This window comes from Lithobates pipiens, unplaced genomic scaffold (genome assembly GCF_037356315.1).
Source record: "Lithobates pipiens isolate NorthernLeopardFrog02 unplaced genomic scaffold, aLitPip1_a1.2 Scaffold_22, whole genome shotgun sequence".
Taxonomy (NCBI): Eukaryota; Metazoa; Chordata; class Amphibia; order Anura; family Ranidae; genus Lithobates; species Lithobates pipiens.
In genome coordinates, this window is record NW_027507784.1 from 141,121,507 (window position 1) to 142,274,939 (window position 1,153,433).

Sequence of the window (1,153,433 nt, forward strand, 5' to 3'; positions counted from 1 at the left end):
GAGTAAAATAGTATTTTCAAATTCATTTATATATATATATATATATATATATATATATATATATATATATATATATATATATATATATATATATACTTCAAAGTAATTATGTTTTTTTTCTGAAGAAGGTTAATTAGATTTAATATTCAATCAAAGGATCTTAGTTGTTTGAGGCATAGTTATGTTATATAAACATCTGCATGGTGGCATGATTCGTACTTTGAGATTTTATCTCATCTGGAAATGTTATGTTTGAATTCACCAGTAATTTTCATCCCTGAGGATAAAACTCCTCTAAATGTTCCACTCTCTGATTCCTTTGTAGAACCTGCACAGAAATACATTGATGTCTTTTCATAAAGTAGCAAACTTTTAATCATTAAAAAACTTTAAAATATACAATTCAATTTTCCAGTTATTTATGTTACTGTTTTCTTTAATCTAATATCTGCGTACAGTCTGTACTTATCTATTATGCTCAGTCATCTGGAAAGCTTTAAATTTGAACTCAAGGAGTAAGGCAGCTAAATACACAATTGAAATAAAGATATGAGAACTGTTTACCTGCCAATTCTTCGCAGGCAGTTTTGTGATCCAGCCACCCCTGCCAAACTGCACATTCAGGGGCTTTACTTCTACTGTAGCTTTAGTGCTGCTCGGTCAAGAACCCACTCCTGTCATGCTGATTGGACAATAGAAGAACAAGACACAATAATATCTTTCCTCTGCTCACACTGTCACCTCCCCTATTAGTGTAAATCTGATTTTCTTTTATTGTGGACTTTCAGTATGTTTGTTAGCAGGGCACCCACTAGGGACTACTGGGGCCACATGCAATTCAGTGTGGGTTAGTGACACTACAGAGCCTCCACCCATGTCTCCTGCCCCAACAGTGACTCCTGATAATAAGACAATATTGTAAAAAATAAATAAAATCTTCATTTTGCAAAGAATTGTGGGAAAAAAATGACAACTTAAAAAAACTCACCATGCTTCTTACTTAATGCCTTGGAATGTCTACTTTCTAAAAAGGGGTCATTTGGGGGGTATTTGTACTTTGCTGACTTGTTAGTGTCTCAAGAAATGAGATTCACCTGATTTACTGAAGGCCTGATCAGATGTGATCAATTTTCAGAGATGGGCACCATAGTTTGTAGACTCTATAACTTTCAAAGACCAAATAATATACACTAATTTGGGTTATTTTTACCAAAGATATGTAGCAGTATACATTTTGGCCAAAATTTATGAAGAAAAATTACTAATTAGCAAAATTTTATGACAGAAACAAAGAAAAAGGCATTTTTTCACAAAATGTATTTTTTTTTATAGCACAAAAAATATAAAATAGAAACTTTACGGCGGTCTTCCAGTGACACTGCACGTGGAAGCTCCCACCCGCTCTAGCACTCTGCAAGTGCTCCAACATTTTTCACGCAAGTTTTATACTTATATAGTGAATAAATTCCTAAGCTGCTTAAAGGATTGGCTTGGTGCTTCTCTCTCTTCCTTTTGTTTACCTTTTGTTCACAGTGATCGGGTTCCCAGCCCATGCCTGAAGCAGCCTCGCTCCCTTTACTACCTCCATTTAGAGACCTTTTTTATTTTTTATTTTTTTATTTTTTTTAATTCTTTATTTAGTTTTTTCTTATGAAAAGAGTATAAAAAATACATTCTGTCACAAACACAATCTTTTCTTAATATCTTTTACAAACAAACATACTTAACATTTAGTATCCCTCCTCCAACCCCCCCTCCCCTCCCTTCCTTGCAGTAGGTCCAGAATTTTATCCACCCTTGCTAACAATGTATATATCTTTCCCATCTTTATTTTACAATTTCCTCTACATATCTCCATGAGTTTTTAAATTCTATCCATGATGCCCATTTGCCCATATCCCCCTCTCCGGTTACAAATTCTTCCCCCTCTTCCCCAAGACACTCCATGTTCTGTATTTCATTTACCCGGAATATCCAGTCCCGTATTTTAGGGCTATCCGGCTCCCGCCATTTTTTTGGAATTAGGCTTTTAGCGGCACTGAGCAGAATGGGAATTATAGAAGACTTATATTGCCTTACAGGACCGTCTGTCCCGTGGAACAAAACGGTCCAGGGATCCTCTAATATGTGTTCATTTGTTACAACCTTTATTAAATCCAAAACCTCCTTCCAATATTTTTTAATAATCAGGCAATCCCACCAGATGTGAGCCATTGTTCCTATTGTTTTACACCCCTGCCAACACTCTGGGGATTGCATATCCACTTTGTCTGGGGTCGCATACCACCTTCTGAGGCACTTATAATTCGTCTCTATCATCTTATTGTCTACCATCGTGCTATGAGTTAATTTCATTATTTTCTCTATAGTCTGTGTGCTACATCGGATCCCCAGCTCACTTTCCCATTTTTTAATATAGGGCGGGCCCTCCAGTCCTTCCCCCTCTGATAGAATTTTATAAATTTGAGCTATATTATTTTTTGATTTACATCTTAGACACAGCCGCTCAAAAGGCCTATATTCTTCGTCACTTCGAATTGGATGGGACAATTTTGTAATAAAGTGGCTTAACTGGAGGTACCGCCAGGCATCAATCCTCATAAGTTCCGTGTCCATCCTCAGTGCTTGAAACGTGTTTATTTTACCTCTAAAAATAATATCTTTTACTTGTGCATTGCTTTTTATTATCCAATTACCCCCCACCTCCTGTTTCCCAGGTGTAAAGTGACCTTTTTTAGAGACCTTTTTTAGAGACACATTTTTAGGGGTTCATCCCCCAGAACCTTAAATCCACTCACCATTTACAACTTGTTAATCGCACACTCTGTTCCACCTCCCAAGTCAGACCAGGCAACTCTTCCTAGAACAAAATGTGTTTATTTTAGTGAATTTGAAGAATACAAATTGAGGTAGTACAAAAGCTTAACCAAATATACTTACTTACAGTATTGTCTCTTCTTTAAAGGTATATTACATTACATTGTGTCTGGACTGAGCAATTGGTTGTGCTATACCATATGGTGATGTCCATATTTTATATTAGCAAAAGTCACTTCAGTAATAAAGCTCAGAGTTCATGCTTGTATAAACCCATGACTGGGTCGCATTAAATGGTATTGCCACCACAACAACAGATCACATATTATAGATAATCCTCAAGGCATTACTCCCATGTCCAAACTCATCACAAAGTTGGTCCTCCCCTCTATATATCATCTCTCAAAGGGAAGTGTAACACACGGGGAAGTCATGTCACATTAAGACACACTTACCCCTACAGCACCAGCCAACAGTTCAAGAAGAGGATTACCAACTGTATGTAGGCACCTGCCTACATGTTGACTGCTGTACAAAGTGCTTCTGCACAGGGCAATACAGGACGTTCTTATCTATACAAGCCTTTCTCAACAGGGTTCTGTGGAACTCTAGGATTCCCCCAAAGGTTGTTAGGGGTTCCCTGAGCAATGAGCAATTTCTGCCTCTAAGAAAATTAACTACTGACAACGATCTCTTTAGATACAGTACCTGTAAGGGTGAATTCTCCCCAAGTGTAAAGATCATTCTTTCCAAAGACCTTTACACTATTTTACCGTGAACCGTAGTTATAGAATATATTAGCGGGGGTTCCCTGGGATGGGAAAGTTTTCTCAAGGGTTCCTCCAAAATGTTGAGAAAAATTGATCTATACAAAATGAAGCGCATGCACTAATTGTATTAAACATATTTTTTGTGAGTTTTATTGAATGCACATATATATATACAGTGCATTGAAAAAGTATTCATACACCTTGAAATATCCCACATTTTGTCATGTCACAACCAAAAAACGTAAATGTATTTTATTGGGATTTTATGATATAGACCAACACAAAGTGGCACATAACTGGGAAGTGGAAGGAAATTGATAATCGGTTTTCAATTTTTTTTCTACAAATATATATGTGAAAAGTGTGGGGTGCATTTGTACTCAGCCCCCCTGAGTTAATACTTTGTAGAACAACCTTTCTCTGCAATTACAGCTGCAAGTGTTTTTTGGGTACGTCTCTACCAGCTGTGCACATCTAGAGAGTAACATTTTTGGCCATTCTTCCTTTGCAAAATAGCTCAAGCTCCATCAGATTGGATGGAGAGCGTCTCTGAACAGCAATTTTCAAGTCTTGCAACCAATTCTCAATTGGATTTAGGTCTGGACTTTGACTGGGCCATTCTAACACATGAATATGCTTTGATCTAAACAATTCCATTGTAGCTCAGCCTGTATGTTTAGGGTCATTGTCCTGCTAGAAGGTGAACCTCCATCCCAGGCTCAAGTCTTTTGCAGTCTCTAACTGGTTTTCTTCTAAGATTGCCTTGTATTTGGCTCCATCCATCTTCCTATCAACTCTGACCAGCTTCCCTGTCCCTGCTGAAGAAAAGCATCCCCACAACATGATGCTGCCACCACCATGTTTCGCGGTGGGGATGGTGTATTTAGAGTGATGTGCAGTGTTATACTTGTGAACAATGGAAACTTTTGTTTAGTTTCGGTTCGTTGTCATTCATAAAATACATAATTTCGTTCTGTTATATTCGTTATGTTACGTTAACACGTTTTTGGATAATTCGTTATTTCTGTAGAGTGTGGATATTCGTTATACTGAATCACAAATCATACTGAATTCATTCGTTATATGCGCTATAATTTCATTCATATTTGTTGAAATTCGATATTTATGTATGAATATATATTCGTGATAATAATTCATAGTTTGGAAAGTCGTTCGTTTATTGAATCTTTTAACACACACAATGACAATATCTCTTCTCCTCGGCTCAAATACAATACAACACCCTTCTCACTCAGTTCTCGGGAATGCATTTTGCCAGTAATCCAACCTCCGGCACAAAATTAATCAGCTGATTGGACTGTAAGATTTACTTTGAGTTGACCTTTTGTTTCATTAGATCTTTAACAAATTACAGAATCATGTCAAATTAATTTGTTATATCCGCTATTTCTTTCATATTCATTAAAATTAGTTTTTTTTTTATTCGGACATTCGGATGCATCCCAATGGCCGAAAGATGCAAAATTTGGCCGATTGTGAGCGGAGGAGCGAGTGCCACTGATCTCACAGTCATGCCCAGTCCCGCCCTATGATGGACATAACATAGGGACTGGGCGTGACTGTGAGCGGAGCTATCCGAGCCTAGCCGAGTAAACTCGGCTATGTATGTATATGGGCGGCGCTCGCCTCCGCTCACAGTCATGCTCAGTCGCACCATTGGACCTGTGTTATGTCCATCATAGGGCGGGACTACGAGAGGAGCCGAGATACACAGGACCGGCTCTGTGTATCTTGGCGGCGCCATATTCAAACTGCAGTGTCACTGATATGTCACTCCAGTTTAACTGCAGCCTGGGCAAGGATGCAAATAACACTGAGAAGGCGGCAGGTGGACACTTGCAAGGCTGCAAATGACACTGGCAAGGCTACAAATGAAACTGACAAAGCTGCAAGGCTGCAATTGACACTGAGAAGGCTACAGATGGACACTGACAAGGCTACAGATGGGCACTGACAAGGCTGCAGATGACACTGACAAGCATGCAGATGGACGCTGTGCAAGGCTGCAGATGGACACTGATAAGGCTGCATTGATGGACATTTAAATGTAAGTTTTTTTCCTTAAAAAATGTTTTCACTAAAAATTCCCTCCTAAACTTGGGGTGTGTGTTATACGCCGGCGCATGTTATATGCCAATAAATACAGTAGATATATATATATATACACACACATATATATATATATATATATATATATATATATATATATATATATATATAGTGTATTAGTGTTTTATTAATTAGTATATTAATTCAAGTTCAGATTTAATGTGTTGTACAGCACAGCTTTGTTTTTTATAATGGTAGGGTGTATTATTTGCACCCTAATGGAGAAAAAAGTGTGCCCCTTTCTTTGTTCTGCAGTTGCTAGGAATGCCTGGGAACATTCAGAAGCGGTTTGCTCACAGTCAAGATTCTGGTCAGTGAGCCACAACAATCTGTAAAAATAATACATAGAAATAAATGGGACTTGACTGGCAGCCAACATTAGGGAGGTACAGTCCTATGGGGAACATGTATTCTCTCATTCCAGCAAGTACTGTCATTTGCAAACTCAGGCAGGACAAAACCAGCAGTTCCACCCAGAATCAAAAATGTTGTGAACAAGCAGTGCTGAAAAAATATAACCTAGCATTATTTAGTTTATTAGGTGACAGTTACTTTTAAAAGAAAGCCAGGCAATTCTCCAGAATGCACTTATTTTAGGACAACATTCCATGTATACAAAAAGAATACCACACCCACAGCAGCATTTTTTATTGTAATACTACAACACACTATTGTTGTAATATTGTATACTAAAGGGTTTTATTTACTTTGCAATACATGCACGTCCTTTAGGGCTCGTTCAAACACATGCACCATGGTGGATTGCTTTTCAGAGGGCATTTGACAGGAGGTGTCGCCTTTTCACCTCCTGTTTTAGCACTCAAAAAGCCCACCCCGCAAAGCAAGCGCTTGCAGGGCATATGCGGCGTGGCCCCATTCACTCAGATGCTACATGCTGTTTTCATTTTTGCCAAGGCAGTAAAGCAAATCAGCACATCTGTAGAATGTGTACAGCCCTGAGCTGCTGCATTTCTGTGATTAGATGGGTGGTTGTGAGGGGGCAGCCATCTGCTTTTACTGCCCCCCTGGCTACCAATGTAAACAAGCTCTTACTGATTCACTAAAACCTCATCCAAAATCTGACTTGATTTATTTATCCACTTCTAAGCCCTGTGTCATAAAGTTCATCTGAATATACACCACTCTTAAAATGAGATTGCTCTACAAAAAGAAGTATGGAGTAAAGACATACATGAATTAAAATGTGTCTGGTTCAGCATGGACCGGTCAAATTGTCGATCCATGGATGGGCAGGCTGGTTGTACACAAGTGGATTTTTTGATCAACTTGTGTACAACCAGCCTGCTGGAAATTTTTCTCTTGATCAGCACTGCCAGCTATAGCTAGCAGTGCTGATCAGTGTGTTCTGACAGCAGGGAAGTCTCCTCACTGTCATAATACAAAAGCTCTGCGGGAGGGACACATCAAATGTGTAGATGGGGGAATCGAGTCATTTTAACTCATGTATGGCCCTCCTAAGATACATTTTGTCTGCACGATATGCTACTTACACTATAGGATATTACACTATAAGTAATGACAGCAGTTGTGCTCATGATATGCTCACCATATGAATATTCTGAATAAAGCTGTCCCCTTGAAATGGTAACCAATAATGGCTAAACCGCTGGCAACAAAAGAGAGTACACCCCTAAGTGAAAATGTCCAAATTGTGCTCAATTAGCCATTTTCTCTCCACTGTGCCATGTGACTCGTTAGTGTTACAAGGTTCCAGGTTTGAATGGGGTGTAGGTGTTTTAAATGTGGTGTTATTGCTCTCACTCTCTCATACTGGTCCCTGGAAGTTCAACATGGCACCTTATAGCAAAGAACTCTGAGGATCTGAACAAAAAGAATTGCTGCTCTTCATAAAGAGGTTGTCTTTGGAAAATAGACGTATGAGTGCTGCCAGCATTGCAGCAGAGGTTCAAGGGGTGGGGAGGTCAGCCTGTCAGTGCTCAGACCATACGCCGCACACTGCATAAAATTGGTCTGCATGGCTGTCGTCTCAGAAGGAAGCCTCTTCTCTTCTAAAGATGATGCACAAGAAAGCCTGCAAACAGTTTGCTGAAGACATGCAGTCTAAAGACAAGGATTACTGGAACCATGTCCTGTGGTCTGATGAGACCAAGATAAACTTATTTGGTTCAGATGGTGTCAAGCTATGTGGTGGCAACCAGGTGAGGGGTGATTTTACAAAGACAAGTGTGTCTTGCCAACAGTGAAGCATGGTGGTGGAAGTGTCATGGTCTGGGGCTGCATGAGTGCTGCCAGCACTGGGGAGCTACAATTCATTGAGGGAACTGTGAATGCCAACATGTACTGTGACATACTGAAGCAGAGCATGATCCCCTCTCTTTGGAGACTGGGCCGCAGGGCGGTATTCCAACAAGATAACAACCCCAAACACACTTCCAAGATGACCACTGCCTTGCTAAAGAAGCTGAAGGTAAAGGTGATGGACTGGCCAAGCATGTCTCCAGACCTAAACCTTATTGAGCATCTGTGGGGCATCCGGAAGTTGAAGGAGCGCAAGGTCTCTAACATCCACCAGCTCCGTGAGGTCGTCATGGAGGAGTGGAAGAGGACTCCAGAGACAACCTGTGAAGCTCTGGTGAACTTCATGCCAAAAAGGGTTAAGGCAGTGCTGGAAAATAATGGTGGCCACACAAAATATTGGCACCTTGGGCCCAATTTGGACATTTTCACTTAGGGGTGTACTCCCTTTTGTTGCCAGCTGTTTTGACATTAACCACTAGCTGACTGGCTCACGCCAATATACGTCGGCAAAGTGGCATGGGTTCGCAAAACGGTGTACCCATATGTCACTCTGTCATCAGCGGCTAGTGGGCGTGCGCAGGAGTGTGCCCACGAGTCCCATGGACTTGCAATGGCCAGGGCCGTCTTTAAGGCAGGGCAAAAGGGGCGGCTGCCCTGGGCCCTGTCATTGTTGTGGGGTCCAAAGCAGCTGCCTCATACTTGCCAACTATCCCAGTTTAAATTCCCTTGTCCCTTGAGGTTTTAGTACTGTCCTGCGTCCTGATATCGCAGTGTGAAGTTCTGTTACTATTGCTGCCCAGCTCTGCCATATTGTTGTGTACAGATGACTCACCTTCAGACCCTGTGTTTACATATAAACACTGGCATTCATATCTAAATAGTGGCGGACCAGCAGCATTCATATGTAAATAGAGGCAGTATTCATATTTATATCATGCCCCCCTGAGGTCAAATACACCATCACCTATACTGAATGCTGCCCACTGGGGAGATAAAGCCTGAAACTGCGGTCATTAAGCCTACCATCAGCCTGTTCTGCAAAGGTAAGCAAATTAGTGAGATGGAGCATCATGTGGCGTGTGCAGAGGTAGGTAGAGACTGAATTACAGTTTGGGTGCACAGGTGAGCAAGGAGGGTATGTATAGAGGTAAGGAAGGTGGGTGCAAAGATGAGCAGAGGAGGTAGGTGGAGTTAAAGGGGAGGGGGGTTGGAGTGGAGAGCATGGGGGTGGTTTGGGGTGCAGAGGTTAGCATGGGTTTAAAGATGCAAATGTGTACTGACGGAGTGGATAAAGATGTAGGTCACATGTAAGGCAGCTCATTCATTTCAATGGGCTGCTCTATGCACTACAAATGAGGAAGAAAGTCCCAAACCCTTTTTCAAAATCACACAAAAACAATGAATGGCACTGCTGTGTATCTGCTAAAGGGCAGCATGTTTCTGTGGTGTCAGGAAAGTGATTTTGCATGCGTTCCCAACACACACAAATGTGAACACAGGCTAAATATCTCAGTTACATTGGTGGTCACTGTAAATCTTCTTATTACATTGGTGCTTGGTGCTTGGAGTCCCCTCGCCTCCCCAGTCCACGGTGTGCAGGCAGTGAGGAGATGATGTGCTGTAACTTCTAGCAACCAATCAGTAAGCAGAAACCATGTGCTGTAACCTCTAGCAACTAATCAGTGAGCCGTAATGTGTGCTGTAACCTCTAGCAACCAGTCAGTGGTAATGATGCACTGTAACCTCTGGCAACCAATCACTGGCTGATCTGATTCAGTAAACTGATTTTTAGCCTAGCTTTTATTTATTGTATGTCTCAGAGCAGGTGGAGAACCAAACTGCATGGGGGGGCCCCAAGAAATTTTTTGCCCAGGGTCTAATTAATATTAAAGATGGCCCTGGCAGTGGCCTGAGATTTGTGGAAGAACGGTTAGATGCCTATGTAAACAAGGCATTTCCCTGTTCTGCCTAGCAACATGACAGGGATCTACTGATCCCAGTGATCGGGAGCAGTGATCTCTGTCGTGTTCTAGTGAGCCAATCCCCCCTACAGTAAGGACACACTGAGGGAACACACTTAACACCTTGATCGCCCCCCTAGCGTTAACCCCTTCCTCACCAGTCACATTTACACAGCAATCAGTGCATTTTTTTACAGCATTGATCACTGTATAAATGTCAATGGTCCCAAAATAGTGTCACACATGCCTGATCTGTCCGCCGCAATGTTGCAGTCACAATAAAAATCGCACATCTACGCCATTACTAATAAAAAAAAAATGCCATTAATCGATCCTCTATTTTGTAGACATGATAACTTTTGCACAAAACAATCAATATACGCTTATTGTGATTTTTATTTTTTTTTACCAAAAAATATGAAGAAGAACATATAGGACATTTTGGCCTAAACTAAGGAAGAAATTAATTTTTTTATATTTTTTTGGATATTTATTATTGCAAAAAGTAAAAAATATAGCTTTTTTTCAAAATTGTCGCTCTTTTTCTGTTTATAGCGCAAAAAAAAAAAATTGAAGAGGTAATCAAATACCACCAAAGGAAAGCTCTATTTGTGCGGAAAAAAGAATGTCAATTTTGTTTGGGTACAAGGCGTACAACCGTGCAATTGTCGGTTAAAGCGACACAGTGCCGTATCGCAAAAAAGGGCTTGGTCAGGAAGAAGGTAAATCCTTCCGGGGGTGAAGTGGTTAATGGTTGTGTATTGAGTTATTTTGAGGGGACAGCAAATTTACACTGTAATGCCCTCTACACACGGTCGGATTTTCTGATGGAAAATGTGCGATCGGATCATGTTGTGTGTGGGCTCCATCTGACTTTTTCCGTCGGATTTTCCGACGCATAAAGTTTTAGAGCAGGATCTAAAATTTTCCGACAACAAAATCCGATCCAATAAATTCCATTCGTGTGTAGACAATTTCCGAAGGACAAAGTGCCGCGCATGCTCAGAATAAACTAAGAGACGAAAGCTATTGGCTACTAGCCCGTTTATAGTCCCAACGTATGTGTTTGGCATCACCTCGTTCAGAATGATCAGATTTTCCGACAACTTTGTGTGACCGTGTGTATGCAACATAAATTTCGGCCAAAACCCGTCAGAAAAAATCCGATAGATTTTGCAGTCGGAATGTCTGACCATGTATACAAGGCATTATACAAGCTGTACACTCACTACTTTACATTGTGCAAATTTACTTTTTACATTGAGCAGATTTACTTTTTGTATTTACAGATTTATTATCTTTCTGATTGGGGGATTAAGTGCAGCCTTAGTGGAGTATAAGTATTTTATGTCGGATTATCATCAGGTTAGCAGCTTTATCCTTCATATGATGAGAATATCACGAGCGCAGTTTTTAAGTATATATTGAACGAAAATCATACTGCACCAAGTCGCACAGGAATCGTACACAAACACGGACCTCGTTCCTGTGCGATTATGTGTGAACAATCCTTTAAAGTAGACCTAAACCAAATCACTAAAATCTTATATGGTAATATAATATCAAATGTTTTCAATATTTTTAAATCAGCAACTTTTATCAAAGTAATACTTGATGATCCTTCCATGAAAGATAGGCCCATTTGCCAAAAAAAAAAAAAAAACTATTGAGTTTTGAGGGCCGTAGAGACCCCAAATTTTGGGTGTAGGTAGCCAACGACCTACCCCACCACTAGGGCTCATAGGACCCATGGTTCTGGAGATACAGGGCTCCTTGCGCAGCCTGTCAGAAGCTACATACAGCACAGCCAGTTTAAATACAAGCTGGCACAGTGCAGTAGACTGAGAGGATGAGCTCATAGGACCTCTCCTCACTTCTTGTCAGAGGCACTGAGCTCAATGGACAGCTTTGAGACTTGGACCAAAGGTAAAGTACCATTGGACCCAGCTGTCCAATAAAAATGTGTAATAGAAGGGGGCATGTGTATAAAAGACACATGCTCCCTTCCAGCCCAGCCCTCTTAATCTACAGTCAAAAACATGGGTTTATGGGTATAAGGTTTACCCACAATCCCATGTTTTTCTCACACAGTTAAGAGGGAGAATGAGAATCTTATGCTGTTGAAAAAGTACTGTTTTAATCAAGCTAAATCATATATTATTATGCTATATGTTATAAGATAATAATTTATTATTTATCTATTTACTGTGAAATTACTGGTTGGAAGTTATAACTTCAAACTTTAGTAATTTGTCCGTTAAGCCACCTGCTTGAGTACAGTTTTTGAAAATATAGTAAATTACCTTACAAAACAATATATAATAATTAATTTACTTGACTGTGGTATATCTACATTCACAGAAACTCTAAAAGAGATAAAAAGTATTTATTCCCCAAAGACAGATCAGATTGGTATGAATTAGAGTCTGTGTCTTGAATACGGGGATCCAAATCATCGCAGGCCATAAGTTAGTGCATGAGTCTCCCAAACGGCTGGAGAAGCCATATTGATCTTATGTGTAAGATGGAGCAGCGTGGCTGTTTGCGTCTACCAGCGCTACATCAGTGCTGTCCGTCAGCTACTGCTATACTGCTCATTGAAAAGCAATTAACCACAGATCACTTTCCGGAGGGCAGTAAGCATTACCGCAAATGTCAAAGAAACTTGAAACACATCATCAATTTCACACTCAACACCAACCAGGTCACTCACCAGACACTTTCCATGTTAGCCACCTCCCTTCAACTTATATCACAGGTGATCATTTCCCAACCTGCAGATGACAGACCCTACTCCAAAAGGTATCACTTCCAGTTACTCCCCCCACCCGCTGATTGATATCCCTCTGTGACAACCTCACAACCCCTTGCTGACAGACCTCTCTCCCCAGCCTGTCCCCACACACCCTCTCACCTGCTGACCTGTGGATGAGGGAATCACTCCCGCAGTGTTATTGGGTTCTGCCAGTGGGGAGCCTTCCCTGCCCACAGAATACAATGATCAGTGTTGCTAACTATAGCTGGCAGCACTGATTGTTTTGGGAAAAACAGGCTGGTTGTGCTTAAAGTGGTTGTAAACTCTCCCCCACAACTTTGTCCCATGTAAATCAGCATAAGAAACCCTAATGAACACTGCTTGTAGATATCTCCTTACTTGCTTAGTATTGTTGTAATCCTTGTTGTTCTGTAGAATGAAGTCAATGAGCATGCTCAGATCTCCCCTGATTTAACTCTCTATGTCTTATCTATCTATTATCAGGACTTCCTACGGCACAACACTGAACTCTGCTAATCACTCAGAGCTTCCCCCTGCAAACCATGTGACTTCACATACAGTCTAAACTTGGCCATTACTGCAGTCTTATCAGCTGAAGCTGATAAGTCTGACAAAAGCAAACATTAGACATCGGCACAGGTAAATACTATGAAATAAACAAGTAATCTATGAACAGGGAAGCAGGGTTGCCATAGAAATGTTGGATTGAGAAGGGGGCTTGGTTAACAGTACAGGAAGTGCTCAATGTAAGGGCGGAAATACACTCCACTGTGGACTCAGAAAACAATACTTAAGATGGAGCTGCCTAACCCCTGGAAACAAGTTTTTTAAAGTTTCTTTAAACAGTAAGTAATATGCGATTTGGTGTTGGATTACAGTGGCTATAGTCTGATAATGACTTATTATAATGCCCTAAATGAAAAGAAGCATCAGAGTGGGAGAGTTTACTTCCTCTTTAAGTCGATCAATAGATTGACTTGTGTACAACCAACTAGCCCATACATATAACGACTATGGCTGGTCTCTGCTTAATTGGCTTAATTTCAATCCATGTATGGCCCGCTTAACCACTACGCATTCCCTAAATATCCTTCCACAAACCTTTACATTTTTCCTTCCCAGATTCCTTCATCCTGTACATAGTGCCCACTGTCATACCCTCCACACTCCTCTCCTGTACATACTGCTCACTGTCATACCATCCACACTCCTCTCCTGTACATATTTCCCTCTGTCATACGTTCCATACTTCTCTCCTATACATAGTGCCTGCTGTCATACCCTCCACATTCCTCTCCTGTACATTCTACTCACTGTCATACACTTATCTCCTGTACATAGTGCCCGCTTTCTTACCCTCCACACTCCTCTTCTTTACATACTGCTCACCGTCATACCTTTTACACTCCTGTCCTGTACATACTGATCACTGCCATACCCTCCACACTCCTCACCTCTATATACTGCTCACTGTCATAAATTTCTCTTCTCTACATACTACCCACTGTTATACCCTCCACACTCCTCTCCTGTACATACTTCTCACTGTCATACACTTCTCTCCTGTACATAGTGCCCGCTGTCATAACCTCCACATTCCTCTCCTGTGCATTCTACCCACTGTCATACACTTTTCTCCTCTACATAGTGCCCACTTTCTTAACCTCCACACTCCTCTTCTGTACATACTGCTCACTGTCATACCCGTTATACTCCTGTCCTATACATAGTGCTCACTGCCATACCCTCCACACTCCTCACCTCTATATACTGCTCACTGTCATACATTTATCTTCTGTACATGCTACCCACTGTCATACCCTCCACACACTCCTCTCCTGTACATACTTCTCACTGTCATACACTTCTCTCCTGTACATAGTGCCCACTGTCATAACCTCCACATTCCTCTCCTGTGCATACTGCCCACTGTCATACCCTCCACACTTCTCTCCTGTACATATTGCCTGCTGCTATACCCTCCACACTCCTCTCCTCTACATACTGCTCAGTATTATACCCGCCACACTGCTCTGTACATACTGTACACTTTCATAAACTTCTCCACCGTACATAGTGCTGGCTGTCATTCCTTGCACACTGCCCATTCCCATACCATCCACACTCCTCTCCTGTACATACTGCCCTCTGTCATACCCTCCACACTCCTCTCCTGTACATACTGCCCCCATCATCCCCTCCCAGGGCAGCCATCAGAAATTGTGGGGCCCCTTAAACAGCTTTAGGTTTGGGCCCCCCCCAGGCCTCACCGGCAACATTCCCAGGGCCTGCCCACTGGCCGCCCCACCGAATCCGCCCACTAGCCATCCCATCAAGTCCTGCCGTGCACACACCTTTTATTTTAATGCTTACAACGTCATATATGAAAATAAACAGTGTATTATAAGTTATAAGTCAATCATCAGTGCTTTCATATTTATATTTTGCCCAAAAGAGACATCCCAAACCAGCAGCTGTACGCTTGCAGCCCCCTCACACTTGTAGGCTCGAAGCCCCCCTCACACTTGTAAGCTTAAAGCCCCAGTCACACTTGTACTCTCGCAGCCCCTCTTCACATATGTTCACTCTAAACCCCCTCACACTTGTATGTTGTCAGCCCCCCTAACACCTGTTCGTTCTCAGCCCCCCTCTTTCCTGTATGCTTGCAGCCCCCCTAACACCTGTATGTTCTCAGACTCGCTAACACCTGTACCCTCTCAGCCCCCTCACATCTGTACGCACTCAGCCCCCCAACACCTGTACGCACTCAGCCCCCCTAACACCTGTATGCACTCAGCCCCCTAACACCTGTACGCTCTCAGCCGCTCACATCTGTACATTCTAAGCCCCCCACACACATGTACACCACCCCACCCGTTCCTCTTTAGTTGTATATTAGTCCTTACTTGGAAGGCACTGTTCCTGGTCCCAGCTCTTGTGCAAAACACACGCATTACATACTGTAATTTACCAGAGGTGGCAGCAAAGAGCCCGATGTCAGTGACGCAGCAGCAGCTGCTAACTTGCACACATTCTGAAAGCCAGCGCAGCCATGGAGCTTTCATGCCCCCCTCCCTGCCGTCTTTCATCCCCACCAGTCGAGCCCTTCTAGACTCTCGGGCTGTACTCCCCTGATGGTGGCCCTGTCCCCTCCATACTCCTCTCCTGTACATACTGCCCAGTGTCATCCCCTCCACACTCCTCCCTTGTACATACTGCCCACTGGCATACCCTCCACATGCCTCTCCTGTACATAGTGCCCGCTGTCAACCCTCCACACCCCTCTGCTGTGCTTACTGCCCACTGTCATTCCCTGCACACTCATCTCCTGTACATAGTGCCCACTGCCATACCAGCCACGCTCCTCTCCTGTACATAGTGCCCACTGTTATACCCTCCACATTGCTCTCCCTCAGCTGCCCATAATTCCTGATTTTATACTATTCATACTCCTCCCCTATGCCTCTTAAACACAAAAAAAGTTATTTAAAATTATATTATATATCCTCAATGTTACCAGCTCTAGAATGGGCACACGTTTGTTAGTTCAAAGGAAATCTTCTCAGTCCTCATATTTGTTCTGCCCATTATTAGTACTCATTTAATTTTGTGATTACTATTGTGTTGTATAGAGGAACATAGGGGATGTCAGCTACTCAATTATACCACTGGTAAAAAAAAGTGTCCCTGAAAATATTTTTGAAATGTTGGCAGCTATGCACTTGGGCACTGCCCAAGGGCCACCGGGTCAGTAGGGGGCCCCATGAGAGGCTCCTGGGATCCTTTGATATTAAAGTGGTTGTAAACTTCACTAACATTGCTAGTTTTTAGAGGTCCTAAGGTAGGTTATTCCATAATTTACATGTATGCATAGCATATTAGCACATTAGGGTACACTTACTTATCAGACTGAGCCCTCCAATGCTGCGCTGTGATCAATCTGGCGGATCTCGGGCACTTCCAACTTCACCCGGTCTTCCTTCCAGGTTTTGTGCCCTCGGTCACTTGCCTTGGCCGGGCTGTGTTGAAGTCACTCCCATGCATGCTCATGCGCATCCTATCTCTCTCTCATCTCTTCTCTATCTCCCCCTCCCTCCCCCCTCTCTCATCCCCTTTCTCTCTCATCCTCCTCTCTATTTAATTGAATTTATTATACTAAAAAATTGTTTAAATTTTTATTTATTTCATAAAAAGCCCCACCAAAATTCTTAGCACCGGGCCAATGATGTTCTTAATCCGGCCCTGTGGGGAGGACACGTAGACTAAGTAACTTCAACCACAGAATTATTGCTGATGCCAGTTGGTTGGCAGTATACTGATCCTCAGAGAATTTCACCCTCAATAGTCTCTAGAGTTTACAGACAATGGTGTGGAAAATAAGAAATATCCGGTGGAAGGTCTATGGGAAAAGCATGTTATCGATAAGTCATATGGGAAAATAGCTAAACAATTAGAACTGAATTCGGGGGAATCTCCAAGTTCACTGATTTTTAACGTTCCCCTAGACAGAAACATGCAGTGCAGGGGGAGCCCCACTGCGAGGGTAACTTTAGATTTTTTCCCTGAATTTCATCTTTAACCACTTCAGCCCGGACCATTTTGCTGGCCAAAGACCAGACCACTTTTTGCGATTCGGCACTGCGTCGCTTTAACTGACAATTGCGCGGTCATGCGACGTGGCTCCCAAACAAAATTGACGTCCTTTTTTTCCACGCTTTCTTTTGTTGGTATTTGATCACCCCTGCGGTTTTTATTTTTTGCGCTATAAACAAAAACAGAGCGACAATTTTGAAAAAAACACATTATTTTTTACTTTTTGTTATAATAAATATCCCCCAAAAATATATAAAAAAACATTTTTTTCCCTCAGTTTAGGCCGATACGTATTCTTCTACATATTTTTGGTAAAAAAAAAATCACAATAAGCGATTATTGATTGGTTTGCGCAAAAGTTATAGCGTTTAGAAAATAGGGGATAGTTTTATGGCATTTTTATTAATATTTTTTTTTACTAATAATGGCGATGATCAGCGATTTTTATTGTGACTGCGACATTATGGCGGACACATCGGACATTTTTGACACATTTTTTTGACCATTGTCATTTATACAACAATCACTGCTATATAAACACAGTGATTCCTGTGTAAATGACACTGGCAGTGAAGGGGTTAACCAGTGGGTGCCAGTGTAGGGGTTAAGTGTTCCTAGGGGTGTGTTACTAACTGTTGGGGGGCTGGGGGCTGGCTTTTCATTTAGTGAACACTGATCTCTGCTCCAATCACATGGAGCAGAGATCAGCGTCACTAGTTGCTAGGCAGAACGGGGAGATGCTGTTTACAACGGCTTCTCTCTGTTCAGCCTCCCCATGAGACGATCGTGGGTATGCCTGCGGCGATCGAGTCCACGGGACCCGCGACCGGACTGCCCGTGCCATTCTGCCAGCGTACATCGGCGTCCGTTGTTCGGGAACTGGTTAATAACAGTGTTATACACAAGGCCATCTCCGAATGAACAACACATTAAACTTTGAAGAGGATGGGCTGCGGCAAGACTGATATGGGTTTCACTAAGCTAAGAAAAGAACAATGAAGCATCAGCAAAACTGCATGGTTAAAGACTTGAAAACGTCTTTTCTGACAAATATTACATTTGTGCTGTGTTATGCAGATGACAAAGTTAGAATTTGTGAATCAGTTACTTTGTGTTGATGTTAGGGTTGCCACTTTTTCTTCAAGCCAAACCCGAACACTTTAGCAGTGCACAGCAAAATGTTTTTTTTTTTTTAAATACACTATGGCACACAGAGGTGGACGGGCGCCGGTGGTAAAGCTATTTTTGTCGCCGCTTTACCGTTGTCTTAGCGGCGCTATTCGGCTGCTGCAGCGGCATTTTGCCGGGGGGCTTGCACCGCTGCCCCATTGTTTTCAATGGGAAGGTGCACTTTAGGAGTGGTGAATACACCGCTCCTATATCTCTGCAAAGATGCGGCTTGCAGGACTTTTTTGACTGTCTTGCCAGCGCACTGCTCCAGTGTGAAAGCCCTCGGGCTTTCACACTGGAGACACAGGAGAGGCACTGTACAGGCGCTATTTTTAGCGATGTAGCGTCTGTAAAGCGCCTCAGTGTGATAGTAGCTTATAGGATTGTAGCAGACCTGGGACACCTTTGGGTGCCCCAAAGAGAATGATAATGTGGCATGCATAGTGCCCCCTCACCCTCCTATCGGGCCCTGTTCTGAGCCACACTCCTATCTGAATATCGTGTCTGGGTTTCAAGCGGTCTGAAACCTGGACACATGATTTAAAACCCAAACTGTCTGGGTGAATCTCAGTCAGGTGGCAACACTAGTTGATGTCTTGGTGCAGAAAAAAAGCATTTAGATTCTCCCTTTCCATTTGGATGTGTCAACCTATACATATGGATTTAAACATGGAGTACTAAAAAGACTCTGCAGGGACATTTTATAAGCTGCATTGTACAGAACTATTGATGCACATAAGAATATTCTTTGGTTTGTCAGCAGTGTATGAATGATGCACTTTATAGGACATTAAAGAGGAGGGCCGGTATATAAAAAAAAAAATTTAAAAGTCAGCAGCTGCAAACACTGTAGCTGCTGACTTTTAATAAGCACACTTACCTGTCCAGGGTGCCCGCGATGTTGGCCGCCCAAGGCTGACCCGTCCCTCGGTCTCGGGTCCCGGCGCCGCCATTTTGGCTAAGGGAAACAGGCAGTGAAGCCTTGTGGCTTCACTGCCCGTTTCCCACTGCGCATGCGCGAGTCGCGCAGCGCTTTGTGAATGGGGTGCGCTGTGTTCTGGGAGAGATTCTGGGAGCAGATTAGGATGATGTGCCTAGCAACAGGCATTTCTGGCAAGTTAAAAAAAAAACATTTTTTTCATTTTTTTTTCAGATTTTTTTCTAATTTTTAATGTATTTTTTTTTCAGGGTGGCCCTCCACTTTAAAACATAGGATACCCCCTGATTGGGACTTCAAAAGGCCACCAACACTATGTTACATAAAAAAAAATGTATTCAATAGTTGCAAACGGACATAAGGCACAGATACACAGAGGTGACGCTCCACATATGGATACCGCTTTTACAGGGCACATGATGTCAAGGACTATTGGGGATTACTCGCTAATGCAGTAACTTCATTTGAGGGTCTGGCTAGCTCCTGTCTTCACTGCCCTTTAAAACATATAGTGTCTACAGCCAAAATCTAGCCGCTGCCACACACCTGTTATTATAACGATGTGGGAATGTATCAAGCTGACAGTGCACTTGGGTTGGCGTCCATTCCTCTTCATGATAGTTGTCTCTTTATGCTCTTGATATGGAATGACTCCAATTGAGCTAAAACATATTTGATTATATTCCACTCTCTACCCCTCATGAAGGTGTAAAAAACTGGAAATGCGTTGGGTATCAGGATATATCACCCACGGAAGAGTATTAATGTAATTTTGCATCCTATGCTTTAATTGTGTTTTTTTTGTTATGTTTGCTGTATATATTCTGTGACGTTATATAAGTCTTTTTGTAATTGATCATATGTTCGTTTGTAACTATTAAATACATTTTGTTCTACATAACATAGTGTTGGTGGCCTTTTAAAGTCCCAATCAGGGGGTATCCTCTTATGTTCTATCAAATTAGGGATGGGACCACCACATTGCTTTTCTGACATGGTGGAAGCCTCTTCTCTTTCTTCTGGGACATTAAGGTTAATGTATACATGTACGGTCTAACATTTAATGATGCATTAAAATGTAATACTGGATCAGCATTTTAGCGAACAGTGTATAAAGTGTTCTATTTGGAATCTATTCATTTATAAAAAAAATTATTACACTGTTCACTATGCCTCGTTTACACTGAGCGGATCGGTTCGGGTTGGTACAGTTTGGACGGCCTGGAATGGCCGGTCTATTTAGGTGAGCGTTTCCACTGCAAGTCAGACCGCTAGGGGCCATATGGAGTTTAGAAAAAATGCCTTTCGTGATGTCACACTAGTGTGACTAGAAACCTGAAGCTACAAACAAAAACAACAATGGAGGTCATCCAGCAGCTTGTCTTTTCTCTAGTTGCCTTTTGGTTCATTGTAGTTAAAATACATGCCGCACTGTATGAGAGAAGGTTGTGAGCGGCAAAGGGAAAAACAGCAGAAAAGAAAAGAAAACTTATAGCTTGGCTATATAGCCAGGAAAAGTGCACCTTTGAGCAGCAAAGACAAAGACAGCAGCGCTATAGGGTATGCTGACCCACCTACCTGAGACACACTGACATAAAAAAAGAAGGAGTTTGACAGATGTGCAGGGGGTACAGTGGTGGAAGAGATGAGAAGGAAGTTCAGCTGTGTGGGGCAGATGTGCAGGGGGGTACAGTGGTGGAAGAGATGAGAAGGAGGTGCAGATGTGCAGGGGGGTACAGTGGTGGAAGAGATGAGAAGGAGCTGCAGATGTACAGGGGGTACAGTGGTGGAAGAGATGAGAAGGAAGTTCTGCTATGTGGGGCAGATGTGCAGGGGGTACAGTGGTGGAAGAGATGAGAAGGAGGTGCAGATGTGCAGGGGGTACAGTGGTGGAAGAGATGAGAAGGAGGTGCAGATGTGCAGGGGGTACAGTGGTGGAAGATATGAGAAGGGGGTTCAGCTGTGTGGAGCAGATGTGCAGGGGGTACAGTGGTGGAAGAGATGAGAAGAGGGTTCAGCAATGTGGGGCAGATGTGAAAGGATGTGTATTGGTGGGGCAGGAGAGCAGGGGGGTACAGTCTGGTGGGGCAGATGAGAAAGGGGGTTACAGTGGTGGGACTGATGCTACCAAAAAAAACACTTACCAAAGGGGTCGAGAATTGCAGTTGCAGAGTCCAGACCTCCATCCCTGCCTTGGTTTGCCAGCCTATGACTGTAAATGGTGTCCATGGCGTCGTACCACCTCCAAGTACTCCAACTGTTTCCACTACGGCTGTTGGCGTCCTTAATTTTTTTATATTGGCCTTTAAGCTTCTTAAGCTTTGCCCTACACTGACTCGACGTCCGTTCAAATCCCTCGGCTGCCATCCGCTGAGAAATATCTATATACACCTTTTCATTTCTCACTGATCCATCAAGCTCACTCTGAATAACGCTATCACCAATTATAGTCAGGAAAGTAGATAGTTCCTCAGATGACCAGACCCTGCTGTTGTTTGCTGGCATTTCTCCTTTATATGGACTGAACGGCGACGTGGTGTTTGTTTGGCGCTTTCCTTTGACATCAGCATTGACGTTTTTCTGTACACCAATAAGTGGCATGTATCGTGTGACGCCAGTAGCTCTGCCCTAACCGAACCGTTCCATTTTCTATGGCCCCACATCTGAAGCAGGACCCTGAATGGTGCGGTATGGTTCGGTTGTATGGGCGGCTTTCCTAATGGAAACACTGAAATAGCGTACCGTACCGAACCATACCAAACCTAACCGATGCGCTCAGTGGAAACGAGGCAATATTGTGCTGACACCACCACCATTAACACTATACTAGCAAGACCCTGAACATGCTTCCCATCTATAGCCCCTCCACAGTTGGGAAAGTCCCAACGGTCCGCAAAATGGGAGGCCACAGTCTGCCATTCCTGTGGCATTGAAGAGAACTGTGGAGTCAAAACAGAAAAAAATCTAAGTACCTTTGCACATAACATTGCAAGCAGATTAACCACTACAGATCCGCGCTATTGCCAAATGACGGCATCAGCGCGGACCTACATTTCCGGGACTACGTCTATTGACGTCGTCCCGGATACGAGCGGCCTGCGTGCCCCCTGAGGGGCGCGCGCGGCGCGCTCTGTGATCGGCGAGTCCGTGAGACTCGCCTGATCACCGATCCGTGCAAGGGGTCGATCCCGACCCCTTATCACGTGATCAGCTGTCAGCCAATGACAGCTGATCATGTGATAGAACGGAGCCGGTAATCGGCTATTATTCCTCCTCGCGCTGACAGCGCGAGGAGAGAAAAAAAAAGCCGATCACCGGCGGCCGTGATCGGGACATCAGTCCCGATCACGGCCAGCAATACAGCTGACCACCTGCCCCCTGCCAGTGCCCACCTGCCCACCGCCGTGCCATCCTGAATAAAAGTAAGTGCCCCCCATCAGTGCCCCCCATCAGTGCCCATAGTGCCCACAGTGCCACCTACAGTGCCACCCACAATGCCACCCACAGTGCCATCCAGCAGTGCCACCAACAGTGCCACCCACAGTGCCCACAATCTGCCTCAAAGGTGCTGCGACCCAGTGCCGCCCATCAGTGCCCAGCAGTGCCGCCCATCAGTGCCCAGCAGTGCCGCCCATCAGTGCCCAGCAGTGCCACCTATCAGAGCCACCTATCAGTGCCACCTATCAGTGCCCATCAGTCCCATCTATCAGTGGTACCTATCAGTGCCCATCTGTGCCACCCATCCGTGCCACTTATCCGTGCCACCCATCCATGCCATCTTATCTGTGCCCATCTTTGCCCATCAGTGCCGCCTTATCTGTGCCCATCGGTGCCGCCTTATCTGTGCCTATTAGTGCCGCCTTAACTATGCCTATCAGTGCCCACCAGTGCAGCCCATCAGTGCCCACCAATGCAGCCCATCAGTGCCCACCAATGCAGCCATCAGTGCCGCCTAATCAGCGCACTTCAATGAAGGAGAAAAATGACCCGTTTGCAAAATTTTATAACAAACTATTAAAACATGATTTTTTTATTTTTTTTATTTTTGCATCTTTTTTTGTTTGTTTAGCAAAAAATAAAACTCCGAGCTGTAACTAAATACCACCAAAAGAAAGCTCTATTTGTGGGGAAAAAATGATAAAAATTTCATTTGGGTACAGTGTTGTATGCCCGCGCAATTGTCATTCAAAGTGCATCAGCGCTGAAAGCTGAAAATTGGTCTGGGACTGAGGGGGGTTTAAGTGCCCAGTAAGCAAGTGGTTAAACAAAAACATTATTGGCTGAAATCAGTATAACATTTTTTTAAAGGAGTATTTCCAGAAAAAAAGCTAAGGTTCACCCACTTATCATATTTCCCCCCGATGACCCATTGTAAAATTTTTAGGGGGGATTGAGGTGACTTTGGGAGCCAAAAAAAAAGCCTCTGGCACATTTTAAGGGGTGTTTAGGTTAAAGCACTACAATGGAGCTGACAAAATATATTGTTAAGGGACTAGGCTATAGGTGTATATGGGCCCAGGATAGCATGCTGGGGAGGTTAGTGAAGGCAAATATGCATGTAGGCCAAAAAAAGGAGCACGTTAAAATATTACAGCATGCATGAGGATAAAGGGGACATTTGCAGCATATTACAATCATGGTAATTAGGGAACAATGAAATAAATACAATACATTAGCAAACATTAAATACATATAATGTGATGTTAAAGGATACAACTTACTTTAATATAGTTCTTCTGCAGGACCTGAATGATGGCAGAACAGGTCTCTGGAATAATGATCCCCAGAGCCTGGGGGGACATGCCTGTAGAGAACTTGAGGTCCTGTAGACTTCTACCAGTCGCTAAGTACCACAAGGTGGCGACAAGCCTCTGCTCTGGAATGTTGGTTTGCCGCATTCAGGTGTCCTGCTTCATAATATAAGGGGTGAGCAAAGCCAACAGACAGTGAAAAATGGGGTCAGTCACCCGGAGAAAGTTCCTGAAATCATCAGGATTATTCTCCTGGATCTCACGAAGCAGACGCATGTGAAAGAATTGGTCACGCTGGAGTAACCAATTCTTGGTCCATGAATTCTGTCTCGACCTGTTCATGGACTGGGCTTGGGTCAAAGCATGAACCCCAACACCAAGCCCTCACACAGCACGAACTGTACGAGTATGTACCCGCAACATGGTTTCATAATGGTCGGCTGGTCAGAACGAACTTAACAGAACGTACTGAAGAACAGCAAGGCCTGTGAAGGGCGAGCTGAAAATCAGCAACAAGCGGACAAGAACACACTGAAAAACAGATATGAACTGACTACGTGCACTGAAAACCAGATACAAACCCACAAGCACAAACTAAATACCAGTAAAACTATTTGAAAAAACTGGAGTCTGAAAAGCACGAATCGTCTCTAACCAAACTTTTACTAACACGAGAGTAGCAGAAGGAGCCCAAAGGGTGGCGCAGTGGCTAACGAACTTCCTTTTTCTAGTTCCGTCGTACGTTCTGCACATCACCGCATTCTTGATGGTTGGACTTTGGTGTGATCGTGTGTACGCAAGACAGTTTCAGCGGAATTCCGTCGGAAAAACCTCCAGAGTTTATTCTTATGGGAAAACTGGTCGTGTGTACAGGGCATGAGTCACTCTTTCTAGCAGAATCAGAGAGAAGAAAACATCATTCAGAATCAACATTAGATGGATTGTTCTGGCAGCCCAGGGAGAGGTAAACCATATTCTAGCCTGGGCAGAAGAGCATGTACCATGCATATCGGCAATCTTCATTCCAGAATCATCAAGTTGTTCCCAGGGGAATGGTCCCTTCATCCCAACATCTTTCTGGTCATATGCCAAAGATAGGGGGTCCCGGATGTGGATCTGTTTGCGTCCAGGTTCAACAACAAAGTCAACAACTTTGTGTCAAGAACAAGGGATCCGCTTGTGTGCAGAACGGACACCTTAGTGACCCCAGGGATCAGTTCTCACCGATTCATGGATTTCTCCTATTCTGATGCTTCCTCATCTTCTCCACAGGATCAAGCAGGAAAAGAAGTCGTGGTTGTTGTGGCCCCAGCGTTGCCCAGAAGGTCCCGGTATGCAGAGATCGTAAGGATGGTAGTAGGGGGACCCATGAACCCTACCACCATGTCCAGACCTGTTCTCGCAGGTACCAGTATTCCATCCTACCTTACAAACGCTAAATTTAATGGTTTGGCTATTAAAACCCACATTCTGTAGAATCATGGGCTTTCAGGTTCAGTAATATCTACCTTGATTAATGCAAGGAAGGGCATATGTTTCCTGGTGTGAATCCAGGGCTTGGCATCCTAGCAAATATGTTATAGGTAGAATTCTTGACTTTCTGCAAATGAGATTAGAGATGAAGCTAGCCTTGAGTACCAACAAAGGTCAGGTTTAGGCCTTATCGGTATTGTTCCAACGACCACTTGCTTCACATTCTCTGGTCTGTAATTTCATACAGGGGGTATCCCAGCTTAATTAGCCGGTTAGGTCACCCTTGAAACCTTGGGACCTGAATCTAGTTTTGTCGGCTTTACAAAAACAGCCTTTTGAGCCAATACGGCATACTCCCTTGATCCTTTTGACAAGGAAGTTTGTTTTTCTGGTTGCCATATCTTCTGCAAGAAGGATATCAGAGTTGGCTGCTCTTTCTTCCAAAGAGCCATATTTAATTATTCACAAGGATAAGGTGGTATTGCGTCCTCATACTAACTTTCTACCAAAGGCAGTGTCAGGTTTTCATCTAAACCAGGATATTGTTCTACCTTCATTTTTTTCCAGAACCCTGTCCCACGGAAAAAAGTCGCTAAATTTTCTTGATGTGATGTAGTGAGAGCAGTCAAAGTCTACTTGAAACCGACTGCTCAGATTCGGAAAACTGATGTTTTGTTTGTGTTGCCTGAAGGTCCTAGAAAAGGACAGGCAGCATTGAAAGTGGATTCAGCAAGTGATTGTTCAGGCTTAAGGGAAAATTCCACCTTTTCAAATCAAAGCGCACTCCACCAGGGCTGTTAGTGCTTCGTGGGCAGTGCATCACCAAGCCTCCTTGGCTCAAATCTGCAAGGCTGCAACTTGGTCTTCAGTCCATGCATTCACCAAATTCTGTCAGGTGGATGTTAAAAGACAGGAGGTTATCACCTTTGGGTGCAGTGTGCTACAGGCAGCAGTATAGGGTCCTCAGGTCTGACGACACCCTACTTTTGTTTGTGGCTCCCTCCCTTCAGATAGCATTGCTCTGGGATATCCCATATAGTTACTACTATGGCTCTGTGTCCTGTGATGTACGATAAAGAAAATAAGATTTTTATAACATCATACCTGTAAATCCTTTTCTTGGAGTACATCACGGGACACAGAGGTCCCTCCCCTCTTTCTGGTATAAACATGTATTGCTTTGCTACAAAAACGGAGGTACTTCCGGTAAGCTTAGGGGTTATATAGGGAGTAAGGACGAGCCGAAACCCCCCCCCCCCCCCCCGGTTCGGTTTGCACCAGAACCTGCAAACACACCTAAACCTTGTGTGAACTTTAGAACCCTATTAAAGCCTATGGGACTCGAACTTTCAAAATCAAAAGTGCTAATTTTAAAGGCTTATATGCAAGTTATTGTTCTAAAAAGTGTTTGGGGACCTGGGTCCTGCCCCAGGGGACATGTATCAATGCAAAAAAAAGTTTTAAAAATGGCAGTTTTTTCGGGAGCAGTGATTTTAATAATGCTTAAAGTGAAACAATAAAGGGGGGCGTGGCCGGATGTAGACCGAGCAGGACGTGTTGTGCTGGAGCTCCTGCCATCCTGACAAAAATCCTTTCCCATCCTACGCCTGCTCGACTTTGGGGGGGACCGCACGATATCCCCTACATTCCGGACACCCTGCGGAGTGGCAGAGCGGCATTTTGGAGCCGCGATCGGTGCTTCTGGCGGCTCCGTGGATCGCGGCCTAGTCGCCTCGCGGGATCCGGCCGCCATCTTGCGGCCTGTGGAGCCTCTGGACCAGCTGCAGCGGAGTATTCGGAGCGGACGTTCGGCTCCGCGGGTGAGAGGAACGGCGGAGACACGGTCCGGAACCAGACCCTCAGGCCCTACTGCCAGCCACTACTAAAGGGACACTTTCTGCCGCCCTCGGCCGCGCAGCGGTGTATCCGCCGGTGGGAGGACTACAGGCTATCAGGAGGCCCTTTACTATCCCTGCTGGGGCGGTGAGTGCTGTGTTGGGGATACAGTGTTTGCACAGGAGCGGTGGGGAGAGGTGTGGGAGAGTGGGTGACTGCCCTAGTGTCCTCCCCGGTTGCTCTTCCTGCTGGGCACATGAACTGTGACTTTTAAGGGGCTACTCTTCCACTCCTTAGTGCATGGCACATCTCTTTGCATGTGCTATCATCCTATTGCTGGCAGTGAGAAGTTCCTGAGAGCTACCAGAACTGTGTTGCTAGTTGTACCAATCATCCTTGCCTCTATCCCTGTGTTTGCGTATTCTTAAAGGGGCGCACCCTCTCTACTGCACACAAGCTCACCTCAGGCCGGCTGGCCTGTTGCCTCCTCCCCATGCCCTCAAAGGGGAAGTCTGCGGCCAAGAAAGCACAGCTTCAGCCTGTTCAGAATCCCAGTGACCTTTTGAATCAATTCAAGGCTTTAATGGCGGATATGGAGCAGGCGGCTCCACAGGAGGCTAATTCATCTGCTCCCACGGTGCCGCCGGCTAATGATACCACAGTTATCCTTGCGGCAATTGAACAGAGCAGGACTTCTTTGCTGGTACGCATAGATCATCTAGCGGAGGAATGCAACCTTTTTAGAGCTGATTTTGACAAATTCCGGGGCAGGCTTTCAGAAACTGAAACGCGCATTTCGGCGACGGAAGACACTACTCACCGTCATGATGAGGCCATTCAAGCACTGCAGAGAACGGTCCAGAATCTGGTGGCCAAGTCCGATGACGCCGAAAACCGTTTGCGGAGAAACAACGTCCGGGTACTGGGCCTACCGGAGGGAGCTGAGGGAGACCGTCCGGCTGAGTTTGCTGAAGATTTCTTCAAATCCTTGCTACATTTGACGGATGTGCCCCCGACGTATGTGGTGGAGAGGGCCCACAGGGTCCCGACCAGTCGGGGTCCTCCGGGGGCCCCCCTAGACCATTCCTTGTACGCTTTCTCAATTTTCGGGACCGGGACCGGATCCTGCGGGAGGCTCGTAAACATCAGAACCTACCTTTTGAGAACACGACGGTGCACCTGTATCCTGACTTCTCAGCTGATCTGCAGCAACGACGCAAGACATTTACAGATATCAGAAGAAGGTTGCGGGAGCGTGAGATGAAGTATTCAATGCTTTATCCCAGCCGACTGCGGGTGCAACACGGAGGATCAGTGAAATTCTTTGAGTCGCCTGCGGAGGCTGATCAATGGCTACAGTCGCTGTAAATGCCCAATTGAGGTGCTCTTGATTGCCAAGGGTGGGCTGCCTGCACCCACCGGTCTTCCCCCCTTTTCTTCATTTTCTTCATTTTTTTGTTGCCGTCTGTGGTTGCTGCCAAGTTGAGGGGTGGCCTGATTTTCTGAAGATGGAGCCCCCTCCAGCAATGTTTTTTTGGTCATCCTGCCAAGAGCTTGACTTTTTCTTCTTTTTGTTTGGGGGTGGGGGGTGGGTGGGGGCGGTTGATGTCCTCCTTTCCTATATGGTCTCCTGCGGGTTCCCTGCCTTGGGTGGGGCCCTCTGCCAAGATGGACTATACAACCTCCTCTTTCGTTGCTGCTCCCGTCTGGACCAGAGGATTGGTGGGGGTGGTGGAGGAAGGGGTTGTTCCGATATTCCTGCCAACGGATTGTCGGGTGGTCAGCGGAGCAGGAGCTCCAGGCACATGAACACTATGTCCAGGTTTTTTTGTACTGTTTGTCTACACGTGAACCCCTTTTTTGGTTCGCGGTTTTTGGTTTATGGTCTAGGGGTCCTTTTTTGACCCATCGAGGCCATGCCTTCGAGGACTGTTTTTGAACTTGGTTTGGGGATAGGCTGCGTGTACGAGTTTTTTTGTGTTGTTACACGACAGCAGGGTGTTTATGGGGTTCAAAGGGAGGGAGGTTTGTTAGGTGCAGCCCTTCAAGGTACATTGTCTACTGCTATGCTCAATGTTCTGTGTGCTTTTTGTATTCAACTGTATGTGTCACAGGTATCATATGTATTTCATCTACCGTTTCATGATTTGTTTGGGGAATGATGGCGGGTTCCAGGTTTAATATAGTTTCATGGAATGTTAGAGGTCTTAATGATAAATTCCGAAGAGCTGTAATGTTTCAGTATCTTAAGACTATCAGCCCGCATGTGGTGTTCTTGCAGGAGACGCATCTGGATGGGAGCAGGGTACTGGCCTTACGTAGAGCCTGGGTACAGAGGGCACTACACGCTACTTACTCTACCTATTCCAGGGGAGTGTCAATTTTAATTAGTAAGGCGGTGCCGTGCACCATTCACCATGTGATCTCGGACCCGGGTGGCAGGTTTTTGGTGTTGGTAGCTGACATTGGGGGGTCTAGGATGGTGCTAGTGAATGTTTATGTTCCACCCCCATTTCAGATCCAAATTCTGTATGATTTATTGGGTAAACTGGCGCCCTACTTGCATCTCCCTCTCCTTATAGCCGGGGACTTTAATGCCATTCTATCTACGGCTTTGGATTCGTCCAACGCATCTAGGGTGGCCTCGGCGGATCTGTCTGCCTGGGCGGCGGCTGCCTCCTTGACGGAACTATGGCGTTGGAAAAACCCTGTCACCAGGGGTTATTCCCATCTCTCTAAAACTCATAAATCCTCCTCGAGAATAGATTTGGCATTTGCCAATGCATCCATGCTACAGGTGGTAGGGGGGGCAAAATATTTGGCGGGTGGTATTTCGGACCATTCTCCCCTGTCAATTCACATTGGCTCCAACTTAGGTCCTGTGGGGAGGGGGTGGAAATTAAACCCGGGGTGGTTGGAGGTGGAAGAGGTGTCCTCTCAAGTGGCACCACTTTTGGTGCAGTACTGGGAAGACAACGAGGGGTCTGCGGACGCCGATGTTGTGTGGGACGCCTTTAAAGCTTGTATGCGGGGGCACTATATTTCTGCCATTAAACAGGCCCGTAGGTCCCATAATCAGGTTGAGCAAGAACTACAGGACAGGGAGAGGGTGTGTGCCATGGACTACGCGACTAATCAGTCTGATGTCACTTATGGTAGCCTGTTGGAGGCAAGGCGCGCACTAGCACTCCATTATTCGGACCTGACACACACGTCTAGGACGAAAATGGCGGAATCAATTTTTGAACAAGGGGACAAGAATGGTAAACTGTTAACCATGCTGGTGGCGGAGCAAAGGGTTCCGACTAATATCCCTTGTATAAAAAATGCTCAGGGTGACCTGCTGACGACCCCAACAGACGTACTGGACGCATTTGTGGAATACTACAAGACGTTATATGCACCCATACCGACCTATGACGTAGCGGAGTTGGACGGGGTGTTGACATCTTTGCAGATCCCGAGGCTGACAGAGACGGATAGGGATTATCTGGAGGCTGATATTACGACGGAAGAAATTGAATGGGCTATTAGGTCCTTTCCTGCCCGTAAATCCCCTGGGTCGGACGGCTTCTGCATCGAGTGGTATAGACAGAATATGGAAGCATTGGTTCCTAGACTTAAACAATTATATGACTACTGCTTGGAGCACAGGTGTCTTCCGGCATCTCTGCTGGAGGCGCAGGTGATCCTGCTGCCGAAGCCGGGCAAGGACCCTCTTGAGTGCTCTTCGTATAGACCTATTTCATTGCTGAACCAAGATTTAAAAATTCTCACGAAGGTGCTGGCTACAAGACTCTCTAAGGTTATCACGACTTTGGTGGATATTGACCAGACGGGGTTCATACCGCAGAAGTCTACTGACACTAATTTACGCAGATTGTTTACCCACCTACAAATTGCACCCACTGAAAAAGGATCTAGAGTAGTGGTTTCCTTGGATATGGCCAAGGCCTTTGATTCGGTGGACTGGCAATACCTGTTGGGGGTTCTGCAGAGCATGGGCTTTGGGGAGATCTATGTCACCTGGATTACTTTGTTGTATAGTTCGCCACAGGCCGGTATTAAAATAGCTAGTTCAGTCTCGCCTCAGTTTAGCGTCCATAGGGGCACGCGTCAGGGGTGTCCACTATCCCCATTTTTGTTTGCATTGGCTATAGAACCACTGGCTATAGCCTTGAGGCAATCGCCTGGGGTGGGTGCTCTAGAGGTGGGGGGTAGTAGGGAGTGCATTGCGCTCTATGCGGATGACATGCTCCTCTTCTTGAAGGACGCAGGGCCCTCCTTGGAGGCAGTGTTCGGGGTACTCGACAAATTTGCTGAGTTCTCTGGACTCCGGGTTAATTGGGAGAAGTCCAACTTGATGGATATAGATGGGGGGGCGCGAGAGCTGGCAACCACGAGAGTTCCCATTGCCTGGGTGCAGGAATTTAAGTACTTGGGAGTGAAAGTTTCACCGAGAGTGGGCGATTATATGTCTCTGAATCTTTCCCCCTTGTTGACCAGGGCTAAGGTTCAGTTGGAAGCTTGGAAGCATCTGCCATTGTCCCTCATTGGCAGGGTTAATTTGCTTAAAATGAAGGTTCTGCCAGTATTCCTCTATTTTCTGCGTAATTCTCCAATTTGGGTTCCCTGTTCGTTTTTTCGGCGGGTCAACAGTCTTTTTGGCTCCTTTTTATGGGCCGCTGCACACCCCAGAATAAGCCTTAGGGTTTTGCAGGAGCCATGGGGTCAGGGTGGTTTGGCACTGCCAGATCTTTTTAAATATTATCTAGCTGGGCAAATGGTGGTTGCTGGCCGCTGGCTGACGCGGGAGGACGGGGATTCGGCAAATGTACTGGAGGCGGCTCTGTTGGGCTCGTACGAAAGCTTGTCTTATTTGGTGTATAGAGGTCCGAAGGCTTCGTTGGAGCTGACGGCCTCGATGCGAGCAACAATACGGGCCTGGGACAAGGTGCAGGCCTTGCTGAAACAACCAGAGGGGAGTTGGTCTCCTGACACTCCTCTGTGGTTTAATCCTAAATTGCTGCACTTTGGAGAAATCCCAGATCCGGTTATATGGGCCAAAGTTGGTGTTAAACAATTGAAACATGTGGTAGGACGGGGGAAACTTTTAACGTTTGATCAGCTTAAGGTTCAATATGATCTGCCAAATTGGTATTTCTTTCGATACCTGCAGTTGCGGCACGCTTTTCTCTCTCAGTTCGGTACTGGGGCTGTGGAGATGGGAGTATCGCCTCTGGAGAAGACGCTGCGGACAGAGGATCTGAAAAAGCCTCTTTCCGTAGTGTACAGACTGTTGTTCCATGACAGACCAAAACCTATCCAAAAATGTAGAAACATCTGGAGTGCCTTGGTGCCCGACTTTGACGGGGAGGATTGGGATGACATGTGGGGCTACCCGTTTCAGACCCTAGTCTCGGCTAGAGACAGACTTATTCAGTTTAAATTACTCCATAGAATATATTACACCCCGGCTAGACTGGCCAGAATTTATGGTACGGGTGCGGAGGGATGCTGGCGTTGCACAGCTGACCGAGCTGACTTTGACCATGTGTTTTGGCTGTGTCCGCAGATTGTTGAGTTCTGGAAGGGTGTAGCGCAGGTCTTACAGTCTGTACTTTCGGTGCCGATTCCGGTCACGGTCGCGACGTGTTTGCTCGGGCTGGTGGAGGAGTTGGCACCTCGAAGGGCGCAGAGGACTCTGATTTCTCTGGCGTTATTTTATGCACGTAAAGCTATCCTGTTATGCTGGAAGAAACCTGCACCTCCAACGATTTCCTACTGGAAGGGTTTAATTAATAAAGCTTTGCCGTTATACAAAGCCACTTATCTCAGTAGAGGGTGTCCTACTAAGTTTGAGAGGGTGTGGAGATGCTGGCTTGATGCTGCAGATACTGTGAATTAATTGCTAGGCGGGAGGTACACCCCCTGAGGGGCGTGGGAGGGGCGGGGCGGGTGCTGCTATATTTGGGTTGGTCTATATCTTCATTCTGGGTTTTCAAATCATCAGTTATGGTATGAGTCATTTTTGTTGTATGGAAGATACGGTTGTGTTCATAAAATGAGCTAAGAAGTTGAGCGGAGGGCTGCACAAGGAGGAGTTTGTTGGGTGGGGGGGTGGGGGTTTGGGGTTTTGTTTTGGGGTCCCTTTTTGTACGTTTGTATGTTATATGTGTGTTAAAAAATCTTCAATAAACATAAATTTTCAAAAAAAGTGAAACAATAAAAGTGTAATATTCCTTTAAATTTCATACCTGGGTTGTGTGTATAGTATGCCTGTAAAGGGGCGCATGTTTCCCATGCTTAGAACTGTCCCTGCACAAAGTGTAATTTCTGCAGGAAAAAAAGTCATTTAAAAGCACTCGTGGCGATAATGAATTGTCGGCTTCCCGTAATACAGATAACAGTCATTGAAAGTCATTGATTAAAAAAAAAAAAAAAAAGTGTGGGGTTCCCGAAATTCAATTACCAGGCCTTTCAGGTCTGTTATAGATATTAGGGGGAACCCCGCGTCAAATTAAAAAGAAAAAATTACGTGGGGTTCCCCCCACATATCCATACCAGACCCTTTATCCAAGCACGCAACCTGTCAGGCTGCAGGAAAAGAGAGGGGATGAGAGAGCGCCCCCCCTCCTGAACCATACCAGGCCACATGCCCTTAACATTTGGAGGATGCACAAGGGCCTCATCCTCACAACCCAGGCCGGTGGTTGTGGGGGTCTGCAGGTGGGGGGGGCTTATCAAAATCTGGAAGCCCCCTTTATTAAGGGGACCCCCAGATCCCAGCCCCCCCTGTTTGAAATGGTAAGGGGGTACAAGTAGTATGAACAGCAGATCTGTCTCCTCTCTCGTGACAGAACGGAGATCTGTCTGTTTACATTAACAGATCTCCATTCTGTCTTTCTCAGGAGTGATCGTAGGTGCCCGGTGGACATTGCTGCCGGGCATGCATATCGGCTCTGTTTTCATACCGCGGAGCATACATGTGCCCCCTAGTGGTCTTAAGGCAGTCAACGTACAGCTACAGCGGAGCCAACCTGCTAAAGTATAACTGCTGCGGCTGGTCCTCAATTGGTTAAGTAGACACCTTCATACATGGGTGCCAGGTTTTCTGTTCCTTGATTGGCCAGCTGAGGATGACATCATCTCGGGCATGAACATGGGAGTCAGAGTGTGCCAGAAATGTACCCCGAGATTTGCATGTGCATCCATTAGAAGACTGCAATCAAGCAGGTAAGTGTATCTTATTGCAGGAGTGACTTAATGGGGAGAGAATTACTAAAAATGGAGCACTCAGAATTAGTGATGGCCGAACGGTTCGCCCGGCGGTCGTTTCGCGGCGAATTTCCGACTTTCGCCGTCCGCGGGTTCGAACGCCTTTTTCCGTCGTTCGCCCCGGCGGACTTACGTGTTTAATGTATACAAGAACTTTAACCTTTCGTGACACGTTTATCATGTGTTACAGGACAACCAATTGAGACATGACAGCTCATGGACACTTGGACATTCCCCCTAACCTATAAATACACCCGATCCGGTGGCCATTTTACATTCTTTCTTCTGTCACTGTAGGGAAAGGATCCTGTGTGGAGTAGGGACAGAGAAAACGCTAGCTATTTGGTACACAAAAGTTCTTTTCAGGACTGGTATAGGTGTTAGGTCAGCAGCCTGAGTTTCTTTTGTCAGTTTAGATAAAGGGACAGAGCGCTGTATGCTGCTATTTTAGGGACAGCTCAGCCAGATTAGTCTTTCTTCATCATCATCATCATCATCATCATTAGCTGTTACTATCAGGTCCACAAAAGAGCTGTTCCAGCTAATCGTTCCAGCCTACTCTTTTTTGCCAATTTGTATAGGGACAGGCAGGAAGCAGTGTGTCAGGCAGTGAGGATAATTTTAAAGACTTGCTGTTACTATTAGTTCCACAAAGGTTCTTTTCAGGACTGGTATCAGTGGTACGGTAATAGGCTTGTACACGTATAATATTCTTTCTTCCAAATATAGAAAGAATATTATACTTGACTGCTGCCCTTCTGCTGCAGTCTGCTAATCATTCACAACTCACTTGTTCCACAAAGCTCTTTATCAGGACTGGTAACTTGGTCTGTCTAGGGTGCTACGGTACATAGGCTTGGGTGCGGTACAGTCTGCTGTTCTGTAAGGACCGCTATCGGTCCACAATACATAGGGTTGCCGTGCACTACTGCTGACCGCTGCCCTATACTGCAGCAGTCCTTCAGCGGTATAGGGACTGACGCACAGTCTGCTAAACACTAATACACAACCTGCTTGGTCCACAAAAGTTCTTATAAGGACTGGTAACTTGGTATAGGGTGCTACGGTACATAGGCCTGAGTGCAGTACAGTCTGCTGTTCTGTAAGGACCGCTATCGGTCCACAATACATAGGGTTGCCGTGCACTACTGCTGACCGCTGCCCTATACTGCAGCAGTCCTTCATTGGTATAGGGACTGACGTACAGTCTGCTAATCACTAACACACAACCTGCTTGGTCCACAAAAGTTCTTATAAGGACTGGTAACTTGGTATAGGGTGCTACGGTACATAGGCCTGAGTGCGTTACAGTCTGCTGTTCTGTAAGGACCGCTATCGGTCCACAATACATAGGGTTGCCGTGCACTACTGCTGACCGCTGCCCTATACTGCAGCAGTCCTTCAGCGGTATAGGGACTGACGCACAGTCTGCTAAACACTAACACACAACCTGCTTGGTCCACAAAAGTTTTTATAAGGACTGGTAACTTGGTATAGGGTGCTACGGTACATAGGCCTGAGTGCAGTACAGTCTGCTGTTCTGTAAGGACCGCTATCGGTCCACAATACATAGGGTTGCCGTGCACTACTGCTGACCGCTGCCCTATACTGCAGCAGTCCTTCATTGGTATAGGGACTGACGTACAGTCTGCTAATCACTAACACACAACCTGCTTGGTCCACAAAAGTTCTTATAAGGACTGGTAACTTGGTATAGGGTGCTACGGTACATAGGCCTGAGTGCGTTACAGTCTGCTGTTCTGTAAGGACCGCTATCGGTCCACAATACATAGGGTTGCCGTGCACTACTGCTGACCGCTGCCCTATACTGCAGCAGTCCTTCATTGGTATAGGGACTGACGTACAGTCTGCTAATCACTAACACACAACCTGCTTGGTCCACAAAAGTTCTTATAAGGACTGGTAACTTGGTATAGGGTGCTACGGTACATAGGCCTGAGTGCGTTACAGTCTGCTGTTCTGTAAGGACCGCTATCGGTCCACAATACATAGGGTTGCCGTGCACTACTGCTGACCGCTGCCCTATACTGCAGCAGTCCTTCATTGGTATAGGGACTGACGTACAGTCTGCTAATCACTAACACACAACCTGCTTGGTCCACAAAAGTTCTTATAAGGACTGGTAACTTGGTATAGGGTGCTACGGTACATAGGCCTGAGTGCGTTACAGTCTGCTGTTCTGTAAGGACCGCTATCGGTCCACAATACATAGGGTTGCCGTGCACTACTGCTGACCGCTGCCCTATACTGCAGCAGTCCTTCAGCGGTATAGGGACTGACGCACAGTCTGCTAAACACTAACACACAACCTGCTTGGTCCACAAAAGTTTTTATAAGGACTGGTAACTTGGTATAGGGTGCTACGGTACATAGGCCTGAGTGCAGTACAGTCTGCTGTTCTGTAAGGACCGCTATCGGTCCACAATACATAGGGTTGCCGTGCACTACTGCTGACCGCTGCCCTATACTGCAGCAGTCCTTCATTGGTATAGGGACTGACGTACAGTCTGCTAATCACTAACACACAACCTGCTTGGTCCACAAAAGTTCTTATAAGGACTGGTAACTTGGTATAGGGTGCTACGGTACATAGGCCTGAGTGCGTTACAGTCTGCTGTTCTGTAAGGACCGCTATCGGTCCACAATACATAGGGTTGCCGTGCACTACTGCTGACCGCTGCCCTATACTGCAGCAGTCCTTCATTGGTATAGGGACTGACGTACAGTCTGCTAATCACTAACACACAACCTGCTTGGTCCACAAAAGTTCTTATAAGGACTGGTAACTTGGTATAGGGTGCTACGGTACATAGGCCTGAGTGCGTTACAGTCTGCTGTTCTGTAAGGACCGCTATCGGTCCACAATACATAGGGTTGCCGTGCACTACTGCTGACCGCTGCCCTATACTGCAGCAGTCCTTCATTGGTATAGGGACTGACGTACAGTCTGCTAATCACTAACACACAACCTGCTTGGTCCACAAAAGTTCTTATAAGGACTGGTAACTTGGTATAGGGTGCTACGGTACATAGGCCTGAGTGCGTTACAGTCTGCTGTTCTGTAAGGACCGCTATCGGTCCACAATACATAGGGTTGCCGTGCACTACTGCTGACCGCTGCCCTATACTGCAGCAGTCCTTCAGCGGTATAGGGACTGACGCACAGTCTGCTAAACACTAACACACAACCTGCTTGGTCCACAAAAGTTTTTATAAGGACTGGTAACTTGGTATAGGGTGCTACGGTACATAGGCCTGAGTGCAGTACAGTCTGCTGTTCTGTAAGGACCGCTATCGGTCCACAATACATAGGGTTGCCGTGCACTACTGCTGACCGCTGCCCTATACTGCAGCAGTCCTTCATTGGTATAGGGACTGACGTACAGTCTGCTAATCACTAACACACAACCTGCTTGGTCCACAAAAGTTCTTATAAGGACTGGTAACTTGGTATAGGGTGCTACGGTACATAGGCCTGAGTGCGTTACAGTCTGCTGTTCTGTAAGGACCGCTATCGGTCCACAATACATAGGGTTGCCGTGCACTACTGCTGACCGCTGCCCTATACTGCAGCAGTCCTTCATTGGTATAGGGACTGACGTACAGTCTGCTAATCACTAACACACAACCTGCTTGGTCCACAAAAGTTCTTATAAGGACTGGTAACTTGGTATAGGGTGCTACGGTACATAGGCCTGAGTGCGTTACAGTCTGCTGTTCTGTAAGGACCGCTATCGGTCCACAATACATAGGGTTGCCGTGCACTACTGCTGACCGCTGCCCTATACTGCAGCAGTCCTTCATTGGTATAGGGACTGACGTACAGTCTGCTAATCACTAACACACAACCTGCTTGTTCCACAAAAGTTCTTATAAGGACTGGTAACTTGGTATAGGGTGCTACGGTACATAGGCTTGAGTGCGGTACAGTCTGCTGTTCTGTAAGGACCGCTATCGGTCCACAATAGATAGGGTTGACGTGCACCACTGCTGACCGCTGCCCTATACTGCAGCAGTCCTTCAGCGGTATAGGGACTGACGTACAGTCTGCTAAACACTAATACACAACCTGCTTGGTCCACAAAAGTTCTTATAAGGACTGGTAACTTGGTATAGGGTGCTACGGTACATAGGCTTGAGTGCGGTACAGTCTGCTGTTCTGTAAGGACCGCTATAGGTCCACAATAGATAGGGTTGACGTGCACCACTGCTGACCGCTGCCCTATACTGCAGCAGTCCTTCAGCGGTATAGGGACTGACGTACAGTCTGCTAAACACTAATACACAACCTGCTTGGTCCACAAAAGTTCTTATAAGGACTGGTAACTTGGTATAGGGTGCTACGGTACATAGGCTTGAGTGCGGTACAGTCTGCTGTTCTGTAAGGACCGCTATAGGTCCACAATAGATAGGGTTGACGTGCACCACTGCTGACCGCTCACCTATACTGCAGCAGTCCTTCAGCGGTATAGGGACTAAGAGTTTTGTCACAGGGTCATTTAAAAAATGACATGCAGAGGAAGAGGCAGGCCCTTCCGCAGGGGTGGTAGGGGTAGGGCAGGAGCAACAGGCTTGAGCCAAAGTGGGAAGTTGCAGAAGGTGCGTTCAATTACTTTAAAGGATGCACCAGACTTGGTTGAGTGGCTCGCTCAGCCTTACTCTTCTGCACCCTCCTCATCCTCTCGATCTGCACCCTCTTCTTCACTCTCTGCTATGTGCACCCCCAAAGACACTACCACCAACAACACGACCACCACCACCACCACCACATACCTTCCGCTTGAGTCACTGGAATTATTTTCCGATCCATATCAAGAGGACATTTCTGATGCGCAGCCACTCTTGGTATTGGATCAGGAAGAGGAGGTAGCAACAAGCGCTACTCAGCAGTCTGACGCCAGTACCCAGATCAGCCCAAGGAGGAGGTTGGTCCCCGGTGTTGCTGCCTACTCTACTTATAGCGGTGGGGAAGGTGACGTTGATGATGACGTGTCTAGTGATGTCACGTGGGTGCCCACAAGAGAGGAAGAGGAGGGGAGTTCAGAGGGAGATATGGACCAGCAGATAGGGAGGAGAAGCAGCAATGACTTACATTGCACAGCAGGGACAAAGCAGACTGCAAATGTATCAGGAGCGAGTCATCGACCATGTACGGTCACATCTGGCGCTCCCAGGACACCGGCACATGGCTCCGCAGTGTGGGCTTTTTTTAACGTGTCCGCTGCTGACAATAGCGTTGCCATCTGCAATCTTTGCAGTCAACGCGTTAGTCGCGGTAAGCCCAATACTCACCTAGGGACGACCGCCTTAAGAAGGCACATGAGCAGCCATCACCGAGCCCAGTGGGAGCAACGGAACACACAAAGCCACACTGCAGGCTCTCACCGTCCAGCCTCGTCTTCTACTTCTCCTTCTCCTCTCTCCTCACAATTGTCCTCCACTCCACCTTCCATCACGCCAAGCTCACATTTTTCTGCAAAAAGGCAGGCTTCCGTGGGCCTAATGTTTGAGCGTAAAAAAATGATGACGCCGGATAACCCTCTTGCCCAACGGTTGGCGGCTGGCTTGTCAGAACTCATAGCCCGCCAACTACTGCCATATAAACTGGTGGACTCGGAGGCCTTTCGCAAATTTGTGGCCATTGGAACACCACAATGGAAGGTCCCAGGAAGGAAGTATTTCTCAGAGAAGGGCATCCCAGAGCTATATGGCCATGTTCAGCGGCAAGTGAATGTATCTCTGGCACACAGTGTCGGTGCCAAGATACATCTGACCACAGACACGTGGTCTAGCAAACACGGGCAGGGAAGGTATATCAGTTTTACTGCCCACTGGGTGAACCTTCTGACGGCCGTCAAGCATGTAACCCGTGGCACCCGTGTAGATTTGGTTTTACCGCCACGGATTGCATGCAGGCCTGACTCTTCTTCTCCTCCTCCTACTCCATCCTCCTCCCTCTCCTCCTCAGCTGCCTCCTCCTTTTCCGCTGCTAGCGTCTCTTCCACTGCACCGCCCAAGCTCCCCAGAACCTATTCCACATGCCAGGTGAGACGTTGCCATGCCGTGCTGCGTCTGTTGTGCCTGGAAGCAAAGAGCCACACTGGCCCGGCACTCCTTTCAGCTTTGCGTTCACAGGCAGATGAGTGGCTAACACCGCTCAATTTGACAGTTGGTAAAGTGGTGTGTGACAACGGTGCCAATCTGCTTAGCGCATTGAAACAGGGCAAAATCACGCACGTGCCGTGCATGGCACACGTCTTAAACTTGGTCGTGCAGCGATTCCTTGTCAAATACCCTGGGGTCCAGGACATCTTGCGGCAGGCAAGGAAAATCTCGGCCCATTTCAGAAGATCTTACACGGCCATGGCTCGCCTTGCTGACATTCAGCGGCGACACCATCTGCCGGTCAGACGTCTTATTTGCGATTGCCCGACGCGATGGAACTCAACCTTCTATATGCTTGATAGGCTGCTCCAGCAGAAACGTGCAGTTAACGTCTACCTGTATGAACTCTGCGAAAGAAACGGTTCTGGGGAGCTGGGTTTTTTTTCACCGCGCCAGTGGCTGCTCATGCGCGACACATGCAGACTTCTGCGGCCATTTGAGGAGATCACCAAACTGGTCAGTCGCAGCCATGGCGCCATCAGTGACATGGTACCTTATGCCTTCTTTCTGGAGCGTGCATTGCGTCGTGTCATTGATCAGGCTGTGGAGGAGCAGGAGCGGGAAGATGAGGAAGTCGCAATGCTGGATGAATTCCCAGGGGGGGCTACTCTATCTGAGACAAGTCAACAACAGGAGTCTGATGAGGAGTCAGAGGAGGATGGTGCCGGGGCGGATGAGCAGGAGCAAGAAGAGCATGCTTTAAACCTTTCTGGGATCCCTGTTGTGCGAGGATGGGGAGAGGAGAATGAAGAGGACGACATTATCCTGGATGATGAGCAGGAGCCAGGCCACCACACCGCTTCCACTTTAGTGCAAATGGGGGCCTTCATGCTCCAGTGTTTTAATAGGGACCCCCGTATAAAAAGCATGAGGGTCAAGGACCAGTACTGGGTGGCAACGTACTTAGACCCCCGGTACAAACACAAAATGGCGGAAATGTTACCGCCGTCGCAGAGGGCTGTCAGAATGCAGCACTTCCAGGCCTTGCTTCGAGAAATGCTGCATTCTGCTTTTGCGTGCGCTGGCAGAGGAGCAATTCCCACTCCCAGAGAAGGATTTGCGGGTACCAATCCAACAGCGCCTGCAAGAAGAGGCCGGTTTGAAGATGTGTTGGTGACTTCGGATATGAGGTCATTCTTTCAGCCGACCCATCGACAGGTGTCATCCGGATCCAGCATCAGGGAACGCCTAGACCGTCAGGTGTCCGACTACATTGGGTTAACGGCCGATGTGGACGCTCTGAGGAGTGATGAACCCCTAGACTACTGGGTGGGCAGGCTTGACCTCTGGCCAGAGCTTGCCCAATTTGCAATCGAACTGTTGGCTTGCCCCTCATCCAGTGTCCTGTCCGAAAGGACGTTCAGCGCAGCAGGGGGGATTGTGACCGATAAGCGTACTCGCCTAGCTCACCACAGTGTTAACTACCTCACATTTCTAAAAATGAATGAGGCATGGATCTCGGAGGAATTCAACACATGTGATCAGTAGACCATGTATATGTCTATAAACAATTTTTGGAATCAAGCACACAGACCTTCTTAATTCATTTGGCTCACTTCCCTGACCCAAAAAAGCACACCGTACTATATGCCCCTACCCTCCTCTTTGAAGAGGTTGAGCGGTGTCATATTTCTACTGGGGCTGCTTATTATGAGGGGTTCCCACCATCCCTGTGCTGTGCTGACTTCCTCCTGGGTGTTCTTATTATGAGGGGCTCCCACCATCCCTGTGCTGTGCTGACTTCCTCCTGGGGGTTCTTATTATGAGGGGATCACACCATCCCTGTGCTGTGCTGACTTCCTCCTGGGGCTGCTTACGGTGCTGCTGTCAGCGCTGTATGTCACGGAGCTGCTGTCAGCGCTGTATGTCACGGAGCTGCTGTCAGCGCTGTATGTCACGGAGCTGCTGTCAGCGCTGTATGTCACGGAGCTGCTGTCAGCGCTGTATGTCACGGAGCTGCTGTCAGCGCTGTATGTCACGGAGCTGCTGTCAGCGCTGTATGTCACGGAGCTGCTGTCAGCGCTGTATGTCACGGAGCTGCTGTCAGCGCTGTATGTCACGGAGCTGCTGTCAGCGCTGTATGTCACGGAGCTGCTGTCAGCGCTGTATGTCACGGAGCTGCTGTCAGCGCTGTATGTCACGGAGCTGCTGTCAGCGCTGTATGTCACGGTGCTGCTGTCAGCGCTGTATGTCACGGAGCTGCTGTCAGCGCTGTATGTCACGGAGCTGCTGTCAGCGCTGTATGTCACGGAGCTGCTGTCAGCGCTGTATGTCACGGAGCTGCTGTCAGCGCTGTATGTCACGGAGCTGCTGTCAGCGCTGTATGTCACGGTGCTGCTGTCAGCGCTGTATGTCACGGAGCTGCTGTCAGCGCTGTATGTCACGGAGCTGCTGTCAGCGCTGTATGTCACGGAGCTGCTGTCAGCGCTGTATGTCACGGAGCTGCTGTCAGCGCTGTATGTCACGGAGCTGCTGTCAGCGCTGTATGTCACGGTGCTGATGTCAGTGCTCTGTATTACGGTGCTGCTGTCAGTGCTCTGTATCTCCTGCACCCTCTTGTTTGCCTACCCTGGTCCCTGACCTTCCCTCTCCTCCATTGCCTTCATTAGCTCCATAGTCCTGAATTGTCAGAACAATTTCCCAAATAAAAAAAAAATGCTTGTAGTTATCGATCCCAAATTCACCTCATACATGTATTATGCTATTGTCCAGGTGGTGGGACTACGTGCTACCCCCTAATAATTACCCCGTGGCCGCAAATTCGACCTAAAGGTTTGCGAAATTCGCCTCCCATTGAAGTCAATGGAGCCCGCGGCGAACGGTCGTTTTCGCGAACGTTTGTGCCCGTTCGCGTTTCGCGTTCGCGAAACGTCCCGTCGGAAGTTCGTCCATCACTACTCAGAATCTATTGCAACTGTACATGGTAGCCAATCGTTGTATAACTTCTTTTAACAAGCTTTTAACTTCTTGTTTAAATAAGTTTTGACATTACAGTGTTACTAATCCCAGGACCCTGCATTCACTATCTCTGGTCTCCCACAGAACATGGAAATGCAATTACTTTAGTACATATAAACTGCTAAAGACCTTTTCTCATCAGCAGTATATAGCAGTCTTGTGACTCCTATCAGTGTCTGTCTGAGCACTGGTTAAAGCTTGTAGGAGTAGTTTCTTTCTCCTCTGACTGCACTATTAGGCTGCTGCAGGACCCCTGACTGATTGACCCTGTGCTGATTACATGCACCCCTACATGAAAGGATCAGAGCAGACTGGATCAAACACCGTTTTTACACAATGCAGAGGATTAACCCCTTAGATTCCACAGCGCATATAACAAGAAAGCTCTACTGCATATACCAGGGGTGTCCAAACTTTTTTGAAAGAGGGCCAGATTTGATGAAGTGAACGTGCGTGAGGGCTGACCTTTTTGCCTGACATTGTTTGTGTGTGTTCGTGTGTGTTCGTCCGAGCACTAATACACTGCTCAACATGAATTCTCTCGCCTTTGTGGCTGTGTGTGTTGAAGAGATGAGCTTGGGGTGTGATATTTGGCTATATCAGCGTTTAACACGCACCTACATTTTAAGAGGGAAGTTTCAGGAAAAAATTAAAATTTTGAATAAAGAACTGTAAAGCAAAATAAGGGTCAGTGCCCATCTGCAGCCCCACCATTGCCATGCCTTACCATTGCTAGGACTGCAGCACCCCCATTGCCAGGAATGCAGACTCACCATTGCCATCAGTGCAGCCTGATTGATGCCCATCTGCAACCTCAGAGGGGACAGGGAGGGGGACTGCAGCACCCCCATTGCCAGGAATGCAGACTCACCATTGCCATCAGTGCAGCCTGATTGATGCCCATCTGCAACCTCAGAGGGGACAGGGAGGGGGGGTGGGACGAGCACCAACAGATTACATACATCGGAATCTGTTTTCTCTGCAGCCTCTTTAATAGAAAGTCCCACCTCCCTTGATGGGCAAAACAGTTGTCCAATGGCAACGCAAGAGATGGGACTTCCTATTACAGAGGCCGCCGTGCAAACAGGAAATTCCCCTGTATGTACGGCACTCGTCCTACCCCCTCCCTGTCCCCTCCAAGGCAGCCAGCATGTATATCTTTTGTGGCCCCCCGGTGCTCAGGGATTTGTTGGTGGCCACAAAAGGTATACATGTCCAAATCACCAGGCGGGCTGTTTGAAACCAAAACACAGGCCGCGATTGGCCCGCGGGCCAGACTTTGGACACGCCTGGCATATACAGACTGATTTTACTGTTGTAGTTTTAGTAACACTTTAAAACCTGAAAGCTGACTGATTTCTATGCAGAGCTGCACCTTATTTTGCGCTCTCCAGTTTTAGTAAATCTCCCCTGCTAGCATGTCCCTTCTGCAATAATAAACTGCCTGCTCACAGTTTTAAAAATGTTCGGATTAGTTCCACTTTAACACTGACAGGGGTTGCTTACAATGGTGAGCTTCTTTTTATTTATGTAAAACCTTTATCCCAAAAGGAAAGAAATGCTGCTTTACCTGTTTAAAAAAAGGTTCACCTTTACATTTTTAGTCAAGACCATCTAAATCTGCTAGAGCATCTAACACTATCTTCTCCCCAGGTTCTGCTCTCCAAGGGGGATCCTTTGCTCCTCCATCCAGAGTTGAGCTGTCCTAGGACATGAAGTTTGTTACTTGTCTAATCACCAGGTGAAAATAAATGGAAAAAATACTAAAAACAATAAAACTAATACAGTCTCAACATCTAATGAAATACACTATATTGTCAAAAGTATTGCGACGCCTGCCTTTTCATGCACATGAACTTTAATAGCATCCCAGTCTTAGTACCTAGGGTTCAATATTGGGTTGGCCCAACCTTTGCAGCTATAACAGCTTCAACTCTTCTGAGAAGGCTATCCACAAGATTTAAGTTTGTGTCTATGGGAATGTTTGACCGTTCTTCCAGAAGCGCATTTGTGAGGTCAGGACCTGATGAGAGGGCCTGGCTCGCAGTTTCCGCTCTAATTCATCTCAAAGGTGTTCTATTGTGCAGGCCAGTCAAGTTCTTTCACCCAATACTTGCTCATCCATATCTTTATGGACCTTGGTTCGTACACTGGTCCAAATTATTTGGTGGAATGGGGATTAGGGTGTGGGTTTCTTTTTCAGGGGTTGTTCTTGGCCCATTCGTTCCAGTGAAGGGAACTCTTAAGGAAAGACATTTTGGAAAATTTCATGCCCCCAACTTTGTGGGAACATTTTGGGGATGGACCCTTCCTGTTCCAACATGACTGTGCACCAGTGCACAAAGCAAGGTCCATAAAGACATGGATGAGCAAGTTTGGGATGGATGAACTTGACTGGCCTGTACAGATCCTGACCCCAACTCAATAGAACACCTTTGGGATGAATTAGAGCAGAGACTGCGAGCCAGGCTTTCTCGTTCACATAAGTGCCTGACCTCACAAATGCGCATCTGGAAGAACGGTCAAACATTCCCATAGACACACTCCTAAACCTTGTGGACAACCTTCCTAGAGGAGCTGAAGCTGTTAGAGCTGCAAAGGGTATGACAACTCAATATTGAACCCTACGGACTAAGGCTGGATTCAAACCTATGCATCTTTAGTGCTTTTTGCATTTTGCAGATTTGAACTACAGAAGGGGTTCCATAGGAACCCATGTTGAATGAACTTTAATGGCATCCCAGTTTTAGGTCTGATTGACACCTATGCATTTTTAGTGCTTTTTTCATTTTGCAGATATGCACTACAGAATGTGTTCCATCGGGAACCATGTTTAATGGACTGTAGTGCAAATCTGCAAAATGCAAAAAGCACTAAAACTACATAGGTGTGAATCCAGCCTTAGGCCTGATTGAAAGGCCTGATTCATACCTATGCATTTTTAGTGCTTTTTGCATTTTGCAGATTTGTACTACAGTCCATTAAACATGGTTTCCGATGGAACACATTCTGTAGTGCATATCTGCAAAATGCAAAAAGAACTAAAAATGCATAGGTGTCAATCAGACCTAAAACTGGGATGCCATTAAAGTTCATGTGCGTGCAAAGGCAGGCATTCCAATACTTTTGACAATATAGTGTACATTAAATTTTGAGTTTAATATTGCTTTAATGGTCCCCCCAAGGACTCATTTTTGCAGTCACCTAGAGGCTATCTTAATCAGGAATATTGTGGTCAAAATTGTGGCTGTCGCTGAGAATCCAATATCTTTCTAGTGGGTGATCTCTGTCAGAGAGATTCTCAGACCTTGTCATTCTCTTATCCACACTAAGGCTCTCAGTTTCTTCACAGCTCATGTCCTAGGGGATGTAAAAACACGTTTCATTTTAGCACATCGACAGCAAATATCTGACAGACTTGAATATAATACATGCTGATTTATCACTAGACAGATCAGTGGTTGTAAGTGCTGTACAAGACCTGAAACCCATATGTAATGGGAATACTACAGATATCTGTAATGAGTAATGTAAGGAATCCTTGCTATTTATGAAACTCAGTATCCAATACCTCCCCAGAGGAAAATAAAAGTGACAATACAATCACATCACATTTCTTTGGCCTCACATTAGGAATCACTGATTGGAGAAAAGAACTGTTATATGGAACAGACTGATGACTGAATTGTGGGGACGAGCTATTAAACTGTGAGCAGGTAGCTGTGCTTGCATTGCATAGATGCTGAACGCTCAATGAAAATTAATTAAATTGGAGCGATGGCAGGCAAACAAAGCCTGGTATCCTTCCAGCTGGAAAAGGGAGGAGCCTTCCAATGAGTTTTATGACCAGTGCCCGATCTTCCAGTAGAGGTCAGTGAAAGGTTAGACACAGTTTAGTCCAAGAAGGTTCACCCAGCAGCCAGGCAACACAGCACAATATTGTTTCTGGCATGCTATCACGTTGGATAAAAAAAAACGTACTGTTTGCTGGCAGAGTAAATGAGAATTACATGTTTTTGCATGTGCCCCGTTTCATCAAAGGCAAAACACTTCCATAACTGCAAGAACGCACGCCATTTGTTGCCAAAATAGAAAACAAAATATGTCAGATTTCTTGTATCCTCTTTAATAAGAGTATACAAGACATTTTGGTTTACCCACCCATCCTGGCCATAACCTCTACTGTAACATTTCATTCTGGCTAGGAAGTCGCTCTGTCTTCTAATAGTCTAGCAAAAGCATATATATAATTATGCTGAATTTGAAAGGCTGTTTTTCTTCTATAAAATTTCCTGTTTCTTGGTCATTCAGATAATTTTTATTGAAAAAAAAAAAGAAAAGGTTTTTACAATTTACCACAAAAACTAAAACAAACATACATTCCCACTAAACAAAAAGAGAAAGTGCAAAAAAGAAAAGGGAAAAAAAGGCAATTCACTTTTATGCTAAAAAATAAATGTGACTTCCAGATTGTACAATCACTTTTACTTATGCTTAAGACATTCTAACCATAGCAACAAATTTCCAGTTATATTCATATATAAATATGGTGGCAATATAGAGCAAACAGACATACTCAACCCAAAAATTACATCAAAATGGCATATGTAAATGATTATCTCAAACCTGGAACCTGTTCCACTGCTAGCTTTCCACAACCTCATCAGTAGACACAGCACATTGCATATACAGGTTGGAATCTAGCCACCAGGACCACATTTTCAGAAATTTTTGGGGGCATTTTCTATGTTTGTCAACTCTTCCCTTCATCAATTGAAATTATTTGCATCAAACCATTGGACAGTTGTTGGTGGAGAGTTTGATATACACTTCGGCAGTATGAGTTTACGAGCTATATACATAGACCGCAAGCCACATCACATGCATTTCATATGGAAGAGTAGCTTCCGATATAGTCCCTAATAAAGCTATTTTTGGGTCAAAATGGACATGCATAGAGTATTTAATGTATCAAATATAACTCCCAGTATCAATGCAATTTAGGACCATGCCATAACTTATGTATCAGTGTACCCGTGGCAGTAGTACACCTTGGACAGTTTGGTGTGACTGCTTTACCCCAAAGATGTACCTCTAGATGAGTGTAGTGAGACCTGTGAATAATAAATAACTGAGTCAAATACTATGAGGAGGATAAGGAGACTTTGGTCAAATTCTTCAGAGCTTGCTCCCACTCCTCATCACTTATGCCCCGTAACCGCTATCGGATTTTCCATAGAAAAAACGTGGATGTTTTTTCCGACGGAATTCCGCTCAAGCTTGGCTTGCATACACACGGTCACACAAAAATTCTCAGAACTTTCAACCATCAAGAACACTGTGGCGTACAACACTACGACGAGCTGAGAAAATAAAGTTAAAACGCATAGGAATTTTGTAGAGACGATCGGAATTTCCGATTGGAAATTTTTCTGACCAAAAAATAGAGAACCCGCTCTCAATCTTTTGCTGGCGGGAATTCTGCCAGCAAAAGTCCAATGGAGCATACACACGGTCGGAATTTCCGACCAAAAGCTCACATTGGACTTTTGCTGGGGGAATTTTCGATCGCGTATACAGGGCATAAGAGTCTCCAGGTCCCTACACCACTGCCCAAGACTACCATCTGTATCTGTAAATTAGCGCAAACTGTTTTTTGTAGTGACACATATATGTCACCAATAAGTCCCTGTTTGGAATAACTTGTAGATACTGCTTAAGCTAGAATTGGAGAGGGATTATATTTTAATGAAAGAGTCGCTGCCTGACTCTGCAAAGCATGTTGTAGCTGCAGGTACTGAAAATATTATTTGTTAGACAAATGATATTTCTCTGCCAGTTTGTCAAATTGGTATAAAACCCCATTATCAAAAAGCTGGTATAAAAATTCAATGCCAGCTTTTTTCCATAAATTAAAGTTTTCAAGCTTCACTACCTCTGGTAATCGTGGGTTATTCCATATATTGAGTAAATCCTTCATGAGAGGTAAGTTATTGAACAGTAATCCAAACTTTATGAATTAAAGGGAATTTGGGGAGGTGACGTTTACTGTAAAAATGATAAGCTACTATTAATTGCACGAGTGGCACCACTGGAAGCTGTCAAAATACAACTTGCTGTATAGGGTCCTCAAGATCTATAACATTCCAGCCATATAGATGTGGAAGTTGTGACGCTAAATAATGCTTTCTAGCATTAGGGACAGCTAGACCCCCTCCATCCTTAGGTAACTACAGAATTTCCAATCTAATCCGCGGGTGCTTGTATCTCCAAATCTATATAAAAAGGGTGTCTACCTTCTGAAAAAATCTCAGAGGCAGCCATATAGAACAGCTATGTAAAAGATACATCAATTGTGGCATCCAAACCATCTTTACCAGATTGGCCCTACCAACTACCGTTAAAGGTAGCTTTCTCAATATTTTTTCCGGTTTGTTTAAGGCGTTTAAGCAGTGGATTTAGATCCCTCTCTACATACCCATTCACTTGTGGTGTAACTTGGACACCTAAATATTTAAATGCAGTAAACTACAACTATTTGGGATGCAGAACTTGGCAGATTGGTCACCAGATGGTCTGACGATAAGAGGACTGACTTGTCCCAATTTATTGTAAAACCTGAAAAGGAGCCATATGTGGTAATTAAAGACATCACTGTTACTAGGGAAAATGAAACATCTCCCAAGAATAGGAGCATGTCATCAGTGAATAAAGCAATCTTTTCCTCTTCTACAGATCTACGCAATCCGATAATGTTCGGTGACTGACATATAGCAGCGGCCAGGGGTTCAAGAGCCATAGCAAAAAGGAGGGGCGATAATGGGCTTCCCTGCCTTGTTCCTCTCTGTAATGGAAAGGAGGACGATACATGTTCATTCACCTGAACCCGGGCCACTGGAGCAGCAAAATTTAAACCTAAATTGTCAGATGGAACCTGCAAAGGAATAGGCATCTAATATTTGTTACAGTAGATCTTTTTGGAATATAACCAGACTGATCTGGGTGCACAATCTTAGCCCTTGTACACACGGTCGGAGAATCCGTCGGAATGTGTCCTATCGGACCGTGTCGTCGGATAATACGACTGTGTGTGGTATGCATCGGACTGATTCCGTCAGAATATCCGTCGGACCCAATTTTCCAACATGTTGGAAATATTTCCTGACCAACTGGGCCGATCGGACATACTCCGATCATGTGTAGCCTACTCCGACGGATAAGGTGCCACGCATGCTCACATTCAAATTCCGACACCAAAGTGCTCGTTCAGGTAAAACTACTGCTCGTAAGCGATATAGCACATTCGTCACGCTGCAATGTTAAAAATTCTTTCATCAAGCGCATTCTCTTGTTCTTTACAAAATTCTTTTGATGCTCATAGTCACACACACTTCTCCCGAACGTATTTCATTACTCTTTTTTAACCATTTCAGCAATACAATTTTAGTTTGTGTCACATCTACACAATTTTTGATTTGGTTTATTCTTTTTTGGATGCTTTTTTATTTATAATTCCTAAAAATCTCCTTTAAAGACAGTCTGCTCATTTCTCCTTTTTTTGGGGTGTATTCTTCAAGAGGCTGCATCTTCTGGCAGACCAGACTCAACCCAGGCCATCACTCTCTCGTCTTCCTTCGGCACTTCCCACCAGGCATCCTTCCAGGCTGTGGCTGGGCTCCTGTAGTTGGGGCAGGAGGAGAAGGAGGGCATTGGTCGACCTCCTGGCTGCCACTTGCCACAGCCTCCCCCCGACTGAGGTCTTCCTGTGTATGAAAAGGGGACATAGTTTTAGTTTTTTGATCATCAATCACACCATTTTGTGCTCCTGGCTTTTGCTAATTGAATGTTACTAAACAGAACAGACTATCATTCTGAGACCAGCATTTTTCTTTCCCATCCCAATCATTTTTGGTAACTACTGTCTATTGAGATGTAAACCACTTTGAGAAATCACAACTTACTGATCAATAAGAACATCTAGTTAACATCATTAAATGTAACACAAGAAATATGTTCAACAATGCAATACCTGTCTCAAGCTGGGCACCACCACATGTTGCTGCCTGGAAGGCCCAGGTTGGACATCAGAAGCCTCAGCGGGGGGTGAAGGATGCCTTGAAGGAAGCCTGGAGAGTGGTGGCCTGAGTGGTGGTCTGGGTACCCCTTGGTCTAACAGAAAATTCAGCATGTCAAAGTGAACCATCCTGGGGTAATAAACAGCATCTGTATCTCCTGCTCTCAAGGACTCCAGGTGCTTCTTTCTCTCCCTGAGATATGTAAGCTTCATGGCCCCAATTTTCCGATTCAGATAGGCCATGTCTGCCATGGAGACCATGATCCGCAACAAAGAAAGCAGTTTCTCCAGTGCTGCGTTCCTCTTTGTTCTGTCAGTATAAAACGTGTTGTGGAACTGCCACAGGCAGGGCATCTCCATGTACAGTTCTATGAATAGCCCCATAAAGTTTGCATTTGTGAAAGGATCGATATTGTCTGCAAGACATAACACAAGACAAACCCTCAAATACTAATAATGCCATTAAAAACCCTCCTAATCTTGTCCCAACATCGGCCTAGATAGAAGCAGTCTAGTCTAGTGAAGCACCAAGTTAAAAATGTTACCTTCGTTTCCACATTCGTCACGTCCACGCCTCACTTTCTCCCAGATCGTACGGACGATACACGCGTGTTGCATTTTATATACAGTGCGCATGCGTGAAACTCGGTCCGCCCCGACGTTCTTTCCAGACTATTCCCCGCCCCTTCGCTTCTGGTGCAGTGGGGAGAGCACATGGCGGAGAGAAGGCAGGTGCGCACTAATAATAGTTCCACTAACGAGGAGGAGGGTGAGGAAAGCCCGGAGCCTGAAACGTCCAGATCCAGGAAGACAAGATTTAAGGCCTCAAATATGTCTTTTGGAGAGATGTTGGAGATGGTGGACATATTGAACAGGACCGATTATGATGGGAAGTATGGACCTTACCCAAACCCAAATATCAGAAAGGCCAAGATCATGAATAAAGTTGTGAAGAGTCGCCTAGAGGCGATTCAGTTCGCATTGTGCGCTATATAAGTATTTCATTCATTCATTCATTCTTCTGAAGAATTTTGAGGTACACCGATCCAAGGATCAACTGAGAAAACGCTGGTCAGACTAGGGGCGGATCCAGAGTCTAATCTCGGGAGGGGCACTGCTATAAAATATGTTTTTTTGGGGACAATTTATATGGGAAATGGCTGGTATTGGCGCTTCAATCATTACGGCACCATGGTTGTTATGGTGTCAGGATGATTGAAGCGCATTATTTCTATTAATACATTGTAATATAAAATGAAATGGTTCAACTCACCATAATGCAGAATCAGTGGGAGCCCTGAGGGTGTCATTTGCCATGTCGCTTGCCACCAAATGCGGATTGTCACTTGCCCCGTCACTTGTCACCAAATGCGGATTGTCACTTGCCACGTTGCCTGCCACACATTGCGGATTGCCACTTGCAACATAGCCTGCCACACATTGCGGATTGTCACTTGCCACGTCACCTGCCACACATTGTGGATTGTCACTTGCCACGTCGCCTGCCACCAGATGCGGATTGCCACGTAGCCTGCCACACATTGCGGATTGCCACTTGCCACGTCACCTGCCACACATTGCAGATTGTCACTTGCCACGTTGCCTGCCACACATTGTGGATTGCCACTTGCCACGTAGCCTGCCACACATTGCGGATTGTCACTTGCCACGTCACCTGCCACACATTGTGGATTGCCACTTGCCACGTAGTCTGCCACACATTGCGGATTGTCACTTGCCACGTAGCCTGCCACACATTGCGGATTGTCACTTGCCCAGTCGCCTCCCACACATTGCGGATTGCCACTTGCCACGTAGTCTGCCACACATTGCGGATTGCCACTTGCCACGTAGTCTGCCACACATTGCGGATTGCCACGTAGTCTGCCACACATTGCGGATTGCCACTTGCCACGTAGCCTGCTACACATTGCATATTGTCACCTACTGTGTCACTTTTCTGCTAAGGTGGTCTTTTGTTGAGTCCAGAGTGAAGATAGGCAGCAGAGAGATGATGTAATCTCTCTACTGCACACAGCTTCCTGCACAGTGAGGGCGGAACTGGAGGGATGCAGGGCAGTGAGAGATGATGTCATCTCCCTGCTCCCCTGCCTGCTGGCTTCCTGATTGGCTAGCAGCCCTCCTAAGCCACCCAGCTGCCCCCCTCACCCGTCCACTCAGCGTGGGTACCCGCGGAACCGGCCACGCTGGCACCCGCGGAACCGGCCGCGCTGCCACCCGCGGAACCGGCCGCGCTGGTACCCGCGGAACCACCCGCGATTGCACCCGTGGAACCGGCCGTGCTGTCATCAGCTGGCGGTATTCTCGGAGGGGGCAATTGACCCGTTGCCCCCCCCTGGATCCGCCCCTGGGTCAGACCTAAAACTGAGGGAGCACGAGCAGTACCTAAGGATCAAGCGTGTTCTTAAAAAAAGTAAGTAGTTGTCATGTGTTCATATGATTATTCTTGCTTGCATACTGCTCCATGTGCTTTGATTTCATGTTGTGCCTTTTAAAATGGCCACTTTCAAGTTCATGGTTTCGTTTGTTCGTATGAAACATCGTTCTGCAGGAAAGTATTCCAGCTTAACAAAGTGTCCCCAATAATGTTCTCACCTTGTAACTCGGCCCAAAAACACAATTGTACAACACTTCCAAGCAATGTTTCATATTCCTATTTCTGCCCTCTGCGTGCTAATTAATCTTTGTTTACATTCTTATAGGGGAGAGAAGACTCGGCAAGTATGAGGACACCAGGGACCACACCCCTCCCAAAGAAGGGCAACTTCCAAAAGCAGAAACAGAGGAGCAGGAGCAGGAGGAGGAGGAGGAAGGAGAGATCGTGGAGGTTGGACAAATTGTCACCACAACAGGTGAGTGTCAGAGAACACAGCTTCCGGTAAGCTCATCAGTGTATATCACCATATTTGGATTACATGGTGTGTTTGTTTGCTTTGTTTTGTAGGTGATGTGGAAGAAGATTCCCGTTTTACCAGTGAAAGTGCCCAGATCATGATCGGGGAGATAATGGGGTGCAATCGGGATTTGGAAATTATCCAACAAAACATCAATGATGTTAAAAATAAAATGAAGAACATCATTGATGTTTTGGGGAGAGTGTGAAACAACAAAAACTAGATAGGGTTTTATTTTTGATATTTTAAAAACAAAATGTTGTATTTATCGAAATTCCAAATTTGGAAGATGCACAGAGTGTGTAAACATGCGCTATCTCCCATCATGGGGGATCAATGTACATGTTTTGTGGAAAGTGTCTGAGATGAAGGGGTTGCAGCCCCAAAGCATGTACATTGATCCCCCATGATAGGAGATAGCACATGTTGACACACTGTGTGCATCTTCTAAATTTGTTTTTTTCAGGGGTGACACCCCATGTGATGAAGGCAATATCAGCCCAGTTTGTACATTCTCATGTCTGATATTGTCTTCACTTTTCAAAGTTGAACTTTGTAAGTTCCTGTGTTATGTATTTTTTACGGTTTGATACATGCCTGTTTACACAAAAACAACAAGGAAACAAAATTCTGATTAAACTCTGTTTTGGATAAACAAAATCTCTTGGTTTGTTGTAAAAACCTTTTCAAAACGCACATGTGAATGTGCTTGTATTAAAAAGTTTAGGACAGGTAACCCTCTCCACTTGATTGAGAGCTGAATGCCTAAATAATGTGTAATACTTTGGGAAGCCCCTCCTTAGTTACACTATTGGCAGCCCACCAGACAGGTAACAAGTGTCATAATAACAAAATGGAAGCACATTTTGACATTCTGCTATTACATAGCAAGAAAATTAATGTGCTAAAAAATAAAAATAGCATTTGAAAGTATTGAGGCAGGCCCTTACACTACATGCTTTGGTGAATTTGTCCATAAACGTGATCATGAAAAAGGTAGGTAGAGTTTGTATTGGGTTTGGTCAAGTCATCAGAGGATTGCTATCAGCTGAGGTAGCAGTTGGGGAGAGGGGGGTTACTAATGAGCTTGGCACAACTCTAAAAATAAAAAAAGGTCACTTTGCATGAATTGAACCACACACATCACATTTGTAGAGATTTTAGGGGGTGTTTAGGGGAAAGCAATACTATGGAGCTGCCAAAAGACATTGTTAAGTGACTAGACTATAGTTTTATGGGCCAAGAAGAGCATGGCGGGGAAGTTAGTGAGGCAAATATGCATGAGGACAAAGGGGCAGAGTATATGAATTAGAGCATATTGCAATGATGGTAATTAGGGAATGAGGAAAGAAATGCAAGACATTAGCAATCATGAAATACATAGAATGTGATGTTTAAGGATAAAACTTAGCAAAATATAGTCCTTCTGCAGGACCTGAATGATGGCAGAAAAGGTCTCTGGAATAATGATCTCCAGAGCCTGGGGGGAGATGCCTGTAGAGAACTTGAGGTCTTGAAGACTTCTCCCTGTCGCCAAGTAGCGCAACGTGGCGATGAGCCTCTGCTCCGGAGTGATGGCTTGCCACATGCAGGTTTCCTGCCTACTGATATAAGGGGTCAGCAAAGCCAGCAGATGGTGAAAAACGGGGTCCGTCATCCTGAGAAAATTTCTGAAATGATCAGGATTATTCTCGCGGATCTCACAGAGCAAAGGCATGTGGGAGAACTGGTGACGCTGGCGCAACCAATTCTTGGTCCACAAACGTCTCCCCTCCCTGTTCATAGACCGGGCTTGTGTCAAAGTAAGAACCCCAACACGAAGCCCCTGCACAGCACAAACTGTACGACGAGTATGTAGACGAAACATGGTTTGAAAACGGTCGGCTGGTCAGAACGGACACCAGAAAGCACCGATAAACAGCAAGGCCTGAAAGAACGACCTGAATAGCAGAAGCAAGCAGACAATAAAAAATGCCTTTCAAAGCGTACTATACCAAGATATAGTCCACAATGAGAAACAAATACTTAATGACTGCACGCACTGATTATCAGATACGCAAACACAAGCACAAACTGAAGAGCAGTAGCGATCTGAATCACTAATGTGAAAAGCGTGAATCGCTCTCTCCCCAAACTTCTACTAACACGAGATCAGCAGAAGGAGCCAAAAGGGTGCCGGACGTGGTACTGAACTTCCCTTTTCTAGTCCCGCCGTACACGGCTTACGTCACCGCGTTCTTGGCAACTGCAAAATCAGACAACTTGGTCCGACCGTGTGTATGCAACAGTTTCGGACACAATCCGTCGGACAAAATCCGACGGATTTGGTTGGCAGAATGTCCGACGGTGTGTACAGGGGATTAGAGATTACTCTCACCAACCTAGTGGCTAGTACTTTACCTAATAACTTCACATCTGATGTAAGCAATGATATTGGATGATTCTGGGTTATTAGAAGCCTTACCAGGTTTTAATAGTACTAAATAACTGCCTAATTCATAGAAGGAGGGAGATGACCACATTCCAATGCTGCACTAAATACTTCTAATGCTGCGTACACACGACCGGACTTTCCGGCAGACTAAGGCCGCGTACACACGGGCGGACTGTTCGCCCAACTTTGTCCGCTGAACAGTGTTTGGGCGGACAGTCCGCTCGTGTGTGGGCTTTCAGCGGACAGTTTCAGCGGACAGTTTGACGAACAAGGTTTTACGGAATTTCCGAAAAACTGTCCGCTGAAACCTTGTTTCAGCGAACAGTCCGCTCGTGTGTAGGCTTGTTCGTCAAACTAAGTTCCGCGCATGCTCAGAAAGGATTTACACGCCGAAAGTTATAATGCAGTGTATAGGACGTCGTATTTTTCGTCCCGTCGTACGTGCCGTTCACGTCATCGCGCACGGTTTCAGCAAACTGTTCGTCCGTCGTGTGTGGCCATGTCCGTCCATGCTAATTTTGAGCGGACTGTTTGCCGAAACTGTTTGACGGACAAAGTTGGGCGAACAGTCCGCGCGTGTGTACGCGGCCTTAGTCCGACGGGATCAGTCCATCGGACAATCCGATTGTGTGTGGGCTAGTCCAATAGTTTTTTGGAAAAAAATCGGATTAATTTTTGAAATTTGAGCAATAATAAGCCCCTTATATGGGCTTTTTAAAGAATCCCAATAAATCTGTAATGATACGGTTGGCTTATTAGTGACACTGTATGCAGAAATATCTAGCAAAATATCCTCTGTTGAAGGGAAAGGGTCAAACCAATAAGGGTTTACTACCCAATAGGTAAACGTCTGGGCGGAATGCAGGGTTAACTTAAGAACCAGTGGAGAATGATCAGATAACACCCTAGCTGCATATGTCACATCAAATATCATAGGTAGCATTATAGATGTAGCCAGGGGCGTAACTAGAGATCACAGGGCCCCATAGCAAAATGTTGTATGGGCCCCCCCCCCACCAAAAAAAAATGAACTAATGCTATTAAACAACAGACTACCACACCCATGTGGCACAGTACCCAGGCAACAGCTTATATAAATTTTGAACAACAAAGTATGCAGTATACTGTATGCAGCCCCTGAAGGGAACACATTGCTGACCTCCAGGCCTTTTAACCAATTTCTGTTCTGTTATATAAAATGAAATAGTTCAACTCACCATAATGCAAAATCAGTGGGATCCCTGAGCGTGTCACTTGCCATCATCGCCTGCCATCAGATGCAAATTGTAACTTGTCAAACGTTGCGGAATGTCACCTACCACATGTTGCGGATTGTCCACTTGCCACATCCCAGATTGTCACTTGCCAAGTCACCTGCCACACATTATGGATTGTCACTTGCCACATCCTGGATTGTCACTTGCCACACATTATGGATTGTCACTTGCCACGTCCTGGATTGTCACTTGCCACGTCACTTGCCACACATTATGGATTGTCACTTGCCACGTCCTGGATTGTCACTTGCCACGTCCTGGATTGTCACTTGCCACGTCACTTGCCACACATTATGGATTGTCACTTGCCACGTCCTGGATTGTCACTTGCCACGTCACTTGCCACACATTATGGATTGTCACTTGCCACGTCCTGGATTGTCACTTGCCACACATTAAGGATTGTCACTTGTCACATCACCTGCTACACATTGCGGATTGTCCACTTGCCACGTCGCCTGCCACCAGATGCAGATTGTCACTTGTCACACTTTGCAGAATGTCACCTGCCACATGTTGCGGATTGTCCACTTGCCACGTCCCGGATTGTCACTTGCCACGTTACCTGCCACACATTACGGATTGTCACTTGCCATGTCCTAGATTGTCACTTGCCACGTCTCGGGTTGTCACTTGCCACGTCACCTGCCACACATTACGGATTGTCACTTGTCTTGTCACGGATTTTCACTTGCCACGTCACCTGCCACATGTTACGGATTGTCACTTGCCACATCCAGGTTGTCACTTGCCACGTCACCTGCCACACATTACGGATTGTCACTTGCCACGTCCTAGATTGCCACACATTACAGATTGTCACTTACCACATCCTAGATTGTCACTTGCCACACATTATGGATTGTCACTTGCACGTCCCGGGTTGTCACTTGCCACGCCACCTGCCACACATTACGGATTGTCACTTGTCATGTCACGGATTTTCACTTGCCACGTCACCTGCCACATGTTACGGATTGTCACTTGCCACATCCAGGTTGTCCCTTGCCATGTCACCTGCCACACGTTACGGATTGTCACTTGCCACGTCCCTGGTTGTCACTTGCCACGTTGCCTGCCACACATTATGGATTGTCATTTGCCATGTCATGGATTTTCACTTGCCACATCACCTGCCACATGTTACGGATTGTCACTTGCCACATCCAGGTTGTCACTTGCCATGTCACCTGCCACACGTTACGGATTGTCACTTGCCACGTCCCGGGTTGTCACTTGCCACGTCGCCTGCCACACATTATGGATTGTCACTTGCCATGTCACCTGCCACACGTTACGGATTGTCACTTGCCACGTCCCGGGTTGTCACTTGCCACGTCGCCTGCCACACATTATGGATTGTCACTTGCTCTGCCACTTTCCTGCTGTGTCACAGAGTTAGGCAGCAGATTATCAGTCAGGCAGCAGAGAGATAATGTCATCTCTCTGCTTCCTGGCTGCCTGCACAGTGAGGGGGAACTGCACTACAGGGATGAGAGGGCAGCGAGAGATGATGTCATCTCTATGCTCCCCCGCCCGTCAGCTCCCTGATTGGCCAGCCCACTCATGCCCACTCTCATCTGCCTCCCAGTCCCACTATCACCCGCGGAGCCGCTCGCGGACCACCCCTGCGGAGCCGCTGACTACCCGCGGGCCGCCCGCGGACCACCCGCGGAGCCGCGGACCACCCGCGGACCACCCGCGGACTACCCGCTGACCACCCGCGGAGCCGCGGGCCGCCCGCGGACCACCCGCGGACAGCCCGCTCTCACCCGCTATCTCCCGCGGAGCCACGGAGCCTATCCTCACCGGGCCCCACTTGACTGCGGGCCCCATAGCGCCCGCATGTGTTGCTATGGCGGTAGTTCCGCCACTGGATGTAGCTAATGCCAAGTCTATTCTGGACAAGGTCCTGTGGGTATTGGAGAAGCAGGAAAAAACATTACTGTAGGCATGTAATGTAACATTCTCCAGATATCCATCAGGCCAATCTCCCAAATAAAACCAGCAAAAGGTACACGTGAATGTCGAGTTACCTCCAGTAGTACCATATTTATCCAATGAGGAGTCAAGATCGTTATTAAAGTCTCCTTAAAAGCCAAGGGATGTCAGATTTATCAGAGTTCAAATGCAAAAAGTCTTTAAAGGAGTTGTAAAGGCAAAAGGTTTTCTTGATCATACATCACGGGACACAGGAGCTTCATTACATAGTGGGTTATATAGGTACCTCTGGTGAGTGGACACTGGTTAACCCCCAATTAAGGAGAATTCCTCCCCTATATAACCCCTCTCATATGGGAGGCACCTCAGTTTTTTTCGCCAGTGTCTATGGTGGTTGGTCACGTAAAACATGTGCTATGAAGAAAGCTCTGTGCAGGTCCCTGCGGGGGCCTAAGGGCTACAATAACTGGATCCATATCTCGGGCCGATATTTTGACTCCCAAGATGGTATGGTACCCGGGCCTCGTCATCCGAAGAAACAAGGTTTTGCCTGTAAGTCCTCTCCTATTGGAAGACTGGGCTCTGGGAAAACCAGACTTGGTGTACTATTTACTTAGTGGCACAAAAGTTTCTGGCAGAGTCTTTTACAAGGTCCAGGTAAGAGGTTCCTCTGAGAAGGAACCCAAAAAATCCTGAAGGTTGGCACAACTCTGCCCGCCGTGATGGGTGAAGGCTGAAATCTGTCTGTTTTCAGCAATTCCTGCGGCGAGGACAGGTAAGGGAAGTTAATCCTATATAAATTATATATTATGGATTAATTGAGTAGTTGTATGTCTTACCTGGTTTCCACCACTAGAGGGAGTAAGAGCAGCCTGATGCATACTTACATGCCTTTCAGATACACACGCTCAGTGAAGCCTGGTTCTCCCAGATGACTCGCGTCTCCACTGCAATCTCTGCCACAATGAAGGTAACACAGGGGTCTCACGTAGTCTGGGGGTCCTACGCAGCTCCGATGGCAATCCCCTTCCTCCCTGGATGACCGGCGGTCCTCACGCGTGCCGAGCACGCTCCCGTGCTAATGGAGGGGAGGAGTGTGGTTGCGAGCCGTGCACGTCGGTGTGCACAGCGCTGTACTGCGCAGGTGCCAGGTGGTAGTTTTAAAAGCCCAGAGCGCTAGGGGGCTGTAAGTGGAGACACAGGAGCTGTGGGCAGTAAGCATCCTAAGGGATTGGAACCAGGCAAACCTAAGACACCTACTCAGCATCAGGTTGTGCAGTTTAAGCATATATATTTATTGTGAGACTTTGAGCACAACAGTGATTGCACTTTGTACTAGTACCTCTGCTTTGTAGCTTAGGACTATGTCTCCTCGTAAGAGGGTCTCGGGGGGGGGGGGGGGGGGGTAACAAGGGCACTGGTAAATCACCTAATATTTCAGCCCCGGTATATGTCACTGAAGACTCCCTTAGGGCTACATTGGAGGGTTTTGAAGGGAGAATCATGAATTTTATTTCAGCTTCCCTGAAAGATAGCAGGAAAAGGGGTAGATCCCCTCCCTCTGCCAGGCATGTACTGGTCATTGGGACTACAGGGAGTTTCCCGGTGGGCCGATGGCTCAGTGGGCCGGTCAGGTGCAGTCCTGGAGCCGCTCCTCTCTGACAGTGAGTGATTGCAATTTCACTCCTGTTAGGAGGAGCAGCTGCCGTCACTTGCTGGAGAGAGCATTAGGCTTTCTGCTCCCTCCAGCCTGCAGAGGGAGACAGACAGCTGGCAGACGTTCCATCCTCTCTCCCCTTATCACTTGTCACTTATCACATGACTGGAGAGAGGAACGAGAAGCTGCCTTCAAAACTGTGAGAACACGTGGGAGGAGAGGGAGGGCACTCTTATGTAAGGGGAAGTGCTGATGACAACACTCAAAATTAAAGTGGGCCGGCCATGATGAAGTCCAGGGCCAAATTTTTGTCCCAGTCCAGCCCTGCCCTCTGCTGAGATTCCTCTTTCAAATGAAACTTCTGACAATGAGGAGAGATCCCTATCTTGGGACAGGGATCTTGAGCAGTCGGATGAATCAGAGGAAGAGGAGAGAGTCCCCTCCTCCCATGCACTCAGAAAACAGGTGCAATATTATACTGATTTGGTGCGTACCACATTCAGAATGCCCGCTGCTGAGGTCGCTACATCCATTGTTTCTTTCCTGGGGGTCAGGAAAATCCCACAGACTGCCTTTTCCTTTCCAATTCATCCCTTAATGGATAAATTGTTGTATGAGGATTGGGGACATCCCGATAAACTGCCACTTTCCTGCTGTGTCACAGAGTTAGGCAGCAGATTATCAGTCAGGCAGCAGAGAGATAATGTCATCTCTCTGTTTGCTCCTCCTAAAAGGTTTTCTCTGCTTTATCCTCTGGAGGAAAGTTTCACCAAGAAATGGGGGGTCCCATCTGTCGATGCGGCTGTTTCTTGTGTGAATAGAAACCTGACCTGTCCTTTGGATAATGCTCAGGTATTTAAAGATCCAACTGATAAGAAGCTGGAAACATTGTTGAAAGCTTCCTTTTCCATGACTGGCGCTGTAGTGGCGCTGTAGTGCAACCTACAGTCGCAGCTGTGGGGTTGTGTCAGTTCCTCAAGGAACAGGTTAAGCAGATGCTTGGCCTCCTTCCCAGTGAGGAAGTGGAGAATTATGCAGAAATACCTCAAATTCTGTGTTTCATGATTGATGCGATTTTGGATTCTGTCCAACAAGCATCTCGTTTGTCTCTCCTGTTGGTACACATGCGAAGGGCCCTATGGCTAAAAAATTGGGCAGCTGAGCTATCGTGCAAGAAGCATTTGATTGGGTTCCTGTTTAAAGGGGAACGTTTGTTTGGAGAAGAATTAGACAAATTCGTCCAAAGAATTTCAGGGGGTAAATCTACTCTCCTTCCAAGCAAAAGGAGCAAACGTCCATCATTTAGGCATTCTCTCTCTCCCGCAGCATCAGGCTCTAAGCAGTGGCGACGGCCTTCCCAACCTCCCTCTACAGGAAAGGCTCAAGGCCGGGCCCAGGGGCATAAGAAATCTTGGGGGCGAAAGCCTGCCAAGCAGAGCCCAAAAGCTTCCTCGTGAAGGGGCGCCCCCGCTCGGCCGAGTGGGGGGAAGGCTCCTGCAGTTTGCAGAAGCCTGGCGGGAAGAGATCCGGGACAAGTGGGTGATTCCACCTTCTCGCTTTCTAAGGTCAAGGATCCCCAGGGACCCACTAAAGCAAAGACTGCTATTTCTGGCCTTAGATCACTTACTATCCCAGGGGGTGATAGTAGAAGTGGACCCAAAAGAACAGGGTTCAAGGTTTTACTCGAATCTCTTCACCGTTCCAAAGCCAAATGGAGGTGTCAGACCTATCCTGGATCTGAAGGATCTGAACCGGTTTTTACGCATCCGGTCCTTCCGAATGCAGTCAATTCGCACTGTGGTCTCCTCCCTGCAAGGGGGAGAGTTTATGGCATCAATAGACATCAAGGATGCATATCTCCATGTGCCAATTTTTTCCGCACACCAAAAGTATCTAAGGTTCGCGGTAGAGCGGCGCCATTTTCAATTTGTGGCCTTGCCGTTTGGGCTCGCTACGGCCCATCGAGTCTTTGCAAAGATTCTGGACCCTCTTTTGGCAAACCAAAAAAGAACCCAGGGTATAGCCATCATGGCTTATCTAGACGATTTGCTTCTCATAGAGAAAACAGTTGCGCTCCTGAACCTCAGTGTTACCAGAACGCTAGAACACCTGGAACGCCTAGGTTGGATTATAAACCTAGAAAAGTCATCCCTACAGCCTGCTACCGGGTTGGAATACCTGGGTATGGTCATCGACACCGCTCAGGGCAAGGTGTTTTTACCAAGGCCAAAGGCCTTGGCCATTGGGGATCTGGTGCGCCTAATTCTGGGCAGAAGATCTTCCCCCATTCGGTTGTGCATGAGACTGTTAGGGAAGATGGTCGCCTCCTTCGAGGCCGTTCCATTCGCCCAGTTCCACTCAAGGCCTCTGCAAAGATGCATCCTTGCGGCTTTGAACAGGAAGCCCCAGGCCTTGGATCTTCCTATGCGTCTATCCCCAGGGACTCTGTTCTCGTTTGGTGGTTACAAACCGAGAATTTGCTGAAAGGCAAAACTTTTCTTCCCCTTCCATGGAAGATTATTACGACAGATGCCAGCCTGACAGGCTGGGGAGCAGTGTTGAATATATAAATGTCTTGGAGATCCAGGCAGTTTATATGGCTCTCATAAACTGGTCTTTCAGACTACGGGGTCTCCCTTTTCGGGTTCAGTCCGACAATGCCACAGCAGTGGCCTATATCAATCACCAGGGCGGTACCAGGAGTCTGGTTGCGCAAAAAGAGGTGAATCGCATACTTGCCTTTCTGCAGTCTTCATTCCAGGAGTGGAAAATTGGCAGGCGGATTTTCTCAGCAGTTGTGCCCAGGAGAATGGGCTCTGCACCCTGACGTGTTTTGGAACATATGTCTCAGGTGGGGTACTCCAGACGTAGATCTGTTTGCGTCCAGGTTTAACAGAAAACTGGACAAATTTGTGTCAAGGACAAGAGATGCACTCACTCAGGGGTCGGATGCTCTGACAGTTCCCTGGGATCAGTACAATTTGATTTATGCCTTCCCCCCGTGCCTGCTTCTGTTGTGGTTCCTGGGGAGAGTCAAGAGGAAAACAAAGTCGGTCATTTTGGTGGCCCAGGCTTGGCCCAGGTGACCTTGGTATGCAGAGATCATGAAGTTGGCAGTAGGCAGGCCGTGGATCCTCCCTCTCCGTCCAGATCTGCTCTCACAGGGTCCAATTTACCATCCTGCTTTACACAGTCTGAATTTGACGGTTTGGCTGCTGAGACCCACATTCTAAGAGACCGTGGGCTTTCGGGGCCAGTCCTTTCTACTCTGGTCAATGCCAGAAAGCCGGCCTCCAGGCTTATTTACTACAAAATCTGGAAGGCATATGTTTCCTGGTGTGAACTCAGGGAATGGCATCCTAGAAAGTATGTCATTAGCAGGATCTTGGCCTTCCTCCAGTCAGGCCTAGAAATGAATTTGGCCGTAAGCACTATCAAGGTGCAGATTTTGGCCTTGTCAGTGTTTTTCCAGAAGCCACTTGCATCGCATTCCCTGGTGTGGGCCTTTATCCAGGGGGCTATGCGGATAAGGCTGCCAGTCAAGCCTCCGGTATGCCCATGGGATCTGAATTTGGTTCTCTCGGCTTTGCAGGGGAAACCTTTCGAACCTTTGCATCAGGCTTCGTTAATTCTTTTGACTAAAAAATTGGTTTTCTTGGTAGCCATATACATGGCTAGAAGAGTGTCAGAACTAGCAGCTCTCCCCAGCAAGGAGCCGTATCTAATTATTCATTTGAATCAAGATGTAATCCTACCATCCTTTTTTCCGGACCCACAGTCCGCAGAAGAAGAATCTTTGCACACTTTGGATGTGGTAAGGGCAATCAGTATCTATCTTCAGGCAACTGCTCAGATAAGGAAAACTGATTGCTTATTTATTTTGCCAGAAGGCCCTAGGAAGGGCCAGGCGGCATCAAAATCCACTCTCTCAAGGTGGATTAGACAGATTATTTCTCAGGCCTATAGTGTTAAAGGGAAGATCCCTCCTTTTCAAGTGAAAGCGCACTCAACTAGGGCTGTAAGTGCTTCTTGGGCAGTGCATCACCAGGCCTCCCTGGCTCAGATCTGTAAGGCTGCAACTTGGTCATCAGTCCACACATTCACCAGATTCTATCAGGTGGATGTCAGAGGGCAAGAGGATATCGCCTTTGGGCGCAGTGTACTGCAGGCTGCAGTTTAGGTCCTCCGGCCCTTGGCGGTCTATAATTATGATCTGTGTCTCCCTCCCCTCAATCTGAGCATTGCTTTGGGACATCCCACTATGTAATGAAGCTCCTGTGTCCCGTGATTTATGATCAAGAAAATAGAATTTTTTATATACAGCTTACCTGTAAAATCCTTTTCTTGAGAGTACATCACGGGACACAGGGCTCCCGCCCTTCTTGGGTTTTACGTGGTTTCTTATTGCTTTGCTACAAAACTGAGGTGCCTCCCATATGGGAGGGGTTATATAGGGGAGGAATTCTCCTTAATTGGGGGTTAACCGGTGTCCAATCACCAGAGGTGCCTATATAACCCACTATGTAATGAAGCTCCTGTGTCCCGTGATGTACTCTCAAGAAAAGGATTTTACAGGTAAGCTGTATATAAAAATCCTATTTTTTATCCTAATGCATTCTATAAATCAAGATAAAAAAACCTTCTGTGTGTAGCAGCCCCCCCAGCACCCCCCAATTACCTACCTGATCTCCTATCTCCAGCGATGTCCACGATCCCCTCAGCCATCCAGTACACTCCTCCTGATTGGCTGAAACAGAGCAGAGGCGCTATTAGTTGTCAAAGTCATTCAGCCAATCAGAGAAGAGGGTGCAGGGCCAGGCCAGGGCTCCATGCCTGAATGGATAAATGGAGCTCTGCCTTGGCTTGGGTGACAACATTTAACAAGCTGCTGGCTGAGGGGCACTTAAAGGAGGGAGGGACTAGGAGCAGCAAAGAGGGATCCAAGAAGAGGAGGATCCGGGCTGCTCTGTGCAAAACCAACTGGACAGAGGAGGTAAATATAACATATAATTAGGGAATTAATCAGCGCAAAAAATCTATCACATAACAGCAGCTGAACACTGAGGACCAAAATATCAAATCCCTACAGTAAAATAAATAAAAGCAGTGCAAAAAACTAACAACCACCTACACAGAAACATAAGATAAAAACACCATAAGAGCGCCAGCAAGTGTCCATACATGGTGATCTTATCAGTAGGCAGGCAAGGTGAAAAATTCCAAACAAGTGATGTCCTCCACCTCCACGAGAAGAAGAGAAGAAGAGAAGGTGACAGAAGACCGGGCCACCACCAGTAAAAGAGCTGGAAGAAGGAGCGGAGGCCCGGCAAGAAGAACCGAAGAGGGGGACAAGACCCCCGAAGTCGGAGGAAGAGGCGGCGACAGAAGACCGGGCCACCACTAGTAAAAGAGATAAAGGAAGAAAGCGGAGGCCCGGCAAGAAGAACTAAAGAGGGGGACAAGACCCCCGAAGTCGGAAGAAGACCCCCGGGCGGCGGCGACGAAGAAGAAAGCCAGGCTCCTCCGCTAGTAAAAGAGCTAGCAAAAGAGCAGAAGATAGCGGAGGAGAGTTTTATTTACATTTTTTTCACAGGTGAATGGGTACATTGTACCCCATACTCATTCACATAGGGTGGGGGGCCAGTATCTGGGGGCCCCCTTATTAAAGGGGGTTCCCGGTTTCCGATAAGCCCCCCAACCGCATAACCCGACAACCAACGGCCAGGATTGTTGGGAAGAGGCCCTTGTCCTCATCAACCCCTTGTCCCCCATGTTGAGGGCACGTGGCCTGGTACGGCTCAGGAGGGGGGGCTGCATGCTCGGATAAGGGCCTTATATGGACCTTGGGGGGGACCCCCATGCTGTTTTTTCCGCGTAGGGCTTCCCCTTTAAGTCCATGCCAGGTGACGGGGCCAGCGACATGTCAATCTCCTTGTCCGGTGGACTAGCACACACACGGCCGTATTGTCTGCCCGACTCGCAGTCCAGCGGACAATTTTTGAGTCAAAACTACTTTCTAAGTCCGCCGGACTTTTGGGGGAAAATCAGCTGGACTTTTATCCTCTATGTCTGGCCTTATCAGCATATCATGGCCTGAACCAGGAGAAAAAAAGATTGCAGCCCCTATAATGTCACTGATGTTATCCAGCATAAATAAATAACATAACATAACAATAAAGAAATAAATAAATAGCACAAACAGTATTATTAAATATGTTGAATGCAACAGTCTTAGGAACTGGACTGCATATTGTCTGTCTAAGGCCGCGTACACACGGGCGGATTGTCTGCCCAACTAAGTTCGTCAGACAATCCGACAGACAGTCCGTCCAAACTTTTGAATGAATGGACTTGCCCACACACGGCACTTTTTGAGCGGACTAATACGGCGGACTAAGTCCGCCATACAATCCGCTCTACTTTTGAAATGAACGGACTCGCCCACACACGCGGAGGAAAGTCCGCTCATTTCGAGCGCGTCTCCAGGTAGGCGGGGCCCGCGACGGAGACGTCGCTGGCCCCGCCGCCTGGTATGGACTTAAAGGGGAACCCCAACGCCGAAAAAAATCGGCGTGGGGGTGCCCCCCAAGTCCACAACAGACCCTTGTCCGAGCACGCTACCCGGCCGGCCAGGAAAGGGGGGCGAGCGAGCGCCCCCCCTCCTGAGCCGTACCAGACCGCCTGCCCTCAACATGGGGGGTGCCTTGGGGAAGGGGGGGCCGCGCGGCCCCCCCACCCCAAAGCACCTTGTCCCCATGTTGATGAGGACAAGGGCCTCTTCCCGACAACCCTGGCCGTTGGTTGTCGGGGTCTGCGGGCGGGGGGCTTATCGGAATCCGGGAGCCCCCTTTAATAAGGGGGCCCCCGGATACCGGCCCCCCACCCTATGCGAATGAGTATGGGGTACAATGTACCCCTACCCATTCACCTGTGAAAAAAAGTACAAAAAAAAACACAACACAGGGTTAAAATATTTTATTGCACAGCTCCGGGGGTCTTCCGTCTTCGGGGGTCTTCTCGCCGGACTCCTCCGCTATCTTCTTGTAGCTCTTTTGCTAGCGGAGGAGTCCGGCTTTCTTCCTCCCCGCCGCCGGCCTCTTCTCCCGACTTCGGGGGTCTTGTCCCCCTCTTCGGTTCTTCTGTCGCCGCTTTCGCCGCCGCCTTCCGTTCTTCTTCTTCTCCAGGAGATGTTGCCTCGACGATCTCTCTGGCCGGAATGCCAGAGCCGCGCTGCGCGGCCACTTATATAGTGACAATGGGGCGGTGTCACATGGTATATGTCACATGGGTTGGTGTCACATGGTGACCCCGCCCCCTTACGATGTCATAGTCCCCATGTGACATCAACCCATGTGACCAACCCACGAGAAGACCCCCCGAAGACGGAAGACCCCCGGAGCTGTGCAATAAAATATTTTATCTTGTGTGTTGTGTTTTTTTTTGTACTTTTATTTTACAGGTGAATGGGTAGGGGTACATTGTACCCCATACTCATTCACATAGGGTGGGGGGCCGGTATCTGGGGGCCCCCTTGTTAAAGGGGGCTCCCGGATTCCGATAAGCCCCCCCGCCCGCAGACCCCAACAACCAACGGCCAGGGTTGTCGGGAAGAGGCCCTTGTCCTCATCAACATGGGGACAAGGTGCTTTGGGGTGGGGGGGCCGTGCGGCCCCCCCTTCCCCAAGGCACCCCCCATGTTGAGGGCACGCGGCCTGGTACGGCTCAGGAGGGGGGGGGCGCTCGCTCGCCCCCCTTTCCTGGCCGGCCGGGTAGCGTGCTCGGACGAGGGTCTGTTGTGGACTTAGGGGGGACCCCCACGCCGATTTTTTTCGGCGTTGGGGTTCCCCTTTAAGTCCATGCCAGGCGGCGGGGCCAGCGACGTCTCCGTCGCGGGCCCCGCCTACCTGGATACCCGCTCGAAATGAGCGGACTTTTCTCCGGGCGGGAAAAGTCCGCTCATTTCAAAAGTTGGGGGGACTGGCACACACACGGGCGGATTGTCCGACCAAATGCGAGTCCAGCGGACAGTCTTTCCAACATTCCGAAAGACTTAGTCCGCCAGACTGTCCGCTGAAAAAGTCCGCTGAAGCCCACACACGAGCGGACTGTCCGCTGAAATGTGTTTCGGCGGACTAAGTTGGGCAGACAGTCCGCCCGTGTGTACGCGGCCTAATGCTAATTCTTAATACTTAAAATGAAGCGTATCAATGGAATAAAAGATTTCATGGAATAATCTAAACAAGGGAACTAGTCACAAAAATGCTCAAATCGTTTTTCTAATAGCATGAGCAATTGGTTTTCATAGTTTTCCTTCCTGTTAATGAATTGATGGGAGTGCAACTAAATGATCTATAGGCATTAGATGGTCAAAGTGAAGGCATGAACTGAATGCTGGAAGATCAATTGTGTGAAATAACTTTTTACAAACATGACTGTTTATATTGGCCAACTGTGTGGGTTTTGGCCAAACACAGGAAAGGGAGCACTTAGCAGACGCTCATGGCTCTAGCACAGTCTTATTCTGCTGCTGTAACCCATTCACTTCAACATATTTAGATGCTTTTCTGCACAGCCCTGTTGTGTTATGCCGCGTACACATGATCGCATTATCCGGCGGACTCAGTCCAGCCGACAACCTGTCAGACTTTGCAGCGGAGGTCCGCCGGAGCGGACCTGCCCACACACGACCAGACTTTTCCGGTGGGCAATCGTCCCCACCCCCTTTCCTGACCAGCCAGGCTGCTTGCTCGGATAAGGGTCTGCTATGGACTTTGGTGGGACCCCCACGCCATTTTTTCGGCGTAGGGATTCCCCTTTAAAACCATACCAGGTGACGGGGCTAGCGAGGTGTCAATCTCGCTGATGGAGGCGGCGACATTCACTTCCTTCGCTAGTCCCGGCTACCTGGAGCCACATTTAAAATGAACAGACTTTTCTCTGTGTGTGGGCAAGTCCGTTCTTTTCAAAAGTCTGGTGGACTAGCACACAGAGGGGGGATTGTCTGCCATACTGCCGAGTCCAGCGGACAATTTTGAGTCAAAATTTCTAAGTCTGCCGGACTTTTGGAAAGAGAAAGTCTGCCGGAGCCCACACACGGGCGGATTGTCCACCTGGACCAAGTCCGCCGGATAGTCCGATCGTGTGTACGTTGCATAAGTAGCAGTTATTTAGGCAGTATGGATTTTGTGACAGTCTGGCCATTCTCCATATACCTTTTTCAATTCTACAGTATAGTGTGGGCAGTGCATCAAATGTAATGTAATCTGTTTATGGCGCTTCCTTTCTACTTGTAACACACATGAACATGAAGAACAAAAATCTCATGTTTTTAACAGTCTACAAAATAGGATGCCATGTTAGATCCTCTGTACAGAACATTCTTCAAAAGAAATTAATATCAGTAGGAAGTGCCCTATTTGATGATAATGCCTCCTTTAAGCCATGTTTGTTTAACTTGTGGAAACAGCACCACACCTTTCCAAGGATGTTGCTTTCAAACACTTAGTTTATCCTTTTTAAAATGGATTTTATGTTCACTTTTAAGTAGAATTTGTTTTGTGATTGTTGAAACATGTATTAACAAGAATCAAGTTCTTCTAATGGTTTGGCAGACTTAAATTACAAAAGATACCCACCCATGGTTGGATCACCAAACAACACATCTGTCTCGCATTCGTCTGTCTTCCCCCTAGTCCCGAACAGAAATTATTTTCATTTCACTTTACTGTAATACTGGGAGCCTATTTGTCATGGATGACATTTTGGCTGCAAAATTATTTTTTTTCCCTGTAATATGTATAGAGGTCCTCAGACATGGAAAATAGAACACATATACATATTTTTATTGTCATCAACTGACAGAGACCCAAGAATAACCTCTACAAGTTGGAAATTCAGCAAATATACATTCCAAAGCATATATTTCCTGAATCTAACAAATGTTTTCCATATTTAACATTTTATTTCTCAGGTAGTGTTTTAACATATCACAGAATTCTATACAAAATGTCATAGTTTATTATTTCCCAAAGTCTGGGAATAATGCTAAAGTATTTTTAAAACCAAGACTTTTTTTTTATTTGTTTTGAATAGAGTAGGGAAGGATTATAAAAACTGTGGGGTTGTATTATTAAAGCTGGAGAGTGCAAAACCTGGTGGAGGCTCTCCAAAGAAACCAATCATCGTCCAGTTTTTTTTTGTCAATGCTGATTGGCTACCATGCACAGCTGCACCAGATTTTGCACTCTCCAGTGTTAGTAAACTCATTTTGGGGAGCTTTTCCTTTTTGTTCTAGTAAATGAAAGTGACAGGAAATTCAATCACCATTAAAGGAACAGAGAGAATCTTCTAACGGCGACACTTTTTGCAATGTCAGATATCTAAGATACTTCCTTTACTTTGGAGAGATTTCATCTTACTTCCTCGTGTGTCTACAATGGGACACAGATGGAAAATAATCTCCACTATCCCCTACTCTACCCAAGATTAAGAAAGGCTTTGGCATTATACATTACATAACATGCAAACCGACAAAACATACCACAAATGGGCTTAGAATTCACAAAGAATATTGTCTATTTTGGTCTCTAAGTTGAGCTATGTGCTGGCAAAGACCATTTTGCTATGCTTTTGTTGTGGCATTGGTGAAATATTCTTAAAGGGACCCTTTGCTTCTCCTGAGCCACCAGTAACCAAATACCTGTCATTTTCAAGCACGTGGGGAGTATGTGGCCCACTTCTCTTCTTCGATGTGACAGTGCTGGTGCCTCATTATAATTGGAGTGGCAGGAAAAGAGAACATATGCTGCTGCAGATGGGGGAAATTAAGTGAACCTGCATGGACAAAAGAAAGGAGCAGTTTAGAGGCACACTTATCCTCAAATTATTACTGGTGATATTCAATTTCACTTTAGTTGGCTCAAAATTCTGTTCAGTACAATATTATAGAAAGATACCATCTCTAATGATGACAGCTATTGGTAGGTACTCAAATGGCTTTGCCCCAATAACCAGTTGATGTATCAACCATCATTTATTTTACAATAAGGCCCAGCACGTCCTGAACACAGGGTGTGTACAGTACAGTATACAAATGCATCTCTTCTGCAAGTCAGAGTTAAAGTATTCCGCCACCACATCCAATAATACATTTAGTGTACCTCTCATTATTTCACTTTAGCGTCTTCAAATATAATAGTGTTCTAGAAGTGTCTTTGTTTCCAGTTCAATAGATTTCAGTTTGTCACAATTCATTAATGACAAATGGATAAGGGCACAAAATGGGCACTGACACATATTATGTTATTGCTGTTTATTAAACTGCTAGTAATAATTCTTAAGAAACGATTTTGGAAACACTTGTACAATTTTACTTTATAAGTACATCCATATTTTTAGTTAACTCTGGAAAATTCCTTTGTCTCATAATAGCTTCTCTTTTTTGTTATTGAGGAACAAGTGACAGGTTCCCCTTTTAAACTTTGAAACTGAGCTCTGTTCTTTTCTTTATGCCAACAATGGACAGGTAGTAGAGAACAATAGCTGGATTCTGCAGCTTATTGAGTAGATACACAGGACTGCAGCTAGAGTTTCTTAAGCTCTGAAAGAAATTGAGGACAAAGGTGTATATATATAGCAAAGGGCAGGTCAGCTAGCAGCACTTGTACACCTAGAGCAGTCTATTAGGAAGGAAAATGTACCTTGTATGGGGTGATGACAAAAGGAAAGCTGGGCAACATAAAGCTACTCTTGGATGATTTGTTCCTTCATAACAGAAAAGTTAGCAGCTACAGAAACTGTACACAATAACCTAGAGCTCAGTTTACATCTTCGTCTTTACAATATCCTCCACTGATAAAATTGGCATTCAAAGCTAAACAAGCCAGCAATTAAAAAGACCTGCTTTCCAATTACTCATTGGACAGGGATGACTAAAAGGGGCACTGTTCATCTTGCTTAGTGAAGCATAGACTTTGTTCGTATTGACAAACGCAATAGTCCTATCTGCTTTGTGCATGGAAAAGCTAATTGCCAGGCTGCGTCTGGATTCAATAATGAAGTCAGCATTTTTTTTTGAAGGGGAGGACAGAAGTGGGTGCTTATATATTGTTCTTAGTGTAAGATAACAAAATCCAGAAGGGCCAGTGCAGTAATTATATTTACATATGGTTGCAATTAGGAGCCAAATGAAGAATATGTGCAGGTTGCAGATAAATAAACAAAAGTTTAAAGTGGTTGTAAACCCTCCCCCACAACTTTGTCCCATGTAAATCAGCACAAAAAACCCTAATGAACACTGCTTGTAGATATCTCCTTACTTGCTTAGTATTGTTGTAATCCTTGTTGTTCTGTAGAATGAAGTCACTGAGCATGCTCAGATATCCCCTGATTTAAGGCACACTCTCTATGTCTTATCTATCTGTTATCAGGACTTCCTATGGCACAACACTGAACTCTGCTAATCACTCAGAGCTTCCTCCTACACACCATGTGACCATGTGACATGACATACAGTCTAAACGTGGCCAATACTGCAGTCTTATCAGCTGAAGCTGATAAGTCTGACAAAGGCAAAAATTAGACATCGGCACAAGTAAATACTATGAAATAAACAAGTAAGCTATGAACAGGGAAGCAGGGTTGCCATAGAAACGTTGGATTGAGAAGGAGGCTTGGTTAACAGTACAGGAAGTGCTCAATGTAAGGGCAGAAATACACTCCACTGTGGACTCAGAAAACAATACTTAAGATGGTGCTGCCTAACCCCTGGAAACAAGTTTTTTAAAGTTTCTTTAAACAGTAAGTAATATGCGATTTGGGCTGGATTACAGTGGCTATAGTCTGATAATGACTTATTATAATGGACTAAATGAAAAGAAGCATCAGAGTGGGAGAGTTTACTTCCTCTTTAAGTACTCCATTACTCCTAGGGCAGTAATTGTGTACTGAGCCAGATATATGGGTAGTGAAGTTGACTTGTGGAGGGATGTGCTGAACATCTACAGTTCACTTTGAGGACACCACATAGCAGACCCACACTAATAAAGACGCCTTTACAGGAATTTTCAAATGAAGCGGGGTGCTGTACATCGGGTGCATGTTTGTATGACTTCTTAGAGGCTATTCTGATATTGGCCAGTCTGATATACTAACCTTGATATACCAACCTTTCTGGCAAATGCAAGAATTTTCTGATTGACTGGAGGCAGAAGAGAAGGAAGATGCTTCTGTCTGCAGCACATATCACCCTGCTCCTTTAGGTTGTACTTGCTTTCAAATAAAGGTTGTGTAGCACCCTGGAGTTTAGGCAGGGTTGCTCCCCAAAATTTACTTATCAGGAATAGTCATCTTGACTAATTGTTATAGATCAATTGATTTCTCCCTAAGTCTGAACTTGTTGCATTTTTTTCTTCTACCACTAGATGGCTGGGTACTTGGTGGTACTAGATACGAGAAGGGCATGCAGGGTTAAATTACGGGTATGTGGGGTGTCTCAGCCAATAGGCAGGGGTTTTCTTGGATCTCTTGGCCTGCTAGGAGAGCCTATATATTTAGGTGGAGCCAGCTGATCTGTGTTCTGTGCCACCTGGACGGCTGTCTGGGTGGACATGTTTTATATGCACGGGCTGCTAGGCCGGAGATTGGGCCTATCCCAGGCACATCTGGCTACTGGGCTGTCTGAGGGCCTATCCATAAGCAAGAGAGCAGCGCAGGGTGGGGATTGCGGCTTGCAATCCAACCAGAAGTTACAATTCTGCTGTCCAGAGAACCTGACGCAGTCGGAGGTAGAGGGGGAGCTGTCGCCACTAAGGTACCAACCACCTTATTACCAGGGACCACAGTGAGTAACTGAAGCAAGTAACGGAGCAATATTCTCACTAAACGGGAACAGTGAAGAATCAGGAAGCTTCGGTGGGTATCAAGTCAGGGACCCAGCCAGCGGAGGTGACGCTTGCAGAGCAGCCTTGTGTGTCAAGCCAAGGACCGAGCAGGCCACTTCCACTAGATCATCGGGTGTTCGCCGAATAGCAAACAATTTGGGGTGTTCGCAGCAAATTCGAAAGCCACGGAACACCCTTTAAAAGTCTATGGGAAAAATCAAAAGTGCTAATTTTAAAGGCTTATATGCATGGTGTTGTCATAACACCTGCCCCAGGGGATATGTATCAACGGCCGTTTTTTTGGGAGCAGTGATTTTAATAATGCTTAAAGTGAAAGAATGCAAGTGTAATATTCCTTTCAATTTCCTACCTGGGGGTTGTCTATAGTATGCCTGTAACATGGCACATGTTTCCCATGTTTAGAACAGTCTGACAGCAGAATGACATTTCTAAAGGAAAAAAGGTCATTTAAAACTACTCGCGGCTATAATGAATTGTCGGTCTGGCAATACACATAAAAGTTAATTTAAAAAAAATGTGTGAGGGTCCCCCAAAATTCCATACCAGGCCCTTCATATCTGGTATGGATTTTAAGGGGAACCCTGCACCAATTTTTTTTTTAAAATGGCGCAGGGTCCCCCCAATAATCCATACCAGACCCTTATCCGAGCACGCAACCTGACAGGCCGCAGGAAATGAGGGGGGACAAGTGAGCGCCCCCCCCTCCTGAACCGTTCCAGGCCACATGCCCTTAACATTGGTAACCAGGTGGCCCAACCCCCTCTGACGCTATGGGAAAGCCATAGGGATGTCCCCGTGCGTCAGAGGGGGCAAAGTCACCCGGCGATGTCATTGTGTGGCCTGCCATCAGTTATAAAAGAACTGTCACCTGAGAGGCCCATCATTATGATGGGTGCCTCCCATGGAGGCAGATCGTAGGCGGCTTGCGTTTTTTTTTTCTTTTTTGGTCCATCGGAGCGCGAGAGTAAGAAGAAGACGACTTTGTGGGACAGTTTTTAAATTTTTTTTAAATAAAGGACTTGTCCCAAGGCGTGTAGTGTCTTTTTTTTACCATTTTCACAAAGTTTTGGTGAAATGGTAGGGGTACATTTGTACCCCGTTAACATTTCACACAGGGGGAGCCGGGATCTGGGGGTCCCCTTGTTAAAGGGGGCTTCCAGATTCCGATAAGTTCCCTGCCCGCAGACCCCCACAATCACCGGGCAAAGATTGTGGGGTTGAGGACATTCTCCCCACCAACATGAGGACAAGATGCTTTGGGGGGCCGCTACCCCACAGCACCCTCCTAATGTTGAGGACATGTTTCCGGGTATGGTTCAGGAGGGGGGGTGCTCTCTCACCCCCCTCTTTTCCTGCGGCCTGCCAGATTGTGTGCTCGGATAAGGGTCTGGATTTTTGGGAGACTTCACACCATTTTTTTTTTATTTTGGCGCCGGGTTCCCATTAAAATCCATACCAGACTTAAATTTTGGTTCGGGGTTCCCCCATGGGGAAATTTGATGCCGTTTTTATCAATGAACTGTTATGTGTAATGCCGGACCGACAATTCATTATAGCCGCGAGTAGTTTTAAATGACTTTTTTCCTTTAGAAATGTAATTTTGCTGTCAGACTATTGTAAACACGGGAAACATGCACCACTTTGCAGGCATACTATAGACACCCTCCAAGTACAAAATTTAAAGGAATATTACATTTTTATTGTTTCACTTTAACCTCCCTGGCGGTATGATTCATTCTGGTTTTAGGTGCTGAAAGCGGTACAATTATTTTGCATGGAAATTTGGCGTTTTATATTGTAGTCCTGTAATTCTTAGGAATAACTCAAACTTAAATCTGTTCAAACCAGAGTCTAGCAGACATCCCGAGTATGATAAAGTTTATAATATAATAAAGAATAATAAAAATTATTCAATAATGTAATCAAATCCTAAAACACTGAAAAAGGGACACTTTTTGGTTGCTATGGACAATCTCCAAATTCCAGGCAGAAAAAACTGTGTTTATAATATAAAAGTGCATGCAGGGCACTGCACAGACCACTAGGGACAAAGGGTGTGTGTAATTTTTTAATACAGTACTGTAAGATTACAGTACTGTGTGTGTTTTGTGTCTTTTTACTTTTTTGAATTTGGCGCCGATCTCCGCTCCGTGCGCCGTAACGTCGCAGGGAACGGAGCTCGGCGGCATTCGGCACTGTGTGAATCGAGTGGAGGACAGTTCGATCACACAGCGCGGAGGACATTGCTGGATCCAGGGGACAAGGTAAGTAACTTCTCCGTGTCCTCCATGCATCCAGCGATGCGATCCCGAGTCTGGCTCGGGGTTACCGCTTATGATAGTAAAATCCCAACCCGAGCCAGACTCGGGATTACCGCCAGGGAGGTTAAGCATTATTAAAATCACTGCTCCCGAAAAAACTGCCATTTTTAAAACTTTTTTTGCATTGATACATGTCCCCTGTGGCAGGACCCAGGTCCCCAAACACCTTTTAAGACAATACCATGCATATAAGCCTTTAAAATTAGCACTTTTGATTTTTCATGTTTGTGTCCCATAGACTTTAACGATGTTCGGCCAAGGAGCCAGGGGCTGAGGGCCCTACTGTTACCTGTTTCAGCATATTCTTGTTGGACTAGTGTAAATAATGTCAACTCCTCCAGAAGGACATCCAACTCTTTGTCATTATGGGGAATTCAAAGGGAGAGTCTGTAATTCTACCCAACCTCAGGTATTACTGGTAAATACCATCAAGATTTTATTACCCTTACCTTGGATTACAAATATGTGTTGTGTGATGTCAAGGATGCTATGCTGACAGCCACTTCACACTCAAATTTAAGTTGTTGTTAGTGGAGAACATTCCAGAGAGCTGTACTGCCTGGACTGTTGTGGGCTGCATGCTGCCGGAAGATACATGGAGTGCCCACCTGAGCCATGTTGGCTAAAGATTGAAGTTGTTGGGGTGATCCGCCCTGAAGAGCGACTGGTGACCTTCAGTAGGTTGCTGTTCTCAAGCGATGAAGAGAATGTCCTTTGTCCCCGGCTGTCATGTGGACAGACTGGGGACGTCCTTGCCAAGGGACCTGTGTTCGGAAATGCAGCCCCTTGCACTATGGCTTGGCTGCTTGTCCCCTGAAATACAGTTGTGCCTTCTTGTCCCCAGAGTTGTCGAAGAAGAAAGGAAATTACTGGGAGGTATTGTCCACCCCGAGTGAAATAGATGGACTGTGACACATCATGGAGGTGTGTAGTTAGTCATAATAGGCTGTGATAAGGGGTCAAATGCTTACTTTTGTCAAAAATTGGACTTATCCATGCACCAGGACTGTTAATTGGGGAGAACCCTAATGAAGTTCATGTTGATTAGGAAAGGAGGTGTCATTCTCCGTTGAGAATGGGGCCTGCTTTCACTATTGTAAAAATGCATATATTTTATAGGGTGTATTTACACCGCTGTGCTGTCTTCCGCTGAGGACAATTTAAAACCATCCAATCATGTATGTATATATTGCACCTTGTTACAATAGGATAGGATGCATTTGCATCACTGTTCACCATATTTGTGTATTCATGTATATTTCATACCTATTTTTATTTCATGTGTTACACCCCACTAATATATTGTTACATTGGTAAACCTTTCCTGTTTCCCTACCCATCCCAGTTTTTGCCAGAACACTCGCGTTCCGGCTTAAGAGCTTAAAATATTTTTTTCTGCAAACTCCGAGAGATCATTTCATGGGCAGGGGGATGTAGCACCTTAGAGTTTAGGCAGGGTTGCTCCCCAAAATTTACTTGTCAAGAATAGTCATCTTGGCTAATTGTTAGAGAGCCATTGATTTCTCTCTAAGTCTGACCTTGCTGCACTTTTCTCTTCTACCGCTAGGTGGCTGGGTAATTGGTGGTACTAGATACAAAAAGGGCATGCAGGGTTAGATTACGGGTATGTGGGGTGTCTCAGCCAGTAGGCAGGAGTTTTCTTGGATCCCTTGGCCTGCTGTGAGAGCCTATATGTGCGGGTGGAGTCAGGTGATCCGTGTTCTGTGCCACCTGGCCGGCTCTCTGGGTGGATGTTTGTTGTACTGTCCAGGCTGCTAGGCCAGATATTGGGCCTATTCCGGGCACATCTGGCTGGTGGGCTGTCTGAGGGCCTATCCATAAGCAAGAGAGTAGTGCAGGGTTGGGATTGCGGCTTGCAATCCAACTAGAAGTGACGGTTCTGCCGGCCAGAAAACTTGTCCTGGTTGGAGGTAGAGAGGAAGCAGATGCCAGTATGGGCAGTATGACGCTTGCAGAGCAGCCTTGTGTGTCAAGCCAGGGACCAAGCAGGCCAGTGAGGTGAAGCTTGAGAGGTATCTTGAGTGCCAAGCTAGGGACCCAGCAGAGAAGTGGGGGTGACGATTGAGGAAGATACAACCGTAAAGATTGGAGGAACTCAAGGGATTCAGTGTCAGTGAATCATCTAGTCTAGTGAGAGACTGGGAGCTCAGTGGTCTGAAGAACTACAAGAAGTGATTGTAGTGAAAGTGAAATAACTGTTACACTTTGTGTTAGGAACTGTTAAAGACTGTTCCCATAGGAGACAGCATTCCTGCACATGCAGGAGTGGCATCCTGCTGGATGCCTTTCCCTGCATGGCTGTCCTCCTGCTGAAGACTCAGAGCCTGCCAATTAATTAACATTATAAAATTAAATTAAAATTATAATTAATTAACAGTATAAAAATGTAATTGCTCCTTTTAAATCATTGTCATATACACATATCTGGGCATTGAATACTCTATGAAACAGGGGGTGATCAGCAATTAGTCCATGCAGACTTGACAAAACAAAGGCTGGTAATAGAACAGTTTACAGACCAAAGACCTAAGCTTCCCATGATAAGCTATCCATGTTTACACATAAATCTTAGCCAGAACTTCACAGTCATGATCTGCCATTCTACCAACAGTTCTGTCAATGAAATAGGTAATATACTAAGTCAATAAGTCTGGATCAGTAGGAGACAGCACAGTACAGGACACATTAAGACACAATTTTGGAGGCAGATGGCAGACTGTCCTTTGCTTCAGTGGTGTACTCAGGATATTATAAACTTGTCTGAAAATTTTAATACCCCTTCTCTCTATACTACAAATCACTTTCAGCAATGATCATGGAATTAAAAACACAATAATGCCCAGAACAACAATGCAGACAGTACATATGCTTTGTGATGATGTAATGTACACCACAGTTATTAGAGTGCAGCAGTAAGGAATATGTAATGTACAGCACAGCTTACAAAATGCAAAAGTGACAGTAGTGTGAATGAATACGAATATGTCATTGCATAGAACATTTATGGTTGTAGAGGACAACACAATAAAAATGACCTAGCTGGAAAATTGATTGACTGGGTTTGTACATATATGGATACATGTATATACAGTATATATATATATATATATATTCCATTTAATTATCATGTTTCTTGTGGCATTTAAAGTTAATCCTCCAATATAAAAAGGATTTGCATGTAATACAGCAAGTGTATTTAAAAAGACTGCCTATCTGCCTATCTCTGCTTTTCTTCTCATGTATTACTGGCCAGCTGTTGTGTCATTGCAAAGGACAGTGCGTCAATCACAAGGACATCTCAGTTACTCAGTAATTTTGCAAGCACAGTATCTGCCAACAAAAATATAGTGCGAGCTTTGACAAAAGATAGACTCCGATGTTAGCCGTCACTGTAATGTTAGCACTGGTGATTGTTTCAATGTCTAGCTTTTCGGTTACTGGTGGTGATGGTGATCATGCGTAAAGATCAGACTGAAGCAAGAACAGCTTGCTGCAGGCACATACAGTGACTTCTATATACAGTAAGCCTTCCTGCAGTAGGTGCTGCCCACTCCTCTCACCTAGTGTGGGCACAGATTGTTAGGACATATTGTTACTCCGCTAAAAAAAGAAATCACTGTAAATCATTATGAACTGTACTGAAACAATAACATAATTACATTTAGCTTTTCAATGTTGTTAGTCTATGAGAAAATAATTGATTGCAATATGGTAACTATTCATTTTCTGCATCGCATGTACAAAAATATTTATGTGCTTAAACACTCACTTTAACAGCTCAAATAATAATACCAATACAAGATTCATAACATTGTTTATTCAATATTAGGTGAACATTTTACTTTCACAAGCAGGAATATACCTTGTGACAGTTATAGATTAGAATAAAGTATATAGACACTACTCGTCTGCACGCTCCTGATGAAGTAGATTGATTTTCCAGAGAGATACTACAGTCACCCTTCAATGCAGATTCAACAAATTGGGCCATTTCTATAATTATGTATCATTTTCCATGTCGGCGACTGGTGGTGGAAATGATTAACTACAGTGTAATATAATGTACATGGACCTTTTTTTTTTATATGTAATATAGTGTTTTCTTAACTTGATTTAATAAAAGATATTTTCTGTGACAAACTGCCTGACACCCAGCCTGGGTGCTTCCTCCACTCTGGAACCAGGAACTGGATATTATAGCTGAGAATTGCACCCAAGAACTAGACAACACTAACTTAGGTGCAATTTGGAACTGACTTTATTGTAAATGCACACAAAATATATACCACCCAAAATCAGGTAAGAGCTTGATTACATTAACCTAAACAAAGCAAACTGTAAACAGTCATCTCATCAATACAGCCAACAGTACATCTAATGATCAGCCACATAAACATTAACCGTAATCGAAATAAACAGTAAGCTAATTAACAATTGGTCATCTAGACAAGCCTGGGTTACTCAGGTGGCTGCATATACTGGGCACAAGTGACTGCATATACTGGGCACAATTGGCTGCATATGATGGGCACAAGTGGTTGCATTTGACAAGCACAAGTGGCTGCATATGATAGGTAAAATTGGCTGCATATGATGGGGCACAGTGGCTGCATATGATGGGTACAAGTGGCTGCATTTGATGGGCACAGTGGCTGCATATGACAGGCACAAGCAGCTGCATATGATGGCCACATGTTTCTGCATATGACGGGCACAAGTGGCTGCATATGATGGGGCACAGTGGCTGCATATGATGTACACAAGTGGCTGTATATGATGGGCACAGTGGTTGTGTTTGATGGGCACAAGTGGCTGCATATTATGGGCACAGTGGCTGTGTTTGATGGGCACAATGGCTGCATATGATGGGCACAAGCAGCTGCATATGATGGGGCACAGTGGCTGCATATACTCAGCACAGGTGGCTGCTTTTGAGGGGCACAAGTGGCTGCTATGATGGGCACAAATGGTTGCATCTGATGGGCACAAGTGGCTGCATTAGAGTGGCACAATTGGTTGCATATTATGGGCACAAGTGGCTGCATATGATGGGCACAAATGGCTGCATATGATAGGCACAAGTGGCTGCATATGACGGGCACAAGTGGCTGCATATGATGGGGCACAGTGGCTGCATATGATGGGCACAAATGGCTGCATATGACGGGCACAAGTGACTGCATATGATGGGGCACAGTGGCTGCATATGATGGGGCACAAGTGGCTGCATATGATGGGCCCAAGTGGCTGCATTTGATGGGCACAATGGCTGCATATGATGGGCACAAGTGGCTGCATATGATGGACACAGTGGCTGCATATGATGGACACAGTGGCTGCATTTGATGGGCATAATGACTGCATATAATGGGCACAAGGGGCTGCATATGATGGGGCACAGTGGCTACATATGATGGGGCACAGTGGCTGCATATGATGGGCAGAATTGGCTGCATATGATGGGGCACAAGTGGCTGCGTATGATGGGCACACGTGGCTGTGTATGATGGCCACACGTGGCTGCCTATGATGGGCACACATGCCTGCGTATGATGGGCACAGTGGCTGCAATTGACGGGCACAATGGCTGCATTCAGTATTTTTTTAGTTTGTTTGCACCCCCCCAAAAAAAATTGAGCACCAACTCATATGATTTTACAGCAGTCTGAAAAAGTGGAATTCATTTTCTGCAAAGATTTTTTGGGGGAGATTGGTGATAAATATTTCTGCCCCAAGTGAATCTTTTCTAACCCAGTCTGCAGTAGGGCCACCATATTTCCTCTGTACAAGATTAATAATATACCCTTCCATCCACCCCAGAAAGGAAAATGTATTGTCTTAATTCAGAGAATTAATCCAAGCCTCGCTCTCAGCGTTCATCACATTGTTGTCCATCATGAGAGAATGATCTGCTCTCTCCATGGGATCAGAGGCTCAACTGTGCTCTTTTCCTTTGTCTGACTGGGAGAGAAGCAGACAAAATCCCTAGTCTCCTCCGTGGGCCATAATCAGTGGGTAGAAGACTAGTCCCTAGTCCCATCCAAAGGCCCTGCACGGTTGGGCCTGTCACATGTTCCTATATAATATCCGAGTAATAGACCATAGCAAGGTACCGGGAAAGTCTGAATTTTTGTAGGTAGGGTATGGTTCGAATTCCATGCATGGGAGATTTGATGCCCATGGTGAGGCTTAGCCCCAAACTGCAATACACGTTGTCACAAGTCAGAGTGGAGAATATAAGCAATGACAGGCAGTGCAGAACCAAAAGATTCTGAGTATGCCAAACATGTCCACAAGTGAATCTGCTAGAGACACAGCCACACATGAGGAGGAAATGGGATACATGATGGAAATGGCTAAGGAGACATCAAATCTCACAAGATGAAAAGCATAAACAACACACATACAGTACCAATAGGGCAGAGGGGAAAGGGAAGGAGACACCTAGTCAAAGGGTTCCTGGCCAATCAAAGCCTTCAACGCAGTACAGTGGGTAGAGAAGAAGGATAAATAAGTGAAGGATTTGTTGTATATATATAAAAAGTCTCCGGGACTGATTTATATTGCTGATACATTTTTTGTGGAGAAAATCACTTTAAAGAGGAAGTAAACCCTGATGGGTTTACTTCCTCTTTCATTCCCTGCAAAGGTAAAGCTAATGGACTACTATGCATCGCATAGTAGTCCATTGTGTGTCACTTACCTGACACAGGAGCCAGCAAAGTCACCGCTGTCCCCTGTAATCCGGCGCATCCATCTTCTCGGTGGGTCTCGCTGCTCCGCCGCTGTCATTCGGCGAAGCTGCGATGACGTCACTCCCGCGCATGCGCACGGGAGCCGCCACTTGCGGCATCTAGCCGTTGACTTCGGCCCGCTCAGTGCGTCTGTGCGCCGCTGTTTGGTAGCTAGGTTTAGGAGTAGGTTTAGGAGATATTTCTTGGACCTACAGGTAAGCCTTAATCTAGGCTTACCTGTAGGTCAAAGTTGGTTGTAAGGGTTTACAACCACTTTAAATCCTGGATGTAGGAATCTGCTTTGTACAGGAAGTCATACAACCCTGAAGAAGGAAAATGTGACTTGACTTCCGCTTCCATACACTAGAACAGTGTTTCTCAACTCCAGTCCTCAAGGCGCCCCAGCAGGTCATTTTTTCAGGCTTACCATTATTTTGCACATGTGATTTGATCAGTTTCAATGCCTTAGTAATTACCAAAGCCATTTTATCTGAGGGAAATCCTGAAAACATGACCTGTTGAGGTGCCTTGAGGACTGAGAAAAACTGCACTAAAATAAGATTGGCTTGTGTAGGATTAGAGTGGGGATCTTCCTCTACCTCAGCCTCAGTTCAGGACAATCTCATAACTTTCACATCACAAGCTTTGTGCAATAGATATATATGACCATCATTACAAACAACAACAAAAAATGAATATATTGACATTGATAGCTGTTAAAGAAAATAAATATAGCATCCTCATCAATTCCTGGCTGTAGGATGTCCAGCATTATTTATTGGATTTTAGTTCTTTCAATCATGGAAGCTTAGCATCACATGGGGGTATTACGTAGGGTGGTTTGCATGCAAATGCAGCATGCCTAGGAATACAGATAGATATCCCATCAATGCATTTTGATATAGTATTTTCCTAACCTTTCCAATAAGCCAGACCACTGCTGGCATCTGGTCGAAGAGCTCTTGAGAAGAGTGCTGAGGTAGTACTGTGATGTTTTCAGGAAATTATGTATAGCATCCTGCTAGTCCCTCCTACCAGCTATGATATGCCTGCATTGCACATAGAAGCACAGAGACCCAGTGAAGCTGTCACTGGGTCCAAATATGTTATGTAATGAAAGCAGGTTTTATTTAAAATTGTCATTAGCATGTCGATGAAGGAGGTAAAGTAGGAACCAATGAAGGCAAAATACACATGGACACAAGTCCATTTATGCCCATAAGCCCACAGATGCTACACAGGTCACTTTGATCCCCCCTCTGGCATTTCTAGCCATGGCATTCTTGAGTAAGGGCAGTTGAATCATGTAGCATTTACTTCTTGGAATCCATCTGTCCTGTCCAGGCAGGCAGGAGGGTGTGCTTAGCTAAGAAAGAATGTCCTCTCTTCCTCCAGATGAAAAAAATACACATTATGACGACTCCTGGGACATATGACATAATTTTGGCCAAGGCCAGAAACCAGAAAGCAACTGAAGAAATGTAAGAAAACATTTTGAAACAAGTAAATATAATATACTTTTATATCTATTTAATAAATCTAGCAACATGTTCATTAAGAGAATTTAGTTCCACTTTAATAATTATATTGTATTTGTAATTGCAAAATATTATGTTGTGTGCTTCAGATTAAATAACATGACTTCTGAATTACAAATCTCAAGTAGCCTAATTAAGAGTTTGCTGCTGAAATTATTGTCAACTAGTTTAGTAACTTAAGGAAATCCTGTGTCCGGAATTGAAGACTTCCTTTTGTTGTTTATGTAATAGGGACAGCAGGAACACAAACTTTATGTTCCTTTAGTTACTGTCAAACAGTCATCTAGGTCTTCTCTAATGTTTCCTAGGAGGACAGTACTGGGACTAAATGGATGAAATATGGAATGTATTTTCCTTTTAAACCGTTACTGCTAGATTTACAGTAGTAACATTTTGCACTAATGTAACCTTAACTTATTTCTTTGGCTTTGTAAGGACCAGAGTTTGGCCCAAGCTAGGTTTTACTGTGATTTGCACTGACTGCATTGTGAAATTTGCTAGGTTTACTACTCTGATCATGTCAGACTTTACTGTTTTTAGCACACCTGCTCATACTTGCCGTATCTGCTTTCTTTCAGAATTTAGTCATGACTCTGTAAGCAATTACAGATCATTGGTATAAGTCAGTTGTAGCAAGCCTGAGCCTTCTGTTTTTAGATAAGTAGTTCATTGTGGTGAGGAACTGTTAGCTTCAGACACCATATAAAGTAAGTATGCTGTAGCAGTGGATAATTTCATGTTGGGAATTGGGTTATGATTTAGTGTTTATTAGTGTTATGCAGTTAAATGGTAGGATAAGTCCTTAGGTGTATGCTAAAGAGGAACTCATCCCCTTCCCCCCGTGTTTTTTTAATCCCCCTGTACTTTTTTAGCTGGGTTGTCTTCAAAAAATATACTCACTAGTCCAACAAATTGAACATTGGTCTGCTGTGATCCACTGTTCTGTGCCACACACTGGATCCCACAACTCCATCTTCACTTCTAACATCACTGGGAACCGGCGGTCTATTCCTGCTTCAGGCAGCCAGCGTTCTAGTGACGTGCCGCAAAGTCTTCCCTTTTCCAGCCTCTGTACTAAAGCCAATGCCTGATGTAAAGTGCATATCTCAGGAGGCATCAGGAGTGGAGATGTCATTCTTTTCCTAGGCAACAATAGATGGTAAATATACAAAAATAAAGAAAAACTTCTGCATTGAAGATTACAGACAGGGGAGATCTCAGTAAAGGAAAGTCCATTATTGCAGTGAAAGTATTAAAGATTAAAGTGGACCTAAACTCAAAAAATGTAGATATGCTATCTATAGAGAATATGTAGAAATGGTAAATGTGCCTAACCCAAAAAATGTACTCTGTATTGTGAGATCCATTAATGCACTGTGTCCCTGACTGAGGTTTGGCAATATCAAGTACAGTGCAAGGAACTCCGTGCCTCATCAATTCTGAGGATCTGTGCTTTGTATAGAACTCCTACTACTTCCTAAATATTACCTCACCAGTCATCAGGTTGGCAGCTCTGACATAAAGAAGCAAAGCCCTGCCTCTGCCAAGATGGCAGCCTCTACACAGAGATGCACAGAGAAAGACTGATGCATATACCATGCTTCAATAACTCTCAATAACAAACGGAGCAGAGACTGCTCCTATTTACCAAAAGGAGCACAACTCCCTTTGTCATTTAGAAGCACAGTTCTCTGTTCTGCTGTTTCTTACAGACACAGCACAGAGAACAGGAGAGCTGGAGCCGCATGCTCTGATCTCGCTGTCATCAACGCCCCCTGCTCAGGCTCAGAGTGGGAGGGAGAAGAAGGGTTCTTAACCCTGCAGACTCTACGTGTGTAGTGTAATCACTGCACAGGCAGAGAGAAGGCTGTGAGTTATCTGCTGACAGCACACATCCTGTAGGACATGCCACACGTGGTGGAGCTCTGCCGCAATTTTCTATATGCAAAATTTCTGTATTCCCTCTGTTAATTATGGGCAGTTCTGGGCTGGTTTCTATTTCACTCATCTGCTTCGTTAATGTGACATATGCCACTCCTGACATTATAATGGCGCAAAAAGCTTAGCTAAATCCCCTAAATATGTGCACATGAAGGCAAACCAACAGATTTATATCAACTGCGCCCCTACCTGCTCATTAATTTTAGCTTTTTTTCAGCTTTCCTGCTGTTCCAATTGACTCTAGGTGTGAAAAAATGAAACCATGTGTAAGCTTTTTAGTTAAAGATTACATACAAATGGTTAGGGACTCCCTATCCCAATGTCACACAGGGTGCCTGAGATCCAGACATCAAGCACCAGCACTGCCATTTGGAACACGCATGTCCCCCATACCTTGAGGTACCAGGAATTTTTTAATGTCTGGTGGTTGAATAGGGAGACAAGGGAGTGAAGTGAAAGAAACATAACAATAACAAACTTCAGTTGGAACTTTTATTGAAGTGAACCTGTTTTTCTGCACTGCACTACCAATGATTTTATTAATTACACTGTATGTTTTGCTTAAAAAATAAAATAAGAGTAGGAATAACAGACTGTGGGATAACTGTCTAGCATTTTCTATTAGGTTTTATAAATGCACAATGCAATACGCGCCCAGCTTAGTGCCAAAAAGGTATGTGAGCTACTTTGGCATGTTTGTCGCATGTAGGGCAGCTCATTTAAACGAATGGGCTGCTCTATGCTGTCATGCAATTTTGGAGAAAACTATTCAATAAACATATTAAAAACAAAAACAATTTAATATAGGGGGAAAATCCTCATCTTAATTTCTCATGCAAATGCTCCCGGCCAGTAATTCTCCTAGTCCAGCAATTAGGTTCCCTACATAGATTCGCTCATAAAGGTGTTATTTTGAGTTAATTCAAGGCTTTTATTTTAACTGAAGACCTAATGGGGGGGGGGGGGGTTCTGTTAGCCACCAAAATGCGTTGGCTGATTTTTAGTGGAAGCAAATAAATTGATTTTGATTATCATTTGGTTTGACACTCCTTCCACTGGTGCATCGACTTCTGATATAGGACTGATGTAAAACTTTCTGATATGACTCTGATGTGCTGGCTTCTGCTGTCCAGTGAATATATAGGCTACCCCCTCTTTTGTTGTGCACCCACTTTAATGCTTATTGATAAGAAGTCAGTGCAGTACGGCTTATTCAAGGTAGTAGCAATAAAAACCTAACACAGGATCTAACCTTTTCTCACTCTTTCACAAAGTAAAAAAAAAAAAATAAAAGACTGAATTCAGACTTTTACCTAACAAAAATATGCTGGGATTAAGATTTAAAAAAATGTAATCAACGTTAACAATATTAGTATAATATTATTTAGAATAAATAAAGCCTGTTTAGAAGGCTGCCAAAACTTAAACAAAAAATACTAATAATTATATGAGAGAGATATCAACTGCAACTATAAAAGAAATGAAATTTGTCCACATCACAAATTAATTACAGTTAAACTTTAGCCAAATCCCTAGATAAGGATTGATTCAACATTACACCAACAAGAGAATTTCCTTAGCATGTAATGATACATTAAAGTGTAATACTGGATCAGCATCTATGTGGACGTGGGGAAGAATGGCCGAATGTCGGATGGAGGAGTCTTTGCCCAGACAGAGTTTTACCAACGTCTCCAGACTGGTGGCCTGGCATTGCCACCTGATGCGGACAACGTGAACGGACTCCGCTTCGTCTTGCCGATGAAGCGTTCAGTCTGGGCAATCACCTGATGAGGCCATTCCCCCAAAGGGCCCTCACCCCCGAGAGGAGGGTTTTTAACTACTGGCTGGCCAGAGCGAGAAGAGTTGTTGAGAATACCTTCGGGATAATGACCAGCCTGTTTCTGACAGCAATCCATATGGCGGACTAAAAAAAAATCAACCATATCGACCTATCCTGCTGCTTACTGCACATTTTTTTTAAGGAAAAATGCCCAAAATTTTATTGCCTCAGTTGGGCCTGAGGCCGGACTTCCTATGAATCCCCTGACGGGCCTGGATACTGGCCGTACTGGCTTGGCCCCCCAAAGCGCCCATGAAGTTCGGCAGAAATATGTAAATAATTTTTTTAATAAAGAAACATTATCCGATAGAATCTTGATTTTTCTTCATTGCTTGTGTTTGTTTTTGGCTGTCTCCTAGGTTCTCCTAGTGCACTTGTAGTGCCAAGTGGATTTTCCTTTAGTAAATATGCCCCATTGTCACTGTAAACACAAAATTACTTCAAAATCTGGTATTGACCATTGAAAGCCACACATTTTTGATGAGCAAAGTTTTTACTCTGTGTACATTCACACGTGTGCATTTCAAATTTTTGGGTAAAAAAAAAGTTTTTGTATTTTTTTACATTTTTTTTTTGTTCAAAATAGGCATGTTTAATAACATATAACATACACAACTCTGGAACTTACAAAGTTCAACATGGAAAACCAAAAGGCAATATCAGACATTATAGTATGTCCTAAATGTCTGGATATTGCCTTCATCAGATGGGCTGATGTCACCCCTGTAAAAGACAAATTTTGAAAATGTCAAAATGGGTATTGATCCCATACCTAATGTCAACATGTGCTATTTGTCATCATGGGGGATTAATGGATGTGTTTTGGGGGTGCAACCCCTTCCTCTCACCTACTTCATTTGGGAGGAAGGGGTTGCACCCACAAAACGCGTACATTTAAATCCCCTGATGGCAGATAGCACATGTTGACACAATGTGTGCATCTTCAAAATTTGGCTTTTACTAATTACAAAAAAAGTTTGTTTAGAACAATAATTAAAATGTTTGCATTTTGAAGAACTTTTAGATTCTCCCCACACATCAATCATGTTCTTCCTTTGTTGTTCAAGAAAATTTAGTTTGTTTCTTATGATGTCAATTTCACGATTCCATGTCATGATGTCCTGGATTAGGAGTTGTGCACTTGTGAATTTTGGAGCTTGCTCTTACACAACCAGCAAATCACCTAAAAATTTGGGAAAAAACATGTATTATAAATATGCAGGCATATATATATTACCTGAAGCTGGGGTGTCAGACACTTGCCCATTGTGGTGACAAGTTCACCCACTTCCTCCAGATCCTCGGGGTGTGGTGTTGTTTTTGGAAGTTCCCCTTCTTTGTCAGGTGGGGGGTTCCTGGTGTACTCTGTTGAGTGGTGTCCTCCAAGTATTTGGTCCCCTATGAAAATGAAACAAAAGGTATACTTTAGCACACAGATATTTAGCCATGACCAAATGTATTTAACATGTGTCTGCCCAAAACATCGTATTTAATTAGCAAACAATGTTTCCTATGACCGATTACTGTGCCCACTAACCTGAAACTTGCCATTTTAAAATGTCTTGCAGTAAAGAAAATCACATGCAAGAAATAATAAAGAATCGGAAACACACAAAAACTACTTACTTTTTCTACGCACTCTCTTGATCCTTCTGTACTGATCCAGCTCCCTCAGTTTCAGGTCTGACCAGCGTTTCCTTATTTGCTCTTTTGATTGTCATACCCCAAAAAATTTGTGTGCATACTCTTCACAACTTTCGTCATAATTTTGGCCTTTCTCACATTCAGGTTTACGTAGGTCCATTCTTCCTATCATAGTTGTTCGTCCTCAAGCTTTCCTTCTCCTCGTTACTCCAATTAACAGCCACCTGCTCTGTCTCCGCCATGTCGCTCCTACTGCGCGCTGAAGAGAAGGGGCAGGGAATACACTAGAAAAAATGTCAAGTGCGGGTGACGCATGCGCAGTGTATATAAAGTAACACGTGTGTGTCGTACGTACGTTTGGTGTGCTGAGGAAGGAGGACAAACGTTCTAATGAATGTAAAATTTTAAATTTGGTATATCAGTGGCCTATACTGCTTCAAGATTGAGGCCTATATTGGGATAAGATTATGAGAGTTTAGGCAGACATTAGTGTCTTGTGTATTGTCTTACAGAAAATATGAATCATTTTAAGGATACAGAATTTATGGCCAGTTCCATTGACAAGTACAGGGAAATGAGGAATTTGTGGAAGGTGAAACACAGCTTACTGTATATTATAATAAACAAGCTAGGAGGTCAACGCTGGAGAAACTTATGGACTTAGTGAAGACTTGGGTCCTCGATGCAACCATCATGTTCTTGGAAAAGAAAATTGGGATTTTGAGGAACATGTAAAAGAAGGTGTACAATAAGATCCAGAAATCACTCCGATCAGGAGCATCAGCAGCGCAAGTGTATGTCCCCAGGCTGTGGTACTTCAACAAACTGCGGTTTCTGGATGACCAGACTGAAGGCAGGGAATCTCTTTCTACCCTTCCTTGCAGCCTTCCCTCCACTCTTCCCTCAACCCCAGCAGAGGCTGAAGAGGAACAACCTGGGCCTTCCATCCTGGAAGAAGTGGATGTGCCCAGCTGGAGTCAGGTATATTTTTAGACATATTTATTGTCCTATTATTAATGATGTTAACTAGATGTTATAATTGATAACAAATTAATGATTTTAAAAAAGGGATGTATACATATCAATACACAGTAGTGGCCAAAATGTTTGGGACAAGAATGAAAAATGCTGGGGTCAGAATGATAATCTTTTCTATTTATTAACATTCAATTTGTAAGTCATGAGCTGAAAATTGTGTGTGATTGATGAGCCAAAAACTAAAACTATGTCCCTTTTTTATACACAGGATGAGCTCAGTCAGGAGGAGGGTCTGGAAAGTGGCAGCCAGGAGGAGGCCGTGCCCAGTGCAGCCAGGAGGCCGTGCCCAGTGGCAGCCAGGAGGAGGCAGTGCCCAGTGGCAGCCAGGAGGCAGCCATGCCTAGTGGCAGCCAGGAGGAGGACTGGCCCAGTGGCAGTCAGGAGGTGGCTGGGCCCAGTAGGAGCCTCACCCAATCCCAGGTGTCTCCCTCTGCCTTACAACCAAAAGGCCCATGAAGGGGACGATGATGGAGGAGGCAGCATTGGGCCTCAAGCAAGCGATGTCCTCAGGAGCCCCCCCCCAACGCTGAAGAGGCCTATGGCTGCTATCTAGCCACAATATGGCTGAAATTGGAGGAGGGCCAACACCTCCTCTGTGAAGGAATTATTTTTGAGGCCCTTCAGAAGGGGTTGAGGGGCAAGCTGACTGAGAACAGACACATATATGAGAAAGCCCATCCTCTTGCTCCTCCTCCTCCTCCTGCCACAAGTCCACCACCAGAGCCACAGCCTCCAAGGATGGCTGCAGGGAAGGGTGTAGGGAAGGCTGCAGAGAAGTGTGGAGGGAAGGCTGCAGTGAAGAGAACAAAGTGATGACCTGGGTTCAGTCTGGTATGACAGAAGAAGCAGGCTGGTGTAGTACCACAGCCTGGGGACAGATATATCATCTGCTGCTGATCCTAATCTCTGAGAGTCCTGGAACAGATTGTGCTCCAAATTATATGGACTCATCAAGCTACCAATTTTACTTTCCACAGACATGATTTGGGGCCAAAAGGCTTTGCAAATACCAAAAGTTTCTCCAGCGTTGTCTCCCTATTTATTTTGTTACCCGGAATAAATGGAGATTTTATTCTCTGAAAATACTTTCCTATGTGTTTTTCTCAAATAGGACAGTTTGTGAGTAGGCAGGTACATTTCTAAAAGACAAATTAACAAGGGACACCAACCTCCTTGAGGTTAATAAAAACACACTAATAATGTTAGCGTGGTAACTTAACACACCAAAAAAAAAAATTATATATGGAGATCACTAGAAAATAATTTTTCAATAATCCAAAAATAAGGAAATCTTGATGAAATATAGATTATTATTCATGAGATCGGGAGAAATAATGAAGAAATACGTTTGTGAGAACTCTGTGTGAATATGAGCAGCAAAACAACTTAATTCTTCTAGCATTAAAAGAAGAAAAGAATGCGCTGCGTTAAAAGATCATAGAATTTGCTGTGTGAGGAATGTGCTAGCTCCATTATGAATGCTAGTTTTACCACACCCTTCGCTTTTGTCTCGTACTTGATTCAGAACATGCGTTGTTTTTGGTCCGTCGTAACAGCATTCGGATGAGCAGTTTTCCCAATAGGAACTGGTTCCATCGGAAATATTTAGAACATGTTCCATTTCTAGGTCCGTCAGAATTTTTGACATAAAAAGTGTGTCGGACATTCCGCTCATGTGTACACGGCATAAGAGATGGCCTAAATCTCTCATAATTCTGAAGCTGGTGAATAACCGTGGAGTATTCCAACATCCAGCAGGAAGCAGCAAGGAAACTGTTCATCCTTATTAGCCCAGTATTTGGGGAGAATAATTATTTTTGTTATCATGGGATGCTGAAGCCACTGTGGATTACATTCCAGCATGGAAATAAGTGCTATCTGGATTGGGCAGAATGTCAAAAAGGTTTCCTCACAGCCTAAGGCTCCAATATTGGCAAATTTTCTGGTTGAGGTGATAGCCAACAGAAAGTCTGTCTTCGTAGATCAGTCTTTACAAGCCGTAAACTTTGGAGGTCTTGGCTCTTTGAAGTCTTTTCCCATTAAGAAACAGGATGTAAGGGGTGAATCAGCCACAAAACATTGGAGAAGGCCAGGAGTGCAGAGATTTACACTCTGTGAGAGCTGAAGTTCAGTCCAATAAACAAGCTGTAAGAAGTCCATGAATGTAGAGGACCTTAGGAACGAAGAAGAGAAGTCAGAAGCAGTGGTAACTGGATCAAATTGTGTTGCAAACTATGTTAGTGCACAGTATTCCTGGAGTATAGATGTCAGCTCAGAGAAACAGCCAGGGCTGGTCAGTCTTTTTTTTCCTCTCAAGAAACAGACCCTTAAATGGAGGAGAGATAAACTATTAAAATATTGCACCCTGCGAAATAAAAGAGAGGACCAGGGCCTGTTTGGCCATTAGGGAATTTCTGCAAATATTTGTGCTGTTACTAAGAGTAGTGTTTTAAAAATCGGAAATGGTGATGACTGGAGGGAAAGCATATGGCTTTTAAAACTTCCACTGATCTGAGAGCATCCGCTCCCAAGACTTGCTAGCCTAGGCCCTAGCGAATATCTCTGCTACTTGCAATTGTAAGGGAATGCAGACAGATCTAACTCTGGAATGCTGCTTAGAGACAGAATACACTTGACCTAACCTCCATGTATTAACCACCCATTGTCCAAGTGGGAAGTGAAATAAGTAGGCCTCCTTAAAGTTCGGAACCTCCGTCATGTAGATTGCTGAAATGTTGGAGAGATTCCTCTCTGCCAAGGTTACAATCGGCTCTTCTTCTCTCAATAGACTCAGGTTGCAGATTCCGAACTGCCTCTTGAGGTAGTACACCACTGTCATGTTGTCCAGCCTCATGAAGACTGAAGAGTCTACTGTCAAGTCCCAAAAGACACAGGGGGCAAAAGGATGCCTGTAAAGCTGGAATGTTCATTACAATTCCCTAAACAGAGAAATCCTATTTACCTTTGGCCGTTGTTTGGCTGCTAAGATTTGCTACAGTATCCACCACAAAAGACTTATTGTCTGTGAGATATGAATAGATTGGTGCAGGTACAGTGTTGGAGAAAAACTATATTGGAAAGAACGTTATCCCCACTGAGCCCACTTCAATATAGGGACAGTAGTGTCCATAATCCTGATCAACACCAGGCATTGAGATGCTAACCAGTGAAAAGAGGAAAGCCAGGACAATCTGTACCATACCACTAATATGTTCTCTATTGGCTGAAATATTGTATTCTGTATTGTGATGAACTGGGCTGACCTGTGTATGGGTCAAATAACTCATTAAGACCAACTGGAGGTTAAGAGGTCAATTGGAAGCCATGTGAGCTGCATAATATCTTGACCCACATAAAAACACAGAGAGGTAAATATCAGAACATGCTGGGAACATAGAAATAGGTAACTCTCTGAGCAACAATAGTACCTTTCTTAAAACTTCTTAACATTTTAATTAAATAATCCTGTTTTTTTTCCCCAAAGCCCAGAACCTGTGTAAGGTCAACTTGGCCTACGCCACAGTAATTGAGAATGACTGTGTAGTTCCAATATTCTGTCCAATTATTATGTAATTTGACAAGAAATATTTCTTCAACTTCAACTTTCAGCAACGAATTAATAGCAGCACAGAGCAAGGATACAGCTGAATTGTGAATTAGACCTGGCTTTAAATGTGCGTATTAAAAGCTTAGCTGACACTCACTGCGCAGGCATGTTCTACCATTGCCACTATCATGAAGCCTGCCCTAAGCTGTGACATACAGCCAGGGCAGGACTTAGGGTGGTGGGGGCCCCTTTAAATAGAACAAAATGATACATACACAAGCTATGTATTAGCCCTTGTACACACGGTCGGACATTCCGACAACCAAATCCGTTGGATAAATTCCGACGGATTTAGTCCGCAAGAGGTCCGGAAGTGGTGTTGCATACACACAGTCGGACTAAGTTGTCGGAATTTCTGGTTGCGAAGAACGCGGTAACGTAACCCGCGTACGACGGCACTAGAAAAGGGAAGTTCAGCACCACGTCCGGCACCCTTTGGGCTCCTTCTGCTGATCTCGTGTTTATCGCGTGTTAGAAGAAGTTTGGTGAGAGACGATTCACGCTTTTCAGATTTGTGCTTCAGTTCGTTACTGCTCTTCAGTTTGTGCTTGTCTGTGCGTATCTGATTATCAGTGCGTGTCGTCAGTAAGCATTTGTTTCTCATTGTGGACTATATCTTGGTATAGTACGCTTTGATTTGCATTGCTTATTGTCTGCTTGCTTCTGCTTTTCAGGTCGTTCTTTCAGGCATTGCTGTTTATCGGTGCTTTCTGTTGTCCGTTCTGACCAGCCGACCGTTTTAAACCATGTTTTGTGTACATACTCGTCGTAGAGTTTGTGCTGTGCAGGGGCTTGGTGTTGGGCTTTTAGCTTTCACAGAAGCCCTGTCCATGAACAGGGTGAGGAGGAGTTTGTGGACCAAGAATTGGTTGCGCCAGCATGACAAGTTCTCGCACATGCCTTTGCTTCGTGAGATCCGGGAGAATAATCCTGATGATTATGAGGTGGTGATGACTCTGATAAGGGGACCTTATACTTTAGGTTTTAAATACTCATTTCCCACAATGTTATACTGATCTTGGCCAAAAATGTTTGTGTCTAATCTGCTTGCAATGTTAAATATTAAATCATAGTGTAGCGCTAAAAACCAAACAAAAATGACCTAATACATGACGATATGTGATCATAAAATATTTGACCAGTCACAAAACTCATATAATGTGCAAAGAATACACCTTAAGTGTATAATTCATAAGTGTATATAATAAAAAAAGTCCAAAGAAAAAATAAGAGTCTCTATATAAATGTTGATCCAATCCAAACGTGAGATAAAGGTCACCATCCACCTTCCTTAAATGAGACTAACATGCAGACACCATGTGGTATTCCCGTCACCTTTTAAGATAAAGGCTTACCAGATGTAATAGATCCTACACGAATATACATTCGGAGGATCACACAGGCTTGTGTACTCGTATAAGAGATTTCAGACGTAAATTATCCAGGGAAGTAGCGAATCGAACTAGATGTCTCGGCTAGTTGACAAATCCTCAGCAGTAAAATCCAACTCAAATAGTATTGAACCCATATAAAGAGAAAATATGGGCTACAATAGTGTAATTCCGTTTAAGAAAAAATTTTTAATAAAAAAGTAATGAACTTACATGTAACCAAAGAATCAAGCGCTTAATCAATAAAAACAGTGCTACAGCAGGAGTCCCGACGCGTTTCGTCCTCCAAAGACGTCATCTGGGGTAACACTCCACTGTAACACACTTACTTTTATATCCCCCCTTTCAATCTGGGCGAAAATTCCATCTGCCTGTGTCACCGCATATTACTTCCGGTTTAAGATGGCGCCCGGCGTGCGTTCCACGCCTCATTCCAATGTTACAACATAAATCTGCCAGCGTTTTAATGTCATAACTTGTATGGAGTAGACCGATATATAAAATCAGCATTAATCCACCTAAAAAAACGAAATACTGGGGATATTCCCATTGCACAAAAAACCTCATTTCCGGGTCCTGGCTGAAATAATAGCAAACGCCCAATAAGAAAACGAATCCCATAGTGGGCGTATCCCGTTGCACAAACAACCTCATTTCCGGGTCATGGGTGAAATAATAGCAAACACCCTATATGAGAAACTAATCCCATAGTGGGCGTATCGCCGATTAGGGCGTAACGTTTCCAGACAGTGGTGCTGGAACGCAACGCCCACAGGAGGCGCCAACGAAGCCGGCGCACCTGACGTCGGAAGTGACGTAGAAGGAAATACGTCACCTCCGGTCAAAACACATCCGACACCGGAAATGACGTAAAAGGAAGTACGTCACCTCCAGTCAACAACGGAGCGCATATACATGCTCCGGAACGCACGGCTCAAGAGGCTGTGCACTAATGCACCCGCCTATTCAAGGATGCAAAAAGTACTAAAACGATTAAACTTTATACAAATAAAAAATCCACCTAAAAATTTTTTAGTGTAAAAATTTAAATCAAATGTCACCTAACAAATAATCCGGAGGTGCATTTACAAAGGACATGAATATATCACCCCCAAAAAAAATTTATTTATAGAAAATATTTTTATAAAAAATAATAATTATATAAAAGAGTAATTATATAAAAAATCTAAACCAGCAATGGTATACTATATGCCGGAATGTACATCAAACCAATTAGCATTGACACATACGGCAGATGGAATTCTGTCCCAAAAAATTTTTTAAACATATTGCATAAAAAGTCAAAAAATTATAAAAAACCTAAGCTCAAGTGAAACATTGACAGTATACACATTAACCATCATTAATAAAAGCATTAATATCCCACTCTATATTTAGGCCAAATGGAGAGTAGGATCGAATAGTATATATCCAGTAGGTCTCTAATCTGGAAACACCCCGAGTCATGGCACCCCCTCTCCAGGGGGGTGTATATTTGTCAATAGCCAAAAACTGGGTACCAGTAGGGTCACTATTATGACATTCCCTATAGTGTTTCGGGACAGTATGTTTAGAGACCTTACCCCTTATTAAAGCTATATGCTCACCTACTCTAATAGCAAACGTTCTTGTTGTCCTCCCCACATATTGTTTGCCGCACGGGCAAGTGATCAAATAAACCACATACTTGGTGCTACAAGTACAAAATGATTTTATAGTATATGTTGTGTTAGTTACAGTTGATGTAAACTCAGTTGTTTTTTGTCTTCCGGCTGTATTAAATTGGCAAACGCCACATTTTTTACAAGGATAAAAACCTGTTAGGTTATGAAAAAAAGATGGACGACAGGGTGGATTAATGACATTGGGAGCAATGCGGCTCCGTAAAGAGGGCGCACCCCTAAAGAGTACTTTCGCTCGCTCAGGTAACCTAGAGCTAAGAACCGGATCACTTCTTAACACATCCCAATGTCTGTTTATATTGGTCTTGATTTGTTTGTGCTGTACTGAAAAAGATGTAAACATAGACCATCTATAGGTGTCATCCGATTCCTGGCGTGATTTCTCAGCAACCAGGCTTGCCCTATTAGTACCGATAACTTTCTGTATCTCTACATCAAGAACCTTAGCATCGTATCCCTTATCCTCAAATTTTTGTTTAAGGGTTTCTGCCTGTGTCCTGAACGTATCCAGGTCTGTGCAATTCCTCCGCAGCCGTAAAAACTGGCTACGTGGTATCGAACTCAACCATGTTCTGTGATGACAGCTATCGAGGGGAATAAAACTATTCCTGTCCGTCGGTTTAAAATGCGTTTTGAACACAAATTTGTTATCCACTAACTCTATCTCTAAATCAAGAAAATTGATCCTAGAGAAACTCATTTCAAACGATAGTTTAAACTATCGTTTGAAATGAGTTTCTCTAGGATCAATTTTCTTGATAGGAGGGACTACAATGATGATGAAACCAGATCCAGTGCTTCATCAACCTCTTTTCCCTCCAATCATTCCACAATTTATCAGGATTTATCTGGAGACAGACTCCCAAAGAGGAGAAAAAGCGATTCGGAGGGCGCCGCTATGGCAGCACCCAACCAACACCTGAGTACCCCTTTACCATCCCGCACTTATCCTAGTTCCAAACAAGCTCCTGTTCGTCCCCTAACGATGTTCCATCACCCACCACCACCCCCACCACTCATCACCCCCACTCCCATTAACACATCTCTGTCTATTTCCACTTCCAGTAACACTTCTATGTCCACCACTCTCACGTCCTCTTTCACAAAATCAGCCCCTCTTACATCATCCCTACCCATCACTAACACTAACGATATCATCATTTCACCTAGTGGTGCTCCCCTACCGGCGGACCTCCGAATCGCCCCTATTTTTTTAGGGAAAGAATCTCCCCAACCACCCAATATCTAACTCAATCTCCTTCTACTAACCCAGAATCTAGCTCAGGGATTGAACTGTCTATTGTCAATTTATCGTCTTATGTCCTTACTAGTCATGAACTTGATGTTCTGAAACTAGGACTGACCTTCTGTCCTGACTCAAGCTCGGACAAATTTTCTCTGATAAAGGATATACATTTATTCGCACGAAAATTGATATTCAGAACCCTCTTCCATAAGCCCAATCAATCTACTGTACAAATAAATACATTAAAATTCACCAATGAGGCAAATAGTGCTGATCAACAAGCCCTTTCTAATTTGATGGATTTATGGGAAGAGGGCCAAGTACCCCCTGATGATGAGATGATTATCTCTCCCACTGACTTGCCGGCACAGTCAGCTTCTTTTCCTCCTCTAGAAACGTTTAAACCTAAGTCAAAAAATTTTCCACTCCTAAACACAAATCCAAATATTTGGGCTTTTACCCAACAAGTCTGCCAGGCAATCGAACAGATTCATTTTCCATCGACCAAGAAACATAATCTAACGCATAATCAATTGACGGCATTAAAACAACTCAAAACTAATCCAAATATAGTCATAAAACCTGCGGATAAAGGTGGAAACATCGTAATCATGAATACTTCACAATATCTCACTATGTGCAATAAGATTCTTCAAAATTCTGATTGGTATCGACCAATTTCTGTGTCTTTAATTTCTCATTTTGACACACAATATCGTTCGATTATCTTCAATGCATACAAATCAGGTATTATAGATAAAGGCACATGGAACTTTTTAAATACAAAAGATCCAAAAGTTGCTACTTTCTATGCCCTTCCTAAGGTGCACAAATCCCTAACTGACCCTCCGGGACGCCCCATCATTTCCAGCTGTGATAGTTTGACAGAAAATGCGAGTAGTCTTGTAGACAAACATCTTACACCGCATGTCATTTCCCTTTTCTCTTATGTGAAGGATACTATCGATCTTCTAAAGATACTCGAGGGTATCAGCCTACCGGCACAGTCCTGGCTGGTCTCCATCGACGTGGAATGTTTGTATAATGCTATACCACATACCAAAGGTTTACAAATAATACGCTCCTATCTGCAAGAAAGAGGCTCAAATTTCTTTGCGTATAACGAATTTGTTATGAAGCTATTGGATTTTATTTTAAAGCACAATGTGTTCCAATTTAACCAATCCCACTACCTCCAGGTACAGGGGGTTGCGATGGGGACCAAATGCGCCCCATCGTATGCCAACCTGTACCTGGGGGGGTGGGAAAAAGATACCTTTGCGCGTGAGGACCTCGTCCCTTTTCTAAATAACATCACAGCCTGGTACAGGTATATTGATGATATTTTATTTTTTTGGTCAGGATCAGAATCAGACTTGCTGCTTTTCTTCAATTTACTCTCAGTAAATCCATTTAATTTAAAGTTCACGTTAAATTACAGTCAAAATTCTATAGAATTTTTGGACCTAACTATTAAAATCGATGCCACTGGACATTTACATTCTGCCTTATACAGAAAACCCACTGCCGGCAACACGGTCTTGCATGCGACAAGCTTTCATCCAAAACCTCTCCTTAAGAGCATCCCTTATAGCCAATATTTAAGGGCCAAACGCAATTGTAGTACTGACTCGGACTTCAAGATCGCAGCCAATGACTTATATAAAAGACTTAGAGCACGTGGATACAGTCATGTATCTTTGAAAAAATCATATAATAGAGTAAAAAAAAAAAGATAGGACTTCCCTTCTCTTCTCCAATAATCAAAAAAATTTGGATAATAAAGTACGTATCATTACAAAATACTCTAACCAACATCATTCTTTCCGTGCTATAATTCAAAAGTTTTGGCCTCTTCTAAAAGCTGACCCCATTGTCAACCAGTATATAAATGATGTACCATCAATCACCTATATGAGACCTCAATCACTCAAGGACAGCTTAGTTAGAAGTCACCTTCAGGACTCTTCAGGGGAAACCAAACTTAAACAGCCTGGTACTTATTCATGCGGGCAATGTGACATGTGTCCCTATATATACAATTCTCGAAAGATCAGACTACCAAATGGCAGTCTGTTTGTTCCGAAATTCCACGTCACATGCTCCACTCCAGGCGTTGTATATTTAGCCCAATGCCGTTGTGGAGGATTTTACGTTGGTAAAACTAAAAGACTATTCTCTATCCGCATAAAAGACCACATCAAACCTATTCTCAACAAAAAAATAATTACAGCCATAAGCAGGCATATTGGCATTCATCATGCCTTCGACCCCAACTGGATCCAATTCACAGCCCTGGCCCATATACCTCTAAACTCAAGAGGTGGCTCAGTGGATAAGCTTCTTTTACAAACTGAAGCCAAGTGGATCTTTACCCTAAAAGCCACAAAATATCCTGGTTTCAATGAAAATATAAGCTACAGATCTTTTGTATAGCTAACTTTTGTTTGTCTGTTTCATGGACCCTCCTGCCTCAGCTGTGAGCCCCCGTGGAGCCTAGCATAGAGAGAGAGAAGTGATATCCTTTTTCCCTTTTTGTCCATCCTTCCCCCTCCCCCTTCCCCTTTCTGTCCCCTTCCCTTACCCTATTCTTAATTTATTTTGTGTTATTATTATTTTTCCATTATTATATCTATTTTCTTTATTGCCATGTCTATGTCATATTTAAAAATATTTTTGTATATCAACAAATGTCATTTCTAATCACTGTTATTGTTTTACATGCACTACATGCTTCTTGATGTCTCGCTTTGCTTGGCCCAAGATGGGTATCATGGTTTGCACACTTAGGGATCTCTGTTGCTCTCTATGAGTCCCATCCACATTGAGGAGCTTTGCTCTCTCCCTTCTTCCCTACACCGCATTCCTAAGCCTTACTATTCTGTGGTTTGGGACTGGATCCTTTGTTTCTTTCTCCCCTGGCTCCAAGTATGTAAGGGCATATGGACACCCAAGGGCGCCGCTGGGTTATTTCCCCAGGCGGCTCCCGACTTGAGGTGGACAGGGGCATGTAATCCCCTTTTGGGGTAGAAGCCATGACAATCGTCGCTTTATCTGCCCCTTATGCTGGCCTTTGTTTTCCCGCCCCTTTAAGGGCGGAGAGCCAGCGCAGCCCCATCTCCATCAGCATTTATCCAAACAAACCTCGTGTCAGCACTGAGGCATTATGGGGTTGGTAGTTCAAATGCCGATTCGATAGGCTTTGCACATGCTCACCGCTTCCACCTATGGCTGTCCGCATCGAGCCGGTGACGTCAGACGCCGGCTCGATGGATGGGGGATTTAAAAGGCAGCGCTATCATTTCACCTGCAGTGCAGGTTCAGCACAGACATTGCCGCCACGCTGACTCTTTCTGTTTGGTAAATATATTTTCTTAGTTGAACTCTATACTGCTGTAACATCTTCTCCTACCCATATATACCTATACCTATTCATCCTTCCTCTTATTTGCTTGTAGGTTCAGCAAGCTTTGAGTGGCAGCATAGCGCTGCACTCTGTAACTTATAAAACACTACAATGAATCGATTGATTTTCTCATTGTGATCTGTTGCACCTGTATTGCATCAATATTATCACATGGAACTAATTCTTTCATCTTTGATTATAACTGCAGGTAAAAATAATTTTTATTCCTTTTTATTCTCTCTAACAGTATACTACTTATATATCCCAAACAGTTACCATTTACAACCTATATATTAATTAGGCGTAACCCTAATTATAATTACAATCAATTGTTGCACTCTTCTGATAATCAGTATTTCTTGTCTCAATATGGAGGCATTTTCTTTAGCCCCAATTCCCTCCTATAATTGAGGGAATGATATTGTTTACTCTCTCTGCTACAAAGTAACACTTTTCAATGTCTGTACTGGATTTGTAAACTCAGCACTTATCTCTGGATTCTGTTTTTGATCTTTGTAGCGCTTGTCTACCTCCATCTATGCCCTGCATGGGGCTGGGGTGTTTTTAGCACTTGATCCTGTCCCATAACTCCTGCCACCTATTCCACCATCTATTGGCTTGTGTATTGCGATGTTGGGAATGACTATACCTGGGTAAGCATTGTACCTCCTTGGACTAAGCACATTGAGACTAATTTCATATTAAATGTCCTGAATTTTATATGTATCTAATTGTACGGCATAGATGTACATTCTGTACTCTTAAAACCCTTTCTTTGTGTTTATGTTCATGTTAGTTGCATACTCCCCTGAAGAAGCAAAAACGCGAAACATGTCGGGAGGAAATACGATCAGTCTCAGCAACTAACATTTTCAGGATCCCCTATGCTTTATGTCATGTACTGTTTTGTATAATGAGTGTATTTGCTATTTTTGCTATTTTTGTCTTTACAAAATATTTTTAATATATTTCTAAATATTAAAGCTATGAATTCTTTTATAAGAAATCTCTGTCTCTTTATAAAGTGTACCGTATAAAAATCCCCTGCTCCCCTTTTTTCCTACCTTTGGATACAATATTTGCAGAATTATTAGGGGATGAGGTACCTATAATAGTAATGTGTTTCTGGGATAGTGTGGACCAACTTATTTCTACAATAATCTTTGTTTTCATTTACTGCTTGGCTTGGTTTTAGGTGTCTCCTAGGTATTTTTACTTTTTTTGTTGGGCCTATTTCTACAACAGTGCAAACCCAAGTTCTGAGCGAGATGAGGTGACAGTCTCTTCTTCAGATAATCTTATGTTGTGGGTCTGCTACACACACACACCTTGTTTTTGTTGCTAATGTATGTAGTGCATTGCTGACAAAAATATTGCTCATTTTCAGCACCATGGCAGAAATATGTGAGGTCATGAAAATGGCGTGGTTGGGGAAATTTACACATCACTGTGGGTGTTATTTACTAAAGGCATTTTTGTGTAAACAGGCATGTATCAAAGCATAACATACAGAACACAGGAACTTACAAAGTTCAACTTTGAAAAGTGCAGACAATATCAGACATGAGTATGTACAAACTGGGCTGATATTGCCTTCATCACATGGGGTGTCACCCCTGGAAAAGCCAAATTTGGAAGATGCACAAAGTGTGTCAACATGTGCTATCTCCCATCATGGGAGATCAATGTACATGTTTTGGAGGTGCAACCCCTTCATCTGAGCCACTTTCCACAAAACACGTACATTGATCCCCCATGATGGGAGATAGCACATGTTGACACACTGTGTGCATCTTCCAAATTTGGCTTTTAGTAAAATAAAAAAGTTGTTTGTTTGAAACCAAAAAAACCCGAGCTAGTTTGGGGTGTTTCAAACTCACCCCAAAACATCAATGATGTTCTTCATTTTATGTTGAACATCATTGATGTTTTTCTGTATAATTTCTAAACCGCGATTGCATCCCATTATCTCCCCAATCAGGATCTGGGCACTTTCACTGGTAAAATGTGATTCTTCTTCCACATCACCTAAAAAAACAAAAATAAACACACCATGTATTATAAATATGCCGACATACATTGATTAGCTTACCGTAAGCTGTGGTCTCCGACACTCACCTGTTGTGGTGACAATTTGTCCAACTTCAACAATCTCTCCTTCCTCCTCCTGCTCCTCTGCTTCTGGTGTTGGAATGTCGCCTTCTTTGAGAGGTGTGGGGTCCCTGGTGTCCTCAGACTTCCCGAGTCTTCTCTCCCCTATGAGAATGTAAAAAAGGAATACTTAGCACACAGAGGGCAGAAATAGGAATATGAAACATTGCTGGGAAGCATCGTACAATTGTGTTTTTTGGCCTAAGGCCTAAGTTCTAAGGTGAGAACATTATTTTGGACACTTTTTAAAGCTGGAATACTTACCTGCAGTGTGAAGAAATGTAGTGAAGTGTAATTTTGGAAAACCTCGTTTTGGGAGTGGGCTAACGAACTATGTTTATTACGAATGATTGAACCCATGACCATGAAAGTGGCCATTTTAAACTGTACAACATTAAATCAAAGCACATGGAGCAGTATGCAAGCAATAATAATAATATGAACGCACGACAACTACTTACTTTTTTGAAGAACACGCTTGATCCTTCTGTACTGATCATGCTCCCTCAGTTTCAGGTCTGACCATCGTTTTCTCAGTTGATCCTTGGATCGTCGTACCCCAAAATTCTTCAGAAGACTCTTCACAACTTTAGTCATGATCTTGGCCTTTCTGATATTTAGGTTTGGGTAAGTTCCATACTTCCCATCATAGTCGGTCCTCTTCAATATGTCCACCATCTCCAAAATCTCTCCAAAAACTCATATTTGAAGCCTTAAATCTTCTCCTCCAGGATCAGGACGTTTCAGGCTCCGGACTTTCCTCGCCCTCCTCCTCGTTAGTGGAACTCTGATTGCGCACCTGCGTTGTCTCTGCCATGTGCTCTCCCCACTGCGCCGAAAGAGAAGGGGTGGGGAATAGTCTAGAAAGAACGTCAGGGGCGGGTGGAGTTTCACGCATGCGCACTGTATATAAAACACAACATGCGTGTGTCGTACGTACGATCTGTGAACAGAGTGAGGAGCTGACGCACTGATTGTGCAAACGAAGGTACAATTTTTAACTTGGTACATCACTAGTCTATACTGCTTCTATATAGGCCTATGTTGGGACAAGATTAGAAGGGTTTAGCATTGCATTATTATTATTATTATTAGGGTTTGTCTTGTGTTGTGTCTTGCAGACAAGATGGATTGAATTGCTCAGGGAGCTGCCCTGTCTGTGGCAGATGAACAACCCCTTTTATAAAGACCGAAGAAAGAGGAAGGCAGCGCTGGAGAAACTTCTTGCTTTGGTGCGGATCATGGTCCCCACGGCAGACATGACCTATGTGATGGCCAAAATTGGTGCCATGAAGAGTACATATCTCAGGGAGCGAAAGAAGCACCAGGATTTCCTGAGATCAGGAGATCCAGATGCCATTTATTACCCCAGGATGTTGTACTACGAGAGGCTGCATTTTCTGGTAGACCAGAGGGAACCCAGGCCACCACTCGACCGTCTTCCTTCAAGGCTTCCTTCACCCCCAGCTGAGGCTTCCGATGTCCAACCTGGGCCTTCCAGGTAGCAACATGTGGAGGGGCCCAGCTTGAGACAGGTATAGCATTGTTGAACATATTTCTTGTCGTACATTTAATGATGTTAACTAGATGTTATTATTGATCAGTAAGTTGCGATTTAACAAAGTGGTTTACATATCAATAGACAGTAGTGACCAAAAATGATTGGGATAAGAATGAAAAATGCTGGGCTCAGAATGATAGTCTGTTCTATTTGGTAACATTCAATTTGCAACAGTCATGAGCACAAAATTGTGTGATTGATGAGCAAAAAACTAAAACTATGTCCCATTTTCATACACAGGAAGACCTCAGCCAGGGGGAGGCTTTGGCAAGTGGCAGCCAGGAGGTCGACCATCGCCCTCCTTCTCCTCCTCCTCCTGCCACAACTACAGGAGCCGAGCCACAGCCTGGAAGGAAGCCTGGAGGGAAGTGCCCAAGGAAGACCAGAGAGTGATGGCCTGGGTTCAGTCTGGTCTGACAGAAAATGCAGCCTCTTGTAGGACCACAGCCTGGGGACATAGATGGCATCTGCTCTTCCTGATCTCTAGGACTTCTGGACCAGACTTCTCTCCCTGAGATATGTACTCCTCAGGCCACCAATTTTGCACTTTCAAATTAGTTCATGTCTGCCCTGGGGGCCAAAGGCTTCCCCAAATTGACCAGTTTCTCCAGCGCTGCCTCCCTCTTTATTTGTTACTGGCACCTAAATAAAGGTTTTTTTTGGTTGAAGAAATACTTGCGTATGTGTTTTACGACAAAAAGGACAGTTTATTTGTGAGCAGGCAGGTACATTTCTAAAATACAAAATGAAATGAATAACAAGGGGCACCAACACCAAACAACCTCCTGTAGATTAAAAAAGAAAAAGAAAATTAAAAATATAATAATGGTGTTGTGGTAAGTTGACACACAAAACACACCCAACAAAATGCAAAGATGAACAAACTGTCAAAAAAGGAGATGTTGATTAAAAAAACCAACCACAAAATAAAAAAAAAAAGATTGGGTAGATGTGACGATTTAAAATATTGTATTGCTGAAATTAGTAAAAAGAATAAAGAAATACGTTTGGGAGAAGTGTGTGTGACTATGAGCATCAAAACAAGTTCATTCTTGCAGCATTGTAAAGAACAAGAGAATGCGCTGCATGAAAGAATTTTTAACATTGCAGCGTGACGAATGTGCTATATCGATTACGGGTGGTAGTTTTACCTGAGCGAGCGCTTCCGTGTCCGAATTTGATTGTGAGCATGCGTGACACCTTGTCCGTCGGAGTTGGCTACACATGATCGGACTATGTCCGATCGGAGCATGTTGTAGGAAAATTTTATGGCCAAGTTGGAAAACTTGGTCCGTCGGATACTCCGACGGAAACAGTCCGATAGAGCACACACACTGTCGGATTATCCGACAACACGGTCCTATCGGACATTGTCCATCGGAATGTACGACCATGTTTACAAGGGCTTAGAGCTACACAATTCAGGACAAACTGAGAATAAAAATAGAGATCACGATTCTGAACAAACAACTAAAAAAAATTACATAATTTATGTTAATTGCTGAAGTCTATTAAAAATTTTAAATTAATCGGAACTATTAAAAAAAATGGGTTTGAATGAATGATTCAATTCCTCAATCAAATACACTTGTTTCATAGATGAATCAGCATTTTTGGCACTGATGACAGATGGTACTAATATTTGACACTGATGACAGATGACACTAATACGTGACACTGATGACAGATGGCACTAATATGTGGCAGTGATGACACATGACATTGACAGGTGGCACTGATGACAGATGGCACTGATACGTGGCACTGATGACACGTGACACTAATAGGTGGCACTGATGACAAATGCCACTTATATGTGGCACTGATTACAGTGGGCAGTGGGGACAGGTGGCACTGACAGATGGCACTGTGAGTTCTTTATTTTCCCCTTTTGTTTTTAACTTAACGCTGCAGCCGTGTGTTCTCCCTCCTCACACACTGTCACTGTGTGAGGAGGGAGAGCCGGTGATGAGAGATGATCTCATATGTTTACATATGAGATCATCTCCCATTGGACACTGCGATCGAGTGCTAAATGGCCACTGTGATTGGCCATTTAGTACGATCTATAATTGGCTGTGCCCAAGGGACACGGCCAACACATAACTTCCCCGATGCTCACCCACGGTGGCGCGCATTGGGGAGGTAAACAGGAGGATGTCCAGGGATGTCCTCCCGGCAATTCGCTTCCGCGCTGTAGCCGTCTTTCGGCTATAGTGCGGATGTCTAGTTGTTAAAACGTAAAGAAGATATGGTATTTAAAACAGAAACAGGTGGGTCCCGCGGGGTCCCCTATTGGGTGGGGCCCATGGGGTTGAGCCGAGTCAAGCCCTATGGTAAGTCTGGTCCTGCATACAGCTGTCTTTGATGCATTTAGTCAAGCAATTGCTTTAAAAGAGTTGGAGAAGATCAGCAGCACTGAAATAAAAAAGAAAGGATGAAATAAAGGTGAAACTGTATTTTCTAAAAGAAAAAAAATGTGTTTATAATATGTAGTGCTTTAGCAAACTGATTGTCACTCAGTTAGGGTTTACATTTACTTTAATCTCAGGGCAAAAGGAAATCTTGGTTACAAATGAAGTAGCAAGCACAAAATGGCTGCGGAAAAAGCAGTCACACAACCTTCAAGGAATACATTACAATGAAGTGTTCTCATGTGCAGCGCCCGGTCACATGACAGAAGAGGTGGCAATAATTGATCGAGCGTATTTAATTTCCTTTTCTGCTATGACATGAAATCTTCGCTCGTGGAAGGGTCAGTCCTGAATGCTCATTAAAATGATGGATAACTCTACAGGAAAGAAACGGCAGGGTGTATTTTTAGATCCTGACCAGCTACAAATGAAAATAAAAGAGGCCAAACCAATGAAACGAGAGCCCTTCACACCTTTTTGCTCTCCAGAGAACAGACTGTGCTGCTCAACCACTGCAGTAGCATTAGCATCCTTGGAGAGACACACAGAAGGCACCCAAACATCCCTGAAAATGGGAGGTCGATGCATATTTAAGCAACCTGCTAGAGTAAAGGCCATGCAAATGTTTATTCATGTTAATAAGGAATACATTATCTTTTCCTTCACGTCTTATGCATTCCCGTGCAAACAATTACAATGTAATTTTATTCTATAGAATTATGTTCATATAATACATATCATACTATAATACTTTTGTATTATAAACAGTTACCGGTACACAGTATATTCTACATAGTGTCTCTAAAGCAGAACTGCAATGTTTATTTTATGCTGTGTCTATTCAGGCAGAACTTTATGTAAGCCTGTTACAAACCCAGGCAATTCTAAACAGAATAAGCAGATGTTACCTTCATTGAAAACTCCACAATGGAGCGATCATTAGATCCAGCTGAATGTATATCTCATTGTTTCCTGCAAATTATAATAAATATGTTAGAAAACTTAGCCCAGTCTCTCCCCTTATATGTTCTGATTCTTCCTATTGGTCCTAAAGGCATCTGCCATATATGAGGACCAAAAGGGTCAGTTGCTTATATCTCTGGATCTATTGTTTTATTTGCCATGCAGTTTTTGATGAAGGCAACCTCTGCTTATGCATTTTTCCCTATGCTCGGTTTATATTGCCCTGGTCTTTAAATGTTAGTTCACTTGAAAGTGCTATTTCAAATTTGGGTAGTTAATGGCAAGCAGATGTTCCACTAAGTATCTCTGAAGAAATCTGGTAGAGAACCTTCCCAGATAGCATGCTATTGTGCCACAAGTTTGAAAATGACTTGCTAAGCTATTGCTAGACGTGCCAGGCTTCACAGGTTTGTTGCATAATTGCAGCAAGTCCGCATTGCATGACTCCAGATCAAATTTCTTTGCAAACATTCTGCAAGTCTTCTATGTGTTCTGGTTTAGTTATGTTGGGAAATAGTCATCCCACCACAGGGGTCACTGTGGCTGAATTTCCATGCTGTAGATTTGCAGAGCTCTTGCTGTAAACTCTCCACTACAACTTTGCTCTTACTAGAGACTTGCCAGGCAAATTTGCTACAAATTGGAAAAGTGTCAACTAGAATTTGTGCTTCCAGTGCTTTGCAAGTGTACAACACACCAGTGAAAATGTGCAGCAAGTTAAAAGACTTACAATTCAACACTGCCACAAATTTGTGGAAAGTTATCCTTGTTATCTGGGCTATCACCATACCAATTTTCATGCTCACCTTCGGCCACAGCAAGCCAGTGATCTCTGGTGCGGAATTCTCCAAAGGCCCCAATGGTAAATTTGGCAAGTATGTTTGGCTACATCACTGGGGATAAGTAATAGCTGCACTGGGCTTTGGGCAAAGCCAGAAAGAAAAAGGCAGATCAAGACACAAAGACACACAATAAACCATAAAATACATATGAAAAAGTGTGCTATGTAAATGTAGCCTTAATGCATTTCTATGTGCACTCGATATGGCTACGTTAAAAGTAAATTGTGTTTTTTCCATGAAAGGAAAAGCACAGTCACCTTTCTTTTACTCCCCTGCTGCCTAATTTAGATTAGCAAAAATCTAGTAATTTAGGTTATAGAGGAGCATGTGACTCACTTAATGAGACAGTACTGGGCCAATCACAATTTGGGTAAAGTACAGGTGCACTAACACCTGTTATGAGCATACAAATGAAAATAGAGGCCCTTCAAGATTATTTTAGAAAACATATTTTTGGTGCAGTGCTTAACCACTTCAGCCTCGGACCAATAAATACCTTAAGGACCAGAGGTCTTTTTCCAATTTTGCACTGCGCTGCTTTAACTGGTAATTGCGCGGTCATGCAATATTGCACCCAAACGAAATTTGCGTCCTTTTCTTCCCACAAATAGAGCTTTCTTTTGATGGTATTTGATTGACCCTGCGATTTTTATTTTTTGCGATATAAATGGAAAAAGAGCCAAAATTTTGAAAAAAAATGATATTTTCTTCTTTTTGTTATAAGAAAAATCGAATAAACTAAATTTTAGTCATACATTGAGGGCAAAATTTATTCAGCCACATGTCTTTAGTAAAAAAAATGTCAATAAGCGTATATTTTTTGGTTTGCGCAAAAGTTATAGCGTCTACAAACTAGAGTACATTTTCTGGAATTTACACAGCTTTTAATTTATGACTGCCTATCTCATTTCTTGAGGTGCTAAAATGGCAGGGCAGTACAAACCCCCCCCAAATGACCCCATTTTGGAAAGTAGACACCCCAAGGAAACTGCTGATGGGTATGTTGAGCCCATTGAATATTTATTTTTTTTGTCCTAAGGGATTGAATAATGACAAAAAAAAAAAAAAAAAGTACAAAAAGTTGTCACTAAATGATATATTGCTCACACATGCCATGGTTATATGTGGAATTGCACCCCAAAATATATTCCGCTACTTCTCCCGAGTACGGGGATACCACATGTGTGGGACTTTTTGGGAGTCTAGTCGCGCACGGCATCCCGAAAACCAATCACCACCTTCAGGATTTCTAAGGGTGCAAATTTTTGATTTCACCCCTCACTACCTATCACAGTTTCGAAGGCCATAAAAAGCCAAAATAGCACAAAACCCCCCAAAATGACCCCATTTTGGAAAGTAGACACCCCAAGCTATTTACTGAGAGGCATGTTGAGTCCATGGAATATTTTATATTTTGCCACAAGTTGCGGGAATATTACAAACTTTTTTTTTTTTGCACAAAGTTGTCACTAAATGATATATTGCTCACACATGCTATGGGCATATGTGAAATGACACCCCAAAATACATTCTGCTGCTTCTCCTGAGTACAGGGATACCACATGTGTGGGACTTTTTGGGAGCCTAGCCGCGTACGGGACCCCGAAATCCAAGCACCGCCTTCAGGATTTCTAAGGGCATAATTTTTTTATTTTACTCCTCACTACCTATCACTACCTATCACAGTTTTGACGGCCATAAAATGCCAAGATGGCACAAAACCCCCCCAAATGACCCCATTTTGGAAAGTAGACACCCCAAGGAAACTGCTGATGGGTATGTTGAGCCCATTGAATATTTATTTTTTTTGTCCTAAGGGATTGAATAATGACTAAAAAAAAAAAAAATGTACAAAAAGTTGTCACTAAATGATATATTGCTCACACATGCCATGGTTATATGTGGAATTGCACCCCAAAATATATTCCGCTACTTCTCCCGAGTACGGGGATACCACATGTGTGGGACTTTTTGGGAGTATAGTCGCGCACGGCACCCCGAAAACCAATCACCACCTTCAGGATTTCTAAGGGTGCAAATTTTTGATTTCACCCCTCACTACCTATCACAGTTTCGAAGGCCATAAAAAGCCAAAATAGCACAAAACCCCCCAAAATGACCCCATTTTGGAAAGTAGACACCCCAAGCTATTTACTGAGAGGCATGTTGAGTCCATGGAATATTTTATATTTTGCCACAAGTTGCGGGAATATTACAAACTTTTTTTTTTTGGATACCACATGTGTGGGACTTTTTGGGAGTCTAGTCGCGTACGGCACCCCGAAAACCAATCACCACCCTCAGGATTTCTAAGGGTGCAAAGGCCATAAAATGCCAAAATAGCACAAAACCCCCCCAAATTACCCCATTTTGGAAAGTAGACACCCCAAGCTATTTACTGAGAGTCATGTTGTCTGAACGAAAAAAAAGAGATTGATCGGTGGGTATGCCCACCATTAGATACCTCCCTTCATCCACCCACTTCTAATGATGGACATACATGCACCATTTATATATGCCGAAGCATGGGGGCATCCTCCCGCAAAAAAGTTATGCCGCGTACATACGTTCAAACTTTTCCATGGGCAAGCCCCCTGTCGGAATTTTGACCGTATGTACGCGGCATTAGGAGCAAAATCACTCCTCCACCCCTTATGCCCCCATGCTTCGGCATATATGCTCTTTTTTAACTGTGGTGGTGAAATCACCGCCTACAGCACTGGAGTCACGGCTTTATGTATCGTGGGAGCAAACGCTGTTGCTGTCAAGATAAATAAATCCGCGCTGCAGCTGAATGGCGTACCTGCTAAGCAAATTATGGTTAACGTTAAAACAAAGTAACATCCCAGTAAAACCTTACTATACCATACCTGCAAAGCAATTGGCAAAAAAAAATGTAAAAAATAAAACATTTTTAACACAACCTGTGCCTAAAATATATATATGCCGAAGCATGGGGGCATCCTCCCGCAAAAAAGTTATGCTGCGTACATACGTTCAAACTTTTCCACGGGCAAGCCCTCCGTCGGAATTTTGACCGCATGTACGCGGCATTAGGAGCAAAATCACTCCTCCACCCCTTATGCCCCCATGCTTCGGCATATATGCTCTTTTTTAACTGTGGTGGTGAAATCACCGCCTACAGCACTGGAGTCACGGCTTTATGTATCGTGGGAGCAAACGCTGTTGCTGTCAAGATAAATAAATCCGCGCTGCAGCTGAATGGCGTACCTGCTAAGCAAATTATGGTTAACGTTAAAACAAAGTAACATCCCAGTAAAACCTTACCATACCATACCTGCAAAGCAATTGCCAAAAAAAAACAGTAAAAAATAAAACATTTTTTAACACAACCTGTGCCTAAAATATATATATGCCGAAGCATGGGGGCATCCTCCCGCAAAAAAGTTATGCTGCGTACATACGTTCAAACTTTTCCACGGGCAAGCCCTCCGTCGGAATTTTGACCGTATGTACGCGGCATTAGGAGCAAAATCGCTCCTCCACCCCTTATGCCCCCATGCTTCGGCATATATGCTCTTTTTTAACTGTGGTGGTGAAATCACCTCCTACAGCACTGGAGTCGCGGCTTTATGTATCGTGGGAGCAAACGCTGTTGCTGTCAAGATAAATAAATCCACGCTGCAGCTGAATGGCGTACCTGAAAACATGAAAAATGGTTAACAATAACACAGTAAACAGTAAAGTATAAAAAATTTGAGAGAAGAGAGAGAGAGAGAGAGAGAGAGAGAGAGAGAACAATAAAACGACAACTATTTTTGGTTTTTATATTTTATATTTTTTTTGGTTTTTTTATTTTACTTTTTTTTTTTTTTTTTTTTTTTATACACTTTTTTTTGAACTGTAAACTGTAACTGTAACGGTTCGGGTCTCTCAAAATGCGATGGCATCTTGGGAGACCCTGTGTAAGTGTGCCTAGCCTGTGAAATGCTGTACCCTACGCTAATACTTCACTAGTTCATGGTAGCGTTCAAAACACTCACCCTGACAAAGACCAGGATTGCCAGGACAGCGTGGACAATAAGAACGGGTGTCACGCCTATATCCGCGCTTGCTACAGACACGACATCTTTTTTGGGGGGCTCGTTGGGTAGGGGTACTCGGGAGGACATAAGAATAATGCCTCTCATGCAGCCGGCTTACTGCATTTGGTTGGGAATGGTGAGGTACAGAACCGTCTGGAAACAGAAGCTCTGTGACAACCTCTCTTTGGAAGAAAAGAAAGGTTAATGTTCCGCCTGAAGTTTTGTATAGCACAAAAGCATTCAGCAAAGCCAATTGAAATAAGTAAGCAGACACTTTTTTGTACCAGCGTCTGGTCTTACGGGAAGTTAGATACGGCGCTAACATCTGGTCATTGAGGTCCACCCCTCCCATATTTTTGTTATATTCGTGGACACAGAGGGGTTTCTCCACAATACCAGTCGCTGTAGAAATTTGGACCGTCGTGTCTGCATGAAGGGAGGTAAGAACGAAAACATTCTTATTATACCTCCACTTCATAGCGAGCAAATTATTACACCGATAGCAGGCTCTCTCCCCCAGCCTAAGAAGGGAATCTACAAGCCGCTGGGGAAAGCCCCGGCGATTAGGTCGCACGGTGCCACATGCTCCAATCTGATTATCAAATAAATGACTAAACAGTGGCACGCTGGTGTAATAGTTGTCCACATACAAGTGGTACCCCTTGCCGAATAAGGGTGACACCAATTTCCACACTATCTTGCCAGCGCTTCCTATGTAATCAGGGCAGTTCTCCGGCTCTACGTAACTATCTTTACCCTCATAAACCATAAAGCTCCATGCATAGCCTGTGGCCCTGTCACAGCACTTATAGAGCTTGACCCCGTATCTGGTACGCTTGTTGGGAATGTACTGTTTGAATGACAAGCGACCAGTAAACTTAACCAGGGACTCATCAACGCAGACAACTTTTTGGGGAGTAAACAAGTCTGCAAAACGTTGGTTGAAGTGGTTTATGAGGGGCCGAATTTTGTAGAGCCGATCGTATTCAGGGTCTCCACGTGGACGACAAAGTTCATTGTCACTGAAGTGCAAGAACCGCAAGATCTGCTCGTATCGTTTCCTGGACATGGAGTTAGAGAACACGGGCATGTGGTCAGCCGGATGCGTGGACCAATAAGCCCGCATCCGCATAAATTTATGTGTGCCCATGTTGAGGGAAAGGCCCAAAAACGTCTTAAATTCGGAAACCGTAACTGGTTTCCAATCTCTGGCAAGAGACGGCAACTGGGGATTAGCGGCGATGCGTTGACCAGCATATAAATTGGTTTGGTCCACAATAGATCTATAGAGATCTTCCGTGAGATACAGAGAATAAAAATCGAGTGGCGTAAAATCATCTGTATCCACCTGAATACCGGGTTGGGCAGTGAATGGGGGAAGTACGGGTTCTGCAGAAGTGGTGGGCACCCAATTGGGATAGGCAAATTCTGCAGGAAGGGCACTATGGGTACGACGGGCCTGTCTTTGTCTTCTTCTTGGTGGCAGCGGGACACTACTTGTGCTTGCCACCTCGCCAGCTTGAACTGCACTTATGGGACTCGCCACGTCACCACGTGATACTGCAGTGCTGGATGTACGTCCAGGGTGTACTAGGCCGCTGGTGCTTGCCAGTTCACCAAAAGGATGAGCGGCGCTAGTACTGGCTCTATACTCCATACGAGGGACTTGCGGTTCCTGCACCTCAACAACATCAGAAAATCGGGGTCGGGTACGCCTGACAATAGCAGGGACCTCTTCTTCGTCGTCAGAGCTATCTGACATGGAGGCGCTGTCCTCTACAGGTTCGTATTCTGAGCCTGAATCTGACAGATCAGTGTCTTCCTCTTCACTATCTGTCATGCTCAGAAACGTGTAGGCCTCTTCACTAGTGTACCTTCGCTTTGCCATTTTGGGCTCTAAATTTAGGGGTACAGTAGTGAGACTCACAGGTAAAAAAGCACCTAGCCTGTCAGCGACTGTATAAAACGCTACCAAAGAAAACTGTTAGCGATCGCAGGGATCAGGCCTGACTCTGCGAACGCTGCAGTTATGTGTGTTGTGTTTTGTAAGTGACAGTGATCGATCGATACTGCACTTGGGTGGGCTGGGCTGGGCTGGGCTGGGCAGAGGGGCAAAACGCAGGTGCTAGCAGGTATCTGGGCTGATCCTGCTAACAATGCGTTTTTTTAGAACCCTAAATTGCTGGGCACGCTAGTATAGATCTGATCAGATCAGATATTGATCTGTTCGGATACTATACCACTAAGGGAGGTGTATGCTTTGCGCGTGGGTGTTAGCGGTGCTGGCACTAACCTAGCACTGCCTGGGGCGACGCAGACCCTTTCTGACCCTAAAACCAAATTTATATCACCCGCCGGGTGATCAGGGGGTTAAACCTTTATTAGGTAATAAATGGCGGGTGCCCTGATGCTATAAAAAGCGAACTACCTAACCAGCGTCACCCGTAACACTTATACGGTGATCACTGGTGAAAGGGTTAACTAAGGGCAATCAGGGGTTAAAACCTTTATTGGGTATTTATATGGGGGTACCTGAAGCTTTATAAAAAGCTGACGGGGAACCTAAATAACTAAATAACTAACTGGCTAACCAGCGTCACCAGTGACACTTATGCAGCGATCGCTGGTGAAAGGGTTAACTCTAGGGGCAATCAAAGGGTTAAAACCTTTATTAGGTTATATATCGGGGTACCTAACGGTATAAAAACCTGGCGTTGAACCTAAAAAAAAACTAGCTTCCTAGCGGGACCAGTGACACTATTGCAGCGATCAGAAAAACGATCGCTTAGTGACACTGGTAAAAGAGGGTGAAAGGGTTAACTGGGAGGGCAATCAAGGGGTTAAACCTTTATTAGGGGGGGGTAGGGGGCTACCCTGGACCTAAAGGGGCCTAACACTAGCTGCCCTGACACTTTTTACAGTCACAACTGACACTAAATGTAGTGATCAATAAATAAATGAACACTGCATTAGTGACACTGTGACTGGGGGGGGGGGGGCGGGGGGCCAATCGGGGGGGTGATCGGGGGGTGACTGGGGTGAAATGTGTGCCTGTGTGTACCTATGTGTCAGTGGACTGTTGGTGCACTTACTTGGACGTCTTCACTCCTCGCTGTCCGGTTCAAAAAGACCGCCACGAGGAGTGTGACATCACTTCCTCCTCCTGTGTTTACATTTTCACAGGGGAGGAAGTTTGTCACTGGCCAGGAGCGATCGAGAGGGGATGGGCGGAAACCAACGGCCATCCCCTCATCGCCGATCGCTCCGGCACCGAAAGGGACCGCCGTATCTAGCGGGAGGGGGTCCGATCGGACCCCCCACCCGCTAGAAGGCATTCACGTACATTTACGTGATTGTGCCTGCCTGTGCCATTGTGTTGACGTACATTGGCAATACGGCGGTCCTGAAGTGGTTAAAGTGTAAGTTCACCTTTACAGAAAATCTGGACCCTCTCCCCATTGCACCCGATCCTGCAGTACCTGAGGCCGGTGATCTCTCACATTGTATAGCAGCTTTACCAGTCTGGGGATTCCTGTGGCTTTCTCTCCTCATCGTCTGCAGTGACAGAATGGGCTACCCAGGTTCTGATTGGATGGCGCTGCCTCTGTGATGGTGCTGACCAATTAGAATGCTCCTAAATGTATCTCTGGACGAGGAACTGTAGGAGATTAAGCCGAGGGAGGGGATTTTCTAAGCCTCGGACCGGTGAGGCGGCTATATGAGGGATTGTGGAAGGAGATTGCTGATCTCCAGGTCAGTGGGACCAGGGGCGATGAGGAGGGGGCATGGGCGTCCACTGGTAGGGGCAAGTGAAATCAGTAAGGGTCCGCCGTGGCCACCGCAGACTTTTTTCTGAGTCTGCTGAGTGACTGGTAGGCTGGCTGCTGCTCTCTGGTCATCTGTCCGTCCCTCCCCCCCAATCATCTGATATGATGGCTCAGCCGCTCTGCGGAGGAAAATAATATATATTTGGCAGTTGAAAGTGGAACAGCTATTGTTGTAAAGATCATATAATCTGTCCTGTCCTGGATACAGCTATATACACCCACCTTCCCTCCTGTATTGTAGATATACATCATCTGTCCTGTATATAGAGCTGTATATGATGTATATCTGCAGTCAGTGACGATGGAGAAAGGTATCTCTATACAGGAAGGAAGGTGGATGTATATAGCTGTGTATAGGACAGATGATGTTTATCTGCAGTCAGTGATGATGAAGGAAGGTCTCTGTATGCAGCTATATATACACCCACCTTCCTTCCTAGCTCAGATGCCATCAAACATAGCTCCAAACAATAAATATGCAGATATGGTGAACAAACAATCCAGGAGGTTGCTTCAGCATAACCTTGTGCATGCTCAATGAGGCATGTATATGTAAAACATAAAGCTCCACATAGCGCAATACTGTACAATTAGCTATGTTTATTAAAAAAGATCATAGTGCACTTACATTTGAAACGACAATGTTATGCTTAAACATATCTCATTAAGAACAGGTAATTTCCCAATGTTAAGATGGCTCCATGCGATGCGTTTTGTCAGAGGTGACGTCATCAAGGGGCTGATGACGTCACCGCTGATGAAACGAAAGATCTATTTTTTTGCTAGAAATTACTTAGAACCCCCAAATATATATATATATATATATATATATATATATATATATATATTTATTTATTTTTTTATTTTTTTTTTGAATTTTTTTAAACGCAATTGAACAAAAAAAATAAAAAATGCAGTAAAACCTTGGATTACAAGTAACTTGGCCTGTGAGTGTTTTTTTTTTTGCGAGAGGAGAAAAATATGTTTATACATTTTAACTTGATAAACTAGCGAGGTCTTGCAATAGGAGTAGCTGTGTCATGTGAAATCCCATTCTAGTCAATGAGAGCTGTCTTTCTTTAGCACTACTGAAGTCGCTCTGACTTTAGAAAAGTTTCCTGTACTACTTCAAGGCGACTTCTATCTGACTTGTGCCCATAAACTTTAAGGGTTTGTGAAAAAGAAAACACTTATGCTCAAAGGAGATCAAATCTTTTTATATGGACTATAGACTGAAGGACTTAAGAATATATGAATAAATGGTTGTGGAACGAATCATCTGAGTTTCTATTATTTCTTATGGTGAAATCCGCTTTGATATACGTGTGCTTTGGATTATAAGCACGTTTCTAGAATGAATTATGCTTGCAGTCCAAGGTTTTACTGTATATAACCCAATTTTTTTGTAATATAGGAAACATTGTGTTACGCTAGATACCCAACATATCATGTTTTAAAATTGGCTATGCTCATGGAATGGTGGCAAACTATAATACTTAAAAATCTCCATAGACAATGTTTTAAAATTTTCTACACGTAACCAGTTTAGAGATACAGAGGAGATCTAGTACTAGAATTATTGCTCTCACTCTGATGTTCACGGTGAAAACTCGTGTGGTTTTAACACCGTTTACATATGTGGGTATGCCCTACGTATGCGCTCACCACTGTGCGCAAGCACGGGACAGGGGCTCTTAAGACCCCATATCTCTCCTCTACAATGTAAAGCATTAGATCAAAAAATGCTTTTAAAAAAAATGGCCTTGTTTACACTGGGCCGGAACTGGACATGATGTCATGATGGTGCTCTGGTCTTCCTGGACCATAGAGATGAGCGGTGGTCATCTTTCCTCCGCTCATCTCTGTTATCAGACGCCGCAAACCCTGGATTGATTCTCGGGGCTACCGATCATCCAGGTAAGCCCAAGAATCGGTGGGATGCTTCTGAAAGTGATCCAGCAGCGAATCTGCCTTTCGGACCACTTTTATCATTTAAAGAATCACTGACTGAAAAAAAAAATTAGTGTGGGGTTATGGCATATTGCTGCAGCTATAACCCCAGCATTCCATTTCCAACCGAGGACGTCATTTGTCTATGGCCCAGTCGGCAAGTGGTTACATATATTTGTCAATAGCCACAAACTGTATAAAACCACAATGTGTGCCCTAAATGTACAAACCCAGATATTAAAATTAAGTAGCGGAGATGTTATCACTATGCTGTATATAACTACAGGAGGGGGCAGAGACAAGACCAGTCACTCTCCACAAGGGGAGAGCATAGCAGTGAATGGCCTTTATTACAGGAAACTCCTGCATAAAGGCAAAGTGCGGGAGAGATTTCATGCAAATTATTACAGAGAATTGGATGAAATACACAATGTACACAGAAAATCAAGCAAGAATAAACATGTCTTCTGTATTTAGACAATAGATAAATAATAATAATAATATTTAGCAAAGATTCTCTAACCTCTTGGCAACCATGTAATGGATATATGTTACAGCAAAAAAAAGCGGGCTTTAACCTCAAGCCACCGCACATTTGTGTCCACAGTGGCATGTGGTTGTATGCTGAGAGTGCACACTGCCATTCCAGCACACTGACCAAGCTGTCACCAACAGCTCTCAATCAAGGTGATCTAAATGAGGAGCCAGCAGGATGGGTTCCAGATCATGTGACTGATGTGAGAGCAAATCGTAGCAGTCATATGACACAGAAGCCACATCGCCTCCCAGCCATTAGTGTCCACATAAAGGGCTGATAGGAGGCAGTATTAAAGACTAACTCCCCCTTTTGCAACGCTTCAGTGCCTTCAAAAAGTATTTATAGCTCTTGAAATTTTCCACATTTTGTCATGTTACAACCAAAATCATAAAGTGGTATTTTATTGGAATTGTATGTGATAGACCAACACAAAGTGGCACATAATTGTGAAGTAGAAGGAAAATGATAAATGGTTTTAAATTTTTTTTTCAAATAACTATCTGAAAAGTGTGGTGTGCATTTGTATTCAGCCCCCTTTACTCTGATACCCCTTACTAAAATCTAGTGGAACCAATTGCCTTCAGAAGTCACTAAATTAGTAAATAAATAGAGTCCACCTGTGTGTAATTTAATCTCAGAATAAATGCAGCTGTTCTGTGAAGCTCTCAGAGATTTGTTAGAGAACCTTCGTGAACAACCACCATAATGAAGGCCAGGGAACACAACAAACAAATCAGGGATAAAGTTGTGGAGAAGTTTAAAGCAGGGTTAGATTATAAAAAAATATCCTAGGCTTTAAACATCTCACAAAGCACTGTTCAATCCATCACTTGAAAATGGAAAGAGTATGGCACAACTGCAAACCTACCAAGACATGGCCAACCACCTAAACTGGCAAGCTGGGCAAGGAGAGCATTAATCAGAGAAGTAGTCAAGAGGCACATGGTAACTCTGGAGGAGCAGCAGAGACCCACAGCTCAGGTGGGAGAATCTGTCCAAAGGACAACTGTTAGTCGTACACACCACAAATCTGGCTTTTATGGAAAAATGGCAAAAAGAAAAGCCATTGCTGAAAGAAAGACATAAGAAGTCTTGTTTGCAGTTTGCGAGAAGCTATGAGGGGGACACATGTGGAGGAAGGTGCTCTGTTCAGATGAAACCAAAATTGAACTTTTTGGCTTAAAAGCAAAACGCTATGTGTGATAGAAAACTAACACTGCACATCAACCTGAACACACCATCATCAGTGTTGTGGGGATGCTTTTCTTCAGCATCCACATGGAAGCTGGTCAGAGTTGATGGGAAGATGGATGGAGCCAAATACAAGCAACCTTAGAAGAAAACCTGTTAGAGTCTGCAAAAGTCTTGAAACTTGGGCGCAGGTTCACCTTCCAGCAAGAAGATGACCCCAAACATACAGTCAGAGCTACAATGGAGTGATTTAGATCAAAGCACCTAAAAGTGTTAGAAGCCCAGTCAAAAGTTCAGACCTAATCCCAGTCCAATCGAGAATCTGTGGCAGGTCTTGAAAATTGCGCTTTACAGATGCTCTCCATCCAATTTGACAGAGCTGGAGCTATTTTGCAAAGAAGTGTGGCACTAACCCCCGAAGGAGCTGCTGGTTTTATTGGGCTTACCGTTACCTTCTTGACCTCGTGTGCATCTAGGGGTTTCCCAAGGTAGATGGCCCAAAGAATTATAGAAACTGACACTGGATCCACTTTCTTTGGATATTTATTTGAAAAGGTAGACAAAACAGTCTTTCAATGAAGGGTAGAGGGTTTAGGTAAGAAGTTTAGGTACTCTTGGAACTGCAAAAGATAGAAAGTTTCTCAAAGTCTCTGCCACAGACTTGAATGTAACTGAGGGACGTAGGTAAATTTAGAGACCTATCATATGGTACCAGTATCTGGCAGCCAGTCCAGCGATACCGTATGAGTGTAGATCCTTTAGTGTCCTTCAACTGAGTCTCCAGGCTCCTTCTGAGAAGCCAGCCTAATACATGGCCTTCTCCCGAAGAATCCTCCCCTGGGTGCTTCTCCAGTTGCTGGGGCTCTCCACAGATGAGACGGCAACGGACCACCTTTGAATCCTCCTCTCAGTTACTTCGGGCTATCCATCCCCGAGACTCGAAAATTGGGTGGATCCGCACCCCAGGCCATGAGGGCCATGGGGGCTGGTCAGGAGGACCAGGACCAAACAGACAGATCGATCCTCTGGACTGGAACCCAGAAGCACGTGATCTCAGCACCCTAAATACGCCTTCCCAGAATGCACAGCAGGATGACACACCCAGAATGGCACTGAATATGCATAGCTAAACTGCATTCTCACACTTGCCAGCAGTGGCAGTGACACCTGTGGTCAAGGAGAACCCAGTGCAATCCAGCTAGACTGGTACTGAAATCATAATTTGGCATAATCAACCCTAAAACCCAACTGTGATTTTAGGAATATTAAATTGAAAAAAAAAACACATAGCGTGTGCTCTTCAGGAGCCGGTGCTACAGAAGGATGGGCAAAAATTTATTTTTCTAGATGTGCAAAACTGGTAGAGACATACCCAAAAAGACTTGCAGCTGTAATTGCAGTGAAAGATGGTACTACAGAATACTGACTCCGGGGACTGAATACAAATGTACGCCACACTTTTCACATATTTGTTTAAAAGTTTGAAAACCATTTATCATTTTCCTTCCACTTCACAATTATGTGCCACTTTGTGTTGGTCTATCACATAAAAGCCCAATAAAATACATTTACGTTTTTGGTTGTAACATGACAAAATTGGGAAAATTTTAAGGGGTATGAATACTTTTTCAAGGCACTGTATATTTAGGGTGTAACATGTTGCCAAGCAAACGTCCCCACCTCACAGCTGCTCTCACTTTTTACATCAAAGTATCTGTGTGTGGCTCCACCTGCAAAGCCACATTATTTACAGAGATCTGTGAATTAATGAACTACAAGTGCTAGATGTGGTCATCACTGCACTCGTAGTCCATTGACACTTCCTCCAGCTCTCTAACTAAAAGCCTGTACAGAGGTACCCGGAGAGATTAGAGTCTGCTGAAGCTTGACATTGCACCTGCAATCCACTAAATGCTGGTGCAATGCTTTGCAAGCTCCTGTGTAAAAAAAAAAATAAGTGAACATTTTTTTCCTAAAAAAATACAGTATGTCCTTTATTTCATTTTTTTAAAGGTGAACTTTAAAGTGGTTCTTAAGGCAAAAGCTTTTTTTTTCCACCTTAATCCAATCTATACATTAAGGTTAAAAAAAAACTTTCTGTGTGCAGCTAACCACCCCCCCCCCCCCCCAAGTGGTCCCTTTTACTTACCTGCCTGATGTCAAACCAGTGCTGTGCATGGGAGTGTGCGTCGCTGCTCTCTCTCTGCTCACTGTCTCAAAGACAGTAGTGGAAGCCATTGACTCCTGCTGCTGTCGCCAATCACCGCCAGTGAGGAGGGAGCGAGGGCATGGCCGAGCTGCACTGTGTGTCTCAAAAGACACACAGAGTGTAGCTCAGAAGCATGCTTGCTATGGGGGCACTTAATAAGGGGTTGGGTGCCAGGAGCGCCGGAACGGGACCCGAGAAGAGGAGGATAAGGACTGCTCTGTGCAAAACCATTGCACAGGCCAGGTAAAGATAGCATATTTGAAAAAGAATATATATTTTTCCCTTTACAATCACTTTAACCACTTCAGCCCCAGAAGGATTTACCCCCTTCCTAACTGGGCAATTTTTTGCGATACAACACTTTTAACTGACAATTGTGCGGTCATGTGATGTTGTACCCAAATAAAATTTATGTCTTCTCTTTCCCACAAATAGAGCTTTCTTTTGGTGATATTTGATCACCTCTGCGGTTTTTATTTTTCGGGCTATAAAACAAAAAAAGACCGACACTTTTGAAAAAAAAATATATATTTTTTACTTTTTGCTATAATAAATATCCCAATTTTTAAAAAACAAAACAAATGTCTTCATCAGTTTAGGCCAATATGCATTCTTCTACATATTTTTTCAAAGAAAAAAAAAATCGTAATAAGCGTATTTTGATTGGTTTGCACAAAAGTTATAGCGTCTACAAAATAGGGATTAAAATTATTTAATTTTATTTATTTATTTTTTTACTAGTAATGGCAGCGCTAAGCGACTTTTATCGAGACTGTGACAGATCAGACACTTTTCACACTTTTTTTGGGACCATTGGCATTTATACAGCGATCATCAGTGCTATAAAAATGCACCGATTACTGTGTAAATGTCACTGGCAGGGAAGGAAGGGGATAACACTAGGGGCGATCAAGGAGTTAAATGTGTTCCCTATGTGTGTTTTTAACTGTGAGGGGATGGGACTGAGTAGAGGAGGAGCCAAATCATTGTTCCTACTTAGTAGGAGCAGAGGATCTGTCTCTTCTCCCCTGTCAGAATGGGGATTTGTGTATGTTTGAAAATCAGCAGGGAGTCATGTGACCACCAAGCTAGCCGCTCGGCTCCTCCCTCCTCGTCCATACCACTCCACACCACTCTCATCTCATCAGTCCATAAATCCTATGAAAAATCTGTCTTTAAATATTTCTTGGCCCAGTCTTGTCGTTTCAACTTTTGTGTCTTGTCTAGTGGTGGTCGGATTTCATCCTTCCTGCCTGCCTGTCTTACCATGGTCTCTGAGCACTGAGCATCTTGTACTTCTGGGTACTCCAGGTAGGTTTCAGTTCTGAATTATGACAGCACTGAGGATAATGGGGTCCTGGTAGCTTCACGTTTGATTCTTCTCAAATCTTTGGCAGGTAATTTGCTTCTTTTTTTCTCAACAAGTTTCTTGCTACCCTTTTAACTATTTTCAACAAAATGGTTCTGTGATCACGCCCCAATATTATAACAATTTTAAGAGTGCTGCATCCCTTTGAAAGATTTTTTTACCTTTTTGACTTTTCAGAGTGAGTTGAATCTCTTTTTGGCCTATTTAGCCTGAGGAAAAGAAGCTGCATAATTATGCACACCTTGATGTAGGGCAGGGGTAGGCATCCCCCGGCATGCCAAGCCTCTTTTGCTGGCACTCGACTCTCTCCCCATCAGCAGAGTAGCACAGGGAAGTGTCAGTAAGGCACTAATGCATTCCAACTTCAGAGTTCTCCACACTGCACCTGCACTGCTGGGAAGGCATTGTGCCCCTGCACATTGTAAAAGATGGTAAACATTGTTTGGTTATCTTTGCTGTAGCTGCGATCATCAATTTTTGTGATGGGGAAGAGATTGGAAGCAGTTCGCTTGGTTGCCACTACCAATCTCAGAAAGAAGTGATTTCACTGTGATTAAGAAAACCCCAATCGGTTGACAGTTTGTGGAATTACTGTGCTTTTGGGAACTTTGTTGAAATTATTTCTGAACCTTTGCATCACTTACTACTGAACTCCTGCACTCTGTGTCCCTTTAAGCCACAGCCAGTATTCAGTGCAATGAAAATCCCACCCAACCACTTTTTCTGCTGTGTGGATCACTGCACTTTTTCTCTGCTGCGGGGGGGTCCAACTTATGATCCTGCACACAAGCCCACTGATTTCAGAAAATGCCCCTGACCTGAGCTCATCATTGCGCATCCATTCCAGATACTTGTATGTGACATCACATACATCACACACAAGCACGTGGGCTGGATGTGAGAGGTGAATCAGCAGAATGAGTGTGCCAGGACAGGTAGATGTGTCTCATCTCTACTTCAACCCTCTGCATATCACGCATATCATAGATGAGAAGATGGTACAGCAGTGGAGCAGATGAGCAGGAGGGTACAGTGGTGGCGAAAATGAACAGGGGGGTTCAGAAGTGGAACAGAAGAGCAGGAGGGTACAGCGGTGGGGCAGATGTGCAGGGTGGTACAGTGGTGGAAGAGATGAGAAGGGGCTTCAGCGGTAGGACACAAGAACAGGGGGGTTGAGTGTTGGGCCAGATGAGCAGGGGGGTACGGTGATGGGCCAGAAGAGCAGGGGGGTTATGTGTTGGGCCAGATAAGCAGGGGGGGTTCAGTATTGGGGCAGAAAAGCAGGGGGTAGAGCAGTGGGCAGATGTGAAAGGAGGTGTATTGGTGGGGCAGATGAGCAGAGGGTTACAGTGGTGGGGCAGGAGAGCAGGGGGAACAGAGGTGGGGTAGGATAGCAGAGGGGTACAGTATTGGGGCAGAAAAGCAGGGGGTAGAGCAATGGGGCAGATGTGAAAGGAGGTGTATTGGTGGGGCAGATGAGCAGAGGGTTACAGTGGTGGGGCAGAAGAGCAGTGGAGAACAGAGGTGGGACAGATGTGCAGGAGGTATAGTCATGGGGCAGAAGAGAAAGGGGGTTACAGTGGTGGGCCAGATGAGAAGATGGTTCAGTGGTTGAGCAGATGTGCATAGATGTGCATGGAGGTACAGTGGTGGGGCAGATGAGAAAGGGGAAACATTGGTGGGGCAGATGAGAAAGGGGAAACATTGGTGGGGCAGATGAGCAGGGGGTTACAGTGGTGGAACAGAAGAGCAGAGTGGTACAGTGGTGGAGCAGATGTACAGGGGGTTGCAGTGGTGGAACAGATAAGCAGGGGAGTACAGAGAGGGGGCGGATGTGCAGTGTAGTACAGTGGTGGGAAAGATGTGCAGGAGGTTCCAGTGGTGGGGCAGATGAGAAAGGGGGTAAATTGGTGGGGCAGATGAGCAGGGAGGTATCGTTGTGGGCCAGATGTAAAGGGGGTTACAGTGGTGGGACAGATGAGCAGGGGGGTTCAGTGTTGGGGCAGAAAAGCAGGGAGGTTGAGTAGTGGAGCAGATGTGAAAGGAGGTGTATTGGTGGGGCAGATGAGCAGGGGGGTACAGTAGTGGGGCAGATGTGCAGGGTAGTACAGTGGTGGGGCAGATGTGCAGGGGGTTACAGTGGTGGGGCAGAGGAGCAAGGGGGTACAGTGGGGAAAAAGATTTGCAGGGGGGACAGTGATCTGAGGTGTGAAGGTGCATGAATTGGGGCTCATCTTAGGTGTGGACTACTAAAGTAGTTTACAACATTTACTTTATAAAAAATCCTTTTTGTGATTGAGTGTGAAGTTGAAATTTTTTTGTTATAAAAAGAATACAAAACTGGATGAACAGATTTACATATCCTTTCTCAGTTAAGGCCGTTCACATGAATGTATTTCAAATTTTCACTAAGCTGTTTGCCCAGAGCTTAGCTTTAACCCCACACAGCTCTTTATTTTGTGTTCCTACCATGCAGTGGGAAAATGAAGGCTATAAAATAGGCAGCTATTTACGATATAGGGGAACATCAGTTCTCATTGAAAAATATATAAAAGGAGAATTTTTTAAGGCAACCTGGCTGTCTGGTTTGTATCATGTGTCAAGCCCAAGTATAACCAAAAATAAACATCTCTGGATACACTTTACAGATTAAATCATGTTTAATGTTTTGTCTGTAAGAAATCCCATTTTACATACCACATAAAACATTGGAAAAGGTCACAAGGGAACAGTAACATACAATACATATACGAATGGTTTGCATGATTACATGAACACTAGGTGACACGATATTTAAATAGCAATCAATGAATTCAAATGTTAAAAAACTTAAATATATGAAGACCAAATGACTACGATCTCATATAAGATTTAACATGTCTATATAAAGTCAAGTCATTTCCAATATTTCTAAATCTGCAGCTTTCATTATGTAGCACTACCCCGTGAGAGCCACTGATTTAACTGGTTCTTTCCCAAAACAGTGCAGAGGCCACCATTCACACAGGCAACATTTCACACAGTGCTCTATATGACGGTGCTGGTGTCAGTGCACTCTATCACGGTGCTGGTGTCAGCGCACTCTATCACGGTGCTGGTGTCAGCGCACTCTATCACGGTGCTGGTGTCAGCGCACTCTATCACGGTGCTGGTGTCAGCGCACTCTATCACGGTTCGGGTGTCAGTGTTCTATATCACGGCGCTGGTGTCAGCGCACTCTATCACGGCGCTGGTGTCAGCGCACTCTATCACGGTGCTGGTGTCAGCGCACTCTATCACGGTGCTGGTGTCAGCGCTCTATATCACGGTGCTGGTGTCAGCGCTCTATATCACGGTGCTGGTGTCAGCGCTCTATATCACGGTGCTGGTGTCAGCGCTCTATATCACGGTGCTGGTGTCAGCGCTCTATATCACGGTGCTGGTGTCAGCGCTCTATATCATGGTGCTGGTGTCATCTCTAATGCTGACTTGGTGAACAGGAGGACACGCTTCACTACTTATAACAAGGGGAAAACCAGAACTGAGACACAAAAACAGAAAATTCTGCCCTAGGAGCTCATTCCCAATACAAGTGATGGCAACGCTTAGATTAGCTCACAAATGTTTAAATGCAGAGAAGCAAGATAAATGAAGGGGATCTGAGGTGGGCAAACTCAATACAATGTAACAGCCAGACAATATGAACTGCTCTAACAAGTTAAAATGAAAGAAAAACAATAATAGAAACAAATTTGACGTAAACTGTCAAAATCCCTGGGGTAAGGCTGTTGAACCACACATAGTAACTGACATAAATGGAAACCGACTGCCTACTTGATTCTGGCTTGGGAGGGCCAGTATCTGGAACATATGGAGAATAGGGATGAGAGGTGTCAAACAGCCAAATATAGTGTAGTAATTAAATGTAATAAGTGGTAATAATCATATCATATGATCATTATGATCTAATTATCATACGGTAATACACTCCCATTGTGGGGGAGATGACGGATATATCAAAGTGGAAAGAAGTCCTCTGTCATGGTCAGATAGATGGCTCGAACTGCTGGCGGCTGGATGGAGTGCAAGCCACTGGAAAGGCGAAGCAGGAGCACCTATGTGAAGGGGGGAGCTATGTCGAGGATGGAGATGGAGTGGCAGAACCTGCAACCGCTGTGAAGTCAGAGAGAACCAGGGCTACACTGGGAGGAACTGCCATGCAGGGAGGATGAGAGAGCCTTCAATTACCATGAGGGAGTTTGCATCTCTGTGTCAGCCGGGAACACGTTTTGGAAGAAGCATTAGCTTGCTTCATCAGCCATCATCGTCGGCTGATGAAGGCTCTTGCCTCACCTTTCCAGCGGCTTGCATCCAGCCGCCAGCAGTTAGAGCCATTCATCTGCCCATGGCGGAGACTTCTTTCCACTTTGATATGCCTGTTATCTACCCCACAATGTGAGTGCATTACCTTGTTTTTTTAACCTTTAACACTAAATTGAATTAGTACACTATATTAGACTCTTTGATGTCTCTCTTCTCTTTTCCCCAAAACCAGAACTTAGACCCTATAGTAGCAGCTTCAATGAAAGAGCTACCCCTGGCTCCCAAAGCAGAACAGCACACTAAATTGCATTCTGACGGATATTTACTTTTACTTTACTTTCTTTATGCATATCCATATTGTATTGTATATTGGCTGTTCTTGTAATTTTATATTTCTTTTCAATAAAATGTTCTTTCGGAGTTAAAAAAAGGACTAATCAAGAGTGAATGTCTCAAATGGTGGTAAAGAGAGCAATTAAAACCTGACAGGTGTTCTAATCTCTCTCAACCAAATTAAGGAAAAAGTTTTGCCTTTAACTTTGATGAGTTCTAATGGCCAAACAAATCTTGATTAGACCAGCGCATTCAGAACAGTACCAGAAGTTAAAGTCAGAGGTCAAGTATAGAGATAGGTCAATTGATGTAAAAAGTGTAATCAATGGTCAGTATGAAAATGTCAGGCATGTGGATCAGGTATGTAAAATCAACAAGGGTAATCCATACGAAAAGAACATTCACAAAGTAAACACTGCAATTTTACATAACACAGCAACATCCACATACATAGGACACCCAACATTAGAGGTGATTTAGCCTTATGCACCTTTGCACACTGGTATTAATTAGTAAGGCCAAACGGACCCCTGTTTGGTTCACACCAGAACTTTCGAACACCGCAAAAGTATGGACCCAAATATCGAACCCCATTAAAGTCAACGGGACCCGAACGTCAAAAATAAAAAGTACCCATTTTGAAGGCTTATATGCAAGTAATTGGGCATACATTGGTTATAGGGTCCAGTTCCTGGTCCTGCCCTGGGGGACATGTATCAATAAGAAAAAAGTTTGTGAAAAACGTAATTTTTAAATGAGCAGTGATTTTTTTTATTTTTAAAGTGAAAGCATAAAAATGAAAAATTTCTTGCAATATAGTGCCTGGGGAGTCACCTTAGTCTACCTGTAAAGTGACAGATCTGTACCATGTCTAGAATCTGCTGCAGCAATAATTACATTTATAAAGCCCAACAAAAATTTAATTTTCTCTGCAAGCTGCCTTTATTATGCTCAGCAACAGCTGGGGAGCCAGTGTGTATGATGAGGCCACAATGTATTGCACTGGGAGCAAGATTAGAGATTTTTTGGATACATTCTGGTGTCACTTTCACTTTTGAGTCAGGGGTAATGTGTGTAAAAATTGGGATGTGGAAGCGGACAGCCCTGGGCGGCGAGGACTAAAAAAAAAATCTGAGACGCCTCACTTAGGCAGATGCTCCTCTCTTGACCAACAGAGGACTCAAATCTAAGTTTTCCATGACACTATAACCTACTGGAGTCAGGAAAAACATTCAATAAAATCCTCTTTAAGGTTTCCTCAAGAGATTTTAGCCTCTGCACTCTGTGGGGACGGGATGAGTTCTGAGACCTTCCCCTTATAACGGTGGTCAAGGAGCGTTGCCAACCAGTAATCATCTTTCTCCTTTATGCCACGTGTTCTTGGGTCCTTTTGCAGGCTTTGAAGCATGAGGTTGCCCATGCGCCTCAAATTTGTTCAGGCCTTAGAAGTAGACTTCTCAGGGTCACTCAGGATGACAGCATCTGGAACTTCCTCCACCCAGCCAGGTACTACTCCCAAGGGTCCTGGGGTTGGAAAGCCATCACTTACAGATTGACTTGTCTTCCTATTCTTCAAAGCCTATGAAAGTGCCAGAATCCTCCTCCTCATCCTCCTCCCCTCTCTCCTCCTGTGTGTTCTGTGACACAGGAATGATGGTGTCTGGATAAAGTGGGCCTTGAGAGGAAAGAAGGAAGTCCTCCTCTTCCTCTTGCTGCTCTGCCTCCGGTGCCCTGTCCATAATGCCACGTAGAGTCTGCTCCAGCAGGAACACAACAGGGATTGTGTCACTGATGCATGCACTGTCACAGGTCACAATCCTTGTGGCCTCCTCAAATTGTGACAATACAGTGCATGCATCCTTAATGATCAGCCAGTGGTGTGGGAAAAAAAAGCAGAGGCGGCACGAGCCTGTAGTCATGCCATACTTGCAGAGGCTCTCTGCTGCATGTATAGCCACTGCAGCATTGCCAAAGTTGAGTTCCACCTGGTGGGCATGTCACAAATCAGGAAAAATCAAAGGGGTAAAGGTGCGCTATGGACCCTAGATGTATTAAAAATACACAAAACGCAAATTTCAAAACTCAGTGGAGTGTAAGATGATTAAAATTGAGACTATGAAAATTTATACCAACAGAATACCAAAATAAGTAAATGAGTAAATAAATAAATAAATAAATAAGTACCCTAGTGGTAAGAACAGGGGCTGCCACTACCTTTGTGATCGCCCTTGAAAGGGTGAATGGTATAGATGTATATCAGAGGGGGTAGTCACGGCGCACACCTACTACTACAGTGGTGTGAAAAAGTGTTTGCCCCCTTCCTCATTTCCTGTTCCTTTGCATGTTTGTCACACTTAAGTGTTTCGGAACATCAAACCAATTTAAACAATAGTCAAGGACAACACAAGTAAACACAAAATGCAATTTGTAAATGAAGGTGTTTATTATTAAAGGTGAAAAAAAATCCAAACCATCATGGCCCTGTGTGAAAAAGTGATTGCCCCCTAAACCTAATAACTGGTTGGGCCACCCTTAGCAGCAATAACTGCAACCAAGCGTTTGCGATAACGTGCAATGAGGCTTTTACAGCGTCCTGGAGGAATTTTGGCCCACTCATCTTTGCAGAATTGTCCTAATTCAGTTACATTAGAGGGTTTTCGAGCATGAACGGCCTTTTTAAGGTCATACCACAACATCTCAATAGGATTCAGGTCAGGACTTTGGCTAGGCCACTCCAAAGTCTTCATTTTGTTTTTCTTCAGCCATTCGGTGGTGGACTTGCTGGTGTGTTTAGGATCATTGTCTTGCTGCAGAACCCAAGTTCGTTTCAGCTTGAGTACACGAACAGATGGTCGGACATTCTCCTTCAGGATCTCTTGGTAGACAGCAGAATTCATAGTTCCTTTTATCACGGCAAGTCTTCCAGGTCCTGAAGCAGCAAAACAGCCCCAGACCATCACACTACCACCACCATATTTCACTGTTGGTATAATGTTCTTTTTATGAAATGCAGTGTTCCTTCTACGCCAGATATACTTGGACACACACCTTCCAAAGAGTTCCACTTTTGTCTCATCGGTCCACAGAATGTTGTCCCAAAAGTCTTGGGGATTATCAAGATGTGTTGTGGAGAAATTGAGACGAGCTTTGATGTTCTTTTTGCTCAGCAGTGGTTTTCTCCTTGGGACTCTGCCATGCAGGCCATTTTTGCCCAGTCTTTTCCTGATGGTGGAGGCATGAACGCTGACCTTAACTGAGGCAAGTGAGGCCTGCAGTTCCTTGGACGTTGTTGTGGGGTCTTTTGTGACCTCTTGGATGAGTCGTCGCTGCGCTCTTGGGGTAATTTTGGGCGGCCGGCCACTCCTGGGAAGGTTCACCACTGTTCCATGTCTTCGCCATTTGTGGATAATGGCTCTCACTGTGGTTCGCTGGATTCCCAAAGCTTTGGAAATGGCTTTATAACCCTTTCCAGACTGATAGATCTCAATTACTTTCTTTCTCAATTGTTCCTGAATTTCTTTGGGTCTCGGCATGATGTGTAGCTTTTAAGGATCTTCTGGTGGACCTTACTGTGTCAAGCAGCTCCTATTTAAGTGATGCCTTGATTGTGAACAGGTGTGGCAATAATCAGGCCTGGGTGTGGCTATAGAAATTGAACTCAGGTGTGGACAACCACAGTTATAGTATGTTTTAACAAGGGGGGCAATCACTTTTTCACACAGGGCCATGATGGTTTGGATTTTTTTTCACCTTTAATAATAAACACCTTCATTTACAAATTGCATTTTGTGTTTACTTGTGTTGTCCTTGACTATTGTTTAAATTGGTTTGATGTTCCGAAACACTTAAGTGTGACAAACATGCAAAGGAACAGGAAATGAGGAAGGGGGCAAACACTTTTTCACACCACTGTATTTTGTGCAAATTGCAAATATGTGGAACAAATTAATTGAGCAAAAATGTAAAACTAGGAAAAATGTGAAAATAAAATAAAAATAGAAAATAATAGAAACTGATAATAAAACATATACGTAGTGGTAACAAATGAAAAATACCAATACTATATACGTGCTAACCACCAATTCTTTAGCAATATGGGTAAAATTATTCCATACCTGATACAGTATTTTAAATAAAGTGCTCGATACTCTTAAAAGTGTATAGTGCAAAAAAATATTAATATAAGGTGCTTAATAGAAAGTGCATAGTGCTCTGAAATGTATAAAAACCGAAAATAGAAAAACAAAAAATTAAATTATCAAAGTATAATTGTACTTTTCATGCGATTATAAAATCGCTAAGTGGAGACATGCAGCAAAATATATTAAAAGTCCAGCATCAGGATGCCATGAGCAATTATACTTTTCATGCGATTATGGAATCGCTAAGTGGAGACGTGCAGAAAAATATTAAAAGTCTAGCATCAGGGTACCATGAGCAAAAGAGTTACATTAAACCAGTGGATAAAAAGTAATAATAATGGTAATAATAAAAAATGGTAATAATAAAAGTCTTCTTAAATGAAAGTGACAATGTGCTTCAGAATTCCTGGATAACAACCGGTGCGTTTGTAGTGTAAAGGCAGTAATCCGCACTCACCAGCTCCCCATCCCCTTAAGGGGTTAACGTGCCTTCACAGTGTGAGCCCCTGTGTCGCTATGTATGGCTGGTCCGGTTTAAATATCCAGGGAATATCCAGGGAATTCCTCACAAAAAGTAAAGTGGAGCAGACATAGTGTGAACCAGTATAAACAATCCTTTATTATATTATTTAAAAACGCTACTCACATAGTGTAGGATAAGAACCGGCTTTTTCAATACATCAAATGGAGGCTCCAGACGACGTCCGATGACGAAACGCGTAGGGCGTGGCCTCAGGTGTATCCACTCGTGCATAGCGGTGGCAGCGGGGAATACAAACAAATACCCACATTTGATGTATTGAAAAAGCCGGTTCTTATCCTACACTATGTGAGTAGCGTTTTTAAATAATATAATAAAGGATTGTTTATACTGGTTCACACTATGTCTGCTCCACTTTACTTTTTGTGAGGAATTCCCTGGATATTCCCTGGATATTTAAACCGGACCAGCCATACATAGCGACACAGGGGCTCACACTGTGAAGGCACGTTAACCCCTTAAGGGGATGGGGAGCTGGTGAGTGCGGATTACTGCCTTTACACTACAAACGCACCGGTTGTTATCCAGGAATTCTGAAGCACATTGTCACTTTCATTTAAGAAGACTTTTGTTATTACCATTTTTTATTATTACTTTTCATCCACTGGTTTAATGTAACTCTTTTGCTCATGGTACCCTGATGCTGGACTTTTAATATTTTTCTGCACGTCTCCACTTAGCGATTCCATAATCGCATGAAAAGTATAATTGCTCATGGCATCCTGATGCTGGACTTTTAATATATTTTGCTGCATGTCTCCACTTAGAGATTTTATAATCGCATTAAAAAGTACAATTATACTTTGATAATTAAATTTTTTGTTTTTCTATTTTCGGTTTTTATACATTTCAGAGCACTATGCACTTTCTATTAAGCACCTTATATTAATATTTTTGCACTATACACTTTTAAGAGTAGTGATGGACGAACTTCCGACGGGACGTTTCGCGAACGCGAAACGCGAACGGACACAAACGTTCGCGAAAACGACCGTTCGCCGCGGGCTCCATTGACTTCAATGGGAGGCGAATTTCGCAAACCTTTAGGTCGAATTTGCGGCCACGGGGTAATTATTAGGGGGTAGCACGTAGTCCCACCACCTGGACAATAGCATAATACATGTATGAGGTGAATTTGGGATCGATAACTACAAGCATTTTTTTTTTATTTGGGAAATTGTTCTGACAATTCAGGACTATGGAGCTAATGAAGGCAATGGAGGAGAGGGAAGGTCAGGGACCAGGGTAGGCAAACAAGAGGGTGCAGGAGATACAGAGCACTGACAGCAGCACCGTAATACAGAGCACTGACATCAGCACCGTGACATACAGCGCTGACAGCAGCTCCGTGACATACAGCGCTGACAGCAGCTCCGTGACATACAGCGCTGACAGCAGCTCCGTGACATACAGCGCTGACAGCAGCTCCGTGACATACAGCGCTGACAGCAGCTCCGTGATATACAGCGCTGACAGCAGCACCGTGACATACAGCGCTGACAGCAGCTCCGTGACATACAGCGCTGACAGCAGCTCCGTGACATACAGCGCTGACAGCAGCTCCGTGACATACAGCACTGACAGCAGCTCCGTGACATACAGCGCTGACAGCAGCTCCGTGACATACAGCGCTGACAGCAGCACCGTGACATACAGCGCTGACAGCAGCTCCGTGACATACAGCGCTGACAGCAGCTCCGTGACATACAGCGCTGACAGCAGCTCCGTGACATACAGCACTGACAGCAGCTCCGTGACATACAGCGCTGACAGCAGCTCCGTGACATACAGCGCTGACAGCAGCACCGTGACATACAGCGCTGACAGCAGCTCCGTGACATACAGCGCTGACAGCAGCTCCGTGACATACAGCGCTGACAGCAGCTCCGTGACATACAGCGCTGACAGCAGCTCCGTGACATACAGCGCTGACAGCAGCTCCGTGACATACAGCGCTGACAGCAGCTCCGTGACATACAGCGCTGACAGCAGCTCCGTGACATACAGCGCTGACAGCAGCTCCGTGACATACAGCGCTGACAGCAGCACCGTAAGCAGCCCCAGGAGGAAGTCAGCACAGCACAGGGATGGTGTGATCCCCTCATAATAAGAACCCCCAGGAGGAAGTCAGCACAGCACAGGGATGGTGGGAGCCCCTCATAATAAGAACACCCAGGAGGAAGTCAGCACAGCACAGGGATGGTGGGAACCCCTCATAATAAGCAGCCCCAGTAGAAATATGACACCGCTCAACCTCTTCAAAGAGGAGGGTAGGGGCATATAGTACGGTGTGCTTTTTTGGGTCAGGGAAGTGAGCCAAATGAATTAAGAAGGTCTGTGTGCTTGATTCCAAAAATTGTTTATAGACATATACATGGTCTACTGATCACATGTGTTGAATTCCTCCGAGATCCATGCCTCATTCATTTTTAGAAATGTGAGGTAGTTAACACTGTCGTGAGCTAGGCGAGTACGCTTATCGGTCACAATCCCCCCTGCTGCGCTGAACGTCCTTTCGGACAGGACACTGGATGAGGGGCAAGCCAACAGTTCGATTGCAAATTGGGCAAGCTCTGGCCAGAGGTCAAGCCTGCCCACCCAGTAGTCTAGGGGTTCATCACTCCTCAGAGCGTCCACATCGGCCGTTAACCCAATGTAGTCGGACACCTGACGGTCTAGGCGTTCCCTGATGCTGGATCCGGATGACACCTGTCGATGGGTCGGCTGAAAGAATGACCTCATATCCGAAGTCACCAACACATCTTCAAACCGGCCTCTTCTTGCAGGCGCTGTTGGATTGGTACCCGCAAATCCTTCTCTGGGAGTGGGAATTGCTCCTCTGCCAGCGCACGCAAAAGCAGAATGCAGCATTTCTCGAAGCAAGGCCTGGAAGTGCTGCATTCTGACAGCCCTCTGCGACGGCGGTAACATTTCCGCCATTTTGTGTTTGTACCGGGGATCTAAGTACGTTGCCACCCAGTACTGGTCCTTGACCCTCATGCTTTTTATACGGGGGTCCCTATTAAAACACTGGAGCATGAAGGCCCCCATTTGCACTCAAGCGGAAGGTATGTGGTGGTGGTGGTGTTGTTGGTGGTAGTGTCTTTGGGGGTGCACATAGCAGAGAGTGAAGAAGAGGGTGCAGATCGAGAGGATGAGGAGGGTGCAGAAGAATAAGGCTGAGTGAGCCACTCAACCAAGTCTGGTGCGTCCTTTAAAGTAATTGAACGCACCTTCTGCAACTTCCCACTTTGGCTCAAGGCTGTTGCTCCTGCCCTACCCCTACCACCCCTGCGGAAGGGCCTGCCTCTTCCTCTGCCTGTCATTTTTTAAATCACCCTGTGACAAAACTCTTAGTCCCTATACCGCTGAAGGACTGCTGCAGTATAGGGCAGCGGTCAGCAGTAGTGCACGTCAACCCTATGTATTGTGGACCGATAGCGGTCCTTACAGAACAGCAGACTGTACTGCACTCAGGCCTATGTACCGTAGCACCCTATACCAAGTTACCAGTCCTTATAAAAACTTTTGTGGACCAAGCAGGTTGTGTGTTAGTGTTTAGCAGACTGTGCGTCAGTCCCTATACCGCTGAAGGACTGCTGCAGTATAGGGCAGCGGTCAGCAGTAGTGCACGGCAACCCTATGTATTGTGGACCGATAGCGGTCCTTACAGAACAGCAGACTGTAACGCACTCAGGCCTATGTACCGTAGCACCCTATACCAAGTTACCAGTCCTTATAAGAACTTTTGTGGACCAAGCAGGTTGTGTGTTAGTGATTAGCAGACTGTACGTCAGTCCCTATACCGCTGAAGGACTGCTGCAGTATAGGGCAGCGGTCAGCAGTAGTGCACGGCAACCCTATGTATTGTGGACCGATAGCGGTCCTTACAGAACAGCAGACTGTACTGCACTCAGGCCTATGTACCGTAGCACCCTATACCAAGTTACCAGTCCTTATAAGAACTTTTGTGGACCAAGCAGGTTGTGTATTAGTGTTTAGCAGACTGTGCGTCAGTCCCTATACCGCTGAAGGACTGCTGCAGTATAGGGCAGCGGTCAGCAGTAGTGCACGGCAACCCTATGTATTGTGGACCGATAGCAGTCCTTACAGAACAGCAGACTGTACTGCACTCAGGCCTATGTACCGTAGCACCCTATACCAAGTTACCAGTCCTTATAAGAACTTTTGTGGACCAAGCAGGTTGTGTGTTAGTGTTTAGCAGACTGTGCGTCAGTCCCTATACCGCTGAAGGACTGCTGCAGTATAGGGCAGCGGTCAGCAGTAGTGCACGGCAACCCTATGTATTGTGGACCGATAGCGGTCCTTACAGAACAGCAGACTGTAACGCACTCAGGCCTATGTACCGTAGCACCCTATACCAAGTTACCAGTCCTTATAAGAACTTTTGTGGACCAAGCAGGTTGTGTGTTAGTGATTAGCAGACTGTACGTCAGTCCCTATACCAATGAAGGACTGCTGCAGTATAGGGCAGCGGTCAGCAGTAGTGCACGGCAACCCTATGTATTGTGGACCGATAGCGGTCCTTACAGAACAGCAGACTGTACTGCACTCAGGCCTATGTACCGTAGCACCCTATACCAAGTTACCAGTCCTTATAAGAACTTTTGTGGACCAAGCAGGTTGTGTGTTAGTGTTTAGCAGACTGTGCGTCAGTCCCTATACCGCTGAAGGACTGCTGCAGTATAGGGCAGCGGTCAGCAGTAGTGCACGTCAACCCTATGTATTGTGGACCGATAGCGGTCCTTACAGAACAGCAGACTGTAACGCACTCAGGCCTATGTACCGTAGCACCCTATACCAAGTTACCAGTCCTTATAAGAACTTTTGTGGACCAAGCAGGTTGTGTATTAGTGTTTAGCAGACTGTGCGTCAGTCCCTATACCGCTGAAGGACTGCTGCAGTATAGGGCAGCGGTCAGCAGTAGTGCACGGCAACCCTATGTATTGTGGACCGATAGCGGTCCTTACAGAACAGCAGACTGTACCGCACCCAAGCCTATGTACCGTAGCACCCTAGACAGACCAAGTTACCAGTCCTGATAAAGAGCTTTGTGGAACAAGTGAGTTGTGAATGATTAGCAGACTGCAGCAGAAGGGCAGCAGTCAAGTATAATATTCTTTCTATATTTGGAAGAAAGAATATTATACGTGTACAAGCCTATTACCGTACCACTGATACCAGTCCTGAAAAGAACCTTTGTGGAACTAATAGTAACAGCAAGTCTTTAAAATTATCCTCACTGCCTGACACACTGCTTCCTGCCTGTCCCTATACAAATTGGCAAAAAAGAGTAGGCTGGAACGATTAGCTGGAACAGCTCTTTTGTGGACCTGATAGTAACAGCTAATGATGATGATGATGATGATGATGAAGAAAGACTAATCTGGCTGAGCTGTCCCTAAAATAGCAGCATACAGCGCTCTGTCCCTTTATCTAAACTGACAAAAGAAACTCAGGCTGCTGACCTAACACCTATACCAGTCCTGAAAAGAACTTTTGTGTACCAAATAGCTAGCGTTTTCTCTGTCCCTACTCCACACAGGATCCTTTCCCTACAGTGACAGAAGAAAGAATGTAAAATGGCCACCGGATCGGGTGTATTTATAGGTTAGGGGGAATGTCCAAGTGTCCATGAGCTGTCATGTCTCAATTGGTTGTCCTGTAACACATGATAAACGTGTCACGAAAGGTTAAAGTTCTTGTATACATTAAACACGTAAGTCCGCCGGGGCGAACGACGGAAAAAGGCGTTCGAACCCGCGGACGGCGAAAGTCGGAAATTCGCCGCGAAACGACCGCCGGGCGAAACGTTCGTCCATCACTATTTAAGAGTATCGAACACTTTATTTAAAATACTGTATCAGGTATGGAATAATTTTACCCATATTGCTAAAGAATTGGTGGTTAGCACGTATATAGTTTTGGTATTTTTCATTTGTTACCACTACGTATATGTTTTATTATCAGTTTCTATTATTTCCTATTTTTATTTTATTTTCACATTTTTCCTAGTTTTACATTTTTGCTCAATTAATTTGTTCCACATATTTGCAATTTGCACAAAATAGTAGTAGGTGTGCGCCGTGACTACCCCCTCTGATATACATCTATGTCACAAATCAGGCGGTTCATGGGCTGGTGGAATTATCTCTGAAACTCAGCCAACCGAGCACTGGCTGTGTATGACTGCCTGAAATGGCTAGACTCTTCTGGCCAGCTTTAGCACATCTTGCAACCCTATGTACGTATTTAGGAAATGCTGCACCACCAAATTGAGGACATGTGACAGGCATTGTACATGTGTCAGCTTTCCCTGTTTAAAGGCATACAGGAGGCTTGAGCCATTATCGCACACACCACCACTACTGGCTCCAGCTGGTGTGAACCACTGCAAGAATCTCTGCTCTGGTGTGGTTCCTGTCTCCTAAACACACCAGCTGAAGCACTACATGGCACCTTTTAGCCTGATTCATGGAATAGCCCTTTGAATGCTTAGGGGGTACCTGATGTTCATAGGACAATTCTGCAGAGGAGGGCATGGAGGTAGCAGAGGAGGCGGCGGTAGAGCTCACAGGTCTGTGGCATCATCACCACCAGCTGTATGGAGACGTGGGGGCAAAACAAGCTGCAGCATTGAGCCCTGATCTGCATCCTTTCGAGTTGCAAGCAGCGTTATCTAGTGTGCTTTGAACTAAATATATTGTCCCTGCCCATGCTTGCTGGACCACGTGTCAGCAGTAAGGTTGATTTTATGGCTGACTGCCTTGCCCAACGATGCGAGAACATTCCCTTCCACGTGACGGTAGAAAGATGGAACAGTCTTACGCGAAAAGAAGTAGCGACTGGGAACCTGCCATTGTGGTACAGCACATTGTGTGAATTCACGGAAGGGGGCAGAATCCACCAGGCTGAAAGGCAAAAATTGGAGAGCCAACAGGTTTGACAAGCTTGCATTTAGATGCTGGGCAGGTGGGTGGCTGGGACTGATTTTTTTTTCCCGCTGCAGCAGATTGGGGAGAGAAATTTGCCAGCTACAGTCTACAGCTGGTGGTGTGCTGCTGTCAGTGGAGGCTCCTGAGAGGTAATGACTCCGTATAGCAGGGGCAGACTGAAGTGGGTAAGGAGGAGGAAGAACAGATTTGTGCCCCTTTTGTGTGGCTTTTAGGTGCTCTTGCCAGGGGCTAAGTGGTTAAATGCCTTGTTAAGCATGTGGTACCCAAATGGTTGGCGTTTTTGCCATGTTTGATGTGCCTGAGACACAGTTTGCAGATAGCAATGGTGCAATCTGCTGCAGATGTGCTGAGAATGGTCCAGGCAGCTCAGTTTTTAGGAGTGGGTCGGGAGATAACAGCTGCAGAATGTGATGGAATATGGTGTCTGCTCTCTACTCTTTCTTGATGTCGGCCCCCTTGGGGTTGTGCCACCTCACCTTCAGTTTCCTCCTCTGCTCTATCTGACACCCAAGTCGCACCAGTGACCTCATCATCATCTCCATCTCCTCCGTCTTCATCATTACCACTGGGGACAACTTGACAATCTGCGGCTGCGGCTTGGGGAACATGAATGCCAATTTGTCTACCAGTGTTCCTCCCTCTCTCTAGGCTCATGTTCCTGTCATCCTCAACCTCAGAACCAACATCTGAATTCAGTAATGGCTGGGCATCATCAAGGGGCAAGTGCCTGACGCTGTGGTCGAATAACTCAGCTGACTCCTCAATGGCTGATGTTGGGGCTATGGCAGGAATAGATGAGGACAAGGAGGCAGGTTTATCCACTCTGGCAACTGTAAGGGACTGAACACTTGTCTCTGCTTGTGTGACAGAGGATGAGGAGGATGAGGAAGGTTTAGTAAGCCAGTCCACCACCTCCTCTGCATGCTGTGGCTAGATAGCATGGGCAAACTCACTAAACAGAAGAAATTATGCCCTGCCTGAGCACTGACCACCACTTCCACCTTTGGCTGTGGACACATTTGTTGCTGGCCCCTTACAGTGCCAAGGGAAAGGCTGCCTCTCCCTGTTGCCCTCCCAGACATTATTGGGAAGGAGGGGGCGGTGCTTATAAACAAATGTAAAGAAGAAGTAGTTGAAATCTGTATGTAGATGCACTTTAATCAATGTAAAGAGGTGTCTGGTGTACTTTAATTTGAGAACTCGCACTACACAGACACACTCTACAGATACACTAGAATATACTGCAATATAATGCGCCAAACATACAGTGACGCACAGAACTATATGGCGTTAAACTGGCAGTAGGGCAAATAGAAGTAAATGACGTTAAACTGGCAGTAATGCACAAAACGTTATGGCGTTAAACTGGCAGTGAGGCACACAGAACCATAAGCGGTTAAACTGTCAGTAACGCACACAAAACTATATGGCGTTAAACTGGCAGTAACGCAAACAGAAGTAAATGGCGTTAAACCGGCAGTAATGCAATCAAATAGATGGTGTTCAACCGTCAATACACTCACGCTATCTGAACTGTCCCTACTTTAGCTACACACTAATGTAAAGATTACTGACACAGTCCCACTACACTACAGTGAAACTATCTGAGCTGCCCCTTCTCTAGCTGCACACTAGTAGCTCTTTTACAGGCGGTGGCCCGGTCTTCTGTCGCCGCTGTCGTCGTCGCCGCCGCCGCCGCCGCCTTCCGTTCTTGTTCTTCTTCTTGTTCTTCTTCTTCTTCTCCTGGAGATGTTGACTCGACGAGCTCTCCGGCCGGAATGCCAGGGACACGCTCCGCTGCCACTTATATAGTGACAATGGGGCGGTGTCACATGGTATATGTCACATGGGTTGGTCACATGGGTTGATGTCACATGGGGACTATGACATCGTAAGGGGGCGGGGTCACCATGTGACCAACCCATGTGACATATACCATGTGACACCGCCCCATTGTCACTATATAAGTGACCGCACAGCGCGGCTCTGGCATTCCGGCCGGAGAGCTCGTCGAGTCAACATCTCCAGGAGAAGAAGAAGAAGAACAAGAAGAAGAACAAGAACGGAAGGCGGCGGCGGCGGCGACGACGACAGCGGCGACAGAAGACCGGGCCACCGCCTGTAAAAGAGCTACAAGAAGGCGCGGTGGCCCGGCAGAAGAACCGAAGGCGGCGACAGAAGAACGGAAGACGGCGACAGAAGACCGGGCCACCGGACCAGGCGCGGTGGCCCGGCAGAAGAACCGAAGAGGGGGACAAGACCCCCGAAGTCGGTAGAAGAGGCCGGCGGCGGGGAGGAAGAAAGCCGGACTCCTCCGCTAGTAAAAGAGCTACACACACATAGCGGAGGAGTCCGGCGAGAAGACCCCCGAAGACGGAAGACCCCCGGAGCTGTGCAATAAAATATTTTTTCCCTGTGTTGTGTTTTTTTTTGTACTTTATTTCACAGGTGAATGGGTAGGGGTACATTGTACCCCATACTCATTCACATAGGGTGGGGGGCCGGTATCCGGGGGCCCCCTTCTTAAAGGGGGCTCCCGGATTCCGATAAGCCCCCCGCCCGCAGACCCCGACAACCAACGGCCAGGGTTGTCGGGAAGAGGCCCTTGTCCTCATCAACATGGGGACAAGGTGCTTTGGGGTGGGGGGGCCGCGCGGCCCCCCCTTCCCCAAGGCACCCCCCATGTTGAGGGCACGCGGTCTGGTACGGCTCAGGAGGGGGGGCGCGCTCGCTCGCCCCCCTTTCCTGGCCGGCCGGGTAGCGTGCTCGGACAAGGGTCTGGTGTGGACTTTGGGGGAACCCCCACGCCGATTTTTTTCGGCGTTGGGGTTCCCCTTTAAGCCCATTCCAGGCGGCGGAGCCCGCGAAGTATCCTTCGCGGGCCCCGCCTACCTGTACACGCGCTCGAAATGGGCGGACTTTCCGAGCGGGAACAGTCCGCTCATTTCGAAAGTACAGCGGACAGGCCCACACACGGGCGGACTGTTCGCTCAAACACAGTTTCAGCGGACAGTTTTTCGGAATTTCCGAAAGACTTTGTCCGTCCAACTGTCCGCTGAAACTGTCCGCTGAAAGCCCACACACGAGCGGACTGTCCGCCCAAACACTGTTCAGCGGACAAGGTTGGGCGAACAGTCCGCCCGTGTGTACGCGGCCTAACAGTGCTCAGTGCTCTTTACCCTGACTGGCTGAAGCTTTCACTGTTTCAGCCAATCAGGGCTTGCAATGCATTGTGGTAGGTTCAGGGACTGAACAAACGGTCAAACGACACTGAAAGTTCGGCCCAAACCGTTTGCTCATCCCTATTGACTAGTATTCCAATGTTTCTTTTCTCCCTCACTCAACTAATGTGACATCAGTGATGGAATGGAGCAGGTGCATGGGCAAACATAGATGTTGCGCAGGAGCTTGACATCCTCCATATCAAACTTATGACATCATTGGTTGTTAGAAGGCCAGCGACTGGAAGATTGTAAAGGTGTGCAATGAAAACCTGTGGCTTTGTGTAAATAAAAGGTAGGCTTGATCTACCCTCTATATACAATTTTGGGGCATTTTTTTAAACATTTTGCCTAGGCACCTCTGAAGAAACCTGAAGGCAGCTCAAGAAGCCTTTTTTCAACCCTAGTTGAAAAAGGGCTTATCTATGCTCTCCAATGTCTTATTTGCCTTTAGGCTACTAGTGCTACACCAGAGAGACATTTAGGGGATTGGATGGTCCAGGATTTGAAGTATGATGGAAGGGTTGTCTTCTCAATTGGTTGCAGGTTGTATGGAAGGGACAGGCTGACTCTTACAGCCAAGGGTGCAGCTGTTCTCATGATAAGAATAGCTTACGTGAAAAAAAAAGGTTGGTGAGGCGAACGTGATAAACCAGGGGTTAATGGCCATTAAACAGGGGGATAGGATAATAAAAACAAAACAAAAAAAAAAAAAACAGGTGCCACTTTAAAATTAAAATGTTCTAGTAAAAATAATATAAATATGTTTGCAAATGTGATAAAGCTTCCCTACAAAATTTAAAAAACAGGACTGCAATAAGGCAAACATTAAGACATAGTGGGTAGAGCCAACAAGTTTGTGCAACAAAAGTAATGATTTTGACACACTTTGTGGGGTTTGTTATAAGCCACGCCACATAAATCAATATATATACGAGTTCAAATGCTGCTTTAAATTGAAAAGTTAGCAAAACACAAAATTTAATTTTAGTGTTTGACAAGAAAATTACATTTTATAGGTGCACAATCCATGCTTTAGCTACTGTATCTAAACTAATTAAAAAAACTCTTATTTCTTAACAATGCTCAACATTCAATACCTTAGACACGGAGACGTTTTAAAAGCAACGATGTCACTTCCCCCCTTCGTGGAACGCACACTGAGCCGTGGTGAATCCAGAAGAGCCTTATGTTTTATCCCATGCTCGTTTTTATCTGGAATTGTAAGTTATTCATGTGATTGCGCAATTAAAATACATTTTCAAGTACTTCACTACGAGCATCAATTTGTTTTGTTGAGCCTGGTGGATGTCCTAGCCACCCCAAAGAGTAACATTCAAAGACCCTACCAAGGAAGTCTAGAGACCTGTATTCCCAACACCAGGCGCAAGCATGTTTGACCCCCAGACTGCAAAGTTGAGGGTCCATTTTTTCTAGTGAGTGGCAAATCCACTTTGCACTACAAGTGCAAAGTGCACTTGAAATTCCACTTGGAAGTGCAGTCGCTGTAAATCTGAGGGCTAGATCTGAAGTGAGAGGAAGCTCTGCTGATTTTATCATCCAATCATGTGCAAGCTAAAATGCTGTTTTCCATTTTCCTGCATGTCCCCCTCAGATCTACAGCGACTGCACTACCAAGTACAATTTCAAGTGCAGTTTGCACTTGTAGTGCAAAGTGTATTTTCCTTTCGTAAAAAATAACCCCCTTAGTTTGCTCAAGCACTATGCTCCATGAACAGTTGTAATTTTTATTGCAATACAATACTAGTTATTCGTTATTTCGTAAATTACTTTTTTTACTTTGTTGCATCCCATCTCTGCAGATTTCTGCAACCTCCTTGCAGCCACATTTCTAAAAGCATGAATTTAAGCTATGGCTGCATGTTTTTTTATGTGATGTGTGGTAAATCGTTCACTTAACCACTTGCCGACCGCCGCACGACGATATACGTCGGCAGAATGGCACGGGCAGGCATATGGGCGTATATATAAGTCCCTGCCTGCCCGCAGGTGGGGGGCTCGATCGGGCCCCCCCCCCGGTGCCTGCGGCGGTCGGCATTCCTTCGAGAGCGATCCGGGATGAGGGGGCGGCCATTCATTCATGGCCACCCCCTCGCGATCGCTCCCGACGAATAGGAATCCCCCGTGACATCACTTCCTCTCCTGTAATGTAAACACAGGAGAGGAAGTGATGTATTCTCTCCTCCGTGTCGGTATTTTTCGTTCCGACACGGAGGAGAGCGGATCGGTGAGTTGCACCAACACTCTACACACACAGTAGAACATGCCAGGCACACTCACACCCCCCCTTTACCCCCCGATCACCCCCCCAATTACCCCTGCCCCCCAGTCACAGTGACACCAATGTCATTTTTTTTTTTTGCATTGGTGTCATTTGTGACTGTAATAACTGTTAGGGCAGTTAGAGTTAGCCCCCTTTAGTTCTAATGTACCCCCCTAACCCCCCCAATAAAGGTTTAACCCCGTGATGACCCCCCGTCGCCAGTGTCACTAAGGCTGGGTTCACATTGCAGCGGTTTATGAGAACGAATGTGATTCGCACCGCACTGCAGTGCAAATCACATCCGATCTCTGTGCGATTCGAGTTCAGCCATTCGCCGCACCCGCCACACCCGCCGCACCCGCCGCAAATTCGCACGGGACCCTTTTTTTGGCCCGCAGCAGAATCGGATCGCATGGGTGTTCACACCATGCGATCCGAGTTTGCAGATCGCACTGCGATATGCGAACTGATCTGGGGGTGTCAGTAACATTTCACTGACACTCCCAGCAGTTCGCATAGGGCAGTGTGAACTGCCGCCGGGAGGCATGCGATGCGGGAACCCGCCGCGCATTCGTGGCGTTCCCGCATCGCTCCAGTGTGAACCCAGCCTAATAAGCGATCGTTTTTCTGATCGCTGTATTAGTGTCACAGGTGACGCTAGTTAGGCAGGTAGGTATTTAGGTTCGCCGCAGCTTTTTATAGCGCCAGGGACCCCCATATACTACCGCATAAAGCCCCCTGATTGCCCCCTAGTTAACCCTTTCACCAGTGATCACCATATAACTGTTACAGGTGACGCTGGTTGGTTAGTTATTTTTTTATAGTTTCAGGGCACCCGTCATTTATTACCTAGTCTCACTAGTGTACCCCTAAATTTAGGGGTGTCTACTTTCCAAAATGGGGTCATTTGGGGGGGGTTTGTGCCATCTTGGCATTTTATGGCCTTCAAAACTGTAACGCCCTTAGAAAGCCTGAAGGCGGTGCTTGGTTTTCGGGGCCCCGTACGCGGCTAGGCTCCCAAAAAGTCCCACATATGTGGTATCCCCGTACTCAGGAGAAGCAGCAGAATTTATTTTGGGGTGTCATTTCACATATGCCCATGGCATGCGTGAGCAATATATCATTTAGTGACAACTTTGTGAAAAAAAAAAAAAAAAAAAAAAAGTTTGTAATTTTCCCGCAACTTGTGGCAAAATATAAAATATTCCATGGACTCAACATGCCTCTCAGCAAATAGCTTGGGGTGTCTACTTTCTAAAATGGGGTCATTTGTGGGGGTTTTGTGCCATCTTGGCATTTTATGGCCTTCAAAACTGTAATAGGTAGTGAGAAGTGAACTCAAAAATTTACGCCCTTAGAAAGCCTGAAGGCGGTGCTTGGTTTTCGGGGCCCCGTACGCGGCTAGGCTCCCAAAAAGTCCCACATATGTGGTATCCCCGTACTCAGGAGAAGCAGCAGAATTTATTTTGGGGTGTCATTTCACATATGCCCATGGCATGCATGAGCAATATATCATTTAGTGACAACTTTGTGGAAAAAAAAAAAAAAAAAAAAAGTTTGTAATTTTCCCGCAACTTGTGGCAAAATATAAAATATTCCATGAACTCAACATGCCTCTCAGCAAATAGCTTGGGGTGTCTACTTTCTAAAATGGGGTCATTTGTGGGGGTTTTGTGCCATCTTGGCATTTTATGGCCTTCAAAACTGTAATAGGTAGTGAGAAGTGAACTCAAAAATTTACGCCCTTAGAAAGCCTGAAGGCGGTGCTTGGTTTTCGGGGCCCCGTACGCGGCTAGGCTCCCAAAAAGTCCCACATATGTGGTATCCCCGTACTCAGGAGAAGCAGCAGAATTTATTTTGGGGTGTCATTTCACATACGCCCATAGCATGTGTGAGCAATATATCATTTAGTGACAACTTTGTGTAAAAAAAAAAAAAATATTTTTTTTTTTGTCATTATTCAATCGCTTGAGGCAAAAAAATAAAATATTCAATGGGCTCAACATGCCTCTTATCAATTTCCTTAGGGGGTCTACTTTCCAAAATGGGGTCATTTGGGGGGGTTTTGTACTGCCCTGCCATTTTAGCACCTCAAGAAATGAGATAGGCAGTCGTAAACTAAAAGCTGCGTAAATTCCAGAAAACGTACCTTAGTTTGTAGATGTGACAACTTTTGCGCAAACCAATAAATATACAATTATTGACTTTTTTTTTACCAAAGACATGTGGCTGAATACATTTTGGCCTAAATGTATGACTAAAATTGAGTTTATTGGATTTTTCTAATAACAAAAAGTAGAAAATATCATTTTTTTCAAAATTTGCGGTCTTTTTACGTTTATATCGCAAAAAATAAAAATCGCAGAGGCAATCAAATACCATCAAAAGAAAGCTCTATTTGTGGGAAGAAAAGGACGCAAATTTTGTTTGGGTACAACATTGCATGACCGCGCAATTACCAGTTAAAGCAGCGCAGTGCCAAAGTGTAAAAAGACCTCTGGTCATTTACCAGCAAAATGGTCCGGTCTGAAAGTGGTTAAAGTCTCTATGGGAAGTCCATGTGACAGTGTGAAAATGCAGGAGAATAATTGGTAGACAGGGAGCAATGTCACCCTATAACACCCTATAAGGGGAGCAACTTTTTATGCACATCGGGAGTCTCAGGACAATTAGTCAAATGTGCAGGTCTAGGGACATTTGAGAAAGAGTGACTACGATATAACATTAGAGTTCAGTAGGTATTTAATAAATAATTAAATACGAGAGCTACAAGAAATATATACATTTTAGAAGGGCAACTTTTTAACAGGTCACAGGTCAAACATTTATTGGACCTGCTGAACCAGACACATTTTGATCTATGTGTGGCCATTGTAGTTGAACAGAAGTTGATCTACTGATCAACTTCAGTTCAACCCCTGTCAGATTTTAGGCACTCGATCAGCGCCATAGGCAATAGGCTGCAGCACTGATCTATGTATTTTTAGCAAGGCAATCTCCTTGGTGTCAGACTACAATAGCGCTGTGGGGAGGATTCCCCATCCACCCTGCCAATGTGCGGATGGGGGAATCGGGTCAGTTTTTGAATTGAACCTGCTGGTTGAATGAAAAAAAAAAAAAGACCCATGTATTGTCAGTTTAAAGCCCAGCACACACATACCGAATGTCAGCCAGTTCAGCAGGAACCGGCTGACTTTTGGTCCACATATACTAATGCCCGTTCAACTAACGACTGGCTTCTGATGATTGATCTTGCTAGAAAACCAGCATTTGATCATTCCATCTTGGCAGGGAGCAGAAGTACCCCTGTCTGAATATAATAGCGCAGTGGGAGAGAACACCACAACAGACATCATCGTGTTGATGTAGGGATCTGTCAGTTATTTTATTTTTTATTTTTAACATTCAACCCTTGGTTGAACAAAAGAAAACTGAACGTGTATATCCAGCTTAACGTGTAACTAAAGGCAACATTTTTTTTTTAGCTTTGGACAGAGTGGAGAGGGATTAGAAAACTAGCTGGAGATTCATCCTTTATTTGTCCTGTTTACCATTGTCATTGAAAGTGAAAGTAAAAAAATAATAAAAATAAATCACAAATTCTGGATTGCCCCCAGAAAAGTAATAGAGGGGAACTCTTCCAATGGGGACACTAGTTCTGGTGACCTTGGGGTTCCCAAGGAATTCCCTTAATTTGCAGGAATTTTCTCTTACTTCCTGTTTGGCTATGGGACAGGAAGTGAAGGTAAATTTCTGCAATGGGACACAGATGGAAAAAAAATATATATGATGGGTTATAACACCCCCTTGCTCTAACCAAAATATATATATATAAAAAAATGCCTATAGTTCTACTTTAAGTCTTGTAAATGGAGAATGTGAAATGCAGTGCAGAGAGCAGTTCTTGATGAAAGACAGATTCTCTTTGTACACTGTTGTTAGGCTGAACAGACCAGGGGACATTCCGCTGCTTTTGTTACATCCCAGCAGCAGTGTGCACAGCAAACTCATCTTTGTATAGACTACTATTATCTAGGCTGTCTAATCTGCACTTTGTTTGTACCCTTTGTCTTCAGGTATTTGACAAAAAGATTACAGAAGACAGGCCAAGTCCATCTGCATGTAGACAAATTAATTCACTTTAAAGCTGAACTGCAGCCATATAACGCAAAAAAAAAAAAAAAAAAAAAGCTTCAACTGATACAGATTTATACACACTTTTAAAATGGTTCAATCTATATTAAGTGCAACCAGTGTAAATAGCTGACTTGGGGCCAATCATCTGTTCTGCAGTGTACATGTGCTCACAATGAACATGCTAATAGGAGAAAAAGATATGAGTTCCAGTTCATTGCCCAGTAACAGGCTGGGAAAGGAGATGAGACCTAACTGTATTACTTATCTTTAGTAGAATAAAACAAAGTCATCAACTTCTGTCTAGCAGGGCTGTGTAAATCTCAGGAATGGCTGAACAGAAATGCCAATCATTTAGCAGGTTGAAACCCCTTTTAGCTGTATACAAAGCATTTAGAGGTTAGCTCGAAGCCCCATTTTAAGCAATTTGTGTGATAGGTTTGAAAGGGCAGAGTTGGTACCTTATGGGGACTCAATTTTGAATCCATTAGAAGATTTTATTGAATAGATGACTGTGTGTAATTGGCAAATTATGTAAAAACCAAATACGAAAACTGAGATTGTGCCTTGGCAACTAGATGTCACAATGTATTTGAACCTGCTGTCATATTTAAAGTGGTGTATAAAGCATGAAGCTAACGACTATCCAGAAACATCTGCAGACACAGGGCTGGATACATTTAAAGGTCTGTATACTTGAGGGTGATATTTTAGATATAGATAGAGCCTGGTGGGGTAGATTGGCCTTTAGCTTCTTGTGTCTTGAATACTCCAATAGCAAAACCTGTCTGCTATAATTCACAACTCTGATTCCATACACCTTTATGTGCTCCAGTTCCTGTTAAATTCTGCATAATATATCCCTATTTTTTTTATCTCCCTATTTTTTACATGACCATAGCAAGTTTGCAGACAAAGGAACTGAAACTCACAAATCATTCTCAAGAGATCTAAGAGATTGTCAGTTTTCTCCAGCATCTATCAATACCAGTTTTGTGTGGATTGACCCTTTAACCACTTGATATCGTTAGGCCATTTTAAAATGTCCTGGCTAATGCAAGTTTTTGACTGCAGCCATGAACTTGGTATTATGTTTTTTAGCCGGTGGTTGGCAGTTAAGTAAAGGCAATCCAGGTGGCTCTACAGTTGCCCAATCACTTTTACAGTAGTTAGAAAGGCAGGCACCCCCCCACAGTTGCCTCCTGCAATGGTTCCAGGGTTCTCCCATTCATATTGAATTGCTAAAAAATGTCCCATCAGGTAAGCAGGAGGGGATCGTGGAACATCTGTTCCCTGATCTCCATGCGAGTAATGTAAATGGAGGCAGCGATGATTTCATCACTTCCAGTTTTAGAGCTGAAGTAGCTAATCAAGCACAATCACATTAAATTAGCTTCTTACCAAATTATCAGAACTCAATATGGCAGAGGTCAACTTGCAGTTTATAATTTCCCTAATGTACAATCTGGTAGACATAAATGCTTCAATAAAGTAATGCCGCCAATACGTCACTCAATGAACCAACCAATATACACACACATAGTTTTTATGTGGTGGTAGAAACACAGCACATCACATGTTTTTGAAATCATAGTGGGACATTATTTGTAAATGCATGGATTTACATTGATTTTCATTTATTGTGTTAAATGCATTAGTTGCACTGGTCATTTTTTTATTGTAAGAATCACATTGGCACTTTTTTTTACAGTCTAGTGGTTCAAATAAGCCCATATATTGACTGTATACAGGCAAATGTTTTCTGTTATATGTTTTGTTAGTTTAAAGTTTATTTTAATTTTAAATAAAAACTAGTATTTTTATTCAAAATCTGTTTTCTCTGCAGTGATATTAACAGTATAAAGTATGAATATATAACTTTGATAATTTTGAACATACGGGGATGATAGCAATGTGAGAGGATGTATTAACATCTACAGTGCTGTGAAAAAGTATTTGCCCGCTTCCTGATTTTTTTTTATTTTTTTGCATATTGCTCACACTTAAATGATTCAGATCAAACAAATTTTAAAATTACACAAAGATAACCTGAGTAAATCCAAGATGCAATTTTTAAATTATTTCATTTATTAAGGGAAAAAAAGCTGTTCAAACCTGCCTGGCCCCATGTGAAAAAGAATTGCCCCCTCCCATCTTGAATCATAAATGAACTGTGATTAATCACAGTTTTTTGGAAAGTTGAGTTAAATTTCACTTGCCACACCCAGGCCTGATTACTGCCAGACCTGATGAATCAAGAAATCACATAAATAGAAGCTGTCTGACAAAGTGAAGCACGCTAACCGATCACAAAAAGCCACACATCATGCCACAATCTAAAAAAAAAAAATCAAGAACTGATTAGAAACAAAGTAATGTACATGTATCAGTCTAGGAAGGGTTTCAAAACCATTTCTAAAGCCTGGTACACATGGTACGATTGTTGGCCAACCGAATGTCTGATTTTTGTCAAAAGGGCATGTGCCAGGATCTTGTCTTGTATACTAACGTAAACACGAACGTAGTGACGTACTACGAGGAATTTCAGCTTGAATGCCACTCTTTGGGCCCCTTCTGCTAATTTTGTGTTTGGTGAGCTTTACCTGTTTGTACTTTCGACGTGTGTGAGAGATTTGTGTACTGAGCATACGAAAATCAGACGTCAAGCCGTTGTTCGCCGAAAAATTTACTAGCCTGTCATCCAACATTTGATGGTGGAAAATTGGATAACAATTGTCAAAAGGAGTGTACCAACGGTAAGATTTTAGGACAACAGACTGTAAACAGACAATCCCTTGCCATCAATCGTACCATGTGTATGAGGCTAAAGGCTTTGGAACTCCAGTGAACCACGGGGAGAGCCATTATCCACAAATGGAGATAACTCGGAACAGTGGTGAACCTTCCCAGGAGTGGCCGGCCTACAAAAATGATTCCAAGAGCATGACAACTTATCCAGGAGGTCTTAAAAGAGCCCAGATTATCTAAAGAACTGCAGGCCTCACTTGCCTCAGGTAAGATCAGTGTTCATGATTCAACAATAAAAAAGACTGGGCAAAAATGGCATCTATGGGAGAGTTCCAAGGCCAAAGCCACTAAAGGCTCATCTCACATTTACCAAAAAAATCTTGATTATCCCCAAAACTTTTAAGCAAATATTCTGTGGACTGATGAGACAAAAATTTTAACGTTTTGGAAGGTGTGCGTCCTTTTACATTTGCATAAAACGAATACAGCATTTCAGAACAAGAACGTAATACCAACAGTCAGACATGGTGGTGGTCGCGTGATGGTCTGGGGCTGCTTTTCAGCTTCAGGACCTGGACAACTTACCATAATTGATGGAACCATGAATTCTGAGCACTAAAAGAAAATCCTAAAGAAGAATATCTGGCCATCAGTTTTGTGACCTCAAGCTCAAGTGCACTTTGGTTATGCAGCAGGACAATGATCCAAAACACAACAGTAAGTCCACCTCCAAATGGTTCAAAGAAAGCTAAATTTTGGTTTTGGAGCGGCCTAGTCAAAGCCTGGACTTAAAGCCAATACTTAAAGGCCAAAAGTGCTTCACAGCAACCTGAAAGACTCATTGCCAGTTATTGCAAACGCTTGTTTAGAGTTGTTGCCGCCAAGGGTGGCACAACCAGTTATTAGGTTTAGGGGGCAATTATTTTTTCACTTAAAGCATGGCAGGTTTGGACAGCTTTTTTGTCTTAGAAAATGCAGTTTTTAAATGATGGTTTCATTTATTATTTACTGAGGTAATCTTTGTGTAAAATTAGTTTGATGATCTGAGTCATTTAAGTGTGAGAAACATGAAAAAAAAAAAAAAAAAAGAAAGAATTGGAAGGGGGCAAATACTTTTACATCCTTGTGTATATATATATATATATATATATATATATATATACACATATACACACAGTATACATACATATTGTGGCAGTGTGGTACCCTGCCAGGGTCTAAATTAAGATTATAACCCAGGATTCTCAACCAGGCAGATTGAGGGGCTCCAGGGGGTTTGCAGGGGAAACAGACTTTTCAGTTTCCTCATTGTTTTCCTTAACCACTTGCCGACCGCCTAACGCCGATGTACGTCGGCAGAATGGCACGGGCAGGCATAAGCACGTACATGTACGTGATTTGCCTCCCGCGGGTCGGGGGCCCGATCGGGCCCCCGCCCGGTGCCTGCGGCGGTCGGTTTTCGTTCGGGAGCGATCCCGGACGAGGGGACGGCCATTCATTCATGGCCACCCCCTCGCGATCGCTCCCGACGAATAGAAATCCCCGGTGACATCACTTCCTCTCCTGTAATGTAAACACAGGAGAGGAAGTGATGTATTCTCTCCTCCGTGTCGGTATTTTTCGTTCCGACACGGAGGAGAGCGGATCAGTGAGTTGCACCAACACATCCCACACACAGTAGAACATGCCAGGCACACTCACACCCCCCCTTTACCCCCCGATCACCCCCCCAATTACCCCTGCCCCCCAGTCACAGTGACACCAATGTCATTTTTTTTTTTTTTTTTTTTTTTTTTGCATTGGTGTCATTTGTGACTGTAATAACTGTTAGGGCAGTTAGAGTTAGCCCCCTTTAGTTCTAATGTACCCCCCTAACCCCCCCAATAAAGGTTTAACCCCGTGATCACCCCCCGTCGCCAGTGTCACTAAGGCTGGGTTCACATTGCAGCGGTTTATGAGAACGAATGTGATTCGCACCGCACTGCAGTGCAAATCACATCCGATCTCTGTGCGATTCGAGTTCAGCCATTCGCCGCACCCGCCGCACCCGCCACACCCGCCGCACCCGCCGCAAATTCGCACGGGACCCTTTTTTTGGCCCGCAGCAGAATCGGATCGCATGGGTGTTCACACCATGCGATCCGAGTTTGCAGATCGCACTGCGATATGCGAACTGATCTGGGGGTGTCAGTAACATTTCACTGACACTCCCAGCAGTTCGCATAGGGCAGTGTGAACTGCCGCCGGGAGGCATGCGATGCGGGAACCCGCCGCGGATTCGCGGCGTTTCCGCATCGCTCCAGTGTGAACCCAGCCTAATAAGCGATCATTTTTCTGATCGCCGTATTAGTGTCCCAGGTGACGCTAGTTAGGCAGGTAGGTATTTAGGTTCGCCGCAGCTTTTTATAGCGCCAGGGACCCCCATATACTACCGCATAAAGCCCCCTGATTGCCCCCTAGTTAACCCTTTCACCAGTGATCACCATATAACTGTTACAGGTGACGCTGGTTGGTTAGTTATTTTTTTATAGTTTCAGGGCACCCGCCATTTATTACCTAATAAAGGTTTAACCCCCTGATCACCCGGCGGGTGTCATTTGTGACTAATAACTGTTAGGACAGTTAGGGTTAGCCCCCTTTAGTTCTAAGGTACCCCCCTAACCCCCCCAATAAAGGTTTAACCCCGTGATCACCCCCCGTCGCCAGTGTCACTAAGGCTGGGTTCAGATTGCAGCGGTTTGAGAACGGATGTGATTCGCACTGCAGTGCAAATCACATCCGATCTCTGTGCGATTCGAGTTCAGCCATTCGCCGCACCCGCCACACCCGCCGCACCCGCCGCAAATTCGCACGGGACCCTTTTTTTGGCCCGCAGCAGAATCGGATCGCATGGGTGTTCACACCATGCGATCCGAGTTTGCAGATCGCACTGCGATATGCGAACTGATCTGGGGGTGTCAGTAACATTTCACTGACACTCCCAGCAGTTCGCATAGGGCAGTGTGAACTGCCGCCGGGAGGCATGCGATGCGGGAACCCGCCGCGCATTCGTGGCGTTCCCGCATCGCTCCAGTGTGAACCCAGCCTAATAAGCGATCGTTTTTCTGATCGCTGTATTAGTGTCACAGGTGACGCTAGTTAGGCAAGTAGGTATTTAGGTTCGCCGCAGCTTTTTATAGCGCCAGGGACCCCCATATACTACCGCATAAAGCCCCCTGATTGCCCCCTAGTTAACCCTTTCACCAGTGATCACCATATAACTGTTACAGGTGACGCTGGTTGGTTAGTTATTTTTTTATAGTTTCAGGGCACCCGCCATTTATTACCTAGTCTCACTAGTGTACCCCTAAATTTAGGGGTGTCTACTTTCCAAAATGGGGTCATTTGGGGGGGGTTTGTGCCATCTTGGCATTTTATGGCCTTCAAAACTGTAACGCCCTTAGAAAGCCTGAAGGCGGTGCTTGGTTTTCGGGGCCCCGTACGCGGCTAGGCTCCCAAAAAGTCCCACATATGTGGTATCCCCGTACTCAGGAGAAGCAGCAGAATTTATTTTGGGGTGTCATTTCACATATGCCCATGGCATGCGTGAGCAATATATCATTTAGTGACAACTTTGTGAAAAAAAAAAAAAAAAAAAAAAAGTTTGTAATTTTCCCGCAACTTGTGGCAAAATATAAAATATTCCATGGACTCAACATGCCTCTCAGCAAATAGCTTGGGGTGTCTACTTTCTAAAATGGGGTCATTTGTGGGGGTTTTGTGCCATCTTGGCATTTTATGGCCTTCAAAACTGTAATAGGTAGTGAGGAGTGAAGTCAAATATTTACGCCCTTAGAAAGCCTGAAGGCGGTGCTTGGTTTTCGGGGCCCCGTACGCGGCTAGGCTCCCAAAAAGTCCCACATATGTGGTATCCCCGTACTCAGGAGAAGCAGCAGAATTTATTTTGGGGTGTCATTTCACATATGCCCATGGCATGTGTGAGCAATATATCATTTAGTGACAACTTTGTGAAAAAAAAAAAAAAAAAAAAAAAGTTTGTAATTTTCCCGCAACTTGTGGCAAAATATAAAATATTCCATGAACTCAACATGCCTCTCAGCAAATAGCTTGGGGTGTCTACTTTCTAAAATGGGGTCATTTGTGGGGGTTTTGTGCCATCTTGGCATTTTATGGCCTTCAAAACTGTAATAGGTAGTGAGAAGTGAACTCAAAAATTTACGCCCTTAGAAAGCCTGAAGGCGGTGCTTGGTTTTCGGGGCCCCGTACGCGGCTAGGCTCCCAAAAAGTCCCACATATGTGGTATCCCCGTACTCAGGAGAAGCAGCAGAATTTATTTTGGGGTGTCATTTCACATACGCCCATAGCATGTGTGAGCAATATATCATTTAGTGACAACTTTGTGTAAAAAAAAAAAAAAAATTTTTTTTTTGTCATTATTCAATCGCTTGAGGCAAAAAAATAAAATATTCAATGGGCTCAACATGCCTCTTATCAATTTCCTTAGGGGGTCTACTTTCCAAAATGGGGTCATTTGGGGGGGTTTTGTACTGCCCTGCCATTTTAGCACCTCAAGAAATGAGATAGGCAGTCGTAAACTAAAAGCTGCGTAAATTCCAGAAAACGTACCTTAGTTTGTAGATGTGACAACTTTTGCGCAAACCAATAAATATACAATTATTGACTTTTTTTTTACCAAAGACATGTGGCTGAATACATTTTGGCCTAAATGTATGACTAAAATTGAGTTTATTGGATTTTTCTAATAACAAAAAGTAGAAAATATCATTTTTTTTCAAAATTTGCGGTCTTTTTACGTTTATATCGCAAAAAATAAAAATCGCAGAGGCAATCAAATACCATCAAAAGAAAGCTCTATTTGTGGGAAGAAAAGGACGCAAATTTTGTTTGGGTACAACATTGCATGACCGCGCAATTACCAGTTAAAGCAGCGCAGTGCCAAAGTGTAAAAAGACCTCTGGTCATTTACCAGCAAAATGGTCCGGTCTGAAAGTGGTTAAGTCCGTTATGGGACCTGGAGCCTGGAGATTTCAAAGCCCTTGTACACACTGTTGGAGATTCTGACTGAATGTGTCCGATCGGAACGTTTTGTCGGATATTCCGACTGTGTGTGGTCTACATCGCACTGTTTCCATCGGAATATCCGACGGACCAACTTTTCCAACTTGTTGGTAAAAATTACTCCGACGGATTTGGTTGTCGGAATCTCCAACCGTGTGTACAAGGGCTAAGAGTTCCTGATGGGAAATTTTTAGTTCTGGGTCCATATTTTGTGGCCAGCCAGCATACTAACCAGTCAGGTGTGTGCTGGGATTATAGTAGTGACCTGACCATGGTTCTGGCCTCCACCCGGCAAACAGAGGAGGAGTACAGATCGAAGCCAGAGCAGCAAGTGGCTGCCAAGTTCATGGATCAAGGTACTGAGTGGTACTGTGAAACAGTCTGTAGGAGCCAGACGAGGGCCTGAAGTGGAAGGAAAGAATGTCAGTGTTGTATGCATAAGCCAAGAGGCTGAAAGTCTATTTCTTTGCAAGAGTGAAATGCTGAATACCTCTGTGAGGGAAACCTGTTGTTTTGATTTTCTGTAACATTCTTTTAATAAAATGGGCAAGAAAATCCCTTAAAAAGAAGAAAGCGAGTGGTGGCTAGTTCTCACAATATACTGTGCGTGTGTGTGTGTGTGTGTGTGTGTGTGTGTGTGTGTGTGTGTGTATACATACACACACACACATATATACACTATATTACCAAAATTATTGGTACACCTGCCTTTACATGAACTTTAACCCCCCTGACGGTATTCCCGAGTCTGGCTCGGGGTGAACATTTAGTACCATTAGCGGTAACCCCGAGCCAGACTCGAGATCGCAGGATCCAGGATCAGTTTACTTACCTTATGCCTTGGATCCAGCGATGTCTCCCCGCAGTGCGAGCGAGCCGTCCTCCGCTCGATCTATCACATCGCCGGGCTCCGTTCCCTGCGAGCGTTGCGACACACGGGGACGGAGAACGCCGCCAAATTCAAAAAGTAAAACACACACATTACATACAGTACAATGTAATCTTACAGATCACATTGCTGTATACAATTATTTCACATCCCCTTTGTCCCTAGTGGTTTCTCCAGTGCCCTGCATGCAGTTTTATATAATAAAAACTGTTCTTTCTGCCTGGAAACTGGAGATTGTCCATAGCAACCAAAACTGTCCCTTTACATCAAAAGTGATTTTAGACCAGCTAGAAAACAGCGCAGTCGCACTCGCAGAATTGAGCAATAGCGATTTGTGGGGAGATCCGTCATCAAACACTGAAAAGTAATGACAGCGACAATTCTGCAACTGAGCAAATTTCAGTGTTTTTGATTTGATTATTGAATAATTTTTATTATTGTTATATTATTATTTGGTATAATTATTTATAGTTATTTATTATGTTATAATTTATGATTTAATTTGTTAAACTTTATCATACCCGTGATGTCTGCTAGACTCTGGTTTGGACAGATTTAAGTGAGTTATTCCTAAGAATTACAGGACTACAATATAAAACACCAAATAATTGTACCGCTTTCAGCACTCTAAAATCTGAAATAATCATACCGCCAGGGAGGTTAATGGCATCCAAGTCTTAGTCTGTAGGGTTCAATATGGAGTTGGCCCATTATTTGCAGCTATAACTCCATCAACTCTTCTGGGAAGGCTGTCCACAAGGTTTAAAATACAGAATGGTGCCCCAGGGGATCTTTGGGCTATGCCAGGCGATGAACTGGGTCACTAATTCTTGCATGTAGGTTAACACTCCCCCTGCTGGCATGCATATCAATGCCCGGGTCGTGGACATGTGAGGAATCAAACATTAAGGGGCCCTTTGATTTAGATGAGCCACATGTGTGTAGTACCATAATACAGAGTTCCTCCTCAAGCTGCTTCTTCCTGTGTCCTACACCAGTGGTCATCAACCCTGTCCTCAGGGCCCACCAAGAGGCCAGGTTTGCAAGATAACTGAAATAAATAACAGGTGATATTATTTGCTGCTCAGTGATTGCAGTATTCTAGTCTGCATCTCCCCAAGGTAATGCATAAAACCTGGCCTGTTAGTGGGCCCTGAGGACAGGGTTGATAACCACTGTCCTACACAATTGTACTAATATATGTGTTGCATTCAGAGGGACAGGCTGAGCCTCTGCCCAGTCCACCAGTCAGTGTACCCCCTGTTACCTCACTGCCAGTAACAGAATGGAGTCCAGCCTCAAGCATAGCGTAGACCTCACGCATGTTCACACTTCTCTTCCCATACCTACTGATCAGACCATAGATCTCCATAACATTAGGCTGCTCTTAGGGATTAGCGGTGAGTGACAGCTAGGAAGCAAGTAAGAGCACTGACCCCCTCGCTACCAGAGAACCTATCACCTAAGCAGGTACCATGCCAACGACTGGTAGCTGTTCTTCCTTATGATTATTCATAGCAACTAACTCTTCCTCCTTATTTTGCTAAATGAACCCTTGCGGTTGTGATGTTACACATACCCCATATTGCTGTTAGGGACCCAGGTTCTTTAGGAATATGTCAAGACCTTACATGCACCACTTGAATAACTTCAGACCAGGCTCTGAGCAGTTGAATAACCTTTTACTGTAAACTTGGCACAACATGTTTGACAAGCAGTAACATCTTTCTCCTAACTAAACCCTACTGTGGCTGCCCCAGGCTACCTGCACATGTGAAGCATCTATGGGAATAGTCCATACCTGGAAAAGCTTGAATGGAGAAGTCCATGTTTTCAGTGGTGTATGGTGGATCGGCGTTCCAGAGCAGACCCATCAAGTCTCCGCATGTATCCCTAGTTGCATTTGTGCCCCCTAGGATCCAGACCCCTTCCCTTTTATAGAATACATGACTGAGGCTGGACCCCAGAGAAAGCCTGCAAACACATACGGGAAATGCGGCAAAACAGTAACCCTTTCCTCTGACCTGAGCAGCCGGATGCTAACTAAACATACAGTAGACCACCTGCCTACAAGCCCATTCAGTTGAATGAGCTGCTATACCAGTGGGAAATATGGAGAAAAAGTCACCAACCCTTTTTTCAAAACGTGGTCACATAGAACTGCATGGTGCTGTGATTGAAAGTGTTTTTTGCGCACCCAAAGGCGTGGCAGGTTTTTTCATGCATGGGGCGAAATTAAGAATTAATAGAACCTTGGTGTATCTGCTAAAGAGCAGTATGTTTTACCTGTGGGTTGAGCCACGAGTGAGATTAGCATGTGTTTGATACTAGCCTAAGAATTCATATGCTGCAATATAATACATTTTTTTTGTTTTTGGGTTTTTACCACTTAAACCTCAGTGTCAGCAGCAGAACAGTCTTTTCAGCATAGTTTTGCAGGTTGGTGGGAATCTCAGGTCTGACCTTTCTATATATTTAATGCTTTATAACAATATGTTTGCTGTTCCAGTCCATGCTGTATTTACATGTGTTATACAAACCACTTTGTCAGCCAGAAACATTTATGTTTTCTTAAGTATGCACGCAAGACTTCTGAGAGCAAGTCAAGCGTGACGGGGGGATTAAATGCAGGCAGTCTCCAACCATTATTCCTTATCATAACTAAGATCAGAACCTGGGGAAAATCAGATTTCATGTGCACGTTTACTGCTGATCAATATGACACCATCCACTTCACTGCTGTACATGACTACCCTTATCCCACATTTAGTAGATGCTCCGCAATGATAAACAAGCCAATTTTTTTCAAAACAAATCCCTGAGCACCAGAGACTATTTACACTCTGCATCAATATGGCGGGATTCATTATCGATTGTCAGATCTTTGCACTTTAAACTACGTTTGATTGTTGTTGTTGCTTAAGCCCCATTAAACAGTAAAAAAACATGCTATGCTGACGTATGTTGCTAAAGGTAAGCTCAAGAGGGATCTCATGCCATTACCTAGACTTCAGAAAGTATTTACTAGATCTCTAGCCAAACATCAAAAATAGGCATGTCAAATTCAAGTCTAAAGCCTCATACACACGATCGGACTTTACTGTGGATTTTTGTACGAAATGTCGTCGGCCGAGAACTTGTATTGCATACACACGGCAGGACTTTTTCAGCCAACTTTCACCAAATCATGTGGTTTTTCTGCTCTTTACCGCCACCTTTGGTCAACTTCTGTATTGTTGTCTGATCTTTTGCATTGGTTCTGAGCATGCGTGTTTGTACTTTGTACAAAAGTCCTATGGTTTTCTGTACACACGATCAAACTTTGCTCCATCTGAATTTGGTTGCCAGAAAGTTTGTCCGTTCGCACAGCCAACAAAAATCAGATGAAAACGGAAAAAGTTTGTCCGATGGAGCATACACACAGTCGGATGTTGCTCCAAAACAGCTAATTTGCATGTTTGTTGTCAAAAAGTCTGATCATGTGTACAGGCCTTAAGGCTCCATGACACTGGAGCTCATAAACTGCAGTTTATTGGAGTTTGGGCGTTTTTTTTTAAAAAGCCCATAAACTCCACTCTATGTTAGCCTATGTGTCCACATGGATGTTTTTTTAGCTTTAATGAGCAGTGGAGTTTATGTGCTTTTTTCTGAATGCCAGAAATTCGCATTCAAAGTGCCGTTTTTCACCGCCAATAAACGATCATAAACGCTCATAAACACGCGTTAATTAGTGTTCGGCATTCTATTTTTTGAATGCATTGTGGGAGTTTGGAATGCACTGTGGTATTTTTGGAGTGTCCTCTGTGTATTTTTATTGAAAACGCCCATAAACGCTAATAAACGCTAGTACAAAACGCTGTTAAAAACAAGTTTTTCAACCAGCGTTTTCTGCCAGCAATCTAGCGTCCAGAAAAAGCTTTTTTGAGCTTCAGTGTGCATGGAGCCTAAGGAAGGGACAACACTACAGTAATTCATAATACAACTATTATGTTCTGTTAGTAATATAAAATGGTGGAATAAACAAATGAGGTAGTAGCCAGGAGAGAGGGTTAGGAAGCTCCATGGCACAGTTATTTTCTGTGGCTGCCACTTTCTTTTAGCAATTAACTTCTTCTTCTCTAATTTGTGTTTGGCCCCTGCTATAGTTAATATGTTCTAAAACCTTCAAGGGAGACAACTTCTTGCCTGCATACCACCTTTAGGGAAGGCGTCATATAGTTTTTGCTTAAAAAAAAGACAAAATAGCACAATGACGGACTAGCACACCACTGGCACTATAAACAAAACAGTAGGTATACAATGTACAAAACCATGTAGACAGCTCAGGGGCGTAACTATAGGGGTTGCAATTGCCCCATACCCCAGGGGGCTCATGCGGCTCCACCGTACACCTGGATAGGAGGGGAGGCTGAAGCAGCATATATAGCGCAGGGGTGCCAAATCCTTTGAGGAGCGAGGGGAGGGCCACTTTAGTGACTTGGTAACCGTTTGCGGGCCACAATGAGCGGGTAGATGACAGATCCGCATCCACTTTGCATATGTAGAGCAGACACGGACACAGCCCGCACTACTCTATTGGCCCTCCAACCTGATCTGCCCAAACAGAAGGGGAAGCATCCCCTTCTGTTTTTTTATGTGGATTGGAGATAGGAAGGTGAAACGAGACACAAGTTTGTTTACATCTGCCGCTCTATGGAGGTGAGTGGAGGGTCTGATTAGGTCCACCTGAAAAACAGACAGGCGGTCCCGAACTGACCAATCATGTGACAGGGGCCTAGGGCTGCTTTCACATTGATGTGCTGCGGTTTCCCTGCACCTCTATCTTCACTTCTTCCTCAAGATTCCTGCAGGTATCCCTGGCTACTGCTGTCCCCCTGGCGGGTATGGCTGGTGGCTGTCCTCCAGGGCTGGTACCCAACCCACCATCCCTGAGCATCAGCGATACAGGAGCCGGCGCTAGAGGAATCATGCGGCTGCAGTAGAGAGCAGAGCCGAAGCTTCCTGTGTCGCTCCTGTCACAGGCATAGTACATTTGGTATGACTCCATCTGTGACAGGAGCTGGTGCTATACAGGAAGTACAGGCTCTGCTTCCTCCAACATTAGCTCCATTCTTCACACTGATGCTTGGGGGCAGCGTGTTTGGGAACCTGCAATCTGGGCTTGCTGACCCACCATCCTAGAGCAGGAGGTGGTGGGCCACATCAGAGAGCGTAGCAGGACACCCCTTATATAGGAGGAGCTGAGCCGAACACCCCCCGGTTCGGTTCGCACCAGAACTTTTGAACGGACCCCAAATTCGTACGAACGTGCTAATTTTAACGGCTAATATGCAAAATACTGTCCTAAAAAGGGTTTGGGGACCTGGCTCCTGCCCCAGGGGACATGGGTCAATGCAAAAAAAACTTTTAAAAACGGCCGTTTTGGCGGGAGCACTGATTTTAATTACGATTAAAGTGAAAAAAAAAAAAAGTGAAATATCCCTTTAAATATCGTGCCTGGGGGTGTCTGTAGTATGCCTGTGAAGTGCCACGTGTTTCCCGTGTTTAGAACAGTCCCTGCACAAAATGACATTTAATGGAAATATCTTCATTTAAAACTGCTTGCGGTTTTAATGTTATATCTGGTTCCTGCAATATGGTTGAAAATCATTGAGAAAAATGGCATGGGTAGCCCTCCCTGTCCATTACCAGCCCCTTTGAGTCTTGTACGCATATTAAGGGGAACCCCGTACCCATATTAAAAAAAGGAAATACGTGTGGCCCCCAGGCCCTATATACTCAGAACAGCAGTATACAGGCGGTGCAAACAAGACAGGGACTGTGTAGGTTTGTTGTGTTAAGTTGAATCTGTTTGTAATTTTCAACTGGTACATTTTTAAAGTGTCAAAAAAACTATTTTTAAGCTTTTTGGAAAACATAGGAAAGGGTTATCACCCCTGTATAATTTGTTTTGCCGTCCGTCTTTTTCAGAGCACGCAGACAGCACGCACAATCTCCTACCGCTGACTGAAAGCTCTATTTAAAACGAGCAAGATATTTAGCTATATAGGTGGATATAGCGGTGTATACTGCGTTCAGAGCACGCAGACAACACGCACAATCTCCTAACACTGACTGACAGCTCTATTTAAAACGAGCAAGATATTTAGCTATATAGGTGGATATAGCGGTGTATACTGCGTTCAGAGCACGCAGACAGCACGCACAATCTCCTAACACAGACTGAAAGCTCTATTTAAAACGAGCAAGATAGTTAGCTATATAGGTGGATATAGCGGTGTATACTGGGTTCAGAGCACGCAGACAGCACGCACAATCTCCTAACACTGACTGCAAGCTCTATTATAAAAGATAGATATATCGCTAGATATATAGGTGAATATAGCGGTGTATACTGCGGTCAGGGCACGCAGACAACAACCACTATAGAAGAGCAAGAACGAAAAATCGGCCGATAACGATCGGTGTATACTGTGTTGAAGGTACACAGAACACCCATCGCAGTGCATTGTGGGCCGTGAGCGACACACAAATTTTGCACGAACGGCCCATAACGTTCGGAAGTCGCCGAACAGCCGATGTTCGAGTCGAACGTATGTTCGACTCGAACACGAAGCTCATCCCTAGGAGGAACCAATGCCCTCAATTTTTATCCTGCAGCTGCTGAAAGCCTGTTTCTGGATTCGTTTTGTATATTTGTTAATTCCAAATCAAATTAGAAAATTAATTTTGCATGGAAACATTGCAATAGCAGTAAGGTATAAAAGGAAATCGGATGAGGATTTCTACTTAGGCTGCTTTTTAGAATGAAAAAATGAGATAAATAATGAAAATAGAACATGCTCTATTCTGTTTTATTATTTTATTTTCTGTTCCATAAAGCAGCCCAAGTAGGAATCATCATATTTTATACTTACTGTATTTATTGCAATATTTTGGAATTTTTTTTTAATTCAAATTTGGTATATATATATATATATATATAAATAAAATTTACCAGCACCTTCTTTTTCTGGATGAGGCTGTCTCTCCAATTTCCTTTCTCTGTCTCCAAGGTGAAACATCAGAGGTCCCCCAACTGGGCTCCAAAAAAAATAAAAGAAAGTTAAAAAAAAAATAACAATAATAAAAACAACTACCGACACCAGTAGCAACACTACTGAGAGGGAGCCACAGGATGGCAGGAAAGGTCCTGCTGTGGGACCATAATAAAGGGCCCCATGAAAGGAGTAAAGGTCCCTGAGGTCAGTGGGAAGGGCCCCAGGCTCAGAGTAGAGGGCTCTAGTTACACCTCTGAGATAGCTCACAAATAGTAAAAAAGTCCATAAACTCTATGTAATATTCTACAAACAGCAGCGGTTGCTCCTCATGAGACTAATGTGATCTCTGGAAGAATACAAATAAAACAGCAGAGGGCACCAGACTAAGTGCAGACGTTTTATCACAGCTTTATTATAAAAGACAATTGGTGACTCACTGTTTCGTGATATAAGATAGACATGTCTCCATCAGAGTAAACTGCTCGAATGCCCTCCTGCTCTGTGGGAGGTCACCAGCCAGATGGTCTGTTGCTTTGGAATGAACCAGGATGTCCCAGGAACCACGTTGGAAAGCACAGAGACCCAGGACTGGATGTAACGTCACCACCTGTGGATTTGGAAGCAGATGGGCGTGGTTACGCATTTCAGTGCCCTTCTGCCTCCTTTGTCAAGCCATACACTACAATGGAGATGATGTCTCATTTATACTCACTTTGGCCAGACCTAGGATAAGCCAGTATGTATGTATCAAGCAATAACTCTTTGGTAGTGGACCGAAGAAGAAAAATACAGCCAGGCCTAGTATTAACCCTAAACTGGCTAGTATGACCAAGAAGGGATGTAAATAACAGTAAAAATATGTTATAAAATAAACACAAGTATACGATAAGGGTCAATTCACATCAACTGCTGCTTTACAATGCAGTAGCTGGTGCAAGGTGCAGTCTGGCAGGATCACTGCAGTGTCTATGCGCCAATCTCAGGATATTGCACAGTTTCTTTGAGTGATGTTTTAATACGCTCATATGGCCCCCATGCGAGGTGGTGGATTGCCTTGAACTGCATTGAGAAAGACGCAGCATGCAGGAGACCAGGCATTTTGTGCTGGAAAAGTCACCCAATGCAGTCCCACTACGCCTGGGGAGAATGGACCCTTAAGGCTTAAAGTAGAATTATGGGGAAAACAAATTTTTTTTTGGATAGAGTAAATACGGATTATAACCCCAGTCAGATTTTTTTTTTTTTTTGCCCATCTGTGTCCCATTGAGGTGATTTCCCTTCACACCCTGTGCCATAGTCAAACAGGAAATGAGAGGAAATCCTTGCAAATTACAGGAATTAATAATGTAATAATGTCACTGGTCCCCAAAACGTGTCACTTGGGGTCAAATTTGTCTGCCGCAATGTTGTAGTCCCACTAAAAATCAAAGATCGCCGCCATTACTAGTGAAAACATAAAAAAATAAAAAAAGTCCCCTATTTGTAGGCGCTATAACTTTTGCACAAACCAATCAATATACGCTTATTGTTATTTTTTTACCAAAAATATGTAGCAGAATACATATCGGCCCAAACTGATGAATACATTTTTTTATATTTTTTTGAGATACGTATTATAACAGAGTAAAAAATATATTTTTTTTTTTCAAAATTGTCGGTCTTTTCTGGTGATCAAATACCACCACAGGGAAGCTCTATTTGTCGGGAAAAAAGGACATTAATTTTTTTTGGGTACAGCGTCGCACGCCCCCCCCCCCCCCCGCACAATTGTCAGTTAAAGCGATGCAGTGCTGTATCGCAAAAAATGGCCTGCCCATTAAGTGGCTAGACCTTTCGGAGCTGAAGTGGTTAACTAAGGCATCTCCCTGCCCACTTACCACCTTTAGGAGAGAGGCATCTTAGGCTTAGCTAAAGCATTTTCTTGGCTACGGGAAAAACACCTCAGGCTGCTTTCACACTGAGGCAGTTGAGAGGCGCCATAGCGCTAAAAATAGTGTCTGCATAGCGCCTGTAAAAAGCCTCTCCTCTCACTTCAGTGTGAAAGCCCGAGTGATTTTGCGCTGGAGTGGTGCGCTGGCAGGACGCCCAAAAAAGTCCTGCAAGCCACATCTTTGAGGCACTGTAGGAGCGGTGTATACACTGCTCCTACAGCGCCCTGCCTATTGAAATAGATGGGCAGCACCGACATGCTGCCAAACCCCGCTAACCCTTTTTCGACCATTAGCGGGGGTTAAAAGCGGGCCGCAAAAACTAAGGTAAAGAGCCGCTAGAAATAACAGATGCCCCCAACAACCCAAGTGTGAATGTAGCCTTAAGCTTAGATTGTAAACTCTAAGCCTAAAAAGCAAGGCAGAGCTGGGGGCATTTGCCCCCTCCCCAAGCCAGTATTATTAGAATGCTGGGTTGTGGAGATACTCATTGATCTGAGCGGGACCAGCAGTCAGTGATACATGGTGAACCTCAAAGCCCCCGTACACACGGTTGGACATTCCGACGGAAAATGTCTGACCGGACCGTGTTGTTGGATAATCCGACCATGTGTGGGCTCCATCTGACTTTTTCCATCGGAATGTCCGACCAACAAAGTTTGAGAGCTGGATATAACATTTTCTGACAACATAATCCGATCGGACTTTGTCCGATCGTTTGTAGAGAATTCCGATCGGACATGCCACGCATGCTCAGATCAAATTACGAGACCAAAGCTATTGGCTACTAGCCTGAACGTAGTCCCGTCGTAATGAACGAACGTCATCACGTTCCGAACGATCGGGTTTTCTAACAACTTTGTTCGACCATGTGTATGCAACACTAGTTTTGGACAAAATCTGTCGGAAAAAACAAATTTTGTGGTCGGAATGCCCAACCGTGTGTACAAGGGCATATAGCTACCTGCTCCTGTTCAGAACTGCAACTGTAGTGGTAAAGTCTTTTAGAACTAACACTTTTTGCGGTTATAGGATGTAAAGTGAATAAATGTAGAGTGAATGTGTTTGGTGGGCAAATTCTATTGTACAGGTCACAGTGTCTGCAGGTTTGACATGCCTGGTTAAAAGGATCAGTAGGTCTAGCTACAAGCAGCTGACCTGGAGAGCACTGAAACAGTATTTACTCAAAACGAATGGTACATAGATTATTATTATTCACGATTTATATAGCGCCAACAGTTTACGCAGCGCTTTACAATGTATAGGGGGGACAACACAATTACAGTACAATACAAAAGGTACAGGAGGACCCTGTTCGCAGAGCTTACATTCTAAAGGGAGGGGGTGGTGGTACAAAAGGTAATAGCTGCAGAGAATGATTTGATGGGGGTGGCTCGGGGACAGTTAGGTGGGTGTGGGATAGGCTTTCCTGAATAAATGAGTTTTTCAGGGAACTCCTAAAGGTGGATAGGGTAGGGGCTGATCAGACAGACTGGGGCAGGGAGTTCCAGAGGATGGGAGAGGCTCTGGAGAAGTCTTGAAGGCGAGCATGAGAGGAGGTAACAAGGGAACTAGAAAGCAGGAGGTCCTGAGAGGAGCGGAGGGGACGACTTGGGCGATATCTGCAGATGAGGTTTGTGATGTAGATGGGGGCGATGTTGTGGACGGCTTTGTATGTTATGGTTAGCATTTTGAATTTTACACAGTGGGGTAAGCCAGTGAAGGGATTGGCAGAGAGGGGCAGCAGTCATGGAATGATTAGTGAGGTGTATTAGTCTAGCAGCAGCATTCCTAATAGACTGAAGGAGGGATAGCCTGCTTAAGGGTAGGCCATTAAGGAGAGAGTTGCAGTAGTCAAGGCGGGAAATAATCAAGGAGTGAACGAGTTGTTTTGTGGTGTCATTAGTCAGGAAGGGTCGAATTCTGGAGATGTTGCGGAGGTGGAGGCGGCAGGATTTAGCCAGTGATTGGATATGGGGGCTGAAGGAGAGGTCAGAGTCAAGGATTACACCCAGGACCCTGGCATGTGTGGAGGGACCAATGGTTGTGTTGTTGATATTAATGGTGAAGTAAGGGGGGGGGGGGGTGGGATCGTGAAGGAGGAAATATAACAAGCTCAGTTTTAGAAAGATTGAGTTTGAGGAAGTGTTGTGACATCCATACTGATATGTCATTCAGTAAGTTGGAGATCTGTGAGGAGATTGAGGGGGTGAGTTGAGGAGTGGAGAGATAGATCTGGGTGTCGTCAGCATAGAGGTGGTATTGGAAGCCATGGGAACTTATCAACTGGCCCAAGGAAGAGGTATAGAGGGAGAATAGGGGGGGCCCAAGGACAGAACCTTGGGGTACCCCAACAGAAAGAGGAAGGGGAGCGGAGGAGATGGAGTTGTGACACTGAAAGTGCGCTGAGATAGGTAGGAGGAAAACCAGGATAAAGCAGAATCGCAGAGGCCAAGGGAGCGTAATTTGCCAAGGAGGAGCAGGTGGTCAACTGTGTCAAAGGCAGCAGAGAGGTCTAAAAGTATGAGTATGGAGTAGTGGCCGTTGGTTTTAGCAGTTAGTAGGTCATTGATGAGTTTTAGTAGGGCAGTTTCAGTAGAATGTTGTTGGCAGAAGCCAGACTGTAGGGGGGTCGAGAAGGTTGTTGTCTATGAGGTAGCAACTCATTTGGTCATGGACAAGGCGTTCGATGAGCTTGGAGGCAAACGGGAGCAGGGAGATGGGTCTTAAGTTGTTCAAACAGGTGGGGTCTAGTGAGGGGTTTTTTCCGTATGGGGGTAACCAGTGCATGTTTGAGCAGGGAAGGAAAGGTGCCGGAGCAGAGGGAGAGGTTGAAGATTTTGGTTAGGGAGTTAAGGATAGAGTGGGAAGGTGTTAGCAGTAATTGTGAGGGGGACAGGGTCCAGGGAGCAGGTAGTGAGGTGGGCCGTGAAGAGAAGTTTATTACCTTCATCTGTGGTAACTGAGCAAAAAGAGGAGAGTATTGAGCGTGGTGTTGGACCTGTTGTGTTGGGTAGGGGAGGAAGTTGAATGCTGGATATCTCCTTGCGAATTGTGTCAATTTTGCTATTGAAATGGTTGGCAATCTGTTGAGCGGTAAGCAAGTTGGTGGGTGGGGGCAGTGAGCGCCCACAGTACCATGCTATTAACTCAGTTAATCAAGACCAAGGGATGGGGAACTATTCCGTTTGATGGTTTTCCTTAAAATCTACTGCAGAGATGAATTACACTTGCTTGTAGAGTAATATCCTCTCTACTTTGCACATGTTGCCAATAAGAAACCACTTTAAAAGCTCACATTCCTTCTTTGTAAAGTTGTTTTGGGGAGGTGCGAGCTTTTTGACTGCCATTATCTCTGTAATTGCACATTTTAACTTCCCTGCAACAGCAAGTCTCTTGAGACATATGTAATCACTCAGCAGTGACGCCCCTAAGTTGAACACCCTTAATTTTATTAGTGAAATCGATCCACTCATGGCTCAGCTGCCGACATATTTTTAGCAGGCAAAACACCAGAATCCAAGTGTAGCTGCAAAGGATTGAGCGCTTTACAGATCTTTTTTTTTATTATTTAAAATAAGGCTATTCCTAATAAATAAAAGCAGAATGAAACTTTTTATTTATTTACACGATCTTCGCTACATATTAGGAAAAAGATGTGCATGCTTGCAAAGCTGTAAATACCTTTCATTTTCTTTTTTTTCCCAACAGTTGTAGATCTGCTTTGTAGGTCCTGCAGAAGGACTTGGTAATTACTATGACCTCTGCGCTGTTTCACTAACAGTAAACCTCATATACCAGAGGTAATAGAGTTTCCTCCACCTCTTCCTGAATATGGATATACTTTTTCTGTAACGTATATGTATTTGGCTCCTCCCACTCAGTCCCTGCAGCTTTTGTCTGTAGTGCACCTGCATTCTTAAACCATGCCCTATAATTTAACCACAGTCTCTAAGCAATCCCTGTAGTATTTGAGTGCCCCCACACAGAATTTATGTGATGTGGGAAAAAAGAATGAATGCTATGAACAAGTTTTAGATAAGTTTGTTTTCTTTGTAGAATTTATATGACGCTTTCATCTGTGCTATTCTCAAGGCCCTGACTAAGCTGTTTCAACCGCGAAATGCGTAGGCCACTCTTTGTATAAACCTGTTGGGAACCAGCACATCCCTGATTTCAAAATTTGAATCACTAAAGACTGCAATGTATTTTAAACGTTGTTGTTTAGTTTAATAAAAAACTTGTTTACTTTTGTATAAATCTTTTTTTTTTTTTTTTTCATACTCCGAGACACAATTAGAGTCCCATTCTGTTCTATAAAAAAACAAAACATTTTTTAAAATATATTTAAGATTTAGATAAGACTAAAAAGAAAGGAGCAGAAAGTGTGGTGGTAAAAACACCCTAAGTTGTTATAATCTCTCCAACTGCGAGGGCCGAACAAGAAAAATACACAGATTACCCTAATCTATGCAAAACAGCATTAATGGACAAATCTCCCATTGTTGGCTATTGTATTCTGACAGCTGGCACCGGCTGTCAGAACACCCGGACATTGGCTGCAGTCATTGTTTGGATGACTTTTCACACTGAGTGATGCAACAGGGCCACCCACGCTCCAGACTCCAACAATGTAAGAACTCACCACTCTAGATAAACCATCCCAGGGTTACACCTCCAGCTAGGAAAAGACAGGTGCAGGCTCTGCAAATGCATAGAAAGAGCTAAAAAAAAAAAATGGCTGGATGGACACACTCCATTAAGAAGCCTTTATTGAAGTCAGATAAAATCCAAATGGTCACAAATGATCACATAGAACCCAGAGGAACAGGACAAGACAAGGCTTACATGTTTCCCACTACAAATGGGGGCTTAGCTATGCATAGCTATGCATAATCCTAGCTCTGGTACTGGGTTCATAATAAAAAGATAAACTGAACATTTTGTTCTAATTGCTTTGGCAGTTCACCTGGGTATTGCAACGTGCACATATTTAGGGCACCTTCCACTGGCAGTGCCCAGGCGTCGGCAGTAAAGCACCGCTACTTTTAGCAGCGATTTACCATAGTTTTTGCTGCACTTTTCAGCCGCTAGCGGTGAGCTTTTAACCCCCACTAACAGCCAAAAAAGGGTAAAAAGCACCCGCTTTGAATTGATTTCAATGGGCAGGGCAGGGGCGCTGTTGGAGTGGTCATTCACAACTCCTACAGCGCCTCAAAGATGCCGCTTGCAGGACTTTTTTTTTAGCATCATGCCAGCGCACCGCTCCAGTGTGAAAGCACTAGGGCTTTCACACTGGAGTGAGAGGAGAGGCACTTTGCAGGTGTTATAGTGCCTGTAAAGCGCTTCAGTCCTTAGGGAATCCCAGATAGGAAATGTATCCAGTGCAAGACAGATTTTTTTCATGATAAGTGATGCGTGAAATTATTGATTTATCATATCAGGTCAATTCTACTTTCAGTGATGTACAATATATTACAGATGTTCTACAAAGCCCAAGTATAAGCTCACAGAGACAACTACTAAGAGCACCCCTTAAACACAGTAATACCTAAGAGCAGCCTTTGAGATTTAGTTCATGAGGTGTAGATGCATCACTGACAGGCTATGCAACACAAGATTACAGTTGGTCATAACTGATAAAAATGCTTGGCAGAAGCAAAGAGGCCTTTTAAAAGTGTAGTACCACACCTGAATATTGCACATTAACATGTCACAGACTGCGGTCACTATATCTGGTCTCCCACAGTACACAGAACATAGAAATGCAATTATTTTAGTGAATATAACTTTTTCTCATCAGCAGTTAGAGCAGTCTTGTGAGTCCTATCAGTGTCCAGCCAAGCACTGGTTAAGGTTTGTAGGAGGAGTTTTCTGACTGACCTATGAGACTGCAAGACCCCTGACTCTGTCTAGACCAGGGGTCTCAAACTGGTGGCCCTCCAGCTGTTGCAAAACTACAAGTCCCATGAAGCATTGCAAGGACAACAGTTACAAGCATGACTCCCACAGGCAGAGGCATGATGGGACTTGTAGTTTCGCAAACAGCTGGAGGGCCGCCAGTTTGAGACCCATGGTCTAGACAGTGTGATTGGCCCTGTGCTGATCACATGCACTCTCCAAAAAAACCTCTCTAGAAATACACACCAAACTGAGCATGTGCAGGCTGACTCTATAGGTCCTATGTTATCAGGAAATTATCAGGGGACAGTGGAAGGAAGGGGGGATCAGAGAAGACCGGATCAAACAGCCTTTTTACACAATGCAGAGGATTAACCTCCTAGGTTCCACAGCGAGTATAACAAGCATGCTTTATTTACTGCCAGAAATATTATTCTGTACCAGTATAGTCAGGTGACCAGTTCAGACTTCTGTGATTACATACAGTGTACTGAGAGAGTGAATCCATATTTCAGTTACATAGATTGCTATGGTAGGTGGTGTTCTTCTAGGACAAATTTCCACCACATCAACACTTCAGTTTAAAAACAGAACAGCTTTCCCCAGCAAGCAAGAGGAGTTTGTATCATCACCTCTTCAGCTGCCCGTGTCCACTGCCTCCCCTTTGGTCCAGTGCTAGATGATGAAAAAACAGAGAGGATGCAGCAATGGAATGGGGGGAGGTAGGTGGGCATGGGCTCATACAGAGCTAAGACTCTGACAGCATCTCTTTATTGTGCAGTCACACGTGAAGCGTCACTAAACTCACATCATAAAAAAAAAACTATCAATACACCAATATCAATGGTGTATTATATCCTGTTCATACTCAGTCACTAAGAGATTACTTTTCTATATTCTGCAAAAAAAAAAACTGGTTGATTCTGCTGCTCTCTATCTCCACCTTCTGTCCATATCCCAAATGCAGCTAGGGATTTTACAGCTGTAGTGGCAATTCTGCACATGCTCCGTTTTCAGTGAGTTTCTATGCTGAGCATTCCTCCCGATCAAATCTAAGCAGCCCATGCACACAGTGGTAAATGACAGCCCACTCCCTCCCTCCTCCTCCTCCATGCCCACTAACCAGCTAAACACAATGGAGGCGGGATATTACATCTTGATTGATGGAGGCTTCACCTCCCTCTTGTTCTAAGACAAAGGCTGGAGGAGCGAGCACTCCACCCACACCATGTTATTTCCTAAAAATAATAAAGATTTGATTTCAAATATCTATTTGTATGACAATTTAAAACAGTTTATTTATATTAATTATTTTTACTCCATATTCCAAAGGCTGCTTGTTGTTTTTTTATTTTGAACATGTGACCAGCAACAGGGGACTAGAAGCTCCACTTGCATATGTTTCTCTGCAGACAGGCTGGGAAAGAGCTGGGTCATGCGAAATCATCATCAAATCAAAATTTGCATCTTTTTTTTTCCCCACCAATAGAGATTTATTTTGATGGTATTTGATTGCTGCTGCGATTTAAATATTTTGCGATATAAATGGAAAAAGACCGAACATTTTGAAATAAAATTATAATTTCTAATTTTTGTTATACATTTTTTTTAATAAACTCAATTTTAGTCATACATTTAGGCCAAAGTGTATTCAGTCACATGCCTTTGGTTAAAAAATAAAATAAAATGACAATAAGCGTATATTTATTGATTTGCGCAAAAGTTATCAACTAAGGTACATTTTCTGTAATTTACGCAGCTTTTAGTTTACGACTGCCCATCTCATTTCTTGAGGTGCTAAAATGGCAGGGCAGTACACACCCCCCCGCCCCCCAAAATGACCCCATTTTGGAAAGTAGACATCCCAGGGAAATTGCTGAGAGGCACGTTGAGCCCATTGAATATTTTGTTTTTTGTCACAAGTGATTGAAAAATGACAAAAAAATTAGTTGTCACTAAATGATATTTTGCTCACACATGGCATGGTTATGTGTGGAATTACACCCCAAATACATTCTGCTGCTTCTCCTGAGTATGGGGATACCTCACGTGTGAGACTTTTTGGGAGCCTAGCCGCGTACAGGACCCCGAAAACCAATCACCGCCTTCGGGATTTCTAAGGGTGAACATTTTTGATTTACCTCACTACTGATCACAATTTTGAAGGCCAAAAAAAAAACAAGATAGCACAACCCCCCCTCCCCCCCAAATTACCCCATTTTGGAAAGTAGATACCCCAAGCTATTTTATGAGAGGCATGGAATATTTCATATTTTGCCACAAGTTGTGGGAAAATTACATTTTTATTTTTTGTTTACACAACATTGTCACTAAATGATATATAATGTAAACATGGCATGGTTAATATGTGGAATTACACCCCAAAATACATTCTGCTGCTTCTCCTGAGTACGGGGATACCACATGTGTGGAACTTTATGGCAGTCTAACTGCGTACAAGACCCCAGAAACCAATCACCGCCTTTAGGCTTTCTAAGGGTGTACTGTACATTTTTGATTTCACTCCTCACCGCCTATCACAGTTTCGGAGGCCATGAAATGCCCAGTTAGCACAACCACCCCCCCACCCTAAATAACCCCATTTTGGAAAGTAGACAACTCAAGCTATCTGCTGAGAGGCATGTTGAATATTTTGCCGATCTTACTACATTTTTCTTTTCTTTCATCATTTTCCCACTATAAATGAAATCTGCAAAATACTCACCATGCCTCTTAGCAAATACCTTGGGGTGTCTACTTTCCAAAATAGGGTAATTTGGGGGGGGGTTTTGTGCTATCTGGACATTTCAGGGCCTCCGTAACTGTGATAGGTAGCGAGGAGTAAAATCATAATTTTACTCCTTTAGAGGCGGTGCTTGGTTTTTGGGGTTCTGTACGTGGCTAGGCTCCCAAAAAGTCTCATACATGAGGTATTCCTGTACACAGGAGAAGCAGCCGAATGTATTTTGGGGTGTAATTTCACATATAACCTTGCCATGTTTAAACAATATATCATTTAGTGACAACTTTGTGCAAAAAAAGTGTCATTTTCCCAAAACTTGTGACAAAATATAAAATATTCCATGGACTCAACATGTCTATCAGCAAATAGCTTGGGTTGTCTACTTTCTAAAAAAAAGGGTAATTTTGGGCGAGGTGGGGGGGTTTGAACTGCCCTGGCATATTTGCACAACATTTAGAAGCTTATGTCACACCCACTCTTCTAACCACTTGAAGACAAAGCCCTTTCTTACACTTTCGTTTACATGAAAAAAAAATTCTTTGCAAGAAAATTACTTTGAACCCCCAAACATATACTTTTTTAAAGCAAAGGCCATACAGATTAAAATGGTGGCTATTGCAATTTTTTTTTACGCAGTATTTGCGCAGCGATTTTTCAAACGCAATTTTTGGGGAAAAAAAACACACTTTTTTTTAATTTGAATGTACTAAAACACACTATATTGCCCAAATGTTTGATGAAATTAAAAAGATGATCTTATGCCGAGTACATGGATACTAAACACAACATGCTTTAAAACTGCGCACAAACGTGCAGTGGCAACAAACTACATACATGTTTAAAAGCCTTTACATGTTACCATTTTAGATCTACATAGGATATCTACTGCTAAAATTACTGCCCTCGATCTGACCTTTATGGTGATACCTCACATGCATGGTGCAATTGCCTTTTACATATGACACCAGACTGACGCTTGCGTTCGCCTTTGCACGTGAGCTTTTATAACCGCTTTTTTTTTTTTTATTATTTATTTTGCTTTTTTATTATATTTTTAAACTGTTCCTTTCATTTTTATTTTTTTGCTAGGATAGCTTTTATATGAAAGCTGAATTCTGGCTAAAAAGAATGATACCAAGATGATACCTAAACCTGCAGGCATCCTTCTGGTATAACCACTCAAAGTTTTCTGGTCCTTGTTGGGCATACATTGTAATGTGGGTTGAACAAAACAAAAAAAAGAGATCGGTGGGTATGACCACCATTAGAATACCGCCCTTCATCCACCAACTTCTAATGATGGGCATACATGCACCATTTTTTTCAAATTTTTTAACTGTGGTGGTGAAATCACCTCCGACAGCGTTGGAGTCATGGCTTTACGTATCGTGGGAGCAAACGCTGTTGCTGTCAAGATGAATAAACCCATGCTGAAGCTGAATGGCGTATCTGCTAAGCAAATGATGGTAAACAATAAAACAAACATTACAGTATAACATAGCATAGCTGCAAAGCAAATACAATAAAACATAGTAAAAATAAAACGGAGAGAGAACCATAGATATAGAACAATAGGGAGCGGACAGTAGAAAGCGAACATAAGAGAACAATAGAGAGAGAGAGGAAAAAATTACAATTACAACTATTTTTGGATTTTTTTTTTTTTTGGTGTCTTTTTTCACTTTTATAAAAACTGTGAAAAAAAACTGTAAACTGAACGTTGCAGATTAAGGTCTCTAAAAATGTGATGGCCATCACATCTTTCGAGACCCCGAGACCCTGTGTTAGTGTGCCTAGGACTGTGTGGTGCTGTACCCTATGCTAAAACTCCACTAGTGTGTGGTAGTGTTTGAAACATTCACCAATGCAGAGACCAGGTTGGTCACGACAGGAGGGACAATAAAAGTGGTTGTCACACCTAAATCCCCGTTTTCTGCAGACATGACATCTTTTTTGGGGGTTTCTTTGGGAAGGGGTACCAGGGAGGACAAAAGGAAATGCATCTTATGCAGCTGGCTCACTGCATTTGAATTGGGAAGTTGGGCAAGAGCACCGTCTGGAAACAGAAGGGCTCTGACAAACTCTTCCTGGAATCTAAGGAAGGATACAGTCCATCCTGAAGCTTTGTATAGCACAAGAGCATTCAGCAAAGCCAATTGAAATAAATAGACAGACACTTTTTTTTGTACCAGCGTCTGGCCTTACGGGCATTTAGGTACGGCGCCAACTGGTCATTGAGGTCCACCTCTCATGTTAAGATTGTATTCGTGGACACAGAGGGGTTTCTCCACAACACCAGTCGCCATTTGGACTGCCGTGTCTGCGTGAAGCGAGGGCAGAACGAAAACATTCCGTGAATCCCTCCACTTCACTGCTAACAAATTATTACACCTCAAGCAGGCTCTCTCCCCCGGGCTAAGTCAGGATTCTTCAAGCCGCTGGGGGAAGCCCCGGCGATTAGATCGCACAGTGTCATATGCGCCATTTCCATAATCAAAAAGTTGACAAAAAAGTGGCACGCTCGTGTAATAATTGTCCACGTACAAGTGGTATAACTTTCCGAATAAGGGTGACACCAAGTCCCATACAATCTTACCAGCGCTCCCTATGTAGTCTGGGCAGTTCTCTGGCTCTACGTGACTATCTCTTCCCTTGTAAACCATAAAACCATATGTATAGCCTGTGGCCCTGTCACACTTATACATCTTGACCCCGTATCTGGCACACTTGCTGGGAAGATACTGTTTGATAGACAAGCGGTCAGAAAACGTAATCAGGGACTCTATGCAGACAACTTGATCAGGAGTAAACAAGGCTGCAAAACATTCGTTCAAGTGGTTTACGAGGGGCCGAATTTTGTAGAGCTGATCAAATCCAGGGTTACCCAGAGGAAGGACGACAGAGTTCATTGTCATTGAAGTGCATGAACCACAAGATCTGCTCAGATCGTGTCCTGGTCATGGAGGGAGAGAACAACGGCATATGGTGAATTGGGTCAGTGGACCAATTTGACCGCAACTCACTCTTTTTAGTTATGCCCATGAGGAGGGATAGGCCCAGAAAGGTCTTAAATTTAGAAACTGTTATTGGTTTCCAATCTCTGGCAAGGGTCAGCTGGGGATTGGCGACGATTAATTGACCAGCATACAAATTGCTTTGGTCCACAATAGATCTATAGAGATCTTCAGTGAAAAACAGCGAATAAAAATCAAGTCCACTTGAATTCCAGGTTGGCCAGTGAATGTGGAAGTACAGGTGCTGCAGAAGTGGTGGGTTCCCAATTAGGATTTGTGGATGCAGCAGGAAGGGCACTATTGGCTCAACTGGCTGGTGTCTGTCTTCTTGGTGGCAGCGGGACACTACTCGTGCTTGCCACCTCACCAGCTTGAACTGCACTTATGGGACTCGCCACGTCACCAAGTGTTACTGCAGTGCCAGATGTATGACCAGGATGTACTAGGCAGCTGGTGCTTGCTAGTTCACCAGAAGGAATAGCGCCGCTAGTACTGGCTCTCTGCTCCACTTGAGGGACCTGCAGTTCTTACACCTCAACGTCAGCAGAAGATGATCAGGGTCTGGTACACCTGACCTTGACAGGGATCACAACTCCATTGTCAGAGCTTTCCGTCAGGGTGCCGCTGCTGTCTACAGGTTCGTATGTTGAGCCTGAATCTGACAGATGAGCGACTTCCTCTTCACTATCTGTCATGCTCAGAAACGTGTAGGCCTCTTCACTAGTGTACCTTCGATTTGACATTTTGGTCTCTAAATTTACTGGTACACTAGTGAGTCTCACAGGTAAAAAAGCTCCTGACTGTTAGCGACTGATTCAAACGCTACCAAAAAACTGTTAGCGTTTGCAGGGATCAGGCCTGACTGCGAATGCTATAGTTTTGCATTTGTGTTTTGTAAGGGACAGTGATCGATTGATACTGCACTTGGGTGGGCTGGCCGGAGGGGCTAAACACAGGTGCCAACAGGTATCTGGGCTGATCTTGCTAATGCTGTGTTTTTGGGAACCCTAAACTGCTGGGGATGCTAGTATAGATCTGATCAGGTCATATTGATCTGTTCAGACACTATACTACTAAGGGAGGCGTATGGTGTGTGCGTGGGTGTTAGCAGTACTGGCACTAATCTGACGCTGCCTGGGGCGACACAGACCCTATCTGACGGTAAAACCTAACTTTGATCACCCGCCGGGTGATCCGGGGTTAAAACTTTATTGGGTAAAATACGGTGGGTTCCCTGACGCTATAAAAAATAAACTAGCTAAACTGCATCACCCATGACACTTAAACTGTGATCACAGATGACAGGGTGTAATCAAGGAGTTAAATCTTTATGGGGGGGGGGGGGGGTTCCCTAGACCTATCTGGGCCTAAGACTAATTACCCTAACACAGATTTTTTGTCACTATTGACACCAGTACAGCAATCAAAAAAAAATCTGATTGCTGTACTGGGTGACACAGTGACAGGTGGTGAAGGGGTTAACTGGGGGTGGTGAATTGTGTGCCTATGTGACCTGGTGTCAGTGTAGTGTTGTGCAACTCACTTTTAGATGCTCTCTCCTCTCTGTCTTGAACAGAAAAGACCGAAAAGAGGAGAGATGATATCACTTCCCCTGCTGTGTTTACACTTACACATGCAGGGGAAGGATCTCATTTGCCAGGAGCGATCACCAGGTCCAGGCCAGATTTCATTGGCCTGGGCCTGGGGATTGATCAGTTCCTGATTTTGAGCAGCCGGACCAACCTGCCGCAGTAAAACTGCGGCGGCTGGTCCAGAACTGGTTAAACAGTGATGTTTAGTTTCAAGCAGAGCTTATATAAAATAATCCCCAAAATATGAGCAATTATTTCGACAAATGCCCATTCTGTAAAGTCCGTACACTGTGTAACTAAATATATATACAACACCTATATCAAAAAATGGGAATCGCACTCAAATACTGTTGAGATAAAACTGTCCCTTTAAGTTCATAAAAATGGAGAATGCTGTCACCAACAGCATTCTCCATTTTTATGAACTAAAAGGGACAGTTTTATCTCAACAGTATTTGAGTGCGATTCACATTTTTTGATATACCATAGGTGTGTGTGTGTGTGTGTGTGTGTGTGTGTGTGTGTGTGTGTGTGTATATATATATATATATATATATATATATATATAAAATGTATGTATATATTATTTACACAGTGTACGGACTATACAGAATGGACATTTGTCGAAAGATTATTGCTCATATTTTGGGGATTATTTTCTATAAGTGCTGCTTGAACCTATTTTGGGTTTGTTATTTTAATGTGATCTTTTTATAATTTCTGTTAGTGTGTGATTTTATGCAGCAGCTGGTACCATTATTTTGGTTAATTGAGTCTAATTAGTTTGTTTCACTATTCCATAAAGCGCTTATTTTTGTGTGACAAATAGGCCGCTTCTCTTATTTATTTAGTGCATGTTTAGTATCACTTTAAATAGCAGTTGCAGTTACTGTCTAGCACTGAATCCTAAACAGAATCCTATCCAGGGTGAAGCTTGGGTGCTGGCCACTGCTGCCTTTTAATTCGGCAAATGCTACTCAACTGACTGCCCATTGACCCCCTTGCCTTAATACATGAGTGCTCGAACCCGAGACCCTCCAGCTGTGTTGTAACTAGAAATCTCATCATGCCTCTGCTTTTGGGAGTCATGCTTGTAACTGTCAGCCTTGCAATGGATCATGAGTTTTGTAGTTCTGCAACAGCTAGAGGGACACAGGTTGAGCATCCATGCCTTAATACTTACTCGGAACAAGCAAGCAGTAAGGAGTTCTGACTAGGGCTGCAACTAACGATTATTTTCATAATCGATTAGTTGGCCGATTATTGTTTCGATTAATCGGTTAATAACCTTTAAGAAAAAAGTGGGTTATATTGGCATTCATTTTCAACCACAATGATGGGAAAATTTGGAAATAGAAAACTTCTTAGTCAAGGGAATTTTCAGACAATGTATGTGGCTTTCGTTCAGAAATGACATTCATTTTAAAAACAGAGTGTTAAAAACAAGTGAAAATTTCAAACAAAATTCTTTCACTCAGCGAATGTACAAAGATTTTTCGTCTGAATATTCTCACCTGAAAATTGATTGTGGCCAGCATAAGGCTCGGTACACACCTATGCAGTTTTTGCTTTTGATCTGTTTCTGTAGTGCTTTTTGCTGTACGTTTTGATTTTTGCACACGTGATTTTACTGCAATTTGCATTTTTGCATTTTTTTTTGGGCAGATTAAAAAACACAAATTGCTGCAAAAACACATTACACGCTTTTCTGCAGCTTCTTCATTGAAGTATATTGAACCAATAAAGCACCATTTTGCGTTAAAAGTTCCTGACCCTTTCAGATATGAACGTGTCCCATAGGAAACCATGTAAATGAACTGTAGAGCATTTCTGCAAAAAGCACCAATAAACACATAGATATGAACCAGGTCTAAGACGTTTAAGTAACATAATAGGGTTAAAAAAAAAACTAAAATTAGCCCTTTATAGTGGAAAAAAAGCAGATAATCACTATTGGAAGGGGTTCATTTTTTTTTTACTGTAGAACAGTGAAAGTAATATTTACAGTAACGATTTGCTCTTTTTTTACTATAAAGGGCTCATTTTAGTTTTCAACCCCCATTATGTTACTGGCGATTAATCGATTATAAAAATAGTAATCGATTAATTTCATAATCGATTAGTTGTCGATTATTCGATTAGTTGTTTCAGCCCTAGTTCTGACCTTCCTGATCTGTATGGCTGTGAAGTTTGACTCAAAAATATAAAAAGAAGTGGGTTAGCATAACAGCCAGACAACTAACATTTTTAGAAAAGGGTTAGCATTGGCAGCCCCCATTTGTCACTCAGGAAAGGTTTCCTTTAATAGTTTTAGTGCATATTGTGCCCAGAATCGAAAGCAGTGCCGTAGATGCAGTAAGAGCACATTTCTTGGTGCTTCTGAGAAATCAGAATCAGGGCTCACTTTAGGGGTCTATGTGAACAGACTTTGGGCTTGTGTCAATGGAATCAGTTTGAAATCCATCTGAGATGCTTCCAAGATAAAAATTCTTTTTTGCTGCATTTCTATACAATAACATACAATAAAAAGGCAGTACTATTTTTATTTTATTTTATCCTTCCAATATCAGAATTTCCAACACATATGCCACTGTTTAATCTAAAATAGCAAAACATTTTGGTGTATGAGCAGTGTACAACATTTAAACAATTGTTACAGTCACAACTTTAAAGTATCCTATTCTTATTCAATTATTGGAGCATGTTGTGTTTTTTTATTTAGATTGTCTATCTGGGGTGACGGTTTTGATCGGTTGTCATCAAAGGTCATCTCTTCAAAGAGCCAATATACTATAAATCTAACTGCATTGAATTTTAAGGCATATGGACAGCACAGTAAATAAAACCCTGAGATTTTTCAGTAAATTATTACATAAGAGCATGCCACTGCAGTTATAACAAAAACTGACCCGTATACAAATGTAAGAAATCAGATTACAAAGGATCCCAATGGCAAAAGCTTTTCTGTGCTGCCATAGTGATGGGCCTACTTTAAAGCTTATTTTACACTTGTGGTTGGGGGAGGCAGTAAATACACTCCTTCCTGTCCACACATCCCTTTAAAAGGTTCTGAACGTGGGGGTGGGAAGGATCAGTGATCATGTGAACACTCAATGGCTGTCACAGTATCGGAAGCCTGACTGACTGGATACCAATCATCACTAGGGACCTAGAGCTGTCTTTGGCAGCTCCGTCTCTGTAGAGTAAAAAGGTCCAGACGGCTGCACTCCAAAAGACCCGTTTTATTAATAGGTGGTTAGTAGGAAGTGAACTCCTCTGGAGCAGATGCCCATGATTGAGCTCTGTCGTTGTGCTGGGAGTGTGCAGTGGCTGCCCAAGGACGTGCGCGTGGGTGGTAAAGCCCATCGCTTGCCATGTTAGACAGTTGGCAACATGTTAGGCTGCAAAGGCAAAAATTAACCCCTTGTTGTGTTCGGCAAGTGGTGTTAAACTTAATGGGGCTTGCGCTTCAACTGCTCCAAAACTGTGTGCAATGGTGCAAGTTTTTAGGGGCCAAAACAAATTGCGAGGAGGCGACAACACCTCTTCAGAGGAAGACACAAGTGTAAACAAGCCCTAAATGTGTTAAGATGGTTGCAAATAAGCCCGGAGCAGCTGCTGCATCCAAAGTGGTGCGTTACAAGCATGAACTCATATACATCATCACACATAAGCAACAGGTCTGTCAACAACACGCTATCTAGCTGAGAAAATACCTGGTGACTGGATTTATGCTAATGGCAACACCTAAGCATTGATTAATAAAATGTATCTAATCAAGCTGTCAGCAATATGCACATTGTTTGCATTGTTTCACTTAAGTACAACATGGACCAAAAGGCAAATGTTCGCTCTGTTTTGTTACTTTCACTCCTCTATACCCCCTTCGACCTTCAAGAAATTGCATTACAATTTTTTCTTTGTTTGTGGGGAAATACCTTTTGCTTCATAAACCCTACACTTCAGCCTTTCTTGCTTAGGCCACTGCGCAAAGCCTCAAGGGATACCCACATCAAGCATCATTTAGGTTGCTTTGGGGTGCAGTGGATCATAATCAGGGGACCAGCTGCTAGGATCTGTAAGACAACTGGCTCCCTGATGATGTCAAAGAAGATTGCGGCACAGGACCAAGTTGTATTGGATTACTGCAGGACAAAGCTGAATGGGTGAATATGCTATTTGTGTTCAACCCAGCAGGGGGGTTGGGGGGGGGGGGGGGGGTAAGAGTAAAACTAACGCCAGCAAAGAAGGTGAAGTTCTTGTTATGAAAAGCTGTGTTCCGTACGTTGGACTAAAACATTTTTTGAGTTTTGAAACCAAGGACAACCTTTGGAAGCAATGTCCCTACTGCCATAATCCAGGTTTTAGATATAAAACAGATGGGCACAGATCATCTCATACACAATTACTAGGTAATAAATGTTTCAAAAGGCAACATGTGTTAACCACTGCCAGATGTTTCTGACAGTACAAACTTGACCACATTCTTGCATACGTGGCTGTAGTGTTAGCCCAATTTTGGTGGAAGAGTTTGTCTTATTAATCTGCTGCCATTTTCTTGCATTTCCTGCAGCAGGCTGTATTTCGACCTCGCTACCACATCCCAGATGTCAAGTCAATGCTCTGTGCCACTTCATCAGAGGTTAGGCGGGACTTCTCGCTCAGCTTTCAAACGTTTCAGCAGGTGTGCTGACACTGCTGACAGGGGGTTGGCCTTGTATGAAGGGTCTTTGATCAACTCTTGGACACGAGAAACTTCTTCCTCACTGGAAAACAAACATGATAACTTCATCAAAATAAAATTATAAATAACATGTTTAATACCTTCTTCTATACCTAACTTCTCATGATAGATCACCAGGTCTTGTCTCTTTACTCAGAACCTATTATCAATATGCAAGACAGGTGAAGTCTAAGGATTTATGCTCATGGCTGTACATTATGCAGAGCCTAAGTAATGACATTCCCTGTAACCTGCTGCCATCATGTTAGTGAGCATTCAGAACATACATCAGTGCCCATGAAGCTGCTTTACGCAACCCCTTGCCCAAAACTGCATATAGCTGCTTTTTCTAATGCATCTCAAATTGTAGCTGAATGCAACAGCAACAGGTACCAGAAATGCCAGTATGCTCTGCATGCCGTTCAGCTCTTGCACGGCAGTGTGCATAAATCCTTAAAAGTTAGTCCAGCTGCAGATTTACAAACATGGGAATCAGAAAAGTTCAGCCAGTATTTGTTCACCAATAGTAATTGTGCAAAATGCATTAAAAAAAAATAGCTTAAGTAATTCTCAGCTATGAGAAGCACATGTCAGAAGTCTAAAAGAAATACATATAGATGCTTATATTTGAAGGGTGAAATTTAGAGTTTGTTGGAGTCCAGAATAGTAATGAAAGGAGAATTGGGGACAAAGATCTTTTTGCCCTTCTTCCCCTGTGGATCACAGGGTTAAAACTTAAAAAGTGACTTTACCTTAGCTTGAAGAGACTGGGTAGAGATTTTTATTTCACCTAACTTTACTTTTGCAATAAATTGCACCACTGGAGTGGATCTATAGTATTTAATATTTAATTCACTGATTTATATTATATTCAGCGCTGCTTATACTATCGTTTAGATAAGGATTATTGTACACAATAAATTGCACCAGAATCCCTCTACTCCAATCGCTGTATAAAAAAAAAAAAAAAAAAAAAAAAATGGTCGTACAGACCTTAATAATACACTTGGTGTAGGTGACCCACCATAAAGAGCTCTATAGTCCGGCTGTCTCTGATACCATTTATTTTTAACAAAAAACTTTAGTATCACTTAAAAAAAAAGTAACAAACCTGTCATACTTACCTGCAGTGTGCAGTGGATTTGCACAGAGCAGCCCAGAGCCTCCCTCTTAACGGGTCCTTCTTCGGTGCTCCTGGCCCCTCCCCTCCTTTTGAGTGCCCCCACAGCAAGCAGCTTGCTATGGGGGCACCCGAGCCAAGCAATAGCTCCTCGTATCCATTCAAACACAAGAGCCGTGGCCCGGACCAGCCCTCTTTCTCTCCTCAGTGGCTGACTGACTTTGATTGACAGCAGCGGGAGCAAATGCTGCCATGCTGCTGTGTCAGCCAATGAGGTAGGATTCCCAGACAGCCAAGACACTCCTACAATATCGCAGGTTCTTGGTGGGGCTCAGGTAAGTATTAGGGGGTTTGAGGGGGCTGCTTCACACAGAAGGCCTTTTATCTTAATGTACAGAATGCATTAAGATAAAACAAACCTTCTGCCTTTACAATCACTTTAATAAAAAAAAAAAAAAAAAAAAAAAAAAGAGAGACTCTAGGCCTGTCATTGGTGTTGGGTTAAAACCACGACCTGCAGTGTGCGTGAAATGATACAGTCACCTTGTTTGTTCCTTATTGTATGGTTGTACTGTTATGTTTCTAAACTCATGACCTTCTCATGAGAGCTGTAAGTGTGAAAGATACAATAATTGACCTTACTATTGAATATACATTAAACCCTACATATAACAAAACCACAAGGGTGGCGTTTCCTCCCTGCCCTCTACCCGTACAGCATATTTTTGATCAGTCAATGTCAGAATGGTGAGAACAAGTGTTTTCAATTTCCTTTCTCAAATCATTCATATATAAAATTTTAGAACATGTTTGAAAGATATGCACAAGAGAATGCAAAGAGGGTTTAAAATGTATTTTCCCTATTGCAGCCAAACTGGGTTAACACCTACTTTGCATTTCTTACATGACCCCTTCTCACATGTTTAAAAAATTGCAGCTTACTTTTTTAGATACTCCTTTCTAGAAACTCCAGCAAAAGAAAAAGCCTGCATAGTTCTCTATTTATCATGGGAGTGGGGAGCTGTTTGTCACAATTTACTCTGGCTGTACTGTGCTGGCAGAGCTAATCTCATCAGCTGTAAACTAAATTTGAACACTGTCTGTCCTAACAAAGGGTTAAAAATGCAGCTGGGCTTCTCCATTGTATGTTAATAAGAGAAAGCTCATCATGTCCTTAGCCTTTCTATTGGGACAGACTGACACTGAACGTTTTGAGGAATGCTTGCAGTCACCCATGACACCTCCTCTCTATGAAACATCTAAAAAGGTAAGAAATAGACCCCTTTTACACTGACTCGCTACAGTTTCCCCACAGGGTACCTACGGTTTTCATGCGGGATGGCTGTGCTTTCCCCATAGGCTTCCATTAAATTGGGCACTTTCTGAAAGCTCATCAAAAGGACCTCTAGTGCACGTTGAGAAAACATGCGAAAACTGCCTGATCTAGTTGAAGTCTTTGGTAAAGCGCGGGTAACCCACGCAACAACTGTAGGTACACTGTGCTGCACCCAAGCTACGGGGAAACCACAGCAGATCAGTATCAAAGGGGCCTTCATTTAAAAAAAGAAATAGGCATGTGGTGTGAATAGAAACACATAACAAGTTGAAATACACTTTAAGCATAATAACATTCACAGCATTCTGTTACAGCTACACTTTGGCACTTCGATTTTCCAGCCTTGGCAGTGGTGCCAACTCTCTGCACATCGGCTGTTATGACTGAGAAATGGCTACAGCTCCCTATGGACTGGAATCAAAATGTTAGTGAAAAATGAAAGGCCATCAGCCAAGGAAAACGATTCGCAATCCAAAGAAAACTGCAGACAGACAGAGGTGATGTGAATCGCGATAGATTTCATTTAAGAATGTTATCAAATCTTGATGGTGAAATAAACAAACAGGTCCTCATATGTGACAGGAGGAGGGCTGCCAGTCTGTTGTCTATGTAAACAAGCTAAACTGTGGAATGTAGTAGGAGGAAGTGATCAGGAATATCCCCTTTAGTAATTACTAGATTACTTAAAATTACTGTTGTGGTTGGAGATATTCATGGAAGGCACCTTTATACAATTCTGGTCTAATGCTTTCTGCTTTTTTTCTTCTGCAAAATGCAGTAGATGAACACTTAGTCACTCAGTGATTGTATGCCTGATGTACACAGTAGCTCCGATTTACACACAACATATAAAAGTACAGCAACTATACTTAGCAGTAGTGTTCCATCACATCGAATAAACTGACAATTTTCTGCCTAGTGACAATGTCCTGTGATCGGGAGCAGAGATCAGTAACGTGTCACACGTAGCCACGCCCCCCCCCGTTAGAATAACTCCCCAGGACATACTTAACCCCTAAACTGCCCCCTAGTGGTTAACCTCTTCACTGCCAGTGTCATTTACACAGGAATCGGTGGATTTGTATAGCACCGATTGCTGTATAAATGACAATGGTCCCAAAAATGTGTCAAAAATGTCCGATGTGTCAGCCATTTTGTCGCAGTCACAATAAAAAAAAAAAAAATTGCTGATTGCTGCCATTACTAGTAAAAAAAAAAAAATCATAAAAATGCCATAAAACTATCCCCTATTTTGTAAACGCTATAACTTTTACAATCAATAAACGCTTATTGTGATTTGTTTTTTAACCAAAAATATGTAGAAGAATACGTATCAGTCTAACCTGATGGAAAAAAAAAAAAATATATTTTTTGGGGATATTTATTATACCTAGCAAAATGTAAAAAAAAAAAAAAAGTGTTTTTTCAAAATTGACGCTCTTTTTTTTGTTTATAGCGCAAAAAATAAAAACCGCAGAGGTGATAAAATACCACCAAAAGAAAGCTCTATTTGTGGGAAAAAAAGGATGTCAATTTTGCTTGGGAGCCACGTCGCACAACTGCGCAGTTGTCAGTTAAACAACGCAGTGCCGAATCGCAAAAAGTGCTCTGGTCTTTGGGCAGCAAAATGGTCCGGGGCTTAATTGGTTAAGATGGATTATTATTTACTCCCTGTTCAGTGCTGTTGATTCACAAAACTACAGCTTCATATTTCATAACATTTCTAGAGACAACATATACAGATCAGGACTATATAAATATATAGTATGAAAAGTAAATCTAAGGACATATTTCTTTATACTCTTTTTTTCTACTGAAAAATTGGTAGAGATTTGCATAAAAAAAAAAAGAGCACCAGATTTTGGGGTTTAAAGCTGATCCCCATGTTTTAGTGAAGTTTATCCCCTTGGCGCCAGTGTCTCCTGGCCCTTTAAGGGATTTCAGATGCTGGAAGACGGGGCGGAGTTTATGATCATGTGACAACCGTGATTGCCTGTCACAGAGATCACATAATCAGAAAACTCGTGATCACAAGAAGCAATCGGAAGCTTTCCATTAGCCGTCGGTAAATGTACTGGGAGCGCACTCTCGGCACAGCTGTGTTAGCAGTGTGGTGCGCAAATAGGTGGCCGCTTGGCGCAAAGGTATGCCCGCTGAGAAGTTGCATATTTACATGCCGTTGGAGCCAGGATCTTAGCTTGTTTTGAACAAGCTGGTCCAAATGAACTATGAACTTCACTAACAGATGCACCAGCTATGTGTGCTGTAAAAAAGTATATGGCCTCAGCTGCATACTGCATACAGCACTGTGTTCCGGCAGCATGACGTGAACTTCCCATCCCATTCCCAGAATAGAAATCAAGTCAGGCTGAGCTGCATACTGCATACAGCACTGTGTTCCGGCAGCGTGACGTGAACTTCCCATCCCCAGAATAAAAATCAAGTCAGGCTGAGCTCTGCACAGCCATTCACAGGGAGCTTTGTATTCTATTGAGGAAAGCTGAGGTAGAGAGGCAGGCGGATGATGTCACAATTCCCAGCTCAGCTAGAAGTAGCTTTGCATGTATTCAAAAAAGATATAGTAAGGCTCCCTGAGAATGGCTGAGCAGAGCTCAGCTCAACTCTATTTTGTTTCCGTTCTGCTGTCTAAACAAACCACTGTATGCAGCTGAAGCGACATTTTATACAGCGAATACAACTACTACATTTGTTAGCGAAGTAATTAGCTTGTCTGGACCAGCTTGGAAAGTAAAGGATATTTTTTTTGTTGCATAACACCTACCTGTTTGGAAATGAGTCTCACAGATGATCAGGGATCCTTTCAGTACTGATACAGACACTATTTGCATATTTAAGCCATATATGTCAGGAACCAGCTGAGATTCAAACCATATATAGGCCAGGGCTGAATGTACCTAAGTTGACCAACCAGTTTGTTGGATTTTACATGCAATTATTGCTAACGGCTGTTATACCAGCTAGCAATAATTACTGTGTTCTGGAGTTTGCCCTGATCCTTCTCTTCTTAGGTCCCCCACCAGCACGCTCCTGGCCCCTCCCACCTGCTGAGTGTCCAGTCACACACAGAGCTTGGCCCCGTCTCCTGTCTGTCCTTGTTGGCTCTCAGCCAATGAGGAGGGAGAGTCCCCAGAGAGCTGAGGCTCTTGTGCATATTGCTGGATAACGATGGGGCTCAGGTATGTATTTGAGAGGGGGAGGGGGGTAGCTGGGGGGCTGCTGCACGGAAAAGGTGTTTTACCTTCATGCATAGAGTGCATGAAGGTAAAAAAAAAAAACCTTGAGCCTCTAGAACCACTTTAAATGTAACCACAGCTCTCGGCCATATGTGGGGTTTCCTTTTACACACTTTTTCTCTTTTGCACTTGAATAATAAAAAGCCAATTATTCAACATTACAAATCAGACTTTTCACAGAGACTTGGATGTGCAGCAAAAAAGGCAACATTTAACCTTATTTGGTGATTTCTACCCTACAATATGACTGGTTAAAGCACAATACTTTTCCCTGTCTGACTACATCCCCGTTGGTTTGCCACCGGTTATACAGGTTTCCAGGCTGACAACAAATCCTGAAGCACGTCAGAGAGCTGTCTGCCAGATGCCGACAGCTCATCCCGTGCTCTTGTTTACCTTCGAAGGGACATAAGTGATGCAAGTCCTCAGCACATCCAGCCTTTAGATAATGGAACTCAGGGATAGCGTGAACCAGACAATTTGTTTTAACAATAGTACGGCCTGAGTCAAAAAGCAGCATGCCCTCATATAATCTAATGTTATTCACTTGTGCATTTGTCTCTATGACCAGAAACCCATTGTATTATCTTTATAAGGTAATTGATTTAATTAAAAAGCGAAAAATTATACACAGCTTTAAATAAATAACTCTTATGAACCAGTAATAGGAAAGATGTTACATCTTCAGTTCAATTCAAACCTGGATATGTGGAAATGCCACAAAGGTCTAGGGCGGGGATCAGTGGTTTGCCTTATTTCAATATTGAATTAAATGTTTTTTTTTTTTTATTGAAAAGCACATAGACATAATCATTACATGAGTCTGTCACTAGCCCCTGGAACCACCATTGGCAATTTGAACTTTACTATTTCATCTTTATTTTTGCTGAACCTTTGCCCATGACAAACAATGCAACAAGTTCACTTTAATGCACCCCAACCCAGCAACTTATGCTTGCACTCTTTGCTTCTCCATTTAACCATATAGAAGGAGGAAAGCCAGCCTTGTGTAAGTTCCAGATTTCCAGTATGAGCTCAGACAGGCCTGAGCAGCTTCTCATCCCACATGCCAACAATGAGCCAGCAATCATGCAGTGAGTCACATGATCCTCTAGAAACACCAGCATAATGAAGCAGTAGAATAGAAAAGGTAATTTTGCTACTGGGGGGGGGGGTAGGCTTTAAAAGGAGAACGATGCTTTGTAAAGCACAAGTTTGCTTTAAAGCTCAATTTGATTGTTAAACGTAGTTTCTGGATTTTGCTTTTAATGTAGGTAGGAGGGTAGGCCCATGATGATATATAATGGAACATGTTCAGAAAGACAACTGCCATTAGCCAATGTATTACCCTGCATTTTCAAAGATTGGTTGGTTCAGTATGCTGCTTTCTAGGGCTCGACCCATATTTTTTTGGTGTGGATACAATACCGATATTTCTGCTACCTTTCAGTCTGACAGCCGATATTCTGTACATTTAAAATTGTTATTTTTACTTTTTTAATCAGTTATTGTTGTCACAAGGAATGTAAACATCCCTTGTGACAGTAATAGGCAGTGACAGGTACTCTTTATGGAGGGGGTCAAGTGTTGCAGGCACTATTGATAGAAGAATTTCTACATTAGGATAAGAGTTCTCCCTTACTACTTTACCATACTAGTTTGAATATATACCATCTGACATATCTCCATCTGAATAATTAGCTCTATAACATTTTCGTGTAAGGTCCCATTTTTTTGGAAGCGCAGCACCACCATTTTTTCTTTTGGTACCAGGGTGATGCCTGCAGCTGCACGCATCAACCCGGTAAAACCCCTTGAAGCAATATCAGTAATATCAGTCTAGTTTGCGAGTGATACCGATTTTGCGGAAAATGCTGACATTGGCCTGCAATAATCGGCCTTACCGATAATCGGTCGATCCCTAGTGCTTTCGACATTGTACTAGAACTAAAACATGTGAAAAATATCTCCTATTCTGGCTCAAAAAGGCTTGATCTGTAATCACTGACTTATTTATTTGACCATCAAATGCTAAACTACATAGCGGACTCTGAAATAATAGGGGGATACGCGCAAATGCTTACTTTTATTTAGTCTGGACTTTTGCTGGGAAACGCAGGCTGTCTGTTGAAACAACACAGCACACTGCACAAATATCTTAAAGGAGTTATCACACTGCCCTGGTATTCATGGCATGTCTCTCATACACAACTATAAAAGAGAATGAGGTTTTAGTGATTCCTCTGTGTACTTACAGCTGAGAGAAACATCAAGGGCAGAATAATGATTCAATATCTGGTCCCTTTAAATGTTTTTTATTTACCACTGATACAGTACGCAAACAGTTGTGATTTTGCTTAAAACTGAACTCCAGAGAAAAAAATTCAGATTTTTGTCTAAGTGTACACCAAAAGGCAAGTTTTACTTGCCTTATGCTCTGCTCCTATAGGCTTCCTTCTCTCCATGGGATTGGTCCAACAAAGCCAATTCTCTTTGGTGATCTGTCATTTGCTGCATATCTGACATCATCATGTACAATGCAGGTCCACAAGTCCTGCATTGTAAGTGAGCAAGATAGGAGCTCACTCACAACCTGGAGTGTCAGTGGTAAATTAAGAATGAACCCAACATTAACAATTTTTCTTCTTTTTAACCACTTAAGCCCCGGACCAATTGTCAGCCTAAGGACCAGAGGTCTTTTTACAATTTCACACTGCACTGCTTTAACTGGTAATTGCGCGGTCATGCAATGTTGTACCCAAACAAAATTTGCGTCCTTTTCTTCCCACAAATAGAGCTTTCTTTTGATGGTATTTGATTGCCTCTGCGATTTTTTTTTTTATGATAGAAAAGGAAAAAAACTGAAAATTTTGAAAAAAAAAAAGATATTTTCTAATTTTTGTTATAAGAAAAATTGAATAAACTCAATTTTAGTCATACATTTAGGCCAAAATGTATTCAGCCACGTCTTTAGTAAAAAAAAAAAAAAAAGTCAATAAGCGTATATTTATTGGTTTGCGCAAAAGTTATAGCAGCTACAAACTAGAGTACATTTTCTGGAATTTACACAGCTTTTAATTTATGACTGCCTATCTCATTTCTTGAGGTGCTAAAATGGCAGGGCAGTACAAATCCCCCCCCCAAATGACCCCATTTTGGAAAGTAGACACCCCAAGGAAATTGCTGAGGGGCATGTTGAACCCATTGATTATTTTTTTTTGTCCCAAGTGATTGAATAATGACATGAAAAAAAAAAAAGTTTACAAAAAGTTGTCACTAAATGATATATTGCTCACACATGCTATGGGCATAGGTGAAATTACACCCCAAAATAAATTCTGCTGCTTCTCCTGAGTACGAGGATACCACATGTGGGGGACTTTTTGGGAGTCTAGCCGTGTACGGCACCCCATTTTGGAAAGTAGACACCCCAAGCTATTTACTGAGGCATGTTGAGTCCATGAAATATTTTATATTTTGCCACAAGTTGCGGGAATATTACAAACTTTTTTTTTTGCACAAAGTTGTCACTAAATGATATATTGCCCACACATGCTATGGGCATATGTGAAATTACACCCCAAAATAAATTCTGTAGCTTCTCCTGAGTACGGGGATACCACGTGGGGGACTTTTTGGGAGCCTAGCCACGTACGGGACCCCGAAAACCAAGCACCGCCTTCAGGATTTAAATATAAAAAGCTACCAAAAAAAAACTGTTAGCGATCGCAGGGATCAGGCCTGACTCTGAGAACGCTGCAGTTATGTGTTTAGTGTTTTGTAAGTGACAGTGATCGATCGATACTGCACTTGGGTGGGCTGGGCGGAGGGGCAAAACGCAGGTGCTAGCAGGTATCTGGGCTGATCCCGCTAACAATGCGTTTTTTTTGGAACCCTAAACTGCTGGGGACGCTAGTATAGATCTGATCAGATATTGATCTGTTCAGGTACTATACCACTACGGGAGGTGTATGCTTTGCACATGGGTGTTAGCGGTACTGGCTGGGGATCGGGGGGGTGACAGTGTGCCTATGTGTACCTACATGTCAGTGTAGTGTTGGTGCACTTACTATGTCTTCTCTCCTCCCCGCTGGAAGGCAGGCACGTACGGGTACGTGCTTGTGCCCGTACGCGCCATTCTGCCGACGTATAATTACATGCGGCGGTCCTTAAGTGGTTAATAGCAAAAGTTTATTAGGCATTAAAGACAGTGTGCAAAACGTATAAGTGTACAATGGAACAAGACATTGGTCAAAGAGTCTACAGTCAAATAATCAAGTGTTCCACAAAACCCAAGGTCCATTTGATAGATGGAGTGTTATGGGTAGAGTAGTTTGTGGCTCTATGGGCAATTGTGGTAGGAGGCAATAGGTTGGATTAGTGGGGGGCATTTTGGTCTCTTCATGCATCAGAAGAAAAAATACAATAAAAGACAACCCAAGAAAAGAAAGGTGGTATAGTGAGAAGGGATAGTGTAAGAGAGGGTGAGTAACAAACAATAGGAGAGAAGTTTGTGGAAAGGAGTGTCCACATGGTGGGATAAATTCCAGTCAAGGTCAATAGACTGTGGACGGCATTACAGATGTAAGTTTTTGTTTACAAGTTTTGTAAGTGAAGATGTCCCAAATTGCCAAGCAACAAGGCTGTCAAACTCCTCCATGTGTTGTAAGTGAGGAATTTCAACATTCCATTCTTTCATAGAGTGGAGGTTTGACCTTCAGTGCATTAGGATCATGGTTCCGGTGGCCAGGAGAAAGATGTGCTTTAAGCCTTTTTTGATGGCAGAGATAGAGCCCAGAGAGAGGATTGCAAACTCTGCTGCTGTCAGGACTTTAAGACCCAAAACTTGCTCATATTCAGTAAAGATTTGGGAGAAAAATCTTGACATCAAAAAGCATGACCACCAGAAAGGTAACATGCTTCTTTATTTTGCTTGGCAGCACCAACATCGGTCCAAGGCAGAGGGAAATATATTTTTTTATAGTGGAATGGCATTTGTACCAGCATGATGGGATCTTAAGTTTTTCTCCTGGGCTATGGATGACTTAAAGTGGTTGTAAACCCTTACAAACCACTTTGACCTACAGGTAAGCCTAGATTAAGGCTTACCTGTAGGTCCAAGCAATATCTCCTAAACCTATATGGTTTAGGAGATATTTGCCCGAAAACGGGCAACGCTGTCTACGGCGCATGCGCCGTAGACAGCGGCGTGCAGGCGCACTGAGTGCGGCATTCTCAGCGACGGAGCTGCCGCGCGTGTCGGCTCCCGTGCGCATGCGCGGGAGTGACGTAATCGCGGCTTCGCCGAATGACAGCGGCGGAGCTGCGAGACCCCACCAAGATGGATGCGGCGGACTACAGGGGACAGCGGCGACCTCGCTGGCTCCTGTGTCAGGTAAGTGACACATAATGGGCTACTATGCGATGCATAGTAGTCCATTATGCTTTGCCTTTGCAGGGAATGAAAGAGGAAGTAAACTCATCAGGGGTTACTTCCTCTTTAAGAGAACTATTTTTCTGAAGGTCGTCTTTGGTGCATTAACAGTTCATGTCTCACACCATACAGGAAAGAAATGAGGAGTGATAGAGTATCCCAGGTTTAGGAGAACAGGGTATAGTTGGGAAATGCGTTGGGTAAAGGTTTGGGGATGGAAACACAGAACTAGGGTGACCACGCATCCTGTATTACCCGGGACAGTCCCGTATTTTGCAGGTTTGTCCCAGGCACCTTCATTCCAGGACAATACAGTCCCTGACAAAAGTCTTGTCGCTTGTGTACAAATTGACCTGAAGTGCCGCTAAAATATATTTCTAATCAAGATTTTGTTAAAAGAAATGGGTCATTTTAATGCCAACAGCTTTTGTAATAATGTTTCAGTGCAAAACAAAACTGACAAAAAGTATTCTAATATTCACAGCTTGGTAAAGCCCACTGAGTAAATTTTTGCCAAGACATAAGTGTTGTCGCCTTGTTATATGAGCTTCACCTGTGACCAATAATGGATCAATTAGGTCTTGGGTGTGCATAAAAAGAACACCAGTACACTAGACCTTCTCAACTGCAACTAGACCTCTGCAAACATGCCTAAGATTCACCCGGAGACTAAAGTGTTGATTATTAAGAGGCTGAAGACCAGATCCACTGCTGATGTGGCAGACACCTTCAATGTGTCTCAGCATCAAGTTCAGAGGATAAAAAAAAGATTTGAAGAGACTGGAGACGTTTTGGACAAGGTCAGGTCTGGCCGACCCCGCAAGACAACTGCTCAAGAGGACCGTTTGTTGGCTCGAAAATCCAAGGCCAGCCCATTTTCCACTGCAGCAGAGCTCCACGAGACCTGGTCACCTGATGTCCCTGTGTCAACCAGAACAGTTTGTGGATTCTGTTTCGAAATGGCCTCCATGGTTCGAATCAGTGCCCATAAGCCAGCACTAAACAAAAGACAATTGAAAAACTGTGTGGCATTTGCCAAGGGCCACAGCCTGCTAAAAGGATGGACTCTGGAAAAGTGGCAGAAGGTAGATTTTTCAGATGAATCTTCTGTTGAATTACACCACAGTCGCCGCAAATATTGCAGGAGACCTACTGGAACCCGCATGGAGCCGAGATTTACCCAGAAAACAGTGAAGTTTGGTGGAGGCAAAATCATGGTCTGGGGTTACCATCCAGTATGGGGGTGTGCGAGGGATCTGCAGTGGGGAAGGCAACATCAATAGTCTAAAATACCAAGAAATCTTAGCTACCTCTTATATTCCCAACCATAAAAAAAGGCCAAATTTTGCAGCAGGATGGTGCTCCATCGCATACTTCCATCTCCACATCAAAGTTCCTTAAGGCAAAGAAGATCAAGATGCTCCAGGATTGGCCAGCCCAGTCACCAGACATGAACATCATTGAGCATATGTGGTGTAGGATGAAAGATGAAGCATGGAAGACGAAACCAAAGAATATTGATGAACTCTGGGAGGTATACAAGACTGTTTTCTTTGCTATTCCTGATGACTTCATCAATAAATTGTATGAATCCTTGCCAAACCGCATGGATGCTGTCCTTCAAGCTCATGGAAGTCATACAAGATATTACATTTGGATCTCACAGCACCACTACTTAATTTGCTGACATATTTTTGGATTTTCAGTAAAGTTGTTAAATTTCTGTATAGGCGATAAAACTTTTGTCTTGCCAAAATTTTACCTGTCTGCCTTGATTAAATGATAAATCTTTTTTTCAGTGAAACTAATTTATTTCAGTGCATTAAACATCATTTGGAAGGGCTTTAGCTTTTCATATGAGCTATTTCTAACACCAATTGATTAATTAAAAGTCAGGTTAATAGCAGGAGTTTCTACAAAATAGAGAAGCGACAAGACTTGTCAGGGACTGTACAGTGTCCCGGAATTAAACTGACACTGCCACCCACCTCCAGGGCTGACCTGATGCCCCCAAAAAAGGCTGCCACATCGCCGCTTTACTCACCGACAGTACTTGTCCTGACCGGCAATTTCTAGAGGGGCACAATCCCAACCCTGCTTGTGATTGGAGACACCATAAATCCCACCTCTTGCATGTAATCACTGTAGAGCCAGCGTTGGAACAAGGTAAATCGTGTCTTGGCCAGCCAGGACAAGTACTGTCAGTGAGTAAAGTGGTGATGTGACTGCCTTTTTTGAGGGGCGTGATTAGTGCTTCTGGGTAAAGCGCGCACCCGCTGCCCCAGCTGTGCTGTGATTCGTTACAGCACAAGCTGATTTTTAGGAAGGGGGAGTGTCCCTAAATGGCAGTTTGGAAATGTGGTCACCCTATGGTGAACACTCCCCATCATGCTCTCTTCTGTGATACAAGATGGAAGTAAAGGCTTCTGGGAAATGACCTACAGGAAGTGAATGCTGAGAGACGATCTACAGGTATTGAATGCTGAGAGACAATCTACAGGAAGTAAGCAAATCTGAAAATCATTTTAAAAATTCAAATATGCCCGACGAGATTTTAAACCTCCTGTGGATAAGGTAAGTGAGGGGAAAGCACATTGGGATGGCTGGGCCAGAAACGGCATTGGAAAACACTTCTATTTATTATGAATAGTGAAATTCTGCCCGAAAAGGTGAACTTATCCTTTTAATCCGTTTATGACAAGTTGTGAGGTTGATGAACTTCAGGTTTAGGATCTGTGCAATCAGGCATGGGTGTCTGGTCTACAAGTTTCTCTATACAAAATTAGAAATCCTTTACAGCAAGTAAACCAGTTCCTGTGTTTATGTTTAAAAGCATGGATTGCCTCAAGGTTCAGCTATAAGTCATTTTTTGGTCAGTAATTCCAGTGTTTCCAGATGTGTACATCTGTACAGAATTAAAATGAGCTACAAAAGGCAAGACAACATGTAGACACAGCAATTAGATAATTGATGTAAATCTCCCCAATTAGCATAAATTCACGTACAAACTTACATCATTTTTCGTTTCTGGGCAGGTCTCATTTTGCTGTAATCCGTTGGTTCAGGCTTTTTCTTCTTCACTGCGCTGAAAAGACAACAGGAAAGAGATTAAATGGAATCAACCTGCATCTGGTTATTGCCTGCACATGTTCTATCAGTCGAGTTGAGGAATGGATCCCTCTACAGCCTGCAGGTGTTTACAATAAGGAATAAAATATGAAGATCCTCAGACCAACATTCTGTAGAAAGAAGCATATGATGTTAGATTTGGAACTTTGGGAACCGTATTTTTCTTCTGGACAGATTCCAGGAAGCATCATACAAGCATTGTGGTGTTTAGAACATATGTGTTTTCTTAGTGAACAATATATACATTGGATTTAAAGAAAAATATATGGCTTTCCTGTATTACTTTCTCATAGATGTTTATAAAGTAAATATATTTATGTTCCCCCACTAACAAGAGCAGACATTTTTCCATTATACTCTAAAACTTACAAAACCATTAATACAGCCAACTAAACAAATAAATCTATAGTTAAGAGATGGACTCACGCAATAATGCATCTGCTCTATACAGACATGTAAATGAATAGGACATCAGTTCTTAAAGAGATTTTCCAGTAACAATCAAGTTCTCATAATAGTGACGCTTACCATTTCCTAATGCTATCTCATCTAACATTACCTGTGCATAGATTTTTTTAAGCTCTTTATTAATATCTCTCACATATGACAGAACTCTATCAAACACTAGACAGCAGCTGTGAAAGCTCTGTGTAAAAACGAACCTTCTCAAACTGGCTGAAATAATTATTTTTTATTGACTAAAACCTCAGCCAAAAATATATAAACGAATATTTCCTAGCTGTATAAAAAAAAAAGAAGAAAAGAAGATTATTATATATATATATATATATATATATATATATATATATATATATACACACACACACACATTATATATATTATATACAAAAAAAAAATATATATATATATATATATATATATATATATATATATATATATACACACACATACACATATATACACATATATACATACACACACATACACACTTTTTTTTTTTTAACAGCTAGGGAAGGAGGGTGATATATCCAGGGAGACTTCATGGGCTATATAGGTATAGGTATAGTCAATTATTATACATACGGGTTGACTTACTAAAACTGGAGCAAGAAGTGGATTGGCTACCATGCAAAGCTGCTCAATTAAGCTTTTTGCAAAAAACAAAACCCAAGAAACTGACTGGTTTCTATGCAAAGCTGCACCAGATTTTTCTTCGTATTTAGCAAATCAACCCCATAGTCTTCAATGCTGCTGTCTAGGGTGTGCTAGAGAGTTAAAGCCTAGTACACACGATCAGAAAATTGTAAGAAAAATACCACTTTTGAAACGATCGTACAATAATCTGATTGTTTGTATACAGCCTTCACCCGAAATTATCTGAAGTGACAAACATGAACATTTTTCTCATACGATGCCAGATTTTACAGTTTTCATTTATGTAAACGTTCATGTTTTTTCACCTCAATATATCCTATAAATTGCAATAAGTGTATATTGATTGGTTTGTGCAAAAGGCGGCGGTGGTCAGTGATTTTTATCAGCACTGCGACATTGCGGCAGACAGAATGGACACTTTTTTGGACCATTGACATTTATACAGCGATCAGAGCTAAAAATAGCCACTGATTACTGAATAAATGTCACTTCCAGGGAAGGGGTTAACACTAGGGGGCGATCAAGGGGTTAAATGTGTTCCCTCAGTGTGTGTTCTAACTGTGGCAGGATGGGAGTGACTAGAGGAGGAGACATATCGCTGTTCCTAACTAATAGGAACACACGATCTGTCTCTCCTCTAACAACAGAGCCAGGATTTGTGCATTTACAAGCACAGGTCCCGGTTCTGTCTCTCGTGCCCGCGATCGTGTGTGGCCAGTGGTCATCGTGACTGCCGGCCACGTGCATTGGGTTGCCCGCCTCGCAGCTGGTGCCTCCGGCGGTGTGTGCGCACTTGCTAAGGCTCTTAAAGGAGTACATAGTTTTGCGCAGGGCTGCCAACGTATATGTACGTGAGCCGGTTGGGAAGTGGTTAAAAAAAAAAAAAAAAAAAGGCAGCGACAGTAAACAGATTTTTGAATTGCCAGGGTTTCTGGAGTTGACACCAGAATGGCAAAACTGAAAGAAAAGAAAAGTTGTAAAGGTTCTGCCACCAAGGAAGATCCAAATTTGGTTACACACAGATGAAAATATGTCCGGTTCAGCGGGGACCACCCGAATTTCAATCTGTGTATGGCCCTCCCTGTCCAACAGACGTTGATCTGTAGATCGGCTTTTGTTGAAAAGGACTGCTAGAAAACCTTTATCCAATAAGCTGTACAAATAACCAAACACGAGCACACAAGGGGACCACTTGTTGCAGTGGGGGGGGGGGGGGGGGGGTTATTCTCGGAGGAAAGCAAGGAGAGCTCTTATTGCTTCAAACAGCCATCTACACTTGTGTGAAAGAAATGTTCTTTGGCCATGCATCCTATGCTGGTGGTGAGTGGAGCCTGGTGTTGTGTACTAGCCTACCCTGTCGTTCTGTCATTCCCGACAAGGAGTCTGAGCAGTACTGTTGTTGGCGATTCCAAACACGGCCCACAAGGCAGAGCCAAGTAGCCAAAGAAGTTCATAATACAACAAAAAGATTAGCATTAGTTTTCATTTTAAAAGCATCATTTAATGATTTTGTTAAATTTTGAAGCGACGGTCTACTGACATACACTTGAAAATTGTATATATGTATTTATTGCAAATCCAATAAATCAATCAGCGCAAAACAAAACCCTAACCCCTAAAGACAGAATAAATGCAGCTAGCACAAAAGATCATCACATAATCCAAACAGAAGTTTATACAAAAAGGTGCAGCGCATGAATAAAGTAAAAATGAAATGAAAAAGTCCAATGTAATCCAGCAGAGAGAGTGGAGGACTACAGGTCCCAGCAATCCCCAGGGAAGATTCCACGTGTAAGGGCGCACTTCAAGTGACAGATGGCAATAGACCCTCTAACACACTCTCTTCGCTCACCTCAAATGACGTGACAGACCACTGAACTAACAGATGTTTGGTAAAGCAGGTCGCATTAGGGAAAATAATCCTCCAGAGACAGGCAGGAATTCCAAACGATTCCCCCAAGGTAAACATAGGTGAGAACTAAAATAATCTAAGCGCACACTGTGAGCTGGTAGAAAGATTTATGCATTTAGGTTTATAATTGCCCAATGCCTACTGCATCTCTTTTTTTCCCTTATGCCGCGTACACACGAGCGGACTTTTCAACATCCAAAGTCCGACGGGCTGAGTCCGTCAGACTATTCGATCGTGTGTGGGCTGCAACGGACTTTAGCTTCGCAAAAGTCTGACGGACTTTAGAAATGAAGCATGCTTCAAATTTTCCCGACGGAACTCCGCCGGACCCGGTCCCCTTCGAAAAATCCGCTCGTGTGTATGCTACTCCGACGGACTAAAACCGACGCTAGGGCAGCTATTGGCTACTGGCTATGAACTTCCTTATTCGAGTCGGGTCTTACGTCATCACGTTCGAATCCGTCGGAGTTTAGTGTGATCGTGTGTGGCCAAGTCCGTTCGGCCGAAAAGTCTGTCAGAACTCCGTCGGAACTCTGGCAGAACTCCGGCGGAACTCCTTTGGAAGTCTGTCGGACATAAGTCCTCTCGTGTGTACGGGGCTTTACAGAATTTTGGCATTTCGGAGGTGTTATATGACTGGACTAGCTAGAACACAGGCAGGGAAAGGACTAGGGGTGGGCAGGAGGGGCGGCTGCCCTGGGCACTGTGGCATCATGTGAGGTAGGTGGTGGGAGGGGGGGGGTGTGCACTGCGAGGAGATTGAGGGGGGAGGAGATTTGTGCGGGAAGGAGGAATTTGGGGGGCAGCCGGGGCGCATAATTGTTCTACTAGGGAAAATGTGTGTGCGCGCACTAGGAGCGGTGATTTAGGGGAACTTGTGTTGTGAAGGGGATGGGAGAAGAGGATTTGTACTAGGAGGGGTATTTGGGGGCGTTTGTACTAGAAGAGATGATATAGTAGAAGGGGGGGATATTTGTACTAGAAGGAGAATTTTTTTGGGCTAGGAGGGGGGATTTGGAGGGGGGTGGGATATTTGTACTAGAAGGAGAATTTTTTTGGGCTAGGTGGGGGATTTGGAGGGGGGAAGAATGTATACTCAGAGGGGAAATTTAAGGGGTGGAGGTTTTGTGTTAGGAGGGGTGATTTTTTTTTTTGGGGGGGGGGGGATTTGGAGGATGGAAGAGGCAAATTATTTTTACTAGGAGTGGGCATTTCAGCAACGGTGGGGGGTAATCATGCAGATTAGGGCTCAATTATTTTTTTTGGTGGGGGGGGGGTTTGATGACACAATGCTCATGCAGTTTGGCTTGTGCACCCTGGGCTTTAGGTGACCTTGTCCGGGCACTGAACACAGGTAAGTAAAAGAAAAAAAAAAATCTGGGAGGGAGGTGGGTGGTTTATGTGCAGTTATTAGGCATGTGCACACATGGCAGAAGGATGAACGTGCAGCTAAAAATTGCTCACTTGGGGGGACAGGTAAGGGCCTGTTCACACTAGAATATATATGGAATTTATTCCTCTTGGGGATTTCTTAGGGAAAATAAACTACTGTGTGTTCTGCTAAATTGTACAATGTTTATTAAGGAAGTAGATATTGTGCGTTGGTGATCAAACCTACATTAACATAAAGGGAAAAAGAGGACAAAATGTGTACATGCACAATGATCATTGCATCCTGTATCTTTTTTATAATTTAGCAGAACACAGAGTAGTGTTTTTTCCCTAAAAAATCTCCAAGAGGAATAAATTCCATATATATAGTATTTTCTGGGATGTGGGTTAAACCTACTCTAGACCTCCCTTGCAATCTGTTCACAATAGAATGCAGCGCAGAAAAGCGAGTTTCTGTGCGGCTTTCCGCAACACGTTCCAAATTCCAATCGCACTGCACTTGCGATCTGCTATGGGCATCAGTGCAACGACACCTCAAATGCAGGGACCATGCAATGCGCCTGTCGTGTGTTTCAAAAAGTAAAGCATACACTACTTTTGGTGTGATGCGATTTAAGTCCATTCAAAGTGAATGGGGCTGAAACTGCACTGCACAGAACTGCATGGGAACCAATTCATGTGCAGTTCCTAGTGTGAACGGGCCCCATGTGAAGTACATTGCCACCATACCTCAACCTGATATTTAAATATCAAGGGATATAGTCACTAAATGGATTAGGAAGGCTTAAAAAAAAAAAAAAAAAAAAACTCTCACTGTTGTTAAATTAATACTGCTACGCGGTTTAACATGTGGGCTCTGACATGCTATGCATCCGGTTAGAACATTTCATTTGATAGTAGTAATGATCGCCAATAGGGATGAGCCGAACACCCCCCGGTTCGGTTCGCACCAGAACTTTCGAACAGACCCCAAATTCGTATGAACTTTAGAACCCCATTGAAGTCTATGGGACTTGAACGTTCGAAATTAAAAGTGCTAATTTTAACGGCTAATATGCAAGATACTGTCCTAAAAAGGGTTTGGGGACATGGGTCAATGCCTAAAATGTTTTTAAAAATGCCAGTTTTGGTGGGAGCACTGATTTTAATGACGATTAAAGTGAAAAAAAAAAAAGTGAAATATTCCTTTAAATATGGTGCATGGGGGGTGTCTGTAGTATGCCTGTGAAGTGCCACGTGTTTCCCGTGTTTAGAACAGTCCCTGCACAAAATGACATTAAACGGAAATAACATCATTTAAAACTGCTTGCGGTTTTAATGTTATATCTGGTTCCTGCAATATGGTTGAAAATCATTGAGAAAAATGGCATGGGTAGCCCTCCCTGCCCATTACCAGCCCCTTTGGGTCTTGTACGCATATGAAGGGGAACCCCGTACCCATATTAAAAAAAGGAAATGCGTGTGGCCCCCAGGCCCTATATACTCAGAACAGCAGTATACAGGCGGTGCAAACAAGACTGTGTAGACTGTGTAGGTTTGTTGTGTTAAGTTGAATCTGTTTGTAATTTTCAACTGGTACATTTTTAAAGTGTAGCTCCAGTCAAAAAAAACTATTTTTAAGCTTTTTGGAAAACATAGGGAAGGGTTATCACCCCTGTATAATTTGTTTTGTCGTACATCTTTTTTTCATCTCACTTGCTGTTGTCTCCTTCCGTTTGCAAGTAGGAGATGTTTGTAAGTTGGATGTTTGAAAGTAGGGGCCTGCCCTATATGCTCTGCAGAAATGGCGGAACAAGGTGTTGGTTTTGCCACAACATTGTAAGCCCTCAAAGTGACTCTTGGTGGGCGCTGGAGCGCCCTGCTGTGAACGATTATATCAAGAATTGTAATTACATGCCATTGTTGAACAGTGGCAGAAAAATTGACCTTTGGTGGTTGTGGTGCTGGTGCCACAACACTATAAGTCATCACAGTTACTCTGGGTGGGCACAGGAACGGGCCCTCCTGTGAAATATTATATCAAGAATTGTAATTACATGTCCCTGTTAAACAGGGGCAGAAAAATTGGGCCTTAGGCACTGGTGCTGGTGCCACCACACTGCAACCTCTCTCATATACTTATTTTTATTGCAGGTATTAGCCCTGCTGCAAAGCATTGCATCAAAAATTGTAATTAAACGCCCCTGTTAAACAGGGGCAGAAAAATTGGGCTGATGGCATCACCCAGAACCAGAAATGTTCTTCCAACATATCAGCGGAGGAGGAAGAGGATAGACAATCAACATAACAGGACAGTCACTCAGCATCAGCATAGGCAGTCTTGAAGGGATGTGATATTTAAAAAAAAATTATTCGGTTACATCAGCTTCAGGTGTTTGGTAGCTGTGAGTGATCCAAGACTGATTCATCTTGATGAAGGTCAGTCGATCAACTGATTCAGTGGACAGGCACACCCTGTGATCGGTAACAAAGCCACCAGCAGCACTGAAGGTGCGTTCCGAAAGAACGCTGGATGCAGGACAGGCCAGTAGCTCAATTGCATAATGTGCAAGCTCTGGCAAGTGATCTATCCTCAAGACCCAGTAAGCCAGAGGATTTTCGGTGGGAAAGGTGTCCAAGTCTGACCTTGTCCCTAGGTATTCCTGCACCATGTAAATCAGACGCTGGCGATGGTTGCTGGAACCGATCATACCTTGGGGCTGCGGACTAAAAAATTGTCTGAAAGCATCAGTCAGACGGCCACCTTCTCCACCGCTCCTTCTGACCGATGCCTCAGCAACACGTTGTCCATGACCAGGAGTTTGTAACCTCCCAGTCTCTGGGAACGCGTTGCACAGACCTTTCTGCAAGGCCGCCCGGAGACGTCTCATCCTGTGCTCCCTCTGCGATGGCAAGATAAGGTCGGCAACCTTACCCTTGTACCGTGGATCAAGGAGAGTGGCCAGCCAGTAATGGTCCCTCTCCTTGATCCGAAGAATACGAGGATCCTTCCGCAGGCTTTGCAGGATCAGAGAGGCCATGCAGCGTAGGTTAGCTGAGGCATTCGGTCCAGAGTCCTCTGGGTCACTAAGGGCAACATGATCCGCAGCTACATCCTCCCAGCCACGTACAAGTCCACGTGTTTCTTGGGACTGTAAATCATCCTTACAAGACTGCTGATGCTGAGTGCCAGCCTCCTCCTCCATGCTGACACAATCATCCTCCTCCTCCTCTTCCTGTGATGGGTGGCACAGCAGGAACACTGTCTGGATAAAGGGGGCCTTGAGAGGCAAGGAAGTCATCCTCTTCCTGCCTCTGTTCTGCCTCAAGTGCCCTGTCCATTATTCCACGCAGCGTATGCTCCAAGAGGTGGACAAGAGGTACAGTGTCACTGATGCATGCACTGTCACTGCTCACCATCCTTGTGGCCTCCTCAAACGGTGACAGGACAGTGCATGCATCCCTGATCATGCCCCACTGGCGTGGTGAGAAAAAACCGAGCTCCCCTGACCCTGTCCTGGTACCGTAGTCGCACAGGTACTCATTGATGGCCCTCTGCTGCGTGTGCAGCCGCTGCAGCATGGCCACCGTTGAGTTCCACCTGGTGGGCATGTCACATATAAGGCGGTTCTTGGGCAGGTTCAACTCCTTTTGGGCCAGCCGAGCACAGGCATTAAATGATCGGCGGAAATGCACACAGACTTTCCTGGCCTGCTTCAGGACATCCTGTAAGCTGGGGTACCTGCCCAAGAACCGCTGTACCACCAGGTTAAGGACGTGAGCTACACAGGGCACATGGGTCAGTTGTCCCTGTCGGAGGGCGGAGAGGAGGTTGGTGCCATTGTCGCAAACCACCATTCCTGGCTTAAGCTGGCGTGGCGTCAACCACCTCTCGGCCTGCCCCTGCAGAGCTGACAAAACATGTGCCCCAGTGTGGCTCCTGTCCCCCAAACAAACCAGCGCAAGCACGGCATGGCATAATTTTGCCTGCGTACTTGCATAGCCCCTGGAACGCCTACGGAGCACCGCTGGTTCTGAGGACAGAGCACTGGAAGAGGCCATGGAGGAAGAAGAAGAGGAGGGGGTGGAGGAGAGAGGTGTGTCACAACCAATAGTAGCATTTTGGAGGCGTGGTGGCGGAACAACCTCCAACACTACTGCACCTTGTCCTGCATCCTTCCCAGCTGCCAGAAGAGTGACCCAATGGGCCGTGAAAGACAGGTAACGTCCCTGTCCATGCCTGCTGGACCATGAGTCAGCGGTAATATGCACCTTATCGCCCTGTCCAGCGAGGCAAGGACATTGCCTTCCACATGCCGGTAGAGAGCCGGAATCGCCTTCCGTGAGAAAAAGGACCTGCCACTGAGGAACCGCACATTGTACAAACTCACGGAAGGGGGCCGAGTCTACCAACTGAAAAGGCAGCAGTTGAAGTGCTAGCAATTTAGCCAAGCTAGCATTCAACCGCTGGGCATGTGGATGGCTGGGAGTGAACTTCTTTTGCCGGTCCAGCAGCTGGGGCAGGGACATTTGCCTGCTATAATCGGACGTGGGTGTACTGCTAGCAGAGTGCCCGGAAGCACTTGGCTGTGACACACCTAATTCTACACCTTCATTCCTCTCAGAGCAGGTTTCAGAGAGGACTGAAGGTCTAGTGGGGTTGGAGATGCCAGCTGATGAGGAGCAAGGAGAGGTCCGCTTTGTTCTTTGGTGTGGGTCTTTGAGGTACGCTTGCCAACGAGCTGCATGGCAGGTCAACATATTTCTGGTCAAGCATGTGGTGCCCAAGCGGCTGATGTTTTGGCCATGCGAGATACGCTTGAGACATATGTTGCAAATAGCAGCGGTGCGATCTGATGCACTCGTCTCAAAAAAGGCCCACACCAAAGAACTTTTAGAATAACGCGCAGAGGCAGCACCCTGCACAGGCGGAGCTCTGCGGTGTGATTCAGTCGGTGTGCTGCCCCTAAGCTGGCCCCCGGAGGGCATCCTGCCTCATTGGACATGTGCCTCCTCCTCCTCCTCTCTCCTACCAGGCACCCACGTGGAGTCAGTGCCCTCATCATCCCCTCCTTTTTCATCGCTGTAGCAAACCTGGCAATATGCTGCAGCTTGTGGAACATGACTGCCAGATTGCTGTCCTTCTTGAGCATCCCCTCTCTCTGCATTCACGCTACTGCCTTCCTCTAGCTGAGTATCATCATCAGAGCCTACAAAACACTGGGCATCCTCCTGGAGCATGTACCCAACACTGTGCTCAAAGAGTTCAGGAGACTCCTCAGGAGGACGTGGTGGGTCTAGGGAAGGAGTCACTGATGATGACATTGAGATGAGGGAAGACGATGCGTTGGCAGCTGCTTTGCTAGTACCCTGAGACTGGGTGAGAGAGGATGAGGAGGATGAAGAGGGCTTGGTCATCCACTCTACCAAGTCGTTGGCATGTTGCGGTTCAACATGTCCAGCTGCCGAAAAGAAGGACAAGCGTGTCCCATGGTATATATTGTGCTGGAGGCACAAAACACCCACTAACTCCTGCAGATGCCTTTATTATAGAACACCAGAGATAAAGGGGTATATACAGATGTATACTGTGCTGTGCTAGAGGCACACACAACTTCCAATAACTCCTGCAGATGGCAAGTGGGCTCAAATAGAGAAGAGCTATGTAGGTGGATATAGCGGTGTGTACTGGGTACAGAGCACGCAGACAGCACGCACAAGCTCCTAACACTACTGACTGCAAGCTCTATTATAAAAGATAGATCATTAGCTATATAGGTGAGGTGAATATAGCGGTGTATACTGTGGTCAGGGCACGCAGACAACCACTACAGAAGAGCAAGATCGAAAATCGGCCGATAACGATCGGTGTATACTGTGTTGAAGGTACACAGAACACCCACTAACTGCTTCAGACGCCAACACACTACACAAGGCCGCCGCGCTGGCGGCCTTATATAGTGTGGGGCATGTACTACACAGCCTGAGCTATGATGGGCCACAGGCATCCTGCCTGTGGCCAATCATGGCTCTCCTCGCTGCTGGCGCTGTGATTGGCCAAGCATGCGGTGTCACAGTGCATGCTTGGCCAATCATGAGCCAGCAATGCACTGCGATGACGCAGTGCATTGTGGGCCGTGAGCGCCACACGAATTTGGTGCGAACGGCCCATAACGTTTGTAATTCGCCGAACGGGCGAACAGCCGATGTTCAAGTCGAACGTATGTTCGACTCTAACACGAAGCTCATCCCTAATCGCCAACACAAATATACACCATGTAAAGTGCTGATGATTCTGAGAATAAATATATATCATTTAAAAAAAAAGGTTCACGCTCACTTGTTACTCCTTGTTCAATTCAGTGGCAGAAGGGGACATTTTCTTAAGTCAAATATCGTATCTAATCTCAATGTATTTTTCACCACTGAGCCTACAATGTGTTTTCCCCAATAAAGAAAAAAAGAATGAGTATATTTCTTTTTCTTGCTCCTAATTTTGTGACTGGGCTGTCATGCCTAGCTAGGCAACATACAGTATGTAGAAAGAGGGTTTTGGCGAGAAAATCTACTGTATAGGGCCCCTCATCCCAAAATTCAAGAGAAAAGTGTGGATGTGGGGAGAAGGGGATTATTGCGGTGCCTAGTATTAATAGGATATGACATGAGGTACCAAGATTAAAGGCAGTTAAATACAGTACATGACATAAAAAATAAACATAGTTTCTTTATTTGAAAAAAATTATTCATAAAATTATGTATTATCAAAAGTAATACATTACACAACACAGTACAATAGATAAAATAATCGTCTACTGAATGTGATATGATCAAGATTTATTTAGCTGGTCAAGAGAGTTAAAGAATAATTGTTCACTTGTTTTTTATAGCTATTGCTCGTCTTTCTGTGGGCCAAAAGAATGGTTCCCCTGAAGAAGCCATGGTAATGGTTTAACACGTTGGGACTCTCTTGACCAGCGAAATAAATCTCGATCATATCACATTGAGTAGACGATTATGTTATCTATTGTACTGTGTTGTGTAATGTATTACTTTTGATAATACATAATTTTATGAATAATTTTTTTCAAATAAAGAACCTATGTTTATTTTTTATGTCATGTACTGTATTTAACTGCCTTTAATCTTGGTACCTCATTTCATATCCTATTAATACTAGGCCCACCGCAATAATCCCCTTCTCCCCACATCAACATACAGTATGTATTTGGCATGCATATTGCATGGTCACAACCAGTGATCTGCATTTAAAAGAAGGTTATAGTTTTAAAATAAGCAGATAATATTGTATGAAATCACGAGAAAAATCAGTTTTAGTGAGACGAGAGGGGAAAAGGCCAAGCCATATCAGATGAACTATACTCAAAGAATTTTAACTTAATTGCAGATCTTTACCGAATTCTGTTCTAAGATCTTGATTTCGCTGTCACAGCACTTTCCGAAGTGACTGCTAAAGGGAAGCTATAATTAGTCTTCGTGTTTTAATGAGAAAAGCTGCAGCCATGGCATCTTTTTTCACTTACAGGACAGCGTATCTTGAAAACAATATTGCAGAAGATGTCTGTAATTTGACCTCAAGCACTGAGGAAAACACAGCGAGACAATGATATTAGCAAGTTGATGGGAATTGTGGAGGACTTGTGAACAGCTGTCAAGCGGACAACATTTTTGGTAGTTTTAGAATTTCAATGCTGGCAGCAGATTGATATTGAAAAATAAATTTTATTAATGATCAATTACAAAAAACCTTGTATAGACAGGTTAAAAAAAAATACATATTTTTAAAAAAATGAAACAGCGTTTTCCTTGAATGACTGATATATTTAGATTTTCTGTCATATTACATAAGGAAGAAATGACAACATAATCAGCTCCTGGTACAAACACCAAAACTATAGGTTTGGGACCTCCACTGTGTACTGCAACTGCAATTGTGGCCACTATTTTTATCTCCAAGTGTGTCACTTTCACTTTAAGGGTGCTCACTTGGGTGTGGTCTTTGGACCTGCCCTGTAATCTATGGAGAGGATGTGATGCCCTTAGGTGCCCTTCTCCCTTGTCTGGGGATCCATCTTTGGGAGAGCCCTAACGTAGGAGTACAGTACTTGGTGGTTGACTTTGGCGAGGCATAAGAAGAGGGGTCTGCAGGCCTTTCATCTACTATAGCAGGGGTCTCCAAACTTTTGAATCAAAGTGCCAGTTTACTGCCCTTCAAACTTTAGGGGGGCTAGACTGTGGTCAGAGGGAATAGAAAATGGCGTGGCATCGAAAGGCATAAACAATGCAATAGGTTTGGTGGTCAGTGGGAGTAAAACATTTACATCATTGGCGTCAGTTGGGAGGAATGGTGTCCCATCACTGGTGTCAGTGGAGGAATTAGTTCCCCATCTCTAGTGTCAGTTGGAGGAATAGTACCTCATTGTTGGCATCAGTGGGAGGGAATAGTGCCCCGTCTTTAGTATCAGTGGAAGAAGTAGTTTGCCAAGGGCCAGATAAAGGCCCACAATTGGCCCACGGGCTGCAGTTTGGAGACCCCTGCACTACAGCACACAATAAGATGCCCAGTTGCCATCCTTATTTAGAATGCACACAAGCAGTTAAAGTGGCATTAAACCCAAAAGCAAATGTTGGTTATGTTGCAGCCTACCAAATTATGTGTTAAGGCTGCAGTGTTTATTTTTATTTTTTAAGGCTTTCGTTCCCTTATATTCACCTGGTGATCCAGCCAAAACAACAAGTTATCCTGCCGATGTTGTGGTTAGAGGGGTGAGACAAACTTTTACCACAGACGGGTGCTTATATTGATCAGCTCTTATGTAAAACCTTTATTCCTAAAATGAGAATCACAATTTTTTTGCTTAGAATAAAAATCTCTCACGATTCTCGGAGCGTATCATCTTTCACATTATACAAAAAATTGGGCTAACTTTACTGTTTCTTTTTTTTAAATTCATTGAAGTGTATTTTTTCCCCCAAAAATTGCGTTTGAAAGACTGCTGCGCAAATACAGCGTGACATAAAATATTGCAGCAATCGCCATTTTATTCCCTGGGGTCTCTGCTAAAAAAAAAAAAATATATATATATATATATATATATATATATATAATGTTTGGGAGTTCCAAGTAATTTTCTAGCAAAAAATACCGATTTTTTTTACTTTGTAAGAAACAAGTGTCAGAAAAAAGTTTAGCCTTTAAGTGGTTAAACTTCCCTCATCTACAGACTTTAGTACATGTCTTTGATCTAAGAACGAAAAGTTACAATGTTTATAGTTATCTGCAGACAATGTTGTGAAAAACTTGGCAGGCTGCCTGCTTTTTTTTTTTTCTTTTGACAGCTGAGTGAGCAGAGAACTTCCTACACTTGTTACATGAATGAATCAGGAAATTCTGCATAGAGATCGTGAGGGGGGTTGAATTGAGATCTTATTTTTTTTTTTTTTAATGAGTAATTGTGCAGCACCAGTCTATATTTACCTGTTCTGTGCAATTGAATTGCAGAGCAGCCACAAACCTCCTCTTCTCGTAGCCCCTCCATCTCTTTCCAGTGCCCCCATAGGAATTTGCTTCCCATGGGGGCACCTGTGTGTGCTCACTGCTGAGCCCTGCTGCTGCGTCCATTGACACAGACAGCGGGAATCGGCCCTGCTCCCTCATCACTGTCTTTGATTTAACAGCCACAGGAGCAATGAGGGTAGAGAAAAACTGCAGATGCTGGATAGAATGAGAGCTTAGTTAAGTAAAATGGGGGGGGGGGGGGGGGGGGGTGAGCGAGGATGCTAATGCCTAAACATTTATTTTATCTCAATTCAAGGAATGCATTACGATAAAAAATGTTTAGGCTCTAGAACCACTTTAATATCGCTTGAAGGCACAGGCAACTATTAACTGTACTTTTTACAGAAAAGGTTACATTTCTTTGGAGACGTAAATGCTTTCAGTAGTGTTTAGTTAAGTACTTTAAAGCTGAACTCCAGGCGAACAGCAAAAATGCATAATTGAAATGCATGTTGACCGCCTTGCATTATAACTTAGTAATGCTCTTCTGCTACTATTGTTATCTAAAAACTGCCAGGCAGAGCTATGTTGGTGACCTATATTTTACCACTGCAGTTAAGATATACAGCTTGGTCATGACTCCACCATAGCTTGCTAATTGGACAATAAAGGCAAGCATCACACTGAGGGGTCATTACAGGAGTTGAAACTGACCATTGTGCACAAGGCAGAGCCAGACTGGCTCAAAATAGCAACCGTCACAGACTGCAGGGGATGAGGGGAGGATACATTTAAGGGAAAGGAAAGGCTTTCTTTCAACTAACTCCATTCAGTTACACCATAATACATTGACATGAGTAAAATGTATAAAATATGTTTCTATGGAAAAATTATAGGCACTCTAACAGTTCTCCTTCCCTCCTGCAAGCCACAGGGGTAGAGAGCTGGGCAGGACAGGACAGGGGTAGAGAGCTGGGCAGGACAGGACAGGGGTAGAGAGCTGGGCAGGACAGGACAGGGGTAGAGAGCTGGGCAGGACAGGACAGGGGTAGAGAGCTGGACAGGACAGGACAGGGGTAGAGAGCTGGACAGGACAGGACAGGGGTAGAGAGCTGGACAGGACAGGACAGGGGTAGAGAGCTGGACAGGACAGGACAGGGGTAGAGAGCTGGACAGGACAGGACAGGGGTAGAGAGCTGGGCAGGACAGGACAGGGGTAGAGAGCTGGGCAGGACAGGACAGGGGTAGAGAGCTGGGCAGGACAGGACAGGGGTAGAGAGCTGGGCAGGACAGGACAGGGGTAGAGAGCTGGGCAGGACAGGACAGGGGTAGAGAGCTGGGCAGGACAGGACAGGGGTAGAGAGCTGGGCAGGACAGGACAGGGGTAGAGAGCTGGGCAGGACAGGACAGGGGTAGAGAGCTGGGCAGGACAGGACAGGGGTAGAGAGCTGGGCAGGACAGGACAGGGGTAGAGAGCTGGGCAGGACAGGACAGGGGTAGAGAGCTGGACAGGACAGGACAGGGGTAGAGAGCTGGACAGGACAGGACAGGGGTAGAGAGCTGGACAGGACAGGACAGGGGTAGAGAGCTGGACAGGACAGGACAGGGGTAGAGAGCTGGACAGGACAGGACAGGGGTAGAGAGCTGGACAGGACAGGACAGGGGTAGAGAGCTGGACAGGACAGGACAGGGGTAGAGAGCAGGACAGGACAGGACAGGGGTAGAGAGCAGGACAGGACAGGGGTAGAGAGCAGGACAGGACAGGACAGGGGTAGAGAGCTGGACAGGACAGGACAGGACAGGGGTAGAGAGCTGGACAGGACAGGACAGGGGTAGAGAGCTGGACAGGACAGGACAGGGGTAGAGAGCTGGACAGGACAGGACAGGGGTAGAGAGCTGGACAGGACAGGACAGGGGTAGAGAGCTGGACAGGACAGGACAGGGGTAGAGAGCTGGACAGGACAGGACAGGGGTAGAGAGCTAGACAGGACAGGACAGGGGTAGAGAGCTGGGCAGGACAGGTCAGGGGTAGAGAGCTGGGCAGGACAGGTCAGGGATAGAGAGCTGGGCAGGACAGGACAGGGATAGAGAGCTGGGCAGGACAGGACAGGGATAGAGAGCTGGGCAGGACAGGACAGGGATAGAGAGCTGGGCAGGACAGGACAGGGATAGAGAGCTGGGCAGGACAGGGATAGAGAGCTGGGCAGGACAGGACAGGGATAGAGAGCTGGGCAGGACAGGGATAGAGAGCTGGGCAGGACAGGACAGGGATAGAGAGCTGGGCAGGACCGGACAGGGGTAGAGAGCTGGGCAGGACAGGACAGGGGTAGAGAGCTGGGCAGGACAGGAAAGGGGTAGAGAGCTGGGCAGGACAGGACAGGGGTAGAGAGCTGGGCAGGACAGGACAGGGGTAGAGAGCTGGACAGGACAGGGGTAGAGAGCTGGGCAGGACAAGACAGGGTCAGGGACGGTTGGCGCAGCACTGTCATGCTTAGATAGACACAGGCAATGGTTGTAGGAAGTGCCTTTGAGCAGCCACATTCGGCTGCATTGACACACCATTGTCAGTTACGTTTAGGAGGATTGCTAGTTGTCTAGATTAGAATACAGTTTAGTATTTATACGTACTAACCAAGGGAAGATTTTTATTTTAAATGCAGAGTCCCGCCGATTTTTTATTTATTTTTTTAAAAGTCAGCAGCTACAAATACTGCAGCTGCGACGTCGGCACCCAAAGCTGATCTGTCCCTCGGCTCTCGGTGCTGCTGCCACCATCTTCAGTAAGGGAATCAGGAAGTGAAGCCTTTTGGGTTTACTTTCCGGTTCCCTACTGCGCATGCGCATTCCTACTGGTCCCTGCTGTCTCCTGGGACCCGTGTGTCTCCCAGAAGACAGTGGGTGGGGAGTGAAGTGACCTAGATACCCGTGAGTGGCGCAGGTATCTATGCCCAGAAGTGAGAGCAAAATAACTGTATTAGACAGGTATTTGCCCCGCCCCCCCGAAAGGTGCCAAATGTGACAGCGGAGGAGGGGAGGATTCCAAAAAGCGGACGCTCCATTTTTGTGTGGAACTCCACTTTAAAGTGATTTAAATAAAGTGATTCAAATAATTATAAAAAATGAAATAAACATGTTATCCATACCTGCTCTGTGCAAAGATTTTGCACAGAGAAGCCCTGATTCCCCTTCTTCTTAGGTCCCCCATTGGCGCTCCTCTCCCCTGCTGAGTGCCCCCATATCAAGCTGGTTGCTACGGGGGCACTCGTGCGTGCTCACGCCCAAGCCAGCTCTCTTGCAAGTCCATAAGACCTACAGAATGGAGTTTGGCTCAGCCCCTTGTCCCCTCCTCACTGGCTGTGATTGACAGCAGCGACAGCCATTGTTGTCTCTGAGTCAATGAGGAGACAGAGAGCTGGGAGAGCAGTTGCTCTTGTGCACATCACTGGATCAAGAGCAGGCTCAGGTAAGTATTGGGGGGCTGGGGGAGGGGAGCTGCATACGGAAGGTATTTTACCTTGCTGCATAGAACGTATAAAGGTAAAAAACCTTCAGCCTTTAGAATCACTTTAAGGACTTTAAGGAGGTTATATGCAAAAATACATTATATGATTTTACAGAGTACATACAGTAACTCAATTCAATGATATTAATAAATGCTGTATGTATGAAGGCTTTATTTATGCCTTATATAGGGGAAAAATACAGAAACTCAGGAGTTTTATTTCTATTGTACAATTCTTCTAGTACTTTAAAACTGCAGTACCATTTTAAGAATACGACTGTTTTGTGTGCCCAAGCTGAGCAAACTCCACATAATTGAAAGTTTCTGGTACCATGGTCTCCATGGTGATGTTAAAATCATGGCCTTTTGTGTGCATTTAGCTATTTATAGCTATAGCACCCAATCTTCAGCCAGGAAAAAAAAAAAAAAAAAAAACACAAAAAAAACATGCTGTACTTGTGCTAAAGATGTCAACTTGCCAATTAACTTTTTAAATAACAGCAATTCACATTGCTTGATATGAATGGTAAGAAACAGTTAGAGCCCTTTCACACTGGGGCCACCCATTCGTTCGCAGTAAAGCGCCGCTCGTTTTAGTGGTGCTGTACTGCTGTTTAATCGATTCTTTTGGGCCACCTGCGGGGCGCTTTTAACCCCAAAAAACTGCCTTGGTGTGAAAGGGGTCTAAAGCCTCGTACACACTCTTAGATTTTCGGACGACCGAACATCCGTTTTTTGTGGCATGCTAGTCTCATGTCGAAAGTGAGAGAGGTCACTCAAAATATGAAAATTTTTGTAAGACAGAATACGACGACAGAAGTGACATAATGTGTTGAATAGTTTTGTATGTATTCTTTGTTTCTGAGCATGTGTAGTATTGCTGCTCTTATGATTTTTTTTTCGTACCAAAACCATACTAATGAAACGAAAATCGAACGTTGAGTTCACATCTGACAAAAATTTCACGATCGGTTGTCGAAAGCACCGTACCAACAATCCGAAAATCAACAGACAGCTCTTTGTATGAATGGGTGGCACGGATGGGCACTGATGGGTGGCACTGATGGCTGGCACTGGTAGGTGACACTGATGGGCACTGATCAGTGCTGCACATCAGTGCCACCTTTGTTGAGGCACTGATAGGTGGCACTGTAGGCACTGGTAGGCGGCACTGTTGCCTATTGCTAGGTGGCACTGGCAGGGGCACAGGTGGGCACTAAGGATCTGTAGCAGCTAGCCGTGATCAGGACTGATGTCCCGATCACGGCCGACGGTGATCGGCTTTTTTTTCTCCTCACGCTGTCAGCACGAGGAGAAAAAATAGAGGATTAACGGCTCTGTTTACATTACGTGATCAGCTGTTATTGGCTGACAGCTGATGACGTGGTAAGGGGTCGGGATTGACCCCTTACTCCGATCTGTAATCCAGAGAGTCTCGGATTTGAGCACGAGACGAGTCTCTGCAAAGCAGGTCCGCTCTGTAGCCGTCATTCGTCTATAGCGCAGATCTGTAGAGGTTAAAGTAGAACTTCATCCAAAAGGGCAAATTCTGTTAACATTTGCTAATTTATTTTATGTTTAATTTTCGGGGGGAATCAGATATCTGGTTTTGACAGGTACTCGCTTACTTGGCGTGACAATCCGAGCTGACCTTTGCGCCCACCCCCCCCCCCCCCCTCTCTTATTCTCCCACAGTCTTCTGGGACACATCACAGGTCCCAAAAAGCTGAGGGACCAATCAGAAAGCCCAGCACAAGTATCGCATGTGCAGTGGGAAGCTGGCTTTGAAGCTGCAAGCAGTGAGAAAAGAGTGAAAGATGGACTTTTAAAACATTTTGAACACAAACTTTATTTGGCAGATTTTCAACCTAAGGGCTGATGGACATAGTGGCCATCCAGCTACAGAGAAGGCAGCCTGTGCTGGGAGCTAGTTCACTTGTGGCTAGTGATGGTCATGTTGGGGTTTCAGGGAGACCCCAAATGGCAGGGTAGCAACCCTATAGAAGGTCAGTGTTTCTGAAATCATGCAAGTGATGTTACCACATAATATTTCTTATTAGTAGGTTTATTAACAATTCAATTGCAATATACCATTAGCCTAGGTTCACACTACTGGGATGAGATGTACTGCGAATTTGACACATTTTTGTTGTCCTGTGTGAGTTGCGAATTTGCCTTGCGTTTTGAGGTGGACAGGCACGAATTTACCGCAAATCGCAGAGATGTGAACTGTGTGCTGCGAGATTACTGCAAGTTCAATTGAAGCCTATGAAGATAAAATGTGCACTGTACCATAGGAATTTGCATTGCACACGCAGTCAACACGCACAGGACCCTTTTTTTTCTCGTACCAAAGTCGCAATGCATACATGTGAACCAAAGCCATGGAATACTATGCTTTTTACATGACCTGTGAATCTGTGTTACTAAACGCATCAAACCCGCTGTAGATTCGCATCAGTGTCAACCCAGGCTTAATGTGCATCTGATCGTATACTGCAAAGCTCTGGATCACTGTCCAGCCAAAAGAATAGGTTGCATAGGAATGTGTTACTACTGTTATTAGCTTGTTCCCATAATAATATCGTTCAGGATTATTACCTCTTTAACCAGACTGCTGTTCAGCGGGTCCAGTGTGTATACGAGTGTCTGCTGGGTCTCTTATATGTCTCACAGGGAGACCTTCCTCCAATAAACTAGAATATCTTGTCATTTTAATTATAACTACAGCCCAATCCCTGGTCTGCCAGCTCAATTATGTAGTCTTTGTTAATTTCAAGCGTCTGCAGCCTCTGTTTTCAGACAAGGCTATAAAATGTGCTTCTCTTGTTTATCCTGTATATGAGATCCGAGTGCATTTCTGAAATGGCCAAAATATCTTTCCAAATCAAGATTTTGTAACCAATTAAATGTATCATCCGAGTACTGTTTTATCATGCAAGGCAACCCTCTAATGCATTTTGGATGGTGCTACATTCTTTTTTGCTTAAAGCTCATATTTTAAATCATCTGATCTTTACTTCTTTCTACTCCTAAGTAAACCAGTTTTGATTATTTAAAGAAAGAAGATTAGGAAAATGACAAAAGAGATGAAGCTTCTGGCGAGGCTGTAACAGGAAGGCTTTGCCCTGCACATTTTGGATGACTGTCTGTAAGTGGATCTTTTGTTTTATGGTTCATATTTGGGATGGTACACAGTTGGGTGTCTGCCCTGCCTTTTACTGCATATACAAAAGATCCCCTTATTTAATCACACATAGCACTGCCATGACGTATTATAAATCATGTCTCTCCACGGAGCCCCGCTCCACTGGAGATGCATTTCTTTTCTGAATGGGTAGGGACGCTGGGCTTCCAGCAGAGACTAATCTTTTATTAATAATCCTTACAAATGGCTCAAGGATTTCACGTCCTTCCACACATCAATTCTAATCTGTTCAAACAAACGCTTCCATTGAAATGTTTATAGATTATCATTGTCAGATTTGAACCAAGGGAGAAAAATGCTGCCATTGTCATAGAGCAATTAAAATCATAATCCTGGGGCGTTAATATAAGCAAATAACCCAACTGAACGCTGGGGTAGTGTCGGTTTTAGCTCAGTAGCGTTTGAACGGAAATTAACGTTTTCCTGAGTGGTTATTAAAAATGCCAGTATACAAAAATACAGGTGGAAAAGTCAACATTTTTTCTTCTCTCTCTCTATATATATATATATATATATATATATATATATATATACATACATATATACATACATACATACACACACACACACCTGTCTATAGCTGCAGCATATACATCAATCAGCCATAACTTTATGGCCACCCACCTAATATTAAGTAGGTCTCCCTTTTGCCACCAAAACAGCCCTAACACATTGAGTCATGGATGCCACCAGACCTCGGTGAAGGTATGCTGTGGTATCTGGTACCAAGCTGTCAGTAGCAGATCCTTTAACCACTTTCAGACCGGACCATTTTGCTGGTCAAAGACCAGACCACTTTTTGCGATTTGGCACTGCGTCGCTTTAACTGACAATTGCGCGGTCGTGCGACGTGGCTCCTAAACAAAATTTACGTCCTTTTTTTCCCCACAAATAGAGCTTTCTTTTGGTGGTATTTGATCACCCCTGCGGTTTTTATTTTTTGCGCTATAAACAAAAATAGAGCGACAATTTTGAAAAAAACGCATTATTTCTTACTTTTTGTTATAATAAATATCCCCCAAAAATATATAAAAAAACATTTTTTTCCCTCAGTTTAGGCCGATACGTATTCTTCTACATATTTTTGGTAAAAAAAAAAAATCGCAATAAGCGATTATTGATTGGTTTGCGCAAAAGTTATAGCGTTTACAAAATAGGGATAGTTTTATAGCATTTTTATTAATAATTTTTTATTATTTTTTTTTACTAGTAATGGCGGCGATCAGAGATTTTTATTGTGACTGCGACATTGTGGGGGACCCATCAGACATTTTTGACACATTTTTGGGACCATTGTCATTTATACAGTAATCACTGCTATATAAATGCAGTGATTCCTGTGTAAATGACACTGGCAGTGAAAGGGTTAACCAGTGGGTGGCAGTGTAGGGGTTAAGTGTTCCTAGGGGTGTGTTACTAACTGTGGGGGGGTTGGGCTTTCATTTAGTGAACACTGATCTCTTCTCCAATCACATGGAGCAGAGATCAGCGTCACTAGTTGCTAGGCAGAATGGAGAAATGTTGTTTACAACGGCACTTCTCCATTCGGCCGCTCCGTGAGACGATCGCAGGGATGCCCGTGGCGATCGAGTCCGCGGGTCCCGCGACCGGACTCACGGGGGTCCCGACCAGCACGGGAGCGCGCCGCCGGTGGCGCGCTCCCGATGGCAGGGCGGCAAATTTAAAGGGACGTACATGTACGCCCATTTGCCTGCCCGTGCCATTCTGTCGACGTACATCGTCGTGCGCTGGTCGGCAAGTGGTTAAAGGATTTTTAAAGTCTCAAGGTTTTTCACCTTAACCACTTGCTGCCCGCCAATTGTCAAATGACGGCGGCAAAGTGGTTTCAAAATCCTGACAGGACGTCATAGACCGCCCTCAGGATTTGGGGGCGCGCATCGTGGCGATCGTTGTTGCGGGGTGTCAGTCTGATAACCCGCAACTATGATCTCGGTAAAGAGTCTCCAACGGAGACTCTTTACCGTGTGATCAGCCGTGTCCAATCATGGCTGATCACAGTGTAAACAGGAAGAGCCGGTGATCGGCTTTTCCTCACTCGCATCTGTCAGACGCGAGCAGAGGAGAGCGGATCGTCTGCTCCTCTGACATGGGGGGGGTATGTGCTGAACGATTATCAGCCCAGCCCCCCCGAGGATGCCCACACTGGACCACCAGGGACGCCACCAGGGATGCCCAGCACCAAGTATGCCATCCTAGACCACCAGGGATGCCAGTCAGTGCCACAATGGATGCCAATCAGTGCCCACAATGGATGCCAATCAGTGCCCACAATGGGCATCACTGATTGGCATGCATTATTGTTTGGCAGTGATTGGCATCCATCAGCACAAAACCATACAATACAATGTCGCCCATCAGTGCCCATTCGTGCCACCCATCAGTGCCCATTCATGCCACCTATCAGTGCCCATTCGTGCCACCTATCAGTGCCCATCCGTGCCATCTGTGTCCATTCATGCCAACTATCCGTGCCCATTCATGCCAACTATCCGTGCCAATCTGTGCCAGCTATCAGTGCCAATTTGTGCCACCTATCAGTGTCCATCCGTGATGCCCATAAGTGACACCTATCAGTGCCCATCAATGCCACCTCATCAGTGCCACTTCATTGGTGCCAGCTCATCAGTGCCGCCTTATCAATGCCCGTCAGTGCCCATCAGTGAAGGGGAAAACTTACTTATTTACAAAGTTTTGAAACTGAAGCAAAAAACAACTTTTTTTTCAAAATTTTCCGTCTTTTTTTATTTGTTTAGCAAAAAATAAAAACCGTAGAGCTGATCAAATACCACCAAAAGAAAGATATTTGTGGGGAAAAAATTATAAAAATTTAATTTGGGTACAGTGTAGCATGACTGCGCAATTGTCATTCAAAGTGCGACAGCGCTGAAAGCTCAAAAAATGTTTGTTATTAAAAAAAATAATAATAATCTAACCCTTCAACCTTTAAGTTGGGAGGCACGGTCTCCATGGATCAGACTTGTTTTTCCAGCACATCCCACAGATGTTCCATGGATAGACATCTGGAGAATTGGATGGCAAGTGCCACTGCTATCAGGGCAAACCGTTTCTATGAAGGGGTGTACTTAGGTCAGCAACATTGTTTGTTTAGGTAGGATGTACATGCCAAAGTAAAAGCCACATGAATGGCAGAACCCAAGGTTTCCCAGCAGATTGTTGCCCAGAGCATCACACTGCCTCTCTGCTGGTTTGCCTTCCTGCCATACTGCATCCTGTTGCCATTTCTTACCTAAGCAAGCGATGCATACACACTTGGTGATCTACATGATGTAAAAGAAAACATGATTCATCAGACCAGGCCACCTTCTTCTATTGTCCCAGGGTCCAGTTCAGACGCTCACATTTATGCACTTTCTGCTGTTGACACAGGTCAGCACCCTGACAAGTCTGTGACTATGCCGCTCCATACTCTACAAACCAACGCCCATTTGTTCTGCTCTCAACAAAATCAACTTCAGGAACAACATGTTTACTGCTGCCTAACCTATCCCACTGACTTTTAGATGCCATTGTAACAAGATAATCAAAGTTATTCACTTGTTAGTGGTCATAAAGTTATGGCTGATCGGTGCATATATTAATATGTCTATTTATCAGAGTTGTAACACTAGCCCCTGGGGTTACTAGAAATAAATTGGGTCCCCCTTACCTGTCCAGAGGCTGCCAGCCCTGTTTTCAGTTCCAGAAGCACGCCGACAAGTTCAGGATCAGTCTAGGGATTATTATTTTTTTTTACTTTCTTGGTAGAATTTGAGAAAAATGCAGGTTGGATTGAGGGTTCGGGATACCCAAAGGCAGATACAGATCTTGGAGGACAGCTTCCTGAAAAAAATATATATATATAGTACAGGACGCCAAGGTTGGGTCCTGGACGGGTACTATGTGGCGCCTATATTCGGGATGTGGTCCCTTTAAGGGAATCATGGTAGGCCTCAGGGGGTCACCCAAAAATGGGTGACAGATTCCGGGTGTAGTTTTCGGGAGATGACTGATTCGCGGTCCTCTCTATATTTTAAGAGAGGTAGTTGGGACCCGGAATTTGGGAGGCTCTAAAGTGACATTTGGGTGGGAAACAGCCTCCCTCCCTGACCACAGGGGGTTAACGGCCTCCAGGAAGACAGACAGCCTATAAAGACAGGAAGTAGACAGAGAGGTGTGGTGAGGAGGAGATGGAGATGAACACCTGTCTGGGGAGCTGTCTGGCTGTGCTGTTGTATTTTCTATTTGCTGTTTGCTGTTTTGGAGGCTGCAAAAAGATCTCTGCAAGGACTCTTTTTGGTGAAGACCTATCTACAGAACTGTAGGTGCTTTTCTTTTTGTATTATTTTGTGCTGAAGATAAGCGGACTTTAATTTACAGTTTTTACATGCTGAAGAAAAGCTTTATTTTTGATTTAATTATAAATAAATATATTTTGGTTTCACCTGACATCGGTTTATGCACTTAATCCTGCGGAGCTAGTATCCCCAAACTTCACTATATATATATATATATATATATATATATATATATATATAGTGTCTCACAAAAGCGAGTACACCCTTCACATTTTTGTAAATATTTTATTATATCTTTTCATGTGACAACACTGAATAAATTACACTTTGCTACAATATAAAGCAGTGTGTACAACAGTGTACATTTTCTGTCCCCTCAAAATAACTAAAAATGCAACCATTAATGTCTAAACCGCTGGCAACAAAAGTGAGTACACTCCTAAGTGAAATAGTCCAAACTGGGCCCAATTAGCCATTTTCCTGCCCTGGCATATGCTAACATCCCTGTTAGCGAATCTACGATACGTAAAACACTAAACAAGAATGGTTTTCATGGGAGGATACCACAGAGGAAGCCACTGATGGGTGTTACAACAGGACAACTACCCAAAGCATAGAAGTAAATCAACAACAGAATGGCTTAAATGGAAAAAAATACGCCTTCTGGAGTGGCCCAGTCAAAGTCTTGACCTCAACCCTATTGAGATGCTGTGGCATGACCTCAGGAAAGCGGTTCACACCAGACATCCCAAGAATATTGATAAACTGAAACAGTTCTGTAAAGAGGAACGGTCAAGAACGACTCCTGACTGTTGTGCACGTCTGATCTGCAACTACAGGAAAAGTTTGGTTGAAGTTATTGCTGCCAAAAGGAAGTTCAACCAGTTATTAAATCCAAGGGTTCACATACTTTTTACACCTGCACTGTGAATGTTTACATGGTGTGTTCAATAAAAACACAGTAACATTTAATTCTTTGTGTTATTAGTTGAAGCAGACTAACTGTCTATTGTTGTGACTTAGATGAAGATCAGATCACATTTCTTGACCAATTTGTGCAGAAATCCATATCATTCCAAAAGGGTTCACATACTTTTTTTTGCAACTGTATTAGGTCAGTTCACACCACTGTATTGCTCTGGCGGGCCCTGAAACTAAGTGCAGCATGCAGTACTTCCAACATCACAACGCTGATGCAGTTAATAGGTTACAGTGCAATGTGCTGTTTTCAGTGCATGGGCACAGCTCCTGACAGGCAATGCACACCAGCAGCTGCTCATGTGCACAAGCCTTACCAGTTCCTACAACAAACATCAGGATCCAGCTCTTACCACTGAACAACAACTGCTTATAATACAACAAAACACTCTACTAAGATGTGTTGGCCATGGGTATTCACTGAGGTATGATTGTGCCCATTGATTTCCCATCTCCTGTTCCATTTGAACGCTGGAGGACAGAACAATCATCACGCAAGTTAATATGCTTAATTGCAGTGTGGCACAGTGTGAGAAGGCTTCTTTCATCATAAAACTGGCTAAACAAGTCTTTTGACAGAATAGATAGTTATATATAATAAATATATATATAAAATATTATTTTAATTTTCCCTCTGTGTAGTGCCTCAAGTCCCCAGAAAGGTAAGCCGCTTACAATATATAGGTATGACCCACATGGAAAAGGATCAAATCTAACAAAAACAAAAGTTGACATCTGGCAAGATCAAACTTGATATGTCTACACACAACCTTAAATCTTACAAGGATTTGAATTATCTTGCTAAATGTAAGCATTTTAAAAACAGTAACCACACCTTCCACGACATTATGCAGTTAATGGTATGATTAAAATATTATAATTCACAAGTAGAGCATTAAGTTAGAGTTTGATACTCATGTCCCCTAGGAACAGATGTAGTTTAGTAATACTTTTCCATAATTTTGAAGAGGATAGATGAAGAAATCACTAATTTTTGTTTGTTTTGCTTCTCCGACAGCTGAAGGAAAAATAGTACATTAGTAAGGACGCATTTTTAATTAGTGTAAAATTCATTTGAAAGTAATTTCTATAATGACGTCTATGTCTTTTCATCTTTGCGGTTTAGTATTTTGAATATTACACGTACAGATGTGATCAGAATCCCCCATCTATTGACTGTGGAGATCAGCAAATATAAGTTCTTGGGTAATAGAATGAGGAATTAACAAAAAAATTAACAAATATTTAATTAACTGCGAAATCACTCAAACATTTCAGCTACAAAACAAGCATGCAGCAATGATAAGAATGAAGCTATTAGTTAAAATTATTACCCCAATACTTGTGTTATTGTTTAAGAAATCTATATTTTCAGTAGGGACACGCTATATTTCTTGTAGTGAAATAAACACAAACCTTTTCAAATTTACTGTAAGGTAAAAAAGAGAAATCATAAATGGATCAAGCGCATTAAAACATTTACAGTTCATCACTTTAAACATGAAACCAAATTAGAGGCCCCATTAACCACTTAAGGACCGGCTCACGCCAATGTACGTAGGCAGAATGGCACGGCTGGGCACAAGCAGGTACCTGTACATTGCTTTTTAAGTGCCCAGCCGTGGGTTGGGAGCGTGCCGCCGCCCGCGGCGCGCTCCCGATCCTGTGCTCCGTGACCGTGGCCACGGGACCAGCGGACCTGATCGCTGGTGTCCCGCGATCGGGTCACAGAGCTGAAGAACAAGGAGAGGTCTGTGTAAACAAACCTCTCTCCGTGCTTCCCTGTGTGGCAGTCACCGATCGTCTCTTCCCTTTTATAGGGAAGGACGATCAGTGACGCCACATGCCAGGCCACGTCCCCCTACAATAAAAAAAATGTCATACATAACACCTACACTGCCCCCTAGTGGTTAATTCCTTCACTGCCAGTGTCATTTACACAGGAATCAATGCATTTAAATAGCACTGATTGCGGTATAAATGACAATGATTCCAAAAATGTGTAAAAAATGTCTGATGTGTCCGCCATAATGTCGCAGTCACAATAAAAATCGCTGAGCGCCGCCATTACTAGTAAAAAAAAATATTAATAAAAATGCTATAAAACTATCCCCCATTTTGTAAATGCTATAACTTTTGTGCAAACCAATCAATAATCGCTGTTTGTGTGTGTGTGTTTTTTTTACCAAAAATATGTAGAAGAATACGTATCGGCCTAAACTGAGGGAAAATTTTTTTTTTTATATATTTTTGGGGATATTTATTATAGCAAAAAATAAAAAATATTGAATTTTTTTCAAAATTGTCGCTCTATTTTTGTTTATAGCACAAAAAATAAAAACCACAGAGGTGATCAAATACCACCAAAAGAAAGCTCTATTTGTGGGGAAAAAAGGACGCCAATTTCGTTTGGGAGCCACGTTGCACGACCGCACAATTGTCAGTTAAAGCGACGCAGTGCCGAATCGCAAAAAGGGGCTTGGTCCTTTGGCTGCAAATTGGTCCAGGGCTTAAGTGGTTAAGTATGCCTGTGTGTCCTTAATGTGTGTATTTATTTGCATACATCTTGGACAAAGGTGTATATATATATAATATATATATATATATATATATATATATATATATATATACACACACACACACATTATATATATATATATATATATATATATACATATATATATATATATATATATATATACACACACACACACACAGTATCTGCCCGATTCCCCATTAAGATGGAAATAAATAAGTAGATTTCCACTTGCTGTCCTGCCACCTTCTGAACACAGCCGCTCGGCAAGGGGCGCAACTTAGAGAATGCTTTGCATTTTCTGAAGGAATTCAAAGCATTTTCTGATTGGACGAGGCAGAGAGCATGATGTCGCTGCCCTCACCTCTCCAGCTCGTCCAGAGAAAGCTTTACATTCATTCCAAAAATTATATGTTCAGACAGTGCAGATTGGGGACAGATTGTCAGATCTGAATGCCCATCCAGCTGCTGCTGACCCGGATTTGTATGCCCTAGACCCAGTGGCGCTTACAGCAGAGAACTCTAGGATTCAGTCAAACAGAGGAGACAGATGAACTAGAGACTTTACATTCAAGTGGCTTGCAGCATGCTGAATAGGCACTTGACTAGGAGCCCTTGTGGGTGATCCAGCCATGGGAAGATAAAGTCAACTATGGCCAACCTTACCCTTAGAAAAAGTAAATTGTGCACTGATCTATTAGAAGCAGGGTTATTCTACCACCAGAATTTCCCAATAAAGAGTTCTAAATTCTTAATCAAGTTTTAACTTCTATGCATTTCACTAATTCCGTCAGACTTAGTCATAGACCTCTATGACCAAGCACAGTGGGCGGGACAAAACATGTCAGTGGCCTAAAAGAAAGTAGGCTGAAGCTGCTTTTTACGTCTCTATAGCCAGGCTAGTTTCCGGTTTGTGGCAGTTTATTTGTTGTTGTTTGCATGACCAAGAGGGCTGGGATGAGCTTTCTAAAAACCAGCACCTAACAGTAATGAGTCACTGGAAACCCTCCTTATTCAGCCCTTAGAGTGGCACTTCAAGTCTTACGTTCTACATAAGCAAGTTGAAATCTGCACTCTTATAACCCTCTAGTGATAGTGCTAAGGTCTAATGATTGGTTACCCTGGCACCCAGTGCTGCATGGTGGGAGGCAGGAAAGCTAAACCCATTATCTCCCATACCCAAAAGTACTATGCATTTGTTAGAACTCTAGCAATAGAGTCCACCAAGGGGCATCACTAGTGTTGGGCACTCAGGGTGCGTGCCCTGCATCTCCTGCAGAGAGCCCCAGGTTCCCAACACCACAATCCCCTGTCACTTTTGCAGCTGGAATCATTCTCTGCCAGATGCAACTGCCTTTTATATATATCAGAACAAAGGGAAGCTCTAGGCTCTTCCTTGGCTCTGAAGTGTCACCCGAAACACACGAGGAAGAGTCTGGGAGGAAGAAAATCTTCATCTGAGGTCTGGAAATTCAGGGAGGGAGAGGGTAATTGTACTGGGGAAAGACTGAAGATTAAAGCTAAAAGGAGGATTTGGGGGATACTTGTGCTGGGAAGGTAGAATTTGGAAGGGAGTGGATTTGTGCTTGGGTGATAATGGGTGGGATGGGGTGTCCCAAGAGGAGGGAGATTTGAGATAGGGGTGAAGAATTTGTGCTAGGGGGGTGATTTGTGCTTTCTGAGAGAAGAGGTCTGGGGGGAGGATTTAAGCTAAGAGAGGGAAAATAATTAGTGCTGAGAGGGTGGATTTGGGAGACGGGGACCGATTGGTGTTGAAATTTGTGCTGGGGTGGTGGGAGGGTATTGCTAGGGGTTGGAGGAATTAGGGGGGATTTTTGAGGGGAAACTATTTGTGCTGGGAAGGTGGAATCTGGGAGTAGGGGAGCATTTGTGCTAGGAGGGTGAAGTTGGGGGGCGGATTTATGGTAATACAGGGATTTGGTTGGGTGGGGAGGGGATTAGTGCTGAGAGGAAGGATTACAAGGGGGAGAATTTGTGCTGGCAGGGGGGATAAGGAGGGGTGAGAAGATGTGTGCTGGTAGGAGGAAAGGATTTGTGCTAAGAGGAGGAATATGGGGGAACATTATTTGTGCTGGGAGGTATGATTTGGGGGAGGGAGAGGATTAGGATCTTCGGAAAAGGGATTTGGGAGTAATAATTTGATCTGGGAGGGAGAATTTTGATGGAAGAGAGTTAGTGCTGGGGAGAGGATGTATTCTGGGGGAGGAGAAGAGGACTTGTGTTGGGGAGCAGGGGATTTGGGGGACCTGCCACATATCAATTAAAGTGTGGACGTACTCGTCTGACAGAGGGTGATCTTTTTATCGACTTCCGTTGAAGGGATATGTTAGAAAAAAATAGAAAAATATATACTGAGGAGGTTTTACCCAATGATTTAGTATTACTTAAAAATGAACACATTTATGGAATTCTTTGTTTTTACTGTAATTACACTTGTAAATTGAAGACCTATGATAACAATTAAGGGTTCTTTTTTACAGTTGGACAAGCGACTATTATAAGGGTACATTTAATGAAGCATATCCTTTGGATACATTCCTTTTCTACACACATGCTGTCTTAAGATCTATGGGCCCAGTTTCCACTTGGAGTAACATCTACATGGAGTTTGCATGTTTACTTTGCATTTGCTGAATTTCCTCTATGTGTCTCTTCTGTGCATTTAGTTGTGTGGTAATGACATTATACAGACAATACAAACTTGTACAGTATGCACTTGTACTGTGCAGAAGCACCCAAGTCCCGCTGATCATTGAGGCACTAATCCTAATCTGCCTGTACCTGCCCCTGTCCCGCCCTCCTGCCTCCCAACTGATGAGTACCTGTAAACACCCCCTAAATGGTTTGCTAGCTACTCCAATGAATAGATGCCCAGCTTGCCCTATCACCCTGCACTTCTATATGCTGAGCTAAACAGGAGCCTGCTTTCCTTCCTGGTGCTTCCTAGCATGCTTTGGTCCTCTGGTTCTACACTAAGATTTAAGATGAAATTTCCAGAATCAGAGAACATTAACAACGGAGCTTTCTGACACTTACTGTTATCAGTTATTATACAGCATCACATGCTGTACATTCCCATCTCAATGGACACAATAAATACCCTGGATTTGTTTGGTTGTGCTTACACGTTTTAATACTTGCATCTGACAGCACAAACACATGCCCGATACTCCCCCAGCTCATATGAAACCATTCTGCTCGCATAAGCTGAGTGTAGGAGGTTATAAATAAAGAAAATCTCCCTTATTACTGATTTTGCTGCTTTTATTGCAAAATCTGCATACAGCATATGCTGGGTTTAGACAACGTTGTATAGTCTATCCCACAAGGAAGCTGCTGAGCCTGGGGGTGTAAAAGAAGGAGGAGAATAAATGGAAAATAGATCGCACAGTGTGAAAAGTAAAACTCGTTGAAGACTTTGCAGCAAAGCTTTTGTTGATTGCATGTAACAAAGATTATTACCCTCTACCTAACGTGAAGGAAGTGAAAATATTGCAATTATAAGCAGATTTCTGTAATGGTTATTGATATGGTCCACTATTCTTGCAGGACAACTCTGGGCAAAAAAATATAAAAAATATATCAAGATCTTGAAACCCAAAAATACGCTCTAGCTGCAATATTGCCTTCTTGCAAGCACTGTCCCATAGAACTCCTGTTTTCCACTAGAAGACGATCACATCTTTCTGGAGTAAATGATGCCAAGTGAGTGCAGGGAGTTATAGACCTGCCCCCCCCCCCCCCCAAAGAGATGTCACTATAGCACACTGTACTCAGATACAACAATGCAAAGTGCAGCACAAATATCACCACGTCAGCATAACTATCTGCATCACTGGGAATCACCCACCACTGGAGAAGATCCGACGAGGAAGTTTGAGTTGGGCTTTAAAATAGAGCGCCAATTTTGAAAAAAATGCATAAATGAATGAAATACTTGTATAGCGCACAATGCGAACTGAATCGCCTCTAGGCGCTGTAATTATTTTTTACTTTTTGCTATAATAAATATAAAAATAAATAAATAAATATAAAAAAAACTTTTTTCCCTAAGGTTAGGCCGATACGTATTCTTATACATATTTTTGGTAAAAAAAATAAAATTTCAATAAGCGGTTATTGATTGGTCTGTGCAAAATTTATAGAATGTACAAAATAGGGGATAGTTTTATGCCATTTTTATTATTTTTTTTTTTACTATTAATGGCGGCGATCAGCGATTTTTATTGTGACTGCGACATTATGGTGGACACATCGGACATTTCTGACACATTTTTTGGACCATTGTCATTTATACAGCAATCAGTGCTATACAAATGTACCGATTCCTGTGTAAATGACACTGGCAGTGAAGGAGTTAACCAGGGAGTGGCAGTGTAGGGGTTAAGTGTGTCCTAGGGGCGTGTTACTAACTGTGGGGGGCTGGGCTGTGTGTTAGTGAACACTGATCTCTGCTCCAATCACATGGAGCAGAGATCAGTGTCACTTGTTGCTAGGCAGAATGGGGAGATGCTGTTTACATCGGCATCTCCCCGTTCAGCCTCCCCGTGAGACGATCGCGTCCGCAAGACCCACGACCGGACTCATGGGGTCCCGGCTGGCGACGCTCACACGATGGCAGGACGGCAAATACAAATTGACATACCTGTACACCAATTTGCCTGCCTGTGCCATTCTGCCGACGTTTATCGTCGTGCGCCGGTTGGGAAGTGGTTATATTATGCAAATAATTTTATATCCTCCCAAAATAGGTTTTATTCAGCATCTGTAAATATTGCTCAATGAACACCCACCCAGATCTTCATTTTCTTTGGACCTAAAAGCAGGATTTTAAATATACACATACAAAAGAGAACAATTTTGTACTGAAATGTATTGTGCCCGCTTGATATTTTGTTCACTGCCAATGTACAAAAGATGTTTCAATGAACCATTTGCTATATAATTGTTGCAAATTACACCTGAACCATTTGCATTGCACACCAATTTGACAGTGCCCCCCCACAATCAGTAAAATATTTTAACATGTTAACATGGTCATCTGCTTCCAGACATGTTTCTCCAATACCTGCACTTTTTGCTAATAATCTTTTTGCTTTCATCTCATTTCTCAAGTACAAGTTGCATGGTTTTTAGGTGCAGGCAAACGGCACAGGCCTTATGTTGGTAGCCTGTAAAACACTAAAAGAGATTGAAAGTTGCAGCTGGACAGTGTTCCAAATTGTACTAACGTTTCAGGCAAACAAGGGAAGAATGCTTGGAAAATAGGGGTGATGAGGGACATTGGTACTGGTGCTGGGGTGATTAGAGACACTGGGACTGGTGGAGGGGGGATTAGGGACATTGGGACTGTTGAAGGGTTAATTAAAGACACTGGGACTGGTGTAAGGGTGATTAGGGGCACTGACTGCCATCACTGGTCTAAACACTGGAACTGGTGTGGGGGTAAACAGGGACGCTGGCACTGGTGTGGCAGCATTGACATTCAGTGTGATCAGAGCAGTCAGCCATTGCAACCGTCACAGCAATACAATGTTGCCCTACAATTTTTTTTTTTTTTTAGATACTGTCACCCTGGGCAATGCTGTGTCACCAGAGTGAGGGAGGTTGATTTTGATTTTTTAGATTTTTTTTTTTATACTACGATTGCTTATATAGTCATATTGATGACACAAGCAATCATTTTTGGCACTCTTCAGCTGCAGTGAGTATTGCTGTAATTAGCCACAGCAATCAAATGGTAAAGGGCCACACTTTATTTTTGTTTTGGATAGAGTGGAGAGTGATTAAAACACCTGTCACCCACCTGATTTGCCTTTTATTATTATCACTGTGAAAGTGAAAGAAAATCCCAAATTTGGGGTATTCATCAAAACATGAATACATGCAGAATCCTCCATTGAGGACACAAGATCTGGTGATCTTGGTGAAAACCAGGGATTCTCTCAGTTTGGAAACATTTCCTCTCACTGATTTTGCTATGATATGATATAGGAAATTGAGGAAAAACACCCCAAGGGGACATAGAGGGCAACAAACTATTTGCAGTGCTTATAACCTTTTCTTACCCTATACTAGAGCTGCACTATTAATCATCAAGAATCATTATCGCGATCTTGACTAAAGTGTTTTCCGATTCTTTCTATAAAAAAGGATTTGCTCTGCTCTTCTGAAGCCACAGCCATCAAAAGAAATGAAAAAAAAAAAAAAACGGGCAGTCTGCCAAGAATCAAATTTTTTTTTATCAGTTGAACTTAAAGAGGGATTCCACCTAAAAAAAAAAAAAAATATTAAAAGCCAGCAGCTATAAATACTACAGCTGCTGACTTTTAATAAATGGACACTCACCTGTCCCGGGTTCCAGTGATGCCGAGGCCGATCGATCGCTCGGCTCTCGGCTGCTGCCGTCACCATTCTAGGTGAGGGAATCAGGAAGTGAAGCGAATCGGCTTCACTTCCCGCTTCCCTACTGCGCATGCGCGAGTCGCGCAGCGCAATAGAAATTCTCCGTGCTGTCACTGGGACCCGTGTGTGTCCCAACAGACAGCGCGGCAGGACAGGAAATGACATAGACTCCCACGGGAGTCTATGCCCGGAAGTGGGTGTAAATACCTGTCTTTGACAGGTATCTCCACCCCCCTCCCCCCTGTAAGGTGCCAATTGTGACACCGGAGGGGGGGAGGGTTCTGATTAGCGGAGGTTCCACTTTAGGGTGGAACCCCGCTTTAAGTATAAACATTGTAACAATTTGTCAATGGAATAGACTTACTGTGTAATTTAACCACTTAAACACTAAACCTTTTCTGACATTTGTTGATTTCAAGTTAAATATTTTTTTTTTTTGCTAGAAAAATACTTAGAACCCCCAATCATTATATATAATATTTTTAATAGACACCCTAGAGAATAAAATGGTGGTTGTTGCAATATTTTATGTCACACTGTATTTGCGCAGCAATTTTTGGAAAAAAATACTTTAAAGAATTAAAAAATAAATCAAAAAACTAACCAGTAAAGTTATCCCATTTTTTTTTTTTTGCATAATGTGAAAGATTTTATAATTGCGAGAATCGCAATTCTCATTTTGGCTACAATCGTGCAGCTCTACCATATACAAAAAAATTTTCCCTACATTTCTACATCCCTACAGTCATCTACTTTAAGGATGAACCAGCGCTAGGTTCAGAGAACATTAACTCTTTAAGGCTGGGGCTTTCTGGACATTTTGATCTCCTCTCAAAAGAGTTGATCACCAGGTGTCTAAGCCAGGAATCTGTTCTTGCTGAAAATGTAAAACCTCTATTTAGAAAGTTTGCCAGTAATTAAAGTGGAAGTAACCTCCATAATGAAAAAAAAAAATTAAAAAATTACGTGAAACTTGCCTTAAAACTGAGCCCTCCAGTGGCGCTTTCACTGCTGGCAGAGTTTCCATCTTTCACTTGAATGGCTGAGCCGTAATACGTCACTTCCACGTAGGAATCACAGTTTAAAGTACAAGGCATTATCCATGATGTCACCAACGGCTACACAAGTGCGGTAAATATTTCCTAAACTGTGCAGAAGATATTTACAGTACCTACAGGTAAGCCTTAATATAGGCTTACCTATAGGAAAATTGGAAACAAATCCACTGTACTATCAGGTTAAAGCTCGGGAAATGGTAACAGGAAATTTTTTATTAGTCCCTCCTTCCACTGAAATTGACCTACTCTCCATCCAGTAAATCATACCAAGCTTGTAACCAAAATGTACTTGAATTTGAGCCCTGCTTCTCCACCATGAAAAGGAAAGCTTGAAAGTGTAATTGCTTTGTAACTGAAAATGTTTAAAACTTGCTAATGGTACCTGCATAATCATGATTTCATTGTCAAAAAGAAAGTCTTGAGATTTGTATATCAAAGAAAACATTTATGTGAAGAAATTAAAATAAGTGGGTAGGTTTCCTCTCCCCTGGAATAGTTATTCTACTCTGGCTCCCTACTTGTCTGCTTTAAGTGACAACATAATGTATGATGTAAAGTGAATAGTGGCTGCATTATCCAAAAGCCAACACACCGATGCAGGCAGAGCTCCCCGACTTCAATTTCAGCAGGCATTTTGGGAATATTAAAGAAAATCGAGTACCAAACAATTGTTTGAACTGAATGAAAGCAGTTAAAATAACAAGGGAAGCTTTCCACACAGCTATATTCCATCTTCAATATTTTCAACTTCTTATATATGCACGAAGATGTCATTACTTAGCTAGCCAGAAAATACTCAACACGTGTGAGCAGACCATTTACTGGCTCACAGCACGCTTGTTTTGTTTTGCAATCCATAGACTACAATTGGCAAGTAGAAACTTGCCACAGTTTAACTTCAACTATGGATCAGCATGTGGAGTTTAGAGAAATAGTTCTTACCAAAGAACACACCTAAATATTGTTGCTGACCAAGCACACCCCTTCATGGAAATGGTTTTCCCTGATGGCAGTGGCCTCTTAATTAGGGATGGGCTATCTGTTCGAGTCGAACATGAGTTTGGAACAGCGAACAATTTGGGGTGTTCGCGGCAAATTCAAAAAAGCCGCAGAACACCCTTTAAAAGTCTATGGGAGAATTCTAAAGTGCTAATTCTAAAGGTTACTATGCAAGTTATTGTCATAAAAAGTGTTTGGGGACCCGGGTCCTGCCCCAGGGGACATGCATCACCGCAAAAAAAGTTTTAAAATCTAACTTTTTTTTGGGAGCAGTGATTTTAATAATGTTTAAAGTGAAAAAATAAAAGTGAAATATTCCTTTAAATTTCGTACCTGGGGGGTGTCTATAGTATGCCTGTAAAGTAGTGCATGTTTTCCGTGTTTATAACAGTCCGAGAGCAAAATGACATTTCTAAAGGAAAAAAAGTAATTTATAGTACTAGCGCTAGTGCCGGCTATTAATGAATTGTCGGTCTTGACAATTCACATAAAAGTCATTGAAAAAAATAAAATAAAAATTTGTGGGGGTCCCCCAAAATTCCATTACCAGGCCCCTCAGGTCTGAAATGGATATTATGGGGAACTCCGTGCCAAAAAAAAAAAAAAAAAAAAGTGGCGTGGGGTTTCCCCCAAAAATCCATACCCAATTTTAAGGGGAACTCCGTGCCAAAATTTAAAATAATGGTGTGGGGTTCCCCCAAAAATCCACACCAGACTCTTAACCGTGCATGCAACCTGGCAGGCCGGAGGAAAAGGGACGAGAGCGCCCTCCCCCTCCTAAACCATAACAGGCCACATGCCCTCAACATGGGAGGACATCATCCACACAACCCTTGCCAGGTGGTTGTTGGGGTCTGCGGGCAGTGGGCTTATCGGAATCTGGAAGCCCCCTTTAACAAAGGGACCCCCAGATTCTGCCCCCCCCCCCCTTGTTTGAAAAGGTAACGGGTACACTGTACCCCTACCATTTCACACAAAAAGTGTCAAAACTGTAAAAAATAAATAAAGATAATAACACACACAGCGGGAGAAGTTCTTTATTATAAATAAAAAAATTTATTCCAGCAATGTAATCCAATAAATCCATGCTCCTACTCCAGCGATGTAATCCAATTCTCGATCTCCAGTGATGGATGATCTCCAGCGAGGAACAGGCACAGGATCCTGCCTCCACCGGAGGCACCCAGCCAATGACGCTGCACCAGCTTGACACTTCTTAAGTAGCTGAGGGAGGGCCACCTGTCATGTGACCTTGTCCCCCTCTGACAAGGGAAAATGCCAGGGTTTCCCAGTGACGTGTGTGGGTGAGCCCGCCCCCTCTGATGTAACAGGAATCTGGCGTTGCATCAGCATCTGATACCCCTAACTAAAATCTAGTGGAACCAACTGCCACCTAATTAGTAAAGAAAGTCCACCTGTGTGTAATTTAATCTCAGTATAAATACAGCTGTTCTGTGAAGCCCTCAGAGGTTTGTTGGAGAACCTCAGTGAACAAACAGTATCATGAAGGCCAAGGAACAAAGCAGACAAGTCAGGGATAAAGTTGTGGAGAAGTTTAAAGCGGGGGTTAGGTTAGAAAAAAAATCCCAAGCTTTGAACATCTCACAGAGCCTTGTTCAATCCATCATCCAAAAATGTAAAGAGACAACTGCAAACCTACTGAAAACCTACCAAGACATGGCCATCTACCTAAACTGACAGGCTGGGCAAGGAGAGTATTATTTAGAAAAGAGGCCCATAGTAACTCTGGAGGAGCTGCAGAGATCCACAGCTCAGGTGGGAGAATCTGTCATAAAACGTCCCATTTGCAGTTTGCAAAAAGCCATGTGGGGGACACAGAAAACATGTGGAAGAAGGTGCTCTGGTCAGATGAGACCAGAGCCTTTTTTGGCCTAAGAGCAAAAGGCAATGTGTGGCAGAAAACGAACACTGCACATCACCCCGAACACACCATCCCTATCGTGAAACATGGTGGTGGCAGCATCATGTTGTGGGGGTGCTTTTCTTCAGCATAGACAGGGAAGCTGGTCAGAGTTGATGGGATGGTGGATAAAGCCAAATACAGGGCAATCTTAGAAGAAAACCTGTTCATGTCTGCAAAAGACTTGAGACTTCCAGCAGGACAATGACCCTAAACATACAGCCAGAGCTACAATGGAATGGTTTAGATCAAAGCATATTCATGTTAGAATGGCCCAGTCAAAGTCCAGACCTAAATCCAATTGGGAATCTGTGTCAAGACTTGAAAATTGCTGTTTACAGATGCTCTCCATCCAATCTGACAGAGCTTGAGCTTTTTTGTAAAGAAAAATGGGCAAAAATGTCACTCTAGATGTGCAAAGCTGGTATAGGCATCCCCAAAAAGACTTGCACCTGTAACTGCAGTGAAAGGTGGTTCTACAAAAAGTATAGACTCGGGGGGGCTGAATACAAATGTACGCCACACTTATCATATTTGTAAAAGATTTTGTAAACCATTTATCATTTTCCTTCCACTTCTCAATTACCGTATATACTCGAGTATAAGCCGAGATTTTCAGCCTCTTTTTTGAGGCTGAAAGTGCCCCCCTCGGCTTATACTCGAGTCATCGCTGTCTGCCTGCTCGATCAGCGCGTCGAGCAGACAGACAGCGGACATTCTACCATTCAAACGCCGCGCCTCCGCCTTCGCCTGTGATAGGCGGAACACTGAATTTCCCAGCAGCCTGTGTTCCGCCTATCACGGACATAGTCTCATCCTCGTACTACGGACGAGGATGAGACGATGTCCGTGATAGGCGGAACACAGGCTGCTGGGAAATTCAGTGTTCCGCCTATCACAGGCGAAGGCGGAGGCGGAGGCGCGGCGTTTGAATGGTAGAATGTCCGCCGAGGCGCCGACGAAGAGCGGCGATCCTGGCAAGGCACGGGACGGAGGCAAGGCAAGGCACGGCACGGCACGGGACGGGACGGAGGCAAGGCACGACACGGGACGGAGGCAAGGCACGGCACGGGACAGAGGCAAGGAGGCAAGGCACGGGACGGAGGCAAGGAGGCAAGGCACGGGACACAGGCTCGGGACACAGGTAGGCTGGACACACACACACACACACACAGGGATGGATGGATACACACACACACAGGGATGGATGGATGGATGGAGACACACACACACAGGGATGGATGGATGGAGACACACACACACAGGGATGGATGGATGGATGGAGACACACACACACACAGGGATGGATGGATGGATGGACACACACACACACACAGGGATGGATGGATGGACACACACACACACAGGGATGGATGGACGGACACACAGGGATGGACGGACACACAGGGATGGACGGACACACACACAGGGATGGACGGACACACAGGGATGGACGGACACACAGGGATGGACGGACACACAGGGATGGACGGACACACACACAGGGATGGACGGACACACACACAGGGATGGACGGACACACACACAGGGATGGACAGGCATGTCTCACCCTCGGCTTATACACGAGTCAATAAGTTTGCCAGTTTTTTTGGGGGTAAATTGGGGGCCTCGGCTTATATTCGGGTCGGCCTATACTCGAGTATATACGGTATGTGCTACTTTGTGTCAGTCTAGCACAGGGATATGCAATTAGCGGACCTCCAGCTGTTGCAGAACTACAATTCCCATGAGGCATAGCAAGACTCTTAGAGCCACAAGCATGACAGCCAGAGGCAGAGGCATGATAGGACTTGTAGTTTAGCAACAGCTGGAGGTCCGCTAATTGCATATCCCTGGTCTAGCACATAAAATCCCAAATACATTTACATTTTTGTTTGTAACATGACAAAATGTGGAAAATTTCAAGGGGTGTGAATACTTTTTCAAGGCACTGTATTATGTGCATTTAGGAAAGAATCCAATCGACTGAGCTGGCCAGGACCAGCTCTTGAGGTTTTTTTTTACATACATGTGAATCTAGCCTAAAGGATATTTTTCCTTTACTGAGTGATCACACAATGTCCCCTTAGATAGAAACCAACTTCAAGACCCTAACAAGATGATATTTGGTCCCCTTTCACCTTGCTAAGATGTACCTAAATGTCTCTTCAGACTGCTTGCGAGGATACTCTTTAGAGGGCTTTATGCTTCACATATGGTATGGATTATGGGATTTTGTAACAGGGTTCTTGTCCATGTTTTGTCGCGTGACTGATCTACCCTTATTGCAACTGCCTCAAATAGCATTGCTGAACTAATTAACTCCGGGAACCCCCCGCTCTGCTCAGAGTCTAGTGTTTATCCTTTTAGCTGCTAAAATCATGATATTGGGGGGCAAGGAAACAACCCTCTGTCTCACTGCATCGGCTGAAGGATAATCTCCTGGATTATGCGCCATGAAAAAAATTACAAGTATTGTCAATGATAAACAGCATCAATTTAAACAAATATGGGAGCCGTGGACCGTGTTGCAGGGTTTGGATTACTTTTATGTTTGAGACCCATGGCGCTAGAGAGATATATTATTTTAGTACATTATATCCCGTGCTGTCCCGCTGAAGGTTTAACTTCCTCTTATACTGATATACCCAATATAGCTGATTTGGAGCATTGGGGCTGGGGATTAAGGGGATATGTGTTGGTAGCTAAATGATTTCAGCTCTACCGGATTGGCTGGATGGGCTGGACTGGGGGCGCTTCCTTGCAGCTTAACCCAGTCACTTCCCTACATAGGCCAGCATATCCACCATCCGCTTTTGGACGCGTTGTGCTAATGCAGGTTTGTCAATTGCTACTCTTAGTTGTTTTCTCCTCTTCTCTCTGTCCTTATATTTCACTCTTTTTTTTACCCCTCTCTCAGTATAAGACCTGAGATAATATTGTTAGAAGCCTAATTGAGGATCTGTACCACATGACACGATCACCACATTTATACAACTCCTCCCCCCCCCCCCCCGCTCAAACCCTGATTGAGGATGGATGATCTAAATATCCACTCTGTTAACGTGAAGGGCCTAAACACACTAGAGAAATGGCACATGCTTATGAATGATTTACAGCAGGCTAAAGTAGACATTGCCTTCATTCAAGAAACTCACTTTAAAGAGAAGACCGCCTCCCTGTCCTTAGGAACAGATTCTTCCCTCTGACTCCACTAACAAAACTAAATCTAGAGGGGCCTACATCCTTTTATCCGGTAAACTACCCTGGTCACTCCAGGACTCTGTGCTAGATACAGAGGGACGCTTTGCGTTGATTAAAGGGGAGATCGGTGATGTACAGCTAACACTAGCAAATATATATGCCCCAAATGACACCTTTCTAAAACGCACCCTGACCAAACTATCCAGATTCCAAGCAGGACAATTAATCCTCGGAGGAGATTTTAATGTCCCCCTATAGCCGACGGTAGATACCTCATCGGGCTCCTCTTCCATACCAATAAACTCCCGCAAACGTATTGCTCAGATACTGCACAAAGCCCAGTTAATTGACATTCGGCACCTTCAACCCGTATTAAAAGAGAAATGGAGTTGCAATTGAAACTCCTCCTCTCCAAACTACATACGGTCGAGGCAACTCACAAACGCTCATTCAACCCTCTGCTAGAGGCGGAATTAGCTTCTCTCTGCACTCAAGTCAACGACCTTCTTAGCTACCGGGCCAAGGCAGCCTTACAAAGATGCCGCCTCACAACATACGAATCCGGAAACAAATGCAGAAAAATTCTAGCCAAAGCAGTCAGACATTAAAACATAAACCTATATCCCTCACATGAAGATATCAAATGGGCCAAAAGTTAGTCTGCCAAACCAAATATCTAAAACATTTCAAGACTACTACAAATCTCTATATAACATACCGGTTCAGGCCAACTCCTCCACCCATATAGATAATTACATATCGTCTGCACAGATGCCTACTTTATCCTCCGAGAGCATAGCCGATCTGGAGGCACAAATCACTGCAGAGGAATGAAAACTAGCGATTACCTCTACCAAACCAGGATAAAGCCCTAGGACCCGACGGATACACCCTTCAATATTACAAAACCTTACTCCCAGCCCTTAGCTCCTGTATGATTACTTTTTATAATGACCAGGGAAGGACAGCGGCCTTTGCTAGTGACTCCTTAAGGGCACACATTGCAGTTATCTCAAAAGAGGGTAAACACCCAACAATATGTAGCAGCTATAGACCCATTTCCCTCCTAAACAAGGACCTAAAACTTTTTGCCAAAGTACTGGTGACCCGCCTAGCCAGACATCTCCAAAATCTGGTTCACTTGGACCATGTAGGCTTTCCCTAGGCTGAACCTAATTCAAATAGCAAACCAAAACCATACACCATCGATATTTGTTAATAGCAATGTGGAAAGGGCATTTGACCGCGTTCACTGGCAATATAGGTTTGCAGTTCTAACACACATAGGTCTGAGACCATGATTAAATGGATCTCTCAGATCTATTCAACGCCTACTGCTCAAGTAAAAACCAACGGTCTTCTTTCCGACCCTTTTCAGATAACAAATGGAACCAGGCAGGGTTGTCCATTATCGCCCATTTTCCTATGTAGAATTAGACTGAACCCAGACATACAGGGTCTTAAGATAGAAGATACTCAATACAAAGTCTTGGCATATGTGGATGACTTACTATTTTCTCTAACAAGCCCATTTATCTAACTTCCGAACCTCCTCCGAGAATTTGACACTTATGGAATAATATCCAATCTAAAAATTAATTACAGCAAATCAGAGGCTATGGGGATCGCAGTGCAGACTACTCTTATGTCGACTCTGCAATCCAGCTTTAACTTCAAATGGACTTCTCACGTATTGAAATATCTAGGCACCTTTATTCCTGCAGATCTATCCCGCATTTTTGACCTAAATTTTCCACCCCTACGAATTAAAACCCGGTCCTTATTAGACCCATGGCCTCCACTCTTGGTTTGGTAGATGTAACCTAATTAAAATGTGCATACTACCTAAATGTTTAGATCTGTTGCAGACACTCCCTATCTCCATTCTAACATCGTTCTATAAACAGGTACATGCTTAATTTAATAGATTTGGGCAAATAAAAAACCTTGCTTACCCTGCAACCTTCTGTCACTCCCTAAGCTTAATGGGGGATTGGTGGTCCCTGATGTGAGGAAGTACTACCAAGCAGCCCACTTAGGGAGAATTATTGATTGGTGCCACCACCGAGATCTTAAGTTATGGACACAATTAGAACAATGCCAAACAAGCGTTCCGTTGTTGGGCGTGCTTTGGTGCTATGATGACTTACCAAAACACCTGAAAAAACACCCATTAATGGGCACACCATTCCACATAGGATTGCGAGCTTTCTTCGCACACTCACTGTCCACGCCCGACTCACTGCTGTTCCCGATTATTGGTAACCTGCAGTTTCCTCCTGTTCTGGAGCCCCAAATCGGGGCTCTACTCTGCGCGGCTAATCGCACAAGGGACACAGCAGTTTGCAATAAATGGCTCATGGCCCTCCCTGGAGACACCAAGATCTGAAAGAGGACCTTTTAGACTGCCATTTTGGTCTGCCCCTCAACTACGACACCAACTCACGTTAATACCTAATCCGCAACATTTCAATAAAACAGTAACAACATTTGAGGAACACTGTCAGAAGATAGTCTCCCACGGGTTCTATCGTTAATGTACAACCTTCTAAACTCCCTGGCGGAAACCACGACCTTGAATTGTATAAGTACATTGGAAAGGGATTTGGATCGCACCTTCTCAGTAGACCAGGTTCAACGCATCAGGTTTGCCCTAAAATCCTCTATATGTACCAAGGTACAAGAGACCAATTATAAACTATTAATGAGATGGTACTACACCCCCCACGCCTTGCATATCTGCTACTCTGCCGTGTCCGAACTTTGTTGGAGGTGCCGGAGTGACAGAGGCACGTTATTACATGTGTTCTGGTCGTGTCCAGAACCATTGTTGTTTTGGTCCACGATCAGAGTGACAATTCAGTAATTTACGGTATACGTTATTCCAGATGATCCAGCCTTTTTCCTGTTACATGTCTTTACCATACCGGCCAATCTATACAAAAGTCAACTATATGTCACCTGTTAAATGCCTCAAAGGCCTGTATTCCACTTTGTTGGAAAAGACAGTCACCACCTATGGTGGCACACTGGATCCAAAAAGTGGAAGATATTAGTAAAATGGAACACTTGGTACTTACTGCCAAACACCAGCAGAAAAAATACAAGACATGGGCGCTATGGAAACAATTTATAGTTTCTCCAGAAGGAACCACTCCTAGAGAATCCTAACGGGGGCTAGCACCTCACGAACTCAAGACCGTCCCGAATCAATCAGGGCCCTATTATGCCCCATCTCCAGAACCCACATCCCTACACCCTCTTTTTACTCACCCTTCCTCACTATGCCTCCCCCTTGCTACAAATCTTTTCCCCTCCATTTCCCTATACATTCATATGTTAAAAGATGAAAATGGAGAGTAAGAAAGGGTGGGAGATAAAAGACGAAAAGAGGAATAGAAGTGGGGATGGGGTACCTTGAGTTTCCTTTGTCCTACCTACTCCATTAAGTGGAGAATTGTATATATATGTGATAGATTTTTATTATTGAGCACCAACTCAGGAACGGTCATAAGGTTACAAAGTAATAGAAGATCAATACACATCTGTAACCCCACTTCTTGCCCATCTCTCCAGACTTCTATTTTTTTCCTGTGTATCATATACAATTGTGTCATATGCCTGTATTGCTATACCTTTGCCCACATTGGGAGTTAATAAAATCATATTTGGAAAAAAAAAAATTCCTGTTTGTATGTCACGGGACCATAATTCTTCACTCTTATTTAACTGTACCCAAATGTCCTATGTATGTTCAATGCAAGATGTTTGTTGTTGTCAATTTTCTTTTTTCCTCTGTTCTTGCTTCAATTAAAAATTATTGAAAGAATGCATATAATGCAACTGGTATGACTGAGGCCATAAGAATCTAGCTATGGAAAACACAAACACTTGTCTGCAGGGGCCCCAAGGACTGCAGGTTGGGCACAAAGATTTAAAACCTTACCTTTAGGTTAGAATGCCTTGTCTAAATCTCATGTTTAATGAAGCTGCCATATTCAAGTGTCCAGAAAGGCAATTTCATGCAAAGACTTGTAAATGACTTCCCTGATGGCTATTTATAGGCCTGATTTGGCAGTTTGAATTACCTTTGAGTCACTACTGAGAAATTAGAACAAGACTTTTGCAGGCGATCTGAAGGACCTGCACCAAGATCAGGGAAAAGTAGGGTATACACTGTGTGCAGCACAGGTCATATATGTATTAAGGGAATAAGGCTGTCCTATCTATACAAATAATCTATAAAAAAAATATATAAATTAAGTTATGATTATATACAGTAAACTGATCACAACCACATACAGTGGGGAAAATAATTATTTGATTCCCTGCAGATTTTGTAAGTTTGCCCACTTACAAAGAAACAAAGGGTCTATAATTTTTATCATAGGTGTATTTTAAATGATAGAGACAGAAAATCAACCAAAAATTCAGAATACACACACAATACAAATGCTATAAATTGAGTTGCGGTTCAGTTATTAAAATAAGTATTTGATACCCAAGCAAGACATGACTTTAGTACTTGGTGGCAAGCACAGAGGAAAGAAGTTTCTTAAAGTTGGTGTCCAGGTTTCACACATCTCAAGAGAGATTTTGGTCCACTCTTCTTTACAGATCTTCTCTAAATCCGTATGGATTCTTGGCTGGCTCTTGGCAACTCGAAGTTTCAGCTCTCTCCATAAATTTTCTATAGCATTATGGTCTGGTGACTGACTAGGCCACTGCATGACCTCAATATGCTTCTTATTGAACCACTCCTTTGTTGCCTAAGCAGTATGTTTTGGGTCATTTTCATGCTGAAAGACACATCCATGACCCATCGCCAGTGTTCTGGCTGAGGGAAGAAGGCTCTCATCCAAGATTTTACAATCCATGGCCCTGTCCATTGACCCCTCAATACATCAAAGTCAGCATGTACCTTTAGCAAAGAAACAGCCCCAAAGCATCAAGTTTCCACCTCCATGCTTGACTGCAGAGATCATGTTCTTAGGGTTATATTGTGCATTTTGAATTCTCCCATTCCTTCTCTGAATCATTTACACGTTCATTGGCATGACGGTATATGTGCCTTCTTGAGGAGGGAAACAAGATATTTGGGGGGCACACCCTAAAAAAATGCATAAAGATGGTGCTGCCATAAGACCATACAACAGAACAATATTATTACAGCGCACACATGCAAAACTAACATTTACCTCCAGCAAGGCTTTTTAAAAACACCTAGACATTTTCAAAAAACATTATCAAAAAATATGGGGATTTGGTCACACCATATTGCTATACGGTGCTTAAGCCCACTTACTGCAACAAAGTACCCCATGATTAGTGGGTCCTACACTATTCATAGACTAGGAGATCCTGCTTCTCTGAACCATGAGCAATAGACAAAGACTTTTGGGGGGAACTGTATAGCAATAAGGTGTGACCAAATCCCCATATTTTTTGATAATGTTTTTTGAAAACGTCTAGGTGTTTTTAAAAAGCCTTGCTGGAGGTAAATGTTAGTTTTGCATGTGTGCACTGTAATATTTTTGTTCTTGGGGAGGAAGACTTGCCATGTTTGGAGGAAGAAAAATGCAGACTATGACCCTAAGAACATCATTCCTACATTCAAGCACAGAGGTGGAAACTTTACGCTTTGGGGCGGTTTCTCTGCTAAAGGTACAGACTGACTTTGCCACATGGAGGGGTCAATGGACGGGGCCTTATATTGTAAAATCTTGTATGAGAACCTTCTTCCCTTAGCCAGAATAATGAAAACGGGCCGTGGATGGGTCTTTCAGCATGACAACGAACCAAAACATAGCGCCAAGGCAACAAAGCAGTGGCTCAAGAAGAAGCACATTAAGGTCATGGAGTGGCCTAGCCAGTTTCCAGACCTTAATCCTACAGAAAATTTACGGAAGAAGCTTAAACTTCGAGTTGCCAAGCGACAGCCAAGAAACCTTAAGGATTTAGAGAAGATCTGTAAGAAAAAAAAAAAGTGGACCAAAATCCCTCCTGAGATTTGTGCAAACCTGGTCACCAACTACAAGGAACGTCTTAGCTTTGTGCTTGCCAACAAGGGTTCCTCCACCAAGTACCAAGTCATGTTTTGCTTGGGGATCAAGTAATTATTTTACTCACTTTACTGCAACTCAATTTATAACATTTGCATCATATATTTTTTTTCTGGATTTTTGGTTAATATTATGTTTCTATCATTTAAAATACACCTATGATAAAAAATATTGACCCTTCATTTCTTTGTAAATGGGCAAATTTACGAAATCTGCAGTGGATCAAATAATTATTTTTCCCACTGTACCTACCTGTGCAGTATTTTGTAGACTGTGCAAATGTGAACTGTAACCTATTTTGAGAATATTTTATAATCATAGGGACAGATATGTCACAGAATAGTACTATCACAATGTTAGCTTGCACCAGACAGTGAGTTACTAAACAGCATCACTTAAGTAAATATAAATCCTAAACCGCAGGATTAATGACCCAAAAATCTCCTAATTCTCTACTGTGATTGATGTGCGTTTAAACATTAAAAGAAAAATGCCACAAATGAGAGCCTTTACACGTCACTGTAGAATTTAATCCTCCTTTTCTTCAATATCACATCTGTCCACTATCCATCACCGAGATGAGATCATGGAGATGAGTCCAGCTGGAAAATTTTGCATTGAGATTATACTATATGCCGTCATTTAAAATGTAAACTGTAGTACTGTACTTAAATTTATGTGAGTGAATTGGATGATTTAGAATTAACTAGCATACCGCTATGAGAGGATTCACATATTTAAGAAAGGTCACTAAATCTTACCCCATTAAATTTGAATCCTTGTCAAACAAACCTGGTGACTTTTCTTTAACCACTTCAAGTCCAGACTGTTTTACAGACTGCCAGTCTAGGCCATTTTTTTAGTTTTCAGCACTCTCACATATTGAATGACAGTTACTGAGCTATCCAATGCTGAACCCAAATTAACTTTTTTTGAGACAGAGCTTTCTTTTAGTGGTATTTAATTGCCAGTGTTTTTTTTTATTTTTACAGAATTTTTTTTAAATAAACCAGTTTTTCTTAGTTTTTGTTATAAAATTTTACAAATAAATCTTTCCTCATAAATTTAGGCTGAAATTAATTCTGCTACATTTCTTTGGTAAAATATAACCCAAACCAGTGCATATTCTTAAGCCTGTGCGAAAGACAAAGGTTGATTTACTAAAAAAAAAAAAGTGCCAAATCTGGTACAGCTCTGCATAGAAACCAATCAGCTTTCAGGGTTTTTGCCAAAGCTTAGTTGAGCAAGCTAAAGTTAAAAGCGGATTGGCTACTATGCACAGCTGCACCAGATTTTGCACTCTCCAGTTTTAGTAAATACACCCTATAGAGTGTACAAACTATATTATATGTATTATATACAGTGCAGTCAAAGTTTTCAGACCTCTTTACTTTATGTTGCAGCCGAATACTACAGTTGTTTAAATTTGTTTTCTCATTAATGTACATTCAGTATCCATAATGACAAAGTGAAAACAGAATTATAGAAATGTCTGTGAATTTATTAAAAAGAAAAAAAAAACTGAAATATTACATGTAGACCTTTTATTTAGTATGCTATTTAAGCACCTCTGGCATTAATTACAGCCTTGAGTTGTTTTGGGTATGATGCAACAAGCTTTGCAAGCCTGGATTGGGGATTTCCTGCCATTCTTTGCAAATCCTCTTAAGCTCAGTCAGGTTGGATGGGGACCATCGGTGAACAGCCTTTTCCCAGTCTCTCCAGAGATGTTCAACAGGGTTCAAGTCAGGGCCACTCTTAGCCCTTGTACACACGGTCGGAGATTCCGACTACCAAATCCGTCAGAGTAATTCAGACGGATTAATTCCGGAAGAGGTCTGGAAGTGATGTTGTATACACATGGTCGGACTAAGTTGCCGGATAATCCGATTGTACATAACGTGATGACGTTATTTCGTTAGCTTTGGTCTAGGAATTTGATCTGAGCATGCGTGGCACTTTGTGCATCGGAGTAGGCTACACATGATCGGAGTATGTCCGATAGGAGCATTTTGTCGGAAAATTTTACCGGCAAGTTGGAAAACTTGGTCCATCGGATATTCCGACGGAAATAGTCAGATGCAGACCACACACAGTCGGAATATCCAACAAAACGGTCCGATAGGACACATTCCAGAATCTCCGACCGTGTGTACAAGGGCTAAGACATTCAGAGATGACCCTAAGCCACTCCTGTTTTGTCTTGACTGTGCGCTTAGGATTGTTGTCATGTTAAAATATGATGTCCTGAGTGCTGTGGAACAGATTTTCATTGAAGATATATCTGTACTTTGCTCCATTCAGCTTTCCCTCAACCCTGACCAGTCTCCCAGTCCCTGCTGCAGAAAAACACCCCCATAGCATAATGCTGCCAACATCAAGTGAAGATGTCTGAAGTTTATGAATGTATAGTATATCTGAAAATTGATCAGTCCTGATGTACTGACTACTATCCTGTTTTTTTTAAGGCCCTAAAATGACAGCACAGTCCAATACCTCCCCAAATTATCCTTTTTTGGAAAGCAGACAATCCAAGGTATTTAGCAAGAGGCAGGGTGAGTTTTTTGAAGTTATTTTTTTGTCAACATTATTTGGAAATATATGGAATTAAATAAAAAAAATTATACATTTTTTTCACAAAATTGTTATTTTAGACAAGTTATAGCAGCAAGAAAAAGTATGTGAACACATTTTAATTAACTGGTTCTAAGCTGAAATTTTCCATAAAATTTTATATGATTTTTTTCTAAGTTACAACAATAGACAAACAAAATAGGCTTGAGCTGATTACACACAAACAAGGTTAATTTCTCGGGTCTTTATTGAACACACTCATTAACCATTCACTGTGTTGGAGGGGAAAAAAAAAGTGAACTCTTGAAGTTGAAACTAGTCGAAACGTCTTTGTCAGCCATGACTTCATGAAAGTGCTTTCAGTAGCTCTGGATAAGACCTGCACAATGTTCCGGAGGAACATTGTAAAGACCATTCCTCATTACAAAAACTGCTTCAGCCCAGGCACATTTGTAGCATGTCTAGTGTGAATGGCTCTCTTGAGGTCATTCCACAGCATCTCTATGGGATTAAGGTCTTGGTGCTCAACCTAGGGCCCAAGGCTGCATTCAGTCCTTTTATTATGTGATGTGCAGCCATCGGACCTCAGCAGTCTATAGTGGGAACATTGATAAAAGTGATAACAATGATCTCTAACTAGCCTCAAGTTTCCAGTTTCATATCGTCTTCAACAGCATATTTCCAACTAAAAATGTAGCACTTCGATGCTCTCTGACCCTCATTTCCATTATTAGCCATGCAGTTTCTGACAGTCCTCTCAAGCATTACATATATTGAACATTATGTGAGGCCATTTGGTGATGTCAAGGACTGCATCTAAGGAACACTTCAGCTGATAAGTGGACAACCACTGGATTAAGGTCTGGGCTCTGACTTGGCCACACCAAAAGGCGCATTTTTTCAGATGAGAATCAGATTACATTTTATTTAATTCCAAGGTTTCGAAAAGAAAATGTAGTAAGGTGGAAAATAATAATGAATAAAAAAAAAAAAAAAAAGCAGCTGACAATCACACAACAGAACATTTGTGTAAAAACAACAAAAGAGTGCCGGGCTAGTGTCTAAAAAATAAATAAAAAAATAAAAATAAATCCAAAAAAGTGTCCATACACTCCTCATGATTCCTGGAATGAAAGATAACAGCAACCCAAAGTGCACCAGATACTTCTAGATTTAGTTAAAGCGGTTCTGCACTGACATTTTTTTTTAAACTGTTTAAAAATCTTTTCATTTTAAAGTCACACTCACTTGTAGTGCTGATGCCCGTTATCCAGGTCCGATTTTCGGTCTAATCGATACTTTATAAAATCAATCACAGCCGATGTCATCTTGCTTGTGGGCATTTGAAGCGCACAAGCCCCCAGTGCATTTGAAGTACCAGCATTCCTTGCTGGTTCCAATGCATGCTCAGTGGCTACTGCTCTGGGTGGCGTATATGTTGCCATGATAACGGGTGGCGTCTTGGTAAGTTGTCACCCCCGTTGTGATGACCTCCGCATGGACTCCTGGGATGAATCACACGAGATCCCAGGAGACAGTGCAGCGATCACTGGATATGATGCGGATTCCCGCAGAAACACTGCCGCAGGGACTGAAATAAGACATTTTAAACCTGAACAGGTACGGTAAAAAAATAAAAAAATAAAAAACAACGTCCATTGTGTACTCTTTCCTGCATGTAGAATAGACTGAGCCAAACTTATCAAAATGCTTGAAGCTAATTTTTGCAGTTTGCATGGTTAAAATTTTACTTGGTTGTAGAGGTTGAGAAGCAACATGAACCCTTTCTTTCCGTTAAAAATGTTATATATCATTGCAAGTTAATGGGCACGTCTATGGAAGTTGAAAAGGGTAACCTAGCTGAAGATTAACTGAACTTTAAATGAAACTACTTTGAAAAAAGTACAAGTCTACTTTCCAGCTACACTTAAGGCAACAGTTTAATTATTTTCTGAGGCATCCAATCAAACCACAAAAATAGTGAGATGGAATGATATCCAAAGGTCTATAGTTATCATAAAGACACATAGAGGCCAATACTTAATGTTTATTTCAGGCATTACTCAAATTTACCCCCAAACTTCCCTCTACCTTTCTGGTGACCCAAGAGTGGAATACACATACCTAAGATTTTATTAACAAACTGTTAATGGGAGCCTTTGGTTCCCTATATTATGTGGTTCCTAATCCAGAGATAAGCTTTATTGTCTTGGCAAAAAACATTTACAACAAGGGCTTTACTCCGACATCCAATTATGGAACACAAACAACTGTTCTGGTGGCCTAGTGTTGCTACCAGAAGGCAGGTTGGCCATCAGAAGTGAGTAAACCCACAAAACAGAGAAAGGAATGAGGACTACAAAAAACACACGACAATGGGGTTGATTTTCTAAAACCGGACAGTGCAAAATCTGGTGCAGCTCTGTATAGAAACCAATCAGCTTCCAAGTTTTTTTTTGCAAAGGCTTAATTAAACAAGCTGAAGTTAGAAGCTGATTGGCTACTGTGCACAGCTGCACCAGAGTTTGCTCTCCCCAGTTTTAATAATTCAACCCCATTGTGTAGAAAAAGAAGCATGTGTGTTAACTTCATCCCTGTAGGTTTTCCAATGAATGAACTAAAAAGTCATGGCATCTTAACACAAGTGTGTGCCAGGTCCCTTAATTGGTAATTAGAAATATTGGCGTTATGTGAACTAGGAAAAGTGCGCCTCCTAGGGTAAAAGTAGATTTGTACAGAGGTCCAACTGTGGCCAAATCCTCAGAAAGACCTTTCCCAAAAGAGAAAAAAAAAATCACTCAAAAATAAGGGTGAACAAATAGATTTCGACCAAAGGACAGTGTAGTAGCATTCACAAGTGCATCAATATGATCTGAAATCAACTCTAAACCAAATGACTTTTTCTATAATGTCTAGGTGCAACAGTATTATGCATACTGATAATAGAAGGCTTACGGCTATGAACAAGTTAAACTGTCCAAAAACAATAGAGGGAAATACTCAAACAGCCCACGATTTTACAGGACTGCTGAATATCCCAGACAGTCTCACAGCTATTTTGTGGTTCACGTGTTTCAGCCAAAAATTCTGAAATCAGTCATCTTGATACAGACACATCATAAAATGCTTTAGTAGGAAGAGTGAAGGATCCAGGTATCATCAAAAAAAGAAAAGAAACTTTTTCAATAAAACATCTGGAAAGTATTGCTTCACAAAGACTATACTAGTAACTGCAAGAAGAACCATGTCACCACACCCTTATAAAGGCAAACGGCATGCCTTGTTATAATGGGCTTCCAATTACCACCAAATTGTGCCATCATTCTCTATGCAATTTAAAAGGTTGAGTCTCATGTTTGCAAACTTCAATTGCTTGTTTTAGCAGTGTCTCTTGAAATGGACACAGCTACTAAATCTCATAACTGGTTTCTGTGACCCAATCTGCTCTAAAAATGTTGTACCAAAAATTTAAAGTTCAGAAATCGATATATTAATAATGAATAGCAATTATAATTCAAAACAAATAGGGGTTTATTTACTAAAGGCAAATCCACTGTGCACTACAAATGCACTTGCAAGTGCAGTCGCTAGAGATCTGAAGGGAAGATGCTAGGACAGTAAAAAAAATCTGCATTTTTGCTTGCACACGATTGGATGATAGAAATCAAAATCAGCAAATCTTCCCCTCATTTCAGATCTTCCCCTCAGATCTACAGTGACTGCACTTCCAGTCCACTTCCAAGTGCACCTGTAGTGCACAGTGGATTTGCCTATAGTAAATTAACCCCATAGTACAGATGTCCAAATGAAAATTAATTATGAATGGTGCCAGTATTATGTAACAAATCACAAAGTGCAAATATATTCAGCGTGCACAAACACGATGTCAATCAACCATACACTTAAAGCAGTAGTAAACCGCTCCCCCAAAAAAAGGGTTCCCTGCAGGATAATGGAATAATGTGCTAGCTTCCATTGCATACTAGCCCTTTATGAAAGGCCTACCTTAGAATGAAGCCCTCCAGCGGTGCACTGTCACTGCTGACAGGGCTTCCATCTTCACTTGGTCTTCCTTTGGGGGTTTGTGGGCTCCGGCCATTTGTATAGCCAATAGATAATGACGTCACTCCTGCTTATGCGTGTGGGAGTCATGGCTGCATCACAGCTCTCTCAATGGATGGCATACCACTCTTATGCCCCATAAACACTATCAGATTTTCTGATGATTTTTTTCCTTCAGGTTTACCAAAACCATGTAGTGCAAGGGCCTGCCTGAATGCATAGAAATTGAAACTCCTAAGGTTTGACCTCGTATTATATGGTTTTGGTAAATCTGAAGGAAAAACTCAGCAGAAAAACGTATAGTGTGTATGGGGCTTTAGAGGTGTATTCCCAGTAGGAAGATCTGTGTATCCCAGGGGCATTCAGCAGCGAACAAACAGCCAACAAAAACTGTTTACCAGATTGCTATGAACCTTCATAAAGTTTAAAACTTAAGAAAAGTGCAGCGCTGTACTTTATTTTTTTTATTTCACAAGGTTTGTATTGTCACCTTTAGGGCCACCTGCTCACACCTCTGAGCGCTTACTTGTTTTCTTTTATATATTTTCCGCATGAAGAGTGGTCAATAACGCTTGTGGGATTAATCCCAAATGCCCAGGATGGACTCCCCTCCTATTAGAACGCACTCACAAACAGATAAAGATGAAGCACAAAACATTCCACATAGCGTAGTATGTTAAAAGAAACTGCAATAATACAAATTAGTACACCCACATAGTCCAAGGATATCAGTTTCGCTCATCAGCATGAAAAGTCAGATAGCCAGACAAGCTAAAGACCGGAGATTAAATCTGGATTTTAATGCTGATGAGCGATACTGATATCCTTGGAATATGCGAGTATACTAATCTGTATTTTAGAAAAGGGGATTCTTTTAGCATACTACACTATGTGGAATGTTTTGTGCCTCATCTTTATCTCTTTGCGAAAGTACTGGTAGGTCATAAATGATCAATTTTTTTCAATCAACCAGCAGTTTGAAAAAAAACAAAAAACAAAAAAACAAAAACAAAGAGCTGAATGAGTGGATGGGTGAATTCTTCCTGCTGTGCTATTGTATTCTGCTGAAGTGAAGCCATCCCCACTATAGCCGGCAGCACTGATTGTTTTTTTGATCATATGGCTGGCTTTAGAGGAGTTTATCGTGGGCAATTGGGAATTATCCCACAAGTGCTTATGAACACTCATTTAACCACTTCCCACCCGGCCAATGCATATATACGGCCGGGTGGGAGCCGTCTACTCCTGATAGGACGTTCAGGAACGTCCTTCAGGAGTAGCGGGATCGCGCCCGCGCAGCGGCGCGATCCCGATGTGCTCGTGTCACCCGGACACGGCACATCTCAGATCGGCAGGAGGGCTCTGTGATTGGCCCTCCTGATCACATGACGGCCGTGTCCAATCACGGCCGTCATGTGATGTAAACAAACAGCCGGTTGCTAGGCAATCGGCTCTCCTCTCCTCACACGGAAGTCACCGCTGAGGAGAGGAGAGCAGAACGCTGCAGCCGGCTGATGATCAGTGAGTATGGGCTGCTTTTTACAGCTTTTTACTCACTGATCATCAGTGTAGTGTAAACACACAACACACCACACAGTACAAACACAGTCCCCACATATGTCCCCAAAACACACATGTCCCCAAATAATAAAAACAATGTCCCTAATAATAAAAACATGTCCCCCACATATGTCCCACTAAAATCACATGTCCCAATTATTATCTGCACACATATGTACATGATCATTTGCGTACATATGTCCGTGATCACACAAACCAATTATTATACACTTAACGGAATTTTTTTTACCAAAAACATGTAGCAGAATACATTTTGGCTTAAATTTATGACAAAATTTGATTTTATTGGATTTCTTTTCAAATAGAAAAAAGAAAATATTGTTTTTTTTCCAAATTTCCGCTATTTTTGCGCTTATATTGCAAAAAAAAAAAAAAAAACGAAGTCGTGAATAAATACCACCAAAATAAAGCTCTATTTGTGCGAACAAAATGATAACAATTTCATTTGGGTACAGTGTAGCATGACCACGCAATTGTCAGTGAAAGCGCTAGAGCGCTGAAAGCTGAAAATTGGGCTGGGAAGGAAGGGGGTGAAAGTGCCCTGTATTGTAGTGGTTAAACAGGTTCATAGCAATCTGGTAAGCAGTTTTTGTTGGTTGTTTGTTCACTGCTTTATGTCCCTGGGATACATGGATTCTATTATTGGGCTTACCACCTCTAATAGTGTTTAGTTTGTATCAAGTGGACTTTCTTGCACATTGATATTGGTCACAAATTATTGTGTATATGGTCGACTGAAAATTTGACCTTACAGGGACTTGTATAGCGCCGTCAGTTTACGCAATGCTTTACATACCGCATTTATCGGCGTATAACGTGCACTTTTTCCCCTTAAAATCAGGTAAAAATCATGGGTTGCGCATTATATGCCGATTGTGAGCTTCTCTGCAGCTTTTGTCTATTTCTCTGCGGCTGTTGGTCGCAGTCAGTGGCTTTCGGAAAGCCAAATGACGCCGAGAATGGCAGAAAGCCGACGAGAACGGCAGAGTGCGGCCGAAAATAGCTAAAAGCCGCCGAGACGGTCGAGAGCTACCGAGCGCCGCCGAGATACACAGGACATCTTGTCTGTATTTCAGCTGCGCCATTTTTAAACGGCAAGCCTGCAACGACACTGGCAAGGCTGCAAATGACTGACAAGGCTGCAATGCAAGGCTGCAAATGACTGACAAGGCTGCAATGCAAGGCTGCAAATGACTGGCAAGGCTGCATATGACTGGCAAGGCTGCAAATGACTGGCAAGGCTGCAAATGACTGGCAAGGCTGCAAATGACTGGCAAGGCTGCAAATGACTGGCAAGGCTGCAAATGACTGGCAAGGCTGCAAATGACTGGCAAGGCTGCATATGACTGGCAAGGCTGCATATGACTGGCAAGGCTGCAAATGACTGGCAAGGCTGCATATGACTGGCAATGCTGCATATGACTGACAAGGCTGCATATGACTGACAAGGCTGCATATGACTGACAAGGCTGCATATGACTGACAAGGCTGCATATGACTGACAAGGCTGCAATGCAAGGCTGCAAATGACACTGATAAGGCTGCATTGGTGGGCATTTTAATGTAAGTGTTTTTCCTTAAAATTCCCTCCTAAACTTGGCGTGCATGTTACACGCCGGCACGTATTATATGCCGATAAATACGGTATATACTGTACATTTACATTAGTCCCTGCCCTCAAGGAAATTACATTCTAAGGTATCCAACTAACATTCTCAGTAGGGCCAATTTAGAGCCAATTAACCTGCCAGTATATCTTTGGAGTGTGGGAGGAAACCGGAGTGCCCGGAGGAAAGGTACCCAGCAGGTACAGGGAGAACATGCAAACTTTATGCAGGTAGTGCTTGTATTTGGGATTCAAACAGACGACCCTAGTCTTGCTAGGCGGATATCTTCAGGATACACAGATCTTTCTATTGGGACTATCACAGTGATTTTTTATACACACAGAGATAGGTCACAGATTGTTAAGTGTATGGTTGATTGACATTGTTTTGGTGTACATGGAATATATTTGCACACTGTAATGTGTCACAGATTATTGCCACCATTTATAATTAATTTCAATCTGCACGTGTTATATTGTGTTTAGAATTATTATAATTGTGACTCATTAATAAAGAAAGGTTTAGTGCTGCACTTATTTTGTGTTTTTTATATATATTTGGTACCAGAATGTATGTGCTAGTTGCTTTACATTATAGATTTACTACAGATTTAAAGAGGATGTTAAACCCCCCCCCCCCCCCAAAAAAAAACCAATTAAAAAAAGTTGGATCCTGCTCCTTTGAAGCATGTTATATGACAGTGCTTGTCCTGTGTCATTTGGCTGCCTGTAACACCTAAAAAACCTGGCAGATCCCACCAGTTTCCCTCCACTCTGTAAACTGACCACGGTAATCATGGCTGCTGAGCCCTGACACTGTGGTCAGTTTGTGTGCCTCTATCATCTGCAGCCCTGCTGTCTTTCCTCTCTGCTTCTGTGTCCTCTTCCCCCTCGCTGCGTGTCGGCTACTGTGTTAGGCTCCACCCCTGCTGCTGCTGTAATAACAGTGTGTGTGTGTGTGTGTGTGTGTGTGTGTGTGTGTGTGTGTGTGTGTGTGTGTGTGTGTGTGTGTGTGTGTGTGTGTGTGTGTGTGTGTGTGTGTGTGTGTTGTATATAAAAAAAAAAAAAAAAAAAAAAAGCCGTATATACCTAATCTGTGAGCACTGATCAGCAGTCACGTAATTCGTTGGCTCACCCCTCCTCCCCTCCAGACTGACGTCAGGGGGGAATCTCAGCCCCTCCTGCTGCGTCTGTGAGACGAGGAGAAGAGAGATGTGGCGCATCACGTGACCACTGATCAGCGCTCATAGACAAGGTATATACGGCTTTTTTTTTCCTATAAAACACACACAGGAGGACATATCATAAGGCAGAGTGGATTATATAAAGTACATGATGGGGGTAACAAACCCTTTAAACACAGATTCACTTTTTAGATACTGAGCTAAAAATGTTGTAACTAAACGGCAGAAAAACTAAACATAGTAGATGTTACTTCAATCGTATCAAGGTTAGAATTGTCACAGGGTAAATATAACAATTATATCTGTAACCTGACCCTGGATGGTCTTTTATTACATTGCACCTTTTTGGTGAAAATCGTACGCAAAAACGTAGATATCCAAAATTCTCAAAAAATATGAAGGTTTTCATTTTTCCCCTTACAGCTTTCATAATTTGTGAAAGACCCCAAAACCATATATTTTCTGAAAGCATATGACCTCTTGAATATAAAAAAAAAAAAAAAAAAAAAAAAAAACGTGCTTTGGACACCCTGCGGTATTTGTACAAATGTTTATCAAACCAAAATATTCACAAAAAACATTATTAGCACAAAAAAAACACAGCTAATTTTACAAAATTCCTGCTAAATCCCTCCTAAATATAAAATCTTAACCTGCAGGGAGTTAATAAATAATACAAAAAATACATTTTTATATTGCACCTTTTTGCAAAATGGTGAAAGTTGAACATATGCAAAAATGTAAATATCCAAACTTCTCAAAAAATCTGAAGGTTTTCATTTTTCCCTTACAGCTTTCAGAATTTGTGAAAGACCTCCCCCCCCCCCAAACCATATATTTCCTGAAAGCAGGACCTGGTGCTACTGATTTCTCTGGCCACGCGGTATTTGCGCAAATGTTTATCAAAACAATATTCCCGCTAAAAAATACACTAAAACCATTATTAGCAGATAAAAACACATCATTTTATAAAATTCCTGCTAAATATAAAAGCTTATCCTGTGTTGAGTTAATAAATAACAAAATATTATTTTATTTATTTTGCCCATTTGCAAAATGGTGAAAATCGAACGTACCCAAAAATTTCTGAACGCATATGACCTCTGGAATCAAAAAAAAAAGTGCTACTGATTTTTTTTAGGCCCTGGAGTATTTGCGCAAATGTTTATCAAAACAAAATTTTAGCTAAGAAAACAATAAAATCATTAATAGTGGATCCATACATGGCAAAATGTACAAAATTCCTGCTAAATTCTTAGCAAATATAGAAGTTAAAACTGTATTGAATTAAAAAATAACAAATATTTATACGTTTTAAAATGCACCTTTTTGTGAATTGGTGAAAACAAAGGGTACACAAAACTGTAAATAAAAACAATTTACTGTAAAAAGCCGGAGGTTACCATTTTTCACTTACAGCTTTCAGAATTTGAAAAGACCCCTCAAACGAGACATTTTCTGAAAGCATATGACCCGTAGAATAAAAAAAAAAGTGCTTCCGATTTTTTGGGCCCCACAAAAATTGCACAAATGTTCATTATATTGCTATTTTTGGGTACAGACCTGGCACTGAAAGGGGTAAAAGCCTAAAGTGCTCATGAGCTAATACTTTAAATGCCTTCCATTACCTCCTTTTGCAACCAAAAAACATTGTTGGTGCCATTCTCTGGTTTAGTTTACCTCCCTTCGTGTATAGTATACCTTCATGACATCCTTCAACATAAATTACTGTAAAAACCCATTCGTCCCTACTGCTGCGACAGTAATGCCTCCAGGATCTGCCCTGGTCTATAGATTTTTAATTAGACAGCGCCATAGAAGTCAAAGGATTTTCTAGCTTCCAAACTTCTGCAGTGCAGACGGGGACAGCAGTGCCTAATCTAGGACCTTGGCAAATTGAAAGTACTGAAAACGACTTTAAATTACTTGCAATGTCATTTATATTTTAAAGCCTATAGGAGATTTTAAAGAATGTTTTACATGTACGTTATTAGTAACTGTAATATCTCTTGTAAAAGCTATGGCTATGATTAACTAAGAAGCATTTTATTCCTTGGTACTTACTCTTTTGGCTGCTTCCTTGGTGCTCGGGGCTTACGAGGTGTAGTGAGCTCAGAGAGCTCTGGCAGGGCATCCACCAGTGGCTGCATATCTCCAACTACAGGCGTAGCTTTTCTCTTGGCCTGAGCCTTTTTAGCTTGCTGAGCCAGTTTCAATGCCTCAATTTCTAAAATATGAGAATAATACATTGATTAATGTTATTCTTTTTTTCAAATCACAGACGCTAAATAGTTCATACACACATCAATTATTAGCAATATCAACCAATTTCTAGCAGTTTTTAAGTGTAAAAAAAGGTTACTTTCACGCTGGGGGCGGGGAGAGTATCAACTGTAGAGCACCGCTAGTTTTAGCAGCGCTTTACCGTAATTTTAGCGGTGCTTTTCGGCGCTAGCGGGGTGATTTTAACCCCCGCTAGCACTGCTGCCGAAGCGCTTATTGCTGCCTATTCATTTCAATGAGCAGGGGTGGTGGGGGAGCAGTGTACACACCGCTTCTCCACCTTCCCAAAGATACTGCTTGCATGTCTTTTTCTAGCATCCTGCAAGCGCACTGCTCCAGTGTGAAAGTCTGAGTGCTTTCACGCTGGAGTGACAGAAGAAGCGCTTTACAGGCGCTTTGTTTTTAGCGCTAAAACGCCTGTAAAGCTCCTCCATGTGAAAGTGGCCTGAGTTAAAAAAAAGCATGAGCTTGGCAGAGGATTTCACCCATTGAGTTTGAATGAAACCTGTTGATCGGCTGTGACCAATCACACACAGAATTCTGTGTACAGGGAACAGCGATCTCACAGTTTTTTTTTCTAAAAAGCAGGGAGAAAAAGCAGCCAGATCAGAAAGTGAAAGCAGCATACCTTACACAGTGTTAGGCACACAGTTAACCCCTTTCCAGCTAGTGTCATCAGTAGAGTATTAATACTGATCACTGTATCAGTGTCACTAGGGATGTCAGTGTCGGTTAGTGACCCTCCCAACCAGTGTCTGTTAGCGCCAGATTGCCTACCACTCTATCACAGTCCCACTATGTCAGTGATCACCACCATTACAGTATAGCATCTATACCTGCATAAATTCCAGTATATATACCATAGTTTGTAGTTGCAGAAACCAATATACCACTTATTGGGGGGTTTTTTGTTTGTTTTTTTCCACCAAAAGACATAGCAGAATACATTTTGTCCTAAAATTTATGATGAAATTCGATTTTTTTTTTTTTATAGGATATGTTTTATAGCAGTAACTAGAAAATCTTTTTTCCCCCCATTTATATAAAAAAACATAAAAACCTAGTGGTGACAACAAAAAGCTCTATTTGTGTGGAATAAAATAATATATATTTAATTTGCGTAAAGTGTTGCATGACTGCACAATTGCCAGTTAAAGTAGCACAGTGCTTAATAGGGAAAAACGCCCTGGGCATGAATGGCATAAAACCTTTCGGTTGAACAAAAATATTCTCAAGAAAACACACTTTACTCAAACACATTTTATATTATATATACATACATACACACACACACACATACACACACACACACACACACACACACACACACAATACACATTTGGGCTCATAAGTTCACACACCCTGGCAGAATTTATGATTTCTTGGTCATTTTTCAGAGAATATGAATGATAACAAAAAAAAAACGTTTATTTAGTTCATGGTCAGCATTTGGCTGAAGCCATTTATTATCAATCAACTGTGTTTACTCTTTTTAAATCATAATCACAACAGAAACTAGCCAAATGACTGATTAAACACAGTTGATTGATAATAAATGGCTTCAGCCAAACATTAACCATGAGTGAAAGAAATGTTTTTGTTTTATCATTCATATTCTCTGAACCCATAAATTCTGCCAGGGCATACATTATATATATATATATATATATATATATATATATATATATATATATCCGAAACCAAAACATATTTAAAAAAAAAATATTTTTATACAGGAGATGGTCAGAGACTGGGGACATGGTACAGGAGATGGTCAGAGACTGGGGACATGGTACAGGAGATGGTCAGAGACTGGGGACATGGTACAGGAGATGGTCAGAGACTGGGGACATGGTACAGGAGATGGTCAGAGACAGACGACATGGTACAGGAGATGGACAGAGACAGACGACATGGTACAGGAGATGGTCAGAGACAGACGACATGGTACAGGAGATGGTCAGAGACAGACGACATGGTACAGGAGATGGTCAGAGACAGACGACATGGTACAGGAGATGGTCAGAGACAGACGACATGGTACAGGAGATGGTCAGAGACAGACGACATGGTACAGGAGATGGTCAGAGACAGACGACATGGTACAGGAGATGGTCAGAGACAGACGACATGGTACAGGAGATGGTCAGAGACAGACGACATGGTACAGGAGATGGTCAGAGACAGACGACATGGTACAGGAGATGGTCAGAGACAGACGACATGGTACAGGAGATGGTCAGAGACAGACGACATGGTACAGGAGATGGTCAGACAGACGACATGGTACAGGAGATGGTCAGAGACAGACGACATGGTACAGGAGATGGTCAGACAGACGACATGGTACAGGAGATGGTCAGAGACAGAGGACGTGGTACAGAAGATGGTCAGAGACAGAGGACGTGGTACAGAAGATGGTCAAAAACTGCACACATGATACAAGAGATAAATGCAGCCTCGCCAGAGTGTCCCCCATTGCAGCCAGTGTCCCCCATTGCAGCTAGCCTGTGAAGGGAAGAGAGGAGAGCCACCTCCGTCGCCTGTTTGATCCCAGCGCTGGGAACATCACAGCTTTCATTTCAATAGCTGTGTGTTCCCGGCCACGCGTCGTCACATACAGCACCTCCCCCTTGTCCAGGCACTTTGATAGACACATCATCCATCCAATCCTGCGGGTGATCTGTCTATCAAAGTGCCCGGACAAGGGGGAGGGGCTGTATGTGACGGTGTGCGGCCGGGAACACACAGCTATTGAAATGAAAGCTGTTATGTTCCCAGCACTGTGATCAAACAGGCGGCGGAGACGGTTCTCCTGCACTATAGCATGATATAGCTTTTCATGATGGGCGGCACCAGGGGTGGAGCCCCGCCCCCACCCAGGCCACACCCCATTTTCGGCCCCATTATCCGCTTGGGCACACAATTGCCGAAAAGGGCATTTTCGCCGATATGTTTCGGTGGCCTAAATTTCGGTGCATCCCTAATATATATATATATATATATATATATATATATATATATATATATATATATATATATATATATATATATATATATATATATATATATATATATATATATATATATATATATATATATATAATCTCATAGGCATGCAATTATTATTTTTTATTTGTGTTAAATTAGTTATTAAACTTTTGCAAGCTTTTATTTCTCATAATTCAATATTTTTTTCCCCAAGATTCCTAATTTTCTAACCATCTGCCCCCTGGATTCTGCTCCCTCGCAAATGCTATGCTCACCCTCTGACTCTATTCTACACTCTCTAACTCAAATCTTCAACCTCTCCCTCTCTTCCGGCATTTTCCCAAACTCTCTAAAACATGCACTAGTCACCCTCATCCTTAAAAAGGCCTCACTGGATCCCACCAATCTTCACAACCTACGCCCCATCTCCTTACTCCCCTTCTCATCCAAACTCCTTGAACGACAACTTGGTCTACAACCGACCGAGTGACCATTTGAATAACAAACATATTGATCGCCTTCAGTACGGATTTCACCCTCAACACTCCACAGACACTGCTCTCCTTAACCACTTCAGGACCGCCGTATTGCCATTGTACGTCAGCACAATGGCACAGGCAGGCAGAATCACGTACATCTACGTGATTGCCTTCCAGCGGGTGGGGGGTCCCATCGGACCCCCTCCCGCTGGATACGGCGGTCCGATTCGGTCCAGGAGCGCTCCGTGATGAGGGGATGGCCGTTCGTTTTCGGCCACCCCCTCTGGATCGCTCCTGGCCAATGAGAAGCTTCCTCCCCTGTGTATTGTTTACACAGGAAGGAGGAAGTGATGTCATTCTCCTCGGGGCGGTCTTTTTGACCGGACTACGAGGAGAAGAGTAAAAGTAAGTCTGCACGAACACTACACTGACATGTAGGTACACACAGGCACACAAACCCCCCCCGATCCCCCCCCGCCCCCCCGCCCCCCCTAGTCACAGTGTCACTGATTGCATTGATCATTTCTTTACTGATCAATGCATTCAGTGTCAGTTGTGACAGTAAAAACTGTCAGGACAGTTAGTGTTAGGTCCAGGGTAGCCCCCTATCACCCCCCAATAAAGATTTAACCCCCTGATTGCCCCTAGAGTTAACCCTTTCACCCCCTTTTGCCAGTGTCACTAAGCGATCATTTTTCTGATCGCTGCATGTGTCGCTAGTGTCGCTAGGTAGCTAGTTATTTTTTTAGGTTCACCGCCAGGTTTTTATATCGCTAGGTACCCCGATATACTACCCAATAATGTTTTTAACCCCCTGATTGCCGCTAGTTAACCCTTTCACCCCCTTTTGCCAGTGTCACTAAGCGATCGTTTTTCTGATCGCTGCATTAGTGTCGCTACAGTCGCTAGGTAGCTAGTTATTTTTTTAGGTTCACCGCCAGGTTTTTATAGCGCTAGGTACCCCGATATACTACCCAATAATGTTTTTAACCCCCTGATTGCCGCTAGTTAACCCTTTCACCCCCTTTTGCCAGTGTCACTAAGCGATCATTTTTCTGATCGCTGCATGTGTCGCTAGGTAGCTAGTTATTTTTTTAGGTTCACCGCCAGGTTTTTATATCGCTAGGTACCCCGATATACTACCCAATAATGTTTTTAACCCCCTGATTGCCGCTAGTTAACCCTTTCACCCCCTTTTGCCAGTGTCACTAAGCGATCGTTTTTCTGATCGCTGCATTAGTGTCGCTACAGTCGCTAGGTAGCTAGTTATTTTTTTAGGTTCACCGCCAGGTTTTTATAGCGCTAGGTACCCCGATATACTACCCAATAATGGTTTTAACCCCCTGATTTCCGCTAGTTAACCCTTTCACCCCCTTTTGCCAGTGTCACTAAGCGATAATTTTTCTGAACGCTGCATCAGTGTCGCTAGTGTCGCTAGGTAGCTAGTTAACTAGGCTCCCAAAAAGTCCCCCACATGTGGTATCCCCGTACTCGGGAGAAGCAGCAGAATTTATTTTGGGGTGTAATTTGACTTCTGCCCATAGCATGTGTGAGCAATATATCATTTAGTGACAACTTTGTGCAAAAAAAAAAAAGTTTGTAATATTCCCGCAACTTTTGGCAAAATATAAAATATTCCATGGACTCAACATGCCTCTCAGTAAATAGCTTGGGGTGTCTACTTTCCAAAATGGGGTCATTTGGGGGGGTTTTGTGCTATTTTGGCATTTTATGGCCTTCGAAACTGTGATAGGTAGTGAGGAGTTAAATCAAAAATTTGCACCCTTAGAAATCCTGAAGGTGGTGATTGGTTTTCGGGGTGCCGTGCGCGACTAGACTCCCAAAAAGTCCCACACATGTGGTATCCCCGTACTCGGGAGAAGCAGCAGAATGTATTTTGGGGTGTCATTTCACATATAACCATGGCATGTGTGAGCAATATATCATTTAGTGACAACTTTTTGTAAAAAAATTTTTTTATTTTTTTTTTGTCATTATTCAATCCCTTAGGACAAAAAAAATAAATATTCAATGGGCTCAACATACCCATCAGCAATTTCCTTGGGGTGTCTACTTTCCAAAATGGGGTCATTTGGGGGGGATTTGTACTGCCCTGCCATTTTAGCACCTCAAGAAATGAGATCGGCAGTCATAAATTAAAAGCTGTGTAAATTTCAGAAAATGTACTCTAGTTTGTAGACGCTATAACTTTTGCGCAAACCAAAAAATATACGCTTATTGACATTTTTTTTACTAAAGACATGTGGCTGAATAAATTTTGCCCTCAATGTATGACTAAAATTTAGTTTATTCGATTTTTCTTATAACAAAAAGAAGAAAATATCTTTTTTTTTCAAAATTTTCGCTCTTTTTTCATTTATATCGCAAAAAAAAAAAATCGCAGAGGCAATCAAATACCATCAAAAGAAAGCTCTATTTGTGGGAAGAAAAGGACGCAAATTTCGTTTGGGTGCAATATTGCATGACCGCGCAATTACCAGTTAAAGCAGCGCAGTGCGAAATTGCAAAAAGACCTCTGGTCCTTAAGGTGTTTATTGGTCCGGAACTGAAGTGGTTAAACTCACAAATTACCTACTAACTACTGACCTCTCTGCTGCCTCTGAAACACCACCTCCCCCTCAAAAAAATCCACTCTTTTGGTCTAACTCTACTTCCTCCTCCTTTATCCCAAGGTTCTGTTTTTGGATTTGATTGCCTCTACCTCCCATGGCTTTCAATACCATTTCTACACGGATGACACCCAAATCTATCGCTCTACCCCCCCCCCCCCCGCTAACTCCATCAGTCCCCTCACGCATCACCAACTTACTAACAGACATATCAGCCTGGATGTCACATGTCCTCAAAATAAGCCTATCCAAAACCGAGCTCATGATATTTCCTCCCCCAAGTGCCTCTTCCCCTGATTTCCCTGTCAAAATCAATGGCTCAACTATCAACTCCCCACCACCACTATAAACCCCCCCCCCCACCAAGGTCCTAGGTGTATTCCTGGACTCTGAACTATCCTTTCAGCCCCACATCCAATTGCTGTCCAAAGCTTGGGCCTCAACCTCTGCAACATCTCTAAGATATGGGCCTTCCTAACCAATGGCACCACAAAGTTTGTAATCCACTCCATGGTCATCTCCCACCTCAGCTACTGTAACTCCCTCCTTATTGGCTTATCTTTAAAGAGGCTATCACCACAAACGTTAGAGCGAGAGCAATAATTCTAGCCCAAGACCTCCTCTAACTCTAAACAGGTAACCTGTAAAAATGTTTAAAGCGTCGCCTATGGAGATTTTTAAGCACCGAAGTCAAGCACCATTCCAAAAGTGTGCGCAATTTAAAGGCATAACATGTGAGTCATCTATGTACTTGATGTAACAACATCTGTCACATTATACAAAAACATTTTGCTAGCTTTACTGTTTTTTTTCCCCAAAAAAAAACATTTTTGAAAAACTGCTGCTCAAATACCATGCAACAAAGTTTTATTCTGTAGGGTCTCTGCTAAAACATATATATATATATATATATATATATATATATATATATATATATATATATATATATATATATATATATATATATATATATAATGTTTGGGAATTTAGTAATTTTTTAGCAAAAAAATTTATGATCTTTACAAGTAGGAGAGAAGTGCTGGAATTCCCACAGTATGGAAAATGGTTTAACATCTATATAGTTTCACTGGTTATTTTTAAAAGCCAAAATAAAGTAAAAGTAGCGTGATAAAAACACTTATGGGTTTAGCGGATTATTTGTGTATTTGTTTTCTTCATAGTCCATGTCAACTTGGGATGCCCCAGGGAAGTGTCCTTAGCCTACCTATTTTGTGCTTCCTCTTTCTCATCTCAAAAATTTGGATAGAATTATTTCACAACATTCCTTCAACAATAGGGCATCCCTGTGGCTCTTCATAGCTCCACTCAAGCAACATAGCATTAACCTGAGAGGTGCTGCCAAGTAGGAAGAAAAGCCAAAATCCCTTTTGGGTGTTCGTCAGATAGCGTCTCTGTGAAAAGTTGCTCAACTATGATTTAGGGGGCACCACACAATCTTCTACCAGGGGCTAATAAATACAGTCCTGAGTGTTAATATGCCATAGATGCAAAATGCACGTATATGTACCCATAATAGGACTATTTGTGTGTCTTTGCAAACTATTTATCAAAGTTTGTTGGAGATTCCTACCCATGAAGAAAAAAAACAGTTTCACAAATTCCTTACCAGGCCAATTCCTAAATAGGAATGGGGTTCATTATAACCACTCGTTGCACACGTCGTGTACTGAAGAGGAAAGAGGATTGGGATCATTTTAGAAGTAATGAGCCCTTAGGGTGTCTCTCACAAAAAATGCTATTGCAGGGGATGCTTAAAATGTGTATCATTGTGCAGATGTGTGAGGAAATCAGTAAGACAATCACACATAGGAAATGACATTGCTGGGGACATTCTGTACAGCTTACAGGATGTCTTTGGGTTTCCATATTGCATCAACAATCTTTTTTAAAGGATTTTAGAAAATTACAGCAGCTACAGAATAAAGTGAAAATGTAAATTGTAATAACACGAGGGGCCTGTTCACACCAGAAAGTGTGTTTTTGTGCACGTTTCCTGCACTGCACAGGAACGCATTGGCCTTGCTAGATGTGCGCAGGTGCCATTACACCCTATAATGGCCGTACCATGCGGTTTGGTGTGCTGTGATGAGTAAAAGTCATGACATGCATTTGGCAGTCCACTGAAATGAATGGTTGTTCCGGTGTGAGCCAATCCTAAATTAGAAAGGCTTGTGTAACAATTTTACATGCTATATTCTCCTTTAATATTCCAGGAAAATAAATATAGACTAACATTAACAGCCTAGATATAAATAATTTGAGCACTTCTGCTCTAAAGGATATTTTTTTAACACATCATATGTAAACTAAATTGGAAAGGATAGGTTTTGTTACAAGTGAAATTTTATTGCATCGTAATGGTTCAGATCTGTCTGACACGTGTGAGATAAGGTGCAGTCACAGGGGTTTACGTGTGTACAGGACAGTCAGCATGAATATCTAATTCATCTGCCTGATGTACTTATACAAATATTTAACGCTGAATTCTAGGCAGATATAAAGGGCACTAATAAAAAGCAGTTTTGCAATAAGACATCAATATACACTCACCGGCCACTTTATTAGGTACACCCTGCTAGTATTGGGTTGGACCCCCTTTTTCGTTCAGAATTGCCTTCATTATTTGTGGCATAGATTCAACAAGGTGTTGGAAACATTCCTCAGAGATTCTGGTCCATATTGACATGATAGAATCACTCTGTTGCTGCAGATTTGTCAGCAGCACATCCATGATGCAAATCTCCCGTTCCAACACATCCCAAAGGTGCTCTATTGGATTGAGATCTGATGAATGTGGAGGCCATTGGAGTACAGTGACCTCATTGTCATGTTCAAGAAACCAGTTTGAGATAACTTGAGCTTTGTGACATGGTACATTATCCTGTTGGAAGAAGCCATCAGAAGATGGGTACACTGTAGTCATAAAGGGATGGACATGGTCGGCAACAATACTAAGGTAGGCCGTGGCGTTTAAACGATGCTCAATAGGTATGAAGGGGCTCAAAGTGTGCCAATAATGTATCCCCCACACCATTACACCACCACCAGCCTGAACAGTTGATACAAGGCAGGATGGATCCATGTTTTCATTTTGTTTACACCAAATTCTGACCCTACCATCTGACACCCCTTTCACACCAGGGCGTTTTGCAGGCGCTATAGCGTTAGAAATAGCGCCTGCAATCCGCCCTAAAGAAGCTGCACCATTGTGTGTAGTGTGACAGTGGTGCGCTGGCAGGACGTCAGAAAAAAGTCCTGCCAGCAGCTTCTTTGGAAGGTGTGTTTACCGCTCCTCATTGAAATCAATGCCGGCGCTGTAATGCCGCCAGCAAAACGCCGCTATTGCGGCGTATTGCCGACGGTTTTAACCCGTTCGTGGCCGCTAGCGGGGGGTAAAAGCGCCCCGCTAGCGGGCCGAAGTGCGCAGCAAATCCAGCGGTAAGACGCAAAAGGGTGGTGTGCTGTGAAAGGGGTCTGAATGTCGCAGCTGAAATCAAGACTCATCAGACCAGGCAATGTTTCTCCAATCTTCTATTGTCCAATTTTGGTGAAGCCTGTGCAACATATAGCCTCAGCTTCTTAGTTTACAGGAGTGCCACCCAGTGGGGTCTTCTGCTGCTGTAGTCCATCTGCTCCAAGGTTCAACATGTAGTGCGCTCAGAGATGGTATTCTGCATATCTTGGTTGCAACGAGTGGTTATTTGAGTTACTGTTGCCTTTTTATCATCTCGAACCAGTCTGCCCATTCTCCTCTGACAACAACAAGGCCCTTTTGTCCACAAAACTGTTGTTTACTGGATATTTTCTCTTTTTTGGACCATTCTCTGTAAACCCTAGAGATGGTTGTGCGTGAAAATCCCAGTAGATTATCAGTTTTTGAAATACTCAGACCAGCCCGTCTGGCACCAACAACCATGCCACGTAAAAAGTCACTTAAATCTCATTTCTTCCCATTCTGATGCTCGGTTTGAACTTCAATAAGTCGTCTTTACCACATCTAGATGCCTAAATGCATTGGATTTGCTGCTGCCTTGTGATTGGCTGATTAGCAATTTGTGTTACCAAGCAATTGAACGGATGTACCTAATAAAGTCGCTGGTGAGTATATTTCCATTTACTTTTTAAATGCAAGCAGCTTTAACACTTTTATACAGGGGCATTTTTTAATTTGTTGTATACATATTAACCACTTAAGCCCTGGACCAATTTGCAGCTAAAGGACCAGGCCCCTTTTTGCAATTCGGCACTGCGTCGTTTTAACTGACAATTGGGCGGTCGTGCGACGTGGCTCCCAAACAAAATTGGTGTCCTTTTTTTCCCACAAATAGAGCTTTCTTTTGGTGGTATTTGATCACCTCTGCGGTTTTTATTTTTTGCGCTATAAACAAAAATAGAGCATCAATTTTGAAAAAAAAAATTCAATATTTTTTACTTTTTGCTATAATAAAATATATAAAAAAAACATTTTTTTCCTCAGTTTAGGCCGATACGTATTCTTCTACATATTTTTGGTAAAAAAAAAAAAAAAACGCACTTAGAGATTATTGGTTTGCGCAAAAGTTATAGGATTTACAAAATAGGGGATAGTTTTATAGCATTTTTATTATTTTTTTTTTTTTTACTAGTAATGGCAGTGATCAGCGATTTTCATTGTGACTGCAACATTATGGTGGACACATCGGACATTTTTGACACATTTTTGGGACCATTGTCATTTATACCGCAATTGGTGCTATTTAAATGCACTGATTACTGTGTAAATGACACTGGCAGTGAAGGAGTTAACCACTAAGGGGGGGGGAGGTGTTAAGTTTGTGTGTTTTTTTTTTTTTTTTTAACTGTAGGGGGGCGTCGCTTGGTGTCTGACATCACTGATCGTCTTTCCCTATAACAAGGAACAGACGATCAGTGACAGGCTCAGTAGGAGGCACGGGGAGAGGTTTGTTTACACAGACCTCTCCTCGTTCTTCAGCTCTGTGACCCGATCGCGGGACACCAGCGGCGATCGGGTCTGCTGGTGCCACGGTCACGGAGCACAGGACCGGGTCGGGAGTGCGCTGGGCACTTAAAAAGCAACATACAGGTACGTGCTTGTGCCCAGCCGTGCCATTCTGCCGACGTACATCGGCGTGAGGCGGTCCTTAAGTGGTTATTAAATGTTGCCTATGGAGATTTTTAAGGGTAAAAGTTTGTCGCCATTCCACTAGCGGTCGCAGTTTTGAAGCATGACATGTTGGGTATCAATTTACTCGTAAAGTTATCTTTCACAATATAAAAACAATGGGGTAACTTTACTGTTTTATTTTTTAAGTGTCCTTGTAAGACCGCTCCGCAAATACGGTGTGACAGAAAGTATTGCAACGACTGCCATTTTATTCTCTAGGATGTTAGAAAAAAATGTATAAAGTTTGGGGGTTCCAAGTAATTTTTTAGCAAAAAAAAAAAAACAGTTTTTAACTTGTAAACACCACATCTAAAAAAGAGGCCCTGTCTTAAAGTTTTTTTTTTTTTTCAGCACTGTTACTTTGACGGACAATACTCAAGCGATCGGGTCCGCTGGTCCCACGGGCACAGAGCTCGGGACGGGGTCGGGAGCCCGCTCCCGACCCATGGCTGGGCACTTAAAGAGCAACATACAGGTACGTGCTTGTGCCCAGCCGTGCCATTCTGCCGACGTATATGTGCAGGAAGCTGTCCTCGAGTGGTTAAAATCTGAATTGTGCATCTGAAAATTATTTGACCCCGCCCCCCCCCCCAATTATTTCCTGAAAGCAGAGGCCCTGTAGAATAAATTGGCGGCAATTGTAATTTTTTTATGGGGCACAATATTTGAACTGACAGACAACAGCGTATCTTTATAAAACGGTGCTATAGAAGTAAAGATATACCTATCCTCGATTTCTGTGCCCTTCAAGGCATGATAAATATTTTGGCGTAGACACTTTATATACCGGTGCTCCACTTTACTTGGCCTCCTGGTCGTACACAGGTTTTATGCACTGGAGTTGTTGAAGTTGTTAAATGAATATCAAAATGCGTTAGGCACCGACACATGGCACCCAAGTACAGGATAGCCTCTTTGACCTTAGGTTTTGCGTAAGCAATGTTGTCATATCTCCAGCTGTGCAAAACGGAGTTTGATAAAGACATGGTTCAAATGTCTCCTGTGTACTTTCCTTCACCCCATTTCCACAAAGAAACAAGAAAATGCTTTCTCTGTGCACACATTCATAAATAAAAATTGGGAAACATTTGGAGTGGGTCCAGCTTCTTTTTAAAGAAATAGAACACTGGATTCATATCTGGTCCCATGTTTTACCGATCCTTTACATAAAGCACCGTTGAAACCAACATTGAGCTTACGCAGTGGTTAACTGCTCTTAAAAACCAAAAACAAATTTTTTTTATATGGTTTATTTGGAGAATGGTCAGCTTGAAATGAAGTGGAGGAAAGCCAGGCACTAAGAGCAATTGAAGACAGATGTTGAGGTGTAATAGAAACATGGTGCTGACACACAGTAAATCATCCATCCCATCAATGTGTGTTAAAACAGCTGCCATGGCTCGCTTCCATGATTTCATTTTATGTGTATGCTTAACGTGGTCTCTGATGCTGGACCGGGCAACTTTAAAACAAGCAAAATTCTAAAAATTAAAACCTTTCTGCAGCTCAGTAGGATCTTTGGCTCTACAGTGGGGATGGAAAGTATTCAGACCCCCTTAAATGTTTCACTCTGTTATATTGCAGACATTTGCTAAAATCATTTAAGTTAATTTTTTTCCTCATTAATGTACACACAGCACCCCATATTGACAGAAAAACACAAAATTGTTGACATTTTTTCAGATTTATTAAGAAAGAAAAACTGAAATATCACATGGTCCTAAGTATTCAGACCCTATGCTGTGACACTCCTATTTAAAGTGGTTGTAAACCCTTACAAACACACTTTGACCTACAGGTAAGCCTAGATTAAGGCTTACCTGTTGGTCCAAGAAATATGTCCTAAACCTACACGGTTTAGGAGATATTTACCAAAAGACAGGCACCGCTGTCTACGGCGCATGCGCCATAGACAGCGGCGAGCAGGCGCACTGAGCGCGAAACAGTCAACGGCGAATATGCCGCTTGTGGCGGCTCCCGTGCGCATGCGCGGGAGTGACGTCATCGTGGCTTCGCCGAATGACAGCGGCGGAGCAGCGAAGACCCACCGAGAAGATGGATGCGCCGGACTACAGGGGACAGCAGTGACTTCGCTGGCTCCTGTGTCAGGTAAGTGACACATAATGGACTACTATGCGATGCATAGTAGTCCATTTTGCTTTGCCTTTGCAGGGAATGAAAGAGGAAGTAAACTCATTAGGGTTTACTTCCTCTTTAACTCAGGTGCTGTCCATTTCTTCTGATCATCCTTGAGATGGTTCTACACTTTCATTTGAGTCCAGCTGTGTTTGATTATACTGATTGGACTTGATTAGGAAAGCCACACACCTGTCTATATAAGACCTTACAGCTCACAGTGCATGTCAGAGCAAATGAGAATCACAAGGTCAAAAGGAACTGCCTGAAGAGCTCAGAGACAGAATTGTGGCAAGGCACAGATCTGAATAAGGTTACAAAAAAATTTCTGCTGCACTTAAGGTTCCTAAGAGCAGTGTGGCCTCCATAATCCTTAAATGGAAGACGTTTGGGACCACCAGAACCCTTCCTAGAGCTGGCCGCCTGGCCAAACTAAGCTATCGGGGGGAGAAGAGCCTTGGTGAGAGAAGTATAGAAGAACTCAAAGATCACTGTGGCTGAGCTCCAGAGATGCAGAAAGGGAGAAAGTTGTAGAAAGTCAACCACCAATGCAGCCCTCCACCAGTCGGGCTTTATGGCAGAGTGGCCAGACAGAAACCTCTCCTCAGTGCAAGACACATGAAAGCCTGCATGGAGTTTGCTTACAAAACACCTGAAGGACTCCAAGATGCTGAGAAATAAGATTCTTTGGTCTGATGAGACCAAGATGGAACTTTTTGGCCTTAATTCTAAGCGGTATGTGTGGAGAAAACCAGGTACTTCTCATCACCTGTCCAATACAGTCCCAACAGTAAAGCATGGTGGTGGAAGCATCATGCTGTGGGGTGTTTTTCAGCTGCAGGGACAGGACGACTGGTTGCAATTAGGGGTGCAACGGATCGTCACCGATCCGTGATCCGAACGGGTCAACCCGCTCGGATCAGCACATGCCGCGCTCCACGGTCTCGGCCTTAGGAAAGGCTGCGACTTCGGCCTAGCTCCGAAGTGGCGGTCATCTTACTACACCCAGGCTGATTACACTAATCGCTCCGACGGAGCGATCACTTGTAAACAAACCGGCGTCATGTCATAACGCCGATTCCTCTCTCCCCTCTCTGTACTAACCTGTTCAGTGGAGGGGAGAGATCCTGAGATGGAAGCAGCCATCCCTCCATACTCTGCAGTACCCCAATACTCTAGCAATACCCCAATACTCTAGCGATACTCTAGCAATACCCTGTCTGCCAATACTCTGCCATACCCAGCTGTGCCCAGCCATACTCAGCTATGCTCAGCCAATATTCCAATATACTCAGGGAGATTGTGGATATTACAGTGGGGACTATGTGGTGGTGGAATTTTCACAGGTTTTTGCAAATTAAATTATTATTTGCTGATCCGAAAAATTATCCGATTCGTGACTCTGATCTGAGGAACGATCCGATCCGTGAGTTTTTTGATCCGTTGCACCCCTAGTTGCAATCGAGGGAAAGATGAATGTGGCCAAGTACAGGGATATCCCGGACGAAAACCTACTCCAGAGTGCTCAGGACCTCCGACTGGGCTGAAGGTTGACCTTCTAACAAGAAGCACACAGCTAAAATAATGAAGGAGTGGCTTCACAACAACTCCGTGACTGTTCTTGAACAGCCCAGCCAGAGCCCTGACTTAAACCCAATAGAGCATCTCTGGAGAAACCTAAAAATGGCTGTCCACCTATGTTTACCATCTAATCTGACACAGCTGGAGAGGATCTGCAAGGAGGAATTGGCAGAGGATCCCCAAATCCAGGTGTGAAAAACTTGTTGCATCTTTCCCAAAAAGATTCATGGCTGTACTAGATCAAAGGGGTGCTTCCACTAAATACGGAGAAAAGGGTCTGAATACTTAGGACCACGTGATATTTCAGTTTTTCTTTTTTAATAAATCTGCAAAAAAGGTAAATTCTGTATTTTTCTGTCAATATGGGGTGCTGCGTGTACATTGAGGAAAAAAATGAACTTAACTGGCTGCAATATAACTATATTATTGCCAATGCAATAAAATTGCATTTTTGCATACTAAAAATTGGAGCACACCTGCTAGGTGTCCTACTTATATAGCGCTGTCAATTTACGCAGTGCTTTACATATAGATTGTACATTCACATCGGTCCCTACCCTCACAGAGCTTACAATCGAAAGTCCCTAACTCACATTCGTATACTAGGGCCAATTTAGACAGAAGCCAATTAACCTACCAGCATATCTTTGGAGTGTGGGAGGAAACCGGAGCACTGAAGGAAACCCACGCAGGCACAGGGATTACATGCAAACTCCAGAAATGGCCATTAATGGAATAAAACAGCAATTATTCAAAACATTCAAAGAGAATAACAGATTATCAAATTCTGTAGCATCATTTAGCGGAAAGCCATACTGAGCATGCTAAAAAAACTGTTATAAACCTGGGCTATTAAAGGCCCTTTCACACTGCTCTGTAGAGAAATCATGGTAATCCACAATTTTGCTGTGTTTCAGATGCGATTCCTGTGCATTTTTGGGTTGCCTGCATCTGTGGAAAAAATGGACATGTGACTCAAAAATGCACCAAAAACGCAATTGCTGTGCATTTTTACTGCAATTTCGATTCATATCAATGGGAAGCTGTGTTTTTGGTGTGGTTTTCAAAACCGCACCAAAGATGCAGCACGCAGGACTTTTCAAAATGCACCACACCTGTAATGTAGTGGTGTGAAGAGTCCCATAGAATTTTAAAGGTAAACATTTTTCTCGTGTTTTTTTCTGCAAGATAAAATTGCAGGAAGAATTTATCAGTGTGAAAGGGCTCTCAGAAAAATTAGCTTCCTTGTCAAAAAAGGACCAAGGGAATATGTCGTATCAGCTCAAAAGGCTGTTTCTGTAATGCCGACAGAACTAAATTCAAATCCCAATGGTTCAGAGGAGCTCTAACCGGTGGATTAAGCTGCGTTACCCCCTGTATAGAGCTTCAGACCAAAGAATGTGAAGCAAGCGGACATTGAAACAATACTGATAAGGCCGAGACCGGGTCCTTGATAGTACTCAAGGCCAGCTTCATCTCTAACCCCATTTGCAGAAAAGCAAGGATTCTCCCTATGACATACTTTCTAGGATGCCAACCCCTGGATTCACACCAGGAGACATATGCCTTCCAGACTCTATAATAAATGACTCTGGAAGCTAGCTTTCTTGCATTAATCAAGGTAGAAATTACTGAGCCTGAAAGACCACGATTCTTCAGAATCAATAGCCAAACCATTAAATTTAGTATTTGTAAAGTAGGACAGAACACTGGTCCCTGTGATAGCAGGTCTAGAAGGGGTGGTAGGGTCCATGGGGGCCCTACCGCTATCTTTACTATTTCTGCGTACCAAGATCTTCTGGGTCCCGCTGGGGCCACCAGAAGCACCGACTTCTTTTCCTGCTTGATCCTGCAAAGAAGTCATGGTAGCAGTAGAATAGGAAGGAATACATAAATCAGTGAGAACTGATCCCACGGAGTCACCAACGCATCTGTCCCGCATGCAAGTGGATCCCTTGTTCTTGACACAAAGTTGTTGATCTGGTTGTTGAACCTGGACGCAAACAGATCTACATCCAGGATCCCCCATCTTCGGCATATAGCCAGGAACAAGTCAGACTGAAGAAATCATGCCCCCGGGCACAACTGCTGGCAACTTAAGTAGTCCGCCTGCCAGTTCTCTACCCCTGGAATGAAGATTGCAGATATGCACGGCACATGCTTTTCTGCCCAGATTAGGATCTGGTTTACCTCTCCCTGGGCTGCACGACTCCTGGTGCCCCCTTGGGGATTGATATAAGCCACTGCTGTGGCATTGTCGGACTGGATCCTGACAGGACAACCCTGCAACCTGAATTTCCAGGCCTTTAGGGCTAGCCGCCCGAATCTCTAGAATGTTGATGGGTAAGGTCCTCTTGGTTTTGGTCCATTTCCCTTGGACAGTCGTCTCTTCCAGAACTGCTCCCCAATCGGAAAGGCTGGTATCTGTTGTTACCACCTTCTGGATAACTGGTAAAAAGGATTTCTCTTTCTGCACATTCTCAGGTACCAACCACCAACTGAGGCTCTGACGCACCATTGGCGACAAGCGCATCGGAAAAACCCAACGCCTAGACTTTCTTGTTCCAGGCAGACAGGATACTGTTTTGCAGCAGTCTTGAATGAAACTGAGCATAGGGAACGACTTCGAATGGAGCCACCATCTTTCTTAACAACCTCATACAAAGGCGAATAGAAGGACCCTTCTTTGCCCTGACTACCTGAACCAGCTCCTTAATGGAGCTGATCTTAATCTAGGGTAAAAACACCCTCTTCTGGGTTGTATCTATAACCAGACCCAAGTACTCTAGGCTTCTTACTGATTTTAAAGAAGACTTCTCTAAGTTGAGGACCCAACCTAGGTATTCCAGGTAGTTGACTGTAGTGACCAAGCTTTGGTCTAAGCGGGCTACTAGAGCTGCACAATTAATCGTTAAAAAAAACATAATCTCGATTCAACACCCCTGACGATCTCTATTGCAGAGTTTGCCCATTCTTTCATATAACAAGTGGAGAGACTTATCTGCTCACTCAGCTGCCTAAAGAAAACATCCGCCAAGTTTTTAACATGAAACATTGTAACCAACTCTTCCTTCTTAGATCAAAGGGATAAACTTCTGTGTGAAAAAAAAATCCAGGCAGTCTGCCAAGTTTTTCACAACATGTGAATGCAGGAAGTTTAACCACTTAAAGTCTAAATCTTTTTCTGACACTTAAGTTAAGATCAAAATTTTTTGCTAGAAAATTACTCCCCAAACATTATATATATTTTAGCAGAGACCCTAGGGAATAAAATGTCAATTGCTGCAATGTTATGTCACGCTTTATTTGCCCAAACGCAATTTTTGGGGAAAAAATACACTTCAATTAATAAAAAAAAAAAAAAAAAAAAAAAAACGAAGCAGTAAAGTTAGCCCAATTTTTTTTTGTTTTAATATGAAAGATTATGTTACGCCGCGAGAATCGTGAGAGAATCGTGATCTATCTTCTAAGCAAAAAGAAAACGTGATTCGCATTTTAGCCAGAATCGTGCAGTTCTATGGGCTACAGACCAGTCTATTAAGAGCAGGTTGTCTAGGTACGCTATAATCATTATACACTGAGCCCTTAATGTGGCCAGAGGAGGAGCCAGGACCTTTGTAAACACCAAAAGAGCAGTAGCTAGATGAAAAGGTAGAGCTAAAAAATGAAAATGTTTTTCCACTTTGAAACTCAGATCTTTCTGATGAGCGGGGAAAATGGGTACATGCAGGTATGAATCCTTGATGTCTATTGATGCCAGAAGTTCTCCTCCTTGTACAACTACTGATTGGATTGGGGTGGCACAGTGGTGTAGTGGTTAGCACTCTCACCTAGCAGTAAGAAGTCGCTGGTTCGAATCCCAACCACGACACTACCTGCCTGGAGTTTGCATGTTCTCCCTGTGCCTGCGTGGGTTTCCTCTGGGTACTCCGGTTTCCTCCCACAATCCAAAGACATGCAGGTAGGTTAATTGGCTTCTGTCCAAAATTGGCCCTCTTATATGTACGGGGACCTTGGATTGTGGGCTCCTTGAGGGTAGGGACCGATGTGAGTGTGCAATGTACAGTGATAGGGACAATTGTAGACACTCACTCAGGTTGAACTGGATGGACTGGTGTCTTTATTCAACCTTACTAACTATGAAACTATGATTGATTCCATGTGAAAAGATTGAATTTGGCACCGTGAAAAGGTTTGAATAAAACCTCAACCCCTGCTCCTCCATGGGAATCACCATGATTACTTTTTGTGACAAAGGTCGCTTGAAAGAGACTTTTTTTCTCAGGGTCTTTGGGAACATTTGATCTGAGGAAGTGAGGAGACGGGAATTCTCTGAACTCTTGGTTGTAACCTAGAGTTATTGTGGAGACCACCCATCTATCCTGAAAATTCTCCTGCCAGACCCTTGAGAACTGTACCAGTCTTCCCCCAGTCGAACGAGCGAGATTTCCTCCCCCAGGACTTCTTTTGTCCCTGAGGTTGACTCTGATTTTTTTTTACGTCTTGAACCTGACGGTGGAGGCCGTCCTGCTTCAAGTGATCTCTCAAGGATTGACATACCCCAATTGCCGCCACTGCAGGTTGAGCTACTGAACTTGCTAAGGAAAAAATATTTTTTTAACGGGAATTCCAATTTTTTAATCGGTTGGAACCCTAAGCATTTGAGCGTTGTCTACAGGACAAGTCAATCTTTTATTCACAGAGGATATAGCGGCGTCAAACCACGCCAACGTTGTGCTAATGCTCTGACACCCCCCCCCCCCCTTTTAAAAAAAAAAACTGATTTTCTAGTGCAAGCTGAGGGCTCCAATCCGATCGCACATGGAGAGGAGGCTGGGGTGGAGGGGAGAGGAGGCTGGGGTGGAGGAGAGAGGAGGGCCAGCGAATGAAGAGCCACCGCAATGGCGGCGGTGGGATGCGGCATACTGCCGATTGCCCCATGGCCTCTAGCCTGAAGAAAGCTGTGGGGGGACATACCTGAAAAAAAAAAAACCCTTCCCACATACTACCTGAAGCATGGGCTCGGAGGAAGTGTTCGGCTTGTGACACAGAGATGAGACTGACAAGCATGGAATCAGGTTTGTGCTCTTGACAGCACCCAGTGGAGACTTTAGGCATAGCAACATTTTACATAAAGGAGAAAACCCACAAGAATTAGAAAAATTCCTTAGGAATCTCCCTTACCTTATCCAGGTACAGGGTTCTGTGGTAACAGACCCAATCTTCACTGCTCATGGTGGGGCTCCATTAAAAAAACCTTCAGGAACCGGGGGTTCCACACTCCTGGGCCTGTAAAGCACCGCACCAGGAAAATATGGCTGAAAAAAACAAATACTGGATCACAGGGTACAGCTCTCTAAAAAGAGAAGCGTTACAGGCAAAACCTTGTTTCTTCAGCCCGGGTACCATTCAATACGGTCTGTAAAAGGCACTTTGAATGGATCCGGTTGCATGGCCTGCCCCAGCAAAGATTTCTCCAGTGGAGCTCAGCACAGCACATCTTTACTCGTGACCAACACCTAAGACACTGGCAAAAAAACTGGAGGTATAAAAGGAGGGGTTATATAGGGGGCTAAACTGTCTAGGGTGTGCCAGTATTCATCACCTAGTGGTGCCTATATAACCCATTCAGTAAATTCTGTGTCCCGTGACGTACAAAAAAGAAAATGCTTCTGCTGTACTATTGTCAAAATGAATGGCACTGCAAGGCATTGTACTGGACTGTTGCATTACTATTCTTTGTGGTAATGTGAAGGTGTGAAAAATGCATATAATAAAAAAGTTATTTAAAAAAAAAAAAAACTGGAAATCTGGAAACACAAGCACTGGCAGCTGCAAGAAAACCTTGACTTTCCTTGAAAATGTCAAGTTTTGCCTTACCCCTTCTAGCACACTTTAGAGCAGGGGTCTCCAAACCTTCTAAGCAAAGGGCCAGTTTTTCTGGAACCATAAAATGCCCCAACATCAGTGGCCCATCATTTTAAATGGGAAAAATAGTGTCCTATAGATGGTGTCAGTTTGTGGAATAGTGACCCAAGGGCCAGATAAAGGCAAGCAAAGGGCCACATTTGCCCCCTGGACTGCAGTTTGGAGACCACTGCTTTAGACCTATAGGTACTTTAAAATGGTTCTAAAGCCTTAAGACTTTTCACCTTAATGCATTCTATGCATTAAGGTGAAAAACCTTCTGTGCTGGACTCCACTCCACTCCACTCCACTCCACTCCACTCCACTCCACTCCACTCCACTCCACTCCACTCCACTTGAGATGATCCAGTGATGTGCAAAAGTGCAGGGGCTCCTGCTGCTATCAGTCTGCCCAGTGAGGAGCGAGACAGCAGCAGGAGCCCCTGTCAATCAAATTCTGTGACACAGGAGTGGTGGGGCAGGGCCAAGTCCCCCTGTCTGTATCAATGGACGCAGCAGCGGAGCTCAGGAGTGAGCATGCATCGGTTCCCCCATGGAAAGTGTCTTTCCATGTACCAGATACCCGTCAAAGAGGATTGGCCTGGAGCACCAGTGGGGGAACGGTTGTTAGCTTTTTTGTTTCAATCTAATTTTATTGAAGTATTCATACAAATACAAAAAATACTGTCCACATAGCAAAAACAATCAGAAACCTATATTATAAAAATGTACATAACATAAAACTGGTTACACATAGACATATACAGACACCCTACAAAAACCCTTAGGCCGGGTTTACACTATTGCAAATTGGATGCAGGATCTTATATAGTGTAAGGAAAAATAAAATACACTGGGTTACTCGGGGTCCAACAATCAGCTCTTCCTCAACCCAATAAGGTTGTAGTCTTTGGTTTACTACTCCCTTCAACTACCACAAGGGTGTAGGACACATCAGGTTCAAATCTTATGGCCGACCCGTATATATATTTCGCATTTGAGAGGATTCCCTTAGTAACTTCCAAGGGTGCCAGATTTGGCAGCATTGTTCATATTTGTGCAATTTATGTGCAGGAGTGTCTCCATAATCTCTATATGGTCCATCAGTGCAAACCACTCACTTAAAGGTGGAGCCGGTGCCGATCGCCAATGGCGTGGTATAACTGCTCTTGCTGCAGTCAGCCAATGCCTAAGCAGGCCTTTTTAAATGCTTTTAAAGAGCCGGGTAAGATAGATAGCAGAATAATTTGTGGGGACCCTTAGCGGAATAACAACGCCAACATAAATCTGAAACATTTGGATATATCTGTTGAAACAACATTGGACATCTATACCATCGAGAAAGAAGCTTAAAATTTGTCTCATGTGCTTTAGTTACTAATGACATACAGTGAGTGAGGGTAAAACACTTCTCGTCTAATTTGAACATTCAAATCTAGAGTACACGTATTTTTAAATTCCGGGAGGTGTGGATGGAGTTTCAAAATAATCCTATAAACTGCAGAAAGAATATGACCTGGTATAGTATCCTGTCAAACAAGAGACTCAAAGGTATCCGATTCTCTATTAAATACATCCCTTGAAGAAAATGATGATAAAAAAAAGACAATAGTTGCTGATATTCCAGCCAATGTGTAATTGATTGCTGCTGTATAGGAATCAGACTTGACAATAGTGGGAGAGTTCCCTGGCAAAGACAGATATTTGGCAGCTCATCTCCTCACTCCATGACAGGAAACGACTCCGTACCACTGCCAGAGGAAACCATGGGTTACCAAATAAGGGAGTCATTGGTCCCATTTTGGGAGAAGGTCACAATTTGATTTGCATATTATCCCAAACACGCAAGAAATGTGCTGTATGGAAGGATAAGGAAGAAATGGGCCACAGACAGAAGTGTCTAACCAGGGAAGGGCCTGGAGATTTCAAAAGGGGCAATTGGCTGCTCTATATGAACCCATTGTTTAAGATGAGAGTGATGGAATCAATTCACTAGCCTAGGTAAAACCGCTGCAGCGTGGTAACAATATAGGTCTGGTGCCCCAACACCACCATTTGCTGTAGAAAGGAATAGAGCTCTCCTTTGCAATTTAGGATTAGTGCATCCCCAAATAAACTTTGTAAAAGCAGATTGTAGAACAAAAAAAAGAATGGGGGATCACAATGGGTATAGTTTGAAACAGATAAAGGAAACGCTGTACTATGTCCATTTTTAAGATGTTGGTCCTCTCAAACCATGAGTTTAGGGCTCAAACATATTTCTTGAGCTCTTGTCTTGTACACTGCATAAGGGGGTCATATTTTTCCATAAACAGATTGGGGAGATCTGAGGGAATTCTGATACCCAGATATTTAAGTGTTGAGGAGCAAATTTTAAATGGGAAATTGTTCCCAAGAGCCTGAACTTGATGTGACAAAAGAGACACATTAAGAATTTCTGAATTGGATAGATTTACTTTAAAATTACTCATGGCCCCAAAATGCTGAAATTCATCCAGAATGGAGGGCATGGACACATGTGGGTTGGTGACAGAGAAGCAGATCAGCAAATGCTGCCAACTTCACCTCCTGTCCATTTATTGGTATACTTGTGATAGAAGAATTTTGTCTAAGGGCTGTTGCCAAATCTAAGAGGGGAGACAGCGGGCATCCCTGTCAAGTACCATTTTGAATAGAAAAACTTGAAGACAAAGATTGATTAATCCATATTTTGGAACTTGGTTTGGTATAAAGTTCCATAATTTTTCTTAACATACCTGGTCCCAGTCCTATTTGCGCCGAAGTTTTTTCCAAAAAGGGTCAGCCAACAGGATCAAAAGCCTTCTCTGCCTCACAGAGCAGGCAAGCTGGTATTTTTGTTGACTGGGCATAATCAAATGAGCAATAAGGATTTAAAGCGTGTTATCACAGGCTTCCTTCTCCTGAACAAACCCAACTTGGTCTGAATATTCCAGACTTGGAAAAAGGAGTTAAAGACATGAGACAATTTGGCATGCATTTTTACATCTACCTCAATCAAAGATATAGGATGGTAGCTAGAACAAAGCCTTAAATATTTATCGGTTTAGGAAGTAGTGTTATATGTGCCTCAAGTGTCTGAGGTGGGAACCCAGTGGTAGCAGATAAACTATTGAACACCCGGAGAAAGAACAGTGTTATACGTTCTTATAAGTCATCAATGAGTATCCATCAGGGCCGGGACTTTTAACAGACGGTGAATTAGTAATCGCTTCCAATAGTTCCTCCGGTAAGAACAGAGAATCGAAAGAATTCCCACTATCCTGTATTCAACGGCTAAGAGAGTCTATATCAGAAGATGATGGAGGAGCAACAGATTGTACAAAGCCGCAAAAGGCCTGTTGGAGGGAATGTGGGTCTGAAGCGATTTCCCCTGATGGCAACGTAATACTTGGTACAAAGGTTTGGGAGGAACGGAGGTGTAATGACCGAGCAAGTGGTATCCCAGACTTGGTTCCATACCTTTACTTTCCTAGAGCATATCTATGTTGACCACCGCTACGTGAAACCTCTAAAGTCTGCAGTAGTGATGACCTTATCAAAGATAGGTCAACCAATAGCTCTGGAGATGGGGAGTTTTTATGTGAGGTCTCCAATGAGCAAAGCTTGGGTAGAATATCCTGCATTCTTTAAGGCGAGCTCCATGTTCTATAAACAATCCTCGTAGCACTGCCTTCAGGGCTTCCCACTGCACGGGAAGGGAAGTCTCATGCTCATGGTTGGCAATACATTTTTGAATCGCTACCACAATTGCCTGATGACAAAGTAAATCTGACATAAGAGTTTCATCAAAACACCTGGACCAGTAGGAAAGTGGGGTTTGTGGAGGGCATATTTTAAAGAAAAGAGGTGAATGGGCAGACCAAATAAAAGACCCAATATCCATAAAGGGATTTGATTCCCGTAGATATGATACCGGAAAGAAAAAGTATAACCTGCTATAAGACTGATGGACTGATGAATAAAGTATAATTGCAATTTTTAGGATTTAAGGTACGCCAAAGATCAAGCAATCGATGTTCAAACAACTGTTTTCTAAGAACTCTCAAATGGCTGTAGGAAATATTTGATCACTGAGAAGTGCTAACCAGCTGGGGTTCTAACACCACATTGAAATCCCCTCCTACAAGGATAGTCCCTTCTGCAAATTCTGTCAAGGAGATAAGGATAGAGTGTTATTGCCATTATTTGCTCATGATTTGGAATATAGAGAGTGGCAATTGTAAAAACTTTATTCCAGAGATAAAATTTGAGAAAAAGATACCACCCATTGGGATTGGCCACATGTTTCAAAAGGCAAGATTGGCAGATGCTTATGAATAGTGATGGAGACTTCCCTAGTCTTAGAGGAAGACAAGGTGCTATGGAATCATCTGGAATAAAATCTATGAAAGCATGTTGGAATACACATTGCACTAAAATGGGTTTCTTGAAAAAGTATACCTACCCTAGCTTTATGGAGCGCATATAAAATCTGGCCTCTTTTTGATCGATTGTTAATGCCATTAACATTATATGAACAGTTTCAATGAAGATGGTGAAGACAAATCAGTTGCCATTTCCTGGCTGCAAGGAGGGGGGGAAAAACAAAACAAAAAAACACATAAAAGACCAAAGACGAAAAAAGGAGAGAGAATTCTTTGAGCCCGGGACCACCCAGGAACCAAAATCTAGATAAAAAAAAAAAAAAAAAAAAAGAAGTATTAAACTATACAGAGAGAGTAATGCACAAAAAAACAAAAAGGCAATGGAATTAGCCAAAAACAAAAGGGGGGGGGGTGAGGAGGGAGTAGATATGCACACATGAGGGCCCTATTGAGAGACCCTAGGGAAAAGTCAACCTTTAACCACAATCACCTACATATCTAAGAATATATCAAACAACCCGGTACAACAATAGTCCTGGGAGTCTCCCGAAACAAGCGTATTAGACAAAGAGAACAAAACAAACAAAAAAAATAAAAAAATCAATAGAAAAAGTAGCATTTTCTTGAAATGCTAGGGTAAAAATTATTACACCATACAATCATAAATCTGTGAAGCCAGGTGGAAATTTACTGCTGTGTCCCACTTGCACACCCATTATGTTAAGGTAACCGATAGTTAATGGATAATATAAACACTTACATGAAGATGAATACAATAAGTCTAGATTTTACTCTATGCAAAGCATATTTGCATTCCCTTCTCTACTCACATATTCTGAATGATGCAAGCACTGGTATTTGAACATACATAGGCGATATAGGCAGCTATGCAATCTACACTAAAGGCCCGTACACACGGTCGGACTTTTTGACAACAAACATGCAAATTAGCTGTTTTGGAGCAACATCCGACTGTGTGTACGCTCCATCGGACAAACTTTTTCTGTTTTCATCGGACTTTTGTTGGCTCTGCGAACGGACAAACTTTTTGACAACAGAAGTCCGATGGAGCAAAGTCCGACCGTGTGTATGCAAAAGCATCGGACTTTTGTACAAGGTACAAACACGCATGCTCAGAACCATTGCAAACGATCAGACTACAATACAGAAGTTGACCAAAGGTGGCGCTGGAGTCATTGAACGTCCTCTTTTGAAGCGGCGTCAGTACGTTGTGACGTCACCACGTTCGTGTTTGTTGTCAAAAAGTCCGACCGTGTGTATGCAATACAAACTTGTGGACAACACACTTTGTACAAAAGTCCACGGAAAAGTTTGTACAAGTCCGACCATGTGTATGGGGCTTTACAGATAGAACTAAAGTAGTAGTAGTAATTACAACTCAGCATGGAAATTATGGTGAATGCTGCACTAGCTGAGTAATAATTTCCAATTTTTTTACACTTCCCAACATGCTCAAACGTCAACGTACAGTCTCACCCTTCTCCAACCACATGCACTGGTCAATTACAGTTGTATGCAAAAGTTTAGGAACCCCTGACAATTTCCATGATTATCATGCATTTTCTGTTAATCCAATAAACCTCATTTCACTACTGGAATATTACTGTGCCCTTCAGTTATTTGGTAGCTCAAAATGAAATTGCTGATCCAAACACCCAAATATTTATAAATGACAATCATGGGAATTGTTAGGGGTTCTTAAACTTTTGCATACAACTGTAATTAATAAAGCTAAACTCTAAGCAGATTGCAATGCATAAGTGCCTGAATTTAACTTGATATAAGCCTTTCGCAGTCCCTATACAGCAGGGCTGAAGTGTGAGAAAAAGAAGCAGCACAAGCAGCCAATCAGTTCATGTTCAGAGAAGCACCATGCTGATAAGAAGAGAAAGCAAAGTGACCATATACGAGCTCAACACTGTACTGCTTCTTCTTTCACTGTCCAGGCTGGGGTGAGGATAAGGATGACCAGGGTTCAGAAGAATTGGTTTCAATGGTGTTGCCTATCAGTGTGAAGACATCTAATGACAGAAAAAAAGCACTGTGGGGAAAAGCTCTATACTGCAGGTAAATATTGCAGCAAAAGCAAGTATTGTTGTTAACCACTTTCAGACCGGACCATTTTGCTGACTTAAGACCAGACCACTTTTTGCGATTTGGCACTGCGTCGCTTTAACTGACAATTGCGCGGTCGTGCGATGTGGTTCCCAAACAAAATTGACGTCCTTTTTTCCCACAAATAGAGCTTTCTTTTGGTGGTATTTGATCACCCCTGCAGTTTTTATTTTTTGAGCTATAAACAAAAATAGAGCGCCAATTTTGAAAAAAACGCATGATTTTTTACTTTTTGTTATAATAAATATCCCCCAAAAATATATAAAAAAAAAACATTTTTTTTCCCTCAGTTTAGGCTGATACGTATTCTTCTACATATTTTTGGTAAAAAACAAAACAAAAACAAAATCGCAATAAGCGATTGATTGGTTTATGCAAAAGTTATAGCGTTTACAAAATAGGGGATAGTTTTATGGCATTTTTATTAATTTTTTTTTTTTACTAGTAATGGCGGCGATCATTGTCATTTATACAGCAATCAATGCTATACAAATCCACTGGCAGTGAAGGGGTTAACCAGGGGGTGGCAGTGTAGGGGTTAAGTGTTCCTAGGGGCGTGTTACTAACTTTGGGGGGCTGGGCTGCGTGTTAGTGAACACTGATCTCTGCTCCAATCACACAGAGATCAGCGTCACTTGTTGCTAGGCAGAACTGGGAGATGCTGTTTACAACGGCATCTCCCCGTTCAGCCGCCCCGTGAGACGATCATAGGTATCCCCGTGGCGATCAAGTCCGCCGGACCCGCGACCGGACTCACAGGGGTCCCGACCGGCATGGGAGCGCGCCGCCGCCAGCACGCACGCGATGGCAGGGCGGCATACAAAAATGGATGCACCTGTATGCCAATATGCCTGCCCGTGCCATTCTGCCGACGTGCGTCGGGAAGTAGTTACATTTTTCTTTAACGTTACAAAAATATATTTTTTCCTTTTTCTTTTTTAAACATAAAACAAGTATTGCAGTATACCAAAAGATTCAGTTATTTTAATTTTCAATAGGCTGTTTATTTTATCCTATTATTGGCTGGAGTCCTGCTTAAAGCTTATATATACCATATTTATCGGCGTATAACACGCACCCCACGTTTAGGAGGGAAGTTTAAGGAAAAAACTTACATTTTAAATGTCCATCAATGCAGCCTTCCCCAGTGTCCATCTGCAGCCTTGCCCAAAATTGCAGCATGATGGGTTTTTAAATTTAGCGCTGCCGAGATACACAGATGTCATGTGTATTTGGCTCCTCTGAGCTCCTCTCCGCTGTCTCTGAAGGAAAGAGGAGTGCCGCCGACATAGACCAAGCCAAGCAGAGTGTATTGTGTACTCGGCTCGGCTCGCAGTCTCGCCCCATCCCGCCCCTTGGCCTGCCTTCTTTGATGGACACAACACCAAGCCAATGGTGGGACGTATAGGCTAGGAGGCGAGACTGAGCGTGACTGCGAGTGGTGTTGATGTTATAAGTGCCACATCTTTATAAATGCAATTTGTAGTACAGAGTAAGCCATTGCCTTAGAATCACATAAATCTAATTAGGTAAAACTGGGTTTAGGATAAAACTTGGAAGGACAGTGAGCCTTACAGGAATTCTGCAACACAGCCCAGTAGAAAAAGGATGGCAGAGTCATCTTGGCATAATGCATATCACCCAATTCTTGCCTATGTGACCAATATAGTACTAATATTTATGCAGGGAAATTCCTGTGAACTCCATGTATTAGTTAGTCCCCTTTCACACCGAGGCAGTTTTCAGGTGTTTTAACGCTAGAAATAGCACCTGTAAACCGCCTCCCATTCTGCCCGAATGTGAAAGCCTGAGCGCCTCCCATGCGCCCGAACGTGAAAGCCTGAGCACTTTCACACAACAATTGTTAGAAAAAGTTCTGCAAACAGCATCTTTGGGGTGGTTTGGGAGCAACATCACAATCATCTGACAGGCCCAAAACAAGTTGAAACAAATGTTCAATCAAAGTGTTTTGTGGTAATAGGAAGAATAATCTTTAAAGCAATAATTTGGCATTGTCAGAGCAGAAATCAGTCACTGGCATAGCACACATTCTTGCACAGTCCATACTTGCATTACAATGAACAGTTAAGCTCTCCACTGACAGCACAATAACCAGCAAAGTGCACTGTAAAATCCTCATGTACATATGACACTTTCCCACCAATTACCATAGGGGATGAATTATTGTCCTCCTGCGTCAACATCATGAATAATACACACTTATCCACGCCCGAAGCTGAGCTCATGGAACATTTATTAGGGAATTAATAACTCGAGGCGCACAAGATGGAGAGAAAAGAAAAAATGAAAAGAAAAAACTGAATAGGCCGATAAAGCAATAAAAACCGAGTGGCAGATGGCTAAATATTTAAATCTTTTCTATATTTGTTTTATAGCAATTTCAGGACTTGTATTACCTGCAAACAGAATAATCGAAAAGAATCCAGATACAGCTAAGGCTGAAAAGCAATATAATGGTCCTGTCACACATACCTCATAAGAAAGGCTAGCTATGAAATTGGCAGACTGTGCTGGAATGTCCTCTGTGCTGGTTCTTTTCTAGTAGAGTTTAACAAAGAAATACATTTCGTAATACTTAACAACGCATTTCCAAATGGCCGCAGTTTACTTTGTAATCAAATAGTGTAGTTTTACCACTAGTTAGTTACCGTATATACTCGAGTATAAGCCGAGATTTTCAGCCTCTTTTTTGAGGCTGAAAGTGCCCCCCTCGGCTTATACTCGAGTCATCGCTGTCTGCCCGCTCGATCAGCGTGTCGAGCAGACAGACAGCGGCCATTCTGATTCAAAAGCCGCGCCTCCGGCTCCGCCTTCGCCTGTGATAGGCGGAACACTGAATTTCCCAGCAGCCTGTGTTCCGCCTATCACGGGCATCCGCTCATCCTCGTACTACGGACGAGGATGATACGACGTCCGTGATAGGCGGAACACAGGCTGCTGGGAAATTCAGTGTTCCGCCTATCACAGGCGAAGGAGGAGGCGCGGCTTTTGAATTTTACAATGGCCGCCGACGAAGAGGGCACGGGACGGAGGCAAGGCAACGCACGGCACGGGACAGGACGGGACGGGACGGGACGGGACGAAGGCAAGGCACGACACGGGACGGAGGCTCGGGACAAAGGCTCGGGACACAGGTAGGCTGGACACACACACACACACACACACACACACACACACACACACACACACACACACACACACACACACACACACACACACACACACACACGGATGGATGGATGGATGGAGACACACACACACACAGGGATGGATGGATGGATGGATGGATACACACACACACAGGGATGGATGGATGGATGGAGACACACACACAGGGATGGATGGATGGATGGATGGAGACACACACACACAGGGATGGATGGATGGATGGATGGAGACACACACACACAGGGATGGATGGATGGATGGACACACACACACACAGGGATGGATGGACGGACACACAGGGATGGACGGACACACAGGGATGGACGGACACACAGGGATGGACGGACACACACACAGGGATGGACAGGCATGTCTCACCCTCGGCTTATACACGAGTCAATAAGTTTGCCAGTTTTTTTGGGGGTAAATTGGGGGCCTCGGCTTATATTCGGGTCGGCCTATACTCGAGTATATACGGTACTTTGCTACCCACACATCTCTGCATTGATAAACAGACAGAAAATAGCTGCTATGCTTGCTATGGATTGTGGAAATTTTAGATGTCAAGGCCTTTATTTTGTAAACGGCTGGTTCACACCATAAAAACAAACTCCATATTCGCTGTGGATGCATCTCTGCATGCGCATTTTTAACATGTTCCGGTGCATTTTTAGATGCATTCCAGATGCTTTTTTCACTGTACTAGGGTCTGGCGTGTTTTTGATGCGTTCCAGTGCGTTTTACCACATTCCAGTGCAGGAAAAATGCAGGATATTTTACTTTTTTCCCTGGAATTGATGGCACTGGTGTGAACTACGCCATTATAAATTATATAACCTAATTTACTTTTCGTTTAACAGAAAAAATAGGATTTTTATAACAGCTTACCTGTAAAATCCTTTTCTTTGAAGTACATCACGGGAAACAGAGCCATAGTAATTACTATGTGGGTTATAGGCCACCGGCACACCCGAAGACAGGAAGTCCACTATATAACCTATATAACCCCTCCTACTACTGGGAGTACCTCAGTTTTTGTAGCAAAGCAATACACATGTATGCCAGAAAGAGGAGAGGGACCTCTGTGTCCCGTGATGTACTTCAAAGAAAAGTATTATACAGGTAAGCTGTTATAAAAATCCTATTTTCTTAAATCGTACATCACAGGACACAGAGCCATAGTAATTACTATGTGGGATGTCCCAGAGCAATGCCAACTGAAGGGAGCGAGACAACAAAAATTAGGACACCATGAGATCAGAGGACTTATACTGTTGCCTGCAGCACACTGTTCCCAAAAGACGATAGCCTCATGCCTCTTTACATTCGCCCGATAGAATCTGGTAAATGTATGGACTGAAGACCAAGTTGCGGCCTTGCAGATTTCTGCCACGGAGGCTTGGTGATGCACTGCCCACGAAGCACTAAAAGTCCTTGTTGAGTGCGCTTTGATTTGAAAAAGGTGGAATCTTCCTCTTTAAACCATAAGCTTGAACAATTACTTGTCAAATTAATTTAGAAATAGTAGATTTTGATGCTGCCTGTCCTCTTTTAGGACCTTTAGGCAATACAAACAAAACAAATCTGAGCAGTCTCCTTCAAGTACACTGACTGCTCTCACCACATCAAGAGAATGTAGTGACATTTCTTCCTTAGAACCGGGTTCTGGAAAATATTAAGGTAGAAAAATATCCTGGTTCAAATGAAAAAACTTGACACTACCTTCGGTAGAAAGTTAGGATGAGGACGCAATACTACCTTATCCCTGTGAATAATTAAGGGAATATGCTGTATCGGCTCAAAAGTCTGTTTCTGTAATGCTGACAGAACTAAATTCAAGTCCCAAGGGTTCAGGGATGACCTAAAAGGAGGATTAAGCCGGGTCACCCCCTGAAAAAAGCTACGCACCAAAGAATGCGAAGCAAGTGGTCGCTGAAATAATGCCAATAAGGCAGAGACCTGGCCTTTGATAGTACTCAAGGTCAGCTTCATTTCTAACCCCATTTGCAGAAAGTCAAGGATTCTACCTATGACATGTGATATGATATGACTCTATAATATATGATGCTGGAGGCTGGCTTCCTTGCATTAACCAAGGTAGATACCATTGAACCCAACAGCTCACGCTTCTTCAGAATGTGCGTCTCAATAGCCAAACTGTTAAATTTAGCGTTTGTAAGATAGGATGGAATATCAGACCTTGCGAGAGAAGGTCTGGACGTGGTGGAAGGGTCCTTGGGTCTCCTACCGCCATCTTTATGATCTCTGCATACCAAGTACTCCTGGGCCACAAGATCATTGTGACCATCACCGACATCCCATCCTGCAAAGAAGTCGAGGAAGCAGCAGAGCAGGAGGGAATGCATAAATCAGTGAAAACTGATTACATGGGAATACCAAGGCATCTGTTCAGCAAGCTAGTGGATCTTTTTTCGACGTGACTATCTGCACCAGCTTACTTATGGTGTTGATCTTTGCCTGAGGCAAGAACACCTTTATCTTGGCTGTGTCTATGATTAGACCCAAGTACTCCAGCTTTTTAGCGGTTTTAAGGAAGACTTCTCTAGGTTGAGAATCCAACCTAGATTTTGAAGGTATTTGGTTGTAATGCGCATGCTTTGCTCCAAATGGGCCACTGACTGGTCTATTAGCAAGAGATCTTCCAGTACGCCAAGACTGCTAAGCCCTGTGCCCTTAGCCTGGCTAGAGGTGGAGCCAGAACCTTTGTAAATACTCAGGGTTATGTAGCCAGCCTGAAGGGCAAGGCTACAAATTGAAAAATGATGCTGTTCTACCTCGAACCGCAGAAACCTTTGGTGAGCGTGAAATATAAGAACATGCAGCTATGTATCCCTGATGTGGATAGATGCCAGAAGTTCTCCTCCCTGTAGGATAGAAACCACCGACCTGATCGACTCCATGTGAAAAGAGCAGACCTTCAGGAACTGATTTTGATTGATTCTTTAGATCTAGAATGGGTCTGACATTTCCATTTGGTTTTGGTACCGTAAAGAGGTTTGAATAGAACCCCAAACCCTACTCTTCTGTGGGGACTTGCATGATCACCCTCTGAGCCAGTAATCGGTCTAATGCTCGAAACAGAGATTGCCTTTTCCCTGGATCTTTGGGAATGTTTGACCTTAGAAAACAAGGTGGTGGAAACTACCGAAATTCCAGTTTTTACCCTAGAGTTATCGTGGTGATGACCCATCTGTCCTGAATTTCCCCTTGCCAGACTTCTGAGAACTGCAGAAGTCTTCTCCCCACCCTGGCGAGTGGGGATGCCCCTTCATAATGAGGCTTTCGAATTTTATTTGCAGGTTTCTGCCCAGACTTTTGTGCCTGGGCCTGAGCCTGAGGCTTTCCTCTAGACACTGACAGCGGAGGCCATCATGACTGCCTAGAAGCAGATGCTCATGGCGCTGGAGAAAGATCCCACTTAAATGAAGGGCGTTTATTCCTTCTTTTGACTGGCAAAAGAGTACCTTTCCAACTTGAAATCTTTTGGATGTATTTGTCCAAATCATCCACAAATAGCCGATCCCCATGAAAAGGAAAACCAGTCAGGAGCCTCTTGCATGGTGCTTTGGCTGACCAATTTTTCAACCACAGGATCCTAAGCATGTGCACTAGCACCAGCGCAAGGCGAGACGCCTGGTGTATAGAATCTTTAATGGCATCTATAGCAAAACATAATGGCAGTTCAGCCCGGGCTTGTTGTACAGGAAACTCCTTAAGGGCCTGTCTAAACTGGTCCTTTAGGGATTGACAGATGTCTACTGCAGTAACTGCAGGCTGATTAACTGCACCTGCCAAAGAAAAAGAGCATTTTAACAGGAATTCCAACCTTTTATCTGTTGGATCTTTAAAGAGGAAGTAAACTCTGATGGGTTTACTTCCTCTTTGGTTCCCTGCAAAGGTAAAGCATAATGGACTACTATGCATCGCATAGTAGTCTATTATGTGTCACTTACCTGACACAGGAACAAGCAAAGTCACCGCTGTTCCCTGTAGTCTGGAGCATCCATCTTCTCAGTGGGTCTCGCTGCTCCGCCGCTGTCATTCGACGAAGCCGCGATGACGTCACTCCGCACATGACGTCACTCCGCATGGAAGCCGCCACTCGCGCCATATCAGTGTTGACAGCAGCTCGCTCAGTGTGGTGCCTGTGTTTTTACAAATGTCTCCTAAACCGTGTAGGTTTAGGAGATATTTCTTGGATCTACAGGTAAGCCTTAATCTAAGCTTACATGTAGGTCAAAGTGGTTTGTAAGGGTTTACAACCACTTTAAGCATTTGAGCATTGTCTACTGGACAAGTTAGACTTTTATCCACACTGGATATAGCAGCGTTAACTGCTGGTACATTCCATTTTTTGGTGAATTTCTCCTCCATGGGATAGAGTAACGCAAATCTCTTTGGAGGGAAAAAATTCTTATCCGGATGATCCTATTCAGCATAAATAAGCTGTTCTAGTAATGCATGGATGAGAAACGCATGTAAAGTCTGCAGAGGTTTTAAAGAACCCAAAGAAAAAATTGAACTTTTGGCTGACTCAGCTAGGGGCAGCTTGAAAGCAGAACAAACCATTTCCATAAGAGATTGTACCAGCAATTTCTCAGATTGCAAGGCTGAAAAGGGTTCATCCACCGTTGTTTCCTCCACAGAGGAGTCATCGGATTTTCTTTCCTCCTGATCGCCTGAGGGTAACACCTCATCCTCTACCCACTGTTCCCTTGGTAAAGGGTCTGAGGTGGTGGAGGGGGATCTACCACATTTCCTATACCTCTGGATGAAGGATGTGATTAAAGCCACTATTACCCCAACAGGGTGGAGGAAAAGGAATCTTCAGTCATGTATACAGGAGCTGAGATGTGAGAAGCAGCTGCAACACCAACTGGCTCCAATGACTCACCATGGCTAGCCACTTCTGGTATTTACTACTTGCTGAACAATAGTCTAGCAAAGAAATGCCGCTAATAAAAGTTCAGCCTAGCTCTGGGAAAAATGTCTTTCCTTTATTGGGAATGCCTGTATGCAGCCCTTACATGCCCCACCACTCCTGTGTCCTGTGTGATCAGCCAGCATGCTCTCCAGGAGAGTCTGTTCTTTGTGTCCTCATGGCTGCTACGTCCCACACACGGCGCCACGCCCAGGTCCCACCCCCTCCCTCTTTTTTTTAAATGTCAGCTATTTCCCATGCGTGCACGCAGGCGAAATTCGGCTCTGTCACTCGGCAGACCCAGCAAGAGGGGAGGAGAGGCAGGGCCTAATGGTGATCAGAGAAGGGGAAACTTCTGGGCAAAAGGCAGCTGCTGCAACCCCCGTGGGAGGGGGAGGTTGCAGGGGGAGCACCACTATTTTTGAATTCCCAATCCTTTTACTCCCTCCAGGGGGGAGAAGTGCGGTATGGCAAATCTCTTACCTACATGAGGAATCCCCACTGAGACAAGCTGTAGCTGAGCCCACACACAAGCTGTGACACAGCTGAAGTGAGAGACAACTTACTAAGATATGTGCATTTACTCCCTCTAGTGGAGATTGAAGGCATGACAACATTTTTCCCAAGGAAGAAAAATCATAGGTGGACTTTTTACAGTTCCTAGGCTTCTTCCCTTACCTTATCCTTGCCGCAGGATTTCTGCTGATATCAGACAGATCCAATCTTCACCCATCATGGCGGGCCTCGTTTAAAAAACCTCCAAGGACAAGATCCCTTTTTATTGGGGTTCCACTCCCTTGGACCTATATAGCACCCTGCCAGGAAATTTTTTAGGTAAAGTGAGCATGACCAAAGCACTGGTTCCCGGGGTCCAGCCCTCCAAGGAAAGGAGTTACAGGCAAAACCGCTTTCTTCTTATCCTAGGCCTGAGTAGCATCCAACTTGGCCTCAGTGGCACTTTGGATGGATCCGGTCGGTGGAGGCTGTTTAAATCCAATTGGGATTCCTCCAGCGGAGCTTTTCAGAGCACATCTTCACTTGTGACCAACACCTTAGATACTGGCGAAAAAACTGAGGCACTCCTGGTAGGAGGGGGGGTTATATAGGGAGTGAACTTCCTGTCTTGGGTGTGCCAGTGTCCATCACCTAAAGGTGCCTATATACAGTGCCTTGTGAAAGTTTTCGGCCCCCTTGAACTTTCCAACCTTTTGCCACATTTCAGGCTTCAAACAAAGATATAAAATTTTAATTTTTTGTGAAGAATCCCCAACAAGTGGGACACAATTGTGAAGTGGAACGAAATCTATTGGATAATTGAAACTTTTTTAACAAATAAAAAACTGAAAAGTGGTGCGTGCAAAATTATTCGGCCCCTTTACTTTCAGTGCAGCAAACCCACTCCAGAAGTTCAGCGAGGATCTCTGAATGATCCAATGTTGTCCTAAATGACTGATGGTGATAAATAGAATCCACCTGTGTGTAATCAAGTCTCTGTATAAATGCACCTGCTCTGTGATAGTCTCAGAGATCTGTTGAAAGCGCAGAGAGCATCATGAAGACCGAGGAACACACCAGGCAGGTCCGTAATGCTGTTGTGGAGAATTTTAAAGCCGGATTTGGATACAAAAAGATTTCCCAAGCTTTAAACATCCCAAGGAGCACTGTGCAAGCGATCATTTTGAAATGGGAGTATCAGACCACTGCAAATCTACCAAGACCTGGCCGTCCCTCTAAACTTTCAGCTCAGACAAGGAGAAGACTGATCAGAGATGCAGCCAAGAGGCCCATGATCACTCTGGATGAACTGCAGAGAACTACAGCTGAGGTGGGAGAGTCTGTCCATAGGACACCAATTAGTCGTACACTGCACAAATCTGGCCTTTATGGAAGAGTGGCAAGAAGAAAGCCATTTCTCAAAGATATCCATAAAAAGTCTCGTCTAAAGTTTGCCACAAGCCACCTGGGAGACACACCAAACATGTGGAAGAAGGTGCTCTGGTCAGATGAAACCAAAATCAAACTTTTTGCCCACAATGCAAAATGATATGTTTGGCGTAAAAGCAACACAGCTCATCACCCTCAACACACCATCCCCACTGTCAAACATGGTGGTGGCAGCATCATGGTTTGGGCCTGATTTTCTTCAGCAGGGACAGGGAAGATGGTTAAAATTGAGGGGAAGGTGGATGCAGCCAAATACAGGACCATTCTGGATGAAAACCTGTTGGAGTCTGCAAAAGACCTGAAACTGGGACGGAGATTTATCTTCCAACAAGACAATGATTCCAAACATACAGCAAAATCTACAAAGGAATGGTTCACAAATAAACGTATCCAGGTGTTAGAATGGCCAAGTCAAAGTCCAGACCTGAATCCAATCGAGAACCTGTGGAAAAAGCTGAAAACTGCTGTTCACAAACGCTCTCCATCCAACCTCACTGAGCTCGAGCTGTTTTGCAAGGAAGAATGGGCAAGAATTTCAGTCTCTCGATGTGCAAAACTGATAGAGACGTACCCCAAGCGACTTGCAGCTGTAATCGCAGCAAAAGGTGGCTCTACAAAGTATTAACGCAAGGGGGCCGAATAATTTTGCACGCCCCACTTTTCATTTTTTATTAGTTAAAAAAGTTTCAAAAATCCAATAGATTTCGTTCCACTTCACAATTGTGTCCCACTTGTTGGTGATTCTTCACAAAAAATAAAAATGTTATATCTTTATTTTTGAAGCCTGAAATGTGGCAAAAGGTTGAAAAGTTCAAGGGGGCCGAATACTTTCGCAAGGCACTGTACCCATATAGTTAATAACTAACTATGGCTCTGTGTTCTGCGATGTATGATAAAGAAATTTTATTTTTTTATTTTTACATATTAATTGCCAGTGCAGAACAGCATTGCCATATATAGCTGCTGTGGTGGTGATCAGGGACACTGACTGGTGACAGTATGGAAAAGAAAAATGTTATTTTTTTAATTACATTTTTTTTTTTTTATAAAGCAAACTGTGACCAGAGCAATATAATGTTACCATAGTAACATTGTACTACTCTGGGGAAGTGATCAGAATTTGTTTTTTTTTCACCCATTATGTTTGCTTGCTGTGATTGGCCCCATCTGTACCATGCGATCAAATTGACCAATCACAGCTAGCAACACAATTGTACTCTATGGTATGAAAGGAAGCCATCCATTGTTTATAATTGTCATGTAACCTGCTGTGATTGGTTACGCCAGGACACATAGTATTGGCAGCAAGCCGGTACTCTGATTAATCATCGCTTGGACACAGCTGGGGAGAGATCCTGCTGCTGCACAGCCCTGCAATTGTCACTTCCTAAGAGGACATCGTATGATGTCCATTCAGGTTAAGAAAGCCACCACCTGGCCGTCATTTGTCAATAGGCCGGTGTTTTTTGGTTTTTTTTGCCCATGTGCTTGAGGCCTAATACACACAAACACACATACATACATACATACATACATACATTTAGGTCCATAGATATTTCGACACAGGTATGATTTTCATACTTTTGGCTCTGTATGCCACCAGAATAAAATTAAAACTAAACAATCCCAATAAATTTCAAGTGCAGAATTTCAGCTTTAATTCAAGGGGTTGAACATAAATATCAAGTACAAATTTTAGTGACTGCAACCATTTTTATACACAGTCTCCCATTTTCAGGGGCTCAAATGTAATCAGCATTTGGCCAAATCTTGGCTGAGAGTATATCTTTGGAGAAGAGATAAGGATAATCTGTCAAATGAATGCTTTTCCAGAACTGGTCTGGCTTTTTTTTGGCAAAGTCTAATCTGGCTTTTCTATTCTTCAGGCTTATGAAAGGTTTACACCTTGTGGTGAACCCTCCATTTGGTCTTGTGAAGTCTTCTCTTGATTGTGGACTTTGATAATGATACACCCACCTCCTGGAGAGTGTCCTTCACTTGTCTGGATGTTGTGAATAGGTTTTTCCTTACCATAGAGAGGATCCACCAGTATTGTCTTCTGTGGACGTCCAGACCTTTTATGTATTGGCCACTCCTAATGTTGCTGCTATCTTTCTGATAGATTTGTTTCTTTTTTGAAGCCCTAAAATGGCCTGTTTCACTTGCATGGACAGCTCCTTTGGAATCTATTGCTTTGAACCTACATCATGCATTCAAATGCAAATACCACGCTTGGAATAACTCCAGACCTTTTACCTGATTAAAACAGAGGTAAACCCATCAATTTGATAGTTTCAAATAACAGTTAACATTCTGGCATGCCAGAAATGCTAGCTGTCACATTGGTTGTGCTCTCAATCACACTGTCAAAACATCCAATGGCTGGGGTCATGACTGATCACATGTGCAGCATCATGGCAGTTGCAGATTAAACAGAGGACAAGATAGCAGCTTCCATGGTTGAAACTGATAGGAGGGTTTACTTCCACTTTAATTGATGAAGAAAGAAAGAAGGAGTAGCCCACACCTAGCCACCAAATAGCTTTTGATTAATTTGTCCAATTACTTTTGGTCCCTTAAAAAAGGGGGATGGCTACTCTTAAGAGCTGGCTACTCGTAATAGAGCCCTTCCTCCCATTTGGATGTACGTACCCTCAAATTAAATCCGAGAGTTGCACTTTCAGCCCATATCAATTATATAACTATAACTTGAATATGTTTTGGTAAATACCTGATAAAAACTAAAGTTGTGCCTGTGCCCAAATATATATGGACCTAAGTGTATATATAGCTATAGCGAGAAAAAAATGAAATAGGCTCACTCTGCAACCATTGTTCCCGCCTTTGCTTGGCTTTTTCCTTCTTGGGCTGTTGAATTTTCTCCTCTGAAAAAAACAAATTTAAAACATAATTATTGTACACATAGGTTAGATAGATAGTCATTTCAAAGTGACAATCCCCAGCTATCCTACTACATACTTGATATGTCAACACCTGCTGTAACTCTGTTAGTAGTATTGCTCTACAATTTTATACAGACTCTTTATAATCCAAACTCTGGATTCAATAGCCAGGATTCTGACACTAGTTATCTTTTGGCACAGTAATTATTGGTTTTCATCATAGTGAATCCGAGGCTCAGGAGAGGCAATATGCAATTGCTACATTTATATTAGAAGATCTATTGTTTGGGTTGGGATGAGGGTTTCAGGAAAGGTTTGTGTGAGAGGATATAAAGCATTGTTCTTTCTGGCAAAATCTACCAATGCTCAAGGTTACTTGTCCCCCCTTCCACTCCTCGAAATCACAACATTTAGTAATGGCCATAAAATACTTTTGCTGTAGTAATCACCCCTACGGAAAGCTTGGGTATGTTAAAAAACAATGGTTTGCTTTTAGATCAGTAAAAAATGCCTGTATGCCTAAAAATGCTGAGTTTTTATGAGCAGTGTACAGGAAAGCCTAATCAATGAACTGATTAATTTTACGCTCTGCTTAACAATTCAGCTGTTTGAGACCTCCAAGAAAGGTGTGCGAGTTCACCACAGTATTTTTACACACAGCTCAAGTCAGAAATAGCAGTAGGTACATGCTAGCTACTATGAACATGTACAATGGATATACAAAGACTACACACCCCTGTAAAAATGTCAGGTTTCTGTGATGTTAAAAAAAAAAAAAGAGAGAGAGACAAAGATAAATCATTTCAGAACTTTTCCACCGTTAATGTGATCTATAAAATGTACAATTGTACAACTGGAAAACAAACTGAAATCTTTTAGTTGGGGGGGGGGGGGGGTTAAAAATAAAAAGCTAAAATAATGTTGTTGCATAAGTGTGCACACGCTCTTATAACTGGGGATGTAGCTGTGTTCAGAATTAAGTAACTCACATTCAAACTTCTGGCTTCACCAGAATTAGATTAAAGATTTGAAATGGCCCAGCCAGAGCCAAAGGCCTGAATCTGATTGAAAATCTGTGGGGTGATCTGAAGAGGGCTGTGCACAGGAGATGCCCTTGCGATCTGACAGATGTGGAGTGTTTTTGCAAAGAAGAGTGGGCAAATATTGCCAAGTCAAGATGTGCCATGCACATACCCAAAAAGACTGAGAGCTGTAATAAAATCAAAAAGGTGCTTCAACAAAAGTATTAGTTTAGGGGTGTGCACACTTATGCAACTATATTATTTTTATTTTTTTTACTTCCCTCCACCTAAAGTATTTCAGTTTATTGTTCAACTGAATTGTACAGTTTATAGGTTACATTAAAGGTAGAAAAAGTTCTGAAAAGATTTTTGTCTCAATTTTTTTACATTACAGGTACATGTACGGATAAGATAACAGAGGAGCGTTCATGAGCAGTTAAAAAAAAAAATGCCCAACTGCTCCTAAACATCCGTTTACCAGCAGCAGTGTGCATGAGGCCTAAATGTATTAACCAGACACAGAAAAAGGAAGGCATGCAATTTAAATACAGACAAATCATTTTGGTTTTCATAGTGAAATGTAACTATAGTACATGGGTTCTACTGTTTAACCACTTCATTACTGGGCTATAGTCATATGACATCCACAGATGGGGATCTCCCATCCTGGGCAGGCGTCATATGACATCCTCGGTTTCTCGTCGCTCCTGCGGGCCCCCGGGGGTCTGCAGCGCAGCGAATGGGGATGAGATGTGTCCCTTGGACACAGCCCATCCCAGATCTGTGTAAAGAGCAAATAAAAAATGACTCTTTACCATGTAATCAGCTGTCACATGTATTGCCCACGTGCACTGCGCTCATGCACAGACCCCTCTGTGTTGCCAGGCTGTGTAAAAGTCACACACATGTGGTATCGCCCTACTCGGGAGGAGTAGCAGAATGTATTATGGGGTGTAACTGGAAGTATGCATATGCTGCGTGTGAGAAATAACTTATGAAAATTTTGTGAAAAATAATAATTATGGGAAAAAATTACAACTTCAAAAAACTCACCATGCCTCACACTAAATACCTTTTGACTGTCTACTTTTGAAAAAGGGGTCATTTGGGGGGTATTTGTACTTTCCTGACATTTTAGGGCCTCGAGAAATGAGACTAACTTTCACAGAGACCAAATAATATCCACTAATTTGGGTTATTTTTACCAAAGAGATGTAGCAGTATACATTTTGGCCAAAATTTATGAACACAAATGAATTATTTGAAAAATTATAAAAATGTTCTTTGGGTAGAGTGTTGCATGATTGAGTAATTGGCATTCAAAAGTGTGAGAGCGCTGAAAGCTAAAAATTTGGTCTGGGAAGGAAGGGTGTATAAATGTCCTGTATTGAAGTGGTTAAAAATATGACACCAAAAAAAAAAAAAAAAAAAAAAAGTTAAAAAGTAATAAAAGCTGCCAAAAGAAATGCTGCTTCTTCCAAGAAATGCTTCTTAATAATGTATAAAATACAAATTACCTGACAAATGAAGCCTTTAAGAGCCCTGCTGGACCTAGCATCAATTTGAAACTATATAAACAAACTTAAGAGGATGATTCTTCAAGGTCATAGCTCAAGGCTGTTATGTTTGCTGCAAAACAGCCTTGCAATACATTCCTCATCTTTGGGTTTTAGGTATCGCGTGCAAATAAAATATTTTATGTAAACAAGCAGTTTGCTGAGACTAGCATTAGAACACTGTAAACTTCCATGTCACAGCTATACAAGTGCACAAACATATTCTATGCAATAGAACCAAAAAGATTAACAAAGCTGAGAAAATATTTAAAGCTCAGTCTGTTTTAAAAAAAACAGGCAGTCCCTAGGTTACAAAGAAGACAGGTTCTGTTGGTTTGTTCTTAAAAGGTGTTGTAAGATTCAATCTTTGACTTGTACATATAGGTAAGCCTATAATGAGGCTTACTAACAGGTACTGTAAATTTATTCTAAATGTGCACCGTTTAGGAGATTTTCCATATATGCAGCTGATAATGTCCTCTGAAGGAACGTTCCTTCAGAATCATGTGCCATAAACAGCGGCTCCCCCATGCACGCTCAGGAGTGATGTCATCAGTGGAGCAGGAAGGAAGATGGATGAAGATGGTAGCGGCATCCAGTGATGACAGCGCATCACTGGAATGCTTTTTTTTCAGGTAAATTTCACATAATGTGCTGGTATGTGATGCATTCTAGCACATTATGCCTTTACTTTGCAGGTCAGAAAAAAAAAGGTACCCAGCAGTTTACTACTGCTTTAAGTTGGAACAGGTACATTTTGCAAGTGTAACTCTAGCCAAAAAAATATTTTTAAGCTTTGGATAGTATTGGGAAGGGTTAACTGGCCATGCAGGGATGTGGGATTGCTGACATGTCCCCTGGACAGTAGGTGGCAGCATGCGGTGTGCAGCAAGATGGACACTCAGAGGTTTCTGGGACAAGAGTGAAGTCATGCTGCCTCCATTCTTAAGTGCAGGCTGTAAGTCAGATGTTTAACTCTGGGATTGCCTGTACATATGACTATAAAAAAAAAAAAAAAAAGAAAGAAAATGTGCACAGCTGGGGACACCTGTTCCAATGCCAACAGACTGAGGGAACTTTGCAGAACTTTGGAGGTGCTTCATGTTAGTCTGCAAAAGACAAAAGGATATCTCACCAACGGTGCACAGATGGCAATTTTTTTTTATATATATATATATCCTGCTCTATCCAAAAATAAATTAAAATTAGTTTTGGCTTAAAGCAGAACTATACTTCCCTTCTCTCCAGTGCTGTGGTGCTCCCCACCAGCCACTGACATTTTTAGGCTGGTCAGCTTCCCGGTACCTATCTTCGGCCATTTTCATTGGCCAGGGTTAGATAACATCACTCAAGCGCATGCCGGGGTTCATTCATCTCGGCATTGTTGTAATTGTACACCGAGCTGCATGTACCTAAAGGCAGGAACCTTAATGCAGGAGATATTATAGGTTTTTTGCATTAAAAATGCTGTCTGTCAATTGTATTTTTTTTCCCTTAAGTTCCACTTTGAGATGAGGAGAACCATAACAAGGTAGCAGTTCACACAGACTTTTAGAAAAGGATACACATTTTAGTAAAGTTGAGAGTGTCCTAGAAAAATAGAAATATGCAGTTGATTAAAGAGGAGTAACCGAAAACATGCGGTCCTATCAGTTTTGGCCTTGGAGTCAGCATTTTTCTGTAGATAATTAAATCACGAACTGGCCTTGAAAGTCTCAAATACTTGGGACCCACCAATGATTTGTGCATCATTATGACATTGAAGAAAGATAGAGGTAAACATCTGAAATTCTCTGAGATTTGCGCTTATCACTGCTGTGATAAAATGAAGCAGAAGACATTCTTTCTCAATCTTCGTGTCCACTTCATTCTGCTTCCTGATAGCGCTGTGCACCTGGACTGGAGTAGCAAGATTTATTTTATTTTTTTCACTTATTCAGACCTACCTAGCTACAACAAAGTGAGGTGTGAGACTGGCCATTTAAAAGATTTAAAGAAGAAGTATAGCTTAAGCTATTTTGGCTATATTGTACTTCTCCTGGGGATCACAGGAGTGCAGTTCCTGATGTTGGCTGATGTCACTCAGCCGAGCCAGGCTCAGAAAAGATCTTAACTTTATGGTTGGGATCCACCCACATGCCTGGATCAGCAACTGGCTCAACCTCTCAGCAAGCCTCTGAAAGCCTAAATTAGGTGCTGCCACACCCACCACAGCCCAGAGCTTCAGTGAGCACTGGAGAGGCAGAGCAAAGATTCTCCACAAACATACATGTATGCAGAATACTTTTATATTCTACAGAAGTAAATCTACATAAAAAAATTAAACGCAAGTACATGAGCTTATATGAAAACATAGAAGAGCAATGATAGAAAAAGGCCAAGCGGTCCAATGAGCCTGTCTCCCCTCTTTTTTTTTATTTCTTAAAATAAATGGCCAATGATGTCACTGGGTGGACCCTGTCACCTTTGTTTTATTTAAACAATGAGGGGAAGCAAAACTGTCACTTAGCGCCAGCAGCATTAACTGTAGTCTTGTGTTGGAGAGTTTTAATTTCTCTAGCAGGTCGATGCGATGGCCGTCGTTCAATGTGATTGGTGTGGACTTGCATCAGGTGATATTTTTGTTAAACTTTTATTTTTTATTTTTTTAAGGATGTGTCAAAAGTTTTTGTGCTTTTATTTCTAGGGCACGTTCATTTTATTTTGGTAAATTAGTAAAAATACTCATTTAAAATGGGGGGGGGGGGGGGGGTAGGGCGCTGGGATGTTGTGGGGATTTTTTTTACTGAGAGGCTCGTTTATTTACATTGTTATGTCAGCAAGTCAAAACGCAGCAGTATGAAAAAATGCATAAAAAACACAACCAAGTTGCACTACATAATCACATTGAAAGCTGAATCAAATTGCAGCGAAACTAGTGTGATCCATTACAGACCTCTCCATATGAATATGTTTCTATGGCTGTCATGACTAGGGATGAACTCAGGCGTGTTCCCATGCTCCATGTGCAGAGCCCGCCAGGAAGTCGGCACAGCGCTACTCTAATCACAGGCAGCAAGACATTGCCCGATCTCTGCAGCCGCGCATCGGGGGCAGTGTCACTGCCTGTGATTAGCGCAGCGATGCGCCGACTTCCTGGCGGGCTCTGAACGTGGAGCAAGCGAACACGCCTGAGCTCATCCTTAGTCATGACCAGGGTTGTAACTGGCTTCTGATTTTTCTCTGGTTCTTAATTTGCATATTTGTTCCACATCAAAAACCCAGTAAGATTTGAAGTCAGTAGATCACCAAACTAGCATTTTCACAGCGAGGTCAGCAATAACAGATTCTGTATGTTTCTTATGTCAGCTTTATATAAAAAAAATACATCTAGGAGAAAAAATGTAGCTCTTTGTACAGTTATAAACGTGAAGACTTTTAAAGTCAAATCAGGCAGCATGAAAAATGAGCATGCTGAAGAAATAAATACTGCCAGTAGTTAGTCGCATGTCACCTAAGCAGGACATATCACTAGCTCTGAGAAACTGCAGTGCCCACACAAATACGTTGACCTAAGGAAAACCGCAAGCTTCTAGGAACTTTCAGCAATAATCATACATTCCTTGTATGGTCCGTCCTCATAGATGGGCAATGCATGCTTGATGAGATAGGAGAAACTGCGGACAGTTTTCTTTATGAAACAAACACAGTTGATGTAAGCTGCAAAATATGAAGGGTAGACTTGGCAGTGCTTCTGAGCAGAGCTATAGCCTGCTGGCAGTATATGTAGATCAGTTATGGGAGGGAGGAAAACCACAAGATAACTCAGGAGCTGCAAAAAGCATTGTGCTTTATTTTAACTTTAGGCAGCTGAAATTATTGAAATGGCTAGGATTATAATTCCCTACATTGTTTGCATCACGTGATCCCCAATTACTGCCTAGAGGACAACCCTGTATAATGTGGGTTTATCTTCATCTTTCTTAGCAGAGATAAAGAGAAAAATCATTTTTGATGCCTTTATTTATATGTAGTATTCAATACCAATAGGTGTAATATAAACTTAACAAGGGTCCATTTGCACCAAGTGGTTTGCCAAGCACAGTCCTTGAAAGGTTCCTTAAAGCCAGTGGTGGCCTGTCCATTAGGAGCGCGCAGTGGCCGCCCCCTCATCCATGTGTCCGGCCCCCTGATCTATACCTACAGGGTGCCAGACTATGGCTTATAATGGGGGGGGGGGGGGGGTTGGTGAAGGACCTAAGGCTCCATAGAAAGTGTGGCCTGGGGCACACCACCACTGACTGTGGCAGTTCCACGGCGGGTAGGGCAGATGGCTGTACCTCCGATGGTCCTAGAGAACCACTGCCCTCCGCTGGGTGCGCTTTTGTTGGTGCCTCAATATCCTCCACGGATGGTAACTCCAGTTCTGGCTCTCGACAGGGTTTGACCCAGCTGGCACTGGGGGAGTGCTCAAACCCTGTGGTCCAAGGGGGAATACTGGTGGGTGCTATCTTCCTCCTCCTCTACCAGGTCTGGAGCGCAAAGGTGTTGCTCTGCAGATGATGTGTCTATGGTGGTGACCTTAACAGCAATGGTCCATAGTTCATTGCGTTTTCGCAGGGTACCAGGTAGTCAAACAGAGCCTGCCCGACTGAAAGCACCTAAAATAGAAAGGGCCAGCACTCCCCACACCAAGGCCAGGATGAGAGAACTGATGTCAGGTCTCCACACTCAGGACATATAGAGACCAAGGTTTCTGTGATATCCCAGTGTGTCACACCGCCATACCCCTCTAGGCTTGAGATGAAGTCCAGAGAGACATCACGGATATTAGGTGATATAATGTGGGACAGTGTCGCCCAAGCTATATGTGGTTTTAATATTTTCTACTGCTTGCAAATAGCTGGTCTTGCCTAGGGCACAAAATAGTCTAGCAGTAGTCAAGCAGTGGCTGAGAGATGCAAGCAAAAGGGAGAGTTTTCATTTTGGTGGACCAGAGCCAAAGAGACAGAGAAAAATATCCTGGTTGCCTTAAAAGGCAGGACTGCCCCAGGCCAGAAGTCATGGTCTTAAAAACACCTTGTCCATAAACAAAAACAGAAAGGGTGCTTGCAGGAAAAGTCTGCCAGTTCAGATCCTCTCCATGCAGTGGTGATGGCTACACTACCACCTTGTGACTAAGGGTAGAGAAGATTAAATGTCTCTAATGTGTTCAAACAGCAGTATTTAAACTGCAGAGAGAATCCCCAAGACTAGCACCAAGTGAAGTATGCCCCCCACATTTGTTGATCGACCTTACAGAATGTAGTCTTCCCAGCTGTTAGCATTGTAGGAATCAAAGATTCAGGAGGTTCCTTGATCTCACCAACAGGGTCGGTGTAAGAATTTTTGTCTACTTAGACAGGTGCAGTTTGGTGCCCACCCCCAGTGTCCACCGCCGCGCTGGCACTTCTTTCACATTGCACCCATATTTGTGATGGGGTACAGTGTGAAGGAGGTCTCTTCAAATCCCCTTGGGGCAAATCCCCCCCCCCCATTCCCCTCTCAGTAAAAACTCTTTCCCCACTTCTAGCACAGATCCTCTCCCCCTGGTCCTCACTTCCAGCGCACCCCCCCCCCCCCCCCCCACCCTGGGTGGTTAAGTTCACTTCCATCTCATCCTCCCCAGCACAAATCCTCTTAGCCCAAATCCCCTTTCCCAGTACAATCCCCCCCTCAACCTCTCCCCTTCTAATACAAATCCATACTTTCTAATTGTCCTGCTTTTGGCGGGACCTTTCTGTGTGATTCATAATGCGAAATGGCCTGGAGTCCAGGAGCCTAGTGCCCAAAAAAGTTCCGGCACTCAGCTTCACTAAGCTGGCTGGGGGGGAACTAGTGTGGGCATCTTAGGCAATTGCCTGGAATCTTTAGTGAGGAGCCCGGGATCCATAAGTGTCCCCTCTGTTGATGCCAGCATCTCTACGAAGATGGGAGGCAAGTTTGCAAATTAGAATACTTGCAGTGATTTGGGGGGGGGGATAAGAGGATACCATATGTGCTAGGGGAGATGAGTTGGACATAAAATCCAATACCATCACAAGTCCTCTCCCCTTCTTCCAAAGTGCCCCCTTAAAGATGATATACAAGAAAAAATAGGAAATGTAGATATGCGACCTTGATGTCCACACAAGCAAGAAAGCTTTTCTGCTGCAGGGACTCCTAGAAACTGTATTGCCCTAGGTGCTGCGGCAAGGACACCTAGGTACAGAAGAACCAAGAGGGCTTGAATGAGATCTGCAAAAGTGTGTGCTGACACAATGGCCAAAAGTGACAATCGAGATAGAGATAGGAAGCAAAACTGCAAAAATTGTAGCCCCTTAGAAACCATGTCCTGAACCCAATCATCTGATCATCCATAAAAGGCTACCAAGATGATTATTCATAAAAGGCTATTCAAAGTCCCCCCACCTTGAAAAGTGAGGGAGTACCTTTATGCAGAAGGCGGCAAATTTAAAGCAATTGTAAAGTTCTTTTTTATCCTAAAATAAAAAAGCATGTTACCGTATATACTCGAGTATAAGCCGAGATTTTCAGCCTCTTTTTTGAGGCTGAAAGTGCCCCCCTCGGCTTATACTCGAGTCATCGCTGTCTGCCCGCTCGATCAGCGTGTCGAGCAGACAGACAGCGGCCATTCTATTCAAAAGCCGCGCCTCCGGCTCCGCCTTCGCCTGTGATAGGCGGAACACTGAATTTCCCAGCAGCCTGTGTTCCGCCTATCACGGACATCGTATCATCCTCGTACTACGGACGAGGATGATACGACGTCTGTGATAGGCGGAACACAGGCTGCTGGGAAATTCAGTGTTCCGCCTATCACAGGCGAAGGCGGCGGCGCAGCTTTTGAATTTTACAATGGCCGCCGACGAAGAGGGCACGGGACGGAGGCAAGGCAAGGCACGGCACGGCACGGGACGGGACGGGGGCAAGGCAAGGCACGACACGGGACGGATGCAAGGAGGCAAGGCACGGCACGGGACGGAGGCAAGGAGGCAAGGCACGGGACGGAGGCTCGGGACAAAGGTAGGCTGGACACACACACACACACACACACACACACACACACACACACACGGATGGAGACACACACAGGGATGGATGGATGGATGGATGGAGACACACACACACAGGGATGGATGGATGGATGGATGGAGACACACACACACAGGGATGGATGGATGGATGGATGGAGACACACACACACAGGGATGGATGGATGGATGGACACACACACACACAGGGATGGATGGACGGACACACAGGGATGGACGGACACACAGGGATGGACGGACACACAGGGATGGACGGACACACAGGGATGGACGGACACACACACAGGGATGGACAGGCATGTCTCACCCTCGGCTTATACACGAGTCAATAAGTTTGCCAGTTTTTTTGGGGGTAAATTGGGGGCCTCGGCTTATATTCGGGTCGGCCTATACTCGAGTATATACGGTATATATTATATTTACCTGCTTTCTGCAATGGTATTGAAGAGAGCAGCCCAAAACCTCCACCCCCTTCCTGCCCAGGCCAATTTTCAGCTTGGTTACATTTTGAATGACAATTGCGCGGTCATACAACACTGTACCCAAATGAAATTTTGATTTTTTTTTCATTCAAAATAGAGATTTCTTTTGGTGGCATTTTATTTTTTGCTGTGGTGTGGTTTTGATTTTTTGTGTTATAAACAAAAAAAAGCGACAATTTAAAAAAAACAAAAACAAAAAAAAATATTGTTTACAATACTTAAAAAAAACAAAAAAAAAATGTTTCCTCAGTTTAGGCCGATATGTATTCTTCTACATATTTTCGGTAAAAAAAAAACAAAAAAAACAGAAAAAACGCAAGAAGCGTATATTGATTGGTTTGCGCAAGAGTTAAAGCGCCTCCAAAATAGGTTACAAAACTATTTAACCAGCAATATTTGAGTAAAAACTAGTCACATCTAGTAGTGAAGGAAGAGAAAAAAGGGGGCCCCCCTGTGGAGGACTTTTAAGGCACAATATGTTTGAGAAAAATGTGTAAATTTTAAAGTTTCAAAAAAGTTTTTTATTAATTTTGAAAAATATAGAAAACAGATAAAAACCACGGAATGCTTGAACATATCTAAAACGTATTCATCGTCATTCGATACAAAATACAATCTATACTTCTCTAAATTCTCTTCTCTAACTCTAAATTGTGTTCTAAAATAGAATAATGAATACATAACATTTGCATTGGTGTCTAAAGATGTACACATGATTGGAAAAAATGTACTTGCATACATTATGACAGTATGATTAGCATTCCAGAGGTTGTTTCTTTAAAAATATGGGAGTGTACAATGTATTTTCAAATTCTCAACTAATAAATCCTCAGTGGTAATATGTTTGTAAAACAGTTGTACATGTCAGACCCCAAAAAGGGGGACTTGTGGCTCACCATTGTTCTAACCCCCCCCCCAAAAAAATTGAAGAACAGAGGGGCAAAGAGAGCCTGAAGACCCACTGGGACCAGAGAGGAAAAATCCCTGTTGATGGTATTCCCTGTTGCCAAAATATATGGAGAGTAAGGTTGTGGGAGGATATTAGCCACAGCTAAAGATGAAAAAAAAAAAAATTATAAAATATTACTACCCATTTATGGTTGTGGTTGGGATGATGTAAATATATTATTTTATGGGCATGTATAAATAAAAATAAATAAAAATGTATAAAGCATAGCATAATTTACAGGTTGTACTAATTTAATATTTACATTTGTTATATATCCATATCCTCCCATTTATTCATTCTTTTGATGTTTGTATATGGGCATATCTGTAAAATCAAATTTAAATTATAATAAATATAAATATTAAAATAGTACAATGTGTAACATTATGCTATGCTTTACACATACAGTATGACTGAATAGCGTTAATAATGCCCATAAAATAATAATATATTTACCTCATCCCAACCATAAATTGGTAGTAATATTTTCTCTTTTTTTTTTTTTTTTCCTATATACTAGGAATACATGATCTGTCTCCTCTCTCCCCTGACAGGATGTGAATCTGTGTGTTTAAACACACAAATCAACATTCGTGCTCTGTCATGAGCGATCACGGGTGCCGGCGGACATCGCGGCCGCCGTGCACGCCCATCAGCTCCTCTGACGTGGCACTCGCCCCCTATGCCAATGGGAAGCTGAAGAGGTTATATGACGCCCGCCCAGGATGGGAGATCCCATCTGCGGACGTCATACGACTATGAGCTGGTATTGAAGTGGTTAATGGCTGTGTGTTGAGTTATTTTGAGGGGACAGCAAATTTACAGTTATACAAGTTGTACACTCACTACTTTAAAATTATCAAAAAAATGATAGAAAATTAATTTGGGTACAGTCTTGCATGCTTGAGTATTGTCCGTCAAAGTAACAGTGCTGAAAATTGAAAAAAATGATCTGGACAGGAAAGGGGTTTAACCACTTTAAGACAGGGCCTCTTTTTTAGATGTGGTGTTTACAAGTTAAAAACAGTTTTTTTTTTTTGCTAGAAAATTACTTGGAACCCCCAAACATTATACATTTTTTTCTAACATCCTAGAGAATAAAATGGCAGTCGTTGCAATACATTCTGTCACACCGTATTTGCGGAGCGGTCTTACAAGAACACTTTTAAAGAAAATAAAAAAATACACTTTTTTGAATTAAAAAATAAAACAGTAAAGTTACCCCATTGTTTTTATATTGTGAAAGATAACTTTACGCCGAGTAAATTGATACCCAACATGTCATGCTTCAAAACTGCGACCGCTAGTGGAATGGCGACAAACTTTTACCCTTAAAAATTTCCATAGGCAACATTTAATAACCACTTAAAGAGGAAGTAAACCCCTTCAAACCACTTTGACCTACAGGTAAGCCTAGATTAAAGTTTGTCGAAGATAAAGTGTAAGCGCTCAACTTATGTATATGTGTTTCTTGTAGTGATACAAAATCATATGTGCTCCTGTGTGTCAAAATATATATATATATATAGAATAGCCCCAAAACAAAGGGGAATGATACTGTATTGCGACAAAAATGGGAAAAAGAAAAAATTATATATATATATATATATATATATATATATAGTGACCTATGAATATATATGTGAACCAAAATAGTGACTGTGTGGATATTTATCCTATTTATCCTAATACTATATATTTGCTTATGGACTTTATCACTGTGATTAGTTATATTTTTACATATTTATAGCTACTGTTTGTTTTTTCACTGGGATAAATATCCACACAGTCACTATTTTGGTTCACATATATATTCATAGGTCACTATATATATATATATATATATATATATATATATATATATATATATATATATATAATTTTTTCTTTTTCCCATTTTTGTCGCAATACAGTATCATTCCCCTTTGTTTTGGGGCTATTCTATATATATATATTTTGACACACAGGAGCACATATGATTTTGTATCACTACAAGAAACACATATACATAAGTTGAGCGCTTACACTTTATCTTCGACATGTTTTCCAGCTAAAAGGTCCCTAATTTTAGCGTGTCAGCAGCTTATTACTTATATTTTCCTTCTTTCAATTTTTCTTTTTTCCATTTGCGCAATATTGTTGGTGAATAGCTTTTTCTAGATTAAAGCTTACCTGTAGGTCCAAGCAATATCTCCTAAACCTATATGGTTTAGGAGATATTTGCCTGAAAATGGGCACCGCTGTCTACGGCGCATGCGCCGTAGACAGCGGCGCGCAGGCGCACTAAATGCGGCAAATCCAAGAATGGATTTGCCTAATTTGTCGACTCCCGTACGCATGCGCGGGAGTGACGTCATCGCGGCTTCGCCGAATGGCAGCGTCGGAGCTGCGAGACGCGACTCCCGTGCGCATGCGCGGGAGTGACGTCATCGCGGCTTCGCCGCTGTCATTGGTCGGAGCTGCGAGACGCCACCAGCAAGATGGATGCGGCGGACTACAGGGATCAGCGGCGACTTCGCTGGCTCCTGTGTCAGGTAAGTGACACATAATGAGCGACTATGCGATGCATAGTAGTCCATTATGCTTTACCTTTGCAGGGAAAAAAAGAGGAAGTAAACCCATCAGGGTTTACTTCCTCTTTAAGGACCACCTCACGCCGATGTACGTCGGCAGAATGGCACGGCTGGGCACAAGCACGTACCTGTATGTTGCTTTTTAAGTGCCCAGCCGTGGGTCGGGAGCGCGCCAGCGCACTCCCGACCCGGTCCTGTGCTCCGTGACCGTGGCACCAGCAGACCCGATCGCCGAGCTGAAGAACGAGGAGAGGTCTGTGTAAACAAACCTCTCCCGTGCTTCCCTGTGTGGCTGTCACGGATCGTCTCTTCCCTTTTATAGGGAAGGACGATCAGTGACGTCACATGCCAGGCCACACCCCCCTACAATAAAAAAATAAATAAAAAACACATAACGTCATAACACAACACCTACACTGCCAGTGTCATTTACACATAAATCAGTGCATTTAAATAGCACTGATTGCTGTATAAATGACAATGGTTCCAAAAATGTGTCAAAAATGTCTAATGTGTCCGCCATAATGTTGCAGTCACAATAAAAATCGCTGATCGCCGCCATTACTAGTAACATTTTTTTTCAATAAAAATGCTATAAAACTATCCCCCATTTTGTAAACGCTATAACCTTTGCGCAAATCAATCAATCGCCAATTTTTTTTTTACCAAAAATATGTAGAAGAACACGTATCGGTCTAAACTGAGGGGAAAAAAAATATTTTTAGATATTTTTTGGGGATATTTATTATAGCAAAAAGTAAAAAATATTGCACTCTTTTTTTGTTTATAGCACAAAAAATTAAAACCGCAGAGGTGATCAAATACCACCAAATGAAAGCCATTTGTGGGAAAAAAAAAAGGACGCCAATTTTTTTGGGGAGCCACGTCGCATGACCGCGCAATTGTCAGTTGAAGCGAGGCAGTGCCAAATCGCAAAAAGGGGCTTGGTCCTTTGGCTGCAAATTGGTCAGGGGCTTAAGTGGATAATTTCTAAAGGTTGTATGTTTTGAGTTACAGAGGAGGTCTAGGGCTAGATTTATTGCTCTCGCTCTACTGATCACGGCAATAAAGCACATGTGTGGTTTTAACACCGTTTTCATATGCAGGCGCTACTCATGTATGTGTTCGCTTCTGTACGCGAGCTCGGCAGGATGGGGCACGTTTAAAAAAAAATTTTTTTTTATTCATGTTACCTTTTATTTTTATACTGTTTTAAAAGAAAAAAGTGTCACTTTTATTCATATTACAAGGAATGTAAACATCCCTTGTAATAGAAAAAAAAAGCATGACAGGCCCTCTTAAAAATGAGATCTGGAGTCAAAAAACTCAGATCTCATATTTACACTAAAATGCAATAATAAAAAAAAAAATAATAATTTTGTCATTTAAAAAATAAAATGGCCCTTTAAGTGCTATGGGCGGAAGTGATGTTTTGATGTTGCTTCCACCCTGCAGTGTCATGAAGACGGGTGGGGGCCATCTTCCTCTCACTCATCTCTATGTCATACAGAATTAATAGAATAACTAGGCCTACTACAATTGCGTGTGAATTCAACCTCCAATAATTAAAGACGTGTCTGCTCCCTAACCTCCAACAAATATATATAAAAAAAAAACAGGTCTCAAATAGAAAGAGACAAAACAGTGAGGCTCACTGAAGAGCAAGGCACACATAAATGTAATTAACTCCTCTTTATTTTGTCAGTAAATAGTATAAAATGGTACAAAAAACATCTCCATGTCAGTCCAGGGGAAAAATGCAATTGCCTCCGCCACTGTGGAAAACTCCGGTATGTGGCGGAGGGCACCAGATCGCGGCGGGAGCCCTCTCCCCTCCCCACTGATAAAAGTGATCTCGTGGTGAACCTGCCGCAGAGACCACTTTTATGTTGTACCGGACCGCTGTCTGAACACGGGGATATCGGGGGTTATGGCAGCTAGCTGCTGCCATAACAATATAAATCCCCAAAGTAGGGACGTACAGTGCCTTGCGAAAGTATTTGGCCCCCTTGAACTTTTCAACCTTTTGCCACATTTCAGGCTTCAAACATAAAGATATAACATTTTAATTTTTTGTGAAGAATCACCAACAAGTGGGACACAATTGTGAAGTAGAACAAAATCTATTGGATAATTTAAACTTTTTTAGCAAATAAAAAACTGAAAAGCGGTGCGTGCAAAATTATTCGGCCCCTTTACTTTCAGTGCAGCAAACTCACTCCAGAAGTTCAGTGAGGATCTCTGAATGATCCAATGTTGTCCTAAATGACTGATGGTGATAAAAAGAATCCACCTGTGTGTAATCATGTCTCTGTATAAATGCACCTGCTTTGTGATAGTCTCATGGTTCTGTTGAAAGCGCAGAGAGCATCATGAAGACCAAGGAACACACCAGGCAGGTCCGTAATACTGTTGTGGAGAAGTTTAAAGCCGGATTTGGATACAAAAAGATTTCCCAAGCTTTAAACATCCCAAGGAGCACTGTGCAAGCGATCATTTTGAAATGGGAGTATCAGACCGCTGCAAATTTACCAAGACCTGGCCGTCCCTCTAATCTTTCAGCTCAGACAAGGAGAAGACTGATCAGAGATGCAGCCAAGAGGCCCATGATCACTCTGGATGAACTGCAGAGAACTACAGCTGAGGTGGGAGAGTCTGTCCATAGGACAACAATCAGTCGTACACTGCACAAATCTGGCCTTTATGGAAGAGTGGCAAGAAGAAAGCCATTTCTCAAAGATATCCATAAAAACTCTCGTCTAAAGTTTGCCACAAGCCACCTGGGAGACACACCAAACATGTGGAAGAAGGTGCTCTGGTCAGATGAAACCAAAATCGAACTTTTTGCCCACAATACAAAACAATATGTTTGCCGTAAAAGCAACACAGCTCATCACCCTCAACACACCATCCCCACTGTCAAACATGGTGGTGGCAGCATCATGGTTTGGGCCTGCTTTTCTTCCGCAGGGACAGGGAAGATGGTTAAAATTGAGGGGAAGATGGATGCAGCCAAATACAGGACCATTCTGGATGAAAACCTGTTGGAGTCTGCAAAAGACCTGAAACTGGGACGGAGATTTATCTTCCAAGACAATGATCCCAAACATACAGCAAAATCTACAAAGGAATGGTTCACAAATAAACGTATTCAGGTATTAGAATGGCCAAGTCAAAGTCCAGACCTGAATCCAATCGAGAATCTGTGGAAAGAGCTGAAAACTGCTGTTCACAAACGCTCTCCATCCAACCTCACTGAGCTCGAGCTGTTTTGCAAGGAAGAATGGGCAAGAATTTCAGTCTCTCGATGTGCAAAACTGATAGAGACATACCCCAAGCGACTTGCAGCTGTAATCGCAGCAAAAGGTGGCTCTACAAATTATTAACGCAAGGGGGCCGAATAATTTTGCACGCCCCACTTTATTTTTTATTAGTTAAAAAAGTTTCAAAAATCCAATAGATTTCGTTCCACTTCACAATTGTGTCCCACTTGTTGGTGATTCTTCACAAAATATAAAAATTTTATATCTTTATGTTTGCAGCCTGAAATGTGGCAAAAGGTTGAAAAGTTCAATGGGGCCGAATACTTTCGCAAGGCACTGTACATTGGCATTGCCGTGGTTCGGAAGTGGTTAACATGCCGGTCTTCAAGTGCTTGAAGGAAACCTGTACTGAGGAAAAAATATATATATATATATAGGCATCCTTTGAGGACAATTCTGCTTTTCTAATTTTTTAATTCTCTGACCTGAAGCAAATCTGGATATCAGGATTTCGGACTTCACTTACGGCATACTTGAAAACTTAGAAAGTAAAGGATCAGAATGGCAGCCTGGCAACCAGCATTATAAGAGTAAGGATATGTAAATGCATTACAGACATTCCTGGGCTTTCCTAATATTGCTAGAATGCATCACATAAATTAATACAGACATATAATTACCCAGATTTTACCTAATATTTATTTTAGCATCCTGTAATCCACTGCAGCATTCAGACAGGTAGACTGCCCATGCAAGACAAAGCCTTAGGTTACCTTAACTGACTTCCTCCCATGCTGCACATACACTTTTTGCCCGACTCTCTGGGATAACTACCCCCTACTTCTGGGTATTGGGGGGGGGGCATATACCTTCCTCCCCTGTTAAAGTGTTGGTGCTCAGTAATAGGTTGCTCTGGCATTCAGTGCTCTCAGATGACGGTGGGGAAAGCATTCATTCCTGTCTCCAAGTTCCTCTCTTTGCTCCTTGCAGCTGAGCGGAGCAGCAGAATAGCAAACAGGTGTTAGTATGCGGTATTGGAGGCCTCCGTTGTGTGAACTTCTTATTCCATACAGGTGGAGAACACAGGTTTTCTTTAATGTCTATCCAGAACATTATTGTATAACCTCCAGGTGTCACTGTTGATGCCGTTATGTAAATATATGTACACGAACCACTTTTTCCTGCCACAACATCATGGTAGGAAATAACGAAAACTGTACTACCATCATATACAGCAAATGTTGATAAAATATTTGCAATACAGTTTAGGTCTAAGAAATGTAGCTTTTCAGGCAGGGAACAATTACAAGAAAATTGAACGTTTGCAATCACTCATCACTCTATCACTGGTCTCCTCAAACATACAAAAGGAAGAAGCTGAATGAGGCAATCAAGTAGGCGTGCTGTTATTGTCTTCACAAGAGAGCATACTTCATAATCCAAGCCTAACAAAGCTTTTTCTTTAAACAGAATTCAGAAATGGGCACAAGGTTCCACAGAAAAAATAAGACGTAATACTACAAAATTGTACCCTTCAATAACTTCATTTTAAGGTCTGTGAATTGGAGTTAACTCTCCAAATTGCAAATAATAACCTCAGAAGCCAGTATTTTCATTACAAAGCACAGGCAAGAATGACAAAAATTGTATGATAAACTGATCAGTATAGGGCAGGAATGTTAAAAGTGCAACAAAGTCGGTCAGCATGATGGATCAATACAGGTTTAGTTAGAATAACTGTACTTTGAAATTATTTTTAATTGCTTTCTTAAAGTGGCTCCAAAGGATAAAGTTTTTTTTTTTTTAGACCTTAATGCATTCTCTGAATTAACGTAAAAAAAAATAAAAAACTCTGAGTGCACCCCTTAAGCCGCGTACACACGTAGCCGTCTGTCCGACGTATTTAGTCTGGCGGACTTCCCGCCAGACTGTCCGTCGGACTTTCCGAACGGGCTACTTGCCCACACACGGCACTTTTTCAGCGGACTAATACGGCATACTAAGTCCGCCGTACCATCTGCCCTACTTTTGAAATGAACGGACTCGCCCACACACGCGGAGGAAAGTCCGCTCATTTCGAGCGCGTCTCCAGGTAGGCGGGGCCCGCGAAGGAGACGTCGCTGGCCCCGCCGCCTGGTATGGACTTAAAGGGGAACCCCAACGCCGAAAAAAATCAGTGTGGGGGTCCCCCCAGGTCCACATCAGACCCTTGTCCGAGCACGCTACCCGGCCGGCCAGGAAAGGGGGGGACGAGCAAGCGCCCCCCCCTCCTGAGCCGTACCAGGCCGCGTGCCCTCAACATGGGGGGTACCTTGGGGAAGGGGGGGCCGCGCGGCCCCCCCACCCCAAAGCACCTTGTCCCCATGTTGATGAGGACAAGGGCCTCTTCCCGACAACCCTGGCCGTTGGTTGTCGGGGTCTGCGGGCGGGGGGGCTTATCGGAATCTGGGAGCCCCCTTTAATAAGGGGGCCCCCGGATACCGGCCCCCCAACCTATGTGAATGAGTATAGGGTACAATGTACCCCTACCCATTCACCTGTAAAATAAAAGTACATAAAAAACACAACACACGAGATAAAATAGTTTATTGCACAGCTCCGGGGGTCTTCTCGCCGGACTCCTCCGCTATCTTCTTGTAGCTCTTTTGCTAGCGGAGGAGCCCGGCTTTCTTCCTCGCCGCTGGCCTCTTCTCCCGACTTCGGGGGTCTTGTCCCCCTCTTCGGTTCTACTGCCGGGCCACTGCGCCTTCTAGCTCTTTTACAGGCGGTGGCCCGGTCTGTTGTCACCGCCACCGCCTTCCGTTCTCCTGTTCTTCTCTTCTTCTTCAGATGTTGCCTCGCCGAGTCCTCTGCTCACAATGACGGGGACCGGGCACGTGGCGACTTATATAGGGACATGGGGCGGGTCTTCGGTTGATGTCACATGGGTTCATGTCACATGGTGACCCCACCCCCTTACGATGTCACAGTCCCGGAGGATGCTGGGACTGTCGCCATGTGACATCAACCCATGTGACATGAACCCATGTGACATCCACCGAAGACCCCGCCCCTTGTCCCTATACAAGTCGCCGCGTGCCCGGTCCCTGTCATTGTGAGCGGAGGACTCGGCGAGGCAACATCTGAAGAAGAAGAAGAAGAGAAGAACAGAAGAAAAGAACGGAAGGCGGCGGCGGTGACAGAAGACCGGGCCACCGCCTGTAAAAGAGCTAGAAGAAGGCGCGGTGGCCCGGCAGAAGAACCGAAGAGGGGGACAAGACCCCCGAAGTCGGAAGAAGAGGCCGGCGGCGAGGAAGAAAGTCGGGCTCCTCCGCTAGCTAAAGAGCTACAAGAAGATAGCGGAGGAGTCCGGCGAGAAGACCCCCGAAGACGGAAGACCCCTGGAGCTGTGCAATAAACTATTTTATCTTGTGTGTTGTGTTTTTTTTGTACTTTTATTTTACAGGTGAATGGGTAGGGGTACATTGTACCCCATACTCATTCACATAGGGTGGGGGGCCGGTATCCGGGGCCCCCTTATTAAAGGGGGCTCCCGGATTCCGATAAGCCCCCCGCCCGCAGACCCCGACAACCAACGGCCAGGGTTGTCGGGAAGAGGCCCTTGTCCTCATCAACATGGGGACAAGGTGCTTTGGGGTAGGGGGGCCACGCGGCCCCCCCTTCCCCAAGGCACCCCCATGTTGAGGGCACGCGGCCTGGTATGGCTCAGGAGGGGGGGGCGCGCTCGCTCGGCCCTCCTTTTCTGGCCGGCCGGGTAGCGTGCTCGGACAAGGGTCTGTTGTGGACTTTGGGGGGGCCCCCACGCCGATTTTTTTCGGCGTTGGGGTTCCCCTTTAAATCCATACCAGGTGGCTGGGCCGGCGGCGTCTCCTTCGCGGGCCCCGCCTACCTGGAGACCCGTTCGAAATGAGCGGACTTTTCTCCGGACTGGAAAAGTCCGCTCATTTCAAAAGTACGGCGGACTGGCATACACACGGCCGGATTGTCCGCCGAAATGCGAGTCCGGCGGGAAGATTGGAGTGCAAAACTACATTCTAAGTCCGCCGTACTTTCAGGTCAAAAAAGTATGCCGGAGGCTACACACGGGGGGGATTGTCTGGCGGACTTCAGTTTGCCGGACTTTTCCACCCGCTTGTTTGATCGTGTGTACGCGGCATCATACTTACTTGAGGCAGATCCAGCGATGTGCACAAGAGCAGCAGCTCGCTCCCTCCTCATAGGCACAGAGCCTTTGGCTCCCACTGCTGTGAATCTTTGTACAGAGCAGGTAAAGATAACATGTTTGTTATTAAAAACAATAATAAAAAAGGCTTACAAGAGATTTGCATGCATATGCCATCTTCCAAATTCAATTCTTCACTCAGATGAAAAAAAACTTCAAGTCCCTGCTCCTGTTTCCAGTATTGAAAAGCTGAAATTGTTTTACCTATGGGCCATTGACACTAGAATGCCACGGCCGAGGGGATACTCACGTTCAATACCAGTTTCCTGCAATGCATTCCAATCACACTGCCCTTGTAATCAGCAGTGGTTGCCAGTGTAAAGATAATGACACCCCAAACACAGGTTGCAAACAGTGAGTTTCTAAAAGTAATGCATGCACTACTTTTGGTGCAGTGCGGTGCAATTTTAGCCCATTCAATGAATGGGCTGAAAGAACACTGCGCAAAATTGTATGTGAATCGCACAGGAACTAAACAGCATTCCTGTGTGATTCACATGCAGTTCCTAGTGTGAATGGGCCCGAACTGCTTGCAAACACATGTAAAAATTCCTTATAAATGTCCCCCCCAGCACAATCTATTGGTTTATGTCACAGACAGAGCCATACATGAACATTTAGTACTGTTTTGGACTGCAAGCTCTTCATTTGTGCAAGTTATGAGACAACAGTTTCTCCAGAGATTCTAGCATTCTAAATAGAATGATGGGGCAACAAACATGTGACTATGACCACTTCAGGCAGTTGAATTTTTTTGCAGTAGATTATCCAAGGTCTGCCATACACTGTTCAAATCTCGGCCAGTTTAGCAGGACTTGGCTGACATTTGAACAGTTAATGGTTAGGCTGAATGTACCAAGCTGATCAATCAAGTTGGGTACAACCAGCCTGATCGTATCTACTAGCGATAATCGCAAGAGAACCTATAGCAGCTGGCGATGATCACTGTCTTCTCCCAGCAGGGACGGTTTCCCCAACCCTCCCGTTGGGAGCAGACAATGGCCCGGCAATTCCTGCATCAACACTGTCTGTATTGATGGGGGAATCAAGCAAAATTCTTTCCGTGGTTGCAGGAAAGAAAGTCACTCCGTGTATGGCCAGGCCTTAGTCCCATATTTCCCCCCTTTTAGGCTGGGTTAATACTTATGCAAATTGAATATGGAAGTTTCGTCGCATCCAGTTTGCAGGACAGCCGATTGTGACCGCCTCGCAATGGAGCCAGTTCACATACCTCCGATGCGGCCACGTTCCACACTGGAAAAGGGTCTTGTGAGTCTTTGGCATTTCAGATCCAAATTGAGGTAAAATTTGGACCCGATTTGCCCCTGAAATGGAGAACAGGGACGCAACAACCTGCTACACAAACTGGACAACCACGATGATGGGTGGCCTTATTGGTCAATAAGAAGGTGCAGCAGAGAGTGGGCCAGCGCTGAGAAGCACAGACAACTGAATATTGGAGAGGCCTGTGAATGAAGGTTCCTGGAAGGTTTAGATATGATTCTAGTACTACAATGTTCCTGCAATTTACAGTAAATCTAAGGGCCCGTACACACGATCAGACTTTTTGACAACAAACATGCAAATTAGCTGTTTTGGAGCAACATCTGACCGTGTGTACGCTCCATCGGACAAACTTTTTCCGTTTTCATCTGACTTTTGTTGGCTGTGCGAACGGACAAACTTTTTGACAACATAAGTCCGATGGAGCAAAGTCCAATCGTGTGTACGCACCAATGCAAAAGATCAGACAATACTACAGAAGTTGACCAAAGGTGGCGCTGGAGTAATTGAACGTCCTCTTTTGAAGTGTCGTCAGTACGTTGAAACATCACTACGTTTGTGTTTGTTGCCTAAAAAGTCTGATCGTGTGCATGCAATACAAACTTGTGAACTACGCCCTTTGTACAAAAGTCCACGGGAAAGTTTGTACAAAGTCTGATCGTGTGTATGAGGCTTAATTTTGACAAGCGTAAAAAAAAAAAAAAAAATTATTGCCTACAATTATTTTAGTTCATGTAAACTTGAGCAACCACTTGCCAGAAGGCACAAACTTCTGACTATCATGGAATAGAACAAGCAGGGTAAAGCAAAGTGCATTCACAGAATCCCAATGTTTGTCATTCAGCACACGGCACACTCCATAGCAGGAAGAACTTACTGGCCTGTCAATCACACGTTCTTCATATCACAACCGCAGGAAGCCAACCATGAAAATTCTAAAATCACTTTCAAATTTAACGGAATTAGATCCGATATCTGTGTAAGCATTATTTTTTTACTTCAAGGCTTAGGGAGATTCTTGGTGAACAACTATAAAACAAAGAAACCCTCCTACTAATCAAGAGTTTGGGAAAATGTTATTATGGCTCAGTAAAAAATAACAGTCAACCTTTTGGCCCCAGTCAGAACAAAAAGTCAGATGGGATCATTCAAACCTTAAAGCAGAACTTTTTTCACCCATTTTGAATGGAGTAATCTTGGTCAGATTTTTGGGATATGGGGATATGGGGAGATTTCCCTTCACTTCCTGCCCATAGCCAAACAGGAAATGAGAGAAACTCCCTCGAAAGTGGGGGAATCCTTGTGAGCACAAGTAGTGACCTCTACGATAGTGGGTGTGGCCGCTGGAGCAGTGTCAGATGAGGCCACTTTAACAAGCCCCGGGCAGGTTGAGCGGCATCCCACCCTCGTCATGCTGACACTCCTGGATTAGTGATCTTGGATGGTCCCTCCCATGTTCTGAGCACTGGCGGGGAGTCACTAACGTTTAAATGGCTCTGTGAGCTTTTCGAGGTCACAAGAACTAGTGTTCCGGTTGAAAGATTTCCCTTCCATTTCTGTTCTGGGGATAAGTCAAAATTTGGGGATTTTTCACTTTCACTCTTGGTGATGATGGTAAACAGGGAAAACAGAGAGGGTTCCAACAAGAAGAAAACCTAGCTGGTGTTCTAATCACTCTCCACTCTATCCATAAAGTTATACTTTTTTGTAATTGCCAAAAACCTCACCTGAGTTAATATTGAAATTAAAATATGACAGTGCTGACAAACAGCTGCTAGCAAAAGCTACCACCTGGAACAGCCTCACACATGCTCCATAGAAGATTAAAATGTGCACCCCCACCCTCATAAGAAATGGGCAATGCCTCTGACAAAATAAAAGGGAAGGCTACTGAAGCAATTCACCAAAACCATTGGCCAGACTCTTCCTTGAAAGCCATGCTCGTGTGCCCATTTTAGGACATCACCTCTTACTTGACAAATCTCTCCCCTTCATCCAGTGTGGGAAATACAGTGGGAATAGAAAAGAATCACCCCCTTTAAAATGATCACATTATGTTGCTTTACAGCCTGAAATGAAGACGCCCAGTTTTTATTTTATCCAGCTGTATTTACTCAGTGCAACTAATAACATCCAAGCGAACGATAACACCAATATGTAAGAAAAAAAATAAACAAATTCAAAAACAGTATCAATGAGTTTGAAAAAGGATCACCCCTTCCTAAAAATGACTTGTAAACTCAATCAGGTGTAGCTAATCATCTTCTCAATGGCACACAAAGCCATTTGACTTTTAACTGTGATCAGCCATAGTCATTTTGATTAGCGCAGAATGAAAAGAGATTTGCTGGTGCATTTCAGGCCCTGACAAACAACCAACTGTGGGTGAAAAGACATGGTCTAAAGATTCCTTGCATACAGTTATGGACAGGCACAAGTCAAGAGATGGATACAAAAAAAAACGTCAAAGCCTTTATCAATGTCTAAAAGCACAGCAAAATCTAAAGTGCACTATATTACCAATAGTATTGGGACAACTGCCTTTACACGCACATGAACGTGAATGGCATCCCAGTCAGCCAGTAGGCCCACCCTTTGCAGCTATAACAGCTTCAACTCTTCTAGGAATGCTGTCCACAAGGTTTAGGAATGCGTGACCATTCTTTCAGAAGTGCATTTGTGAGGTCCGGCACAGATGTTGGAAGAGAAGGCTTGGCATGCAGTCTCTGCTATAATTCATCCCAAAGGTGTTCTATCGAGTTGAGGCCAGCTCTCTGTGCAGGCCAGTCAAGTTTCTCCACCCCAAATTCACTCATCCATGTCTTTATGGACCTTGTTTATGCACTGGTGTGCAGTCATGTTGGAACAGGAAGGGGCCATCCCCACACTGTTCCCACAAAGTTGGGTGCATAACATTGTCCAAAATGTCTTGGTATGCTGATGCCTTAAGAGTTCCCTTCACTGGTACTAAGCGGTCAAGCCCAACCCCTACCCCTGAAAAACATCCCCACACCATAAACCCCCCCTCAACCAAATTATTTGGACCAGTGCACAAATACCGTCAAAGTCTTGAGCAAAATTTGCTGCCCTCTGACAGAAAGCTGTCAATGGGAAGAAGGTTAAACTTCCAACATGACAATGACCCAAAGAACACCACACAAATGACCACACAGGAGTTGATGGAGAAAAGGGTGGATGTACTTGTATGGCCTAATCAGAGCCCAGACTTAAAGTGGGAGTAAACGCCCATGCATGAATTGTACCTATATGTTAAAAATGAGTGTAGAGTAAATACAAATGTAGTGTAGTGTACAAGAAACTCTACATACTCACTCACAGAGGCGTTTCTTAATGAATAGCAAAGTCTTTGCGTTATATGTGAATCAGTAACCCTTCTCCAAAGGGTGTGTAGCGGAGATATGCATTTTTCATTCAAGGCATTTCAAACGTACTTTCAGGAGTAGAAATTGAAGAATCGTTCGTCCGTTCAATAGTTGGTTTATTTTTCAGAAAGACAAAATTGACATCAGGTAACATATGGCATGGTGATGGCCTCAGAAGGAGGAAAGGGTCATCTGATCTACATTCTCCAAAGTGTAGAGTTCTTTCTTTCCCACCGATCCTCTCTTTCCTATAACCCTAGTCCATTCTTATACTGTTTCAAGATGTTATGTCAGCATATCCTAATAACACCCACATTTGCATATATACCCAATATGGTTCAGTCTATAGATAAGTAGCATAACTCCACCCATTGTCCTGACTAGTAACTCAAAAATATAAATACCTACTCAGCAAATCCCCTCCTCCCTATATGATCTGCTGTTGTGTGACCTTCAGAAACCATCACTTACCACCGAACATATAACTTACATATATTTTCAGAAACTTTTATCTTTTAAGATATTAATCAACTCAAAAACTTCTTAACACTATAGGTAAGCCAATAATAATTATATATATATTTGTTTTCATTTTTTTTTTAATAACGTGCACTGTTTAGATGTTTACTGTAAATGCAGCCTGTGACATCACCTTCAGAGTCCTACGTCGTCCACACACTCACACAGCCAAACCTCCAAACCAAACCAAGTCCCCAAACCTGGAAGACAGACCGGATGAATTTGAAAGCCGAGTCAACAGCGACAGCTGGCCGCTGGGAGGGCTTCGTTCTAAGGTATGTTTCACCGAAGGTAAATTTCATACTAGCACATTATAACATTGCCATGCAGGTTAAAAAAAATAATAATAATAATTGCCGGCGGTTTACTAAAGCTTTAAAGCTCTGAAAATCTGTGGAATGACTTTTAGATTGCAGTCCACAAACAGTCACCATCAAATTTAACTGAACTTGAGCAGCTCTGCAAAGATGAGTAGGCAAATATTGCAAAGTTTAGATGTGCAAAGTAAGTAGAGACATATCGCAACAGACTAAAGGCTGTTATTAAAGCAAAAGGTGGTTCAGCAAAATATTGACACAAGGGGGGCGATCCTTCTTCCAACTCAGTGATTCTGTTTTTTAATTTTTAATATATATTTTTTCTGACATGTTGGTGTCATATCTTTCACTTGGATGTTACAAGACGCAGAGTAAATACAGCTAGATAAAACAAAAATTGTCTATCTTCATTTCAGCCTGCAAAGCAACAAAATGTGATTATTTTAAAAGGGGGGTGCTCCTTTTCTATACTCACTGTGCATTTATAAATTAGCACTGCAGTGAGAAAAGGCAATGTTTCAAGCAAACATTAGCAACCGCTCAAGATTTCAATGTTTTGTAATAGAGAGAAAAGGGGAAATTCTAATTAGCTGCAAAACTGTAGTACTGGATTATCGTCGCCTGTCACTATGCAACTGTTACTAATATGACCCCCTCACACATCCTGCAAGGGTAAAATGATTTGAATGCTGCCTGGAATTTTGTTTTAGGAGTCTTTTTTTTTTTCCATCAAAATAAATTATGTTATCAAGAAAAATAATTTAATAGTATTTCTATTTATAAACAAATTATTTGTACAGATGTATTCATTTGTGCAAGCTAAAAATTATACTTGTTTACTTGTGAACATATGAAAACTTGAGGCATTTAGCCAATAAGGATAAAAGCCAAAAGAAAAGCAAGCATGCAAATGGCTATACCACTAATGCTCCAAATTAAAGTTAATATTCAGGTAGGCTATGTGCTATTTCAACACTTCCTCCTAATATAAGTAGATGAGAACAATGAAAGGTTTTTAGAATTTGCAGAAAGCCAGTTGCTGAGGTCTCTGGCCTAGTTACAGCAAGGAATTACAATACGTTCCCTGAGACCATCTCTCTAGAAAGGATAAAAGCAACCGCATAAAAGTGGCAATTCTATATAAAAAAAAAAAAAAAAGAAAAGTGTAAATAAAAATCCATTCACCAAAAATCAAATGGGAAATAGTACTGAGAAAAATGCAATTATTCTGAAAGTGGACAAACCCTTTTCATTGTGTATTTCTTCAAGGTGTTTTTTAAGATATAATTGCGAAAGTAAACCACTAAATGTAATTTTTTTTTTTTCCCCAGTTTGTGTCAAAACTCACTTTGACCATTTAGTGCAAAGCAATAGCTTCTCTGTACTGCCTACTGTACCTCTTCTGCAACTATTAGTGGTGCTCCTACTCACCATTACAGACTATGAGTTGGCCAACTATGCTCTGCTAAATAGAGTATCTTACCTCAACAGTTGTCAAGAAACATGGTAGAGTGATGTGATGATCAATTCAGCGTTTTCTCACCTCCTCTCTAGAAGGTAACCTACAACTCTCATATCTTGGGGCTTGGCAACTGGCCACGCTAAGCAATGCATTTCATACCTAGGCAACAAATGTACTAGTTAGGTCATTTGCAGGTAATAACATTTTTGTAAAGGGGTGAATAAAAAAGCCAAACTCCAAAAAAAAAAAAAAAAATCCATGTTTTAATAGCAGAGCTCAGTGTGATTTTGCCATCTGTAACCACCCACTTATATCATTAGGAACAAGAAGGCGCCATGTGGTTGACGTGCTGTTACTTCTATCACATATACATTCATCAGGGTGTGTAGCTCCACCACTAATATTTTAATTCTTCAAAGTATATTAATTGGAAAGCTCGAGACCACATGGACAGCAATGGGCAAGTCCATGCACAACTAATATTTTAATTTTTAGTATATACTCGAAAATTAAATGACCAATCACAAGCTGATTTAGGTCGGCCAAGCACAGTTCGACTCTCGGCCAGTTCAGCAGGAACCGGCCGTGATTCGAACCATTAATGGGCAGGCTGAATGTACCAAGTTGATACAACCAGCCTGCCAGATTCTCTTACGACTATTGCTAGCGGCTGCTATAGCCTCTACCAATCACTAGACAGCTTCCCCCGCCGGAAGCAGACAATGGCTTGGCAGGAGGGATTCCCCTGTCAGCACTGTCTGTGTTGATGGGGGAATTGTGCAAATTTCTTTCCTGCAAAAATATAAATAAATTTGCATTGTGTATGGCCAGCCTATCTAATGGCAAGTAGGCTGTTCACTTTGCAAAGTCATTTTTACCTCACTTAGTAAACGTGTGAAAAATGAACTTTGCAAAGAATACCCAATTACTATAAGGAAAATAGAAAAACAATATTTTTGTTTGCACCTGATTGGATGATGAACGTCAGAGCTATACCTCATTCAATAAGCTCTGAGAAAAAGTGCAAATTGCAGCCATTTACCTTTAGTAATTCAACCACACTGACTCTTTTCCGAGCAGGTAGTTAAGGGATCACAAACATGTATTTGGAAATAAACTATCCTCTATTGCCTTCTCTTGATGAGTCCACTTTCCAAGCGTAATAATTATTAAAGCGGGAGTCCACCGGGACTCCGCGTTTTTTTTTTTTTTTTTTAAAGCCAGCAGCTACAAATACTGCAGCTGCTGACTTTTAAAATCGTGACACTTACCTGTCCAGCGCGCCCGCGATGTCGGCACCCGAAGCCGATCTCTAGATCGTCTTTCGTGTGCTGCCGCCGCCATCTTGGATATGGGAATCAGGAAATGGAGCCTTTCGGCTTCATTTCCCGGTTCCCTACTGCGCATGCGCGAATCGCGCTGCGCAATAAGGACGGTCCCCGCTGCCTCTGGGATCTGTGTGTTTCCCAGCAGGCAGCGGGGCACTTGCGGAAAGGGGCGGGCACTTGCGGAAAGGGGCGTAATCTACGCCCCTTTCCGCAGAGAGCTATCCCGGAAGTGGGTGCAGAATACCTGTACTGTACAGGTATCTGCACCCCCCTCCCCCCTGAAAGGTGCCAATTGTGGCGCCGGAGGGGGGGAGGGTTCCGATGAGCGGAGGTCCACTTTAGGGTGGGAGTCTCAATCTCCTTACTGGATTTATATTTTCTAAAGCAACAAAAATGATTTTAACATCCTTGCTGTAGCTGAAGAAGCAAGACCCAAAATAACTACAATGGGGAAATCTTTTCACTGCAGTTTCTAATGCAGCCCATACACACTACAATAAAGTGGTCATCAATTATAGCTTTGACACAAGTACACAAGCGTCCGTGGGGCAGAATCACAGGTTTTATTTAAACACTTAACCACTTCAATACAGGGCACTTTCGCCCCCTTCCTTCCCAGCCCAATTTTCAGCTTTCATCGCTCTAGCGCTTTCAGTTACAATTGCGCGGTCATGCTACACTGTACCCAAATGAAATTTTTTTTTTTTTTTTTTAATACCCAAATGAAATTTTTATCATTTTGTTCGCACAAATAGAGCTTTATTTTGGCGTTATTTATTCACGACTCCGTTTTTTATTTTTTGCGATACAAGCGCAAAAAAGCGGAAATTTGGAAAAAACACAATATTTTCTTTTTTCTATTTTAAAAGAAATCCAATAAAATCTAATTTTGACATAAATTTAAGCCAAAATGTATTCTGCTACATGTTTTTGGTAAAAAAAATTCCGTTAAGTGTATAATTGGTTTGTGTGATCACGGACATATGTACGCAAATGATCATGTACATATGTGTGCAGGTGATCACGTACATATGTGTGCAGGTGATCATTGGGACATGTGATTTTAGTGGGACATATGTGGGGGACATGTTTTTATTATTAGGGACATGTGTTTTTATTATTTGGGGACATGTATGTTTTGGGGACATGTGTGTTTATACTGTGTGGTGTGTTATGTGTTTACACTAGACTAGTGATCAGTGAGTAAAAAGCTGTAAAAAACAGCTCATACTCACTGATCATCAGCCGGCTGCAGCGATCTGCTCTCCTCTCCTCAGCGATGACTTCTGTGTGAGGAGAGGAGGAGCCGATTGCCTAGCAAACGGCTGTTTGTTTACATCACATGGCGGCCGTGATTGGACACGGCTATCATGTGATCAGGAGGGCCAATCACAGAGCCCTCCTGCCGATCTGAGATGCGCTGTGTCCGGGTGACACGAGCACATCGGGATCGCGCCGCTGCGCGGGCACGCGCGCGATCCCACTCCTTCTGAAGGACGTTCCTGAGCGTCCTATCAGAAGTAGATGGCTCCCACCCGGCCGTATATGTGCATTGGCCGGGTGGGAAGTGGTTAAGGACCGCCTCACGCCGATATACGTCGGCAGAATGGCACGGCTGGGCACAAGCACGTACAGGTACGTTGCCCTTTAAGAGCCCAGCTGTGGGTCGCGCGTGGCCGCAGGACCCGATTGTCGCCGGTGTCACGCAATTGGGTCACCGAGCTGAAGAACGGGGGGAGAGGCAAGTGTAAACAAGCCTCTCCCCGAGCTTGTCACTGATAGTCTGTTCCCTGTCATAGGGAACAACGATCAGTGATGTCACACGCCAAGCCACGCCCCCTTACAGTAAGAAACACACATTAGGTCACACTTAACCCCTACAATGCCCCCTAGTGTTAACCCCTTCACTGTCAGTGACATTTTTACAGTAATCGCACTGATCGCTGTATTAATGCCAATGGTCCCAAAAACGTGTCAAAATTGTCTGACATAATGTCACAGTCACAATAAAAATTGCTGATCGCCGCCATCACTAGTAAAAAAAAAAAAAAAAAAAAAAAAAAAAAAAAAAATGTATAAAAATGCCATAAAACTATCCCCTATTTTGAAGACTCTATAACTTTTGCGTAAACCAATCAAACGCTTATTGCGATTTTTATTTTTTTACCAAAAATATGTAGAAGAATACGTATTGGCCTAAACTGGAGGGAAATTTTTTTTTTTATATATATATATTTTTTGGGGATATTTATTAAAGTAAAAAATATCGCATTTTTTTTTTTCGCTCTATTTTTGTTTATAGCGCAAAAAATAAAAACCGCAGAGGTGATCAAATACCACCAAACGAAAGCTCTATTTGTGGGAAAACAGGACGCCAATTTTGTTTGGGAGCCACGACTGCGTAATTGTCAGTTAAAGTGACGCAGTGTCGAATCGCAAAAAGGGGCCTGGTCCTTTAGCTGCAAAATGGTCCAGGGCTTAAGTGGTTAAAGCATGCACACTTTTTCAATTCTAAAAATAAAAAAAATTAAAAAATCGATGGGCTGGCATGCACCTCAATTGCCTAGAATTTGTGCCTGCACTCTTTTTGGCAGCATACATCAGTTGGTGAGGTGTATTGGGTTTGCCTTAAAAATGAATGGTTTGACCTTACACCACTGTGAGTAGCGTACGCTGCCTTGGACTGCATTAATGTGCACACGTCAAACGCACCTAAAAACCTGTATTTGTCACAGTGAGCGGGAAAAAGTATTTGTATTTGTCTGTGATCAATCAAATACTGTGTGTGTGTGCGTGTACCTGTGCCCCACATTGCAGACTCACCGTGCCCCACATTGCAGCCTTGCCAGGGTGGAGGAAGTGAGAGGGGTGGCCGAACTGAAGTTACAGGAGAGCCACGTGTGGTAAAACGCGCTATAACAGCTCACATTGAAACTGTCTCCACTCCACTCACCCGCACACAGCCCCGCCTCCTCCTAACCCCCACACCTGTAATAGACAGAATGCATCTCAGCATTGGACCCACGTTCCGTCTATGCCTTTTACAGTATTTACAGGAGAGGGGTTAGGAGGAGGCGGGGCTGTGTGAGAGTGAGTGGAGCGGAGACAGTTTCAATGTAAGCTGTTATAGTGTGTTTTACCGTTCGGTGATCCCGCAGCTCTCCTCTAATTCCATGCACTCTTCCACTGGGAGAATGACTCCCGGTCAACCCTGCCCACCAGCAGTGCCCCCCCCGCAGGCAGCCCAGCTCCTCGCCAGCCCTCACTTTCCACTGCGAGTAGGCGTTTTGAAAGGCTTTGAGGGCTGTGTGTATATGTATATATACAGGGGTTGACAAATTTGCTTGGAATCTAGGAGCCAGCTTAAAAAGTTAGGCGCCAGGTCCGTGACGGCGATCCGGACCTGTCCCTGGCCTGACATGGAGACGAGTGAGGGGAAGATAGCAGCGCCGTCGCCCCCCCCCCCCCCCCCCCCCGTCTCCAAGTCATTGCCCATAGCTCTTAGAGGGACATTTTATTTATTTTTTTCAAATGACAATTTTTTTTTTTCAATTGCATTTTAGTGTAAATATGAGATCCGAGGTCTCTCTGACCCCAGATCTCATATTTAAGAGGACCTGTCATGCTTTTTCTATTACAAGGGATTTTTACATTCCTTGTAATAAGAATAAAAGTGACACAACATTTTTTTTTAAAAGAACAGTGGAAAAAAAAAAAAGTTAAAATAAGCAGAAAAATTAATAATTTTTAAACGCGCCCTGTCCTGCCCGCATATAAAATCGGTGTTTGAACCACACATAGGAGGTAGCGCCGTGATCGGTAGAGCGAGAGCAATAATTCTAGCCCCAGACCTCCTCTGTAACTCAAAACGTGCAACCTGTAGAATTTTTTTTAAACGTCGCCTATGGAGATTTTAAAGGGTAAAAGTTTGTCGCCATTCCATGAGCGGGTGCAATTTTTGAAGCGTGATATGTTGGGTATCAATTTACTCGGCGTAACACTATCTTTCACAATATAAAAAATAATTGGGCTAACTTTACTGTTGTCTTATTTTTTTATTAACTAAATTATTTTTCCCAACAAAAGTGCCCTTGTAAGTCCGCTGCACAAATACGGTGTGACAGACAGTATTGCAACAACCACCATTTTATTCTCTAGGGTGTTAGAATAAAAAATATATATAATGTTTAGGGGGTTCTAAATAAAGGGAAGAAGAGGCAGGTAATATAAAACCGGCAGAGGAAGCTTCATTAGCATTGCTGGTTTGTCATACCAACGGCGACCACAAGAGGGCGCCAGATTCCATAAGGAATCATAGGACCGCAGAAGGCCTCAAAGCCGCGGCCTAAATTTTCGGCCGCCGGCAGAACGGCCCGACGCGATCACACTGGGGGGGTCCACAGAGACAGGATACCCCAGCTGTGCTGCCCCAGGCGCGAGGTCGCTATTTCTAGTCGCCAATGCGACCTGGCGCCCGGGTTTTGTCGAGCCCTGTATATATATATATATATATATATATATATTTTTTTTTTTTTTTGCTACTATAACATAGTCGGTAATAGTACTATTATAGAGAATGTCCATGTGGCCATACTTTTACTTTGCATATCAGAGCAAGGCAGTGCACTGGTATAGCTGCTAGCAATAATCACTGCATTCTCCCGGTGGGGACAGCATTCCCAGCCGGGAGAAGCCAATGGCTCATAGGGAGGGATTCCTGTCAACTGTATGTGTACCCATGGTTGCAGGGAAGAAATTCACTCCATGTATGGCCTACATACAGCTAAATACACAGTTTGTGCAGTACATATCCGAATCTGAATAGCGACCTTTTATCATAACAGTAAAACTATGGTATAGTGTTATGGTGTGATGTGTTGACGTGTGTCTTAACACTTGCATGTTCTGATGTAATTTCTATCGAAAGAAATGAGCATGCATCAAACAAAAACACAAAAAGGAGAAATCCAGACTATATGTTTTGAATCGCTGCTTTGTTGGAATATTTATCTTTTTTTAATTTCCATTTTTCACTAACTGTGGGATGGTAATCTCCAGGAATTGTTGATACTTCCAAGAATCCATTGTTCCCTCTACCAGCACAATGTTTCCTGCTGCCGCACAAACTAAAAGCATAATAGATCCACCCTCATGCTTAACAGCTGGCAAAACGTGATTTTCTTAAAACAAGTTTTTTTTCACCTTCAACATTAGCACAGAGAGCTCAACATTTGTTTTATCCAACAGGACTTTGTTCCAAAATGCCTATGGCTTATTTAAAGTTTTGTTGTATTGCATGCTCCAAGTTATCTCTTGTGATGAGATCACAAGAAAAGGTTTCCTTCTGGTAACCTACAGATGCTTGTGCAAGAAATAGTACATAGTGGACAGGGGTAAGACACCTGCATCACAAACTATCTTTCAGGCCCTCTGCATTGATATGGGTGTAGGGAGTTTGTCTACAGTGGTCTCCAAACTGTGGCTCTGGGGCCGGATATGGCCCTTTAGTTGTCTTTATCTGCCCCTTGGGGCACTATTACACCAACTGAGACCAATGAAAGAGCACCATTGCCTCTACTGACATCAATGGTGCACTATTCTTCTCATTAATATCAACAATGGGGCAATATTTCTTCCATTAAAGCCAATTATGGAGCACTGATGCCAGGGCATTTTCTATTCCTACTGGCCACAGTTCATCCTCCTAAAGCCTTAAGGACAGTATACTGGCTCTTTGCTTAGAACATTTGGAGACCACTGGTCTAATATATTTCAGAAAACTACAAGTAATTCTGGCAGATTTGATTTGGTCTTCCATGCTTTCCCTTCAGCACTTACCTGAAACTTACATTTCTAAAGCTGGCCGGCCATTCACCAGAAGAATCTTGAGTGAAAATATAACATTTAGTAACATTCATTTGACTCGTTAGTTGGGTCACATCGACGTTCATTTTCGACCGCAGTGTCGAGGAAATTTGAAGGAACAGAATGGAATTTTTTTCCCAAATGAACAGGTTTCCAACTGTGAATGTGGTGTTCATCTGGAAAAGGCGATTCACTCTAAAATTTATCATTAAAAGCAAAAATTGCTTTCTTTTAGGTACTTTCAAAAATTTTTGTAATGTCAATGTCATCAAATGTACTGATTAGAACTTTTGTACAAATGTTCATACGAACACTCTATCTCTTGTAGAAAACATACTCAAATCACGTTACTTTAGGAAAGATATTCAATCTGCATGCAGTTTCCATTCAAGTCCATGAACTAAAAATAAGATCGCACTAAACGCTCATAGGACCCCCCCCCCTTCTATTTCCTTTTGGAAACAACTAACAATAACCTTCCACTCTAGGAGGATACTTATGCCAACTGTGGCTGGCCAAAAAAAAATTATGAAGGGTGGTCCAAGTGGCTATCAGATCGTTCCACTAAGTCCTTATATGACACGGCTTATGGTATTGGTATCCACTAGACTTTCATCTTTAATATCTTTTTTTGTGGTTTCTCTGTATTGGTTAATGTATGAGTTGCACTCACTCTCCTCCTCTTAATATGCTGCTTTAACGCTGTATAGTTCCACCTGGCTGTTGAGCCAACTTCATCTTAATGTTACTCACACTTATGTGAAATGTATGATTACGTCATTTATTATACATCCCTGCGTGGGTAACACATCAAAGATTTATTGTTTTCACTTGTATGTTTGTACTGTTGTCCTTTGAAATTCAATAAAAATATTCATAAAAAAACAAAACAAAAAAAAGAACAAAAAGAAAAAAAATCCTCACAGGAACCTTTGTAAAATTGCATTTTTCGCACTGCATTTATGTCAACAACCTCCACGGAAAGTAATGTGATTTTACTTGTCATGGGATTCCATGCATTCTGGTTAACAGTTATAAAAAAATAAAAACTCTTACAACATATACATTTTGCAAATACTGAGTTTTACAATTTGTACACACATGCAAGATTTACGCAAGCAAGAGGAAATCGCAGTACATCTACAAAATAACCGACAAAAAAAATTTAAAGAAAGTCCTAAAAGTTGCAAATCACAGCAAAATCCCTGTAAGGTGGTATATGACTGCCTCGAACTGGGCTTCAACCAGGTCACCCCAACGCATTTCACTTTGCCCCATGAGTAAGCTCCGGGGGTGCATGAAACAAGTTGGAGTGACCTGGTTGGAGCCCGGGCTGAGGCTGTCATACACCTCCCTACAGAGTTTTGCTGTGATGTGCAACTTTTAGGACTTGGGACGGGCTCAGTCCTTGTCGGCACTCCTTTGTCATGCAAGAAGACATGCAAGAAGCCTTTGAGCAGCACCTGTGATTTTTGTGGTGGTTTACAAAAAAGAAATTCTGACACGAAGTGTCGAAAACCTTGCAAACATTTGCATCTTTAAAAAAATGTGTCCAATTTGCAGGGGCCTCTTTTCTTTTTTTCTTTCAATATTTTTATTCAAGTTTTCAACTTAGAAGTTACAATCTCAGTTATTGACATCTTTAAGACACAGAGAATCAGAATTCTTATAACAATATAACTCCAATTGCATAACAGTAACCATAAGATAACAAAAAAAAAAAAAAAAGGGGGGAGTCGGTCCGCAAATGCATGGCTTAAAAAATAGCCCAAAGAATAATTAAATCCACACATACCAACATCATGTATTTATTTTGCTCTATATGAGAGCGGCATGGCAAGTACTAGTGCCCCGCCCCCCAGCCCTCAATTCCCATTCCGGTACTCTAATCAGTACATCCTAATAACCGTACCGTACTCAATAGCACATATGCGGCCTAAATAAAGAGCTCCCCCAGTAGAGAGGGAAAGATGACATGAGATAGCTATCCTAGACTGAGATATGTGAAAAAGAGTAGAGAGAGGAAAGAGAAGAAGAAGGATAGAAGAGATAGAAGAGAGGATGCACCCCAGCTCCAAGAGGGCCCCCGACCCTGGCGGGCTAGGTAAACCCCCTAGACTGTAACTAAATCCCTGATCCACGGACCCCACACTCTGTTGAACCAAGCCAGTCTATCAGTTAGTATTGCCGATAGGCGTTCATTCACCATAATCCAAGACAGTTTTGTTTTGAGCAAATAAAAGGGTATTGCTGGTGACCTCCACGATTTAGCTATAGAAACCCTTGCCGCCACAAATATGAAAGCTATAAGCGTTCTCATTGGCTTCGATGCCCCTTCCACGGGGCGCCCCAGCAGCGCATGCAACGGTGACTTCCGAAGGTTCACTCCGGTCAAAGAATAAATAAAATTGTGAGTGCGTATCCAGAACCTTCGCACCTTGGGGCATGACCACCATATGTGATACATGGTCCCCTCCGCAGTGCAACCTCTAAAGCACCGCGGGGACGCCCCCGGAGCAAAAGCGGCCACTCGAGTTGGAACCATATACCACCTCAATAACACCTTATAGTTTGCTTCAATCAAAGAAGTATTAATAAGTGCTCTAGATGCATTTTGTACTACCTTATTCCATTCCTCCATTCGCAAGGTGCACTGCATATCTCTTTCCCATCTCTCCATATAAGGCAACTTCTGAGAGGTCGGGAATAAGATATTATATATCATGGAAATATGGCCCTTGTGATTGTCGTGCGTCCTGCATACGGTTTCCATTGGGGTATATGTAGTGAGATCAGAAGTGCGACTTAATGTTGCCAGAAAGTGCGCTATCTGAGTAAAGCGAAAAAACTCTGACCTCGGGAGCTGATGTCTTTCCTGTAAGGATACTCGTGACAAGGCCCCTCTATGGTCACATAGATCAGCTATACGCAGCAAACCTTTATTAGTCCACCAAAAAAAATCTTGAGGCCGTAAGCCCGGGGCGAACAGAGGATTATTAAGCAGAGGGGCTAACGGAGCATGCTTAGATCTGAAGGCGTGGGTGGTTGACAATCTATCCCACAAATTTAGAGAGTAGGACAGGGTCGGGCTCATCACCTTGGGCCTATCTTTTGCTTTCATCCAGATTAAGTGACTAATTTCTCTTCTAGGGAATTGGGAGGATTCCAACGTCATCCAGAGTGGTTTGTCATGGCGTGTATGGAACCGAATTAATTGTGATAACACTGCTGTCTGATGGTATTTAAACAGATCCGGCATGCCCAGGCCACCCCTCGCTTTGGGTGTGTACATTGTTTGTCTGTTCACCCTAGGTCTACCATGTCCCCATACATAATCTAATAATTTAGCTTGAAATTTCTGGAGCTCCCGCCTATCAATAGAAATCGGGAGAGTCCTGAATAGGTAAAGCACCTTTGGAAGAACTGTCATCTTAACGGAGTACAACCTGCCAAACCATGACGGGGGGCTATTCGACCAACGTTTAAGATCTGTAGTTATTCTGTTAAACAGTGGAGGGAAATTATGTTTGTAGAGCGTGGTCAGAGATGGGGTTAACACTATACCCAAATAGGGCAAGGACTTATCTTGCCATTGAAAGGGGAAGGAACTCCGTACTGCTCGGGCTATATGAGGTTGTAGGGACACGTCTAGTGCTTGGGATTTAGAGTGATTCACCCGTAAACCTGTAAATGATGTGAACTGCTGTAATACCGCATGGAGATTGGGCAGGGATGTAACTGGAGAGGAGAGGAGCAATAGTATATCGTCCGCAAACATTGCGCATTTGTGTTCCCGACCCCCACTCGTGACTCCCAATATGTCCGGATGTTCCCGGATCTTGATAGCCAGTGGCTCTAGGGCCAGGATAAATAAAAGGGGAGACAGAGGACACCCCTGGCGGGTCCCTCTGTGAATAGATATGTTTGGTGAGTGATGGCCTTTAATTACTAGTGTTGCCGTAGGGCCTTCATAAATCATTTTAAGTGTAGTCAAGAAGCTGGGTCCAAAACCGTATTTGCTCAAAATAAAGAATAAGTAGTCCCATGACAAAGAATCGAACGCTTTATGCAGGTCAAGGGAGACCAGTAGTGCACCCCTCTGTCCCCCCCCGTCCCATCCCGAGTTCAAAGCGGTGATAATGTCAATGATCCGTCTAGTCTGGTCTGGGGCCTGTCTAGTGGGGACAAACCCCGACTGGTCCGGATGAATGTACTCCGCCAAAAATCCATTCAGCCGAGTAGCCATTATCTTCGTCAGCAGTTTGAGATCTACATTAATCAAAGATATGGGACGATAGTTCGCACAATCACCATGGTCTTTGTTCGGTTTCGGTATAACATGTATATAAGCCCGGTTCTCATGTGGAGGTAGAGGGGATCCCCTGCGCAGGTCATTGTAAAAAGAGCATAGATGTGGGGTCAGAATCTCTCTGAACTTGCGGTAATAGTGGCCCGAGAGGCCATCAGGGCCTGGAGATTTTGAGGGGTTCATGGATTTGATGGCCGCCGCAATTTCTCCCTCAGTAAACTCTGCCTCCAACAGTTCTGCATGTTCTTTAGACAATGTGGGGAGTTGTAAATCCCGCAAGAATGTTCCCGCCTCCTGCCCCTCAAAGTCCTTGGGAGATTCGTACAGCTTAGAATAGAATGAATGAAATTCTTCCACTATGAGCTGCGGGTTTTGGGAAGTTTGGCCGTTACGTAATCTCAGTTTAGGAGGTGCTGGGTTAAAAGGTCTAGGATTAAGTTTTCTAGCTAATAGAGTGTTAGGTTTATCCCCAAGGGAGTAAAACCGGTGCCTATTCCAGCGGACGTACTTTTCCGCTTTGGTCGTGAGGCTCATATTCAGAGCCAATCGCGCCGTGTCTATCTGTGTTCTAAGGTCGATTTGTGGTTTTAGTTTTTGTGCCCGGGTCAAGTCTAGGAGCTCCCTCTCTTGCTGCTGTATCACCTTATCCCGTTCCCTTTTGCTTCTAGCCGACAACTGTATCAAAGTCCCCCTAATCGTGGCCTTATGGGCCGCCCACACCATTGATGGGGAGGTGTCTGAGTAGGGATTGTCTTGGAAGTATTGACGCAGTGTATTTTCTATTTCAACGACAAGGAGTGGATCATTCAAAAGGGACTCATTTAATCTCCATGCCGATGAACGTGGCTTGGCCCATAAACCTGTAAGAGTTGCTTGAACCATAGAATGATCAGACCATGCTACAGGGATAATTTTTGACCCCAATACCTGCGGTAATAGAGGGGACAGAGTAAACATGTGGTCGATACGGGAGTAAGTTTTGTGCACCGAAGAGTAAAAGGTATATTCCCTAGTAGAGGGGTGGATATTCCTCCATAGGTCAATAAGGTCGTAACTGTGCAGTAGGCGTGCTAATTCGCAACTTTGTTTTGGGGCGTGTTTCAGGATGGGTTTCTCCAGATTAGATCTATCCAATATCCGATCTAGTGAGGTATTACTATCACCCCCAAACACCACATGTCCCTCCACATGGGTCATTACCGTCCTCAACATTTCGCGAAAGAAGGGAAGTTGACCCACATTAGGGGCATAATAAGAGAGGAAGGTGACAGCTCTGTCATCAATCTTCCCAACCACCATGATGTATCTACCTTCCCTATCCTTCACAACATTAGTGGGGGTAAAAGGGACTCGTTTTGCAAAACATATGGCCACTCCCCTTTTCTTGTCAGGGCCACTAGATAGGTAAACTGTGGGGTATCTGGCATTCAGATACCTGGGGGCTGAGGTCCGTGAGAAGTGCGTCTCCTGCAACATTAAAATATCCACCCCCAATTTATGATATTGCTGGAACGCCTTCGCTCTTTTAGTTGGGGAATTCAAACCTTGTACATTATGTGTCCCCACCGAGTAGGTCAATTGGGAATCATTCGTCATGGTAAATTGGCAGATTGTACTCACTGTGTATCATCTGAAAGAATCCACCTCGACCGCCGTCGAAAGAATTCATACATATTCCCAGCCGGAGCCGGAGCGCATCCAATGTAAGAGAAGTATGAAAGGAGAGAGAAAAAAAAGAACAGTGTAATTTAAAGGTATAACACTCAAAATAGAACTGCACATTCATTGTCGCCTCTAGGACGACAAGGTATCAAAATTGTAACTTAAGATAACCCGTGCACTGCCTAGCAGTACACCGACTGGGGCTCTAAGTCCCCCTTGTTCGTTGTGAAGTTGTCTCCACCAACAGTGTAAAGACAAGTTCACCAGAAGTGGCGTGCGCCCTCCTCCGGCCCTGTATCTACATTAACTATGGAAAGGGTCCGACCAGGACAACACCAGGGTCAAGGCATCTGAAAATAATAGTAGGCATCAATTAAATGGCAAAACCTCTAAGAGGTATAAACTCAAACTAGCCCTTACGGGCAAACCCCCCCCCCCCCCCCCCCCGGGCTCCAGTGGTAGGCTAAGTAACCACAAAAAAAACAAAAACAAAAAGGAAGGGGGGGGGGGGGGGAGGGGGGCCCGGACCTCTAAGGCCTCAAAGCAGACCAAGTTCCTTCTCGCCAAGAAATCCCTCTTGGGACTATAGAAGAGTATGGGGTTTATCAAGTTCAGTCTAGTCAAGTAACCGATGGAGTCTTCCTGGCTCTGGATCTACCCTGTTGGGACCACAAGGGGGATACCGGTCGACTCGCTTCCATGGAGGCGTTGGGAGCCGCGGGCTCCAAAGGAAGCAGACCCAGATTCTGGAGTAACAGCTCACCAGAGTGGAAATCTGAGAAGTAGTGGGTTTTGTTCTTGTAGGCGAATGTCAATCGGAATGGGAATGACCATCGATACTTTATACGGTGATCAATCAGATGATTCAGGAGCGGTTTCAGTGATCTCCTCTTTTGGATTGTCGACTGGGCTAGGTCCGCAAAAATCTGGATCGGATGCCCCGCTAGAGATATGTCACCCCTTTGTCTCGCCTCCATCATAATTTTCTCTTTAATCCGGTAAAAGTGGGGCTTGACTATCACGTCTCGCGGAAGTCCATCTGGTCCTCTTTTCTTTTTTATAAACGATCGTAGATTTAATGATCTCATAAAAAACATAGTAAACGAATCGAACTTTAAACATATTTTGAATGCCTTGACAAACATTTAAGTAATGTGCTTTCAGGGAGTTCGCTGGTTAAGGAATTTGTATTCATTGAACTATGGGCTTCAAGAAATGTAAAGACATAAAGCAGAAAAAAAAATCAAAACTAATCTCTTTTTTGTGTCATAAATGTATGTCTGGTATTAATAAATCCAGTTTAAAACAATTTCAGTCCGCCATACCTGTAAAAATGTCTAGGAGCATTGTCATCTTGGAATGTAGGATTGTTAAAGTCACACTAAACTATATCCTTGGTTGTAAAAAAATAATCCATACATATCCACTATATAAAACTTTCATTTTTCAGGAAATATTTTCTTACTGTATTTTTCTGCCAGGTTGTAATGTCCTCCATAAACTTCCAAACCTCTCTTATTTCCATTTGTCCGGTACAAGTAGCGCACATTACTAATGGTCATCTACTCTATGTACTCAACACATCTCAAAGTTCACATATCTGTGTTCATCTCGATTGTGAGCAAGAGAGGGTGGCTACCTTTCAATTTACAGTGGGACCATGCAGAACAAATGTAGCCACCCTCTCGCAAAAAAACAGATCACAGCAGCAAAAAAAGATAAAAAGAAAAAGGAATTTGGAGATTTGAAGGCGGCAGACAACAGAAGGTATTTTTTGAGTTAAAAATACATACTTAAAGTGGTTACAAAGACTGGGTGTTGTTTTACCTTAACCACTTGCTTACTGGGCACATATACCCACTTTGTGCCCAGGCCAATTTAATGCTTTCAGCGCTGCCACACTTTAAATGTAAATTACGCAGTTATGCTACACTGTACCGCTATGACATTTTATATATATATTTATTTATTTTTTATTTATTTATTTATTTATTTTCACACAAATGGAGCCCTCTTTTTGTGGTATTTAATCACCATTTTTTCTGCAAAAAAACAAAACAAAAACAATAAAAAAAATTATGGAAAAAAAAAAGTTTTTATAGTTTTGTTATAAAATTTTCAAAACAGGTAATTTTTCTCCTTCATAGATGTGCTCTAATGAGGCTGCACTGATGGGCGTGGATAAGGAGGCACTGATGCTACACTGGAGGGCACTGATTGGCAGCACTGATGGGCACCAATAAGTGCCATTGGTGGGCACTGATTAGAAGTACTGATAGGCACTGCTAGGTGGCACTTGTTAGCAGCACTGGGGGGCACAGTGTGGGACTGATGTCCTTCTTACAGAAGCCAGTAATCTGCTTTATTTATTCTTTTTTCCTCACGCTGTCAGCATCATCATTGGATGACAGCTGATCACTTGGAAAAAGGGCCGTGATCACAGAGCGTGCCAACATCCATGCACTCCTTTTTTCCCTCTTCTCACAGCGGCTGTCAATCAAATGCTGTGACAGTGGCGATCAAAGGGTTAACTGAGTGCTTTTACTAGTGGAAGGCATAGATCGGTGTTCCTGCTTTACAGGAACACAGAATCCAGGCCTTCTGTACCGGCAGAAAGGCAATCTGCCTTGTTTGCATAGGCAGACTGCCGCTCTGCCTGCGTACTGAACGATCAGCAGGTGCAGACGGACATCGGGTCCACGGGACCCGCTGATCAGCTCCCACTGTGTAGAATAACCAGATACCTGGTAGTGCAGGTTCACATGTATATATACACACACACGTGATTCTGTGCAGTGTGGCTGCCCTGCAGCAGTAAATGTACTATAGGGCAGTCAGCAAGTGGCTAAACATGTAAAAATTGCTCAGGCAGCAGAACGGTTAAAGAATAAGTTCACCTTCGGGAACATGCTACATGTACTACCAATAAGCTTTGTTAATTAAAAAAAAAATGGCTCCTAACTTTTTTAGCTGGTTCCTAGATTCAAAGCAAATTTGTCAAGCCCTAACCAAGCTACATTATGTTCACATAAATGATAGAACTTTAAAACAGCTAAAGACAGAAGGATGAAATTTGAGGACAAAAAACTGTTGTCTCTTTACTCAAAATGTTCATATGATTTGTATTACAAACCTGGTGTTTGAAGATTATGAAACGGTTGTCTCTTTCCAGAAAAACGTAAATCCTTTTGTTCCCCGAGTGCTTGAATTATAAATTGAATAGTTGGAACGATATATCTAGAGCATATTATCTACTACACTAAAGCCCCGTATACACCATCAGTTTTTCTGCTGAATTTTTCCTTCAGATTTACCAAAGCCATATAATATGAGGTCAAACCTTAGGAGTTTCAATTTGTATGCAATCAGACAGGCCCTTATACTACATGGTTTTGGTAAATCCCAAGAAAAAAAAAGTGTGTATGGGGCATTAGGGCTCGTTTGCACTTGTTCAAAATACTGGCGCTTATCAAACACGCATATAGTGTTAATAAGCGGCAATAGGTGTGAGTGATAAGCGTTTAATGGGCATGTTCATTTGCGGCACGACTGACAAGCATTTTTGGCTTGTTAAAACCACACCACAAACGCTAATGCCACGTACACACATAGCCGTCTATCTGACGGACTTCCCGCCATACACGGCACTTTTTCAGCGGACTAATACGGCGTACTAAGTCCGCCGTACTATCCGCTCTACTTTTGAAATGAACGGAGTCGCCCACGCACGCGGAGTAAAGTCCGCTCATTTCGAGCGGGTCTCCAGGTAGGCGGGGCCCGCGAAGGAGACGTCGCTGGCCCCGCCGCCTGGTATGGACTTAAAGGGGAACCCCAACGCCGAAAAAAATCGGTGTGGGGGTCCCCCCAGGTCCACATCAGACCCTTGTCCGAGCACGCTACCCGGTCGGCCAGGAAAGGGGGGGACGAGCGAGCGCCCCCCCTCCTGAGCCGTACCAGGCCGCGTGCCCTCAAAATGGGGGGTGCCTTGGGGAAGGGGGGGCCGCGCGGCCCCCCCACCCCAAAGCACCTTGGCCCCATGTTAATGAGGACAAGGGCCTCTTCCCGACAACCCTGGCCGTTGGTTGTCGGGGTCTGCGGGCGAGGGGCTTATCGGAATCCGGGAGCCCCCTTTAATAAGGGGGCCCCCAGATACCGGCCCCCCACCCTATGTGAATGAGTATGGGGTACAATGTACCCCTACCCATTCACCTGAAAAATAAAGTACAAAAAAAACACAACACACAAGATAAAATAGTTTATTGCACAGCTCCGGGGGTCTTCCGTCTTCGGGGATCTTCTCGCCAGACTCCTCCGCTATCTTCTTGTGCCTCTTTTACTAGCGGAGGAGCCCGGCTTTCTTCCTCGCCGCCGCCCTTCTTCCGACTTCGGGGGTCTTGTCCCCCTCTTCGGTTCTTCTGCCGGGCCACCGCGCCTTCTTCTAGCTCTTTTACAGGCGGTGGCCCGGTCTTCTGTCATTTTCGATCAAAAAAAGATGATTTTTTTTTTTTTACTGTACACGTAGGTGTCCATTGAGCTCAGTGCCTCTGATAAGAACTGAGGAGAGGCACTGTAAGCTCATCCTCTCAGTCTACTGTAAACAGTTTGCCAGCTTTTATTTAAACTGGCCGATCTGTATGTAGCTTCTGACAGGCTGCACAAGGAGCCCCGTATCTCTGGAACCATAGGTCGTAGGAGCCCCAAACTTTGACCAGTGGTGGTGTAGGACTTCAGCTACCTACCGCATGTTGCCAAGCTGTGACACCCAAAGCCAATCATTTAAAAAATATATATATATTATGTTCATGGCAGATGAGGCTCCACCTCCCCTGACTGCACGTCCCTGGGGTGTAGATGCGTGTGTGTAGGTGTGCATAGATGTAGGTGTGTGTGTATAGATGTAGGTGTGTGTATATAGATGTAGGTGTGTGTATATAGATGTGTGTGTGTGTGTGTGTGTGTGTATATATATAGATGTAGGTGTGTGTGTGTGTGTGTGTGTGTGTGTGTGTGTATGTATATATATAGATGTAGGGGTGTGTGTGTGTGTGTGTGTGTGTGTGTGTGTGTGTGTGTGTGTGTGTGTGTGTAAAAAAAAAAAAAATTTAGGTGCGCGTGTGTGTGTGTAGCTGTGTAGATGTGTGGTATGTGTAGATGTGTATAGATGTACAGTTGTGCTCACATACCCTGGCAGAATTTATGATTTCTTGGCCATTTTTCAGAGAATATGAATGATAACACAAAAACTTTTCTTGCACTCATGGTTAGTGTATTAGTATTATCAATCGCGTTTACTCTTTTTAAATCATAATTGCAACAGAAATTACTCAAGTGATCCTAAACAAAAGTTTACATACCCTGGTGATTTTGACCTGATAACATGCACACAAGTTGACACAAAGGGGTTTGAATGGCTATTAAAGGTATCCATCCTCCCCTGTGAAGCCATCATTGATGTTATTGAGGGGGCAATACACAGTATTAAGAACTGGGGTATGTAAGCTTTTGATCAGGGTAATTTGGGTAGTTTCTGTTGCCATTAAGATTTAAAAATAATAAACACAGTTAATTGATAATAAATGGCTTCAGCCAAACACTAACATGAGTGAAAAGTTTTAGTTTTATCATTCATATTTTCTGAAAAATTGCCAAGAAATCAAATTCTGCTACGGTATGTAAATGTAAATGTATGAGCACAACTGTATACAGGCGATATATTTATACTGGGTTTTTGTATAGTATTCTAGAGGGGTTTTTTATTTTGTGTTTTTTTGCTTTGTTTAATAGCAAATCTAGAATAATTTGTTAAACCCACATGCTCTCCTGTGTTGTGTTAACTTTTATTTGCGTAACTTGAACATCTTGTGCGTGGTGAATCCTCTCCTTTTATGCTAATCAGCAGCCTCTTTCCAAGCTGATAAAAATATTTCTAGAAGGCATCTTTGAAGGGCAGGTAACTAAGAAAACTTAATGATGACACCATATATCAGATTTGAGCCAAAACCAGCTTCAGTATGAAGAAAACTATGCTGGTAGTTGGCCAAGTCCTTGATGTTCCTGGGAACAGCAAAAATAATGCGGCACATGACAGTATAATTTGTCCACGGGGGGCAAAGGCGCAGCTTTACTGCGATCACAGCTGCAGGCAGAACGTTGTTTGGATGTGCTCTATAAAAGGTATATTTTGATTATGTGAGTGAATTGTGATATTCCCTGGCATTAGGACTCTTTTTTTTAGTTTTTAAGGCCAGCATTTCCTACTTTCTCACATAGACAATGACATGGGGGACCCGCTGCCTCCCGAGATGTTCAGGTCACATTCCAGGAGGCAGTGTTCTGCTAATGTGTGTATGTGTACTGCAAAATTCCTTGCATGCGCAGATTTGGCCCCAATTTCCACCAAGTATTTGTCAACTGGCAAAGATGAACAGCCTGTCTGTGCAAGCGTGGGGGATACCCACACATGGTGTAGATATTGTATTTACAAGGTCCCAGATACCAGAATCTAGTGGCCTGCATGTTACTGGTACAGTATCTGCAGCACATCTGCACATGCACAGGATATTTTAAGGTGGCGGCACAGAAGAGGAGCTGCAGGATGGGAGTGTCACAGGAGTGAAGATCTTTAGGCATGACTCACATTCCCATTCAAAGTTTTTTTATGGAAAGATCAACATATGGTAACAAGTATAATGTATCAATTAACCACTTGACCACTGGGCACTTAAACCCCCTTCCTAACCAGACCAATTTTCAGCTTTCAGTGCTCTCACATTTTGAATGACAATTACTCAGTTATGCAACACTGTACCCATATGAAATATAGCTTTCTTTTGGTGGTATTTGATCACCTCTGGGTTATTTTTTGTGCTATAAATAAAAAAAAAGACAGAAAATTGTGTAAAAAAAAAAAATGCATTATTCTTAATTTCTTTAACGGATCCTATCCCGCACTCCGCTGAGTGCTTCCGTCAGTAATACAGCTTCCTCCAATCTGACCATCAGAAAGATATATTATTATAGCTGCACTGAATACAAGTCTAGCCGAAAATAGCTTGTAAAATCTTAAATGATTTATTGGACAGAATGCAGCCTTTTTATACACTTAACGCAAGGGCACCACCTCGAAGGAGGCAACCATGAGGCTCGGAACTCGCATGCAAAAACACAGCGACGACCACCCACTGTTCATCAACAGTTTCACCGCGGCTGAGAGTCTGCAGTTTGTCTGAAGGGAGAAACACTACCGCTTCCTCGAGTCCAGCAGTAAGCCTAGGTACTCCAGGCACCGAGTCAGCACTAGTACCGACTTTTTTTTAGGTCCAAAGTCACCCAAATTCCTGTAGAGTTTGCCTGGTGATCGCCACATCCTCCCTTAATTCTGAGGCAGAAGCTGCTCTCAGGAGGAGATCATCCAGGTACCACCCACAATTGCGATCCCACGTTGTCGCAACAACGCCAAAATTGGAGCTAATGCCTTGGTAAAAACTCAGAGTGCTGAAGCCAGGCCAAAGGGGAGAGCCACAAACTGGTAGTGGTCTTGCCTTACTGCAAACCGCAGAAACGTCTGATGCCTGAGGCATATGGGTATGTGCAGGCATGCGTCCTGGATATCAAGAGATGCCAGGGAGTCCCCCTGATGGAGTGCAGCAACTACGGAGTGAACCGATTCCATTATGAACCTCTGTACTTTCACAAAGCAATTGAGGGACTTTTAGGTCCAAGATTGGACATAACCCTTCATTTTTGGGGACTACAAACAGATTGGAATAGAATCCCTGAAACCTTTCAGTTTCTGGAACAGGCACTATCACCCCACGGCTGAGCAGGTCCCATACTGCCCCAAACAGGGCCTCCCGGTGGGCCGGGAGTAAGGGTATGCCGGAGGCAAAGAATCTGTTTGGTGGCCAAGAGGGGAACTCTATCTTGTAGCCTGATTAAATCAGTTTGCAGACCCATTGGTTGGACAGCAGAGAGGCCCACCGAGCATCAAACTCCCGCAGGTGACCTCCCAACCGTGTTTTGGGCGGGGTCAAACCTTCATGCGGTAGCACTTTTGCTCGCAGGCTTGCGAGTCCAGGGACATTTCTGCCCCTCAGTAGTCGCCCTGTCGGACTGGGAGCGTTTACCTGAGGTCCCAGGCGGATGAAAAAGCCTCTTGAGTGGAAAAAGGAGGGCCCTTGTCTGCGGTGTGGCTCCTTACCCTTCTTGGCCTGTGGGAGCAATGTGCTCTTTCCACCTGTGGCATTCTTAATGTCATCCAGCGAGGCTCCAAATAGTCGCTCGCCAAGGAAGGGCAAATCCGTCAAGGCTTTTTTTAGATGGCTGGTCTGCAGACCAGCATTTCAGCCAGATCAGGCGCCGCAGCACCACTGCTGATACTGATGCTCTGGAAAGCAAGGGAAGTGTATCCAGGGCCGCGTCACAGACATACTTAAGGCCATGCACTAACTGGTCTGCTAGTTCCACGCAGACTGGTGGAAACTGCTGTTTTTCCAATTCACGGTGCAATCGTTTTGCCCACTCAGTAAGGGTCTGCGACACTAATGGCGTGGCCAGTACCAGTCTCAGCACTGACCCCACTACCGTAAATGTGGACCGGGCCACTGCATCGGCCCTCCTGTTGGTAGAGTCCTTAAATGCAGGAGCCCCTTCTTCCGGGATTGTGGTTACTTTGTTTAACCTGCATACTGGGGGATCCACGACCGGGGGAGCCGACCATTTTTTAATAAGGCTCTCCTCAAAGAGGTAACGCAACGCCATTCTTTTTGGGACCGAAAAAGGTCCATTGCGGGCTGCCCCATTCTTTGTATACGAACTTATCGAAGTAAGATATGGGAACACCATAGGTGTACGGGCTGGCCGACGGGACCCAAAAGGGACCACCACCTCGGCAGAGGATCCTGCCGCATCCTGTATTTTCAGGGTATCACGCACAGCGGTGATAAGTGCCCCAACTAGCGCTTTTTCCTGCGCGGACCTGGACACGGAATCATCCTCACTGTCCGATCGGTCCTGGTCAGCATCTTCCGACACATCAGAGCAGGGGCTGCCAATCACTGCGGGGGCCAAGTCAGAGCTTTCCCCGAAGGTCGCGGAGCGGCCATTTTTTACCACCACACACCGCCTCCACCCTGGCAACAAATGTTTCAAGGACCACCGACAAAGCGTCCAAAGGCACTGCACCGTTTGCAGGTGAGCCAGTTGCAATTGCAAGGAGATTTGGGGAAGAAACGCCAGCTTCTGACGCCATGCTGACCCAACCTTTCCGGCTTCCTTGGGGACTTAGGACAAGGTGCTCAATCCCACCCTCCTAGCTACTGCAGACTGAGGGGCCCCCATTGCAGGACTCACCACCCTGACCAAGTGTTGTGCCACGCTGTTACTGATGGCTGTGTCCATTGTCAGCTCCCCAGTGTCCAGGACAAAAAAAAAAAAAACACGCTGTTCTAAATCACAGGAACCAGCACTGGGGAGAAAAAATTTGCAGAGGCTACAAGAAAATGGCCGCCGTGAGCCCTGTATAGAAAAAAAATCACAGGGAAAATGGCCGCCAAACTCAGAGAAAATTGCCACTGACCATGCTTCTCACAGAGGCTAACAGAAAATGCCCGACAAACAACTGTACACTGAGAATATACACAGACAATGGCGACGGTCTGCGATATGGCGGCAGCACATGCAAAGCCCGCAGACACCAGCAGAGCGACAGATGACAGCACAGGGACACAGACAACCAGTGCAGCCCCCAATCAAGGGTCAGAGCCCTGGAGGACCCCTGAATTTTGTTTGGGTGCAACATCACATGACCGCGCAATTGTCAGTTAAAACGTTGCAGTGTCGAATCGCAAAAAGTGCTCTGGTCAGGAAGGGTCCCTAAAGAAGCGAGTATAGCCTTCATAAATAAGCCTGGTGAAAATATTCCTTGACATACCCAGACCCTGATTGATTTCATGTTCCTGCAAGCTAAAATCGCTATAGCCACAGCATGGAAAAGCCCTGTCATAGATATCGCCCTGATGAAATGGAAACTTACGTGGCTCGTGCTGAACGAAAAGGTAGTGAGCGTCTTACGAGATAAGCAACCAACTTTTGAAAAAGTTTGGTCTCCTTGGCTAAACGATTTGCAGGTCCAAGGAGACTGATGCCAATAAAGACTGGAGAATCCCCGGAGAGACTCACTTCCTCTCTCTTTCTTTCTTTACCATTTCTATTGTTCCTCAGATCCTAACCGATGTAGGAATCATGTTCTATCTTACTTTTCTTGTCTACTTCTGTTATGCCCACATGTTTCACTGAAGCCTTACTAAAGACCTAACCGGTATACCAAGCTCTTCGGTTGACTATTCCATACTTTCCTCCCCTCATGTGTTTTGTACCAGTTCCTGTATGATTCAGAGCAAGCGAGGATTGTTTGCTGCTCTGCACAGTGTTCAGTTAATCTGTCTATTATTAAAAATACCAATAAAAATGATTGAAACAATTACAGAGCTCTTAAAGAGGAGCTAAACCATCCTCGCCTTTATAGCCAAAGAAGCTGCCATCTTAGCCTCTGTTTGATCAGCAGTTGCACATGTGATCAGTTATGACACCAGCCACTTGAAGTGTTGAGTGCACGGCGGATGGCACAAACATATGTGACAGTTATCATTTACGCCATGTACTTCTTTAAGGTGGTTGTAAATCCTTATATACAGTATCTCACAAAAGTGAGTACACCCCTCCCATTTTCGTAAATATTTTATTATATCTTTTCATGTGACAACACTGAAGAAATTACACTTTGCTACAATGTAAAGTAGTGAGTGTACAGCTTGTATGACAGTTTAAATTTGCTGTCCCCTCAAAGTAACAACACACAGATATTAATGTCTAAACCGCTGGCAACAAAAGTGAGTACACCCTTAAGTGAAAATGTCCAAATTGGGCCAAAAAGTGTCAATATTGTGTGTGGCCACCACTATTTTCCAGCACTGCCTTAACCGTCTTGGGCATGGAGTTCACCAGAGTTTCACAGGTTGCCACTGGAGTCCTCTTCTACTCCTCCATGACAACATCACAGAGCTGGTGGATGTTAGAGACCTTGCGTACCTCCACCTTCCATTTGAGGATGCTCCACAGATGCTCAATAGGGTTTAGGTTTGGAGACATGCTTGGCTAGTCCATCACCTTTACCCTCAGCTTCTTTAGCAAGGCAGTGGTCATCTTGGATGTGTGTTTGGGATCCTTGTGTTGGAATACTGCTCTGCGGCCCAGTCTCTGAAGGGAGGGGATCATTCTCTGCTTCAGTATGTCACAGTACATGTTGGCATTCATGGTTCCCTCAATGAACTGTAGCTCCCCAGACCATGACACTCCCATCACCATCCTTGACTGTAGGCAAGAAACACTCGTCTTTGTACTCCTCACCTGGTTGCCGCCACACACGCTTGACACCATCTGAACCGAATGTGTTTATCTTGGTCTCAATAAACCACAGGACATGGTTCCAGTAATCCATGTCCTTAGTCAGCTTGTATTTAGCAAAACTGTTTGCAGGCTTTCTTAAGCATCATCTTTAGAAGAGGCTTCCTTCTGAGATGACTGCCATGCAGACCAATTTGATGGAGCGTGCAGCATATGGTCTGAGCACTGACAGGCTGACCCCCCACCCCTCCAACCTCTGCAGCAATGCTGGCAGCACTCATACGTCTATTTCCCAAAGACAACCTCTAGATATGACGTTGAGCATGCGCACTCAACTTATTTGGTTGACCATGGAAAAGTCTGTTCTGAGTGGGACCTGTCCTGTTAAACCGCTGTATGGTCTTGGCCATCATGCTGCATCTCAGTTTCAGGGTCTTGACAATCTTCTTATAGTCTAGGCCATCTTTATGTAGAGCCACAATTCTTTTTTTTAGATCCTCAGAGAGTTCTTTGCCATGAGGTGCCATATTGAACTTCTGGTGACCAGTATGAGCGAGTGAGAGCGATAACACCAAATTTAACACACCTGCTGCCCATTCACACCTGAGACCTTGTAGCGCTAACGAGTCACATGACACAGGGGAGGGAAAATGGCCAATTGGGCCCAATTTGGACATTTTCACATAGGGGTGTACTCACTTTTGTTGCCAGCGGCTTATACATTAATGGCTGTGTGATGAGGTATTTTAAGGGAAACGCAAATTTTCACTGTTATACAAGCTGTACGCTCACTACTTTACATTGTAGCAAAGTGTCATTTCTTCAGTGTTGTCACATGAAAAGATATAATAAAATATACACAAAAATGTAAGGGTTGTACCCGCTTTTTTGAGATACCGTATACCCAGTTTAGTGACTGGCCTCAGATGATACACAGATATGAAACAAATCCACCTACATAAGCTGTACCTGTCTATTCTAGCCCCCTCTGCTCTACATCTACATTTCAAAGTGCTAAATGATAAAAGCTTGTCTGAAAGTTTATAAAAAGGGGGAGGGGAAACTGACGTTATACTCTACAGAGCTCTATAAAGAGAGCTCTGAGAGCTGATTGGAGGGAAGGGACACACTCATCAACACAGGAACAGTGCTAAGGTCGTCAATCAGCTGGAGATCCCTCCCTTGTTACGGTTTCTCTCTTAACCACTTAAGCCCCGGACCATTTTGCAGCTAAAGGACCAGGACCCTTATTGCAACCAGGACCCTTATTCGGCACTGCGTCATTTTAACTGACAATTGCGCGGCCGTGCAACGTGGCTCCCAAACAAAAATTGGCGTCCTTTTTTTCCCACAACTAGAGTTTTCTTTTGGTGGTATTTGATCACCTCTGTGTTTTTCATTTTTTTGCACTATAAACAAAAATAGAGCGAAAATTTAAAAAAAAATTCAATATTTTTTACTTTTTTCTAAAATAAATATCCCCAAAAAATATATAAAAAACATTTTCTTTCCTCAGTTTAGGCCAATACATATTCTTCTACATATTTTTGGTATAAAAAAAAAATGCAATAAGCGTTTATTGATTGGTTTGCGCAAAAGTTATAGCATCTACAAAATAGGAGATAGTTTTATGGCATTTTTATAAATATTTTTTATTTTTTTTACTAGTAATGGCGGCGATCAGCGCTTTTTATTGTGACTGCGACATTACGGCGGACAATTTTGACACATTTTTGGGACCATCGGCATTAATACAGTGATCAGTGAGATTGAAACTGCATTGATTACTGTAAAAATGTCACTGCCAGTGAAGGGGTTAACACTAGGGGGCAGTATAGGGGCTAAGTGTGACCTAATGTGTGTTTTTTTACTGTAGGGGGCGTGGTTTGGAGTGTGACATCACTGATCGTTGTTCCCTATGACAGGGAACAGACGATCAGTGGCAAGCTCACTAGGAAGCACGGGGAGAGGTTTGTTTACACTTACCTCTCCCCGCTCTTCAGCCCTGTGACCCGATCATGGGACAACGGCGGCGATCGGGTACGTGGGTCCCCTGGCCACGGTCACGGAGCTCAGGACCGGGTCGCGAGTGTGCCACGCGACCCACAGCTGGGCTCCTAAAGGGCAACGTACCTGTACGTGCTTGTGCCCAGCCGTGCCATTCTGCCGACATATCGGCGTGAGGCAGTCCTTAAGTGGTTAAACCTCCTGCACACTAGTAGTTTTTTTTATCTGGGTTGAATGGAAATAAACTGACAGCTCAGGAGTGGCCACTGTACTAACTCTCCGACGTTCGTACAGCAATGTCCCCTGCTGTGCTACTGTGTTCTGATAGGGGGGTGGCCCCCCTGCAAGAACACTTCAGTACGGGCTTTCGGTCATAGACTCAGAGTGCTGATCGGATGCCAATCGTCAAACCTTTTTCTGTCATGCCCCTACTACAGGTCCTTGTCTAACACCTACCAGGCTTTAGTTTCATTAAAACCTGTCAGAAGTGATTCATTCGGATAGCGGAACAAAGCAGCAGACAAAAGTGACAGTGACTTAGTGCTCTTAATTGAGATAAGTACACACTATACAGAGATGTGCTTTGTTTATATTTCATGTCTGAGGTTAACAACCACTTTAAAGTTGAAGTGTGAGAATCAAAGTAAGCAAAGCTAAATAAGGAAGCAAATATTTCCCAAGGAAGAATTAAAATAATTTGAGTGCATATATTTAGTGTCTTGCAGAAGCCAAGCTGTGATTGACGCTTTTTGAGCATGGTCTCACAGAATATAATGACTGAACGCAAGAAGCTTGAAATAGAATGGATCACATGATCACTCAACTGCCACCAAGTCCCAAAAAGGAAAAATACTCCTGTAAATAAAAAAATAAAAAAATGTCCATTCATTGAACTTGTTATAACATTAGCCGCAGTATAGTTTTTCATTATACATGTGATCACAGAGTCTACATACTAAAGTGAAACAAGATGCCTATTCCACGGTTAACTGACTCCAGATTAAGGAATCGTCTGTATCTGGAAGAATGAAATTGCCAAGTAATATATACGTCTATAAATGTATAATGCCTTGATAAACTTGCAAATCCCAATCCTCCAACCCCGATTGGTCCAAAGGATAAATAAAGCATGTAAATGCCAGCCACAATGGTCTGTGCTCCGAATACAGTGATAACGCAGTGGGTTTGTCGTCACCAGCCAGACTGGGCATTAGAAGAAGGAGACAGTGAAATCTGCATTATTTATAACAGGTTTTCTCATCTCCCCATGTACTGTCTCACAATCCACTCAGACGGATGCTACTGATGTCAAACCTCTCCTATTTCATGGGAGACCCAGAACTTTGTACATGAAAGGCTCCGTTCTGTAACTCCAACATTTCCGCAAACAAAGTACTTTTCTTTTTTAAACACTCTCAAAAAGACAGCAGTGTCTACATCATGCACGGCCATTTATTAATGAAACACAATACAGCCATAGTGTGAAGTAATTACTGCAAAGTCCTGTTCTAGATAGAGCCCTACATATATAACAGCAAATAGATTCAAGGTCTGCTTAACTATGCAACTTATGTCTAATTATGAAGTTGCCCGCTCTCCTTCCTCTCTCAGCAATGGAAATTTTAACCACTTTCAGACCGGACCAATTTGCTGGTCAAAGACCAGACCACTTTTTGCGATTCGGCACTGCGTCGCTTTAACTGACAATTGCGCGGTCGTGCTCCCAAACAAAATTAACGTCCTTTTTTTCCCACAAATAGAGCTTTCTTTTGGTGGTATTTGATCACCCCTGCGGTTTTTATTTTTTGCGCTATAAACAAAAATAGAGCGATAATTTTGAAAAAAACGCATTATTTTTTACTTTTTGTAATAATAAATATCCCCCAAAAATATATAAAAAAACATTTTTTTCCCTCAGTTTAGGCCGATACGTATTCTTCTACATATTTTTGGTAAAAAAAATCGCAATAAGCGATTGATTGGTTTGCGCAAAAGTTATAGCGTTTACAAAATAGGGATAGTTTTAAAGCATTTTTATTAATAATTTTTTATTATTTTTTTTTTTTACTAGTAATGGCGGCGATCTGCGATTTTTATTGTGACTGCGACATTGTGGGGGACCCATCGGACTTTTTTTGACACATTTTTGGGACCATTATCATTTATACAGTAATCACTGCTATATAAATGCAGTGATTCCTGTGTAAATGACACTGGCAGTGAAAGGATTAACCAGTGGGTGGCAGTGTAGGGGTTAAGTGTTCCTAGGGGTGTGTTACTAACTGTGGGGGGGTTGGGCTGTCATTTAGTGTACACTGATCTCTGCTCCAATCACATGGAGCAGAGATCAGCGTCACTAGTTGCTAGGCAGAATGGGAAAATGTTGTTTATACAGCATTTCCTCCATTCGGCCGCTCTGTGAGACGATCGCGGGGATGCCCGCGGCGATCAAGTCCGTGGGTCCCGCGACCGGACTCACGGGGGTCCCGACCAGCGCGGGAGCGCGCCGCCGGCGGCGCGCTCCCGATGGCACGGCGGCAACGAATATTGGACGTACATGTACGCCAATATGCCTGCCCGTGCCATTCTGTCGACGTACATCGTCGTGCGCTGGTCGGGAAGTGGTTAAAGACTTTAATTGTGCTTTCCTTACCTAGGCACACAAAGACCGATAGTAGCGAACCATAAATCTTCTCTGCCTTTGTGTGCGCGGCATTTCCATGATGCGTGTAAATGTACTGACTGCCTCTACCTGTATCTGTAAGCCTGGCAGATCCAGTGGGCGCATCTGCGTGTACACCATAACTGTGGCTATGCACATATTTCAGTGGACTTGTGCTTTGCCTATGCAGGGCAAAGTAACAGCTTCAATGTAAAGAACTACATCAACAGTGGATGCCTGACCAAGAAAGAAGATGCCAAATGCGGAAGAAGTGGTACAAAAAGATAGCAGTGTCAGCAACAGGTAATGGACCTGTCAGAGTTGGAGGAGAACAAGCTAAGGGCCCATGTCAATGGGCTTTTAGGCTTGTGTTGACTTGCAAATGACCTCCTTATTATATTTATTACAGGTATTTATATAGTGCTGTCAATTTATGCAGCGCTTTACATATATATTGTACATTTACATCAGTCCTTGCCCTCAAATAACTTACAGTCTTAAGTCCCCAACTCGTGGATGCAAAAGTTATCTGACACCAAAAACTTGCTAACAAAGTCCATGAGTGTTAAAATGGTTCAAACCCCCCTCCCCCCCCCCACTCCCACAAAATGTACAACTTCCTAATAACTTTTATTATCCTCTCTGTGCTCCAAGTTTGAATACAATAAATCTGTCCTCTAAAGGAAATCATTAGTTGATCCAGCCATTCCCTGGAGGCAACAATCTGCAGGCTCCTAGAGCTTACTTCCTAGGTCCCATGATCACTTTTATTAGCATCACTGCCCCATGGCCTGGGTCGAGGGCAGCGCTAGGCTGCAGCGTGCCACTTCAGCTATTACACACCCACACTCCCAGACCTTCAGTCTCTCAATCATCGACTATTTTTAATCCTTATGCTACTAGCATTGGTAAATAAGTAGTAAAGAATATCATATTTGCTTGTTTTAAACTTTTTGTTTTACATTTCTTTAGTTACTTCCTGGTTTCCATGCCTAGGCAAATGATGTCAAACATCCCAGGAGTCTTCAGGAGGGGAGGAGGGGCTCTCTCAGCCAAGGACCCCCTCTCCTGCTTGCATGCCTGAGCAGGTGGATTCCAGGAAGTAAAGGCTACATGAATCATCTGCCCTTACTCAAGATGGCCACGGCCAGAAATGATAGGAGGTTTTTCAAAATGATTTCTCAACAAAATAAAGCATGGATACATTGATGGATGGGGGAGTTTGCTCTGAATATTACAAAGGAAATAAATAGAAATTTTGGTTTGTGGTGCTCAGATGAAGTGTAGTTCCACAAACAAAAAAGGCTAAGGCATACATGGTCGAATTTCGAAAGAATTTTCTTTTGAAAATCCGAAAATTTGTGTGTTTTGTGATCCGATAGCGCCACCATTGATTTAAAAATTCGGCCAACCAAGCCTTCAATTTCACTTCATGTTGCTACAGAAAAGAATTTTCATGGCTGGGAATCTTTTTCTTTTTGGGAAATTTATTTTCTTGCACATGCGCATTTCTTTTTCAATTACATTTATCGCACGATTCTCCCATCATTGATTAGAAAATCGTTAGATTTTCAAAAAATTTCCAACATGTCCGATAACTCAAATTTGATTGCCGCACGAAAATTGTCTGTTGCTGTAGCCCACTAATGGTGCGAACAGAAAGAAGAAAGTGATAATACCAATTTAAAGATAATATTTTATAAATATACAGATTTTATTTTCTCTTAGGTTACTGTGTGTGAGAACTGGACGAGGAAAGGTCAAAAAAATTGAAGTCAAGTGACAGTAAGAAAAGAACATTGCAGTTGTGGCTTTAACATTCAGTAAATAGAGGATATACAGGACACCTTGAATGAAAATGGCTAACTACAGCAGTTGGGCTAGGCCCAGCCGTCAGTACAGTCTGAAGGGCAATGAAAGACTCGTTGCACGTTGTGAAATCCTTATTTCTGCTTCATTTAACATGTTTCCTGCTGTCAGAAAGTCAGGATTCTTACTCGGCACCTTGTTTAAACAAGATTGTGTGTGCTGATTGTTTGGCTTTCTGACAGCGCACCTGAAACACAAGCTCTGCACAATTTTCCATCTCATAGGGGTGGAAACCCTAGAAAAGCACAACAAAGAAGAATCTGCAGTGGCATGAAGAATAAACAGGGAAAAAAGGCAGAAAATATTTCTCAAACGATGGATAAATCCACTAATATATAGATCATAATAATATCTAAGAGTTTGAAAGGTATGACTACTGATGCCCAAGGCAAGCAAAACAACAACAAATAATACATTTTTTTAGTTTTTCCACTTGCATATTTTTTTATATAGATATAGATATAGATATAGAGATATATATATATATATATATATATATATATATATATATATATATATATATATATATATATATATATATATATATATATATATATATATATATATATATATGTGTGTGTGTGTGTGTGTTAATAGCTGCCACGTCTGAGATGAATACAATAGCTGGATCGTCACTCTGTCCTCCAATATTACCGTTTGTCATTACGATGTATAGTAGAGCTCATGTATTCAGGCAGCTGCAGATATGAGCGCTGTGGCTCTCATACATGAAAAGGATAGTGTACGTTCACCACCCCACCCCTCTGCCATTCACAGAACATCACTTAATAAAAGGCATAAACAGAAATAGTGATATTGAAGGACAGAGCTGAAATCTGTTCAGGGGTATTGTTTAATTAGCTAACCTGCAAGAGGGTAACTTGTATTTTCTTCACTGTTCATTTTAAGCAGAACTTGAGGCCTTTTTGCTAGCAAGGGTGCCCTTTATAGTGATAGGACAATAGGATTGTGTGATGGCAGGGCTTGTTTGAATGTTCCAACCACAAAGTAAAGTGTGCTCTCTAAGGGGCGATACATACTTGTAATTGTTACAAATTACTTTGCATGCATACACTTAGGATTTGATTTCAATAACACTTACCTGTCCAGGGATCCAGCGCTGTCCTCACCTGAGCTAGTTCTTCACTAGCCTTTGGGTTCCCTGATGCCGGCATCTTAACTGTGGGCAACCAGCTGCACATGCACGAGTCATGCTTCGCTTTGTGACTGGTCCCACGGCCTTCTGGGACCTGTGACATTCAAGGAAGGGGGAGAGGATAACTTCTGTTCAGATCACCAGTGGATCCGAGTGAAAGTGGGAAAGGGTACCTGTCAAAACCAGGCCCTCCCTCCCCCGAAAACAATTACCTGCCAAAAGCAGCAGAGGAGGTGGTGAAGAGGACTTTAGAGTGAAGCCCCGCTTTAATGAGTTATTTTCTGCTTTTCATAAAAGGCACCTTTTGAAATGTTTAGTAATGGCAAACTACAAACATATACAGTACCTTGAAAAAGTATTCATACCCCTTGAAATTTTCCATTTTGTTGTCATGTATTTTATTGGGATTTTATGTGATAGACCAACACAAAGTGGCACATAATTGTGAAGTGGAAGGAAAATGATAACTGGTTTCAAAATTTTATACACATAAATATCTGAGAAGTGTGGCAATACTTTCTAGAACCACCGTTCACTGCAATTACAGCTGCAAGTTGTTTTGGGGATGTCTCTGCCAGCTTTGCACATCTAAAGTGACTTTTTTTCCCATTCTACTTTGCATAATAGAAAAACCATGATGTAAGGAAAATAAGAAAAAGAAAATATTGAAGTGACTAACACCAAAAAGGACACTATGAAGTCCAAATAATGAAAATAAATAAGTCCTTGAAATCCACATGGGATTCGGATGTGATATTTCACACAGTATAAAGGCCAAGGGGTAATCTCAAAGACATTCACAGCAGTGACATCCAGTTGAATCGAAAGAAGCAAAAGGGTGGGTACTCTTACCAGAGCCACAGGACCTGTGTGGGTACACTAGGTCATATGAGCATATATAGATGGATCATCCACTCTACATGGGCTGCACATCAAATCCCAACCAGTCCATCAGCCAATGGGGGGGCTGTGGGTCTTCAAATCAATGGAGAGGTGGTCAGCACCGTCTAGGAGGTTCCAATCTTCTTCACCACAAATTCCAACAAATGGAAAGGAAGGAAATTCCAGCAAAAAATGTTTTTCCAGTAGTACGTTCGTGAGCTTGGCTCTCTCTACTAAAAAAACATTTTTTTGCTGGAGTTTCCTTCCTTTCCATTTGTTGGGATTTGTGGTGAAGAAGATTGGAACCTCCTAGATTATGCTGACCATCTCTCCATTGATTTCAAGACCCAGAGCCCCCCCATTGGCTGATGGACCGGTTGGGATTTGATGCACAGCCCATGTAGAGTGGATGATCCATCTATATATGCTCTTATGACCTAGTGTACCCACACAGGTCCTGTGGCTCTGGTAAGAGTACCCACCCTTTTGCTTCTTTCGATTCAACTGGATGTCACTGCTGTGAATGTCTTTGAGGTTACCCCTTGGCCTTTATACTGTGTGAAATATCACATATGAAACCCATGTGGATTTCAAGGACTTATTTATTTTCATTATTTGAACTTTATAGTGTCCTTTTTGGTGTTAGTCACTTCAATATTTTCTTTTTCTTATTTTCCTTAGCGCTACATTATGGTTTTCTTTATGTATATGAATTTTGTCACATTCTTGTGTAGCTGCTCTATTCACGTTTTTAGGTTAGCGCAATAATTTTTCCTGTATTTATTTTTTCCATAATAGCTCAAGCTATGTCGGATTGGATGGAGAAAGTCTGCGAACAGCAATTTTCAAGTTATACCACAGATACTCAGTTATATTTAGTTCTTGACTTTGACTGGGGCATTCTAAACACATGAATATGCTTTGATCTAAAACATTCCATTGTAGCTCTGGCTGTATGTTTAGGGTCGTTGTCCTGCTGTAAGGTGAACCTCCCACCTAAGTCTCATATCTTTTGCAGACTAACAGGTTTTCTTCTAAGATTGCCCTGTATTTGGCACCATCCATCTTCCCATCAACTCTGACTAGCTTCCCTGTCCCTGCTGAAAAAAAGCATCCCCACAACATGATGCTGCCACCACCATGTTTCACGGTGTGGGGATGGTGTGTTCAGGGTGATGTGCAGGGTTAGTTTTCCCCCACACATAGCATTTTGCTTTTAGGTGAAAAAGTTAAATTCTGGTCTCATCTGACCAGAGCATTTTCTTCCTCGCGTTTGCCGTGTCCCCCACATGGCTTCATGCAAACTGAAAATGGGGTTTCTTATGGCTTTCTTTCAATAATGACTTTCTTCTTGTCACTCTTCCATAAAGGCCGGATTTGTGTAGTGCTTGACTAATAATTGTTCTGTAGATAGATTTTTACACCTGAGCTGTGGATCTCTGCAGGTCCTTCAGAGTTAACATGGGCCTCTTGGTTGCTTCTCTGATTAATTCTCTCCATGCCCGGCCTGTCCGTTTAGGTGGGCGACCATGTCTTGGTAGCTTTACAAATGCGCCATATTCTTTCCACTTTTCGGATGATGGATTCAACAGTGCTTTGTGAGATGTTCAAAGCTTGGGATATTTTTTTTTTTATAACCTAACCCTGCTTTACACTTCTCCACAACTTTATTCCTGACCTTGTTCACTAAGGTTCTCTAAGAAATCTGAGGGCTTCACAGAACAGCTGTATTTATACGGAGATTAAATTACACACATGTGGACTCTAGTGTAACCAATTGCCTTCAGAAGTCACCTTATTAGTAACTAGATTCTAGTTAGGGGTATCAGAGAAAAGGGGGCTGAATAGAAATACACGTCACACTTTTCAGATATTTATTTGTAAAAAAAAGTTGAAAAACCATTTATCTTTTTCCTTGCACTTCAGAATTATGTGCCACTTTGTGTTGGTCTATCACATAGTTTCCCAATAAAATACATTTTACATTTTTGGTTGTAACATGACAATGTGGAAAATGTCAAGAGGTATGAATACTTTTTCAAGGCACTGTACTTCTAAATACTTGCAGGCTTTTTATTTTTTGATACCCCATTTTTCTTTTCCTTGCCAGTATTCTCACAGTGGCCATTTTTGCTAAGGACAGATGAATCTACCTTTAATGAATTTAAATAGGGGGGAGTAGGTGAAGTTCCTCTTTAAGAAAACAATAACCTTGTCTGCCATCCCTAGCATCAGGGTTGCCAACCTCCTGCAGCATTTTCTAATGACAAAACATGGAAAATTTACTGGCGGAGCACATTTTTTAATAGCAACCCGGAAAAATTAAATAACTCCTATTGAAAACTAACACAGTGAATATTCAAACAGTATAAACATGATATGGAAACACTGACAATACTTATAAAAAATTTATTTGCTTGATATACACTTAAAAAGTCAACACCGCATTCAATTATCAGCCCTTGATATTTACTGGCATTTGTAAAAAATAAATCACAGATTTTTACAAACTGTCAGTAAATTTACTGGCGGTTGGCAAACCTGCCTACCATTCCCATCATCTCCAGTAAAATTAAGGTGTTCAGGTAACTCCTGCAATAAATAAAAACTCATATCTTCATCTGTAAAACAATTTATTGAAAAACGTTTTCTATTGATTTGGTATGCTTATTCAAAACATTTTACCACCATAATACTTCTTCAAAATCATCCAAGATAAAGTGTAATATATGTCTGCGGGAAGGACGCTGAAGTATACAGAAAGCATTTGAATGTTAACACATTCATCACTTCAATAATATAATCCAATTTATACAGGCAGTCTTCTCTTGTTCAGCGGCTCTATGGAAATATTCCGTCACTAGAGTTCATGACAACCAGTATCACAATACAGTAATAATGTCATGACAAAGGCATGGTATTTCTTTTCCTCCTAGATCATAAGCTCTAACAAGCAGGGCACCGGTTCCTCCTGTATTGATTTGTATTGTAACTAATGTCTGTCCTGTTGTAAAGCGCAGCGGAAACTGTTGGCACTACATAAATCTTGTATAATAATAATAATAGTTAATTTTAAACTAAATACATTTACAGCCAATTTCCAGTTATACACAGAATGAGACATGGGCACATTTGTTAGACTGGGAATCTGCAAAATGACACATTCATCTGTGAATTGGGGAAGGGGCAGGGCCGCTGATAGAAATCATGGGGCCCCGTACAGCCTACCTGATGGGGCCCCCTTCAGCTCCACCCTGGCCCTGCCCCTGGTCCCTCCTTCAGCCCCATCCATTGCCCCTCCCCAGACCCCGCCTTGAAACAATTGGCGGGGTATGTATTGCAGAGTATTGGCAGGGTATTGGTATATACCTCTGCATCCTTCAATATCTTTTCTCGTATCATCTTCCAGGACAGCCTCAGATATAGGGTTCCTCCCTCCGGGACAGGAAACACGTCAACCCAATCAAATAAAAGGTGTGGTCCTCCAGGCCCTCCTCAGTTTTTTGTGTTTCCTGCCGGACGGGAAGGAGCACGTCGGAACTAGTAAGGGGAGCTCCTTCTTCTCAAGGGTTTGTCCTGGGGGGAGCACCTGATGGACCTGACCCTTAGCACCCCTCGGTCCGTTCGGAGGGAGGAGAGGGTAGCTATTAGTCCCCGCTGCCATTTAACGCTCGGAGAGAGAACGGGACCCCGATGGGCGGCAATCTCCCCCTCTGTAGCGCTAACCGCTCGTACCTGGTCGGTCGGATGGCAGACGAGAGACGTTCGTTTCACTGGCTGGCGTTCGGGTACTGTAAGCGGTGCGTTCGTAAGGAACGCACGGCGTTGGGGGCGGAGGTTTTTTGCATTCCGGCATCCGGAAGTGGGAGAGACGCACTTCCGCCGAATTCGCGTCATCTGGGGGCGCCGCAGGACCTGTTCCAGTCCTTTGGGCGCGGCGGTGTGGCTACAGGGTTGCCTGGAGTGGTGTGAAGGCTCAGAGAGACTTAGTAAGACACTGGAACCATGGAGGGCACAGTTGTGCAGGTGGACTCCGGTTCAACAGGCTCCAGTACCTCTCAGGTAAGCTTGGGGAGGGCAGACCAGGACTTACACTGGGGGTTGGAGGGGTCACTCTGACCTTAGTACCCTCCCGGGGTGGAGAACCTGCTGGTGAGGGGGGGCACTTTCTAGGCAGACCCTAGAAGCACAGTGGTGTGGTCAGGGGTGGTATTTTAATGGGACCCTGTTTTTCTTTGTTTTTAGGTCAAACAGGACAGAGCCCAGATACCTTTGCCCAGAAGGAAATGTGCCGTGTGTGGGGCTAAGTTAAGCACCGGTTGGGAGAAGCCGCTTTGCCCGGATTGTGTCGGTAGCCTGGTGAAAGAGGACTCGGTGGCAGCTTGCCACAAGGTTTTGACGTCCGTAAAGGATGAGATGGCATCCACCTTCCAGTCATTCAAGAGCATGATGGATAGGATGCAGGGTCCTTCTGTCTCTTTACCCAGGGCCGTGAGTATGCCCTCCTTGTCTGAACCAAGTCAGGAGGAGGAGGTGAATAAGGAGAGGTTACCTAGGTCATTGGCCTCCTCTAGGACAGAATCTACTTCTGAGTCAGAGGGGGAGGATGAATCCATTAGATCAGCCAGATACAAGCTGTCTTTGGACGATGTGGGTGACCTCCTCAAGGCAATATATGACACTTTGGAGATCAGGGAAGAACAGGTCCAGCTTTCAAAACACCACATGATGTATCAGGGGTCGAGTGTGCTGAAAGACAGGGTATTCCCCGTCCATAAATCGCTGATTGAGGCGATTCTGCTGGAGTGGGAACAACTGGAAAAAAGGCAATTTTTTTCAGGTAGCCTTAAAAGGAGGTTCCCTTTTGAGACTTGATGCTCCCTTGGCTAAAGTCTCAAAAAGGACGGATTTGGCCTTTGATGATATGGGTTCACTCAGGGATCCTATGGATAAGAGGGGAGACGTGCTGCTTAAGAGGGCCTGGGATGCCTCTTCCATTGGGCTTAAACCAGCCTTAGCAGCTACCTGTGTGGCCAGAAACTTAGAGTGTTGGCTTACACAGTTACAATCGCATATTTCAGCGGGCACTTCCAGGCAACAGCTGTTGAAGTCCTTTCCGCTACTGTTCAAGGCAGTGGGGTTTTTGGCTGATACCTCTGCAGAATCAGTCAAATTGGCTGCTAGATCTGCAGCATTAGTGAACGCTGTCAGAAGGGCCGTTTGGCTTAAAACCTGGTCAGGAGACGCAGCTTTGAAAATGAAGCTATGTGGATTACCGTTTTCAGGCGACCGTTTGTTCGGGCCCGGCCTGCAAGAGGCGTTAGAGCGCACGCAGGATAGGAAGAAAGCTTTCCCAGAAAAGAAAAAGAAACCTGAAGGAAAGCACCTTTTTCGAGGCTCTAGGCAGCAGAACCTGCAGGAAAGGGAGGTTTGCCCCAAAAAACATTGGATGGGTCACAAGGGAAGGGGCAGAGGAGGAATATTATTCAATCCTCCTCAACCCTCCACTAAAACCCAGTGACTCCTGCGTCCCGGTGGGAGGAAGACTGGGGAAGTTCCTTCCACAATGGGATACTTCAACCGAAAGCCCATTCATTCGAGATGTAATAACGAACGGCTACAGGTTGGAGTTTGGTTCAGTTCCCCTCCCAAATTTTTAGGTAACCGGGTTACCAAGGGACCAAGAGAAGGCAAAGGCTCTGGGTCTTCTCCTGGGGGATCTGGTGGACCAAGAAGTACTGGTGCAGGTGCCTCCGGAGGAGCGAGGCTTGGGGGTTTACTCCCACGTATTCGTGGTAAAGAAACCTTCGGGAAAATTCAGGCTGATACTGAATCTCCGCCCCCTGAACAGGTTCATAAAATACAAGCGGTTCCGTATGGAGTCAATCTTCTCGGTAACCAAGTTTCTGTTTCAGGGTTGTCACATGGCCACCGTGGATCTCAGGGATGCATATTTGCATATCCCGATTCATCTGGAGTCCCAGAGGTTTCTAAGGTTGGCGGTGAGGATGAACACGGGAGTGTTACACCTCCAGTTTCGAGCTCTCCCTTTCGGGCTTTCAGCCTCGCCAAGGATCTTTACAAAGGTCCTGGCAGAGGCACTGGCCCCGTTAAGGCTCAAGGCTATAACAGTGATTCCATATCTGGACGATCTACTGTTCATAGCCCAGTCGGCCCAACAGCTGCAGAAGGATGTGCAGGAGGCCTTGGGTTTCCTGCGCTCACTGGGGTGGCTGATAAACCAGGAAAAATCCCAGTTGACCCCCTCACAGGAAGTCCTGTATTTAGGATACAGGATTTCTTCGGTGGAGATGAGGGTGTTTCTTCCTGCGGAGAAGATCAACAATCTAGAGCAGGCGGTAGCCCAGCTTCAAATCAGGTCGGGAAGCCCAGATCAGGGAGGTTATGAGAGTCCTGGGGTTGATGACATCATGCTTTCCAGCGGTGGCCTGGGCAAGGCATCATCAGCGCCCTTTGCAGAGACTTATGCTCCGTTATTGGGATGGCAGGGAGCAGAGCTTGGATCCGGTTATGCCCCTATCCTCTGCTGTCAGTAGGTCTCTGTGGTGGTGGCGGGCCCAGGTCAACCTGGACAAGGGTCTTCCCTGGTCCCCACAAGCTACGGTGGTAGTCACGACCGATGCCAGTGCGCTGGGTTGGGGTGCCCACCTAGAGGGAATCTTAGCCCAGGGTACCTGGTCGAATCTAGAGGCAGGTCGTTCCTCAAACCAGAAGGGGCTTCTGGCAGTTTGGAATGCTATAGAAACCTTCCAGTCTCAGTTACAGGGCAGGGATCTGCAGGTTCGGTCAGACAATGTGGCAGCAGTAGCCTACCTGAACAAGCAAGGGGGAACCAGAAGCCCCGCGCTGCAGGCAATTGTGGACAGAATCTTCTGCGGGGCAGAGAAGAACTTGTCCTCAATATCAGCCATTCATCTGAAGGGAACTCAGAATTTGCTGGCCGACTTTCTCAGTCGACAGAAGATAGGTCAGGACGAGTGGTCCCTCAACAAGGAAGTGTTCGAGGAGATTGTGTCATGCTGGGAAGGCCAGAAATAGACCTATTTGCAACAGAAAGCAACAGGAAGGTGACAATTTTTTTTCGGTTCACCCACAGGATCGGGCCAGGGGGATAGACGCCCTTGTTAATCCATGGTTGTTCGGCCTGTGTTATGCCTTCCCTCCTGTAAGGATGGTGGCGGAGGTTCTGCAGAAGTTCCGATCGGAAGCTACAGACCTCATTTTAGTGGCTCCTTTTTGGCCAAGGAGACCCTGGTTTGCCAGCATAAAGAGGTTGGCTGTTCATCCTCAGATATTACTGCCAGTCAGGAAGGATTTGCTTTCCCAGGGGCCGATCCTGCATCCTCAGATAGAGAGACTCAAGCTTGCGGCCTGGTATCTGAGGAACAGATCTTAAGATCACAGGGTTTTTCAGAGAGTGGTTAAGACCTTGTTAGAATGCCGTAAACCAGTAACTAGAGCGATTTACGCCAAGATAGGAAAAAGGTTTAATTTCTGGTTACGAGAACAGGGGATTGCAAGTCCCGGGGCCCCGGCAGTCCTAGATTTTCTGCAAGCAGGGGTAGAGCTGGGCCTCTCTATCAGCACCCTAAAGGTACAGGTGGCGGCCTTAAGTGTTTTCCTTCAGTCCTCTCTCCAGCAGAATCCTTTTGTCAGGAACTTCAAGGCTTTAGCTAGATCCAGGCCTGTGAGGATGAAGACCTGTCCTACTTGGGATTTGTCCTTGGTTCTTAGGGCTTTGACCCGAGATCCATTTGAACCCTTAGAGAAAGCATCACTTAAGTGGATGGTACTAAAAACAGTTTTTTGATAGCGATCACGTCAGCTAGAAGGGTCAGTGATCTGCAGGCGCTCTCGGTCAGAGAGCCATTTTTGTTAATTTTAGAGGACAGGGTAGAACTTAAGACTGACCCTAGTTTTCTCCCTAAGGTTGTGTCCACTTTTCATAGGACACAGGATATTATTTTACCAACATTTTTCTCAGCCTCAGGCGAGGACGAGGCGAGATCTTTAAGTTTGTTAGACGTCAGGAGAAGTCTATTAATTTTTTTTTTAGAGGCCACTAGGGTCTTCAGGAAGTCAGACTCACTTTTTGTTCACTTTTCGGGCGCCCGCAAGGGCTGCAAGGCGTCCAAATCGTCTATCGCCAGGTGGATACGAATGGTGATAGTTAAAGCCTATGAATTAGAGGGGAAGCAGGCACCCTTAGTTAAGGCACACTCTACCAGGGCGGTTTCCGCATCATGGGAAGAAAGGGCTGGAGCCTCTCCGGAGGAGATCTGCAAGGCAGCAACGTGGTCCAGCTACTCTACGTTTGCAAGGCATTACCGTCTGGATTTATGGTCTGATAAAGAGCAGACTTTTGGACGAAAGGTCCTCCAGGCAGTGGTCCCGCCCTGACAAGGTGAGCTCCTTGCTTATCATCTTAGAGGCTGTCCTGGAAGACGATACGAGAAAACCTGAGTTAGACTTACCGGTAACTCTTTTTCTAGGAGTCTTCCAGGACAGCCTGGTTTCCCACCCAAAGTTGTTTAAGTTGGACTAAGTGGTGAGGATGTGTACTAACGTGATTGTTAGTGTGTTATGTCTTTCAGAGCCTTCCGGCGGTTCTTGGAATTAAACTGAGGAGGGCCTGGAGGACCACACCTTTTATTTGATTGGGTTGACGTGTTTCTTGTCCTGGAGGGAGGAGCCCTATATCTCAGAGGCTGTCCTGGAAGACTCCTAGAAAAAGAGTTACCGGTAAGTCTAATTCCGGTTTTTGTCACTACTGTGTACCCCCCTCTCCACAACTGCACCTCTGGACCCCTTTAAATTACACAGAACCCTGCACCTCTGGACCCCTTTACATTACACAGCGCCCTGCACCTCTGGACCCTTTTACATTACACAGGACCTTGCGCCTAAGGACCTCTTCACATTACACAGCAGCCTGCACCTCTGGACCCCTTTACATTACACAGCTCTTGTACCTCTGGACCCCTTTACATTACACAGCACCCTGCACCCCTTTACATTACACAGCCCCTCACAGCTCTGGACCTCCTGCATGTTACACAGACCCCCCTCCCTACCATACAGACCCCATCTACAGTGTAGACCCCCCTACAGTACAGACCCTCCTACAGTACAGGCCCCTCCACCCTACAGCACAGACCCCCCTACAGTACAGACTCCCCTACAGTGCAGAATCCTCACCTACAGTACAGAACCCCCTACAGTGCCAAATCTTCCCCTACAGTACAGACTGATCCCCCTACAGTGCAGGACCCCTTCTACAGTGCAAGACCCCCCTACAGTGCAAGACCCCCCCTACAGTGCAAGACCCCCCCTACAGTGCAAGACCCCCCCTACAGTGCAAGACCCCCCCTACAGTGCAAGACCCCCCCTACAGTGCAAGACCCCTTCTACAGTGCAAGACCCCTTCTACAGTGCACAGACCCCCCACAGTAAAGAACCCCCCTACAGTGCACAGACTCCCCTAAGGACTCATAATGTACCTCGATCCCAAGGCAGCGGCATTGCAGGGGGGAGGTGCAAGCAGCACCCGAGTAGAGTGACATCTGCCGGCTCAGTGATCCGGGACGCGGCGCAATAATCCCCTTCTCTCTGTGGTCGCGTGGACTTCCAATAAAAAGAGGAGATTAAAATATCACCATTTTACTTAATAAATGTAATCCGCATCATATGTCACATAGTACCGTATAAAAGAGGTTTTGCAAAAAGGAGTTAAAAATATCAGAGAATGTGCTCTAAATTAACTTGCAGTCACTGGGTTTACTGGTTGACCCACTCAACTTGGGGACTCAAACACTTTTCCTAATGCGACGAACAATTATCTTCCTCAGGGATAAAATACCAATCTTGAGTTAAAGGGGTTGTAAAGGTTCATTTTTTATTTTCTAAATAGGTTCCTTTAAGCTAGTGCATTGTTGGTTCACTTACCTTTTCCTTTGATTTCCCTTCTAAATGTTTTTTTTCTTTGTCTGAATTTCTCACTTCCTGTTTCTCCTCAGTAAACTTCACACCATCATCCGAGCTGTGTTTAGTCAGCCAGAACAGCTTACTGAGGAGGAACAGGAAGTGAGAAATTCAAAGAAAGAAAAAAACATTGTGTTATGCCTAAATAGAGAGATTTGGGACACCTATGTTCTAGCAGGCACTTCTAACTTTGTGTTTCATTAGATCTGGGCCCCACTAGTCAGATTTGGCACAGTATGATTCCACACAATATGGTCTTGTAACTGGGATAGAGGGGTGGGTCCTGGGCATGTTCCCCCATCAATATAGCATCTAGGATCATGCCATGCAAACTGAATGGGGGATATCAGCATTTATTATTGTTTATATGCTTTAACAGCTTGCAAAACAATGAATGGTGGTCTTTGCATACATACATAAGGGTCCTGGTGACTTGAGAATTTCTTTATAAGGATTTGGACATCCCTTTATCATACAAGATTAGAACAACACAATTATGTAAGCTTTTTGAATGTACTAGGATGGTTGAATTGCTATGTGTAAACTGTAATATGTTGGAAAGTAAAATATTATTTATATTCCAGAATTATCCCTCAGGAAGATAACTGTTAAACACTTTTCGAAACTCGTGTCCCTAAGCTGAGTGGGTCAACCAGTAAACCCAATGACTGCAAGTTAATCATCAGCTGTGGGGGATACCATTCTGACCGCATTCTCTGACGTAGAACAAATTTTTGCAAAATATCTTTCCTACTATGCAACATGTGACGTAAATATATGTGGTTAAAAATGTTAAATTGATGAAATAAAACGTTGATGTTTTAATCTGATCTTTTTATTGGAAGTTGCCTTTAGAGTCCTAATAATAGTAATTTTGGCTTTCTAACTTGCAAAATAGTAAGATTGTGGTATTAAACCTAAAAAGAAAAAAAATCTAACAAGCAGCTAGAACTAAGTTTTTATTTTTATACAAAAAAACTTATGCTGGCTATACACCATGCAAAAAATCAGCCGAACCCATTTTTAAAAAAACGAACATTCGGCTGTGAGAGTAAACAATAGTGCCATCATGTAATGACCGATAAATTGTTCAGTGGACATAAATTAATCAACTTGTTAGTTTTTTTTTTTTTTTTTTTTACATATACCTAGTGCAAACAGTTAGAAATGGAAGCACATTAACCTTTCAACTTATTTGTTTGGCAGAAAACGTCAAATCTTGTCTTAAGTTTTTTCAGCTCAAAAAACGTCTCAGCGATTTTCGATTTTGTGGCCATTAACCGGCTGAAAAACGAATGAACTGGCCAAATGACTCAATTTCGGATGATTTTTCAGATAGTGTATGGCCGGCATTACACAAAATATAAACCCAAAAAGTGCAGCTCTAAATACTGCTAGTACTGGTCCTTCCCACAGCTCTGCTCCCAGCAAAGGCGTGTGCACCTCAGCCATGATGTTACTGCTATTTTTACTAGGTAAAATCTGAGTTTGCAGAAGCATTTGGTGCACAAAAAATGGTATTCTTGTCCTTGTGGTCACTGAGAAATATTAAAATTAAATTGTGCAAAAAAAATAAAAAATTAATTGTGCAACAAATAAAATAAAAAATAGAGGCCTTTCCTATTAAAAATTGTTTTTTAAATGTATGGACACCCTAGGGATAATCTGCTCTTATTGCTTATTTTTAGTTGTGTTAAATGTAACACCTGCTTTATCGGTTTGATAAAGTAAAAAACAAAACGACTGTTAATCATGTCAAAATTTGAGGGTTGTTTTGTCTTGTGCATAATTAAGGTTTTATTTAAATGAGCCTAATTAGCCCCCTTAGTGGTTATCTAGGCACTAGAGAATGAGTAGCTTCTATGTTGAGGAGAATGGGATAGGGATGTGCCCAAATAGCCTAGTAAAAAAATAAAAATGGGCATGTCACGCCATCCACACAAAATTTGAGTGTGGTCAACCAACTGATCTTAGGAGAGTGCATTTCTGGCAGATCAACTGGTATTTTCTGTACTTGCATATGTGTTTTTTTTTTTTTTTGCCCTGACATACACTTTAAGAAACAGAATTTAGTGGGTTGCAAATGCAGTCAAAAGATCATGCATCATCAGTGTGTGGGCTGCCACTGCATTTCCTAATTGCGGTACTTTGGTGAGAAAATTACCTTTAACAGCTGTTCAGTTTAGTTTTAATAAATATGAAAGCCATTTAACTCAGAAAATATGTATTCGTATTCTGCCACGTCTACAAAAAAAACTTTATTAAAAAAAAAAAAAACATGCAAACGACACAATAGGTCATACTCTCTCGATCTGTTAGTTTTACCTCCTTACTCATATCATTGTCAGTATGCCTTTACAACCACTTTAAAGTGGAAGTAAACGCTTCTATCGTTTTCAGTCAAGGAAGCTGCCAACTTGGCCTCTATTGATTCTTCAACTGCCATAATGCTGCACATGTGATCAGTTTTGAAACCAGCCATTGGATGATTTTAAAGTTTGTTTGACAGTACAACCAATGTGAAAGTTAGCATTTCCGGCATGCCGGGAATGTGTTTTTTGAAACTGGGTTTATTTCCACTTTAAGGTTCTTTGTACAAGGGCACCTAGCCCTGAGCAACATAAATTCCAGCGTATTTAAACCAATTGAAAAGGCAACGTCCTGCATATAGCCCATAGAAATGAATGGCTGTGCACAACTGTATTTGGGCCCTAAGCCAGCGTTAAACACAAGTATAGAGGTTCATGGCCATCAGAGGATTTACACAGCATTTAGGCTTCACTAGCTACAGAAAAAATAATTGATGGACAAAGTAAACAAAAATGAATACAATATAGATACAAGGATGGTAAATAGAGCAGCAAAAATATTTAGCGACGTGGGAATCTTCTCTACATAAGTGGATATATAAGGCATTTTAAATGTTATTCTGAGCTGCATTGTGCTTATAATAAATCTACAAATGAGTGAACAAAACTACATGGAGTCCTGCTCAGTATTTGCACATTGCTTGCAGTGAAATTAAACAGATGTTCTGCACTCGGCAGAAGAGCACAGCACACACTGATGGCTGATCTTTGTTGAAGCTTTAATTTCTGCAATGTCACTAGAACAGCTCTGCCGATGTAGACAAGAGACAGAGGCTATGCTGTAAACGGCACCAAAGACCTAAAAGATAATGCTCAACCCATAAATAAAAATGGGTTTCACAGAAAGGCATGCAATAAAAATTAGGAAGTTGTTAATTTTATATATGCAGGCAAAGTGATCTGTAAAGAATTCCTTAATGTGTACTAAACAGTGCCCACAGAGGTAATATTTTACATGACATGAATGATACACTTTTGGAAAAATTCCTATTCGGGTTTAGTGTAACAAATATAAAACGCAATAGATCATTTGCATTGGTTTTGGTGATGTGTGTGTTGGTGATGGAGCAGAAATCACTCCATACAAGCAGTTGGGGCCAGTTCATACTAGTGTGATGCCAGACATAGCATGCGATTTGCACCGCATGGCTGTTCAGATCACATGCGATAACTGTATGGGTGAATTTGCATTGCATTCAAACAAAACTCGTGCAGAACCCTTTTCTTGGTCCACACCAGAAACAGATCGCATGGGTGTTCACAACCATGGGATCTGATTCTGTAAATCACGATGCGTCTTGCAAACGGATTGTGGGGTGTCTTGAACATAACATATACTCCACAATCAGTCCGTATGAACAGGTTTGCGATTTAGATGCGGTGCGAATTTGAGCTGCATCTAGTGTGAACCGAGCCCTAAGGGTTTATCGTAGTTCTAAACCCAATCACTAAAACCTCATTGTTGCATAGTTAGTCTGGTTGAAAAAAATGTCTATCTTGTTCAAAAAAATACACTATTCTATACCCACAGCTAATTCAGAGAAAGGCAAAAAAAAAACAAAGCATGATTCAATTTTAACATTTTAAAGTAAATTTCAAATGTGGTTTCTTTTTAAAAAGGGAAGTATGACCAAAGCTCTTTTTAGAATACATGCAATACATACATCTCATGTGGGTCAAAGGAGTGCGCCTACATTTACTCTCCCATGACCAAGAATCAGTTGACAGCAGAGTAAAGCCTGCTGTCAGCTGATGTTACAGAGCCACTCCAGGCTCTGGAAGGATGCAGACAATAATGCTGGGATCCACCTGAATGCCTGATTAGCAGCTGGCTCAACCTCTCAGTACACTGCTAAGAGCCTGAGCCAGCCACTCCCGCCCCCTCTTCAGTCCAGTGCTCCAGTGAGTCACGGCTCTGTGCTCAGAGTGCCCTGAGAATGTCAGTGAATAAGTCAGTGGTCATGTGATTACTTGGTTCTTTGTCGGACGACACCTACACAGCAGCACAATGAGGGAGGCGAGTATGTGTGCTGCCCCCCCCCCCTTCTTTAATCCCCTACCTGGACACAGGCATGCAGCATGTCACATTCAAAGGGCATTACCACCACTGAACACGACACATGAAAGTCTATGGGGACACTCTGCAACTGTGGCACAGCATTTACAGCATAAAATCAGGCTGTGAGGCACTGACATGTCACCACCTCACCTCTTGTCAAACAGCTCGGAAAAGCTATTCTTGTCAGATTAGTGACCGTCATCTAATATGGATGGGTATTTTAAGATGGTTATAGGAGGGAAAAAGAAAAATCAACAGGTCTTAAGCAAAGGTTAGCATATTTATTTTTCACTTTTGCTCACTGGAGAGACCTTCCCTCATCTCTTGTCCCAGTGATGGTGACCACTAAAACAGGAATGAGTGATCTTTCCATGGTGACATGTTTTGCTCTAAGATGACAAAAGTACTTGTTTCCTAGTTCAAAAACTTTGTTCTGCTTTAAGGTTTTCCCATAAGTGGAATCATGTGGTTAATGATAGTGATAAAACATTGTTAAAGTAATCCTCTCAGTCAGAGCATATTGGCCTCTTAAAGGATAGTCAGGGAAAGATGGACACAAGAGAGAAGGCAAATGTATTAACCACTTTCCGACCGGACCATTTTGCTGGCTTAAGACCAGACCACTTTTTGCAATTCGGCACTGTTTTCGCTTTAACTGACAATTGCGCAGTCGTGCGACATGGCTCCCAAACAAAATTGATGTCCTTTTTTCCCCCACAAATAGAGCTTTCTTTTGATCCCCCCTGCGGTTATTTTTTGCGCTATAAACAAAAATAGAGCGACAATTTTGAAAAAAAAAAACGCATTATTTTTAACTTTTTGTTATAATAAATATCCCCCAAAAATATATAAAAAAACATTTTTTTCCCCTCAGTTTAGGCCGATACGTATTATTCTACATATTTTTGGTAAAAAAAATAAATAAAAAAATCGCAATAAGCGATTATTGATTGGTTTGCGCAAAAGTTATAGCGTTTACAAAATAGGGGATAGTTTTATGGCATTTTTAGTATTTTTTTTTTTTTTTACTAGTAATGGCTACGATCAGCGATTTTTATTGTGACTGCGACATTATGGCAGACCCATCGGACATTTTTGGGACCATTGTCATTTATACATCAATCAGTGCTATACAAATGCATTGATTCCTGTGTAAATGACAATGGCAGTGAAGGGGTTAACCAGGGGTGGCAGTGAAAGGGTTAAGTGTTCCTAGGGGCATGTTACCAACTATGGGGGGCTGGGCTTTGTGTTATGGAATACTGATCTCTGCTCCAATCACATGGAGCAGAGATCAGCATCACTTGTTGCTAGGCAGAACGGGGAGATGCTGTTTACAACGGCATCTCCCCGTTCAGCTGCCTTGTGAGCCGATCGCGGGTATCCCTGCGGCGCTCGAGTCCGCGGGACCCGCGACCTGACTCACGGGGGTGCCGACCGGCACACACCCGATGGCAGGATGGCATATAAAAATGGACGTACCTGTACGCCAATATGCCTGCCCGTGCCATTCTGCCGAAGTACATCGGCGTGCGCCGGTCGGGAACTGGTTAAACATGTTCTTTTTCTCAGTGTTCACTATGGAAAAGGAGGGGCATAATAGACAAGACGGTAGTGGTCATAATGCAGCAAGGAGTATACCCTTGTGGCTTACAAGACTTAAAAAACAATGTGAACAAACCACCAAGACAAGATGGCTTACACCCGAGAGTCTTCAAAGAACTTAAATAGGTAATTGCTAGACTGTTATTCCTAATCTATTTTAGGAAATACCAGTGGACCAGCAGAAAACTAAGGTGGTATCAATATTCAAAAAAGGCCCGGTACATACATACAAACTACAGGCTAGTCAGCCCAACATTAATAGTTTGTATACTATCAGAGGTGATGATAAAGGACAATTATCCAAGGATTTGCTAATGAAAATAGTACCAGTAGTAGTAACCAACATGGATTTATGAAAGATTGTTGTTGCCAGACCAACCAGTTAACATTCTATAAGGAAGTGAGCTGAAATCTGATCTAGATAGAGGAAGGCCTGTGTATTTACTGTATCTAGGATTTGACCAAAGCATTTGACACGGTACTCAATAAACAATTTACAAATTGAGATCTGTTGGCATTGGCGATACTGTATTTACCTGGATAAAAAACTGGTTACAGGGGCGTGTCCAAAGGGTGGTAATAAATAGCATAGTTTCTGAATGGTCTGGAGTTGTGAGTGGGGTGCCCCAGGGCTCTGTTCTGGGCCCGATTGTGTTTACTTGTTCATAAATGTCACAGGAGGTTGGTATAAATGGTTCATTCCCAGTATTTGCCGACGACATAAAGCTAAGCAGGGAAATAACTTCACAACAGGATATTGAAACTTTACAAGAAGACCTCGGGTGGGCAATAACATGACAAATGGTTCAATTTAAGGAAATGTAAAAAGTGATATACTTGTGGGCTAAAAATATGAATGCAAGCTACACACTAGGGAGAGAACCCCTGGTATACTGTCAAGTTATAGTCACTGTCCCTCAGGAGAGATGTGCTAGAATTGGAGAGAGTCCAGAGAAGGACAATAAAACTAATAAGGGGGCTGGAGGAGCTCAGGTTTACATGCATTAAGTTTATTTTCCCTGGAGAAGAGACTCTTAGGAAGATATAGGATCGCAACGTATAAAATACTCAATTGTGATTCTAGCATAGGGAGAAAATTGTTCAGTCTCCAATCACTCAAAAGAGTGCAGCCACTCAAGTTGGATGAGAAGCAGTTTACCCTTAAATTGTGTAGGATGGTCTTTAGTGTCAGAACTGTAAGGGTGTAGAATTCCTTTTCACAGTTGGTGGTGCCCACAGGAAGTGTCAACATTTAAAAAAAAAAAAAAAAAAGGTTTAGTTAGGCATCTTAGTGTACATACACAGGGTCATGGGAAGTGGTAGAGACAAAACGCATGCATACATGCACAGGTTGAACTGGTGTCGTTATACAACCTTACAAACTATGTAACTGCTCTCTACACTTTTCCCCTATTGAGCCTAGGTTCACACTAGATGCGGCGTGAATTCACACCGCTTTGAAATCGCATCCTGTCCACGCGGACAGATTGCGGTGTGTATGTCAATTTAATGGCATCCCACAATCGGTTTGTAAAACGCTGTGTGATTTGCAGAATCAGATCGCATAGGTGTACAAGAAAAACAGAAATGGAAGGTGCACACACCTAGTGCATTACCAAAGATAATTTAATAATAAAAATGTTTTATATAAAAGTGGGTACTCACAAAATGCAACTGGCAAAAGGCCATAAAAACAATGAATGGACATGTACAAAACACGGGGTACAGCTTACGTGTTTCGACAAAAAAAAAAGGGGGGGGGGGGTTCTGCACCAGTTTGGTGTAAATGCGGTGCGATTTGAGCCATACAAATCCATGGCTCAAAATCGCCCCCCCGGAGACACCGCATGTAATTCGCACAGGAAAGTGCTACGATTCCTGTGCAAATTACATGCAGTGTCTGAACCACAGCAGTGTGAACCCGGCTAAATGTTGTCTTCTCTTTCTAATACCAGTGCCAGCAAGAATCAAGCAATCAGGAAACGGTTTCACCAGGTGTTCTATTTATCTCAAAAGTTGTCGAACATCATATTCTGCATACTTGCTCTAGGTCAGTGATGCATTAGATAGAGGAGCCAAGTCTGCAGTTGAAAAAGTCTATAATTTGTATCTTCATATATTCACTCTAAAGGTTACCCAGCATCAGCTAGATCTATGTACTATTATTTTTTTTTTTTTAAAGCAGATCTTAAAAGCAGAGGTCCACCCACCACTGCAAAAGTTAAAAGCCAGCAGCTGCATATACTGCAGCTGCTGGCTTTTAATAATAAGACACTTAACTGTCCTGGAGTCCAGTAATGGCCCCACAGCTGATGTTTCCATCAGCTGTCGGGTTGTATGTCGCCTCCATTGCGAGTAAGAGAACCCAGCAGTGTCTTTTCTTGGCTTCACGCCAGGAACCTTACTGCGCATGTGTGAGGCTACACTCCTCTCTCCTACTGGCCCGGCAACAGGGGGAGGAGGAGGGAGTCCCCCAGCAGAGACATCCCACGGCTGAGGCTCCCTGAAGTGGGGAAAGCATACCTGTGAAATACAGGTATGCTGTCCCCCCTCCCCCCTTAATGGTGCCAAATGTGGCACTGGAGGGGGGGAGGAGCACAATGAGCGGAAGTTCCACTTTTGGAAAGAACTCCACTTTAACTCTGGATTATGCGGCCGATAGCAGGGCGGTTTTAACCCCTGCTAGAGCCCGAAAAAGGGTTAAAACCGCCCGCAAAGCGCCACTGCAATTGCACTTTGCCGGCGGTATAGCCGGGCTGCCCCATTGATTTCAATGAGTAGGAGCGATTTGGGAGCGGCGATTATACAGCTCCTTTCACCGCTCCAAAGATGCGGTTAGCAGGACTGTTTTCACCGTCCTGCCAGTGCACCGCTTCAGTGTGAAAGCCCTCCGGCTTGAAAGGGGCCAGTTTTTTTTCAGGCGCTACACAGGCGCTATTTGTTAGCGCTGTAGCGCCTGAAAACCACCCCAGTGTGAAAGGGGCCTTAAGGTGAGCTGTCCATGTTATAAGCCTAGACTTTTTACTAGACAAGAAACTGGGAGTGGGCTGTATAAGGTATTTACTGGCAAAAAAATTTATAAATGTTTTACCAAAGTTAAAACAACAAGGGCAGAAGATTTAATAGATGGAAAGAAGAAAAAATGGCTGAAGTTCCACTTTAGGTTCTTTTGTTTTTGTTTGTTTTTTCAAAGATATTTTGTTTATGCACTTTATTTACTAAACATTGATGTTGAAGGAAATACAAGAATACTGTAGGCAATATAATGTTATTGTTTTTATTAAATAAAATAATTTGCATAGATTTCCAACTATGTGTGATTAACCTACTAACCTAAAATCTGTTCTGATATCGCTGTTTTACTAACCTGATAGCTTATTATTCTAAATAGGAAGCCTTCATTTTGTTTGCAAATATTAAAGATTCTAACTACCAGCAAGACTAGGTCCTTACATTTAAAGAGCACCTGTCATTTCAAATCCATCATGGCAGTGCCCGTCAGCAGGCATCCACTTACCTGCTGCGGCCACGTCCCTCACCTTGTTGTGTCAGCAACAGCAGGTCAGAGAAGGAGCCACTGTGGGACAGAGATGACAGTTTCTCTTTAAAAATTATGATTTAAAATTGAGTCGATTTAAATCAAGCCTTTTTACTAGTGATTTAAATCAAATCCACCCTGATAGCAAGTAAGGGAAACAGGAAGTGAAGCCTGGTAACTTCACAGCCAGTTTCCTACTGCACATGCGCAAGCCTCGCTGTGCCTTATGAATGCTCACATAGTCTTCTGGGACTTGTGATGTGTCCCAGAAAACTGCAGGGGAAGGAAGGGTCCGAAACCAGTTAACTGCCCCCCCCCCCCCACCCCACCACAAAAAAGTGCCAAGTGTAGCAGTGGAGGTGGGGAAGAGGGTGCAAAAAAAAAATATATCAGAATGTTTGGGTGGTGATCTACTTTAATGTTTCTCTATGCCTAAATAATCAAACACTTGGGGTGGGATTTACTAAAACTGGAGCACACAGAATCTGGTGCAGCTTTGCATAGTAACCAATCGGTTTCTAACTTCAGCTTGTTTGAATTAGGTTTATCAAAAAAAACCTGGAAGGCGATAGGTTTCTATGCAGAGCTGCACCAGATTCTGTGGGCTCCAGTTAAAATAAACCGCCCAAACAGTTTACTTGCTATCCTGAGAAATCAGTAAAGAGAAGTTGTAAGATTTAGGTGTGATATATGAAATTCTCTCTTCCTCTGAAGCATAACATTTTCTTTAGATGTTCTTTAACAGAGCTGCACAAATATAATTGTAGTCAGTGTCTTCAAGCGGGAAATGTGATACTCCTAAGAACCAAGGCCTGAGGTGTGCCTTGGCCTAGCTGGTCAGTATGCCTGAAAAGAGGGCATACCCTGAATGTAAGAATAAGAGCTATGAGAATGTATGAAAAGACTGGGGGAACGGGTGGGTGGGAACCCAGAAATCCCAACAACCCCGGCCCTAACAGAGGAGGAGGTTTAAATAGCCCTCTCAGGCTCCTTCTACAAATACAGGCTGGCCGTAGGCCTGAAAAAGTAATATTATAAGAGACAGTATTCAACATTACAATTGTGATTTATATAGCCTTTTGTACATGCCCCAAGGTATAAAAGATTTAACAATATCATCACATGCTATGCCCCCAATAAAGTCAACCTCCCCTTTTCTTTCCCATCTCCTTCAGTTACTGGTGTCCCACGCAAGAGGCATGGTTTTTCTTTGCGGCCCCTCTAAACCTCATCACTCGCCCCACTACCTGTGACTTGGCCTGCTACCTTGAACTCTTTACACAAGCAGACCCTCGTTGACTCCTGGAGCAAGATGCATCCAACAAAGCCAGATTGTACAGATTTCTCTTCTTCACATAGCCAAATATGATCAATGTGGGTATGCAGGTTGAGTGCGCTGATCTAGAATCAGTCGGCTGCTGGTTTTCCAGCATCCTTGTCCAACAAAAGCCAGCTGCCATACACAGGGCCGATTGCTTTTATTGAACCGGCCAATGTTGCCAGGCTTTCGGCCTGTGTGTACAGGGCTTAAATGTGTGGAGTATTTTGCGTTATCGTTTCTATGTATGGCAATGTGCGCCTTTGCATGCCAGACCTGAAAAAGTCATATTATAAGAGACAGTATTCAACATTACAATTGTGATTTATATAGCCTTTTGTACATGCCCCAAGGTATAAAAGATTTAACAATATCATCACATGCTATGCCCCCAATAAAGTCAACCTCCCCTTTTCTTTCCCATCTCCTTCAGTTACTGGTGTCCCACGCAAGAGGCATGGTTTTTCTTTGCGGCCCCTCTAAACCTCATCACTCGCCCCACTACCTGTGACTTGGCCTGCTACCTTGAACTTTTTACACAAGCAGACCCTCGTTGACTCCTGGAGCAAGATGCATCCAACAAAGCCAGATTGTACAGATTTCTCTTCTTCACATAGCCAAATATGATCAATGTGGGTATGCAGGTTGAGTGCGCTGATCTAGAATCAGTCGGCTGCTGGTTTTCCAGCATCCTTGTCCAACAAAAGCCAGCTGCCATACACAGGGCCGATTGCTTTTATTGAACCGGCCAATGTTGCCAGGCTTTCGGCCTGTGTGTACAGGGCTTAAATGTGTGGAGTATTTTGCGTTATCGTTTCTATGTATGGCAATGTGCGCCTTTGCATGCCAGACCTGAAAAGTACCAGTTAATTACCGGTAACTGTCTTTCTGGGAAATCTTCCAGGACGGCACACCTGAGAGATGAGAGGCTCCTCCCTACAGGAAACACAATCAATCGACAGCTGTTTTAAGTCCCCACCCTTCCCCTTGATCCTCAGTTTGTAGAGAAGTAACTCCTGAACCAGGTTCACAAGGGAAATCATTCCTCATAGGTACTCACCTTCTAGTGTTCTAGAATTTTCCCTCCTCCAACGGGCGGGAAGTAGGCCTGCCGTCCTGGAAGATTTCCCAGAAAGACAGTTACCGGTAAGTAACTGGTACTTTTCTCAAGTCATCTTCCAGGACGGCACACCTGAGAGGATAAACAAGTACCTCAGGCCTACCTTAGGGTGGGGCCACTGCAAAACCCTCTTGGCGAACCTTGGCTCTGCAGTGAGCTTTACCTCCACTCCATACGCTCATATGCTTGAAGAAGGCATGTTAGCTGGATCATGCGGCTGATCTGCAGGTCTGCTCCACAGATGTTCCTGCCTTTTCCGCTTCAGATGCAGTATCTAGGTGAAATGGGCTCTTAAAAATGGAATCAGAAAACATGTTAAACTTGTAGGTTAGCAATGTTGCCTATCTCACACATCTAACAACCATGGCCTATTATGCCTGTAGGTGCTACTTAGAACCACTAAAAAGATAAAATAAGAGACCTGTGTAAGACAAGGACACTACATTAATCAATAAGAGGGCCTGTCTTAACACTATCCTGTTGAGGGAAATAAAACTGCTTCCCTTTTATCTTTATGTCAGCAAAAGACCAAAGGGAAGCCTACTTAAGGGAAATAGATTAACAGAAGCTTGAACCCTGGGTTTAAGGCATGCCCAATCTATGTCCTTACTTACGCCTGAGAGCCTTCTTCAGGAGATTAAAGTCCCTAGCAGGAGTAGACTACCCATATTGCTATGTCTAGTTTTGCTAAAAGGGCAAAATGAAGGCCATGCACCGAGCCGAAACCTATTCGATCGGGTATACATCTTTATACTTCATCCTCAGGCCCTAATACTCCTCTGAACAGAACTCTCCAAGTTCTTACTAAACAGGGCGATTCATTATCCCCTTCCTCCAGTGTCCCATAACCCTACAGGGCTTCAACCCTAGGAAATGGTTCTGGCATCCCTGAATGCAAGTGGTCAAGGTTTTCTGACATGTGGCAGCTGCAGCCCGAACTCCTGGCCCCTCCATGGAAAAGAAGGCTGAAATACAAAAGGTGATACATGCATTATTAATATCACTAATAAAATGATCATAGATTGTGGGCACGGCACAATAGATTTAGACAGAAAGGACACAAGCATAGACAACAATGTTGTGTGCCTGAGTGTGACTAGCTAAACCAATATATCAAATATGGGAAGAGACCCAAATCTGAACCTCAACGTAGACAAACAGTCCTCATAGTCTGGTTTTCTGATGTGCTGCCAAGACGTAAAAACATTAAGACTCAAGCAAACCCTAAATGCTGCGTATTTCTTTAGTGCAGCTAGCTAGGTCATAACTGATATATAAATACGGAAAGGACAGGAACCCCCTTTACTGTTGTGCTTTACCTATGTACAGCAAAACAAGGCTATAAAGACAGAAAGACCCAAACTTCTATGTTGTGTATTTCTGACAAACCACCAAATACAGTTATAAGATTAATATGAACACCAACTCCCGTGTTGTGCATTTCTGCTATGCCACAGGGAAAAATATGGAACACAAGACAATCCTTTCTGTCATGCACTTCTGTAGTGTAGTTCAGATAGAACCAACACTGAGAAAGGACACGAGCAACCTGCAGCATTGTGTTTTTCTGAAACAGAAAGCACCAACAAGCTTCAATCTTGAGTATTTCTGCTGTGCAACAACATAAAAGCAGACACTGAGGAAAAAGACAGACAGCCTTTACAGCTGCAATCTTTCTGGTCCGCTGCAAAATAAAACAATAACGCCATGATGAGTATTCCTGCTGTGTAGCAAAACCTCAATCAGAAGGGACAGATAAGTTTAGGGTTCCCACACCCGTGCGACCCAACCTGCGACTTGGGACTGCAAGACGCATGAGAAGTCATATACTATGGCTTCCAATGGGTACCATTTGTGTCTGTGCGACACCAGCAGTCCCTGATTCCTGGATCCACAGACCTCAAGATTACACAGGTCGCAGGGAAAAAAAAAACAAATAGCAATTTTCAGGTCGAACAAGTAAGGGGTCCCCAATGCTGTGACTCCCTGGAAGATTGCAGCCAACAAACCCCTGCTGTGTATCCCTAAGATGCAGAAAGGTAGATCCATGAGAAACACTGCTTAGCCTGATATACAAACGATAAGGCAGTAAATATAGGACATACAGGACACAAACATTCAATCTTTGTGTATGTCTGATGTGTAGTAATATACCAATACTGAGCAGAGAGGCCACCATCCTCAATGTGTCTCTCAGCTGAGCAGCAAAAACAAAATCAGAAAAAGACAAGCAACCTTCACTGCTGTGTCCTTTCTGATATGCAGCCAATAAGGCAGTATATGCAAGACATAAAAGGACAGACAACCTTCAATCTTGTATATGTCTGATGTGCAACAATATAACAATTCTGAATAGAGATAGCACATCCATATTGAAGCGATTTGGCCTTGCGACTCAACATGTCAAATCGCATGGCTAAAATCAGCACAACACCACTTTGTGGTGCTACACGGATTACCAAAGGCAGTATATGTACTACACCTGGCAGGGGTTCAATTTGTATTTCTGCTATGTAGCCCAACAAATTTGAACCATCAATTTTCACTGCTGCCTTTCTGATAAGGCAGTAATACAGGACACAAAAACCTCACAGACCTTAATGCTGTATAAATCTGATGTGCAACAATAAAACACTATGAATAGAGATAGCACATCCATCTTGAAATGATTTGTCATGCGACTCAACATGTCAAATCGCATGTTTAAACTCGGCAGCCATTGCTGTTAATAGCACTGTCTGAATCAACACAGCGCCACGCAAATCAGGACCATCAGACTTCACTGCTGCCTTTCTGATAAGTAACCAACAAGGCAGTAAAACAGGACACAAAGCCCCACAGACAGACCTCAATCTTGTGTATGTCTGATGTGCAACAATATAACCATTATGAGCAGAGATGTCACCAGACACAATGATGTGCATTTCTGCTGTGCAACACAAAACCAGAAAGTACAGACCACCTTCACTGTTGTATTTTTCTGATCTGTAGCCAAACAAAGCAGTACCTTTAGTATATAAAGGACAGCAAACAAGCTTCAGTGCAGTGCATTTCTGATGTACAGCAATATAGTCCTTATTAAGCAGAGATGTCACAAATCTCAATGTGTATTTCTGCTGTGCCACAAAAACATCCCAGCAAGCACAAACCTTCACTACTGAGGTCTACTGGTGTGCAGCCAATGAGGAGTCATGGTCTATCCCTTTATGAAATAACCAACAGGCAATTTATTTCATAGGCATAGCCTGGGCTGTAGATACTAAACCTTCACCACCAGAGAAGGAACAGATCCTAAAATGGTTGGACACCCTACTATTAGTAGTAGTTGTTGTCCTACCTTACCTCCATAGACTGAGCAATCGTTAGCCAGCACATATCCAGGTGGTGCTGATTAGCAACTAAAGTCTCAATGAGCCCAGCCCTAGAGACCAATTTAAGACCTCTCTAGAAGAGGTGGTTACCAGTTTAGCCTGGGAGGTAAATAGCTATCTGCAGGCTTCAAACAATCAATTATGTAGCTCTTGCATAGGTTTGCACAGAAAATCCTCAATTAAAAGGATGTAGGGAGCGATCTATGGTGAATCGCCTTTAGATCTGCCACTGAGTGGATTGTAGCCCAAACCAATAAAAAAAAAAAGTTTCTTCTTACCTCCTACACTATAATATAAACACAGTGTAAAGGTGGAGTGGGAGGTTGGAGCTTATGAAAGTTAACTATAGCAGGCAACCCCCAAAAGGAGGATCTGTGACAAGGGAACCCCTACTGTGCCACACAGTAGCTTGGTCTCTGCCCCTCCTTGAATGTTAGGTCAGCTTTTAAACATTGTGAAGCAACTTCAGATTCCTAGCAGCTGGGCTAATAGGGCCGGTAACCTAGTGCACCTGCTGACCAGGGGAGCTTCTGAATCCACCAACCACTGCCCAATTAATAACCTGTTCAGTGGTATACCTGGCCTGTAAGTAACTTTGTATCTACCAGGTCCCCTCTGTACGCTATATTCATCCCTACTAAATGTACCACAACTGGGCATGTAGGGAGAGGCTGGCAACCTACTGCTGCGATAACCACAGTGTCTCTGCTGTAAGAGGGAGCTGTGGCTGGTGGTTTTAGCAGTGGCGTCTGCGCTATTTGTATCCCGACCCCAAGTTCTGCACTGCACCAGTCAGTATATACACGGGGAAGGGGGAGCAATGGCCTACCTACCTCTTTCTCATCTGAAGTGGTTTAGGCACACTCGTTCCTCTGCACCACCTGTCCACCATACAGCTTCTCTGATGTAAGAGGGGCTGCAGCTGGTGTTTTTAGCAGAAGCTTAAGGGCTATTTGAATCCAGACCCCAGGTGAGATCTCAAATGCCCAGGAACCCTCTGGCTGGAATTGGGGATTTTGCAGCTAAATTCCCACGGCAAAAGGAAAGTAAAGCACTCACCGTTGTCGTCTTCCTCTTTTTGCCACAGCCAGCGGGCTTGCTTTTCCATCCTTATGGTCCACACGCAAGGAGGATAGCCGCCAAAGTGCTTCCCCCCCCAACTGCTGTCCCCATAGGGAGGTGCCAGGTTAGGCTGTGTCCTGCACTGTACCAGTCAGTCTATATACATGGGGGGGGGGGGGGGGGGGGGTGGGCAATGCCTTCCATTCCTCATTCCCATCTTCATATCTGAGGTGGTTAAGGCAGACATCCACCGTAGTAAACTGGTGCCTCCTCGCTCTAGAGAAAGGAGGATGTGGGCGCCTGCTCCTACTGACTCACAGCCTTCCCTCCTGGGTAAGAACGCCGCTGCCATTTTCCCGAAGTTTGAAAATGACGCGGTGCTTGTTGCCACGCCCTCTCCGGCAGCCCACGCGAGCTACCGGGGACCCAGGAGTCGGGGACAAGATCCCCCTGGAAAGAACCGATGGCCAGCACCCCCGTCTGAACAGCCACCTGTACAGGTAAGGAGGGGGAGACAGGATAATGGCCCCTGAAGTTCTGGGTACACCACTGTACCCAGGGTCCTTCAGCTCTCAGGGGGGCTCTTCCAATTTCTGCTGCCCGACCTGAGGAAAAGATAGGGGAACCCCCCAGGAAGGACAAGAATATCCTACCAGACCCAGAGGCTTCCCAGGCTTGTGGTCCGGCTCCCAGGGGGAGACCACCAGCCCCAGGCTTCGGGTCATTTGGAAAAAAACAAACAGTTTCGCTGTGTAGGGAGAAACACAATCAAAAACTGAGGATCAAGGGGAAGGGTGGGGACTTAAAACAGCTGTCGATTGATTGTGTTTCCTGTAGGGAGGAGCCTCTCATCTCTCAGGTGTGCCGTCCTGGAAGATGACTTGAGAAAAAGTAATATTATAAGAGACAGTATTCAACATTACAATTGTGATTTATATAGCATTTTGTACACGCCCCAGAAATTACTGAGACAAAAAAAAAAGGTTTAGTGCTGTGTTCCCACGACTTCCACTGGCACTGTGTTTAAAAAAAAAAAAAAAAAAGGTATTAGAAAAGTGAACGGTGCTTTCTTAGTGACCAATGGGGGTATTAGCATTTTTCTTCAGTTTTTTTTTTTTTTTTCAGACATATACGGTTAATAATCAAAACTTGAGTGTTCATGAAAACGGAATACAGAGGTTACAACTAGAATGCAAAACCATACACATAATTCAGGTTTCCAGTTGTAGCACAATGCGTTGGTCATACTAAATGCTGACTTTCTCACAGGGATTAAATAAGGATTTAAGAGGGGGAACATCGTATGCGTTCATGAATTAGAACATTATAATGCACTGAAGTTGGCACAGGAAATTCAGCAAACAAATCACTGCGTTGCAATGTTCACTAGCTACAGTGGAACAATTTTGTGATCCATTTTCCTGATTAAAGTGTATAGCTAAACTCTAAAAACGAAAATGTTAAGGATTGCAGTTGACCAGTACTTTGATGTTGTAGCTGCATTCATTTTATTTTCTCAGGTTGTTTTGTCCATTTTCATTTGGTAATCCTGTTAATAACCCATTTCATATCTTAGAGTGGCTGCACTCACTCCACTCTCTCAATGGAGAGAGCAAAACTTGTAGCCCAAATCAGGAGAGCAGTCTAAAGTCTGTACACCTTCATCTCTTTATCTCCATTACAGCGAAAAGGCGGATTGTAGTTTACAGAAAATATCTTGGATGGAAAATAAATTTGTTTCTCATTTCCGTTCAATTTTCAGGAAAAGACAAATACTCTGCATTTCTGGCAAACTCAACAGGAGCTGTCTGTACTTGCTGAAAAATGTTCTTAACTTGAAAAATGAAAACAAATGCAGCCACTTCATCCTAATACTGATAAGCTGCAACATATTATATATTGGAGTTTGAATCTACTTTAATTGTTATCTCATAACCAGCCCCTGCCCCTGTTGCTCATTACAGAGAGGCCTAATCTCAACTTTTGCATGAAAAGTCAAGATTTTTGCAAGATTTTCATACATACACTGTCAGTTCCTACATCTTTGGATCCAATTGTTTTATTCTGTTTTTTACTTATGGTACAGTCTGCTCATGATTTTTTTCTTTACAAGTACCATATGCAAAAGTAAGTACATTTTTATGACCAGCAGGGTTCTGGCAATCCTTATTGCAGGATGTAAACCATTACTGTCCTTTAGACACTGACACATTCTTTACAGTTACCTCTATCTGCTTTCATGGGAGGATCTGTTATACCCGCATGGTCAGTGTCATAGCAGAAAAACTGTCTGAAAAAGCAATGAGCCAAATGAACAGAACAATGATTTAACATTAAAATTTTCTATGGATTTTAGAAAGTCATATCTGGTCCTAGATTAAAATAGAATGTACATTTTAGTAGCGTTAAAGTAGAATTCACATAACTAGCCTAAAACCTAGTACACCCTGGCAGTTTTTTATTTTTTTTATTTAATCTGTTCAATAGCGAGCCAGTCACAATCTCCTGCTATGCGAATTGGATGCGGAGAAACCTGAATCCAATTCGCAATCGTGTGAACCCAGCCTCAAGCTGCATTCACACCTGAGCATTTCAAACTCGTGCGTTTTTGCAGAGATTTTGTTCAGGCACCAATGTAAAAGACAGAAAAACGCCTGCAATCTGCCCCAAAGAAGGGCGTTTTTCAGGCATTTTGCTTCAGGTGACAAAATGCTCAGATGTGAACAGGTGCCATTGAAATGAACAGGATTTTGCTTGTTGGGCGTTTTTCAGGTGTTTTTTCGGGCATTTTACAAGCGTTTTATGAGCTTAAAATGCTCAGGTGGGAATGCAGCCCAAGTGTTCCTAAATTCAGGACCCTGTATTCACTATATCTGGTCTCCCGCAGTACACAAAACATGAAAATGCAATTATTTTAGTAAATATAAACGGCTAAATACCTTTTCTCATCAGCAGTATATAGCAGTCTTATGACCTCTATCAGTGTCTGGTTACCACTTGTAGGTGGAGCTTTTACTCTCCTCTGACTGTCCTATGAGGCTGCATGACCCCTGACCCTCTGTCTGAACAGCGCTGATTGCAGGCACTCTCCAAAAAAAAAATAACTCTTTAGCAATACACACCAAATTGAGAATTCCCCTACCCTACAGCTATGCACTATAAGGAGATGGATTGGAGACAGTGAAGAAGGGGAGGATCAAAGAAGACAGGATCAAACAGTCTTTTTACAGGACACAGAGGATTAACTCTTTAGAGCCCTTTCACAGGGAGGCATTTTTCAGGCGCTACAACGCTAAAAATAGCACCTGAACAAAAGCCTCAGCTGCAGACCCAGTGTAAGGCTGGATTCATACCTATGCATTTTTTGTGCTTTTTGCAGATTTGCACTACAGAACGTGTTCCATAGGAAACCATGTTAAATGGACTGTAATGCAAATCTGCAAAATGCGAAGAGCACCAAAAATGCATAGGTGTGAATCCAGCCTAAAAGCCTGAGTGCTTTCACACTGGGGCGCTGCACTGTCAGGGCGTCACAAAAAGTCCTGCCAGCAGCTTCTTTCCAGCTGTGTAGGAGCGGTGAATACACTGCTCCTCAACATTGAAAACAATGGGGCAACACCGTGATACCGCCAGAAAAGCGCCGCTGCGGCGACGTTTTGAGAGCAGATTTAACCCCTTTTCAGCTGCTAGCGCGGGGTTAAAACCGCCCCGCTAGCTGCCGAATAGTGCCGCTAAAACGCCGGTAAAGCAGTGCTAAAAATAGAGCCGCTTTACCGCTGGCGCCCAGGGAGGCTCAGTGTGAAAGGGGTCTTAGGTTCCACAATGAGTATAACAAGCATGCTTTACTGCATATACAGACTGATTTTTACTGCTGTGGGTTTAGTAACACTTTAAGAAGGTTTTAAATAACTAGAATCTCACAATAAAGTGATATTAGAAAATGTACCAGGAGAAAATGGATGATACATTCAAAGGCAAATCGATTAAGGGTGTGTAAAAAATAAAATTCCCCCTTTAATGAATCTTCCAGACCAGTGAAAACGTCTCTCTTGCTAGACATATACACATAGCCTCTGTTACAGCCAAAGATCGAAAGTGAAGTTTTGTGACTTAGCATGCAGCACCTCCAGCAGTAGAAAGCTGGTATCAGCCCATATTACTTCTGCCATAACCTCAAACCATGACTCTATTCCGCACGGGGTGGGGTTTACTTTACACTTTTTGTATGCAGGTTTATATAATGCATAGCAAAGTAAACTAGTAAATTTGCCTCATGCTTTTCAATTAACAGGTTTTTTTTTTGTGTGTAATATTACTCATCTGCTTAATATGATTTTCATTGTACCATGTGCGGAAATATTTATAATTATCGGATGGTGTAATCCTGTCCGGTGCATGTGTAATGTAAACCAGGCTTCAGTCCTTCCTGCCTCAAACACTAAAACCAATGATCAGCTGTTGACAGTAATTGATTGCCATTTTCCTCTAATGAATTACAGAATCTCTGAACAGATGATGCCAGATTAATGCAAGACAAAAAAATAAGGTATGGCCGAGGTAGGAAGAAGTGTGAACGCTGTACTGTAGACTGGGAAGTCTGCCTTCGTATGGTAATATTTAAGGGTTGCCATAGCAACAGATCAGCAAGACCCCTAGAGAGCAGTGACTCATTCTTCTACACTACAACCAGTGCAAAACATACCTTCCGAGTCAACCTTTCCCCTTTTGAAAACCCAAAGATCTTGTTAAATCTCACATCCCACTCATTCTGATACTTTCACATCAGTGGAAGATGGGGGAATTGTAACCAATTGCTTTACTCATTCAATGACATCACTGCCGTTAACAGAGAACTTGGAGGCACAAATGCTGTCCATAGCCTTACAATATACAGAAAAAAAAATCAACTGCATTGTTTCTGTGATGACTGACAACAGAAATTGATCAATGCCTTACTATCAATAATACAGGGAGTGCCTTTCATGACAGTCTTTGGATACAGAGTGGTGCTCTCTGACGGTAATATACTGGAAAAGTTACCCACAGATCCACCAAGGCTGCAGGCCAAGGGTTGCTATAAATATAACAAAACTCTGGAGATTAACTAGCATGATCTACTGTGAAATGCATTATTCCTTACATTATACCAAAAAGGCAAAACATAATAATAATAATACCAACCCTTAAAGTGATATTAAAGGTTAAGTCAGAAGGTTTTTTTTGTTTTGTTTTTTTATCTTAACCACTTCCCGCTCGGCCTATAGCCGAATGACTGCTGGGTGGTGGTTCCGTTATCCTGACTGGGCATCATATGACGTCCTTCAAGATAACAGCCGCCGCACACCCGTGGGGGCGGGCACCACGGCGATCGTGGTGCGGTGTGTCAGTCTGACACACCGCTGCACCAATCTCAGTAAAAAGCCTCCATGTGATCAGCCGTGTCCAATCACGGCTGATCACGATGTCAACCGGAAAAGCCATTGATGGGTTTTTCCTCACTCGCGTCTGACAGACACAAGTAGAGGAGAGCCAATCGGTGGCTCTCCTGAAAAGGGGGATCTGCGCTGATTGTTTACCACCACAGCCCCCCCACTGATGCCCACACTGGACCACCAGGGAAGCCAACATGTGGATGGCAAGGTACATCCCCCCATAGCCATCCACATGTGCCCAATCTGTGACAATCAGTGCCCACAAATGGGCACTGACTGGCACCTCTAACACATGATTTACTTCCAATCAATGCCACCCAGTGTCCATCAGTGCCACCCATCAGTGCCCATCCGTGGCCACCCATCAGTGCCCATTCGTGCCACCTCATCGGTGCCCATCAATGCCACCTCATCAATGCCCATCAGTGCAGCCATATCAGTGCCCATCATTGAAGATGAAAACGTACTTACTTACAAAAACATTAACAGAAACAAAGAAACTTTTTTTTCAAAATTTTCTATCTTTTTTTTATTTGTTGCGCAAAAAATAAAAAAATCGCAGAGGTGATCAAATCCCATCAAAATAAATCTCTATTTGTGGTAACAAAATGATAAAAAAAAAAATTTGGGTACAGTGTAGCATGACCGCGCAATTGTCATTCAAATTGCGACAGCGCTGAAAGCTGATGTATGGTAAGACAGACCTTAAGAGCGCATGCGCTGATAATGCCACAGGCTGCATGCACTCTGAATATCTCCTAAACTCGACAGGTTTAGGAGATATTCACGGTACCTACAGGTAAGCCTTACTATAGGCTTACCTGTAGGTACAATTACAAAAAAGGTCTTTACTTCCTCTTTAAAAAGACCTTACGATATTTTTATTGTGTGGCCAGCTTTACAGACCACGTTAACGAGGGGTTCTGTTAAACAACATCCTCTTTAGAAAGCTCTCTAGTAGCTCAACTACACCTCTGGACAAGAGAAAAAGCACACCCCCATAATAAGGAATAACCACACACACCCACTTAAGGTAGTAATAATATTGCATTATATTCTGTTCACTGCTGCGGAACCAAAACCTAGGGACAAAATCTTACAAGCTATCAATTGCTATTAGTGAATCAAATCACAGAACTTTCACTCCTCTATCAGGTCCCAGTTAAAGCAGAACTTCACCCTAAAGGGAAGTTCTGCTTTGTGGCCTCCTCACTTCCGCTAACACTGTTCGGATTAATTTTTTCTGGGGGGGGGGTGCCAGGAATTAGTTTTGGTAGGTACACACTCCAACTTCATGTTGGATCGCCTGGGGGTCGCCAATCTGTACCCCCCTCCCCCCACAATCTCTTGGGACATGTCACAGGTAACATGGGGTTGCGGGACCATTCACCATTCATACAGAGCAGCAATAGGAAGCCACAAGGAGTCACAGCCAGCTTCCCGCAGTAAACATGCCAGCACCATGACCCAAAGACTGGTGAAGACTGGCCCGGGTGAGGGCGGCGCTGGATATTTGGACAGGTAAGAATCCTTTTAGTAAAAGTCAAAAGTTTTATGAAGTGCAGATACTGAATATGGCTGCTTCTACTGCTAACCCGACTTGAAGGTGTAAGCTCGAGGCCATCATCCTTCAGCTGGTCATACAATGATCAAAATTCAGCTGGTTCAACAGGATCCAGCTACATTTTGATCAGTGTGTGGCAAACCCCAGTATCCAGTAGTTGACCATATTATCAATTTCTGTCTAAGAGAAATGTTGGAAATTTTTTCTCAAGAGGCTGCAGCTATTGTTTAGTGTATTCTGACAGCTGTGGGAGCCGCTATCTGAATACAACGTTTCGGTGAGGTAGATCCATCTATCCACCATATTTGTTCGTATGGTTCGTATGGAGCAATCTGTGGCTGAATGACAAAAAACAAACAATATATGGACATCTTTAGAGAGTCACTAACCTGAACAAACATGCAGAAAGCGATTATTGCCATATGCTTGCCCAGGTCAGCGGCAGTTTTAAAGCACTTTTTAAAATTAAGCTGGCCATATACTTATAGTTTTGCAGGATGAAAAAACAAACAAAAAAACAACAGATTTTTCCAACAACACTTTACAGTGCGAATGGATGAATCTTCTATTGTGGCTCATGTGTTTTGACAGCCGGCCTGTTTGGGCAGCTGCACCAAACAGCAGCTGCATCTCATTAGATTCAGGATTCTGGTTGACAATTTTCTGCCCAGCTCCTTTGATTTTTCAATCAAGGGATGTTGGGCAGGAGATAGGACCAGCAATTGGCCTAAATGGAGCTGGGCTGAGGCCGTTTCCATTCAACTGACAGTCAGGCATATTGGTGTGCGACGTTCAGGATATTTTCTTTGCTGGATTCCAAAAGCCAGGACGACCACTGCTATTGAAGAGAAAATCTCCAGCAGTGTTGTAGAGAAGAGTCTTGATTGCATAAAAAAAAAAAAAAAAAAAAAAAAAACACGGTTAAAAAAAGTGCTAGCACAAAATAGGTTAGTCTTTAGCACTACAGAGCTTAAAAAAAGCCATGCACACCCTTCTGGTACACTACTAAGGCATGCTGTAGTAGGCAGGGGTTCTCCTGGGCTGGACTACCGTTATTTTTTGTTTGCCAATGTCCAATCCTCCTGTCGGTGGCAATATAACCTGAAGGTTCTAGTCTTTTGGTTACAGTATTCCTGTGACCCTCGATGGACAAGTAATAAAACTGCAATATAATGCCATCTTATATTCTGAAACTCCATTTAGCATTGCAAATTCTGTCAAACATGTTGTTTCAAACTATTTTTAACAACCCACATTTATCATTTCTCAATTTCCTTCACAAGTATCAGTAAAAGTGCTGAACCTTTCAACTCAGCATAAACAGACACTTCCCTGGTTTCCTTATCTACAGTTTTTTGTGAGAAAATGGATAGAACATAGTTCTTAGCTTACCAAGCTGACCTTTACCAGTAGGCACAAATATAGTAAAGTAAAAAGCTGAAGATTAATCATTCAACCCTTTCGCTGCCAGAGCTGGCAGCACCACTTTTACAGAAAAGCCCAAAAGTTACAGAAAATAGATAAACTTTGTTTACATGCTTGTATTGCAGTGGCTGTAGTACTTACAGGGAAATTATTACAAACAGACATTTCATCTAGCCAAGAGAAGACCTTGTATAAAATAATTTCCGCTATGAAGGCTATCAATCAGTGGCAGAGCTGCAGGGATCGCAATGGCGGCCCCATGAGGCCTCCCTATCACATTCGTTTTTACACCAGCATTCATTAAATGGCAGAATGCTGTCTGGACATGGCCCGAGTGACACTGCAGTCCAGACCAGCAGACCATCAGCCCACCAGTCTGCAGCTAGATTTCCAGAGCACAAGTCATTGGTTGTTGGGACCGCCGATGTCCTAGCAACCAATTGACCACTTCTGTGTGCCCTGCCCCCTGTAGCAAGCTTCATCACCTAGCTCCCGCCCCTGCCTGCCTAGCTACAGGGACACTGTTTGCTCTCTATAGGTGCACTCGGATGGGTCACAACTGATCTATAAAGATACTCTGATGGAGACACCTGATCTAAGGGGGCAATTTAAAGGGGACACCTGAGTAGCTGGGTGAAAGCAGTGGGCTTGTATATGAATCTGGAAGTTAGAGGGCCCACCCATTTAGGCCATGCCCTCCAAGTTTCCTCTTTTACATATAGGCCCAACGGTTTCACCCGGCAACTCAGAGTGTGGCCTGCCTGTCCCCACCTTGTGTGCATGTGCAGTCAGCAACACGAGACAGAGGACAGATAGCCACCATACAGTCACACAGCATCCTTGTGTAAGTAGCACCTCAACAGACATGCTTTTGTTGTTCCTACTTCCTGAGGCAGAGGGACACCAGAAATCTACTAGCACTCTAATGGATTTGGAGGCACAAATTAAAGGTCACAGGCTGGTAGGGGCACAGATTGCAGTGGTGGGGTAGTTACCGATTTATCTCAAAAGGTTTTATTGGTAATATGCAGCACTGTGTGGTGATAGTTCGTGATCAGAGGAGGAGATATTGCTGGGTTTAGCAGTTCTGCAGTAGAGGAGCAGGGGTCATCAACTCATGGTAAGAAGCCGCTTGGATTTTCTTAGTAGCATGAGGTATTGTTATAGTGAGGGGGTATTTTGTAGGGGATCAGAATCACTATTTCTATACCATTACATGTTTTTTTACGTTTGTTAAAAGTTAAAAAATAAAACACTTTATGTACACACAGTATGACCCCCAAACTGTATAAATTGTAATGATCTCTATCTAGTGGTGTGCAAGTTGTTGCATGCTATGACTGCTAGCAGCTTTGATTGCGTATAAACATTGTGTACTTTGGTGGTTTGGTTTCTGTTGCCGCTGACTATTTTGTGCAATATTACTTTCTCTAATGAGTTCAAACTCATTACATGGCTGAAATTAGGGAGCCTGGGTTTTGTAAATTTTCCTTCCAGCTATAATTCTAATTTTATATTTTTGTATGCTTATTTTTTATTTTTTTGTTTTTTATTATCATTTATTAATTGCACTTTTTTTTGTTTAAAGATAAACTGTAAATGTTATAGCTACTTAAAAGCACAATTAGCTTTTGCCACACTTGCAATATAGGTCAAACAACTAACCTAGGCCTCTGCAAACTGTGTACAGATATTCAAATTAATTGGAGAGGTATATGGAAGTAAAGACTTGAAATAACTCTTTAGCCACTTGGAATATCTTTGTGTGTGGTGGAAGCAGCAAGTGGTGGTGGTGGGGGGCAGGTCAAGCTTTAAGCTATGACTCTACTATCTATTCTAATAAAAGTATAACTAAAGACAAACTTGTTTTCCTTTTTTATGTTTTTGGGTTCCCAAACAGAACAGGAATAGAGGGAAAAGCCTTCAATGGAGACATTAGTTATGATGACTGTTTTGACTATGGGGCAGAAAATGAAGGGACATCTCCCCAATGGGATACGGATGCCAAAAAATAAAAAGCATTAAGGTGAAAAACCAGGACACTTTACAACTCTTAATAAAATGTTACTGCCACCTTAAATGTAATAAATCGTAACCAATAAAAATTGAAGCAACGTAACCTCCAGGCGGCGCAGGAATACAACAAACAACAATAAAATAAATTAGAATTAACACTCCAAATCAATTATACGTGCTCCCCGAATGTGTATGAAAACATAAAAAAAGTGGCCCTAAATCAATTCACACAATGGGGTTGATCTACAAAAACTGGAGAATGCAAAATCGGGTGCAGCTTGTGCATGGTAGCCAATCAGGTTCTAGGTTTTTCTTTGTCAAAGCCTAATTGCACAAGCTAAAGTATGAAGCCGATTGGCTACCATGCACAGCTGCACCAGATTTTGCATTATCCAGTTTTAGTAAATCAACCCCAATGTGTATTTAACCACTTCCCGACCAACGCACGACGATGTACGTCGACAGAATGGCACGGGCAGGCATATTGGCGTACAGGTACGTCCAATATTCAATGCCGCCCTGCCATCAGGAGCGCGCCGGCGGCGGCACGCTCCCGCGCTGGTCGGGACCCCCGTGAGTCCGGTCGCGGGACCCGCGGACTCTATCGCCGCGGGCATCCCCGCGATCGTCTCACGGAGCGGCCGAATGGAGGAAATGCCGTGTAAACAGCATTTTTCCATTCTGCCTAGCAACTAGTGACGCTGATCTCTGCTCCATGTGATTGGAGCAGAGATCAGTGTTCACTAAATGAAAGCCCAACCCCCCCACAGTTAGTAACACACCCCTAGGAACACTTAACCCCTACACTGCCACCCACTGGTTAACCCCTTCACTGCCAGTGTCATTTACACAGGAATCACTGCATTTATATAGCAGTGATTACTGTATAAATGACAATGGTCCCAAAAATGTGTCAAAAATGTCCGATGGATCCCCCACAATGTCGCAGTCACAATAAAAAATCGCTGATCGCCGCCATTACTAGTAAAAAAATAAATAAGAAAAAAGCTATAAAACTATCCCTATTTTGTAAACGCTATAACTTTTGCGCAAACCAATCAATAATCGCTTATTGCGATTTTTTTTACCAAAAATATGTAGAAGAATACGTATAGGCCTAAACTGAGGGAAAAAAATATGTTTAAAATATTTTTGGGGGATATTTATTATAACAAAAAGTAAAAAATAATGCGTTTTTTTCAAAATTGTCGCTCTATTTTTGTTTATAGCGCAAAAAATAAAAACCCCAGGGGTGATCAAATACCACCAAAAGAAAGCTCTATTTGTGGGAAAAAAAGGACGTCAATTTTGTTTGGGAGCCACGTCGCATGACCGCGCAATTGTCGCAAAAAGTGGTCTGGTCTTTGACCAGCAAAATGGTCCGGTCTGAAAGTGGTTAAATGTCCTTCACACAGTAAGCAAATACATAGCCCACTTGCTAGCAAACCTTCCAACTACCAACTCTTAGTGCACCACCGTGATTTCCTCTCCCATAGGATATGCCACTCACCAAATAGATATGAAAAGTAACAATGTAGCGCTACTTTTCCTGTTGATAAGAATTTTGTCACATTCATGTGTAGCAGCGGTTTCTTTGTTGGTTTATAGGTTAGCGCAATAATTTTTCACATTGCACCAAATACATATGCCTCTCACTCTCGTGATTGGCAAAAATTTGCTCATTAGCTCTTAATCCTCCCAACAGATGGTACATTGGGTCTGCAAACTTCTGGACAGCTTCCAACTTCACCAAAACTGTGGTCCCTCAGCAGCACACTGTGTACATACAGTTCCAATCTCGACAAGTTCCAACAGGGCTCGGAATGTGATTGTCACCACCCTCGTGTTGCAGAAGGTCACAACAGCTGGCCCTCAAATACAGCTTCCTTTCCAGGAAAGAGTAGGAAAAAAAAAACGAAACTGTAATAACACCCAATATCACTCCAAATCTTGTAGAGACCATCAGTGCCTTTGATGATCTTACACTACAGATATATAGGGGGTTATTTACTTGGAAGTGCAGTCGCTCTAAATCTAAGGAGTAGATCTGAAATGTGTGGAAGCTCTGCTGATTTTATCATCCAATCATGTGCAAGATAAAATGTGTTTAATTTTCCTTGCATGTCCCCCTCGGATCTACAGCAACTTTACTTACAAGTGCACTTGCAGTGCAAAGTGGATTTCCCTTTAGAAAACAACCCCCATACTAATTAGGCCGCAGAACAGAAGTGCCTAGGCACTATCATGTGCAATGGCTATTTTGCAGAAGATATTCAAGACAAAATAATTTTTTGACATTTCTAGTTAAAGCGGGAGTCCGCCGGGACTCCGCGTTTTTTTTTTTTTTTTTTTTTAAAGCCAGCAGCTACAAATACTGCAGCTGCTGACTTTTAAAATAGTGACACTTACCTGCCCAGCGCGCCCGCGATGTCGGCACCCGAAGCCGATCTCTAAATCGTCTCTCGGGTGCTGCCGCCGCCATCTTGGGTATGGGAATCAGGAAATGGAGCCTTTCGGCTTCATTTCCCGGTTCCCTACTGCGCATGCGCGAGTCGCGCTGCGCAATAAGGACGGTCACCGCTGCCTCTGGGATCTGTGTGTTTCCCAGCAGGCAGCGGGGCACTTGCGGAAAGGGGCGGGCACTTGCGGAAAGGGGCGTAATCTACGCCCCTTTCCGCAGAGAGCTATCCCCGAAGTGGGTGCAGATACCTGTACTGTACAGGTATCTGCACCCCCCTCCCCCCTGAAAGGTGCCAATTGTGGTGCCGGAGGGGGGGGAGGGTTCCAATGAGCGGAAGGTCCACTTTAGGGTGGACCTCCGCTTTAAATCCTCAAAAAAAATATCAAAAAACTTTACCTAATCCACAGCTAAAAGTTACATGTGTATAGGTGCTATCAAATGGACTTGTGCAAGGACCCTATGAAAGTGTACAACCAAGCATTTCAGATAGCAAATACTGTATGGCGCTGTTTTGGTATTTTACTCTGGCAATATTAATAATATATTGCTTTGTATTGCTATAAACACATTGGAAAATGTGGTAAGCTTTTGGCTCAGGCTCTGCGAGCCCAACAGGCCCACACGTTTGTTCCTGAGTTACTAGACAAGCATAATACCACAACTTATGCAATGGAGAATATTGCAGACATTTTCAGCAATATTATGTTTCACTTTATAATCTTCCCCATCCTACATCCACCATGGAGGAGTCCTCCAGGACAATGGCTATCCAGGAATATATACAGCATTTGGGGCTTCCTTGTATCTCAGTTGAGGACCAGACCGACCTTGACAAGCTTCTCACAGCTGAGGAAGTGGCCTTAGCGATAGCACATATGAAACCAAGTAAAAGCGCCGGGCCCAGACGGCTACTCTCTCCAATACTATAGGACCTTTGGGGATCTTTTGACTCCGTATTTCCTCTACGCGTACAATGCAGTGGGGGGGGGGGGACTACCCCGCCGGTGGATACACTTCAGGCCCATACTACTGTGATGCTGAATGAGGGAAAAGCCCCTCTACATTGCCAAAATTATAGATCAATATGTCTTAAATGTGAATCTTAAGATATTCGCCAAAATACTCTCAATGCGCCTGATTGCGCAAATTCCCCAATTCATCCGCTCTGACCAAGTGAGGTCTGCCCCTACGAGAGAGGCTAGAAACAATACGACCAAGGTGTTCAACTTGATATATGCCCCACAGACTCACAAAATCCTTATTACTCCTCTTAACCAACGCCAAAAAGTCGTTTGACAGGATAGATTGGACTTTAGGCTCTATGCTACATTGGACTGGGGCAGAGGATGATGCATTGGGTCCAGGATATTTACTCATGCCCTACCGCCCAAGTGAAGGTGAATGGACACCTTTCACAATAATTTGAGATAACAAATGGGATACGCCAGGTGTGCCCTGTCCCCCTTGATATTCATATTAACCCTTGAACCATTCTTGCTGATTCTTGATACCGTTCAAAACAATCCAGAGATCACTGGTCTTCATCTGGATGCCACTCTCTCGCCACAGATTGTGCCGTTTGCAGACGATCTTCTCCTCTTTTTGTCTAATCATCTGATCTCTATTCCAAAGATGCTCTCAGAGCTGAAGGACTTCTGAAAAGTTGTCCTTTTTCCACGGTAACTATCAGAAATCAGAGGCACTGAATGTGTCTATGTCAACCTCCACATCGACACTGTTACGAGTGGACTTTTCCTTTACGTGGGCTACGGAGCATATTAAATATCTGGGGATCTGCCTACCCAGAAAGGAGGAAGTATTCCTTCTGAACTTTCCTCCCTTTTTGGCAAAGATTAAAAAGGTAAATATAATAACATTGCGCTGATTGATTTGTTTGCTTCATTAAGATTTTTATAGTCCTGGCAGGTCGGTTTGTTCTCATGGTTAGGACGATGCAACATTGTGAAAATTAGCGTTATGCCCTGCCTGTTGTACCACTTTCAAGCCCTTCCCATCCGGGTCCCGAGCTCTTTCCTTAAGCCCCGTACACACGAGCGGACTTTTCAACATCCAAAGTCCGTCAGACCGAGTCCGTCAGACTATCCGATCGTGTGTGGGCTGCAACGGACTTTAGCTTCGCAAAAGTCTGACGGACTTTAGAAATGAAGCATGCTTCAAATTTTCCCGACGGAACTCCGCCGGACCCGGTCCCCTTCGAAAAATCTGCTCGTGTGTATGCTACTCCGACGGACTAAAACCGACGCTAGGGCAGCTATTGGCTACTGGCTATGAACTTCCTTATTCGAGTCGGGTCGTACGTCATCACGTTCGAATCCGTCGGAGTTTAGTGTGATCGTGTGTGGCCAAGTCCGTTCGGCCGAAAAGTCTGTCAGAACTCCGGCGGAACTCCGGCGGAACTCCTTTGGAAGTCTGTCGGACATAAGTCCTCTCGTGTGTACGGAGCTTTAGGGCAGTGAGCAGAGCTTTGGTCACTTACCTATGGGCACTAAAACTGTCATGTCTGGCACAATCTACCCTAAGACTACCGAAGCTCAGAGGTGGCATGGCTTTGCCAGATGCCAACCTCTAACACATGGCGTGTCATCTGACGCGGGTCTTGGACTGGCGTCGCCATTGAGTACTTAAACAATTGGTTAGAGTGGAGCAGTTTTTGTTGGGGATACCACTTGAGTCTGTGCGATGGTGCCAGGCAGACCTGCCTCGACAGGTACTGGATCACCACATGATAGAGGAGACTAGGAAGATCTGTCAGAAAGCGTTGAGACTTTTCGGTAGCGCCATTACTATCACCGCTCACACCCATACTGGGCAATCCGGCTTTTAGGCCTAGACTTCAGGACCCCGAATTTCAAAACCTGAAAATAGTTGATCGTTTACAGGCCCGGCACTTTGTTGTTAATGGACAATGAATGACTAGACAACAAATCATGGACAATCCAGTCACGTCAGGTTGGTCTTTTTGGCAAAAAATACAACCGGCTCACTTCCTTAGGTCCCTACCCTCTCCAGAGTATTTTCAACGAGGTCTCACCACCTTCGAATTGCTATGTCTAGATCAGTCTCCTCTTCCCCATGCGCTCTCTCTTACCAATTACTGATAACACTGCCAGCAGATCACAAGCTTTCATATATTGCTAGCTGGGAAAGAGTGTTGGGGCTTCAGTTGAATGAGAAACAGGTAGATAGACTCTGTTCTCTTGCAAGACCTCAATCTGTGCCAAATACCAGTAGGCGGGGTTCAAAAAGTGTTGACCAGGTGGTATCATAAATCACTTAAGACTACCATGGTGAACCCTATGGCCTGGATGCAGTTTCAGGCTGGTGAAATTTAACCCTCGACTCTTCCCCCCCCCCCCCCCCACCCCCCTTCCATTTTTTTCACCTCACCTTTCTTCCCCTCACCTTGTACCTTTTCTTTCTTGCCAGGACCTTATGAGTCTGTTCTACTACACGGGTTCTACTGTGCAAAACTGTCATACGGGATGCAGAGACTCTTTAGATCCTGACGCTCGCAGTCTGTACTTTAGTCTACTGTTCCAGACTTCATGTTTAATAACGTGTGAAGAAGATCTTTGTATTTTTGGAATCTACTTCATGAGAGTGGTCTCTGTATTACCCTTGTGTTATTTTGCAAAAATAAAGTATTAAAAAAATAAATAAAATATAATAATAATAATATTGCCTTGTATTAAACTCTTGAAAGTTTAAAATTAATTATCAAGCAAAAAAAAACATTTTTCATAGTTGAAAATTGTCTCTGTAAGCCTAGCTGATTTAAAAAAAAAAAAATGTGTCATGGTAATGCAGGTGTTGCTATGAATGTGGGTGATGCACAAAGGCATATACTCCTTTTACCAGTTGCAGCCAATGCTTGCTTGTTCACATTAAGGTACATTTCCTGTAGGTAACCACTAGCACCTCATGTATACTTAACACATTCAAGTTATATTTATTTCCTTTTTTTCAAGGATATTACAAGCAGGAAGCGGCAACTGCAGATACATTTTGATAAGTAGTGAAACATTCTGCAATCATCACTCTACAAATGCGGTCCCCAACCTTTTTGGCACCGGGGACCGGCTGCATGGAAGAAAATTGTGGCAGGGACCGGGGGCTGGGGGTGGGGGAAACAATGGCTGGTGTTAGTGCTTCAATCATCACATCACCATGCTTGATATGGTGTCAGGGTGATTGAAGCACATTATTTCTATTATTACATTGTAGTAATAAATGAAATAGTTCAACTCACCATAATGCAGAATCAGTGGTAGCCCTGAGTGTGTCACGTACTAGTCGCCTGCCACGTTGCCTGTCACCATATGTGGAATGCCACTTGCCACGCTGCCTACCGCCACTGCATCGGTGGCAGCACTGGTCCATTTAGCGCAGAGGCAGTCCTCTGTGCAGTGGTGGTTCAGAATGTGCCTTTGTCTTGCCCCATTCAGAATAGCAGCAGCGGTTCTGGCTGTAGAATGGAGAGGAATATGGAGGTTGTCATTGCTCATTCTGAAAATGCCAGATGCCTGGCTGCCATGCTGGTCAGAACCCCCCATGTAGATCTGAAGCTGTGCCGTTACTGGCTATACGCTGCTCCCAGGCACGGAGGGTCAGATCCTGGGGACAGCCAGGCACTCAGAATTTTCAGGGTGATCACTGACGAGTCGAGCGCCTCTTGTGGTATTGTCAGGCAGACAGCTGAGGGGGTGAACTACAAGTCCCAGCATACCCAACCTGTACTCCCATACACAGCTCACCAGTCACTGATGATGCATCATCTCTGTGGGATCGCCCCTCTGAATGTAGCAGGGTGTCTCCCTGCTCATGCTGCACACGGTCTCACCTGGCAGAGGGAGGATACAGGACTCCTTCAGCTGTCATTCTCTGGCTCCGCCCTCAGCCATTCCCGATTAGCTGTCTGGGGGGGGTGCTGAACAAGGAGAGCCCTATGCTCAGTTTTCTCACAGCGAGAAGGAGAGCGGTGATGTGGGGCAAGCAGCGAGAGAGGATGTAATCTCTCTGCTCCCCGCCACACCTCCGACACCGAGGCTGACAGAACACTGGTTGGGAGGGCGGAAGAGCGGTGATGTGGGGGAGGAGACAGAAGTCATCTCTGCTTGCCCGCTTATTCCATCCACCCAGCTCTCGCATGCTGGCCACCCGACTCTTTCATGCCGCCCGCATAAAGGTGTCTCATGCTGACCGCCCTCACCCGTGGCCTGGCTGCAGAATCCAACTGTATTTATAACATGTAAGTGAAAGATATAACATCAACATGTCAGAACTTTTTATTTAATTTTTATTAAAAACCAGAATCACCGAGTTGGAAAAAGCTTTAGCCCTTTATGTCAGTATTTTGTTGGACCACATTTTGCTTCAATTACAGCCTTTAGCCTGGGTTCACACTTCTGTGAACACAGACATCCCATGTGATTCGCAACTGCACTGCAGTGCCGATCTCATGCGATGTCGGTGCAATGCAAATTCAGCCAAACGGTTGTATGGCTGAACTCGCATTGGATTCACAGGAAAATAGTGTGTTCTCACCCAAGCGATCTGATTCCTGTCCGAATCCACAGTACGCACTGCGATCTGTGAACCAATCTGGTGTGTCATTAACATTGTATTGACTCCCACAGCAGTTTGCAGAGGGCAGTGTGAACTGCCTACAGGAGAGATGTGATGCGGGAACCAGAGCTGTAATCGCGCTGGTTCCAGCATTACTACAGTGTTAACCTAGGCTTAGTGTGCTAGGATGTCTCTACTAACTTTACAGAGCTGAATTTTGCAATATTTTCCCACTCTTCTTTGCAGAACTGGTCAAGTTCACTTAAATTAGAGCTGGTGACCGTATGTGGACTGCAGTCTTCAAGTTATTACACAGATTTGCAATGGGGCACGGATCCTCCCCTTCTCTGGTCCCTGGCCCCTCCCTCCTGTTGAATGCCCCCACAGCAAGCAGCTTGCTATGGGGACACCCAAGCCGAGCTGCAGCTCCACATGTCCATTCAGACACAGAGCTGTGGTTTGGCCACGCCTCTCTCCCCAGATTGGCCGAGTTTCAGCCAAAGAGGAGGGAGGGTCCCAGATGGCCGAGGCCCTCATGGACATCAATGGACAGAAAGGGAGCTCAAGTAAATATTTCGGGGAGGCTGAGGGGAGTTGCTGCAGACAGAAGGCTTTTTATCTTAATGCATTAAGTTAAAAAACCTTCTGCCTTTAACACCACTTTATGTCTGGGTTCTGATCAAGCCATGCAAGGACATTCACCTTTTTCTCCTTCAACCACTGTGTGGTCATTTTTGCTGTGTGCTTTGGGTCATTACTATGTTGGAAATTACCCAACAAAACAACCATACAAAAGATGACACGATGGCTACAGCCCAATAAGAAAAACTAGAATGGGGATTTATAAATATGAATAATCCCCATAGTAATCATAGCATACCATCGCCTCAGGGATTAAAAAGTAATCAACCATGGGGGTGTGTTCCTCTGAATTAGATTAAGCATACAAAAAATGTGAGGGGAAAGTAGGATTCCCAAAAAATTCTTCAAAAAGGGGGGGGGGGGGGGGGGGGGGGGACTGCCGGTATTTAAAGATAAAAAGATATCTGAGATTAGCAATGCCCACTTTGAATGCGAGATATAGTTTTCCTAGGAATACAGTCCACATAAGTTAGGCAGGATCCCCCCTAGAGTAACAGCTGAGGTTGGGCTAGTGGATTCTAATGTGTATAGGCGAGTGTATATGCATATAAATAGCTCCCAATAGGGTTAAATACGGCTCACCATTTCCGCACTCATCTGAAATCCGCCTCATCCGGATCCTTGGTGCAGAGCAGGTATTACAGCTGTCATGGGCTAAATCTGGGCCATATGAGACAGGGGGATACCTACATGCGGCAGTGCCATGTGTCATTGCTGTAATACAGCTAGGATGTATCCAGGACTCTCAAGTGCTAGAAAGTCTCCCAAGAGAAACAGAACGACACAGAGTGAGTTGTCCGATAGGTGGATGGTCCGTGCCCTCACATCAGAATGCGTGAGGGTGTCATGCTGAAGCATTTCACTCGTGAACCGAGTTTCTTCAGAGAATCGCACCTTCTGATGTGAGGGCACGGTCTCAGTGCCTAAATTATGTGGACTGTATTATTAGGAAAACTATATCTTGCATGCAAATTGCGCATTACTAATCTCAAAGGTCCTCTGACTGGAGTCCGAAGCATGGACTTTGTATACCAAAAAGTACCCAGTTTGGACTACTGAGAGGACTGCCCTGTTGTTTTCGTGCTTCCTACCAATTAAGTCTGAACTAGGACCCAATATAGAGAACTAGCTGTGCATGATACTTGAGAGGCCTGTATGTCTGTCTGTTTGTGGTGGCCAACTGTGCTACTGAGACAATTGTCTCTTTTTAGGTGTATGTGGTGGAGGTTTGGTATATTTATACATTTATTAGTTGTTAGTATTATGTGAATTTTTCAATAAAGACTTTATCTTTAAATACAAGCAGTTCCTTTTTGAAGAATTCACCTTCCCTTTTTTATTAGTATGTAACAGATTTGCTTCAAGAATTTGATGGTATTTTGCCCCATCCATTTTTCCTTTTTTCTTTCCTTCTAAGTGCTCCGGTCCCTGCTGCAGAGAAACACCCGCATAACAGGATATTACCACCTCCATACTTTATTGTAGAAGTGGTTCAATTTCAATGAGATTCCTTTTCTTTCACAGAATTAGGATCTTTGCTGATGACAGCTGTAATTTTAAGGCAGATTTCATTGTCTGACACACAATAAAAATACACTAAAAAGTCTTAAACAGTGAAAAATGTACATATTTACCATAAGTTTTATGCCATTCCCAACATATTCATGAGTAAAACAACATGTGAGCGTTTCAGTGTAGCTTACCGCACATTTGTTTTTTGTTTTTTTACTAATTTACCAACATCATAAAAATGGCCAAAAGCTGAACGTGGGAAAATTATACCCTACACTAACCAAATGTTTGCAAAGGCAATAAAGTAAAATAGCTGCCAACCTATTTTACTCATAACAAAACTATTATAAGTGGTTTAGTCAAAGCAGCATAAAAAAACCCATGTAGTTTCAGGAGATAAATATTTCATTTGGGTGAAAATATTTTTTTACGATAATGACTTTCCCGTACATAACAGACAACTATGCCACACCATGCATGTTAAAATATGAACACCCAATCACTAAAATCTTTCAATATTTTAAAAGCTGCAGCTTTATAAAATATAAAAACATGACCATTAAGATCCTAGTTAAAGTGATTGTTATTTTAATTGAAAAAAAAAAAGCTTTACAAACGTGTCATACTTACCTAGCAGCTTCATCTTCTGGCTCCACCCCTCTGCCGAGTGCCCCCATACCAAGCTGCTTGCTATGGGGGGTACTCATCAGTAAGTCGCTCCCAAGCCCTGCCCACCCCTCCCCACTCCCTTGTCACTGGCTCTGACTGATAGCTCAGAAGCCATTGGTTCCCGCTTCTGTAATTGAGCCAATGAGGAGCGAGAGAGCCTCAGCTCTTGTGCGCATCTCTGAATTGATATCAAGCTGAGATATGAATTTGGGGGAGACTGAGGGGAGCTGCATGCAGAAGGTTTTTTACTTTACTGCATAGAATGCAAAAAGGTAAAAAAAATAAAAACTGCTGCCTTTACAACCACTTTTAGGCACTTGTTATAGGGTGAGAACGCCCTGTCCCTTTTGCTCCTGGGTTGTTAACCTGTCATATCCAGTCACACCGTACGCAACATTGAAGTCATGCTACTTCACTTTTAGTACTACTTCAAAAACATCTGACTTCATGCACAGATGTCTATGCAAATCTTACCTGAACTTGCAAAAAGTATTGCAGGAACAATTCATCCCATTGGCAAATAAATGTAAAAGAACGAACAGAAGTCCTGGGTGGCTTAACTCCAACATAAAAATGCATACAAAAGCAAAGTAGAAGGCCTTCAAAAAATACAAGGCTAAGGGATCATCAACAGCATTCAGACTTTACAAAGAATGCAACAAGAAATGTAAGGGTGCATTTAGAGCAGCTAAGATAGAACACAAAAGACAGGTAGTGGAGGAGAGAAAAAAAAATTATTTTAGTATATACACAGTAAAAGAGGGAGGACAGACAGACCATATTGGCCCCATAAAGAAGGAAGGGAATCTGGTTACAAAGATGGTGAGATGGTAAGGATATTGAATTTATTCTCCTCAGTCTTCATGAGTGATTCTGGGGGGCTTCAGTAACCAAAACTGCAGTGTTTATATTCATGACAGATCACAGGAAGCACCATCATGGCTAACAGAGGACAGAATTAGAAAGAAATTTGAAAAACGTAATATTAATAAGTCACCGGAACCAGATGGCTTGTGCCCGAGGGGCCTTAGGGAACTCAGTCCCCAAGTAATTGTAGACGTCAAAACGTCACTTCTGCCCATAGCTCTTAAGAAGGAGAATTTTTTTTATTGCATTTTAGTGTAAATATGAGATTTGAGGTCTTTATGACCCCAGATCTCATATTTAAGAGGTCCTGTCATGCTTTTTTACTATTTCAAGGGATGTTCACATTCCTTGTAACAGGAATAAAAAGCGACCCAATTTTTTTTTTAAAGCACTCTGTCCCAACAAGGTCGCGCACAGAAGCGAACACATACGTGAGTAGGGCCCACATATGAAAATGATATTCAAACCCCACATATGATGAGGTATATCCGCGATTGTTAGAGAAAGAGCAATAATTTTAGCCCTAGACCTCCTCTGCAACTCAAAACCAGTACCCTGTAGAAAATGTTAAAAATCGCCTAAGGGTAAAAGTTTGCGCCTGCTCGTGGAATGGCGACAATTTTTAAGCGTGATATGTTGGGTATTAATTTACTCAGCGTAATAATAGGAAGTACATCATGGGACACAGAGCCATAGTAATTACTATGTGGGTTATAGTCCACCTTTAGGTCTTGGACACGGGCACACCCTAAACAGGAAGTTGCCTCCCTATATAACCCCTCCCATACCAGGAGTATCTTAGTTTTGTAGCAAAGCAATACACATGTATACTAGAATGAGGGACGTGACCTCTGTGTACCATGATGTACTTCAAAAGAAAAGGATTTTATAGGGGTGTGGTTAGCCAGCGGAGCAGATGGAAGCATCGAGGCACAGCTCCTCTCCGCCAAGAGCTTTCGGGGGCCGAAAGACGGCTACAGCGCTGACGTTACCTGCTGGGAGGGCATCCCTGGACGTCCTATTTACTTCTGCAATGCGCGCTCCTGAGGAACTCCGGGGAAGTTCTGTGATGGCTGTGTCCCTTGGACACAGCCAATCACAGATCGCTGTAAACGGCCAATCACAGCAGCCGTTTACAGCGCGATCGGCGTTTCCAACGAGAGATCATCTCATATGTAAACATATGAGATCTCTCAGTGCAGCTCTCCCTCCTCACACAGACAGCGTGTGAGGAGGGAGAGATGAACGGCTGCAGCGGCCGTAAGTTACAAAAAAAAAAAAGTAAAATAAACTGCCATCTGCCCCCACTGCCACCTGTTAGTGCCATCTGTCCCCAGTGGCATCTGTCATCAGTGCCACGTATAAGTGCCACGTGTCATCAGTGCCATATCAGTGTCACGGGTCATCAGTGCCACATATTAGTGTCATCTGTCGTCAGTGTCACATATCAGTGCCATTTGTCATCAGTGCCACCTGTCAATGCCACGTATTAGTGCCATGCTTTGAAACTAGTGAAATAGACATTTGGAGATGTGCATCTTTGATGTCGATTGATGCCAGAAGTTCTCCTCCTTGTAGGATGGAGAGAACTGATTGGATTGACTTCATGCAAAAAGATTGGTTATATTCAGGAATTGAATTTAGATTTTTGAGATCCAGAATGTCAACTGAACAGAATGTAAACTTAACAAAACCCCAACCTCTGCTCTTACATGGGGGTCACCATTAACACTTTTTGCCAAAAGATGGTCCAATGCTTGAGAGAAAGACTTTATTCTCTGAATCCTCAGGAACGTTTGATCTGAGAAAATGAGGAGATGGAAACTCTTGGAACTCCAGTTCGTACCTTGAAGCTATTGAGGAAGTCCCCCATTCGTCTTGACACTTCTGCCAGATCCCTGAGAACTGCAGAAGAATTCTCCCTATTGAGCAGGTGGGGGTACCTCCATATAAGGAGGCTTCAGTATCTTGTAGGCTTCCTCCCCCAGGACCTCTTTTGTCCCTGGGGTTAACCCTGAGGATTACCTTTTGAACCTGACCACGGAAGCCGTCATGACTGCCTGGAGGGTGATGCCCCTGGCACAGAAGAAGGAGCTTTGAAATGAAAATAGATTTACTCCTTCACATGGCAAAAGGAATACTTTTTCACTAGAACTTCTTTGGATATATTATCCCAAATATCCCCAGATAGCTGTTTTACGGCAAAAAGCAAGACTAGCCAGGAGCTTCTTGCAGATTTTTGGATATTAACCAGAAACTGAGACTCCGGCGCACCCAGCATACAGCACCTGGTATTTCCAGGTGGTCTTTCATCCGGGTACTAACCAGGCCCGACCCTACTTAGCCTACAAGATCAGAAGAGATCGCGTGCTATCAGGGTGATGTGGCCATAGGCCTTGGAGTCAAACACATTGGGACTGTAGAGATTGAACCCTTTTGTTTCACGCCTATAGGATACTGTTTTGCAGCAGTCTTTATGAAACTGAGCATAAGAAATGGCCTTGAATGAAGCCATCATCTTTCCCAACAATCTAATGCAAATTCGAATAGGAGAAATTCATCTTGCTTCGACCACCTAAATCAGTTCCTTTATGGCACTGATCTTTGCCTGGGGCATGAATACCCTTTCCTTGGGTGTACCTATGATCAGACCTAAGTATTTTAGCCTTCATGATTTTAAAGAAGATTTCTCCTAGGTTGAGAATCCGACCTAGAAATTGCAGGTAGTCGAATGTGCTGACCATACTTTGGTCTAAGTGGGTTACCGACTAGTCTATCAAGAACAGATCGACTAGGTAAACCATAATCGTTATACCTTTAGACTTTTTGAAGTATCAGCCACAAATGTGGAGAAATGACGGTCTAAATCCTTGAATCAGTTATATTGGTTTTATGAATAAATCAAGCTTCCCGATTACAGCAGATGGAGACAGGACATATGAAGAGTCATTAGAGGACATGGAAAGCTACTGTACATGTGTCCCAAAGGTGCCATGGGCAAAATACATAATCAATTCCTAATTGATTTTTCCTGTTAATGACATCAAGAAAAAAAAATATTAGGTTTTTCAAATGCTAGGATAAAATACAGCAGCAGCAAACAATGCAAAGTGCCAGGACACAGAAGAATGAGGAGCTCTAGGGAAAAGTGATCATTACATAGAGGCCAGTGGAATAATAGGTCTTGGTAAAATTACCCTAGAGCTAGCACAGATAAATTTACTGTTGGGAAGAGGAATACCCTGTAGTCTTTTATTGTAAGACTACAGTGCCCTTCACACTTCAAAATGCATTATGATTTAATCACAATGAATCAGAACAGCCTGTACAATGTGGAAGGGACAATACAGCAAAGAATGAATGACATCCGACTGCAATGATCAATAATGCATTACGCTTATGTGGCTTTTTTATTTATTTTTTTAAACAAAAGATCAATAGAAAGTTATATAGGGTAAACATCTATGCATATTTTAAAAGTGAAAAAAAAATCTCAGATTTACCAATATATTTACTGGAATTTTGTCTTCACTATATGGCATATACCAGCAGAAAGTTGAAATTAGGATTATAGTTAAACGTGTGTTGTAAAATGAACAAATGGGGTGGAAAGTAACTTGTACAGTGGTGTAAAAGTTTTAGGCAGGTGTAAAAAATGTTGTAAATTAAGAATGTTTTCAGAAACAGAAGTGCAAATAGTTTATTTTCATCACTTAACAAAAATGGAAAGTAGATGAACAATCAAATCAATATTTGGTGCGACTACCCTTTGCCTTTAAAACAGAATCAATTTGTCTAGGTACACTTATGCCGTGTACACAGGCCCAGCAAGAAGAACCGAAGAGGGGGACAAGATCCCCGAAGTTGGAAGAAGAGGGCGGCGACGAAGAAGAAAGCCGGGCTCCTCCGCTTGTAAAAGAGCTAGCAAAAGAGCAGAAGATAGCGGAGGAGTCCGGTGAGAAGACCCCTGAAGACGGAAGAAGACCCCCGGAGCTGTACAATAAAACTGTTTTAACCCTTGTGTGTTGTTTTTTTAACATTTTTTTCACAGGTGAATGGGTAGGGGTACATTGTACCCCATACTCATTCACATAGGGTGGGGGCGGGATCCGGGGGCCCCGTTATTAAAGGGGGCTCACGGATTCCGATAAGCCCCCCACCCGCAGACCCCGACAACCAACGGCCAGGGTTGTCGGGAAGAGGCCCTTGTCCTCATCATGGGGACAAGGTGCTTTGTGGTGGGGGGGTCGCGCGCGCCCCCCCCTTTCCCAAAGCACACCCCCCATGTTGAGGGCACACGGCCTGGTACGGCTCAGGAGGGGGGGCGCTCGTCGTCCCCACCCCCTTTCCTGACCGGAATAAGTTGCATGCTCGGATAAGGGTCTGATATGGACCTGGGGGGGGACCCCCCCATGCTGTTTTTTCGGCGTAGGGCTTCCCCTTTAACTCCATACCAGGTGACGGGGTCGCCGACGCTGCCTTCGTTGGTCCTGGCTACCTGGAGCCGCGTTCAAAATTAACCCCCCTAGCGGTAATCCCGAGTCTGGCTCGGGGTAGGAATATACTGATAGGAGCGGTAACCCCGAGCCAGACTCGGGATGGCTTCGCTCGATGCAGGGAGGACACAGGGAGAGTTACTCACCTTGTCCCCTGGATCCAGCGATGTCCTCCGCGCTGTGTGATCGAGCCGTCCTGCGCTCGATTCACAGTGCCAAGCTCCGTTCCCTGCGGCGTTACGGCGCACAGGAGCGGAGAACGGCGGCAAATTCAAAAAAGTAAAAACACACACAGCACTGTAATCTTACAGATTACAGTGCTGTATTAAAAAATACACACCCCCTTTGTCCCTAGTGGTCTGTGCAATGCCCTGCATGCACATTTATATTATAAATACTGTTTTTTACTGCCTGGAATTTGGAGATTGTCCATAGCAACCAAAAAGTGTCAATTTTTCTGTGTTTTTGGATTTGATTACATTATTGAATAATTTTTATTATTCTTTATTATATTATAAACTTTATCATACCCGGGATGTCTGCTAGACTCTGGTTTGAACAGATTTAAGAGCGTTATTCCTAAGAATTACAGGACTACAAAAAAAAAAGCCAGATTTCCGTGCGAAATAATTGTACCGCTTTCAGCACCTAATTCCAGACTGAATCATACCGCCAGGGAGGTTAACAGACTTTTCTCCATGCGGGAAAAGTCAGTTCATTTCAAAAGTACGGCGGACTAGCACACACACACGGTCGTATTGTCAGCCGGACTCACATATTTTGGTGCAAAACTACTCTTAGTCCGCCAGGCTTTTGGGTGAAAAAAAAAAGTCCGCCGGAGCCCACACACGGGGAGGATTTTCCACCGGATTGTTTGATCGTGTGTACGCGGCATTAGGCTTCATGTACACGACTTGACAGCTAGAAAACTGTAACCAAATAACCAAAAACGCCTGTAAACGAAAAGGTGGTTAAACACGAGTTGGCGCATTTAGCATTTGAAATGCCTCTAAACACAGCTTCTGAACGCATTTTTTTGGTTTCCAAAAAAAGCTTCTAAAATGTAACTGCATAGAAACGACTATAAACAAACCTGTGTACATGTACACAGAAGATAACAGAGGAGAGTTTAGGTCCAGGAGTTGAAAAAAAAATACCCAACTGCTCCTAAGGCTTAATGTACACGGGACGTTTTTACAACCTCTCCTGAACTATATAAATTGACAGATAGTAACCCACGTTTAACCACTTAAGGACCGCCGTATTGCCATTGTACGTCATTACAATGGCACAGGCAGGCAGAAGCACGTACATGTACGTGCCTGCCTTCCAGCGGGTGGGGGGTCCGATCGGACCCCCTCCCGCTGGATACGGCGGCACGGTTCGCTCCAGGAGCGATCCGTGATGAGGGGATGGCCGTTGGTTTCTGGCCACCCCCTCTGGATCGCTCCTGGCCAATGAGAAGCTTCCTCCCACTGTGTATTGTTTACACAGGAAGGAGGAAGTGATGACCTCGGGGCGGTCTTTGACCGGACTACGAGGAGAAGACTAAAAGTAAGTGTACACCAACACTACACTGACATGTAGGTACACACAGGCACACAACCACCCCCCCCCCCCCGATCTCTCCCCCCCCCCCCAGTCACAGTGTCACTGATTGCATTGATCATTTCTTTACTGATCACTGCATTCAGTGTCAGTTGTAACAGTAAAAACTGTCAGGGCAGTTAGTGTTAGGTCCAGGGTAGCCCCCTATCACCCCCCAATAAATATTTAACCCCCTGATTGCCCCTAGAGTTAACCCTTTCACCCCCTTTTGCCAGTGTCACTAAGCGATCATTTTCACAATATAACCACAATTCCACATATAACCATGGCATGTGTGAGCAATATATCATTTAGTGACAACTTTTTGTAAATTTTTTCTTCTTTTTTTGTCATTATTCAATCCCGTAGGACAAAAAAAATAAAATATTCAATGGGCTCAACATACCCATCAGCAATTTCCTTGGGGTGTCTACTTTCCAAAATGGGGTCATTTGGGGGGGGTTTGTACTGCCCTGCCATTTTAGCACCTCAAGAAATGAGATAGGCAGTCATAAATTAAAAGCTGTGTAAATTCCAGAAAATATACTCTAGTTTGTAGACGCTATAACTTTTGCGCAAACCAAAAAATATACGCTTATTGACATTTTTTTTTTACTAAAGACATGTGGCTGAATACATTTTGCCCTCAATGTATGACTAAAATTTAGTTTATTCGATTTTTCTCATAACAAAAAGAAGAAAATATCTTTTTTTTTTTTCAAAATTTTTGTTTTTTCCATTTATATCGCAAAAAATAAAAATCGCAGAGACAATCAAATACCATCAAAAGAAAGCTCTATTTGTGGGAAGAAAAGGACGCAAATTTCGTTTGGGTGCAATATTGCATGACCGCGCAATTACCAGTTAAAGCAGCGCAGTGCGAAATTGGAAAAAGACCTCTGGTCCTTAAAGAGGAAGTAAACCCTGATGGGTTTACTTCCTCTTTTTTTCCCTGCAAAGGTAAAGCATAATGGACTACTATGCATCGCATAGTAGCTCATTATGTGTCACTTACCTGACACAGGAGCCAGCGAAGTCGCCGCTGTCACCTGTAGTCCGCCGCATCCATCTTGGTTGTGGCGTCTCTCGCAGCTCCGACGAATGACAGCGGAGAAGCCGCGATGACGTCACTCCCGCGCATGCGCACGGGAGTCGCGTCTCGGAGCTCCGACGCTGCCATTCGCCGGAGCCGCGATGACGTCACTCCCGCGCATGCGCACGGGAGTAGACAAATTTGGCAAATCCATTCTTGGACTTGCCGCATTTAGTGCGCCTGCGCGCCGCTGTCTACGGCGCATGCGCCGTAGACAGCGGTGCCCATTTTCGGGCAAATATCTCCTAAACCATATAGGTTTAGGAGATATTACTTGGACCTACAGGTAAGCCTTAATCTAGGCTTACCTGTAGGTCAAAGTTGTTTGGAAGGGTTTACTTCCATTTTAAGGTGTTTATTGGTCCGGGGCTGTAGTGGTTAAAATGTCCGCTTTGCCACGTTTACATGCCACATATTGCTGCATTTGCGTTTAGAAGCATTTGAAGGAAAAAAAATATATATATTTTTTTAAATAGCCAAAAATGAAAAACGCCTGTAAACGAAACACGGCTTAACGCGAGTTACCGCATTTAGCAGAGTTTGGCATCTGAAACGTCGGAAACTTTGGCGTCTGAACTTTTTTTTTGCCTTCAAAGAAAAGCCTATAAAATGCAACTACCTAAAAACAACATTAAACAAACCTTTGTACATGTACACTAGATCTGCACAATTAATTGTTAAAAAATCGTGATCTCGATTCACCCCCTCTGATGATCTTTCCTGCAGAGGTGGCCGATTCTTTCATATAACAAGCGGAGAAGCTATGTGCTCGCTCAGCTGTCAAAAGAAAACATCCGGGCAGTCTGCCAAGTTTTTTTTTTAACTTGCAACATTTTAACTAAGCTTCCTTCTTAGAACCGGTTCACACAGAGGAGACCTGGGATCCGACTTCAAGTTGCGCCAAGTCGCGCCAAGTCGCGCCAAGTCGCCCGGTTGAGAAAATCAATGGAAGTGAATTGAGCCGTCATAATGTACACTACTGAAGTCACTCCGACTTCAGAAAAGGTTCCTGTAGGACTTCAATCCGACTTGTACCCATTGATGACGGTGAAGGGTATTCGGGTACTCCGATAGATTGTGACAGATACTTGATGATGGGTGGTGACAGGTCCTCTTTACTGAGGGGAGGGAGCAAACCAGTGTTTGCTGGTGTACACTGTACACGATTTGTTGACATTTTGTGGTAAACTGCTGCCAGGCAATGGCTGTTTACCACTGTCGGTGACGAGCAGTGTTCCGGGAACACAGCCACTGAAGTGCAAAGTGGGGCTTCATCATGGCCGATCAGATGGTAAACTATGCCCAATGGCTGTTCACCACCCTCGGTGGCGAGCGATGTCTCCGTGACACGCCGTCACCGAAAGAACAGGGGTGCGCATGCATGATCGCACGCATTCCCTGTTTAAATGGGAGGCAGTCAAGTGATTCCCTCCCAGAACGAGAACCACGCTGCCTGCCCATCATATGACGGCCTGGCGGGCAGCAAGCGGTTAATACCATTGGCTGTATGTTTGGGGTCGTTGATGGATAAATATTTGCCTGCATTTCTCAGCATAGAGGACACCATCGATCTCCAACTTAATTTGCAGAAAACGCAGCTCCAAAACTTGCAAGGAACCTCTACCATGCTTCACGGTTGCCTGCAGACACTTATTATTGTACCGCTCTCCAGCCATTTGGCAAACAAACCTCTTCCTGCTACAGCCAGATATCTTGACTCATCAGTCCAGAGCACCTGCTGCCATTTTTCTGCACCCCAGTTCCTATGTTTTCATGCATAATTATGTAGCTTAATTTTGTTCCTACATCGGAGGCATGGCAATTCTTCCATAAAGTCCACTTCTGGCCAGACAGACAGGTTTACGTGGATCCCACTGGTTCCTTTAAGTTGTGTGCTGATGGCACTGATGGACAACTTCTTATGTCGAAGGGAAATAAGCATGATGCATCTTTTACTGAAATAAGTTTCCTTGGCTGACCATTGCACAGTTCTTAACGTTACCCATTTCCTTTGTGCTTCTTCAAAAGAGCTTAAACAGCACATGTTGAAACCCCAGTCTGCTTTGAAATCTTTGCCTGGAACAAACCTTCCTGATGCAATATAAATACCTTGCATCTGGTTGCTATCCTCAGTCTTGCCATAGTGTATGACCACTGACATGAAACTGTCTTTCACAACCTCACCTTAGTAGCAGAGTTTAGCTGTTCCTTGCCTGGTTTTACACCTCCTACACAGTTGCTTCTGTTTCAGTTGATGACTATTTCAACCTACATATGAAATTGATAATTAGCACCTGCCTGGTATAATTGGATAATCGCACACCTGATTTTGTGCAGGTTCAATAATTGATGCTGGTTTGAAATCAAAGTGTAGTCACACCAAATTTTGATTTGATTGATTTTTTTTGGTTCACTCACTTTGCATTTTGTAAACTGAAAAAATAGTAATATATATTTTTGAAAGCATTCTTAATTTATTCACACCCGCCTAAAACGTTTGTACAGTACTGTAGGTGAGAGAACCAGTTAAGTCGGTCACCAATGTGGTCATGAACATAAACGTACAAATCTTGACAGCTATACAGCATATTTTACCTGCATATGTGACTATAAATTCTTGCCTTGAATTCATTCCTTGAATTGCCCTTTCAAAAAAAAATGATCATTCGCAATGCTAGTTAATAACTCATCATCATGCACGAGGAGAATGATTTTGGCATGGGAGAAAAGGCCAGCCATCATCCACATTCCAATGTCTAACTGCATATCAGAATATCCCAGAAATTACACACATAGCTGTGGAGGTGTCTTAACCGGTGTGGTAAAATTTCATGCGACTCATAAAAATTCCTCACTCCGTCACTTCCGGTGAGGCTCCGTCACTCTAACAGCTGACGGCGGGCCTTTACTGCGTATGCGCCAAGTCCGTGATCTGAACGGCGCATGCGCAAGATCGTAAGTTCAGCGGTGGTTAAAAATTATAGACAGAGAAATGCTGGTGGGCGGGCGGAGCTGAACAGATGCTCAGGACGTCAGCAGCAGCCCCGCCCACCCCACTAACATGCTGGATGTTGTTTATGGTCGAGAAAATTTATGGCTTCAGCTGCTATTAACAGCAATCGCGCATGCGCAGGATTTTTGATTACTGACCAGAAAAATTATGCACTAACTAATGATGGCTTTATTATATCATCGGCAGCACCAATATGTATAGTATTTATTAAATCTGAACAATAAGCAGTGTATTTATTAAATCTGAACAATAAGCAGTGTATTTATTAAAGCTGAACAATTAGCAGTGTATTTATTAAAGCTGAACAATTAGCAGTCTATTTATTAGGCTGCTTTCACACTGGGGCTGTGAGGGCGTCGGCGGTAAAGCACCGCTATTTTTAGGCGGAAAAAAGGGTTAAAACCACCCGCAAAGCGCCGCTGCAGCGGCGCTTTGCCGGCGGTATTGCCGCGCTGTCCCATTGATTTCAATGGGTAGGAGCGGTTTAGGAGCGGTGAATACACCGCTCCTTCACCGCTCCAAAGATGTGGCTAGCAGGACTTTTTTCACTGTCCTGCCAGCGCACCGCTTCAGTGTGAAAGCCCTCCGGCTTTCACACTGGAGTGACAGGGGCCGTTTTTTTTCAGGTGCTACACAGGCGCTATTTTTAGCGCTGTAACGCCTGAAAACCACCCCAGTGTGAAAGGGGCCTTAAAGCTGAAGAATATGGGCACAATATTGGGGACAGTGTGTGCGTTTGGGGACAGTGGCTGCATTTGGGCACAGTGGCTGCGTTTGGGGACAGTGTGTGCGACAGTGTCTGTATTTGGGCACAGTGGCTGCATTTGGAATGATCACAGTCAATTGCGTGGTAAACGGCCAATGGCTGTTTACCAGCATCAGTGGTGAGCAGTGTTCCCGGGAACACGCCGCCACCAACGTGCCCGCGCAGAGCGCGCCCGCGATTGCCGTGGAGATGTGGGGCGGCCACCAACGTACACGCACAGAGAGCGCCCTCGATCACCATGGAGAGGTGGGGCGGCCACCAACGTACACGCGCAGAGCGCGCCCGCGGTTGCCGTGGAGGGGTGGGGCGGAACCATCTGTGATCACGCGGTAAACAGCCTCATGGCTGTAATGGGGCCTAGTCCTCATGTGATGGGGACCAAGGCCTGATGTGATGGGGGGTCCTGTGATGTGATGGGGGGGTCTTCTGATGTGATGGGAGTGTCCTGTGATGTAATGGGGGGCCTAGGCCTGATGTGATGGTAACCAAGGCCTGATGTGATAGGGGGTCCTGTGATGTGATGGGGGGTCTTCTGTTGTGATGGGAGTGTCCTGTGATGTAATGGGGCCTAGTCCTCATGTGATGGGGACCAAGGCCTGATGTGATGGGGGGGGGTCCTGTGATGTGATGGGGGGTCTTCTGATGTGATGGGGGTCCTGTGATGTAATGGGGCCTAGTCCTCATGTGATGGGGACCAAGGCCTGATGTGATGGGGGGGGGGGTCCTGTGATGTGATGGGGGGTCTTCTGATGTGATGGGGGTCCTGTAATGTAATGGGGCCTAGTCCTCATGTGATGGGGACCTAGGCCTGATGTGATAGGGGAAGGTAATGCACTTGCATTGTCCAGTAGGGGTGCAATGGATCATCACCGATCCGTGATGCGAACAGGTCACCCTGTTCAGGTCAGCACACGCCACGATCCGGAGTGCCCCGGCAGCCTTGGCCTTAGGAAAGGCCGTGGCTTCGGCCTAGCTCCGTAGCGGCGGCCATCTTGGTGCACCCATTTACAATGTGATCGCTTCGTCAAATGACGGAGCGATCACTTGTAAACAAACTGGCGTCATAGTGACGCCAGTTCCTCTCTCCCCTCTGTGTACTGATCTGTACAGTGGAGGGGAGAAATTGGAAGGCAGCAGCGCTGCGGGCTGCATCTGTTGTGTCCACAGAACTGCTCTGTGACAAGTGCAGTCACAGCCATCCCTCCATACCCAGCCAATACTCTGCCGTACCCAGCCAATACTCTGCCGTACCCTGTAATATCCAGCCATACTCGGCGGTAGCCAGCCATACCCAGCCATGCTCAGCAAATATTACAGTGGGGGAGATATATATTACAGTGGGGACTATTTTGTGGTGGAATTTTAACAGGTTTTTGATACTTTTTTTATTTGCATTAACATACAATTTTTCAGGACAAGCTTTCGGGGTATGTCCCCTTCTTCAAGGTCCAAGCAGTACTGATTTACAAATTTTCTTCAAGGTCCAAGCAGTACTGATTTACAAATATTTAAAAATTTGTAAATCAGTACTGCTTGGACCTTGAAGAAGGGGACATACCCCGAAAGCTTGTCCTGAAAAATTGTATGTTAGTGCAAATAAAAAAAGTATCACGGACAGTACTCAATCTTCTCTGTCACAATTGCACTAATACGGCTACAATCACATTAAACAGGTTTTTGCAAATTCAATTATTATTGGCTGATCCGAAAACTGATCCAATCCGTGACTCAGATCCGAGGAACGATCCGGTCGGTCCGTGAGTTTTTTGGATCCGTTGCACCCCTATTGTCCAGTGATAGGAGACTTGTAACAGCGAAGCAAGGGCGTACTGTTCCGGGGGCCAGATGGTCAAAAATCATGATTGTTTTTCGATCAATGCAACTAGCTGGTGTATCAAGAACCCATTATATCACAGTGTGGCTGATGCTGCCGTTAGGAAGTTTTTAGTGTTTAGGAGTGTGTGCACTGTGCCACACTCCAAAGATTCCTCACCTACTTGTGGTACTTGTACTAATACCTGGGTTTCTGTGTAGCGCTCTTTCCTCTTGTAGTAGAGTCCTGGGTTCTTGGAGGCATATTGGTGACTTTAAGAGTTAGGGACAGCTGACATCCTTCTGTGTAGAGTGGGTTAAAAGGCAAGTTGGGTGCAGTGCAAAAAGAAGTGATGGGCACTAGACACTTTTTTAATGCACAGAGATTTATTGTCTCTTAACCACTTTGGCGCCTGGCCTATAGCAAAATGACAGCGGCAAAGTGGTTTCAAAATCCTGACAGGGCGCCATATGAGGTCCTCATGATTTTGATCCACTTTGCACCCCCGGGGGCGTGCATCGCGGCGATCGTTGTTGCGGTGTGTCAGTCTGACACCCCGCAACTACGATCTCGATAAAGAGCCTCTGACGGAGACTCTTTACCACATGATCAGCCGTGTCCTATCATGGCTGATCAAAGTGTAAATAAGAAGAGACGTTTATCGGCTTTTCCTCACTTGCGTCTGTCAGACGCGAGTAGAGCCGATTGGCTGCTCCTCTGACAGGGGGGGGGGGGTCTGTGCTGATCGATTATCATTGCAGCCTCCCCAGGGTATGCCTACACTGGACCACCAGGGACACCACCAGGGATGCCCAGCACCAGGTATGCACCCCCTAGACCACCAGGGATGCCAGTCAGTGCCCACAATGGATGCCAGTGCCCACAATGGGCATCACTGATTGGTATGCATTATTGTTTGGCACTGATTGGCATCCATCAGTACTATATAATACAATACAGTGCCGCTTATCAGTCACCATCCATGCCCATCTGTGCCGCCTATCCATGCCCGTCCATGCCGCCTATCCATGCCAATCCTTGCCAGCTATCAGTGCCCATCCGTGTCGCCCATCAGTGCCACCTCATCAGTGCCCATCAGTGTGGCCTTATCGGTACCCGTCACTGCAGCCCCATCAGTGAAGGAGAAAACTTATGTCTTTTTTTTTATTTGTTTAGCAAAAAATAAAAACCGTAGAGGTGATCAAATACCACCAAAAGAAAGCTCTGTTTGTGGGGGAAAAAATGATAAAAATTTAATTTGGATACAGTGTAGCATCTCCGACCTTCTCAGGTGACCAGCACTCAAAGGAGCTCTCAAAGCGTCTCCTCAGATAGGTCCCTGGCTTGGCACTAACTCAAGTTTTCCCACTTCAGCATCTCTGGTTAGTGAGAAGACTGCTTGGGTAATGGCTTTAGTTACTGACAATGGTCTCTGGTACCACGGTGTATGGTCCCTTTGTGGCGACAGCTGTTCCTTTTTACCTCCCGACCGCAGCTTGTTTTCCCAGACAGGAGCACTGTTGCTTCTGGTTGGACTACAAGCTGTAAGTCCCAACCCTACGCTGCTCTCCCACAATGTCCCTCAGGCAGCCTAGCAGCCAGATGTCCCTGGGATAGAAGCTAGCCATGTGACCTAGCAACTCAGGGCAACACATCACACGTCCACATGAGGACTAGGCCCCATTACATCACAGGACAGTCCCATCACATCAGAAGACCCCCATCACATCACAGGACCCCCCCCCCCCCCCCATCACATCAGGCCTTGGTCCCCATCACATGAGGACTAGGCCCCCATTACATCACAGGACACCCCCATCACATCAGAAGACCCCCATCACATCACAGGACCCCCCCATCACATCAGGCCTTGTTCCCCATCACATGAGGACTAGGCCCCATTACATCACAGGACAGTCCCATCACATCAGAAGACCCCCATCACATCACAGGACCCCCCATCACATCAGGCCTTGGTCCCCATCACATGAGGACTAGGCCTCATTACGTCACAGGACACTCCCATCACATCAGAAGACCCCCCATCACATCACAGGACCCCCCATCACATCAGGCCTTGGTTACCATCACATCAGGCCTAGGCCCCCCATTACATCACAGGACACTCCCATCACATCAGAAGACCCCCCATCACATCACAGGACCCCCCCCCCCCATCACATCAGGCCTTGGTCCCCATCACATGAGGACTAGGCCCCATTACAGCCATGAGGCTGTTTACCGCGTGATCACAGATGGTTCCGCCCCACCCCTCCACGGCAACCGCGGGCGCGCTCTGCGCTTGTACGTTGGTGGCCGCCCCACCTCTCCATGGTGATCGCGGGCGCGCTCTGCGCGTGTACGTTGGTGGCCGCCCCACATCTCCACGGCAATCGCGGGCGCGCTCTGCGCGGGCACGTTGGTGGCGGCATGTTCCCGGGAACACTGCTCGCCACTGATGCTGGTAAACAGCCATTGGCCGTTTACCACGCAATTGACTGTGATCATTCCAAATGCAGCCACTGTGCCCAAATACAGACACTGTCGCACACACTGTCCCCAAACGCAGACATTGTGCCCCAAACGCAGCCACTGTGCCCAAATGCAGCCACTGTCCCCAAACGCACACACTGTCCCCAATATTGTGCCCATATTCTTCAGCTTTAAGACCCCTTTCACACTGGGGTGGTTTTTAGGCGTTACAGTGCTAAAAATAGAGCCTGTGTAGCGCCTGAAAAAAAACCGGCCCCTGTCACTCCAGTGTGAAAGCCGGAGGGCTTTCACACTGAAGCGGTGCGCTGGCAGGACAGTGAAAAAAGTCCTGCTAGCCACATCTTTGGAGCGGTGAAGGAGCGGTGTATTCACCGCTCCTAAACCGCTCCTACCCATTGAAATCAATGGGACAGCGCGGCAATACCGCCGGCAAAGCGCCGCTGCAGCGGTGCTTTGCGGGTGGTTTTAACCCTTTTTTCGGCCGCTAGCGGGGGTTAAAAGCACCCCGCTAGCGCCCGCAGACCGCCGCTAAAACGACGGTAAAGCGCCGCTAAAAATAGCGGTGCTTTACCGCCGACGCCCTCACAGCCCCAGTGTGAAAGCAGCCTAATAAATACACTGCTAATTGTTCAGCTTTAATAAATACACTGCTAATTGTTCAGCTTTAATAAATACACTGCTTATTGTTCAGCTTTAATAAATACACTGCTTATTGTTCAGATTTAATAAATACACTGCTTATTGTTCAGATTTAATAAATACACTGCTTATTGTTCAGCTTTAATAAATACACTGCTTATTGTTCAGATTTAATAAATACTATACATATTGGTGCTGCCGATGATATAATAAAGCCATCATTAGTGAGTGCATAATTTTTCTGGTCAGTAATCAAAAATCCCGCGCATGCGCGATTGCTGTTAATAGCAGCTGAAGCCATAAATTTTCTGGACCATAAACAACATCCAGCATGTTAGTGGGGTGGGCGGGGCTGCTGCTGACGTCCTGAGCATCTGTTCAGCTCCGCCCGCCCACCAGCATTTCTCTGTCTATAATTTTTAACCACCGCTGAACTTACGATCTTGCGCATGCGCCGTTCAGATCACGGACTTGGCGCATGCACAGTAAAGGCCCGCCGTCAGCTGTTAGAGTGACGGAGCCTCACCGGAAGTGACGGGGTGAGGAATTTTTATGAGTCGCATGAAATTTTACCACACCGGTTCCCAACCAGCGCACACGTCGGCAGAATGGCACGGGTAGGCATATTGGCGTACAGGTATGTCCAATCTTTAATGCCGCTCTGCCATCCCCGCGATGGTCAGCATTTCCCCGTTCTGCCTAGCAACTAGTGACGCTGATCTCTGCTCCATGTGTTTGGAGCCCTGATCAGTATTCACTAAATTAAAGCCCAACCCCCAACAGTTAGCAACACACCCCTAGGAACACTTAACCCCTACACTGCCACCCACTGGTTAACCCCTTCACTGCCAGTGTCATTTACACAGGAATCACTGCATTTATATAGCAGTGATTCCTGTATAAATGGCAATGGTCCCAAAAATGTGTCAAAAACGTCCGATGTGTCCGCCATAATAAAAATCGCTGACCACCGCCATTACTAGTAAAAAAAAAAAAAAAAAAATATTAATAAAAATGCCATAAAACTATCAACCATTTTGTAAACGCTATAACTTTTGCGCAAACCAATCAATAATCGCTTATTGCAATTTTTTTTACCAAAAATATGTAGCAGAATACGTATTGGCCTAAACTGAGGGAAAAACATTTATATATATATATATATTATTATTTTTTTTTATTTTATTTTTTTGGGGGGATATTTATTATAACAAAAAGTAAAAAATAATGCGTTTTCTTCAAAATTGTCGCTCTATTTTTGTTTATAGCGCAAAAAATGAAAACAGCAGGGGTGATCAATTATCACCAAAAGAAAGCTCTATTTGTGGGGGGAAAAAAAAAAGACGTCAATTTTGTTTGGGAGCCACGTCGCACGACCGCGCAATTGTCAGTTAAAGCGACGCAAAGCCGAATCGCAAAAAGTGGTCTGGTCTTTGACCAGCAAAATGGTCCGGGGCTGAAGTGGTTAATTAAATCCGCAGTTGCACAAACTTTTTTTTTTTTTGAGAAAAAAATAACAAACAGTCGATTGCTGCATTCTTAACCCCTTCATGCCAACCTTATGCAAAAATGTGGCCTCGGCTTAAATAGGATTGTGCTGGGGCGATGCCTGCAGCTGCACGCATCACATGGGACCCATTTTTAAGAGCCAGCAGTTGGCTTTTTTGGGATAACAACCAATGTGGCTAAAAGCTGCTCGGCTGTTATCCCAAGGAGCAGGAGGGGACATCTCCAACACCAAGCACCCCCCCCCCCCCGTCCCACCGGGAGGCCCGAGCAACCAGCCGACGCGTTCGCCGACTGGCCGAGGACCGGAACAAAGCCATAATCAGCTTTGACCAGGTCTCAGATCTAGTAACCTGAAAGCATCACTTCCAGATTACTCGGCTACCAATGGCGTCAATTGAAAAAAATCCCTAGTATTCAAAAACGCAGATTTTGGCATTTCAACCCCAGCTCTCTCCATAAAGAGTACCTGTCACTGCCTATTACTGTCAGAAGGGATGTTAACAGCAATAAAAATCATTATCACATATTTTACTTTATTAAAGGAGAATGTAAAAAATAAGCAAAAAATAAATATAAAGCGCCCCATTCCTCCATAAGCAAACGCATACAGTATCTCACACAAACGATTACACCACTCACATTTTTGTAAATATTTTATTATAGCTTTTCATGTGACAACACTGAACAAATGACCCTTTGCTACAATGTAAAGTAGTGAGTGTAGAGCTTGTATAACAGTGTAAAGTTGCTTCCCCTTCAAAATAACTCAACACACAGCCATTAATGTTAAACCCCAGGCGCCAGGTCGCCAATGCGACCAGAAATTGCAACCTGGCACCTAAGCTGCCACCAGCCCACTCACTATTGATGCCCCAGACATGCCGTCCTCCTCCCTCCTCCACACTCAGCGGCTCTGGCAAGCATCAAGCGCCGCGCTAAGTGTGTGAAACAAAGAGGAGAATCTGTCAGATTACAGCTTGATGTTGGGGGTGGACGGGACCCGGCCGGGGTGGGCAGGACCCAGCAGCTATCAAACAACAGCCAATGGGATCTGGGCGGGCCACTACTTGTATGTGACCCCGCCCCTTTTCTTAAGCAGCCCAATCGTTGGCCGATGTTTGATAGCGTTTGAGTCTCGCTCACCCCGGCCGGGTCCCGCCCACCCCGACATCAAGCTCAAATCTGACAGATCTGCCTCTCTGTCACTTGTCAGTTTCACACCCCGGCTGGGTCACGCCCACCCCTGACATTAAGCTCAATTCTGGCAGCTCCTCTGTTACTTTTCAGTAACAGAGTGCTCAGTGTGCTACCGCCAACCAGTGCCCCCGCCAATCAGTGCCACCTGCTAGTGCCGAGTGTCACCGCCAATCAGTGCCAACGCCAATCAGTGCCACCTGCAAGTGCCAACCAGTGCCACCACCAACCAGTGCCCCCTGCCAGTGCCAACGCAAATCAGTGCCACCTGCCAGTGCCAACGCAAATCAGTGCCACCTGCCAGTGCCAACGCAAATCAGTGCCACCTGCAAGTGCCAACCAGTGCCACCACCAACCAGTGCCCCCTGCCAGTGCCAACGCAAATCAGTGCCACCTGCCAGTGCCAACGCAAATCAGTGCCACCTGCCAGTGCAGAGTGTCACCGCCAATCAGTGCCACCTGCCACCACCAACCAGTGCCACCGTCAATCAATGCCACCTGCAACCAACCAGTGCCACCTGCAGTGCCACCGCAAATCAGTGCCAACCTGCCAGTGCAGAGTGTCACCGCCAATCAGTGCCACCTGCCACCGCCAACCAGTGCCACCGCCAATCAATGCCACCAAACGGTGCCACCTACCAGTCACAACCAGTGCCACCGCCAATCAGTGCCACCGCCAATCAGTCCCACCTACCAGTGCCACCTGCCAGTGCCAATGCAAATCAGTGCCACCGCCAATCAATGCCACCTGCAACCACCAACCAGTGCCACCAACCAGTACCACCTGCCAGTGACAATCAGTGCCACTGCCAATCAGTGCCACCTGCCACCGCCAACCAGTGCCAATCAATGCCACCTGCAACCAGTTCCACCGCCAATCAGTGCCACCTACCAGTGCCACCAAGTGCCACCACCAATAAGTGCCACCACCAATAAGTGCCACCTGCCAGTGCCACTGCCAACCAGTGCCATCTGCCAGTGCCATCCAGTGTCACCGCCAATCAGTGCCACCTGCCAGTGCCATTCAGTGTCACCGCCAATCAGTGCCGAGTGCCACCGCCAACCAGTGCCACCTGCCAGTGACAACCAGTGCCACCGCCAATCAGTGCCACCTACCAGTGCCACAGCCAATCAGTGCCACCGCCAACCAGTGCCACCTGCTAACGACAATCAGTGCCACCTGCCAGTGACAACTAGTGCCACCGCCAACCAGGGCCACCTGCCATCACCAACCAGGGCCACCTGCCAGTTCCAAACCAGTGCCACCTGCCAATCTCCTGTCAGTGCCAATCAGTGCTACGTGCCAGCACCACCTGCCAGTGCCAATTAGTTCCACCGCCAGTCAGTGCCACCTGCCAATGCCAACCAGTGTCACCTGCCAGTGCCAATGTCACCTGCCAGTGCCATCTGGCAGTTCCACGTGCCTGCCAGTGGAAACCAGTACCATCTGTCAGTTCCAAATCAGTGCCACCTGCCTAAGCCAACCAGTTCCATCTGTTGCCAGCCTTACTCTTTCTGGTCAGCCCATAACCCTGATGTAACCGCGTTACATTGGAGTTATTGACTGGGTGCTCCGTTGTGAGTTAGGGATGGGAGGTGAAAATGACGGCCCTTATCCCGGGAGCTGACAATCCATACCACTCTTAAAAACAAAAAAACTGGCTCCTAAATTCAAAGCAAATGTCAACCCCTGATATATATATATATATATATATATACACACACACATATACACACACACACACACACATATATACATATACATACACAGTGCCTTGCGAAAGTATTCGGCCCCCTTGAACTTTTCAACCTTTTGCCACATTTCAGGCTTCAAACATAAAGATATAAAATGTTTATTTTTTGTGAAGAATCACCAACAAGTGGGACACAATTGTGAAGTGGAACGAAATCTATTGGATATTTCAAACTTTTTTAGCAAATAAAAAACTGAAAAGTGGTGTGTGCAAAATTATTCGGCCCCTTTACTTTCAGTGCAGCAAACTCACTCCAGAAGTTCAGCGAGGATCTCTGAATGATCCAATGTTGTCCTAAATTATTATTATTATTATTCTTCAGGATTTATATAGCGCCAACAGTTTGCGCAGCGCTTTACAATATGAGGGCAGACAGTACACTTACAATACAAATCAATACAGGAGGGATCAGAGGGCCCTGCTCGTTAGAGCTTACAATCTAGAAGGGAGGGTCAAGTTGAAACAAAAGGTAATAACTGTGGGGGAGATGAGCTGATGGAGAAAATGAAAATACAATTAGGTGTGGGTGGGGTAGGCTTCTCTGAAGAGAAGTGTTTTCAGGGATCGTCTAAAAGCTAATAAAGTAGGAGATAAGCGGACAGATTGGGGTAAGGCATTCCATAGGATTGGGGAGGCTTTGGAAAAGTCCTGGAGGCGAGTATGGGAGGAGGTGATGAGGGAGCTAGAGAGCAGGAGGTCTTGAGAGGAACGAAGAGGACGAGAAGGTTGGTATTTAGAGACTAAGCTAGTGATGTAGCTGGGGGCAGAGTTGTGGATGGCTTTGTATGTAATTGTTAGTATTTTGAATTTAATTCTTTGGTTGAGCGGAAGCCAGTGGAGGGATTGACAGAGAGGAGTAGCAGACACCGAGCGATTGGTAAGGTGGATGAGTCTGGCAGCGGCATTCATAATGGATAGCGAGGATCTCTGAATGATCCAATGTTGTCCTAAATGACTGATGGTGATAAATAGAATCCACCTGTGTGTAATCAAGTCTCTGTATAAATGCACCTGCTCTGTGATAGTCTCAGGGTTCTGTTGAAAGCGCAAAGAGCATCATGAAGACCAAGGAACACACCAGGCAGATCCATAATACTGTTGTGGAGAAGTTTAAAGCCGGATTTGGATACAAAAAGATTTCCCAAGCTTTAAACATCCCAAAGAGCACTGTGCAAGCGATCATTTTGAAATGGAAGGAGTATCAGATCACTGCAAATCTACCAAGACCTGGCCGTCCCTCTAAACTTTCAGCTCAGACAAGGAGAAGACTGATCAGAGATGCAGCCAAGAGGCCCATGATCACTCTGGATGAACTGCAGAGAACTACAGCTGAGGTGGGAGAGTCTGTCCATAGGACAACAATCAGTCGTACACTGCACAAATCTGGCCTTTATGGAAGAGTGGCAAGAAGAAAGCCATTTCTCAAAGATATCCATAAAAAGTCTCGTCTAAAGTTTGCCACAAGCCACCTGGGAGACACACCAAACATGTGGAAGAAGGTGCTCTGGTCAGATGAAACCAAAATCGAACTTTTTGCCCACAATGCAAAACGATATGTTTGGCGTAAAAGCAACACAGCTCAACACACCATCCCCACTGTCAAACATGGTGGTGGCAGCAGCATCATGGTTTGGGCCTGCTTTTCTTCAGCAGGGACAGGGAAGATGGTTAAAATTGAGGGGAAGATGGATGCAGCCAAATACAGGACCATTCTGGATGAAAACCTGTTGGAGTCTGCAAAAGATCTGAAACTGGGACGGAGATTTATCTTCCAACAAGACAATGATCCCAAACATACAGCAAATCTACAAAGGAATGGTTCACAAATAAGGTGTTAGAATGGCCAAGTCAAAGTCCAGACCTGAATCCAATCGAGAATCTGTGAAAAGAGCTGAAAACTGCTGTTCACAAATGCTCTCCATCCAACCTCACTGAGCTCGAGCTGTTTTGCAAGGAAGAATGGGCAAGAATTTCAGTCTCTCGATGTGCAAAACTGATAGAGACATACCCCAAGCGACTTGCAGCTGTAATCGCAGCAAAAGATGGCTCTACAAAGTATTAGCGCAAGGGGGCCGAATAATTTTGCACGCCTCACTTTTCATTTTTTATTGGTTAAAAAAAGTTTCAAAAATCCAATAGATTTCGTTCCACTTCACAATTGTGTCCCACTTGTTGGTGATTCTTCACAAAAAATAAAAATTTTATATCTTTATGTTTGAAGCCTGAAATGTGGCAAAAGGTTGAAAAGTTCAAGGGGGCCGAATACTTTCGCAAGGCACTGTATATAAAGTGTCATCCAGACCTTATAGATATAAGTTCTATATTGGTTCAGTTTAACTTTTATTTAGGATTTTCGCAGATTTCTTATTCTGTATATAGTCTTTTCATTGGAAATGGCCCCATATGCCAAACACGGGTAAGAAGCTCCTTCTTAGGATGCTCTGTGGTAGTGGCCTGTCTTTTGACAGATTCCAATTGCCACTCCCCTTCTGTTTCCTTGGCGACCACTTTGCTGGCCTCCTGGGGACACTTCTGTGTCGGCGGGATGTTCACACATCACATCACTCCGCAGTGCATGCGTATGATGTCATTTTGCAGCACAAGCTTGACTGGGGGCCTTTCCAGAGTCCTGGTTCACTTCCAGTCGCACACAGATGTCACCTATTTGGGGGGCAGCGCGGCGGAATTGTGCAGGTCTATATATATATTTGGCTCCACTTCCACGGCGTCATGGACACAGAGGAACAACCAGGGATATTCACTCCAGACTTCAATCTACCAATAGTAAGTACCTTGTCCTTGCAATGGAGCATATGCTTTCATCAAGCATACCCATTTAATACAGGGGTTACTTATTTTACATTCGCTGCTCACAGCAGCGATAGTTTTCTTATGGATTTTTTGGATATTTCTTTAGCATCTCCAGTTTTCCAGTCCTCTCAGGCTCTGATGCCGTGTAGCCCCATTAGCAGGCATGTTTTGCCAGCAAGCAATTTTTTGTCTGCAGGGCTATATTGCAGATATACATTTATACATACTTACATACTCTTCTGCTCTTTTTCTAGGACTCCCTCCTTAGGCCCTTAGTATCCGGGGCTTTTTCCTAATACAGGGACCCCTACTCGATCCCCCTCCCCTCCCCCCTTTCATTGGAGGTGAGAGGTGGGGGTGCAGGCCCTGCATTTTTTGCATTTGTACATATCAAGACACGACCATCGTAGATGTCTATTTACAAGCAATCACAATGCGGGCAGGGCTGCTGACGACCCCATGTGGCAATGTTTTTAAAATGTGAACATGGATTTTTCATGCATATACAACTGAACTAGATGCGAGTTGCTATTATACTTGGCTTTCCCATGTCTGTATGTTATTGGATAGATGTTTTAATGTTCTTTTGACTGTTTACTTTTGGATTTCATGGACTAAATATATCCTGTTAAATACCCTGATGAAGGAGATGACAACCAGCTCTGAAACGCGTTGGGTATAGGATATTGTATCTCCAGTGTTGTATACCTTGATTCTCCATTATTCATGACCATGTTCAGTACTTTGTTTATACCAGTTTTGTAATAAATATATTTTCATATTATTTCATAAATCATTGTTTTTAGTAGTGCCTTCAAAGTCCCACCCTCAAGGGTTTCTCTTTTTCCAAAAAACAGAAGGTTTTATTAGCAAAAAACAAACAATAGTCCACAAAATGGTTGTAAAGGCTGAAGATCCTTTATGCATGAAGGTAAAAAACCTTCTGTGTGCTGCTTCCCCCACACTCCCCTAACAACCACTTCTGCTCCTTTCGATCCCAGGTCTCTCCCTCATTGGCTGAGACACAGTAGCATATGCCATTGGCTGCCACTTCTGTCAAGCACAGCCAGTGAGCCAATAAGAAGAGAGCGAGGGGCGGGGCAGAGCCGCAGCTCTAGGTGTCTTATGGACACAAAGCGGGGTTCAGGAGCAAGCACACACACCAGTATTCCCCATAACACCTGGCTTGCTATTGGGGGCACTGGTAAGGGGGAGGAGCAAGAAGCACCAGCGAGAAGAAGACGATCTGGGTTCTTGTTGGATATGACAATTTTAGATTTTTTTTTAAGATCACTTTAATGTATTTATACAAAATCTATTATTGATCCATTTACACCATTTAATGGAGTGTAGACGTTTGAATAGTCATACTAGTAGTAATAGTTATTACTGAATAAGCAGATTCTGGTTTATTGGTTTACTTTATATTGGATGATGGTCACAACTTATGAATTATATTATTAGAGGCCGAAATGCGCCGCAAATCCGACGGTAAAACGCTGCTAAAAAATAGCGGCGTTTTACCCCCAACGCTATGGGCGTGGCAGTGTGAAAGGGGTCTTATACTTGTGTTCTCCGTGCTACACTCTGATCCCCCTTTCTTTATATTCACTGTTGTACATACAGTAAGTGTTGGTATTATAGCCTACACAAGGCTATTCTGACATCCTAGCACTGAAGGAGGCAATAAACCACAACTTCTCCATTTGCAACCTACAGATACATTTGTGAGATGGCAAGGTCCAGGCTTAAAACAAAAAATTGTTTCCCATGTATCTTGACCTCTGAACGATTTACTTCCAGAATCGTGGCAATCCGGCCTACGGAGCCATATAAAAAAAAAAAAAACATATAAATGTATTATGTAATATATATATATATATATATATATATATATATATATATATATATATATATATATATATATATATATATATATATATATATATATATATATATATATATATATATATATACACATATACACACACACACACACATATACATACACGACATAAATAATAAACAAATGGTTTTGGCCCATTAACCTAATGTAATTCAAAACACAATGATTCTGAACAACACAGGTCAACATTTCACAGTTCCAGCTGACCTTCAAACATTGATTGTTTTCTTTAAGGGTATCACATTTTTGAGCTCTTATTTCTCTCACTGTCAACTAGCAGCTTTTAAACAAACCGATCATCTGGGTATCTGGAAAGCTATAGCTTGCAACTTTAAAAAGGACAAGGATCAAATAGCTTGATTTCTGTACTTACAGCACAGGGCTGCCTCAGCATGGGCTTAACCATTTCCCACTAGTGATAATATGTGCAGAAATAAAGTGTGTGTATATATTATATATACACACACACATACACACACACACACACACACTATACAATATTATATTTTTTAAGTAACATTTAAGCACTTAAGGTGCCTCCCCCTCCAAATTTTTTGAGCCCTCACCCCTACATCTGAATGTAAAACGCATGCGTCGGGGGGGGCGCCTATGTTTGAAAATGTCAATTGCAATACACATTATATACCGCCACACATGCTGGAGAGAGAACAATAATTCTAGCATAAGACCTCCTCCATAAGACTAAACTGATGAGCTATAGGGGGCTTTTGAAGTTTCACCTATGGAAAATATGGGGTACTGTAGTTTGTCGTCATTTCACAGACACAAATTTAAGATTTGACATGTTGGGTATCTATTTGCTTGGTGCAACCTCTTTTAGATTTTAAAATGTGGGTCGTTTATTGCGTTTGTCTGCCCTAAAATTCCCTTTCGCGTGTTTTTTACTGACATTTTTACTTTCCTAGACCTTTGCGGTAATATTAAGTGACATAAAACTTCCCCTATTTTATTCTCTAGGGTGTCTGCTTTCAGAAAATATATAATGTTTGGGGGTTTTATGTAATGTTCAGGCCTAAAAAATTTTAAACAGGTGTTCAAAAATTCAAAAATAGCTCTGGCACTTACGGTGCCAGAGCCATTGATCTGGATGTTCCCGGGCTCATTCGACCAAGTTCACCATACATGTACACTCACTACTTTGCTACAATGTAAAGTGTCATTTCTTCAGTGTTGTCACATGAAAAGATTGAATAAAATATTTACAAACATGTGGAGGGGTGTACTCACTTTTGCGAGATACTGTAAAAAAACATCACTACTTTGTATAAGCATTTCCTGGAATCTCAAAATTCTCTACCCTTGACCGATTATCACCCCCCACTGTATTTGAATGTTATTTTAACCACTTGCTGACCAGGCTATAGCCGAATGATGGCCAATTCTGGGAGGGTGTACAATGACACCCTCGCCTGGTGTGCGCACCCGGGAATGTCCATGACCGTCGGGTCCTCCGCACTCGGAGCATCACAGATTGGGGTAAAGGGCCAATGACAGCTGCCCTTTACCGTGTGATCGCTCCATCCAAGGACAGCACGATCACATGTCAACAAATCGGAGCATGTCTGGTTTAGCTCCTCCCACCAAATTGGTAGTGTGCGAGGAGAGTCGGGAGCTGGTGTAGTAGCGCTTGATCTTAAGTGCCCACAGCCCTGATCTGTGCCCATCCATGGCTCATTCATGTGCATATATGCCACATTAGTGCTCATCTGTGTCACTACAGTGCCCATCAGTGCCTCACAAAAGTGTAATAGGTAGTCAAACAGATTTGAAATGTATGCCCTTAGAACAACTGATGATGATCCCTGCATGTTGGGCCTCTGTATGTGGCCAGGCTGTGTAAGTCTCACATGTGGTATTGCCATACTCTGGAGGAGTAGTAGAATGTGTTTTGGGATGTAGTTGCAAGTATGCATATGCTATGTGTGAGAAATAACCTGTTAATAAAAACGAAGGGTCTTCATTTTGCAAAAAATTGTGGGAAAAAATTACAACTTCGAAACAAACTCTACTTATACTCCATTTTTTTTACTTTCTTCTCAATGGCTAGAGACTTCCCTTTGATTCTTGTAAAGAGACCCCAGGAACAAAGGGAACGAAATATGAATCCTTGAAAAGTTGGACCTACTTGTAAAGAGACCCCAGGAACAAAGGGAACGAAATATGAATCCTTGAAAAGTCTGACACGGCAAATTAGATGTTTTTTTTGTTTGGTACAAGTGTGCCTGAAAACTAAATACCGGTTCAGACTGATGTGAATTATATCCGAATTCAAAAAATGCATGGATTTGCATGTCATCTGAAAAAACATTTTTTGCCATGAAAGCCTTCACATCTATGTGGTGCAATTTTGACTCTCTTAATAAAAATATAAATAAAAAAAAAAAAAAGTCTTGTGCGGATTCGGTGCGAATTTCATCTCCAGCTATGCCAAGTTCCCTCAGAAATTGCATTAATTCGCATTAGAATCGCGCCTGTCACAACAGAAATTGCACTGTGAAAGCAAATCAGATTTGCACCACTATGGGGAAATTGCATATTACATACTTCCTTATTAGTATCGTGACTCGCTAACGAATTCCAATGGCCGGTACACACAATGCGAAAATCGGACAAAAAAATACAGCTTTAGAAGCAATCGTACGATAATCGGATCGTTAGTACAGAGCTTTCAAGAGTCAATCCCGGCAGTTCATCCAATATTACAACGGACAAACATGAAAAATTCTTGTACAAAACCAGATCGTACGATTTTCGTTTAAATCAGTACAGTTGTCGTCTGAAAATACAATAGAAATACACTACACCCCATGACATCACTTCCGATTTTTTATTCTGTCGTACGAGAATTTGTCACTTTAGTAACCCTCTCAATTTTACGATATGCGACTAGCATGCAAAAAAAATGGACGATCCGTGGCCTGATTTTCGGATTGTGTGTATGGGCCACAGGCCTCCAAATCTTCATTAAGTAGGCCATATAAAGCTTGGCTTTACCTTAGGTGACTGCGTACCTAAGAAAATGATATTGTTAACTCACCAGGATGTGGCCAAGCCCACTTTCTTCTTTACGATTGGCCATTTCCTTACATACAAGTTTTATATTACCACAACCAAATCTTAGAAGACCTCAGTCTCGTCTCTTCAGAGCTTGCAATCATGCATGCATCTGATCACCTGTGTGCCACACTGCGTAAGCAGATGGGACTCTGTGGCAGAAACAGCATCTTAAGTTAAAGCGATTGTAATCCCCCTTTTTTTTTTTTTTTTATAAATAACATGTCATACTTAACTCTACTGTGCAGTTCGTTTTGAACAGAGTGGCCCGATCTTCCTCTTCTGGAGTCCCCTGGCAGCACCAACAGCTCCTCCCCACATCGTAAAAAACCCTTAGTAGAAGCGCTCTCCCGGGGAGTTACCTTCCGGGTGCGCTCCCGAGTCCATAGACCAGGGGTGTCCAAACTTTTTTCAAAGTGGGCCGGATTTGATAAAGTGAACATGCCTGAGGGCCGACCATTTTGCCTGACATTCTTTGAACCATTAAAATTCGGTCCAAGTGTGTCCATCCGAGCACTAATACACGGCCCAACAATAATTCTCTTGCCTTTGTTGCACTCGTTCCCAACACACAGACGAATGCTCTGCACTTTAGGGGGCACCGTTAATTCTTAATGGTACCCCACACATTGGAAAATGTAGGGTGCTTTTGGTGCAGTGCAATAAAAAAAAAAAAAAAAAAAAAAAGCTTGGGAACTTCTTTCCCTGCATTTTTGTGAGTAGGGAAGTCCATTGAAATTAATGGGCTGCCCTACACACAGTACGCAGCCACACAGATGTTGCATTTACGGGCTTAAAACAGGTGGTGAGGAGGCAACATAATTCCTCTTTACCGCCATTCAAATGCCTCTGCAAAGAGATCTGTGCATGGATTGCTTTTCAGAGGAGCAGGAGTCCTGGCTAATATCACACACAAGCCCTACAAAAGCAGTTTTGATGGTATAAGAATAGGGGGAGGGGGGTCCAGATTAAAAGTAACATACACACAGACACAAGCACACAAATGCAGGCACACATACAGACAAATGCACACAGCACACACATACAGACACATGCATACACATACATACATACATACAGACACATGTGCGCACACACACATACAGACACACATACAGACATACATACAGACACATGCATACACATACAGACACATGCATACACATACACATACTTACAGACACATACAGAAATACATACAGACACATGTGCACACACACATACAGACACATGTGCACACACACACACACACACACACACACAGACACATGTGCACACACACACACACACACACAGACACATGTGCACACACACACAGACACATGTGCACACACACACACACAGACACATGTGCACACACACATACAGACACATGTGCGCACACACATACATACAGACACATGTGCGCACACACATACATACAGACACATGTGCGCACACACATACATACAGACACATGTGCACACACACATACATACAGACACATGTGCACACATACATACAGACACATGTGCGCACACACATACATACAGACACATGTGCACACACACATACATACAGACACATGTGCACACACAGACACATGTGCACACACACACACAGACACATGTGCACACACACACACACAGACACATGTGCACACACACACACACAGACACATGTGCACACACACACACACAGACACATGTGCACACACACACACACAGACACATGTGCACACACACACACACAGACACATGTGCACACACACACACACAGACACATGTGCACACACACACAGACACATGTGCACACACACACAGACACATGTGCACACACACACAGACACATGTGCACACACACACACACACAGACAATGTGCGCACACACACACGTACAGACACATGTGCACACACACACGTACAGACACATGTGCACACACACACGTACAGACACATGTGCACACACACACGTACAGACACATGTGCACACACACACGTACAGACACATGTGCACACACACACGTACAGACACATGTGCACACACACACACACATACAGACACATGTGCACACACACATACAGACACATGTGCACATACACACACACATACATGCACACAAATACAGACACATGCATACACATACATACACACACACACACACATGAATAAAGGCCTTTTTAACACTAATCTAGCTTGTAGTACAGTACCTTTGCAGCTTCCTAATTCAGCCGGGTACTGCACTGTAGGGGGAAGCAGAGAGCACAGCACACTCCTCTGCACTTTACTTTCACTTTTGAAGCTCACGGAGCTTCTCACAGTGCCGGGGATCGGCTGATCTGACAGCCCTGATCCCACAGCACAATCAATTGAGAAAGACCAGGCGGGCCGTTCAAAACCGGACCGCGGGCCGCAATTGGCCCGCGGTCCGGACTTTGGACATGCCTGCCATAGACGCCGAATGCAGGACTCGGCCCTGGCCCCCAGTCATTGGATTTGATTGCCAACAGCGGGAGCCAATGGCTGCGCTGCTATCAATCTATCCAATCAAGAGCCGAGAACCCCAGACAGAGAAGGTGAGTGCTTCTCTGCCGAGAGAACGATTGGGCTCAGGTGATTAAAACGGGGGGGGGGGGGGGGGGGGGGCGGAGCAGGGCAGGGCGGCCGGTCACTGTCAGAATAAGTTTTTTCACCTTAATACATAGGATGCATTAAGGTGAAAAAACATGAGGGTTTACAGCCCCTTTAAGCATTATTGTTATATTTTCTAATATTATCTGTCATTAATTTGAATAAATGTTATCCTTATAAGTATTTATGTAATCTTTCTTTGCACACATCGAGTCCAACCCCAAAAGAACAAACTATCACGTAACCATAACACCGCATCAGTGGGAACCTAGCCAAGATGTGCAAGCACTCAAAACAATGAACAATTTACTGCCACCACAACCATTATCCAATCAATGGTCCAAAGAGTGTCCTAAGTATCAGACAAAAGAGAGCATTAGAAAAATTAAATCTATAGACCATACTCTTGAGGTAGGGGAGAGGGATTTGGGGACAGTGGGGGGGTTGTTTTTCTTTGTGTGTTAATGTATAAAGTAATAGGGATGAAATACTGGATGTATATGTATATAGATAAAAGCTACAAATAGGAAATGGAATATATTAAATTTGTGTAGAAATTAATATATGTTTGAAAAAAAATAAAAATAAAAAAAAAAAAAAAGGGAAGAAAAAAATAAATGGTTTGGGTGAAACAGAATGCAAAAATACATCAATTGTGTTTCATCCTGCGTGTTTATGACAAAACTTTAATTTGACAAGCTTCTAAATAAATGCTGTATTACTTGATTATGCTGGAATCCGTTTTTTTTTTTAATTTTAAAGTGGAAGTAAACTATCGTTTTCAGGCAAGGAATCTGCCATTTTGGCCTCTATTTGATCTTCAACTGCCATGATACTGCACATGTGATCTGTTCTGACACCAGCCATTTGTCAGGGCTGGCTTAGCCCTTCCTTCTCTGGACTGGCTGCTCAGTTGTCGGCTAATTGCCAGCTCTCATCTCTCTCCACAGTTACCCAGCTGTTCCCGATTCTGCTCATCTGACCTGCCTACTTAAAGCTGTCCAGCTCACTTTATCTCTGCCTTCGCCTTGGTCACATCACAAGAAACCATCTCCTGCGTAAAGACTGGCTTGCTGACATCCCTTCTGGCTCCTTATCCTGCTTGCTGTTGCTCTACTTGGATCCCTGACTTCTGGCCTGGCTGATTACCCGATCTGGTTATTGAACTCTGGACTGGCTGACTACTCGATCTGGTTACTGGCCTCTGGCTATGCTTTGACTATGCTTTCTCCATTTACCTTTTAATTTTTTATTATTAACCACTTGGGTACCGCGCTATTGCCGAATGACGGCATTAGCGCGGACCTAGATTTCCAGGACTACGTCTATTGACGTCGTCCTGGTTACGAGCGGCCTGCGCGCCCCCTGAGGGGTGCGCGCGGCGCGCTCTGTGATCGGCGAGTCCGTGAGACTCGCCTGATCACCGATCCGTGTAAGGGGTCGATCCCAACCCCTTATCACGTGATCAGCTGTCAGCCAATGACAGCTGATCATGTGATAGAACGGAGCCGGTAATCGGCTATTATTCCTCCTCGCGCTGACAGCGCGAGGAGAAAAAAAAAAGCCGATCACCGGCGGCCGTGATCGGGACATCAGTCCCGATCACGGCCAGCAATGAAAGGCACCACATGCCACCTGCCAGTGCCCACCTGCCTCCCGCAGTGCCATCCTGAAATATAACAAAGTAAAAGTAAGTGCCCCCCGTCTGTGCCCATAATGCCCACAGTGCCACCCCACAGTGCCACCCACAGTGCCACCCACAGTGCCACCCCACAGTGCCACCCAATCTGCCTCAAAGGTGCTGCACCCCAGTGCCGCCCATCAGTGCCCAGCAGTGCCGCCCATCAGTGCCCAGCAGTGCCGCCCATCAGTGCCCAGCAGTGCCGCCCATCAGAGCCACCTATCAGTGCCCATCAGTCCCATCTATCTGTGGTACCTATCAGTGCCCATCCGTGCCACTTATCCGTGCCACCCATCCGTGCCATCTTATCTGTGCCCATCTTTGCCCATCAGTGCCGCCTTATCTGTGCCCATCGGTGCCGCCTTATCTGTGCCTATTAGTGCCGCCTTAACTATGCCTATCAGTGCCCACAAGTGCAGCCTATCAGTGCCCACCAATGCAGCCTATCAGTGCCCACCAATGCAGCCCATCAGTGCCCACCAATGCAGCCCATCAGTGCCCACCAATGCAGCCCATCAGTGCCCACCAATGCAGCCCATCAGTGCCCACCAATGCAGCCTATCAGTGCCGCCTTATCAGCGCACTTCAATGAAGGAGAAAAATGACCCGTTTGCAAAATTTTATAACAAACTATTAAAACATGATTTTTTTTTTGCATCTTTTTTTGTTTGTTTAGCAAAAAATAAAACTCCGAGCTGTAACTAAATACCACCAAAAGAAAGCTCTATTTGTGGGAAAAAAATGATAGAAATTTAATTGGGTACAGTGTTGTATGCCCGCGCAATTGTCATTCAAAGTGCATCAGCGCTGAAAGCTGAAAATTGGTCTGGGACTGAGGGGGGTTTAAGTGCCCAGTAAGCAAGTGGTTAAACAAGTGTGATTTAATTGTACTTCTGTCTTGGTCTGATTCATGGTTTCTGACACCATTGGACGGTCTGATAGTTTGGTTGAGAGTACAACCAATGTGACAATTACATTTCTGCCATGTGCTGGAAATGTAACTTTTTTTTTTTTTTTTAACAGTTAGATCGATGAGTATACTTCCGCTTTAATTAAGAAAGGCAGGGGCGAGGGGGCTAGGGTGGCACAGGACACTATGAATTAGTCGATCTGTTATGAGAAGTGAGAACATCATCAACCAGTAGTAGTCACCTCAATGAGAGCTTTCCCTTCCTCAGAATAGATGGGATCCGTTTTTTACCATGTTGACACAAAATGCCAAATTAACCACTTGCCGACCGCCGCACGACGATATACGTCGGCAGAATGGCACGGGCAGGCATATGGGCGTATATATAAGTCCCTGCCTGCCCGCGGGTGGGGGGCCCGATCGGGCCCCCCCCCGGTGCCTGCGGCGGTCGGCATTTCTTCGAGAGCGATCCGGGATGAGGGGGCGGCCATTCATTCATGGCCACCCCCTCGCGATCGCTCTCGACGAATGGAAATCCCCCGTGACATCACTTCCTCTCCTGTAATGTAAACACAGGAGAGGAAGTGATGTATTCTCTCCTCCGTGTCGGTATTTTCCGTTCCGACACGGAGGAGAGCGGATCGGTGAGTTGCACCAACACTCTACACACACAGTAGAACATGCCAGGCACACTCACACCCCCCCTTTACCCCCCGATCACCCCCCCAATTACCCCTGCCCCCCAGTCACAGTGACACCAATGTCATTTTTTTTTTTTTTTTTTTGCATTGGTGTCATTTGTGACTGTAATAACTGTTAGGGCAGTTAGAGTTAGCCCCCTTTAGTTCTAATGTACCCCCCTAACCCCCCCAATAAAGGTTTAACCCCGTGATCACCCCCCGTCGCCAGTGTCACTAAGGCTGGGTTCACATTGCAGCGGTTTATGAGAACGAATGTGATTCGCACCGCACTGCAGTGCAAATCACATCCGATCTCTGTGCGATTCGAGTTCAGCCATTCGCCGCACCCGCCACACCCGCCGCACCCGCCGCAAATTCGCACGGGACCCTTTTTTTGGCCCGCAGCAGAATCGGATCGCATGGGTGTTCACACCATGCGATCCGAGTTTGCAGATCGCACTGCGATATGCGAACTGATCTGGGGGTGTCAGTAACATTTCACTGACACTCCCAGCAGTTCGCATAGGGCAGTGTGAACTGCCGCCGGGAGGCATGCGATGCGGGAACCCGCCGCGGATTCGCGGCGTTTCCGCATCGCTCCAGTGTGAACCCAGCCTAATAAGCGATCATTTTTCTGATCGCCGTATTAGTGTCACAGGTGACGCTAGTTAGGCAGGTAGGTATTTAGGTTCGCCGCAGCTTTTTATAGCGCCAGGGACCCCCATATACTACCGCATAAAGCCCCCTGATTGCCCCCTAGTTAACCCTTTCACCAGTGATCACCATATAACTGTTACAGGTGACGCTGGTTGGTTAGTTATTTTTTTATAGTTTCAGGGCACCCGCCATTTATTACCTAGTCTCACTAGTGTACCCCTAAATTTAGGGGTGTCTACTTTCCAAAATGGGGTCATTTGGGGGGGGTTTGTGCCATCTTGGCATTTTATGGCCTTCAAAACTGTAACGCCCTTAGAAAGCCTGAAGGCGGTGCTTGGTTTTCGGGGCCCCGTACGCGGCTAGGCTCCCAAAAAGTCCCACATATGTGGTATCCCCGTACTCAGGAGAAGCAGCAGAATTTATTTTGGGGTGTCATTTCACATATGCCCATGGCATGTGTGAGCAATATATCATTTAGTGACAACTTTGTGAAAAAAAAAAAAAAAAAAAAAAAGTTTGTAATTTTCCCGCAACTTGTGGCAAAATATAAAATATTCCATGAACTCAACATGCCTCTCAGCAAATAGCTTGGGGTGTCTACTTTCTAAAATGGGGTCATTTGTGGGGGTTTTGTGCCATCTTGGCATTTTATGGCCTTCAAAACTGTAATAGGTAGTGAGAAGTGAACTCAAAAATTTACGCCCTTAGAAAGCCTGAAGGCGGTGCTTGGTTTTCGGGGCCCCGTACGCGGCTAGGCTCCCAAAAAGTCCCACATATGTGGTATCCCCGTACTCAGGAGAAGCAGCAGAATTTATTTTGGGGTGTCATTTCACATACGCCCATAGCATGTGTGAGCAATATATCATTTAGTGACAACTTTGTGTAAAAAAAAAAAAAAAAATTTTTTTTTGTCATTATTCAATCGCTTGAGGCAAAAAAATAAAATATTCAATGGGCTCAACATGCCTCTTATCAATTTCCTTAGGGGGTCTACTTTCCAAAATGGGGTCATTTGGGGGGGTTTTGTACTGCCCTGCCATTTTAGCACCTCAAGAAATGAGATAGGCAGTCGTAAACTAAAAGCTGCGTAAATTCCAGAAAACGTACCTTAGTTTGTAGATGTGACAACTTTTGCGCAAACCAATAAATATACAATTATTGACTTTTTTTTTACCAAAGACATGTGGCTGAATACATTTTGGCCTAAATGTATGACTAAAATTGAGTTTATTGGATTTTTCTAATAACAAAAAGTAGAAAATATCATTTTTTTTCAAAATTTGCGGTCTTTTTACGTTTATATCGCAAAAAATAAAAATCGCAGAGGCAATCAAATACCATCAAAAGAAAGCTCTATTTGTGGGAAGAAAAGGACGCAAATTTTGTTTGGGTACAACATTGCATGACCGCGCAATTACCAGTTAAAGCAGCGCAGTGCCAAAGTGTAAAAAGACCTCTGGTCATTTACCAGCAAAATGGTCCGGTCTGAAAGTGGTTAAAAGACCCACCTATCTTAAATATTATCGAGAGCACAGATGACAGTAACATATCACATTAATCCTAAAAACAACATTTAGGGAAGGAATAAAATGATTAAGAAACACGTGTCTAAGTAGCACAATGATGGCTGCATGAATAAACACGGAACTACAAAAGTTTACACGATGACTAACTTGTCCTTTAGAAAACAGATAATCACAGAGCTGCTCTGCAAAAAAAGATCATTTCTTGTTCTCTAACAATTTCAAAATCAGAATAAATCACAATCACTGGGTAGTGATGAGGAAATAGTCAAGTACGTACAAACTTTATAATACTTTGAAAAGGAACAATAAGAAATGCCTATGTACGTAGCAAGGATTTTTAAAAAATTGTGTTGTGTTCTTATAGTACAAATCAGATTCTTATTGCGCAGTAAAGATATTTCACTTTGCATTTCCTTTCTTTATTGAAGTAGTCCGATACTGTAAACCTATGACATGTGATCTTACCAGAGAAAATAAGGCCTTTAAACAGATTCTTTAAACTGGCAGTAATGCCTTTTGAATCTGTAGCAGCCATTAGCTTGAGATCCTTTAGAGTGACAGCAGCAAAAAACTACCTGAATTTCTGAGACTGGCATAAAGGCTAGTCTGAATTGGGTGAAGGTAAAGTTAAAAAAGGACCTACCATCAGAAAAAAGTGTCATAAAAGCTTTATTGAATCCCCATAAACATCTTACTGCCAGGTACGGATGGTTTAACTGCGTTAGAGACCTGATCGGGTCTCTAAGGGTGGGCATACAAAAGGCAGATAGTACTACTATGCGGAAAAAGGCAGCAAGACATCTGCTCATTCTGCCATTACTTCAAACAATGTAGTACACAGGGAAAATGTACTGTATACAGAGCTGTGAAAAAGTATTTGCCCTTTCCCCCCCTTTTTTTTTATTTTTTCTTGCATATCTGTCACACTTGCATGATTCATATCAAACATTTATTATTACACAAAGATAATCTAAAAATTATATAAAAAAAAAAAATTATTAAAATAAAAAAAGGCTGTCCAAACCTGCCTGGGCCTATGTGAAAAAAGCAACTGCCCCTAAACCTAATAACTGGTTGTGCCACTCTTGGAGAACAACTGCAAACGTTTGTGTTAACTGGCAATAAGTCTTGTGTAGCTGTGGAGGAATTTTGGCACACTTCTTCACAGAATTGTTTTAATTCAGCCACTCTGGAGGGTTTTCCAGCATGAATGGCCTTTGCTTAACCACTTTCAGACCGGACCATTTTGCTGGTAAATGACCAGAGGTCTTTTTACACTTTGGCACTGCGCTGCTTTAACTGGTAATTGCGCGGTCATGCAATGTTGTACCCAAACAAAATTTGCGTCCTTTTCTTCCCACAAATAGAGCTTTCTTTTGATGGTATTTGATTGCCTCTGCGATTTTTATTTTTTGCGATATAAACGTAAAAAGACCGCAAATTTTGAAAAAAAATGATATTTTCTACTTTTTGTTATTAGAAAAATCCAATAAACTCAATTTTAGTCATACATTTAGGCCAAAATGTATTCAGCCACATGTCTTTGGTAAAAAAAAAGTCAATAATTGTATATTTATTGGTTTGCGCAAAAGTTGTCACATCTACAAACTAAGGTACGTTTTCTGGAATTTACGCAGCTTTTAGTTTACGACTGTCTATCTCATTTCTTGAGGTGCTAAAATGACAGGGCAGTACAAAACCCCCCCAAATGACCCCATTTTGGAAAGTAGACCCCCTAAGGAAATTGATAAGAGGCATGTTGAGCCCATTGAATATTTTATTTTTTTGCCTCAAGCGATTGAATAATGACAAAAAAAAAATTTTTTTTTTTTTTTACACAAAGTTGTCACTAAATGATATATTGCTCACACATGCTATGGGCGTATGTGAAATGACACCCCAAAATAAATTCTGCTGCTTCTCCTGAGTACGGGGATACCACATATGTGGGACTTTTTGGGAGCCTAGCCGCGTACAGGGCCCCGAAAACCAAGCACCGCCTTCAGGCTTTCTAAGGGCGTAAATTTTTGATTTCACGCCTCACTACCTATTACAGTTTTGAAGGCCATAAAATGCCAAGATGGCACAAAACCCCCACAAATGACCCCATTTTAGAAAGTAGACACCCCAAGCTATTTGCTGAGAGGCATGTTGAGTCCATGGAATATTTTATATTTTGCCACAAGTTGCGGGAAAATTACAAACTTTTTTTTTTTTTTTTTTTTTTTCACAAAGTTGTCACTAAATGATATATTGCTCATGCATGCCATGGGCATATGTGAAATGACACCCCAAAATAAATTCTGCTGCTTCTCCTGAGTACGGGGATACCACATATGTGGGACTTTTTGGGAGCCTAGCCGCGTACGGGGCCCCGAAAACCAAGCACCGCCTTCAGGCTTTCTAAGGGCGTAATTTTTTGAGTTCACTTCTCACTACCTATTACAGTTTTGAAGGCCATAAAATGCCAAGATGGCACAAAACCCCCACAAATGACCCCATTTTAGAAAGTAGACACCCCAAGCTATTTGCTGAGAGGCATGTTGAGTCCATGGAATATTTTATATTTTGCCACAAGTTGCGGGAAAATTACAAACTTTTTTTTTTTTTCACAAAGTTGTCACTAAATGATATATTGCTCACGCATGCCATGGGCATATGTGAAATGACACCCCAAAATAAATTCTGCTGCTTCTCCTGAGTACGGGGATACCACATATGTGGGACTTTTTGGGAGCCTAGCCGCGTACGGGGCCCCAAAAACCAAGCACCGCCTTCAGGCTTTCTAAGGGCGTTACAGTTTTGAAGGCCATAAAATGCCAAGATGGCACAAACCCCCCCCCCCAAATGACCCCATTTTAGAAAGTAGACACCCCTAAATTTAGGGGTACACTAGTGAGACTAGGTAATAAATGGCGGGTGCCCTGAAACTATAAAAAAATAACTAACCAACCAGCGTCACCTGTAACAGTTATATGGTGATCACTGGTGAAAGGGTTAACTAGGGGGCAATCAGGGGGCTTTATGCGGTAGTATATGGGGGTCCCTGGCGCTATAAAAAGCTGCGGCGAACCTAAATACCTACCTGCCTAACTAGCGTCACCTGTGACACTAATACAGCGATCAGAAAAACGATCGCTTATTAGGCTGGGTTCACACTGGAGCGATGCGGGAACGCCACGAATGCGCGGCGGGTTCCCGCATCGCATGCCTCCCGGCGGCAGTTCACACTGCCCTATGCGAACTGCTGGGAGTGTCAGTGAAATGTTAATGACACCCCCAGATCAGTTCGCATATCGCAGTGCGATCTGCAAACTTGGATCGCATGGTGTGAACACCCATGCGATCCGATTCTGCTGCGGACCAAAAAAAGGGTCCCGTGCGAGTTTGCGGCGGGTGCGGCGGGTGCGACACGAATTCAGCCATACTATCTGTATAGCTGAACTCGAATCGCACAGAGATCGGATGTGATTTGCACTGCAGTGCGGTGCGAATCACATCCGTTCTCATAAACCGCTGCAATGTGAACCCAGCCTTAGTGACACTGGCGACGGGGGGTGATCACGGGGTTAAACCTTTATTGGGGGGGTTAGGGGGGTACCTTAGAACTAAAGGGGGCTAACCCTAACTGCCCTAACAGTTATTAGTCACAAATGACACCTGCCGGGTGATCAGGGGGTTAAACCTTTATTAGGTAATAAATGGCGGGTGCCCTGAAACTATAAAAAAATAACTAACCAACCAGCGTCACCTGTAACAGTTATATGGTGATCACTGGTGAAAGGGTTAACTAGGGGGCAATCAGGGGGCTTTATGCGGTAGTATATGGGGGTCCCTAGCGCTATAAAAAGCTGCGGCGAACCTAAATACCTACCTGCCTAACTAGCGTCACCTGTGACACTAATACGGCGATCAGAAAAATGATCGCTTATTAGGCTGGGTTCACACTGGAGCGATGCGGAAACGCCGCGAATCCGCGGCGGGTTCCCGCATCGCATGCCTCCCGGCGGCAGTTCACACTGCCCTATGCGAACTGCTGGGAGTGTCAGTGAAATGTTACTGACACCCCCAGATCAGTTCGCATATCGCAGTGCGATCTGCAAACTCGGATCGCATGGTGTGAACACCCATGCGATCCGATTCTGCTGCGGGCCAAAAAAAGGGTCCCGTGCGAATTTGCGGCGGGTGCGGCGGGTGTGGCGGGTGCGGCGGGTGCGGCGAATGGCTGAACTCGAATCGCACAGAGATCGGATGTGATTTGCACTGCAGTGCGGTGCGAATCACATTCGTTCTCATAAACCGCTGCAATGTGAACCCAGCCTTAGTGACACTGGCGACGGGGGGTGATCACGGGGTTAAACCTTTATTGGGGGGGTTAGGGGGGTACATTAGAACTAAAGGGGGCTAACCCTAACTGCCCTAACAGTTATTACAGTCACAAATGACACCAATGCAAAAAAAAAAAAAAAAAAAAAAAAAAAATGACATTGGTGTCACTGTGACTGGGGGGCAGGGGTAATTGGGGGGGTGATCGGGGGGTAAAGGGGGGGTGTGAGTGTGCCTGGCATGTTCTACTGTGTGTGGGATGTGTTGGTGCAACTCACTGATCCGCTCTCCTCCGTGTCGGAACGAAAAATACCGACACGGAGGAGAGAATACATCACTTCCTCTCCTGTGTTTACATTACAGGAGAGGAAGTGATGTCACCGGGGATTTCCATTCGTCGGGAGCGATCGCGAGGGGGTGGCCATGAATGAATGGCCGTCCCCTCGTCCGGGATCGCTCCCGAACGAAAACCGACCGCCGCAGGCACCGGGCGGGGGCCCGATCGGGCCCCCGACCCGCGGGAGGCAAAGCACGTACATGTACGTGCTTATGCCTGCCCGTGCCATTCTGATGACGTACATCGGCGTGAGGCGGTCGGCAAGTGGTTAAGGTCATGCCACAGCAACTCAAGCGGATTGAAGTCTGGCCTTTGACTCCAAAACCTTTATTTAATGTTTGAGCCATTCAGAGGTGGACTTTCTGGTGTGTTTCAGATTATTGTATTGTTATACCCAAGCACCCATGAACCTGGAGGTCACAAACTAATGGCCGGACATACTCGTTCAGGATTTTATGGTAATGTGCAGAATTCATGGTTCCATCAATTATGGCAAGTCGTCCAGGTCCTGAAGCTGCAAAAGCAGCCCCGGACAAATCACACTTCCACCACCATGTTTGACTGTTGGTATGATGTTAGTGTTAGTTTTATGCCAGATGTAACGGGACACACCTTTCAAAAAGGTAAACAAAAAGTTCAACTTTGTCTCATCTGTCCACAGAATATTTTCCCAATAAGTCTCAGGGATAATATTTTTTGACATATGTGAGAAGAGCCTTTGTGTTATTTTTGGTCAGCAGTGGCTTTCGCCTTTGAAGTCTCCCATGGATGCCATTTTTGCCCAGTCTCTTTCTTATCGTTGAATTCTGAACACTGAACTTAACTAAGGCAAGTGAGGCCTTTAGTTCTTTAGATGTTGTTCTGGGTTCTTTTATGATCTCCTCGATAAGTCGTCATCATGCTCTTGGAGTAACTTAGTTAGGTCAGCCACTCCTGGTAAGGTTCTCAGTTTGGGGAATGGCTCTCACCATGGTTCACTGGAGTCCCAAATACTTAGAAATGGTGTGGTAACCCTTTCCAGACTGATACATGTCAATTACTTTGTTTCTCATCCATTGAAGAAATTCTTAAGATCATGGCATGATGTGTTTGCGTTTGAGATTTTAGTGTGCTTCTCTTTGTCAGACAGCCACTCCATTTAAGGGATTTCTTGATTAATCAGGTCTGGGTGTAGAAATTACTTTTTGAAAGTTGGAATCAGGGTGGTATTACGTCGGGTCTCGTCTTTGGGGAAATATTGTTCTACAAGGTATTTTTCTGCAGCAAGATCTGAAGGTTTCAATTATTTGAGGTTTAAGGGCAATTTTACATGTGGAGCAGGGAACCCGTTGTCCTAGGATTATTGAAGAAGACAGGTTTAGGTCCAGTGCTAGTGACAAGGAGTTTGGTATTAAATCATTTATCAATTGCAACACCAAGAATATGATGTACCTGTTTACTTGTGGGGAGTGCAATATACAGTATGTGGGAAGAACAAGGCGGCTACGAGACCACATATAGGATACTATGAAGAATCATGACGCTAGTGTGGCACATCATTTTAACAAATGCCATTGGGGTAACACCATGTCTATTCTTATCCAAGCCATGGGAAGGGTTGCAACTTCAAAAAGAGGGGGAGACGGGCTCAGATTATTTTTCCAGAGGGTCTTTGGAATGAGTAAGGTGATATTGGGGCACTTTTGCCCTTTACTGTGATATGGTGTATGGAATTCTGGTACGAGTTTGTGAGGTGAGAGGAGGAAGGAAAGTGTTTGGATTTATATTATTTATTTAGTTGCATAGTTTTTAGAGATATGATTTAATGGTTAATTCATTTATACCTCTACAGTGTATTGTGTTAATGGCTGGATAGTCAGTCTACCCCGATGATAAAAAATATATAGTCTTGTTGTTTGGATTTTCATTAAGGCCCCTCTCAGACGGAGCGGAATCCATCAAGCGGATGCGCCTGCTCAGCGGGGAATCTCTCCACTGATCCCAGTTGAGCAGGCAGATGACAGGCTCTGCTATGCAGATCTGACAATGACACAGCCCGCTGTTCTCTATGGGACGGTCAGATGGAAACTGACTGCCTGACTGTTATTCTGATTCAATCTGCTGGATGGATGGAGAATGGATCCCCATCCATCTGTTTTTAGCGGACCGGATCAGATGCCGGCGGGTGTCACCGCTCCATAGAGAACAATGAATGATCTGTTGAAAACAGACAGGCGGACCTGATTGGTCCACTGGTGTGAAAGTTTCCTTAGAGTCCAGCACTCAGACATTGTTTACAAATTTAGGATCTTATAGAGTAATTGGGCTCACACGGCTTAAGTCCCGGTTCACGCCAGTGCACTGTGCAATATCGCATGGGATTCGCACCGCAAATCACATCCAAATGTCTGTGCGATGCAATTTCAGTCAGATAGTATGGTTAAATTTGCATCGCATTTGGACCAAACTCACACAGGACCCTTTTTTTGGTCAAGAATGTGTTTACACCCATGCAATCTGATTCATGTCCGAATTGACAGTTTGCACTGCGATATGCAAACTGATTTGGGGGCATCATTACCTTTCTATTGACACTCCCAGCAGTTTGCATAGTGCAGTGTAAACTGGCTTGCGAGCCAGGTGAGATGCAAACCCACAGTGGATTCGCAGGGAAGCCGCATCGCACTAGTGTGAACCGAGCCCTAGACATTGTTCTGCTGTATCCTGTGGTTCGCCTCCCCACTGACCTTTTGGTTTTTATATTATATAATCATTTATTTTTATTTTTTTTGGTTTTGATTTTTTGTTTCAACCAGCCTTTGTTGCACTAAGTTTGTTTTTGCTATTGGTCATGGGGGTGGGATTAACCGTGAAATGCCAAGGAACGACCTTGGAGATTTTAAATTGCATAGTTTGGACTGTGTATGGTGGCACACATACAATTAGGTTACACACAGGGGAGCTCTTACCTTGCTAGAAGTAGTAGGAGGCTGTTCCTGATTAGGTGATGGTTTGCACCTGTGCCACCTACATATAAAGTAGTCTGCCTGGAACCATGCAAAAGTGCATATGGAAATATTGACTTTCCCAAAGCCGTTTTTAGCTTTACAGCACTCTTAATTGAGCTACCAGTCATGTTTAAATGAACGCGATTTGAAGGAGGTCCATGGCAATGGCATTTGAAAGCATAACGTGATATGCAAGTAAAAAAACCTTGAGGTCTGTGGCAAACCAAAATATGTGAGATATGGGGTAAAACACAACCAACTATCTACATAACACTGAAACAGCGAACTACATTAATGAATTTAAAAAAACAGCATGAGAAAGGTATTGTAATGTTAGTGAAAAGAAAAAGTAAATTGCTGCTGTAAACTTTGAGGTCTGTGACAAAGTATGTGACATACAGGACAATTTGTAACCCATCACCATACCATTGAAATACAGTGCATTTTAGTATCGCGAGTTAGAAAGGAAAAATAAATAAAATTAGGTATTACTGTAAATCATGAAGTCACTGACAGTATGCATACAGTATAGCTATTTCTTATTGAAAGTCCCCCCTAAAAAAACAAAAAAAAAACCCACACACACTGCGCTTGGAGAGAGGTGTCTGGACTGAGGAGTAAAGTAATGCATGTGCCATTTTATTGTCTTTAAATTTCGTTTTTGCCTGAAGTTGGGGTATAAAAAAAATAAAAATTGTATGTCATGCTGCCTGACCTGCTTGGATAAGGACTTTCCATGTTGTATGAAGAAGTGATACGATCATCCAGACACTACAAGAATCAAATATCTAAAACTACTTTTAAGACCCCTTTCACACTGGGGCTCTTTTGAGACGTTTTTCATGCGCTTTAGTGTTAAAAAAAGCACCTGAAAGAAGCTGCAACTGCAATCCCAATGTAAAAGCCCGAGTGCTTTCACACTGAGGCGCTGCGCTGGCAGGGCGTCCAAAAAAGTCTTGCAAGCAGCTTCTTTGCAGCGCTTTTGGAGCGGTGAATACAGCGCTCTTAAAGTGCCCCTTCCCATTGAAATCAATTGGAAGCGCCTGTAAAACGTCTGAAAAACGCTATTGGCAGCAGCGTTTTGTGGGCGCTTTTAACCCTTTATTTGGCCACTAGCAGGGGTTAAAAGCGCCCCAATAATGCTCGAAAAACGCTGGTAAAGCGCTGCTAGTTTAAGCTGCGCTTTACGAGCGTTTTTCGGGCGCTGTTATTGCGAAAGGGCTCTAACACCCCTTTCACACCAGGGCGTTTTGCAGGCGCTATAACGTTAGAAATAGCGCCTGCAATCCGCCCTAAAGAAGCTGCACCATTGTGTGTAGTGTGAAAGCCCAGAGGGCTTTCACACTACAGCGGTGCGCTGGCAGGACGTCAGAAAAAAGTCCTGCCAGCAGCTTCTTTGGAGCGGTGAAGGAGCGGTGAAGGAGCGGTGTGTTTACCGCTCCTCCACCGTTGTTCCCCATTGAAATCAATGGGGCAGCGCTGTAATGCCGCCAGCAAAATGCAGCTATTGCGACATATTGCCGGCGGTTTTAACCCTTTCGCGGCCGCTAGCGGGGGTAAAAGCGCCCTGCTAGCGGTCAAAATGCGCCGCAAATCCGGCGGTAAAACGCCGCTAAAAATAGCGGCGTTTTACTGCCGGCGCAAAGGGCAGTGTGGTGTGAAAGGGGTCTTAAAGCACTTGGGCTTTCACATTGGGACTGCAGATGAGGCTTCTTTCAAGCGCTTTACAGGCGCTTTAACGCTAAAGCGCCTGAAAAACGCCCCAGTGTGAAAGGGGTCTAAATGTTGCCTAAATGCATGTGCAGAAAAGCAAACATCAGGATAGATGAAGCAGAATCATGGAGATCTTTGCACTGTAGGTTCTCGGATACAGCGTTCTCTCAAGCACAGAGAACAGTGAGCAGAACAGTAGTGACATCAAAATCATATTCCAAATCTTGTAAGAATAGCATTCACAGGCACAGTGCCTTTGATCTCAGACTGAAAATATACAACTATGGTTGTAAACCTAGGGCCTCATGTACACTAATGCTGGTAAACAGATGTTTAGGAGCAGTTGGGCATTTTCTTCAACTGCTCCTGAACTCTCATCTATGTTAGCTTATCAGAACATGTACACAGGTTTGGAACCCCAAACGTGTGCAGAGGCTGTGTTTAGAGGCATTTCAAACGCTAAACGCGGTAACTCGCATTTAGCCATGGTTCGGTTACAATTGTTTTTCATTTTTGGCTATTTAAAAAATAAAAAATGTAAATTTTTTTTTTTCAAAACACTTCTAGACGTAAACGCAGCTGAACGAGACTAAACGCGGCATGTAAACGCATCTAATAGGCCGTTTTTAGCTGTCAAGTTAAATTGTTCAGGAGAGGTTGAACAACATCCCGTATACATGAAGCCTTAGTCATAAAATCTGAAGAAAGCACATATATTTGTCTTTCTCCAAAGCTCTAAGTGCCGTTTCTCTCTGGTGCTTCGTTCCTCTGTTATCAGTACGAGTCACTTCTGATAAGTTTCCCCAACACAGGAGATAGTCGGGGAGGAGAGGTCAGTACTCAGCTTGTCTATTCCAAACACAGTTCTGCTGTGTGTGAAGGGGGGGGGTGTGTTCCTTTTTTTCAATCAGCTCTGACACAAATAAACAAGTAAAACATATGCAAGAGGATTTATTTCATCTATTATATAGCTTTTCATTTCACTGGGTATATGGGAGGGTTTACAACCACATTAAGGCGCAGGAAATGCATCAATATTTTTCAAGAGGCAATTAAGATAAAAGTATATCTTTCGGGGAACTGTTTAGACACAATTAATATTACTAGATGTTCCGGCTCGGTTCACACTACTGCGATGGCATAGTTGTACAACTTTGCCCTGTGACTTCCTGCTCACTCAGATGCCATTAGGAGCCTGTACAAGGGCTAAAAAAATCTCACCCAAGTTGGACCAAAGTAGTGCAGGAACCTTATCTAAAATCGGAGCAACTTGTGTAGTGTCAAGCGACTTGAGGTCTCACAAGTCAGATCGCATGTCACAGCAGTGTGAACCGAGCCCAAGAGTAAATATTTACTTTTTGACATCAGGTTCAGTGTAGGAGACCAGCTTTAGGCCCCTTTCACACATGCGGACGATATGTCCGTATTTCATCCATCCGTTTGCAGATGAAATACGGGCATACATTCATCCCTATGGGATAGCGAGTGTCTGCGGATGAACATCCGCAGACACCCGATTTCGTCCGCCTCTGCTACTGTCCGATTCTGCAGACGGAGGAAAATCCTATTTTTCAATCCGTCTGCAGAGCGGATCGGATGGACACGGACAGACGGTCCGTGCGCATCCGATCCCCATAGAGGAGAGCGGAGAGCTGACAGGGCGGTCCCCGCACAGTGTGCGGAGACTGCCCTGTCCGCAGCCAGCTCAGTGGGGACAACGGAGCGATCCCCGCTGAGCGAGCGGATCATCACGGGGCGGATCATTACTGATCCGTCCCTTGTGAAAGGGGCCTTAGCCTGTGTGAGAGATACTATTCACTGCACACACACAGTATACGGTTTCTGGACTGGATGGTTAAAAAGATATGCATATCTATTAAGAATGCTTCTACCAGAGACAGTTTATACAGCCTCTGCTATTTTTGGGAACAATACTTCTTGTAACTGTCTAATCTGGGTGGGTTAAAATCTAATCTTTCCATTTCTCTAAAATACACTTTAGCATACAGCCCTTTATGCTGATGTGGAATCGCCCAACACTTTTTTGACAATTTTTTGCTTCACTTACTGTTTGTTTTCTCTTCCACTTCCTGGCTTCTCTGAAGGCAGTGGTAACATAGCCCAGGCCACACAGATGCTCCCCTGGGGAGGTAATGTCACCACTACCTTCAGGGAAATCTCGTGAGATCTTGCCTTATTGTCGTCTTGAGTATGCTTGGCGTAATAGAAATTTTGAAAATGGTGACACAGGAATGGGGACCCAGGCAGCACAAAAATAGGTAAATATGAATGAAAGAAGTCAAAACATGATTTTTTATGTCCCTGTATTCATTCATAACAAGTTAAAAGAGTGAGAGGTCCTCTTTAAAAACACAAAAAAATCCACGTACACACAACCACCAAAATCTGGTTGCACAATCCACTGCTTTTAGGAAAACTGCACAAAATCTCACTGAGGGGAATTCATCAAAACTGAAACATCTAGAGCAACTGAAGAATCTGGAGTAAATGTGCCAACCAATCCACTTCGATCTTTTATTTTTAAAAGTTACTTGAACAAGATGATGTATTGTGTTGAAGACCGCCCCGGGTTGACTGGATCAGACACTGGTCATGTGTGGGTTATTAAGTGGGTGAACAAGATGTCCCTCCACTAGGTCATCCTGCCCAATGGTGGATATCAAATATCCAATGGTGGATACTAGAGGTGAACCCTCTTAAGGCCTGGGCTGCTGCCTTTCTGGAACAGCCTCAAGGTCGTTTCCATTTGTAGACTTGAAATAGGAAAGAAGGCATGTCCAATAGAATGCAAGTTTGATGGTGAATTAATATGCGTTTATTGAGAATAGTAACAAGTATATCAAGTCTTGTTGCTATTCTCAAACGCCTTTTAATTTACTATTGAATTTGCATTCTTTTCTATGAGACTGCAAGATAGGCCTTCTCGTCAACATCATGATATGCTGACGCCTAATGCCGCGTACACACGACCGGACTTTTCAACATCAAAAGTCTGACGGAATGATTCCGGCAGACTATTCGATCGTGTGTGGGCTGCAGCGGACTTTTGATTCGCAAAAGTCTGACAGACTTTAGAAATGAAACATGTTTCAAATTTTTCCGAAAGAACTCCGCCGGACCCAGTTCCTACCGAGAAATCCGCTCGTGTGTGTGCTAGTCCGACGGACAAAAACCGATGCGAGGGCAGCTATTGGCTACTGGCTATGAACTTCCTTATTCTAGTCCGGTCGTACGTCATCACATTCGAATCCGTCGGACTTTGGTGTGATTGTGTGTGGCCAAGTCCGTTCATTCGGAAAGTCCGTCAGAACTCTGTCAGAACTCCGTCGAAAGTCTGTCGGACCCAAGTCCGGTCGTGTGTACGCTACATTAGGAGTTTCCTTCACTGGAACTAAGAGGCCAACCAAACTCCTGAAAAATAACCCCACAATATGGTGTGGGGTTATTTTCATGGGTTTGGCTTGACCCCTTAGTTCCAGTGAAGGGAACTATTAAGGTGTCAGCATACTAAGACATTTTGGACAATTTCATGCTCCCAATTTTTTGGGAACAGTTTGGGGATGGTCCCTTTCTGTTCTAACATGACTGCGCACCAGTGCACAAATAAGGTCTATAACGACATGGATGAGCATGTTTGAGAGTTCTTACCTCAACCTGCTAGAACACCTTTGGTATGAGTTAGAGCGGAGACTCAGGCCTTCTTATCCACATCACTGCCTGACCTCACAAATGCACTTCTGGAAGAATAGTCAAATATTCCCATAGACACACTCCTCAGCCTTGTGGGCAGCCTTCCCAAAAGAGATGAAGCTGTTATAGCTGCAAAGGGTGAGCCAACTCAATATTGAACCCTACAGACTAAGACTAGTATGCCATTAAAGTTCATGTGCCTGTAAAGGCAGGCGTCCCAATACTTTTAATACAGTGTTTTAATATAGTGTTTTGGGGATTTTTGTTCCAAAATTACACTGCAACGCTGGCAAAACCCACCATGCTTATTCGGGTGCCATTCATTTTCAATTGCATGTAAACGTGGGACGATTTTGCCGCAATAAATCGTACTGCATTCACAGAAAATCATGCAAAACTTGTGGCCCAATACAAGCTCTTGCTCCTTTTTGGGCAACAAGCTTCGCACAATCTGATTTATCGTATGACAATCACAGAACAACGGCACCATGTTTAGGTGCCCTTGAAAATAAATGGCTTCTGAGCAAGCATGCTGCGTTTTACCAGCATTGCAGCGCGATTTGGAAACCCAAGCAGAAATGTAGCGATTCCACGTGCGATCCCAAATTGCTACATGTGAACGGGGTCTAAGACCTGCCAGTGTTTCACAGGGATTCAAAAGCTTACATGAGGTGTATAGCAGACCCTTGCTTATAGATGACTTAATCCAGAGGGACTTGAACCGTGTAAGGACATCTGCAACTCCAATTGCCACCACTCACCTGAGAGCAATGTAAACTTTTAAATTAATGATTCCAAAGCACTTTTGGTGTATTTTTCAAATAGTTCATGTTAACAAAAAAAAACAAAAAAAAAACAGCATACTTGAGATGTTAGTGTACTTGCATTGGAAAAATAAGCTTTATTTTCCTAGTCTACAAAGGCATACATTAGTGTTACAGACATGTTATGCCTCAGAACATATGCAACATTCAATATAATCTGAGGACAGTCAATACAATTTTAATTTTAGGACATTTCACCTATGACTTTGCTGATTTTTATGCAGCGAGTACAGAGGGAGAAAGGGAGTACACCAAAGTCTTTATTGTTTGTCAGTCATTTTTCAGAAAAGACATAGAATACATTCTAGAACAGGCCTGCCTTTTTAACAATACAAAAAAAAATTATTTGCACATGGGTAGAAAACACCTGGAAGTTGGATTTGAAAAAAAATAAAAAAATAAAAAAAAAAAGGAGGGAGGGAGGGAGGGAGGAACGAAGGAACAAACGAACAGCAAACACTGCACACCGCTAATCCCCTAAGGCCTTGTTTACACTTGCAGTTGTGACACGGTGGTGCAAGTTTTTAGGGGTTAAAATAGGCCTTCTCTTTGCCTGTCAAATGACCTCTAAATAGAGATACACCCTAATGCTCAAAGTAAAAAGAAAAAAAAAAAAAAAAATGACTTGAGAGACAGAGCATGAGGAAAATGTGGGGAAGTTTGCATATTAAAGCAGGGTTCCACCCTAAAGTGGAACTTCCGCTGATCGGAACCCTCCCCCCCTCCGGTGTCACAAGTGGCACCTTTCAGGGGGGAGGGGGTGGAGATACCTGTCAAAGACAGGTATTTACACCCTCTTCCTGTTCTGCCGCGCTGTCTGCTGGGACACACACGGGTCCCAGAGACAGCGCGGACAATTCCTATTGCGCTGCGTGACTCGCGCATGCGCAGTAGGGAACCGGGAAGTGAAGCCGATTCGCTTCACTTCCTGATTCCCTCACCTAGAACGGTGGCGGCAGCAGCCGAGCGATCGATCGGCCTCGGCATCGCTGGACCCCGGGACAGGCGAGTGTCCATTTATTAAAAGTCAGCAGCTGTAGTATTTATAGCTGCTGGCTTTTAATATTTTTTTCCCCAGTACAGTCCCGCTTTAAGGCAGGCCACAACAAAGATTTTGCCTAAGGAGGAAAACAGGGCACCAAGGCATTAAACTGCAACTCCAGGCAAACGGCAAAATAGAGTTTTCGTTCAATTTTTTTTTTTTTTTTTTAAATGAAGTACAGATTATGACAGAAATGGTATAAAATTCCATGGAAGTTTGAGTAATGTGTGACCTGATAAAGGTACTCTACATTTCATGAATGCAGCAAAACAGACAAGAGAAAGAAAGATGGGGAAGAGTGTGGAAAGGTCTGAGTAGTGGGAATCGGATGTGAGGGGGTCGGGTGTGCAAGGCAATCCAGTGAGTCAGATGGGGGTTATGATGCCAACCTTATAGGTCCAGATGAAATCAAAATCTGTGGGGTTGGAAATGAGTGATCAAAAGGATCCCAGGTTTTCTTCAATTGGGCATGAAGCCACAAAGATTTGCCATGAGCTTTAGGTTAGTCATAGTCGAACGCAAACTAGATTTGACCTCTGTAATGCAGAGTTCCAAATAACCATTCTTTGGCAATAGTTTGTTTCATCGCTGTTAGGACACAGGTCATGAGTGTGAACTGAAGTTTAGTAATACCCTCATGTTTTTAAGTTTAGGAGTGCTTTAGTTGAGAAAACTTGCAACCAAAATGTCTGCAACATTCAGCAATTCCACCAGCTGTAATAAAATGGCAACCACAAAATCAATTTGGAGAAAGGTTAGGTGAAGGCTAGGCTGTTGGTGACTAATTACCACCTAAACAAGACTCTGTAGTTGGTCTCTACAGCAAGATTTGTTCTTGCTAAATAACTCAGACTAGAGGTCGACCGATATATCGGCCGATATTTGCCGTTTTTTAAATAATCGGCATCGGCCGATTCTGCTGATAAAAAGCCGATTCTACAGCGGGACTTTGAAATGACTTCTGTAAGAAGTCAGTGTGAGTTGCTGAGTTGTCATAGCAACACTTTCCTCCTCTCTGGGCAGACTGCCAAGAAAAGAACTAAAATGTTACAATGTTTACACTGAATGAATGAAGTCATCTCTGTGTGTAGAAGTTCTCAGTTTAACCATTTAAATACTTTTCTTACACTTGTTGCTTACAAGTAAAAATCCTGTATTTTCTGCCAGAAAATCACTTAGACCCCCAAAAATTATATATATATTTTTTTTAGCAGAGATCCTAGGGAATAAAATAGCGGTTGTTGCAATATTTTATGTCACACGGCATTTGCACAGAGGTCTTTCAAATGCATTTTTTTGGGAAAAAAATACACCATTTAAAAAATAAAAATAAAATAAAAACAGTAAAGTTAGTCCATTTTTTTTTTTTTTTTCTCCAAAAGTTTTGACTACCCGTTTTTATTTAATATATAGGTTTTTTTTTTTTTTTTATCTAGATCATACATACAAGTAAACTGATTGGAGGTTTGTTTTGTTTAATAAATGTTTAAGTGTAAGAAATTTTCTGTATCACTAATGAAGGCTGCTTTCACACTGGAGCGGGCAGGCGTTGATGGTAAAACGCAAGTTTTAGCGGCGCTTTACCATCATTTTAGCGGTGCTATTTGGCTGCTAGTGGGGCACATATAACCCAGCTAGCGGCCAAGGAAGAGGTTAAATGCGCCCATGAAGCACCGCTTCGGCAGTGGTGCCCATTCATATCAATGGGCAGGAGTGGTGGAGGAGCGGTATACACCACTCCAAACGTGCTGCTTGGAGGACTTTTTTTTTTAAGATCCTGCCAGCGCATCGCCTCAGTGTGAAAGCACTCTGTCTTTCACACAGCCTGCAGGGGAGCCATTTTGCAGGCACTTTACAGGCGCTATTTTTAGCCCAAAAGCGCCTTAAAAAACGCCCCAGTGGGAAAGGTGTGTTAGATCAAGGGGGATTAAAAATAAATAAATAAAATAAAATAAAATAAAATCGGCCTAACATATATCGGCCCAAAAAAAAAAATCGGCATTATATATCGGCTATCGGCCACTATGATTTCTAAATATCGGCATCGGCATCGGCCAGAGAAAAACCCATATCGGTCGACCTCTAACTCAGACTAATGCTGGCCATACACTATACAAAAAATCGGCCGAACCCATCTTCGAAAAAACTAACATTCGGTCATTAAAGCAAACGATTGTGCCATCATGTAATGACTGATAAATCGTTCAGTGGACATAAATGAATCGATTTTTTGTTCATTTTTTTTTACATATACCTAGTGCAAACAGTTCAGATGGGAAACACATTAACCTTTCAAGTTATCATTTGTTCGGCAGAAAATTTCCAAACTCATCCTTTGTTTTTTTGCCTAAAAAAAAGTGGCCAGCAATTACCGATTTTGTGCCCATTAACTGGCCGAAAAACGAATGAACTGGCCAAATTTCAACAGATATTTCATATCGCAAATGACCAGCGTTAAGTCAGCGTGCCCAAGTTTGAGCTCCACATCTGTCTCCCTCTGCTGTACATAAAGAAGATATGAGGTGGTCGGGAGAATGATCCCCATGGCTGTACACAGTAGCAATGGTATATACACTCACTGGCCACTTTATTAGGTACACCTGTTCAATTGCTTGGTAACAAAAATTGCTTATCAGCCAATCACATGGCAGCAACTCAATGCATTTAAGCATCTAAACGTGGTGAGGACTACGTGTTGAAGTTCAACCCAAGCATCATAATGGGGATTTAAGTTACTTTGAACGCGGTATGGTTGTTGGCGCCAGACAGGCTGGTCTGAGTATTTCATAAACGACTGATCTACTGGGATTTTCACACACAACCATCTCTAGGGTTTACAGAGAATGGCACAAAAAAAAAAAAAAAAGGGGGGGGGGAATATCCAGTGAGCGGCAGCTGTGTGGATGAAAATGCCTTGTTGATGTCCAAGGAGATGACAGAAAGGCCACAGCAACTCAAATAACCACTCGTTACAACCAAGGTATGCAGAATACCATCTCTGAATGCACAACATATCGAACCTTCAAGCAGATGGGCTGCAGCAACAAAAGACCACATCGGTTTCCACTCCCGCCAGCCAAGAACAGGCTGAGGCTACAATACACAGGCTCACCAAAATTGGACAACAGAAGATTGGAAAAACATTGCCTGGTCTGAGGAGTCTTAATTTCAGCTGCGACATTCAGATAGTAGGGTCAGAATTTGGTGTAAAACAACATGAAAGCATGGATCCATCCTTCCATCAATGGTTCAGGCTGGTGGTGTAATGGTGTGGGAGATATTTTCTTGGCACACTTTGGGCTCTTTAGTACCACTATCAACTGAGCATCATTTAAACACCACGGTCTACCTGAGTATTATTGCTGACCATGGTCCATCCTTTTAAGACCACAGCGTACCCCTCTTCTGATTGCTACTTCCAGCAGGATAATGAGTCATGTCAAAAAGCTCAGATCATCTCAAACTGGTTCCTTGAACATGACAATAAGTTCACTCCACTCCAATGGCCTCCACAGTCACCAGATCTTAATCTGATAGAGCGCCTTTGGGATGTGGTGGAACAGGAGATGTGCAGCTGTCAAACCTGCAGGAACTCACTGCGTGACACAATCATGTCAATATAGACCAAAATCTCTTGATGAATCCATGCAAAGAATTAAAGCAGTTCTAAAAGAAAAGGGGGTCCAACATGGTACTAGTAGGGTGTACCTAATAAAGTGGCCAGTGAGTGCAAATCACTGCAAAAATCAAATCCTTGGTAAGGGACTGCAAGACTACAGAGCCTTTTTTTTTTTGCTAGCCATTATAAAATTACAGATTTCATGATCTATGGCCAGAATATGGTGTGATCATACCGACATTACCAGTGACATACAACATAATCTTAAAATGTTGTATATTTTACAGCTAAGGGTATTTTATCCACAGGGGATATTCTCATTTCTACCTTTCTGCCATGAAAAATTTGAATATATTTAAAATGTAATCTTATTGCAATGCAACAAGGCAGCCATACAGTCAAAACTAAAATGAGCAAAACTCAAGGGAGATAGCAGAACAATAGACTTTGCTTTTCTGTGGAAATGACGATTACTGCAGCATAAGGGAAGATAACGATTTCTACTTCCCCTTCCCTTAGGGGCTAGAAATCTCATATCTCTATTTTGTGTACACAGCAAACATGTAACAGAACCCCACTGCCCTGTGGATCTCCAGAGAGGATTACATTACCTAGCATCCTATACACCAGGCAATATTGCAAAACATCAATAAAAATTATTTTAACAACTTAAACAGCTAAACCTTCCAACTAATATTCATGAAATTCTCCAGGGATGCAGACAGGACAAAAAAAAGCTACTGTGTATTGATTGCTTTTATTTTTCTATTTAATATACTGAATAATACTAAGTACACACCACGTGCAGCCATTTACGTTTTAAAGAGCGCACAAATCGTAGGCTTTTCTCAATAGTAAAAGGAAAATCAAAACAGAAATTTTGAATCTGCAGCTGTAGACTCGGTTTCAAAAAAAAAAAAAAGTATGCTCTACGGTTGTCATCCTGATCTTGTCTTCTTTGTCTAGTGCAGGGATATGCAATTAGTGGACCTCCAGCTGTTGCAAAACTAAAAGTCCCAGCATGCCTCTGCCTGTCATGCTGTGGCTGTCAAAGTCTTGCTATGCCTCATGGGACTTCTAGTTCTGCAACAGCTGGAGGTCCGCTAATTGCATATCCCTGGTCTAGAGTGCTGCGCAGAAAGCGTAATCCAACCCAACTGACTGCATGCATGCATGAGACACTAGATAGTGAATTCAAGATTAGGACAACAGCATAGGATCCTTAACCATCAAAATTCCTTCTCCAAGCAAATATTAAGCCAGGGAGTCAGAAATCACCCAAAATGTGATAGTACCTATCCTGTCAACTGTATGACCTCACATTCTGCCTATTCAGCAGTTGAGAGACAGTACAGGGGTCAGATAGTTAACCTCTGACCTTTCTACTGCCTCAGAAATGACACCCCCATATTCTGCTCAATACCGACAATGCCCAGGCCTTGAGAATTTTTGCATGATGGGTGCAGAAAAATGTCATGACAAAATACTAGCTGTCTTGTTGACCCTCTTGCTTCAATACTTTGAGTCACTGACCTGAAACAAGCATGCCGACAGGACCTTTTGCCTTTTCCCTGACTTTCTGGATAAAGATACAGTATTTGTTTTGGGCCAATAGTTGACAGTCAGTGGCCTAACAACCAAACCCCTAGCACATTCAGGAGGAAGAGCAATTACTTCTTTAGTCTAGTCAAGTGATTTATGCTCAGTAAGGCCCCTTTCACATGTGCAGACCGTTCAGATCAGCCTGTCAGTTTTTTAGGCCAATCTGAACAGTCGCTCCATACAGCTCTATGGAGCGACGGATGTCAGCGGTAACATGTCCGCTGACATCTGATCCACCCTATTTTCCATCCATCTGGCGGATCGGATTAAAACGGACAGGCGGTCCATAATCGTCTGATCCCCCATAGGCGAGAGCGGACTCTGACAAGTCCGTCCCTGCACAGAGTGCAGGGACGGACTTGTCATCCGCCGGCTCAGCCGGGAGCAAACGGAGAGATCCACGCTGAGCAAGCAAATGCTAAATATGGACAGCCTTGTGTGAAAGGGGCCTAATCCAAGGTGGGGGGATACACTTCAAAGAATAAACAAACAAAAAGGTCTGCATCTTTGCACTCTTATGTAGAAGTATAGCCAAAGCTTTTTAGCTGTACTTCTATGGATCACAGGAATGCAGTTCATTCTGAATGCATGAAGGTAAAAAACCTTCAGCTTTTAGAATAACTTTTGTGCAAACCAAATCAATATACGCTTTTTTTCCTTTACCAAAAACATGTGGCAGAATACAAATTGGCCTAAATTTATGAAGAAAGTAGATTTTCTTCATTTTTTTTATTGAATAGTTTTTATAGCAGAAAGTAAAAAATCTTTTATTTTTTCAAAATTGTCTGTCTTTTTTGTTTATAGGAGGAAAAAAAAAAAAAAAACACAAAAGATCAAACACCGCCAAAAGAAAGCTCTGTTTGTGGAGAAAAAAAACAAAAAGACATTTTATTTATTTGGGTACCGCATTGTATGACCACGCAATTGTCAAAGTGACGCATTGCCATATCGCAAAAAATGGCCTGGTCATGAAAGGGAGGTAAATCTTCCAGAGGTCAAGTGGTTAAGATAGATGACAAACCAATTACCACTGACAGAGGGTGCTTACAATGATCAGATTTTATTTATTCACGTAAAACCTTTATCCCAAAAGAGAAAAAACTGTTGCTGTAACTGCTCGTGTGGAGTTTGGCTTCAATTTGTTATTATAGATATTGTCAGGATCCAAGGGGTTAACAGGCAGCTGCGAGACAGTTTAATCAACTTAAAAGGCTTTATTCAGCAAAAAGCAACAGAAAATGGACAGGCTTAGTCTTGATAGGCAGTTCAAACAACAAAAACTCTTCTTAGTAGTACAAGACAGTCCTCTTAAATAATGCTCAGCATCCCAGCCACATCACATAGCAAAATCCCAGTTCAGCTCACCCAGCAGGTTTGAGAGGCAACAGGCGTCCATCCAGCATCAAGCACTCTTCAGTTCTGACAGTAACACAGCCATTCCTCACAGCCTCTCTGACCAGTTGCCTAAGGACCCCTTTCACACTGGGGCATTTTTCCAGGCTCTTTAGCGTTAAAAAAAAGCACCTGTAAAGCGCCTGAAAGAAGCCTCAACTGCAATCTCAATGTGAAAGACCGAGTGCTTTCACACCAAGGTGCTGCGCTGGCAGGGCGTCAAAAAAAGTCTTGCAAACAGCTTTTTTGCAGCGCTTTTTGAGCAGCGAATACACCACTCCTAAAGCACCCCTTCCCACTGAAATCAATGGGAAGCGCCTGCAAAGTGGCGCTTTTAACCCTTTATTTGGCCACTAGCAGGGGTTAAAAGCACCCTGCTAGCACTCGAAAAAAAACACTGGTAAAGCATCGCATCGTTTTTCTGGTGCTGGCAGTGTGAAAGGGCTCTTAAAGCACTTTGGCTTAGACATTGGGATTGCAGATGAGGCTTCTTTCAATCGCTTTACAGGCGCGCTTTTTTTGTTTTTTTTTTTGTTTTTTTTAACATTAAAGCGTCTCAAAAACGCCCCAGTGTGAAAGGGGTCTTATAAGTAGGCATGAAAGGGAAGTAGTACTTGCCCTCTTATATTAACCCTCTCTAGGATGATGCTCTACAATGTGTATATAGCATATACATTTGCAGGAAAGCTTGTTATGTTAAAAAACAGGATTTACTGGCCAGATCACCAGGTAAAAAAGTGCTTTTGGGTTTAAAGGGACCCCTTTCACACTTGTGCGACCTGAAAGTCGCAAGACTTTGGCATGATTTTTGCCACGACTTTAAGCAATGCCTGTGTAATCTTGAGGTCTAGTCGCACAAAAGTGTGAAAGGGGTCTCAAGCGGAACTAAACCCATTGGTCTAACAGTTTTAAAACTAGCATTTTTTTTCCCATACTTACTTGTAAAATACTTTTCTTTGAATACACCACAGGACACAGAGTTAGGCTATTATTCCTTACTGGGTTATACGCCATCTTGGGTTGAATGGACACTGGTAGACCAAAGTCTTAAATAGGAAGTCCACCACTATATAACCCCTCATACAGAAAGTAATTCAGTTTTGCAGCAAGCATTGAATCCCCAAAATAGAGGAAGGACCTCTGTGTCCATAATGTATTTAAAAGAAAAGGATTTTAAAGGCAAGTTTGATTTAAAAAATCCTATTTTCTTTATCATACATCAAGGGACAGGTTAGGCTATTATTCTTCACTTACTGGGAATGTCCCAGAGCAATAGCCTTGAGGGGAGGGAGACACCCTGCCAAAAATCAAATCAAAATAGCTATCAGACTTTATACGACAGCCTGTAGTACACTCCTCGGCTGCTCTAACATCCACCTGATAAAATCTCATCAAATTATGCCCTGAAGAACAGGTAGCAGCCTTCCAAATCTGAGCCAAAGATACCTGATGGCGAAAAGCCCCAGAGGTTCCTACACCCCTGGTAGAATGAGCTCTCACCCTGAAGGGGGAGCCCTACCTTTCAGACCATAGGCCTGAATGATCAATTGGCAGTTCCAATGGGTGATGGAAGCTGCCTGCCCCTTCTTGGGTCCTTCTGGTAAAACAAAAAAAAAAAGGGGTTGATCCTTGGATCTCCACAGAGCTAGACAAATAAACTCTGACTGCCCGTACTACATCCAAGGAATGCAGTCGTCTCTCTTCCTCCGAACGAGGCCGAGAGAGAAAAAAAAAAGAAGGCAAAACAATGTCGTAATTCAAAGGAGAGGCCAACACCACCTTTGGCAAGAAGAATGGAATAGGACACGCCACCTTATCGTGGTGAAGGATTATGTATGGTTCCCTACATGAAAGGGCCATCAACTCAGACACCCTTCTAGCCAAAGTGATGGCCATCAGGAAGGCTAACTTATATGACAGCAAAACTTATGGAATCTTGATAGGCTCAAATGGTTGTTTCTGTAACACAGACAGCACCAAATTTAAGTCACAAGGACACAAAGGTGACCTAATAGGGGGAAGCAAACGAGTAACCAGCTGCATAAAGGTTCAGACGAGCGAATGGGAGGCTAAAGGCCTTTGGAAGAATACCTACAATGCCAAAATCTGACCCCCGACTGTACTCAAAGCCAATCTGATTTCCACAGCCGACAGAATTCTCCCAATCATATATTTAGAAGGATTCCATTTTCTGGCTTCACACCAAGCAATATAAGACTTCCAGACCTCATGATAGATCTTCCTAGCGATCACTTTTCTGGCATTCACTAGGGTAGACACCACCAGTCCGGAGATGCCAGATCCTTCAACGCGCTGGCTTCATTAGCCATTCTGTCAAATTTAGAGGCTGTAAGTTAGGGTGGAATATAGGACCTTCTAGTAGATCAGGGCGGCGCGGAAGCGTCCATGGCCAGTCTATTGCCAATCTAACAATCTCTGGGAACCCTTCTGGACCAGGCTGGTGCCACCAGGATGACTGGAACCCCCTCTCTCCGAATCCTGTGCAACCAACGTAGGAGGAGAGGGATCGGAGGGGGAAGCATAAACCAGGGAGAACTGGCTCCATGGAACTACCAGAGCATCTGCTCCGATTGCCAAGGGATACCTTGTTCAAAACTCTGAACTGATGTAGCTTTTTGGTGAATCTGGATGCCAACAGATCGACATCTGGCCATCCCCAAAGCTCGCAAATTTCCCGAAACACGTTTGGGTAATGCAGACACTAGCAAAAAACTGAAGTACTTCCTGTATGGGGGGGGGGGGTTAACTAGGGGTGGATTTCCTGTCTAAGACTTTGGTCTATCAGTGTCCATTCACCTAAAGATGGCGTATAACCCAGTAAATATGGAATAATAGGCTAACTATGTCCTGTGATGTATGATAAAGAAAAAACAGCATGTGCCAGGAATGTCGCATTGGTTGTGCTCTCTAAACACCTGTCAAAACAAAGGCCAAGATGGCAGCTTCCCTGGCTGGAAACAAAAGGAGGGATCAACTTTAATAGAACGTTTTAGGCAGAATGTGGAAAGATTAGAACACCCGTTATAGATTTTATCGCGGTTTGTACACCTGTTGGGTAGATTCACTGTGTAGATGAGATCGCTCACACTTTGTGCTATGTCTCTGGAACAAGAAGTGAAGGGAAAAGGGAAGGCAGGCGTCCTATTTCCTATTAAATACTAACAAAACAAGTTTTGGTTTTACACATACTTTAACCCTTAGGGCCTGTTCACAGCAATTGCAGTGCGGGAAACACACACACACACACACACACAGGAACATGCTGCCCTCTTTAGACACACGTGGGTGCCATGAAAATGTTAATGGCACCCAAAAGCATCTAGCAAACACAAGAGTTTGCAGCCTATAAAACACATGGTACTGCAGTATCATGCGATTTGGTAAGGCATAATTTTAACTCACACCTGCCATACTTTAGGCACACTTCCACTTATTTGGCAGCCCAATGATACAAATGGGCTGTCAAAAACCTAGCAGGAACACATGATGTGAACTGCGGCAATAACAGGATGTAAACAAAAAACCCGCAGTTCTAGAGCCCTGGTCTCTCTGGCAGAAGTGGTAACGTAGTAAAAACTGCCAGATCACTTCTATATGTTTGGAAAAAGAGCTGTTTAAATCTCAAAACTGAACAGACAAAGATACAAAACATAAAAAAAAGCTAATTTCCCCAACCTTGGGCACCCATCTGTGCATCTCATCATTTGCCTGAAGTACAGTTTTCAAATTTTGAACGCTGTGTCATACTTTCAGGCTTAAGTGTGTATGTATGTGTTCACTTACTAATTTACCATTTCCTTTGTGGATGACAGACAATGAAACAGGAAAAATATGAAGGAAAAGCCCTGTATAGAGCAAAACCACAAAAACCGAGTAACTGAAACCAAAGAAATACAGCAAAGAGCAGCAGACCAAAAAAGAAATTAGTGTCCAACAGTATACTGTATACTTTTTCTATTACAAGTATCTACAATGTACAGTCCTGACAATTTACACAGCTACTGGCCAGATCACCAGATGAAAACAGCCTAAAAAAAAAAAAAATGAATGCAGCCAGCACATCGAATGATTGGTAACGTGCAATATATTACATTTTTGTTTTTAAGTTTAATACCACTTTAAACAGCCCGTGTTCCTGTATCTACTAATGGTTTTAACACCAACCACTTGTTCATGCATTCTTTCCTTCATCAGATTTCTTGATTTGAATAACTAGGGCTTAGTAAAAGGTTTACACTGAGTAAAGTAGAAGCAATGTAAAGCACACTGTACCTTTTTTAACTGATGCCAAGCTTTGTGTGTCCACGTCTAACTTCTGGGTTAATTCTTTAGGGTCAATCTTTGTTGAGGCAAAAATATGCGGCGATAAAAATGCCCAGTCCTAGTAAAACAAAACAAAAAAACAAAAAAATTAATAATTTTTACAATGCATAAACACTGAAAGCATCATAATCAACATATTCAATTTGTACAGAAAATAGTACACAGTGTACAATGTACATGTTTCTCTACAAAACAGGTTTTATAAATGGGGTCACCCATAAATGCAACCTCAAGACACAAGAAAAAATGTACAATTTAGTTAATCACTGCAATAGCAACTTGATTTCACCTTTAGCCTGGGTTTACACTGGTGCAGTACGGGGGAAAACGCATGTAATTCAGGCAGGAACTGCACCACATTCCTGTTCAAATCACATGTGATACTTTGCAGTGTGATTTGAGCCCATTCATTTGGCATGGTTTAAAAACGCACTGCACCCCCATGAAAAGGATGCATGCAATTTTTTTTCCCCCACACTGGAATCGGATTCCAGGGATTCACACCTATGGAATCCAATTCTGCCCATCACACTGCGTTTTGCAGACACTTTTTGGGGTGTCACCAAGCTAACATTGGCACCAGCAGTGTTTCACATCAACGGAGTGCGATTGTGATGCGGTGCAGGAACAGCACAGGAGTCGCTGCAAATCCCGCACTGCATCAGTGTGAACCAGGACTTAAAGCCCATACCCAGGCATTTTACACCCCCTTCCCATTGATTGCTGGATTGTCAAAAAACAAAAAAAAAAAAAAATGTATATATATATCCTATGTAATAGCCCATTTACTCACCTAAAAAAGCAGTCATGTGAAACTCCAGTCTCAAGGTCTCTCCACTTCAGTTCATAGGATTAATCTCTTTTTGGGCCATCCACATTACTGCCCAAAATGATGTGGACACACTTTGGCTGTCCATGAGTAAGGGTCTTTCAGGATCCAGAATCCACTCACATTTCTAATTCAGTAGAATCTCAATATACATTTAGCAGCCCGTTTTTTTTTTTGTTTTTTTTCTGAGTAGGGGAGACAGTTATTTTATTTTTTTGCTAGTTAGCTTGGAAGCATGCTGGGGACCTTCTTTATATTTTCCCATGACGTGTGTACTTTACTCCTTTTCGCTACCATCGTTTTTTTAAGTTTTTTTTCTGCAGACACGCAGAAGGCTTCAAGCGGTATTAAACCCCAAAATCAAAAATGTATTATATTGCAGCTTACCAATCATAAGATGTGGTGGCTACATCAGTTTTCTTTTTATTCTTTATTTAGTGAGAGCACAGGATAACAGCCTCGTTTAACATTAATAATGACAAGACAGCTCAGGCACAGCTGAAATAGCAAAATCGAGGCCAGTTGATGTTTGCCAGGTTAACATGCAACAGGCATAGACCCTAATGAAACTTTCTAGGTTGGAACCTGTTGGGCAGAGGCAGGTGGTTGGTCAGGACTGTCCAGAGGGCGTTCCATATCTGCAGCACACATTAATTCTTGATAAGCTGAAAAGAACAACCATGGGTACCACGTCACAAAACTTCTCCCTTTGGTAGAAGGAAGGTGTAAGATATTCCATATGTTCAATATAACTGATTTTAGACAACCACAAGGAGATTGCAGGAGTGATGGACTGTTTCCACAAGACCGGGATACAGGCCCAAGCTTGCGTAAGTGAGAATTTGTACCATGACAGTGGGACACTATTGAGGTGAAGCAAACACCTCATGGGGGGGGGATTCCCCAATTCCACCGATGTAAGCTGGATCACCAACTGGCATACTTTTTCCCAAAATAGGTGTATTTTTGAGCAATTCCAGAAGACATGCACGCAAGAGCCTGCCTTTAGGCCACATTGCCAACAGAAGGAAGATGCTTGAGGAAAGATTTCATGTAGAGTAATCGGAACCCTCTACCAATGGCATAGTATATTGAAGCCTTGCTCCTTAAATTTATTAGCGATATAAGACTTGTAGGCAGACTGTATAACCCATCCCACACGTTTAAAAAATTATTTTAGGCCTGAAGATTACATAGAACCACCAAAAACAAACACCCTAGAAAATAAAATAGTGGTAGTTCCATTTTTTATTTTATTTCACACAATATTACCACAGAGGTAAACAATACACTAAAGTTGATTTTAGGGCATACAAATGCAATAAATTACCCAATTTGTTGGTAAAATATAAAGACGATGTTGCACCAAGTAAATACATGCCCAACATGTCAAACCTTAAATTTGCATGTGCCCGTGAAATGGAAACCAACTTAATTACCCTATATTTTTCATAGGCGGCGCTTTAAAAGCTCCCTATATATCATCAGTTTAACATTATGGAAAAGGTCTGGTGCTAGAAATTGATACCGTATTTAAAATTGGCGTATAACATGCACTTTTTTCCCTTAAAATCAGGGGAAAATCATGGGTGCGTGTTATATGCCGATCTCTGCTGATTGGGAGCAGAGCAGAGCGATCACCGCAGAGATACACATAGCCGAGTGTACTTAGCTAGGCTCAGCTCCGCTCACAGACACGCCCAGTCCCTCCATTGGACCTGTGTTATGTCCATCAAAGGGCGGGAGTGGGTGTGACTGAGCAGAGCTGAGTACGCTCGGCTATGTGTATGTCAGCGGCGATCGCTCCTCTCCGCCCAGTCCCATCAATCGCTGAGGTGCTCGCTCCACTCTGCCCAGTCCCTGCGATTTCAGCGGTGCTGGCTCCGCTCCGCCCAGTCACTGCAATCTCGTGGCACCAATTTTAAATCCATCCAGTAACAATGACAAGACTGCAATGGACACTGGGGCAAGGCTGCACTGACACTGATAAGGCTGTATTGATGGGCATTAAAATGTAATTTTTTTTTCCTTAAAATTCCCTCCTAAACTTGGGGTGCGTGTTATATGCTGATAAATAAGGTACTAATTTATCATACAATACCATTAAGGAGGTGTGCGATGGACCAAAATGTATTCTGCAGCAGGACAATGTTTCCAAATATATAGCCAGTCATGAAGAACTAGCTCCAGCGTAAAGAACAACAAGGAGTCCTGGAAGTGATGTTTTGGCCCCCATAGAGTCCTGATCCCAACACATCTTCAACTCTGTCTGGGGTTACATGAAGAGACAGAATGATTTGGGGCAGCCTACATCCACAGAAATTCTGTGATTAGTTCTCCAAGATGTTTGGAACAACCTACCTGCTGAGTTCCTTCAAAAACTGTGTACAAGTGTACCTACAAGAATTGATGCGGCTTTGCAAGGAAAGGGTGGTCACACCAAATATTGATTTGATTTGTATTTGTTTTCTGTTCATTTACATTCCATTTTGTTAACAGATAAAAAATAAAAAAATAAAAACTATTAGCATGTCTATTTCTGAAAGCATTCTTAATCTACAGCATTTTTTCACACCTGCCTAATCCTTTTGCACAGTACTGTCCATTACAGGTTACCACAGCACTAGCTCTATATGCTGGGTATATTCTCAGCATTTGCTCTTATTCCGGATATACTGTATGTAACATAGCAGTACCATGTCTCTTGTTTTGCTGGACACAACTATTTGTATGTTTTTCTCATTCAAATTTTTTTTTATAGTCATTGAAAAAATTATTACAGTATAATCATCATAGAAAAATCATTACAATATAATTCACAGTGAATTCAAAATATGTGAACACAGACTATTGGTTATCTTACCACTGTGGTAATTGGAACTAACTATATAGATAAATAAAATATAGAATATTATAATATAAATTTTGACTGACCATAACCATACAATTTCAAGCAGTACACCTGCACATTTTATGATAGGCTTTAGCCTCACTGCCCCTTTGACACCCCAAAAGTGATCGCGCTGTGTCCCAGGAGGGGTGAGGATCCTCTCTCTCACCATCCATTCTTCCCTATAAACTTCTATTTGAGAGATAAGAGATATTAACATCCTGCCATATTCAGCTCAAAGATTATTTCGGATTTTAACAGGGGTACCATATAATGTTTTCATCATACTAGAGCAAAGCCCAACAGCCTGACCTTAGAATGACAAATTAGTATATAAACCTGAGAATTCCTATGTAACTTTAGGAAAAATAATAATACTGTTCCAATAACAGAAAAAGAAAATATTTAAAAGAGAAAAGACTGAAGAAGAAGAAAAAGATAAAGGAATAGTAAAGAAAAGAGTATAGAATGCCTATCTGTCCGATGTGAAGATCAAAGATCAGCGATTTGTGTTGCTCCCTATGCCCGATAGAGAAATTCCCATAAACCGAGCCCAGGGTTCCCATGTGGCTTCAAATTGTGTAGTCTTATCCAACAAGAAACTAACCATTTTTTCCTGTTCTATTATCCACGAAATCTTTTTTTCATGGACAATAGAGAATCCAAGAACTCTTCCATGCTTTGGCAATAATTAATTTGGCTACTGCCAATGTAAACAAAATCAATTTAGGTGTGATTTTAGGCACATGCGGCAAGAATCCATTCAGCAAGGCAATCGCTGGCGTTTGAGAGATAGCACAAACCTGTAACCTTTTGTATGATGTGGAAGACCCTATGCCAAAATCCTTGAATTCTGGGACATTCCCACCATAAATGAAACATAGAACCCACTCCCTGGCAGTCTCTAAAGCATAAAGGTGAAGTGGAAGGGAACATTGCTGCCAATCTTGTGGGAACCAAGTACCATCTTGTGACTATTTTGACATTAGCCTCTATGAGTGAAGTATTATATATGCCTTTAATCGAGCAAGAGTAGTTCTCATACCAGTCCTCCAGATCCCACTCGGTCTGAAAGTCTTTCTCCCAGGCCAACATGTATGGTAATTTCATGGAGTTGGAAGCAAGTGATGCATAGATCACAGAGATCCCCCCTTCTGTTCCATGGCTTGTCCACACCAACCTTCAAATGCCGTGAATCCCGAAGGATTCGGTTTATTTTTCCATAAAGAGTGAACAAAGCTTGAAATCTGGTAAAATGTAGACTTTTCTGTAGAGGGAAGATCTAGTTAATTGATAAAATGTTTAAGGGGTAGTGGACCTGTGCGAGAAAAAAAAATTAAAAATGGCCAATGCGGTATACCCCCTTGTCCTGCCACCATTTGAAGGCGTCAACATCCATGCCATGTTGAAAGAGGATTTTGGAACAGATGAGCGATCACTTGTAAACAAACTGGCGTCATGACATGACGTTTCCCTCTCCCCTCTCTGTACTAATCTGTACAGTGAAGGGGAGAGATTGGATGGAAGCAGCCATCCCTCCATACCCTGCAATACCCTGCCATGCTCAGCCAATATTACAGTGGGAGAGATTGTGGATATTACAGTGGGGACTATATGGTGGTGGAATTTTCACAGGTTTTTTGCAAATTCAATTATTATTTGCTGATCCGAAAAATGATCCGATCCGTGACTCTGATCCGAGGAACGATCCGATCCGTGAGTTTTTTGATCCGTTGCACCCCTAGTACCATAGGAGGTTTGGAAGACCCAAACCACCTTGTTTAGGATGATTGAATAAGTTACGTTTGATAGACGTGAACCTTTCTTGTTCCATATAAAATTTATTAATTTTACCTTGAAACAAATACAAAAGTCGAGGTAAGAGGGTCATCTTGACCAAGTTAATTCTGACAATCCAAGCAATATTATGCGACTCCCAAGTCTTGAGATCAGCTTCAAGCTTTCGATACATTGGGGGTAATTTGCTTGGTACATATTTTCAATCTTGGGAGTTATATTAAGTCCCAAATATTTAATTGATGAATTACTCCAACAAAATTGGTGTTTCCTGTAATTGGGAGACCAGAGAGCTTGGAGGGGACACGTTGAGAGCCTGAGATTTAGACATATTCACTCCAAGTCCTGATATTGATACAAATTAATTGTGCAATGAACATATCTCTGGCAAGGAGGAATTTGGGGAGGATAAAAATAGCAAAAGGTCATCTGCGAACAGTGCACATTTATGATTATTTTGGCAACACCGAATCCCCCTGATATTCGGATTAATATGAATGGCTATCACCAAAGATTCAATCATAGCGAATATCAGGGGCGAAAGGGGGCAGCCCTGACCAGTGCCCCTGCCAATCTTAATTGGGTCAGAGAAGAGTCCCTGAAGTCTGACTCTGGCTACTGGTGTTGAATATATATAAGGCTTCCTAAAATATTTGGGTCAAATCCCCAGCGTCTCAGGACTGCAAAGAAATATGTCCATGAAACTGAATAGAAGGCCTAACAATAATAGCATAACCTTCTTGTTTATTTCCTCTCTCCCATTCCGATTGCATTATTGATACAAGATCAACTGCTCTTCACACTTGATCGGGACCTGTCTACCAGGGATAAACCCCACCTGATCGTTATTAATATATTGTCCTATAAATGATTCCAATCAGTTTGCTAATATTTTGGTCAATATTTTAAGGTCATTATCAATTAGGGAAATAGGTTCATAGTTTTCTATTTGTCTGGTGTCTTTATCTGGTTTTGGGATTACAGAAATATACACCATATAAAAGTTGATTACCTATCCGAGTGCCCTTAGTCATGGAATTGAAGAATCTAGTGAGGTAGGGTATTAGGAGTTCATAAAAAGTTTTATAAATATGGGGAAGAGAAGCCATCAGGTCCTGGCGCTGTAACATCTTTTAACGCTTTTAATGACTTCTGACATGTCTGCTTTATGAGTGGTCGTCAGAGTTGGTAGATGTAGGTTATCTAGGAACACTTCTATTTTAGAGGGGTTAGAACTTATCTCTGCCTTCTATAGATAGATATAAATCAGCATAAAAGTCCTGGAATGCCTTCATTATGCGCTGTGAATTCAGGTTAAAAAGGTACCATCCACCTGTTTGATTTTAGGAAGGGCGTGTGAGCGAAGCCTGGGTGACAATTTATGTACTAGCATGGTTCCTATTTTGTCTTTAGTCTGGTGAAACTTGGCCCCAGTCTATCTGATATATTTATCCTCCTTTGTTTGCGAGACAAATTTAGGGCCATTCAAGCAGCATCCAGCTTCGAAATAGGAACATTGGAGGGATCTCTTTTATGTTTTCTTAAAATAGTAAACTCATTCTCCAATCTCTCTATTTCGGACATCCTCTCTCTCTTTCGTCTTGCTGAAATTTGTATTAGTTTGCCTCTAATGGTCACCTTGTGTTCCACCTATAGTTTCTGCAGAAACGTCACCCACACCAATAAGGCAAAAATATTCCCTCAGAGCCTCCTGCATTTCACACACTATAATGGGATCCTTTAAAATAGATCAAGAGTCCAATGAGAAGCATATTGTCCACAATTACCTCTTCTTACTGTTAATAGAACCATAGAATGGTCTGACCAAGTTACATCTAATAGAGGATGTAATGGCTAATGGAATATGATGTATAGAGACAAGGATGTGATCTATACGCAAATTAGACCGGTGAGGCTTTGAGTAGTGAGAAAAATCTTGTAAGTTTAGATTTAGTTCCCTCCAAATGCCAGTTAAACCATACTGAAAAATCATTTGCGCTATTTGTAAACTAGCTCTGCTGGGTCTAACTGATTGTGCTTTAAAGTGGTTGTAAACCCTTACAACCAACTTTGACCGACAGGTAAGCCTAGATTAAGGCTTACCTGTAGGTCCAAGAAATATCTCCTAAACCTACACGGTTTAGGAGATATTTGCCGAAAGACAGGCACCGCTGTCTACGGCGCATGCGCTGTAGACAGCAGCGCGCAGGCGCACCGAGCGCGCCACGGTCAACGGCGATATGCCGCGAGTGGCGGCTCCCGTGCGCATGCACAGGAGTGACGTCATTGCGGCTTCGCCGAATGACAGCGGCGGAGCAGCGAGACCCACCGAGAAGATGGATGCTCTGGACTACAGGGGACAGCGGTGACTTCGCTGGCTCCTGTGTCAGGTAAGTGACACATAATGGACTACTATGCGATGCATAGTAGTCCATTATGCTTTACCTTTGCAGGGAATGAAAGAGGAAGTAAACTCATCAGGATTTACTTCCTCTTTAAGTGGGTTAGATTTATCCAGACCAGTGTCAAAGGCTGTATTAGAATCTCCTCCCATAATTATAACATCTTCCATGAGGGGGCCGAGGGTCCTGAACAGTTCTAAAGAACTGTATTTGCCCTTTATTAGGAGCATAGTAAGAAATGAAAGTATATAACTTATCATCAATCATACCCTTAACTAATAAGAACCTCCCTTCCGGGTCCCTATGTTCCATCTTAAAATTAAATTTGCATTGTTTAGAAAATATAAAATCGCTACTCCCTTTGTTATGTTTTCAGCATTAGCCAAATAAAAAACTGGGAAGAATGCATGTAAAAATGAGGAGGTGTTCTGCATTAGAAAATTAGTTTCCTGTAAGAGAACGACATCAATGTGACGAGCACGATAGACCTGAAAGGCCTTCCAGCTCTTGACTGGGGAATTCAACCTCTGAGTGTTATGAGAGATAATGCGTAGAGGGGAAGTAGCATTGCTATCAGCCATGGAGCAAAAGAAAAATAAACGCTGACCAATCCAGTCACCTACCCCATTCCATGTGGTAGAAAAGGTAAACAAAATAAGATCATTTACTATTATTGGGAGTAACACTTCTAAATACACCTCATGGGGATATCTAATCAGCAGGTAGGCTAGAAGAGAAAAGAAGTTAGAGGGAAAGAAGAAAAAAAAAAAAAAAAAAAAAAAAAAGGAAGAAGGAATAGCCATAGAGAGACATCATTAACCCCTTAAAGTGGTGTTCTACCCACCAAAAAAAAAAAAAAGCTTAAAATCCTTAAAAAAAAAAATAGAAATAAAAAAAAAACCCACACCTCTAAATGCCTGTTGCTAGGAGGTCCCTCGTAGTCTGCCTCCTTCAGTGCCTGGGCTCCTGACGTCACTTCCCCTTGGTGCAGAAAGGGCTCAGCTCCGCCCCATCCCTCCTGTCAGTTATCTGGGACACGTGACAGGTCGCGCATGCGCAGTGGATACCTGGCTGTGAAGCCGCAGCCGGGTGCCCACAGTTGCAATGCGGCGCCGCAGAGAGGGGGGGTGGGGACGAGCGGGGCCCTGGGAAGGGTAAAGTGACCGATTATTAAAAGTCAGCAGCTGCAGTAATTTATATATTTTTTTTTTTTTTTTTAGGGGAAACTCCTCTTTAACCACTTTCAGACCAGACCATTTTGCTGGCTTAAGATCAGACCACTTTTTGCGTTTCGGCACTGCGTCACTTTAACTGACAATTGCGCGGTCATGCGACATGGCTCCCAAACAAAATTGACATCCGTTTTTTTCCCCACAAATAGAGCTTTCTTTTGGTGGTATTTGATCACCCCTGTGGTTTTTATTTTTTGTGCTATAAACAAAAAAACAGCAACAATTTTGAAAAAATAAATAAAACCATTTTTTACTTTTTGCTATAATAAATATCCCCCAAAAATATGTAAAAAAAAAATTTTTTTTTCTTCAGTTTAGGCCGATACGTATTCTTCTACATTTTTTTTTTTTTTTTTTTTTAAATATCGCAATAAGCGATTATTGATTGGTTTGCGCAAAATTTATAGCATTTACAATATAGGGGATAGTTTTATGGCATTTTTATTACTATATTTTTTTACTAGTAATGGCGGCGATCAGTGATTTTTATTGTGACTGCAACATTACGGTGGACACATCGGACATTTTTGACACATTTTTGGGACCAGTCACTTATACAGCAATCAGTGCTCTACAAACGCACCGATTCCTGTGTAAATGACACTGGCAATGAAGGGGTTAACCAGGGAGTGGCAGTGTAGGGGTTAAGTGAGTCTTAGGGGTGTGTTACTAACTGTGGGGGGCTGGGCTGTGTGCTAGTGAACACTGATCTCTGCTCCAATTACAGGGAGCAGAGATCAGTGTCACTTGTTGCTAGGCAGAACGGGAGGTGCCGATGTAAAAATCATCTCCCAGTTCTGCCTAGCAACAAGTGACACTGAGCCTCCCCATGAGACGATCATGGGTATCCCTGCGGCGATCGAGTCCGCGGGACCCACGACCAGACTCACAGGGGTCCCGACCAGCACGCACCACCGGCGGCACGCACACGATGGCAGGTCGGCAATTTCAACTGGATGTACCTGTCCGCCAGTTTGCCTTCCCGTGCCATTCTGCTGACGTACATCGTCGTGCGCCGGTCGGGAACTGGTTAAGGACCAGCCTCGTTTTGAGATTTAGTGTTTACATGTTTAAAACAGATTTTATTTATTTTTTGCTAAAAATTACGTAGAACCCCCAAACATTATATATTGGTTTTTTTTTTCCTAACACCCTAGAGAATAAAATGGCGGTCATTGCAATACTTTTTTCAGACCGTATTTGCGCAGCAGTCTCCCAAGCGCACTTTTAGAAAAAATGCACTTTTTTGAATAAAAAAAAAAAAATAAGACATCACTTTTTTTCTTTAATATTGTGAAAGATGATGTTACGCCGAGTAAATGGATACCCAACATGTTACCCTTCAACACTGCGCCCACTCGTGGAATGGCGACAAACTTTACCCTTAAAAATCTCCAACGTTTAACCACTTTCAGACCGGACCAATTTGCTGGTCAAAGACCAGACCACTTTTTGCGATTCGGCACTGCGTCGCTTTAACTGACAATTGCGCGGTCGTGCGACGTGGCTCCCAAACAAAATTGACGTCCTTTTTTTCCCACAAATAGAGCTTTCTTTTGGTGGTATTTGATCACCCCTGCGGTTTTTATTTTTTGCGTTATAATCAAAAATAGAGCGACAATTTTGAAAAAAACGCATTATTTTTTACTTTTTGTTATAATAAATATCCCCCAAAAATATATAAAAAAACATTTTTTTCCCTCAATTTAGGCCGATATGTATTCTTCTACATATTTTTGGTAAAAAAAAAAAAATCGCAATAAGCGATTGATTGGTTTGCGCAAAAGTTATAGCGTTTACAAAATAAGGATAGTTTTATAGCATTTTTATTAATAATTTTTTATTATTTTTTTTTTACTAGTAATGGCGGCGATCTGCGATTTTTATTGTGACTGCGACATTGTCGGGGACCCATCGGACACATTTTTGGGACCATTGTCATTTATACAGTAATCACTGCTATATAAATGCAGTGATTCCTGTGTAAATGACACTGGCAGTGAAAGGGTTAACCAGTGGGTGGCAGTGTAGGGGTTAAGTGTTCCTAGGGGTGTGTTACTAACTGTGGGGGGGTTGGGCTTTCATTTAGTGTACACTGATCTCTGCTCCAATCACATGGAGCAGAGATCAGCGTCACTAGTTGCTAGGCAGAATGGAAAAATTTTGTTTATACAGCATTTCCTCCATTCGGCCGCTCCGTGAGACGATCGCGGGGATGCCCGCGGCGATTGAGTCCGCGGGTCCCGCGACCGGACTCACGGGGGTCCCGACCAGCGCGGGAGCGCGCCGCCGGCGGCGCGCTCCCGATGGCAGGGCGGCATCGAATATTGGACGTACATGTACGCCAATATGCCTGCCCGTGCCATTCTGTCGACGTACATCGTCGCGCGCTGGTCGGGAAGTGGTTAAAAAAAAAAAAAAACATTTTTTATTCCAACATTTAAAACATTCTACAGGTTGCATGTTTTAAGTTACAGAGGAGGTTTAGGGCTAGAATTATTGCTCTCACTCTACTGATCACGTTGATACCGCACATGTGTGGTTTAAACACCGTTTTCATATGCGGGCGCTACCCACGTATGCATTCGCTTCTGCACGCGAGCTCATCGGGAAGCATTAAAAAAAAAAAAAATAATAATAGTAACTTTTATTCCTATTACAACATCCCTTGTAATAGTAAAGCATGACAGGACCTCTTAAATATGAGATTTGGGGGTCAAAAAGTACTCAGATCTCAAATTTAGACTAAAATGCAATAAGAAAAACATAAAAATTTGCAATTTAAATTTTTTTTAAAAAATAGCCCTTTAAGAGCTGTGGGCAGAAGTGACGTTTTGATGTCGCTTTCGCCCAGCAATTGTATGGAGACGGGGAAGGGCCATCTTCCCCTCACTCGTCTCCATACCTGACAGGAGACAGGACGCGATCGCCTACGCCGCTGCCAGATTGCACTGGCCAGTGCCAGTGTATGAAAAAAATAAAATAAAATTGTAAAACTTTCAAAGTGCAGAACCAGCTAACAGGAGGCCCCTTTTAAGATAGCAGTCTAAACCATCTATCTAGGGGAAACATTGAAAATAACGAGTCTTTTACTTAGAAAAACTAGAAACCACTAAATGTAGAGACCACTGAAGTGTATTCCTGCAATAGTTCCGTTTAGTAAGAACCAAGTCAGTCTACATTCGATATTTGTGAACAAAAAAACAATTTTCGCCTGAGGAACACGGCAAGAAAAAAGTAAGTTGAAAGTTTCACACAGAAGAGAGTTACGAGTCTCATCAGGGAGGGAGGTTATCTTTGATTCTCCTGTATTTAACTTTACCCCATCGTGAGGATGGTGGGCTTGTAGGGGATTGACGTTTCGCTGAACCCTGTTGGTGTGTGGGTGCTGTTTCCATGTCAGATTCATGTGTTATGAGCTTCAGGCCCAGCAGGAGATGTTCACCCTCTGGAAAGCTACGGAATGCATGTTTACCTTTGTAGGTAAATTTCAAGGCAAACGGGAAGGTCCCACAGTATTTTATGTCTTTCTTGGCGAGTGCTGCCAAGAGGGATTTCAATGATCTTCGCTTTTGGATGGTGCAAGGGGAAATGTCGGCAAATATTTGTATGGCTGACCCTTGATACTGAATCTGTTGCCGTTGACGGGATCTCTTCATCACTTCTTCCTTGATAAAATAAAAATGCGGTTTTACTACAATGTCTCTTGGGGATCCTTCCTTGGAGGGCCAAGGGACCGTGAGCCCTATCCAGTTCTAATTTATGAGCCGGAACCGAAGGGATCAAGGATTTGATAAGATCTCGAACTGCAGTTTGTACATCAGCAATTGTTTCTGGTAACCCTCTGATCTGAAAATTCTCTCTCCTCGATCGATTCTCGAGGTCATCGATCCAAGTCTGAGCAATGTCAAGCTGTTCTTGCAAAAACTGCAAATGATCAGTATTCCGAGTCGCCCTGGAGATAGCTAGATGTCACTAGTGTTCTATATGTTCAATTCTGTTTCCCAGGGTCTGGAAATCTGCCCTTATTTCTCCTGTAATCCTGTCAGCATTTTGTGATGGGCTTTTGTCCAGCAGTTCAGAGATTCTAGCAAACATTTCAGTCACATTAAAATTTACCTCAGGAGCCTGCACTTTTTGTACAGTTATAGAGACAGGGTGAATGGGGTTAGCATCCAGTGAGGGCATACCCATAAGCCAACAGTACGTTCTATCAAAGTTACTGTAGTTTCAAGAGATGAAATGTTAAGAGAGGGAACTAAGCCCGACAATTGTGGAGCACAGGAGAGGGTTGCAGGGTTAACAATTTGCCTGCCTGCTGTGGAAACTTCAGCTGCTGACTGAACTTTTAACTGAGGTGCGGCTGCCATTGTGGAAAATGACCCGCTTTTCAAAAAGGTCTCCAAGAAAGAATTCAGGGCTTTTCCTTTTTTCCTGACCAGCATAGAGAGGTTCCCTGGGGTCTCCTCTACCTTTTCCCGTTATTTTGGGAACTCTAGATAGCCGGTACCCGCCTCTTATTTTCACTGTATGGCCGGCTCTGTGCGGAGCTCCGGTCCTATGCCGCCATCCTCAGAGCCTCCACGCATTCGCCTCCTATTTGTATGTTTGAATCCAAAAAATGAAACATGAGCATTTCTCTTGTTTTGTATGCCAGGTGTAATTCTCAGTATTTTTTCAGATTTCCCATTTATGAAGCACTTCTCTTATTGTCTATTAGCTGTAATTCTCAGTATCTGATATTATAGGTCAGGGGTATTAAAATAAAATTCATGGGGGACCAGTCAGTAAAATATTTTGCTATGACTCCACTCCCTTCTCATCAGTTCATTTTACACTTTGAAAACCCTGCTTGTAACAGCGTTTTGTACTAGCATTTATGAGCGTTAGCGTTTATGGGCGTTTTTAATAAAAATACACAGAGGACACTCCAAAAATCCCACAGTGCATTCCAAACTCCCACAATGCATTGAAAAAAATAGAACGCCGAACACTAGTTAACGCACGTTTATGAGCGATTATGCGCGTTTAATCGCTGTTTGTCGTTTTTTAGCGATGAAAAACGTCAGTTTGAACGCAAATTTCTGGCATTCAGAAAAAAAGCCCATAAACTCCACTGCTCATTAAAGCTAAAAAACATCCATGTGTGCATGGACACATAGGCTAACATAGAGTGGAGTTTATGGGCTTTTAAAAAAAATAAAATAAAAAACGCCCAAACTCCAATAAACTGCAGTTTATGAGCTCCAGTGTGCATGGAGCTTTACACTGCACTTCTTTCCATCACAGCACCCCCCCCCCCTTTACAATGCAGCCCCCCTTCACATCATAACTCCCCCCCCCCCTTACAATACAGCACCCACCTTTATATTACAGCGCCCATAGCTCATTATGAAATACTTTCCTTAGAACAATGCCCTGCAGTGCAACCCAGACCCACAGCCGTCATTTTTCACCAGAGTGACATCACGGCACAGGCCCTGACAAACGGCACCAGTTGGGAAGAGGAGAACTTCCGCAAAAATTAAAAGTCAGCAGCTACAATAGCTGTAGCTGCTGATTTTTAACCATCTCAATATGGGCACTTTCATCCCCTTTCCTGCCCAGGCTAAATTTCAGCTTTCAGCGCTGTCACACTTTAAATGATAAATACTCAGTCATGTAACATTGTAAGAAAAAAAAAATTGTTATCGTTTTTTTTTTCCATACAATAGGGCTTTTGTTTGGTGGCATTTAATCACCACTGGGGTTTTTAGTTTATGTGCTACAAAAGAAAAAAAGACCGAACATTTTGAAAAAAATAAATAAATAAAATATTTTTTCTTAGTTTGTTATAAAATTTTGATTTCAAAATATATATTGCTATATTTCTTTGGTTAAAAAAAAAAAAAAAAAAAAAAAAGGGAATCATTGGGTTATGAATATTATTTGGTCTGTGTGAAAGATTTAGGCTACTTTCACACTGGGGTGTTGGGGGCATCGACGGTAAAGCACCGCTATCTTCAGCAACGCTTCACCGTCATTTATGCAGAGGTTTTCAGCCGCTAGCGGGGAGCTTTTAACCCCTGCTAGCGGCCGAAAAAAAAGAGTTAAAACTGGCCATAAAGTGGTGCTGTATACACGGCTCCTACAGCTCTGCAAAGATTCAGCTTGCCGGACTTTTTTTTTTTACCGTATAGCGCTATGGTACTAATCATTGCAAATGTATCACACTTTATGTACTGCTGGTCTCTCTCATTTCTTGAGGCCCTAACACATCAAGAAAGTACAAATATCCCCCAAATTATCCCTTTTTAGAGGGTAGACAGTCCAGGGTATTCCGTAAAATGCATGCTGAGATTTTTGAAGCTGTAATTTCTTTTCCCCACAATTCTTTGGAAAATGAAAAAAATTATTTTTTCCCCCACAAAAATGTCAAGTTATTTCTCACACATGGCATAGACATACTTGCAACTACATCCCAAAATACATTCTGCTAGTTGATCCCGAGTATGGCGATATCACCATAGAGAAGCGCAACATCCAAGTAGTACTTCAGGCATTATCCATATTAAGACCAGACATGATTCCGACACTTTGTTTACAAGTAAAAATCGGTACCGGTACCCCCAAACATTATATATATATATATATATATATATTTGTAGAAGAGGCCCTATAGAATAAAAATGGTGGGTTTTGCAAATTTTTATGTCACACGGTATTTGAGCAGCAGTTTTTCAAACTAAATTTTACACACTAACGCATAAAGAATTTCAATGCACACAGAGACAATAAAATACCTACATTTTTTGGTAAAATATAAAATATGGTGCTGCACCAGGTAAATGGATCTAAATATGTCATGCTTTAAAAAAATTGTGCACACTTGTGAAATGGCACCAAACTTCGGAACAGTAATACCTTGGATTGTACACTCTGACAGATGTTGATCGTCCACCGGCAGAACACTATTGCAGATGTTTTTTGCACTGGCACAGATGTTCATAAGGATACTGTGACAGATAAATTGGCTAGCACTGGTACAGATGTGATGGGGCACTGTGACAGATGTTTCGTGCACTGGTACAGATGTGATGGGACACCAATGGATGTTTTTGGCACTGGTACAGAAGTGATGGGACACCGATGGATGTTTTTGGCACTGGTACAGATGTGATGGGACACCGATGGATGTTTTTGCGCACTGGTACAGATGTGATGGGACACTAATGGATGTTTTTGCGCACTGGTACAGAGGTTTTATAGGGACACTGACAGATGTTTATGGGGAAAGGGAGTGGTTGGTCACTGTATGTGGGGGGGGATCTGTGACAGCTCTGTGTGTAAAATCATCTTTACACACAGAGCTGGCACAGAGCTTGCAGATTCCCCCACTCCCCCCTGAGCTCAGTGGGGAGAACTGTCACAGAGACATGTGTCTCCGTTTACACTGTGAAGGCTGTGATTGGACAAGGCCATCATGTGATTGGGGGAGGGGGTCAATCACAGTATATGTGAATGCCCGATCCCACCTTGGCTCTGTCATGTGATCTCAACCATCACAGGATCACGCGCGGACCCTCACCTACCCAAGGATCCAGAGCTGTTCTCACATGGGCCATTTTCTTCACCAGTTTTCCGAACCAAGCATTGGCATGTTAACTGTGGGCAGCCAGCTGTGACTCCTTGCAGCTTTACAGCCAGTGTCCCACTGCATGTGAGCAAGCTGCATTGCACTTGGTGTTTGGTCCCGCTGTCTTCTGGGACATGTGACATATCCCAGAAAGTTGCAGGCTGGGGGAAGAGAACTTCCACTCAGATTACTTAAGCCAGCGGTTTTCCCCCTAAGTACCCCCAACAGTCCATGTTTTCAGGTTTTTCTTTACTTTGCACAGCTGCTTTAATTTAATATCAGTGACATGGTATTGATCAAAGCCATTTTATCTAAGGGAAGTTCCCAAAACATGGCTCCTTGGGGATACTTGAGGACTGAGGTTGAGACTCACTGACCTAGGTGATCCTAGCAGGGCAGGTACATGCCAAAACTAGATACCAGCTTCCCCTCCCCCAATAAAAATACAATTCAAATGTAGCAGAGGAGGGTGAGGGGAGGAGGAAGAGTGGAACTTTTAGGTGAAGTTGCTCTTCAATGTCTGGTAAAAGGTGGCACTAGAACAGGAAGTGAAGGGAATTCTTTCTAATAAAGAGAGAAAGCAGGCAGCAGTAAAACAGGTGTTCTGCCAAAATCTGTCCCTCCATCGTATAGTGTCTGCCCCGTATTGCGCAGGTGCATCGCTTGTGCAGCATGGAGGACAAGGAGACTCCGAAAGTCTCCGAAGATGAACGGTGCCTACGCACTTGCCAGTACCTTCTGCCCTGACTCCAGGTTCAAGCCCCACCATGCAAGTGGACATACGGTAGCACTTAGTAACAGGGCCCCTCGCCGCGCTTTAGGCATTGCCTCGCTTCGCTCAGCAATTTTTTTTATTCTAACTCTATGACCACTTGGATGGTGGGGCTTGAACCTGGACTCAGTGCGCAGGCACCGTTCATCTTCGGAGACCTTCGGCATCTCCTTGTGCTGCGTACTGCGTAAGCGCAGTACAGGGCGGACACTATCCGACGGGGGACAGTATTAAACACAACACCGGACAAGGCTGACCCTTCCTGGCTCCATCCCAAGGAAATAAAGTTTAGGCTTCAGATATCCTTTAATAAACGAGTTCTCATTGGAGTCAGGGGCACCCAAGGCTGGCAGGCACAGAATAGTATGGTTCCCTGTTGGTGGAGAAGGGAACATGGTCTGCAAGTAGTAGTGAGATGGAGAAGCTGCGCAGAGCACGCTGGGAAGAGGTCCTCCTTACACACAGACACGTGGATGGGCGCACTCTCACCTTTCCTCCCTCCTGCTTGCTCCATGCCAATGGCTCGGGCTGCTCCCCATCTGTAGGGAGCTTGTATTCGGACACAGCCGGAACATTCTCCTCCTGGGAGCCGATCCGGACCGCAGTATGGTGGAGCTTCTGCCGAGTATGTTTTATTTTCCCCACCATGTTTCACTCTGTCGGAAGTGAGAGCTGCGTGTCCATGACAACGTCCGGCTCGGATATCCTTCCCCTTCACCCGACCATTGACGTTCCGCAGTGACGCCCGGGGGCTCAATAGTGTGTGCAGATGTGTTCACTCAGCTGGTGAAATAAAGAACCATTCATAGAGCCTACAGTGTCGTCCTGTGAGGACTGCCCTGGCTTTTTATCTCATTGTCACCCACTCAATATAGCAATGGAACTAATCATTTATTCGTTTATTAGCTTTTACAGTTTAAATAAGTATCTAGTTGATAAGGTTGAATAAAGACACTGTGTGTGTATATGAATATGTGTGTTTACCATTTTCCATATACTTGTATGATGTGTTCACTAAGAAACATCTAAACTTTTTTTGAATTTACACTTCTTGCTGACACCACTAACTGTGGAAGGGTGTTCCACATCCGTACCACTCTAAGGCTACTTTCACACTGGGGCAGGCGGGCGCCGGCGGTAGCGTTGTTTTAATGGCACTATTCGGCTGCTAGTGGGGTGGTTTTAACCCCCGCTAGTGGCCGAAAAAGGGTTAAAACCGCAGGGTTTGCAGTGCTGCCCCATTGTTTATCAATGGGAAGGGGTGCTTTAGGAGCGGTGAATACACCGCTCCTATAGCGCTGCATACATGCCGCTTTTTTGACTGTCCTGCAAGCGCACCACTCCAGTGTGAAAGCCCTCGGGGCTTTCACATTGGAATGAATTGAGCTGCTCTTTCAGGTTGCTTTGCAGGCACTATTTTTAGCACTATAGTGCCTGCAAAGTAGCCTAACAGTAAAGAACCTCTTACACAGTTTAATCTCTTCATGACTGCACTATAGCCGAATGACGGCTATGGTGCGATTGCACATTGCTGACAACATGTGAGGAGCGTTGGTAAGCTACAATCCACATAGGGGACATCTACGCTCATAATCAAGGTGCTGATCATCACTGCAGCCCCAACAGTGCCCACCAGTGCTGCCAATCCATGCCCACCAGTGCTGCCTGTTAGTTCCCATCAGTAGTGCCTATCAGTGTCGCATATCAGTGCAGCCTCATTAGTGCAGCCTCATCCGTGCCCATTAGTGCAGCGTCATCGGTGCCTCCTCATCAGTGCCCATTAGTGCAGCCTCATCGGTGCCTCCTCATCAGTGCCCATTAGTGCAGCCTCATCTTGCAGCCTCATCAGCACACATCAGTGAAGGAAAAATTACTTATTTACCAAACTTTATAACAGAAATAAGAAAAAAAATTTTTTTTTTCATTTTCAGTCTTTTTTTTGTTTGTTTAGCAAAACATAAAAAAAACCCGTGCTGATTAACTGCTTCAGCCCCAGAAGACTTTACCCCCTTCCTGACCAGAGCACTTTTTGCGATTCGGTACTGCTTCGCTTTAACTGACAATTGCGCAGTTGTACGACGTTGCACCCAAACAAAATTGACGCCCTTTTTTTCCCACAAATAGAGCTTTCTTTTGGTGGTATTTGATTACCTCTGCGGTTTTTATTTTTTGCGCTATAAACAAAAAAGTGTGACAATTTTGAAAAAAACTCAATATTTTTTTACTATTTGCTATAATAAATATCCCCCACAAATATATAAAAAAAACGATTTTTTTCCTCAGTTTAGGCCGATAAGTATTCTTCTACATATTTTTGGTAAACAAAATTGCAATAAGCAATTATTGATTGGTTTGCGCAAAGGTTATTGCGACAAACAAAATAGGGGATAGTTTTATGGAATTTTTTTTTTTTTTTTATACTAGTAAGGGAGACGATCTGCGATTTTTATCGGGACTGCAACATTATGGTGGACACATCAGACACTTTTGACCCATTTTTGGGACCATTGGCATTTACACACATCGATCAGTGCTATAAAAATGCACTGATTACTGTAAAAATGTTACTGGCAGGGAGGGGGTTAACCACTACAGGACGATCAAGGGGTTAATTGTGTTCCCTCTCTGTGTTCTAACTGAAGAGGGGAGGGGACTGTTTAGGGGAGATGACAGATCGCTGTTCATACTTTGTATGAGCAGACAATCAGTCTCTTCTCGCCTCAGAGAACCGGAAACTGTGTGTTTACACACACAGATCCCGGTTCTCGGTGTGTCAGCAGCGATCGTGGGATTCCGGCGATGACCATGACCGCCGGGACCCACATCGGTTCCAGGGGCGAGCAGCTGGACCTAGTGGCCATAGGGCGAAGTGACATTACATAACATTGTTTCGCTCAGCCATGCCATTCTGCCGCAGTAAAACTGTGGCGGCTGGTCAGCAAGTGGTTAAATACTACCAAAAGACAGCTCTATCTGTCTATATGTCTGTTGTGGGAGTGATGTCAAGAGACTCCTGCCAGTCACAGAGCAGGAGTCCACGGCCCCGGAAGGAAGAGGGGTGAAGATGAATGCTGCCACCATCGGGGACATCACAGGCTTCGTTTGCAGGTAAGTGCAGCATAATGGGCTAGTATTTTACTTTGCTGGGGAATAAAGAGGAAGTAAAACCCATCAGGGTTTATTTCCTCTTTAAAGCATTTTTAAGCCCCAAAAATGAAATATTTTGCAGCCTACCAACCATTAGATGTGGTGGTTGCATCAGTTTTCTTTTTTGAGGCCTTTTCCCTCTGTTTTCACTTGGTGATCTAGCCAGTAACACACGTCCTGTATTAGAGTGCCGCCACTCGATGAAGGAACGCCTTTGGACAGCAGCATTACAAGGCTGGGGGAGGTGAGTGTAGATGTGCTAGCAGATTTAAAAGCACTAACAAATTGAAGCCACACTCCAGTTCACCCTGTAGTTACAGTTGTCGCAGCAACAGTTTTTTTTTCTTTTGCAAAAAAGGTTTTACACAAATAAATAATATCTGATCATTATAAGCATCACTGTCAGTGGTAAATGGGTTGTCTCAACACTTCTAAGCCCTTGTACACACAGTCGGAGAATCCGTCGGAATGTGTCCTATCGGACCGTGTTGTCGGCTAATCCGACTGTGTGTGGTCTGCATCGGACTGATTCCGTCGGACCAAGTTTTCCAACTTGCTGGAAATATTTTCCGACAAACTGGTCCGATCGGAATTACTCCGATCATGTTTAGCCTACTCCGACGGACAAGGTGCCACGCATGCTCACATTCAAATTCCGACACGGAAGCGCTCGCTCAGGTAAAACTACTGCTCGTAAGCGATATAGCACATTCGTCACGCTGCAATGTTAAAAATTCTTTCATCAAGCGCATTCTCTTGTTATTTACAATGCTGCAAGAACGAACTTATTTTGATGCTCATAGTCACACACACTTCTCCCGAACGTATTTCATTACTCTTTTTAACCATTTCAGCAATACAATTTTAGTTTGCGTCACATCTACACAATTTTAGATTTGGTTTATTCTTTTTTGGACGTTTTTTTATTTTTAATTCCTAAAAATCTCCTTTAAAGACAGTTTGCTCATTTCTCCTTTTTTTGGGGTGTTTTTTGTGTGTAAACTTACCACAACAACATTATTTTATTTTTTATCTTTGGTTTTTCTTTTTTAATCTACAGGAGGTTGTTTAGTGTTGGTACCCCTTGTTATTCATTTCACTTTGTATTTTTGAAATGTACCTGCCTGCTCACAAATAAACTGGCCTTTTGGAAGGAAAACACATTACACAAGTATTTCATCAAACAAAAAAAACCTTTATTTTGGTCGCTATAAAATAAAAATAGGAACGCAGCGCTGGAGAAACTTCTTACTTTGGTGCAGTCTTTGGCCCCCAGGGCAGACATGAACAAATTAGAATATAAAAAATTGGTGGCCTGAGGAGTACATATCTCAGGGAGAGAAGTCTGGTCCCGAAGTCCTAGAGAACAGGAAATTCAGATGCCATTTATGTCCCCCAGGATGTGGATCTTCAAGAGGCTGCATCTTCTGGCAGACCAGACTGAACCCAGGCCATCACTCTCTTGTCTTCCTTGGGCACTTCCCACTAGGCATCCTTCGAGGCTGTGGCTGGGCTCCTGTAGTTGGGGCAGGAGGAGGAGAAGGAGGGCGTTGGTCGACCTCCTGGCTGCCACTTGCCACAGCCTCCCCCCGACTGAGGTCTTCCTGTGTATGAAAAGGGGACATAGTTTTAGTTTTTTGATCATCAATCACACCATTTTGTGCTCCTGGCTTTTGAAAATTGAATGTTACCAAATAGAACAGACTATCATTCTGAGACCAGCATTTTTCTTTCCCGTCCCAATCATTTTTGGTCACTACTGTCTATTGAGATGTAAACCACTTTGAGAAATCACAACTTACTGATCAATAAGAACATCTAGTTAACATCATTAAATGTAACACAAGAAATATGTTCAACAATGCAATACCTGTCTCAAGCTGGGGCCCACCACATGTTGCTGCCTGGAAGGCCCAGGTTGGACGTTGGAAGCCTCAGCTGGGGGTGAAGGATGCCTTGAAGGAAGACTGGAGAGTGGTGGCCTGAGTGGTGGCCTGGGTACCCCCTGGTCTACCAGAAAATGCAGCCTGTCAAAGTGAACCATCCTGGGGTAATAAACGGCATCTGTATCTCCTGCTCTCAAGGACTCCAGGTGCTTCTTTCTCTCCCTGAAATATGTAATCCTCATGGCCTATTTCCTGAATTTTCCTATTCAGATAGGCCATGTCTGCCCGTGGGGACCATGATCCACACCAAAGAAAATAGTTTCTCTAGCGCTGCATTCCTCTTTGTTATGTCGGCATAAAACTCGTTGTGGAACTGCCACAGGCAGGGCATCTCCTTGTAGAGTTCTAGGAATAGCCCCATAAAATTTGGGTTTTTGAATGGATCCATATTGTCTGCAAGACACAACACAAGACAAACCCTCAAATACTAATAATGCCATTAAAAACCCTCCTAATCTTGTCCCAACATCGGCCTATATAGAAGCAGTCTAGTCTAGTGAAGCACCAAGTTAAAAATTTTACCTTCGTTTGCACGTTCATCACGTCCGCGCCTCACTCTCTTCCCAGATCGTACGGACAATACACGCGTGTTGTGTTTTATATACAGTGCGCATGCGTGAAACTCCGCCCGCCCCTGACGTTCTTTCTAGACTATTCCCCGCCCCTTCACTTCTGGCGCAGTGGGGAGAGCACATGGCGGAGAGAACGCAGGTGCGCACTAATAATAGTTCCACTAACGAGGAGGAGGGTGAGGAAAGCCCGGAGCCTGAAACGTCCCGATCCAGGAAGACAAGATTTAAGGCCTCAAATATGTCTTTTGGAGAGATGTTGGAGATGGTGGACATATTGAACAGGACCGACTATGATGGGAAGTATGGACCTTACCCAAACCCAAATATCAGAAAGGCCAAGATCATGAATAAAGTTGTGAAGAGTCTTCATAAGAATTTTGGGGTACACCGATCCAAGGATCAACTGAGAAAACGCTGGTCAGACCTAAAACTGAGGGAGCACGAGCAGTACCTAAGGATCAAGCGTGTTCTTAAAAAAAGTAAGTAGTTGTCGTGTGTTCATATGATTATTCTTGCTTGCATACTGCTCCATGTGCTTTGATTTCATTTTGTGCATTTTAAAATGGCCACTTTCAAGTTCATGGTTTCATTCATTCGTAAGAAACATCGTTCTGCAGGGAAGTATTCCAGCTTAACAAAGTGTACCCAATAATGTTCTCACCTTGTAACTCGGCCCAAAAACACAATTGTACAACATTTCCAAGCAATGTTTCAGATTCCTATTTCTGCCCTCTGTGTGCTAATTATTCTTTGTTTACATTCTCATAGGGGAGAGAAGACTCAGCAAGTATGAGGACACCAGGGACCACACCCCTCCCAAAGAAGGGCAACTTCCAAAAGCACAAACAGAGGAGCAGGAGCAGGAGGAGGAGGAGGAAGGAGAGATTGTGGAGGTTGGACAAATTGTCACCACAACAGGTGAGTGTCGGAGAACACAGCTTCCGGTAAGCTCAGCAATGTATGTCACCATATTTTTATTACATGGTGTGTTTTTTTGCTTTGTTTTGTAGGTGATGTGGAAGAAGATTCCCGTTTTACCAGTGAAAGTGTCCAGATCTTGATCGGGGAGATAATGGGGTGCAATCGTGATTTGGAAATTATCCAACAAAACATCAATGATGTAAAAAATAAAATGAAGAACATCATTGATGTTTTGGGGAGAGTGTGAAACAACAAAAACTAGATAGGGTTTTATTTTTGCTATTTTAAAAACAAAATGTTGTATTTATCAAAATTCCAAATTTGGAAGATGCACAGAGTGTGTAAACATGCGCTATCTCCCATCATGGGGGATCAAGGTACATGTTTTGTGGAAAGTGTCTGAGATGAAGGGGTTGCAGCCCCAAAGCATGTACATTGATCCCCCATGATGGGAGATAGCACATGTTGACACACTGTGTGCATCTTCCAAATTTGGATTTTTCAGGGGTCACACCCCATGTGATGAAGGCAATATCAGCCCAGTTTGTACATACTCAGGTCTGATATTGTCTTCACTTTTCAAAGTTGAACTTTGTAAGTTCCTGTGTTCAGTATTTTACGGTTTAATACATGCCTGTTTACACAAAAACAACAAGGAAATTCTGATTAAACTCTGTTTTGGATACACACAATCTCTTGGTTTGTTGTAAAAACCTTTTCGAAACGCACATGTGAATGTGCTTGTATTAAAAAGTTTAATTATCAACAATGTGTGGCTTCCTTTTTCATTGCGCATAAAATGTATTTGTAGTCAAATTTTAGTTTGTGCTGAGAAGGAGTGTGATTTACTAAAGGCAACTCCACTTTGCACTCCAAGTGCAGTTTCAAGTGTACTTTTAGTGCATAGTGGATGTGACTTTAGTAAAAAACACCCAGAGTGAGGTGTAAATTTGGACAATCATGCCATTTTCCTGCCATGGTGCTGAAAATGAGCACGATTTTGGTCAGTAATGCACTACATACATTAGTTACAAAAAGAAGGTGTGTGTGTAGCAGACCCACAACATAATAACGTTATCTGAAGAAGAGACTGTCCCCTCATCTCGCTCTGAACTTGGGTTTGCACTGTTGGTGAAAAAGGCACAACTTAAAAAAAAATGGCAAAGTGGGAGGCCACAGTCTGCCATTCCTGTGGCATTGAAGGACACTGTGTAGTGAAACAAGTACAAAAATTAGTAATTTGACAAATCAACATTGCAAGCAGATTAGAGACCCACATTTTTGGTCTAAATTAGTATAACATTTTGGGAACTGAGTATTTAAAGCCTAAAGTATAAGGTCCCCTTATGAGAGTCATCACCCCCCCATCCCCCCCCCCCCCATATGATGGGCCCTTGCTAAAAAATGAGGGGGGATGTTTAGGACAGGTAACCCTCTCCACTTGATTGAGAGCTGAATGCCTAAATAATGTGTGATACTTTGTGAAGCCTCTCCTTACTTACACTATTGGCAGCCCACGGGACAGGTAAGAAGTGTCATAATAACAAAATGAAAACAAAATGGAAGCACATTTTGACATTCTGCTATTACATAGCAAGAAAATAAAAAAAATAATTGCATTTGAAAGTATTGAGGCAGGCCCTTACACTACATGCTTTGGTGAATTCGTCCATAAATTTGACCATCAAAAAGGTAGGTATAGTGTGTATTGGGTTTGGTCAAGTCATCAGATAGAGGATTGCTATCAGCTGAGATAGCAGTTGGGGGGAGGGGGGTTCCTAATGAGTTTGGCACAACCCCAAAAATTAAAAAAAGGTCACTTTGCATGAAATGAAGCACACACATCACATTTGTAGACATTTTAGGGGGTGTTTAGGGGAAAGCAATATTATGGAGCTGACAAAAAACATTGTTAAGTGACTAGACCAGTGATGGCGAACCTTGGCACCCCAGATGTTTTGGAGCTAAATTTCCCATGATGCTCAACTACACTGCAGAGTGCATGAGCATCATGGGAAATGTAGTTCCAAAACATCTGGGGTGCCAAGGTTCGCCATCACTGGACTAGACTATAGTTTTATGGGCCAAGAAGAGCATGGTGGGGAAGTTAGTGAGGACAAAGGGGCAGAGCATATGAATTAGAGCATATTGCAATGATGGTAATTAGAGAATGAGGAAAGAAATGCAAGACATTAGCAATCATGAAATACATAGAATGTGATGTTTAAGGATAAAACTTAGCTTCATATAGTCCTTCTGCAGGACCTGAATGATGGCAGAACAGGTCTCTGGAATAATAATCCCCAGAGCCTGGGGGGAGATGCCTGTAGAGAACTTGAGGTCCTGAAAACTTCTCCCTGTTGCCAAGTAGTGCAACGTGGTGATGAGCCTCTGCTCCGGAGTGATGGCTTGCCACATGCAGGTATCCTGCCTGGTGATATAAGGGGTCAGCAAAGCCAGCAGACAGTGAAAAACGGGGTCCGTCATCCGGAGATAATTCCTGAAATTATCAGGATTATTCTCGCGGAGCAAAGGCATGTGCGAGAACTGGTCACGCTGGCGCAACCAATTCTTGGTCCACAAATGCCTCCCCTCCCTGTTCATGGACCGGGCTTGTGTCAAAGTAAGAACCCCAACACGAAGCCCCTGCACAGCACAAACTGTACAACGAGTACGTAGACGAAACATGGTTTGAAAATGGTCAGGTCGTCAGAACGGAAACCAGAAAGCACCGATAAACAGCAAGGCCTGAAAGAACGACCTGAATAGCAGAAGCAAGCAGACAATAAAAAATGCCTTTCAAAGCGTACTATACCAAGATATAGTCCACAATGAGAAACAAATACTTAATGACTGCACGCACTGATTATCAGATACGCAAAGACAAGCAGAAAACGAAGAGCAGTAGCGATCTGAATCACTAATGTGAAAAGCGCGAATCGTCTCTCCCCAAACTTCTACTAACACGAGATCAGCAGAAGGAGCCCAAAGGGTGCCGGACGTGGTGCTGAACTTCCCTTTTCTAGTCCCGCCGTACACGGCTTACGTCACCGCGTTCTTGGCAACCGCAACATCCGACAACCTGGTCCAACCGTGTGTATGCAACAGTTTCGGACACAATCCGTCGGACAAAATCCATCGGACAAAATCCAACGGATTTGGTTGGCAGAATGTCCGACCGTGTGTACAGGGGCTAACTAATACATTTGGAGGAGAGCTTGCTCTTTGGAAAAAAAATAGACTTACTGGCCAGATCACCAGATGAATAAAAAAAGAAAGCCTAAAGAAAGATAATGCAGCCATCAGATCTAGGAATTGGTAAGCTGCGATAAAATAAATTTTTGATTTTGGGTTTTATACTGCTTTAAGATTGAACCGCTCGTTGTCCAACTTCATTGTGTGGCTGCATGTCTTCTTTAGAGACCTTAGGTTATATTGCAACCATATCCCCACTTAAGTGTCTCTTCTCTAGGGAGAATACGTTTCAAGTGGTTCTAAAGTCTAAACCTTTTTTACCTTAATGTGTTCCCTGCATTAAGTACAAAAAAAATTAAAAATGCTCCAATACCTGTGTCTGGCAGAGCTGGCAGTCAATAGCAGCAGTCATCCGCGCTATATAGTGTGTATGGCAGAATCTGTTGTTTTTTGTTTTTTTTTAGCATGCAGGCTAAAACAAAAAACTAACAGTGTATGGCCAGCTTAAAGCCAACTATTTTTTTTACAATTTTATTGTGTGCTACTCTGTCCAGCTGACAACCACACCCCAATTTATTATACAACAGCCATTGACAAAAATAAAAACATATCTTAATTGGCTAGAATAAGCTTACAGGAGAAGTATGGTCAAAGTTCTTTTGGCTATACTTGTTCTGGAGATCACAGGACGGCACTTAGTTCTGCACTCCTGTGACTCAGATTTAGTCATCAGCAGGCTAAAGTCTACTCTCAGCCAATGTCACACAGCCAGTCCAGGCTCTGCACGGATCCAAACAAAAATGTCGGGATCCGTCCAGATGCTTAACTGGCAGCTGAATCAGCCTCTCAGCCTGCTGCTGGGAGCCTGAGCCAGCAGCTCCGCTCTCCCACACAGTGTGGCGCCAGTGAGCGTTAAAGGGCAGAGCTTGTGACTGACAGTCACCGCTCTGTGCTCAGAGCAGACCCAAGAACTGATTGATCAGTGTTCTTTGATCGCTTATATCTCGGTGTAGAGGCGGTGAGGGCCAGCTGCAACTCAGTGCTGTAGCCATCTAAGTGATTGTTTTTTGGGTCCCACACTTCTCTTTTAAGTCATAAAGAAATGTATTTTTTGCCCACTTTTGACACTTTAAAATGTATTTCCACCTTTGCAGTAAAATTTGAGAACCTTCTACTATATTACTATACAGTATTTTATGTGTTCCCATTCATATTCACACTGCATTCCTAAAAAAGGTTTAAAATATATTTCTTACGCTTATAGTTGTTTCTTTGGAGCAGGATTATACATATCAGATTCTTTTGTGCTTTAGAAAACTAAATGTGCAATTAAGGCCGGCCATACACATTACGAATCGTTCATGGGCAGGCTGAATGTACCAAGTTGACTGATCGATAAACTTGAGTACAAACAGCCTACCGTATTCTCTTGCGATTATCGCTAGCGGCTGCTATAGCCGCTAGCAATAATCACTGTTTTCTGCCGGAAAAAGACAATTACTGGTTCCCCTGTCAACACTATCTGTGTTGATGGGGGAATTGTGTAAACCTCTTTCCCTCAACCCATGGTTGTAGGTAAGAAATTTGCACCATGTATGGCCTGCCTAAGGCACAGACTGAGGGACAGTTTTTAAGTGTATTAACATACATAAAGCAAAAATTAGAAAGGGCATAAAAATTATTTAACAATCTCTTCAAAATATCATTAACCCAGTACGGCAGTGTCACTCTGGTCAACAATGCTATATGCCTATCAAAAAAACCTCTTGTATGTACAGTGTTGTATGTACAGTGTTTTTTGTGATGTTGTCCTCTAGATTGTTACATTCAGAGACAATATAACACCGGTATCTCTGTAGGTTATTTAGTTGTAGGTGTTAACCATTTTACCGTCCATGATTGGAATAGTATGTGTATTTTGTAAATTATAAATAAATTTTTCTACAATTTATCTTCACATTATATGTTGTAACACTCATTTGGTCATCTGGTTCCTGACAGTCTTCTGCTAATTTTGTGTTAGTAGAAGTTTGGTGAGTGTTGATTCATGCTTTTTAATTTCGTGCTTTTCATTTTGTGCTTTTCATTTCACACTTTTCAGTTTCTGAATGGCCATTCATCAACCAGGCATGTTGTGGAATTGGAGGAGATAATGTGTTTTTTATTATTGGCCTTGGAGTTATTGCTTTGACCCAAGTCCAGTCCAGCAACAGGAGGAGGAGGATTTCTTGGACCAAAAATTGGTTGCTTTGTTAATCGTGACCAATCATGTCATATGCCTTTGCTGAGGGAGCTCCAGGAGAATAATACAGATGTTTCTCAGAATTATCCCCGGATGACGGACCCCTGCTTTCACCAACTCTTGGCATTGTTGATCCCCTGTATTAAGAAGCAGGACACATGCATAAGGCTTTTATTTTATTTTTTGGTTGAATAATAATGATTTGATTTGTTATATTTTTGGATGCACAGAACACACTTTTTGGTTAAGTTCTATTGCCAGATAGCATGTCTAATTTTATTTGTTTTCTTTTTTTAATGCACAATAAAACAATTATGGAGAATAATACTTGGCTATGTGACAGTTTGGTAATAGGCAGTTACATTTAAAAAAAATACAATGTAAAATTGACAAGGGACACCAACATATTTGTATCTGATTGTAAAAACTATGGGATAATGGTGTTGTTGCCCAAATAAAAAAAAAAAAAACATATTAATATTATTCTTGATATCACTAGTAAAAGAAAGCCTTAGAAAATGTGTTTGCAATACGGTAACTCCATCAGTATCACCAGCAAAGCAGCTTCATTATTATCCCATTAAAGAAGAAGAGAATGTGCGCTGCATTTCGAGATTTCATAATTTGCCCAGGCACTAATGTTAATTCTCCATTATGAACGCTAGTTTACAAGACTGACCGCTTCCAGCTTGTCCTTGCTTTCTAGCATGCATGTTTGTACTGTGGTCTTTTGTCCAATGGGCTTATGTACACACGCTCAGAAAATCCAACAGACATTTGTCTGTGGAAAATTTTAAAACCTGCTATCAAACGTTTGTCAGCGGAAAATCCGACAATTGTGTGGTGGAGCATACAAACAGTCGGATTTTCAACCAACAGCCTGTCATCACACAATTCCCATCGGAAACTCTGATCATGTGTATGAGGCTTTTCTTAGGACAGACAGAGTGCACATCAAGTTTACAGCTGATTTAAAAGCATAGTACAGACAGCTTTATTAATGGGAAACGTTAACCGATAGTTGACGTTCAACTTACATATACAGCAGCAAGGCAGCCCCACTGCGTCGAATCATGTATCTAGTACATTACATTACATTAGTACGCTGGCCCGGTGGTGCTTTGATTTGCTCCAGCACCAATCAGTCTTCAGATCCAGGCCAATATTCTGATTCAGGAGCGGTGGGAAAGCGAAGGAAAGTGCTTGCTGCTGAGTGACCAGCCCAACTCCAGGCAGAAAAAAATATCCCGATCAGTGGTTCTGTGTCCACACACTGCGAAGGTTAATAGCCCATTTTGTCCAAGGTAGATGAGAAACAGTTTAACTCACCTGATCCTCCGCTCCCCTGGCAGATGGCGCTCCCCCACGATTCAACGGTGGAATGTTTCTTGGTTTCCTCGCGTCTAGAGCAATGGGCCCTGGTCTGGTTTTGATGGCACCAGGACCCTAGACCGTTATAGTGTGTTGGTTGCTGGGGCTGCAAGGACTGGTCTATCTGCGGGGAGGAGTGAAGAATCGGGTAAGTATATCTCCTTTTATTGTTCCTCTAGACCAGAACCAGCAATTAACCTATGCAGTGTGGGCATAACCTCACTGCAAGGGAAAACTTTTTATTTGTATGGAAATGCTTGTATGGAGAAAGCACAGGTTTACTTCTTTAGAACGTCTGCTGCTCTAGGCCTTGGGTCCTGCTTCCGCGAGGTTGTCATTTTCAGAGTTTTTATATTCTCCCAGTGATGTGTTTTTTTTCCTTTCTCTGATGTCCAAGTCTGCCCAGTTCACCCAGTTTGGTCCTAGTGACTTTAATGCCGCGTACATAGAATCAGACTATCCGGCGGACAACCCGGCAAACTTTGCAGTGGAGGTCCGCCGGACTTTCCGAACAAGCGGACTTGCCCACACACGACCATAATTTTCCAGCGGACAATCCGCCAGACTATGGCGGGGATCTGCCAGACTTTTGAAATGAACGGACTTGCCCATACACTGAGTAAAATCCGTTCATTTTCAACGTGGCTCCAGGTAGATGGAACTAGGATGGAAGTCAGTGTCGCCGCCTCCATCGGCGAGATTGACACCTTACTAGCCCCATCACCTGGTATGGATTTAAACTGGAACCCCTATGCCGAAAAAACGGCGTGGGGTCCCCCCAAAGTCCATAGCATACCCTTATCCAAGCACGCAGCCCGGCCGGTCAGGAAAGGGGGTGGGGACGAGTGAGCGCCCCCACTCCTGAGCCGCACCAGGCAGTGTGCCCCCAACATGGGGGGGTGCTTTGGGGAAGGGAGGACCCTGTGGACCTACCACCCCAAAGCACCTTGTCCCCATGTTGATGAGGACAAGGGCCTCTTCCTGACAACCCTGGCCGTTGGTTGACGGGGTCTGCGGACAGGGGGGTTTATCAGAATCCGGGAGCCCCCTTTAATGAGGGGGCCCCCAGATCCCGGCCCCCCACCCTATGCGAATGAGAATGGGGTACGATGTACCCCTACCCATTCACCTGGGGGAAAAAAGTGTTAATAAAAAAACACAACTTCAGTTTTTAAACTTTACTTTCTTAGACAGCTCCGGGGGTCTTCTTCCATCTTCGGGGTCTTCTCACCAGACTCTTCTGCTATCTTCTGCTCTATTACCACTGGCTCTTTTACTAGCGGAGGAGCCTGGCTTTCTCCTTCTTCGCCACCGCCGTCCGGGGGTCTTCTTCCGGCTTCAGGGGTCTTCTTCCGACTTCGGGGGTCTTGTCCCGCCCTTTGGTTCTTCTTGCCGGGCCTCCGCTATCTTCTTACAGCTCTTTTACTAGCGTTGGCCCAGTCTTGTCGCTGTTGCCTTCTTCTTCTTCTTCCTTCCGATGTTGACACAACGATCTCTCCAGCCGTAATGGCAGGGACGCATTGTGTGGCGACTTATATAAGGATAAGGGTGGGGTCACCGGGTGATGTCACATGGTAACCCCGCCCCCTATGATGTCACAGTCTCAGCATCCTCCGGGACTGTGACATCATAAGGTTCCCCTTATGTGTAGAAACAGAACGCAACTCTGGATAGCCGCACTCCGGATTGTGTAAAAATGAATTAATAAGGTTCCCCTTATGCCGATATAAGTCGCTGCACAATGCGTCCCTGCCATTACGGCCGGAGAGAGCATCCTGTCAACATCAGAAGGAAGAAGAAGAAGAGGAGAAGAAGAAGGAAGAAGAAGAAGGTGACAGCGACAAGACCCGGCCAATGCTAGTAAAAGAGCTGTAAGAAGATAGTGGAGGCCCGGCAAGAAGAACCGAAGAGCGGGACAAGACCCCCGAAGTCGGAAGAAGACCCCCGGACCGCGGCGGCAACAAAGGAGAAAGCCGGGCTCCTCCGCTAGTAAAAGAGCTAGCGGTAAAAGAGCAGGAGATAGCGGAGGAGTCCGGCGAGAAGATCCCCGAAGAAGGAAGAAGACTCCTGGAGCTGTCTAATAAAGTATTTAAAAAAACTGTGTTGTGTTTTTTTTTATTTTTTTATTAACATTTTTTCCCCCCAGGTGAATGGGTAGGGGTACATTGTACCCCATACTCATTCACATAGGGTGGGGGGCTGGGATCTGGGGGCCCCCTTATTAAAGGGGGCTCCCGGATTCTAATAAGCTCCCGGGCCCGCAGACCCCGACAACCAATGGCCAGGGTTGTCGGGAAGAGGCCCTTGTCCTCATCAACATGGAGACAAGGTGCTTTGGGGTGGGGGGGCCGCAGGGCCCCCTTCCCCATAGCACTCCCCCATGTTGAGGGCACACGGCCTGGCACAGCTCAGGAGGGGGGGCACTCGCTCGTCCCCAACCCCTTTCCTGACCGGCAGGACTGCGTGCTCGGATAAGGGTCTGGTATGGACTTTGAGGGGACCCCCACACCGTTTTTTCGGCATAGGGGTTCCCCTGTAAGTCCATACCAGGTGACGGGGCTCGCGAGTTGTCAATCTTGCCAATGAAGGTGGCGACATTAACTTCCTTAGCTAGTCCCGTCTTCCTGGAGCCACGTTCAAAATTAACAGACTTTATTCCGTGTGTGGGCAAGTTCGTTCATTTCAAAAGTCCGGTGGACTAGCACACAGATGGGCGGATTGTCCACAGGACTGCCGAGTCCGGCGGAAAATTTTGAGTCAAGACTTTTTTCTAAGTCCGCCGGACTTTTGGGAACAAAAAGTCAGCCGGAAGCCCACACACGGCCGGATTGTAATCCGATCGTGTGTGTGCAGCATTACTGTGGTTGTGATTTGGATAGAAACCAAGTTGGACTTCAGCCCCATTGCTCAGAGAATGTGTGCTTAGCTTTACAGCAATTAGAAAGATAATGATCTGCAAATTAGTGTTTGAAAATCATTTGTGTAGCGTGAAACCCCAGTAGGTCCTATTCACAAAAGCAGAATAGGACTATCTATGGCTCTGTGCCAAAGAGAAATAACATTTTGTTTTTGCAAAGCAGTTGTTTATTTGCTTTGCAACTAAAAGGGAACTAAATGTGCACTTCAACATCCTTCCCAGTCCTCGTGTCTCTGTTTAATAAATAATCATTGTGGTTCACTGAATGCTAGCCTTACTATTTATATGCACAGTAGGCATACTGCAATAATATATATATATATATGCAAAGAGGGGGGAATTTTTGGGACTTTAAATGAAGCACAAATAAGTGCCTCCATCCCGGTAATCGGTACGTATAAAAAGGGAAGTTTGGGACTTGAAATGAAGCACTTGGATAGTTGAGGTAAATTTTAACCATGTTTAATTATTTATTCATTGTTCGATAAAAAACCATAAAAAATAAATCAAATTCATAATATGTATAGGCATCAATACAATAAAAAAAATTATATATAGTATCCACATATAGCAGCACATGATAATAATAATTTATTAATTAATTGAGTAATGTGGCATAATAATGCCTATGACAGCAAGCCCAACATCGACAGATATATCCACATGGTAAGTATGCATCCAATAGATGTAAAACAAAAATCAATTTATAGTGAATAGTTAAAAAGTCAAAAAATAAGTATGGTTTCGTATACAATGTAACTGGGACATCAAATCAAAAGCTTGACGCGTTTTGTGGGTGTCTCCCCACTCATCAGGAGCTGATGCTACCACAAAGTTCCTATAGAATAAAGTAAAAATATATATAAATAATATACTAACCAATAGATAGAAATAGACTAATGAGGATATGATACAAGTAGGTAGTTTGGCCAGGGCAGACTCACCAGTCCAGACGATAAGTGCAGTGCGCGGTGGTGGACGCTGGGCGGGCCAGGAGCACACTCCCTCCACGGGAACTGAGGCGGCATAGAGATGGATGCGATATCCGGCACGGAAAAAAATGCACCAGCATAAGAAAGTGTTCCCAAGGGTGGAAAGTGTAGTAATTGTTGAAACCAATATATCTGGGGACAAATTAGTAATTATAGGTATACATGAAAATAATATTGTTACAAAGGAATTGAAAATAAAAGTGAACCCCAAAAGAACCCATAAGAGTGTGACTCGGTGGAGTCATTTTAAGCGCTCAAGTAGTCGGTTGAAATAAATCCTGTTCAAACTGTATTACACGATCTGGCGCATTTTGTTTCTTTTGGTGATACGTCGTTTTGAGGCCTGTGAGAGAATCCGTGCGGATTGGAAGATCACGTTACATCCAAATGATTGGGTCGTTTTCCGGCATCCTGTATCGAGACGTCTATGTGATCTGTGATCGAATCTGCGCAGTTTGACCTCCTTTAACATTGGGTCACTGGGGATCTGGTAAGCCTCCATTTATTACTGATCTATAGAGGTGAAGGGTCCATGTGGTCAAGTATTATTATTGTTTTTGAACAAACAAGATTAGCCACCTTTGCTTCATATTCACATGGGACATTATTTATATTATTTTGCTGCATCAATTTATTTATGATCATTTGGATTCACAGTTCGTTTTTGATTCTATTGGACACTTGAGTTTCATTAATATTTTTGATTCTATTGGACACTTGAGTTTCAGAAGTATCTTAGATCAATGTTTTTCACAGTATTTATATTAATGTTTTTTTCACAACATTTATATTTTGATATCACAGTTTTGTTTGTTTTATATTTATTAAGCCACATTCATATTTAGTGGCCAAGAGCTGCACTTTATTTCTTTTATTTTCGTTGTGCCCAGTATCCTGGTTATAGTGTTCAGCTGCTGACTTATTCGTTTTAACTAAGCGCAGATTTTTTACTTCTTTTTTTTTTTTTTTTAAACCCATAAGAGTGATGAACAAAAAGCAGTATGGTGCTGTGTTGTGGGTATATGAAAATAAATATCATCTTGATAATGTGCGGATAAAGGGGAATGAATTGAATGTGTACATGGGAGTATGGGTGCGTGGATTCAAGTGGGTGAAGGAAATTAAGGATAAAGTGTGTGTAGATGGTGATAGACAAGAGGGAATGACGAAATTACCCATGAACAAAAGTATGTAAGTGTAAATAAAAAGAAGGAAAAAAGGAAAAAGTTTTGCACCTGGATATCGCTCCTAGATCAACAACCATCAAAACCAAGCGGCTGGTGTGTACAGACCCCATGCAGAGACTAGCTGTGCAGACAGCTAGCTCCGAGTGGGGGTTAAATATGCAGCCAATGCCACGTGCGTGAAACACAGGGGGAGGGGCCGCACCTAACCCTGGTCAACAACCAGCGACAGGCGTGCCAAAACCCCCTCATGGAGACACGGAGAAGGAAATCACCAGACGTCGGCGTGATGACGGCAAAACTCACGTCACACGCATGGCGTAGGAAGCGTGGCACCGATGCGCAAAGTGGAGTCCACCCGAACCTACCAATCAAAAGTGAAAGGGGAGGAGGTGAGGACCCGCTGGCGCATCGCAGTTCCCGCAAGGAAGGAAAAGAGCCCAGCAACATCCAAACGCCCAATCGCCCCACACAGAACAACATCGGCCGACCAGTGGGCGTGTACCGAACTAAATATCCGTGTCAGACATTTATACGGTGTCGGTAAATGCTGTCATTATACAATGTATACATAGATGAAATAAATGTATGTGGATACACAGAATTCAAAATTAAAGATATCAACAATATATAGACAGACTTTACACAGGGAAGGTAGGGAACACTACCAAACCCAAATATCCAAGTGCTTCCATCCCGATATATATATATATATATATATATATATATATATATATATATATATATATATATATATATATATATACATATATATACAAGTGTAGCGCGCAGAGGTGGACGCTGGGCGGGCCAGGAGCACACTCCCTCCACGGGAACTGAGGCGGCATAGAGATGGATGCGATATCCGGCACGGAAAAAAATGCACCAGTATAAGAAAGTGTTCCCAAGGGTGGAAAGTGTAGTAATTGTTGAAACCAATATATCTGGGGACGAATTAGTAATTATAGGTATACATGAAAATAATATTGTTACAAAGGAATTGAAAGTAAAAGTGAACCCCAAAGAGTGATGAACAAAAAGCAGTATGGTGCTGTGTTGTGGGTATATGAAAATAAATATCATTCCTTTGTAACAATATTATTTTCATGTATACCTATAATTACAAATTTGTCCCCAGATATATTGGTTTTAACAATTACTAAACTTTCCACCCTTGGGAACACTTTCTTATGCTGGTACATTTTTTTCCGTGCTGGATATTGCATCCATCTCTATGCCGCCTCAGTTCCCGTGGAGGGAGTGTGCTCCTGGCCCGCCCAGCGTCCACCACTGCGCACTGCACTTGTCGTCTGGACTGGTGAGTCCACCCTGGCCAAACTACCTACTTGTATCATATCCTCATTAGTCTATTTCTATCTATTGGTTAGTATATTATTTATATATTTTTTACTTTATTCTATAGGAACTTTGTGGTAGCATCAGCTCCTGATGAGTGGGGAGACACCCACGAAACGCGTCAAGCTTTTGATTTGATGTCCCAGTTACATTGTATACGGAACCATACTTATTTTTTGATTTTTTAACTATTCACTATAAATTGATTTTTTTTTTTTTTTTTTTTGTAAAATCTTTATTTTGAAATAGTTTAACAGTAAAATACACTGAAGTATACAGTAGACAGGCGTGTCAGGTCCAAACACAGAACAAATAAACTGTAGGAAACAAGGACACCCATAAGACCTGTCCTGGTGGCCCGAGAGTTGGCGGCTGATGTCAGACACCTGAGTCAGGCAATCGACTGATAATGAGCGTCTGGAGTGTCTTCTAGCCTACTCATGCCAATTTCGGTTTCTATGGGCTAGGGCCCCGCTCCGAGGCGCTTCTGGATTGGAAGGAGAGGACGGGCCAGGGCCCACTCCTCCACCCCCGCCATACAGAAGGCCGGGGAGGCATGGGACCACCCCCGGGGGCCGCCCAGGAGAGGGGGGCACAAACACCTCCAGCTACCTCCTCCGAGCGTCCACTGGGGGTAAGACAGGCCCACAGCAACCCCCCCGCCCAGGAGAGACGTCCCAACATGGACCCCTCCGGACAGGAGGATTCCCCCCCGTCAGCTAAACAGGGCGGCTGCAGGACCAACCAGCCCACAGGAAACCTAACGCTCCACCACCTCTCAATACCACGTAGGTCAATAAAAAGCAACGTCTTAAAGTGTAGAATACAGAGAAGGAAAGTAAAGAAGAACAGAAAGGGTGAGAGAGAGATAAGAAGGGGTAAAGAGGGGATTGGGAAATGGGGTGAGGAAGGAGGGTGGAGCCTACCTGGCATCCCTGAGAAGTGCAGCGGTCCAGCACCAGGCGAGTCGCAGCAGCAAATTCGTCACTCCGTCCATGGGGCAAGAAGGCGAAAAACAACCACTAGGTGGGAACGTCAGTGTGTGTGCGGGATCTCAAAGAAGGTTCCGCCAGCTCCAGCAGAGCCAAGTCCAGACTGGAGGTAGCGTATATAGTTTCGGACATGTAGGCTGTCCATGACTGCCATATGCTGTCAACCGTGTACCTCTACAGGTTGCCACCCAATGTTCAGCTTCTCTAATGTCATTCACTTTTTTGACCCAGTCTTCCCATGTGGGAGTCCTGATTTGTTTCCAGTAGGTCGGTATAAGACGTCTGGCCGCGTTCAACAGATGCGGCAGAGGGCTCTTTTTGTATCTACCAATCGGGATCAGAGGGATGTGTAAAAGATAGTTGGTCGGAGACAGTGGAACATCGACATGCAGGACTGCTTTTATGTGGGATCGAATGTCCACCCAAAATGGCTTAATTCGTGGGCAATCCCACCAAATATGAAGGAGGGTGCCCAATTGGCCACATTCCCTCCAGCACCGGTCCGATACCGAAGGGTAGATACGTGCTAGGTCTGACGGCACTCTGTACCAGCGAGACAGAACTTTATAATTCGTTTCTTGGGTTTTGGACTCCATGGAGCTTGTGTGAGTGAGTTTGTATAGGTGGGACAGCTGGGTCGTGGAAAAGTCAAGTTGCAGCTCTCTCTCCCACACCCGTATGTACGTTGGTCTAACGACCTCGGTAACAGCGCCAAGCAAGCGATATAATTCTGAGATCATGCAGGGAGTGGGTTCGTCTTCTACAAAAAGACGTTCAAAAGGTGTAAGGAGCGCTTCATCCCTGATTGAGTGGCCATGGACTTCAAAAAAGTGGTGCAATTGCCTGTATCGCCAAAAATTCATAGCTGTCTGCGCGTGCCCGGTCTGCAGGGATTCGTAGCTGAACATGTGGCCGCCGCTGAGAAACTGTCCACAACTGGCATGCCCGTCAGCTGCCCAGGGGCCAAAAAAGGCCCTCCGTTCCCCCGGCGGGAACCACAGGAACCCCCCCAACGGGGCAAGCGGCGAAACAGGGGGGGACAGACCCAGCGTCTTGTTCATTTTGTCCCATATTAAAAGAGATTGTACAGTTAGAGGGGAGACATCTTCCGACAGCCCCCTATGTTCCGGGGACAACCAGGGTGCATAAGCCAAGTCTCTCCCAGCCAGCCATTTTTCCAGAGAGACCCACAGTTTTGACTTAGTATGAAATTTCCAATTAAGTATCCTCTGTAGGACAATAGCCCTGTGGTACCTCTGGATATCTGGAACCCCCAAACCCCCCGTCAGCTTCGAACGCTTCAGCAAGGCCATGGCTATTCTAGGTTTCTTTGTGTTCCACACAAATGCCGATAGAATGCTATTCAGTTGGGTAAAAAACAATTTAGGGAGGGAGATGGGTAGCATTTGTAGAAAAAATAGTACTCGGGGCAGGATATTCATTTTAATAATATTAATGCGGCCTAACCACGTAAAAGCGTTTTTGGTCCACTGCAACAAATCCGCCTTGACCGTATGTAATAAGGGGGGGAAATTGGTGGCATATAAGGCATCGAAGCGGTTTGTCAACTGAATGCCCAGGTACTTAATAGAAGACGTGGCCCAGGTAAAGGGGAATGCTAATTTCAAATGCTCCGCTTGAGACGGGGCAAGGTGAATAGGTAAAATCTCTGACTTGGAAAGGTTTATCTTGAAATTGGATAACTCACCAAAAGTCCTCAGCTCCTTCAACAGAACCGGCAACGAGATCAGGGGTTCAGAGAGATAGAAGAGCACATCGTCCGCATACGCCGACAGTTTGTGCTCCGTCATCCCAACCTTCAGGCCCCTAATGTCTGCGTTCGCCCGCACCGTACAGAGCAGTGGTTCTAGGACCAAGGCAAAAAGGAGGGGAGACAGCGGGCACCCCTGTCTCGTGCCGTTTCGAATCGGGAACCGGGAGGAGAGCACCCCATTCGCCTTCATCTGTGCACACGGAGTGGAGTACAGGGCCATAATCGAGGACAGCATACGCGTCCCTAACCCCTGAGCTTCCAGTACCGCCCGTAAGTACCCCCAGTCGACGCGGTCAAACGCCTTTTCAGCGTCCGTCGAAAGGACGATACAGGGCTTAGGATGGGGACTGTTACGTGCCCAGTGAATGAGTTGAATTGCCCTGATGGAGTTATCTCTCGCTTCCCTGCCACGAATAAACCCCGTTTGGTCTGGGTGGATAATTTGGGGCAGAAGACTCCCAAGTCTGTTTGCCAGGATTTTTGCTAGGATTTTAATATCGACGTTAAGGAGGGATATCGGGCGATAGCTCTGGGGGACGGTAGGATCCTTGCCCTCTTTTGGCAGCACCGTAATGTGTGCCAACAGTGCTTCGGTTGGGATACAGTTCCCCTCCGCGACTGAATTAAAATAGGTGCACAAATGTGGCGTTAAGAGGGGCAGGAAAATCTTGTAGTAGGTACCAGAAAAACCATCGGGTCCCGGGCTCTTGCCCTTGGGCAGGGACTTTACCGTTAGCGCAATTTCCTCCGGCGAAATTTGCCGCTCCAAGTCGACGCATTGTTCCGCGGTAAGTGTAGGGACTCCCGCCGACGCTAGATATTCTTGAATGGCAGCAGTGATTTTTGTTTTACATCTATTGGATGCATACTTACCATGTAGATATATCTGTCGATGTCGGGCTTTCTGTCATAGGCATTATTATGCCACATTACTCAATTAATTTATTTATTATTATTATCATGTGCTGCTATAAGTGGATACTATATATCATGTTTTTATTGTATTGATGCCTATACATATTATGAATTTGATTTATTTTTTATGGTTTTTTATCGAACAATGAATAAATAATTAAACATGGTTAAAATTTACCTCCACTATCCAAGTGCTTCATTTAAAGTCCCAAACTTCCCTTTTTATACATACTGCAATAATGTTTTTATAAAATTGCACTAGTGTGATGAGTTTCTAGGCATAATAATATCCCAGAGAATGCACTTTTTTCTACATATAAAGTTACTATGCTATGGTTTTGTTTTCTTACAGGACTGATATACCAATAAGTTGACTTCCTACACTATTAGCAGGTACCCATGGTACTCACAAACTACCATACTTAGATACAACTTTTCATGACTACTGTGGCTTCCTGTGAACCTGATCTTAAGTGATTCAAATGGCTTTACTCAATAATCAGTTCAGGCAAAATTAACTAAGCCTAGTTACTCAGTAATAAATCAGATTTTCATTTTGCTACAGTCATACTAAGACAGATTCAGGGGCAGACTGACAACTCATGGGGCCCCCGGGCAATAAGAGATTATGGGGCCACACAGTATACACAAACACACACACAGTATACAATCTCACAGTATACACATACATGTACACATGTACACACAGTAGACATGTTTCTGTTGGCTGAGAAGGTACTGGAGAGGTGGGGCAGCTACTCAGGATTTTTAGACCAAAAGGATGTCAGTAAGGGACATTACAGAGACAGATGTAAAAAAAAACGGATTTTTTTACATACTGTCCCTGGTTTTACTAAGGCTGGCAACCCTGGTGGGGCCCCCTAGTGGCCCAGGGCCCTCGGGCACTGCCTGAGTGGCTGAATGGTCAGTCCGCCCCTGGACAGATTATTTATAATTTGTTTCCTTGGGTACCTCACTTAGCATTTTGCATTTTCAAATGAATAAACCTGCAAGTTGTTAACTGTCAGGAACCTCAGGGCATCCATGCTAATTTCAATGCATATGCGCAGAGATGTGAGCATAGATGTGTAACTTGATTTGCAAGAATGAGAACGCATGGGTGAGCCCACAGATGCTGGCACCCAGCAGCCTATTTTAAAGGAGAAGTAGGGCCAAAGCTCTGTTGGCCATACTTCTCTTATGGTCGCAGGAACACTTCGTTATGCATTCCTGTGACAAATGTTCAGCTGACAGCAGGCTAATGTCCGCTGTCGGCTCATATCACTCAGTCGGTCCTGACTCTGGAGGGATCCTGACTTTAACATTAGAATTCACCCAGATGTCTGACCGGCAGAGGGCTCAGCCTCTCAGCGTGATGCTGAGAGCCTGAGACAGCCCCTACTGCCCCCTCCACAGCACATCGCTCCAGTAAGCGCTGGAAGGCAGAGCTCTGACAGTCACCAGCTTTATGCTCACTAAAGACAGAGAACTGAGTGATCAATAATCTTTTTACATTTTTTTATTCTTTTTATTGACAAGGTATATAAAAACAGTTTGGCATGACAACCATTATGCTCAACATGAGCATTAAGAAATATAGAATTCCGTACATAAAGATCAAGAAAATTCACGTTTACATTGAATTTACATGATTTATTGAAGCTGAACAGTTTTGATGAGGAAAATAGTGACACAATACTTTCTGTGGAACTGAATCCAGGCTAAAAAAACTCAACAATTCCAGATAGTATACCAAGGATTATATATTCAGATTTAGATTTAGGGAACTTCATACAATACGTAGCTTATGTATTATGGTGAGAGTAGAGGAGCACCATACATCCCACACCCTACAATATTTACCTGGACAACCCCAATGTTCAAAAATTTGTTTTTCATAAGGAAGGATTTGATTCCCCATCCTTATCCATTGACGAATAGACGGCAAAGCAGATTGATTCAATTTAAGGGCGATAACTTTTCGGGCTAGAAACAGCATCTCCCATAGCAGAATTCTGGTGTACTTTGGCCACTGTTCCTCATCCAATATACCTAATAGACAATTTCGTGGGTGGCATGGCATAGGGACAGAGAGGATGGTGGAGAGGGTTACTACCATTTGCTGCCAGTATCTATTGATAACAGGACACAACCACAGTACATGAGCAAAATCTGCTCACTGGTGAGTACATCTAGTGCATGCCGAAGTTGGAATGAGATGTATGGCATGTAATCGTACAGGAGGTAAATAAGACTGATGTAACATATAAAGCTGGATAAGTTTGTTGTTAATGGCCGGTGAGACCGATAATTGAGAAGAGCATGCTTCTTCCCAGTCCCCATCTAGAGTTTTTTTTATTAATTGAGGTATATAGTAGATGAGAATACACAGTGGAGATCAAGCCCTTAGGACCCTGTGATCTCAGTACACGAATCATTGGGTAGTCAGAGAATTGGGTACCAGCAGCACCAAACCGAGTCTGCAAAACATGGCGAAGCTGTAGGTATCTATAAAATGCATTACGTGGAAGGGCACATTTGTTCTGCAATTCAGTAAAGGAGGTCAACACATTGTTAGAATATACATTAGTAACAACATTCCTGTGCTCCCAGAAAGCATAGTCTACAAATTTCTGTAAGTGAGATTATGCCACAAGGGTAGAGCCAGAATTGTGTCTCTAAATTCGTCCAGCTGCTTAGCTTCCCTACATACAGAACGAGCTAGAGTCAAGATCGGCACTCATCTCTTGTCAAGAAGATTCAAGGGGGCTTCTAACGCTATAAGCAGGTGATTTAATTTTAACACATGGGCTAAATGCGATTCCACTACAGTTGGAGTGGCAGGTCCCAGACAATCAATCAAGTGGCGAAGCAGTCAAGCCAAATAGTAGCTGTATGGTTGATCAGAAATATTTGATTGCCCAGTTTTGGTATTCGAGGCGGCAGAGACAAGTGCAGCTTTGGACAAATGCTGCATCCACCTAGGTACATATGATTGTTTTTTTTTTTTAAATCCCACACTTCTCTTTAATCCTGAGGCCTGCCTAGTATTATTGTTTGATGGTGTTCAGCTTTACTTTTTTGACTTGTGCTCATGAAATCCTGCTTGATCGTGTCCTGACCCAGCTTCATCTGACCCCTCTTTGGATTCCCCTTGCCTGCCTATATCTGCTACTTATTTGTGTTATCGACTCGGCCTGCACTTTTGAATGATTCTCCCTGCTGATTTTGTACCTCACCGCCAGCATGTTGCCGACCCCTGCCTGTCTCTGATCTGGACTTTGTTCATGATTCATGTATCTGCCTGTTTGTTATTGAACTCAGCCTGTGGCCTGATACTGTGATTCTGCCCATCTATCATCAGCATCTCCAAGTTCAAGTTTTCTGCACCAACATCTTGTCAAGTGAGCCCTTCTGCTGCCCTGGAAGTACATGTCTCCACCACTAGGGGTGCTTGACTGGAATTGTTTAGGAGGCCACCTTCAACATCTTGATCTCTGCTAACCAGTACATGACACTAACCATGAGTATTGTCTTTTCTTGGTTTCTTACATTAGCAGAGACCCAAAATTTGTCAGAATTACTGAAATCAGGTTACCCTACTTGGTGGTAGTTCAATCTTAGGCCTGATCTTAAATTGGCCATATACATGTGTAGTGATGTCTATATGAACTGGACCATTTGCAGGACAAAAAAACCTGAACTATCTCTAGAGGGTCCACTAAAAATGTAATAAGGGTATACATGTTGCAACTGAACAGTCATCATTCATGGCCTCGTCCACATACATTAGGCATTGAAAATAAGTGGTTGGGTTGCATTTTTACTGCTTCTTACCACCTATGAACACCACTCACAATTGTTAAAATGGGGAAGTGGATGGACATGTACACATGGCAGCCTTAGTGTTGCCTTGTGTTGCAGATAAACAAACATTCATGCTTTGAAGTTTCCTCCCTGACATGCTTTATACACTAGCTTCTTCCCACATAGTTGGGTAAGCAATTTCTGTGTACCTTGAGGTGGATTTATATACTTCTGGGGTCCCCTTTCCCTGCTTTGACGATAATGGGCATTGCGCATTAACCTCCCTGGCGGTAATCCCGAGTCTGGCTCGGGTTGGGATTTTACTAACAGGAGCGGTAACCCTAAGCCAGACTCGGGATCGCATCGCTGGATGCAGGGGAGGACACAGGGAGAGTTACTTACCTTGTCCCCTGGATCCAGCGATGTCCTCCGCACTGTGTGATCGAGCTGTCCTCCGCTCGATTCACAGTGCCGAATGCCGCCTAACTCAGTTTCTTGCGACGTTACGGCGCACGGGAGCGGAGAACGGCGGCAAGTTCAAAAAAGTAAAAAGACACAAAACACACACAGCACTGTAATCTTACAGATTACAGTACTGTATTAAAAAATTACACACACCCTTTGTCCTTAGTGGTCTGTGCAGTGCCCTGCATGCACTTTTATATTATAAATACTGTTTTTTATGGCTGGAATTTGGAGATTGTCCATAGCAACCAGAAAGTGTCCCTTTTTCAGTGTTTTAGGATTTGATTACATTATTAAATAATTTTTATTATTATTTATTATATTATAAACTTTATCATACCCGAGATTAGTGATGGACGAACTTCCGACGGGACGTTTCGCGAACGCGGACCGCGAACGCGGCCGATAGTTCGTAAACCGTAACGTTCGCAGCGGGCCCCATTGACTTCAATGGGAGGCGAACTTTGCAAACCTACAGGTCAAATTTGCAGCCACTAAATAATTACTAGCTGTGCAAACATAGTCCCACCACATGGCCAATGACATAACACATGTATGAGGTGAATCTGGGATCGACAACTACAAGCATTCTTTTTTTATATGTGAAATTGTTGTGACAATTCAGGACTGTGGAGCGCATGAAGGCAATGGAGGAGAGGGAAGGTCAGGGTAAGCAAAGAAGAGGGTGCATGAGATGATCACCAGCAGCATGACATACAGCAATGACACCTGCACCGTGATAGAGTGATCTGACACCAGCACCGTGATAGAGAGCACTGACATCAGCAGCGTGACATACAGCAATGACACCTGCACCGTGATAGAGTGATCTGACACCAGCACCGTGATAGAGAGCACTGACATCAGCAGCGTGACATAAAGCACTGACACCAGCACCATGATATACAGCACTGACACCAGCACCGTGATATACAGCACTGACACCAGCACCGTGATATACAGCACTGACATCAGCAGCGTGACATACAGCAATGACACCTGCACCGTGATAGAGTGATCTGACACCAGCACCGTGATAGAGAGCACTGACATCAGCAGCGTGACATAAAGCACTGACACCAGCACCGTGATATACAGCACTGACACCAGCACCATGATAGAGAGCACTGACATCAGCAGCGTGACATAAAGCACTCACACCAGCACCGTGATATACAGCACTGACACCAGCACCATGATATACAGCACTGACACCAGCACCGTGATATACAGCACTGACACCTGCACCATAAGAAGCCCCAGGAGGAAGTCAGCATAGCACAGGGATGGTGGGAGCCACTCATAATAAGCAGCCCCAGGAGGAAGTCAGCACAGCACAGGGATGGTGGGAGTCCCTCATAATGAGCATAGCACAGGGATGGTGGGAGCCCCTCATAATATGCACAGCAGAGGTACAGCCCCAGGAGGAAGTCAGCACAGCACAGGGATGGTGGGAGCCCCTCATAATAAGCAGCCCCAGTAGAAATATGACACCACTCAACCTCTTCAAACTTGAGGGTATGGGCATATAGTACGGTGTGCTTTTTTTGGACAAGGAAGTGAGCCAAATGAAGAAAGAAGGTCTGTGTGCTCGATTAAAAAAATTGTTTCTAGACATATACATGGTCTACTGGTCACATGTGTTGAATTCCTCCGAGATCCATGCCTCATTCATTTTTAGAAATGTGAGGTAGTTAACACTGTCGTGAGCTAGGCGAGTATGCTTATCGGTCACGATCCCCCCTGCTGCGCTGAACGTCCTTTCGGACAGGACACTGGACGAGGGGCAAGCCAACAGTTCGTTTGCAAATTGGGCAAATTGGCCAGAGGTCAAGCCTGCCCACCCAGTAGTCCAGGGGTTCATCACTCCTCAGAGCATCCACATCGGCCGTTAACCCGATGTAGTCGGACACCTGATGGTCTAGGCGTTCCCTGATGCTGGATCCGGATGACACCTGTCGATGGGTCGGCTGAAAGAATGACCTCATATCCGAAGTCACCAACACATCTTCAAACCGGCCTCTTCTTGCAGGCGCTGTTGGATTGGTACCCGCAACTCCTTCTCTGGGAGTGGGAATTGCTCCTCTGCCAGCGCACGCAAAAGCAGAATGCAGCATTTCTCGAAGCAAGGACTGGAAGTGCTCCATTCTGTCAGCCCTCTGTGACGGCGGTAACATTTCCAGCATTTTGTGTTTGTACTGGGGGTATAAGTACGTTGCCACCCAGTACTGGTCCTTGACCCTTATGCTTTTTATACGGGGGTCCCTATTAAAACACTGGAGCATGAAGGCCCCTATTTGCACTAAACTGGAAGCTGTGTGGTGGCCTGGCTCCTGCTCATCATCCAGAATAATGTCGTCCTCTTCATTCTCCTCTCCCCATCCACGCACAACAACAGGGATCCCAGAAAGGTTTAAAGCATGCTCTTCTTGCTCCTCCTCATCCGCTCCGGCACCATCCTCCTCGGACTCCTCTTCAGACTCCTGTTGTTCACTTGTCTCAGATAGAGTAGCCCCCCCTGGGAATTCATCCAGCATTGCGACTTCCTCATCTTCCCGCTCCTGCTCCTCCACAGCTTGATCAATGACACGACGCAATGCACGCTCCATAAAGAAGGCATAAGGTACCATGTCACTGATGGCGCCATGGCTGCGACTGACCAGTTTGGTGATCTCCTCAAATGGGCGCAGAAGTCTGCATGCGTCGCACATGAGCAGCCACTGGCGCGGTGAAAAAACCCCCAGCTCCCCAGAACCTATTCTGCCACAGAGTTCATACAGGTAGACGTTAACTGCACGTTTCTGCTGGAGCAGCCTATCAAGCATATAGAAGGTTGAGTTCCATTGCGTCGGGCAATCGCAAATAAGACGTCTGACCGGCAGATTGTGTCACCGCTGAAAGTGTGCAAGATGTCCTGGACCCCAGGGTATTTGACAACGAATCGCTGCACGACCAAGTTTAAGACGTGTGCCATGCATGGCACGTGCGTAATTTTGCCCTGTTTCAATGCGCTAAGCAGATTGGCACCGTTGTCACACACCACTTTACCAACTGTCAAATTGAGCGGTGTTAGCCACTGATCTGCCTGTGAACGCAAAGCTGAAAGGAGTGCCGGGCCAGTGTGGCTCTTGGCTTCCAGGCACAACAGACGCAGCACGGCATGGCAACGTCTCACCTGGCATGTCGAATAGGTTCTGGGGAGCTTGGGCGGCGCAGCGGAAGAGACGCTAGCAGTGGAAAAGGAGGAGTCAGCCGAGGAGGAGAGGGAGGAGGATGGAGTAGGAGTAGGAGGAGGAGAAGAAGAGCCAGGCCTGCATGCAATCCGTGGCGGTAAAACCAAATCTACACGGGTGCCACGGGTTACATGGCCATCAGAAGGTTCACCCAGTGGGCAGTAAAAGTGATATACCTTCCCTGCCCGTGTTTGCTAGACCACATGTCTGTGGTCAGATGTATCTTGGCACCGACACTGTGTGCCAGAGATACATTCACTTGCCGCTGAACATGGCCATATAGCTCTGGGATGCCCTTCTCTGAGAAATACTTCCTTCCTGGGACCTTCCATTGTGGTGTTCCAATGGCCACAAATTTTCGAAAGGCCTCCGAGTCCACCAGTTTATATGGCAGTAGTTGGCGGGCTATCAGTTCTGACAAGTCAGCCGTCAACCGTTGGGCAAGAGGGTTATCCGGCGTCATCATTTTTTTATGCTCGAACATTAGGCCCACGGAAGCCTGCCTTTTTGCAGAAAAACGTGAGCTTGGCGTGATGGAAGGTGGAGTGGAGAACAATTGTGAGGAGAGAGGAGAAGGAGAAGTAGAAGACGAGGCTGGACGGTGAGAGCCTGGAGTGTGGCTTTGTGTGTTCCGTTGCTCCCACTGGGCTCGGTGATGGCTGCTCATGTGCCTTCTTAAGGCCCTAGGTGAGTGTTGGGCTTACCGCGACTAATGCGTTGATTGCAAAGATTGCAGATGGCAACGCTATTGTCAGCAGCGGACACGTTAAAAAAAGCCCACACTGCAGAGCCATGTGCCAGCATCCTGGGAGTGCCAGATGTGACCGTACATGGTCGATGACTCACTCCTGATACATTAGCAGTCTGCTTTGTCCCTCCTGTGCAATGTAAGTTATTCCTGCTTCTCCTCCCTATCTGCTAGTCCATATCTCCCTCTGAACTCCCCTCCTCTTCCTCTCTTGTGGGCACCCACGTGACATTACTAGACACGTCATCATCGACGTCACCTTCCCCACCGCTATAAGTAGAGATCTCGGAGTAGGCAGCAACACCGGGGACCAACCTCCTCCTTGGGCTGATCTGGGTACTGTCGTCAGACTGCTGAGTTGCGGTTCTTGCTACCTCCTCTTCCTGATCCAATGCCAAGAGTGGCTGCGCATCAGAAATGTCTTGATATGGATCGGAAAATAATTCCTGTGACTCAAGCGGAAGGTATGTGGTGGTGGTGGTGGTGGTGTTGTTGGTGGTAGTGTCTTTGGGGGTGCACATAGCAGAGAGTGAAGAAGAGGGTGCAGATCGAGAGGATGAGGAGGGTGCAGAAGAGTAAGGCTGAGTGAGCCACTCAACCAAGTCTGGTGCGTCCTTTAAAGTAATTGAACGCACCTTCTGCAACTTCCCACTTTGGCTCAAGCCTGTTGCTCCTGCCCTACCCCTACCACCCCTGCGGAAGGGCCTGCCTCTTCCTCTGCCTGTCATTTTTTAAATGACCCTGTGACAAAACTCTCAGTCCCTATACTGATAAAGGACTGCTGCAGTATAGGGCAGCAGTCAGCAGTAGTGCACCTCAACCCTATATATTGTGGACCTATACCAGTCCTTAAGGAATAGCAGACTGTACCTCACCCAACCCTATGTACTGTAGTACCCTAGACCTTACCAGTCCTTCTAAGTACCTTTGTGGAACTAGTAGGTTGTGAATGATTAGCAGACTGTACCTCAGTCCCTATACTGAAAAAGGACTGCTGCAGAATAGGGCAGCAGTCAGCAGTAGTGCACCTCAACCCTATATATTGTGGACCTATACCAGTCCTTAAGGAATAGCAGACTGTACCTCACCCAACCCTATGTACTGTAGTACCCTAGACCTTACCAGTCCTTATAAGGACCTTTGTGGAACTAGTAGGTTGTGAATGATTAGCAGACTGTACCTCAGTCCCTATACTGATAAAGGACTGCTGCAGAATAGGACAGCAGTCAGCAGTAGTGCACCTCAACACTATATATTGTGGACCTATACCAGTCCTTAAGGAATAGCAGACTGTACCTCACCCAACCCTATGTACTGTAGTACCCTAGACCTTACCAGTCCTTATAAGCACCTTTGTGGAACTAGTAGGTTGTGAATAATTAGCAGGCTGTACCTCAGTCCCTATACTGATAAAGGACTGCTGCAGAATAGGGCAGCAGTCAGCAGTAGTGCACCTCAACCCTATATATTGTGGACCTATACCAGTCCTTAAAGAGGAGGGCCGGTTATACAAAAAAAAAAAAAAAAGTCGGCAGCTGCAAACACTGCAGCTGCTGACTTAATCAACACACTCACCTGTCCAGGGTGCCCGCGATGTCGGCCGCCCGAGGCCGACCCGTCCCTCGGCTCTCGGGTCCCGGTGCTGCCATTCCTTGTAAGGGAAACAGGCAGTGGAGTCTTATGGCTTCACTACCCGTTTCCTACTGCGCATGCGTGAGTCCCGCAGCTACTGCGCATGCGCGAGTCCCGCAGCGCTTTCTGAATTTTTTATATTTTTTTTGTTTTCAGGGTGGCCCTCCACTTTAAGGAATAGCAGACTGTACCTCACCCAACCCTATGTACTGTAGTACCCTAGACCTTACCAGTCCTTATAAGGACCTTTGTGGAACTAGTAGGTTGTGAATGATTAGCAGACTGTACCTCAGTCCCTATACTGATAAAGGACTACTGCAGCAGAAGGGCAGCAGTCAAGTATAATATTCTTTCTATATTTGGAAGAAAGAATATTATACGTGTACAAGCCTATTACCATACCAGTCCTGAAAAGAACCTTTGTGGACCTAATAGTAAAAGCTAATGATTAAACTGACTGTCCCTGCTGCACACAGCGTCCTGTCCCTTTCTCTACACTGACAAAAGACACTCAGGCTGATGCAACAATCACTAGCACAGCAGTGCCTCAAACCTATATCCTGCACTACACCTAACACCTATACCATGATACCAGTCCTTAAAAGAACTTTTGTGGACCTAATAGCTAGCGATTTGGGTCACTGAAGTCTCTCCCTGCTCCACACAGCAACCTCTCCCTATAGTGACAGTAGAAAGAATGTAAAATGGCCGCCGGATCGGGTCTATTTATAAGTTAGGGGGAATGTCCAAGTGTCCATGTGCTGTAATGTCTCAATTGGCTGTCCTGTACCCCATGATGGATGTGTCATCATAGGTCAAAGTTCTTTTACACAGTAAACACGGAAGTCCGCTGGGCGAACGGCGGCAATAGTCCGCCGATCGGGCGGATGGCGAACAGCCGAAATTCGCTGCGAAACGACCGCCGGGCGAACCGTTCGGCCATCCCTACCCGGGATGTCTACTAGACTCTGCTTTGAACATATTTAAGAGAGTTATTCCTAAGAATTACAGGACTACAATGTAAAACGCCAAATTTCCATGCAAAATAATAGTACCGCTTTCAGCACCTAAAACCAGACTGAATCATACCGCCAGGGAGGTTAAGTGAAGGCTTAACAGGTTTCTATGGACCATCCTCAACCTGGTAGTTATCTTCATGTTAGTAATCATATGTTAATCTATACAAAGGTGCCACCATGATCTTCTGTTGAAGAAGTGGATGGGGATTTATGAAAAATCATGGAGGTGCTTGGGGCTCAGCATAACCTGTTTTCTTTGAGATCCCAATCCATACATTTTATATGAATGTGACAATTCATTATTAACACAATATAGTTTGCCAGGTCTGCAATAGAGGCTTTCATGTTGATTCACTGTAATGTATATGCACAGCATGTTTTATTAGTTTTTTTCTTTTTTTTGTGTGCAGAATAAAACGACAAATTTTTTAATAGTAACTAAAGATTTGGATCATTACTGTTCCCTTAAAGTTTCATAAATTGCCTTTTTTTGAGTCTCTGCTAGAGCACCAACCCCCAGGATGGTCTTGCTGGTGGCAGCTGGCACGTCAGATGAACCAATGTGAAGCACAAAGGATAGCAGTTAAGGTCAGACCAAAGTTCAGTTACTAGAAAGTAGAGCTTATTTCAGTGGGAATGTAGTGGAACGCATCATGTAGGGAGAAAAAAAACACACAGATAGAAAATTAAAAGCAGCACATATTACACACATTATACGTGATTAGGCACACAGTTATCCCCTTTATTATCCCTGTTAATCCCTTCCCAGCCAGTGTCATTAGTACAGTGTCAGTGTACAGTATTATCACTAATGACTGTATTAGTGTCACTAGTGATGTCAGTGTCAGTTAGTGACCCTCCTAGATTGTCCGCCACCCTATCGCAGTCACACTAAATCGCTGATCACTGACATTACAGTAGAGTGTCTATAGTTGTGTAAATTCCAGCTTGTAGACTAGAGATTTTTCACACAAACCAATTAATATACACTTATTGAGATTTTTTTTTTTTTTTTTTTTTTTTTACCAAAGACATGTAGCAGAATATATTTTGGCCTACATTTATGAAGAAATTTTTTTTTTTTTGTTATTTTTTTTTTTGTACTAATTTCTCTTTATTAAATTTTTAAACACAAATTACAATAACTTTCACAATTCAGAAAGACCTTCATCTCATACATATATAATAAAGGCGAAACCATACGCAACAATCAAGTTACCACAGGCTCGCCTACATAAATATCCCCCAACCCACCCCCCCACTTCGAACATACGCTGCTAGCCCCAGCCACCTCAATCATGGATGGCTGGTTGAAGGATGATGGACACCATTGGGGCCAAGAGAAAGGGAGAGGGGGTGGCGCACCAAGAGAGCAGTCCACCGAGGGGGGTGCAAAAGAAAAAGGCCCCCCGGCCACAGACCAGGCTGGCGGATACTAAATCTATCCCTCAACAACCCCGCTCAGAGGGTAACCCATATCACTCAACCAGGGGTTCCATAACTCCCTGAATTTCTTTAAGTTATTTTGCTTTATAAACATCGCTCTTTCACACCAAATTGTGGAGTTAATTGCGTTTACCCATGATTCTAGTACAGGGGGGTTTTTAGCTTGCCAATTTATTGCTATTAGCCACCTAGCCTGGTACAGGCACCTTAATATAGACGTCCTTGTTAGGGAGGGAATTCTATCCTCCTCTAGAATCCCCAGTAGGCAGATCTTGGCTTCTGGTTTCAAAGTAGTCTTAAAGATCCTATTTATTCTGTGTACAATTTCTATCCAGTACCTGTACAGTTTTGGGCATTTCCACACCATATGGAGAAGATCACCTGATGCCCCACATCTGGGGCAATCGTCCCTGGGTTTCCTACCCATTTTCCACATCTTTTGGGGGGTAATAATATGCCCTATGGATAAGAAGCAAGTGAGAGACTTGCTGTGATGGAGATATAGATACCAAGCTCCCCTGTTCAAGTGTCTTATCCCATTGCTCCTGAGTTATCAGCCCTACATCCCCCACCCATCCCCGCCTGCTCTTATCGGGTCCCTCCCCCTTCAAAATGTTATCCCTAAGTTTTATATACAGCCTAGAGATCTGGCCTTTTACTTGCCTTCGCTCGATAAGTCCCTGGAGCAAGGGAGTTTCAGTCCGCTCAATAACTAATGACCCGTACTGTGCTTGAATTCCATGCCTCAATTGCAGATATTTATAAAATATTATTATTGGGAATACAACATTCCTGCCTAAGGTCTTCAAAGGATTTCTTAAGATTCCCTTCATATAATTACACTAACCTACTAATCCCCTGCCTCTCCCATTCCAAAGATCTATCTATGCTATTTAATTCAGCCAGATTTCCATTATACCATAGAGGGGTATAATCGGTCACTCCCACATATCCCATGAGTTGCTTTACTATCTGCCACACCTTCCTTGCCAATACATTAGTAGGGCACCTATGGGCAAACAAATTGGCTTCAACAAACTTCAACCAATGATTTATGAGGTGCATTGTCAATCATCAGTTTGTGGTTTGGGCACCCTCCGCCTTGGAGCCCAGCCCCAGCTAAATGCTGGAGTTGGGCTGACAAAAAATATGATCTCGGTGTGGTATCGCCACTCCTCCTCTCCTGACGGGGAGCTGCATTGTCTGTAGCCTGATCCGGGCTTGCCCCTTCTTCCAAATTAGCGATTCCAATTTCTTGAACCACTTCTTTTCAAATGTTTTCATTGAGATTTTTAGTAGAGTTAGTTACAACAAGGGTTACAAAAATAAATAATAATATATAGTAATAAAAGTAACATATCACAGTATAATGTAGTGACAGGGTTTTCTCAGCACAATATAGCATAGTAACAAATAGTCCACAATAAAGAATAAAGTAGTATTCCCAAGTATCTAATATTCATAGTCATAAAGGGACTCGAACAAGAGTAAGTCTCTTAGGAACTTGTATAATAAAGTCCGTAATATAATTATTGTAAGATTTATAAATAGCGATATGGATAATGGCCACTTCTGGACCCCAAGACACCCCTCACAGGGATCTATCTGTGTCTTGGAGTACCTAGGCCAACATCCTAAAGGAAATTCAAACACAGTAGTTATCTTTTATGAAGGAAAATAAAGATCTATTCTTACTCCGCAGCTCAATTCAGATAAACAGACATGTGATATATTTGTCACTTTGTTATGAAATTATTTTTAAAGCCATCCAAAAAAATATTAAAACGCACAGGAGTTCTTTCTTCTATATGATTAAAGAATCAGCATTATCTAAATTGTGGAAGTATAATTTTTGTACCATGTACTCCAAGGTTCCCATAGTTGTTGTTCCTTAATATATAGGGATTTGTCATTAGGAAATAACAATTCGTAGGCAGGGCTGGTGCTACCACTAGGCAAACTAGGCAGCTGCCTAGGGCGCAAGGTTGCCTAGGGGCACCTGGCCACTGGTGTTCCTACTCTTTTCTCTCTTCAGCAAGCAACTAAGTCTTAGTATCAGCAGGCAGAGAACTGTGTCTGTGTCCCAACTCCTGAATTAATGGAAGCAAGCAAACATTCATTGGTAGGCGGTATTGATGGGCGCTGGAGAGGCTGCATTTGATGGATGCTGGTGAGCCTGCAATTGATGGGTGCTTCATTAAAAAGGTGGGGTATACATGAGCAGGGCAAAGTGGATGGAGTCAGGGGTGGAGCCAGGGGGGGGGGGGGGGGGCGGCAAAATGAGGTTTCGCCTAGGGTGTCAAAAATCCTTGCACCAGTCCTGTTCGTAGGAGTGGTGGAGTTGGGTTAATTCTATAACTTCTGTCATAGTAGGAAGAGAGTCAGTTTTCCATTTTCTAGTTATGGATAGTCTCGCAGCTAAAAGTATATGTGTTACTACTTTACGATATTGTTTGGGAATCATATGTAAATTCATATTCAGAATAGCTAGTTCTGGTGAAAGTTGAAGGACAATACCTGTTATGGAAGTGAGTAAATGGGAGATTGCCTGCCAGTAGTTATGTAAGCTTGGGCAGTCCCACATAATATGAAATAGGGTCCCCAATTGGGTACAATTTCTCCAGCAATTAGGTGACGAGTTCCCCTTGAATTTTGCTAGGATATGTGGAGTCAGGTATTGTCTTTGAACAATTTTTTGTGCCAATTCCCATAGTGTAACACATGCAGTGGCCCTATATATGCTTCGTAGGGAAGCCATCCATTGTTTAATTGAAAAGTCTTACCCCAAATCTTGTTCCCATTTAAGGAAGGAAGGTAGTTTGCTGGGTATGTTTTTTTCCCCTAGAATTGGGTATATTGTAGCTACTCCTTTCTGTGAGGTGGCATGGTTATTGAGGAAAGACCATATTTTAACCGGGATTGAAGCTCTGAGTTGTGGATTGTGTAGCAGACACTTTTCTATTTGAATATATGTAGATCGCTCAGAATTCGGAAGCTGTAATTCATTACTTAACTGAGAAAAAGACTTTAATGAGCCCTGTTGGAAGAAGGAACCAAGTTTGATATCCTGACCCAAATTCCAGTCGTGTATTTGTACTCCAGGAATTAATGTTGGTATGATTGTTAGAGGAGGGTTTAACACCGTGATTGGAGTTTTATCCCATTTGTATGTGATGATTCTCTGCCAAGAGTGTAGCGTCGCTTTCACCGTTGGTGGGTATTGAGCTGTAATTGTGGACTTAATTTTCCTACTAAGTCAATAAAGATTTTCTGCCGGGGCGTGACCAGATGTCAGGGTGAGAGGTTGCGGCGGGCTCAGACTTACCGTTCGCTCCAGAGACTAATGCTGCCGAGGTAGTGTGGAGGAGAAGGAGGGAAGGAGAAGCCGAGACTCTGAGGTGCCGAAACGAGGGGACGCTGCGAAGCTGTGACGCCACAAGAGCAAGAGCAACGGTACAATCGGTTGACCGAAGGGCGCAACAGCGGAGGTGTGTGGAGGCCGCCACAGAAAGCTCTCCCATAGAGGACCATCGACTCCCGCGTAAGAAATCACGGTGAGAGAGGGAACTAAAAACGAAGGGTGGGATAGAGCGTTACCCCCCCCCCCCCGGTGGAAAAAGACGTTAGATCCGAAGGTATGACCAGGAAAAGGGGGGTGGAGGAGGCGGTCACACACAATGGATCTCAAGTATTGCGCAGCTCTAAGGATAAGGCTGGTCACTCGTCCGGCTGACAGGCGTTGCTGCTGCAGCCGCAGCCTCTAAACTTGAGCGATATGCCCATACACCTAATCAGACTCCAAACCAAACACCCAAAAAGAACGTGCAAATTGGAGAAGGGCGGCCGCAGAGTATTGTAGCAGTGCAAACGGTCGGGAGGAAGAGCCAGGGTTTGACGACAGAAATAGAGCCGACAAGTTTAAATAAAACAATACATGTAGCAGCCCGATCGGACACAACATATTGTAGCAGTGCAAACGGTCGGGAGGAAGAGCCAGGGTTTGACGACAGAAATAGAGCCGACAAGTTTAAATAAAACAATACATGTAGCAGCCCGATCGGACACAACGGGTGTAACAGGTGGAATATTGGAAGCACAAGCGTCCGTGAGTAACCCCTCCACAGAGAGGGGTACTGGACGGGACATTGAGATAGGCATAGAACGAGAAACTTGGGCAAAAGGAAAAGAACCATCATTAAAAGAAATTTTATCTGCGGTTAATACATGTAAATTATCATTGGATGATGTATCAGATCAGTTAAAGCAGATAAGAGAAGATGGGTTAAATCTAAAAAATGAAGTACAGAAAGCTGCGGTTCGTATATCAGACATGGAGGAGAGAGTCAGCCAGGTGGAGGATGATTTGTTCCCGCTGAAACAGGAGATGCAAATGATGAAGGGCCAGTTAAATCTGTGTATGGTTAAAATGGACAATATGGAAAATATTATACGCAGGAAAAATATCAGAGTTTTAGGTCTACCGGAGAAAAGTGAAGGCAATGGTCTAGTTGAATTTATGGAAATATGGATAAAGGATAAAGTAGGGAGCGAGAAGCTATCAAGATTCTTTGCAATTGAAAGGGCGTATAGAATTCCGTTTAGGATGGTGGAAGGAAGAAGTTATCCTAGACCCATAATCATCCAATTATTGTCCTATAGAGATAAAGTTGTTATTCTTCAAAGAGCAAGAGAACTGAGTAATCTTGAATATAATGGGACAAAGATTTCACTGTATCCGGATTTTTCCCCCGAGCTGCAAAGACAGAGAGCCAAGTTTATAGAGTGCAAAAAGAAATTGCAGAGTCTTAAAGTGAACTATGCATTACTTTATCCGGCAAAGTTGAGGGTATCAGCATTTGGGGAAAACATATTCTTTAATAGTCCAGAAGAAGTTAAATTGTGGTTGGAGGAAAATAAATGTCAGCTGCAACAGAGGGGAACGGTGTAATATGAAAACAGAAAGAAAATGGACATTATTTTTGGACTAAGAGGGAATGCCCCCATATTGCTCCTTTTGTCTCCTTCCTTTCTCCCCCCCCTCTCCCCCTTTTTTTTTTTTTCCTCGGTGGCAATGTGGAATATTTTTTGTTGTAGAAATAAGAGTAATAGGAGTGGGTAGGTAGGGTGAGTAGGTGGGAAGGATATATCACTCTGGGGGGTAAAAACAGTCATGTTGGAAGCCCCGTAGAAGGGCCCCAAGTGGGGCATGGGAGGGTTGGGGAGGGGAAAGAAAAAAGGGATGGGGAGTGTGAATGGATGAATGATAGAGAGAGAAAGGATGTTGAAAGGATAGGGAAGGATATCGGTAGGCATGGCAAAGGATTGTTAATTGCACAAAAAATATCTAAATATAAAGTTGATGTGTGGAACAGCAATAAATATGGTGGTCAGTGAAAAAGGGCACAGGAAAATGAAATTAAGTGAGGCACAAGGAAATAAATTGTCTAATTTATACAAAAAGTGTGAAAAATGTGTGTAGGAAATATGGTAAACTTGAGATACAAAATATGTGTGGGATTAAAATTTTGGAGCACAGGGAAAAAAGTAAGGGGGAGACCACGCGTTAAAACACAGAGAAAGCACGTAGAATGGAGAATAAAAGTACGATATTGTGATTTAGGTTTCAAATATGGGAGTAAGTAGTAAGGTAGGGAATTTCACTAAAAGGGTTAAAATTTGCTCTTGGAATGTACGGGGGGTGAAGGAACAGTTGAAGAGGCGTGCGTTATTTTCTATGGGAAATATGGGTAACTATGGGATGCTCTGTTTGCAGGAGACCCACCTGGACCGAGATACAATCAGTGTGTTAAGACACAGGAAGTATAGGATACAATATCATTCTACATACACCTCTTATTCAAGGGGAGTGAGTGTTCTAATAGATCCTGGGTCGGGTCTAACCTGCAGGCAGAGCATCATAGATGTTAAAGGGAGATATGTGTTCCTTTTTTGTGGTATAGAAGATAAAGTATGTGTGATTGCAAGTGTTTATATCCCACCGCCATTTAATGCAGAAATATTAAATGAACTGTTGAAGTTTATAAAGGATAAGCCTGGAATCCCAGTTATAATAGCAGGGGACTTTAATATGATAATGGATCAAAAAATAGATAGGTTCCCACAGAAGGTAGGAAGTAGGGAGGGACCTAACGGGTTGTTATTTCAATTCTGTGAAGAAACAGGTTTTGTGGATATATGGAGGAGGTGGAACCCCTTAAGGAAACAGTATTCTTGCCACTCTAAGACGTACTCCACCTTGTCCAGGATCGATATGGTGCTATGCAATGAAGAGGCGCTGGGGATGGTGGAGAAGGTGGAGTACGAACCAAGGGGAATTTCAGACCATTCACCTGTAACGCTTTTAATGACAATAGGGAGAGGATGTAGTAGAAGGGAATGGAAGATAAATCCATTTTGGTTAGAACTAATGGATAACACGGAGGGGCTAAAAGAAAATCTAAAAGAATTTCTGAGCATAAACGTGGGATCTACGTCCTTGGGAATAATGTGGGATGCCTTGAAAGCCTTCCTAAGGGGGGAATTAATAAAAAAGATATCGCAGATTAAGAGGAATGGGCTAGCTAAGGAAATAGAAGCAAAAGAGAAGGTAAGGAGGTCAGAAGAGAGGTATATAAGGGTCCCTTCAGAAGAAAGTTCTAAGGAATGGGAGAAGAATCAGGCAGACTATAAAAGACTTACCGTATATACTCGAGTATAAGCCGAGATTTTCAGCCTCTTTTTTGAGGCTGAAAGTGCCCCCCTCGGCTTATACTCGAGTCATCGCTGTCTGCCTGCTCGATCAGCGTGTCGAGCAGACAGACAGCGGACATTCGACCATTCAAACGCCGCGCCTCCGCCTCCGCCTTCGCCTGTGATAGGCGGAACACTGAATTTCCCAGCAGCCTGTGTTCCGCCTATCACGGACATCGTCTCATCCTCGTACTACGGACCTCTCCCTATTTTTAGGGGACACGGGGCCCTCATTGGTGGCGGCAATGACTCTGATAAAAGAATTTGGGTATTTTTCTGGACTCAAAATTAATTGGGAAAAATCAGCCCTCCTCCCAGTGGATCCCCTGGATATTCCATTGCCAGTACAGGTATCCCAAATTGAAATAGTTAAGCAAATGAAGTACTTGGGAGTGAATATGACGTCAGACCCAAGGCAGTATATAGCAGGGAATTTAGTCCCACTTATGTCAAAATTAAAGCGCAAAATCAGAGTATGGAAGAACCTCCCTTTGTCAGTAGCCGGCAGGTGTAATTTAATTAAGATGGTGTGGATGCCACAAATATTGTATGTTATACAAAATTCACCAGTTTGGATCCCAAAATATTGGTTTAAGAAAATGGAAAGTTTGTTTAGAGAGGTGATATGGAAGAATGGAGTGGCAAGAATTAGCTTACAAGTGCTACAGAGACCAAGGGAATTGGGTGGGTTGGCATTACCTAATATGAGATACTACTTTCTGGCCGCCCAATTACAGTATATGAAGGGAGGTAACCTAGCAGGAGTGACGGAGAAGGGAGGCTGTCCCTTGGGGAGGGATACCCCACATAATACGGTTGTGGAAGCAGTGGAGGCCGACTCATTTAGGACTAGATGTCCCACAGTTCAACTGATGGTAAAGAATGTTGGGAGGAGGTAAAAGTAATATTGGGGTATAGAGGATATACAGAATTCTCACCAATATGGGAAAATAAAAACTTAGAGGAAATTAAGAAAATGGGGAGATTAGTAGAATGGGATCGGAGGGGCGTCCACTTCCTAGTGCAACTTTATAGGGACGGGAGACTGAAAACATTTCAGGAACTAAGGGATGAATATGGGTTACCTGCTCATTACCTCCTTAATTATATACAAATTAAACATGCGGTAGAGGCACAATTTAGAGACAGGATGTTGGAGTGGAGTAAGATGCCTGTACTCAGGAGAATTATAAATAGCAATATATCGAAAGGAGTTATTTCAGAGATATATAGGTATCTAAAGGGAGCAGAACAAGAAGGGGTGATAGAGGAGAAAAAAAAGGTAAAATGGGAAAGAGATGTGGGCCCAATATCGGTAGAAGAGTGGGAGAAGGTTTTGGCATTGGGAGCGAAAGTTTCATTATCTCCATCACATATTATATCTCAAATGTATTTAATCCACAGGGTATACTATACTCCTCTCAAGTTGTTTAGATTTGGGAGTAGGCAGGATGCAGAATGCCCAAGGTGTAGAGACCGAAGAGGGGATCTAATACATATGATTTGGCGATGCCCAAGACTATATAGATACTGGGTAGGAATAATAGAGAAAATAAATCAAGTGTTTGGGCTATCACTAGAAGTAGAAGCTAAAATCTGCATAATGGGATTGATAGAAGAGGAGGAGGTCCGAGGGGATATCCACACAGCTGTAATTAGATGCCTTTTTCAGGGGAGGAAATCAATCGCGTATAAATGGCAGAGGAGGGAAGCACCCACAGTAAAGGAATGGATGGAAATGGTGAAAGATAATATAAAAAAGGAGGAATACATATATAGGAAAAGAAGTAACTATGGGAAGTTTGTCAAAATATGGGGAAAGTGGTGTGAATAGTGGAAAAGTGTGAGTAGGATGCAAGTGTTATGGATGAAGGAGAAAATGAATATGGGGCGGGGAGGGGAGGGGGGAAAGTAATGAGCAGTTTGTTTAAGTTCGATGTTATTTAAATTTTGTATAATTGAGAATTGAATATTATTGATGGAGGGAGTGGGAGGGGGAGGGGACGGATGGGGGGAGGGGGATGGGGGGGTGGTTAGGGAAATTTGTATACAAGGGGAATTATTGTATGTGCTTATTTTGTGGCAATATTTGTGAATTTGAATATAAAGCAAATAAAATAAAAAATTTTAACATTTAAAAAAATAAAAAAAATAAAAAAAATTCCTACTAAGTAACCAGAATTGCATATTAGGCTGTCGTGTGATGTCTTTCTCAATTTGTCCCCATAAAGTTTTAGGAGTAGGCAAGAACCATTCTTGCAATTGGGTCAAAAGAGTTGCGTCATAATAATCCTGTAGATCAGGTACGGTCGCACTACCTATATTTCTATGTTTAATTAGTATATGGTATGCGCAACGGGATTTTTTGCCATTCCATAGATATTTTCCCAAATTGCTTTGTAAGGATTTAAAGTAGTATTTAGGGATACATATTGGAAGGGACCTGAGTTGATATAATAATTTTGGTAAGGTCATCATTTTGAAAGCTGCCAGGCGACCAGCCCATGTAAATTCGAATTTACTAAGTTTTGTCAGATCTGTTTCAAAATGTTTCTTAAATGGTAAAAAGTTTGTTTTAAATAACTGTTTTGTTTTGTTAGTGAGAGTGATTCCTAAGTAAGAAATCCCCTCGTCTTTCCAGTGGTAGGGGTATTTATTAGACAATAACTGCCTGGTTGTGTTATCTAATCCTAGGTCTAAAATATGGGACTTGGTTTCATTGATTTTATAATATGATGCTGCTCCAAATGTCGTTAGTATATTTTGGAGATTCGGGAGAGATGAAATAGGATCAGACACTATAAGCACTATGTCATCTGCGAACAGACTTATTTTATTATCTATTTGCCCAATTTTTATACCAGATAGTTTTGTGTCAGATCGTATACATTCTGCTAGAGGTTCGATGGCTAAATTAAATATTAAAGGAGATAAGGGGCAACCTTGTCGGGTTCCATTCGAGATGCCAAAGGGCCTAGACATCATATCATTTGTGTATACTCTCGCTGAGGGGCCCTTATACAGTGCAAAAATTGCCGATAAAATATTTCCATGAAAGCCGAATTTTAAAAGCACTGACTGTAAATAGCCCCAATGGACCCTATCAAACGCCTTCTCTGCATCCAAAGAAAGGAGCAGAGAAGGCGTTTGATGTCTCTCAGTGAAGTGTATAATATCAATCAGACGTCTTGTTGCATCTGAAGATTGTAGACCTTTAGTAAAGCCAGATTGATCTTTGTGAATGAGGTATGGTATGTAGTTCATCAGTCGATTCGCTATTGCTTTGGCGTATATTTTGATGTCAATGTTCAATAATGAAATTGGTCTGAAATTTTGGGGAGCGTTGGGATCTTTGCCTGGTTTTGGCAGTGTTATGATCAAGGCCTGAAGCATCTCAGCCGGAAATTCTGATTTGGATGCCGCTTCGTTAAAAAGTGAGCATAAGAGGGGAGCCAGTATATCTCGAAGTAATTTATAGTATTCTCCTATCATTCCGTCTGGGCCCGGAGATTTATTGTTGGGCAGGGAGTCTATAGTTCTAGCAATTTCTTCCACTGAAAATGGGATGTTAAGATCAGAGATTTGATCAGTAGTTAATGATGGGAGACTAATAGTATCTAAGAAATCACTTATTATCTTTGGGGTAGGTGTGGGAGTTTGAGAATCATCTTTAAGATTGTAAAGGGAGCTATAATAACAGCTAAATGCATTCACTATGTCTTGGGGGTCTTGCAATTTTTCTCTAGTAATAGGGTGGTATAGATATGGAATCTTTGATTTGGAATATCTGCCTTTGATCCGAAGTGCCATGTTTTTTCCTGCTTTGTTGCTAGTATGGTAATATTTAGCTTTAAGTTTTCTAGTATGTTTTTCAAATGTATCCAATAAAGTGTTCTGAGTTCCTGTCGTAATATTTGTAGTTTAGTTTTCAGTTGTTGTGATGGGTGACATTGGTTTTGGGAATCTAATGTTTTAATGTCAGCAGTAAGTTTTTCAATGAGTTTCGTTTTATTTTTCCTGAATTGAGCATTCAGTTGCATTAGGATTCCCCTACTAAATGCTTTATGAGCACCCCATAGGGTGGCGGAGTCTGACACCGATCCCACATTATATTTAAAGAATTCAGTTATCTGGTTTTGTATTGCTGTAGCATAGGTAGGCATTTTGATAAGATATGCATTTGTTCTCCATAGAAAATGGGTCGTTTGAGAGTGTTTAGGTAGAATAGTCATACTAATTGGGGCATGATCAGTCCAAGTGATGGGTGTAATGTCAGACTCCCTCACCCGCTGCAATAACCACTTATCCGTAAAAATACAATCGATACGAGTATAGGTATTATGTACCAGGGAATGATATGTGTATTCTCAATCTCCAGGATGATGGCATCTCCATACATCATAGAGATCGCTTTTATTCCAAAAAATTTTAAGTGCACAGTTGGTTCTGGTTTTGGGATTAGAAGTGTCTAGTTCTTGTTCATGTATTGTGTTGAAGTCTCCACAAATTATTAAGGCACCTTTTCGGCATTTACCTATTTTTCTCATCAGGCCATTCAGAAAATGGGATTGCCTTTTATTAGGCTAATACACATTTACCAATGTAGTAAGTGTATTATCAATGGTACATATTAATATGAGGTATCATCCATTGGTATCTACAATAGATTAATGTAATTGAAAATTAACTGAATGATGTATGGCAATAAGTACTCCTCTTTTTTTCTGTTGGCCTGAGGCTGTAAATATGTGAGGAAAGTTCTTATGGGTGCAAGTGGGAATAGCGCCTGTTTTGAAATGGGTTTCTTGTATACACAATATTTGACATCGCTGGGTGTTAACCATTTGCCACATCTACGCTCTTTTTGCTGGATGGTTAAGACCATTAGCCCACGTACACACGGTCGGAGATTTTGCCAACCAAATCCGTCGGATTTTGCCAGTCGGATTTAGTCCGACGGATTGTGTCCGAAACTGTTGCATACACACGGTCGGGCCAAGTTGGCGAAAAATCCGATCTTTCAGAACGTGATGACGTAATTTCGTTACGAGCATGTGTGGCACTTGGTCCGATCAAAATGCTCTACACATGATCGGATTAGGTCCGTCCGGCCCAGTTGGTCGGGAAATATTTCCAACATGTTGGAAATTTGGATCGGACGGAGATTGGGACGGAATCAGTCCGATGCATACCACACACAGTCGGATTATCTGACGACGTGGTCCGATAAGACTCATTCCGACAGATTCTCCGACCATGTGTACAAGGGCTAAGTATTTAAAGATATTAACTTTATACTCATAAAAGGATATTAATAAGATGGAAAAAGTAAGTACATACTAGCCTGATAATAGCTTTAAATTCTACTTCCATGTGAACAATCTGTAGTCTGAAATGACTATGAATGTCCAAAAATTTAGTGACTGAAAAGTTTTGATTCAAATTATGTAGGTTCACAACATACCTGTCCCTTTGAATGCTATGAGTTGTGTATAGGATACTGTGAAGAAAAAAATAAAAGTAAAAGCACAAACAAAAATATAACCAAACATTAAACTTAACTTGCAGTGGTAAACATTTCAATGCATACTGCAACATTAGAATGGGGAATTAGTTCAAAGGTCAGCTGTTCCAAAGATATAGTATCGCACGGCACGGTGGGCAAGCTGATAGATCAGTTTCCTATAGATAGGATTGTATTTTGACCAGATTCAGTCAATGAAAGCTAATGCCATTGTGGCGTAAGTTTCTCCGGATTCTTCTTAGCTCCGATAGGTGGAGTTGGTTCGGGGATAATATCCCATGCGTGAAGTAACTTAATGCCTTGTTCCACAGAAGTGATTGTAGGTGTCGTTCTTCTGTATCAGTAGTTTAAATGGTTGTTTCCAACGGTATTCAATTTTATGATTACGCAGAGCTTTTGTAATCGTGGAAAGTTGTCTTCTCATATCTAGAGTATGTTTAGACAAGTCAGCATAAATCTGGATTGTATTATATGGTTGTGGAAGTTGTCCTAGATGTCGCACTTTATATAGGATTTGTTCTTTAACATGGTAGAAGTGTACTCTAAGTAGTACATCACGTGGTATCTGTGGAGGGAGAAATGACGGTTTCGGAATCCGATGGATACGATCAATTGTGAGCTCTAAGGCTGGTATAGCTGGCAGCAAGTTGGAGAATAAGTCAGTGGCATATTTTTTTAAGATCAGACTGCTGTATATTTTCAGGGATACCCCTGATTTTGAGATTGTTCTTCCTTGAGCGGTCTTCTAAATCTGCGATTTTAAATTTAAGCCACTCTTTTTCAGCTTTATTTTCTTCATGAGCATCTACATTACTAGTATTGGTCATGTCTCCCATAGAGTTCTCAATAGTGTGTACTCTTTCACCTAAGGAGTTCACTGCTTTGGAGAATTGATTTGTGAGTTGTAAAATATCCGTATGAAGCGAAGTATGTAAAGTTAATAGCATTTCTTTTAATTGGGTGTCCAGAATAGGCTGGTTATTAGTGGGGAATGCGGCTATAGGTGAAGCTATAGGAGTTATGACTGTGTTATCTTGACTAATATGAGGTATTTTATGGCTTACTTCCTGGCCTGTGAAATCCAGTTTGATACAAGTTTTAGCCGGGCTGCGACATGTAGGGCTGAGGCAATCTTCCTCATGAGGAGATTCCAGATGTGTTTTGTGAGTTGATTCTTCTAGAGCAGCATCAGGCATGTCAGTGTAGTGCGCTCTCCCTGAGGAGGCCATTGCTGGTACAGCAGCTGTGAGAGGATAGGCGCCATCTTATTTTCTCCCTCCCGCTGACTGAGAGGAGAATGTCGTTAGTTTTTTCATTTTCCGTTCGTCTTTCCGCTTTTTCGACATCACCTTCGGATTCAGGAACTCTTCCGTCGTCTGTTCGTATCTTTTTTACCGATATTCGCTGTGAATTGTCGCTAATATGCCCGTTCGTGTCACGGAGCTCTCTCACAGAGCTTCCATTCGGCTCGTGCTCTGGCCACTCCCCCCTCTTGAACCACTTCTGATTGATCCAAGTTGGAGAGTTATGCAAGATATATATAATTTGTGGCTGCCAGATCATTTTAATTAAATTGCAGCGCCCCGCCACGGAGAGAGGGAGGCAACACCAGTTATTAACCTTCTGTTTCAGTTTCATCAATAATGGTACTAATTTCTCCTTGACATACTGATTTACTTCTCCAGTGATCCAAACACCCAGGTACTTCAGCTTAGACACCACCTCTAGGCACATAATTATAGGCGGTAGTAAATCCCCAGGTCTGGTCAACGGCAGGAGGGCTGATTTACTCCAGTTGATTACCAGGCCTGATTGTTGCCCAAACTCCCCCATCATCTGCACTACATTATTCAAGGTAGAGTTCCTGTCCCCAATAAAGAACAGAACATCGTCCGCAAACAAGGCAATTTTGTCTTCCCCCAATCCGCGTCGGAATCCCTGGATGTCCGGATGCGATCTCGTCAGGACGGCCAGGGGTTCCATAGCCAGTACCAACAGGAGGGGAGACAGCGGGCATCCCTGTCTCGTCCCCCTCTCCAACTGGAACGCTTCAGAGAATACAGTTCCCATTTTAATTTTTGCCCCAGGTGTATTATACAGTAATGTCACCAGTTGAATGAATAAAGGGCCAAAACCGAAACGCTCCAGCACTCCCCATAAATACCCCCATTCCAGGCTGTCAAAGGCCTTAGTGGCATCTAGAGCTAATATAGCTCCAGGTCCATCATTGTCCCTGGGTGTTTGTATATTAAGAAAAACTCTCCTGATATTGGTACTGGTTGTCCTGCCCGGGATAAACACAGACTGGTCTGGGTGTATTAATTTATGGATACAGTTGTTTAAACAGGTCGCTAGGGCCTTAGCTAATATTTTAACATCGGAGCATAACAAAGATATTGGCCGATATGATGAAACTTCCTGTTGATCCTTCCCCTCCTAAAGTATTAAAGTAATATTGGCCTCCAGCATGGAAGCGGGAAGTTCACCCACTTCCAATGCATGGTTTAGCGTTTCCAGGAGTTCCGGCAACAGCATTTCGCCATAGCGTTTGTAAATTTCTATTGGTAGCCCGTCTGGGCCTGGGAATTTATAGTTGGGCATTTCAACCACTGCATTTTTTAACTCTTCTAGCGTAAGTGGTGATTCAAGGCACATTTTGTCATATTCTGATAGAGTTGGGATTGCTGTTTGATGTAAGAAATCAATAGCATGGCCCTGCGTAGCTGATTTATATAAATTTTTATAATAGTCGCTAAGTACCTTCATAATCGCAGAAGGGCTGGAGATGAGGTCACCATTCGGCACTTTCATCGATTGTATCGCTGTAGAGGTGCTATTAGTTTGGACCAAAAGGGAGAGGGCACGACCCACCCTCTCCCCCTCGCCAAAATAATGTTGGTGTTGGAATATACGCCTATTCTCTGCCTTCTTCAAGAGTGACATTTTATATACTTGTTGGCTATCCAACCATACCTTCTGCCTATCAAACGATGGATCCTCTATATAAGCTCTCTCCGCCTGAGTGACATAATTTCTTATTACACTCTCCTGTTCTCGGGTTTCCCTCTTGATTGTCGCAATTTGCTGTATTAGTATACCTCTAATATAGGCTTTTAAGGAATCCTTTTTTGTTATTTTACTGGTGTTTTATAACAGAAAGTAAAAAAATATAGTTTTTTGTTTTCAAAATGTTTGGTCTTTTTTTGTTTATATCACGAAAAACTGTGGTGATCAGATGGCACCAAAAGAAACCTCTATTTGTGTGAAAAATCGAAATTGTATTTGCATACAGTGTTGCATGACCGCTCAATTGCCAGTTAACCACTTCCGGACCAGCCACCTCAGTTTTACTGCGGCAGGTTGGCTCGGATTGGGCAAATCAATGTTACCTTACGTCGCTTTTGGCCACTAGGGGCGTGTGCGCCCACAGCATGTGCCCGTGCAATGACTCCTGGGAACCCGCGATCGCTCGTGACAGAGCAAGAACCAGGATCTGTGTGTGTAAACACACAAATCCCGTTTTTTTCAGGGGAGTAGAGACAGATCGTGTGTTCATACAAAGTATGAGCACTCTCCTCCTAGACAGTCCCACCCCCCCCCCTACAGTTATAACACAGTGAGGGAACACAGTTAACCCCTTGATTGCCCCCCTAGTGTTAACCCCTTCCCTGCCAGTGACATTTATACAGTAATCAGTGCATTTTTATAGCACTGATTGCTGTATAATTGTCAACGGTCCCAAAAATGTGTCAAAAGCGTCCAATTTGTCCGCCGCAATATCAAAAAAATCACAGATCACCACCATTACTGGTAAAAAAAATGAAAAAATAAATAAAAATGCCATAAATCTATGCCCTATTTTGTAGACGCTATAACTTTTGTGCAAACCAATCAATATACGCTTATTACGATTTTTTTACCAAAAATATGTAGAAGAATTTTAGGCCTATTGGCCTAAAATGAGTAAAAAAGATGTTTTAAAAAAAAAAATTAGGATATTTATTATACCAAAATGTAAAAGATATTGTGTTTTTTTCAAAATTGGCGCTCTTCTTTTGCTCATAGCGCAAAAAAAATGAAAATTTATATCAAAAACTTACCGTAATTTTCCTTTCCTGATGGAATCCATGGCAGCCTACGTATGAGTTAATCCCGCCTCTCATACCTCATAGGACCTCACTCCCATAAATCTTTGCTTCTAGACAGAGACCACGTTCCGTAACTTAGCCTACTCCAGCAAATGGGAGGGAACTCCTGCTGCCATGGAGTCCATCAGGAAAGGAAAATTACGGTAAGTATTTGATATAAATTTTCAGTTTTCCTGACAGACTCCATGGCAGCCTACGTATAGGAAATAACTAGCCATACACACCCAGGTGGGCAATTGCTGGTTAAAGAAAAAAAGGTTTAATTGGCAACAGACATTCAAACCAAAATTAACTGAAGACAAAGAAGCCGGTTCTACGCAATAGTGCGTCATAAATGTATTAATTGACGACCATGAGGCCGCTTTACAAATCACTTCTGGAGAAACATGACGGGCAGCCGCCCACAATGTAGAAACGCTCCTAGTAGAATGAGCAGTCACCGCTTCCGGAGGAGCCAAACCCCTAGCCTTATAAGCCCCTTGGATGGCCTGATTAATCCAAGCTGCGATGGTTCTGGAAGAGGCACGTAAACCCTTATTCTTCCCATGGAAATAGATGAACAGATGATCAGACTTCCGGAAAGGAGCTGTGGCTTCTAAGTATCGCTTTTAAACTTCCCCAACATTCAGACGATGAATACTGAAGTCTTCAGATGACTGGAAAATTGGAAGAACAATTTCTTGATTTTCAGGAAACACGGTTGTTACCTCTCGACCACCAGAAGAGGATGCCTTTGAGGATTTTTGGCCGGAAGGCTGACTTCTTTCCCAGTTCTTTCTGAATTCGCAGCCAGGTCTGTAGCGACGTGCATCCCTAGCACGCTCTGGTTCTTGTCTGGGATGAACTCTTCTCTGACCCAGAAGACGTTGGTCCTGGGGTAAAAATCACGATTTCCCCTCTGTAGCACGGGTAATAGCTGAGTCAAGTTTATTTCCAAAGAGGGAAGAACCCTCAAAAGGAATTTTACACCATGCCTGTTTAGAGGCAGGATCCGCCACCCGTGGACGCAATCACAAGGCGTGTTTGGCTGTGACCGAAGAGAGCATTACACGAGCTACCAGGCGAATCATATCCAGGGATGCCTCACCCAGGAAGGCCGAGGCCATCTTCAGCTCATGCACTGGCGAGCTCTTGACCAACTCATCAGAAATACTTCCTAAAGTCACACCCACATCATCCGTCCAGGATTCCATGGCTTTAGATAATGCTGCAAGAGCCAGGCCTGGTTTACAAGCCATGCCTGCAGTAATATAGATGAGCTTAAGTTCCGTATCGATCTTCCTTTCCAAACCATCTTTGAAGGAAACGGCATCTTCCAGAGGGAGAGTAACATGTCTCACCAACCTCATCAAAGCCACATCAAAGAGGAGCCGACTCTAGATGCTTAACCGCATCACTCTTGAATGGATACATCTTCGCTACTTTAGAGATCAGAGAATTCTTCCTCTCAACCTTAACCCACTCATCTGAGATAATTTCACCAAGTTCTTCCAGAAAAGGGAAGTTTGGGTGGTCTTTCTTGAGGTGCTTGAAGTATTTCCTCTGCTTAGAGGGTGCTTCTACTGGTTCATCCCATCTCAATGCGTCTTTGACTGCTCTGACCAACTGTGGGACTTGAGAAAAATTAAACCATGCACCAGGCGAGAGGGTCCCGGAACCTCAGGATCAACCACATCAGTAACCAAAGCTGGAAGAGAAGGAGGAATGAAAGTATCACTGGAATCTGACTTGTTCATGGATTCTTGAATCACCTTTCTGACCAGAGCCTCAACATGCTGGTCCTCAGATCCTCTTTCTTTCACAGCCCAAGAATAACACAACTCACAGAGGGATTTACCCTCTGGAGCCTGAGCTTTACATCCCCAGCAAGCCTTTTTCTCAGAACGGCTGGAATGGCGGAAAGAATGGTGTCCAGATCCAGACTTTGAGCCTTCCTTCTGATGTCTGGAGGACAATCTAGTATGTCTTATTGAAGTTGAAGGATGGTGCTGTGACCTAGACTTGTTATTATCTCCGCGTGCCAAAACTTGAGGTTCAGACCTAGAAGGGCTGAGGGAAAGAAAAGGGTTAACTTGCTCCTGAAACCCAAACAAAACAGGCAGAGGGAAAAAATTTCCATCCTACCTGTGGCATAAGGGTTGGCCACTAGGGGGCCGTGACACATCCATCGCAGCAGAGATTCAAATAGCTAAAACAAACCATAAGCCACTATAAGTATACAGATGAAAAGACCATATACAAAACAATACCATGCAGCAATACCCCCTCCCCCACCTTAAACAGCAAGGCCACGAGCGTGGGAAGCGGCTGCCTGAGCTTAAAAGACTCCCAGAGAATTGCTGTCACTGACAGCTATTTAAATCCGCTGCCCAAGATGAGGTCATCACGTTTACAGCGTGCCTGCACTGTATCCGACACCGCTCCTACGGCGCACGCGTGCATGCGCGACCGACGCCATCTTGCCCCGACCGCGCACGCGCTAGCCAAGCCTCGATCTCAATCGAGACTTCGCAGCTGCGTAGTAGGAACATAGAGTGGCGAACTGGAATGCAGATGCGTCCCAGCCGCCATGGCTACACCGGAGCAAGCTGGACAAACAAACACACATAAACAGGCTGCCATGAAATTCATACTTTACCATCAATGATGCAAGCACGATCCATCCTGGGACTGGGAGGTTCAAGACACTCGCTGCATGACCGGCACATCAATAAGGGGCCTCCCGCTAATAGCTGGGATGATTGGCCATGATGCTACTTGTCAACCAATGGATGACTAATAAGATCTTCAAGGCATCGCTGTTAAGTGCCCGTGTCCTCCCTGCTAATAGCTGGGAAAGCTGGACTCCAAGAAAACCGCCATCGCCATCAACATCAACGTGCAAACCACCAGGACTGGATCAAAGCTTCCAAAAGGTAAGAATACACCTTGGTCCTAGGAGGAGGACAAAAAAGGAACGTGGTCTCTGTCTAGAAGCAAAGATTTATGGGACTGGGGCCCTATGAGGTATGAGAGGCGGGATTAACCCATACGTAGGCTGCCATGGAGTCTGTCAGGAAATAAAAACTGCAGAGGTGATCAAATACCACCGAAAGCTCTATTTGTGGGAAAAAAGGACATCAATTTTGTTTGGGTATAGCATCGCACGACTGTGCACTTGTCAGTTAACGCAACACAGTGCTGTATCGCAAAGAATGGCCTGGTCATTGGCTAAAGTAGCACAGTACCGAATAGCAAAAAAATCTCTGGTAATCAAGCTTTCACCTTGTGTACAATGTAAAAGGGGTGCTAAAGGGGAAGTGAAACCTCAATTAAACAACATTTTATATGCCACCCCCATAGTGTTTAGCAATGTGAGGACATGGAGGAAACGGACTGTCATTTATCAGGAATGTATGTGCCCACATATGTCACTCCACTGTCATTTGGGCTGCGCAAATAAGAAAAAAGAGGAAACAAACAACTTAGAAGGAAACTAAAACTGGAGCATGCCCAGTAAATGAAAAAAACTATTATAATTGCAGTTGAACATAGACGTATATATATAGACTTTGGTTATTGAAGTAACTAATGTTGGCCATACACTAGTTGAAAAATTGGCCAAACCCATTTTCGAAAAATGAACATTCGGCCGTGAGCACAAACGATAGTGCCATCGTGTAATGACCGATAAATCGTTCAGTGGACATAAATGAATGCATTTTTTGTTCGTTTTTTTAAAATATGCCGTATTTATCAGGGTATAACACGCACCGGCGTATAACACGCACCCCAAGTTTAGGAGGGCATTTTAAGGAAAAAAGTTTTAGGAGGGAAGTTTAAGGAAAAAAAAAACTTACATGTAAATGCCCATCAATGCAGCCTTATCAGTGTGCATCTGCAGCCTTGTCCATCATTGCAGAATAATCAGTGTCATTTGCAGCTTGCCCAGCATCATTTGCAGCTTGCCCAGCGCTGTTTGCAGCCTTGCAGAGTGTCATTTGCAGCTTGCCAGTGTCATTTGCAGCTTGCCCAGCGCCGTTTGCAGCCTTGCCAGTGTAATTTGCAGCTTGCCCAGCGCCGTTTGCAGTCTTGCAGAGTGTCATTTGCAGCTTGCCAGTGTCATTTGCAGCCCTGCCCATGTCTAAATTTCCCACCGCTGAGACAGACCGAGCGAGCGCCGCCGAAAATAACTGAGCGCCGCCGAAAAAGACCGAGCCGACTGCTCGGCTCCGCTCGTAGTCCCGCCTCCCTGCTGTTTCTGGAGCGAGCGCTGCCGAAAAAGACCGAGCCCGACTGTACTGTGTACTTGGCTCAGCTCGGCTTGCAGTCCCGCCCATACTGGGCGGGACTGCAAGCGGAGCCAAGCCGAATCGGCTCGGTCTTTTTCAGCGGCGCTCTTTCTTTTTCAGCGGCACTCTGTCTTTTTCGGCGGCGCTCAGTATTTTAGACTCACAGACAGTGTGGATCGGCGTATAACACGCACCCACGACTTTCCCCCGATTTTAAGGGGGAAAAAGTGCGTGTTATACGCCGATAAATACGGTACTTAGTGCAGACAGTTCGGACGGGAAACACATTAACCTTTCAATTTGTCGTTCATTCGGCAGAACATTTCCAAACTTGTCCTTTGTTTTTTCGGCTCAAAAACGTCCCAACTATTATCAATTTTGTGCCCATTAATTGGCTGAAAAAACAAACAAACTGTCTAAATGACTGAATTTCGGCCGATTTTTCGTATAGTGTATGGCCAGCATTAGGGCTCGTTCACATAAGCTTTGATATCTGAAGATTAACCACTTGCCTACCAGGCACTTACACCTCCCTTCATTTTTCAGCTACCAGCGCTGTCACACTTTGAATGACAATTGCGAGGTCATGCTACACTGCACCCAAACACATTTTTTATCATTTTGTTCACACAAATAGAGCTTTCTTTTGGTGGTATTTAGTCACTGCTTGGTTTTTTTATTTTTTACAAAAAAAAGTCCAACATTTTTTGAAATTCAATTTCACTTTTTTTCTGTCAGTAAATTTTGTAACTAAGTAATTTTACGCCTTCACTGATATGCGCTGATGAGGCAGCAATGATGGGCACTGATAGGCTGAACTGGTGGGCATTGATGAGGTGGCACTTATGGGCACTGATTAGGTGGCCCTGATGAGGAGGCACTAATATGCCACACTTTTGGGCACTGATAGGTGGCACTGATATGTGGCGCTGATGAGCACTGTTAGGCGGCACTGATGGGCACTGTTAGGCAGCACTGGTGGGCACTGCTAGATGGCACTGGTGGGCACTAATAGGTGGCATTAGTGGGCACTGATAGGCGGGCACTAGTGGGCACTGATAGGTGGCATGGATAGGCGGTACTGATGGGCATTGATGGGTGACACTGATGGGCGACACTGATGGGCATTGATTGATAGCAGTGATGGGTATTGATTGCCAGCACTGACTGGCATCGCTAATGGGTACTGATTGGTGGCACATGTGGGCAGTGGTGGGCATTGATTGCTGCCACTTGTGGGTACTGATCGCTGGCATTGGTGGGCATTGGTGGGCACTGTATGGTGACACTATTTTTCACTATTGTAATCAGGGCATTGATGATCGGTGCCCTGATTACATTCCTAAATGTCCCCCTGTGTGGAGATGCCTTTGCCATGCACTCTGTCAGTGTGAGGCGAGGAGTCTTGTTTACATGTGAGCAGCTGTGATTGGACACAGCCGATAACATGTTTTTTTTTTTATATTAAACAAAGGTTTTATTGAATAAAAAAAACATATTACACTGCATACATGTTAAATTGGTTTCATACATAGACATAAAGTGACCATTGCATTGAGAAATTCAAACATTATAGACAAGCAGCAGGTACACATTACCCTGAGGCCGCGTACACACGGGCGGACTGTTCGTCCAACTTTGTCCGCTGAACAGTGTTTCAGCGGACAGTCCGCTCGTGTGTGGGCTTCAGCGGACAGTTTCAGCGGACAGTCTGACGAACAAAGTTTTTCGGAATTTCCGTAAGACTGTCCGTGTCAGGAAGACCCTCCTCACGGACGTCCGAGCGGCGAAAGTCGCAGAAGATCTTTTGCCCAGTTTCAGGAGCGTTACCGCGATCAGCGGTGCGCGCGTGCGCGTGCGCGCGCGGCCGTTTGACGCAAATTGGCGCCAATAGCGCTATTTAAACTGGAGCCATGCTTCACTGCCTTGCTGCCTGACCAACAGCGTTCCTGTGCTTCCTGGTAATCCGTATCTGAACCTGAACCTGAACCTGTACCTGTATCCCGATCCGTATCGAACCCGGCTTGTTCCCGACTCTGCTGTTTGCTGCCTGCCCCCCGACTTTGGCTTTGTACCCGACTACTCTTCTGGATTCCGTTTCTGTACCTGATCTGCCCGCCTGTGCCTGACCTGGACTGTTACACCATCCGTCAACTGTAAGTTGCTTGCTGTTGTACTACAGGACACCTCCCAGTCCTCCGCAATATTTGGCTGTACTCCCTCTGAGTTTGTAGCCTTCTACCTCTGGCTACAGACTACTGGACTCTTCCACTTCCGCTTACTCCATTGCATCTGCATCCGTTGTTGGACTACAATACCCCTCCGTTGTTTGTCATTTCCTGCAATCACTTGTATGCCGTTGCTGGACTACAGGAATCCTTCTGCTGTCTGCTGAACCTTACCTCACCTTTGCCTGCATTCTGACACCGGACTACAATACACCTCCTCCTTCAACGGTCTACTGCCTCTACCACCTGCTATCCAGTCAGGCACTTGTGCCCCTCTGTGCTCCTGAGCCCCTGTCATCACTACCAGGGTCTCTCGAGTCAGAGGTCTACGAGAGGCCACTCCCTGCACTCCGGGCTCTGCTTAAAGGTACGTGACAGTCCGCTGAAACTTGGTTTGAGCGAACAGTCCGCTCGTGTGTAGGCTTGTTCGGCAAACTAAGTCTCGTGCATGCTCAGAAAGAATTTACACGGCGAAGGTTGCATTGCAGTGTATCGGACGCCGAATTTCTCGTCCCGTCGTACGTGCCGTTCACGTCATCGCGCAAGTTTTCAGCGGACTGTTCGTTCGTCGTGTGTGGTCAAGTCCGCTCATGCAAATTTTGAACGGACTGTTTGTCAAACTGTTTGACGAACCTAGTTGGGCGGACAGTCCGCCCGTGTGTACGCGGCCTAAGGGCCAGCTCTATGACTGCACATATTGCAAATAAAAGGACATTGTACTAAGAAATACTCATCCTAACAAGTATTGTAGGTTTCCATGTTAACACCACACTATCCACAGGTATCGGATTCCTGTAGCCATCGATCCCATATCTTGTTGTACTTATCGGGACAGCCTCTATTAATATATATAATTTTTTTATACGGTAGAGTATTATTCACTTCGAGCCCACCATCTTAGGGGGTGATTGTCTCATCCATTTTTTGGCTATGATTTTCCTAGCTGAGAATAGCTTCTCATGTGCGAATATTTTGTTGTACTTGTCCATGGTATCCACAAGCACTGTTTTGGGTCCAACGCCAGAGGTGACCCCATGGTGTCATGTCAGAATGCCACAATTTGTTTCCAGAACCCCTGTATTCTAGGACAGGCCCAAATTAAATGGAAAAATGTGCCCATTTCCACTCCACATAGTAAACATATTGTGGACTGAGAATGTTTGTACCCTGCCACCCTGAGAGGTGTAAGATATGCCCTGTGTAAAATATAGAGCTGTGAAAGGCGGTCTGACAATTTAGGGGATACTGCTTTGCATGTCTCCAACGCCTCCTCCCATTGCTCATCTGTCAGTGGGCCCACCTCCCTCTCCCACCTAGGTTTTAAATCATACGCTAGTTTGAGCCGATCACATGTTTAAAGAGTCACGGACGCAGCTCTTTCCACAGATCTGGGTTGCGCCGTATCCTAGCAACACGGCGCGGTCTCTCTGGGACTCCATCATATGATGGCGCCCCAGAACAAGAGCCACACCGCCCCGCTGTCATTTGACAGTGGGCGGGCAGCAACCAATTAATCCACATTCAGAAATTTTTTTAGAGAGTATTTTTTTGCAGGTGGTGAGGAGGTATTGTATTGTCAAATCACTGCCTGCTTTAACCATTATTGCCACACAACCATGATAGAGCGTATACTGTGAAGCAAAATGTACAACCCAGGCCACTGCGTCTGCAGCTAAAGGGGAAGTGGTTGGAGCGGTACAAAGGCAACTCAACAACAGGGTTTTATTATCCCTCAAATGCTTGTGTGAATGAGCCCTAACTGTAATCAATTTACAATAGCTGATATTTGAATTCCAACTCAACTTGTGACTCATTTATTTTCCACGGTAGCCTGGTAACTTTTTTGGCATCTGTGGGGAAACCAGAACTGTCATTAACCACTTAAGCCCCGGACCAATTGTCAGCCTAAGGACAAGAGGTCTTTTTACAATTTCGCACTGCACTGCTTTAACTGGTAATTGCGCGGTCAAGCAATGTTGTACCCAAACGAAATCTGCGTCCTTTTCTTCCCACAAATAGAGCTTTCTTTTGATGGTATTTGATTGCCTCTGCGATTTTTTTTTTTTTTGCGATATAAATGGAAAAAGACTGAAAATTTCGAGAAAAATATATATTTTCTACTTTTTGTTATAAGAAATATCGAATAAGCTCAATTTTAGTCATACATTTAGGGCAAAATTTATTCAGCCACATATCTTTAGTAAAAAAATGTCAATAAGCGTATATTTATTGGTTTACGCAAAAGTTATAGCGTCTACAAACTAGAGTACATTTTCTGGAATTTACACAGCTTTTAATTTATGACTGCCTATCTCATTTCTTGAGGTGCTAAAATGGCAGGGCAGTACAACCCCCCCCCCCAAATGACCCCATTTTGGAAAGTAGACACCCTGAGGAAATTGCTAAGGGGCATGTTGAGCCCATTGAATATTTTTTTTTGTCCCAAGTGATTGAATAATGACAAAAAAAAAAAAAAGTTTACAAAAAGTTGTCACTAAATGATATATTGCTCACACATGCCATAGTTATATGTGGAATTGCACCCCAAAATATATTCTGCTGCTTCTCCTGAGTATGGGGATACCACATATGTGGGACTTTTTGGGAGTCTAGCCACGTACGGCACCCCGAAAACCAATCACTGCCTTCAGGATTTCTAAGGGTGCAAATTTTTGATTTCACTCCTCACTACCTATCACAGTTTCGAAGGCCATAAAATGCCAAAATAACACAAAACCCCCCCAAATGACCCCATTTTGGAAAGTAGACACCCCAAGGAAATTGCTGAGGGGCATGTTGAGCCCATTGAATATTTTTTTTTGTCCCAAGTAATTGAATAATGACACAAAAAAAAAAGTTTACAAAAAGTTGTCACTAAATGATATATTGCTCACACATGCCATAGTTATATGTGGAATTGCACCCCAAAATATATTCTGCTGCTTCTCCTGAGTATGGGGATACCACATATGTGGGACTTTTTGGGAGTCTAGCCACGTACGGCACCCCGAAAACCAATCACTGCCTTCAGGATTTCTAAGGGTGCAAATTTTTGATTTCACTCCTCACTACCTATCACAGTTTCGAAGGCCATAAAATGCCAAAATAACACAAAACCCCCCCAAATGACCCCATTTTGGAAAGTAGACACCCCAAGGAAATTGCTGAGGGGCATGTTGAGCCCATTGAATATTTTTTTTTGTCCCAAGTAATTGAATAATGACACAAAAAAAAAAGTTTACAAAAAGTTGTCACTAAATGATATATTGCTCACACATGCCATAGTTATATGTGGAATTGCACCCCAAAATATATTCTGCTGCTTCTCCTGAGTACGAGAATACCACATATGTGGGACTTTTTGGGAGTCTAGCCATGTACGGCACCCCGAAAACCAATCACTGCCTTTAGGATTTCTAAGGGTGCAAATTTTTGATTTCACTCCTCACTACCTATCACAGTTTCGAAGGCCATAAAATGCCAACCCCCCCCCCCCCCAAATGACCCCATTTTGGAAAGTAGACACCCCAAGCTATTTACTGAGAGGCATGTTGAGTCCATGAAATATTTTATATTTTGCCACAAGTATAAATTCTGCTGCTTCTCCCGAGTACGGGGATACCACATGTGGGGGACTTTTTGGGAGCCTAACCACGTACGGGACCCCGAAAAACAAGTACTGCCTTCCGGATTTAAATATAAAACGCTACCAAAAAAACTGTTAGCAATCTCAGGGATCAGGCCTGACTCTTCGAATGCTGCAGTTATGTGTTTAGTGTTTTGTAAGTGACAGTGATCAATCGATACTGCACTTGGGTGGGCTGAGCAGAGGGGCAAAACGCAGGTGCCAGCAGGTATCTGGGCTGATCCCGCTAACAATGCATTTTTTTGGAACCCTAAACTGCTGGGGACGCTAGTATAGATCTAATCAGATCAGATATTGATCTGTTCAGATTCGATACCACTACGGGAGGTTTATGCTTTGCGCGTGGGTGTTAGCGGTACTGGCACTAACCTAGCGCTGCCTGGGGCGACGCAGACCCTGACACTAAAACCTAATTGATATCACCCGCCGGGTGATCAGGGGGTTAAACCTTTATTGGGTAATAAATGGTGGGTGCCCTGATGCTATAAAAAGCAAACTAACTAACCAGAGTCACCCGTAACACTTATACGGTGATCACTGGTGAAAGGGTTAACTAGGGGCAATCAGGGGGTTAAAATCTTTATTAGGTAGTATATGGGGGTCCCTGGCGCTATATAAAAACCTGATGGGGAACCTAAATAACTAACCGGCTAACCAGCGTCACCAGTGGCACTTATATGGTGATCGCTGGTGAAAGGGTTAACTAGGGGCAATCAGGGGGTTAAAACCATTATTGGGTAGTATATGGGGGTAACTAGCGCTATAAAAACCTGGAGGTGAACCTAAAAAAATAACTAGCTACCTAGCGGCACTAGTGACACTAATGTCGCGATCAGAAAAATGATCGCTTAGTGACACTGGCAAAAGGGGGTGAAAGGGTTAACTAGGGGCAATCAGGGGGTTAAAACCATTATTGGGTAGTATATGGGGGTACCTAGCGCTATAAAAACCTGGCGGTGAACCTAAAAAAATAACTAGCTACCTAGCGACACCAGTGACACTAATGCAGCGATCAGAAAAACGATCACTTAGTGACACTGGAAAAAGGGGGTGAAAGGGTTAACTCTAGGGGCAATCAGGGGGTTAAACATTTATTGGGGGGGTAGGGGGCTACCCTGGACCTAACACTAACTGCCCTGACAGTTTTTACTGCCACAACTAACACTAAATGCAGTGATCAGTAAATAAATGATCACTGCAATCAGTGACACTGTGACCTGGAGGGGGGGGGATCGGGGGAATCAGGGGGGTGATTGGGGGGGATTTGTGTGCCTATGTGTACCTACATGTCAGTGTAGTGTTGGTGCAGACTTACTTTCTCTGTTCTCCTCGCAGTCTGGTCAAAAAGACCGCCCCAAGGAGAATGACATCACTTCCTCCCTGCCTGTGTTTACTATACACAGTGGGGGAAGCTTCTCATTCGCCAGGAGCGATTGAGAGGGGATGGCCAGAAACCAACAGCCATCCCCTCATCCCGGATCACTCCTGCAGCGAAACGGACAGCCGCATCCAGCGGGAGGGGGTCCGATCGGACCCCCCACCCGCTGGAAGGCGAGCACGTACATATACGTGCTTGTGCCTGTCGGTGCCATTGCGCCGACGTACATTGCCATGCGGCGGTCCTTAAGTGGTTAATAAGACTTTTTAGAACTCTAGATTTTAAAACATGTAGGGATGATTTTAATGAACATTATATTTCTATATTCTGTCTGGGTTGGGCTTTTGTAGGTTCATTAATTGTTCTCTCTCAAATTCGCACACAACAACTTAGAATTTTCACACTTTATAAATATTCTTTATACACACTATGCCCACAGCATTGCATATTTTCTCACCACCTCCGCTCCACCCAGTGTGTTTTGTTCTGTGATATCTTTCACTACTAAAGAAATGTGTTACAGGGCTTACACTTTAGCTATTAGTATAACAAATAATTCTTAACTTTCTAATCCTATTTTAGTTGTGTTTAGATTAAGTCTGATCTAATTGTGCTGAACAGAGATTTAGGAAGCTCCAATGGATGCATGCTTTTGTTTGTTTTTTCATCTGAGCTTTTCTATGCTACTTATGTGCTCGGTATGTGTACATGGACAGGAGATCCACCCTTACTGTACATTTTATTACTTGTGGCAGCACGCAGGTAAAGTCACCTGGTTGTATCCAGGATGGGAAATATGTGTGCCCTAGATTCAGGCTTTATGCAGACTTTTAAAATTAGAGGGGAAGAGTTAATGAGCCCAGCTGAAGTAAGTGGGCTCATTAAGACCTCTACAAAAAACCCCAGCATGCTTAGGGAGATGCTCCATCCTGGAACCAGTTTTGTGTTGTATAGACTAGGGAGTGTGATATCTGTTCTGTGCGGTGAGTTAACGCCTGTGTGGCAAACCTCTACAACAGAGACAGGGACTGGTGCAGCACAAGGCTGCACTCAGTTGTTAGACAGGGAATCTAAGTGAGTAGTTAGAGGTCAAGCTGACCAGGATTTATTTTCATGTTTTATTTTTGTTTGGCTGTTATATGTATCACTGCATGTAGCATAAATAAACCGCATCTTTTGTTTTTTGCACCTACAACGCTGTCTGCTGTGCCCAGGGGGTCACACACACCCGCTGCCGAGCTAACCCCTCACAGTTGGTGGAAAATTTTGGCAGTTTTTTTTCAATTTTTTTAAAGGCCAGCATGGAGGAGATACTGAGACAGCTGGCTCTAGCAAATGCAAATCAGCAGCAAACAAATGCGGCTTTACAAAAGAGCCTTGCAGCTCAACAACAGAGCCTTGCAGCCCAGCAGAAAGCTCACCTGCAGAGTCTGGAAGCTCAGCAACAAGCACAGCAGCAATCTGAAGCCCGCTTTATAGACCTGTTGCAGAAGCAAGAGCAGAGTTTTCAACAGAAAACAGAGACATTAATACAGCAACGTCCGCAGACCAATGAAGCAAGTGGTTACAATAATACCGCATCCTTTGGTGTGAGCCGTTTATTGACAAAAATGACCGGAGAGGATGATCCGGAGGTGTTTTTGACCACATTTGAAAGGACTGCTGAAAGGGAAAAGTGGCCTAAGGAGCAATGGGCTGGACTGGTGGCCCCTCTGTTAACTGGGGAATCGCAGAAAGCTTATTATGACCTAGAGCCTGACCAAGCAAAAGACTATGTGGTGCTAAAAACAGAAATATTGGCACGGCTGGGTGTCACCCTGGCCGTCCGGGCTCAGCGTGTGCAGAATTGGACTTTTCAAGTTGGAAAACCCCCCAGGTCTCAAATGTATGATCTCATTCACCTGAGCAGAAAGTGGCTGCAGCCAGAGACTTTGACCGCACCAAACATTGTGGAACGTGTGGTTATGGATCGTTTCCTGAGAGCTCTTCCTACTGCCATCCAAAAATGGGTAAGCCATGGAGACCCAGAAAATGCAGATAAACTTGTGGATCTGGTTGAGAGGTACTTGGCTACAGAGAACCTGACCACCTCTTCCAGGGACTCACGGACTTTCTACCCTAAGACCAGATCATCCCCAGTGGCGGGTAAGATGACTCCAAGGGGTGAGGGTGGAGAGAGTGAGAGGGTGGGAGTTCTACCTAAGGTCTGGCGGGAGCAGCCCAGGAAGCCCATGCTGCAAGAGGCAGCGAAAAAGATTATTTGCTACCGCTGCCGGCAAGAGGGACATATTGCAGCCAATTGCCCCGTTGTGGATGAGCCTATGCAATGTGACTTTATAAGGGAGAGACGTCAGTCGCTGTTTGCGACAGTTGCATGCACTGCCATTCGGGGACCTGAGAAACATTTATGTAAAATGTGTATTAATGGTAGAAATGTTGATGTGTTGCTGGATTCAGGTAGCCTGGTAACATTGATAAAAGCTGAATTAGTTACTACAGAGGTCTCTGGGAAGAACAGGGTGGCTGTTATTTGTGTGCATGGGGACACCCGAGAGTATCCTGTAACTTCAGTGTTTTTTGAGACCCCCAAAGGTAACCTCTCTCATCAGGTGGGGTTAGTGTCTCACTTACCACATGATGCTATTGTGGGAAGGGATTTTCCAAAATTCTGGGAACTCTGGGATTGTCCTGAGCCCCCCACTGGTGCCCCTATAAACCAGGAAGATGACCAGAATTCCTCTGGGAGTGGTGAGGACTCTCCTGAATTTCCCTTATCGGTATTGGCGGGGGAAACTCGAGAAACTGGGGAGGAGCCAACATCCTCAGATGAAAACATGCCGTCTGTGGAGTTTTCGGATCTTGAGGTTCACAGGGAAAATTTTGCCACAGAACAGTTAAAAGATCCCACCCTAAAAAAGGCACGGGAAAATGTGGTGAAAATAGATGGCGAGTTAGTGAACCCAGATAAGACTTGCCCTTATCCTTACTTCACTATGGAAAGGGACCTGCTGTATCGAGTGGCTCAAAGGGCAGAAGAAACCATTGAGCAACTTGTAGTGCCCAAACCTTACAGGAAGTTGGTGTTAGAATTGGCTCATGGGCACATTCTGGGAGGTCATCTGGGGACAGAGAAAACCAGAGAGAGGGTATTGCAGAGATTCTATTGGCCTGGGGTCATGAAGGAAATAGAAAATTATTGTTCCTCCTGCCCTGTGTGTCAGAAGTCGGCACCTATACCACATTTCCTTAACCCGCTGGTACCTCTTCCTATCATTGAGGTCCCCTTTGAAAGGATCGCAATGGATTTGGTAGGTCCGATAATGAAGTCCGCCAGGGGGCATCAGTACATTTTGGTTATATTGGACTATGCCACCCGTTATCCGGAAGCAATTCCTCTCCGAAATACCTCGGCCAAAACCATAGCCAAAGAGCTATCTCTTGTTTTTAGCCACGTGGGTATTTGTAAGGAACTGCTTACGGACCAAGGTACACCCTTTATGTCCCGGGTTATGAAAGAATTATGCAAGTTGTACAAAGTGACGCAATTGCGTACATCTGTGTATCACCCCCAAACAGATGGGTTGGTTGAAAGATTCAACAAAACCCTTAAACAAATGTTAAAGAAGGTGGTGGATAGAGATGGAAAGAATTGGGACTGTCTAATACCCTATCTAATGTTTGCCATTAGGGAGGTACCCCAATCCTCTACGGGTTTCTCACCCTTCGAGTTGCTCTATGGGAGACACCCAAGAGGGCTGCTGGATATCGCCAAGGAAACTTGGGAAAATGAGAGTTCTCCTCACAGGAGTGTGATTGAGCATGTCACCCTGATGCAAGATAGAATTGCACAGGTAATGCCAATTGTAAAGGAACATTTAACCCAAGCGCAGTTAGCACAGCAGAGAGTGTACAACCGTGGGGCCAAGACCCGTACTTTTTCCCCGGGGGATAGGGTCTTGGTGCTAGTCCCTACGGTTGAAAGCAAATTTCTGGCCAAATGGCAAGGTCCATATGAAGTAATTGAAAAAATTAGTGAGGTGAACTACAGGGTTAGACAGCCAGGAAGGCGAAAGCCGGAGCAGATCTATCACGTCAATCTGCTGAAAGCCTGGAGGGATAGGGAATCCCTAGTCGCAGAGACTTTGTCACAAGTACAGCCTGATTGCTTAGTTCCTGAGGTTGGAATAGCAGACACCTTATCGAAACCCCAACAACAGGAGGTTAAAGAGTTTGTACTTCGTAACAAAGAGATTTTCTCTGAGCTTCCGGGACAAACATCTGGCGTAGAGCATGACATTATCACCCCGCCAGGAGAAAGGGTAAAACTAAAACCTTATAGAATACCAGAGGCCCGACGGGAGGCAATACGTGGGGAGGTTCAAAGGATGTTGGAATTGGGTGTGATAGAGGAGTCCCAGAGTGACTGGTCCAGTCCTATCGTACTAGTGCCCAAACCTGATGGGAGCTGGCGGTTTTGTAACGATTTTCGACAATTAAATAAAGTTACAAAATTTGACACCTACCCCATGCCGCGTATAGATGAGTTGATTGACCGGCTGGGAACAGCCCGATATATGACAACTCTTGATCTCACCAAAGGGTATTGGCAAATTCCCCTGGCCAAGGAGAAAACTGCATTTGTAACCCCAGATGGGGCATTCCAATATAAGAGAATGCCGTTTGGGTTACAGAATGCACCGGCAACATTCCAGCGGAAAATGGATAAGATTCTGAGGCCCTATCAGAAATATGCTGCAGCTTACCTGGATGATGTGATTATCCATAGCACAGACTGGGTCTCACATTTGCCGAAAGTACAAGCAGTCCTAGACTCTATCCGGGAAGCTGGGTTTACGGCCAATCCAAAGAAGTGTACCATTGGACAGGAGGAGGCCAAATATCTTGGGTACACTATTGGGAGGGGGGTGATAAAACCCCAAGTCAATAAAGTTGAGACCATACAGAGTTGGCCACGTCCCAACAGCAAGAAACAGGTACAAGCCTTTCTGGGAATCGCTGGCTATTATCGACGATTCATTCCCCATTTTGCTTCTCAGGCTGTGCCCCTCACCAACCTGACAAAAGGGAAAGAGTCTGTCATGGTTAAATGGTCCCCAGAGGCTGAAGAAGCATTTCAGTCCTTAAAAACAGCCTTATGTAGCCAGCCAGTGTTGTACTCACCAGACTTCTCTAAGGACTTTGTTGTACAAACTGATGCATCAGACGTTGGGTTAGGAGCAGTGTTATCCCAGGTCTGGAACGGGGAAGAGCACCCGGTCATTTACCTCAGCAGGAAGTTGAAGTCCCATGAGGTAAATTACGCCACGATTGAGAAGGAATGTTTAGCAGTGAAGTGGGCTCTAGATTCCCTTCGGTACTATCTGCTAGGTAGGCACTTTGACCTGGTGACTGATCACGCTCCTTTAAAGTGGATGGCTCAGAACAAGGAGACCAATAGAAGGGTAAATAGGTGGTTCCTGGCCCTACAAGAATTTAACTTTACAGTTAAGCATCGCCCTGGTGTTAAAATGGGGAATGTGGATGCTTTGTCTCGGATACATGCGTGTCTGACTGCTTGTGTTACAACCCCAAGGTTGAAACAAGAGGGAGGGGGTATGTGGCAGCACGCAGGTAAAGTCACCTGGTTGTATCCAGGATGGGAAATATGTGTGCCCTAGATTCAGGCTTTATGCAGACTTTTACAATTAGAGGGGAAGAGTTAATAAGCCCAGCTGAAGTAAGTGGGCTCATTAAGACCTCTACAAAAAAAACCAGCATGCTTAGGGAGATGCTCCATCCTGGAACCAGTTTTGTGTTGTATAGACTGGGGAGTGTGATATCTGTTCTGTGCGGTGAGTTAACGCCTGTGTGGCAAACCTCTACAACAGAGACAGGGACTGGTGCAGCACAAGGCTGCACTCAGTTGTTAGACAGGGAATCTAAGTGTGTAGTTAGAGGTCAAGCTGACCAGGATTTATTTTCATGTTTTATTTTTGTTTGGCTGTTATATGTATCACTGCATGTAGCATAAATAAACCGCATCTTTTGTTTTTTGCACCTACAACGCTGTCTGCTGTGCCTGATTTTGTGTTGTTAACCCATCCAGGGGGTCACACACACCTGCTGCCGAGCTAACCCCTCACATACTTTTTAGATTTACTGTGTTTTTATGTCACTCAAAACAAGAGAAAGAGGGAGTAGCTTGATTATGATGATCCCAATAGGAGTGCTTCTGCTTTTCCTGCACCACCCCTCAACCTGGCTCAAGGCTAACTTAAACTAACCCATCTTCTCACCTACAGTACTGATCATCTCATGCCCAAATGATTCCTTTCAGCACCTAGTGCAGATTATAGAACAGAGATATGTCAACCAACACTCTTTTCTCTGCTCCATGTCTACTAGGGCTGGTCATACATTATACAATTCTCTTGTACAATTTTCCTTTAGATTTAACAAAACTATATATAATATAAGCTCAAATCTAAACACTTTCAATTTGTATGCAATCAGGCAGGCCCTTGCACTTCATAGTTGAAAAGGAAACAGAGTACATAGTCTTATGATGGCCATACACTAGACGGAAAATCATTCGAAAATCTGTCATTTGGACAGTTTGTTCGTTTATCGTCTAGTTAATGGTCACAAATCGGAAATCAGTTGTGATGCTTTTGAGCTGAAAAATCAAAGGAAAAGTTTGGAAAATTCTGTTTGTTTCATCAGTTCAGTCACTTTTTTTCCCAAGAAAAAATGGATTAGTTTACATCAGTTTTTAGTCAATTTTTTAATCGTTTTTTTCAGCAGTTTTTCCATCAGTTCTTTACATCCACTTAACCACTTGAGTCAAATTTTTGATTTACATTAGAGCTGCACAATTCTGGATAAAATTAGATTTTTTTGCTTTGCTGGCCATACACTATATGAAAAATCCTTCAAACCCATATTTCAAAAATCGAACATTTGGCTGTGAGAACAAAATATAGTACCATCATCATCATGTTATGACCGATAAATCGTTCAATGGACATAAATGAATACATTTTTTGTTTGTTTTTTCACATATACCTAGTGCAAACAGTTTGGATGGGAAACACATTATCCTGTCAATTTATCGTTCGTTTGGCAGAAAATTTTCAAATTTGTCCTTCGTTTTTTCGGCTCAAAAACGTCCCAAACGATTACCGAATTGTGCCCTTTAACTGGCCAAAAAAACGAATGAACTGTCTAAATTACCGAATTTCAGCCAATTTTTCAGATAGTGTATGGCCAGTAGAATAAAGATCACGATTCTCTCACAATTGTTGCTACATGACATCATCTTTCACATTATACAAACAAAACAGGTAAACTTTACTGTTTTTAAAAAAATTTTTTTTATATATATATATATTTTCTTTTTCCCCAAAAAATTGTGTTTGAAAGACCGCTGCTCAAATACCGCGTGACATAAAATATTGCAACAACCACCATTTCATTCTCTAGGGTCTCTGCCAAAAAATATATATATATTTATATTATATATATATATATATATATATATATATATATATATATATATATATATATATATATATATATATATATATATATATATATATTATATTATATATATATATATATATATATATATATATATATATATATATATATATATATATATATATAATATGTTTGGGGGTTCTATGTAATTTTCTAGCAAAAAAAAAAAATACAGATTTTAACTTGTAAGCGACAAGTGTCAGAAAAAGATTTAAAGCGGAGGTCCACCCTGAAGTGGACCTTCCGCTCATCGGAACCCTCCCCCCCTCCGGTGCCACAATTGGCACCTTTCAGGGGGGAGGGGGGTGCAGGTACCTGTACAGTACAGGTATCTGCACCCTCTTCCGGGATAGCTCTCTGCGGAAAGGGGCGTAGGTTACGCCCCTTTCCGAAAGTCCCCCGCTGCCTGCTGGGAAACACACAGATCCCAGAGGCAGCGGGTCCATCCTTATTGCGCAGCGCGACTCGCGCATGCGCAGTAGGGAACCGGGAAATGAAGCCGAAAGGCTCCACTTCCTGATTCCCATACCCAAGATGGCGGCGGCAGCACCCGAGAGACGATCGAGAGATCGGCTTCGGGTGCCGACATCGCGGGCGCGCTGGACAGGTAAGTGTCACTATTTTAAAAGTCAGCAGCTGCAGTATTTGTAGCTGCTGGCTTTTAAAAAAAAAAAAAAGCGTACTCCCGGCGGACTCCCGCTTTAATCTTTAAGTGGTGTGATAAGCGAGATGATATAGTAGATAATCGCTACATTTCACCTCGCATTCGTTCTGTTGTAAAGGAATGAACCAGAATCTGGCCCAGGTTTTTCCAGCCTCTGTGGCAGGCTAGGTTCCAGTCCAGATGCTCTGGTCCACTTGGGCCCACACACTAGGCTGATTGTCATTCAGAAAAGGTTTGCCCCACAAGCTAATTTCTCCACACATGGTGGATTCAGAGGGCAATTTCTGAAGATGGAGAAAATGATAGAGGCCCTGCTACAGGCCAATGCAGCTCATTGGGAAACCAACCGCCAAGTCGCAGAGGCCGCTGCAGCACAACAGCAGCAGCAGGAGACGAACCGGCAGTTCGCAGAGGCTCTAGTGGGACTAAAAAAGGGGTCTGCACCACCTGTGCCAGTGGAACCAGATGGTACATGCTACCACCTACAGAAAATTACACCTGCCGATGATGATGATTGACAGTGGGCGGGCGGCAACCAGTTAATCCACATTCAGACTATTTTTTAGAGAGTATTTTTTGAAGGCCGTGAGGAGGTATTGTATTGTCAAATCACTGCCTGCTTTAACCATTATTGCCACACAACCATGATAGAGGGTATACTGTGAAGCAAAATGTGCTTCCCAGGCTCCTGCATCTGCAGCTAAAGGGGAAGTGGTTGGGGCGGTACAAAGGCAGCTCAACAACAGGGTTTTATTATCCCTCAAATGCTTGTGTGAATGAGCCCTAACTGTAATCAATTTACAATAGTTGATATTTGAATTCCAACTCAACTTATGACTTATTTATTTTCCACAGTAGCCTGGTAACTTTTTTGGCATCTGTGGGGAAACCAGAACTGTCATCAGTAAGACTTTTTAGAACTTTCGATTTTAAAACATGTAGGGATGATTTTAATGAATATATTTCTATATTCTGTCTGGGTTGGGCTTTTGTAGGTTCATTAATTGTTCTCTCTCAAATTCGCACACAACTTAGAATTTTCACACTTTATAAATATTCTTTATACACACTATGCCCACAGCATTGCATATTTTCTAACCACCTCCGCTCCACCCAGTGTGTTTTGTTCTGTGATGTCTTTGACTACTAAAGAAATGTGTTACAGGGCTTAATTCTTAACTTTATAATCCTATTTTAGTTGTGTTTAGATTAAGTCTGATCTAATTGTGCTGAACAGAGATTGAAGAAACTCCAATGGATGCATGCTGTTTTTTTTTTTTGTTTTTCACCTGAGCTTTTCTATGCTACTTATGTACTCGGTATGTGTACATGGACAGGATTTGGACGGTATTTGAGCAGCGGTCGTTCAAACACATTTTTTTTTCTATATATATATATATATATATATATATATATATATATATATATATATATATATAAAATATAAAAAAAAAACAGTAAAGTTTGCCTGTTTTGTTTGTATAATGTGAAAGATGATGTTATGTAGCGAGAATTGTGAGAGAATCGTGATCTTTATTCTACTGGCCATACATTATCTGAAAAATTGTCGGAAATTCGGTAATTTAGACAGTTCATTCGTTTTTTTTGGCCAGTTAATGAGCACAATTCAGTAATCATTTGGGACGTTTTTGAGCCGAAAAAACGAAGGACAAATTTGGAAATTTTCTGCCAAACGAACGATAAATTGACAGGATAATGTGATTCCCATCCAAACTGTTTGCACTAGGTATATGTGAAAAAACAAACAAAAATGGATTCATTTATGTCCATTGAACGATTTATTGGTCATAACATGATGGTACTATATTTTGTTCTCACAGCCAAATGTTCGATTTTTGAAAAATGGGTTTGAAGGATTTTTCATATAGTGTATGGCCAGCAAAGCAAAAAAATCAAATTTTATCCATAATTGTGCAGCTCTAATGTAAACTAAAAATTCGACACCAGACTTGGCATTTCTTCGTTCCCTTTTTTTTCTTCCTCCAGCCCTTCCAGATCAGACCGCCCAATTGTGGTTGGAGACAACAGAGACTTTGCCAGGCCGCAACAGCACTTATCATCCAGGTCCAGACGTGACTCTCCGTCCAGGACCCACTAGCAGAGGAGATGTTCCCATTCCTCCTCCAGACACCGTACCCACCACCATGACAGCAGCTGTGATTGCTGGGGATGTGGGACATGTTATGCCTGGGCAGTCAGAAAGAAAGATACGGAAAACCAACAGATGGAGTCTCTTGTTAAGCGCGTGGTGCAGCAATCCCTAAAGGAGTGGGGTACAACCCGCATGCGGAGCCAGTCCACCACTCTATCTGGCTCCCTGGCTGACGAGGCCTAGGAGGATCCGGCCCATCCCAGCCTTACGATGATTCTCCTGACTCTTCAGATAGCGAGTTGGAGGGAGACGAATTTGTTGGCGGCTTCAACTCTGTTTTCTCCAATAGTTAAAGTGGTAAAAGAGGCCCTTAAGTGGGAAGATCCTTCCACTCCCCCGGTTAAGCAAAGGAAATTCTTTAAACGCCTGGGGAACGTTCCAATTTACTGATCCTTTCTAAATTGAAGGATATCATTGATGAGGAGTGGAGCAAGGTAGATAAGAAGACTTCTATGTCAAGCAAGACCTCCAGGTTATACCCCTGCAAGAGAGAGAAAGTGAAACATCTGGTTGGGAAGTCGGGCTTCCTGTCCCAGGAAAGGCGCCTGTTCGGTGAGAAGAGGCCCCAGCGCAGAAGACGCAGTACTGAGCATTCAAGGGAATTGGAGTAGAGGTCAGACATTTTTCCAAAAGTCTGCTAAAAGCCAGACATCCAGTGGGAGTGAGCTTGCTAAGTCGTTTTGAGATTGGGCCTGCCCAGGCGGGTCGGGTGTGGGCGCCTCTGCTTCTCTTCCGGCACATCTAGGTGGCCTCAATCTCAGACTACTGGACCATCAAGATGATTCACAGGACACACATGGTGCTTTAACAGTACTCCTCCCCCCCAGATTTATTTCCACCCTGCTACCACAGTCAGAAGAAAAGAAGCAGTGCGTGGCAGTGTTTATTTCACCTGACGAAAACTCCAGCTAACCAATATGTTATAACTTTGGTCCCCCTCATTATTGAATGCAGCAAAAAGCCTAATTCCTAGGCAATGGCAGTATCCTGAGAGACCTACACTGAGGAGTTGCTGTAATAGAGTGTTTTTTTACAGTGTATTTTTAACATTATGGAGTATCTGAGATTTAATTGAGAGGAGGGCTAATCTCAATCAACTTAAAAGATGCCTATTTCCACATGCCTGTGGCAGAAGAATTCCGTAAATACATCCGGTTCAGAGTCGGGCAAGAACATCTATGGTTTTCCTGCCTCCCTTTCCGGTTGACAACCTCACCCTGAGTTCTTCTGGCCATGGTGAGCCTCAATCGAAACAAAAGGGATACGCTTGTACCATCTCGATGACCTCCTGTTACTATCCCAAGACAAGAAGCAGCTGTTGGTCCACAGGGAACAGGTTAACTCAGCACTAATCACATTTGGGTGGCTCCTAAACCTTGAGAAAAGCCAACTGGAACCAGTCCAGAGCCTGATATACTTAGGGGCCCATTTCGACATGGTGGAAAGCACCATCTCTATCCCAGTGGAGAAGATCCCAGTCATTCGAGAGAGAATTTTACAGGCTCTGAGATCCTCACGTCTAAAGGCCTCACAGTGCCTAAGCCCTTGCACACATTCCGACCACAAAATCCGTCTGATTTTTTTTCCGACTGATTTTGTCCAAAACCGGTGTTGCATACACACGGTCGGACAAAGTTGTCAGAAAATCTGATCGTTCGGAACGTGATGACATTCGTTCGTTATGACGGGACTACGTTCAGGCTAGTAGCCAAAAGCTTTGGTCTCGTAATTTGATCTGAGCATGCGTGGCACTTTGTCCGATCGGAATTCTCTACAAGCGATCGGACAAAGTTCAATCGGATTATATTGTCTGAAAATGTTATATCCAGCTCTCAAACTTTGTTGGTCGGACATTCCGATGGAAAAAGTCCGATGGAGCCCACACACGGTCGGATTATCCGACAACACGGTCCGATTGGACAGTTTCCGTCAGAATTTCTGGCCGTGTGTACAAGAGCTTAGAGTTAACGGCACGATGGTCTCTACAACCCCCATGGTCAAATGGTCTCTGTGGAGGTTATGCTCTTTTCAGACAGGGTTTCTTTAACAATAGAATTCAGGGGGCAAAAATCAGTCCATTCACAAAACTTCAGTGATGAGGAACAGCCTCATATGGTGGCTAGAGGGCAGAAATCGGCACCTGCCAGTCCATTGCCCCCGGTCTCATGGGTCACGGTCACAACCGATGGCAGCGGTGCCGGAAGGGGAGCCCTTTGCAGGTCAGAACTTGCACAAGGCAGGATGGATGACTGCCTTCAGAACCCGGGCTCAAACGTCCTGGAACTATGGGCAGCATGGTGATCCCTTCAATCACTCATCTCCTGAAAGCAGAATCGGTTATATTGAGAATGGACAACACCACAGTAGTCTCCTATGTGAAGAGGTAAAGGGGCACTCGGAGCTTCACCTTGCTCCAAGAAGTTGAGCCCATCATGTCCTGGGCTCAGAAAAATCTGGCCAATATTTCAGCGGTCTTCATCCCCGGAGTCCAGAACATCCAAGCGGACTTCTTATCTCGCACACAGTTGGATAACAATGAGTAGTCCCTTCATGTGCAGACATTCGAATGGATCCTGTCCTTGGGAGTCAATCCCGAAGCAGATCTATTTGCATCCCCCTGCAACTTCAAGATCAAGGGGCCGTTGCAGCCAGGCCTTCAGAATAGATGCCCTGACAGATCTGTGGAGCTTCAACAGGGCATACACTTTTCCCTGCTTCCGATCATCTGCAGGTTTTTACTGAGACTTCAAGCAGAAGTGGTCAAGGTGGTGGTGATAGCACCTTACTGGCCGAACAGGCCATGGTTTCCCCTCCTGACCCAGCTAAGCTTCTGGGACCAGGTGCCTCTTGCTCTCAGGCCAGACCTTCTTTCTCTGGGGGCAGTTCTGCACCCTTGCCCAGCATTACTGAGACTGATGGTCTGATTCTTGAGAGGGAGAGGCTGGAATCTCCCAGGTGCGCGTCAAGAGTGATTTCCACAATCATGAGCTTGAGAAATGTGAGCACGAAAAAGGTCTATGGGAGAATATGGGCCAAGTTTGTCGAATTCCCATCTTCTGTGGGCAAATCATTCAGAGATCCAAGAATCCAAGACATCCTCAGCTTCCTTCAATCCAGCCTAGATCTGTCTGTCCATCAGCTCCCTCAGGGTCCAAGTTTCAGGCCTGTCAGTTTTCTCTGGAACATCATGGACTGTTCACCTTCTAATCCAGCAGTTCTTCCGTGGGGAGACAAGACTCAGGCCCTAAAGAAGGCCAAGATTCCCCAAATGGGATCTTCCCCATGTTCTCGACTCACTCTCTGGACTCAGTACTGCGGGATCCGCTCCGCTTTCTATCAAAGACCTTTCTGCAAAGGTCACCTTCCTCGTTGCCATCACTTAGGCCAAAAGGGTTTCTGAGATTGTGTCCTTGGGTCACGAAGAACCATTCCTGACATTCTTACCAAACCGTGTGGTCCTCATCTTTATACTTGGCTCAAACCCAAAAGTTACATCAGTGTTCCATGACAACCAAGAAATTGTCCTACCTATATTCAGGGCCCTGGGGTCCACTGAAGTTCACCCTCTGGGTGTAGGCAAATTACTGAAGGAATATCTGCAAGCTACTTCCTCCTTTCAGACGCTCCAACTACTTGTTTATCTTGCACTCCAGCAACAACAGAGGGAAGTGAGCTTCGACCAGAACGATTGAGGCCTGGATCGTCCAATCCATTCAGCAGGCTTATAGGGCTCCTCCAGAGGCGGTGATGGCACATTCCACCAGGAGTATGGTGGCTTCGTGGGCAGCAGCCCGGCATGTGGCTCCAGATGTCATCACTAAAGTAACCTTGTGGGCCTCCATTATTACTTTTATGTCACACTATTGCATAGAGCCTGCTTCTCTATCTTCTGTGAACTTTTGGTTTAAGAATCCTGTCGGTTGATGGAGCAGATTACATTTATTTTTGATCAGCATAGCCACTCGTGTGGTCTGGCTAGTTATTTCCCACATGTAGACTGCCATGGAGTCTGTCAGTAAAATGGAAAATGTATTATCAAATACTGTAATTTTCCTTTCCTGATGGACTCCATGGCAGACTGAGTTCCCACCCATTGGCCAAGAGTTGGCTAGCTACGGAACGCAGTCTCTAATGGCGAGCTCAAATTTATGGGAGTGGGGTCCTATGGTATTAGTGAGGAGATGGCGTTAATGCACACGTAGACTGCCATGGAGTCCATCAGGAAAGGAAAATTATTATTATAAACTATAAATAAACTGTTGATGAGGTTAAATTGGGGCTAAACTCTCTGAATTAACATTAAAGCTGAATTTCACCCAAAAGTGGAAACTCCGCTCCTCTGTCTCCCCCCCCTCTGGTGCCACATTTGGCACCTTTGGGGGGGAGTGGGTACCTGTTTTTGACAGGTACCCATCCCCACTTCCGTCAGAATTTCAGCCCCCTCCTCTTTCCCCACCACCAGGCCATTTGGAAAGTGCAGTGCACAGTGGGGAATTGGCTGTAAAGGCCGCAAGGCTTCACTGCCGGTTTCCCTTACTGGCTATGGAGGTGGCAGCACCCGAGAGCTGATGGAAACATCGGCTGGGGTGCCAACACCTTTGGATTCCAGGAGAGGCAGGTGTCCTAATTAAACGTATGTGTAGCTGCTGGCTTTTAGGTTGGGTTCACACTGGAGAACGCAGCAGCACACAGCAGGGGTCCGGTGCATCTCTATTCACAGTTTCAGGTCCGATTTCAGATCAAATATTTGGCTGAATTCAGACCTGAAATGGACCAGAAGATGCACAGCACTCCTGTGCAATTCGCACCAGAGCCACTGCAGAGATGTTTGAACCATAGAGAGTCGGTCATAATCTCCTGCTATGCAAACTGGATGCGGGGAAATGCAGCGTGAACCTGCCTTACTTTTTATGTGTAGGGGCTGGAGCACCACTTTAACTATTTTCATTCTTATGCTGCCAGCATTTGTAAATAGATAGAAAGCTATATTATATTAATTTGTTTTAACCTTTTTTAACTTTTTTTTTTTTTTTTTGCATTGCTTCACCACTTTCTTACTGGACCCTTTCACCTCCTTCCTGACCAGGCCAATTTTCAGCTTTCAGCGTTGTCACTTTTTGAATGACAATTGCGCGGTCATGCTACACTGTACCCAAATGAAATTTTTATCATTTTTTTTCACAAATATTTTGCTTTCTTTTGGTGGTATTTAATCACTACTGGGGTTTCTATATATTTTTTTTGCTAAACAAACGAAAAAAGACCCCAAATTTTTGAAAAAACAAACAGTTTTCATATTTTTATTTTTATTAAAATGTTGCAAACAGGTAATTTTTCTCCTTCACTGATGTGTGCTGATGAGGCTGCACTGATGGGCAGTGATAGAAACTGATAAAGCGGCACTGATATGTGGCACTAATGGGCACTGATGAGGTGGCACTGGTGGGCACTGATCAGGAAGCACTGATGAGGCTGCACTGATAGGCAGCACTGAAAGCCACTAATAGGCACTGGTAAGTGGCACTGATGGGTGGCACTGATTATGAGGCACTGGTGGGCATTGATAGTTTGCACTGGTGGGCACTGGTAGGTGATAGTGGGCACTGCTTAGCAGCAGTGGTTGTGGAGCGCGTGGGACCATGTCACATTTACACAAGCTGGTAGTTGGCTTTTTTCTTCTCCTTGCGCTGTCATCTAATATTATGCTTCAGGGAAGACATTGCTGTACTCCATGGGCTGGTAAGTACCTGTTTCAAAAATGTCAGCAGTACAGTATTTATAGCTGCTGACTTTTAATTTTTAGGGAAATGAGTGAAGTTCCTCTTTGATGTTCTAAATTTGATGGAAAAAAAAAACAGAAACCATTCATCATCAGTCCACGATAATTAGTAATCACAATTTTGAACAAATATATTGTCATGCATTTTAGGACCAATGATTTGATGAAGCACAACTTACTTTGTATACCTCAGTTTATATATAAAAATAACATAAATATGTACAAGTATGCATACTGTTAGACTCCTAAACAGCAATAAGGATTTTAAACTTGCAGTCACGTGTTGACTTTGACAGCCGTTGGATTACAGAAGATCTCTGCTTCAGTCATGAATGGAAGTTCCTGCAGGATACAGCGTGTATCAACACACTTCATATATCACACAGAAAGCAACTGTCTTTCTCCACAAATATGCACATCTGCACTGACACTCTGTGTCCTGCAGGGACGTCCGTTCATCGCTGACATGAATGGAGGACTGTTGAGAGCTCATGATGATTGTTAAAGTTGACAAAGTTGATTTAAAGCCTGCAAGCAGCCTAAGGGATGGAACTTACTCATTCCACAACTACTACTGTGCTGACAGATGAATGAAAGTCTCATACAACTGCACTCTGTGATATACAGACATGTAATAGTAAATACTTCATACATGTCTCAAACATGCTGCACAATGCTTCACTACATCCACTGAGGGGACATGCGAAATGTCAAACGACAGTTATAATCATAGGGAGGCAAAGCTACACCCGTCCGACTAGGCCATCTACAGTATTTATAATGTATATTAAGGCAGCTAAAAATCACTTTTACATCACATTTTAAATTAGGCAATGGGCACAATTTACAAAAGCAAATTGACTGTTTGCTCAGCAAGAGAGTTTTCCCATAGTTTCGTGAATGTAGTGAAGCTCTGTTGACTTCAATCGGGTGCAAGCAAAAATATATATATATTTGAAATTTTTCTTGCATGTCATATGGTATTCTTTGTAAAGTGAATTTTCACATTTACTAAGCCAAGTGAACATTCCCTGGCAAAGTGAACACACTATCTGCCTTTAGTAAATTAACCCCAGTGTGTGTTTAGCATGTTTTATTGCTGACAAAAAAAAAATATTTTGTAGGGGCAGAAGTAAAAACGTTTAGTAAAAAATACATTGTATTACCCAATTAATAGCTCTTTCATAAGGTGCATGTTTTTCCCCACCCCTGCCACCTTATAGTCTCTATTTGGTATTTACGTAGAAGGAGAAGCTTCTCTTTCGTCATTACTGGCTTAATACTGATTTCCTCTTTTCTATGTTCCTCTTTTTTTTTTTCTGTAGGACTTGTAAGTTGTATAGAAAATTGGTCTAAAACTAGATAAGTTCTCAAAGTGAATGTCTGAACTCAACTCTGCCATAAGGTATGTCAACTTTTTTCTTAAAATAATTTACCACAATATACATAGTTTGCAGCCATTACTTTTATTTTTTCCAAACTAACAAAGATGAACAATAACCATGCTTTTCTGAAATCTGATATTGGTACATAATAGAGCAAAAATGTCAGCATTCAGTATCAGCTTTAAAATTGTACAAATTTAATTGATTACATTCTACTATGTTGAAATATTTTTTTTAAATTACAAATTAAAGACTAGAGCCATATAAATCTGATATTAACTTTTTTTTCATGGGAGATGAACCCTTGGTTTCTAGTATCTATCCAAAACTCTGGCAGTTGGATTTCAAGCAAGGCTGAATACAATTGCATTGGTCATGACTTGGAATATTAGGATGAAATTCTTGCCCCTGGAATCCCAGTAGATTGGAATTGAATTGAATCAGCCTAGTGGTGTGCACTCTACACTGAAATAACTGTTTTTGGTGGTGAAAAGGCCTCCCCATACTTCCCGAGGTCAAGGTGAGTGAGGCGCCCACTGTGAGAGTGTATCCTCACTCTAATATAGAGAATAAATATGCCATTCCTTTTTTTAACAGAAACGTTTTTATTTATCTCCAACGGGAGATATAGGAGGTTATTTACTAAAGGTATTCCACTTTGCATTGCAAGTGCATTTTAAGGGGCACTTAGAAGTAAAGTCACTGTAGAAGCGAAGGGGACATGCAAGGAAAATAAAAAACAGCATTTTAGCTTGCACAAGATTGGATGATAAAATCAGCAGAGCATCCACTAATTTCAGATCTACCCCTTAGATTTAGAGCGACTGCACTTCCAAGTGCACTTTCAAGTACACTTGCAGTGCAAAGTGGATTTGCCTTTTCGTAAATAACACCCATGTTGTCATGTATAGTTACATACAAACATAAAGGGGGGTTGATTTACTAAAGGCAAATCCACTTTGCACTGCAAGTGTACTTGGAAGTGCAGTCACTTTAGATCTGAGGGGAAGATCTAAAATGAGGGGAAGCTCTGCTGATTTTAACATTAAATCATGTACAAGCCAAAAATGCTGTTCTTTATTTTCCTTGCATGTCCCCCTCAGATATACAGCAACTGCACTTCCAAGTGCACTTGTAGTGCAAAGTGGATTTGCCTTTAGTGAATAAACCACAAAGCGTTATATAATAAACGGATATTACAGCATATTTCAAGGCGTTAAAGTAAAGCAGTGCATTACAACCTTTTCAACAAATAGAATGTTAGGAATCAGTCATCAGTGTGAAAATTGATAGGTCTATAAAAGGTTCTTGTATACTCAATTGCTCATGTGAGTCAACTTATGTGGTTGTACGTGGAGGATTAATACAGTGTACTGTGGTAACCTCTTTGGCATCAGCTTCATGCACAGTCCTTGGCTAATTGGGATTTCTTCTCACAGTGTGGTGGCCTTTAGCTTTTGAGCCAAGCGCCTCATATTTTCTTAAATTTTTTTGGACATTACGACTCATGTTCGTAAGTTTGTAGAGAGGGAGGATGGAATCAATCGGAGCTCTCCATTGCACAACCGTAGAAGGTTCTGGCTGCTTCCATTTAGTTAGGATAACTTTTCTGGCATAGAACGAGGCATAGAAAATGAATAATCTTTTATGTGTATTAATCGTGACATTTTGACAGATACCCAAGAGGAGGATGAGAGAGTTGACTCGTATGTTTAGTCTTCCTACAGAGTTAATGTTGTGAATCACATCCCTCCAGAACTGCTGGATAAGGGGGCAGGACCACACTACATGCAAGAATGTGCCCAGTTACGTGGTGCATTTTGGGCATCTATTGGATTGAGCTGGGTATATTCTTGATAGCCTTTGGGGGTGTATTATGCCTTGTGGAGGAACATTAGCTGGATGTATCTATCCCTAGCTGAGATCATCAGCGGGATATATTGTTGGATCCCTTCCAGCCAGTCATAATCCCCAAGGGTGGGTAGACCCTCTTTCCATATATGATAGAGTTTAGTCACTCTGCCATCGTCCTCACAGGATATGCGAAGATACAGAGAGGAAACTATGCCATCGGCATTACTGGAAATCAGAAAACACTCCACCATATGTGACTGTAGTTGTATTTCAGCAGGGAATTGGGCTTGTACCGTATGCTGCAATTGCAGATATCAGAAGAACATCTTTGGTGGGGGTTGGAAGGTGTGTTTCAGGTCATCATAAGAGAGAAGTCTACCCTCTGGCATAATTTGTTGTAGTGTTCTAATGTTATATCCAGCCCAGACTGCTGGACCTGGGATAGACTGGAGGCGGTGTAACCTAGGATTGCCCCAGAGTGGCGTGTATGGGGAGAGTGTGTCAGTCGTGTTGAATCTAGCAGACATTTTTTCCCATACCCGGGTTGTCGTGCGCATTGGAGTTGTAATTGTCAGATGCGCTTTTGGACCCCTAAACATCAGGCTACTCAGTGCTGAGTAGGATCTCAGGATGACCGCCTCTAAGTTAACAGACGGGTCATTACATGATTCGGTAAACCACCATCGCACTGTCATCACCACCACTGCCCAGTAGTATTGTTTAAAGCATTGGAGCGCTAGTCCACCACGGGAGAGGGGCAGCTGCAAGGTAGCTTTAGCCACCTTGGGGGCCAAGCCAGCCCAAATGAAGGTATTCACCAACTGGTCTAACTTTTGGAAAAAGGAAGTAGGAATAGGGACTGGAGTATTTCTAAATGCATATAGAAATTTGGGGAGAAATGTCATTTTGAGGAGGTTAATCCTCCCCACTGGTGTCAGGGGCAGGGATTTACAAGCCAGGCATCTACACGTGAGTTGTTGGAGAATCGGGTACACATTGTCTTTCAGGTTTGAAGAAAGATCTTTCTGTATTTTAATACCTAAGTATCCGCATTTAGTAACAGGTGTCAGACGTATGTGAGCCAGTGGTGGTGCAAGCGAGTGGGATAGCGGGAAAAGCATGGATTTGGCTCAGTTAATGCGGACTCCTGAGAGGGATTCATACTGGTCAATCACCTGCAGGGCCACCTCAAGGGAGGTCGATGCTTCTGTGAGATAGAAAAGGGAGTCATCCATGTACAAGGAGAGAGTCTCCAGCAGCAGACCCACCGCTATCCCTCCCGTCACCTCAGAAGGTCTGATTAGGAAAGCTAGTGGTTCGATGGCCAGGGCGAATAGTCCTGAGGACAGTGGGCAGCCCTGCCTAGTACCTCTGTGTAGATAGAAGGGGGTGACAGTATACCATTTGTTCTGACTCTATCTGAGGGGTTTTTGTACATTAGTTGTATCCAGGAAATAAATTTAGGACTGAAGTTAAACTTCTCAAGAACCCGCCAGAGAAACTCCCACTCAACCGAGTCAAAAGCCTTCTCGGCATCCAGAGAGGCCACAACACCCTGAGACCCTGTAGCTTTTGCATGGGATAGGTTTGTGTATAGACGAAACAGATTGCTGTCTGTACCAGGGAGAAGATGACCGAGTTGAGTCGGTTCGCCAGAATCTCGGTAATTATTTTGGCATATATGTTGAGGAGCGAGATTGGGTGGTAGGGAGCACAGAGCTTGGGGTCTTTGTTGGGCTTAGGGATCACCACTATCACCACCTCTGACACAGATGGTTAGAGGCATTCTTCCTCCATCATAGTCAAGAGTAATCTAAGAAAGTGGGGGATGAGTTCATTATTAGCCTTATAAAATTCCACCTGTAATCCCTCAGGGCCCGGGGTCTTTGCAGGTTTGAGTGAAGCAACTGCTGTCTGTACCTCTTTGATAGTTATTGGGTCATCTAATCTAGTGCGCTCCTCTTCCGAAAGAGTTGGGAACTCTATTTGGGCTAGTAATTCCTGCAGGGTAGCTGGTGTGGTCTGCTATGGATGTGTAAAGTTGTTCATAATATTGTGCAAGTCTAGTGTTGATCAGTAGTGGGTCAGACTGTAGGTCTCCCTGGTCATCTCTAAGGTTAGTAATGTGAACTGTGGTGGAGCGTTCCCTAGCCAGCTAAGCCAATAGCCTCTTTCCCCTTGTTTGGATATCCTTTGCATTGTGACAACAAGAGCTTCCTAGTGGAGGTAGCTCTTAGTACTGTGAATTCTTTGTACAGTGATTGCATAGCTGCAAAAGTCCCTGCATCTTTATTAATCACATAACTGGATTCCAGGGCTTGAGCCTGTTGTTCTACTTTCTCCAATGCAAACCCAGTGTTTTTCCTAACCTTATTGATAATAATGCAATATTGCCAGCGTATGTAGGCCTTATAGGCATCCCACAACATTGACGGGGGAGCTGTCTCCCTGTTGTGTGTCCAGTAGATGCCCATCTCTCCCTCAATCTCAGGGGCAACACGCTCATCTTCTACCCAGAAATCCGAGAGTCACCATAGGGCGGTGCCACCAGGCGAGTCCGTTTTAGCAGCAGGGGAGCGTGATCTGAGATACCACGGGGCAATATTTTAACCTCCTGGGTGCAAGAGAGCAGGGAGCTACTGGCATAGAACAAGTCTATCCTGGAGAAGGAAGCATAGGTGGCAGAGTGAGAAGTATATTGCTTTTCTCTAGGACATCGCCACCTCCCCACATCACTGAGACCATACTCATCTGCCCAGCGGGACAGTGGAGATTCAGAGGCTAAGTCAGGGTTAAACTTATCTAAAGTAAGCTAGGATTTGGGGGCATATTAAAATCCCCCGCTAGTAAAACAGCAGCCGGATAGTGGGCTTTATTTTTTAAGGTAGTTAAATACAAGGGATCTTTTGAGCTTAGAGTTCAGGCCACGAACATTCCAAGGCAAGACATTAAGGGGAGCCATCAGCTTATTGTAGGGGAAACCTGGGAGCACCGGATCAGCTTCAATAACATGTATACCGACACCAGCATTTCAGCAGACATTGCAATAGTTATTCTCATACAAGCATGGTTATATAGATCAGTGTTTCTCAAACTTTTTCCAGTCAGGGCGCCCTTAAAAAGTTTTGTCAGTCTTAAGGCACCCCAGTCTAAGGCTTGGTTCATGTTACTGTGTGTCACAGAACATGCGCAGAATCATGCTATTTCCTGACACACAGAAAAATGCTCTGCTCTTTAGGGGTGCTATTAACTCTTAATGGTACCCCACAGCGAATGCCCGAAAGATGCAAAATTCAGCCGAATTTCGATTTGTTACGAAACAAATTGCACAAGCCTAGGATCTGTCCCCTTCTGTCTGGGCAGATTGGAGGACCCTTAGGGTAGAGCAGGCTGCATCTGTGTCTGCTTTACATATGCAGAGTGGACACAGACCTGCCATCTGCCCTTTACGCTCATTATGGCCCACGACCGATTACCAAGTTGCTAAAACGGGCCCTCGCTCCTCAAAAGATTGGGCACCCTTGCTCTAAGGTCTGCTGTGAACGGACAAAACTCTCATATCTCTACAACATAAAGGATAATAATTCTGAAGTCCAAGATAAGAACTAGAAGGGCTTTTTGGGATAACAGAACAGGTATGTAGAGGATACAGAATAGCTATACATTTTTGACAAGATCAAAGTTTTTTTTTTTTGTTTTGTTTTTTGCACTTCTCACAGTGAAAAATCAATAAGTTAACTGGAGGAAAAAGGAGGAAGCTAATTGTTGGGGTTTACATACACTTTAAGGGTACGTTCACACTGAACGCAGGTTTGAAATCGCATGAGTTCAGCTGAATTCGCATTGTTCCAAACCTGCATTTGAGTGCAAGCCCAGGGGAGATTTGAAAGACATCTGTGCAGGTTAATGCACAAATGTCATTGAAATTGCCCCCAAAGCCACCATAAGTAGTGCAGGAACTACTATTTAAAATTGTTGAGGGCCTGCAAATTTTGGCGTCCCACTGATTGGGACAGTGCCTCTGCAAAAGGCTGCGTTTTGGCATGCAATTTGGCATGTCAAATCTCACCAATGCGAACGGGGGCTTCAAGGTGGAGAGCATAAGGATCACTTCAGTGTGGAGCTGCAAACAGTGGTATATGACAAGTTGGAAACCAAGCTGCATTGCTTTACTGCAGTGAAGTAAAGAGAAGCCCCTGACATGGTAAAGCTGGCCATTCATGAATCAAAATTTGGTCAGTTCAGCAGGGACTGGCTGAATTTCAATCTATGTATGGGTATGGTGGTTGATACAGTAGTCAATCTACCAATAGACTGCTGTACAATCAGCCTGTTGGATTTTTGGCTGACAGCACTGATCAGTGTATTCTGACAGCGGGGAAGCCTCCCTGCTGTCAGCATACAATAGCACAACGGGAAGGATTCCCCCATCTACCGCTAATGTGTGGATAGGGGAATCAAATCCTTTTTTTCAACCCACTGAATAAAATAAAAAAAATACTAAAGTTTGTAATACTTTATGCTGCCTGGAATAGGTATCTAGATCACAAGACTGGATGAACAGAATTTCGGGTCCTTTGGCAAGTAGCAGAGTTAAAATCTTTATTTATTAGCTGTTTGTTTGCAGTTGTTGGGCAGTTAGGCACTTTGAAATTACACATCAACTTGGTGATTTACGCCCCCCAACCCAGCTTGTGCACATCTATATTGGCTTGTTAGCTTCCCATCAAGTTGGGCGAGTATGAATATAAAGTAGCTTGATGGGCCCCAACTCAGGTATCCTAGTATTAGCACAATAATGAGTCCTGGTTTTTGGGGCTCTTCCCAGAAATCAAGGATAACTTGTTACAAATTTGTGGCAGTGTTGAGTTGTAAATCTGTTAACTCTGTTTACAATTTGTAACAAATTTGCCTGGCAAGTCTCTAGAAAAGTTGCAGTGGTGAGTCTACAGCAAGAGCTCTGCAAGTCACAGTGACCTCTGTGATGAAATAATAAAAAGTCCAATTGTAGTGACTCCTATACAACAATTGGGAGAAAACTAAACTGGCTTCAATGGTGAAAAGAATGAAGATAGCAGTAATCCATATAAATCCACCACCAAGTGATCACTGTACGAATTAATGGCTTACCAGCTAGCAAGCCTTTGGGCCTTGTGATCTAAACCTGGTCAGGGCCTTTAAATTTAGAAGGTGTAACAAGTGCCTCTTGTTCAAGACTCCTCTTTCTGGGACACAATGAGGCCAAAGAGAATAACCGGAACCCCTCTATCCACCAAGGGAAAATTTCAGCTGGCACTCCAGAGCACAGAGGTAAACCCCAGAGGCAGTCAAGGGAGACCCAAAAAAGAGAAGCTCACCATAGCATAATAATGCATGGCTATTTAATAAAGAATAAAAAGTATTGCACTTACAGTAAAAAGAGTGAAATAGCCGGCCGGCTGTGTATGGGCGCCCGTCCAAGAGATTAGGTATGCAAAGACGTCAGTGCGTCAAACTCCTCCTGATGCATGTTTCGTCAATACAATAACATCATCTGGGGAATGGCCATACGTTATTATGCTATGGTGAGCTTCTCTTTTTTGGGTCTCCCTTGACTGCCTCTGGGGTTTACCTCTGTGCTCTGGAGAGTCGGCTGAAATTTTCCCTTGGTGGATAGAGGGGTTCCGGTGATTCTCATTAGCCTCATCGTGTCCCAGAAAGAGGAGTCTTGAACAAGAGACACTTGTTACACCTTCTAAATTTAAAGGCCCCAACCAGGTTTAGATCGCAAGCCTCAAAAGCTTGCTAGCTGGTAAGCCTTTAATTCTTACAGTGATCACATTGGTGTTGGATTTATATGGATTTTTGCTATCTTCATTCTTTTCACCATTGAAGTCAGTTTAGTTTTCTCTCGATTGTTGTATAGGAATCACTACAATTGGACTTTTTATTATTTCATCTATTTATTTATTTATTATTGATTGATTTATTTGACTATTTTCAAACTATTTTTGATACACACTTATGTCCTTGTTTGTCACATAGTTACATAGTTAGTCGGGTTGAAAAAAAGACACAAGTCCATCCAGTTCAACCACAAAAAAAAAGAAAAAATAATATCATACAATCCCATATACCCAATTCTATACCCACAGTTGATCCAGAGGAAGGCAAAAAAACCGCAGCAGAGCATGATCCAATTTGCTAAAGCAGGGGAAAAAATTCCTTCCTGATCCCCGAGAGGCAATCGGATTTTCCCTGGATCAACTTTACCTATAAATGTTAGTACCCAGTTATATTATGTACACTTAGGAAATAATCCAGGCCCTTCTTAAAGCAATCCACTGAGCTGGCCAGAACCACCTCTGCAGGGAGTCTATTCCACATTTTCACAGCTCTTACTGTGAAGAAACCTTTCCGTATTTGGAGATGAAATCTCTTTTCCTCTAGACGTAAAGCATGCCCACTTGTCCTCTTTGCTGACTGTAAAGTGAATAACTTGACACCAAGTTAACTATATGGACCCCTTATATATTTGTACATGTTGATCATATCACCCCTTAATCTCCTCTTATCAAGAAGGAATACATTCAGTTCCTCTAATCTTTCCTCATAGCTGAGTTCCTCCATGCCTCTTATCAGTTTGGTTGTCCTTCTCTGCACTTTCTCCAGTTCCCCGATATCCTTTTTCAGAACTGGTGCCCAAAACTGAACTGCATATTCCAGATGAGGTCTTACTAATGATTTGAACAGGGGCAAAATTATATCTCTCTCTCTGGAGTCCATACCTCTCTTAATACAGGAAAGGACTTTGCTCGCTTTGGAAACTGCAACTTGGCATTGCATGCTATTATTGAGCTTATGATCTACCAAAACCCCCAGATCCTTCTCCACTATGGATTCCCCCAGTTGTACTCCCCCTAACATGTATGATGCATGCATATTCTTAGCCCCCAAGTGCATAACTTTACATTTCTCAACATTAAACCTCATCTGCCACATAGTCGCCCAGTTAGACACAGCATTGAGGTCGGCTTGTAAATTGGAGACATCCTGTAAGGACGTTATTCCACTGCATAGCTTGGTGTCACCTGCAAAGACGGAAATGTTACTCCCCAGACCCAATATCATTTATAAAGATATTAAAAAGTAAGGGTCCCAGCAGTGAACCTTGGGGTACACCACTGATAACCTTAGACCATTCAGAGTAAGAATCATTAACCACTACTCTCTGAATTCTGTCTTTTAGCCAGTTTTCTATCCTTTTACAAACTGATATTTGCAAACCTGTAGACTTTACCTTACACATGAGCCATGTGTGGGGAACTGTATTGAACGCTTTTGCAAAATCTAAGTATACCACGTCCACTGCCACCCCTCTGTCCAAGGTTTTACTTACCACCTCATAAAAAGAAATACACAGGGCTTAGGGCTTTTGAGAAAGATAAGAAAACACTACAGATATATGTGCCTAGGTCAAATTTGATGATTCCGGTTTACATCCACTTTAATTTATTTTACAATTTTTGGCCAGTTTATAGTAGTGAAAGGTTTCCTATAAGCTTGTCCTAATGTTTACTAAACTATTATTTTACATGAATTTTAAACTTTCTTTTAGGCAGGCCATACATAAACCAATTTTATTTCCTTAACCTGAAGGGACGGAAAAAGCTTGATTCACCCATCAACACAGTCAGTGTTGATGGGGGAACCCCTCCTGGGGAGCTATTGTATTCTGATAGCAGGAGGATTCCCAGCCATCAGAATACAATTATCATTGCTTGTGGCTATGGCGAGATCACGAGAAAAAAATCAGACAGACTGGTTGTACTGAATTCAATCGATGGATCGACTTCAGTACAACCAGCCTGCATAGAATCATCAAAATTCAGCCGGTTTCTGCTGAACTGGCTGAATTTTCGATCTGTGTATGGCCTGCTTTAGATAAACGTATTATTTATATAAATTGCGCATAGTGACCTTTTCAAACGTAACTGTATTTTTTATGGGTTTACTGAAAAAGTCAACTGCGCGTGAGAAAGTTTTGCTTCCTATTACAACACTTGTAATTCTAAATTTAGTTCTATACTGACATTCTATATTTTTTTTATTTTCTAAGCAGAAAGAATTTAGCAAAATATGCTATTTAAATATTTTAGAACTGGTATTTAGGAGCCAACAACCACTTCCCTTTTAAAGCTGAAAATAGAGCGTGTGATCAGTTCTGTGGAATTAAGAGTTTTTTTTACATATTGACATTACACTCTGGTGACTTATTCTTCATTGTGGAATTTTACTTGTCTTCTTTTAAGTGTGTCAGAGAATTTCAATATTTTTCTGAGAGGCGGGGGTATGGGTGGTACTATATAGTATTTTAGACACATTTTGAAACTGCCAAGTTTTTTTTTTTTTTTGAGACAAGAGTCACACCTCTGTCACCGCTCTGTCACCACTCTGTCACCATAGGAAATTAAAAAGAGGAAGACATTTTTATACAAGGACGTTTCTTTGTGTGCTGCAGAAAAAGTTTCAATAATGTATTCAAAATGAATTAACAAGGACATGCAACACATGGGATACTGACAAATCAAAGGTAATATTAAATCGTATGTAAATGGGTTTAGCAAGGCTATATCACTGTTCTTATCTTATGACAGGGTAGTTTTGTTGCTTTGGAGTTCGGCACGCCTTTATTGTTTTTTTTGGGGGGGGGGTTTGCCATATTAAGCCCCCAAACAGACAGAATTACTTTCACATTATAATTTCTTAATTATTAATACATGTGAGTATGTCATGGTTATGATTGTTCTGTTTTCTTGCTTGAATGCTTTAAATTTATATTTTGAATTTAAAAAGGCATCAGAGTCTTTATCAAGTACCTACAGATCAATTAGTTTAACTTGTATGGTGGGAAGGATACTAGAGAGTTTATATTTAAAAACAATAGCGCACAGAAGAGTTTCTGCTACAAAACAGTATTTTAAGCAATTGTCAGCATGGATTCATGAAAGACAGAGATTAGTAAACAAATCTAATTTATTTTTATGAGGAAGTAGGTTAAAACTTAAGCCAATAACATAAACCTATTTCAATAGGTAAGTGTAAATAAATAAATAAAATAATATATAAAAAAATACACTAAATAAATAAATAATAAATAATTTATTTAATTCGTTAATTCTTCTGGGTATACATACGATGGTATAGAAAAGGTGGCAGCTAACACCACATACATTCAACCCCCTGTGAAAAAACGCAAAAACAATATGTATTTCATAAAAAACTGCAGCGCTCACCGGTCACGTGTAAAGAAAAAAATATATACATAAGGAAAAAATATAGAAGTGCATCTGACTATAGTGCTTAAAACAATATATGCATGACCATCAGATAAAAAACACACAAACTAGAACGTGAAAAAAATGCATATAAATCATAAAAAAATCATAAACAAGAGTCCATAGGAAAAAAAAAGTCATTAAAAATCCAATATAGTTTATCTTTATGACTGTGCAATCTCATCCACCAGAACAGATCTTGGCTTAACAGAAAACACACACTGCAGTGCCCTTCACCCCACCTATGGGTGTCCTCTCACTTGCTTGAATAGACTTCACCAGTAAGAAGAGGTCAATGGAGCTTTGCAGTAGTAGAGTGGCACTACTTCCACTGACTAGATACTCAAAGTTCACAGCTCCCAGTAAGATGTCAGTCATTTAAAAATAACTTATATGACTGACATCTCGCTGGGAGCTGTGGACTCGATATGATCACACATTCACGAAGATCAACTGTATCGGCTTTTTATATACTTTTTTCATGGACTGATGTTTTCATGATGTTTTGATGATTTATATACATTTCTTCACATACTATGCTGTGTGTTTTTTATCTGATGGTCATGCGTATATTGTTTTAAGCACTAAAGTTTATATATATATATATATATATATATATATATATATATATATATATATATATATATATATATATATATATATTATAAATTCCCACATATATACTGTATATAGAGAGGTGAGCGCTGCTCTTTTTTTTATGAAAAACTTAAGCCAGCCATAGATGGATCAAAATTTGTCCAGTGCCTGCTGAATCTATGGGCAGACTGGTTGTAATGAAATCGATTTATTACTGCCACTGACTACAGCAGTGGTCATATTCTGACAGTGAGGAAACCTCCCATTGTCAAAATACAATAGCACAGCAGCAAAGGTTCCCTCATCAACAATGACACTGTGTTGACGGGGGAATCAAGCAATTTTCTTTCCTTCAACACATGGTTGAAGGAAAGAAAATTGAATAATGTATGGCCAGCCTCAGACAAAAGGAGTAGCTGTGGCCGTGGTACAAAAGCATTTGACACAGTTCCCCACACACAGCTAATGTGCAACTTAGTCTACAGGCTTAAAAATTAAGTTATTAGATAGAAAATACCTAAAGATAGGCTAAAATACCATATTCAGGGAGTAGTGGTTAATGATTCATTTTCTGAATGGTCTGAGATTATTTGTGGTGTACCCCAAGGTTCCGCATTGGGACCCTTGTGTTTTAACCTGTGTATAAAAGATATATCGGTTGAGATTAAAAGTACCATTTCAGTGTTTGCAGATGACACCAAGCAATGTAATTAAAAAAGAAGTATGATTTATTTTTTGCCTATTCATACTTAGGTTAATGCAGCATCAGACCGATGCGGCATCTGTCCCCCCGCCTCTACACTGAGAACCGAGCGATCAAACACCGCAATGGCTCAGTTCACTCACCTCCGCGAGTGGAAAGCTGCTGACTGCCAATCAGTATCTCTCTGCTCTGCTCCTCCACGCTCACTGGAGCGCTGAACTGGGATCGGCCTTCTCAGTGGCTCACCAAGAGACTGAGACTGCCATCGGTAAAGGCGGCTGGCAGATCCAGACTTCCTAAGTCGGGGTGACACGCTGCCTGGGCTGATTCCAGTGATGTCAGCGGAGAGCGATCTTCAGACCGCTCTCCACTGAAAACGGTTCACTGGAGTGCAAAACAGATTGCACTCCTGTGACCCATAGGAGAAGCCCAGCCTAAAAAGCTCAGGCTGGACTTCTCCTTATAACTCATAAGCAGATCTTAATGCACTGTTTAATTGAGTAAATATGTGGCAAATGAGATTTAAAGTGGGTTGTAATGGCAGAAGGTTTTTTATCTTAATTCATTATGCATTAAGATAAAAATTCTTCTGCGTGTAGCAGCCCCCCTCAGCCACTAATACTTACCTATGCCCCATTTTGATGCAGTGATGTTGCACGAGAGACTCGGCTGCACAGGACTCTCCTTCCTCATTGGCTGAGACAGCAGCGAAGCACCATTGGCTCCTGCTGCTGTCAATCAAAGTCATTAAGCCTGAGAGAGAGGGGCAGAGCAAGGCAGTGGCTCTGTATCTAAATGGACACAGGGAGCTGTGGCTCGGCTCAGGTGCCTCCATAGCACGCTGTTTTCTGTGCGGCCACTCAACAGGAGAAAGGGGCCAGGAGCACTAAAGAGGGACCCGAGAAGAGAAGGATCTGGGCTGCTCTGAGCTAAACCACAGAGCAGGTAAGTATAACATGTTTGTTATTTTTAACAAAAAAAAAAACTAGACTTTAGTATCACTTTAATGTTGAGAAAGGTAAATTTAAGCACATGGGGGCTAGAAACATGCATGCATCATACATTCGCGGAGGAGAATAACTGGGAGATTAGATGGATCTGGGTGTTGACATGCAATGCTAAGCTGCAGTTTCTAAAGCTAGCCACATACTTTCTTGTATTAAAATATGTATAGACTCCAGAGAAAGAGATAATATTGCCCCGTAAAAATCATTAGTAAGATCTTATCTGGAATATGCTGTTCAGGTTTGGGTACCAGTTCTCAAAAAATAATATTGGGGAACTGGAGAAAGTGCAGAGAAGGGCAACCAAACTGATAAGAGGCATTGAGGATCTCAGTTATGATGAAAGATAAGAGATAGTGAATTTGTTCTCTCTTGAGAAGAGGAGATTAAGGGGGGAAATAACCACCATGTATAAATACATAAGTTGTCCCTATAGTGAACTTGGTGTAGAGTTACAAAGTACTTTATTTAACCACTTCAGCCCTGGAAGAATTGGCCCCTCAATGACCAGAGCACTTTTTACAATTTGGAACTGCACTGCCATAAATGGCAATTGCACGGTCATGCAATGCTGTATCCAAACAAAATTTGCGACCTTTTTTTCCCCACAAATAGAGCTTTCTTTTGATGGTATTTGATTGCCTCTGTGATTTTTATTTGCGATATAAATGGAAAAAGACCGAAAATTTTGAGGTGTTAAAATGGCAGAGCAGTATAACCCGACCCCATTTTGGAAAGTAGACACCCCAGGGAAATTGCTGAGAGGCATGTTGTGCTCATTGAATATTTTTTTTTGGTCACAAGTGATTGAAAAATGACCAAAAAAAAAAGAGTGACACAAAATTGTCACTAAATGATATATTGCTCACACATGCCATGGTTATATGTGGAATTACACCCCAAAATACATTCTGCGACTTCTCCTGAGTATGGGGATACCACATGTGTGAGACTTTTTGGGAGCCTAGCCGTGTACAGGACCCCGAAAACCAAGCACCGCCTTCAGGATTTCTAAGTGTGTAAATTTTTTATTTCACTCCTCACTACCTATCACAGTTTCGAAGGCCATAAAATGCCAAGATAGCACAACCCCCCCCCCCCCCCCAATGACCCCATTTTGGAGACACCCCAAGCTATTTGCTGAGAGACATGTTGAGTATTTTGCAGATCTCGCTTTTTGTCACAAAATTTTGAAAATTGGAAAAAAAATATCTTCATTTTCAAAAACAAATGAGAGCTGCAAAATACTCCCGTGCATCTTAGCAAATACTTTTGGGTGTCTACTTTCCAAAATGGAGTCATTGGGGGGGGGGGGGGTTGCTATCTGGACATTTCAGGGCCTCCATAACTGATAGGTAGTGAGGAGTAAAATCACAATTTTACACCTTCAAAAAGCCTGAAGGCAGTGCTTGGTTTTTGGGGTCCTGTACACGGATAGACTGCTAAAAAGTCTCACGCATGTGGTATCACCATACTCAGGAGAAGCAGAAGAATGTATTTTGGAGTAATAATGTAATGTAATTCCACATATAACCATGCCATGTTTGAACAATATATAATTATTTAATTTAGTGACAACTTTGTGTAAAAATATAAAATATTCCATGGACACAACATTCCCCACAGCAAATAGCTTGAAGTGTCTACTTTGCAGAATGGGGTCATTTGTGGGGGTTTTGTGCTATCTTGGCATTTCATGGCATCCGAAACTGTGATAGGTAGTGAAGAAGTGAAATCACCATTTACGCCCTTAGAAAGCCTGATGGCGGTGATTGGTTTTCAGGGTCCTGTACACAGCTAGGCTCCCAAAAAGTCTCACACATGTGGTATCCTCATACTCAGGAGAAGCAGCAGAATGTATTTTGGAGTGAAATTCCACATATGCCCATGGCATGTTTGAGCAATGTATCATTTAGTGACAACTTTGTGCAAAAAAATAAATACATTTTAATTTTCCCGAAACTTGTGGCAAAATAAAAAATATTACATGGACTCAACATGCCTATCAGCAAATAGCTTGGGGTGTCTACTTTCCAAACAGGGGTCATTTGGGGGGGGGGGGGGGGGGTTTGAACTGCCCTGCACAACATTAGACGTTTATGTCACACATCACCCACTCTTCTTTTTTCTTCCTTGTCAAAAGATTTTAAGTTCATACAAGGTAATAACAGGTGAAATAATAAGATATAAAGTGACGAAAGAAATTAAGCTCAAAATTATGAAGATATATAGATACATAATTCATATGGTATGATCATAAATTATCATGTATGAAAGTACAAACAAAAAAAAAACATTTTTGTAAACATAGAAAATATGGTAAATCAGTTAAAAGGATTTGTAGGTAAAGCAGATAAATTGGAGTAGAGAGTAAAATTCTGCAGGAGCAAGAGCTTCTAATTCATAAGAGAGGAAGGGAGGTGAAAATTAGAGAGCAAAGAGAAAGACAGAGGGTAGTGAGATTAGGTAAGGAGTGTCCAATCGGTAGCTCCTCATTGTGGATATAGTCTGGATGTTCCAAGATCAACTACCATGGCAGGAGAATGTTCTCATCGAAAGTTGAAGGGAGATGATGTTTTATCCATGGGTGCCAAAGTTTTTCGAATTTGGGGATTTGATCCCTTTCTATGGCTGCTATTTTAGCCTGAATCATAAAAAGTTTAAACTGAATGCGAGTTAAGCACAATGGCTTCAAGTTGAGTAATACAGTAGTTGGGTGGATATGCAATTTCAACCCGAACATTTTGATAGCCATTTCAAAGATTTCCTTCCAAAAGACCCTGACTATAGGACAGGTCCACCATGTGTGTAGTTATGTGCCCAATTCCAAACATCCTCGGAAACAAAGAGCAGAGTAGGTAAGTACATACTTAGCTGTTCTGGAAGGTACCAGATACCTTCGGGTTAACACCTTATAATTGGCTTCCAAAGTTAGAACATTAGGGGAAGATGATTTTATTGTCCACCAGATCTTAGACCAGTGCTCCAAGGCAAGGGTTTGACCAATATCTGTTTCCCATTTCTGGGTGTATGGTGGTTTAGCTGAATCTGAATTGGGTAAAATTTGGGAGTATAAGGAAGAGATTAGACTTTTAGTATGGGGGTTGAAAATTGTGTCAGAAGGGCATTAGTATTCGGAGTGAAAAAGTTCTTGATTTGAAGATAACGGAATAATTCTGAATGCAGTAAATCATAGGACACGCAGAGAGTTGGGAATGGGATAAAGGACTTAGCAGAAACAAAATTGTAAAATCTTAGAACGTTCAAAGAGGTCCAAATTTTAAATGATGGGGGAGCGACCCATGCAGGGTAAAAGGCAGGGTTTTTAAAAGATGAAAGAAAAGGATTGTGTGGAGATTTTAAGTTGTGTTGAAATTTTAAGTTTATCCCAAAGAGAGATAAAGTGTTTAGTAATGAGATTATGTAATTTGGGACAATCTTTGGGAGGGAGACAAAGTAAATTAGATGTGTAGCGTGATATTTAGATAGACTAGTAATATGTGCTGCTTTATAATAGGATGCAAAATTAGGGAAACCAAGACCACCACAGGTTTTAGGGAGATATAATGTGTGCAAAGAAATGCATGGTTTAGAGGGGCTCCAAACAAATGAAGTAGCTTTTTTCAGAATTAATTGTAGATAGTAGGCAGGAATTGGTATCGGTAGTACTCTAAAGAGATACAAAAGTTTGGGCAAAAGTATAATTTTTATTGTATTCTTCCCAAGCACGATAGTGGGAGATGAGTCCATTGTTTTAACAAGTTTGTTGCCTTTCTTAAGGTTTGTGGATAATTGGCTAAGAAAAGATCAGATGCGGAGGCTCTAAGATTAATCCCCAAATATGGGATTGATTTCTCAGCCCAGGTAAAAGGAAGTGCTATTTTAGCTGGAGCCATTTCCATTTTTGTAAAAGAAATATTTAAAACCAGGCATTTCTTATGGTTAGTTATGAGACCAGTGAGGGCAGCAAACTTGTTAAGAATAGGTAAGCGATTGGGGCCTGTAACTTGTGGGGATGATAGATATAGTAGGATATCGTCTGCAAAGAGACAAAGTTTATGCTGATATCCCCCTATTTCTATTCTATATTATAGTTGGATTATATCTAATTAGTTGAGCAAGGGATTTTATTAATAGGGAAAACAAAAGAGGGGAAAGAGGGCAACCCTGCCAAGTGCCTCTCCCTATATTAAAGGAATCCGAGTTATACCCAATGTACTTTATGTATGCCCATGGGTTATCATACAGAGCACCAATCCATCTCATGAAATGCAACCCAAAACCCCATTTCTGAAGGGAATAATTTAAGTATGGCTAAGAAACTGAATCAAAGGCTTTCCTGATATCGAGTGAGAGAAAGCAAGAAGGGATGCGGCAAGTTTTAGCAATATGGGCTAATAGGACAGCTCGACGAATATTATCGTTGGCTTGGCGTGTAGGCATAAATCCTACTTGGTCACGGTGCATAAGTTTACCAATGATTTTATTAAGGCGATTAGCTAAGATTTTTGCCAATATTTTTATGTCGAGGTTTAAAAGGGAGAAAGGGGCGATAGTTTGTATAGGAGGAATCATCGGAATGGGGATTCGGGATCATGTAGATGGTTGCCATTAGTGATTCCTGTCTGAAGGAGCCGCCTTCTAATAAAGTATTGAAGGCGTCCGCCAATATAGGGAATAATGTTTAATGTTTCTGAAAAGGTTTGATAATATAAGGGCAAATATCCATCAGGTCCAGGTCTCTTATTCTTTTTTAACTCTTTAATTGTTTCGGCTATGTTGTCTACTAAAATGGGTTAGTCGAGTTGTGTTTTTTTTTTTGGTCATTGGATAGCTCGGGTAGGTGTATTTGGGAAAAGAAAGTGTCAGCTGCCTTAGAGCAGAAATTATTTGTTGCCATGTATAAGGAAGCTAAAGGGGAGCAAAATTGATGTACAACAGGGGTGTCCAAACTTTTTTCAAAGAGGGCCGGATTTGATGAAGTGAACATGCGCGAGGGCCGACCATTTTGCCTGACATTCTTTGAATCGTTAAAATTCGGTCTAAGTGTGTTCGTTCGAGCTCTAATACACTGCCCAACAAGAATTCTCTTGCCTTTGTGGCTGTGTGTGGGAAGAAATGAGCTTGGGCGTATTTGTACATACTGTATTAATTGGCGTATAACACACACCTTCACTTTAAGAGGGAAGTTTCAGGAAAAAAAAAAGTTTAAATAAAGAACTGTGAAGCAAAATAATGGTCAGTGCCCACCAATGCAGCCTAATCAGTGCACATCTGCAGACCCACCTTTGCCAGGAACACACCCACCACAGCCAGGAATGCCCCCACCATAGCCAGGAATGCCCCCCCATAGCCAGGAATGCCCCCCCATAGCCAGGAATGCCCCCCCCATAGCAAGGAATGCCCCCACCATAGCCAGGAATGCCCCCACCATAGCCAGGAATGCCCCCCCCATAGCCAGGAATGCCCCCCCATAGCCAGGAATGCCCCCCATAGCAAGGAATGCCCCCACCATAGCCAGGAATGCCCCCACCATAGCCAGGAATTCCCCCACCATAGCCAGGAATTCCCCCACCATTGCCAGGAATGCAGCACCATTGCCAGGGACACAGCACCATTGCCAGGGACACAGCACCATTGCCAGGAACGCAGCACCATTGCCAGGGACGCAGCACCATTGCCAGGGACGCAGCACCATTGCCAGGGACGCAGCACCATTGCCAGGAATGCCTCCCCAAATGCCTCACCATTGCCAGGAATGACTCACCATTGCCAGGGACACAGCACCATTGCCAGGGACGCAGCACCATTGCCAGGGACGCAGCACCATTGCCAGGGACGCAGCACCATTGCCTGGGATGCAGCACCATTGCCAGGAATGCCTCCCCAAATGCCTCACCATTGCCAGGAATGCAGCACCATTGCCAGGAATGACTCACCATTGCCAGGAATGACTCACCATTGCCAGGAATGACTCACTATTGCCAGGAACGCAGCACCATTGCCAGGAACGCAGCACCATTGCCAGGAACACAGCACCATTGCCAGGAATGACTCACCATTGCCAGGAATGACTCACCATTGCCAGGAACGCAGCACCATTGCCAGGAACGCAGCACCATTGCCAGGAACGCAGCACCATTGCCTGGGATGCAGCACCATTGCCAGGAATGCCTCCCCAAATGCCTCACCATTGCCAGGAATGCCTCCCCAAATGCCTCACCATTGCCAGGAATGCAGCACCATTGCCAGGAATGACTCACCATTGCCAGGAATGACTCACCATTGCCAGGAACGCAGCACCATTGCCAGGAACGCAGCACCATTGCCAGGAACACAGCACCATTGCCAGGAATGCACTGACGAGCGCCAAAGGAGAATCTCCTGTTTACACGGCGGCTTCTTTAATAGAAAGTCCCGCCTCCTTTGATGGACAGAAAAGTCGTCCAATGGCAGTGCAGGAGAAGGACTTCCTATTACAGAGGCCGCCCGTAAACAGGAAATTCTCCTGTGTACGGCGCTCGGTCCTGTCCTCCCTGTACCTTCCGAAGCATATATATCAGGGGTAATGAATTAAAATTAAAGGAGGTCCGGTCGCCAAAATTTTCTTTGGGCCGAGGTCCGAATCTCAAGTCTGTGCTACGACTCAGAAATATTGTAGTAACTGTATATCTATCAAAAACATGAGAAATGTACAATTTCCTTAGCATTTCAACAATATTTATTGTCAAGTTACATCTGGTGATCCCAGATCAAGTTAAATCTGGTGTCCCCATCACAGTGCCCCTTTACATCAGGTGTCCCCATCACAGTGCCCCTTTACATCAGGTGTCCCCATCACAGTGCCCCTTTACATCAGGTGTCCCCATCACAGTGCCCCTTTACATCAGGTGTCCCCATCGCAGTGCTTCTTTAAATCAGGTGTCCCCATCAGTGCCCCTTTACATCAGGTGTCCCCATCACAGTGCCCCTTTACATCAGGTGTCCCCATCACAGTGCCCCTTTAAATCAGGTGTCCCCATCACAGTGCCCCTTTACATCAGGTGTCCCCATCACAGTGCTTCTTTAAATCAGGTGTCCCCATCACAGTGCCCCTTTACATCAGGTGTCCCCATCACAGTGCCCCTTTACATCAGGTGTCCCCATCACAGTGCCCCTTTAAATCAGGTGTCCCCATCACAGTGCCCCTTTAAATCAGGTGTCCCCATCACAGTGCCCCTTTAAATCTGGTGTCCCCATCACAGTGCCCCTTTACATCAGGTGTCCCCATCACAGTGCCCCTTTACATCAGGTGTCCCCATCACAGTGCCCCTTTACATCAGGTGTCCCCATCACAGTGCCCCTTAACATAAAATAAGTGTCATGCTGATGGGCACATTTTATATTAAGGGGCACTCTGATGGACACAACAAAACATGCCCCTTAACTTAAAATTTGCCCATCAAAGTGCCCCTTTTAATATAAAATGTACCTATCAGTGTTGCTCTTAAAATAAAATCTGCCCATCAGCGTGCCCCTTAACATGAAATAAGGGTCACACTGATGGGCCCCTATTATGTTAGGAGGCATTCTGATGGACAATTTTTATTTTAAGGGGCATGCTGATGAGTATATTTTTAATGTGCACATCGATGGGCATATTTTGTAGGGCACATTTTGTTGTACCCATCAGCGTGCCCCTTAACAAAATATGCCCATCGATGTGCATATTAAAAATATACCCATCAGCGTGCCCCGTAAAATAAAATTTGTCCATCGGATTACCCCTTAACATAAAAGGTGCCCATCAGCGTGACCCTTATTTTATGTTAAGGGGCACGTTGATGGGAAAATTTTATGTTAAAGGGCACTCTGATGGGCACATTTTATTTTAAGGGACACGCTGATGGGTATATTTTTAATGTGCACATCAATGGGCATATTTTGTTAAGGGGCACCTTAACAAAACATGCCCATCAGTGTGCACATAAAAAATATATCCATCAGCGTGCCCCTTAAAATAAAATGTGCCCATCAGAGTGCCCTTTAACATAAAATTTTCCCATCAGCGTGCCCTTTACAAAAAAAGCCCCTTAAAATATGCCCAACAGTGTGCACAACACTGATCACTAATAGATAACTAATGTGCCCACATACCTTAACTGCAGGAGTGTGGGCACAACTGAAGCTGCCTCTCGATGAGATCCAGGACCCGGGAACCGCGGGCAGCAGGGGGGCGGGGCGCGCACGTGACGTCACACCCCTACTGCCCATGTCTCTTCAGCTCCGAGAGACGCGGCCAGGAGCAGGGGGCGGGCGCATGCGCGCAGCGTCACTGGTTGCTGGGGAAACCCGCGGTCCCAGCAAACCAGTGATTGCTGTCGCTTGCTACACTGGCGGCATGGCGGTCCGGGCAGAAGCGCTGCTCTGTCCGGACTCGGACCGCGGGCCGCCATTTAGTGACGGCTGATATATATCTTTTGTGGCCCCGGCGCTGGGAGATCCTCGGGGGCCACAAAAGATATGTATGTCCAAATAACCAGGCGGGCCGTTCAAAACCGGGCCGCGGGCCGCAATTGGCCCGCGGGCCGGACTTTGGACATGCCTGATGTACAATTTTGACTGGATTACATGTGTAGGTATTATTTGATCATTTAATTCTTATTGTGAAGTGTGTTTCCTGTAAGCACACAATGGGGGTTATTTACGAAAGGCAAATCCACTTTGCACTACAAGTGCACTGCAAGTGCACTTGGAAGTGCAGTCACTGTAAATGGTTGGTTTATTGAATGATTTTAGAGCTTTAGCCAATAGGGTGCCTGTTGTATTGGACTTCATATAGAAGGTATGTTTAGGTCTGTTTTTTTAGAGATTTTTCAGCTGATTCTGTGAGGAATAAATCATACTCCATGTGAGCTTTTTCTAATCGGATTTTATAAGTTTGGGTGGGAGTATCTTGAAATGATGCAAAGAAAGTGTTACATTTAGATTCTAGCTTGCGAGCAAGATTTCTATGTTCACATTTGAATGTGACGGATTGTTTTTGAAATATTCCATTCATTACTGGTTTGTGCACTTCCCAAAGTGTCAGTGGGGAGATGTCAGGGCTATTATTATGTGTTAAATATTCTTTATGGGCTCGTTCAATGGTTAAGAGATGTAATGGGTGATTGAGCAATGTATTGGGGAGGTACCAAGTGGGGTCTTGAGCTCTAGGTATAGTAGAAGCTATTGTGGTTAGGACTGCATTGTGATCAGACCAAGTAATGGGGATTATATCAGAATTAAGTATTTCTGGTAACATCCCTGTAGTTAAGACAATATGATTGATGCGTGTAAATGTTTGGGTAGGGTGTGAGTAGTATGTGAAACCCCTTTTAATTGGATTATTTTCTCTCCAAGTTTCAACTAAATTGTGTTTAGAAAGAAGCTGAGAAAAATATATTTTATTTGGAGTTTGGGTTAGGCGATATGGTGATTTATCCAGAAATGGGTGTAGTACCTGATTGGAATCACCACACATGATAATTGTTCCAGTCTTATGTGTGGTAATACATACCTGCATCATCAGGTGTGTGAGGAAAGGTGTGGGTTGTTTATTTGGTGCGTAATAAGACACTGTAGTAACTACTGAGTCCATAATGAGTCCTGTGAGAATTAAGTAAGGCCCTAAGGCCCTTTGGGGTCTTTAACCCCTTGCCGCCGACCGTATGCAGATGTGCATACTCGGCTTCCGGGGGTTATACCAGGATAATGCCCACACCTGCAGGAATCATCCTGGTACTGATTTTTAGAACGGCGATTGGCTTTCCAGCCATAACAACCGATGCGGCTAAAAGTCCCCCCCGCCACTCTTACTGGGGCTCCCGTTCAATCGGGAGCACCGATGCACAATCCACTGCTTCTGGCGGCTAGGGAGGGACTGGAATAAAGCCGTAAACGGCTTCATTCCAGTCTCCTAATTGTAAACACGGAAGCAACGTCATGACGTCACTTCCGGTTTACTCGGCTGCCAATGGCGCCGAATTTAAAAATATATACAGTATTCAGAATCACCGAAAACAGCGATCTGAATACTCTGAAGTGTAAAGGAGGTCTTTTAGACCCCCGATCCCTCCATAAAGAGTACCTGTCACCACCTATTACTGTCACAAGGGATGTTTACATTCCTTGTGACAGCAATAAAAGTGATCAATTTTTTTTTTCTAAAACAATTTATTAATTTTAAAATAAATAAAATAAATAAGAATTTTTTTTTTTTAAAGTGCCCCCCTCCCCCGTCCCCGCAAGCTCGTGCAGCAAAGAAAATGCATACGCAAGTTCTTGAAATAATGCAATTACTGTAGCATAAATGTCTGTAATATCTTCAGGGATTCCTCTGATACGCAAATTGGAGTGTCTGGAGCGTTAGATTCTCTTCTTTTAAGTTATCAATTTCAGTCATAAAATCTTTTGCCATGTTTTTTCTTCTACTTTAAACTCTAAGCCCCTGTACACACGGTCGGAGATTCTGCCAACCAAATCCGTCGGATTTTGTCCGTCAGATTTAGTCTGACGGACTGTGTCCGAAACTGTTGCATACACACGGTCGGACTAAGTTGTCGAAAAATCCGATCTTTCAGAACGTGATGACGTAATTTCGTTACGATGGCACTACATTCAGGCTAGTAGCCAATAGCTTTGATGTAGGAATTTGATCTGAGCATGCGTGGCACTTGGTCCGATCAAAATTCTCTACACATGATCGGATTACGTCCGACCGGCCCAGTTGGTCGGGAAATATTTCCAACATGTTGGAAAATTGGGTCCGATGGAGATTCGGACGGAATCAGTCCGATGCATACCACACACAGTCGGATTATTTGACGACACGGTCCGATAAGACGCATTCCGACGGATTCTCAGACTGTGTGTACACGGCATAAGGGTGCTGTATGATTGCCCAGTTTCTCTTATTTCTTTAGTCAGACTATTAGCAGTTCATGTTCAGAAGTCTGTTTCAAAGCTTTGTGTAACATTTTTTCAAATTATTTTAAAAGAGCTGGGGGTGTTGAGGAGTCTTGAGCCAGCGGGTGTATTCGTGACCGCGGCTTTTCTCCGCGGTCATGACCACCATGTTAGTCTCCGCATTAAAGCAAAGGCCCTACAGATTAAAATGGTCCGTGTTGCATTTTTTTTTCACACAATATTTGCGCAGAGATTTTTCAAACGCAATTTTTTGGGGGGAAAAAACTTTTTTTAAATTTGAATGCACTAAAACATACTATATTGCCCAAATGTTTGAGCAATAATGTTTGAATAATGTTTGAATAAATAAAAAATATGATCTTGGTATCCATGAGTACATGGATACCAAACACGACATGCTTTAAAATTGCGCACAAACGTACAGTGGTGAAAAACTACATACATTTTTAAAAGCCTTTAAAAGCATTTACAGGTTACCACTTTAAATTTGCAGAGGAAGTCCACTACAAAAATTACTGCCCTCAACCTGATATTCGTGGTGATATCTCACATTAATGGTTTACATATGACACCAGACCGACGCTTGCGTTCGCCTTTGTGTGTGAGCACGGTGGGGCAGGGGTGCTTTTTTTTATTATTTATTTTGCTTCTTTATTTATTTTTAAACTGTTTTCATTTTTATTGTTATCTCAGGGAATGTAAATATCCCCTATGATAGCAATAGGTAGTGACAGGTACTTTTTTTTTTTTTTTAATTGGGGTCTCTCTAGTTATCTCCGCTCCCCTAAAAGCATTTGCCCACACCAAGATCGATATGAGAAAATGCTTTGCCAATTTCCCAATGTTTATATCCAGTGAAACCTAAGTCATGAAATGCTCGTAGCTTCCGGTTTCTTAGGCCATAGAGATGATTGGAGCTGTTCTGGACTCCGATCAGCTCTATGGACAGCTGGCAGAACCACTGACTTCATTCTTGGGTTACCTGTTGGGACAGGAGAGCCCAAGAAAACCGTGGAAGATGATGGGAGGGTGTTCCCTCCCACTGCTTGTAAATGCAGTCTAAAGGCTAATTAGCTACTAGGAATGCTTTTACATGAAAGCCGACCAATGGCTGAAAAGAATGATACCAAGATGATACCGAAACCTGCAGGCGTCATTCTGGTATAACCACTCAAAGTCCAGCAACATACCAGTACGTTGCTGGTCCTTGTTGGGCATGTTGTCACGGTACTACTACAGTGAGCCCGCAGGTGAGCAGGTGCACGGGATCCCCCAGGGAGTGGAGTCTAAGGGCCAGCCGGAATTCTGCCAGGCACCCCGTTTACAAGGGTTTGGGCTTAGCTGTGTGCTGACCCCAGGTTATGACCCCCAGGTTCACCCTGCTCACTAGGGGAGTACCAGAAGACAGTCAGACAAGGATGGATGGATGGATTAAGCAAAGGAGGGCCAGATAGCGAGCCAAGGTCAGGAGGGGCTGCAGACAATGTAATCAGGACAAGCCGAGTCGGTATACAAGAGATCAATTCACGAGAGGTCAGGTTAAAGCAGGTTACACGAAGGGGCCCAGAAACAAGCATTGCTCAAGCAACCAGAAGATGATCTGGGAGAAATTTAAATAGAGAAGCACATGGGGGGCTGGACAGGAAGTAGCAGGAAGGAATGATATAATTAAGCAACAAGTGGAGCTGGTGACACCCATAGCTGCAGAGTGCAGCAGAGCTGAACACAAGCTAGTGGAACAACAGGTGCCAGCCGACCCACAGCAGTAAAGGTAAGACACAGATCAGCTCCGCAGCTGATCTGTGACACATTTATTGTAATGTTCTTTTTTTCATGCAGCCTGTGGGCTGAACAAAAAAAAGGGAGATTGATCGATGGGTATGCCCAGTATTAGAATATCACCCCCTTCATCCACCTACTTCTAATGATGGGCATACATGCACCATTTTTATTTTTAACTGTGGTGGTGAAATCACCTCCTACAGGGCTGGAGTTGCTGATTTAAGTATCATGAGAGAAAACGCGGTTGCTGTCAAGATAAACAAGTCAGTGCTGCAGCTGAATGGTGTACCTGAAAAGCAAACAATGGCAAACAACGACAAAACATTAACTCAATAAAACAACTTGATTTTTTAATGCAATCTGTGCCTAAAAAATATATGCCGAAGCATGGGGCTGCCCCTAATGTTAGGAGCAAATCAGTCCTCCACCCCTGCCCCATGCTTCGGCATATATACTCTTTTTTTTAACTGTGGTGGTGAAATCACCTCCTACAGCGCTGGAGTCACAGCTTTACGTATCGTGGGGGCAAACGCTGTTGCTGTCAGAATAAATAAACCTATGCTGCAGCTGAATGGTGTACCTGCTAAGCAAATGATGGTTAGCAGTAAAAGTAACATTACAGTATTATCCAAAAGAGAAAAAAACGAAAAAGAATATGACACTAACACGCACCCTAAAGAGTTAAACTACAAACATTTATTCGCTATAAATAGCAAAAAATACAAAAAAACATAAAATCAAACCATACCTCTACAAACATTTTTTTGAAAATACCCCCCCCCCCCTCAAGAGGGTAGGGGTATGTTGATGCAGTGGATGATTCCCACCCTCTCCTAACATATAACACCCCCTATCTTACACCTATACAAACCCCAACCTACCTATGATGAGAGCTAGTTTGGACAATTTCCAAAGGCAACAGTGCAATTCCACACCATGGGAATCTATATTCGCCATTCCCTTCCGAAATGGCACAAGGACCAATCATAAATATACGATGAACCTGTCAGTCAGTCGTCAAAAGGGATTATTTAAAAAAAATATATATGATATCTCCATCTGGAAATTAAAAGGAAAAAAACCTTTTTTATACACCAAACCAGATAATTATTATATTATATTATATATTATGTTCTCTTTATATTCCTTTATGATCCGCCAATCTTCCAGAGAGAAGGAAGGAAAGTTTTTATGTATATAAACAGAGAAATATAATTATCCAGAATTTGTTTCTTATTAATCACATAAAGCTGAGTGAATGAAAGCAGGCACTGGGTGGTTTAAATGAATCATCGGGATCTCTGCTGTATATACCAATAGTAAGGACAAAAAACACTGCTATCATCCTAGTAACCGTGTGCCAAGGTTCCCACAACTTGCAGGTATATCCTCTAGGGCCTAGGCAATACACAGGAAGGGAATTTTTCTCGGTTACTCACTGGATGTTGATCTTGGCTCTTTGCCAAGCTCTGACGAAGTTCCGACACTCAAGGAATGAAACATGTAAGCTGTTAGGTTGGGACAGACACCCCGGTTGTCTGTAATTCACCTCCCCCCAGTCAAGACCATTCTATTATTTTGAGAGAGTACATTGGACAATATATGATCAATCCGAAATGAGCAATATATGATGACTCTGAAGAAATACATATATGATCATTTAAACATCATATAAAAGCACTGAGATCGGGCGGTGATCTGTAGAAAGTTTCAACTCCATTTCTTGAACTGATAAACATCTGATCGGAGACCCAAGGCTGTTTTGACACAGACGGACAATTTAAAACCCAGCTTGGATTGGGAGAACAATCTGCGAGATCAACATCAAGTGAGTAACCGAGCACACAGTTACTAGGATGATAGCAGTGTTTTTTGTCCTTACTATTTGTATATACAAACACCAGAGATCCCGATGATTAATTTAAACCACCCAGTGCCTGCTTTCATTCACTCAGCTTTATGTGATTAAAGCAGGAGTCCACCGGGAGTCCGCCGTTTAAAAAAAAAAAAAGCCAGCAGCTACATATACTGCAGCTGCTGACTTTTAAAATAATGACACTTACCCGCCAGCGCGCCCGCGATGTCGGCACCCGAAGCCGATCTCTCGATCGTCTCTCGGGTGCTGCCACCGCCATCTTGGGTATGGGAATCAGGAAGTGGAGCCTTTCGGCTTCATTTCCCTACTGCGCATGCGCGAGTCGCGCTGCGCAATAAGGGTGGTCCCCGCTGTCTCTGTGTTTCTCAGCAGGCAGCTGGGGACCTTCGGAAAGGGGGGTAGATTCTGCGGAAAGGGGCATACCTTCTGCAGAATCTATGCCGGAAGTGGGTGCAGATACCTGTACTGTACAGGTACCTGCACCCCCCTGAAAGGTGCCAATTGTGGCGCCGGAGGGGGGGGAGGGTTCCAATGAGCGGAAGGTCCACTTTAGGGTGGACCTCCGCTTTAATAAGAAACCAATTCTGGATAATTACATTTCTCTGTTTATATGCATAAAAACTTTCCTTCCTTCTCTCTGGAAGATTGGCGGATCATAAAGGAATATAAAGAGAACATCATATATAATATAATAATTATCTGGTTTGGTTTATAAAGTTTTTTTTTCCCTTTTAATTTCCAGCTGGAGATATCATATATATTTTCTTAATCCCTTTAGACGACTATATATATATATGTGTGTGTGTGTATATATGTATATATATATATATATATATATATATATATATATATATATATATATATATATATATATATATAATGTGTATATACTATATATATATATATATGCTATATGCACGTACATATAAACCAGTGGCAGCTGGTGCTCAAAATTTTTAGGGGTGTGCAAGCAAGCTGAAAAATTTGGAAAAAAAACCATCAATTGCAGCCACTGTGCCCTTCAAGCGCTGCCACTGTGCCCATCAAATGCTGCCACTGTAGCCATCAAACTGTGCTGCTGTGCCATCAAATGCCACCACTGTGCCATCAAATGCTGCCACTGTGCCCTTGAAATGCTGCCACTGTGCCCATCAAATGCCGCTACTGTGCCCATCAAATGCCGCCACTGTGCCTTGCTGCCAGTGTGCCCATCAAATGCTGCCAGTGTGAATGAATGAATGAATGAAATACTTGTATAGCGCACAATGCGAACTGAATCGCCTCTAGGCGCTGTGCCCATCAAATGCTGCCAGTGTGCCATCAAATGCTGCAACTGTGCCATTGAATGCTGTCACTGTGAGCCCCCCCCCTCCGCCTGCTTGCCGAGGGATGGCTGGAGAGAGGGGGCGGTGCACACTCACATACATACATATGCATACATAAATGCACACACACACACATACATACATATATATATAAACACACACACACACATACTGTAGATAGATAGTCTTATAAAAAAGGCAGACCTTTACCTTAGCTCCTCCTGCCGGATACTGCACTGTAGGGGGGAAACAAAGAGCACAGCACACACTGTGCTTTCACTTTAGGTTAATGTGAAAAGCTCCATGCACAGTGCCGATTACAGTTCGGCTGACGATCAGGGAACTCGTCTCAGCCTCCCCTGCTATTCCTCCTATCAAAAGTACAGGGGGCCTTGTTGCCATGGCAATCTCAGCAACCCCTATAATTCCGCCACTCTCTTGGAACTTACTACACCAGAGTGGTCGTGATGCCTCCCTCGCTTCCCCTCTCTTTGTTTTACAGATGGAGTTCCGCCTTCATTTTTTTCAGCAGTACCCCTAGGTTGTCAGTTCCTTTTGATCAGGTTAAAGGGCTACCCGCTCATTAAGGCCACCCCCCCCCCCCCCCATTGTATTTTTTCATTTTATGCATTATTTTTTAACTTCATCATTCACATTTCTCCTCAGTGGTTGAGCGCCGATAGCCTACCATCATTCCTGGTGTTGAGGAATGATAATCTTTTTTTTATTATTAGGTAAGTCTTAAATTTAGGCCTACCCATAAAACTACGGTACCCAAAATTGTCCAAAGTCTATACTTTTACAACTCATCTCTTTAGCAATAACAATGATTGATTGCTTTCACTGTGGCATGCGCAGCGATACCTAATATGGTGCAATTGCTGTTTTCATATGCATGCACCCATGACACATATAAGGATGTGTATGTGTCATGGGTGCATGCATATGAAAACAACAATTGCACCATCAAATGCCGCCACTGTGCCCATTAATTGCCCATCAAATGCCGCCACTGTGCCTATCAAATGCTGCCACTGTGCCATGCTGCCAGTGTGACCATCAAATGCTGCTGGTGTACACATCAAATGCTGCCAGTGTGCCATGAAATGCTGCAACTGTGCCACTGAATGCTGCCACTGTGAGTCCTGTGAGGTGGCTGGAGAGGGGGGCGGCACCCGTGCACCCTTATTGACACACCGCCACTGACAAACACATGCACATACATGCACATTCACATACATACATGCACACTCACACTCACATACATTTCCCGATCTCTGCAGCCACGCATCGGGGCAATGTCTCACTGCCTGTGATTAGCGCAGAGCTGCAATAACTTCCTGTCAGGCTCTGCACATGGAGCATTCGAACACGCCTGAGCTCATCCTTAGACACATATGTTTGTCTTCATATGTGTAGATGCGTTGGGACGGGGGTCTTTTAAAAAAATCTTTGAGCTTTTTTATTTATATTTTTAGATTTATTTTAATAAACATAAACTTTGGCTCATGCTGCAGCATGTTCCATTGGGGAGATTTTCTTTCATTTCTGCCCTAAAGATGCAATCCTGAGTACAGGTTTTTAAACTGATCATTGATGTAATGTTTCATAACTTCTGTAGAAACCTTATTTTGCAAATAGGCAACAAATCCCTTTCACACTGATCGGTTTTTGATGCATTTTTGTGGTAAAAAAGCAGAAGAAAAATGCATGAACAATGTATCCTTTTAAATCCTAAGGAACCCCGGTGTGATGTGTGCACAGTGCGTTTTTAAAAGTCCTGCTTGATGCATCTTTGGTGCATTTTTCAAAAGCACACAAAAACGCATCTCTCATTGAATTCTATAGAAAACACAGCAAAAAAAAACCCCATCAAAAACAAACCAGCACCTTTTAGTCACATGCCCAAGTTTCACAGGTGCACGATTGGACTAAATCCCAAAATTGTGTCAAAAACACAAAAAAAAGCAGCAAAAATGCATATGCATTTTAACATTTTTTTTTTAATTATTCAACTGAGCAGTATATAAGCAGCCTAATTGTAGGTAGTTTCAGGGACCTTTTTTTTGTACAGCCTGGTAATGAATTATTGTTTGCTGACTGCACCTTTCTAAAGCTGGTCCTACATGCAAACGGGTTGATTTACTAAATGCAAATAGGCTGTTTACTTTGTAAGAGAAGTTGCATTCTGCAAAGGATATTGCCCCAGAGCTTCCATCATCCAATCAACTGCAAGCAAAAATACGGTATTCTTTGCAAAGTGAAAATTCACCACATGTTCTAAGTAAGGTACTAGTAATTCCCTTGCAAAAGTGAATAGCATATTTGCTCCTACCTGGGAGGTACACTAACTGACACTGACATCAATAATGACACTAATACAGCGATAGCTATAATATTGTACACTGTCACTGTACCAATGACACTTGCTGGGAAGGGATTAACGTCAAGGGGCATTCAAGTGGTCAACTGTGTGCCTAATGAGTGTAATGTGTGAAACCTGCTGCTTTTACTAAGGCTGGGTTCACACCGATGTGGATTACACCTCATCCAATTTGCAGAACATTTTAAAATCTATTAGTTTGAATGAATCTGGTTCACATATGTGTGTTGCATTAGCACTCCGCATTGTCCCAAAAAGTGTGCATTTTCTAGGCATTGTGGTGTGAATTGCAGGCACATAATCTTCTATGGGCACACATCTGATTCACAGATGTATTCCGTTCTGCATGCAAATTGTCTGCCCCTGCTCACTACACCTCCCCCCCCCCCTCCCAGGTCAGCTGATCTGCAGCTACAATGGAGAGGAAACGCTGAACAGCTGCTTTTTCTCTTTGCAAAGAAACCAGAGGTAGAATTCGCACTGAACTAGTGTGAACCCAGCCTTAGAGATCTGGCTGTTTTTTCTACCTGTTTTGTAAACACAAGACTCTGTGCTTTGATTGGACAAAGCCAATCATAAATTACTGTCTGACACCTGCTGACTTAAGCCTCATACACACGATGCGTTTGTTGGCAGGGGATTGTCTGTTGACACACTATTGTCCTAAATTCTGACCATTAGTATGCTCCGTTTGACAATTGCTGCCCAACTTTCGGCCAACAAATGTTGGATGGCAGGCTAGTAAATTTTCGTTTGCCAGCGGCCTGTCAGATTTTCGTTTGGTCAGTACACAAATCCGTCACACAAAAGTCAAAAGTACAAACACGCATGCTTGGAATCAATGCTCACCAAACACAAAATTAGCAGAAGGGGCCCAAAGGGTGGCGCTCAAGAGCTCAAATTCCTCGTAGTACATTAATACATTTGTGTTTGTTGCATGACAATTGTGTACCGTTAGTATGTAAGACAAGATCCTGGCACACGCCCTTTTGACAAAAATCAGACGCTCAGTTGGCCAACAATCGTACCATGTGTAGGAGGCTTAAGAATGGGCTTGGCATGTTTGGATTGAACCCGCTAGTTAGCCGGCACTGCACACCGCCAATCATAAACAGCATGTGTATGTGCAGCTGCTGGTCGGGAAATGCCTCAGGGAAGCAAGCTGGCAGTGTTTATTTACATTGCTGAGCCTGCAACTGCCGCTCGGTCACAGTAAATCTGCTGTGACCCGAGTGGCAAGTAGTTAAAAAGTTAAACCTTATTAGAAGAGACCCTAGTATAATATTATCATTTATTGTGCCATTTAAGAATTATGTTTAACAGAGCGGTTAGCAGGGGAAGGGTGAGGACTGAGGCACTTTTAAATCTTCTTTGCATTAAAGCAGAACTACAGTAAACCCTCCTATCTGCAGTTGACATGGTGCTGAATGTGTGATTAGTTATGATACCAGCCATTTTATGGCTTGACAGTTCAGTTGAGTGGGCAAAGCCACCATGGCAGTTATAATTTATGGCATGCCTTAAATTAAACCACTTCAGCCCCGGAAGAATTTAACCCCTTCCTGACCAGGCCATTTTTTACGATACGGCACTGCGTCGCTTTAACTGACAATTGCGCAGTTGTGCGACATTGTACTCAAACAAAATTTATGTCCTTTTTTCCCTCACAAATAGATCTTTGTTTTGGAGATATTTTTTGTGCTATAAAACAAAAGAAAACTGACAATTTTGAAAAAAACACAATATTTTTTACGTTCTGCTATAGTAAATATCCCAAATAAAAAAAAAAAAAAAAATTAATTTACATATTTTTGTTAAAAAAACACAGTAAGCGTATAATGAGTGGTTTGCGCAAAAGTTATAGCGTCTACAAACTAAGGGATCGATTTATGGCATTTTTATTTATTTATTTTTTACTAGTAATAGTGGCAATCAGCAATTTTTATCAGGACTATGACATTGCGGCGGACAGATCGGACACTTTTGACACTTTTTTTTGCGACCATTGACATTTATACAGCGATCAGAGCTAAAAATAGCCGCTGATTACTGTATACATGTCACTGGCAGGGAAGGGGTTAACACTAGGGGCGATCAAGGGGTTAAGTGTGTGCTCCCTTGGGGTGTTCTAACTTTGAAGGAATGGGACTGACTGGGGAGGAGACAGATACTACAGACAGATTCCTACTTAGTATATAAAATATATAAATAACAACTAATCCAGGAGACCAGCAGAAGTTCAGTGTAAGAAATATCGATGCCTGGCCAAGGGGAGTGTAGAAGTGGGTGGGGAGTCCACTGACATCATGATTCCACCCACCAAGCTCTGAACAACAGACCTCCCCACAGAATATGCAGTTTTTCGGGTCTCATAACAAACAGAGGGGAGGCATTTGACAGGTAAGGATACTTGCAGGAGGCATGTATATTCCTATAGATAACGACTATGGCAGTAGTTTAGAAAGGATTTGAGTGGGTTTACATCCAATTTTATGCTTAAAAACCTTCTGGGTGCAGCTTCCCCCTCAGCCCCCCCTGTACTTACCTGAGCACCATCTCGAAACCAGCGATGTGCATGTGAGCAGAAGTTCTCCCAGGTCTCTCTCTCCTCATAGGCTCAATCACTGCCAGTGAGACAACGAGGAGTGAGCGGGGGGTGGGGCCAGGGCTGGACTGGGACAGAAAATTGGCCCTGGACTTCATTCAGACCGGCCCACTTTAATTTTGCAAACACGCACAAAAACAGTATGTAAACTATACACAATTGCGCAAAAAAATAAGATAAAATTATTCATCAGTTACTGTGACCAGAGCCATTAAATTATACATTAGTTACCGTGGCCAGTGCCATTAAATTATTCATCAGTTACCATTGCCAGTGCCATTAAATTATTCATCAGTTACCGTGGCCAGTGCCATTAAATTATTCATCAGTTACCGTGGCCAGAGCCATTAAATTATTCATCAGTTACCGTGACCAGTGCCATTAAATTATTCATCAGTTACCGTGGCCAGAGCCATTAAATTATTAATCAGTTACCGTGGCCAGAGCCATTAAATTATTCATCAGTTACCGTGGCCAGAGCCATTAAATTATACATTAGTTACCGTGGCCAGTGCCATTAAATTATTCATCAGTTACCGTTGCCAGTGCCATTAAATTATTCATCAGTTACCGTGGCCAGTGCCATTAAATTATACATCAGTTACCATGGCCAGTGCCATTAAATTATTCATCAGTTACTGTGGCCAGAGCCATTAAATTATTCATCAGTTACCGGGGCCAGAGCCATTAAATTATTCATCAATTACCGTGGCCAGTGCCATTAAATTATACATCCGTTACCATGGCCAGTGCCATTAAATTATTCATCAGTTACCGTGACCAGTGGCATTAAATTATTCCTCAGTTATTGTGGCCAGTGCCATTAAATTATTCATCAGTTACCGTGGCCAGAGCCATTAAATTATTCATCAGTTACCGTGGCCAGTGCCATTAAATTATTCATCAGTTACCGTGGCCAGTGCCATTAAATTATTCATCAGTTACCATGGCCAGTGCCATTAAATTATTCATCAGTTACTGTGGCCAGAGCCATTAAATTATTCATCAGTTACCGGGGCCAGAGCCATTAAATTATTCATCAATTACCGTGGCCAGTGCCATTAAATTATACATCCGTTACCATGGCCAGTGCCATTAAATTATTCATCAGTTACCGTGACCAGTGGCATTAAATTATTCCTCAGTTATTGTGGCCAGTGCCATTAAATTATTCATCAGTTACCGTGGCCAGAGCCATTAAATTATTCATCAGTTACCGTGGCCAGAGCCATTAAATTATTCATCAGTTACCGTGGCCAGTGCCATTAAATTAATAATTGACCAGTGGCATTAAATAATAATCAGTTACCGTGACCAGTGACATTAATATTAATTTAATGCCACTGGTCAATTATTAATTTAATGTCACTGGTCAATTATTAATTTAATGTCACTCGCCACGGTAACTGATCAATAATTTAATGCCACTGCTCACGGTAATTGATGATCAGTTACTGTAGCCAGTGACATTAAATTAATAATTGACCAGTGGCATTAAATTAATATTAATGCCACTGGTCACGGTAACTGATTATTATTTAATGCCACTGGTCATTCAGGGACACCCCCCCCCCCAAAAAAGATGATTTTTTAGCCAATTTTTGGGGCAGGGGCATATGAAATCAGCAAACCTGTGTGCAAGATCAAAAGCGGGCCCTAGGCTTTAAGAACAACAACACATGTCTTAAATTGCACTAAATATTGGCTTAAAGGGGGTGATTATTGTTTTGATTAATCGGTTAATAACCTTAAAAAAAAAAGTGGGACAAATTGACGTTTAATAAATAGGGAATGCGGAGTGTATGGTGGTGAGTAATATGTACAGGAGAGGAGTGCGGAGTGTATGGCGGGGGGTGATATGTACAAGAGAGGAGTGTATGGCAGGGGGGTAATATGTACAGGAGAGGAGTGCGGAGTGTATGGCGGGGGGTGATATGTACAAGAGAGGAGTGTATGGCAGGGGGGTAATATGTACAGGAGAGGAGTGCGGAGTGTATGGCAGGGGGGTAACATGTACAGTGGAGGAGTGCGGAGTGTATGGCAGGGGGGTAACATGTACAGTGGAGGAGTGCGGAGTGTATGGCAGGTGGGTAACATGTACAGGAGAGGAGTGCGGAGTGTATGGCAGGGGGGTAACATGTACAGTGGAGGAGTGCGGAGTGTATGGCAGGGGGGTAACATGTACAGGAGAGGAGTGCGGAGTGTATGGCAGGGGGGTAACATGTACAGTGGAGGAGTGCGGAGTGTATGGCAGGGGGGTAATATGTACAGGAGAGGAGTGCGGAGTGTATAGCAGGGGGGTAACATGTACAGTGGAGGAGTGCGGAGTGTATGGCAGGGGGGTAACATGTACAGTGGAGGAGTGCGGAGTGTATGGCAGGGGGGTAACATGTACAGGAGAGGAGTGCAGAGTGTATGGCAGGGGGGTAACATGTACAGTGGAGGAGTGCGGAGTGTATGGCAGGGGGGTAACATGTACAGTGGAGGAGTGCGGAGTGTATGGCAGGGGGGTAACATGTACAGTGGAGGAGTGCGGAGTGTATGGCAGGGGGGTAACATGTACAGTGGAGGAGTGCGGAGTGTATGGCAGGGGGGTAACATGTACAGTGGAGGAGTGCGGAGTGTATGGCAGGGGGGTAACATGTACAGTGGAGGAGTGCGGAGTGTATGGCAGGGGGGTAACATGTACAGTGGAGGAGTGAGGAGTGTATGGCAGGGGGGTAACATGTACAGGAGAGGAGTGCGGAGTGTATGGCAGGGGGGTAACATGTACAGTGGAGGAGTGCGGAGTGTATGGCAGGGGGGTAACATGTACAGGAGAGGAGTGCAGAGTGTATGGCAGGGGGGTAACATGTACAGTGGAGGAGTGCGGAGTGTATGGCAGGGGGGTAACATGTACAGTGGAGGAGTGCGGAGTGTATGGCAGGGGGGTAACATGTACAGTGGAGGAGTGCGGAGTGTATGGCAGGGGGGTAACATGTACAGTGGAGGAGTGCGGAGTGTATGGCAGGGGGGTAACATGTACAGTGGAGGAGTGCGGAGTGTATGGCAGGGGGGTAACATGTACAGTGGAGGAGTGCGGAGTGTATGGCAGGGGGGTAACATGTACAGTGGAGGAGTGCGGAGTGTATGGCAGGGGGGTAACATGTACAGTGGAGGAGTGCGGAGTGTATGGCAGGGGGGTAACATGTACAGTGGAGGAGTGCGGAGTGTATGGCAGGGGGTAACATGTACAGGAGAGGAGTGCGGAGTGTATGGCAGGGGGGTAACATGTACAGTGGAGGAGTGCGGAGTGTATGGCAGGGGGGTAATATGTACAGGAGAGGAGTGCGGAGTGTATAGCAGGGGGGTAACATGTACAGTGGAGGAGTGCGGAGTGTATGGCAGGGGGGTAACATGTACAGTGGAGGAGTGCGGAGTGTATGGCAGGGGGGTAACATGTACAGGAGAGGAGTGCAGAGTGTATGGCAGGGGGGTAACATGTACAGTGGAGGAGTGCGGAGTGTATGGCAGGGGGGTAACATGTACAGTGGAGGAGTGCGGAGTGTATGGCAGGGGGGTAACATGTACAGTGGAGGAGTGCGGAGTGTATGGCAGGGGGGTAACATGTACAGTGGAGGAGTGCGGAGTGTATGGCAGGGGGGTAACATGTACAGTGGAGGAGTGCGGAGTGTATGGCAGGGGGGTAACATGTACAGTGGAGGAGTGCGGAGTGTATGGCAGGGGGGTAACATGTACAGTGGAGGAGTGAGGAGTGTATGGCAGGGGGGTAACATGTACAGGAGAGGAGTGCGGAGTGTATGGCAGGGGGGTAACATGTACAGTGGAGGAGTGCGGAGTGTATGGCAGGGGGGTAACATGTACAGGAGAGGAGTGCAGAGTGTATGGCAGGGGGGTAACATGTACAGTGGAGGAGTGCGGAGTGTATGGCAGGGGGGTAACATGTACAGTGGAGGAGTGCGGAGTGTATGGCAGGGGGGTAACATGTACAGTGGAGGAGTGCGGAGTGTATGGCAGGGGGGTAACATGTACAGTGGAGGAGTGCGGAGTGTATGGCAGGGGGGTAACATGTACAGTGGAGGAGTGCGGAGTGTATGGCAGGGGGGTAACATGTACAGTGGAGGAGTGCGGAGTGTATGGCAGGGGGGTAACATGTACAGTGGAGGAGTGCGGAGTGTATGGCAGGGGGGTAACATGTACAGTGGAGGAGTGCGGAGTGTATGGCAGGGGGGTAACATGTACAGGAGAGGAGTGCGGAGTGTATGGCAGGGGGGTAACATGTACAGTGGAGGAGTGCGGAGTGTATGGCAGGGGGGTAACATGTACAGTGGAGGAGTGCGGAGTGTATGGCAGGGGGGTAACATGTACAGGAGAGGAGTGCGGAGTGTATGGCAGGGGGGTAGTTAGTGGAGAGAGGAGGAAGAGGAGTGCACCTCCTGATAGTCTGTCAAAGTTCCAAGGATACCAGACAGTATAATTATCCCCGTGATAGCAGCCAGTTTGTCTTTGAAGATGGGGAAGGGGGCAAGTTGTGAAAGAATACTTGCAGTGATTTGGGGGTATAAGAGCATGCTGTATGTGCTAGGAGGGCACACTTTGGGAGGGGAGAGAAATTGTGCAGGAAGGGGGGGGGGGGGGGTTGAATAAAAAAATCTGACCCCCCCCCCCCCCCCCCAGCACAATTTCTCTCCTCTGCTAAAGTGCCTCCTAGCACATACAGCATGCTCTTATCCCCCAAAATCGCTGCAAGTATTCTTTTTTGACAACTTGCCCCCCGTCTCTGTGTCTTCTTCTCCTGCAAGTGTCAAGCACAAACCTCAGATCAGCACATCCCGTCCTGTTGTGTCCGTTCTCCTCCCCCTCCTTCTCCTGTCTGCGAGCCGAGGAAAAGGGGGAGGGGACTTCAGTCCATGTGTTAGTGTGAGGGGGGGAGGAAGGGAGAGAAGCCGTGCAGTACACACTGTAATCGCAGTGTGTGGGAACAGAAACACCCCACACAAGCTGCAAGCCAGTCACTGGAGCCAATTGCGGAGGTAAAAGAACCAGCAGTGACTCCCAGCAGCACTAGCGCGGAGGAGGAGGATGTAAAATCCTCCTCCGCATTCAACGCTGGGCTGTGACGTCACTGGTTGCCAGACGCAAGGCGGCTATAGCAACCAGTGATCAGGAGGAGGTGGAGGCGGAGATAGAGCCAGCGCTATGGCAGCTCAGTCCGTCCCTGTTCCCAGATTGTCAATTTCATTCCGGTACAATTTATGCCAGCATCACGAGGGGGTGGTGCTTGTGTGCCGGGTGCAGGAGCGGAGCTGCCGCCGCCAGCCTTATTGTAACACAGGACAGACAGGGAGAGTCCAGGGAGAGTGTAGTGATTCAAACACATAACACACTGTCTGACAACCGGCCCACTGAGCCAATCGGCCCACCGGGAAACTCCCGGTAGTCCCGATGGCCAGTACAGGCCTGGGTGGGGCCAAGCCACAATCTGTGTGAATGGACAATGTCCGTTAACAGGAGCGTGGTATGGTAGCTTAAGAGGCTTGCTATTGGAGGCACTTGGTAGGGGGGAGGAGGTTAGGGCCGCTGGCCGGGGACCCAAAAAGAAGAGGATCAGGGCTGTTCTGTGCAAAGCTTTTGCACAGAGCAGGTAAGTATGCAATGTTCGTTATTTGGGGAACATAAATACATAAATACCTAAAAGTAGCAGGTTTATAATAAATCTGTAATACAAGATGTATAGATGATGTGCTGTTCTGATCCCTTTGGGTGCTCAATTATAATCCATGTACCCTCCTTTCTTTTAATGGCACAAAGGTTCTACTCACAGAGTTCTTGTGACTTGAAACACATAAAACTAAATGTGTATCAATGGAGTGAGACATTGGTGAGGTTTGCTAGGCAACCCTTCTGTCTTAACAGAGCAATTAGCTGGTAGTGGTAGGGTGATGTGATTGAGTGCCCATTGAAGGGTTACTTTAATGAGTATTAGGCGGACAGACCTAAACCTGTGGTAAAACATTCATGTATGAATCAACTGCTATCATGCACCAGGATCAAGCAAGGGGTCCATTGGTAGAAATGTCCTGCAGAGCCAAATGCAGAAAAGAGATGATAGACATCCGCAGATACTGGAGGCACAGCCTCTACCAGGAAAATAAACAGTGATCAAGGAAAAATGTATAACCTGCCCAATTTGTTTCCACCAACATTTACTGGAAGAGTCCTTCCATAGACATGAGACCTGAGGCATACATGAAAAGAGTAGCATTACCCAAGCCATTCAAAAACAGGCCCAACGTATGTTTACTTTTACTTTTTTCAATCTTTAAACAAAAATGATATTTTTATGAGGATCTCATTATGTTTTCTAAGTTCCCCTTAAACAATAATAATTTATCACTTAAAAAAATATTTAAGAAAATCCATATGTCAGGTTTAAGGTTCTCCGTGGATTGGGATGTTTTGGAGATGGCGGTTATCTTTGCATAAATTCAGGTCTGCCAAATGACCGAGAGATGTGTTTTTTTCTGGTTTCCCAGGATAAATCCCTTCTCTGCTTTGCATGATTGATCCGCCACACTTTCTTCCTCCCAACTGTTGCAGCGTAAAAGCAGCAGCGCCAGTAGCAGCAGCAATAGCCATATACAATTTAATGAACACAATGAAAATTGTTTCCCAGACAAATTGATAAATTGAGACGGGCACTGAATTTAAGACATGGATGATTAGTGCATATTAGACTTGTGCACAACAGAAAATTTTGTTTAGTTTTGGCTCGTTGTCATTCGTAAAATACATAATTTCGTTCTGTTATATTCATTATTTTACGTTAATACGTTTTCGGATAATTCGTTATTATTCGTAGAGTGTCGATATTCCTTATACTGAATCTCAAATCATGTCGAATTCATTCGTTATATGCGCTATAAATTCATTCGCATTTGTTGAAATTCGATATTTATGTATGTATATATATTTGTAGTTTGGAAAGTCGTTTGTTTATTGAATTTTTTAACACACACAATAACAATATCTCTTCTCCTCGGTTCAAATACAATACAACACTCTTTTAACTCAGTTCTCAGGAATGCACTTTGCCAGTAATCCAACCTCCAGCACAAAATTAATCAGCTGATTGGACTGTAAGATTTACTTTGAGCTGACCTTTTGTTTCATTAGATCTTTAAAGAATTACCAAATCATGTTGAATGCATTCGTTATATCTGCTATAATTTCTTTCGTATTCGTTGTAATTAGTTTTTTTAAATCTTTAAACAAAAATTTTATTTTTATGAGGATCTCATTATGTTTTCTAAGTTCCCCTTAAACAATAATAATTTATCACTTAAAAAATATTTAAGAAAATCCATATGCCAGCAGCTACAAATACTGCAGCTGCTGACTTTTAAAATAATAACACTTACCCGCCCAGCGCGCCCGCGATGTCGGCACCCGAAGCCGATCCCTCGATCGTCTCTCAGGTGCTGCCGCCGCCATCTTGGGTATGGGAATCAGGGAGTGGAGCCTTTCGGCTTCATTTCCCGGTTCCCTACTGCGCATGCGCGAGTCGCGCTGCCCAATAAGGATGGTCCTCGCTGTCTCTGGGATCCGTGTGTTTCCCAGCAGGCAGCGGGGGACCTTCGGAAAGGGACGTAGATTCTACGGAAAGGGGCATACCTTCTGCAGAATCTATGCCGGAAGTGGGTGCAGTGGGGGAGGGTTCCAATGAGCGGAAGGTCCACTTTAGGGTGGACCTCCGCTTTAATTAATGCTGATTTACTTAAAGAAGAAGATTAACATTGGTTTTGCATTATTTTTCATGTCCAAAAGCTACTGCTAGTATTACCCCTATGCCACAGCTACCCCAGCCTCCCTTCTGGTGCTTTACATACAGTGGTGTTCAGTAAAATAAATAGCATGAATGCCTTAGTTGGTCCCTAGTACACTAACCCTCCCACAAGAAAGGAAATTGACAAAAAAGTTGTAATTTCAGTGAAAATAATTTCCGTGAATTATTCTTAGGCATGACATATGTGTGAATTCAGTACTCATTTCTGGTTTGCAAGAGTGACAAAAATAACTGGTAAAAGCCCAAGCTAAAGTAATTTGTGAATGCAAAGGAAATGTCTAACCAGAAAAACTGTTTTTGTTAGATGCTGGCAATTTCTTATACCACTAGAGATATTAGGTATTGGAGCCCAAATTGCTTTTCATCAGCCATGTCCATTTAAATAGAAGAACACAGAGCACAGGACAGTGGTCAGTAAAATAACATTTTAATTGAAAAAAAAAGGTAATTTTTATGACCACCATCCTACACTCATTTTTTATTCTTCCATTACCTGTGCAAGTTAGATTGTCTCTTAAAGAGGAAGTAAATCCTCAGAAATAAAATAAATAAATAAAACCCCTGCAAGACAAAGGCATAATGAGCTAGTATGCATAGCATACTAGCTCATTATGAATTACTTACCTGAGATCGAAGCCCCCGAAGCGGTCCCTGTTCCCCTCCTCTGATGCCACCATCTATCCTGGAGTGACATCCGGTTATCGCGGCTCCAAAGCTGTGACTGGCCGGAGCCGCAATGACGTTACTTCTGCACATGCGTGCTGGTGCCACCACTAACGGCATGATAACCGTTAGAAATGGCACATGCGCCGTAGACATCGGTGCCGCTATTTCTGCAAATATCTCCTAAACCTTTTAGGTTTGGGAGATATTTCTTGCACCTACAGGTATGCCTTAACCTCCCTGGTGGTATGATTAGTTCTGATTTTAGGTGCTGAAAGCGGTACAATTATTTTGCATGGAAATTTGGCGTTTTATATTGTAGGCCTGCAATTCTTAGGAATAACTCTCTTAAATCTGTTCAAACCAGAGTATAGCAGACATCCCGGGTATGATAAAGTTTATAATATAATAAATAATGATAATAAATAATAATAAAAATTATTCAATAATGTAATCAAATTCAAAAACACAGAAATTTGCTCATTTGCAGAATTGTCGCTGTCATTAGATTTAGTGTTTGATGACGAATCTCCCCGCAAATCGCTATCGCTCAATTCTGCAAGTGATTATAATTCATTATCGCTGTTTTCTAGTTGGTCTAAACTCACTTTTGACATAAAGGGACACTTTTTGGTTGCTATGGGCAATCTCCAAATTCCAGGCAGAAAAAACAGTATTTATAATATAAAAATGCATGCAGGGCACTGCACAGACCACTAGGGACAAAGAGGGTGTGTAATTTTTTTATACAGTACTGTAATCTGTAAGATTACAGTGCTGTGTGTGTTTTGTGTGTTTTTACTTTTTTGAATTTGGCACCGATCTCCGCTCCCGTGCATCGGAACATCGCAGGGAACGGAGGTCGGCGGCACTCGGGCACTGTGTGAATCGAGCGGAGGACAGCTCGATCACACGGCGCGGAGGACATCGCTGGATCCAGGGGACAAGGTAAGTAACTTCTTCCTGTATCCAGCGATGCGATCCCGAGTCTGGCTCGGGGTTACCGCTTATGGTACTGAAATCCCAGCCCGAGCCAGACTCGGGATCACCGCCAGGTAGGTTAAAGTGGTTGTAATGGGGTTAGAACCACTTTAAGATCCATTTCCTGTGATATATAAAAATAATAGTGCGCTTAAACCCAACTTGATGATAATAATGCACAGTGCAAAATACTGAAAACACTTAGGTACAACTGGCCGTAAGCATATAAAAGTAAACAAAATTAGTGTTACTCCTTCCTTGGTAGGTAGAGGTGAAAAAAGATGTGTACACAAAATTTATTAAAAATGTGAAGAAAAAAGTCACCACCACCTCTGTGTAAAGTTCCTGTTCACCTTCAAAAAATGAAAAACCCCTAGGTTAGCTATTGTTTTTCAGAGCAGGGATCCTCACTGGGATCAGCTTGTATAGTTTCCCGTTTTGATGGTAATTCAAATATTTAACTGTGTTTTCTCCAAAATTGACTGGTTCTTCCAAATAAAATTTGCTCTAAACAAAGATAAAAAGACATCATTGGGCAAGATTGCTGCATATTCAATTATTCCTACTTGATACAGAATATTCACTCACATTTTGTTTGATAAAAAAACGCAGATTGAACTATCAGTAGTGCAAGCAGCTCTCCTCCTCACCACACGTCTGGTATAATGAATCACCGGCAGTGATGTCACTGGCTCCTCCCGATGCATTGCGTGACAGGTCATGTGACTTCTGACACAGTGGGGTAGTATTTGTGGAGTACAGTCGGTGTACGATACCACCTAGTGAGGATTTTAAAGTTGTTTTCTTAAATCCTCGTACAGATGGATGATTTTAATGCAAAGCTAAAAATTCACTTACGTTGGACTGAAGAAAAAGTTCTATTTAGGATCATTTCCCATTTCTGTAGTCATCAGGCGGGGCTATCAGCAGGGAGTACATCTCAGAGAGGGTATGTGGGAGAGGACCTGTCTTGACACAGAGTTTCTCAAAGGCCATCAACGAACGCTGTAAGTTATCTGAAGATGAGGCGTGCACTTTTTGACTGAAGACTTTCCTTCTCTTATTTTGTATATACAGTCCTGACCACTCACTAATAAACTAGTCCCTGTTTGGAACTTTTTGCATGGACTCTTTTTTATAGACTATTTTACCTTTATATACAGTATAAATAAATGCAACTATGGTTTTTACACACATATATGTCATCACTTCCTTTCCCATATGAGCTTATTGCGGTATGAGTACTGGTCATTTTTTAGCACTACAGTTTTATACATTTTTTTTTAATGTCCATTTAAATTACATATAAATTTAATATAACAATTCAATAAAAGGTGCCGGAACAGTGGACAGGGGAAAGAACGCTGAAAACATCCAGGTAGACAAAGCACATAGTTAGGAATTATGGCAAGGCTTTTGGACCACTCTATACATACTGCATTAGGAGTCACAATTTGAATCAGCCGCCACCTATAACTAAAATACTAGTTTTGGGTGAACCATTTTTTTCTAATTTCTATGCAGACCTCAGGTAAAATGAAGTACAATAAAATATGGCTAAAAGGCCTTTTGTGATTAGTCGAGGCATTACCAAATTTACAGTATCTAAATGGTGCTTGCATTTTGGTGAGGTCTTTTCCCTGCTGAATCTGAAGGCTCTTGTTAAATAGGCAAAGTAGTTAACTGTTTTTTAAAAGTGGGCCCGTGCTATTGTGGACACAAATCTGTTCACTCTATGGTTTGGTGTACAACAGAACACAGTGAAGAGAGATGACGTACATGAAAATCAGATAACATAGAGGAAAAGGGTTGTGGTGCGTAATCATATCAGATCAGATTTTCATCATACAAACTACGGCGTTTACCTACAAGAGCAGAAAACAATGCAGTATATTGAGGAAGAATGTATCTTTTTTTTACAGTGATCTGTACTAAGCCAATATAAAGCATATGTCAAGATATTTAGGCGATCCAGCTATTTTTATTTTGAAGTAGAAATCTTGAAGTGTACAAATCAAGTAAAAACAGTTTTGGAAAAAATACAATACCATTATTTCCATATATTACCATAATGAACAAATTGTACTCACACATACTTTGAATTTGGCCTTGAGTGGCTTCTAAAATGGAAATAATATTAACTATTTCACAAGAAACACACATTTTCTCAACCAGGGTCCGTTCTGAGGTTGCCAGGGGTTCTTTGAGCAAAGAAAATTGGAAATTTTACACCAACATGGTATGGGCCACCACAATTTTTACTCTCTGTATTTTTTTTCTGTAATTTTTATTGATTTTTTTTTCGCTTTTTAGTAAAAGTAATTTCATTGTATAAAGGGAGGGAGGTAGTTTAAAATTCACAAGAAAGAGAGGTGCACCAGCCTAGCGCATTATCCCAATAACCATTTATTTGTAAAAAAAAAAAAAAGCATGTATCTACTTACAATAGATAAATGAGACAAAGCTCATCAAGTTGATAGAGTTGTTCTGTTCACTCTCTGCATGCTCTTTATGCCGCGTACACGCAATCAGACTATCCGGCGGACCAGACTATGCCGGACAATCCGCCCGTGTGTGGGCTCCGGCTGACTTTTCCTTTCCAAAAGTCCGGCGGACTTAGAAAGAAGTTTTGACTCAAAATTTTCCGCCTGACACTCGGCAGTCCGGCAGACAATCCGCCCGTCTGTGTGCTGGTCCGCCCTGCGGCCCCCCCACCCCAAAGCACCTTGTCCCCATGTTGATGAGGACAAGGGCCTCTTCCCGACAACCCTGCCCGTTGGTTGTTGGGGTCTGCGGGCAGGGGGCTTATCGGAAACCAGGAGCCCCCTTTAATAAGGGAGCCCCCAGATACCCGCCCCCCACCCTATGTGAATGAGTATGGGGTACCATGTACCCCTACCCATTCACCTGGTGAAAAAAGTGTAAATAAAAAAACAAAACACAAGTTTTTAAACTTTTAAACGGTGGTCATCTATCTTGGGGGTCTTCTCGCTGGACTCCTCTGCTATCTTCTGCTCTTTTGCTAGCTCTTTTACTAGTGGAGGAGCCTGGCTTCCTTCTTCATTGTCGCCGTCATCCAGGGGTCTTCTTCCGACTTCGGGGTCTTGTCCCCGTCTTTGGGGGTCTTGTCTTCCTCTTCGGTTCTTCTGCCGGGCCTCCGCTATCTTCTTATAGCTCTTTTACTAGTGTTGGCCCGGTCTTCTGTCACCGCTGCCTTCTTCTCTTCTCTTCTTCATCCTTGCGATGTTGACACGACGCTGTCTCTGGCCGCAAGTCCCGTCTACCTGGAGCCATGTTCAAAATGAACAGACTTTTCTCCGTGTGTGGGCAAGTCTGTTCATTTCAAAAGTCCGGCAGATAAAAGTCCGGTCGTGTGTGGGCAGGTCCGCTCGTTTGGAAAGTCAGACGGACCTCCACTGCAAAGTCTGGCGGTTTGGCCGCTGGACTAAGTCCGCCGGATAGTCTGATCGTGTGTACTCAACATTAGGGATTGGGAGGACATCCAATACATCCAAGTGGCTTATACATTTCAAGGGTAATACCCTCTTCCTCAGAGCCAAAACCTCGAAACACATAAGCCAGATGGATCTAGGCGATGTCCCAAGCCCTGGAAGCATGCAGAGTGGACAGAACAAATCTATTACCTTGATGAGCTTTGTCTGTTTTATCTTTTGTAGTAGATGTATGTTTTTGTTTTTGTTTTGTTTTTTACAAATTAATGGTTATTGGGATAATAATATAGTCTGGTGCTTCCTCTCTTTCTTGTTTTTTTCCAGTATGTTGTTGGGACCCCCCCCCAGTCCTGAGAGTCAAGCAAGGCATAATGCCCTTACATCTACAGCCAAGACATGGATGTGTAGGAAGATTTGGTGTTAGACCACCAAGACTTACAAGTTATTGATCATACTAATAAGCTGTAGGTATACAAAAATTGTTTAGGGGTTCGTAGAGACCTGAAAATTATTTCAAGGGTTCCTCTGGGGTAAAATGGCTGAGAGAGGCTGGTTTAAACCAACTTATTGCTGTAATAATAATATCTTCAAAAGAATGTGGCTGGCCTGGAACCAGGTATTTTAGTTAAAGAGCCTGGTTGCTCACACAATTTGCATGTAGGCTTGATCTGTCCTGCGATTTAAAAAAGACACAGGTTTAAAAACGTTCTCCTCACAGCATAATTCTGTCACAACAGGAAGAGATGTTGAAGACTGAAAAAGGCTATGAAATGTTTCTGAAAACATGGGCCTCTGTTTAAACCACAGGGTGACAGCTAAGGATTTGCAGACATCTTGCACCCTATAGCACCAGTGTTGAGGTGTCTACAATATGAATATGTAGTGACAATACAATAATAGCATATTGTAATATTACTTTGTGTAATTGCCATACCAGAGCAATGGCTGACCTCAGTGTTGCTGCTCATATGCGGCTTATGAATGACTAAAAACACTCACTCCCGATATACCCGGGATGAGTACTCAGTGTACGGAGCATCTAGGTAAGAACAGAGGAATGTGTATAAATATTCCTAACTCAAAAATATAATAAAATAGGAATCATGGTGCTAAATAGTGATGATGTGACCTATACTCTATACCTGTGATCTGTGCTATAAAACAAACCTGAACTAAGGTGTCCATTTATGAACCAGTGATCAGCGGTGATCCAGAGGATCACCGCTGATCACAGCCCATAAACAGTTTATGAACCAGAGATAATCGGGGGAGAAGTGTTTGAATATGTTCTCCCGCTGATTATCTCCGCACATAGACTGACACAGTAACGGCCAGTTTATGAAGCTGCGATCTGAGCGCTTCACTGGCGATCTGTGTCAGAATTCACCCTCCCTGATTCACCAACTCAGAGGGGGAGAATCGAGGAGTGAAGAGAGAATCTGGGGGGATCTGAGGAGGAAAGAGGAAGATTTTTAACTTCCTTATACCTCGTTCAGACCCCACAACACTGTAACCATGTCCCCCTATCATATTTATGTGTGTACATTATATATATATATATATATAAAATATATTATGTGGGACATTGTCACTTGTTATTCACAGGGTGATTTCACTAGATCATTGACACATTGAGGGTTATGTACGAAAGGCAAATCCACTTGGCACTGCAAGTGCACTTAAACGTGCACTGAAAGTACACTTGGAAGTGCAGTCACTCTAAGGGGTAGAACTGAAATGAGGGGAAGCTCTGCTGATTTAATCATCCAATTATGTGCAAGCTAAAATGCTGTTTTTTATTTTCCTTGCATGTCCCCCTCGGATCTACAGCGACTTTACTTTCAAGTGCACTTGCAGTGCAAAGTAGATTTTCCTTTAGTAAATAACCCCCATTGTTTCAGTGTTTCAATTGTTATCACTATTTGGTATTTGCTATATACATTGTTGCTTTTTTTTTTGCATCATTTATGTATACTATCATGCATTGAGGTGTGGTAGTAGCTTACTCACCATTCTTGTGTGTTTTTGCACATGATTCATTAGCACCTTTAGGTGTCCGTTTATGAAGCAGTGAAATCTATTTACTGCTTCATTCTCCAGCATTCACAGAGGAGATCTTTCTCCTCTGTGTGCCTGCTTATGAAGCTGAGTAGATTGCTTCACCTTCGGAGGAGTGAAGAGATCTACAAACGCTTCGAACAGTGGAGAATGGTCCCTAATACTGGAATTTCGTGAGACCTTACAAGATTACAGTACTAGAAAATCACAGAAACACTGAGATGTCAGTTTATTAAGCAGTGATAAATTATCACTGCTCAATACACTGACAGATGGCATGGTTAATGCTAGTAAAATAAAGAGGAAGGGTCATTTTATATATATATATATATATATATATATATATATATATATATACACACATACAAACACACACACATACACACACATTATATACACATGTATATACACACACATATATACATATATATATATATATATATATACATACATACACATAAATATGACAGGGGGACATGGTTGCAGTGTTGGGGGGTCTGAACGAGGTATAAGGAAGTGAAAAATCTTCCTCTTTCCTCCTCAGATCCCCCCAGATTCTCTCTTCACTCCCCGATTCACCACCTCTGAGCTAGTGAATCGGGGAGTGTGAATTCTGACACAGATCGCCAGTGAAGCGCTCAGATCGCAGCTTCATAAACTGGCCATTACTGTGTCAGTCTATGAGGATTCTCCATGTGCGGAGATAATCAGCGGAAGAACATATTCAAACACTTCTCCCCCAATTATCTCTGGTTCATACACTGTTTATGGGCTGTGATCCTCTGGATCGCCGCTGATCACTGCTTCATACACGGACACCAAAGTTCAGTTTTTTTTTATAGCACAGATCACGGGTATAGAGTATAGGTCACATCATCACTCTTTAGCGCCATGATTCCTATTTTATTATATTTTTGAGTTAGGAATATTTATACACATTTTTGATTAAGTGGCAGCTGTAGTTACATTTTCACACTTTTTTCACTTGTCCAAGAGCGCAGTGGGGTACACAAGCGGGGGTGGCATATTTGTGAACCATCAGTTTAGAACAGAGGAATGGTTTCAGTATGGGAGTTTTGTAGGTCAGGGTTTGGGGATGCCACAGAAAGACTACTAGTACAGCAGTTACTGCCCCCCCATTGTCTGCATGGTTAATTTTAAACTTTTAATACAGTATATACTTATTAAAACTAAAACAGAATAATGGTGTGGTAAATGAAATTTGGGTTTGTTGTCTGTAACCACTCGTGATGTTGTTTAAAGTCGTGAATGTAACCTACTAACAATTGTACAAAAGTTCTTATATCTGACATATGTATGTATATTTGTCAAGTAACCCAATACTGTATGGTCACTGTCATTTTTGGCAGAAGGAAATTCAATGACAATTAGTTGTTATTTTGTATGAGTTTATTGGATAGGATATCAACAATGTGTTGGAAAGCATCACTTTTATGCTACTAATTTAGTTTAGTTTTAGATATCTTCTGCTCTAATTTCTTTTTAACAAACAAAAAAAAAACATATTTATCACTTATCGAATAAATAATGGTCGATAGAACAGTGTCTGTTTTATGCTGTATACATTCCAGAACTAAAGGGAATCTCCCAAACAAGAACAGAGACAGCAATAAAAAATCTGGTAAATGTTCCCAACTTTCTCTATTAAAAATAAATCTATTTATATATATTAAACAGGTAAAGCAAATTATGTTGAATCACCCAAACTTGTTTCGTTTTTATTTTAGAGGTATTCAACAGATAACTTTAACCACTTGACCTCCAGAAGGTTTTACCCCCTTCATGACCAGGGCATTTTTTGCTATTCAGCACTATGCTACTTGTTTTTTAGGTGAGAACACATTTAACAATGTCAGGAGCCACAACATTTGACTGGAGAAGGAATTGAAAATGACAATATGCAGTGCTTAAAAAATGGTTTAAAAGAAAACTAGTAGAACGGGGTGTAATGTTCGGGGGACCAGGTAGATCGCAGGACACAGGCTTTTCATACAACAAAGGGTTTATTAACTTAAATAGCTTTACAGCAGCCAAAAACAAAAGGAAAAAAGGTTTGTAGTCTCACCGACTTGCAAAGTCCAGAACAGCTGTCCTTATCAAAACAGAGCTTGATCTTGATGGCAGGTAGCTTCCCCTGCCAGGAGCCTTCCAAACAGGACACTGCTGTCCACTTCAGTTGCTGCAGTCCAAAATAAACACCATCCACCATCCACCATGTCTTCTCCACTCCTCCACACCCATCTACCACTTCCTGTCTTGTTTTTTAAAGACACTTCCTTAACAGGTGGGTTAATCAATTTTTATTCCCTTAAAGAGACCACAACCCAAACAGAGGGGAAATATAGCGTCCTTCCAGGACCCAGCCACGGCGTCCTGTACATATCCCCCCCCTGTGCCCCAACGCCAAGGAGGTGGAGGCAACAGTGGAGCTCAAACAATGGACTCGGGAGAGGGCATCTGCATTTTGATGCAGTCTCCCGGGCCTATGCTCCACTACAAATTTAAATTCCTGGAGTGCCAGGAACCACCGGGTAACCCTGGCATTAGTCCCTTTTCCCTGCCTCAGCCATGTTAAAGGGGCATGGTCAGAAATCAACCTAAACTTCCTCCCCAAAAGGTAATATCTGAGGGATTCCAGAGCCCACTTAATGGCCAGACACTCTCGTTCAATTATGGCATAGTTTTTCTCCGCTGGTGTTAACTTCCTGCTGAGGAAGACTATTGGGTGTTCCTTGCCATGAATAACCTGTGACAACACCGCTCCCAATCCTACATCGGAAGCATCAGTCTGGACAACAAACTCTTTTGAAAAATTGGGTGCTACCAGGACAGGGTGTTGGCACAGCGCCGACTTGAGCTCCAAAAAAGCCTTCTCAGCGTCTGCATTCCACTCCACCATGACCGATTTCCGACCCTTAGTCAGATCGGTCAACGGAGCTGCCAACGTGGCAAAGTTGGGTACAAACCTCCTGTAGTATCCCACCATGCCCAGGAATGCACGTACCTGCTTTTTTGTGAGGGGGCGGGGCCAATTCTGTATAGCCTCTATCTTGTTGACCTGAGGTTTCACTACCCCTCTACCCACGATATAACCCAGGTATTTCCCCTCCTCCATTCCCAAAGCACATTTTTCAGGGTTTATTGTAAACCCCTCCTTCCAAAGAGAGTCCAGCACTGCCTGCACTTTGGGCAAATGTGATTCCCAGTCTTTGCTAAAAATGACTATATCGTCCAAGTACACTGAGGCATACTTCCGGCGAGGTCGTAAAATCCTATCCATTGCTCTCTGGAACGTGGCTGGAGCAGTTTGCAATCCAAAAGGCATCCTTTTGTACTGAAAACTCCCCTCTGGGGTAGAAAAAGCAGTTTTCTCTCTAGCGGCCTTAGTCAACGGTATTTGCCAATACCCCTTGGTAAGGTCTAACGTAGTGATATACCTGGCTGGACCTAGTCTCTCTTTCCTTTCCAAAAGTCCGGCGGACTTAGAAAGAAGTTTTGACTCAAAATTTTCCGCCTGACACTCGGCAGTCCGGCGGACAATCCGCCCGTCTGTGTGCTGGTCCGCCCTGCGGCCCCCCCACCCCAAAGCACCTTGTCTCCATGTTGATGAGGACAAGGGCCTCTTCCCGACAACCCTGCCCGTTGGTTGTTGGGGTCTGCGGGCAGGGGGCTTATCGGAAACCAGGAGCCCCCTTTAATAAGGGAGCCCCCAGATACCCGCCCCCCACCCTATGTGAATGAGTATGGGGTACCATGTACCCCTACCCATTCACCTGGTGAAAAAAGTGTAAATAAAAAAACAAAACACAAGTTTTTAAACTTTTAAACGGTGGTCATCTATCTTGGGGGTCTTCTCGCTGGACTCCTCTGCTATCTTCTGCTCTTTTGCTAGCTCTTTTACTAGTGGAGGAGCCTGGCTTCCTTCTTCATTGTCGCCGTCATCCAGGGGTCTTCTTCCGACTTCGGGGTCTTGTCCCCGTCTTTGGGGGTCTTGTCTTCCTCTTCGGTTCTTCTGCCGGGCCTCCGCTATCTTCTTATAGCTCTTTTACTAGTGTTGGCCCGGTCTTCTGTCACCGCTGCCTTCTTCTCTTCTCTTCTTCATCCTTGCGATGTTGACACGACGCTGTCTCTGGCCGCAAGTCCCGTCTACCTGGAGCCATGTTCAAAATGAACAGACTTTTCTCCGTGTGTGGGCAAGTCTGTTCATTTCAAAAGTCCGGCAGATAAAAGTCCGGTCGTGTGTGGGCAGGTCCACTCGTTCGGAAAGTCAGACGGACCTCCACTGCAAAGTCTGGCGGTTTGGCCGCTGGACTAAGTCCGCCGGATAGTCTGATCGTGTGTACTCAACATTAGGGATTGGGAGGACATCCAATACATCCAAGTGGCTTATACATTTCAAGGGTAATACCCTCTTCCTCAGAGCCAAAACCTCGAAACACATAAGCCAGATGGATCTAGGCGATGTCCCAAGCCCTGGAAGCATGCAGAGTGGACAGAACAAATCTATTACCTTGATGAGCTTTGTCTGTTTTATCTTTTGTAGTAGATGTATGTTTTTGTTTTTGTTTTGTTTTTTACAAATTAATGGTTATTGGGATAATAATATAGTCTGGTGCTTCCTCTCTTTCTTGTTTTTTTCCAGTATGTTGTTGGGACCCCCCCCAGTCCTGAGAGTCAAGCAAGGCATAATGCCCTTACATCTACAGCCAAGACATGGATGTGTAGGAAGATTTGGTGTTAGACCACCAAGACTTACAAGTTATTGATCATACTAATAAGCTGTAGGTATACAAAAATTGTTTAGGGGTTCGTAGAGACCTGAAAATTATTTCAAGGGTTCCTCTGGGGTAAAATGGCTGAGAGAGGCTGGTTTAAACCAACTTATTGCTGTAATAATAATATCTTCAAAAGAATGTGGCTGGCCTGGAACCAGGTATTTTAGTTAAAGAGCCTGGTTGCTCACACAATTTGCATGTAGGCTTGATCTGTCCTGCGATTTAAAAAAGACACAGGTTTAAAAACGTTCTCCTCACAGCATAATTCTGTCACAACAGCAAGAGATGTTGAAGACTGAAAAAGGCTATGAAATGTTTCTGAAAACATGGGCCTCTGTTTAAACCACAGGGTGACAGCTAAGGATTTGCAGACATCTTGCACCCTATAGCACCAGTGTTGAGGTGTCTACAATATGAATATGTAGTGACAATACAATAATAGGATATTGTAATATTACTTTGTGTAATTGCCATACCAGAGCAATGGCTGACCTCAGTGTTGCTGCTCATATGCGGCTTATGAATGACTAAAAACACTCACTCCCGATATACCCGGGATGAGTACTCAGTGTACGGAGCATCTAGGTAAGAACAGAGGAATGTGTATAAATATTCCTAACTCAAAAATATAATAAAATAGGAATCATGGTGCTAAATAGTGATGATGTGACCTATACTCTATACCTGTGATCTGTGCTATAAAACAAACCTGAACTAAGGTGTCCATTTATGAACCAGTGATCAGCGGTGATCCAGAGGATCACCGCTGATCACAGCCCATAAACAGTTTATGAACCAGAGATAATCGGGGGAGAAGTGTTTGAATATGTTCTCCCGCTGATTATCTCCGCACATAGACTGACACAGTAACGGCCAGTTTATGAAGCTGCGATCTGAGCGCTTCACTGGCGATCTGTGTCAGAATTCACCCTCCCTGATTCACCAACTCAGAGGTGTAGAATCGAGGAGTGAAGAGAGAATCTGGGGGGATCTGAGGAGGAAAGAGGAAGATTTTTAACTTCCTTATACCTCGTTCAGACCCCACAACACTGTAACCATGTCCCCCTATCATATTTATGTGTGTACATTATATATATATATAAAATATATAATGTGGGACATTGTCACTTGTTATTCACAGGGTGATTTCACTAGATCATTGACACATTGAGGGTTATGTACGAAAGGCAAATCCACTTGGCACTGCAAGTGCACTTAAACGTGCACTGAAAGTACACTTGGAAGTGCAGTCACTCTAAGGGGTAGAACTGAAATGAGGGGAAGCTCTGCTGATTTAATCATCCAATTATGTGCAAGCTAAAATGCTGTTTTTTATTTTCCTTGCATGTCCCCCTCGGATCTACAGCGACTTTACTTTCAAGTGCACTTGCAGTGTAAAGTAGATTTTCCTTTAGTAAATAACCCCCATTGTTTCAGTGTTTCAATTGTTATCACTATTTGGTATTTGCTATATACATTGTTGCTTTTTTTTTTTTGCATCATTTATGTATACTATCATGCATTGAGGTGTGGTAGTAGCTTACTCACCATTCTTGTGTGTTTTTGCACATGATTCATTAACACCTTTAGGTGTCCGTTTATGAAGCAGTGAAATCTATTCACTGCTTCATTCTCCAGCATTCACAGAGGAGATCTTTCTCCTCTGTGTGCCTGCTTATGAAGCTGAGTAGATTGCTTCACCTTCGGAGGAGTGAAGAGATCTACAAACGCTTCGAACAGTGGAGAATGGTCCCTAATACTGGAATTTCGTGAGACCTTACAAGATTACAGTACTAGAAAATCACAGAAACACTGAGATGTCAGTTTATTAAGCAGTGATAAATTATCACTGCTCAATACACTGACAGATGGCATGGTTAATGCTAGTAAAATAAAGAGGAAGGGTCATTTTATATATATATATATATATATATATATATATATATATATATATATATATATATATATACACACATACACACACACACACACACACACACACACACACACACATATATATATATATATATATATATATATACATACATACACATAAATATGACAGGGGGACATGGTTGCAGTGTTGGGGGGTCTGAACGAGGTATAAGGAAGTGAAAAATCTTCCTCTTTCCTCCTCAGATCCCCCCAGATTCTCTCTTCACTCCCCGATTCACCACCTCTGAGTTAGTGAATCGGGGAGTGTGAATTCTGACACAGATCGCCAGTGAAGCGCTCAGATCGCAGCTTCATAAACTGGCCATTACTGTGTCAGTCTATGAGGATTCTCCATGTGCGGAGATAATCAGCGGAAGAACATATTCAAACACTTCTCCCCCAATTATCTCTGGTTCATACACTGTTTATGGGCTGTGATCCTCTGGATCGCCGCTGATCACTGCTTCATACACGGACACCAAAGTTCAGTTTTTTTTTATAGCACAGATCACGGGTATAGAGTATAGGTCACATCATCACTCTTTAGCGCCATGATTCCTATTTTATTATATTTTTGAGTTAGGAATATTTATACACATTTTTGATTAAGTGGCAGCTGTAGTTACATTTTCACACTTTTTTCACTTGTCCAAGAGCGCAGTGGGGTACACAAGCGGGGGTGGCATATTTGTGAACCATCAGTTTAGAACAGAGGAATGGTTTCAGTATGGGAGTTTTGTAGGTCAGGGTTTGGGGATGCCACAGAAAGACTACTAGTACAGCAGTTACTGCCCCCCCATTGTCTGCATGGTTAATTTTAAACTTTTAATACAGTATATACTTATTAAAACTAAAACAGAATAATGGTGTGGTAAATGAAATTTGGGTTTGTTGTCTGTAACCACTCGTGATGTTGTTTAAAGTCGTGAATGTAACCTACTAACAATTGTACAAAAGTTCTTATATCTGACATATGTATGTATATTTGTCAAGTAACCCAATACTGTATGGTCACTGTCATTTTTGGCAGAAGGAAATTCAATGACAATTAGTTGTTATTTTGTATGAGTTTATTGGATAGGATATCAACAATGTGTTGGAAAGCATCACTTTTATGCTACTAATTTAGTTTAGTTTTAGATATCTTCTGCTCTAATTTCTTTTTAACAAACAAAAAAAAACATATTTATCACTTATCGAATAAATAATGGTCGATAGAACAGTGTCTGTTTTATGCTGTATACATTCCAGAACTAAAGGGAATCTCCCAAACAAGAACAGAGACAGCAATAAAAAATCTGGTAAATGTTCCCAACTTTCTCTATTAAAAATAAATCTATTTATATATATTAAACAGGTAAAGCAAATTATGTTGAATCACCCAAACTTGTTTCGTTTTTATTTTAGAGGTATTCAACAGATAACTTTAACCACTTGACCTCCAGAAGGTTTTACCCCCTTCATGACCAGGGCATTTTTTGCTATTCAGCACTATGCTACTTGTTTTTTAGGTGAGAACACATTTAACAATGTCAGGAGCCACAACATTTGACTGGAGAAGGAATTGAAAATGACAATATGCAGTGCTTAAAAAATGGTTTAAAAGAAAACTAGTAGAACGGGGTGTAATGTTCGGGGGACCAGGTAGATCGCAGGACACAGGCTTTTCATACAACAAAGGGTTTATTAACTTAAATAGCTTTACAGCAGCCAAAAACAAAAGGAAAAAAGGTTTGTAGTCTCACCGACTTGCAAAGTCCAGAACAGCTGTCCTTATCAAAACAGAGCTTGATCTTGATGGCAGGTAGCTTCCCCTGCCAGGAGCCTTCCAAACAGGACACTGCTGTCCACTTCAGTTGCTGCAGTCCAAAATAAACACCATCCACCATCCACCATGTCTTCTCCACTCCTCCACACCCATCTACCACTTCCTGTCTTGTTTTTTAAAGACACTTCCTTAACAGGTGGGTTAATCAATTTTTATTCCCTTAAAGAGACCACAACCCAAACAGAGGGGAAATATAGCGTCCTTCCAGGACCCAGCCACGGCGTCCTGTACATATCCCCCCCCTGTGCCCCAACGCCAAGGAGGTGGAGGCAACAGTGGAGCTCAAACAATGGACTCGGGAGAGGGCATCTGCATTTTGATGCAGTCTCCCGGGCCTATGCTCCACTACAAATTTAAATTCCTGGAGTGCCAGGAACCACCGGGTAACCCTGGCATTAGTCCCTTTTCCCTGCCTCAGCCATGTTAAAGGGGCATGGTCAGAAATCAACCTAAACTTCCTCCCCAAAAGGTAATATCTGAGGGATTCCAGAGCCCACTTAATGGCCAGACACTCTCGTTCAATTATGGCATAGTTTTTCTCCGCTGGTGTTAACTTCCTGCTGAGGAAGACTATTGGGTGTTCCTTGCCATGAATAACCTGTGACAACACCGCTCCCAATCCTACATCGGAAGCATCAGTCTGGACAACAAACTCTTTTGAAAAATTGGGTGCTACCAGGACAGGGTGTTGGCACAGCGCCGACTTGAGCTCCAAAAAAGCCTTCTCAGCGTCTGCATTCCACTCCACCATGACCGATTTCCGACCCTTAGTCAGATCGGTCAACGGAGCTGCCAACGTGGCAAAGTTGGGTACAAACCTCCTGTAGTATCCCACCATGCCCAGGAATGCACGTACCTGCTTTTTTGTGAGGGGGCGGGGCCAATTCTGTATAGCCTCTATCTTGTTGACCTGAGGTTTCACTACCCCTCTACCCACGATATAACCCAGGTATTTCCCCTCCTCCATTCCCAAAGCACATTTTTCAGGGTTTATTGTAAACCCCTCCTTCCAAAGAGAGTCCAGCACTGCCTGCACTTTGGGCAAATGTGATTCCCAGTCTTTGCTAAAAATGACTATATCGTCCAAGTACACTGAGGCATACTTCCGGCGAGGTCGTAAAATCCTATCCATTGCTCTCTGGAACGTGGCTGGAGCAGTTTGCAATCCAAAAGGCATCCTTTTGTACTGAAAACTCCCCTCTGGGGTAGAAAAAGCAGTTTTCTCTCTAGCGGCCTTAGTCAACGGTATTTGCCAATACCCCTTGGTAAGGTCTAACGTAGTGATATACCTGGCTGGACCTAGTCTCTCTTTCCTTTCCAAAAGTCCGGCGGACTTAGAAAGAAGTTTTGACTCAAAATTTTCCGCCTGACACTCGGCAGTCCGGCGGACAATCCGCCCGTCTGTGTGCTGGTCCGCCCTGCGGCCCCCCCACCCCAAAGCACCTTGTCTCCATGTTGATGAGGACAAGGGCCTCTTCCCGACAACCCTGCCCGTTGGTTGTTGGGGTCTGCGGGCAGGGGGCTTATCGGAAACCAGGAGCCCCCTTTAATAAGGGAGCCCCCAGATACCCGCCCCCCACCCTATGTGAATGAGTATGGGGTACCATGTACCCCTACCCATTCACCTGGTGAAAAAAGTGTAAATAAAAAAACAAAACACAAGTTTTTAAACTTTTAAACGGTGGTCATCTATCTTGGGGGTCTTCTCGCTGGACTCCTCTGCTATCTTCTGCTCTTTTGCTAGCTCTTTTACTAGTGGAGGAGCCTGGCTTCCTTCTTCATTGTCGCCGTCATCCAGGGGTCTTCTTCCGACTTCGGGGTCTTGTCCCCGTCTTTGGGGGTCTTGTCTTCCTCTTCGGTTCTTCTGCCGGGCCTCCGCTATCTTCTTATAGCTCTTTTACTAGTGTTGGCCCGGTCTTCTGTCACCGCTGCCTTCTTCTCTTCTCTTCTTCATCCTTGCGATGTTGACACGACGCTGTCTCTGGCCGCAAGTCCCGTCTACCTGGAGCCATGTTCAAAATGAACAGACTTTTCTCCGTGTGTGGGCAAGTCTGTTCATTTCAAAAGTCCGGCAGATAAAAGTCCGGTCGTGTGTGGGCAGGTCCACTCGTTCGGAAAGTCAGACGGACCTCCACTGCAAAGTCTGGCGGTTTGGCCGCTGGACTAAGTCCGCCGGATAGTCTGATCGTGTGTACTCAACATTAGGGATTGGGAGGACATCCAATACATCCAAGTGGCTTATACATTTCAAGGGTAATACCCTCTTCCTCAGAGCCAAAACCTCGAAACACATAAGCCAGATGGATCTAGGCGATGTCCCAAGCCCTGGAAGCATGCAGAGTGGACAGAACAAATCTATTACCTTGATGAGCTTTGTCTGTTTTATCTTTTGTAGTAGATGTATGTTTTTGTTTTTGTTTTGTTTTTTACAAATTAATGGTTATTGGGATAATAATATAGTCTGGTGCTTCCTCTCTTTCTTGTTTTTTTCCAGTATGTTGTTGGGACCCCCCCCAGTCCTGAGAGTCAAGCAAGGCATAATGCCCTTACATCTACAGCCAAGACATGGATGTGTAGGAAGATTTGGTGTTAGACCACCAAGACTTACAAGTTATTGATCATACTAATAAGCTGTAGGTATACAAAAATTGTTTAGGGGTTCGTAGAGACCTGAAAATTATTTCAAGGGTTCCTCTGGGGTAAAATGGCTGAGAGAGGCTGGTTTAAACCAACTTATTGCTGTAATAATAATATCTTCAAAAGAATGTGGCTGGCCTGGAACCAGGTATTTTAGTTAAAGAGCCTGGTTGCTCACACAATTTGCATGTAGGCTTGATCTGTCCTGCGATTTAAAAAAGACACAGGTTTAAAAACGTTCTCCTCACAGCATAATTCTGTCACAACAGCAAGAGATGTTGAAGACTGAAAAAGGCTATGAAATGTTTCTGAAAACATGGGCCTCTGTTTAAACCACAGGGTGACAGCTAAGGATTTGCAGACATCTTGCACCCTATAGCACCAGTGTTGAGGTGTCTACAATATGAATATGTAGTGACAATACAATAATAGGATATTGTAATATTACTTTGTGTAATTGCCATACCAGAGCAATGGCTGACCTCAGTGTTGCTGCTCATATGCGGCTTATGAATGACTAAAAACACTCACTCCCGATATACCCGGGATGAGTACTCAGTGTACGGAGCATCTAGGTAAGAACAGAGGAATGTGTATAAATATTCCTAACTCAAAAATATAATAAAATAGGAATCATGGTGCTAAATAGTGATGATGTGACCTATACTCTATACCTGTGATCTGTGCTATAAAACAAACCTGAACTAAGGTGTCCATTTATGAACCAGTGATCAGCGGTGATCCAGAGGATCACCGCTGATCACAGCCCATAAACAGTTTATGAACCAGAGATAATCGGGGGAGAAGTGTTTGAATATGTTCTCCCGCTGATTATCTCCGCACATAGACTGACACAGTAACGGCCAGTTTATGAAGCTGCGATCTGAGCGCTTCACTGGCGATCTGTGTCAGAATTCACCCTCCCTGATTCACCAACTCAGAGGTGGAGAATCGAGGAGTGAAGAGAGAATCTGGGGGGATCTGAGGAGGAAAGAGGAAGATTTTTAACTTCCTTATACCTCGTTCAGACCCCACAACACTGTAACCATGTCCCCCTATCATATTTATGTGTGTACATTATATATATATATAAAATATATAATGTGGGACATTGTCACTTGTTATTCACAGGGTGATTTCACTAGATCATTGACACATTGAGGGTTATGTACGAAAGGCAAATCCACTTGGCACTGCAAGTGCACTTAAACGTGCACTGAAAGTACACTTGGAAGTGCAGTCACTCTAAGGGGTAGAACTGAAATGAGGGGAAGCTCTGCTGATTTAATCATCCAATTATGTGCAAGCTAAAATGCTGTTTTTTATTTTCCTTGCATGTCCCCCTCGGATCTACAGCGACTTTACTTTCAAGTGCACTTGCAGTGTAAAGTAGATTTTCCTTTAGTAAATAACCCCCATTGTTTCAGTGTTTCAATTGTTATCACTATTTGGTATTTGCTATATACATTGTTGCTTTTTTTTTTTTGCATCATTTATGTATACTATCATGCATTGAGGTGTGGTAGTAGCTTACTCACCATTCTTGTGTGTTTTTGCACATGATTCATTAACACCTTTAGGTGTCCGTTTATGAAGCAGTGAAATCTATTCACTGCTTCATTCTCCAGCATTCACAGAGGAGATCTTTCTCCTCTGTGTGCCTGCTTATGAAGCTGAGTAGATTGCTTCACCTTCAGAGGAGTGAAGAGATCTACAAACGCTTCGAACAGTGGAGAATGGTCCCTAATACTGGAATTTCGTGAGACCTTACAAGATTACAGTACTAGAAAATCACAGAAACACTGAGATGTCAGTTTATTAAGCAGTGATAAATTATCACTGCTCAATACACTGACAGATGGCATGGTTAATGCTAGTAAAATAAAGAGGAAGGGTCATTTTATATATATATATATATATATATATATATATATATATATATATATATATATATATATATATATATATACACACATACACACACACACACACACACACACACACACACACACATATATATATATATATATATATATATATATACATACATACACATAAATATGACAGGGGGACATGGTTGCAGTGTTGGGGGGTCTGAACGAGGTATAAGGAAGTGAAAAATCTTCCTCTTTCCTCCTCAGATCCCCCCAGATTCTCTCTTCACTCCCCGATTCACCACCTCTGAGTTAGTGAATCGGGGAGTGTGAATTCTGACACAGATCGCCAGTGAAGCGCTCAGATCGCAGCTTCATAAACTGGCCATTACTGTGTCAGTCTATGAGGATTCTCCATGTGCGGAGATAATCAGCGGAAGAACATATTCAAACACTTCTCCCCCAATTATCTCTGGTTCATACACTGTTTATGGGCTGTGATCCTCTGGATCGCCGCTGATCACTGCTTCATACACGGACACCAAAGTTCAGTTTTTTTTTATAGCACAGATCACGGGTATAGAGTATAGGTCACATCATCACTCTTTAGCGCCATGATTCCTATTTTATTATATTTTTGAGTTAGGAATATTTATACACATTTTTGATTAAGTGGCAGCTGTAGTTACATTTTCACACTTTTTTCACTTGTCCAAGAGCGCAGTGGGGTACACAAGCGGGGGTGGCATATTTGTGAACCATCAGTTTAGAACAGAGGAATGGTTTCAGTATGGGAGTTTTGTAGGTCAGGGTTTGGGGATGCCACAGAAAGACTACTAGTACAGCAGTTACTGCCCCCCCCCATTGTCTGCATGGTTAATTTTAAACTTTTAATACAGTATATACTTATTAAAACTAAAACAGAATAATGGTGTGGTAAATGAAATTTGGGTTTGTTGTCTGTAACCACTCGTGATGTTGTTTAAAGTCGTGAATGTAACCTACTAACAATTGTACAAAAGTTCTTATATCTGACATATGTATGTATATTTGTCAAGTAACCCAATACTGTATGGTCACTGTCATTTTTGGCAGAAGGAAATTCAATGACAATTAGTTGTTATTTTGTATGAGTTTATTGGATAGGATATCAACAATGTGTTGGAAAGCATCACTTTTATGCTACTAATTTAGTTTAGTTTTAGATATCTTCTGCTCTAATTTCTTTTTAACAAACAAAAAAAAACATATTTATCACTTATCGAATAAATAATGGTCGATAGAACAGTGTCTGTTTTATGCTGTATACATTCCAGAACTAAAGGGAATCTCCCAAACAAGAACAGAGACAGCAATAAAAAATCTGGTAAATGTTCCCAACTTTCTCTATTAAAAATAAATCTATTTATATATATTAAACAGGTAAAGCAAATTATGTTGAATCACCCAAACTTGTTTCGTTTTTATTTTAGAGGTATTCAACAGATAACTTTAACCACTTGACCTCCAGAAGGTTTTACCCCCTTCATGACCAGGGCATTTTTTGCTATTCAGCACTATGCTACTTGTTTTTTAGGTGAGAACACATTTAACAATGTCAGGAGCCACAACATTTGACTGGAGAAGGAATTGAAAATGACAATATGCAGTGCTTAAAAAATGGTTTAAAAGAAAACTAGTAGAACGGGGTGTAATGTTCGGGGGACCAGGTAGATCGCAGGACACAGGCTTTTCATACAACAAAGGGTTTATTAACTTAAATAGCTTTACAGCAGCCAAAAACAAAAGGAAAAAAGGTTTGTAGTCTCACCGACTTGCAAAGTCCAGAACAGCTGTCCTTATCAAAACAGAGCTTGATCTTGATGGCAGGTAGCTTCCCCTGCCAGGAGCCTTCCAAACAGGACACTGCTGTCCACTTCAGTTGCTGCAGTCCAAAATAAACACCATCCACCATCCACCATGTCTTCTCCACTCCTCCACACCCATCTACCACTTCCTGTCTTGTTTTTTAAAGACACTTCCTTAACAGGTGGGTTAATCAATTTTTATTCCCTTAAAGAGACCACAACCCAAACAGAGGGGAAATATAGCGTCCTTCCAGGACCCAGCCACGGCGTCCTGTACATATCCCCCCCCTGTGCCCCAACGCCAAGGAGGTGGAGGCAACAGTGGAGCTCAAACAATGGACTCGGGAGAGGGCATCTGCATTTTGATGCAGTCTCCCGGGCCTATGCTCCACTACAAATTTAAATTCCTGGAGTGCCAGGAACCACCGGGTAACCCTGGCATTAGTCCCTTTTCCCTGCCTCAGCCATGTTAAAGGGGCATGGTCAGAAATCAACCTAAACTTCCTCCCCAAAAGGTAATATCTGAGGGATTCCAGAGCCCACTTAATGGCCAGACACTCTCGTTCAATTATGGCATAGTTTTTCTCCGCTGGTGTTAACTTCCTGCTGAGGAAGACTATTGGGTGTTCCTTGCCATGAATAACCTGTGACAACACCGCTCCCAATCCTACATCGGAAGCATCAGTCTGGACAACAAACTCTTTTGAAAAATTGGGTGCTACCAGGACAGGGTGTTGGCACAGCGCCGACTTGAGCTCCAAAAAAGCCTTCTCAGCGTCTGCATTCCACTCCACCATGACCGATTTCCGACCCTTAGTCAGATCGGTCAACGGAGCTGCCAACGTGGCAAAGTTGGGTACAAACCTCCTGTAGTATCCCACCATGCCCAGGAATGCACGTACCTGCTTTTTTGTGAGGGGGCGGGGCCAATTCTGTATAGCCTCTATCTTGTTGACCTGAGGTTTCACTACCCCTCTACCCACGATATAACCCAGGTATTTCCCCTCCTCCATTCCCAAAGCACATTTTTCAGGGTTTATTGTAAACCCCTCCTTCCAAAGAGAGTCCAGCACTGCCTGCACTTTGGGCAAATGTGATTCCCAGTCTTTGCTAAAAATGACTATATCGTCCAAGTACACTGAGGCATACTTCCGGCGAGGTCGTAAAATCCTATCCATTGCTCTCTGGAACGTGGCTGGAGCAGTTTGCAATCCAAAAGGCATCCTTTTGTACTGAAAACTCCCCTCTGGGGTAGAAAAAGCAGTTTTCTCTCTAGCGGCCTTAGTCAACGGTATTTGCCAATACCCCTTGGTAAGGTCTAACGTAGTGATATACCTGGCTGGACCTAGTCTCTCGATAAGCTCATCTACCCGGGGCATGGGGTAGGCATCAAACCGGGAAACTTCATTAAGTTTCCGGAAATCATTGCAAAATCGCAGAGTCCCGTTGGGCTTCGGTACCAACACAATCGGGCTCGACCACTCACTCTGCGATTCCTCAATAATCCCTAGGTCTAACATCTTTTTAACTTCCTCTGAAACGGCCTTCCTTTGAGCCTCTGGGATGCGGTAGGGCCGGACAAAAACTTTGACTCCTGGTTCTGTGACAATATCATGCTCTATGACACTAGTGAGCCCTGGCAAGTCTGAAAATGTTTCTTTATTTCTCTGCAAGAACTCCTTTGCCTGCTGACTTTGGGTTTTAGACAGGGTATTTGCTACTTGGACACTCTCCACCCCAACCCGAGGCTCAAGTTTTGTACTAGCCAGGGAGGTCACTGGTTCCCTGTCTGTCCAGGGCTTTAACAAGTTTACATGATATATCTGGAAGGGTTTCCTCTTGCCTGGCTGGTGGACTCTATAATTTACCTCTCCCACTTTTTCTACAACCTCGAAAGGGCCTTGCCATCTGGCCAAGAACTTACTTTCCACAGTGGGAATCAACACTGCTACTCGATCCCCCACTTGGAAGTTCCTAATTTTGGCTGCCCTATTATAGACCCGTCGTTGAGCCTCCTGGGCTTTTTGTAAATGTTCCTTAACTAGCGGCATCACAGTTCGGATCCTCTCCTGCATTTGAGAGACATATTCAAGAACACTTTTATGCTGAATTGGTTCACTTTCCCATTCTTCTTTAACAAAGTCCAGTAATCCACGAGGTCTCCGCCCATATACCAATTCAAAGGGCGAAAACCCAGTGGAGGCCTGGGGCACTTCTCGGATAGCAAATAGGAGAGCTGGTAACAGGCAGTCCCAGTCTTTCCCATCCCTTTGTACCACTCTCTTGAGCATAGACTTAAGGGTCTTATTAAAACGTTCTACCAATCCTTCTGTTTGGGGATGGTAGACCGATGTGCGCAGCTGTTTTATCCGGAACAGTTTGCATACATCAGCCATAACCTTCGACATAAATGGGGTGCCCTGGTCTGTGAGAATTTCCTTGGGAAAACCTTTCCGTGTAAACAACTGGAATAACTCCCGTGCAATAGCCTTAGAGGAGGTATTCCGCAGGGGTAGCGCCTCAGGATATCGAGTGGCATAGTCGAGGATCACCAGTATGTAAGAATGACCTCGAGCCGACTTTACCAAGGGACCCACTATATCCATGGCTATCCTCTCGAATGGGACCTCAATTATGGGCAGAGGGACCAACGGGCTCCGGAAATGGGTCGCCGGAGCGGTCAACTGACAGGTGGGACAAGAGGTACAGTATCTCCTTACCTCTGCTTTCAAGCCTGGCCAGTAAAACCGGTCGGCGAACCGTGCCTCCGTCTTTTCAACTCCCAGGTGTCCCCCTAAAACATCATCATGGGCCAGGTCCAGGACCTTGCGTCTATACTGTTGGGGTACCAATAATTGTTCTACCACATTTTCTCTCACTTTAGTAACCCGATAAAGCAATTCATTACATATTGAAAAATGTGGCCACCGCTCATTAGCACCTGGCTCTTGGGGCTCCCCATTTATTACTACAACCTGTTCCCGTGCCCTGGCCAAAGTGGGGTCCTGCATCTGGGCAGTACCAAATGCCCCCTGGGGAACACCCAAATCTGGCAAGTCAGAGGTAGAGGCCATTTCCTCATCCTCTTCCCCCAGCATTACCTGAATCGGGGAAGGTTCCCCCCCCTCAGTGTTCAGGTAGGTCTGAGAACAATTTGACATCCTTAACAGTATCAGCACTATTTTCATCATTATTAACCAAAGTCTTGGTGTTTTTATCAACTGGGTCCATATTACGAATATGTGGCATCTCAGGGTTATTACCCTCAACAACAGGAACAGAGGTACTAGTTTCTTCCCAGTCTCTGGACCTTTCAGATAGTTCTCCTTGTCTCCAAAGTTTTGCAAATAACGGACAGTCACGTCCTATGATAACGTCATGTACCAAGTTCTTTACCACCCCCACCTCTTGAGTACCAGTGCCACATGCTGTGGAGATGGACACCGAGATGAGAGGGTACTCTCTAGTGTCACCATGAATGCACACAACCCGCAAAATTTTGCTTACCGGACCGATCTTCCCAATTACTCTAGGGTGAACCAGGGTTACCATGCTTCCAGAGTCCAGCAAAGCCTATGCAGGGTGGTGGTTCACTTGGACTTCACACTCAAACTTCCCCTCTCCAAGGTCAAGATGTGTTGCACACGCTTTATGGGCATAAAAAGACCCCCTCCGAAGAACCCTGAATTCCATGGGTTCTTCCTGCAATGGGCAGTGGGCCCGGGTATGGCCCCAGGCATGACATCGCCAACATTGTACATCCCCCTCCTCTCCGATCAGGAACAGGTCGCTGAGGGGGTAACGGGTGTGACTCTTGGCCTTCCGGGGTGTTGGTTCCAGGGCTCCTGGGGACATCCTTTCGAAGGGCGGCAGTTGGTCGGAAAGGCCTTGGCAGATTGGGCCCTTGACGCTTGGCGGGGCCAAGCAGATCCTCCACCACTGTATATCGTTCCACCATCTCGACAAGGTGGTTTACGGTTTTGGGGTCTCCATGGCTGACCCACCGTTGAAGGTCGTCTGGCAGTGACCTTAAGTATCGGTCCAGCACGACCCGCTCCACAATTTGGGGGCCAGACAACACTTCGGGCTGCAGCCATTTTTTTACAAGTTGCACCAGGTCATGCATTTGAGATCGCGGTGGCCGGTTTGAACGATACTTCCATTGGTGCACTCGTTGGGCCCGAACAGCCGTAGTCACTCCCAACCGAGCCAGTATTTCTGCCTTTAGTTTTTGATAATCTTTAGCATGTTCTGGTGGTAGGTCAAAATAGGCTTTTTGAGGATCTCCGGTGAGGAAAGGAGCAATTAAGCCGGCCCACTGGTCCTGGGGCCACTCTTCTCTCTCTGCCGTCCTCTCAAATGTTGCCAGAAACGCCTCTACGTCATCACTCAGGGACAACTTCTGCAAGAAATGGCTTGCCCTTATGGTCACCTGGTTGCCAGGGGCAACGGCCACTTGTTCACGGCCCTGAGAAAGCTGCTGCACTGCTTCTTTTAAGGCAGTTATCTGAGCCTGCATCACCCCTTGTTGGGACGCTTGCTGGGCTGCTAACTGGGCCACCAACAGACGAGTATTTTCTTGCTGCAGAGCCAGCGCCTCATTGTGGTGCGTTTTTTGTACCTCCAGCTGGGTTGCTAAGCGCTGATTAGCTTCCTCATGGCGAGTCTGCGCTTGCATATTAGCCAAGGACAGCTGTTTAATTAGCTCCTCCATTGTTTCAGCTTTCAACAGTTGTGCAGCTTTAACCCAGGACATAAATTCACTGTACTGTCCCTTTAAATGTCAGTTCAAATCCAATGCAAAAAAAAAAAAATAGCAAGAAAAACGCCTGTTACTTTGTCCTGCCCGCATTCGAGCACCACTTGTAATGTTCGGGGGACCAGGTAGATCGCAGGACACAGGCTTTTCATACAACAAAGGGTTTATTAACTTAAATAGCTTTACAGCAGCCAAAAACAAAAGGAAAAAAGGTTTGTAGTCTCACCTACTTGCAAAGTCCAGAACAGCTGTCCTTATCAAAACAGAGCTTGATCTTGATGGCAGGTAGCTTCCCCTGCCAGGAGCCTTCCAAACAGGACACTGCTGTCCACTTCAGTTGCTGCAGTCCAAAATAAACACCATGTCTTCTCCACTCCTCCACACCCATCTACCACTTCCTGTCTTGTTTTTTAAAGACACTTCCTTAACAGGTGGGTTAATCAATTTTTATTCCCTTAAAGAGACCACAACCAATGCGGGCGGTTGTGAGGGCATGGAACATAGCTAGCTCGATGCGCCCCGTACCTTCGGGGCACATCTCTCCGCATAGTCCTCTTTGGTTTAACCCCAATTTACCGGAATTTGGTTCTGTTCCTGATCCTAGTGTGTGGGCCAACAGGGGTATTAAATATATCGAGCAACTTTGTTTTGAGGGTAAAATACAGACCTTTGACAGGCTGAAGCAACAGTACGCTTTGCCTAACTCACATTTATTCAGGTGCCTGCAACTTAACCATGCCTTTCGAACACAGTTTGGAAATGCCCCAGTGGCGTTCTACACTTCGAGGCTAGAGACTCTGCTCAGGGACGATGATCTGTCTAAACCTCTGTCGGCCATATACAGGGTTTTGCTCCCGAATGTTCATACCGGTCTCGAAATCCTGAGAGCAAAGTGGGAGGCGGATTCCTCCTCTTTGGACACAGAGGACTGGGAGGACGTCTGGGAGTATCCTTTCTTACAGTTAGTGTCAGCCAGGGATAGGTTAGTGCAATTTAAAATAGTGCATAGGGTATATTATACTCCGCAACGTCTCCATAGAATCTACCCATCTGTCCCTGCCTCCTGTTGGAGATGCAACTCACCCTCAGCGGATTTTATACATGTATTCTGGGGCTGTCCTCAAATAGCTATTTTTTGGGTGGAGGTGACTAACTTTATTCGGTCGGTTACCACCGTAACAGTACCGTTGTCTGTTGAAATATGTCTTTTGGGTCTGGTCGGATCGCTGGCCCCGCGCCGAGCGCTCAGAACACTCCTGGGATTATTGTTATACTATGCCCGTAAGTCTATTGTTCTTAAGTGGAAGGCTCCGTTGGCCCCCTCTATTAATTTTTGGAAGAGTTTAGTGAACACGGCTCTTCCACTATACAAGGCCACCTATCTTTCGCGCGGATGCGGAGCTAAATTTCATAAAGTATGGGACATTTGGACGGAGTCACGAGACACCAATGCTGATTCGAGTGCTGACTGACAATGTGTCATTAGGACTTAGTGGTGGCGTTCTAAGGTTTTAACACGTCTGTAGCCCTGGGTCCTCCTTACTGGGGTAGTGGGGGGTTGGTTGGGGGGGGGGCGAAGGCTTGCATGCTTCATCCTGGGATGGCCTACAGCCTGCAGTAGAGCATGAGCGAATTTGAAGATTGTCCTGAACAGTGAGCAGTGGTGCTAGAGTGTACGTTGGGTTTTTTTTTTTTTTTTTTGGTTGTATACGCCGGTGGCGGTATATTGGGGGGGGGAGGGGGGGGTTTGTTGTTATTGTTGACTCAGGGGGTTGCAGTAGTAATCAGCCTGGGTATGCCCAATAGGCTGTAAGTTGTTTTATGTTATTGCAAACTCAATAAAAATAATAAAAAAAAAAAAAAAAAAGAGACCACAACCCAAACAGAGGGGAAATATAGCATCCTTCCAGGACCCAGCCACGGCGTCCTGTACAGGGGTCAAGAAAGGAGTCACAGAGAGCACCAAGATGGACAGCGGTTGGTTAAAAATTGATAGGTGGAGATGGAGAGGGGGAGGCCTTAACTAGCAGGTTTTAACTGATATTTCCAATTAAGCGGAGAATACAAAATCAATTGGAGGGTCATTAATTAGCAAACTAGTTTGATGTCACTGGGTGTATTGGAAACACTTCATTATAGACTGTTGCGCACAAACGGGTAGGGTTTGAACAAAGGATTTCAAAATGTCCAAAAAAAAATTTGACGCATAATTCTTTGCTTAAGGAGGCCTCCACTCAGTCCACGTGAAAAACATAAGAAAGTTTAGCTATAAACAAAGAAAAAGTAGCAGGTTCAGAATAGATCCACTTTAGGAGATAGATTTCCATGCTGCAAGGTATATAAAAATTAGAAGTTTTTTTGCAGCCTGAGATCCTAGTACCTGGGATGTCACTGTACTAATTTAACTGGCAATTGCTCAGTCATACAACACTGTACGCAAATACATTTTTTATCATTTTTTCACACAAATAGATCTTTCTTTTGTTGGTATTTAACCACCACTATTTTCTGCAATATAAATTAAAAAAATACTGAAAAAAAAACACATTTTCCTGTTATAAAATGTTTTAAACAAATAATCTTCCTTCATTAACTTAGGCCACAATGTAGTAAAAATAACTAAATTCCATGTATATTAGTTAGTCTATGTGAAAGTTATAGAGTCTACAAACTATGATATATATTTAAAAATTGATCAATCCTAATGTACCTACGGCCTATCTAATTTCTTGAGGCCCTAAAATGCCAGGACAGTACAATTAACCTCCAAATTACCCTTTTTCTGGAAAGTAGACAGTCCAGGTATTTAGTAAGAGGAATGGGGAGTTTTTTGAAGTTGTACGCTGGCAGGGCGTCAGGAAAAGTTCTGCCAGCAGCTTCTTTGGAGCGGTGAAGGAGCGGTGTGTTTACCTCTCCTCCACCGCTACTCCCCATTGAAATCGCTGGGGTAGCGCGGCTATACCACCGGCAAAATAAACCCTTTCTCTGCAACTAGCAGGGGTTCAAAGAGCCCCGCAAACGCCGGAAATGCGATGCAAATCCGATGGTAAAACACTGCCAAAAATAGAGGCTTTTTACCTCCGATGCTATGGGTGGCACAGTGTGAAAGGGGTCTAACAGCTTGGTCTGCATATAAATGTGAAGAAAAATATAACTAAAAAGATCTGTGAATTAAAAAGGAATCCATATATTGAATACTATAATTACAATTACAAGTATTAAAGTGAAATTTAACTGTATCTAAGCCCCACAAACTGAAAAAGAAAACTTACTCATCCATTTATGTCTCTATGCTTTATTTTGTTAAGAAACAATTTTGAAAAATCCCATAGCAATTCTAGCTTCAGTTCTTAAAGTGGTTGTAAACCCTTACAACACACTTTGACCTACAGGTAAGCCTAGATTAAGGCTTACCTGTAGGTCCAAGAAATATCTCCTAAACCTATACGGTTTAGGAGATATTTGCCCGAAGACAGGCACCGCAAGCAAGCTGGAGGGTGTGTTTAGCTGAGAAATCCCCTCCTCACCTCCTCCAGAGGACAGTAAAAAATGCCCATGAAGACTACCGGGATGTATGACATAATTTTGGCCTATATAGGGGGTTAAAGTAGAAATATAGGTAATTATTTTCTTTTTTTTTCATTTTGGATAGAGCAAGGGAGGGTATTAACTAGGGATGCACCGAAATTTCGGCCTCCAAAACATATTGGCCAAAAATGGCCTTTCCGGCAATTTGCCGATAGAAAATTCTTGCCAATAATGCCACTGAAAATGGGGTGGGGCACTGCCCCTGGTGCTGCCCATTACAGGGGGTATGTTCTGCCATGCTTTGCGGGGGGGGGGGGGAACTGTGCAGAGCAGCTTTCCCTCCCAGCTCCGCCTCCCGACATCTCGCTCTGAGTTGCTCCTACACAGTATGATAAGTGCGGCTGGTATACAGATTTATCGGAGGCACAGGATGTGGCGCTTGCTCCCCTCCTCCCATCACTCAGCACTGTGCGTGGCAATCAAATCAAATAGAAAAAACAATGGACTACCGGCGCAAAAGGAACCACCAATCTATATATTCGTTTGCTGCAACCTAATATAAAAAAGTCACTCTGTGAGCAAATTAAATTTCAACATATATGTAAAACGTGGGTTGCGCTAACTATTAAGATTCCACACTATTTTATTTTGTTTTTCTACAAAACCCACAAAGTGCCATGCATACATAGAAACTCCCTAAAAAAACAAACAACTTACTCTCTCTTCAAAATTACTAAATATTACAGAAATTACTGTAAGACAGTGTAGAACAAAAATGTTGGCACCACTGCAGAGCTACCCACTCAACCCGAATTAAGGACTGGCCACCCCTGCAGTAGTGTCAAATAATTAAAGTGCAAAACAGTGCCTTAAAATATATGAAAAAATATCAAAAAACAATCAATTACAGTGTACAATGAATGTCCTAGGTGAGTGATCACTCCAGTGTCAAACAATTGGTTCAAGTGCACAATGCATATCCTAAGTGACCGATCACTCCAGTGCCGATCAAGTTCTCCTATTTTAAAGTGCTTCTTTTTAAATATAAAGTGCTTCTTATATTCACCAACCAAGTAACTTCACCACCACCAGTTGCAATGGCCACTCACCACATCAAATCTGTATATGCGCCTTTAGTTCATTTAGGATACCCACTCCTTTTAGGGATTTCACCAACTGCCTCTCCAAATAGGAAATAGAAACCTCTCGTGCTAGTTTTTCTCACAAAAATATATAAAGGGCCATCATAGTGCAGTATATCAGAAAAATGTATTAAAAGTGTTAAAATGACAAAATATACACTCACATGTGCTTGTGCCTAAAACCAGCACCAAGCATGTCTAGCTGTGTACGTGGGGATGTGGGTTAGATCTTTCCCCCTATACTCTCAGATCCCTCTGGGTGGTGATGTGCGTTCCATGGTTCTCGAGTGCGTTCCAAGCCTCTCCCTCTTACACCGGAAATGGTGAGGCTGCTGGGATCTCCGTTTACCATTTCTGGAATTGTATATGGGATTCTTGGTCCTGGGGTCTCAATCATGCTTGAGTGCTCATCATAACGAGAGGCATAAGGCTTAGGTGCATGGTTTGACTCAGAATAAATGGGATTTGTACTAGTGCTCTTGTGCATTGGAGGATGGTGTGTCATAGTAAAGGAATGTATGCAATGTTGCACTGCTATTCTCATGCTCAAGTAATGGTCTGGCAAAACTTCTTTGAGCAGAGGTACCAAACTTAATGCAAACATGGTATGAGGGCATCGCTGAACATCTAATTGTTCTGTGATCCCTGACACTATATTAAGTAATTTGTTTGTTTCGTCTGGGTTTTCCACCTGTTCAGCTTCCCTGCTGCTTCGCTTCCTGTGTGAGGTAGTTGACTGCTTTTTCTTCTTGTAGGAAGGTGTAGAAATGTTACTATCTTCATTATCTTGCTGCTGAGTTGGTGAGTCATGTACCTCTATCGAGTCAACTCCCACCTCAATAGATGAAGAATCTTCTCTGCTTGTAGCAAATGAAACTAACTCCCTCATCTAGGTCAACTATAGCAGCATGCTCCTCTTCCTCCTCCTCTCCCCAACTTGCTTCTGTGCTGAAATTGAAACATTGACATATTACATTCTAAGTGAGAGATAAATAAAAAATAAAGAGATAAAGAAAGGGGGAGAGAGAGAGAGAGAGACTCTCTTGTTGGAAAACTTACTTCCTTAATTCGAGCACAGGCTTTAAAAAAATCAAGGTATCTGGCAAATGCATAGGGCCGCTTTGGGGCAGCACCAGATCCACTTCGTGCTTCCCGCTCCATTCTCTGGTGTCTTTGCAGTGTATCCTTAAGGCTTCGCCACCTAGTACGAATGAGGTGTTCTGTAATCCAAATTAAAAAAATACATCAATTAGTGGTCAATGGGAATAATTACCATACAATGCAGGTCACTGGGATTTGTGGTCAGTGGGATGCATGGTCAGTGGTATGCATGCCATTACATTGGTGGTCAATGGTATGCATGCCATTACATTGGTGGCCAGTGGTATGCATGCCATTACATTGGTGGCCAGTGGTATGCATGCCCTTACATTGGTGGCCAGTGGTATGCATGCCGTTACCTTGGTGGCCAGTGGTATGCATACCATTACATTGGTGGTCAGTGGGATGCATGCCCTTACATTGATGGTCAGTGGGATGCATGTCTGTACATTGCTAGTGGTATTGGTGGCCAGTGGGATGAAGAAATATGTACTTACCTTTTTGTTTGCGAACTTGCGGTGTGAAGGCTTCCCAGTCAGCATACACGGTTTTACAAATCTCTTCCCAGCCTCTGCACTTCAATGGATTGTTTTTAAAATTGGGTATCTGGCTGTCCCATATGTATGGCCTGTCACAAACCAGATAAATGAGTTCCTCATTGTCGATGGTGCTGCGACGGTTGGGGGCCATCTTATCTCTTTGCATTTGGACATAACAGGAAGTCAGAGGGCACAGGAAACAGTAAGTGAGGGGGCAGTACTCGTAGGAGGAGCTGGAGGTGAAGAAATCGCACATTTGTGAACTGTCATTGCGAATCCAGAACGATTTACACTCATATCTATGGAGACTAGATTCGCAACGCAACGCTGTAAAACTGGACAAGACCCTTTTTTACATTCGTTGAGGAATCGCGATGCATGTATGTGAACGACCGTCATTGAAACCATTGACTTAAGGGATAACGGGCGAATTCAAAGTGTTTTTGACGTATCGCAATCAGAAGTAAATCGCACAAGTGTGAACCGGGTCTTACACACTAACTCCTCACACCGCACTTTTCTTCTCTCTCATTGCTTGTCCAGGTCTCACTACACTCGCAGCCCCCCTCCCCCCCTTCATCCTCAGCATTTCCTGGTCCACAATCTTTTCATCTACTAGTCTTCTTAACCCTCTATATGCTCTGCTCTGCAACTGTCAGCCTCAGAATCCTGCCAGCTTTCCATTCATTCCTCATTGCTCCTTCATTCTGCCAGAACTTTTTTTTTCCTTTACTTCACTGCAGGGACATAACTACAGTGGTCACCATTGCGACCCAGCCTGACAGGTGGGGCAGCATACAGAGGAGCCAATGCCTTCCATGTTTTTCCTGCAGGAAGGAGAGGAGGAAAAGTGGGCATTCAGCAGCTGCAGGAAGAACCTGGAGGGTATTGGTTTCTCTGTATGCCACCCCTCCTCTCCAGCTTTTTTCTGCTGCCCATGGGCCCCTCAGGTCTCTCTTGGCCCTTCTGTGATCTTGCCCAGCAACTTCTCTGCCCCCCTACTGTTCTAGGGGCCCCCTGTGCTCTTTTCCAGTCCCCCCGTGCTCTTTTCCAGTCCCCCAGTCCCCCCCTGTGTTCTTTTCCAGTCCCCTCTGTACTCTCTTCCAGTCCCCCCCTGTACTCTTTTCCAGTCCCCCCTGTACTCTTTTCCAGTCCCCCCTGTACTCTTTTCCAGTCCCCCTGTACTCTTTTCCAGCCCCCCCCCCCGTACTCTTTTTCAGTCCCCCCCTGTACTCTTTTCCAGTCCCCCTTGCTCTTTTCCAGTCCCCCCTGTACTCTTTTCCAGTCCCCCCGTGCTCCTTTCCAGTCCCACCCTGTGCTCTTTTCCAGTCCCCCCCTGTGCTCTTTTCCAGTCCTCCTTGTGCTCTTTTCCAGTCCCCCCTGTGATCTTTTGCAGTCCCCACGTGCTCTTTTCCAGTCCCCCCCTGTACTTTTTTCCAGTTCCCTCTGTGCTCTTTTCCAGTCCCCCTGTGCTCTTTTTCCAGTCCCCCCCCCTGTGCTCTTTTCCAGCCCCCCCTGTACTCTACTCTGATCCCCCCTGTACTCTACTCTGACCCCCCCCCCCTGTACTCCACCCTTCTCTGATCCCCCCTGTACTCTACCCTTCTCTGACCCCCCCTGTACTCTACCCTTCTCTGATCCCCCCTGTACTCTACCCTTCTCTGATCCCCCCCTGTACTCTACCCTTCTCTGATCCCCCCCCTGTACACTACCCTTCTCTGATCCCCCCCTGTACACTACCCTTCTCTGATCCCCCCCTGTACTCTACCCTTCTCTGATCCCCCCCCTGTACTCTACCCTTCTCTGATCCCCCCTGTACTCTACCCTTCTCTGATCCCCCCTGTACTTTACCCTTCTCTGATCCCCCTGTACTTTACTCTTCTCTGATCCCCCCTGTACTCTACCCTTCTCTGATTACCCCTGTACTCTACTCTACTCTGATCCCTGTGCTGTTCTCCTTTACCCTGCCATTCTCCTGTCACCCTGTACTGTCTCCTGCCCACCCCCTAGCTCTGCCAGGTTCTCCCCCTCCCATCTCCCACGGGTGCTGTGGGGAATATGTCAGGATGGAGAGAAGGGAAGGCTTCCCTGCCAGAAATGACAGAGTAAGTTATCTGTACAAATCACTTACTCTGTCCATTCCTAACTGTAGCATAATAAACTGTGTTTACAGACAACACAGTTTACTATGCTACCACACCCACTTTTTGCCACGGTGCACTACGCTTGCCACAAGTCAATCTCCCCCTAAATGTCCATCATTGTCACCTTCAAAGGTTGGGAGGTATGCACTGGTAGGCTGCTGGGCACTGGTGAGGCCCAGGCAGGCTGTAAATGATGGGCACTGGTAGGCTGATGGGCACTGGTGAGGCTGCATTGATCTCCTGTACCATGTCTGCAGTCTGACCATCTTCTGTACCATGTCTGCAGTCTCTGACCATCTCCTGTACCATATCCTCAGTCTCTAACCATCTCCTGTACCACGTCCCCAGTCTCTGACCATGTCCCCAGTCTCTGACCATCTCCTGCACTATGTCCCCAGTCTCTGACCATCTCCTGCACCATGTCTCCAGTCTCTGACCATCTCCTGTACCATGTCCCCAGTCTCTGACCATCTCCTGTACCATGTCCCCAGTCTCTGACCATCTCCTGTACCATGTCCCCAGTCTCTGACCATCTCCTGTACCATGTCCCCAGTCTCTGACCATCTCCTGTACCATGTCCCCAGTCTCTGACCATCTCCTATATTATGTCCCCAGTCTCTGACCATCTCCTGTACCATGTCCCCAGTCTCGGACCATCTCCTGTACCATGTCCCCAGTCTCTGACCATCTCCTGTACTATGTCCCCAGTCTCTGACCATCTTCTGTACCATGCCCCCAGTCTCTGACTTTCTCCTGTACTATGTCCCAAGTCTCTGACCATCTCCTGTACCATGTCTAAAATATTTTTTAAAAACAGTAATTTTCGGTATCGGTCAGTTTCGGTATCGGTATCGGTTTCCGGCCTAGTGTATTTAAAATTTTCGGTATCTGTTTCGGCACCAAAAAACCCATTCTGTGCACCCCTAGTATTAACCCCTGTCAAATTTATTTTCATCCCATTGTGAAGATTTCCCTTTCACTTCCATAGCCAAACATGAAGTCAGAGGCTGAATCTTCTGCATTCCTATTAAAGACTTGCTTGGCTGACATTCCTTCTGGCTCCAGATTCTCCTTACTGTTCTACTACGCTGTACCCAGGCTTCCTGACTTTCTGGCTTGTCTGATTATTCGTTCCGGTTACCAAACTTTGGCTATGTTTTGACTACGTTTGTTCTATTTATTTTTATTATTAAACAAGTGTGATTTAACTGTACTAGTACCTCGGTCTGATTCATGGTTTCTGATGTAAAGTAATTCGACTCGCACAGCTAGTCTAGTTCTGTAATGTTAAAAATTAAAAAAACAGAACAAATCAAGTTGAATATGACTAAATACTTCTAGCTATGCCACTAGTTTTTATTTTGCTTTGCCTTCGTTAAAAATGCAATATACAGTACAGTTGTACAACTGCACAGCCTGGTGGACACATGGTGGAACTGTGATGCTAGTTGGATTTCCTAATTTATTCTGAGTTGATAATTGTTAAAGTTTTTAGAAAACGATAGCCTTTCTAGGCACAGCTGCAGTACCTTTAAAATATATTTATACCCTTGAAATTTTCCCCATTTTGTCATGTTACAACCAAAAATGTAAATGTATTTTATTGGGATTTTATTTGATAGACCAACACAAAGTGGCACATAATTGTGACATGGAAGAAAAATGATAAATGGTTTTCAACATTTTTTACAAATAAATATGTGAAGAGTGTGGTGTGCATTTGTATTCAGCCCCCCATTACTCTCACACCCCTAATTAAAATCTAGTGGAACCAATTGCCTTCATAAGTCACCTAATTAGTAACTAGAGTCCACCTGTGTGTAATTTAATCTCAGTATAAATACAGCTGTTCTGTGAAGCCCTCAGAGGTTTTTTAGAGAACCTTAGTGCACAAACAGCATCATAAAGGCGAAGGAACATACCGGACAGGTCAGGGATAAAGTTGTGGAGAAGTTTAAAGCAGGGTTAGGTTATAAAACATATACCAAGCTTTGAACATCTCACAGAGCACTGTTTAATCCATCATCTGAAAATGGAAAGAGTATGGCACAACTGCAAACTTACCAAGACAAGGCCATCCACCTAAACTCACAGGCTGGGCAAGGAGAGCATTAATCAGAGAAGTAGCCAAAAGGCCCATGGTAACTCTGGAGGAGCAAAATTTAAAAACAGAGCAGCAAGGTGGGACTTTGCATGAGGCACAAGGCGTGCAGAGCCAAACACCTCCATCCCGATAATTTGAACAAAAGAACAAAACAGGTGGGACTTTATGTGAGGCATGCACCCCAGGAGATAACACGATAGCATTGAATATGGCAAGTACCCAAAATGTTATAATATAACCAAAAACATTGCATAGAAGCATCACATCACATCAATTGGCATTACATGATTTAATTGTATAAAAAATATGACAGAGGTAAAAATAATATCATAATTCATACTGTAAATACTAGAAAAACCCAAATCCATTGGAGACATATCTCCAATTGTATAAATAATATAACAAAAATAAAGTTTATAACATGGTTAGTTCATACTGTAAATACTGTAGAAAATTCCATTAGAAGCAGGTCTCTATAATAGATAATTATGTCCTAGATAAATTGATAAAATCCAATTTATATATAAGGTAAGGTAATGATGCAATTGTAAACATAAGGGGACAACTATTGACTCCCAATCCCATAATAAAGCAACATAGTTGGTTCATACTGTAAACATTATAGATAACCAAATTCACTGAAGCGTGTCTCCATGATAAATAGTTAGTCGTACTTGGTTGGTACAGTCCAATTAGTGTATAAGGTTGTAAAAGGTAATAATGTAGTATAGAAGAAAGGGCATCTATTGTCTCAACGCGTTTCGTGGCTACTGACACTCTTCAGGAGAAGGTATGAGGTAGGTGTCTATAAATATTAAAAACATATATGTTGAAAGAAATTATATGGTAGGTCTACGTGGAGGGAGAGGAGGTGAGGGAAAAGAGGGGGAGGGATAGACTCCGATTTCCAAGAAATACTTACAAATAATTCTATGAGTTTGGGCATAGGTATGGCGGGCTGGAGGCTGACCGAAGAAACTTTAGCCCCGGAAGCTGAGGTGGACTGACCCAAATATACAACGGTGGAAATACAGTAACAGAAACCAGTCCCCAGTGATGTACCCCCATTAGTTTCAAGATTGATGTGATCCATGTGGTTGCCATCTATGAGAGGAGGGGATATATGATAAAAATTTATAAATAGACCGTGGAAATATATGATGGGTGACTGGTGGGAAAATTGTACTGGTGCAGATACCAGCCAGTGAAAGGGAAATAAAACATAGGATCAGTGCAAGGTAGTGGGGAGAATAAGGTGGCACAAAAGAGAAAAGGGAGAAAATGTGTGGTGGGAAAACCAACTGTCATATTTTATATACAATTAAATCATGTAATGCCAATTGATGTCATTTGATGCTTCTATGCAATGTTTTTGGTTCTATTATAACATTTTGGGTACTTGTCATATCTTTGCTATCGTGTTATCTCCTGGGTACATGCCTCATATAAAGTTCCACCTGTTTTGCTCTTTTGTTCAAATTTTCGGGGATGGAGGTGCTTGGCTCTACACACCTCAGGCTTCATACAAAGTCGCACCTTGCTGCTCTGTTTTTAAATTGTATTCACTTAAAAGGGATGAACGCATGCACCTTTACCTATCTATAATTTTTGAATGTTGGTACTCTCCAGTGTAATTATAAACTCAGGTGTCTATTTTATATTCTAACACGAACAAACATCTACATTGTCAACCTATAGTCTTATGTCATTTTAGGTTTTGAGGAGGTTGGTTGTACCATGTTATTGTCCCATACTGTTATTCACAATGTGTGCACTTGACTATTTTGCCTATGTGTATTATACTGGGCCATGATATGAGCTGGGTTGGCCACTCGCAGCCGTCTTGCTCAGTCCCAGGAGCTGCGATGCGCTCAACTCTGGAAGAGCTGCAGAGATCCACAGCTCAAGTGAGAGAATCTGTCCAGAGGACAACTATTAGTCGTGCACTCCACAAATTTGGCCTTTATGGAAGAGTGGCAAGAAGAAAGCCATTGTTGAAAGAAAGCCATAAGAATTCACATTTGTAGTTTGTGAAAAGCCATGTGGGGGACACAGCAAATATGTGAAAGAAGGTGCTCTGGTCAGATGAGACCAAAATGGAACTTTTTGATCTAAAAGCAAAACACCATGTGTGGTGGAATACTAGCACTGCACTTCACCCTGAACACACCATCCCCACTGTGAAACATAGTGGTGGCAGAATCATGTTGTGGGGATGCTTTTTTTAGCAGGGACAGGGAAGATGGTCAGAGTTGATAGCGAAGATGGATGGAGCCAAATACAGGGCAATCTTAGAAGAAAACCTGTTAGAGTCTGCAAAAGACTTGAGACTGGGGCGAAGGTTCACCTTCCAGCGGGACAATGACCCCAACGACCATACAGTCAGAGCTACAATGGAATGTTTAGATCAAAGCATCTTCATGTGTTATGGCCAGTTTTGGTCATCTTACTTTAAAAAAGTAATTAGTTAAGTTACAAATTACTTCTCCCAAAAAGTAATTGTGTTAGTAACTCGGTTACTACATTGGAAAAGTATTTAGTTACTCAGCAAAGTAACTGTGACAGGGGTGGCAGCGGTGGTACTTGAGGGGGTGGCAGCGGTGGTACTTGAGGGGGTGGCAGCGGTGGTACTTGAGGGGGTGGCAGCGGTGGTACTTGAGAGGTGGCAGCGGTGGTACTTTAGGGGGTGGCAGCGGTGGTGGTGTACTTGGGGGGTGGCAGTGGTGGTGGTGTACAGTACTTGGGGGGGTGGCAGCGGTGGTGTACTTGGGGGGTGGCAGGCAGCGGTGGTACTTGGGGTGGCAGCGGTGGTGGTGCCATCCTCTCCCACCACCACCTCTGCTTCTTACTGATCCCATCCCCCACCACCACTTATCTCATCCCTACCGTATCCCCCCCAATCACCTCTGTTGTAGAAGTGATGGTGGGTGGGTAGGGATGGGATCAGTAAGAAGCAGAGGTGGTGGAGGACTTGGGATGGATCGATTGCACTGCAATTCGAATCGTCAAACAGTTGCTTACTTGAATGCCTCCATGGATGCCTTTCCTCATGGGGAGAGAGACAGACCCTCACCTTCACTCGATTGGTGTCAGCTGGTCAGCTGACTTAATTTTTCAGTGTCCGCCCCGCCTGTCTACATTCTTTCTGGTAGGATGGGGCGATCCAGACAGTCTCTTTGAGTCTCAGCCTCAAAATAACAAACCAGAGGGATCTTGTTTATGAAATAACTTTAAATGCAAAGATACATTATGATCCATATACCCAATTGACATATTATGCCCATGTTCTGCTATTCTGACCCGTAGTAGTCGTTTTGTTCTACCTACATACTGTACATCAATCCACAAGGGCATTTCAGAACGTATACTACATGCGTTGTGTTGCAGGTAATACTCTCGTTGATGGTGAATTCATTATTATTGAATGTCGATAAAAATGTATCAATCCCTCTAATTTGACTGGATACTTCTTGGCAAGGTTTACATTTCCTACATGAGAAAAAGCCTTTTTTGTCCCAATATGTAGGAGGGCAACTAGGGGGATCCAATATCTTTTTCACTACTACATCACCAAAACTAGGTGCTCTTCTATAGATGAACTTTGGTTTTGATGGTAATTCCTTTTGCAGTGTCTTATCTAAACATAAAATGTGCCAATGGGTATTAAAAACAGATTCTATCTCTCTATACTGAGAGTGAAAGTTTGATATAAAACGCCACTCATGGTTGTTATTATTATTAGTCAACCTTACTTCTTTGTCTCTCAAGATCTCTTGTCTAGGTAGAGCACCAACTTCTTCCACTATAGTATCTAGAAATTGAGGCTTATATTCTTTTTCCACAAACCTCTCTTTTAAAACTTGGGATTGGGACAACAAATCCTCAGATGTAGAGCAATTGCATTTGACCCTCATGATTTGACCCTTAGGAATATTTCTCAGCCATAGGGGGTGATGCCCATTATGGACTGGTAAAAAGCTTTTTTTAGATAGAAACTGCAAACTGTTTTATTGAGATACCAGTTGCCATCCACCGTCTGTCTGTGTATAATGGCAGCGGTGGAGCGGTATACAGAGAGTTAATCCATGAGGGTCAGATATAATCCGGGAAGGTCGAGTCGGTAGGCCACGCCCTTTGAGAGAGTCGTGATGACAAAATGCGTCAGTGTGTGACCTATCGACGACCGGAAGTGACGCATGGTTCCCTTGCGTTCCAAAACACTGAGGAAAGAAACCAGAAGGGGTAGTGTGCGTCATGTGGTATGGTGTGCGGACATCTCACGCAGCCATCCCTGATTGCCTCAGTAAGCGGCCACAAAAATAGCTTATGACAACTTGTTATTTGGCCAGATTGGAACAAGGACTGAGATGATTTTATGAGGACAAGTTTGTGTATTTTGTGGAGTTTTTAATTAAAACTTATAAATGGAACTGGACTATGTGGAGTTTCTCTCTTCCCATATGGTGAGTCCGGGTGAACTGATTGAAAGCTCTAAGGAAGGCACAAGGACGCAGAGTCGTGGGATTTATAATTGAGGCCCAATTATTTCAGAAGTGTGGTGAGTTTGAACCCCAGAAGGGAGTATGACGCGCGTGTGGAGCAATTTGGTGGAAGGGTGCACTATCATCAGACAATATTGCTATCACCACTATGTATCTGGACTTTCACTCCTTTATCACCATTTGACACTGTTTCCAGTGCTGAATGTTCAGTGTTTTAGAAAAAGCAGCTTTGTTTACGTTATACTGGACATTGAGATACATTTTATCATTTTATGAGTGATGATAGCGCTGCTTATGATGAATGATATTTAGAGACATCTGAAGTCTATGAATTTTCTTTTATCATATTGGAAATATTGTGTATTTTAAAGATTAAGTGGCTGCTTAACATATGGGTTTAGGATAATTGGACTATATGCACTGTTTGATGTCTGTTGGTTTTTATTTTGGAAACGCCATTGCGCTGAGTTAAGGAGATAGTGATATTGGTTGCGCTTTGTTTTCTCTCTCTCTCCTTGTTTATATAGATTTTGGAACATACACATGGTCTAATTTTTCAACCAAAAGCTCTCATCGGTCCTTTGCTGGCCGAATTTCCAATCGGGTGTACGTGGCATTAGAGTGGGCCAGTCAAAGTCCAGACCTAAATCTAACTGAGAATCTGTGGCAAGACTTGAAAATTGCTGTTCACAGACACTCTCCATCCAATCTGATAGAGCTTGAGCTATTTTGCAAAGGAGAATGGGCAAAAATGTCACTCTCTAGATATGCAAAGCTGGTAGAGACATCCCCTAAAAGAAACAGCGATAGGTGGTTCTACAAAGCATTGACTCAGAGGGGCTGAATACAAATGCCCACGCTTTTCAGATATTTATTTGTAAAAAATGTTGAAAAATATTTATTATTTTCCTTCCAATTTTATGTGCCACTTTGTGTTGATCTAGCACATAAAATCCCAGTAAAATACATTTGTTTTTGGTTGTAACATGACAAAATGTGGAAAATTTCAAGGGGTATAAATACTTTTTCAAGGCACTGTATCTCTGTACCTACACACCAGTTCTGCCTCAGGCAGTTCTCAAACACCTGTTTTCTTTTCAGTGTCAATCCATGTCAATCATTTGCATAATCCATGTATTTTTTTTATTTTATTTTTTTAGGAAATGTCTTTGCCCTTGATTTTTCTGTTGTTGCACTTCCAACTTATCCTTTCTGGTGTTGGTGAGTAAATTCTGTTTTCTTTTTATTTATTTTTTGTGTCTTCCACATTTTATCAGCAGAGCGTTACACTTTAGGGCCAGTTCACACCATGCCCACACATGAATCGCACAGGAACATGCTGTGCTTTCCTGTGTGACTCACACGGTATGCAAAAGGCACTCTAATTTTGATCTGCAGTGGGTGTCGATACAAAGTAAATGACACCCCAAATGCAGGTCGCAAAATATTTGGCTGCACTCCATTTAAAAAAATAGTGCATGCAGTGCGGTGCAATTTTAGCCCATTCAAAATGAATGGACTGAAATCTCACTCCACAGAACTGCATGTGATTTGCACAGGAATGTAAAGCATGTTCTTGTGCGATTCACGTGGGGGCATGGTGTGAACCAGCCCTAACAGAAGACCACTATATCTGCATGGTAACATTTTGGGTGCACTCACACTAGGCATAGTTAAACAGAACTGTGCCCAAGTTTTATTGTCCCCCTTACCCATCTCCGCTTTTCTGCACTCACACTAGGCTATAAGCAAGTGTTCCCAAGTACACTTACTGTACATCATAACCTCTGCCAACCAGACCATGGCAATCCCTGCTTCTGTGCTCAGTGATTTATGGAGAGTTCTGTACTCAGGCACAGTCTGCACTCACACTGAAGAGAACAGTACTGGACCACAAGTGAACCTGGGCCAAGAACACCTCTTCCAAGTGGTTCTGGGCATAGTACATCTGAAGTGGTTGTAATCCTTTACATATACCCACTGAAGTGTTAAGCCTCAGGTGATACACAGAGATGATACAGATCATTCTATATACATTGTACCTGTTTATCTGCTACACCCTGTCCTCTACAGCCTTCAAAGTATAGAATTTACGCAGTATTTATTTGCGCCAGGAAGTAGGGGTTGGAGATCTATTTTGACACATTGCACAGCATAGGGTAGGGAGCAGAGTGTAATCTAAGACCTCAGTGGAGGGAAAAGACACACCCCTTCTACACAGTCTCATAGGGAAGCATGCATAGCTGAGGCTGTCAATCACCTGTTATGTGCTGGAGGAGGTGTGGGGACATCTCCTAAGATTTCCTGGGGTTGACATAGCCTGTCAGAAGTGGCTTATGCAAATAGCAGAAGAATGAGACAGCAGACATAAACTATACTAGGTTCTTTGGTTCAAGGCAGGTAAACGCTTTGGAAGGATATGCTGTGTTCATCTTTCATTCCAGAGGTTAACAACCACTTCATTTGTTCCCTGGCAAATGAACCAAGGCAAGGCACTTAACTATTAAGTTGAATATTCTGTGATGAATCTAAAGCTGAATTGGTTATATGACATTGCAATGTCTCTGTCCTCCTTCAGTCTAAAGAGAACCTCCAGAGCCAGAGATAGCTGACATCCTTCTGTATGAAGTGGGTTATGAGGCATAGTGGGTGCAAGGTGGAAGTTATTGGGCGCCAGGCACTTCTTGAATGCAAAAGCGATTTTTATTTCTCTTACAAACTTTTATGGGGGAAAGAGGGTTAGGGCCAGGACACCCTTAAGTAGTTGCATGTTTAATTAGCAGACACCAAGACAAATAGGAGAACAGCCGTGCAGGGAAAGGCCTCCAGCAAGAAGCCACATCTACATGTGGTAATAAGGCGGTTGATCCCTTAGTGACGACAGCTTCCCTTCTACCTCCGACCACGGACAGGTTCTCCGGCCGCAGAACCGTCACTTCTGGTTGGACTGCAAGTTGCAATTCCAACTGTGCGCTGCTCTCTTGCTTCTGGATAGGCCCTCAGACAGCCTAGCAGCCAGATGCCCCTGGTATAGGCCCAATCTCTGGCCTAGCAGCCCAGGGCAACACAACACATGTCTACCTAGACAGCCGTCCAGGTGACACAGAACCTAGATCACCTAAATATATAGGATCTCCGAGCAGACTAAGGGATTTAAGAAAACCAACTCATTGACTGAGATACACCACATACCCATAACCTGACCTTGAGTTGCCCTTCTCATATCTAGTACCACCAAGTCCCCAGCCACCTAGTGGTAGAAGAGACAAGTGCAACAAGGCCAAACTTAGGGAGCAATCAACAGATCTCTAACAATCAACCAGGATAACTTCTCCTGGCAAGTGCATTTGTGAGGAGTAACCCTGCCTAAACTCTAGGGTGCTACATCCTCCACCTGCCCAAAAAAACGACATCTCGGAGATTGCAGAAAAATACATTTTCAGCCCTCAACCCTGAGGGTGAATGTCTTGGCAAAAACTGTGATGGGTGGGGAAAACGGAAAACAGGAAAGGGTTAACAATAAAACAGTATAGAAATATAAAACATACGTGTGGTGTACCACTTGAATAAACGTAGATGTCAAATAGTTATGTACAAAAACTATGATAACTCATATAGGACAATAAAGTATCAAAAATATTTATGTACAATTTTAAAGGCAGGCTTAGGCAACAACCTTGATTTCTCACTATCTATCTAAAATATATGTACAGTGATAATATGGAAGTAAGTTAGTGTTGACGGCAGGTTAGATCCCTGTCTCTCTTTAGTCAAGGAAGATGCACAGACACAGCAACACCTGAAATAGAGAGATTAAAACAATGAAAATGCATCCTATCCTATAATAACGTAGTGCAATATGTACACAGTGACTTGAAATAGTCCTCGACCGAGGACAGCATGCCAGTGTAAACAAATCCTATAAAATGTCTACATTATTTACATAATGAAAAGAGGCCCCATTCTCGCTTAGAATGCCACCCCCTTTCCTAATCAACATAGAACTTCAGCAATGGGTTTATCAAGTTACAGTCCTGATACATAGGTGAGTCCATTATTTGAAGAAAATAGGCATTTTCTCCTTTATCACTGCCTAGTCTAACTAACTACACACCCAGTGCCCATGGCATGTCTCAGTCCATAAATTTCACTAAGACCCCTTTCACACCACACCGCTGATAGCGTGGGCGGTAAAACGGCGCTATTTTTAGCGGCGTTTTACCGCCGGATTTGCAGCGGATTTGCGGCGCATTTCGGCCGCTAGCAGGGAGCTTTTACTCCCCGCTAGCGGCCGCGAAAGGGTTAAAACCGCAGGCAATACGCGTTTTGCCGGCGGGATTACAGCGCTGCCCCATTGATTTCAATGGGGAGCAGCGGTGAAGGAGCGGTAAACACACCGCTCCTTCACCGCTCCAAAGAAGCTGCTAGCAGGACTTTTTTCTGACGTCCTGCCAGCGCACCGCTGTAGTGTGAAAGCCCTCGGGCTTTCACACTACAGACAATGGTGCAGCTTCTTTAGGGCGTTTTGCAGGCGCTATTTCTAACGCTATAGAGCCTGCAAAACGCCCTGGTGTGAAAGAGGTCTTAGAGTGGACAATATTTTCCAGCAGTTCCCTTTTTTCTTTAAAGTCAACTCCAGGCAGAAGGAAATGACTGCATTTTAGGCAATAAGCAGCCAGGCCATGGTGCAAGGGGCCACATTTCAGGACACAGGTCCCCTTGCAAAGATATCATTAATCTGTCCACATGACAGCCGAAGTCAAGTAAACGTTCTTCATTATTTGCAAACAACAATCTGCTGAAAGTCACAGATCATTCTTCAGGGTGGAACACCCCAACAACCTCAGTTTTAGCCAATGTGGCTCAGGTGATCACTCCATGTAACGGTCAGCAGCATTCAGTCCAGCACCATACTGGCAGCACAGCTTTCTGTTGTCAGGGCTGGGCTCAGCCCTTCCTTCTCAGAGCAGGCCACTCAGCCGTCGGTTAATTGCCAGCTCCAATCTTGCCACAGTGACTCACCTGATGATGATATCCTGCTCGTGAAGTCCTGCTGGTTACTTAAGCTGTTCGGTCCAGATCCTCTCTGCCTTTGCCTTGTCAACACATCCAGAGACTCTCCCGTGTACCTGTTAAAGACTTTCTTGGCTGATGTCCCTTCTGGTACCTGATCCTGCTTGCTGTTCCACTGTGCTGATTCTCCGGTTACCTGATTTCCTGACTTGTCCTGAAGTACATTGATCCCTGGCTCTCTGACGTCCAGGCTTGTCTGACTATCTGTTCCGGTTACCAAACTCTGGCTATGTTTTGACTACGTTTACTCTGTTTACCTTTTTACTATTATAATTTTTAACTATTAAAGTGTGATTTTTAATGCACTTCTCTCTTGGTCTGATTCATGGTTTCTGACATCTGGAATGTTCACTACTAGCAAAGAACTTAGTGCAGAGACGTGAAGCGACTTCAGCAGAGCGTTCTTTAACTCCACAAGTGCACATTTGTAATGCACAAAGAGAGGTGACATTTGTTTATTCATGACAGTTACCTGTAGTACCTGGAATCGGGTAAGATCAAGATCTCTCCCTTGGTGTTCACCGTAGTGACAAAATGATTGTGGACCCTTTGGTATGACTGACATTATTTGCATTAGTTCAACAAATGAGCATGGAATCAGGTAACAATGGGGCCTTTTAATCCCTGGTTCTTTATTGCATTTCAATGTAAACAACTTATCCATAAGATTCATACGGCGTTGTGGTTTTAACGGTTCCGTCAACAGTGGAACACTTCTTCCCTTAAGGTGGGGAAGCAAACAAGAGGAAGTACAAATTTTCGAGGCTTGATGCATGATGGCTACTTTGTACAGCAGTCACTTTATGCATCCCGCACATTCTCCCTTCTCTCTTCACTTACCGGCTTCAGGCGCTGCTGGGGAAGGATCTGAGATCTTTCACCCTGCTTCATCCATGTCCCTCCGCATATGCGACACCTGAGGTAGTAGCCAAGGTAGATGCTTGAGTCTCCGTAGCAGGAAAAGAGGTTACTGGCACCACCTGTTCCGGACTATCGGTCACTGTGGGTGTCTTGGGAGGAATGATGGCAGCGGGAACTAACACTTCCATTGCGGTGTCTGCAAGCTCGCCAGACACATCTGGTTCCTTGGAGGAAGAGTCAGTCTGGGCTGAAGTAGGTCTGCCCGAATCAGCAGAAGATAGAGGAAGCGGTGGTGGGGGGGGGGTTCAAACAGAATGGGTGTCCAGACAGAGGCAGCAGTGGTGGGGAGGTCAGACAGAGGCAGCAGTGGTGGGGGGTTCAGAGAGAGGCAGCAGTGGTGGGGTAGGTATGACCTACCTAACATACATACACCTACCTAACATAAATACACTGACCTCACCTACCTGACAAGGAGACAGACTTCATGTATCCAGGTGTCCTGCAGTTCAGTTCAGCCTCAGCCACAGTGTGTGGTGTGCAGTGTGCCCATCATGTGTCACAGCAGTCACTCTGCCATCCGCCCCCAGCACAGCTCAGGTCATCTGCACAGCCCGGCGGGCTCCTCTTCTGGTTATTCTCATCTCCTCTTCTACAATCATTGGTGCAGTCACTGGCACATCTCACCCAATCTCTCCTCCGTTGCCCTGATCTCTCAGAGCGGGGAGCGGGCATCTCAGTGATGTGGCACCACGGCATTGTAATTCCCACCTTCTGGAGCCTGCAGTACCTATGATGGACGTCACACTTCCCGCGGTCCTGGCATTGGACCAGTGGGACGTCCATCATAGCTCCAGAAGGCAGGAACCATGTCACTCGGCCGCACTCGCCCACACTCGGCCGCACTCGGCCGCACTGGGTGGTGGCTGGCAGTGCTCGGGGCTAACAGTTGGACGGTGCCTTCCTGAGACTCTCTGGGCTTTTCTAGGTCGCATTCAGGGCTTCAGCCCCCCCTAGCCACCCCCTCCTGCTGCCCCTGAGTATGTGGTACAGAAGACGCATATCAGGAATATGAACTGTTGGGTTTACATATACTTTTATGCCCTTATTTTGTAGTCAGATAGAGTTTTTTCGATTAAGGCTTGCCACCTGACAGGGAAATACTTAGTTGGAGCAAAGAATTGTGACCCTGTGTCCAGCCTTTATACATTAGGATTTTGAGAATTTTGGTTACTGGGGATGTTCACTGTTTTAGGATCAGCTTTCAAGCTGTCATCAGGCAGAGATAACACCACTGAGAGTAATGGAAAATGTCTGCATTTTAAATTATAATCATTTGCTGCTCTTAGGAGAAGGAATATGGTTCTTCTAAAATGTAAAATTTTGCTGTGTGCAATAGCACTTAAATTAAAAGGAGTCATACTTTGAAGTACCATTGGAACTCAAGTGTTTTGTATTACCGTAAAGTATTTAGCCATTGGCAGATCTGGCTTTCAGCCCACACTTGTGTCTTCTTCTTGCCCTTCTCTGCCAATACCTGCTTTTCTGTTTGAAAAATGGGTTATCTACGTTTGTTGCAAATTAGATTTAAACTGCCAAACACTTAATGAATGTCAACAGATGATTCACAGCACAAAATAAGCTCCTGAGTTTTATGCTGGTTAATAAGAAGTAAGGCAATATAAGTTTATGACAAAAGCAGGCGTGCCTTGGCAAGCCAGTACAAGCTTAGATGTAAATTTTGTCTAGCGCTGGTTAGGTAATGTATATGTAATAATCTCTGCATATTTAGATTCCAGTATTTCAGCATTTAGATTCCAGTGTTTTCTTAGATACGTTCCTTATGACAGATTTTGCTGTAGTCCCATATTATACAAATTTTAAATTTAATTCCCTAGCTATGTAATCAACTTTGGATAACTTGAAGCTATACACTGTGATTCATTTAGTTAAGGTATAAATATAGCTGCTGCTATTTCACTGCACCCCATTTCACAACAGTTGCAGAAACTACCTACTATACCTGAAATACAGTTTTTTATTTAATCATGGATTTATTTTGCAGTACCAATAAACTAAAATAATAATAATAGGAATAATGGGTAGTTATATGTTAACACCAATATGTTTCATCATAACCATATTCATGCAGAAGATTACCATTAGGCTCCGTTCACATCTAGGCGGTTTTGGGCGTTTTTCTGCTCTAAGCCTCAGCTCTAAAAACGCCAGCAAGACAAATCCCATTAGTTTACATCCCTATTCACATTTCAGTGTTCTGTCGCCTTAAGCAAAATGCCCAGCGCTCACAAAAGTACATGAGCCTAATTTTTTGGTTGATTACAGGCATTTTTACTGCTTTTCATTGGTGTCTCGTCAACTTCAAAAAGCCTATACAATAAAAGCTGCAAAAACGCCCAAAAAATGCCTGAAAAGCGCCTGTAAAATAGCAATGCCTAGATGTGAACACAGCCTTAAGGGGAATCCATAAATGCCCCCACCCACAGGAACCCTGAGTTTTAGCTGCTGCAGTTTAAGATTCCACAATGAAGAAGCACCATTTGTAGCCTGTTATACTAAGGTAACTAAGGGCCAGATAGGTCAGGTAATAATTTAGTTTTGGGGTGCAGGTTAATGTTAGGATTGGAAATGCTCCAACTTTTTAAAATCCACATGACAAACATGTTATACTTACCTACCCTGTGCAATAAGTTTTGCACAGCAGACCTGATCCAACCTTCTTGGGTTCCCCACTGGAGCTCCTGGCATCCCCCCCCCCCCACGAGTGCCCCATTGCAAGCTGCCCCCCTCCCTTTACATTGGCTGTAATTGACAGTAGCAGGATCTGCTGTCTCTGGGCCTATAAAGAGGGAGGGAGCCAAGTGAGCTGCTGCTCTTGTGCACATCACTGGATCGACATTGGGCTCAGAGTAGAAGGGGGGAGGTGCTTGGAGGGAAGAAGGTTTTTAACCTTAATGCAAAGAATGCTTTCACTCAGCACCTTCCCAACAGAATTGCCAACCCTTCACAATTTTGTTTTTACTGACAGAACATGGAAAATGTACTGACAGAGTAAAGAATTGATATTTAAAAATATAAATAATAATATGTTAAAATTAACAATGCCTATAACAAGTAATCAGCTTGGCTTTACAAGGAAAAGGTCCAAACAGTGTGACAAAATGTGAGCATGGCGCACTGTCAGAAACCATGAATCAGAGGCCAGCATTCAGTCCCCTCCAAAAGCTTCTGTCCTGGTTGAGTCTGTCACACTCTCTGGGACAAAGCAGCAGTCACAAGGTTTCTCAGAAGGCGCATGGACCTGAGCAGCAAGAATTTTTTCACCCAAAGGAGAAGTGAGACTGGTACGAATTGTAGCCAGAATACAATCAGGAGGAATCACAGGAACTGGAACTGACTCCATCTTGGAAGTGGAAGAAAATTGTAGTGACAAAGTGTCAGCCCTTACATTCTTAGTACCAGGTAAGAATGAGACAATGTAATTGAAACTTGACAAGAAAAGCCTCAGACAAGAATGTGCGATTCTTATGGTCAGTAAGAATGAGAACCGGCACAGTGGTACCTTTGAGGAGATGTCTAAAATGATCGCTAACAGCTCTCTGTCCTCAATCTCATAATTGCACTCCGCAGGTGACAATTTCTTGGAAAAGTAGCCACAAGGATGCATAGGTCTCTCAGAGGTAGAACGTTGAGACAGAAGGGCGCCAACTTTAGTCTCAAAAGCATCAACCTCAAGGATAAAAGGTAACATAGTATCAGGATGTTTCCCATCACAGGAGCAGAAACAAAGGCAGCCTTGAGACTCTCAAAGGCCTTAATGGACCCCAGAGACCAAATCTGGGGGTTACCGTTCTTTCTGGTCATATCAGTCAGGGTTTGACCAGAGACGAGAAGTTACAAATAAAATTCCGATAATAGTTGGCAAAGCCAAGAAAACGCTGCAGAAGATGTAAACCCACAGGTTTGGGCCACTGTAGGACTGCTGAAAGTTTCTTTGGGTCCATCGAAAAACCGAGATAGGAGCTGGCAAGTAGACGACAGCTAAGCAGCCAGCCTGCAGAGCCCAGCTCTGACACGTGCATAATAGTGGTCATGGTCAGGTTGCACATTGGTAATGACTTAAAGGGGAATGATTAAACAGAACCTGAGCTTAGTCCCTGTATATACTCTACACATATTCCATAGTGCTTGTACCAACAAAGCACTCCTTATTACTGTACCACAACTGACAGTCTCGCAGACACACATAAACATCAGGACAAAGGATCATTTAAAAAAATGAAAAACTTTAATTTACATATGCTTTTCTGCACACAAAAAATATCATTTTTGAATGACTGAGCCTACCTTAAAGAAGAACTTGAATAAAACCAGCAAATAATGAACACTTTGGTCAGGACTATGTAATGTACAACATATATAGAGTGAAGGAGCCAGGATTTTACATTTGTTTATCAACAAATATTTTTACTAAAAATACACTAAAATTATTGTAAGTAGACACAAACACAAAATGTTGCCTAAATTCCTACTAAACATAAAATTTTAAATTATATTGCATTAATAAATAACACATATTTGTACGTTTTAAATTGCACCTTTTTTTTGTAAACCGGTGAAAAACAAAGGTGTGCAAAACTGTAAATAAGTAATCTAGTATAACAATCTGAAGGTTATCATTTTTCACTCACAGCTTTCAGAGTTTTCTAAAACATGGATTCCTCATGCAGGCACTCCCATTCATGTTTACTGGTACTCAGTGGCTGCATGGACATAGGTGCTGCTCACGATCTGACATCTGTGCGTGTGCATAGCCCTGAATGCAGACAGTGTGAGTTATATTGGGAGCAGCAGCGGTGTCAATGCAGCTGCTGCGTCCCAATTGACATCAATAGGATTGTCTGCATGGAACACCTGTGTATTCTTCATGCAAGCAAAAATGGCCTTGCATGAGTGTACACTGTATTTTGCCTTATGTCAAGGAGGCCTTACTGTTTCTTTTTTGTAATTTTTTACAATGTTATTTTTAATATTTTTTTTAAACACTGTTTACTATGCTTTAATGATGAATGAACACAGGAGCAATCGTTCAGGAAAAGGATTGGTAAAGATGACATATCTACCAACCCTTCCCCCCTGCTCGCTATCCTGCCACTGATCTTCCCCAGCAGCAGCTGAAGTCAGAGGGAGGGGGAGGAAAGGAATCCAGCTGTGGTAGGGGCCACTCCAGGATGGGGTCAGAGTGGGGGGATCTATTTTAAAAGTTAAATTCCCTGTGGCTCCCCATGGAGATAGCAGGAGGGGAGATGAGGAGAAGCTGTCATCTGCAGGGGAGCCACAGGGAATCGGTCCTGCTGGGGATTGATTGGATTGAACAGTGTGCAGTGTGTGACAGGGCACAGTTGGACCCCCTTTCCTCTGGGCCTGTATGCCCCTCACACACTTGCACACTGGATGATATACCAGTGGCCGGGAGTCAGGAGATGTAAATGTATAGGTTAGGTTAATGATTATGTTGGAATATGTAAGGTTAAACTTTAGAACTAGGTCAATTGTTAATTGTAAACTTTGATTGGGTGTTAAAGGGTTGAGGATTTCAAGGATTAAAGTAAGAGTTATGATTGCTTATGTTTTATGGGTTAATTTTCTGGGGTGTTACAGTGCTGGCCATACATTATACAATTTTCTTATTCAGTTTCCTTCAGATTTACCTTCAACTATGTATGTAGTGTCTGATTGCATATGAATTGAAAGTGCTTAGGTTTGACCTCATATCATATGGTTTGATTAATCTAGGGATATTGTACAAATGTTTTTTTTAATGTATGGCCAGCCTTAAATCGTTTGTTACCCCAACATTTCATATTCCTGATATGTGCCTGCTGTACCATGTACTTGTATGAGAAAGTATCCTGTTCTATTTTTATTGCATCCATTGTGTGAAATCCCTGGTGTTCCTGTCAGTGCCTTTGGCCAATCATGGCTCAGGATGACTAAGCCCTTGCCCCACACTATATAAGGCTGCTTACATGGGGGCCATGTGTAATGTTGTCGGCGTGGACAGAGAGATAGCTTGAGTTAGATTAAGCAGGCAGGTTATTCAGTTAGTGGCAGTGGATTTGAGATAAATATATATGTGTGTGTGTGTGTGTATATATATATACTCCATGTTTGGCACACATCCTGAATTTGGTGGTGCAGTGGTTCTTGAGCAGGTACCCAGGCTTACAAGATCTCCTGAGGCAGGCCAGAAAAGTCTGTGGTCATTTCCGCCGGTCATACAATGCCAGTGCTCAGCTGGCTGACATTCAAAGGGAATGCAACCTGCCCACCATCCACCTCATTTTTGACATGCCCACAAGGTGAAACTCAATGTTGGCAATGATGCAGTGGCTGCACACACAGAAGAGGGCCATCAATGAGTACCTGTGCGAGTATGGCACCAGGACAGGGTCAGGGGAGCTTGGCTTCTTTTTGCTATACCAGTGGCTACTAACCCAGGATGCATGCACTGTCCTGATACCATTTTAGGAGGCAACAAGGATGGTGAGTAGCGACATTGCATGCATCAGTGACACTGTCCCTCTAGTCTTCCTGCTGGAGCACATGCTTTGTGGAATCATGGACATGACACTTGAGGCAGAACAGCGGGAGGAAGAGGAGGACTTCCTTTCCTCTCAAGGCCTCTTTTATCCAGATAGCATTCCTGCGGGCCCGCCAAACACACAGGAAGAAGAAAAGGGAGGAAGATGATTGTGTCAGCATGGATGTAGCGGATAACAGCAGCAGTCTTCAATGGATGGTTTTCAGTCCCCAGAAACCCAAGGAGTTGTACGTGGCTTGGAGGAGGTAGTTACGGATAATGTGATCCTTAGTGACCCAGAGGACTCAGAATAAAATGCCTCTACAAACTTGCACTTTATGGCCTCCCTGATTCTATAAAACCTGAGAAAGGACCCAAGGATTCGTGGTATCAAGGAGAGGGATCATTACTGGCTGGCAACCCTTCTTGATCCACATTACAAGGGTAAAGTTGCAGAACTCATCCTGCCTTTGCAGAGGGAGCAGAGGATGAAACATCTTCAGGTGGCCTTTAAGAAAGGTTTGTGTAACGCATTTCCAGACCCTGGGAGGTTACCATTTCCTGGTGCTGGACAACGTGTTGCTGAGGCTTCATTCAGTCAGGGGAAGAGCGGTGGAGAAGGTGGTCAGCTGACCGATGCCTTTGAACTATTTTTAAGTCCTCAGCGCCTAGGTCTGATCGGTTCAAGCAACCATCGCCAGTGTCTGCATTGTATGGTGCAGGAATATCTAGGGGCAAGAGCAGACTTGGAGACCTTTCCAACAGAGCATCCACTGGGTTACTGGGTCTTGAAGATGGACCACTGACCAGATTTTGCTCAATATGCAATTGAGCTTTTGGCCTGTCCTGCACATTCAGTGCTGCTGGAGGGATTGTAATGTATCAAAGAGTGCGCCTGTCCACAGACTCAGTTGATAGGCTCACATTCATAAAAATGAATCAGTCTTGGATCAGCAGCTATGAAGCACCTGATACTGATGTAACTGATTGAATTTGCTATGTATCTTGGATCCCTTGAAGACTGCCTATACTGACTATCCTATTCCTCCTCATTCTTACTCATGCTAGCTTCCAACAATATTTTTGGTTTAGGGCACCACCACCCAAGGCCCAATTTTCCTGCCCCTGTTTAACAGGGGCATGTAATTCAAGTTTCTGATGTAATATTTCACAGCAAGGCCCATTCCTGCACCCAACAAGATTATCTGTGAGGGGTTACAGTGTTGTGGCACCCCCACCACCACCCAAGGCCCATTTTTTCTGCCCCTGTTTAACAGGGGCATGTAATTCAAATTTTTAATGTAATATTTCACAGCAGGGCCCGTTCCTGCACCAAACAAGAGTATCTGTGAGGGGTTACAGTGTTGTGGCACCACCACCCAAGGCCTTATTTTTCTGCCCCTGTTTAACATGAGCATGTAATTACTATTTTTGAAATAATAGTTAAGCAAGGCTCGTTCCTGTGCCCAACAAGAGTAACTGTGAGGGGTTACAATGTTCTGGCTCCACCAAAACCTAAGGCCCATTTTTTCTGCCCCTGTTTAACATGGGCATGTAATTGCATTTTTTGATATAATATTTCACAGCAGGGCCAGTTACTGCGCCCAACAAGAGTAACTATGAGAGCTTACATTGTTCTGGTGCCACCAACACCAAAGGCACAATTTTTCTGCCCCTGTTTAGCAGGGGCATGTAATTACAATTTTTGATATAATGTTTCACAGCAGGGCCCATTCTTGTGCCCAACAAGAGTAACTGTGCGGGCTTACAGTGTTCTGGTACCACCAACACCTAAGGTCCAGTTTTTATGCAGAGTATAAAGGGCAGGCCATATAGTATATATACTGCTATACTATAGAGTATACAGTGCCTGGGGGACCCCTGAGAATTTTTTTTTTTACATTTTGTTGCGGGGTTCCCCGCAATATACATACCAGACCTGAAAGGCCTGGTATGAAATTTTTTTGGGGGGGCATCCACGCCATTTTTTCGGTGTATATTTGGTATTTTTATCAATATTGCCGGGATCCGACAATACATTACAGCCGCAAGCAGTTTTCAATTACATTTTTTCCTTTAGAAATGTAATTTTGCTGTGGTATAAACATGGGAAATATGTGCTACTTTGCAGGCATATTAAGGAAACCCCCCCCCAGGCATGATATATAAAGGCATATTTCATTTTTATTGTTTCACTTTAAGCATTATTAAAATCACTGCTCCCACCCTGTTTTTAAAACTTTTTTTGAATTGATACATGTCCCCTGAGGCAGGACCCGGGTCCCCAAACACTTTTTATGGAAATAATTGTCATATTAGCCTTTAAAATTAGCACTTTTAATTTTTCACGTTCTCGTCCCATAGACTTTAAAGGTGTTCACACCAATTTTTTGCCTGTTCGCATGTTCTGCTGCAAACCGAACCAGGGGGGTGTTTGGCTCATCTCTACTCCTGACACGTGCCCGCTGCACAGCCATTCACTGGCAAGCTCAGTGTGTTGCTGCGTCTCCTCCCCCCAGCTCTTATGCAGCTGAGAACAGAGGATGTGATAATTTACAAAAAGTGGAAAAAAAGTAGGGTAAGTGTTGGGGTTAGGGGTAAACTCAATTTGAGTTTAAGGGCCATACGTTTTGGTGTTGGGTGATAGTTGAAGGTGTATATGGTTTTTCTATAGGGTCATTCTTGGCACCTGAAGGGTCATGCCAAAATGTCTTGTGTTGGGTTCCAGGGACTTAAACATAATGTATCCTTCCCTACAGGCTACTCCAAAATTTACAAAAGAGGGTCAGCGTGGTCTGGTCTGAAAACCATAAGTTATGCCTCTTTTTGTTTTTCTTCCCAAGTGGTCTATGGTTGGTCTGTTAACTGTCACTGAGCACTGATGGACCTTACAGTTATTTAACCAGTGCATTACAGTACTGGTTACTTTATTTTATAACATCATAATTGAAATAGCAATAAAACAATAGTTATTTTTGAGAATCCAATATAAGTTTACTAGAAAAATATCCTTGTTGTGAGTGCTTTTGCAGCTTTTCCTCTGCTGTTTACTTTCAATTTCTAAGGACTGCATATCCCATAGTGCCTTAATGCCTGCAAGCAGTACTTCCTGTAATGACTTCACCCTCTGAAACTCCTCCTCTCAGCACCTCTGTAGTTTAGAAGGCAGGCTCTGTGAAATGTGTGACACAGCTCTACCTACACACAGGACATAGTAAATAGGTACCACAGATTTAAAATGGTTGTAAAGGCTCAAGGGTTTTTTTTCTTTTACCTTTGTGCATTCTTTGCATGAAGGTAAAAAACCTTCTGTCTGCAGAAGCAAACCCTCCCAGACCACCTAACATGTTTCTCTTTTTTTTTTCTTCTGAGGGTAAGGCCTGAGGCACTATCCACTACGAACTTTAGTCCACCTTGTAACTCACTTGTGCGCAGGAGTGTTTTGTGCGCAGGAGTGTCTTTCTACCCCCTAATACTTACCCGAGCCCCATCTCGATCCAGTCATGTGCACGATAACAAGGGTTCTCCCTGGTCTCTTCCTCCTCATTGGCTGAGACGGGGGGGGGAGGTTGCACGGTTGGCTGCCCCCCCCCAAAAAAAAGTTACCACTAGCCGCTACTGGTCCTAGACAGGAATATTCAATGTGACATCGAGAGACTAATCGCTCGCAAGCATATGTATCATCTCTCCCTCCATGATGTTATGCTCCCTAATGACTCCAGCGCCTTATTTTTCCATGGCTCTCTTCTTACCTCCTTCTTACCTTTCTTCATTCCCTTTCTTTCTCCTTGCTCCCTTCTTCCACCCCTTCCCAGCCCAGCCATAGCTTCATTCTCTAACTCCCCTCCCCCACCCCAGACCTCCTATACTCCCCTCCACCCCCCCCCCCCACCCGCTCTATCTGCTCCCCCCCATCCCAAATATTGATTTGGATGTTTTTTATGTTGTACTTACAATATTAAGCCTTGCAATCCAGTTACTATGTTATATTATTGTTACTTTTGGTCTCCATGGGACCCAATTACCTCTTGCTTACTCTCTGTATATACTGTATATACTTTAAAATTTAATAAAGACCTATTAAAGTGGTTGTAAACCCTCTGAAACCACTTTTACCTATAGATAAGTGTAGATTAAGGCTTACCTGTAGGTGCAACAAATATCTCCTAAACCTACACAGTTTAGGAGATATTTGCAAAAGACTGTCATCAATGTCTACGGCCCATGTGTCGTAGACAGCGGTGCGCATGCGCACTGAGCATGCCGCTGCTAAAGGCAACCATGCCGTTAGTGGCGGCTCCATTCGCGTGGGAATGACATCATCGTGGCTCCGGCCAGTCACAGCACTGGAGCCGCGATACCCGGAAGTCACTCCGGGATAGATGGCAGCAATGGAGGAGAAGAACGAGGGTCGCTTTGGGATCTTCCATTTCAGGTAAGTTATTCATAACGAACTAGTATGCTATACTTTGCCTTGTTTTTTTTTTTCTTTGCCTGCCTTTACTTCCTCTTTAAACAACAAAATAAAAAAATACAAAAAATAAAAATCTTGTTTGATTATTAGGAGTAGAAATATCTGAAATACAATGTGGAAATGAATACATGATTTTACATTTTGACCATAGATACGCTTTAAAGTGGGATATAAAATTTTTGAGTTGGTCAAAGGCAAAATGACTTATGACACACTGTAGGAGAACAACTAGATTCATGTTATAGGAAAAATAAATGTACAAAGTGTATGGTTTTTGGAAAGCAAAGTACCACCAGATCTTGTATTTTTAATTGTATTACATTATTCTCTCAAGTCTCCATGTATAGAAAATGTACACCCATTAATGAGTCTAGAAAACGAATCTAATGCATTGACTTTGTGTTCTAGCCCATGCACAAGTATGCACTAAGACTAGAGCAAACACCTGCCAGGAATGTATCCAATCTGGGGCACACTGCGCTTGGTGTAAGAAGCTGGTGAGTAAACATTTCAAATGACTCTCTTTTAGTTAATAGATGCCTCTTTTTCAAGCAGGATTCGGGTAAAGGAGTTCCTTGTTATGATTATATGTTGATTATCTACATGCAAATTAAAATGCTAATATTCCTATGGTAAGGGGAACTAATAACCGGAATTATGCAAAATGTGAATAGTGAGTCTAAAACTGTTATTATTATGCAGAAAGTATTTATGAACAATTATTTACCCTTTTATTTAGCGTTATTTATCTTTACGGACCTCTGCCCCATCACATCAGCTTGAGTGTCAGGGGTCAAAGGTAACCTGAAAGTGTCCTGTTAATCACCTCACCTTCCACGGTGTCTCTCAGCCCCTGAGATGCCCAACATTGTCAAATAACAAAACAATTACAGGACTTTTTTATTTGACATTGTTATGCACTGGAGCTAGACATTAGACATTAGAGCTTAGTCATTTGAAAGGTCAGCAGCTGGCAGACTTCAGGTGGCCCACTTGGAGCACAAAAAAACTATAAATAACCAGATATAACTTAAAAGAAAAATATGGGATTATAAAAAAATAAATAATCACACTTGCCTAGATGGATGAAGCATTAATCCCAGCTGTAGCTGCCCCCTGCCGCCTCTAAGACCGAGAACTGAGCGATCAAACACCACTGATTGCTTAGCTCTCGGTCTTCAGCCTGCAAAGAGCCAGTGGCTATTCATCACTGGTTCTCCTCTCTGGCCCTCCAGCCCTTACTGGAGTTCCGGGCTGTGAAGGGGGCAAGAGCAGCTGGCTCAGGCTCTCAGTGGTTCGTTGAGAGGCTGAAGCAGCTGCTAGTTCAGGCTTCTGGGCAGATACTGACCATAAGGTTGGGATCTTTTCAGAGTCTGTGACATTAACCTAACTGCACTCCCATGATCCATAGAAGTATAGCCAAAAAGTATAGCTTTCACTACACTTCTCCTTTAACCACTTAAGCCCCAGAAGGATTTACCCCTTTCCTGACCAGAGCATTCTGTACTGCGTCGCTTTAGGTGAAAATTGCGTGGTCGTGCAAAGTTGTATCCAAACAAAATTGACGTCCATTTTTATAGAGCTTTCTTTTGGTGTTTTTTTTTTTTTTTTGGTGGTCGCATTATTTTTAACTTTTTGCCATAATAAATATCCCCCAAAAATATATAAAAAATATTTTTTTTCTCAGTTTAGGCCAATATGTATTCAACATATTTCTGGTAAAAAAAAATCACAATAAGTGTATATTGATTAGTTTTCACAAAAGTTATAGTGTCTACAAAATAGGGGATAGATGTATATCATTTTTTACTAGTAATGGTGGTGATCTGCAATTTTTATCGTGACTGCGACATTATGGCGGACACATCGGACAATTTTGACACATTTTTGGAACCACTGGCAGCGAAGGGGCTAACAATAGGGGGTGGTGAAGGGGTTAACTGTGTTCTCTGGGAGGTGATTCTAACTGAAGGGAGGGACTAACTACAGGAACAACAGATCGTGGAGCCTAGCTAATAGGAACACACGATCTGTCACTCCTGTCAGAACAATACAGGGAAGTGTGTGTTTACATACACTTGTCCCTGTTCTGTTTCCAGCTCATGACCGCTTGTGGCCAGCAGTCATCACGACTGTCAGCCACGAGCATTGGCACCCCCGCTGTGCAGTGGGGGCACACGCACGCCTGCTATCCAGACCCCGCGAGCCAACGTATAGCTACGTGGTTTTGCACAGGGGAGCCAACCTGCCGCAGTAAAACTGCGGCGGCTGGTCAGGAATCGGTTGTTGTGCCATCTACAAAAATTGAGATTGAACTATTTATCCCATCCTCTATATAATTTTTGAATAAATTGAATAGAATTGTTCGCAAGACAGAACCCTGGGGCACCCCACTTACCACTCCAGACCAGTCTCGGTACACATTATTATGTATTACCTTTGGACACGCCCATGTAACCAGTTTTTAACCCAAGAACAAAGCTTATGGTCCACACCTGCAGACCTCAACTTGTAGAGTAAGCGCTCTGGCGGACTTTATCGAATGCCTTTGCAAAATCCAGGTAGACTAAATCCATGGGCCTTCCCCTGTCTAGATGGCAGCTCACTTCCTCATAGAATGTTGACAGCTGGGTCTGGCAAAAATGACCTTTTGTAAACCCATGCTGATGACTATTTGATGATATTTTTTTCCTTAGTAAATTCTTGACTATGGTCCCTTATCTTCCCCTCCAATAATTTTTCTTTTGGTGGTATTTTATCATCTCTGCAGTTTTTATTTTTTGTGCTATAAACAATTTTGCAACGATTTTGAAAAAAAATATATTTTTTACTTTTTGCTATAATAAGTATCCAAAAAAAATATATAAAAAACTAATTTTTTCCACAGTGAAGGCCGATGTGTATTTTTCTACATATTTTTGGTAAAAAAAAATTGCAATAAGTGTATATTGATTGGTTTGCGCAAAAGTTATAGCATTTTTAAAATAGGGGATAGATTTGTAGCATTTTTATTATTTTCTTTTTTTTTTTACTAGTAATGGCGGTGATCTGCAATTTTTTATCAGGACTGCAACATTATGGCGGACACATCAGACACTTTTGACACTATTTTGGGACCATTGACATTTATACAGCGATCAGGGCTACAAATAGCCACTGATTACTGTATAAATTACACTGGCAGGGAAGGGGTTAAACACTAGGGGGTGATCAAGGGGTTCTAGGGAGTGATTCTAACTGGGGGGGGGGGGTTGGGCTCACTACAACATGACAGAGATCACTGCTCAGTAGATCCCTGTCATGTTGCTAGGCAGAACAGGAAAATGCCTTGTTTACATAGGCATCTCTCTGTTCTGCCTCTCCTCGCTGCTGGCGAACATCGAGTTTGCTGGACCCATGGGCATGATCCCACGGCGTGCCCGATAGGTGGCAAATTCAAAGGTACGCCCATTTGCCTGCCTGTGCCATTCTGCCGACGTATATATGTGTGTGCGGCGGTCGGCAAATGGTTAAGGAAGCTCAACACAGTACCATTGATTTAAAACCGGATTCCACCGCGTTTTTTTTTTTTTTGTTCTGGGGGGAAATGACAAGTAGTACGATTTTGAATAGTTCCACTTACTTGTGCCATGCTAAAACTCTTATGCTGCTGTTTTTCCGACTTTTTCCAAGTTTATAAAATCGTCTCCTGACGGTTTCCCTCTTGCCTGTGGGCATGTGAAGCCCACAGGCATTCTCTTTCGGGACACTGTGCTGCTGATATCCCAGCATGCACCGCCCATTCAAGCGCCGATCTCGCGCATGCGCAGATCAAACAAATCCGAGCGCTGACAATAACTGGGCGCCGCACAGACTCCTGGGAACTTTAAAAAAGGATCCCAGGAGACAGTGCGGCCAAAAGGAAGTGCAGACCTGCCACTGAAACACCGCCCCTAGTCGCAGCCACAGCGCCCATATCCGGAGACTACAGGAGACCAGGAAATTGAAAAAAAAAAAAGAGAAGATAGTAGCAGCAAGGTAATGGGGATATAATTAAATTACACTCTATTACAATCTTAGGGGAATTGCGGTTTAAATTTCGAATGGAGCTCCGCTTTAAACATATTTTCATATTTATACCCCCAAAACAGAACATTTTTAAATAGCATATTTAATGTGGTTGTTACAAAAACCATATATTTTATTCTGCGATAAAAGCTATTAAAGAATATCACTAATTGCTCAGTAGTGTCACCTCTGCATTTAGTGATCATTTTTTTCTATAACTTTTTAGCATAGTATAATAATAATGTCCATGTCAAAAATTTCCAGCAAGAGAAAAAATGATTAATCCAGATCAGAAAATACAACAATTTTGTAAACCCAGACCAAAGGTTCCTTACTCTGGGGGACATATATAACATAGATTATTACATAAGGGACAATATGGGTGTCGAGGTAGTGGGTAAATGTAACTGCAGTGCTGGAAGACTGTGACAGGGATTGCTGTTGGGGGGGGGGGGGGGGGGATATGGCAATGCTGTGGGTAGTAGGTGTCTGTGGTTTTGGAGTGGTGTTAGGAGTGTTTTGGTATCAGTTGCACAGTGAAAGAATGTGGAGGCGAAGAAAATGTGTCTGTGGTGTAAAGTCTAGAAGAATGTGGCTATGGTGGGAGATTTGGCTGTAGGAGCAGGGGGAGAAGATGTGGATGTGCTGAAAGGAGGGGAGAAAAATGTGGCTGTGATGGGTGGGAGGGGCAATGTAGATGTGATGGGAAGAAGATATAACTGTGGTGAAGGCAGGATGAAGAATGTGGCTGTGGGTAGGTGGGGGGGCAATGTGGCTGTTGGACAATGTGGCTGTTGGTGGTGGTGGGGGGGGGAACAATGTGACTGTGGTGGGAGGAGGAAAAGAAAATGGCTGTGGTGAGAGAGGGTAGAAGACTGTGGCTGTGGTGGGAGAGGGTAGAAGACTGTGGCTGTGGTGGGAGAGGGGAGACAATGTGGCTGTGGTGGGAGAGGGGAGACAATGTGGCTGTGGTGGGAGAGGGTAGAAGACTGTGCCTGTGGTGGGAGATGGGAGACAATGTGGCTGTGGTGGCAGTGGGTAGAAGACTGTGGCTGTGGTGGGAGATGGGAGACAATGTGGCTGTGGTGGCAGAGGGTAGAAGACTGTGGCTGTGGTGGGAGAGGGGAAAAATGTGTCTGTGATGGGAGAGGTGGAGTAATGTGGCTTTTCTGGCAGAGGGGAAAAGAATATGCCTGTGGTGGGGAGAAGGGGAAGAAAGAAGACTTGGCTGTGGTGGGAGAGGGGTAGTAATGTGGGTTTTGCTGGCAGAGGGGAGAGGAATGTAGCTTTGGTGAGAGGGGAGGTAGAAGAATGTGGCTGAGGGTGAAGAATGTGGCAGGGGTTGGGAGGGGGTAGAAGAGCGTGGCTGGGGATGAAGAATGTTGCGGGGGGGGGGGGTGGAGAATAATGTGACTATGCTGAGTGGAGGGGAGAAGAATGAGTGAAAGGGGGAGTGAGGAATGTGGTTGGGGGAAAATTGTGAATTGCCTTTCAATACAGATTTTTATTAAATTGCAACACTTTCAGAGAAACACATATGTATATGTTTTAGTGGAAAATGGTTGCTGTAAGAATTAACTGTTATTACTAAGTTATATTTTACCTGTATTATTTTCATGTTTAGAATTTCACCACTGCAGGCGAGCCAGACTCTGCCCGATGTGACACCGTAAATGTACTAATTGAGCGGGGCTGTAGTAATGAAGATGTCATCAATCCTATAAGTAGAGTATTACCTGAACGCTCCCGAAAAATAGATGATAAAGTGCAGCTGACACCAGGGCAGATCAGGCTGCAGTTGCGACCAGGTAAGGCTGCATCACACAAAGTAAAGCACAATTTTAATGTGCATTGGGTAAAACTGTCCTGTTCTATGCTGGAGACTACTGGTTAAAGTGGGAGTCCACCGGGACTCCGCGTTTTTTTTTTTTTTTTAAAGCCAGCAGCTACAAATACTGCAGCTGCTGACTTTTAAAATAGTGACACTTACCTGTCCAGCGCGCCCGCGATGTCGGCACCCGAAGCCGATCGCTAGGTCGTCTGTCGGGTCCTGCCGCCGCCATCTTGGGTATGGGAATCAGGAAATGGAGCCTTTTGGCTTCCCGGTTCCCTACTGCGCATGCGCGAGCCGCGCGGCGCAATCCGGACGGTCCCCGCTGCCTCTGGGAACTGTGTGTTTCCCAGCAGGCAGCGGGGCACTTGCGCAAAGGGGCGGGCAGTTGCGGAAAGGGGCGTAATCTACGCCCCTTTCCGCAGACAGCTATCTCGGAAGTGGGTGCAGTTACCTGGATTATCCAGGTAACTGCACCCCCCTCCCCCCTGAAAGGTGCCAATTGTGGCGCCGGAGGGGGGGGGATTCCGATGAGCGGAGGTCCATTTTAGGGTGGACCTCCGCTTTAATGAGCAGATTTTTAGGGTTCTGCTCTCTGTGCTATGTCACAGCTTGCTGCTGGGCAAAAGGCTGGCTGCTGTCAGAAATCTAAAAACTTCTTGTTGCTAAGTAGTCCCCACTTTTTAAAAGACCTTCATTTTAAAGTGGAAGTAAACTCCCCTATCATTTTCAGCCAAGGAAGCTGCCAACTTTGCCTCTGTTTAATCTTGAACTGCTATGGTGCTGCACATGTGATTCATTATGACACCAGTCATTGGGTGGTTTGATAGTTTGGCTGAGAGCACAGCCAATGTGCAGTTAGCATTCCCGGCATTCCTTTTTTTTTAACTGTTTAAATCTATGGGTTTACTTCCACTTTAAATAGACTATTGAAACTTAACTTCACATCTTTTAGGATATCTGAAATACCAGTATGTATATGAAAACCATGGATATCAGTAGTATAGTGGGATCATGCCGGTAAATACGCCCCTGAAGACATCACAATGGAATGCGTAGGGTGGGGCTTGTCTGACATCATCCTGTGAGTCTGTGTATGCTTGTAGCCTGGAGCTGACACAGTTTAAAGAGTACTGCCTGTTTATTTATTTAGTGTAGGAAATGACACTTATCAAATGTGAGTGTGCATTTGTGTATTTTTCTGTCTTTTTTTTTTTTTTTCGAATGAATGGTTTTATGCAGATAGGATTGTTCTTTCTTGTTTCCACTTGCATTTGGGGAGAATGGAACTGTGTTGAGAATCATTTTTGGAAGGGATACCACAGTGGTGAACTTTTTGAAAAAGACTTGACCCAGTAATTAGGGGGTCAGCATTTCTGGTGAGTCAACTAGTGTGAATGGTGGAGGGTCACGTGTACAGTTTTTTCACTCTGAATATGCACTAAGAATGTTTTGGTGATATAAGACTATTTCATATTTGAGGTTGAGTAACTTTGGACACTTGTTGCAACAGTATAATTTTTGTGGCACTTTATTGCACATGACACTTTAAAAGCACTGGACACTTTGGTTAACTGCTGCACATAATTTGGATGAATTTATTTTTGGTATTTTAGTGGATGTATTGGATTTATTTTATTGCTCATTTAATTTGTGATTTATTGAAAATATATAATAATTTTATCACTTATGACACAATACACATAATCATTGATTAGATGAAACTTTTTCATATTTATTTAATAAATAGGGATAGGTCATTAGGGATAGGTTGTAGACATTACTGTTTTTTTTTCTTCAAACAACTGTAGCAACTGTTGGCTGGGAACACAAGGTTAGAGGATGTATTGCCAATACACTGTGGATCTTCATAATACCATCCAAAAGTTTATTGGACTGATTACATCACTCTAGAGAATTGCAACATTTCATTTCATGCCCTCGTCTGGCCATCATCTTAACATGGGCTCTGAAATGTTGCAATTCTTTGCTGTGATGTGATCACTCAAATACATTTTTGATCACTATTTCGGAAATCTACAGTAAGCTGAAGATATACTGTATGCTTTAACCAAGTCCATTATCGCCGGGGATGCATTCCTGTGAGATTTTGAGCTTCTAGCTATTCCAGGAGGCCATGTTGAGGCTTGGTGACATTACTCACACCTCTCAGAAATTTAGGAATCTGGGGTAAGTATTTTTTTTCCTTAGCTTTAGTTATAAATCTCCTTTGCAGGCTACTTTTGGATTGACAAAGGTGGCCACTCATGTTACAATCTCATTACACAATCTTTTTTAGATATGCCAACAACTATATAGTGTGAGGGCTTATTGGATAGGATTAAAATAAAACATATGATTTAGGTAGGCCCTTACATTGAATAGATGTTTCTAAATCGCAAATCTGACAGTACATGATAATAGTTCATTTTTACAATCTCCTTTACATTTACCAACAACAATGCAGTGCAAAGGCATATCTGACTTGGTAAAATTATTGTTTAGTTTGGCCTTCTCATTACATTGCTGTTTGTAAATGTAAAGGCAATTGTACATAGATTGTGACATGTGTACCTCCCTTATGATTAAAACCTACACTGGAAAATGACAGTTGGGGGATTAAAGTCTGAAGGGGAGCTGTTAGAACTTTAAATTACCTGGGGTATCCCAAAAGAAGAAAATCTTTGGTGGATACAATGTGGCAAACAGTGGGCATTGCCCTGTTACATTCAACATTAGATGAAGCCAAAAGGTGGTTGAGGCTTAAAAAGTCATGGTTAATAGAGTCCAGCCTAGTCATCTGCCAATCTGTCAGAATCTGAATAAACACTACAGTGTAATGCAGAATTCATAGTGAAAAAAACATGCTGAATAAAAAGCGTGATATAAGCTCTAACTTTATGCAGTTTCCTGCAAACGTGTCAGGGATTTAAATAAAGGGTGCCAAAAAAACTGGTTCTCTGCATTGTTCTCAGTTTCCTTTATAATAACCCCCACTTATGTGAAGCATTTTCTTTAAAGTAGAACTAAAGGCAAAACATTTGTCTTCATTATGGATAGTGTAAGGGAGGATTATTATCCCTGTAAAGTTTATTATTGTCATCTGCATCCCATTGGGGAGATTTCCCTTCCTTCCTGTCTCATAACAGCCAAAACAGGAAGTGAGCGAAAATCCCTCTAAAGTGAGGTAATCCCTGGTTGTCACCAGGAACACCGGAGCAAGTGTCCTTATTGGAAAATATCCCCACTATTTCTGTTCTAGAGACAACCCAAAATATGGGGATTTTCTTTTACTTTCATTTTAGGATATAATGGTAAACCGGATTAATAGAGCAGTTGGATCTCCCTAATGAGGGCACAGACAGAAATCAAAACTGTTCGAATCTCTCTCTCTCCACCCAATCCAAAACTAAAAAAGTTTTTGCCTTTAGTTGTACTTCAAAATAAACCTGTCACTTCAAAAGTGTAAATAACAGTCTCCCTGAAAAGCCGGCAGCACTGAGGAGAATACCTTGTTTTAGTCCTAGGCAGGTCTGCTGTGTCCCCTAGTCTAGGTTATCTCTCTTGTGGAGAATGACTCACAATGCAGCTAGTCGACCTCATAACCCTCAGGTTCCAAGATTGGATCTAATTGACACAGCAAATGGAATGTAAAATTGCTTTGTGACCTCTAGGGATTTTTCTTTTCTTTTTTTTTGCTGGCAGAGGGAGAACCTTTTTATGTTGGCTTGCACAGGAAGAAACTAGGAACTTGCACCTCCCACAAATATTACTGCTAACCTTGAGGAGGCAGAAGTATATGTCTACATTGCACCTGGTAACATTCCCTGCTTTCTCTGCATACCTGGAAGTAGGTGGACTGGATCCTCCCATATTTCTTAGGTCCTAATTTTTCCGTGTGTGTGAGCCTCGTTAGCCTATACCCTTCAAGTTTTGCTTGGTGGCTCATTGCCTGTGCTTTCAGCAAGACAAGTTTCTTAAACAAACATGTACAGTGTTTTTTTTAGATCAGATTATGTGCATAATGAATCTTAAAAGTATAAGGTCATATTTTAAAATATTTTTTGTCAAACTTGGCCATTGGGGTTAATAGGAATCAAAATGCTTGTCTCGCAGATGCAGTGTGGAATTTAAATGCAAAAACCCCTTGGCATTAACAAAGAAAGAAGCACTAGGAGGTGGCAGGCTTGCCTCCTGAATGCCTTGTAACTGCTGCTAAATCCCCATGTGAAAGAGCCCTTAAAGTTTACTATAATATTATTGACTGCTTTATAAGAAGAAGTATCTGATCAATATGCACACAGTATAATGCCACTGATTTGGGCAAACACCCTGTGATTTTTTTTTTCATCTAACTTGTTTTTTTTTCTAATATTATCAGGCAAAACTGGTGAATTTGAAGTGAAATTTAAACGAGCAGAAGGTTATCCTGTGGATTTATACTATCTTATGGACCTTTCCTACTCCATGCTTGATGACCTTATCAATGTAAAATCACTAGGAGATAATCTGCTTAATGCCCTAAATGACATAACAAAATCTGCCCGAATAGGTAAGAGTTGTGTATGTACTGATTTTTTTCTGCATATACTGTATATCAGGTCTCCTAACAGTCACGCTTTAACTGTGGCAGCCCCAATATTAAGGTTTAACAAACAACTGTGGCTTGCTACTAGACATGTGCAGAGTAAAATATTTCGTTTCGGAATTTCGTTTTCGTCTGAAAACTTAATTTATTTAGTTACTCCCGAAATTCGTTTTTATTTATTTCGTTTTTCGTTAAAAAATTGCATTCGTCCGAAAATCCACATGAATCATCTGTCTTTGAAGGCTTATGGTGTCTGTCGAATGTATAAAGAAGATTCGACGGAGCTAGTATATAGCATACTTTAGAACCCTATTAAAGTCTATGGGACTCCAACGTTCAAAATCTAAAGTGCTCATTTTAAAGGCTAATTTGCAAGTTACTGTCCTAAAAAGTGTTTGGGGACCTGGGTCCTGCCCCAGGGGACATGGATCAATGCAAAAAAAAGTTTTAAAAACGGACGTTTTTTCGGGAGCAGTGATTTTAATAATGATTAAAGTGAAACAATAAAAGTGTAATATTCCTTTAAATTTCGTAGGGGGGGGGGTTGTCTATAGTATGCCTGTGAAGGGGCGCATGTTTCCCGTGCTTAGAACTGTCCCTGCACAAAGTGTCATTTATGCAGGAAAAAAAGTCCTTTAAAATCACTCGCAGCTATTATGAATTGTCGGCTCCCGTAATACAGAGAACACTCATTGAAAGTCATTGATAAAAAAAAAAAAAAAATAAATAAATAAAAAAAAGCGTGGGGGTCCCCCAAATTCAATTACCAGGCCCTTCAGGTCTGGTATGGATATTAAGGGGAACCCTGCCTCAAATTTAAGAAAAAATTTGACGTGGGGTTCCCCCTAAATATCCATAACCAGACCCTTCAGGTCTGGTATGGATATTAAGGGGAACCCCGCGTCAAATTTAAAAAAAAATTGACGTGGGGTTCCCCCTAAAAATCCATACCAGACCCTTTATCCGAGCACGCAACCTGGCAGGCCGCAGGAAAAGAGGGGGGACGAGAGAGCGGCCCCCCCTCCCTCCTGAACCGTACCAGGCCACATGCCCTCAACATTGGGAGGATGCTTTGGGGGTCTGTGACCCCTCAAAGCACCTTGTCCCCATGTTGATGAGGACAAGGGTCTCATCCCCACAACCCTGGCCGGTGGTTGTGGAGGTCTGCGGGCGGGGGGCTTATCAGAATCTGGAAGCCCCCTTTAACAAGGGGACCCCCAGATCCCGCCCCCCCCTGTTTGAAATGGTAAGGGGGTACAAAAGTACCCCTACCATTTCACAAAGAAAGTGTAAAAAATGGTTAAATAAAACAAACACACTTTTGAAAAATTCCTTTATTAAAAATAAAAAAATAAAAAAAAGATTCCAGCGGCGGTAATCCACTCTTGCTATCCAGCGACGGACGATCATCTCTCCAGCGATGTCTCATCTCATCCAGCGCAGCGATCCATCCTTCTTCTGTCTCCGTGGAGGAGACACTGCAAGGATTCCGGCGGCTGACGTTTCTTATATACGGTGGGCGGGGCCACCCGTCACCTGACCCCGCCCCCCTCTGACGCAAGGGGAAACCCGGGGTTCCCCGTGACGTATAGGTGACCCTGCCCCCCTCTGATGTAACGGAAACCTGCCTGTGTTACATCAGAGGGGTGCGGGGTCACCCATACGTCACAGGGAACCCCGGGTTTCCCCTTGCGTCAGAGGGGGGCGGGGTCAGGTGACGGGTGGCCCCGCCCTCCGTATATAAAAAACGTCAGCCGCCGGAATGCCTGCAGTGTCTCCTACACGGAGACAGAAGAAGGATGGATTCGCTGCGCTGGATGACATGAGACATCGCTGGAGAGATGACCGTCCGTCGCTGGATAGCAAGAGTGGATTACCGCCGCTGGAATCTTTTTTTTTATTTTTAATAAAGGAATTTTTCAAAAGTGTGTTTGTTTTATTTAACCATTTTTTACACTTTCTTTGTGAAATGGTAGGGGTACTTTTGTACCCCCTTACCATTTCAAACAGGGGGGGGGCCGGGATCTGGGGGTCCCCTTGTTAAAGGGGGCTTCCAGATTCTGATAAGCCCCCCGCCCGCAGACCTCCACAACCACCGGCCAGGGTTGTGGGGATGAGGCCCTTGTCTTCATCAACATGGGGACAAGGTGCTTTGAGGGGTCACAGACCCCCAAAGCATCCTCCCAATGTTGAGGGCATGTGGCCTGGTAAGGTTCAGGAGGGAGGGGGGGCCGCTCTCTCATCCCCCCCTCTTTTCCTGCGGCCTGCCAGGTTGCGTGCTTGGATAAAGGGTCTGGTATGGATTTTTAGGGGGAACCCCACGTCAATTTTTTTTTAAATTTGACGCGGGGTTCCCCTTAATATCCATACCAGACCTGAAGGGCCTGGTAATTGAATTTGGGGGACCCCCACGCTTTTTTATTTTTTTTTTTTTTTTTTTATCAATGACTTTCAATGAGTGTTCTCTGTATTACGGGAGCCGACAATTCATAATAGCTGCGAGTGATTTTAAAGGACTTTTTTTCCTGCATAAATGACACTTTGTGCAGGGACAATTCTAAGCACGGGAAACATGCGCCCCTTCACAGGCATACTATAGCAACCCCCCCCTACGAAATTTAAAGGAATATTACACTTTTATTGTTTCACTTTAATCATTATTAAAATCACTGCTCCCGAAAAAACGGCCGTTTTTAAAACTTTTTTTTGCATTGATCCATGTCCCCTGGGGCAGGACCCGGGTCCCCAAACACTTTTTAGGACAGTATCTTGCAGAATCTTTTTTCTCTGTCAAATCTTTTTTCTCTGTCGAATATTTTCTCTATATTATCTTGGACTAATAGAGGTAAGGTTAGGCACATTCGAACACAGGTTCTATAGACACAGATTGTTGTCAGAGTCATGTCGAATCTCCTATTCTATATCGAACTGTTGTAACAATGAAAACGAAAATAAAGCATTTATTTATGTCGGATCTTTCGTTTTTCGGATTTTGTGCTTTCGTTATCGTTTGTCAAAACGAAAACGAAAATAGCTGAAATTCGGACGAAAATGCATTTGGACGAAAACGAATGCACATGTCTACTTGCTACAATATGGCTAAATGTGGGTTGGGTCTTATATAAACGGGTATTGTGGTGTATGACCTTGTTTTCAAATGATTGGGAAGTATGCTATATGTGACCACTTTAGAGTCAAATGGTGTAGCCTTGCTGTATTATAAGCAACCAGAGTATGTTTTGGGTTGGTCTGACCCTTAGAGCCCATTCACACAGGGGCAACTCCTGATCCGACTGCAGGTCGCCCCTAGTCGCCTCAGGTCGCCTCAGGTCGGACAACATTTAAAAAGCAATGTAAGTGAATGAGAGCCGTGTTAATGCACGCTACTGAAGTCGCTCCGACTTCAAAAAAGGTTCCTGTACTACTTCTATCCGACTTGTAGGCGACAGGTACCCATTGATTTCAATGGAGGTCGCCTCCAAGTCGGATCTCCGTCTATACGGAGGCGACTTTGACAGAATTATCAGCTCTCAAGAGGGAACTCGACGGCAAATTTCTGAAAAAAATTTGGCGTGGGTTCCCCCTCCGAGAGCATACCAGGCCCTTAGGTCTGGTATGGATTCCAAGGGGAACCCCCTACGCCGAAAAAACGGCGTGGGGGTCCCCCCCAGATCCACACCAGACCCTTATCCGAGCACGCTACCCGGCCGGCCAGGAAGGGGGGTGGGGACGAGCGGGCGGCCCCCCCCCTCCTGAGCCGTACCAGGCCGCGTGCCCTCAACATGGGGGGGTGCCTTGGGGGAGGGGGGGCGTGCGGCCCCCCCACCCCAAAGCACCTTGTCCCCATGTTGATGAGGACAAGGGCCTCTTCCCGACAACCCTGGCCGTTGGTTGTCGGGGTCTGCGGGCGGGGGGCTTATCGGAATCCGGGAGCCCCCTTTAATAAGGGGGCCCCCGGATACCGGCCCCCCACCCTATGTGAATGAGTATGGGGTACAATGTACCCCTACCCATTCACCTGTGAAATAAAGTACAATAAAACACACAACACAGAGAAAAAGTATTTTATTGCACAGCCGGGGGTCTTCCGTCTTCGGGGGTCTTCTCGCCGGACTCCTCCGCTATGTGTGTGTAGCTCTTTTGCCAGCGGAGGAGTCCGGCTTTCTTCCTCCCCGCCGCCGGCCTCTTCTCCCGACTTCGGGGGTCTTGTCCCCCTCTTCGGTTCTTCTGCCGGGCCACCGCGCCTGGTCCGGTGGCCCGGTCTTCTGTCGCCGTCTTCCGTTCTTCTGTCGCCGCCTTCGGTTCTTCTGCCGGGCCACCGCGCCTTCTTATAGCTCTTTTACAGGCGGTGGCCCGGTCTTCCGTCGCCGTCGCCGCCGCCGCCGCCGCCGCCGCCGCCGCCGCCTTCCGTTCTTCTCCTTCTTCTTCTCCTGGAGATGTTGACTCGACGAGCTCTCCGGCCACAATGCCAGGGACGCGCTCCGCTGCCTCTTATATAGGGACAATGGGGCGGTGTCACATGGGTTGATGTCACATGGGTTGGTCACATGGGTTGATGTCACATGGTGACCCCGCCCCCTTACCATGTGACATCAACCCATGTGACCAACCCATGTGACATCAACCCATGTGACACCGCCCCATTGTCCCTATATAAGAGGCAGCGGAGCGCGTCCCTGGCATTGTGGCCGGAGAGCTCGTCGAGTCAACATCTCCAGGAGAAGAAGAAGGAGAAGAACGGAAGGCGGCGGCGGCGGCGGCGGCGGCGGCGACGGCGACGGAAGACCGGGCCACCGCCTGTAAAAGAGCTATAAGAAGGCGCGGTGGCCCGGCAGAAGAACCGAAGGCGGCGACAGAAGAACGGAAGACGGCGACAGAAGACCGGGCCACCGGACCAGGCGCGGTGGCCCGGCAGAAGAACCGAAGAGGGGGACAAGACCCCCGAAGTCGGGAGAAGAGGCCGGCGGCGGGGAGGAAGAAAGCCGGACTCCTCCGCTGGCAAAAGAGCTACACACACATAGCGGAGGAGTCCGGCGAGAAGACCCCCGAAGACGGAAGACCCCCGGCTGTGCAATAAAATACTTTTTCTCTGTGTTGTGTGTTTTATTGTACTTTATTTCACAGGTGAATGGGTAGGGGTACATTGTACCCCATACTCATTCACATAGGGTGGGGGGCCGGTATCCGGGGGCCCCCTTATTAAAGGGGGCTCCCGGATTCCGATAAGCCCCCCGCCCGCAGACCCCGACAACCAACGGCCAGGGTTGTCGGGAAGAGGCCCTTGTCCTCATCAACATGGGGACAAGGTGCTTTGGGGTGGGGGGGGCCGCACGCCCCCCTCCCCCAAGGCACCCCCCCATGTTGAGGGCACGCGGCCTGGTACGGCTCAGGAGGGGGGGGGCCGCCCGCTCGTCCCCACCCCCTTTCCTGGCCGGCCGGGTAGCGTGCTCGGATAAGGGTCTGGTGTGGATCTGGGGGGGACCCCCACGCCGTTTTTTCGGCGTAGGGGGTTCCCCTTGGAATCCATACCAGACCTAAGGGCCTGGTATGCTCTCGGAGGGGGAACCCACGCCAAATTTTTTTCAGAAATTTGCCGTGGAGTTTCCCCTTGAGCTCATTCTCTGCTTGGCCGCGGCAAAAGTCGCCTGGCCTGGGGCGACTTGTAAGTCGTCCCAAGTCGCGCTTGAAGTCATCACAAGTCGTTTTGAAGTCGTCCCAAGTCGCCGCTGTCAAGTCGTGTCCAAGTAGCCTGATCAAGTCGCCTACAAGTCGTGTTGCCCCTGTGTGAATGGGCTCTTAATATGTTTTTTCCATTACTTCTGCATATAACTTACTGTTCTTCCTCAGGTTTTGGTTCCTTTGTGGATAAAACTGTACTGCCATTTGTGAGCACACATCCGGAACAGCTAAAGAACCCTTGTCCAGATAAAACTATAGCTTGCCAACCTCCTTTTTCCTTCAAACATATCCTCACTCTTACCCCTGATGGAAATAAGTTTAAACAGCAGGTTGGAGAGCAGTCCATTTCTGGAAATCTGGATTCACCAGAAGGAGGTCTAGATGCCATGATGCAAGTGGCAGTTTGTGGGGTGAGTAAAATCTGCTATCACAGTTCAGTCAAACTTAAAACCCTGCAAACATTCAAACTGAATCACGGGTTGTAGCCTTAATATGTAGCTCTAATTTACAGGAAAGGGAGGCCATACTGCCAGAATCATGTAGCAAGAGGAAGCACAGTGAAGTGTCTTAAATATCTGTCTGCTATAGGTGTTATAAGATTCAGTTTATTGGAAAATTGTATGGATTTTTATGCTTTTAGCACTTTAAAATGTTCTAAACTGCAGACATAACTTTTAAACAACATTAATGTAGACCAGTAAATAGACAAGGACACCACATTCCTTACCAGCCAGTGTGACACAGAAGTGTGGAGCGGCCTCAGCCTACATATCTCCACCAAGAAACCATGCCCCCCCCCAACGTGATTAACTCTTCCAACTGGGGTTTAGTTATATGGTGGGCAAGTATATCGGCACACCGGGCCCCTTTGCTTTTGCAGATCACCAGGGCCGTCTTTAATATTGATTGGACCCTGGGCAAAATTTTTCTTGGGGCCCCTGCTCATGCAATTTCACTCTCCACCTGCTCTGAGACATACAATAAATAGCAGCTAGACTTAAAATCAGTTTACTGTATCAGTTCAGGCAGAAATTGCAATTGGTTGCCAGTAGTTACAGCATATCATTACTGACTGTTGCTAGAGGTTACAGCACACATTACGACTCACTGATTAGTTGCTAGAGGTTACAGCACATCATCACCTCACTGCAGGGGAGCATGATATACATATGAATAATGCATTTATTTACATATCAATGCCGCTGACCGCAGCTATTTACTTACTAATGCTGCTGCTATTTACATATGAATGCCGGTGAGTCACCTGTACACAACAATAGGGCAGAGCTGGGCAGAATTAGTACCAGCACGTCACACTGAGATATCGGGACACAGCACAGAACTAAAACTTCAAGGGACAAGGGAATTTAAACTGAGATAGTTGGCAAGTATGAGGCAGCTGCTTTGGGCCCCCAACAATGACAGGGCCCAGGGCAGCTGCCACTTTTGCCCTGCCTTAAAGATGGCCCTGCAGATCACGAGAGCAGAGTGCCTAGCTTTGAGAGACACTCCAAGTTCATATTGAGGTCGCATTAAACTGGACCAGTATCATTTCCTGGAGGTTACAAATAGGCAATTATGGTTGATATTGTAGGGCTAACTGTTAAAGACTTTCCCCAAAAACAATTTATTTGTTGGTGAAAGTCAGCGAGACAAAATGCATTTAAAATCTTACGTACCAGTACTTTTATTTTTTGCTGTTTAGATCTATTAATCTCACGGTCCTTTGGTGAACTCCTTTGCATTGCCACCCCTATTTTCCTGTTATTTATAAATATCAGGGTTTTTCCCCTTTTGCAGTCTGCAGGACTGACTTTACATTTTAGCAAGATGAGGATATCACTCATGAGACTAGATATTAACTTCGGGACAATCTCAAAATAGCATTTGTAAATGAATGTCCCAATTGTATTTCCACAGGATAAGATTGGGTGGAGGAATGTCACAAGACTACTGGTGTATGCTACTGATGATGGCTTTCATATTGCCGGAGATGGTAAACTTGCAGCTATTCTAACCCCAAATGATGGAACATGTCATCTGGATAACAATAGTTATGAGAAGAGTAATGAGTTTGTAAGTTTTTATTTTATTTTTTAGATATATTCAGTGGTCAAAAAAAAACAAAAAAAAAACTATAACCCGCCCTTACTCTATCGAAACTGTAAAATGCCTTTAAAGTGATTTAAAAGACAATTTTTTTTTTTTTAAAACAAAAAAGAAGTTATACTTACCTGCTCTGTACAATGGTATTGCACAGAGCAGCCCCTTACCTCCTCTTCTAGTCCCACGCTGCGGCTCTCCATTCCTTCTTATGCCCCCATAAAAAGACATATGCCATGGAGACACCCATGCTGAATGATCCTGAGCCAAGCTGTGTGCAGCTATAGACACACAGTGTGGCTTGGCCATGCCCCCCCCAGTTCCCTCCTCACAGGATCTGGCTGACAGTAGTGGGAGCCGTAGGCTCCTGTGACAACAGCAAATTAAGGGAGAAGAGCTGAAGCTGGGACAGTGCTGGATCACTGATGGGACTCAGGTAAGTATTTTGGGGGGGGGGGGGGGGTAGGACAGTTAGTTGGGAGATTTTTAACCTTAATGCAGGGAATTTTTTTTATTTATTCATTATAGGTACCTATGCATTAAGGAAATGCATTTGAGAACAATGTTAGACTTTAGAGCCACTTTAACTGTCCTGTTACACAGTAATAATTCAGGCACTTGTCAAGGGAGGATTCAGGAAAGCAATGAAGTAAGTCTGTGCTACAATGTTCTAGCTCATAGATTTCTCTGCATTTGGTGGCCACAGACATCCCCCTGCTGCCCTGCATGGGCGGTCAATACCAGAACTTGGATATAACCACAAATTGGATCTCTTACCATCACTGAGCTAATTTGTCTGAATTAGTAAATGTTTAAAGGTAAACAAACCCAAGATGTCCCCCATAAAGCTCAAGGGCATTTAACCACTTAAAGACCGGATGGATTTGCCCCCTTAATGACCAGACCATTTTTTGCAATACAGCACTGCTTCATTTTACCTGACAATTGCGCAGTCATGTGACACTCTACACAAACAAAATGTATCTCCTTTTTTCCCCACAAATAGAGCTTTTTTTTGGTGGTATTCGATCACCCCTGTGGTTTTTATTTTTTGCGTTGTAAAAAAAAAAAATAGCGACAATTTAAAATTTTTTTATTTTTTTTTTACTTTTTGCTATATTAAATATCCCCAAAAAATTATTTCTTCATTGGTTTAGGCCAATATGTATTCTTCTACATATTGTTGGTAAAAGAAAATCACAATAAGTGTATATTGTTTGGTTTGTGTAAAAGTTATAGCGTCTACAAAATAGGGGATATATTTATGGCATTTTTATTAATGATTTATTTATTACTAGTGATGGCGGCGATCTGCGATTTTTAACAGGACTGCGAAATTGCAGTGGACAGATCGGACACTTTGACAGTTGTTTTGGACCATTGACATTTACACATTTACAGAACAAAAAATAGCCACTGATTACTGTATAAATGTCACTGGCAGGCAAGGCGTTAACACTAGGGGGCGAACAAGGGGTTAAGTGTTCCCTAGGGAGATGTTTTTAACTGTGGGGGGGTAGCGTGCTGACAGGGAGTAGAGAGATTGCTGTTCCTGATCACTAGGAACAGTAAATCTCTCTCTACTTCCCTGACAGAATGGGGATCTCTGTCAATGTAAACAGATCTGGCTCTCTGGGAAGTAATCGTTGGTCACAGGCAGACATTGCGGCCACCGGCCACGCGCATCATCTCCGGCGTCGCTCCGTGGGCAATCCCAGTGGCGCGCGTGCCCCCTAGAGCTCTTAAAGCGTCCGACATACACCTGTGCCAACTGGCCGCAGAATAATGATGGCGGCTGGTCGGCAAGCCTTTAAAGTGGTTGTAAACCTCAGACATGAAAGATTGGGCAAAGTATATCCCTCTATAGTGTGTGCTTGTCTCAATTAGGTGCACTAAATGTCTGCTGCTTCGTTCCTCTGCTATCAGCATGAATAACTTCTGACAAGTTTTCCTGACACCAAGAGAAAAATGGTAACAGGGGAGGGACCTTCAGCTGATTGACAGCCTCAGCTCTGTTCCTGTGTGCTGAGTGGAGGGTGGTGTGTCCCTTCTTTCCAATCGGCTCCCAGAGATCTCCTTACTAAGCTTTGCAAAGTGTAACTTCAGCTCTCTGCCCCCTTTTTTGGTGACAACTATGACAAGCTTTCAAATTCCAGATTCACGATTTTCAGGCTCCAGTGTGGGCCTTTCCAACACAAATGAATATAGCCCCACAGGAAGTATACAAGTGGCTCCTGTTTTCTGGGGTTGATCAATGGGTTAATTGAAAAGACAGTAAATCAGTAAACTCACTCTACTGGCACAGAGCGGTCTACTTCCCTCACACTTGGATTCTGTGTTAGGGAAAAAGAGCGGTCAACTACCGATGACCTGCTTTATTTTCTTTTTTGATCACTTGTGATTGGACACAGCAATCACATGGTAAAGGGCCGCTGTGATTTGCCCTCTACCCCTATCTGTAATGCATGTCCAAGGCACACAGCGATCACAGACACTGCCCGATGCGTGCTCCGGTGCTCCATCTTTTGGCTATGGCATGGTAATGAAGTAGTTATATAACAAGAATGTCTTTTTAATGCATTTACAAGCATGTAATTATGATGAGTGAGAGGAAAACAAATTACAGTGATTTCTAAAGGCAATTTTTTTTTTTTAAATGACAAACCTTCTCTGTGCAATGATTTTGTACAGAGCAGCCCCAATCCTTCTTTGCTTGGGTCCCGCTGTGCAGAGTCTCCACTCTGTGCCGAGTCCCCGCCTGCCCTTCTGGCCCCTTCCCTGTGCCGAGTGCCCCAATAGCAAGCTTTCTCTGAGGGTACTCATGCGTGCTTGCTCCTGAGCTGGTTCTGTGTATTCATAAGACACAGGGAGCGTGGCTTGTCTCCGTCCCCTTCACTGGCTGTGACTGACAGCAACAGAAGACAATGGCTCCCCCTGGTATGTCTGAGCCAATGAAGAGAGAGAGCCTCTGCTCTTGTGCCCATCAATGGAATGAAATTGGGCTCAGGTAAACATTAAGAGGGGATGGGGGGGGGGGGGGAGCTGCTTGCAGAAGGTTTTCTTCCCTTATCGCTTTAATGTGAGTTTTCTTTCATTGCATATCAGCTTTAGCTAGCAATGCATGGCAATTTTTTCTTTCTTTCATTTTACTTTCACTTCACAATTATGTGCCACTTTGTGTTGGTCTATCACATCAAATCCCAATAAAATACATTTATGTTTTTGGTTTTAACATGACAAAATGTGGAAAAAATCAAGGGGTATGAATACTTTTTCAAGGCACTGTATGCAGTTGTGATCATGCCAGTGGCGGCCCATCCATAGAGTGCGTACGGGCGCTGCCCCCCCCCCATCCATGTGTCTGGCCCCCTGATCTACATATCAGGGCACTGGACTATGGATTCCAATGCAGGGTGGGTGCTTTTTTGAAGCACCTGATTACAGCCAGAGGCCCTAATAGGCTTTTAACAAAAGGGTGTGTTTGGAGAGCAGAACATTGCGCTCTGAGCCCACCCAGTCAGCGAATGAATTTTCACTATTTTCACACTAAAGTTCCTCCCCGTGCCAAAGCATTAGGCGATCCTATTGGATGTGTAGTGCTTAGGCAGAAGAAAGGAGACACGCGGCGGAGGAAGCAACTGGAGCACCCACCAGAGCCGATGCCTGCACCTCGCCGCCTGCAAGGACCGTGCGGGAGGACACCACAGGGAGTGGTTGGGAGTGGTTGTTTGCCGCCCCCCCCCAAAAGAAAATACACTGTGATCATACAATAGTTACATGATGATACTCTGCGATCATACAATAGTTACATGATGATACACGTAGTAGTACTGCTGCTCCGCCAGCCGTCCGAGGGGGTTGGTTGTTTGCCACCCCCCAAAAGAAAAATCCACCAGCCGCCACTGGATCACGCATGCTTTACTTCATGTGTGATGTGTTTTAACATACTCAAAACAAGGTGTGCTATATATATATATATATATATATATATATATATATATATATATACCCTTGTGGTGTACTGCATGGCTGATAATAGTGCAGGTATATTTTGCTGTGCCCTAAAGCAGTGTAAATGCGTATGGAATTGTACGCATACATGTTAAGAGGTCCTTAAGGATGTACAGTATGTTATTATATTTTTCTAATCAGAACTCAGTTGTATTCCTTATGAAAATTGTCCCATCCGTTGGCATCTTTATTAGTATTGTGGGCACCAGTTCATTTTCCACCAATATATTTTTGCACTGTTACTTAGCACCTGGTAGAATTATGCAGACACTGGTATTTTAATTGTTTTAAAGCAAATACATTTAGCTGACTCTTGTGTGATTTACTTACTTTTTGATTGTTAACATATTTAATAAACTTCTTTTAAACTGTTTTTGTACAGGATTACCCTTCAGTTGGACAGCTAGCCCAGATGCTTTCGAGGAATAACATACAGGTTGTGTTTGCTGTCACTTCCAATATGGTTAAAACATATGAGGTAAGGGACTTGTGCTAAACTGCTAAACTGAACATAGCTACACAAATTCAGCTGCAACAATTGCGGGTCACAGAAGGTGTGCAAATGCATCTGCCTGTATCATAATACACAGTGCAGACATCTTTTTTTTTTACTCCCATTTTCCTATGTTTTTTTATAGGCTCTCAGTAGGCTAATTCCTAAATCGGTGGTTGGTATATTATCTCCTGATTCAAGTAATGTTATCCAGCTAATTACAGAGGCTTACCAGGTAAAAGGCATGCATGTGAAATCTGTAATTTGTTCAGCTCCAGATATGTACTCCAAAATATATATATATGCAAAGTTTGCCTTTATTTGGCAGATCTTTTCAGCTGTGAATGGTAAATCATGACAAAACACTGATAAACATTAAATGTTCAGATTTTTAGTAGATTTTTCATGTTTTTTTGTGGCCAGAAATTAAGATGCCAGCAACATTTTTACTGGTGTGCAATCATTAAAAAAGTATTCTGACATTGCGCTTGCTTATAAGATTGTTTGCTGTTCTTTTTGTAAATGCAAATGTCACCGTGCACATCCTGCATTGTTATTAGAACCTGGGGAGAGGGCAATTTAAATCTTTTTTTGATTAATTGATTATTTTGCCTATTGTACACATTGTTTCTTGATCATACATCACGAGACACAGAAGCTTCATTACATAGTGAGTTATATAGGCACCTCTGGTGATTGGACACTGGTTGAGCCCAATTAAGGAGAATTCCTCCCCTATATAACCCCTCCCATATGGGAGGCACCTCAGTTTTTTCGCCAGTGTCTATGGTGGTTGGTCACGTAAAACGTTAGCTCTATGCAGGTCCCTGCGGGGGCCTAAGGGCTACAACAAAACCGGATCCATTTCTCGGGCCGATATTTGACTCCCAAGATGGTATGGTACCCGGGCCTCGTCAGCCGAAGAAGCGAGGTTTGGCCTGTAAGTCCTCTCCTATTGGAAGACTGGGCTCTGGGAAAACCAGACTTGGTGTACTGTTTATACAGAGCGCACAAAAGTTTCTGGCAGAGCTTTTTACATGGTCCAGGTAGGAGGCTCTTCCGAGAAAGAGCCCCAGATAAACCTGAAGGTTGGCTAACACTACCCGCCGTGATGGGTGAAGGCTGGAATTTGTCTGTTTCAGCAATTCCTGCGGCGAGGACAGGTAAGAGAAGTTAATCCTATATATATATAATTATATGATGGATTTCTTCATTGTGAGTAGTTGTATGTCTTACCTGGTTTCCACCACTAGAGGGAGTAAGAGCAGCCTGATGCATACTTACATGCCTTTCAGTACACACGTCTCCATTGCAGTCCCTGCCACATCAAGGTAAACACAGGGGTCCCACGTAGTCTGGGGGTCCCACGCAGCTCCGGGGGGGTTCTCCTTTCCCCCCCTGGATCCCGCGGTCCTCGTGCATGCGCGCATGTGCGCCGGGCGCGTTCCCGGCCTAATGGAGGAGTGTGGTTGTGAGCCATGCACGTCTGTGTGCACAGCGCTGTACTGCGCAGGTGCCAGGCGGCAGTTTTAAAAAGCCCAGAGCGTCAGGGGACTGTAATTGGAGACACAGGAGCTGTGGGCAGTAAGCATCCGTGGGGATTGGATCCAGGCAAACCTTAGACACCTACTCAGGATCAGGTTGTGCAGTTTAAGCATTTATATTTATTGTGAGACTTTAAGCACAACAGTGATTGCACTTGTACTAGTACCTCTGCTTTGTAGCTTAGGACTATGTCTCCTCGTAAGAGGGTCTCAGGGGGAGGTAGCAAAGGCACTGGTAAATCACTGCCTAGGTCCAGGGGTTCTAAAAGTGCCTGTAAGTTACCATCTCCCCCTGCAAGACTGGAGCCAGCCTCTCAAGACGAGTCAGTGCCCCTGTCAGGTTTTGCAGCCTCTCCCAATGTCTCAGCCCCGGTTTATGTCACTGAGGACTCCCTTAAGGCTACATTGGAGGGTTTTGAAGGGAGAATCATTAATTTTATTTCTGCTTCCCTGAAAGATAGCAGGAAAAGGGATAGATCCCCTCCCTCTGCTGTAATCCCTCTCTCAGATGATTCTTCTGAAAATGAGGAGAGATCCCTATCTTGGGATAGGGATCATGAGCAGTCGGATGAGTCACAGGAAGAGGAGAGAGTCCCCTCCTCCCAGGCACTCAGAAAACAGGTGCAGTATTATACTGAATTGGTGCGTACCACATTCAGAATGCCTGCTGCTGAAGTCGCTACATCCTCTGTTTCTTCCCTGGGAGTCAGGAAAGCCCCACAGACTGCCTATTCCTTCCCAATTCATCCCTTAATGGATAAATTGTTGTATGGGGATTGGGGACATCCAGATAAACTGTTTGCTCCTCCTAAAAGGTTTTCTGTGCATTATCCTCTGGAGGAAAGTTTCACCAAGAAGTGGGGGGTCCCATCTGTCGATGCGGCTGTTTCTTGCGTGAATAAAAACCTGACTTGTCCGTTGGATAATGCGCAGGTATTTAAAGATCCAACTGATAAAAAGCTGGAAACCTTATTAAAAGCCTCCTTTTCCATGGCTAGCACTGTGGTGCAACCTACAGTCGCAGCCGTGGGGTTGTGTCAGTTCCTCAAGGTACAGGTTAAGCAAATGCTTGGGCTCCTTCCCAGTGGAAGTAGAAAATTATGCAGAATTGCCTCACATTCTGTGTTTTATGATTGATGCGATTTTGGATTCTGTCCAACAAGCATCACGTTTGTCTCTCATGTTGGTTCACATGCGAAGGGCCCTATGGCTAAAGAATTGGGCAGCTGAGCTGTCATGCAAGAAGCATTTGATTGGATTCCCGTTCAAAGGGGAACGTTTGTTTGGAGAAGAATTAGATAAATTCGTCCAAAAAAATCTCAGGAGGTAAATCTACTCTCCTTCCAGTCAAAAGGAGCAAGCGTCCTTCATTCAGGCGTGCTCTCTCTCCCGGAGCATCAAGCTCTAAGCAGTGGCGACGGCCTTCTCAGCCCTCCTCTACAGGAAAGGCTCAGGGCCGAGCCCAGGGGCAGAAAAAGACTTGGGGGCGAAAGCCTGCCAAGCAGAGCCCAAAAGCTTCCTTGTGAAGGGGCGCCCCCGCTCGGCCAAGTGGGGGGAAGGCTCCTACAGTTTGCAGGAGCCTGGCGGGAAGAGATCCGGGACAAGTGGGTGATCTCTTTGGTATCTCTGGGCTACAGGCTAGAGTTTCAGGAGATTCCACCTTCTCGTTTCCTAAAGTCAAGGATCCCCAGGGATCCGGTAAAGCAAAAACCGCTATTTCTGGCCTTGGATCACTTACTATCCCAGGGGGTGATAGTAGAAGTGGACCCAAAAGAACAGGGTTCAGGATTTTACTCAAATCTCTTCACCGTTCCGAAGCCAGATGGAAGTGTCAGACCTATCCTAGATCTGAAGGATCTGAACCGGTTTTTACGCGTCCGGTCCTTCCGAATGCAGTCAATCCGCACTGTAGTTTCCTCCCTGCAAGGGGGAGAATTTTTGGCATCAATAGACATCAAAGATGCATATCTCCATGTGCCAATTTTTCCCGCACACCAAAGATTTCTAAGGTTCGCGGTAGAGAAGCGCCATTTTCAATTTGTGGCCTTGCCGTTCGGGCTTGCTACGGCCCCACGAGTCTTCAGGAAGATTCTGGACCCTCTCTTGGCAAACCTAAGAGCTCAGGGTATAGCCGTCATGGCTTATCTAGACGATTTACTTCTCATGGAGAAAACAGTAGCGTTCCTGAACCGCAGCGTTACCAGAACGCCAGAACACCTGGAACGCCTAGGTTGGATTATAAACCTAGAAAAGTCGTCCCTACAGCCTGCCACCAGGTTGGAATACCTGGGTATGGTTATCGACACCGCTCAGGGCAGGGTGTTTCTTCCAAGGCCAAAAGCCTTGGCCATTGGGGATCTGGTGCGCCTAATTCTGGGCAGGAGATCATCCCCAATTCGATTATAGATGAGACTGTTAGGAAAAATGGTCGCCTCCTTCGAGGCCGTCCCATTCGCCCAGTTCCACTCAAGGCCTCTGCAAAGATGCATCCTTGCGGCTTGGAACAGGAAGCCCCAATCCTTGGATCTTCCTATGCGTCTATCCCCAGGGACACACAAGAGTCTCGTCTGGTGGTTACAAACCAAGAATTTGCTGAAGGGCAAAACTTTTCTTCCTCTTCCATGGAAGATTATCACGACAGATGCCAGCCTGACGGGCTGGGGAGCAGTGTTGGAGGAGACGTGCTCGCAGGGGAAATGGTCTGCGATCGAGAGGCTATTGCCCATAAATGTCTTGGAGATCCGGGCAGTTTATATGCCTCTCATAAGGTGGTCTTACAGGCTACAAGGTCTCCCTGTTCGGGTTCAGTCTGATAATGCCACAGCAGTGGCTTATATCAATCACCAGGGTGGTACCAGGAGTCTGGTGGCCCAAAAAGAGGTGAATCACATACTTGGGCAGAAAAGCATGTTCCGTGGAGTGGAGTGGAAAATTGTCAGGCGGATTTTCTGAGCCGCCAGCCGTTGTGACCAGGAGAATGGGCTCTACACCCCGACGTGTTTCGGAACATATGTCGCAGGCGGGGTACTCCAGACGTAGATCTGTTTGCATCCAGGTTCAACAGGAAACTGGACAATTTTGTGTCAAGGACAAGAGATGCACTTGCTCAGGGGTCAGATGCTTTGACAGTTCCCTGGGATCAGTACAATCTGATCTATGCCTTCCCCCCGAGCCCGCTTCTGTCACGGTTCCTGGGAAGAGTCAAGAGGGAGACAAAATCGGTCCTTTTGGTGGCCCCGGCTTGGCCCAGGCGACCATGGTATGCAGAAATCATGAAGTTGGCAGTAGGCAGGCCATGGATCCTCCCTCTCCAGCCAGATCTGCTCTCACAGGGTCCAATTTACCATCCTGCTTTACGCAGTCTGAATTTGACGGTCTGGTTGCTGAGACCCACATTCTGAGAGACCGTGGCCTTTCGGGGCCAGTCCTTTCTGCTCTGGTCAATGCCAGAAAGCCGGCCTCCAGGCTTATTTATTACAAAATCTGGAGGGCATATGTTTCCTGGTGTGAACTCAGAAAATGGCATCCTAGAAGGTATGTCATTAGCAGGATCTTGGCCTTTCTCCAGTCAGGCCTAGAAATGAATTTGGCCATAAGCACTATCAAGGTGCAGATTTCGGCTCTGTCTGTGTTTTTTCAGAAGCCACTTGCATCGCATTCCCTGGTGCGGGCTTTCATCCAGGGGGCCATGCAGTTAAGGCTGCCAGTCAAACCCCATGGGATCTGAATTTGGTTCTCTCGGCTTTTCAGGGGCAACCATTTGAACCTTTGCATCTGGCTTCATTAGTTCTCCTGACTAAAAAATTGGTCTTCTTGGTAGCCATATCCACGGCTAGAAGAGTATCAGAGCTAGCAGCTCTCTCCAGCAAGGAGCCGTATCTAATTATTCATAAGGACCGGGTGGTCATGCGCCCCAACAGGTTCTTTCTACCTAAGGTGGTTTCGGGATTCCATTTGAATCAAGACGTAATCCTACCATCCCTTTTTCCAGACCCACAGTCCGCAGAAGAAGAATCTTTGCACACTTTGGATGTGGTTAGAGCAATCAGTATATATCTTCAAGCAACTGCTCAGATAAGGAAAACTGATTGCTTGTTTGTTTTGCCAGTAGGCCCTAGGAAGGGCCAGGCGGCGTCAAAATCCACTCTCTCAAGATGGATTAGACAGGTTATTTCTCAGGCCTATAGTGCAAAAGGGAAGATTACTCCTTTTCAAGTGAAAGCGCACTCAACGAGGGCTGTAAGTGCTTCTTGGGCAGTGCATCACCAGGCCTCTCTGGCTCAGATCTGTAAGGCTGCAACTTGGTCATCAGTCCACACATTCACCAGATTCTATCTGGTGGATGTCAGAGGGCAAGAGGATATCGCCTTCGGGCGCAGTGTACTGCAGGCTGCAGTTTAGGTCCTCCGGTCCCTGGCGGTCTATAATTATGATCTGTGTCTCCCTCCCCTCAATCTGAGCATTGCTTTGGGACATCCCACTATGTAATGAAGCTCCTGTGTCCCGTGATGTATGATCAAGAAAATTGGATTTTTATATACAGCTTACCTGTAAAATCCTTTTGAGAGTACATCGCGGGACACAGGGCTCCCGCCCCTCTTGGGTTTTACGTGGTTTCTTATTGCTTTGCTACAAAACTGAGGTGCCTCCCATATGGGAGGGGTTATATAGGGGAGGAATTCTCCTTAATTGGGGTCAACCAGTGTCCAATCACCAGAGGTGCCTATATAACCCACTATGTAATGAAGCTCCTGTGTCCCGTGATGTACTCTCAAGAAAAGGATTTTACAGGTAAGCTGTATATAAAAATCCAATTTTTTTATTTATGGGATTCAGTCAGGTCAAGGAAGAAACCTTAAAAACAATGACAGACTAAAGCCTCGTTCACACGATTGGATTTTCCACAAAGTGCCAAACTTTTGTCTGAAGGGCGTGTGCCAGGAACTTGTCTTGCATACAAACGGTACACAATTGTCGGCCAACAAACACAAACATAGTGGAATTTCATCTCTTGAGGGCCACCCTTTGGGCACCTTCTGCTAATGTTGTGTTTAGTGAGCACCGATTCCGAGCACGCGTGTTTGTACTTTGGACTTTTGTGTGACGGACTTGTGTACATACAATAGGAAAATCTGACAACAGACCGCTGTCTGCCGAAAATTTATTAGCCTGCTTTCCAACATTTGTTTGGTGGAAAGTTGGCCAACAATTGTCTGGAGCGTACTAACAGTCAGATTTTAGGCAGTCTGTCATCACACTGCTGAAAATTTGATCGTGCGTACGATGCTTAACAGGAGCTGTGGCTGGCCACCGCTGTTCACATGCATCCAGCAGTTTACAGTTAGGGACAGATGAGTCCTGGATGCAATCTGTGTCAATGGTTGGTCATTTGTCCTCTAACTACAGGTAAGCACTTGATGTGTGGACACATGGGAACAGTGGTGGACAGCCATGGCTCCTGTCAGCCTGCCATTGCTTTTAACAGGCAACAGCTGTTTGCACACACCAGTGATTCTTGCTGCAGGTATCTGCTGTTTGGCCTATTTGCTAATGTGAATGAGGCCTTAGAAGTGGGATTAAAAATAATAGTAATCTAACGTTCTGTTAAAAAATGAATAAATAACTGTAATTTAAAATCATGATTTGCAATAATTAAAAACAAAAAATACTGCACTGTATATATAGGGTTTGCCTGTAAGTGTTAGTAGCAGCATATTAACAAGATAATAAAAACATGAAGCGCAGTTAAGGCCACAAGTATATTAGTGTAGATGTTATAAAGTAATTGGCTTATTAATAACCTGTGTACAATTTAATGCAGAATTTGTCATCTGAAGTTATTCTGGATCATGGAGTCACACCTGACTCCTTGGATATTTTGTATGATTCACACTGTTCCAATGGTGTCACCAATAAAGACCAATTGAAAGGAGAATGCAGCAATGTCAAGATCAATGAGGAGGTAAGCAATAAGCAATAGATGCTATCTAAATAAGGTAAAGCATTTGTACATTATACACTTGTTTTCAACATTTCTTTAATACACTTTACTTGTACTATTTTGTTCCACTATATGTTAGGCATTATACAATTTTCTTATTCAATTTCCTTTAGATTTACCTTCAACTATGTAGTTCAGGGGCCTGCCTGGTTGCATGCAATTTGAAAGTGTTTAGGTTTGACCTCATTATATGGTTTGGCAGTGGTGCCGAACAATTGACCGATGGAACGGGTGGGGAGGGGTGGCAGGTGTTTTTTTTTATACCCTCCTCACTCGCTCGTTCATCCACCCACCAGCCCCACACTTACCCCATCTAGATTGTGGGCAGCATTGGCTCCTTCCTGCATCTCCTCCTCTTCGGCGGCTTCACCCTGCATCTTCTCCTCCTTGACAGCAAATACAATCGCTTCTCCTATCGGCCAACCGGGTCTTATGCCGCGTACACACGACCGGACTTTTCAACATCAAAAGTCAGATGGAATGATTCCGGCAGACCATTTGATCGTGTGTGGGCTGCAGCGGATTTTTGATTTGCAAAAGTCTGACAGGCTTTAGAAATGGAACATGTTTCAAAATTTTCCGCCAGAACTCCACCGGACCCAGTTCCTACCGAGAAATCCGCTCGTGTGTATGCTAGTCCGACGGACAAAAACCGACACGAGGGCAGCTATTGGCTACTGGCTATGAACTTCCTTATTCTAGTCCAGTCGTACGTCATCACGTTTGAATCCGTCGGACTTTGGTGTGATTGTGTGTGGCCAAGTCCGTTCATTCAGAAAGTCCATCAGAACTCTGTCAAAACTCCGTCAGAACTCCATCAAAAGTCTGTCAGACCTAGTCCCTCGAAAAGTCCGGTCGTGTGTACGCGGCATTAGGACTCCCTTCCTGATTGGCCGGGAGGAGAATCAGGAAGACAATAGCGAATATTAATTCGCTATTATCACACAACTGGGTGGGCTCAGGGCGCAGTGCTCTGCCTTTTTTAAGCCAATTAGAGCATCATCCATGCGTCCAGCGTCCTGCATGACCCATCCATTTTGGGTCCTTTTCCTCCTCACAATGAGGGAGGTAATACAGAATCATGTAGTAAACAGCTGCAGTCCTGTTCGGCTGCATGTTTTAGGTCTAGTTCACACCTATGCAAGTTGCAGTTTACATATTCCAGGTCCATTTCGTGTTTTTCAATACACATTTTTGATCCACTGAAGTATATGGAAGCAAAAACCAGAAAAAAGTCCCTGGCCCTTTCCATAAAGTGCACAAATGTGAATGTGACCCATAGGAAACCATGTTAAATGGACAGTAGTGTGTTTCTGCAAAACTCGAAACACACTAAAGAATTCTTAAAGAAATCAGTATACATACCTTTTTTGAAGCTATTCCAATCCGCTCTCCAGCGGCAGAATCCTTGCAGAGGACACAGCCAACAAGGGCTGTGAAATGAATGACGTCACCTATAGAGTTACAGTAGGGCTTCTGTTTTGGCCTGTGTATTCTGCACCCACTTCCACAGCAAAGCCGCCGCTGACAGCTCAGCGTGGGATCGTATCGGATCGGCTTCAAAAAAGGTATGTATACTGATTTCTTCTTTACAGGGCTAGACAGGTTAGTGTTATGTCGTGTACACACGTATCAGACTAAACCGCCGGACTGTCCGCCGGACTTTCCGAACGAGCTACCTGCCCACACATGGCACTTTTGTGGTGGACTAGGTCCGCCGTAATTTTGAAATGAACGGACTTGCCCACACACACACGGAGGAAAGTCCATTAATTTTGAGCGTGGCTCCAGGTAGCCGGAACCAGTGAATGAGGCGTTGCTGGCCGCATCACCTGGTATGGACTTAAAGGGGAATCCCTACGCTGAAAAAAACAGCGTGGGGGTCCCCCCAGGTCCATATCAGACCCTTATCTAAGCACGCTACCCGGCTGGCCAGGAAATGGGGTGCGGACGAGCAAGCGGCCCCCCACCTCCTGAGCTGTACCAGGCCGCTGTCGTCGTCTTCTGTTCTTCTCTTCTTCTCTTCTGGAGATGTTGCCTCGTCGCTGTCTCCGGTCACTATGACAGGACATGCGGTGTCTTGTATAGGGACATCGCCGGATGATGTCCCCGCCCATTATGATGTCACATCATAATGTGACATCATAATGGGTGGGGACATCATCCGGCGATGTCCCTATATAAGTCGCCGCACGCGACTTTTTGTCCAAACACCATGTAATTACAGATTTTAATATATTTGTAAAGAAAAAAATGAAAACTATATTTAATTGTGAATTCCAACACCCTTTATTTCAGCACAGACTAGCTTGATGTAAACATCAATGTATTAAATCAGTGTATGGGTCCATGCACACGGGGCATAAAAATCGCTGCTTCTTCAGGAGTTTTGTGTTTTGCCTGTACAAGCAGCTCAATGTTATCCTATGTGTCGTGGAAATTCCACTATATGCTGTGCGTAATCTATGTCACTTTCAGACGCTTTTCTTTTGCAAAGCAGAACCTACCTAACACACAGGAGAGAGAAAACGAACCCCTTTGCCTCAGGACAACAAAGTATTTCAAACGGTTTGATGTCCTGGACTGGGATCCTCTCTCCCCCCTCCTGATCCGATGCATAGGAGGTTCTGTTCGCTCCATAATATCCTGGCTCACCATCAATGTCGTGGAAATTCCACTATACGCTGCTTGTAATCCATGTCACTTTCAGCCTTAGGCCCCTTTCACACATGCGGAACGTATGTCCGTATTTCATCCATCCGTTTGCGGATGAAATACGGACATACATGCATTCCTATGGGATAACGGGTGTCTGCAGATGAACATCCGCAGACACCCGATATTGTCCGTCTCCGCAATGGTCCGATTCTGCAGACGGAGGAAAATCCTATTTTTCTATCCGTCTACAGAGCGGATCAGATGAACACTGACAGACGGTCCGTGTTCTTCCAATCCCCCATAGAGGAGAGCCATCCGCCGGCTCAGTGGAGATAAATGGAGCGATCCCCGCTGAGCAAGCGGACCATCATGGGGCGGATCATTACGGATCCGTCCTGTGTGAAAGGGGCCTAATGGTATAATGCATCTTAGTACCACCCTGTTTCCCGTATCTTCCCAGGTAACACAGACATGACCACCATTCTTACATCCTTAGCTCCACACCTCGACTGCCCCTGGAGCCTCTTCTGCCTCTGTACTTTGTTGTAACTTCTGCCTCTGTTCTGTTTATTTAGAGTACTTAACAATAGAGCTTGATGATTTCACAATCGGCCAATCAAGCACAGGCATTCCTTCAAACAGGAGGAGTTGTACAAATCTCAACCAATGAACAATGACTAGGGGAGTCTTATGGGCGTGTCTGGGCAGGGGCAGTGTGTATAATTTCCCACCCCCTGTCTCTGTAAGCCATCATCTTCAGGTAGACAAAGAAAGTTGCATGACTGGCCTTGGAATCATGGATGCTGTCCCCGGTCAACGCACCCAAGAGACTCCTGTTTTTACCGTTGGTGTGAATCCTTATTCTGCATTGTTCAGAGAACAATGCATACCGGATTATACTACCATTCCTGTGGGAGATTATCTGCAGGGGCACGCCATGGTCCCCCCATGTGCTGATCAGACACACAAAGGCAAAAACGCGCATCCCCCATAACCGATAATGTCTTTGCAGAGTGAACACATCCCCACCAGACGATTGTCTGTGCATCGCACAGGTACCCTTCGCAGGCGGACATATCCCCACTCTGCAAACACTTCTCTGCATCCTCAGGAAGCCTTCCACTACCAAAAAGGGTCTCAACTGTCTGCCCCAATCCACTCTTTATGGCGGACTGCAGGAGAACTTACACTGGAAGACACTGTGACAATACATCTTAATAAAATTTCCACAACATATGTGTCCATGCTACAAATCTCAGTTTCTACACTAACAGAAATATGGAACAGCAAGCATGTGTAGCACTAAATACCGAAGGAGCTGCTAGACACAGTCCTTCAATAGAGGGTTGGCAGATAAGGGGAGTTCAGGCACCTAGTAATTGCGGGTTAGAGGTATCAGTCAGATCCAGAGGACAAACAGCTCCACAGACTGGATCCAGCAGTCACCGGATAGGCCCCTCTCACTTGACCTAGCAGCCGATGATATGCCAAACAAAAGTCTCTGCCACAGACTTGTTAATTAAACTTAGTGGTTCTTGGAAGTAGATGCGCAACAAAGTCTCTGCCACAGACTTGTTAACCAGACTTAGAGATTCTTGAAAGTTTTTAGAAAGAACTACCATACAGTACCAGATTCTTTCAGTCGACCCAGCGATACTGTAAGGATATTGATCTGGGATGCGTCCTCAAACTGAGTTTCCAGGCTCCTCCAGAGACACCAGCCTTGCGCTCGGTCCTCCACTGGAAAAGTCCTCCCCTGGATCCTTCAGCTTTCCTTGGCTTCTCCCTGCAGGCGAGACAGCACAGGACCACCCCTGGATCAGTAGGCCCCAAGACATTCCTGGGCCTACACTCTCAGTTGCGATGCCTCGGCTCAGCAGGCCCCAAGGCGCAAGACCATACGACACAGACCCCAGGCCAGGAGGGCCCTGGGGTTGGGATCACGGACCCCAGAAAACAAACCCAGAAAAATGGCGTCGGTACCTTAAATACCCTCTCCCAGAATGCACTGAACCATTTCCGAGCAAGAGGCGATATTCAATGCATCCAGCCTGCTGCTGTTCCACACTTACTGACGGTGAAAGTGACACTTACGGTCAGATGGGAATCAGTGCAACCCAACTGGACTGGTACAGAAACCAGAACTTTTAGAGAAATTATTCTGAGCCAAACTACAGCTTCAGATAATTAAATTTGAAAAAATGATAGTGTCTGCTCATCAGGAGCAGGGCGCTACACATGTAAATGTGAATGCCACATAAATGTTACTTAAGGGTAACTTCTGCATTAGCAACAGAAAAACTATTGTCAGGTATAAAAACTAGAGGTGCCTGCAGCTTCTTAAAGTCCCCCCCACTAGGCCCGAGTACTGGGCTGTTATGACAAGCAAAGCTCTGACACTTCCTGTTAGCTTTTAGGCTCTCCACCTTCTTTCCATCCTCGACACATTTCTGTGGGCCCATTACTATGATGAGCTAGTTTACCAGCCAAAAAAATGTGCAGGAGGAAGGCCATATTTTAGGTGCCAAGCATGATCAAATCCAGGTAATTTTTCTACAACTGTGTAATTTTTCTGCAACTGTGTAATTTTTCTTTTTTTCTTAGATCACATTTAAAGTTAAGGTCACAGCAAAAAAGTGCCTTCCAGATCAAACTCTCTCAATTCGTGCGCTGGGATTTACAGACAAAGTTGTTGTTTCTATCACAACTGCATGTGACTGTAATTGCAAAGATGAAGTAGAGATTGAGGCCTGCAACTCTAATGGTCATATTGAATGTGGGATCTGCAGGTAAATGTATGTTACATAACGGGGCTAATTTCTAAAAACTAAAGGAAAGTAGCGAAGACATTTTAAGAAGCTTTCTATAGAGACAGTAGGATATGCTGTTGTCTGTGCTTACCTGCTTTATGAGTATCAGCAGCATTAGTTAGCCACAGCCAGGCTGTGTCTTTGAGCAACTATTGGTAAACTATTAGCCCACCATTGTAAGGCTACGTAAACAAGATTTCAATCCTAACTTATTTCACAGTACCTACTGTTGTGTTACCTAATCTGCTAAAAAAAAAAAAAAAAAAATCAGGCTTACCACTTGGCTGCATTCTGGGGTTACCAGTTTAAAAGTCGAAAGTAAACATGTGCAAAAGGAAAAAATTTGTTTTGTTTTGTTTCATTTTAATTCATTATTTAATTAATTTTGTTTAGTTATATTCGTTAAATTCTTTAAATTCGTTTTCGTATTTCGTTTACTTTTCTGCCGAATTCGAAAAATCGGTCACATTCGAAAATACTTCAACCAAATTCGAAAAATATTTCTACCGAATTTGAAATGATTTCAACATGATTCAAAATTATTTCAACCGCATTCGAAACTATTTCAACCGGATTCGAAAATATTTTGCGATCCGACTTTAGGGCCATGTATCTCGGGGTCACTTAGTGCTAGAAACCTTTGGATATGTTGTAGTGCTAGTTCTATTGTGTTTGCATACCAAATTTGGTGTTTCTAGCTATAAGTGACCCCGAGATATGTGGCCCCAAATTCGGGAAAGTACAGAAAAGTACTTTCATATTGCCCATATCTGGGGTCGCTTGGTCGCAGGTGACGTGGCAAGTGGACAATCCACACCTTGGTCACATGGCACTCGTGGCCAGTCACATGGCACTCGTGGCCAGTCACATGGCACTCGTGTTAAGTCATGTGGCACTCGTGTTAAGTCACGTGGCACTCGTGGCCGGTCACGTGGCGCTCGTGTCAGGTCATGTGGCACTCGTGGCAGGTGTCGTGGCAAGTGGACAATACACAACTTGTGGCAGGTGACGTGGCAAGTGGACAATACACAACTTGTGGCAGGTGACGTGGCAAGTGGACAAATACAATACACAACTTTTGGCAAGTGGACAATGACATACAGCATATGCACTTGCCTTGCGATCGACATCCGTGACTTCTTCAATCAGGCATGCTGACAACTTCATTGATACCATAAATATAAATGAAATAATATGTGTGTGTTTTTTTTGCACTGGTACACTGCAAGTATGAAAAGTTGATGTGACAGATATATATAAGTAAGTATAAGTAACTAACCATCTTCCAAAATTTCTAATTCAAATAGAAAAGATTAGAACAGAATAGAAAAAAAAATATTTCGATTTTAATAGAAAAGATTTTAATAGAATATAAAAGAATAGACTAGAAAAACAATAGAACAGAACAGAATAAAATATAATATATTCTGTTCTGTTCTATAATTTTTCTAGTCTATTTTCTATTTTATTATAATCTTTTCTATCCAAATTTAAAATTAATTAATTAAAAATTTTGAATTCATACTATTCGAAATTCTAATTTATTCTATTTGAAATTTGAATTTCAGAAGATGGTTGTATATTCTTTCTATTTTATTCTATTAAATTATATTTTTTTCTAATCTTTTCTATTTGAATTATACATTTTGGAAGATGGTTAGTTACTTATATACATCTGTCACATCAACTTCTCATACTTGCAGTGTACCAGTGCAAAAAAACACACATCTTATTTCATTTATATTACTTTCTGCAAAAGTATCTCGGGGCCACTTATAGCTAGCAACCCCAAATTTGGATATATTGTAGTGCTAGTTCTACTGTGTTTGCATACCAAATTTGGGGTTCCTAGCTATAAGTGGCCCTGAGATACATGGCCCCAAAATCGGGTTGCAAAATGAAATTTTTTCGAATTTGATTCGAATTTCGTTTGAATTCGTTAGCATTGCAATTCAGTAATTCGGATGCATCCGAATGTCCGAATAATGAAAATTCGTCCGAATTTTTCGATTTGTAATGAGACGAAATGCACATGTCTAGTCAAAAGCTGCTACAGTGCTCGGATATATTATATCTGTCCAAATATTACCCTCTGGCAAAGACTACATTTCCTACTACTGCAAAATTTAAAGCTGGTCCTCACTGGAATAAATTACTTTCCTCCCTTTGAGCCCTAACCACAGCGGCAAGAACGCCCCTCCCTTTTGTGTATACATTCAGGCCTGCCTGCCATCCTTCATTCTCACCTAGGTGACAATTGCGTGTTCCCTGTCGCATATCTCAGTGGGCTTTGACTTCCATTCATAGGAGGCAGAGGGTGAGCCTGGCAGTGCATCATCAGTGGAAGATCACCTCAACCTGAAAAAGACAGCTGCTTCTCAATGACATTGTGCAAAAAGATGGTGGGGCAGGACCTGAGTGGTGGGAGTGGAGAAGGGGATCGCAGAAGGACAATGATGAATTCGCTAGGTGGGTTTGTGTTTTGAGGACAACACAATATTAGCTAAGAGTGGAGTGAAAAAAATAATAATGGGAGGGTTGGGGGTGAAGCACTTTTTATATATTACACAATTTTCTTTAGGTGAAAATAAATTAGACTTAAAACAGGGGTAATGTGGTTGTAAACCCTGACATATACCCAGTGAAGTGACTGACCTCAGGTGATACACAAATATGAAACAAATCCTCTTACTTAAGTTGTACCCGGCTATCTGCAGTCTTCTCTTCTCTACATCTGTTCAAAGTCCAGTTTTTTAAAGCTTGTCTGAAAGTTCAGAAAAAAGGGTACAGAGAGCTGAAATTACACTCTGCAAAGCTCAGTGACGAGAGCTCTGAGAGCTGATTGGAGGGAAGGGACACACTCCCCTTCACACAGCTGACAGAAACAGATCTGTGGCTGTCAATCAGTTGGAGATCCCTCCCCTGTCACCATTTTTCTCTTGGTGTCATTATAGCATGCTGATAGCAGAGGAACGAAGCAGCAGACAGAAATTACACTTAGTGCTCTTAATTCGAGTACACACTATAGAGGGATATGATTTGTTCAAAATTCATTTCTGTGGTTTAAAAGTTCATATTTAACACTTAGATATTTTTCTATTAAGTTGCTGGGGCACACTAACTAATTTGAAGTCTAGCTCTTAACCACATGCTGACTGGGCTATAGCCGAAAGATGACTACAACGCGTTCGGCTTATTCTGGGGCACCCTCCCAAAAATATCCGTGACTGCTGGGTCCAGAAGACCCGGCGCATCATGAATCACGGTCGTTTACCATGTGATCGCTCAGTGAGCGGATGACGAAGCGATCACTTGTAAACAAACCAGCGTTACATCATGACACTGGTTCCTCCCTCCCCTCTCTGTACCTATCGGTACAGTGCGAAGGGAGAGGGGGAGAGATTGCAGCAGCGCTGTGGGCTGCAAGTGTAGTGCCCACAGTGTTGCTCAGTGCCCATACTCTGCAACACTGTGCAATACTCGCCAATACATTTTAACAGAAACAAATAATTTTTTTGCTGAATTTTGAGTCTTTTTTGATTTATAGCGCAAAAAATAAAAAACCCAGCAGTGATTAAATACCACCAAAGGAAAGCTCTATTTGTGGGAAAAAAGGACAAAAAAAATCATATGGGTACAGTGTTGCATGACTGAGTAATTATCAAAATGTGAGAACACCGAAAGCTGAAAATTGGTCTGGTTAGGAAGGGAGTTTAAGTGCCCAGTGGTCAAGTGGTTAAACCAGGAATCTCTTCATTTAAAGTATCTATGCAAACCTTGTACCTTGCAAAGTAACAGGCTTAATTTATACGAAGTGCCACCAGCAGTCTGTACTTATCCTGCACTACTACATTGCTGCCCAATTTCCCACTGGAAAACCCTGTCATTTCTGTGCAAGTTACAACTTTCTGTGTTTCTACAAGGGACATTCATTTATTGATATTTGACTGAAAAAAAAAGTAAAAAATAAATGGTAAGGGTCTATGCATACTAGGCAGCACAAAAAATGCCAGAACTGCTTGCAGATAAAACCAGTATAAAAACATGCCTATGGAGTGCATTATGCATGCGTTTCAGCACGTTTTTTCCCCAAAACACTGGATAAAAATTGCACTAAAAAATGCTAAGCGATGCGTTTAGGGGCATCAAGCTTCTTTTTTTTTTTTCTTCTTCAACTTGTAAATGTCTAAATGTACATGGACACATGGGCTAACATAGTGTTGCTTCTACAGGCTGAACTACTTCTGGGCTTTTAAACCAGCCTCCCAGAGACAGGAAGTGCTAATACATAATTATACATAACACTGTGATATTAGCAGCTAACATTAGAGGGCAACAGATCCCTACAAAACCTTCAAAATTTTTTTGGTTAAAGTGGTCATAAACCCTTACATATACCCAGTGAAGTAACTAGCCTCAGAGATAAAACAAATCCTCCTTTATAAGTTGTACCTGTTTATCTGCAGTCAGCACTTTACATAGCCATTCAAAGTACAGAATGTATACAGCTTGTCTGAGCTTTCAGAAAGTAGGGGGCAGGGAGCTGAAGTTACACCCTGCAGAGCTCAGTGAGAGCTGACTGGAGGGAAGGGACACACCCGCCTTCACACAGGACCAGAGCTAAGGCTGTCATTCACAGGTTGTGTGCTGGAGCTCCTTTCCCTGTTACCTTTTTAACTCTTGGTGTCGGGAAAACTTGTCAGAAGTGACCAGGGAGTCCCTGGTTCACCCCCACACACACTAGTCAGGTGCTAGCCCAGCTCGCATGCTGTGTATCATAAGGAAATGATTCTGGACGGTTGCACTTTCAAATATATCCTTTTATTGAAGCTTCATATGACAAATGGTTTCCGCTTTGTCCCCTGCTCCATCTGTCAACGACTTGTCATATGAAGCTTCAATAAAAAGGATTTTTGATACTGAAATGACACTCCATGCTCTGGATTTAGACAAATGTACACTATAGAGGGATATGCTTTGTTCAAAAAAAATTAGTTAAAAAAGAACACACACCTCTTCTAACAACAATTCAGGTACTTCAAATTGACACCATTCATCTTAATCATAACCTTCGAAATATCATTGTATATATTACATAGTAGGCATTTCTACCCCTCTTAACGGACAACATAGCTTCCCACGTTGTTTCTCTGTACCTCAGTATCAGTTCCCTCATATTATAGTTGCCAAAGCGTGATTTGATATATTTCTGGTAAGTGCAATTCCTGGGGGAGTGGAATCACGGGGTGTGGTGAAGGTGGATTCTCTATACACCTGATGATTTTCCATGAACGCCCAAGCACTTTGACCAGATTTATCTCACTGGGTGTTTTGCACTATTGTCATCTAACGGTGTACAACAAATTATTTGGAAGCACTGCTTTCCCTTAATGACTTTTCTAAAATGAACGTTATGGTTTATGGATTATAATGTATTGTATTAATATAGTGGCCACTATTTCCACCATTTTTCATTAATGCCGCGTACACACAATCGGACTTTCCGGTGGACCAGAGTCCGTCGGACAATTCGATCGTGTGTGGGCTCCAGCGGACTTTTTCTTCCCAAAAGTCTGTCGGACCTAGAAATAAGACTGGCTTCAAATTTGTTTGCTGGACTCGGCTTTTAGCGGACAATCCATTCGTCTGTGTGCTATTCCGACAGACTAAAACCGACGCTAGGGCAGCTATTGGCTACTGGCTATGTACTTCCTACGTCATCACGTTCGAATCCGTCTGACTTTTGGAGTGATCGTGTGTGGCTAAGTCCGTTCGGTAAAAAGTCCGGCGGACCTCAGCTGCAAAGTCTGTCTAATTGTCCGTCGGACAATTCGATCGTGTGTGGGCACCAGCGGACTTTTGCTTCCCAAAAGTCCGGCGGACCTAGAAATAAGACTTCAAATTTGTCCGCTGGACTCGGCTTTTAGCGGACAATCTGTTCGTCTGTGTACTAGTCCGACGGACTAAAATCAACGCTAGGGCAGCTATTGGCTACTGGCTATGAATTTCCTTATTCTACGTCATCACGTTCGAATCCGCCTGACTTTTGGAGTGATCGTGTGTGGCCAAGTCCGTTCGTTTAAAAGTCCGGCGGACCTCAGCTGCAAAGTCCGTCTAATTGTCCGTCGGACAATTCGATTGTGTGTGGGCACCAGCGGACTTTTGCTTCCCAAAAGTCTGGCAGACCTAGAAATAAGACTGGCTTCAAATTTGTCCACTGGACTCTGCTTTTAGCAGACAATCCGTTCGTCTGTGTGCTAGTCCGATGGACTAAAGCCGACGCTAGGGCAGCTATTGGCTACTGGCTATGAGCTTCGTTATTCTACGTCATCACGTTAGAATCTGTCTGACTTTTGGAGTGATCGTGTGTAGCCAAGTCCGTTCGTTTGAAAGTCCAGTGGACCTCAGCTGCAAAGTCTGTCGGATTGTTCCCCGGGCTAAGTCCGTCAAAGTCTGGTCGTGTGTACGCGGCATAAGAGTAACTAACCCTCATTTAGATTGAAGCACCGGATAAGTGACCCTGTTTACTTTGCTTGCTAAGGATTAAGCATTCGATTTTAATTGTAAACTTTAGGGGGTATTTTAATGAGGGTCATCCTAGTGATTAAGTGAAGGTGGGGGTGGGGGGCGGGGGGTCAGAAGATATGAGACTTTTTTTCTAAATTCTATCAACCCCAAAACCTGCTTTGAAAACAACCAGAATTGTGTTTCTCGGTATCAAAATCTAAAGTACCGTATTACCTAGCATACATAGTTTATTATCTGAACTAACACAAATAATTTTAATTTCCAGATGCAATCCAGGTCACGTTGGGAAGAACTGTGAGTGTGTAACTGGAGGTAAAACAAATCAGGAATTGGAACAGAGCTGTAGAAAGGACAACGGCTCAGCTGTGTGCTCTGGAGCTGGAGAATGCATATGTGGTCAATGTACCTGCAATCCAAATGAGGACCCTGCAAAAAAAATCTATGGACAATATTGTCAGTGCGACAACTTTAACTGTGAAATGTTTAATAATAATGTGTGCGGTGGACAAGGTAGGTGCTGTCTAATGACCATTTTTCTTATTGTCGGTGTGTCATGAACAGCAGTGTTACTCTACTGCCCCCTAGAGAGGTGACAGGAAACTGCTGTATTTTACACATAACTTCTGAACTGATGCTCTACAATGCAATATGTCATTTATTTTAATGTGCTCCTGCTCAGAGAGAGATTATCATACATAGTGGACAGTTTTAGCACATGCATTATTCAATTTGTTACTGTACAGTGTGCAAAAAGTCACAAATGATTAACAAGGAAAACCCCTCTTCCATCTTTCTTAAATGTTTTTTACTTACAGAAAAGCATATAAAATAGAAATTTTTAAATATATTTATTTTGTTTATTTAATAATGGTGTAATGCAACCCAAGTGGTGTATCTATAGCCATCGTGGTCCCTAAAGCTGCTACTGTGCCAAGAGGAGGACCCATTTGGCACATTTGGTACATTTAGAAAATCTGTGTGCAAATAAAAATAATTTGCGATTTACTACTGTATCATTAAAGCAGAACTCCACTGTATCCGAGCACCACAAACCAAAATGCTATTTGGTTAATTTTTAATATTCAAAGCAAATTCACTAATCTCATGTCTCCATGCTTTATTTTGCTGAGGAATCACTTTGGACACTCCCCCCCCCCCGCCCCCCATAGATTCAGGTAGCATTTACTTTCTATAAAACATTCTCCCCTAGCTCAGGCATGCAGGCAGGAGGTTGTGCTTAGCTGAGAAAACCCCTCCTCCCCTCCTGAAGGCTCCTGGGATGTATGACATAATTTGCCTAGGCATGGAAACCAGGGAGCAACTTAACCACTTCCGGACCGCCCGCTGTCAATATACGTCGGTCCTTTGACGTTAGATACCATTGTTATGATACCATTACATACCATTGTTACCCCAATATTTTCTTCAATGGCGGGTGGTCCGCTTTAAGGTAAAAGTGGTCTCCACGGTGAATTTGCCGCAAGATTACTTTTATCGGTTGTCTCCGCTGCTTACCGAATCCATCGGTAGTGGCGGAGACGATCCGATGCTTTCTCCTGCTAAGTTGAGTGAGGGAATGATGGCCCCCACTCGATCTATGTCATTATATGACGGCAGCAACATCAAACATCACTTCTGCTCAACGGCCTTAAAGGGGCAAGTTTTTTTATTGGGAAAAAAAAATTTTTTATTTATTTTTTAATTGCTGTAAATGTGAGATCTGAGGTCTTTTTGATCCCAGATCTCACATTTAAGAGGCCCTGTCATGTTTATTTTCTATTGCAAGGGATGTTTACATTCCTTGTTATAGGAATAAAAGTGATCCAAATTTCTTTTTTAAAAGGACAGTGTAAAAATAAAAAATAAGAAGTAAAATAATTAAGAAAAAAAGTCACGCCCACATACGAAAACAGAGTTCAAACCCTACATTTGAGGTATAACGTCGACCATTCTAGCCAGGACCTCCTCTGTAACTGAAAACTGGTAACCTGTAGACATTTTTAAACATTGCCTATGGAGATTTTTAAGTGCCAAAGTTTGTCGCCATTCCACAAGTGGGCTTAATTTTGAGGTGTGACATGTTGGGTATCCATTTGCTCAGCGTAACATCATCTTTCACAATATAGAAAAAAATTGGGCTAACTTTACTGTGTTCTTATTTTGTAATTCAAAAAAGTGTATTTTTTTTTTAATGCCCTTGTATGACCGATGCGTGAATATGGTGTGACATAAAGTATTGCAACAATTGCCATTTTATTCCCTAGGGTGTCTGAAAATATATATATATAATGTTTGGGGGTTCTAAGTAATTTTCTAGCAAACAAAATGTTTTTAACTTGTAAACAACAGGTGTCAAAATAGGCCTGGTCCTTAAATGGTTAATACATGTAAAACAAAGTTTAAAAGTAGTAAATATGATTTACTTTCCTATCTATTTACTAATGCTATTTTGTATTAGGATTATTAGAACAAAAATGTTAAGTGGTATTAAACCAAAACCATAAATGTATTATATTGAAGCTTACCAAACAGTAGATATGGTGGCTGCATTTTTTAGGTTGTCTCCCTCTGTTTTCACCTGCTGATCTAGCCAGTAACACACTTCCTGTATTATACAGACACATAGGCGTGCACACTGGGTGTGCAGACGGTGCCTGAGCACACCCTAGTCACCTTGTGTGCATTAGCATTATCACTCTGTGTGCAGGCAGAGAGATGGGAAAGATATCCCTCTTATTGTCTCTCTTTCACTGTGCCGGCAGGGAGATCAATGTGCTGGGGCCATACTGTACATGTGTAGACACACACACACACACATGCATGTGTATTTGAGCTTTGAGGTGCGCACCCCTATGTACAGACACCACTCTGGATGAAGGAACACAGAGGGCAGATTTGGACAGCAGTATTGTTAGTCTGGGGGGAGGGGAGTGTTAGTAGTACTAGCAAATTTAAATACAGAAACAAATTGAAGCTGAATTCCAGCTAACAGTTTATAACTAGTTATAAAAAATGCAAATATATCAAGCACGGCGCTGTCACATCCTATCCAGTTCCTCCAGAATACTTCTAAACAATATATATGTTTGTTACATCCACTCCGGGCGTTGCTGCTCTTACTAAGGTCCACTGGGTGGCAGACAATCCTAAAAAGTACAAGAGCGAGAGAGCGCACACCAACTGTTTCCATGACAACATGTTTCGGAGGCGTGGCCTCCTTCTTCAGGCCTGAAGAAGGAGGCCACGCCTCCGAAACATGTTGTCATGGAAACAGTCTGCTAGAGCCAGCGTTAGAGCCAGCACACACGCCGATAGATCCGCCCCCCGCTGCGAGTGACGTCATCCACAGCCGGCAGGTCCGTGCGTGTGAGGCGTGGAGAGAGGGATATCGTACCTGCAGCAAGCAGGGGAACTGAGTGCCTGGTCATCCATGTTGTCAGCTGCTGCAGGGAGCTTAAAATGGGGGAAGGAGGCAGCCGTGGAGGCTTCAATTTAATTTTATTTAAGTTAATGCAACTACTCAATCGGCTGTTTGTGAGTGATATACTTGGCTTTTTAAATTTTTTACTAAATCAAATAAACGTTAATGCACTAGGGCTGGTGTGCGCTCTTTCTCGCTCTTGTACTTTTTATAACTAGTTATAGCAAACAGTTTATTCCGTTTGGGATAAAGGTTTTAAATAAATGAAAAAAAAAAAAAACCCTTATCATTTTAAGCACCCCTGTCAATGTTAAATGGTCTGTCCCATCCCTGTAACTGCAAGGGAGCTTCTCTTGTTGAAAAACAACAGACTTACTGGTTGGATCACCAAATAAAAATAGAAGAAAGAAAGCCTAAAAAGGAAACTCATGCAGCCATCACATCTAAGAATTGGTAAGCTGCAATTTAAAAAAAATGTTTACTTTTGACTGTGAAGACCTCATCAACTCCGATGACCTTCCATGAGTGTCTTGCCACTCCATATCCCTCCTTCCATCTCCTTTTTTTGCTCTCCTTGACTCAACATTCTGAGCCTTTGGCTGGTTCCAGTACAGAACTAGCTGGCTTTGAATACATCCTTGAATAAGCTGATAATTATGTATTTGTTTGTTATGTTGGCATGGTGTTCCTTTATTCTATGCTTACTTTTGTGCCTTATATTTTATGCATGTGTTGTATAAACTGTGATATGCTTACTTGGATATAATTCACATTGGCCTCTGATGTCTGTAATACTTGCAAACTTTCAAAATAAATGTAAACATTAATGTTTACTTTTGGGTTTAGAGGGGTTGGGGAGAGGGAACTGTTATGCCGCGTACACACGGGCGGATTGTATGGCCTACTTAGTCCGTCATACAATCCGATGGACAGTCCGTCATACTTTTGAATGAACGGACTTGACCACACACGGATGCACAAACAGTCCGTCGAAAGCTTGCGCAATGACGTGTACAGCACGTACGACGGGACTAGAAATAGGAAGTCCAATACACAGCAATGCACCCTTCGGCCGTGTAAATCCTTTCTGAGCATGCGCCATTCTTAGTCCGTCGAACTAGCCTACTCACGAGCGGATTGTCCGCTGAAACCAAAGTATGACGGACAGAATTACGGAAATTCCGAAATACTTAGTACGCCAGACTGCATGCTGAAAAAGTCCGCTGAAGCCCACACACGAGCGGACTGTCCGCTGAAATGTGTTTCGACGGACTAAGTAGGCCATACAGTCCGCCCGTGTGTACGCGGCCTTAGATACACTAGCAGATTTAGATGGACTTGACATACAAATCGGAGCTGAAATCCAGATAGCACTTTATATGCAGTTACAGCAAAGTTTTTTTACTGACCACTAGACCATCTCTTTCCACACCTGCTTACTGTGGTAATGCAAATGCTTAGGAATTATACTTGGGCCTTTAGGCCCCTTTCCATGGGGTGGAATCCATCCAAGCGGAACCACCTGCTCACTGGTTATCACCACGCTGATCCCCATTGAGCAGGCAGATGGCAGAGCAGACACAGACACAGCCTGCTGTTCTGACCTGATCCGCCAGATGGAAGGCGAACATATCCCCACCCGTCTGTTTTTAGTGAAACAGATCGGATTCCAGTGGGAGACATCAGACACATATCCGCTGACATCTGCTGCCCAATAGAGAACAATGGGCGGTCCGATCGGGCCTGCCTGAAAAATGGACAGGCGGACCCGATCAGTCAACTGGTGTTAAAGGGGCCTTAGGTCAGAAGTCTGATATGCCAAGAAAGATTGGGGAACTACTGAAAACAACGTAGTTAGCTGGAACTGGTTAGTATTCCGTAACACCAAGGAATAGTGCTCATAACTATAGAACACCTTTACCTTTACTATACCTTTTTAGTTTGAACCTCTTGGTGATGGATTGGTAGATTTTAAGTAAGGTCACAGGGAAAATTATGCCTTCTGCAGGAAAAACATAATAAAATGTGCAAGCATGTAAGACAACAGAACATGTGGTTAAAATTACCAAATATAATACCAATATACCATGGCAAATGTTTTTAATCAATCTGTGTCTAATCTGTAATCTAATACTGTTTGATTCACAGGGACATGCAACTGTGGCAGCTGCATATGTAATGAAGCCTATGAAGGAAGTGCTTGTCAATGTCTAAAATCTACTAAGAACTGTAAGAACAGCAGAGGAAGCATATGCAGCGGTCGAGGGAAGTGTGAGTGTAACAAATGCACCTGTAAAGATGGATATATCCCACCATTCTGTGAGACCTGTCCAGGCTGCCCTTCTCAGTGTCCACGTTTTGGGTGGGTGCCGATGATTATTGCCTTACAATGTCAGTTGAATCTGTAAAACTAACAAACAGTGTCAGTTCTGAAAATACAATATAACATTTTTTGTAAGCAGTCAAATTTTACCTTTTTTCTAGTTCAGAGAGGCAATTTATCTAGAAGCAGTAGAGAAATGAAGCTGGTTGGGTGAAATTTAGTTGGTAAAGTGGGGCAGGTAGTGACCATAATTCAAATTGGTAATGTTTTGGCCAATCCAGTTGGGGCCAATCCCTCAAAACTCTTAGCCCTTGTACACACGGTCGGAGAATCCGTCGGAATGTGTCCTATCGGACCGTGTCGTTGGATAATCCGACTGTGTGTGGTATGCATCGGACTGATTCCGTCGGAATATCCGTCGGACCCAATTTTCCAACATGTTGGAAATATTTCCCGACCAACTGGGCCGGTCGGACATACTCCAATCATGTGTAGCGAATTTTGATCGGACCAAGTGCCACGCATGCTCAGATCAAATTCCTACATCAAAGCTATTGGCTACTAGCCTGAATGTAGCCCCATCGTAACGAAATTACGTCATCACGTTCTGAAAGATCGGATTTTTCGACAACTTAGTCTGACCGTGTGTATGCAACAGTTTCGGACAAGATCCGACGGAGAAAATCAGACGGAGAAAATCCGACGGAGAAAATCCGACGGATTTGGTTGTCGAAATCTCCAACCGTGTGTACAGGGGCTTACAGATGTGAGAAGGCCAAGGCAAAGCTAAGCATGTCTGTCACATGGTCCAATTTGGCTTTCCATTTATCCCAGCAGGGGGTAGATGATAACTGTGTTATTGTACCCTAACCATGCTGGTTTCTACATAGGAATACAGACAGAATGGAGCTAGGCCAAGAGACAGCCATGTCTGACTTTAAGCCATGACTGCAGCAGATGGATGGTGGATTTCTACCTTTTTAATTTGTTGCATACGCATTGTTGCTCTTCTGCAGCCTGTTTGTAGCCACCTCCTGTCAAGACGTTTGCACTTCAGCAAATGCTGCCTGCATGTCATTTCTTAGGGAGAATTTTCTGATGATGACAATAGAGTATGGTGCCTGTGCAATCGGCATGGCCATTTGGAGGATCATGTCACAGGGTGAACAATGCAAGAGCACAGTTGGGAGACAGGGACAGGGTGCTGTTTCCTTATTATAGGAAGTGCCTGAACAATGCCCTTTATGACGGAATCACCACACATTATTTAAATGAAAGCTGCAGATTTAAAAATGCTGAAAATTACTTTCCTAATCATACATTATGGGACAAAGGATGGTATGCTTTATACTGGTGAATACTAGCTGTATTCACCTAAGAGTCTAGAAAGCAGTAGCTCATTTGTGTTTCAGCAGGAACCAAAGTGCCCAGCTAATAATGCCGTTTTATTAACAAAAACGTACAAACTGGCATCGAAAAGACCAAATTAAACAATATTCAGCTCCTGCAGATTTCAGGTCTGGTACTTCTCCTTTCTCTCCTAAGCAATGGCTTTATTGGAGATACCTTGGCTGGAGAAGTGGCATCTCTTGTACCTGCATATTGACCACAGATCGGTAGTTAAATTGTTTCCATCAGCTTTTGGGTGCTGCCGCCGCCATTGCCACTAAGGGGACCTGGTAATGAAGCATTACGGCTTCGTGACAGGTCCCTACTGTGCATGTGCGAGGCACCGCTGCACTCTCCTACTGGCCCAGTGGCGGGGGAAGGAGGAGGAGGGAGCTAAGCTGCTGACTTAATTTGCCATGGTTCTCTCTCTCCCGGAAGTGGAAACAGGTAACCGACCCCCCCCCCCCCCCCCTGAAAGGTGCCAAATCTGGCACCGGAGGGGGGGGGGGAGACAAATGAGCAGAAGCTCCACTTTTGGGTGGAACTCCACTTCACATATACCCAGTGAAGTGAACAGCCGCAGATGATACACAGGGATGAAACAAATCTCCATTACATATGTTTTACATGTATATCTGCTGTCTTTCTTTTTCTATATTCTTTAGAATTCTTACATCGTATTAGAATTTTTACTTCTTCATTCTGCACTGTGAGCGTAGTCTTGGCCAGTGGCGTCACTAGGGTTGGTGTCCCCCTCCATCAACTATAGTCTTCCTTCAGTACAAACCCCCCTCCTTCAGTACAGACCCCCCTCCAATAACTACAGACCCCCCTCCATTAAGTACAGACTCCCCCACTAAGTACAGACCCCCTTTCCTCAGTATAACCCCGCCATTAAGCACAGACCCCCCTCCATTAGTATAGACCTCCCTCCTCAGTGCAGACCCCCCATCAGCATAGCCCCCTCTGAGTGCAGACCCCCCCCATCAGTATAGACCCCCTCAGTGTAGATCCCCCCACATAAACAGCCCCCCAGTACAGACCCCCATCAGCATAGACCCCCCTCAGTGCAGACCCCCCATCAGCATAGACCCCCCTCGGTGCAGACCCCCCACATAGACACCCCCCCATTAGCATAGACACAACCCAGTGCAGACCCCCTCCATCAGCATAGACTCTCCTCAGTGCAGACCCCCCGACCCCCCTCCATCATCATAGACCCCCCTCCATCAGCATAGACCCTCCTCAGTGCAGACCCCCCTCCATCAGCATAGACCCCCCTCAGTGCAGACCCCCCTCCATGAGCATAGACTCCCTCAGTGCAGGCCCCCCTCCATCAGCATAGACCCCCCTCAGTGTAGACCCCTCCCCCTCCATCAGCATAGACCCCGCTCAGTGCAGACCCCTCCCCCTCCATCAGCATAGACCCCACTCAGTGCAGACCACCCTCTCCTCTCCCATAGCACCCCCAGTACATGTCCATCTACGATACAATACATTGTTCAGACCTCAGAACAGTGTAGCATAGGCACAGCTGAGAGAGACACAGATCAGTGCATTGGTGTGTGGACCGTGCGATGCCGCTGCCCACAGGTCTCACCCCTCTGGCAGGTGTCACCCGAATACGACCCTCTCCCCCCCAGAGACACCACTGGTCTTCCCTTACACAGGGAGACAGCTGATTGGAGCAAAGGCACACACCCCCATTCTACATAGGCAGAGACTTGCAGAGCTGTGCTGTGAATAGACAAGCTCTCTGCTAATCTATTTATAGTAATTTCCCTCGACACAAATTTCAGGCTGCTTTTATCTCCCGTCTCAGAGAACTTGTCAGAAGTTATCATGCTGATAACAAAGCAACAAAACAGCATAAAGACATGGGACTCAGTGCTTTGGAGAAAGATAAGAAAACACTACAGATATGCCTAGGTCAGAATTCATGAATCGGGTTTACATCCACTTTGTAACTGACTTGTAAAGCCTTGTTTTTTTTCTATAAAATAACAAACATGTTATACTTACACTGTTGCAGTGGAACAGCCCAGATCCTCCTCTTCTAGGGTGCCTCTTCTGTGCTCCTGGCCCCTCCCTCCTGTTGAGTGCCCCCACAGCAAGCAGCTTGCTATGAGGGCATCCAAGCCGAGCTGCAGCTCCCTGTTTCCATTCAGACACATAGCTGCGGTTCGGCCCTGCCCCCTCTCTCTGCTGATTGGCTAACTGACTTTGATTGACAGCAGCGGAAGCCCAGACACTCATGGACATCGCTGGATAGAGATGGGCTCAGGTAAGTATTAGGGGGGCTGAGGGGGCTGGTGCACACAGAAGGTTTATTATATGAATGCACAGAATGCATTAAGATGAAAAACTTTCTGACTTTACAACCCCTTTAACCACTTGGCCAGATTTCTACCCCCTTCATGACCAGGCCATTTTTTGCAATACGGCACTGCTTTTCTTTAACTGACAATTGTGTGGTCATGCAACACTGTACCCATAAAAAATGTATTTCCTTTTTTTCCCAAAAATAGAGTCTTCTTTTCTTGGTATTTGAACACCACTGCGTTTTTTTGGGTTTTTTTTTGCGCTAAACAAAAAAAGACCACCAATTTATGAAAAAAAGAAAAACAATATTTTTTACTTTCTGCTATAAAACATATCCAATAATAAAAAAAAAATCTTCATAAATGTAGGCCAATATGTATTCTGTTACATATTTTTGGTAAAAATCCCAATAATGGTATATTCCACATTTTGTCATGCTACAACTATAAATATAAACTTATTTTATTGGGATTCTATGTGATAGACCGACACAAAGTGGTACATAATTTTGAAGTGGAAGGAAAATGCTAAATGGTTTTGAACATTTTTTTTACAAGTAAATATGTGAAAAGTGTGGCGTGCATTTGTATTCAGCCCCCAGAGTCAGTACTTTGTAGAACCACCTTTGGCTGCAATTACAGCTGCAAGTCTTTTTGGGTATGTCTCTAACAGCTTTGCACATCTAGTGTGAAATTTTTGCTCATTCTTCTCTGCAAAATAGTTCAAGTTCTGTCAGATTGGATGGTGAGCTTCTGTGAACAGCAATTTTCAAGTCTTGCCACAGATTCTCAATTGGATTTAGGGTTGGACTTTGACTGGACCATTCTGATGCCGCGTACACACGATCGGAATTTCTGCCAGCAAAAAACTGATGAGAGCTTTTCATGGGAAAATGAGACCGTATGTATGCTCCACTGGAATTTAGCTGGCCGAATTCCCGCCAGCAAAAATTTGATAGCATGTTCTCAATTTTCCAGATGAAAAAACTTTCTATTGGAAATTCCGATCCTGTGTATGCAATTCCGACATGCAAAAACTCACGCATGCTCAGATTCAACTACGAGAAGGAAGCTATTGACTACTAGGTATTGAACTTCCTTTTTCTAGTCCCTTTGTACGTGTTGTACGTCACTGCGTTCTTGGCGGTCGGCATTTGGTGTGACCGTGTGTAGGCAAGACAATTTCGTCAGGAAAACCATCAGAGCTTTTTCCGACGAGAATTCCGATTGTGTGTATGCGGCATGACACATGAATATGCTTTGATCTAAACCATTCCATTGTAGCTCTGGCTGTATGTTTAGGGTCCTTGTCCTGCTGGAAAGTGAACCTCCACCCCAGTCTCAAGTCTTTCTTCTAAGATTTCCCTGTATTTGGCTCCATCCATCTTCCCATCAACGCTGACCAGCTTCCCTGTCCCTGCTGAGGAAAAGCATCCTCACAACATGATGCTGCCACCACCATGCTTCTACCACACATAGCATTTTGCTTTTAGGTCAAAAAGTAAAATTTTGATCTCATCCGACCAGAGCACCTTCTTTCACATGTTTGCTGTGTGCCCCACATGGCTTCTCGCAAACTGCAAAAGGGACTTCTTATGGCTTTCTTTTAATAATGGCTTTCTTCTTTCCACTCTTCCATAAAGACCAGATTTGTGGAGTGCACGAATAATAGTTGTCCTTTGGACAGATTCTTCCACCTAGTTACCATGGACCTCTTGGCTGCTTCTCTGATTAACGATCTCCTTGCTTGTTAGTTTAGGTGGACAGCCAGGTCTTAGTAGGTTTGCAGTTGTGCCATTTTGGATGATGGATTAAACAGTGCTTCATAAGGTGGTGAAAGCTTGGGATATTTTTTATAACCTAACCCTGCTTTAAAGATTATCCACCACTTTATTCTTGCCCTGTCTGTTGTGTTTCTTGGCCACGATGCTGTTTGTTCACTAAGGTTCTCTAACAAACCACGGAGGGCTTCACAGAACAGCTGTATTTATATTGAGAGTAAATTACACATTGGAGGACTCTATTTACAAATTAGATGACTTCTGAAGGCAATTGGTTCCACTAGATTTTAGCTAGGGGTATCAGAGTAAAGGGGGCTAAATACAACTGCACGCCACACTTTTCAGATATTTATTTGTAAAAAACTTGGAAAGCCATTTATCATTTTCCTTCCACTTTAAAATTATGTGCAACTTTGTGTTGGTCTAGCACATAAAATCCCAATAAAATACATTTACGTTTTTGGTTGTAACATGACAAAATGTGGAAAATTTTAAGGAGTATGAATACTTTTTCAAGGCACTGTATATACTGGAATTTCTATTTATTTTTATACTAGTAATGGTGGCGATCAATGACTTATAGTGGGACTGTGATATTGCATCAGGAAGTCTGACACTAACTGACACTTTGTGGGACCCAGTGACACAAAGATAGTGATCAGTGCTCAAAATATACACTCAGTTTACTAATGACATTGGGCTAGGAAGGGGTTAAACATCTAGGGCGATCAAAGAATTAAATGTGCGTCTAACCAGTGTGTGTGAGCACTATGTGTGCTGCTTTTACTAAGGGATCTGATAGATTTTGTTCCCTGCATTGCAGGGAAAGAAAGTCCATCATACGCCTGCTGATAGAACAGAGCTCTGCCTTGTTTACATAGGCAAAGCTCTGTTCTATGTCTCTCCTCGCCGATCAGCTGGTGCCGGCAGACATCTGTGCTGTGCCTAATCACAGCACAGCCGCAGTGCTGGCCTCCCCTACCCTACTAGGTACATGATCCGGCGCAGGAGAGCCGCTCTGCCGCCATATAACTAAGTTATACAGTTGGCAAGTGGATATATTCAGCACTGTTTGACTTCTCATACTCTGAGAGTGCCATTGTTTCTGGTAAGCTCATACAGTATGTATAACATGACAGAGTGAGCATGTGGTGAAACACATATGAAGATTTTGAGCACTAATTATCGTAGCTGCACGATTGATTTTCACCAATGCATGGGCTTTCCATTTTATTGTGATACACATTGCTTTATATTTTGTCCTTTTGTGGAATTGGTACACACATCAGTTTACAGTGGGTATTTTTTTTTTTTTTTTTTGGTTTCCTGTTTATACCAATAATATCCAATTTTTCACATTTGCATCACTGTAATGTAGTGTGGCATGATTTCATTAATAAGACCTAGTTGTATTACCTAACTACAGTAGAGTAAGCTCAGGTGCTCTGGCAGGGATGTGTAATTCTCAGGAATGAATGGACAAATACAAATACTTTAGCAGATAAATAGCTCCCATATGTTTGTCTTTTATGTGTTAGCTTTTTGAATATCATGAAACTGAATTCTGAGCAAAGGATTAAAAAAACTAGCATTTGTCTTTTTTTATTTTTTATTTTATTTTGTAAACCAGACCTTGTGTTGAATGCTATATAAAGCAAGGGGAACAGGGCTCCAACAACTGTACACATGCTTGCCCTGGTGTAACAGCCGAAAAAGTGGAACAGCTAACAGAAGAGACATTCTGCAGGGAGAAGGATTCTGAGAACTGCTGGATGCAGTATGTATTACATGAAAAAGATGGGGAAGAGCAATACACCATAAAGTATACCTTAAAAAGAGGTAAGCAGCAACAGAAGATATTTAACTGAGTGCAGATTGCATAATTTACAGTTGGTCTCTGTCCACTTGCATTTCACCTACATCTTTCTCCAGCCCCTAGGTGCTGTCTTTAACCACTTCCGTCCCGGAAGAATTTGCCCCCTTCCCGACCAGTTTTTTTTTTGGGGGGGGGGAGGGGGGGTTAATCCCGCAGTTCTCCTTTAATGTACACATTTTTATATTTTTTTCCTTGTCAATAATTTCCAGAATAAATAACTGTAGGGTGAATAGTGCTACAACTGGTGAAAAGAGTCACACAACTCTCTGTAGGCCAAGCAGCAACCATCTATCCCATCTAATGTCAAAGCTGTCACCAGACATTAACCATATGGGGACATTGTAATGTTAGATAGTGAGCATCTACACAATGAAAGATATAGGAAATGCTACATGTAGTGTATAGTCCATCCTGATTTAAAGAATATGTTTATTTTGCAGTGTAATAAATCACTAGTATACATTGTAAAGTTAATCACTACAACAAGTAAAAGTAGACAAGAAGAATCTGGTCGGCCACACATCTAACAAAATCACCTTTATTTATACATATTCACTCTACACACTACATTCAAGGGAACATAGCACTCCATATAACTCATTTCACGCCAACATCAGCGCTTAGTTATAGCTGATACTAAGACCCCTTTCACACCAAGGGCATTTTGCAGGTGCTATAGCGTTAGAAATAGCGCCTGTAATCCACACTAAAACAGCTGCACCATTGTCTGTAGTGCGAAAGCCCCGAGGGCTTTCACACTGCAGTGGTGCGCTGGCAGGACATCAGGAAAAGTCCTGCCAGCATCTTCTTTGGAGCGGTGAAGGAACGCTGTGTTTACCGCTCCTCTACCGCTGCTCCCCATTGAAATCAATGGGGCAGCGCTGTAATACCACCGGCAAAACGCCACTATTGCGGCGTATTGCCGGCGGTTTTAACCCTTTCTCAGCCGCTAGCGGGGGTAAAAGCACCCCGCTAGCGGCCGAAATGCACCGCAAATCCAACGGTAAAACGCCGCTAAAAATAGCGGCGTTTTACCGCCGACGCTAAGGGCGGCGTGAAAGGGGTCTAAAAGCTAATACAGGAAAACTCCTATAAAACCAATAATTAAAAATATACATATAAAATGTTTCATGTACAAATAGATCATATGGGAGAACTACATAAATATAGTATAAGAATATAGAAACATTTTGAAAAATAATTATTCATGTATATATTTGTTCCTTCCCATACACCTATGAATGAATACAAGGGTAACTTAAATGGGTCTCAGCTCACTAACAAGACAAAAAACACTGACAATAACAGAGTATAAAGGACCAATAAGCTATAAATAAAAAACCTGTACTGTGTAAAAAAAAAAAAAATAATTCAGATCATACTATGTATCAATTCCCATCCACACAAAACCCCTATTGCAAATTTAAAATCATTTGCCAAGTATTATTTAGTTGTTCAAGCACCAAGTAAATACAGTTATATCAAGTTTATACATGACCTATTATACAGATTTAAATGTTTATTGCTGGAATTCCCTTCAACCTCAGGCTAAAACTGCCTGCTTGGAAATATAACGTGTGGATACAGAGGAAAACTTTTATTTTCATTATTATTGTTCTATTAAAATTTCTGTGAAAAAGGCTGTGGGTGGAATGAGAAGAGGGCATTATTATACATTATGCCTTCCTGTCTACCTAATCTACTGACTGAATAGCATTTTTATTAAGCACCTCATTATACCACCTAAATTCTATCCTATGCATTACAATAAAATGTAACTAAAGTTTTTGAGAGTGGAGAGGGATTAGACCAGGCACGTTTTTATTTCTGTCTGTGCCCCTTAGGGAGATTCACCCTATCTGTTTGTCTTGTTTACAATTATCATTGAAAGTAAAAGTAAAAAACAAATCCCAAAATAATAGTGGGTAAATCTTCCAATGGGGACACTAGTTCTGGTGACCTGGGGGTCCCCAAGGAATTCCTTTAATTTGCTGTGAAGTGAAGTAAAATCATCCCAGTGGGACACAGATTGTAAAACAAAAAACTGACAGGGGTTATAACTCTCCCTTGTGCTATCCAAAATGAAAAAAAAGTTTTGTCTATAGTTCTACTTTAATAATCAAACTAAATCAGTCCCAGCTTGGCAAACCGTAACCAGCCATAAAAACTCAAATACATCTAACATTTATAAAAACCCTAAGCCCCTGTACACACGGTCGGAGATTTCGACAACCAAATCCGTCGGATTTTGTCCGTCGGATCTTTTCCGAAACTGTTGCATACACACGGTCGGACTAAGTTGTCGAAAAATCCGATCATTCAGAACGTGATGGCGTAATTTCGTTACGATGGGACTACATTCAGGCTAGTAGCCAATAGCTTTGATGTAAGAATTTGATCTGAGCATGCGTGGCACTTGGTCCGATCAAAATTCTCTACACATGATCGGACTATGTCCAATCGAACCAGTTGGTCAGGAAATATTTCCAACATGTTGGAAAATTGGGTCCGACGGAGATTCGGACGGAATCAGTCCGATGCATACCACACACAGTCGGATTATCCGACGACACGGTCCGATAGGACACATTCCGACGGATTCTCCGACCGTGTGTACAAGGGCTAAGACAGCTACTATTTTGGGTATATCTGGCATCAATTGCCGTAATAAGAATAACTGAAGTAAATATTGCCAGCAGCAGGGATGAAAGGCTTCTATACAAGAGTGAGCAAGACATTTGATAGATCGAACAGGTGATATATTTTACCCACGTAGATGATTTAAATGAGATCTATGGTCACAGCATAGACTTTCATTTTTTTAATATCACTATTGTAATGGCAATAAAAACAATAAGTATATTTGACAATCCAATATAAACGTACTTAAAAACACCTCCATTACCTGCTGGCCATCTGTTTCCACAACTTCCTGGCTCTGTGAAATATGTGGCACAGCTGTCCACTCACAGTGAATACATGTCATAGAATTCAAGGAAGTAAATGTGTGGGGATCTTCACAAAGTAAGTTTAAAAACTTCAAGATTGTTCAGATTCATTTGAGTTAGCTAAAAATAATTCAAATACCACGTGGAAATGAATATATATTTTACATTTTGACCACAGATGCACTTTAAAGTGGCATATTAAAAAATTTGACCATAAGGAACTCATAGGTTTGAAGTTTTTTTGGGATAGACAGGGTTTACCCACATTGGAGAAAGGAACTAAATAGATTTATGAGCTGAACACATTACAACCATGCAGTCTGAATGTTGATATAGGTTTTAACTTGTTCGTTTTACAGGAAGGGGTCCATATAAGCTACTTTCTATCTAGCTGATATTTTTTGTGGGCACCATAGCCAATTGAATATATCAGAAACTGTATGAGGTTTGATAAAAACACGTGTACTGTAAATAAACCCTGAGAGCATTGTGCATTTGCTCACTCCTGATGACTAAATGCGTTGGGAAGGGCAAAGCTCTATGACCAAACATGCAAAGGTGGCCACACGCACCAATACAGGATTAAGGAAGTTATGTTGTGGTCTATACTAAAGTGAATGCCGATTGTTCCTTGTGCTGGCTGAAGCACTGCCTTATTGAGTATATTGTTTTATTCTTTGGGGTTTTAAATAAAGATATGGTTTTACGGTATGAGTTTTTTCTCTGTGTTTTCTCTGAGTGTGATATTTTGGGTAATTAAAGGGCCTGAAGCTCTGTGTACTGGGGATTAATATGTCAGTGCTGTTTGACCACTTTTATACAAGACGTCTGACAAATCTGGTGAGTGATTTGATTCACATGGGATTTTTTACACTATTGCACAAAAAGTGGAATATATATAATATTCACTGACAGATTATAAGGATTGAAATGAACTACATGAATTTGCATGTTTTGTTTTCATATCGGCACTTTGCTTTTAATGTGTTGTTCATAAGAACTAGTAGGTTATTTGATGATTTATATTCCTTTGTTTAAAGGCAGTTTTTGTACTAATTTATTTGTTGAATTGTTTAGTGCTGTTATTATGAAGACATAAATTATACTTATCTATATTTTTAAGTGTTTTATTTACAACTGCTATTTGTATTAGATGGGGAAGAGGTTAGTGAGGATAGCAGGAGTCCTTATCCTTATTTTTACTTATCTGTATTACCTAACTCAAGCAGAAACATCAGGTCCACCAGGTTGGCTGTGCTGTCTTGCAGCTCTGAGTAAAGCTCTGAACTGGATGGACAGAGATACAAATCCTTTGGCTTTGAAACAGCGACTATAAATACGTATTTTATTATTTGCCTTGTCAGCGTTTTTTTACAACATCCTGCCTTTTCATAATGCTATGTGCTTTAAACTTTACTTTTCTCCAGAGTGTCCTGAAGCCCCCAACGTATTTGCCATTGTGGGAGGAACAATTGGAGGTGTGCTTCTTATTGGTGTCATCTGTCTTCTTCTCTGGAAACTTTTTACTGAATTAAATGATAGAAAGGAGTACCGGCGATTTGAGATGGAACAACAAAAGGCCAAATGGAACAAGGTAAGACATTTTATATTTGCCTGAATCTGTTAAATGGTTTAAATGCCCTTACAATATTTTTTTTTTTTTTTTTTTTTAAGTCAACCCCTTCTCACCCGCAATTTATTTAATAATGTGCCCAGACTATGGACCTTACAATATTACAAAATCTTACCAAACAGTAAATGCAAATTAAAATAAGCCTGCTCTCTCTAGATGATTTTATTGTGAAGTTATTCATCGTCAGCCCTTGTGCACACGGTCAGACATTCTGACAACCAAATCCATTGGATTTTGTCCGAAACTGTTGCATACACACGGTCGGACAAAGTTGTCGGAAAATCCGATTGTACATAACGTGATGCTGTTATTTCGTTACGACGGGACTACGTTCAGGCTATTAGCCAATAGCTTTGGTCTAGGAATTTGATCTGAGCATGCGTGGCACTTTGTCCGTCAGAGTAGGCTACACATGATCAGAGTATGTCCGATTAGAGCATTTTGTCTGAAAATTTTACGGACAAGTTTGAAAACTTGGCCCGTCGGATACTCCGACGAAAACAGTCCGATGGAGACCACACAGTCGGATTATCCGACAAAACGGTCCGATAGGACACATTCCGTCGGAATCTCCGACTGTGTGTACAAGGGCTCAAAGATCACAACACTCTATAGTCCAGTTCCAGTCTGTTTAGAAACACCAGCTAGTTTACATTAGAAGACTGGGATTTGATGACAATAGGGGCACTTTTAGAAAAAGAGGAAAAGCTCATGTCTTAAACATTACATTAAATTCGTGAAAAATACTACAATAAACACCCATACGTGATTGGAGTGGTGTACCAAACCACTAAACATACAATAATAAACAAAAACCAAAAAAAAATTGCAAAAATAATTATATAGTCCCAATTATATACTGGAAAAAAAAACATATAGCCAAAGTCCAAGCAGTGATTAAACTCCACAGATTATATAATTATTTTTGCAATTGTTTTTTAGTTTTTGTTTATTATTGTATGTTTAGTGGGTTGGTACACCACTCCAATCACGTATGAGTGTTATTGTATTATTTTTTTAATGTTTAAGACATGAGGTTTTTCCTCTTTCTAAAAGCACCCCTATTGTAACCAAATCCCAGCGAATTAAGTTTCTTACTATAGATCCTTTCTAAGGAGCAGCTATAAAATTATCGCAATATTAGTTTGATAATTAGAGTACTCACAATCAGTATCACAAGGTATTTTATTAAGTGGCGCGGAGTTTATTTGTAGCTGCTGTCAGCTGCATGCATACATTAGAATACTGGCAGGTTGCTAAGATTCTAGTGCAAAAGAAAGTAATAGTTTAAAAAAAATTCCAATGCATGCGTTTTGAAATGTAAAAATTCATATTCACTTAGAATATGTAAATAATTTAGTGTACAGGATCTGGGCACAGGTTCTCTTTAACATTCCTCAACACAATTTCCTAAGGGTACAATAACAAATGTCATATCTTTGACAACTACTAGCTAACCAGGTGGGCACTGCACTGGGGAACAAGTACCCCCCTACCTATGTGAATGAGTATGTTCTTTATTAAGAAAAATACATTTAAATGCATTTTAGTACGCACAAACTAGGGCACCTAAAAATTTCCATAGGTGACACTTTATAAGCCTTTACAGGTTACCAGTTTAGCATTAAACGTGAGCTCTGGCAGAAGAATTATTGTGCCATGTCCATGGATGGTCAAAATTCTTAGCATTTTTTCCTTGCTGGAACAGTGGTGGATGAGATACATGACGCTGCTTTGACCCAATGTAATAAGAGGTTTATGCTCTCTGGTAAGAGCTCATCCATATATGTGGTGGCGGTGAATCCACAAGGTGGAGGGATTCTGTCTGGGATTCTTGGAATACAAGATTATTTTCACCTATTATCACAATTTTTGGACTCTTTGTTTGTATTATTAAATTGACACTTGGACTCACTGTTTGAATAATCTGTCCCTAGCGCAACACTTTTATTTATGACTATACAAACCAGTAAACTGGCCTGTAAACAAAGAACCAAAAGTGGTTTTCGTCTTCCAGTTTAATTCCTCACAGACAAAGGGTTGAAACTATTCCTTCCTGTATTCTGTCTCCAGCCAACATGAAAGCCATTTACCAGCTGAAAATGTTGATATCAGGATCAAGGCTGCAGCAGCAACCATGATCCTGGCCCAAGGGCTGGAAGTGATTAATTGAACTGCATTTTTAGCAAAAACTTTTTTTTTTGTTTTAGTATGTCGCATAGGGTAAGATAAGAACATCTATATGTATTTTATGCTTTTTGTGTCCTTTTAGAGAGGTTTTCCTTCACTTTCTCTCCTTAAGACACATATGGAAGTAGGAATGGATATCCATTGGAAAACTTTTCCTCACTCTTTGTTGTGGTGACAACTGCAACATTTTGGATTTCCCATGATTCTCCGTTTCTATAAAAAGAAAATTATTTGAAAACAGATATACTTTAGTTGGTTTCTGCCCAAACTGAAATTCATGCATCTGGACCTATAAGGTTATTAGGGTTTAGTAGAGACACAGTTTGTAATCTCCTTGCGGGCACAGACAAATGTGAATGGTTCTATATATTCTTCAAAGCTCAGTGTAATATACACTATATATTACCAAAAGTGTTGGAACACCTGCCTTTACACGCCCATGAACTTTAATGGCATCCAAGTCTTAGTCTGTATGATTCAATATTGAGTTAGCCCACCCTTTTCAGTTATAACAGCTTCACTCTTCTGAGAAGGCTGTCCACAAGGTTTAGGAGTGTGTCCATGGGGATATTTGAATATATGACTGTGCACCAGTGCACAAAGAAAGGTCTATAAAGACATGGATGAGTGAGTTTGGGCTGGAGAAACTTTACTGACCCGCACATAGTCCTGACCTCAACCCGATAGAACACCTTTTGGGATGAATTAGAGTGGAGACTGTGAGCCAGGCCTTCTAGTCCACATCAGTGCCTGATCTCACAAATGTGCTTCTAGAAGAATGGTCAAACATTCCCATAGACACACTTATATACCTTGTGGACAGCCATCCCATAAGAGTTGAAGATGTTATAGCTGCAAGGGTGGGCCAGCTCAATATTGAACCCTACGGACTGAGACTGGGATGCCATTAAAGTTCATGTGGGTGTAAAGATAGAGGTCTCATATATTTTGGTAATATAGTGTATCTGTGGTGTAGAAAAAAAAAAGGAATTCAGTACAGGAAGGTGTCTACAATTTAAAAAAAATGAAAACTGTTTAAATTGTGTTTCAGATTTTTGAAAATTGTATTTATCAACTGTTTTTCTGTTGTGACTATTAAAAGGCTAAAGCAGATTAGAAATTGCTAACTCTTGCCAACATTTAAAAAATAAAAGGTAAGCCTTAATAATTAGGGTACAGATAAGATAAAGAAAGCCTCAGAACAAGTTGAAAACTATATCCTGGTCATGAATGAATGTCTCAGGTAAAATAAAGCTAGTTTGTTTTTAATTTTGGAAAATCTTATATCAAAGTGAAGTTCTACCTAAACCATTTGTGTTTGTATTGTTTTTTAGAATATCAACCCGATATTTACTAATGCAACCACCACTGTGAAGAATCCACACTTTGATGGTGAAGAATAAATAAGGAGCCAATACTGGAGAGAAAACTAGCCACCACTTTCTTCTTTGACATTTATGATTACAATTTATAACATTGAAGAATAGTAAAATGTGTTTCACTCAACTTTTACTTTGGAGGACATGAAAATCCCAAAAGGGCATTTTCGTAATCTGAAAAACAAGAACAAGTATCACTGCAGTCTGTTACTCAAGTGCAATATTAATACCTTCTTACTTCTCTAAAAATGTAGACTACTCTGCACAGTTCTAGAAGACTATAAGTCTGTATATGTTTTTGCCTGCATTAGAGACAAGCTATGTTATTTTTTTCCCCCCAAAACTGTTAGAACATAAAAAAAGCACAAGAAAGATGCAGTCAGGTGTAAAGACTCTGGGTATGTCAGATGTACTAAAATGTTTAATTTTGAGTTTGCATAACCATCAAGACATCTGAAAGCAGGGTTTTAATCAAATCATCTAGGTCCGAAATATTTGCACTTGTTTAAAACACCTGTTACCACTTAAAAGGATACTAAAAATACACACTGTTTAATTTACATGATCCCTTCTATTTTTTTATATGGATGATGGCACTGTAATTATTTTAATTTAAAAAAAAAAACATCTAAGTACGTTTTTCCTAATCGATATACAGCTGACATGATCCAAGTCTGCAGGGAAACATAAGCAGGAGGAGCTTCTAGACCTCTGCTGCTGGTCTCATGTTCAAAAAACAAAACAAAAAAAACAGCCTTTGGAATACAGAGCAAAAATAAATAATATCAATACACTGTTTTAAATTGCCTTACCGATTTATGTTTGAAATCAAATCTTTATCATTTTTGGCAATACCATGGTGTGAGTGGATTTCTGCCAGTCACAGGCTGTGCCACGCCCCTCCAGCCTGTTTCTTAGAATAAGAGGGAGACAAAGCCTCCATGAATCTACTGTAATATCCTGCCCTCATTGTGTTTAGCTGGTTAGTGGGCATGAAGGAAGAGGGATTGAGTGGGCTGCCATTTACCACTGTGTATATGCCCATGTGTGACTCCATAGTAACATGGGCTGCTCAGATGTGATAGGGAGAAATTGCTTAGCATAGAAACTTACTGAAAAATGAGAATGTGCAGAGCTGCCACCACAGCTGCAAAATCCCTAGCTGAATTAGGCTCGATTCACACTAGCGCGTTTTTTTATGCATTTTGCAGAAATGCAAGGACATTTTTTAACATGGGTTCCTATGGAATATGTTCACATCAATGCATTTTTGTGCCTCTGCGTTTTTGGAAAGGGTCAGGGACTTTTTTTTCATGCAAAATGCAGCGTTTTGCATGTAATAGAAGTCAATGGACCTGCATCAAAAACGCAAGTACCGTGTTTTTACCGCAATTTGCGTTTTTTTTTACTGTATATATCTGGTTGCTAAGCAACCAGTGTAAAAAAACTAAAAATAAAAAAAAAAACAAGGAAAAAAAAATTAAAACGCAAAACGCGGCAAAAACGCGTGTCCAAAAACGCGGCAAGCACTGCAAACACGCTCAAAAGCAACATGCATAGATGTGAATTGAGCCTTAGGGACATGGACAGAAGATGGAGATAGAAAGCAGCAGGATCAACCAGGTTTTTTGCAGAATACAGAAAGTGAATCTCATAGTGACTAATGGGTATGAACAGCATGTAATACAACATTTATTGATAGTTTTTTTATGATGTGCATTTAGTGACACTTTAATCATAAGAACTTGGGATAGTATTTAGCAAATGCTTTGAAATGGCACAATATTATATATTCTAAAAGTATTTACTATACGTTAATTTCAGAAATATTCAGATAATACTTAATAGCTGTAAGAGTTGGTAGTAATGCTTTTTAAGGCTGGATTCACATCTATGCATTTTTAGCGCTTTTTGCATTTTGCAGATTTGTACTACAGTCCATTTACCATGGTTTCCTATGGAACACATGCTGTTGTGCAAATCTGCAAAATACAAAAAGCACTAAAAATGCATAGGTTTGAATCCAGCCTAATAGGGAAATAGTAGAAATACACTCTAAATCCTAGTCTAAGGCTTGGTTCACACTTATACAGGTTGCAGTTGATGCATATGCCAGGTGCATTTTACGTTTTTCAATACACGTTTTTGATCCCTTGAAGTCTATGGAACCAAAAACACAACCCTCTGGTCCCTGGCCCATTCCATAAAATGCACAGATGTCAACATGACCCACAAAAAAACCATGTTAAAATGGACTTTAGTGTGTTTCTGCAAAACTGAAAAGGCACTAAAAAATGCATAGATGTGAACCAGGCCTTAAGCCCCGTACACACGAGAGGACTTATGTCCGACAGACTTCCGAAGGAGTTCTGCCGGTGTTCTGCCGGAGTTCCGACAGAGTTCTGACGGACTTTTCGGCTGAGCGGACTTGGCCACACACAATCACACAAAACTCCGACGGATTCGAACGTGATGACGTACGACTGGATTCGAATAAGGAAGTTCATAGCCAGTAGCCAATAGCTGCCCTAGCGTCAGTTTTAGTCCGTCGGAATAGCATACACACGAGCGAATTTTTCGAAGGGACCGGGTCCGGCGGAGCTCCTTCGGAAAAATTTGAAGCATGTTCCATATTCTAAAGTCCTTCAGACTTTGGCGAGTCAAAAGTCCGTTGCAGCCCACACACGATCGAATAGTCTGACGGAATCAGTCCGTCGGACTTTGGATGTTGAAAAGTCCGCTCGTGTGTACGGGGCTTTAGAGATACTCAGTGCTTCTGAATTATTTTCACTTTTTAAACATCTGCCTACTCTTTGCCTGTCCTACTGAGGAAAAATGTCCAGTTCACATGGTCTTCACCTTGTAAAAAAAAAAAATGGTCTGAGGAGCACTATGAACAACAAGCATGTATAAAGCTTTTAGCAAGCTTGAAACTGTTTTTAGCAAGCCTTAAAAGAGAAGTATGGGAATGTTTTTTTTCTTTTGGAATCATACTTCCTGTACTTAGGTGGATGCAGGATCGATCCGGTTCTAACACTGAAAACTGAGAACTCAAACACCCCTGATCGCTTGGTTCCCAGGGCTCAATGAATAGAGAACCGATGACTGTCAGTCACCGATTTCTGCTCTTCCCCCCCCCCCCCCCCTCACTCACTTGAGCGCTAGGCTGTGAAGGGGGCAGAAGCTGCCAGCTCAGGCTCTCAGTGAGAGGCTGAGTGCCAGTCCAAGCATATGCGCAGATCCCGCCCATATGGATGTGATCTTTCCCCAGCCTGGACCAGCTCTGTGGCATCAGCCGATAGCAGGCTTCAGCCCGCTCTCTGCTGAAAATGAGTCACAGGAGTGCAGAACGAACTGCACTCCTGTGATCCCCAGGAGATGTACAGCCAAACAAGATTTGGCTGTACTTCTCCCTTTAAAGTGGTTGTAAACCCTTACAAACCACTTTGACCTACAGGTAAGCCTAGATTAAGGCTTACCTGTAGGTCCAAGCAATATCTCCTAAACCTATATGGTTTAGGAGATATTTGCCCGAAAACGGGCACCGCTGTCTACGGCGCATGCGCCGTAGACAGCAGCGCGCAGGCGCACTGAACGCGGCAGTTCCAAAAATGGAGCTGCCGCATTTGTCGACTCCCGTGCGCATGCGCGGGAGTGACGTCATCGCGGCTTCGCCGAATGACAGCGGCGGAGCTGCGAGACGCCACCAGCAAGATGGATGCGGCGGACTACAGGGGACAGCGCGACTTCGCTGGCTCCTGTGTCAGGTAAGTGACACATAATGGGCTACTATGCGATGCATAGTAGTCCATTATGCTTTACCTTTGCAGGGAAAAAAAGAGGAAGTAAACTCATCAGGGTTTACTTCCTCTTTAAGCAGCATTCTTGAAACCCTTGCAGCTCATCTGATTCAATATTTACCTTCCTCTCCATTCCAATGTCACCAAGTTCTAGCCTAATCCAGATTAAAAAAAAAAAATGCTGCCTTTCACTTTAAGGCTGGGTTCACACCTATGCATTTTTAGTGCTTTTTGCATTTTTCCAGATTTGCACTACGGAATGTGTTCCATAGGAAACAATGTTAAATGGACTGTAGTGCAAATCTGCAAACTGCAAAGAACACTAAACCTGCATAGGTGTGAATCCAGCCTAAACAAGCAATAAGCAAAGCCTGTTGAAACCCAATTACAGCCTAATTCAGCTTAGCCACTTAGCCTCTGTGTCCTTCAGTGCAAGGCTTGAACTGAATGGTGTTTCAGTGTCGGTTCACACTAGTGTGATGACAGACATCGCATGTGATGCACACTGCATTGCTGTGCAGATCACATGCGATGTCTGTGCAATGCAATTTCAGCCATACAAACTGTATGGCTGAAAAAGCATCGTATTCGCCCCAAAATGGTGCAGGACCCTTTTTTTTACTCCACACTGGAATCGGATCGTATGGGTGATGAAATCCGATTCCTGCACCATTTAACAGTTCACACTGCGATCTGCAAACCAATCTGGTTGTGTCATTAACTTTACATTGACACTCCCAGCGTTTTGCAGATCTCAGTGCGAAACATTGTGCGATTCAGGCAGGGGCGTAACTAGAAATCACAGGGCCCCATAGCAAAATGTTGTATGGGCCCCCCCCCCCCCCCCTCACCCAGGGGCGGATCCAGAGTCTAGTCTCGGGAGGGGCACTGATAAAAAATACTTTTTTGGGGGGGCAATTTATTGGGGCAATGGCTGATGTTGGCGCTTCAATTGTCACGGCACCATTTGTGTTATGGTGTAAGGATGATTGAAACACATTATTTCTATTATTACATTGTTATAGTTCAACTCACCATAATGCAGAATCAGTGGAAGCCCCGAGTGTGTCACCTGCCACCAGGTGCAGATTGTCCACTTGCCACGTCACCTGCCACACATTGCAAATTGTCCACTTGCCACGTCACCTGCCACCCGTTGCGGATTGTCTGTTTGCCACGTCACCTGCCACACGTTGTGGATTGTCCACTTGCCACGTCACCTGCCACCCATTGTGGATTGTCCATTTGCCACGTCACCTGCCACACATTGCGGATTGTCCACTTGCCACGTCACCTGCCACAAGTTGCGGATTGTCCACTTGCCACATCACCTGCCACCCATTGTGGATTGTCCACTTGCCACGTCACCTGCCACCCATTGCGTATTGTCCACTTGCCACGTCACCTGCCACAAGTTGCGGATTGTCCACTTGCCACGTCACCTGCCACCCATTGCGTATTGTTCACTTGCCACGTCACCTGCCACCCATTGCGTATTGTTCACTTGCCACGTCACCTGCCACCTGTTGCGGATTGTCCATTTGCCACGTCACCTGCCACAAGTTGCAGATTGTCCACTTGCCACGTCACCTGCCACCCATTGCAGATTGTCCACTTGCCACATCACCTACCACAAGTTGTGGATTGTCACTTTCCTTTTAAGGTGGGGAATGGGATTGTCACGTCTGAGTCAGGCAGCAGAGAGATTCAGGCAGCAGAGAGATGATGTAATCTCTCTGCTGCCAGCACAGTGAGTGAGGGTGGAGCTGGCAGAGAGATTCAGGCAGCAGAGAGATGATGTAATCTCTCTGCTGCCAGCACAGTGAGTGAGGGTGGAGCTGGCAGAGAGATTCAGGCAGCAGAGAGATGATGTAATCTCTCTGCTGCCAGCACAGTGAGTGAGCGTGGAGCTGGCAGAGAGATTCAGGCAGCAGAGAGATGATGTAATCTCTCTGCTGCCAGCACAGTGAGTGAGGGTGGAGCTGGCAGTTCGCAGGGCGGGCGCTGGGCGGTGAGAGAAGATGTCATCTCTCTGCCCCGCCACTCGCTGATTGGCCACCCACCAAGCCTCCCCGCTGGCAGCTTCCCCGCCACGCCCCCCCCCGCCGCCGCCGCCGCCGCCGCCTCCGCCCGCTCGTACAGTCAGTGTGACTGTACGAGAGCTGAGCGGATAGGCAGCTCGGCGGCTCACCCGCCGCCCGCTCACCGGGCCCTTCTCAGCTGCGGGCCCCATAGCGACCGCACGGGTCGCTATGGTGGTAGTTCCGCCACTGGATTCAGGTGCGATGTGGGAACCTGCTCTGGATTCCAAGGGTTTCCGCATTGTACCAGTTTGAACCGAGCCTAAAGGGTTTCTAAAAAACTGGAACCTTTCCAAATTCTGATTTACATATTACTCTAAAATCTTTGTGGACTAAGCTCCTGGAAAGCCAAGCTTTTGTTACACACTTGTGAAGAAATCAGAGTTCAATGAATGAGAAATCTGTGTAGTGCTAAATCTTAAAGAGAAGTTGTGCTTAGCAAAAATGCAGCAGCCTGTTGCAGTTTCCTTTGTGTATGCTTACCACTATCTATGAATCTGCCTCCCCAAACCATGACCATGAAGATCTTGAACACTGCCTAAGGCTGGATTCACACCTATGCATTTTTAGTGCTTTTTGCATATTTGCACTACAGAAAGTGTTCCATAGGAAACAATGTTAACTGGACTGTAGCGCAAATCTGAAAAATGCAAAAAGCACTAAAAATGCATAGGTGTGAATCCAGCCTAATTCTATGCTCCTGGTTACTGTGCTAGCATCACTCTTTTGACACTCTGTGTTAATACTGTATATGTAGAGTGAGGTGCTGAGTGCACACAGTAGCTCTCTCAACAGTGTAATTTAACCACTGCTGTTACTGGATGTAGGCAGGCTTGTTCCCAACCACAGCGATTTGAGATTGCACACTTCCTATGCAGATCCCAGCAACAGTCGCTTCAGGCCTACCGTGGCAATAAATAGCAGACCTGCTTACTCAGACAACTGGAGTGCAAATTGAATGTACAATTGGAGCTGCAGTTAGTGCTCATTGCTTATATTTACATGATGTGGTTTTCCTGCCCCCGCCCCCACCCCCTACACTTACTTTTACCTGCTACTTGTAAAAATAAAAAATAAAAAAAAAATAAACAAAGCCAGCTAAGTAAGTTTCAAGCACAAAATTACAATAGGAGCACCAAGCAAAAGATGCTTACATTTTTAAGTTCTTTAGCAACAAGTTTCAGGAGCCACAAGTCCCCCCCTTTCATCAGGGTTTAAAGATTTAAAAGCTTATATGCACTCAAAGGAAACTCTGTAGTAAACAGAATCTGTATTCAAATGTTTGCTGATTGTTTAAAACAGTCTGAAGTTTCACCAGTGTTAACAGCTGTTTGCACAAGGTTCCTAAAATGCATGGCTTTTTTTGTCACTAAAGAACTATAGTATTAAAGCATTTTGGACTCTAACCTTTGGTGTATAGGTTAATTACTAGTAGAAGTTAAACTATAACTCCGGCAACATAAAAAAAATAACACCAATGAATGTAGTTATGTATTTGTTTAAAAAAAATGTGAATTGTAATTTTTAAAAACAATCATTGTAAGCACCTAAGTTTGGTTTGTTATCAGCTACTTGTAATCTGTACAGTCAGTTCACTCCGATTGGGAGAGGGAAGGGTAGCACTGTGGCTGATGCAAATGTGTTACCAATGTGACAAAGTCAGCAGCCATGAGAAAAATGTAAACAAACTCCCGCTGCTATAGTGGCTCGGAATCAGTTTCCATGCCAGATCTGCTTCTGATCTAATAGATCAGCAGCATTGAAAGAGTTAATCCTGTCAGCAAGAGGGTGTCTGCAAATATCTACCATGTCACAAACATATACAGCCATGATCCTTTTTTTTTTTGTCTAAGGCTACATTAAAGGTTAAAAGAGTTTTTAGAGTCAAAAGGTTTTCATTAGTAAATGCACCGACATCCAATCTTTGTATGTTGAGGTTTTTTATTTTATTATTAATTTTACAATATCTGTTTTAAACTTGTTTTTTTAAACATTTCTTAATAAACTGAATATTCTATTGTGTTCCTTACATTATTTCCAGTAAATTATTTTGTTCTGTGCTAGTATATAAAAGAAATACCATTTAATATGATAAAAGCACACAGCCAATTGGCTACTCACAAAATGACATTGTAGTCAGGCATAAAATATAACGGATGGGAGGGTAATCACAGCCACTTCTATCCGGAGGAGCGAAGATGGTAAATTGCTTACTTAGGCGTTTAGATGTGGTCGCCATGGAGCGGCCAGTCCCTTGTTGAGGCATAAACAAACATCCTTAACCTCCCTGGCGGTACGATTATTTCAGATTTTAGGTGCTAAAAGCGGTACAATTATTTTGCATGAAAATTTGGCGTTTTATATTGTAGTCCTGTAATTCTTAGCAATAACTCACTTAAATCTGTCCAAACCAGAGTCTAGCAGACATCCCGGGTATGATAAAGTTTGAAAAATGAAATCATAAATTATAATATAATAAATAATTATAAATAATTGTACCAAATAATAATATAACAATAATAAAAATTATTCAATAATGTAATCAAATCAAAAACACAGAAATTTGCTCAGTTACAGAATTGTCACTGTCATTTCTTTTCAGTATTTGACGGATCTCCCCACAAATCGCTATCGCTCAATTCTGCGAGTGATTCCAATTTATTATCGCTGTTTTCTAGCTGGTCTAATATCATTTTTGATGTAAAGGGACAGTTTTGGTTGCTATGGACAATCTCCAGTTTCCAGGCATAAAGAACAGTTTTTATTATATAAAACTGCATGCAGGACACTGGGCAGACCACTAGGGACAAAGGGGATGTGAAATATTTACATACAGCAATGTAATCTGTAAGATTACATTATACTGTATGTATAGTGTGTGTTTCACTTTTTGAATTTGGCGCCGATCTCTGTCCCCGTGCATCGCAATGCTTGCAGGGCATGGAGATCGGCTCCGTGATAGATCGAGCAAGACACGGCTCACTCGTACAGCAGGGGGACATCGCTGGATCCGAGGGAGAAGGTAAGTAAACGTCCTCCTGGATCCAGCGATGCAGTCCCGAGTCTGGTTCGGGGTTACCGCTTTTGGTATAAAAATTCCACCCCGAGCCAGACTCGGGAATACCGTCAGGGGGGTTAAAAGAGAAAACAGATCTGCTATGTCCATAGGAAGGTTTCCACAGCCAATGGTCTTCCATTTGATCACATGAGTGTATTACAGCAAAACTGTCACTGGGGGACATCTGACAACATACATTAATAAAAATGTCCACAACAAAATACAATAGGATATGAATCCCTTTCTGGACCTAAAATCCCTAAACAAGTACATCCGTGTTTACAGGTTTTCCCATGGAATCTGCAAGGACAGGACTTGGCATCACTGACATTCAAGATGCCTACCTCCATATTTCCATTTACCCACCTCATAAGCCATTTATGCACTTCGCAGTATGGGACAAACACTACCAATTTGTCACACTAGCATTTTGTCTATTCTCTGTACCTAGAGTATTCACAAATATGCTTGCAGCCCAACAAGCTGTGTTAAGAACTCAGGGAATCCAGGTTATCGAGTACCTAGATGACCTTCTGCTGAAAGATTTATCTCCCTCACAAGTATCTGCAAATGTCTTGAGAACTATCCAGATTGTTCAGCCTTTTGGCTAGGTCATCAACTTCTAAAAGTCTGCCTTGCAGCCTTGCCTTTATCTGGAATACCTAGGCCCCATCCTTCACTTAGCCCAGAGTAAGGTTTTCCTTCCACAAAACAAGCTTTTTTCTTTTCAGTCTCACTCAGACATTAGGATTAAAAAAAACACATCCACTGTGTGCCAGATAATTGCCTCAAAGCTGTTCCCTTTGATCAATTCCACTCAGTGCTTCTCTTCAGCCACACAAGAAGCTCCCTAGTTTAGTGGATTACTAATCCAGCATTGGAAATGGGAAAGGACCTTTTCCCTTCTCACAGGCTGATGAGGATTGTTTAAATGCTCACAATTCAGGGAACCTGGTCACCCAGAGAAGGAAAAGTTCCTGATTAACATCATGGCACTGTTGTGAAATTTTATAATATGGACTCATGTAGACATTTTATTCTAGGATGTGTGTATTATAGATTGTCATCTATCTCTCCGTGTCTGATTTAACCAAGGAGCACTCTAGCAGAGTGCACTTGTGTTGAATCGAGACCAGCGGTAAAACCATCAGTATGAAAACCTTCTCATGGGCTTGGAGATGTGTTCTCTGTGTGTGTGGGCGTTTGCCGGTTTGCAAGTATCAAGCGCAATACACTGGGCTTCTCGCCTTCAAATGTCTATGCACAAGAGAAACATATTAAATCTCTCTTGTGGCTACGCTATCCCTTTTGGATACATATCTGCTTTTATAAGAGGACATTGATATCTGCGGTGTCGATATACTCATACCGTATATTGACAGCAGCAGTAGCAATGTCCCTGCAGATCTTCTCAAGCCTGTAAGAACAAGTAAAATGATCTTACTAGATACTGGTTACTCTGAGCAGTATTGAGTGGGTTCCATGCTGACCAAGATGGTAAATGTGCATGCATGTGTTTGTTCAGAGGGCAGTGTACATGCTTCAAGTGGATGAGACATGTGCACCCCCCCCCCCCACTCCTGTGGATGCCCTCCCCTTTAGTGTTGTCATTTCCTGTGATGTCATTTCCTCTATTGTAATTTTTATTTTTTTTAAAGGGAATGGAAAAGGAAGGAGAAGGGACCCTCCTCCTTTCAGAGAGAGAAAGAGAGAGAAAGAGGGGGACAAGACCCCCGAAGTCGGAAGAAGAGGCCGGCGGCGAGGAAGAAAGCTGGGCTCCTCCGCTAGTAAAAGAGCTAGCAGAAGATAGCGGAGGAGTCCGGCGAGAAGACCCCCGAAGACGAAAGACCCCCGGAGCTGTGCAATAAACTATTTTTACCCTGTGTTGTGTTTTTTTTTGTACTTTTCACAGGTAAATGGGTAGGGGTACATTGTACCCCAAACTCATTCACATAGGGTGGGGGGCCGGTATCTGGGAGCCCCCTTATTAAAGGGGGCTCCCGGATTCTGCTAAGCCCCCCGCCCGCAGACCCCGACAGCCAACAGCCAGGGTTGTCGGGAAGAGGCCCTTGTCCTCATCAACATGGGGACAAGGTGCTTTTGGGTGGGGGGCCCACGCAGCCCCCCCTTCCCCAAGGCACCCCCATGTTGATGGCACGCGGCCTGGTATGGCTCAGGAGGGGGGGGGCGCTCACTCGTCCTCCCCTTTCCTGGCCAGCCGGGTAGCATGCTCGGACAAGGGTCTGAGGTGGACCTGGGGGGACCCCCACGCCGATTTTTTTTTCCGGCGTTTGGGTTCCCCTTTAAGTCCATACCAGGTGGCGGGTTCAGCGACGTCTCCTTCGTTGGCCCCGCCTACCTGGAGACGCACTCATAATGAGCGGACTTTCCTCCCCGTGTGGGGACGAGTCCGTTCATTTCAAAAGTACAGCGGATAGTACGGCGGACTTAGTACGCCGTATTAGTCCGCTGAAAAAGTGCCGTGTGTGGGCAAGTAGCCCGTTCGGAAAGTCGGACGGACAGTCTGGTGGGAAGTCCGCCAGACTAAGTCCGCCGGTTAGTCGGTTACGTGTGTACGCGGCATTAGTCTGGATTTGTGGGCTTTTGTTCTCATCTCAGGAAGGTCCTACAAAAAGCACGACAATTGGGAAGTATTTTTGATTGATTTGTATTAGAAGGGGGGGGGGGGTTTGTTTGGAAGGATTTATGACAGAAATAAGCAGCGGACTAGCACTGGTGTGGGGGATTGGGGGTTGAAAGAGGATTTGGGGGAAAGAATTTGTGCTATAAATGGGGAAAAGATTTACACTGGGAGGAAGATCTGTGCTAAAAGAGGGTTTGGGAGGGTGGAATTTTTGCAGGGAGGAAAAAAAAAAAAAGTAGGGGTATTTGTTGTGCTGGGAAGGAGGATTGGGGAGGGGAGGATTTGTGCTGGGGGGATTTGGAGAGAGTGAATTGGGTGAGATCTATATACGCGGCAGATCACTTCCTCCCGCTAGTCTCCCTCATTCTGAAGTTCAAAAGTTGGAAAGAATGCAGGTGCACGGATTTTTGACACCCTAGGGCTAGGTGAAACCCAATTTTGCTCCCCCCCCGCTCCATCCCTGACTCCACCCCCTTTTCCCTGCCATGTATACCCCACCTTTTTAACCACTTGCTACCCACCATATAGCAGAATGACAGCGGCAAAGTGGTTTCAATACCCTGAAAGGGCGTTTTATCGTCCTCAGGATATTAAGCCGCTGTGTGCCCCTGGGGGCGAGCATCGTGGCGATCGTTGTTGCGGTGTGTCAGTCTGACACGATCTCTGACGGAGACTCTTTACCACGTGATCAGCCGTGTCCTATCATGGCTGATGACTATGTAAATAGGAAGAGCCGTTGATTGGCTTTTCCTCACTTGCATCTGACAGACGTGAATAGAGGAGAGCCGATTGGCGGCTCTCCTGACAGGGTAAGCGCAGCCCCCCCTCCCGCCCAGGACCACCATCATGCTGCCCAGGACCACCAGGATGGCCATCCACACTAGACCACCAGGTATGCCCCCCTAGACCCCCAGAGAAATGCACATCTGAGCCCAGGCAGCTGCCAATCAGTGCCCACTGACAATGCCTACCACTGCCAGTGCCACCAGGGATGCCCATCAGTGCCGTGTATCAATGCCCAGCAGTGCCACCTATCAGTGGCATCCATAATTACCCATCTTTTTAGCCTCTCGGTGCCCATCAGTCAACCCCTTATGTGCGAATGGAGCTGCCTGCTGACTTAGTTGCTTGTTGCAGAGAGAAGCGAGTAGGAAAACCAGTGGCTGGGCGCCCTAGGCAGCTGCCTAGTTTGCCTACTGGTAGCACCAGCCCTGTGCCAATGCGGGGGGGGCACCAAAATGCACCTTAGCCTGTGTAGATGTAAATCCTTGCACCGGTTTCCTATCATATACTGTCCCCCATCGGATAGTGTCCACTGTGTACTGCGTATGCGCAGTACACAGCACACACAGATTCTGAAAATAGCTGAGGATGAATGGCGTCTGCGCCGGGAGTCCAGGTTCTATCCCCACCATCCAAGTGGACATAGAGTTGGAATATAAAAGCGCCGAGCGCAGCAAGGCTGAGCCCGAAGCGTGGCGAGCGAAGCGAGGCCGCGAGGGGCCCTCTAATTTTCCCAACCCTATGTCCACTTGCATGGTGGTGCTACCACCTCCACTCACGGCGCAGGCGCCGTTCATCTTTGGTGATTTTCCGAAGCTTCGTGTGCTCTGTACTGCGCATGCGCAGTACGGGGCGGACACTATATGATGGCAGGACACTATCTGCCAGAACACCAGCCCTAGATATCTAGCATATTTTTAACCTATTGAGATCTGATAAAGAGGGAATGGGGCTCTCAGTGGATCAAAAGATTCTAGTGTGGTGGTCTCATCCCTGATACATTTTGAACAAAAAAAAAATCCCCGTATATAAATGGTTTTATAAGTGACCACCAACACCACACACACACACACACACATACACAAATCAAAAACATGAATATTTTATTAACAAATACAGAACAAAAGATACATTAAAACCAGAGGGACTACTAAGCAAACAGTGTCCCAATGGTGTAGCAAAATGTTATAAACACATAAAAAAAAAAAAAAAAAAAAAACACAACCAATAAATATTAATCATACTCTAAGCTGATGACCCCACACCCGATGCGTTTCTAGTTGCTGAAAACTTTCCTCAGGGGTGAAGAGCAAAAAGTTGGGTGGCAAGTTGATAATTCTACAACATAGAAAAACACAATCTTACACAAATTTGCAAAAAAAAATAAATGTGCTAGCATGAATGAGAGTGGGGGGGGGGGGGGGGGGGGGATATAAAGTATCATCAAGAGATAACCCACCTGAGATATTAAATCAAAGAGATGTATTGGGACCATTCCATACAAATGCCTGTCATTGGTTTGTGTGGCTTTGTCCCAGACTGGTATTTGGCCATGACTACTTCCCTTTTAGTCCACCCTTCCTATGCAAAATGAAAAAAAGATTATAAAGAAACATACAGGTGGCTACCAAAGGATGTCTAGAGGTGTCTAAAAGGGTCGCCCTGTATAGTAGAGGGCCTACACCCCATAAAATCAACAAAAGAAATCGAAAGGATTCCATAGAGCCACCTCTCAGATTCCTGTCCAAGCTACCACCAAATATTCAAATAGCCCTATACCACCTAGTAGTTTGGCCAAAATAGAATAAACAGAACCAATATGATCCAGATATACGTAGATCACAGATGGCCCAGCCTCCACCATAGAAAAAAAGAGGCCACAGAATGCAGGCATAAAGATGTACTTAAAAGAACAAAAAAAAAAAAAATAAAAAAAAAAACACAATCAGTAAAAGACAGACAGAGGTGTGCTAGATAGTGAGGATAGCCAACAAAAACTATATTACAAACAATCGCTTACCCAATCTTCTGTGTAAAGAAAGAACAGGTTGCACAAATCTGTAGGTGCCTCAATCCTCATATACAAAAGGTTTTACTCAAAATAAGCAAAAAGCCTCAAGATTTGCAAAGAGAATGTGCCCGCAGGAGAGACTGAAGCCAGGGGCTCAGCAATGCGGCCCATAGATTAATTGACCTATAAAGAGAAGTAGCTTTAAAACTTGATCCTCCAAATGAAAGCACAGTGGGGCAAACAGGAATACTCCCAAAAAATACTCACAAGTAACAGAGTGTTTCCATGTATGTGGCAAAGGGATGTAGCAACATTGACTACTGACCACGGAGTATAAGTATACCCCAGTGGCCCTTAATTAATTAGTTAACTAAAATCATCTGTGTGAGATGACGCGCACAGTGCCTTGAAAGCCTATCTTTGTTTCTTAGTCCCTGTACACACGGTCGGAGATTTCGACAACCAAATCCGTCGGATTTTGTCCGTCGGATCTTGTCCGAAACTGTTGCATACACAAGGTCGGACAAAGTTGTCGAAAAATCCGATCATTCAGAACGTGATGACGTAATTTCGTTACGATGGGACTACGTTCAGGCTAGTAGCCAATAGCTTTGGTCTAGGAATTTGATCTGAGCATGCGTGGCACTTGGTCCGATCAAAATTCTCTACACATGATCGGAGTATGTCCGATCGAACCAGTTGGTCGGGAAATATTTCCAACAAGTTGGAAAATTGGGTCCGACGGATATTCCGACGGAATCAGTCCGATGCATACCACACACACTTAACATTCAGCTCCCCTTATTATCTTTCTTAATCCTTCACTCTCTCCACATCTTGCAAATCACCTAATGGTTCTAATTTTTTACTCTCTCTATAGAAGTGCCTCATCGTGACTCCATGCCTGCTTGTGCTGCGGCCTTTGTGGCTATCTCCATTGAGTCACCCACCACGGCTCCCGGTTGGGGGTGTATATTGGACGGCTTGCGGCACCCACCTACTAGACCACTAGTACACTCACCTAAGTGAGTAAGCATGTATTAGGTGCGGGTGACTTGTTTACCCCACCCTCTTTCATGCGTTTTTATATTTATTTTTATATTTTTTATTTACCTTACTTCTGAATAGCATATTACTCTTTATTATAGATTGAACACGTGCTCTGCTCCTGATGAGTGGTACAAAGGCCACGAAACGTGCGTAGAGCTATCATATGCCGTGCTTCTTTTGAATACATTCAGATTCTGACGTTACTATACATGACCCTAATTGGTGCACAAAGACCTTGGTCCTGGAGGCATTATGCTACATATGCTTTTATTCAATTCTGCTGCGGTGAACTTTGGAGTTTTATTATGATACTTTGTGATATCCATGTTATTATCATGTTGTACCATTATTATTATTATTATTATTATTACCATTACCATGTATTGTTTATTACTCTGTCTATCATTGTATTTATCTGAGAGCTGAGGCTGATGAGGGGGAGGAGACTTGAGAAGGTGCGTCTCCACACCTAGGTGTGCGAACGTGGATCGCGGCTCCCTCCGTGCTGCCCCGAGACAGCAGCTATGCCGGGCTTGAGAACTGCCAGGGCTGAGCTGCGATAGCTTTCCCCAGCTCCCCCACCACTCCTCTACTGTTCCCTACCTTGGGGTGCTTGGAATTCGTGCGGCATGCTATCCCGCTCTGGGCTGGTGTGGAGGTGGACGGCGTTCCTGCGGTGTTGGATGTCCGCGACGAGCACTGCCGGGCCTGCTGCGAGGTAGGACGGTGCAGGCACAGAGTCTCGAGCGGAGCTGAATAGGAAGGATACGGCGGTGTGGGGCGCCCTCTGGCGGTGAAGGAGGGAGACATCAGCTAGAGGAGCCCTTCTATTGTAATGAATGCTTGTTTGAGCTGAGCCTGAAAACTACAGGAGCAGGTATGGAACTATAATTATATATATACCTGAAAGACTGTTACAAAGGAATTCCAGGCAGAGGATGAGAGAGGAAAAAATCGTCTAAATAGTGGAATAGAAAGAAGCAGCGATGTACTGAAAAATTCTCTTGTTTCCCTCCGTATTTGAATGCTTGTCTCAACGGTTAAAGGCGTATGAATAGCTTCAGTTTAAATGCTATAAAAACTGTGTGATAACGGAGATTGACCCCCCATTTGAGTTGTGCTGTGTCTGTGGAGTTTTGAACTGACAATCTCAGTGATGCATCGAAGGAAAACATTTTTTACTGGATAATTTTTTCTTGTGATTTGAACGCAATCGATGCTGAATGGGGCAAGGAGCGACACTTGACCGGTGTTTATTTTGCTTCCTTTTTGTATGACACTCCCTTTTTTTTTTTAAAGGACGGCTGCAATCAGTCTAACAACAGCTTTGGTATAAGTGATACAATTGACTGCGTGTCTAACATACTATTTAAGAGTAAAGTGGTTCATGGGGGGATAGTTGCCGGGTGGAAACCCCATAGCAGGCGGTCATTGGGTGCTTGATACTAACTGGGTTGTTTCAACGTGCCAGGAAATAATCTGGCTACAATTTCTTTGAAAATAGCTCCTGCGGTGACATACGAGACTTGGGCTGAGGTCCATTAATAGATACAAAGTATCCCAAAGACTATAACTAAATAAATAAACAAGAGCCGGAGGCGCGGTATAATATTTTTGGGGGTCAACCGGATAAAAAATCCAGAAAATGAAGGGGAAGACATCTAAGACCGGGACAATCCCTAAATCACCTCGGCGGAGCCTGGTAGTAAGTCCTGGCCCCATGAACAAATTTGTTACGCAATCGGGGGGCGCAGAGAGACCACAAATACAAGAAAAGCAACTGCAAACAAGAACTACCCAAGCAGAAAATAAAGATAAAAAGGAAAAAGAAAGGAGAGAAAAAAAGAAACAACAACCCCAAGACAACTCCCCGCAAGCCCAGGAGACGGTGCTGGAGGGGGAGATGGATCAATCGGTCGATCCGATTCATGAAATTGAGGAAATACAGACCACACACTTGTAATTTTTACAGGAAGAAAACCCCACAGCATTACCTACAAAAATAGAAATAATTTCAATGTTTGTCGCACTGGAAAACTCCATGAAAAAGGAAATGTACAGAGTGCATAAGAATCTTGCGCACGTCTTGGACCGTGTTGAAGAAATGGAACAAAAAGTTGAGAAAGAAACAAACATAATAAAGAAATTAAAAGCTGAAATAATCACTTTAAAAAAAGGACAACAAGAGCAAGCTTATAAAATGGAGGATCAGGAAAACAGGGAAAGAAAGAAAAATATAAGAATTCGTGGTGTCCCGGACAATGAACAGCAAGAAGATTTGACAGAAATAATAAAAAGGATATGTAACCCCTGGATGAATAAAGAAATAATCAATCCAATAAATATTGAAAGGTTATATCGCCTAAGAAAACCAAAACAACTCTCGCAGGATATTCCACGAGACATAATTGTGCGTTTCCAGCACGAAGAGGACAAGAACTTACTCTGGAAAAATATAAGAGTTAAAACCCCAATTAGATATGAAGGAAAGGAAATACAGATATTTCAGGATTTATCTCCAGACACCATGAAAAGAAGAAGAACTTTAAAACCGCTCTTGACCGTTTTGAAGGAGAAGGGGGTGCAGTATAATTGGGGTTTCCCTGCATGCCTTATTGGCAGGAAGAACGGACGGACTGGGAGACTTAGATATATAGAGGGCGTACCAGAATTCTGTAAAATATTGGATATCCCGGTCCCTGCGGTGGGGATGATTGAAGTTCCTCCCCTCTCTGGTATGAGAGGGAGGGGAATGTTGAAAGGAGCCGTCAGGCCAAATGATAGGAATTACGAGATACGTCCTCGGCCTGCCTCTCCCCTCGCGTCCCCCCCCCTTTTTTATTTGCACGGGGGGGGATGGAGGGGCGATGGGAGGGAGAGCGGGGTCCTCGGGGTATGTCTAGTATTCACCTCGCAAGCGATAGGCGAGATGGATGGTGACGCGCCCGAACAGAACTCCACTCTGGGCCATATGGGTATAAGGAACAAAGAGGTTCCTGAGAAATTACCCCTGACCAAAGGGTCAAAATCACATCACAGGTTGGGAAGGGAAGAGGTGGGGGGGGGGTGGAAAAGGGGGTTGGCCTGAATTCAATAAAAGAGAGAAGAAAGATTTAAGAAGTACCCGATGGAAGGTCTCAAGATAGTAACATATACTGTAATGTAAGAGGAATGAATTCTCCAAGGAAAAGGTTTAATATATTTGAAGAATTAGAGGGTTATCAGGCTGATATCGTCTTTTTACAGGAGACACATCTAGCTCTAGATTCTAATACTCGGATTGATACAGGAAAATATCCTACCTGGTACTATGCTGATTCCCCTATTAAAAGTGCTAGGGGGTGGCTATTGGGTTTTCAAGGGCTGTCGGATGGAGAATGGAGGAGATGAAGGTGGACCCAGAAGGGAGGTTTTTATTTTTAAAGGGTAATCTATTTAGACAAAAATACACATTAATCAATATTTACTGTCCCAACAGGGCCCCAAAAAAATATTTGAATGGTATACTGAAACTAATAGAGAATTATAAATACGGCCATGTGATCATAGCAGGGGACCTGAATTTTACCATGAAGCCTGAAATTGATGGAACTTCAGTGAATTCCCCTCAAGAAATAAAGCAATATAGAATTAAAAAAAAAAAATTCATACCCAACAACTTGTAGACGCATGGAGAGCATGCAACCCAAGGGAAATTGACTATACATTTTATTCCCCGGTTCACGATACTTACGCTAGACTGGATTATATAATCTTAGACCATGATTTATTGGAAATGTTGGTAAATGTACAGATAGGTAATATTACGATATCGGATCACGCCCCAGTGTTAGCTAAAATTAGGATGAAAGATAAAGAGCACGTAAGGGGGGCTTGGAGACTTAATGAGGCGTTGATTGAGATGGAAGATGTGAAGAGTGTTATAAAAACAGAAATAGAACAATATTTCAAAATAAATGACACCACGGAAGTCTCCAGGGCCACCTTATGGGAAGCTCATAAAGCTCAAATTCGAGGGAAGTTAATCAGTATAGGATCGGGGGAAAAAAAAGAAAGTGAAGAAAGATATGAAAAACTAAAAAAAGCACTCTGTGAGCTAGAACAAGATTATAAGAGACATTTAGATAAAAAAATATATAAGGAGATCATCCAGAAGCGAGCACAACTAGACGAATTGATAGAGCAAAAACAGAGGAAAGCGTATAAAAATATAGCTAAAGAAAGATATCTGTGGGCAAATAAGTCGGGGAAATATTTAGCTAGAATAGCCCGGGAAAAAAAAGCTTTAAATTATATAGAAAAAATTAAAGATGAACATGGGGAAGTGAAATTCAGATCATCAGAGATCGCAGAGGCCTTTAAAACATATTATAAAGCCCTTTATTCAATAAGAAGTAAAGAATCAGGGGCAGAGAAGGAGCAAAGGAAGAAGAAAATTCAGCATTACCTTAGTGAAGCAGCATTAACGAAAATACCAGAAGATAGCGTCATAAGCTTAGAGGAGCCAATTAGACCAGAAGAAATATATAAAGTAATAAAAGAAACACCAAATGGGAAAAGCCCTGGCCCGGATGGTTTTACAATCAGGTATTACAAGAAATTTAAACATCAATTAGTTCCTGAACTGTGTAAGTTTTGGAATAGTTTGGGTGAAGATGAGAGTATGAGGAAAGAGGCTCTTTTGGCAAATATAACAGTCATACCGAAATCGGGTAAGGATGATTCTAGCTGCTCCAGCTACCGCCCGATAGCCTTGTTAAATGTAGACACTAAGTTATACGCAAAGCTTTTGGCTACAAGATTAAAAAACGTAATGCCGAAATTAATAAAAGGGGACCAGGTAGGATTTGTCCCAGGTAGGGAGGGACGAGATAACAGTCTGAGGACCCTCCTTCTGATGGATAAAGATAGGGAAAAGAAACCCCCAATGATATTGATTTCTATCGATGCCGAAAAGGCATTCGATAGAATCGACTGGTGTTTTATAGTAGAAACCCTCCGGAACATGGGTTTAGGCCCAAAGATGATGAAGTGGATTAATAATCTCTATACACAACTGACAGCTAGAGTGGGAGTAAACGGGAGTATGTGGTCCGCGTTCGAAATGCTAAATGGGACAAGGCAGGGTTGCCCACTTTCGCCCCTGTTATATGTAATCGCACTGGAACCATTCCTGGCAAAGATGCAAAATAATGTAAATATAAGTGGTGTTAAATGGGGAGAGGAAGAACACAAAGTGGCGGCGTATGCGGACGACATACTCCTCTACATAACCAAGCCAAGACTATCTATGCCTAGTATAATAAAAGAAATAAAAGATTTTAAAATAAACCCCATTAAAATGGTCATATTAAATATAGGATTGGATAAAAAGGAAGAGATGGCACTACAGCAAGAATACCCTTTTACATGGGAAAAAAAGAATTAACGAATCTAGGTATAAAAATTACAAAGACGGTACAGCACTTATACCACGCAAATTACATCCCATTATTAAATGACATTAAAACAGTGCTAGGTAAAATGAAAACGCAACAAATCTCATGGACAGGTAGAATTAATCTCCTAAAAATGGTGGTTTTACCGAAAATCACCTATAAACTTCAAATGCTCCCAATTTATATCCCACATAGTTTCTTTAAAATAATAAAAACACTTTTTTTTAAATTTATTTGGCAGAATAAAAAACCGAGGATAAAATATAATATATTAACTAGGGAAGAAAAAATGGGGGGATGGCTTTGCCAGACATTTATAGATATTACACTGCAATTACGTTGGCAAGGATGGTGGAATGGACAAATACTCACACTGAAAAAAAATGGGTAAAAATGGAAGAATTATTAACTGGCACACAATTTAAAAAAATTATTTGGATTCCGACAAAATTTAGATTTAGTAAGGGCACAGATAAGGCACATGAAATCACGAAAACAACATTAAAAATATGGGACGCACTATATAGGAGGAAGAAATGGGTCTATAATTCACCATTAATCACATTAGCGGGTACACACTTTTTCACTCCAGGAAATGGCACTCAATTAGGTAAACAAATGGAAAACACACAATTAAAAGATATAATGGTATGGGGTAGTTTGATGTCAAAACAAGAAATAATCGAGAACTATAGATGGAAAAATTTAAAGGAATGGGAGTATCTACAGATCCAACATTTTGTCTCTTCAATTCCAAAACCCATAAGGGACGAGAATTCTCTAACACCCATAGAAAGATTATGTAATTCTAAAGAAAGTGTTAAACATTGTATGTCTAGAGTGTACGATTGTTTATCGGAATTGGAGACACAAGATAGTATACCAGCAATAGGACATTGGGAAGCGGATTTGGGTATTAAAGTGGAGGAGAGGCAGATGTTAGCGTCAGTATATAGACAGGTATCTGACATAACGTCCAGAGAGGTTAACTATAAGTGCATGATGAGATGGCAGATAACCCCTGTTAGAATGCATAAAATAGATCCATCGAGATCTAAGTACTGTTGGAGGGAGTGTAATTTACCTGGAACAGCTCTTCATATCTGGTGGGAATGCCCAGAAATAAGGCTTTATTGGCAGGAGATCTTGACTTATATAGAAAAAATAACTGGGGAAAAAATTCCATACAGCCCGCTGGAATGTTTGTTCTATGGAGTTGAGGATATGAGTGGTAAACAACAAGTGGAAAAGGATAAAGGAAAAAATAAAAGAATTAACACGTTGGTACTTCTTTTGCTAAACGCAGCAAAAGCCTTGATTCCGGTAAATTGGACACAAGTCAAAAAACCCACCATTAAAGAGTGGGTGCAGAGAATTGAACATATCAACAATATGGAATATTTGGTTAAAATGGAGAACAACCATATGAACAAATATTGGGCAGTATGGAAAAAATGGAGAATCTTTAAAAGGACTGAGACCTAGAACCAGGTATTTACGGAGTAAATTCAGGAGGAAGGGCCAACAAATGAGGGGAGAGGGTGGGAGGGGGGTTAGGATATACTATAGGGAAAGTTTTGGGGAGGAAAGATAGGAAGGATAAGAAAAATAAGTAGGTAGGACAGAGGGTAATTGATAGTAATATTAGAGTAATTTGTCTTGACTGCTTGTTTTTATGATTTTCGGTATTGGAGGATTGTCCTGTACATGTAACAATTTTCTTTGTGATTCTTTTAACGGAAAAATTAAATAAAAACTAAATAATAAAAAAAAAATCATTGTATTTATCTCTTGTAAATCCAATTGTAACAATTAATAAAATTCCTAGTAGTTCACCTTGTACTTTTTTGGTACCACATACTTCATGTAAAGTCCCAATGTCACCCTTGTTCCCCCTTTTTTTTTAATACAATAGGGATGGAAACGCATGACCTTACCAGGCCATGGTTTCATTTAAAGTCCCGTGGGATGGAAACACATGACCTTACCAGGCCAGAGCTTCGTTAAAAGTCCCAATTAATGTCCATTATGCATCGCATACCACACACGGATTATCCGACAACACGGTCCGATAGGACACATTCTGACGGATTCTCCGACCGTGTGTACAAGGGCTTAGACTGCATCCTATGCTGACACCTTGACTACATGGGGGAGGAGCCGGAGTTCAGAGCATTTATAACATTTTGCTACACCATTGGGACACTGTTTGCTTAGTAGTCCCTCTGGTTTTAAAATTTTAAACTTTTACCTACAGGAAAGCCTATAATAAGGGTTACCTGTAGGTAAAAAAAAATATCTCCTAAACCTGTACGGTTTAGGAGATATTCCCCTCGGTATGCGCCGCTGACTGCAGCGGCGCATGCGCACAAGGGGATTCTCGGCCTGAAAATCCGGCAGTGGCCGGCCGGCCGGAATGAAATCTCCCGCGCGCATGCGCGGGAGTGACGATATCGCGGCTCCGGCCACTCACAGCGCCGAGGGAGCATGTCAGCTCCCTCGGCGTGGATCGGGCCAGATGTCGGGGCCTCGTTCTAAGGTAAGTATTTCATAATGAGCTAGTATGCGGTGCATACTAGCTCATTATGCCTTTTGCTTTGCAGGTTTAAAAAAATATATATATATATATTTGCGGGTTTACTACCGCTTTAATGTATTTATGTGTATCTTTTGTTCTGTATTTGTTAATAAAATATTCATTGAGATCTGATGTGCTCAAAGTGTTCTTTTCATTTTTTTGAGTAAAATATATATATAATTTTTTTTCAAAACCTAGCCAAATTACATGTAGCTAGGTTCTGACCCGCGTATATACATAAATAACAATAAATAAGCAGTCAATGGCTTATACAATAGTCCATATATGACAACCTCGTATACATAAGCAGCCCCTCCAGTGACATGTCTGTGGACGCAGCGCTCACTTATCTCCCTCGGCCACGCCCTACAACCAATCCCCTATGTGTATAGGGCTCTGATTATGGGGGGGCGGTGATAAAAGTTGCAATGGGAGGAGCAAATGCTCTCGTCACTAATAGGCGGGGCTGATGGGTGGTATCACGTGCTGTGTAGTGTTGGTCAGGGTGAAGATCGCGGAGGAAGATGGACGGGGCTCGTAGTGTTTGTGTCTTGCTGTGTCTGCTGATTGCGGCCGCCGCCGCCGCGGATGATCCCGGTGAGTGTAACTGAGAATGAGGATCGCTGTGTACAGGGGAGGAAGGACTGTGCCACTTTCGATTTCAAAGGGGGGCACAAAACAACTTCAGTTTACTTTGTGATCGCTTCTCCTCCGCCCAGGGCTCCGCTCACCCCTACACTGTGTACTTCCGTTACTCGGTCCCCTCTGATCACACTCCATGTTCCTGATCTGTATTCCCCTCTCCTATAGTTGGTGATCATACATAGCAATTCAATTTGTGATTGACCCCCCCCCCCACCACCACCGCCCAAGTGATCACAAACCAGTGATATGTTATTGATGGAGATACTGAACTTTAACAATACAATATTGATTGAAAGTACAACAATGGATCAAACAGATCTGATCCTTTCCTGCCTGGGACAAAAAAAAGTGTGTGTGTGTGTATGTGTATATATATATATATATATATATATATATATATATATATATATATATATATATATATATATATATATATATATATATATTACAGAAAGCAAAGTTCCTGGAAATATTCAGCAGATAATACACATTGATGAATGGATCCACTGTGAGGTAGTGACAGGCCCTCTTTATGGGGAGATCTGTGGTCTAGTGGCACGGGATGGATCTGTGGATCGCTGCAGGGACCGCCCTGTCAGATCTCCGCTCTCCTCTATGGGAGGATTGGATGAACAAGGACCGTCTGTCCGTGTTCATCCAATCCGCTCTGCAGACGGATAGAAAAATAGGATTTTACTCTGTCTGCAGAATGAGACCGTGGCGGAGACGGACGATATAGGGATGCATGTATGTCATCCGCAAACGGATGAAATACGGACACACTGTCCAGACGTGTGAAAGGGGACTTGGGTCCCTAAATCTATCGCCTGTCCTCCCAAAGTAACCAATCTCAGTAATGTCGGTAAGATCTGAAGTGCCAAAATCCTTATTGCTTTAAGTTTCATACACCATGGGGATCCTCGGAACAGACATTCATCCTTCTCTATGATCAGCTGGTTCTAGAAAGAAAGAGGTATGGTCTAAGGGTGTGAAGTGGTTAAAGCGGGCCGTTAAAGGCACTTTATTTGCACCTACATTCAGCGCACTGTGACCGTGGCTCCTGTGCACATGAATGTGACTGAGGTTATCACGGCCAGCCATTGAAAAGGCCAGAGAGTGGAAGACTGGGTGAAGATGGCAGCGCCAACAGTGGCTAGAGTGTGCTTCTGGGTGGCTTCATTTAAGCCGGGGTCTCCAAACTTTCTAAACAAAGGGCCAGTTTACTGTCCTTCAGAGACTCTGGGGCCAGAATGTTGCCAGTGTGAGTAGGAAATACATTGGCATCAATAGGATTTTCCTATGCTTTACTATTGGCATTGGTGGAATAGTGCCAATTGTTGGTATCGGGAGGGATTGGTGCTCTTTCATTGGTGTTGGTAGGAGGAATAGTGCTTCATTGTTGGTCTGAGGAATAGTTCCTTGTATTTGGAGGAATAGTGCAAATCTTTGATGTCGAGGGAAGACATAGTGCCCCATCATTCATGTCGGTTGAAGGATTGGTGCCCAAGGGCCGGCTCAAGGCATGAAAAGGGCTGCATCTGGCCCCTGGGGGCCCCTTACCCCAAAGCATCTTGTCCCCATGTTGATGACGGCCTCTTCCTGACAACCCAGGGGGGGGGGGTAGTGCTTATCCCAATCTGGAAGCACCCTTTAAATAGCGGGGGCCAGATCCCCCTCCCCCACACTATGTGAATGAGTATGGGTTGGGGGGGGGGGGTCCATGCTTTTCTTATGGTGTGGGGGTCTCCCCCCCATAAAATCCATACCAGACCGAAGGGCATGGTATTCTCTTGGAGGATGAACTCCATGCCGTGTGTGTGTGTTTGTTTGTTTTTTTTTTTGTTTGTTTTTTCTTCCTAAATTGGCATAGAGAATCCCTTCAAGATCCTCAAAGCACAAGTCGCATGCCAAAGTTGGGTCAGTTAAGACGATGATCCGACTTTGATGCGAGCTGAAAAGTCACACCAAAGTAGTGCAGGAACTTATTTCAAAGTCTTATATTGGACCAGTTAAGACGGCTCGCATAGGAAAACATTGAGCTTCTAATGCCGGAGCATTTGTTGTACAAGTGTGAACCCGGCCACAGACGTGAATTGGGTGTACTCGTATTTGCAGAATCCATGTCCCATTCCAATTCTTTGGGGTGTTAGTGGATTAAACCTGTTTCTGACACTTGTTGCTTGCATGTTAAAATCGGTTGTTTTTATAGCAAAAAAAATGCTATATGTAACAAATATTTATGTATATAATTTTTTTTTTTTTTTTTTTTGAGACCATAGAGAATAAAATGGTGGTTGTTGCAATATTTTATCACGCTATTTACGGAGAGGTCTTTCAAACGCAATTTTTTTTTTTTGTAAAAATACTTTAATGGATTAAAAAAAATAAACAGTAAAGTTAGCTCAATTTTTTTTTTTTTGTATAATATAAAAGATGTTGCACTGTGAGAATCGTGATTCTCATTTTATCCAGAATGGTGCAGCTCTACTATCAATATCTGTGGCTCATAAATGTATGTACCCCAAGAAGTCTGTGTGCTACATATGAAGCTGAATTGCTCTCCTATAAAAGCTACATACAGGAAAAGTGTGAATTACTAAGCGGGTTAATCTCTGGGAAGTTGGTATAACTCTTACCATGTGATTCTGAATTGCTTGTTTGCTGCTTTTTCTCTGGAGTCATTGATTATTCCCAGGCAGAGCAGTTATGTTGGAAACACTTGGTGCCTGAGCAAAACAAACAACAGATTGTTATTCTGTGCTCTGATTTACAAGCTGTTTAAATTACTGACCTCGTCAACCTGTTTGAGATAGATGGCTCAGGAGCAAAGTGTGCTACTTGTCGTCCCTCCCATACAAATGCTTCAGTCTCTCGTCATTCACATGTGACATAAATCCTCGCGCTGAGCGTGTCATAGGACAGATATGAGCATTTAGTGTTGTCAGAAGTATGTTTATTACCACTTGTATGTAACTCCTACATGCTATGCTGAACTAGTAATTATACTTGTATAGTCTGTAATAAAAAGCACCTGGGGAACTTGTCAGCTCACAAACTGGTGACACAATAGTTATCTAATGTCAAAGGTTCAGCCTTTTAGTTAAATGAGCTTTGTTTTATGTAATGCCTTCTGCTTCATGCATATTAATAGGATTAGAGAATGCACTGGCATCACGGTAATCGACGAACCTGTCAGGCTGCAAATATGCAAGTCATATAAGATCACTTGTTTTAAAGGTGTTATCTGAGGCATTCATCTTCAGCAGGGCCGGCCCAAGACATTGTGCTGCCTTGGCCCATCACGTCCACCAAAAGGCCCCCACATTCATTTTATATCATGACTAAAATTTAATTTATCAGAAAATCAGATTAAAAATGCCATAAATCTATTCCCTATTTTTTTTTAGACGCTATAACATTTGCGCAAACCAATATATGCTTAGTTTGTGTTTTTTTATTTTTTAATAATTTTTATTTTTTTAACCAAAAAATATGTAGCAGAATACATATTGGCCTAAACGGATGTTAAATTGGCAGCGCTGTATCACAAAAAATGGTCTGGTCATTAAGGGGGCAAATCTTCCAGGGCTGAAGTGGTTAATCAGGACTGGGCAAGGAAAGTCCTCCTCAAGCTCTCATGTTAATACAACTTGTGATGTAAAACGGTGAACTTGCAGTATTCGGACTCCTGCAGACAATGCTGCTATGGGGAACTCACTGGTGGCAGAATGGACAAGATGAGGGTCAATGCAGAGCCTCCAGAACAAGGATACAGTAATGGACAGCGGCAGGTGGCCTGTGGACAGCTGCTCAGCTCACACTCGGGCACAAGCGGCTCTTCTACGCTGAAGAAGATGGAAGAGGAGTGGGTGGGTGGAGGCAGAGATAATTAACTAGGCATGGAGGCTAAGCGCTCAGAATGCTGGGGCAGCTGGTTGCTAGACGCTGGGCGGCAGGCGATTCTAGCAACCAGTGCAGCGCACAGCTAACCAGGATGGGTCCTGCTGACTGATCCAACCTCCTCCTGACAGCTAGGGTATGGATGGGTGGCTACTAAGGTACAGGCAGAGGCGTAGCTTGAAGCTTGTGGGCCCTGGGACAAGTTGACCTGAGGGCCCCCCCCCCCCCCCCCCGACTGCCACTTCCACTGTGCACCAAGTAACGCCCAACGCTTGCTAAGATATTCCAAGTAGCTAAAGTTATTTCAGATCTTTATTTACATGGTGAGAAAGTAATTCAAAAGATTTTGGAGAAATTGTCTACATCTTTGTCATACCTCTCCAATTCTTTTGGATACCCTGAAACAGGTTTAGGCACCCATTTGAGAGGTGGAAATCTACCTGAACAATATGAAAGATCAAAGATCACCGAGGTTCAGCACCCTTTTCTTAAAAAAATAAATAAAAAAAAAATAAACTAGCAAGGCTAACTAAATGGTAAGGAAAACCTTGGGAAAATATAAAACAAATGTCCCTGCAAAAATCTGAACTTGGCCTATCTGTACAGAGGATGGTGGGGGGTTGGGGGGGTCAGTGATCTGAAGCTTTAAGGATCAGTTTCTGCCCTTTGTACTTGGGACTGATTTACTCCATTTTGCTGCATGGAAAATTTGTCAAGTAGGAATATAACTTATGTGGCTGGCTCACATTTGTGCACTGAGGTTGGAGGTGAAATCTAAAGAAACTCAATGGTCCCATTCACGCTTACACAAGTGCCTTACCATGCCTGTTGCATGCGCACAGAGTATTTCCAGCTTTGTTCCAGGTAACCTTTAGTAAAACCAGGCTCAGGATTACCACTACACAGGCTATGCCTTTTCTGAAGTTTATCTTGGGGCACCTTCCCCCTAATGATGGATCCTTTACATCTTCTAGGAACAGGGCTAGGGTTAGTCCGATTAATCCAGACACTGGTGATCTTTCTCAGCCCACTCCAGTTGTGATGGTTGGTTCACTGAAGTGGGGTTCCCCCCCACCCACTGTGAGTGACATTACTCCTGTACTGTAATTCATGCAGGGTTGGTGGCCACATCATCCTCATAGGATGGTGACCGTGCCTGGATCTGATACGTAGGCCAGAAACTGGAGCGCTTTGGGTGGCGCTCCTTATCTTTTCTGAAGTGTCTGCTTCATTCCTGTTTTTTGTTTGGTCATTTTCTTTTACAGTTTTGCCTTTTTAAGATGTCGCTTACCTTTTTTGTAAAATTTCTGTGCCTATTTCTTTATCATTCTTGTCTGTTTAGGTGCGAATTGTAGCTATTCTGTAATGAGTTTTTCTCGTTGTCCTAACTTGATTTATAATTATTTTTCAGCATGCTCCCTGATGTCCAACACAACTTGTGAAACTTGTTTGAAGAATGTTAAGGTAAGGGCAATGTAGTGTCATCTGGCTGGAACAGCATATGGATAGTTTGACTAAAGAGCTGATGGCTCTTTATTTAAAGCATTCTTAAGTCTGCACCTTCCTACTGCAGTCAGCATACACTACAGATGTTTTTTTTTTTTTTTTTTTTTTGGTTGCACCCTGTCTATCTTCTCCTTTGCAGTAGGTCGGTTATGTTTACACTTGTGACAGGCCACACTGGGCCACACCAAAAGTGGCAGTGGCACTGGTAAGGTGCTTTAAAAAAAAAAAAAAAAAAAAATCTTATATTAGAAGCACCTTAGTGGCTAAGGTAGATTTAAAGTCACCAGCATACATTTCAGTAATGTGAAAGTTGTATCCCTAGGTGGTCACTTGGCATCTTCTCCAGTCTTTTTCCAGGTACTGGATCTTGGACCCTTTGTTTTAGCCAGTGGGGATGACTTGATTTGGCATGTATGCAAGGCAATCATTCGTCCCAGCACAATGGTACCTTGCCAAGAATCTATGCTGGACTTTAGAAATATAAGATGGTAGATATGTCTCTTTTGCAAATAACTTGCATGCTTGTCTTTTCTGCGGTTAAATATGCCTGCAGTTGGGCATTAATTTGTTTTCAGTTTATTTAAAGCAGAATGAAACCCATTGCGTTAATAGTTGCCAAAATCGTTACAATTGAGGTATGCCTCTGGTGATTGTCACCATTGCCAGGGTGTTTGTCAGCACTAAGTCAAACGTTCAAGCCCTAAAAAGGCTACTATTGTAGCTGATCACATGCGGCATAATGACAAATGCAGATCCAGATGGAGGAAATGGCACCACATTGGGCTGTAAAGGATAATTGGGTTTAGTTATGCTTTAAGGCTGGGTTCACACTGCTGTATGGAGCGGCAAACAGCAGGGGTCCAGTGAGTCCCTGTTCACCGTTTCCAGTAAAATTTTTGGCTGATTTTGACCTGAAATGGACCAAGAGACGCACAGGACTCCTGTGCAATTTGTGCCGCAGCCGTTCTGGAGCTGGCTCTATTGTGAGCCGGTCAGTCACTTGACATGCCAATTGTATATAGGGAAACTCCCACATCCAATTTGCAATAGTGTGACCCCAGCCTGAGCTCCAGCTTTACTTGCACTTTAGCTAGTTTGCTTGAGCCACGTGCTGGGAGAGCTGTATAAACTAGCCTCAGCTACATACAGTATACAGCATTTGGTCTAGCTGTGGGGCACAAACGTCCCATTCCACACCCGAAACCAAACACTTGGGCGTAGTGGCACTCATCCACTTATAAGACGCTTTTTTTTACTTTGTGAATTAATACAAGGCTTTCTTCTGACATAATGTATGTTCTGATGATGTAAACAGTAAAAAAGAGAGCAGACAATATTGGCCCCCATAAAGAATGAGGTAGGACATCTGGTTACAAAGGATGGCGAAGGTTTTGAATTTATTCTTAAGTCTCGCCACATCTAAAATTTGTAAGCTGCAACATGCTTGCGTTTTTTTTTTAAAGGCTGGTTCACACTGGAATGCATGCATTCCATTTTAGCAGTCAGATTTCAGTGAGCTGCCAAGTGCATGGAAACACAAAGTAGGGCAGGTGCAACTTTGTGCCACTCAAGTTCTGACACAGGAGATATAACGGTAACTGGAAATTTTTTGGGGGGTGGGGGGGGGGTGTAACTTGAAGAAACTTGCAGAGCTACAGTCTGACTAGACAAGCTCTCTGCTCATCTCCATGTGTACCTTTCCTCCAATCAGCTCTGTGTATGCCCAGACTCTCCTCCCACTGCTGAAACGGGGAGAAAGATTTCTAACGTGATGTGCTCTCTAAAGAATGTAGAAAGACCGCAGAAATGTGTAAAACTTATGTAGGGAAATTTTTTAAATCTGTGTATTGTCTAAGGCTGTTAACCTCACTGGGTATATGAAAGGGTTTACATCCACTAGAGCCTTGGGGGCACTCTGCACATGCTCAGTTTTGTGTATTGCTAGAAAGGTGGGGGGGTGTGGTGTGTTCATATTTACTTTTCAATTCATTTCAATGTACTCTTGGAGGCCAGATATAGTGAATGCAGAGACCTGGGTTTAGTAACACTTTAATTAGGTTTTGACTTTTCTTTCACTTTAATATTGATTTGTTTGCTGATACTACACCTGTGGAATTGCACTTGTTCCACCTCTTACCTTGGAGATATTTATCTGTACCTTGTGACAATACTAGTTTGTTGGCATTGTGTCATTTCTGTAACTGGAAAATCCAGTAATTGTCTTGCGCCCATGAACTGAAACAAATGGGTTTGCAAGTTTGAAGTCGGCCCATTTACAAGGACCTGTATTAAGCCCAAAAGCAAAAAAATGTATTGCAGCTTAACAATCTTTGGATGTGGTGGCTGTAACTTTTTTTTTTTTTTTTTCTTTCTTTCTTTTGTAGGCTCCCCTCCCTCTGTTTTCACCTGGTGCTTTGGCCAGTAACACTCCCCAGCCAAACTCCAGCTAAGGCTATTTAATTTTTTTGTGGTTAAAAGGTTTTACATAAACCATTTAACAGTGACACAGCTGCCTACATCTGTAGGACAGCTGGTTCTTTTGAAAAACAGACTAGTAGAATCTCCCGATTTTTAAAGCGGAGTAAAAACTAAGTCACCACATCTAAAATTGGTAAGCTGCAACATGTTTGGGTGTTTTTTGCTGGTTTATGCCGGAATGCATGCATTCCGTTTTTGGCCGTCCAATTTCAGTGAAATTGCAAATGCATGGAAACGCAAAAAGTAGGGCAGGTGCAACTTTGCCACACCAAACGCTGGTACTGCGATATGTGTTTGGGGGCTGCAGACACCAAACTAGATGTGTTTGGAGTGCCTCTAGCAAGGACATTGCATCCCCATGCGGTGCAGGAATGTGCCTTTTGTTGTACTGTGTGCTGGTGTGAATGGGCCCTAAAACTAGAGGTCGACCGATATATCGGCCGATATTTGGCCGTTTTTAAGAAATCGGCATCGGCCGATTATTGTGCATACCACGCCGATTTGCGGGTAACACTATACCCGGCCGCCTGCAGTACAGACCTGTGTCCCCGCTGCAGCAGCATGTACAATTGATCCTCCATCCTTCACCCGTGCGGCTGGCCACTATAGGGTGGAAGGAGAAAGTTTCACTGGCACTGCACTGCCCCGCCCCTCCCTTCCCCAGGCAGTAGCAGAGGAACATCATTAACATATCACAAGCCTCCGCAGGAGATCGTAGCCAGCACTAGCTAAGATCCTCTTCCTTCCCTGCGGAGGCGGAGCCTGTTTCTATCTCACTGTGATTGGCTGGTCAGCTCATCAGGGCTAGGTGCATGCTATTGGGTCACGTGCATACAGATAGATGCCAGCTTGTATGCACGGTGAGTCAAAAAAATGGAGTATGCTACTGTATAAATATCCTTTTAAAGTGAAACCTGCCATTTAGAAAATGGATGATCCTCCTCCACAGTCACCTCTATATACCACCCCTCTACATTCACCTCTCAGTACCCCCCTCCACAGTCACCTTTCTGTACCCCCCCCTCCACAGTCACCTTTCTGTACCCCCCCTCCACAGTCACCTTTCTGTACCCCCCCTCCACAGTCACCTTTCTGTACCCCCCCCTCCACAGTCACCTTTCTGTACCCCCCCTCCACAGTCACCTTTCTGTACCCCCCCCTCCACAGTCACCTTTCTGTACCCCCCCTCCACAGTCACCTTTCTGTACCCCCCCTCCACAGTCACCTTTCTGTACCCCCCCTCCACAGTCACCTTTCTGTACCCCCCCTCCACAGTCGCCTTTCTGTACCCCCCCTCCACAGTCGCCTCTCTGTACCCCCCCTCCTCCACAGTCGCCTCTCTGTACCCCCCCTCCTCCACAGTCGCCTCTCTGTACCCCCCCTCCTCCACAGTCGCCTCTCTGTACCCCCCCTCCTCCACAGTCGCCTCTCTGTACCCCCCCTCCTCCACAGTCGCCTCTCTGTACCCCCCCTCCTCCACAGTCGCCTCTCTGTACCCCCCCTCCTCCACAGTCGCCTCTCTGTACCCCCCCTCCTCCACAGTCGCCTCTCTGTACCCCCCCTCCTCCACAGTCGCCTCTCTGTACCCCCCCTCCTCCACAGTCGCCTCTCTGTACCCCCCCTCCTCCACAGTCGCCTCTCTGTACCCCCCCTCCTCCACAGTCGCCTCTCTGTACCCCCCCTCCTCCACAGTCGCCTCTCTGTACCCCCCCTCCTCCACAGTCGCCTCTCTGTACCCCCCCTCCTCCACAGTCGCCTCTCTGTACCCCCCCTCCTCCACAGTCGCCTCTCTGTACCCCCCCTCCTCCACAGTCGCCTCTCTGTACCCCCCCTCCTCCACAGTCGCCTCTCTGTACCCCCCCTCCTCCACAGTCGCCTCTCTGTACCCCCCCTCCTCCACAGTCGCCTCTCTGTACCCCCCCTCCTCCACAGTCGCCTCTCTGTACCCCCCCTCCTCCACAGTCGCCTCTCTGTACCCCCCCTCCTCCACAGTCGCCTCTCTGTACCCCCCCTCCTCCACAGTCGCCTCTCTGTACCCCCCCTCCTCCACAGTCGCCTCTCTGTACCCCCCCTCCTCCACAGTCGCCTCTCTGTACCCCCCCTCCTCCACAGTCGCCTCTCTGTACCCCCCCTCCTCCACAGTCGCCTCTCTGTACCCCCCCTCCTCCACAGTCGCCTCTCTGTACCCCCCCTCCTCCACAGTCGCCTCTCTGTACCCCCCCTCCTCCACAGTCGCCTCTCTGTACCCCCCCTCCTCCACAGTCGCCTCTCTGTACCCCCCCTCCTCCACAGTCGCCTCTCTGTACCCCCCCTCCTCCACAGTCGCCTCTCTGTACCCCCCCTCCTCCACAGTCGCCTCTCTGTACCCCCCCTCCTCCACAGTCGCCTCTCTGTACCCCCCCTCCTCCACAGTCGCCTCTCTGTACCCCCCCTCCTCCACAGTCGCCTCTCTGTACCCCCCCTCCTCCACAGTCGCCTCTCTGTACCCCCCCTCCTCCACAGTCGCCTCTCTGTACCCCCCCTCCTCCACAGTCGCCTCTCTGTACCCCCCCTCCTCCACAGTCGCCTCTCTGTACCCCCCCTCCTCCACAGTCGCCTCTCTGTACCCCCCCTCCTCCACAGTCGCCTCTCTGTACCCCCCCTCCTCCACAGTCGCCTCTCTGTACCCCCCCTCCTCCACAGTCGCCTCTCTGTACCCCCCCTCCTCCACAGTCGCCTCTCTGTACCCCCCCTCCTCCACAGTCGCCTCTCTGTACCCCCCCTCCTCCACAGTCGCCTCTCTGTACCCCCCCTCCTCCACAGTCGCCTCTCTGTACCCCCCCTCCTCCACAGTCGCCTCTCTGTACCCCCCCTCCTCCACAGTCGCCTCTCTGTACCCCCCCTCCTCCACAGTCGCCTCTCTGTACCCCCCCTCCTCCACAGTCGCCTCTCTGTACCCCCCCTCCTCCACAGTCGCCTCTCTGTACCCCCCCTCCTCCACAGTCGCCTCTCTGTACCCCCCCTCCTCCACAGTCGCCTCTCTGTACCCCCCCTCCTCCACAGTCGCCTCTCTGTACCCCCCCTCCTCCACAGTCGCCTCTCTGTACCCCCCCTCCTCCACAGTCGCCTCTCTGTACCCCCCCTCCTCCACAGTCGCCTCTCTGTACCCCCCCTCCTCCACAGTCGCCTCTCTGTACCCCCCCTCCTCCACAGTCGCCTCTCTGTACCCCCCCTCCTCCACAGTCGCCTCTCTGTACCCCCCCTCCTCCACAGTCGCCTCTCTGTACCCCCCCTCCTCCACAGTCGCCTCTCTGTACCCCCCCTCCTCCACAGTCGCCTCTCTGTACCCCCCCTCCTCCACAGTCGCCTCTCTGTACCCCCCCTCCTCCACAGTCGCCTCTCTGTACCCCCCCTCCTCCACAGTCGCCTCTCTGTACCCCCCCTCCTCCACAGTCGCCTCTCTGTACCCCCCCTCCTCCACAGTCGCCTCTCTGTACCCCCCCTCCTCCACAGTCGCCTCTCTGTACCCCCCCTCCTCCACAGTCGCCTCTCTGTACCCCCCCTCCTCCACAGTCGCCTCTCTGTACCCCCCCTCCTCCACAGTCGCCTCTCTGTACCCCCCCTCCTCCACAGTCGCCTCTCTGTACCCCCCCTCCTCCACAGTCGCCTCTCTGTACCCCCCCTCCTCCACAGTCGCCTCTCTGTACCCCCCCTCCTCCACAGTCGCCTCTCTGTACCCCCCCTCCTCCACAGTCGCCTCTCTGTACCCCCCCTCCTCCACAGTCGCCTCTCTGTACCCCCCCTCCTCCACAGTCGCCTCTCTGTACCCCCCCTCCTCCACAGTCGCCTCTCTGTACCCCCCCTCCTCCACAGTCGCCTCTCTGTACCCCCCCTCCTCCACAGTCGCCTCTCTGTACCCCCCCTCCTCCACAGTCGCCTCTCTGTACCCCCCCTCCTCCACAGTCGCCTCTCTGTACCCCCCCTCCTCCACAGTCGCCTCTCTGTACCCCCCCTCCTCCACAGTCGCCTCTCTGTACCCCCCCTCCTCCACAGTCGCCTCTCTGTACCCCCCCTCCTCCACAGTCGCCTCTCTGTACCCCCCCTCCTCCACAGTCGCCTCTCTGTACCCCCCCTCCTCCACAGTCGCCTCTCTGTACCCCCCCTCCTCCACAGTCGCCTCTCTGTACCCCCCCTCCTCCACAGTCGCCTCTCTGTACCCCCCCTCCTCCACAGTCGCCTCTCTGTACCCCCCCTCCTCCACAGTCGCCTCTCTGTACCCCCCCTCCTCCACAGTCGCCTCTCTGTACCCCCCCTCCTCCACAGTCGCCTCTCTGTACCCCCCCTCCTCCACAGTCGCCTCTCTGTACCCCCCCTCCTCCACAGTCGCCTCTCTGTACCCCCCCTCCTCCACAGTCGCCTCTCTGTACCCCCCCTCCTCCACAGTCGCCTCTCTGTACCCCCCCTCCTCCACAGTCGCCTCTCTGTACCCCCCCTCCTCCACAGTCGCCTCTCTGTACCCCCCCTCCTCCACAGTCGCCTCTCTGTACCCCCCCTCCTCCACAGTCGCCTCTCTGTACCCCCCCTCCTCCACAGTCGCCTCTCTGTACCCCCCCTCCTCCACAGTCGCCTCTCTGTACCCCCCCTCCTCCACAGTCGCCTCTCTGTACCCCCCCTCCTCCACAGTCGCCTCTCTGTACCCCCCCTCCTCCACAGCAGCCTCTCTGTACCCCCCCTCCTCCACAGCAGCCTCTCTGTACCCCCCCTCCTCCACAGCAGCCTCTCTGTACCCCCCCCTCCTCCACAGCAGCCTCTCTGTACCCCCCCCTCCTCCACAGCAGCCTCTCTGTACCCCCCCTCCTCCACAGCAGCCTCTCTGTACCCCCCCTCCTCCACAGCAGCCTCTCTGTACCCCCCCTCCTCCACAGCAGCCTCTCTGTACCCCCCCTCCTCCACAGCAGCCTCTCTGTACCCCCCCTCCTCCACAGCAGCCTCTCTGTACCCCCCCTCCTCCACAGCAGCCTCTCTGTACCCCCCCTCCTCCACAGCAGCCTCTCTGTACCCCCCCTCCTCCACAGCAGCCTCTCTGTACCCCCCCTCCTCCACAGCAGCCTCTCTGTACCCCCCCTCCTCCACAGCCGCCTCTCTGTACCCCCCCTCCTCCACAGCAGCCTCTCTGTACCCCCCCACCTCCACAGCCGCCTCTCTGTATCCCCACCTCCTCCACAGCCGCCTAAACTGTTAGATTTAATGAAGGAAAAATAAAAAAAATCGGCTGCAAAAATCGGCATCATATATCGGCCATCGGCCGCCCCGATTTCTAAATATCGGCATCGGCCAGAGAAAAACCCATATCGGTCGACCTCTACCTAAAACCACTTTAAATACTGCAAAAAAAGTAGTTGTGATGTTTGTACAATAAACTCCCATGATGGGTGCTCTTGCTGTATGTAGCAATTGTACTTTTTTTTTTTTTTTCAGCAATATTTTCTAAAATGCCTTTTTATTCCAGCAGTGCTTTTGTGCAGTCACATGGTTTTCTCAGGACTTGCTCCCAAGCAGAGAGACTCCCGCTTGAGGGGCTCGCGCTTCTCTGCTGTTTTAGGTTTGGTAGGGGGCTTTACACAGACCATGAAAATGAGGGAGATCTACTGGTGCTGCAGAGAGCAAGATGATGGAAAGTTGGTACTAAAAGAACAGGGAGGATCGACTGGCTGTTCTACTATATGGAAAAGGATAGCATTGCAAAAATAACATGAGATCAGTTGAAGGAAGAAGGAAACAAAAAATGGTTTTCAAATCTTCTGCACTCCACTATAGTTGATTTCAGTAGAGGGATTCTATTCGTATTGCTTCCTCACCCATGACATGGCTGGAAGTGGAGAGAACTGCCAAAATCGAACACTAATGGATAGCGGGTGAATCAGCGCTCCACTGACGATCATGTAGTCTATAGCAGTGATTGCGAACCTTAGCACTCCAGATGTTTTGGCGCTATATTTCCCATGATAGGGCAGCACAGCGGTGTAGTGGTTGGCACTCACCTAGCAGTAAGAAGGGTCGCTGGTTCGTATCGCAACCACGACACTACCTGCCTGGAGTTGTCCTCCCTGTGCCTGTGTGGGTTTCCTCCGGGTACTCCGGTTTCCTCCTACAATCCAAAGACATGCAGGTAGGTTAATTGGCTTCTGTCCAAAATTGGCCCTAGTATAAATGGGGACCTTGGATTGTGGGCTCCTTGAGGGTAGGGACCGATGTGAGTGTGCAATGTACAGGGATAGGGACAATTGTAGACACTCACTCAGGTTGGACTGGTGTCTTTATTCAACCTTACTAACTATGAAACTATGATGCTCATGCCCTCTGCAGTGTAGTGGAGCATCTTTGGAAATGTAGTTCCAAAACATCTGGGGTGCCAAGGTTCGCCATCATTGGTCTATAGGAATCGAATGCAGGGGGATGGTTGTGGCCTGCCCTTTCTTGTTCTACCTGTCTGCAGACTCTCCTCCTCCAGTGATGTGTGCGAGTGCCCTGGACGTCGCCGGCTCTCTTCGCGGTGGGTCCCGGCTAGTTGCTCTCCAGTCCATTGAGACCGCTGCTTTCCAGGCAAGCGCATCATACTGGCCATGTATGCAGCCTGCAGCACTTACATGTGAGTGATACTGAATAAATTTGTTAATTTGCTTATGCTGATCTGGTGCCCTTTTATTGTTTGGAAGTGGAGAGAAACCTTGTCAGTGGGAGCACTGCTGACATGGTAAGAGCTAAAGCAGGGCTTACAGTGTGGGGTTGATGTACTAAAACCGGAGAGTGGCTACCATACACAGTTGTACCACATTTTACAATCTGCTTCAACGAGCCTGTTCTATTAAGCTGTGACAGCAAAAAAAAAATGGTTTCTATGCAGAGCCGCACTAGATTTTGCACACTCCAGTTTCAGTAAATGAACCCGGCTGTTGCCCACAGTGCATAATTCAGTTCTCTATTTTAGTATTTCGCACAAACTTAGAAAATTCCCATCAGCACTTTTATTTTTTATTTTTTCTTCGAGTCAACTAGTTTTGAAAGCTTGGGCACCTTCCACACTGAGCAGAGGAGTTGTGAGCAGATCCCCTTCTGATCAGACAAGCAGGATGGATGTCACATCCATGCCAATTCAGTTCATGGAGAGCAGACATGGGCAGACCCCAGTGAGCTCTCTGAGCACCCAGGGGTAAACGGTAGAGGGTTGAACCCTAAAGCTCCATGGACCCCTTCATTCAGGGCTGGCTGACATGATCGGAATTGCCGTGTGAAAGTGGCTTAGGTAAACAAGTTACAATTTTACTTTAAATTGTTACTACGTTTATCGGGGGCTTGGCTACAAAGAGAAGTTTTTCGAAAAAACATATTATATCTAAAGCCATACTTTCCATTCCTTTGTGTGAATGGAGGCATTTGTTTTTTTTTCCTGGCTGGGTGAAAAACCTGTATGGCCAGCTTTACACATTTTTACAGTAACATTGAAACTGATAATGTGAAGTAAAGAGTAACTGCAGTCTGCTCACATAATTTGTAATAAAAACATCTTTGCCATTCCGAAGCTTCCCTTCAACCACTCTGCATATTTTGTATATACTGTGATTCTGTACTTGCCAAATAAGCTGCAGAAATCTGCCTCCACTGAGTCTGGTAACCATTTTAACTCTGGGCAACTGTAGCTTCTGCCTGTTCACTTCCTGGATTTACACACCTGCAGCTCTCATTGGCCCTGTTATGACTCATCCACCCCCTTACAGTCAAACTCTCATGAGAGTTAAGTTAAAGCAAGGGCAGAAGATTTAATAGATGTAAAGTTTAAAAATTACTGAACGCACAATTGGTAGTGTTTTCAATCTGTGTAATTGTGTCCTGAGGTTTTTTTAGTGAAAGTAAATTATATGGTTTCCAACGGCATAGTTCACATCAGTGCTTACCAGTCTGGTGCATTCCAGTTGCAGGAAAAACATGCTGCATTTTTACTGTACTGGAAAGATGTAAAACTCATCAAAATCGCACTAGGAACATGTCCTTGAGGTTAAGGGGTGGGGTGCACTGGACTTCATCAAAAACGCTGAAATGTGTCCAAACGTGCATAGAGAAGCATCTGGAACGCATTCTGACTGCTTTTCTATGATGTGAACTGGCCCTAAACCATTCTGTTACTAGTCTGGAGAATTTGCAAATTTAAGGCTGAGCTCCACCCAAAAGGGAGGGAGCTTTGCATGGTTCCCCCACGCCACATTTGGCAACTTTTGGGGGGGTACCTGGTTTTGCAACAAAGTCAGCAGCAAGTTTGGCCTCCCACCTTCACCAATAGCCACCCCCTACCACCACTGGGCCAGTCACAAAGCGCACTGTGCTTCGTGCGTGCACAGTAGGGAACCGGTTGTGAAGCTGCAAGGCTCTCCCTTAGAGATGGCGGCAGCAGCACCCAACAGCCGATTGACAAATTGGCTGGCATGAAGACTCCTCTGGATTCATGGAAAAGCCTCCTCCTTAGTCAGCAGCAATAGTATTTGTAGATGCTGGCTTTTTACATTTCTTTTATATTTTTTTCCAAGCAGCCTGGAGCTCTGATTTAAGTAGGCAAAACCCATTCATAAATTGGGCAGATGAAGCACATATTGCTAGGAATAAAAAATAAATAAATACTAAGTGTACATGACAGTACACAAACTACAAAAGTATCTTGCTTTTAAAGTAGAACTTTAGGCAAAAATAGTTAGTTTTTTTTTTTTTTTTTTTTTTTTTTTTTCAAACAGGAAGTGTGGTGAAATCCCTGCAAATTAAAGGAAATTTTTTGGGTACCCCCAGGTCCCAGACTAGCGTCCTAATTGGAAGTTTTCCCCCACTTTTCTGGGGACAGACCCAAAAGTTTTCTCTTCAATTAATATGGCAAAAAAGGTCAAATGGGGTGAATCTCCTAACGTGGCACAGGCAGCAACAAAAACTGACAGGTGTTCTAATCCCTCTCCACTCGCTCTAACACAGCAAAAGTTTAGGCTTTTAGTTATGCTTTAAAATGTTCAACCCGCAACAGTAAAATTGGTGTATATGCAGTAAGGCATGCTTATATTTATTGACACCCAAGGGGTTAATCCTGCACATTGTGTCGAAAGGCTGTTTTATCCACCTTCTCTGATCCTCCCTTTTAGGCCCCTTTCACACATGTGGACATTATGTCCGTATTTCATCCATCCGTTTGCGGATGAAATACGGCCATGTATGCATTCCTATGGGATAGCGGGTGTCTGCGGATGAACATCCGCAGACACCGGATGTCGTCGGCCTCTGCAATTGTCCGATTCTGCAGACTGAGGAAAATCCTATTTTTCTATCCGTCTGCACAGCGGATGAACACGGACATATGGTCTGTGCTCATCCGATTCCCCCATAGAGGAGAGCTGACAGGGTGGTCCCTGCATAGGGTGCCGGGACCGCCCTGTCATCCACTGCCTCAGCAGGGACAACGGAGCAATCCCCGCTGAGCAAGCAGATCATCATGGGCCGGGTCAATACTGATCTGTCCCGTGTGAAAGGGGCCTTGCTGTCCCCAATCAATCTTTGAAAGGGTGCATGTGATCAGCACAGGGCCAGGCAGCACTGTCCAGACAGGTGACGTGCAGCCTCAGATGGGATAGAATGAACTTCTCCCACAAGCTTTAACCAGTGCTTGACCAGACACTGAAGTCATAAGACTTGCTATATACTGCTCTGATGAGCATTTAGTTAGGTGTGTGGGGTGTGTTTTTAGTAAAAAAAACTGTACTGTGGGAGACCAGATGTAGTGAATGCTGAGTCCTGGGTTTAGTAACACTTTAAGCCCCATCTACCCTGCAGCACGATGGTTTACTTGCTCCCATGTCCTCAGGCTGGCTTCATCCTAGCTTTACCCACTGTTTGTTCGCTCTGCAGATGAATATTCATCTATAATTTTTATATAGATCAGAGTATTGTACAAGTTTATTTGGCGTTCTGGTTTTGCAGATCTTTTGTGAGTAATCTTTCTGGATGGTCAGTTCAACCCCACCCTGTGTTGTCATCTGTACATCTATTTCCCCCATATGAGTAGTCCTTTCCATGACGTAGCTAGGTCATGCTGTGATTGTGATAATGGAACCTGTATACAGTGATTGCTGGACTAATCTTAGCAGGTTATCTGCATTTAGTGTATATTTTCTAAAGTGTGTGTGTGTGTGTACATGCTAGTTATCTGTGTATTGTGTGGATATATCTGTGTTCTTCATGAACAGTGGTTACGGATCTGTCTGTCCAAGTCAGAACTGTTTGTTAAACCAGATGGAAGGAATATCATAATGCCAACGTGGCTCTAGTCAGTGGAGATGTAGATGCTCGTTAATGAGGTAACCAAGATACAACCGCAAGATCAAGATCCACCAGTGCCATTTTTAATTTAACTCGGTTTTCTCTTATCATTTTTTTATGGCAAATTTCCAATCTGTCATGCATGTCATAATTGCTTGATGGTATATTTTAAAGTTTGGTAAAGCCAGCCCCCCCCCCCCCCCCTTTTTTTTTTTTTGGAGGATGTAAAATATTATGTGATATTCTAGTGCAATGTCCCTTCCAGATAAAATGTGCAAAAATAGACTAAAGCGTTGAGAAAAATCCTCAGGGGGACTCCTTGGGTAACATTTGGAAGGTTTTTTTTTAAAACACTAAGGACATTCATCTTTTTATAACCTTGATCTTCTTCCCTAACCACAAATGGCAAAAGAGCCCATTTGACATGGATCTGAATTAATACAATTAAGCAAGGAGCATTATATCAAAACAAGTTGGTGAGATTAATACCTAAAATATTTTAGCGTGGATGATTGCTAAGTAACTGGAAATTATGGTTTTGAGGTTTCTGCCTCACGTATAGGTAGCAAAATATTCAGTTTTTCAGATTCAATCCTATTATCTTATTTAAAATGAGATTATTTGAAATTCTTCTATTGAACTAAGCAAATTTTGGCAGAGTAAAGCCTCATAAACAAGATCGGACTTTGTACAAGCTTTCCCGTAGACTTTTGTACAAAGGGCGTTGGCCGTAAGTTTGTATTGCATACACACGATCGGACTTTTTAGGCAACAAATACCAACGTAGTGATGTTTCAACGTATGGACGACACTTCAAAAGAGGGCGTTCAATGACTCCAGCGCCACCTTTTGGTAAACTTCTGTATTGTTGTCTGATCTTTTGCATTGGTTCTGATTATGAGTTTGTACAAAAGTCTGATGGTTTTGTGTACACATGATCGGACTTTGCTCCGAGACTTATGTTGTCAAAAAGATTGTCCATTCGCACAGCTAACAAAAGTCTGCTGAAAACCAAGTTTGTCTGATGGAGCATACACACGGTCGGAGTTTCTCCCGTTGATCCCGACAGTACCGTATATACTCGAGTATAAGCCGAGATTTTCAGCCTCTTTTTTGAGGCTGAAAGTGCCCCCCTCGGCTTATACTCGAGTCATCGCTGTCTGCCCGCTCGATCAGCGTGTCGAGCAGACAGACAGCGGCCATTCTATAATTCAAAAGCCGCGCCTCCGGCGCCGCCTTCGCCTGTGATAGGCGGAACACTGAATTTCCCAGCAGCCTGTGTTCCGCCTATCACGGACATCGTATCATCCTCGTACTACGGACGAGGATGATACGATGTCCGTGATAGGCGGAACACAGGCTGCTGGGAAATTCAGTGTTCCGCCTATCACAGGCGGAGGCGCGGCTTTTGAATTTTACAATGGCCGCCGAGGCGCCGACGAAGAGGGCACGGGACGGAGGCAAGGCACGGCACGGGACGGAGGCAAGGCACGGCACGGGACGGAGGCAAGGCACGGCACGGGACGGAGGCAAGGCACGGCACGGGACGGAGGCAAGGCACGGCACGGGACGGAGGCAAGGCACGGGACAAAGGCTCGGGACACAGGTAGGCTGGACACACACACACACACACACACACACACACACACACACACACACACACACACACACACACACACACACACACACACAGGGATGGATGGATGGATGGATGGACACACGGACACACAGGGATGGACGGACACACAGGGATGGACGGACACACACACAGGGATGGACAGGCATGTCTCACCCTCGGCTTATACACGAGTCAATAAGTTTGCCAGTTTTTTTGGGGGTAAATTGGGGGCCTCGGCTTATATTCGGGTCGGCCTATACTCGAGTATATACGGTAACTGTTTTTTAAGGTTGATTTTACTGATGGCAAATATATTGTTCACTGCAAGTGCAGTTGCACTAGATATGAAGGGTAGAGCTGAAATGAGGTAAGCTCTGCTGACTTCTATCATCCAATCATGTGCAAGCAAAATGCTTTTTTTAAAACTTTTTATATGCCCACTTTACCAAACCTTTACAGTGTATGTAAAAACAGGAGTGTCCCATGCTATATACATGGCACTGTTCATGTCAAAATGGGAGCAATGGGTGCTATTCAAAGAAAACCTTGTATTTTACAAGGCGTTCTTTGATTGGATGGGGGGTGGAGATTATCAAGCCAGCATCTCATCTCTCTCCACCTTGTCCAATCCCAGAGAATGCTTTTCATTGAAAAAATGCAAAGTATGCTTGCTGTTATTGAAGCCCGCACTGAACGATGGCCCCCCTGTGTTTAGTATGCAGCAGGGCAGCCCCCCAAGCTGATCCAATGTAACTGCAAAAATACCCATACTTGATTTCCCCCATCTGTTCTGAAGAGTGCACATGAACGAACATCCCCCCCCCCCATACCAACGATTGTAGTCGGACCATTGGCACCCCCCATCCTAATTCTTTGATTTTTAGATTGAGGCTGCATTCACAAGAGTGTTACAAACTGAAACCGCTCATCTCAAAATGCTAAACTAGCAATCCCATTAATTTTTAAATGTCCCCTGTTCACACCTGTGCATTCTGTCACCTGAAGCTAAAAGTACACGAGCTTCTTCTTTTTTAGACGGATACAGTGGTTGTACTGCTTTTTTACATTGGACTTTACTTGGACCTCAAGACGTCTCTACAAAAACTCCCCAAATGACTGAAAACGATACGCTCAGCTGTGAATGCAATCTTGAATGCTGGGAGGGTTGTAGACAGCCACAGCTTGGGTTGCATTCAGTTTATCGAGAACCGGTGGAAATTCCCGCAGTGTATGGCTAGCTTTAGTCTCTTGTGACCTGAGAGCTTTAAAAGGAATTGGGAGTCTAATGGCTGGCTAAAACCAAGTTTTGAGGCATTTATCACTCTTGCAAATTGTATGTTCATGCCACTCTGTTTTTGCATAGGCGCCTATTTATTTAAATCAAATTTTTTCTGCTCTCCCTTTCAGTGTCTGTGGTGTAACACGAATAGCAAATGTCTAGATTATCCTGTAAGAAACATCCTGCCTCCCTCATCGCTGTGTAAACTGAGTGACGCCCGTTGGGGAATATGCTGGGGTGAGTAAATATTTATTCTCAGTCGTTTTCGTATGCATGTGTCCATTTTGTAGGTTTAAAGCAAGTTTTATGCCATGGCTTTTAATTCCAACGTGTCCATAAGTACATAGTAGGAAGAGTGCTTGGTAAATATCTTGGTGTCCTTTTTTGAGAGTCCTAACGTGTGATAATCGTCTTTATTGTGGGGCAGGAGGTGGTAGAACAAGATGCTGAACATTTTCCAGTGTTCAGGACTGGAACCTGGTCAGATCGCAGCAGCTTACAGGAGTCTGGTACGTCTTCATTCACAGGTTGAGGTCAGATTTCAGCCAGAGTTTTGGGCTGAATACTGACCAAAAGACGCACATGACTATGCAATTCACTGGAGCCTGCTATGCGAATTGTATGAGGAAAAACCTGCATCCAATTCGCAATAGTGTAAATCCAGCCTTAAGGTCGGTACAAAAATTATAGTAGCCACATATGTCACTTTGTACAGGATAGAGAGATTCACGGTTTAAGGCAGGTTTATTATCTTAATGCATTAAGACAAACACCTGTCCGTGGCTGAGCCCCATTTGATCCAGCGATTGTTGCACAAGACTTGTCCAGGACTCTCCCTCCTGATTGGCTGAGACACACAGCAAGCACCATTGGCTCACGCTGCTGTCAGTGAGCCAATAAGGGGGGCGAGCCACTGCTCCCTGTCTGGACACAGAGCAGCAGCTTGGCTCGCGTGCCCCCCTAGCATGTTGCTTGCTTTGGGGGCACTCAACAGGATGGGAGGAGCCAGGAGTGCTGGTGAGGGACCCGAGGAAAGGGAGGATCTGGACTGCTCTGCGAAAAACCACTACACTGAGCAGGTAAGTATAACATGTTTTTCAACAAAACTTAGTATCACTTTAATGCTAAATGGATGAGCTTGTAAGGGTTTTAAAGCATTGCCTATGAATAATTGGGTAGTGTAGGTTATGATTTCATGGGCGTGTGCGGTTTCAAAGCTTGACACTTTGTGTGTTTTTTTGAAAGGCAAAGACCCTGTAGAATAGAAACAAAGTAGTGGGGGCTGTAGATCATGCTTAAAATGCCCATTTTAGATATCTTCATGAGCACCTCATCAGTCCTAAGACTGAGGGTGGGTTTCTCAAACTGTTTCAGTCAAGGCATCCTTAAAATTATGGACACTCTCTCAAGGAACCCTATTCTAAAATGTAAAAACCTAAACTTCTAGCTTTGCCTAATGCATCAGAATCCACCTATAGGAGACCCAATATTGGATGTTTTCAGGGAGGTAATATACCCCTCCCTGTATCTCTTATGACGCGTACACACGTAGCCAACTATAGTCCGCCGGACTTTCCAAACGGGCTACTTGCCCACACATGGCATTTTTTTTTCAGCTGACTAATACGGCGTACTAAGTCCGCCGTACTTTTGAAATGAACGGAATCGCCCACACACGCGGAGGAAAGTCCACTTATTTTGAGCGCGTCTCCAGGTAGGCGGGGCCTGTGAAGGATGCGTCCCTGCCACCTGGTATGGACTTAAAGGGGAACCCCAACGCTGAAAAAATCTGCGTTCCCCCCCAGGTCCGCATCACACCCTTGTCCGAGCACGCTACCTGGCCGGAAAGGTGGGGGGCGAGCGACCCCCCCCCCCCCCCGAGCCGTACCAGGCCGCGTGCCCTCAACATGGGGGGGGGGGGGTGCACGCGCCCCCCCACTCCAAAGCACCTTGTCCCCATGTTGATGAGGACAAGGGCCTCTTCCAGACAACCCTGGCCGTTGGTTGTCGGGGTCTGCGGGCGGGGGGCTTATCGGAATCCGGGAGCCCCCTTCAATAATACCCATACCCACCCTAAGTTAATGAGTATGGGGTACAATGTATCCCTACCCATTCACCTGTAAAATAAGTACAAAAAAAACACAAGGGTTAAAATGGTTTATTGCACAGCTCCGGGGGTCTTCCGTCTTCGGGGGTCTTCTCGCCGGACTCCTCTATCTTCTTCTAGCTCTTTTGCTAGCGGAGCAGCCCGGCTTTCTTCCTTGCCGCCACTGCCCTCTTCTTCTGACTTCGGGGGTCTTGTCCTCCTCTTCGGTTCTTCTGCCGCTGCTGTTGTCGCCGCCTTCTGTTCTTCTTCTGTTCTTCTCTTCAGATGTTGCCTCGTCACATCCTCCGCTCACAATGGCTCCGACGCGTGGCGCCTTATATAGGGACATCACCGGATGATGTCCCTGCCTATTATGTCCTCTGGGACTGTGACACCATAATGGGTGGGGACATCATCCGGTGATGTCCCTATATAAGGCGTCGCGTCTGAGCCATTGTGAGCGGAGGATGCGACGAGGCAACATCCAAAGAGAATAACGGAAGGTGGCGACAGAAGACCGGGCCACCGCCTGTAAAAGAGCTAGAAGAAGGCGCGGTGGCCCGGCAGAAGAACCGAAGAGGGGGACAAGACCCCCGAATTCGGAAGAAGAGGGCGGCGAGGAAGAAAGCTGGGCTCCTCCGCTAGCAAAAGAGCTAGAAGAAGATAGCGGAGGAGTCCGGCGAGAAGACCCCCGAAGCTGTGCAATAAACTATTTTTTAACCCTTGTGTGTTGTGTTTTTTTTGTACTTTATTTTACAGGTGAATGGGTAGGGGTACATTGTACCCCATACTCATTCACATAGGGTGGGGGTCGGTATCTGGGAGCCCCCTTAAGGATTCCGATAAGCCCCTCGCCCACAGACCCCGACAACCAACGGCCAGGGTTGTCGGGAAGAGGCCCTTGTCCTCATAAACATGGGGACAAGGTGCTTTGGGTTGGGGCGGCCGCGCAGCCCCCCCTTCCCCAAGGCACCCCCCCATGTTGAGGGTACGGCTCAGGAGGGGGGGGGTGCTCGCTCTTCTCCCCCCCCCCCCCCCCCCCTTTCCTGGCCGGCCAGGTAGCATGCTCGGACAAGGGTCTGATGTGGACCTAGGGGGCTTTTTTTTATATATTTATTTATTTTTTGCATTGGGGTTCCCCTTTAAGTCCATACCAGGTGGCGGGGCCAGCGAGGCATCCTTCGTGGGCCCCGCCTACCTGGAGACGTGCTCAAAATTAGCAGACTTTTCTCCGGGCGGGAAAAGTCTGTTCATTTCAAAAGTACTGCGGACTGGCATACGCACGGCCGGATTGTCCGCCGAAATGCAAGTCCGGCGGGAAGATTGGAGTGCAAAACTACTTTCTAAGTCCGCTGTACTTTCGGGTAAAAAAAAAGTACGCCGGAGGCTACACACGGGGGGATTGTCCGGCGGACTTGAGTTTGCCCGACTTTTCCACCCGATTGTTTTTGTGTGTACGTGGCATTAATCATTGGTTTGAGGAAGGCACAGGCAGACAAGTGTGTCCTCAGGTTCCCACCATCCTCCTTATCCTTTGTTGAAGCCAGCGGCTGGGCCACACTATGCCTAAAGTTGTATTGGTGCACAATAATAACCTGTGGCATTGTGTAACAAAGGCAGGCTTGATCCTCCTGGCTTAACAATTTATGGGTAATTTGGGGCAATTTTTAGGCATTGGTTGAGAAGAGCAAGACCTGACCTTGCTGTGCTGTCAGGTAATTTTCTGACCTGAATGCAAATGCTGATCTTTTGGTAGGTTTATATGGTACATTTTTATCTGTTTGCCTGGAGTTTAGCTTTAAATTGTCATAACATGTCTCACACACTTTTCTCCTTGGAATAGTTTTGGCTTTGGATGTTAATTTTTAATCATTCCTTTTTTTAGTTGGAATCTGGTTTTTGTAGCCTCGGGTTGCACAAAATGAATAAATGTGATCTTTTTCTTAGAAAAGTTATTTGAGCCCTTTGGCTAATGTCATGTGCTCCCATATGACTTGGTTTAAGCATTGTGAGGCCCAGCTTTCCTGCCAAATTCTGTGAAATTAAAGATGTAGATTGCTGTACTTGGACCAGAATTACAATGTTGGCTTCATTTTAATGAACTTGTAGCATTATGTATTGTGGTGGAAACATGGCGCTGGAATTCAAAATCCAGCTATATATATATATATATATATATATATATATATATATATATATATATATATATATATATATATATATATATATATATTATAATTTTTTTTTTTTTATGCATGAAAAAGGGGGAGGGAAAGGTAGTCTACAAAGCCACACTGTCATTGGTCCAATGATCTTGCAATAGGCAACTGACTATGTAGAGGTATAGAAAAAAGCTCATGCCTACAGAATAGAAGTGGCTAACAGGACTTGTTGGTTTACATGACCTAGGTAGCAATGAACGAAAGTAGACACTATGCTCTCACCCTGAACTAGCTATTTCTAGTCATACAGTGCACCCAGAAGGTATTCTCAACGCTTCATTTTATTTTTTATTTTTTTTCCCCCCACGTTTTGTTGGTTTTATTCCAAAATGGATTGAAATCATTATTTCCCTCCTAAATTCTACAAATGATACCCCATTTTGTGAAAGTTGTTTGAAGTCTTTGCAAACTTATTAAGCCAATTGCGTGTACATAAGTATTCACGGCCCCTGCCATGATGCTCAAAATTGATCTCGGGTGCATCTTGTTTCCACTGATCATCCTTGAGATGTTTCCACAACTTGGCGTCCACCTGTGGTAAATTCAGGTATATGGACATGATTTGGAAAGGCACACACCTGTCTATACAAGGTCCCATGGTTAGCTTAGTTTGTGCTCTGACATGCACCGTTATGAAGCGGTGGGAGGGGGCGCAATAGTGAAAGCTATAGATTTGTCTCATCCTAACTTTTTTTTTTTTTTTTTTAAGTGAAACTAAACACTGCTTAATGTTACATTTCTGTATGTATGATGGCACTGTAATTTTAATAAAACAAAAATCTAAGTACATTTTTTTTTTTTTTTTTTTTTTTTTTTTTTTTTTTCTAATCAATATACAACTGTTGCATGACCCAACTATTTCCCAGCCTGTCTGCAAGGAAACATAAGCAGGAGGAGCTTCTAGTATTTTGTTACTAGTCACATGTTCAAAATAAACATTAATATCAAACTGTCTTAATTTGATAGATATTTTGGAAATCAAATCTTTATTTTTGGCAATAACATGGTGTAGGCAGATTTCTGCCAGTCACAGGCTTGTCACATCCCTCCAGCCTGTGTCTTAATAAAAGGGGAGGTGAAGCGTCCATCAATCTACATGTTATATCCCACTCCCCCTTTGTGTTTTAGCTGGTTAGTGTGTATGACTATAGTCATGGGCTGCTTAGATGTGATGGAGGGGGAAGTGCTCAATATGGAAATTCACTGAAAACTAAGCATGTGTAGAGATGCCAACACTGCTTTGCTAAATTGGACAGAAGGGGGGGGGGGAGAATGGTCACTTTAAGGTTTTGTTTTCTGTGTTCTACAAAAAAAAAAACTAGCTGCTGTTCTGAGTATTAACAGTATTTAATACAGGAGAGGAAGTGAAACCTTGCTGGTTTAGGCAGACTAGCTGTTTCCTAAACTCCAAGAAGAGCTTTAGGAGAGGGTAAATCAACAACATAAGTCTAGTGCCGCTCGACAGGTAATCCATAAAGGCCCGATGTTTTTAGTAGTAATTGAGTCAATGGTAACTGAGATCTCCATCTCTCAAGGGGGGCCTTAAGCAGTTGACACTGGTGAGAAACTTGGGGAGACATGGGTAAAAGCATCTGTTCTAGGACAGAAGTGGATCAGCATAGATTTAAAAAAATAAATGGAGCTAAAGGGCTTTTAGGTCAGTTGTAACTGAATGAAGGGAATAGTGGTGTCCAAGTAGTCTGTGGTCTAAAAAAGCCAGTAATTTCCCTTCCTTACCACTGTGCTCATGTAAACACAGACACATTTTTTTGTATGTTGATGCTACAGCTTGGAAATGCAAAGCTCAGTAGGAAGTTGGGGAAGGGTCAAAGGTTTTCACCATAGATCCATAGTCGGTCTTAGGCTGCACACCAATTAGTAAAATGTCTATTTTGGCCATAGTCTACCCAGGGTAGGGTGAGTTAAAATTTTGTTTGTGCATCAAGCCTTGGGACCACTGTAGCAAGGGTTAAAATACCCAGTCAAGAGTGTATGTATACACTCCTGCGCATGAGCGAACCACCAGTCGGTTATGTAATGACCCAGGCCTTGCTGCTCCAAAGAGTGGGGAACCCTAGAAGTAAAAAAAAAAAAAAAAATAGAAGAAAAGAGGGCGCACCAGCATTGTGCATTATCCTAAGGATACAAAAGAAAACTACTCCCAAACAGAACTGCAAAATCTTGCGAAATGAATAGTCATCAGAGTAGCAGCATTTAGTCACAGATGACGTTCTCCAGAGGAACTCACAAAATGAACTGTTAAGCTCTGAGGAAGAAGGGGAAGTCCCTTCAAAACGCGTCAGCTGGCAGTCACCTTTGTGAGTTTCTCTGGAGAACTTAATCTGTGACTAAATGCTGCTATTCTGATAACTCTTCATTTAGCAAGATTTTGCTATTCTGTTTGAGTAGTTTTTTCTTTTGTACCCTTTTTAATATCCTAAGGATAATGCACAAGGCTGGTGCACCCTCTTTTCCTCCTATTTTTTTTAAAATAAGTGTCTGCGCACATTTGAACCACAGCTCTTGTACACAAAGTAGCGGTCTCCCTCTCCAGCCTTCCTGTGTGCGAGCACGGACAAACTTTCCTACATGCTGAACATAATGGATATTTTTTTTTTCTGTACCTATAGGCTTCAGTTGGGATTTTTATCTGGCCTTGATGAATGCTGTTACAGCGAACGTTTTAAATAGATGATCAGGGCCTGGCCATGTCATTTTGGAAAATGTTGTTTAATGTATCGGCCATATGCTTTATAACAAATGTAAAGTTGTTTTTCTTGTTTTCCAGTGAATTTTGAAGCTCTAATCATCACTATGTCTGTGGTTGGAGGCATTATTATCTTGTCTCTGGTTGTCTGCTGTTGCTGCTGTTGTAGGAAAAAGAAGAACCGAAAGTAAGTATAGTCAGATCACTGCTTCTGCAAACATTCACACAGTGTCACTTTGTTTGCAGAAATGACTGCTGTGCATAATGTTTATGGTTCCATTGAGACCCTGTCTTGTTCAGCCGTCTTCTTCTCCCCTCCCCCCACTTGGTTGGCGCCTGACATTGCTGGGGGTGGACGAGAACTCTCACTGCATGCACCAAGGCTGGATATCGCTTGCCCCACTACATGACCCAGAAGACTGTGGGGAGGCACTGAGATGAAGAGCGGCACGTCTGGGCTGGCTAACCCAGCACCAGGTGGAAACCCCCCCACCTTGTCCACGTCCCCGACCCCAGGCAAGCTGAAAGTGCTCCAATATCCGAATTGACTGGTGAACCTCCAGTCTGTGTGCAGCATCTGGACAGTGAATACAAAGCTAAGGCACAATCCACTGCTACATTATCAAATGTTTAGATGGATAGATATAGAATTTTATAAAGCAATATTTAAGGAAAAAAATGAATTTCAAATATCCATATTACTATACATCAACCACCTGTTTACAGCAGCCCCCCCCCCCCCCCCCCCCCCATACTTGAGCCCCTTCTCGGTCCAGCGATGTGCATGAGCATTGGCTCTCCCCAGGTCTTTTCCTCTGGCTGAGACAGCAGTGGAAGTCCTTGGCTCCCACTGTCCAATAACATCTAGTGAGTCAAGGGTGGGGGTGGGGCTGAGCCATTTCTATTGTGTGAATGGACACAGCACAGCGGCTCAGGAGCCCCCATAGCAAACTGCTTTTTATGGGAGCACCAGGGCAGGACCCAAGAAGAGGATATCGGTGCTGCTATGTACAAAACCACTGCACAGCGCAGGTAAGTATAACGTGTTTTAATGTTACCTGCATTTTAATATCCCTTCAAATATTCTACTTGGTGCATGCAGATCTGTGCTGATAGGTTGAACCCCTTGTTTTACGGCACATGCAGTTAAAACTTGAGTAAACCGCAAGTGATTATTCTTCTGTTCTTTGAACAGTACCAGCTTGGACACCGAGAGATCAATGAGAGAAAGTGAAGAGCGAAAAGTTCGCCAGGAAGAAAGGTAAATAAAAAATGGTGGTTGTGCAATTGGCTGCCAATAGGTAACTAGAAAGACTAAATTCAGAAATTGATTTATATAGCTATGCCTAAACGCGTTTCTTCAAAGGACTAAACTGCCCAGAAAGACAGCAAACTAGTCACCAGTGTTCGCTTCTGGTGTTCCTGAAGCTGAGCTGTCCCTAATTTTGACTCTCCACGTTTGGGTTTTTTGTTTTTTTTTTGTCTCGCTGTGTGGACATGGCAGGATTACAATGTCAGAGCCTCAAGTGAATACCACAGTAGTTGCATCACCAAATCCCACTTTTTGTGAGATCTTGTGAGACTAGCAGTCAGAGGAAGAAATGCCTTGGATCTCGAACTGCTATACAGAACAGGAATGCCCTGGGCACCCTTTGCACACCAGCAAGTGCACTTCTATTTTTCATCAGGAATTCCAGACCAAAGGTTCCTTTCTCAAAGTGCTACTTCACTTTTTTTTTTTTTTTTTTTTTTTTATTTGGGTCCACGTAAATGAGTAAACATTTTTGAATACTTATCACACTGATGCATTTATTTTCTGTAGTAGTTTGTATTGTATCGAAGTGTATCAATTTTTTTTTTTATATATTTTTGTTTTTTCTGTAGGAGGACTCAAATGAAGAGCAGGCATGATGAAATAAGGAAGAAATATGGTAAATGTTTAATTTGCACGGCTTAGCTGTTTTTTGGGATTTTATTTTCCCCAAATGGTTTTGCTTTAAAAGGGGCTCAATCTCATTGCTCCTTGTGCATTTGACACCTTCAAATGAGGTTTTGTTGGCATGTAAGCACAGGGCTATCCTGAGCCAGGGACTGCCAAATTTATCTTTCACAAATGCTGAGACTTCATACATTGGATTTAGAGACTTGTATTCCCAATGTCTTCATTTCTGTTATAAAATTGTGAAAATAAGGCTTCTTGTACAGTGCTGCTGATAAATTGATGTTTAGGAGCAGTTGGGTTTTTATTTTATTTCCCCATCTACTCCTGAACTCTCAATGTTTTCTTATCAGTACATGTATACACGGTATTATAGTAGTTTCTAGGCAGTTGAGTTTAGAAGCATTTTTTGGAAAGCAAAAAAATGCAATGTGGCTATTCAAAGGCATTTGAAACCCCAAATGCCTGGAACAGCTTGTAAATCGCGTTTAGCTACGTTTTGTTTACAGGCTTTATTAACCACTTTCAAACCAGACCATTTTCCTGGCTTAAGACCAGACCACTTTTTGCAATTCGGCAGTGCGTCGTGGCTCCCAATCAAAATTGGCGTCCTTTTTTACCACAAATGGAACTTTCTTTTGGTGGTATTTGATCACCCCTGCGGTTTTTAAAAAGCGACAATTTTTAAACACTTCTTCTTTTTTATTTTATTTATTTATTTTTTTTTTTTTCTCCGTTTAGGCCGATACGTATTCTTCTACATATTTTTGTTAAATAATCGCAATAAGCGATTGGTTTGCACAAAATTTATAGCGTTTACAAAATAGGGGTTAGTGTTATGGCTTTTTTTTTTTTTTTTTACTAGTAATGGCGGCGATAAACGATTTTTATTGTGACGCGACATAATGCTGGACACATCGGACTTTTTTGACACATTTTGGGACCAATGTCATTTATACAGCAATCAGTGCTATACAAATGCACTGATTCCTGTGTAAATGACGCTGGCAGTGAAGGAGTTAAGTGTCCTAGGGGCGTCTTACTAACTGTGGGGGACTGGGCTATGTGTTAGTGAACACTGATCTCTGCTCCAATCACAGGGAGCAGAGATCAGTGTCACTTGTTGCTAGGCAGAACGTGGAGATGCTGTTTACATCGGCATCTCTCCGTTCAGCCTCCCTGTGAGACTATCGCGAGTATCCCCGCGGCGATCAATTCAGCGGGACCCGTGACTAGACTCACGGGGGGGTTCCGACCGGCACAAGATGGCAGGGTGGCAATTTCAAATGGACGTACCTGTACGCCAATTTGCCTGCCCATGCCATTCTGCTGGCGTAAATCGCTGTGCGCTGGTCGGGAAGTAGTTAATGGAGATGCATATTTGAGAAATCTTTTTATTTTTGCAAATGTCATCTGTCAAGTTAAATCGTTCATGGGAGGTTGTAAAACATCTCGTGCACATTAAGCCTTAGTCATTTTTTTTTTTTTTCTAATGATGTGTGCTGATATGCAGCACTGATGGGGCTGCACTCATTATTAGTGTAAATGTCCCCTGTCAGGGAAATCCCAACCATGACACTACCTACCTGGAGTTTGCATGTTCTCCCTGTGCCTGCGTGGGTTTCCTCCAGGTGCTCCGGTTTCCTCCCACACTCCAAAGACATGCAGTTAGGTTAATTGGCTTCTGTTCAAAATTGGCCCTAGTATATGAATGGGGACCTTGGATTGTGGGCTCCTTGGGGGTGCATTGAACAGGGATAGGGGCAATTGTAGACACTCGGGTTGAACTGGATGGACTTGTGTCTTTATTCAATTTTACGAACTATGTAACTACTACGAAAGCTGATTATTGGCTTGGCTTTCCTTTCCTCACACTGACAGTACTAAGGAAAGGCAATGCCGATAACCAATGTTTACGTGGATAAGGATGTCCTAGATTTATTTATTTTTATTTATTTTTTTTTCTTCCAAGAAGAAAAAAAGCCTGCAAAAACAGATTGACCCAAGACATTTTTAGTTATCCATACTAAAGACTACAGAAAATTAGTCCAAATTTAATAGAATTTTTTTTAAATCCCAACTCTTGCTCCACTTATCACACAAATAGTGATAGAAAATGGGTCAGCAATATATACTGTAGGTGAGTATTTGAATCTCCAGTGTAGGCAACATGCACACTTCATTTTATCTTGCCCTGTATTATGTGCAGAAATGTATGCACTAAGAGCCCTTTCACACTGAGCCACGTTAGTGGTAAAGCACTGCTACATTTATCAGCGCTATTCAGGCGCTTTTAACCCCTGCTAGCAGCCGAGGAAAGTGTTGTATGTGCCCTAAAAGTACTACTGCCAAAGTGCTTGGCAGGCGCTTTGACAGCAGTGCCCATTCATTTCAATGGGCAGGGGTGGTTTAGGAGCGGTGTATACACTTTTTTTTTTTTTTTTTGGGGGGGGGGGGGGGGGGGTTAAAGTGGATGTAAACCCAATGTCGTCCTTTCTAAACTACGGTCATAGGGGGTTATCTATAAGGATATATATGCCTCCTGCATGTATCCCTACCTGTCAAATGTCTCCCCCTCTCTGTTATGAGAACCGAAAAACTGAAGTTTCTGTGGGTGGGTCTGATGTCAGACTCCCCGCCCACCTCTATACTCCCCTTGTCAATATGCATTTTTTTTCCTGTGTATTTCTTACACTGAACTTCTGCCATGATCTCTAACATCCAGTGGAAAGACAGGAAAGTAACCACATGACTTCAGCATGCCCAATTATGCTGAGGTGTGGAACATCCAATCCTGGCAGAGCAGCAGAAGAAAGGAGTGGGAGGGAATTAAAAAATAATGCATGTCTCATGCTAGTGCATGAGATATGTAAATCACCTGTCGCTCACAGCAAGGGGGTGGATTTGACAGTTTTTTTTTTTTTGTTTTTCTTTTAAGATTTATCTCGCTGAACAATAAGAGGATTGCTCAGAGCTGGATTAACTTTGTGGCAAGTCTATCCTCAAATGATGGGAAATCTTACACTGTACATTATGACATAAAAAAAAAAAAAAAATCGGATTTACTTACACTTTAAGCGTGTTGCAATTTTTTTCAAGTGGTGTGTTAATAAAAAAAAAAAAAAAAAAAAAATTCTACACAATTGCTAACCCAGTATAAAGATGGATTTAGAGCTGTGAAGGCCCGTTTCCTCTTCATTGGCAACAACTCCCCCCTCCCACACACATTACATAGACAGATCCTGGTTTGTCTCGTTCTGTATGTCATGAATTACATTGCTAATCTGTTAGTTGCTAATTGTATATGGAGGGGTGACTGAGGGGTCACAGTTTGCCACAATGCTGCTTGTGTTAACTCCACAGGAGAAGTGGTCATTCTTTAGCTCCATGTGGATGCCAGAACCTTCTACAGTTAGGTGATGGTTTGTAGGGTTTTTTTTTATTTATTTATTTTTTTCTTTCACGCCAGTTTATTGACATGGCTTACAGTATATACAATGTGGTGAGAATCCAATGTTTCTCGATTGTTTTTAACCTAAGGAACCCCCTAAAATTTTCAGGTCTCTGGACCTTTTTCTAAAACCAATTAATTGGGGGCGAGTTGGGGGGAAAATGGCCCTTCCATTGATCTTCAGTAGGAAGAATGCAATCCTCACATTGGTGGTCAGAATGCCACAGGTAAAGCAAGCTAAAAATGGCATCATGCTGCTGACTTTGCCAACTGGTATTGGGAACTATGTAGGCACCATCAAATGGGAGGTCCATAAGTTACAGCTCAAAGAACTAACAAATGAACCCTGGTTAAATGACCAATATTCTCATTACATATTTGCTCAAAAGGTTTGGGTTTTATTTTATTTAATTTTTTATTTTTATTTTTTCTCCTCCATCAACCAACTTCCTTGCGTTCTCCATTCCAGAGGTCATATTTAGTATGCTAGCTTGTTCTTTGTCTCTTAGAAGGGTAAGCAAGGTAAAGGCCGTAGCCACTGTCTGGAATGCTGTAAAAATGGGTCTTTGTTAAAAATAAGAACACAAGCTATATACTTACATTGTTTCTCTAGATCTGTAGGAGTATTCGGCTGGTATATCCATTGAGTTATGCATTTACAGTTTGAGAATGTTGGAATAGTGAGCCCAATCTGCCACCTAGTGGTAAAGCCAGACCTTTACACAAGCCATTGTTCAATTGTAGGTTGCTGGTCATGGCAACTAGACTGCTTGTTTCAGCTTTAGTAGACTGTAGAAATTACACTTAGAGTGGTTTCAACAGGCAACAAAAAGCCTTTCTTGTTGCACTTTATTTTCATATAGAAGTTCTGATGTAGTTTGGGTCATTTCTCTTTTGGGAAACAGCCAGATGTCTAACTTTTCACTTGCTATCCCCATTTCCTGGAAGTATAGTTTGTATTTACTTTTTTTCTTGGCGAATTCATAAATTTATATTTGGTTTTTGTCTTCTAGGCTTGTTTAAAGAAGATAATCCTTATACGAAGTTTGATCATTAAGTTTTGGAAGCCTGTGTTGCCAACTTCTGTGGACTGTCAGTGATTCTCATACATACCAATTATTTAATCATTGTCTTGGTGGCCAACTGAGCCAGTGCCTAAGATTTTCCATATTTTTACACTTGGGTGTTTTTAATGCCAAAACAAAAGGTAGCGCTATGTGGCAACCCATTTCAAGCTGACACTATTGGACTGCTAAAAAGTGATATGTGATTGGTTACTGTGGAGCCTGCATATTGGTAATATTTATAGCTTATAGTCATAAGTGTTCTAGATCAAACCTGCTAATATGTCCTTAGCAGCCTTCATTAATTTAAAGTGGTTGTTAACCTCTGACATTAAAAATGAACAAAGCACATCCCACTATAGGTTGTACTAACTTGAATCCATAGCTGGAGGCTTGTTCTACTCTCGTCTCTCCAGCTAGTATGACTGCTCCCAGTAGATTAAGCCAACATTGGCTCCCCCCCATCCTCTAGTGCTGCAGTGTGTCCACAGATCCTTGCTCCCTGACTTCCAGAGCTTAGAGATGCTTTGTGAAATCTGAGCAGTAGGAGGCTGTAGAGAGGTACAGATAAACCGGTACAGCTAATGTATCGGCTGAGGGTATATGAGGGTTTACAACCATGTCAAAAGTTCAAGCAACTAAGTGTGCGATATTCTTTTAAACATGAGCAACCATCTATGTACTCATCTATCACTTGTTTAGTTTGTTAGTAGTTTGCAGACGGCGACACACTTGCATTAATGGTTCAGGCTCGGTTCACACTCCTGTGACTTGGGTTCCGACTTGTGAGAAATCCCATTTTAATCAATGAGAGCTGTCTTGTCACTAAAGTTGCTTCCGACTTTAGAAAAGCTTCCTGTATTTAAAGACTTCTATCTTACTTGTGCCCATAGACTTTAATGGAATTTGCCTCCAAGTCGGATCCTCGGCTTAATGGATGTGATTTGTATCCTACTGGAAGATTACACAGGCATTCCCTGAAGTTGCTTCAAAGTTGCACTAAGTGAAGACTTTCAGGTCACAGCAGTGTGAACCGAATATTTGGCTTCATATTTATAGATGTGTATTTGTGACATTTTCTTATTCAAAGATCTGTTTGCTAGGGTACACTATTTCTTGCCAAAATTATAACTACTGGAAGAAAATGAGAAATGTATGTGAAGGCTCTTGCCTCCCACATTGGTAACAAAGTTCATGTTACCAGAGCTAAGATTAATAGACATGTATATAGGTATAATTTTTTTTTTGTTTTTTTTTTTTTTTCCTCCTATTTTAACACTCCAGTCGTATAGTTTTACTTGTCACCTTTGCTTACAGCTGACTATATAATTGGTGCAATATAAAATGACTTCAGTGCAACATGTTTGAGCATATACAAACAAAGCAACCAAATCAATTTCTCACTTTTCTGCTCTGGTTAGAATATATAAGGTGAATACCTATTTTTGATGTTAGAAACTTTCTACACACTTCATACATGAGGCCTAATATCAAATTACTTTTCTTGAAAAGAAGGCTTCTGTATATACTATTCCCCAGAATGGTAAGATCCAAGTGCCTCATGAGATTTCTTTTTCACCCTCTATAGTGGAGTTGCTCAATCCTTTTCGCATACTGAGGGTACAAACAAAGATCACTGGAATTGAGTATAGGGGAAGGGTTCCCTTCTGCATGGTTTCTTGAAGCTCAACTCCAGAAAAACCTGTAAAATATACATTTGAAATACAGACATGTTATGTAGAATTCACATTTTATGTTGGTTAGTTGGCTGCTTTTTCCCCCCCCCCCCCCCCCCAACACTACATAACCAGGAAAATTACTGTTTTTCTTGCTTAGTTTTGCAGTTTTCCAAATCCTGTCTTCCCACTAGACATCCAATCGGCAGTATGCTTGTTGCCACCTCTATACCCTCAACCCTGGGCAATTGGTCAGTATTAACGCACTGCTGACTTATTGTCCAGACTGCTGGTTTACTTTTACAGCTTTGCTGCCTTGAAGAGTTTTGATTCTCGCTTTATGCATGGTCTGTAGAGATGTGACTCAAACCCTTTCCTTTTTGCACTTTTAGATATTTGTAAGTCTTGTGCAGCACTACACTATTATTTCAGCAATCGCATTATGACCACCCACCATAACCTGGTGAGGAAAGGATTCCACTAGATGTCTAAATGAGATGCTGTAGCACCTGGCACCAAGCTGTTGACTGCATCTTACAGGACTTAAAAGGATCTGCTATGTGGGGCCTTCATAATTAAACTTATTTTTCCAGCACATCCCACTGAAGGTGGATTGGATTGAGATCTGGGGAGTGTATGTATTTTAAATTGATCCGGTTTTCCTGGAGCCTTGCTTAACCACTTCCCACCCGGCCAATGTATATATACGGCCGGGTGGGAGCCGCCTGCTCCTGATAGGACGTTCAGGAACGTCATTCAGGAGCAGCGGGATCGCGCGCGCCCGCGCAGCGGCGCGATCCCGATGTGCTCGTGTCACCCGGACACGGCACATCTCAGATCGGCAGGAGGGCTCTGTGATTGGCCCTCCTGATCACATGACGGCCGTGTCCAATCACGGCCGTCATGTGATGTAAACAAACAGCCGGTTGCTAGGCAATCGGCTCTCCTCTCCTCACACGGAAGTCACCGCTGAGAAGAGGAGAGCAGAACGCTGCAGCCGGCTGATGATCAGTGAGTATGGGCTGCTTTTCACAGCTTTTTACTCACTGATCATCAGTGTAGTGTAAACACACAACACACCACACTGTGAAAACACAGTCCCCACATATGTCCTCAAAACACACATGTCCCCAAAACATACATGTCCCTAATAATAAAAACATGTCCCCCACATATGTCCCACTAAAATCACATGTCCCAATGATTATCTGCACACATATGTACGTGATCACCTGCACACATATGTACATGATCATTTGCGTACATATGTCCGTGATCACACAAACCAATTATTATACACTTAACGGAATTTTTTTTACCAAAAACATGTAGCAGAATACATTTTGGCTTAAATTTATGACAAAATTTGATTTTATTGGATTTCTTTTCAAATAGAAAAAAGAAAATATTGTTTTTTTCCCAAATTTCCGCTTTTTTTGCGCTTATATCGCAAAAAAAAAAAAACGGAGTCGTGAATAAATAACACCAAAATAAAGCTCTATTTGTGCGAACAAAATGATAACAATTTCATTTGGGTACAGTGTAGCATGACCGCGCAATTGTCACTGAAAGAGCTAGAGCGCTGAAAGCTGAAAATTGGGCTGGGAAGGAAGGGGGTGAAAGTGCCCTGTATTGAAGTGGTTAAGCAGAAATGCTAAAATATATATATATAAAAAATTCTTTTTTCTTTTTTTTTTTCACACTTGTTGTAGCACAGATATCACATGATGGTGTGCACAGCTCTGACATTCCAGTGCCTTATTAAAACTTCTCAAACTTTTTTTTTTTTTTTTTTTTTTTTTAACTAAAGGCTGATAGGTTTTATAAATGTATCCATATATTTTTTTTTTTTTATATATATAATGTATTCCTGGTGCCTTTCTCTTACCAAATAACTATGCCATTAAATAAGCTTGATCACCAAAGAGGGCTCTTTCTTTGTACACACATTCTAGAGTTTTAGTAGCACTAGCATCTATGCTAGGTTACTTTTTATTTTTATATACCCTTTCTGACCTGTTACCCCCACTGCCCATTTCAATAAAACAAGGGAAATGTGTGGGTTTTTTTTTTTTGTTTTTTTTCCCCCCCCCGCTCAAAACCGTGTGGAGTTCTTAGAGCAGTCTAGAAAAGGGTGTAACCTGCACTGGGTGAGGAAAGGCAACTTCTTCCATAGCTGGGTACCTTGATAGAATAGCTTGGGACCATTATGACTGTGTAGAATTTTATAGGAATGAGATTTATATCATAATCAGAAAGGTTTATATTAAACATGGAGTACATTGGAATTATGCATGTTACAAGGAAGATCTAATGCATAGGCATGGCTTAATCTTAGGAGTACGGGGAAAGACCCACTAGACAGAGGTGCCAGTGGAGTTGGGTTACGGGATGGCAGCCAGACCCTCTCCCCAACTTGGTAGGAGGGTGCAGGTGAAAGTCAGCATGCAGTTTGTAAATCTCCCTGGTCAGGTGCAGGGCTTCTTGGACCTGCACCTACGTGAAACTGAGTTCCCAAAGATGTTCCTCTGTGGGAGGAATGCTTTGTGGAGCAAATGTATTGGGCACCATGGATGGAGTCCATGGTTTACCATAAACTGAGATCAGTGGGAGGGTGGCATTGATGGTACTATTGTGAGCAAACTCCACCCAAGTTAACATATCTGACCAGTTCCTATGGTGATCTGAAATATAGCAATGTAGGATCTGTGCCAAGGCTTGGTTAGCATGTCCTGCAGCCCCACTGTATTGTGGGTGATATGCTGAGGAAAAGGGAAGCTGAACTTCCCAACTTGGCACAAAAAGGCTTGCTCTGTCTGAGGCACAACATAACTTTATGTGACCTATATAACTGAAAGACCTCGTGAGCAAAAAAATGTATGCCAGTTCTTTGACTGTAGGCAAATTTAATGGAATGCAGTATTTTGGAAAAACAGTCAACCACCTTGAGAATAACAGTGTTGCCCTGGCTGTTTAGGTAAATCCAATAAAGTGGGTCCAAGGCCCCTCTACACTAGGTTTTGGTTGTAGGAGGCCAACTGGAAGATGTCAATGTGTTTTATTCTGGGACAAGTGGGTACAAAGGCACCCAGCTGCTTTAAGAGAATGGTAGGTCTGGATAAAAGCAGTGGTTGTAAGGTTTTTCAGGAGGAGAATGGATCTGAGAGGACAGGACTCTTGCAACGCTGAAGTGAGACTAATGCAAATAGTGGCCAATATGCTGTCTGGAGGTATAACCGGATTAGTAACAGACTACACTTTGGATGAGGTAGAAAACTGCTGCAATGATGCATCTGCCCTTACATGGTCTCATGCTTACCTATTATAAGGACTATAACTGAAGCTTGACAGAAAAAGACAGCGAACATCATAGAGGAGATACCTCTATTTCTTAGGCTGCATTCACACCTGAGCGTTTTCAGCTCATAAAATGCCCAACAAGCAAAATCGTATTCATTTAAATTGCACCTGTTCACATCTGAGCATTTTTGTTGCCTGAAGCTCAAAGTACATGAGCTTCTCTTTAGGCAGATTACAGTTTGTTTGTTTTTTTCTCTGCTTTTTACATTGGTGACCCTTTGATCTGTACAAAAAAAGGGGTAAAACTGTGTGTTTCTCCCTGAGAATGAAACATTCAGGTGTGAATGCAGCCTGAATAGCTAAAATGATGGCTAATGATAATTCTGTTCCCAGTCTTGTAATTGCTGGAGCCATATAAAATTATTATTTTTTTTAAGAAAAGTAGCCACAAGGCTGTATAGAGCTCTCCGGGCTAGGATGTTTAAGACAGGAGAGTGCCTACTCCAGTCTGAGCCCTTGTACATATGGTCGGAGAATCCGTTGGACCGGTCGTTGGATAATTTTCCAACATGGAAATATTTCCCGACCAACTGGTTCGATCGGACATACTCCGATCATGTGTAGAGAATTTTGATTGGACCAAGTGCCACGCATGCTCAGATCAAATTCCTACATCAAAGCTATTGGCTACTAGCCTGAACGTAGTCCCATTGTAACGAAATTATGTCATCACGTTCTGAATGATCGGATTTTTCGACAACTTAGTCCGACCGTGTGTATGCAACAGTTTCGGACAAGATCCGACGGACAAAATCTGACGGATTTGGTTGTTGAAATCTCCGACCGTGTGTACAGGGGCTTAGAAGCATCAACTTCAAGAATGAAGGGTAATGTAGGATCAGGATGTACTAGTACTGAAGCTGCAGCTCCTTGAGGGAGTCGAAGGCTTTAATGGAATCTGGGGGTTACGTTTGTGGGTTGCTCTTGTATCCAATTAGGGGATTGACCCGTGAAAGAGAAATTGCGACTACATTTCTGATAATTGGCAAAGCCAAGAAACCGTAGACCTATGGCTCAAGGCCACTGTAGGCCTGTAGATCATTTCTGGGTTCATCGAAAACCCAGTAACTAATGACACATCCCAGAAATGTAACCTGTTCACGATGAAACTTGCACTTCTCCTACTTGCAATATCGGTTGTTAGCTCCCGTTTCCTACAGAGGTTGAGAGTGCTGTGGTGGTTCTCTAGTGATTTTCAAATGTATGAGAATATCATTGAAGTAAACCACCACACATTGCTGCTGCATCCCTTGGAGAACATTGTTAATAAATTTCTGGAAACTGGCAGGAACATTGCGGAGGCCAAAGGGTATTACGAGGTATTTGTAGTGTTTTCTCCTAGTATTAAATGCAGTTTTCGCCAGAAAATAAATCTTATTGTACAAACAACCGGATTATACACGGAGTAGCACTTCTGGTAAGAGAGAATTAAACAAGTGCCAAATCGGCAATTATACATTTTAGAAATCGAACCCTGGATGATATACATATACTACACATATACAATATGTTCCTCAGTGGCAAATTCTGGATAACGAAACTAAAAATAAAGAACAAAAATTAAACAAAAGTAACTTGTAGAGTGTGTGTCGTCGTGCAAACAAAGGTTGCAGTTTGTGCCACCCCTGGCCATTCTACTCCATTGTGCTAGCCTTAAAAGAGTTTCAGATCTCTACCATCTACACCTACATTTGGAGCAATCTATCATGGAGCTACTGTAGGGGTGTCTGTTCATTCCTGCCAGATCTTGGTAAGTTTACCATATGCATTCCTATGCTGATATGCATGTTTCCCTTTAATTCGGATGTCATTGACCTGTCGTATTCATTGGTGTAGGATAGGTGCATGAGGGGAAAGTCAGTTTTCTGGCTTTTACTTTAGTTTTTTTCTGAAAATAGTGCCTGAAAAACACCTCCCCTGCACTCCCAGTATGAAAGCCAGAGTGCTTTCACACTGGGAGGCTGTGCTGCCAGGACATTAAAAGAAGTCCTGCAAGCAGCATCATTGGAATGGTGTACACACAGCTCCTGCTCACTTAAATGTGCACCGCTGCCAAAGCGCTACATAGGGGGTTAAATGCGCCCTGCTAGTGGCCGAATACTGCTGCTAAAACTAGCAGTGTTTTACCGTCAATGCCTCCCCTAATATGAAAGGCGTCTTGGGACAAGGTATGTATTAGGTGAATGTAGTACTTCCTCCAAGCAGGCAAGTGACTGGGCTCAGCTGTAGTTTTTTGATAAATATGATTGAAACCTTGCTCATCGCCTACCAGTAGCTCACTAATTTTGGACAGTGGCACAACCAATGAATTCGAGTGCCCGGGTGTAATTGACATTTTAGACACAATGGGGAGTCCCTCCTGCCCCAATTATGCAGCTGTATCGGAGTTCTGTTTAACAGGTGCAGAAAAAACAGGTGTTGCAATCTGTTACTGAGACTGATGCCAACGGACCAGCACCTAGAATCTGCAACCACCTCTCCCCAGAGATAGGGCCAAAATCCGCCTCCTATTTTTCCTTGCAAGGTAATAGAGCTGGCGCCTGTATATGTGACAATAGGTAGGCGTATATATGGCAGATAAAGGAATTATCTAAAGTAGCTAAAATTGAGCTAAGAAAGTTTGACTCATCCAGCTTCAAGCCTGAGCTTCTGCCCTGCATTCGCGTAGCATGTCTCATTTTGTAGGTACATGTAGTATCTGTTGTGTATCTGCGGGAATTCCTGTCGCAATTGGTCAAAAGTTTTTATAGTGGCCCTATCAAACAACTGTGAGATATTTAATCTATTCCATTTTCCAAATGGGCGCTCTGTATTGAGAGTTTACACAATCAAACCAGTAGTGTGGTAGCCACATGAGCATTATGCAATACATACAGAAGTTGGAGAGCCCAGACCATTTTAAAAAGATTGGCTTTTCCCATGACTGATAGAGGTAGTTTGCACTAGCTGGCGCATTTGTGTTTAAACTTCTGTAGAATGGGTTTGAGATTTCATTTAAGATGGTCTTTAGAATCTCCAGTTAATGCAGTTCCTAAATATTTGAAAGAGTGGACTACCTCCACTTGGGATGCCGATTCCGCTAGAGCAGTCTCCAGTGGGATAATAATGGGAGAGATGATTTGTTCCAATTAATGGTAAATCCCGAATATTGCCAAAACTGAGTAATAAGTGTCCTTACAGACTCTAAGGAATCAGCTGTATCTCCCAAGTAGATCAGGGTGTTGTTTGCATAGAGGGAGTTTATCCTCCCTCACAGCTGGACGTAACTGACAATCTCCAGGGATGCCCTAATCCTGGCCGCCAGTGGCTCTAATGCTAGAGCAAAGAGCAGGGGTGAAAGATGGCACCCCTGTCTGGTTCCTGTAAATCGGGGCTCAAAATTTCAAGTCCTGAGCTACTAGCCAGGCCTCAAGGGTTACTCACCACCAATTTTCCCCCCTAATCCTGCCCCTAAACGCACCCTCATAAATGATCTCATGAAATGGCGCTTAAATGTTTTATGTAGAATTAGGTTACAAAAAAATATTAACAACTTTATCAGTGCAGCTCCACCTGCGCCCAATGCAGTGTGACCTGTGTCCAATACAGCCTTGCCTGCCTGTGCCCAATGCAGTGTAGCCTCACCTGTGTCCATTACAACCTGGCCTGCCTGTGCCCAATGCAGCATGGCCTGCCTGTGCCCAATGCAGCCTCACCTGTGTCCAATACAGCCTGGCCTGCCTGGGCCTAATGCAGCCTCACTTGTGGCCAATATTGCTAGGCCTACCTGTGCCTAATGCAGCCTCACCTGTGCAGAGGAACAGGCAAGCCGTCCGGAGCAGCAGAGAGTGGGATTGCCCACTGTAATAGCTTTCATTTGAAATTCCCGTCTTCCCGAGGGTCATCGTCACATAGCCCCACCTCTTGGCGATGTCACATGTCCCACATTGGACTGGCGTTCTGTCTGTCAAAGGCGTCGGGCCAAGAGGTGGGGCTATGTGACGATGAGCCCCGGAAAAACAAGTTCTAATAAAAGCTATTACAGCAGGCAATCACACCCTGCTAATCCAGACAGCTGGCCTCTTCCTCTCCTCTCTCTTCCCCTGCCTGTGAGACCGTGCCGGCGGTGCTTGTCCCCCCACTCTGCGGCAGCCCCATACTCGCCAACAGCCATTTTCGCGAGTGGAAATTTGAGAGCTGCTCTAAATAGTGGAAAAGCATCTGAAAGGGCCCTGTTAATCCTAACCCTCGTCTTAGGAGCCGCATAAAGCAATTGCAGGAGGGGAAGGAGTCCCACACTTTAAATTGGCGCAACACTGCCCAAAGGTATCTCCACTCAACGCTATCAAAAGCCTTGGCAGCGTTGAGGGAGTAACCCGCTCTATTACCAGGGTTGTCTACCGGAAGCTGAATATTCAAGACTGTGGACCTAGCAGGTATAAAGCCTAATTGGTCCAGATGCACAAGGCTGGACACCACGCCCGCTAGTCTGGTTATAAGTACCCTAGCTAGCAATTTCATATCGGTATTCAGAAGAGAGATCGGTCTATAAGAATTGGTCCTTTCCAGGTTTGGGAATCACTACTATGACTGCCTCATTCATGGACTGAGGGAGACCTCCACATTTAAGAGCTTTATTGAGAGTGTCTAAGAGGGAGGGAAGAAGCGACCCACCACATCTCTTATACATCTCTGCTGGAAGACCATCAGTGCCTGGGAATTTGCTATTAGCCATCGCTGCCACAGCCTCAGTTAGTTCCTCCATTTTAATTGGGGCATTTAGCATTGTACAAACACTGGGGCTTAAAGTTGGGAGAGGATATTGGTCCAGAAAATGCACCAACTCCTCCTCCTTAGGATCAACCTTAGAGGAAAGTGAGAAAGCACAGCCACCAAGTGACCTGTGCTCTCCCCTTCCTCAAATTATCTCTGCTGCAGGAAAAATTTCTTCTACGCAGCAGTGAGCACTACTTGTTGGTATAGAGCAGTGATGGTGCACCTTGACACCCCGGATGTTATAAAACTATCCCATGACCCAAATGGGCACATTAGTAAATGGGGCTATAAACTGCTAAGTAATACAAATCGGAAGAGAAAGGGGGGAGGGATATAGACATTTGCAATAATGCACAGCATACTGGCCAATTTTACATAGTAGAAAAATAAACCTACGTTGGTCATCCACTTGAGAGCGGACCAGAGTGAAGGCTATGCCATTAGAAAATAAAACACTAACTCCCCTTGAATGAGTGGACGCAGTGAAACTGCACCTGATAGCCCCGGTTTTTAAAGTAATTGTAAAGGCTCGTTTTTTAAAACAAAAAAAAAAACAAAGCACACATGTCATACTTACCTGCTCTGTGCAATTGGTTTTGCACAGAGCAGCCCAGATCCTCCTCTTCTCAGGTTTCTCTTTGCTGCTCCTGGCCCCTCCTTCCTTTGAGTGCCCCTCAGCCAGCAGCTTGCTAAAGGGGGCACCCAAGCTGAGTCAGAGCTCTGTGTATCCATTCAGACACGGATCCCTGACCTGGCCCCGCCCCCTCTCTCCCCTGTTTGGCTGGCTGACTTTGACAGCCATGGGAGCCAATGGCGCCGCTGCTCTGTCTCAGCCAATCAGGAGGAGTGCCCTGGATGGCTGAGGGGATCGTGGACATCGCTGGAGAGAGAAGGGGCTTAAGTGGGTAATTAGGGGCGTTCTGGGAGGCTGCTACACACCAAAGGTTTTTTTATCTTAATGCATAGCATGCATTAAGATAACAAACCTTCTTCCTTTACAACTCCTTTTAAGTATGGAGTAGTAGAAGGAGATGTGTTTCCTGCAGGCATATCACTGCAGAGCCATACATTTTAATAGCTGAAAAGAGTGCCCACTGTTTCACTCCATCCCCCAGTCCCCTCATATTTAAGGAAAGCAGCCTCCACAGAACCAGAGCATTAAGAGAAAAGGGCATGATGAGAAAAGTCCAGTAACGTATTAAAGTGGTTGTAAACCCTCCCCCACAACTTTGTCCCATGTAAATCAGCATAAAAAAACCCTAATGAACACTGCTTGTAGATATCTCCTTACTTGCTTAGTATTGTTGTAATCCTTGTTCTGTAGAATGAAGTCATTGAGCATGCCCAGATATCCCCTGATTTAAGGCACACTCTGTATGTCTTATCTGTTATCAGGACACTGAACTCTGCTAATCACTCAGAGCTTCCTCCTATACACCATGTGACATGGCATACAGTCTAAACATGGCCATTACTGCAGTCTTATCGGCTGAAGCTGATAAGTCTGACAAAGGGAAACATTAGACATCGGCACAAGTAAATACTATGAAATAAACAAGTAAGCTATGAACAGGGAAGCAGGGTTGCCATAGAAACGTTCGATTGAGAAGGAGGCTTGGTTAACAGTACAGGAAGTGCTCAATGTAAGGCCAGAAATACACTCCACTGTGGACTCAGAAAACAATACTTAAGATGGTGCTGCCTAACCCCTGGAAACAAGTTTTTTTAAGTTTCTTTAAACAGTAAGTAATATGCGATTTGGGCTGGATTACAGTGGCTATAGTCTGATAATGACTTATTATAATAGACTAAATGAAAAGAAGCATCAGAGTGGGAGAGTTTACTTCCTCTTTAAGCAAAAGGCATGATAGAGCTGTATTAGATATATGCCCATAGTACCCATAGTGACAGCAGTAATGTGTAAGCTGCATACATGTAGGCCAGTGCAGGCCTGAGCACCCACCACATTAACATACATGGATGGGATATCCCAGAGGAAGACAGTCAGTGATGACAGAGAACCTGAACACTGTGTAAACTGTAGGTTGTAGTCCCACATAAGGTCTTCATAGGATATATCGAAGAAGGCATAATAACTTGGAAAAAAAGAGAGAAAAGTGGAACTGCTCCACATAGTCCCCAGAACAAACGGGGGCAAACGTTAACAGCACTTCCATGCAGGACAGTTGTTAGAGGGGGGGCCCCAGCCTTTCTAGTTCACCCTTCGTTCCGAAGGGACTTGCAAGTTTTGCCTAGAAAAAAAGATGTTAGCAGGTATAGAATACAGTGTGCATCTTCTATGCCTTTAAGAGGATATAATTTCCCAGTGTCATGAATGCTTGTAATGTACATTCCACCAGCATAACCTGAGATGAAAAATTTGTGATGGGTTGTGTGATCAAGTATTCACACGTTTTCGTAAGTTATGTTCCATACAATCCAGCCAGTCAGCCGCTACAGGAGGGTTGTTAAAGAAGTGGGTATCATCATTAGCCGCTAGCCAGAGCAGAGCAGGATACAATATGGCATAATTGACATCAAAGCGTTGCAGTTGTTTTTTCACCTCAATGAACTTTGCCCATTTGCGTTGCAGTTCTGCAGAAAAATCTGGGTAGAAGGAGATAGGGACATTATCCATCTTCATGGCTTCACCCTTGGTTCTAGCTAAAGGGAAGCATCGCAATCTTTGAAATTCTAAAATTTTAATAAAATGGACAGGGTGGTTCACATGGGCGGGGAGTCCTAGCAGGCAGCTGGTGGGCACGCTCAACTGGAAACATAGAAGAGAATGCTTCTTTGCCAAAGGGTTCTAGGAGCCAATGTTCAATAAAGGCAACAGGATTTTTTCCCTCAGCTCACTCTGGAATACCTGGATCTGGATATCTGGATCAATGCAACTTCTTGCTTTACACCTTTAATCTCTGTGGTTAGGTGGGTGAGGTATTACAGGAGGAGACTGCAGCAAAGATCGCTCTGAGCATGGGTTCTGGGTAGGGATGAGCTTCGTGTTCGAGTCGAACATACGTTCGACTCGAACATCGGCTGTTCGCCCGTTCGGCGAATTCCGAACGTTATGGGCCGTTCGCACCAAATTCGTGTGGCGCTCACGGCCCACAATGCACTGCGATGGCGCAGTGCATTGCTGGCTCATGATTGGCCAAGCATGGACTGTGACCCCACATGCTTGGCCAATCACAGCGCCGGCAGCGAGGAGAGCCATGATTGGCCACAGGCAGGATGCCTGTGGCCAATCATAGCTCAGGCTGTGTAGTACACGCCCCACACTATATAAGGCCGCCAGCGCGGCGGCCTTGTGTAGTGTGTTGGCATCTGTAGCAGTTAGTGGGTGTTCTGTGTACCTTCAACACAGTATACACCGATCGTTATCGGCCGATTTTTCGTTCTTGCTCTTCTGTAGTGGTTGTTGTCTGCGTGCCCTGACCGCAGTATACACCGCTATATTCACCTATATATCCAGCGATATATCTATCTTTTTTAATAGAGCTGTCAGTGTTAGGAGATTGTGCGTGCTGTCTGCGTACTCTGAACGCAGTATACACCGCTATATCCACCTATATAGCTAAATATCTTGCTCGTTTTAAATAGAGCTTTCATTCAGTGTTAGGAGATTGTGCATGCTGTCTGCGTGCTCTGAACGCAGTATACACCGCTATATCCACCTATATAGCTAAATATCTTGCTCGTTTTAAATAGAGCTTTCATTCAGTGTTAGGAGATTGTGCGTGCTGTCTGCGTGCTCTGAACGCAGTATACACCGCTATATCCACCTATATAGCTAAATATCTTGCTCGTTTTAAATAGAGCTTTCAGTCAGTGTTAGGAGATTGTGCGTTCTGTCTGCGTGCTCTGAACGCAGTATACACCGCTATATCCACCTATATAGCTAACTATCTTGCTCGTTTTAAATAGAGCTTGCAGTCAGCGGTAGGAGATTGTGCGTGCTGTCTGCATGCTCTGAAAAAGACGGACGGCAAAACAAATTATACAGGGGTGATAACCCTTCCCTATGTTTTCCAAAAAGCTTAAAAATAGTTTTTTTGACTGGAGCTACACTTTAAAAATGTACCGGTTGAAAATTACAAACAGATTCAACTTAACACAACAAACCTACACAGTCCCTGTCTTGTTTGCACCGCCTGTATACTGCTGTTCTGAGTATATAGGGCCTGGGGGGCCACACGTATTTCCTTTTTTTAATATGGGTACGGGGTTCCCCTTAATATGCGTACAAGACCCAAAGGGACTGGTAATGGGCAGGGAGGGCTACCCATGCCATTTTTCTCAATGATTTTCAACCATATTGCAGGAACCAGATATAACATTAAAACCGCAAGCAGCTTTAAATGACGTTATTTCCGTTAAATGTCATTTTGTGCAGGGACTGTTCTAAACACCGGAAACACGTGGCACTTCACAGGCATACTACAGACACCCCCCAGACACGATATTTAAAGGAATATTTCACTTTTTTTTTCACTTTAATCGTCATTAAAATCAGTGCTCCCGCCAAAACGGCCGTTTTTAAAAGTTTTTTTTGCATTGACCCATGTCCCCTGGGGCAGGAGCCAGGTCCCCAAACCCTTTTTAGGACAGTATCTTGCATATTAGCCGTTAAAATTAACACTTTTCATATCGAATGTTCGAGTCCCATAGACTTCAATGGGGTTCTAACGTTCGTACGAATTTGGGGTCCGTTCGAAAGTTCTGGTGCAAACCGAACCGGGGGGTGTTCGGCTCATCCCTAGTTCTGGGTCTTGGGTCTCATGTATATTAGGATTGTTGCTTGAAAGCAGTATAGCAGGAGTACTCCGTGTCCCATAGAAGTTCCTCTGTCCATGCTGTCTCAGTCTCTGTAGGAGGGTTAAAAGTAACCTGCGCCAAGTTTTTAGTCGATTTTGGCTGGGGTATTCTCAGGCTACAACTTGGCAAAGAGCTTCTGGGCAGCTTTCTTTGCTGACCGGGACGAATCGATGCCATCTTGGGCTGCAGGGTTCGGGTCTGCTTGGAAAGCCTTACTCCATTTGAACTTTGTGAAATCAGCCGAGGAGGGTATCAAACAACAGCCCGGGAGTCACTGATCAAAGGGCTGTGGTTGTGAGGAGATTGCAGGATAATTGTAAGGAGTCCCGGCAGAGAGCTCTCAGCGTGCCCTACTCCATGCGCTGCAAGCCACGCCCTGGATAAGCATTTTTAACAGTAATGCGATTGAGACCCCTATAATCGATACAGGGTCTCAGTTCAACACTCTTCTCCTAAAAGCCCTCTCTTTGACAGAGACGTAAGAAGCCCAGCTGCATGGGCTCTATTTCACTAGAGGACTCAAACCCAGGTGGTATAGGGGGAATGCAAAGCTTTGAGCCAAGCGTACAGAAGGCCTCCGCAAGCGCCCCTTAAAGGAGGGTCTGTCTCTGAGTCTTGTCTCAACAAGAATGGCAAACGAGATCAACTCCTCAAGACTGCCAGGTATATCTTAAACTGCAATCTCATCTTTAAGGTTATCAGAGAGGCAATGGGAAGCATTTGTAATGTTATGGCAGAAATTTCAGTTAAAATCACACCTTTAGGCTGAGTTCACACTGGTGCAAATTGGATGTAGATTTGGTCTGTTCCAGGTCCATATTCAGCCAAAAATGCCGGCCTAAAATGGAGGACAGAGAAGCACCGGACCCCTGCTGTGAGTCGCTCCACACAACAGTGTGAACTCAGCCTCAATGAAATAGCAAAAATAACACAGTTCAGGAACATAGTAAAAAAAACAGAAGACAGGGTTTGAATGCCAGAACAGGTAATCAGATGAGCCAGGGTCAGGAGCAAAAATCCTGACCAGTCCAACTACATGTCCAGGAACGTGAGTGACTGATATATTCAGCTAACGTGTATTTGGACTGCACTTACCCTCATGCATGCAACATGATGTATTAGTCCATTGCTGTTTGTTTCCAATCCATCCGGGACTTCCTAGCTAGTGCACATTACCTGGTTACCCAGGACAGGACTTTGAGACTTTATGATAAGGCACTGATCTGCTTTGCTCTAGATCCATCCATCAATTTGGTATATCTGGGGCTATATAATCTACTGTTTACACCCCGAGTACCCCGTACAGTCTGAAAATCTTCACCCTTCCAGGAACCTGTGAATGTGTGTACATGGATGCATGGTGCAAGTAGCTGCTAGGCCTTCTATAACATTATGAGTTTTAACTTTTTGAAGTGGTGAAGGTATTTTGATATTGGAATATTGTTTGTTTAACCACTTGCCTACTGGGCACTTACACCCCCTTCCTGCCCAAGCCATTTTTCAGCTTTCAGCGCTGTTTTGCTACACTGTACCCAAACAAATTTTTTATCATTTTCTTTACACAAATAGAGCTTTCTTTTCGTGGTATTTAATCACTGCTGTTTGTTTTTTTTAAACTTTTTTCCTGTCAGTAAATTTTGAAACGAAGTAATTTTTCACCTTCACTGATGTGCACTGATGAGGCGGCGCTGATAGGCACTGGTGGGCATTGAGTTGGCACTCATGGGCACTGATGAGGCGGCACTGATTAGGTGGCACTGATGAGGAGGCACCAATATCCTGCACTTATGGCCACTGATAGGTGGCACTGATGAGCCCTGATAGATGACACTGATGGGCCCTGATAGGCGGCACTGATGGGCATTACTGATGATGGGCATTGACAGCATTGATGGGCAGCACTGATAGGCAGAACTGATTAGTGGCACTTGTGTGTAGTGGTGGGCACTGATTTGATTGCTGCCACTGATGGGCACTCATAGCTGGCAATGGTGGGCATTGATTTGTGACACTATTTTACAAAATTGCTACATTTCTAGCTGACTTCTGTGAGGAGATGCCGCTGATCGGCTCTCTTCGCCACACACTCTGTCAGTGTGAGGTGAGGAGTGCTGATTACTAAACTTCCTTGTTTACATGTGACCGGCTGTGATTGGACACAACCGATCACATGGTTTAAGAGCCACGAACGCAGCTCTTTCCAGAGATCGGGTCGCACCGTGTCCTAGCAATACAGCACGCCCATGATCGCCAGGCTGTGCGCCCCTGCGAGTGGCCATTCTGGGACGCCATCATATGACGTGCAGTCGGCAAGCAGTTAATAAAGCAGTGAATTTTTTTACCAATACCGGTTGACTCCTCGCTTAAAACTTCCTTGTGGATCTTTAATCCTTTTATGTATATGGGGGGTATATGGGGGGAGATTATGATCACAAGGGGTTTTTTCGGGGGGGGGGGGGGGTCTCTACTACATCTCTCACTATATCCTGTGGGCTGTAAGCAGCCTAGGTTCACACATGTGTTTTTTTTTTTGACTGGCTATTTCAAGGGCCATTTTTAATGTCCCGCACAACTTCATGCAGGTTCAGGTGCAGTTCCAATGCAATTTAGATACACCTGCAATTCTATGTCTTCATCTGTATCTCTGTCTTCCAGAGGGACAACCCACCAGGGTATCTCTGCCAGGAAGCTGCTTCCCCAGCTCTGGAACACAAAGCCAGTGAATATAGCCATAGCTACCCCAAAGAACTAGGCAACACCAGTTTTTGGAGCAAACCAGAACTGCTTTATTAGTAAAAACACACTGAATTTATACAGCTACCTTCAGATAAGAGCTACCTTTCCAACAGACCAAACAATATACATTGATTTGGGGTATTTTCACCAAAGAAATAGCAGAATACAATTTGGCCTAAATTTATGAAGCAAGGTTACCTATTTGCTAAATTTTATTACAAATTAAGGAAAACTGAAAATTTATATAATATACTTACCGTAAATTTCCTTTCCTGATAGGATCCATGGCAGCATACGTGTGAGTTGGCCCCACCTCCATAACTACCCAATAGAACCCCTCTCTCATAAATTTCAGCTCTGGATTCCTAACCGTGATTTGTAACTAGCCTACCTCGAGCATTGGGAGGGACTCCTGCTGCCATGGAGCCTATCAGGAAAGGAAATTATGGTAAGTATTTGATATAAATTTTCCATTTTCCTGACAGGCTCCATGGCAGTTGCGTGTGAGAAATAACTGGCCAAACACACCCGGGTGGGAACAATGCTGAGCAATTAATTTATTTAACACAGTCAACTGACAGCACTTGCAAACCAAAATTAACAGATGACAATGCGGCTTGTTCAACACAATAGTGAGCCACAAAGGTATTAATAGATGACCAAGAGGCCACTCTACATATAACTTCAGGTGCAACATGGCGAGAGGCCGCCCAGGAGGTACTCCGAGTTGAGTGTGCAGTCACTGCCTCTGGAGGAGCTAGGCCCTTTGCTTTATAAGCCCTTTGAATGGGGTGTACTATTCAAGCAGAAATGGATAATTGAGGTCCGTTAACCTTTTGTTTTTCCCATGTAGAAGAATGAAAAAGTATGTTTGTCTAAAAGATTCCGTAACTTCCAAATATTGACTTAAGGTATGTCCCACATCGAGGGGATGGACATCTTGACCCTCTGTTGTTTCAAAGGTAGGCAAAACAATTTCTTGATCTTTGTGAAAAATCAATGTTAATGTAAGATTTGAACCCATCATGGGAATTAACTATCTGGAACAAAGGTCAGGAAAGGCTCTTTTGAACCTAAATTTCTGATTTCAGACACTCTTTTGGCTATAGTTACTGCCAGCAGGAAAACGGTCTTGAGTGTGAGGTCTTTGACTGATAGAGGTTTTTCAGGATCTGTTCCAAGCGTGGAAAGGAAATCTAGAACAAGAGGAAGATACCACTTGGGAAACCTTGGTTTTCTTTGAAATCTAACTCTGGTATCACCATGAAGAACTGACAAACCAGGGAGTGATTAGCCCATGAAACTCCTGTAAATCCCGAAATGGCTGATATTTGTACACAAAGTGAATTTACTGCTAGAGGCTAATCCAAACCTGTTTGCAGAAAGCTAAGGATATCCTGGACTTCTGGAGAATCACAATGATTAGGTCTAGAAGACGTGTACTTTGATCAGATACACTCATAAACTCTATTAGTGCTTTTCCTTCTGGCATTAAGAAGAGTTGGAATGGCTTCTTCTGGACAACCTAAGGCTTTGAGCCTTCCCCTCTCAAAAATCAGACCCTGAGGTGTAGATGAGCAGGACATGGATGAAGGGTTGTGCCTTGGGACAGAAGATCCGGCCTGAGAGGCAGAGGAATTGAGTCTGAATAACTGAGATGTGTTAAGAGGGGAAACCATGGTCTGTTGGGCCAGAACGGAATTACTGCTATGACTTCCACCTCCTCTGATCTGAGCCTGCACACCGTAGGGTTTAGGGGTGCACCGCAAGGTTGTGGAACCTACGGCTGACTGCTGCAGACGGGGGACAGATCCCACTGGGGTTAGAGCGTAAGATTCCCCGGGGCGCGGAGTCTAAGAGCCAGCAGGTGTTCACCAGAGCCTCGAGTGGTGAGGATGGACTTGGCTGCAACTGGCTCCAGGTCGCGACCCCCAGGGTCCCCCAGCTCACACCCACAGTAGGCAACAGGAGGATAGGGATGGTGAGGGACAAGCCAAGGTCGGGGCCACAAGCAGACAAGAATAGTCGGGTACACGCCAAAAGGTCAGGATCACAGGCAAACAGGGATAGTCAAGACATGCCAAAGTCGGTAACGGAAAACAGTAGCAGAGCACACGGCAGGAAACAGGAAGCTAACACACAAAGGTTGATCAGCAGGATAGGCTAGAAGTGCACAGGTTAATATAGAGTTGTCTGATAGGAGCTAGGGTGGAGCCATGCCAGAGGAAGGATATAAAAGCAGTCAGGTGAAGCTCGGCTGGTCTCTAGAAATTAACACATGCAGACAGGTAAGCAGATGAACTCTATTGCATAACCATGACAGTACCCCCCCTCTTACGAGGCCCCCCCTTCCCCGCCTGGGACCAGGTTTAGAGGGGAACTTCAAATGAAACTTCCTCAACAGACGAGGTGCAAAGACCTCGGAAGCCGAAATCCACGACCTCTCCTCAGGACCAAAACCTTTCCAGTGCACGAGGTACTGGAGAATGCCTCTACAGAGTCGGGAATCCAAAATTTGGCTAACCTCGTACTCCTGATCATCCTCAGAGACCGGTGCTACGGTAGAGAGAGGACGAGAGAACTTATTGAGGACTAAAGGCTTTAGAAGGGCAACATGGAAGGGGTTAGAGATTTTGAGGCTTTTGGGAATCTGGAGCTTGAAACAAACCGGATTCAGTTTAGAAATTATGGTGTATGGACCAATGAATCTTGGGGCAAATTTGAGGGAAGGAACCCAGAGTTTGATGTTCCTGGTGGAGAGCCAGACTTTGTCTCCTGGCTGAAGAGAAGGTGGCTTACGCCTGCGACGGTCAGCAAAACTCTTGAATTTGTTGGCAGCTTTCTGGAGGGAATCATGAACGTCAGCCCACATGGAATTGAATGATTCCTGAACAGTAGCCAAAGCTGGAATGTCAGAAGAACAAGTCATAGGAAGAGGAAGCTGAGGATGTCTTCCATAAACAGTGACAAAGGGTGTTTTCTGAGAACTGACGTTAACATGATTATTGTGGGAGAACTCAGCCCACGGTAATAGTGATGCCCAATCATCATGATGGGCAGAGACCAAGGTACGGAGAAAGACCTCCAACTCCTGATTAACTCTCTCAGTCTGGCCATTGGATTGGGGATGATAAGAAGAGGTAAAATCCAAGGTAATGTCGAGGGATTTGCAAAAGGCTCTCCAAAAACGAGAAGTAAATTGCACACCCCTGTCCGAGACGACATGAGAAGGAACACCATGAAGGCGGAAAATCTCTCGTACAAAAATGGGAACCAAGGCACGGGCAGAAGGGAGACCAGGAAGAGGAACAAAATGAGCCATCTTGGAGAACCGATCGATTACTACCCAAATGGCCGTATTATTCTCCGATAGTGGAAGATCAGTGATAAAATCCATGGCGATATGAGACCAGGGCTCCTTAGGAATGGGCAAGGGCATGAGAAGACCAGCAGGGGCTTGAGTGGAAGATTTAGACTGAGCACAGACGTGACAAGCCTTAACATAGTCTTTAACATCCGAGCGGAGATTAGGCCACCAGTAGTGACGACTGATAAGCAGGAAGGATCGGAGGAACCCAGCATGACCTGCCACCTTGGAATCATGTCCCCAACAAAGGATCTTAGTTCTTAGCTCCGTGGGAACAAAGGTCTTACCAGGAGGAATTTTTGATTCCAGGGTGGTAGAATGGGCAACAATGCAAGAGGTAGTAATGATCGGCTCAGGATCAGGGTTGGACTCCTTGTCCAAAGTGTCAAATGACCTAGAGAGCGCATCAGCTCGACCGTTGCAGGAACCAGGTTTGTACGTAATCGTGAATTTAAAACGAGAAAAGAAGAGACTCCACCTGGCCTGTCTGGGGTTCAGACGTTTAGCATTCTGTAGGTACTGTAGATTCTTATGATCAGTAAAGATCGTTATGGAGTGAGGGGAACCTTCCAAGAGATGACGCCACTCCTCCAACGCCAATTTAATTGCGAGAAGTTCCCGATCACCAATGGCATAATTTCTCTCTGCCTGAGAAAACTTTTTGGAGAAGAACGCACATGGTTGACGTTTCTTCTCAAAGTCCTGAGGACAGCTCCCACCCCCATCGAAGAAGCGTCTACTTCAATAAAAAATGGGTCCTCAGGATTTGGTCTCCTCAAGAGGGGTCCAGAGACAAAGGCCTGTTTCAGATCGTGAAACGCAGAGACAGCCTCGGAAGGCCAGTCTTTGGCATTCGCACCCTTCTTGGTCAAAGCGATAATAGGCGCAGCAATGGAAGATTAATTCCTTATGAACTGCCTATAATAATTTGTGAAGCCAAGAAAGCGCTGTGTGGCCTTGAGGCTAGCGGGAAGGGGCCAGTTGGTAATGGCTGAGACCTTTCCGGGATCCATGCGAAGACCCGCACTAGAAACAAAACATCCCAGAAACAGGACCTCGGAACATTCAAAGGAACATTTCTCCATCTTGGCATAGAGATTGTTCTCTCTAAGGCGCTGAAGTACGGTGCGTACATGGTTTCTGTGAGCAGGCAGATTTTCGGAAAAGATGAGAATATCATCCAGATAGATGGTAACAAACTGGTACAGTAGATCCCTGAATATTTCATTGACAAAGTTCTGGAACACAGCTGGAGCATTACACAAACCAAAAGGCATAACCAAGTACTCGTAATGCCCGTCCCTAGTGTTAAATGTGGTCTTCCATTCGTCACCTTCCCATATTCGAATGAGATTGTATGCACCTCTGAGATCCAACTTAGTGAAAATGGAAGCCCCCTTCAACCTGTCAAATAGCTCAGATATTAGAGGTAAGGGGTAACGGTTTTTAATAGTCACAGCGTTTAAACCTCTATAGTCGATGCAGGGTCTGAAGGTACCATCCTTTTTGGCAACGAAAAAGAACCCTGCTCCTGCAGGCGATGAGGATTTCCGGATGAAACCTCTCTCCAGATTCTCAGCGACATACTCAGACATGGCCTGGGTCTCTGGAATGGACAAAGAGTAGGTACGACCCCTGGGCAGGGTTGCTCCAGGGACAAGGTCAATAGCACAGTCAAAAGATCTGTGAGGAGGAAGCACCTCAGCAGACTTCTTGCAGAACACATCCCGGAAATCGCTGTATGCCGCGGGAAGATCGGACGATACAGATGTGGTAGCAATGGGAAGTTTCCTCTTGGGGGTCACCTTGGGAAGACAAGACGAGAAACACGAAGGACCCCAGGCCAGGATCTGCCCAGATACCCAGTTCACATGTGGCGAGTGGAGCTGTAGCCAAGGAAGGCCCAATACAATGGGGGTAGAGGCGTTGGGTAGGATGAGGAAGGAGATCCACTCCTGGTGGAGTATCCCTACCGACATCCTAATAGGTAGCGTCTGGAAACGGATAGGGCCCCCTGGGAGAACAGTGCCATCAATTGCCGAGACTACTAGTGGAGTATTGAGGGGAGAAAGGGTAAGCTTCATAGAAGAAGCAGTTCTCCAGTCCATAAAATTGCCGGAAGCCCCGGAGTCCAGATATGCTAGGACCGATTGGGAAGAAGTGCCTACATGGAGGAACACCGGAAGAAGGAGACGAGAAGGTGATGTTTCTGGGTCCAATACTCCACCTTCCAAATGTATTAGCCCCGAGCGTTTCCCGGACGGAGCGAGTAGGAGTCACGAAAATGACCCTTGCCCCCACAATAAAGACACAAGCCCAGAGTTCTGCGTCTAGCACGCTCTTCGGGGGTTAGTCTGGTCCGGCCCAGCTGCATGAGTTCCTCAGCAGACAGAGGATGCTCCACAGAGCGAAGGGGAAAAAGCTCAGGCTGACTAGAACCTGGGGGGTGCTGCCATCTTTTTTCTAAGGACCTCTCCTGGAAACGAATGTCAATCTGATTACATAAGGAAATGACATCGTCCAGACCGGCGGGGATAGCTCTTCCTGCTAATTCGTCCTTCACTCGGTCAGAGAGGCCATGTAAAAAGGTTGCGACCAGGGCCTCATTGTTCCAGCTCAATTCCACCGTAAGGATACTGTTAGGAATTTCCCTTGTGATCAGTAAAAAAACTTCAGGTGTTCTGAGAAGCAGGAAAATTTATTTCTGATGTGGCCCACAACAGAGAGACATGCTTACAGCACGAAAGCTGAAGAAAAATGTCTGCCAAAAGACTGTGTTCCGCCCTCACATACCCCATAAGAATAACATCTCTATGCTTCTATTGGCTGAGGGAACATAAATAACGTTGTCATGGCACAGGCTAGCACTTTATTAGCTATTCATGTTCCGTACATTCTTAGGCTATCATATTTAGTTAAATCTAATGATTCTACAACTTACTATGGAGTTAATTAAGACAAAACAATACAATGAGTTAATACAATAATGTGCTCAGAAGTAAGTTTTTTAACAAATCAGTCTCAGGACTATTGTTTTTCTAATAGTCACACAATAAACATTTAAAACTTTTCTAACAGATACGGAACTGAAGTGCATATTGGCCCACTGAACAAGATTCTTGGCGAAGGCGTAAAAGGGAACTAGCCGCAGAAGAAACCCGAGCTGGCTCCTCGAAGATGTTACAAAAGAGCTTCAAGAAGTTGGACAGGCTGGAAACCACTGGATAATTTTTCTCCCACAGGGGAGCAGCCCAGGCTAAAGCTTCACCGGAGAGGAGGGAAATGATATAGGCTACCTTTGCCCGATCGGGCAGAAAGTTTTGAGGCTGGAGCTCAAAATGAATGGTGCATTGACTGAGGAAGCCCCTGCAGGCCTTGGAGTCCCCAAAGAAACAGGACGGAGCTGGCAGTAATAATGAATGCGTGGATGCGACTGGTGCGATAGGTGCAGTCGCAGACTGTACTTGAGGCTGCAGGTTCGGGGTTCCCAAGGAAGCCTGTAGCTGCTCAAAGCGGGAAGCCAGATCCTGAAGGAATTGCATCACCTGAGTCTGATTAGATTCCTGGGTCTCGAGTCTCCGCACTATGCCCTGCAATGGATCGACTGCAGGGAGCGGCACGTCAGCCGGGTCCATGGCTGATCAAACTGTCAGGTCACCTAGAGCCCAGGTGACAGATGCACACCGTAGGGTTTAGGGGTGCACCGCAAGGTTGTGGACCTTACGGCTGACTGCTGCAGACGGGGGACAGATCCCACTGGGGTTAGAGCGTAAGATTCCCCGGGGCGCGGAGTCTAAGAGCCAGCAGGTGTTCACCAGAGCCTCGAGTGGTGAGGATGGACTTGGCTGCAACTGGCTCCAGGTCGCGACCCCCAGGGTCCCCCAGCTCACACCCACAGTAGGCAACAGGAGGATAGGGATGGTGAGGGACAAGCCAAGGTCGGGGCCACAAGCAGACAAGAATAGTCGGGTACACGCCAAAAGGTCAGGATCACAGGCAAACAGGGATAGTCAAGACATGCCAAAGTCGGTAACGGAAAACAGTAGCAGAGCACACGGCAGGAAACAGGAAGCTAACACACAAAGGTTGATCAGCAGGATAGGCTAGCAGTGCACAGGTTAATATAGAGTTGTCTGATAGGAGCTAGGGTGGAGCCATACCAGAGAAAGGATATAAAAGCAGTCAGGTGAAGCTCGGCTGGTCTCTAGAAATGAACACATGCAGACAGGTAAGCAGACGAACTCTATTGCATAACCATGACAGGTATACACCTTGCTGAATCTCCACAGGTCCCTTAGGGTGTCTATCCCATAAGCTTGTGGATCCCGGAACCTCGAATATTACTTGGTTAGCTTGTAATTGCATGGGGACACAGAGATCCACTTCTGGAGATACTCCCAGTGTCTGGAGCCATTTGAACTCTTCTTTAGTGATGGACGAACTTCCGACGGGATGGCAGGCCCCATTGACTTCAATGAGAGGCGAACTTTGCAAACCTACAGGTCAAATTTGCAGCCACAAAATAATTATTAGCTGTGCAAACATAGTCCTAGCACATGGCCAATAACATAACACATGTATGAGGTGAATCTGGGATCGACCACTACAAGCATTCTTTTTTTATATGTGAAATTGTTGTGACAGTTCAGGACTGTGGAACGCATGAAGGCAATGGAGGAGAGGGAAGGTCAGGGTAGGCAAAGAAGAGGGTGCAGGAGATGATCACCAGCACCGTGATATAGAGCACTGACACCTGCACTGTGATAGAGTGATCTGACACCAGCACCGTGATAGAGAGCACTGACATCAGCAGCGTGACAGAAAGCACTGACACCAGCATCGTGATAGAGAGCACTGACATCAGCAGCGTGACATACAGCAATGACACCTGCACCGTGATAGAGAGCACTGACATCAGCAGCGTGACATAAAGCACTGACACCAGCACCATGATATACAGCACTGACACCAGCACCGTGATAGAGAGCACTGACATCAGCAGCGTCACATAAAGCACTGACACCAGCACCGTGATATACAGCACTGACATCAGCAGCGTGACATACAGCAATGACACCTGCACTGTGATAGAGTGATCTGACACCAGCACCGTGATAGAGAGCACTGACACCAGCACTGTGATATACAGCACTGACACCAGCACCATGATATACAGCACTGACATCAGCAGCGTGACATACAGCAATGACACCTGCACCGTGATAGAGTGATCTGACACCAGCACCGTGATAGAGAGCACTGACACCAGCACTGTGATATACAGCACTGACACCAGCACCGTGATAGAGAGCACTGACATCAGCAGCGTGACATAAAGCACTCACACCAGCACCGTGATATACAGCACTGACACCAGCACCGTGATATACAGCACTGACACCTGCACCGTAAGCAGCCCCAGGAGGAAGTCAGCATAGCACAGGGATGGTGGGAGCCCCTCATAATGAGCATAGCACAGGGATGGTGGGAGCCCCTCATAATATGCACAGCAGAGGTACAGCCCCAGGAGGAAGTCAGCACAGCACAGGGATGGTGGGAGCCCCTCATAATAAGCAGCCCCAGGAGGAAGTCAGCACAGCACAGGGATGGTGGGAGCCCCTCATAATAAGCATCCCCAGGAGAAATATGACACCGCTCAACCTCTTCAAACAGGAGGGTACGGGCATATCGTACGGTGTGCTTTATTAGCAGGATTAGCAGACTGTACCTCACTCAACCCTATATACTCTAGTATGCTATACCTTACCAGTCCTTAGACGGACCTTTGTGGAACTAGTAGGTTGTGATTAGCAGACTGTACCTCGCTCAACCCTATATACTGTAGTACACTATACCTTACCAGTCCTTAGAAGGACCTTTGTGGAACTAGTAGGTTGTGATTAGCAGACTGTACCTCAGTCCCTATACTGATAAAGGACTGCTGCAGAATGGGGCAGCAGTCAGCAGTAGTGCACCTCAACCCTATATATTGTGGACCTATACCAGTCCTTAAGGAATAGCAGACTGTACCTCACTCAACCCTATGTACTGTAGTACCCTATACCTTACCAGTCCTTATAAGGACCTTTGTGGAACTAGTAGGTTGTGAATGATTAGCAGACTGTACCTCAGTCCCTATACTGATAAAGGACTGCTGCAGTATAGGGCAGCAGTCAGCAGTAGTGCACCTCAAAAGAACCTGAAAATAACTTTTGTGGACCAAATAGCTAGCGATTTGGGTCACTGCAGTCTCTCCCTGCTCCACACAGCAACCTCTCCCTATAGTGACATACGGAAGAATGTAAAATGGCCGCCGGATCGGTCTATTTATAAGTTAGGGGGAATGTCCAAGTGTCCATGTGCTGTAATGTCTCAATTGGCTGTCCTGTACCCCATGATGGATGTGTCATCATAGGTCAAAGTTCTTTTACACAGTAAACACGGAAGTCCGCCAGGCGAACGGCGGCAATAGTCCGCCGATCGGGCCAACGGCGAACAGCCGAAATTCGCCGTGAAACGACCGCCAGGCGAACCGTTCGGCCATCCCTACTCTTCTTTGTGTAGAGACCACTTTGTTGTTCATATGAACCCGAGATAGAAAGTCCGCCTGTTCATTCTGAATCCCTGGAATGTAAACGCCGAAATGTTGGACAACTTCTTCTGAGCCCAATTCATGATTGGCTCCACCTCTCCTAGGAGTGACCAGCTGCAAGTTCCACCCTGCTTCCTTATGTAAGCCACCTCGGATGTATTGTCCAACCGGAGCATCACTGAGGAGTTTCCTATCAGTGGAAAGACATTAGCGCCTGAAATGGTGCCCGCAATTCTAGAATATTGGACACAATCCCTTGAGATGGTGAGTTCCATCTGCCCTGAGCCACCTCCGATAGGCAATGAGCACCCCAGCCCCGATTGCTGGCATCTGAGGTTATTGTAACCCATGTGATGGGAAGGATCGAGTAAAAGTTGAAAAGATTTTTCCCTTGGAGCCACCAAAGGAGAGACACTCTCATGGGTGGGGTGAGGAGAATACAATGACTCTTGCTGGGGGAATTCCATTGTTGCAGGAACCCTTTATGAAACGGGCGAGTGTGCCACTGTGCCCACTTCACCATGAGAATGGTGGCTGCCATTGTGCCAATCACCTTCAGACATTGAATAGCGGACAGTTGAGATGAAGCGAGGGTTGAGCGGATCCTGTCCCGGATAACCACAATCTTCTCCTCGGGTAGTGAGATGGTGCCTTCCAGTGTGTTGAATAGGGATGAGCTTGGTGTTCAAGCCGAACGCATGTTCGACTTGAACACCAGCTGTTCGCCCCGTTCGGCAAAGCCAGAACTCTGTGGGCCGTTCGCGCCAAATTCGTGTGGTGCTCACGGCCCACAATGCACCGCGCTATCGCAGTGCATTGCTGGCTCATGATTGGCCAAGCATGCACTGTGACCCCGCATGCTTGGCCAATCACAGCTCCGGCAGCGAGGAGAACCATAATTGGCCACAGGCAGGATGCCTGTGGCCAATTATAGCTCAGGCTGTTTAGTACACACCCCACACTATATAAGGCCGCCAGCGTGGCGGCCTTGTGTAGTGTTCTGGCGTCTGCAGGAGTTAGTGGCTGTTGTCTGTGTGCCATCAGCGCAGTATACACCTTTATCTACCTATATTGCTGTTCTCTAATTGAGCCATCTGCAGGAGTTAGTTTGTGTTGTGTGCCTCCAGCGCAGTATACACCTGTAGCTACCTATATTGCTGTTCTCTAATTGAGCCATCTGCAGGAGTTAGTGGGTGTTGTCTGTGTGCCTTCAACGTAGTATACACCTGTAGCTACCCTTTAATTGCTGGTGTTCTATAATAAAGGCACTCAATTAATAAATGAAGTGAGATGATAGAAGTTGAAAACCAAAATTAAACTGAATGAATGATGAAAAGAAGAGAAAAAAAATTGATGAAATGAATATATAAAAAAAATGATTTTTGAAAATAATGTGTAAAATATGTGATATGTTTTTGTGTATGAGTGTAAAGTGCATCTGACAAAAAATTGGGGAAATTAAAAAAGATGTCAAAAACAAAGACGCAAAGCAAAAATGAAAAAATTATAAAAAATAAATAAATAAAAAATAAAAAGTGAAAAGAATAAAAAATATATATAAGGAAAAATGTGGGGTGAGTGTGAAATAATAATGTATGTGATGTCAAGTGAAATAAACAAAATTGTGAAGTGAAGTGATAAGTATGAATATGAGTAAGATGAATGTGTGTCACAAAATAAAAGTGAGAAGTGAATAAATAATAAATGAATGCTGTATAATATGTGTAAATATTAGAAAATGCTCGTGGTGTAAAAAAGAAAATTTGTTAATAAAACTAAGTTCTATGTATAGAGTATAAAAAGAAGAAGTTATTGGCAACAGAGTTGGATTGATAATCTCTCCACAAAGTCAATTATTGGGTATGATCCAGACAAACTGTCAAATGTTGACATACTGCGGAGATGTAAATAGAAAAACAATATAGTTATGATGAATTGTTCACATGTCTGGAAGCTCCAATGCTCTAAACAAGTCAATCCGAAACTAATCACCAATCCATGGCCAAAAGCCCTCATACATAGATCGATCTTGGTCGGTCTTAAGTTATCATAAATGATGAACAATATTTTTTATCATACCATAATTATGAATGCATGATAATAAAAAACAGACAAATTAATGAAAAAATGCGACTCCTTAACCACTTCAGCCTCGGACCAATAAATACCTTAAGGACCAGAGGTCTTTTTCCAATTTCGCACTGCGCTGCTTTAACTGGTAATTGCGCGGTCATGCAATATTGCACCCAAACGAAATTTGCGTCCTTTTCTTCCCACAAATAGAGCTTTCTTTTGATGGTATTTGATTGCCTCTGCGATTTTTATTTTTTGCGATATAAATGGAAAAAGAGCGAAAATTTTGAAAAAAAATGATATTTTCTTCTTTTTGTTATAAGAAAAATCGAATAAACTAAATTTTAGTCATACATTGAGGGCAAAATTTATTCAGCCACATGTCTTTAGTAAAAAAAATGTCAATAAGCGTATATTTTTTGGTTTGCGCAAAAGTTATAGCGTCTACAAACTAGAGTACATTTTCTGGAATTTACACAGCTTTTAATTTATGACTGCCTATCTCATTTCTTGAGGTGCTAAAATGGCAGGGCAGTACAAACCCCCCCCAAATGACCCCATTTTGGAAAGTAGACACCCCAAGGAAACTGCTGATGGGTATGTTGAGCCCATTGAATATTTATTTTTTTTGTCCTAAGGGATTGAATAATGACAAAAAAAAAAAATGTACAAAAAGTTGTCACTAAATGATATATTGCTCACACATGCCATGGTTATATGTGGAATTGCACCCCAAAATATATTCCGCTACTTCTCTCGAGTACGGGGATACCACATGTGTGGGACTTTTTGGGAGTCTAGTCGCGCACGGCATCCCGAAAACCAATCACCACCTTCAGGATTTCTAAGGGTGCAAATTTTTGATTTCACCCCTCACTACCTATCACAGTTTCGAAGGCCATAAAAAGCCAAAATAGCACAAAACCCCCCAAAATGACCCCATTTTGGAAAGTAGACACCCCAAGCTATTTACTGAGAGGCATGTTGAGTCCATGGAATATTTTATATTTTGCCACAAGTTGCGGGAATATTACAAACTTTTTTTTTTTTGCACAAAGTTGTCACTAAATGATATATTGCTCACACATGCTATGGGCATATGTGAAATGACACCCCAAAATACATTCTGCTGCTTCTCCTGAGTACAGGGATACCACATGTGTGGGACTTTTTGGGAGCCTAGCCGCGTACAGGACCCCAAAATCCAAGCACCGCCTTCAGGATTTCTAAGGGCATAATTTTTTTATTTTACTCCTCACTACCTATCACTACCTATCACAGTTTTGACGGCCATAAAATGCCAAGATGGCACAAAACCCCCCCAAATGACCCCATTTTGGAAAGTAGACACCCCAAGGAAACTGCTGATGGGTATGTTGAGCGCATTGAATATTTATTTTTTTTGTCCTAAGGGATTGAATAATGACTAAAAAAAAAAAAAAAAAATGTACAAAAAGTTGTCACTAAATGATATATTGCTCACACATGCCATGGTTATATGTGGAATTGCACCCCAAAATATATTCCGCTACTTCTCCCGAGTACGGGGATACCACATGTGTGGGACTTTTTGGGAGTCTAGTCGCGCACGGCATCCCGAAAACCAATCACCACCTTCAGGATTTCTAAGGGTGCAAATTTTTGATTTCACCCCTCACTACCTATCACAGTTTCGAAGGCCATAAAAAGCCAAAATAGCACAAAACCCCCCAAAATGACCCCATTTTGGAAAGTAGACACCCCAAGCTATTTACTGAGAGGCATGTTGAGTCCATGGAATATTTTATATTTTGCCACAAGTTGCGGGAATATTACAAACTTTTTTTTTTTTGCACAAAGTTGTCACTAAATGATATATTGCTCACACATGCTATGGGCATATGTGAAATGACACCCCAAAATACATTCTGCTGCTTCTCCTGAGTACAGGGATACCACATGTGTGGGACTTTTTGGGAGCCTAGCCGCGTACGGGACCCCAAAATCCAAGCACCGCCTTCAGGATTTCTAAGGGCATAATTTTTTTATTTTACTCCTCACTACCTATCACTACCTATCACAGTTTTGACGGCCATAAAATGCCAAGATGGCACAAAACCCCCCCAAATGACCCCATTTTGGAAAGTAGACACCCCAAGGAAACTGCTGATGGGTATGTTGAGCCCATTGAATATTTATTTTTTTTGTCCTAAGGGATTGAATAATGACTAAAAAAAAAAAAAAAAATGTACAAAAAGTTGTCACTAAATGATATATTGCTCACACATGCCATGGTTATATGTGGAATTGCACCCCAAAATATATTCCGCTACTTCTCCCGAGTACGGGGATACCACATGTGTGGGACTTTTTGGGAGTCTAGTCGCGCACGGCATCCCGAAAACCAATCACCACCTTCAGGATTTCTAAGGGTGCAAATTTTTGATTTCACCCCTCACTACCTATCACAGTTTCGAAGGCCATAAAAAGCCAAAATAGCACAAAACCCCCCAAAATGACCCCATTTTGGAAAGTAGACACCCCAAGCTATTTGCTGAGAGGCATGTTGAGTCCATGGAATATTTTATATTTTGCCACAAGTTGCGGGAATATTACAAACTTTTTTTTTTTTGCACAAAGTTGTCACTAAATGATATATTGCTCACACATGCTATGGGTATATGTGAAATGACACCCCAAAATACATTCTGCTGCTTCTCCTGAGTACAGGGATACCACATGTGTGGGACTTTTTGGGAGCCTAGCCGCGTACGGGACCCCGAAATCCAAGCACCGCCTTCAGGATTTCTAAGGGCATAATTTTTTTATTTTACTCCTCACTACCTATCACAGTTTTGACGGCCATAAAATGCCAAGATGGCACAAAACCCCCCCAAATGACCCCATTTTGGAAAGTAGACACCCCAAGCTATTTGCCGAGGGCCATCTTGACACTATTGAATATTTTTTTTTTTGTCCCAAGGGATTGAATAATGACAAAAAAAAATGTACAAAAAGTTGTCACTAAATGATATATTGCTCACACATGCCATGGTTATATGTGGAATTGCACCCCAAAATATATTCAGCTACTTCTCCCGAGTATGGGGATACCACATGTGTGGGACTTTTTGGGAGTCTAGTCGCGTACGGCACCCCGAAAACCAATCACCACCTTCAGGATTTCTAAGGGTGCAAAGGCCATAAAATGCCAAAATAGCACAAAACCCCCCCAAATTACCCCATTTTGGAAAGTAGACACCCCAAGCTATTTACTGAGAGTCATGTTGTCTGAACGAAAAAAAAAGAGATTGATCGGTGGGTATGCCCACCATTAGATACCTCCCTTCATCCACCCACTTCTAATGATGGACATACATGCACCATTTATATATGCCAAAGCATGGGGGCATCCTCCCGCAAAAAAGTTATGCCGCGTACATATGTTCAAACTTTTCCATGGGCAAGCCCCCTGTCGGAATTTTGACCGTATGTACGCGGCATTAGGAGCAAAATCGCTCCTCCACCCCTTATGCCCCCATGCTTCGGCATATATGCTCTTTTTTAACTGTGGTGGTGAAATCACCGCCTACAGCACTGGAGTCACGGCTTTATGTATCGTGGGAGCAAACGCTGTTGCTGTCAAGATAAATAAATCCGCGCTGCAGCTGAATGGCGTACCTGCTAAGCAAATTATGGTTAACGTTAAAACAAAGTAACATTACAGTATAACAGTAAAACCTTACCATACCATACCTGCAAAGCAAATTCCCCAAAAAACTGTAAAAAATAAAACATTTTTTAACACAACCTGTGCCTAAAATATATATATGCCGAAGCATGGGGGCATCCTCCCGCAAAAAAGTTATGCTGCGTACATACGTTCAAACTTTTCCACGGGCAAGCCCTCCGTCGGAATTTTGACCGTATGTACGCGGCATTAGGAGCAAAATCGCTCCTCCACCCCTTATGCCCCCATGCTTCGGCATATATGCTCTTTTTTAACTGTGGTGGTGAAATCACCCCCGACAGTGCTGGAGTCGCGGCTTTATGTATCGTGGGAGCAAACGCTGTTGCTGTCAAGATAAATAAATCCACGCTGCAGCTGAATGGCGTACCTGAAAACATAAAAAATGGTTAACAATAACACAGTAAACAGTAAAGTATAAAAAATTTGAGAGAAGAGAGAGAGAGAGAGAGAGAACAATAAAACGACAACTATTTTTGGTTTTTATATTTTATATTTTTTTTGGTTTTTATATTTTATACTTTTTTTGGTTTTTTTATTTTACTTTTTTTTTTTTTTTTTTATACACTTTTTTTTGAACTGTAAACTGTAACTGTAACGGTTCGGGTCTCTCAAAATGTAATGGCATCTTGGGAGACTCTGTGTTAGTGTGCCTAGGCTGTGAAATGCTGTACCCTACGCTAATACTTCACTAGTTCATGGTAGCGTTCAAAACACTCACCCTGACAAAGACCAGGATTGCCAGGACAGCGTGGACAATAAGAACGGGTGTCACGCCTATATCCGCGCTTGCTACAGACACGACATCTTTTTTGGGGGGCTCGTTGGGTAGGGGTACTCGGGAGGACATAAGAATAATGCCTCTCATGCAGCCGGCTTACTGCATTTGGTTGGGAATGGTGAGGTACAGAACCGTCTGGAAACAGAAGCTCTGTGACAACCTCTCTTTGGAAGAAAAGAAAGGTTAATGTTCCGCCTGAAGTTTTGTATAGCACAAAAGCATTCAGCAAAGCCAATTGAAATAAGTAAGCAGACACTTTTTTGTACCAGCGTCTGGTCTTACGGGAAGTTAGATACGGCGCCAACATCTGGTCATTGAGGTCCACCCCTCCCATATTTTTGTTATATTCGTGGACACAGAGGGGTTTCTCCACAATACCAGTCGCTGTAGGAATTTGGACCGTCGTGTCTGCATGAAGGGAGGTAAGAACGAAAACATTCTTATTATGCCTCCACTTCATAGCGAGCAAATTATTACACCGATAGCAGGCTCTCTCCCCCAGCCTAAGACGGGAATCTACAAGCCGCTGGGGAAAGCCCCGGCGATTAGGTCGCACGGTGCCACATGCTCCAATCTGATTATCAAATAAATGACTAAACAGTGGCACGCTGGTGTAATAGTTGTCCACGTACAAGTGGTACCCCTTTCCGAATAAGGGTGACACCAATTTCCACACTATCTTGCCAGCGCTTCCTATGTAATCAGGGCAGTTCTCCGGCTCTACGTAACTATCTTTACCCTCATAAACCATAAAGCTCCATGCATAGCCTGTGGCCCTGTCACAGCACTTATAGAGCTTGACCCCGTACCTGGTACGCTTGTTGGGAATGTACTGTTTGAATGACAAGCGACCAGTAAACTTAACCAGGGACTCATCAACGCAGACAACTTTTTGGGGAGTAAACAAGTCTGCAAAACGTTGGTTGAAGTGGTTTATGAGGGGCCGAATTTTGTAGAGCCGATCGTATTCAGGGTCTCCACGTGGACGACAAAGTTCATTGTCACTGAAGTGCAAGAACCGCAAGATCTGCTCGTATCGTTTCCTGGACATGGAGTTAGAGAACACGGGCATGTGGTCAGCCGGATGCGTGGACCAATAAGCCCGCATCCGCATAAATTTATGTGTGCCCATGTTGAGGGAAAGGCCCAAAAACGTCTTAAATTCGGAAACCGTAACTGGTTTCCAATCTCTGGCAAGAGACGGCAACTGGGGATTAGCGGCGATGCGTTGACCAGCATATAAATTGGTTTGGTCCACAATAGATCTATAGAGATCTTCCGTGAGATACAGAGAATAAAAATCGAGTGGCGTAAAATCATCTGTATCCACCTGAATACCGGGTTGGGCAGTGAATGGGGGAAGTACGGGTTCTGCAGAAGTGGTGGGCACCCAATTGGGATAGGCGAATTCTGCAGGAAGGGCACTATGGGTACGACGGGCCTGTCTTTGTCTTCTTCTTCTTGGTGGCAGCGGGACACTACTTGTGCTTGCCACCTCGCCAGCTTGAACTGCACTTATGGGACTCGCCACGTCACCACGTGATACTGCAGTGCTGGATGTACGTCCAGGGTGTACTAGGCCGCTGGTGCTTGCCAGTTCACCAAAAGGATGAGCGGCGCTAGTACTGGCTCTATACTCCATACGAGGGACTTGCGGTTCCTGCACCTCAACAACATCAGAAAATCGGGGTCGGGTACGCCTGACAATAGCAGGGACCTCTTCTCCGTCGTCAGAGCTATCTGACATGGAGGCGCTGTCCTCTACAGGTTCGTATTCTGAGCCTGAATCTGACAGATCAGTGTCTTCCTCTTCACTATCTGTCATGCTCAGAAACGTGTAGGCCTCTTCACTAGTGTACCTTCGCTTTGCCATTTTGGGCTCTAAATTTAGGGGTACAGTAGTGAGACTCACAGGTAAAAAAGCACCTAGCCTGTCAGCGACTGTATAAAAACGCTACCAAAAAAACTGCTAGCGATCGCAGGGATCAGGCCTGACTCTGCGAACGCTGCAGTTATGTGTGTTGTGTTTTGTAAGTGACAGTGATCGATCGATACTGCACTTGGGTGGGCTGGGCTGGGCTGGGCAGAGGGGCAAAACGCAGGTGCTAGCAGGTATCTGGATTGATCCTGCTAACAATGCGTTTTTTTAGAACCCTAAATTGCTGGGCACGCTAGTATAGATCTGATCAGATCAGATATTGATCTGTTCGGATACTATACCACTAAGGGAGGTGTATGCTTTGCGCGTGGGTGTTAGCGGTGCTGGCACTAACCTAGCACTGCCTGGGGCGACGCAGACCCTTTCTGACCCTAAAACCAAATTTATATCACCCGCCGGGTGATCAGGGGGTTAACTAAGGGCAATCAGGGGTTAAAACCTTTATTGGGTATTTATATGGGGGTACCTAAATAACTAAATAACTAACTGGCTAACCAGCGTCAACAGTGACACTTATGCAGCGATCGCTGGTGAAAGGGTTAACTCTAGGGGCAATCAAAGGGTTAAAACCTTTATTAGGTTATATATCGGGGTACCTAACGGTATAAAAACCTGGCGTTGAACCTAAAAAAAAACTAGCTTCCTAGCGGGACCAGTGACACTATTGCAGCGATCAGAAAAACGATCGCTTAGTGACACTGGTAAAAGAGGGTGAAAGGGTTAACTGGGAGGGCAATCAAGGGGTTAAACCTTTATTAGGGGGGGTAGGGGGCTACCCTGGACCTAAAGGGGCCTAACACTAGCTGCCCTGACACTTTTTACAGTCACAACTGACACTAAATGTAGTGATCAATAAATAAATGAACACTGCATTAGTGACACTGTGACTGGGGGGGGGCGGGGGGCCGATCGGGGGGGTGATCGGGGGGTGACTGGGGTGAAATGTGTGCCTGTGTGTACCTATGTGTCAGTGGACTGTTGGTGCACTTACTTGAAGGTCTTCACTCCTCGCTGTCCGGTTCAAAAAGACCGCCACGAGGAGTGTGACATCACTTCCTCCTCCTGTGTTTACATTTTCACAGGGGAGGAAGTTCGTCACTGGCCAGGAGCGATCGAGAGGCGATGGGCGGAAACCAGCGGCCATCCCCTCATCGCCGATCGCTCCGGCACCGAAAGGGACCGCCGTATCTAGCGGGAGGGGGTCCGATCGGACCCCCCACCCGCTAGAAGGCATTCACGTACATTTACGTGATTGTGCCTGCCTGTGCCATTGTGTTGACGTACATTGGCAATACGGCGGTCCCGAAGTGGTTAAAATAAACACTCCATGATGCATTGTAAAAACACGCAATGTAGATAAGATCATTAATCATTAAAACAAGTCTGAATCGAATACAATATTACTAGGCTGTACATTCTGAATGTCACTAAAGCATGTATATATACTAAATATATATACTAAATATCCTGTGACCAGCTTAGAAAATTTTCATGTATGCATATATTCAAAAGCATGACATGTAGACAAACGGACCAACTCATCATGTCCATATCCATGATGGGGCCATCGCAGTGCATTGCTAGCTCATGATTGGCCAAGCATGCACTGTGACCCCGCATGCTTGGCCAATCACAGCGCCGGCAGCGAGGAGAGCCATGATTGGCCACAGGCAGGATGCCTGTGGCCAATTATAGCTCAGGCTGTTTAGTACACTCCCCACACTATATAAGGCCGCCAGCGCGGCGGCCTTGTGTAGTGTTCTGATGTCTGCAGGAGTTAGTGGCTGTTGTCTGTGTGCCTCCAGTGCAGTATACACCTGTAGCTACCTATATTGCTGTTCTCTGAGCCATCTGCAGGAGTTAGTGGTTGTTGTCTGTGTGCCTTCAACGCAGTATACACCTGTATCTACCCTTTAATTTCTGGTGTTCTATAATAAAGGCATCTGCAGGAGTTAGTGGGTGTTGTGTGCCTCCAGCACAGCACAATATACACCTGTATCTACCCTTTATTGCTGGTGTTCTCTAATACAACCATCTGCAGGAGTTAGTTGGTGTTGTGTGCCTCCAGCCCAGTATACACCTGTATCTACCCTTTATTGCTGGTGTTCTATCATACAGGCATATGCAGGAGTTAGTGGGTGTTGTGTGCCTCCAGCACAATATACACTACCCAATTGCTGGTTTTCCCATCTCCCTACAGGCCATTACCATGTCTGGAAGGCCAACAAGGAGAGGCTATGGGACACGCTTGTCCTTATTTTCGGCAGCTGAACGTGTTGAACCACATCATGCCAAAGACTTGGTAGAGTGAATGACCAAGCCCTCTTCATCCTACTCATCCTCTCTCACCCAGGCTCAGGGTACTAGCAAAGCAGCTGCCAACGCATCCTCTTCCCTCATCTCAATGTCATCATTAGCGACTCCTTCCCTAGACCCACCATGTCCTCCTGAGGAGTCCCCGAACTGTTTGAGCACAGTGTTGGGTACATGCTCCAGGAGGATGCCCAGTCTTTTGTAGGCTCTGATGATGATACTCAGCTAGAGGAAGGCAGTAGCGTGAGTGCAGAGAGAGGGGATGCCCAAGGACAGCAATCTGGCAGTCATGTTCCACAAGCTGCAGCATACTGCCAGGTTTGCTCCAGTGATGAAGAGGGAGGGGATGATGAAGTCACTGACTCCACATGGGTGCCTGGTAGGAGGGAGGAGGAGGAGGAGGCACATATCTAACGAGGCAGGATGCCCTCCAGGGGCCAGCTTAGGGGCAGCACACTGACTGAATCACACCGCAGAGCTCCGCCTGTGCAGGGCACTGCCTCAGCTGCCTCTGCGCGTTATTCTAAAAGTTATTTTTGAGACGAGTGCATCAGATCGCACCGCTGCTATTTGCAACATATGTCTCAAGCGTATCTCGCGTGGCCAAAACATCAGCCGCTTGGGCACCACACGCTTGACCAGACATATGTTGACCTGCCATGCAGCTCGTTGGCAAGCTTACCTCAAAGACCCACACCAAAGAAGAAAGCGGACCTCTCCTTGCTCCTCATCAGCTGGGATCTCCAACCCCATTAGACCTTCAGTCCTCTGTGAAACCTGCACTGAGAGGAATGAAGGTGTAGAAGTAGGTGTGTCACAGTCAAGTGCTTGCGGGCACTCTGCTAGCAGTACACCCATGTCCAATTGTAGCAGGCAAATTTCCCTGCCCCAGCTGCTGGACCGTAGAAAGAAGTTCACTCCCAGCCATCCACATGCCCAGCGGTTGAATGCTAGCTTGGCTAAATTGCTATCACTTCAACTGCTGCCTTTTCAGTTGGTAGACTTGGCCCCCTTCCGTGAGTTTGTGCAATGTGCGGTTCCTCAGTGGCAGGTCCCCAAACCTTTTTCTCATGGAAGGCGATTCCGGCTCTCTACCGGCATTTGGAAGGCAATGTCCTTGCCTCGCTGGACAGGGCAGTCAGCGGTAAGGTGCATATTACCGCTGACTCATGGTCCAGCAGGCATGGACAGGGACATTACCTGCCTTTCACGGCCCATTGGGTCACTCTTCTGGCAGCTGGGAAGGATGCAGGACAAGGTGCAGTAGTGTTGGAGGTTGTTCCTCCACCACGCCTCCAAAATGCTACTACTGGTTGTGACACACCTCTCTCCTCAACCCCCTCCTCTTCTTCTTCCTCCATGGCCTCTTCCAGTGCTCTGTCCTCCGAACCAGCGGTGCTCCGTAGGCGGTCAAGGGGCTACGCAAGTACGTAGGCAAAACAATGCCATGCCGTGCTTGCGCTGGTTTGTTTGGGGGACGGGAACCACACTGGGGCAGATATTTTGTCAGCTCTGCAGGGGGAGGCCGAGAGGTGGCTGACGCCATGCCGGCTCAAGCCAGGATTGGTGGTTTGCGACAATGGCACCAACCTCCTCTCCGCCCTCCAACAGGGACAACTGACCCATGTGCCCTGTGTGGCTCACGTCCTTAACCTGGTGGTGCAGCGGTTCTTGGGCAGGTACCCAGGCTTACAGGATGTCCTGAAGCAGGCCAGGAAAGTCTGTGCATTTCTGCCGATCATTTAATTCCAAAAGGAGTTGAACTTGCCCAAGAACTGCCTTATATGTGACATGCCCACCAGGTGGAACTCAACGTTGGCCAAGCTGCAGCGGCTGCACATGCAGTAGAAGGCCATCAATGAGTACCTGTGTGACTACGGCACCAGGACAGGGTCAGGGGAGCTCTGTTTTTTCTCACCAAGCCAGTGGGCATGATCAGGGATGCATGCACTGTCCTGTCACTGTTTGAGGAGGCCACAAGGATAGTGGATGCATGCATCAGTGACACTGTACCTCTTGTCCACCTGTTGGAGCATACGCTGCATGGAATAATGCACAGGGCACTTGAGGCAGAACAGAGGCAGGAAGAGGAGGACTTCCTTGCCTCTCAAGGCCCCCTTTATCCAGACAGTGTTCCTGCTGTCCCACCCATCACACAGGAAGAGGATGAAGAGGATGATTGTGTCAGCATGGAGGTGGAGCCTGGCCCTCAGCAGCAGCAGTCTTGTAGGGATGATTTACAGTCCCAAGAACCCGTGGAATTGTACGTGGCTGGGAGGAGGTAGCTGCGGGTCATGTTGTCCTTAGTGACCCAGAGGACTCCGGACCGAATGCCTCAGCTAACCTACGCTGCATGGCCCCCCTGATCCTGCAAAGCCTGCGGAAGGAGAGGGACCATTACTGGCTGGCCACTCTCCTTGATCCACGGTACAAGGGTAAGGTTGCCAACCTTATCTTGCCATCGCAGAGGGAGCAGAGGATGAGACATCTCCGGGAGGCCTTGTAGAAAGGTCTGTGCAATGCGTTCCCAGAGACTGGGAGGTTACAAACTCCTGGTCCTGGACAACGTGTTGCTGAGGCTTCGGTCAGAAGGAGCGGTGGAGAAGGTGGCCGTCTGACCGATGCGTTCAGACAATTTTTTAGTCCGCAGCCCCAAGGTATGATCAGTTCCAGCAACCATCACCAGCGTCTGATTTACATGGTGCAGGAATACCTAGGGGCAAGGTCAGACTTGGACACCCTTTCCCACCGAAAATCCTCTGGCTTACTGGGTCTTGAGGATGGATCACTGGCCAGAGCTTGCACAGTATGCAATTGCGCTACTGGCCTGTCCTGCATCCAGCATTCTTTCGAAACGCACCTTCGGTGCTGCTGGTGGCTTTGTAACCGATCACATGGTGCGACTGTCCACCGACTCGGTTGATCGACTGACCTTCATCAAGATGAATCAGTCTTGGATCACCACCAGCTACCAAGCACCTGAAGCTGATGTAACCGAATAATTTTTTTTGAAATATCACATCCCTTCAAGACTGCCTATGCTGATGCTGAGTGACTGTCCTGTTATGTTGACTGTCTATCCTCTTCCTCCTCCGCTGATATCTTGGAACAACATTTTTGGTTCTGGTTGATGCCACAGCCCAATTTTTCAGCCCCTGTTTAACAGGGCGTGTAATTACAATTTTTGATGCAATGCTTTGCAGCGAGGCTCATTCCTGCACTCCAAATAGAGTATATGGGAGAGGTTGCAGTGTTGTGGCACCAGCACCAGTGCCTAAGGCCCAATTTTTCAGCCCCTGTTTAACAGGGGCGTGTAATTACAATTTTTGATGCAATGCTTTGCAGCAGGCTCATTCCTGCACTCCAACTAGAGTATATGGTAGAGGTTGCAGTGTATAGGCCCAATTTCTCAGCCCCTGTTTAACAGGGGCATGTAATACAATTTTTGATGCAATGCTTTGCAGCAGGGCTCATTCCTGCACTCCAACTAGAGTATCTGTGAGAGGTTGCTGTGTTGTGGCACCAGCAAGCAGTGCCTAAGGCCCAATTTTTCAGCCCCAGTTTTACAATTCTTGATATAATATTTCACAGCAGGGCCCGTTCCTGTGCCCACTGAGAGTAACTGTGAGGACTTATAGTGTTGTGGCACCAGCACCACCACCATAACCACCAAAGGCCCAATTTTTCTACCACTGTTCAACAATGGCATGTAATTACAATTCTTGATATAATCGTTCACAGTAGGGTGCTCCAGCGCCCACCAAGAGTCACTTTGAGGGCTTACAGGGTTTTGGCAACACCAACACCTTGTTCCACCATTTCTGCAGAGCATATAGGGCAGGCCCCTACTTTCAAACATCCAACTTACAAACGTCTCCTACTTGCAAACAGAATGAGACAACAGGAAGTGAGATGAAAAAAGACGGACGGCAAAACAAATTATACAGGGGTGCTAACCCTTCCCCATGTTTTCCAAAAAGGTTAAAAATAGATTTTTTGACTGGAGCTACACTTTAAAAATGTACCAGTTCAAAATTACAAACAGATTCTACTTAACACAACAAACCTACACAGTCCCTGTCTTGTTTGTACCGCCTGTATACTCCTGTTCTGAATATATAGGGCCTGGGAACCCCACGCCTTTCCTTTTTTTTAATATGGGTACGGGGTTCCCCTTATTATCGGTACAAGACCCAAAGGGGCTGGTAATGGGCAGGGGGGGCTACCTATGCCATTTTTCTCAATGATTTTCATCCATATTGCCGGAACCAGATATTACATTAAAACCGCAAGCAGTTTTAAATGACTTTTTTTCCGTTAAATGTTATTTTGTGCAGGGACTGTTCTGAAAACAGGAAACACGTGGCACTTCACAGGCATACTATAGACCCCCCTGGCATGATATTTAAATGAATATTTAACTTATTTTTTTTTCACTTTAATCGTCATTAAATTTAATGCTCCCAAAAAACTGCAGTTTTTAAAAACATTTTAGGCATTGACCCATGTCCCCTGGGGCAGGAGCCAGGTCCTCAAACCCTTTTTAGGACAATATCTTGCATATTAGCCATTAAAATTATCACTTTTTATTTTGAACGTTCGAGTCCCATAGACTTCAATGGGGTTCTAAAGTTCACACTAATTTTCGGTTTGTTCGAAAGTTCTGGTGCGAACCGAACCGGGGGTGTTCGGCTCATCCCTAGTGTTGAAGTGGGCACCAAGGAATATAAGAGATTGCAATGGATTCAGGTGACTTTTCTCCAGATTCAGGAGCCACCCAAACTCTTGGAGAGTGGAATTTACTAGGCTCCTGTGTTCTAGAAATTGACCTTTGTCCTGAGCTAAAAGAAGGAGGTCGACCAGGTAGTGATGGAGACAAACTCCTTTGACTCGGAGCAGAGCAACAACAGCTAACAGAACCTTTGAGAACACCCAAGGTGATGTCGTAAGACCAAACGGCGGTAAGGCAAGTAAACTGTAAGTGTTGATCGCCTACTGGAAATCGAAGGAACTTTTGGAAATCTGCTGCCACTGGAACATGAAAGTAGGCATTTTTCAAGTCTATTGACACCAACCAGTCCCCTGGATGGACCGACTGCTGGACTGTCAATAGTGACTCCATCTTGAATTTTTCCTTTCGAATAAACCGATTGAGATGAGTCAAGTCTATGACCTCCATGTGCCGTTCTTCTACATGCCTTTGCCTCGTTTGCCATCTGGAACAGAAATAGCTGCGCCTTGATCCAGTAAAGAGCTTACGTAAGCTAATAGGACTTGTTTCTTTTCTTGTGAACATGGAAGACTTGTAGGCATAAATCTGAGCCTGGGAATGTTGTTGAAGATCCAGGTATGGCCTGAGGAGACCGTCTTGACGGTCCAGAAGTCCCGAATTGAGGCCGCCCAAACATGCCGGAAGTGGAGCAGGCAAGCCCCCACTTGCCATGTTTGAGCGGACCCAATTTCAAAAGGACTTTGTGGAATCTCAGTTACCAGAGGAAGCACTTTTAGTGGGCTTTTTAAAAGAGGACTGCCTGGATTTCCAAGATCTTGTAAACTCACAACCAGGCCTGTAGCTGCGTGCATCCCTTGTACGATCAGTATTCTGTGCTCCCTGAAAGGTGTGTTTCTGGTTCTGTAAACACCTATCCTGAGGGAGGAGAAGATACTTGGTCTTCCCAATTCAGCAGAGAAGGAACCAGGGTGTATTCAAAGCCCATCCTAGGATCCTCTGTATCCAACCCGCTATCTGAAGGGGGAGCTGACTGGTGACTGGGTTGGAAAGATTCTCACATCTCATGGACTTGTCCCTCTCCTGACAAGGAGATCAGTGGGTCTGGTGGAGAATCACAAGTTCTTCCAGCATCTTTCTCCTGTAGTGACTCTTTCACAACATGCTTAGTTAATGTTTCTAGGTGTTGGTCTGCACCTTCCCTCTCGTTAGCTAAACAGCAGTCACAGAGAGACTTGCTGGCAGGAACCGGGGCCCTGCATCCCCAACATGATCTCTCCGGCCCCTTACTTTGAGATGAGGGGGGTGAGGAGAGCCTCTATTTGATGTCTGGACTTAGAGGAGGATCCATAGTGTCTAGAAACAGAGGAGGAGAGATTTGGAAGACTCGCTCCTTCTGAGGGAATTGTGCTGATGATCAGACCTAGAAAGGTTAAAAGAGGAAATAGAGAAGAGAGAGAGACAAAGAGTCACAATAATGCCCTATACTCCACTCTCCTCATCTTCCCAGCAGACCGAACATAGGAAAAATAAACAATATCCCACAATTTTTACCTGCTACAAGAGTGCTGGCCACCAGGAGGCATAATCCATAACTTCAAGCTAGACACTGCAGGTGAAAAGCACAGTCAGATACCAGCAAGGGAAGGCACAAACCCTTTAAGCACTAGTACCTACCTGGGAAAGACGCAGATGCATAAGGAAGTCACTGCACAAGCACATGATCATTCCCAAGGCTCTGTAGGCTTCCACAGGATTTAAATGTGGCGCTGCGTGATGTCACGGCAGCGCCAGGCCCGAGAGACTCGCACGCATGCGCAAACCAAGCCTCGCTTTCGTTCCGGGACTGTGCATGCGCAGAGTGATGGCGAGACCCGGAAGAGGAGGTAGAGCGGTGGCTGGAACACGCAGGAAACCAGCCGACATGCATAGGACATCCGAAATGGGAAATGCATGAAAAAAGAAAATGCAAATAACATATACAAACACTGCTGCCATGAAGGCGATACTTACCATCACCTACGATCGATTCGGCCGAGGATACCGCATATATACACACAGAGTTCAAGGCATATAAAGGCCACCTGCTAACTGCTAGGCAAACAGGCCTGTGCGTGCTCGTTTCTAAATGGCAGACATGCTTCCAGCTCTTCAGCGCTACTCTGCAAATACACTCCATACCCTGCTTAACAGTCAAGGCTTATTGGAGGGACGACACAGACACCAAATCATACGGCTGATATGATCATAGGAGAATCATCTTCAGGTAGGAGAACCAAACATATGGTCCTATGGAATGGAGGAGGACAAAAAAAGCAACATGGATAGAAGTCCAGAGCTGAAATTTATGAGAGAGGGTTCTATTGGGTAGCTATGGAGGCAGGGCCAACCCACACTTATGCTGCCATGGAGCCTGTCAGGAAAATACGTTTTTCTGTTTTTTTTGTTTTGTTTTTTTAGATGTTCAGTCTTTTTCATTTAGCAAAAAATAAAAACCCAGTGGTGATTACCACCTAACTAAAACTCTATTTGTGTGGGGAAAAAAAAAATCTGTGTTAAAGCTGAAAATTGGCCTGGGCAGAAAGGGGTGAAAGTGCAGAGTATTAAAGTTATTAATGACCCTTTTTGGTCTTGAACGTATTTTATAGCTTTGTTATAAAATATTGTATGCTTTTATATACTGTTGTGTTTGTGATGATTTTTCAGATATATATTTGGATGTGGTATTTACTGTAATTATTTGGATCCAGAACAGAATTTGAGCTATTAAAATTGACCCTTCCCCAGTGTCTGAAGCTCTAGTCCAAGCAACTAACACTGGTGGCTTAAGCCAGCTATACACTATTCGAATCTTGGCTAGGTCCGCAGGAACTGGCTGAGATTTGAACCATGTATGAGGCAGGCTGAATGTACCCAATTTTATCAACTTGGGTACAACAAACCTGCCTGATTTTTATTGCTAGTGGCTGTGTTGATGGGGGAATCAAGGAAAGCTCTTTCCTGCAAAGAACCCTATAGCCAGCCAAAATCTCCTGTCTATACATACATTTAATTACTAAATGCCTAGATAAATTCCCTTCAGGTGAGTAAACCTAGGTGGAATCTAGGTACTATGCGGAAAAGTTGACGGAAGGAAATCCTTGGCATGATAACGTTTTTCTATCACAGTCTGGTAGATTGACTCAATTGTTCATTCTACATAAGGCTGACCAGGAAAGAAATTTGCTTGATTCCCCAATCAACACAGACAGTGTTGACAGGGAATCCCTCCTGCCCAGCTATTGTGTTCTCCTGGTGGAGGAAGTGGTTCCTGTCTGGAAAAAAACAATGATTATTGCTAGTGGCTATAACAACCACTTGCAATATTTCGCATGTAAAATCTTACAGGCTGGTTGTACCCAAGTTGATCAGTCGACAGGAACCGGCCAAGATTCAAACCATCTATGGCTAGCTTAACCGCATGCTGACCAGCCGCCACAGTTATACTGCGGCAACATGGCTTAGCTGCATGAATCGCCGCCCATGGTACGTCGGTACCATAGACAGCCACTAGGTGGCACGCGCCCCCTGCTCGCCCACGGAGCCGATGTGAGTGCCCGGCAGTCCCGATCACCGTCAGGCTCCCGCGATCGCTCTGGGCACAGTTTCCGGTTTTCTGAGGGGAGAACAGACAGACTGTTCATACAGAGTATGAACCGTGATCTGTCATCTCCCCTGCACAGTCCCATCCCCCCTTCAGTTAAGAACACACAATAGGACACCCTCAACCCCTTCACTGCCCTCTAGTGGTTAACTCCTTCACTGCCAGTGACATTTTTACAGTAATCAATGCAATTTTATAACACTGATCGCTGTAAAAATGACAATGGTCCCAAAAATGTGTCTAAATTGTCTGACGTGTCCACCATAATGTTGCAGATCGCTGCCATTACTAGTAAAAAAAAAATTATAAAAAAGCCATAAATCTATCCCTTATTTTGTAGACGATATAACTTTTGTGCAAACCAATCAATATACGCTTATTACGATATTTCCCCAGCATGTCGGCGTTACAGGCCGCCACCATCATTTTGGTGGCAGAATAGAAACTTGGCCGGCCAGAAATTAGGTATCTGGCAAGGGGCAGGGAACAGGAGCAGTGTAATTTCCGCCGAAAATTGCGCAGGGGGAGCGGTCCTGGTGCGTATATTCTGGTTCCGGCCTGGTGCAGCAATGCTGATAATCTCTGGAACCAGCATTCTAAACCACAAAAAAAAACATTCAACTTGTTTTAGGGATTACAAAAAACTCCCCGTTCATCAGGGCTTCAGTTAAGATAGGAACCTTAAAGCGGAGGTCCACCCTAAAGTGGACCTTCCGCTCATTGGATTCCTCCCCCCCTCCGGCGCCACAATTGGCACCTTTCAGGGGGGAGGGGGTTGCAGGTACCTGTACAGTACAGGTATCTGCACCCACTTCCGGGATAGCTCTCTGCGGAAAGGGGCGTAGATTACGCCCCTTTCCGAAAGTCCCCCGCTGCCTGCTGGGAAACACACAGATCCCAGAGGCAGCGGGTCCATCCTTATTGCGCAGCGCGACTCGCGCATGCGCAGTAGGGAACCGGGAAATGAAGCCGAAAGGCTCCACTTCCTGATTCCCATACCCAAGATGGCGGCGGCAGCACCTGAGAGACGATCGAGAGATCGGCTTCGGGTGCCGACATCGCGGGCGCACTGGACAGGTAAGTGTCACTATTTTAAAAGTCAGCAGCTGCAGTATTTGTAGCTGCTGGCTTTTTAGAAAAAAAAAAAAAACGCGGACTCCCGCTTTAAATGGACTCAAAATGGAGCTTTCTTGTGTGAATCTGTATAGGGAAGCAATCTAGATCTTGATTACTCTCTTGAACCAGCATCAAACTTCCCTATACAGATTCACACACAAAAGCCCTATTTTGAGCCCATTCAAGCCCTGTTTCTTCCTGGATTTTCAGCAGTGAAATACCATGCTTTCTGCTGCAGGTGTTCTACACTGGGGACATAGTATGTCTAAAGTACTTTGCTGGAGGTCTTAATTAATTGATCCTCCTTTTTTTGGCTGACCAGCAGTCTCTTAAGGAAGGTCCTCTAGATGCCTTTCATTGCCCTGCTTTTTAGCAGGAAATACTCTTATGTCTCGTACACATGATCAGATTTTCCGCTGGGAATTGTGTGATGACAGACTTTTGGCGGAAAATCCGACCGTTTGTATGCTCCATCGGACAATTGTTGGATTTTCCCCAGGAAAAATGTTGGATGGCAGACTTAGAAATTTTCCACGGACAAATGAAAGTTGTCAGATTTTCCTATCGTGTGTACACAAGTCCGTGATACAAAAGTACAAACACGCATGCACGGAAGCAAGGACGAGCCGGAAGTGGTCGATCTTGTAAACTAGCGTTCGTAATGGACAATTAACATTCATGATGCAGCAAATTGGGAAATCTCATATATATATATAATTTTTTTGGTCAAGTTACCACAACACCATTATCCCGTCGTTTTTTTAGATCAAAGATACAGCTATGTTGGTGTCCCTTGTTAATTTTACATTGTACTTTTTAAATGCAACTTCCTGCTCCCAAACTGTCATTTTTAATTAAAACACATTGTTTTTTATTGTGTATTATTCAAAAACGTAAAATAAATTAGACATGCTATCTGCCATACAAATCTAAATAACTTAGCCAAAAAGTGCATTCTATGCATACACAAAGAAATAAAGTATAACAAATAAAATCATAATAAAAAAAAATAGCAATTGAAGGGCTGAAAATCCCCAGCCAAGCTGCCTTGTTAGGGGTCTTGTGGTGGGAATTGCCACTGCTGTAATGGGTGGGGTTGCTGTGGTGGGTGTGGTGGCTGTGGAGGTGGGGCATCAAAATCCGAAATGTGGGTTTTGATGTAATTTTGTCCCCCCCCCCCTTGTTGAGGAGCTGCAGCATGAGTTCCTCACATATTCTCCTTTGATACACATCCATTTCCCTTAACTTATTTGCGTCAGGCACCCAAATGTCTCAGCTGCATCTGGGTCCCTCCTGATGACACTAGTGGCCTGGCAGAGGAAGGAAGCTGTGGCCTCATCCAGGTTCCTGCTCTTCCTGGCCCTTTTAGCAGGAGGGAGTAGAAGAGGGATCTGGGACTCTGTGTGGCTGCTGGCCTCGGGCTTCTCCTGACTGTCACTTACCTGTAAATGAAAATAAGACATAATTTGTTTTTGGTCATTAATCACACACAATTTTGATCCCCTGACTGTTGCAAATTGAATGTGGACAAATGGAAAAGACTATCATTCTGACCCCAGCATTTTTCATTCTTGTACAAATCATTTTTGGCCACTACTGTCTATTAATATGGAAACCACTTTGCTAAGGCAGAAATATTTGAACAATAATGTCTAGTTATCATCATTGTATTTTTGGCTACAAATATGTTCAACAATGCTATACCTGGGTCAAGCTGGGCTTCATCCTGTGTAGAAAAAACAGGGTGGACCTCAGGAGCTGTGGCCTCAGCCAATGTGGAAGGGAGCATTGACAGCGATGGTCTGGGTTCAGTTTGGTCAGTCAAAAACCGCAGGCTGTGGTAATACCTCAGCCCGGGGACATAGATATCATCAGCTGATGCTCCAGATCTCTGTGAGTCCTGGACCTTCTTCAGCTATCTTTTAAAGGTACTCCTCAGATTGGAGATTTTGGTCTTGATATACACAATGTCTGCCCTGGTTTGGCCAAATTAAGGAGTTTTTCCAACGCTGCCTTTCTCAAGATTTTATTTGAATAGTCTCAACTTTTGAACTTCCACAGACAGGGCAACTCCCGGTACAGGTCAATGAAGCGTGGCAAAAAATCTGGCAATGTAAATTTATAAACCATGATAAATGATCAGATTCCTGCAAGACAGAACACAAGACAAAACATAATGTCTGGCATAACTCATAAACTGGTACCAATATAGATAACTGGGGGGTGGGTTGCGCTATGGAACCTTAAGAGTGAATATAGAAAAGAAAAGAAAAGTTGAAAGGTAAGAGCAGCCTCTATTGATTTCCACCCAAGGGTGGAAAGATGCAAAAACAAAGGGAGATAATAGATGTGGCGCTTATACCTATATGTGGGGACTAGTAGTGTGTTAATATATAAAATGTGAATAAAAGTGTGCTATGTTGTGTTGGTCAATTTTCACATGTGTGAGAATATATAATTCTTAAAGTGCTAATTGATTTTGGGCCAAAATATGTATAATATATATTTTCCAGCGTGCTGGTTCAAAAACCCAAAATTAAAAATTAAATAAAAATTAAATAAAAATACAATAAACTCAAAGTGCACAACAATAGCAACAGATCACGATATGGCAAAACCTATAACTTTCATGCTATATTTATCTCTATGGCAATATGCAATTATTAAGGTGCACGTGCAAATAAATTCCTGTAAAACTTTAAGTGGAGACTAAAAGTGATACCTGGTAAACTAACCGTGAGAAAAATATATTAAAGTATACTACGTATATTAAGGTGTCAAAATATAATAAATAAATATATATAAAATGTCACAGTGGTAGCATGAACTGGTCTGCTAGTGATGCTATACAAAAATTGATATAAAATTAATATAAAACCTAAGTACCATATACATGAAGCAAAAACGTGGTAAAATGATATAATGCAAAAAGATTAAAATAAATAAAGATAAGAATATGCAAAAAACATGCAAAATTTGTGCAAGAAAATGTGCAAAAAATGCAGGCAAGTTCTAAACATTAGACGTGATGGAGCAAGTCTCTATTAAGTGGTGGAAAAAACCGCAGGTGCAAAAAAGGAGGGGAGTGCTGTTTTCCAACTGTGTTCTTCACATTCGGTGGCTTAAAAGGGTGTTAAATTATTATGCTCTCACCAGAAGGAGGACCCCATCCGGGGTGGATCAACTTTCACAATATTAGCTATTGTGTGGCTCTCTGGCTTCCTTCCGCTTTAAAGGTTAGGGATCCCTCGTTCCTCCGTGAGTGCAATAAGCCCCGTTTATATAGAGTAGAGAAGAGGCACATCCATAGTGTGATACCGTTTTAAAGAATTTTTATTGCAGTAAATAGATAAAAAATTACTCACAAACAAGTAGTTTAAAAGTGCGGTTGTATGTACAGCTTTTAAAATTCCCGCTCTGCAATCTCCGTCTGAGCTCGAGGTGTACGCTGCTTGGCCACGCCCTACGCGTTTCGTCACACGGACGTCATCTGGTACCAATATAGGCCTTTAATCTAAGCAGTATAGGCCACTAACCACCTATACCCCAATTTCCAGTTGTACCTTTGTTTTCTGGCTCCTTTCATGTGATGGCGATGGCAATCGTTCATCCTCCACTCCCAGATCGTTCCTACAGTCGTTACATCGACCGTGCGTTATGGCTTTATATACACTGCGCATTCGTGAAATGCTGCTCTTTCCGCTCTGCGTCATGATGCTGGGGCATGACCAGCTCTTTTCTGCATGCGACACGCATGGTGGAACATGCGAGAGGGACAACATGGCAGATTCTGTAAATTTTAGGCAGCCCCACAGTGGTAAAGCTTATAGGAGGCACAAAGCCACCCCCATGAGCAAGGATAAGATGGTGCACATCCTTGAGAAGCACGACTACGACTGCAAGCTGCGCAACTACAAAAGGCCCAACAGCCGAAAGGATCTAATTTTGGAGAAGGTTATCGCTGTTTTGCAAGGAGAATTTTGCAGTGCAACGGACGAAGGACCAAATCAGAAAGCGATGGTCTGATCGAAAGCACCACGAGCAGGACCAGATGGAGTCCATCCATCACATTTTTAAAAAAAGTAAGCAATATTTGTATCTAACCAACATGTATGTGTGTAAATTGCCTGTCTATATATGTGCTTTCTCCAGGTAGGTCTTCTCCAGGTAGGTCTGAATTCGTATTTTAACCACTTCAGCTCCGGACCAATAAACACCTTAAGGACCAGAGGTCTTTTTGCAATTTCGCACTGCGCTGCTTTAACTGGTAATTGCGCGGTCATGCAATATTGCACCCAAACGAAATTTGCGTCCTTTTCTTCCCACAAATAGAGCTTTCTTTTGATGGTATTTGAGTGCCTCTGCGATTTTTTTTTTTTGCGATATAAATGGAAAAAGAGCGAAAATTTTGAAAAAAAAAGATATTTTCTTCTTTTTGTTATAAGAAAAATCGAATAAACTAAATTTTAGTCATACATTGAGGGCAAAATTTATTCAGCCACATGTCTTTAGTAAAAAAAATGTCAATAAGCGTATATTTTTTGGTTTGCGCAAAAGTTATAGCGTCTACAAACTAGAGTACATTTTCTGGAATTTACATAGCTTTTAATTTATGACTGCCGATCTCATTTCTTGAGGTGCTAAAATGGCAGGGCAGTACAAATCCCCCCCAAATGACCCCATTTTGGAAAGTAGACACCCCAAGGAAATTGCTGATGGGTATGTTGAGCCCATTGAATATTTATTTTTTTTGTCCTAAGGGATTGAATAATGACAAAAAAAAGAAAATTCTGCTGCTTCTCCCGAGTACGGGGATACCACATGTGGGGGACTTTTTGGGAGCCTAGCCACATACGGGACCCCGAAAACCAAGCACTGCCTTCCGGATTTAAATATAAAATGCTACCAAAAAACCTGTTAGCGATGGCAGGGATCAGGCCTGACTCTGCGATCGCTGCAGTTATGTGTTTAGTGTTTTGTAAGTGACAGTGATCGATCGATACTGCACTTGGGTGGGCTGGGCAGAGGGGCAAAACGCAGGTGCTAGCAGGTATCTGGGCTGATCCCGCTAACAATGCGTTTTTTTGGAACCCTAAACTGCTGGGGACGCTAGTATAGATCTGATCAGATCAGATATTGATCTGTTCAGATTCTATAGCACTACGGGAGGTGTATGCTTTGCGTGTGGGTGTTAGCGGTACTGGCACTAACCTAGCGCTGCCTGGGGCGACGCAGACCCTGACCCTAAAACCTAATTGATATCACCCGCCGGGTGATCAGGGGGTTAAACCTTTATTGGGTAATAAATGGTGGGTGCCCTGATGCTATAAAAAACAAACTAACCAGAGTCACCCGTAACACTTATACGGTGATCAGTGGTGAAAGGGTTAACTAGGGGCAATCAGGGGGTTCAAATTTTTATTAGGTAGTATATGGGGGTCCCTGGCGCTATATAAAAACCTGACGGGGAACCTAAATAACTAACTGGCTAACCAGCGTCACCAGTGACACTTATACTGTGATCGCTGGTGAAAGGGGGTGAAAGGGTTAACTAGCAGCAATCAGGGGGTTAAAACCATTATTGGGTAGTATATCGGGGTACCTAGCGCTATAAAAACCTGGCGGTGAACCTAAAAAAATAACTAGCTACCTAGCGACACTAGCGACACTGATGCAGCGTTCAGAAAAATTATCGCTTAGTGACACTGGCAAAAGGGGGTGAAAGGGTTAACTAGCGGAAATCAGGGGGTTAAAACCAATTATTGGGTAGTATATCGGGGTACCTAGCGCTATAAAAACCTGGCGGTGAACCTAAAAAAATAACTAGCTACCTAGCGACTGTAGCGACACTAATGCAGCGATCAGAAAAACGATCGCTTAGTGACACTGGCAAAAGGGGGTGAAAGGGTTAACTAGCGGCAATCAGGGGGTTAAAACCATTATTGGGTAGTATATCGGGGTACCTAGCGATATAAAAACCTGGCGGTGAACCTAAAAAAATAACTAGCTACCTAGCGACACATGCAGCGATCAGAAAAATGATCGCTTAGTGACACTGGCAAAAGGGGGTGAAAGGGTTAACTCTAGGGGCAATCAGGGGGTTAAATCTTTATTGGGGGGTGATAGGGGGCTACCCTGGACCTAACACCAACTGTCCTGACAGTTTTTACTGTCACAACTGACACTGAATGCATTGATCAGTAAAGAAATGATCAATGCAATCAGTGACACTGTGACTGGGGGGGGGGCGGGGGGGATCGGGGGGCGATCGGGGGGGGGATCGGGGGGGGTTTGTGTGCCTGTGTGTACCTACATGTCAGTGTAGTGTTGGTGCACACTTACTATTAGTCTTCTCCTCGTAGTCCGGTCAAAAAGACCGCCCCGAGGAGAATGACATCACTTCCTCCCCACTGTGTATTGTTTACACAGGAAGAGGAAGCTTCTCATTGGCCAGGAGCGATCCAGAGGGGGTGGCCGAAAACCAACGGCCATCCCCTCATCACGGAGCGCTCCCGGAGGGAAACGGACCGTCGTATCCAGCCGGAGGGGGTCCGTTCGGACCCCCCACCCGCTGGAAGGCATTCACGTACATCTACGTGATTGTGCCTGCCTGTGCCATTGTGCTGACGTACATTGGCAATACGGCGGTCCTGAAGTGGTTAAAGATGAAGTTAAATATAAAGCAGATGTGAACATTTTTAAATTTTTATAAGTTTTGACATGTATTAGTTTTTAAACCAATTTTTTTCTCTTCTTTCAACAGGGAGGCACAGGGAGACACTTCCTGATTCCCATACCCAAGATGGCGGTGGCAGCACCTGAGAGACGATCGAGAGATCGGCTTCGGGTGCCGACATCGCGGGCGCACTGGACAGGTAAGTGTCACTATTTTAAAAGTCAGCAGCTGCAGTATTTGTAGCTGCTGGCTTTTTAGAAAAAAAAAAAAAACGCGGACTCCCGCTTTAAATGGACTCAAAATGGAGCTTTCTTGTGTGAATCTGTATAGGGAAGCAATCTAGATCTTGATTACTCTCTTGAACCAGCATCAAACTTCCCTATACAGATTCACACACAAAAGCCCTATTTTGAGCCCATTCAAGCCCTGTTTCTTCCTGGATTTTCAGCAGTGAAATACCATGCTTTCTGCTGCAGGTGTTCTACACTGGGGACATAGTATGTCTAAAGTACTTTGCTGGAGGTCTTAATTAATTGATCCTCCTTTTTTTGGCTGACCAGCAGTCTCTTAAGGAAGGTCCTCTAGATGCCTTTCATTGCCCTGCTTTTTAGCAGGAAATACTCTTATGTCTCGTACACATGATCAGATTTTCCGCTGGGAATTGTGTGATGACAGACTTTTGGCGGAAAATCCGACCGTTTGTATGCTCCATCGGACAATTGTTGGATTTTCCCCAGGAAAAATGTTGGATGGCAGACTTAGAAATTTTCCACGGACAAATGAAAGTTGTCAGATTTTCCTATCGTGTGTACACAAGTCCGTGATACAAAAGTACAAACACGCATGCACGGAAGCAAGGACGAGCCGGAAGTGGTCGATCTTGTAAACTAGCGTTCGTAATGGACAATTAACATTCATGATGCAGCAAATTGGGAAATCTCATATATATATATAATTTTTTTGGTCAAGTTACCACAACACCATTATCCCGTCGTTTTTTTAGATCAAAGATACAGCTATGTTGGTGTCCCTTGTTAATTTTACATTGTACTTTTTAAATGCAACTTCCTACTCCCAAACTGTCATTTTTAATTAAAACACATTGTTTTTTATTGTGTATTATTCAAAAACGTAAAATAAATTAGACATGCTATCTGCCATACAAATCTAAATAACTTAGCCAAAAAGTGCATTCTATGCATACACAAAGAAATAAAGTATAACAAATAAAATCATAATAAAAAAAAATAGCAATTGAAGGGCTGAAAATCCCCAGCCAAGCTGCCTTGTTAGGGGTCTTGTGGTGGGAATTGCCACTGCTGTAATGGGTGGGGTTGCTGTGGTGGGTGTGGTGGCTGTGGAGGTGGGGCATCAAAATCCGAAATGTGGGTTTTGATGTAATTTTGTCCCCCCCCCCCTTGTTGAGGAGCTGCAGCATGAGTTCCTCACATATTCTCCTTTGATACACATCCATTTCCCTTAACTTATTTGCGTCAGGCACCCAAATGTCTCAGCTGCATCTGGGTCCCTCCTGATGACACTAGTGGCCTGGCAGAGGAAGGAAGCTGTGGCCTCATCCAGGTTCCTGCTCTTCCTGGCCCTTTTAGCAGGAGGGAGTAGAAGAGGGATCTGGGACTCTGTGTGGCTGCTGGCCTCGGGCTTCTCCTGACTGTCACTTACCTGTAAATGAAAATAAGACATAATTTGTTTTTGGTCATTAATCACACACAATTTTGATCCCCTGACTGTTGCAAATTGAATGTGGACAAATGGAAAAGACTATCATTCTGACCCCAGCATTTTTCATTCTTGTACAAATCATTTTTGGCCACTACTGTCTATTAATATGGAAACCACTTTGCTAAGGCAGAAATATTTGAACAATAATGTCTAGTTATCATCATTGTATTTTTGGCTACAAATATGTTCAACAATGCTATACCTGGGTCAAGCTGGGCTTCATCCTGTGTAGAAAAAACAGGGTGGACCTCAGGAGCTGTGGCCTCAGCCAATGTGGAAGGGAGCATTGACAGCGATGGTCTGGGTTCAGTTTGGTCAGTCAAAAACCGCAGGCTGTGGTAATACCTCAGCCCGGGGACATAGATATCATCAGCTGATGCTCCAGATCTCTGTGAGTCCTGGACCTTCTTCAGCTATCTTTTAAAGGTACTCCTCAGATTGGAGATTTTGGTCTTGATATACACAATGTCTGCCCTGGTTTGGCCAAATTAAGGAGTTTTTCCAACGCTGCCTTTCTCAAGATTTTATTTGAATAGTCTCAACTTTTGAACTTCCACAGACAGGGCAACTCCCGGTACAGGTCAATGAAGCGTGGCAAAAAATCTGGCAATGTAAATTTATAAACCATGATAAATGATCAGATTCCTGCAAGACAGAACACAAGACAAAACATAATGTCTGGCATAACTCATAAACTGGTACCAATATAGGCCTTTAATCTAAGCAGTATAGGCCACTAACCACCTATACCCCAATTTCCAGTTGTACCTTTGTTTTCTGGCTCCTTTCATGTGATGGCGATGGCAATCGTTCATCCTCCACTCCCAGATCGTTCCTACAGTCGTTACATCGACCGTGCGTTATGGCTTTATATACACTGCGCATTCGTGAAATGCTGCTCTTTCCGCTCTGCGTCATGATGCTGGGGCATGACCAGCTCTCTTCTGCATGCGACACGCATGGTGGAACATGCGAGAGGGACAACATGGCAGATTCTGTATATTTTAGGCAGCCCCACAGTGGTAAAGCTTATAGGAGGCACAAAGCCACCCCCATGAGCAAGGATAAGATGGTGCACATCCTTGAGAAGCACGACTACGACTGCAAGCTGCGCAACTACAAAAGGCCCAACAGCCGAAAGGATCTAATTTTGGAGAAGGTTATCGCTGTTTTGCAAGGAGAATTTTGCAGTGCAACGGACGAAGGACCAAATCAGAAAGCGATGGTCTGATCGAAAGCACCACGAGCAGGACCAGATGGAGTCCATCCATCACATAATCAAAAAAAGTAAGCAATATTTGTATCTAACCAACATGTATATGTGTAAATTGCCTGTCTATATATGTGCTTTCTCCAGGTAGGTCTTCTCCAGGTAGGTCTGAATTCGTATTTTAACCACTTCAGCTCCGGACCAATAAACACCTTAAGGACCAGAGGTCTTTTTGCAATTTCGCACTGCGCTGCTTTAACTGGTAATTGCGCGGTCATGCAATATTGCACCCAAACGAAATTTGCGTCCTTTTCTTCCCACAAATAGAGCTTTCTTTTGATGGTATTTGAGTGCCTCTGCGATTTTTTTTTTTTGCGATATAAATGGAAAAAGAGCGAAAATTTTGAAAAAAAAAGATATTTTCTTCTTTTTGTTATAAGAAAAATCGAATAAACTAAATTTTAGTCATACATTGAGGGCAAAATTTATTCAGCCACATGTCTTTAGTAAAAAAAATGTCAATAAGCGTATATTTTTTGGTTTGCGCAAAAGTTATAGCGTCTACAAACTAGAGTACATTTTCTGGAATTTACATAGCTTTTAATTTATGACTGCCGATCTCATTTCTTGAGGTGCTAAAATGGCAGGGCAGTGCAAATCCCCCCCAAATGACCCCATTTTGGAAAGTAGACACCCCAAGGAAATTGCTGATGGGTATGTTGAGCCCATTGAATATTTATTTTTTTTGTCCTAAGGGATTGAATAATGACAAAAAAAAGAAAATTCTGCTGCTTCTCCCGAGTACGGGGATACCACATGTGGGGGACTTTTTGGGAGCCTAGCCACGTACGGGACCCCGAAAACCAAGCACTGCCTTCCGGATTTAAATATAAAATGCTACCAAAAAACCTGTTAGCGATGGCAGGGATCAGGCCTGACTCTGCGATCGCTGCAGTTATGTGTTTAGTGTTTTGTAAGTGACAGTGATCGATCGATACTGCACTTGGGTGGGCTGGGCAGAGGGGCAAAACGCAGGTGCTAGCAGGTATCTGGGCTGATCCCGCTAACAATGCGTTTTTTTGGAACCCTAAACTGCTGGGGACGCTAGTATAGATCTGATCAGATCAGATATTGATCTGTTCAGATTCTATAGCACTACGGGAGGTGTATGCTTTGCGTGTGGGTGTTAGCGGTACTGGCACTAACCTAGCGCTGCCTGGGGCGACGCAGACCCTGACCCTAAAACCTAATTGATATCACCCGCCGGGTGATCAGGGGGTTAAACCTTTATTGGGTAATAAATGGTGGGTGCCCTGATGCTATAAAAAACAAACTAACCAGAGTCACCCGTAACACTTATACGGTGATCAGTGGTGAAAGGGTTAACTAGGGGCAATCAGGGGGTTCAAATTTTTATTAGGTAGTATATGGGGGTCCCTGGCGCTATATAAAAACCTGACGGGGAACCTAAATAACTAACTGGCTAACCAGCGTCACCAGTGACACTTATACTGTGATCGCTGGTGAAAGGGGGTGAAAGGGTTAACTAGCAGCAATCAGGGGGTTAAAACCATTATTGGGTAGTATATCGGGGTACCTAGCGCTATAAAAACCTGGCGGTGAACCTAAAAAAATAACTAGCTACCTAGCGACACTAGCGACACTGATGCAGCGTTCAGAAAAATTATCGCTTAGTGACACTGGCAAAAGGGGGTGAAAGGGTTAACTAGCGGAAATCAGGGGGTTAAAACCATTATTGGGTAGTATATCGGGGTACCTAGCGCTATAAAAACCTGGCGGTGAACCTAAAAAAATAACTAGCTACCTAGCGACTGTAGCGACACTAATGCAGCGATCAGAAAAACGATCGCTTAGTGACACTGGCAAAAGGGGGTGAAAGGGTTAACTAGCGGCAATCAGGGGGTTAAAACCATTATTGGGTAGTATATCGGGGTACCTAGCGATATAAAAACCTGGCGGTGAACCTAAAAAAATAACTAGCTACCTAGCGACACATGCAGCGATCAGAAAAATGATCGCTTAGTGACACTGGCAAAAGGGGGTGAAAGGGTTAACTCTAGGGGCAATCAGGGGGTTAAATCTTTATTGGGGGGTGATAGGGGGCTACCCTGGACCTAACACCAACTGTCCTGACAGTTTTTACTGTCACAACTGACACTGAATGCATTGATCAGTAAAGAAATGATCAATGCAATCAGTGACACTGTGACTGGGGGGGGGGGGGCGGGGGGGGATCGGGGGGCGATCGGGGGGGGGATCGGGGGGGGTTTGTGTGCCTGTGTGTACCTACATGTCAGTGTAGTGTTGGTGCACACTTACTATTAGTCTTCTCCTCGTAGTCCGGTCAAAAAGACCGCCCCGAGGAGAATGACATCACTTCCTCCCCACTGTGTATTGTTTACACAGGAAGAGGAAGCTTCTCATTGGCCAGGAGCGATCCAGAGGGGGTGGCCGAAAACCAACGGCCATCCCCTCATCACGGAGCGCTCCCGGAGGGAAACGGACCGGCGTATCCAGCCGGAGGGGGTCCGATCGGACCCCCCACCCGCTGGAAGGCATTCACGTACATCTACGTGATTGTGCCTGCCTGTGCCATTGTGCTGACGTACATTGGCAATACGGCGGTCCTGAAGTGGTTAAAGATGAAGTTAAATATAAAGCAGATGTGAACATTTTTTAATTTTTATAAGTTTTGACATGTATTAGTTTTTAAACCAATTTTTTTCTCTTCTTTCAACAGGGAGGCACAAAAAAATTAGGTTACAAACAAGCCACCAGAGGGTATGAAGGAAGGCTACCCTCGCTCGGGCCCCAACAAGGGAGACAAGGCAATCTTCCCCCCAAAAACGTAAGTGACAACTTCAAACCCACTCATTTAGCCACCTATTCTAGGTGGGCCAAAGGCCATTGGCTTAAGCTGGAACTTAAGGGGTAAAGAACACTTTCTGGTTGCTGCCTGGCTCATCAGTGCCCATTAATGCAGCCTTGCCAGTGTAGACATGGGTAGAGAAGAGGCTCCGGGGATCACAGTCACGCATGCTAGAATGATCATCATATATTCCCTATCCGATAGGAGACAAGAGGGGTGGGGGGCAACTTCAGGAGTTTTTCAATGTTGGTACTTGTCCAGTGTTTGCCTTCTGTAAAATGACATCACCTTCCCTTTTCGATGCATTTTTCACTGAAAAAAAACTGTGCAGCATGGTGGAGTCCACTAGTCAGGAGCAAACGTCATCAGACCAAGTGCAAGATTGATCAACTAATGCAGCCAAATGGATGCTAGAAACAGATGCGACTTGGGGTGGCTTAATGAATGGTGGATTATTATTTTTTTTTTTATAGAGGAAAGTGAGTGTGGTCAGCTCAACCAGGATGTTGTTTTTGAGGCGTGGCATCTGACACCTGGACCCAGCATAGACCCTGCACTTGTTGACATAACATCCCCTGACGCAAGTCAGAGATCCAAAGAGACCCAGAAGTGGAAGAAACTATTTGTGAGCCTGTTTGCGCAAGTAAGTATTCTTTGAATCTGGCATCAAATGTGTATACATGTCAAGTGTTTAGATGTCCAAACCAAACACCCACTACACACATTAGCAAAAGTATGTAGGACCTTAACATTAGCATGGAGAAGGATAAGGTGGAAGGAGGTGCCAGTGTTGCTAGGTACCCAAGTTTTGGAGACCCAGGCAGCAGGGCTAAGATTACAGAGTAGTTGCAGTGTGTATGTTCCTAGTAGTGTAGGTGTCTGAAGTGCAAGCAGGTTACAAGCAACAATAGACTGGGTAGGTAAGTATATACAGAAATTGACTAGTAACTTGACCATAATTCACTATGTAGGGCCTCAGCCACTTGACCATCGTTCCCTTAAAGCAGTTGTATGGTCTTTTTTTTCACTTTTACTTACAGGTAAGCCTATAATGTAGGTAAAAAAAATCTCCTAAACCTGTATGGTTTAGGAGATATTCCCCTGGAAATGAGCCGCTGATTGCAGCGGCGCATGCGCACAGGGGTTTCTCGGCTGGAAGCCCAACAAACGCCGGACCCTGCCGGAAAGAAATCTCCAGCGCGCATGTGCGGGAGTGACGATAGCGCCGGAGCCGCGATATCCGGAAGACACGCCAAGGGAACATGTCAGCTCCCTCGGTGTGTATCGAGCGAGATGTCTGGGTGAGAAGTATTTCATAATGAGCTAGAATGCGGTGTATACTAGCTCATTATGCCTTTTCCCTTGCAGGTATGAAAAAAATAATAATAATTTATTATTATTATTTACTACCGCTTTAATACTTTTTTCTCTTACAAAGTCACAAACTTCCAAGATGCACAATTGGCCAAATGAGTGCAGATATCAGGCAGTGTTTGAATGATCTTGAGCAAATAAAGGAGGTTGTCACTGCTTTACAGAGAAGAATGTGTGATTATGTAGACATGCTTGCCAAATTTTAATTCATCTGGCCTGGGCTGAAGTTTCTTGTTCAACTTGCTTGTTTGCACTTTTCATATTTACATGTTTTTAGGACTTTTAAGCCCTGGTTCACATTGATGCTACTTTGAAATTGCTCTACTTCAGTTGAAGGAGCATGATTTCTAATTAGCAGGGTCAGCGCGATTTCAGGTGCTACTTGATAGACATTTGTGTGGCTTCATGCACAGATGTCTGTTGAAGTCTCACCTGAAATCGGCAAAAGTAGTGCAGGAACTACTTTTGCAAAATCAGTGTTTCACCGATTGGAACAGTGCCATTGCCTCCAATAGGCTGCGACTTGTTCTCTCAAATCGCATGACAAATTGCTCTAATGTGAACCTATGTTTTAGTGTCCAAGGTCAGTGTTTCTCTACTCCACTTCTCTAGGTGCACCACCAGGTCCTGCTTTATGTATTTTTCACAGTATAAAAATGACTGTGTGAATTGCTGATCTAGAAAATGACAACATCACCTGTGCCAAAATCAACAAATATAGAAAACATGACCTGGGAATGCATCTTGAGAAGGAGAGTTGGGAAACACTGCCCTAAGTAATGATAATATGTAATCTTTCTGTGTTTTGAAGAATCGCAAAGCCAAACATTGAAGATGCCCACAAATTGTGCCTTAAAATTCTTATTTCCCTCATGATCCCATGCCTAGAATGTGTGTCTTTCCTTACATCTAGTTTGCTAAAACCTCAAAACACAGTGTGTCAACATGTGCTAGCTCCCATCGTGGGGTATCAATGGACGTGTTTCGGGGGTGCAACCCCTTCCTCTGACCTTCTTTAGTTGTGAGGAAGGGATAGCACATGTTAGCAATGGACGCATTTTGGGGGTGCAAAGCCTTTGTCATCACTAAAGTAGGACAGGGGAAGGGGTTGCATCCCCGAAACACATTCATTAATACCCTGTGATGGGAGATTCATTAATACCCCGTGATGGGAGTGCATGTTGACACACGGTGTGCTTTGGGGGGTTTAGAAACTAACATGTTTGGAACTACACACATTTTCGGCAGGGGATTGATCATAAGGGAAATTTAATAGTCATGTCTCTAAATGTACGTGGCTTCAAATTTTGGCTTTTAGAGGGGTGAGATCACCCTATCCGAGGAAGGCAACATTCACACAGTCTTGGGATAGTAATGTCTCATTTGGCCTTCACTTTACCAAAGTTGAACTTTGGAAGTTCCTGAGTTGGGGATGTGTATCTGATGTTTTCTAACATGCCTGTTAACATACATGTTATACACAAGATGTTGGTTTGTTTTAAAACCTTAAAACACACATGTGAATGTGCTTTGAGTAAAATGTTTCTTACTAAACAATGAGTGGCTTATTTCAATGTTCAATACCAGTGTACTAGTTAAGTTATGGTTACAGTGACAATGTGCTCTTAAATGTGGGCAACTCTGCAAATTTTTGGGCCTAACAAAAAATAAAAGGAGTTGAAAAGGCATAGTTTTTGAACTTCATGCATAAGATCCATTAAGAACAAAAACATTGTGTGTGTGTGTGTGTAGCAGACCCATAGCACACCATAATCGTTAGCTTAAGAAGAGATCGTCACCTCATGTAGCAAATAAGGTACATTTGCACTATTGGAGAAAGTGGCCAAAATAAAGCCCATTTGTGGACATATTAGATAAGAAACACAGACAACAGTAGTTCAAATGAAATATGAGTTTATGATCTCAAAATTCGATTATGCATAATCAGCTCCAAATCGCTGCCAAGCCACTACTCCTCTACCCACAAAATATTCCAGGTATTTTTGTCAGATATCTCTGACCTCTTGAGAGGGCAATCCAGCATGGCCAATTTCTAGAGCTGTCATCACGCCCACAGACGGACAAGCTGCAGCCTCTTCAGCTGGGCCTGACACTGCAGGGTCCGCATCAGTTGGCACAGAGGCAAGGTAGCTGCTAGCATTCCTCCGTAAAAAATGATGGAGGATGCAGCAGCACAATATTGCATGGTTTATTTTGGTGTCAAAAACAGCCTGAAACGACTGTAGAGCATACCAAAAGCATTTTCAACCACCCTTCTGGCACAAGAGAGACTGTAATTATAGATTATCTGCTCTGGGGTGAGGTTCCTCATAGGATACGGCTTCATAAGATGTTCCCCCAGAGCAAAAGCCTCATCTGCAACAAAAACAAAATTAAGAACATTCTCCTCAGCAAGCGGCAAGTTTAAGGTGCCATTCTGGAGCCGCTTGTAGAACTCTATCTGCATAATGACTCCTCCATCAGAGTTGCGGGTGTTCTTCCCAACATCCAGAAACAAGAACTCATATGTGGCAGAAACTACAGCTAGCAGGACAAATGCTGCAAAAGCCCTTGTAGTTGAAATAATATGAGCCCGAGTTGGGTGGTGGGATAATCTGGACAAGTTTTCCATCAATAGCACTGCCACCGTTGGGAAAATCACACTGATGCTGGAACTGGGCTGCAACGTCCTGCCATTGCTGTGGGTTGGAAGGAAACTATGGAGTAAAAAAGGGAAAAATAAATTACTACTTCTGAACATAACATTCCAAGCAGATTTGACACAAACATTCTTGGCCAACATAAGTATAAAACTTAAAGAAGGGGCCCACCTAAAAAAATATTAAAAGCCAGCAGCTACAAATACTGCAGCTGCTGACTTTTAATAAATGGACACTTAGCTGTCCCAGGGTCCAGCGTTGTCTGCAGCCGAAGCTGATCAATCGCTCAACTCTTGGCAGCTGCCACCGCCATCCTCGGTGAGGGATTCAGGAAGTACAGCTTCACTTCCCAGTTCCCTACTGCACATGCGTGAGTTGTTGTGCACATTCTAACTGGTCCCCGCTATCTCCTGGGACCTGTGGGTTTCCCAGGAGACAGCGGGGGGACGGGACGGGAGGGGAGTGACTCCCGCGGGAGTCTATTACCGGAAGTGGGTGCAAATACCTGTATTATACAGGTATCTGCACCCCCCTGAAAGGTGCCAAATGTGACACCGGTGGGGGGGAGGGTTCCAAAAAGTGGAGTTTCCATTTTTGTGTGAACCTCCGCTTTAAAGGGGTATTTAGTGACAAAAGTGTAAGGTCAACCTATCTGATTCCTCACTCCCTCTGGTGGCCCATTCTAAAAATGTTATGGTGGGGGAGGTAATGGTAGATGTTTTAGACAGGTAATCCTCTCCACTTCCATGAGAGCTGTTTGCATAATGTGTGAGACTTTGGCCAGTCCCTCCTTACATAAACTATTGCCAGCCCAGTGGGCAGGTAAGAAGTGTCATAATCTAAAAATATGGATACACACTGTCCAACTTGAAGCACATTTTGTCATTCATAAATTAAATTACCGTATTTATCGGCATATAACACGCACCCCAAGTTTAGGAGGGAATTTTAAGGAAAAAAACTTTTAGGAGGGAAATTTAAGGAAAAAAAAACTTTTAAATGCCCATCAATGCAGCCTTATCAGTGTCATTTGCAGCCTTGTCATGCAGCCTGTCCATCATTGCACCCTTGTCATTGCAGCCTGTCCGTCATTGCAGCCTTGTGCATCGTCGTCCCCTCAGCTTTTGTTTTTAAAAATGGTGCCATCGAGATGTCCTTTGTATCTCGGCGCCGCCTGGAAGTTCTCGGCGGCTTTCGGCCGCCTTGGCCGTACTCGGAGGCTTTCGGCCGCATCGGCCGTACTTGGAGGCTTTCTGCCGCTCTCGGCCCTTCTCGTGGTTTTCGGCTGCTCTCGGCCCTTCTCGGCGGTTTTCGGCCAACGAGAAGGGCCGAAGGCGGCCGAAAGCCGCGAGAAGGGCCGAAGGCGGCTGAAAGCCGCCCAGAGCCCAAAAATCGCAAGGAAATTTTCCCCTGATTTTAAGGGGAAAAAAGTGCGTGTTATACGCCGATAAATACGGTATCTATCAAGATAATAGGAGGCAAAACATTTCTATGTTACAACTTAAGGTAATCAGGCAGGCCCTTGCACTACATGTTTTGGTGAATTCATCAAGAAATATGACCACAAAAGAGGGATAGCGTGTATGGGTTTTGCAAAGTTAGCAGATAGAGTATTTATAGCTGGTGACTTTGCATGGGGGGGGGGGCTCCAAATGAGTTTGGGCCACCAAATACTGGCTCATTGCACTCTGCATGAATTTGAGGACAACAATAACATTTGGTCACATTTTAAGGGGTGTTTAGGGTAAGTCCAAAAATTTAGCTGACGATAAACATTGGTAAGTTACTAGGCTAGGTGGGTATGGGCAGGATAGCATGCTGGGAAGGTTAATGAAGGAAAATATGCATATAGGCCAAAAAAGGAGCAGGAAAAGATTACAGCATGCATTAGGACAAAGAGGACATTCATACCATATTACAATATTGAAAATTATGAATCACGAAATTAATATAATACATTAGCAAACATTAACCACTTCCCACCCGGCCAATGTATATAAACGGCTGGGTGGGAGCCACCTCCTTCTGACTGGACGTTCAGGAATGTCCATCAGAAGGAGGGGGATCGTGCCCACACAGTGGCGCGATCCCGATGCGCTCGTGTCACCCGGACACAGCGCATCTCGGATCGGCAGGAGGGCTCTGTGATTGGCCCTCCTGATCACATGACGGCCGTGTCTAATCACAGCCGTTATGTGATGTAAACAAACAGCCGGTTGCTAGGCAATCGGCTCTCCACACACGGAAGTCGTCGCTGAGGAGAGGAGAGCAGATCGCTGCAGCCGGCTGGTGATCAGTGAGTATGAGCTGTTTTTACTACAGTGTAAACAAACATGTCACCACAATACACGTTACCACACATGTCCCCAAAACACACATGTCCCCAAATAATAAAAAGACATGTCCCCCCACATATGTCCCACTAAAATCACATGTTCCAATGATTATCTGCATACATATGTACGTGATCACCTGCACACATATGTACATGATCATTTGCGTACATATGTCCGTGATCACACAAACCAATTATAATACACTTAACGGAATTTGTTTTACCAAAAACATGTAGCGGAATACATTTTGGCTTCAATTTATGACAAAATTTGATTTTATTGGATTTCTTTTAAAATAGAAAAAAAGAAAATATTGTTTTTTTCCCAAATTTCCGCTTTTTTTGCGCTTATATCGCAAAAAATAAAAAACAGAGTCGTGAATAAATACCACCAAAATAAAGCTCTATTTGTGCGAACAAAATGATAAAAATGCCATTTGGGTACAGTGTAGCATGACCGCGCAATTGTCATTGAAAGTACGAGAGCGATGAAAGCTGAAAATTGGTCTGGGAAGGAAGGGGGTGAAAGTGCCCTGGATTGTAGTGGTTAAAAAGGATAGGTTCACCTATTGAAAGAAAAAATGCATGTAAAAAAAGTGCATTTTTTTTTCAAGGAGCCTGCAGAACATTGCACCCATGATCAGCAGATGCAATTAAAATACTAGGCTCCTGCAGAGACTCAGGATAGCATAATGCCCAATACAGGCAGGCACTTGACACCAGGAAGATAAATGAACTACAAGGGCGCTCACCAGCACCAGTTTGAGAACTACAAGCCATCAGCCATTGTAGGTATTCAAATGAAACAGAATGAATGACCTGGCCATGTGGGCTGGTGCGGGGAAAGGATCCCCTACTCATTGTCAAAAAGGAAGGGAAGGTTTACTTGCCAACCGCAATACGAATGTACATGTTGTGGTTTGCAAGTGGTTTATTAAAATTATAGCTGAAGATATTAGCTATAACCCCGATGGTGTATATTTCTAAGCCACAGCTCTTGAAAGCTTTCCAAGTGGCTCATGAGCCACTGGAACGCTTTCAGAAGCAGCAAGAAAGGGCGTTTCTTGGGCTTAAAGTTTCTACTGGCTAGCCCGAGAAACAATCGGACGGTGCTGCCAGCTGGTCAGAGGCGATAAAAGACTTGATCGCCTTTATGGCCTTGGGGGACTGATCCGATGTCATATTGTCACTTCCAGGGAAGAATTTTTTTTATTTTTTTAAAGCAAATGATCAAAACTTTTGCTTCTGAAGGTAAAGGAGAGTTTTAGGGTCTTTTTGAAGCCAGATATCTCCACAAAGAGGACCTGTCCTCTATTTCTATTATAAGGGATGTTCAAATTGAAAGGGACAGTGTAAACAAAAAAAATAAAAAAATCGAAAGCAAACCAATCTCTCTGTGATCACGTACAGACGCATATTTAAGCTACACGATTCTGGCCAAAATGAGAATCACGATTTTTTGCTTAGAGTAAAACGATTATGATTCTTGCGACATAACATTTTTCACATTATATGCAAAAAGCTAACTTTACTGGTTATTTTTTTTTTAATTCATTAAAGTAATTTTTTCCAAGCAAATTGCATTTGAAAGACCACTGGGCAAATACAATGCGACATAAAATATTGCAACAACCACCATTTTATTCTCTAGGGTATGTACAAAAAAAATATGATTTTTAAAACAGCTTACCTGTACAATCCTTTTCTTTGATGTACATCAGGGAACACAGAGGTCCCTCCCTTCTTGGTATACACTTGTATTGCTTGGCTACAAAACTGAGGACTCCCAGTAATGGGGGGGGGGAACACAACAAATTTCTGAATTTTGAGATCTAGAATAGGTCTTACGAGGGGGCGTGGCCAGCGCACAAGCCGAATGGAAGCTCTGTGAGAGAGCTCCGTGACACGAACGGGCATATTAGCGACAATTCACAACGAATATTGGTAAAAAAGATACGAACAGATGACGGAAGAGTTCCTGAATCCGAAGGTGATGTCGAAAAAGCGGAAAGACGAACGGAAAATGAAAAAACTAACGACATTCTCCTCTCAGTCAGCGGGAGGGAGAAAAAAAGATGGTGCAGACCCTCTCACAGCTGCTGTACCAGCAACGGCCTCCTCAGGGAGAGCGCACTACACTGACATGCCTGATGCTGCTCTAGAAGAATCAACTCACAAAACACATCTGGAATCTCCTCATGAGGAAGATTGCCTCAGCCCTACATGTCGCAGCCCGGCTAAAACTCATATCAAACTGGATTTCACAGGCCAGGAGGTAAGCTATAAAATACCTCATATTAGTCAAGATAACACAGTCATAACTCCTATAGCTTCGCCTATAGCCGCATTCCCCACTAATAACCAGCCTATTCTGGACACCCAATTAAAAGAAATGCTATTAACTTTACATACTTCGCTTCATACGGATATTTTACAACTCACAAATCAATTCTCCAAAGCAGTGAACTCCTTAGGTGAAAGAGTACACACTATTGAGAACTCTATGGGAGACATGACCAATACTATTAATGACTTAATAGATGCTCATGAAGAAAATAAAGCTGAAAAAGAGTGGTTTAAATTTAAAATCGCAGATTTAGAAGACCGCTCAAGGAAGAACAATCTCAAAATCAGGGGTATCCCTGAAAATATACAGCAGTCTGATCTTAAAAAATATGCCACTGACTTATTCTCCAACTTGCTGCCAGCTATACCAGCCTTAGAGCTCACAATTGATCGTATCCATCGGATTCCGAAACCGTCATTTCTCCCTCCACAGATACCACGTGACGTACTACTTAGAGTACACTTCTACCATGTTAAAGAACAAATCCTATATAAAGTGCGACATCTAGGACAACTTCCACAACCATATAATACAATCCAGATTTATGCTGACTTGTCTAAACATACTCTAGATATGAGAAGACAACTTTCCACGATTACAAAAGCTCTGCGTAATCATAAAATTGAATACCGTTGGAAACAACCATCTAAACTACTGATACAGAAGAACGACGCCTACCATACAATCACTTCTGTGGAACAAGGCATTAAGTTACTTCACGCATGGGGTATTATCCCCGAACCAACTCCACCTATCGGAGCTAAGAAGAATCCGGAGAAACTTACGCCACAATGGCATTAGCTTTCATTGACTAGATCCGGTCAAAATACAATCCTATCTATAGCAAACCGATCTATCAGCTTGCCCGCCGTGCCGTGCGATACTAAATCTTTGGAACAGCTGACCTTTGAACTAATTCCCCATTCTAATGTTGCAGTATGCATTGAAATGTTTACCACTGCAAGTTAAGTTTAATGTTTGGTTATATTTTTGTTTGTGCTTTTACTTTTATTTTTTTATTTTTTGGACATTCATAGTCATTTCAGACTACAGATTGTTCCCATGGAAGTAGTGTAATTTAAAGCTATTATCAGGCTAGTATGTACTTACTTTTTCCATCTTATTAATATCCTTTTATGAGTATAAAGTTAATATCTTTAAATACTAATGGTCTTAACCATGCAGCAAAAAGAGCGTCGATGTGGCAAATGGCTAACACCCAGCGATGTCAAATATTGTGTATACAAGAAACCCATTTCAAAACAGGCGCTATTCCCACTTGCACCCATAAGAACTTTCCTCACATATTTACAGCCTCAGGCCAACAGAAAAAAAGAGGAGTACTTATTGCCATACATCATTCAGTTAATTTTCAATTACATGAATCTATTGTAGATACCAATGGATGATACCTCATATTAATATGTACCATTGATAATACACTTACTACATTGGCAAATGTGTATGCGCCTAATAAAAGGCAATCCTATTTTCTGAATGGCCTGATGAGAAAAATAGGTAAATGCTGAAAAGGTGCCTTAATAATTTGTGGAGACTTCAACACAATACATGAACAAGAACTAGACACTTCTAATCCCAAAACCAGAACCAACTGTGCACTTAAATTTTTTTTGAATTAAAGCGATCTCTATGATGTATGGAGATGCCATCATCCTGGAGATCGTGAATACACATATCATTCCCTGGTACATAATACCTATACTCGTATCGATTATATTTTTACGGATAAGTGGTTATTGCAGTGGGTGAAGGAGTCTGACATTGCACCCATCACTTGGACTGATCATGCCCCAATTAGTATGACTATTCTACCTAAACACTCTCAAACGACCCATTTTCTATGGAGAACAAATGCATATCTTATCAAAATGCCTACCTAACCTATGCTACAGCTATACAAAACCAGATAACTGAATTCTTTAAATATAATGTGGAATCGGTGTCAGACTCCGCCACCCTATGGGATGCTCATAAAGCATTTAGTAGGGGAATCCTAATGCAACTGAATGCTCAATTCCGGAAAAATAAAACGAAACTCATTGAGAAACTTACTGCTGACATTAAAACATTAGATTCCCAAAACCAATGTCACTCATCACAACTGAAAACTAAACTACAAATATTAGGACAGGAACTCAGAACGACTTTATTGGATACATTTGAAAAACATACTAGAAAACTTAAAGCTAAATATTACCATACTAGCAACAAAGCAGGAAAAAACATGGCACTTCGGATCAAAGGCAGATATTCCAAATCAAAGATTCCACATCTATACCACCCTATTACTAGAGAAAAATTGCAAGACCCCCAAGACATAGCGAATGCATTTAGCTGTTATTATAGCTCCCTTTACAATCTTAAAGATGATTCTCAAACTCCCACACCTACCCCAAAGATAATAAGTGATTTCTTAGATACTATTAGTCTCCCATCATTAACTACTGATCAAATCTCTGATCTTAACGTCCCATTTTCAGTGGAAGAAATTGCTAGAACTATAGACTCCCTGCCCAACAATAAATCTCCGGCCCAGACGGAATGATAGGAGAATACTATAAATTACTTCGAGATATACTGGCTCCCCACTTATGCTCACTTTTTAACAAAGCGGCATCCAAATCAGAATTTCCGGCTGAGATGCTTCAGGCCTTGATCATAACACTGCCGAAACCAGGCAAAGATCCCAACGCTCCCCAAAATTTCAGACCGATTTCATTATTGAACATTGACATCAAAATATACACCAAAGCGAATCGACTGATGAACTACATACCAGACCTCATTCACAAAGATCAATCTGGCTTTACTAAAGGTCGACAATCTTCAGATGCAACAAGACATCTGATATTATACACTTCACTGAGAGACATCAAGCGCCTTCTCTGCTCCTTTCTTTGGATGCAGAGAAGGCGTTTGATAGGGTCCATTGGGGCTATTTACAGTCAGTGCTTTTAAAATTCGGCTTTCATGGAAATATTTTAGCGGCAATTTTTGCACTGTATAATACACAAATGATATGATGTCTAGGCCCTTTGGCATCTCGATTGGAACACGACAAGGTTGCCCCTTATCTCCTTTAATATCTAATTTAGCCATCGAACCTCTAGCAGAACGTATACGATCTGACACAAAACTATCTGGTATAAAAATTGGGCAAGTAGATAATAAAATAAGTCTGTTCGCAGATGACATAGTGCTTATAGTGTCTGATCCTATTTCATCTCTCCCGAATCTCCAAAATATACTAACGACATTTGGAGCAGCATCATATTATAAAATCAATGAAACCAAGTCCCATATTTTAGACCTAGGATTAGATAAGACAACCAGGCAGGTATTGTCTAATAAATACCCCTACCACTGGAAAGACGAGGGGATTTCTTACTTAGGAATCACTCTCACTAACAAAACAAAACAGTTATTTAAAACAAACTTTTTACCATTTAAGAAACATTTTGAAACAGATCTGACAACACTTAGTAAATTCGAATTTACATGGGCTGGTCGCCTGGCAGCTTTCAAAATGATGACCTTACCAAAATTATTATATCAACTCAGGTCCCTTCCAATATGTATCCCTAAATACTACTTTAAATCCTTACAAAGCAGTTTGGGAAAATATCTATGGAATGGCAAACAATCCTGTTGCGCATACCATATACTAATTAAACATAGAAATATAGGTGGTGCGACCGTACCTGATCTACAGGATTATTATGACGCAACTCTTTTGACCCAATTGCAAGAATGGTTCTTGCCTACTCCTAAAACTTTATGGGGACAAATTGAGAAAGACATCACACGACAGCCTAATATGCAATTCTGGTTACTTAGTAGGAAAATTAAGTCCACAATTACAGCTCAATACCCACCAACGGTGAAAGCGACGCTACACTCTTGGCAGAGAATCATCACATACAAATGGGATAAAACTCCAATCACGGTGTTAAACCCTCCTCTAACAATCATACCAACATTAATTCCTGGCGTACAAATACACGACTGGAATTTGGGTCGGGAAATTAAACTTGGTTCCTTCTTCCAACAGGGCTCATTAAAGTCTTTTTCTCAGTTAAGTAATGAATTACAGCTTCCGAAATCTGAGTGATCTACATATATTCAAATAGAAAAGTGTCTGCTACACAATCCACAACACAGAGCTTCAATCCCGGTTAAAATATGGTCTTTCCTCAATAACCATGCCACCTCACAGAAAGGAGTAGCTACAATATACCCAATTCTAGGGGAAAAAAACATACCCAGCAAACTACCTTCCTTCCTTAAATGGGAACAAGATTTGGATCAAGACTTTTCAATTAAACAATGGATGGCTTCCCTACGAAGCATATATAGCGCCACTGCATGTGTTACACTATGGGAATTGGCACAAAAAATTGTTCAAAGACAATACCTGACTCCACATATCCTAGCAAAATTCAAGGGGAACTCGTCACCTAATTCCTGGAGAAATTGTACCCAATTGGGGACCCTATTTCATATTATGTGGGACTGCCCAAGCTTATATAACTACTGGCAGGCAATCTCCCATTTACTCACTTCCGTAACAGGTATTGTCCTTCAACTTTCACCAGAACTAGCCATTCTGAATATGAATTTACATACGATTCCCAAACAATATCGTAAAGTAGTAACACATATACTTTTAGCTGGGAGACTATCCATAACTAGAAAATGAAAAACTGACTCTCTTCCTACTATGACAGAAGTTATAGAATTAACCCAACTCCACCACTCCTACGAATTGTTATTTCCTAATGACAAATCCCTATATATTAAGGAACAACAACTATGGGAACCTTTGAGTACATGGTACAAAAATTATACTTCCACAATTTAGATAATGCTGATTCTTTAATCATATAGAAGAAAGAACTCCTGTGCGTTTTAATATTTTTTGGATGGCTTTAAAAATAATTTCATAAGAAAGTGACAAATATATCACATGTCTGTTTATCTGAATTGAGCTGCGGAGTAAGAATAGATCTTTATTTTCCTTCATAAAAGATAACTACTGTGTTTGAATTTCCTTTAGGATGTTGGCCTAGGTACTCCAAGACACAGATAGATCCCTGTGAGGGGTGTCTTGGGGTCCAGAAGTGGCCATTATCCATATCGCTATTTATAAATCTTACAATAATTATATTACGGACTTTATTATACAAGTTCTAAGAGACTTACTCTTGTTCGAGTCCCTTTATGACTATGAATATTAGATACTTGGGAATACTACTTTATTCTTTATTGTGGACTATTTGTTACTATGCTATATTGTACTGAGAAAACCCTGTCACTACATTATACTGTGTTATGTTACTTTTATTACTATATATTATTATTTTTATTTTTTTTGTAACCCTTGTTGTAACTAACTCTGCTAAAAATCTCAATAAAAACATTTGAAAAGATAGAATAGGTCTTACTTCTCCGTTTGGTTTTGGAACCGTAAAGAGGTTTGAATAAAAAAACCTGTGCCTTTTTCCTTTAAGGATATCACTGACTTTTATAATAGATGATCCAGTGCTAGGAGAGCCTTCTTCTCTGGGTCCTTGGGAACATTTGACCTTAGAAACCGAGTAGATGGAAAAACTCGGAACCCTAGTTTGTAACCTAGAGAAACGGCAGAAGCCACCCATCTGTCTCGACATTGTTCCTGCCAGATCCTTGAGAATTGCAGGAGCCTCCCCCCTCACCCGAGAGAGTGGGGGCAACCCTTCATAAGGAGGTTTTAGCATTCTGTTTTTTAGGCTTTCTGCCCCAAGATCTCTTCTGGCCTTGGTGCTGCCCTTGGAGTTTTCCCCTTGAACCTGACGGTTGAGGCCGTAGAGACTGCCTAGAGGCTGATGCCCCTGGTACAGGAGAAGAAGCTCGCTTAAAGGAGAAATGTCTGAATTTATTTTTTACTGGTAAAAGAGAGCTTTTACCATTAGAGATCTTTTGTAGGTATTTATCCAAATCATCTCCAAATAGCCGTTCACCATAAAAAGGGAAACTGGCTAAGAGCTTTTTACACGGCACTTCGGCTGACCAAGTTTTCAGCCAAAGAATTCTGCGAGAATGCACTAATCCCAGCATAATCCGTGAGACTTGAATGACAGCATCTCTCATAGCGTCTACTGTGAAACACAATGCGTCTGATAAATAAGCGCAATGTTGGGCCTGTTCATCAGGCAGAACTTTAAGCATCTCCTCAAACTGTTCTTTAATGGACTGGGATATGCCAATTGCGGCAAGAACCGTCTGTGCTACTGAACTTGCTAAAGCCATATGGCTTTTAGAAAGAAGCTCCAACTGGATCCTTTAACATGAGCGCATCATCAACTGGACACGTGATATTCTTATTCCCTGAGGCAATCGCAGCATCAACCGCTGGAACCCCCCATTTCTTATAGAAATCTTCTTCCATATGATAAGGTGTGGAGAAACTCTTAGGCGGATAATATTGTTTATCTGGATGTTCTCATTCAGCATACATAAGCTTCCTTAGCCATACATGAATAGGAAAGGCATCCCCAGATGGAGGAGGTTTTAATGATCCCAACTTAGAGATGGGATCATCAAGAGCCTGCGCTGCAGGCAGCAAAAAAGTTGATTGAACCAACTTAGTAAGAGTGCACAAGCAACCTGTCTTGTGATGTTACTCCTTCTATATTAGGATCCTCAGAAGAGGATAAACCAGTATCTTAAAAATCTTGGGGAAGATCTACCCGATCCCCAGCATCCTGAACCTCCAAAGGAGGGTCTTGAGCACTAGATGGGGATCTGCTACGTTTAACCCCACTATGGAGGGATAAAATAGCATCAATCTTCTTCTCCAAATTAGCAATGGTAGAAGACAAAACCTCTCATGTGACATACTCAGGGGCTGAAGCTTCATGTGCGACTGCAAGCAGTTTCCCCTGACGGCTCAATCTGACAGGCTGCAACACTCTCAGAGGAGGATGACATTCTTTTGGAAGTGGTTTTAGTTTGTTGTGTAACCATTGAAGCCTTAGAGGGGGATACCCGGAGGGAGGGGTCTAGGAATGACGCAAGCTTTGAGCCAGTGCATGTAGGAGTGAAGCAGGTCTCACTCCCACCTCCATGATTTGAAACACAGACCCCACGTCTGATTCCTTACCTTGGCCCCCTTCCCCCTATACCATGCTGCATTTTTTTTGGTGACTGAAGGATTCCCGGACTGAACTCGAGCTGCGTCCCTGTCAGTCTGCAGTAAGAGAGGAGTACACCGGCATTATACCGATCGCGGTAAACCCTCTCCATCTGGCCGCCGACATGCTCCCCCTTCTCCCCGGCCAGCGGCAACGGCTCTTGGAACGAGTCTCCTACCTCCAAGAGAGGGGTCTTTCTCCCCTCTCTTGGATACCGATCGGAGGAGTGGCTGGGATGTGATGTGATGAGACGGGGCCACTAAGCAACGAAGCAGGAGTGGATGCCTGTGTAGAGGTCACAGAGGATACCCCTTTGGAACATTGAAGAAGTTCTCCTGATAGAATAAGTAGTGGTGAGAGGATTTCAAGCAATCTTGCTCATTCCTTCATCTCCCCCCTCCCCCCGGCCACTCTCACTCCCTCTGCTTCTGTAAACACTCCCTCTCTCTCCCCCGGACCTTGAAAGCAAGAACTGTAATATTAAAGAGACACTTAACCTGAAGGATTGAAATACATGGAATATATGAGCAACATTTTTATGTTGTTTTATGTTGCAAGATAAATTATTAATGCTAAGTCAAACATGACAAATATGCCATAGCATTACTGTCATCACTGTGGTTACTACTACTAACACCACACTGTCAGTACTGTTGGTACTAAACTTATATAGTACCAACAAACATGTAAGACGGTGTATCGTATTGATAAACAGAGTATTTATAAATAAGCATAAATAATAACGTATGGATAGATAAGTGAAATAAACGGCTTTAATAGTCAGACGAAAAAAAAAAACTTTGGAAGACTTTTTAGTACTCTTAAACCACACATAGAATCCCTGAAAAAATAAAAATTTCCTTTTTTGGAGATTAACTACAACAGATAATCAAAGTATAAAGCCGAATAAACCCCTGAAGGGGGCATGATAAGAACGTAAACTCCCCTCTGGAAAGGAAAGAAAGGGAAGGGAGAAGAAAGGAAAAGAAGAGCAAAACAGAAAAACGCACTTTACCCGGCAGCCCACGGAGGGGAGGGAAGAGAGGGGCTGTGACAACAAGAGAAGGAAGAGGGAAAACAGAAGTATCCACCATCCCTCCACTAGCATTTTAAACGCAACACAAGCTAAGAGCGTGTTTCTAGGACTGAACAGAAGCTACGGACTCAAACAAGGGGGGGGGGGGGGTTTCTAGAGAGTGGAGGATCTCTAGGAAGAATGAGGGGTAAGGCGGCGAGAGGGGGAGGAAACCCTAAATCACCCCGTTTAAGCCCGACTACCAGCCCAGGCCCAATGAACAAATATGTTACACAAGTGGGAAATGCTGAGAAGTTACCAACAGAAAAAAAGCAGGCAATAAAAAATAGCCAGACGGAGAGTAAGGAGAAGAAGGAGAGGGAGAAGGAGAAGAAAAAGTCTCAAAATAAAACACCACAAGAGACTGATACATTATCAGAATCAAACAGAGCAAGACCCATCTTCAGAGTCTGAATTAAGAGATGGAGAAATACAGTATGAGAAACCTTCACTACCAACTAAAGATGAAATTGAGTCGATGTTTGCAGCATTGGAAAAATTGCTTAAAACAGAAATGGTAAGCATTCAAAAAAATCTTGGACATATTCTCAAAAGAGTAGAAGATGTGGAAAAAAAAAAAACTAACAGTATCAACATGGGGAAATTTGAACCAGAAATTAAATCCTTGAAAAAAGCACAAGAACAAGCATATAAATTAGAGGACCAGGAAAATAGGGACCGAAGAAAAAATATAAGGATACGAGGTGTCCCAGAGACCTCTCAACAAAAAGACCTCATAGAAATTACAAAAAAGAAGATCTGTAATCCTCTGATGGATAAGGAAATAACGTATCCAATAACAATTGAGAGAGTCCATAGGATAAGAAGATCAAAATAATTTACACACGAAAATCCACGTGATATTATAGTGTGATTTGAACACTGGGAAGACAAAAATTACCTTTGGCGAAACTTAAGAGGAAAGTCGCCACTAAAATACGAAAGAAGTCCTGTCCAATTAAATCAGGATCTGTCAAAAGAAACTCTGAAAAGGAGATAATTTTCACATAATATTGCCAATAGAGGTTTTAATTATGTTCAATATAATTGGGGGTTCCCTGCATGGTTAATTGGTAGGAAAAATGGACGCACAGCTAAATTGAGATTTACTGAGGAATTCTGCAGGAAATTGGACATCCCCATAATTGAAGAATACTCAGAAGAAAGGCCAAGATAATGATTGAGCATAAACGGGCGCAATAACCAAAATTGACCTTGCAGGAGATTTATATATATATATATATATATATATATATATATATATATAAAAGGAAAAGTCAATATTAAGCAAAGCTGGGAGATGGGACCTGGACTCTTGGCATGCGCTGGAACCACCTTACTAGTACTTAGGGAGGCGAGTTTCAACAGCGCCATACAGAACTCCACCTCAGGTCAAAGAGAGCAGGGAGATAAGGTGGTTCCCTAAACGAATGCTACAGACCATGGGGTCAAGGTACCAACTGAAGTGAGGGGCAGGAGGGAGGGATTCATGGATGGGGGGGAGGGAGTGGCTTTTGGTAGGGAGGGGAATTGGGGGGCGAGGTAGGATCTGTTTGTCCTTGTTTCTTGTAACAAATAAGAAATTCAACTAAGCCAAACGATGACAGACGTTAAGTTTATTACATATAACGTAAGAGGGCTGAACTCAACTGAAAAGAGATACAAAATGCTTAAAGAGCTAGATATGGGAGATATAATTTTCAAACAAGAGACACATATAGCGTTGGACTCAAATATTAAACTGTATTCAGGTGTGTTTCCAACTTGGTACTATGCTGATTCCCCTATTAAGAGAGCAAAGGGAGTTGCTATTGGGAAAAACATTAGCTTAATCTTGGAAGATAGGAAAGTTGACCCGGATGGTCGCTTTCTGTTCCTGAGGGGAACTTTCCAAGGTGAAAGGTACACCTTAGTGAATGTATATTGCCCCAATAATAGCCCAAAAAAAATACCTAAATTCGATTCTTAATACCCTAACAGACTTTAAACAGGGTCATTTAATCTTAGCAGGAGACTAACTTTTCCATAGATCAAGACTTGAATAGTACGTCTCATGCACCGAATCGAGAAAATAAACTAAACTAAAACTGAAAAAAAAAAAATACATAGTAAGCAGTTGACATATGGAGAATATTATAGCTAAGAAAAAAGGACTATACATTTTACTCAACGGTGCACGACACGTACTCCAGATTAGATTATATTTTACTAGATCACAATCTGCTGGAGCAGACTATGGAGGCAGTGATTGAAATAATCTCTGCCTCTGACCATGCACCAGCGACAGTAAAGATAAGACTCAAAGAAGTGGGACAGAGAAAGGGTTCTTGGAGATTGAATGAAGACCTTATAGACCAGGGATATGCAATTAGCGGACCTCCAGCTGTTGCAGAACTACAACTCCCATGAGGCATAGCAAGACTCTGACAGCCACAAGCATGACATCCAGAGGCAGAGGAATGATGGGACTTGTAGTTTTGCAACAGCTGGAGGTCCGCTGTTACAGACGATGCAGATATAGGAAAATACAGACTGAGATTGAACAATATTTTATTAAAAATGACACACCAGATGTTTCAAGGATGACACTCTGGGAGGCCCACAAGGCCTATCTTAGGGGAAAACTAATTTCCATAGGTGCAGGGAGAAAGGTGGAACCTATGGAATAAATATAATACATAATAAAGGAACTGCAGGGGTTGGAACTAAAACATAAAATACAACTTGATAGAGAAACACTACAGAAAATTATAAAAAGGGGTCAACTAAATGATATTATGGAACAAGAAACTAGAAAAGTATTTAAAAATGTGGCGAAAGAAAGATACACGTGGGGCAATAAGCCTGGGAAACACTTAGTAAAAATATCTAAAGCAAAAAAAATGTAAAATTATATTGAAAAAAATTAAAATGAGAAAAGGTGAACTGAAATATAAAACAACCGATATTGAAAACGCTTTCAAGACATACTACAGTGCTCTATATGGAATAAGAACTAGGGAGACTCGATGAGGTAGAGAGTAGAAAAATAAAAATACAGGAATATTTAGCAGAAGTCAACTTACCAAAAATTACAGAAGGCTCAGAATTATTGGATGAACCCATTACCCAGGAGGAAATTTAAAAAGCTAGGCCCAGATGGGTTCTCAAATACTATAAAAGATTTAACCACTTGAGACCCGCAATACGTCTATTGACGTCATGGGGTTTCGCTGGTTATATCTAAATGATGCCTGAGTCCACAGACATCATTCAGATATTGCCGTTTTCAGCCGGCGATTCCCTACACCATAAGAACGATCATAGCGGCTGTTCCGCCGCTTGATCGTTCTTACGGGCGGCGGGAAGGGACGCCCCCCCTCCCGCCGCCCTCCGGTGCTTCTACCGACTCACCGTTTCCATTGGTGAGTCGGTCACAGGATCCGCCGGCCCCAGCATGTGATCATAGAGATTTCCGGCGGACTAGATTGTCCCCGGAGTCTCTATGATCGTTCGGAGGCCAGGCGCGATGTTATGACGTCACGCCCGGCCTCGGTATTCAAATTGACGGCGCCGATCTGGCTAGGAAGCCATGATCGTTTTTTTTTTTTTTTTTTTATTCTTCCCAGCCTAGAGATGAGATATGGGGTCTTATTGACCCCATATTTCACTGTAAATAGGTCCGATCGTGCCATATTCCTATTACAAGGGATGTTTACATTCCTTGTAATAGGAATAAAAGTCATCCATTTTTTTTATTTTTTTTATAAGTGTAAAACTAAAAAAATAAAAATAAAATTAACAATAATAAAAAAAAAAAAAACTAAGTTAGACTTACCGGTGACGGTATTTCTAAGAGCCTTTCAGGACAACCCCCGAGAGAGTGTAACTCCACCTTGTCATTAGGAAACACATGCCCACTTTAAAAACACCTCCTCTTCCTCCATGGCTTCAGTTATTGTGGCCTTCCGACACTGGAAAACAAAGCACAGAAAGCACAACACCATGGTAGAACTTAATACATTTACTAAGCATAACCTAGGGAGGGAAGTAACGGTTGTCCTGAAAGGCTCTTAGAAATACCGTCACCGGTAAGTCTAACTTAGTCTTTCTCAAATCGCCTTTCAGGACAACCCCGGAGAGGATAACCGAGAAACTTACCCTAGGGCGGGACTACTGCCTGCAGTACCTTCCTGCCGAAGGCCTGATCTGCCGCAGACAGTAGATCTAACGGGTAGTGCCGGAGAAATGTCGAATAACTGGACCAAGTGGCAGCCTTGCAGATTTGTTCAGGCGTTGCACCGGCCCTTTCAGCCCAGGAAACTGCCGTGGATCTAGTAGAGTAAGCAGCAATACCTGAGGGAGGTATTTCTCCTTTTGCTTTATAGGCTTCTGTTATAGCCAGCTTAAGCCACCTACCCAGCGTACTCTTAGAAGCTTTCTCCCCCTTGCGTGATCCAGAAAATATCACAAAAAGGGTGTTTGATCTTCTAAAATCTTTAGTCATTTTCAGAAACTGCAACAGACACCTTCTCACATCCAATGTGTGAAAAACTTCCTCTCCTGCATTTGCTGGGGTTGCAGAGAATGTAGGTAACACTATTTCCTGCGATCGATGAAAAGCTGAGGATACTTTCGGTAGGAATGCTGGATCCGTCCTCAGTACCACCCTGTCCTGATAAACTCTAAGGAAGGGTTCTGTAATAGCTAGAGCTTGGCGCTCACTGACTCTCCTGGCCGAGGTGATGGCCATCAAAAAGATTGTTTTTAAAACCACCTTCTGTAAAGAAGCTTCTTGTAAGGGTTCAAATGGTGCTCCTGAGAGACCCTGTAAAACTGTAGACAAATCCCAACTGGGAAAGTCTTTAAGGGCTACTGGTCTACTTCGAGCAAGAGCCCTAAAAAATCTAGAAATTAAAGTCTCTTTAGATAAAGTCTTTTCAAAGAAAACTGATAAGGCAGCCACCTGAGTCTTCAGGGTACTGGCTGCGAGACCCTTCTCCATTCCTTCATGGAGAAACTCCAAGACGGACACCGTGCTCTTGACTTTGAGCTCTCTAGAACTACACCAGGAGTTTAACTTCTTCCAGACCTTCATGTAAATAGCCTGTGTAACTGCCTTCCTGCTAGACAGCAGGGTCTTCACTACTTTATCTGAGAGACCTTTGGCTTTTAAGAGGTCCTCTTCAGAAACCAGGCAGTTAGCTGTAGAAGTTCCACCTCTGGATGATTTACTGTCCCCTGGGATAACAAATCTTTTCTGAGTGGTAACCTCCATGGGGGCTTCGAGGCTAGGTTTCGAAGACCCGCAAATCAAGGCCTTTTTGGCCAAAAAGGAGTGACTAGTATTAAGTCTGTCCCTTCTTCCCTGAATTTCCTCAGCACTAGTGGAATTAGAGGAAAGGGGGGAAAGGCGTAGCACAGCTGGTAGTGCCAGGGGTGAGCAAATGCATCCAACCCTATTGCTGCATCTCCTCAGTGAAGAGAAAAGAATCTGTCCACCTTTGAGTTCTGCTGGCTGGAAAAAAGGTCTACCTGTGGAACCCCCCAAGCCTCGGAGGTCATCAGGAACACCTCCTGATTCAGGCTCCATTCTGCCTCTAGCAATTTACGCCTGCTTAGGAGGTCCGCAAACAAATTCTGAGAGCCCTTCAGATGCACTGCCGATAGTGAGGCTGTGTTCTGCTCTGCCCAGGCTAACAACAGATTGGCCAACTCCATCAAGCTCCTGCTCCTGGTTCCCCCTTGCTTATGTAGGTAACCGCTGTTGTGTTGTCTGACAACACCTGGACATGGTGACCTCTCAAATTCTGCTGAAAGGCCACCAAACCCAGAAAGATCGCCTTCAACTCCCTCCAGTTGGATGATCTTTGAGCTTCCTGCTTGGACCAGACCCCCTGAGATGTCTGACCATCCAGGTGGGCCCCCCAGCCCCAGGCACTTGCGTCTGTAGTAAGACGCTTGTCCACAGGAAAGGTCCACACCAGGCCCCTTGAGAGGTTTGCCTGGTCTCTCCACCAAAGAGCCCTTTTCGTCCTTGACGAAATTCTTAACTGCTTTTCCAAAGGATCCTGATAGGACCAGCTTGACAGAACCTCCCTCTGAAGGGGTCTGGAATGGAACCTGGCCCACTGAACAGCCGGGATTTCTGCCGTAAGCAGGCCCAGAACTGCCATAGCCATCCTGACTGAGACTGCCTGGTTGCTCTGTATCCGCTGTACAGCTAGCTGAAACTTTTCCTGTTTTTCCAGCGGCAGGAAAACTTTCTGGAGAATTGAGTTTAACGTATACCCCAGAAATTTCATTTCCTGTGAGGGGATCAGGTTCGACTTCTCTAGATTTAGAAGCCACCCCAGGCCCTCGAGGTGAGACTGGGCCCTCTGGAGATTGACTAGGACCTGCTCCCTGGAGTCCACAAAAAACAAAAGATCGTCCAGATAAGGGAGGACTGGAATCCCCTTTAACTTCAGGGGCTCCAAAGCTCCTAAAGACCCTGGGAGAGGATGAGAGTCCGAATGGCAGAGCCCTGAATTGGAGGTGCCATACCGAACTCCCCACCTTCAATGCCAGGCGCAGGAACTGCTGCGATGCCTGATGAATGGGTATATGAAGGTAGGCATCCCTTAGATCCAGGGATGCCATGAAGCATTCTGGGGTCAACAACTTTGTGATGGAAAAAATTGTATCCATCCTGAAATGTTTGTACCAAATGAACCTGTTCAGAACTTTCAGATTCAGGATTAAATGGTACTTCCCTGAGGGTTTTTTCACCAGAAAAATATGTGAGTAAAAACCCCTGCCCTGCTGGTTTACTGGGACTTGAATTAGAACCTCTTGCTGTATCAGCTCCTGTAATAAAAGCTTCATTGCAGAGGCCTTCTCCTGATCCCTTGGCAATGTTGTCACATAAAACCTGCTCGGGGGTGGTTCTGAAAATTCCAACCTGTACCCCTGATCGACAATGCTCTTCACAAACAGATTTGGAGACAGCCTGTCCCATTGTTCGCGAAAAGCTGACAGTCTCCCCCCCCACTGGGGAGAGATTGTCACTTGCTCTTGGGGGACTGCTCTGGGGGAGATCTAAAGAGGACTCCACCCTTGCCTTTGCCCTTCTGCGAACCCCATCTGCTCTTGCGATCCTGGTCTTTTTTATGGGACTGCGGAAAAGCACGAAAATTCTTTTTGGCAACCTGCTTTTTCTTAGCTGGAAAAGCCTTCTTTTTATCGGCTGTCCTATCCAGCACAGACTCTAAAATCGGGTCCAAAGAGCAAGTCACCCGAGAAGGGCAGACCACACAGTTTGACCTTAGAGGCCGTGTCCCCAGACCATGTTTTCAGCCAAACAGCTCTCCTGGCTGAATTTACAAGAGCCGAAGACCTGGCGGCCAGTTTAACCAATTCTGCTGATGCATCCGCCATATATTTGACTGCATTCAGGATCAGTGGAAAGGACTCTAAGAGATCCTTGCGGGGTGTCCCCGCTTCAATATGGCTCTTCAGCTTCTCCACCCAACATTCCAGGTTTCTGGCCACTACCGTAGCTGCCATAGCTGGCTTTAGACTGACTAACGCAGCATCCCAAGCCTTTTTAAGGATGGAGTCAGCTTTTTTGTCCATTGGGTCTTTAAGGATCCCCATGTCCTCAAAGGCTAGATCTGTTCGTCTGGATACCTGCGAGAAAGCTGCATCGACTCTGGGTTTTTTGTTCCAAACCTCTGAGTCTATCTTCGAAGGGAAACCTTCTCTTGAGAGCTTTAGAGAAGAAAGGGGCTTTTTCTGGGTCCTTCCACTCCTTTCTCACCGAATCTGAGAGGACCCTGTGGACTGGAAAAACTCTCCGTTTTGTTTCGTCCAACCCCTGGTACATTTTGTCATGAATTGACAGCTGTACTTTTTCTTCTTGAATTTCTAGAGTAGTGTAGATTGCTTTAAGAATGTCATCTACTTCCTCTAGTGATAGCTTGTACTTAGAGCCCCTGCTATCTTCTTCCTCCTCCTCAGAATCCCTGAAGGAGATGAGAGTACTACCCCCTTCATCTCCAGAATCCTAGGTCTCCACCTGTCTGGACGACGACGCCCTGGGGCTGGGCGGCAAGTTCTGAGGCTCGGTCTGTGCGGGAGGGTTTTGTATCAGGATGGACCTGACTAAACTCAAGGAGTTTGTCAGCTCTTTAACTGAAGAAAACAAATCCTTATATTGCTGGGATGTTTCCTCTTCCACCAATTCTCTGATACAATTTCTGCACATTGCCTTCTGCCACGAATCTCTGAGGGGGGTCTTGCAAGAAGGACATTTTCTCTGACCTGGTCTAGCTTTTCCTAGTGATTTTTCCTGAAACGACATGCAGGCTTAACTCACTAAAAGCTCTCAACAACCAGTCGCTTAACACCAAGCTTCAGTGCAGGGACCCACCACCAAACAGACCACTAGTGAGACCCCAGAACTAGGCTGCAAAGGGTCAGAGCGAAGTCACCTCTGACCTGCAGCGACAGGCCCCCAAGAGGGGGGAACAGACAAAGACATAGCCCAACAGTGAAGCAGAGGGTGCCACTGCACCTTACATACCTGGGCTGGACCGGTGCTAGGGGCGCCTGTCTCCACCATAGCTGGCTTACATTCCTCCATCGCTGAGTAAGGCAGCTATACACAAACAGCTCCGTCATTTTTTTAAAATTTTCCCGGCCGCCGCGTCATCAGGGCCGGCCGGAAGTGGAAGCACGCGGTCACCTGACCCGCCCCATGATCCCTGCGTTCCAGGCGCTTGAACCACGGCGCCACGCCCCCTCAGAGCACCCGCGCGTCACCGTAAACTACGCTGTCGCCGCCCGGGACCCAACGCCGAAAACGGAGCCACGCCGCTGACCTGCAGCGACCTCCGCCAGCGACAGAGCCCTCCCTGCGCTAATCCAGCGGACACCGGGCACCCGTGAGATGGCGAGACCAGGAGCTCCAGGAGTCCTCTCCCACTGGAGATGCTGCTGGGGGTCAAAAGAAACAAACTACCAGTACCTTAGGTAAGCCTTACTTCCCTACAGAGAGTGTAGCTCTCCCCTGGTTCAGGCACATGCTTCCTCCATGGAGGAAACACAATAACTGAAGCCATGGAGGAAGAGGAGGTGTTTTTAAAGTGGGCATGTGTTTCCTAATGACAAGGTGGAGCTACACTCTCTCGGGGGTTGTCCTGAAAGGCGATTTGAGAAAAAAAATTTAAGCGCCCCTGTCCCCGTGAGCTCGCACACAGAAGCGACCGCATACGTATGTCCCGCCCACATATGAAAACGGTGTTCAAACCACACATGTGAGGTATCACCGCGAACGTTAGAGCGAGAGCAATAATTCTAGCCCTAGACCTCCTCTATAACCCAAAACATGTAACCAGTAAAATAAATTAAAAGTGTCGCCTATGGGGATTTTTAAATACCAAAGTTTGGCGCCATTCCACGAGCGCGTGCAATTTTGAAGCGTGACATGTTGGGTATCTATTTACTCGGCGTATCCTCCTCTTTCACATTATGCAAAAAAATTGGGCTAACTTTACTGTTTTTTTTTTAAGCATGAAACTGTTTTTTTTTCTGAAAAAAACACGTTCGAAAAATTGCTGCGCAAATACCAAGCGAGATAAAAAGTTGCAATGACCGCCATTGTATTATTTAGGGTCTTTGCTAAAAAAACATGTATAATGTTTGGGGGTTCTATGTAATTTTCTAGCAAAAAAATTAGGAATTTTACATGTAGGAGAGAAATGTCAGAATTGGCCTGGGTCTGAAGTGGTTAAGGAACAGTCCCAGAATTATGTAATTACTTTAATAGAATAGGGGAAAATTAAGAAATAAGAAAGGAATCTCTCCTTGCAAACATATCAGTTATACCAAAAGAAGGGAGGGATAGAACTATTTGCTCTAACTACCGTCCCATTGCGTTATTAAACGCCGATACAAAACTATACACGAAAGTGCTGGTGTCGAGATTAACCACTTCAATACAGGGCACTTAAACACCTTCCTGCCCAGACCAATTTTGAGCTTTCAGCTCTGTTGCACTTTGAATGACAATTGCGCGGTCATGCTACACTGTACCCAAATTAAATTTTTATCATTTTTTTCCCACAAATAGAGCTTTCTTTTGGTGGTATTTGATCACCTCTACGTTTTTTATTTTTTGCGCTACAAATAAAAAAATACCGAAAATTTTGAAAAAAAAAATGTTTTTTTTTGTTTCAGTTTCAAAACTTTGTAAATAAGTACGTTTTCTCCTTCACTGATGGGCACTGATGGGGCTACACTGATGGGCACTGATAAGGCGGCACTGATGGGCACCAATGAAGTGGCACTGATAGGCGGCACTGATGGGCGACACGGATGGGCAACACGGACGGACACTGATAGGTGGCACAAATTGGCACTGATAGCTGGCACGGATGGGCGGCACGGATGGGCATGGATAGGCGGCACAGGTGGGCACTCAGGCGACACAGGTGGGCATGGATAGGCGGCACAGGTGGGCACTCAGGCGGCACAGGTGGGCACTCAGGCGGCACAGGTGGGCACTCATAGGCGGCACAGGTGGGCACTCATAGGCGGCATCGGTGTTATAGTAATGGATGCCAATCAGTGCCAAACAATAATGCATGCCAATCAGTGATGCCCATTGTGGGCACTGATTGGCATCCATTATGGGCACTGATTGGCACCCATTGTGCTGACTGGCATCCCTGGTGGTCTAGGGAGGATTATGGCCTTTATTACCTTTTCCCTGGTGGTCTAGTGGCGTCCCTGGTGGTCCAGTGTGGGCATCCTCGGGGGGGCTGTGCTGATAATCGATCAGCACAGACCCCCCCTGTCAGAGGAGCAGCCGATCGGCTCTCCTCTACTCGCGTCTGACAGACGCGAGTGAGGGAAAGCCGATCACCGGCTCTTCCCATTTACACTGTGATCAGCCGTGATTGGACACGGCTAATCACATGGTAAAGAGTCTCCGTCGGAGACTCTTTACCGAGATCGTAGTTGCCAGGTGTCAGACTGACACCCCGCAACAACGATCGCCGCGATGCGCGCCCCCGGGGGCGCGCAGCGGCTCATAATCCTGATCACGTCATATGACGTCCGGTCAGGATTATGAAACCACTTTGCCACCGTCAATTCCCTATAGGGCGGGCGGCAAGTGGTTAAAAAACTTTACGCCAGACCTGATAAATATAGACCAAACAGGTTTTGTACCAGACAGGGAGGGGAGAGATAACAGTATAAGAACTCTGTTATTAATGAATAAAAGAAAGGAATGTAGGCCCCCAATGATCTTAACATCGATAGATACCAAAAAGGCATTTGATCGAGTTGATTGGATATTTATGATGGAAGCACTCTGGAGCATAGGCCTAGGACCCAGAATTATGAGATGGATTGGTAATCTTTATAAACAGCCCACAGCCAGGGTTGGGTTAATGGGAGAATGTTGTCTGCCTTCGAAATGTTTAAACGGCACAAGGCAAGGATTGCTTGCTCTCACCTCTTTTATATGTAATCGCATTAGAACCATTATTAACGAAAATACGGGACAACTTAGATATAGCAGGAGTAAAAATTGGGGCTGAAGAGCATAAGCTTGCGGCATAAACAGATGACATACTCCTATATATGACCAAACCAAGGCTGTCGTTACCTAATCTCAAAAGAACTGAAAGAATATGGTGAGCTTTCAAATTTTAAGATTAATCTTATAAAAACGGTAATATTGAGCCTCGGCCTAGATTAAAAAAAAGAAGAAAGCTTATTACAACAAGAATTTCTCATCGCATGGGAAAGAAAAGAGATAACATATCTAGGAGTTAAATTAACCCCTACCATTACTTATGAAATTAAAACAGAGATAAAAAATGGTGATGTTACTGAAAATAACAAATTCTAGATGCTCATGATAGAAATACCATCAAGTTTCTTTAAAGTAATTAAAACAATAATCCTGAAATGTGTATGGCAGAATAAAAAAGCCAGGGTAAACAATAACTTGTTAACCAGGAAAAAAAAAAAGGGGGGGGGGGTGGCATGCCCGGATGTAAAAAGGTATTATAAGGCAATTATTTTAGCAAGATTAGTTGAGTGGGCAAACGTAAACACTAATAAAAGATGGGTAAAGATGGAAGATACACTTTATGTGACACAACTCCAAAAAATGATCTGGATTCCCCCGAAATTTAGAACACATAGTATAAATATGCACAAGTTAACCAAAATTGTACTCAAAACATGGGATACACTGTACCGAAAAAGAAAAATGGAAATACAAATTCCCCTTTAACTTCATTAACGGGCACAATTTTTTTTTACCCCAGGGAACGGGGCACGGATGGGAAAACAAACGGGGAGTGCACAATTAAAGGATATCACAACTCACGGGAAAATTATGACAAGGCAGGACCTAATTAGGATTCATGGGTGGCATTACTTAAATGACTGGGAATATTTACAAATAAAGCACTTGGTTAGCACAATTCCCCAACCAATTAGACGAGATAGGATTAACCCCAATTGAAAAGCTTTGTAATAATAAAAAAAAAAAAACGTGAAACACAGAACATCCCAAATATATGCAATTCTAACAGATTTAGGTCATGGGACCCTACCCTTTATAGAAAAATGGGAGTACGATATGGGTAGAAAACTAGAAGAAACACAAATGAGTACACAACTATGCAACGGACATAACTTCAGTAGAGGCAAATTACAAGTGTATGGTGCGCTGGCACTTGACCCCAGTTAGAATAAATTCCATCCAAACAATCCCCCAGTGTTGGAGGAATTGTAATCAATTAGGAATAATGCATATATGGTGGGACTCCCCGCGGATAAAAGAATACTGGCAGGAAATACTAGTATATATAGAGAAGATAACGGGAAAAGATTCCGCAACACCCTTGGAACTGCTTATTTCACAGGACAACTAAAACCATGAAACAATATGGGAAAAATAGGATTTTTTGTACTCACCGTAAAATCCTTTTCTCTGTAATTCACCGACCGACACAGCTCCTCTCTTAGCCATTGGGTTGTTTGCCCTATTACTAGGAGATACTAGGCAGTAGTTGTAACACAATATTCAGAACTCTTAGCTCCGCCCAGGGGGCGGTCCCCTGGGTAACAACCCTCCAGTCTGCCGGACAGACTTTAGCCTCAGTACGTCAACAAGCAGTATAACGTAAAGATAAAAGGAGGGGCGGGGGTGCTGTGTCGGTCAGTGAATTACAGAGAAAAGGATTTTATCCTTAGATAGGTTGGACACAATTACCATATAGTAATGTGTCAAAGGCTCAGAGGGGCTCCAATGGCCCGAACAGAAGAAGAATTTCCAGCCAGATGATGTATCCCCTCAGGGTTGATCGTCCCAATCCTCCGTCCTCCACAATCCCCAATTCAGAAAGGTGGATCGGCTATCCGGGGCACAGACGTCTACAAAGCTTGATCTGGAATGGCTCCACAAAGGCTCACCATAAAAGGGGAAGCACAAAAAAGGCGCTTTTCATAGTGAAATTCAACCACTGAAGGTTTATTATGGAAAAATAATTTGAATATAAAAAGCGCAAAATACATAAAAATCACGTGATACATACAGTAAATAAAAAGAAAAGCAATGTGGGGAGCAGAAATATGCCAGCCCTATGCGTTTCGACCACAAAGTCGTCTACTGGGGCATGTAGAGAGTCCAACGGACCCCGGTTCCTCAACACCTGGCTCTCAATAGCCATGCTGTTAAAGCCAGCGATGGTAAAGCAGGATGGAGAATCGGACCTTGAGACAGAAGGTCCTCTCACAACGGCAATCGCCAGGGAGCATCTGCCACCAGACGTGCCAGGTCTGCATACCAAGGATGCTGAGGCCAATCTGGGGCAACCAGTATCACTGGGATCCCCTCAGCTTCCACTCTGCGAAGCAGGCGTGGTAGCAGTTTCAGTGGAGGAAAGGCGTAGATCAGCTGGTACTGATCCCGCGGAGCCACCAGCGAGTCTGCCCACGGATCTCTTGTCCTGGACACGAATCTTGGCACCCTCTAATTGAGACGGGAGGCCAGCAGATCCACGTCTGGTGTGCCCCACTTCAGGCACAGTAACCGGAATATCTCTGGATGCAATGCCCATTCTCCTGGGTCCAGCATCTGTCGACTCAAATAGTCCGCCTGCCAGTTCTCCACTCCCGGGACGTAAATGGCCGACTGGGCCGGTACGTGTCGCTCTGCCCACCAAAGTATGTGAGCGACCTCCAGTGCAGAGGCTGAGCTTCTTGTTCCCCCTTGGTGATTGACGTATGCCACTGCAGTGGTGTTGTCCGACTGGATCCTGATCGGACGCCCTTGCAGTTTCATCGACCATGTGGAGAGGCACAGCCTGATCGCTCTCAATTCGAGCAGATTGTTTGCCAACTTGGATTCTTCCGTCGACCAGAGTCCCTGAGCCGACTGAACCCCCATCACTCCACCCCAGCCGGATAGACCGGCATCCCTTGTGATCACTATCCACCTCAGAGATAGGAATGATTTTCCTGACTGAATTACCGGAGACCTCAACCACCAGATCAGTGAGTCTCTGACTGACTGGCTCACCTGGATCTGTCGATCCAGGGACAACTGAGATTTGTCCCATTTTGTCAAAATCTCCTTCTGCAGGACTCTGGTGTGGAACTGGGCATAAGGTACTGCCTTGAAGGAGGCAACCATGAGACCCAGTACTCGCATGCAAAAGCGAAACGACAACCACTTGCGGTTCATAAGCAGTTTTAGCATGGATCTGAGAGTCTGCAGTTTGTCTGAAGGGAGAAACTCTCGCTTCCATGGAGTCCAGCAGCAAGCCTAGGTACTCCAGACGCTGGGTCGGTACGATCACCAACTTCTTTAGGTTCAACAGCCACCCAAATTCTTGCAGAGTTTGCATGGTGATTGCCAAATCCTCAGGAGATCGTCTAGGTATCTCACGATCCCACGTTGCCATAGCAACGCCAAAACTGGAGCCAATACCTCGGTAAAGACTCGGGGGGGGGGGGGGGGCTGATGCCAGACCAAAAGGAAGAGCCGCAAACTGGTAGTGGGCTTCCCCGACTGCAAACCGCAGAAATTTTTGATGCCGAAGGCATATGGGTGTGTGCAGGTACACATCCTGGATGTCTAAGGACGCCAGGGAGTCCCCTTGATGGAGTGCAGTGACTACTGAGCGAACCCATTCCATTCTGAACCTCTGCACTTTTACAAAGTGAGGGCTTTTAGGTCCAAGATTGGACATACACCTTCCTTCTTGGGAACCACAAATAGATTTGAGTAGAATCCCTGGAAGCGTTACGATTCTGGAACCGGTACAATCACCCTGCGATTCAGCAGGTCCCTTATTGCCCCAAGAGGGCCTCCCAGCGAGCCAGGGATACGGGTATGCTGGAGGGGAAGAATCTATTTGACATCCAAGAGAAACTATCTTGTAGCCTGAGGAAATTGGATCACAGACCCATTGGTCAGATAACCGAGAGGACCACCGGGCTGCAAACTCCCGAAGGCGACCCCCCACCAGAGACATGGGTGGGGGCAAGCCTTCAAGCGGTAGCACTTATTTGCAGGCTTGCGGTTCCAGGGACATTTTTGACCGTCCGTGGTCATCCTGTCGGGCTAGGGACGTTTTGTCGAAGCTCCGGGCAGACGAAAAAGCCGTTTGTGAGCGGAAAAAAGGAGGGCCCTTGCCTACGGAATGGCTCCTTAGCCTTCCTTACCTGTAGGAGTAAGGTACTCTTACCACCGGTGGCATTTTTAATAATGTCACCCAAAGAGGCTCCAAAGAGCCGGTTGTCAAGGAAGGGAAGATCCGTCTGGGCTTTTTTGGATGCCTGGTCAGCAGACCAGCATTTTAGCCAAATCAGGCACCTCAGCTGACACTGAAGCCCTGGATAACGGAGGGAGAGTATCCAGGGCCGCGTCAGAGACGTACTTAAGGCCTTGCACTAGTTGGTCTGCTAGTTCCATGCAGACAGAAGCCTGTTGCTCTCCAAATTTGCGGTGCAAAAGTTTTGCCCACTCAGTCAGTGTCTGCGACACAGGTGCGGATGCCAGTACTGGTCGCACTGCTGACCCCACAACTGTAAATGGGGGAACGAGCCTCTGCCTTCCTGTCCGTGGGTCCTTGAATGCAGGAGTCCCCTCAACTGGGATTGTGGTTACTTTATTTAACCTGGATACTGGGGGGTCCACGACCAGAGGAGCTGACCATTTTTTGAGAAGGCTCTCCTCAAAAGGGTAACACACCACCATGTATTTGGGGACCGAAAAGGTCAGATGCGGGCGACCCTATTCCTTGTAAATGAGTTTGTCAAAATAAGTCAGATACAGGAACACCTTAGTTGAACGTGCTGGCTTGCGGGACCCAAAAAGGGACTGGTACATCAGCAGAGGGATCCGCTGACTCCTGAATCTTCAGGGTATCACGCACAGCTATAAGTGCTCCAACAATCGCTTTGTTGCACCCGGACTTGGACGGGACTCATCCTCACTGTTCTGGCCAGCGTTGTCTGGGGTAGAGCAGGGGTCACCAGCCTCAGCAGAACCCGAGTCTGCGTCAGAGCTCTCCCCAGAGGACGGTGGGGCCGGGCCGCTTTAGTGCACCTTTCTTCCCATGCACCATCTCCATCTTGGCAACGAACAAATTGAGGACCGCCGTCAGGGTGTCCATGGGCATTGCACAGCCCACAGGTGACCTGATTGCAATTACCTGGATTTCGGGGGAAGAAACCCCAGTTTCTGAAGCCATGCTGACCCTACCCTGTGCCACCCGAAGGGGACTTAGAACAGTGGCAGTCCCACCCTCCTTGCTGTCGCTGGCTGAGGGGCTCTTTCCCTCCTCACAACCCTGAGTTCTGTGCTGTCCCACAAGTATTGCCTGTAGTCCCTGTGTACTCCCAGGTGCAGAGGAAACAAAAGCTGTGGCGGTGGCAGCCGATGTAATTAGCGCCAAACCGCTTTGAAATGTGCTCAGGCTTCAATAAATTGGCCACCCAGTGACCAGTACAAAGACAGAAAAACAAAAGGAAAATGGCTGCGAGAGCACATGAGCCATGCTGCTGCTAGAGAACACTGAAAAACATGTTCAGGCTTCCAGAATATGGTCGCCAGTGTCCTGAATAGGAGAGCACTATGAAAATGGCTGGTGAAACCCAGGAAGGCATGCTGCCTTCGCCCACACCTAAAATGGCCGCCAGCAGCTCCATGAGGTACAGAAAGAAAAACTATGGCAGAGAACACAGCGCTGTACCAAACAGCAGACCCTCACAGGCACCTTCCAGGGGCATAAAACACAGGACCCAGGACACCGCTAGACAGCCAGCCCCCCATCCCAGGTGAGAGCCCCTGTATATGCACACACCGCTCAGCAGCATCCCCCCCAGGGAGGGAAGATAGGGACAGGGATGGAAGAGAGGGAGGTGAGGGAGCCCCGAATCGACCTCCCAGGGAATGCCCAGCTGCTCAGCCCCACTGAGGCAGGGAGAGCTGTACTTACCAGCCCTAAAAAGCTGGGAGACATTCCATTACAGACCCACTAACTCATCAGTACAGGGTGGCTGCTGGCCTCGGCCCACTGACGCAGACATCAGTAGCCTGGTCATACGTGGGCCCCTGAGCAAAAGCTCACCGACCAGCTGGAGCTGAGGCTTCGTCGTGGCCTGCACATGCTCGATGGCCGGACTGGGGAGACTACAAGGATAAGGGTATCTAGCCTGTCACCCAGCCGGCTGTTGATAGCAGATCACAGGATCATTCATCTTGAGCAAAAAGCCAAGCTTCTGCATATAAAAGCATTGGCCAATGGGCCCGCAGGGTTCCTAGGTCCTTCTTCACTAGGCAAAATAACCCTCCAATCTGCCACAGGCCTCAGTTTTGTTACCCAAGAGACCGCCCCCTGGGCGGAACCACGTTCTGAGTGTTGTGTTACAACTAATGCCTAGTATCTCCTAGTAATAGGAGAAACAACCCAATGGCTAAGAGGCGCTGTGTCGGTCGGTGGATATAAGAGAAACCTTGGTTTCTGTTCCTGCTCAACACCGCAAAGGGGATTAGCCCTAAAAAATGGCTGTGCACTAGGAAACCAACTATATAAAAAAAAAAAAAAAAAAGTGGTTACAGAATGCAAAATATAAGCAATATGGAGTACTCTTTGCAGTGCAGGGACAGATCAAAGCTTATAGAGCTGTCTGGACAAAATGGAATGTATTTAAAACCTCTCAAATGTATTCACAGGGAATGATAGATATAGGCTAAATTAGAACGGTAACAAGGAAAACAGATCCAGGGGGAGGGGGTTCTCCAACAGGGGATATATACACAAATTAATGATGCTGATATGTTTTTTTTTATATTTGTCATGTATACGAATAAACTTTCAATTAATAAAAAAAAGAACCCTTAGAGTTCTTGGTCCCTTTGCCTCTCATAGCTTAAAAGCACAAAGCAGAGTCACTACCAGCAAAAGAATGGAAACTGCTAGGCTATAGTACAGCGCTATAGCTGCTATTAATCCCAGCTTCTTTACAGTATGTGTCAAAGGGAAATGCCTGTGTCACCAAACCTGATCCAGCCAACCTCTTTGCTCTGTCCCTCAACCGCCAGGCAGCAACTTCACACATAGCGCTTAAGTCACTTCCTGAACGTGTGGCTGGCGACTGCGTTAGCCACGACCCCCCTTTTTCAAAGGAAAGCACTTTCCCGCGTGAGCGCCATCTGCAGCATGGCGTGGGGGTAAATCCTCCGCTGATCGACTGCGATCTGTCCTTTATTTTTATTTTAAAAAGGAAACTATCTTGGTATGCTGTGCCCCGAAGGGGAATAAAGCCAGTCTGGGGGCACAGGAGGAAACCAGACCCCCCCTTCTTACCGGAGGGTCTGTTGCGGCTGGAGAGGAGAATGAAGGCTTCTGCCGTTTCCAGCGTCAGGACAGTGAGTGCTCAATACAGCTCCCAGTGGTGACACATAGGCATCACAACATAATACATAGGAGAAATTCCTGAGAAATCTCCCTTACCTTATCCTCGCAGCAGGGTTTTATCAGAGATACAGAGCCAATCTTCACCTTTCACGGTGGGCCCCGAGAGCTTTTAGGAAACCTTCAGGAACCTCGGTTACCCACAATCCTGGACCTGCGACAGCACCCTGCCAGTAAAAACTGTATGTCCTTACTACCAAAAAGTAGTGGATCCCAGGGCCCAGCTCTTTAAAGAGAAGCGTTCGCAAGCAAAACCTTGTTTCTTCGGACAAGAGGACCGGGTACCATTCATTTAGCCCATAAAAGGACATCAGAATGGATCCGTTCAGCATGGCTAGCCCCAGCAAGGATTGCTTCCAGTGGAGCTCAGCTGTATATACACATACATTTGGGGGTTCCAAATAATTTAAGCAAAAAAAGAAAATTTTAACTTGAAACCAACAAATGTCAAAAAAAAAAAAGTTTAGTTAAAACTTTTCACTTACACATGAAGTTATTCCATTGACAAATTGTTACAATGTTTATACTCCAGTTCAACTGATAAAGGTTTTGATTCTTGGCAGACTGCCTTAAAGTCACATTCCCCCACCCCCCAAACACTATTTGAAAAAACAATGTGCAAATGCCATGACAAAAGCAATTCAATTTTATTCCATAGGGTGCCTGGTTATTTAAAAACAGTTAACAGTTTGGGGGTTATAAGTAATTTTTCTAGAAAAAAAAATACAATTTCAACTTGTAAACAAAAAGTGCCAGAAAAGGCTTGGTCTTCAAGTGGTTCAAGAAAATGTATAATTGTCATTAGCCTTTACGTGGAAAATGTTAGAAAGTTGCATACATTTTTATATACACACACAGAACTTTTCCATCTCTCCTAGATGCTTGGGCAATAAATTTAATTGGTCAGATTATTTTATTCTGGCTTTTGAAATGTAGTACTCAAGCTATTGACCCCCACCTAGCAATAATGCACATGTAGATGTGTCATGGGGTTTTGACCAAAATGCTGCTTCTCCAGGATGCTCTAGCAGGGTTTTTTTTAAACGCCTCTGAACACCTGTGTGCGCATGGGCACAGGCCAACATGCAGGAGAGGCAGAAAAAAAAAAAAAAAAAATCTAATATGCACGAGAATGTACGCTTGCCTACAGCACTTTGTTCAGATCTGAACTCCTGTATGCAACTTGTGGCCTCAATACATATGTTAAAAGCCTGTCAAGCTGCAGTTAATGGAGATTGTTGCACACATACACAGGTAAAGCCAGAAGGATTTTGGTAGTTAGTCACAACTTCAGGCCACATAACATCTTTTGATACCCTCAGAAACTCATCTACAAGATGCACATTATATAAGATACCTGGCAGAGACTGACATACAACATAAAAAAGGATTTGAATAGGTCTTCATAAAAAAAAAAAAAAAAAAAAAACACACATGAAACTATCAAATATTTTTGATGTTTCTTTATTTTGTAATTGAAATAATACATTTATCCAGCAGATACAAGGATTAAAAGAAACCAGAGGCCACACTCTAGAGACTAATGAGCAATACAAACAAGATTCCTATTGGAGAAGGAGAGTTTTAAATTACTCAAATGGCGTTTTATTTTTGGTACTGGAATACCAGAGTAACCGAAGTACAAAAAGAAAAAATATGAACATTTAAATGCCAATATGAAGCAGTTTTTTTAATGGCATTTTAGCCAGCAGTAATTTGCATTCAGCCTATCTTCAAATCAAGAACACCAGAATAAGATTTTAAAAGTGGGATTTTCTTTAATGTAAAGTTAGAATAAAACTGTTAATTAGTATAAAATCCATATTTCTGGAACATTCAATTCCTAAAGAGGGGCATATTAGAGAAAGCCCCATTCTAGTACTTTACATTACATGCGTAATATGGAACCAATTAACTTTACTAGCACACTGTTTTTACAGCAAAATGTTCAAAAAGCAAAGGCCTGATTACTTTAGTTTGGACACAACTAGCTTGTTGCAAAGAAAACCTGTGCAGATGGCAGGGGTGCTGCTAAGGCCAACATATGTCTTTGAAAGTGTAGGCTCAAGAATAATCCTTTAATTTCTTTACTGAATCACTGACCATGCATGCCAGGGGTTTTGATCTAACCAATTCCAAGTCAGCGAGTCAATAAGTAGAGAGCCTGAGAGTGCTACAAGTTGCCCTGTTAGACTAAGTCAGCAATAGTAAATCCCAAACATTTATGTTGACAGGTTCCCTTAGCAGGGCATTTAAAGATAAGTGGAAAGGTACCAAATATTTTGATCTTTTAAACCAAATGGCAGTGGTCTGATTTCAACCAATTGCTAAAACGCGAGATCGGGTTGTGCAATCTCACCTAATAACCAAGTACTCAAGTCGACCTGCAGTCTTTAACACAGCCTAAGAAGCATAACCCTCAAATAAGCCAAACGTTTACTTTATTGGCAAAGCACAACCATCCTCCTACCAGAAGATATCAGATACATTGACTTTGTAGCTTGGGAGACCAGGCTAACCTTTTCTATAAGAATTAGAGTGCTCTGGCATAGAAGAGGTCAATTTTACTGTAGATAGGAAAAAGTCCAAAATATTTACAAATGGAAGGAAAAAAAAAACTGCTGTAAAAATGAACAGTGCCACACAAAACATGATAAAATACAAGAACAACATAACCACTTTATATGTAGGAAATAATGATTCTTGATATTGGCCCTCTTAACAACAAAACTTCCAACGCTTGCAAGTAGGGCAAAAAAAGAAACAGATAAATCAAAACATTTTCTGGATAGTCCGCTAACGTTTTCAGAAATGTTGTGTGATCAGCATGTTCATTGTTTTGAAGGAAAGAAGTGGGAAGTATGGTGCACAAAGGCTCATTGGGCTTCATCCATTCTGGTGAAGGAGCTTAGCACACACCACCTGTCTGTTGTTGAAATACATCAATAGTATCTTCATCCTCCATCTCAAGCTGCAGGAAAAGACAAATATAAATTAGATTTATATACTAAAATATTTAAAGTGGCACAGTAATAGGCAGGTTTATTCATACCTGTGCAGGAGTGTCCGTTTCATTTATAGGCTGGCCATCAAACCTGAACCGTATCTGTCTCATCGACAAACCCTAAAAAGGAAACAAATAAATGCAGTCAGACAGCAGGACCATACAAGCTGGCAACTATAAAATAAAAATAAGAGGCTTCTTCAGTTAGAAATGTGCCAACACAGGACCATTGCCTAGGCCATTACAAGCCACTCCTGCAAACACCAAGTGCTTTTCCTCATTGATCAACTCTACATTCCAACCAATTCTGAAGACTTCTGCTGTGACCATTTCTACTGCTTACGTAAACCTATTTGACCTTTTTAGTTGGAGCTGTCAACAAAAGGTTACTGTACATAGGGGAGGTTGGAAAAAAAAAAAGTCCATCCAGTCCAACCTATGTGTGATTATTGATCATTATATTCCATTGTAGATGCTTGTATGATGTTGTCGTTCAGGTACTTATCTATTAGTTTCTTGAAACTATAGATGCCCCCGCTCTGAGACCACTGCCTGTGGAAGGGAATTCCACATCCTTACAGTAAATAACCCTCTATGTAGTTTGAGGTCAAATGGCGTTTCTTCTAATTTTAAGAAGTGACCACGAGTCTTGTTAAACTCCATTCCACAAAAAAGTTTTATCCCTATTGTAGGGTCACCAGTACGGCATTTATAAATTTAAATCATATCCCCTCCCAAGTGTCTTCTCCAGAGAGAATAAGTTCAGTGCTCACAACCTTTCCTCATAACTAATATCCTCCAGACCCTTTATTAGCTTTGCTGCCTTTTTTAATGCATGCCAATATCCTGTTTGCTTTGTTAGCAGCAGCTTGGCATTGCATGCCATTGCTGAGCCTAGCATCTTCTGGAAAGATGCCATGTTATTCCCTCTAACTTTGAAAACATTTCTTAAGCAAAATTTCAGATGGATTCCAAGTGCTCATATCTCAATTGAATTAAATTACTTAGAAGTAATAGGATTAATACGGTGGAACCAACATACAGACCACCATTACCTCTACACTCTAGCATACTATGCCACCTCTTGGAGTATGAATGGATATTCACCACATGCCTACAGGGCACTTTCACCCCCTTCCTGCTCAGGCCAATTTTCAACGCTGTCACACTTTGAATGACAAATGCGCAGTCATGTAACACTGTGCCCAAACTAATTTTATTTTTATTTATTTTTTGACAAATAGCTTTCTTTAGGTGGCATTTACTCACCACTGAGTTTTTTTTTCCAAAAGAAAAAAGAATATGAAAATATATATATGAAAATGAATATCTATCTATCTCTATCTATTTTAGTCATAAAATGTTGTCAAGTAGTCAGACATTTTTTTCCTTCACCGATAGGCTACACTCATGGGCAAATAAAGACCCATTTTTTATTTTTCATTTGTAATAAATTGTAAATAAGGAATTTTTCACTTGATGAGGTGGCACTGACAGACGGCACTGGTGGGGCTGCAATGATAATCAGGATATGGATGATGAATGTAGGTTGCCACTCATCAGCTCTCCTTTTGCACTGTCAGCAAGAGGAGAGGAATTCCGATACCTAGCCAATCTGGTTTACACTGATCAGCTGTGATTGGCTCTTCATCCATATCTGATCAGCTGTGTGCCAGGGACACAGCCATCACAGATCACTGCGCGATGCAGAGCACGATCACGGGTGGACATCAATAGGCGCTCTCCTGGCAACATGCGATTGCAGATCAAGGGGATGAGGTCGAAAGATGTCCTCCCAGCAATGTGTGACCACGCTGTAGCTGTCATTCTGTATTTTATGGAGGAATATACAAGACTTCCCCTGAATGGCTGAGGTGGAGAAGGCTGGTGGATGATGTCACAATCTCCACCCCAGTCAGAGGAAGCCTTGTGTTCATCCATAAAATTAAATGTTTCCTGTGAATAGCTGAGCAGTAATCGTCCAAACAATTTCATTCTAGGAACGATATGGGAATTCCCTGCCCCACTGCTGGAACTACATTGTATACTATATTGTAGCTGATAAAAATGCATAAAAATGCATAAAAAAAAAAAAAAAAAAAAAAAAACTTCTGCCTTTAAAACCACTAATTCCTACATAGGGATGCTGGTCAAAGACAAGGATGACTTCTGGATGCAACTGACCCTCCATTTTTCCACATGGAGAAAAAAATCTGCCATAACAAGGAGGAACACGTTAACCACAAAATTGAGAACCACGATTTAAAATTTTGCCTACAGTTCTAATCTGAAGCAAACCCACCAAAAGAAACATATGGGGCTGACAATACTAACAGGCTGCTATGCTAGTTGCACAAATACTTGGCTTCTATACTTCTGATTCAGACTAAACGGAGTAAAAAAAAAAAAAAAAAAAAAAATAAGCGCTTTCATTTGCTCCAGATCAGCAACTTATACTAAAGTCATTGCACTACCAAGGACAACCAAGCAATCAGCATTTTCAGAAGGTGGTGACAGCAGCATTCACCTACATACTTTAAAAACGGACAGAATTTTTAATTTTATTTTTTCAAAGACCAACTTCACTCAATTTTCCCAGTAGTGTTTGCTTTACCTGGTGAAGTCAGTTTTATACTCACCAAAGTTCCCCTATCCAGTTCCCTCCGGCAGAGGCCACTAATCCACACTACGTTAACCTTCGCCATCTGGTCCCCTTCACCCCTATCAATCCGAAGATGATCTTTTCACTGGCTTGCCAGAAGGGAACACGCGGGTGTGACAAAATGATCAACCTGGCAGAATGTGCAACCTGTGTCACGGAGTTGCAAACCACGAGCAACACTTCATACATCCCTTCAGTGGACATCAGTGCATGGAGGAATTTGCCTGACAAAATGCTTGACTGACTACTGCGCAAATCAACTAACGTATGAACTTTACGTTATTAAGGACATCTTGGTACAGATTACAGTCGACCTCATCACGACTTCAGTAAGCAAGCGGGGCAGCGGACATCTTGGTACACCAAACCCCAGTAATCCCATCTAAAGCGAGTAAGCTTATCTACATAAATATATATGTAGATAAGCTAATTTGATTACTGAAATTAGTTTGCCAATTCAAAACAGGGTTTAGTGTAGCAAAATGTCTGCTGCCCCACTTGCTTACTGTAGATTTGATGAGTTTCAGTGTAAGGTGTACCAAGATGGCCTTAAAAATGTAAATTTTGTAAGTGTTAGTTGATTCCTACCGTGCACATGCGCAGTAGTCAGTCGAGCATTTTGTCAGGCAAATTCCTACGTGCACCGAGGTCAGCCACTGAAGAGGTGTATGACAGGTTGCGCCTGCGCAGGGCACACAGTTTGGAGCTCCAGCTGATTCTACGTCACTGGATGTGACGTGGGTTGTACATTCTGCCAGGTTGCTCATTTTGGTCAGAACACAGGCAGTGATGTAAACAGAGGAAGGACCCATCCAGGAAGTAACCAGTGTTGAAGGACCTGGTGCTGGATAGTCACATGACCACCAAGACAAGTGAAAAAAGTTTTTGATTGCTAGGTAACAGAAATAGGGGGTGGAGGGACAAGGCTACCTTTATCCTGAAGTTGGGCTTTAAAGGTCTAAATGGTGCTATGGGCTAGAGACATCAGTGCTCTTATGTACTAAGTGGCAATAGAGACTGGAACTGCACGATCGCCAACTGCTGCAGCTTCCACGCAATTGCAATCCGCAAATGTATGGTTCCCAGTTTTTTCAATAAGACGATGCATAGAAATGTTTCAAACAGTGTCCATCACATACCTGTCTGTCACAGTATGCTTTCATTAACTTGCTGAGAGGAGTGTGTCTCTTTATTTTAAACTGGACAACAGATCCATCTTGGCCCGCCACCTTTAGATTGATGTGGTCATTTTCAGTCTTTACACCTTCCTAAAAACGAAAACAAGAGAATAAGAAAAAAAATAAAAATAAATATAGGCAAAATGTTCCATTTAATGGATCAGCAGAAGTCAAAGTGGTTGTAAAGCCTCAAGGTTTTTCACCGAATGCATCAAGGTGAAAATGTATGTGCTGCAGCCCCCCCCCGGTCAAAAGTTATAGCGTTTACAAAATAGGAGACAGTTTATGGCATTTTAATTTTTTTACTAGTAATGGCGGCGATCAGTAATTTTTGTCATGATTGAGACATTATGGCAGACAACAGATATTTTTGGGACCATTGTCATTTATACAGCAATCAGTGCTACACAAATGCACAGATTCCTGTGTAAATGGCAGTGAAGGGGTTAATTAGGGGGCAGCAGTCCTCAATTCTAACTGGGGGCGTAGCTATGTGTGATATCACTGATCTCTGTTCCTGATCACAGGAAGCAGAGATCAGTGGCACTAGGCAGAACAGGGAGATGCTTGTTTACAGTAGCATATCCCTGTTCTTCCTCTCCGTAAGACGATCACAGGTATCCCCATGGACAGAGTCCTCACCTTGTGTCACTGCGCATCACAAGCCAACCCATTAAAGTGAATGAGACTGTTGAGTCAACAGCGGGTCAGAGGAGCAGCTGCTGCGGGTCAGAGATTGACCTTCTCATGTAAATATACTGCAGCACAATGGAACAGCTGGGCGAAACCCTGAATGGCTTTACCTTTAAGAGCTGTCAGAGGGCACAATCGCTGCCAGCGATCACATGCATGAGTGCCAGCATGAGGGTGTATGTGTGTGTAAACACACAAATCCATGTTCTGTCATGAGAGAGGAGACATGCCGTTTGTTCCTACTAAGTAGGAACAACGATATGTCTCTTTCACCAATCAGTTCTGTCCCTATACAGTCAGGACACATCTAGGGAACACATTTAACCCTTTGATCGCTCTCTAGTGTTAACCCCTTCCCTACCAATCACATTTACACAGAAGTCAGTGCATATTTATAGCACTGATCACTGTATAAATGTCAATAGCCCCAAAAAGGTTTTAAGTGTCTGATCTGTCAGTTGCAATACTGCTAAAAATTGCAGATCACCGCCATTACTAGTTAAAAAAAAAAAAAAAAAAACACAAAATCCATAAATCTCTCCCATAAAAACCACAGGAGTGATCAAAAACCACCAAAAGAAAGCTCTATTTGTAGGGAAAATGGGACACAAATTTCTCTTTGTGTACAGCATTGCATGAGCAGCGCAATTGTCAAAGTGACGCAGCGCCAAAATTTTAAAAAGTGCTGGTCAGGATGAGGGTAAAATCTTCTGGGGCTGAAAATGTTATTAAAATCAACACTTTTTAATAGTGATATAAATCAAGTCCACCATGGGCTAGACTGCTTCTGATTGGTCAGCACCAGGGTTTTGAATTATGGAGAGAGCTTACTCCTGTGATGTTTGGATGAGCTTGAAGAATGGTGCTTCCCATCTTCTAGGCAGGACAGGGCTGATCATTTCAAATGGGAGTTTTCAGACCCTGCTTTGTTTGTCTTTAGTTGCCATACCTGTAGGCAATGAGCAGGATACTTAGGCCCCTTTCACACGGAACGGATCCGAGATGACCCGCTCGCTCCGTTGATCACCGCTGAGCCGACGATGACAGGGCGGTCCCTGCTCACTGTGTAGGGACCGCCCTGTCAGATCTCCGCTTTCCTCTATGGCGAAATCAGATGAACACGGACCGTCTATCCATGTTCATCCGATCTGCAGACGGATAGAAAAATAGGATTTTCCTCCCTCTGCAGAATCGGACCATAGCAGAGACGGATGATATTGGGTGTCATCGGACGTTCATCTGCCATCCCATAGAGATGCATGTATGTCCGTATTTCATCTTTAAAACGGATGGATGAAATACGGACATACGGTCCACACGTGTGAAAGGGGCCTTAATGTTTAACCTACCGGGGACAGTTAACCACAGTCAATTTTTTTTCGAAAGATGAACTTGGCCTTTGAATTTAGATTTGACGCCTAAAATTTTAAAGATGACCTTGTTGATCAAGTTACCTATACAAAGATGTTCAACTGTCCAACACCAGAAAAGTTTCCATCTCTTACTGCCTCCCAAATTGCCCAGAATGAATAGAATGTTAATCTCCTGAAAAAATGTTAGTGCAAATAAAATAGTATCACGGACAGTACTCAACTGTTTGTCGCAAGTGCACTAATATGGCTGCAATCACCTCAAGCAAATACAATGCTTAAAGTCTCAGAGCTACAAGTCATAATCCAAGTAGCAGTTTTCCTCAAATACCCCAGTCCTAGAGTCTGGATTGTCATTCACATGCAGTTTACAACTCGGATCATATTTAGTCTATCCAGTAGCGTGTGACTGCAGCATTAAATATATTTCTCAGTGAAAGTACAAGGGTTTTAGATACCATTACACTCAAGTTGAACGAACATTCAGCATTTTTTATTTTGGGAGGCGGGACGTGTGGTGTAAACATAAGAATCTTTCCTAGGTTCTGTCTTCCTGTATACAACCATACCATACTCAGAGTGTGTATATATCCCTCCAATCAATAGTAAATGTACATAATGTATACATTGCCTCACCAGTTACAATGTTAGCTTTCCATACAGGCCTTTTAAATAACTTTTTTCCTGAAATAAGAAGCCAACACAATAATCCAAAGGACGTCACTAAAAATGCTTAAAGGCCACTGATTCTAAAGAAGGGAAATAAAACCAAAATGTGTGGTTTCAAAAATTGCGCTATTAAGGATCGTTCTTCTCAGTGATGGTAGTGTTCAAATCCCACTGGCTCTAGCTGAAAATAACTCAAAATAAAGAGGGATCCCTATCCGAGTGTGCTAGGATCAGTTGGGTTTCCCCGCAAGCTCCCCTGTACAATCTATAAACCTGAGCTATGCACTTTATAAGTCACAACGTAACCCAGCACCCTCATTGTCTAATGTATATCTAGCCCCTGTGTAATAGAAAGCATACATTCACCCCACGTAATAGAAATCTCATACACACACACACACAGATGTGTTATAATAAGAATATATGCATATCCCATGTAAGAGGGAAAATAAAATCAAGACATACACAATAAAAGTGTATACATATACCATATAACTTAGTATGAATGTAGAATGCACAGAATGGAGTGTATACAAATCTCATTATATACATACACAGAGCCCATGTAATATGAAGTGTATACAGATAGGATAATGGAGTATGTGTGTGTAGATTGCATTGAATGGAGTGTATATACAGATCCCATGTTATAGATAGAAGTGTATATTCGATACCATATTATGTATGAATGTAGAATCCATGGATTAGAGCGCTTATAGATATACATTACAGATAGGGTGGAGTGTATAGAGACCCCATGTAAAGGATATATATATATATATATATATATATATATATATATATATATATATATATGATAGACAAAGGCATAAAATAATAGTAGATCCTATGTATATAGGTCGGTACCATGAATGCCGGTGATCGGTCGGTGAGGCAGGGATGGATGTGTCTCGGTCGGTCTGTCGGTGTGTGTCTCAGTCACACGTGGAGAGGGGGGGGGGGTGAGGTGGGGGGTTGGAGTGATGGTGGAGGGGGGGGGGTCGGTGTTTGGCGCCAATCTCCGGGGACAGTGGAGGAGCCGGTGTCTTGTCAATTAGGGTCCTCCATCAGATGCTGTCCTCTGCGTACTGCGCATGCGCAGTACACAGGAGCACAGATTCCGAAAATTGCCGAGGACGAACGGCGCCTGCGCCGTGAGTCCAGGTTCTATCCCCACTATCCAAGTGGACATAGAGTTAGAATAAAAAAGAGCCGAGCGCAGCGAGGCCGAGCCCGAAGCGTGGCGAGCGAAGCTCGCCCGCGAGGGGCCCTCTAAAATTCTAAACCCTATGTCCGCTTGGATAGTGGGGCTACCTCCTCCACTCACGGCGCAGGCGCCGTTCAGCTTCGGAGATTTTCCGAAGCTTCGTCTGCTCCGTACTGCGCATGCGCAGTACGGAACGGACACATATCGATGGCCGGACTCTATTAGGCAGAACACCGGCTATGAATCACACGCTCGGGCCTCCCCTTCTTCCCCCGACCCTCCCTCTCCTCACACCGGTTCCTCCCCATTTTCTCCCGGCCTGGACCTCCGTTATGTATCCCAGCGCAGTGTATTTCCCCCTCACGGATCTTCCCTGTGTCGGTGTCCGCCTGTTATTCTTGGGCAGCCATGGGCGGCCTACGGCCTGGTGCCGGTCCCCCCTCCTCCTCCCCCGCTCTGCCTCCAGTCACAACCCCGCCGTGTCCTCAGCACAGACCTCCCCATATACCACTATCAGTGCACGGCCTCCCTCACCTTGGGCTTCTCCTCAGACATGGTACCGGCTCTCTCCCGCTCTTTTCTCTCCGTTGGCTTTTTCTCACACTCTCTCCCTCTCTCGCTTATCTCGTGCGCGCGCGTCACCCCCACATTACAAGCCGTCTCAATTGGCGCGGCCAAGTCACGTGGGGTCTGAGCGCGTGCACGAGGCGCGTGCACATACAGAACACCCCTCCCCTTGCGCGCGTTTTTCGCTAAATCTTAGGTCTCACCCCGCCCAGGCTTGCAGCGGGAGCGCGCTTGGACAGAGAGTGGGGGAAGGGAACAGGAAACGGCTCTTGTGTAATATGAAGAGGGGGATGGGGAGAGATGTCCTTGTACTGGGAAGGGGGATGGGACAAAGAGAGAGGTCCTCGTGGGGTTGTGGAGGGAAGAAGACCGGGAAGGTGGTGATATGTGGGGGAGGGGAGAGGTGTGCGCGCCATGCTGGTCACGTGACATGGGGTGACGCACTATCCAGCCAGAGCAGTGTGTGTGGGCGCCATTATTGCTGTGAGGAGGAAGGATTCCTGTACATTCTGATCACCGGGCTCCCAAATATGGAGCTCCCTTCCATCCTCACATATGAGGCCTTCTTATAGAATACACAGCTGTTATAGTGAGGAGCTCTCCATTCATACCCACCGTTTATCACACCACTTTATTGTAGTGACAACATTTTATCAATATACGGGCTCACGGTGCTCGGATGAACACTGCCTCCGTTTGAGCGCACCGACACCACTGCCGCCCTCTGGGTGGGCACACTACCGCGTGTCGGAGCGCGGCGCATGCGCTTATCCTCGCCCGCCTGACACTGAGCTGCAGCGCCAGGCGTACCGCGCATGCGCCGATCTTCTCCGGGCCAATGACGTGTCCCGGAAGCGGAATAGCTCATTTCCGTAAATAAACAGCGGAGGCTGCTGGAACTTAGGCATGGCGGGGACGGCGTTGAAGCGGCTGATGGCCGAGTATAAACGTGAGTCTTCTCCGGAGACAATGGCTGACATGAAGTATTGTTCTGTAAACACACACGTGCTCAGTACCCCCCCCCCCTCCGGTGACAGGAGCTCGGCTCTTCTGATGTATAGGGGTCTGATATGAGTGACAGCTCTGCTCATCTCTTCCATCACCTGAGATGAGAACAGCCTACATGCTTAGGGGCTTCCAAGTGTATCTGTATAGACTATTTGCCCACCTAAGTCATGTTTACATTTTCTAAAGTTGGCCATACAGTCAGATTGTACAATCTCCTTTAGATGTACCATCAACTACGCAGAGGAAGGGCCTGCCTGATTTCATATAAATGCAATGGATTATTTAGATCTGATCTCATACAGTTTTGGTAAATCTAAGTGAGATTGTACAATCTGATTGTATAGAGCAGTGTTTGCCAACCTTTTAGGCTTCACGGGTCATTAAACTCACAATTTTGGACCACTAACACCACTTTACATACCTCATACCAGCCTTTCTCAACCCTTTCAACACAGAGGAACCCTTGAAATAGTTCTCCGGTTTCGAGGAACCCCTTCTAAAAATTAGAACTCTACAACTCATGATACAATAGTGTGATGGTCAGTGGGAAGAATGGTCCTTATACTTGTAGTCATTGGGAATAATTACCTCCTTACAGATAGCTAAAAAGATCAATGGTGTCGGTGGGAACTTATTTGAGAGGCAGAAATTGCCCAATGCTGAAGGAACCCCTAGCAACCTCTGGGGGAAACCCTGGTTGAGAATCACTGCCTTATACACTCACACAATGCTCAAAATCTCTGCTCCCCTCCCCCCGGATCACACTGCTGCCTTATGCACACAATTCTCCTGTTCTCTGCCCCCTCCAAAAGGAAACAAGGACAGAGGGCACACCAGTCTTGCACATTACCTTTGCAACACTAAAATGTATTAAAGATACAATAATGTACTCACAAACAGGTTTCCTGGGTGACGGAGGGGGTCACCCTCAAAAAGCATCAACTTACCTTGGATGTTTTTCATCCCACCTAATGCCTTGTACACACGGTCGGAAATTCCAAAGGAAAAGGTCCGATTGGATTATATTGTCAGAGAATCCAATCGTGTGTGGGCTCTATCGGACGTTTTCCGTCAGAAATTCAGGGTCTCAAATTTTCTGACAAAAAAATCCGGTTGCACTTTTTCCGATCGTTTGTAGAGATTTCCGATCGGTCAAATGCCACGCATACTCAGATCAAATTACAAGACCAAAGCTATTGGCTACTAGCCTCAACATAGTCCCGTTGTAACGAACGCCACCACGTTCCAAACGATCAGCTTTTCCGACAACGTCCGACCGTGTGTATCCAACACCAGTTTAGGACAAAATCAGTCAGGAAAAAATCAGACGGATTTTGTGGTTGGAATGTCGGACCGTGTGTACAGGGCATTAGTCTACTGGCCAGCAGATCCTGCTGGATGAGGTCAATGGTGGATTTTGTATTATCTGCCTGATTTTATCACCTGTTTGTGAGAACATTTTTGTATTTTAGTGTTGCAAAGATAATGAGCATGGCTGGTGCGCCCTCTGTCCTTGTTTCCTGGATTCCTCCCAACCCTGTTGAGAGTGGCAGCGCGACCGGTGCATTGCCGTGAGTTGTGAAGATTTCCTTCCTTCCTTTTCAAATTTGCCCAACTGAAATCTTTCGAGTGCAGGAGCATTTGTTCCTCTTGGCCCCCTCCCCCTGGATCACACTGCTGCCTTATTCAGACAATGCCCCCCCAATCTGCATCACACTGCTGCCTTACACAGCCTCATCACTGAATCTCCTCTCCTTATCCAGCCATGTGCTCGAGCTCTATGATCCCTCCCACAGTCTGTGATCAGTGCTGTCATTGGAAGAGCCATCTCTTTTCACCTCATGCACTCTCCTGGCAGCTCCCTCTAAGTTCACAGGAGCTGGAACTACAGAGGAGGCATCGGGTATCAATGCGAATTGAGAACTAGGGATGCACTGAATGGGTTTTTTGGTGCCGAAACCGATACCGAAAATGAAAAATACACTAGGCCGAAAACCGATACCGAAACAGCACCGATACCGAAAATGACTGTTTTCAAAAAATATTTTTATACAGGAGATGGTCAGAGACTGGGGACATGGTACAGGAGGTGGTCAGAGGCTGGGGACATGGTACAGGAGGTGGTCAGAGGCTGGGGACATGGTACAGGAGGTGGTCAGAGGCTGGGGACATGGTACAGGAGGTGGTCAGAGGCTGGGGACATGGTACAGGAGGTGGTCAGAGGCTGGGGACATGGTACAGGAGGTGGTCAGAGGCTGGGGACATGGTACAGGAGGTGGTCAGAGACGGCAGACATGGTACAGGAGGTGGTCAGAGACGGCAGACATGGTACAGGAGGTGGTCAGAGACTGGGGACACACGGTACAGGAGGTGGTCAGAGACTGGGGACATGGTACAGGAGGTGGTCAGAGACTGGGGACATGGTACAGGAGGTGGTCAGAGACTGGGGACACGGTACAGGAGGTGGTCAGAGACTGGGGACATGGTACAGGAGGTGGTCAGAGACTGGGGACATGGTACAGGAGGTGGTCAGAGACTGGGGACATGGTACAGGAGGTGGTCAGAGACTGGGGGCATGGTACAGGAGGTGGTCAGAGGCTGGGGACACGGTACAGGAGGTGGTCAGAGGCTGGGGACACGGTACAGGAGATGGTCAGAGGCTGGGGACACGGTACAGGAGATGGTCAGAGACTGGGGACACGGTACAGGAGATGGTCAGAGACTGGCGACACGGTACAGGAGGTGGTCAGAGACTGGCGACACGGTACAGGAGGTGGTCAGAGACTGGCGACACGGTACAGGAGGTGGTCAGAGACTGGCGACACGGTACAGGAGGTGGTCAGAGACTGGCGACACGGTACAGGAGGTGGTCAGAGACTGGCGACACGGTACAGGAGGTGGTCAGAGACTGGCGGCACGGTACAGGAGGTGGTCAGAGACTGGCGGCACGGTACAGGAGGTGGTCAGAGACTGGCGGCACGGTACAGGAGGTAGTCATAGACTGGCGGCACGGTACAGGAGGTGGTCAGAGACTGGCGACCTGATAAAAGAGATAAGTGCAGCCAGTGTTGCCCCCAGTGATGCAGCCAGTGTTGCCCCCAGTGATGCAGCCAGTGTTGCCCCCAGTGATGCAGCCAGTGTTGCCCCCTGTGATGCAGACAGTGTTGCCCCTCTGCAGTGAAGAGAGCCGTCTGGTTGAATAGAGCGCCGGGAACATCACAGCTTTAATTTCAATAGCTGTGTGTTCCCTGTCGCGCACCGTCACACACAGCCCCTCCCCCTTGTCCAGGCACTTTGATAGACAGATCACCCGTCCAATCTGGACAGGTGATCTGTCTATCAAAGTAACCCCGGACAAGGGGGAGGGGCTGTGTGTAACGGCGCGCGACGGGGAACACACAGCTATTGATATTAAAGCTGTGATGTTCCCGGCGCTCTATTCAACCAGACGGCTCTCTTCACTGCAGAGGGGCATCGCTGGCTGCATCAGTCCTGCGCTATTCACCCCCATCATGGGAGGCACCGGGGGCGGGACGGGGCGGAGTTCCGCCCCAGGCCCCGCCCCATTTTCGGCTCAATTATCGGCCGTTTTTGCCTTTCGGCAAATTGCCGAAAAGGGCATTTTCGGCCGATATGTTTCGGCGGCCGAAATTTCGGTGCATCCCTATTGAGAACAGCTTTGGAAAAAACATTGGGTAGTATACATCTGCCACAATGTTGATATGCAACAGAACCCATGGGGACCACCAAAATTTTCTTGTGGACCATAAGTGATCCACAGACCACTTGGCAACTACTTGGATAGTGTATGACCAGCTTTAAGCTAACAGGCAGGTCTTAGTATGTGTACTTACATATACTCACTTATATTGCTGGGATGACAACATCATCCTTCTGACCAGATCCCAGTAAATGCTGGGCAGTGGAAGTTACTCTGCATTCCTGGGATCTCTCTGCAGGGATGAGGACATCACCTAGGCCTTGCAGGTGCAGGCTGGGGAAAGGTAAATATATACCTTTTCCCAAATCATCTTCCAGAACACCAACCTGAGAGATGATTGGCTCTGCCTTAATCAGGAATCGCAAACCGGAAAAAGATTAAAGAAAACCTTACCTCCCTCTTATGCTCAGTTGTATTGTGTTTCTGACTATCCAGGACTACACTTCCTCATGTTTGTTTTCCTTTGCTCCGTGATAATTCTGGTTGTTGGGCTCCCTCAGGTGACTAGGTCCTGGTGCATCTATCTTCCTGGTCAAGTTGCTTACCTGAGAGGTTTTTATGATGTCTATGTGTGGCAGAATGCTTCATCAAACTGATATGCTTGGATTGTACATTGTTTCAATGTTTGTTTGCCTTTTCTTGTAATGGTAGATTTGCATGTGGTTGCTGCAGTTTGTAGTGTCAAGGCTGATTGATTCCCCTATGTCCATCCATGGATTCAGCTATCCTGGCCCTATTTCTGTGGAGCAGTGATCTTCAAACTGTGGCCCCTTGTTAGCTTTTATCCAGCCCCTGGGGCACTATTCGTCTCAGTGACACCAAAATGGGGTACTATTCCTCTCACTGATACCAGTGGTGGGTAGGGATGAGCTAAGGCGTGTTCACATGGAACACGTGCAGAGCCCGCCAGGAAGTCGGTGCAGCGCTGCGCTAATCACAGGCAGTGAGACATTGCCCGATCTCTGCAGTCACACATCAGGGCAATGTCTCACTGCCTGTGATTAGCGCAGCGCTGCACCGACTTCCTGGCGGGCTTTGCACGTGTTAAATGCGAACATGCCTGAGCTCATCCCTAGTGGTGGGGTACTGTTCCTGCTAATGACCACCAACCCTGAGATGTTAATTCTCACTGATGTTAGGCCTGGGACATTTTCTACTCCCCACCCCCACCACAATCGTAGCAGAATACATATTAGCCTTAACTGATGAAAAAGGGGGTGTGTCCAAGATGGGTACTGAAGCAGCAGCACATTGAGATAGCTCCGTCAGTTTCTGCTCTAATATGCTCCTTTCACTGCAGTCTGCCCTTAATATCCACGGACAGTTTCAGTTCTTACCACCCGGCAATGCATGACTAGGGGCAGGAACTACCCTGTCCCTTGCAACCTCAGCAAATCCTCATCTTCTACAAGCGGAGTGGCCGCATCTCCCGCCTTTAACACCAACATGGCAACGCAGATGGACGATCTGGAACCCTGGCTGCTGGAATAGGCCAACTTCCTTGCCCTCATGCAGACGATTACAGACTGAAAATCTACCCTCACAAGGAAAATTGATTCCCTGCAACTAGAGGTAGGCCTCATTCGTAATGACATGGATAAAATCCATGGCCGCTTGTCGGAGGTCGAGCACAGCGTGGGAAACTCGGAGGATACTCTGCAGGATCACACAGCCTCTTTGCACACCCTGAAGACAAATGTAAAAGCCCTTGAATCCAGAGCAGAGGATGCTTAAAATAGGAACAGGTGGAACAACCTGCGCATCATGGAAATTCCAGAGGGGGCGGAGGGGCCCAACCCCACTACCTTCACCGAATGCCTGCTTAGCTTGCTACTCCCTCAGGCTCAGTTCTCGGCCTATTTCATGGTGGAAAGGGCACATAGGATGCCTGCGGCACGGAGCCCTCCGGGGGGGCCCATGTACCTTCATATTGTGACTCCTCAATTTCCGGGACAGGGATCTAGCCCTAAGGGAGGTAGGAAGATTTATACCCTGAGATATGAGGTGACCAAACTTATGATCTTCCCTGACTACTCCGTCAACACCCAGCGGTTGCTGGGATCCTTTGATTACGTCAAGCTCACCCTCAGAAACAAAAAAGATAATGTACAGCATGCTCTTTCCTGCAAGACTGCAGGTACAAGATGGTGGAACAGTGCTTTTCTTCACGTCCCCTGAGGATGCTTCCCGATGGCTGGAAACTCTCCCTAATGATTGAGGACTTTGTCGCTTCAATTTTATTCATTTGTATTTTAGCTCTGGTGGTTGTTTTGTTTTTAATTTTAACTCTATATTCTGCAATGTTTTTTCTCAAGGCGTACAGGTTTTTGTATCCCTATACTCATAGATGAAGGCCGATCTCTCCTACCTACTACAACTATTGTTAGTACTGAGCTCATGGAAAACAGTGTCTTTGTTGTTTTGCATATATCCCAGATGGAGATCCAAAGAGTACTTATGTTTCATTTCTACCTAATATGGCCCCCATTTCTATAATTTCCTGGAACATCAGAGGGTTGAACTCCAAGTTCAAAAGATCCCTTATGTCAGGGCTCGACAAACCCCGGGCGCCTGGTCGCATTTGCGCCTAGAATTCGTGTCCTGGCGACTGGGGCAACGCTGCTGGGGTATCCCGTCTCCATTTGGACCCCGAACTCCGCCGCGCAATTGCATCGGGCCGCGCCGGCCAGTAATTGAGGCCGCGGCTTTGCGGCCTTCTAAAATCTTTCGGTAGTCTGGCGCCATCTTGTGGTGGATGTAGAAATTACACCCTATTCCAATAATGCTAATTCCTAATGGAGTGAAGCTCCCCTGCCTGTTTTTCACTGCCCGCCCATTTCCTTCCCAAAGTGAAGAGAAGGAAGTGATTGCGGGCGTCATCTGGCGCCTTTTGCCCAACGGTGAGTGTGGTGGCTGGTAAATGGCTTCTCATTATATATATATATATATATATTATTTATTTATTAATTTAATTATATATATATATATATATATATATATATATATATATATATATATAATATAAATTTTTTTTTTTGTAAAAAGTAAAAAAAAAAATTATTTTAATTAAGGAAAAAAAAGGGGGGGGGGGGGGCTGCGGCGCTATCTTCCCCTCACTCGTCTCCATGTCAGGCCAGGGACAGGTCCGGATCGCCGTTACCGACCTGGCTCCTAACTTTTTAAGCTGGCTCCTAGATTCCAAGCAAATTTGTCAAGCCCTGCCTTATGTTTAACTTTTTGAAAGAAACCATCCTCATATCTGCATTCCACAGAAAACACACCTCATGGGAAGCAAGACACTGGCACTTAAAAACATTAGGTAGGCTCATACTACCATTCCGCCTATTCTTCTTACTCAAGGGGAGTCAGAGTTTTGGTTCATAAGTCTTTGGACTTTAGTCTCCCGGATCTCCACTTGGACCCTGCTGGGCAGTATGTTGTGCTCCATGTGGTCTGTGACAGGCGTGAGCTGTAAATGTGGGCATATATATTCTACCTCTAGCCACTATTAAACTCTTATTCAAATTAGCACCCATTGTAGCGTAGTACCCTACTGCACCTATTCTCCTGGCTGGGGACTTTAACCACTTGCCGATCAACCATTATACTTCGGTAGGTCGGCACGTTCCCGCACATCACCGTAGCTGTACGTTGGCCCTTTAAACAGCTCTAGTAGGCGCCTGCGCCCCCTGCACGGCAGGGGACAAGATGCTCATGGCTGTCTTCCATGATGTCCACCCACCACGCATGATCGGGGGCACGAGAGCCAGAATGGGGATGTGTGTGTAAACACACACATCCCCATTCTGTCAGGAGAGGAGAGGAGAGAGAGACGATCTGTCTCCTCCTCTAATAAGTCACATCCCCATACAGTTAGAAACACCTAGCAGGAACACATTTAGCCCCTTGATCGGCCCCCAGTGACATTTATATAATCAGTGCATTTTTATAGCACTTATCTCTGTATAAATGTCAATGGTCCCAAAAATGTGTCAGAAGTGTCCGATCTGTCTACCACAATGTTGCAGTCCTGCTAAAAATTGCAGATTGCCGCCATTACCAGTAAAAATTAAATTAAATGCCATAAATCTATTCTCTATTTTGTATACGCTATAACTTTTTTTGGGAGATTTATTGTGGCAAATAGTATAAAATATATATATTTTTTAAATTGTCGCTCTTTTTTTGTTTTGAGTGCAAAAAATAAAAACTGCAGAGGTGACCAAATACCACCAAAAAAAAGCTCTATTTGTGGGAAAAAAAAGGACGTCCATTTTGTTTGGGTACAGCGGCGTACGACCGCGCAATTGTCAGTTAAAGCAAAGCAGTTCTGTATCGCAAGAAATGGTCTGGTCATTAGGGGGAAATTCTTCTGGTCCCTAAGTGGTTAATATGCCCCCAAATCCTAGCTTGGCTAAACTTACTCCCGATCCCTGTGTGGACTCTCCCCTATCTCGATGGGACCTATGGTTTGTGTGACGTGTGGCGCCGGAGACATCCAGAAAAGCGACAATTTACATGTCAGTCCAATGCCTATGCCACATTATCCCGCATAGATCTTGTCTATTTGAGTAACTCTGACATCTCGTGCTCTGGATTTTTCCATACTACCCCTCGCCATCTCTGGCCATCCTTCTGAAGCTAAGACTGGACCTTACTAGAGGTCGACTGATATGGGATTTTCTCTGGCCGATGACGGTATTTAGAAATCGCTGATATATGATGCCGATTTTTTTTGGGCCGATATGTTAGGCCAATTTTTTTTTTACATTTTTTTTCCCCTTCAACTCATAAAATCTAACAGTTAGACACCTTTCACACTGGGGCGTTTTTCAGGCACTTTTGGACTAAAAATAGCACCTGTAAAGTACCTGCAAAACAGCTCCCCTGCAGTCTGTGTGAAAGCCCGAGTGCTTTCACACTGAGGCGATGCGCTGGCAGGATATTAAAAAAAAAGTCCTGCAAGCAGCATCTTTGGAGTGGTGTACCCCACTCCTCCACCACTCCTGCCCATTGAAATGAATGGGCACCACTGCCGAAGCGCCTGCAATGCGATGTGGCAGCGGCACTTCACAGGCACATTTAACCCTTTCCTTGGCCGCTAGCTGGATTATAAGTGCCCTACTAGCAGCCGAATAGCGCCGCTAAAATGACGGTAAAGCACCGCTAAAACTGGCAGCGTTTTACCCTTAAACGTCTGCCCGCTCCAGTGTGAAAGCAGCCTTAAGTAATAAGTGATACAGAAAATTTCTTACATTTAAACATTTATTAAACAAAACAAACATCCAATCAGTTCACTTGTATGTATAATTTAGATTACCGTATATACTCGAGTATAGGCCGACCCGAATATAAGCCGAGGTCCCCAATTTACCCCCAAAAAACTGGAAAAAATTATTGACTCGTGTATAAGCCGAGGGTGAGACATGCCTGTCCATCCCTGTGTGTCGTCCATCCCTGTGTGTGTCCATGCATCCGTGTGTGTGTGTGTCCATGCATCCGTGTGTGTGTGTGTGTGTCCATGCATCCGTGTGTGTGTGTGTGTGTCCATGCATCCGTGTGTGTGTGTGTCCATCCATCCGTGTGTGTGTGTGTGTGTGTGCATGCATCCGTGTGTGTCCATCCATCCCTGTGTGTGCATGCGTGTGTGTGTGTGTGTGTGTGTGTGTGTGTGTGTGTGTGTCCGTGCAGCCTACCTGTGTCCAGCCTGCCTGTGTCCGTCCAGCCTGTGTCCGTCCCGGCCTGCGTCCCGTCCCGGCCTGCGTCCCGTCCCGGCCTGCGTCCCGTCCCGGCCTGCGTCCCGGCCCGTCCCGCAGCTCTTCGTCGGTGGCCATTCTAGGATTCAAAAGCCGCGCCTCCGTCGGTGATAGGCGGAACACTCAATTTCCCACTGACTGCTGGGAAATTGAGTGTTCCGCCTATCGGATGTCCGTGATAGGCGGAACACTCAATTTCCCAGCAGTCAGTGGTCCGCCTATCATGGACGTCCGCTCATCCTCATACTACGGACGAGGATGAGAGGACGTCCGTGATAGGCGGAACACAGACTGCTGGGAAATTCAGTGTTCCGCCTATCACAGGCGAAGGCGGAGACGGAGGCGCGGCCTTTGAATCCTAGAATGGCCGCTGTCTGTCTGCTCGACACGCTGATCGGGCAGACAGACAGCGATGACTCGAGTATAAGCCGAGGGGGGCACTTTCAGCCTCAAAAAAGAGGCTGAAAATCTCGGCTTATACTCGAGTATATACGGTACTGTTTTTTTTTTAAATCATTAGTGTATTTTTTTTTCCCAAAAAATGCGTTTGAAAGACCGCTGTGCAAATACCGTGTGACATAAAATATTGCAACAACGTTTTGAGGGTTCTAAGTGATTTTCTAGCAGAAAATACAGGATTTTTATTTGTAAGCATCAAGTGTCAGAAAAGATTTAGTCTTTAAATGGTTAAACTGAGAACTTCTACACACTGAGTTGAATTCATTCATAAGTGTAAACATTGTATCTCTTTGCTCTTTTCTTGGCAGACTGCTCAGAGAGGAAACAAGTTACTTCACTGATGTCTTCAGGCAACTTGCATTGACTTCTATTACTGAAGTCATATGCAAGTCGCGCTGAAGATATAATCAGTCTTTTTTAACAGCACTATCGGCCTAATTAAAAAACGCCAAATATCGGCCGATATATCGGTCGACCTCTAGACCTTACCCCTGGTCCCTGTCTATGGAGGTTATCCCACTTATGGGTTTTTGATGAGCATATAATCCCCCTGATGGCCTCAGAGCCTGGCGATTTTTGGGTGCATAACCGGGACACAACTACCCCAGCAGTAGTCTGGGATGCCTTTAAGGTCCATGCCTGAGGCAAATATCAATTGTCTATAGGTAAAGCCAGAAGGGAGTCCTCCCTGGCCCTTGAAGAAGCAGAGGCTAAGGCATGGGACTTGGAGGCCCAATATGTGGTTACTAAGAGCGCAGGACACCTATAGAGAGTTGCAGAGTTTATACAAGGAAATAGCGGTCCTACATACTACTTGCCAAAAAATTCTTCTAGTTGCAGGGGTTATACAAGGAAATAGTGGTCCTACATACTGCTTCTTGCCAAAAAATTCTTCTACCTCAAACTCAGAGGCTCTTTGAGCATTGGGAGAAGACGGGGGCTCTTGGCCTGGCTTGCCAGGGAGCGCTCCACAACCACACGTATAGCGAATATTAGGGATGATGACGGCTTTGTGAACTCAGACCCAGCCCAGATAAATATTAAATTTGAGATTTTATGAACCCCTCTACATCTCCAGAGTACATTATAGTATAGAAAGCCTGAAGACTTTTCTGGAAATTGTGGTGTTCCCTGTACTCTCGGCTACAGGCCACCAACAACTTGATGCTCTTTTCACCATTAAGGAGGGGTAGATCACAGTAGCCACACTCCAAACAGCCAAAACACCAGGACCGGATGGTGTACCGGCTGAATTTTTATAAAGCCCATGCTGAGGTCATAGTTTCCCACTTTTTACAAACTAATCCCGACTATGTTTGAAGAGGACTGCATCCCCTTCTCATAGAAGCATTGATTGTTGTGGTACCCAAACCAGCAAAGGATCCTGAATTGTATGTGTCATGTCTGAATGTTGACGCTAAGGTGTTTACCAAAATCCTGGCTAATCGCCTCAACTTAGTGATACGCTCTTTGGTACATGAAGCTCAATCTGTGTTCATATCTGGCAAGGGCATGGACATCAACATCCGTCGACTCTATACCACCATTGGTAACCTTGGGGATCCTCTGGAGTTGTGGCCTCCCTTAATGCAGAGAAGGCCTTCGACTCGATTGAGTGAGTGGGCCTTCCTGTGGCAAGTATTTGAGAAGTTTGGTTTTGGGCCCATATATATATATATATATATATATATATATATATATATATAATATCATGGATACAGCTACTCTTCAGATCCCCCTCAGCTAGAGACTGGACTAATGGAATTTTATCTCCAGTGTTCAATCTTAGCAGAGGCACCAGACAGGGATGCCCATTATCTCCTGGGGTTTTAGTGCTGACAGTGGAACCCCTGGCTATTTTAATTAGATCCTCCCCATGGGTCTCTAGTCTTTCAATGGATCCCTTGTGGGAAAAAAATCTCCTTATATGCAGACGATGCCCTATTATATCTACCCGATGCCCTATTATATCTACCCGATGCCTTGGACTCCTCTGATGCGGCTCTGGACATTATAGACCACTTTGAGGGTTTCTCAGGCATCAGGATCAACTGGAGCAAATCACTGTTGTTTTCTCTTTCCCAGTCATTGCCCTAAATGCCTGAGTGATACTGGGACATTTATACATGTCTGGTTGTGCCCATTAATTCAGCAATTCTGGAGAGAGGTGGTGGAGGAGATCAATGCTGTGGGAGATCTGTCTGTGTATGTAGATTACAGGATACTCCTCTTGGGAATCAGTGACACCATTGATGCCGGTATACACAAACAGCTCTTTTATGCATCATTCTATGCCAGGAAAGCTATTTTGTCTACATGGAAGCAAACAAGGCACTTCACTTCCTCATTCTGCACTGTGAGAGAAGCCTTGGATTACACAGTGAGACAGCAGAGAGAGACTTCCAGAGCTGTCCTGTGAGTAAAGTAGCTCTGCTTATCTATTTATTGCACCCACCCTGACACAAAATTTAGGCTTGTTGTATCACGTGTCGGAGAACTTGTCAGAAGTTATGCTGATAGCAGAAGAGCGGAGCGGGAAAAAGCCACAGGACTTAGTGCTTTGAGAAGCGATAAGACAACACTGCAGATATGTGCCCAGCTCAAATTTCATGAATCCACATCCACTTTAATTGCTTTTGCCTGTACTTAAAGTGATTATAAATGATCACCTTGTAAAGCAACACATTCAGTTTAAAATAGAAATGAAAGACAAAACATGTTTGTATAGATATAAAAAAAAAGACACTATAAATGCCTTTTTATTTTTCCTTTTTTTATAAGTGATCACATTCCCTCTGTTCACAGCTGCATAAGAGCTGGTGGAAGGAGAAGCAGCTGCATACTGAGCTTGCCAGTAAAAGGCTCTGCAGGGTGGCATGTCAGGCCAAGTCTGATCATTGGAGGAGAGCAGAGTTTCCAGCATAGCTAGAGAACGGACAACGGTGTGCTCTCCTGCTTAGTGTGGTCAGTTTTTATTAGGAAAGCAGAGGGACTGAGAATAATACAGGTATAAGGATTGTCCTTGAGTTAAAGGAATTACCACCAGTGTTATAATTAGCACCTGCAGATACACTAGGGATTGATTATCAGCGGCAGATATTCACTTTTTTTAGAAGTGTCGATATCGGTAAAAAAACTGACCAATATTACTTCAAGGGGTTTTACCAGGATGATGCATGCAGCTACAGCAATCACCCCGGTACCGTTCTTTAGAGCAGTCGGCTTTATTGTAATAACAACCGATGCGGTTCAGCAGCCACTCGGTTGTTTTTTCAAGCAGCGGGAGGGGATGCCTTCCGCTGCTCGCCCGGGCTCTCCCATCCCACCGGGAGGCCTGAGCAACCATTTAAGTTTTGGATCTAGTAATCCGGAAGCAATGTCATGGCATCACTTCCCGGATTACTGGCATCTTAAAGGCACTAGTTTTAAAAAAAAAATAAAGTATTCAAAAACGCCAATCTTCACATTTTAAATACTTTGAAGTTCAGAGGAGGGGTTTGGGGTCTTATAGATTCTTTTTATATTCTCATGTACACAGGTGGTAGAAAGCGCTGCTTTTACGGACATTTGATATTTTTATTTTTGGCTTCTAAACACACCTCTGAGTTGGCCTATACAGCCATGCCCACATAGGTATTTACCGGCATAGTAGAAGAGAAGCGCCTTGAGTCTGAAAAAAACAAAAAAACATCACATGCGCATTTAGGAGAGTTTGAATAAAAAAAAACGCTTGATGCGCTTAAACGCTAGGAGTGTTTAGCGCTAGAGTGTTCATTCATTCCAATGACCATAATAAAAAAAAAAAAAAGTCTGGACAACAGAATGATTGAATGTTTAATTGCAAAATGTGGTTTTAGGTGCATTTTTTTCATCTTTTTCTTTCCTGTCAAGAGCAAAACCATTCAGAGGAGCTAGGCAAATGCCCTGCTGCCCCCTTGTGTTTATTGTGGGTTACTTTCAATATCTGCCAATGACAAGCACGCTGAACTAGAGAATTTAAAAGAGGAAACCCTACAGCAGTAACTATATATCTTATTAAACTAAGACAGGGGTTGACAAATTTGCTTGGAATCTAGGAGCCAGCTTAAAAAGTTAGGAGCCAGGTCCGTGACGACGATCCGGACCTGTCCCTGGCCTGACATGGAGACAAGTGAGGGGAAGATAGCAGCGCCGTCGCCGCCCCCCCCCCCCCCCCCCCCGTCTCCAAGTCATTGCCCATAGCTCTTAGAGGGACATTTTATTTATTTTTTTCCAAATGACAATTTTTTTTTCAATTGCATTTTAGTGTAAATATGAGATGTGAGGTCTCTCTGACCCCAGATCTCATATTTAAGAGGACCTGTCATGCTTTTTCTATTACAAGGGATTTTTACATTCCTTGTAATAAGAATAAAAAAGTGACACAACATTTTTTTTAAAAGAACAGTGGAAAAAAAAAAAAGTTAAAATAAAGCAGAAAAAATAATAATTTTTAAACGCGCCCTGTCCTGCCCGCATATAAAATCGGTGTTCGAACCACACATAGGAGGTAGCGCCGTGATCGGTAGAGCGAGAGCAATAATTCTACCCCAGACCTCCTCTGTAACTCAAAACGTGCAACCTGTAGAATTTTTTTAAACGTCGCCTATGCAGATTTTAAAGGGTAAAAGTTTGTCGCCATTCCATGAGCGGGTGCAATTTTGAAGCGTGACATGTTGGGTATCAATTTACTCGGCGTAACATTATCTTTCACAATATAAAAAATAATTGGGCTAACTTTACTGTTGTCTTATTTTTTTATTAACTAAATTATTTTTCCCAACAAAAGTGCGCTTGTAAGTCCGCTGCACAAATACGGTGTGACAGACAGTATTGCAACAACCACCATTTTATTCTCTAGGGTGTTAGAATAAAAAATATATATAATGTTTAGGGGGTTCTAAATAAAGGGAAGAAAAGGCAGGTAATATAATACAGGCAGAGGAATCTTCATTAACATTGCTGGTTTGTCATACCAACGGCGACCACAAGAGGGCGCCAGATTCCATAAGGAATCATAGGACCGCAGAAGGCCTTAAAGCCGCGGCCTAAATTTTCGGCCGCCGGCGGAACGGCCCGACGCGATCACGCTGGGGGGGTCCACAGACACAGGATACCCCCAGCTGTGCTGCCCCAGGCGCGAGGTCGCTATTTCTAGTCGCCAATGCGACCTGGCGACCGTGTTTTGTCGAGCCCTGAACTAAGAATATGTTTGCAACAAAAAATGATTTTGTAAAGCCAGTACACTGCTGTGTATCACTCAGACACAACAAAAAAAACACCTCAATACCGGGCACTTTCACCCCCTTCCTGCCGAGGCAATTTTTTTTAGCTTTCAGCGCTGTTGCACTTTGACAATTGCGTGGTCATGCAACACTGTACCCAAATGATTTTTATCTTTTTCTCCACACAAAAAGAGCTTTCTTTTGGTGGTATCCCTGCTGGAATTTGTAATTTTTACTAAAAAAAAAAGAATAAAGACATTACATTTTGAAAAAAAAAAAAGTTTTTCTTATTTTCTGTCAGTCAATATTCTTAATAGCAAAGTAATTTTTCTCCTTCACTGATGTGCGCTGATGAGGCTACACTGATGGGAACTGATAGGCTACACCGATGGGCACTAATGAGGTGGCACTTATGGACACTGATGAGGCGGCACTTATGAGCACTGATTAGGTGACACTGATGAGGATGCACTAATATGCTGCACTGATGGGTAGCACTGATGATCAGGCACTGACTGGCATCACTTTAAGGTCACTGATTGGTTGCACTTATGGTCACTGATGGCACTTATGGGCATTGCTGGGGCTTTCCTGTGATCAGGGCACTGATGATCAGTGCCCTGATTACCTGCCAAGGTCTTCTCTACGAGGTGATGCCGCTGATCGACACTCGCCCCCACACACTCTGTCAGTGTGAGGCAAAGAGAGCCGATTCATGGCATTTCTGGTAATTACATGTGACCGGCTGTGATTGGACACAGCTGATCACATGGTTAAAGAACTGTGGCTCTTTACAGAGATCGGGGTCATGCCGTGTCCTAGCAATACGGCGCGACCACGATCACTGCTCTCCCCCCATAGTGGCCATTCTGGGGCACCGTCACATGACTTCCTCCCAGAACAAGAACTGCATCATCCCTCCGTCTGGGCGGGCAGCAAGCGGTTAAAGTGATTCTAAAGGCTGAAGGTTTTTTTACCTGTAATGCATTCTATGCATGAAAGTAAAAAAACCTTCAATGTGCAGCTCCCCCCTCAGCTACGACTAAGGCTTTTGCCGAAACACGTCAGATTTATTGTTTTATTGTCACTCTGATGTACCAATAAACGACACTTCAAGGATTACAGCGTTGCCGCCTTTTCTTACTATTATCACATGGTTAAAGAGCCATAGCTCTTTACAGAGATCAGGGTCATGCTGTGTCCTAGCAATACGGCGCGGCCACGATCACTGCTCTCCCCCCATAGCGGCTGTTCTGGGGCGCCGTCACATGACTTCCTCCCAGAACAAGAACTGCATCGTCCCTCCATCATTTGACGGTGGGCGGGCAGCAAGCGGTTAAAGTGATTCTAAAGGCTGAAGGTTTTTTACCTGTAATGCATTCTATGCATGAAGGTAAAAAAACCTTCAATGTGCAGCTCCCCCCTCAGCCCCCCTAATACTTACCTGAGTCCAATCTCGATCCAACGATGTGCATAAGAGCAGCAACTCTCCTGGGTCTCTCCCTCCCCATTGGCTCAGACATAGCAAATGGCTCCTACTGCTGTCTGTCACAGACAGTAAGGAAGGGGTAGGGCTGATCCGCACGTTGTGTGTCTTAAAGCCGTACATACGGGCTGGAATGCATGAAGGTAAAAAAACCTTCAGCCTTTACAACCACTTTAAACACTTTCAATTTGTATGCAATCAGTCAGGCCCTTGTACTACATAGTTGAAGGTAAATATGAAGAAAATTGAATAAGCAAATTGTATAATGTATGGCCAGCTTAAAGCGGAGTTCCAGGCTTTTTTTTATTTTTTTATTATTATTTTTTGTTTTACAAAAAGTGTAGCTGCTGACTTTTAATAAACAGACACTCACCTGTCCCACGGTCCAGCGATGCGGCCGCATGGAGCCTCGCTTCTCTCCCCCTCCTCTCCGCTGCGCCCCCACTGAAACTGTTGGTACCCAGCCATGACAGCTTGCACTCTCCTAGTGGACAGGCAATCTTCTGGGACCTGTGATGTGTCCAAGAAGATTGCTGAGAGGGAGGGGCCGCCTAGGGCCAGAGGAGTCGTCGCCTAGGTGGCCCGTAATTGGAAGCAGGAAGTGGAACAGTAAGTCCCACTGAAAACTAGTCACCCACTCCCCCCAAAAAAAGATATGCCAAATGTGGCAAGTAAGGGGGTGAGGAGTGCTTAAAGTGGAAGTTCCACTTTTGGGTGGAACGCTACTTTAAAGCAGTTGTAAACCACTGGACTTTTTGTACCTGCAAGGTGATATCATTAATGTGTGCTAGTATGCATTGCATACTAGCACATTATGTTACTTACCTTAAAATGAAACTCTTCCAGGGCCGAGATATCAACGCTGTAGACGCTCTCATCTTCACCTATTCCAAGTTTGCGGACTCTGGCTCTCTGACTGGTTGGAGCCACGAGTGACGTCACTCCCATGCAAGCGCGCTGGAGCCTCCGTTCATGGCACAAGGCTCTGAGGAAACGGCACGGGTGGCCATTCCTTTAGAGTGCATGCGCCAGTGATGTCACTGGCTGCATGTACACTAAATATTTCCTAAACAGCGTATGTTTAGGAGATATTTGCACTACCTATAGGTAAGCCTTATTATAGGCTTACCTATAGGTTAAAAGCAAGAGATAGTTTACTTCCACTTTGAGTCTAAGCCTACCTTGCATTCTGTGTTCACCAAACTTCCAGTTGTCCTAAAGATAAAATTGCAGAACCCCTGCTGAACATGCTACATTTTGACCTGAGGGTGTCCTTGTTGGCATGACCTAGCTCGACAAACTTCGATCTGGAAATAAGGAGCTGGAAGTTTCTTGGCTGAATATTTACTATATCTAGCCAATACAGTCACTTTTCATGTTTCCTGAAACCTGCAGGATCAGCAGCTGACAAGGAAAATACCTCTGTCCTCGCTGTATTGCACGGATGGGGGAGACCGTTTCTCCTGTATAGCCCATAGGGCTTTAGGTTTGGGGGGGGTGGGAGGTATTACATCTAGAAACATTTTTATACTGCCATTACCTTTGATGTTTAAGAGCTAGTGAAAACTACCCCTGTAAAAGTTTTTATCTTGTATAAATTCTTTAAAACACTTTTGCCTTGAGTACGTTCAGGTAGGTACTCTCCAACAAGGGCGGACTGACAACTCATGGGGCCCCCCGGGTAATAGAAGATCATGGGGGCCCCTGTGTCCCCACCCACACTCATGCCACACCTGCACAAAGCCCCACCTACACATTGCACTGTCCACATTACATGCGTTTGTCACAGAATGTTTGATAAGTCAACCCCTTAGCGCCGACCGTATGCACAGTTGCATTCACGGGAGGGGAGAGGGGAGAGCTGCACTTCCGTCGGCTAGAAAGAGACTGAAACAAAGCCGGAAATGGCTTTGATCGAGTCTCCTATGTGTAAACAAGGAAGCAACGTCGCAACCTCACTTCCGGTTTACTCGGCTGCCAATGGCGCCATTTTAAAATAAAACTACAGTATTCAGAATCGCTATTTTTGGCGATCTGAATACTTTGAAGTGCAAAGGAGCAATTTGGGGTCTTTTAGACCCCCGATCTCTCCATAAAGAGTATATGTCGCCACCTATTACTGTCACAAGGAATGTTTACATGCCTTGTGACAATAAAAGTGATCACATTTTTTTTTTTTCAAAAGAGACAATGCGAAAAAAAAAATAATAAAAGATATATATTCTTTTTAAAGAGCAGCAAAGAAAACACATACGTAAGTCGCGCCCCCATATGTAAACGGTGTTCAAATCACACATGTGAGATATCGCCGCGATTGTCAGAGCGAGAGCAATAATTTTAGCACCAGACCTCTGTAACTTTAACCTGGTAACCGTTATTTATTTTTTGTGACGTTTTGCCTATGGATATTTTTAAGTATCGTAGTTTGTCGCCATTCAACGAGTGTGCCCAATTTCAAAGCATGACATATTAGGTATCTATTAACTCGGCGTTAAATCATCTTTCAGATTACACAAAAAAATTGGGCTAACTTTTAGGGGTGCTGAAATTAATCGTTGCATCGTGATTCGGGTGTCCCCCATGCGACATCGATGCATACGACCGGAAAATCGATTACCGGGTGACGTCATCCCGACTTGCCCCGCCCCCCTAGGAGAGCACTCCGAGTGTATTGTTAAAATGACTGTTTTAATAAATGCTGTGTTACAATGAATGAAGTGCCCCGCTGTATGTGCTTTTTAAAGAAATATGGAACTTCATACCGAATTTCACAGTACAATACATCCCACTCATGTGACTTCCCGGTCCGCCTCTCTCCTCTCACGTCTCATGTCTCTCCTGACGCCAGCGGTGAATTCTCAGCCCCGCTGACGTCAGGAGAGGAAATAGGCGAGCCAGCCTGGGCTGTCACATGAGTGGGATGTATCAAACTGAAATTCCATTTTAAGTTCCATATTTTTTCAAAAAGCACATACAGCGGGGCACTTCATTCATTGTAACACGGCATTTATTAAAACACAGTAATTTTAACAACCGCACTAGTGGCGGGCCATGCATTGTGGGGGGGGGGTTAGTGAAGTGATGGCTGCATTTGATTGGCATAAGTAGCTGCATTTGATGGGCACAGTTGGTTGCATTTGTTTGGTACAAGTGGCTGCATTAGATGGGCACAGTAGCTGCGTTTAGGCACAATGGCTGCATTTGATGGGGGAGGGGTTCAGCATTTTTCTTTGTTTGTACCCCCCTAAAAAATTTGAGCACCAGCTGCCACTGGTCAGCACAGAGACAGTACAGGGAACTTCACAGGGCTTTTTGTCAGCTGTGGATTGTAATTCCTCCTGACCTGCCAGCAGCAGTGTGTGTCTGTACCTTGTAGTGCACCGGATTAGTGCACCTTTTAAGGGAGTGAGGCTATTTTTAATTAAAAGCGGAGTTCTAGTCAATTTTTTTGTTTATTAAAAGTCAGCAGATACAAAAAAATGTGTATCTTCTTACTTTTAGTAAAAAGACACTCATCTGTCCCACAATCCAGTGATGTGGCCACCCAAACCCTCCCTTCTCCCCTGCCTGACCACGACGCTGGCAATACTACTGTGGGCATCTGGCTGTGACAGCTTGCAGCTTCACAGGCGGGTGTGCATGTCTCACTGCACTGTCCTGTGTGGCCGGGCAATCTTTTGGGACCTGTGATGTGATGTGGAAAGGCTGCCTAGGCGGCGCAAGCGGACGTGGGAGCTCATCGTTAATCGTGATGCATCGCGGAGTCTAATCGTTTGACCATGGGGACACAGGGACACTGTAGGGGAGGACACAGGAGGGACACTGCTGGGGGGAGGCCTACACAGGAGGACACTGTGGGGGGAGGAGAGGTTTGGCTTTTTAAAGATTAATACAGGTGGTAAGGAGGAAATGTATTACTTCCCAGCCACTTAGCAACTGTCCTAAAACGTTAGGCCAGGGGTTGACAAATTTGCTTGGAATCTAGGAGCCAGCTTAAAAAGTTAGGAGCCAGGTCCGTGACGGCGATCCGGACCTGTCCCTGGCCTGACATGGAGACGAGTGAGGGGAAGATAGCAGCGATGTGGAACCGGTCGTACAATGCATCCAGGAAAGTTTTCACAGCACTTTGCTTTTTCCACATTTTGTTATGTGACAGCTAGAGGTTCACCGAATGGAAATTTTGGCACCAAAACTAAAAATGCAGGATGCACTTGGCCGAAAACAGAATTCAAAAATTACAGTTTTAAAAAATATTTATATTTTTTTTATATATAATTGTATTATATTCGACTTGTTATTTAATATCATGAATTTATTGTTGCCCATTATTGGCACCTTAGCGCAAGAAAAGCTTGAGAAATATGTATCACTTTAAATTCTATGTATGTCTTCACACTGGTCCGTTGTGCTTCAATTGTGAGGTTAAAAATCTGCTTGCTGCATTTTTGGTCAGTTAAAAAAACTGCACCAAAAACTCACCTCCCAGTTGAAATGCATTGAAAATGTAAGAACACATCAATACGCAAGGTTTTTAAATCACAGGACCTATGAAAAACAAACCTGAGCACAGTAAAATGTGGTAAAATCCTGTCAAAATTGGCACAAATTTTCAGCAAAATCGGTGCGAAATTGCCGCAAAATTGCAGCTAAATTGCAGTGAATTAGTTGCAAAATCCCATGCATTTTCAGAGCCATTATCGGCACCTTTTTCTCGTATCGATAAAATGCTGATAACACCACTTTCGCCCGCTATGTTTTGGCGGCCAAAATTTTGGTGCATCTCTTGTTACAGCCTTATTATAAAATGTATTAAATTCATTATTTGCCTCAAAATTCTACAAACAATACCCCATAATAACAAAATTTTTTAAAATATTTGCAAATGTATTAAAAATAAAAAACAAAAAAAATCAAATGTACATAATTATCCTTGAGATGTTTCTACAACTTTATTGGAGTCCACCTAATTGGTGCCAAAGGTGCTTCAATAATGTATTGAGTAAATTCAGTTGATTGTACATGATTTGGAAAGGCACACACCTGTCTATATAAGGTCCCACAGTTAACGGTGCCTGTCGGCACAAATCAAGCCATGAAGTCCAAGGAATTGTCTGTAGACCTCAGAGACAGGATTGTATCGAGGCACAGATCTGGGGAAGGATACAGAAAAATTTCTGCAGTATTGAAGATCCCAATGAGCACAGTGACCTTCATAATCAGTAAATGGAAGAAGTTTGGAACCACCAGGACTCTTCCTAGAGCGGGCCGCCCGGCCAACTGATCAGGGGAGAAGGGCCTTAGGCTGCGTACACACGCGCGGACTGTTCGCCCAACTTTGTCCGCTGAACAGTGTTTGGGCGGACAGTCCGCTCGTGTGTGGGCTTTCAGCGGACAGTTTCAGCGGACAGTTGGACGGACAAGGTTTTTCGGAAATTCCGTAAAACTGTCCGCTGAAACCTTGTTTCAGCGAACAGTCCGCTCGTGTGTAGGCTTGTTCGTCAAACAAAGTTGCACGCATGCTCAGAAAGGATTTTCACGCCGAAAGCTATAATGCAGTGTATAGGACGTCGTATTTTTCGTCCCGTCGTACGTGCCGTTCACGTCATCGCGCACGGTTTCAGCAAACTGTTCGTCCGTCGTGTGTGGCCATGTCCGTCCATGCTAAGTTTGAGCGGACTGTTTGCCGAAACTGTTGGACGGACAAAGTTGGGCGAACAGTCCGCGCGTGTGTACGCGGCCTTAGTCAGAGAGGTAACAGGAACCCAGTGATCACTCTGACAGAGCTCCAGCGTTTCTCTGTGGAGAGAGGAGAACCTTGCAGAAGAACAACCATCTCTGCAGCACTCCACCAATCGGGCCTGTATGGTAAAGTGGCCAGACGGAAGCCTCTCCTAAGTAAAAGGCTCACGACAGCCTGCCTGGAGTTTGTCCTCAGTAAAAGGCACCTAAAGGACTCTCAGACCATGAGAAACAAAATTCTCTGGTCTGATGAAACAAAGATTGAACTCTGATCTGAATGGCAAGTGTCATGTCTGGAGGAAACCAGGCATCGCTCATCACCTGGCCAATACCATTCCTACAGTTAAGCATGGTGGTGTCAGCATCATGCTGTGGGGATGTTTATCAGGGGCAGGAACTGGGAGACTAGTTAGGATGTACAGAGACATCCTTGATGAAAACAAGCTCCAGAGCGCTCTGGACCCCGGCTGGAGCGAAGGTTCATCTTTGAACAGAACAACGACCCTAAGCACAGCCAAAATAACAAAGGAGTGGCTACAGGACAACTCTGTGAATGTCCTTGAGTGACCCAGCCAGAGCCCAGACTTGAACCCGATTGACCATCTCTGAAGAGATCTGAAAATGGCTTTGCACCGACATCATCTCCCCATCTAACCTGAGGGAGCTTGAGAGGTCCTGAAAAGAAGAATGGGTGAAACTACCCAAAAATAGGTGTGCCAAGCTTGTAGCATCATACTCAAAAAAGACTTGAGGCTGTAATTGGTGCCAAAGGTGCTTCAATATAGTATTGAGCAAAGGCTGCGAATAATTATGTACATGTGATTTTTTTCGTTTTCAATTTTTTATAAATTTGCAAAGATTTCAAACAAACTTCTTTCACATTATCATTATGAGGTATTGTTTGTAGAATTTTGAAGAAAATAATGAATTTAATCCATTTTGGAATAAGGCTGTAACATAACAAAATGTGGAAAAAGTGAACCGCTGTGAATACTTTTCAGATGCACTGTAGGTTTGTAGAATACAAAACAAACTCCTATTTTGCTGTAAGGCCCCTTTCACATGAGGCGGACTCCATCAAGGGGATCCGCCTGCTCAGCGGGGGACCTGTCCGCTGATCCCCGTTGAGCAAGCGGATGACAGGTCCATGTCCACTTCGCTTATGCAGAGCGGACACAGCCCACTGTTCTCTATGGGGCGGTTGCATGGAAACAGACCGCCTGTCTGTTTACACCTGGCTGCCATGCGATCTGCTAGACAGATGGGAAACAAGATCCTGGTCTGTCTGTTTTTGGCAGATTGTATTCAGACAGGTGTAAAGGGACACATGTCCATTTACATTCGCTTCCCCATAGAGAACAATAGGTGGTCCAGTCGGGTCCACCTGAAAAACGCACAGGTGGACCCGATCAGTCTGCTTGTGTAAATGGGGCCTAAATGTGGTATGTTATTAAATTAAGTTGACAGCATTTACATTGTATCATAGTGTGGTAGTCATGGCATGTTTTTATTTTATTTTATTTATTATTGCAAAGAATATAACTGCATAATCTTAGGTAAGGGCCGAACTTCCAGCTGAATTCACAGTGGTGAACTCAGCAGGACGTGGGAGGGGGTACATGTCAAAACCAGATACTGCTCCCCCCACAAGGTGCCAAACGTGGCACCAGAGGGGGTGGAGCCAGACAAGCGGAACGTCCCCTTTTGGATGGAGCTCCACTTTTAAGTTGTCTAAGCTCCCACCTTTCTAGCACCGTGTGTCTTTAGGCCCCGTTTCACATGGGCTTTCCGATCAGGTCCGCCTGTCAATTTTTCAATGAACAGGTGCTCTGTTTTCATGCGATCTCTTCATAGAAGAGAGCAGAACTCTGACAGGTCTGTCTCTTCATAGTGAGCGAGATGGACCTGTCATCCTCCTGCTCAGCAGGGATCAGCGGAGCAATCCCCCCACTGAGCAAAGTGGAGTCCACCGAGTGGACCGCCTGTGAAAAGACCCTTAGACCCCTTTCATACCAAGGCAGTTTTCAGGCGTTTTAGTGCTAAAAATTATGCCTGAAAATTGCCACTCATGCCTCCCCAGTGTGAAAACCCAAGTGCTTTCACACTGGGCGGTGCGCTTGCGGGACAGGAAAAATGTCCTGCAAGATGCATCTTTGCCCTCATACACCGCCCCTGCCCATTGAAATGAATGGGCAGCGCCGCATCATGGGCAGTTTTAACCCTTTCTTTGGCCGCTAGCGGGGGTTAAAAGCACCCCGTTAGCGGCCGAAAAGTGCCTCTAAAACGAGCGGCACTTTATCGCTAACGAGGTGCGGCCCTAGTGTGAAAGTAGCCTAAAGCCCCATACACACTATCAGATTTTCTGCAGATATTTGTCTTCAGATTTACCAAAACCATGTAGTGCAAGGGCCTGCCTGATTGCAATCAAATTGAAACTCTTTAAGGTTTGACCTCATATTATATGGTTTAGGTAAATCTAAAGGAAAAAATCTGCAGAAAATCTGATAGTGTGTATGAGGCTTTAGTGTCTGCTGCTGGAGCCCCAGATCTCTTATATAAACATCAGTTAGTATTTTCATATGTGGAAGTCATACCTTCATCTGCCCACCAGATGGCACTCAAGCATTGTGATGGGTAGCTCAGGGGTGAAGCAGTGTGAACGCACACGCATGCCCCATACCTAGATGTTTGTGTTTTTTACATGGGAGCCTCATTAGTAAATTTGAGGAGTCACAGTGCAGGGAGGGTAGAAGCAGGCATCTTATGAATTTGTGCGGTGGCTGTGTTAAGTTTCTTGATTGAATCTAACTACAGGGGTTTTTATAGTATAAATTGCAGAATTTTGCCACTAGGTGGAGAAGTTGTCATGCACATCAAAAAGTATTTATTTTGAAGCGTAATACATCCACAGCCTGATGGTGCTTAGTAGAATGGTTTAAGCACCTATTCTTTTTTAAAGGAATGCACTTCAAAGAGATTATTCTTCAAATAGTGTTTGTTTTAAAGATGATGAGTGAGATAAATGGTGTTTAGCAAACTAAACTCTGGTGATACAGCACACATTTGTAAAATAAGTTTGCTATTCTGGTTAATAGTGCTCTTTATTTGCTTTATAAATCGGCTTGTGAGCTTTCAGTGCGTTAAAGGGTAACTACATTTCTGAACACTGATTTTGGCTGAGGCCAAAGAAGAAGTTTGCAGTTCGTCGGATGTTTTTAAGAATCTGTAAAATCCGAATTCTTTTATTCTACCCCTAGAATATTATGACCCTCACTCTGTTTCAGAGTTGCAAAGTTTAAAAATGCCTTTGTATCACTTTGCCGACTGATAAAGATCAACAACCTTTGTGATGCATTCAAGAATTACCTTTGGTTGTGGTATTATGTGCTTGTTTAACTTTGTGGTTGTAACTTGGCTCTGATGGTAAAAGTCAAAATAGGTAGGGCCTGTATTGAGCACAACTCTGTAATACAGTCTGGCTGTGTTCATGTAGGTGACTCTAATACAGGCCAGTGTCAGTAGGCTTTTGTTTGCTTCAAAGAGATTTTGCAACCCAATACATGTCTGTGAGAATGCAAAATCTTCTTGATAATGCAAGTTAAAGGCAAACTCTAGGAATAACCAAAAAATTTTAAAATTATTAAATGTTCAATAATTCTAGGGGATGAGGAATAGGGTGCAATACTTTCACTACTACTCACTCCCTCCTCCCCTGTGTGATCGATTCCACAGACCATGATGCACAAAGATACAGAAGTCGCCAGCAAGTACAATGTTTGGCCAATAGTTTTTCATTGTACAGAAGGATGGCGAGGGAACTCCCAGAAGCCAGAGTGGAGAAGAGCGCGGAAGCCTTTTGGAGCAAGAAGCACAATACATTTTTCACTTTACATATATATGTTGGCAGGAGTGCTTGATAGGCACCATCATCCATGAAATGACTAACAGTCAAAATGCATTATGGGACTTTAAAGGTGCCTGAATGATGCAATACATATACTGTACTGTTAAAATTAGAGATCGACTGATTATCGGTGTGTCCGATATTCACTTTTTTTAGAATTTTTTTTTTTTTTAAACTGACTGATATTACCAATATTGCTTCAAGGGGTTTTAGTTGCATGCATCACCCCAGTACCGTTCTTAAGGACACTTTCACACTGAGGCTCTTTACAGGCACTATAGCGCTAAAAATAGAGCCTGTAAAGCGCCTCTTCTGTCATTCCAGACTTTCACACTGGAGCAGAGCGCTTGCAGGACGTTAAAAAAAAAAAAAGTCCTGCAAGGGGGCTGTGTAAACACCACTCCTAAAGCGCCCCTGCCCATTGAAATCAATAGGCAGCCCCTCGGCAGCAGCGCTTTGCTAGCGGCCAAAAAGCACAGCTAAAACGATGGTAAAGCACAGCTAAAAATAGCGTCTTTACTGCCGACGCCCTCCCCACCCCAGTGTGAAAGTGCCCTTAGAGCGGACAGTCAGCTTTATTGTAATAACAACCTAAAAAAACTGACACGTGTTTCACATCACAATGTTATTGACCCCACCCTACAACTCGACTCCTTGATGAAAGGTAGGATCTGGTTGGGGGGAGTGTAGATATGATATGTCACAACTGGGTTTGTGGGTCTCCCAATCCCATTTACTTAGGTTCTGTGGTGCTATAAATAATAGTCCATATCTCATTCCTCTGTGTAGGGCACCATAGTGTTATGCAGCCTTGCCGGCCTCCCTCAAGAAACATCCAACTATGGGCCCTACACTTTTGTTCCCTGATTTGTCAGAATCCAGTGTTTTCCTCTTTTCTTCAGAAAGGCTGTTTTTAAGCCTCTCACTTTCTGACTTTGGACCTATGGACCTCGGTCTCCACATTCACACAACCGGACGGAAGATATGGACTAGACTTCCAGCGAGCATTACAACAATTATTTTCCTGTTCCCCCTGCAAACTTTTGATGACATTTGACAATGTTTGAATCTTATTGTGAAGACAGTGGTCCCCTTCTTTGTTCTCTATCTAAGATGTAGTGGTTACTGATCTCTTCTCTGGAAGACTTTGATATGCCCTGTCTTAGTAAATGGGAGAGGGACCTAGATAGGCGCTTCACGCTTGACCAACGCCAGAGCATCATACATCTCACTTTGAAATCTTCTATATGTACACGTATGCAGGAAACCAATTACAAGTAAGGCCACATGTACACTGTTGCTGGTAAATAGACGTTCAGAGGTAATTGGCTGCTTTTTTCAGCTGCCCCTGAACTTATCCAATGTAATCTTATGTGTACATGTACACAGGTTCTTTTAATTACATTTTTAGGCAGTTGAGTTTAGAAGCCCTTTTTGGAAAGCAAAAAAAATAGTTCAGATGCTGAGTTTAGAGGCATTTCAAGCGCCAAAGGCTTTTACACGTGGTGACTCGTGTTTAGCCGCATTTCGTTTACAGGCGTTTTTCATTTTTGACTATTTTGACAAAATATATATAATTTTTTTCCAAACACTTCTAAACGCAAATGCGGCTAAATGTGGCATGTAAATGTGGCAAAACTGACGTTTTAAACATGGGTTACTATCTGTTAAGTTAAAGTGGAGGGCCACCCAAAAAAAAAAAAGAATATTCTTCAAAAAAAAACATTTTTTTTTACCTTGTCAGAAATCCCTGTTGCTAAGCAGTCTTCCTAATCTGCCTTCTTCCTGCTCCTCGGTGATCTTCGTCTTCCCATCCTCGTCTCGTTGTCTACTGGGTAATGGGGCGCGCTGTGTTCTGGGAACGGTGTGTTCCCTAACACAGCGCGTTCCATTCACAAAGCGACAGTAGGAAACGGGCAGTGAAGCCGCAAGGCTCCTCTGCCTGTTTCCCTTAGTAAGGATGGCAGCGCTGGGACCCGAGAGCCGAGGGACATGTGGGCTCCCTGGAAAGGTAAGTCTCCTTATTAAAAGTCAGCAGCTACTTTTTTTTTTAGCTGCTGACTTAAAAAAAATCTTTTTCAGCTGAAACACTGCTTTAAATCATTCAGGAGAGGTTGTAAAAAATAGGGGACTTTACTTCCCATATTCTGGACTTGTTCCAAAATAAAACAGTATTGATCTGAGGTGAAAAACATCAGCCAGCAATTTGCAGATTTCCTGTTATCGGAGGATCCTGCCTTCTTTTGCTTGCTTGATGGACTCTAATCCTCCTTCCATGGCTCAACAAAGTCAGAAGTATTAACACTTTGGAGGACTTAAAGCGGAGGTCCACCCTAAAGTGTACCTTCCGCTCATTGGATTCCCCCCCCCCCCTCCGGCGCCACAATTGGCACCTTTCAGGGGGGAGGGGGGTGCAGGTACCTGTACAGTACAGGTATCTGCACCCACTTCCGGGATGGCTCTCTGCGGAAAGGGGCGTAGATTATGCCCCTTTTCCGAAAGTCTCCCGCTGCCTGCTGGGAAACACAAAGATCCCAGAGGCAGCGGGTCCATCCTTATTGCGCAGCGTGACTCGCGCATGCGCAGTAGGTAACCGGGAAGTGAAGCCGAAAGGCTCCACTTCCTGATTCCCATACCCAAGATGGCGGCGGCAGCACCCGAGAGACAATTGAGAGATCGGCTTCGGGTGACATCGCAGGCGCACTGGGCGGGTAAGTGTCACTATTTTAAAAGTCAGCAGCTGCAGTATTTGTAGCCTCTGGCTTTTAAAAAAAAAAAAGAAAACGCGGACTTCCGGCGGACTCCCTCTTTAATACTTACCGCCCAAAACAGGAGAGCAATATACTAAAACTCTTCTCTGGTGGTTCTAAGCATCCCCCCCCCCCCCCCCCCCGTCTCTCTTTTCCCCTTCGTTCTTGAGCTAAAAATTTGGGAAAAGTGTCCATCTGAGTGATTTCCGCAACATTTGTTAAGCTTAGCCCTAGATTTTCGATGAGAGTTTTCATTTGTCTTTTATGGACGCCAGATGTTTTGCATATTCTATATCTCTCACTAAGGCAATGTTACCTTTATATTTTGCAAGATACCTCTCTCATTATATGAAAGTGTTTTTATTCTGTTCTGATGGATACTTTATTCTATAAATAAAGAATTTGAAAATAAAAAATTAAAATATTAGTCCATATCAATTAAAACTGTATCGTGTATGAAATACGATTGTTTATAGTTAGTTAGGTGTGTTTGGCTATTCCCTGGCCCCTAATCCCAATTCTGGATGAATATTCATTAATAGGTGCAGGGCACTATAAACAATAATATTTATTTTATTGTTTGAATTTATATTTTTTATTATTTATCGTTTCACAGAACATGAAAGAGTGGTGTTGGGGACCAATTAAAAGCATCATAACATAACATTTTACTCCCCCTGACCAGATCCTATTTTACATCAAGGAGTCAAGTTGCTTTAACTGCTTCCCACCTGGTCACTGCATATAAATGACCAGGTGGGAGCTTCACCATTCTGAGTGGGTATACCCATACGTCCCTTCAGGACATGTGCCTCGCATTGGCGCAATCCTTTGATGGCTGTCTCCCTGGGACACAGCACATCACAGATTGGGACATGAGCACTGTTATGGAAGGTGTAGGGGGAGCAGGGGATGCTGCAGCCATGATAGCTCTCTGTGTAACTGATGATTTTAGTGTTTAGTTGCACAGGGATCACACAGACTGCAGCAGCCATCCCCACACAGTACACAAAGCACCACTGTCCAAGTGTCCCATGAACATCTGTACTAGTGCACAAAACATCTGTCACAGTGTACCAGTGTCCCATCAACATCTGTACCAGTGCACAAAAACATCTGCGATAGTGTTCCATTGCCCTCTATGTGGCCAGGCTGCGAAAAAGTCTCATAGAGAGCCATATTTGTATTTGCATACAAATTGAAACTCCTAAGGTTTGACCTCATATTATATGGTTTTGAAGGAAATGAAGGAAAATCTGAAGGAAAAACTGATAGTGTGTATGGGGCTTAACACTGCAACCCCTGTTTTCCAATGGGAAAAGTCCCCTTCTATTGGTTAAGAAGATGTTTAAGTATTTTTTTCTTGTAAGCATGCTTCTTCTCCAGTGCCAGGGGCATCAGCCTCCAGGCAGTCTCGATGGCCTCCACCGTCAGGTTCAAGAGGTAAACCTCAGGGTCAAAGAAAACCCACAAAACAAGATACTAAAGCCTCCTAATGAAGGAGCACCCCCGCTCGCTCAAGTTGGGGGAAGGCTTCTACAGTTTTCAGGGGTCTGACAGGAACAATGACAAAATAGATGGGTGGCTTCCTAAATTTTTCTAGGTTACAAACTTGAGTTTTCGAGAGTTCCCATTTCCTCGTTTTCTCAGATAAAACCTTCCAGAGATCCAGTGAAAAGGAAGTCTCTCTTTCTATCTTTGGAATCGGTGGTCCCCTTGCAAGAGCAAGGTTTAGGGTTTTATTCAAACCTATTCACGGTTCCAAAACCAAACAGGGATGTCAGACCCATTTTGGATCTCAAACATCTAAACCGGGTCTTGAATATCCATTCTTTTCACACGGAGTCAATCTGATCAGTAGTCTCCATCCTACAAGGGAGAGAACTTCTGGCATCAATCGACATCAAGGATGCTTATCTCCATGTGCCAATTTTCCCCACGCACCAGAAATTTCTACGCTTCGAGGTAGAAGATCTTCATTTCCAGGTTGTAGCTCTGCCTTTCAGTCTAGCTACTGCACCTCACGTGTTTACAAAGGTCCTGGCTCCTCCTTTAGCCAGGTTAAGGGCTTAAACTACTTAGATGATCTTCTTCTTGATTCAGTTGATCAAAACAAAGAAGAATCCTTCTATTCAACTTTGCATGAAATTGTTGGGAAAGATGGTGGCTTCTTTCGAGGCCATTCCTTATGCGCAGTTTTTTACAAGACTGCGGCAAAACAGTATCCTGTCAGCTTGGAACAAGGAGGTCCAAGCTCTGGACCCAATGCGTTTATCCCTCAATTTGCGTCAGAGCCTCAATTGGTGATTGATATCCAAGAATCTTCAAAAAGGGGAAATCCTTTCTACCAGTTACCTGGAAGGCGGTAACAACAGATGCCAGATTTCTAGGCTGAGAAGCAGTCCTGGAAGAAGCATCTGTCCAAAGGAAATGGTCCAAATCAGAGAAGGCGTTGCCCATCAGTATTCTAGAGATTTGGGCAGTACGCCAGGCCCTCGAGACCTGGATGCTCAGACTACAGAGTTGTCCTGTCAGAATCAATCCGACAGTGTCACAGCTGTGGCCCATGTCATTCACCAAGGGGGCACAAGAAGTCATGCGGCCCAGAAAGAGGTGAATCATATACTATCTTGAGCAGAAAAAAAATTCCTTGCCTATCAGCAGATTTTCATTCCAGGGATAGAGAATTAGCAACAATTGTTCCCGGGAGAACAGATGCCATGTTTTATTTCCGTAGGATCAGTTTTTCACTGATCTATGAGTTCTGCTGATTCCGCATCCTCTTGCAGGATCAAGCAAGAAGGGGAGGAGGTGATTCTTGTTGCCTAAGAGATATTGAATTGCCTAGTTATAAAGATAGCGGTAGGGGACCCTTGGACCCTACCACTATGGGCAGACCTTCTCTCGCAAGGTCCGGTATTCCATCCTACCTTACAAACGCTAAATTTAGCGGTTTGGCTATTGAGACCCACATCGCTGAAAGATCGTGGGCTGTTGGTTTCAGTAGTTTCTACTTGGTTAATGCTAGGAGGCCAGCCTCCAGAGTCACATACTATAGAATCTGGAAGGCATATGTCTCCTGGTGTGAATCCAGGGGTTGGCACCCCAGGAAATATGTCATAGGTCCTTGATTTCCTACAGATAGTATTCAAGGCCAGCTTTATTTTTAATCCTATCAAAGGCCAGATGTTGGCCTTATCGGCCTTTCTTTTCAACGACAACTTGCTTCTCACTCTCTGGTTCATAACTTTATTCAGGGGGTAACGGGGATTAATCCTCCAGTGTGGTCACCCCTGAACCATTGGGACCTTATTTTTAGTCCTGTCGGCTTACAGAAGCAGCCTTTTGAGCCAATACGTGATATTCCCTTGGTCCTCTTGACGGGGGAAAAATAATTTTCTCGATTGCCATATCTTCTGCAAGAAGAGTATTAGAGTTGGCTGCTCTTTATTGTAAAGAGCCATATTGGTTGTTCATAAGGATGAGGTTGTATTGCAGCCTCATCCTGAATTCCTACCGAAGGTAGTATCGGGTTTTCATTTAAACCAGGATATTGTTCTGCCTTCGTTTTTTTTTTCAGAACCTTGTTGCTGTGGAAGAAAGGTCACTACATTCTCTTGCTGTGGTGAGAGAAGTCAAGGTCTATTGAAAGTGACCGCTCAGATTGGTAAAACAGATGTTTTGTTTGTCTTGCCAGATGGTCCTAAAAGAGGACAGGCAGCGTCAAAATCGACTATTTCTAAATGGGTTTGTCAAGTGATGCTTCAAATTTATGGTTTAAAGAGGAAAATTCCTCCTTTTCATATTAGAGCGCAGCCCACCAGGGCTGTTAGCGCTTCTTGGGCAGTGCATCACCATGCCTCCGTGGCTCAAATCTGCAAGGCCGCAACTTGGTCCTCAGTCTATACATTTACCAGATTCTATCAAGTAGATGTAAAAGGCATGAGGATATTGCATTTGGGCACAGTATACTGCAGGCTGCAGTATGAGTCCTCTAGTCTCTTGGTGCCCTACTTTCTCTCCCTTCAGTTGGCATTACTATGGGACATCCCACATATTAACTATTAGGACTCTGTGTCCCGTGATATACGATAAGACAATAGGATTTTTATAACAGCTTACCTGTAAAATCCCTTTCTTTGAAGTACATCACGAGACACAGAGGTCCCTCCCTTCTTTGGTATACACGTGTATTGCTTTGCTACAAAACTGAATTACTCCCACCAGTGGGAGGGGTTATATAGGGAGTGCAATTTTTGTCTTAGGGTGTGCCAGTGTCAATCACCTGAAGGTGGCCTATAATCAACACAGTAACTAATGTGGCTCTGTGTCCCGTGATGTACTTCAAAGAAAAGGATTTTACAGGTAAGCTGTTATAAAAAAAAAATACTATTATCTTGGTCTCATCAGACCACAGGACATGGTTCCAGTAATCCATGTCCTTAGTTTGCGTGTCTTCAGTGAACTGCAGGTTTTCTTGTGCATTATCTTTAGAAGAGGCTTCCTTCTGGGATGACAGCCATAAAGAGCAATTTGATGCATTGTGCGGTGTATGGTCTGAGCACTGATAGGCTGACCCCCCACCCCTTCAACCTCTGCAGCAATGCTGGCAGCACTCATATTTCCAAAGACAGCCTTTGGATATGACGTTGAGCATGTGCACTCAACTTCTTTGGTCGTTCATGGCGAGGCTGTTCTGAGTGGAACCTGTCCTGGTAAACCGCTGTATGGTCTTGGTCACCATGCTGCAGCTCAGTTTCAGTGTCTTGGCAATCTTCTTATAGCCAAGGCCATATTTATGTAGAGCAGCAATTCTTTTTTTTTTAGATCCTCAGAGTTCTTTGCCATGAGGTGCCATGTTGAACTTCCAGTGACCAATATTAAAGAGTGAGACCCCTTTCACACTGGGGTGTTTTTCAGGCGCTTTAGCGTTAAAAAAGCTCCTGTAAAGCGCTTGAAAGAAGCCTCATCTGCAATCCCAATGTGAAAGCCCAAGTGCTTTAAGAGCCCTTTTCACACTGAAGTGCCCAAAAAATGCTGGTAAAGCACAGCTTAAACTAGAGGCACTTTAAGGCCCCTTTCACACTGGGGTGGTGCGGGCGTCGGCGGCAAAGCAGCGCTATTTTTAGCGGCGCTTTACCGTGGTTTTAGCTCCTTCACCGCTCCAAAGATGCTGCTAGCAGGACTTTTTTTACCATCCTGCTAGCGCACCGCTCCAGTGTGAAAGCAGCTGCTTTTTTCAGGTGCTATACAGGTGCTATTTTTAGCGCTGTAGTGCCTGAAAAACGCGTCAGTGTGAAAGGGGCCTACCAACGTTTTTGAGCGCTATCGGGGCGCTTTTAACCCCCGCTAGTGGCCAAATAAAGGGTTAAAAGTGCTCATAAAGTGCTGCTGCCAAAAGTGTTTTGTAAGGGTTTTGCAGGAGCTTCCCATTGATTTCAATGGGAAGGGGCGCTTTAGGAGCCGTGCATTCACCGCTCCAAAAGCGCTGCAAAGAAGCTGCTTGCAGGACTTTTTTGGACGCCCTGCCAGCGCAGCGCCTCAGTGTGAAAGCACTCGGCTTTCACATTGGGATGAGACTTGTTTCAGGCTCTTTACAGGCACTTTTTTTTTTTTTTAACGCTAATGCTCCTTTCACGCTGGGGCGCTTTGCAGGCGCCACAGCGCTAAAAATAGCGCCTGCAAAGCACCCTGAAACAGCCGCTGCTGTCTCTCCAGTGTGAAAGCCCAAGGGCTTTCACATTGGAGTGGTGAGCTTGTAAGACAGTGAAAAAGTCCTGCAAGCTGCATCTTAGGAGCGGTGTATTTACCGCTCCTAAAGAGCCCCTTCCCATAGAAAATAATGGGGCAGCGCTGCAAACCCGCTTGCAAAGCGCCGCTGCAGCAGCACTTTGCGGGCAGTTTTAACCCTTTTTCGGCCACTAGCGGGGGTTAAAACTGCCCCGGTAGTGGACGAATAGCGCTGCTAAAGTGATGGTAAAGCGCCGCTTTACCACCAGCGCCCGCAACGCCCCAGTGTGGAAGGGGTCTCAGTGTGAAAGCACTCGGGCTTTCACATTGGGATTGCAAATGAGGCTTCTTTCAGGCGCTTTACAGGCACTTTTTTTAACGCACCTGAAAAACGCCCCAGTGTGAAAGGGGTCTGAGAGCGATAACACCAAATTTAACACACCTGAGACCTTGTAACACGAATGAGTCACATGACACTGGTGACGGAAAATGGCTAAATGGGCCCAATTTGGACATTTTCACTTAGGGGTGTACTAATTTTTGTTGCCTGCGGTTTAGACATTACTGGCTGTGTGTTATTTTAAGGGGACAGCAAATTTATACTGTTATACAAGCTGTAAAATCACTATTTTACATTGTAGCAAAGTGTAATTTCTTCAGTGCTGTCCAATGACCAGATATAATAAAATATTTACAAAAATGTGTGGGGGGTACTCACTTTTGTGAAATAATGTATACAGTATCTCACCCTCCCACCCTCTCGGCGGGGGGGATTTGACACCAAGAGGTCTCATATATGAGGCCCAGCCCACAGTCACCGGACATGGACCGGAAAGCTCCTGATGCAGACTTGCGATCGAAGGTTTCCGATTATGTGACAGCCAATCACAGCAGTTGCACGACCCGAATGCACGCCTCCTGGAATTTAAGAGCTCTTAAAGGGCTGGGGAGCGGCAGCGGGAAGGGTTTAAACATCCAATCCAGTTAAAAAAAAAAAAAAATGGATTCAATTTTTAAGACAAATACTTTAAAGGGCTATTACACATTGATTTTAAAGCTTCAAAAAGTGTGAATCATGGCTAAATAGGGATGTAACATGAGACATGATCAGAAAGGTGGACCTGCTTTAAGGCACCTCGTGCACACTGGGTGTTACCGGTAAGCTCGGTGCATGAGGCTCTGGCATTAAGCTACAGGGGGGGGGGGGTCCCGTCTCATCTCATCTCATCCATCCTTAATGCTGGCAGCTTGATGATAATATTAGAAAAAATGTTGCCTACTTCTCTCAAAAAAGGGGGAATTTGGCTTGAAGGTTTGTACAAAAGACGTGTTTTGTTTGTCAAAGTGTGCATTTAGAAAAATGTTGTGCTTTTAGGCTTTGTTTACTATGTTCTTTACTACAACACAAATATATTTATAATAATGTGTAATGTAATAAAATACCAAGTCCTGGCTTAAATCTGTGGGGGTTAGAAGTTTAATGTAGTCTTCAAAACAAGAACATCTCTTGAATTGGCAGCATACTATTGATAACGGCACAATAATTTCTGTCCTTAGCCACTGAAATGACATTACCGTCCTAGATGTGTTCCAGAGAACTTCCAAGCCAGACCTTCCCGCAAACACATTGATTTTTCATTATCCCTCCTAACATTTCTTAGCCTTGTATTAGTGAAGAAGTTCTAAATGTATATTGTGAATAATGTAGAATAATAATGTAGAATAATGTAGAAAAAATATAACCACTTCTTGATCAGTAGTTACGGTATATAGAAAGAATTAAAGCAAAACAAGTAAGTTACAATTTAAATGTATGAAGTAGTCATCTGATTTTTTTAAAAACACATTGATAAGACAAAAATGTATTAATTTAAACTGGAGTTCTTAATTTGAACTCCAGTGATGTTGGCACCCCAGCAGATTTTCGGATCGGCTCTCAGGTGCTGGCGCCGTCATTCATGGAAAGGGAATCTGGCAGTGAAGCCTTTCGGCTTCACAGCTGGTTCCCTACTGCGCATTTGTGAAGCCTACTGCATACTACTGGCCCGACAGCAGAGGAAGGAGGAGAGGGGTCGAACTTCCAACTTCCCTCGGAAGTGAGGACTGGTGCCCATCAAAAAAAAGGTACCTGTTCCCCCCTCCCTCCTGAAAGGCACCGGGGGGAGGGGGGGGGGCAGTATAAGAAGCGGAGCGGGTGGGACTCCGCTTTAAAAATCCTGAGTAGGTTTTGGGCAAAAATGGGAAATATTTTAGTGTACTATTTTTTACAACTTATAGTAGAATTTAAGTAACACTTTGTCTATATTTTTGGGTAGAGTAAGGAATTGTCATAACCCCAGACAGTTTTTTTTGCCATCTGTGTCTCATTGGGGAGATTTATTTGCACTTTCTGTCCCATGGCCAAAACAGGAAGTGAGAGGGAGTCCATCTAAAGCACTTAAAATCCCTGGTAGTTACCAGAACTAGTGTCCCAATTGGAAAATTTCCCCTCCATTCCTGTTTTAGGGACATCCCAAATTTTCTTTCTTTCCTTTGCATTCAGTTTTGGTGATAAAGTTTACAGGGCAAATAGTTAGGGTGGATCTCCTTTGCGGGGTCACATAGAGCAATAAAAACAGGGATTCAAATCCTTCTCCACTCTATCCATGAGCACATTTTTATTCAGCAGTGTATAAATAACAGGAGAAAAATTATAATGTTCCTGTGATTTTGTAAAAAAAGTGAATACTGTGTGGATGTGATTTATTTATTTATTTTTTTAAATTATGACATAAAACAAATCCAGGCATGTCAGACTGGTGTTTATTGGGGCTTATGTAGCCCTCTGACACATTGCATTGGTTAAAGTGGTTGTAAACCCTTACAAACCACTTTGACCTACGGGTAAGCCTAGATTAAGGCTTACCTCTAGGTCCAAGAAATATCTCCTAAACCTAGGTCCAAGAAATATCTCCTAAACCTATATGGTTTAGGAGATATTTACCTGAAGGCATGCGCCGTAGACATGGGCGCGCAGGCGCACTGGGTAAGCCGCAGATCGCGGCGATATGCCGCGAGTGTCGGCTCCCGTGTGCATGCGCGGGAGTGATGTCATCACTGCTCCGGCGAATCACAGTGCCGGAGCAACAAGACCCACCAAGAAGATGGATGCTCGGAACTACAGGGGACAGCGGTGACTTCACTGGCTCCTGTGTCCGGTAAGTGACACTTGAAGAGGAAGTAAACCCTGATGGGTTTACTTGCTCTTTGATTCCCTGCAAAGGTAAAGCATAATGGACTACTATGCATCGTATAGTAGTCCATTATAGTGGTTGTAATCCCTTACAACACACTTTGACCTACAGGTAAGCCTAGATTAAGGCTTACCTGCAGGTCCAAGAAATATCTCCTAAACCTACACGGTTTAGGAGATATTTGCCGAAAGACAGGCACCGCTGTCTACGGCGCATGCGCCGTAGACAGCAGCGTGCAGGCGCACTGAGCGCTGCACCGTCAACGGCGAATATGGCGCGAGTGGCGGCTCCCTGCACATGTGCGGAAGTGACGTCACCGCGGCTTCGCCGAATGACAGATGCGGAGCGGCGAGACCCACTGAGAAGATGGATGCGCCGAACTACAGGGGACAGTGGTGACATCGCTGGCTCCTGTGTCAGGTAAGTGACACATAATGGACTACTATGCGATGCACAGTAGTCCATTATGCTTTACCTTTGCAGGGAATGAAAGAGGAAGTAAACTCATCAGGGTTTACTTCCTCTTTAAAGTGGTTATAAAAGCTAAAGTTTTTTTTTTTTTTTTTTTTTAACTCTAATGCATTCTCTGCATTAACCACTTCTGGACCACCCATCCGCAATGTACTGCGGACTGGCAACCCGTGCAGGCAAAGTGACATACTAGCCTGCCTCCAGGTTTTAGGGCACGTGCATGCACACCCCCTCGCTGACACCCACTGTGATTGTACAAATTGATTACTGCTTGAAAGGGACTAGGGGAGGATGGGAAACCCTATAGTGGGACATTTTAGGGCATTAACTTCAGGGAAATAGAATTATTTGTTTAAAAGGTTCAAAATGTATTGTTTGGAAATATTAAAAGATTGTGATGCAGAATTAAAACATAAACACATTGATGCGATTACTGTAGATACATAATGATTACAAAATTGGATAACCATAATTCTCTGTCAGTGGTAGGACCAAGACCAGAGTAGCACCCAACATGTTTTGAAAGATTGGGTAATTTTTCTTCTTCAGGGATGCGTGGTTATAGATACACAATAGTATCTACAGTAGAAAAATTGGGGGAAATGGGGAATACAATAAGAAACTTTCACAAACAAATTTGACATAGCAAAATTTAATTTTCATTTATATTGGTATTTACTAACCATATGGCTATACATTAATATCCTAAATAGCCACATCATTTAAAAACAAGGACAATTTGCCACCTTGAGACACCAGAAGTCCAAAAAGACACACAGCGGGAGTCTGTCAGCAAGTCCCGCCCAATGATTCATGGGCAGGACCTGCTAATTGGCCAGTCACAGCCCTGAGCCCTGTGTTGACAATCAACACAGGGCTCTGTACAAAGGGAACAATCAAAGCAGAGATAAGAAACAAAGAGATGTGTTAGTAAAAGAAGCACATAATACACACATTATTAGGCTTAACCCCTTCCCAGCCAGTGTCATTAGTACAGTGACCATGTATATTATTAGCACTGATCACTGTATTAGGACTTTACACGAGGCATGTCATTGCAATGATGGTACATGAGCTATATGTATAAATATAATTTGATAACACAATCAAATAGGATAGTCCATGATTGAGAAATACATAATATAGTATAAACAATAATAATAATATCATTGGATTAAACCATAAAAGATGAAATAACATACTAAATATGATAATAGATAATTAATACAGATAATCAATAAATATGATTGATACAAAAAATCTAAAATAATGATACAGATCATTATATAAATGTAATTTTGAATTTTAAAATTAAGCATTAACCTTTTATAGGATGTATGACCTATTTATCCTGTTAATTATGTTTATATGATGATCGTTTTTGATTTTTTTTTTTGTAGCAATCATGTTTATTTATTATCTGTGTTAAATATTTATTATCATATTTGGTATGTTAATCTTTTATGATTTAATCCAATTATATTATTATTGTTTATAATATATTATGCATTTCTCAATCATTGATTATCCTATTTGTTTGTGTGATCAAATTATATTTATACATATAATTCATGTATCATCATTTCAATGACACGCCTTGTGTAAAGTCCGATTACCTTTCCTTCCTATTGTACCAATATATTAGAGATGGAAGCAGGCCATTGTTGGTTATGTCAGGTCACATGCATCTTTAATTGTCCACTAATCACTCCGCATTAGTGTCACTGGTGATGTCAGTCTGTTCCCACACAGCATCAGTTAGTGTCAGATTGACAGACACACTATCGCAGTCCCATTATAATTTGCTGATCACTGCCATTAGTAGTATAAAAAAAATCCAGTATATCTACCATAGTTTGTAGATGCTATAACTGTCACACAAACCAATTAATATACACTTGTTGGGATTTTTTTTTTTTTTTTTTACCAAAGACAATACATTTTCCCCAAAATTTATGAAGAAATTTGATTTTTAATTATTTTTTATTGGATATGTTTTATAGCAGAAAGTAAAAAATATTGTGTTTTTCCCCCACATTTTCAGTCTCATGGGGAAGTGGAAGCGAGTACCTTCCAAAACGAGGTACCTTCTCTCCTTCCACTTTGCTACCGGTTATCCTCTTCGTCTTTTCTCTTCAAAGAACCCAGTGAGGGGGATTCTAATCATAATATGTCAAAATAACACCCCTTCAGTGTGATCTTCTGAATTCCTAGTAATGTTTTGGACTTGATTTTAAATGATCTATTTGTTTGTTTTCCTTGCTGTCCATGATATTCTAAGCCCTTGTACACATGGTCGGAGAATCTGTCGGAATTAGTCTTATCGGACCGTGTCGTCAGATAATCCGACTGTGTGTGGTATGCATCGGACTGATTCCGTCCGAATCTCCGTCCGACCCAATTTTCCAACATGTTGGAAATATTTCCCGACCAACTGGGCCGGACGGACCTAATCCGATCATGTGTAGAGCATTTTCATCGGGACCAAGTGCCACGCATGCTCAGATCAAATTCCTACATCAAAGCTATTGGCTACTAGCCTGAATGTAGTCCCATCGTAACGAAATTACGTCACCGTGTTCTTGTAAACCGCTAAATCAGACAACTTGGCCCGACCGTGTGTATGCAACAGTTTCGGACACAATCCGTCGGACTAAATCCGACGGGCAAAATCCGACGGATTTGGTTGCCAAAATCTCCGACCGTGTGTACGTGGGCTTAGAGTTCTTTGCTAACATCAAAGTCATTGATACTTTTCCTCTATTGCTCTGTCATTGACCAGCTTACAAATGCAGAGTGACAGAAATACCATAGCCTCCGCAATTCTGGTTATCATTACTTTTGAGTGCTAGGTCTTTCATCCTTCCTCTTCCAAAAGCAGAAAAAATATACGGCTTTATAAAAAAACATTTTTACTCGCCTAGGGGATGTTGCATTTTCCTCCACTGGCTCAGATCGCTTAGTTCTCCCCTCTTTTCTGAGCAGAGAGCCATGACTGTCAGTGCTTGGCTATGAAGGGGGTGGGAGAGGCTGGCTCAGGCACCTGGAGGATCGCTGAGAGGCTGAGCCAGATGCCAATCATCCAGGCTTCAGGGTGGATCCGAGCGTATGCTCTGGATTTTTCCAGAGCCTGGACCAGCTTTGTGAAGTCAGCAGGCTTCAGTCTGCTGCCAACTTAAAAGGAATCACAGAAGTGCAGATACACAGGAGAAGTATAGCTTAAAAAGCTTTGGCTTTATTTCTCCTTTAATTGAACAAGCTGAAGTTAGAAGCTGATTGGCTCCCATGCACATTTGCACTAGATTTTGCACTCTCCAGATTTAGTAACTCAACCCCTATAGTACAGATCTTGCTAATTATTTACTTTTCAATACAGGATTTATAATGGCCATATCTAGATATTGTAAATGTGCACCAGAACAAACTAATGCCGCGTACACCCGGTTGGAATTCCGGCCAGAAAAAGACCGATGAGAACTTTTCATCGGAAAATGTGACCGTGTGTATGCTCCATCGGAATTTAGCTGTCCGATTTTCCGCCAGCCAAAAATTGAGAGCATGTTCTCAATTTTCCAGACGGAAAAACTTTCTATCGGTAATTCCGATTGTGTGTATGCAATTCCGACATGCCAAAAATCACACATGCTCAGATTCAACTACGAGACAGAAGCTATTGGCTACTGACTATTGAACTTCCTTTTTCTAGTCGCGTCGTATGCGTTGTACGTCACGTCATTATAAATGATCGGAATTTGATGTGACCGTGAGTAGGCAAGTGAGTAGGCAAGACAGCTTGAACCGAATTCCGTCAGGAAAACCATCAGAGCTTTTTCCAACGAGAATTCCGATCGTGTGTACTCGGCATAATACATATGTTAAAAAAATGTCCCCTCTCTAGCCTGTAGATTTTATAAATGGCTTCTAAATTACGCCTATCACTTTGTGACAAGAGGTTAGCAAATGTGTGCATGTTCACGAATGGAGTAATTTTGCAAATGCGCACCTAACCAGGTGATGAGTCTTGCCCAACATTTTTCTTTCCAGCTTTCTCTCTGTAGTTATATATAAGCTGTGACTATCCAACCTGGCTCATCTGAGCCAAACAGCCATGTACTGTCATGGTAACATATAAACACTATGAAAGGGCACAGGCTTGAAGTAGGCTTTTATAATTCCAGCATGCACTTAAAGCTGTGCTCCAGGTAAACATCTAAAAATACCATGGATATTGTGAGCTACCTTATCTATCTAAAGGATTTGTTGCTGTATCCAGTCAAATTTGTAATTCTCCCAGTTTAAATGCTGCTTTTCCAGGGCTGATGGTCATATATCAAAGCAGATTCAGGTACTTATCCTAGTTAACTGCTTAAGGACCGCCTCACGCCGATATATACGCCAGCAGAATGGCACAGCTGGGCACAATCACGTACTGGTACGTGATTCTATAAGTGCCCAGACGTGGGTTGGGAGCGTGCTGCAGGTGGCGCGCTCCCGACCCGATCCTGAGCTCTGTGGCCGCGGGACCAGCGGACCCGATCGCCGCTGGTGTCCCACGATCGGGTCACAGAGCTGAAGAACGAGGAGAGGTCTGTGTAAACAAACCTCTCCCCGCGCTTCCCTGTGTGGCTGTCACCAATCGTCATACAGAACACCTACACTGCCCCCTAGTGGTTAACTCCTTCACTGCCAGTGTCATTTACACAGGAATCGGTGCATTTAACCACTTTCAGACCGGACCATTTTGCTGGTAAATGACCAGAGGTCTTTTTACAATTTGGCACTGCGCTGCTTTAACTGGTAATTGCGCGGTCATGCAATGTTGTACCCAAACAAAATTTGCGTCCTTTTCTTCCCACAAATAGAGCTTTCTTTTGATGGTATTTGATTGCCTCTGCGATTTTTATTTTTTGCGATATAAATGGAAAAAGACCGCAAATTTTGAAAAAAAATGATATTTTCTACTTTTTGTTATTAGAAAAATCCAATAAATTCAATTTTAGTCATACATTTAGGCCAAAATGTATTCAGCCACATGTCTTTGGTAAAAAAAAAGTCAATAACTGTATATTTATTGGTTTGCGCAAAAGTTGTCACATCTACAAACTAAGGTACGTTTTCTGGAATTTACGCAGCTTTTAGTTTACGACTGCCTATCTCATTTCTTGAGGTGCTAAAATGGCAGGGCAGTACAAAACCCCCCCAAATGACCCCATTTTGGAAAGTAGACCCCCTAAGGAAATTGATAAGTGGCATGTTGAGCCCATCGAATATTTTATTTTTTTGCCTCAAGCGATTGAATAATGACAAAAAAATAATTTTTTTTTTTTTTTTACACAAAGTTATCACTAAATGATATATTGCTCACACATGCTATGGGCATATGTGAAATGACACCCCAAAATAAATTCTGCTGCTTCTCCTGAGTACGGGGATACCACACGTGTGGGATTTTTTGGGAGCCTAGCCGCGTACGGGGCCCCGAAAGCCAAGAACCGCCTTCAGGTTTTCTAAGGGCGTAAATATTTGACTTCACTCCTCACTACCTATTACAGTTTTGAAGGCCATAAAATGCCAAGATGGCACAAAACCCCCACAAATGACCCCATTTTAGAAAGTAGACACCCCAAGCTATTTGCTGAGAGGCATGTTGAGTCCATGGAATATTTTATATTTTGCCACAAGTTGCGGGAAAATTACAAACTTTAATTTTTTTTTATTTTTTTTTCACAAAGTTGTCACTAAATGATATATTGCTCACACATGCCATGGGCATATGTGAAATGACACCCCAAAATAAATTCTGCTGCTTCTCCTGAGTACGGAGATACCACATGTGTGGGATTTTTTGGGAGCCTAGCCGCGTACGGGGCCCCGAAAGCCAAGAACCGCCTTCAGGTTTTCTAAGGGCGTAAATATTTGACTTCACTCCTCACTACCTATTACAGTTTTGAAGGCCATAAAATGCCAAGATGGCACAAAACCCCCACAAATGACCCCATTTTAGAAAGTAGACACCCCAAGCTATTTGCTGAGAGGCATGTTGAGTCCATGGAATATTTTATATTTTGCCACAAGTTGCGGGAAAATTACAAACTTTTTTTTTTATTTTTATTTTTCACAAAGTTGTCACTAAATGATATATTGCTCATGCATGCCATGGGCATATGTGAAATGACACCCCAAAATAAATTCTGCTGCTTCTCCTGAGTACGGGGATACCACATATGTGGGACTTTTTGGGAGCCTAGCCGCGTACGGGGCCCCGAAAACCAAGCACCGCCTTCAGGCTTTCTAAGGGCGTTACAGTTTTGAAGGCCATAAAATGCCAAGATGGCACAAACCCCCCCCCCCAAATGACCCCATTTTGGAAAGTAGACACCCCTAAATTTAGGGGTACACTAGTGAGACTAGGTAATAAATGGCGGGTGCCCTGAAACTATAAAAAAAAATAACTAACCAACCAGCGTCACCTGTAACCGTTATATGGTGATCACTGGTGAAAGGGTTAACTAGGGGGCAATCAGGGGGCTTTATGCGGTAGTATATGGGGGTCCCTGGCGCTATAAAAAGCTGCGGCGAACCTAAATACCTACCTGCCTAACTAGCGTCACCTGTGACACTAATACAGCGATCAGAAAAATGATCGCTTATTAGGCTGGGTTCACACTGGAGCGATGCAGGAACGCCACGAATCCCGGCGGGTTCCCGCATCGCATGCCTCCCGGCGGCAGTTCACACTGCCCTATGCGAACTGCTGGGAGTGTCAGTGAAATGTTAATGACACCCCCAGATCAGTTCGCATATCGCAGTGCGATCTGCAAACTCGGATCGCATGGTGTGAACACCCATGCGATCCGATTCTGCTGCGGACCAAAAAAAGGGTCCCGTGCGAGTTTGCGGCGGGTGCGACACGAATTCAGCCATACTATCTGTATGGCTAAACTCGAATCGCACAGAGATCGGATGTGATTTGCACTGCAGTGCGGTGCGAATCACATCCGTTCTCAAACCGCTGCAATGTGAACCCAGCCTTAGTGACACTGGCGACGGGGGGTGATCACGGGGTTAAACCTTTATTGGGGGGGTACCTTAGAACTAAAGGGGGCTAACCCTAACTGCCCTAACAGTTATTACAGTCACAAATGACACCCGCCGGGTGATCAGGGGGTTAAACCTTTATTAGGTAATAAATGGCGGGTGCCCTGAAACTATAAAAAAATAACTAACCAACCAGCATCACCTGTAACAGTTATATGGTGATCACTGGTGAAAGGGTTAACTAGGGGGCAATCAGGGGGCTTTATGCGGTAGTATATGGGGGTCCCTGGCGCTATAAAAAGTTGCGGCGAACCTAAATACCTACCTGCCTAACTAGCGTCACCTGTGACACTAATACAGCGATCAGAAAAATGATCGCTTATTAGGCTGGGTTCACACTGGAGCGATGCGGGAACGCCACGAATCCGCGGCGGGTTCCCGCATCGCATGCCTCCCGGCGGCAGATCACACTGCCCTATGCGAACTGCTGGGAGTGTCAGTGAAATGTTAATGACACCCCCAGATCAGTTCGCATATCGCAGTGCGATCTGCAAACTCGGATCGCATGGTGTGAACACCCATGCGATCCGATTCTGCTGCGGACCAAAAAAAGGGTCCCGTGCGAATTTGCGGCGGGAATTCAGTCATACTATCTGTATGGCTGAACTCGAATCGCACAGAGATCGGATGTGATTTGCACTGCAGTGCGGTGCGAATCACATCCGTTCTCATAAACCGCTGCAATGTGAACCCAGCCTTAGTGACACTGGCGACGGGGGGTGATCACGGGGTTAAACCTTTATTGGGGGGTTAGGGGGGCACATTAGAACTAAAGGGGGCTAACCCTAACTGCCCTAACAGTTATTAGTCACAAATGACACCAATGCAAAAAAAAAAAAAAAAGCAATTGGTGTCACTGTGACTGGGGGGGGGGCAGGGGTAATTGGGGGGGTGATCGGGGGGTAAAGGGGGGGTGTGAGTGTGCCTGGCATGTTCTACTGTATGTGTGGTGTGTTGGTGCAACTCACCGAACCTCTCTCCTCGGTGCCGGAACGAAAAATACCGACACGGAGGAGAGAATACATCACTTCCTCTCCTGTGTTTACATTACAGGAGAGGAAGTGATGTCACGAAGGATTTCCATTCGTCGAGAGCGATCGCGAGGGGGTGGCCATGAATGAATGGCCGCCCCCTCATCCCGGATCGCTCTCGAACGAATGCCGACCGCCGCAGGCCCCCCCCGGTGCAGGCAGGGACTTATATATACGCCCATATGCCTGCCCGTGCCATTCTGCCGACGTATATCGTCGTGCGGCGGTCGGCAAGTGGTTAAATAGCACTGATTGCTGTATAAATGACAATGGTCCCAAAAATGTTCGATGTGTCCGCCATAATGTCGCAGTCACAATAAAAATCGCTGATCGCCGCCATTACTAGTAAAAAAAGAAAAATTTATAAAAATGCCATAAAACTATCCCCTATTTTGTAAACGCTATAACTTTTGCGCAAACCAATCAATAATCGCTAATTGCGCTTTTTTTTACCAAAAATATGTAGAAGAATATGTATCGGCCTAAACTGAGGAAAACATTTTTTTTTATATATTTTTGGGGAATATTATAGCAAAAAGTAAAAAATATTGCATTTTTTTTCAAAATTGTCCCTCTAATTTTGTTAATAGCGCAAAAAATAAAAACCCCAGAGGTAATCAAATACCACCAAAAGAAAGCTCTATTTGTGGGAAAAAAAGGACGCCAATTTTGTTTGGGAGCCACGTTGCATGACCGTACAATTGTCGGTTAAAACGATGCAGTGCGGAATCTTAAAAAGGGTAGTTCTTTTGGCAGAAAAAAAAAGAATTGCTCATATAGAGCGTTTTTGTTCAAGCGTTTAAGAGCGTTTAGCATTTTTTTTTCTGCCACAAAACAACTCCTCTCAGACATGCAATCCAGGAACAGTTGTTTTTTTTCTGCCTCTAAACGTTCTAACCTGCAAAGAAACCAAGAAGAGAGGAAGAAAAAGGAAAGAAAAAAAATATAGAGGAAAGGAGAGAGGGAAGAACGGCAATAGGAATATAAGCTCTGGATCCTTAGATGGTTCGATCACAGATGTCTAAAACCCCATACACACTATCAGATTGTCTGCTGAGTTTTTCCTTCAGATTTACCAAAACCATGTAGTAGAAGGGCCTGCCTGATTGCATACACATTGAAACTCCTAAGGTTTGACCTCATATTATATGGTTTTGGTAAATCTGAAGGAAAAACTCAGCAGACAATCTGATAGTGTGTACGGGGCTTTAGGCTAGCTGGAGGAAGTGAGGGAAAGGCATACTAAAGCCAAGGTTCCCAAATCCAAAGAAACTTAGCGTGAGAATCCTTGAGGGTGCTCAACATTTGTTAACCACTACAATACAGGGCACTTTCACCCCCTTCCTTCCCAGCCCAATTTTCAGCTTTCAGCGCTCTAGCGCTTTCAGTGACAATTGCGCGGTCATGCTACACTGTACCCAAATGAAATTGTTATCATTTTGTTCGCACAAATAGAGCTTTATTTTGGTGTTATTTATTCACGACTCCGTTTTTTTTTTTTTGCGATATAAGCGCAAAAAAAGCGGAAATTTGGGAAAAAAACAATATTTTCTTTTTTCTATTTGAAAAGAAATCCAATAAAATCAAATTTTGTCATAAATTTAAGCCAAAATGTATTCTGCTACATGTTTTTGGTAAAAAAAATTCCGTTAAGTGTATAATAATTGGTTTGTGTGATCACGGACATATGTACGCAAATGATCATGTACATATGTGTGCAGGTGATCACGTACATATGTGTGCAGATAATCATTGGGACATGTGATTTTAGTGGGACATATGTGGGGGACATGTTTTTATTATTAGGGACATGTGTTTTTATTATTTGGGGACATGTGTGTTTTGGGGACATATGTGGGGACTGTGTTTTCACTGTGTGGTGTGTTGTGTGTTTACACTACACTGATGATCAGTGAGTAAAAAGCTGTGAAAAGCAGCCCATACTCACTGATCATCAGCCGGCTGCAGCGTTCTGCTCTCCTCTTCTCAGCGGTGACTTCCGTGTGAGGAGAGGAGAGCCGATTGCCTAGCAACCGGCTGTTTGTTTACATCACATGACGGCCGTGATTGGACACGGCCGTCATGTGATCAGGAGGGCCAATCACAGAGCCCTCCTGCCGATCTGAGATGTGCCGTGTCCGGGTGACACGAGCACATCGGGATCGCGCCGCTGCGCGCGCGCGCGCGCGCGCGATCCCGCTGCTCCTGAAGGACGTTCCTGAACGTCCTATCAGGAGCAGGCGGCTCCCACCCGGCCGTATATATACATTGGCCGGGTGGGAAGTGGTTAAGCATCAAAGCAGTCATACGGTCTCCAACTCACTGAATGGGGACAGTGGGTTTCCTCCAGGCCTGGGCAATTGTTCTTTTGGCTGACAAAAATAAGTAGGATGCCAACTTTTTTTGACAGGCATAGAGGCCTCAGATAGGGCAATGCAACAGGGCAAATTTAGCATCTTTACAGATAGTCAACTGGAACAGAGTGTAGAGGAGGCCAAAAACTTGAGACCAAAAGCCTCTCAATCGCGGACAAATCCACTAAGTATGTACCCCACGATGGCCACAACCTCGGAAGCAGCGTTCACCAGAAGGGAGGGATGGCATCGCAAATTCAAGCTGAGACCCAGTACCACCACAGAAACACTCTGTATGCCACCTCTACGGTAGCTGTGGTAAAGGAGCATTTTGATACAGAAGGCCAGGTCTATCTCAGATGCCAAGTCCCCTTCCTACTGAGACACATATGAGAGAGAAATAGGGGAGGTTCTACAATTCAGGTACGTGTAGAAGTGTCAAACTTTTAAACTGCTCACATTCACAATGTTGTAGCAGACCTAAGGTCCACAAATACTTAATTTGCTCTAGCATGGTAACATTCTTTAACTATCCTTTTGGTATTTTTGTTCAGTTTTCTTCTGGGTTTGAGAAATTTTGATTAGGCAGGCCAAGATGACGTAACTTCCGCATATGCACAGCTCACTGTACATTGTAAAAAAAATTGCAAACAGGAGGATACATACAGAGGGCAATGGGTAAGAGATACAGGACTTTATACGTCCAAATTGTAGAAATCCATATAGCACAATCAGTTAAAACATAGGTAATTTATTAGTTCACATATAAAATCTAAAAACACTTCGTACATTAGTGTCCGACACTCTTTTTGAGTTACATTGCTGTTTCCACGCTCTTATTTCAACATGTTTCATCATGAGGCTTCTTCAGGAAAGGGCATGGTGTCATAGCCACTGAAACATATAAAAAAAAGCACATGTCAAATTCTATACATAAAAATAATTCAATGCAAGTTTGTAAATAACCAACAAATCTTTGCAATGCATTGGTTTCTTTTCCTCATTCAGATCCAAGCCCGTGGGGAACTCTTGCCAGGATGGTGGGAATGCATCTGTGTTCTTGTTTGCTATATAGCCAAAAACTTGTTGGTTATTTACATACATGCATTGAATTATGTTTATGTATAGCTTTTTTATCTGTTCAATAGCTATGACACCACTCCCCTGTCCTGAAGAAGCCTCACAGCGAAACATGTTGAATTAAGAGCGTGAAAACAGCAACTCACAAAGAGTGTCCTTTATTTCTTATGGATGCTAATGTACTGTATGAAGTGTTTTTAGCTTTTCTATGTGAACTAATAAATAACCTTTGTTTTAACCACTTCCGGAACACCCACCGTCGTTATACGTCGGTACATTGAAAGAGGATATCGTTGTTATGGCAGCAGCTATCTGCAATAACCTCTATATCCTCATCTTCAGTGAGCGGTCCACTACAAGATAAAAGTGGTCTCTGTGGCGGATTCACCGCAAGATCACTTTTATTAGCGGCGGGAGATCCAATGCCCTCTGCCGCTTAACGGAGCTGTCGGCAGCGGCGGAGGCAATCGCGCCTGTCCCCTGCCTGGATATGGAGACGAGTGAGGGAAAGATGACCCCCACCCGTCTCCATATCACTGCAGGGCGGACGTGATGTCAAAACGTCACTTCCGCCCATAGCTCTTAAAGGGACAATTTTTTTTTTTTTTAAATGACAAAATGTATTTTTTTTTTGCATTTTAATGTAAATATGAGATCTGGGGTCTTTTTCACCACAGATCTCATATTTAAGAGGTCCTGTCATGCTTTTTTCTATTACAAGGGATGTTTACATTCCTTGTAATAGGAATAAAAGTGACACAATTTAAAACAAAAAAAACTGTAAAAATGTAAAAAAAAGGGTAAAATAAATAAGAAAAAAAATGTTTTAAATGCACCCCGTCCCGACGAGCTCGCGGCAGAAGCGAATATGTGACTAGCGCCCGCATATGAAAATGATGTTCAAACCACACATGATGTATCACCATGATTGGGAGAGCGAGAGCAATAATTCTAGCCCTAGACCTCTTCTGTAACTTAAAACATGCAACCTGTAGAATTTTTTTAAACGTCGCCTATGGAGATTTTTAAGGGTAAAGGTTTGTCGCCATTCCACGAGTGGGCACAATTTTGAAACCTGACATGTTGGATATCAATTTACTCGTCGTAATATTATCTTTCACAATATCTTATTTTTTAACTCAAAAAAGTGTATTTTCTCCAAAGTGTGCTTGTAAGACCGCTGCGCAAATACAGTGTGACAGAAAGTATTGCAACAACCACCATTTTATTCTCTAGGGTGTTAGGGGGAAAAAAATGTATAATGATTGGGGATTCTAAGTCATTTTCTAGCAAAAAAAAGTTTTTTAAACAACAAATTTCAGAAAGAGTCTCAGTCCTTATATGATTGTGCCATATGGATATGTACAATTCGCACCTATAAAGTGCCGTATCTCTTACCCATTACCCTCTGTATCTGCATTTAAAGGATGTTGGTGCCATGTGTTAAATATTTGATGATCTTAGACTTGACCACATAGTTTACCATATCCAGGAGGATAAAAGGCTTTTATTGTATAAGAGATATAACTGTTTTATGCAATAAAAAAAAAATCTTCCTGCTCCCAAATTTTTTATTTTTTTTGCTTATGTTCCACTTTATTAAATTACGGATATGCTGTTTGACTAAGAACTGTGTTATCACTACAAAGTTAATGCAAATGTGAAGCTGATAACTCTCCTTATAGATACATGTGACTCGATTGTTTAGCTGGGGGCTGGAAATAGAGAGGTTGGAGCCTTAAGATCACAAAGAATCTTTCTGGTGGAGGATTATCCAGGTTTAAGAAGATGTTTTGAATCTAGTAAGCTTATGACGTGACCAGTTTAAAGTACAACCTCTCTAATTGGAATGCCTTTTATCTAAAACTTTGCAAGAGTGCTGCTGCTTCCAACATAGCACTAGCTGATTTATCCTAGCCTGGCCTTGATATTAGCAGAAGCTTCCATTGCTGGTGCCACAATGTGTATATCCATATTATTTTATTTTTTAAAATTTCAGCAAGAGGTTTATAAACCTATCTAGCGATAAACAGGTACAGATATCTCCAATGAAACAAATGAAAATCTAATATGTGCTTATGTTTTTTTTTTTTTTATACTACTTCCCCTCTACCAGCACATTGGCCATAGAATACAGTGAATCCAGAAAGTATTCACAGCGCTTCACTTTTCTAACATTTTGTTATGTTAAAGCCTTATTCCAAAATGGAATATGGAATGTTCATTATTTCCCTAAAAATTCTACAAACTATACCCCATAATGAGAAAAACGTGTGTAAGAAATCTTTGCAAATTTCTTAAAAATAAAAAACTCAAGATTGAGCTCAGGTGCATCCTGTTTCCACTAATCGTCTTTGAGATGTTTCTACAACTTGATTGGAGTCCATCTGTGGTAAATTCAGTTGATTGGACATGATTTGGAAAGATACACACTTGTCTATATAAGTTCCACAGTTAACAGTGCACGTCAGAGCACAAACCAAACCATGAAGTCCAAGGAATTGTCTGTAGACCTTCAACAAAGGATTGTATCAAGACACAGATCTGGGGAAGGGTACAGAAAAATTTCTGCAGCATTGAAGGGTCCCAGTGAGCACAGTGGCCTCCATCCCGATGGTCACTGTGGCAGAGCTTCAGCGTTTCTCTTTTGGAGAGAGGAGAACCTTCCAGAAGAACATCCATCTCTCCAGCAATCAGGCCTGTATGGTAGAGTGGCCAGACGGAAGCCACTCCTCAGTAAAAAGCACATGACAGCCCTTCTAAAGTTTGCCAAAAGGCACCTGAAGGACTCTCGGAGAAAGAAAATCTTCTGGTCTGATGAAACAAAGATTGAACTCTTTGGCTTGAATGGCAAGCGTAATGTCTGGCGAAAACCAGGCATCGCTAATCTAATCACCTGGCCAATACCATCCCTACAGTGAAGTATGGCGGTGGCAGCATCATACTGTGGGGATGTTTTTCAGCGCCAGGAACTGGGAGACTAATCAGGATCGAGGGAAAGATTAATGCTGCCATGTACAGAGACATCCAGGGTGAAAACCTGCTCCAGAGCGCTCTGGATCTCAGACTGGGGCGAAGGTTTAGCTTCCACGTGAACATTTCTGGCGAGATCTGAAAATGGCTGTGCACTGATGCTCCCCATCCAACCGGATGGAGCTTGAGAGATCCTGCAAAGAAGAATAGGAGAAACTGCCCAAAAATAGGTGTGCCAAGCATCGTACTCAAAAAGACTTGAGGCTGTAATTAATGCCAAAGGTGTTTGGCAGATCCAGTGAATGCAGTTGCCTTCCTGTATAAAGGATAGCCAGAGTAGTTGCAGAATGACAATTGATTAGAACAACTTACTGTTTGGGGACCCAATAGTCATGCAAGAATGAGGTCCATGCGCAAGACCAGTAGGCTATGGTAGGCCAAATAATTTACTGCATAATGCAATACCTTTAACAGGGTACAAAATTATTAATGCCCGGTAGCAAAGCATAAAATGGAGTTCTGGGCACGGAAGAACAGAGAAATATAGAGTAATGCAGTAACCATAATATGGAGAAGTAGAGAGAAGAGAAAAAAAAGGACACGGGTTGAAATCGACCTATGAAAACATAAGACTGTAGAGACAATATGAAAACGAATCAGAAGACTGGAGGTCTATATATTTGGTCAGTTGATATGCGACTTAGTGCCGTGCTTGGTATGTATCGTCAAATAGTTGCAATAGTATGGCATTATCAAAGTCTCTAACAGAAGTCAATAAATGGTACTACGGTCAGGGGTCAGTACAGTCTGGCCTGTCAAGTTCTGTAGAATAATACATCCAGCCAGACCAGATGTCATGAAGTTTCGAAAGTTTATTTTTAACAGTGTAGAACCATCTCTCTGCCTCCATGACTCTGTCCACCTCTCGCCTCCAGTCTTGTAAGGTGGGACAATGGGTTTGCTTCCAAAATTTCGGTATCAGGCTCTTGGCCTCATTCAAAAGGTGTGGGGTAACACTATTTGTAGGACTTAAGAGAGGAGGGGGTAGCGTGGAACAGGTAGTGGAGAGGGGTAAATTGTTTTGGTTTAAACATTGTTTTTTTTTGGATCCAGGGCGAGATGTCTTTAGGGCGATATTTGAATCTCGGGGCAGTGCCACCATAAGTGCCTAAAGGTATCTTCCCGGGCACAACCCCTTCAACAATTACGGTCAGTACCTGGGAAAAACCTAGCCAATTGTGAAGGTGTTTTGTACCAGGGGGATAGGAATGTAGAGCTTGATTCTTGGATCTTAGAGCTAATTGAGGACACATGAGATAGTTTAACACCAGTTGTAGCTGGTGGGGGGTAAATTATAGCCCCAGCTCCTGTTCCCGTTCTTGAATAAAGTAGGGGGTCATCTGGGAATGGGTAGCTAGTAGGTGTTTATACATTTGCGAAAGGAGATGCTTGAGGTCCCCAGAGTCTTACACATGGATTCAAAAGGTGTTAATCATGTGGGTGTAATTTAAGGAACTAACTTCTGTAAGAAGTCATTCATTGGCCAGGTGTCCATAGAGAATGCACCATAGGAGTGTTGTAATCTGTCAAGAGATAAGAGGCGTCCCATGGGGGCCATTTTCAAGCATGTAGAGTCCCCATCCCCACTTAATCTATCTAAACCCAATAACAAAATATTAAAGCGATTGTAATGTCTCGTTTTTTTTTTTTTAAATAACAAAATTTTACATTTTTTTAAAAATAACAAACATGTTATACTTACCTGCTCGTTTGAGTAGCCTTGATCCTCCTCTTTACAGGTCCCTCTTGAGCTCTCCTGGCCCCTCCCTCCTGTCAAGTGCCCTCAAAGACCAGCAGCTGGCTATGGGGGCACTGAGCCGAGTTGCAGCTCCGTGAGTTCATTCAGACACGCAGCTGCTGTTCGGCCCGCCCCCTCTCTCCCCTGATTGTCTAACTGACTTTGACAGCCACGGAAACCAATGGTGCCACGGCTGTGCCCCGCCAATCTGGAGTAGAGTCCCAGATGGCCGAGGGAACCGTGGACATCGCTGGATGGAGATGGGGTTCAGGGTAAGTATTAGGGGGTGTTGTGGGGAATCTACTACACACAGAAGGCTTTTTATCTGAATGCGTAGAATGCATTCAGATAAAAAAAAACTTTTGACTCAACAACTTTATCCCTGACCTGTCTGGTGTATTCCTTGGCCTTCATGAAGCTGTTTGTTCACTAAGGTTCTCTAACAAACCTCAGAGGGCTTCACGGAATAGCTGTATTTACATTAATATTAAAGGGATTGTAAAGTAAAATTTAAATTTTTTTTAAAATAACAAACCTGTCATACTTACCTCCACTGTACAGCTCGTTTTGCACAGAGTGGCCCCGAACCTGCTCTTCTGGGGTCCCTCGGCGGCTGTCTCTGCTTCCTCCCGCAGGTACTTCTCACATTCATGCGAGCTCCCTCGCATTGGTGAGAAGCACCTGCGGGCGTGCCCCCGTGATACAGCCGGCGGCTATAGCCGCTCGCTGTATCACAAGGCCCCTCCCCCCGGCGCGCTGCGTCATTGGATGTGATTGACAGCAGCGCGAGCCAATGGCTGCGCTGCTTTCAATCCATCCACTCCAGCCAATCAGCGGCCAGGCTGAGCGGCGAAGAGGACGGCGGGGGCGAGCGTGGGATTTTCGAGGGGTCAGGTAAGTAAAACGGGGGGACTGGGGGCGCCGGCAGTGTGAGATGTTTTTTCACCTTAATGCATAGAATGCATTAAGGTGAAAAAACATTTACTTTTACAACCCCTTTAAGTTACACAGAGGTGGACTCTATTTACTAATTAAGTTACTTCTGAAGGCAATTGGTTCCACTAGATACGCACGCCACACTTTTCAGATATTTATTTGTATAAAAAAAATTGAAAACCATTTTTTCCTTCCACTTCACAATTATGTGCCACTTTGTGTTGGTCTATCACATAAAATCCCAATAAAATACATTTAGGTTTTTGGTTGTAACATGACAAAATGTGGAAAATTGTAAAGGGTGTGAATACTTTTTCCAAGGCACTGTATATAGCATGTTTATTGAAGATTCCAGAAGATGTGAGTGTATATTTCTTTGTTATGAATATATGATTTTATACTTATCTTTTTAAATATTACTCTTTTAAGGCATATGTTGACTATTGGCCCTCATGAAAAGGATGCAGATTTTGGCAAAGTAGTATCAAGAGCATGATCATTAATACAAGAAGGTGGAATCTGTGTCCCTCAATAGACTTTGTAGTGCCTGTTGTGCCATGTTCTTTCCATTTGGTTATGATAGATTTGATGGTGCTTCTAGGGATCATCAAAGATTTGGATATTTTTTTATAACCTAAACCTGACTTGTACTTCTTGTTTGGAGAGTTCCTTGGTCTTCATGGCAGTGATTGGTTAGTGGTGCCTCTTGCTTAGGTGTTGCAGCCTCTGGGGCCTTTCAGAAATGTGTGTATATGTAATGACAGATCATGTGACACTAATGCCGCGTACACACGTAGCAGACTATCCGGTGGACTTAGTCTGGCGGACTTTCCGCCAGACTTTCCGAACGAGCTACCTGCCCACACACGGCACTATCCGTCATGTTTTTGAAATGAACGGACTCGCCCACACAAGCGGAGGAAAGTCCGCTCATTTTGAGCGCATCTCCAGGTAGCCGGGGCCAGCGAAGGAGGCGTCGCTGGCCCCGTCACCTGGTATGGACTTAAAGGGGAATCCCTACGCCGAAAAATCGGCGTGGGGGGTCCCCCCTAGGTCCATATCAGACCCTTATCTGAGCACGCTACCCGGCCAGCCAGGAAAGGGGGTGGGGACAAGCGAGCGGCCCCCCTCCTCCTGAGCCATACCAAGCCGCGTGCCCTCAACATTGGGGGGTGCCTTGGGGAAGGGGGGGCCGCGCAGCCCCCGCACCCCAAAGCACCTTGTCCCCATGTTGATGAGGACAAGGGCCTCTTCCCGACAACCCTGGCCGTTGGTTGTCGGGGTCTGCGGGCGGGGGGCTTATCGGTATCCAGGGGGGCCCCCCGGATCCCGGCCCCCCACCCTATGTGAATGAGTATGGGGTACAATGTACCCCTACCCATTCACCTGTGAAAAAAAGTAAAAAAAAAAAAACAACACACAAGGGTTAAAATAGTTTATTGCACAGCTCCGGGGGTCTTCTTCCGTCTTCGGGGGTCTTCTCGCCGGACTCCTCCGCTATCTTCTGCTCTTTTGCTAGCTTTTTCACTAGCGGAGGAGCCCGGCTTTCTTCTTTGCTGCCGCCACCCTCTTCTTCCGGCTTCGGGGGTCGTGTCCCCCTCTTCGGTTCTTCTTGCCGGGCCACTGCGCCTTCTTCTAGCTCTTTTACAAACGGTGGCCCGGTCTTCTGTCGCTGTCTTCTGTTTGCCATTGCTGAGCCTATCATCTACTAGGACCCCCAGGTCCTTTTCCATCCTAGCTTCCCCCAGAGGTTCTCTCCCCAGTGTATAGATTGCGTTCATATTTTTGCCACCCAAATGCAGTTTTTTTTAGATTTTTCTACATTAAACCTCGTTTGCCATGTAGTTACCCACCCCATTCATTTGTTTAGCTCTTTTGCAAAGTTTCCACATCCTGCAGAGAAGTTATTGCCCTGCTTAGTTAAGTATTGTCCGCAAATGCAGAGATTGAACTGTTTACCCCATCCTCCAGGTCATTTATGAACAAAATAAATAGGATTGGTCCCAGCACAGAACCCTGGGCCACCCCACTACCCACCTCTGACCATTCCGAGTACTCCCCTCTTATCACCACCCTCTGAACTTGCCCATGTAGCCAGTTTTCAATCAATGTATTCTCCCTATGGACTATGCCAACAGACCTTATTTTGCACAGTAAACGTTTATGGGAAACTGTGTCAAATGCTTTTGCAAAATCCACTCAGAACAGGCCTCGCCATGGTCAACCAAAGAAGTTGAGTGCATGTGTGAAGTGTCTTATCAAGAGGTTTTCTTTGGAAAATAGACGTATGAGTGCTGACAGCATTGTTGCAGAGGTTGAAGGGGGGGGGGGGGGATTCAGCCTGTCAGTGCTCAGACCATACACCGCACAATGCATCAAATTGCTCTTTATGGCTGTCATCCCAGAAGGAAGCCTCTTCTAAAGATGATGCACAAGAAAACCTGCAGTTCACTGAAGACACGCAAACTAAGGACATGGATTACTGGAACCATGTCCTGTAGTCTGATGAGACCAAGATAAACTTATTTGGTTCAGATGGTGTGAAGCATGTGTGGTGACAAGCAGGTGAGGAGTACAAAGACAAGTGTGTCTTGCCTACAGTCAAGGATGGTGATGGGAGTGTCATGGTCTGGGGCTGCATGAGTGCTGCCGGCACTGGGGAGCTACAGTTCATTGAGGGAACCATGAATGCCAGCATGTACTGTGACATACTGAAGCAGAGAATAATCCCCTCCCTTCAGAGACTGGACCACAGGGCAATATTCCAACATGATAATGACCCCAAATTCGCCTCCAAGAAGACCACTGCCTTGCTAAAGAAGCTGAGGGTAAAGGTGATGGACTGGCCAAGCATGTCTTCAGAACTAAACCCTATTGAGCATCTGTGGGGCATCCTCAAACAGAGAGTGGAGGAGCACAAGGTCTCTAACATCCACCAACTCCGTGATGTTGTCATGAAGGTGTGGAAGAGGATTCCAGTGACAACCTGTGAAGCTCTGGTGAACTCCATGCCCAAGAGGGTTAAGGGAGTGATGGAAAATAATGGTGGCCAGACAAAATATTGACACTTTGGGCATATTTGGATATTTTCACTTAGGGGTGTACTGTGTGTTGAGTTATTTTGAGGGGACAGCAAATTTCCACTGTTATACAAGCTCTACACTCACTACTTTGCATTGTAGCAAAGTGTAATTTCTTCAGTGTTGTCGCATGAAAAAATCTAGTCAAATATTTACAAAAAAGTGAGGGTGTACTCACTTCTGTGAGATACTGTGTGTGTATATGTATATATATATATATATATATATATATATATATATATATATATATATATATATATATATATATATATATATATATATATGTATATGTATGTAACTCTGTGAAAACTCTATGATTTTTATCCAGCAGTATATTATTTCTGTTTGATAGAGAATATAGCCAGCACTCTTAAGCCTCGTACACACAATCGTATTCTCTGCAGACAAAGTGTCGGACTTTTGTCCGCACAGCATTGGCCAGGAACTTGTCTTGTATACAAACGGCACACAATTGTCGGCCAACAAGCGCAAACGCAGTGACATGGTTTTTCAGTTCTTCTGCACCATCCTTTGGGCACCTTCTGCTAATGTTGTGTTTGGTAAGCATTGATTCTGAGCATGCGTGTTTGTACTTTGGAATTTTATCTGACGGACTTGTGTACACACAATCGTAAAATCTGACAACATACCGTTGTCTGGAAAATTTACAGGCCTGCCATCCAACATTTGTCTGCTGAAAATCCGTCAACAATGGATGGAGCATGCGTACAAATGATCAGATTTCAGGCCAACAGTCTGTCAACACTCAATTCCCGTCGAAAAATCTGATTGTGTGTACGAGGGTTAAGACACCTAATTTCTCTTCGATTTTTTGTTTGTGTTTTTATCTACATTGCAGATTTTTCCTCACTCCGTGTCTGGTTAAACAGTTGCCATCAAGACAGTGAAGCTGGCCATACACTAGTAGAATTTCTTGCAAACACTTTAATTTCAGGACCTATTGTTTGACTTTGGAATCATCAGCTGGGTTAAAACAGCATTTGTTTTTTACTTCAGTGACAAGAAAAATTTTTGAACAAATTTCTATGTGTGTGTGGTTTTCCTTTGGGAAATTACATTCATTCCCAAAATGAACCTTAAAAGCAAATTACATTTTAAAGTACTTTAAAAAGACATTCAAACGTACTGTAAAAATGTTCATACAAAAATCTACTAGTTTATGGCCAGCTCAAGTGAGAGTATATAACTCCAGTGGAGCTCCAAATGGGGCTAATGCCCCATACACACCATCAAAAATGGTGTGTATGGGGTGGTATTGGATGGTTTTTCTGATGGAATTCGGCTCAAGCTTGCTTTGCATACACACGATCACACAAAAGTTCTCTGAACTTTCGTCCGTCAAGAACGCGGTGATGTACAACACTACGACAAGCCGAGAAAATGAAGTTCAATGCTTCTAAGCATGCGTTGAATTGTTTCCATGCGTGATTTTTTGCGTGTCCAAATTGCATACAGACGAATGCATTTTCGGATAGGAACTCTTTCCGACTGAAAAATAGAGAACCTGCTGTCAATCTTTTGCTGGCTGGAATTCTGCCAGCAAAAGTCCGATGGAGCATACACACGGTTGGAATTTCTAACCAAAAGCGCACATATGACCTTTGCTCGTGTGTGTGGGGCATAAAAACCCAAGAGGGTTTCTAAGCTTTAACCACTTTGCTGAGAAAATTTTGGCTTAACACACATTTAAGTGATATTTCATTATTACCCGACTTATTTAATAAGTGATATTTCATAATTACCAGACTAAACCAAAAAGAAAAATATTTTTGCCGTTGTAAATTTTTGCCCTATAGGACATATGTAAAACAAACACTATCCACATCTTTTAAATAGGTTATTGTGTCCTTCTGTGCATCCTTTTATCTTGCTTTTTTTTGTTTTTCTTTTATATTATCCATTGTTTGTTCAGCTACATAGTTATAAGTGAGGAAGGCTCCATTTACTTTTGTAGAAGTTGTTTTTTTTTTTTTTTTCTTACAAAGGAGAGGATATATTTGCTAATGTAGCCCCTTATAATTAAAGACCTGACTCAGACTGATTGTTACTTTTAGGTCAGCCGTCTTTTTTGCTGTCTGTCACGGGCTGCTGCTTTATATCTAAAGACTTCCATCTGGTATAAGCATGGTTCCATTTGTAACTGTCCAGCCTTGTTGCATTGCACCCTCTGAGTCAGAGGTCTGACGCTTATGTCCTGCAGCTGAGTGACAAACAGCTGACTCCATCGCTTGTCTTATGAGTTTATCCATTCTTTAGTATTCTGACTATTAAGTCACGGCATCTCCAAACTTCAAAGATCCAGGGGAAAGGTTTGAAGGTAGAAACCACATGAGCACAAAGCCCCTCTACTAATAATAGATGTAAACAAGGCACAACTTCAAAATAGTAATTATAAATGGGATGTGGGTAAGAGAGTAGGCTCTAGTCTTTGAAATTTCTGTGTTCTGTGCCAGCTCATTATCAAGCGAGACATCGTATGACAACATTCTTCTTTCTGTGCTTCCACAAACTGCAGTATATGTATTAGAAAAATGATAGGCAAGGGGATGTATTGTAGGTTCTTTATTTTGTAACCATAATATTAAAGACCATCCACACATAATAAAGTGGTAGTAAAGGTTTTTTTTTATTTAAATATATTGCACCCCAGGTGGGTTACATCATAATTTGCTAGCATGCTCCCCATATTAGCAGTTTATGGCAGACTTACCTGTTCTAATGTGCCCTCCATTGATGCACTGCCCCCGATCCTGCGGGTCCCGGGCACTTCCATCTTCACTCCCAGTCTTCCTTCCAGGTTACGGCTGTTCAGCCACGATGAAGTCACACCTGTGCATGCGCATGGGAGTCACAGCACCATGGCACAGATTGGGTGCAGTACGCTGCTCAGAGTATGTGATGACTGACAGACGGGAGGAAGCAATTATACTGATAGGGTCTCTTCTGTCGTAAAATAACCTGCCTGTTAGAAAAGAAAAAAAAGGAGACTTTAAAGCAGAGTTCCACCCAAAAATGGAACTTCCGCTTTAAGGGAAGATGACCCCCCTGACATGCCACATTTGGCATGTCATTTTTTTTGGGGGGGAGCATTTACCCGCTTTTTAGAGGGTTCCAGCTCCCACTTCCTCCCGGCACACTGCGGCACCTCTCCCCCCTCCCTCTTGGCAATCATCCGTCAGGTCCTAGATGATTGCCCAGCCAGTCACAGCGCAGTGCGCGGCTTGCACATGCGCAGTGACAATGCCGGTGCCGCAGAGAGGAGGAGGAGCGGGGTTTTGTTCCTGCATCGCTGGACCGTGGGACAGGTAAGCAGCGGATTATTAAAAGTCAGCAGCTGCAGTATTTGTAGCTGCTGACTTTTAATTTTTTTTTTTTTAAGCGGAACTCTGCTTTAATACCACTTTAAATACTTGTTTTGATTGTACATACAGTGAGCTGTAGAATGTGAGTTTTAATAAAGGTCAGTTTTCCAAGTTTTTCTTTTATCCCTTTGTTACTCTGGGCCTTCTTCCTTATGTACTTTTAAATTGGCCGGTGATGGTTCAAATCTCAGCCCGTTGAGCAGGGACCAGCCGAGATTCGAACCATGTATGGGCAGGTTGATTGTACCTAAGTCAATCCATTGATCGACTTGGGTACAAGTTACCAGCATGTTGGAATTTTAGGATGCAGTTATTACCAGTGGCTATGGCCGCTAACAATAATCACTGTATTCTCTTTGCCGAGACAGCTCCTCAAGCCCCCCTGCCAGGGGAACACAATAGCTCCATGGGAAAGATTTCCCCATCAACACTGACTGTGTTAATGGGGGAATTGAGTGCGATGAAAGAAAATGCCATCATCTATGGCCAGCTTTTGTAAAGGGCACATCTCTGGCATTTAAATCTACATGTTTGTATCTATGCTATGCTGTCCGAAGAATCTTCCTTATCCGTGACACTTCCAGGAGCGGTTTGATTTCTGGTCTCCCACCTGCCCCCTAAGGGTCTGCTATGTCCTGGAACGATGTAGGGGGCTGTCAGAAGTAACCTCAGTTCTTAGTGGGAGACTAGGAAAATGACATTCCCAGAAGTGTATCAGGGAAGGCCCCTTTCACAGTGACGGACAGATCTGGTCCGCCTGTCAGTTTTTCAGTTGCACCCATTCGGACCATCAATAGATCTCTATAGAGCAGCTGATGTCAGCGGATATGTGTATGCTGACATCCGTCGGCATTCGATCCTGTCCACTCCACTAAAAACAGATGGATGGATATTCGTTCCCCATCCGTCCATCGGATTGGATGACAGTTGGATGGAAACGGACAAATAATCCATTTCTATCTGACGGCCCCATAGAGAAGAGCGGGTTGTGTCTGTGTCCGCTCTGCATAACTTTTTTTTTAAATGAAAGCCAACATACAAGAATTCAAAGATAGTTTTTATGATTTTTGCGTATATTAGACTAAAGCTTTGCATATTATTGCTAGAAATATGTGCTTTAAAAAAAGAAATGACATGTCAGATTCAAATTTTCACTGGCAATGACTGATTGAATTCATTAATATCTGACCACCAGAATTATTTTTTACTTGTCATGTCAAAAAAGAATTACCACTGATCTAATTTACCTATTTGTATGTTTTTTTTCAGAGCTGACATTAAACCCACCAGAAGGGATTGTGGCAGGTAAGTCTTCATTGCTGGACATATGTTTGACTTCATCCATAGAAGTTGTATTTCCAAGTTTAACATGCCTAAAGTGATATTACACCCAAAACCACAAATGTATATATTGCAACTTACCAATCCTAAGGTGTAGTAGTGGCTGTGGTTTTCTTTTTGTAGGCTTTTTTTCACTCTGTTCTCACCTGATAATCTAACCAATAACACACCCACTGTATTAGGCTTAATGTACACGGGACGTTTTTACAAACTCTCCTGAACGATTTAACTTGACAGATAGTAACCCATGTGTGAAACGTCTGTTTTGCCGTGTTTAAATGCCACGTTTGCGTTTGGAAGAGTTTAAATTAAAAACCTTTTTTTTTTTTTTTTCAAAATAGCCAAAAATGAAAAACGGCTGTAAACAAAACGAGGCTAAACACAATTTACCGTGTTTAGAAGCGTTTAACACCAAAAACTCAGCGTCTGAACAAATTTTTTTGCTTTCCAAAAATGGCCTCTAAACTCAACTGCCTAAAAACTACATTAAACGAACTTGTGTACATGTACTGATAAGATAACATTGGATAAGTACAAATACTGCAGCTGCTGACTTTTAAAATAGTGACACTTACCTGTCCAGTGCGCCCGCGATGTCGGCACCCGAAGCCGATCTCTCGATCGTCTCTCGGGTGCTGCCGCCGCCATCTTGGGTATGGGAATCAGGAAGTGGAGCCTTTCGGCCTCATTTCCTGGTTCCCTACTGCGCATGCGCGAGTCGCGCTGCGCAATAAGGATGGACCCGCTGCCTCTGGGATCTGTGTGTTTCCCAGCAGGCAGCGGGGGACTTTCGGAAAGGGGCGTAATCTACGCCCCTTTCCGCAGAGAGCTATCCCGGAAGTGGGTGCAGATACCTGTACTGTACAGGTACCTGCACCCCCCTGAAAGGTGCCAATTGTGGCGCCGGAGGGGGGGAGGAATCCAATGAGCGGAAGGTCCACTTTAAGGCTTACCTGTAGGTGAAAGAAATATATCCCAAACCTAAAAGTTTTAGGAGATACTGAGCATGCCATTGCTAACGGCAAACATGCCGTTAGTGGCGGCACCAGCGCACATGTGCGGGAGTGATGTCATTGCGGCTCCTGCCAGTCAAAGCGCTGGTCCCGCGATACCTTGAAGTCACTCCGGTATAGATGGCAGTGTCGGAAGAGGAGAACAAGGACCGCTTCGGGGGCTTCGATCTCAGGTAAGTAATTCATAATGAGCTAGTATGTTACGCATATTAGCTCATTATGCCTTTGTCTTGCAGGGGTTTTTTTTTTTTTTTTTTTTTTTTTTTTTATATTACTGAGGCTTTAACAATGCAGTAACACAAACAGTTAAAGCAACAGTTTATTTTATTTTTTTGGGGGGGGGGTTACACGAGTAAATAAAAGTTGACCATTGTAAGCACCTCTGTCAGTGGTAAATTGTTTGTCTCAGCACTCCAAACTACTACATCTGCAGTAAAGCTTGTTCTGCAGAAAAACATCAGATTTTACTAGCTGGATTACCAGATGAAAATAGAAGAAAGAAAGCCTAATAAAAGATAACGAATGCAGCCACCACACTTAAGAATTGGTACGCTGCCATATAATTGTTTGCTTTTGGGTTTAATACCACTTTAAACTTCACTGACATATCGGTTTTTTGCCTTTCCTTTCCAAGCTGTGAACTACAAATGAAAATTAAAATAACTTCCAGCGCACTGTGTTGTGCTACTACACTGAAAGCAATCTCTTGTAATCACATTCAAGAGAGCTCTAATGCTGCAATGCAGATGACCCTCAGCGCTGTACACTAGATCAAAAAAATACCGTACACCATTCAGATCACCACTGGGTTTTTTACAAAATAAAAAACACCAAAAATTGTGAGGGGAAAAAAAACAAGTTTTTTTTTTAGTTTCTGTTATAATATTTTTCAAATAAATAATCTTTCTTCATAAATTTATGTCAAAATGTATTCTGCTACATTTCTTTTGTGAAAATAACCCAAATCAATGTTTGTTATATACTCTGTAGGAAAGTTACAGAGTCCACACACTATGGTATATTGTATATACCTGAAACTTGATCAGTCCTGAGTACTGACACCCAATCTCTATCCTTGAGGCCTGAAAACACTAGGGCAGTACAAATACCCCCAAATGACCCATTTTTGGAAAGTAGAGAGTCCATGATATTTAGTAAGGGACATAGCGACTTTTTTGAAGTTCTACATTTTTGTCACAATTATTTGGAAATTAAGACATTAACGGCTTAAGGACCGCCTCCTGCACATTTACGCCGGCAGAATGGCACGGCTGGGCACATCAACGTACAGGTACGTTGCGCTTTAAGTGCCCAGCCGTGGGTTGCGCGCGTGCTGTCGGCAGCGCGCGCTCGCAACCCGGTCCTGCGCTCCGTGACCGTGGCAGCGAGACCCACGGACCTGATTGCCGCTGGTGTCCCGCGATCGGGTCACAGAGCTGAAGAACGGGGAGAGGTATGTGTAAACAAACCTCCCCCCGTGTTTCCTAGTGTGGCTGTCACCGATCGTCTGTTCCCTGTTATAGGGAAAGACGATCAGTGACATCACATGCCAAGCCACGCCCAACAGTAAAAAAAAGCACACACGTCACACTTAACCCCTCCCCACCCCCTAGTGAAATCCCTTCACTGCCAGTGTCATTTACACAGGAATCGGTGCATTTAAATAGCACTGATTGCTGTATAAATGACAATGGTCCCAAAAATGTCCGATGTGTCCGCCATAATGTCGCAGTCACAATAAAAATCGCTGATCACCACCATTGCTAGTAATAAATTTTTTTTTATAAAAATGCTATAAAACTATCCCCTATTTTGTAAACGCTATAACTTTTGCACAAACCAATCAATAATTGCTAATTGCGATTTTTTTTTTTTACCAAAAATATGTAGAATACATATCGGCCTAAACTGAGGAAAAAAAATGTTTTTTGATATATTTTTTGGGGATATTTATTAAAGCAAAAAGTAAAAAACTATTTTTGTTTATAGCGCAAAAAAATTAAAACCGCAGAGGTGATCAAATACCACCAAAAGAAAGCTCTATTTGCGGGAGAAAAAGGATGCCAATTTGTTTGGGAGCCACGTCACACGACAACGTGCAATTGTCAGTTAAAGCAACACAGTGCCGAATCGCAAAAAGGGGCCTGGTCCTTAAGTGGTTAAAAGTAAAAAAAAAATTTTTTTTACATACTGTCACCAGTGTGGGCCACAGGTGGACATCGAGCCCATGGGTGCACTCCTGTGGTGGGCATGCGTGGGCCGGCTTGTCCGTGATTTAAAGGGAACGTACAGTTACACCCATTTGCGCAGCCATGCCATTCTGCCGACGTATATCATCGTGTGCTGGACAGCAAGCAGTTAAAGCAACAGTAACTTACTTTTCTTGTCCTAATCCACGTTTCCATTAGTAATTTCTTCTTCCTGATCAAACTTTAAGACCCCTTTCACACCACACCGCCCATTGCATCGGCAGTACAACGCCGCTATTTTTAGTGGCATTTTACCGCCGGATTTGCTGCGCATTTTGGCCGATAGCGGGGCGCTTTTACCCCCGCTGGCGGCCGCGAAAGGGTTAAAACCACCAGCAATACGCCACAATAGCGGCGTTTTGCCAGCGGTATTACAGCGCTGCCCCATTGATTTCAATGGGAGCAGCCGTGGAGGAGCGGTAAACACACCGCTCCTTCACCGCTCCAAAGAAGCTACTGGCAGGACTTTTTTCTGACACCCTGCCAGCGCACCGCTGTAGTGTGAAAGCCCTCGGGGCTTTCACGCTACACACAATGGTGCAGCTTCTTTAGGGCGGATTGCAGGCGCTATTTTTAACGCTATAGCGCCTGCAAAACACCCTGGTGTGAAAGGGGTGTAAGTCATGACACTGGAAGGCGTTGACCAGCTGACCTCATTAGCACACACCCTGCATCATCCACCCTTTCCCAGGTGCACGTTTTTTAAATGAAATGCAATCAATCAGTGATCACTCTTCTCACTAAATACATGCACCTAAAATTACTAGCTGTGCTTTCAGTGCCATTAATTAAACGGCACACCAAACACAGAAGCAAACACACATTTTGCCATGTGAAAAAACAAGGGGCGAATGCTACAAAACGCACAGTAAAAAACACACAACCCACATCTGCAAACGTGGATAAGGACAAGAAAAGTAAGTTATTGTAGATTTAACCAATAGTTAAAGCTATAGGGCACTGCGTCATTTTAACTGACAATTGCGTGTCTGTGCGACTCTGTAACCAAACAGAATTGACGACCTTTTTTCCCCCACAAACAGAGATTTCTTTTGGTGGTATTTGATCACCTCTGTGGTTTTTATCTTTTGCACTATAAACAAAAAGACTGCCAATTTTGAAAAAAAAAAAAAGCAATATTTTTTACTTTCTGCTATAATTCATATGCAAAAATATATATAAAAAAAACTAATTTATTCATCAGTTTAGGCCAATATATATTCTTTTTTTTGTTAAAAAAAATCACAATAGGCGTATATTGATTGGTTTGCGCAAAAGTGTCTGCAAATTATGGGATAGATTTAAGGACCTTTATGTTTATTTTTTTATTAGTTTTACTGGTAATGTCGGCGATCTGCAATTTTTAGCAGGACTGCGACATTGCGGCGGACAAATCTGACCCCAAATTACACTTTTTGGGGACCAATGACATTATTACATTGATCAGTACTATAAAAATACACTGATGGAAGTAAAAATTACACTGGCAGGGAAGGGTGTAACACTAGGGGGCGATCAAGGGGTTAAGTGGGTTCCCTGTTCTAACTGTAGGGGGGATTGGCTACAAGGCACATGTCAGAGATCGCTGTTCCCGATCACTGGGAACATAAGATTTCTGACATATCATCTGCCAGATGATATGTCAGAGATCTTATGTTCCCAGTGATCAGGAACTGGGGGATTTGTTTACATAGGCAGTTCCCTGTTCTGCGTCTGTACAACTTGATCGCAGGTCGCCAGGGGGCCAATCGAGTCCACCGGACCCACGGTCACACTCCCAAAGCTAGCGACGGCGTGTGCGCACGCGGTAACTCCTGTGCAAAGACTGACGTACATCTACGGCGTTTTGTGCAGGAGAGCCGACCTGCCGTATTATGATGGCAGCCGGTCGGCAAGCGGTTAACCTCTTCCCACCCATGCTATAGCCACAAGACGGCTACAGCGCTGGCCGCCTAAATTGCCTGGAGGGTGTCCATGTATGTCCTCCTGTGCATGAACTGCCTGCGTGCCCCGCTCTGTGAGCAGCGAGTCCATGAGATCCCGGTCCCTTACCTCGTGATCAGCTGTCAGCCAATGACAGCTGATCGCCTGATGTAAACAGAAGACAGTAATCGGCTGACAGCGCGAGGACAAAAAGAAAAAGCCGATTACCGGCTTGTGTTAATGGGACATCGGTCCCGCACACGGAGAGCCACAGCTGCTTCATTAGTGCCCACCAGTGCCACCTACCAGTGACCAGAAGTTCTGCTAAGCAGTGCCCACCAGTGCCACCTATAATTGCCTACCAGTGCTGCCAATCAGTGCCACCTACCTGTTTGCTAAATTTTATAAAAACTTTTGGTCTTTTTTTTTTTTTTATCAGCAGCTACATACATACCTACATACATACATACTGCAGCTGCTGACTTTTAAAACAAGGACACTTGCCTGTCCAGGGAGCCTGCGATGTCCTCACCTGAAGCTGACCCGTCCCACAGCCTGGTTCCCTACTGCACATGTGTGAGTCACGCTGCACATTCTGAGTGGTCCCTGCTGTTTTCTGGGACCTGCGTGTCTCCCAGAAGACAGTGGGGGGGGGGGCATTGGAGGAGGGGCCAGGCATGGCGTAGATCGCTGCGGATACTGCAGCGATCTTTCGCCATAAGTGGGAGCAAATTCCTGGATTAGACAGGTATCTGCTTCCCCCTGAAAAGTGCCAAATGTGACACTGGAGGGGTGGGGGGGGGAGGAACCTGGGCAGTGGAAGTTGAATTTTTGGGCGGAACTCCGCTTTAAATACCACCAAAAGAAAGCTCTATTTTTGTGAAAAAAAGTACAAAACTTTCATATGCATATGGTGTAGCATGACGACACAATTGTCATTCTAAGTGTGACCGCGCTGAAAGTTGGCCTGGGCAGGAAGGGGGGGTTAAGTGTCCAGTAAGCAAGTGGTTAAATTCCAGTAATACACTGTCTCACCCTGCTCTGCACATGCTTATGTTGTGCTGGAAGCAATGTACAGCACACACTAATTTTGGTAGTATAATTAATAATGTGGAATGTATGTTCCTTGTTAAAGTTCATTATTTTTTATCAAGTTGTTAAGGTAAAGTTCTGAGTTCTTTGAGTTGGTATAATCATTGAATGCAAGGTTCTCTGTGTGGCTCATATCCTGTCTCAGCACTGTTTAAGACCCCTTTCACACTGGGACTGCCCCTGCATTGGTGGTAAAGCTGCGCTTGTTTTAGCTGTACTTTACCGCTGTTTAAGCTGCACTTTTCGGCCGCTAGCGGGCACTTTTAACCCCAAAGAAGAGGTTAATAGCGCCTGTGTTGCGGTGCTTCTGAATCGCTTTTCAGGCGCTCGATTAATTTTAATTAGCAGGGTATTTTGGGAGCGCTAAATACAGCGCTCTTAAACTACCCCAAAGATTCTGCTTGCAGGACTTTTCCTAACGTCCCGCAAGCGCACCGCCCCAGTGTGAAACATCACATAGAAATGAATGGTAGGCGGTTTTCAAGCACTTTACAGAAACTATGTCTAGCGCTATGTCTAACGCGAAAACCACCTCAGTGTGAAAGGGAAGCAATGGAATTGAAGAATGAGTGCTTGCTTCCTTTATCTGCTGATCTATAAATCTCTATATTTAAAGCCCAACTCCATGCTCAGCCACCTTGTAGTATGCTTTGCTTCAGGTTGGTTGGGTCCTCTTCCTCCTAGGTCTTTTCCTAGCAGTAGGTGCTCCTTTGATAATGCAGAGACCAGTAGACCATCATGTCAGTGCCTCTCTCTTCATCAATACACTATAAATGAAAGATGCTGTGGTGATGCCCCCTCTGGAGGTAGTTCCATAATGTCCTGTATGCCCTCAGTCTTCCAGGGTGAATGAGGCTTGACATTATCAAACCTATAAACAGAGGACATCTTGTGGTGAAGAGGAAGTACTACAGGGAACAACTGTGGATTGAAGGTAAGTATTGCAGCCTAATCTGCATTTTTTGTTTTAAAGTGGTTGTAAAAGCAGAAGGTTTTTCACCTTAATGCATTCTATGCATTAAGATAAAAAGCATTCCGTGTCCAGCGCCCCCCCCAATACTTACCTGAGCCCCATCTAGATCCAACGATGTTGCAGTGGTGTCTCGGCTGCCCGGGGCTCCCCTCCTCATTGGCTGAGACAGCAGTGTGGCGCCATTGGCTCCCGCTGCTGTTAATCAAAGTCAGCCAGCCAGGAGGAGAGAAAGGGGGCCAGAATAGACACTGGGAGCTGCAGCTCAGCTCAGGGCCTTAATAGCAAGCTGCTTGCTGTGGGGGCACTCAGCAGGAGGGAGGGGCCAGGAGCACCGAAGAGGGACCCAAGAAGAGGAGGACCGGGCTGTTCTGTGCAAAACCACTACACAGAGCAGGTAAGTATAACATGTTTGTTTTTTTTCTAACTAAAAAAACAAGACTTTAGTATCACTTTAAGGTGAAGGTTGATGGAATTAGAAAAAAAATGGCTGGAGTTGGGCTTTAAGTTAAAACTGTAAAAACTCAAAATATATAATTACTGAAAATACAAAATGCTTTTCCCTCTAATGTTAAATTGGATAAAGTATTTGCAGCAGATAGAAAATGTTAAAGCAATTCTCATTATCAAAGTTCCTTTGTGTTGTGATTGGACAAAGTTTTCTGTATAATTATTATTACTGTCTTTCAGGCCCCATTAATGAAGAGAACTTCTTTGAATGGGAAGCTCTAATCATGTGAGTAATTCATAACATCCACTGTATTATTAACCAGAACAGTAACACTATTGTACGCTTCATTCCCCTGTGAATGCAGCAGAACTGAAGTGGATACATTCTTTGTCTTGAAATAATCCCTATACACTTTCATTTTCGAACACCATGCCTGTAATTTGCAGGCCACATTCTGCTAGCAGACCGTACCTACATACCTAAGGGAGAGTATTATTAGTTGTTGGCGATGTCAGCAGTGGCAGGATTGGCGGTTATGTTCAGCTCTCACCTGCTTGTCTGAAGCTTGTAAAAATGATATTTATGCTTTTTGTACTCCCTCACTCCCATACTTAGGAATTCCCCTTTGCTGGAATCTGATGTTGATCTTTCACTACTGGTTTTACGCCAACGTCTGTATTATACTGCAGGGCGGGGAAATAAAAACATTTGTAATATCTGGAATAACAATCATTTTATTAGTGGCATCTATTGTATCCTCAACATTTAGCAAGCAATTGTTTTTGCTAACTGGTATTGTTATTAATTTGCCTGCAAGGAAAAATCGATTTTATTAGTATTCTTTATATATATATATATATATATATATATATATATATATATATATATATATATATATATATATATATATATATATATATATATATATGTTAGTATTCTTGAATCCATTAAGATCTTTCAGCCATGATCCTATGTATTAATAAAAGGAACAATTTACTTATTGTGTAGAGCAGGCATATGCAATTAGCGGACTTCCAAGTGTTGCAGAACTACAATTCCCATGAGGCACAGCAAGACTCTGACAGCCGCAAGCATGACACCCAGAGGCAGAGGCATGATGGGACTTGTAGTTTTTCAACAGCTGGAGGTCCGCTAATTGCATATCCCTGGTGTAGATTACACTCAAACATAGATGAACAAATTATGATGAGCAATTATATTTTTCATAGAAATAGAGCATAGATTTGTCTGAAACTTTGGAGATTCATGAATACAGATTGCTTAAATTGGTGTTCCGCCCAAAAGAAAAAACTGCAGCTGCTGGCTTTTAACAATAGGACACTTGCCCGTCCTGGAGTCCAGCAATGTTGGCAACACATGGCAGCACCCGCACAGGTGCTGCCGCCACCATTGCAGGTAAGGGTACCCGGCGGTGTAGCCTTACGGCTTCACACCGGGAACCCTACTACGCATGCACGAGGCCCGCTCCTCTCTCCTACTGGCCCGGCGACAGGGAGAGGAGGAGGGAGCCCCACGGCGATGTCACAGGTCGCGGCCCAGACTCCCGGAAGGAGGAACAGGATACCTTTCAAAGACAGGTATTCTGCCCCCCACCCCGGAAGATGCCAATCGGAACCGGAGGGGGAGAAGAGACAAATGAGCGTAAGTTCTTTTGGGTGGAACTCCACTTTAAATGCAGGAAATGCATTAAAGTGGTATTAAAGGTTCAGCTTTATAAAAAAAAAAAAAAGTATTTTATTTACCTGCTCTGTGCAATTGTTTTGCACAGAGCAGCCCTGATCTTCCTCTTCTTGGGTCCCCACGCCAGCACTCCTGGCTTTTCCCCCTTGACGAGTGCCCCCAATAGCAAGCCACTCGCTAATGGGGTACTGGTGCATGCTCGCTCCCGAGTCCTGCGCTATGCATGCATACAACACATAGAGCCTTGGTTCAGCCATGCCCCCTGCTCTCTCCTCATTGGCTCACTGGCTGTGATTGACAAAAAGGAAAAAAAAAGTGTTAGCTGGAGTTTGGCGTCAGTTTGTTTGTGTATTTAAATCTACTAGTCCATCTAACCCTCCCCCCCCCCCCGCTGACAATACTGCTATCCAAAGGTACCCCTTGTGCTCATTCATCCAGAGTGGGGGCACCATAATGCAGTAGGTGTGTTACTGGCCATATTATCAGGGAAAACTGGGAGTAAAGCATGAAAATGAGTCAACCACCACATCTAATGATTGGTAAGCTGCAATATATAATTTTTTTTGGTTTTAAGTTTAATACCACTTGAACTCTAGGAAAGTAAAATTTACCCTTACAACAGGTCCCTGTTTCATACTGGCAGCAGTGTCTTCTACCCCCCCAGAAGGTGATATGGCCGCCTCATGATGCCTTTTGTTTTTGTACTCCTGAAGGGCGATTTTGCATTGTGGTAGATCCCATTCACTTACTTGGGAGAGTGTGACAGGCGGTACCCCCTGTGTGCATTATGCCAGTCTTTGCCAACTTAAGCCTAGGACACACGGGGCAAATGTTGGGCATCATTGACCAATTCAATAAAAACTGGCAGACATTTAGCTTGTTTGTACTGTAGCCGGTCCAACAGAAGCCGTCCAAACTTCTGTTGAAGGGTCATGACCGAAAAACGTCTGCTGATTGGCTCTCGATCAGCGCTTTCAGCCAATGGCTGAGAACGCTGACCAGAGTGTTTTCTATGGGGCCATCCTTCTTTCAGAAAACAATGGAACAGCAGGGGAGATTGTTGTACTAAAATTGCATATTTTGTACAGCGGCTCCAAACTGAATCTGCCACATGTATCAGTAAAGCTACCAAAAAAGATGGCAGGGATTTGTGAATGCGATACAGGCCATATTAAAGGGCCATACCACCTGAAAAGTGTCAGTAGGACTTCATTGAATTCCCCAAAATGTTTCTGCTCAAGAAAATCCTTCCCCAGCCAGAATAAGTATGTCTTGTGTCTTTCTAAGGAGATATTTAGATAAAAGGTTATTTGAAAATTATTTTTGGACGAACCTCAGGCGAAACAGTTTCCTATAATAAAGACTGGTCACTAACAGTCGCTCTCCCGTGTTGGGTGTCTGGTCCTGTTTCCACCCCTCTGTAGTGTTCTACAGGCAGTCTGTAGTGACTGGGCCTGCTGGGTCCCCCACAGCACTGTGAATGTGTCACTGTTGTTTTACAAGGTCATATCTGGGTTTGCAAAGATATTTGGTGTATTTACATCCTCTAAGACTGTTAATGGTTGTGGTAGTGGTTGGGCTGGTTTATATGGTATCATGGGGTACCAATTGCGGCAACCACACATACAAAATAATAACCTCAAAGAAAAAGAGCCAATGAGGCTGCCAATGTATGGAGTATTTGATTAATTTGGACATTTTTGACCATCCCTTCCCTAAACCCATTTGTTAGGTTTTATAATATTAATAATGGAAAACAGGGGAAAAAAGGGAAGGAAATGGCGGCAGTCTCCTGGATTGGCCCAAAATTGATCTCCTGACTATGAGCAGAAAATAAAAAAAAGGGGGGGGGGGGGTTGAGTGCTTCACCATGCCACGTTTTGTGTCCAGAGTGGAAAAGGACATGGCTGACCCACCTATTGGGAAGCTAAGACTGTCTGCTCTTTATATAAGAAATACGGTGTCCAGGTGTACTACCCTTTTTATTTGTCTTATTTGCCATTATAATCAAAAGTGAAAGTAAGAGAAAATTCCAAATTTTGGGTTGACACCAGAACACCAATAGAGGGGGAATCTTCCAATGGGGACACTTGTTCTGGTGACATCCCAGGATTCCCTCACTTTGGATTCCTCTCTCTTGCTGTTTTGGTTATGGTACAGGAAGTGAAGAGATATCTCCCCAATGGGACACAGATGGCAACAAGAAACTGAAAGGGGTTTTAGCTTCCCTTACTCTACCCAAACACAGAAAAGCAAAATTCTGTTCATTTCTACTTTTAGGCCTCATGCATATTTGCTTTGCAGTCTGAAGCGCGATCCACATTTGGATCGCTCTTCAGACAGCAATAAACAGGCAGGGGGGGAGGCATTGTATCACCTCCTCACCACCTGTTTTAAACCCACAATTACCAGTCACCATGTGCGTTGTGTGTGATTGCAGCACAGCCTTGTTTATTCGGCAGGTATCTTCGAGCACAACAAGGGATATAATTCCTGCTGCTGCCCAGAGTAGCTTAGACACCGTATGTGCAAACCACTGGCTGCTACCTTAGCAGCAACAAGGGAAGGGTTGGGGGGGGGGGGGGGGGTTAAAAACATGGCTCAGCCACAGGGGTTTACCACCCCTCAATCACAAGTGTTAAAGTGAAAGTTAAGTTCAGCTTTCAACACCTGCCGACCACTCACAGACTGTGAGTGGATCGCAGGTGCAGGCACGGCAGTGTACATGTATGTTGCCTTCTTTGGGGCGCTCATGCAAGCACCCCCTGCTGACCCGTGCTGCGATTGGACACAGCATGAGTTTGACAGTATATTTCAGCCATTGATTTTGGCTGAATTCTGCTGATCAGCTATGTCCAATCGTAACACAGAGTTCTGTGTGTTTACAAACACAAAGAACCCTCCCTTGTGTATACTGAACAGGGATCTGGCTGTTTCTTCTCCCTGAAAAGCAGGAATTAAAAACAGTTAGATCCTGAGTAAAAGAAGCACACATTACACTTGTTGGGCACAGGCAGTTAACCCCTTGATTTTCTCATGATGTTAACCCCTTCCCAGCCAGTGTCATTAGTACAGTATACAGTATTATCACTGATCACTGTATTAGTGTCACTAGCCACATCAGTGTCATTTAGCGCCCCTCCCAACCATTGTCATTTAGCGCCAGATTTCCCGCCACCCTATCGCAGATCCACTATAAAGCCTAGTACACACAGGCTGATTGTCGGGAGGTATCGGCCAGTTCAATAGGACCCGGCCAACATTCAACCCATGTGTACTGCAGTTGGGGGGCATGACCAAAATAGGTCTGCCATTTTGGATCCTGATCAGCACTCTCAGCCAGTGGCTGACGACGAAGACTGTAGTGTTCTATCGGAACACAATAGCACAGCAGGGGAGATCGCTGTACTAACATTGCATGGTTAGGACAGCTCAGTGGCTCCTCCTGAGCTTTTAGTTTTTTTCGTTCAGCCCTGGTAGTATGTACTAGGCTTAAAGAGGTAGTCCCGCAAAACTTTTTTTTTTTTTTTTTTTTTTAAAGCCAGCAGCTACAAATACTGCAGCTGCTGACTTTTAAAAAAAGGATGCTCACCTGTTCCAGGGTCCAGCGATGTCGGCACCCAAGGCCAAACCGTCCCTCAGTCCTCGGATGCTGCCGTCGCCATCTTCGGTATGGGAATCAGGAAAAGAAGCCTTGCGGCTTCACTTCCCGGTTCCCTACTGCGCATGTGTGAGCCGTGCAGCACAATGAGAATGGTCCACACTGTCTCTGGGACCCGTGTGTATCCCAGCAGACAGCGCGGCGGGACAGGAAGAGGCATAGACTCCTGTGGGAGTCTATGCCCAGAAGTGGGTGCAAATACCTGTCTTAGACAGATATCTGCACCCCCACCCCCCCTGAAAGGTGCCAAATGTGACACCGGAGGGGGGGGGGTTCCGAAAAGCGGAGGTTCAATTTTTGTGTGAACCGCCGCTTTAAGTCGCTGATCACCGCCATTACCAGTATAGTGTTTATAGCTTTGTAAATTCCAGTATATTCACTATAGTCTGGTAGACACACTAACTTTCATACAAACCAATCAATATACATTTACTGGGATTTTTTTTTTTATCAAAGATATGTAGCAGAATACATTTTGCCCTTTTTTATTGGATATGTTTTATAACAGAAATTTTGGGTCTGTTTTGTTTATATAATTAATAAAAAAAAAAAAAAAAAAAAACAGTGGTGGTTAAAGCGGGAGTCCACCGGGACTCCGCGTTTTTTTTTTTTTTTTTTAAAAGCCAGCAGCTACAAATACTGCAGCTGCTGACTTTTAAAATAGTGACACTTACCTGTCCAGCGCGCCCGCGATGTCGGCACCCGAAGCCGATCGCTAGGTCGTCTGTCGGGTCCTGCCGCCGCCATCTTGGGTATGGGAATCAGGAAATGGAGCCTTTCGACTTCATTTCCCGGTTCCCTACTGCGCATGCGCGAGCCGCGCGGCGCAATCCGGACGGTCCCCGCTGCCTCTGGGAACTGTGTGTTTCCCAGCAGGCAGCGGGGCACTTGCGCAAAGGGGCGGGCAGTTGCGGAAAGGGGCGTAATCTACGCCCCTTTCCGCAGACAGCTATCCCGGAAGTGGGTGCAGTTACCTGGATTATCCAGGTAACTGCACCCCCCTCCCCCCTGAAAGGTGCCAATTGTGGCGCCGGAGGGGGGGGGGGGGATTCCGATCAGTGGAGGTCCATTTTAGGGTGGACCTCCGCTTTAAATGCCACCAAAAGAAAGCTCCATTTGTGTGAAAAAAATGATATAAATTTCATTTGCTTAGTGTTGCATGACCGTGTAATTACAAGTCAAAGTAGCGCAGTGCTGAATAGCAAAAAATGCCCTTCCGGAGGTCCAGTGGTTAAACTAAACTGCCGTTTTTAAGTCCTGGATACTATTCCACTTGTTCATTTTGATTTGGGACTTTGTGTTTACATACTATTACCAGTCTCATTTTTAGATTTATTTTTAATGTATGGGTTTTCATTTAGTACAGCATATCTTAATTATTATTATACAGGATTTATATAGTGCCGACGGTTTGCGCAGCACTTTACATTTTAATGGGGTTTTTCGTCATATACAGTATGGCAGCATCCTGTTTACTACTACTATATCGTGCATTCATTCAGACCCTCAAGAGCAGACAAGGCTCATGGTAGATATTTGACAGTTTTTCATGTGATGTCTCTGTCCACTTGAAAGGATTGCCCCAGCTCTTCCAAACAGCTGCCACCCGCTTATATGACGTGTATCATTTAAGATATGCCTTGCAGGCAGATAGTTCAATTATAGCCTCACACACCCTGACTATTAAGAGGAGCGCCGTGACCTTGCCATTAGAGCATGCTTTGATTTCCTGTGCTGTGTTGTTTTGTTTTTTCTACCCCTCCTCTGAACAAAAAAAATGGCAAGTATCGGGATAAAGTCTTTGAAGTGTATATTTTTTTTAACAGAAACTCCAAGGTGCTTTATTAGGGAAAAAACATCCTATGCACTTTACACTTGTATAAGAAACTGGACTGTACCATCAATGAGTTTCAGACATGAAAGATTTAATTCACCAAACATTCATTTCACACCTGGAGATTAGGATTCTTGAAACAAATTCCTAGAATTTTGATCAGGGAACATCTTTTGACTTAGTGCTAGTTCACACGAGACGCAGTTCCGTACGCTTTTTTTCTGCACAAAATGCATGCATGCATTCCATGTATTCAACTGGCTCTAGTTCACACCATGCAGTCAGTTTCCGGTCAGTTTATGCACCAGAACCTGACTGCAGGGTGTGAACTAGAGCCATTGGAATACATGCAAAACACTGTGCGTGCATTTTTAGGGCCAGTTCACACCAGACGCAGTTCCGTGCGCTTTTTTTCTGCACTAAAAATGCAGGCACAGTGTTTTCCGTGTATTCCAATGGCTCTAGTTCACACCATGCAGTCAGTTTCTGGTCAGTTTCCGATCAGTTTCTGGTGCAGAAAAAACGGAACTGCATCTGGTGTGAACTGGCCCTTAAAGTATAATTGTTCTCCAATAAATTTTTTTTTCTAATAATGGAAATAGAGAAAAAATGTGTGTGTGTGTGTGTGTGTATATATATATATATATATATATATATATATATATATATATATATATATACATACATACACACACACACACAGTATCTCACAAAAGTGAGTACAGCCCTCACATTTTTGTAAATATTTTATCATATCTTTTCATGTGACAACACTGAAGAAATTACACTTTGCTACAATGTAAAGTGCCGTATTGGCGTATAACACGCACCCTTTTCCCCTTAAAATCAGGGGAAAATCGTGGGAGCGTTTTATACGCCGATCACCCGCCGATTGCGAGCTCTTCTGCCTTTTCTGCCGGTCTCGGCAGCTTTCGGCTATTTTCGGCTGTTTCCGGCCGCTCTCGGCTATTTTCGGCTGTTCTCTGCGGCTTTTGGAAGCCACCAAAAATAGCCGAGAGCTACCGAGTGCTGCCGAGATAGACAGGACATCAGCTCTGTATCTTGGCGGCGCCATTTTTAAACGGAAAGCCTGCAAAAGAAACTGACAAGGCTGCAAATGACTGGGAAGGCTGCAATGGAAGGCTGCTAATGACATGGAAGGCTGCAATGGAAGGCTGCAAATGACACTGACAAGGCTACATTGATGGGCATTTAAATGTAAGTTTTTTCCTTAAACTTCCCTCCTAAATGTTTTTTTCTTTAAAATTGCCTCCTAAACTTAGGGTGCGTGTTATACGCCGATAAATACAGAAATGAGTGTACAGCTTGTATGACAGTGTAAATTTGCCGCCCCCTCAAAATAACTCAACACACAGCCATCAGACCCCTTTTACACTGGAGGCATTTTTTCAGGCACTATAGTGCTAAAAACAGCGCATATAAACCGTCTCAAATATGCCTCATTTGCAGTCCCAGTGTGAAAGCCCAAGCGCTTTCACACTGAGGCGCTGCGCTGGCAGGATGTCAAAAAAAAGTCCTGCATAATACAGCTTCTTTGAAGTGCTTTAGGAGCGGTGTATACATCACTCCTAAAGCGCCCTTGCCCATTGAAATCAATGGGCAGCACCACCGAAGTGCCTGCAAAGCGCCGCGCCACTCATTAGTGTTACAAGGTCTCAGGTGTGAATGAGGAGCAGGTGTGTTAAATTTGGTGTTATCACTCTCAATCTCTTTTACTGGTCACTGGAAGTTCAACATGGCACCTCATGGCAAAGAACTCTCTAAGGATCAGAAAAAAAGAATTGTTGCTCTACATAAAGATGGCCTAGGCTATAAGAAGATTGCCAAGACCCTGAAACCGAACTGCTGCACAGTGGCCAAGACCATACAGCAGCTTACCAGGACAGGTTCCACTCGGAACAGGCCTTGCCATGGTCGACCAAAGAAGTCAAGTGCACATACTCATCGTCATATCCAGAGTTTGTCTTTGGGAAATAGACGCATGAGTGCTGCCAGCATTGTTGCAGAGGTTGAAGGGGTGGGGTGGGGGGGTCAGCCTGACAGTACTCAGACCATACACCACACACAGTTTGTTGAAGACAAGCAGACTAAGGACGTTGATTACTGGAATCATGTCCTATGGTCTGATGAGACCAAGATAAACTTATTAGGTTCAGATGGTGTCAAGCGTGTGTGGCAGCAACCAGGTGAAGGGTACAAAGACAAGTATGTCTTGCCTACAGTCAAGCATGGTGGTGGGAGTGTCATGGTCTGGGACTGCATGAGTGCTGTCATTACTGGAGAGCTACAGTTCATTGAGGGAACCATAAATGTCAACATGTACTGTGACATACTGAAGCAGAGCATGATCCCCTCCCTTCGGAGACTGGGCCACAGGGCAGTTTTCCAACAGAACGACCCCAAGCACACCTCCAAGATTACCACTGTCTTGTTAAAGAAGCTGAGGGTAAAGGTGATGGACTGGCCAAGCATGTCTCCAGACCTAAACCCTATTGAACGGAAGGTGGAGGAGCGTAAGGCCTCTAACATCCGCCAGCTCCGTGATGGAGGAGTGCAAGAGGACTCCAGTGGCAACCTGTGAAGCTCTGGTGATCTCCATGCCCAAGAGGGTTAAGGCAGTGCTGGAAAATAATGGTGGCCCACAAAATATTGACACTTTGGCCCCAATTTGGACATTTTCACTTAAGGGTGTACTCTGTGTGCTGAGTTATTTTGAAGTGACAGCAAATTTACACTGTTATACAACTGTACACTTACTACTAGCAAAGTATAATTTCTTCAGTGTTTTCACATGAAAAGCTATTTTTTTTACTTGTGAGATACAGTATATGTATAATATATAATTTTTTATTATTATTATTTGCAAGGGTGGTCATTTTTGTCACGATCTGACCACCCTTGGAGCACGCAGTTGATCCATAACCAGTTTATTTCAATGTTGGGGAGGGGAGGCTAAGCCAGAGACTGGCACCAAAAAAATCTGTGGGGGATCAGTGATTGGGAGTGCTTTTCCAACCTATATATTGGCCTTTCCATCCAAAAATAGCCTGAATATGAGATTAACATGAGCATAACTGAAAATGCATATGTCGAACTTGCTTTATCCGGCTGTCATTGGGGATCTGGGAAAATTATTTCCCTGTTTACGTTTATATATGTTTTTCTCTCCTTCTGGTTAACCGCAAGTTTAGGGTTTTCAGAATAAAAGGTTTTTAATGTGTTTAGTTTTTGACTTTTGGTTGAACTTGATGGACACATGGTGTTAAAACCTAAGGCCGGCCAAAGACGGAGCAAATTTGATGGTTGCAACACAGTCAGTGATGATGAGGGAAGCCGACTGTCAGGAGAACACAGTGATTACTGCTAGCTTCTATAACAGCCGCTTGCGATAATTACATGTAAATCCGGCAGACTGATTTTACCTACTTTGATCGATCAACTTGCGTACATTCAGCTTGCCCAAACATGGCTTGAATCTCGGCTGGTTCCTGCTGAACTGGCTAAGATTTGAACTGTCTATGGCTGGTTTAACTGTGCAATAGAACACACCATTAAATTATTTAAAATAATGCAGTGTGTTTGAGTTTATCTCAGGTTCCACCTAAAGCCTGTATACCCATTGACAATAACATCTAAATAATGATGAAAGGCATGGAATTATATATTGAAAAATGTTTTGTTCATACAGTATGTATGAACTTTACGGGTCATTGGATAAATCAGATCCGGGGTAATGCCTTTTCCAGCAATGAATAATCTTACAAATACATGATTGACTTGTCAAAATAACAGTTTGAGAAATATGTATGTATGCTCAGAGGTCAAGCAAAACTGTTGTCCCCTGCAGGCATTTGTAAGTCTAAGGGTAACTTTGCAGTTACATCACATCTTTCATGCTGTTTAGTTGTAAATATCTCCCCAGAGGGGTCTTGGGTCATATAAAGGCTAATTTGGTGGTCAGCATAAGTGTGAACCAGAGGGGGTCGGGGGGGAGGGGGGGCACAGCATTTTCCAAGGATATCACAACTACCTGCCAGTCTGTTGAATAGCACAATGTTAGAGAGGCGAGCTGGGCAGAGGGCATGTTCAGGCAGACTCAGACTCAGTGGTAAAGAAGAACTCCAAAGCTTAGTTTTGATTAGAGTGGAGAAGAATTAAACCTCTCTGGTTTTATGACTCTTTGAGAAAGATTTACTAAAACCAGTTCACACAAAGTCTAAATGTTCATAGTAATCAATCAGTTTCTATAGGTTTTAGGCTTCATTCACACTAGCGCAATTCCGAAGTCGCACAATTTCCGATTTGACTTTGGAGTACGACTTTGATGCATCTTTTATCTGACTTTACACCCTCTGGGTCAAAATTCGCATTAGAGTAGTGCAGGCACCTTTTCAAAGTCAGTTGCGGTTTTTATGGACTTTGTTCTAAAATAAAGCCATTTTTGGCAAGTATTGAATGTGCAGCCATCCAATCTTTCATATAGCTGAGAGGCTGCAGCAGTGGCAGGGCATGCATCTCAATTGCTGTGCAGTCTGAGCATCATGGCCGGCAAACCTCACCTGTGGGTGGTTTCTTATTGTACAGACCTATTCAAAATTTGCTTTGTCTTTACATTACACTGATTCGAACAGGTGCCATTGAAGAAAAAGGGCTGCCGCTTGATGTCCAAAGTCGCATGACAAGTCGCACAAGTGTGAATGGAGCCTTATTGTCAAAGCTTAAATAAAAAAAGCTGACGTTAGAAGCTGATTGATTATTGTGCACAGCAGTAGATTCTGTGTGCACCAGTTTAGTAAATCTTCCCCATTTGTTCTCCATTGGGAAGATTCCTCCTCGCTTCTTGACCTGCTTTTACTATGGGAAGTAAGGGAACAGGGGTAGGAAGCAACAGAAACCTAATAAATATATAAATTGTTCACCATTCTGGCTAAACAAAAAATAAATGGCAGGAGTTCAACCTAAAGGGGCAAATTTTTTCTTGTAATTCCCTCATTCTCCCTTAGAGAAAATTTTTTAGGCATAGCAAATTATTGTCACGCTCATAAGGGTGGCACAGCATTGTCTGATGCCATCAATAATTTAGCTGGTAAGCAGCTGTATGGCCGCGTACACACGGGCGGACTGTTCGCCCAACCTTGTCCGCTGAACAGTGTTTGGGCGGACAGTCCGCTCGTGTGTGGGCTTTCAGCGGACAGTTTCAGCGGACAGTTGGACGGACAAAGTCTTTCGGAAATTCCGAAAAACTGTCCGCTGAAACTGTGTTTGAGCGAACAGTCCGCCCGTGTGTGGGCTTGTCCGCTGTACTTTCGAAATGAGCGGACTGTTCCCGCTCGGAAAGTCCGCCCATTTCGAGCGCGTGTACAGGTAGGCGGGGCCCGTGAAGGAGACGTCGCGGGCTCCGCCGCCTGGAATGGGCTTAAAGGGGAACCCCAACGCCGAAAAAAATCGGCGTGGGGGTTCCCCCAAAGTCCACACCAGACCCTTGTCCGAGCACGCTACCCGGCCGGCCAGGAAAGGGGGGCGAGCGAGCGCGCCCCCCCTCCTGAGCCGTACCAGGCCGCGTGCCCTCAACATGGGGGGTGCCTTGGGGAAGGGGGGGGCCGCGCGGCCCCCCCACCCCAAAGCACCTTGTCCCCATGTTGATGAGGACAAGGGCCTCTTCCCGACAACCCTGGCCGTTGGTTGTCGGGGTCTGCGGGCGGGGGGCTTATCGGAATCCGGGAGCCCCCTTTAAGAAGGGGGCCCCCGGATACCGGCCCCCCACCCTATGTGAATGAGTATGGGGTACAATGTACCCCTACCCATTCACCTGTGAAATAAAGTACAAATAAAAACACACCACAGGGGGAAAAAATATTTTATTGCACAGCCGGGGGTCTTCCGTCTTCGGGGGTCTTCTCGCCGGACTCCTCCGCTATGTGTGTGTAGCTCTTTTGCCAGCGGAGGAGTCCGGCTTTCTTCCTCCCCGCCGCCGGCCTCTTCTCCCGACTTCGGGGGTCTTGTCCCCCTCTTCGGTTCTTCTGCCGGGCCACCGCGCCTGGTCCGGTGGCCCGGTCTTCTGTCGCCGTCTTCCGTTCTTCTGTCGCCGCCTTCGGTTCTTCTGCCGGGCCACCGCGCCTTCTTGTAGCTCTTTTACAGGCGGTGGCCCGGTCTTCTGTCGCCGTCGCCGCCTTCCGTTCTTGTTCTTCTTCTTGTTCTTCTTGTTCTTCTCCAGGCGATGTTGACTCGACGAGCTCTCCGGCCGGAATGCCGGGGACGCGCTGTGCGGTCACTTATATAGTGACAATGGGGCGGGGTCACATGGTATATGTCACATGGGTTGGTCACATGGGTTGATGTCACATGGGGACTATGACATCGTAAGGGGGCGGGGTCACCATGTGACATCAACCCATGTGACATATACCATGTGACCCCGCCCCATTGTCACTATATAAGTCACAGCGCAGGGCGGCTCTGGCATTCCGGCCGGAGGGAGCGACGTGTCAACATCGCCTGGAGAAGAACAAGAAGAAGAACACGAACGGAAGGCGGCGACGGCGACAGAAGACCGGGCCACCGCCTGTAAAAGAGCTACAAGAAGGCGCGGTGGCCCGGCAGAAGAACCGAAGGCGGCGACAGAAGAACGGAAGACGGCGACAGAAGACCGGGCCACCGGACCAGGCGCGGTGGCCCGGCAGAAGAACCGAAGAGGGGGACAAGACCCCCGAAGTCGGGAGAAGAGGCCGGCGGCGGGGAGGAAGAAAGCCGGACTCCTCCGCTGGCAAAAGAGCTACACACACATAGCGGAGGAGTCCGGCGAGAAGACCCCCGAAGACGGAAGACCCCCGGCTGTGCAATAAAATATTTTTTCCCCCTGTGGTGTGTTTTTATTTGTACTTTATTTCACAGGTGAATGGGTAGGGGTACATTGTACCCCATACTCATTCACATAGGGTGGGGGGCCGGTATCCGGGGGCCCCCTTCTTAAAGGGGGCTCCCGGATTCCGATAAGCCCCCCGCCCGCAGACCCCGACAACCAACGGCCAGGGTTGTCGGGAAGAGGCCCTTGTCCTCATCAACATGGGGACAAGGTGCTTTGGGGTGGGGGGGCCGCGCGGCCCCCCCCCTTCCCCAAGGCACCCCCCCATGTTGAGGGCACGCGGCCTGGTACGGCTCAGGAGGGGGGGGCGCGCTCGCTCGCCCCCCTTTCCTGGCCGGCCGGGTAGCGTGCTCGGACAAGGGTCTGGTGTGGACTTGGGGGGAACCCCCACGCCGATTTTTTTCGGCGTTGGGGTTCCCCTTTAAGCCCATTCCAGGCGGCGGAGCCCGCGACGTCTCCTTCGCGGGCCCCGCCTACCTGTACACGCGCTCGAAATGGGCGGATTTGCCTCCTCCTTACGTGGGCGAGTCCGTTCATTTCAAAAGTTGAGCGAACTGTTTGCCCAACCTTGTTCGTCAAACAGTCCGCTCGTGTGTGGGCAAGTCCGCTCATGCAAATTTTGAGCGGACTGTTTGACAAACTGTTTGCCGAACAAGGTTGGGCGAACAGTCCGCGCGTGTGTACGCGGCCTATGTCTTGGGGGATGGGAATAGAACCAGCTACCGTATTAGCAAAGTAAGATCTAGCCTGGTACAACTTATGATACAGATTCACTTTATGATAACTGGCAGCAAGATGTCAGTTTATGTTCATTTTATCTTCTGTCAGTTATGTATTTAGTGTCCCTCACAAAAATGGTCACATCCTTAAAATAACCGTTTGCAGATATACTCTGCTAGTTACTCCAGGTCTGCTCACCTTGATGGCTCTCTTTTTGTGTTCTGCATACACCTTCAATAATTACTTTTCCCAGGCTGTTTTATTAAAGTGGTTGTAAACCTCAGACATTAAATATCTCTCTATAGTGTATACTTGTCTCCATTAAGAGCACCAAGTATCATTTCTATCTGCTGCTTTGTTACTCTACTATCAGCATGAATCACTTCTGACAAGTTTTCCTGACACCAAGAGAAAAAAGGTGACAGGGGAGGGAGCTCCAGCTGACGACCTCAGATTTGTTCCTGTGAGCTGCATGGTGGGATTTGTGTCTTTTCCCTCCAATCAGCTCTCAGAGCTCTTCTCACTGAACTCTGCAGAGAGTAATTTCAGCTCTCCCCCCCCTTTTTCTGACAGTCTGACATGCTTTATGAATTCTGCACTTTGAACATATGTAGAGAAGGGAAGACTGTAGATAAACAGGTACAACTTATGTAGGAGGCTTTGTTTCATATCCATTCTCTCTCTCTCTCGCTCTCGCTCTCTCTCTCTCTCTCTCTCTCTCTCTCTCTCTCCCCTCCCCCCCCCCCCCCACTTTAAAGGATCACATCTCATAGGGTGGCTATAAAAGTCCTAATTCTGCCCACACTGTGGAAGACAGATAACTGACATGTGGATCTGGCTTTTTAAAGCCGACCTGCTGGTTGTTTCTGCCCCCTCCTTCCCAGCCAACCTTCTACGTAGGCAAAACAGGATACTCATGCAGTCTTCCGTGATACCAACCTCCCATATCCCAAGAAGCGGCAGGAAGATTCCCCACACCTCAGGAAGAGGCATCTGTGTCATCAGGGAGCTGTTTCTACAGTAGGTACTAGGAAGAGAAAGCCCTCTCCCAATGATGTAAAGGGCAAAGATGGAGGCAGGGGACCTGGTGTCCAGCAATTGAGAGTGGCATATTAGAACAGAACTCTGATGTATTTTCTAGGTGTTGCCAAGTATGTTTTTTTCCAGCTGTATGCACAATAACAGGTAAGAGGTAAAAATGCTAATGGTTGTTGAAGATCTGCTTTAGGTTACCATATATAGGGCAATAACAAGCTGCATAAATATATCTGTAAGATTAAGCCAATCCTTTAAAGTGATTGTAAAGGCATTTATTTTATTTTTTTTAATAAAAACATTACACTTACCTGCTCTGTGTAATGGTTTTGCACAGAGCAGCCCCAATCCTCTTCTTTTCGGGTCCCCCGCCGGCACTCCTGGTCCCTCCCTCCTGCTGAGTGCCCCCATAGCAAGAACCTTGCTATGGGGCACCCAAGAAGGCTCACTGCTGAGTTGCTGCTTTTTGTGTCCATTCACACACACATGTGACTCAACTCCGCCCCCACTGTCTCTCTCTTCATTGGTTCACTGGCTCCAATTGAAAATTGCTCCTGCTGCTGTCTCAGCCAATGAGGAAGAAGTGACCCAAGTGAGCCTCTGCCCTTGTGCACATCGCTAGATCAAGATGGTAGTATTAAGGTTTTTTACTTTTATGCATACAATGTGAAGAAAATAATGGTAGGCCCCAGAGCAATCTAGTACAGGTAGATGTCTCCATGCCCATCTCTGGCTTCTCTTAGCTATTTAGTTTAACTTCAGTGCAGGAAAGCTTACATTTATTTTACAACCTGTTTTGGAAAACATGATTATGTGTAGTTATTTTTCATCCTGTACAATTTTTTGCTTTTTAATGATTGTCTACTGTTCCTGTCTCTGTAGGGGCCCAGAGGACACATGTTTTGAGTGTGGGGTATTCCCAGCAATCCTCAGCTTCCCTTTAGATTATCCCCTAAGTCCTCCAAAAATGAGGTTTACCTGTGAAATGTTTCATCCAAACAGTAAGTAATAAAATCAACAAATGCTTTTCTTCATCTAATGTATTATATAAATCTTTTTTAGGGTATGTGCTGTTTATGAACAGACATTCTTGGGATTTTGGGATCATTTCAAAGATTAGTTTGATATTTAAAGTGGAACTTTACCCATAACAACTTGATAAAAATAATGTTGTTTAGCAAGGAACATACATTCCACGTTCATAATTATGCTACCAAAATCAGTGTGTGCTGTACACTGCCTCCAGCTTTTTTACTGTTTCTTATTGCTGGAGGCTGGCATTTTGCTGAAGCCCCTGAGCAGCAGTAAATCCTTAGGCTGTCAGAAGATTGGCCTCTATAAATTCGGCATTGCCTAAAAATAGAGAACAACAGTATGTGCAAAGCAGGGTGAGACATTACGGATTTTAAACAACATAGAAATGTATTTTTAATGTTTTACATACCCGCAAAAGGGGCAACGTGATGAGATCTAGCAGGACTTAATTTTCTGACTAAAGTTACACTTTAACCACTTGCCGACCGCCGCACGACGATATACGTCGACAGAATGGCACGGGCAGGCATATGGGCGTATATATACGTCCCTGCCTTCCCGTGGGTGGGGGGCCCGATCGGGGCCCCCCCCCGGTGCCTGCGGCGGTCGGTATTCGTTCGGGAGCGATCCGGGATGAGGGGGCAGCCATTCATTCATGGTCACCCCCTCGCGATCGCTCCCGACGAATGGAAATGCTCCGTGACATCACTTCCTCTCCTGTAATGTAAACACAGGAGAGGAAGTGATGTAATCTCTCCTCCGTGTCGGTATTTTTAGTTCCGGCACCGAGGAGAGAGGATCGGTGAGTTGCACCAACACGACACTACACAGTAGAACATGCCAGGCACACTCACACCCCCCCTTCACCCCCCGATCACCCCCCCAATTACCCCTGCCCCCCCAGTCACAGTGACACCAATTGCATTTTTTTTTTTTTTTGCATTGGTGTCATTTGTGACTGTAATAACTGTTAGGGCAGTTAGGGTTAGCCCCCTTTAGTTCTAATGTACCCCCCTAACCCCCCCAATAAAGGTTTAACCCCGTGATCACCCCCCGTCGCCAGTGTCACTAAGGCTGGGTTCACATTGCAGCGGTTTATGAGAACGGATGTGATTCGCACCGCACTGCAGTGCAAATCACATCCGATCTCTGTGCGATTCGAGTTCAGCCATACAGATAGTATGGCTGAATTCGCGCCGCACCCGCCGCAAACTCGCACGGGACCCTTTTTTTGGTCCGCAGCAGAATCGGATCGCATGGGTGTTCACACCATGCGATCCGAGTTTGCAGATCGCACTGTGATATGCGAACTGATCTGGGGGTGTCATTAACATTTCACTGACACTCCCAGCAGTTCGCATAGGGCAGTGTGAACTGCCGCCGGGAGGCATGCGATGCGGGAACCCGCCGCGGATTCGTGGCGTTCCTGCATCGCTCCAGTGTGAATCCAGCCTAATAAGCGATCGTTTTTCTGATCGCTGTATTAGTGTCACAGGTGACGCTAGTTAGGCAGGTAGGTATTTAGGTTCGCCGCAGCTTTTTATAGCGCCAGGGACCCCCATATACTACCGCATAAAGCCCCCTGATTGCCCCCTAGTTAACCCTTTCACCAGTGATCACCATATAACTGTTACAGGTGACGCTGGTTGGTTAGTTATTTTTTTATAGTTTCAGGGCACCCGCCATTTATTACCTAGTCTCACTAGTGTACCCCTAAATTTAGGGGTGTCTACTTTCCAAAATGGGGTCATTGGGGGGGGGGGGGTTTGTGCCATCTTGGCATTTTATGGCCTTCAAAACTGTAACGCCCTTAGAAAGCCTGAAGGCGGTGCTTGGTTTTCGGGGCCCCGTACGCGGCTAGGCTCCCAAAAAGTCCCACATATGTGGTATCCCCGTACTCAGGAGAAGCAGCAGAATTTATTTTGGGGTGTCATTTCACATATGCCCATGGCATGCGTGAGCAATATATCATTTAGTGACAACTTTGTGAAAAAATAAAAAGTTTGTAATTTTCCCGCAACTTGTGGCAAAATATAAAATATTCCATGGACTCAATATGCCTCTCAGCAAATAGCTTGGGGTGTCTACTTTCTAAAATGGGGTCATTTGTGGGGGTTTTGTGCCATCTTGGCATTTTATGGCCTTCAAAACTGTAATAGGTAGTGAGGAGTGAAGTCAAATATTTACGCCCTTAGAAAACCTGAAGGCGGTTCTTGGCTTTCGGGGCCCCGTACGCAGCTAGGCTCCCAAAAAATCCCACACATGTGGTATCCCCGTACTCAGGAGAAGCAGCAGAATTTATTTTGGGGTGTCATTTCACATATGCCCATAGCATGTGTGAGCAATATATCATTTAGTGACAACTTTGTGTAAAAAAAAAAAAAAAAAAAAAAAAAAATTTTTTTTTGTCATTATTCAATCGCTTGAGGCAAAAAAATAAAATATTCAATGGGCTCAACATGCCACTTATCAATTTCCTTAGGGGGTCTACTTTCCAAAATGGGGTCATTTGGGGGGGTTTTGTACTGCCCTGCCATTTTAGCACCTCAAGAAATGAGATAGGCAGTCATAAACTAAAAGCTGCGTAAATTCCAGAAAACGTACCTTAGTTTGTAGATGTGACAACTTTTGCGCAAACCAATAAATATACAGTTATTGACTTTTTTACCAAAGACATGTGGCTGAATACATTTTGGCCTAAATGTATGACTAAAATTGAGTTTATTGGATTTTTCTAATAACAAAAAGTAGAAAATATCATTTTTTTTCAAAATTTGCGGTCTTTTTACGTTTATATCGCAAAAAATAAAAATCGCAGAGGCAATCAAATGCCATCAAAAGAAAGCTCTATTTGTGGGAAGAAAAGGACGCAAATTTTGTTTGGGTACAACATTGCATGACCGCGCAATTACCAGTTAAAGCAGCGCAGTGCCAAATTGTAAAAAGACCTCTGGTCATTGACCAGCAAAATGGTCCGGTCTGAAAGTGGTTAAAGAATGCAATCTATGCATCACCATTTTTTATATCTCCATAAAAATATAACTTCCTATTGTTTCCTGACAATGTTTCCTTGTAGACATTAAGTTTTTTCCTAGGGCTTTCCCAGGTCTGAGGCAAAAGAAATGCAGTCCAGCTTCATACCTTCCTGCTTTATTACAGACTAGGGATGGGCGAACGGTTTGGCCTGAGCATAAGTTCGGGCCAAACGTTGGTTATTCGGAGGTTCTGCGAACACCGAGCATTATGCGGTGTTTGGGGCAAATTCGAAAGTCACCGGAACACCGTTAAAGTCTATGGGATGCTGACATGAAAAATTAAAAGTGCTAATTTTAAAGGCTTATATGCATGTTATTGTCACAAAAAGTGTTTGGGGACCTGGGTCCTGCTTCAGGGGACATGTATCAATGCAAATGTTTTTTTTTTTATTTTAAAAAGGCAGTTTTTTTGGGGGCAGTGATGTTTTTAATGCTTAAAGTGAAACAATAAAAATGAAATATTCCTTTAAATATCTATAGTATGCCTGTAAAGTGGCGCATTTTCATCCCTGTTTAGAACAGTACCACAGCAAAATGACATTTCTGAAGGAAAAATTGTCATTTAAAACTGATCGCAGCTGTAATGAATTGTCGGGTCTCGGAAACATAGATAAAACTATAAATAAACCACAATTGGAGATATAAAAACTGATGTGAACTAAAACTGAAGCTGGACGTGGCTTGGGTCGCATTATCATTACTAAAAAAAATTTAAATGAGAGAAACAGGAATATAAAATGATTTGAAATAAATCAAAACGCAATTATACAAAACATTTATATAATTAATAAATAAAATGAAATAACTAGGAATTGTAAGTAAAACAGTTGACATCCCAATCTATGTTGAGGCCATGAGGAGTGTAACTTTTGAGAATATATATCTACCTGGTCTCTATTCTAGATAATTCTCTTACCTTAAGACTACCCCTCCAGTGGGGAACAAAATGGTCTATACCCACATGGGTCCCTATTGTGTACAAGGTCAGAGTGCCATGAGACACTGTGATTCTTGTATCCTTTTTTTTTTTTAATGTTTGCAATATGCTTATTGAGCCGAACATTAAAGGCTGGGTGGTCTGGCCCACATATTGAAGCCCACAGGGGTACTGAAGAGACCTTATGCGTGGTACTGCCAGTAATAAAAGGTTTAATTGTATATATCCTAGAAAAGGCCTCAAATTTTCCACTCGCATTTTGCAAAGGAAAAACGAGGGCTGGCTACTGTGGGCTGCCTGGGAGTAGAGGGGGCGAGCACCACTGGCAGACGAGGTTGAATGGGAGCTCTTCTCCCAGTGATTGCCCAGAGGAAGAGAGAGCCGGCCCGGATCATCTGTGCCCAACAATTCAGCATACCTGTGGCCATCAATGCCGCTTCACCTGTGCCCAACAGTGCAGCCTACTTGTGTCCCACAATGCATCTTCATCTGTGCCTAAAATGCAGCCTACCTGTGTCCATCAATGCTGCTTCACCTGTGTCCATATGTTTGCAAATGTGCATATATTACAAGCATGTATATTAGGTACATAATAAAAATCGAAAAAATTCAAACATTATAGTCAATTTCATTTCACACAACTTATGATTAAAATATGCTTTAGAATACATACCGGAATCAAGCACATAATAGGTTGAAGGCATCCAATTCACAATGGAAGGAAAAAAGAGGGAAAGTGAGGGAAGAGCAGAAGCCAAAATATTAGCTTGATTGATACTTCATTGGAGCCAAACAGCCTTATGAAGGGCCTCATTCATATGTAGCAGCCTGCCAGAAAGTGAGTAGTTAAAAAATGACCTAATGAGCCTAAAGTATTTTTATTTTTGTTTTTATTATTATTATTACTATTGTTATTTGTCAATTGTTCCTTAATTTTCCATATATATATATATTCTTTATACTTCTCTCCATTCCCCCACCATCATTACATGTTGCACTCTACTTGGTGTGTGTGAGTGAGCAATGAAAGCAACAAAAATGGGAAGCGCAGAGATATGTGTCAAAGACGTCAAAGATACATATATAAATAAATATATATAGCAAAATATAATGATAAAATATGAAGCATGAAAAAAGAGGAGAAGAAATAGAAAGGGTATATACGTTGCGATATTTAGATGAACAAAAAATAAATATAAAAATAATATTAAACCTATGGTTATGTTGTATTCTCGTATGGTGTATAGTCAGCAGGAATAAAAAAAATAATAAATATATCCATGCTGAGCTTTTGTGTACCTCTTTGTACATGCCTGCATATATATATTTATACACACGAGAGACTCACACATATAGAGATAAAACTTGCTTTGAATGGTTGTAGGTAGAGTTGAGTTATGGGTTAACAAGCCCTTTTAAGTCCCTTAGAATAAACAGAGGTTATAGTATGATTTGATATAGCCTGTTTGAGTGTTCCTTATTGGAAATTATCAAGATCAAAATCAAAACAATACCCTGCAAGCTCAAAAGGGGAGAAAAATAGTTCCAGTTTATTATTGTAAAAACCAAAGTGTCATTCCCCAAATTGAAAATAATTCACCCTAAAATGGTGACCTTTGTGGTAGAGTTTGTATATCCATGGGTACCAGTCCTTATTGCCAAAGTCACCCCTATCATGGGGTGACTGAGACATTTGTTTGAATCGTTTCCCCATCCCCCTTATGTAGGCAAAAAAATGGCTGCTATGAGGTGGGGAAGGGCCTCCTTCATAGCAGCCATTTTTCTCTCCTTTCCCCTTTTGTGCTTGCAGAGTATTGTTTTTGATCTTGATCATTTCCAATAAGGAACACTCAGGCAGGCTATTTCATATCATACTTTAACCTCTGTTTAGCCTAAGGGACGCAAAAGGGTTTGTTAACCCATTACCCAGCTCACTACCTACAACCATTCAAACTAAGTTTTATCGCTATATGTGCGAGTCTTTCTCTTGTGTACATAACCATAGGTTTAGGATTATCCTTATGTTTTTATGTTTATCTAAATATTGTAACGTGTATACCCTTTGCATTTCTTCTCCCCTTTATTCATGCTTCATATTGTATTATTATATTTTGCTCTATTATATTATATGTGTATGTATGTATGTGTGTATATATATATATATATATATATATATATATATATATATATATATATATCTTTGACTATTTTGACACATATATATCTCTGTGCTTCACATTTCTGTTGCTTTCATTGCTCACTCACAACACACTAAGTAATGCAATGTGTAATAATGGAGAGAGGAATAAAGAGAGGAATAAAGAAGAGATATATATATATATATATACAAATATCAATAGTAATAATGAAAATAAAAAATATTTTAGACTCATTAAAATAATTTTTGAGCTACTCACTTTCTGGCAGGCCGCTACATATGAATGAGGCCCTTCATAAGGCTGTTTGATACTTCATTGGAGCCATCAAGCTAATCTTTTGGTTTCCCCTCCCCTTCCCATCCTCTCCCTCTTTTCTCTCCCCCCTTTTTCCCTTCCATGGTGAATTGGATGCCTCCAACCTCTTATGTGTTTGATTCCAGTACGTATTCTAAAGCATATTTTAAACATTATATGTTTTTTTACATTACATTTACTATAATGTATAATTAATTACAATGTACCTCCTAGTACCATTAGGATCTCCTGATGAAGCTACTGGCGAAACACGTAGTGATCCATTGGTGCTGGCATTTGTGACCCCATTGGCTGGCCTTCAGATAGAAGATCTCTGTTATTAATGCATATTTACTATTGTAGAGGCCATCCACACAGGTTTCCCTGTCGTACCATATTTGTAATATATGGGAGAATGTACACATTATGACATACCCATGCACATACTTTTGTAACATGTTTTATGACCATATTTAATCATATTTGATATTTTATACATACCTTTGAGCATCTGTCTTTCACCATTGGGATTATAGTGGCAGCCTTAAAAGTCCACTCTCTAAACCCCCCCCCCCCCTTTTTTTTTTAACATAGGGATAACTGCAGGCTCTATGGAAATTATAGAAGATTTCTAATGGCATTAGCTATATTGGTAGGCCAGATGCATCTGTAAAGATAATCAGATATAAACTAATTACAAACCGCACGCTAAAACCAGGTTGTAAACATATTGGATTCAATAATTTAAGTTGTACGTTTAGCTGATCACTTGCATCATAAAAAAAACCTTTTAAAAGGCTCCAGATTCATTTTAAAACATGTGAATGTGGGCCATATACACGATAAATGGCAAAGATATGGTTATAGGTGGGAGTTTTGTAGAGAAGATTTAGTATGCGTAAAACTTCTCTGATCAGCAACCAGTATCTGTGTGAGAACAGGTAAATATGTGGACTTATATGTGGTTTCTTCCTTGCAGTATATCCAGATGGGAGAGTGTGCATCTCTATTCTACATGCTCCAGGAGATGACCCAATGGGTTATGAGAGCAGCGCGGAGAGGTGGAGTCCAGTACAAAGTGTGGAAAAAATTCTGCTGTCTGTTGTCAGCATGCTTGCAGGTGGGCAATTTTCTCTTTCAGTGGTCCGACTATCAAAGTTAAGTGTATTTGATAAATAACTAGAGTTTGAAGGAGTTATTGACCTTACAAATGAGGATGTGTTAATCCATAGCCATTATAAAATTTTCTTCACATGCCAAAAGTGAACTTTCCTATTGATTAAAATTACTTTGTTACACAGAGCAGTAGCAGCACCACTAGGCAATAGTCTGTCCACACAGGAATTTTTTTTTTACAAGACGCTAACAACGTTTTTTTTTTGCATTTCAGCCCCCCACTGTTGTAGGTAACTGCATGGTTTTGTCAACTCTGCTTCACCTAATTAATTTTCCAAAAGTGCCAGCTACACTGTTGCAAAGCTGTTTTGACTCTTACAGGATTGACACGAGAATTGGCTTTTTAAATTGCATGCTGCTAGCTAATAGTGGCTAGTAAATCAGACTTTAGTCCTTTTTTTTTTTTTGATGCCCCAGGTACCTTCATAGTGCCGCAGTGGGAGTTTAGCTTCCAAATTTCCCCAAAAATTACCCAATGGTGTGCAAGACTTTTGACTTTTTCAAAGGTTTCCCCATGTGGATACTTAAAATCGAAAGGTTTCAAATCTCTTCCATTTTGTTTTTTTTTAGCAGTTTCTGCAGCATTTCAAAAAAATTTGCCTGTGCAGAAAGTCCACATATGCTTGTTTCCTATTGGGATGGCTTCCTGGCCTTGAGAGAAACAAAATTTCTATTTTGGTAGTTTTAGGTGTCACTTAGATGGCTGATCAAACCGCTGGAAAAAATAGGTAGAAAATGATCATCGCTCTTCTGAGAAGAATTTGTTTTGAACTTCTAATGGATTTAGCCTAAGACACAACCTTTTGCCAAGAGAAGAGATGTTTTTCATAAGGTCTTTTATGTTTATAGGCTGACTAGCTGGAATAGAGGCCATGTCCCCTATGGGAATTTTGACTGTAACAATTCCACTAGTAATTGAGGTTCCTTATAAATGAAAATATGAATGTGTAAAAGAAAGCTGGCATGCTTGACAGAACACTTGAAATCCCATTCCCAAAGACTTTAAATGTCACTCTTGGCAGTAGAGGCTCTACAAGGGATGATGGTTTGTCTGTTGTACATAGAGAGCAGAAGAGCTTATCTGAGCTTCTGATGATAACACTGTAGTTTTGTTTATTTCTGATATGAGGCCAAAATTTACAGAACATGACAAATCCCATGTCTTTTTCAGTAGTTCAGATAATAGGTACAGTCAATAACCCTAGCTGACCTAATACGAAAGTATGTTCCCACAGCTCTTTGTATATGTAATCATCCCTTAGTATTAGATATCACTATTAAAGGGACCCTGCACAGCCCCGAAAACATCACAAGGTCTAATGTGGAGACTTTTAATTACCAAGTTCATCTGAAAAACCTTGTTGGGCAGTTTACCAGATTTATCTTCCTGTTAGAATATGGCTACCTTCATTGTCCATGGTCCCACTGTAATCCACGCTCTCTTGCTCGCTCCTGAGATGGACTAGGGACTATGGGGTGTGTATAGAGTAGTACACATGACTGCAACAAGTGAGAGAGAAAAGAGGTGTTCAGGGACTTATGGAGGATGTTACAAATAAGCAGAAAAGCACAGTAAGAAAAGATTTTCTGAAAAGTTGATTAACCACTTCAATACCAGGCACTTAGACACCTTCCTGCCCAAGGCACTTTTCAGCTATCAGCGCTGTCGCAATTTGAATGACAATTGAGCGGTCATACTACACTGTACCCAAATTTTTTTTTATAATTTTGTTCCTACAAATAGAGCTTTCTTTTGGTGAAATTTGATCACCTCTGCGATTTTTATTTTTTCCGCAACAAATAAAAAAAGACAGATATAAAAAAAAAAAAAAAAGTTTTTCTTTGTTTCTGTTAATTTTTTTTGTAAATAAGTACGTTTTATTCAATGACGGGCACTGATATGGCTGCACTGATAAGGCGGCACTAATGGGCACCAATGCGGTGGCACTGATAGGTGGGACTGGTATGCGGCACTGATGAGTACTTATGGGTGGCACTGAGGGGTACTTATGGGTGGCACGGATGGGCACTAATAGGTGGCACGGATGGGCACTGATGGATGACACTGGTGGCATTGATGACACTGATAGGTGGCATTGCTGGGCATAAAAGATGTCACATGTTATATAATGGTGCGAGTCAGTGCCCATTTGTGGGCACTGATTGGGCATAATTTGCACATATGGATGGCCATGGAGTACATACCTGGCCATCCACATGTTGCCCCCTTCCCTGGTGGTCCTGGCGACTTCCCTGGTGGTCTAGTGTGGGCATCCGACGGGGGCTGCGCGGATAAACAATCAGCTTTTCCTGTTGACATCGTGATCAGCCGTGATTGGACACGGTTGATCACATGGTAAAGAGCCTCTGTCGGAGGCTCTTTACCAAGATCAGTTTAGCGGTGTCACCGCACCACTGATCGCTGCGATGCACGCCCCCACGGGCGCGCGGCGGCTGTTATTCTGAAGGACATCATATGACGCCCAGTCAGGATAACTGAACCTCCGTCCGACTGTCATTTTGCTATAGGCCGGGCGGGAAGTGGTTAAGGACCTATTAGATAGTGGGTTTGTATGGATTCATTTTGAAAGATAAGGACTACTTTATCATACATAATGGGACACAGAGCAGACTATAAATCATGACTACCTGGGTTATGTGCCACCTATAGGTGGATGGAAACTGGCAGACCAACAGACAAGAAGTCCTCTCCTATATAACTCCTCCTACTCATGAAGCTCCTCAGTTTAATCGCCAGTGCCTGCAACGTGATGGTCACTGAAGTAAATCACTTTATGCAAAATACCAGATTCCCAAGTAATCCCAGCAGGGATCAAGAGACTGGCCGTCTGGATCCATTCCCTAAGATGGATTGTACCCGGGCCCTGCTTCTGAGCAAATTTATGTTTTAGTGGAGTTTGGCGATAATGTAACAGGTTTGTGATGGACCCTGCGGATATGGAATCTTGTGCAGTTCTTTTTCTGACCAAGGTGTTTTCAGTAGGGTGCTGTACAGGTCCAAGGCAGTGGTCCTCAAGAGTAAGGGGGATTAAATCTCTTATGGTCTCATGGACATAGCCTGCCAGAGTGGATGAAGGTTGTTTCCTACAGTTTGTGAGTGTTCCTACAGTGGTGAGGGCCCTTTAAGCTCAGGATGCCTTGTAGGGAGGGGAGGAGGTAGTGCAGCTGGAAAGGACTCCCCAGCCTGGTCTGGAGGAGTGGCTCATGAGGGGTGGGCTGAAGCCACTTCTATACTTCTCTACATCGGGTCTGTTTGTTTTGGAGTGCAGCATTTTTAGGGTTGACAGAAAACTGGAGAAAGAGAGCATGGAGCTGCCACATCCTTAAACTGATAATAAAGCACACTAGCAATACCCCTTGGGACTTTGAGGCAGCAACCAAACATTAAGCATCTTTAAAAGGAATATCATTTTATTTATACATAGTTAAAAGTAATTAACATAGGATACCTTATGTGGTTCCAGTATGATATATTTACCATACAATATACATAAATCCTTATAAAATATTGTTGATCGTGTAAATATCCACGTGAAAGCCCTGATGCGTTTAGATCAAAAGAGTCTAGATAGTCTTCAGGGGTCTTGGCCGGATATCATAATCCACGTAGATAATGAATGAACATGACCATAAACATTAAAAGAACTACTACTGGCCAGATCAGCAGGTGAAAGGTGGAAAAAAAAAGGGTGTAAAAAATAAAACTCACCACATCTAAGGATTGGCAAGTGCAATATATTATATTTTCGGTTTATTACCACTTTAAATGCCCATACATAGGCATCACTTTCACCTTTTAACTAAACAATGATTTTGAGTAGTAACTATCAAAAACAATCTACTGCAGAGTTAAAAAGTTTCCAAAATCTTAACCACTTCAATACTGGACACTTTCACCTGTCCAGGCCAATTTTCAGATGTCAGTGCAGTCTGCAACACTGTACCCAAATTAAATTTTTATATATTTTTTTAGACAGATAGAGCTCGTTTTTGATGGTATTTAATCACCACAGGGTTTTTAAAATTTTTGCTAAATAAATTAAAAAAAGATCAAAACTTTTTCTCTTTCTTTGTTTCTGTTAAATAAATAATCTTTCTTCATAAATTTAGGCCAAAATGTATTCTCCTACATTTCTTTGGTAAAAAACAAAAACAAATCAGTGTATATTATTTAGTCTGTAGGAATGTCTACAATCTATGGAACATAGAGTATCTCACAAAAGTGAGTACACCCCTGACATTTTTGTAAATATTTTATTATATTTTTTCATGTGACAACACGAAAGAATATGCACTTTGCTACAATGTAAAGTAATGTGTACAGCTTGTATAACAGTGAAAATTTGTCCCCTCAAAATAACTCAACACACAGCCATTAATGTCTAAACCCGCTTGCAATAAAAGTGAGCACACCCCTAAGTGAAAATATCCAAATTGGGTAAATATTTTGTCAATATTTTCTGTGGCCATTATTATCCAGCACTGCCTTAACTCTCTTGGGCATGGAGTTCACCATGGCTTCACAGGTTGCAACTGAAGTCCTCTTCCACTCCTCCATGATGACATCATAGAGCTCGTGGATATTAGAGACACTTTGCTCCTCCACATTCTGTTTGAGGATGCCCCACAGATGCTCAATTGGGATTAAGTCTGGAGACATGCTTGGCCAGTCCATCACTTTTACCCTCAGCTTATTTAGCCATGCAGTGGTTGTCTTGGAGGTGTGTTTGAGGTCCTTATGTTGGAATACTGCCCTGCGGCCCAGTCTCTGAAGGGAGGGGATCGTGCTCTGCTTCAGTATGTCACAGTATATGTTGGCATTTATGGTTCCCTAAATGTGCTGTAGCTCCCCAGTGCCAGCAGCACTCATGGAATCCCAGACCATGATACTCCCACACCATACTTGACTGTAGGGAAAATACTTAGTAAGAGACATGGTGAGTTTTATTGAAGTTGTAATTTTCTTGTCCACAAGAAATTAAATAAAAAAACTCTTATTTTTTTTATTTTTTTAATACTGTTACCAGAGTAGTGTAGCGTCATCATATGACTGGCGTGGTGGTGATTTTCTTTTTCTGCATGTTTTTTTTTTTTTTACGTACTTTAAACAGAGCAGTGCAGTGTTACCATAGTGACATTGTACTACTCTGGGGAAGTGATCAGGATTTGTTTTTGTATGCTATTATTGCTTATAACAGTGATGATCACTGTTATAAGCAATCATTTTTATGAATGGTATCCAATCATTCATTGTGTACTATTGCTTAAGCTTTGATTGGCCACAGCTATCACATGGTACAGATGCATTGTGATTGACCATTCACAGAGCTAAACACAATAGTACACAATGAATGGCTATTTATTAAAGCATGATTAGTCACAGTGATTATATGGTACCAGGGCTGGCACGGTACAATGATCTGTTGAGTGACAGATTGCACCGCAGTGTGGCCCATGACTGGGAGGACATCTTATGACATCCACTCAGGATGGGTAAGCTCCCACTCAGCCATCATTTGTCTATAGGCCAGGAGGGAGGCAGTTAAAAAAAACAAAAAAAAAACATTTTTTATTGGCCTCAACCAATCCTCTAGGCACCTGGAATGTCTCCGTGCACATTTTAACTTAGTTGTCTATGTGTGTCCGCCATTACTCAAGAAACTGTTTCCAGTTGTGAGCAAAGAAAAAGTAACATTGAAAATATTTCTTAATATCTGCAAAACATTCACATATTGTATTTTTTTGTGCAGTCTGACATTTTAACTTTTATTCCAGTACACATCTGTCCGCCTTTTACACCCGAAATACTAGATAAGGAAGGTTTGATTTTTTTGTTCTGTATAATGAACTCTTATCCAAGAAGCTGTTTCCATCTAAAAGCAGACAGTATAACCCTACAGGTTATGATGAGAAAAGACTTATGGAATCAAAATGCCCTCAACTTTAATCAGCGTGTAGCAGAGTGTGCTACGGAATGTGCTGTTTGGCAGTTTGGGGTGTTAAGGAATGATTTGCATGGCTCTATCCACTGTCCTAAAATGAGGCATAATCCTTTTGAAAGATGTGTTGCAGTTGAGAGCAGATAAAGCATAATATAGAAATGATGTCTTAAAGGGGGTTGTAAATCCTCATGATTTTTTAGGATGCATTAAGGTGAAAAAACTGTCACTGACCGGCCCCCAAGCCCCCCCCCCCCCCCCGCCCCCCGATTTACTCACCTGAGTCCTGTATTCCCCTGCCAGGGACGCGCTCTTCCTCTCTGCCTGGGATTCTCGGCTCTTGATGGAATAGATTGATGGCAGCACAGCTATTGGCTCCCGCTGCAGTCAATCAAATCCAATGACGCGGGGGGCGGGGCCGAGTCCTACATTCGGTGTCTGTAGATGACGAATGCTGGACTCAGGAGCATAACCCCCCTGGGAGAGCGCTTCTCCTAGGGGGTTATACAATGCAGGGAGGAGCTACCAGCGCCACCAGGGGACCCCAGAACAGGTGGATCAGGGCCTCGTTGTGCAAAACTAACTGCGCAGTGGAGGTAAGTATAACCAAATGTTTGTAAGGCTCTGTTTTTTAATTTTTTTTTTTTTTTAAATAACAATCACTTTAAAGTCTCAAAACATTCATATATTGTACTTTTTTTGGGCAGCCTGGCATTTTGAATCCTGATCCAGTAAAGAGTAATCTTCTGTCTGCCTTATTCAACTGAAATACTAGATAATGTTTGAGTTTTATGTTGAGCAATGAATCTGTTGGTGATTCAGTTGGAATCTTTGAAGCTTTTTTTTTTTCAGTATTTTCTCTTTCAGACATTCTGATTTTCTTTTAAATGTACAAGCCTGAACTCTCTTTTACAATCTCACTTTGTCAGTTCCCCACTGTGCCTTAAGTATTCATTTTCAGTGTTGAAATAAAAATAAATTTCTCTTTTTTTCTTTTTAGAACCAAATGATGAAAGTGGTGCTAATGTAGATGCTTCAAAGATGTGGCGAGACGACCGTGAGCAGTTTAACAGGATTGCCCGGCAGACTGTTCAGAAATCTTTGGGATTGTGAAATGGATCATCAGTATTTCTTACTAACAGAGATTTCTCTGTGTATTTCTGCCACACAGACACTTTCAAGCAATCCTTGTAATGCTGGGATCATTTACTTTTCTCTTTACTTGCAAAATTTGTTCTTTTTGGATGTTTTTGCACCATTACATTTGTTTCCAATTTCAGCACACCATTATCACAACTCTCTGTTAAATGGAGGATAATGACTGAACCATCTTGTAAGTTCTGTGTATAAGACTCTCTTTTGGAATTATTGCACACACTTAATCACCTAGATCCACATAAGAACTCGGGACGCTGAGGTTTGAAAGATTCTTCCCATACAAACTCTCTTACAGTGTTTTAAAATTTCACATAAATGTCTCAAATGTTTTGGAACATGGCTTTACTTCTGACTGAAACTGGATCCAAAGTTATTTCTCGGCATGTAGTAGTCAGGTCAATAAGTATGGACACTTTCAAAAATAAAGGCTAATGGATTTGGGTTAGGATCTCATAGAAATCATTTCTCTTGAACCTTAAACCTTTTCATTGTGTGTTTAGCAGAATTGTGCAAATTGCATGATTACATATAAAGTTTATTTTTGTAAAAGGGTCCACAACCTTCTATACAGTGTTGCAGTTTATGCTGTTTTCTTCTCAGATATTTTTTCTTGTTAACAATCCATCATCGCATTAATGTTAGAAGGCCTGAGCTGCCATAAAGAAGTGCTCTGCCACATCTTTCTGAAATAAATTATTGAAATAATTATGTGTACATCTGTGTGACTGTCAGTCTGTTTGGTCTGTAATTGTGAGGGTCAGGTTGAATCTCATTAGTGCACTCAGTTTAGTGTCCTGGGCAAGGCCAACTTCACAGTTTGATCAGCAGATAGAAGCTAGGACTGTTACAACATTTCAACACTGCATGATCTTTTTCATCAGATGTGCACATAGACACCTCTGGCTCTGCTTTTAATACTAATGCACCTGCTCCCTTGAGATAGGTCAGTTGTAAAGGTCTTCTAATGCCCAATGGTACCCATAAACATCCATATTAATGTCAAATTGGCAGGGCTGGTCAGTGACCATCGGATGTCCATATCTCAATTGAGCCTTTTGTCACATATTCCTAACAAAAAGCATTTGCAGCTGTATCCCAAATTCATGTTTCTTTATCGTACATCACAGGACACAGAGCCACAGTAATTAATGTATGGGTTATATGGCACCTTCAGACGATGGACACTGGCATGCCCTAGACAGGAAGTTCAAGTCCCCATATAACCCTTCCCCTTACTGGGAGTGTTGGTCAAGAGTAAAGATGTGCTATGCTGAGTTCCACTGGAATATTCCTTACTGGGGGCAAGCCATGCAACCGGATCCATTCAAAATGTATTTTCCAGGCCAAATTGAATGGTACCTGGACCTCGAGTCCGAAGAAACAAGGTTTTACCTGTAACGCTTCTCTTTTTAGAGAGCTTTACCCCGGGATCCAGTACTTTGGTTTTATCAGCCATATCCCTGGCGGGGTGCTTTTTACAGGCTCAGGGCTGTGGATCCCCTGATTAAAAAGTGGGCCCCAGTCCCTGTAGGTTTTTTAGCAGAGCCCACCATGAGAGGTGAAGATTGGGTCTGGTTTACCAGTACCCTGCAGCTGGATAAGGTAAGGGAGAATCCTAAGGAATTTTTTGAATTCTTGTGAGTATTTCTCATTTAAAGTGAATGTTGTCATGCCTATAGTCACCACCGGGGACTGTCAAGAACATGTACTTGATTCCGTGCTTGTCAGTCTCGCCTCTGTGTCAAGACGCAGGGAAGGGTTTTTATTCCTTTTGGGAATGTTCCCCCACCTGGACATTTTCTCCCCAGGAGGCAGAGGGAGCGTGGCTTAGCGGTGTGCCATCCGACGGCTCTCCTCCACCCCAGCCCTCCTCCATATACGATCCCGCGGATTGGAGCCCACTCATGTGGGAAAGCTGTATCTTTGAAAAAGATGAGGGAGGGGGGGCACGGTGGGTGGTTGGAGGAATGGGGGTGGGGCTTAACGACATTGGCGTGCTTCAATGCCCACAACGCGTGCTGTGTAGCTATAAAGTGCACCTTTTTTCAGGTGCACACAGCTGAAGAGGGACACAGAGCAGACGGGTCACATGTGAGTGTTTGGTTGACACAGGCATTCCCAGGACACATTTACTTTGCATCAGGCTGAGCTTAATAGCAGCGGCAGTTGCTGGACTATTGCTCGGCAGTAGGTGCATTTTCTTGGCTGTACCTCTGCATTTGTGCTCAGCAACATAACCAGATGGAATGGTACAAATAGCGCAAAAGATAAGGGCACAAAGGAGTCACCCTAAGGACCCCCCTCTGCAACACCATCCCCTCCTGAAAGATCTAGGGAGGCTGGTCAGAGTGAGCCATCGGGGGCTGCAATTGCTTCCAACCATTCAGCCCGTCTATGTAACTGCGGAGGTTTTGTCCTCAACTATCAGTGGATTAGAAGAAACATTAGCAACTTTAAGCGCATCTTCACAGAGTGAAACAAAGCACATTAGGTCACCTTCTACCACCCAGGATCCTCAAACAGAGGAAAAGTGGGAGGGGTAAAATGAATCCCCCCTCAGGAGACCATGGAGAGACTGATTCCTCTTCTGAGGAATCAAGTGGGGAAGGACCTTCTTCAACTTCACATGCTGAGAAGTTGCTGGTGCATTCTCTTATTGAAATGGTCCGCTCCACATTTAAGCTACCCTTAACGGAGTCGGTTGAAGAGCCCACTTCTTGTTTGGGTTCACTCAAGCCTTGCATGCATTCTGAAGAATCGTGAGCTTTCAGGCTCACTTCCAGAGTCATTTATTATAGAGTCTGGGAGGCATATGTTTCCTGGTGTGAATCCAGGGGTTGGCATCCTAGAAAGTATGTCATAGGTAGCCATTTCTTCTGCAAGAGGGGTTTTTCTTGTAAAGAGCCATATTTAATCGTTCACAAGGATAGAGTAGTATTGCATCCTCATCCTAGCTTTCTGCAAAAGGTGGTTTTAGGTTTTCACCTAAATCAGAATATCGTTTTACCTTTATTTTTTCCAAAACCCTGTTCTAAGGCAGAAAGGTCACTACATTCTTTGGATGTAATGAGAGCAGTCAAAATCTATTGAAGGCGACTGCTCAGGTTCGCAAAATAGATGTTTTGTTTGTGTTGCCTGAAGGTCCTAGGAAAGGACAGGCAGTGTCAAAATTTGCCAAATGGATTTGGTAAGTAATTATTCAAACTTATAGTTTGAAGAGGAAGTTGAAGTTCCATCTTTTCAAATCAAAGCGCACTCCACCAGGGCTATTAGTACCTCCTGGGCAGTGTATCACCAAGCCTCCATGGCTCAAATCTGCAAGGCCACAACTTGGTCTTCAGTCCATACATTCACCAGATTCTATCAGGTGGATGTAAGAAGGCATGAGGATATCACCTTTTGGTTCAGTGTACTGCAGGCAGCAGTATAGGTCCTCAGGTCTGATTGCACCCTACTTTTGTTTGTGTCCCCTCCCCTCAGGTGGCATGGGACACCCCATACAGTAATTACTGTGGCTCTGTGTTCCGTGATGTATGATAAAGAAAATAGGATTTTTATAACAGCTTACATATAAAATCCTTTTCTTGGACTACATCACAGGACACAGAGGTCCCTCCCCTCTTTGGTTACACGTGTATTGCTTTGCTACAAATCTGAGGTACTCCCTGTAAGGGGAGGGGTTATATGGGGAATTGAACTTTCTGTCTAGGGTGTGCCAGTGTCCATCACCTAAAGGTGCCATATAACCCATACAGTAATTACTGTGGCTCTGTGTTCCGTGATGTACTCCAAGAAAAGGATTTTACAGGTAAGCTGTTATAAAAATCAGATTTTTCCTTTTTATTACTCTATTAATAAGTGACTTTACCGTATTTTTCTTGTAAAAGATTGCGGTTGCTGAAGAATAAACGAGGAACAGAAAATTTATTCCAACGGACACTTTTTAAATACAGGTCACTGAATGAAAACTATCTCCTGGATGATTGCTATAGGTGTGCCCTCCACTTTTTGATCCATTATGTGTTCATGCATTGGTGTGGGAAGATTGTGTACATTTATTGTGGGCTGTCACAATGCTTGTACTCTCTATGGCCACATATTAGTGGACACCTGACAATCACACCTATGTGAGCTTGTTTGACATCTTCCAAAACTGTGGTCATTATTATGGAATTGAACCCCTCTTTGCAGCTGTATAAGCCTCCACACTTATACGTAGACTTTCTGTAATATCTTGGAATGTATCTGTGAGAATTTGTGTGCATTTAGTCAAAAGTTATTTTCTGAAGTCAGGTACTGATGTTCAATCGGAAGACCTGGCTCACAATCTGCATTCCAATTTACCCCAAGGGAGTTCAATAAGGGTTGAAGTCAGGGTTTTGTGTAGGCCACTCACGTTCCTCCATACTAAGCCATGGAGCTGACATGTATGCTGTAGTATTACCAGCAGTACCATTCATTGGAAACACATGTGTGAGTGTGCAGTGCCGGGACAAGGTCATTTGGTGCCTAGGCCGAGGATGGCAAATGGCTTCAGCGTAGAACGTTTTTTATATTAATGCATAGAATGCATTACAAAGAAAAACCTTGAGACTTTACAACTCCTTTAAGATAAAAAAAGTCCTTTATAAACATATGATGAATGATAGAGGGCGGGGTATGGTTTCAGGGGTGTTCGAGGTGGAATGTAGTCTCGGGGTTGACGGGGAATTAGACGGCAGCGGTGATTTGTCAGGCTTGATATGATGTCAGCATGATCAAATCTCATTATTTCTATTATATTACTACATTTTAATATATAATGCGATAGTTCCACTCACCACAAGGCAGAATCAGTGGGAACCCTGAGCTTGTCACTTTCCACAATATACAGCTTGTCATTTGCCACCATCGTCACCTGCCACCAGATGCAGTGGGTCCAATTTGTCCACTGCAACATCACAGTCCTGCTATAAGTCGCTGATCGCCATTACTAGTATAAAAAATATCCCTAAATCTATCCCATAGTTTGTAGACGCAATAAATTTTGCCTCAAACTAATAAATATACGCTTATTGGGATTTTTTTTGTAGCAGAATACATATTGGACTAAATTGATGAAGAAATTAGAATTTTTCAATTTTTTTATAGAATTTTATAGAATTTTTTTTTATAGCAGAAATTTAAAAAAAATTTTTTTTTTCAAAATTGTCACTTTTTTTGTTCATAGCACACAAAATAAAAGCACTCATTTATGACCCCTCGCCTTCCCTCACAGTGATTTATGATGGCCACCACGGAGCATTCCAAGCAGACAGGTTAGGGAGGGGGAGGTGAATAAAGTGATCGACAAGGAGGCGCAGGCTCATCCATTCATCACACGGAACTCATACAACTCCCTCTGACCATCCAATGTGTTCCACTCCCCGGCAGTTCTCCTTATGTAGAGGGCACAGGCTGGGGCCTCCTTCCTACCCGAATAACACTGTTTGATCGGAAACATCATTGGTGTTGGCTTCTCCATGCTGTGAAGGGTCAGGTGCCCAATAGAGATCCCCATGGCCAGTGTCAATTGCAGGAAGATAGAGGAGGGTGAGTGGACATCCAGCGTGTTGGAGAGCACTAGGCACGGAGTAGGAAGCTAACTCCTCAGTAGTTTGAAAAAACCTATAGCCTATACTGAGAAAAATGGGGGGGGGGGTGCTCCATTACTGACCTCTCCTAGTAAAAATGTAAGCTAAATGGCTGACTTGCTGATCCAGTGCCTTCAGAACTTCACTGACGTGGAACATGTTCTGACTTGATTTATTTCAGTTAGTGACTCTAAAACAAGGAGAAGCCAGGTAGTATTTTCAGAATCGTTTTACCCCTAAACACACGTTTTTGTTTTTATGTTAGGTTTGGATAATGTAAGGAAGTGTAAGAAACTTTGTAGGTTCCTATAGGCAGGAGAGAACTTGGCGCTCAAGAAGGGGAAGGGATCCTAGAAGTTCAGTATACCTGGCCCTTGTTAGTGACGCAACATGAGATATTGGACCTGATGAAGGGCAATATCCAAAGGGATCTGTATATCAAGATATTTTTTAAAAGCTTATACACGTCCAATATAAATAACACAAATTACACATTTTTTAGTATTAAATATTGTGGTAAGAGAAACACTGTAAAGTTTTAATTGCTATGGGGGCTTTTTCCCCTTGCTGTTTAAAGACTCCCAGACAGAACAGAAAGTTAGGAGAAATTTTTAGCAGAGTGAAAAATGATTAAAATCTCTGTAGCGTATACAAATACAATATATTCTCTAAATTATCCATCAAATATAAAACAGAAGACTGTATTGCATTAAAAAACATCAATTATATCTAGCTTCGAAGTTGTGTGTGCTTGTGAAACTGCAAAAATTATAAACCCAAAATTGACAACGCATTTGCAGTTCTTCATAAAATTAAAAAGACCCTAAAATTCTTCTTTTAGCTCTGGTACATGTGTTTACACTTAAACCTAGTACACACTACTACTGGGTTGAAAAAAAAAAATGACAGCTCAGGCCTGAACCACTGTGGTAACAATCCGATGTTAGTACAGTGATCTCCCCTGCTGTGATATTGTGTTCGGACCCCCCCTCCCCGGCCACAACACTCAGCCATTGGATGAGAGCACTAATCAGGAGCTGGTCAACTGACCTTTTTCGGTCATGCCTCTTCAACAGAAGCGGGGCAAACGGCCATCTTCTGTCAGACCGACTCCAGTACACAAGGGCCGAATGTCAGCTGGTTTCTGTTGAGCCTCCTGACATTCGGCCCGTGTGTACTAGTCTTTAATATGTAATAATTGTCTAAGTATGTATGTGTGTGTTGAGGGGGGGGGGGGGGGGGGTATTGCGTAACTGTATTAAAGGGGTAACATGCCCCTGGAACAGTAATGGGTTGACAGAGTGTTTTTGGTGATATGAGGCGCAAGTCCTGTTCATATTAATTTGCTTCATCTACTTTTTGCCACTGTCCTTGCTATTTTTTCTTTAGCTTTGCATGGGTTTCTTACAGGTGCTCAGAACTTTACAGTTTAAAAAAAAAAAAACATGAGCAAGCTAATTAGCTTCTGAATAAACTGACCCTAGAGTGTGTCTAGCTTTGTGTTATGTCATACGTTGGCTGCATGTACATCTGAAAGATGGCAATCTTTATAGCTTCAAATAAAACATTTTGAATAATTTCTGATGACTGTATACATTATTTCTTGCATTTTTATGTGCATCATGCAGGTTTTTTTTTAGAACCATTTAAATCACTCCATGTCCTAGTGTATTTGAATCTAAAATTCTTAACACATTTATAAAAGCAAATATATATGCAAATTTTTCATTTTGATCAGAGCTCAATTAACCACTTAAGCCCCGAACCATTTTGCTGGCTTAAGACCAGAGCACTTTTGCGATTCGGCACTGCGACCCTTTAACTGTCAATTGCGCAGTCGTGCAATGTGGCTTCTAAACAAAATTGACGTCCTTTTTTTCCCACAAATAGAGCTTTCTTTTGGTGGTATTTGATCACCTCTGCGTTTTTTATTTTTTGCGCTATAAACAAATAGAGCGACAATTTTGAAAAAAATGCAATATTTTTTACTTTTTGCTTTAATAAATATCCCCAAAAAAATAGAAAAAAAAATTAGTTTTCCTCAGTTTAGGCAGATACGTATTCTACATATTTTTGGTAAAAACATCGCAATAACCGATTATTGATGGGTTTGTACAAAAGTTATAGCGTTTACAAAATAGGAGATTGTTTTATGGCATTTTTATTAATTTTTTTTACTAGTAATAGCGGCAATCAGCGATTTTTATTGTGACTGCGACATTATGGCAGACACATTGGACATTTTTTGGGACCATTGTCGTTTATACAGCAATCAGTGCTATACAAATGCACTGATTCCTGTGTAAATAACACTGGCAGTGAAGGGGTTAGCCGGGGGGTGGTAGTGTAGGGGTTAAGTGTGTCCTAGGGGCCTGTTACTAACTGTTGGGGGCGGGGCTGTGTGTTACTGATCACTGATCTCTGCTCCAATCACAGGGAGCAGAGATCAGTGTCGCTTGTTGCTAGGCAAAACAGGGAGATGTTGTTTACATCGGCATCTCCCCGTGAGACGATCGCAGGTATCCCCGCAGCGATCGAGTCCACGGGACCCGCGGTCGGACTCACGGGGGTCCTGACCGGCATGCGCACGCCGCTGGTGGTGCGCACGCAATGGCACGCCGGCAATTTTAAATGTACGTACCTGTACGGCAATTTGCCTGTCCGTGCCATTCTGCAGACATACATCGTCATGCGGCAGTCGGGAAGCCGTTAATCCATCTAGACCAGGTCAACCCTATGTTGAAGAAAGATGGGCACAAAGTTGGAGGGGGATTTTAAAATAAGTATGGGGGGGGCAGAGGAAGCAATAGTCGGTGGTGAGCAAAGGACAGAGGGTAATAGTGGAGTTAGCAGAGTTAATACAGCTGTAACTTCTAATGCTGGGGTTCGAAAACAAAGCCTGAGGAAAACTAAGAAGTCAATATACACCCATACAACGTTGAGAGGAGAATACACAAATGCTAGGAGCCTAGCTAACAAAATGGAGGAACTAAAGCTGCTATTATATGAGGAGGACTTAGACTTTCTGGGAGTAACTAAAAATTGGGTTGACAGCTCACACGATTGGCTGACAAATATCCAGGGGTATTCCTTGTATCGGAAAGACAGGGAAGTTAGAAAAGGGGGAGGGGTGTGTCTATATTTAAAAAAATGATGTAAGGGTGGCAGAAAGGAGCGACATTGTGAATGGGATAAGGGGGATGTGGAATCAGTATGGGTAGAACTTCACAGAGAAATAAGTGGGAAATTAATAGTGGGGGTATATTATAGGCCCCCCAACATAAAGGAGGAAGAAGAGATGGGTATACTATCACAGTTGGAAAGGGCAGCGAGACAGAGAAACGTCATCATAATGGGGGACTTCAATTATCCTGATATTGATTGGGCAGAGGGAACAGTTCAATTAAAACAGTTAAAGAGGAAGTAAAGCCTCTGAAAAAAAAAAATACACCCTGCAAGACAAAGGCATAATGAGCTAGTATGTATAGCATACTAGTTCATTATGAATTACTTACCTGAGATCGAAGCCCCCACATCGGCCCTCGTTTGCCTCTTCCGACGCCGCCATCTATCCCGGGGTGACTTCCAGGTATCACAGCATGATCACTGCTAGAAACGGCACGCTCAGTGTGCTTGCGCCCAATGTCTATGACGCATGCACCATAGATACCGGTGATGCTATTTCTGCAAATATCTGCTAAACCTTTTAGGTTTGGGAGATATTCCTTGCACCTACAGGTAAGCCTTAATATAGGCTTACCTGTAGGTTAAAGTGGTTGTAATGGGTTTACACCACTTTAAAGGCCTGTCATTTCATGAATGTCTTACAGGACAACTTCATGTCCCAATTAGTAGATTCCCAAACTAGGAAGAACGCCCTGCTAGATTTATTAATTACGAACAATCCAAGTCTGATCTCAGATGTGGAAATACGGGACAACTTGGGATCTAGTGATCATAGGATGATCACATTTAACGTAAAACATAGAAAAAGGAGGCACAAGAACACTAAATTTCAAACAAGCCAATTTTTCTGAACTGTGATCGTTACTACATGATGTCAATTTGGACCAAATCCTGAAAACATTGAACGCGGAAGAAAAATGGGAAGGCTTTAGGAGCATATTAAACAAAGGTTTCACACCGTGCATTCCAATGGGCAAAAAATATAGAAGAACAAACGTTAAACCTGGGTGGCTAAACAGTAATGTAAAAAATGACCTTTAAACAATATAAAGGGGATGGGTTGCAGTCAACATTCAAACACTACAAGGAATGGAATAAGAAGTGTAAGAACGCAATCAGGGCGGCCCAAAAATATTACGAGAGACACAGCGGAAGAGAGTAAAGTAAATCCAAAGAAATTTTTTAGATACATTAATGTTAAAAAGGCAAGATCAGAACATATTGCCCACATAAAAGATGAGGTTGGTTACGGATTACACAGAGAAGGCAACTGTACTAAATGCCTTCTCCTTAGTGTGTACGCAGGAAAGAGAGGGATATACTGACCGCAGAAGTACTGTTGGTGACACATCACAAGATGTACCCTTGTGGCTAACAAAGGCCGGAGTGAAGGAAAGACTAGATAAACTTAATACAAATAAATCACCACGACCAGATGGCTTACACCTGAGAGTCCTCGGAGAATTCAGGTTTTAGCCAGACCACTGTTCCTAATCTTTGTGGACAGCATACTGACAGGAATTGTACCAGGTGATTGGAGAAAAGCCAAATGAGGTACCAATATTCAAAAAAGAACAGAGACAAAACCCTGGGAACTACAGGCCAGTCAACCTAACATCAATGGTTGGTAAATTATTGGAGGGGATGATAAGGGACCATAGTCAAGAATTTACTAAGGAAAAACATATCATCAAATGGTCATCAGCATGGGTTTACGACGAAAGGTCATTTTTGCCAGACCAAGCTGTCAACATTCTATGAGGAAGTGAGCTGCCATCTAGACAGGGGAAGGCCCATGGATTTAGTCTACCTGGATTTTGCAAAGGCATTCGATAAAGTCCACCAGAGCGCTTTCTCTACAAGTTGAGGTCTGCAGGTGTGGACCATAAGATTTGTTCTTGGGTTAAAAACTGGTTACATGGGCGTGTCCAAAGGTAATACATAATAATGTGTACCGAGACTGGTCTTGAGTGGTAAGTGCGGTGCCCCAGGGTTCTGTCTTGGGAACAATTCTATTCAATTTATTCAAAAATTATATAGAGGATGGGATGAATAGCTCAATCTCAATTTTTGAAGATGGCACAACAACCGATTCCTGACCAGCCGCCGCAGTTATACTGCGGCAGGTTGGCTCCCCTGCGCAAAACCACGTAGCTATACGTTGGCTCGTGGGGTCTGTATAGCAGGCGTGCGTGTGCCCCCACTGCACAGCGGGGGTGCCAATGCTCGTGGCTGAAAGTCGTGATGACTGCTGGCCACGAGCGGTCGTGAGCTGGAAACAACACACTTCCCTGTATTGTTCTGACAGGAGTGACAGATGTGTTTCTATTAGCTAGGCTCCACGATCTGTCACTTCCTGTAGTTAGTCCCTCCCTTCAGTTAGAATCACCTCCCAGAGAACACAGTTAACCCCTTCACCGCCCCCTAGTGTTAGCCCCTTCACTGCCAGTGGTTCCAAAAATGTGTCAAAATTGTCCGATGTGTCCGCCATAATGTCGCAGTCATGATAAAAATTGCAGATCACCGCCATTACTAGTAAAAAAAAGAAAAATGCTATACATCTATCCCCTATTTTGTAGGCACTATAACTTTTGTGAAAACCAATCAATATACACTTATTGTGATTTTTTTTTTTACCAGAAATATGTAGAATACATTTTGGCCTAAACTGAGGAAAAAAATTTTTTTTATATATTTTTGGGGGATATTTATTATAGCAAAAAGTTAAAAATAATGCGATCACCAAAAGAAAGCTCTATTTGTGGGGAAAAAAAAGATGTCAATTTTGTTTGGGTACAATGTCGCACGGCCGCGCAATTGTCAGTTAAAGTGATGCAGTGCCAAATCTCAAAAAGTGCTCTGGTCAGTAAGGGTGTAAATTCTTCCGAGGCTGAAGTGGTTACGCAGGACATCAAGATATAGACATTTTACAGCAAGACCTGAGCAAAATAATGGAGGGGTCAAATACATGGCAAAGGAGGTTTAATGTGGAGAAATGTAAAGTAATGCACTTGAGCGCAAAAAACATAAATACAAACTACTCACTAGGGGGAGAACCGATGGGGGAATCATAGATGGAGAAAGATCTGGGGGTCCTGGTAGATGACAGATTGAGTAATAGCATGCAATGTCAAGCTGCAGCTACCAAAGCCAGCAGAATATTAGCATGCATAAAAAAAGGGATATACTGCAGAGATAGATCAATAATCCTACCACTTTACAAAACATTGGTTAGACCACATCTGGAGTATTCTGTCCTGTTCTGATCACCAGTCCTCAGAAGGGATGAGCTGGAACTGGAGAGGTTTATTTTTGTAAAACGTGTTGTACAGCTTCAAATGGCAGGTCGCGTGATTGCTGTCAGCTCCACAGCAATGCACAGACCTTCTGCTGGGCATGTCCAGTGTTGGACATTATGTCACAATGTGGCAATGGAACACAATTGGACCTGGCAGTAAATGTCACCCCCCTTCCCCATCTGAGAACGGGGGTGGGCAGGGCTTCACACTGACCATAGAAGATACAGAGCAAAGCATTCCTGTATCTTTGGCGTGATGACACAAGATGTAAACTGACCATGGTAACTTAGATTGTCTGCCATGCTACCGTGGTCAGTTTACTTGTAGGAGGAGTAGCATAGGCAGGATCAACCAGGTATATTATAACAGCAGGAAATAAAATGCAAATATGAGAAATGCCATTTAATTTAAGGATACAGTGTATTTTTTTATTTTATTTTTGCCTTTAAAAACAACAAATAATGAACTTGTGTATAATAAATTGGTTACATAGACGTAATCCCCACAGAGCTAGACAGAGAAGGCGAGCATGAGAAGCCAGCCAGACTGTGCTTCAGTGCACCTATGCTGATTGAGAAAACATTGACCGGGAGGAGAGAAGTAACTCATCGTTGCCTGATTTCATTGTCCGAGGAGCAGGTTGAGGACATGTCCTGGACAAATCTGTGCTGCAATTGTGGTGCATAGGTCATAGTACTTGCTGAACAGAATTTGAAATCCTTTAGCAGGTTTAATGTAGAGTAACAAACGCATGTCCATTTGGACTGAATACGGAAGGGCACATCACTGCAGTGGACATTGTTACAAAGGGAGTGAGTTTTGAGACAAGCTTGCTGCAGTGGCCAGTGAAGTGGGGGCATGCAGGAAAGGAGGTAAGTGGGGCGGATGAGGGGCAGGGGCATTGGTGAGAGAGTATGGGCTGGTGCCCAGGAGGAGGATGCTGGTCAACTGCATCTTCCCCCACCACCACTGTGCTTGAACCTCACTCAACCCATGCATGAAACATCCTCACCACTGCACTTCAGGTCTTAGCTACTGCAGCTGCAATACCACAGTGGCTCCTGGGCCCGCCTCCCCTCCTCCTGCCCAGTCGCAGAGCACTTTGTATTTTGTGAACTCATTCACAAAGTACAAAGGCTTCTGTGAATGAACAGCAGAGGGGAGTGGCCGACACAGCAGCTGCTGTATGAGAGAACAGTTTCCCTCCTGTCAGAGCCCCATGAGTGTAGTGATAGCTGAGGTCCATAAAACTGTCAGATGTAAACTATAGAAATAAGTTCATGAGGTGGCATGCAACTTGTTGGACTTAAAGTGGTTCTAAAGGCTCAAGTTTTTTTTACCTTCACGCCATTGGCTCCTGCTGTTGGAAATCACAGCCAGTGAACAATGAGGAGAGAGAGGCGCTATCTCTGAATAAAAAAACAGATTGGGGTCCCCCCCAAAATCGTTACTAGGCCCTTTGGGTCTGGCATAGGTTCTAAGGGGAGCTCCATGTCAAAAATTTTTTTAAAATTGGCGTTGGGTCATCCCCAAAATTCATACTAGGCCCTTATGATCTGAAATAGATTTTAAGGGAAACTCCACACCGAGTCGGCAATACTTTACAGCCGCAAGCAAGTTTAAATTACATTTTTCCTTTAGAAATGTCATTTTGTTGCGCCACTATTCTACACATCACACAGATGTACCACTTTACAGGCAGACTAAAGGGACCCCCAGGCACGTTATTTAAAGGAATACAGTGCCTTGCGAAAGTATTCGGCCCCCTTGAACTTTTCAAACTTTTGCCACATTTCAGGCTTCAAACATAAATATATAAAATTTTAATTTTTTGTGAAGAATCACCAACAAGTGGGACACAATTGTGAAGTGGAACGAAATCTATTGGATAATTTAAACTTTTTTAGCAAATAAAAAAACTGCGTGCAAAATTATTCGGCCCCTTTACTTTCAGTGCGGCAAACTCACTCCAGAAGTTCAGTGAGGATCTCTGAATGATCCAATGTTGTCCTAAATGATTGATGGTGATAAATAGAATCCACCTGTGTGTAATCAAGTCTCTGTATAAATGCACCTGCTCTGTGATAGTCTCAGGGTTCTGTTGAAAGTGCAGAGAGCATCATGAAGACCAAGGAACACACCAGGCAGGTCCGTAATACTGTTGTGGAGAAGTTTAAAGCCGGATTTGGATACAAAAAGATTTCCCAAGCTTTAAACATCCCAAGGAGCACTGTGCAAGCGATCATTTTGAAATGGAAGGAGTATCAGACCACTACAAATCTACCAAGACCTGGCCGTCCCTTTAAACTTTCAGCTCAGACAAGGAGAAGACTGATCAGAGATGCAGCCACGAGGCCCATGATCACTCACTGAACTGCAGAGAACTACAGCTGAGGTGGGAGAGTCTGTCCATAGGACAACAATCAGTCGTACACTGCACAAATCTGGCCTTTATGGAAGAGTGGCAAGAAGAAAGCCATTTCTCAAAGATATCCATAAAAAGTCTCGTCTAAAGTTAGCCACAAGCCATCTGGGAGACACACCAAACATGTGGAAGAAGGTGCTCTGGTCAGATGAAACCAAAATCGAACTTTTTGCCCACAATGCCAAACGATATGTTTGGCGTAAAAGCAACACAGCTCATCACCCTCAACACACCATCCCCACTGTCAAACATGGTGGTGGCAGCATCATGGTTTGGGCCTGCTTTTCTTCAGCAGGGACAGGGAAGATGGTTAAAATTGAGGGGAATATGGATGCAGCCAAATACAGGACCATTCTGGATAAAAACCTGTTGGAGTCTGCAAAAGACCTGAAACTGGGATGGAGATTTACCGTATTTATCGGCGTATAACACGCACTTTTTCCCCCTGAAAATCGGGGGCAAATCAGGGGTGCGTGTTATACGCCAATAGCGTACCTCACCGAGCTGTCATGTTCTCTCCACTCCAGCTGCTCGGCTTTCACTCGGCTCTCCCCGTCACACACACATAGTCCCGCCTCTGCCACCGGCATTGGACCAGTGTTCTGCCTATCACAGGAGCCGATGGCGGAGGCGGGACTGTGTGTGTGACGGGAAGAGCCGAGTGAAAGCCGAGGAGCCGAGTGGAAAGGACATGACATTACACACACAGTCCCGCCTCCGCCACCGGCATTGGACCAGTGTTCTGCCTATCACAGGAGCCGATGGCGGAGGCGGGACTGTGTGAGTGAAAGGCAAGGAGCCGAGTGGAGAGGATGTGATGGCTCGGTTATTTCCTGATTTCAGGCTGCTGGAAAGAGAAATGGTGAGACTGCAAATGAATGCATTTTAATATTGAAGGCAGTTTAATTGAAGACAGTTTAAATAAAGACATTTATCATGCTGCATTGATGACTTTTTTATACTTCATTAAGGACAATAATCAGGCTGTATTGATTTGTTTTGGCTGCATTGAGGACTTTATTTAGTCTGCAAATGGACAATTATCAGGCTGCAGATGGACATTGATGGGCACTGACCCTTAATTTGCCTCAAAGTTGTTCATTTTAAAAATGCTTTTTTCCAGAAACTTCCCTCTTAAAATTAGGGTGCGTGTTATACACAAGTGCATGTTATACGCCGATAAATACGGTATCTTCCAACAAGACAATGATTCCAAACATACAGCAAAATCTACAAAGGAATGGTTCACAAATAAACGTATCCAGGAGTTAGAATGGCCAAGTCAAAGTCCAGACCTGAATCCAATCGAGAATCTGTGGAAAAAGCTGAAAACTGCTGTTCACAAACGCTCTCCATCCAACCTCACTGAGCTCGAGCTGTTCTGCAAGGAAGAATGGGCAAGAATTTCAGTCTCTCGATGTGCAAAACTGATAGAGACATACCCCAAGCGACTTGCAGCTGTAATCGCAGCAAAAGGTGGCTCTACAAAGTATTAACGCAAGGGGGCCGAATAATTTTGCACGCCCCACTTTTCATTTTTTTATTAGTTAAAAAAGTTTCAAAAATCCAATAGATTTCGTTCCACTTCACAATTGTGTCCCACTTGTTGGTGATTCTTCACAAAAAATATTTTTTTTTATATCTTTATGTTTGAAGCCTGAAATGTGGCAAAAGGTTGAAAAGTTCAAGGGGGCCGAATACTTTCGCAAGGCACTGTATTTCATTTTTATTGTTTCACTTTAAGCATTATTAAAATCACTGTTCCTGAAAAAAACGGTTATTTAAAAAAATTTTTTTTGCATTGATACATGTCCCCTAGGGTAGTACTCGATTCCCCATACACTTTATGGCAATAACTTGCATAAAAGCCTTTAAAATTAGCACTTTTGATTTTTCATGTTCGTGTACCCTAGACTTTAATAGGGTTTGCATGTTCACGCTAACTTTTTGCCTATTCGTATGTTCTGGTGCAAACCGGACCGATGGGCGTTCAGCTCATCCCTACTTGGCAGGAGGGAGGAGCCAGGAGCGACGGCAGGGGGCCAGAGAAGAGGAGGATCAAGGCTGCTCTGTGCAAAACTTTAGTATGCAAGTATGACATGTTTATTTTTTTAAATCTTGCCTGTAATATCACTTTAACTCATAGCATGCCAGCACATTTTACAAAGTAGCTGAATCCATGGAGTTCAGCTTTAAATGATATAATCCTAATGACCTCGCTCCCCCCCCCCCCCCCCCCCCGCCTCTGGCAGATCTAGAAACTGTAGTTGGGAGATCTCACTACACCAGTCTTGGGTAATTTTGGTAGGAGATTAAGCCTCTTAATGTCCATTCAAGTGAAACATCTGCTCATGATTTTATTATTTCCATCATTGTTACTGCAGTACATGGAATACAGTGCAAAAGCTTGTCTACTGTTATTACTCCAACACTGTAGCAACAGTTAGTAGATTCCTCAAATATAAGCTGTCATGTTATCCCCTGTGGATATCAGTCATTAGTTTTAGTTTGTCAGTCATTTGGCACACATCTCTCTACTCGGGTGCCTCACCCTCCACTCTATAAAATAAAAATAAGTCTGATTTAACCTCTTTTGACTTCACAATTATATGTATTGCGTGTTGTTTCTACTTGCACAATATAACATTATGAAAATTATTATGAAGCCTCTTATGCGCAATCATTTAATAATATTTTTCTCTGGTAATATGTACAATGTCGCCAGAAATTATATTAACTATTGTGTTTATTATGCAAGAACAGGATTGCATATATTTTTTTTAAACCAATATTCCCTAGTACAAGCAAATACTTTAATTTAAACTTAAATTAAACACTGGAAAATGTTGTTTTAAAACACTTGACATGGCAGCTGAATCTGATTGTCCTGCTTAAATGAGACCTGTTGTGTCATAGCCATGGGATACTGAACAGGCTCCAGTACACACATTTAGTAGTTGTTCCCACTCCACTATAACTCAAAAAGTTCTTATTTTCCATTATTGTCAACAACTATTAAAGGGCAATAGGAACTTGCCATTTGGGAGTGTTGGGGTCAGTGTTGAACTTTTCAGATTCTTGTGATTTTGGGGTACAGAGGGAAGAAACTAAAATTATGTGCAGGCACTTGGTGCTAGACTTTCTTCATTATGTTTGGGTACTCACATGTTTTAAAGGGGTTGTAAGGCCTCAAGGCTTTTCACCTAATGCCTTCTATGCATTGAGGTGAAAAACCTTCTGTGCTGACATTGCCCCCGAGACCCCCCTTTTTACCACCTGAACGTGTTCGCGCTAGCAATGGGCACAGTGGCTCCAGCCGCTGTCTCTGCCCTCATTGGATCGATTGATACCAATGGTTCCCGCTGGATTCAGTGACACAAGAGCAGGGGGTGGGGCCGAGTCCTACTGTCTGTGTCAGTGGACACAACAACGGGACTATTGAGCGCACCTGCATGGGTGCTCCAAGGGAGAGCGACTCTCCGTGGGGGCACCTGATGAAGAGGGGACAGGAGCACCACCAGGGTACCCCAGAAAAAGAGGATCGGGGCTGCTCTCTGCAAAACCCTTGCACAGAGCAGGTAAGTATAACATGCTTGTTATTTAAAGAAAAAAAAAAAGAACCTTTACAATCACTTTAATCACTTAAGGACTGGACGATTTTCCTCCTTAATGACCAGGCCTTTTTTTCTTTAAACGCCACTGTGTCGCTTAAACTGACTATTGTGCGGTCGTACAACGCTGTACCCAAACAAAATTGACATCAAAAACAATATTTTTTACTTTTTCCTATAATAAATATCCAAAAAAATAAATAAAATGTTTCTTCATCAGTTTAGGCCAATATGTATTCTTCTACATATTTTTGGTAAAAAAAAATTGCAATATTGATTGGTTGGGCAAAAGTTATAGCATCTACAAAATAGGGTATAGATTTATGGCATTTATATTCTTTTTTTTTTACTAGTAATGGCGGCGATGTGCGATTTTTAGTGGGACTGCGACATTGCGGCGGACACCTTTGACACTTTTTTGGGACCACTTACATTTATACAGAGATCAGTGCTATAAAAATGCACGGATTAATGTATAGATGACACTGGCAGGGAAGGGGTTAACACTAGTGGTGGTCAAGGGGTTAAATGTGTTCCCTGGGAGGTATTTCTACTGTGTGGGGAGTTTACTGACTGGAGGAGGAGAGAGATCGCTGTTCCTGATCACTAGGAACCAGATCACTAGGTTCCAGATCCCCGTTCTGGCTCTTTGTGGACCATTTGCGCGCGCCTGCTATAGCTCTTACAAGAGCCGACCTTCCACAGTATAATGACTGTGGCTGGTCGGCAAGTGCTTAAAGCCTGACTCTAGTTTTAACTTTTTTGTATTAAACAGAGTTGGAAAGGCTAGGGCCTTTGATAAGTTTTACAGTTTTCAGCTTATCCTGTTTCTGTATCTACATTGGGACAATGTCCTATTATTATTATTTGTATGGGACTTATATAACGCCAACAGTTTGCGCTGTGCTTTACAACATGAGGGCAGACAGTACCATTACAATACAATTCAATACAGGAGGATTCAAAGGGTTCTGCTCTATTTCATAATATTTGACTTCAGACAGCACAGAAAGTAATGCCGTGTACACACGAGCGGAATTTCCGACAGAAAATGTCAGACTGGAGCTTTTCATTGTATATTCCGATCAAGCGTATGCCCCATCGGACTTTTTACGCTGAATATTCTGACGGACCTAGAAAGAGAACATGTTCTAAATTTTTCCAACGGAACCAATTCCTATTGGGAAAACCGTTCCTCTGTATGCTGTTCCGGTGTACCAAACACAACACATGCTCTGAAGCAAGTACGAGACGGAAACTATTGGCTATTGAACTTCCTTCTTCTAGTCCCGTCGTACGTGTTGTACATCACTGTGTTCTTGACAGTTGGACTTTCCGGGTGATGGGTGTTAGAAGAGAACATGGGATGCATGGTTAAAACATTTCCCAATACTGTATGAATGTGGATTATTTTACTGGTATCTTTCATTTCTTTTTTGAATGACTCAGAAATGGTGAAAATATAGAATTCGTAATTTGAACGCTGTCTTCTGTCTGAGCAACCTTATTCATATATTGAAACATAAGAGGGAGATTGCACATTGAGAAATCCTGAAGTGGCCATCATGTGAAGCTTTTTACAATGGTGTGTTGCTGCTTATGATATTCAATTTTCATGACAGATGCAAATAATTTGATAATGCTGTAGTGTGGAAGCTTAAAATGAGCACTTGCCATGAAAGTGCTTGCCATTTATTGTATTGATTTTCAAGCATGCTTCAAAATCTCTGTACAGAATTCATTCAGTGGTATAATGGTTGAGAAGAGAACCACACACTTCTGATTACACATCAGAAGGAAAAACAGCAGATACGACCAAATATTCGTTTTTATTTAGTTACATCTGAAAAAAATGCTAAGGTGACAAAAAACCTCTTTTATTAACCTATAAAAGAGAGGATGAGGGGGAGAAATTAAAGGTGTAGGGTATAATAAAGGGATGAATGCTAGATGGACTTTTGAGGCACAAAATAAATTACATGTATTGTATAAAAAATGTATTATTCACCATACTATTAAAAAAATAAAAATAATATTATACAATCATAAAAATTACAGCCACAAAGAAATCCTCCCGTGTACATCCTGGTCCTCTACACATGAATTTATGATACATGGATCATTTACAGTCAACCTCTGTTTTTTTTTTCCACATTGACGAACCTACCCTTTTGACAACGGGATCTTATTTTTCTGTGCATTTCTTGGAAATGTTATGGTTCCTCAGGATGAAAGGAGGCTAACATGAGTGGCTGTGAGTTCCATAATGCATGGAGACCAGTGAAGTCCTTGGGACAAGAACAAGAGCATCACAGACAGCACCCCAAACCAAAAGATGTAGACCTCAAATAGGTATTAAGTGCCATGAAAAGAAAATATCTACCTAAACAGAGACGCAATATCTCTGTTCTCCTGGTGCACAGCAAAAAGATTACTCAAAGGGTAGTCTACGGTTCATATGAATTGCAGGATAGGCTAAAGCTTAACTGATGCCTTGATAGTTAAGCTCCTATGCCGCGTACACACGACCAGACTTTCCGGCAGATTAGGCCTGTTGAGATCAGTCCGTTGGACAATCCGATCGTGTGTGGGCTAGTCCGATTGTTTTTTGGGGAAAAAAAAAATCAAACGGACCTAGAAATAGAACATGTTTCAAATCTATCCGACCGACTCAATTCCGACGGACTAAAAAGTGGGAAAACCGTTCGTCTGTGTGCTAGTCTGACGGACCAAATACGACGCAAGGGCAGCTATTGGCTACTGGCTATTGGACTTACTTTTTTAGTCCCATTTATGTCATCACAGCGCCTAGAGGCGATTCAGTTCGCATTGTGCGCTATATAAGTATTTCATTCATTCATTCATTCATTCATCACGTTCTAAATGAACGGACTTTCGAACTGACTTAGTCCATTCATGTGTGGCCAAGTCTGTTCACTTGTAAAGTCTATCGGACCTCCACCGAAAGTCCGTTGGGAAGACCGTCGCACCTAGTCTGCCGGAAAGTCTGGTCGTGTGTACGCGGCATTAGTGTCTCCAGATATTAGCAGTGGTACAGTGGGTTGCATGCAGGAGCGACAGTACGTTTTTGATTTTGCAGAACTGATTTCCCCTATGTCCCTGGAGATGATTACTGGCCTTCCATCTTGTATAATGACACAGTTATGGTAATCATCTACTTACAGCCCTACGCCATTTCCATTTTGATTTGGCTCATAGAGGTTTTACCATGTTTATGCAGTTTTTAATTATTTATTTTTTTATCTTCAGCTTTCATTAAAAGAATCCTGCTGATCCTGCCATGAGGGCCTTTGTTCAGGCTTTTCCTGTTATGAGGTCACAACTGTTTCCAAACTGAGCTCCTGCATATCTCCAACTCTCTGAAATGAGAAAGAGGAACAACCTTTAGCTTGAAATATGTAGGCAAATAACACACTCCTGCCAAGCAGCAAAGCGCACATACCATGATGACTTAAGTCAGATTTTCCGACGGGAAATGTGTGATGACAGACTGTTGGCGGAAAATCCGTCCGTTTGTACGGACAAATGTTGGATGGCAGGTTTTAAAATTTTCCACAGACAAATGTCTGCTGACGGATTTTCCGAGCGTGTGTACACAAGTCCGTCGGACAAAAGACCAAAGTACAAACACGCATGCTCGGAAGCAAGGACGAGCCAGAAGCAGTCAGTCTTGTAAACACAGACATGGCAAATTATGAAATCTCCAAATTCAGCGCACATTCGCTTTTTCTTTAATGGGATAATAATGAAGCTGCTTTGCTGGTGATACTGATAGTTATTGCAAACGAATTTCCAAAGGCTTTTTTTTTCTAGTGATATCAAGAATAATATTATGCTTTTTTTTGGGTAAGTTAACACAACACCATTATCCCATAGTTTTTAACAACTTCAGCCCCGGAAGATTTTACCCCCTTCCTGACCAGAACATTTTTGCAATTTGGCACTGCGTTGCTTTAGCTGACAATTGCGCAGTCGTGCGGCATTGTACCCAAACGAAATTAGCGCAAAAAATAAAAACTACAGAGGTGATCAAATACCACCAAAAGAAAGCTCTATTTGTCGGAAAAAAAAGGAGGAGTCATCTGTATATGGCAATATGGCAGAGCTGAGCAGCATTAGTAACAGAACTTCACACTGAGCTATCAGGACACAGCACATGGCTAAAACGTCAAGGGACAAGAGAATTTAGACTGGAATAGTTGGCAGGTTGGCAGGTATGAGGCAGCTGCTTTGGGCCCCACAACAATGCTGCCCTGTCTTAAAGATGGCCCTGGCCACAACACCTGACTCATGTATTGAAATGCTCAGTTAAAGTCCATAACCAAAGGGACGTGTTTTAACCAATAAGTAGTCTGTGAATGAATAAACTACAAGTTCCATTAGCCACCGCGACTGATGGCTTGTAGTTCTGAATGAACTGCAAGGACACTGATGAGTGCTTTCAGGCTGTATGGTGGTATTGGCAGGGATGGTCTGCAGGGAAAGGCAAACTATCCTTTAACTCTATTGCTGTCACTCAGACACTCACAAGGTTCCGAGTTTATGCCTCATAGGGAAGAACAACAAACAGATGTTCTCTAGTCACCTACTGCTCTCCATCTTTACCCCCACCATGCAGATCCCAGGTACCCAAAAGGGACAGGAAAGTCCAGGACACATGGGGGGAGGGGGTGCGTGGGGTTAATCTTGTAGGAAGTGTAGAAGTGACCAGTGGCCAGGTAGCTGCACAACTACCTGAATCACTTCTAAATTAAATCTGCCAGCCTGCTGAAGAAAGGTAAACAAACTCTCAGCTGCAATAATGGCTATGAGTTGTTTACACGCTGGTGCTGATGCTACCGTATTAGTGAAGGTGATGAAGGAGCTGCAAGAGTCCATCCTTGACCAATAGTGTCACAACTGTGGCCAATAAATTTATGAATGAAGAGGCAGGTGTATTTTTTTTATTGTGCCTTTTCTAGGCTGTTCTTTTAGCATTAGTTGGGACATGCAGAATAGGTAAGTGGACAAGTTGACCTAAGCAAAAGGGGACTAAGTACTGCTTCTGACCTTTTTGGTGTTGATAAATTAGACTGTATGCTTTGCTACTATTGTTTAAGAGTTAAACAATAAAAAAAGGATTAAAAAAAGAAGAAAAACTAGTGGATAAGATCAAATTGATTGGCTAATTTTTAGAGATATCCGTTACTCGGCTCAACCTGGCCTGGATCACCAGTTCACTCAACTCTCGGCTTTAAAATTAAGTTTGCATTTCAACATATTGTAAGGTCGTGACTCATGATCTCTGTCACATATACTCACCCTGGTAACTGCAAAATTCCCAAGAACACAGTATATCACAGGTGTAAACAATAGTTATGTGTAATGGCCCCAGCGATACTAAGTGTGCTGTGCATGTTGGAACAGCAACTCCCATAATGTTTCTGAATTTTGCCCTGTGGCAATGCAATTATAATCCATTTCACATCATGTTTCTGGAGGCCCCTTTTTGCCAAAACTGGGTGTTCCCTTGATATTTGTGTCTTTTCTAATGAAGAATGGAAACCTCTGGGTGTAATAGTGTTTATGCCTTTTATGATTTGGCTTGGTTCCCTTCTTTATTAGTTTATTCGTTTTTTTTTCTTAAGCATCCAGGCTTGCAAATCAAAACTGCACACCCTATAATTCCAATCTTCCACCCTCGGGACGAATATTCTGCCATCCATCACACTTGCAGCTATAGTGAAGTTATGTAAGAATGCAGCTCATATATGTGAATGGAAAGGTGTATAAATATCCTAAAACAGATATCTCGGAATTAAAAAAAAAAAAAAAAAAAGGAAAAAAGATTTAGTTGTAATTGTAAAGGCCACAATAATGGCTCTTTTTTGGTTAGCAGCAAAAAGAATAATCCATAAATTTTTTGTAAACAGTTTAATTTTTGGCAGTGGTACCCGTACCCCCCCCCCTCCATTTTTTTTTTAAAGTTTAGACATATAAAAAAGATCCCCTTTTAATCCAGGGATGTAGTTATTAAACATCCTACTAGAAATATCCTACTCCATTGTGCAGTGATGTGAATTTAACAAATGGAGCTTAGTGACTGGAGTAGAAAGCACAGAAATTACCTCTTTCATTATCCAATCATCTTGACAGAGCTGTATTGCTTTGATTGCAGTGAAGAAAAGTAAATGGTCAAAACCTGGAATTATATAAACCACATTTACACAATCAAACATTTTTTTGGCAAGTGAAAGAGTTCATACAAAAAAGTGTATTGAACTGTTTGCCTATACTTATAGGTTAGGGAATTTATTGAATTAAGATTACCTTGCATTTAAAAAAAGAATTAATAAACTGAATTATTTTATTACATACAAGGGGCTGATTTATAGATAAATTATAAAGCAGTGGTATGGCCTTACTGCAAGCATACCACTGCTTTAAAAAAAAAATGCACTATCAAAATATGCGTAGCACATTGTTTGCTTACGGACTCCAAAGCAACTGAAGACCCATTCATTTTTTGAATAAGAAAAAAAGTAGAAAGAGGGATAATCTTGCCACATGATCTGTCATATGACTGTCCTTTCCTATTCGAGACAGCTTTTTGTAGCATTTTAAACAGAGCAATACATAGGACACTGCAAGCGCCACACTGCGGCTTCCATTTTATGTATTACTTGTAGCATGAGAGCGAAAGATGCTAGTTTGTAGCTTTTTCACAGTTGCATGTGCCCTTTAGCAGAGCCTGGAGCATCCTTTTATTGTCTTCAATTCCTACTAGTGGAGTCATGCCCCGTGCCCCTATACCATAAAGTAAAGACTTGGGGCCTGAGCTTACCTAGCAGCAAGTCTGGGAATTGCCATTTGGTGAAGGTAGGGTGGCTGAAGAATAGGACATGACTGCAAGAATGGTATGCTGTGAGCTACCAGATGCAATGCTTTTACATAGTGATTTCCTTTACAGTATGGATGAAGATCAAAACAACATCAACATTGGAAGTACTGCCGCCACATTCCATACACAGTGCCCTGGGTAAAGGAAGCTGTAAAAAAATATGACAAATGATTTTCCAGGGCACAAAGAGTTAACTGTAGAATAGAAGTGGGTCATGTTCTGTTTTAAATGCTGCTTTATGTACTTACATACTTAAGACTCAGGCCGCGTACACACGGGCGGATTGTCTGCCCAACTAAGTTCGGCAGACAATCCGACAGACAGTCCGTTCAAAATTAGCATGAACGGACTTGACCACACACGATGAGCAGACAGTCCGCTGAAAGCGTGCGTGATGACGTGTACAGCACGTACGACGGGACTAGAAAAACGACGTCCTATACACTGCAATGCAACCTTCGGCCGTGTAAACCCTTTCTGAGCATGCGCCATACTTAGTCCGTCCAACTTGCCTACACACGAGCGGACTGTCCACTGAAACCAAGTTTGAACGGACAAAACCAAGTTTGAACGGACTGTCTTACGGAAATTCCGTAAGACTTTGTTCGTCAGACTGTCCGCTGAAAAAGTCAGCTGAAGCCCACACACGAGCGGATTGTCCGCTGAAACACTGTTCAGCGGACTAAGTTGGGCAGACAGTCCGCCCGTGTGTACGCGGCCTCAGTGTGGGTACGTACTTGCTTTCTCTGCAGAATCCATAAACAGCTTGACACATCATTTAAATTCAAGGTAGTTTACTTCAGATACTGTATGTAAAATGCTAAGGATGTTTTTCCAGAAATTGAAGTGTAGGAAGATAATGACTTTTCTTAGCCTTGTCTCTGCAATGAGAATTAAACCACACTATACAAGCCTAGAGGAGCAGGGAGTGTCTAGATCAGGGGTGTCCAACCTGAGCTCCAATACGGCTATGAATGCCACCCAACACAAAATCATAAACTAATAACTTTTTGTAAAAATGCATTTACACTTAGTGAACACATGTGGCTGAAGAAAAAAATTGACAACCTCTTTACTGGACTTTTTATCTTCCCCCAAAAAAATATCCCACTCTTCACAATCACGCCTTATTCATGTCATAAGTTTTTAGCAGCACCTATGTTTGTGAACTATTTTCAAGGCTGAAGCACACGAAGGGCAAAATTACAACCAAAATATCTGATGAGCACCTTGAGAAATCATTGAGAATTGCTACTCCATCCATCGAACCAGATATTGATGCTTTAGTTTAATCAAAAACAGTGTCATATATCGTACTCGTTTTATGTTGCCCTCTTTTACTTTTATAATAAAAATATTACAAAAACAAAAATAAGTTTTATTACTCAGATAGGTATATTATCTATATCAGTGACCAACTTTTTCTGTTCATCAGCTTAAGCCTAGTACATACGGGCCAAATTTCGGACGACATTCATTCAATAGAAACCAGCTGACATTTGGCCCATGTGTACTGTAGTCGGTCCAACCACAATAAAGCACATGATACTGTATGTGGGAAACAACGCTCCCTGCCTGTCTTTGAAGGTTCTCATTTATCCAGGTCATGTATATCTAGAAGAAATTAGTCATATTTAACTGGACTTGTTCTGCAATGTTGAAGACATTTTGTAGCTTATCCAAGCCACTTCTTCAGTTCTAATACCCCAGCATTTATATCCACACAGGTAGCACCAACACCTTGATCCAATCACCTTGCAAGGGTAGCAGTTTTTGTTAAACAGCAGGGTGGGAGGTGAGGTATTTTCCTGACGCTCATTAGAACTTGAGACCCCATTCACACCTGAGCGTTTTGTAGCTTGACGCCTGAAGCTACAAAACGCTGGAGGGGAAAAAATCCATTATTCTCAATGGAGATGGTTCACATCTTCACTCCAAGTCGCCTGAAGCCCTGCGCCTGAAGCTCAAACAAGTTCCAGACCCTTTTTTGTTGCGCGAATCGGGCTGATTTGGGCGTTTTTCTTCTTTTAACATTGGTGACCTTTTGCCCTGCACAAATTCGCGGCAAATCGCGGTAAAAAACGTGGTAAAAAACGCTACACTCAGGTGTAAATGCAGCCTAAGAAGTTGCTTGTGTAAGCTATGAAATGTCTTCAACATTACAGAGCAAGTTCAGTTGCAAGTGAATATCTTCTACCTATGCCTGATGAAATCTTTTGATTTTACTATTATAAACATAACATACAATTAATTCTATTAACATGGAAAACCTGTACTCTGGTCCTGAAAACACAAAAGAGAAGAAAATGCAAAATATATACATAAGTTCATAAAAGAAGGATGAAATCTCAGAATAATCTTCAGAGTTGTGAACGTAACACATCCTGGAATAGCCCAAGAAGACATCAAGTCACTTCCCCAGAGGTAAAGAGGCTTGCTAAGTCCCTTATGCTGAGTACACACAACCAGAAAATGGGACAAAAAAATACAGCTTTCTAAGCGATCGTACAATAATCTGATTGTTAGTACACAGCTTTCGAGAGCCGAATATAACAGCTCATCCGAAATTCGGATGAAGGGGCAAACAGAACATTTTTCTTCAACCTATATAAAAATTTAATGCAGCGCTAAAATATTAATAAAACATGAAAACATCAAAGTGAAAAAAAAAAATTAATAAGGCAGAGTCCTATCACATAAAATAATCCATAGGTGTCTGTTTAAAGTCCATCCATGGAAATAGGAGATGAGGTGAGGATACAATTTTCATACACAATATATGTAGTGCATCCAGCTCCACACACCCAAGGTGATATAATATTCTGCTTACCAGATGACGATGACTGCCACTGCAGTCTTGCCCAGCACAGGGATTTAATGGTTCCTCAAAACCTAGGTGATAATCGGAGCTTCCAAGGAATGATTTCTAGTATCGCCAGCTAGTAGATCATGTTGCTCAAAAATACAAAAGAAAGGCTCCCATAGTATAATATATCAAATGCAAATAAATTTAATAAAAGATAAGTATTGCACTTAAACTAGAGTAGTTCATTAATCAGCGAATCGTTCAATATGGATATGTAGATATCACAGTGTCTCCACGAGCTTCACTCTACTTCCTGTATCACAAAGTGCCCGTCCACCATCTCGGAAAGAAAAAACGTAACAACGTCACCATCACAGGCACCACCCTATGCGTTTCGTCATCAATAGGACATCGTCTGGGGATTGGCTAGGTGCCACTATCATTACTTTGGGTGGTTATATACTCCCCCGGCGCCATTTTAAATATTGGCAGCAGTATAATATGTGTGGGAAAAAGAACAGCATCCCCATTTTAACTGCTAGCCGCATTAAGGGCAAAAGAAAAAAACGTGAAGTAGCAATGAATAAAACAAATCCGCCATCTAGTGGTGGTAATATATAACAAAAAAACGAGAGCTAGGAATGGAAGGCCATAATGTATTCAGGCATTTAAGTTCAAAAAGGAAGTATGGAGAGGCCTAAGAGAAAATGCGAGGTCCACTTATCCATCCAGAAAAATATTTAAAATATACAATTGTGCTAATATAGAGAATTAAAAAATGATATGAGAGTATAAAATTGAAAGTTAATGGCATGAATAAAATATGTAAAATATGTAAAAAAATCTATGTCTAAGTATTGTTGATGAAGAAGTTTTTATCCCAATCTACGTTTAAGCCAAAAGGCAGATAGGATTTCATGTCAAAGATCCATCTGGTTTCAAGTCTGGAAATGGATCTGACCATGTTGGACCCCCTCCAGTGAGGACGAATGTTATCTACAGCCAAACATAGGGTACCATTAAGTTTCCTATCATGACATTCATCATAATTCCTGGATAGGTTACGTTTTTTAAAACCCTGCTTGATGTTCCCAACATGTTCGGACAACCGCAACCTTTTTGTGCGACCGATGTATTGTTTAGAACATGGGCATTGGATAAGATAGACAACATATTGGGTAGAACAAGTAATAAAAGACTCAATATTGTATATCTTATTAGTCTCAGAAGATTGGAAAGTCTCACATTTCTGCCCTCTGAAGGAGTTTATTTGACAAATACTGCATTTCCGGCATGGGAAAAAGCCCTTCATGGTCTGAAAAAACTAAATAGTTTTAGGGGGTCAACTACATTAGGGGCTAGGTTGTATCTTAATTAAAGATGAGGCCCCTCTATAGATTACCTGAGGGTGGTCAAGAATAATAGGGCCAATTCCTTTATCGTTTTTCAATATTCCCCAATGTTTATTGAGGATTTTTTAGATGGAAAAGTGCTGGTATATTGAATATTGAATATCAATATCAATGATTGAATATCAGGTAATCATAGACCATCCATATTTGTTTTTGTTTGATTATAAACTAATGATGGATTAATTTTTCCAATCTTATTCAACATTTCACACCTGTCCATACCAGCAACACTTACGATAATGCCATCTATTTAATTTTCAAGATATCCCTTAGCAAGGAACCTTTGTCTGAGAATTCATGCTTTTTGGTAATACTCAGATATCTCAGTACAATTGCGTCTTATACACTGGAATTGTCCCTTTGGGACTGCAGTTAGCCATGATTTATAATGGCATCTGGATAAAGGGATGTAATCATTGCGGCCAGTGTCCTTGAAGAACATACTTGTATTAAGACACCCTTCTTTGACTGCAATGCTTAAATCTAGGAAATGCACTTGAGTGTTACTGGCTTCGTATTGCAGTGAAATGCCTTTATCATTATTATTGAGTTTTTGAAAAAAATTCTCAAGTGAAGTTAGATCACCCTCCCATACAAGAAGCACATTGTCGATAGATCTTTTCCAAAGACACAGCTCTCTAGGGGGATTGGTGTCTATAGCCTCTTGCTCCCACCAGGCCATAAATAAGTTTGCTAAACTAGGTACAAACTTGGCACCCATTGCTACACCACAAGTTTGCAAAAATACATTTCCACCAAACCCAAAATAATTGTGTCCAGTTGCAAATCGTAAGAGTTCCATAATAAAATCTCTCTGTAATGAAGATAAGGAATGGTCTTGTTCAAGATAAGAATTTACTGCCTCAGAGCCATGCTGGTGGGATATTACAGTATAGAGGGAGGCCACATCTGCTGTGGCCAAAATAAACCCCTCTCTCCATTCACACCCATCCAACAGATTTATGACCTGTGTAGTATCCTGCAAGTATGAGGGGGTTGCCACTACTAGGGGCTGTAAAAAATTATCCACATATCTTCCTATCCTTGCAGTTACAGAATCTAAGCCGCTGATAATAGGGCGGCCTGGAGGTTGGGTAATACTTTTGTGGATTTTACTCAGATAATAAATTATTGGGACACGTGGCATGATAGGTATAAGGTACTCTTTTTCCTTTTTATTTAAGATCCCTTGTTGGAGGCCATACTCAATCAGATTAGAAAGTTCTTTTCTATATCTCACTGTAGGATTGGAGGCCAAATGTGTGTATGTTATACAATCAGATAATAGTCTATTCACCTCTTCTATGTATTGGTTCTTTTCCAAAGTGACAATCCCGCCCCCCCCCCCCCCCTTATCGGCGGGGCGTATAATTATGTCATTATGTTCGCAAATTGACTTAATATTAGATTGGAGTTCACTGGTACTTCTATTTCTAAATCCACCAAGTACCATTTCTTTAAATACCTGCACTGAGGGAGCAACAAAACCAGGGGGATTAAACAAAGAAGCATTGGAAAAATTTGTGTGATGGATGGGAACATTGCCATCGTCCTTCTCCTAAATCAGAGTTGCAGTGTGTCTCACATCTTGGGTACCTGCCTGTGAAGGAATGGTGTGAACTATTTGACTGCGATTACCTATGGGGTTTAGAATGAAGTGTCTTTTGATATTCATTTTATGAATAAATTTGTACACCTCAATGAATGTCTCAAATTTATTAAGCTTACAGGGGGGGGGGGGCAAATTTCAGACCTTGACTAAGAACACTCTGTTCACCTTGAACACACCAGTGATATGTAATGTTTTCTTCTATTTGGCCCTGACCCTCCTCCCCCCTCTATTGCCTCTCTTTCTTCGTAACCCCTTTTGGCTCTGTTGTTGTCCATTGGAAAAAAAAATCTGAAGGGGAGTCTTGGTATTCATTTCTATGTGAAGTTGGGTATCCCTATACTGATTATGGTGTTTCATAATAGCCCGTTCATCTTCAAAAACATTTTCTCAATATCCAGACAATGGAGCAAATTTATTCTGTAGGTGAATTGGTTTATCTCTCGGGGGGTTTGACCCCTGGATCCTGAATTTTGAGGATTAATGTAATTTCTATGGTCACCCCTATGCTCCCAATGTCTTGAATAGCTAGGGTTTTCGATATATGCTACTGTCGTAGGAGCATAGCTACCCTTATTACCACCCCCTTGGGGAAAAACCTTCTGTTGAGTTTGATAAGAGGCTCCTTGTTGGTTAGTCTGATAAGAAGCGTTTTGTTTATGGGTATTACCCTGATTCTTGTTATGACTGGGTTTCAGAAGATTATTACCCCCCCCCCCCATTATCCCTTGGTGAAGAATTCCTCAAGATGTTTCTATCATTCCCCCTAAAAGAAATGGGAGAAATTTAATCCCTGTCTCATTAAAATAGATAAACCAACCCTCAAGGTCGGTTCCCCCCTTTGCGGGTTCCCCTCCCAGGCTTCAAAGTACCATCTTTTTGGTTACGTAATGTTCAACATAAGCTACATCCCAGCTAGTATGTAGTTCTGATATAAGAGATTTTTAAGTCTAAGAAACAGCCCGCTTATCTCATCTGGCTGTTCCATATTGCCATCGAAAACCCCATCAACATTTATGTTGTGTTGTGATCTAAAATCAAAAATGTCCATGAGGAACTATTCAGCAGCAACGTCTAGTAACTAAATTCGTTTTATAAAAAACACAAAGAGCCCAAAGGCTAATGCTGTGCTAGAACCAGTGAAAAATTATGAATCAAAAAATGTCACAAAAAAGCAAATAAGTGATACTGACAAACAAAAGCAGAAAGCATCAAATAAGTCCAGTACACAAACTTCAAATACGATATAAAAAGTGGATGCAGAGCTAAAATAATAATAAAAAATGAAAAAGTGAAAAAGAAAAGTGACAAAAGAAAAAATTATTAAGGCAGAGTCCCATCACAAAAAAGAATCCATAAGTGTCTGTTTAAAGTCCATCCATGAAAATAGGAGATGAGGTGAAGATACAATTCTCATACACAATATAGGTAGTGCATCCAGCTCCACACACCCAAGGTGATATAATATTTTGCTTACCAGATGGCAATGACTGCCACCGCAATCTCGCCCAGCACAGGATTTAACAGTTTCCCCAAAATCTAGGTGATAATCGGAGCTTCCAAAGGAATGATTTCTAGTGTCGTCAGCTAGTAGATTACGTTGCTCAAAAATACAAAAGAAAGGCTCCCATAGTGTAATATATCAAATGAAAATAAATAAAATAAAATATAAGTATTGCACTTACAATAGAGTAGTTCATTAGTCAGCGAATAGTTCAATATGGATATATAGAAATCGCGGTGCCTCCACAAGCTTCACTCTACTTCCTGTATCACAAAGCGCCCGTCCATCATCTCAGAAAGAAAAAACTTAACAACGTTACTGTAATGGGCGCCACCCTTTGTGTTTCGTCATCAATTGGACGTCGTCTGGGGATTGGCCAGGCGCCATTGTCATTATGGTGGATGGTTATATACTTCTCTGGCATAATTTAGCTATTGGCGGCTGTATAATATGTGTGGGAAAAAGAACGGCTTCACCATTTTAATTGCTGGCCGAATTAAGGGCAAAAGAAAAAACGGAAAAAAAAAACAGGAAGTAGAAATGAATAACACAAATCCGCCATCTAGTGGTGGTAATATATAATAAAAAAAAACGAGAGATAGGAATAGAAGGCCATAATGTATTCAGACATTTAAATCCGAAAAGGAAGTATGGAGAGGCCGAAAAGAAAATGCGAGATCCACTCATCCATCCAGAAAAATATTTAAAATATACAACAATTGTGCTAATATAGAGAATTAAAAAATTATATGATAGTATAAAATTCTTTAATGAAGTTTGTGTACTGGACTTTTATGATGCTGGCTGCTTTTGTTTGTCACTATCACTTATTTGCTTTTTTGTGACATTTTTGGATTCATAATTTTTTCACTGGTTCTAGCGCAGCGTTAGCCTTTGTTTTTTATTTTTCTTTAACCACTTGCTGACCAGCCACTGTCATACTGCGGCAAGGTGGCACGATCCCGAAAATCGCTGTAGGTGTACGTCAGCTCAGGAACACACTTTTGTGGGCGCGTGCATGCCCCCGGAGGCCAGCGGGGGGAGCCAATCAGCGATCATTTCCCACAGTGACAGAACGGGGATCTGCCAGGCAGATCTACGTTCTGACAAGGGAGATAACACAGATCCAGTCTTTCTGCTAAGCAGGAAGAAGGATCTGTGTATTTCCCCAGTCACACAGTTTACACATTTAACCCCTTCATCACCCCTGATGTTAACCCCTTCCCTGCCAGTGTCATTAGTACAATAACAGTGCATATTTTTAGCACTGATTACTGTAATAATGTCACTGGTTCCCATAAAAGTGTTGAAAATGTCAGTTAGGTGTCTGATCTGTCTGCCGCAATGTTGCAGTCTCGCTAAAAATCACTGATCGCCACCATTACTAGTAAAAACATAAAATAAATAAAAATGCCATAAATCTATCCCCTATTTTGTAGACGCGATACCTTTTGCGTAAACCAATCAATAAAAGCTTATTGGGATTTTTTTTACCAAAAATATGTAGCAGAATACATATTGACCTAAACTGATGAATACATTTGTATTTTTACTTTTTTTTTGGAAATGTTTTATAGCAGAAAGTAAAAAAATAATGTTTCTTTTTCAAAATTGTCGCTTTTTTTGGTTATAGCGCAAAAAATAGAAATCCGCAGAGGTGATCAAATACCACCAAAAGAAAGCTCTATTTGTAGGAAAAAAGGGACATCAATTTTGTTTGGGTGCAACATCGCACAACCGAGCAATTGTCAGTTAAAGTGATGCAGTGCTTTATTGCAAAAAATGCCCTGGTCAGGAAGTGGGTAAATCCTTCCGGGGCTGAAGTGGTTAATCAGTACAGTATTCATTCGAAAAAAATCAGAAGAGCAAGACCACGCATGATTGGAAATGAAAGAATACATTTCAATACAATACAATACATTATTTGACTTCTGAAGTTGTCTTCTGCCGTACAAGAATTTTCAGAATATGAGACTAGCATGCAAAAAGACAGACAATCATTCTTACCATATTCTTATTGTGTGTACGAGGCTTTAGGATAATCTCTCTTAATTAAACACTTGCCGCCCGCCATATAGAAAATGATGCCGGCAAAGTGGTTGCAATATCCTGATCGGACATCATATGAAGTTGTCAGGATATCAAGCTGCCACGCGACCCCGGGGCACGCATCGAGGCAGTCGTTGTTGTGGCGTTACAGTCTGACACACTGCAACTCAAATCTAGGTAAAGAGTCTCTGACAGAGACTCTTTACCACATGATCAGTCACGTCCAATCACGCTAATCACGATGTAAACAGGAAGAATCGTTGATTGGATTTTCCTCACTCTCATCTGACAGACGTGAGTAGAGGTGAGCCGATCGGCTGCTCTCCTGACAGGGGGGTCTGTGCTGATTGTTTATCAGTGCAACCCCCCCTCGGATGCCTGCCCAGGATGCCGCCAGGACCACCAGGGATGGCCACCACACTGGACCACCAGGTATGCCACCCTAGACCACCAGGGAAATGGCAATCAGTGCCCAGGCAGCTTCCAATCGGTGCCAAAGAAAAATGTCTGCCAGTGCCAGAGCCACCAGTGATGTCTATCAGTGAAATCTATCAGCGCCAGACATCAATGCGCATCAGTGCCGCCTATCCATGCCCATCATGCCGCCTATCAATGCCCATCGTCAGTGCCACCTCTTTGGTGTCACATCATCGGTGCTGCCTTATCAGTGCATCTTATCAGTGCCCATCAGTGAAGGAGAAAACTTACATTACAAAATTTTATAACAAAAACAAAGAAAAACGTTTTTTTTAAAAAAGTTCAGACTTTTTTTTATTAGTTTAGCAAAAAATAAAAACCGCAGAGGTGATCAAATACCACCAAAAGATAGCTCTATTTGTGGGAACAAAATGATAAAAAATTTGGTTTGGGTACAGTGTAGCATGACCGTGCAATTCTCATTTAAAAAGTGATAGCGCTGAAAGCTGAAATTTGGCCTGGGCAGAAAGGTGAGAAAGTGCCCTGTATTGAAGTCTCCTTACACCAGGGTCCCCAGATAGCCCTCCCTTACACAAGGGTCCCCAGAGAGCCCCCCTTAAATCAGTGTCCTCAGAGAGTCTCCCCCTACATCAAGGTCCCTAGAGAGCCTCCCCCTACATTAGGGTCCCCAGAGAGCCTCCCCTTACATCAGGGTCCCCAGAGAGCCCCCCTTACATCAGGGTCCCAGAGAGCCTCCCCCTATATTAGGGTCCCCAGAGAGTCTTCCTTTACATCAGGATCCCCAGAGAGCCCCCCTTAAATCAGTGTCCTCAGAGAGTCTCCCCATACATCAGGGTCCCCAGAGAGACCCCCCTACATTAGGGTCCTTAGAGAGCCTCCCCTCAAATCAGGGTCCCTAGAGAGCCTCCCCTTAAATCAGGATCCCCAGAAAGCCCTTCCTTACATCAGGGTCCCCAGAAAGCCCCACTTACATCGATGTCCACAGAGAGCCCTCCTTAAATCCGGGTCCCCAGAGAGTCTCCCCATACATCAGGGTCCCCAGAGAGCCTCCCCTTAAGTCAGGGTTCCCAGAGAGCCTCCACTTACACTTGCCCATCAGTGCAGCCTCACTAGTTTAGCCTGATCAGTGACCATCCATACAGCCTCCCCAGTGCAGACAGTGCCCATCAGTACATCCTCACCAGTGCAGAGAGTGCTCATCAGTGAAGCCTCACCAGTGCAGAGAGTGCCCAGGCATCAGCACAGCCTGATCAGTGCCCATCAGTGCAACCTGATCAGTTCAGACAGTGTCCATCAGTGCAGCTTGATCAGTGCTCATCAATGCAGCCTCATCAGTGCCTATCAACGCAGCCTGATTAGTGCCCTTAATTCAGCCTCACCAGTGCAGACAGTGCCCATGTGCCAGCCTGATCAGTGCTCATTGGTGTGGGGGGGGGGGGGGGGGTTGTTGGGGGGTTGGTTGATTGCCCTTGAGCCGCCGATGAAACATAATGTAGGCGGCCTGGGGAGAAATTTCCACCCTGCCCCCTGGGTCAGCCCACCCCTGCAGGGGGGGATTCTGGGTCTTGAGGGCCCCCCCACAGCGGCGGAGCCCTACACAGCTTGCATATTAAGCGTATAGGGTGGATCGGCTCTGGGAACACCTTTAGCAATGTCCCAGTCCAGGCAAGCCTTATACTCTGTGCAGTAGGCGTTAACAACAATCACTAAGATCCTTCTCCATTAGGTCTGTGCTCACAGTATCCCCAAGGCTTGAATGTCTCCCTCAGACAGCCAGAAAGGACTGTCATCCCTTCTGGCTGGAAACCTCTCCTCCAGGGAAAAGAACCCTGCTCTCTGGGGTTCCACTTTATTTATGTACCCCCACCCCCCAACCACCATCTGAGCATAGGTATTCAGGCTACTTATTTGACTCTCTCACCCACTATGTTCTGGAAATCTCCAGAAAACAGGGGGAAGCAGTCAAACTTGCAGCCTAAAGCCTTTTCATACACTGTTTTGCTGATTACAGGAGAACCAAGGACTAAATTTGCAGAAAACCTAGCAGCCTAGCTAGCAGGGTGCTGCAAAAGCAAACCCTGATTTTCCTTAAGAGTTATTTATTAATAATAATAATAATAATAATAATAATAATAATAATAATAATAATAATATGTTTTCTAACCTAGCTATACAGTATCTCACAAAAGTGAGTACACCCCTCCCATTTTTGTAAATATTTTATTCTATCTTTTCACGTGACAACACTAGAGAAATGACACTGCTACAATGTCAAGTAGTGAGTGTCAGTGATGTAAGTAACTCAGTTAAAATAAACGGAGTTACTTAACGCAGTTACTGATTACTGTTCCCCTCATGGTAGCGCCGTTCCCATTACTTGGGCAAGGTTACCGCAATTACAGCTAACGCCCGGGACCAGGTAGACAGGACTAGCGAAGGAAGTGAATGTCGCCACCTCCATCGGCGAGATTGACACCTCGCGAGCCCCATCGCCTGGTATGGATTTAAAGGGGAACCCCTATGCTGAAAAAATGGCGTGGGGGTCCCCCCAAAGTCTATAGCAAACCCTTATCTGAGCATGCAGCCCGGCCGGTCAGGAAAGGGGGTGGGGACAAGTCAGCGCCCCCCCCTCCTGAACCGTACCAGGCAGCCTGCCCTCAACATGGGGGGGGGGTTCTTTGGGGAAGCAAAGCACCTTGTCCCCATGTTGATGAGGACAAGGGCCTCCTCCCGACAACCCTGGCCGTTGGTTGTCGGGGTCTGCAGATGGGGGGCTTATCAGAATCCTTGAGCCCCCTTTAATAAGGGGGCCCTAGATTCCGGCCTCCATACCCTATGTGAATGAGTATGGGGTAGAATGTACCCCTACCCATTCACCTGGGGAAAAAAGTGTTAATAAAAAAACACCACAGACCCCGACAACCAACGGCCAGGGTTGTCAGGAAGAGGCCCTTGTCCTCATCAACATGGGGACAAGGTGCTTTGGGGTGGGGTGCCCTGTGGTGCCACCCCCCCATGTTGAGGGCACACGGCCTGGTACGGTTCAGGAGGGGGGGGCGTTTGCTCGTCCCCACCCCCTTTTCTGACCGGCCTGCATGCTCGGATAAGGGTCTGCTATGGACTTTGGGGGGACCCCCACGCCGTTTTTCCGGCGTAGGGGTTTCCCTTTAAATCCATACCAGGCGACGGGGCTAGCGAGGTATCAATCTTGCCAATGGAGGCGGCGACATTCACTTCCTTTGTTAGTCCCGTCTATAGAATATTTTAAAAAAAGTCACAGTTACTTTGCTGAGTAACTAATTACTTTTCCAATGTAGTAACCGAGTTACTAACACAATTACTTTTTGGGAGAAATCATTTGTAACTTAACTAATTACTTTTTTAAAGTAAGATGACCAACACTGGTGAGTGTACAGCTTGTACAGCAGTGTAAATTTGCTGTCCCCTCAAAATAACTCAACACAGAGCCATTAATGTCTAAACCACTGGCAACAAAAGTGAGTATACCCCTAAGTGAAAATGTCCAAATTGGGCTCAATTAGCCATTTCCCTCCTCAGTGTCATGTCAGTGTCATGTGTCTTGTTAGTGTTACAAGGTCTCAGGTGTGAATGGGGAGCAGGTGTGTTAAATATGGTGTTATCGCTCTCACTCTCTCATACTGGTCACTGGAAGTTCAACATGGCACCTCATGGCCAAGAACTCAGAGGATCTGAAAAAAAGAATTGTTGCTCTACATAAAGATGGCCTAGGCCAGGGGTCTCAAACTCAAATTGCCAGAGGGCCACATGACAAGTTTTCATAACCCATGGGGGCCGAATGCAAACTTTCAAAAGTTAAAAAAATGATAAACTATACCAGCAAAATGATATACTATACTATAACCAGCACTGATGTCAGCAAACGCATTATTAACCCACCACTGGTGTCAGCAAACGCATTATTAACCCCCAGCACTGATGTCAGCAAACGCATTATTAACCCCCAGCACTGGTGTCAGCAAAAGCATTATTAACCCACCACTGGTGTCAGCAAACGCATTATTAACCCGCAGCACTGATGTCAGCAAACGCATTATTAACCCCCAGCACTGATGTCAGCAAACGCATTATTAACCCCTAGCACTGGTGTCAGCAAAAGCCTTATTAACCCCCAGCACTGGTGTCAGTAAACGCATTATTAACCCCCAGCACTGGTGTCAGAAAACGCATTATTAACCCCCAGCATTGGTGTCAGTAAACGCATTATTAACCCCCAGCACTGGTGTCAGCAAACGCATTATTAACCCCCAGCAGTGATGTCAGAAAACGCATTATTAACCCAACACTGGTGTCAGCAAACGCATTATTAACCCCCAGCACTGATGTCAGCAAACGCTTTATTAACCCCCAGCACTGATGTCAGCAAACGCATTAGAGCTGCCACGACGCGTCGACGTAATCGACTACGTCGACTAAGAAAATACGTAGACGTGCGTGCAGGGCGTCGATGCGTCACAGTGGGGGCAGTGCTTAGCATTTACCGCTCTTCGCCGTCCCCCTCTCTTCTCCCCCTCCGTGCCGCCGTCCCCCTCTCTTCTCCCCCTCCGTGCCGCCATCCCTAGGGGTGCAACGGATCGTCACCGATCCGTGCGCACATGCCGCGATCCGCGGTCTTGGCCTTAGGAGAGGCCGCGGCTTCGGCCTAGCTCCGAAGCGGCGGCCATCTTTCTACACCCAGGTGTTTACAATGTGATCGCTCCGATGGAGCGATCACTTGTAAACAAACCGGCGTCATGACATGACGCCGGTTTCTCTCTCCCCTCTCTGTACTGATCTGTGCAGTGGAGGGGAGAGGTCGGATGGATGCAGCCATCCCTCCATACCCTAAAAAAGCAATACTCTGCCCTTCCCTACCATGCCATGCTCTACTCTGCCCTTCCCTACCATGCCATGCTCTACTCTGCCCTTCCCTACCATGCCATGCTCTACTCTGCCCTTCCCTACCATGCCATGCTCTACTCTGCCCTGCCCTACCATGCCATGCTCTACTCTGCCCTGCCCTACCATGCCATGCTCTACTCTGCCCTGCCATACCCTGCCCTGCCATGCCATACCCTGCCCTGCAATGCCATACTCTGCCCTGCCATGCCATACCCTGCCCTGCCATGCCATACCCTGCCCTGCCATGCCATACTCTGCCCTGCCATGCCATACCCTGCCCTGCCATGCCATACCCTGCCCTGCCATACCCTGCCCTGCCATACCCTGCCCTGCTCTGCCCTGCCATGCTCTGCTCTGCCCTGCCATGCTCTGCTCTGCCCTGCCATGCTCTGCTCTGCCCTGCCATACCCTGCCATACCCTGCTCTGCCCTGCCATGCTCTGCTCTGCCCTGCCATGCTCTGCTCTGCCCTGCCATGCTCTGCACTGCTATGCCCTGCCCTGCTATGCCCTGCTATACTCTGCCCTGCCCTGCTATGCCCTGCTCTGCTATACCCTGCTATACTCTGCCCTGCAATACTATGCTATACTATACTCTGCCCTGCCCTGCAATACTATGCTATACTATACTCTGCCCTGCCCTGCAATACTCTGCCCTGCAATGCCATGCCCTGCCCTGCAATGCCATGCCCTGCCCTGCCATGCCCTGCCCTGCAATGCCATGCCCTGCAATGCCATGCCCTGCCCTGCAATGCCCGCCAATACTCTGCCCTGCCCTGCAATGCCCTGCCCTGCAATGTAATGCCCGCCAATACTCTGCCCTGCAATGTAATGCCCGCCAATACTCTGCCCTGCCCTGCAATGCCCGCCAATACTCTGCCATACAATACTCTGCCATACAATACTCTCAAGGTTATCCAAAGGATGAATTAGCTAATCAAAAAAAAAAAAAAACACTAGATTCATTAAAAAATAAAAATAAAAAAAATAATCGGATAGTCGTTGACTAATCGAAGAAATAATCGATAGATTAGTCGACAGACAAATTAATCGTTAGTTGCAGCTCTAAAACGCATTATTAACCCCCAGTACTGATGTCAGCAAACGCATTATTAACCCCCAGCAGTGATGTCAGCAAACGCATTATTAACCCCCAACACTTGTGTCAGCAAATGCATTATTAACCCCCAGCACTGATGTCAGAAAACGCATTATTAACCCAACACTGGTGTCAGCAAACGCATTATTAACCCCCAGCACTGGTGTCAGCAAACGCATTATTAACCCCCAGCACTGTGTCAGCAAATGCATTATTAACCCCCAGCACTGTGTCAGCAAATGCATTAATAACCCAAAGCACTGATGTCAGCAAACGCATTATTAACCCCCAGCACTTGTGTCAGCAAACGCATTATTAACCCCCAGCACTGATGTCAGCAAACGCATTAATAACCCCCAGCACCGATGTCAGCAAACGCATTATTAACCCCCAGCACTGATGTCAGCAAACGCATTATTAACCCCCAACACTTGTGTCAGCAAACGCATTATTAACCCCCAGCAGCGATGTCAGAAAACGCATTATTAACCCAACACTGATGTCAGCAAACGCATTATTAACCCCCAGCAGTGATGTCAGCAAACGCATTATTAACCCCCAGCACTGGTGTCAGCAAACGCATTATTAACCCCCACCACATTACCCCCCACACTGCACAAATCCCCCCACACTGCAAAAATAGATCTTCACTCCATAATTACCCCCCCACACTACACAATTACCCCCTCACATTACACAATTACCCCCAACACTACACAATTACCCCCACACTACACAATTACCCCCCACACTACACAATTACCCCCACACTACACAATTACCCCCACACTACACACATTTCTACCCCAGTCACCCCACTAAGGACTTTGCCTCAGTGTGATGGCTCACTCACCTCTCCTGGCAGTCAGGATCATCTGCCTCCCGAGTCCTCTCCTCCTGGCTTCCACACCGGCCTAGTAACAGGGGACCCAGAGAACTGAGGTCAGTGCCTAGGTGAGAGGGGCGACAGGCGTATCCTTCCTCCACTCTGTTCTCTCTCTGGGCTGCATCAGCGGGCAGTGGAGAGGACAGAGCAGATGGAAAGGTAAAGCTCTTCGGCACCTCCCCCTCTGCGGTGCAGTGCAAAAAGACGTCCTGGGTCTGCCCTGCCTGCGGGCCATTTTTAACCGGTCCGCGGGCCGCAAATGGCCTGCGGGCCGGTACTTAGAGACCCCTGGCCTAGACTATAAGATGATTGCCAAGACCCTGAAACGTAGCTGCAGCTCGGTGTCCAAGACCATACAGCGGTTTACCAGGACAGGTTCCACTCAGAACAGGCCTTGCCATGGTCGACCAAAGAAGACGAGTGCACGTTCTCCGCGTCATATCCAGAGGTTGTCTTTGGGAAATAGACGTATGAGTGCTGCCAGCGTTGCTGCAGAGATTAAAGGGGTGGGGGTCAGCCTGTCAGTGCTCGGACCATACACCGCACTTTGTAGATTGTAGCAAAGTGTAATTTCTTCAGTGTTGTCACATGAAAAAATATAATAAAATATTTACAAAAATGTGAGGGATGTACTAACTTTTGTAAGATACTGTATATGAGTTAAGCTCGTATAAAATCTGAAAATATTGCTGTTTCATTGGTATGCTGTTATGCTTGACTGTTGACTAGTGGTGGTGACATTAATATTACATTATTCTTTCTAGTCAGATGTACTAATCCCTTACTCCCTGATCTAGTACATTAACCCCTACCGATGTGTGGTAATGACTTTCCCATGTACTGCCCAGCTGTAAGACAGCAAGTATTCTCATCTTCAGCATTGAATATTGACAGTACATCCTAAGGGGATATTTATATGCAGGAAGACACTCTTGTGATTTGAATAGATCTGTCAGATTAATATAAAGCTTCCCTCTGGTGGGTCTCCATACCACAGAGGTTAATCCTGTATATTCTGTGAAGTCTATGAAATCAGTACTGACTCCATGTCAGTTTTTCAGTGTGGAATAAAACAAACGTTACATATGGATCAAAATGCTTTGAGAATACATTTTTGTTAATATTTCTCAGTGAGTTTTTCTTTACTTTCAGATATTTTTTTAAAATAAGATATATATCTCAGATAAATCTATATTAATATCTATACGAATACATGTTTTTTTATTGAGTAAGGCAAAGTTGTAGAATTTTGCATTATGCAAGCATTAGCTTGATAAAAAATTAAGTTAATAATCCTAACAGAAATATGAGGCTTGGTCTTTGGTTTCAGCAGCATTTTAATTAAGAGTTACAAGATTAGATCTCATCAATAAACTCTGAAAAGCAGTGATTTTAACCACTTGCTTACTGGGCACTTAAACCCCCCTCAGTCCCAGACCAATTTTCAGCTTTCAGCGCTGATGCACTTTGAATGACAATTGCGCGGGCATACAACACTGTACCCAAATGAAATTTTTATCATTTTTTTCCCACAAATAGAGCTTTCTTTTGGTGGTATTTAATCACAGCTGGGAGTTTTATTTTTTGCTAAACAAACAAAAAAAGATCCCAAAAAAAAAAATCACATTTAATAGTTTGTTATAAAATTTTGCAAACAGGTAATTTTTCTCCTTCATTGAAGTGCGCTGATGAGGCGGCACTGATAGGCTGCACTGGTGGGCACTGATTGGCTGCATTGGTGGGCACTGATAGGCTGCATTGGTGGGCACTGATAGGCATAGTTAAGGCGGCACTAATAGGCACAGATAAGGCGGCACCGATGGGCACAGATATGGCACTGATGGGCAAAGATGGGCACAGATAAGATGGCACGGATGGGTGGCACAGATGGGTGGCACGGATGGGTGGCACTAAGGGGCACTGATAGGTACCACTGATAGATGGGACTGATGGGCACTGATAGGTGGCTCTGATAGGTGGCACTGCTGGGCACTGATGGGCGGCACTGCTGGGCACTGGTAGATGACACTGATGGGCATGGATATGTGGCACTGGGGTGCAGCACCTTTGTTGAGGCAGATTGTGGGCACTGCTGGGTGGCACTGTGGGCACTGCTGGGTGGCACTGCTGAGTGGCACTGTGGGCACTGCTGGATGGCACTGTGGGCACTGCTGGGTGGCACTATGGGCACTGCTGGGTGGCACTGACGGGGGGCGCTTATTTTTTAATCATATTTAGTGATGAGGGGGCAGGTGGGCACTGGCAGGGCTGTCCGTGATTGGGACTGATGTCCCGATCACGGCCGCCGGTGATCGGCTCTTTTTTTTTCTCCTCGCACTGACAGCGCGAGGAAGAATAATAGCTGATTACCGGCTCCGTTATATCACATGATCAGCTGTCATTGGCTGACAGCTGATCACGTGATAAGGGGTCGGGATCGACCCCTTGCTCGGATCGGTGATCAGGCGAGTCTCATAGACTCGCCGATCACAGAGCGCGCCGCACGCCCCTCGTGCACGGGACTACGTCAATAGACGTAGTCCCGGCAAAGGAGATCCGCGCCGTAGCCGTCATTCGGCTATAGCGCGGGTCTCAAGTGGTTAAAAGAAAGTTATTTGGATAGGGCATTGGCTCCCACTGCAGTCAGTCAAATCCAGTAAGCGGAGATCGTAGGGTGGAGATATGTACAGCTGGGTCAGGAGAGAGCCTGCACATCTGCCCCCATAGCAAGTGGCTTGCTATGCGGGCAGGCACAGGACAGGAGGAGCCAAGATGGCTGGCAGGGGAGCCCAGAAGAGGCGGCAAGGACCATCTCTGTGCAATATCATTAGAGCAATATCATTGCACAGAGCAGATAAGTATAAACCTGTTTATTATTTTAATTTAAAAACATTGGGGCTGATTTACAAAAGGTTTGTGCCATGAGTTGTGGCGTACGCTAAATGCGCAAATGGCCGTTTTCATATTCACAAAGCATTTGTGCTTGTAACACAGCGCAATTCCCCATTCACTAATAACATGCCAGCGCACAGGAGGCGGCGATCTGTGCGCCGCTATAGACCTGGCGCACTCATTCTTCAACTCAGAATTAAAAGAAGCTGTAAGTATCAATATTATGGGGTGGTGATGTGAGGAAGTATAGATATAACTGTCCAAGAAACAAATATGCGAGCACGCAACCTGGCAGGCCGCAGGAAAAGAGGGTGGAGAGAGAGCGCCCCCCCAAACCGTACCAAGCTTCATTCTTTGGCCACTCTGCGCAATGGGAGGCTTCTCTTCTTCAGACTTTTCTAAAAATGGAACCGTGTGTCAGAGGAAGCGGCCCGAGAATGAAGCAAGGAAGAAGAGACGTCGTGGAGGAAGATGCCGGAAGACAACACCGGAGCAAGAAGCAGAGGATCGGAGGAAGAAGAAGATGGAGGAAGAAAAAGATGGAGGAAGAAAAAGATGGAGGAAGAAACCGAAGGATGAAGGAAAGAAGAAGGAAGAAGACCAGAAGAAAGAAGATGTAAGTGTCAATATTATGGGGTGGTGATGTGAGGAAGTATAGATATAACTGTCCAAGAAACAAATATGCCCAAAATAGAACGGAAAAGTAACTTTCTCTGAGCAAGCTTGCTGCGCCTGCAAATACACTTGGAGCTGTGTAAGGTCAATTTATGCACTGTGCATGCGCAAGCGGCATTTGCGCACGTTCAAGTGCTCTGGTTCACTGCGCCGGCAAAATCTTAGTAAATGTAAAGCCGCGTAGATTCATTTGCATAAGTTGAACAGACGCACCTCTCAACTTGACTCTTTTTTTTTTTGCCCTGGTTCACTTCTATGGCTTTTTTAAAGGCTATTTGCACACAGGTCATGTTAGCATTAAGAAAAAAAAAATAATTAAGAAAAAAAAATGCATGGGGGCCCCCTGAAATTCCATACCAGTCCCTTTAGGTCTGGTATTGATATTAAGGGGAACCCCACGCCAAAAAAATGGCGTGGGGGTCCCCCTCAAAATCCATACCAGGCTCTTATCCAAGCACGCAACCTGGCAGGCCGCAGGAAAAGAGGGGGGAGAGAGAGCGTCCCCCCAAACCGTACCAAGCTTCATTCTTGGGCCACTCTGTACAATGGGAGGCTTCTCTTCTTCAGACTTTTCTAAAAATGGAACCGTGTGTCAGAGGGAGCGGCCCGAGAATGAAGCAAGGAAGAAGAGACGTCGTGGAGGAAGATGCCGGACGACAACAAGCAAGAAGCAGAGGATCGGAGGAAGAAGAAGATGGAGGAAGAAAAAGATGGAGGAAGAAAAAGATGGAGGAAGAAACCGAAGGATGAAGGAAAGAAGAAGGAAGAAGACCAGAAGAAAGAAGATGGAAAGAAGAAGACTTTAATAAAGGAATTGTCAAAAACTGTCTCTTGTCATTTTTAACACTTTTGTCACTTTTTTGGTGAAATGGTAGGGGTAACCCTTACCATTTCACACAGGGGGGGGGACTGGGATCTGGGGGTCCCCTTGTTAAAGGGGGCTTCCAGATTCTGATAAGCCCCCCACCCGCAGACCTCCACAACCACCACCCAGGGTTGTGGGGATGAGGCCCTTGTCCTCATCAACATGGGGACAAGGTGCTTTGGGGAGGACCCCAAAGCATCCTCCCAATGTTGAGGGGATGTGGCTTGGTACGGTTCGGGGGGGGGCGCTCTCTCGTCTTTTCCTGCGGCCTGCCAAGTTGCATGCTTGGATAAGGGTCTGGTATGGATTTTGAGGGGGACCACCATGCCATTTTTTTTGCATGGTGTTCCCCTTAATATCCATACCAGACCTAAAGGGCCTGGTATGCTCTTGGAGGGGAACCCATGCAGGTTTTTTTTATTTTTATTAAAGTCGCCTGGCCTGGGGACGACTTAGTCATGTTGTAAGTCGCCCCAAGTCGCATTGGGATTCACACTCAGTTCATGTCCAAATTGCCTCCCAAAGTCACGCTGGAAGTCGTGATGCCCTGTGTGAATCGACTGTTAATGATAGGGCGTGCGCTATTATCAATGGGAGATTATTATCGCGTGCGCCGGCATATTATCATCTGTTGCGCTTATGCGTGCACCGGTTTATACGCTCACTTAATCATTTATCTGGCGCACAAATAGGTATGAACCGGCGCAGTGCATTCATCTTAGTAAATCAGCCCCATAGTCTTTACAGTCAGTTTAAGTGTTGCTTATTTGCTTCCTCCCTGCTTGTAAATGATCACATGTACATTTATATTAGCAGAGCAACTACCTTTTTCTGATGGTGCTCACTTTCCCTTACTCTTGTGAGGATGACACAACCCTAGTCTGTCTACCCCACCTGTACATTTCTGGGATATCAAAGTACATATCCCAGAAGGCTTCAGAACAGTCTCCCTGCAGTTGCCAGTCTTGCTCATGCTCAGCAGGTTGTGCATTATCAAAAGTGACAGCATGCTCTCTAATGCAAGAGAGTGGCATGGAAGAACAGAACTGGATGCATGAAAGGCAGTGCTGGACTTCATGGATGGGTATAGCTGGCCATACATTGATCAAAATTCAGCTGGTTTAGCAGGGACAGGATGAATTTCGATCCATGTATTGGCTAGCTCATACAACCAGCCTGTTGGGTTTTTATTATATACATCTCACAAAAGTGAGGAGACCTCTCACATATTTGTAAATATTTTATTATATATCTTTTCATGTGACAACACTGATGAAATTACACTTTGCTACAATTAGTGAGTGTACAGCTTGTATAACAGTGTAACCTTGTAAATTTGCTGTTCTTTCAAAATAACTCAACCCACAGCCATTAATGTCTAAACCGCTGGCAACAAAAGTGAGTACACCCCTAAGTGAAAATGTCCAAATTAGCCTAAAGTGTCAATTTTTTGTGTGGCCACCATTATTATCCAGCACTGCCTTAACCCTCTTGGTTATGGAGTTCACCAGAGCTTCATAGGTTGCCACTGGAGTCCTCTTCCACTCCTCCATGACGACATCACGGAGCTGGTGGATGTTAGAGACCTTGCACTCCTCCACCTTCCGTTTGAGGATGCCCCACAGATGCTCAATAGGGTTTAGGTCTGGAGACATGCTTGGCCAGTCTATTACCTTTACCCTCATCTTCTTTAGCAAGGCAGTGGTTGTCTTGGAGGTGTGTTTTGGGGTTGTTTTGTTGGAATACTGCATGATCCCCTCCAAAGGGAGGGGATCATGCTTGGCTTCAATATGTCACAGTACATGTTGGCATTCATGGTTCTCTCAATGAACTGTAACTCCCCAGTGCCGGTGTCTTGTCAAATAACGTCCTCCATCGGATAGTGTCTGCTGCGTACTGCGTATGCGCAGTACACAGCAACACAGATTCCGAAAATTGCCGAGGATGAACAGCTCCTGCGCCGTGAGTCCAGGTTCTATCCCCACTATCCAAGTGGACATAGAGTTGGAATAAAAAAGAGCTGAGCGCAGCGAGGCCGAGCCCGAAGCGTGGTGAGCGAAGCTCGCCCGCGAGGGGCCCTCTAATATTCACAACCCTATGTCCGCTTGTATGGAGGGGCTACCACCTCCACTCACGGCACAGGCGCCGTTCAGCTTCGGAGATTTTCCGAAGCTTCGTCTGCTTCGTACTGTGCATGCAGACGCTATTTGATGGCCGGACACTATACGGCAGAACACCGGCAGCACCCATGCAGCCCCAAAACCATGACACTCCCACCACCATGCTTGATTGTAGGCAAGACACACTTGTCTTTGTACTCCTCTTCAGCAAACTGTTTGCAGGCTTTATTGTGCATCATCTTTTGAAGAGGCTTCCTTCTGGGACAACAGCCATGCAGACCTATTTGATTCAGTGTGCGACATATGGTCTGAGCACTGACAGGCTGACCCCCCACTCCTTTAACCTCTGCAGCAATGCTGGCAGCACTCATACGTCTATTTTCCAAAGACAGCCTCTGGAGAGCAGAGCATGTGCACTCAACTTCTTTGGTTGACCATGGCAAGGCCTGTTCTGAGTGGAACCTGTCCTGTTAAACTGCTGTATGGTTCCTGGCCACCATGCTGCAGCTCAGTTTTGGGGTCTTGGCAATTTTCTTATAGCCTAGGCCATCTTCATGTACAGCAACAATTTCAGATCCTTAGAGAGTGCTTTGCCATGAGGTGCCATGTTGAACTTCCAGTGACCAGTATTAGAGAGTTAGGCCGCGTACACACGGGCGGACTGTTCGCCCAACCTTGTCCGCTGAACAGTGTTTGGGCGGACAGTCCGCTCGTGTGTGGGCTTTCAGCGGACAGTTTCAGCGGACAGTTGGACGGACAAAGTCTTTCGGAAATTCCGAAAAACTGTCCGCTGAAACTGTGTTTGAGCGAACAGTCCGCCCGTGTGTGGGCTTGTCCGCTGTACTTTCGAAATGAGCGGACTGTTCCCGCTCGGAAAGTCCGCCCATTTCGAGCGCGTGTACAGGTAGGCGGGGCCCGCGAAGGAGACGTCGCGGGCTCCGCCGCCTGGAATGGGCTTAAAGGGGAACCCCAACGCCGAAAAAAATCGGCGTGGGGGTTCCCCCCAAGTCCACACCAGACCCTTGTCCGAGCACGCTACCCGGCCGGCCAGGAAAGGGGGGCGAGCGAGCGCGCCCCCCCTCCTGAGCCGTACCAGGCCGCGTGCCCTCAACATGGGGGGTGCCTTGGGGAAGGGGGGGCCGCGCGGCCCCCCCACCCCAAAGCACCTTGTCCCCATGTTGATGAGGACAAGGGCCTCTTCCCGACAACCCTGGCCGTTGGTTGTCGGGGTCTGCGGGCGGGGGGCTTATCGGAATCCGGGAGCCCCCTTTAAGAAGGGGGCCCCCGGATACCGGCCCCCCACCCTATGTGAATGAGTATGGGGTACAATGTACCCCTACCCATTCACCTGTGAAATAAAGTACAAATAAAAACACAACACAGGGGGAAAAAATATTTTATTGCACAGCCGGGGGTCTTCCGTCTTCGGGGGTCTTCTCGCCGGACTCCTCCGCTATGTGTGTGTAGCTCTTTTGCCAGCGGAGGAGTCCGGCTTTCTTCCTCCCCGCCGCCGGCCTCTTCTCCCGACTTCGGGGGTCTTGTCCCCCTCTTCGGTTCTTCTGCCGGGCCACCGCGCCTGGTCCGGTGGCCCGGTCTTCTGTCGCCGTCTTCCGTTCTTCTGTCGCCGCCTTCGGTTCTTCTGCCGGGCCACCGCGCCTTCTTGTAGCTCTTTTACAGGCGGTGGCCCGGTCTTCTGTCGCCGTCGCCGCCTTCCGTTCATGTTCTTCTTCTTGTTCTTCTTGTTCTTCTCCTGGAGATGTTGACTCGACGAGCTCTCCGGCCGGAATGCCGGGGACGCACTGTGCGGTCACTTATATAGTGACAATGGGGCGGGGTCACATGGTATATGTCACATGGGTTGGTCACATGGGTTGATGTCACATGGGGACTATGACATCGTAAGGGGGCGGGGTCACCATGTGACATCAACCAATGTGACATATACCATGTGACCCCGCCCCATTGTCACTATATAAGTCACAGCGCAGGGCGGCTCTGGCATTCCGGCCGGAGGGAGCGACGTGTCAACATCGCCTGGAGAAGAACAAGAAGAACAAGAAGAAGAACACGAACGGAAGGCGGCGACGGCGACAGAAGACCGGGCCACCGCCTGTAAAAGAGCTACAAGAAGGCGCGGTGGCCCGGCAGAAGAACCGAAGGCGGCGACAGAAGAACGGAAGACGGCGACAGAAGACCGGGCCACCGGACCAGGCGCGGTGGCCCGGCAGAAGAACCGAAGAGGGGGACAAGACCCCCGAAGTCGGGAGAAGAGGCCGGCGGCGGGGAGGAAGAAAGCCGGACTCCTCCGCTGGCAAAAGAGCTACACACACATAGCGGAGGAGTCCGGCGAGAAGACCCCCGAAGACGGAAGACCCCCGGCTGTGCAATAAAATATTTTTTCCCCCTGTGTTGTGTTTTTATTTGTACTTTATTTCACAGGTGAATGGGTAGGGGTACATTGTACCCCATACTCATTCACATAGGGTGGGGGGCCGGTATCCGGGGGCCCCCTTCTTAAAGGGGGCTCCCGGATTCCGATAAGCCCCCCGCCCGCAGACCCCGACAACCAACGGCCAGGGTTGTCGGGAAGAGGCCCTTGTCCTCATCAACATGGGGACAAGGTGCTTTGGGGTGGGGGGGCCGCGCGGCCCCCCCTTCCCCAAGGCACCCCCCATGTTGAGGGCACGCGGCCTGGTACGGCTCAGGAGGGGGGGCGCGCTCGCTCGCCCCCCTTTCCTGGCCGGCCGGGTAGCGTGCTCGGACAAGGGTCTGGTGTGGACTTTGGGGGAACCCCCACGCCGATTTTTTTCGGCGTTGGGGTTCCCCTTTAAGCCCATTCCAGGCGGCGGAGCCCGCGACGTCTCCTTCGCGGGCCCCGCCTACCTGTACACGCGCTCGAAATGGGCGGACTTGCCTCCGCCTTACGTGGGCGAGTCCGTTCATTTCAAAAGTTGAGCGAACTGTTTGCCCAACCTTGTTCGTCAAACAGTCCGCTCGTGTGTGGGCAAGTCCGCTCATGCAAATTTTGAGCGGACTGTTTGATGAAACTGTTTGCCGAACAAGGTTGGGCGAACAGTCCGCCCGTGTGTACGCGGCCTTAGAGCGATATCGAATTTAACACACCTGCTCCCCATTCACACCTAAGACTTTGTAACAATAACGAGGCATTGGGGAGGGAAAATGGCTAATTGGACCCAATTTGGACATTTTCACTTAGGGGTATACTCACTTTTGTTGGCAGTGGTTTAAACATTAATGGCTGTGGGTTGAGTTATTTTGAGGGGACAGCAAATTTATACTGTTATACAAGCTGTACACTCACTACTTTACTTTGTAGCAAAGTGTCATTACTTCAGTGTTGTCACATGAAAAGATATAATAAAATATTTACAAAAATGTGCTGTGGTCACGAAGCAAAGCATCATAGCCACAGCCAGGGCCGGCGCTACCACTAGGCGAAGTAGGCAGCCGCCTAGGGCGCACTACCACCTAGGGCGCAACCACGGCCTCTGTCCAGTGTGAGCTCAGCTCTCCTCTCCTGATCGCTCGCCCCCCGTGGTGTGCCGTCAGCGCCACCAATCCCCCATGTTTCCCGCTGAACGCCCCACTGTGCTCACATGGGTTTATCTCACAGCGCCGCTCCGGGACTCCTTTGCTCCAGCCTGTCCCTCTGGAGCGGCGCTGTGTGTCTCTGTGAGTGCAGCGGTGGGGTGGGGCTCAGTGGAGATGGGAGCATTGAGAGGTCTGTCAGCTGACCTCCCGCCCAACGGGGACATCGTGGAGTGGGTGGACAGCGCTGGCCTGGCCCCGGCGGGGCGGGGACATTGTGGAGCAGGTGGACGGCGCTGGCCTGGCCCCGGCAGGGACATCGTGGAGGCGGACTGGGTGGACGGCGCTGGGGTGGACTCCTGAATAATTCTGCACACCCAGTGCGGAGGAGAGGCCCTGATGATGGTGTCAGTGTGATGGTCAATGTATGTGTCAGTGTGATGGTCAGTGTATGTGTCAGTGTGATGGTCAGTGTATGTGTCGGTGTCAGTGTGATGGTCAGTGTATGTGTCAGTGTGATGGTCAGTGCATGTGTCAGTGTCAGTGTGATGGTCAGTGTATGTGTCAGTGTGATGGTCAGTGTATGTGTCAGTGTATGTGTCAGTGTGATGGTCAATGTATGTGTCAGTGTGTCAGTGTGATGGTCAGTGTATGTGTCAGTGTCAGTGTGATGGTCAGTGTATGTGTCAGTGTGATGGTCAGTGTATGTGTCAGTGTGATGGTCAGTGCATGTGTCAGTGTCAGTGTGATGGTCAGTGTATGTGCCAATGTGATGGTCAGTGTATGTGTCAGTGTGATGGTCAGTGTAGGTGTCACTGTATGTGTCAGTGTGATGGTCAGTGTATGTGTCAGTGTATGTGTCAGTGTATGTGTCAGTGTGATGGTCAGTGTATGTGTCAGTGTGATGGTCAGTGTAGGTGTCAGTGTGATTGTCAGGTGGGTTAGTGTAGGTGCCAGGTAGGTTGGTGTAATTATCAGGTAGGTCAGTGTAGGGGTCAGTGTGATGTGAGTAGTGCAGGAAGTATGAGTCAGGTGGATTAGTGTATGTGTCAGGGGGTCAGTGTAGGGGTCAGATAGGTCACATGTGTAGCAAGGGCAGGGTAAAGTGGAGTTAGGGGCGCAGCCGGGGGTGGCAAAATTAGGTTTCGCCTAGGGTGTCAAAGATCCTTGCACCAGCCCTGGCCACAGCAAGTATATACACAAGTCAGTTTGCATCCACCGGTCCATAGAGCTGTAGGGTCGGATCAGGTCCACCTGAGAAACTGACAGGTGGACCTGATCAGACCTTTCATGTGAAAGGGGCCAAACTGCTGTGTTCATACTTTTGACAGGTTGCATCATAAATGTCTTTTTTATTTTGACTATAGTACAACTTAAATGTAGCATTTATGGAGTAATAACAGGAGCTGGAGAGCTTAACTTTGTGTTAGTTTGTTGAGGTGTCCCAGTCTATCCATCCATAAACTCCTGTACAATACGCTAAAATGGTATAGTAATTTAGTTTTACGTTTACTTTAGTGTAGCTTTAACAACTGTAATTTTAGCAATTGGCTCTGATCAATACTAAGAGTTTGTCTGTTGTTATATGATGTAATTGTGGTTTTAGCTGCTAATGGAAGATAAGACAGAGCAATATGTGGACCCCAAGCACCATACACTCTCTAACATACATATTAAATTGGAACAATTTCATTTTGTTTTATCTAGCCTAACAACCTAAGACTCCTTACAAGCAATACTGTCCATATGATTAAAGTGCAACAATGGTGAGACATTTAGTAGGAATACAGGTAACGTAATTGATACTTGTTTGACAGAAACTTAAATAAGTCACAGTGGTCATTATCATGCAAAACTGCTATAGTATAAGCCTCCAGCTTTACACAGTTACTTTTAATTGCCACATAGCAATCTGAATGTCAGCCACACATTGGTCTAGTGGTGAGGCTTTTTTAAAGTACTGCTTTAATAGCAATAACCAGCTAGGGTCAGAGTTAGCATTAACCAATAATTGCAGCTTGAATGCAGCTTGAATGCAGCTTAAGTCTCCCACATTAGTCAGAGATCTGCCAATATAATGGAAAATTCTGATTTACAATCGTGTACTCTTCATATACTCCTAAAAGAGGCATATAAGTTAGAGGTGCAGCATAAATGCTCTGGGGCTATTCAGGTAGCACAAGAGTTAGCGGACACGTGATCGTTGTTGGTAGAACTCTTTAGAAGGGCGTGAGAATGTCATATTCTGAAGTTTGATATCATATGGAAACCCTGGATTAAATATTATACGTCAGATAATATTGACAACTGAGTTTTATTGTTATGGTGATTAAGATTTTTTATAGAATTACAACATTAGATGATATATAAAACCTCCTCCGGAGAATTATTCCCACCCCTTCCCCTCCTATATACCTTTTATGTTCTTCCCTTACTATATAATACTTACTATAAACATACTTTAGAAGTTATGGTCAAAACTTTAAAATCATATATTTTCTTTTAGACATATTTATATTTTTTTGGGATTAAAATGTTTAAAACTCAGCTATAAGAATGTTTTCAAATTCTAAAATATATAAGGCCTTTGTTATTCCCACGAGAATATCTTGAAATTCTTCTTTGCTTTGTATCATCCGTACTTCAATATGTCTACTTTTTATTTCTGGTATCACATAATTTGTCTTATATTCTGTACATGTAATTTATTTTAACATAAAATAAAAATTTTTGAACGAGAATGTCATATTCTGTCACAGAAATTATTTTATGAACAAGGCAACAAGCCTGGGAAGCTACTGGCTAGGTGCATGCAGAAACGCACACTTACCTCCACAGTTCACCACGTGATTGATCAAACAGGGAAAAATTTCTTCGCTTCTATAGCAAACATTATAATCTCAATGAGAATTTCTATAGTCCTACAGAACAGCGGTCATCAATCCTGACCTCAGGGCCCACTAACAGGCCAGGTTTGCAGGATAATGCCGGCCATACACGGTTCGAATTTCGAAAGAATTTTCTTTTGAAAATCGTATCTAAGAATTTTCGTATGAATTTCGCACCATTAGTGGGCTGCAGCAACAGCCGATTTCCGTGCGGAAATAAAATTTGAGGAATCAGGCATGTTGGAAATTTTTAAAAAAACGAACGATTTTCTAATCAATGATGGGAGAATCGTGCGAGAAATGTAATAAGAAAAGAAAATGTACGGAGATAAAAGAAAATTTACGGAGAGAAAAGAAGATTCCAGGCCAAGAAAATTCTTTTCTGTAGCAACATGAGGTGAAATTGAAGGCTTGATCGACCAAATTTCGAAAATCAATGGTGGCATCATCGGATCACAAAAAAAACGAATTTTCTGATTTTGAAAAGAAAATTTGTTCGAAATTCGACCGTGTATGGCCTGCATTACTGAAATGCATCACAGGTGATATCATTTGCTGCTCAGTGATTGCAGTATTCTAGTCTGCATCTCACCAAGGTAATACATAAAGCCTGGCCTGTTAGTGGGCCCTGAGGACAGGGTTGATGACCACTGCTGCAGAGGACAAGGCTCGCTCTGAATTGATATGGGAGTTCCTTGGCAACTTTAGTCTGTGAGCCCTGTTGGACATCAACCGTGCTGCGTTGGAAGGGCCCTTGTCCTCTGAGGAATGGGAAGCAGCCCTGAAGACCACAAAGCTGGGCAAAAGCCCAGGGCTGGACGGCTTCACGGCACAATATTATAAGTGCTTTGCAGAGCTTTTAGCCCCACGTTTCCTCAAAGTCTTTAACACACTGTCCACTGCACCTTGCCCCTTGGAAACCTTACTAGAAGCGTATATCACAGTGATTCATAAGGAAAATAAAGACCCCACTGATGTGACCAGTTATTGGCTAATTTCACCTTTTAATGTAGATGTAAAGCTTTTCTCAAAAATATTTGCAACCCACTTATCATACCACGTACCACCCTGGGTAGGATGGGATCAAGTAAGCTTTGTCCTGGGTAGAGAAGACAGGGACAATACCATTAACCTGTTGCTGCCCGCCCACTGTCATATGACGGCGGAGCAGTGCGGCTCTTGTTCTGGGCTATTCACACAAGGCATGCACATGATCGTGGGCACGCAGCCCTGCACTGTCAGTGGCGGTGTGTCCCAGAGACACATCGCGTCACCGTCAAGAGTGAACAGCCACTGGGCATGGCTGTACACCATATGATAGGCTGCTATTACGTCACAACCGGTCACTAATGGATATTCCCGCGCGATTGGGAGCACGCAGCGCGGTCATATTGGTGGCGGCATGTTCCCAGGGACACTGCTCGTCACTGACAAGGGTGAACAGCCAATGGCTGGTGGCTGTTTACCATGTGATCGGCTGTGATCCATTCACAGTCGATCACTAAATGTACTAGCTGTTAACGGCTCTTCTCTCCTCACACACCGTTTCCAGTGTGAGGAGAGAAGAGCCAGGAGTAATGAATAGTGAGCCAGGAGTTGTGAGTTACCGATCTATGTGTGTATTGTAGTTTACTGCACTAAAACAAAAAAGAGAACCTGTCACATCACCCCCCCCCCCCATTACAGCTGTCACCCAACAGTCACATCAGTCACCACATCAGTGCTCATAAAAGTGCACCTGTCACCTATCATTGCCCACAAAGTGCACCTGCCACTCATCAGTGCCCACAAAGTGCACATGTCACCCCCTCAGTGCCCACAAAGTGCACCTGTCATCATCAGAGACTGCCGTCAGCGGTTTATCTGTCACCCATCAGTGACCATCACCTGTCACCCATCACCTGTCGCCCATCAGTGACCATCACCTCTCACCCATCAGTGACCGTCATTTGTCACCTGTCGCACAATCCATCAGAAAAAATATCCAAAAGATTCTATACAAGTGAGGAGGTGTTCCAGATCCTTTACATTACTGATGAGAGCAGTGGGGAGTTCTCATCAGAGTCAAATGCCAATTCCAATTGTGAATCAAATTCAGCATTTGAACCGATCGATAGTAGTGGATCGGCAAATGAATTAGAAGAAGAATGGATCCCTCCTAAAAAAGCATGGTGCTCTGGAAACCACGCAGCCACCAGCATTAGACCCCAGGATCAAATCCCCAGGCCCAGTACCAGCGCTGCTACCAGCAATAGACCCCAAAACTAAAGGCCCAGTACCAGAGCTGCCACCAGTGAAAGGCCACAAGAAATGCCCAGGCCCAGTGCCGCTGCAGCATCACGCCCAAATGCCAGCACAGGAACTTAAAATCCCCCAACTACCAGCACTGGGGTGCCACTTACCTCAAGAGCCAGGGCCGCTACATCTCCCAGAAAGTCTTGCCAATCCAACATGGCTGCCTTCCGACTCAGGATCAGCAAGAATTCCCCCTTTCACTGCACAGCCAGGTGTACATGCCAATACCCCAAATTTTTCTGAAATTGATTGTTTTCATTTATTTTTGCCTGACACTTTGCTGCGACTCATCATGGACCAGACCAATTTATATGCCCAGCAGCAGATTGCCAACAACCCCCAATCATCATACACCCATCCATTTGAGTGGAAGGATTTGACTTTGGAGGAGTTCAAAGTGTTTATGGGCCTCACCATAAACATGGGGCTTACAAAAAAGAATGAAGGACATGCCTATTGGTCCACCCACCTCATCCACCACATGCCCATTTATTCTTCTGTAATGTCCAGGTCCCACTATGAGATGATAATGCACTTTCTTCATTTCAGTGACAACACCCAGTGCCCTCCCCGCAATCATCCAAATTCCAATAAATTATATAAATTTCGCCCACTCATTCATTTCTTTTCCCAACGATTTGCAGAACTCCATGACTAAGCACCGTGTTCGGTGTGAAACCTGTCAGCGGCTGTGCAGTTAGTCTGTTTACCAGCCTAGATGCTATGATTTTAATTATATTTTTGAAATAAAGTTGAATAATTCGGAGTGCGGCTATCCAGCTACATCTTTTCTACTTCACAACTCCATGTCCCCGATAAGAATATATGTGTAGATGAGTCCCTGGTACCCTTTTCAGGCTGGCTAGGAATAAAATAATACATTCCTAGCAAAAAGCCCAAATACGGAGTGAAATTTTATAAGCTTTGTGAGAGAGTCATCTTTATGTGTTCCGAAGGAAGAGATTCCCAGCTCCAGCCCCTGAGTGCCCGGCCTACATGGGCACAACTGATAAAATTTTATGGGACCTGGCATACCCACTGCTGAAGAAAGGTTACCACATATACCTGGATAACTTCTACACCAGCCGGCCCCTTTTCAAACACCTATACCCCACAGAAACCCTGGCCTGTGGTACCTCCAGAAAAAATAGGGCTTCCCACAAGCCATAGTAAATAAGAAATTGTGAAGGGGAGAAAGAGCAACTTTGAGATGCAACGAAGTGCTGGCCTTGAGGTGGAAAGATACCAGGAATGTGTACATGATGTCCACCATCCATGATGACACTACAGTTGAAGTTCAGAGAAGACGAGGTCCCATTGTAAAGCCAAAATGTGTACAAGATTACAATCTGTACATGGGGTGGGGGGGGGGGCGGGCGGGGCTGGCTTTCAACAACCAAATGCTTCAGCCTAAGGCCACGTACACACGGGCGGACTGTCTGGCCAACTTAGTCCGCTGAAACGTGTTTCAGCGGACAATCCGCTCGTGTGTGGGTTTCAGCGGACTTTTTCAGCGGACAGTCTGGCGGACTAAGTCTTTCGGAATTTCCGTAATTTTGTCCGTCCAAACTTGGTTTCAGCGGACAGTCCGCTCATGTGTAGGCAAGTTGGACGGACTAAGTATGGCGCATGCTCAGAAAGGATTTACACGCCGAAGGTTGCATTGCAGTGTATTGGACGTCGAATTTCTAGTCCCGTCGTACGTGCCGTACACAGGCATGTACTGGCCATCGGGACTACCGGGAGTTTCCCGGTGGGCCGACGGCTCAGTGGGCCACTCTGATGTAAGGGGACTGGTGATGGGACACTCTGATGTAAGGGGGCTGCTGATGGGAAACTCTGATGTAAGGGGGCTGCTGATGGGACACTCTGATGTAAGGGGGTGTTGATGGGACACTCTGATTTAAGGGGGTGTTGATGGGACACTCTGATGTAAGGGGGCTGGTGATGGGACACTCTGATGTAAGGGGGTGCTGATGGGACACTCTGATGTAAGGGGGCTGCTGATGGGACACTCTGATGTAAGGGGGTGCTGACGGGACACTCTGATGTAAGGGGGCCGCTGATTGGACACTCTGATGTAAGGGGGTGCTGATGGGACACTCTGATGTAAGGGGGCTGCTGATGGGAAACTCTGATGTAAGGGGACTGCTGATGGGACACTCTGATGTAAGGGGGTGCTGATGGGACACTCTGATGTAAGGGGACTGGTGATGGGACACTCTGATGTAAGGGGGCTGCTGGTGGGACACTCTGATGTAAGGGGGTGCTGATGGGACACTCTGATGTAAGGGGGTGCTGATGGGACACTCTGATGTAAGGGGGCTGCTGATGGGACACTCTGATGTAAGGGGGCTGCTGATGGGACACTCTGATGTAAAGGGGTGCTGATGGGACACTCTAATGTAATGGGGTGCTGATGGGACACTCTGATGTAAGGGGGTGTTGATGGGACACTCTGATGTAAGGGGGCTGCTGATGGGACACTCTGTTGTAAGGGGGCTAGTGATGGGACACTCAGATGTAAGGGGTGCTGATGGGACACTCTGATGTAAGGGGGCTGCTGATGGGACACTCTGATGTAAGGGGGCTGCTGATGGGACACTCTGATGTAAGGGGATGCTGATGGGACACTCTGATGTAAGGGGGTGCTGATGGGACACTCTGATGTAAGGGGGTGCTGATGGGACACTCTGATGTAAGGGGGTGCTGATGGGACACTCTGTTGTAAGGGGGCTGGTGATGGGACACTCTGATGTAAGGGGGCTGCTGATGGGACACTCTGATGTAAGGGGGCTGCTGATGGGACACTCTGATGTAAGGGGATGCTGATGGGACACTCTGATGTAAGGGGGTGCTGATGGGACACTCTGATGTAAGGGGGTGCTGATGGGACACTCTGTTGTAAGGGGGCTGGTGATGGGACACTCTGATGTAAGGGGGCTGCTGATGGGACACTCTGATGTAAGGGGTGCTTATGGGACACTCTGCTGTAAGGGGGCTAGTGATGGGACACTCTGATGTAAGAGGGCTGGTAATGGGACACTCTGATGTAAGGGAGTGCTGATTGGACACTCAAAATCTAAGTGGGCCGGTCTGGATGAAGTCCAGGGCCAAATTTCTGTCCCAGTCCAGCCCTGGCCGTACACGTCATCGCGCAAGCTTTCGGCGGACTGTCTGCTCATCGTGTGTGGTCAAGTCCGTTCATTCAAAAGTAGGACGGATTGTCTGTCGGATTGTCTGACGAACTTAGTTGGCCAGACAATCCGCCCGTGTGTACGCGGCCTTATTTAGCAATAAGGAGGTCCCGTTTCTAGTAAAAGAAAGTAGCACTCTATTTAATTAATTTGCCCATTTATAATGCCTACATAATTCACACCAAATCCACAGAAAGTCCTGCCCACTTCCTAAAATTCATAGAAGAAGTTGTCATGTCCCTCATCTACCCCCCCCCAGAAAACCTTCGCTCAGATGCTGTTAGCCGACTTCATGAATGCCACTTCCCGGACCACATCTGAAGCAGGCCGAAGACGCCAAAAAAGATGTTGAGTATGCAGCAATAAAGGATTTCGAAGAGATACCAGCTACCATTGTCCCCAGTGTCCCTCCGAACCCGGCCTTTGCATTGGTGAATGCTTCAGACTATGTCACACATCCCTAAAATATTAGCCCATATTCTTAACCATTTCCCCATTTTCATCATCTGTGCTGACCATTTCCCATGCTTCCTCAAATAACCATGCCACTGCCTTCCACGTGAACCGACCCTGGCCTGTTTTTTGACTATGCCTCTGCCAACCGTTTGGACTGCTTCCACGTGAACTAACCCTGGCCTGTTTTACCAACTATGATTAGGGTCTGGAGTCCAGAGACTTCATAGAGATTTGGGTGGGTCGAAGCCTCAACCCCTGTGCCCCTGTGCACAGGTCATACCTGATTGCGGCCCTCAGCCTGCTGCTGACTTACTGCTGCCACCCCCCTTCCTGCAGCATAAACTGACCACACCTCTGCCTGCTACCTGGACTATGGAAATAATTAGCTGTAGAAAGAGGTAGTATGTTTATGAATGGCTGGAGAGCGGTACAATAATGAGTGCAGGGAGGTAACGGTGTACCAGGACCAATATTATGGCTGTGCTGGCTGTCTCTGCCTGGATAATTTCTATGGACAAATATTTTGGTTGTGCTGACAATATCCTTGTGCTGACTATAAACAATATTCCCACCTGGATAATTACTATTGTTGCTAAGCATATCCTTGACTGCTGCCTGCACCAATTCTCTCCTCTGGGGACACTATGTTTTTTTTTTACCCTTTCCTCAATATTATTTATTTAGGAGTGTAATTTTTGGTATGTAAATGCTATGTGTTAGAAATACAAGGGCCTTCAAAAATAATAGGTTTCCAGGAAATTAGATGTGTAATTTATACTTGTAGAACGCCTGAAGGTGCTACTTCAATGGTGGGCCTCTGTATGTGGACAGGCTGTATAAAAGTCTCACACATGTGGTGTCGCCATACTCAGCAGGAGTAGCGGAATGTATTTTGGGGTATAATTTTTGTTATGTACATGCTATGTGTTGGAAATATTTAAAAAACTGACAACTTTGTGGGAAAAAATGCATTTTCATTTTTTTTCCACATTTTCCAAAAACTTCTGGAGGAAAATAAATTATCAGTTCAAAAGACTCATTATGCCTCATAGATTATACGTTGGCATGTCTGCTTTCCAAAATTGGGTCATTTTGTGGGTGTTTGCATTGTCCTTGTGCTCCAGGGCCTTCAAAACTGTAATAGGTGGTTGAGAAATTAAATGTGTAATTTATGCTTGTAGAACACCTGAAGATGCTACTTCACTAGTGGGCCTCTGTATGTGGCCAGGCTGTGTAAATGTCTCACACATGTGGTATTGCCATACTCAGGAGGAGTAGCAGAATGTATTCTGGGGTATAATTTTTGCTATGTACATGCTATGTGTTGAAAATATCTTAAAAATGTACAACTTTGTGGGAAAAACAAAATGCGTTTAAATTTTTTTCCACATTTTCCAAAAACTTCTGGAAAAAAATGAACAGTTCAAAAGACTCATTATGCCTCATTGATTATACATTGGGGTTTCTGCTTTGGGTATTTGTACTTTGCTGGCTTGTAAGTGTCTCAAGACATGAGATAGGTCTTCAGTACATCAGGTGTGATCAAGTGTGATCAATTTTCAATGATTTTCACCATAGCTCCTAGACTCTATAACTTTCACAAAAAACAAAGTATATAAACTAATTAGGGTTATTTTCACCAAAGATATGTAGCCGTATAAATTTTGGTCAAAATTTATGAAGAAATATTACAAATTTACAAAATTTTATGACAGAAACAAAGAAAAGGGCACTTTTTTCTAGTGTTTTTTTTTTATTTATAGCACAAAAACCCCCACTAGTGATTAAATACCACCAAAAGAAGCTCTATTTGTGTGAAAAAAGGATGCAAATTTAATTTGGGTACAGTGTTGCATGACTGAGTAATTGTCATTCAAATTGTGAGAGCGCTGAAAGCTGAAAATTGGTTTGTGCAGGAAGGAGGTGAAAGTGCCCTGTAGGCAAGTGGTTAAAGCCCTGAATTTGCATCGCTGGCTTACCTCTATCCACCGGAAAGGGTTTTTCCTAGCAATGGATGCAGAGAAGGAGTTCGATAGGGTGGCCTGCGACTATATGGATGCGGTCCTAGACGCTCTTGGATTAGGGAGCTGTACCTTTATTGGTGCGCTCTATGAGAATCCAAGAGCTAGAGTCAAAGTCAATGGCTGCCTATCAGACGCCTTCTCCATTTATAACGGCACCAGACAAGGATGCCCTCTTCCACCCTTACTCTATATTCTTACTTTAGAACCCCTCTTACTTTGCATCAGGGCCAACCCGAACATAAAGGGTATCGAGGTCCATCTTAAGGAATACAAGATTGCAGCCGACATCCTGCTTTCCCTATCAGCACCGCTGACGTCCCTGCCTAACCTCATGCCAGTCCTCGAACAATTTAAATGCATATCTGATCTAAAAATCAACTACTCAAAATTGTTCGCACTGAAAGTCTCTTTACCGAACAATCTAGTACAGCAGTGCCAGTCAAATTTCCCCTTTAAATGGAAAACAGATGCCATTAATTATCTTGGCATTCAACTTGAGTAAGGCGGATACTCTCTATGAAAGAACTTTCATCTGAACTAAGAAAACTTACAACAAGATTACAAAGGTGGGATTTCCCAACCCTATCTTGGTTTGGACGGACTTCTATTCTGAAGATGACAATGCTCCCCTGCATGTTGTATAAAATGCACACTATTTCGATATGCTTACTGCCAGCTTTCTTTGCGGCCTATAAGAAGATGTGTAGATCTTTCCTTTGGGGAACCAAATTGGCACGCGTCGGGTGGGCAAAATTGTTCCTGGGAAATCTTATTGACCTCCCTGATCTACTGCGCTAATATTGGGCGGTACATATGACTGGGATTGTAGACTGAAAGATTCATACCCGTTGCAAAGACTTGGTGAACGACTGATCTCGGGATATGATCTTCGCCTACTCCCCTGGTTCTCCAAGAAACCCACAAGTCCTCATTTCCGCACACACCCCCTCATTAGGGCAACCCTCCATGAATTCGACAGGGCCTGTAAAGTACATGCGCTTTCAACCACGGAGTGCTCGATTACCCCCATCAGAGGTAACCCGGACTTTCCCCCAGGGTTAGCTATAACCTACTTAGCACAATAATGGCCATATGCAGAGATGCATGCGAAACACTTCTTTCATAGGGGCAAGTTTGTGTGATAGCAAGACCTTGCAGCGACGTTTGACACCAAATCCTTTCCTTTCTGGTCCTACATTCAGCTGAAACATTTTCTAGATGACCCGGGGTGAAGGGAAGTATATACGAAAGCACCTATGGTGTTTGAATCCCTATGCTCAAGCTCGGCTCCCCAGAATCATGAATCAGCACTGTACACCTCCATGTTTGGGGAGCCTAATGCCCCTTACACATGGTCGGAAATTTTGACTAAAAAAGTTTGGAAGCTGGATCTAATATTTTCCGACAGCCCCTCCAACCTCAGGAGAATTACCTAGGTCTGAAGCCTCGACTCTTCTAGCGGCCTTCCGAGCGGAGTTTGAATCCTGGGCAGTCAAAATGGAGTCCTCACTCCACAAGGATCTTCAGGCCATCCAACAGCAGGTCTCTACCAATCAGACCGCAATCTCTACCCTGACTGATACTCAATCTGACCATGCTGCCCGCATTACGTCTCTTGAGCGGGCCTCCAAAGAACACTTGCACCGTATTTGTCAACATCAACTGCGCATAGAAGACGGAGAGAATAGGAGCCGCAGGAATAATATACGACTACAAGGCATACCGGAAGCCACGGCGGGTACAGACTTGAAACCATCTGTCACTGCCATGCTCAACCTAGTCCTGGGAAGAGAGACTATGTCCCCTATTGAGATAGACCGGGTGCACAGAGTGGGGGGGCCCAGGAGGGAACATAGTGACCGCCCACGTGACGTCCTATGCAAGGTTCACTATTTCACCCTTAAAGAGGAAATTATGCGCAAAGCGTGGCGTTTGGGCCCTGTGGACTTTGACGGTTCAACTATCCACCTATACCCAGACCTTTCTCGCAACACTCTCCACATGCGCCGAATGGTCCGCCCACTGCTAGACCTGATACGCCAAGCCGGAAAACCTACACTTGGGGGCACCCTTTCAGCATCAAGGTGACCAGGGCCGAGCATAAATTTGTACTCTCTGATCCAGATCAACTTCCAGCCTTTTTCCGCTTTTTGGAGCAAGATCCAACTGATGTACCTAACTGGCTGGACCCCCCAGACGACCGCACTAGGGTACAAATACGTGATCCCCTCCCGCAACGCCGCAGACATCCGAGGTATGCATCGCACTCTGTTGATCCTGGACCACGTCACCCTACCTCTCCGGAAGATTAAAGCAACTTCAGGAAACCTTTTGGACTTATTTCGATGCACATTGTATGACTAGCGCCATCTCAGTATTATACCTATCCCTTGTCTCCTGGATGGGCAGCATTTTTCTTTTTTGGGGATGTTATTCCTTTTTTTTTGTGGTTTCTGCCATCCTTTCATCTCACTTGTTTCTCCATATACTCTGTTGGTTATGCCATGATGGGGGATGGGGTGGTAGACCGCATACTAAATACTTCAGTACAGCTGGTGCACTTAATTCACGGACCTTCTCCCTGCCCTTTGCTAGTGTATTGTGACTGGCTGGGGTTCGGGAGAGGCAATGGAACAGCGGGTTGCTCATGCTAGTTATGTAAATGTTGAGTTCCTAATCTGCTTTAATATACAGGTCTACTCTCTACATGTTTAGCGGTAATGGCCCACCTGGATGTGGGTGGAGGGGTGACTGATGGACCGGTTAGGTCCACGGTCCCTTGCTGCTATCCACGTGGGCTTCCTTAGTTATATGCTCACAGTTTCTTACGCACCAGGTAGTTTCACCCTAATGCGCTCTCTGTCATTATACACGGATGGATCTCTGGCCCCCCGTTGGGGTATGTGGAAACATATGTTGACAATGTTTGCTCCCTTCCCCTGAGGTGTCTCACGGACTGTTGTCTCCTCTGCGGAGGGGGGAGACGGGACTGGTGTGGAGCTATTTGCCCATGCGGACCGTCTCCCCCTCCGTGGAGGATCTGCTGTGTGTTCTGTATTAATATCTTGTTATACTAATGTGCCTCAGTGAAGTTTTACATGCCTGTCATGCTACTGGGCTCATGGCTCAGGTTCTCCGCTTCGACCCTTCACCCTCAATAGGCCGGGCACGAATAGTGCTCGTATACGTGAACTTTCACGTGGTGTCCCGTTCTCGTGGACCCCCTTAGATTTACCTGGCTCCTTACCTGGGAGCCCTCTTTCCCCCTTTTTTTCCCTTTTCTTTTCCCTTTTTAGTTTTTTACTGGTACACTTTCTGCTACCTTATAAGTTCCCCCTTTCCTTCTCCTACCCCCCCCCCCCACTGTCTATAACCTGATTTTCTTATCCGCATTCCACTATGGCTCACACAGTACTATCTCGTCCTCGTTTGACGTGTTGCTCGTACAATGTAAATGGCCTCAATATTGCATCCAAGAGAGGACAAATTCTTTACCACATGCATAAACAGCAGGTCAACGTATTACTGTTACAGGAAACACATTTCCACACAAACTCCACCCCTTCCTGCTCCAACAGGTACTTTAACAGATGGTTCCACAGTACAAACCCCTCTCAGAAAACTAAAGGCGTTTCTATTGCCTTCCACAAAACGCTCCCGATTGATCTGATAGACCAGCTGTCGGATCCTCAGGGAAGGTATGTGTTCGTAAAGTTCTCCCTATGGGGCACCAAATTTACTATAGCCAACCTCTACCTACCAAACACTAACCGAATCTCGACTGCTCTGCGATACATGAAGCTCTTGTCAGAATTTGCGGAAGGTAAACTAATTATAGGCGGGGATTTTAATGCCCCCCTAGACCCGCTTTTAGACTCGTCCACCTCTCGCTCATCCATCTCCTTTACTAAGTTGAGGGCTTTTAAACGGCTATATACGACCTCCGTCTAATCGACATCTGGCGGGTTCTGTTTCCAACAAATCGGAATTATACCCATTTCTCACAGGTCCATCACTCCTATAGTCGTATCGACTACTTCCTTCTTGACCATAGCTGCTTGGATTGGTCACCTGAATGTGACATAGACTCAATGGTCTGGTCTGACCACTCGCCTATATATCTGACATTATCTATCCCTTCCACACCTGTGAGGGAATGGACATGGAGGCTGAATGATTCCCTCCTCACGAACCCTGAGTGTTCCCACAAGGTCTCGGAAACGATTTCTAGTTTCTTGCTAGATCATGCCACAGACACCACCTCGCTACCCTTCCAATGGGAGGCGCTTAAAGCTGTTCTGCGAGGCCTCTTTATTCAGGTGGGAACCCGCTTGAAAAAGACTCGTTCAGCTGCAATAACCTCAGCAACACAAAAGCTTCGGGACCTTGAGACCCAGCATAAACGAGCCCCTACGCTTGTGACTTTGACAGAGGTTTCACTGGCCCGATCCCAACTCAGGGACCTATACGAGGCCTCAGCTCGTACTTATGCGGACAGACTTGCTTTACATCAGTACCGATTTCGAGATAAATGTGGTAGGCCGTTGGCCCGCACCCTCCATCCAAGCACGCCTTCCACATTTATACCTCATATTCGGGCCCCTTCTGGAGAAATGCTTAATGAGCCCTCCAAGATATCACAAACATTCAGAGATTTCTATCAGACACTGTACAACCTACCGACCGGTATCCCGTCTAGCCCATCCCACACTCCTGCGCCCGATGGCCAGTCCTATATCGAGGAAACTGAGCTCCCTATATTAGATGGCGATACTGCAGAAGAGCTAGAGAGAGTAATCACAGCAGACGAGGTAGTGGGAGCAATAGCGGCCACTCCTTCAGGTAAAAGCCCAGGACCCGACGGTTTTACCCCTAAATTCTACAAAACATTTGCTCCTCTACTGACCCCCTTTATGGCTAAGGTGTTTAACTCTCTATCAGAAGGCTCAGCGTTTCCTCCACAAACGCTTGAAGCCCACATCGCCATTATCCCCAAACCAGACAAAGACCCTACCTTGTGTGCAAATTATAGGCCCATATCATTAATTGGAGTGGATCTGAAAATATACCGGTATGCCAAAATATTAGCTACTAGAATGCAACCGCTACTCCCCCGCCTTATACATCTGGACCAGGTGGGTTTTGTAAGTGGCCGCGAGGCAAGGGATAACACCCTGAAAACCCTGCTTCTTACCGACTATGCCCGCACCCACAAAATCCCTCTATGCCTTTTGACGGTCGATGCAGAAAAGGCATTCGACCGGGTTGACTGGCAATTCCTTCGGTTGTCTCTGCAACAGATAGGCCTGGGTCCCAAAATGTTATCCCGAATTATGGCCCTTTACTCCTCCCCTTCCGCTAGAATTCGGGTAAATGGCTCACTGTCGCCTACATTTGCCATTAAAAATGGGACACGACAGGGCTGTCCTTTATCTCCCCTTCTATATGTCCTTGTCATGGAACACCTAGCAATAGCCTTACGCAATAACCCCAACGTCTCAGGTGTATCGATAGGCCCCATTCATTCTAAGCTGGCGCTCTTCGCGGATGACTTGCTATTGTTTGTAACCCAACCCCACCTATCCTTACCACATATAATGCAAGAATTCACGAGGTTTGGCATGCTGAGCAATTTCAAAGTAAACCATACTAAATCAGAAATCCTGAACATCTCACTGTCCCAAGAGGTCCTCCGCCAGATATCCGCTAGGTACCCATTTAAAACAGGCTCTACCTCCATCCGCTACCTAGGAATTCAAATACCCACGGAAAGGTCCCATCTATTCTCTTTGAATTATGCACCCCTGCTGCTTAGAACCAAGACGGATCTCTCAAACTATGCAAAGAAATGCCTATCGTGGCTAGGCAGAGTAAATGCCCTAAAAATGGACGTAATCCCTCGGTTTCTCTATTTGTTCCAAACAATTCCCATTTCCATACCCTCCTGGTTTTTCAGGAAGCTCCGCCAACTATTCTCCTCCTTTATTTGGGGAGGGGCTCGTCCCCGGATACGCTACGAGACCTTATCACTCCCCAAGATTCGTGGTGGAGCAGTAGCCCCGGATGCCTCCTTATATTATAGAGCAGCTGTGCTCACGCGTATACTTAACTGGTTCCATCATTCCTCCTCCAAATTATGGGTACAGATAGAGAGCCATATTAACCCAATAGATCTCTGTGCATTGCCGTGGACACCTACTGAATTCCTGAAAGGAGAGGTACAACTGAGCGACCTCACCCGACAAACCATACAAATCTGGACCCGAATGAATTCCTCCAAGACCCTATCTCCCATGCAGGGACCCATGGCTCCACTGTTTGGAACTCCGGCTTTCCCACCGGCCCTACAGGGAGCGAGTTTTGGACCTTGGTGTAAGGAGGACCACAGGCGACTTGCCCAAGTCCTACGTTCGGACCCCTCTCTGACTCATGACATTCCCTCTGACCCATCTTCTCATGCCTCTACGCACTGGCTGCAGAGACAACAGGTGATTTCCTTCATTCGCACTTTCCCTTCGTTACCTAATGTACTCGCTGACTTAACAGACTTGGAAGGCATGCTGCTCCAGGCCACCCCTCCTACACATGTAGTCTCTCAATTATATTCCCTCTTACATGGGGCTTACAATCCTGACCTTCCCCCATACACACAGGCATGGGAGGAAGACCTGGGCCACTCCATCTCGCCTGTAGACTGGCAAAAGTGCTTTATACTGACCCACAAAATGTCCATAGCCTCCAATTCTCAAGAAAAGGGGTTCAAGCTGTTGACCCGCTGGTACAGATGCCCTTTGACTTTGCACCGAATCAACTCGACACTTCCGGATACTTGCTGGCGTTGCTTGTCATCTAAAGGAACCTTTGGTGGGCATGCCCCCCTGCGAGGAAGTTCTGGCAAAAGATCCTTGATTTGTACTGCAAACTTATGGCGACCTCCATCGCACCCTCTCCTGAGATGGCTCTGCTATCTCTGCTCCCGGGACCGCTTAAGTCAGTCAAGAAAGACGTTCTGCGTCACTTTTTGGCGGCTGCTAGAACGGTGTTGCCCAGACATTGGAAGTCAACGAGCATGCCTTCCCTGGGGGATTGGGCAATTGAAGTGGACCGAATTAAAACTTTGGAAAGAATGTTGTCGCAGGAAACGGGTAGGGAGGAACAATTCTCTAAGACCTGGACCTCATGGTCGATGTTTCGATATTCCTCAGAGTTTATCTCATGGGCCACAGAGGACTCTACCAATACACCTGTGTGATCAGGGTGGAATGTATATCTTTTGATCCCTACGCTCTTTACTGTCCTGACCCCTCTTTCCTCACTCTCTTCCCCCTTTCTTCCCTCCCCTATACAAGTTGCAGTAATACCCGATTACTTAAGTTATGACCTCTAGTCTCATTAGACCAGCATGGTGGCACATACAGAGCTTCCCCCCCAGAGTGAACGTTGTCAGAATGAACACAATAGCCCTAGTCTACCTGTAATGAGTGGGCAACACCCGCTGAGAGGATAGTGGTGCACACACACCCACTTTAACTTAGACTAATCATGGTAGGACTACAGGCTCTCTTACCATACTACCTAAACCGAAGCTCAAAACAAGCACTTTAACCTCGTGACAGTTCGACACCACTGTAGTACAGTGGATTTCTCTGTGGTTTCTTTTTTATGTTTATGTAACAATGTAAAACGAATATGTTGGAATATTCTGTATTTTTTTTTTCCCCCTCCTATCTTGCTTCTATATCTCAATAAAAATAAGATTGAATTAATATTTTCCGACAGCAAAATCCGATTGGACTTTTTCCGATTGTGTGTAGAGAATTCTGACGCACAAAGTGCCACACATGCTCAGAAAAAATTTGGAGACTAAAGTTATTGGCTACTGGCCTCCTACGTAGTCCCGTTGTATGTTTTGTACGTCACCTCGTATTTTTTCCGACGGATTTTGTGGTCGCAATGTCTGACCATGTGTATGGGGCATTACTCTTTACTGCGCTCGGACCATGCATTCTGGGGATCCGTGCTGGACAAGGAGATTGAGGGTGCTGGCTGAGATCGCGTTCGCCTATTCATTCACAAGGGGTCTCTCAAAGTGAACGCACAGGAAAATGGATATAAATTTAAAACACAATGGTATAAAACCCCGGCATATTTCCGACAGTATCATACCAATGTTGGAGATGTGAAAAGGAAATAGAGACTTTCCTTCACATATGGTGGACGTGCACATGGATCCAGCCATACTGGAATAAAGTACATGATGTGACGACTACCATTTCCTCACTACCTCTGGAGCTTACTCCAGTGCAATATCTCCTTCATCTCTCTAAAATCCTCCAAAAGAAATACTTTAAGTCGGTAGCCATACATATGGTTAATGCTCCTAGGCTGTGTATTCCGGTACATTGGAGGTCCAAATTCCCTCCTTCAACCAAAAATTGGGCATATCAAATTGACCGCATAGCGGCGATAGCTGATTTACACTTCACAGGATAGAATCTCTAGCTTTTCAGCTATCTGGGAGGCGTGGTTCACCTTTAAAAAATCACAACAATATCAAGCGTTGATACAAAATAGCGACTGACCCTTGGTCTAGAGGCAGTGAGTGTCACTTACTTCGTTATACCTTGAGAACCTGGTAGATTTGGTGTACTGTATTACTGTGCTGAATGTAGATGCAGAGGGTAGCTGGTGGGACTCTCCACCCCCTCTCTGTCTGATATCTTATCTCTACGTCACCCCCCCTACCATACTCTCCCCTCTTCCTTTTTTTTTCTCTATTTCTCTATCTTCTGTGCTCTTCCTCATCTTCCTCTTTCTATCTTTCTGTCTTTTCTCTCTACCTTCCGGAGCCCTACTATAAGGTAGTAATTGAGCAGAAAGAGGAACTGCTAACATTGATTGTCGGTCTCACCAAGACTCACAAAACGAATAGATATAGATTAGCTCTTGTTACCCAACATTTTCGTTGGTCTCGGTAGACTTCCAAACAGATTCTTCGCCATAATGGAAAATAGAATCAGTTACATTCCCTAGCAATAAGGCTTCTATTATCACCCAAACTGACACAGAGGAGGTGACTTTTCTTTATATACCAATTACTATGTTTACTTCTGTGTGTTTCTTTATTCTACATTGTCTGTTCTCCTCAGCGAATGGTACATTTGTGCATAACTGTATATCTACATGACATGTTGATCATTGAATTGTATTGTATTTTTTTTTTTTGCATTTCTACTCTGTATGCTGTTTACAACATACAATAAAATCTTGGTTTAAAAAAAAATTAAAGAATACACATCCCAGCATGTTAGAATCACTTCTGTTATTTTGTAATTATTGGCCTTTGGATCACCTGCCCAGTTCCCTCGGAAACCCCCTGCATAGATTGGTACATGCTTCTCTTACTTTTTTTTTATACATGATATGCCACAAAACAATTAAAAACCGCCCTGGGCAGATTGTTTACCAGCTAACCCCCCTTGATTGTACCTTGACTACGACATGTTGTCTGATCATAAGAAATCAGTTTTTCTTTGTTCTGAGATGCTAAGTGGAAGAGAAGGGATGGGTGAGCAAGGGGGATATGGAGTTGGGATTTTCCTAGCAACTACAACAAATGTTTTATCTGCACTTGAATATATTTTTGAAACCCTTTCAGAAAATATTGTGCTTAATAAAATTGTATCTTCTCTGTTATAAATACATGTTTAATATTTTACTAATAGAAACAGTGTATTTAACCACTTCCCGCCCGGCCTATAGCAGAATGATGGCCAGGAAGTGGTTCTGTTATCCTGACTGGGCGTCATATGATCTCCAGCAGGATAACATGTTGGCGCGCGCCCCCAGCACGGCCATCGCGAGTGTGGCATGTCAGTCTGACACCCTGCATCTCCGATCGTGATAAGAAGGCTCTGTCAGAGGCTTCTTACCATGTGATCAGCTGTGACCAATCACAGCTGATCACAGCGCGAACCAGGAAGTGCCGGTAAACGCCATTCCTCAGGTCGCGCTGACAGGGAGAGCAGATGATCGGCTCCAATCGGCTCTCCCTGTCAGCGTGACAGAGGAGGGGTCTGTGCTGATAATAAGCACATTGATTATCAGCACAGCCCCCTCAGATGTGAAAAAAAGCTACCAATCAGTGCCCAGCATTCCCTCAATAAAAAAGACTTCAAGTGCCCACCACAGTGCCAATCAGTGTCCACCGCAGTGCCAATCAGTGGCCAGCAGTAACACCTGTCAGTAACACATCAGTACCTCATCATCAGTACTGCCCATCAGTACCACCTATCAGTGCCAATCAGTGCCGCCTGTCAGTGCCCATCAGTGCCGCCTGTCAGTGCCCATCAGTGCTGCATATCAGTGCTGCCTATTGGTGCCCATCAGTGCTGCATATCAGTGCCGCCTATCAGTGCCCATCAGTTCGACATATCAGTGCCCATCAGTTGACCCATCACCCCATCACCTTATCAGTGCCAACTCATCAGTGCTGCTTCATCAGTGCCCATCAGTGCCGCCTCATCAGTGCCCATCAGTGCTACCTCATTAGTGCCCATCAGTGCAGGGGAAAACAACATTTTATGACAAAAACTAAGAAAAACTTTTTTTTTTCAAACATTTTGGTATTTTACATTTGTCAAAGCATTTAAAAATGTAGTTGTGGGTTGAGTCCTTAAAAGGTTCATAGGGTCCTTTCAGAAGGTGAATTAGCAGACCACGTGGACACACACATACAGTATATTGCATGCATATGCGCATTTGCAAGTGTTTCCCACTGTTACATGGGTATACTATAAATGAGGGTATCTAGGCACCGTTGTGTAGGGATCATCATTAATTACTGTGCCTTTGGCCTTTTTGCGCCTACTTCGCTCTGGCTACTCTGTTATTGACTTTAGTTTTAAATGGATTTTAGCTGTCTCTTGCTCTGGTCTTCACTTGCATGTTGATTCTTTAGTTCTGACACCTGGCTTGTTCCTAACTAGGGATGGCTGAACTGTTCGTGGCGAATTTCAGTTGTTCGCGGTCCGCCCGATCGGCGGACTATTGCCGCTGTTCGCCCGGCGGACTTACGTGTTTACTGTGTAAAAGAACTTTGACCTATGATGACACATCCATCATGGGGTACAGGACAGCCAATTGAGACATTACAGCACATGGACACTTGGACATTCCCCCTAACTTATAAATAGACCTGCTCCGGTGGCCATTTTACATTCTTTCTACTGTCACTATAGGGAGAGGTTGCTGTGTGGAGCAGGGAGAGACTGTAGTGACTCAAATCATTGGCTATTAGGTCCACACAAGTTATTTTAAGGACTGGTATGGTATAGGTGTAGTTCAGGATATAGGTTTGAGGCACTGCTATTCAAGTCAAGGCAGCAGATTGTCTTTTGTCAGTGCTGAGAGAGGGACAGATAGGACGCTGTGTGTTGCAGAGAGGGACAATCAGTTTAATCATTAGCTGTTACTATTAGGTCCACAAAAGTCCTTTTCAGGACTGGTATGGTGTAGTAGTACAGGATATAGTTTTGAGTGCTATTCAAGTTATTGTTGCAGCAGCCTGTGTTTTGTCAGTTTTAATAGGGACAGACAGGAAGCTGTGTGTGGCAGTGAGGGACAGTCAGTTTAATCAGTAGCTGTTACTATTAGGTCCACAAAGGTCCTTTTCAGGACTGGTATGGTAATAGGGTTGTACACGTATAATATTCTTTCTTCCAAATATAGAAAGAATATTATACTTGACTGCTGCCCTTCTGCTGCAGTAGTCCTTTATGAGTATAGGGACTGAGGTACAGTCTGCTAATCACAACCTACTAGTTCCACAAAGGTCCTTATAAGGACTGGTAAGGTATAGCGTACTAGAGTATATAGGGTTGAGTGAGGTACAGTCTGCTAATCCTTAAGGACTGGTATATGTCCACAATATATAGGGTTGAGGTGCACTACTGCTGACTGCTGCCCTATTCTGCAGCAGTCCTTTATCAGTCTAGGGACTGAGGTACAGTCTGCTAATCACAACCTACTAGTTCCACAAAGGTCCTTATAAGGACTGGTAAGGTATAGTGTACTACAGTATATAGGGTTGAGTAAGGGACAGTCTGCTAATCACAACCTACTACTTCCACAAAGGTCCCTCTAAGGACTTGTAAGGTATAGCGTAGTACAGTATATAGGGTTGAGTGAGGTACAGTCTGCTAACCACAACCTACTAGTTCCACAAAGGTCCTTATAAGGACTGGTAAGGTATAGCGTACTAGAGTATATAGGGTTGAGTGAGGTACAGTCTGCTAATCCTTAAGGACTGGTATCGGTCCATAATATATAGGGTTGAGGTGCACTACTGCTGACTGCTGCCCTATTCTGCAGCAGTCCTTTATCAGTATAGGGACTGAGGTACAGTCTGCTAATCACAACCTACTAGTTCCACAAAGGTCCTTATAAGGACTGGTAAGGTATAGCGTACTAGAGTATATAGGGTTGAGTGAGGTACAGTCTGCTAATCCTTAAGGACTGGTATAGGTCCACAATATATAGGGTTGAGGTGCACTACTGCTGACTGCTGCTCTATTCTGCAGCAGTCCTTTATCAGTATAGGGACTGAGGTACAGTCTGCTAATCACAACCTACTAGTTCCACAAAGGTTCTTATAAGGACTGGTAAGGTATAGCGTACTAGAGTATATAGGGTTGAGTGAGGTACAGTCTGCTAATCCTTAAGGACTGGTATAGGTCCCCAATATATAGGGTTGAGGTGCACTACTGCTGACTGCTGCCCTATTCTGCAGCAGTCCTTTATCAGTATAGGGACTGAGGTACAGTCTGCTAATCACAACCTACTAGTTCCACAAAGATCCTTATAAGGACTGGTAAGGTATAGCGTGCTAGAGTATATAGGGTTGAGTGAGGTACAGTCTGCTAATCCTTAAGGACTGGTATAGGTCCACGATATATATAGGGTTGAGGTGCACTACTGCTGACTGCTGCCCTATTCTGCAGCAGTCCTTTATCAGTATAGGGACTGATGTACAGTCTGCTAATCACAACTTACTAGTTCCACAAAGGTCCTTATAAGGACTGGTAAGGTATAGCGTACTAGAGTATATAGGGTTGAGTGAGGTACAGTATGCTAATCCTTAAGGACTGGTATAGGTCCACAATATATAGGGTTGAGGTGCACTACTGCTGACTGCTGCCCTGCCCTTCTTCTGCAGTAGTCCTTTATCAGTATAGGGACTGAGGTACAGTCTGCTAATCATTCACAACCTACTAGTTCCACAAAGGTCCTTATAAGGACTGGTAAGGTATAGCGTACTAGAGTATATAGGGTTGAGTGAGGTACAGTCTGCTAATCCTTAAGGACTTGTATAGGTCCACAATATATAGGGTTGAGGTGCACTACTGCTGACTGCTGCCCTATCCTGTAGCAGTCCTTTATCAGTATAGGGACTGAGGTACAGTCTGCTAATCACAACCTACTAGTTCCACAAAGGTCCTTATAAGGACTGGTAAGGTATAGCGTACTAGAGTATATAGGGTTGAGTGAGGTACAGTCTGCTAATCCTTAAGGACTGGTATAGGTCCACAATATATAGGGTTGAGGTGCACTACTGCTGACTGCTGCCCTATTCTGCAGCAGTCCTTTATCAGTATAGGGACTGAGATACAGTCTGCTAATCACAACCTACTAGTTCCACAAAGGTCCTTCTAAGGACTGGTAAGCTATAGCGTAGTACAGTATATAGGGTTGAGTGAGGTACAGTCTGCTAATCAAAACCTACTAGTTCCACAAAGGTCCTTCTAAGGGCTGGTAAGGTATAGCGTAGTACAGTATATAGGGTTGAGTGAGGTACAGTCTGCTAATCACAACCTACTAGTTCCACAAAGGTCCTTATAAGGACTGGTAAGGGTGTACTATTTGGTGTGCAGTATATAGTTGTGTAATACACATATAAAATACTTGCACATATAGAAAGCATAGTATAGTGCGTTTCCACTGTGCAGCATTGTGACTGCTGAGCGGTTCTGCAGCGATACTACAAAGAGTGACAAACACAATCCAAAAAAAAAAGTATTGTAACTGGTGTGATAGACCAGTGGCCCCCAAAAACAACAGATTGAAGCGGGGTGTTATATACCTTCTTCCACATACATACTGCACTTCTGTAGAGAGTTTTGTCACAGGGTCATTTAAAAAATGACAGGCAGAGGAAGAGGCAGGCCCTTCCGCAGGGGTGGTAGGGATAGGGCAGGAGCAACAGGCTTGAGCCAAAGTGGGAAATTGCAGAAGGTGCGTGCGATTACATCAAAGGAAGCACCAGAATTGGTTGAGTGGCTCACTCAGCCTTAGCCCTTGTACACACGGTTGGAAAATCCGTCGGAATGTGTCCTATCCGACCGTTTTGTCGGATAATCCGACTGTGTGTGGTATGCATCGGACTGATTCCGTCCGAATATCTGTCGGACCAAATTTTCCAACATGTTTTAAATATTTCCCGACCAACTGGGCTGGTCGGACATACTCCGATCATGTGTAGAGAATTTTGATCGGACCAAGTGCCACGCATGCTCACATTCAAATTCCGACACGGAAGTGCTCGTTCAGGTAAAACTACTGCTCGTAAGCGATATAGCACATTCGTCATGCTGCAATGTTAAAAATTCATTCATCAAGCGCATTCTCTTGTTCTTTACAATGCTGCAAGAACAAACTTCTTTTGATGCTCATGGTCACACGCACTTCTCCCGAACGGATTTCGTTACTCTTTTTTAACCATTTCAGCAATACAATTTTATTTTGCGTCACATCTGCACAATTTTAGATTACCGTATATACTCGAGTATAGGCCGACCCGAATATAAGCCGAGGCCCCCAATTTACCCCCAAAAAAACTGGCAAACTTATTGACTCGTGTATAAGCCGAGGGTGAGACATGCCTGTCCATCCCTGTGTGTGTGTCCGTCCATCCCTGTGTGTCCGTCCATCCCTGTGTGTCCGTCCATCCCTGTGTGTCCGTCCATCCCTGTGTGTCCGTCCATCCATCCCTGTGTGTGTGTGTGTCCATCCATCCATCCATCCCTGTGTGTGTGTGTCTCCATCCATCCATCCATCCATCCCTGTGTGTGTGTGTCTCCATCCATCCATCCATCCATCCCTGTGTGTGTGTGTGTCTCCATCCATCCATCCATCCATCCCTGTGTGTGTCTCCATCCGTGTGTGTGTGTGTGTGTGTGTGTGTGTGTGTGTGTGTGTGTGTGTGTGTGTGTGTCCAGCCTACCTTTGTCCCGAGCCTCCGTCCCGTGCCTTGCCTCCTTGCCTCCGTCCCGTGCCGTGACTTGCCTCCTTGCATCCGTCCCGTGTCGTGCCGTGCCTTGCCGCCGCCGTCCCGTCCCGTCCCGTGCCGTGCCTTCCCTTGCCTCCGTCCCGTGCCCTCTTCGTCGGCGGCCATTGTAAAGTTCAAAAGCTGCGCCGCCGCCTTCGCCTGTGATAGGCGGAACACTGAATTTCCCAGCAGCCTGTGTTCCGCCTATCACAGACGTCGTATCATCCTCGTCCGTAGTACGAGGATGATACGATGTCCGTGATAGGCGGAACACAGGCTGCTGGGAAATTCAGTGTTCCGCCTATCACAGGCGAAGGCGGAGCCGGAGGCGCGGCTTTTGAATAGAATGGCCGCTGTCTGTCTGCTCGACACGCTGATCGAGCGGGCAGACAGCGATGACTCGAGTATAAGCCGAGGGGGGCACTTTCAGCCTCAAAAAAGAGGCTGAAAATCTCGGCTTATACTCGAGTATATACGGTAGGTTTTTTATTTTTTGGATGTTTTTCGGGGGGGATTCCCTAAAAATCTCCTTTAAAGACAGTTTGCTCATTTCTCCTTATTTTTATTTTTTTATTTTTTTGTGTGTAAACTTACAACAACAACATTATTGTATTTTTTATATTTTCTTTTTCTTTTTTAATCTACAGGAGGTTGTCTAGTGTTGTTACCCCTTGTTATTTAGTTCACTTTGTATTTTTGAAATGTACCTGCCTGCTCACAACTAAACTGGCCCTTTGGAAGGAAAACACATTACACAAGTATTTCATCAAACAAAAAAAAAATGTATTTTGTTCGCTAGAAAATAAAAATAGGAATGCAGCACTGGAAAAACTTCTTAACTTTGGTGCAGCCTTTGGCCCCCAGGGCAGACATGAACAAATTATAATTGAAAAAATTGGTGGCCTGAGGAGTAGATATCTCAGGGAGAGAAGTCTGGTCCCGAAGTCCTAGAGAGCAGGAAATTCAGATGCCATTTCTGTCCCCAGGATGTGGATCTTCAAGAGGCTGCATCTTCTGGCAGACCAGACTCAACCCAGGCCATCACTCTCTCGTCTTCCTTCGGGATTTCCCACCAGGCTGTGGCTGGGCTCCTGTAGCTGGGGCAGGAGAAGGAGGGCGTTGGTCAACCTCCTGGCTGCCACTTGCCACAGCCTCCCCCCGACTGAGGTCATCCTGTGTATGAAAAGGGGACATAGTTTTAGTTTTTTGATCATCAATCACACCATTTTGTGCTCCTGGCTTTTGCTAATTGAATGTTACCAAATAGAACAGACTATCATTCTGACACCAGCATTTTTCTTTCCTGTCCCAAACATTTTTGGTCACTACTGTCTATTGAGATGTAAACCACTTTGAGAAATCACAACTTACTTATCAATAAGAACATCTAGTTAACATCATTAAATGTAACACAAGAAATATGTTCAACAATGCAATACCTGTCTCAAGCTGGGCCCCACCACATGGTGCTGCCTGGAAGGCCCAGGTTGTACATCAGAAGCCTCAGCTGGGGGTGAAGGATGCCTTGAAGGAAGCCTGGAGAGTGGTGGCCTGAGTGGTGGCCTGGGTACCCCTTGGTCTACCAAAAAATGCAGCCTGTCAAAGTGAACCATCCTGGGGTAATAAACAGCATCTGGATCTCCTGCTCTCAAGGACTCCAGGTGCTTCTTTCTCTCCCTGAGATATGTTAGCTTCATGTCCCCAATTTTACTATTCAGATAGGCCATGTCTGCCGTGGGGACCTTGATCCGCAACAAAGCAAGCAGTTTCTCCAGTGCTGCGTTCCTCTTTGTTCTGGCAGTATAAAACTTGTTGTGGAACTGCCACAGGCAGGGCATCTCCATGTACAGTTCTATGAATAGCCCCATAAAGTTTGCATTTGTGAATGGATCCATATTGTCTGCAAGACACAACACAAGACACAACCCTCAAATACTAATAATGCAATTAAAATCCCTCCTAATCTTGTCCCAACATCGGCCTAGATAGAAGCAGTCTAGTCTAGTGAAGCACCAAGTTAAAAATGTTACCTTAGTTTCCACGTTCGTCGCGTCCGCGCCTCACACTCTCCTCCCAGATCGTATGGACGATACACACGTGTTGCGTTTTATATACAGTGCGCATGCGTGAAACCCCGCCCGCCCCTGACGTTCTTTCCAGACTATTCCCCTCCCCTTTGGTTCCCGCGCAGTGGGGAGAGCACATGGCGGGCAGAACGCAGGTGCGCACTAATAATAGTTCCACTAACGAGGAGGAGGGTGAGGAAAGCCCGGAGCCTGAAACGTCCCGATCCAGGAAGACAAGATTTAAGGCCTCAAATATGTCTTTTGGAGAGATGTTGGAGATGGTCGACATATTGAACAGGACTGACTATGACAGGAAGTATGGACCTTACCCAAACCCAAATATCAGAAAGGCCAAGATCATGAATAAAGTTGTGAAGATTCTTCTGAAGAATTTTGGGGTACACCGATCCAAGGATCAACTGAGAAAACGCTGGTCAGACCTGAAACTGAGGGAGCACGAGCAGTACATAAGGATCAAGCGTGTTCTTAAAAAAAGTAAGTAGTTGTCGTGTGTTCATATGATTATTCTTGCTTGCATACATGCTCCATGTGCTTTGATTTCATGTTGTGCATTTTAAAATGGCCACTTTCAAGGTCATGGTTTCGTTCGTTCGTATGAAACATTGTTCTGCAGGGAAGTATTCCAGCTTAACAAAGTGTCCCCAATAATGTTCTCACCTTGTAACTCGGCCCAAAAACACAATTGTACAACACTTCCAAGCAATGTTTCATATTCCTATTTCTGCCCTCTGTGTGCTAATTAATCTTTGTTTAAATTCTCATAGGGGAGAGAAGACTCGGCAAGTATGAGGACACCAGGGACCACACCCCTCCCAAAGAAGGGCAACTTCCAAAAGCAGAAACAGAGGAGCAGGAGCAGGAGGAGGAGGAGGAAGGAGAGATTGTGGAGGTTGGACAAATTGTCACCACAACAGGTGAGTGTCGGAGAACACAGCTTCCGGTAAGCTCATCAATGTATATCACCATATTTGGATTACATGGTGTGTTTGTTTGCTTTGTTTTGTAGGTGATGTGGAAGAAGATTCCCGTTTTACCAGTGAAAGTGCCCAGATCTTGACCGGGGAGATAATGGGGTGCAATCGAGATTTGGAAATTGTCCAACAAAACATCAATGATGTTAAAAATAAAATGAAGAACATCATTGATGTTTTGGGGAGAGTGTGAAACCAAAAAAACTAAATAGGGTTTTATTTTTGCTTTTAAAAAAAAAATGTTGTATTTTGCAAAATTACAAATTTGGAAGATGCACAGAGTGTGTAAACATGCGCTATCTCCCATCATGGGGGATCAATGTACATGTTTTGTGGAAAGTGTCTGAGATGAAGGGGTTGCAGCCCCAAAGCATGTACATTGATCCCCCATGATGGGAGATAGCACATGTTGACACACTGTGTGCATCTTCCAAATTTGTTTTTTTCAGGGGTCACACCCCATGTGATGAAGGCAATATCAGCCCAGTTTGTACATACTCATGTCTAATATTGTCTTCACTTTTCAAAGTTGAACTTTGTAAGTTCCTGTGTTCTGTATTTTACGGTTTGATACATGCCTGTTTACACAAAAACAACAAGGAAAAAAAAAATCTGATTAAACTCTGTTTTGGATACACAAAATCTCTTGGTTTGTTGTAAAAACCTTTACTAAATGCACATGTGAATGTGCTTGTATTAAAAAGTTGAATTCTCAACAATATGTGGCTTCCTTTTTCATTGTGCATAAAATGTATTTGTAGTCAAATTTGAGTTTATGCTGAGAAGGAGTGCGATTTACTAAAGGCAACTCCACTTTGCACTCCAAGTGCAGTTTCAGGTGTACTTTTGCAGTGCACTTGTAGTGCATAGTGGATGTGGCTTTAGTAAAAAAACACCCAGAGTGAGGTGTAAATTTGGACAATCATGCCATTTTCCTGCCATGTTGCTGAAAATGAGCAAGATTTTGGGCAGTAATTCACTACATACATTAGTTAACGAAAACAAGTTGTGTGTGTAGCAGACCCACAACATAATAAGATTATCTGAAGAAGAGACTGTCCCCTCATCTCGCTCTGAACTTGGGTTTGCACTGTTGGTGAAAAAGGCACAACTTGAAAAAAAATGGCGAAGTGGGAGGCCACAGTCTGCCATTCCTGTGGCGTTGAAGGACACTGTGTAGTGAAACAAGAACAAAAACTAGTAATTGGACAAATCAGCATTGCAAGCAGATTAGACACCCACATTTTTGGGATAAATTCTTCTAACATTTTGGGAACTGAGTATTTAAAGCCTAAAGTATAAGGTCCCCTTATGAGAGTCATTACCCCCCATCCACCCTCATATGATGGGCCCTTGCTAAAAAATGAGGGGGGATGTTTTGGACAGGTAACCCTCTCCACTTGATTGAGAGCTAAATGCCTAAATAATGTGTGATACTTTGGGAAGCCCCTCCTTACTTACACTATTGGCAGCCCACCGGACAGGTAAGAAGTGTCATAATAACTAAATGGAAGCAAATTTTGACATTCTGCTAGTACATAGCAAAAAAATTAATGTGTTAAAAAAATAACAAAAACATTTGAAAGTATTGAGGCAGGCCCTTACACTACATGCTTTGGTGAATTCGTACATAAATGTGATCATCAAAAAGGTAGGTAGAGTGTGTATTGGGTTGGGTCAAGTCATCAGATAGAGGATTGCTATCAGCTGAGCTAGCAGTTGGGGAGAGGGGGGTTACTAATGAGTTTGGCACAACCCCATAAAAAAAAAGGTCACTTTGCATGAATTGAAGCACACACATCACATTTGTCAAGATTTTAGGGGGTGTTTAGGGGAAAGCAATACTATGGAGCTGCCAAAAGACATTGTTAAGTGACTAGACTATAGTTGTATGGGCCAAGAAGAGCATGGTGGGAAAGTTAGTGAGGCAAATCTGCATGAGGACAAAGGGGCAGAGTATATGAATTAGAGCATATTGCAATGATGGTAATTAGGGAATGAGGAAAGAAATGCAAGACATTAGCAATCATGAAATACATAGAATGTGATGTTTAAGGATAAAACTTAGCATAATATAGTCCTTCTGCAGGACCTGAATGATGGCAGAACAGGTCTCTGGAATAATGATCCCCAGAGCCTGGGGGGAGATGCCGGTAGAGAACTTGAGGTCCTGAAGACATCTCCCTGTCGCCAAGTAGCACAACGTGGCGATGAGCCTCTGCTCTGGAGTAATGACTTGCCACATGCAGGTATCCTGTCTGGTGATATAAGGGGTCAGCAAAGCCAGCAGACGGTGAAAAACGGGGTCCGTCATCCGGAGATAATTCCTGAAATGATCAGGATTATTCTCGCGGATCTCACGGAGCAAAGGCATGTGCGAGAACTGGTGACGCTGGCGCAACCAATTCTTGGTCCACAAACGCCTCCCCTCCCTGTTCATGGACCGGGCTTGTGTCAAAGTAAGAACCCCAACACGAAGCCCCTGCACAGCACAAACTGTACGACGAGTACGTAGACGAAACATGTTTGGAAAACGGTCGGCTCGTCACAACGGACACCAGAAAGCACCGATAAACAGTAAGGCCTGAAAGAACGACCTGAATAGCAGAAGCAAGTAGACAATAAAAAATACCTTTCAAAGCGTACTATACCAAGATATATTCCACAATGAGAAACAAATACTTAATGACTGCACGCACTGATTATCAGATACGCAAAGACAAGCAGAAACTGAAGAGCAGTAGCGATCTGAATCACTAATCTGAAAAGCGCGAATCGTCTCTCACAAAACTTCTACTAACACGCGATAGACACGAGATCAGCAGAAGGAGCCCAAAGGGTGCCGGACGTGGTGCTGAACTTCCTTTTTCTAGTCCCGCCGTACACGGCTTACGTCACCGCGTTCTTGGCAACCGCTAAATCAGACAACTTGGTCCGACCGTGTGTATGCAACAGTTTCGGACACAATCCGTCGGACTAAATCCGACGGATTTGGTTGGCAGAATCTCCGACCGTGTGTACAGGGGCTTACTCTTCTGCACCCTCCTCATCCTCTCGATCTGCACCCTCTTCTTCACTCTCTGCTATGTGCACCCCCAAAGACACTACTACCCCCACCACCACCACCACCACCACATACCATCCGCTTGAGTCACAGGAATTATTTTCCGATCCATATCAAGACATTTCTGATGCTCAGCCACTCTTGGCATTGGATCAGGAAGAGGAGGTAGCAACAACTGCCACTCAGCAGTCTGACGACAGTACCCAGATCATCCCAAGGAAGAGGTTGGTCCCCGGTGTTGCTGCCTACTCCGAGATCTCTACTTATAGTGGTGAGGAAGGTGACGTCAATGATGACGTGTCTAGTGATGTCACGTGGGTGCCCACAAGAGAGGAAGAGGAGGGGAGTTCAGAGGGAGATATGGACCATCAGATAGGGAGGAGAAGCAGAAATAACTTACATTGCACATGAGGGACAAAGTAGACTGCTAATGTATCAGGAGCGAGTCATTGACCATGTACGGTCACATCTGGCGCTCCCAGGACGCCGGCACATGGCTCCGCAGTGTGGGCTTTTTTTAACGTGTCCGTTGCTGACAATAGTGTTGCCATCTGCAATCTTTGCAGTCAATTCATTAGTCGCGGTAAGCCCAACACTCACCTAGGGACGACCACCTTAAGAAGGCACATGAGCTGCCATCACCGAGCCCAGTGGGAGCAACGGAACACACAAAGCCACACTCCAGGCTCTCACCGTCCAGCCTCGTCTTCAACTTCTCCTTCTACTCTCTCCTCACAATTGTCCTCCACTCCACCTTCCATCACGCCAAGCTTACGTTTTTCTGCAAAAAGGCAGGCTTCCGTGGGCCTAATGTTCGAGCGTAAAAAAAATGATGACGCCGGATAACCCTCTTGCCCAACGGTTGACGGCTGGCTTGTCAGAACTGATAGCCCGCCAACTACTGCCATATAAACTGGTGGACTCGGAGGCCTTTCGAAAATTTGTGGCCATTGGAACACCACAATGGAAGGAAGGAAGTATTTCTCACAGAAGGGCATCCCAGAGCTATATGGCCATGTTCAGCGGCAAGTGAATGTATCTCTGGCACACAGTGTCGGTGCCAAGATACATCTGACCACAGACACGTGGTCTAGCAAACACGGGCAGGGAAAGTATATCACTTTTACTGCCCACTGGGTGAACCTTCTGACGGCCGTCAAGCATGTAACCCGTGGCACCCGTGTAGATTTGGTTTTACCGCCACGGATTGCATGCAGGCCTGGCTCTTCTTCTCCTCCTCCTCCTACTCCATCCTCCTCCCTCTCCTCCTCGGCTGACTCCTCCTTTTACGCTGCTAGCGTCTCTTCCACTGCGCTGCCCAAGCTCCCCAGAACCTATTCGACATGCCAGGTGAGACGTTGCCATGCCGTGCTGCGTCTGTTGTGCCTGGAAGCCAAGAGCCACACTGGCCCGGCACTCCTTTCAGCTTTGCGTTCACAGGCAGATCAGTGGCTAACACCGCTCAATTTGACAGTTGGTAAAGTGGTGTGTGACAACGGTGCCAATCTGCTTAGCGCATTGAAACAGATCAGGTGCTTCTTTAACTTTACCCCTTGTGGAAGCTCATCTTTGTTGCTGGTAATTGTCCTTTGTTTAGGCTCTGCAGAACTCTCTTAAACTCCTTCTTCAGTTTTTTTCTGGAACACTTCACAAGCCAGCTATTACCATATAATTCTGGTAGGACTGCGGAAAAGTAGCTGAATGTACTGGAAACTTCCTAAAACAAAATGTGTTGCATTGAGATAATAGGAACAATGAAAAGGTGACTAGTACAGCCATCCTCCAGAATTTTCAAGGCAGTGGTAGGAGTAGGAAGTAGTCTAGAAGTGGTGGCCCATCAACACAACCCTTGTCAAAAGTAATTCACAGAAAGGAAAGAAGTAGTAGCAAGAGTTTCCCTCTTCAGATAATGCCCTATCCACTATTTCAAACATATGAGTGCTCTTGGATTGAATATGTGAAAAATTGTGGATGAGCTGTGATCAAAAGTCATGGACTAGTATTTTATGAGAACCTTTTGTGAGAGAATATTATTGGGTGGTAAAAAGATAACATAACTGTTATGTTATGTATGTTATGTATGCTATGATGTAGTATAAATTTTTTCAATAAACAACCAGTAAAGCATCTACTTATGTATGTGGGAATGGTATATCATTAAAGCAGCAAAGTCAATGGTTAAGAACCTATATGCTGACTCCTGGGAAATCGACTTACAAGTATAGATGACTGGAGACCAGTTTGTGCAAAATTTCTGAGTCATAACGTATGTAATTTATTCAAGTTAGAGTACCGTATATACTCGAGTATAGGCCGACCCGAATATAAGCCGAGGCCCCCAATTTACCCCCAAAAAAACTGGCAAACTTATTGACTCGTGTATAAGCCGAGGGTGAGACATGCCTGTCCATCCCTGTGTGTGTGTCCGTCCATCCCTGTGTGTCCGTCCATCCCTGTGTGTCCGTCCATCTATCCCTGTGTGTGTGTGTGTCCATCCATCCATCCATCCCTGTGTGTGTGTGTCTCCATCCATCCATCCATCCCTGTGTGTGTGTGTCTCCATCCATCCATCCCTGTGTGTGTGTGTCTCCATCCATCCATCCATCCCTGTGTGTGTGTGTATCCATCCATCCCTGTGTGTGTGTGTGTCTGTGTGTGTGTGTGTGTGTGTGTGTGTGTGTGTGTGTGTGTGTGTGTGTGTGTGTGTGTGTGTCCAGCCTACCTGTGTCCCGAGCCTTTGTCCCGAGCCTCCGTCCCGTGCCTTGCCTCCGTCCCGTGCCGTGCCTTGCCGCCGTGCCTTGCCTCCGTCCCGTCCCGTCCCGTCCCGTGCCGTGCCGTGCCTTGCCTTGCCTCCGTCCCGTGCCCTCTTCGTCGGCGCCTCGGCGGCCATTGTAAAATTCAAAAGCTGCGCCGCCGCCTTCGCCTGTGATAGGCGGAACACTGAATTTCCCAGCAGCCTGTGTTCCGCCTATCACGGACATCGTATCATCCTCGTCCATAGTACGAGGATGATACGATGTCCGTGATAGGCGGAACACAGGCTGCTGGGAAATTCAGTGTTCCGCCTATCACAGGCGAAGGCGGAGCCGGAGGCGCGGCTTTTGAATTATAGAATGGCCGCTGTCTGTCTGCTCGACACGCTGATCGAGCGGGCAGACAGCGATGACTCGAGTATAAGCCGAGGGGGGCACTTTCAGCCTCAAAAAAGAGGCTGAAAATCTCGGCTTATACTCGAGTATATACGGTAACTGTACTGTTGCAAGAGCTTAAAATACATATACATTTTTAAATTATGGATAGATTAAGGAATAGGTAACAACCTTGACAGGTTTCTATCACTATTTACATGATCAGTACTGGAGAGACTCACTGGCTTTAGATGAACTGTAAAGAGGGGGCCTATACAGCAATAGCCCCAGTGCCACAAAGGATGGATATTTTAACCCCTTAATGAAATTCCAGAGGCCCTTTAACCACTTCAAGACTTAAATACAGCGCTCCCAATCTGCCCCAAAGATGCTGCTTGCAGGACTTTTCATAATGTCCTGCAAGAGCACCGCCCCAGTGTGAAAAGACATACATATAAAAAGCATATACAGTATGTGTATATACAGTGGGGAAATGTATTATTTGACCCCATGCAGACTTTGTAAGTTTGCCCACTTACAAAGCAATGAGGGGTCTATAGTTTTTATCATAGGTGTATTTTAAATTATAAATATAGAATATCAACCAAATATCCAGAAAAAAACAAATGTTATAAATGGAGTTTCAGTTCAGTGAGTAAAATAATTACTGTATCCACTACCAACCAACAATAATCATGGTTCCCACAGACTGGCTACAGTATGTGATCATGTGGTTAACAGATTAGTCCTGTAAATTTAAGAAGGTGCTCTTAACGCCAACTCGTTATGTGTATAAAATACACCTGTCCACAGAATCTCTTTCTTCCACTCAAACCTTACCATCATGGGCAAGACCAAAGAGCTATCAAAGGACATCAGGGATAAGATTGTTGATCTGCACAAGGCTGGAATGGGCCACAAGACCATCAGCAAGAAGCCAGGTGAGAAGGAGACAACTGTTGGAGCGATTATTCTCAAATGAAATACAAAATAACCATCATCAACATCAATTGCTCTCGGTCTGGAGCTTCATGCAAGATTTCGCCTCATGGGTAAGTATGATCAAGAGCAAAATAAGGGATTAGCCCAAAACTACATGGGAGGAGCTTGTGAATGATCTCAAGGCAGTTGGGTCCATAGTCACCAAACAAACCATTGGTAACACAATACACCGCCATAGATTGACATCCTGCAGCACCCACAAAGTCCCCCTACTCAAGAAGGCACATATACAGGCCCATATGAAGTTTGCCAATGAACATCTAAATGATTCAGAGAAGGATTGGCAGAAAGTGCTGTGGTCAGATGAGACCAAAATTGAGCCCTTTGGCATTAACTCAACTTGCAGTGTTTGGAGGAAGAAAAATTCTAACTATGACCCTAAGAATACCATCCCTACAGTCAAGCATGGAGGTGAAAACAATATGTTTTGAGGCTGTTTCTCTGCTAATGGTACAGGCCAACTTTGCCGCATTGAGGAGCCAATGGACAGGGCCATGCATTTTAAAATCTTGGATGAGATCCTTCTTCCCTCAGCCAGAACACTCAAGATGGGTCATGGATGGATCTTCCAGCATGGCAATGACACAAAACATATCGCCAAGGCAACAAAGGAGTGGCTCAAGAAGAAACACATTAAGGTAAAGGAGTGGCCTAGCCAGTCTCCAGACCTTAATCCTATAGAACATTTATGGAGGGAGCTGAAACCTGGAGTTGCCAAGTAACAGCCAAGATACCTTAAGGCTGCTTTCACACTGCAGTGGCGCTTTGCGGGTGGTTTTCACCCTTTTTCTGGTAGTTCCTGCAATGTTACAAGCAGGGAACTAGCTAAAATCACATTCATCAATACAAACATGGCTATACAGTGCCTTGAAAAGGTAATCATGCTCCTTAAAATTCTCCACATTTTGTCATGTTAGAACCAAAAACATAAATGTATTTTATTGGGAGTTTATGTGATAGACCAACACACAGTTGCACATAATTGTGAAGTGGAAGGAAAATGATAAATGATTTAAATATTTTTTTTACAAATTAATATTTGTGGTGAGGTTACATTTGCATCTCAAAAGTGCAGTATGATGGCAGTGGTAAAAAAGGCATACCACCTATATTTTAGATGCAAAATAGGAGATCAGGACAAGAGTTAGGCCCTTCATTTTTGTTGTACTAGATTTGCAACTTATTTGCATCATTAGCTAAACAAGAAGAAAAAGTCCATGCCTTTCTCACTCCCATTGTTGTGGAAGGAGCAAAAAATGTTACATGAAAAAACAATAAATTCATGAAAAGTCATTAGTATTAATAAAAAGATACATTTATAATGATTGATGTGGCACCATTCTCATTGCTATATCACATTTTTCAGAAAAGTTACGGAGAATAATTGCACACTCCCCCCTCATAATTTTGAATTATTTTGATGCAAGTTTGACCTGAAACTGTGCATTGTAAACTGGAGCCAATTAACACTCAGAACTTAAATTTTCCTTTATTAGCAATTCAATTCTGGTAAGGCTTTCTCCTTGTCGACCAGTGTAATAAGTTATCTTGTAGGCAGATGCAGTGTTTTTTCTCCAGTACAGGTGGTGCTCAACTGCAGTGGCATTGCTGAGGGAGAGAAAGTCAAGAAAACCCTAGTTCCTCCATGGTTTCCTGGGTCACAAGGTGGCAGTTATACGATTGGATGCTGTGAATCTGGCAGCCATATTTAGGACCCTGGCTCTGTGGCTTGGTGCGCATTTTGCGTGTGGAGAGTAGGGACAGTGCTTAGCATCAGGGAGAAGTTTCTGATAAGTAGAGGGACAGTGCAGGGACACACCATCCTTCCTGGAAGCCTCCCCACTACTCAGCTACTACTCATCGCTGTTGTATCCTGTCAGTGCTCCTGGTCAGGTTGCTTTCCAATCTAGCTTGTTGTATTTTGGCAAATTTCTGTTTCATGCTCCCAGATTCAATGTTATCTGCTGTCCAACCATGTTGTACCTACCCACAAGCCTGCATGACCTTTGATCTCAAATATCTTTTTACTAAGGACTGATATCAATAATTAGTTATACATATTTTCCTCATACAATTAGACCTGTACCAGTGTCCTGGGGGAGGGGTTTGGGGCTGTGGACCATTAGGCTGATGAAGGGGAAGTATCTCAGAAAATGATTTTCCAGGGTTCCTGAGAGCAGCCTGCTATTATACCTCAATGGTGGTGTTTGACCCTTACATGAATGTTTCCTGAATGTCTGCAGTGCGATTCATCTTTCTGCCAATAGCAGCGGCTGCACAGGCTTTATACTGGAAACATTACAGGATTTTGATGCTGAGTATTCATATATGTGCACCCTCTGTATCCATAGCGCAATATTTACTGTACTATTCTATACAGCTTTCACTGCACTACATAATTTTTTTTGCTCCCTTGTATACCCTCTTTTGTTACAGAATGCCTTTTGGATTCCCAATCCAACTTCAAGTGGCAGCAAAGGCACAAAGCAAGTGATAGCTTTTTATGGTTTGCACACAGTTTTCCCTTCCAGGATAATCTTAATTGATATGCTGTGATTTTAGGATAGTATATATATTATATATCTATATATATATAATATATATGCTATTTTTTATTTATTTATTATGTGAGGTGATACAAAATTATATTATACTTTGCTGCATTTTTATATTAAAACAGGTGGAAGTAGTTTATAGTTAGGGCATCAAGCGCCTACATATGGTGATACCACAAATGTGAGACTTTTTCACAGTCTATTCACAGAGTGGCCCACAATCCAAGAGGCACCTTCAGGCTTTCTAGGGCCATAAATTACACTAAATTCCTGACTACCTATCACACTTGTAGAGGCCCTGGAGCACCAGGACAGTTGAAAAACTTAAAAAATACCATGTTTTGGAGAGAAACAATCCAAGGTATTTTTAAGAGTCCTTGTCAGTTATGTGAAGATTTAAACTATATATTTTTTCTGATAAGTTGGAAGGCTGGCCGCAGGCTAGCCTGAATTTGTAGGAGGAGTCTGAGGGCTTTAAATCCCTCCTCCTCCTCTATCAGAGCCTTCGTCGGCTCATTTCTGGGTTCAGGAGGGGGTGGTGCTGACATACGTCACTTCCGGGTCTTTGCCGAGCTATCGGCAGCAGCAATGGCGGTGTAGCTCTCTGTGGTTGCCCACCCACCTTGCTTCCCCTGGGTACTGTGGTGGAGGTCGGCTGCCCACCAGCTCCTCTCTCCCGGGGCAGATCCGGCTGCAGGGGCGTCCCTATGCTCGTCCAGCTCCATGTGGGAGCCGCCGGCTGGTGCCCGCCGGAAGGGGGGGAGGGTGTTCGGCCAGCTGCCGGTTCCACTCCCCACACACGTTCAGTTTCATAGGTGCATTGTCTGCCTGGTGCTGGGGGGGGGGGGGGTCGGCCGCCCCCGCTCCCGCTGTTTCCTCTCTCCACACATCCAGGCCATGAGGGAGATGGCTGCCTGTTGTCTGCAGGGGGGGGGGTGATTCGGCTCTATGGCGGCTCTCCGTCCTCCTCACACAACCGTCCAGCCCGCCGCCTGGCTGCCAGCAGGGAGCGCGCTCACCGCGGGGACACGGCGCTGCGGCCGGAGAGAGCAGAGCAGAGAGTGGGGAGAGAATGGGGGGGGGGAGGAGCGTTTCCCCATTCACTCTCTGGTCACATCATCACCACCACACTGACTGGCCATGTACCAGAGCTATGTTTCTGGATGATGTATGGACACAGAGTTATATGTATAAATGGAGACAACAGTCCACATATAGTTACCGCATGTTAAATGTAAATACATAACTACCTATACAGTAGCCGTTCTCCCGATTGTGGAGGGAGGGGGAGGCGATCGGCCGCCTGCCGGCTCCTCTCTCTCTCCCCATGTGCATGTCGCTCCGCTGTGGGTGGAGGGGGAGGGGATCGGCCGCCGCCGGCTCCCCTTATCTTAACTCATGGGCATTGCTCTGTCCGCCGATTCTCCCGCTGTGTGTGGTGGGGGGGGGGGGGGGTTGTCCGCCAGCTCCTCTCTCCCCATGCTCTCCTTCTGCATCTGGTAGCCTCCCGCGGATTCTTGGGGAGGGGGTGGGGGTTCGGCACATCCATCCCCACATCTATGCCGTACACCTGGTGGGGGGGTCAGTGATCTGCCCCCTCCTGCTTATCTCCTCTGGCTCCACCAGGAGGGCTGGCCGCCAGTGCTCTGAGGGGGGATGAATGGTCACCCGTCCGTCGTTCCTTTCCTCCCCATTGTTCTGACATCTCTGCAGCAATCCTGACAATGGCCAGTCATGAGGTGAAAGGTCTGCCGGGGTTGCTGCAGTTACAGTAACTGGTAATTTTGCTTTCTTTGGTCAGTGCAGTGTTTTGATCACAGCCAGCGTTTACTGTCTTAAGCGTTTTTCTGTCATTAGCGTTTTTCTGTTTCTATCTCAGCGTTCGGTCCAGCATTTCTGTCTCAGCGTTCGGTCCAGCATTTCTGTCTCAGCGTTCGGTCCAGCATTTCTGTCTCAGCGTTCGGTCCAGCATTTCTGTCATAGTGTTCGGTCCAGCATTTCTGTCTCAGCGTTCTGCCCAGCATGTCTTTCATAGTGTTCGGTCCAGCATTTCTGTGACTTCTCTTCTGGTCTTCTGTCTCAGCGTTTTCTGTCCACTTGTCGCTTGCCAGCCAGTTCACCTCCCAGGAACTCTCGTCATGCGCTATGGAAGGGATGCCCACACGCTTTCCGGTTTTCATGAGGGGGCACTCACCCACCTGTTCACCTCCCGGCACTCTCGCACCCCCCCTGCACGTCCAGGCACCCATTTCAGTCACGAGGGTTTATCACGGCTCTCAGCCCCAGGTTTCTGTCTTTGCGTTCTTCTGTCATCACGTTCTGTCCAGGGGTTTTCGTCATATCGTTCGGTCCAGCTTTCTGTCAGTTCGTTCGGTCCAGTGTTCCTATCATATCGTTCGGTCCAGCTTTTCGTTTGGTCCAGCTTTTCTGTCATATCATTCGGTCCAGCTTTTTTCCGGCATAGTGTTCTGTCCTGCATTTCCGTCATAGCGTTCCGTCCTGCATTTCCGTCATAGCGTTTCTGTCCTGCATTTCCGTCATAGTGTTTCTGTCCTGCATTTCCGTCATAGCGTTTCCGTCCTGCATTTCCGTCATAGCGTTTTCCTTCCTGCATTTCCGTCATAGCGTTTCTGTCCTGCATTTCCGTCATAACGTTTTCTTTCCGTCATAGCGTTTTTCCGTCCTACATTTCCGTCATAGCGTTTTCCGTCCTGCATTTCCGTCATAGCGTTTTCCTTCCTGCATTTCCGTCATAGCGTTTTCCTTCCTGCATTTCCGTCATAGCGTTTTCCGTCCTGCATTTCCATCATAGCGTTTTCCTTCCTGCATTTCCGTCGTAGCGTTTCTGTCCTACATTTCCGTCATAACGCTTTCTTTCCGTCATAGCGTTTTTCCGTCCTGCATTTCCGTCATAGCGTTTTCCGTCCTGCATTTCCGTCATAGCGTTTTCCGTCCTGCATTTCCGTCATAACGTTTCTGTCCTGCATTTCCGTCATAGCGTTTTCTTTCCGTCGTAGCGTTCCTGTCCTGCATTTCCGTCCTGCATTTCCGTCATAGCGTTTCCACCCTGCATTTCCGTCGTAGCGTTTTCTTTCCATCGTAGCATTTCCGCCATAGCGTTTCTGTCCAGCGTTTCTGTCAGATCCGTACGGGCTGAGGTTTGTTTCATTTTGTTTGTCGTCCCTTTATTTTCTCCCCCCATATAACACACATCATACGGTGCACGCTCATTTCTTTGCACGTCTACCCACCACGGTTTGTGGGTATACTAGGCCGGAGGGTTGTTGCTACCTGTCTGCTTTCTGTCATGGCGTTTTGTACGTAGCTTTTCTGTTAGCCAGGGCTCATTTCCTGGTCTGTCACGCCTACGGACCATACGGGCTGAGGTTTCGTTTCAATTGATTGCCGTTCCGCAATCTTCTCGCCTGCATACCATACGTTATACGCTGCATGCTTTTTCATCTCACTTGTACATCTACCCACCACGGTCTGTGGGTACACTAGCCCTGAGGGTTGTTTGCTATCTGTCTCTGTTGTTCTGCCATAGCTTTTCCATTCATAGCATTATGGTCGTTCGTAGTGTATGTTAGCTGGGGCTCACATCCAGGGTCTGTCACGTCTATGGACTCATACGGGCTGAGGTTTCGTTATTAATTGATTGTCGTCCCACAATCTTCTCGCCCGTATACTGTACGTCATACGTTGCACGCTTATTTCTTCACTTTTGTACGTCCACCCACCACGGTCTGTGGGTACACCAGCCCGGAGGGTTTGTTTTCTATCTGTCTCTGTTGTTCTGTCATAGCATTTCGTTTGTAAACTTTCATGTCATAGCTTGATGTTCGTAGTATGTCTGTTAGCTAGGGCTCACATCCAGGGTCCGTCACGTCTACGGACCCATACGGGCTGAGGTTTCGTTTTTAATTGATTGTCGTCCCACAATCTTCTCGCCCGTATACCATATGTCATACGTGCACGTTCACCATACCTTTACTACTACCCACCACGGTCTGTGGGTACCTCAGCCCTGAGTGTTCGTTTTTAATTACCTGTCTTGGAGCTGCAGGTTGCTCGGGCTCACTCACTACATACACTAGGGTTGTGTCAGCATTAGGTTCATATTCACGCGCTGTTGGTCTTGTCATTTCTGCACTTACATCCTCATACTTGTTAGGTACGTAGGGGTATTGTTTTGTGTGTTGGTTGTCTGTTCTCTTTTCGCTTGTTGTGTGTTTCTTGGTTCAGGGTTTGGGGTGGGTTGTGGAGGAGGCCGGTGCACATTCATCCCTCCACCGTCGCATGGGGGTTCAGTGCTTGGTAGCACCCCATTTTTAGGGGTGGGACCAAACTCTCTTAGCTCAGTTATCGCCGGGGTACCCCTTTCCCGGCCTCAGCTGGGGGGGCAGTATTCAGTGGGTTATTCCCCACTCTGTTCAAACCTCTTACATCCACCAGTGCAGCGCATGTTTCGTGCAGGATTCTTCAACCCAGTTCATGAAGTTTCTCTATGCGCTCTTATTTGTTAGTCAGGATGGTGGGGTTCATAGCCCGTTAGGCTTGCACTGAGGTCTCATCTGCGGCTCCTGTTCTTCTCAGTGCGCCTTCAGGTATTGTTGGAATTTCTCACAGTGGCTTGTAGAACTGGGGGCAGTGTGGTCTCGCATAATCAATCTGGCCATTGGTTCTTATCCAGAGTTTGCAGTGGGCTTCTCACAAGACGGGATGGTCTCATAGGTTCATGTTTATGGCTTTCGCTGGGTATTGCATCAGCAATTTGGCCTCATCTGCCAATTCCATGAAGTTTCTATCAGGGACCAGTTTTCAGGACCTACAAACTCCTGTCAAGCTGTCCATTTTTGCTGCTCACCCTCTCTAACCATCAAGGGAGGAGAGTCAGGGATGTTTCTCTTTGGCACGGCTACCAGTTACCGAACAGGTTTTCGTGGTGTTTCAGACTTCCTGTCTCCTTCCCTTGGCAGTTCCCAGTTAGTGCTCTAGGCAGTTTCTCTCTTACCACTTACCCATCTATACCAATGAAGGGGATGTTGTAAGCTAGGGGTTTGTGGTCATATTTCGGTACCTTAGCCTTGGTGTCGGGCAAGTAAGTTGGCCTTCTCTGCATCATTCCGTGGGTGTGCGCTTTCTCCATCCTCTCACTACCAACAGTTGTTCTCACGCCCAGGTTACTTGCCAAACCTGGCTGGAATCCTAAACCCCCTTTTCTGGTTATTCATCTGGTTCCTGGGCAATTTTGGTAGGTCTCGCAGGGGGTCCTTTCTTTACCACAGGTTCATGGGGCGCTGGAGATCCTCCATGTTAGCAGCTACATACGTAACCCCCTTTCCTGTAGTCAGCCGGGCATTCGCATTTTCCAGACTAAACGATTGTTGCGTGCCTTCTTTGTAGCTTTCACATCACACCTACTTTGTGTCTTTTTGCCCTCTTTTAGGCATACTGTCCAGCCAGGCCAAGGCACACCTCAGGCCTTGGTAGTTGGGGTTATCGTATTTCCGTATGAAGACTCTGACTACAAGTTGGAAGGCTGGCCGCAGGCTAGCCTGAATTTGTAGGAGGAGTCTGAGGGCTTTAAATCCCTCCTCCTCCTCCATTAGAGCCTTCCTCGGCTCATTTCTGGGTTCCCACCTACCCGTTCCCCCATATTTTCATCATTTCATTTACATTTCATACATTCATTCAGGGTATGCCCTCTTTTAGGCATACTGTCCAGCCAGGCCAAGGCACACCTCAGGCCTTGGTAGTTGGGGTTATCGTATTTCCGTATGAAGACTCTGACTACAACTGTATAAGCAATCATTTCTTTACACTGTTCAGCTTCATTGAGTACTACTGTGAACTCTGTGATTGGCCCTGTCCAATGTGATCACTATAACCCATTACAGAGTTTACAGCAGTAAACAATGGTGTCATGAATGAAAGCCATTGTTTTTTACTATTACTGTGATTTCTGTGTTTGGTCACAGTGATCACATGGTACAGAGCCAATCACATAGGTGGACACATATATGCAGCGGCATGGGGGAGACACACGTCTATATAAAAGCCTATTCTTTATTGTACAAAGTTTAAAAATACATTAAAAATGAAACACCACCTCCAGTTCTCTGGGGGTATATTCAAAATACACTATATTGTCAAACGTATTGGGACACCTGCCTTTACACACACATGAATTTTAATGACATCCCAGTCTTAGTCTGTAGAGTTCAATATTGAGTTGGCCCACTCTTTGCAGCTATAACAGCTTCAACTCTTCTGGGAAGGCTGTCCACAATGTTTAGGAGTACGTCTATGGGAATGCTTGACCATTCTTCCAGGATCGCATTTGTGAGGTCAGGCACTGATGTTGGATGAGAAGGCCTGGCTCGCAGTCTCAGCTCTTATTCATCCCAAAGGTATTCTGTGCAGGCCGGTCAAGTTCCTTCACCCCAAACTTACACTTTCATGTCTTTATGGACCTTGCTTTGTGCTCTGGTCCAAATCATTTGGTGGAGTGGAGATTGTGGAGTGGAGAATTATGGTGTGGGGTTGTTTTTCAGGGATTGGGCTTGGCCCCTTAGTTCCAGTGAAGGGAACTCTTAAGGTGTCAGCTTACCAACACATTTTGGACAAATTCATGCTCCCAACTTTGTGGGAACAGTTTGGGGATAGCCCCTTCCTGTTCCAGCATGACTGCACACCAGTGCAGAAGGAAGATCCCCCAGGATATGTCATCCCAAATTCTGTTCACCATGACACTGGACCATATGACTCCCAGCGCCCAAAATGGAGTCTCTACAAAGATTAAAGCAACTACCATACAGTATCAGATGAATAGGTTATATAACCTGTGGTATGTGGCAGTGGGTTCTAGGCATGGCAGGGATACTTAAGGCATTGCCTTCCCTGTATTTGAAATGCTTGACCCAAGCTGCCAGGCTGATGGTCAAACTTTGACTTTCTCTCTGTGGTGGTGAGTGTTAACCATATTGATTGCACGTATACCCCGACTTAGATGGTGGACTTTGGCAATGTTGGTTATACAATCCATTATTTGGATAGTGTATGGTACTTGTTTTAATCTTTGTAGAAATTCTATTTTGGGTGTGGGAGTCATATGGTCCAGTTTCATGTTGAACAGTTTTTTTATGACACATACTGGGGGTTCTTCCTTCTTGGTCCCTGTGGTCATATATGTAAATATTTGAGCCACATGCTACCTTGAAGTCAGTATATAAATGTGCAAGAAAGGTACTTCATATTAAACCTTCAATTAAATGTGACAATTCAATTTAACCCAGCAAGAATAGAATGGGAAAATAATTTGGTGGCTAAGAAACAAGTGCAAATCTATAACTGTGACGAATCAGTGAAGAAACAGTCCAAAAGGAGTTAGTTTTATATAGCTTCACACAAAGCAAAAAAAAATAAAAAATCACTGTGATTCAGAGCAAAAAAAAAACTTCAATGAGTGCTCCACCATAAATTATGCATATAAAATGCCCACTCACAATATCGGAACTTTAAATCAAAAAAAGCCTGGGTCAGTTAATTATATATCTCATTCAGCAATACAGATGGAAAATGAATCCTGTTACTTTGATGGAAATCAAGCATCAGCTTGGAAAAAAATGCAAACATTATCACGCAAACATGTTTGTCAACAGTGAATCCAAGCAAACATCAAGGTGCATATGGCTGAAAATACAGTGTGTTTTTCTACCCCAGAGCCATACATGTCAGGGCCAACTTATAGCACATTCTAATTTAACTGTGCATTACCTTGATGTTTGCTTGGATTTACTGTTGCCGAACATGTTTGCGTGATGATGTTTGTATTTTTTTTTTGAGTTGATGCTTGATTTCCATCAAAGCGAAAGGATTTGTTTTCCATCTGTATTGCTGAATGAGATATATAATTTACTGACCCAGACTTTTTTGATTTAAAGTTCTGTTCCGGTGAGAGTGCACTTTCTATGCATAATCTATGGTGGAACACTCATTGAAGGTTTTTCTGCTCTGAATCATGGTGATTGGACTCGTTTTTTCTTTTACTTTGTGTGAAGCTATATAGAACAAATTAATTTGGACTGTTTCTTCACTGATTTGTCACAGTTATATATTTGTAATTGTTTCTTAGCCACAAACTACTTTCACATTCTATTATTCTCTGGGTTAAATTATATTGTCACATTATTAATTGATGACGGTTTAATATGAGATAGCCCCATACCTTTCTTACACATTTGTTCACTGATTGGCGTGGTATAGCCATATCCACTCTTTAAGGGGCAGCTCCACTCATTCATATATATTCATTTATTTTCTGGCACCATCATAAATTACACTAAATGTCACATTATTAATTGATGAAGGTTTAATATGAGATAGCGCCATACCTTTCTTACACATTTATTCACTGATTGGAGTGGTATAGCCATATCCACTCTTTAAGGGGCAGCTTCACTCATTCATATATATTCATTTATTTTCTGGCACCATCACTTGTCACCTACTTACTCTCACTTGGAGTATATAACATTTGCTCTGAGGGTCATTTCAATGGGATGGGCCCTATAATGGTGAATTTGTATTGATCAGTATATATACTCCTCTTCGGGTTTTTAGCTCCTTCTACAGTGTCCCATGATACTGGCCATTTTGTTACTTCTATCCACCCCCAAAATAACTTATTCATTGGAATACCCTCACCACCATACATATAGAGATTTCACGTCTAAGTAAGTTTCTTAAGAATATTCTTCTTTATGTAGACCTGTTTAAGCTGAAAGTATACATAAATGTATCTGGAAATACAGTATGATTAAACTGTCATCTTAGTCGCACCTTTGGGTTGGGGGGGTTGCTCGCCTTTGGTACCCTTATGCCCGCCTGGGGGTGATAGTGGACCTTCTTTTAGCTGGCTGTAATCTGTGGTAGGGGCACACATTGTTCACATGCATAGTGCTACTTTTCATATGTTATATTTCCATGTACTGCATAACATACTGTGATATTTATACTATGTTTTTGTAGGTAATCTGCTCCTTTCTTGTCTGGGTGTACTGCTGAGGAAGCCATATGTTTGGAGAAACGTTGACCCCACAGACAACTGCTCATCACACACATCAGCCATTGTGATTACATTCATCTGGTCGCATACATGGTTAGGTTCACCAATTGCTGTATTATGTACTATTTTTAGTTATTTTGAATATACCCCCAAGAGAATTGGAGGTGGTATTCGTTTGGAATATATTTTTAACTAATGTACAATAAAGAATATGCTTTTTTTTTTTATATACACTTGTGTCTCCACCATGTCGCTGCTATAGTCCGCATTTGTAGGCTACTGGAGCATAGTCTCAATTTCTGGCCTTTCTTGCTCAGAACCCTAGCTCATCACTACTTCTACCATTTACGGAAGAAATATATTGGGATTCTATGGTATGTATGCATGGTTCTGCTGAGTAGGTAGCAGTCACTAGTGGTAGTGTATGTAGTATTTTGTGTCAGTTAGAGGTGGGTAAAAATTGTAACTTATACAAGATTTCCTAATTTTCATATTAGGTAATCCTTTTAGCAAAGGATCTTGGCACAGCTGTGTTTGCAATGTGATACGCAAATATATGGCTGCTTGGGGCGAGAGGTTAATGTCACCTTAAACTTCACTGCGGGCTTTAAATGGGGAATCTGTTATGAAGAAGTATGTATGCACCCTGTTTGCTGGGTTGAGTGGTTTGTGCCCATCTCCATGTCTGTGTATCTATCACTTTAATTGACTGTAAGGAAGTATGTGACTGTTCTAGAAATTTTATAGGCAACTCCTATCCTCATATTGATTAGAAGTTCCAAATGAATAACTACAAGGAAACATACACAAAAAGATAAACTCAGCATCTTTGGAAAAAAACTGTTCTGTTTTTTTTGACACAATTGAAGGTTTTTATACACATGATTTTGTAGGAATCAAATTAATATTACAATTGTACTTTTATGGTACCAAGGGGCATAACATAGGCAGGCTAATTCTTATGAAGACTAAAAAAAATGCAAACATGTAATGAAAACTTTAGTGCAGTTTGCATATTGAGTACAGTGTGCAATACATAGGCAAAGCATACAAAATAGAATACAATTTTATACAGAATTTACAATTTCCTTAACAGTGACATACTTGTAATTTTCTTACGCAATATATAACATTGTGTTTGGTCACAAATGAACCCCTCCTCGAGTATCACTTGAAGTTAAAAGGACACGCTAATTGATTTTGTGTCTAGGGGCATGGTAAGCACTAGGCAGTTCAGCAATGTCTTGTTATAAAGGCACAGACGCAGGTGCATTGTCAATTGATGTTGTTCTTAATAATAATAATACTAATTAACTAACGAGGCAAGGGTCTCTTGCTCTGCCTCATTCCAGTTCCAGGCCGATAATTATCCTTTCGTCACAAGCAGTAAAACAAAGAGCACACTTGTATTTTAAGTAATAATTTACAGACAAACTGGCTAATTTCTAGGGGGAGGAAACACTACAACTCATTAGTCACTGTGGTCGAAAATAACCCAGAAAGACCATTAAAATATGTATTAACTATGTCACTGCCAAAGAAACACAAGTATGCAGAACAATGGTGGTTATTAAATTCAGCAACATGTATAGAAACAGGCGTACTGCACGTGACAGGTATATTTAATAAGGTAACACATGAATATATACAAATAACATTAATGCATGAGGCCTTAATGTTAAGGCCTCATGCACACTGGACCTTAAAATAATGTTATAAAAATGCCAGTAGCTTTGCAGTGAGTTTTTCAACATTTTTCAGCTTTTTTTCAACAGCAATAGCATTTTTTAGCATTTATTAGCGGTTTTTAGTCATTTTCTAGGTTAACGTTTTGTTTTTTTGAAGAAAAAATCTATATATTTTTTTTCAATGGATCAAAATCATTAAAAAATGCTGGTGAGTGATGTTTTTGAGCGTTTATCGACCTTTATCAGCATTAGAGCATTTTTACAGCTGAAAAACCTCTCTTAGAACCCACGAGTTTTGGGTTTTTTCTACTGCTGAAAAAACGCCACTGCCCAAAACTGCTAATAACAGCATATGTGTGCATGGACACATAGGGTAACATGATGGAGAATTTAATGACTGTAGAAAAAAACGACTGCTGCCAAAAACAGCTGCTGTAAAAACCTCAGAAAAATGTCCAGTGTGCACGAGGCCTAAATCTAAGCACAAAGTACTTTCATTTCTGGCCATCGAAGGATGCAATAAATCGAAATTTTGCAACTATTTACCAGGGTATTTTGCACTTTTCTTCCTGCTTTTGCTCAGATGTTCAATGAAAGGAATGGAAAATGTAATACTACCAAAACAGCAAGGGTGTTGAATGACTGGATAGTTCAGATTTGAGCAAAATTTGGAGTAAATGGCCAAAATTTAGAGCCCAGGTGCCTTGGGGCTCTTTCATATCACATATAGTGAACCAGGATGCTCAGACAAGTACAGTTTGTGCACTATGGCAGCCCCTAGTGATGGAACTGTGACTTTTGATACTCTTTATCAGAAAAGTTAACTCGCGGGTCTCTCAAATCCCTCTGTGTAGGACATTCAGTAAATGAGGGTGTCAAAATAATGGTAGACTTTTAAACAAAATAAGTCACCAATATATCTTTCTGGTATTTGTATAAGCAAAGTCATCAGAGTGTAATGCAGCAGTTGACTTTGTAATAATAAACATCACAATCATTAAGGGAACAATCAAATTAATATGTATATTTTTCTAAGTTAGGATTAGGGATGAGCCGGACACCTCCCGGTTCGGTTTGCACCAGAACATGTGAATAGGCAAAAAAATTGTATGAGCAAGCGCACACCGTTAAAGTCTATGGGATAGGAGCATGAAAAAAAAATCAAAATTGCTAATTTTAAAGGCTTATATGCAAGTTATTTCCATAAAAAAAGTGATTGGGGGCCCAGGTCCTGCCCCAGGGGACATGTATCAATGCAAAAAAAAGTTTAAAAACAAAACAGATGTTTTTCAGGAGCAGTGATTTTAATAATGCTCAAAGTGAAAAAATAAAAATGAAATATTCCTTTAAATATCGTTCCTGGGGAGTGTCCTTAGTGTGCCTGTAAAGTAGCACATTTTCCCCGTGTTTAGAACAGTACCACAGCAAAATTTTATTTCTTAAAAGGAAAAAATGTCATTTAAAACTGATTGCAGCTGTAATGTATTGTCGGATCCAGGCAATATAGATACCATTCATTGAAAATAACGGCATGGGTTCTCCCCCCCCCAGTCCAATTATTGTTATTTAAATGGCATAGGGGTCTCCCCAAAATCCAAACCAGACCTTTCTAGGGGGAGGAAACACTACAACTCATTAGTCACTGTGGTCGAAAATAACCCAGAAAGACCATTAAAATGTGTATTAACTGTCATTGCCAAGGAAACACAAGTATGCAGAGCAATGGTGGTTATTAAATTCAGCAACATGTATAGAAACAGGAGTACTGCACGTGACAGATATATTTAACCTCCTCCCACCCGCCCTATAGCCGAATGACGGCCTTAGAGCGGGCGGGTTCCTTCGCCTGGCCGTCCCTGGACGGCCTGGTGTTTACTTCCGCAATGCGCGCCGCGGGGGGCGCGCATCGCGGAAGTATTGTATTCGCCGTGTCTCCCGGAGACAGGCAAATACAGATCGCCGTGAACGGCCAATCAAAGCGGCCGTTCACAGCGCGATCGCAGCTGCCAATGGGAGATGATCTCATATGTAAACATATGAGATCATCTCCCATTGCAGTGTCTCTCCCTCCTCACACAGAGACAGCATGTGAGGAGGGAGAGCGATCTGTGTGTCAGCCCCAGTGCCAGTGTCAGCCCCAGTGCCAGTGTCAGTGCCAGTGTCAGCCCCAGTGTCAGCCCCAGTGCCAGTGTCAGCCCCAGTGCCAGTGTCAGCCCCAGTGCCAGTGCCATCTGTCAGCCCAGTGCCATCTGTCAGCCCAGTGCCAGTGCCATCTGGCAGCCCAGTGCCATCTGTCAGCCCAGTGCCATCTGTCAGCCCAGTGCCATCTGCCAGTAGTGCCAGTGCCACCTGCCAGCGCCAGTGCCTGCCGTCAGCCCCAGTGCCGTCACCCCCAGTGCCGTCAGCCCCAGTGCCGCCAACGCCAGTGCCACCTGCCAGCGCCAGTGCCACCTGCCAGCGCCAGTGCCACCTGCCAGCGCCGCCTGCCAGCGCCAGTGCCGCCCGTCAGCCCCAGTGCCGCCCGTCAGCCCCAGTGCCGTCAGTGGCATCAGCCCCAGTGCCGCCAGTGCCATCAGCCCCAGTGCCACCTGCCAGTGCCACCTGCCAGTGCCACCTGCCAGCACCAGTGCCACCTGCCAGTGCCACCTGCCAGCGCCAGTGCCATCCGTCCGCCCCAGTGCCGTCAGCCCCAGTGCCGTCAGCCCCAGTGCCGTCAGTGCCGCCAGTGCCAGTGCCACCTGCCAGTGCCACCTGCCAGTGCCAGTGCCACCTGCCAGCGCCAGTGCCATCCGTCAGCCCCAGTGCCAGTGCCACCAGTGCCACCTGCCAGTGCCACCTGCCACCACCAGTGCCGCCAGTGCCACTTGCTAGTGCCACCTGCCACCTGCCAGTTCCACCTGCCAGCGCCATTGCCACCTGCCAGCGCCAGTGCCATCCGTCAGCCCCAGTGCCGCCAGCCCCAGTGCCGCCAGTGCCACGTGCCACCTGCCAGTGCCAGTGCCACCTGCCAGTGCCACCTGCCAGCGCCAGTGCCATCTGCCAGCGCCAGTGCCATCCGTCAGCCCCAGTGCCGTCAGCCCCAGTGCCGCCAGCCCCAGTGCCGCCAGTGCCAGTGCCACCTGCCAGCGCCACCTGCCAGCGCCAGTGCCATCTGCCAGCCGCAGTGCCATCTGCCAGCCCCATTTGCCAGAGCAATTATCCAGAGCAAATAGCCAGCACCATCTGCCAGTGCCATCTGTCAGTGCCATCTGCCAGTGCCAGCCCCAGTGCCAGCCCCAGCCCCATCTGCCAGCGACATCTGCCAGCGACATCTGCCAGCCCCATCTGCCAGCCCCATCTGTCAGCCCCATCTGCCAGCCCCATCTGCCAGCCCCATCTGTCAGCCCCATCTGCCAGCCCCATCTGCCTCCAGTGCCATCTGCCTCCAGTGCCATCTGCCTCCAGTGCCATCTGTCAGTGCCACGTGTCGTCAGTGCCACGTGGGGTCACTTTGTGGGCATTTCCATTGTCCTGGTGCTCCAGGGCCTTCAAAACTGTAATAGGTGGTTGAGAAATAAGATGTGTAATTTATGCTCCTAGAACGCCTGATGGTGCTATTTCAATATTGGGCCTCTGTATGTGGCCAGGCTGTGTAAAAGTCTCACACATTTGGTATCGTTATACTCAGGAGTAGTAGAACGTATTTTGGGGTGTCATTTTTGCTATGTACATGCTATGTGTTGGAAATATCTTATAAATGGACAACTTTGCGTAAAAAAAATGCGTTTTCATTTTTTTTCCACATTTTCCCAGAACTTCTGGAAAAAAAATTAACCATTCAAACGACTCATTATGCCTCATAGATTATACGTTGGGGTGTTAGCTTTCCAAAATAGGGTCACTTTGTGGGCATTTCCATTGTTCTGGTGCTCCAGGGCCTTCAAAAATGTAATAGGTGGTTGAGAAATGAAATGTGTAATTTATGCTCCTAGAACGCCTGATGGTGCTATTTCAATATTGGGCCTCTGTATGTGGCCAGGCTGTGTAAAAGTCTCACACATTTGGTATCGTAATACTCAGAAGGAGTAGCAGAACGTATTTTGGGGTGTCATTTGTGGTATACACATGCCATGTGAGAGAAATAGCCTATTACATTGAAAATTTTGTGAGAAAAAAAAAAAAAAAATCTTCATTTTGCAAAGAATTGTGGGAAAAAGATGACAACATCAAAAACCTCACCATGCATCTTAGTAAATACCTTGGAATGTCTACTTTCAAAAAAGGGGTCATTTGGGGGGTATTTGTACTTTCCTGACTTGTTCGGGTCGCAAGAAATGAGATAGGCCACCAGTACATCAGGTGTGATCAATTTTGTGCGATTCGCACCACAGCTTGTAGACTCTCTAACTTTCACAAAGTCCAAATAATATCCACTAATTTGGGTTATTTTTACCAAAGATATATAGCAGTATAAATTGTGGCCAAAATTTATGAAAAAAAAATTATAATTTGCAAAATTTTATCACAGAAACAAAGAAATATGCGTTTTTTTTCAAAATTTTCGGTCTTTTTTCATTTATAGCGCAAAAAATAAAAACCCCATAGGTGATCAAATACCACCAAAAGAAAGCTCTATTTATGGGAAAAAAAGGACACAAAATTCATTTGGGTACAGTGTTGCATGACTGAGTAATTGTCATTCAAAGTGTGAGAGCACCAAAAGCTGAAAATTGGTCTGGTCAGGAAGGGTGTTTAAGTGCCCAGTAAGCAAGTGGTTAATAAGGTAACACAAGACTATATACAAATAACATTAGGGCATGAGGCCTTAATGTTAAGGCCTCATGCGCACTGGACGTTAAAATAATGTTATAAAAACGGCAGTAGCTTTGCAGTGAGTTTTATAACTTTTTTCAGCTTTTTTCAACAGCAATAGCATTTTTTAGCGTTTAAAAAGTTTAAAAACCAAACAGATGTTTTTTTCAGGAGCAGTGATTTTAATAATGCTTAAAGTGAAAAAATAAAAATGAAATATTCCTTTAAATATCGTGCCTGGGGAGTGTCCTTAGTGTGCCTGTAAAGTAGCACATTTTTCCCTGTGTTTAGAACAGTACCACAGCAAAATTTAATGTCTTAAAAGGAAAAAAAGTAATTTAAAATTGATCGCGGCTATAATGTAGTGAAGCAATGATCCAGTACAGTGATCCAGACTCATCTACCGCACCCCTGTGAAATGGACCCTCACCGTAAAAGCTTACAACAGCAAACACTCACTCAGTCTAAATCCACCATCTTTTGTGGGGAAGGCTGTTCAGCAACTTGCACCATCCAGATGCAGCTGTAGTAATTAAAGCTTACAGGGAGCCAGATGAAGTCTACATAGTTTAGTATTTGTTGGATTTGTATGTTAAAAGCCAAAATAAAAGAAATCATAAAAACATAGGACAATGGGTTTCACTGCTGACCCGGTACCGGACAGTGGCCTGACGTCAGCACTAGTGTCACCTCCCCAATGCGTTTCATCCAATAGGACGTTATCAAGGGGTCCTGATCACCTCTTCCCTTTTCAAGTCACCACCAATTCTTTGTGCACATCTTTGCACTATTGTTTTCACCAATAAGTTTATATTGCTGATCCCATTACATAATTTTTTCCCCCACTTTAGAGCATATTTTCACTTTAACACTTTTTGGACTTTATTTCAATGTGCTGTCCATTTATAAACACAATATATCGATGTTCATTTACGTTTGGCGCTACACACACACTTTCTTTCTTTTTTTAATTGCACTTTAAACATATGGTCACACTATAAATGGAGACATACTTTACGAGTTTAACCGAATAAACTACAAGAGATATGGAATATGGCTGTCAGTTGGTGATATGACTCCCAGCTATATCTCTGCAGGTTCTCAGTTCCTAATTGCCTATTTTAATGTTGTCTCCATTGTACACTTCAAATAAGGATGAGTTCCATGAGTGATATCTTTTCATCAGAATACTTATCTTTATTAAAATCAGTAGGTGTTCTGTTTATCATATTTAGTTTGGCTCACTGCCACACTAGCTGACAAAGCAAAATATGACAGTCCAAGTTGCAGCTGACATGAATAAACTTGAAGTGTCAATGGATGATGCGTATAGCATAAGCTGAAATCATTGACAGTTAATCTAATCATTTAAAACTCAAGATAAATTTCCACTTTTGTCCTTAAAGTGATATTTAAAGTGAAAGTAAACCCATCGATTTAAACAGTTAAAAAAAAAAGGCATGCCAGGAATGCTAACTGCACATTGGCTGTGCTCTCAGCCAAACTATCAAACCATCCAATGGCTGGTGTCATACCAAATCACATGTGCAGCACCATAGCAGGTGAAGATTAAACAGAGGCAAAGATGGCAGCTTCCTTGGCTGAAAACGATAGGGGAGTTTACTTCCACTTTAAAGTGATTTTAAAGTCTAATTTTTTTTTTAACAAACATGTCATACTTAACTCCTCTGTGCAGTTGTTTTTGCACAGAGCAGCCTGGATCCTCCTCTTCTCTGGTCCCTCTTTGCTGCTCCTGGCCCCTCCCTCCTATCAAGTGCCCTATCAGCAGCTTCCTATGGGGACACTGGAGCCGAGTCACAGCTCAGTGTGTACATTCAGACACAGAGCCTAGACCCGTCTCCGCCCCCTCTCTCCCCTGATTGGCTGACTGATTTGATTGACAGCAGTAGGAGTCAATAGCGCTGCTGCTGTATCTCAGCCAATAACGAGGAGAGCTTACACATTCGTGGACATCGCTAGAGAGAGATGGGGCTCAGGTAAGTAATTAGGGAGGTGCTAGGGTGGCTGCTACACACAGAAGGTTTCTTTTTTTATCTTAATGCATAGAATGCATTAAGAAAAAAAAACACTTTTGCCTTTACAACTCCTTTAACCTTACTTTTAAAAAAAAAAAAAGCACATTCAACACCTGATTTAATCACTTTGAGTATGCAACTTTTTATCTTTTATCCTGTTTAAGCTGTTTTATGACCATTGCATCGGGTTTCCTGTTTCAGGGTGGCTCCTTCCTCTTGTATCATGCTATGAAGCCACCCTTGCATGCAGGGAATAGAGTTGTGATTCTCTATACTGTGTACATCAATAGAAACACTTCCCTGTTGCCCAGGATGGCAAGGAACTCCACTGCTACTCCCTCTTCCTCACCCTCCATTCTCCAAGCTTTTGAACCAATACATCACATTTACTCATTGGGCATATTACATTTATAGTACCTAGTGAAGGAATCTAACTTGTTTAAAATGGCATATTTAAAGTCCTAAAAAAAAATCAGTTTAATTACTTCTGGGTAGTTAGTCTGGGTCAACTCTGATATTCCTCACCTACATGTAAAAAACTCTTATTTACATTTTTTTTGCTAGAAAACTACTTAGAACCCCCGAACGTTATATAAAGTCTCTAGAGCACATGTGTCTATGACAAGGCCCATGGGCCAAATCCAGCCCACTGGCCAAATTCAGCCCGCCAGGTGATTTCATATGGCCCTCGCACCGCTCCTGCAGTTGCAGCACTCCCTTGTCTCCGCCATCATGTTGTCTCAGCAGAGAGGAGGACAGAATCCTGTGCTTTTCTGTGCAACCACAGAACCCCCTCATCTCCGCTTCCCCTGGTCTCAGCATTTCACAGACTCCTGTAGCTGAAGCCAGCCCTCCTTTGGTCTTTCTCCAGACCCTGCACTTTCTGCTTCCCAGCTCAGACAGAACACCTTTGCAGAACCATATTCTGTCTAAGCAGTCTCAAATAAAGTTTCTTGTGGATAATACAAGTGTTAGGGGGCGACCCTCATATTCAGACTTGCATCATCTGCTACAGGAGTGTGACTGGGCTCCATGCTGGTCTGCACCTGCCCTTCACAGCTTATAGCCACATACACACTATTAGATTTTCTGCAGATTTTTGTCTTCAGATTTACCAAAACCATGTAGTGCAAGGGCCTGCCTGATTGCATACAAATTTAAACTCTTAAAGTTTGACCTCATATTATATGGTTTTGGTAAATCTGAAGACACAAATCTGCAGAAAATTTAATAGTGTGTATGGGGTCTTAAGTTATTACTAAAACCAGTAATAATGAAATGCAGATGCAATTATTTAATATGATAAAGAGTAGATACATTTATATAATCTTACAGATACAACGTGAGCGCGGGGCGCTTTACATTTTTAATATTTTATTATTTATTTTATTTAACCTGTTTTTACACTGTATCTTTTTATCACTTTTATTGTTATCACAAAAGATGAACAACATCCCTTGTGATAGGACCTGTCTATAAAGAATTCTCTTTATAGAGAGAACTCGGGTCTATATACCCCATAACATATCTTCTCTGCCTTCCAAAGCATCTGATCAAAGCAAGATTGATTGGATCAGATGGTTTGACAAGCCGGTAACAGCTTGTTTACGAGAGACTAAAACCAGGAGTGACGAAATTCTGATGCCACTGGTTGCATCCTTACAAGGCTCTCCGATCGGATGAGAGAACCTAGTAAAGGTGGCAATTGGAGGAGGAGACCCACTTCCACCACCTGTAAAACAAATCCAGCGGCTTTTTTAGCCTCTAGATTTACTTTTACATTGAAGGGAATGGCCAGCTCAAATTTTTTTTATAAACTGAAGTGATGACCGAGATATCACCCTTCCCATCCAAGCACATACTGGTACATTCTATGGACAGGAAGTGGTTAAACCATCTAAATACATTCTAGGCACAGGAAAACAATTTTTCGCAAAGTTTTAGGCCTCGTTCACATGGATGTATCAAAATGTTTACCTGTGCAAAGGACCGTCTACATCCACTCGGGAATCACATGTGGTCTGTGCTTCCTTGTACAGGCTGTCCCATTTATGTCTATTGGGATGCAGGGGCTGAATGAATGAATGAATGAATGAAATACTTGTATAGCGCACAATGCGAACTGAATCACCTCTAGGCGCTGTGGCGAACTTTGATCATCTGCTAAAAGAGGAAGGTCTTGAGTTTTTTCCTAAAAGCCAGGTGATTTTCTTCCAGGCTGGATGTTGATTGGTAGAGCATTCCATAGCCGAGGCCCTTGGACAGCGAATCTCCGATCCCCCTTGGATTTATACCGGGCTTTGGGCACGAGGAGGAGGTTTTTGTTGGCTGATCGAAGACTGCGGTTTGGTGTGTAATGACTTATTTTCTCCATTAGGTATTGCGGAGCTTCTCTATGCACGCATTTGTGGGTGAGGCAAAGGGTCTTGAACGTGATAAGATTTTTTACGGTTAGCCAATGTAAGCTCCTCAGCGAAGGAGAGATGGATTCCCAGGTTTTTTTTCCTGTTATCAGCCTTGCCACCGTGTTTTGGATCAGTTGTAATCGCGCAAGTTGATATTGTGGTAATCCTATTTAAATAGAGTTTGCGTAGTCCAGTCGTGAATTAATGATTGTTCCAACTACCACTGCTTTGTCATTCTTTGGGATAAAAGGGATGAATCTGCGAAGCATGCGGTGTGGTGAGATCCACTGACTACTGCTCCTATTTGCGCATCCATTGACATTTGTGCGTCTAAAATAACCCCGAGACTCTTAGCTTTGGTCTTTGGGGAGATAGTCTGCCCAAAGACGGTTGGTGGAGACCAGGAGGTTTTGGTTGCGGGCTTATGATTTGGGTGTAAGATAAGAAGCTTTGTCTTTGATTCGTTCAGAAGGAGGGAGTTATGCCCCGTACACACGAGAGGACTTATGTCCGGCAGACTTCCAAAGGAGTTCCGCCGGAGTTCCGACGGAGTTCTGGCGGACTTTTCGACCGAACGGACTTGGACACACACCATCACACCAAACTCCGACGGAGTCGAACGTGATGACGTACGACTGGATTCGAATAAGGAAGTTCATAGCCAGTAGCCAATAGCTGCCCTAGCGTCGGTTTTAGTCCGTCGGAGTAGCATACACACGAGCGGATTTTTCGAAGGGGACCGGGTCCGGCGGAGTTCCGTCGGGAAAATTTGAAGCATGCTTCATTTCTAAAGTCCGTCAGACTTTTGCGAAGCTAAAGTCCGTTGCAGCCCACACACGATCGAATAGTCTGACGGACTCAGTCAGTCGGACTTTGGATGTTGAAAAGTCCGCTCGTGTGTACGGGGCTTTAGTGGTCATCCAGTCCTCTATTGATTTGAGGCAGTTTTCAAGTTGTTGTTGGTGATCTTTTTTTCCATTGATCCAGAAATAAAGTTGCGTGTCGTCAGCGTAAGAGTGGAAGCAGAGATCTGAGCATCTGATGATTTGAAGGAGTGGGCGAATGTAAATGTTGAATAGAACGGGTGACAAAGGAGAGCCTTGAGGTGACTGCCTGAGTTTCGGAGAGGAATTTTCCTAGTTTCACTGTCTGTGACCGATTTCCAAGGAAGGATGCGACACAGCCATTGGTCCCAGTTTGACAGCTGTGCAGGTGTGGGTGCATGTTCCAGAATGCAGATAGTGTGCAAATTGTCAATGCAGCCACTGTGTCCCGATAGACATGAATGGGACTGCCTGCATGGGCGTAGCATAAGGGGTGGCAGGGGTCACAATCGCAACCCCGCCCCTAGCTCCAGGGGGACCCTGCAGCCTCCCTGTCATATTATCATATCCTCCACAAAATCCAGCTCAGATTTGCCCTAGGGCCCCACAGCCATGCTCTAGTACGGGCTTCCACTTTGCCTTCCACAGTCCACGCCCCTCTGTTCCTATTGGCTGGGGAGAAGCTGTGAGCCATTTCCTAAATGGAGAGGAGCATGAGGTGAGAACAGCCCAGGATGGGGAAGTGTCTGTGCTGTGTGCTGGCAACATGGAATGGTAACCGAGCTCAGCGAGGAAAGGGGAGGAGGAGAGTGCCGTCCAGTAGCCACGATCGGACTGAAGTCACTGGTGAGGTATGACACTGCTCAGTGTCTCCTAGTCACCAGCTGGGATTCTCTGTACCCCCCACCTGGGGATGTCTACTTACCCCACTTCCCTGACAACTGGGGAAAAGACACACATCTCCAGGAGTTGACCTTCCCCCAACACCTGCCAACACTGACAGAGACACCTTCAGAAATTGCTAAAACAAATCCCTTAACATCTTGGGGAACCCCTGAGGGGCTGCAGGCTCCAGATTTTGTGTCAAATGGCTTTGCCCTCCCAGATCTAATTTGCCCCCCCTCCACAGAACCCTGACCACCCCCTCCACCCTGCATGCTATGCCCGGCTGCTGAACTCCTTTCCCATTACAGCACTCTATACTCCGCAGGGCTGAAATCACATTCCTTTACAACACAGCCAGTCAGCCATGATCTGCACAGGTTGTATCTGCCTACTGCAACTACACTGCCGGTCTGACCAGAGAATTGCACAGGTCAGAAGGGCAACATAAAAGCCAGATACACCCTGTGAAGACAGACAGACTGTGTGTAAAGGAATAGGATTTCAGCCCTGTGTAGTGTGTGTGTGTGTGGGGGGGGGGGGAGGGGGAGCTGCATACAGTGCTGGGATGGAAAAGGAGCTCTGCCAAATGACCTGCCAGGGGTCCCTGTTCTCTGATTCTCAAGCAGTGATCCCTGTCCTCTAATGTAAGGAGGAAACTTGGGAACTCAGAACTCTTAAGCCACTTTGAGTATCTTGACATGCGGTGAATGTATCTGTACTCATGTTGGAAGTAGTGGGGGGGGGGGGCAGGTCAACTTTTGCATTGGGGCCCACAAGCTTCAAGCTATGCCTCTGACTGCCTGCACAAAAATGCATGGGACACCTGTGCATACCATGCGGGCAAAAACTGCCCTTCACATCGGTGTATGCATAGATACGCCCATGTAAATTAGGTCTTACAGGGCATTTAGAAAGCAGCTACAGCCTACGTAGAAAAGCCTGTCTCATGGCAGCATTCTGCAGAGAACCCTAATGACACGTACACACGAGCGGAATGTCCGACAGAAAAAGTCAGACGGAAGCTTTTCATTGTATATTCTGATCGTGTGTATGCCTCATCTGACTTTTTTTTACGAAAATTCTGACGGACCTAGAAATAGAATTTTTTTAAAATATTTCTGAAAGAACCAATTCCTATCGAGAAAACCACTCGTCTGTATGCAGTTCCGATGGACCAAAAACGACGCATGCTCTGAAGCAAGTACAAGACAGAAGCTATTGGCTACTGGCTATTGACCTTCCTTTTTCTAGTCCCGTCGTACATGTTGTACGTCACCGCATTCTTAACGATCAGACTTTGGTGTAATTGTGTGACAGTTTCAGCAGAACTCTGTCGAAGAAACCTTCAGAGTATATTCCGACGAGAAAACTGTTCGTGTGTATGCAGAATTACTTTCTGTATGGAAGCCGTGGCACTTTTGCCAGGGTAAGTGCCATGCTAAGTCAGAGCTAGAGTCTATCAGCAGGAAACATGAGCTTTGTTGATGGCAGAAGTAAAAGTCTCACTCAGAATGGACCATCTCAGAACTTGTTTTGAGGTTTCGTTTATTAAAATGAAAAGTTCAGCAAGGCTTTAATAACTTAAAAGAGAAATATGGGTTTAATTTTTCCCCCCTATTTATACTTACCTAGGTGGATGCAGCATGAAAACTGAGTGATCGAACATCGCTGATCACTCGATTTTCACAACTCTGTGAGCAGAGAGCTGTAGACTGTCAGTCACAGCTCTCTGCTCATCTCCCTCTGTGCTCATTGGAGAGTTGAGCTGTGGAGGGGGTAGAGTGGGCCGTCTCAGGCTCTCAGAGGCTCTCTGATGGACTGATTCCCATCTCAGCCTAGGCACCCGGCGGATCCAGACTTTATTGTCATGATGACACAGTGCCTGGACTGATTTCTGTGAGACCAGCAAAGAGCGGCCTTCAGTCTGCTCTCTGCTGAAAATGGGTCACAGAAGTGCAAACTTAATTGCACTCATGTGGTCCATATGAAAAGCCCAGCCAAACGAGCTTTGGCTGGACTTCTCCTTTAAAGGAGAAGTATGGCCAAAGCTTTTTTGGCATACTTCTCTTATGGACCACAGGAGTGCAGTTCGTTATGCACTCCTGTGGCTCGTTTACAGCCAACAGCAGGCTTTAGCTGACGTCAGATGGTACAGACTGTGGAAACATCTCGACTTTACAATCAGAATCCACCCACATGCCTGGATCGGCAGCTGGCTCAGCCTCTCAGCTGCACCACTGGGAGACTGAGCCAGCTGTTCCCTCCCCAGCCCAGTGCTTTAGTGAGCGCTGGACTGGCAGAGCAGAGAGCCAGGGACTTACAGTCACAGCTCTCTGCTGAGAGCAGAGGAGAAAATTGAGTGATCAGTGGTGTTTGATCCCTCATTTCCCACTGCAGAGAGGGCGGGGGCGGATGCAGCATTGGATCAATGCTGCATCGACCTAGGTGAGTAATATTTATCTTTTTTTTTTAAAAACATAATTCTTTTTTAGGTTATCCAATAGTCAGTGACACTAAAAATATTTTTGTTAACTATGTTTAGCTAGTAGCAGTTGGCACCTACTTCTACTCCCTCAGAGTCATTTGTCCTCAGGGTAAACCATACACCCACCACTGTCAGAGTCAACGATCAGTTCCCTTCTCCTCCTGTATAGGGATGGCCGAACTGTTCGCCCGGCGGTCATTTTGCAGCGAATTTTGCGTGTTCGCGATTCGCCCGATCGGCGGACTATTGCCGCTGTTCGCCCGGCGGACATATATGTTTACAGTGGGAAAGAACTTTGACCCATGATGACACATCCATCATGGGGTACAGGACAGCCAATTGAGACATTTCAGCACATGGACAATTGGACATTCCCCCTACCTTATAAATAGACCTGATCTGGCGGCCATTTTACATTCTGTCTTATTTCAGTGTAGAGACAGGACGCTGTGTGGAGCAGGGAGAGAATGTAGTGACACAAATCGCTAGCTATTAGGTCCACAAAAGTCCTTTTAAGGACTGGTATGGTATAGGTGTAGTACAGTATATAGGGTTGAGTGCACTGCTGTGCTGGTGATTGCAGCAGCCTGTCTTTTGTCAGTGCAAGGAGGGACAGGATGCTGTGTGCAGCAGGGACAGTCAGTTTAATCACTAGCACACAAAGCCACACTCCAGGCTCTCACCGTCCAGCCTCGTCTTCTACTTCTCCTTCTCCTCTCTCCTCACAATTGTCCTCCACTCCACCTTCCATCACGGCAAGCTCATGTTTTTCTGCAAAAAGGCAGGCTTCTGTGGGCCAAATGTTTGAGCCTAAAAAAAATATGACGCCGGATAACCCTCTTGCCCAACGGTTGACGGCTGGCTTGTCAGAACTCATAGCCCGCCAACTACTGCCATATAAACTGGTGAACTCGGAGGCCTTTCAAAAATGTGTGGCCATTGGAACACCACAATGGAAGGTCACAGGAATCAAGTATTTCTCACAGAAGGGCATCCCAGAGCTATATGGCCATGTTCAGCAGCAAGTGAATGTATCTCTGGCACACAGTGTCGGTGCCAAGATACATCTGACCACAGACACGTGGTCTAGCAAACACGGACAGGGAAGGTATATCACTTTTACAGCCCACTGGGTGAACCTTCTGATGGTCGTCAAGCATGTAACCCGTGACACCCGTGTAGATTTGGTTTTACCGCCACAGATTACATGCGGGCCTGGCTCTTCTTCTCCTCCTCCTCCATCCTCCTCCCTCTCCTCCTCGGCTGACTCCTCCTTTTTTGCTGCTAGCGTCTCTTCTGCTGCGCCGCCTAAGCTCCCCAGAACCTATTTGACATGCCAGGTGAGGGCGTTGCCATGCCGTGCTGCGTCTGTTGTGCCTGGAAGCCAAGAGCCACACTGGCCCGGCACTCCTTTCAGCTTTGCGTTCAAAGGCAGATCAGTGGCTAACACCGATCAATTTGACAGTTGGTAAAGTGGTGTGTGACAACGGTGCCAATCTGCTTAGTGCATTGAAACAGGGCAAAATTACGTATGTGCCATGCATGGCACACGTCTTAAACTTGGTCGTGCAGCGATTCGTTGTCAAATACCCTGGGGTCCAGGACATCTTGCGGCAGGCAAGGAAAATCTCGGCCCATTTCAGAAGATCTTACACGGCCATGGCTCGCCTTGCTGACATTCAGTGGCGACACAATCTGCCGGTCAGACGTCTTATTTGCGATTGCCCGACGCAATGGAACTCAACCTTCTATATGCTTGATAGGCTGCTCCAGCAGAAACGTGCAGTTAATGTCTACCTGTATGAACTCTGCGGCAGAACAGGTTCTGGGGAGCTGGGGTTTTTTTCACTGCGCCAGTGGCTGCTCATGCGCGACACATGCAGACTTCTGTGGCCATTTGATGAAATCACCAAACTGGTCAGTCTCAGCCATGGCACCGTCAGTGACATAGTACCTTATGCATTCTTTATGGAGCATGCATTGCGTCATGTCATTGATCAAGCTGTGGAGGAGCAGGAGTGGGAAGATGAGGAAGTTGCAATGCTGGATGAATTCCTGGGGGGGCTACTCTATCTGAGACAAGTCAACAACAGGAGTCTGAAGAGGAGTCAGAGAAGGATGGTGCCGGGGCGGATGAGGAGGAGTAAGAAAAGCATGCTTTAAACCTTTCTGGGATCCCTGTTGTTGTGCGTGGATGAGGAGAGGAGAACGAGGAGGATGACATTATCCTGGATGATGAGCAGGAGCCTGGCCACCACACCACTTCCAGTTTAGTGCAAATGGGGGCCTTCATGCTCCAGTGTTTTAACAGGGACCCCCGTATAAAAAGCATAAGGGTCAAGGACCAGTACTGGTTTGCAACGTACTTAGACCCCCAGTATAAACATAAAATGGCGTAAATTTTACCACCGTCACAGAGGGCTGTCAGAATGGAGCACTTCCAGGCCTTGCTTCGAGAAATGCTGCATTCTGCTTTTGCGTACGCTGGCAGAGGAGCAATTCCCACTCCCAGAGAAAGAGTTGCGGGTACCAATCCAACAGCGCCTGCAAGAAGAGTGCGGTTTGAAGATGTGTTGGTGACTTCTGATATGAGGTCATTCTTTCACCCGACCCATCGACAGGTCTCGTCCGGATCCAGCATCAGGGAACGCCTAGACCGACAGGTGTCCGACTACATCGGGATAACGGCCGATGTGGATGCTCTGAGGAGTGATGAACACCTGGACTACTGGGTGGGCAGGCTTGACCTCTGGCCAGAGCTTGCCCAATTTGCAATGGAACTGTTGGCTTGCCCCTCATCCAGTGTCCTGTCCGAAAGGACGTTCAGCGCAGCAGGGGGGATCGTAACCAATAAGCGCACTCGCCTAGCTCACGACAGTGTTGACTACCTCACATTTCTGAAAATGAATGAGGCATGGATCTTGGAGAAATTCAACACATGTGACCAGTAGACCATATATATCTCTATAAACAATTTATTTAATCGAGCACACAGACCTTTTTTCTACATTTGGCTCACTTCCTTGTACAAAAAAAGCACACTGTACTATATGCCCGTACCCTCCTGTTTGAAGAGGTTGAGCGGTGTCATATTTTTGGGTCCCACAGCGAGTTGCTGGTATCAGTGCTGCTGTCAGTGCTCTCTATCTCGGTGCTGGTGTCAGTGCTCTATATCACGGTGCTGGTGTCAGTGCTCTATATCACAGTGCTGGTGTTAGTGCTCTATATCATGGTGCTGGTGTCAGTGCACTCTATCACGGTGCTGGTGTCAGTGCTCTCTATCTCGGTGCTGGTGTCAGTGCTCTATATCACGGTGCTGGTGTCAGTGCTCTATATCACAGTGCTGGTGTCAGTGCACTCTATCACGGTGCTGGTGTCATTGCTCTCTATCACAGTTCTGGTGTTGTGTCAGCGCATTCTATCATGGTGCTGGTGTCAGTGCTCTATATCACAGTGCTGGTGTCAGTGCTCTATAACACGGTGCTGGTGTCAGTGCTTTATATCACGGTGCTGGTGTCAGTGCTCTATATCACATTGCTGGTGTCAGTGCACTCTATCACGGTGCTGGTGTCAGTGCACTCTATCACAGTGCTGGTGTCAGTGCACTCTATCTCAGTGCTGGTCTCAGTGCTCTCTATCACAGTGCTGGTGTCAGTGCTCTCTATCACGGTGCTGGTGTGGTGTCAGTGCACTCTATCATGGTGCTGGTGTCAGTGCTCTATATCAAAGTGCTGGTGTCAGTGCTCTATATCACAGTGCTGGTGTCAGTGCTCTATATCACGGTGCTGGTGTCAGTGCTCTATATCACGGTGCTGGTGTCAGTGCACTCTATCACGGTGCTGGAGTCAGTGCTCTATATCACGGTGCTGGTGTCAGTGCTCTATATATCACGGTGCTGGTGTCAGTGCACTCTACCACGGTGCTGGTGTCAGTGCACTCTATCACGGTGCTGGTGTCAGTGCACTCTATCTCAGTGCTGGTCTCAGTGCTCTCTATCACGGTACTGGTGTCAGTGCTCTCTATCACGGTGCTGGTGTGGTGTCAGTGCACTCTATCACGGCGCTGGTGTCAGTGCTCTATGTCCCAGTGCTGGTGTCAGTGCTCTATATCACGGTGCTGGTGTCAGTGCTCTATATAACGTTGCTGGTGTCAGTGCTCTATATAACGTTGCTGGTGTCAGTGCACTCTATCACGGTGCTGGTGTCAGTGCTCTATATCACAGTGCTGGTGTCAGTGCACTCTATCACGGTGCTGGTGTCAGTGCTCTATATCACGGTGCTGGTATCAGTGCTCTATATATCACAGTGCTGGTGTCAGTGCACTCTATCACGGTGCTGGTGTCAGTGCTCTATATCACGGTGCTGGTGTCAGTGCTCTATATCACGGTGCTGGTGTCAGTGCACTCTATCTCAGTGCTGGTGTCAGTGCTCTCTATCATGGTGCTGGTGTCAGTGCTCTCTATCATGGTGCTGGTGTCAGTGCTCTCTATCACGGTGCTGGTGTCAGTGCTCTATATCACAGTGCTGGTGTCAGTGCACTCTATCACGGTGCTGGTGTCAGTGCTCTATATCACGGTGCTGGTATCAGTGCTCTATATATCACAGTGCTGGTGTCAGTGCACTCTATCACGGTGCTGGTGTCAGTGCTCTATATCACGGTGCTGGTGTCAGTGCACTCTATCACAGTGCTGGTGTCAGTGCACTCTATCACGGTGCTGGTGTCATTGCTCTCTATCACAGTTCTGGTGTTGTGTCAGCGCATTCTATCATGGTGCTGGTGTCAGTGCTCTATATCACAGTGCTGGTGTCAGTGCTCTATAACACGGTGCTGGTGTCAGTGCTTTATATCACGGTGCTGGTGTCAGTGCTCTATATCACATTGCTGGTGTCAGTGCACTCTATCATGGTGCTGGTGTCAGTGCTCTCTATCACGGTGCTGGTGTCAGTGCTCTATATCACAGTGCTGGTGTCAGTGCACTCTATCACGGTGCTGGTGTCAGTGCTCTATATCACGGTGCTGGTATCAGTGCTCTATATATCACAGTGCTGGTGTCAGTGCACTCTATCACGGTGCTGGTGTCAGTGCTCTATATCACGGTGCTGGTGTCAGTGCTCTATATCACGGTGCTGGTGTCAGTGCTCTCTATCACGGTGCTGGTGTCAGTGCTCTGTATCACGGTGCTGGTGCCAGTGCACTCTCTCACAGTGCTGGTGTCAGTGCTCTATATCACGGTGCTTGTGATCGTCTCCTGCACCCTCGTCATAGCCTACTCTGACCTTTCCTCTCCTCCATTGCCTTCATGCGCTCCTAAGTCCTGAATTGTCAAAATTTCACATATAAAAAAAGAATGCTTGTAGTTGTCGATCCCAGATTCACTTCATACATGTGTTATGTCAGTGCCCATGTGGTGGGACTATGTGTGCACAGCTAGTAATTATTTTGTGGCTGGAAATATGACCTGTAGGTTTTTAAACTTCGTCTGCCATTGAAGTCAATGGTGCCCGCCGCGAACTTTGCGTTCGCGAAACGTCCCGTCGGAAGTTCGTCCATCTCTACTCCTGTGATGTGATATTATTACATGTAGTATAAATAATGTGTTATGAATAGTTAGATGCAATACATTGATTCAGTTGCTACTGCTATGCTGATGTGTGGGTTAACAATGTATGTAATGTAATGTAATGGTCAGATTTCAATGGCAACCCACACTTTACTATAAAAATATAACAGGCTTATTAGTGTTTTAGACTGTATTTTAATTAAATATTTTTAAGTCTGTGAAACAATACAATCTCCTGAGAATTAAGATTCTATTGCAACTCTGGGTTAAAAGGGTGTTTCCTGTCTTTGAACATAAAACTATTTCATTAGAGTTTCAAGTTCTTGGCTGCAATTATAATGCACAGGGAGAGGTCCTGTTCTCTAATAAGAGATCTCCTAGGAAGGGGATATAATTTAATCTGAAGCCTCAGGGCATTCACTTCAGTCAGGATGGAAAAGGTAGGAAGCTTGATAAGGTTTACTACCAATGAGATCATTAAATTCTCCATTAAAAAATTAAATACAGCAACATACTACTGCACTTGCTATTTTGATGTTTGCCTTCTGTTTTCAGCCTGTTTCTTTTCTGCGATTTTCTTCAATAGTTCTCTGTTTCTGTATTTAGTGTGTCTATGTTGCCCTGGAAGAACCCGTGAAGCCCTGCTGAAGCCTCCCTTATCAGTGTGCTCCCATCTGGGATAGCAGCCTTGTGTGCCTCTGCTCTGTGCGCTCTGAAGCCCAGGAAGGTAAGCCACTCTCCTCCTGGTACCTGAAGGTTATGAGACCTGAGAGAAAAGGAGCACAGGGACACTGCTTATTGAGTACAGGAGCTAAGTTAAAACCAGAAACAGTGTATATGTGGCTCTGCACTCTACCAGCCAGTGCCTGTTTAGAGAAATTAGTGACTGTACTTGTCCTTAATGCTACTGTACCCCACAAAATAAAGTTCACTCTTTGCCATTTGCCCCTATTTGAGAGGATAAATGTACAAAGGGCTGTCAAATCTGTGTTTAGCTCTAAGCTAGTGGTCTCCAAACTGCCTGGGCCAGATGTGGCACTTTGATTGCTTTTATTCAGCCCTTGGAGCACTATTTCATCCACTGATACCAACAATGGGACATCATTTCCCACTGACACCAATGAAGGGACACAGTTCCTCCCAATGACACCAAGGATGGGGCTCAATTCCTCCCACTGGCACCAACGATGGGGCATAATTCTTCTCAATGACAGCAACAATGGGGCACGATGACACCAATGATGGAGCACAATTCCTCCCAATGACACCAATAACGGGGAGCAATTACACTCACTGAAACAAACAATAGGGCATTATTTTTTTCTAATGACTTTGGGACTTTCTACTCCCACTGGCCCCAGTCCGGTCTATAGAACAGTAAACTGGCCCTTTGTTTAGGTAGTTTGGAGACCACTGCTCTAAGCTATAAGGATACAGTTTGGGGTATCCTTACATAGTTATTGCTAATAGGTCAGAAGTTAGAGGATGACAGTGAAGTCTTTCTGCTAATAAACTCTATGAATACATGTTGAATAAAATACTGCTGTGCTTCAATTGCTTACCCTTCTGCATTGGTGCGTGCAGACCAGTGGCAGCTGGTGCAAAAAATTTTTTTGGGGGGGGGGGGGGGGGCTACACCACTGTGCCGCCCTGTGCTGCCCCATGTCCACCAAAGATGTAAGCAAGTACCTATTTGTTTACAGCCCTGAAAGCATGAGTGTGGATTGGTGAAGACATATTTGATGATCCTTGCAGGGACCAGTTACCACAGTGAGGGTACTTTCTAAGAGGTTTCAAAGGCAGTCACCGATCAAAATGACCAATACCAAGAAATAGAAAAATGCCTCACATTGATAGATGACTGGATGACCACGAGCTCCCTCAAACTCAATGGATCCAAAACAGAGCTTCTTCTCCTCAACGCAAACAGATATACAAAAACAAAGACCCCTTGGACACCACCCACCATCCTTGGACAGATCATCTCCCCAAGCACCAAAGCCAAAAGTCTCGGAGTCATCTTTGATTCAGAAATGTCAATGGATGCACAAATAGGATCAGTAGTCAGTGGAACTCACCATCTTCTCCGCCTGCTACGTAGACTTATCCCCTTCATTCCAGAAAAAGAGAAAGCAGTTTTAGTCGGAACAATCATCAATTCCCGACTCGACAACGCAAACTCCCTCTACATAGGACTACCCAAATACCAGATCGCACGCCTTCAAGTCGGCCAAAACACGGCAGCAAGCCTAGCCACAGGAAAAAAACCCTGGGAATCCATCTCCCCATCCTTTAGGACCCTACACTGGCTAACCGTAAAGGAATGGATCACGTTTAAGACCCTTTGCCACACCCACAAATGCACACAAGGAAACGCCCCTCAATACCTATGCGACAAAATAAAACATTACACACCTAATGGCAACCTCCGATCGACTAACCAAAACCTCCTCATCCCGAAATGCCACTACAAAGCAAAGGAAGAATGAAGAATCGCAGTCCAAGGACCACGGCTATGGAACGCTCTACCCACTAACATCCGCATGGAAGAAAACCATCGGGCCTTCAGAAAAAAACGAAAGACCTACCTCTTCTAAAGAACATGAAGCACAGGACGGATCAAGCACCTTGAGGCGATTCAGTTTGCGTCTGTAGCGCTATACAAATCAGCAGTGTGCATTCATTCATTCAGTCACGTTTTGAGAACAGAATTACTTTGATGCAGTTGATGCCAGCTTAAACTAGTATTGCAATGCAGGTGAACTAAAAAAAATAAAAAATTATGCAAAGTTTGCTAAACAACGGCATATAGCAGTGTGCAGGTGTTTAGTTCTGAATTATTACTGTAAGTAGGATTTAATCACAAACCAGATATCAGAGCAATCTGCAGGATCCAGAGTGTCACTGGGTCAGCCATCCATTTGCCTACATAGGAAGGAGGGGGGAAACATTTGGAGATCATATAAAGATAAGTCTAGACATAAGACCAGCAGAATAGGATCTTTGGTTCACATATATCCTCGAAGAAAATGAGTTGATCCAGAGTATCAGAGGTGGATAAGTGATTAACCTGAAGACTTCAGAGCTGGGCAGGTTTTGTCTCATGTAGAGCCCAGAAGGATAGGATGCCATTGAGGCCTGCTAGGTGACATAGTCTAGTTAGGTTTAGGTGAGACAGGTTAAAAGAAAACCAGATTGTAGTTTTATATGATCCAAGAGCATTAGGGAAAGATGGATAACAGGATTGGAAATTAAATTACCATCCGATGGATTGAACCATCAACCAACCAACCATGTTTTCAATAGACAAGGGACCATGGTCTACCACTTCAAGACCTACCTAAAGTGGGGTTTCCCATGTTGCATGATATTTGGTCAATTGGCCCATCTGAGAGGTATGATAGTATTTTGAAAAAGTATAATAATTTCATGTTGTGTAATTAGTCAAAGGCCATTCTGAGAACAAGCATCACTAGGTCCTTTGCTATTAGCTAGAAAACCCCACTCTGTGCACCATTCTGAAACTAATTTGTCCAAAAAGTTCTACTTGTTTGCATGCTGACTTGTTTGGGGAGACTAGAGCTCCTCTTTAACCACTTTTACCGCCTTCCTGAACAGAGCAATTTGGCATTGTTGTTTTAAAATGGTAATTGCGCTGTCATGCAATGCTTTACCCAAATGAAATTTGCATCCTTTTCCCACCAATAGAGCTTTCTTTTGGTGCCATGTGATCACCTCTGTGTTTTTTTTTTTTTGTGCTATAAACCCAAAAAAAAGGGAGTGACAATTTTGAAAAAAAAAATATATTTTTTCATTTTTGCTAAAATAAATATCTCCCCACAAAAAAAACAAATTCCTTATCAGTTTAGGCCAGTATTTAGGGGGCAATCAATGGGTTAAATGTGTTCCTTCAGTGTGTTCTAACTGTATGGGGATAGGACTGAGTAGGAGAGGAGACATATCGCCATTCCTACTTAGTAGGAACAAACGACATGTCTCCTCTCCTCTGACAGCACAGGGATTTGTGTGTGTAAACACAAAAATCCCTTTGCTGCCAATTGTGAACATGTTCGCGTGTGACCAGTGATGATCACGACCGCTGGCCACGTGCAGCGGGCATGTCCCATTGGTGGCGCGCATGTGCCCTCTGTTGGCTCTTAAAAAAAAACCTGTGCGGCTACGGGGTTCCGCTCAGGGGTGTCATTCTGCCCCCATAAATAGACACAAACCGGTTGGGAAGATCAAACCCAGATCAAACACAAATAACTGCCATATTTGTGTCTTAAAATCCTTACCTGCCATTCATGCTCGACTCACACGAATGCATTTTTTAATGCATTTTGAAGAAATGCAGGGAATTTTTTTAACATCAATGGAACATCAATGCATTTTTGTGCCTCTACATTTTTGAAAAGAGTCGGGGACTTTTTTTCCCACAAAATGCAGTGTTTTGCATGTTATAGACTTCAATGGACCCGCATCCAAAACGCAAGTACCACGTTTTTACCACGATTTTGCAGCTATTTTACGCTATTTTTCTGCGATTTGCATTGCACGATCTGTGTTTTTCACTGTATATAACTGGTTGCTAAGGAGAGGGCTGGGAAGCTGGCTGCTGCGTCCTTAATGGCTGATTAGTCATCAGCTGTTAGAATTTTATTGAATTTAATGAATTGCTTTGCAAAAATTCAATTAATCAATCAAATGCTGGCAAAAACAAATTGTGAAAAAAAACAGCGTGGGGTCACCTTGGTCTAGTATGGATTTGGAGGGGGCCCCCCTACGCCAAAATGTAAACAAAATGGGGTGGGGTCACCCCAAAATCCATACCAGACCCTTATCCGAGCATGTAGACAGGCAGGTCAAGAAAGGGAGGGGACAAGCGAGCGCCCCCCCCCCCGAACCATACCAGCTTCTCCTTCTTCCGGTTCTCCCTATGCTCTTCTTCTTTCTCCTGTCTTCTTTGTCCGGTGTTCTTCTTCCTCTGCCACCACTCCTGCAGACGACCCTCCTCCGATGCTGCATTCTGCTGATCTGTATGCGCATGAAATACATCACAGGTGATATAATTTGCTGCTCAGTGATTGCAGTATTCTAGTCTGCATCATCCCAAGGTAATATATAAAACCTGGTCTGTTAGTGGGCCCTAAGGACAGGGATGATGACCACTGCACTAGTGCATTAGAAAAAATGGCTTCAGATCACCCTAAAATTCTTCTTCCAAAGTCACTGTGATACTAGCTATATCCTGATTGCCTGGCAGAAAGTAACACAATGCCAAATTGCTTAGGTTATGGGAGCTACCATCAAATGAAAAAGTGGCTGAGATGTGCTCGAGGAAAGAAGACTTGAGGTGTGTGTTAGTATCATGTATTTAGAAGGGTGAGGAGGAGAAAGGCAAGAAAGAAAAATTTAGCTGTAGCAGGATAGAGTGGCAAAATTCCCAATTTACTTCCCATTACAAAGCTTCATGTCAAACTATAAGCTCAATTTACAAAGATGTTTTTCTTTTGTTTTGCTGTTACCTTATTGTTACGGTGCTTTCCATAGCTCATATCTCTGAAGGCTCCATTCACAAAGGTGCATAACACACTTCATTTACCTTGTTTTGTAAGTAACAACTGTTATAATAAAATCAAGCTATGGGTCAAATTACAGGTTATAACTCCATAAAATGCAACACTGGTAGTGATGGCCGAACGGTTCGCCTGGCGGACGTTTCGCAGCGAATTTCGGCCGTTCGCGATTCGCCCGATCGGCGGACTATTGCCGCCGTTCGCCCGGCGGACTTCCGTGTTTTCTGTGAAAAATAACTTTGACCTATGATGACACATCCATCATGGGGTACAGGACAGCCAATTGAGACATTACAGCACATGGACACTTGGACATTCCCCCTAACTTATAAATACACCCGATCCGGCGGCCATTTTACATTCTTTCTTCTGTCACTATAGGGAGAGGTTGCTGTGTGGAGCAGGGAGAGATTGCAGTGACCCAAATCACTAGCTATTTGGTACACAAAAGTTATTTTCAGGACTGGTATAGGTGTTAGGTGTATATAGGTTTGCTGTGCTACTGATTGTTGCAGCAGCAAACTGTCTTTTGTCAGTTTAGAGAAAGGGACAGGACGGTGTGTGCTGCAGGGAGAGTCAGTTTAATCATTAGCTGTTACTATCAGGTCCACAAAAGTGCTATTCCAGTAACCAGTTATTGTTCCAGCAGCCTCTGTCTTGTCAGTTTATATAGGGACAGGCAAGAAGCAGTGTGTGAGGCAGTGAGGGTCAGTTTAATCAGTAGCTGTTACTATCAGGTCGACAAAAGTGCTATTCCAGTAACCAGTTATTGTTCCAGCAGCCTCTGTTTTGTCAGTTTATATAGGGACAGGCAGGAAGCAGTGTGTGAGGCAGTGAGGGTCAGTTTAATCAGTAGCTGTTACTATATTAGGTCCACAAAAGTTCTTTTCAGGACTGGTATCAGTGGTATGGTAATAGGCTTGTACACGTATAATATTCTTTCTTCCAAATATAGAAAGAATATTATACTTGACTGCTGCCCTTCTGCTGCAGTCTGCTAATCATTCACAACCTACTTGTTCCACAAAGGTCCTTTATAAGGACTGGTAATAACCTGGTGTAGGGTGCTATAGTACATAGGGTTGAGTGAGGTACAGTCTGCTATTCTATAAGGACTGGTATAGGTCCACAATACATAGGGTTGAGGTGCACTACTGCTGACTGCTGCCCTATACTGCAGCAGTCCTTCATCAGTATAGGGACTGACGTACAGTCTGCTAATCAGTCACACACAACCTACTTGTTCCACAAAGGTCCTTGTAAGGACTGGTAACTTGGTCTGTCTAGGGTGCTACAGTACATAGGGTTGAGTGAAGTACAGTCTGCCATTCTATAAGGACTGGTATAGGCCCACAATACATAGGGTTGAGGTGCACTACTGCTGACCGCTGCCCTATACTGCAGCAGTCCTTCATCGGTATAGGGAATGACGTACAGTCTGCTAATCACTCACACACAACCTACTTGTTCCACAAAGCTCCTTATAAGGACTGGTAATAACCTGGTGTAGGGTGCTATAGTACATAGGGTTGAGTGAGGTACAGTCTGTCATTCTATAAGGACTGGTATAGGTCCACAATACATAGGGTTGAGGTGCACTACTGCTGATCGCTGCCCTATACTGCAGCAGTCCTTCATCGGTATAGGGACTGACGTACAGTCTGCTAATCACTCACACACAACCTACTTGTTCTACAAAGGTCCTTATAAGGACTGGTAAGGTATAGGGTACTACAGTACATAGGGTTGAGTGAGGTACAGTCTGCCATTCTATAAGGACTGGTATAGGTCCACAATACATAGGGTTGAGGTGCACTACTGCTGACCGCTGCCCTATACTGCAGCAGTCCTTCATCGGTATAGGGACTGACGTACAGTCTGCTAATCACTCACACACAACCTGCTTGTTCCACAAAGGTTCTTATAAGGACTGGTAACGTATAGGGTACTACAGTACATAGGGTTGAGTGAGGTACAGTCTGCCATTCTATAAGGACTGGTATAGGTCCACAATACATAGGGTTGAGGTGCACTACTGCTGACCGCTGCCCTATACTGCAGCAGTCCTTCATCGGTATAGGGACTGACGTACAGTCTGCTAATCAGTCACACACAACCTACTTGTTCCACAAAGGTCCTTATAAGGACTTGTAAGGTATAGGGTACTACAGTACATAGGGTTGAGTGAGGTACAGTCTGCCATTCTATAAGGACTGGTATAGGTCCACAATACATAGGGTTGAGGTGCACTACTGCTGATCGCTGCCCTATACTACAGCAGTCCTTCATCGGTATAGGGAATGACGTACAGTCTGCTAATCACTCACACACAACCTACTTGTTCCACAAAGGTCCTTATAAGGACTGGTAAGGTATAGGGTACTACAGTACATAGGGTTGAGTGAGGTACAGTCTGCCATTCTATAAGGACTGGTATAGGTCCACAATACATAGGGTTGAGGTGCACTACTGCTGACTGCTGCCCTATACTGCAGCAGTCCTTCATCGGTATAGGGACTGACGTACAGTCTGCTAATCACTCACACACAACCTACTTGTTCCACAAAGGTCCTCATAAGGACTGGTAAGGTATAGGGTACTACAGTACATAGGGTTGAGTGAGGTACAGTCTGCCATTCTATAAGGACTGGTATAGGTCCACAATACATAGGGTTGAGGTGCACTACTGCTGACCGCTGCCCTATACTGCTGCAGTCCTTCATCGGTATAGGGACTGATGTACAGTCTGCTAATCACCCACACACAACCTACTTGTTCCACAAAGGTCCTTATAAGGACTGGTAACGTATAGGGTACTACAGTACATAGGGTTGAGTGAGGTACAGTCTGCCATTCTATAAGGACTGGTATAGGTCCACAATACATAGGGTTGAGGTGCACTACTGCTGACTGCTGCCCTATACTGCAGCAGTCCTTCATCGGTATAGGGACTGACGTACAGTCTGCTAATCAGTCACACACAACCTACTTGTTCCACAAAGGTCCTTATAAGGACTGGTAACGTATAGGGTACTACAGTACATAGGGTTGAGTGAGGTACAGTCTGCCATTCTATAAGGACTGGTATAGGTCGACAATACATAGGGTTGAGGTGCACTACTGCTGATCGCTGCCCTATACTGCAGCAGTCCTTCATCGGTATAGGGACTGAGAGTTTTGTCACAGGGTCATTTAAAAAATGACAGGCAGAGGAAGAGGCAGGCCCTTCCGCAGGGGTGGTAGGGGTAAGGCAGGAGCAACAGGCTTGAGCCAAAGTGGGAAGTTGCAGAAGGTGCGTTCAATTACTTTAAAGGATGCACCAGACTTGGTTGAGTGGCTCGCTCAGCCTTACTCTTCTGCACCCTCCTCATCCTCCCGATCTGCACCCTCTTCTTCACTTTCTGCTATGTGCACCCTCAAAGACACTACCACCAACAACACCACCACCACCACCACATACCTTCTGCTTGAGTCACAGGAATTATTTTCCGATCCATATCAAGAGGACATTTCTGATGCGCAGCCACTCTTGGTATTGGATCAGGAAGAGGAGGTAGCAACAACCGCTACTCAGCAGTCTGACGACAGTACCCAGATCAGCCCAAGGAGGAGGTTGGTCCCCGGTGTTGCTGCCTACTCCGAGATCTCTACTTATAGCGGTGGGGAAGGTGACGTTGATGATGACGTGTCTAGTGATGTCACGTGGGTGCCCACAAGAGAGGAAGAGGAGGGGAGTTCAGAGGGAGATATGGACCAGCAGATAGGGAGGAGAAGCAGGAATAACTTACATTGCACAGGAGGGACAAAGCAGACTGCAAATGTATCAGGAGCGAGTCATCGACCATGTACGGTCACATCTGGCGCTTCCAGGACACCGGCACATGGCTCCGCAGTGTGGGCTTTTTTTAACGTGTTCACTGCTGACAATAGCGTTGCCATCTGCAATCTTTGCAGTCAACGCATTAGTCGCGGTAAGCCCAACACTCACCTAGGGACTGCAGGCTCTCACCGTCCAGCCTCGTCTTCTACTTCTCCTTCTCCTCTCTCCTCACAATTGTCCTCCACTCCACCCTCCCTCACACCAAGCTCACGTTTTTCTGCAAAAAGGTAGGCTTCCGTGGGCCTAATGTTCGAGTGTAAAAAAATTATGACGCTGGATAACCCTCTTGCCCAATGGTTGACGGCTGGCTTGTCAGAACTCATAGCCCGTCAACTACTGCCATATAAACTGGTGGACTTGGAGGCCTTTCGCAAATTTGTGGCCATTGGAACACCACAATGGAAAGTCCCAGGAAGGAAATATTTCTCAGAGAAGGGCATCCCAGAGCTATATGGCCATGTTCAGCGGCAAGTGAATGTATCTCTGGCACACAGTGTTGGTGCCAAGATACATCTGACCACAGACACGTGGTCTAGCAAACACGGGCAGGGAAGGTATATCACTTTTACAGCCCACTGGGTGAACCTTCTGACAGCCGTCAAGCATGTAACCCGTGGCACCCGTGTAGATTTGGTTTTACCGCCACGGATTGCATGCAGGCCTGACTCTTCTTCTCCTCCTCCTCCTACTCCATCCTCCTCCCTCTCCTCCTCGGCTGACTCCTCCTTTTCCGCTGCTAGCGTCTCTTCCGCTGCGCCGCCCAAGCTCCCCAGAACCTATTCGACATGCCAGGTGAGACGTTGCCATGCCGTGCTGAGCTTGAAGCCTGATGAAGGAGCATGCATGCTCCGAAGCGCCGCTCTGCCTAGCCCGTCTCCTGAGGACATCGACTCCCCGAACACCGGACTAAAGGCACCACAGCTACCAGCACTACCCTGATTGCTCTGACCACTCCAAGGAAATACATGGAATAGACCAAAACACCTACCATCGGTCAATAAAGTCAGATGCCGGAAACCTTGCCTTACAGCCCTGCGAGTCACCCTCATGGACTTACGGATGAAACATTTTATCCCTGATGTGCCTGTACACCACTAATTTAATGTGAGTGTTTTTTAACCATTTCTAATAAATTTGAGCAACTTTACTGCTGCACTTAGAGGGCGCCGTCTCTCTCTCTATTTCCTTGTTTCCTAGAGCTTCTTCTTGCTTTAAGACTGGCAGCCTTTTAGGATACAGCCTGTACTGCTGATCCCCCTCACGGACCACCCTGATGATCCACAAAGACCCTGAACTTCTCATCGAGGATACTGGTGTGTGGACATACCCAAAACCCACACAAAAACTGATGTACTTTAGCTACATAAAAACGACCAATCTTTTATACTAACAATTACACTAATATTTTGTGACTATACTACAATATATTCTTGGGATCCCCAGCGAGCGCCATATTACCCTCCTCATGCCGTGCTGCGCCTGTTGTGCCTGGAAGCCAAGAGCCACACTGGCCCAGCACTCCTTTCAGCTTTGCGTTCACAGGCAGATCAGTGGCTAACACCGCTCAATTTGACAGTTGGTAAAGTGGTGTGTGACAACGGTGCCAATCTGCTTAGCGCATTGAAACAAAATCACGCACGTGCCATGCATGGCACACGTCTTAAACTTGGTCGTGCAGCGATTCCTTGTCAAATACCCTGGGGTCCAGGACATCTTGCGGCAGGCAAGGATAATCTCGGCCCATTTCAGAAGATCTTACACGGCCATGGCTCGCCTTGCTGACATTCAGCGGCGACACAATCTGCCGGTCAGACATCTTATTTGCGATTGCCCGACGCGATGGAACTCAACCTTCTACATGCTTGATAGGCTGCTCCAGCAGAAACGTGCAGTTAATGTCTACCTGTATGAACTCTGCGGCAGAACCGGTTCTGGGGAGCTGGGGTTTTTTTCACGGCGCCAGTGGCTGCTAATGCGCGACGCATGCAGACTTCTGCGCCCATTTGAGGAGATCACCAAACTGGTCAGTCGCAGCCATGGCGCCATCAGTGACATGGTACCTTATGCCTTCTTTATGGAGCGTGCATTGCGTCGTGTCATTGATCAAGCTGTGGAGGAGCAGGAGCGGAAAGAGGAGGAAGTCGCAATGCTGGATGAATTCCCAGGGGGGGCTACTCTATCTGAGACAAGTAAACAACAGGAGTCTGAAGAGGAGTCAGAGGAGGATGGTGCCGGGGCGGATGAGGAGGAGCAAGAAGAGCATGCTTTAAACCTTTCTGGGATCCCTGTTGTGCGTGGATGGGGAGAGGAGAATGAAGAGGACAACATTATCCTGGATGATGAGCAGGAGCCAGGCCACCACACCGCTTCCACTTTAGTGCAAATGGGGGCCTTCATGCTCCAGTGTTTTAATAGGGACCCCCGTATAAAAAGCATAAGGGTCAAGGACCAGTACTGGGTGGCAACGTACTTAGACCCCCAGTACAAACACAAAATGGCGGAAATGCTACCGCCATCACAGAGGGCTGGCAGAATGGAGCACTTCCAGGCCTTGTTTCGAGAAATGCTGCATTCTGCTTTTGCGTGCGCTGGCAGAGGAGCAATTCCCACTCCCAGAGAAGGAGTTGCGGGTACCAATCCAACAGCGCCTGCAAGAAGAGGCCGGTTTGAAGATGTGTTGGTGACTTTGGATATGAGGTAATTCTTTCAGCCGACCCAGCGACAGGTGTCATCCGGATCCAGGAACGCCTAGACCGTCAGGTGTCCGACTACATCGGGTTAACGGCCGATGTGGACGCTCTGAGGAGTGATGAACCCCTGGACTACTGGGTGGGCATGCTTGACCTCTGGCCAGAGCTTGCCCAATTTGCAATCGCACTGTTGGCTTGCCCCTCATCCAGTGTCCTGTCCGAAAGGACATTCAGCGCAGCAGGGGGGATCGTGACCGATAAGCGTACTCACCTAGCTCACGACAGTGTTAACTACCTCACATTTCTAAAAATGAATGAGGCATGGATCTCGGAGGAATTCAACACATGTGACCAGTAGACCATGTATATGTCTATAAACAATTTTTTTAATCGAGCACAGAGACCTTCTTTCTTCATTTGGCTCACTTCCTTGTCCAAAAAAAGCACACAGTACTATATGCCCGTACCCTCCTCTTTGAAAAGGTTGAGCGGTGTCATATTTCTACTGGGGCTGCTTATTATGAGGGGCTCCCACCATACCTGTGCTGTGCTGACATCCTCCTGGGGCTGTACCTCTGTTGTGCATATTATGAGGGGCTCCCACCATCCCTGTGCTGTGCTGACTTCCTCCTGGGGCTGTAACTCTGCTGTGCATATTTTGAGGTTCTCCCACCATCCCTGTGCTATGCTCATTATGAGGGGCTCCCACCATCCCTGTGCTGTGCTGACTTCCTCCTGGGGCTGCTTATTATGAGGGGCTCCCACCATCCCTGTGCTATGCTGACATCCTCCTGGGGCTGCTTATTATGAGGGGCTCCCACCATCCCTGCGCTATGCTCATTATGAGGGGCTCCCACCATCCCTTGACAGATTTTTTCATCGGAATGTACGACCGTGTGTACAGGGCATAACAGTAATATAATAGCATAAGTAGTGGTGAAAAACTACTGCTACCAATTAAAGCCCAACTCAATGAATTATAAAAAAAATGTACCCTTATGGTGGGCTTGTTATGTCTGGAGGTGCTGGAATAAGGAGAAATACTTACCTTATTCCTTGCCCCAGCAGGGTCCCTCCCGCAGTGCCTCTAGTCCCCCGCAGCCTCCTTTGCTCAAAGCTGCTGCCACACTCCTGCCTCTTCTACATACAGTATAGGGTTAATAAAGAGGTTGCAGGACATCAGCAACACTGAAATGCAACAAAGGATGAAAAAAAAAACGAACAGCATTTTTTTTTATATGGCAAATTTGTATGAAGTACAGCTTTAGCAATCTAAATGTCATTCAGCTAGGATTTACATCTACTTTTACCACCAATCTAACTCAGAAATTTTTGGAAACAAAATCCTCAATATATCTGTTAGTAGATGTAAAAATGCCTGGATCTGAATTTTAAAGCTATACAGAAATATATGACTATATAATACAGGGCTTAAAATAACAATGCAGGCCCCTATGTACATATTACATGTAGGGAGAATAAAACAACTAATTGGTCCACCTAAAGCTTTAATAAAGAATATCCTGGTACAGAGAAAAGTTAACCTACATTTACCAAACCCGCAATTTCCTAAACACAAAAGAAAGGCAAATATCAAATCAGGTCAAAAGCTTGTATGTCAATAGATGAGAAAGAACTGAAGAGTTTCCTTTCATAATGTGTGGTTCTATCTTTTTAGAGCCCTGAATAAATATTGGAGACACATGTGCTGTGTACTGTATTCTAGAAGTGACAGCAATTGAGGAACATATTGCAAGTTCAAACCAGGACTTTCCCACACAAGCTTGGTGGCCAATGACACAAGTAAGCTGTGAATGGCTTTGAACATGAATAAGAATATATCTCCACCCCAGCAAAAGCAGGCTTCCTCAACTCCTTTTTTCTTGCAGCTGCCTAAACTGCATTGACATCCTCTAATCTTGTCATACACAACCAAAAATCTCAGTGTTGCTCCAGGCTGTAAAAAGAGAGTTCTCACTTAAGTTCCACTTGGATTGCATTTTTGTATATTGCTAATGTGCCTTACCTGCAGTGACAAAAAACTACTATTTTGGCTTGGTTCCCTCTGTGTGATAATACAAAGTTGCAATTAACTGGACATTTTCTATCCTCTGCTCAATTGCTGCAGTCATAAACCTCTATTCTCCTTTATATTCTCCCTTTATAAATAAGTTACTTATGTATAACCACCACAAAGGAGCCTCTGATTTATTGAGTTCTGTCTTCTAAAGGATGATCCACCTTGGTAAGTTGGACACTAGCCGATACATCCGACCTGAGGCTGGTTAAGACATTTATTGGGGCAGCACTGCCTGACAAACAGGAAGTAGATATATAAATACTGATTCAAACAGAAAATAATATATTACTGTAGGTTACCGTTATGTTAAATGCAGTACACAATAATATATTTCTAGAGTTAGGCAACTAAGAGACTTTCCAGATAGCAAGGATATCAAGACCTGTATGTAGGAAAGTGGTATGTGTACAGGTGCTGCACCCAACAAGCAGTAAAATCACTCTGGTGGGTGACAGGATGAGTAGTAGTTGGTTATCTGCCAGAAGTAAACACAGCAATTACAGGATTGCTGCTTACCCCTGACAATAAATTAACTTTACATTGATTGACTTCTGTCCTCTGCACTGGGGTCCCAGTAGTCATCTTGAGGGAATATGTGTATGATTGGACACAGAGCACTGCATGAGATTTGGCCAGCCATTTTAAACTCAGAATGTCCTCATAGGTCCTTCTGGGTCATTCTGGCATGGTGGCAGTGAGGGGAATGTAAATAGAAGCAGACACCTGCTGGTCAGGGAAAAAACTTAGCCAAGGGTCAGGTTCTAGAGTAGGAGGAGGGATAGATTAAGGGCAGACCTACATAGCCCCTGAGACTACAGCCTGCTATCTGGGTTGGTGAAATATTTGCCTCATTCTTCCAGCACAGCACATCTCCTGGAGAGCCACATTCAACAGCCTCAAAGGTACCTGTTTAAGAAAAGCAATCCTTGAGCCCCCTGCTGTATGAAAAGTCTTGCATTACTTCACAGTATTGTGGCAGATGTGTATAATTGCCTTACTGTTCATAGTTCTACTTTGGGAAAGAAAAAAGCATTGCTGTAACTACTTAATATTCCTTACATAAACAAGAAAATCTGAAGAAGAAATTGCCCCACCAGTTCTCTTTATAGTGGAACTAAACCCACAAACAGTCTCAAAACAGTTAAATTTGAGGCGTGCCATAAATGTTAACTGTAACAGTTGCTTATGCCCTCAATCAAACTGTCAAGTCATCAAATGGCTGATGTCTTAACTGATCACATGTGCAGCAACAAGGCAACTGCAGATCAAACAGAGACTAAGATGGCAGCTTTTTGGTTGTAAACAATAGGGTGGTTTCATTCCGCTATATAACACAGCTTTACAGCTAGCCCCACCTATATTTACTGTATGTATCTACATGCTCTTAATAAAGCCACCTATCAGTCATACTTTCAGGTCAAGTCTTTTGTCTTTTGTATTTCTATTACTGTACACTATAGAATGAATGTTATAAGACTGATCCTCCAAGCCCACAGCTATTACTAATGATTCTGCCTCACCGTGTATGACCTGGCTTACCTTCTGGACTTTACCGCCTTCTGCCTTATATCCTGTTTACCCAGCTATGACTGAACATGACTTGTTTCTTGGGCTCTGTCTTTGCTTCCCGATTTGATACCATGCTGCCTGGCTGTTACTTGCCTCTGCTTGTTGCCTGGACTCTGTGTCTTTGGCTTCTGATTTGGTACCACGTTGTTCCTGTGCTTGGTTCCTGCCTGGTGATCTTCAGCTCCCCATTCTATTCATCTGGCTGCATCTGGATCCAGCTCACACTCTTTGTCACCATCTTTAGGAGTGTTGGGCGGGAGGTGCAAGAGGAACCCCCTCATATTCTCTCTTCTCTCTCATACAGCTACATCTCTGCCAAGTATGTGATACCAGCATTGCTCTTTGCATCTTCATCTGCCCCACTTCAGGGTTGAATGATGCCTAGTGTCATTAAACCACTTCCTGTGAATCCAAACTGTTAAAAACAAAACAACTCCTGGGCTAGCATCTTAACACAGCCTGGGTTTACAGTAGAATGCTGCATAGAACAATGCTTAATGTGAATGCCGTTCTTAGTAGCAGTGAAGACCCCCCTATCACCGGTGGTGTTAAAAAAGAGCAAAGACCCCACTTATTACATTAGTGAATATAAGACACCTGGAATCATGATAATACGCTTTACTTTTTTAATACTAGGTGCAGGAAGGAGTGAAATAAGGGAGGAAAGTCTGTCATTTTTTTTCAAAATGACCTGATGATCCTGCCACCAGCTTGTACTCGCTTTCTTGTGACAACAGCAAGAAGGCCAAGGTAATTCCTGGTTTCTCATTGTTGAGTCATCCTGAGCTTTCTGCATTGTAGTGTACTTGATGCCATGGGGCGATTTACTAAAGCTGGAGAGTGCAAAATCTGGTAAAGCTCTGCATAGAAACCAATCAGCTTTTTTTCATCAAAGTTTATTTGAACAAGCTGAAGTTAGAAGCTGATTGTCTACCAGATTTTGTATTCTCCAGTTTTAGTAAATCAATCCCCATATGTCCATATGTGTCCTGTACATTCTACTAGTCTGACTGTCATTATCCAGGCAGACATCCCTGCCTGGAGATTGACAGTAGTTCCAGAGACATGTTAGCATCCTTTTAAGGTTCTGCAGACATGCCTCCTAGCTAACCCCAGCTACCAGAAGATTAACAGTGGCTCTAAAAATGGTGAGTTTTGTTTTGACTCTCTGCACCAAGCCCTCAAAGCTAAAGTGGTAAGAACTGACAGAGAGGTCATGTGACCATTAAGAATAATAATTTCACCTAAACAGCATGCCTAACCATTGGTTAAACTTTTCCATTTTATCTTTAACATTTTATAGATTTACTCACTCTTTAATTTCTTGTAAGTAAGGTATTCTGGAATGTTGTAGTGTAATTAGAAAGGAACGGAAAAGCATGCCTGAAAACTGCTATGACCTTCCAAGGGAGACTCCCATATACATGAAGTTGTCCACGATGCTGTACCTCAAAAAAATTGGCAGGTAGCCTGGTCCAGGTATGTCATCCTTACCACTTAAAGCGGAGTTCCACCCAAAAATGGAACTTCCGCTTTTCGGAATCCTCCCCCCCTCCGGTTCCACATTTGGCACCTTTCGGGGGGAGGGGGAGCAGATACCTGTCTAATACCAGTATTTTGCTCCCACTTCCGGGCATAGATAGCTGAGCCTCCCACGGGTATTTACTCCACGCATCTTCTCCATCCCCCTGCTGTCTTCTGGGAGACACACAAGTCCCAGAAGACAGCAGGGACCAGTGGAATCATGCAGTGAGAGTCTCGCATGCTCAGTAGGGAACCCGATTCCATTAACGAAGATGCCGGCATCTTCACCCGAGAGCCGGGGGACGGGTCAGCTTCGGGTGCCAACATCCTGGGCACCCTGGACAGGTAAGTGTCCTTATTTTAAAAGTCTGCAGCTGCAGTATTTGTAGCTGCTGACTTAAAAAAAATAATTAGGTGGAACTCCGCTTTAAAGAGTCATTGACCCAGATCAAGGACATGGATATAAGGTAACTTGACATCTCACATGAACATGCTTGTACCAGGTCAGTGTCTAATCAAATTGAAAGAAAGCCCTACAGCATGTTCCAATAAAATAGTCATATATTTTAGCTCACATTTCCCTCCAAGTATGTTCCTTTTTAGAGTATTTTCTGGAACATCTACAAAAGTGCAATACAGCAAATGTTGGTGATACCCTGGGTTTACTGAATCTTCAAATGTAACAAATATATGGATCATTGTACAGCGTATGCTCAACTAGGTTAAAAGAGGACTAGTCACAGTATTGTTTATGGTCTCTGTGCGTCTGATCTTGTCCCCAGCACTGACTTATCATGCCTTACTCTGCACTGTGTCTCTGTGTGGAGGTAGCCATCTTGGTAGAGTCAGAGTTTTGCTTTTTCACATTAGAGACAGCAGCAAGAACAGTGAGCAGCACAATAGTAACATCATCATACATTATTTTAAATCTTCTGAGGCTAGCAGGCAGGAGTCCCTTAGTTTTCACACTGCAGATATACAACTTTGAAATTGTAGACAGAGGAATACCTAGACACACTCACATACCAGAAAATGCACTACTATTTTTTATGAGTAATTCAAGACAAAAGGTACATTTTTCAGGGAACACAGTTAACATTTCTAAATATCCCCTACAGCAACATTTTTACATTATCAGTTCAGTACCACTTTAAAGTGTTACTAGACCCAAATTATTTTTATTTTTTTATTAAAATAACAAACATGTTATACTTACCTGCTCTGTGCTGTGATATTGCACAGAGTGGCCCCAATTCTCCTCTTTTGTGGCCCCCCGGCGGCTCCTGCTGCTGCTCGAAAGCTGTGTAAAGAGGAAATAAGGGGAGAAAGGATTTAGCCCTGCACAGCTCTGATCTCTTCTCCCCTCTCACAAAGAAACTAAAAACATTTCTTATAATAATGTAAACAATGCATTAAGGTAAAAAAATGTTTTTAGATTTAGTAACACTTTAAGTTCTCTTGAGTTGTTGCCCTAATCTTCTAAAGCAGTCATTCTCAACCACGGTCCTTCAAGGGATTGCAGGGGGTTCCTTGAGCTGTGGCTTATTGAACTCCTATTTGATGGTGCCTGCATAGTTCCAGGTTCAACGTCACTTGGCAGAGCCAAAGGCAAGACATCAAGAATGTTTTTACCTGACTGTAATGGTGATAGTCTGGAAACCACTGCAGGGGCATTCTTTCTGACTACCGATGTAAGGGGCATTTTCCCAATAACTCCCTAATAGACTATAAACAAACTTTTAGGAATGTATACAATATGAAATATTGAATCTAAACCTGAACCCAGCGCTCCTATGTACCAGTACACTATTGTAAATTAGTCCTATGAGATGCTCTCTCCTCTTTTGTGCTTGGCAGCTGTTATATATCCAAAGACAATACTACACAATGTGGTTGACCCTACGAATCAAACACTAACAGCGCTCTATTATACAATCTGAATGATTCCTCTGATCGTTATATTTACAAACAGACTACTCGTATTAAAATAATCACATGTCAAACATGCTTAACACTTTTAAAATATAAACAAATGTAAACAAATAAAAAAATAAAAAAGAGAGTCCTTCAAGGGGAGAAACGTAAAGTGATATCTTCCCCCGTGAAGTTGTATTCCATAAGTATTAGATGCCTGTCCTACACCGTCACTGTTTCCACCAACGTGTGTACCCCCATAAATGGCCGCTTACCAGAGCACCACTGCAAAAGGGCCTGTATGTACTGGATCTTTCAGTGTGGCTGATTCTTCAATACACCTTTCTCCTCCGCTCTCTAACATAATCTCCTCATTATACGTGAGCATGTAAAAATACAAGGGTACTGGTATAGTTTTATACCCTTTATTAAAATTGCCCTCTCCCCCCTTTTTACATAATGTGCTTACATAAACTCATAATCAAATAGCTTAAAATCATGTCAACAATGCACCACGAACATCTCACTGCCGACCGATCTTTCCTTTGAACTGTCTGCTGGTAGAGTCCAGGGGGTTTGTTTGCTGTTGCCGACCATACAATTCGCGTGACCACGCCCTGATGCGTTTCATGATTACGTCTTCAGAGGGCCCTCTGAAGATGTAATCACGAAACGCGTCAGAGCGTGGTCACGTGAATTGTATGTGCATCGCTGTCTTCTGTTCTTCTCTTCTTGAGCTGTTGCCTTGTCGTATCTGGCCACAATGACAGGCACGCGGCGTGCAGCGTCTTATATAGGGACATCGCTGGATGATGTCCCCGCCCATTATGATGTCCCAGTCCCAGCATCCTCTGGACAGAAGAACAGAAGACGACGGCAGCGGCAGCAGCGACAGAAGACCGGGCCACCGGTTATAAATGAGCTAGAAGAAGGCACGGAGGCCCGGCAAGAGGAACCGAAGAGGGGGACAAGACCCTCGAAGAGGGGAACAAGACCCCTGAAGTCGGAAGAAGAAGGCGGCGATGAAGAAGAAAGCCGGGCTCCTCCGCTAGTAAAAGAGCTAGCAGAAGATAGCAGAGGAGTCCGGCGAGAAGACTCCCCCAAGACGGAAGACCCCCGGAGCAGTGCAATAAATTATTTTTAAACCTTGTATGTTGTGTTTTTTTTACATTTTTTTTACAGGTGAATGGGTAGGGGTACATTGTACCCCATACTCATTCACATAGGGTGGGGGGCCGGGATTCGGGGGCCCCCTTATTAAAGGGGGCTCCCGGATTTCGATAAGCCCCCCCACCCGCAGACCCCGACAACCAACGGCCAGGGTTGTCGGGAAGAGGCCCTTGTCCTCATCAACATGGTGACAAGGTGCTTTGGGGTGGGGGGCCCGCGTGGCCGGGCTTCCCCAAAGCACCCCCCATGTTGAGGACACGCGGCCTGGTACGGCTCAGGAGGGGGGGGGGGGCGCTCCCTCGTCCCCACCCCCTTTCCTGACCGGCTGGGTAGCGTGCTCGGATAAGGGTCTGATATGGACCTAGAGGGGGACCCCCACGCCATTTTTTGGCGTAGGGCTTCCCCTTTAACTACATACTAGGTGACGGGGCCAGCGACGCTTCCTTCGCTGGTCCTGGCTACCTGGAGCTGCACTCAAAATAAGCGAACTTTTCTCCGGGTGGGAAAAGTCAGTTCATTTCACACGGCCGTATTGTCCACTGAAATGCGAGTCTGGCGGACATATTTAGGTGCAAAACTACTTTCTTAGTCCGCCAGACTTTTGGGTAAAAAAAAAGTCCGCCGGAGCCCACACATGGCGGACTTTTTCACCAGATTGTTTGATCGTGTGTACGCGGCTTCACACATAGTACAGCTATAAATGAACAAAGTCAGCACCAAATAGCCATGTGACACACTTTTAGAAAGCCACAGAGCATCTGCTGTCCTGTGTGGTGGATTATCCTGAAGCTATAAGACCTAATGCACACAGGATGTTTAAAAAATGCTCCTCCTCTTGCAAGTAGCCTGACACTTGTAAAAGTGTGTAACGCTTTTACAGGCATCAAGCACGTGGGCGTTAATACCTGTAAACGCACCTAAAACACTTTAGACACTTTTTCAAGCATCACATTTACACGTGTCAAGCATTTTTTCTGCCAAAACGCAGCCGCTCCTGGACACACAAGCCCTGGGTTTTGTTTTTCTGCTGTTTGGAAGCAGTAAAAAAAAAAAAACACCCGTGTGCACGAGGCTTAAAGATCATAAGGCATTGTGAGATGCTACTTTATACTTGTCTTTCGGTGGGGGGGGCGGGGTGCGTTGCGACAGTTAAAACACTCAGCCAGGAGTGTGTGTATATTTGTAAAGGCAACTGTCAGGTTTCATGTGGAAATCAGGGAGGGGAGGAGCCAAGGATGGGGTCGAGGGTGGGGTCAAAGTGGGCCCCATGATTTCTGATTTATAACAGCGGCCCTGCCTATACTATCCATATCTGCCACTATACCACCCTATACTGCTCACATCTGTCACTATACCAGCCTATACTACCCACATCTGCCACTATACCATCCTATACTACTCACATCTGCCACTATACCACCCTATACTACTCACATCTGCCACTTTACTACCCACATCTGTCACTATACCACCCTATACTACTCACATCTGGCACTATGCTACCCACATCTGTCACTATACCACCCTATACTACTCACATCTGCCACTATACCACCCTATACTACCCACATTTGCCACTATACCACCCTATACTACTCACATCTGCCACTATACTACCCACATCTGCC

The 1,153,433-nt window shown here is 44.0% G+C and overlaps 5 protein-coding genes, 1 long non-coding RNA gene and 1 pseudogene across 9 annotated transcripts; 4 read left to right on the forward strand and 3 right to left on the reverse strand.

Moving 5' to 3' along the window:
* Window positions 1-186,985: 186,985 nt before the first annotated feature.
* On the reverse strand, window positions 186,986-495,476 carry SLX9 (SLX9 ribosome biogenesis factor). The gene is made up of 6 exons (XM_077448410.1): window positions 495,276-495,476; window positions 477,199-477,307; window positions 305,196-305,258; window positions 264,650-264,812; window positions 203,337-203,408; window positions 186,986-189,222 (listed from the first exon to the last, which is right to left on the reverse strand). Exons 1-6 carry the CDS (start codon window positions 495,432-495,434, stop codon window positions 189,093-189,095), a joined length of 696 nt encoding a protein of 231 aa, XP_077304536.1. The 5' UTR covers window positions 495,435-495,476; the 3' UTR covers window positions 186,986-189,092.
* LOC143925887 (5S ribosomal RNA) lies at window positions 417,416-417,534 on the reverse strand (annotated as a pseudogene).
* LOC143924221 (uncharacterized) lies at window positions 456,178-748,747 on the forward strand. The gene is made up of 2 exons (XR_013261851.1): window positions 456,178-456,282; window positions 748,584-748,747. It is a non-coding gene; the product is annotated as an uncharacterized LOC143924221 (long non-coding RNA).
* On the forward strand, window positions 576,048-748,747 carry ITGB2 (integrin subunit beta 2). 3 transcript variants are annotated; one of them, XM_077448407.1, is made up of 17 exons: window positions 576,048-576,165; window positions 661,435-661,495; window positions 677,692-677,780; window positions 682,955-683,138; window positions 687,543-687,713; window positions 693,597-693,838; window positions 695,349-695,504; window positions 699,925-700,020; window positions 700,181-700,270; window positions 707,401-707,541; window positions 712,843-713,027; window positions 719,842-720,086; window positions 725,146-725,359; window positions 732,442-732,650; window positions 737,063-737,229; window positions 740,793-745,417; window positions 746,918-748,747. In XM_077448407.1, the coding sequence occupies exons 2-16, from the start codon at window positions 661,438-661,440 to the stop codon at window positions 740,859-740,861; spliced, it is 2,316 nt and encodes a 771-aa protein (XP_077304533.1). In that variant the 5' UTR covers window positions 576,048-576,165; window positions 661,435-661,437; the 3' UTR covers window positions 740,862-745,417; window positions 746,918-748,747. The 3 variants fall into 3 exon arrangements, with proteins under 3 accessions (XP_077304533.1, XP_077304534.1, XP_077304535.1); XM_077448408.1 differs by lacking the exon at window positions 576,048-576,165 and adding an exon at window positions 586,414-586,571; XM_077448409.1 differs by lacking the exon at window positions 576,048-576,165 and adding an exon at window positions 603,885-604,177.
* Window positions 748,748-764,719: 15,972 nt separating this feature from the next.
* PTTG1IP (PTTG1 interacting protein) lies at window positions 764,720-799,854 on the forward strand. The gene is made up of 7 exons (XM_077448411.1): window positions 764,720-764,877; window positions 770,237-770,289; window positions 786,158-786,266; window positions 793,126-793,231; window positions 794,240-794,305; window positions 794,929-794,975; window positions 799,448-799,854. The coding sequence occupies exons 1-7, from the start codon at window positions 764,805-764,807 to the stop codon at window positions 799,489-799,491; spliced, it is 498 nt and encodes a 165-aa protein (XP_077304537.1). The 5' UTR covers window positions 764,720-764,804; the 3' UTR covers window positions 799,492-799,854.
* Window positions 799,855-897,048: 97,194 nt separating this feature from the next.
* SUMO3 (small ubiquitin like modifier 3) lies at window positions 897,049-907,083 on the reverse strand. Of its 2 annotated transcripts, none has more exons than XM_077448413.1 (4): window positions 906,918-907,083; window positions 902,406-902,534; window positions 898,653-898,724; window positions 897,049-898,571 (listed from the first exon to the last, which is right to left on the reverse strand). In XM_077448413.1, the coding sequence occupies exons 1-4, from the start codon at window positions 906,936-906,938 to the stop codon at window positions 898,509-898,511; spliced, it is 285 nt and encodes a 94-aa protein (XP_077304539.1). In that variant the 5' UTR covers window positions 906,939-907,083; the 3' UTR covers window positions 897,049-898,508. The 2 variants fall into 2 exon arrangements, with proteins under 2 accessions (XP_077304539.1, XP_077304540.1); XM_077448414.1 differs by lacking the exon at window positions 906,918-907,083 and adding an exon at window positions 906,044-906,189.
* A 680-nt stretch (window positions 907,084-907,763) lies between these two features.
* UBE2G2 (ubiquitin conjugating enzyme E2 G2) lies at window positions 907,764-1,011,524 on the forward strand. The gene is made up of 6 exons (XM_077448412.1): window positions 907,764-907,899; window positions 971,453-971,488; window positions 979,462-979,507; window positions 995,939-996,057; window positions 1,003,496-1,003,636; window positions 1,010,653-1,011,524. The coding sequence occupies exons 1-6, from the start codon at window positions 907,857-907,859 to the stop codon at window positions 1,010,763-1,010,765; spliced, it is 498 nt and encodes a 165-aa protein (XP_077304538.1). The 5' UTR covers window positions 907,764-907,856; the 3' UTR covers window positions 1,010,766-1,011,524.
* Window positions 1,011,525-1,153,433: the final 141,909 nt, after the last annotated feature.

Coding starts and splice junctions, on each gene's coding strand:
- SLX9 (XM_077448410.1), bottom strand. CDS start 495,434: ATGGTGGGGAAAATAAAACATACTCGGCAGAAGCTCCACCATACTGCG. Junction 264,813..305,195: donor GCGGGAACAATGGTTGCAGA/GTGAGCCTATTT, acceptor CTCATATTTTAG/AAATTGAGGCATTGAAACTG. Junction 189,223..203,336: donor GCCCAGAAACGAAAAATGAT/GTAAGTTTGTAC, acceptor TTTGTTTTCCAG/TGAGGAAGAAGTTTCTCGTG.
- ITGB2 (XM_077448407.1), top strand. CDS start 661,438: ATGTCTTTGCCCTTGATTTTTCTGTTGTTGCACTTCCAACTTATCCTT. Junction 661,496..677,691: donor ACTTATCCTTTCTGGTGTTG/GTGAGTAAATTC, acceptor TTTGTGTTCTAG/CCCATGCACAAGTATGCACT. Junction 707,542..712,842: donor ATGTCAAGATCAATGAGGAG/GTAAGCAATAAG, acceptor TTTTTTTCTTAG/ATCACATTTAAAGTTAAGGT.
- PTTG1IP (XM_077448411.1), top strand. CDS start 764,805: ATGGACGGGGCTCGTAGTGTTTGTGTCTTGCTGTGTCTGCTGATTGCG. Junction 786,267..793,125: donor CCGTTGGGGAATATGCTGGG/GTGAGTAAATAT, acceptor CTTGTTTTCCAG/TGAATTTTGAAGCTCTAATC. Junction 794,306..794,928: donor AAAGTTCGCCAGGAAGAAAG/GTAAATAAAAAA, acceptor TTTTTTCTGTAG/GAGGACTCAAATGAAGAGCA.
- SUMO3 (XM_077448413.1), bottom strand. CDS start 906,938: ATGTCTGAGGAGAAGCCCAAG. Junction 902,535..906,917: donor TGTCTGAGGAGAAGCCCAAG/GTGAGGGAGGCC, acceptor TTTCGTTTTTAG/GAAGGTGTAAAGACTGAAAA. Junction 898,725..902,405: donor AAGCATACTGTGACAGACAG/GTATGTGATGGA, acceptor TTTCCTTTTTAG/GGTTTGTCGATGAGACAGAT.
- UBE2G2 (XM_077448412.1), top strand. CDS start 907,857: ATGGCGGGGACGGCGTTGAAGCGGCTGATGGCCGAGTATAAAC. Junction 971,489..979,461: donor ACCAGAAGGGATTGTGGCAG/GTAAGTCTTCAT, acceptor ACTGTCTTTCAG/GCCCCATTAATGAAGAGAAC. Junction 979,508..995,938: donor GAATGGGAAGCTCTAATCAT/GTGAGTAATTCA, acceptor CTGTCTCTGTAG/GGGCCCAGAGGACACATGTT.